The 1,044,446-nt window shown below is 52.6% G+C and overlaps 384 protein-coding genes and 6 non-coding genes across 390 annotated transcripts; 194 read left to right on the forward strand and 196 right to left on the reverse strand.

Annotated features, from left to right (window-relative positions):
- Window positions 1-392: 392 nt before the first annotated feature.
- SCP_0700010 (hypothetical protein) lies at window positions 393-643 on the forward strand (the record flags this gene model as incomplete). The annotated part of the gene is made up of 2 exons (XM_027759933.1): window positions 393-492; window positions 546-643. The coding sequence occupies 2 exons, from the start codon at window positions 393-395 to the stop codon at window positions 641-643; spliced, it is 198 nt and encodes a 65-aa protein (XP_027615734.1).
- Window positions 644-741: 98 nt separating this feature from the next.
- Window positions 742-1,488, forward strand: SCP_0700020 (hypothetical protein; the record flags this gene model as incomplete). The annotated part of the gene is made up of 1 exon (XM_027759934.1): window positions 742-1,488. One exon carries the CDS (start codon window positions 742-744, stop codon window positions 1,486-1,488), a length of 747 nt encoding a protein of 248 aa, XP_027615735.1.
- Window positions 1,489-2,651: 1,163 nt separating this feature from the next.
- SCP_0700030 (hypothetical protein) lies at window positions 2,652-3,832 on the reverse strand (the record flags this gene model as incomplete). Its single annotated transcript, XM_027759935.1, has 3 exons — window positions 2,652-2,875; window positions 2,938-3,181; window positions 3,248-3,832. 3 exons carry the CDS (start codon window positions 3,830-3,832, stop codon window positions 2,652-2,654), a joined length of 1,053 nt encoding a protein of 350 aa, XP_027615736.1.
- A 4,732-nt stretch (window positions 3,833-8,564) lies between these two features.
- Window positions 8,565-9,170, reverse strand: SCP_0700040 (Histone H3.2; the record flags this gene model as incomplete). Its single annotated transcript, XM_027759936.1, has 4 exons — window positions 8,565-8,616; window positions 8,676-8,794; window positions 8,860-9,012; window positions 9,078-9,170. 4 exons carry the CDS (start codon window positions 9,168-9,170, stop codon window positions 8,565-8,567), a joined length of 417 nt encoding a protein of 138 aa, XP_027615737.1.
- A 1,650-nt stretch (window positions 9,171-10,820) lies between these two features.
- On the forward strand, window positions 10,821-12,262 carry SCP_0700050 (predicted protein; the record flags this gene model as incomplete). Its single annotated transcript, XM_027759937.1, has 4 exons — window positions 10,821-10,845; window positions 10,893-11,569; window positions 11,622-11,828; window positions 11,882-12,262. The coding sequence occupies 4 exons, from the start codon at window positions 10,821-10,823 to the stop codon at window positions 12,260-12,262; spliced, it is 1,290 nt and encodes a 429-aa protein (XP_027615738.1).
- An 885-nt stretch (window positions 12,263-13,147) lies between these two features.
- SCP_0700060 (hypothetical protein) lies at window positions 13,148-13,858 on the reverse strand (the record flags this gene model as incomplete). Its single annotated transcript, XM_027759938.1, has 2 exons — window positions 13,148-13,659; window positions 13,714-13,858. The coding sequence occupies 2 exons, from the start codon at window positions 13,856-13,858 to the stop codon at window positions 13,148-13,150; spliced, it is 657 nt and encodes a 218-aa protein (XP_027615739.1).
- A 1,369-nt stretch (window positions 13,859-15,227) lies between these two features.
- On the reverse strand, window positions 15,228-16,506 carry SCP_0700070 (hypothetical protein; the record flags this gene model as incomplete). The annotated part of the gene is made up of 4 exons (XM_027759939.1): window positions 15,228-15,277; window positions 15,332-15,472; window positions 15,528-16,110; window positions 16,171-16,506. The coding sequence occupies 4 exons, from the start codon at window positions 16,504-16,506 to the stop codon at window positions 15,228-15,230; spliced, it is 1,110 nt and encodes a 369-aa protein (XP_027615740.1).
- Window positions 16,507-16,755: 249 nt separating this feature from the next.
- SCP_0700080 (Arginase/deacetylase) lies at window positions 16,756-18,983 on the forward strand (the record flags this gene model as incomplete). Its single annotated transcript, XM_027759940.1, has 8 exons — window positions 16,756-17,284; window positions 17,336-17,502; window positions 17,553-17,607; window positions 17,663-17,719; window positions 17,773-17,918; window positions 17,980-18,191; window positions 18,247-18,511; window positions 18,558-18,983. 8 exons carry the CDS (start codon window positions 16,756-16,758, stop codon window positions 18,981-18,983), a joined length of 1,857 nt encoding a protein of 618 aa, XP_027615741.1.
- Window positions 18,984-19,095: 112 nt separating this feature from the next.
- On the reverse strand, window positions 19,096-20,206 carry SCP_0700090 (Putative mitochondrial carrier protein; the record flags this gene model as incomplete). Its single annotated transcript, XM_027759941.1, has 6 exons — window positions 19,096-19,272; window positions 19,330-19,515; window positions 19,588-19,749; window positions 19,800-19,903; window positions 19,957-20,113; window positions 20,165-20,206. The coding sequence occupies 6 exons, from the start codon at window positions 20,204-20,206 to the stop codon at window positions 19,096-19,098; spliced, it is 828 nt and encodes a 275-aa protein (XP_027615742.1).
- A 234-nt stretch (window positions 20,207-20,440) lies between these two features.
- On the forward strand, window positions 20,441-22,084 carry SCP_0700100 (predicted protein; the record flags this gene model as incomplete). The annotated part of the gene is made up of 6 exons (XM_027759942.1): window positions 20,441-20,562; window positions 20,615-20,764; window positions 20,825-21,155; window positions 21,201-21,438; window positions 21,492-21,669; window positions 21,727-22,084. 6 exons carry the CDS (start codon window positions 20,441-20,443, stop codon window positions 22,082-22,084), a joined length of 1,377 nt encoding a protein of 458 aa, XP_027615743.1.
- Window positions 22,085-22,314: 230 nt separating this feature from the next.
- On the reverse strand, window positions 22,315-23,262 carry SCP_0700110 (hypothetical protein; the record flags this gene model as incomplete). The annotated part of the gene is made up of 1 exon (XM_027759943.1): window positions 22,315-23,262. One exon carries the CDS (start codon window positions 23,260-23,262, stop codon window positions 22,315-22,317), a length of 948 nt encoding a protein of 315 aa, XP_027615744.1.
- A 1,016-nt stretch (window positions 23,263-24,278) lies between these two features.
- On the reverse strand, window positions 24,279-27,638 carry SCP_0700120 (Pre-mRNA-splicing factor prp1; the record flags this gene model as incomplete). The annotated part of the gene is made up of 12 exons (XM_027759944.1): window positions 24,279-24,422; window positions 24,478-24,743; window positions 24,799-25,177; window positions 25,236-25,494; window positions 25,551-26,172; window positions 26,223-26,349; window positions 26,401-26,697; window positions 26,747-26,845; window positions 26,900-27,152; window positions 27,213-27,386; window positions 27,439-27,507; window positions 27,559-27,638. 12 exons carry the CDS (start codon window positions 27,636-27,638, stop codon window positions 24,279-24,281), a joined length of 2,769 nt encoding a protein of 922 aa, XP_027615745.1.
- Window positions 27,639-27,876: 238 nt separating this feature from the next.
- Window positions 27,877-30,084, forward strand: SCP_0700130 (predicted protein; the record flags this gene model as incomplete). The annotated part of the gene is made up of 12 exons (XM_027759945.1): window positions 27,877-27,923; window positions 28,002-28,113; window positions 28,175-28,302; window positions 28,356-28,408; window positions 28,461-28,758; window positions 28,814-28,844; window positions 28,898-29,005; window positions 29,057-29,229; window positions 29,283-29,394; window positions 29,451-29,889; window positions 29,949-29,980; window positions 30,034-30,084. The coding sequence occupies 12 exons, from the start codon at window positions 27,877-27,879 to the stop codon at window positions 30,082-30,084; spliced, it is 1,584 nt and encodes a 527-aa protein (XP_027615746.1).
- Window positions 30,085-30,472: 388 nt separating this feature from the next.
- SCP_0700140 (predicted protein) lies at window positions 30,473-32,239 on the reverse strand (the record flags this gene model as incomplete). Its single annotated transcript, XM_027759946.1, has 2 exons — window positions 30,473-31,951; window positions 32,006-32,239. The coding sequence occupies 2 exons, from the start codon at window positions 32,237-32,239 to the stop codon at window positions 30,473-30,475; spliced, it is 1,713 nt and encodes a 570-aa protein (XP_027615747.1).
- Window positions 32,240-39,365: 7,126 nt separating this feature from the next.
- SCP_0700150 (hypothetical protein) lies at window positions 39,366-39,605 on the reverse strand (the record flags this gene model as incomplete). Its single annotated transcript, XM_027759947.1, has 1 exon — window positions 39,366-39,605. One exon carries the CDS (start codon window positions 39,603-39,605, stop codon window positions 39,366-39,368), a length of 240 nt encoding a protein of 79 aa, XP_027615748.1.
- A 615-nt stretch (window positions 39,606-40,220) lies between these two features.
- Window positions 40,221-40,451, reverse strand: SCP_0700160 (hypothetical protein; the record flags this gene model as incomplete). Its single annotated transcript, XM_027759948.1, has 1 exon — window positions 40,221-40,451. The coding sequence occupies one exon, from the start codon at window positions 40,449-40,451 to the stop codon at window positions 40,221-40,223; it is 231 nt and encodes a 76-aa protein (XP_027615749.1).
- Window positions 40,452-40,568: 117 nt separating this feature from the next.
- Window positions 40,569-42,369, reverse strand: SCP_0700170 (hypothetical protein; the record flags this gene model as incomplete). The annotated part of the gene is made up of 3 exons (XM_027759949.1): window positions 40,569-40,750; window positions 40,803-42,197; window positions 42,249-42,369. 3 exons carry the CDS (start codon window positions 42,367-42,369, stop codon window positions 40,569-40,571), a joined length of 1,698 nt encoding a protein of 565 aa, XP_027615750.1.
- A 225-nt stretch (window positions 42,370-42,594) lies between these two features.
- SCP_0700180 (hypothetical protein) lies at window positions 42,595-43,143 on the forward strand (the record flags this gene model as incomplete). The annotated part of the gene is made up of 1 exon (XM_027759950.1): window positions 42,595-43,143. One exon carries the CDS (start codon window positions 42,595-42,597, stop codon window positions 43,141-43,143), a length of 549 nt encoding a protein of 182 aa, XP_027615751.1.
- Window positions 43,144-54,013: 10,870 nt separating this feature from the next.
- Window positions 54,014-54,799, reverse strand: SCP_0700190 (hypothetical protein; the record flags this gene model as incomplete). The annotated part of the gene is made up of 4 exons (XM_027759951.1): window positions 54,014-54,034; window positions 54,090-54,160; window positions 54,213-54,677; window positions 54,724-54,799. 4 exons carry the CDS (start codon window positions 54,797-54,799, stop codon window positions 54,014-54,016), a joined length of 633 nt encoding a protein of 210 aa, XP_027615752.1.
- An 879-nt stretch (window positions 54,800-55,678) lies between these two features.
- On the forward strand, window positions 55,679-58,268 carry SCP_0700200 (predicted protein; the record flags this gene model as incomplete). Its single annotated transcript, XM_027759952.1, has 3 exons — window positions 55,679-57,156; window positions 57,217-57,409; window positions 57,471-58,268. 3 exons carry the CDS (start codon window positions 55,679-55,681, stop codon window positions 58,266-58,268), a joined length of 2,469 nt encoding a protein of 822 aa, XP_027615753.1.
- Window positions 58,269-59,343: 1,075 nt separating this feature from the next.
- On the forward strand, window positions 59,344-64,318 carry SCP_0700210 (hypothetical protein; the record flags this gene model as incomplete). The annotated part of the gene is made up of 12 exons (XM_027759953.1): window positions 59,344-59,803; window positions 59,854-60,077; window positions 60,132-61,217; window positions 61,270-61,787; window positions 61,839-61,979; window positions 62,037-62,331; window positions 62,387-62,695; window positions 62,756-62,834; window positions 62,889-63,248; window positions 63,305-63,745; window positions 63,808-63,933; window positions 63,987-64,318. 12 exons carry the CDS (start codon window positions 59,344-59,346, stop codon window positions 64,316-64,318), a joined length of 4,371 nt encoding a protein of 1,456 aa, XP_027615754.1.
- Window positions 64,319-64,486: 168 nt separating this feature from the next.
- On the reverse strand, window positions 64,487-67,248 carry SCP_0700220 (hypothetical protein; the record flags this gene model as incomplete). The annotated part of the gene is made up of 11 exons (XM_027759954.1): window positions 64,487-64,548; window positions 64,610-64,650; window positions 64,707-64,806; window positions 64,866-65,039; window positions 65,172-65,219; window positions 65,288-65,369; window positions 65,490-65,777; window positions 65,851-66,260; window positions 66,378-66,540; window positions 66,784-67,027; window positions 67,100-67,248. The coding sequence occupies 11 exons, from the start codon at window positions 67,246-67,248 to the stop codon at window positions 64,487-64,489; spliced, it is 1,761 nt and encodes a 586-aa protein (XP_027615755.1).
- A 1,814-nt stretch (window positions 67,249-69,062) lies between these two features.
- On the forward strand, window positions 69,063-73,733 carry SCP_0700230 (Structural maintenance of chromosomes protein; the record flags this gene model as incomplete). Its single annotated transcript, XM_027759955.1, has 24 exons — window positions 69,063-69,359; window positions 69,409-69,511; window positions 69,562-69,573; window positions 69,631-69,736; window positions 69,795-70,024; window positions 70,076-70,085; window positions 70,141-70,180; window positions 70,236-70,475; window positions 70,529-70,609; window positions 70,662-70,805; window positions 70,870-71,432; window positions 71,487-71,583; window positions 71,635-71,792; window positions 71,845-71,940; window positions 71,995-72,109; window positions 72,167-72,286; window positions 72,347-72,502; window positions 72,556-72,693; window positions 72,749-72,864; window positions 72,918-73,020; window positions 73,073-73,231; window positions 73,286-73,427; window positions 73,481-73,536; window positions 73,590-73,733. 24 exons carry the CDS (start codon window positions 69,063-69,065, stop codon window positions 73,731-73,733), a joined length of 3,426 nt encoding a protein of 1,141 aa, XP_027615756.1.
- A 3,091-nt stretch (window positions 73,734-76,824) lies between these two features.
- On the forward strand, window positions 76,825-77,337 carry SCP_0700240 (hypothetical protein; the record flags this gene model as incomplete). Its single annotated transcript, XM_027759956.1, has 3 exons — window positions 76,825-77,077; window positions 77,143-77,235; window positions 77,291-77,337. The coding sequence occupies 3 exons, from the start codon at window positions 76,825-76,827 to the stop codon at window positions 77,335-77,337; spliced, it is 393 nt and encodes a 130-aa protein (XP_027615757.1).
- A 382-nt stretch (window positions 77,338-77,719) lies between these two features.
- SCP_0700250 (hypothetical protein) lies at window positions 77,720-77,917 on the forward strand (the record flags this gene model as incomplete). The annotated part of the gene is made up of 1 exon (XM_027759957.1): window positions 77,720-77,917. One exon carries the CDS (start codon window positions 77,720-77,722, stop codon window positions 77,915-77,917), a length of 198 nt encoding a protein of 65 aa, XP_027615758.1.
- Window positions 77,918-78,171: 254 nt separating this feature from the next.
- SCP_0700260 (hypothetical protein) lies at window positions 78,172-78,732 on the reverse strand (the record flags this gene model as incomplete). The annotated part of the gene is made up of 6 exons (XM_027759958.1): window positions 78,172-78,197; window positions 78,260-78,290; window positions 78,349-78,359; window positions 78,423-78,462; window positions 78,518-78,600; window positions 78,675-78,732. The coding sequence occupies 6 exons, from the start codon at window positions 78,730-78,732 to the stop codon at window positions 78,172-78,174; spliced, it is 249 nt and encodes an 82-aa protein (XP_027615759.1).
- Window positions 78,733-80,473: 1,741 nt separating this feature from the next.
- SCP_0700270 (MFS general substrate transporter) lies at window positions 80,474-83,500 on the forward strand (the record flags this gene model as incomplete). The annotated part of the gene is made up of 14 exons (XM_027759959.1): window positions 80,474-80,603; window positions 80,661-80,699; window positions 80,758-80,774; window positions 80,824-80,878; window positions 81,073-81,150; window positions 81,208-81,344; window positions 81,402-81,626; window positions 81,701-82,484; window positions 82,614-82,756; window positions 82,840-82,992; window positions 83,054-83,076; window positions 83,136-83,164; window positions 83,225-83,267; window positions 83,338-83,500. The coding sequence occupies 14 exons, from the start codon at window positions 80,474-80,476 to the stop codon at window positions 83,498-83,500; spliced, it is 2,019 nt and encodes a 672-aa protein (XP_027615760.1).
- A 347-nt stretch (window positions 83,501-83,847) lies between these two features.
- On the reverse strand, window positions 83,848-84,448 carry SCP_0700280 (Probable tRNA-splicing endonuclease subunit; the record flags this gene model as incomplete). Its single annotated transcript, XM_027759960.1, has 5 exons — window positions 83,848-83,968; window positions 84,017-84,072; window positions 84,135-84,214; window positions 84,275-84,356; window positions 84,410-84,448. The coding sequence occupies 5 exons, from the start codon at window positions 84,446-84,448 to the stop codon at window positions 83,848-83,850; spliced, it is 378 nt and encodes a 125-aa protein (XP_027615761.1).
- A 1,405-nt stretch (window positions 84,449-85,853) lies between these two features.
- Window positions 85,854-88,794, forward strand: SCP_0700290 (hypothetical protein; the record flags this gene model as incomplete). Its single annotated transcript, XM_027759961.1, has 2 exons — window positions 85,854-86,389; window positions 88,098-88,794. The coding sequence occupies 2 exons, from the start codon at window positions 85,854-85,856 to the stop codon at window positions 88,792-88,794; spliced, it is 1,233 nt and encodes a 410-aa protein (XP_027615762.1).
- A 954-nt stretch (window positions 88,795-89,748) lies between these two features.
- On the forward strand, window positions 89,749-91,328 carry SCP_0700300 (hypothetical protein; the record flags this gene model as incomplete). Its single annotated transcript, XM_027759962.1, has 2 exons — window positions 89,749-89,823; window positions 89,877-91,328. 2 exons carry the CDS (start codon window positions 89,749-89,751, stop codon window positions 91,326-91,328), a joined length of 1,527 nt encoding a protein of 508 aa, XP_027615763.1.
- A 3,321-nt stretch (window positions 91,329-94,649) lies between these two features.
- SCP_0700310 (FK506-binding protein) lies at window positions 94,650-95,250 on the forward strand (the record flags this gene model as incomplete). Its single annotated transcript, XM_027759963.1, has 6 exons — window positions 94,650-94,652; window positions 94,705-94,762; window positions 94,809-94,875; window positions 94,928-94,986; window positions 95,057-95,112; window positions 95,167-95,250. 6 exons carry the CDS (start codon window positions 94,650-94,652, stop codon window positions 95,248-95,250), a joined length of 327 nt encoding a protein of 108 aa, XP_027615764.1.
- Window positions 95,251-95,846: 596 nt separating this feature from the next.
- SCP_0700320 (hypothetical protein) lies at window positions 95,847-96,375 on the reverse strand (the record flags this gene model as incomplete). Its single annotated transcript, XM_027759964.1, has 3 exons — window positions 95,847-95,911; window positions 95,979-96,059; window positions 96,111-96,375. 3 exons carry the CDS (start codon window positions 96,373-96,375, stop codon window positions 95,847-95,849), a joined length of 411 nt encoding a protein of 136 aa, XP_027615765.1.
- Window positions 96,376-96,895: 520 nt separating this feature from the next.
- SCP_0700330 (hypothetical protein) lies at window positions 96,896-97,359 on the forward strand (the record flags this gene model as incomplete). The annotated part of the gene is made up of 4 exons (XM_027759965.1): window positions 96,896-96,951; window positions 97,009-97,106; window positions 97,166-97,258; window positions 97,313-97,359. 4 exons carry the CDS (start codon window positions 96,896-96,898, stop codon window positions 97,357-97,359), a joined length of 294 nt encoding a protein of 97 aa, XP_027615766.1.
- A 262-nt stretch (window positions 97,360-97,621) lies between these two features.
- SCP_0700340 (predicted protein) lies at window positions 97,622-102,944 on the reverse strand (the record flags this gene model as incomplete). The annotated part of the gene is made up of 9 exons (XM_027759966.1): window positions 97,622-97,914; window positions 97,975-99,361; window positions 99,416-99,863; window positions 99,915-100,476; window positions 100,526-100,583; window positions 100,640-101,773; window positions 101,823-102,058; window positions 102,107-102,845; window positions 102,903-102,944. 9 exons carry the CDS (start codon window positions 102,942-102,944, stop codon window positions 97,622-97,624), a joined length of 4,899 nt encoding a protein of 1,632 aa, XP_027615767.1.
- An 861-nt stretch (window positions 102,945-103,805) lies between these two features.
- Window positions 103,806-106,066, forward strand: SCP_0700350 (FAD/NAD(P)-binding domain-containing protein; the record flags this gene model as incomplete). The annotated part of the gene is made up of 11 exons (XM_027759967.1): window positions 103,806-103,856; window positions 103,915-104,033; window positions 104,090-104,096; window positions 104,156-104,506; window positions 104,557-104,625; window positions 104,720-104,793; window positions 104,866-105,175; window positions 105,270-105,373; window positions 105,433-105,437; window positions 105,497-105,633; window positions 105,686-106,066. 11 exons carry the CDS (start codon window positions 103,806-103,808, stop codon window positions 106,064-106,066), a joined length of 1,608 nt encoding a protein of 535 aa, XP_027615768.1.
- Window positions 106,067-106,274: 208 nt separating this feature from the next.
- SCP_0700360 (Probable Na(+)/H(+) antiporter) lies at window positions 106,275-109,216 on the reverse strand (the record flags this gene model as incomplete). Its single annotated transcript, XM_027759968.1, has 9 exons — window positions 106,275-107,096; window positions 107,158-107,708; window positions 107,764-108,252; window positions 108,312-108,603; window positions 108,663-108,859; window positions 108,907-108,955; window positions 109,011-109,043; window positions 109,095-109,151; window positions 109,202-109,216. 9 exons carry the CDS (start codon window positions 109,214-109,216, stop codon window positions 106,275-106,277), a joined length of 2,505 nt encoding a protein of 834 aa, XP_027615769.1.
- Window positions 109,217-110,588: 1,372 nt separating this feature from the next.
- SCP_0700370 (hypothetical protein) lies at window positions 110,589-111,241 on the reverse strand (the record flags this gene model as incomplete). Its single annotated transcript, XM_027759969.1, has 3 exons — window positions 110,589-110,652; window positions 110,714-110,819; window positions 110,881-111,241. 3 exons carry the CDS (start codon window positions 111,239-111,241, stop codon window positions 110,589-110,591), a joined length of 531 nt encoding a protein of 176 aa, XP_027615770.1.
- Window positions 111,242-112,022: 781 nt separating this feature from the next.
- Window positions 112,023-114,151, forward strand: SCP_0700380 (hypothetical protein; the record flags this gene model as incomplete). The annotated part of the gene is made up of 7 exons (XM_027759970.1): window positions 112,023-112,101; window positions 112,162-112,211; window positions 112,267-112,881; window positions 112,944-113,003; window positions 113,276-113,410; window positions 113,462-113,758; window positions 113,810-114,151. The coding sequence occupies 7 exons, from the start codon at window positions 112,023-112,025 to the stop codon at window positions 114,149-114,151; spliced, it is 1,578 nt and encodes a 525-aa protein (XP_027615771.1).
- A 3,088-nt stretch (window positions 114,152-117,239) lies between these two features.
- SCP_0700390 (hypothetical protein) lies at window positions 117,240-117,638 on the reverse strand (the record flags this gene model as incomplete). Its single annotated transcript, XM_027759971.1, has 4 exons — window positions 117,240-117,285; window positions 117,342-117,447; window positions 117,503-117,542; window positions 117,606-117,638. 4 exons carry the CDS (start codon window positions 117,636-117,638, stop codon window positions 117,240-117,242), a joined length of 225 nt encoding a protein of 74 aa, XP_027615772.1.
- A 1,213-nt stretch (window positions 117,639-118,851) lies between these two features.
- SCP_0700400 (hypothetical protein) lies at window positions 118,852-120,981 on the reverse strand (the record flags this gene model as incomplete). The annotated part of the gene is made up of 22 exons (XM_027759972.1): window positions 118,852-118,878; window positions 118,942-118,998; window positions 119,057-119,177; window positions 119,244-119,268; window positions 119,319-119,376; window positions 119,428-119,455; window positions 119,516-119,575; window positions 119,637-119,737; window positions 119,788-119,827; window positions 119,881-119,896; window positions 119,955-119,966; window positions 120,033-120,057; window positions 120,111-120,145; window positions 120,204-120,229; window positions 120,287-120,312; window positions 120,370-120,387; window positions 120,448-120,457; window positions 120,508-120,549; window positions 120,601-120,660; window positions 120,708-120,721; window positions 120,772-120,850; window positions 120,914-120,981. 22 exons carry the CDS (start codon window positions 120,979-120,981, stop codon window positions 118,852-118,854), a joined length of 948 nt encoding a protein of 315 aa, XP_027615773.1.
- A 652-nt stretch (window positions 120,982-121,633) lies between these two features.
- Window positions 121,634-125,075, reverse strand: SCP_0700410 (hypothetical protein; the record flags this gene model as incomplete). The annotated part of the gene is made up of 9 exons (XM_027759973.1): window positions 121,634-122,770; window positions 122,825-122,922; window positions 122,982-123,035; window positions 123,100-123,289; window positions 123,354-123,557; window positions 123,607-123,674; window positions 123,733-124,737; window positions 124,788-124,922; window positions 124,982-125,075. 9 exons carry the CDS (start codon window positions 125,073-125,075, stop codon window positions 121,634-121,636), a joined length of 2,985 nt encoding a protein of 994 aa, XP_027615774.1.
- Window positions 125,076-125,222: 147 nt separating this feature from the next.
- On the forward strand, window positions 125,223-127,031 carry SCP_0700420 (Flap endonuclease 1-A; the record flags this gene model as incomplete). The annotated part of the gene is made up of 11 exons (XM_027759974.1): window positions 125,223-125,279; window positions 125,332-125,462; window positions 125,518-125,620; window positions 125,681-125,744; window positions 125,794-125,903; window positions 125,957-126,160; window positions 126,226-126,356; window positions 126,414-126,549; window positions 126,601-126,665; window positions 126,719-126,917; window positions 126,969-127,031. 11 exons carry the CDS (start codon window positions 125,223-125,225, stop codon window positions 127,029-127,031), a joined length of 1,263 nt encoding a protein of 420 aa, XP_027615775.1.
- Window positions 127,032-127,208: 177 nt separating this feature from the next.
- Window positions 127,209-129,342, reverse strand: SCP_0700430 (hypothetical protein; the record flags this gene model as incomplete). The annotated part of the gene is made up of 5 exons (XM_027759975.1): window positions 127,209-127,682; window positions 127,738-128,541; window positions 128,601-128,959; window positions 129,015-129,183; window positions 129,238-129,342. 5 exons carry the CDS (start codon window positions 129,340-129,342, stop codon window positions 127,209-127,211), a joined length of 1,911 nt encoding a protein of 636 aa, XP_027615776.1.
- Window positions 129,343-129,747: 405 nt separating this feature from the next.
- On the forward strand, window positions 129,748-130,562 carry SCP_0700440 (Glutathione S-transferase-like protein; the record flags this gene model as incomplete). Its single annotated transcript, XM_027759976.1, has 2 exons — window positions 129,748-129,830; window positions 129,887-130,562. The coding sequence occupies 2 exons, from the start codon at window positions 129,748-129,750 to the stop codon at window positions 130,560-130,562; spliced, it is 759 nt and encodes a 252-aa protein (XP_027615777.1).
- A 438-nt stretch (window positions 130,563-131,000) lies between these two features.
- Window positions 131,001-135,032, reverse strand: SCP_0700450 (predicted protein; the record flags this gene model as incomplete). The annotated part of the gene is made up of 11 exons (XM_027759977.1): window positions 131,001-131,515; window positions 131,574-132,007; window positions 132,061-132,178; window positions 132,234-132,908; window positions 132,960-133,144; window positions 133,197-133,731; window positions 133,794-133,900; window positions 133,956-134,427; window positions 134,485-134,618; window positions 134,672-134,849; window positions 134,903-135,032. The coding sequence occupies 11 exons, from the start codon at window positions 135,030-135,032 to the stop codon at window positions 131,001-131,003; spliced, it is 3,483 nt and encodes a 1,160-aa protein (XP_027615778.1).
- A 12,575-nt stretch (window positions 135,033-147,607) lies between these two features.
- Window positions 147,608-149,967, forward strand: SCP_0700460 (NADPH--cytochrome P450 reductase; the record flags this gene model as incomplete). The annotated part of the gene is made up of 4 exons (XM_027759978.1): window positions 147,608-147,790; window positions 147,845-148,412; window positions 148,468-149,438; window positions 149,491-149,967. The coding sequence occupies 4 exons, from the start codon at window positions 147,608-147,610 to the stop codon at window positions 149,965-149,967; spliced, it is 2,199 nt and encodes a 732-aa protein (XP_027615779.1).
- Window positions 149,968-150,221: 254 nt separating this feature from the next.
- Window positions 150,222-151,476, forward strand: SCP_0700470 (hypothetical protein; the record flags this gene model as incomplete). Its single annotated transcript, XM_027759979.1, has 2 exons — window positions 150,222-150,693; window positions 150,755-151,476. The coding sequence occupies 2 exons, from the start codon at window positions 150,222-150,224 to the stop codon at window positions 151,474-151,476; spliced, it is 1,194 nt and encodes a 397-aa protein (XP_027615780.1).
- A 109-nt stretch (window positions 151,477-151,585) lies between these two features.
- On the reverse strand, window positions 151,586-152,614 carry SCP_0700480 (Uncharacterized protein; the record flags this gene model as incomplete). Its single annotated transcript, XM_027759980.1, has 6 exons — window positions 151,586-151,622; window positions 151,673-151,764; window positions 151,827-151,875; window positions 151,933-152,186; window positions 152,239-152,455; window positions 152,571-152,614. 6 exons carry the CDS (start codon window positions 152,612-152,614, stop codon window positions 151,586-151,588), a joined length of 693 nt encoding a protein of 230 aa, XP_027615781.1.
- Window positions 152,615-152,966: 352 nt separating this feature from the next.
- Window positions 152,967-155,064, forward strand: SCP_0700490 (hypothetical protein; the record flags this gene model as incomplete). Its single annotated transcript, XM_027759981.1, has 10 exons — window positions 152,967-153,114; window positions 153,182-153,316; window positions 153,366-153,427; window positions 153,482-153,671; window positions 153,740-153,758; window positions 153,815-153,908; window positions 154,206-154,508; window positions 154,558-154,693; window positions 154,745-154,786; window positions 154,847-155,064. 10 exons carry the CDS (start codon window positions 152,967-152,969, stop codon window positions 155,062-155,064), a joined length of 1,347 nt encoding a protein of 448 aa, XP_027615782.1.
- A 384-nt stretch (window positions 155,065-155,448) lies between these two features.
- Window positions 155,449-160,041, forward strand: SCP_0700500 (hypothetical protein; the record flags this gene model as incomplete). Its single annotated transcript, XM_027759982.1, has 15 exons — window positions 155,449-155,655; window positions 155,708-155,973; window positions 156,034-156,531; window positions 156,586-156,700; window positions 156,755-157,093; window positions 157,159-157,304; window positions 157,362-157,790; window positions 157,853-158,333; window positions 158,390-158,509; window positions 158,566-158,719; window positions 158,784-159,073; window positions 159,124-159,372; window positions 159,428-159,536; window positions 159,597-159,780; window positions 159,843-160,041. The coding sequence occupies 15 exons, from the start codon at window positions 155,449-155,451 to the stop codon at window positions 160,039-160,041; spliced, it is 3,786 nt and encodes a 1,261-aa protein (XP_027615783.1).
- Window positions 160,042-160,175: 134 nt separating this feature from the next.
- SCP_0700510 (Low affinity vacuolar monovalent cation/H(+) antiporter) lies at window positions 160,176-163,862 on the reverse strand (the record flags this gene model as incomplete). The annotated part of the gene is made up of 7 exons (XM_027759983.1): window positions 160,176-160,287; window positions 160,348-160,461; window positions 160,523-160,639; window positions 160,691-160,838; window positions 160,892-161,543; window positions 161,591-161,746; window positions 161,799-163,862. 7 exons carry the CDS (start codon window positions 163,860-163,862, stop codon window positions 160,176-160,178), a joined length of 3,363 nt encoding a protein of 1,120 aa, XP_027615784.1.
- A 250-nt stretch (window positions 163,863-164,112) lies between these two features.
- SCP_0700520 (hypothetical protein) lies at window positions 164,113-166,091 on the reverse strand (the record flags this gene model as incomplete). Its single annotated transcript, XM_027759984.1, has 5 exons — window positions 164,113-165,350; window positions 165,413-165,534; window positions 165,585-165,644; window positions 165,695-165,954; window positions 166,002-166,091. The coding sequence occupies 5 exons, from the start codon at window positions 166,089-166,091 to the stop codon at window positions 164,113-164,115; spliced, it is 1,770 nt and encodes a 589-aa protein (XP_027615785.1).
- A 207-nt stretch (window positions 166,092-166,298) lies between these two features.
- On the forward strand, window positions 166,299-167,919 carry SCP_0700530 (Delta(14)-sterol reductase; the record flags this gene model as incomplete). The annotated part of the gene is made up of 7 exons (XM_027759985.1): window positions 166,299-166,641; window positions 166,697-166,911; window positions 166,964-167,173; window positions 167,228-167,468; window positions 167,522-167,603; window positions 167,660-167,794; window positions 167,853-167,919. 7 exons carry the CDS (start codon window positions 166,299-166,301, stop codon window positions 167,917-167,919), a joined length of 1,293 nt encoding a protein of 430 aa, XP_027615786.1.
- A 604-nt stretch (window positions 167,920-168,523) lies between these two features.
- Window positions 168,524-169,073, forward strand: SCP_0700540 (hypothetical protein; the record flags this gene model as incomplete). Its single annotated transcript, XM_027759986.1, has 4 exons — window positions 168,524-168,687; window positions 168,744-168,823; window positions 168,879-168,971; window positions 169,024-169,073. 4 exons carry the CDS (start codon window positions 168,524-168,526, stop codon window positions 169,071-169,073), a joined length of 387 nt encoding a protein of 128 aa, XP_027615787.1.
- Window positions 169,074-169,869: 796 nt separating this feature from the next.
- Window positions 169,870-170,360, forward strand: SCP_0700550 (hypothetical protein; the record flags this gene model as incomplete). The annotated part of the gene is made up of 4 exons (XM_027759987.1): window positions 169,870-169,882; window positions 169,943-170,036; window positions 170,092-170,139; window positions 170,207-170,360. The coding sequence occupies 4 exons, from the start codon at window positions 169,870-169,872 to the stop codon at window positions 170,358-170,360; spliced, it is 309 nt and encodes a 102-aa protein (XP_027615788.1).
- Window positions 170,361-171,185: 825 nt separating this feature from the next.
- On the reverse strand, window positions 171,186-171,633 carry SCP_0700560 (hypothetical protein; the record flags this gene model as incomplete). The annotated part of the gene is made up of 2 exons (XM_027759988.1): window positions 171,186-171,422; window positions 171,475-171,633. The coding sequence occupies 2 exons, from the start codon at window positions 171,631-171,633 to the stop codon at window positions 171,186-171,188; spliced, it is 396 nt and encodes a 131-aa protein (XP_027615789.1).
- A 1,605-nt stretch (window positions 171,634-173,238) lies between these two features.
- On the reverse strand, window positions 173,239-175,531 carry SCP_0700570 (Efflux pump vrtL; the record flags this gene model as incomplete). Its single annotated transcript, XM_027759989.1, has 13 exons — window positions 173,239-173,299; window positions 173,351-173,489; window positions 173,554-173,644; window positions 173,695-173,789; window positions 173,843-174,034; window positions 174,094-174,206; window positions 174,258-174,369; window positions 174,425-174,488; window positions 174,553-174,699; window positions 174,753-174,844; window positions 174,903-174,986; window positions 175,044-175,216; window positions 175,281-175,531. 13 exons carry the CDS (start codon window positions 175,529-175,531, stop codon window positions 173,239-173,241), a joined length of 1,614 nt encoding a protein of 537 aa, XP_027615790.1.
- Window positions 175,532-176,191: 660 nt separating this feature from the next.
- SCP_0700580 (Kinesin-like protein) lies at window positions 176,192-179,220 on the reverse strand (the record flags this gene model as incomplete). Its single annotated transcript, XM_027759990.1, has 10 exons — window positions 176,192-176,581; window positions 176,633-176,965; window positions 177,018-177,173; window positions 177,235-177,375; window positions 177,435-177,597; window positions 177,649-177,708; window positions 177,761-177,840; window positions 177,901-178,383; window positions 178,445-178,700; window positions 178,754-179,220. The coding sequence occupies 10 exons, from the start codon at window positions 179,218-179,220 to the stop codon at window positions 176,192-176,194; spliced, it is 2,529 nt and encodes an 842-aa protein (XP_027615791.1).
- Window positions 179,221-180,043: 823 nt separating this feature from the next.
- Window positions 180,044-180,314, forward strand: SCP_0700590 (hypothetical protein; the record flags this gene model as incomplete). Its single annotated transcript, XM_027759991.1, has 2 exons — window positions 180,044-180,198; window positions 180,257-180,314. The coding sequence occupies 2 exons, from the start codon at window positions 180,044-180,046 to the stop codon at window positions 180,312-180,314; spliced, it is 213 nt and encodes a 70-aa protein (XP_027615792.1).
- Window positions 180,315-181,799: 1,485 nt separating this feature from the next.
- On the forward strand, window positions 181,800-185,555 carry SCP_0700600 (hypothetical protein; the record flags this gene model as incomplete). The annotated part of the gene is made up of 11 exons (XM_027759992.1): window positions 181,800-181,929; window positions 181,994-182,192; window positions 182,253-182,371; window positions 182,433-182,895; window positions 182,950-183,056; window positions 183,109-183,610; window positions 183,665-183,849; window positions 183,898-184,572; window positions 184,625-184,742; window positions 184,805-185,259; window positions 185,314-185,555. 11 exons carry the CDS (start codon window positions 181,800-181,802, stop codon window positions 185,553-185,555), a joined length of 3,195 nt encoding a protein of 1,064 aa, XP_027615793.1.
- An 833-nt stretch (window positions 185,556-186,388) lies between these two features.
- Window positions 186,389-187,025, forward strand: SCP_0700610 (hypothetical protein; the record flags this gene model as incomplete). The annotated part of the gene is made up of 2 exons (XM_027759993.1): window positions 186,389-186,487; window positions 186,546-187,025. The coding sequence occupies 2 exons, from the start codon at window positions 186,389-186,391 to the stop codon at window positions 187,023-187,025; spliced, it is 579 nt and encodes a 192-aa protein (XP_027615794.1).
- A 604-nt stretch (window positions 187,026-187,629) lies between these two features.
- SCP_0700620 (UDP-galactose transporter homolog 1) lies at window positions 187,630-189,082 on the forward strand (the record flags this gene model as incomplete). The annotated part of the gene is made up of 6 exons (XM_027759994.1): window positions 187,630-187,643; window positions 187,693-187,732; window positions 187,784-187,808; window positions 187,858-188,779; window positions 188,831-188,970; window positions 189,024-189,082. 6 exons carry the CDS (start codon window positions 187,630-187,632, stop codon window positions 189,080-189,082), a joined length of 1,200 nt encoding a protein of 399 aa, XP_027615795.1.
- A 213-nt stretch (window positions 189,083-189,295) lies between these two features.
- On the reverse strand, window positions 189,296-190,330 carry SCP_0700630 (hypothetical protein; the record flags this gene model as incomplete). Its single annotated transcript, XM_027759995.1, has 7 exons — window positions 189,296-189,374; window positions 189,438-189,550; window positions 189,602-189,741; window positions 189,794-189,855; window positions 189,906-190,028; window positions 190,109-190,216; window positions 190,275-190,330. 7 exons carry the CDS (start codon window positions 190,328-190,330, stop codon window positions 189,296-189,298), a joined length of 681 nt encoding a protein of 226 aa, XP_027615796.1.
- Window positions 190,331-190,508: 178 nt separating this feature from the next.
- Window positions 190,509-192,077, forward strand: SCP_0700640 (COBW domain-containing protein; the record flags this gene model as incomplete). Its single annotated transcript, XM_027759996.1, has 8 exons — window positions 190,509-190,540; window positions 190,589-190,702; window positions 190,761-190,827; window positions 190,883-190,892; window positions 190,947-191,132; window positions 191,191-191,300; window positions 191,349-191,395; window positions 191,450-192,077. 8 exons carry the CDS (start codon window positions 190,509-190,511, stop codon window positions 192,075-192,077), a joined length of 1,194 nt encoding a protein of 397 aa, XP_027615797.1.
- A 442-nt stretch (window positions 192,078-192,519) lies between these two features.
- Window positions 192,520-196,277, forward strand: SCP_0700650 (Ribosome assembly protein; the record flags this gene model as incomplete). The annotated part of the gene is made up of 12 exons (XM_027759997.1): window positions 192,520-192,751; window positions 192,804-192,943; window positions 192,999-193,579; window positions 193,633-194,494; window positions 194,545-194,709; window positions 194,760-194,856; window positions 194,905-195,322; window positions 195,376-195,569; window positions 195,616-195,744; window positions 195,794-195,931; window positions 195,987-196,038; window positions 196,088-196,277. The coding sequence occupies 12 exons, from the start codon at window positions 192,520-192,522 to the stop codon at window positions 196,275-196,277; spliced, it is 3,198 nt and encodes a 1,065-aa protein (XP_027615798.1).
- Window positions 196,278-196,645: 368 nt separating this feature from the next.
- On the forward strand, window positions 196,646-201,176 carry SCP_0700660 (ras GEF; the record flags this gene model as incomplete). Its single annotated transcript, XM_027759998.1, has 12 exons — window positions 196,646-197,152; window positions 197,206-197,361; window positions 197,483-197,549; window positions 197,607-198,587; window positions 198,636-199,385; window positions 199,437-199,664; window positions 199,725-199,890; window positions 199,942-200,095; window positions 200,154-200,405; window positions 200,455-200,544; window positions 200,604-200,820; window positions 200,869-201,176. 12 exons carry the CDS (start codon window positions 196,646-196,648, stop codon window positions 201,174-201,176), a joined length of 3,876 nt encoding a protein of 1,291 aa, XP_027615799.1.
- A 221-nt stretch (window positions 201,177-201,397) lies between these two features.
- On the forward strand, window positions 201,398-201,749 carry SCP_0700670 (DASH complex subunit DAD1; the record flags this gene model as incomplete). The annotated part of the gene is made up of 2 exons (XM_027759999.1): window positions 201,398-201,460; window positions 201,513-201,749. 2 exons carry the CDS (start codon window positions 201,398-201,400, stop codon window positions 201,747-201,749), a joined length of 300 nt encoding a protein of 99 aa, XP_027615800.1.
- Window positions 201,750-201,866: 117 nt separating this feature from the next.
- SCP_0700680 (Protein kinase C-like) lies at window positions 201,867-205,807 on the reverse strand (the record flags this gene model as incomplete). Its single annotated transcript, XM_027760000.1, has 12 exons — window positions 201,867-201,890; window positions 201,938-202,057; window positions 202,107-202,247; window positions 202,295-202,483; window positions 202,541-202,679; window positions 202,732-202,971; window positions 203,028-203,314; window positions 203,367-204,002; window positions 204,062-204,327; window positions 204,382-204,999; window positions 205,060-205,747; window positions 205,805-205,807. The coding sequence occupies 12 exons, from the start codon at window positions 205,805-205,807 to the stop codon at window positions 201,867-201,869; spliced, it is 3,351 nt and encodes a 1,116-aa protein (XP_027615801.1).
- Window positions 205,808-206,008: 201 nt separating this feature from the next.
- SCP_0700690 (hypothetical protein) lies at window positions 206,009-208,389 on the forward strand (the record flags this gene model as incomplete). Its single annotated transcript, XM_027760001.1, has 9 exons — window positions 206,009-206,272; window positions 206,325-206,394; window positions 206,449-206,556; window positions 206,613-206,718; window positions 206,773-206,806; window positions 206,861-206,971; window positions 207,020-207,211; window positions 207,264-207,605; window positions 207,673-208,389. 9 exons carry the CDS (start codon window positions 206,009-206,011, stop codon window positions 208,387-208,389), a joined length of 1,944 nt encoding a protein of 647 aa, XP_027615802.1.
- Window positions 208,390-208,725: 336 nt separating this feature from the next.
- Window positions 208,726-209,329, forward strand: SCP_0700700 (mRNA stability protein; the record flags this gene model as incomplete). Its single annotated transcript, XM_027760002.1, has 4 exons — window positions 208,726-208,761; window positions 208,860-208,943; window positions 208,996-209,090; window positions 209,146-209,329. The coding sequence occupies 4 exons, from the start codon at window positions 208,726-208,728 to the stop codon at window positions 209,327-209,329; spliced, it is 399 nt and encodes a 132-aa protein (XP_027615803.1).
- Window positions 209,330-209,683: 354 nt separating this feature from the next.
- On the forward strand, window positions 209,684-211,953 carry SCP_0700710 (DNA polymerase alpha subunit B; the record flags this gene model as incomplete). Its single annotated transcript, XM_027760003.1, has 10 exons — window positions 209,684-209,768; window positions 209,829-210,245; window positions 210,299-210,337; window positions 210,393-210,481; window positions 210,534-210,797; window positions 210,847-211,017; window positions 211,077-211,298; window positions 211,349-211,554; window positions 211,608-211,761; window positions 211,819-211,953. The coding sequence occupies 10 exons, from the start codon at window positions 209,684-209,686 to the stop codon at window positions 211,951-211,953; spliced, it is 1,782 nt and encodes a 593-aa protein (XP_027615804.1).
- Window positions 211,954-212,216: 263 nt separating this feature from the next.
- SCP_0700720 (Pre-mRNA-splicing factor cwf19) lies at window positions 212,217-215,067 on the forward strand (the record flags this gene model as incomplete). The annotated part of the gene is made up of 9 exons (XM_027760004.1): window positions 212,217-212,438; window positions 212,493-212,828; window positions 212,882-213,697; window positions 213,753-213,923; window positions 213,981-214,071; window positions 214,119-214,333; window positions 214,392-214,547; window positions 214,608-214,852; window positions 214,908-215,067. 9 exons carry the CDS (start codon window positions 212,217-212,219, stop codon window positions 215,065-215,067), a joined length of 2,412 nt encoding a protein of 803 aa, XP_027615805.1.
- A 273-nt stretch (window positions 215,068-215,340) lies between these two features.
- Window positions 215,341-216,961, forward strand: SCP_0700730 (citrate lyase beta subunit; the record flags this gene model as incomplete). The annotated part of the gene is made up of 10 exons (XM_027760005.1): window positions 215,341-215,497; window positions 215,570-215,709; window positions 215,767-215,862; window positions 215,914-216,156; window positions 216,218-216,233; window positions 216,298-216,407; window positions 216,457-216,534; window positions 216,594-216,654; window positions 216,719-216,843; window positions 216,902-216,961. 10 exons carry the CDS (start codon window positions 215,341-215,343, stop codon window positions 216,959-216,961), a joined length of 1,086 nt encoding a protein of 361 aa, XP_027615806.1.
- A 1,614-nt stretch (window positions 216,962-218,575) lies between these two features.
- Window positions 218,576-220,964, forward strand: SCP_0700740 (Aorsin; the record flags this gene model as incomplete). The annotated part of the gene is made up of 9 exons (XM_027760006.1): window positions 218,576-219,229; window positions 219,285-219,399; window positions 219,460-219,567; window positions 219,635-219,763; window positions 219,816-219,932; window positions 220,000-220,115; window positions 220,177-220,550; window positions 220,600-220,747; window positions 220,800-220,964. The coding sequence occupies 9 exons, from the start codon at window positions 218,576-218,578 to the stop codon at window positions 220,962-220,964; spliced, it is 1,926 nt and encodes a 641-aa protein (XP_027615807.1).
- Window positions 220,965-221,466: 502 nt separating this feature from the next.
- On the reverse strand, window positions 221,467-223,361 carry SCP_0700750 (hypothetical protein; the record flags this gene model as incomplete). Its single annotated transcript, XM_027760007.1, has 3 exons — window positions 221,467-221,687; window positions 221,741-222,925; window positions 222,974-223,361. The coding sequence occupies 3 exons, from the start codon at window positions 223,359-223,361 to the stop codon at window positions 221,467-221,469; spliced, it is 1,794 nt and encodes a 597-aa protein (XP_027615808.1).
- A 319-nt stretch (window positions 223,362-223,680) lies between these two features.
- Window positions 223,681-225,207, reverse strand: SCP_0700760 (hypothetical protein; the record flags this gene model as incomplete). Its single annotated transcript, XM_027760008.1, has 7 exons — window positions 223,681-223,878; window positions 223,930-223,971; window positions 224,034-224,140; window positions 224,197-224,874; window positions 224,927-224,932; window positions 224,991-225,004; window positions 225,083-225,207. 7 exons carry the CDS (start codon window positions 225,205-225,207, stop codon window positions 223,681-223,683), a joined length of 1,170 nt encoding a protein of 389 aa, XP_027615809.1.
- Window positions 225,208-225,505: 298 nt separating this feature from the next.
- On the reverse strand, window positions 225,506-226,934 carry SCP_0700770 (hypothetical protein; the record flags this gene model as incomplete). Its single annotated transcript, XM_027760009.1, has 7 exons — window positions 225,506-225,896; window positions 225,949-226,040; window positions 226,089-226,184; window positions 226,243-226,340; window positions 226,391-226,574; window positions 226,625-226,659; window positions 226,712-226,934. The coding sequence occupies 7 exons, from the start codon at window positions 226,932-226,934 to the stop codon at window positions 225,506-225,508; spliced, it is 1,119 nt and encodes a 372-aa protein (XP_027615810.1).
- Window positions 226,935-228,055: 1,121 nt separating this feature from the next.
- Window positions 228,056-229,515, reverse strand: SCP_0700780 (Phospho-2-dehydro-3-deoxyheptonate aldolase, tyrosine-inhibited; the record flags this gene model as incomplete). Its single annotated transcript, XM_027760010.1, has 7 exons — window positions 228,056-228,204; window positions 228,255-228,387; window positions 228,438-228,503; window positions 228,556-228,675; window positions 228,724-229,219; window positions 229,270-229,362; window positions 229,412-229,515. 7 exons carry the CDS (start codon window positions 229,513-229,515, stop codon window positions 228,056-228,058), a joined length of 1,161 nt encoding a protein of 386 aa, XP_027615811.1.
- Window positions 229,516-229,840: 325 nt separating this feature from the next.
- Window positions 229,841-230,307, forward strand: SCP_0700790 (Mitochondrial import inner membrane translocase subunit TIM9; the record flags this gene model as incomplete). Its single annotated transcript, XM_027760011.1, has 4 exons — window positions 229,841-229,906; window positions 229,963-230,058; window positions 230,140-230,221; window positions 230,279-230,307. The coding sequence occupies 4 exons, from the start codon at window positions 229,841-229,843 to the stop codon at window positions 230,305-230,307; spliced, it is 273 nt and encodes a 90-aa protein (XP_027615812.1).
- Window positions 230,308-230,583: 276 nt separating this feature from the next.
- Window positions 230,584-231,395, reverse strand: SCP_0700800 (Peroxiredoxin DOT5; the record flags this gene model as incomplete). Its single annotated transcript, XM_027760012.1, has 5 exons — window positions 230,584-230,770; window positions 230,835-230,956; window positions 231,007-231,104; window positions 231,157-231,207; window positions 231,269-231,395. 5 exons carry the CDS (start codon window positions 231,393-231,395, stop codon window positions 230,584-230,586), a joined length of 585 nt encoding a protein of 194 aa, XP_027615813.1.
- Window positions 231,396-231,654: 259 nt separating this feature from the next.
- On the forward strand, window positions 231,655-235,442 carry SCP_0700810 (Pre-mRNA-splicing factor ATP-dependent RNA helicase-like protein; the record flags this gene model as incomplete). The annotated part of the gene is made up of 11 exons (XM_027760013.1): window positions 231,655-231,699; window positions 231,754-231,802; window positions 231,869-233,026; window positions 233,080-233,525; window positions 233,590-233,692; window positions 233,743-233,876; window positions 233,927-234,217; window positions 234,268-234,987; window positions 235,042-235,193; window positions 235,246-235,283; window positions 235,339-235,442. 11 exons carry the CDS (start codon window positions 231,655-231,657, stop codon window positions 235,440-235,442), a joined length of 3,240 nt encoding a protein of 1,079 aa, XP_027615814.1.
- A 709-nt stretch (window positions 235,443-236,151) lies between these two features.
- On the reverse strand, window positions 236,152-239,143 carry SCP_0700820 (predicted protein; the record flags this gene model as incomplete). Its single annotated transcript, XM_027760014.1, has 9 exons — window positions 236,152-236,199; window positions 236,258-236,418; window positions 236,497-236,878; window positions 236,938-237,096; window positions 237,151-237,224; window positions 237,276-237,555; window positions 237,617-238,122; window positions 238,174-238,215; window positions 238,291-239,143. 9 exons carry the CDS (start codon window positions 239,141-239,143, stop codon window positions 236,152-236,154), a joined length of 2,505 nt encoding a protein of 834 aa, XP_027615815.1.
- A 318-nt stretch (window positions 239,144-239,461) lies between these two features.
- On the forward strand, window positions 239,462-240,752 carry SCP_0700830 (hypothetical protein; the record flags this gene model as incomplete). Its single annotated transcript, XM_027760015.1, has 5 exons — window positions 239,462-239,746; window positions 239,812-240,184; window positions 240,241-240,347; window positions 240,407-240,442; window positions 240,495-240,752. The coding sequence occupies 5 exons, from the start codon at window positions 239,462-239,464 to the stop codon at window positions 240,750-240,752; spliced, it is 1,059 nt and encodes a 352-aa protein (XP_027615816.1).
- A 2,439-nt stretch (window positions 240,753-243,191) lies between these two features.
- On the forward strand, window positions 243,192-244,948 carry SCP_0700840 (hypothetical protein; the record flags this gene model as incomplete). The annotated part of the gene is made up of 4 exons (XM_027760016.1): window positions 243,192-243,195; window positions 243,245-243,421; window positions 243,481-244,674; window positions 244,728-244,948. The coding sequence occupies 4 exons, from the start codon at window positions 243,192-243,194 to the stop codon at window positions 244,946-244,948; spliced, it is 1,596 nt and encodes a 531-aa protein (XP_027615817.1).
- A 1,587-nt stretch (window positions 244,949-246,535) lies between these two features.
- SCP_0700850 (V-type proton ATPase subunit c') lies at window positions 246,536-247,424 on the forward strand (the record flags this gene model as incomplete). Its single annotated transcript, XM_027760017.1, has 7 exons — window positions 246,536-246,592; window positions 246,656-246,668; window positions 246,736-246,818; window positions 246,880-246,955; window positions 247,062-247,174; window positions 247,226-247,311; window positions 247,367-247,424. The coding sequence occupies 7 exons, from the start codon at window positions 246,536-246,538 to the stop codon at window positions 247,422-247,424; spliced, it is 486 nt and encodes a 161-aa protein (XP_027615818.1).
- A 126-nt stretch (window positions 247,425-247,550) lies between these two features.
- SCP_0700860 (hypothetical protein) lies at window positions 247,551-248,272 on the reverse strand (the record flags this gene model as incomplete). The annotated part of the gene is made up of 4 exons (XM_027760018.1): window positions 247,551-247,776; window positions 247,832-247,933; window positions 247,991-248,135; window positions 248,188-248,272. 4 exons carry the CDS (start codon window positions 248,270-248,272, stop codon window positions 247,551-247,553), a joined length of 558 nt encoding a protein of 185 aa, XP_027615819.1.
- A 113-nt stretch (window positions 248,273-248,385) lies between these two features.
- On the reverse strand, window positions 248,386-248,469 carry SCP_t0700870. The gene is given in 2 exon segments: window positions 248,386-248,420; window positions 248,434-248,469. It is a non-coding gene; the product is annotated as a tRNA-Gly (tRNA).
- Window positions 248,470-248,648: 179 nt separating this feature from the next.
- SCP_0700880 (predicted protein) lies at window positions 248,649-249,973 on the forward strand (the record flags this gene model as incomplete). Its single annotated transcript, XM_027760019.1, has 3 exons — window positions 248,649-249,086; window positions 249,140-249,422; window positions 249,537-249,973. The coding sequence occupies 3 exons, from the start codon at window positions 248,649-248,651 to the stop codon at window positions 249,971-249,973; spliced, it is 1,158 nt and encodes a 385-aa protein (XP_027615820.1).
- A 268-nt stretch (window positions 249,974-250,241) lies between these two features.
- SCP_0700890 (alpha/beta-hydrolase) lies at window positions 250,242-251,583 on the reverse strand (the record flags this gene model as incomplete). The annotated part of the gene is made up of 9 exons (XM_027760020.1): window positions 250,242-250,352; window positions 250,404-250,500; window positions 250,563-250,682; window positions 250,735-250,828; window positions 250,888-250,897; window positions 250,962-251,187; window positions 251,253-251,324; window positions 251,376-251,395; window positions 251,449-251,583. The coding sequence occupies 9 exons, from the start codon at window positions 251,581-251,583 to the stop codon at window positions 250,242-250,244; spliced, it is 885 nt and encodes a 294-aa protein (XP_027615821.1).
- Window positions 251,584-251,966: 383 nt separating this feature from the next.
- SCP_0700900 (V-type proton ATPase subunit d) lies at window positions 251,967-253,314 on the forward strand (the record flags this gene model as incomplete). The annotated part of the gene is made up of 5 exons (XM_027760021.1): window positions 251,967-251,987; window positions 252,050-252,149; window positions 252,208-252,379; window positions 252,434-252,612; window positions 252,671-253,314. The coding sequence occupies 5 exons, from the start codon at window positions 251,967-251,969 to the stop codon at window positions 253,312-253,314; spliced, it is 1,116 nt and encodes a 371-aa protein (XP_027615822.1).
- Window positions 253,315-253,579: 265 nt separating this feature from the next.
- On the reverse strand, window positions 253,580-255,105 carry SCP_0700910 (Sec14 cytosolic factor; the record flags this gene model as incomplete). Its single annotated transcript, XM_027760022.1, has 7 exons — window positions 253,580-254,204; window positions 254,265-254,339; window positions 254,390-254,589; window positions 254,645-254,653; window positions 254,702-254,752; window positions 254,805-254,934; window positions 254,990-255,105. 7 exons carry the CDS (start codon window positions 255,103-255,105, stop codon window positions 253,580-253,582), a joined length of 1,206 nt encoding a protein of 401 aa, XP_027615823.1.
- Window positions 255,106-255,959: 854 nt separating this feature from the next.
- SCP_0700920 (hypothetical protein) lies at window positions 255,960-256,917 on the reverse strand (the record flags this gene model as incomplete). The annotated part of the gene is made up of 3 exons (XM_027760023.1): window positions 255,960-256,052; window positions 256,156-256,264; window positions 256,343-256,917. The coding sequence occupies 3 exons, from the start codon at window positions 256,915-256,917 to the stop codon at window positions 255,960-255,962; spliced, it is 777 nt and encodes a 258-aa protein (XP_027615824.1).
- Window positions 256,918-257,709: 792 nt separating this feature from the next.
- SCP_0700930 (Sec14 cytosolic factor) lies at window positions 257,710-259,069 on the forward strand (the record flags this gene model as incomplete). The annotated part of the gene is made up of 7 exons (XM_027760024.1): window positions 257,710-257,825; window positions 257,882-258,011; window positions 258,095-258,145; window positions 258,208-258,216; window positions 258,279-258,478; window positions 258,530-258,604; window positions 258,676-259,069. 7 exons carry the CDS (start codon window positions 257,710-257,712, stop codon window positions 259,067-259,069), a joined length of 975 nt encoding a protein of 324 aa, XP_027615825.1.
- Window positions 259,070-260,436: 1,367 nt separating this feature from the next.
- SCP_0700940 (Cytochrome P450 52A3-B) lies at window positions 260,437-263,036 on the forward strand (the record flags this gene model as incomplete). The annotated part of the gene is made up of 15 exons (XM_027760025.1): window positions 260,437-260,770; window positions 260,829-260,899; window positions 260,951-261,017; window positions 261,070-261,142; window positions 261,208-261,570; window positions 261,626-261,765; window positions 261,820-261,875; window positions 261,930-262,086; window positions 262,188-262,227; window positions 262,287-262,361; window positions 262,419-262,482; window positions 262,532-262,613; window positions 262,670-262,695; window positions 262,753-262,932; window positions 262,989-263,036. 15 exons carry the CDS (start codon window positions 260,437-260,439, stop codon window positions 263,034-263,036), a joined length of 1,776 nt encoding a protein of 591 aa, XP_027615826.1.
- Window positions 263,037-263,506: 470 nt separating this feature from the next.
- SCP_0700950 (Putative 54S ribosomal protein L6) lies at window positions 263,507-264,209 on the reverse strand (the record flags this gene model as incomplete). Its single annotated transcript, XM_027760026.1, has 2 exons — window positions 263,507-263,560; window positions 263,622-264,209. The coding sequence occupies 2 exons, from the start codon at window positions 264,207-264,209 to the stop codon at window positions 263,507-263,509; spliced, it is 642 nt and encodes a 213-aa protein (XP_027615827.1).
- A 295-nt stretch (window positions 264,210-264,504) lies between these two features.
- SCP_0700960 (2-oxoglutarate-Fe(II) type oxidoreductase) lies at window positions 264,505-266,041 on the forward strand (the record flags this gene model as incomplete). The annotated part of the gene is made up of 9 exons (XM_027760027.1): window positions 264,505-264,781; window positions 264,839-265,040; window positions 265,102-265,190; window positions 265,245-265,296; window positions 265,349-265,366; window positions 265,416-265,582; window positions 265,635-265,707; window positions 265,768-265,773; window positions 265,828-266,041. The coding sequence occupies 9 exons, from the start codon at window positions 264,505-264,507 to the stop codon at window positions 266,039-266,041; spliced, it is 1,098 nt and encodes a 365-aa protein (XP_027615828.1).
- Window positions 266,042-266,241: 200 nt separating this feature from the next.
- SCP_0700970 (tRNA-aminoacylation cofactor arc1) lies at window positions 266,242-267,932 on the forward strand (the record flags this gene model as incomplete). Its single annotated transcript, XM_027760028.1, has 9 exons — window positions 266,242-266,415; window positions 266,479-266,574; window positions 266,631-267,087; window positions 267,143-267,180; window positions 267,237-267,338; window positions 267,398-267,454; window positions 267,514-267,616; window positions 267,679-267,738; window positions 267,808-267,932. The coding sequence occupies 9 exons, from the start codon at window positions 266,242-266,244 to the stop codon at window positions 267,930-267,932; spliced, it is 1,212 nt and encodes a 403-aa protein (XP_027615829.1).
- A 539-nt stretch (window positions 267,933-268,471) lies between these two features.
- Window positions 268,472-270,936, forward strand: SCP_0700980 (Aorsin; the record flags this gene model as incomplete). The annotated part of the gene is made up of 10 exons (XM_027760029.1): window positions 268,472-269,134; window positions 269,199-269,313; window positions 269,375-269,482; window positions 269,541-269,669; window positions 269,725-269,838; window positions 269,892-270,007; window positions 270,072-270,260; window positions 270,313-270,497; window positions 270,565-270,712; window positions 270,772-270,936. 10 exons carry the CDS (start codon window positions 268,472-268,474, stop codon window positions 270,934-270,936), a joined length of 1,932 nt encoding a protein of 643 aa, XP_027615830.1.
- Window positions 270,937-271,351: 415 nt separating this feature from the next.
- Window positions 271,352-272,539, reverse strand: SCP_0700990 (hypothetical protein; the record flags this gene model as incomplete). The annotated part of the gene is made up of 5 exons (XM_027760030.1): window positions 271,352-271,429; window positions 271,484-271,538; window positions 271,590-272,168; window positions 272,225-272,262; window positions 272,315-272,539. The coding sequence occupies 5 exons, from the start codon at window positions 272,537-272,539 to the stop codon at window positions 271,352-271,354; spliced, it is 975 nt and encodes a 324-aa protein (XP_027615831.1).
- Window positions 272,540-272,802: 263 nt separating this feature from the next.
- Window positions 272,803-273,768, forward strand: SCP_0701000 (hypothetical protein; the record flags this gene model as incomplete). The annotated part of the gene is made up of 3 exons (XM_027760031.1): window positions 272,803-273,260; window positions 273,319-273,661; window positions 273,721-273,768. 3 exons carry the CDS (start codon window positions 272,803-272,805, stop codon window positions 273,766-273,768), a joined length of 849 nt encoding a protein of 282 aa, XP_027615832.1.
- A 1,580-nt stretch (window positions 273,769-275,348) lies between these two features.
- On the forward strand, window positions 275,349-275,850 carry SCP_0701010 (hypothetical protein; the record flags this gene model as incomplete). Its single annotated transcript, XM_027760032.1, has 2 exons — window positions 275,349-275,678; window positions 275,737-275,850. 2 exons carry the CDS (start codon window positions 275,349-275,351, stop codon window positions 275,848-275,850), a joined length of 444 nt encoding a protein of 147 aa, XP_027615833.1.
- A 516-nt stretch (window positions 275,851-276,366) lies between these two features.
- Window positions 276,367-277,735, reverse strand: SCP_0701020 (predicted protein; the record flags this gene model as incomplete). The annotated part of the gene is made up of 5 exons (XM_027760033.1): window positions 276,367-277,091; window positions 277,147-277,188; window positions 277,241-277,325; window positions 277,375-277,427; window positions 277,483-277,735. 5 exons carry the CDS (start codon window positions 277,733-277,735, stop codon window positions 276,367-276,369), a joined length of 1,158 nt encoding a protein of 385 aa, XP_027615834.1.
- Window positions 277,736-278,065: 330 nt separating this feature from the next.
- On the reverse strand, window positions 278,066-278,686 carry SCP_0701030 (Heat shock protein; the record flags this gene model as incomplete). Its single annotated transcript, XM_027760034.1, has 2 exons — window positions 278,066-278,271; window positions 278,326-278,686. The coding sequence occupies 2 exons, from the start codon at window positions 278,684-278,686 to the stop codon at window positions 278,066-278,068; spliced, it is 567 nt and encodes a 188-aa protein (XP_027615835.1).
- A 237-nt stretch (window positions 278,687-278,923) lies between these two features.
- SCP_t0701040 lies at window positions 278,924-279,005 on the forward strand. The gene is given in 2 exon segments: window positions 278,924-278,960; window positions 278,971-279,005. It is a non-coding gene; the product is annotated as a tRNA-Glu (tRNA).
- A 121-nt stretch (window positions 279,006-279,126) lies between these two features.
- SCP_0701050 (hypothetical protein) lies at window positions 279,127-280,503 on the reverse strand (the record flags this gene model as incomplete). Its single annotated transcript, XM_027760035.1, has 7 exons — window positions 279,127-279,246; window positions 279,310-279,502; window positions 279,561-279,608; window positions 279,664-279,988; window positions 280,041-280,114; window positions 280,171-280,393; window positions 280,455-280,503. 7 exons carry the CDS (start codon window positions 280,501-280,503, stop codon window positions 279,127-279,129), a joined length of 1,032 nt encoding a protein of 343 aa, XP_027615836.1.
- Window positions 280,504-280,873: 370 nt separating this feature from the next.
- Window positions 280,874-281,904, reverse strand: SCP_0701060 (Translin-1; the record flags this gene model as incomplete). Its single annotated transcript, XM_027760036.1, has 7 exons — window positions 280,874-280,944; window positions 280,996-281,068; window positions 281,123-281,218; window positions 281,287-281,366; window positions 281,420-281,632; window positions 281,692-281,782; window positions 281,842-281,904. 7 exons carry the CDS (start codon window positions 281,902-281,904, stop codon window positions 280,874-280,876), a joined length of 687 nt encoding a protein of 228 aa, XP_027615837.1.
- A 307-nt stretch (window positions 281,905-282,211) lies between these two features.
- Window positions 282,212-288,637, forward strand: SCP_0701070 (Helicase SEN1; the record flags this gene model as incomplete). The annotated part of the gene is made up of 12 exons (XM_027760037.1): window positions 282,212-282,549; window positions 282,605-283,221; window positions 283,283-283,605; window positions 283,664-286,089; window positions 286,136-286,345; window positions 286,401-287,158; window positions 287,210-287,247; window positions 287,309-287,385; window positions 287,441-287,913; window positions 287,969-288,108; window positions 288,160-288,531; window positions 288,581-288,637. 12 exons carry the CDS (start codon window positions 282,212-282,214, stop codon window positions 288,635-288,637), a joined length of 5,829 nt encoding a protein of 1,942 aa, XP_027615838.1.
- A 129-nt stretch (window positions 288,638-288,766) lies between these two features.
- Window positions 288,767-293,268, reverse strand: SCP_0701080 (Putative ATP-dependent RNA helicase; the record flags this gene model as incomplete). Its single annotated transcript, XM_027760038.1, has 14 exons — window positions 288,767-288,918; window positions 288,972-289,215; window positions 289,268-289,381; window positions 289,435-289,554; window positions 289,609-290,235; window positions 290,297-290,469; window positions 290,519-290,692; window positions 290,747-291,140; window positions 291,195-291,529; window positions 291,585-292,296; window positions 292,356-292,794; window positions 292,849-292,898; window positions 292,960-293,022; window positions 293,080-293,268. The coding sequence occupies 14 exons, from the start codon at window positions 293,266-293,268 to the stop codon at window positions 288,767-288,769; spliced, it is 3,786 nt and encodes a 1,261-aa protein (XP_027615839.1).
- Window positions 293,269-294,207: 939 nt separating this feature from the next.
- SCP_0701090 (Glucan endo-1,3-alpha-glucosidase agn1) lies at window positions 294,208-296,008 on the reverse strand (the record flags this gene model as incomplete). Its single annotated transcript, XM_027760039.1, has 7 exons — window positions 294,208-294,474; window positions 294,531-294,682; window positions 294,733-294,916; window positions 294,964-295,221; window positions 295,272-295,551; window positions 295,605-295,664; window positions 295,713-296,008. 7 exons carry the CDS (start codon window positions 296,006-296,008, stop codon window positions 294,208-294,210), a joined length of 1,497 nt encoding a protein of 498 aa, XP_027615840.1.
- Window positions 296,009-296,912: 904 nt separating this feature from the next.
- Window positions 296,913-297,819, forward strand: SCP_0701100 (hypothetical protein; the record flags this gene model as incomplete). Its single annotated transcript, XM_027760040.1, has 5 exons — window positions 296,913-297,061; window positions 297,118-297,188; window positions 297,255-297,405; window positions 297,465-297,489; window positions 297,556-297,819. 5 exons carry the CDS (start codon window positions 296,913-296,915, stop codon window positions 297,817-297,819), a joined length of 660 nt encoding a protein of 219 aa, XP_027615841.1.
- Window positions 297,820-298,019: 200 nt separating this feature from the next.
- Window positions 298,020-298,887, reverse strand: SCP_0701110 (haloacid dehalogenase; the record flags this gene model as incomplete). Its single annotated transcript, XM_027760041.1, has 5 exons — window positions 298,020-298,170; window positions 298,220-298,326; window positions 298,376-298,481; window positions 298,541-298,592; window positions 298,644-298,887. The coding sequence occupies 5 exons, from the start codon at window positions 298,885-298,887 to the stop codon at window positions 298,020-298,022; spliced, it is 660 nt and encodes a 219-aa protein (XP_027615842.1).
- A 290-nt stretch (window positions 298,888-299,177) lies between these two features.
- On the forward strand, window positions 299,178-301,194 carry SCP_0701120 (hypothetical protein; the record flags this gene model as incomplete). Its single annotated transcript, XM_027760042.1, has 2 exons — window positions 299,178-299,441; window positions 299,503-301,194. The coding sequence occupies 2 exons, from the start codon at window positions 299,178-299,180 to the stop codon at window positions 301,192-301,194; spliced, it is 1,956 nt and encodes a 651-aa protein (XP_027615843.1).
- Window positions 301,195-301,414: 220 nt separating this feature from the next.
- On the reverse strand, window positions 301,415-303,679 carry SCP_0701130 (Protein phosphatase 2C homolog 2; the record flags this gene model as incomplete). Its single annotated transcript, XM_027760043.1, has 10 exons — window positions 301,415-302,400; window positions 302,456-302,605; window positions 302,658-302,714; window positions 302,776-302,860; window positions 302,915-302,991; window positions 303,044-303,175; window positions 303,232-303,321; window positions 303,465-303,542; window positions 303,602-303,623; window positions 303,677-303,679. 10 exons carry the CDS (start codon window positions 303,677-303,679, stop codon window positions 301,415-301,417), a joined length of 1,680 nt encoding a protein of 559 aa, XP_027615844.1.
- A 450-nt stretch (window positions 303,680-304,129) lies between these two features.
- Window positions 304,130-307,058, reverse strand: SCP_0701140 (hypothetical protein; the record flags this gene model as incomplete). Its single annotated transcript, XM_027760044.1, has 2 exons — window positions 304,130-305,094; window positions 305,153-307,058. The coding sequence occupies 2 exons, from the start codon at window positions 307,056-307,058 to the stop codon at window positions 304,130-304,132; spliced, it is 2,871 nt and encodes a 956-aa protein (XP_027615845.1).
- Window positions 307,059-308,225: 1,167 nt separating this feature from the next.
- On the forward strand, window positions 308,226-308,632 carry SCP_0701150 (hypothetical protein; the record flags this gene model as incomplete). The annotated part of the gene is made up of 2 exons (XM_027760045.1): window positions 308,226-308,537; window positions 308,579-308,632. The coding sequence occupies 2 exons, from the start codon at window positions 308,226-308,228 to the stop codon at window positions 308,630-308,632; spliced, it is 366 nt and encodes a 121-aa protein (XP_027615846.1).
- Window positions 308,633-309,385: 753 nt separating this feature from the next.
- SCP_0701160 (hypothetical protein) lies at window positions 309,386-311,190 on the forward strand (the record flags this gene model as incomplete). Its single annotated transcript, XM_027760046.1, has 6 exons — window positions 309,386-309,442; window positions 309,495-309,609; window positions 309,670-309,755; window positions 309,815-310,363; window positions 311,081-311,119; window positions 311,167-311,190. The coding sequence occupies 6 exons, from the start codon at window positions 309,386-309,388 to the stop codon at window positions 311,188-311,190; spliced, it is 870 nt and encodes a 289-aa protein (XP_027615847.1).
- Window positions 311,191-312,703: 1,513 nt separating this feature from the next.
- SCP_0701170 (Bud-site selection protein) lies at window positions 312,704-314,365 on the reverse strand (the record flags this gene model as incomplete). The annotated part of the gene is made up of 6 exons (XM_027760047.1): window positions 312,704-313,064; window positions 313,119-313,912; window positions 313,968-314,028; window positions 314,081-314,169; window positions 314,230-314,259; window positions 314,321-314,365. 6 exons carry the CDS (start codon window positions 314,363-314,365, stop codon window positions 312,704-312,706), a joined length of 1,380 nt encoding a protein of 459 aa, XP_027615848.1.
- Window positions 314,366-314,601: 236 nt separating this feature from the next.
- On the forward strand, window positions 314,602-319,175 carry SCP_0701180 (TBCD protein; the record flags this gene model as incomplete). Its single annotated transcript, XM_027760048.1, has 21 exons — window positions 314,602-314,763; window positions 314,824-315,019; window positions 315,069-315,351; window positions 315,397-315,475; window positions 315,539-315,752; window positions 315,813-315,940; window positions 315,999-316,256; window positions 316,309-316,533; window positions 316,587-316,687; window positions 316,739-316,892; window positions 316,941-317,063; window positions 317,113-317,331; window positions 317,406-317,570; window positions 317,621-317,714; window positions 317,764-318,127; window positions 318,186-318,321; window positions 318,376-318,602; window positions 318,654-318,734; window positions 318,782-318,866; window positions 318,915-319,015; window positions 319,070-319,175. 21 exons carry the CDS (start codon window positions 314,602-314,604, stop codon window positions 319,173-319,175), a joined length of 3,501 nt encoding a protein of 1,166 aa, XP_027615849.1.
- A 169-nt stretch (window positions 319,176-319,344) lies between these two features.
- SCP_0701190 (V-type proton ATPase subunit B) lies at window positions 319,345-321,390 on the forward strand (the record flags this gene model as incomplete). The annotated part of the gene is made up of 10 exons (XM_027760049.1): window positions 319,345-319,435; window positions 319,487-319,514; window positions 319,566-319,593; window positions 319,647-319,917; window positions 319,970-320,109; window positions 320,167-320,493; window positions 320,551-320,701; window positions 320,760-320,947; window positions 321,016-321,145; window positions 321,200-321,390. The coding sequence occupies 10 exons, from the start codon at window positions 319,345-319,347 to the stop codon at window positions 321,388-321,390; spliced, it is 1,545 nt and encodes a 514-aa protein (XP_027615850.1).
- A 2,048-nt stretch (window positions 321,391-323,438) lies between these two features.
- On the forward strand, window positions 323,439-325,938 carry SCP_0701200 (predicted protein; the record flags this gene model as incomplete). The annotated part of the gene is made up of 3 exons (XM_027760050.1): window positions 323,439-324,075; window positions 324,138-324,775; window positions 324,835-325,938. The coding sequence occupies 3 exons, from the start codon at window positions 323,439-323,441 to the stop codon at window positions 325,936-325,938; spliced, it is 2,379 nt and encodes a 792-aa protein (XP_027615851.1).
- Window positions 325,939-326,445: 507 nt separating this feature from the next.
- On the forward strand, window positions 326,446-327,433 carry SCP_0701210 (hypothetical protein; the record flags this gene model as incomplete). Its single annotated transcript, XM_027760051.1, has 3 exons — window positions 326,446-326,558; window positions 326,666-326,897; window positions 326,963-327,433. The coding sequence occupies 3 exons, from the start codon at window positions 326,446-326,448 to the stop codon at window positions 327,431-327,433; spliced, it is 816 nt and encodes a 271-aa protein (XP_027615852.1).
- A 255-nt stretch (window positions 327,434-327,688) lies between these two features.
- Window positions 327,689-329,344, reverse strand: SCP_0701220 (hypothetical protein; the record flags this gene model as incomplete). The annotated part of the gene is made up of 1 exon (XM_027760052.1): window positions 327,689-329,344. The coding sequence occupies one exon, from the start codon at window positions 329,342-329,344 to the stop codon at window positions 327,689-327,691; it is 1,656 nt and encodes a 551-aa protein (XP_027615853.1).
- A 1,277-nt stretch (window positions 329,345-330,621) lies between these two features.
- Window positions 330,622-333,376, reverse strand: SCP_0701230 (hypothetical protein; the record flags this gene model as incomplete). Its single annotated transcript, XM_027760053.1, has 6 exons — window positions 330,622-331,752; window positions 331,814-331,925; window positions 332,008-332,170; window positions 332,748-333,013; window positions 333,067-333,236; window positions 333,290-333,376. The coding sequence occupies 6 exons, from the start codon at window positions 333,374-333,376 to the stop codon at window positions 330,622-330,624; spliced, it is 1,929 nt and encodes a 642-aa protein (XP_027615854.1).
- Window positions 333,377-338,882: 5,506 nt separating this feature from the next.
- On the forward strand, window positions 338,883-340,568 carry SCP_0701240 (predicted protein; the record flags this gene model as incomplete). Its single annotated transcript, XM_027760054.1, has 2 exons — window positions 338,883-338,958; window positions 339,013-340,568. The coding sequence occupies 2 exons, from the start codon at window positions 338,883-338,885 to the stop codon at window positions 340,566-340,568; spliced, it is 1,632 nt and encodes a 543-aa protein (XP_027615855.1).
- Window positions 340,569-340,938: 370 nt separating this feature from the next.
- Window positions 340,939-342,402, forward strand: SCP_0701250 (hypothetical protein; the record flags this gene model as incomplete). Its single annotated transcript, XM_027760055.1, has 1 exon — window positions 340,939-342,402. The coding sequence occupies one exon, from the start codon at window positions 340,939-340,941 to the stop codon at window positions 342,400-342,402; it is 1,464 nt and encodes a 487-aa protein (XP_027615856.1).
- Window positions 342,403-342,618: 216 nt separating this feature from the next.
- Window positions 342,619-344,419, forward strand: SCP_0701260 (Metallo-dependent hydrolase; the record flags this gene model as incomplete). Its single annotated transcript, XM_027760056.1, has 6 exons — window positions 342,619-342,673; window positions 342,780-342,999; window positions 343,060-343,128; window positions 343,185-343,414; window positions 343,464-344,104; window positions 344,159-344,419. 6 exons carry the CDS (start codon window positions 342,619-342,621, stop codon window positions 344,417-344,419), a joined length of 1,476 nt encoding a protein of 491 aa, XP_027615857.1.
- A 629-nt stretch (window positions 344,420-345,048) lies between these two features.
- On the reverse strand, window positions 345,049-345,606 carry SCP_0701270 (hypothetical protein; the record flags this gene model as incomplete). The annotated part of the gene is made up of 5 exons (XM_027760057.1): window positions 345,049-345,191; window positions 345,249-345,314; window positions 345,365-345,427; window positions 345,478-345,524; window positions 345,584-345,606. The coding sequence occupies 5 exons, from the start codon at window positions 345,604-345,606 to the stop codon at window positions 345,049-345,051; spliced, it is 342 nt and encodes a 113-aa protein (XP_027615858.1).
- Window positions 345,607-346,751: 1,145 nt separating this feature from the next.
- Window positions 346,752-349,610, forward strand: SCP_0701280 (Saccharolysin; the record flags this gene model as incomplete). Its single annotated transcript, XM_027760058.1, has 15 exons — window positions 346,752-346,901; window positions 346,974-346,979; window positions 347,033-347,380; window positions 347,439-347,459; window positions 347,524-347,655; window positions 347,709-347,903; window positions 347,960-348,254; window positions 348,315-348,401; window positions 348,458-348,686; window positions 348,747-348,794; window positions 348,850-348,942; window positions 348,994-349,073; window positions 349,143-349,272; window positions 349,329-349,470; window positions 349,527-349,610. 15 exons carry the CDS (start codon window positions 346,752-346,754, stop codon window positions 349,608-349,610), a joined length of 2,040 nt encoding a protein of 679 aa, XP_027615859.1.
- Window positions 349,611-350,802: 1,192 nt separating this feature from the next.
- SCP_0701290 (hypothetical protein) lies at window positions 350,803-354,184 on the reverse strand (the record flags this gene model as incomplete). Its single annotated transcript, XM_027760059.1, has 15 exons — window positions 350,803-350,982; window positions 351,034-351,099; window positions 351,151-351,555; window positions 351,610-351,711; window positions 351,770-351,870; window positions 351,922-352,051; window positions 352,113-352,847; window positions 352,898-352,922; window positions 352,976-353,092; window positions 353,162-353,271; window positions 353,332-353,424; window positions 353,476-353,496; window positions 353,556-353,846; window positions 353,910-354,100; window positions 354,169-354,184. 15 exons carry the CDS (start codon window positions 354,182-354,184, stop codon window positions 350,803-350,805), a joined length of 2,583 nt encoding a protein of 860 aa, XP_027615860.1.
- A 299-nt stretch (window positions 354,185-354,483) lies between these two features.
- Window positions 354,484-355,726, reverse strand: SCP_0701300 (hypothetical protein; the record flags this gene model as incomplete). Its single annotated transcript, XM_027760060.1, has 5 exons — window positions 354,484-354,612; window positions 354,669-355,088; window positions 355,140-355,238; window positions 355,323-355,418; window positions 355,475-355,726. The coding sequence occupies 5 exons, from the start codon at window positions 355,724-355,726 to the stop codon at window positions 354,484-354,486; spliced, it is 996 nt and encodes a 331-aa protein (XP_027615861.1).
- A 241-nt stretch (window positions 355,727-355,967) lies between these two features.
- Window positions 355,968-356,339, forward strand: SCP_0701310 (Succinate dehydrogenase assembly factor 1, mitochondrial; the record flags this gene model as incomplete). Its single annotated transcript, XM_027760061.1, has 2 exons — window positions 355,968-356,020; window positions 356,075-356,339. The coding sequence occupies 2 exons, from the start codon at window positions 355,968-355,970 to the stop codon at window positions 356,337-356,339; spliced, it is 318 nt and encodes a 105-aa protein (XP_027615862.1).
- Window positions 356,340-356,432: 93 nt separating this feature from the next.
- Window positions 356,433-357,363, reverse strand: SCP_0701320 (hypothetical protein; the record flags this gene model as incomplete). The annotated part of the gene is made up of 3 exons (XM_027760062.1): window positions 356,433-356,720; window positions 356,792-356,958; window positions 357,057-357,363. The coding sequence occupies 3 exons, from the start codon at window positions 357,361-357,363 to the stop codon at window positions 356,433-356,435; spliced, it is 762 nt and encodes a 253-aa protein (XP_027615863.1).
- A 423-nt stretch (window positions 357,364-357,786) lies between these two features.
- SCP_0701330 (hypothetical protein) lies at window positions 357,787-358,233 on the forward strand (the record flags this gene model as incomplete). The annotated part of the gene is made up of 1 exon (XM_027760063.1): window positions 357,787-358,233. The coding sequence occupies one exon, from the start codon at window positions 357,787-357,789 to the stop codon at window positions 358,231-358,233; it is 447 nt and encodes a 148-aa protein (XP_027615864.1).
- Window positions 358,234-358,371: 138 nt separating this feature from the next.
- SCP_0701340 (D-amino-acid oxidase) lies at window positions 358,372-359,852 on the reverse strand (the record flags this gene model as incomplete). The annotated part of the gene is made up of 8 exons (XM_027760064.1): window positions 358,372-358,450; window positions 358,503-358,839; window positions 358,895-359,002; window positions 359,070-359,283; window positions 359,337-359,411; window positions 359,467-359,506; window positions 359,566-359,630; window positions 359,685-359,852. The coding sequence occupies 8 exons, from the start codon at window positions 359,850-359,852 to the stop codon at window positions 358,372-358,374; spliced, it is 1,086 nt and encodes a 361-aa protein (XP_027615865.1).
- Window positions 359,853-360,713: 861 nt separating this feature from the next.
- SCP_0701350 (predicted protein) lies at window positions 360,714-361,383 on the forward strand (the record flags this gene model as incomplete). The annotated part of the gene is made up of 2 exons (XM_027760065.1): window positions 360,714-361,242; window positions 361,304-361,383. 2 exons carry the CDS (start codon window positions 360,714-360,716, stop codon window positions 361,381-361,383), a joined length of 609 nt encoding a protein of 202 aa, XP_027615866.1.
- A 415-nt stretch (window positions 361,384-361,798) lies between these two features.
- SCP_0701360 (predicted protein) lies at window positions 361,799-363,089 on the reverse strand (the record flags this gene model as incomplete). The annotated part of the gene is made up of 6 exons (XM_027760066.1): window positions 361,799-362,015; window positions 362,066-362,171; window positions 362,225-362,279; window positions 362,331-362,453; window positions 362,506-362,622; window positions 362,682-363,089. The coding sequence occupies 6 exons, from the start codon at window positions 363,087-363,089 to the stop codon at window positions 361,799-361,801; spliced, it is 1,026 nt and encodes a 341-aa protein (XP_027615867.1).
- A 153-nt stretch (window positions 363,090-363,242) lies between these two features.
- On the forward strand, window positions 363,243-363,885 carry SCP_0701370 (37S ribosomal protein S12, mitochondrial; the record flags this gene model as incomplete). Its single annotated transcript, XM_027760067.1, has 3 exons — window positions 363,243-363,679; window positions 363,739-363,812; window positions 363,866-363,885. The coding sequence occupies 3 exons, from the start codon at window positions 363,243-363,245 to the stop codon at window positions 363,883-363,885; spliced, it is 531 nt and encodes a 176-aa protein (XP_027615868.1).
- Window positions 363,886-364,119: 234 nt separating this feature from the next.
- SCP_0701380 (Meiotically up-regulated gene 56 protein) lies at window positions 364,120-367,566 on the reverse strand (the record flags this gene model as incomplete). Its single annotated transcript, XM_027760068.1, has 8 exons — window positions 364,120-364,585; window positions 364,644-364,954; window positions 365,008-365,577; window positions 365,625-365,955; window positions 366,009-366,259; window positions 366,323-366,480; window positions 366,534-366,729; window positions 366,790-367,566. The coding sequence occupies 8 exons, from the start codon at window positions 367,564-367,566 to the stop codon at window positions 364,120-364,122; spliced, it is 3,060 nt and encodes a 1,019-aa protein (XP_027615869.1).
- A 468-nt stretch (window positions 367,567-368,034) lies between these two features.
- On the reverse strand, window positions 368,035-369,707 carry SCP_0701390 (Alternative oxidase, mitochondrial; the record flags this gene model as incomplete). Its single annotated transcript, XM_027760069.1, has 11 exons — window positions 368,035-368,110; window positions 368,164-368,370; window positions 368,418-368,462; window positions 368,513-368,588; window positions 368,637-368,719; window positions 368,770-368,834; window positions 368,889-368,972; window positions 369,035-369,152; window positions 369,221-369,285; window positions 369,339-369,463; window positions 369,521-369,707. 11 exons carry the CDS (start codon window positions 369,705-369,707, stop codon window positions 368,035-368,037), a joined length of 1,131 nt encoding a protein of 376 aa, XP_027615870.1.
- Window positions 369,708-370,808: 1,101 nt separating this feature from the next.
- Window positions 370,809-371,319, reverse strand: SCP_0701400 (hypothetical protein; the record flags this gene model as incomplete). Its single annotated transcript, XM_027760070.1, has 3 exons — window positions 370,809-370,934; window positions 370,986-371,047; window positions 371,106-371,319. The coding sequence occupies 3 exons, from the start codon at window positions 371,317-371,319 to the stop codon at window positions 370,809-370,811; spliced, it is 402 nt and encodes a 133-aa protein (XP_027615871.1).
- Window positions 371,320-372,009: 690 nt separating this feature from the next.
- Window positions 372,010-375,186, forward strand: SCP_0701410 (hypothetical protein; the record flags this gene model as incomplete). Its single annotated transcript, XM_027760071.1, has 15 exons — window positions 372,010-372,215; window positions 372,278-372,290; window positions 372,342-372,433; window positions 372,489-372,771; window positions 372,829-373,034; window positions 373,093-373,345; window positions 373,398-373,469; window positions 373,521-373,547; window positions 373,603-373,612; window positions 373,667-373,758; window positions 373,819-373,927; window positions 373,998-374,219; window positions 374,280-374,485; window positions 374,543-374,674; window positions 374,731-375,186. 15 exons carry the CDS (start codon window positions 372,010-372,012, stop codon window positions 375,184-375,186), a joined length of 2,379 nt encoding a protein of 792 aa, XP_027615872.1.
- A 176-nt stretch (window positions 375,187-375,362) lies between these two features.
- SCP_0701420 (Pyridoxamine 5'-phosphate oxidase) lies at window positions 375,363-376,113 on the reverse strand (the record flags this gene model as incomplete). Its single annotated transcript, XM_027760072.1, has 2 exons — window positions 375,363-375,480; window positions 375,536-376,113. 2 exons carry the CDS (start codon window positions 376,111-376,113, stop codon window positions 375,363-375,365), a joined length of 696 nt encoding a protein of 231 aa, XP_027615873.1.
- Window positions 376,114-376,980: 867 nt separating this feature from the next.
- On the reverse strand, window positions 376,981-377,416 carry SCP_0701430 (hypothetical protein; the record flags this gene model as incomplete). Its single annotated transcript, XM_027760073.1, has 3 exons — window positions 376,981-376,997; window positions 377,063-377,287; window positions 377,347-377,416. 3 exons carry the CDS (start codon window positions 377,414-377,416, stop codon window positions 376,981-376,983), a joined length of 312 nt encoding a protein of 103 aa, XP_027615874.1.
- Window positions 377,417-377,763: 347 nt separating this feature from the next.
- SCP_0701440 (predicted protein) lies at window positions 377,764-381,534 on the forward strand (the record flags this gene model as incomplete). Its single annotated transcript, XM_027760074.1, has 9 exons — window positions 377,764-377,832; window positions 377,887-377,928; window positions 377,985-378,123; window positions 378,174-378,724; window positions 378,782-379,737; window positions 379,794-379,812; window positions 379,862-380,087; window positions 380,135-380,266; window positions 380,330-381,534. The coding sequence occupies 9 exons, from the start codon at window positions 377,764-377,766 to the stop codon at window positions 381,532-381,534; spliced, it is 3,339 nt and encodes a 1,112-aa protein (XP_027615875.1).
- A 332-nt stretch (window positions 381,535-381,866) lies between these two features.
- On the reverse strand, window positions 381,867-383,684 carry SCP_0701450 (hypothetical protein; the record flags this gene model as incomplete). Its single annotated transcript, XM_027760075.1, has 8 exons — window positions 381,867-382,081; window positions 382,134-382,148; window positions 382,208-382,478; window positions 382,536-382,794; window positions 382,841-383,043; window positions 383,102-383,272; window positions 383,335-383,356; window positions 383,416-383,684. The coding sequence occupies 8 exons, from the start codon at window positions 383,682-383,684 to the stop codon at window positions 381,867-381,869; spliced, it is 1,425 nt and encodes a 474-aa protein (XP_027615876.1).
- Window positions 383,685-385,561: 1,877 nt separating this feature from the next.
- On the reverse strand, window positions 385,562-387,220 carry SCP_0701460 (hypothetical protein; the record flags this gene model as incomplete). Its single annotated transcript, XM_027760076.1, has 5 exons — window positions 385,562-385,576; window positions 385,618-386,178; window positions 386,242-386,406; window positions 386,490-386,655; window positions 386,718-387,220. The coding sequence occupies 5 exons, from the start codon at window positions 387,218-387,220 to the stop codon at window positions 385,562-385,564; spliced, it is 1,410 nt and encodes a 469-aa protein (XP_027615877.1).
- A 2,527-nt stretch (window positions 387,221-389,747) lies between these two features.
- On the forward strand, window positions 389,748-390,078 carry SCP_0701470 (hypothetical protein; the record flags this gene model as incomplete). Its single annotated transcript, XM_027760077.1, has 2 exons — window positions 389,748-390,016; window positions 390,066-390,078. The coding sequence occupies 2 exons, from the start codon at window positions 389,748-389,750 to the stop codon at window positions 390,076-390,078; spliced, it is 282 nt and encodes a 93-aa protein (XP_027615878.1).
- Window positions 390,079-390,351: 273 nt separating this feature from the next.
- On the forward strand, window positions 390,352-391,560 carry SCP_0701480 (Lipase; the record flags this gene model as incomplete). The annotated part of the gene is made up of 6 exons (XM_027760078.1): window positions 390,352-390,568; window positions 390,627-390,695; window positions 390,749-390,818; window positions 390,874-391,057; window positions 391,109-391,255; window positions 391,306-391,560. The coding sequence occupies 6 exons, from the start codon at window positions 390,352-390,354 to the stop codon at window positions 391,558-391,560; spliced, it is 942 nt and encodes a 313-aa protein (XP_027615879.1).
- Window positions 391,561-391,700: 140 nt separating this feature from the next.
- On the reverse strand, window positions 391,701-391,793 carry SCP_t0701490. Its single transcript has 2 exons — window positions 391,757-391,793; window positions 391,701-391,735 (listed from the first exon to the last, which is right to left on the reverse strand). It is a non-coding gene; the product is annotated as a tRNA-Glu (tRNA).
- A 109-nt stretch (window positions 391,794-391,902) lies between these two features.
- SCP_0701500 (SMAD/FHA domain-containing protein) lies at window positions 391,903-393,150 on the forward strand (the record flags this gene model as incomplete). The annotated part of the gene is made up of 5 exons (XM_027760079.1): window positions 391,903-392,626; window positions 392,681-392,791; window positions 392,843-392,894; window positions 392,947-393,041; window positions 393,092-393,150. The coding sequence occupies 5 exons, from the start codon at window positions 391,903-391,905 to the stop codon at window positions 393,148-393,150; spliced, it is 1,041 nt and encodes a 346-aa protein (XP_027615880.1).
- A 596-nt stretch (window positions 393,151-393,746) lies between these two features.
- SCP_0701510 (hypothetical protein) lies at window positions 393,747-396,411 on the reverse strand (the record flags this gene model as incomplete). Its single annotated transcript, XM_027760080.1, has 10 exons — window positions 393,747-394,662; window positions 394,713-394,895; window positions 394,994-395,039; window positions 395,405-395,578; window positions 395,629-395,651; window positions 395,699-395,749; window positions 395,803-395,853; window positions 395,913-396,002; window positions 396,110-396,251; window positions 396,312-396,411. 10 exons carry the CDS (start codon window positions 396,409-396,411, stop codon window positions 393,747-393,749), a joined length of 1,776 nt encoding a protein of 591 aa, XP_027615881.1.
- SCP_t0701520 lies at window positions 395,306-395,387 on the forward strand. Its single transcript is given in 2 exon segments — window positions 395,306-395,342; window positions 395,353-395,387. It is a non-coding gene; the product is annotated as a tRNA-Glu (tRNA).
- A 2,064-nt stretch (window positions 396,412-398,475) lies between the features above and the next one.
- SCP_0701530 (Vacuolar fusion protein) lies at window positions 398,476-400,909 on the reverse strand (the record flags this gene model as incomplete). Its single annotated transcript, XM_027760081.1, has 11 exons — window positions 398,476-398,616; window positions 398,679-398,790; window positions 398,847-399,031; window positions 399,087-399,427; window positions 399,483-399,564; window positions 399,618-399,760; window positions 399,818-399,932; window positions 400,006-400,195; window positions 400,262-400,325; window positions 400,384-400,449; window positions 400,501-400,909. The coding sequence occupies 11 exons, from the start codon at window positions 400,907-400,909 to the stop codon at window positions 398,476-398,478; spliced, it is 1,848 nt and encodes a 615-aa protein (XP_027615882.1).
- A 135-nt stretch (window positions 400,910-401,044) lies between these two features.
- SCP_0701540 (predicted protein) lies at window positions 401,045-402,116 on the forward strand (the record flags this gene model as incomplete). Its single annotated transcript, XM_027760082.1, has 2 exons — window positions 401,045-401,310; window positions 401,375-402,116. The coding sequence occupies 2 exons, from the start codon at window positions 401,045-401,047 to the stop codon at window positions 402,114-402,116; spliced, it is 1,008 nt and encodes a 335-aa protein (XP_027615883.1).
- Window positions 402,117-402,298: 182 nt separating this feature from the next.
- SCP_0701550 (Probable guanine) lies at window positions 402,299-403,958 on the reverse strand (the record flags this gene model as incomplete). The annotated part of the gene is made up of 5 exons (XM_027760083.1): window positions 402,299-402,480; window positions 402,536-402,977; window positions 403,031-403,394; window positions 403,462-403,807; window positions 403,886-403,958. 5 exons carry the CDS (start codon window positions 403,956-403,958, stop codon window positions 402,299-402,301), a joined length of 1,407 nt encoding a protein of 468 aa, XP_027615884.1.
- Window positions 403,959-404,890: 932 nt separating this feature from the next.
- On the forward strand, window positions 404,891-405,883 carry SCP_0701560 (predicted protein; the record flags this gene model as incomplete). Its single annotated transcript, XM_027760084.1, has 7 exons — window positions 404,891-405,046; window positions 405,111-405,213; window positions 405,284-405,377; window positions 405,432-405,521; window positions 405,573-405,657; window positions 405,720-405,733; window positions 405,784-405,883. 7 exons carry the CDS (start codon window positions 404,891-404,893, stop codon window positions 405,881-405,883), a joined length of 642 nt encoding a protein of 213 aa, XP_027615885.1.
- Window positions 405,884-406,166: 283 nt separating this feature from the next.
- On the reverse strand, window positions 406,167-407,636 carry SCP_0701570 (predicted protein; the record flags this gene model as incomplete). The annotated part of the gene is made up of 3 exons (XM_027760085.1): window positions 406,167-407,033; window positions 407,089-407,407; window positions 407,461-407,636. 3 exons carry the CDS (start codon window positions 407,634-407,636, stop codon window positions 406,167-406,169), a joined length of 1,362 nt encoding a protein of 453 aa, XP_027615886.1.
- A 426-nt stretch (window positions 407,637-408,062) lies between these two features.
- On the reverse strand, window positions 408,063-409,148 carry SCP_0701580 (hypothetical protein; the record flags this gene model as incomplete). The annotated part of the gene is made up of 3 exons (XM_027760086.1): window positions 408,063-408,938; window positions 408,988-409,060; window positions 409,129-409,148. 3 exons carry the CDS (start codon window positions 409,146-409,148, stop codon window positions 408,063-408,065), a joined length of 969 nt encoding a protein of 322 aa, XP_027615887.1.
- A 621-nt stretch (window positions 409,149-409,769) lies between these two features.
- SCP_0701590 (NAD(P)H-hydrate epimerase) lies at window positions 409,770-410,793 on the reverse strand (the record flags this gene model as incomplete). Its single annotated transcript, XM_027760087.1, has 6 exons — window positions 409,770-409,866; window positions 409,926-410,272; window positions 410,342-410,365; window positions 410,423-410,460; window positions 410,513-410,696; window positions 410,755-410,793. 6 exons carry the CDS (start codon window positions 410,791-410,793, stop codon window positions 409,770-409,772), a joined length of 729 nt encoding a protein of 242 aa, XP_027615888.1.
- A 428-nt stretch (window positions 410,794-411,221) lies between these two features.
- Window positions 411,222-412,447, reverse strand: SCP_0701600 (hypothetical protein; the record flags this gene model as incomplete). Its single annotated transcript, XM_027760088.1, has 3 exons — window positions 411,222-411,802; window positions 411,853-412,033; window positions 412,085-412,447. The coding sequence occupies 3 exons, from the start codon at window positions 412,445-412,447 to the stop codon at window positions 411,222-411,224; spliced, it is 1,125 nt and encodes a 374-aa protein (XP_027615889.1).
- A 495-nt stretch (window positions 412,448-412,942) lies between these two features.
- SCP_0701610 (Low-redox potential peroxidase) lies at window positions 412,943-414,555 on the forward strand (the record flags this gene model as incomplete). Its single annotated transcript, XM_027760089.1, has 10 exons — window positions 412,943-412,980; window positions 413,025-413,063; window positions 413,120-413,224; window positions 413,291-413,304; window positions 413,357-413,398; window positions 413,451-413,529; window positions 413,583-413,877; window positions 413,937-414,081; window positions 414,153-414,319; window positions 414,535-414,555. 10 exons carry the CDS (start codon window positions 412,943-412,945, stop codon window positions 414,553-414,555), a joined length of 945 nt encoding a protein of 314 aa, XP_027615890.1.
- A 4,799-nt stretch (window positions 414,556-419,354) lies between these two features.
- On the forward strand, window positions 419,355-421,640 carry SCP_0701620 (Probable extracellular serine; the record flags this gene model as incomplete). The annotated part of the gene is made up of 12 exons (XM_027760090.1): window positions 419,355-419,803; window positions 419,859-419,866; window positions 419,928-419,970; window positions 420,022-420,136; window positions 420,195-420,273; window positions 420,328-420,530; window positions 420,581-420,781; window positions 420,834-420,875; window positions 420,928-421,029; window positions 421,078-421,155; window positions 421,233-421,434; window positions 421,504-421,640. The coding sequence occupies 12 exons, from the start codon at window positions 419,355-419,357 to the stop codon at window positions 421,638-421,640; spliced, it is 1,659 nt and encodes a 552-aa protein (XP_027615891.1).
- A 345-nt stretch (window positions 421,641-421,985) lies between these two features.
- Window positions 421,986-423,960, forward strand: SCP_0701630 (NAD-dependent protein deacetylase hst2-1; the record flags this gene model as incomplete). Its single annotated transcript, XM_027760091.1, has 7 exons — window positions 421,986-422,105; window positions 422,169-422,178; window positions 422,234-422,281; window positions 422,351-422,358; window positions 422,421-422,499; window positions 422,557-422,873; window positions 422,953-423,960. The coding sequence occupies 7 exons, from the start codon at window positions 421,986-421,988 to the stop codon at window positions 423,958-423,960; spliced, it is 1,590 nt and encodes a 529-aa protein (XP_027615892.1).
- Window positions 423,961-424,364: 404 nt separating this feature from the next.
- Window positions 424,365-427,571, reverse strand: SCP_0701640 (Anaphase-promoting complex subunit 2; the record flags this gene model as incomplete). The annotated part of the gene is made up of 18 exons (XM_027760092.1): window positions 424,365-424,547; window positions 424,603-424,679; window positions 424,734-424,910; window positions 424,961-425,130; window positions 425,184-425,269; window positions 425,330-425,452; window positions 425,530-425,669; window positions 425,722-425,888; window positions 425,956-426,099; window positions 426,150-426,205; window positions 426,264-426,330; window positions 426,380-426,458; window positions 426,510-426,907; window positions 426,962-427,041; window positions 427,091-427,155; window positions 427,207-427,284; window positions 427,347-427,416; window positions 427,464-427,571. The coding sequence occupies 18 exons, from the start codon at window positions 427,569-427,571 to the stop codon at window positions 424,365-424,367; spliced, it is 2,268 nt and encodes a 755-aa protein (XP_027615893.1).
- Window positions 427,572-427,761: 190 nt separating this feature from the next.
- On the forward strand, window positions 427,762-428,999 carry SCP_0701650 (alpha/beta-hydrolase; the record flags this gene model as incomplete). The annotated part of the gene is made up of 3 exons (XM_027760093.1): window positions 427,762-427,966; window positions 428,021-428,316; window positions 428,367-428,999. 3 exons carry the CDS (start codon window positions 427,762-427,764, stop codon window positions 428,997-428,999), a joined length of 1,134 nt encoding a protein of 377 aa, XP_027615894.1.
- A 1,353-nt stretch (window positions 429,000-430,352) lies between these two features.
- On the reverse strand, window positions 430,353-431,751 carry SCP_0701660 (hypothetical protein; the record flags this gene model as incomplete). The annotated part of the gene is made up of 6 exons (XM_027760094.1): window positions 430,353-430,844; window positions 430,895-431,083; window positions 431,131-431,184; window positions 431,237-431,378; window positions 431,450-431,690; window positions 431,739-431,751. 6 exons carry the CDS (start codon window positions 431,749-431,751, stop codon window positions 430,353-430,355), a joined length of 1,131 nt encoding a protein of 376 aa, XP_027615895.1.
- Window positions 431,752-442,520: 10,769 nt separating this feature from the next.
- Window positions 442,521-443,129, forward strand: SCP_0701670 (hypothetical protein; the record flags this gene model as incomplete). The annotated part of the gene is made up of 1 exon (XM_027760095.1): window positions 442,521-443,129. The coding sequence occupies one exon, from the start codon at window positions 442,521-442,523 to the stop codon at window positions 443,127-443,129; it is 609 nt and encodes a 202-aa protein (XP_027615896.1).
- Window positions 443,130-452,254: 9,125 nt separating this feature from the next.
- On the forward strand, window positions 452,255-454,369 carry SCP_0701680 (hypothetical protein; the record flags this gene model as incomplete). The annotated part of the gene is made up of 2 exons (XM_027760096.1): window positions 452,255-452,924; window positions 454,272-454,369. 2 exons carry the CDS (start codon window positions 452,255-452,257, stop codon window positions 454,367-454,369), a joined length of 768 nt encoding a protein of 255 aa, XP_027615897.1.
- A 371-nt stretch (window positions 454,370-454,740) lies between these two features.
- SCP_0701690 (hypothetical protein) lies at window positions 454,741-455,643 on the forward strand (the record flags this gene model as incomplete). Its single annotated transcript, XM_027760097.1, has 1 exon — window positions 454,741-455,643. One exon carries the CDS (start codon window positions 454,741-454,743, stop codon window positions 455,641-455,643), a length of 903 nt encoding a protein of 300 aa, XP_027615898.1.
- A 156-nt stretch (window positions 455,644-455,799) lies between these two features.
- Window positions 455,800-457,149, forward strand: SCP_0701700 (hypothetical protein; the record flags this gene model as incomplete). Its single annotated transcript, XM_027760098.1, has 1 exon — window positions 455,800-457,149. One exon carries the CDS (start codon window positions 455,800-455,802, stop codon window positions 457,147-457,149), a length of 1,350 nt encoding a protein of 449 aa, XP_027615899.1.
- Window positions 457,150-459,500: 2,351 nt separating this feature from the next.
- Window positions 459,501-459,818, forward strand: SCP_0701710 (hypothetical protein; the record flags this gene model as incomplete). Its single annotated transcript, XM_027760099.1, has 1 exon — window positions 459,501-459,818. The coding sequence occupies one exon, from the start codon at window positions 459,501-459,503 to the stop codon at window positions 459,816-459,818; it is 318 nt and encodes a 105-aa protein (XP_027615900.1).
- Window positions 459,819-460,591: 773 nt separating this feature from the next.
- Window positions 460,592-460,681, reverse strand: SCP_t0701720. The gene is given in 2 exon segments: window positions 460,592-460,627; window positions 460,646-460,681. It is a non-coding gene; the product is annotated as a tRNA-Thr (tRNA).
- Window positions 460,682-460,888: 207 nt separating this feature from the next.
- On the forward strand, window positions 460,889-464,244 carry SCP_0701730 (hypothetical protein; the record flags this gene model as incomplete). The annotated part of the gene is made up of 10 exons (XM_027760100.1): window positions 460,889-460,954; window positions 461,006-461,110; window positions 461,161-461,487; window positions 461,541-461,629; window positions 461,683-461,779; window positions 461,834-461,941; window positions 461,995-462,924; window positions 462,980-463,132; window positions 463,188-464,098; window positions 464,157-464,244. 10 exons carry the CDS (start codon window positions 460,889-460,891, stop codon window positions 464,242-464,244), a joined length of 2,874 nt encoding a protein of 957 aa, XP_027615901.1.
- A 688-nt stretch (window positions 464,245-464,932) lies between these two features.
- On the forward strand, window positions 464,933-467,096 carry SCP_0701740 (hypothetical protein; the record flags this gene model as incomplete). Its single annotated transcript, XM_027760101.1, has 10 exons — window positions 464,933-465,043; window positions 465,093-465,161; window positions 465,215-465,300; window positions 465,353-465,432; window positions 465,490-465,542; window positions 465,600-465,745; window positions 465,810-465,912; window positions 465,967-466,429; window positions 466,490-466,901; window positions 466,955-467,096. The coding sequence occupies 10 exons, from the start codon at window positions 464,933-464,935 to the stop codon at window positions 467,094-467,096; spliced, it is 1,665 nt and encodes a 554-aa protein (XP_027615902.1).
- A 550-nt stretch (window positions 467,097-467,646) lies between these two features.
- On the reverse strand, window positions 467,647-469,171 carry SCP_0701750 (Dual specificity protein kinase FUZ7; the record flags this gene model as incomplete). Its single annotated transcript, XM_027760102.1, has 5 exons — window positions 467,647-467,715; window positions 467,768-468,163; window positions 468,213-468,337; window positions 468,386-468,662; window positions 468,731-469,171. 5 exons carry the CDS (start codon window positions 469,169-469,171, stop codon window positions 467,647-467,649), a joined length of 1,308 nt encoding a protein of 435 aa, XP_027615903.1.
- A 488-nt stretch (window positions 469,172-469,659) lies between these two features.
- Window positions 469,660-471,469, reverse strand: SCP_0701760 (4-O-methyltransferase 1; the record flags this gene model as incomplete). Its single annotated transcript, XM_027760103.1, has 8 exons — window positions 469,660-469,797; window positions 469,853-470,157; window positions 470,220-470,274; window positions 470,333-470,481; window positions 470,542-470,774; window positions 470,837-471,014; window positions 471,064-471,202; window positions 471,260-471,469. 8 exons carry the CDS (start codon window positions 471,467-471,469, stop codon window positions 469,660-469,662), a joined length of 1,407 nt encoding a protein of 468 aa, XP_027615904.1.
- A 4,000-nt stretch (window positions 471,470-475,469) lies between these two features.
- SCP_0701770 (hypothetical protein) lies at window positions 475,470-477,963 on the forward strand (the record flags this gene model as incomplete). Its single annotated transcript, XM_027760104.1, has 11 exons — window positions 475,470-475,544; window positions 475,603-475,638; window positions 475,791-475,820; window positions 476,113-476,990; window positions 477,044-477,078; window positions 477,134-477,192; window positions 477,245-477,365; window positions 477,414-477,480; window positions 477,541-477,577; window positions 477,635-477,655; window positions 477,712-477,963. The coding sequence occupies 11 exons, from the start codon at window positions 475,470-475,472 to the stop codon at window positions 477,961-477,963; spliced, it is 1,611 nt and encodes a 536-aa protein (XP_027615905.1).
- A 355-nt stretch (window positions 477,964-478,318) lies between these two features.
- Window positions 478,319-481,049, reverse strand: SCP_0701780 (Pet127-domain-containing protein; the record flags this gene model as incomplete). Its single annotated transcript, XM_027760105.1, has 11 exons — window positions 478,319-478,659; window positions 478,713-478,893; window positions 478,952-479,156; window positions 479,205-479,302; window positions 479,362-479,484; window positions 479,540-479,659; window positions 479,710-479,838; window positions 479,895-480,041; window positions 480,097-480,229; window positions 480,282-480,351; window positions 480,407-481,049. 11 exons carry the CDS (start codon window positions 481,047-481,049, stop codon window positions 478,319-478,321), a joined length of 2,190 nt encoding a protein of 729 aa, XP_027615906.1.
- Window positions 481,050-481,224: 175 nt separating this feature from the next.
- SCP_0701790 (ADP-ribosylation factor 6) lies at window positions 481,225-482,304 on the forward strand (the record flags this gene model as incomplete). Its single annotated transcript, XM_027760106.1, has 11 exons — window positions 481,225-481,265; window positions 481,319-481,364; window positions 481,417-481,461; window positions 481,513-481,658; window positions 481,710-481,731; window positions 481,789-481,869; window positions 481,923-481,981; window positions 482,039-482,072; window positions 482,130-482,138; window positions 482,190-482,215; window positions 482,265-482,304. The coding sequence occupies 11 exons, from the start codon at window positions 481,225-481,227 to the stop codon at window positions 482,302-482,304; spliced, it is 549 nt and encodes a 182-aa protein (XP_027615907.1).
- A 130-nt stretch (window positions 482,305-482,434) lies between these two features.
- Window positions 482,435-483,613, reverse strand: SCP_0701800 (Uncharacterized protein; the record flags this gene model as incomplete). The annotated part of the gene is made up of 6 exons (XM_027760107.1): window positions 482,435-482,772; window positions 482,827-482,936; window positions 482,996-483,165; window positions 483,221-483,232; window positions 483,286-483,390; window positions 483,449-483,613. 6 exons carry the CDS (start codon window positions 483,611-483,613, stop codon window positions 482,435-482,437), a joined length of 900 nt encoding a protein of 299 aa, XP_027615908.1.
- Window positions 483,614-483,935: 322 nt separating this feature from the next.
- On the forward strand, window positions 483,936-485,186 carry SCP_0701810 (hypothetical protein; the record flags this gene model as incomplete). Its single annotated transcript, XM_027760108.1, has 3 exons — window positions 483,936-484,029; window positions 484,075-485,057; window positions 485,115-485,186. 3 exons carry the CDS (start codon window positions 483,936-483,938, stop codon window positions 485,184-485,186), a joined length of 1,149 nt encoding a protein of 382 aa, XP_027615909.1.
- Window positions 485,187-485,292: 106 nt separating this feature from the next.
- On the reverse strand, window positions 485,293-485,693 carry SCP_0701820 (hypothetical protein; the record flags this gene model as incomplete). Its single annotated transcript, XM_027760109.1, has 3 exons — window positions 485,293-485,408; window positions 485,482-485,513; window positions 485,575-485,693. The coding sequence occupies 3 exons, from the start codon at window positions 485,691-485,693 to the stop codon at window positions 485,293-485,295; spliced, it is 267 nt and encodes an 88-aa protein (XP_027615910.1).
- A 123-nt stretch (window positions 485,694-485,816) lies between these two features.
- SCP_0701830 (DNA repair protein) lies at window positions 485,817-490,942 on the forward strand (the record flags this gene model as incomplete). The annotated part of the gene is made up of 23 exons (XM_027760110.1): window positions 485,817-486,194; window positions 486,242-486,417; window positions 486,468-486,808; window positions 486,865-487,043; window positions 487,100-487,270; window positions 487,327-487,431; window positions 487,502-487,815; window positions 487,870-487,959; window positions 488,012-488,139; window positions 488,206-488,305; window positions 488,361-488,490; window positions 488,543-488,755; window positions 488,836-489,041; window positions 489,090-489,291; window positions 489,344-489,513; window positions 489,563-489,884; window positions 489,937-490,056; window positions 490,107-490,159; window positions 490,210-490,295; window positions 490,348-490,415; window positions 490,471-490,667; window positions 490,725-490,832; window positions 490,885-490,942. The coding sequence occupies 23 exons, from the start codon at window positions 485,817-485,819 to the stop codon at window positions 490,940-490,942; spliced, it is 3,915 nt and encodes a 1,304-aa protein (XP_027615911.1).
- Window positions 490,943-491,708: 766 nt separating this feature from the next.
- Window positions 491,709-493,737, reverse strand: SCP_0701840 (Probable T-complex protein 1 subunit; the record flags this gene model as incomplete). The annotated part of the gene is made up of 8 exons (XM_027760111.1): window positions 491,709-491,770; window positions 492,231-492,501; window positions 492,566-492,714; window positions 492,779-493,033; window positions 493,095-493,239; window positions 493,323-493,459; window positions 493,520-493,610; window positions 493,681-493,737. The coding sequence occupies 8 exons, from the start codon at window positions 493,735-493,737 to the stop codon at window positions 491,709-491,711; spliced, it is 1,167 nt and encodes a 388-aa protein (XP_027615912.1).
- Window positions 493,738-494,092: 355 nt separating this feature from the next.
- Window positions 494,093-494,483, forward strand: SCP_0701850 (hypothetical protein; the record flags this gene model as incomplete). Its single annotated transcript, XM_027760112.1, has 2 exons — window positions 494,093-494,134; window positions 494,193-494,483. The coding sequence occupies 2 exons, from the start codon at window positions 494,093-494,095 to the stop codon at window positions 494,481-494,483; spliced, it is 333 nt and encodes a 110-aa protein (XP_027615913.1).
- Window positions 494,484-495,481: 998 nt separating this feature from the next.
- SCP_0701860 (hypothetical protein) lies at window positions 495,482-497,092 on the reverse strand (the record flags this gene model as incomplete). Its single annotated transcript, XM_027760113.1, has 3 exons — window positions 495,482-495,995; window positions 496,082-496,869; window positions 496,928-497,092. The coding sequence occupies 3 exons, from the start codon at window positions 497,090-497,092 to the stop codon at window positions 495,482-495,484; spliced, it is 1,467 nt and encodes a 488-aa protein (XP_027615914.1).
- Window positions 497,093-497,223: 131 nt separating this feature from the next.
- SCP_0701870 (hypothetical protein) lies at window positions 497,224-498,354 on the forward strand (the record flags this gene model as incomplete). The annotated part of the gene is made up of 1 exon (XM_027760114.1): window positions 497,224-498,354. One exon carries the CDS (start codon window positions 497,224-497,226, stop codon window positions 498,352-498,354), a length of 1,131 nt encoding a protein of 376 aa, XP_027615915.1.
- An 869-nt stretch (window positions 498,355-499,223) lies between these two features.
- On the reverse strand, window positions 499,224-499,313 carry SCP_t0701880. The gene is given in 2 exon segments: window positions 499,224-499,259; window positions 499,278-499,313. It is a non-coding gene; the product is annotated as a tRNA-Pro (tRNA).
- A 257-nt stretch (window positions 499,314-499,570) lies between these two features.
- Window positions 499,571-500,289, reverse strand: SCP_0701890 (hypothetical protein; the record flags this gene model as incomplete). The annotated part of the gene is made up of 3 exons (XM_027760115.1): window positions 499,571-499,997; window positions 500,058-500,157; window positions 500,214-500,289. The coding sequence occupies 3 exons, from the start codon at window positions 500,287-500,289 to the stop codon at window positions 499,571-499,573; spliced, it is 603 nt and encodes a 200-aa protein (XP_027615916.1).
- Window positions 500,290-500,467: 178 nt separating this feature from the next.
- SCP_0701900 (Serine/threonine-protein kinase rio1) lies at window positions 500,468-502,808 on the forward strand (the record flags this gene model as incomplete). The annotated part of the gene is made up of 6 exons (XM_027760116.1): window positions 500,468-500,759; window positions 500,809-501,233; window positions 501,289-501,419; window positions 501,471-501,623; window positions 501,685-502,645; window positions 502,704-502,808. 6 exons carry the CDS (start codon window positions 500,468-500,470, stop codon window positions 502,806-502,808), a joined length of 2,067 nt encoding a protein of 688 aa, XP_027615917.1.
- A 2,387-nt stretch (window positions 502,809-505,195) lies between these two features.
- On the reverse strand, window positions 505,196-505,393 carry SCP_0701910 (hypothetical protein; the record flags this gene model as incomplete). Its single annotated transcript, XM_027760117.1, has 1 exon — window positions 505,196-505,393. One exon carries the CDS (start codon window positions 505,391-505,393, stop codon window positions 505,196-505,198), a length of 198 nt encoding a protein of 65 aa, XP_027615918.1.
- A 1,884-nt stretch (window positions 505,394-507,277) lies between these two features.
- SCP_0701920 (Putative dihydroxy-acid dehydratase) lies at window positions 507,278-509,645 on the reverse strand (the record flags this gene model as incomplete). Its single annotated transcript, XM_027760118.1, has 11 exons — window positions 507,278-507,530; window positions 507,589-507,682; window positions 507,735-507,928; window positions 507,995-508,172; window positions 508,239-508,428; window positions 508,479-508,673; window positions 508,731-508,933; window positions 508,985-509,142; window positions 509,197-509,292; window positions 509,348-509,362; window positions 509,413-509,645. The coding sequence occupies 11 exons, from the start codon at window positions 509,643-509,645 to the stop codon at window positions 507,278-507,280; spliced, it is 1,809 nt and encodes a 602-aa protein (XP_027615919.1).
- Window positions 509,646-510,927: 1,282 nt separating this feature from the next.
- Window positions 510,928-512,888, forward strand: SCP_0701930 (hypothetical protein; the record flags this gene model as incomplete). Its single annotated transcript, XM_027760119.1, has 3 exons — window positions 510,928-511,675; window positions 511,728-512,221; window positions 512,526-512,888. The coding sequence occupies 3 exons, from the start codon at window positions 510,928-510,930 to the stop codon at window positions 512,886-512,888; spliced, it is 1,605 nt and encodes a 534-aa protein (XP_027615920.1).
- A 380-nt stretch (window positions 512,889-513,268) lies between these two features.
- On the forward strand, window positions 513,269-516,321 carry SCP_0701940 (hypothetical protein; the record flags this gene model as incomplete). The annotated part of the gene is made up of 7 exons (XM_027760120.1): window positions 513,269-513,820; window positions 513,884-513,921; window positions 513,988-514,735; window positions 514,805-515,126; window positions 515,249-515,302; window positions 515,354-515,926; window positions 515,984-516,321. The coding sequence occupies 7 exons, from the start codon at window positions 513,269-513,271 to the stop codon at window positions 516,319-516,321; spliced, it is 2,625 nt and encodes an 874-aa protein (XP_027615921.1).
- An 807-nt stretch (window positions 516,322-517,128) lies between these two features.
- Window positions 517,129-518,975, forward strand: SCP_0701950 (predicted protein; the record flags this gene model as incomplete). Its single annotated transcript, XM_027760121.1, has 6 exons — window positions 517,129-517,131; window positions 517,185-517,496; window positions 517,621-517,667; window positions 517,717-518,731; window positions 518,784-518,898; window positions 518,962-518,975. 6 exons carry the CDS (start codon window positions 517,129-517,131, stop codon window positions 518,973-518,975), a joined length of 1,506 nt encoding a protein of 501 aa, XP_027615922.1.
- Window positions 518,976-519,083: 108 nt separating this feature from the next.
- On the reverse strand, window positions 519,084-520,381 carry SCP_0701960 (Probable chorismate; the record flags this gene model as incomplete). The annotated part of the gene is made up of 6 exons (XM_027760122.1): window positions 519,084-519,193; window positions 519,254-519,317; window positions 519,369-519,643; window positions 519,702-519,997; window positions 520,053-520,074; window positions 520,150-520,381. The coding sequence occupies 6 exons, from the start codon at window positions 520,379-520,381 to the stop codon at window positions 519,084-519,086; spliced, it is 999 nt and encodes a 332-aa protein (XP_027615923.1).
- A 1,630-nt stretch (window positions 520,382-522,011) lies between these two features.
- SCP_0701970 (Thiamine thiazole synthase) lies at window positions 522,012-523,193 on the forward strand (the record flags this gene model as incomplete). The annotated part of the gene is made up of 5 exons (XM_027760123.1): window positions 522,012-522,181; window positions 522,243-522,385; window positions 522,439-522,479; window positions 522,531-522,996; window positions 523,051-523,193. The coding sequence occupies 5 exons, from the start codon at window positions 522,012-522,014 to the stop codon at window positions 523,191-523,193; spliced, it is 963 nt and encodes a 320-aa protein (XP_027615924.1).
- Window positions 523,194-523,857: 664 nt separating this feature from the next.
- On the forward strand, window positions 523,858-526,490 carry SCP_0701980 (Dolichyl pyrophosphate Man9GlcNAc2 alpha-1,3-glucosyltransferase; the record flags this gene model as incomplete). Its single annotated transcript, XM_027760124.1, has 9 exons — window positions 523,858-524,039; window positions 524,092-524,489; window positions 524,545-524,707; window positions 524,768-524,942; window positions 524,996-525,080; window positions 525,134-525,296; window positions 525,353-525,880; window positions 525,939-526,068; window positions 526,122-526,490. The coding sequence occupies 9 exons, from the start codon at window positions 523,858-523,860 to the stop codon at window positions 526,488-526,490; spliced, it is 2,193 nt and encodes a 730-aa protein (XP_027615925.1).
- A 303-nt stretch (window positions 526,491-526,793) lies between these two features.
- Window positions 526,794-528,177, forward strand: SCP_0701990 (Phosphatidate cytidylyltransferase, mitochondrial; the record flags this gene model as incomplete). The annotated part of the gene is made up of 3 exons (XM_027760125.1): window positions 526,794-527,345; window positions 527,406-527,964; window positions 528,029-528,177. 3 exons carry the CDS (start codon window positions 526,794-526,796, stop codon window positions 528,175-528,177), a joined length of 1,260 nt encoding a protein of 419 aa, XP_027615926.1.
- A 315-nt stretch (window positions 528,178-528,492) lies between these two features.
- On the reverse strand, window positions 528,493-529,624 carry SCP_0702000 (hypothetical protein; the record flags this gene model as incomplete). Its single annotated transcript, XM_027760126.1, has 5 exons — window positions 528,493-528,567; window positions 528,633-528,973; window positions 529,025-529,100; window positions 529,156-529,430; window positions 529,501-529,624. The coding sequence occupies 5 exons, from the start codon at window positions 529,622-529,624 to the stop codon at window positions 528,493-528,495; spliced, it is 891 nt and encodes a 296-aa protein (XP_027615927.1).
- A 716-nt stretch (window positions 529,625-530,340) lies between these two features.
- SCP_0702010 (hypothetical protein) lies at window positions 530,341-531,454 on the reverse strand (the record flags this gene model as incomplete). The annotated part of the gene is made up of 5 exons (XM_027760127.1): window positions 530,341-530,463; window positions 530,520-530,860; window positions 530,913-530,988; window positions 531,043-531,317; window positions 531,373-531,454. 5 exons carry the CDS (start codon window positions 531,452-531,454, stop codon window positions 530,341-530,343), a joined length of 897 nt encoding a protein of 298 aa, XP_027615928.1.
- Window positions 531,455-531,792: 338 nt separating this feature from the next.
- On the forward strand, window positions 531,793-532,236 carry SCP_0702020 (hypothetical protein; the record flags this gene model as incomplete). The annotated part of the gene is made up of 1 exon (XM_027760128.1): window positions 531,793-532,236. The coding sequence occupies one exon, from the start codon at window positions 531,793-531,795 to the stop codon at window positions 532,234-532,236; it is 444 nt and encodes a 147-aa protein (XP_027615929.1).
- Window positions 532,237-533,883: 1,647 nt separating this feature from the next.
- On the reverse strand, window positions 533,884-534,593 carry SCP_0702030 (hypothetical protein; the record flags this gene model as incomplete). The annotated part of the gene is made up of 3 exons (XM_027760129.1): window positions 533,884-534,083; window positions 534,147-534,411; window positions 534,468-534,593. 3 exons carry the CDS (start codon window positions 534,591-534,593, stop codon window positions 533,884-533,886), a joined length of 591 nt encoding a protein of 196 aa, XP_027615930.1.
- Window positions 534,594-539,261: 4,668 nt separating this feature from the next.
- Window positions 539,262-540,948, reverse strand: SCP_0702040 (predicted protein; the record flags this gene model as incomplete). The annotated part of the gene is made up of 4 exons (XM_027760130.1): window positions 539,262-539,662; window positions 539,719-540,548; window positions 540,624-540,715; window positions 540,772-540,948. 4 exons carry the CDS (start codon window positions 540,946-540,948, stop codon window positions 539,262-539,264), a joined length of 1,500 nt encoding a protein of 499 aa, XP_027615931.1.
- A 474-nt stretch (window positions 540,949-541,422) lies between these two features.
- SCP_0702050 (Probable 26S proteasome regulatory subunit) lies at window positions 541,423-542,221 on the forward strand (the record flags this gene model as incomplete). Its single annotated transcript, XM_027760131.1, has 4 exons — window positions 541,423-541,833; window positions 541,886-541,993; window positions 542,056-542,147; window positions 542,200-542,221. 4 exons carry the CDS (start codon window positions 541,423-541,425, stop codon window positions 542,219-542,221), a joined length of 633 nt encoding a protein of 210 aa, XP_027615932.1.
- Window positions 542,222-542,432: 211 nt separating this feature from the next.
- SCP_0702060 (hypothetical protein) lies at window positions 542,433-544,681 on the reverse strand (the record flags this gene model as incomplete). The annotated part of the gene is made up of 9 exons (XM_027760132.1): window positions 542,433-542,825; window positions 542,876-542,987; window positions 543,045-543,808; window positions 543,859-543,904; window positions 543,961-544,018; window positions 544,069-544,108; window positions 544,162-544,385; window positions 544,445-544,577; window positions 544,655-544,681. The coding sequence occupies 9 exons, from the start codon at window positions 544,679-544,681 to the stop codon at window positions 542,433-542,435; spliced, it is 1,797 nt and encodes a 598-aa protein (XP_027615933.1).
- Window positions 544,682-545,388: 707 nt separating this feature from the next.
- On the reverse strand, window positions 545,389-547,267 carry SCP_0702070 (hypothetical protein; the record flags this gene model as incomplete). Its single annotated transcript, XM_027760133.1, has 7 exons — window positions 545,389-545,558; window positions 545,614-546,000; window positions 546,051-546,240; window positions 546,311-546,469; window positions 546,522-546,607; window positions 546,659-546,711; window positions 546,771-547,267. The coding sequence occupies 7 exons, from the start codon at window positions 547,265-547,267 to the stop codon at window positions 545,389-545,391; spliced, it is 1,542 nt and encodes a 513-aa protein (XP_027615934.1).
- Window positions 547,268-550,032: 2,765 nt separating this feature from the next.
- On the forward strand, window positions 550,033-550,997 carry SCP_0702080 (Putative esterase; the record flags this gene model as incomplete). The annotated part of the gene is made up of 9 exons (XM_027760134.1): window positions 550,033-550,062; window positions 550,117-550,144; window positions 550,215-550,240; window positions 550,305-550,368; window positions 550,422-550,435; window positions 550,486-550,657; window positions 550,725-550,790; window positions 550,851-550,888; window positions 550,938-550,997. The coding sequence occupies 9 exons, from the start codon at window positions 550,033-550,035 to the stop codon at window positions 550,995-550,997; spliced, it is 498 nt and encodes a 165-aa protein (XP_027615935.1).
- Window positions 550,998-552,405: 1,408 nt separating this feature from the next.
- SCP_0702090 (Uncharacterized derlin-like protein) lies at window positions 552,406-553,330 on the reverse strand (the record flags this gene model as incomplete). The annotated part of the gene is made up of 6 exons (XM_027760135.1): window positions 552,406-552,430; window positions 552,484-552,785; window positions 552,840-552,933; window positions 552,986-553,059; window positions 553,109-553,174; window positions 553,241-553,330. The coding sequence occupies 6 exons, from the start codon at window positions 553,328-553,330 to the stop codon at window positions 552,406-552,408; spliced, it is 651 nt and encodes a 216-aa protein (XP_027615936.1).
- A 450-nt stretch (window positions 553,331-553,780) lies between these two features.
- On the reverse strand, window positions 553,781-555,003 carry SCP_0702100 (predicted protein; the record flags this gene model as incomplete). The annotated part of the gene is made up of 5 exons (XM_027760136.1): window positions 553,781-554,004; window positions 554,069-554,080; window positions 554,137-554,606; window positions 554,663-554,734; window positions 554,792-555,003. The coding sequence occupies 5 exons, from the start codon at window positions 555,001-555,003 to the stop codon at window positions 553,781-553,783; spliced, it is 990 nt and encodes a 329-aa protein (XP_027615937.1).
- A 977-nt stretch (window positions 555,004-555,980) lies between these two features.
- On the reverse strand, window positions 555,981-557,188 carry SCP_0702110 (SET domain-containing protein; the record flags this gene model as incomplete). Its single annotated transcript, XM_027760137.1, has 3 exons — window positions 555,981-556,207; window positions 556,269-556,677; window positions 556,730-557,188. The coding sequence occupies 3 exons, from the start codon at window positions 557,186-557,188 to the stop codon at window positions 555,981-555,983; spliced, it is 1,095 nt and encodes a 364-aa protein (XP_027615938.1).
- Window positions 557,189-558,886: 1,698 nt separating this feature from the next.
- SCP_0702120 (Peptidyl-prolyl cis-trans isomerase cyp15) lies at window positions 558,887-561,404 on the reverse strand (the record flags this gene model as incomplete). Its single annotated transcript, XM_027760138.1, has 11 exons — window positions 558,887-559,103; window positions 559,156-559,515; window positions 559,565-559,680; window positions 559,733-559,848; window positions 559,903-560,233; window positions 560,289-560,435; window positions 560,492-560,597; window positions 560,651-560,738; window positions 560,792-560,988; window positions 561,042-561,144; window positions 561,194-561,404. 11 exons carry the CDS (start codon window positions 561,402-561,404, stop codon window positions 558,887-558,889), a joined length of 1,992 nt encoding a protein of 663 aa, XP_027615939.1.
- Window positions 561,405-561,779: 375 nt separating this feature from the next.
- On the reverse strand, window positions 561,780-562,771 carry SCP_0702130 (AN1-type zinc finger protein; the record flags this gene model as incomplete). The annotated part of the gene is made up of 4 exons (XM_027760139.1): window positions 561,780-561,927; window positions 561,979-562,277; window positions 562,330-562,508; window positions 562,570-562,771. The coding sequence occupies 4 exons, from the start codon at window positions 562,769-562,771 to the stop codon at window positions 561,780-561,782; spliced, it is 828 nt and encodes a 275-aa protein (XP_027615940.1).
- A 305-nt stretch (window positions 562,772-563,076) lies between these two features.
- On the forward strand, window positions 563,077-564,289 carry SCP_0702140 (hypothetical protein; the record flags this gene model as incomplete). The annotated part of the gene is made up of 7 exons (XM_027760140.1): window positions 563,077-563,106; window positions 563,156-563,185; window positions 563,239-563,284; window positions 563,338-563,345; window positions 563,409-563,933; window positions 563,982-564,086; window positions 564,134-564,289. The coding sequence occupies 7 exons, from the start codon at window positions 563,077-563,079 to the stop codon at window positions 564,287-564,289; spliced, it is 900 nt and encodes a 299-aa protein (XP_027615941.1).
- Window positions 564,290-564,448: 159 nt separating this feature from the next.
- SCP_0702150 (Putative mitochondrial ribosomal protein new15) lies at window positions 564,449-564,738 on the reverse strand (the record flags this gene model as incomplete). The annotated part of the gene is made up of 2 exons (XM_027760141.1): window positions 564,449-564,583; window positions 564,640-564,738. The coding sequence occupies 2 exons, from the start codon at window positions 564,736-564,738 to the stop codon at window positions 564,449-564,451; spliced, it is 234 nt and encodes a 77-aa protein (XP_027615942.1).
- Window positions 564,739-564,951: 213 nt separating this feature from the next.
- Window positions 564,952-569,428, forward strand: SCP_0702160 (Ubiquitin conjugation factor E4; the record flags this gene model as incomplete). Its single annotated transcript, XM_027760142.1, has 23 exons — window positions 564,952-564,984; window positions 565,036-565,296; window positions 565,353-565,431; window positions 565,484-565,568; window positions 565,620-565,737; window positions 565,797-565,915; window positions 565,972-566,392; window positions 566,455-566,556; window positions 566,607-566,723; window positions 566,780-566,878; window positions 566,934-567,054; window positions 567,110-567,270; window positions 567,326-567,370; window positions 567,440-567,597; window positions 567,650-567,742; window positions 567,799-567,916; window positions 567,966-568,083; window positions 568,139-568,183; window positions 568,242-568,248; window positions 568,299-568,373; window positions 568,422-569,071; window positions 569,119-569,268; window positions 569,316-569,428. The coding sequence occupies 23 exons, from the start codon at window positions 564,952-564,954 to the stop codon at window positions 569,426-569,428; spliced, it is 3,288 nt and encodes a 1,095-aa protein (XP_027615943.1).
- A 261-nt stretch (window positions 569,429-569,689) lies between these two features.
- SCP_0702170 (hypothetical protein) lies at window positions 569,690-570,631 on the reverse strand (the record flags this gene model as incomplete). Its single annotated transcript, XM_027760143.1, has 3 exons — window positions 569,690-569,811; window positions 569,862-570,297; window positions 570,347-570,631. 3 exons carry the CDS (start codon window positions 570,629-570,631, stop codon window positions 569,690-569,692), a joined length of 843 nt encoding a protein of 280 aa, XP_027615944.1.
- Window positions 570,632-571,382: 751 nt separating this feature from the next.
- Window positions 571,383-573,829, forward strand: SCP_0702180 (ras GEF; the record flags this gene model as incomplete). Its single annotated transcript, XM_027760144.1, has 6 exons — window positions 571,383-573,026; window positions 573,082-573,174; window positions 573,235-573,355; window positions 573,415-573,549; window positions 573,602-573,731; window positions 573,787-573,829. The coding sequence occupies 6 exons, from the start codon at window positions 571,383-571,385 to the stop codon at window positions 573,827-573,829; spliced, it is 2,166 nt and encodes a 721-aa protein (XP_027615945.1).
- Window positions 573,830-574,507: 678 nt separating this feature from the next.
- Window positions 574,508-575,375, reverse strand: SCP_0702190 (60S ribosomal protein; the record flags this gene model as incomplete). Its single annotated transcript, XM_027760145.1, has 6 exons — window positions 574,508-574,711; window positions 574,773-574,900; window positions 574,953-575,081; window positions 575,140-575,211; window positions 575,273-575,314; window positions 575,372-575,375. 6 exons carry the CDS (start codon window positions 575,373-575,375, stop codon window positions 574,508-574,510), a joined length of 579 nt encoding a protein of 192 aa, XP_027615946.1.
- A 418-nt stretch (window positions 575,376-575,793) lies between these two features.
- Window positions 575,794-578,181, forward strand: SCP_0702200 (Carboxypeptidase S; the record flags this gene model as incomplete). The annotated part of the gene is made up of 12 exons (XM_027760146.1): window positions 575,794-576,074; window positions 576,127-576,225; window positions 576,278-576,381; window positions 576,442-576,510; window positions 576,569-576,626; window positions 576,673-576,766; window positions 576,817-576,892; window positions 576,948-577,072; window positions 577,132-577,463; window positions 577,533-577,828; window positions 577,947-578,042; window positions 578,096-578,181. The coding sequence occupies 12 exons, from the start codon at window positions 575,794-575,796 to the stop codon at window positions 578,179-578,181; spliced, it is 1,716 nt and encodes a 571-aa protein (XP_027615947.1).
- A 290-nt stretch (window positions 578,182-578,471) lies between these two features.
- Window positions 578,472-579,092, reverse strand: SCP_0702210 (hypothetical protein; the record flags this gene model as incomplete). The annotated part of the gene is made up of 3 exons (XM_027760147.1): window positions 578,472-578,852; window positions 578,915-578,986; window positions 579,042-579,092. 3 exons carry the CDS (start codon window positions 579,090-579,092, stop codon window positions 578,472-578,474), a joined length of 504 nt encoding a protein of 167 aa, XP_027615948.1.
- A 1,066-nt stretch (window positions 579,093-580,158) lies between these two features.
- SCP_0702220 (O-methyltransferase gedA) lies at window positions 580,159-581,876 on the forward strand (the record flags this gene model as incomplete). The annotated part of the gene is made up of 7 exons (XM_027760148.1): window positions 580,159-580,278; window positions 580,335-580,632; window positions 580,686-580,812; window positions 580,858-581,105; window positions 581,165-581,221; window positions 581,276-581,483; window positions 581,537-581,876. The coding sequence occupies 7 exons, from the start codon at window positions 580,159-580,161 to the stop codon at window positions 581,874-581,876; spliced, it is 1,398 nt and encodes a 465-aa protein (XP_027615949.1).
- Window positions 581,877-583,311: 1,435 nt separating this feature from the next.
- Window positions 583,312-588,774, forward strand: SCP_0702230 (Target of rapamycin complex 2 subunit ste20; the record flags this gene model as incomplete). Its single annotated transcript, XM_027760149.1, has 28 exons — window positions 583,312-583,515; window positions 583,579-583,659; window positions 583,718-583,799; window positions 583,855-583,962; window positions 584,012-584,273; window positions 584,327-584,461; window positions 584,513-584,733; window positions 584,784-584,950; window positions 584,997-585,102; window positions 585,158-585,240; window positions 585,299-585,386; window positions 585,443-585,576; window positions 585,638-585,766; window positions 585,825-585,973; window positions 586,026-586,143; window positions 586,197-586,376; window positions 586,427-586,558; window positions 586,610-586,725; window positions 586,777-586,881; window positions 586,934-586,985; window positions 587,038-587,276; window positions 587,326-587,404; window positions 587,456-587,544; window positions 587,595-587,775; window positions 587,835-587,941; window positions 587,997-588,141; window positions 588,195-588,340; window positions 588,393-588,774. The coding sequence occupies 28 exons, from the start codon at window positions 583,312-583,314 to the stop codon at window positions 588,772-588,774; spliced, it is 4,020 nt and encodes a 1,339-aa protein (XP_027615950.1).
- Window positions 588,775-589,158: 384 nt separating this feature from the next.
- Window positions 589,159-589,901, reverse strand: SCP_0702240 (NADH-ubiquinone oxidoreductase 21 kDa subunit, mitochondrial; the record flags this gene model as incomplete). The annotated part of the gene is made up of 5 exons (XM_027760150.1): window positions 589,159-589,252; window positions 589,312-589,327; window positions 589,381-589,454; window positions 589,509-589,659; window positions 589,709-589,901. The coding sequence occupies 5 exons, from the start codon at window positions 589,899-589,901 to the stop codon at window positions 589,159-589,161; spliced, it is 528 nt and encodes a 175-aa protein (XP_027615951.1).
- A 190-nt stretch (window positions 589,902-590,091) lies between these two features.
- SCP_0702250 (DUF221-domain-containing protein) lies at window positions 590,092-594,971 on the forward strand (the record flags this gene model as incomplete). The annotated part of the gene is made up of 17 exons (XM_027760151.1): window positions 590,092-590,132; window positions 590,192-590,329; window positions 590,376-590,402; window positions 590,450-591,992; window positions 592,054-592,088; window positions 592,142-592,229; window positions 592,290-592,392; window positions 592,440-592,664; window positions 592,720-592,764; window positions 592,819-592,823; window positions 592,880-592,970; window positions 593,028-593,132; window positions 593,191-593,207; window positions 593,265-593,343; window positions 593,403-593,419; window positions 593,470-593,564; window positions 593,618-594,971. The coding sequence occupies 17 exons, from the start codon at window positions 590,092-590,094 to the stop codon at window positions 594,969-594,971; spliced, it is 4,008 nt and encodes a 1,335-aa protein (XP_027615952.1).
- A 284-nt stretch (window positions 594,972-595,255) lies between these two features.
- SCP_0702260 (predicted protein) lies at window positions 595,256-596,079 on the reverse strand (the record flags this gene model as incomplete). The annotated part of the gene is made up of 2 exons (XM_027760152.1): window positions 595,256-595,930; window positions 595,987-596,079. 2 exons carry the CDS (start codon window positions 596,077-596,079, stop codon window positions 595,256-595,258), a joined length of 768 nt encoding a protein of 255 aa, XP_027615953.1.
- A 959-nt stretch (window positions 596,080-597,038) lies between these two features.
- SCP_0702270 (Serine/threonine-protein kinase gad8) lies at window positions 597,039-600,626 on the reverse strand (the record flags this gene model as incomplete). Its single annotated transcript, XM_027760153.1, has 14 exons — window positions 597,039-597,052; window positions 597,119-597,203; window positions 597,262-597,283; window positions 597,339-597,536; window positions 597,605-597,747; window positions 597,805-598,169; window positions 598,570-598,599; window positions 598,667-598,766; window positions 598,830-599,071; window positions 599,127-599,201; window positions 599,253-599,413; window positions 599,471-599,796; window positions 599,857-600,145; window positions 600,205-600,626. 14 exons carry the CDS (start codon window positions 600,624-600,626, stop codon window positions 597,039-597,041), a joined length of 2,472 nt encoding a protein of 823 aa, XP_027615954.1.
- Window positions 600,627-605,234: 4,608 nt separating this feature from the next.
- Window positions 605,235-606,422, forward strand: SCP_0702280 (hypothetical protein; the record flags this gene model as incomplete). Its single annotated transcript, XM_027760154.1, has 5 exons — window positions 605,235-605,428; window positions 605,481-605,568; window positions 605,616-606,142; window positions 606,199-606,303; window positions 606,362-606,422. 5 exons carry the CDS (start codon window positions 605,235-605,237, stop codon window positions 606,420-606,422), a joined length of 975 nt encoding a protein of 324 aa, XP_027615955.1.
- Window positions 606,423-607,064: 642 nt separating this feature from the next.
- On the reverse strand, window positions 607,065-607,295 carry SCP_0702290 (hypothetical protein; the record flags this gene model as incomplete). The annotated part of the gene is made up of 1 exon (XM_027760155.1): window positions 607,065-607,295. One exon carries the CDS (start codon window positions 607,293-607,295, stop codon window positions 607,065-607,067), a length of 231 nt encoding a protein of 76 aa, XP_027615956.1.
- Window positions 607,296-615,258: 7,963 nt separating this feature from the next.
- Window positions 615,259-616,300, forward strand: SCP_0702300 (hypothetical protein; the record flags this gene model as incomplete). The annotated part of the gene is made up of 5 exons (XM_027760156.1): window positions 615,259-615,414; window positions 615,480-615,763; window positions 615,836-616,065; window positions 616,157-616,186; window positions 616,239-616,300. The coding sequence occupies 5 exons, from the start codon at window positions 615,259-615,261 to the stop codon at window positions 616,298-616,300; spliced, it is 762 nt and encodes a 253-aa protein (XP_027615957.1).
- Window positions 616,301-617,105: 805 nt separating this feature from the next.
- On the reverse strand, window positions 617,106-617,462 carry SCP_0702310 (hypothetical protein; the record flags this gene model as incomplete). Its single annotated transcript, XM_027760157.1, has 1 exon — window positions 617,106-617,462. One exon carries the CDS (start codon window positions 617,460-617,462, stop codon window positions 617,106-617,108), a length of 357 nt encoding a protein of 118 aa, XP_027615958.1.
- Window positions 617,463-617,498: 36 nt separating this feature from the next.
- SCP_0702320 (hypothetical protein) lies at window positions 617,499-618,179 on the forward strand (the record flags this gene model as incomplete). Its single annotated transcript, XM_027760158.1, has 1 exon — window positions 617,499-618,179. The coding sequence occupies one exon, from the start codon at window positions 617,499-617,501 to the stop codon at window positions 618,177-618,179; it is 681 nt and encodes a 226-aa protein (XP_027615959.1).
- Window positions 618,180-618,531: 352 nt separating this feature from the next.
- SCP_0702330 (hypothetical protein) lies at window positions 618,532-620,567 on the forward strand (the record flags this gene model as incomplete). The annotated part of the gene is made up of 6 exons (XM_027760159.1): window positions 618,532-618,725; window positions 618,778-618,850; window positions 618,913-619,439; window positions 619,496-619,710; window positions 619,761-619,883; window positions 619,933-620,567. The coding sequence occupies 6 exons, from the start codon at window positions 618,532-618,534 to the stop codon at window positions 620,565-620,567; spliced, it is 1,767 nt and encodes a 588-aa protein (XP_027615960.1).
- Window positions 620,568-620,933: 366 nt separating this feature from the next.
- SCP_0702340 (hypothetical protein) lies at window positions 620,934-624,346 on the reverse strand (the record flags this gene model as incomplete). Its single annotated transcript, XM_027760160.1, has 4 exons — window positions 620,934-621,126; window positions 621,177-621,475; window positions 623,992-624,199; window positions 624,267-624,346. 4 exons carry the CDS (start codon window positions 624,344-624,346, stop codon window positions 620,934-620,936), a joined length of 780 nt encoding a protein of 259 aa, XP_027615961.1.
- Window positions 624,347-628,201: 3,855 nt separating this feature from the next.
- SCP_0702350 (hypothetical protein) lies at window positions 628,202-629,037 on the reverse strand (the record flags this gene model as incomplete). The annotated part of the gene is made up of 2 exons (XM_027760161.1): window positions 628,202-628,615; window positions 628,678-629,037. The coding sequence occupies 2 exons, from the start codon at window positions 629,035-629,037 to the stop codon at window positions 628,202-628,204; spliced, it is 774 nt and encodes a 257-aa protein (XP_027615962.1).
- A 1,390-nt stretch (window positions 629,038-630,427) lies between these two features.
- On the forward strand, window positions 630,428-632,465 carry SCP_0702360 (hypothetical protein; the record flags this gene model as incomplete). The annotated part of the gene is made up of 6 exons (XM_027760162.1): window positions 630,428-630,621; window positions 630,674-630,746; window positions 630,809-631,335; window positions 631,392-631,606; window positions 631,659-631,781; window positions 631,831-632,465. 6 exons carry the CDS (start codon window positions 630,428-630,430, stop codon window positions 632,463-632,465), a joined length of 1,767 nt encoding a protein of 588 aa, XP_027615963.1.
- Window positions 632,466-632,934: 469 nt separating this feature from the next.
- SCP_0702370 (hypothetical protein) lies at window positions 632,935-633,625 on the reverse strand (the record flags this gene model as incomplete). Its single annotated transcript, XM_027760163.1, has 4 exons — window positions 632,935-633,022; window positions 633,073-633,285; window positions 633,334-633,363; window positions 633,426-633,625. 4 exons carry the CDS (start codon window positions 633,623-633,625, stop codon window positions 632,935-632,937), a joined length of 531 nt encoding a protein of 176 aa, XP_027615964.1.
- Window positions 633,626-635,732: 2,107 nt separating this feature from the next.
- On the reverse strand, window positions 635,733-636,227 carry SCP_0702380 (hypothetical protein; the record flags this gene model as incomplete). The annotated part of the gene is made up of 3 exons (XM_027760164.1): window positions 635,733-635,816; window positions 635,873-636,080; window positions 636,148-636,227. The coding sequence occupies 3 exons, from the start codon at window positions 636,225-636,227 to the stop codon at window positions 635,733-635,735; spliced, it is 372 nt and encodes a 123-aa protein (XP_027615965.1).
- A 3,665-nt stretch (window positions 636,228-639,892) lies between these two features.
- SCP_0702390 (hypothetical protein) lies at window positions 639,893-640,399 on the reverse strand (the record flags this gene model as incomplete). The annotated part of the gene is made up of 1 exon (XM_027760165.1): window positions 639,893-640,399. One exon carries the CDS (start codon window positions 640,397-640,399, stop codon window positions 639,893-639,895), a length of 507 nt encoding a protein of 168 aa, XP_027615966.1.
- Window positions 640,400-642,222: 1,823 nt separating this feature from the next.
- Window positions 642,223-647,305, forward strand: SCP_0702400 (Leptomycin B resistance protein; the record flags this gene model as incomplete). Its single annotated transcript, XM_027760166.1, has 21 exons — window positions 642,223-642,416; window positions 642,469-642,541; window positions 642,604-643,130; window positions 643,187-643,401; window positions 643,454-643,576; window positions 643,626-644,783; window positions 644,841-644,879; window positions 644,936-645,008; window positions 645,065-645,192; window positions 645,244-645,272; window positions 645,325-645,398; window positions 645,463-645,545; window positions 645,599-645,639; window positions 645,695-646,003; window positions 646,064-646,362; window positions 646,418-646,466; window positions 646,522-646,596; window positions 646,648-646,781; window positions 646,836-646,891; window positions 646,945-647,128; window positions 647,194-647,305. The coding sequence occupies 21 exons, from the start codon at window positions 642,223-642,225 to the stop codon at window positions 647,303-647,305; spliced, it is 3,975 nt and encodes a 1,324-aa protein (XP_027615967.1).
- A 2,015-nt stretch (window positions 647,306-649,320) lies between these two features.
- Window positions 649,321-650,602, forward strand: SCP_0702410 (Uncharacterized protein; the record flags this gene model as incomplete). Its single annotated transcript, XM_027760167.1, has 6 exons — window positions 649,321-649,363; window positions 649,422-649,513; window positions 649,568-649,628; window positions 649,693-649,808; window positions 649,863-649,982; window positions 650,033-650,602. 6 exons carry the CDS (start codon window positions 649,321-649,323, stop codon window positions 650,600-650,602), a joined length of 1,002 nt encoding a protein of 333 aa, XP_027615968.1.
- A 620-nt stretch (window positions 650,603-651,222) lies between these two features.
- On the reverse strand, window positions 651,223-651,668 carry SCP_0702420 (hypothetical protein; the record flags this gene model as incomplete). The annotated part of the gene is made up of 2 exons (XM_027760168.1): window positions 651,223-651,407; window positions 651,479-651,668. The coding sequence occupies 2 exons, from the start codon at window positions 651,666-651,668 to the stop codon at window positions 651,223-651,225; spliced, it is 375 nt and encodes a 124-aa protein (XP_027615969.1).
- Window positions 651,669-653,331: 1,663 nt separating this feature from the next.
- SCP_0702430 (predicted protein) lies at window positions 653,332-657,016 on the reverse strand (the record flags this gene model as incomplete). Its single annotated transcript, XM_027760169.1, has 4 exons — window positions 653,332-654,507; window positions 655,139-655,534; window positions 655,589-655,795; window positions 655,844-657,016. 4 exons carry the CDS (start codon window positions 657,014-657,016, stop codon window positions 653,332-653,334), a joined length of 2,952 nt encoding a protein of 983 aa, XP_027615970.1.
- Window positions 657,017-657,841: 825 nt separating this feature from the next.
- Window positions 657,842-659,080, reverse strand: SCP_0702440 (Probable vacuolar amino acid transporter; the record flags this gene model as incomplete). Its single annotated transcript, XM_027760170.1, has 8 exons — window positions 657,842-657,910; window positions 657,964-657,995; window positions 658,058-658,201; window positions 658,256-658,279; window positions 658,331-658,673; window positions 658,733-658,895; window positions 658,961-658,986; window positions 659,045-659,080. 8 exons carry the CDS (start codon window positions 659,078-659,080, stop codon window positions 657,842-657,844), a joined length of 837 nt encoding a protein of 278 aa, XP_027615971.1.
- A 225-nt stretch (window positions 659,081-659,305) lies between these two features.
- SCP_0702450 (Prohibitin-2) lies at window positions 659,306-660,715 on the forward strand (the record flags this gene model as incomplete). The annotated part of the gene is made up of 9 exons (XM_027760171.1): window positions 659,306-659,468; window positions 659,529-659,562; window positions 659,616-659,664; window positions 659,717-659,795; window positions 659,850-660,034; window positions 660,112-660,237; window positions 660,287-660,349; window positions 660,411-660,588; window positions 660,669-660,715. The coding sequence occupies 9 exons, from the start codon at window positions 659,306-659,308 to the stop codon at window positions 660,713-660,715; spliced, it is 924 nt and encodes a 307-aa protein (XP_027615972.1).
- Window positions 660,716-660,940: 225 nt separating this feature from the next.
- SCP_0702460 (hypothetical protein) lies at window positions 660,941-665,265 on the forward strand (the record flags this gene model as incomplete). Its single annotated transcript, XM_027760172.1, has 24 exons — window positions 660,941-661,174; window positions 661,234-661,259; window positions 661,312-661,409; window positions 661,462-661,542; window positions 661,593-661,870; window positions 661,923-662,396; window positions 662,456-662,533; window positions 662,589-662,648; window positions 662,699-662,806; window positions 662,869-662,950; window positions 663,004-663,083; window positions 663,135-663,145; window positions 663,202-663,236; window positions 663,297-663,338; window positions 663,393-663,579; window positions 663,638-663,818; window positions 663,874-663,891; window positions 663,946-663,972; window positions 664,026-664,033; window positions 664,084-664,127; window positions 664,185-664,327; window positions 664,684-664,835; window positions 664,889-664,984; window positions 665,049-665,265. The coding sequence occupies 24 exons, from the start codon at window positions 660,941-660,943 to the stop codon at window positions 665,263-665,265; spliced, it is 2,760 nt and encodes a 919-aa protein (XP_027615973.1).
- Window positions 665,266-665,491: 226 nt separating this feature from the next.
- On the reverse strand, window positions 665,492-668,301 carry SCP_0702470 (Mitochondrial phosphate carrier protein; the record flags this gene model as incomplete). Its single annotated transcript, XM_027760173.1, has 10 exons — window positions 665,492-665,719; window positions 665,820-665,988; window positions 666,065-666,223; window positions 666,290-666,411; window positions 666,466-666,614; window positions 666,679-666,701; window positions 666,754-666,769; window positions 666,823-666,897; window positions 667,403-667,775; window positions 667,840-668,301. 10 exons carry the CDS (start codon window positions 668,299-668,301, stop codon window positions 665,492-665,494), a joined length of 1,776 nt encoding a protein of 591 aa, XP_027615974.1.
- A 1,174-nt stretch (window positions 668,302-669,475) lies between these two features.
- Window positions 669,476-671,892, reverse strand: SCP_0702480 (NCA2-domain-containing protein; the record flags this gene model as incomplete). Its single annotated transcript, XM_027760174.1, has 5 exons — window positions 669,476-669,791; window positions 669,857-670,056; window positions 670,109-670,312; window positions 670,374-671,254; window positions 671,505-671,892. 5 exons carry the CDS (start codon window positions 671,890-671,892, stop codon window positions 669,476-669,478), a joined length of 1,989 nt encoding a protein of 662 aa, XP_027615975.1.
- Window positions 671,893-672,610: 718 nt separating this feature from the next.
- Window positions 672,611-675,117, reverse strand: SCP_0702490 (hypothetical protein; the record flags this gene model as incomplete). Its single annotated transcript, XM_027760175.1, has 7 exons — window positions 672,611-672,625; window positions 673,255-673,392; window positions 673,456-674,212; window positions 674,263-674,556; window positions 674,609-674,708; window positions 674,766-674,904; window positions 674,959-675,117. 7 exons carry the CDS (start codon window positions 675,115-675,117, stop codon window positions 672,611-672,613), a joined length of 1,602 nt encoding a protein of 533 aa, XP_027615976.1.
- A 670-nt stretch (window positions 675,118-675,787) lies between these two features.
- SCP_0702500 (Vacuolar protein-sorting-associated protein 37 1) lies at window positions 675,788-676,500 on the reverse strand (the record flags this gene model as incomplete). The annotated part of the gene is made up of 4 exons (XM_027760176.1): window positions 675,788-676,030; window positions 676,086-676,213; window positions 676,261-676,388; window positions 676,451-676,500. The coding sequence occupies 4 exons, from the start codon at window positions 676,498-676,500 to the stop codon at window positions 675,788-675,790; spliced, it is 549 nt and encodes a 182-aa protein (XP_027615977.1).
- A 543-nt stretch (window positions 676,501-677,043) lies between these two features.
- SCP_0702510 (hypothetical protein) lies at window positions 677,044-677,410 on the forward strand (the record flags this gene model as incomplete). The annotated part of the gene is made up of 2 exons (XM_027760177.1): window positions 677,044-677,150; window positions 677,200-677,410. The coding sequence occupies 2 exons, from the start codon at window positions 677,044-677,046 to the stop codon at window positions 677,408-677,410; spliced, it is 318 nt and encodes a 105-aa protein (XP_027615978.1).
- A 191-nt stretch (window positions 677,411-677,601) lies between these two features.
- Window positions 677,602-678,272, reverse strand: SCP_0702520 (NuA4-domain-containing protein; the record flags this gene model as incomplete). Its single annotated transcript, XM_027760178.1, has 3 exons — window positions 677,602-677,874; window positions 677,928-678,113; window positions 678,168-678,272. 3 exons carry the CDS (start codon window positions 678,270-678,272, stop codon window positions 677,602-677,604), a joined length of 564 nt encoding a protein of 187 aa, XP_027615979.1.
- Window positions 678,273-678,716: 444 nt separating this feature from the next.
- Window positions 678,717-679,312, reverse strand: SCP_0702530 (hypothetical protein; the record flags this gene model as incomplete). Its single annotated transcript, XM_027760179.1, has 3 exons — window positions 678,717-678,785; window positions 678,846-678,988; window positions 679,042-679,312. 3 exons carry the CDS (start codon window positions 679,310-679,312, stop codon window positions 678,717-678,719), a joined length of 483 nt encoding a protein of 160 aa, XP_027615980.1.
- A 784-nt stretch (window positions 679,313-680,096) lies between these two features.
- Window positions 680,097-681,741, reverse strand: SCP_0702540 (26S proteasome regulatory subunit 6A; the record flags this gene model as incomplete). Its single annotated transcript, XM_027760180.1, has 6 exons — window positions 680,097-680,137; window positions 680,205-680,502; window positions 680,554-680,846; window positions 680,901-681,300; window positions 681,347-681,472; window positions 681,523-681,741. The coding sequence occupies 6 exons, from the start codon at window positions 681,739-681,741 to the stop codon at window positions 680,097-680,099; spliced, it is 1,377 nt and encodes a 458-aa protein (XP_027615981.1).
- A 207-nt stretch (window positions 681,742-681,948) lies between these two features.
- Window positions 681,949-685,049, forward strand: SCP_0702550 (Dipeptidyl-peptidase 5; the record flags this gene model as incomplete). The annotated part of the gene is made up of 16 exons (XM_027760181.1): window positions 681,949-682,193; window positions 682,248-682,773; window positions 682,829-682,942; window positions 683,004-683,149; window positions 683,201-683,285; window positions 683,336-683,816; window positions 683,868-683,918; window positions 683,983-684,048; window positions 684,103-684,194; window positions 684,257-684,312; window positions 684,368-684,428; window positions 684,479-684,526; window positions 684,587-684,645; window positions 684,698-684,814; window positions 684,869-684,937; window positions 684,989-685,049. 16 exons carry the CDS (start codon window positions 681,949-681,951, stop codon window positions 685,047-685,049), a joined length of 2,277 nt encoding a protein of 758 aa, XP_027615982.1.
- Window positions 685,050-686,168: 1,119 nt separating this feature from the next.
- Window positions 686,169-687,373, forward strand: SCP_0702560 (hypothetical protein; the record flags this gene model as incomplete). The annotated part of the gene is made up of 4 exons (XM_027760182.1): window positions 686,169-686,364; window positions 686,425-686,630; window positions 686,757-686,868; window positions 686,919-687,373. 4 exons carry the CDS (start codon window positions 686,169-686,171, stop codon window positions 687,371-687,373), a joined length of 969 nt encoding a protein of 322 aa, XP_027615983.1.
- Window positions 687,374-688,008: 635 nt separating this feature from the next.
- Window positions 688,009-689,103, reverse strand: SCP_0702570 (Syntaxin pep12; the record flags this gene model as incomplete). The annotated part of the gene is made up of 6 exons (XM_027760183.1): window positions 688,009-688,020; window positions 688,087-688,241; window positions 688,293-688,498; window positions 688,548-688,693; window positions 688,749-688,833; window positions 688,892-689,103. 6 exons carry the CDS (start codon window positions 689,101-689,103, stop codon window positions 688,009-688,011), a joined length of 816 nt encoding a protein of 271 aa, XP_027615984.1.
- Window positions 689,104-689,416: 313 nt separating this feature from the next.
- Window positions 689,417-694,389, forward strand: SCP_0702580 (predicted protein; the record flags this gene model as incomplete). The annotated part of the gene is made up of 22 exons (XM_027760184.1): window positions 689,417-689,476; window positions 689,536-689,581; window positions 689,638-689,726; window positions 689,786-689,815; window positions 689,867-689,931; window positions 689,993-690,252; window positions 690,309-690,360; window positions 690,427-690,788; window positions 690,851-691,165; window positions 691,247-691,464; window positions 691,523-691,847; window positions 691,915-691,970; window positions 692,022-692,060; window positions 692,111-692,257; window positions 692,314-692,448; window positions 692,498-692,544; window positions 692,595-692,614; window positions 692,665-692,767; window positions 692,823-693,145; window positions 693,198-693,367; window positions 693,421-693,701; window positions 693,753-694,389. 22 exons carry the CDS (start codon window positions 689,417-689,419, stop codon window positions 694,387-694,389), a joined length of 3,780 nt encoding a protein of 1,259 aa, XP_027615985.1.
- A 449-nt stretch (window positions 694,390-694,838) lies between these two features.
- Window positions 694,839-695,735, reverse strand: SCP_0702590 (Probable 54S ribosomal protein L7; the record flags this gene model as incomplete). The annotated part of the gene is made up of 1 exon (XM_027760185.1): window positions 694,839-695,735. One exon carries the CDS (start codon window positions 695,733-695,735, stop codon window positions 694,839-694,841), a length of 897 nt encoding a protein of 298 aa, XP_027615986.1.
- A 210-nt stretch (window positions 695,736-695,945) lies between these two features.
- On the forward strand, window positions 695,946-696,747 carry SCP_0702600 (Mitochondrial import inner membrane translocase subunit tim23; the record flags this gene model as incomplete). The annotated part of the gene is made up of 4 exons (XM_027760186.1): window positions 695,946-696,237; window positions 696,295-696,438; window positions 696,493-696,603; window positions 696,665-696,747. 4 exons carry the CDS (start codon window positions 695,946-695,948, stop codon window positions 696,745-696,747), a joined length of 630 nt encoding a protein of 209 aa, XP_027615987.1.
- Window positions 696,748-697,147: 400 nt separating this feature from the next.
- Window positions 697,148-699,360, forward strand: SCP_0702610 (hypothetical protein; the record flags this gene model as incomplete). Its single annotated transcript, XM_027760187.1, has 4 exons — window positions 697,148-697,235; window positions 697,288-698,765; window positions 698,823-698,924; window positions 699,007-699,360. The coding sequence occupies 4 exons, from the start codon at window positions 697,148-697,150 to the stop codon at window positions 699,358-699,360; spliced, it is 2,022 nt and encodes a 673-aa protein (XP_027615988.1).
- Window positions 699,361-699,914: 554 nt separating this feature from the next.
- SCP_0702620 (hypothetical protein) lies at window positions 699,915-701,924 on the reverse strand (the record flags this gene model as incomplete). Its single annotated transcript, XM_027760188.1, has 10 exons — window positions 699,915-700,362; window positions 700,418-700,456; window positions 700,512-701,042; window positions 701,094-701,135; window positions 701,188-701,206; window positions 701,261-701,281; window positions 701,340-701,461; window positions 701,519-701,550; window positions 701,606-701,736; window positions 701,810-701,924. 10 exons carry the CDS (start codon window positions 701,922-701,924, stop codon window positions 699,915-699,917), a joined length of 1,500 nt encoding a protein of 499 aa, XP_027615989.1.
- A 579-nt stretch (window positions 701,925-702,503) lies between these two features.
- On the forward strand, window positions 702,504-703,845 carry SCP_0702630 (Putative ribosome biogenesis protein; the record flags this gene model as incomplete). The annotated part of the gene is made up of 4 exons (XM_027760189.1): window positions 702,504-702,703; window positions 702,759-703,025; window positions 703,085-703,183; window positions 703,239-703,845. 4 exons carry the CDS (start codon window positions 702,504-702,506, stop codon window positions 703,843-703,845), a joined length of 1,173 nt encoding a protein of 390 aa, XP_027615990.1.
- Window positions 703,846-704,568: 723 nt separating this feature from the next.
- On the forward strand, window positions 704,569-706,068 carry SCP_0702640 (Probable quinone; the record flags this gene model as incomplete). The annotated part of the gene is made up of 9 exons (XM_027760190.1): window positions 704,569-704,670; window positions 704,731-704,904; window positions 704,970-705,075; window positions 705,130-705,244; window positions 705,302-705,540; window positions 705,597-705,708; window positions 705,776-705,848; window positions 705,909-705,967; window positions 706,041-706,068. The coding sequence occupies 9 exons, from the start codon at window positions 704,569-704,571 to the stop codon at window positions 706,066-706,068; spliced, it is 1,008 nt and encodes a 335-aa protein (XP_027615991.1).
- A 3,986-nt stretch (window positions 706,069-710,054) lies between these two features.
- SCP_0702650 (predicted protein) lies at window positions 710,055-712,467 on the forward strand (the record flags this gene model as incomplete). The annotated part of the gene is made up of 5 exons (XM_027760191.1): window positions 710,055-710,277; window positions 710,331-710,383; window positions 710,437-710,500; window positions 710,796-710,948; window positions 711,005-712,467. 5 exons carry the CDS (start codon window positions 710,055-710,057, stop codon window positions 712,465-712,467), a joined length of 1,956 nt encoding a protein of 651 aa, XP_027615992.1.
- Window positions 712,468-713,078: 611 nt separating this feature from the next.
- SCP_0702660 (Transmembrane GTPase fzo1) lies at window positions 713,079-715,707 on the reverse strand (the record flags this gene model as incomplete). The annotated part of the gene is made up of 2 exons (XM_027760192.1): window positions 713,079-715,533; window positions 715,592-715,707. 2 exons carry the CDS (start codon window positions 715,705-715,707, stop codon window positions 713,079-713,081), a joined length of 2,571 nt encoding a protein of 856 aa, XP_027615993.1.
- Window positions 715,708-716,229: 522 nt separating this feature from the next.
- On the forward strand, window positions 716,230-717,781 carry SCP_0702670 (Probable glycosidase; the record flags this gene model as incomplete). Its single annotated transcript, XM_027760193.1, has 10 exons — window positions 716,230-716,356; window positions 716,412-716,439; window positions 716,495-716,690; window positions 716,748-716,804; window positions 716,859-716,921; window positions 716,978-717,104; window positions 717,154-717,211; window positions 717,264-717,279; window positions 717,330-717,483; window positions 717,534-717,781. The coding sequence occupies 10 exons, from the start codon at window positions 716,230-716,232 to the stop codon at window positions 717,779-717,781; spliced, it is 1,074 nt and encodes a 357-aa protein (XP_027615994.1).
- A 371-nt stretch (window positions 717,782-718,152) lies between these two features.
- SCP_0702680 (hypothetical protein) lies at window positions 718,153-719,350 on the forward strand (the record flags this gene model as incomplete). Its single annotated transcript, XM_027760194.1, has 5 exons — window positions 718,153-718,234; window positions 718,340-718,443; window positions 718,525-719,044; window positions 719,103-719,209; window positions 719,276-719,350. The coding sequence occupies 5 exons, from the start codon at window positions 718,153-718,155 to the stop codon at window positions 719,348-719,350; spliced, it is 888 nt and encodes a 295-aa protein (XP_027615995.1).
- A 211-nt stretch (window positions 719,351-719,561) lies between these two features.
- Window positions 719,562-721,105, reverse strand: SCP_0702690 (2-oxoglutarate-Fe(II) type oxidoreductase; the record flags this gene model as incomplete). The annotated part of the gene is made up of 10 exons (XM_027760195.1): window positions 719,562-719,669; window positions 719,731-719,834; window positions 719,889-719,917; window positions 719,972-720,075; window positions 720,130-720,136; window positions 720,188-720,282; window positions 720,335-720,419; window positions 720,493-720,796; window positions 720,858-720,952; window positions 721,020-721,105. The coding sequence occupies 10 exons, from the start codon at window positions 721,103-721,105 to the stop codon at window positions 719,562-719,564; spliced, it is 1,017 nt and encodes a 338-aa protein (XP_027615996.1).
- Window positions 721,106-721,819: 714 nt separating this feature from the next.
- SCP_0702700 (hypothetical protein) lies at window positions 721,820-722,688 on the forward strand (the record flags this gene model as incomplete). Its single annotated transcript, XM_027760196.1, has 5 exons — window positions 721,820-721,957; window positions 722,011-722,095; window positions 722,142-722,235; window positions 722,295-722,426; window positions 722,478-722,688. 5 exons carry the CDS (start codon window positions 721,820-721,822, stop codon window positions 722,686-722,688), a joined length of 660 nt encoding a protein of 219 aa, XP_027615997.1.
- Window positions 722,689-722,779: 91 nt separating this feature from the next.
- Window positions 722,780-723,951, forward strand: SCP_0702710 (Uncharacterized amino-acid permease; the record flags this gene model as incomplete). The annotated part of the gene is made up of 6 exons (XM_027760197.1): window positions 722,780-722,810; window positions 722,870-722,923; window positions 722,978-723,154; window positions 723,255-723,489; window positions 723,550-723,752; window positions 723,812-723,951. 6 exons carry the CDS (start codon window positions 722,780-722,782, stop codon window positions 723,949-723,951), a joined length of 840 nt encoding a protein of 279 aa, XP_027615998.1.
- Window positions 723,952-725,628: 1,677 nt separating this feature from the next.
- On the forward strand, window positions 725,629-730,202 carry SCP_0702720 (NAD-specific glutamate dehydrogenase; the record flags this gene model as incomplete). The annotated part of the gene is made up of 21 exons (XM_027760198.1): window positions 725,629-725,847; window positions 726,115-726,563; window positions 726,626-726,879; window positions 726,936-727,136; window positions 727,207-727,394; window positions 727,453-727,520; window positions 727,577-727,708; window positions 727,771-727,892; window positions 727,954-728,035; window positions 728,092-728,118; window positions 728,172-728,261; window positions 728,336-728,378; window positions 728,434-728,533; window positions 728,588-728,620; window positions 728,679-728,873; window positions 728,940-728,957; window positions 729,019-729,216; window positions 729,273-729,360; window positions 729,416-729,582; window positions 729,638-730,065; window positions 730,134-730,202. 21 exons carry the CDS (start codon window positions 725,629-725,631, stop codon window positions 730,200-730,202), a joined length of 3,171 nt encoding a protein of 1,056 aa, XP_027615999.1.
- Window positions 730,203-734,902: 4,700 nt separating this feature from the next.
- SCP_0702730 (hypothetical protein) lies at window positions 734,903-735,450 on the reverse strand (the record flags this gene model as incomplete). The annotated part of the gene is made up of 2 exons (XM_027760199.1): window positions 734,903-735,000; window positions 735,054-735,450. 2 exons carry the CDS (start codon window positions 735,448-735,450, stop codon window positions 734,903-734,905), a joined length of 495 nt encoding a protein of 164 aa, XP_027616000.1.
- A 1,141-nt stretch (window positions 735,451-736,591) lies between these two features.
- On the forward strand, window positions 736,592-740,250 carry SCP_0702740 (Beta-mannosidase B; the record flags this gene model as incomplete). Its single annotated transcript, XM_027760200.1, has 14 exons — window positions 736,592-736,805; window positions 736,913-737,025; window positions 737,282-737,505; window positions 737,570-737,579; window positions 737,635-738,139; window positions 738,209-738,364; window positions 738,432-738,614; window positions 738,668-738,890; window positions 738,945-739,124; window positions 739,187-739,280; window positions 739,333-739,404; window positions 739,462-739,533; window positions 739,587-739,622; window positions 739,675-740,250. 14 exons carry the CDS (start codon window positions 736,592-736,594, stop codon window positions 740,248-740,250), a joined length of 2,658 nt encoding a protein of 885 aa, XP_027616001.1.
- Window positions 740,251-740,362: 112 nt separating this feature from the next.
- Window positions 740,363-741,733, reverse strand: SCP_0702750 (alpha/beta-hydrolase; the record flags this gene model as incomplete). The annotated part of the gene is made up of 7 exons (XM_027760201.1): window positions 740,363-740,464; window positions 740,520-740,607; window positions 740,663-740,769; window positions 740,817-740,900; window positions 740,956-741,187; window positions 741,249-741,372; window positions 741,427-741,733. 7 exons carry the CDS (start codon window positions 741,731-741,733, stop codon window positions 740,363-740,365), a joined length of 1,044 nt encoding a protein of 347 aa, XP_027616002.1.
- A 426-nt stretch (window positions 741,734-742,159) lies between these two features.
- Window positions 742,160-746,073, forward strand: SCP_0702760 (Putative zinc protease; the record flags this gene model as incomplete). Its single annotated transcript, XM_027760202.1, has 17 exons — window positions 742,160-742,366; window positions 742,422-742,469; window positions 742,518-742,556; window positions 742,610-743,066; window positions 743,119-743,234; window positions 743,291-743,546; window positions 743,601-744,004; window positions 744,064-744,159; window positions 744,210-744,319; window positions 744,386-744,427; window positions 744,474-744,687; window positions 744,755-744,875; window positions 744,927-745,018; window positions 745,076-745,175; window positions 745,231-745,408; window positions 745,461-745,732; window positions 745,790-746,073. 17 exons carry the CDS (start codon window positions 742,160-742,162, stop codon window positions 746,071-746,073), a joined length of 3,036 nt encoding a protein of 1,011 aa, XP_027616003.1.
- A 419-nt stretch (window positions 746,074-746,492) lies between these two features.
- On the reverse strand, window positions 746,493-747,886 carry SCP_0702770 (Short chain dehydrogenase andI; the record flags this gene model as incomplete). The annotated part of the gene is made up of 7 exons (XM_027760203.1): window positions 746,493-746,687; window positions 746,740-746,833; window positions 746,891-747,001; window positions 747,065-747,166; window positions 747,219-747,316; window positions 747,463-747,634; window positions 747,696-747,886. 7 exons carry the CDS (start codon window positions 747,884-747,886, stop codon window positions 746,493-746,495), a joined length of 963 nt encoding a protein of 320 aa, XP_027616004.1.
- A 1,204-nt stretch (window positions 747,887-749,090) lies between these two features.
- Window positions 749,091-749,636, reverse strand: SCP_0702780 (hypothetical protein; the record flags this gene model as incomplete). The annotated part of the gene is made up of 1 exon (XM_027760204.1): window positions 749,091-749,636. One exon carries the CDS (start codon window positions 749,634-749,636, stop codon window positions 749,091-749,093), a length of 546 nt encoding a protein of 181 aa, XP_027616005.1.
- A 1,114-nt stretch (window positions 749,637-750,750) lies between these two features.
- Window positions 750,751-752,449, reverse strand: SCP_0702790 (hypothetical protein; the record flags this gene model as incomplete). The annotated part of the gene is made up of 2 exons (XM_027760205.1): window positions 750,751-752,118; window positions 752,174-752,449. 2 exons carry the CDS (start codon window positions 752,447-752,449, stop codon window positions 750,751-750,753), a joined length of 1,644 nt encoding a protein of 547 aa, XP_027616006.1.
- Window positions 752,450-752,685: 236 nt separating this feature from the next.
- On the reverse strand, window positions 752,686-754,632 carry SCP_0702800 (hypothetical protein; the record flags this gene model as incomplete). Its single annotated transcript, XM_027760206.1, has 4 exons — window positions 752,686-753,735; window positions 753,785-753,995; window positions 754,059-754,185; window positions 754,236-754,632. 4 exons carry the CDS (start codon window positions 754,630-754,632, stop codon window positions 752,686-752,688), a joined length of 1,785 nt encoding a protein of 594 aa, XP_027616007.1.
- Window positions 754,633-756,599: 1,967 nt separating this feature from the next.
- Window positions 756,600-757,898, reverse strand: SCP_0702810 (Geranylgeranyl transferase type-1 subunit beta; the record flags this gene model as incomplete). Its single annotated transcript, XM_027760207.1, has 8 exons — window positions 756,600-756,772; window positions 756,829-756,934; window positions 756,996-757,201; window positions 757,249-757,294; window positions 757,342-757,474; window positions 757,524-757,669; window positions 757,720-757,778; window positions 757,832-757,898. 8 exons carry the CDS (start codon window positions 757,896-757,898, stop codon window positions 756,600-756,602), a joined length of 936 nt encoding a protein of 311 aa, XP_027616008.1.
- Window positions 757,899-758,556: 658 nt separating this feature from the next.
- Window positions 758,557-760,688, reverse strand: SCP_0702820 (hypothetical protein; the record flags this gene model as incomplete). Its single annotated transcript, XM_027760208.1, has 5 exons — window positions 758,557-758,857; window positions 758,911-759,117; window positions 759,184-759,701; window positions 759,771-760,624; window positions 760,676-760,688. 5 exons carry the CDS (start codon window positions 760,686-760,688, stop codon window positions 758,557-758,559), a joined length of 1,893 nt encoding a protein of 630 aa, XP_027616009.1.
- Window positions 760,689-761,030: 342 nt separating this feature from the next.
- Window positions 761,031-761,815, forward strand: SCP_0702830 (DNA-directed RNA polymerase III subunit RPC9; the record flags this gene model as incomplete). Its single annotated transcript, XM_027760209.1, has 4 exons — window positions 761,031-761,036; window positions 761,084-761,281; window positions 761,335-761,493; window positions 761,543-761,815. 4 exons carry the CDS (start codon window positions 761,031-761,033, stop codon window positions 761,813-761,815), a joined length of 636 nt encoding a protein of 211 aa, XP_027616010.1.
- A 248-nt stretch (window positions 761,816-762,063) lies between these two features.
- On the reverse strand, window positions 762,064-764,540 carry SCP_0702840 (predicted protein; the record flags this gene model as incomplete). Its single annotated transcript, XM_027760210.1, has 4 exons — window positions 762,064-762,167; window positions 762,218-762,766; window positions 762,818-763,306; window positions 763,361-764,540. 4 exons carry the CDS (start codon window positions 764,538-764,540, stop codon window positions 762,064-762,066), a joined length of 2,322 nt encoding a protein of 773 aa, XP_027616011.1.
- A 1,041-nt stretch (window positions 764,541-765,581) lies between these two features.
- SCP_0702850 (ENTH domain-containing protein) lies at window positions 765,582-767,695 on the forward strand (the record flags this gene model as incomplete). Its single annotated transcript, XM_027760211.1, has 9 exons — window positions 765,582-765,656; window positions 765,719-765,789; window positions 765,841-765,879; window positions 765,942-765,953; window positions 766,003-766,084; window positions 766,132-766,270; window positions 766,333-766,554; window positions 766,608-766,946; window positions 766,998-767,695. 9 exons carry the CDS (start codon window positions 765,582-765,584, stop codon window positions 767,693-767,695), a joined length of 1,677 nt encoding a protein of 558 aa, XP_027616012.1.
- Window positions 767,696-768,336: 641 nt separating this feature from the next.
- Window positions 768,337-770,537, forward strand: SCP_0702860 (Beta-hexosaminidase; the record flags this gene model as incomplete). The annotated part of the gene is made up of 11 exons (XM_027760212.1): window positions 768,337-768,861; window positions 768,914-768,951; window positions 769,001-769,052; window positions 769,105-769,254; window positions 769,311-769,428; window positions 769,480-769,746; window positions 769,800-769,848; window positions 769,902-769,986; window positions 770,043-770,083; window positions 770,142-770,239; window positions 770,302-770,537. The coding sequence occupies 11 exons, from the start codon at window positions 768,337-768,339 to the stop codon at window positions 770,535-770,537; spliced, it is 1,659 nt and encodes a 552-aa protein (XP_027616013.1).
- Window positions 770,538-771,132: 595 nt separating this feature from the next.
- SCP_0702870 (Beta-hexosaminidase) lies at window positions 771,133-773,340 on the forward strand (the record flags this gene model as incomplete). Its single annotated transcript, XM_027760213.1, has 11 exons — window positions 771,133-771,654; window positions 771,709-771,746; window positions 771,802-771,853; window positions 771,902-772,051; window positions 772,107-772,224; window positions 772,280-772,546; window positions 772,603-772,651; window positions 772,709-772,793; window positions 772,852-772,892; window positions 772,954-773,051; window positions 773,105-773,340. The coding sequence occupies 11 exons, from the start codon at window positions 771,133-771,135 to the stop codon at window positions 773,338-773,340; spliced, it is 1,656 nt and encodes a 551-aa protein (XP_027616014.1).
- Window positions 773,341-773,642: 302 nt separating this feature from the next.
- SCP_0702880 (hypothetical protein) lies at window positions 773,643-774,674 on the forward strand (the record flags this gene model as incomplete). Its single annotated transcript, XM_027760214.1, has 3 exons — window positions 773,643-773,900; window positions 774,029-774,339; window positions 774,392-774,674. The coding sequence occupies 3 exons, from the start codon at window positions 773,643-773,645 to the stop codon at window positions 774,672-774,674; spliced, it is 852 nt and encodes a 283-aa protein (XP_027616015.1).
- Window positions 774,675-775,462: 788 nt separating this feature from the next.
- On the forward strand, window positions 775,463-776,444 carry SCP_0702890 (hypothetical protein; the record flags this gene model as incomplete). Its single annotated transcript, XM_027760215.1, has 3 exons — window positions 775,463-775,714; window positions 775,835-776,148; window positions 776,204-776,444. 3 exons carry the CDS (start codon window positions 775,463-775,465, stop codon window positions 776,442-776,444), a joined length of 807 nt encoding a protein of 268 aa, XP_027616016.1.
- A 288-nt stretch (window positions 776,445-776,732) lies between these two features.
- On the reverse strand, window positions 776,733-779,252 carry SCP_0702900 (hypothetical protein; the record flags this gene model as incomplete). Its single annotated transcript, XM_027760216.1, has 7 exons — window positions 776,733-776,804; window positions 776,869-777,305; window positions 777,357-778,518; window positions 778,600-778,743; window positions 778,801-778,884; window positions 778,943-779,134; window positions 779,205-779,252. The coding sequence occupies 7 exons, from the start codon at window positions 779,250-779,252 to the stop codon at window positions 776,733-776,735; spliced, it is 2,139 nt and encodes a 712-aa protein (XP_027616017.1).
- A 605-nt stretch (window positions 779,253-779,857) lies between these two features.
- Window positions 779,858-784,094, reverse strand: SCP_0702910 (ATP-dependent DNA helicase; the record flags this gene model as incomplete). The annotated part of the gene is made up of 28 exons (XM_027760217.1): window positions 779,858-780,107; window positions 780,170-780,294; window positions 780,349-780,413; window positions 780,470-780,766; window positions 780,827-781,304; window positions 781,368-781,448; window positions 781,505-781,546; window positions 781,605-781,726; window positions 781,787-781,811; window positions 781,872-781,894; window positions 781,953-781,970; window positions 782,029-782,066; window positions 782,124-782,173; window positions 782,257-782,326; window positions 782,377-782,570; window positions 782,630-782,723; window positions 782,779-782,882; window positions 782,928-782,942; window positions 783,000-783,091; window positions 783,143-783,191; window positions 783,245-783,321; window positions 783,371-783,385; window positions 783,444-783,477; window positions 783,544-783,579; window positions 783,634-783,674; window positions 783,728-783,787; window positions 783,842-783,855; window positions 783,907-784,094. The coding sequence occupies 28 exons, from the start codon at window positions 784,092-784,094 to the stop codon at window positions 779,858-779,860; spliced, it is 2,697 nt and encodes an 898-aa protein (XP_027616018.1).
- Window positions 784,095-784,815: 721 nt separating this feature from the next.
- SCP_0702920 (predicted protein) lies at window positions 784,816-785,935 on the forward strand (the record flags this gene model as incomplete). Its single annotated transcript, XM_027760218.1, has 6 exons — window positions 784,816-784,920; window positions 784,972-784,995; window positions 785,049-785,127; window positions 785,186-785,336; window positions 785,403-785,574; window positions 785,642-785,935. 6 exons carry the CDS (start codon window positions 784,816-784,818, stop codon window positions 785,933-785,935), a joined length of 825 nt encoding a protein of 274 aa, XP_027616019.1.
- A 2,977-nt stretch (window positions 785,936-788,912) lies between these two features.
- SCP_0702930 (hypothetical protein) lies at window positions 788,913-790,305 on the reverse strand (the record flags this gene model as incomplete). The annotated part of the gene is made up of 7 exons (XM_027760219.1): window positions 788,913-789,129; window positions 789,191-789,597; window positions 789,656-789,790; window positions 789,849-790,024; window positions 790,078-790,120; window positions 790,172-790,197; window positions 790,260-790,305. The coding sequence occupies 7 exons, from the start codon at window positions 790,303-790,305 to the stop codon at window positions 788,913-788,915; spliced, it is 1,050 nt and encodes a 349-aa protein (XP_027616020.1).
- A 452-nt stretch (window positions 790,306-790,757) lies between these two features.
- On the forward strand, window positions 790,758-793,083 carry SCP_0702940 (tRNA (adenine(58)-N(1))-methyltransferase catalytic subunit TRM61; the record flags this gene model as incomplete). The annotated part of the gene is made up of 9 exons (XM_027760220.1): window positions 790,758-790,930; window positions 790,990-791,077; window positions 791,146-791,416; window positions 791,719-791,821; window positions 791,980-792,077; window positions 792,147-792,205; window positions 792,274-792,364; window positions 792,428-792,975; window positions 793,039-793,083. 9 exons carry the CDS (start codon window positions 790,758-790,760, stop codon window positions 793,081-793,083), a joined length of 1,476 nt encoding a protein of 491 aa, XP_027616021.1.
- Window positions 793,084-793,136: 53 nt separating this feature from the next.
- SCP_0702950 (Rad4-domain-containing protein) lies at window positions 793,137-796,893 on the reverse strand (the record flags this gene model as incomplete). Its single annotated transcript, XM_027760221.1, has 11 exons — window positions 793,137-793,853; window positions 793,914-794,090; window positions 794,180-794,266; window positions 794,324-794,379; window positions 794,445-794,526; window positions 794,583-794,943; window positions 794,999-795,090; window positions 795,162-795,520; window positions 795,573-796,407; window positions 796,487-796,616; window positions 796,679-796,893. The coding sequence occupies 11 exons, from the start codon at window positions 796,891-796,893 to the stop codon at window positions 793,137-793,139; spliced, it is 3,111 nt and encodes a 1,036-aa protein (XP_027616022.1).
- Window positions 796,894-797,720: 827 nt separating this feature from the next.
- SCP_0702960 (2-deoxyglucose-6-phosphate phosphatase 2) lies at window positions 797,721-798,905 on the reverse strand (the record flags this gene model as incomplete). The annotated part of the gene is made up of 3 exons (XM_027760222.1): window positions 797,721-798,073; window positions 798,127-798,787; window positions 798,858-798,905. 3 exons carry the CDS (start codon window positions 798,903-798,905, stop codon window positions 797,721-797,723), a joined length of 1,062 nt encoding a protein of 353 aa, XP_027616023.1.
- A 2,020-nt stretch (window positions 798,906-800,925) lies between these two features.
- Window positions 800,926-801,298, forward strand: SCP_0702970 (hypothetical protein; the record flags this gene model as incomplete). The annotated part of the gene is made up of 3 exons (XM_027760223.1): window positions 800,926-800,932; window positions 800,995-801,193; window positions 801,259-801,298. The coding sequence occupies 3 exons, from the start codon at window positions 800,926-800,928 to the stop codon at window positions 801,296-801,298; spliced, it is 246 nt and encodes an 81-aa protein (XP_027616024.1).
- A 2,019-nt stretch (window positions 801,299-803,317) lies between these two features.
- SCP_0702980 (hypothetical protein) lies at window positions 803,318-803,804 on the forward strand (the record flags this gene model as incomplete). Its single annotated transcript, XM_027760224.1, has 3 exons — window positions 803,318-803,400; window positions 803,465-803,516; window positions 803,574-803,804. 3 exons carry the CDS (start codon window positions 803,318-803,320, stop codon window positions 803,802-803,804), a joined length of 366 nt encoding a protein of 121 aa, XP_027616025.1.
- Window positions 803,805-804,470: 666 nt separating this feature from the next.
- On the reverse strand, window positions 804,471-805,633 carry SCP_0702990 (prolyl aminopeptidase-2; the record flags this gene model as incomplete). Its single annotated transcript, XM_027760225.1, has 4 exons — window positions 804,471-804,723; window positions 804,782-804,948; window positions 804,998-805,488; window positions 805,555-805,633. 4 exons carry the CDS (start codon window positions 805,631-805,633, stop codon window positions 804,471-804,473), a joined length of 990 nt encoding a protein of 329 aa, XP_027616026.1.
- A 1,133-nt stretch (window positions 805,634-806,766) lies between these two features.
- Window positions 806,767-806,922, forward strand: SCP_0703000 (hypothetical protein; the record flags this gene model as incomplete). The annotated part of the gene is made up of 1 exon (XM_027760226.1): window positions 806,767-806,922. The coding sequence occupies one exon, from the start codon at window positions 806,767-806,769 to the stop codon at window positions 806,920-806,922; it is 156 nt and encodes a 51-aa protein (XP_027616027.1).
- A 2,508-nt stretch (window positions 806,923-809,430) lies between these two features.
- Window positions 809,431-809,848, forward strand: SCP_0703010 (hypothetical protein; the record flags this gene model as incomplete). The annotated part of the gene is made up of 2 exons (XM_027760227.1): window positions 809,431-809,482; window positions 809,532-809,848. 2 exons carry the CDS (start codon window positions 809,431-809,433, stop codon window positions 809,846-809,848), a joined length of 369 nt encoding a protein of 122 aa, XP_027616028.1.
- Window positions 809,849-811,430: 1,582 nt separating this feature from the next.
- Window positions 811,431-812,437, forward strand: SCP_0703020 (hypothetical protein; the record flags this gene model as incomplete). The annotated part of the gene is made up of 4 exons (XM_027760228.1): window positions 811,431-811,614; window positions 811,669-811,737; window positions 811,791-812,125; window positions 812,186-812,437. 4 exons carry the CDS (start codon window positions 811,431-811,433, stop codon window positions 812,435-812,437), a joined length of 840 nt encoding a protein of 279 aa, XP_027616029.1.
- A 1,105-nt stretch (window positions 812,438-813,542) lies between these two features.
- SCP_0703030 (hypothetical protein) lies at window positions 813,543-815,768 on the forward strand (the record flags this gene model as incomplete). The annotated part of the gene is made up of 1 exon (XM_027760229.1): window positions 813,543-815,768. One exon carries the CDS (start codon window positions 813,543-813,545, stop codon window positions 815,766-815,768), a length of 2,226 nt encoding a protein of 741 aa, XP_027616030.1.
- A 1,284-nt stretch (window positions 815,769-817,052) lies between these two features.
- Window positions 817,053-819,644, reverse strand: SCP_0703040 (predicted protein; the record flags this gene model as incomplete). Its single annotated transcript, XM_027760230.1, has 5 exons — window positions 817,053-817,860; window positions 817,965-818,279; window positions 818,331-819,245; window positions 819,297-819,367; window positions 819,471-819,644. The coding sequence occupies 5 exons, from the start codon at window positions 819,642-819,644 to the stop codon at window positions 817,053-817,055; spliced, it is 2,283 nt and encodes a 760-aa protein (XP_027616031.1).
- A 3,076-nt stretch (window positions 819,645-822,720) lies between these two features.
- On the reverse strand, window positions 822,721-824,648 carry SCP_0703050 (hypothetical protein; the record flags this gene model as incomplete). The annotated part of the gene is made up of 2 exons (XM_027760231.1): window positions 822,721-824,317; window positions 824,380-824,648. The coding sequence occupies 2 exons, from the start codon at window positions 824,646-824,648 to the stop codon at window positions 822,721-822,723; spliced, it is 1,866 nt and encodes a 621-aa protein (XP_027616032.1).
- A 671-nt stretch (window positions 824,649-825,319) lies between these two features.
- Window positions 825,320-828,987, reverse strand: SCP_0703060 (predicted protein; the record flags this gene model as incomplete). Its single annotated transcript, XM_027760232.1, has 3 exons — window positions 825,320-827,650; window positions 827,700-828,299; window positions 828,520-828,987. The coding sequence occupies 3 exons, from the start codon at window positions 828,985-828,987 to the stop codon at window positions 825,320-825,322; spliced, it is 3,399 nt and encodes a 1,132-aa protein (XP_027616033.1).
- A 1,124-nt stretch (window positions 828,988-830,111) lies between these two features.
- SCP_0703070 (Uncharacterized oxidoreductase) lies at window positions 830,112-831,134 on the reverse strand (the record flags this gene model as incomplete). Its single annotated transcript, XM_027760233.1, has 4 exons — window positions 830,112-830,432; window positions 830,489-830,547; window positions 830,602-831,054; window positions 831,113-831,134. The coding sequence occupies 4 exons, from the start codon at window positions 831,132-831,134 to the stop codon at window positions 830,112-830,114; spliced, it is 855 nt and encodes a 284-aa protein (XP_027616034.1).
- A 1,340-nt stretch (window positions 831,135-832,474) lies between these two features.
- On the reverse strand, window positions 832,475-832,849 carry SCP_0703080 (hypothetical protein; the record flags this gene model as incomplete). Its single annotated transcript, XM_027760234.1, has 1 exon — window positions 832,475-832,849. One exon carries the CDS (start codon window positions 832,847-832,849, stop codon window positions 832,475-832,477), a length of 375 nt encoding a protein of 124 aa, XP_027616035.1.
- A 162-nt stretch (window positions 832,850-833,011) lies between these two features.
- On the reverse strand, window positions 833,012-833,305 carry SCP_0703090 (hypothetical protein; the record flags this gene model as incomplete). Its single annotated transcript, XM_027760235.1, has 1 exon — window positions 833,012-833,305. One exon carries the CDS (start codon window positions 833,303-833,305, stop codon window positions 833,012-833,014), a length of 294 nt encoding a protein of 97 aa, XP_027616036.1.
- Window positions 833,306-833,994: 689 nt separating this feature from the next.
- Window positions 833,995-835,299, reverse strand: SCP_0703100 (Protein N-terminal amidase; the record flags this gene model as incomplete). The annotated part of the gene is made up of 6 exons (XM_027760236.1): window positions 833,995-834,152; window positions 834,218-834,589; window positions 834,679-834,972; window positions 835,033-835,085; window positions 835,141-835,190; window positions 835,267-835,299. The coding sequence occupies 6 exons, from the start codon at window positions 835,297-835,299 to the stop codon at window positions 833,995-833,997; spliced, it is 960 nt and encodes a 319-aa protein (XP_027616037.1).
- Window positions 835,300-836,569: 1,270 nt separating this feature from the next.
- On the forward strand, window positions 836,570-838,115 carry SCP_0703110 (Aryl-alcohol dehydrogenase [NADP(+)]; the record flags this gene model as incomplete). The annotated part of the gene is made up of 8 exons (XM_027760237.1): window positions 836,570-836,887; window positions 836,944-837,090; window positions 837,150-837,227; window positions 837,284-837,434; window positions 837,493-837,582; window positions 837,636-837,743; window positions 837,794-837,969; window positions 838,023-838,115. The coding sequence occupies 8 exons, from the start codon at window positions 836,570-836,572 to the stop codon at window positions 838,113-838,115; spliced, it is 1,161 nt and encodes a 386-aa protein (XP_027616038.1).
- Window positions 838,116-839,175: 1,060 nt separating this feature from the next.
- SCP_0703120 (carbohydrate-binding module family 48 protein) lies at window positions 839,176-840,908 on the forward strand (the record flags this gene model as incomplete). Its single annotated transcript, XM_027760238.1, has 3 exons — window positions 839,176-839,828; window positions 839,877-840,813; window positions 840,876-840,908. The coding sequence occupies 3 exons, from the start codon at window positions 839,176-839,178 to the stop codon at window positions 840,906-840,908; spliced, it is 1,623 nt and encodes a 540-aa protein (XP_027616039.1).
- Window positions 840,909-843,576: 2,668 nt separating this feature from the next.
- On the forward strand, window positions 843,577-847,025 carry SCP_0703130 (hypothetical protein; the record flags this gene model as incomplete). The annotated part of the gene is made up of 6 exons (XM_027760239.1): window positions 843,577-844,686; window positions 844,745-845,733; window positions 845,786-845,858; window positions 845,916-846,029; window positions 846,092-846,685; window positions 846,741-847,025. The coding sequence occupies 6 exons, from the start codon at window positions 843,577-843,579 to the stop codon at window positions 847,023-847,025; spliced, it is 3,165 nt and encodes a 1,054-aa protein (XP_027616040.1).
- Window positions 847,026-850,589: 3,564 nt separating this feature from the next.
- SCP_0703140 (hypothetical protein) lies at window positions 850,590-852,259 on the reverse strand (the record flags this gene model as incomplete). Its single annotated transcript, XM_027760240.1, has 8 exons — window positions 850,590-850,919; window positions 850,976-851,056; window positions 851,116-851,254; window positions 851,308-851,413; window positions 851,469-851,744; window positions 851,803-851,935; window positions 851,992-852,010; window positions 852,060-852,259. The coding sequence occupies 8 exons, from the start codon at window positions 852,257-852,259 to the stop codon at window positions 850,590-850,592; spliced, it is 1,284 nt and encodes a 427-aa protein (XP_027616041.1).
- A 1,339-nt stretch (window positions 852,260-853,598) lies between these two features.
- Window positions 853,599-853,834, forward strand: SCP_0703150 (hypothetical protein; the record flags this gene model as incomplete). Its single annotated transcript, XM_027760241.1, has 2 exons — window positions 853,599-853,762; window positions 853,816-853,834. 2 exons carry the CDS (start codon window positions 853,599-853,601, stop codon window positions 853,832-853,834), a joined length of 183 nt encoding a protein of 60 aa, XP_027616042.1.
- A 304-nt stretch (window positions 853,835-854,138) lies between these two features.
- SCP_0703160 (predicted protein) lies at window positions 854,139-856,704 on the reverse strand (the record flags this gene model as incomplete). The annotated part of the gene is made up of 11 exons (XM_027760242.1): window positions 854,139-854,145; window positions 854,205-854,246; window positions 854,307-854,472; window positions 854,530-855,324; window positions 855,380-855,455; window positions 855,509-856,050; window positions 856,103-856,177; window positions 856,234-856,246; window positions 856,304-856,408; window positions 856,468-856,546; window positions 856,607-856,704. The coding sequence occupies 11 exons, from the start codon at window positions 856,702-856,704 to the stop codon at window positions 854,139-854,141; spliced, it is 1,998 nt and encodes a 665-aa protein (XP_027616043.1).
- A 300-nt stretch (window positions 856,705-857,004) lies between these two features.
- SCP_0703170 (Protein mmf2, mitochondrial) lies at window positions 857,005-857,555 on the reverse strand (the record flags this gene model as incomplete). Its single annotated transcript, XM_027760243.1, has 4 exons — window positions 857,005-857,103; window positions 857,167-857,295; window positions 857,353-857,447; window positions 857,504-857,555. The coding sequence occupies 4 exons, from the start codon at window positions 857,553-857,555 to the stop codon at window positions 857,005-857,007; spliced, it is 375 nt and encodes a 124-aa protein (XP_027616044.1).
- Window positions 857,556-858,190: 635 nt separating this feature from the next.
- SCP_0703180 (Protein MMF1, mitochondrial) lies at window positions 858,191-858,763 on the reverse strand (the record flags this gene model as incomplete). Its single annotated transcript, XM_027760244.1, has 4 exons — window positions 858,191-858,289; window positions 858,356-858,487; window positions 858,541-858,635; window positions 858,712-858,763. The coding sequence occupies 4 exons, from the start codon at window positions 858,761-858,763 to the stop codon at window positions 858,191-858,193; spliced, it is 378 nt and encodes a 125-aa protein (XP_027616045.1).
- A 309-nt stretch (window positions 858,764-859,072) lies between these two features.
- Window positions 859,073-861,173, reverse strand: SCP_0703190 (hypothetical protein; the record flags this gene model as incomplete). The annotated part of the gene is made up of 3 exons (XM_027760245.1): window positions 859,073-859,954; window positions 860,012-861,084; window positions 861,143-861,173. The coding sequence occupies 3 exons, from the start codon at window positions 861,171-861,173 to the stop codon at window positions 859,073-859,075; spliced, it is 1,986 nt and encodes a 661-aa protein (XP_027616046.1).
- Window positions 861,174-862,627: 1,454 nt separating this feature from the next.
- On the forward strand, window positions 862,628-865,571 carry SCP_0703200 (Carnitine O-acetyltransferase, mitochondrial; the record flags this gene model as incomplete). Its single annotated transcript, XM_027760246.1, has 10 exons — window positions 862,628-862,681; window positions 863,175-863,659; window positions 863,709-863,771; window positions 863,825-864,074; window positions 864,126-864,297; window positions 864,355-864,617; window positions 864,690-864,923; window positions 864,982-865,219; window positions 865,282-865,480; window positions 865,544-865,571. 10 exons carry the CDS (start codon window positions 862,628-862,630, stop codon window positions 865,569-865,571), a joined length of 1,986 nt encoding a protein of 661 aa, XP_027616047.1.
- A 403-nt stretch (window positions 865,572-865,974) lies between these two features.
- On the reverse strand, window positions 865,975-868,647 carry SCP_0703210 (hypothetical protein; the record flags this gene model as incomplete). The annotated part of the gene is made up of 8 exons (XM_027760247.1): window positions 865,975-866,577; window positions 866,643-866,847; window positions 866,910-867,015; window positions 867,071-867,448; window positions 867,508-867,745; window positions 867,804-867,917; window positions 867,968-868,050; window positions 868,110-868,647. 8 exons carry the CDS (start codon window positions 868,645-868,647, stop codon window positions 865,975-865,977), a joined length of 2,265 nt encoding a protein of 754 aa, XP_027616048.1.
- A 1,888-nt stretch (window positions 868,648-870,535) lies between these two features.
- SCP_0703220 (hypothetical protein) lies at window positions 870,536-872,171 on the forward strand (the record flags this gene model as incomplete). Its single annotated transcript, XM_027760248.1, has 4 exons — window positions 870,536-870,734; window positions 870,862-870,963; window positions 871,018-871,293; window positions 871,348-872,171. 4 exons carry the CDS (start codon window positions 870,536-870,538, stop codon window positions 872,169-872,171), a joined length of 1,401 nt encoding a protein of 466 aa, XP_027616049.1.
- A 978-nt stretch (window positions 872,172-873,149) lies between these two features.
- Window positions 873,150-875,592, reverse strand: SCP_0703230 (FAD/NAD(P)-binding domain-containing protein; the record flags this gene model as incomplete). Its single annotated transcript, XM_027760249.1, has 15 exons — window positions 873,150-873,197; window positions 873,261-873,647; window positions 873,699-873,751; window positions 873,809-873,935; window positions 873,987-874,036; window positions 874,093-874,215; window positions 874,275-874,341; window positions 874,392-874,448; window positions 874,502-874,591; window positions 874,645-874,729; window positions 874,784-875,196; window positions 875,247-875,261; window positions 875,316-875,354; window positions 875,407-875,467; window positions 875,534-875,592. 15 exons carry the CDS (start codon window positions 875,590-875,592, stop codon window positions 873,150-873,152), a joined length of 1,674 nt encoding a protein of 557 aa, XP_027616050.1.
- A 553-nt stretch (window positions 875,593-876,145) lies between these two features.
- SCP_0703240 (Mitochondrial nicotinamide adenine dinucleotide transporter 1) lies at window positions 876,146-877,642 on the reverse strand (the record flags this gene model as incomplete). The annotated part of the gene is made up of 6 exons (XM_027760250.1): window positions 876,146-876,197; window positions 876,253-876,550; window positions 876,612-876,780; window positions 876,835-877,139; window positions 877,211-877,327; window positions 877,393-877,642. 6 exons carry the CDS (start codon window positions 877,640-877,642, stop codon window positions 876,146-876,148), a joined length of 1,191 nt encoding a protein of 396 aa, XP_027616051.1.
- A 256-nt stretch (window positions 877,643-877,898) lies between these two features.
- Window positions 877,899-879,339, forward strand: SCP_0703250 (Protein MSP1; the record flags this gene model as incomplete). The annotated part of the gene is made up of 8 exons (XM_027760251.1): window positions 877,899-877,938; window positions 878,005-878,027; window positions 878,078-878,101; window positions 878,154-878,262; window positions 878,320-878,752; window positions 878,805-878,961; window positions 879,014-879,193; window positions 879,247-879,339. The coding sequence occupies 8 exons, from the start codon at window positions 877,899-877,901 to the stop codon at window positions 879,337-879,339; spliced, it is 1,059 nt and encodes a 352-aa protein (XP_027616052.1).
- Window positions 879,340-879,980: 641 nt separating this feature from the next.
- Window positions 879,981-881,032, forward strand: SCP_0703260 (NAD-dependent protein; the record flags this gene model as incomplete). The annotated part of the gene is made up of 4 exons (XM_027760252.1): window positions 879,981-880,077; window positions 880,137-880,263; window positions 880,328-880,820; window positions 880,871-881,032. The coding sequence occupies 4 exons, from the start codon at window positions 879,981-879,983 to the stop codon at window positions 881,030-881,032; spliced, it is 879 nt and encodes a 292-aa protein (XP_027616053.1).
- A 312-nt stretch (window positions 881,033-881,344) lies between these two features.
- SCP_0703270 (glycoside hydrolase family 37 protein) lies at window positions 881,345-884,233 on the reverse strand (the record flags this gene model as incomplete). Its single annotated transcript, XM_027760253.1, has 12 exons — window positions 881,345-881,563; window positions 881,618-881,683; window positions 881,735-881,825; window positions 881,877-882,218; window positions 882,273-882,615; window positions 882,669-882,887; window positions 882,944-883,070; window positions 883,122-883,190; window positions 883,249-883,283; window positions 883,337-883,471; window positions 883,526-883,940; window positions 884,000-884,233. 12 exons carry the CDS (start codon window positions 884,231-884,233, stop codon window positions 881,345-881,347), a joined length of 2,295 nt encoding a protein of 764 aa, XP_027616054.1.
- Window positions 884,234-885,686: 1,453 nt separating this feature from the next.
- On the reverse strand, window positions 885,687-888,316 carry SCP_0703280 (hypothetical protein; the record flags this gene model as incomplete). The annotated part of the gene is made up of 8 exons (XM_027760254.1): window positions 885,687-885,797; window positions 885,891-886,040; window positions 886,094-886,547; window positions 886,604-886,773; window positions 886,824-887,363; window positions 887,418-887,483; window positions 887,891-888,061; window positions 888,113-888,316. 8 exons carry the CDS (start codon window positions 888,314-888,316, stop codon window positions 885,687-885,689), a joined length of 1,866 nt encoding a protein of 621 aa, XP_027616055.1.
- A 357-nt stretch (window positions 888,317-888,673) lies between these two features.
- SCP_0703290 (hypothetical protein) lies at window positions 888,674-891,616 on the forward strand (the record flags this gene model as incomplete). Its single annotated transcript, XM_027760255.1, has 5 exons — window positions 888,674-889,414; window positions 889,472-890,434; window positions 890,500-890,616; window positions 890,670-890,907; window positions 890,964-891,616. 5 exons carry the CDS (start codon window positions 888,674-888,676, stop codon window positions 891,614-891,616), a joined length of 2,712 nt encoding a protein of 903 aa, XP_027616056.1.
- Window positions 891,617-891,997: 381 nt separating this feature from the next.
- SCP_0703300 (V-type proton ATPase 16 kDa proteolipid subunit) lies at window positions 891,998-892,936 on the reverse strand (the record flags this gene model as incomplete). Its single annotated transcript, XM_027760256.1, has 9 exons — window positions 891,998-892,009; window positions 892,065-892,117; window positions 892,174-892,213; window positions 892,275-892,429; window positions 892,484-892,523; window positions 892,573-892,678; window positions 892,734-892,746; window positions 892,808-892,835; window positions 892,892-892,936. 9 exons carry the CDS (start codon window positions 892,934-892,936, stop codon window positions 891,998-892,000), a joined length of 492 nt encoding a protein of 163 aa, XP_027616057.1.
- A 455-nt stretch (window positions 892,937-893,391) lies between these two features.
- SCP_0703310 (Thioredoxin reductase) lies at window positions 893,392-894,854 on the forward strand (the record flags this gene model as incomplete). Its single annotated transcript, XM_027760257.1, has 7 exons — window positions 893,392-893,423; window positions 893,473-893,490; window positions 893,565-893,676; window positions 893,732-893,867; window positions 893,919-894,222; window positions 894,281-894,336; window positions 894,394-894,854. The coding sequence occupies 7 exons, from the start codon at window positions 893,392-893,394 to the stop codon at window positions 894,852-894,854; spliced, it is 1,119 nt and encodes a 372-aa protein (XP_027616058.1).
- A 300-nt stretch (window positions 894,855-895,154) lies between these two features.
- SCP_0703320 (hypothetical protein) lies at window positions 895,155-896,119 on the reverse strand (the record flags this gene model as incomplete). Its single annotated transcript, XM_027760258.1, has 2 exons — window positions 895,155-895,526; window positions 895,652-896,119. 2 exons carry the CDS (start codon window positions 896,117-896,119, stop codon window positions 895,155-895,157), a joined length of 840 nt encoding a protein of 279 aa, XP_027616059.1.
- A 244-nt stretch (window positions 896,120-896,363) lies between these two features.
- SCP_0703330 (Methionyl-tRNA formyltransferase) lies at window positions 896,364-897,963 on the reverse strand (the record flags this gene model as incomplete). The annotated part of the gene is made up of 8 exons (XM_027760259.1): window positions 896,364-896,501; window positions 896,558-896,740; window positions 896,809-896,943; window positions 896,996-897,097; window positions 897,163-897,453; window positions 897,507-897,589; window positions 897,646-897,720; window positions 897,789-897,963. The coding sequence occupies 8 exons, from the start codon at window positions 897,961-897,963 to the stop codon at window positions 896,364-896,366; spliced, it is 1,182 nt and encodes a 393-aa protein (XP_027616060.1).
- Window positions 897,964-898,471: 508 nt separating this feature from the next.
- SCP_0703340 (hypothetical protein) lies at window positions 898,472-899,627 on the reverse strand (the record flags this gene model as incomplete). The annotated part of the gene is made up of 3 exons (XM_027760260.1): window positions 898,472-898,840; window positions 898,895-899,545; window positions 899,610-899,627. The coding sequence occupies 3 exons, from the start codon at window positions 899,625-899,627 to the stop codon at window positions 898,472-898,474; spliced, it is 1,038 nt and encodes a 345-aa protein (XP_027616061.1).
- A 292-nt stretch (window positions 899,628-899,919) lies between these two features.
- SCP_0703350 (predicted protein) lies at window positions 899,920-901,714 on the reverse strand (the record flags this gene model as incomplete). The annotated part of the gene is made up of 2 exons (XM_027760261.1): window positions 899,920-900,680; window positions 900,733-901,714. 2 exons carry the CDS (start codon window positions 901,712-901,714, stop codon window positions 899,920-899,922), a joined length of 1,743 nt encoding a protein of 580 aa, XP_027616062.1.
- A 481-nt stretch (window positions 901,715-902,195) lies between these two features.
- SCP_0703360 (hypothetical protein) lies at window positions 902,196-903,573 on the reverse strand (the record flags this gene model as incomplete). Its single annotated transcript, XM_027760262.1, has 5 exons — window positions 902,196-902,314; window positions 902,365-902,424; window positions 902,478-902,830; window positions 902,882-903,148; window positions 903,200-903,573. The coding sequence occupies 5 exons, from the start codon at window positions 903,571-903,573 to the stop codon at window positions 902,196-902,198; spliced, it is 1,173 nt and encodes a 390-aa protein (XP_027616063.1).
- Window positions 903,574-904,415: 842 nt separating this feature from the next.
- SCP_0703370 (hypothetical protein) lies at window positions 904,416-904,929 on the forward strand (the record flags this gene model as incomplete). Its single annotated transcript, XM_027760263.1, has 2 exons — window positions 904,416-904,509; window positions 904,586-904,929. 2 exons carry the CDS (start codon window positions 904,416-904,418, stop codon window positions 904,927-904,929), a joined length of 438 nt encoding a protein of 145 aa, XP_027616064.1.
- Window positions 904,930-905,612: 683 nt separating this feature from the next.
- SCP_0703380 (Decapping nuclease RAI1) lies at window positions 905,613-907,288 on the forward strand (the record flags this gene model as incomplete). Its single annotated transcript, XM_027760264.1, has 6 exons — window positions 905,613-906,037; window positions 906,104-906,214; window positions 906,269-906,486; window positions 906,545-906,632; window positions 906,695-906,740; window positions 906,803-907,288. 6 exons carry the CDS (start codon window positions 905,613-905,615, stop codon window positions 907,286-907,288), a joined length of 1,374 nt encoding a protein of 457 aa, XP_027616065.1.
- A 618-nt stretch (window positions 907,289-907,906) lies between these two features.
- SCP_0703390 (Protein JLP2) lies at window positions 907,907-908,962 on the forward strand (the record flags this gene model as incomplete). Its single annotated transcript, XM_027760265.1, has 8 exons — window positions 907,907-907,931; window positions 907,984-908,031; window positions 908,103-908,270; window positions 908,333-908,385; window positions 908,438-908,488; window positions 908,546-908,555; window positions 908,607-908,746; window positions 908,813-908,962. The coding sequence occupies 8 exons, from the start codon at window positions 907,907-907,909 to the stop codon at window positions 908,960-908,962; spliced, it is 645 nt and encodes a 214-aa protein (XP_027616066.1).
- Window positions 908,963-909,669: 707 nt separating this feature from the next.
- On the forward strand, window positions 909,670-911,299 carry SCP_0703400 (Uncharacterized lactate 2-monooxygenase; the record flags this gene model as incomplete). The annotated part of the gene is made up of 7 exons (XM_027760266.1): window positions 909,670-909,808; window positions 909,870-909,994; window positions 910,055-910,263; window positions 910,320-910,740; window positions 910,789-910,843; window positions 910,896-911,072; window positions 911,133-911,299. The coding sequence occupies 7 exons, from the start codon at window positions 909,670-909,672 to the stop codon at window positions 911,297-911,299; spliced, it is 1,293 nt and encodes a 430-aa protein (XP_027616067.1).
- A 178-nt stretch (window positions 911,300-911,477) lies between these two features.
- On the reverse strand, window positions 911,478-913,447 carry SCP_0703410 (GDP-Man:Man(3)GlcNAc(2)-PP-Dol alpha-1,2-mannosyltransferase; the record flags this gene model as incomplete). Its single annotated transcript, XM_027760267.1, has 9 exons — window positions 911,478-911,659; window positions 911,721-911,802; window positions 911,859-911,981; window positions 912,051-912,231; window positions 912,288-912,581; window positions 912,632-912,815; window positions 912,867-913,038; window positions 913,090-913,225; window positions 913,284-913,447. 9 exons carry the CDS (start codon window positions 913,445-913,447, stop codon window positions 911,478-911,480), a joined length of 1,518 nt encoding a protein of 505 aa, XP_027616068.1.
- Window positions 913,448-915,552: 2,105 nt separating this feature from the next.
- Window positions 915,553-916,550, reverse strand: SCP_0703420 (hypothetical protein; the record flags this gene model as incomplete). The annotated part of the gene is made up of 2 exons (XM_027760268.1): window positions 915,553-916,379; window positions 916,454-916,550. 2 exons carry the CDS (start codon window positions 916,548-916,550, stop codon window positions 915,553-915,555), a joined length of 924 nt encoding a protein of 307 aa, XP_027616069.1.
- Window positions 916,551-917,568: 1,018 nt separating this feature from the next.
- Window positions 917,569-922,735, forward strand: SCP_0703430 (WD40 repeat-like protein; the record flags this gene model as incomplete). Its single annotated transcript, XM_027760269.1, has 20 exons — window positions 917,569-918,362; window positions 918,414-918,567; window positions 918,644-918,857; window positions 918,912-919,234; window positions 919,285-919,392; window positions 919,448-919,533; window positions 919,603-919,850; window positions 919,901-920,093; window positions 920,150-920,308; window positions 920,359-920,541; window positions 920,592-920,668; window positions 920,726-920,963; window positions 921,024-921,148; window positions 921,194-921,316; window positions 921,368-921,469; window positions 921,524-921,629; window positions 921,679-922,021; window positions 922,074-922,207; window positions 922,262-922,575; window positions 922,629-922,735. 20 exons carry the CDS (start codon window positions 917,569-917,571, stop codon window positions 922,733-922,735), a joined length of 4,131 nt encoding a protein of 1,376 aa, XP_027616070.1.
- Window positions 922,736-923,339: 604 nt separating this feature from the next.
- SCP_0703440 (hypothetical protein) lies at window positions 923,340-926,451 on the forward strand (the record flags this gene model as incomplete). The annotated part of the gene is made up of 16 exons (XM_027760270.1): window positions 923,340-923,395; window positions 923,447-923,636; window positions 923,692-923,726; window positions 923,780-924,491; window positions 924,541-924,656; window positions 924,709-924,847; window positions 924,905-924,912; window positions 924,966-924,980; window positions 925,035-925,178; window positions 925,235-925,396; window positions 925,445-925,495; window positions 925,548-925,708; window positions 925,762-925,808; window positions 925,862-925,916; window positions 925,968-926,023; window positions 926,080-926,451. 16 exons carry the CDS (start codon window positions 923,340-923,342, stop codon window positions 926,449-926,451), a joined length of 2,319 nt encoding a protein of 772 aa, XP_027616071.1.
- Window positions 926,452-926,656: 205 nt separating this feature from the next.
- SCP_0703450 (Probable electron transfer flavoprotein subunit) lies at window positions 926,657-927,809 on the reverse strand (the record flags this gene model as incomplete). The annotated part of the gene is made up of 7 exons (XM_027760271.1): window positions 926,657-926,722; window positions 926,780-926,928; window positions 926,985-926,992; window positions 927,050-927,494; window positions 927,550-927,568; window positions 927,631-927,706; window positions 927,760-927,809. 7 exons carry the CDS (start codon window positions 927,807-927,809, stop codon window positions 926,657-926,659), a joined length of 813 nt encoding a protein of 270 aa, XP_027616072.1.
- A 747-nt stretch (window positions 927,810-928,556) lies between these two features.
- On the reverse strand, window positions 928,557-928,913 carry SCP_0703460 (hypothetical protein; the record flags this gene model as incomplete). Its single annotated transcript, XM_027760272.1, has 1 exon — window positions 928,557-928,913. One exon carries the CDS (start codon window positions 928,911-928,913, stop codon window positions 928,557-928,559), a length of 357 nt encoding a protein of 118 aa, XP_027616073.1.
- A 950-nt stretch (window positions 928,914-929,863) lies between these two features.
- On the reverse strand, window positions 929,864-931,984 carry SCP_0703470 (hypothetical protein; the record flags this gene model as incomplete). Its single annotated transcript, XM_027760273.1, has 8 exons — window positions 929,864-930,006; window positions 930,055-930,090; window positions 930,139-930,263; window positions 930,314-930,663; window positions 930,712-930,771; window positions 930,877-931,769; window positions 931,819-931,903; window positions 931,958-931,984. 8 exons carry the CDS (start codon window positions 931,982-931,984, stop codon window positions 929,864-929,866), a joined length of 1,719 nt encoding a protein of 572 aa, XP_027616074.1.
- An 806-nt stretch (window positions 931,985-932,790) lies between these two features.
- SCP_0703480 (hypothetical protein) lies at window positions 932,791-933,240 on the reverse strand (the record flags this gene model as incomplete). The annotated part of the gene is made up of 1 exon (XM_027760274.1): window positions 932,791-933,240. One exon carries the CDS (start codon window positions 933,238-933,240, stop codon window positions 932,791-932,793), a length of 450 nt encoding a protein of 149 aa, XP_027616075.1.
- Window positions 933,241-933,389: 149 nt separating this feature from the next.
- On the forward strand, window positions 933,390-934,249 carry SCP_0703490 (hypothetical protein; the record flags this gene model as incomplete). The annotated part of the gene is made up of 3 exons (XM_027760275.1): window positions 933,390-933,519; window positions 933,592-933,755; window positions 933,821-934,249. 3 exons carry the CDS (start codon window positions 933,390-933,392, stop codon window positions 934,247-934,249), a joined length of 723 nt encoding a protein of 240 aa, XP_027616076.1.
- Window positions 934,250-934,762: 513 nt separating this feature from the next.
- On the forward strand, window positions 934,763-935,071 carry SCP_0703500 (hypothetical protein; the record flags this gene model as incomplete). The annotated part of the gene is made up of 2 exons (XM_027760276.1): window positions 934,763-934,778; window positions 934,845-935,071. 2 exons carry the CDS (start codon window positions 934,763-934,765, stop codon window positions 935,069-935,071), a joined length of 243 nt encoding a protein of 80 aa, XP_027616077.1.
- Window positions 935,072-935,445: 374 nt separating this feature from the next.
- Window positions 935,446-937,346, reverse strand: SCP_0703510 (hypothetical protein; the record flags this gene model as incomplete). The annotated part of the gene is made up of 5 exons (XM_027760277.1): window positions 935,446-935,640; window positions 935,691-936,914; window positions 936,964-937,068; window positions 937,122-937,148; window positions 937,236-937,346. The coding sequence occupies 5 exons, from the start codon at window positions 937,344-937,346 to the stop codon at window positions 935,446-935,448; spliced, it is 1,662 nt and encodes a 553-aa protein (XP_027616078.1).
- Window positions 937,347-937,888: 542 nt separating this feature from the next.
- SCP_0703520 (hypothetical protein) lies at window positions 937,889-939,713 on the reverse strand (the record flags this gene model as incomplete). Its single annotated transcript, XM_027760278.1, has 5 exons — window positions 937,889-938,359; window positions 938,409-938,825; window positions 938,873-939,474; window positions 939,534-939,574; window positions 939,625-939,713. The coding sequence occupies 5 exons, from the start codon at window positions 939,711-939,713 to the stop codon at window positions 937,889-937,891; spliced, it is 1,620 nt and encodes a 539-aa protein (XP_027616079.1).
- Window positions 939,714-941,799: 2,086 nt separating this feature from the next.
- SCP_0703530 (hypothetical protein) lies at window positions 941,800-943,720 on the forward strand (the record flags this gene model as incomplete). Its single annotated transcript, XM_027760279.1, has 3 exons — window positions 941,800-941,893; window positions 941,944-943,433; window positions 943,481-943,720. 3 exons carry the CDS (start codon window positions 941,800-941,802, stop codon window positions 943,718-943,720), a joined length of 1,824 nt encoding a protein of 607 aa, XP_027616080.1.
- Window positions 943,721-944,026: 306 nt separating this feature from the next.
- SCP_0703540 (hypothetical protein) lies at window positions 944,027-944,498 on the forward strand (the record flags this gene model as incomplete). The annotated part of the gene is made up of 2 exons (XM_027760280.1): window positions 944,027-944,210; window positions 944,263-944,498. The coding sequence occupies 2 exons, from the start codon at window positions 944,027-944,029 to the stop codon at window positions 944,496-944,498; spliced, it is 420 nt and encodes a 139-aa protein (XP_027616081.1).
- Window positions 944,499-947,676: 3,178 nt separating this feature from the next.
- On the reverse strand, window positions 947,677-948,126 carry SCP_0703550 (hypothetical protein; the record flags this gene model as incomplete). Its single annotated transcript, XM_027760281.1, has 1 exon — window positions 947,677-948,126. One exon carries the CDS (start codon window positions 948,124-948,126, stop codon window positions 947,677-947,679), a length of 450 nt encoding a protein of 149 aa, XP_027616082.1.
- Window positions 948,127-948,639: 513 nt separating this feature from the next.
- Window positions 948,640-949,057, forward strand: SCP_0703560 (hypothetical protein; the record flags this gene model as incomplete). Its single annotated transcript, XM_027760282.1, has 3 exons — window positions 948,640-948,663; window positions 948,707-948,992; window positions 949,050-949,057. 3 exons carry the CDS (start codon window positions 948,640-948,642, stop codon window positions 949,055-949,057), a joined length of 318 nt encoding a protein of 105 aa, XP_027616083.1.
- Window positions 949,058-949,730: 673 nt separating this feature from the next.
- Window positions 949,731-956,377, forward strand: SCP_0703570 (hypothetical protein; the record flags this gene model as incomplete). Its single annotated transcript, XM_027760283.1, has 14 exons — window positions 949,731-949,746; window positions 949,799-949,954; window positions 951,946-952,130; window positions 952,195-952,683; window positions 952,735-952,823; window positions 953,114-953,414; window positions 954,269-954,283; window positions 954,338-954,422; window positions 954,472-955,364; window positions 955,470-955,529; window positions 955,578-955,927; window positions 955,978-956,102; window positions 956,151-956,186; window positions 956,235-956,377. 14 exons carry the CDS (start codon window positions 949,731-949,733, stop codon window positions 956,375-956,377), a joined length of 2,943 nt encoding a protein of 980 aa, XP_027616084.1.
- A 3,429-nt stretch (window positions 956,378-959,806) lies between these two features.
- Window positions 959,807-961,396, reverse strand: SCP_0703580 (Mitochondrial-processing peptidase subunit beta; the record flags this gene model as incomplete). Its single annotated transcript, XM_027760284.1, has 4 exons — window positions 959,807-959,890; window positions 959,948-960,735; window positions 960,793-961,282; window positions 961,334-961,396. The coding sequence occupies 4 exons, from the start codon at window positions 961,394-961,396 to the stop codon at window positions 959,807-959,809; spliced, it is 1,425 nt and encodes a 474-aa protein (XP_027616085.1).
- A 367-nt stretch (window positions 961,397-961,763) lies between these two features.
- On the forward strand, window positions 961,764-963,554 carry SCP_0703590 (CoA-transferase family III; the record flags this gene model as incomplete). The annotated part of the gene is made up of 7 exons (XM_027760285.1): window positions 961,764-961,944; window positions 961,987-962,031; window positions 962,086-962,206; window positions 962,270-962,595; window positions 962,649-962,944; window positions 963,001-963,183; window positions 963,243-963,554. The coding sequence occupies 7 exons, from the start codon at window positions 961,764-961,766 to the stop codon at window positions 963,552-963,554; spliced, it is 1,464 nt and encodes a 487-aa protein (XP_027616086.1).
- Window positions 963,555-963,925: 371 nt separating this feature from the next.
- Window positions 963,926-966,756, forward strand: SCP_0703600 (hypothetical protein; the record flags this gene model as incomplete). The annotated part of the gene is made up of 12 exons (XM_027760286.1): window positions 963,926-964,091; window positions 964,143-964,273; window positions 964,330-964,530; window positions 964,587-964,663; window positions 964,720-964,799; window positions 964,849-965,030; window positions 965,091-965,179; window positions 965,229-965,329; window positions 965,397-966,145; window positions 966,205-966,407; window positions 966,475-966,660; window positions 966,708-966,756. 12 exons carry the CDS (start codon window positions 963,926-963,928, stop codon window positions 966,754-966,756), a joined length of 2,214 nt encoding a protein of 737 aa, XP_027616087.1.
- A 2,634-nt stretch (window positions 966,757-969,390) lies between these two features.
- On the reverse strand, window positions 969,391-971,029 carry SCP_0703610 (GPI transamidase component GAB1; the record flags this gene model as incomplete). Its single annotated transcript, XM_027760287.1, has 9 exons — window positions 969,391-969,620; window positions 969,686-969,810; window positions 969,860-969,903; window positions 969,957-970,056; window positions 970,106-970,364; window positions 970,419-970,519; window positions 970,572-970,738; window positions 970,790-970,854; window positions 970,912-971,029. 9 exons carry the CDS (start codon window positions 971,027-971,029, stop codon window positions 969,391-969,393), a joined length of 1,209 nt encoding a protein of 402 aa, XP_027616088.1.
- Window positions 971,030-971,425: 396 nt separating this feature from the next.
- On the forward strand, window positions 971,426-972,892 carry SCP_0703620 (CTD kinase subunit beta; the record flags this gene model as incomplete). Its single annotated transcript, XM_027760288.1, has 7 exons — window positions 971,426-971,628; window positions 971,683-971,764; window positions 971,822-971,974; window positions 972,031-972,154; window positions 972,203-972,248; window positions 972,297-972,499; window positions 972,558-972,892. 7 exons carry the CDS (start codon window positions 971,426-971,428, stop codon window positions 972,890-972,892), a joined length of 1,146 nt encoding a protein of 381 aa, XP_027616089.1.
- Window positions 972,893-973,773: 881 nt separating this feature from the next.
- SCP_0703630 (hypothetical protein) lies at window positions 973,774-977,960 on the forward strand (the record flags this gene model as incomplete). The annotated part of the gene is made up of 7 exons (XM_027760289.1): window positions 973,774-974,268; window positions 974,322-977,108; window positions 977,160-977,252; window positions 977,306-977,429; window positions 977,491-977,616; window positions 977,665-977,785; window positions 977,840-977,960. 7 exons carry the CDS (start codon window positions 973,774-973,776, stop codon window positions 977,958-977,960), a joined length of 3,867 nt encoding a protein of 1,288 aa, XP_027616090.1.
- Window positions 977,961-978,254: 294 nt separating this feature from the next.
- SCP_0703640 (hypothetical protein) lies at window positions 978,255-979,839 on the reverse strand (the record flags this gene model as incomplete). The annotated part of the gene is made up of 3 exons (XM_027760290.1): window positions 978,255-979,503; window positions 979,574-979,674; window positions 979,732-979,839. 3 exons carry the CDS (start codon window positions 979,837-979,839, stop codon window positions 978,255-978,257), a joined length of 1,458 nt encoding a protein of 485 aa, XP_027616091.1.
- A 303-nt stretch (window positions 979,840-980,142) lies between these two features.
- Window positions 980,143-982,826, forward strand: SCP_0703650 (Mitochondrial Rho GTPase 1; the record flags this gene model as incomplete). The annotated part of the gene is made up of 15 exons (XM_027760291.1): window positions 980,143-980,179; window positions 980,228-980,286; window positions 980,339-980,420; window positions 980,476-980,618; window positions 980,672-980,773; window positions 980,836-980,955; window positions 981,011-981,112; window positions 981,166-981,395; window positions 981,445-981,529; window positions 981,583-981,731; window positions 981,783-982,080; window positions 982,132-982,263; window positions 982,317-982,388; window positions 982,441-982,565; window positions 982,622-982,826. 15 exons carry the CDS (start codon window positions 980,143-980,145, stop codon window positions 982,824-982,826), a joined length of 1,941 nt encoding a protein of 646 aa, XP_027616092.1.
- Window positions 982,827-983,766: 940 nt separating this feature from the next.
- Window positions 983,767-985,482, forward strand: SCP_0703660 (hypothetical protein; the record flags this gene model as incomplete). Its single annotated transcript, XM_027760292.1, has 7 exons — window positions 983,767-983,891; window positions 983,952-984,337; window positions 984,387-984,463; window positions 984,515-984,553; window positions 984,603-984,953; window positions 985,004-985,381; window positions 985,435-985,482. The coding sequence occupies 7 exons, from the start codon at window positions 983,767-983,769 to the stop codon at window positions 985,480-985,482; spliced, it is 1,404 nt and encodes a 467-aa protein (XP_027616093.1).
- A 288-nt stretch (window positions 985,483-985,770) lies between these two features.
- On the reverse strand, window positions 985,771-987,005 carry SCP_0703670 (hypothetical protein; the record flags this gene model as incomplete). The annotated part of the gene is made up of 3 exons (XM_027760293.1): window positions 985,771-986,664; window positions 986,715-986,778; window positions 986,845-987,005. 3 exons carry the CDS (start codon window positions 987,003-987,005, stop codon window positions 985,771-985,773), a joined length of 1,119 nt encoding a protein of 372 aa, XP_027616094.1.
- A 262-nt stretch (window positions 987,006-987,267) lies between these two features.
- On the forward strand, window positions 987,268-988,572 carry SCP_0703680 (Cell division cycle protein; the record flags this gene model as incomplete). The annotated part of the gene is made up of 5 exons (XM_027760294.1): window positions 987,268-987,458; window positions 987,514-987,682; window positions 987,744-988,008; window positions 988,065-988,196; window positions 988,256-988,572. 5 exons carry the CDS (start codon window positions 987,268-987,270, stop codon window positions 988,570-988,572), a joined length of 1,074 nt encoding a protein of 357 aa, XP_027616095.1.
- A 316-nt stretch (window positions 988,573-988,888) lies between these two features.
- On the reverse strand, window positions 988,889-989,635 carry SCP_0703690 (hypothetical protein; the record flags this gene model as incomplete). The annotated part of the gene is made up of 5 exons (XM_027760295.1): window positions 988,889-988,944; window positions 989,008-989,043; window positions 989,101-989,233; window positions 989,287-989,416; window positions 989,478-989,635. The coding sequence occupies 5 exons, from the start codon at window positions 989,633-989,635 to the stop codon at window positions 988,889-988,891; spliced, it is 513 nt and encodes a 170-aa protein (XP_027616096.1).
- A 221-nt stretch (window positions 989,636-989,856) lies between these two features.
- SCP_0703700 (Ribonucleases P/MRP protein subunit pop1) lies at window positions 989,857-993,089 on the forward strand (the record flags this gene model as incomplete). Its single annotated transcript, XM_027760296.1, has 13 exons — window positions 989,857-990,034; window positions 990,088-990,134; window positions 990,181-990,230; window positions 990,295-990,409; window positions 990,477-990,573; window positions 990,631-990,707; window positions 990,759-990,934; window positions 990,982-991,474; window positions 991,523-991,611; window positions 991,670-991,844; window positions 991,903-992,754; window positions 992,807-992,946; window positions 993,005-993,089. 13 exons carry the CDS (start codon window positions 989,857-989,859, stop codon window positions 993,087-993,089), a joined length of 2,574 nt encoding a protein of 857 aa, XP_027616097.1.
- A 227-nt stretch (window positions 993,090-993,316) lies between these two features.
- SCP_0703710 (predicted protein) lies at window positions 993,317-994,693 on the reverse strand (the record flags this gene model as incomplete). Its single annotated transcript, XM_027760297.1, has 4 exons — window positions 993,317-994,042; window positions 994,093-994,193; window positions 994,242-994,562; window positions 994,618-994,693. The coding sequence occupies 4 exons, from the start codon at window positions 994,691-994,693 to the stop codon at window positions 993,317-993,319; spliced, it is 1,224 nt and encodes a 407-aa protein (XP_027616098.1).
- A 240-nt stretch (window positions 994,694-994,933) lies between these two features.
- SCP_0703720 (Sterol-4-alpha-carboxylate 3-dehydrogenase, decarboxylating) lies at window positions 994,934-996,398 on the forward strand (the record flags this gene model as incomplete). The annotated part of the gene is made up of 4 exons (XM_027760298.1): window positions 994,934-995,125; window positions 995,175-995,500; window positions 995,563-996,304; window positions 996,363-996,398. The coding sequence occupies 4 exons, from the start codon at window positions 994,934-994,936 to the stop codon at window positions 996,396-996,398; spliced, it is 1,296 nt and encodes a 431-aa protein (XP_027616099.1).
- Window positions 996,399-996,869: 471 nt separating this feature from the next.
- On the reverse strand, window positions 996,870-998,967 carry SCP_0703730 (predicted protein; the record flags this gene model as incomplete). Its single annotated transcript, XM_027760299.1, has 22 exons — window positions 996,870-996,926; window positions 996,987-997,134; window positions 997,188-997,212; window positions 997,262-997,319; window positions 997,372-997,399; window positions 997,457-997,516; window positions 997,576-997,670; window positions 997,723-997,768; window positions 997,818-997,833; window positions 997,887-997,898; window positions 997,956-997,980; window positions 998,036-998,070; window positions 998,120-998,145; window positions 998,194-998,219; window positions 998,279-998,296; window positions 998,350-998,359; window positions 998,407-998,466; window positions 998,521-998,530; window positions 998,592-998,620; window positions 998,679-998,692; window positions 998,748-998,803; window positions 998,862-998,967. 22 exons carry the CDS (start codon window positions 998,965-998,967, stop codon window positions 996,870-996,872), a joined length of 960 nt encoding a protein of 319 aa, XP_027616100.1.
- A 274-nt stretch (window positions 998,968-999,241) lies between these two features.
- Window positions 999,242-999,847, forward strand: SCP_0703740 (hypothetical protein; the record flags this gene model as incomplete). The annotated part of the gene is made up of 4 exons (XM_027760300.1): window positions 999,242-999,394; window positions 999,453-999,572; window positions 999,628-999,690; window positions 999,749-999,847. The coding sequence occupies 4 exons, from the start codon at window positions 999,242-999,244 to the stop codon at window positions 999,845-999,847; spliced, it is 435 nt and encodes a 144-aa protein (XP_027616101.1).
- A 320-nt stretch (window positions 999,848-1,000,167) lies between these two features.
- SCP_0703750 (predicted protein) lies at window positions 1,000,168-1,001,496 on the reverse strand (the record flags this gene model as incomplete). Its single annotated transcript, XM_027760301.1, has 3 exons — window positions 1,000,168-1,000,972; window positions 1,001,034-1,001,227; window positions 1,001,326-1,001,496. 3 exons carry the CDS (start codon window positions 1,001,494-1,001,496, stop codon window positions 1,000,168-1,000,170), a joined length of 1,170 nt encoding a protein of 389 aa, XP_027616102.1.
- A 327-nt stretch (window positions 1,001,497-1,001,823) lies between these two features.
- SCP_0703760 (NAD/NADP-dependent indole-3-acetaldehyde reductase) lies at window positions 1,001,824-1,003,264 on the reverse strand (the record flags this gene model as incomplete). Its single annotated transcript, XM_027760302.1, has 10 exons — window positions 1,001,824-1,001,999; window positions 1,002,058-1,002,110; window positions 1,002,162-1,002,287; window positions 1,002,343-1,002,437; window positions 1,002,496-1,002,577; window positions 1,002,628-1,002,737; window positions 1,002,790-1,002,923; window positions 1,002,984-1,003,047; window positions 1,003,106-1,003,150; window positions 1,003,226-1,003,264. The coding sequence occupies 10 exons, from the start codon at window positions 1,003,262-1,003,264 to the stop codon at window positions 1,001,824-1,001,826; spliced, it is 924 nt and encodes a 307-aa protein (XP_027616103.1).
- A 2,428-nt stretch (window positions 1,003,265-1,005,692) lies between these two features.
- Window positions 1,005,693-1,007,064, forward strand: SCP_0703770 (hypothetical protein; the record flags this gene model as incomplete). The annotated part of the gene is made up of 3 exons (XM_027760303.1): window positions 1,005,693-1,005,932; window positions 1,006,002-1,006,174; window positions 1,006,227-1,007,064. 3 exons carry the CDS (start codon window positions 1,005,693-1,005,695, stop codon window positions 1,007,062-1,007,064), a joined length of 1,251 nt encoding a protein of 416 aa, XP_027616104.1.
- Window positions 1,007,065-1,007,454: 390 nt separating this feature from the next.
- Window positions 1,007,455-1,008,192, reverse strand: SCP_0703780 (hypothetical protein; the record flags this gene model as incomplete). The annotated part of the gene is made up of 2 exons (XM_027760304.1): window positions 1,007,455-1,007,789; window positions 1,007,850-1,008,192. 2 exons carry the CDS (start codon window positions 1,008,190-1,008,192, stop codon window positions 1,007,455-1,007,457), a joined length of 678 nt encoding a protein of 225 aa, XP_027616105.1.
- A 327-nt stretch (window positions 1,008,193-1,008,519) lies between these two features.
- On the forward strand, window positions 1,008,520-1,011,621 carry SCP_0703790 (Ribonucleoside-diphosphate reductase large chain; the record flags this gene model as incomplete). Its single annotated transcript, XM_027760305.1, has 10 exons — window positions 1,008,520-1,008,582; window positions 1,008,636-1,008,697; window positions 1,008,750-1,008,807; window positions 1,008,862-1,009,003; window positions 1,009,053-1,009,173; window positions 1,009,227-1,009,568; window positions 1,009,620-1,009,856; window positions 1,009,913-1,010,136; window positions 1,010,190-1,010,814; window positions 1,010,874-1,011,621. The coding sequence occupies 10 exons, from the start codon at window positions 1,008,520-1,008,522 to the stop codon at window positions 1,011,619-1,011,621; spliced, it is 2,622 nt and encodes an 873-aa protein (XP_027616106.1).
- Window positions 1,011,622-1,012,244: 623 nt separating this feature from the next.
- Window positions 1,012,245-1,014,523, reverse strand: SCP_0703800 (Endo-1,6-beta-D-glucanase; the record flags this gene model as incomplete). Its single annotated transcript, XM_027760306.1, has 15 exons — window positions 1,012,245-1,012,301; window positions 1,012,354-1,012,423; window positions 1,012,490-1,012,670; window positions 1,012,726-1,012,889; window positions 1,012,943-1,012,959; window positions 1,013,012-1,013,170; window positions 1,013,227-1,013,400; window positions 1,013,454-1,013,527; window positions 1,013,585-1,013,651; window positions 1,013,708-1,013,850; window positions 1,013,907-1,013,981; window positions 1,014,033-1,014,081; window positions 1,014,135-1,014,169; window positions 1,014,226-1,014,382; window positions 1,014,443-1,014,523. The coding sequence occupies 15 exons, from the start codon at window positions 1,014,521-1,014,523 to the stop codon at window positions 1,012,245-1,012,247; spliced, it is 1,503 nt and encodes a 500-aa protein (XP_027616107.1).
- A 1,445-nt stretch (window positions 1,014,524-1,015,968) lies between these two features.
- SCP_0703810 (Casein kinase I homolog HRR25) lies at window positions 1,015,969-1,017,882 on the forward strand (the record flags this gene model as incomplete). Its single annotated transcript, XM_027760307.1, has 5 exons — window positions 1,015,969-1,016,041; window positions 1,016,116-1,016,393; window positions 1,016,488-1,016,722; window positions 1,016,784-1,017,109; window positions 1,017,172-1,017,882. The coding sequence occupies 5 exons, from the start codon at window positions 1,015,969-1,015,971 to the stop codon at window positions 1,017,880-1,017,882; spliced, it is 1,623 nt and encodes a 540-aa protein (XP_027616108.1).
- A 701-nt stretch (window positions 1,017,883-1,018,583) lies between these two features.
- SCP_0703820 (Delta(12) fatty acid desaturase) lies at window positions 1,018,584-1,020,361 on the forward strand (the record flags this gene model as incomplete). The annotated part of the gene is made up of 9 exons (XM_027760308.1): window positions 1,018,584-1,018,678; window positions 1,018,732-1,018,776; window positions 1,018,826-1,019,074; window positions 1,019,139-1,019,379; window positions 1,019,444-1,019,513; window positions 1,019,572-1,019,728; window positions 1,019,778-1,020,008; window positions 1,020,068-1,020,176; window positions 1,020,239-1,020,361. The coding sequence occupies 9 exons, from the start codon at window positions 1,018,584-1,018,586 to the stop codon at window positions 1,020,359-1,020,361; spliced, it is 1,320 nt and encodes a 439-aa protein (XP_027616109.1).
- A 538-nt stretch (window positions 1,020,362-1,020,899) lies between these two features.
- SCP_0703830 (AMP deaminase) lies at window positions 1,020,900-1,024,072 on the reverse strand (the record flags this gene model as incomplete). The annotated part of the gene is made up of 15 exons (XM_027760309.1): window positions 1,020,900-1,021,013; window positions 1,021,065-1,021,205; window positions 1,021,270-1,021,305; window positions 1,021,364-1,021,644; window positions 1,021,694-1,021,755; window positions 1,021,806-1,021,992; window positions 1,022,048-1,022,228; window positions 1,022,279-1,022,313; window positions 1,022,369-1,022,609; window positions 1,022,670-1,022,778; window positions 1,022,828-1,022,841; window positions 1,022,899-1,023,080; window positions 1,023,136-1,023,552; window positions 1,023,623-1,023,848; window positions 1,023,905-1,024,072. 15 exons carry the CDS (start codon window positions 1,024,070-1,024,072, stop codon window positions 1,020,900-1,020,902), a joined length of 2,394 nt encoding a protein of 797 aa, XP_027616110.1.
- Window positions 1,024,073-1,025,472: 1,400 nt separating this feature from the next.
- Window positions 1,025,473-1,027,069, reverse strand: SCP_0703840 (Eukaryotic translation initiation factor 3 subunit I; the record flags this gene model as incomplete). The annotated part of the gene is made up of 7 exons (XM_027760310.1): window positions 1,025,473-1,025,599; window positions 1,025,661-1,025,800; window positions 1,025,859-1,025,948; window positions 1,026,013-1,026,254; window positions 1,026,384-1,026,602; window positions 1,026,704-1,026,884; window positions 1,026,932-1,027,069. The coding sequence occupies 7 exons, from the start codon at window positions 1,027,067-1,027,069 to the stop codon at window positions 1,025,473-1,025,475; spliced, it is 1,137 nt and encodes a 378-aa protein (XP_027616111.1).
- A 121-nt stretch (window positions 1,027,070-1,027,190) lies between these two features.
- On the forward strand, window positions 1,027,191-1,029,809 carry SCP_0703850 (hypothetical protein; the record flags this gene model as incomplete). The annotated part of the gene is made up of 4 exons (XM_027760311.1): window positions 1,027,191-1,027,520; window positions 1,028,246-1,028,409; window positions 1,028,540-1,029,455; window positions 1,029,636-1,029,809. The coding sequence occupies 4 exons, from the start codon at window positions 1,027,191-1,027,193 to the stop codon at window positions 1,029,807-1,029,809; spliced, it is 1,584 nt and encodes a 527-aa protein (XP_027616112.1).
- A 573-nt stretch (window positions 1,029,810-1,030,382) lies between these two features.
- Window positions 1,030,383-1,031,307, reverse strand: SCP_0703860 (hypothetical protein; the record flags this gene model as incomplete). Its single annotated transcript, XM_027760312.1, has 3 exons — window positions 1,030,383-1,030,969; window positions 1,031,017-1,031,088; window positions 1,031,166-1,031,307. 3 exons carry the CDS (start codon window positions 1,031,305-1,031,307, stop codon window positions 1,030,383-1,030,385), a joined length of 801 nt encoding a protein of 266 aa, XP_027616113.1.
- A 60-nt stretch (window positions 1,031,308-1,031,367) lies between these two features.
- SCP_0703870 (hypothetical protein) lies at window positions 1,031,368-1,031,854 on the forward strand (the record flags this gene model as incomplete). Its single annotated transcript, XM_027760313.1, has 2 exons — window positions 1,031,368-1,031,524; window positions 1,031,763-1,031,854. The coding sequence occupies 2 exons, from the start codon at window positions 1,031,368-1,031,370 to the stop codon at window positions 1,031,852-1,031,854; spliced, it is 249 nt and encodes an 82-aa protein (XP_027616114.1).
- A 155-nt stretch (window positions 1,031,855-1,032,009) lies between these two features.
- SCP_0703880 (hypothetical protein) lies at window positions 1,032,010-1,034,829 on the forward strand (the record flags this gene model as incomplete). The annotated part of the gene is made up of 3 exons (XM_027760314.1): window positions 1,032,010-1,033,722; window positions 1,033,809-1,033,954; window positions 1,034,022-1,034,829. 3 exons carry the CDS (start codon window positions 1,032,010-1,032,012, stop codon window positions 1,034,827-1,034,829), a joined length of 2,667 nt encoding a protein of 888 aa, XP_027616115.1.
- Window positions 1,034,830-1,037,146: 2,317 nt separating this feature from the next.
- Window positions 1,037,147-1,039,496, reverse strand: SCP_0703890 (Pyruvate decarboxylase; the record flags this gene model as incomplete). Its single annotated transcript, XM_027760315.1, has 11 exons — window positions 1,037,147-1,037,372; window positions 1,037,430-1,037,567; window positions 1,037,627-1,038,036; window positions 1,038,096-1,038,236; window positions 1,038,296-1,038,604; window positions 1,038,659-1,038,917; window positions 1,038,969-1,039,046; window positions 1,039,101-1,039,144; window positions 1,039,194-1,039,201; window positions 1,039,257-1,039,290; window positions 1,039,341-1,039,496. 11 exons carry the CDS (start codon window positions 1,039,494-1,039,496, stop codon window positions 1,037,147-1,037,149), a joined length of 1,803 nt encoding a protein of 600 aa, XP_027616116.1.
- Window positions 1,039,497-1,040,975: 1,479 nt separating this feature from the next.
- Window positions 1,040,976-1,043,339, reverse strand: SCP_0703900 (Pyruvate decarboxylase; the record flags this gene model as incomplete). The annotated part of the gene is made up of 11 exons (XM_027760316.1): window positions 1,040,976-1,041,201; window positions 1,041,259-1,041,396; window positions 1,041,468-1,041,877; window positions 1,041,937-1,042,077; window positions 1,042,137-1,042,445; window positions 1,042,501-1,042,759; window positions 1,042,810-1,042,887; window positions 1,042,941-1,042,984; window positions 1,043,034-1,043,041; window positions 1,043,097-1,043,130; window positions 1,043,181-1,043,339. 11 exons carry the CDS (start codon window positions 1,043,337-1,043,339, stop codon window positions 1,040,976-1,040,978), a joined length of 1,806 nt encoding a protein of 601 aa, XP_027616117.1.
- Window positions 1,043,340-1,044,446: the final 1,107 nt, after the last annotated feature.

Below are 1,044,446 nucleotides of genomic sequence, written 5' to 3' on the forward strand. Positions count from 1 at the left end.
TGAAGGTCGCAGACAAGATAAAGATCATTGCCTATGTGGGGAAGTTCCACCTTGGGGCCCACATTGCAGAGTATTTTGCCAAGTTCTCCTTAAACTTTGGAAAAGACATGGGTGAGATTGAGGGTGAGGTTGTGGAGATGCTGTGGTCCAAAATGAATGGCACAGGTCCTTCAACACATGCAATGACCAAGGCACACCGACGAGAGGTTCTGGATGATCATTTTTGAGACTGGAACTGGATGAAGCTGCTGGGAATTGGTGGGCACTGTTCTTTTGCTGTTGCACTGATGAGGGTTAACAGTACTTCAGTGAACATGCTCCGAACCAAGTATTCCAAGGCTGTCAAAGGTGAATCTGAAATGGAGCAAGAGTTTGTTGATCTCTCAACCACGATGACCAAGGACGATATCAAAGTGTGGACTGAGCAGGAGACCGTGGCTATGCGAGAGCGTGGTGATAAGTTGAACATATACAATGTCAACTTGGAGAAGGGTATGTGCATTCTCCAAGCCAGATTTCGTCTGATTGAGCAAACTGAGCCATAGCTCCATCCATGGGTGATATTCGCCTTCTGCTCACGACAGAAGAAAGACAGTCACCCAATGAGAAGGGTAGAGTCCTGGAAAGTGGAACAGTAACCTGATTGAGCACTGGAATAAATATCGAAAAGACACAGTGAGCCAGTTGACATTCACTTCGGTCTCTTTGCTCAGTCTGTGCTTCAGAGATAACATACAAGTAATGGCAAAACACCTCACCAAGCGAAGCTCCATCACGGACAAGAATTCGGTGGAGATGAAGCGAAATTTGCTGCAGAAAAGAATTGATGGATTTCACAATCGCACAACGGCGCTATTAGATGGTGAAGACATTAAGCACTTAGAAATCTCCTCTAATGAGGTGGCAGATGAAGAGGGTTGGACCATGGAGGATGTGGAGGAGAACCCAGAAGATATTGAAGAGGAGGTGTTGCCAGAGAACATCACTCTCCTGCTTCCCTCCTCACTTGGCATTGAGCAATGCAAGATGGTGGGATGGGAGAGCATTGCACAGCAGGAGTTACAGCTACAGGTTGGCCAAGCCAATGACTGTCTTGAAGACTTGCGACTCTTGTTAGGTCACAAGTCTTTGCTTTTCTGGACCAAATTCAGGCACAATAAGTCTCAATGGCACAAAACCCGAAATGCAGCTGAGCTCAGGAAGATTGGTCAGCAAGAGCGCAAAATCATTAGACGATACAAGTGTGCTAGGAAAGCCCTGATCTGTTTAGGAGCAAGTGAACAGTTGTTAACACAATATCTTGACATTCAAAAGGAAGACACGAAGATGCCTGGAGACATTGTGGAGGAGAATAGAGTTGGGCAGAGGAATGATAGATTGATGTGGTTTTGGAAACTTGGAGGTGAGAATGCTCGAAATGCATGGGGGGAAAGTGTGGACAATAATACGGAAGATGTCGGTCGAAATGCCATGAAGGAGGGTGAGTGACTATCTGTTTATGCCTGGTCAAACTTATTCACAGATGGTAATCACCATGTCAGTTGATCGAGTTAACTGGCTGAGAGCAAAGGCATGATACACAAGGTACAAGGAGGAGGTACCGAAGGTGCGACATGAGATGTTATGGACTGTCCTGTGGTTTGAACGCAAGCAGCATGAGTGGCAGACCAGGGAGATGGAGGCAGTGAATGCAGGTCTACGTGGTCATGCATCCTATGCAGCAAAGCAAGGTGCAATGTGGAAGGACTTTGCACTTCAATCACAGCAGGCATTCAATGGTCAAATGATTGTCAGGTAGTCTGCGAGTTGCAAAGGTAGATATGCAAAATTAGCCAATAAATGTGTGTGACTGGCTATGTAGATTTGGACGAGTGTATCCTCTGGGACCTTAAAGAAGCATGGTGTCAGCAAGACCTTTAAGTTTGGATGCCTTAGCCTGGAGCACCATTTGTGTAGAAAGTTATACGGCCATGGCCAGAGTGTGGAAAACTCTATATAAAATGAAAATTTCTAGATTCTCGGCCGAGGCCACCATTTTCACAAACACTATATAGGGCATCCTTGGCCAATGCCAAAGTTCAGCAGACCTTATATAGAACAGAAATTCCAGGATGCTCGGCCAAGGCCACCATTTCCACAAGAACTATATAGGATCTTTTTAGCCGAGGCCAAATTTCAGACAATCCTATATAGAATGCAAATTTCTCAACCCTTGGCTGCAGGCATTATTTCCACAAAAATCTATATAGGGTACTCTTGGCCAAGGCCAAATTTCAGAAGATGCTATATAGGATCGAAATTTCATATGCCTTGGCCAAGTGGACCATTTACACAAAGATTCTATATAGGTCCACTTGGCCAAGCCCAACTGTCTGCAAACTCTATATAGGATTGGAATTTTATGACTCTTGGCCAATGGCACTATTTCAGCTACAATCTATATAGAGACATGGCGGCCGACCCCAAAATGCTCGACAACCTATATAGACTTCAAATCGCACCTCCCTTGGCTAACTCCCAAATATGCTACTCAGCCTATATAGCCTAATTATCTTGGCCAACCCTATATCTCCATCCTATATTATATTCTTGGCCAACACTCAGTTTTATGGAAATTTACACAAAATGTTCCACCTCGGTTATATGGAAGTTTAGGTATATATTGGCTGAATGGGCTTGACATCATCCATGGGGATGGATGACAGAAAGAGGTCCAACCACTCGAGGATGTGTGAGCTTTCCCCACGGAAAGCCATCGTGGATGAAAGCAGGAGCATCGCACGGTCGCGCAGGCCGATCCAGATCGACTTGACACCCGACACATCCATTAGGCACCAAATCAAGCACCTCTTCAGCTCATCGGGCGTGTAAGTGTCTGGAAGGCGGGAGCGTCAGTCGAATCGTGCAGCAGCAGGACAGGGGGAGTGCGACACTTACCCCCAGAGCTCCCCGCGGCCTTCAAGGCCTGTGTCTTCTCTATGCATTTCGGCTCCTGGTGCTTGGCCGATGACTCTGCAGTGTGGATGCAGATGTCAGTGCGCAACGACATCTGCGCATCGGGGTCATCCTTGTACAGATAGGCGTTGTTGCGATGCCAGCTCTCGAGCGCGTTGATGACCTGCGAGATGTGGGATTTGCCCATGTTCGACCCCGTGATGGCCTCGTTCTTGCCCTGGCGGCACTGCAACAAGGTGTGTGTCAGCGGGAGAGCAGTGGCATGGCATGGTGCAGAGGAGTGCTGCCGTACCTTTTCGCGCATTATCTCGTACTCCAGGAAGAAGGAGGCCTTAAGGGCAGTGACAGGGAACACTGGAACAGGCACTTCCCCCAGTGCGCGCTGGCAGCGCTCGGCCTGGAACGTCGCCCAGTACGTCGCGTAGTTCTTCACGTGGCAGTCATAGCTTGAACTGGTCTGGTTGTCATCTTGATCCAACTGCACCTTTTTGACGCGTGTGTCGTGAGACTTGAGCTCCAGCCGGGCGAGCGAGTGCCGCAGCGAGCCCGCGGCTGCCACAGCTGCTGGAGGGTTCATCGGAGGTTGCCAGGCGGGCTCCCGTGCTGAGGCCAGACCGTAGCTCGAAGTGGGAGGGTACACGAAGCCCTCGCGACTCATGGTGAGCAGGCCCGACACCTCGGGCATGAGTGCGGGGGCCCGCGGCGGCTCGTAGTGCACATAAGTCGAAGCAACAGCGGGCGCGGGGCCACCCGCCGCCAGCTTGCTGCCCGCAATGGCACCATCGTCAGCGGAGTGCTGTCCGGCGAGATCACCAGCATCATCTTCTTGCCGCCGCTTCTTCGAGATCGGCGGTGGCGGTGAGTCGTAGGAGACCATTCAAAATTGTTCTTGCTGTGTCGACCGGCCCATGGTGTGACCCGGGTGGTGATGAGGACGGTGAGATGAGCTGAGGGAGGCCGCACGAGCAGCGAGATGTCACGCGGAGGGTGCTGTGCCAAAGACAGGCACCACAGATCGAGCTGCACGTTGCTCTGTTCCACTGGCAAACACCTTCGGTGCGCCGCTGCTGCAGAAGGATGGCCGGTGGTGACGAGGTCTGACCGAAAAAAAGTGTGTGGGTCAGCACGGAGTATAAACCAGAAATCATGGAGCGAGGGCGGCCGGCCTCAGCATCGCGGACACATCACGAACAGGCCTGTTCGAACGTCGTGTGATCGCTCCAAGGGGCCGCATATACGGCGGCAGACAGAGAGGACTGTGAAAGAAAAGGAAGGACACTCACCAGAGATGGCACACAGATGCAGATGTGCGCCATTGGAGTGTGCAAGCAAGATGGGGTTGGGCCTTTGTTTTACAGGGAGGACGGTGGTGGACCCACAGTAGCGGTGGGAAGAGGCCGCGATCAGAAATGTGAGGGCGGCGGGGCGCGATCGGAGCAGGACAGGGCAAGGGTCACGATGTGAAATGACACGAGGCACGCTGTGAACGGTTGGCGCGGGATGGACGGCAGAGAGAAAAAAAAATGTATTAGATTCTTGCGTACGTTACAGCGGCGAGCAGCCGGTGTTGCGGGTGATCGCAAGTGAACGAGTTGCGCTCCGTCCTCATCCTCTTCAAGTGTGGGGCAGGGGCAGAAGGAGATTCTTTAAAATAAAAATGCGAAGAAAGGAAGTAAAAATTTCGAGTAGGATACACACAGGAAGAAGAAGAGTGGCCGCGCGGCAGGGCGGGCTGTGACAACAGGCCTAGTGAGGCAGAGGCGGCATGTCCGCTTTTTTCGCATGTTTTCTCGTTCACGTTCGGGGAGGGCACGACAGCGGTGGGGCCGCAACATGCAGGGCGAGAGTGACCGTGATGCGGTCGGTGCGATGAGCTCAGGCGCGGGGCTTGCTGGCTGAGGCATGGGGCTTGCTGGCTGGCGCGTGGGGCGCGAGGGCCAGCGCAGGCACGGGACACGTTTATTCGTTCATTCGTTCACTGCCTTGGGGTGAGCCGGCTAGTGAGGGACGCACGCGGGCCAGGGTAGCAGTGCAGGGGTGCAGGGGCGATGGCAGTGAGGTGGCGGTGGCAGTGGCAGCAGGCGATGACAATGAACATCGGGCTAGGCGCCCACGAGCTGCCCGCCACGCCATGCGTGCCCTGGCTGGCTGCCGTGCCGGGTTCACCCGAGCGCACTTGTGGGCCTTTAGGGGTAGGGTTCCGTGCAGCCAAGTCCTGATGACCGGCGTGTACAGGGCTGGTGACCCTTCAATTCCTTTTATGGGGGGTCACCACCGTGGTCACCAGGGTGGAGCAGTGACCCGTAATATACTCTATATATGCAGGTCTGTATGCGGTCATAGATGTGGGCTGCGCATATATAGGCGATAGAGGGCCTGACTTGAGAACCGTGCGCAGGTGGTGGTGGTGGTGGTGTATTACCGGCATGGGTCCCAGTTAGGAATGCTGGGTTGTCGCTGTAATAAGTACAAGCAAAGCCAGTAGTACTACTATGATGCTACGCCATGCCTACTTCGTTATTACAGCAACGCATCGATAATCGATACCGGTCCGATAGCCTCATACCCATCCGCCTACACTCCTGGCCATAGTAGTGAAAAACACAGGCAGACCAGGGGATAATACCTGGCAGGAAAAATTTGCAAAAAACCTGCCCAGGAATCAGATGTGGTTCCCCACATATCTGATGACACTCACCTCTGACCAGAGTGGGCAATGAGATGAGGACCATGTTCACGGCATCAAGTTATGATGCTAATCAAATAAGGAAATGTATTCGGCTTCGTCAGAAATGACGAAGAGCGGATAATAGGGGTGGACATCACATGTCCACTTAGTAAGGGAGGTAGGTAGAAAGGCAAGCACAATGTAACAACGGCGCGTGTTAGGTCAAGTGGCACAAAGAGTGAATGCTGCGAGAGGGAATGCACAATGGCGGGGGAGGATAAATGAGAGCACACCCGAAATACTACGTGAAATGAAATATGAGAAATGGAGGGAAGCAAAAAGACGGATTGTGTGCGGTAAGTATGTACAGACAGAAGCTGGGGCGGGAACGTATAAGTGGGAGAGAAGAGGACAGAGGAGGTCGTTGAGGAAAGCACAGCACAGATGTGCGAGATAGAAGAGAACAAGTTGAAAAGGAGTCTAGCATTCATTAGCAGAGATCAAGAGAGGAGGAGAGTTGAAAAAGAGGAACAGAGGATAGGATAGGAGGAAGATGAGATAATTTTTCTGCTGCGGGAGAGAGCCACAGCCTTCTGTGGGGAAGAAGGACCACAGGCAACTGCCTCAAACGGAAGCAGGCGTCCGTCAAAGACGGGGAGAGAAGAACAGTAGGAAAAAAATGGAGGAGAGGATAGGAGGAAGACGAGATAATTTTTCTGCTGCGGGAGAGAGCCACAGCCTTCTGTGGGGGAGAAGGACCACAGGCAACTGCCTGGAATGGAAGCAGGCATCCGTCAAAGATGGGGAGAGAAGAACAGTAGGGGAGGATAATACGGAGAAATGGGACGTGGAGTACTATGGAATACTTTAGGGATCTCCAATTGAAGGTCTGTCTGCCACTCCGGCAGTAGGCTCGTTAACCAGCCTCTAGTATATAGGAAGAAAGCGTCGTTCCTCTATATAGAGGCTGGATCCTCGTATGACGGGCTTCTGAGAGGTCCCCCATGGGAACTGCGGAGTTTGAACATGCCGACAGCAAAAACGCGCACAGAACTTTCAGGGCAAGCGAGACGCGTCGCAACGCATATCTGAGCGTGCCCACGACACCCATATACATACTTTTACTCATATATCCGCCATTATGCAACCCTCATCTGTTCAACAAAGTCCAGTAACAGACACCGAAACCACTGAGGAGCATCCTGAGGCCCCGACGGTGAGCCAACCACTTGAACACGGCGAAAACGTTACGAATGACACGTGCAACAACGAGTTGTCGACAGATATACAAAGTGAACCGGTAAGATACACATGATGCGGCTATACAATTTTCGAGTGTCTGCAGACTGACCGTGAATGAACAGGACACTGAGGACCAGCCGCGAGATGTATTCAGTCCTCTCCTCGCACTGCAGCTCCAGCCATATGCTGCTAGCTCTCGCAGCGCATTATTAGCACATTCTACCCCTTATCTCCCGTATATACTGCCACCCCCGCTTCACTATGCATACCACGGAACAGCACAAGCACCATACTTCTCTGTACCATCAACCCCCTCCCGCTTGGAAAGTTATCTCCCTTCGCAATTTGTCACCATGGTCCCTCCGACAGCTATCCCTGATACCGCAATCAGAGGAACCCGAACTACTGTCAACGACATTGAAGACATTTTTATCAAGGACCTCTTCTCAGGCATTCCGATCTCCATTACAGGCCGAAGTGTCGCCGGGTGGTACAACTCTCTCCCGGTTGAGGAGCGCATTCTCCTTGCATTGCGCTGTCTAAAGAGACTCGGACGCTCTGCAGCATCCATGGTGTAATGACGGCCACACGTATGTCATTACCTTCACATAGCTCATTGAAGAGGTCTCTTCCTTCATAGTAGGCATCCCTGATGGAGTCTTCATTAATTGCAAGTGCCCGGATCCCGAAAGCTATGAAGACTGCAGCCTGATGCCTTTGCAGTGAGAAGTAGGAGCCGAAACTCAGATATAACTCTTAATACCTGCTGTTCGGTCAGAATCTTAGTCGGTACAACCAGAAGAGCAATCTCAGAATGTCCGTGGCTCTGAGCGGCTAGAAGTGGTGCGCATATAACGAGTGTTTTGCCGGAGCCTGGAGCAATGACAAGGAATAGGTCATTGCCGGCAATAAGATTGAGTGCGTGGTCTAACTGCCAGGGCCGTACATGTGACAGGCCGCATTTTTCTTGAACGAGAGTAGCCAGCCATCCCCGCGAGTCGGGCGGGTCATCATTCATAGCCAGGAGGGATAAGTTACAGATCAAGAGGTGTCTACTTGCCAGGACAGACGCGTCGTCGCGCTGCTCACCACGCCGCGGTCACATGACCGTGCTATGCCGTTGGGCCGATGCCAATATTCAAACTCAATGATTCCCACGGGGGACCTCTCAGAGGCCTCTCACACGAGGTTCGAGACTACTCCGGCAGCTGGTGGCGCTCGCCGCCCTGTACGTAGTATCATCGTCGCCAGCAGCTTATCTGTCGCCCCATTCTTCGTCCCAGACAACATTAATGCCGTGGACAGAACCACAGAGCGATCTTCAGGGTATTTGTTGCACGGCGCGGCGGTCCACCATGTCCTGGAAGAGGTTCTGGGCATGCGGGAATGTACGGCAACCCCACTCATCCTCCATTGCACAGTACTGGAGCATGCAGCTGGACCTCCCATCGCGATCTGCAAGCTTACCCGTACATGAATCACCTCCATACTGTACACGCATGTGCACTCAGGACCATGAGTTCACTCTCCCTCACATCATGCAATGCAAGAAATGAATACATATATCATAGCATCGTCCTCCCCATTCGTCATACGGGCATAAGATACATGTCGGAAAGAATATCGACGAATAAAGAATAAAGACTACTCATACAACAACCCTCACGCGGCCCATCACACATATGGATACAGATACCCTTTAACCCCGTTCGCCACGGAGACGACGCGCCAACGCCAGATCCTTCGGTTGACTACAGCATTCATGAGCATTAGCAGGTTGATCCGGGTAGATGAGAATAGGTAAGCATACATAGTGACGCGCTTAGCGTGGATGGCAGCAGAATTAGTGTCCTCGAAGAGCGACACGAGATATGCCTCCGCAGCCTCCTGGAGAGCCATGACGGCCGATGACTGGAAGCGCAGATCGGTCTGGAAGAATGCGGTACCGATGAGTCAACACGCACAGGTCAGGAACATTGTAGCCTTTGACTCACCTTGAAATCCTGAGCAATCTCACGAACGAGCCGCTGGAAGGGGAGCTTGCGAATCAGGAGCTCCGTCGACTTCTGGTAACGCCTGATCTCTCGCAGTGCGACCGTTCCAGGGCGGAAGCGGTGAGGCTTCTTCACACCACCAGCGGCAGTGGCCTGCAGAGATGAAGGAAACGCGCCGTAAGTATTGAGCGAGCAACGAGCAACCAGAACAAACTTACCGGGGCCGTCTTACGGGCAGCCTTCGAGGCAAGCTGCTTACGAGGGGCTTTGCCTCCAGTAGACTTACGAGCGGTTTGTTTGGTACGAGCCATGGTAGATGTTGGGAAGCTTTATGGACGAGGGACGAGGAACTGAGGGAGGGCGCGTGTAGCAGGGTTTGATGGATGTAAAAGGCAAGGGCGTGGGGGCGTTCAACGAACCGCGTCGCTGGCTTATATACTCCCGACGCGTGACGCGTGACTCGCGTATAACGCGCCTGTGGCACGCTCCCCCACATCACGTGCATGTGGCCAAACACCAGTTTGGGCTTTCACCGTCGTGATTCACCGACACAACGATGGCTGAGGCTCGGATGGCACACTTCCACAACTTTTGGGCCTCATATTTATTCGTCCAATGTTCCTTGCTGACCCTCGAATAGGAGTGTGTCAAACGAAAACCAGCTCGCGGTGCCAGCTAGAGTGGCAGTTTGATAAGGTGAGTCTTACTGGGTGCTACATCTTACCATATTTGAACTGTTATGGAGCAGAGCTAGTGTAGCATGGAAGAAATTGGTATTATTAACCCCTCTGGCGATAACTCTCCTTACCTGAAGGCTGAGGAATGTCGGCGTCGCCCGCTCAGGAATTTATCTGCCGATATTGCGAGACGAGGCAAACATTGACTCGTCTTGCGTTATCTCTGAGTCACTCTCGCTTTATCATGCTCCATCGGGGTTTGGCAGCTGCCTATCCAGCCTGCAGACGACTTGACTTTCAATCGGTCCGTGTGACTATGACCTGCGAGTCGCCATCATGGCACTAGCTCAAACACAGTGCCTTCCAACCTTCTGCGGACATGCTGAACTATTCATTCCTACCATATCTGACGGTGCTGTACGCCATCTGTGTACCCCAGCGGTGGAAATTTGGATGCTTGAGAGGACGACATCAAGAGTCCACTCCTTCGGCCTTGGTCTCTTCGGTCTGTCGGCGTTTTCAACTCCCAGTATCTCCGGGCTTTTGCGTGTCTCAGCACGCCATATGGAAGGAGAATCCCAGACCCGCCTTCTCGATAAATTGGCTGCGTCGCCCTTGTAGACTTTGGACTTGTGGTTCTCATGACTCCCTGCTGGTTGATCCAATACATTGGGACCTTTTCGACGAATCGCTGACCAATGACGTTGCGAGTGATCCCGCTCCCTTGGCTCCCGGTTCACACACCTGCCGAATTACCACCGACCTCTGCTTCCCCTCAAGTCATGCACCCCTCACTCCTGTGCTCTGCTAGAAAAGCAGTGAAAGCAGTGACGGACAATAGTGCCACAACCGCTCTCAGATTATTATTGTGAGTGATTCCCGCTCATCATCTGTATGCAAGCTTATCGTGGACATACCCTGGAAGTAGGAGGATAGAGGTATTTAGCCACCAAGTACACGAGCAGACAGTATCCAAAACTCAATCTGATTGCGTTAAAATAGTGCTCAGAGGGCAGGTCCCCAACTTCTATTCAGTTCTCCTCACAAATCTGCTATCGCAGTCCCAATGTCGTCATTTCGTGGTGAAGCGCCACCCACTGGCAGCAAAAAATGGAGCCTGATCATCGAAAACGGACACGTGACCAGCGACACGCTGCAAACGCGTGTTTTGCTCGATATAGGCGTTCAGCCACTTCTGGTCTGTCCCAGACTATCGATGCACATACTTCTGCTGTCCCCAACTCTCTGTTATCTTACGGGCTACCAGCGACCTCAACAGATAGCATGTATTTAACCGACGGAGTCAGTGGTGCGTTTTTTGAGCCATTTTTGGGAACTCTCGACTGACCGACACAGAATCGGGCACTTATGAAAGTCCTAGCAAGTACAGTTCAAACCAGTGGTCGGTACGACGCCCACCCGCACCGCCGACGAGCATTCCTTTAGATGACGGCTTTGACGCGGTAACGACAGAAGTGCCCACCGAATGGAACATCGGCGCCGTACGCCATCGCGACTACGAGGAGTCAGTCAGCGGATATCGGAACTATGTCATGGACATGGAGAGGAAGCTCAGCGGGGAGGATGACTACTACGTGTCCAGCGGGAAGACCTTCGATAACACTAAACGTTCCGATTTGACCTATACCGGCAGCATGAGGACCCTAAAGAGGAGTCCACTCAACATGCCTATACCGGAAAACGCGAGGAAGATCAGCGGTAACAGAGGGAAGATCGAGCTTGTGGAACAGAAGGTTATAGAGGACAATCCACAACGAACGATCTCTCTATGGCGCGAAAGGGTAGCTCAAAGTAGTGGGGGAAGCAACAGTCGATATGACGATGCGGACGACCTGCGAAGTGACCATACCAACAGCCATGCACATCGCAGGGTACTATCTGACGACTCGCGTATGCGGAGGGTGGCGAGCCATGGCCGCACGGGAAGCGGTGGTACCAATGCGCATCCGAGGGGGACTGGGAGAGAGATGGAGGTGCGCAGGTCGGGGAGAGCATCGTATGAAAGGAGCGAGGTGGGCTGTGTTTTGTGTCAGTGACGTTGTGATTTTTACGTCATTTCAACAGTACATGGTGACTTATGCTCAACCTTCTCGAAATGGTTTTCCTATGGCTTTTTACGCCCAATCGGAAATTGGGAACGCTATTCCCCTAAAGAACCAAGGATCACAGTCGAATTCGTCGAACGCGATGGTTAACAAGCCCTTGCCGGATAGATCGATATCATCAGGAAATAGACGGTTGTCTGGCAGGCACTCCAACGAACGAAATGAGGTACTGCTGTGACCGTCAGACGCTTACAATCCATGCTGAATCCCGATGCTTAGTATATGATCACTTATGCACAGACATCTCCGTTTGGTAGCGGGAGTACGACACGCACTCCAAGTCTCAGAGGGCAGAGGACAATAACGATGACGCCTCTGCAGAAGAAGTCGTTCATTCCTGCCCATCCTACTGATGCTTCCACCGTGACGAAGGCGACGTCCACGTCGTCGGTGGAACTCATACTCTCCTCATGCGACCCCTCATTGCTGCACATAGCGCCAATCCTGTCGGACCTCGGCATTCAGAGACTGGAGCACTTGCGAGCTATCGCGAGGCTAAGCGAGGAAACACGGGACAAGGAGATTAAGGAGCAGGCTTTGAAGAGGGGTGTCACCGTTGTCGAGTGGGCTATTCTGCTCGACAAGCTCCAGAGCTTGTAGCCGATCTGGAATAGAGGCGTGGACTAGTAGTTATTTCTGTAGGCCTGTATCGTCACTGTATTCCTTGTATGGCGTGATGTTGTTGCCCGTTCCGCTCAGGATCCAGCCGGCTGTAATTCTATGAAAAGTTTCCATTATCATGCTCTTTTACCGAACGTAGTTCATTGCCGAATCCAAATCAGAGTGTTTGATCGATCACCCTGACGTACGCTTGAAATGAGTCGGCGATCGTGGACGCTCTGCTTGAACCTCAGGCTGGAATTCATGTCTGAAAGGGATTGACACTTCACAGTTTCCCACTCATGACGCACGAGGCTTGGACGTGACACTAAGTCTCCCCGAGGAGCCTGCACATCGATGATCCACACCCTTGAAATAACCGCTACCTCTTAATGTACATCGATGACTCCACGATGTGTATAAGTTGTAGAACATATGAGTCCGCGCATCAATAGAGCCTACAAAGCCCTGACCCAAACAACATCGACCTTAATCGTACACGGAACAGCTCTGTCTAGGTAACTCGAAAGGCCGCCAGGCGGCGGCGGAACTTGCTCGGAGACGGGAGCGGACAGAATTGCCACAAAACAAATAGCGAACAACAACTGTGTAAAAAGGACACTTTCATTTTTGGGTCGGGAGAGCTTGCTCTCCGAGCAAGAACTAGATTCTAGACAATGGCATAGAGACGTCGTTCGAACGGAAACCAATATCCCAAAGGTGTTCGTTGGCAGGCGCTGCTTCGTCAACGATTCCAGTCAAACGACTGGGGGCTGCGCAGTAACTTGATGGAGTCTTCGTCGAGAGAAGAATGACAGGAAGATCCTGTCATGAAGGATGTGCTCGTAGAAAATCGGCCCATGGTGTCCTACAAGAGTGCTCCGCCTAGCTCGCGGGTCGTGAAACACTTGACCCAGCAGAAGTCACACGATCCCAGTCGATGAAGTCTATGTCGAGCGAAGAATGACAAGGGGATCGTATCATGGAAGATGTGCTTGTGGGGAATCGGCCCATGGCACCCCGGAAAAGTGTTCCGTCTAGTGTAGCATTCCCAGGTAGTGAAACAGTAGAAGTCGCACGATCCCAGTCGATGAACTCTATGTCAAGCGAAGAATGACTGGGGGATCGCAACATGGAGGATGTGCTCGTGGGGAATCGGCCCATGGTGTCCTGCAAGAGTGTTCCGTTTAGCGTGGCATTCCCGGGTCGTGAAACATCTGACCCAGCAGAAGTCAGACGATCACTAGACTCAGTTGCGTGACCATGAATGGATGACCGTCGTTGCAATCCCAGAAAATCCTGTAGAGTCAGACCATTGAAGTCACCTGTGTCCACCCGTTCATTCTCGGCGACTTCAGGTTCGTCGTCAGCTAATGCGGCAGAAAACCAGCCTGAGTCTGTTACTCGTGTTATCACACATTGATCAGGAAAAGACCGCACAACATACTTACCAGTCACAAAGGACGGAGTTCCGCACACCGTGCTCGCGAAAGTACTCTTCGGCTTAGTTTCGGCTTCAATCCATTCCCCCAGACTGCTCACTCGTGGGGGCTTCCACACCAGCTCTGGGGACGGTCTGGGCCCATCGTGCCACATAGCAGACATACTCAAGGTCGGCGAATGAGGATCGATATCAAACCGACACATTGGGCAGGTCGTCTTGCGCGCAAGCCACGGTGCAAGACAGTCGTAATGAAATAAGTGCATGCCAAGGCATGGGAAGGCGCGAATGGTCTGAGAAAACGGCTGCAATACTGACAATAATTCGACAACGGTGAGTGGTTCCGCTTCAGGCCACAGTGGTGGAGGAGAAGGTGGTCGGAGACCTTCGCGACATATAACGCAGCCATCGCTGTCATCTCCGATTCCACGTTTCAGGCTCTCGTAGCGGCGAACAAGGTCGTGTGGCACTACTTCAAGACCGGCCAGCAGCTTCCGGGCCCTCGAAGGATCATCGACCATATAGGCTCGGCGCAGAAGCTTAACAGACCGAGAATTCGCGACGAATAACACCAAAATTTCCTGTGGAATCTTAAGAAGTCACGATGAGGCGTTTCCTGCTGCATGATATGTACTCACTGACTCGGAATTCACTGCGTTTCTCCGTTTCAGTAAGGAGAGCTGACGTATAGGCTATGCCAGATAGCACACGTAGCTAAATGGACAGCACAAATGGCGGTGGTAGCGGTCAGTACTAGTCAGTACAGAGCACGTGACTCGGCCTGGATGAGCAAAAGTTGAACAAAAATTCAAGTTGTATACTTACCGGAGGACTCAGTACTCAGTAATATATATATGAGCGTCACAATCATAATGGAGAGATCACAGCATGTCAACGTTGACCTAGAATAAAATTTATTAAATTTAGTCTGACCTCTGTAGACACTCGCCTTCGACCTCTGTAGACACTCGCCTTCGACCTTTGGTTATACTGTAATGGTGAGCGCTCAAGTAACTTGCTGCTTCAATTATCACTGAACGCTACTGGACCGCAGGTGGCAGACACGAATTCTCTGGAATGGTCGAACCTGCACAACCTATCCACATCCCAACTCATGAATGGCTCGGACTGGTCACTACAATATCCAGTTGTACTTCGTACCCAGGAAGAATCTACGTAATAGGTAATGTACATTGATGGTTTCATCGACTATGATATGTGAGAGCTGTAGAATATGAGGGAACTGCTGCCTCCTCACAGCAGAGACCTTGCTTGCGACATTTGCCACTGCACAGATTCGAACTTGAGATGTTGCAAGCCGAGTCGGGACTTGTCATGCAAGATTCAGATGCATGGAAGGAACCAGGGAGTCGAAAAGCATGACAATTAAGAGGGTGGAGAGACCTTGCAAGCAAGGTAATGCAAGTTTCAGCAACAGCAGAATGTCCCAGACAACGAACCTGTCAATCCTATTGATACACGAAGCAGCTCTGTTTCCACCAGTGAATGACGGTAGAGAATGGGTCAATGATTACTTTGACCCGATCGAAAACCTGTATCCCAATGTTGATCGCCTAAAGGCAATGACACGTCAAGCATGGAGCGCATCTCGGACCGAAACCGCATACGCAGCTCTTCGGGCAGGGGATCTAAAACGTTCTGGAGTGATCTGCGAAGAGCGCGTTCCCCCGGGAGATCCTCGTCTGTGTCTACCCATTCGTCCTCGTCGGCTTCCAGCTCGTCGTCAGCGAATGCAGCGGAAACCCCCTCTGTTACTGGCGCTATCAGAATGTCCGCTAGGAGGAAACTATAAGATACACGTACCAGTCACAGCGTCTGACGGTCTTTCTTTCCGGACGCCGTGTTTGCGGAAGTACTCTTCGTCCTCGAGCCATTCCCCCAGACTCCTCACTCGTGGGGGCTTCCACACCCTCTCTGGCGATGACCTGGAAGCACGGCGCGGTGTAGTGGACTTACGCAAAGTCAGCGAATGAGGGTCGATATCAAACCGACATGTCGGGCAGGTCGTCTTGCGCGCAAGCCACGGTGCAAGACAGTCGTGATGAAACAGGTGCTTTCCAGGGCATGGAAATGCGCGAATGGTCTGAGGCGATGGCTGGAAGGGTAACATCGAAAATAATTCGACCACAGCAAGCGCCTCGGCTTCACGCGACAGTGGTGAAGGAAATCGTGGTAGGAGATCATCGCGGCATATGACGCAGCCATCGCTATCGTCTCCGAATCCACGTTTCAGGTTTTCGTAGCGGCGAACAAGATCGTCTGGAACTACTTCAAGGCCAGCAAGCAGCGTCCGAGCTCTCAAAGGATCGTTGTCCAAAGATTGGTTCGGTGCAGAGAGTAGAAGCTCCACAATATCGAGGGTTCTCAATCCCTGGCGCGCAAATTCCTGGTGAAACAAGAAGTTACGACACAATGCTTCACGCCAGATAATACATCAGACGCTCACTCGCAAGGACGGCATGGGGGGCACTTCAGCTGCATCGTCTTCCTCCTCCTCATCGTCTTCCTCCATAGAGTCTGATAATGTGTCATCCGAATGAAGGTCGGAATCGGAAGAGTCGGACACAGACTGCAGGGATGGTAAGCTGTGGTCGCTATGCGGAGGGTCCTCGTCTGAGTCCTCTGTAGACCACTCGCTCTCCGAGAGCGTGGGGACTTCTTCTTCATCGCTGATATGTTCGATAGCGGCTGCCCCTCGAGTATCTATGCCGTCGTGTTCGGCCTGCTGGATGACGGTGGGGGCCACAGGCGTCGCTGCGTCACCACGACCGCTTTCTGACATAGAATCTACCTAGGCAATTTCTGGCTGCGTGGACACGGGAACTAATGCTGCAATTCCGGGGCAACGAGCGACAGTAGTACGGGAGTAGCCCACGGTGAGCAAGAACTCGACGATGAGAACGACTTCGGTGGCGGAAACAGGCTGGCCTCTCCAAATCGGGGAACGCTGCAATGGTGGATTGAAACTCCGACAGCGCGTTGAAACCTGTCCTGTGAGTACATTATCTACAACCTCCGCCAGCAAACCGGCATGAGTTTGCCCTCCGAGGACAAGTTTGCACGTTTAAATGTGTCAAGAACAGGAATATTTCTGCAGAAAGCCTGCTTGCAGCACCGTTATATACGTTCCAAGGACAACTCCAACATCGTGGAGCGGCCTGAGCGCCTCCGCGCGGTACATATTGGTCTGGCAGCTGCTATTGCTCATTTGGAGGACGCCATCGCGTCGTCCGGGGATCCTTTGTCCAAGCCAGGTGCGACCCACGCGGCAAACACCACCCCTGACCCGGACGAACTGGCATCGGCACTCGGAAAGTTGAAGCTTTCCTCCGCCAGCTCTCTGGCGGCCCAGGACCAAGCATACCGCATTCCTGTCAGTTTCGTGCATAGCAGCGCTTCAGTAGATATTTTGGACAATCCTGCGGTCAAATTTATACACGGCGACATTGAACGCGATGTTTATTTGGAAGACTTGAAGACTTGGGCTCAAGACAGCCACGACAAGATCGCGAAGGGAGAAAGTGAACTCCCAGACCACCTGCCTCAAGGCGATTTGTATTGTATAGTTTTCTTCAATCCTTTTTGCCACCGTAGCACTGACTTGCGAACAGTGTGCCCGGCCTCGGTAGATGCCATTCAAGGTGCTCTAGGTACAGTCTGTGAAGCGGTCGACGCAATTATCAGTTCCGCAAGTCCTCCATCAGCCCGGAATCCCGAGCCTATGGATTTTACGCGTGCCTTTGTGGCCATTCGTCCTCCAGGACATCATTGCGGGGAGGTGAGCGAAGGGCGCGTGTTGCATCATGCAGTACATTCACTTCCGTCCAGGACACTCCTTTGGGCTTTTGTTTCGTGAATAATGTTGCAGTTGCAGCCGCGCACGGTGAGACAGCTATGTTTGTACTCCATTTTATTTTACCGAGACCGTTCTGTGGCAGCCCATTTGAAGCACGGTATTAACCGCGTCGTGATCTTAGACATCGATTTGCACCATGGTAGGTGGGAAACTGTAACGAGTTGTCAGTGTCCGACTCAGCCATATGCACAGGAAATGGCACACAGTCAATAGCTTGGCAAATCAACGAGGAAAGCTATCGGAAAACTCTGGAAGAGTCGTACGTCTCTCCTTCCGGTGAATCTAGCCTTCAAATATACTACGGAAGTATACATGATATACTATCTTACCCTTGCGAGGTACGGCGAGAAGTTTTCTATCTCTTCCGACACACACTCGAACCATTGTCTGCGTTCTCAGGACGGAAAAGTAGACCTTGTCCAAGCAGCTTCTGTCTCCATACATGGGTCACACGGCCAACATATTGAAAATATCCACCTCAAACCTTACAGTTCGGAGCGACAGTTTTGGGGGGAACTGTACGCGGGACCCTACGCCAAATTATTAGGTAGGGCTGGCAACTTCCTTGATGGCACTGGGGGTCCCGGGAATGACGTGCTGGTGTTCATCAGGTAATTAATCTCTACGCTTAAGTGCCCCTTCTGACGGGCTTACGTTACCTCGCAGTTGCGGCTTCGACGCGAGCGAGCATGAGCATGCCTCGATGTCGCGGCACCATCGACGCGTTCCTACTACCTTCTACCAGCGATTCGCTCGGGACGCGGGAAAGTTCGCTGAGCGCTATGCGCACGGCAGACTAGTCAGCGTCCTGGAAGGCGGTTACAGCGACAGGGCCTTGACAAGCGGGGCTATGGCGCATCTGACAGGGCTACTCAACCTGGATGACAGCGAGATCAATCAAAACTGGTGGAGCCTGGACAGTTTAGTGCAGGTGCGCTATAGCCCACTTGATCAGTTCCAAGCTCACCCTCTTGCAGCTGGAGAGTGCTACCAAGAAGCGTCGAGCCGGCAGAGCATCCCTTTCCAAGGCTACGGAACCGTGGCTGGAGCGTGCGCTCGAAATCTTCGCATCCATCGACTCTTCTCATTTACTTACGCCTTCGTCGTCGCGCGTACCTATCCCGCTATCATCGCGAACACTGCGCGAGCGAAAGAAAGGCTCAAGCAGTGCCGATCCGACGCCGGCGTCGTCACCCCCGAGGAAGATGGGTCCGCGGAAATCCGGTGGTGCCGACAAGAAAGACGCTGTGCCTTTCATCTTGCCAGCGTCCGTCTCAGAGCCAGCTGATCTCAAGAAATATGCAACGGCACCCGTTAAGTCCGACAGGATTTCGGAGGAGAAGAAGCTCCCCCGGGTTATTCTGCGCCTCGGACCACGCTCCGATGCGCCTCTTAATACTTGATGAGTTCTAGATACTTACGGTTGGACGAATACGAATGCATACCCCGGCGTTTTGATACCAGTTGTGTATTACTGTATATCTTCTCTAGTCGATACGAGTGTCCAGGTCAGCGTCATTGCGACATGAGCGTATGCACAGTCCACTCGTACGCCCCAAGGAACACTGCGCCTCCAGCCGATATCCACAATGTTCGAGGAACCACACCAGCAAACAGCGCCGACACGCCCTCGGTTAGGTATATCTGCTTAAATCGTGCAGTCAGCGACGGAAGCTTCTCTTTCGAGGTATCCTGCGAGATCGAGTCAGTACAACTTTGATAAGCGAAGGCGCGACGGCGAGGACGCACCCTGAGATCAAGCATCACGCGAGTCTTGAGTACGTCTAGCGGAGTCGTCAGCGCTGCAGCTACACCGCCCGCAAAGCTCCCGCAGACTGCTGCTTCATATGCATGGAGGGGCCTTCTGCCAAGTGAACTGGATAGCTGCAGCTTCAGCAGCTCGTATAGGGGAAACTGAATGGACGTGAACGGGATCTGCAAAAACGGTTGGTATCCCGCATCGCTCGACGTGGATGAGGAGGAAGGAACGTACTGTGTCCGACGCACCTCTCGCATAATCGTCGAGCCGAAGCCCCGATAGAAGCCACGCAGACCTTCGTCTGCCAGAACGCGCTTCGCCGCATCCAGCGAAGATGCCATTTTCCCATATGTAGACGTCTGAGTGCGCGTCTTGATCACTTCTGTGGGCACACGGACTGCGCAGGCTGCCTGAAACAATCCTGAATGACTAATCACGTTTTAAACAGGGCTGCACGCACAGTTTCGCCAATAGACGCCGAAACCAAGTGTGTGAGAGGCGCGAGGTCGGGTGAGAATGGTAGCGTCTGCTTCAGCGTGTCATACGTGCAGAAAAACAGTGCGGCTGAGAAGAATTCCGCATCGGTAACGGGAAACCCTTGGACGGTGAATTCATACCTCCAGGCGCACTACCCACCACGACACTTCCGACACCCTTGTAGATCCCTCTGAAGCCCCCAGCTCGGAGAAAGCCTTTCGACGACTGGAGACGCGTCTTGATCGTGTCGATGGGAAAGAAAAGCAGGTCCACGGATGTCCCGGCTAGTCCGCCTGCCTATGATGATTGTGTCTGATCACAGTGAAGTCGGGATAGATGGACACATACCATAAGAGACTGATAAAATGTCGGTTTCGCCTGGCCCGACATTGCGGTGGTATATATGACAGTTGCTCGCGTTGAAAACCGTAGTCCTGCGACGTTGGGAAAGAAATATGAGCTAAGAAAGATTAATGCATAGGTGGTGAGCGCTGCTTGATTCGGAGACTGCTCCGATGCTCAGCGCTCAAAGCTGTCGACGCGTGAACCAGAGCACCTTCCACTTTCGGCGACTCGGGCGCTTCATATCATTTTGGACTCCTCACCATCAGACACTCTTTCAGCATGGATGACTCTCTGGAAAAGCCTTCATCTGTTGCGAAGCCCGAAAGTAGTGAGGAAAGAGGAGAGGAGGACGAGCAATCTTCTGGAGATGAAGACCAAGGACCAGATTGGACCAAATTGCCGTGAGTCAAGAATGTCTGCACTCGTCCTCCGTCTCAGGGAAATCAACGTCAGGTCCGGAATTGCTCGTCCGGTGATCCCCAAGCGTGGCGAGAAAGATTTCGAGCCCAATGTCACTGGTGGTTCTAATCTGCAGCGTCATGTGTTGGATCGGTCGCGAAATGCGATGTTTGACGCGTTGAGAGCTGCACCCGGCATTTCCAGGTGAGTATCACTTATCTCTGAATGTTTTGTATATCTTTTCATATCTTTTTTGCTACCTAGCAAATCTGTCAGTCATGCCGTATGGTATCCAGATATTGCTCGGGCGCATGTCACGGTAGCAAGAGGAGTTCACTTCGCAAACATGGGTCACTCCGTAGCCAGAACGTCCACAGTTCGTGATGGAATGAAAAGGGCGCAGAAAAGGTTGGAATTGCTCCCGGAGGAAGCGCTCTATCTTGTAGAGAGAGGCGCAATGTTCTGCTGGGAAGCAAGTGATGCGCAGTACGCCGACATTGATGCTATGGAAGACTCTGAGGGAGTCCCCATGAGCGTGCAGCAAGCTTTTGCTGAGATGGTCGGTAAAGAGGATTTAACACTCGAGAAATACCAGGTACGTTACTTTGAATCTTGACGATGCGTGCTTATGTCGCCGCAGGTTTTTGCCTATCTGAGACGATTAGGTTATATGGTGATGCGGACCAAGCCTCCGTCTTCAGACTATCCAACCCCGCTGCCTGTGAATACGAAGGTGCAAGTGCCGACATCAATCCTTGGGATTCTGTACTCCGGTGTACGGTCTGCAATCTCCAGACTAACACGCATTTTCTCTCGCGCGTTTGATTGGTGGAGGCCTCTTCTATTCAACCGCTGGCTTCACTACAATATGGACTACCGTGCGCATTCAGAGCTCGCGATTTGTTTGGTGCATCTCAATTTTTGGTTACAGATTCTATATTCAAATCGCTACGGTTTTTGCCTTCAGGGTTCGATGCGCCTCTTCACGTGCAACAGTCACCGAATAACCCCCCTTCCCCGTATGAAATATTCTACAATCTGTACAAGCCGTCGACACCATTTAAAAAAACGGCACCTCCACCCCCAGATTTCTCCGTAGTCGTCGTGAAGTCTGTACTCCATTCTTCTCGGACTTGGTCCAAGTTGTGCTAACTACTTTTTTGCAGCGCCAGGACGACACCTATGCCCTCGTTGACGGAGCTCACGGCCCTGTTCGACGTCCTACCCGAACTGCCGCCTCCCGTCCCCCGCAAGCGCATCTCTTACGCGCAACAAAAGCAAGAAAGGGCAGCACCGGCGCCCACCCCTTCTGCTCCCCCTTTCGGAAAATTACCGCTGTGGCGTCGAATAATTTCATGGGGCCTCAAGCCTCCGTCTACCCCCGCGGCCCCTCCACGGAACCCAAACCCGTTCTTGGCGCTGAAGACGGGGAAGAAGATGGTCGTTGTCGCGGCGGTGGATGCGGGGACCATAAGTTTCTTCAGGTTTGGTCAAGGTGCATTTAATGAATGGCCTATGCAATGAATCATGTTCGGTACCCACGGCCCTGGCGAAAATATGCAGACGACCGGGTGCGCTATTGCAACGATTTTTAGGACGACGAAGTACTCTTTCACGTTAGTGAGGGATTGCCACAAACCTATAATGGCAGGTTTCAACTAGATGTTTTAAACAACGCGGTCTAGTCTGCTGCTCGCAGAGGGATGGCATCCAACGAGTTCAGCAAGACCGCGGGAGAATCGAACAACGGTGGGTCACAATGCTTCAACGCTGTCATCGTCTGACTGGTTCCCTTCACGTGAGCGGAGGTCTCGTAAGGCAAGGAAGAGATCTGGCGAATTCCTTGCGAGGGTGTGCAAGTCAAGACAGGGACATCTGTCGTGGAGGAAATGCGCCAACCGCATCGCGGCATCTGTTGTCTCTCTGAGGCCGCGATCACCCTTCCCACAATTCAGTTCTGTAAGTCGTGGGAACATTGTGAGCGACAGCGGCCAAGGTGGAGGGAGGAATATGTCCAAACAGCTGATGGTGAGCTGTCGCAATCGCGGACAAAACTGCGCAAATGCATCAATGGCGTATACCGATGGTCGTTCTCTGGGGCTGCCTTCTCCAACCCGGAGGTAGAGGTCCTCGAGATTCTGCCACGAGCTTGCTATGTCGTGGATGTCATAATCAGTCAGCATGAAGGGCGAACCATCGCACCAGATGGTGAAGCTCTGGATTCCGCTTATGCCAAGCAGAGGCTGCACAATATGCATGAAACTGACGCTTGAAGCATTCACAGGTGCGAAACTAGTGACGTCGATCTTCCGTAGTGATGAGCTGAATTTGGAACATAGGACACAGAAGCAGCTGCGCCATTCATCCAGGTCATCCCAGGATAACCCTAGAAGTGCGACTTCTTGGAGATGAGGAGAAGATACAGACGCCAGGAGATGGATGACACCTGGGATTGATGGGTCGGAAGTCATTTTAAGTTCTCGCAGAGATGGAAATCCGATCGAAGAGACATCGTCCTGGGACGGCTCTCTGAGACCAGAAACAGATAGAAATGCCAGATCCACGAGTCCGCCGCAACAACTGAGAAGCTGGGACGACGAGATGGGTCCTTCAAGAAATAGGTGCTTCAACCTCGTGAAATGGACGATGTGTTGTATCAACAGCGACGGTCGGATATCGCAGCCTAGATACAGGTAGTTCATTTCAGAGGCTTCGGAGCTGAGCACGCTGAGTAGCCTCCCAAAAATCTGATCCTCGTTCGTCCCCGTATGGAATGACCACTGCTTCCCGATGGTGACCTCCCGAAGTGACCCAGTGATAAATGGAAATAATTGCAGTTCGTACAGGGAAGGCGTTGTCGAACAGTCTAAATGACGAAGCACGGGGAAGAGGGCCCGATAATGTGCATGAAAGACACCAATCGCGCGAAAGACAGAGGGATGAACTTGGATTGCTTCATCAGCGGTCAAAGTCAGCCTGCGGACGCGTCCAGCGTAGCTTTGAAATCTCGCCCATCGGCTTTCAGCGACGAATCCTTCCAGGACCTGCGGGAAGCAACAGTACTGGCTAGTTCAATATACACTACAGTAGCGATCATGATACAGATACACACATACACACGCCGCACTCTGCCATCGTTCTGCGTCTGCGACAGGAATAGGCCTAATGTTTTCAACAAAGGTAGGATCGTGACATCGTACCACAGCACGTCGAGTGCTGGGCTGCAGAATGCTGTGGAAACCCGCGCTGAGCTAGCTAATGTGGACGTCCATCCTATAGTATCTCTGCCATCAAACATTTGCCGGAAGACTAGTCGAAGGATGTCATCATTATGAAGCAAAGGGTGCGACTGCACGTCCATCCTCGTCAGAGCCTTGGAGAGGAAAATTTGAAGAATCAGTGACGGGTGTAGAAGTTACCAGGCCCACCTACCGGTTCCATCCGTTCTTCAGCTCCGGATCCATCAGCGGCGAATTCCAACTTGATTGAGCATGATCCGACAGTCTTAAGTATATATAGTGATAGGCATTCCTCACCTGCTCGTCGCGAAACATCGTGTACAAGGCGGGTGTGGCACAGCTAATTTTGCGTTGGAAACAAAAAAGCTGCAGCTACATGTAAAAAACTACTGGTACAACATATGAGATGAAAGCACTCAGAACAGCGACTCCAAACAGACGGTGGATTCCGCCGCGCTGGAACCGCCACGTCATGTTCTTCACTGCAGAGTAGCAGCAACAAGCTCCAAAATGTCTCTCGTGCCCTCCCCTGTGTCCTTGACGTCCTTGGCGATAGACTGCCACGCAGGAGAATGATGAGGTTCCGCGGCGATGCACTTCTTGATGACTTCCTCCTGTTGCTCCTGAAAAAGAGGCATTTACTAAAGAGAACAAAGTACATGCGCAACATACGCTCACCGAAGTGCCATGTTGTCTCTCAAACTTCAACCACCACGCCCAGATGTCACCCAGATCAGGATTGGCAGAGATCGCACGTTCAAACCATTGCCTCGCCTTCTCAATCTTGCGCTCGGCCCAAAACAATCTAGCGACAGTGCACAGAATGAGCGGGTCATCGGCTGACTTTTTCAGGGCATCTGCCGAGCGCGACTTCCGAGTCGGTCGAGGCTCCGCCCATATGGTCATTGACCACAACAACCCAGAAGTCGGACATTCTTGCAAACCTACAAACAAGAAAGTCAGTTTAAACAACGACGACTCAAGAGTCGGTTTGCACACCTCTAGCCAGCACTGTTTTCGCCTGTGCAGAACCTCCACTACGTTCTTCGACGCCGACTGCTTCCGCCCAGAGGACATCACTGCCCGGGTTTGCCAGCCGCGCCTTGTCAAGAAGAGCTCTCGCCTTGATGCTCCTTCCATCTGACTCCTCTAATCTGCTTGCAAGGATCCATAGTGTGACCTCCTTAGGACAGGCCTTAATACCGGCAGCGAAAGACGCGCGAGCAGCGGCGAAATTTCCTTGCGATTGATGTATCTGGCCTTGGATCATGTACAGCTTTGCGAACTTGGGATACTTTGCCAAAGCAGCACTAAGGGTCTCCAGTGCGGTAGAGATCCTGCCTTGTTGACGCTCAAATACTGCCGATTTCATCCAGATCTACAGGGACGATGGTGTTGGCTACGCGTGTATAGCATTGGAGGGAAAGCGAACTCACCCGCTGCGTGTCGGCGACCGTCCGAGCACGAACTAGGAGCTCCCTGGCAACGCCCAACTCGCCGTTTTCTGCTTCGAGCTTGACCGCTGCCAACCAGATTTGCTCGCTTTCTGGATTCGCGACGAAAGCCCTTTCCAAGACGTCGCGAGCGGCCGGAACGTCGCCAGCTAACCATTTTTCCTTGGCCCACATAAGCCACAGGACCTCCGCTTGTGGACAATGATGCACAGCACGAGTGAGAATTGCATCGAGGGATTCTCTGCGAGAGGGGGATCAACAAATACTCAAACGGCGAGCAGCTGATGGATGACTTGCCTAGTACCATGCGCCTTCTCGAGATCTGCAGCTTTCCTCCACAAGCTCCTCTTGTCAGGGAAGACTTTCAAAGCATATGCCAGGATCGCTCTCGCTGTACCAACCCTGCTTCTCGCTTCGGCACTCTCTGCGTCGCTGACCCAGGTATCAAGCCTATCCTCCTCTTCGATGTCCATGGCGACTGTAGCCTTGATAATGGCCTCGCACGTGCGCGGTGAACCTTCAGCCTCACATCGTTCTGCCTCCTTCAGCCACTGCTCACGGGTAAGGAGGACTTGGTGCGTGCGAAGAGACCGAACACCTAGTTCGATGGTCTTGTCAACCGCTTCCAGCTCCTTGTTACACTGGACTTCAGGTTTGTCCGAGGCATAAGCTTCTTGTTCAAGCAACCTTCCGGCAGCTATCCAAATCTCGTGGCTAGTGGGAACGGCCTTACGAGCCTTGTTCAGGACAGCCTTAGCCTTTTCAGGTGTCTCTAATCGCGCGAGAGCAAGCCACAGCTCGACGGAAAGCGGAATAACCTCCACAGCACGCGACAGCAGGATACGGGCGTCGACTGCGGAAGACTCGAGGTTTACGGTTTCTTTCCAGAGACGGACAGAATTCGGAATGTGTTCCAAGGCTAAAACAAATGTCAGTCTGTGAGCATGAAATGCATGTGATGAGAGGAACCTTTCCGCAGAACCCTCTTCTTAGCTTTGAGGTCGTGCTCCAAGTCGGCAGCAGCCAACCATATTTTGACACTCTGTCCGACGTGTTGCACAGCGTTCGCCAATATGACTTTCGCGTCGTCGTTGTTCTGATACAAGGTATTAATAAAAGAAAACACGCAATAATACCACACGCTTACATGAAGCCGTACCGCTTCTAGCCACACGTCCTCACTCTTGGGGCACTGTTCGCAGCCGGCTTTGATAAGCTTTCTTGCTGCAACCATTCGTCCTGCATGTTCCTCCAAGCAAGCAGCAGCGATCCAACCTGGAGCATGTTTCGGATTTGACTTGACTAGTGAGTCAAACAGCATGCGAGCTCGCTTGATGTCACCAATCTCCGCATCCGTTTTCAGTACGACACTGTCGAGGGAGGTAAGGTAGCCTTTAGGATCGATAGAAGTAGACAACCCGGAAGTAGTGGAGTTGCCGGAGACCTAACAAAAGTTTAATCCCGAGAAACAGGAGACCCTGAGGTTTACATACCTGATCAAGTTTCAGAGACAAGATCTTATCTCGGGCTTGTCCCATTTCAACGAAGTTGGTCAGAGTCCCACTGTCGGCAGGAGTCTCGAATCCACCAGTCTGAATACTCAAATGAACAAGTGTATCACAGAAGTAAAAAAACAAAAAGCCTACCGCTTGCTGTCTTGCATCCAAGGAGTTCTCATATTCGGCCTTCGATCTGTCCCCAACGATAACGCTGTCGGGTACAACGAATGACCTCTCGTCCCTTTTACGCTTTTTCCGCGTGAGATTGCCCACCTCTGGAATGTTCTCCCATTCTTCATCGGTGACAACTGAAAGACCGCGTTTCAGATCGGCGAACTGCTGTTGAATCTTGGGCCGTTCTGCACGGTGTTTCGCCAATTCAGCATTCTCGAGAGCCTCTCTGTAAGGAACCGAGTTTGATTAGTGGACTCCAAATGCGCGAGCTCTCCGGGGTACTCACCTCCGTGCCCTTCGCCGCGCATCCATGTTCTGGTCAACCTGGTCGTAGATCTGGTCCGCCTCCTCGTCGTCCGCCTCGTAAGTAGTACCAGCAAATAGACCATATTCATTGTCTGGGTCTTGAAACTGGTCAGGATCAACTTCAGGCTCTTCACCTCGCCGAGCTTGGGCTTCACTGCGAATGTTGTCAATATTGCTGCATAATACCGCAACAGTCTGCTACATACGCTATAACCTCTGCGGATGGTCCTTCTCGTGCTGGACCGATATCGGAACGCGTAGTGAAACCAGATGCACTGTGGGCTATGATATTAGTCTATGCAAGTATCAGGAGTGAAATCACATACCCTCGACCGAGACCCGCGACGTAAGACGCCGGGGCAGGCATTGACAAGAATGCAAGCTTGTTTGGTTTGTTGGCCGCCATTATAAAGAAGTGGATAGGATGGACGATGGGTTGCCTCTTGTCGTCGCGAGCGTCGAACTCGAAGCCGAGCAGCGCGACTCAGTGAGTGCACTCAGCGAGGGATTTACGTAATGTACTTGTTCCCGTGATGCGGTGGCTTCGCCAGGCTCGGGCTCGATTCAAGTTCGAAGTCCACTGCTCACTGTCAGGCTCAGATAGTTCAGAATTCACATTATCGTGTTGTATGAAGCCTGTTTGAATGCGTCTCCATTCTTTGATCACTGGTTTAAATTTCTATGAAATCCAGTAAGTTTCGAAACTGACGAAACCTGATGCGAGTGCGGTCACGGTGATGGTAGTAACCAACTTGAACCTACCGTCAAGGCTCCTCTCTCTACTTGTGCATAATACATATCATCTGTCGAGAATCGCCCGCTTGAAGTACTACTCGCGCTGGTCGCGGCTTCGCTCGTTTCTGGATGTGTACGTCAAGCTGGTATGCGGCACTGGGGGCTCTGGTAGTTCTACCTTCTTTTATGTTTGCCCTGCCCCTCCAGGTCTCAAATGAGGGAGGAAGTGTTAACAGAACAGGAGTTGTCATCCCTTTTCTACGCCAGGCTGATGTACCACGAGACATGCAAGAAATATTGGCTGGATCCGTTGGTTTGGGAGATTACGCCGACTTGTGAGTGCTTCCAGCAATTATGCAATAGTATTCGAACGTTATGTGCCTGGCAGTTACTACACCGTTTCAGTGCAAATAGGCACTACGACAACTGCACTGGACCTGGGTGAAGTAGTTCTCAGGTATACCATGATTTCAGCCAATTGACACGCTAGCAGACACAGGTTCCAGCGATTTGTGGGTCATATCAGAGGCGTGTCATACGAAGACCTGCCGAAGCTCGACCTCTCCTGCATACTCTACGTCGCTGTTTGAACCCCTCGGTCCAAGTATGAACATCTCGTACGGTGACTCCAAAACCAGTACCTACGCTGCGGGCCCCGTCGGTCTTGACACAGTCTCTGTGGCGGGAATTTCCATGTCTGAACAACCTTTCGCGGCGATCAACAGAACGAACAATGCTGCGGTGTCTAATGGAGCGGCTGGTTTGTTTGGGCTTGGTTTTCCTTCGGAGAGGTACATTGCAGCCAGAATTGTCATACAGTACTGACCAGGAATTGTCCGCCTGTAGCTCCATTCAGTCTTCTGTCATTAACGCGAAGGTACTTGGTCCTTCCTCCAACATAGCGCCCTTTGATATTGATCTACCACGCAGTTTAATTCACCTGCTACGACTGATACCTTGATATCCAACATAGGGAAATACGGGCCATTTGTATCTCGATTAGTGATGTCTGGTGTTATTGACCAGCCCATGTTTGCGGTGGGTGGGACAGTGAAAACGTTACAACCGTGGCATGACCTGTCTTCTCAGATCACTCTGCAACGTGATACTGTTGACGTGAGTGGGCACGGTGCAATTACGATCGGTCAATTGCCAATTGGAGTGGACAACTCTTCTATCACATGGGTCCCAGTTCGTCTTTATGCTCCTCGTGATGGCGGTATAAAACCCCCGACATTCGCAGTCCACGAAGTCTATCCCCTGTATGTCCTCTGTCCACTCCTCTGGAAAAAGGCTTCCCTAAGTCAACCCACAGTCGCTGGGAAGCGCCCTTGGACGGCGTCTTCCTTGACGGTGTGCAACTTCCAGCTTCTGCTGTGCAGCCTGACGGTGTTTCTTCATCGTCTACATCCGCGCTCATTGACACTGTAGGTTGAGTCTACCCGTATTACTGAATGATAGCCAATCACCCTGTTTTTGACAGGGAAACTCACTCATTCGCGGTCCCAGTGATGTCGTCACGAACATCCTGTCCACCGTATCCCCGGCATACGCATCGAATCTCCATTCGAAGGCGACGTTCCCGTGCACAACCCCGCATACACTCGCCTTCAAGATCGGCGGCAACATGTTCTCCGTCGACCCGCGTGACTTCGTCGCACAGAACAAGTACGGAGACGCCAAGATGTGCGTGGCGAGCAGGGTGGTTTCGACGGATCCTCCCAGGTACGGCTCCCTTTTTAGCTGGAGCCTCGGAGTTCCATTCTTGAAGTCGAACCTTGTGGTATTCTACTACGGTAACTTGACGCATCCCTCTGTTGATCCCCCTCGCATCGGATTCGTGTCGAGGGTACCGGGCGATGCGCCCACCTTACTCGAAGAGGCTGTTGATAGGGCCCAACAACACAGCGGCATTTTCTCGAGTATGCGTGACACTCATTGCTATCATGTCGGGGTACTGATGGGACTCACTGTCTGGTAGGTACCCGGGAAGCGGCACCTACTGCGACCACGGTGATCACTGTCGCAACGTCGACCGCCGACCAGACGCCGCTGTTCTTGCACAGGAAATTGGCGCTGTCGTCTTCTGCGTCCAGTACGCGCCAGAGCATGTTTAGAGGCTTCTGGTCCGCGGTGGTATCTACTGTCAGCTTTATATCTTATCACAATTTACGAACATGGTTCATGATGACAATCTCCATCCTTGAATCGGGAAAGCGGTGGATTCGTATGTATTATGTCAAACAGTGTAAGGTTTTTGAGGATTAAGTCTCGTTCCAATCGCTGTAAGTAAAGAGATTGGTCACCCGGCCAAGAAAAACCACAAAAGTAGTATTATCCGTAGGCTGAGGTTGGAAAAGTGAGCACCACGACATTTCATACGATTGAGATCGAACTTGCCGTGCACCACACAAGGGAGCGGGAAGGTTGCATGTAAGTTGCGCGATTAACGAATTACAGAAATTTCTAGTCTGGAAGTGGAGAAGAGTCGAATCTGGTCGTGTATCAGGCTGAAACGATGGGCAGTCGCTTTTGCGAGGGTCGGTCCTTCGCCGCGCTCGCATGCCACTCTCTTTCCTGCCTCCGCACCCGTCCCATCTCACGCACCAGCCTGCGCAGCTGTTCCCATTGTTGAAGTTCCTCCTCATCTGGGTCGTCTTCGTCCGCGCCAGCCGCGTCATGCAACTCCTTCTTACCCCACGCAGAATGGACATGACGCAACTGTGGGAAGAGATCGGAGAGAGAGCCACCCAGAGTGACCATATCCTCGCCGATCCGCGACGTGCCGGTCGACAACAAGAGCAGCTTGCCGTTGGTAACTCCGCCCCCCGGCCGTTGTTCGCTGTACGTATCCACGATCTCCGAGACGTCCGTGTCGAATACCAGGCCAAGGTGCTCCAGGGCAGGGCAATGCTGCGCAAGAGGGATCAGTCCTTTCAGCGTAACGCCGAGTGTGTCCAGCTCCCTGCGCCAATCCGTGCCCAGCTCAAGCGTGTGGATTTTTGGCCATGCCAGTGCGAGATCCTTGATGAACGCGTTGTCGAGCTCCAGGGGGCAGCGCCATTGGATTTTGCAGTCAAACATGTCCTTCAGCGCGAGGAGCGGGCGAAGGTGGTCTCCGGTAATAGTGTAGCTGTCCTGGAAACGCGGGCTCCCCAGTCCGCGCGACATGGAAATAGACTGGAGCGACTTGCGGGCGCTGATGGTCGTCGTGAACTCCTGCACCTCCGCTGCTGTGGGAGGCACCAGCACGAGGGCCTGCAAGCTCTCCAGCTGTGTGGACTGGATAGACTCGATGAACAAGCGGACGCTGCTCAAATCATGTGAATAGAGCGTAAGCAACCGTAGGGCGGGGAACATAACATCAGATACTGCGCTGTGGATAGGCAGCAAGGATCCGTCCGTGTCAACGAACTTGTCTGAGCGTATGCACAGCTTTTCAAGTGTGGGGAGGTGTGCAAGGTGGACTGCAGCTTCGATGGACATGTATGTGTCATTGGCTTGGAAGAGGTGGACTGTCCGGAGAGACCGGTGATTAAGGATGATCTTTGAAGTTGTTGCTGCAATGTTTGGGATAAATGGACATATAGCGGTGAGGTGCTGTAAGGACGGGGAATTGTTCCCAAAGTCTTCCACAGCCTTGTCGAGGTCCACAGCCAACGTGGTGTCGAACTCAGCCATGGTGAAGATCGCCATGTCTGTCACCTTCGGATTTAGCAAGAGTCGCAGGTGAGCTAGGTCATTCGCAGGGTCTTTGGAACATTGTGTCCGTTCAAACCGGCGCAAATTTGGCAGGAAGGACCGACCATTTCGAATCCTGTATAGTGTACCGAATACGTCTTCTTGAACGCGCATAGCGTACAAACAGCTAGGAGGCCATAATGGGGTTCGACTCGGAGTCGTGCGATGACAGAGCGACTTGATGCGGGCAGCATAGGACAGGAACCGTTCCCAGTCGTCAGGACTAGGTTCTCTCACCAACGACTATATGACACAATTACCAGGTAAGACGTTGCGAATGTGCAAGAAAAATCGTACCACAGTATGCATGCCGTTGGTGTCGCACTCCTCCGTCCAGACATCAGGAGGGAAGCATCTGACCAATGGTCCAATGTTCGGCTGCCAGTACCATAAAACATCCAGAGCAATATCATGAAAGGTACGACACGTCACTGAAAGCGCAGCGAGAGTTTGGAGACCGTCCCAATCCTCCGTGTAGATCAGCTCGAATATTATGCACAAGAGCTCCGGGAGTTGTAAGCATCTGTGCATGGTTTCTAATGAGAACTGCAAGAACATTAATAACGGGGAGACAGATATTGGACCGTCCCGTCATACCTGATGTTTGCGTTACTACAAGCTCGAAACGAGTGACGAGCACAACTTAACCGCCGTTGTGAGGACTTGATCACTAATCGCAGTAGATCTTATATTCTGGAAGGTGATTACAATCAGCAGGTTGGCCTGAATATTGCGGGCTGGCGAGTGATTGTCTTGCAGACTGGATGACGACGAAATACAGAGGGAGCGACGCGTGACACCACACCGTGACCATGACGCGACGCGTCGATACGCGTCGATCGCGCCATGACCAACTCATGACCAGCTGAATACGCCGATGTTTAAAACCTACAGCACACTGCAGAGTTTTTGAATCTGCACCAGATGGTGATAAAGCATGCTGCTGTACTTGAACAAACATCTACAACCTATTATCGATTCTGCATACCGACTTCCAGCTGGTCCAACCTCCCCAGTCCCTCGGCCCTTGTAAAAGCTGTCGGCTATGAGCAAAATTAGCGAATGATTGAGCGAGCAGGGGGAGCGGGCACAAAACATACCCGTGGAGTGCCGGCCCATTGGGGAAGATGGAAAGGACAGCTAGCACCTACAAGACACCGTATGACTTCCATCCGATGGTGGACTTATGTACAGCCTGGCAGTGGAATATCGAGACCGCGGCATAGTCTAGCACATAAGGCACACTGGAGTGACAGGGACATTCATCCGAAGAACAGGTCCCCAACGAACTGGGCTTCTCTCCATCGAGCCCTCCGCAGCTAGCGGCACGAAAACTTTCAGGGTGGGCGCGCCGCGAGCGCCTCGAACGCATGAGCGAGAAAGTTTCCTCGCAGCACAGCGCTCAAGTCGGACTCGCGGTTGTAGTTCCAACAGTGCATGGCCGCAAGAGGGTGATCTCCCGAGGATCCGGGCCGGCTTCCGGGAGCCCATGTTTCGCCGAGAATGTGCCAGAGGGATCGCTGGTGTTTCGGATGTGGACGAGACAGAGCCATAGCGACCTATCCTTTGTCCGAGATTACACCAAGAAGACGCAGGGCCCAGAAGACCATGCACACAGCGGTGCCCCGAAGCCGAGCCAATTTCCGCCTTCCCGTCTGGAAATAACATGTACATCTTGGCAAATGCGGTCAGCAATCCACTGTAGGGACTAGTTGCATTTATGAAGACGGTCCGTCTCCCGACGCTGACTGACAATGTGACGGAGAGTCAGGCTGTCGGAACCCCTTCTACAAGTTCTAGCAGCCACGGGACAGGCATTACGCTACTGTGCAACCAGCGCGGAATAGGGCAACGTTAACGTTAACATCGTCTCTGACATCATCGAGTACAAACTCACCACGTCGCATGAACACTGGTCACTGACGCAATCCGTGCATGTCACTTGCGAGCCAGCGAAAGTGACCACGAGGAATTAGCTCAAGCTTCGTTTTGCATTCCGGTCACTGGGGTCGCGGACCCTGTTCGGCCGCTCAGCGTACGCAATGCATACCGCGGCTGGCTACCCGCACCTCCGCGCCGTACCCAGGTAGACCCGTGAACCTCGGTGCATCAAGCAGTGCGCACAGAAGCAGCGACGCAGATCGCGGGCGCATTACATCACGGCCACGCACCCCCCGCGACGGTGCAGCGGTTGTGCGGGTCCCAGCTGTTCGGGTCATCCTCCCGAGGTACGCATCCTCTGTTACCATTTGACGCAACTGCCCAGCGCAAAAGCGCGAACGGAGACTGGACGGGCGAATCATCGGAGCAACATCGCGAGCGAGGCACAGAGGCTAGCCTGGTCCGTTCCGCCTCTCCTGGTACCTTCTCGCGCGCGAACAGCCAGACTCTATTAGTGGGATTAATGGGAGGCTTCGCCCCCTCAGGCCTGGCGTGTACGGTCCATACCAGGCTCGTCTGCCACTGTCCCGTGCTCGCACTCGTACAGCACTATCACGGCATCGACGGTGTCACTGGCACAGCAGGTGAGTATAGCGGTCAGGCTGGGTCGTCAGCATGTACAACCTTAAGTTATAGTGCTCGCGGAACAAGTCCTGCAAGAACGCGAATGCGGAGGGCAGGTTCGGCATACGCCTGCCGCCCGCATCACCAGACGTCATTCCAGAGCGGGGCGCTTGGCAACTCGGAATCCTGGGTGACGGGTGACGACAATATTTGCTGTAAAACGACGTGGGCTGGGCGATCCAAGCATGCATAGGATGACAAGGAGAACGCACCGGCCTGAGCATCAGCGTCCACCAGCCAGGGGCTCCAGCACGACAGACGTACGCAGGGAAGATAGCGACAGACAGCGTGTGCGCACCGTGCGCACCTGGTGCCATCTGCATCAAGGTCCCTGGCGCGGACAGGGGGTGGGGGTTGCCTGACTGGTGTTTCGTTCCTCCGGAGATGCTGTGTGGCCGAGTGGTCGCGGTGCTACTATGTATATCGATGCTGGAAGGAGCGGGATTCGAAGCTCCGCGATTCAATGGTTCTGCTCCGCGAGTAAGTACGTGCTAGGCTTCCAGCTGTCCAGGACGAGGGGAAAGACACAGTGACATCCCCGCAGCCTTCGTTCTATCTGCCGGAGGTGTCGCACGTCATCCTCTCAATGGACCGCGAGCTCTTGATTAGCGAGTGAGGAATTGTAGCGACCGCTTGTCGCCATCCACTATGGGGCATCCGACGCTTGCCGAGTGTCTACTGGGTGAGAAATTTGTCTTCCACGAGCCTGAATGGCGGGCAGTACGTAGCCTGCTGTAACGGTGAGAACTAATGCCGGTAAGAGGATGCCGACTGATCTCCGAGCAGGGGAACAGCCCTGTCCAGCAGCAGTACTGCTGTCCTGGAAACTTCTACAGACACAACAGCATCGTGTCAGCCCGAATGAGTGTGTCGCTGGGAAGTATGTGTCAGGCCTATCATACCAGACACCGTTTGTCCGACCTTGTACCCCGCGTCCCCGGGCTCTGACAGACCAGGATACCAATAGGCGAAGGCCCAGCGCGCGCGAACCTTAGCTCGAAATTCTGGCAAACCTCTCCGCCGAAAGCTTGTGCAGCAGGACCAGGGAAGAGCGTGCGGACATGTTTCGAAGACGCGCCATTTCACGACACCCGCCAAACCGTTTTCGGTGCAGTGCTGTACGAAGCACTCGCACAAGGAGTATGATCGATAATCGCAGACCACTAATATGCAAGATTCTGGCACACACAGTACGCTAGAACACGCCTCATCGACCGGGGGGGGGCGGTAACAGCAAACGGCAGGATGCAACCCACGCAGACGCCTTGAGATTTCGTGGGCGGTGGATGGGCGCAGCAGACCAGGAAGAGCACACGGACATGTTTCGATGTCTACACGTACTTGCGCGGCGCATCAAGACGTATATCTAGAGAGAAATCAATCACGAGGGGAAGTTTCACCACCGAAAGGAACAACGCTTACCGCAGTGTACACCGCAGTACTAGTGATGAGATCCTGCACCTGCGGCAGTTGGCGGCATCAAGTAACCGTAGCGCTGAGCGGGGCGGATATTTGCTCGCCGCACGTAGCCGTAGTACGTACGGCCTGACGCCAGCAAGAGGATGCCGACTGATCTCCGAGCAGGGGAACAACCCTGTCCAGCAGTATCAGTGTCCTGGAAACTTTAACAGACACAACAGCATCTTGTCAGCTCGAATGAGTGTGTCGCTGGGAGGTATGTGTCAGACCTATCAAACAAGACATACCACTTGTCTGGCCCTGTACCCCGCATTACCTGGGCTCTGAGAGACCGACATACTGAGGAGCGCAGAACCTGAACCAGGAATTCTGCAAACCTCTCTGTCGAAAGCTTGTGCAGCAGAGCAGGGAAGTGGGCCCGGACGTATTTCAAAGTCGCGCCGACGCCCGCCAACCCGTTTGCGGCGGCGCCATGCTGAACGAAAGCACTTGCACAAGCACTGTGTTCGATGATCGCAGCGCACTACGCAAGTTTCTCGCACATACAGCGCGCGCCTACCGACGCGGCCGCCGGAATAGCAGACCCCGCACAAACGCGGGGAGCGCGGTGGATGGCCGCGCGGGGGCAGTGGGCGCTAATCCGAGGACAGACGGCATTTCGAACAGGGACGCCACAGGAGCGCACGGTATGGGTGAGAACGTGGCACGTCGCATCGAGCATGTCGGGCCCAAGTGCCAGCGCTCCTTATATACCGCAGAAGATGCCGCTGACGTTGGCGTTTGACGTTGATATCCGGGATGGGAGGATCACGAACCTGCGATGCCCCCTATGAGGACGAGGGCATACCATATCATATCAGATACACGTCCGACGAAACAAACGGCAGAAGATGATCAAACGCACCACGGCGGCCTTGTACAAGAAGCTCCATGGAGCTTCGTAGGCGCGGTTGAATAAACTTCTGCGCTCATGTAATTCCGAGAGGATGTGTAACGAGCGTCACCCCGCACTGAAGCACGGTAAATGAATGCGGGCATCGACTCCGCACGGCGCCGCGCAGGCCTTATTGCGGGGGAGGAGGCGCCGTCTCCACAGCGCGTGCCGCAGGCGCACGCCATAACTGGAGTGGGACTTCCTGGACGCGGGTACCGCATCCACGCCACACTCAGCCAGAGCTCCTCCTAGCCAGATCTTAGGCATGCGCGCTGCCGCGCTGCATTAATAGATACCAGGCCGCGGCACCCTGCGCCTCCCCTGCCGCCTCGTGTGCTCGTCCAAGTAAATTATAAATGGGTGTCGTCGCGCCATGGGGTGGCGAGGCGTCTCTGGCAGGGGAGGTGTGGGGTAGCTGCAGGGCTTCAGGAAATCAGACGGGTTCGCGGTCAATCAGGCTTACGAGGACGTGCGGTAGGGGGTGGATCGAGATGCGAGTGCGAGTATCGAGATAATCTTTGGGCTTCTGTGCCACCCTGCGATGTGTGCAGTACAGCGCTGGAGCACGCACATGCGTGGGTGGGTCACAGGGACACGCAGTGCAAAAAGTGGGCCGTAGAGGGCAAGCTCAGACGTGGCGTTGTTACGGTAGTGTTACGGCACCCCGGTGCCACCTTGGTCATCGAATGCACTGGGGCATGAGATTTGAGACTAGGAACCGGTCGCACCCAACCAGACAGCATTAGAGAGAATATCGTGAGTCACGGTCAGGACGCGCGCCGCCACACACGCCTCCCCGCAGAGTGAGCGCGCTCGTGTTACGATCGAGCACATGGCCGTGGGCTCGAGACAAGCAGCAGAAGGCACCGGCCTGAGAACGCCACGCGCGAGCGACGTCGAAGTCGAAGCGACACACAGAACGACCTGGACTCGATTCGAATTGATCTCTCAGAGTGACAGCTCCGGTGCCTCGCCAAGTGGAGCTCCACCGCACAACTAGTGTTCTGGACGAACGGATAATTCTATTGAGAAACCCCCAGAAACCCGGAAACCCCAGAAACCCCCTTAAGTTGCTCAGCAACCTGGTTTCTGTGCAAGGGAGACCGTTGACAGCCGGCCGGTTTTGATGGGGAGCCGCGCTTGCAGTCTCTTTCTGAAAGTGAGTAAAGTGCGGCCTCCCCGTAGCAGAGGCCTCGCTGCGAAATTGTAAGTTGATTCGGGGCTTACCGATCACACAGGAGCTCGGTACACTCTATGTACGTGAACAGGACGCGTTGGGCGGGACTGACAAGGCTTACGGCGGGTGCCAATTTTCCCTCTCCCTCTCCCATTCTTGCGAAAATTTACTTTAAGAATATGGAGAGTGCATGCAGGCAAGGTCTCTCGATCTCTCGTCAACTGCCATGAGAAGCTGAGGAGTGAGTCTGCCCTGCCTTCCCGCACAAACGATGATGCCAACATGGCCGCCCCAGGAGGGCGTCCGGCCGGAGTCCGAAACTTCCTCCGGAGAGGGAAACCCCACAAGTTTCCAAATTGAGGGGTTTCTCCGAGCAGCCTCAGAAACCCGGGGTTTCTTGGGGTTTCCGGGTTTCTGAGGGTTTCCCAATAGAATTATCCTGGACGAACGTCGTGTCAAGCTGCAGGGCGTGCCGGTCAGGCAGCGAGTGTTCTGGCTCAGAAACGTACGGCATGCGCGACGCTGAGTTAAAACAAAGCTCGATCTGCGTAACGTTATGCTTGCACGGGATCGATGACGATGTGGCAGAAGACAATCCGCGGTAAATTACCGCGATTCGAAGAGAGCGGCCGATGGCACAGGGAGAGCGGTAAGCGGCAGCGAAGGATCTATCGCATCGGGCGAGTCAGATGGGGGCACTCACCAGGTCGACGCACGTCGTGCAGCACATTCATCCACTTTCGTTCAGCCACTGTCAATGGCTGGGTGACGTCACCGTGCCTCGACCGGGCCCGTCAGCTACCGCTCTCAGGAAAGCTTGGCGGACAAAGAACGCAGAAGCTCCCTTGAGATCGCACACAATTAATCCTAGCTACCCCACTGGTCATCTCGTCACATGCGCCTCTCAATTATTGTTGGCTCAGCCGCCCAACGCTGACTAGGACTCCTGCAGAGCCCAGAGCCCGCACGCGCTCTGTGGCTGCGATACTAATTGTAGAGAAGGCATGGAGAGACACCCGGATCGCCTTCTGCATACAATACCACGATCTAGGGGCCCAACAGCTGCAGACGCCCTCCATCGGCGGGTGGAAACACGGAGACGGACGGAGCATCGCAAGTCTCGCAGCCACCGTATATATGTAGGCAGGCTCGACGTACCACCAGAATGCCGCTGCCATAAGATCGCCGGACGAATGACCTGTCAACTGACCGCGCGCCCTTCCACTTCGAGCCACGATGGGGAGGCCGCACACGAGTAGGGCTCTCCCCATTCCGCATCCTCCATAAGTTGGCATTAATCGCACGAAACCGGCCTGAACGAGCATAGCGGCGAGCGTACGGGGCACCACGAGGAGCGATCGCGTGGACGAACTCCAGTTACGATATACAATATACAATATACAGTGACGACGCGCGGAGGAAGATGACCAAAAAAACATGTTGAACAAACTCCCCATCCAATACGAGCAAGCCCGGCTCGCCCGAGCACCCCGCCACTAGCTAGCGTGCACATGTCCGCGGGCGAACGGCGGCCCATCGACCCTGAGCGTTCATACGTACAGCTAACACCAGCGATCCCGCGCCCCGCCTGGAGCCCCCACCGCCCGCCGCGAGGGCTGTGTGCGCAGCGCCGCCCGCCCGCCGCGTCCCCGGCCCAGCCCCGCCCAGCGCGGAAATCCCTCCTCGGACTCGGGCGCCGCGGCCCGGCGTCCGTCCGCGATCGGCGTTCGTGACGCGCCCCCCTTCGCGCGGGCAGGGTCGGGAGGCAGCTGCGCGTACGGCGGAGGAGGGGAGACCTCCATGTACCTCACACCTAGGCACCGCCTAGTACACTCAACGTCACTGCATTCAATTCGCACTCACCTGAGCCTCGAACTAGTCGCTATATTCAACGATAGAATCCATAGACTCAATCCCACACGCAGCGAATATACATTCTCAACGCAATTAATGTCATGCAATGCAACGTCTCGAGAGAGCTATTATTACAACCGCCATCGATCAGACAGACGCTACGAATCATAGTCAGGTACGGGAAACGAGCTAATGTCACAAGGATTCTTCAACGTCAACCCAATGTCTGAGATCTGAAGAGAGAGAAAGAAACGGAAGGGAGAAAAAAGGAGAGGACAGATCGGAAAGTAGCGTAAAGCCGAACTAGAAGTCCACGGGTAAGGTATGCAGCGACGCGACAGGGAGGTATGTGTACATGCGAACGATAATCGATAACTGGGGATAGCATTGGCAAGGCGATGCGGGACCGACCACTCACGACACCAGACACCGAAGAAAAACGGAGACGGAACGGGAGCGAGCGAGAACGGGACGGACGGGCGGGCGGGCGCTGTTGTACATATTTACAGGGTGGTGGTACACGAGAGGCGGAGGGCGGCAGGCGGGAGTACGATATGCACATTTTAGACGCGGGCGGCGGGCGGGGCGTGCGGCGTAGAGTAACGATGTGGGAGAGACCGGTCCGACGGATACAGACGCGAGACGACGTGGCGTGCGTGCGCGACAATGCGAGGTGATGCGAGAGCGGATGCGTGATGTGTGGGACGAGGAGACGAGGACGTGTATGGACGAGGAGGTGAATAAGTGTATTGCGCGTCGTGATGGCGTGAGGATATGGCGTCGGGTGGTATCATAAACAGGGTATGCGTGCCGCGTGCGCGGCGAAGGAGACAAGAGCGAGCGAACGAGTAAGCGTGTCGTGCGAGGCGATGAGTGCATGGGAGACCGAAATGGACACGGAGACGAATAGCCTAAGCAGGTACGTCCTTGCCGGGGAAGAGGAACAGCCTCTTCAAGGGCTGAATCACCTCGACCTCGACCTCGACCTCGCGTTCGACGCCGTCGACCACTCGCTTCTCGATGCGCTTCTCCATCTTCGGCAGCTGGAGGATAGGGTACGTCAAGGTATCCGCATTATAGCTCCACGACCGCACTGCACAACACAATCAGCTCGCGCACACGTCAACAAAACGGAAACGACTCACTCGGCGGCTGGCGCTTCCGCACCGGCGATGGCGACGCCCGCGCGCGGCGAGCAGTCTCCTCCTCGTCGTCCACGGCGCTCTGGCTGTCCGCAGTGTCGAAGCTCGCGTCGCTATTCTGCCGGCTGAGCGGGCTGCGCTTCATCGTGCGCGCCGCGACACCTGGGTACCCGTAGCTGCCGTAGCTGCTGGGCGCCTCGCTGCTGCTAGACACGGTCAGGTTCGACGCCGTGCGCGACATCTTCACGTTCGGGACGAGAAGGCGGCCTTCGGCGCCGGGCATGACGAGGGGGAACTCGCGCCGGCGCACCGACGACGACGAGGCGGGGAGTGACCGCACAGAGCCGTTGGGGCTCGCAGAGGCGTGCGCCATGGTGCCGCGCGAGTCGGTGCGGCGGACAAAGTTCATCGGGTACTTCGCATACAGCTCCTCCGCCGTGGACTGCGTGCGCGGTGGCGGGGGCGCCGGGAGCGACGCCGAGGACGGCTTCTTCACGTAGTCGTCGGGCGACCCCGACATCGTCGAGAACACGCCGCGCGAGCGGTGGGAGCTCGCGACGAAGGACTTGTACGCCTTCGGGCCGTCCTCGTCCTCGATGCGCACCGGCGTGTCGGAGGGCGCGGCGAAGCTGTACACGCTCGCGCGCCACGCGTTCGAGCCGTCGGTCCAGCCGGGAATGGGCTTGCGCGGCGGCGGGACGCTCCAGGACGGCAGGTTCTGCTTGGGCTGGCAGAGCGCGGCCTTGATGCGGCGCGCGGCCATCATGACGCCGGACTGGTAGTCGTTCGAGGAGACGGAGGCCTCCGAAGAGGTGCTCTCCGCGCGCAAGAGTGGTGGAGGCGGCGGCAACGGCGGGAGGTCGTAGACGGCTTGCAGTCTTGCGTAATTCTCGGGAACGGGGTATGCGGGTGGCGAAGGGTTGTTGTCGACGGACTCTGGGGGAGAGCACGCGATCGACGAGCGAGAGTCGAGCGAGCCGCCGCTGGCGGAGTCGCTCTCGTCTGGCAGAGAGAATTCAGAGTAGGAGTTATGGGGAACCGGGGGAAGGGTCGGCGAGAGACATCGGTCTGGGTGATAGTCGATGTCGAGTGCGCCATGGTTAGACTGGAGGTCGGCGAGGCGACACTCGTCGGAGCAGTAGAGAGGAATGGGGGACTGGTCGATAATTGTGCGGTGACGGACGGGGCCAGTGCGCGTAGGGGCTGGTGCTGGTGCTGGTGGAGCAGCTGCGGTAGGAGAGGGGGGCTTCTTTGCGGCGTCCCTGTCGGAGCGTCTGATAGTGCCGTTGGGCTTGACACGACCTGTGCCGTGTACGAGGCCGCCGCCCTTGGCGCGAATGGTGCCGGTCTTGTTGCGAGTGAGGCGAACGTTGGTGTCCGCGTCCTGCATTTTAGGCTCTGGGGAGTGTGTGAGAAACGCGGGGAAAGATGCGCAGAAAGGGGACGAACCTGATGTGGGCGAGCTGGGTAGCGGTGGTGGTTGTGGCGGTTGGATTGGGACGTGGATGCGCTTGGGGACGATCTGCCTTGAGCAGACGGGGCACCATGTTGTGTCGAAGTCGAGATCCATGAGAGGGAGAGGCCTGATGCCGGAACCCTGAGGGTGGGAGGGCGGAAGAGGCGTTGGAAAACAAAGGCGGAAGCGCTGGGGGGAGATGGAGAGGGAGCGTTGTCTATATAACGGGCCCGCGGATAGCGGGCAAGGGCGTGACCATATCCGGGATGTTTTCGACAGGCAGACCGCTTTTCCGCACCGGGACGGCCTTGTTCCCACGCACCGTGTTTTCCAGACGTCATGCGCGTGCTCCATTCCCAGCCCGTCCCCATTGGCCGCCTAGTCCCCGGCCCCCCTTCGCCACTTCCCGGCCCAATCACCGCGCGCCCAGACCGCCGTTGCCACACAACCCTCTTTTTTTTTATTCCATTTTCTGCATCGGGCAACTCGAGTCCAACCAATTCCATGACGCCTGCTGCGCTCCAATCAAATGCTACCCCCTCCCCCGGCTCGTCCGCCCCCTCCGCCGTGTGCACTGGTCCTCCCAACTTCCACTCTCCTCCCTGTCATTTCCACCTCATTAATTTCCAGTCTCCCATCGTGCTCAGAGCCTGGTCATCTGCCCCGACAGGCCTCCCGCCCTCCCGCTTCCCTGCGGGCTCATATCGGATAATCCATCTATTCAGCCCCGGATTTTCTCCCCCGCCGCCTGCCAAACAGGCGCTGCGCGCGCTCGGCAGCTTCCATGGGCGTGTGCCTATCGACAATCTGCGCAATCTGTGGCCCGATTGGATCAGTATCTGTTTCCCCGCCCGCCACGGTCCTGCCCGACTTCCCGCCCCGGACTGATTGCCTTTGCCGCCCGCTTCCTCGTCTTCCCGGGCTCTGTCTGCTCTGCCCCTGCTGCGCCCCGCTGTCCACCTGCACTCCGTCGTCGCCCACAGCACCGCCTGCACGCTCCCACAGCGTTGGTCGCTCGGCGTCGTTATCGCCCCATCTCACGTCTCTCCTTTGGCGCCACCGCTGCTTAATCGCCATCTCCATCCATCGTCCATCATCGGGTCCATCTATCGAGACCACACCCATATGGTTCCGACCACCGTTCCTCGCTCGCGCTGCACTCGCCTCCGTCCTCTCATCTCCGTCCTTCATCCCTCCATCATTATCCTGACTGTCTGCCATCCGGGCTCGGATCCTACCCCGGATCCGAGCCCCTCCATGATCCACTTATCGCTCGTCGCCCCGCTTTACTTACCTCTTCATTTCTCCGTCATTATTTGATGTGTACACCGTACGTACCCCACCCGCATGTCGTGCATCACTTATGTCCGCGTACATACTGTGCCATACCACATCTTACCTTATACCTTATGCTTCGCCCGTTGCCCTCTGCCCGAGCCTCCATCATGGCGCCGCCGCGTTATCAGGCGTGTGCGCTGCAGACACGCGTCTGCCACGCTACGATATTGCATATGCGGATCCCATGGCGTCTCCAGCTGAATCCGTCGCCCTCAGCAGCCCAAGCTCGCTATACTCGTCGCCGCGCAGCCGGTCGCCACCCGGGCGCGCTAATTCCGGCCACCCGTCCGTGCATCGCACACCGCGCGTTCCTATCTGCGACCGGGCTGGATATTGCATGGGACGCCGGCGCACCCCCCCAATTTGAATCTGATGCGCATCGCCATCTGATTATTTTCCCGTCGCGTGCGGGCGAGAGTGAGACGCGGTCACACAACACACTAACGGGTTCACACCCTCGCACGAAGTATTGCTGCGAAAACACTATTATTTTTTTTTGCGTTTTCCCCACCAAACCGCGCCTGATTCCTAACTTCTTCCACCGCGGATTCATCTTGAAGCCCACGTCGATGCGAAGGTGTCCCGAGACCAGCCATGGGCATTGGATCGCGCGCCGTTCAGCCGGATCGTCGCAAGCACGCTCTTGAGACCGGCGTGTCCTTGTCCTGCTCTTGTCCGAGAGACGGATTGGCAAGCAAATTAGAAAATCACAGCGCGATCGCGCTCTCAAAGTGTGTCCGCGGAAGGACAAACCGCGCAAATTTGCTAGGTCGAGTGACCGCGCCGCAAAAGCTTCCGCCGCGCGCCGCCCGATCCGGCCACCCGCCCCTCGCAGCGCAAAAGGGGATCTCCAACAACTTGAGGGTCTAACAAGGCGGCCAAAACAAGGCGCGTGCCCTCCACCACCTAATGTGCGCGCCGAGATGACCGAGCAGCACGTAGGTCCTCGCCGCCGCGGATTCTGAATCTCGCCCCAATCTCGTCGGGTGCTCCTCCTTTGAACCTGCGAGGCGCGCCTGCGCCGGACCGCGTCGCCCGCGGGGGTCCGTCGGGGTGCGACCGTCGCATCGCGCGCGGAGACCGAGGAATCCGCGTTCTTTCTGCAGTGACTTACTACAGCGTACCTGCAAAATAAGCTCGCTGCAGCCAGTCGGGTCGCGCGTCGCGCTGTGTCGCTTGTGAGTAGTCGCGACGCAGTGGATGATGACCGACGCGATCGCACTGCGGTGGCGGAGACCGGACGTATTTGAGGTCGGCCAGGGTGCTCAGCGCTCAGGGTTCAGCGCTGGGCTCGAGGGTGTCTTCTGACAGAGGGCAAGAGGAACTTTTTTCTTTCGAGGACTTCGTACGTGCTACGAGTAAACGCCTCCTTGGGCGAGCGCGCCCCCGACCTCGCTGCCATCTCGCAGTGCTTCGTCCGCGGTCGGCATCCTGAGTGCTTAGAGCAATTGCGCGCCGACAAGTGGATATCCAAAATTGCAATCTCCCAGGCGCCAGATCTGTAGCATCCGGCTGGTGGTTTGTACATAAAGATTGCGAGCCAGAGGGTAAAAGGCTAAACGATTCGGGAGCGCGTCGTGTCTGATCACGCTGGTCTCGAGCGGGCGGTGGGGCGTCGCCGAGCGCGAGGGTGTTTTCGTGCGCTGGTGCGTCGAAAGAACGCCGTAGCGTCTCTGCCAGCCAGCTGCGTGGCGGAGGAAGTGCAGAAGACGAGCAGAAGTCGTGCTTATCTCTGCGTTCGCGTTCGACCTTGGAAGACACGGTCGCAGGAAGCTGGCTATGGTGTGAAGTTCTGGGCGATTTGGGCAGCGCGCGTCACCATCCTTTGGGATAGGCTCGGTAGATGCTGCTCTTCGCGAAGAGAGGCGAACTGTGTCTCCAAGGCAAGTCTAACGCCGCATTTGTCGATATACCGCCACGTTCGCTGTGCGCACGGTCCTGCGCATCAGTGCGGCGATTCCGCATATTCGTACGTCCATTTTGTCAAACCAAGTTTCGGTTCTGATTGTCCCAGTGAGGTCACAGCCCGGGTAAGAAGTTGGCTTGCATTCGTACGTACGCGAACATGTCTGAGACTCGCTTAACCTACCGGTTTTTAAGATTACCTCTGCTCAGCCATCCCCAGCCAACCACCAAATAGCGTCACCGCAGATCGCGTACCGAAGCGCGCAAATATAGCCCGGAGATTTGTCAAACCTTGTCAGGCCACGGAACGGAAGTGGTCTGTGCGTACGGTGTGTACGCGCATCATTTGTCAAAGAGTCTATCAGTTGACCGAAGCCCTATTCTATGCCCGGGTGCTTGCGCGGCGTCGACGTCGGTGCCTCTAAATCTCTGCCCCCTTACTGGTGCTCAGTGCGGAGTCCGGTGCGACGCCCCTGCTGCGTGGCCAGTCACCCAGATCCCGGTGAGAGCATCACCGGGTGCACCCAATGCTCGTCTGTACGGTGCAGATCGTCGAAAGCGAGCAAGGACACAGTAACGCGCGGCCAGGCCCCGGGTAGGCCTGGTGTGCGGCCCGTTGTGCCCTCTCTGCACCAAGCACGGTGTTGACGCGGGGGCGTGCTCCTGAATTCGAATGGATTCATCCAACGAGGGTACCGATAGCAGACCGTGACGATATGACGCGCGAGGGAGGTAAGCAGTTAGTTGCTCATGCCCATGCCTTCCGGATACTGCTATCTAATCTCTAGTCCGAGGCCTGCTTCGGAAGGCACGTCGGCGTGCTTCATCGCATTCAATACATGTATGTGACACACATGTACTCCTGTGAACATGCTGGCTATGACACTGATCATCCAAACGCGTCGCGACTCATCATGCAGACCCCCTTGGCACGCAATCTCCCTCGTCTGCAATCTCGACTTGTGTGCCACAAGCGCGCCGTGCGAGTCGGGACGAAAGTGTTGATCGGCGTCCGCCGTCCCTCCGTCCGACGCCACGATCACGCACAGCGGATGTGGATCGTGATCGCGGCCGCGAACGCAATCACCCCGTCTTCCTCTTCTTGTCGCGGCTGCTACAGCAAAGGGAGAACGGGGTGATTGAGTTGGCTGTTCTCTCGATGGAGCATACACTTGCTACGCCCGGACAAGGCGTGATCCCGCATCAGCAGCGCTCACACTGCTACTCGTTACACTCCTGGAGTCATCACTCACTGCCCATGGGGAACCAATTACATGCATCGCATCATCAATCACAATTGGTCGCAGCACAGTGCGGGGCACGCATCTGAGAGTGTCGTGTTTATTGGTAGACACGACTATCGCAAGCAGGCCTTTCCCCCCACGTCGCAGCCAATAGCCTCCCGAGTCTCGACCCTGCTATCCCACTCGCAATTGGCCCTGCAGCTCTTCGCATCATCAGTTGCAATTGGTCGTAGTGCAATGCGGGGCACGCCTCTGAGAGTGCGCCTAACCTCTGGCAGATTCAACTGCCGCAAGCAGGCCTTTCCCCCCACGTCACAGCCAATAGCCTCCCGAGTCTCGATCACGCTATCCCACTCGCCATTGGCCCCGCAGCGTCGAGCGAGGCAACAAGTACGCATCTCAGCCAATGACGGGCGTTCAATTTCGTCGTTCGCACATTCAAAACAAGCCCGGGGGCCACGAGTCCGAGCCTACGTACGATGCGGCAGGATCGCGTTCGCAGGCACATTGCCCCCCCTGGGATCCCGCCCATGTTCGCTGGACAGTACACGAAGCCAGGGCACTCACGCTGCTCGCTCCGGTGAACCTTGATGCAAAATGGTTGCTACACACGCCACGAAGCCGACACGCACGTGAGAGTGCAGACTGCTAGATCTGAGCGTGAAAGCCTCCGACGTGATCAAGCTAGGGACATGCATCACTGGTGGGTGGCTGTCTGATCGGTATGACGGGTGTGATGCTGACTGGTCGGTGTCGGCCACGGACTGCAAGAGCAGACAAATCCCCGACCGTGGTGAGATGCATCCTGAATTTGTCCTCGGAGAAGGTGCGCTGATTCTATGGTCATCCTGATTTTTCTGCGCTACTACTCATTCAACGTCAATATTACGAGATTCGCAGCTGGCTGCCTTCTCGAAGCCTCCTCGTACGCTATAGTTCACCGTGCTTGGCGCCCTGCTGTTATGCATCAATGTCTTATGCCTCCGATCCACGAAGCATCGTCTACACCGCTCGCTGACGAATACACTACTCTTGTGCAAATGCCTCCGCGCGTGAACCCGCTCGTGCTCTTCTCACCCATCGCCTGTTTGGCTCGGATATCTCCTGAGCGTTTACAAAACTCCTCCGAGGACCTGCGCGCGATAATTGATACCTCTCACTGCTGAGGCGCGCGTGATGCGAAGTCGCACCGTTGGCTTCGCAAGCGGCCCGCCGTACGTGGGCTGATAGTGCTTGCATGCTCTCTTCTGCACTCGTCTGCGTGCATAGAGGCGCCGGCGTATCCTCGGCCAGCACGTCGGGAGGGGGCCGTGTATGACTGGTCAAGTCCTGACAGACGAGTCCAAGTCAGCTCGGACACGATGGTGTGTCTTTCATCTATCTATCCACCTCCTTGATTGATCCACTTCGACTTCGCCCTCCGCGGCACCTCGATGGTGCGCGAATGCAGCCAAGACGGCGCAGGGCACCGATGCTGAGCATGCCCTTTCGAGCTCTGGGTATCTCCGGATGCTGTGCCTGTGATTTGGCGGCCCGCGCACCCTCTGGCGCTCCGTCAGTCTACCATCTGTGTTGTACTGAACGCTATCGCATTGCCCCCTTGTGCTGATTCGAACATCGGTCTGGCAAGCTCTATCTGTCGTATCTCGTCCTGAATGCCTAGTTCCTCAGTTCCTCAGACATCCAGACACGTCTTTGGTGGACCCTTGACAGTAATTTCGACGATTTCTGTCTCAAGCCGAGCGCGGACGCAGTAGGTGCCCTTTGTTCCGCAGATATTCATAGGTTGGTCTGACTCGGGCTAGGACTGGAGCTCGGAGAGATGCGAAGTGCACTGACTGATGCACACGTGAAATCTACAGACGCTCTCGGTCATCGCAGTAGCAGCGCGGGGGACGCGCTGGGTGAGGCACCGCGTGCATGTTTCATCCCCGCGCTGTTGATCATCTGGCACCTGCAGTTGCAGGCTATCGATCCGGACTGCAGGAAGACGCAGTCCTCCGCGTGGCGCATGCCTCTTTCCGCACATCCTTATGCATTAAGCAGTGTGCGATGAAGAGGGTCCGAGTCCGTAGGTTTAGAGGCGACAGAAGGTTGACCGCAATGTCCGTTCCGGAGCGCGCGAAGAAGGCGAGGAGTGCAGGAACCCATAATGCATATGGCGGCCATTGTTAATTGCATCTGGCTGTCCGATCAACATCCGGAGGGAAGCTAGAGGGACGCTGCGGACGAAGATATCCGTGAGTCCCGTTTTGTTGCGTCCAGGAACGCGCGTCAACTACTATCGATATCCATCTTGCCTTCGCCGCCGCCAGTGTCCAACTAACGGTGGTCAGTTTCCTAAGGTGGCGCGTTGTCGTCGACATGCTCCGGCTTATCTTCTGCGTGGTTTCAACCGCCAACCTGGACCAAGGTGCCGACAAAGCAAGGCCTGCACCGTGCTATGATGAAGTGGGTCCGGACATGTGTATGTTGCCACTGCAAACGGCACGTTCGTTGAGCTCGCCGCTCCATATCCTCCCGGACCGCGAGTACACCTCAGCTGGTGATCCGTCCGTATGCGCGCTGTGGAAACCATCACAACCAGGACACACAGTACTGTAAGCACTTGGGCATGCATGATCGCCGTGGTCCCAGTGGCATGTGTTTTTCCATGGCAGATATCCGCGGCACTCTCCGACTCCGAATCTTATCTTATCCACCTCGGAACCAATTTTCATTCCGTACTTCGCGGTTTATCCTCTTCATCCTCACCAGCATCGTGGATATGGTCAAGGACGGCCCCCATGTTGTTTTGAAATCGGAACATGACTCAAAAGGTTGATATTGAAGTTAGCCAAATGGTGCGTGCTATCGTAGCTCTGGATTCACGAGATTTGTCACCGCTAATGTAATCGTGCGCTATAGTCTTATTTCATCCTATCGTTCCCATAGCTGATGGGCGGTCCATGGGACGAAGATTTTAGCAATGTGGGTTCGGTAACAGGTACAAGGTGAGCACAAGGGTATATTTCTATAATTCTCTCCATCCCTTGGCGGCACGATTACTCGCCGGCAGAAATCACACAGTACCATACTTACGTATCATTATCATCTTGCAGTGTGCTCAACGAGCCAACGTGTCTTTTGTTCCGAGTAAGGAATACGCATGTGGGTCGACTCATGGCTCTGGTCTTAGTCGACAATCCCCTGGCGCGTTAGCGGCAACTCCTCGGTTTTGTCCGCCGTCGGAGCCTCCGCAATATTGGGGGTGCCTGGTGCGTTTTGTGCTATCTCACCAATTGCATGTTCGAGTGCCACGCATGATATTCTTCCTCGAGTCTTGATCGTCCTGCAGATTCAGTGGGATCTCCTGCTCTCAAGCAAATACTACGAAGATTTTTCATAGTGCAAGCTATCTTCACGCTGCCTTAAACACCATGCCTAAAGAACCCGCGTTGTTGATCATCACCACGCTAGACTGCTCGCGTCATGGTCACTCGTTTACTTGCCACTCTTGACCATGCCTGCAAGTTCGCCAGTGCTCTTCAGCGTCTGCCCGTATTAGGGTCTCCTCTTGTCCCTTACGATGCACTGGTGCGGTTCGGTGTCTTGTTTTCCAAACTCAATTGTCAGCCTGCTGTTGCTGTTGGTTACAAGATACGCCAGCAGAATTGACAAATTTGGACGACAACATCTTGACATAATCTATCAAGCCCTCGCGCACTCTCAAAGGACTCTCGAATTGATCCCTATCGTGTAATCAAGAACCTCGACACTCTCGGCAGCCACTGACATGATCATGCGGCCACGATATTTACATACCGAGTTGGATCGAGCTCGGTGGATGATCAATGATCCTGCGTATGCTATCCTCCACCTTTGTCCTCCTTGTTCGCGATTTTGTGCCCGCTCTTATGTCAGAACGAAACGAAACGAATCTATGCTAGTACAGTAAGTCACGACGTTGATACAACAGCTGCACCCTATTCGGTTTGGTAATTATTTGCGTTGATACCTGTCTCCATGTGCTAGTGGTCATCTGCCATCTTGTCATCTTATTAACTACACTTGTTCTTGTCTGCTCTTGTAGAGCTGGGACGTCCGACTCCCTAGCGGCCTCGAAACGAATTGTATTGATCATCGATCGATCGGCTATTGTCCTGCATTTGGACGCTCAGTTGTGGTTCCTGCTCTCGAACACCTCGTATTCTTTCATTTCCGCCCGTGCTAGTCAGTGGACGTTGCAAGCCATCGTCCCCTATCGCAAAAAGAGCACTCTTCTATTGAACACGAGCTCATCCGTGCCATGCTTCTTTCTTTCAGGCTTGCTCTGCTATCGTACTGGAGCGGTCTAGGACTTGGGTGCTCGGAGTTCTTCGTGCATTCCATCAGCATTCTGCATACCCCTGTGGTTCTGCAACGCGATTACAGGTTGAGCCGTGCGCGGTACCATCACAACCTAGATATCGTGACGGCCGGACTATCGTGTCTTCATTGAAGTACGCAGAAATTGGACGTACATTGAAGCAGTTTCGACGCAGCCAGGGAATCGGGATGGAATATATTCAGGCAATTTAGACATCCATACACGTCGTGCGTGCTATCTACTGTACTCTGGAACCGGCGCGAGATCGGATTCCACCATCTTGACATCTCCCCCGCAGACTTCCATATTCAGTCCCGCATCATGCCAACAGCCCGCCATGCGCAAGTTCTTCACGATCGACAGAGTTCGGTGCCAGCGGGGCCCCGCGTCGAGTCAATAAGTCGTGCATCTCCATACATCGTGTTGATGCCCGAAGGCCAGAAACATGCAGCGAATAAGTGATCGTGGATATTGCTAGCTTCCGTCCGTTCTCCGAGATGGGCTTCCTCATTTCCCAACTGGTCTCCCCTTATCCGTTTCCCCGCTGTCTTTCGCTACTCCGCTCTTTCACTTCATATCGGAAGACGCGGACTACTTGGGAATGTTGGGAGATTGCGGGGGAACTGCGATCTACTCAGTGTCAGCAGGCCGTTACTATGCATGTTGGGTGCGCGCGATGTACACCGTGTCGTCTGTTCCGCCGCATCTACACATCATTGTGGTGAGTAAACAGTGACTCGACTGAGAGTCTGACACGTAACGTTGTGTTGCTTACTCCCCGCACTATCCGAACAATTACAGATTGCTTCAATTTTTGAACAGATGTCTCTCTGAGCTGCTTGGACAAGGCAAAATTTGGCTTCTCATGTGCCAGCAGGGACCGACGTCCCTTCGGGTGCTGGTCTGTCAGCAAGGGCATCTTGCGTTGACTAAGTAAAATTTCTTCGTGAGCTGTTGTCCTTGATCTAGTTATTCACAGGGCCGACAATGCGCCGTCCCGCAATGTCTATCTGATGGCCTTGATGTGAGACCACACATCTCCGAGAAGACGCAGACGAAGTGCCGCACGACAAGGCGGTGAGGAGGAAGCGGTGTCTTCCCCTGCGAAGATTGTAACTTGTTAAGGTCAAGCGTAGTGGCGGTGGGCGCCGCTGTCAGTGAACGTTGACTAGCCGTGAGCGCCGATGTGAGCCGAGGATGTCCCTGCTGCTGCAACTACTGCTACTCTTTGCGGCGACTTCTGTGGCCGTACCTCGGTAACTATGGGATCTAAATGGACGACCCTATAGTTGCCGTACTCCATCTGTCAGCCTACCATTGCATTGTCTGGTAGGTGCACCGGCAACGCTCCTTCAATGAGTTTGGGAAGTCGGGCAACCAGTTCGCGCTGCTGATTACATACAGCGGATGCTTTACCTCAAGAGATGTCTTCGTCAGCTACGGCAATATGCGTGTCGGGAACACTACGGAGCGTTCGTGAGTGGTCTTTACTACCGTGCGTGCCCGACTCATCGTGATCTGTAACTCACGTCTCAGACTCGCTGCCCGACTTGAGTTCTGCCATGTGCGGGAATACTGACTTCTGAGTTCTATTGACCGTCTAATTGACTGCCGCCGCCGCACTGTGGTTCTAATGTCTCCGAGTCAGTTGTTCGGTCTTCAATGTTTTCACCGGTTGACTTCGTTCACGTCCTAGGTCGACTTGCATCGTCGAGCTGTTCTTTAAGGGGCCCTTGCCACACGTTGGCCTTCCCGAAAGGCTCGGAGAACCATGCTCATCGACATTTAGAGCCAATTTGTTTGTATGCGACTGAAGTCGAAGGCGTGTTGCTGATTGCTACGGCTACTTCTACCGGCTTCTGGCGACCTTTCAGGCTTTCACTTGAATCCCGCGAGTACTAGCGCACTTGTACAGACCGAACGCCCTCGTTCCGCACCCAACTTCGCGTACCGGCATAGCTTACTGTGCGTTCGCGATCCCGTTCACGTACGTCGGCCGCAGCGTCCACTGTGCTTTGTGTAGGTTTTATTTCCATGCTTGGTTAGTTGCTTCACCTTTACCACACTCACGTCGTTCAATCATCAGACAGATGCAAAACTAACCTTCACAAAACAAGGAAGAGTGAGACAAAAGAGAGGGTGCGGCGTCCCAGGCGCCTTATAATCACCGCAACGCGTTGACGGGATCACTTCCGGTTATCAAACAGGGATCAATGGATTAGCTAAGAGCAGTTTGGTAGGCTGCCAATTGCAATGCTTTTCGAGTTTGCACTTGGAACCATCGAATAATCGACGAATTACTGGGGTGTGTCTGCAAAATCTATTGCCTTCACTTCTTTCTGCGGCTTCTTTACTACGTCTTCTCGCCGTGCAGTCGAAGTTTCTATAAAGTGTGCGCACGGCCACTCTCACCGACCGGTCTTAGTGCGCATGATGCTGTCAAAAGGGTTGATTGTGTTCCGAATGCGCCATTCTGGTAATGCTCTGGTAAGTTGCTGTCCGTAGTGATTGCTTTCCATTATTACAGTTGCTTGACACGTCGAAGTGGCATGAGAATCCAGTCGTGCTGCGCAGAATCTGGTCGCTGTTTGCTTGCCACGCAATCCTTTGTTGTAAGCTTGAGCAGATGTTCCCATTTAGACAGCCTCTATGAGCTCTGCATTATTGGTGAAATCCCCGTCGCTAGCATTCGCGATGAAACATAGGCGAATTTGAGACTGATGAACTAGCGCTTCCCTGTCAATTCGGAGGGGGGCTGAAGACGATATCAATGCACAACGGCTCCTACGACTCGACGCAATACACATTCGCTACTTGAGATACATTCTTCACGAAAATACTTCTTTCATACAATAAACGCAGCACAATGCAATCCGCCTCATATTTTACACCGATTCAGTCGAAGGATAGCGACCATGACGATTTAATAATCGGGATCGCCGGTCTGCATCCAAAAGGTTGAGTAAAATGTGAAAGTCTGCCTAGGCGAAGGAACCGACCTTGCGCTCCTGTCCGCGCTGAGCCATGCCGCGATTGCCAGTGACTTTACCGGCCATTTTCTCCGCTTCGCCTAAGGGAGCAGAGTCAGCAGCAGAAGGGAGCCATACAAACGCGTAACGTACCCTTGATGCGGTCACCCATAGAAGCCTTGGTGCGTCCTGCACCTCCTTGAGTGTAATCGTCGTTGCCGAGGTCACCCTGGCCACCACCAGAGCGACGCCAATCGTCGTCGCCGGCACCAGTCTGAGAGGCGCCGCCTGAAGCACCAAAGGTGCCGGCGGTGGTGCCCTGGTAACCGCTGGAGGAAAGGTCCTCGCTCTGACCAGCGGCACCGCCACGCCAACCCTGGCCGGACTGGGTGTCGGAGCCCTGCTGACCACCGTAGCCTTGCTGACCACCGTAGCCTTGCTGGCCACCGTAGCCTTGCTGGCCACCGTAGCCTTGCTGGCCACCGTAGCCTTGTTGGCCTTGGCCCTGCTGGCCCTTCCAGTCGCGCTGACCGGTCTGACTTTGGAAGTCAGAACTCTGAGTGTTCTGGGGCTGAGACAAGTCGTCAAGACCGGAGTCGTCGAACTGGTTTCCCTGGCCTGCGTCGAATGAGGACCAACGCACTATTGATGAGAGAGGACTCACCTCGACCCTGGGTGCCAGACGGGTTGTTGAAGGGGTCGCTACCGCCCCACGACTGAGTGTTACGTTGCTGAGACATTTAAAAAAAACTTGGGATTTGGCAGGTGGTGGTAGGGGTGGTGAGTTTGTCGTAACCAGAGGAGAGAGGGGTATATATGCCCAGAGCGAGTGCAAGCACATGACGATGATGACATGGTGACGACGAACGAGGCCGTATTTCGATTGGCTGCGTCAGCGGGAATATGGAGGAATGAAATTGACCTGGCTAACGCGCAGCTCCAATGACCAGCGATGACCAGCTGTGGACAAGGCTGGAGCATGGAGCTTTGGAGTCTTAGGAGTGCGAACGTTCAACGACGTGACCTTCCCAATTCGGACCAACACTCGCCGCCACGTGGTCACGGCACTCTACTCATCTGACGTGTTTGCTATTACGAAGATTCTGAGACTGAAAAACCTGTCCTCAAAGTTTATGCGCCGAAAATACCGACTAAACGTTGTATCGGGATATAACTATTGTTCTGCCACTTTTTTTGTGGAAAAAGCCAGACTCTGTACTGCATCATCGCGACCAGAAGTTGTAGGAGTGTGAGTAGGTTTTTGTATAGACCGGAGTATGGACTATTGGAGAAAGGAGAACAGTCAGGTATGTGACTCTCAGCTGATTCATGTTGATGGCGGTCAACCTTCAGTCTATCACGGGCTAAAATTGTTTAGTATCCTGTTGCGTGTCTTAATATCATGCAGCATTGACTTGCTGTCGGATTGGTGCACGTCTGCTGGGGAGTTAGAGTTGAATTTTACAACTCAACTGTGATCCTCAGCACACAGCGTACGTCATCCACACTAGTTCGTAATCCAGCTGAAGCGTCTTGACTTTGTGCTATCTCACATATTCTACCATTTTCTAACCGTTTTCTAATGATAGGTATCGTATAGAATAGAAAGCTAAGGCTGCATGGAAGAGGCCGAAGAAACTGAGATTCCAGTTAACCCTGTCTATTTGACACTCTTCTCCGACCATCTGAATCGCGTCCGAGGACATCTGTTAGGCGGTGATGGCCCTGGTTCCCTTCCGGCATCATTTCTAGAACCCAACGCATACTGGACTTCCGCAGAAAAGAATGCGTTCTTCCACGGGCTCACCATCTACTCACGCCTTCGTCCTGACTTGATTGCAGCTGAAATCAAGACCAAGACCGTTGTTGATGTCTGTGTTTACCTTGACATGCTCGAAGATGGTAGCGCGCACAATCCTCACTCATCCCAGAGGCAGGACATACCTGCTTCCCGGGAAGTATCTGATCGCTGGCTCGCGTTCGAGGAGCAACAGGCACTTGCTCTATCCAATGCGGAACCCATTCTGGAAGAACAGGCGTTGCAGAAGACGCGAGATGATGAATTCAGGACCTTTCGGCTTGCTACCCACGCTCGCAAAGGCGATGGCCGCACCGCATCAAACGAGCGCGACCGTGAAGGAGAAAAGAGGCGGCAGAAGAAGTACAAGGCGTGGTTTGCAGAGCGACAAGAGGAGTGGAAGGGCGAAGATGTCTTGCGTGCTCTGGATACAGTTGCGATGAAGGCCCTGAATCGCATTTTGAGGAAGGACGAAGATGTACGTTGGCCGACAGCGCCGGAGCCCAGTGGACTACATCGCGCGGGGAAGGCGGACGATGTCCAGGAACGTGCAGGCAGTTCTACTGCGATTCCGTTTCTTCCTGTTGAAGCTCTTCACCGGATCGACGAAAAAATGATAGACCCTGTTCTTCGAGCCCAATCACAGTCTACTTCCGTCGGTGACAATTTTGCACTTCCGGCAGCCCCAATGGGCACTGTGGCGGGGGTGCTTCCTCATGCAATCTACGGAGCCCAATTTCGACCATCGACTCCACCTTTCCAGGGGACATCTATCACCTCTGATTCTCTCCGACAGTCGGTAGCTCCTGCTCATACCGTAGAAACCTCCACTTCAACCGTTCCCGGGGTTGAACAGGCACTTTCTCCAGCCTCACGTCGTCGTCTCCAGAAGCGGATGCATATGCGTCGGAAGAGGGCAGAAAAGTCGGGCAGCGTGGTTTCAGAGACAGTCGAAAAGCTGAAGACTGGACCAAAGAGAAAGAAGAGGAGGGGTGAGGCCGGTGCGTCCATTGTAGAGCATGCTGGCGGTGGCGACGTGGATCCTATTGAGCGGCAGCATGACAAGGTCGCCGCGGCTCGGAAAGGAACAGATGAACGTGACCAGCAACGAGCGGATGACGACCCTTCATCTTCTGAGGACGAGGACGTGAAAGGCTCTTACCGACACCCCCATCCGTCAGGACCCACTCTACCCGAAAAACTGCGCGATAAATACAAGGCCATGGGTATCACTGCCGAACGACTATACGAGGAAGGACTCGGGTTACTCCACCTCGGAGGACTCGCGAAGATAATGCGGTGAGTGTTAGTGCTTCATGGCGCTGATAGGATCGACTCATTAAATCTGATTTTGTTTAGGCTGTATAACGGATTGCGGGAGCAACGAGACGTCCCACCCTCTGTTGCTTCACAGATATCTGTTGATCTAGTTCGAATTCTGAACGCCCACGTGGTGAAGTTCACTACACAGCTTGTTCACCGATCGATTGTATCGGGAGAGCAGGAGAGGCTAGCAAAAATGCACACGAAGGTATGGGGATTGAAGAACAAGGTTCGTGGAACTGGGTTGTTACTTTCCTTATTGCGCCAATAATTTATCCTCTTCACGTCAGATTATCTCCCCCGTCGATGTTGAACATGCGTTGTCGATGATGTATTCTGAAAGACCCAGCAAGAAGGCACATTTCAAAGGACTCCTCGACCGTTTGGACATTGCAGTTGAGAGCGCAGCGGAGAGTGATGAAGAGGAGGATCTAGTGCGAGGCAAGGGCACCAAGAATGACGACAGCAAAGGTGGGAAACGTGAACGCAGACCACCTGCCTCGCGATCAGATGATTCGAGCTCTCCCTCACAGCCAGAGGACAACGATTCGGACGCGGATGCGGACGACGGGCGGGCTGATGCTGCGCAATTAATTGGCCCACCGCATCTCTCATTGCATCAAACTATCTTCACCCCATTCGTCCGCCTTCCATCATTTACCCCGTTGCCATCGGTCGGCTACTCTGCACCGACTGATCCATCCCTGTTTATGCCTTGCCCTACGTCAACGCTGCTATTTGGCACTGCAGAACCTCCTGTCGATGAGGAACTCATGCCCTGTGTCACACGCGGCGATACGCTCATGGCGGAATTGCTGGAAGATGAAGAACTCGAGAAGCATGACAGTATGGAAGACGAGCAGCACGAAAAAAGATTGTGGTCCAAATTCGCCTCGGACTCAGGAGAGGATGAGCACGATGCCCACGTGTCTAGCAAGAGGAAGCGAATTGAAGATTCGAGCGATGTTGATGAAGATAACGCTCAAGCCAAGCGGGACGAAGCCCAGGCAGGGGGCTGCCAAAGATACCGTCAACCAGACCCGAACGGACCAGTAAAGAGCCGTGTATATATATCAGACAGCGACTGACTTAGTCGACTTCCGATGAATCTTTTACTCGATGTGCGGTGAGTGTTGCGTGTATCATGAAGTGTGCGTTAATGTGGCTAACTCACATGGCTGGTTCTATTCAGGGAAGCCGCGTACTAATTCAATCCTCCACCCCAATACTTTCGCGTCAGGACATCTGAGCCCTAATGCCTCAAAAGTATGTGTAGTAAACGTTCCGGGAGCACAACGTAAAAATGTACTGCCGGTTCTATCTGATCCATATGCCTCGTCTAAACCTTCATAGGTCTACTATCACAATCTAGTTGAATGTATCTCATAAATAGTTTCCTTGTTACATGCTATATCTCTTGTCCAACTGTCGACGTCTCTACTTAGCTGGGATGCCAGCCTGGTGTGATCTTGGCCAAAACTAGTGTACGAATCAGACGAAAGGTTGCGTGCTATAAATATTCATTCTCATCATAGATATGTACCATGGAATATCGATCAACAAGTAGTGAATTTTGACTACTCAAAACAAGGTGTAAGAGAGCAAACTGATCAATTGCCAGTGGACCGCCATCCAGGCTAGGCTCATAGATACAGCCTCTAGTTACCTGCAGGAAGACAGTCGTTCCTTACATCCAGGCTTGGGCTCGTGGCAGGAGATTACGTAACACGTTTGGCCTCAATATGGAGATTCTCCCCTTCCACAAGGTTCACAGTAGCAGTCGTCCACAGTACCTCCAAATCTCAGGGCGGCGTCAAGCAAATTTCTCGACCTCCTCTACAATTGCACGGGAGCGAGAATTATATTCGTTCTAAATTTCTGCCCCTTCAAATTCCTCGAGAGAGTGAAACCAACCTGGCCACTCTACGCCACACGGTCACTAACTTCACCGTGTTCTGTTTGGTCGTGTATTATGAACTGTGGTATGAGGATACAGTTCTCCGAACATCATCATACGACTCTTTATCTGGCCCCAACGCCCGGACGTCCTAGTCCACTGCCCCGCTAAGGTAGATTGTGGCCATCCTTCCTGTTACCCATACTTCTCACTTAGCTTTCATGCCGCACTCTCCAGTGAACCACCAGAAATACATTTCCGAGCCAATGTCTTTTCCTCCTCAAACGACGCGATCATATGTTTATGGTGATGCTCCTGGGTACTTCAGGTCACCTATCGCCACTCTCAGAGAGTCTCTTGAAGACGACTCAGCGGAACATATCTCTGCTCATGATCTGCTCGAAGCGTACAGCGTTTTCTCAAGCCGACTGCGCACTATAGTGGCAGTCATCCCAGAGGATCAACGCGAAGTACCCTCGTTGAACTACGTTGCACGACACGCTCCCGAGGTTGCACAATGTCTCCGAAGGGACCTGCGTCGCGCTCTCGTTGATCCCGTACCAAACTATCGCTCCAGCAATGATTTAATACCCGAATCTTTGGCATTCAGGGATGCCACTGAAGATCAAGTCAAAGACGCAAGAGACGCGTCTTCTGTCTGTCATGGCGCGCTGCGATTGTTGTCCTATATCTTCCGGTTTAGCGTCTTGTCTTCAATGTTTACTCGTGCGTCCACTGTCTGTTCATTTCGAATAAGGAGATTGATTTACAGTTAGCGAATGATGTGGCAAGTCTTCTGGATGATGTCTTGAAAACGATTCGCAAATCCTCCCTTCCCATCCCAAATGAATCGAAAACAGTTTTGTTGACCACATGGGTAGTATCGAAACTCCGGCTCTCTACGATGGTGATGTCCTCGAAGAAGCAACAAATTAAAGACACTCTGAAGGCGGCAGTCGAGGGCGGGAAGCCAGAGTTATATGTGATCGACAGTCTGAAGGTGGGCACCCCGTGCCGACCTCAAAAGTAAAATAATCCCTAACATTAGTTGCAGGCATGTTACCACTTGCTAACTTCGTACCCTCTCATTTTCTTCGAACCTTTTGTTGAAGTTCTGCCACTTGTCATGGCTCGTCTTATTTCGCCATCAGCCGCTGTCCGCACACAAGCGGCAAACGCTCTTTCAGGATATGTGCTCGCCTCCCTCTCTGATCAAGCGCAATCCCTTCAAAGGTCGATGGACACCGTCAGACATCACATTTACACTTTCATCGACTCGCAGAGGTCCTCAAAGAACAGGATAGATGGTATCCTCCGTCTGGAGGACATGCTGTCTATCTCCTTGACTGTGGATCATCCCGCTGTGGCCGGTCAAGGACCTGTGTGGTGCCTAATCGTCCTAGCCTGCATCGCAACTTTACTTGCTGGAGAGTTGTTCACTCGTCCGCATTCTCTGAAGCTCGTGATGACATACCTGGCACGCAACTTGGCTCACCAGCGGTCCTTCGTCCGCAAGTTGCATGCATGCGTGTGGCGGTGCTTAATCTGGGCGTTCGTCCACGTTTCGCGAGACAACGATACACACTTCCATGCAGACCGGAGGATCATCTCGGCGTCTCAATCCTCGTCAGATCTCCGTGAACGCGCTTTCTGTGTCGTGCGGCAGGAATTAGGGCAAGGGACTGGCATAGCACTCGTCTCGTGTCTGTTGCAGCCGCCATTGCCGGCCACGCAGTGCGATATACCCTCGACCGCGACAGGTGATCTCTCGAAAGCTCTAGGCATTGTCAGAGATATGGTCTCGCATGGCTCCCAATCGGTACACTCTGAGGGCGTTGCGCTTCTGACAAGGTTGATTAGCTCCATTGGCACGGCTGCTGGTTTCTTGTCTCCAATTGCTTCGGATAGTGCACAGCATGAGGGGAAGATCATTGTCAAGGAGTTATTCGACAGGTCATTGCTGAAGGCAGATTGGGACAAGGTGCCACAGCTCGTTTCTACCATTGGCCAATACAACGTGGAGGAAGTAAGGCAATTAACCGAAGCAGAGATTGTGTGCCATTGGGAAGACTTATTTGAGATATGGGGGCATTGCGTGGAGCGAACTCTTTCGCATCATCAGCCAGTGGGTGCGCTTTCGGTACGTAAACCGTGATGTCTCTTCGAAATTCAGATATGACTTAATTCCGCAGAGTGATCTGTTACAAGTCTGGCAAGCGTTGCTCCTGGTCCAAGCGCAGCTTACGCAGGAATACGGACATCTTACTACCGCCTCCAGTTTTGCAAATCGTGCCGTCACTATTATCACGGATTTCTTGTTGTTCAACTACCACGGCTCATCCGACTCTTCTCAGCTGTGCGACAGACAATGTGCTCGACTGACATTAGTACGCCAATTATGGAGAGTCATGAAGAACGTCTTTACGACATCTTGGCTGATACCGACGGCTACTTCAATCTTGACCTCGGTGCTCAAGCAGGAATACAAGATCGATCGCGAAGACGTCAAGGTCGCTTGGAGTGGATTATGTGCTGCTTTGATTTCTGCAAGCGAGCCGGATCTCCTTGGCCGGCTTGTCATTGGAAATGAGTCTCAGAGGACGACGGAACTCATCCGACATTTATGGAATGTGTCTGCGTCTAAATGGACGACAATTGACCCCAAACCCAGTTGGCAAGATACAGTTTCCTTTCTGGTAGTTCCCCTCGGGTAAGTCAGACTACCAAATTCTATTGTTACTTTTTTGATATTTATGTCCAGTGTGTGGGTTATGAGCGATGAGGAGAATGGCGTGTGGAATGGTGTTCTTGATTATGCCGCTGTGTGTGCTGAGTCACTATCAACTTCATCACTGAAAGTGGTAGAGACTCTTGTCCTAAGTGCGGCGAAGCAGTCAAAGAGGTAGACGATTTCCTATCCCGGCCTTATTTTGATTGTATGATATTGATAACTGTGCAGCCTTCTAGCTTTCTCCAGAACCAGCCTCATCATTCTTGCTCATCTTCGTCCAACGGCCGCAGATATCATCTCCGCGGAATTATTTTCTCATATTAACGAATATCTGTCTGGCTTATATTCCCGTCAAGCAGATTTTTTGCAGTTGGCCATGGACGCGTTAAAAGACTTAAGAAGTTTATTCAAATGCTGTCCAAGGAGCCTGCTTATCCCGGTCTTAACAGCGCTCTCGGATGGGTTATGTGTCTGGATCAAGGACGAATCGGAAATAATGCTAGAAGAAGAATATAATGATGTGGTGCGTATAACCTATCTCGTGACCTGTTCGTACTGTATTCATCGTGGCGTCATAGGTAATGACCCTGTACACCGATACCCTAGACCTCCTTCGGGGTCACCCATTCTCTGCAGATACCCTTCGCGCATTGGCACCTTTCATTTCCTCGGGCTTTTGTCGCCTCGTACATCCAGCATGGGGTCCTGTAGCTTTCAAGGCCTTTTGGGACTCAATTAATCCTGGTATCGGGTCCCTTATTCACGTTCTCCCCGGTAGTATCAAGGAATGTTTGAAGACATATCAGGAAGCCTTTGGTGCAAGCTTGCCATCCGATATATCATTTGATTCCGAGTCATCACAGTCACAGTCACAGTCACAGTCAGATGTTAGTCTCGGAACCTACACTGTATCTTAAGTTGTGAACTGATACTTCCCTCTCTCACAGAACGTGCAACCTGAACTCCCAGCCAAGGGACAAGATGATGACCGGTCAATCTACCCTGTCCTCCGAGCCTCCGTTGTAGGTACGAATTCCACCAGAGAGAAGGGGGTCGTCGCTCTTACGTCTGCAACCGAAGGTGCTGATACTTCATCTACGGAACAATATCACGCTGGGCGCAATCCTACGTTCGCCTCGTTAGGGCTTACGCAGGATTCGCAATCGCGCAATTACTCAGACACGAGAGACATTAACTTGAGGTTCGACATGATTGATAGTCCAGACTCACGTCGATCCTCTGGAGTGGCCAGTATACTGTCTCCGGAAGTCCCGTTTGTTGGGGCTGGTATGGAGCACATAAATGCCTCACCTGGGATGCATTCCCCATCACCTGCCGTGTCTAACGCGATTGCTCCAGTTTCCCCTTTGTTCGATGCATCTTACTCCGTATTTGTGCCCAGTTCACCGACTCCTGCGAAACGAGCATCTCTTGTCCGAGGTAAGCGGCCACCGAATAACACACAGTCAGACACTGATAACCAATGTGATTGCTAGATCTTAGGCCACCCAAGCGAATAAAGACAGCTTCAACGGCAGACGGAGAGAACTCAAATGTTGACCCTAATGGGAAGATGTCTGGCATCCTTGCCCACCGTGCATCATTTTTTGAAACAACTCTGGACATGGCTCATGGTCGAAGTTCGCGCTTCGATTGCGTCGAAGTGCCCACTTATGCGGAAGTCAGGCGTATGCGCTCGCGGACAGGATCTGCTGCTCCGCATCCGACGCCTGGATACGCAGGTCCATCTATCACCCGCCAAGTGCCCCCCGCTCCAATCATTGCTGCACTGGACACGATCGACAACGGGGAAGCCTCACCACGCACGCCTAGGGCGATGACACCCCCGGCCTCGGAGGACTATGAGAATTGGGAAACTGCTCTGGACACGGCCCAGTTGCAGCGTATCCAGCGTGATCCAGGATCACACTCGCCAGGTAAATTTTCTTCATCCCCTCTACTATAACGTCGCTAATTTGCACCCTGGTCACCGACCCAGAACTAGATCACGATGAGTTCTCGGTTTCAGAACAAGGTGAGGATGACGCGTGCACCCCTTGTAGACATCGGAGCGTCGGTAAGGGTAAAAGCATAGCGAGAACAGCACCCCCGAATATTGCGCACGGTCAGATAATACTTACTGATGACTATGTTGTCGGTTGCTGATAAGTCACTCAGGAGATACAGTCGTCTTTTCCAACCTAGCTCACCGGGCCGATACCCATGCTCCCGATCACCCTGTGCCACCAGAGCGGTCCCAGACAGCTCCGGCGTTGTCGCGCGCGCTCGACCCAGCATTTGAAGTCGCCCCACCTCTGCGCAGAGCGCGCACCATATCGACCGGGATCGACGCTCTCCGGCAGGCGTACGACGCTGTGCAGGCGGAGGGCTCGCAGATGCCGGTGGACGAGATGCTTGCGGCGACGAAGCTGGTGCATGACATTGGGAGGATACTCAATGAGAAGCTGTTGCAGCGTTTGGGAGTCGGCGGCAAAGGCGACGACTGCTAATGGAGGTGGAGGGTTCGTGAAATGCGTGTGTGTCACGATGTATGATGGTCATGCTCTATTTTATTTCTATATTATCAGCATTAACGACTTGTCCTGGTATCGACGGTCTGGATCCAGTACAAGTGAACTCCATTAGCGCGTTAACGTATAGATAGACGACCTCCTACCTCAAGCGAAGACCTGATATCGGTATTCGACGTTACCTTCGCGTGTGAAGGTGATGATGTGGTCTACCCCGGCGTTCGAGAGCGCGTGAATGCATGAATACATCTGAACGCAGTAGAGACTTACCACCCAAAATGCGCGCCGTGAAGCCGACCTCGCAGTAACAGCTGCCCGACGAGTCAGAGTGTGTCCGAAAACGAGGGTCAAGCGACGGCAGACTCACAAGTAATACAGCCACTTCCTCCTGAACACCTCGATCTCCTCCCGCACGCCTGCATCGTCCGCGTCCGCGCCCACCATGCGCGGATGCTCCCGCTTCAGCGCTGGCCTCTTGATCAGCCCCGCAGCGTTGACGATTCGGATTCGGATTGGGAGCACGTACCTGGCACGACAACGTCTTCGAAGTGGGCCTCGAACCGCAAGCGCCACTCGCGGAGCGTCCGCGCATAGTGCGGGCCGATGTTGGAGACGGAGTCGACGACGAGCCGCCCGCACGTCCCGCGCGTGAGTGTCTCGATCAGGAGGGTGAACGACGGGAGCAATCCGCCCGGGAATACTGGCAGATCGAGGGTCAGTGTAGGGATGGAGAGGTAATGGGAGGAGAAACGCACTCTACTCAGGACCATCGATTCGAATGGGACGGAGCGTCAGGAGGGAACGATCGCGGAGGGGATGGGGATAAGTAGACGCACCCATTTCCTAATGAAGTCCGTGTCGCGCGTGTACGCGTCGAATCCTGACATATACGCGTACCGCTCCGTCGTCAGTCACTGGCGACGTTTCATGGACGACATAACGACTTACGAGCCTCGGGGATGGTAATACTCTGCACGACACCGACGCCCGTATCCTTCCTGAGCGCCCAGTCTATCTTCGCCCAGTATGTCTGTAAAACCCAAAGAGTCTGTCAGCTCACTGCGACACTGACGGCGCGCTAGGAAATCCACCCAACGTGTCTCCCAAAAGGGAAGTGGTGAAGGGGGCAGTGACCAACGCGCCATCTCACCTCGAGATACTCCTGCCCGACATTCTCGACCATCTCGACGCTCACGACGCGGTCAAATGCGCCCTCCCACCCTGCGGGCATGCTGCGGTAGTCCATCAGGTGCACCCGCACCCGGCCTTCCTCGCCCTCGTCCTCATTCCCCGAGGGCCCAAGCCCGACGGCACGCACGCGCTCCCGCGCGAGCGCGGCCTGCTGCACGGACAGCGTGATCGTGTCGACGGTCGTCCCCGGTACGGACGACGCGATATGGATGGCGAGCGCGCACCAGCCTGAGCCGATCTCCAGCACCTGAGAGCACGTTAGCCACGTCATCCCAATGCAGGGAAGTTAGAAGGGAAAGGGAAGGGGGGACCGCACGCACCCGGTGGCCTGGGCGGATATCGGCCTTGCGCACAATATGGCGAAGCTTGCACATCTGCGCGGCGTGCAGCGCGTCCTCGTTCATTTGCGCTGTGGCACCGCGTGGTGGCGTGTTGGCGGACGCTGGTACGGACGTCCCTCCGTGGACGTCGGGCTGAATATATATCTGGTTCTGGTCGGCGAGCTCGGCGAGAGTGGACGGCATAGAGACACCTGTGTCCGTGTCTGAGTTCGGATCCGGGGAGATAGGGGGAGAGGGCAGGGCGCCTGATGGACCGAGAGTTGGGGCAATATCGGAGGGGTCTGGAGTGGTGTCGTAGATGAATCGCGGAGAATCGACGGTAGGGCAGAGGTCCCCATCCAAGTCGGGGAAGATCGCGCAGGAGTAGGTCATGTCCTTCGACAAGAAACCTGCGATATACATTCGTCAGTCTTAGATGCAGGAGAGGAGAGCGCCAGGCTCAGCTCAGCAATTCTGCTTTCGCGAGCGCAACGGCAGAGAGAATTTGAAAGAGCGGGAAGACCTACCTTGGAACATGTCGTTACTGATATCGTAGTGCGCGCTGATGTTGTTGCGCGCGTTCGCGACGCTGTTCGCCAGACGCGCGGCGGCAAAGCGCTGGGGTACGCGGAGGAGGCGCGCGAGGGGGGTGTCGATGGCGGAGAGGCAGTCTCGGTTGGCAAGGAACACCTTCAGATAGAGATAGTTAGGAAGTGATGCACGATGAATGCGACTGGGTATATGCGCGAGTTAGCAATGCGCGCCAGACACGTAAAGGATGCATGAACGACGTCGTCTGTCGATGCGTTCATGAACACCTTCCATGATTAAAAGGTGATCTATAGTAACTTGGCGCAGTGCCGTATATAACCACTTCTGAACTTCGTCTGGGGAACGAGGGGTCGTTGAAAAAACGTCACGAAAGTTGCTCACCGAAAAAACATTGATGAGATAGTCACAATCGACTTCACCATACATATAGGCCTCGGAGAACCCGAGGTCACCCGTAGCGCATAGGCGTAGCCAGAAGACAGGACTGCATACCGTCAACTCCGCCTTGAGCGAGCCTTTGAGTGAATGCTCTCCTGTCGTTCTGGTATCGGAGGGAGAAGGGAAGGTATAAGTGCGGGAGGGGGTGTGGATGACGAGACAGCCGTGCGTAATGTTCTTGAGCAGGCTGAAGGAATATGGCACGAGACGTCAGCGACCTCGACTTTTGCTAGAGCAAGGTGAGACTGCTATGAGATACCTGACAACAGCTACTTCGGCTATGTTGCAAAGGGGAGTCTTGCAAATGGCGGATGTTGTATCAAGGACGCTCCGCTGCACGGTGCTCCAAGCGGACGTGATGAGGGTGGAGAACATCGCAGGACGAGACTCTGCAGCAAGCGGCTGCATCAATACTGGTCAGACGTTTCTAGCTCAGGTGAATTTCTGTGTAGACGATGGATTTTAACGTCTTGCGAACATATACGCACCTAAATCCAAGGGACCGCGCGGACTACAGCAACGCCAGATGGATAGAGACTTGGACGAAAAAATTAAGCAAAGGGGGACGAAAAATCAAAGTGGGACGAGCGGCCTTGCCGCGAGTCATTTGAGGGGAATGGGATTTCTACGCGGGGGGATGATCGCAAGGCGTCATCTATCGGATTGGTCTTTTCCAAGAACGATATACCATCTGTCAGATGTGCCAGGCCTGATATATGATAGCCTGACGGACGGTCAAGTCAGGGCGCTCCGCGACCCCACCATATGTGTATGGTATGTATATATCCCACTCGACGTATCCTCGGTAGAACTCAAGTTCCAAACGTTGCGGAGGAGTTGCGCGGGTCTTGCATTTGGAACTTGGCCGGTCGCCACCAAGCAGTATACTAGTAGGTACCATTGGCAGAGTAGTACTGCGCCACAGAAGAGCCTGAGCCTGCGGGTCACTCAGTGGGCGCATACAGGTTTGGCGGAGGAACGTGTTGGCGTGGGAATGATCCCCGATCGCGTTCATCACGTGCTCCCGTCCATCGTGGCTTAAGGTTTTTATTTTTTCTCAACCACCACACCTGCCAGCGCGAAAGCCGCGAGGCTCACATCGTCCAGGATGCCTTCGGGCATCCACATTCGTGAGCGGGCTAAGGTCTGAGCATCAGTCTCCCTCGATCGACTCTAGCTGGGTCCAGTCCTCACGGGCTGCGCGACGCACCACCAACACCGCTGCACCTCCGCGGACTCGAGCTGGTACACGCCAGCTCGCCGAGTCCGTGCCATCGTCCCGAAGACCTCGCGCCGCGAGCGAGAGAGAGAGGAATGTAGCTTTGGGATACGTCGTGGAGACTGGGCGGGCACGCCCCTGTCACCGCGGTCACCTCCCCCGTCGCGTACTCCAGCCTGGAGTGCGCGGATTGGCATCTAGTAACAAAACGAGTCAATACTTCCAGGTATCGTTCATATGAGGTATCGGTTGTGATAGCGTGCTGTTACAAATATTGCCCGGAGCTAGCTATTAGCGCGCTGTGGATCTTCGGATCGTCCACATTGGACGGGCGAGGGACTTGTGGGGCAGACTCGGATGATAAGTGTCCGTCCTTCAGCGCACTTCGCGGCTCACACTTACGAGACTTCGAGCCTTGTACTGGTGTGAAACTCGATTCAGACTACTCTCGCGCCGGCATGGTTGCCGAATTTTTGGCTTATCTTGTTCTTCGTGAACGTCTCTTCTTCCGCCGTGCTTTGAGCGATTGGAAGGGATAGGTATGTATGACTAATGTCTCTCGCGACTGCAGTTGCTCATTGCGATTGCGCGTCCACAGCTCTATGGCCCCTACATTGTTACCTGTTTCCCCACATTTACTTGTCCACGTAGTGCTTGTTTCGTGCTGAATATGGACCGTTACACCACTCTTGCATCGTTATCGATGAACGCATGTCCTCATGGTATGAAGGCGAAGGTCACGCGAGGGTACTGTTTGCGCTGAGATTCAAGACTTTGCGACGGGTTGAGTCTCCAATTTCGTCGCGCCACTATCGCGATGAGAACGCGGTAGCCTGGATTGCCAGGTAGGTCAAGCTTCTCTTCCGAGTGTGGTGGCTCGCAGTGGATGCCACTTCGTCTACGATCCTTCTAAACCGTTTTTGGAAACAGACACAAATGCTGCCAAACACATTTGCGCGCGTCTTCGTGGTCGCCCGCCCTTTGTTGTCCAGCGCTAATCACTATGCCCCCCAAGCGCGCCATTACTATACACAGCGACGACGAAGGGTCCGCCTCAGAGGGCTCCCCAGCTTCCAAGCGCGCCCGCACCCAGGAGGATAGCGACGCCGAGCTCGCGCCCTATCCCAATAAGGGCAAGGGTAAGTCCAGGCAGCGCACAAAGGAGGACGTAGATCTGGAGGACGAGGAGGAGGATGCAGTTGAGCAGACTGCACCAGACGAAGATGAGGAGAAAAGATTTGAGGAGGAGCATGTGGAAGAGATTTGGCAGAACCTCATGTCGAAGCGCAAGACACAGGGTGTAAGCGCTAGCACCGTAGTTATTTTCTACTCACTCAAACTTTGTGTAGAGCATCGCGGAGATGGGTATCATCGAGTCTATTGAAATGCACCAGTTCATGTGTCACAAATACCTGACGTTCCCATTTAAACCTCAAATCAACTTCATTATCGGTGAGTGCATGTGCCTAATACAAAGAACGGTTGTCTTATCCACTGTGCAGGCCATAACGGAAGTAAGTTCTATTCATGAGGCCCCGAGTTACATACGATGCCAATGTTCACTTGTACAGGCGGCAAGAGCGCTGTACTTTCCGCACTTACCGTGGCTCTTGGAGGCAAAGCACACACTACCGGGCGCGGGAGAGGCTTGAAGTCATTTATTCGTGAAGGTCAATCGTGCGTCGTGTTGAGCTCCACTTACGTGCCGATACAGTCCTCAACCGGTGTTCTCCAGGGTAGCCGAGGTTACTGTTTGTCTCAAGAATCAGGGCGAAGAAGCTTACAGGCCCAAAGATTATGGCAAGACTATCGTTATTACTCGCCGTTTCACCAGGCAAGGATCTTCTAGTTACAAAATTAAAAGCAACGAAGGGAAGGTCATCTCTACCAAGCGAGAAGAGCTGTCCGCTATCTGTGATCACATGAATACCCAGGTTGACAATCCTATGAACATTCTCAATCAAGGTGCATATAATCGTTTCCCTTCCTTCCGCATTTACTGACATTTGACGACAGATGCTGCCAGGCAGGCGATCAGGTCACACTAATATTATCCCGTAGTTATCTAATCCGTTCTTCAGGCAATTTTTGGGCGCATCACAGCGTACAGACAAATACAAGGTAGAAGTTCATTTCGACGTTTCTGACAGCACGCTAAAATTCTCCGTTCGCACAGTTCTTCCTCCGTGGCACGCAACTCAGCCAGTTGAGCGAGGAATACGAAACGTGTTTGGAGAACATCCGTCAAACTAGGAAGGTTCTGAAGCGCAAATCGGAAGCCATTCCAGATTTGCAAGATGCGTTGGAAGAAGCGACTGCGCGCTTTCGGGAGGCCAACAAAGCCCGAGAGCAGAAGCACAAGGCCGATGAGTTGAAGAAGGAGCTTGCGTGGGCCCATGTTCAGACCAAGCAGAACGTAAGTCTGTACCGTGTTCTCATGTATCATGCAGATTCATCGCGGATTTCCAGGAACTACAAGGAAAGCTCGAGGAAGCAGCCAAACTATCTCGTCGCGTGACGAAGATCAAAGAGCAGATCGCTACTGCTAATGTACGCTTCCTTGCGCTGCGATGCACGTATCTTCACTAATGGACTTGCGCAGAGAATGTTCGAAGACAGTTCACAATTTGTTCAGGCTTACGAGGAGGAAAACCAGAACCTTGGTTCCATTGAGCACCTGCAAGCGAAGAGGGAGGAGATAACTTCCAAAATGAGGACAAACAAGCAGAAGCTGGTGACCATGAACGTATGTGTTGTGTCCACCTTCTCCTACCGTTTTGCACACTAACTCCGTTGCTGGATCTTCGCAGAATGAAGAAATGGACATGCTTAGGGGCTTGAAATTGGTCAACGATGCAATTGAAGGACTTGATGTGAGAATCCAGGAAGAAGTGAGGAAGGACGAGGATGCTAGCAAGGAAAGGCGGGACGATCTGAACCGTCGGCTGGAAGAGGTGAAAGTTTCATGCGACCGGGTTGAACGACAGCTCCAAGACATCAAGGACGAGCGCCAGCAGAAGATTCCAGAGATCGAGAATATCAAGCAGGACATACAGAAACTGAATCAAGAACGTGAGCAGCTCCAACATAGCATCGTAGAGTGCCGAAAGCAAGTGCGGATTTGCGTTGAGCGCGAGCGCAACAAAGCCGCGAGGTTTGGGGCGAACATGGACAGAGTGATGGCAGATATCCAACGAACGAGGTGGCATGGGAACAGACCTGTCGGGCCCTTTGGATTGTTCGTTAGCGTCAAAGATCCGGCTCAGTGGGCTCCGATTATACGCATTCAACTTGGGGCTCTTATGAGTGGGTTTGCGGTTACTGACGCTCGGGATCGCGAACCACTCAATAAGTTGTTGATTGACCACGGCAAGTGAGTGTTACTTTATCCTGGAGGCGAGGATTTGCTGATAGAGATGAATCAAAGCCAGAAGCCTTCCATTACCATCTCCGAGGTTGACTTGTTCGACTATAGTTCGGGAGAACCACCGGAGGGATACCTCACTGTTTTGCGCGCTCTAGAGGTATGAATGCTCCAATAACTTGGCGTTGCATATGATTATCTTGCATGTTAGATCTCTGACGAGTACGTCCTGCGTATCTTGATTAATCGAGCACACATCGAGAGTACGTTCCTTGCTCCTACCCGTTTGGATGCGGATGGCGTCTTGTTACAGTATGGACGCAGTGGAACGGCTTGGTCGGCCGATCTGTACAACGTTAGCCGGTTCCCGTGAGTACTCCATATTGTCTTCTCCCGTGAACATCGATTGAGCGCTGCACAGTGAGGGGGGTGGACAGTCGTCTGCAGTTCGTGCGCTTCGCATGGGTGACCCAAAGCAACAACTATTCACCGGCGATGATGCCACAGCGGATAAGCAGTGAGTCACGATAATTGCCATTCATCCATGTTCGTCTAACCGTGACCCGTCCAGACGTTGGCAAGAACATGGGGTGAAGCTCGAACAGCGGTACAACACGATGAACCAGCAGATAGATCAGCTCAAGCAGATGGAGACGCAAAAGGACAAGGAAGCCCAAAGCCTTGCTGTTTGTAACCAGTTAATACGGCCAGTATTTGTCGCGTACTCACTCGCATTTGTGCAGAAACTAGAGGGTGATATGTTGCGACGATCCAGAGAACTGAAGGACCAGCATGATTCCCTCCAAATCCAAGTCAACAACGATATGCCCGTTGAAATTTCTGGACTCCAGGATTCCAGAGTTGTGTGTAGCTGTCTGCAGGACTTCGCTTATTCGTTTCTGACACGCTCTACTGGAACACAGGGATTCGTGAAGGAAAAGGAGGCCTATGAAAGCCAGTGGCAGACTCTCGACAAAGAGAGGAAGGAAGTTAACGAAGCCCAGCGTCCGTTACTGGAGGAAGCCAATGCTATTAAGACGCAGATTGAGGAGTTTGTGGAGCTACAAGCTGGCATACAGGTCCATGCTTCTGACACCACCTGTACAAAGCATACACTGACGGCTACCTCTAGAACAAAATTGGTGTTGAGGTGGAAAGACGGCTGAATGCGCAGAGCAAGTCAAAGCATTACCAGGAGAAACTTCAGGCTGACGAGGTCGAGGTCGCCTCCGCTGAGGATGTAGTGAAGACTTTACAGACCGAGTTTGAGGTAAGCTGTAACCTGCTTCAACGACTCGACGTGTCTCATCGAATGATCGTTGTAGCAATGGACAGCCAAGGCAACGGAGTACTGTGAGCGCTTCGAGAACCCTCGTAAGGCTGAAGATGTACAGAAGAACTTGGAAGCCGTTCAGACAGCCCTTCGCGAGCGTGAGAAGAAGTGAGTTGGCTCCGCTCACTACTTAGTCTACATTGCAAACATGTGTGATGCAGGCACGGCGCTACAGTCGAAGATATGACGATAGAAGTTAACAAGAAGAAGGCCGCGCTGGAGACTGCCAAGAAGGACTTGAGGAACATGGTATCTTTGAATAGGGTATCGTGTTACCAGTGGCGTTGCAGTCGACCTCTGACTCTTGTGTTTTAAGGCTCTTCGTAGATCTGTCCAAGTCCGTATTGATAAGTGGCAGGAGTTCCGCCGTCATATCGCCCTCCGTTGCAAAGTGTATTTCTCGTACCATCTCTCGAACCGTGGCTACTACGGCAAAATTCTGTTTGACCACGTCAAAGGCTATCTAGAGCTCAAGGTAGACGTCGAGTTCTATTTCGATAGTTATTGACTAATCACGTTTTGTCTACAGGTGCAAACGGACGATCAGACATCCACGCAAGATTCGAGGGAGAAGGATCCGCTCTCACTCTCTGGTGGAGAGAAGTCGTTTTCCACTATTTGTCTCCTGCTGTCACTCTGGGAGTCCATCGGTTGTCCTATTCGGTGCCTTGGTAAGTGTCCCATCGTAATCCAGACAGTATGACCTCCTAATGGCTAACCGCAGATGAATTTGACGTGTTCATGGATGCTGTGAATCGCCGTATCAGTATAAGGATGATGGTAGGTCATCAGGTCCGTTTTCTGTGGTGCAACTACTGAGTTGTCGTGGCCAGATCGACACTGCCAACTCCTCCAACAACAGGCAGTACATCCTGATTACCCCGCAAGATGTAACCAACATCCACGCCTCGCCCTCCGTGCATGTACACCGCATGACCGACCCCGAGCGCGGTCAGGGTGTGCTGGCGTTCCAGTGAACGCAGTCGTCAATCAATTTACTGAAGAGATATAATGATACCTTAGTTGGTGTTCAATGCCCTTTTTGCATACTCTACTTCTCGTTATTTCTTGCAGTATCTTAGAAGCTGGTGTAGTACAATAGGATTAAGAATATTTTGAAGCCGGCCACCAGATCCATGTCGTGCGGCCGTGATTGCCGCTGCTTCCCAAACTACCGTCTCGCATAAAATACGCGACAGACGCCCACCCGTAAAACATAAATACCAGGTAGTCTCGTGACCAGACGTTCACGTGCGACTTACCGAAAACGGACAGAAAGAGAGGGTCGCACAGCAGTGAAAGTCGTATAGAGCGGGGGGGGTATGTAACGCCCTCCTGGCTGTAGCTCCCGCGCAGCGCGTGTCACGCTGGTCATCCCGCGTGTACCTGCACATCTCCTGCCTCCTGCTGATAAATATTGTTCATGTATGCAACCATATATGCACCCCGAACCCTATTCTAGCCATCAATGGCCCGTGAATGTATTGTGAGGTTGATCACTACTACTCACTCGGCTGTTAGGCCATGGGTCACAAGCGCATGAGGGGCTCATGCGGTTGGGGCCATATATTTATACTACACAGTAATTCTAGGAGATTCCAGTATGTTCTCCGACATACCTATGTGCTGACTAATATATGTTTCCTGATTGGGAAACCACCAGCCCTAACAGAATGTGCCGCGTTCGAGTTCGCATGTCTCGAGTTTTGGCTGAGGTCACGCCCGTGTGACATACCCCCCCCCTTCTATACGAAAGTCACCAGACGTTATGACGACCCTCCACACAGATCCTAAAAAGGGTCGAATCTCAGAACGGCTGGTTACGAGACTAAATACCAGGACTCCACCAGCCAACAGTTCAAGGGAAACCCTAATGTCGGCCCCAAAACTACTCTACTGGCTCCCGTCGTTCAACCTGACCACAAAACCACCCCGAAATTTCCCATCCGACATAACGCCCCTAGGGGAAATACGGCCAAATATCATAACATACACGTCTGAACGCCCCCTCATCGAATTCTTCGCCGACACCCTCACCCTCTGGATTGACCGACCTCACCGAATCCCCACACCCAGGCAGCCATGGAGGGTAGTCTTCCCTGCATATCGCCCCGTTGCGATTGGCTCCCATATTAAGATCCACCCCTTAGGGAAAGGAATTGTCACGGAGTCTACGTGGGAACCCATAACATTACCTTCAAAATCCTCGAAATCACTCGTTCGGAGACAATCTATATCTCTATCAAACGCGAATGGACGAAAGTGTTAGATGTTGACATCGCGAACTTCAGAAAAAGCAGTCTACAAAAGAGCTGAATTAGTGGTCCGCGCAACTTCGGATAAACGCGTACGCCCGCTCCCATAGACACAACCTGCCCCGACTAACCTCTGCAAACAGAACACTATCTTGCTAGAATCTGTACTGACAAGTATACCACAATCAATACTTTTGACACACAGACCCTCTAACATCAAGAAACTCGCTCGCGTATGGTGTGTCTGGCGCCACTCCCTCACACGAGTCGCAAATTTCTCTTCGCTTTCTCTCTTACTACGACAGGACGAAGGCTGCGAGGCTTATCCCGTACGGACGTCCCTGCACGTCCACACTCGTGAGCGGGCCAAGGTCTGAGCATCAGTCTCCCTCGATCGACTCTAGCTGGGTCCGGTTCTCAGCACTGCGTGACGCACCAGCAACACAGCTTGCGCCCTCCGCCGATTCGAGATGGCTGTCTATAAGTTCCTCATTGGCGCCGTCACCGGATGGTCCTGATGACTCCTCAGCGGATTGCCGCAGCGGACGAAGGAGAGGATCTGCGTCGCTTGCGCAGCGCCTTGGGACACGTCACGGAGACGGGGCGGGCAATCCACCAGCTGCGGTCGTCTACTGGAGCTCGCCTCTCGGTGCCCCTTACTGGGGTGCGCGAAACCACGCATGCCTTGCGAGTGGCTTTCCACAAAGCATTGGTGTGTCAACGTACAAAAGGCCTGCCAGCCGGTGCTTAGCGCGATTGAGAGCGGGTCAGCGTCTGCGGGTCTGGTTTCCGAGACGGGCGATGAGCGTACGGGGGCCCGTCCTTCAGCGCACTTCGCGGCTCACGATTTTGGTTTTCGGGACCCCATGAAACTCGATTCAGACTATTCTCGTTCTGTCGTGCTGGACCAATTTTTGGATGCTTCTATTCTTAGGGAACATGCTCTTTCCATTGGGGCACTAGCTATGTCTAGGTGCGTTCTCGTTTCCGCGGGGATGAGTTGACTCGCTCATCTATTAACTGCAGCTACGATTTAGATCGTCTACCAACAAGCGAGCAATATCCGGTAGAGGTAAACCCTTCGTTTCGTCGATTTCTACTTCTTGCTCCACGCGATATCGCGTGTCATTTTTGGTCGCTCGATGTTATACTTATTTGCTGTTTGTCTGACGCAAAACAATACTCCTGCGAAATTACTGCTCCACAGTAACTGCAGCTCGTTATGGTAATGCACCTTCCGGAAGCAGTAAGTGTGAACTTGAAGGTTATCACTCACTCCACAAAATGATCAGCAAATTTCAGACCTCGCGGTAGTTGATGTCATCTAGACAACACCCGTTCCTTCCCTGAGGAAAACACTGCCAAGCCCAGAGATGATGGCGCGGCGTTGGAACTCGTTGCGGGAGTCTAATCTGAAACATCATCCGCATCTCAAGTTGTGATTTGAAGTTGGATCATCATCATCAGGCGTTCTGCACCAAACTTCCACAGCATATGTCTGTTCCCTATGGAGGGCTTCTACGTACTGTACAGCGACGAGCATCTGCCTGGTCGCCCTCTGGCCACGTCAGCTGTCGGATCGAGAGAAGGAGTCAGCTACGGCACTGATACGTAGCTCGCTTCCTGCTCGCCGACTCGCGTGCACCGGCGATGGACTTGGCCCATGACAACCACGGTTGAAACAAGCCATCGCCAAACAACACGTATATAAACCGACCACCATCTCCTACTAGCCATACACCCCATCGGTTTCCACCCGTATACCCACCGCTCCCCGACACTCCTTATTCGCTCGCGCACCCCATAAAAAGCTATGCTCTTCACGTCCGTGCTCACCGCTATGTTTGCGACGCTCGCCGCGTCCACCCTTGCGACGCCCATCAGCCGCGCCGAGGACGACATCGTCAGCCCGCAGATCACGTACCCGACCACGGGCGCGGTGTGGATTCCGTTCACCAACCAGACCGTCACCTGGGACACGTCGAACATCGCCCCCGCGGACGCGAACAACACCGGTCTGCTCCTCCTGGGCTACAACGAGGCCAGCAGCGAGCACTTGGACATCCGTGCGTGGTACACTTCGTGCTGCCTGTTGTTGTTTCTTACAGCCGAGTGGATTTGTTCGTAACAGAGTACCCCCTCGCGACCCAGTTCCCCATCGGCGCAGGCTCGGCGGACATCGTCGTGCCCAATGTCACCTTACGCACAGACTACATCGTCGTCCGTGCGTATTCTCGTGCTTGCAGCCCTATGGGTCCGTACTCATCCGCCCTACGCAGTGTTTGGCGACTCGGGCAATGCCTCGCCCGAGTTCACGATCTTGTGATAGGCCCCGCACGCCCGCATACCCTGTCACAGACCTTTGGTGGTCCACGGGCTACACACTCCCATTGCGACGCACATCATCTGCTACGTACGCGCACCTGCAAACGCCCCACGTCGTTTGCGCCGCTCTCGTTTTTTACTACCTCACAGACTCGGACTGTGATCACGGACTATCTACGTTGCATTTACTCGCTACATAATACTATCCCATGATGTTGAAACACCCAGTGCGTCTTTGGACTCGGCGTCACGCGTCCGCACCGTCACTGGCGAGTCAGTTCAGTCGTGTTTACGCTGTATGGACATGAGGTGGTGAGTTCTACGCCAGTGCATCATCCCCGCTGGACACTGAATTTGTACACCTCATGCGATAGCTTCCATCTATGTACACTGTCCTCACGCGCGTGCATTCCAGCGTGACGAGGGAGAATTGGGGCGATACTCGGTCGAAGAACGTGGAGCACGCGTACGAACTGTGGTGGAGCACTGGAGAAGCACCAGTCATCGGACAAAGAATTAGGCTTGGCGAAGCGGAGAAACGGTATGAACGTTGCTTCCTCAAGCCGTCCGTTCCAGGTTAGACCAGAACGCGCGTTACTGCCACCGGCGATACGATGCCCGTGCATTTTCCTCACTTCCTCTCTCGGAACGTTGCACATCCACATCGTTAGCATTGTCTTCAGTTCCTCCCCTAGAACGTGCATTATCAACGATGCATTTTCTTCCGTCGTGTCCATGTCCGCCAAAACGCGTACGCTGGATCTACTACAGTACAATAGGGGAATAAAATCCTCGAGAATGCTCGGGACGCGGTCGGAGAGCGGGGATGATGAGCTTAGCAGCACATCTCGCACGGGCAGCCTGGGAGGGGCGAGAGTGAGTATACTGCGGACACGAGGCAGGGCTGAGGGACGAGAACGTACAGATGATATCCGCGAAGCATTCGCAGCAGTCCTGTGGGACGAGACATGAGTGGGACACGCGAATGGAGAACGTGCACTCCTGAACCGACCTTGCAGCACTCTGTGAGATGGTGAAAATCGCGTTAGTAAAGACAACATGCTCCACTGGAACGACCGGACGTACCAAAGCACAGGAAAGCCTCAATCATGCCCATGAAGCAGTCCTACAGTGAACGGGAAGATGAGCGAACGCGCAACGACGACGAAGGCACCACTCACCCTGCCAGCACCACCGCCTCTGATACGCGAAGCCTTGTGTTGGCACTCCGTCTGCTCAGCACGGGCGGGGGGGTTGGACATGTCTAGAACGACGTCGCGGATTTTCAGCAACACGCACGACGACGGCGAAAAAAAATCGAGCGCGGCGTGTACTCACTCATCTGGAGAGCCTGGGGCTGGGTGGAGGTGGTCATGGCGGGCTTGGGTGCTTCCATTGTAATGTAGGTTTGAGAGGTAGGCTTGGGAGGTATCGAGGAAGTGGGAGAAAGCTAAGTTGGGAGATGTGTTGTGCCCCTGTTTATAGGGGAGCCTGGGGCTCTGCTGGGGGCATCATGCATCATTGGTGCGCATTATTTTTAGCGCCGCGTTGCGGGGGAACGTGTTAGCGCATTTTCTTGTTCGAACAACCTCCTTCCGGATGTCATTTGTCTCACGCAGCTCTGTGAGAGGAGTCTGCGTGCCCGAGGCTGGGTAGACGAGCTCAGGCAAGAGACGATTGCTCAAAGTTCTTGGGACGGTGGATACGACTGCCCGAAATGGCACGCAGCTCGATCAGTTTCCGACCTTTCGGCCCCCAGACACGTCATGGTTATTTGAGTCATGTGACCGCTGTCATAAGCCTTGGAGCAGCTCCATTAATGCGTGTGCATCCAGGTGTACGATGAAAAATAAGTATACATGCTCATGTGGGTTTTGGCCGTACGACAGTCATCCCAGTGAGTAGGAAGATCATACGTGAGTGGGATACCGAGGCTGCCGGCTGTGCGAAATGAGACGAAGACAGGATGGCCCGGAGTGAGGAGGCCTATTACTTATGCATGATGACTGGGCAAGGCTGTGGCATGCTATGGGCATGTCGTCGAAGAACTCCTTGCAGCACAGTGACGGCGATCATGGGCTTCCCGTGGCTCCGGTGACGAAAATGAGGTTAATTTGCGGGAAATATTTGAATATATTGATCACCGTAAGTGCGTTGCACGGTTGGCGAAACTTTTTGAGGCATGGGACGGTCGTGCAAGACCAGTAAATGCTATTCTCCTGCCGTGGGCACTAGAACACGTTCTGGAGGCTAGCTATATTGCAAGACACAGTTAGATGCTCCTTTTGACATTAGAGTGACAGCCATGCTGCGCAGGGCTATGTAGAACCCTTGCTGTACCGACAGATGGATTTGGAAAACCGCAGTTCGCATGAAGACAGTTAGAACTCACAAATGTTGTCTAGTCACTTACTGTACTTAGCACCCGGCAGAGAGACTGCGGTGGCATCAAGCCAATTGTAGTCCGTGACAAAATCCTGGGGACCTAGTTCGAAAGGGGGGGTGTAATTCGAAGGACTTGATCAAGGATTCGGAGTGTCAAGCATGCGTTCATCCTCGATTCAAGCTCCCATCGGAAATTAGAGTCACATCACGAAGACGGTGGATATCTACACTGGCAGTTTCTAAGGAAACATGGTCTTCCGTTGAGGTTACAGCCGCTTTGTACGAGAGAGCCATCACTGCTCAACAAGCAGCGTGGTTCGATTTATCTGTCATAACATTGAGCATCATGTCGGCAGCGAGAGGATCATCGCGGTAGGACGAGCGGCGTTGTCCGAGTGTCTCACTGCCAGGGCGTCAGTTGATCACGTGCCTGCCGCGGTACGCGTGTCGCAATTCCGATCGCGACTTTGCTACCTCCTCTCTTCCCCCACTCTGCGATTGCACAAACCTCTATTGTTGGCCTGGCCGCTTGACACAGTTTGCTACAAATCCTCGGAGTCATTGCAGTTTAGGGTAGCTCAGCCCTCGACGGGCATCAAAATCGCCTTTTCGGTCGCGACGCCTTCTCCTGCCGATTCTGACAGAGCATTTCTTACTTTGGCACCGAAGCAGGCGCAAGCACGACTGTGTTTCCCACCTGTCTCGCATTGTATACCAGCCCATGGGCGTAGATGGCCTCCAGTCTTACCAGGATGAGCAGCTACTTGGCAGAAGACACGGAGGATCCGGGCGACGTGGAGGGGCTGGCGTATGCCGGCGCGGGAGACGACTATTCTGACGGCCGCACACCGTTGGATAAGACTATAGATCGAATTGGAATGGGTGCGTGTCTCCGTCATTCTTGTCCTTGCTGCGTGTATCGATGCAGCGCGAACGTAGGGTCGTACCAGTGGACGCTCCTGTCATTGTGCGGGTTCGGTGAGTGCTCTCGTGACCGCGCGCAGCATAATTGCCAAACATCAGCGGTTGGGCGCAGGTTGGCTGGCGGATAATGTACGTACGTTTGTGCTTATGGTATATTTGGGGTTGACGAACATACCAGATGTGGATACAAGCGATGGCGATCGTGCTGCCCCGCGTTCAACAGCATTTCTCAGGTGCGCACAGTCCAATTTAAGGACCATTAGAAGAATCTGCAGCAGATAAGTTGGATACCTGAAGAGCTATCCTGAACGTGTAGGAACGTAGTCGGATTAGATGCTCCGTCGAGACCGGCTGCTAAACTATATTTACTCCATTTCTTTGTCCAAAATTAACCCGTTGAACGCCCATCGCTGACGTCTTAACCCAGTCCGTGACAATTACATCGGCACTCTTTCATCTTCTATGTTTGCTGGGATGATGTTCGGCGCTATTGGTTGGGGGACATGTAAGCGACCTTCATGTGTCATACTATGCAATCACTCAGCTCCCATCCGCTACGTAGGTTCGGACCTTATGGGCCGCACAACGGCGTTCAATGCGACGTTATTTCTCACCTCTGTATTTGGCGTGTTCGCGTCCTTCGCGAATTCGTTCGTCTGGTTGTGCATAGCACTGTTCTTCCTTGGCAGTGCTGTTGGGGTGAGTTATTGTTTCGTTCAAGTCTCGTGAATGGGATCGTGATTGTGGTGCCTGCAGGGTTCAATGCCCACAGATGGCACGCTTCTGCTGGAGCATATGCCGAATGGCAAACAGTACCTCGTCACCGCCCTCTCCGTCTTTTTCTCCTTCGGTGCGGTTCTCGCGGCCGTTGTAGGCCTGCTGGTCATTCCGAGCCACTCTTGCCCACCAGCGCCGGCGCCCTGCGACGTCGCAACACAAAATATGGGGTGGAAATACCTCTTAATCGCTCTTGGTATCATTGTGAGCAGACCCGCCTGAGCTTCTAAAACCTCGCTTCTGACGAACTCTATCCGTCGTGCTCATGAACATTTCAGACGCTTTCGATGTTCTTTGCGCGCATCGTGTTCTTCCGGCTGCATGAGTCGCCCCGCTTTCTGGTGCACGCGGGTCGTCCGCAGGAAGCGATAGAATCCCTGCAGCTCATCTCGAGATTCAATGGCTCAGAGCTGTCTCTGGGCCTCGATGATGTGCGGGACCACCACCATGCACCTGTCCTGGGCGATGATATCCCAGCCGCCTCTGACGTCCGCCCTAACCGCGAGCGAGACGAGACGGGGCTGACAGAAGAGTCTGCTCCACTTATATTCGGTGCCGACGCCGGCGGAGCGATAGACGGACCACACGATGATGCGAATATCACGCGCCCATCATTGTCCTCGGTGCGCAGCCATGACGTCCTGCGTGAATCTCCCGAATCCGAGTCGAAAAATTACTGCTCCACCGGGGAGTCCAGCACCACACTGGACGCGCACGCAGGTGCGCGGCATCATCGCCCGGTGTCGTTCTACTCTATCGCCGACCACTCTGACGAGTTTAATCACAACCCAAAAGACGTCTCCGAACCACTTGCTTCTCAACCCACGGATACTCTGCCTGCGCCGGTTTCGCGCCCACGATCTCGTGCCCGTGCAAGCAGTGCCCAGCGGCGGTCGACTGCGTCGTCCTTATACGAGGTCAAATCTAAGGTGTACTGGAAGCTTCCCCGTTTCATCCGCAAGCCGCTCTTTGCGTGGTTCGACCGCGTCGCGATGGTGCTCTCGCCCGAGTGGCTTCGGACGACGCTGCTGGTATGGGTGGCGTGGTGGGCGATGTCATTAGGTGAGCACCGCCTTTCTTCACGTTTTGCCCCCCCCCTCCCCCGGATGTCTTTCGGCACAGCTGCAGATCCATGGCGATGAAGGTTCCCCGTAGTTCCTAGCTATCGTCCTGATGTTTATCTCCCTGCAGCGTACACGATGTTCAACGTGTTCTTGCCGAAACTTCTGGAGGGGCGGTCACGATCCGGGCTCCCGGGCTCCGCGCCGAGGAGCCTGGAGGATAGCCTCTGGGACGTGGTGATCTACGCGCTTGGTGGTTGCCCCGGTGCGATTGTACGTTATCCTTCTCACCGTTCACATGATATCGGTGGTGGCTCACTTCACTGCTCTTCCTCGTACCTGCTTCGGATTGCTAGCTCGGCGCTTATCTCATCGAGTCGCCGCTCGGCCGGCGGTGGTCCCTCGCAGGCAGCACGTTTGTGACCGCGTTTTTCTGCTGGGTCTTCGTGCTCGTCGAGCAGTCGTGGGCCGTGCGCGCCAGCACTGTGGGGATCAGCCTAAGCGCGACGGTACGGGCTTCCCTATTTTTTTCTACTAGGACCGTTTGCTTATGACTCCGCTGTACGTCAGGCGATGTGGGCGGTATTGTACGGGTAAGTCCTATGATGTTCTTCGCGTACGGGCGCGTGTTGCTAACCGTGCCGCGAAATAGATGGACGCCCGAAATCTTTGGGACCAAAGGTGCGTTGCGCGGCGTATCGCTCGGGCGGGTTGGTAACTCACATGTGTCGGTGATAACAGTACGAGGCACCGCATGCGGGATTGCGTCCGCACTGTCGCGCATGTACGTCCACTTACGTCTCTCGCTGGTTCTATCTATGCACACTAAATGGTCGTCGTTTCGTTTTGCGCAGAGGCGGGATGATCGCTCCGATAGTGGGCGGTACGCTGTTGACGGTCAACGTGTCGTTTCCCGTGTATGTCAGCATCGTGATCTTCCTGCTCGCCGGGGTGTGTGTACTCCTTTTGCGAGAGGAAGAATGCGAGCGGGGCAGGGAACGAGTTTTCGTGCATTAGATTGCTTTCTGAGACCTGGCCCTTTGATGCAGCATAGACCACGCAGGGTGCGTGTATAGATGCTTGTGTATGTATTGGAAGTGCGTAGTACTTGTAGCTATTAGTATGGTGGTACGCTGCGCTGAACCGTACTGGTTTGCTTAGCGCTTAGCGTTATGTCTCGGCATATTGCTCTGCAGTTGTTGCAGTCCGATGTTACCACAGAGCATTCTGCAGACGATCTCTTGCAGTGCGCCATCAGTGTGCGTCGGGGACGGCCCCTCAGCGTTCAGTGGCCAGCAGGATTCATGCGGAGGGCTAGAATATGATACCCCCGCGCGAGGACAGACAATCACGACCTTATGCTGTTAAACGGCAGGCTTGACAATTCCCGGACTGAGTTTGTAGTATACGACAGAAGAGTCTTGCGCATTGATCCCCAGATAAATCTCGGATGGCTGTCCGAGCTCTTCAAACGCACTTTGCAGCCTATAATCACGGTCAGCAACAGATAGAACCACAAGTTAGTGTTCTTACCATGATATTGACAGGGACTCTGAGAGCAAACAGGGAACGACACATAGCAGTGGGTCCTGGATGGGAGATATACATTGACGGTTACGGTGTTATCCCAACGCTATGACTTGTAGCTCACCGCCCTGGGTCTGCGTCCTCGCAGAGCGCCTCGAGAACATGTCTTCAACTCAAGCACTTCGAGATCGGTCCATTGCTGGGCTGAATTTTTGCGACGCACGTTCAGCGACCGCGCTAATGATGGTCGTAGTGCGTACTTGCCGTATAGAAGGTCGTTATAGGTCTGAAATAACGCGCCAGCAGCTCTAGGATATTTGTCGAGCAGGGAGGACAGGGCTTGGTACTGCCAGTGGACATTTAGCTTCATATCAAGCAGAGCAGACGGGGAATACGTACGGAAGGATGGCTCTTCGTGGATGTGCTCTGTTCAGACATCAAAACTCTCCCCGATATGTTGCTTATGATGTATTTTTCTGAGGAGAAGTTGACTGTTTTCGTGACGGTATTAATAAGTATAGGACCACGTGGTTGGGACTGCGTTTCTGCGAACGCGTCGCGTTGCCGCCACCACTGTGACAAGGGTCGCAAGACCGCGCCACACCTCATAACGGCTGGTCAAAAATCGCATCACTGCAGTGCAGAATTGCGGCACGAATTGTGTTTACTTTATCTTGTAGTTATCAGGTGCGAATAAATTCACGAATTTTGAGCCGCGGACCTGATCCATCCGTCATCCAATCACAGGCAAACCTCGGGCTGTTCCTATCGTTCTGATTCTCCTGGACTCTCGAAATTATCATGCCATGGCGCTCTCCTTTGATAACTTCAGAAATCCTGAACAAGATATGCACGGAACTATTGTACGACAAGGACACTCTCCAAAGCCCCGCACTGCTATCGGTCGCGAGAACCTGCTCGCTCTTTTACGATTACGCCATGGAGCTGCTATGGAGTGTTCTTCCCCACCTCGGCCCTTAATATACACGATGCCGCGCGATTTGTGGATGGTGGAGGTAATCTCTGAAGCCGCCTACTCCTGGAGACCGACCCGCATCATCGTATGGTCTGGCTATTTCTGGTCACAACTAACATGTTGATTATATTCCTCAGTCCTTTCTCAGGCCCCTACTGCCAAGTGACTTTGCGCGATTTATCACGTACGATTCCCGAGTCAAGCAGTTGGGTGGCGAATCCAGCTTGATTCTATGGACGTCCTTGCGTAGATGGGATGTCTCTTTAGAGGTCATGCGAGCGTTCAGCAAGTTTCGACCACTGCCCTCTCTTCTTCCGTATTTGGAGCATCTGGACTGGATAAGTTCAATGTTTTAGGACCCGGACGTTCTTCCTTGGATTCAAATTCTACTTGGATGGAAACTCAGGAGTCTTCAACTTGCGGCGAACAGTAAAAGCGAGGAAGAGACAGTTGCCTCATTAAACGGCCTGCAGAAGAAATGTCCTGAGACCCGGAGGCTGATTATCGACCAGGCGCGCTCTCCTGTTACACATGCTGCGTTGACAGAGACCCTCTGCAGCTTTCGACTCCTCACGAGCCTCTACTGTCCATTCTTACATCTGGCTGTCGGCGCTATAGATCTGTTACATCTCGCGTCCCTTCCCACCCTTCAGATTTTGACTGCAAATTTTTATATGCTTCCTGACGCGGACGAGCTCTCATCTCTGTATCACCGTCCGGACCCTCCCTATCCTCATGCTCATAATTGGCGCCATCCGTTCCTCCAGGCTGGCCAGCCTAGAAGCGAGAGTCGAACCAGCCTTCAATGACTGACCGCAACGAATTGAGAATCTTTTCACTACTCTCGCGCAGCACAAGTCGCGCGGCATGCAAGAAAGGCTGATGTTCAATTTCGACGTGGCTACGCAGGCGGACGCGTCCAAGCATGTCTTGGGGAACCGTGTTTTTGAACCACTCTTCCGAGTCAGGAACTTCGACGTGTCCATAAATTGCATTCTGGATTTTGACGACGATTTTTTGGGTGCTATGTCGCGCGCATGGCCGGCCCTCGGGACATTCGAATGTAACATCTACCGTCGCTGGGGGCCTGGTAAGCCGCGCGCAACGGTGGCAGGACTCATCCCGCTCGCCCAGAATTGCCCCGACCTATTCTCTCTTGAGCTGGCGCTCGGCATAGGCCTGAAGAGAAAGGAGATTGATCTCGAGAAGCTCCCCGGGGGTGGGATGCACCACTCTCCCTTAGAGAATATGCAAGTGGGCTTTTCCGTTGTCAGCGATACTGAGGCTCTCGCTGCATTCCTGTCTGGCCTGTTCCCCCAGCTATGGTTGATTGGCACCGGTTGGCCCGTCGAGGAAGACGAAGACGCAGAATATCCTGAAGAGGAGTGGGAGAAGGGGAGGGTGTAAGCACGTCCAAGACCTGTTAAATGAGTTCACCAAGATCCGTAAGCAGGAGCATAACTGGATGGAGTCACAGAGATCCTCGCCGTCCCCTACACCTCCCCCTCAATCTCCGGATGATGAGGCACTTTGAATGCGTTATCGAGCCAGTCTTATTTGCGTTTGTCCAGGTGAGTAATGTCTCAGATTCAATGATCCAGGGCAGATTTTTGTACTTACTAGTGAAACCACCCCTCGCGCCTTCCTCTTTCAAACGGTAGCATTCATCTTCCGGTGGTGACCTTGATTCGAAAATTGCATTGACGGATTCTTGGTTGTGCAAAGTGATATGTTTGCTATTCACTTACTGATATTTCCTTGGCCGTGCAGGTAGAGGACCACTCGGTACTAGCCAGTGGTTCTACAGTCGTCACTCAGGGCAGTGAGTGCTCTCACACGCTAGCGCTGGTCTTCCTGGCGGCCCGGTGTGACACCGCGCTCTAGACTGGATCCTGAACATTGAAGAACTCTACGCACATTTTCCTCACTACAGTGCGGAACTGCGACATGTCCTGTCATAGTCCTGGGCTTGATTGGTACCGCTTCTAGTGATAAGCTGCACAGAGATCTAGTCTCGTCAATTCGCAGCAAAGCCCATCGGACAATAGCACAGTAATTTCGGTTTCATCATCCATTCATAGGTAGAAACTGATAATACTTCAGCGATTTAGATAATCCTGATATCCCAGAGCAATCGTCATGCCATGGCGTTCTCCTTCGATCACTTCCACTATCCTAAGGAAGATATGCGCCGAATTGCTGTATGATGTCGAAGGTCGTTCCGCACTGCTATCACTCGCTAGAGCATCCACTCTCTTTTACGAGTATGCAATGGAGGTATTGTGGAATATGCTTCCCCACCTCGGACCGTTAATCTACACAATGCCTTCTGATTTATGGAAAGTGGACCTAAAACCTAGAGATGTTTTCTCCTCAAGCCTGACTCATATCATTGTATGATCTATTCCTTCTTGCCATCATTGCCATTTCAGTATTGACATTCCTTAGTCCTTTGTTAGGCCACTAGTTGCAAGCGACTTTGCACGGTTTGTCACGTATGCTCCCCGGATCAGGCAACTGGGAGGGCTCTTCATGATCTCGTATGGGTGTTTGAGGAAATGCGGTGTATCTTCTGATGTCCTTCGAGTGCTGAATGAATTTCGACCACTGTCCTCTCTCCTTCCCAATCTAGAGCATCTCGAATGGACAACTGTAGTGTTTGGGGGTCGGGACATCCTTCCTTGGGTTCAAATGCTGTATGGGCCTAAGCTGAGGTATTTCCTACTCACAACGTATGATCAAGGCAGTGAGGAAGCATGGATCACAACAATGAAAAGTCTGCGCAAGAAATGCCCCGGGATCCAGCAGCTGGGTATTGATATGCTACCCTCTCCTGGTATTCACACTGTGTTGGCAGAAACAGTTTGCAGTTTTCGACATCTTATCAGCTTTGACTGCTTCATCTTATATCTGCATGTCGACTCTCTGCTCCATCCCGCCCACCCTTCAGGTTCTGAGTGTGAACTTCTATATGCTCCCTGATGCCAATGAACTCTCCTCGATCTTAGACGAGAAGCCTACACGGAAGTTCATCAATTCGTGATTTCTCGAAATGAGTATTCAGAGCTTTCCCATCCCCATACTCGTAATCAATGCCATCCATTCCTCCAGACTGGCAGAACTGCACGTGACAGTTGAGCGAGCCTCCGATGATGCACCAGATCAGGCCAGGAAGTTTTTTGCAGCTCTTGCAGAGCACCGGTCTCGCCGCATGCTGCAGATACTGGAATTCAATTTCAACGTGGGAGTGCAGGTGGACGGGACCAAGCACGTTCTAGGAAACAATATTTTCAAACCACTTCTTACCCTCCCGAGAGTCGATAAGCTGGAGATGTCCATGAACTGCGTAATGGACTTCGACGACAATTTTATAGCAGCCATGTCACGCGCGTGGCCAGCCCTCCGCAAATTCGAATCCAATGTCGACCATCGCTGGGGAGAAGGGAAGCCTCGAATGACGCTGGCAGGACTCGTCCCGCTCTCGCAGAATTGCCCCGACTTATTTTCAATCGGGTTGACGCTCGACGCGAACCTGACGGGAAAGGATATTGATTTAGAGAAGGTCCCCAAGTGCGGGGAACACCAGTCTTTCCTAGAAGAGATGCATGTGGGCTATTCCATCGTCAACGACCCCGAGCTCCTCATTCGGTTCCTATCTGGCCTGTTCCCCCACTTGCGGTTCATAAGCACTGCTTGGCCAAACGCACACGAGGACGAGGAGGCAGAACACCCTGACGAGGAATGGGAGGAAGGGAGGAAGTGGGCGCAGGTGAAAGTATATTTCCCGCATGACGATGAGGACCTTTAAACGCTATATCACGCCAGGTTCGTTCCGCTGTTATCCTCGTGAGCTTCCTCCCAGATTCGATGACCCAGCTGTCTTCCACTATTTACTGAATTCGCCTGTGTATCTCTGTTCCACGACAGTGTTCATGTCCCAGTGGTGACCTCGATTTGAAAATGCTCCGACGTGTCCCGTGGCTATCATGCTGTACGGTCTATTGAACCAATAGCGCATTCTTCGCCAATAAATATTATGACGTCCACCATTAATGTTCAGGATCCTGGTTCACATGCAGATTTGTGCTCAAGCTAAGCCCGTACTTCAACATCATTTGGTGATTGAGAAACACACGAACATGGAGATATTTTCAATCCAACAGACCAGCTGTCCTGATGCCTTTTCTCCATTAGATATTCATAGTCTGTAAACGTCAATAAAATCCTCGTAGAAGGAAGCAACTTTGTTGGTGATTTACAAATCAATATCGGAGCGAGTAGGCTAGCCCTTAGTCACGGTAGTACTCGACTGCCAGCGGGACGGTCCGTGCACGGCACTGTCACTATGCCACATACGCGTGACGCGACGCGTCAACGTTTCTTTGGTACCTTGCTTCACCAATCCGCGTCGTTCAGGGTCAGTGAGCGATGCTATCGTATCTGAACAGCTTATTCACAAGTGTGAACTGACTGCTATTCGATTATTCATAATCTAGGACGCGCAGGTGTGTTTGGAAAACCATTTAGCGCCAACAGGATTGCCGCGTAGTACGGCTCTGAACCGGCAAGCACTATGCCATGGCGGCTGCGATCTCTGACATCACAGACGTTGAGTAATATATGCGCAGAATTACACTATGATGAAGACACAGATGCTCGGAATGCGCTCCTCTCGCTCGCCAGAACCTGCACCCTCTTTTATGACCATGCTATGGCTCTGCTATGGCAGTCACTTCCACACATAGGGCCATTAATTTTCACCATGCCCGCTGACTTGTGGAAAGTTATTATCATCCTTGGTGACAATAAGGGAAGTTTACCCAACGGTCACTACATCGTACGATGGATTTTGTTCCTACGATTATTCCCACATATCTAAAGTTCCCTCAGTCCTTCGTTAGGCCATTATTACCCAGCGATTTCTCTCGCTTTGTTCTGTACGCCTCCCGGATCAGGCGACTTGGTGGTGACCGGTGGGAGCCTTCTCTGCGTCCCTTACGACCTTATCGTGTCTCCGCGGGTGTCTACTATGCCTTGAAGGATTATCGGCCATCATCTCCACTTATCCCTAACCTTGAATATCTCGGTTGGTCGGGCATGCAGTCTAGGGACCCTGAGGTTTTCCGTTGTCTTCACATGTTCTATGGGTCCAAGCTCAGGACGGTCAAACTCAAGGGTCCGGTCGTACAGGCCGAAGAACAAGCACATGCTGCTCTCCGAGGCCTAGCCAGAATTTGCCCCCAGATCGAGGAACTTCAAGTGAATATAGGGCTATACGCTCGATTTGCGCTCGCCGATGTCATTTGCGGCCTTCACAATCTCACCCGACTCTGCTGCGAGGATACAGCCATATCTCTGCAACCGATGATGCACCTTGCCGCCCTTCCTGCCCTCCAAATATTATCCATCAATGTTTCTGCAATCTCGGATCCAATTCAATTATCTTCCACTCTGGACGATGGCCCGCAAGGAAAATTTGTTGCTCTGCGGCGCCTGTATATCTCCGCGTGGAGCGTACCTATTCTCACCGCCTTCTTGAATTCCATTCGGTCCTCGAAGATGATCGAATTGACCACGGTGGCACAGGAAGCCACCTCGCCCGAAGTCGCGGAGGAGTTTTTCACGGCCCTCTCCCTCCACTGCTCATCCAAACAAATTCGGCTGCTCTCCTTCACCTTCAACGTGAAGCAGGCGGACCAGGCGGACCAGGCGGACCAGCCGGAATGTGCGCTCACAAACCGGACCTTCCTTCCCCTTCTTGCGCTCCCACGGGTAAGGAAGCTCGTCATCGACGTCAATTGCTCCCTGCATCTCGACAACGACTTCCTCGCCTCCATGTCGCACGCATGGCCCTTTCTATGGAAATTTGAGTTTGGCCTTGTTCGTCCCTGGGTGCAGAGGTCCCCGCAAGCAACGCTTGCCGGACTCGTCCCGTTGGCACAGAACTGCAAACATCTCTTGTCCATCGGGATGGCGCTTGACACACGCCTCAGAAGGAGGGGTTTCGACCTCGAGAGGCGCCCTGGACTCGGGGTGTGCAGTGCGTCACTGCAGGATATACATGTGGGCGGCTCCATGGTCGAGGACCCCGCAGCTCTCGCTGCATACCTGTCCGACCTGTTCCCTAAGCTGTGGTGGATCGGTCATTCGTGGCCCTCCGAGGAAGATGAGGGGGAACACATCCAAGAGGAGTGGGAGATGGCCGAACGATGGAGGGAAGTCGGACGCCTCGTGAAGGCATTCGTGGACATCCGCCAGCAGGAGCGGAAGTGGGCCGCCAGTGCAGACGCTCAGATGGCGACATCCAGTCCGTCTCCGGGGCACTCCCCCATGGAAGAGTAGAGCTGAAGATTGTGGTCTGCGCGCCTTGATATGGTGCCGTCGACCGGGCTGGTGAGTTCGATTCAAAGCATCTGCTGTTGTGACAGTGAGCACAACTTGCTAACTTGCTGCGTGTCCAGGTCTGGGAACAATCTCCATGCATTTGATTTCTGTTACCAGAATTATTCACTCTGCGGCCTGATTTATTCTGTACGTATTGCTTGCTTGGCTGTTATCATACTACCTCCGAAGTATGCAAGTCATCTCTTGAATGGGGTACCTCCGTATGTAGGCGTTGCCTGTTCCCACCAACAGTATCCGATATCCATCCGGGTCATCGTCAATCGTCGTCCAACTGAGGTATAATGCTGTAAGGCAGCTGATCACCTCTCCGTGCCATGTCCTAGCTAGATCCCGGAGCCCGGTTCCATCGTGAGGGTTCTCTGCTGCATATTCTATTTGGGCCAGTAACGAGAAGCGTTGGATATACAACGTTAACGTACGCAAAGCCGTGTTGTTCCGAAGCCGACCAGAGACGCTCCGTGAAGCCGCAAGATCCGCAAATCATAACCGCCGAGCTGTCATATTACAGCATGGATTGCGAATGCTTTATTGGAACGGAGAAAACAGGCGCGATTCTTATCGACTGATCAACGCGCTGGACGTTGGAAGTACGAGAAAACGCAAACCCTGACAGTACTAGTGAACAACGCCGAAGAGGTGTCACCCGGGGAGGATGGATGGCGCACATTCGAGATAGAAGGTCGCGACAGATATCGGCCATCGATAGAACAAGCGTCTTTATGCACACGGGAAGCTAAATAGGTGTCAATACCCGTGAAATATCCGTGAAGCCTATTTTCCAATCATATGCGTGTCCCTTCTCAACGACAGAATTTGACTGCGGAAGGCCCAGTACGGAGCGAAAATCTGGAGGTGCCGTCTCGCGTGCTTCGAAGAATCCGACAGTGCCGGTCAAGCGTGATGTGAAAGATTCAGCATGGGGTGAGGGAAGGAGAATAATTATGCCAACAAATACGCCACCACCAATAAGGGGCTAATACTGCACAAGTTGTATGTCGGAAGCCATAATTGATACCGGATGGTCAGCAGAGTGTATCATCTCGCATAATCACTTGTGGTCTGTGGGGGTATAAATCGGGCCAATGATCAGGGATACCTAAGGAAGCCTATCAAGATCAATCAGTACTGTATGCGAACAGTGTGCGTTACGTACAACAACGGGTGTCCGACGAACGAGTGTGACTTATCTGCATCCATCGACCGTGAATTTCGCTGTGATTGTCTTGTACGCACCCCAGATCGACCATGGCTAGAACAGGTCTACCATAACGTACTTCTGAGATTCAATAGGTGCTCTCCGATGGAGAGTCTGGAAGCTGCGAGCAGCACCTTGAGTTCATGCCGTTGCAGGGTGATCTGGATGTTCCGACGACTCGTTCAACTTGTGACCTGCGGAAATATAGACCAGTATCGTGATCAAGATCCTATTGTGTTGACAAGGGAAAAGGGGACGATAAAGGCGGTGCGTGTTTGGTGATGGTATATCGCTGCGACAAGTGAGGCGACAACACGCCTTTCGCACATCAGAACGTCATTCAGAAAATCACAATAACACACAAGGTGGAAATTGCGCTCACAAACAGCGAAAAATGATCTCTACATGAGCATAGGGTGTGCGTCGATCTCTGAAACAGGTCCCTGGGCTTTCAAAGGAGGCACTTGAGTGAGTAGATGAGACATCGCCACCGGCGTGGCTGCCAATTCACTTGACTTACCAAAAATAGGCTAGTCGCTCATTATCTAAGCCACACGCCCTTGCCTGCCACACCCTCTTGATGAAGTCTCTCCCACCTTCCAAGTACTCCGTCTCGTTCAGCACATCGTTCAGCACGCATGTTTGTTCCATACTCCCGAGAAGCTATTCCCTTACACAGAGAACGCTCTATTAACAAATCTTATCGTTGCCTCCGAGAGTGCTGCTGGCCAGTATTCAGTCTCGCTTCTAGCTTTTGGATTGCCTGAATCTTCTTGAGCTCTGCTTCGCCATTTCCCTTTGCTTCCTCAAATGATCGCTCTGCCCTTGTCATCCTACCCTCCTTGCGGTCCCTCGATCTGATACTATGTGTCGAGCCGTACAACGGTCGGTCATCTGCGTGCAAGAAGACGGATCAAAGCTATACGGTCTATTAGCCTTTGACATCCCCTTTTTGTTGGATGCAATCTCAATGAGATAATGATCGGTGATTGCAGTTCAAACGTTGTCGCTTCTAACTCTTTGAACTCACTGCCCGCACCGTCGGCCCAATTTTACCTTGTAAGGTCGTATCCGTTGTCTTCACCCTTCTCCTTTTACAGCAGAACCTTGCTCGAGGGCGTGGATTAACATATCCGGCTTGGTTTTGAGAACCAGGGCATATGAACTTCGCCGACGAACTCTGTCTCATACTTCACTCTATGCCAGTGGATCCTCTTTTTGTTTCGACTAGCGCCTGTAAAATGGACGCTCCGTGCAGTTCTGGATGGCCGCTGACACGTTTCATCTGTGTCCTGTTTGAGGTAATTGTTAACCTGGCCGTTCCTCTGCTTGAGTTGATCCTGCAGGGCATTTTCAGCGTAGGCGCGAGGTTCCGCCACGAAGCCAGCGTCAGGGGTAGCGTGTAGGTGAGCAAGACTTAATTCCGACATCTGGTTTAATTTCCCCAAGGTCCGGGACGCTTTGTTCTGATGCACATCGGTCATCTGAATCGATGGGGCAACTCCGCGATAAATCTGGAGAGACAAGACGCTGCCCCTCCTTTTCCTCGGACGGGGTTTCGGTACGGTGTGCTTGGCGCTGTCCCTGTTATCATCGGCAGTACGCGAATAGATCAACTTTGGCTTGTACTTAGCGCGTCGATGGGGGTGAATTTGTCGCTCTTGAATCGCGTGAGAAAGAACGTGTCGGATATGAAGGGGCTTGTGTCCGATGCAGTGAGTTTGTCTTTTGCCATGTTTTTGGAAGAAAGTGGGAGAGGATTGGGGCGAATAGGCGGCCATCGATTGGGCGCAAAGCCGCAAAGGGATGTGGAGAGGGAGATATGCCGCGGGCGATTTGCAGCTCGTCTACTAATCACTTCATCGACATCGATAACACAGTCTAGAATCCGCTTCTAACACCTTGAATTCTGTCGAATTTGGGAAGAAACACTTCAACGACCAGATGACGCCAGATCGGATCAAGATCCGTACTCCGCCTCCGTACTAGTATAAGTGACTAGCCACAAGGCCGAATGGCGTCCCTATACCTCCTCGACCACATCACTGTTATCGCACTGGAATATGGTGAGTTCTATACCACATGCTCACGTCTCATTTCACGACCGTTTTTATCCAGGGTGTCACAGTAGACGTTCTTCAGCCCGGCGATGGTGTCACCTTTCCCCGCAAGGGCGGTATGTGCGGTCATTTCGCTCTAACGCAGCGCTCACTTTCGCGCAGATATTGTCACAATGCATTATGTTGGGACCTTGTTGGACGGCCGGAAGTTTGACTCCAGCAGAGATCGGTCCGTCATTGTCCATCCTGAACCGACACATTCGCTCACGCGCTCCGTGTAGGGGTCAGCCATTCGAGACAGAGATCGGCGTCGGCAAGGTCATCAAAGGGTGGGACGAAGGTACGAGTCGTACACTTCACCCTCGTAATGGCTGAGGATCAGTTAATCGCTCTGTTATCGACACCATCAGGCGTACCACAACTATCGTTGGGCGAAAAAGCGATCCTCACCGCGACACCCGATTATGTGAGTTCCCCTTGTCGTGTCTTCTGATCCACGGTTGATTGATGCATCCCGTAGGCATATGGCGCGCGGGGTTTCCCACCTGTCATTCCCCCGAATTCGACACTGAAGTTCGAGGTCGAGTTACTCAAAATCAATTGATTTCTGAGTGCTTCTTCGGGTTTGGACTTGTAGTCTGTACATATGTTGTTGGGCCGGGCGATATTGTTGTGACAGTACCATTGTTTCATATTACGCGCATTGTTCTGTATGCCCACCGTTTACGTCCTCGTCCAGTCAGATATTGTAGCAGTGTGGCTTGGTGGGGGCCCCGCCAGCCGGTCGCATTTCGTAATCGATGGATAGGGAGCACCATCGATGGACGAGTGTGATCAATCTGTGTATCTCTATGTGCGGTTGGGTCGGTGGACACTGCACGGTGCACTAGTACTCTCACTACAGATCACAGAATGTCTACATGGATGATCACGTGCTGCGCGTAAGGGTCGCTGAAGTTTCTCCGTTCCGCTCTAAGTACTGCAGACCAACGAGCAAGTCCGCCTCTCATACACGTATCTCTCCGAGGTCTGCAGGTATCCGATTGTATCTTCGCCCAAAATGTCCTTATCCAAAACATTATGCCGGGCCACTCTACATGATCGGGAAGTACAGCCTCCGAGTCTACGCAGGCGTACACACGGGCAGCTCTCACTGGCAGACCTTGTGAGCAGTCTCGTGGGGGAGCCCTCGAGCTATCTTCATTGTCTATCGCGAATCGCTGCTAGCAATTCAATGTGATGTCGTTCTTTGGTCTGTCGGAATTCTGGGCACACTGGCTCCTCAGCTTCACAATTTATTTCGCCCCGCTGTGAGGACTCCGGCGGGCGTACCTTGTGTCGCAGACGTGAGCTCATCCTTCCAGCTTCGATGGACGCGCTCCAGCTCCTGCAGTATTGTCTCTACTGAATAACCTACGTCACCAGCGGGTCAACACAACGTCCCCGTGTTCTCATGTCACGTACTACAATCTCTACCTGGCAGCTGCGGAGGTGCGTCACTTGCTGCATTCTGACGATCTGCGACGATTGAAGAGAACTTTGTGTGCATGGTCTGGCATTGACGGTCTGCCTCGGCCCTCGTAATGGCTTCTATCTCCCGCCTGCGTTCCATCTCTTCGCTGCATTCTGCGACCTGCCGCTGCGTTTGAAGCAGCAGGTCCGTGAGCTCGGACAGTTGCACTTGCAGGGACAGATCCAGGTGATATGGGCTGTCATGGGGCTCAGCCATTTTCTCTGCAGATGATGGCCTGCAGCTGGATAGTGGAAACGATACACCATCTCAGCGCAACTTCGCGTGTCGAGGTGTGGGCACGTGTTTGGACACGCATCACGTGATGAAGACGCGTCGCGTCTGTTTGATGCGACGCCACCGACGCGTCAGGAATAGCCTCCTTTCCACCATGAAGGTAAAAAAAGAATCCTCATTGTGTTTGCGACTGGTTGCAACAGTGATTAATTTTGGATCACTTGGCGGAAGCGAGTGTGATCGCAGCCAGTCCCAGCTACAATGCGCAGGCGGAAGAAAAGTTTTCTCACTATCGCGACCGGTCAAAATACCAATCCGCAGGTCATAAAGCACATTTATCCTCCGTCGCTACAACATTTTGCCAACCATGCTATTCCTTCCTTTCACTCTCAGTTGGCTGGCCCTGCTTTACTTCAACGCAGCTGACGCGTACGCAGTCTACACACCAGTGCACGGAAAGAACAGGACGATAGACGGAAGGGAAGTGTACAACCCGCCGATTATGCGTCCGGACGCGTCTACCACATGGACCGCTGGTTATACGGCCGAAGTCACTTGGTGTGTGCATGTAGGATGGTGTTCCTGTGAACGCAGGCTGAACGGCTACACGATTAGGGATACGACGAACATGCTCAGCGGATCTGCGAGCTCTACTGGGACGATTTTCCTTGGGCACCTCAATGATGGCTCGGACAACGAGCACCTCGACCTTGGTACGTGCGTGTTTGGAGAACGTCACGGGCAAAGTTGAGATGATCACATTGCGCGACAGACAATCCTCTTGCTGATGGATTCAAAATGACCATGGGGCAAATTGAGATTGAAGTGCCTAGGGTTTCCCCCGGTAACAACTACATCGTCGTCTGTGAGCCGTTTCCATCTCCCAGTTTCTTTACCTGCGCTGAATATTGGTTAAAAGTGATGGGAGATTCAGGAAACAGAAGTCCAACGTTTACGATACAATAGGTGTAGTATGCAGATATTCATATTCATGTCACGTTGGAATCTCTGCGCTGCCTGGATTCTCGTTGTCGCCATTCGTGTCACCTCTCAAATATATGAATTTTGATGCGCCGCGCGACAATTCCAGAGACCTCCTGACGTTACAAAGCGATGTTGCATACAAACTACTGTACAAGCATGGTATAGGTACATTACTTAGATCCATAAGTTTCAGTTGCAAGACATATCTATCAAACATACGCGAAAACGAAGAATTTTATGCTAGCTATGCATCATACCCAGGTAAAGACGAACCGCTGGTAGCGCTCGACAGACCGCCCATAGGCGTCAACTTCACGCTAGATCTCTCGGGAAGGCGAGCAATCCGACGAGCAACGCGGTCGCGGGAAGGGCTTGCTGGCATGACCGAATCGTCGCTTGAGAGGTCGAACTCGTCCCCTCGGACGCGCCGGATGGCGGGAGATACCAGGCCAAGTGGGGTAACTTGACCCACATGGGGGTCATCGTCGGAGGATAGATCATTAGGCTTTGTAGGTGATGCAAGCATGATGGAGTCGTCTGCGAATTTACCGTAACAGTCAGAAAATCGTCCGATTGATATCGAGTCAAACTACTCACCACTTCCAACAATTGGTCCATCCAGCACGACCTGCACGAGAGGCGATAATCTTGATGTACTGGGGATGGGCTCGATTCTCAGAGTAGAGCTTTTGCGCTTTTTGCAAGGAGTGCAGTCGAGCGTAAGGAACGTAGTCTCATCTCCCAGCAGTTTGGTAGCAGAGCGAGTTCGCCGAAGGAGTCCTCGAGACTCGTTGGCTAGGGCAGCGGTCCTAGACAACTGAGAGCAAGAGCGGGGTTCCCGGCAAGGTCGTTGACGCTCGAGCCTGAGGACTTCACTGAAGGTAGGAACTTCCACGGCATCGAGGAAGACGCCTTTCCGCTTCTTGCTCGGTTTTGAATATGAAGATGGGATGGCCGTGATGCCCAGCTCAGAAGCCTTCGTCGCCAAGCCCGAGGGAGCTCCCGAGAGCTTGTAAAGAGGCTGGTCTAGACAACCTGCGTTTTGTACCTGGGAAGTTTCGAAGAGTGTGTTTGGTCGCACAGAACTGTCCTGTGGAATATCGCTATCCTCGGTTACCGAGTTGACGGTAATTTCTCCAAGGATAGGTCCGACAGAAGCCACCTCCAGTTTCCTTCTCTTCGGCGCCTTCTCTTCCTGTACTTCGTCTGTCAAGTGTCGCTTGCCCAGCGTGGACGAATCACATGGTGACACCATCGCAATACGTTCTGCGACAGAGGGAACAGCGCGCAGGGGTGTGGCGTTTTCCTTGTCATGGAGGCCGTGCCGCCTAACAGAGGACGACACGTGTCTGGAACCGGAATGAGGAGATCGTCTTGGGGTAAGTAGTGACCGAGTGGGAGATGGGAGGACTGGCGATGAGGACTTGAAGCAGATGGAGACCAGATCCTTCTGCCCTGAAGGCTTCTGCGGCCGTGTCGGTATGGTCAAGGGTAGCGGTCTCTGCGATGACTTCGGAGTTGAGGGTGGACTGACGGCATCCGAACGTCCAGCCACGGCTGGAATCAGCGATCCACAGAAAGCAGGAAGCAATGCGGATAGTGGTTCGACAATCACATCCTCAAGCGGAGAGAGATACTTCTCCGTATCATCCACCTCTTCTATATTGTGTCCTGGCGCCGCATCCGTCAGGAGGAAGCTGCTAGGAGGGATACATTCCAGGCTCGCGTCCATGATAGATAGATCGGCATCCCCGGAAATTACTGCAAGACAATTCTCTATTTTTTCTGGCCAGCCCTGACGAGGTCGTGGCAACTGAGCGTAACTCGCCTGCCAGAACTCATCAAACGTCTGTGACACAGAGCTCAGGTTGTCCTCTCGTACGCTGAATGCAGACTCCAGTAGCGGACCAATGGACTCGAGCGTTGATAGCGAAGATGGCAACGACTGCATCCCGAGCAAAAGTGTCTGATACATCGGGAGGATCTGCAAGCGGTTCATCAGCGGTGCTGGAGGACGCAATGGAGTTCATGCACGTACGTCCATCGAATATTCGTCGGGTGTGAACACCTCGTAGTCATCGGCAATCCAAATGACCAAGCCTTCCTGCAACGTCTCCAACAAATTCAGGGAGAGCTCGACTGGGCAGGCGTCGATAACGCGGGTAAGCGACCTCAGCAGCCACATACAAAAGACTTTGTTCCTAGGCTCGGGTGGATATGTCGAGATCAACGTATCGTTGATGAACTCCATCATGTCAAAGGGTATCTGACGTGCTTCGCCAATCTCCAGATGAGAGAGTAACAGGTCGGCCACACGCGTGGAAGACGCCAATGTTGGTGCATGGTTGGAGGAGATCAGCGAGGACACCAGATCCACGACGGAGACGGAATCGACTCCATAGTCTAGTGCGTTGTCCATCGTGGTGCGAAGCAGGGTATTCCAAGTCTCGAGGTCCTCTGTAGACATCTCCCATGAGTTGGCTTCTCTGCGAGGTATCGTTGAGTACACCCTGTGCCTGAACGAAGTAATGACTTACACGAACGGCACGCCGAGGAGGACGACAGCGGCCTCCCAGGTGCCCGAACATTCCGACAGCTTGTTAACGAACTTCCGCCACACAAGGCATCGCACGTCGTCGGACCAGTTCCTCTCCTGTTTTCTCGTTCCGTAACTGCGGCGGCCCCAGAACTGCTTCAGCTCATAGACGTCGCACACAAATGCGACCTCGGCACACAGGTACGCCCACTGCTTTCTGATGTCGTCCGGGAGGTCCATGTCGTCCACGAGATCAGACTCATGACGGTCGAGGTACATGAGCAGCTTCTCGGCGGGGCCGCTTAGTGCAGACCTGGGGAATATCGTCCGCGCGATGGTCCAGAGCTCACGGATAACGACCAGCTTGAGCACCAGGTTCCAGCGTGATCGGGTAAGGAGTGAGACCCGGCGCTGCACCGGCCGCGAGTCGCTTGTGGGAATGAGCTCAGTGAGCCCGTCGTCCGAGTCGGCGCTGATGTCTAGTGTGCGATCTCGGAGAATGTCGACGAGAACATTAACGATGCATCCTGCGAACCCGGCAGTCGCTTCCTCGTCCCCTGCATCTGCCGGGACGTCAGCCCGCATAATCTGTGGACAAACGTCACAACTAACCCTGCAGAGCAGCGACGTTCGCGCTGAGCAGTCCGGTCCAGATCTCTCCGATCTCAGCCTAAGTGATCGTTAGTAAATAAATGAGCGGGTGCGCAAGTTCAGTTGCAAACGCACGGGTATCTCGCACGGCCAGTATAGCCGTAAGGCACTGAGTCCGGCTCTCCACACTTGCAACAAACCATTGAAGACCCACTCGATCGTTAGCTCGTCCCTCGTCAGCGAACGGACGTCGGCCGGCTGCGGGCAGTCCTCGAGCAGTGGACGTACCACCTGCGGCAGGCTGTTCCACTGGGCAGTGAGCAGCCCGGGATTCGCGGAGAAGAGCCCTGGCGCAAGCAGCTTACGCATGTCCCACTCCTTCTGAGGCTCCTGGTCCACGAGCTGCAGTGTGATTTCGAGCGCATCCTCGAACGTACGCCCGCCCTTCTTCATCATCGAGCGGAGCACCGAGATCGTGCGCTTCAGCGATAGCTCGTCGGTCGTCACCCCCGGCTCGCGCCCAAGCAACGCCCCAATTATCGCGATGCCCGTGCCCAGCTCTACCTTGTCCTGCACGATCTTCCACCCGCTATCCAGTCGCTTGTAATACTGCTTGCGCCCCACCACCTTCTCTGTCCCCGTCTCCTCCAACTCCTCCATCTCGGACTCCTCTATCTCGAACGCCTCCATCTCACTGTCCTCTTCGGACTCGGGTGCATCCTCCTCATCCTCCTCTGTCTGCCCCTCGAGCTCTGCGAGTGGCCTGAAATATGCCCACGTCATGCCGTGCCACGCCATGCACCCGACCGCGCGCACCGTGCTTTTCGGGTGGCGCATCCCGAGCGACAGCAATGCTGTCATCGTCGTCGTCAGCTTCTCGCGGACGAACAGCGTGGGGCCGAGAAGGACAATGAACGCCGCGAGCACGCACCATGCCCACACGGGGCCCTGCGCGGCGTGCGCTGCCTCGGGGGCGTTTAGCGTCGTTCGCAGCGTGCGGATGATGGGCAGGTCCTGCGTCGGACTATGCAGCTTGTCGGACGTCGTCGTGGGGCGTGTGAGATACGCCGCGACCAGTTCAGAGATGCGGGTATGTACGGGACTCGGCGGAAGCGATGCCATGGCATACGCGAACCCGCCGAGTGCATGACAGGCTTGTATCCGCAACGCCAAGGTGGGTGCCAGTAGGTTTGCCAGGACGGAGGGAAGGAGCTCGGTGAATGCTGGGACAAACAGCGCTGGATACGTCGTCGACAAGTCATGAATTGCCTGCGCCGACGTCAGTTTCGCGTGCAAGAGGGTATATGCAGGTACTCACCCTCAGACCGTCACTTGCTGAACCCTTTTTTCCCTCCTTCCCGAGCTCGCCTTCGATCCCGCGCCGTAACGCGTAAGCAATCCGGTCCTTTGCAGGGGCAAGGATTTCCGGGGGCAGTCGCTGTGTGAGGAGCAGCCAGATCGCCAACGCGTTCGTTTTACGCGCGTTTTGCGTCGGCAGCTCGTTCGCCAATGGGATGGCAAGCACTTGCGTCAGAACGAAACCGAGCTGCGCGTCTGTACGAACATAAACGCGTGTTGTCAAGCGAGGACATACTTACGTACCAGTGAAAATCTGGTACACCGCTGGCAGGGTGAACACAACTGCTAGCAGTTTCATGACCGCCTGGCACGTCATGCAGAGATCGCGCGCGTCCTTGGCCTCCTCCCCAGACATGCTCCGCTTCTTCTTCGGCGACTGCTTCGGAGATGGTAGAGAGAAGACCGGCTCGTCCTTTGGTTGAACAGAGGGTGCGGTGGGGTCTACCAACGCTCGCTCGAGATCCCTGACGAGGGCATCCACGAACGCCTCTCGATGATATCTGAGAGGCTGGAAGAGTGGCCACGACGCGTCGGCATCGGTGTTCCCTGGGACGCACGTACGCAAACGTGCGGTGAGAACTGTATATGCCTTGATGAGGTCGGTCATGGACGCGTCTGCAGCGAGGATGCGTGACACAGGACCATCCAAGTAGTGCAAATTGACGAGAGGATCTGAGGGCTCCGGAGTAGCCTCCTTCTGGAACTCCTCCTGAATGGGTGGAAGGACGTGTACCGTCTTCTTAAGAATCGATCTCCTCGGCAGAAGTCTGGATGCGCTAGATTCGAAGAGGGTGCTGGAGCGAGAGGAGACTGAGATAGTGTGATATTGGATAGAGTCTGACCACACTACGCGTGAGGCGGTTGGGAAGAGCGCCCACCGATTTTCCTTCTCCTCGCGGTGGGCAGTATTAGGTGGTGTCGGCAGGCCCATATGGGCAGCCATTGACGAGGAAGATGCCTCTTCTCTCGCATCTGACGCGTTCTGAGTACCGATGGTAAGTCATACATGGCACGCCTGTTCAGTTGTCAAACTGCTTACCGTCACCGTGCTCTCCACAAGAATACGTGCGTCTCTACCCATGATTGTAACTATTTTTTTGCGTCACGCGGAAACCGGAGCGGGCGGACAGGACGGTGGAGGGGAGTAGGAGGGGAGAGGATGAGAGCGGGGTTCCTGCGGCCACGGCCGAATTAACAATGTTGTTTGCACCAGTTGACGCGAACCAACGCGTCGCGCGGAGTTCACGTGAGCGTTTCGCGACTCAAGAACTTAGAAAATCTGGAACATAGCGCCTACTCGCGGTGCAAAAATGTTTATGAATTGGAGCCACCGTTCATGAAAAATCGTGTAAGGAACTCATTCCCAGATGCATTTTCGGAGAGGGAACTAACGGGAATCCGACGGGTGTCGTCGTAGACTATTTATCATAACCATTTCACTATCACCGCTACTAGTAGCCAAGACCCTTTTCTTGGAACCCCTTTCTAACCGTTCTTCAGTGCACTGACTTCCGGTGCATTTCACACTCTAACCAGCAGCCGGCGCCCTTCCCTATCCACAACGTACACACGTGGCGAGTTCTTGTGGTGCACGCGTACGATTACCCCGGCCAGGTTGTACTTGCATGAAGAACACCTCTCCTTTCCGGAGTCGAGGATTGAGGTGGAAGGACGGCATTGATGCTCGCCATCGACAGCTCCAGCAGTGTTTTTCCGGTACAACATAAATCACGTTCGTGACGTCCGAGTCTGAGTTCATGCATGAGCGTCAAGGGATCCTAGCTTGTTGGACATTGGCAACTGCTCTCCCATAACGAGAAGTGATCTTGACACTTGACAGCGCGGACACGCGAACACACTCCTCATAAATTCAGCTATCGGAGAAGATGTGTTGCTTATCTTCTACTTACCTTCATCTCTCCGCCGCCGTCCCTGTTCCTCCATGAAGGTCGCGGTCGTGGGTTCAGGCGTCTCTGGCCTTGCGGCGACTTGGGCAAGCACTCGCCCATACTATGCCTCGTGTTGCATCGCACTGAATTCCATTAACGCAGCTGTTGAACGAATACACCGACCATGAAGTTCATCTCTACGAGGCTGACTCACGGCCAGGAGGGCATGCCAACACGGTTTCCTTCACCATACCAGGGAAAGAACCTGTCGATGTCGATACGTGCGTGTCATACATGGTCTTCTCAACCAACCCAGGATTAACATCTATTACCCCAGAGGATTTGTACTCTTTCATTGTTTCACAGACGCCAGGACGAAAATCTAATCCCGCCCCTGCTGCAGATTGTCTTCAACCCAAACACATACCCTAACTTCCTCCGGTTCCTCCGCCAGTACCCGCCGCTGCGCGAGCGCATCCGGGAAACCTGCATGACCTTCTCCGTGTCGCGCGACGCGGGCGCGTTCGAGTGGGCAGGTACGAGCCTCCGCGCTATATTTTGTCAGCGGTCTCGCCTGCTGGACCCCCGGGTGTGGCGCCTGCTGTACGACGTCGTGCGCTTCAATGCGTGCGCACCAAGGCTGCTCGTAGAGCGCAACCGCAGACGTGGAGACTCTTACACGGAAGAGCTCTCCATAGGTGAGTACCTGAGAAAGGAGGGCTATTCAAACTCTTTCAGGGATAACTATCTTATCGTCAGTCTTTCTCCTGCGTCTCTTCGTGATTGTGACTGACGAGTTCGCAGCCAATGACCGCCGCCATATGGAGCACGCCTCCGGATAAGTGTGCACTCGATTTTCCTGCGCGTACTCTCGTAAGCTGCGGTCCTTCCGCTTCATGGATCCCGCTCAAAAATTCCCTATTTGCCTACACGGAATTGATTTAACTGGTAAAATCTCCGATCATAGATTCAGTTCATGCACAATCATCACCTCCTCCAAATCATCGGCAAGCCGGCATGGTTGACGCTTGAGGGAGGAAGGTGTGTCTTCTACCCCCTACATCACACTACAGGCTGGCAAGCCCTGACACGATCTCCGACAAAATTCCACAGCCAAACCTACGTCAAGCAGATACTCGCTTCGCTCCCCGCATCACAGCTCCATCTCTCCACGCCCGTAGCCTCCGTCGCTTCCAAGCCCACACATGCCAACAGCAGTGACGACGTGGGTCCACTTTACAGCGTAGAGATCACAACTAGCTCGGAAGAGCGTAAAACATACGATCATGTTATACTCGCTTGTCATGCTGATACCAGTCTTGCGATCCTACGCGCGGGTGGCGGGCTGACACCCGACGAGGAACGGACCCTGGGCGCGTTTGGGTGGAGCAAAAATGAGGCGGTCTTACATTGTGATGAACGGGTGCGCATCTTGATCCTCTTCAGCTCTCCCTCCTTCCATACTCTTCACTTCATGATGACTGGCAAGATTGTTACTGACGTCATCTGCTCTATAGTTGATGCCGGTCCGCCGCATCGCGTGGTCCTGCTGGAACTACCTTACCAAGTCAGAGCAGGACAGTGCTGGCAGGACGAAGGCAAACATCGACGACGTCTCTCTGTGAGTTATCCACTGTAACGCAAGAGGACACGAGCTCATCACGCGATTTTCAAAAACAGAACATGTGCGTAGCTGTTACTATTTATATCATACCTGCATGCCTATGCGACAGACCATGCACAGACTGGATGAACGACCTACAGCACATCTCCATGGAGCGTCACGGCCCTGTCTTCGTGACGCTCAACCCGCCGTTTGAACCGCACCCCAAGCAGGTGGTAGGATGGTACCAGTATGATCATCCGATACTGGGCACCGAGGTTTGTCATTACCGACAGATCACCGTGGATGGTCGTATTTAAGCACCTATAGGCCGTCCGCGCTCAGGAGGAGATGGCCCTTATCCAGCACACACGCGGGATCTCATACGCAGGCGCGTGGCTGAAGTACGGCTTCCACGAGGATGGCTTCACGTCCGGGCTGCGCGCTGCTGCTGCGCTACGCAAGACAACTGGGGACGCGACGGGAGACGGTGCACCCTTTAAAATCTACGATGCCGACCGCTCACCTGGCAGAAGTGCGGTGTTACTTGCTGGCTTGTTTGACGCGTTCGAGGCGTCGGGGCTCAGGGCTGTTCTTGGTATCTTCTTGTCTTGGTGCTCGACCTTATTGAGGACAATCTTCAGTTTGGCCGGTTTCAGGTTGTCCTCGCTGAACGCCGAGCTGTGTGAAGAACGAAGGAAGGTTCAGTGATCTTCCAAAAGTTGTCCGGAGTGAAATCTGTTACTAGATGTACGGGTACGGGCTACAATGCAAACGATGCGACAACGAGCAGGGCCGAGCGAGTGCATAGGATACAAGTCTCACTACTCCAACATAATCGATTATAAGTTATGCTATAGTCCGAGCTGGGAATCAATCGCCCGCTCTCGATTTTGTCTAGTCAATCTGGCAAGCGCGATCACGACGCCTCACCAGCGGTTGGTAAGTTGAACCGGACCTGGGCGCGAGGTGAGTCGACTACCTCACGCTCATCTTCGGACGGTGCCTCGCTGCCAGGCAGAGGCGTTACAGGGGACGATGGCGACGTTATCCGGGGTGAATTGTACCCACTCGGGGTAGGGGATATGGCAAAGCGAACGGAACGTGTTGGAGAGTGTTCGCGGGAGCGAGGCGACTCGGACGAACGCAGAGAGTCGACGCGTGCATGCCGCAAGCTCGACGGCCGCGACGCGCTGCCGGGGCGCACCTCAGGCCTGCTGTGGTGCTCCCCCGCCGTCTCAGGGCTCGGTTCACCGTCCGAATCTTCGGGTGGCCGAGATGCTGCGTCGGATCCGCTAAGTCGTCTTGACGTACGGATGGCGAGCACGCCCCGACGGATCGACGACCTCCTGCGCGTCGTGGTTAATGTCGGCCTAAGAGATGGCAGTTTGCCTGGCTTCTTCGGTGACCTCGAACGACTCTTTTCCTTGCCCTCGGTTGACGTCGAAACTTCCGGTCGCCTGTCACTCGTGTCGGACATCCACCCCTCGTCTTCCTCCTCGTGGGCGCCTTCCATACCGAGGCGGTTTTCTGCTGTGGCCACTGTCCGTTCCATCTCGTGTGTCTCCTCCTGCAGCCCCTCCTCCGCTCTCTCGAACAAATGCTCGAGGTCATTGGGTACGCGCCTAATCCGTTGTCTGGCGTTCTGGATAGTAGACTGCGCCGCATCTCCCGCATCGCGGAGCGTATCAGACGCAGATTCACGTGGACCGAAGGCATCTCTCTGCACCTCCACTTCCACCTGGATACCGAGATCATGTCAGTGCCATGTCATATTGTCCCACACAACTGTGGAGACAAACCTCCGAGCCAGGACCAGTGCGCCTTTCTACAATGTTATGCGGCCCCTCCTTCCACTCTGCAACAGTCTCCGTGCCATCTGGCGGGTACTCCCGGGTTCCCGACTCTTGCTTCTTCTCCATGTGGACGTGTTTCTCCCCCTGGGGCGGGCGGCTCCCTTCGCCCTCCTGGTTCACAGAGCTATCAGGCGTGACGTTCTCCTTCTCGGGCGAGCGCAAGATCCCGCGCTCCGTGTCACTGTCGCGGTTGATCACCACATCCTCGCCTGGGACAATCCGCCGCGTCTGTGTCGTCCATTCTGGCAGCAAGGGCCCTGATCGGCTGATGCTGAACGTGCCGAAAGTGTCGTGTCGCGACCACGTGCGCGACACGGAGTGGACGCGTCGCCCAAGAGAGAAGAAGGGAATGGACAGCCCGTGTATCGTAACGGAGCACAACACCATGAATGCGACAATGGGCTGGATTGATGCGGCGAGCAACTGCGCCTGGCCTTCAGGTGGCGATGCAGGCTTTGGCAATTGCTGGGCTGCGAGTGTGGAGATGAAGACGGCACCTAACGAGAAGCACATCAGTAACGAGAGGCAAGTGCCATCGCCAAACATGCGCACCAACACCTATAGGACCGAAATGCCCGCTAAAAACAGCCTCGCGGAACGTCTTCACATCCGGGATCCACCTGTATAAGGCGACCATGATAGGCAGCCTTCGCAGCAGAAGCACCAAGATCGCGATCACGATCAACCGCCACGGTGTGAGCGTGAGCTCAGGGTCCGAGAACTGATGGAAAGGCATCCATGCTCCGACAAACACAAAAGCAGCAATGTTGAAGAGGAGGTCAATGACGGACGAAAAGACAGCCTCCTCCGTCTGTTTGTTGAAGAACCCATCCCATGCGAATGCGGTGCCGCATGAGAAGGCAGCAAGCAAGTCGTCTGATCCAAGCAGTGTACAAACTCCGATAGTGAGTATCGCAAGCGAGACGTACTGCGCAACGTAAGACTGCCTGTCAATAAGGTCCTTGCGTTCGCAAAACTTCATGAGGTGGCGGAAGCCGAACCCAATAAGAGCGCCGAGTACAACACCCAACATGACCTGATCTAAGTTCGAGCACTGCAGTCAATGAACTAGAAGACAAGATAAGATGGGATGAGCGCACATAGCCAGAGAACTAAAAACCAGTCTTCGATGGCCCTACCAGTCGTCGAGTCCAAAGTGAGATAGAGTGCGATGAATAGAAAAGGGAAGGCGGCGCCATCATTGCAACCGCTCTCTGCGGCGAGTAAGTGACGCAGATGAGCAGGGACATGTTTGTCTGCATACTTGCCGCCAATAACCGCAGCCGCAAGGATAGGGTCTGTTGGAGTGAGACATGCCGCAACTGCCAACGACGAAAGAAAGTTGAGTCCAGGAATCAGCGCGTATATCAGCCCCGCTGATACGAACCAGCCCTAGCAGACCGTGATAAAAAAATCCAGCCTTGCAAGTAGGGAACAGAAAAAATACGTACCCACGTCATTACAGGACACAGAAGAAAGAACAAACTCTTCCAGTGCCTCTTCATGTATTGTTTCGGGAGTTCTACTCCTATCGCAAATACTCCGATGGCTAATACCACACGGGTAAATTCAAGAACGATAGTATTGACGGTATCAGGGTTCCCTCCGCCCCAGCCGCGGGGATTGAAGATATTTGCACCATAAGGACCTTACTCATCGAGTCAGAATTGCCAAGAGACAAAAATATATACTCACCAATAATGATGCCGAACAGGAAGGCCAACAACGCTTCGCCCATGTATAGCTGCACTCAAAATGTCACTCTCCAGGCGTATGTACTGGGCGAATATCGAGCTTACCTTTTCACGTATAAAAAGTGACAACATTCCGAACTGAAAGCGTATATTCACAAAGATTTCCACGAGGATATGCTTGAAGCTTACTATGACAACGAAGCCGCCCAACACGGCGTACGCGATGTGGGGCGTAGTGGTTTGAAACTGAGACAATGTCAGCAAGGGGTCGATAGCACGACAGCTAAAGACCTCACGGGATGGAATCTCATGGTGGCTACGGTTCCTCTAGTCAGCCTCCTGAATATAAAGGATATGCGGTGATAGAGGCCAAAGATGACGATTCGTGGTGCAGGCACAAAAACGTGAATGCATGAACGTTAGACGTTATATGTAGTCGTCAGTAGTGCGTGATGACCAGGAGCCTCTCCGGTTGACCGGTTGAGCAATCGCTCGACTGTGGCCTGTGTAGTATGTATTGATCGGAGAAACCTAAAGAAGGTTACCTCCGCCGGTCAGGATACTCTGGTCCTTCAGAGCTGCGTGGAATGACAGATTATATGGCGAGTAGGCTGCTGGGTGCACGTTGCGTGCAGTCGTTGGAATGTCCGTGAGGGAAAGGAACGAGATTGAGCGTTGCCGCCCCTGGAAATGGATAAGTATCTTACTGAGTTGCCGCAATCGGCACGGCACGGTCCAGACATCACGGCATCTCATGTAAGCAGAGAGAGCGCTTATTAGCTATGGCTTTGCTCGAGTCTGCCAGTTGTATACTGTGTCTTTGGCCTTTCGCCCAGCACTGTGTCCTCGCACGGTCGGTCTGTCCAATATTGCTCACACACTGCACCGCCAGAAAATAAACCAATAGACCAACCAAGGGCCGTCGGCGCTCTCCAACTGAAGCCCGACGTCATAAAAGTGGCAGGTGAGCGGAATACGCATGTATGCGAAACTCATGCTGTGTGAATAAGGCAGGCGCGGGCACCCCGTAAATGGAGCGTGGATACACCAGGAAGGAGTCAGAGGACATGTACCGTGAGCATGTTATACGGCGGCATTGCGTGCGATGCACGCACCTACTCGCACTTACTTACTCATGAGTGAGTACGAGCAGGCGTGTTATCTTTTCATCGCGCTTCTGCCCATGGCTTCCCAGCGCGTCCGTCGGAAGGACTTATTGCGAGACAAGTTGGCCCATTGGGTAGCAACATCCACGTTGCGGAGCGAACGTGGTCTATCGTGACCCAGACACGTAGAGAAGTCGTCTAATGGTCTCAAATTTCCATGGAAGCCTACCAACAGTTTATCGTGGATAGTGAAAAGTTCGTAGAGCCTTTGTCACGAGTTCAGTGGGAGGGTCCTCGCTGTCAGACGAAACGACTAGCTGGTGATCCACGCTGCATGCTGTACGGCGTATGCGTGAGGCCTTTTCCCATAGGCCGGCACCCATCGGCGAGAAGAGTGATGGGTAAGTTTTTCAGCATCCTTCAGCACAGTGCACCGTCCTCTCAGAGGCATGCGGCAAGATAACAGCAGAAATGTGACAGTCGCAGAATTGCGACTGCTGTGTCCGCAGAGGATTAACATTCCAACAGATTCTCCGATTGAACCTAAGTCTACTTACGCGGGTCAGTTCTGCATCGGTCAAAACATAATCTCCCCTCCCAAGTGTTTTCCGCACCGCAAGCATGTTTCCTCCTGATCGACACTAGGACACCGATCGACGTGAGCGACTATCCAGCGAGCTACTGACAAGATATAACACTCACAGGAGGCAGAGAAGCCCCAGGGGGAAGCAGAAAATCGAGTTCAAGATGCCAATCAGGCCGTATTTTCTGACTGGGACGTGGTCGCCTCTACGACATCGAGGATCGACTGCGAAAAGTTTCAGTAGGTGAGCATGCAAGCAGCTTGACCAGATCGAAGGAAGGCGCACCTTGGTTCCTATGTTCTTCCCATTGCGAGGGATATCTCGCCTGAATATCACTAGTTTGGATTGCTTGCCCTGGATTCGTGGCTTCTGCCGGTCGTTCTACCTGGTACGCACGGGGGCTGCTCTGGGGATCACGAATACGTGTCTGTGGCAACAAGTGCGCAGTTCCTGGCCGCGCCGGAATAGTCTCAATCTCGAGCGCTGGCGGAGAAGTCGCGCGGGGTGATTGTATCGAGGGTCCTGCGATCAACTCCTGGATCGGGAATTCGGTGTACTCCGGTGGAGGAGTGCTCGGTTCAGGACTGAGGGCGTGGTCCAGGGGGATGGTGACGGTTGGGTTAGGCCGCGATGGAATCTTCGCCATCGAGGGAACAAGGCCGCGTAAAGCGCACGCGGCGTATGAGGCGAGGTTATATATCAAGTTGGGATGAAATTCGAACGTGCGGGTTGACGGCTACTCCGCCTTTCACGCATCTGATTCATCGCCAGTGCAGTCTGGAGACCGTCGCTGCGCCGCCGGCGCGCGACCTTCGTGTCATGGAGCCATTATATATGGCCGCTGACTGTCGGTTTACAGGCTGTCATAAGCGCCTTTTGACACGACCAGAACACCTCACAACGCCACCAGCCCACAGGACGACTTTCCTGCTGACAGGGCTACCGCAGGAGCCCGCATCTGTCAGATAAGTATACTGCGGGACCCCACGATAGACGCGAGAACGCACTGAGTGCAGTGGTCCCGCAATGTTTCCTTCCCCCACCTCAGCACCTCTCGTCGTTCCTTGCGTCGTTGATGCCTAGTAGGCTGAACGTCCGTACCGGGCAACGAAGGCTGCTGCCTCGGCGAATAGAGTGGTGAGCATATTCTAGATACGATGGCGCTTCAAAGCTTTATCATTGTAGATGCACTGACACATTGCGTGGTATGCCAACATTAATGGTGTCCCTGCCTTCCTCATGAGGACGAGCGCCTCTGGGGGGCGTACGTTAGAGCCACGTGCTTTTAGCGCCAGTCGTTAGTTTGTGCCACATTGAGGTGTTACTTTGTCTATTGTTTTTGTTTCGCTACTAGTGGTATATAAGGTGTGGCTACCCTTTCAACATCCCGCATCTCTCACTCATACACTCACAAAAATTTGTCGCAAATGGATCCCTTCGACTCAGAATCTCGGGCTCAGCAGCATAGCAGTACGCGTACATCGCGGAATGGATCATCTACTACTCGTAAGTTCGACTTATTTGGTGGCCTATAAGCATATTGACTCTGTATGATCTCCTGACCAGAGATACCCCAACCTCGCCCAACGGAAGATGGTAACAGAACTAACTGGCAGGTATGCTGCACTATTTTCCAGCCTTTGCGCTGTGCTAAATGTCTGGTCGATACAGAGGATGCAGCAGGAAGGACCAGACAGGCCACAACGCTCTTCCAGCCTACGTAGTCCGTATGAAGGGTCCTCTACACTGTCAACATCTCAGGCACGGCGTGTGGTGCCCCCGAGCCCCCTCTCCAACCTGTGTTGGCCAGACTCAGATCCTAGTGTCCAACCCCCGCCGCAGGCAGCGCCCAATCCTACTGAGTCCGTTGCACAAACGTTTCCTCCTGCTTCCTCGGTTTCCCAGGCTCCCCGACTGGAGGACTCGCCCCTAGTGTGCCCACCCACTCCTCGCCTTGGTCCTCCCACATACCCTGTGCGCTCCTCCACCTCATGGAGTGTAATGTCCGGAGATCACTCTCTAGAGCCCCCTTCTAATCTCCTTCCTCGTTCTACGCCCCGTATGCTCTCCGCGATCTTCCGGAGTCTAACAGAGAGGGATCAATCTGTGGAGCGTCCTTCCACTCCCCGTCCGGGCCTCACGCGCCGTCGGAGCCTTTCACCCCGTCCAAGACTCTCGCCCCCTCCGAGCAGACCAAAGTGGACTTACCCGCCCGGCCACCCCGCGCGTGGATCAGAGCCTCTGGAAGCTCGTTGTTACCCCTCGAGTTCGTTCGGCGATCTCAGCGTGAGCGATAGGGTTGCCCCATATTCGTTTGAATGTGCTGAACCCTGCTGTGAGGGATGTAGTCTCTGCGAGGCTGGCTTACCGCACTTTATGCGGAGAGACCGTGTGAGCCGTTGGCGCCGGTGAGCTGCTCGCCGTCGAAGTGCCGACGCATGGTAGACATGTGTCTACTGCGCTCATGAAATCGAATCTAATGAAAATTATGTTGAATGCGACGTACATACGTAAATGTAGTTCTCTTAAGGTTAAATAATACCCTAGAGTTGAATATTCTCAGTTCGTGGGCGCATAGCCGCATAGAGCTGAGCGCGTCGCGACGCGCCAAGCACGTGCCTCGTCGAGGGTGTGACGTCAGCGGGGTCGTGCGTCATTGAGCTGCTCACATGCTGAAAAGGCGAGGGCGCACTCGCACATTCGTCCGCCATCCCTTTCTCACCAGCACACACACATCATGTCCGCCATCCTCCGTCCACAAGCCGCACGCGCCATCGCCCGCGCTGCCCCGCTCGCTGCGCGCGCAGCCGCCCCGGTGAGTAGCCAGACCGAACCGACGTCGCCCGCGAGCTAACCCCTCTGCCAGCATGCACGCACACTCGCTACCACCCCCGACCCCACGCACCCCACGGATGGCCCCAGGCCGAACAACATACCCACCCCGACCAAGGGTGGCAACGGCATGTACTGGCTAGTGGCCGGTACCGGCGCTGCCGTCGGCGTGTGGTACTACATGAACATGGGGACGCCCGAAGACGTCCACGTGCGACGAAAGGCCGAGGAGCAGGAGGTGCGTGTCAAGACGGGCGAGGCCGTCGATGCAGGGAAGCGCACCGCGAAGGACGCGCTCAAGGAGAGCGAGCAGGAGTATCATAACATCAAGGTGGGTGTCGCATTTCTGGAGAACGACTCGAATGTCCATCTCTGCATCTAGGCATCCGGCCAAGAGAAGCTCGCGCAGGCCCGCTCCCAGGCGAGCTCACTGGCGAGCGAGACGAAGTCCAGCGCGCAGCAGCAGTACGACGCCGCGAAGGCTTCCGCGGCGAGCACTTACGGCGCCGCCGCACACAAGGCGGAAGCTGCGTACGCGGACGCTGCGCACAAGGTTGACGAGACGCGGCAGAGCTGGGGCGCATGGTTTGCCAGCTGGTTCGGCTACGGCAGTAGGAAGGCGGACGAGGCGAAGCGTGAGGCTGCTGCGCAGGTCGCGCAAGGGGCTGCGAAACTCGAGAAAGAGGCTGCGAAAATCGAGAAAGAGGCTGGGAAACGCACATGAGATAATGAGTCACTTTACCGTTGGGCGAAGAAACAAACTGCCGCATCGAAGGACTTGGAGAAGCGTTGCATTAATGACATCGGCGTGTACTCTGTAAAACTATGACTTACTACTGTGTCATATCCCCATGCCTGTAACGCGGTGAGTCTCCGCAGAAGTAGACGAGCCAGGTCCACCTTATCGGCGCTCAGCGCCCGACACTCTCAAATCGGCAAATAATAATATTAGGATCAGTTAACGTCCACCACCAAGACAAAAAACATTTTCCCCTGTAACCTGTAGTCGGACCCATCGTCGTATGTAGGTCCCTTATGGTATGCGAGCTGCCATATTAGGCAGGTAATTCAAGTTCATTCCCAGAGTGCCGTTAAACTGATTAATTTCTCGGACATATGGAGAAAAGTTGGTAGAAAGGAATAGAATGGATCGCATCTTGACAAGCTCGCCGCTGCGTGAGTGCATTTCGGTGGGTGTCATCTGCCGAGTGGTCCTTGGATGCGACTAGCGTACGCGAGGAGCTTGGTGAAGACAAAGCTGCGTATTGCACATAATCCCCAGCCTCATTGAATCTGTATGCAGCGCCAGGATTACGGAGGCCGGGCGAGGATGGCCCACCGTGGACTGTCCGCGGTTTGTTGTGCGTGTGTCAGTCTCTCCTTCGGTGGTCGTGATGGACTATGCATCCAGTGATCCATCTGGTGGGGGTGGCAGTATATTTCCTTGGTTTCCATTGATTACAAGTTGTGCGAGTTCTCCTGATTTTCTCGTTCAAGTTCAATAATGTCCAGTATCCTTGTAGTCTCGTTACATGGTTCTCACCAGTCTGTAATCAACCGGCATGTGCAGAGACGGGCATGGTGCGTGAACGACTGGTGCTCTCCTGACATGAGACACCGAGGATCGACTGGTAATTCATGAGCAATCTCGCGAACACCAGGGACTAGCAGAGCCCGAGGGCGCAGAAAGAATCACTCTGATTTGCAGGGGGGCTCTTCTGGGCCCTAGTATGGGCGGAAGACTGCGCGCTACCCGCACCCGGCGATGGCGAAATGTTCACTGAGAAGTTCGGAGACGCGTCAAGAATTGGACCAGAACCAGTTCATGAAAAACATAGTGAAGGCGCCTACAGACGGACACAGCTCCATCGCGAATTTATGCGTAGCACCGCCACGCCTTCATATATGGGGAGATCTTCTGACAGTAGCTGACCCATGATACATGACCTTTGCGAGCGCCATCCAACAGTGGAGAAAGTAGTGAGAACTCCAAAGGCCAGTACCTATTACAAGCCATCTCAGGTCCGAGTGTAGGCGCCGTATAGTGCCTGTGGTGCCTATGCATAGATGCTCCGGAATTATTCGGAAATGTTTCTTTGACTTGCGAGGGCTGAGTAGAGGGAGGCAGGAAGACTGGAACCCAATGTGGTATTAGGCCAGGTAACGCATACCTGCTGGAGAAATTTCTAAACCGAGGGTCCGAATGGTACTTATCCCGTGAAAAATGTGTGCTGAAAGTGATAGATCTCGCACCAAACCAGGGTATCCCGCGTAATCCATGGAGGTTGTTGCCTCGATCAAAATAATGTAAAAATCGACTGCGTGCTGCAAAGTAATGCATCGAGCAATTACATCCGCACAGAAAAGTTGTGAAGCAACAGCGGAGGCCACAGCACAGCGATGGCACTATCTGTGAACGTTTACCGCTAAGATAGCTGCACGGATAGGCCCATACGATATCACTCACATAAATTATGCTGAGACATAGGCTAGCACGATACGCGCCCCTCCAAGAGCTCTCCACACCGAGAACACTTCTTCTCTTTATCAATTCTAGCGCACGCTTATCATGAGTGAAGAGCGGACGAGATATCAGAACACGACTCTGCTCACAGAAGACACACAAGCCCGAGGGGAAATAGAAAAACAGCAGACAAAATACCGAGCAAACCGTACTTCGTGAATGACGCATGCTCTCCGCGGAGACACCGAGGATCGACTGTAAATGTTATCGCGACCGTCTTGAATTCGACACAGAGCTAAAGGACACCTACGACGGGCTGAGTCAGATGAATCCGTCCCTTGGGTGGTAAAACTCGATTGGGAGTTCAGATGGAAGACAGGTGGTTCAGATACATGCGATAACTGTGCAGGGTATGCGGAAGGTGGGTACTGGATTGAGGGAGAGTACGGCAACTTATCTCCTGGAGGGAGTGTTGCTGTAGAGATGGGAGACGACCGGGGGATAGTTGACCCCTCTGATGATGATGGAAGTCGTTTCATCAAGGGCCTGGGGACATTTGGATATCGTGCAACATAGTGGTCGTATTTTATACCAGCAGCTGGCCAGGCAAGCTAGTTTGATCTGATAGAAAACATAGGGCCCTGCGCGCAGCATCGCATCCTCCAGGCGAATGTATAAAAAACCTGGGTGGAGGCATCAACGGGCACAGCGAATATGAAACTGAACGGATCACAGCCCGAGGGAGTTGAACCTTGTTCTGAGGTAGTCAGAATTGCCATTGGCTTGCACCATCACGTGAGCGCGAAGGAGAAGAAGCCGGCTAACATTTTCCGCGGAATACGCTGGAATACGGAGGCGAGTCTGGAAAGTCGTCTGGGCATACCGATGAGTGAATTATGCGCTTCGTGGGTATAGTGACAGTACTAGTTCTGTCAACGGTCGCTTCTGGAGGTGCCCACGGTCGCCTGGAAGTAGCACCTCAGTTCTCGACTTGAATTACTGTAAAGTAAGGGAAGCGCACCTGCAAGTACTGTGAGTGCTAACACTTTTCATCATGGCAAGACGACTCACTCCCGGCTGCAGCATTTCAGGTATGCTCCGGAAAGTGAGGCAGTCATGAGATGGTAGACCAATTGCTGTATGGTCGAACAGAAATAGAAGGTGCTTGACTGATATGCAAACCGACAGGGTCGAACAAAGCTGCTTGGGGTTGACAGGGTCTCGCTAACGAACAACAGGAATCAGATCGCGAAAACATGCAAAAATAGAATAGTGTCAAATAGATGAACAAACAGCATCCTGCTAGTAAGTATAGGTACACATCGGATCTCTCGAAGACCCTCCAAGATCAAAGCGGTACGCCGCAACGCGAACATTTCCTATCCGCACCGGCGCTGCAGAACGATAAAATCAGCCAACGTTCTGTCACGACAAGACTACTTAGACATACAAGAGGCGGATAAGGCCGATGGGGAACAGGCATATCGCACAGATAATGCCCACGACGCCATACTGTGTCTTTGGTTCATGATTGCCACTCGCGCAACGAGCCCAGACTAATTCGGAAATATTAGGACGAAGGCGATCGATGAACGAGAAACAATAACTCACGCTCCTGCTGGTACTGCGCGCCCACAGCTGCCGCTCCAGCCTGGAGAGGAGTGAGATAAGGCTATGTTGCACTTCGTGAACCGCAAGGCAAGGAAGAACTCACTGGCATCGGGTTGACTTGGCCATTTTTCTCCATTAGAACTTGTTGGCGATATTTGGATAGCAAGGAATACTGGGTGTGAGGTGCTCAGGGGTCAACCCACTCTTGGTATTTATGCCATCTCGCGGGATCAGGGGCGCTGCATTCTCCCAGTAACTCCTGTCCAATAAACGGTATGAACCATGAAGGGACCTACCTACATCTAAATTGGCTGGCTGCTTGTCACGTTCGACTCAGTACCAAGCCACTTGTGGCTGAACATAACTTGACAGAACGGCGTTTATCCATTCGTAGGCAATTCGTAGGACCAAAAACAACATGATGACTGCATCTGATTGGTGACGAGCGCGGGTTTGGTGAGCGCTATTCGTGCCATTAGCGATGCTAGACTAAAGAAAGCTGTTCGACGACATTCGCGGAAACTTGGGGGTACACCAATCCAATGCGTGCTGTATTCGACCTCGAGAGCGGGAGAATTTTTGGTAGGCATCCCGCGGTGGAACGATGTTGGCGGGCGGGATTGCGGTAGGATAATCCATATTCGAGACACGTACTGCACTTTGAGGTTGTTCCCAATCTTCTTGCATGGTAGAAAGCAACGCCTAGCCCAGCTACCGCTGCGGCCAAGTCACGGTCATGCCAGCCGCCGCCCTTCAAGAGGCCAGCCACAATCTATGGGCGCTTATCATACGTCTCGACCAGAAAGGAAACCGCATAGGAAAGAGCAAAACAGACGCTTGCGGGCACCTGCAATTGCAATTCTAGCTTACCGCTTCGATCCAGTGCAATTTAATGCGATAGGTGTTTTTAGAAACACGAGATGGACATCTCTGGGGTCGACCCTAAAGACCATCAAACAGGCGGTGGCAGCCAGCACTATAGTTAGAGTGCCCGGGCAGCAGCCTCGCCATTTCAATATCATGATGCTCAATTGCGTCCCGCATCTCTCCTAAGAACGTACATTATGCAAGATGACAAGCTCGAGTAGGTGACACGAGTAGGTGATACAAATAACAATCCATCCATCAACGAAACCTACACACGGCTGGAAAGATAAGTCGCCAGCGAAAATGTGAATAAAGCTCTAGTAGGTAGGTCGCAAAGGCGGTGCAGTATAAAGAAGGTGAAGTACGAATGAAAGAAGTGGATGGACAGTCACGCGAGGTTAACGGGGGCGAAAATAACAGCTAGGGTGAGAGCAAGTGAAGAATAACGTTAAGCAGTTCTCGGACATTAATGTCGCTTTTGTCTACCATGCTACAGCGTAACTCGGGATCTGTACGGGGCGAAGTGGTCCCAGATAAGATGATTTCGTGGAGGGAACACGTGTGCGACTCACAGGGTCTCGACTGAGGGATATCTCCCGCTGAACGCCTACTTCGATACGGGATCCCTGCTATGAAACGAATCAAATCGACTGTGACGAACAGCGATGCCTTGCGAATATGGCCCACCGTGGTGATATCTTGATCTTCCTGGTCTTGTTCTGTGATCTTTCCCACCATCAAGAATGTTGGCATCGTGACATGCTCGCCATCCGTTCCACGTCCCCGCAATACCTTGCGAGTGTTTAGCCTACGCAAATGTTCGAAGATCGACCTCAAATAACCGCAGGTGAAATTGAGAGAGACTGAAACATACGTTGCCAAGAAGGAGTTTGCATACACTGGAGCATGGGATCAACATTCTGGAAACATTCATATGAAAGTCACGCACGTTTGCTGACAACAAAGTAACAGCCCATGTAGACGAAGTTTGAGGGCATTGTATCGTACTGCGGTACTCTGAGCTTTTGCAATAGTATGCATGGATAGCTGAAACATACCGTGACCAAGGTCGCCAAACTGAAAGCACTGCATAAGCGACGTGTCAGCGAAGCCAAATCGGTCACGATGATCGACGTCAGAGATTACCTCGTGAGGGCACCCGTGTTTACAGCAAATAATGACAATCTGTTGACTATAGAATCGTCTCTACGTCAACGCAACAGTTTTCGTCAGCGGCGTTCTCGGCAAACATCAGTAAAAATCGCACTTAGTGTATCCCGTGCGCAATTTGCGTAAGAAGATGCACAGGGCGATCGCGGTTACACTGTCAGTTGCTACGCCAATGCCAAGCGACAACGTAGCGACAAACTGCACGCCTCCGATTAGTAATAATTAGAACGGAACGCGATGGCATTCACTCTAAGTTGTGAAGCATCTGCCAGGCTTGACATCTCGAAGCTGAAATAAAGAGTAAGATGGCCGCTGCGTGAAGATATAACGTTGGCGCTCACCCCTTCCGTGTGAACACTGGCGCCCAATGATATGAGCATATCTGACACCAGGGAGTGAACATCGGATTACACACCACAAGCCGTCGCTGGAAAGAGATCGAAAATAGCACGTATCAGCTTCATCCACAGCTGGTCCGAAGTATTCCACATACCCATTTGCGCAAATGTCAGAAGGAGCTGAAGGAGGAACAATGTTTAGCTTGACTCTTTTCACTGCGTGATTCACTCACGATAAGCCCAGTGGCCCAGATGTTGCGGTTACTGACTATTGTGTATCCCTTCAATTAGTGTCACGCACTCATATAAACCCCCCTTAGACGTACATCTCCATACGCGCATTGCGAAGCACCTGCATACAAATTCAGTCAGTGGAGAGATGAACTGGATCCGAACCAGCCCATCTCACGCTTTCACAACGGTGCCTGCAGCAGCCTGTTCATTCGTCAACATATTATTCCACTGCCAGATTGAAGGCACTCCAGGACTTACTCCTAATGTTACTTGTACCTATCATCTCGGCGCTTAATCAGAGACAGGCTTGGGGAACACGTCAGGAAGGCGACTCACCAGGAGGGACCTGAATGATATTCAGCTGTCGAGTCATATAAAGCACATGTAATAACATACCATACTGGTCTGCCCAAAAGGCTGAGAGGCTCTCCCCAGTTACTGTTCATGACGTCCTTAATATCTTAATCATCGAACGAAGATCACACGTACGTGACTAGGTAGAAGTAGACTGCGTGAGCGACGACCGCTTGGTCGACGAACTCCAATATCCTGGATCCTCGTGAGCTCAGGCAAGACGCGACTCGTGATCGGCCTACCAAATGAACGCAACCTGGACTTCAATCAGCTTAATGCGGATGCTTTCAAGTGAGTACCACGTACCAATGCCTTGTAGAACGGTCTATCTTGAGGGTACCGTCGGAAATAGGTGTATGTCTGCATGCTCAGCGCTCCCAAGCATCTGTAGGGATACCGGAGGGAAGGGGGAGTCAGTGGCCCACTGATGATACGTAGCTGGGCTCACAGCGTGGAGATCGAGAACCCGATGAACGCTGCGCCCAGGACGGCATCTTTGCTGAAGAGGAATGCCATTGGGCCAGCGCGAGGATGAAGGGAAAGGAGTGTGGTTTAAGAGATGACGATTCCGCGGACCCAGCGTCGTACGTCGAGAGAAAAGAGGGACGAACAACGCGCGTCGACGCGCTTGGAATAGATGAGGAAGAGTGTTAGATCTAATTCCCAAGGTCATTATTATCAGCATGGTTCAAGTGTTCATGCGCACACTAGCCAACCGCGCTACTGCACCCGCTCGAACGGTTCCACCTTTATCCGAGATCACTAGATAAACTACTTTTCAGATCTCCCGCACGAAATTAATGATCTACTTCACAGTATTTGACTAAAGCTTTGCAACAGATCTACACATACATCCATGCGGTTGGCAAGACCGCACTGCCCCAACAATCTCTTGCAAACAAGAAAACAGGTATGTCGAGCGCCCGAGTCTTCTGATCCCGGCGGTCGCCCGACCACTCCAGCGGCTGGGAATCCAACCCCAACCGGGGAAAAAACCGAGATTCAAAATAGATGGTAGAGGCACAGGAACTTACACTTCTAATCGCGGTTGCGCAGGCCAAGTTGGATGTTTCACAACGCCAGCGCTCGAGGAAAACAAACGGCTCAGCGAAGATTTGGGGAGCGTGCCTCGCTAAGTATCCTGGTGGCTGGTGCACGAGGGGAACTGTCATGGTAACCAGTGGCAGAAGGCCGCAGTGTCACGGAGCACCGTATCCAGGCTCACCCATGTGAGTCCTCCGTTTTCACCATTATTAACACGTCTAGGCTCGAGCGAGGACTGTACATGATCGTTTCCGCTATTTGTAGCTTGGCCAATAATTTCCTCGGAATGGAGCGTCGGGGCATCTGTTATGTGCGCGCGGGGCGCCAATGACGCGCCCAAACGCGCTACTGAGAGAAGCGCGGCGCCGTCCGCCAGTCGTCCTTGTACATGCATCGACAGACCGCGCAAGACATGGGACGGGGTCAGTAGTCGAATAGGGTTGGTCTGCGTGTTGTCTCTGCATCGCCACCGGTCCTCCCTACCCAGCGTACGAAACGCTGCCTCGTCATACCGGAAGGCGTCCAAGCCTCGATGCACGAGCAATTCCGCAAATGACTTGGTGAGCAACGCGAGAATGGCATACGGCGCGAGCTGCTCCTCCATCTTCTCTCGTGGCCGATGGAGCTCAGTGCGGGTTGAAAGTAGTGCGTTCTGATCAGCGGAGATCTGATCGCCGGCATTGAACTGTTCAAGGTTCCAACTCGAGACGAGAGTGCGGAGAGCTGTGATGAAATTAGGATCTGTGCTAGCGACTAGGGCAGAAATAGAGAGCGGAGTGTCTCCCGACCTGCACGCATCTCTTTCCGAAAACAATGCAGCATTCAAGGGGTACTGTCGAGGACCAGTCCGCGAGGCCGTCAATGAAAGAACGTCGAACAGCGGCAAACGAGTACGTGCTCCACTGAACGTGAGGCAAGCGGTAGGCGCAGTCGTCATCGAGTTCAAGGTCCATCTCGGCGTGACATCAGGGGGAAACAGTCCCTCCCTCTTGACTCCGGTCGGATGGAAGATGATATGAAGTCCACAGTTCCGACAGAAGATCTCCGAGAGCGCCGCAACTGATCCGGGTTCAACATCGCGCTTGATCGCCTGTGGCTTCGCTTCCTGAACCATCCGCTTGCGGCTCACCGGTCGCGGGAAGAGATTCTCGTCCTCCATCCACCGGTACACGTCCGACCCCGTGAGAGGTAAATGATCTTGCTCAGGATGAGATGCACAATGGCGCTGGTACGCATCACGCAGAGCCCGTGCGCGCCCCATCTACACATTCAGTGAGCACGAATGTCTAGGAGGACGATGGACTTCGAAAGTCACCTCAATTGCCTTGCGTCGCCCCGCTAGCAGGTTCCGAAATTGCGCAGGCGTAGATACCAGCATATACGGCAGCTGGGCGGGCAGACGGCCCTTTACATCTGATGCATATTTCCACCATCAGACGCAGTGGAAGATGGACCAGAGAGTGGATACTCGCCTCGCAGTGTCATGGGGACCTGTGGCAATAGCGATCGCAACTTGACGACGTACTCTGCGGCGCACTCACATATCAATTTGTGTAATAACGCGCAATGATATCGCGTAGATGAACGAACCTGGATCTCCAGCGGATTCGGCCTTCTCATCGGTCGACTTGCTACGTGCCTTACCAGCTGAGTGATCATCGTCCCAAGGTATGGCTCCGAGGTCCTCACGGACTGGGCGAAGTTCGGTATTCCTGTCCAACTCAACATCGAACACTTGCTCGTCTCCTACAACGGGATGCGCTAGATGTAAGGGATCGAGCTGGAAACGCATCCAGAAAACAAAATCATCAGCGGCGAAGCCCCGACTATCCACGACTACTCGCCTCCACCCAGTGCTCAATTTCCATTGGAGGATTGATATGCCCCACCCACGTTAGCATGACCCGAGCGAGGAACGGCTTATCTGTTGTGCCCATGACCAGGAATGGAGGCTCTGTGATGGTGATTGGTTGCATCAAAGTTGACGGTGGTGGATCTGTGAGACACGTGACAGTAAGCTTAGCAAGGAAGCTTGTGATGTGCAGGCTCTGTTAGAATGATGAGCATGGACACAGCAATTCGCAGCAAGCAACTCACGTAGGATGGAGAGGTGACGGAAAGACGCCAACGATGAGTATGATTCTGCCTTGACTCGACGCGATGCTCTATAAAGGCAGACTCATCGGCACTGCTCGTTTGTCAGTACCAATGCAGGAGTCGCACCTGAAGGTAGCCAGAGACTTTGATCCACAACGACGAGACGAGCGGTTATATGGAATCGGCTTCCGAGTATACTGGAGGTGACAGCATGTTCCGTCCTTGGCAGCGAACCAGCCTCAGTCTGAGCGTCATCACGCACGTCGCCGTCAACGCGCTGCGACTCCTCGACGGAAGGTATAATCAGGTCCAGTTCTGGGCGAGCGATACTGCGATGAGTGTACGGCTTATGCCACGCTTGCCGACCACGTCCATCGACACAAATAATTCCTCCTATGATGTCGACATCTTCCCCCTCGTACACATTAATGCAGCGCTTCTTTGGTGCTCGGCCAAGAAAGGGCGCAAGCGCAGGTGTGTCCTTATGGTGACCCAATGTTCGAGTGATAGCCGTATTGGTAGGCGTCAAGTCCTGAGCGAGGTCTGAGGTCTGATGGCTATCCGCACCACGCACGGCTTCCGACTCGATCTTCGGAGTGAACACATGTTCCCCTTCTCCAACCGCTATCTGGAACAGCCTTCGTAAACTCGGTAAACCGATGCCGCCCAGCTCCGTCCCGTTGGCGACCACCCAGTCGCGTTCAGCTTCTGGTACAATCGCCGCACAGCTCTCTATACACTCGTCATGGCTGCCGTATTCGCGATGGTGACGAATACGACAGTGATTCAGTAAACCCTGAAGATTTGAGAAGTCGGAACGTTTACAGTCTGGGCATGCAAGTTTCGCAATTTCAGAGGGGTCGGTGTTGAAGTTGTGCAAGAAGAGTAATTTCCTCGCAGGAGGTGGCGGAGCACGAGGCATACCGCGTACGCGAGAGGAACCGGCACGGAAGGAGATCTGTGGTGTAACGGAATTTTCAGGTGGTAGCGGAGCCTGCTCGATTGGCTGCACTATCATTGGCTTCGGAGGAAGTCGAGGTTCTCGGTCAATGATGATGTCGCAAGGGGCTTCCATTGCATCTAAGGTGTCCAGTGCAACCTCATAGAAATCGGACTCATCAGGTCCATGACCTATCAGCACGGCTTTAGCAAGAAAGGGCAGCATGAACAATCGCGCCCACGTCTGAGGTCTCTTCCGAGAGACTCTTGCAGAAGTAACGCCCATGTAATGCGTGACTGGATGGTGTCTGACAAGCGTTCTCTGAGTGCTATCTCGACGTCCAGTTCCTCCTGCAGCACTTGAGAGAAAAATCGCCCTGTGTCCGCCGACCTTCTGGGTAAATTCTTATAATATCCAAATTGTGAAACAGCATACATTCTTCAATTTGGTCTGCAGTTCTCCTTCGTTTATGGGGTCTCTTGTCGCCAATCTCCTCGTCTGAAGATGCCTGACTCTGAGTGGAAACCATACTTCATGTGAGAAGTGGTTGAGGTTGAAGAGCAAGATTTCTAAGATTTCGCCGTGATGTGACGCTCGCGTGTGTCACACGGCACGGGTCACCGACAGTGACGCGCGCTCCAGCCACGAAGTTCCGACTTGTCTCTATCCAGCAGCCATGGGTATCAAAGGTCTCACTAGCCTCATCGTCGAGCACGCACCCGAGGCAATTCAGGTACAGTGATTCCCAAGTCATTTTCTCCTCCGCAAGGTGACCATGATTCTAGGAGCACGACATCAAGACTCTCTTCGGCCGCAAAGTCGCCATCGACGCGTCCATGTCGATATACCAATTCCTCATTGCCGTCCGTCAGAAAGACGGAGAGTTATTGACGAATGATGCAGGAGAAACAACAAGGTGAGTTTTGTGTCCTCTTCATAGTGATCGGTACGCCGCTGAAGTGAATTCGTAGTCATCTCATGGGCTTCTTCTATCGCACAATTCGCATGGTAGAGAATGGGATCAAGCCGATGTATGTATTCGATGGCAAACCGCCAGAACTCAAAGCTGGCGTGGTAAGTCTTGCCCCTTCTCCTGGTAATGTCTCGGATCCTTACGACTCGACGTTACTGCAGCTTTCGAAGCGATTGGAGCGGAGAGAAGAGGCGAAGGAGGAGGGTGAAGAAGCAAAGGAGACAGGTCTGTATCACGACTATAATATCGTGGATAAGCTGACGTTCGTCCGCAGGTACCACCGAGGATGTGGACAGATTCTCAAGGCGCACCGTCAAAGTCACACGAGAGCACAACGAGGAGTGCAGGAGATTGCTAGGACTGATGGGCATCCCATTTGTTGTGGTACGATCCCCGATGTGTCCATCTGGCCTGGCCACCTCTGAACTGTATCGCAGGCGCCATCGGAAGCCGAGGCGCAGTGTGCAGAGCTCGCACGGGGCGGAAAAGTATACGCTGCGGGGTCCGAAGACATGGACACGCTCACATTCGCCGCGCCCGTCCTATATCGACATCTTACCTTCTCAGAGGCTCGCAAGCAGCCCATCAGTGAGATCAACCTGTCGAAAGCTCTCCAAGGCCTCGACATGAACATGTCACAGGCAAGTCGACACCCCTCATACATTCAACTCTCACGTATCCGTCATTCTAATGCACCACACGGTAGTTCATTGATCTCTGCATACTTCTCGGATGCGATTACCTTGAACCCATCAAGGGTGTTGGTCCGAAGTCGGCACTCAAGTTGATACGAGAATACAGCGACCTCGAGACCGTCATGGAGCACTTGCGGGACAAGTACGAGAACGTCACTTACCCCTTATCTCCGTCACTAAGCGAGTTCCTGTCGTCTAGGACAGCCGCGAAAGAAGAGGCAGCGGACGATGGTAAGAAGAAGAAAGGCGGTATCCAGATTCCTGAACAATGGCCTTGGGAGGAGGCCAAGAAGGTATTCGAGAAACCAGATGTGACACCTGCGGATGAGATTGAGGTTCATCGTCGATTATTATACCTTGTCGAGTGCCATTAATGCCTGTGTCAGGTTGAGTGGAAGAACCCCGACATCGAGGGTCTAGTTCAATTTCTCGTCACAGAGAAGGGTTTCAAGTATGTCTCCAGAATCGTACGACTGTCGTCTGAAGTGGCTGATCCCGCTGTAGTGAGGAGCGTGTACGAAAGGGTGCAGAGAAGCTCGCAAAGTTCCTCAACGCAAAGCAGCAAGGTCGCTTGGATGGGTTCTTCTCTGTCCAGGCGAAACCGCCGGCAAAGAAAGAAAAGGGCAAAGACACTGGTAAGGGCAAGGACACCGGAAAGGGCAAGGATGCCGACAAGGGGAAGGGGAAGGGAACAAAACGAAAAGTCCGACCTTCCATCATTCTCTGTTGCTCGTGCTGACGGTCGTGTTTGTAGGACACTGATGGAAAAGACAAGAAGGAAGCAGGAAGTAGCAAAAAGGTGAAGACGAAGAAGTAGTGTTATCTGCCATGTCTGACTCTCTTTTCTGGATCTTCTGGCCTGCGGGTTTTTGCATGTCATATATCGTTATGTACCTTGTGTAGCTGTATCACCATAAAAACATTCCTGCTGGACAATCCGTCGAACGAAGTATATGGCACAGCACATACGCGTACTATGGCGTAAGGTCATCACCTACTTCTTCGTGTTCATCTTGGCCAGCGCCCTCCCACTTCTTACTCTTCTCTTAACCTTCTCCTGCAAGGCTCCCGGCGCCTTCTTCTCTCCCGCCCGCTTCCGCACCCGCTCCCGGTCGATCTTCACCTTCACCCCCTTCTCCGCTAGGGCTTTCGCCTTCTTCTTGGCGAGCCGGCGCGCCACACGGTCGGGGTCAGCAGCCTTGACGTGCTTGCGCTCGTCCTTCGACAGATGTGAGATCTTCGTGCCTAGTGTGGGGTCCCCTCTGGGTGCTGGGGCTGTCCGAGCCTGCGCAGTACCAGGGTGTTTCACCACGGAAGATGATGCGGTGGAGGACTTGAGCGGTCTTGCAGGCCTTGTAGTGACCTTCGAACCTGGAGGTATCTTGCAGCGCTGCGCACGCAGTTTACGCTTCGCGAATTTCAGACGGTCTTGTTCCAGGGCAAGGATCTCGTCTACACATTCTCGATCCTGTGCAGCACACAGATGTAAGATGAAGCAGTAGTACGACGAAGGAGATACTGACGATAAACTGGACATATGCGAAGCCCTTCCCGAGCTGTGTGTCCTGGTCTCTGATAATGCGAACACGCTTTACCCACGTCCGCGGTTTCAACGTTCTCGCATTTTCGATCTTCGTGTCCTCATCTTCGTCTTCCTCGTCCTCTTCACCACTATCGCCCCCTTCTGGAGGCGGACCCCTCTCTGCACTGACCAGCGCCTCAAAGAACACCCTCAAGTCTTCCTCCTTACTTGCGAAATCCAAATTTCCCACGAACACCGTGGTCTTGGGATCGCCTGCGATGTCGCCATTTTTGCCAGGGTGTTCACTATCCCGTCCTACTCTGTCCGCGCGCAGCGTCCTCTCCATGAACACGGTACCATCACAGAGCTCAGCAGCGGTCTTGGCCGCCTCATACGGATCCATCGTCAATGCAGACGGAGGCATGTTGCCCACGCGCGCAGCGGTAGAGGGCGGAGCGTGCGCGAACACGACATATGCGTTGACGGCGTCCACGCCCTCGTGGATCTCGTGCTTGATGAACGCGATTCGCTTCTTCTCTTTCGGGGTGAGATATGTCTTCCTCGCCTCTTCCTCGTGCTGCCCCTTCGATGCCCGCCAGAACGCAGCGCGGTCACGATCGTGCTGCCTTCCATCCTTGTTGCTTATTGTTTTGCCTTTTGTGTCAAATTTGTCGCTTGACATATCGGTCAGGGCGGGCAGCTGAGATGTGGGCTTTTGAAATGCGACGGAGCGGAAGCGCATAGATTCGACTTTGGCAGTGGGTACGAAGGAGAGGATGTATCGCTTAAATTGCTTCTGTAGCGACTACGCAGAGAAGAGTGGATCAGAATTATGTACGTGCATACAAATGAGAAGTTACCGACCCGACTCTTAGCTACTTCAACGGGAACGTTGCCAACGAATATTGTTCGTGCATTTCGGCGCTCCATTGTCTCGTCTGGAGGAACGTGCTTCGTTCTGGTACGCCCATGCTGCTTCGATTGACTTTCTTTCGAGAGAGACTCGTGGAGGAGGCGTGAGGACAAGTCTTCGTTTTCGGACTGAGAGTCTTCAACGTTACTTGAAACCTCAGCATTGCGACTCGTACTGCTTGACTGTCCATGTTTCTGGCCGGCTACTGTCGGACTGTCTTGATCATGGTCGTCTTCTGAGACCGCCTCCGGCACGGCAGCTACACTACGTGCCCTTGAACGTTCACCCCCAGGAGCCGGGTTTTCCGAGACTGACAACAGAAACATCAGTGGGAGGTGTACAAGACCCCGAGATAATGGACGCACCTGTTTCCTTCTCGCTCTCGCCCTTCGACCTCTTTGATTTCGTAGACCCTGCATCCTGTAGTTTGCGCTTCTTTACCCGTTTCCCACGTTCAGAAGAACCGTGTAGTTTACTCTGATCTACATTAATTGGTTGAGCGTCGGTAGAAGGATCTGTTTGGGAAGCTCCTGTCTATGGAAAACCTAAGACGAAAAATGAATGAGTGTCTTGCAGATATTTACTTACACTCGAGTGGAAAATGTCGTCGAGCCTTTTGTCCAAGACCACTTCCTTCCCCTTCTTCGAGCTGTTCTTTTCGTGCGCACTTATAAGAAAGGATGACAGACTCATTTTAGCAGAGCTGATAGAGGTAGGAATTCCTGCCTAACCACCTTCGAAACCACGGTAACTTGCCGCCGATCGTTCAGCACGTGACTGACGCGATCTCCTGAATCCTGATAGGACACCTTCAAGTTCGCACCTCGCCGGCATATGTGCAAGAAAGACTCAAGCTGCCCAGGCGGCGCGACTTGGTGGGTGCCACCCGCCTGAGTTTCCGGAGCATTTGATTTCGCAGTCCGCACCGTGAGCCGGTTTTTGGGAGGGCACGGTGCCTATCGATACGGCCCTTGCTGACAGTTGCTGTAAGTGCTCTGCACCTGAGGCCTGAGCGCCAGTGAACTACTATTAATAATAATAGTTTCCCACATATAAAGCCTGCGCCTGCTGACCATGCCCTAGCATTCCCGCCACAGTATGTCCGAGGTAATCATCTTCTACGATATCCCGTCCCGAGATGTCAAGGACGTCGCCTGGTCGCCCAACACCTGGAAGACGAGGTAAATCATCACGTCCTAGCTCGAAATCACGATCTTATCATCCGTTGTCGGCCTAGATTTTCCCTGAACTATAAGGGCTTGCCTTACAGGACGGTATGGGTCGAATATCCAGACATCGCCCGAGTCTGTCGAGAGATCGGTGCAGAGCCGACCAGCACTTCGGAGGATGGCTCCCCCTACTATACCCTCCCCGCGATCTACGACCCATCCACGAAGACGGCCATATCTGAATCCGGGAAGATAGCACGTTACCTCGACAAGGCATATCCAGACACTCCCGTGCTTATCCCCTCCGGAACCTGCGCACTCCACGCTGCATTCCAAGAGGTATTCCTAATGACGGTTCAGCGCCGGATGCAACCACTCATGTTGCCTCCGACGAACAACATCCTCAATCCGCCGAGTGAAGCCTATTTCAGGAGGACGAGAGAGAGCAAGTTTGGGAAGCTGGAGGATTGGTCACCCCCTGGGCCTATTCGTGAGAAGCATCAGGAGGATCTGCGGGTCGAGCTCACCAAAGTCGCTGTATGGATGGCGTCAGACGGTGAAGGGAAACCGTTCTTCATGGGTGATACCATTCACTACGCCGATATCACCATTGCGGGCTGGTTGGTATGGATGAAGAAGGTTTTGGGTCCCGAGTCGCAGGAATGGACGAGACTCAAGACTTGGGATGACGGGAAGTGGGGCACTTTCATGCAGGCGTTCGAAAAGTATGAAATTGTAGGATAAGACGGTTCGCTACCTTGCTCGATCAGCCTTTGAAGTAAACCGTGTACGAGAGTCAGTTGCAATCATCGTGTTACGTTTCTGACGTGCAGTGTATTATTGATATCGTTGTGAGTTGATTGACCAGCTCAGTCCAACGTGCACGACAAGAACATGCATTGCGAATGAATAGTGCTATGCGTAAGTAAGCCAAAAGGACGTCGATTAACAGGGCAATCACGGTGAACTAGATGGTGCATAATGGTCACGGTCACGGAAGAATGGACATCAACATCATGATAGAGAGAAAGCGACGCGTTGAAGAGACCCAAGAAAGCAAGACATCAAGAAAAAGACAATCATTATAACAACCACATCAACGCGTTCCAATGCGTGCAAGACAGCGATACGAGAGTGCAACCAAGAACCACGTCGACGTACAGGAGCAAAACATCGTCACACTCAAACCACAGCGGTGACCACGGTTTTACTGGTCTCAAGCTCCTCGTGCCTCTCGACCTTCTCCTCCGAAACGACTTTGTGGCTCTCCGTGACGGTGGCAACCTGGTCGCTGATCACAAGGCCTTCGACCAAGGAACTGGCTACGTCCTTCGCCGTAGCAATATGGTCGTTAATCGCTCTGGCTGCGCCCCTCGCTGTGCTGGCATTATGGGCATTGACAAGGCCTTCCACGACGGTGGCACCGCCACTGATCCTGGGGACGAGAGGTTCGTCGACCTCGACGGTGGCACCGCCGCTGATTCTGGGGACGAGAGTTTCTTCGACCTCGACGGTGGCACCGCCGCTGATTCTGGGGACGAGAGATTCGTCGACCTCGACGGTGGCACCGCCGCTGATTCTTGGAATGAAGTGCTTGTCGAGCTTAACAGTGCCAATACGCGGAACCGCAATGCCATTGGTCACAGCGGCACCATTTCCAACGCGAACAGTCTCGCTCAGAGTGTGCGAGGCCGTCTCTAAAAGTGATACCGTCAGTTATATCGCCGCAGTGAATGATAACAAAGATGAACGCACTCAAGCTAGAGCTGAGAGTCCGCGTGAACGATGCTGCGCGAGGCGACGTAGCACGCGAGGCGCTGATACTGACCGAGCGAGCACTGGCAATGGGCACATGGAGACCACAGGGACGCGCCTCAAAGATGAGGTCTCCCTTGACGTTGAAGCCCGGGTTCGCGAGCGTGTAGCCATAAGTCGAGGGGTAGCTGTACTGCCAGATCCCTTCGAAGGCACGGAGCTCACTGAAGGTATTCTCCAGGTCAATGCGAGACGGAAGAGTCTTCTGGAGCAGGTCATGCGGATCCTGGTATGCGACGACGTGGGAGCCAAGGTCCCCTACGATGATAGCCTTGTCGATGACGGGAGCGATGCGACCAGTTTCCTTGACTTTCAGACCACCAGTCTCGGTCGCGAGAGCAAAGGATGCATCCCACTTCGAAGCGGACTTCACACTGCATAAAATTCAAGTCAATAACAGCTGCGTCCATATAAGCCAGGCACATACGTCCAGTTCGTGGTGGCGGACTTGAAGGACAGTTCCACCGTGACCTCTCCCCAGACCTTAATTTCCAACGTCTTGTTGTTGATAGTCGTGGGGATCTCGACAAAATTCTGGGTCAAGCCTGAGAGGGTAAAATGAATGAGAAGACTGCACTAATGCATGCAGTATGCACTCACAAGACACGCCATAGGAACCATTGGTGAGGTACTGGTTGCCCTCATGCTCGTAGTTCCAGATATCGCGATGCTGCCATTTGTACGTCGAGTAGCCGTCGCGCCCCTTCTCTTGCACGCAGATGCACTTGTGGTTCTTCCGATGAGGGTGCTTCTCCCACGTCGTGAGCTCTAGATCCCAGACGTCCCGGTCCACGCCCGAGAACTTAGGAATTACAGTAGTGGCCGCATTGATACGTGCGACCTGGTCGAGCAGACGTTCCTGCGCGAAGATGTTCCGGGCGACGCTAATGGTGCCGTAGGTGAGGCGACTGTTCATCCGAATGACCCACGAACTTGAGAACTTGAGGTGGAGCTCCTTCATAGGAGCGAAGCCGGTCATACCGAGGATCACGATGATGGGCTCCCTGCCAGCGGTAGTATGAGTCCAGTTGTGACAGCTGACGGCGGTCTGCGAGTACACATGGAAGATCGCAGAGGTAAGGCCGTACGCAGGAGGAGTGGAACCCTCCTTCCACACAGGGACAGTATGAAGGAGATGGAGACCGCCCTCGGTCAGCTTAGAGAAGTAGAACGACTTGATGTGGTGAATCGCAGTCTTGACGTTTGCAATAGGCCTGCCGCTGATGTCACCGAACAGCTCTTTCAAGCACGAATGCTCGTGAATGAAGTCCGCAGCTGCGTAGGTTCCGTGAGCAAGGTTACAGCTTCCAGAAGATCAAGACATACTGCTGAAGTCAAAGTAAATGTGACGGAGTTCGCGGTCGGTCTGACGTCCGTGATGTTTGTACGCTTGCGAGTTCTGATATTTCGTACGCCATGTCTCAGAGATACCTTTCAGCTCAGCATGGTTGCACATCTTGAGGTCCACTTCGAAGGCAAGACGGCATTCACCAAATTCGTGCTTCTGCGAGCTGCAGGTGGGTGAGTATCAATGTCAGCCTGCCAAAAAAAAATTGCACGTACCCTTTCTCATGAACCTTGATATGGCCACGCTCCAGATGGATGAAAACAAGAGCCCTGCCGTCGCTCAACAGGCGGAAGGTCATGGGCTTGAACGTCGCCGAGAAGGTGTCCTGGTATGTCCACGACGACAGCGAGAATATCTCTTCAGTGGTCTTGGATGTTTTGCTGATGAGCCAGAGGTTGTTGAAATGCTCATTGATAGAGGCTTGGGAGACGGCGATGACTTGGTGGAACCCGAACATATCAGAATTCGACAGGATCTCCTTCCGGCTCGACACCTCCGTGCTGACCGTGGTAGTAGTCCGAGTCTCAGTAACGTCCGACCAGGTACCTCTGGTGATGGTCTCGTCTTCCTCCAGTTTGACAGAACGCTTGTCGTGATAGTAGACGATGTGATAGTTGGCGTTCTCCAGGATACGGAAATATTCCTTCTTGAAGAACTCCAGCAGGATGGACCAACAGGAAAACTCTTCATCACTCGCGTCCGCGTGCTCGAAGCCTTCAAACACAGACAAGGTCTCGGAGACGAGCGCCGCTATGGATGGAGATGATCACGGTCAAACGATGCACAAACACAAATAGGGCATTTACACTTACTATCCATGTCAATCTGGCAGCTAACGACCGAACCGTCAGCTTCTGTGAGGTGATGAATCTCAGCAAGGACAGCAATCTCCCAGTTGGTGTAGCGCAAAAGGGGCGCACTGGAGCACGACATCAATTCACGTTTTGGGCACGTATTTACATAAATCGACTTACGCGTGGAAGTCAATACCAGGATAGAACGTGACTTCATTGATTTTAAAGGTTACGATGGCTTCGCGCGAGCACAGGAGCTTGATCTTAGGTGCACCGAAGCTGATGTGGAAGTGTGTCTTTGCATCCTCCGGGAAAACGACCGTGCTACGGAACTCCGCGAGAGAGGAAGACTTCCAGTCAACGACGTCCTCTTCGTCAACGGATGCAATCATGGCGGCCTTCAGCCACGCGGACACGAGTCCATCATTGAGGTCGCGCAAAGAGATGCCGTGAATGCTGTCGAGACTCGTAGCGGTGGAATTGATGAGGGAGTAGTCGATAGTCAAGCGATAGCGATCGTCGTCAAAGTCCGGGAGGGAGAAGAAGACATGATTTCCGGCGTCTTGCAGGAACTGCACATACTTCTCCAGGTAGAACGAGAGAGCATCCCTACCATTAGTGACAGGTGGACGAAGCGACACAAGCTTCCCTTCTGCAAAGATCAAATGCTTCAGTTTACCCTTCTAGCACGAAGCAAATAGCTACTCACTCGACAGATCCAGGACCACGAGCTGAATGAGATTCTGGCCGCGACCAATCTGTGCATCCCGGCCGCTGATGGCTTTTCGAACGAAGCTGACGCGGAATACCGCCTCTAAGTCATGAATCTCTTGGAAGGGTGAACTGACAGACTTGTAATTAGGTTAAGAGCCGAGAAATATCATGAGCAGACATACCCTTCCAAAGACGCCTCTGAGCTATGATTGAGGTGATAGTGGCCACTCTCAATCTTGATACGGAAGAACGCATCATGGTTGCAGATGAACTCAAGTTCAGGCTTCCTAAAGACAGCCTGGAACTTCGCATCGCCGTGCGACTCCCCAAACGAGAAATCGACCAGGGCATGTGAATATTCTGCAACAGCAGTGAGCAGGATATGGGGCGGACAAAAAAAAACTGATACATACTGAAGCGGTCTTCCGACCTATGTGCGTTGCCGTGATCCTTCACACAGGAGAGTGCGTTGTCGTACAGAGCCGCGAGCTGCGCATTAATATAGTGCACGGCTTGAGGTGCGCAATTTTCGCCAACACACATTTTGAATCAACTGTACGGAGGGTGCATCAGGATGGCAACAATACAAGAGGTGGTTATACTTACTGGGTCGCAGAGGTTCAAGTGATTACGGTGGAGGTCTGGAAGAGTGAGGCAAGCTGGGTGAGGGAACCCGCTGAAGGTATTGAGCTTTTATATGCCTCCGCCATGCCAAAGTCTGACCGTCGGGCATGTTCAATACCGTTCGTATAACTGAATTGAGAGGAGTATATCGGCGAAGACTCCCACGGGCGCACCCCTGCCACGATAATCATGTTACGGGAACACATAAGTCCCACAGGCCCGCAAAGTGTGCCAAATCGGAGATTTCTCATCACCGCGTAGCGGCGACAGACCGGGGAGAGACGATCTTCATCTCGCGAAGCGACTGTATTCTGTGACTTGAAATCATAAAGGACATCTAAGGTACCAAATGAAGTGCACAACTGGACGATAATTGGACCACACAATTGTCTTAAGAAAATTCCACTGTGTTGTAGAGCAACTTGTGCAACGCCAGCGAAGTAACCACAGCAGAGATAAAGTGAAGCGGGGCAGTAACCGCTTAGTAGTTAGTGCTGTGTCACGTTAGGGTGGATTGGAAGACGGATGTAGAGGCACAGGAACCGGCGTCACTCACAGTTGACTGACGCGCGAACTATTCCATTCAATGCCGTTGTTGCCTCGCGCCGTTACAATTCATGGGAACAGCGGAATTCAAAGAACACGGACCTTCCAATCCCTGATTGACTCCTTCCATGACTGAAGCTCGGTTGATTCTCATCTACGATTCTCTGTCAGTCCGAGTGAATGTTGGCAACAGTGAACAAAACTTTGACAAGGTGAGCAGTGAAGCTGAAGGATTAGGGTCGCGCTTGAACAGTGCGCGATCACCTGATTCATTGAACAAAGCGCGAGATAAGTCGTCATCACAGAAAACTGGTGATCTGTTCTGAAGGACCACACTGCAGAGGCCCAGGTGTAAAGATTGAAGACGCCAAGTTCCGTTCACGCGCACTAGCTGGCACGTGGCCCAAGCCGCTGAGATGTCCGATCTGATGCCCCCATTTTAGGTAACTGCAGTATTTCGCGAACCGTTTGAGCGGTGAAATGATACACGGAAGTTGTCAGCCGTCAACTTAGCGTGCGCATTCGACGTGGCCTGAACAGCTTTCCGGACATATACGAACCCCGTACTTGAGCACCAGTGGAAAACGCGTATTGTGAGATCGCAGCAAGTCGCACGAGGTCGTGGCTGTGACCAGCTGCGACCAGCCGCGAAAATTTGGACTATATGCGATCTTGCGCGAGCCCAATCAAACGTGGTCGCAGGCTAGCACAGTGCCAAGCGGGAGAATCGAGGCATTTCGCATCTAGTCGAATATTAAGCTGCTGTATAATAATTGTATTGTCGTGATTTAATACACTGTGACTACACTCGACGTCGTGTGAGCACCCTCGCCGTCGTGCGAGCTCCTGCGACATCGCGCGATCTACTTCGACCTGCTCCGCTCACACCCCCGCCCCCGCTCCCACCCCTGCCTGCGCCCCCGCCCCCGTTCCCGCCCCCGCCCCCGCTCCTGCCCGTACCCCCGCCCTCGCACCTACGCACCCCTGCACCTACGCACCCCTGCACGCACGCGCGCGCCCATCCCCCTGCCCGCGCACGCACCCGCGCACTGGCGCGCAACCGCACACATCCGCACTCCCTGTGTTCGCCGTCGTCCCCGTTTTCACACCTGGATGCTGCCCAACACCTGTAATATAAGTAGAGTTAGTGAATATGTGTCATAGCATAGATAAAGAATGAGATAAGGTAGAGAGGTCCGCTACAAAGTCGGTGCAAGCGCAGCTGTTCACGCTCAGGCTGACTGGATAGTCGAGGTCGTCCAGACGGCTTCTCGCGCTCGAAGTGTGCATAAAGGCCCGGCGAGCTCGTTAGTCGGGGTCGTCGGAAGAGAGATGTGTGACCGCGGAGCCTGCTACAGGGGGCGGGGGGTTTTGGACGCCGCAAACGAACCTCTCGCAGTGCGAGACGATCGCCTCGGTGCGCTCGGTCCTCGCTCGGTCCATGTGCCCCCCGCCCGCGCGCCCAAATATCGATCCTCTGACCCCGGATTTCCCGGTATATGCGCCAGAAGTCGACGTGCCGTGTCCGCATCCACATCCTTGTACTCACCTGGTCATCCTAACTTGCCCCATCCCCCCACTTCTCAACTTCTCGATGCGGGTCATGTCTATCGTGCGCGCCAGGGTCGCGAATCGGCGAATGCGGCGCGCGGACGGGACTGCTCGGATGTCTTCGTTTGGCTTTGGAGCCTGGAATGCGGCACGCGTACCGCGCCCAGCCGCTTGAGATTGAGGGGCTAGTCAGTGCCCCCCAATTGAAGGCGCAGATGGAAAGATCATGGGGATCTCAACGAATGTGGATAGTATCGGATCGCCTTCTTATCGGAAGATTAGCATAACATGATCCACACTTGCACGTAGGCAGTACTTACTACCGTAATCAGCAGCAACGCTGCAAGTACACCAGAGGGGGTCTCTCGACCATCTGATAAGTAAATTTAAGGACATTTCAGGTGCCTGGATGCCTGACACAGAAACTGTCACCGTACCTCGTCAATAGGGGCACATCAGAGGATTACAGTCAGGAAGACGAACACACATTCACATAGTCCGGATGTGTCGCAATGCGCACCACGCGTGCACCAGAAAGCAGTGCAAACTTGTTCTCCCGGAACTGCTGCGAGATTAGACAGGGAATGAGATGTAGAACAGTTCGCACTGTGCGGGGTGCGGGCAGCTGTGCGCACTCGAGCGTGGCATGACCGTCACATTGAGGCAGAGAAGGCTGTTGAGCCACTTCTCGACGGTGTCTTCGGCCGCATATAAAATCGGTGTCTCGAGCTTGCAGTGTGCACGCTTTCGGCGGTGCCTTGACGATGGGCTTCTTGAAGCTCGAGCTTACCGCTGCATCGTCTTCGCCCGCGGCGGTGTCTTTAGTACGCGAGGGGTGGGTGCTCTCATGGAGCTGTTGGATGAGCTTGAGTGAGAGTAATCGGCCGGTATAATAAGCATCGTGCTCTGGAGGTCAGAGCGACTGGATGCAGGAGGACAAGAGCGCAGACGTGGTGGCGACATGAGTACGGTGACGCGTCCATGTCTCTGTCACATGATGAGCTCGGCGTGGGTGCAAAGAGATGATATAAGTGCAAGTACACTGGGCACAAGTACAACATATAGTATATAGCTAATCGAGACACGCGTGCAGGCAAAATTCGACAGCTGGCGGCCTTACGTCGAGCAAAGTGCAATTCAGACGGGACATGGTACAGGATCGACGCGTCAAATCACAGGATGTCTCGCACGTGTTCGACCAGGTGAGATCTGGTTCGACCGCTTGCGATAGTCCAAGTCAAGCCGCGATCTGGTGCGTCTTGGTTCGTTCTTGGAATATGCGTTTTTCACTGGGCTTGAGCGTTAGGGAAGCCCGGAAGTCTCGTCACCCACGGTCAGCAGGCCGGGCGAAGCATGGCCCGATACAATTTTGTTAATGGCATTGCACCCCTTCTCCCAGGGCCTCGATAGGTTCAATCAGATAAATGACCTAGGAATACAGCCAGTGGAGATCAACAAATTTTTCCAAGCAAATTGGGTGAGAGCGTGTCGGTATAATTAGCACGCCGTGCATTGCAGCGTCCGAATTTAGGGATCTTCTCCTTCACTGCATGCACGGGCATCAACTTTGCTGGTCTTGGAACTTGTGCTATGTAGAGTATTGAGCGTCGACCATACGGACCAGTCTGCAGGGCAAGGCCGCTCTTGGAATTCATGAGTAGCAATAGACCCTGAAACTTTGGGCGACTATCGATTTAATTGGGTACGACGGCGAGTACAGGGACGCTTGTACAGTTCGCAAGGCATAACTACAGTCAGGCTGCGATATGTTTATCCGCGGCAGCCGTCAACGAGTCAGGTGAGTGGAAACTCCTGGAGTAAACCTTGGAAACAGGTTTCCATTGATGCCACAGGGAGCTGACGGTCTCGAAAATGTTCAGATAGAGTTACGGCCCAAAAAACACCGGATTTCAACTTGGATTTCAACAGTGAAGACAAGGTAAGGAAGTGAAGCAGGACAAGATGGATGTAATAGGTGCTTCTCACTGTCAGCAGGGCAGAATTCCGTCCAAAAGCACGCCAACCTCGAAGTCCGAATCACTGTCGGCGTCTGGACGCGGACACGTTCTCCTAGCGGGGACGAGGGACCATGAGAGACGATTCGCATCATGCTATGCTCGGAGGGGGTATTGACTTGTTCAATTGAAACATGCAGTGCATCGAAAAATTTGTGGGATCCTTGCCAAGTCAATCCTAAACGCACATGGAAATGAAAAAAAATTGACCAGTTGAAGATATCGCGCGAACAGGCGCGCGTCAATAAAGGATCTCTCACACTGCACCAACTAACGTGAAGCTTCAAAAATAATGTCGGTCCGAACCTACATCATGAAGGTCCGATATGGCGCTCAAGATATGGAGTGACATATACCGTTGCCCAGCAGGGTCAGGTTGGATCTTGCTTATGAATCACGACTCGGTCGTCGCCGGGGTCCTTATGGCGCTCGGCTTCAGATGTTGTGACACGGCTGGTGTAAGTAAAATTGTGAATACCTCTATATACAGTAACTTAAGATTACCGTTGCGAAAGTGAAACAGGCCCAGCCAGTGACTAACAAACGGGATCGTGCAGTGCACCATTGTGGGTTTGCTGGTGATGCCAGACAGGCTCGAAGCATGATGGATGGGCAGATGGGCATTGTTACAAAGCTCCTCTCTGAGGAACATGCGGACGACTTCCGCCTCTACCTTTACCGATCACGTGACAATGACATCACAGAGCCTAGACTGACCATGTGACAATGACATCACTGACCACATGACCATGATGTCATCATGGTCATTGCCCTTATCTATCCGGCACGGATCTACCTGATCATCTGATGATATGTGCCTTGTGCTCAAGGCATGTTTACCTCATGTGCGAGATCCAGACCTAGGACGCACTTCCTATCACACACACGACAAAGGCATGTTTGCCTCACCTTTGCCTTACCCTTACGATACAGATACCGAACCTCATGGGCATGGCCCTAGACCCTGATACATGCGCTAGACGCACGACGACCCCGCTGCTGCCTTGTCTTTGCAGCACGACCTTATCTCCATATGGACAGATTGTCTCTCACGCAGAGTCATGACTGACTCAGCATTCTCACGACCGTGGGACAGGTATACGAACCCTGTGCCCTTGTATTGATACTGATGGACCAATCGTAGTTCTAGTATTACAGGTAGACAGACGCCTGTACTCGTATATAAGACCGAGAGGACAAGCTGGAGTCCCCATCTTGTCCTGGTTACACATCAACCAGTTTTACCATCTACATCTGTGCGACAGATCGACCCTGGTCCACAGACAGCGGCCAAGCGTTCATAAGACTACTCCACTGGGCCGACCTTTGGTCATCGCTATGACTGGAGGTCGGACCCCTCACGATTGACTTGAGCCCTTGCGAAGGCCCAGTCACTGACGATGATGAACCGGATGTACGGTGGCACGACTGGCCCCCGTGACATTAGGACAAGATCGTTATTCATTGCTCAACCTCCTATGGTTTAGAGCTGACCTTGACGATTACGACTTGTCCATGTTCGCAGACAGCGTAACATTAGGACAAGATAGTTATTCATTGCTCAACCTCCTATGGTTTAGAGCTGACTTTGACGATTACGACTTGTCCATGTTCGCAGACAGCGTAACATTAGGACAAGATGATTATCACTGCTCAAGCTCCTATGCTTTAGAGCCTGACCCCGACCTCGACCGGTTCACAGACAGTGACCGTGTCACGACCTCGACCGGTTTACAGACAGTGACCGTGTCATGATATATTCCTTGACCGACCAAGGCGACGGTTACCTTAGGACGACACTACCCGACCTCGACTTGTCCATGTTCGCAGACAGCGTAACATTAGGACACCTGTGATAACAGAGATGGAGATACCGTGATTTGACACTCCATTCTCTTGACCTCGACCTTGTCCATTAACATTAGGCCACCTGTGACGACAGAGATGGAGATACCGCGATTGACACTCCATACTCTCGATATCCAACATTGGAACGACGAAGAAGACCCTTGTCTGGTCATTCCTAGGTGAGACCAGATTTTCGAAAGACAATTGATTGGCACCTTGTCCGAGACGAACTCTCAAGAGTTTACCCTTCATTGGGCGACTCTCAGGGGTCGAATCCCCTCATGCGAGGAAAGCTACGACATGTGTAATAATCAAAGACATGTACGAGCCGCATGTGACTGCGAATCGGAAAGGTTTGGCCACCGTAGAATTAGTACCGATTCTATGGACCGTGATGAACTGAGGATGGTGCGCAGCCTTTGACGAAGGACTTAAGTCGCACACTTGATGATCATGGCTGACAACACCGAGTGCGGCGAGATACCCACGGTGCAGATTGATCCCGGGAACGGCAACCCGTATAAACCGTAGACTCTTATCGAGTCCGATCTGATGACCATTTGATGATTGTGATCCCTGAATGGGAGCTCGGACTGAGAAAGTGGACACTCGCTCTCCACTATAAATAAACGATAGATCTTGGCTGAGAACACCCTGCATGGCGAGTTACCTGGGGTGCAAAAAGATTGACAACTCGATGCCATTACGAGTTGATGACCATGGAATTGTTTGAAGATACCGCGAGTTGACACTTCAAAACCATTCCCTGTCGAAGAGGCTCTCGACGTTAAAGAAACCGACAATCCGAAGAAGATCCTGATGTAACAAAAGGATCTGAACGACGACCGTCGATCACAGCTCTCAACGATAAAGAAACTGAACCTGGATGAACCTTGAATGACATAGTAAAAGGTTCTGACAGAAGACGGATCCTGGCTCTCCGTATAAACCAATGATCCATACCGAACCTAGGCCGAAGGTTCGATGAGGCAACGATTAGCCTGATGATTGAACTTAACAAGAGATTATATCACCGAAGAACGACTTGGAGTCAACAGTACATGACACTCCAATCCCCGATAACGACACCTGATATTAGGAAACCCCTAATGGTCCTTTGTTGACCACCACGATGACGACTCGAGCATGATCAGACAGACATGACTCATTCGATGATGTCTGGAAGTCCCAGACGGTCCTTTGTTGACCACCACGATGACGACACCCGATGCTAGATGCCTAAATAGATCTAGCAACCCTCGACGATCAGACAGATCTCGATGGGCAAAACTACTATGAACGACAGCCTTCGATATGGCACTTTTGATGACATGTGTGGGGTAGTTCCCCATGGACAGAAAGGATACTGGGTCACGGCCGATCCTTGGATTTGATGTAGACTGTTGTCTCATCATCTGGAAGAATAAACTTGATGAACGGACAAAATTCGATATACGACACAGCGACGAATAGGGCATCCATGGAATATGGATGGAGGTAGTCGATTTCATTCGACACCAACACATGACAAGACCCGAAATGAAATATTCGATGAAGTATCACGCTAGGCCGGGGTAGTTCAAACCTAGGCCGGGGTACTTTAATGATAAAGACATGAAACTGGACATGAAACCTGAATGGGAGCTATCGCTCACCAGAAGACGATTAACCATGCTGGCATTGACGATGACCAGCCAACCACGATACATGTCCGCAATGACTTAAAACTAGAAGACGACATTTGTCCATAACAACTTAAAACTAGATGATACTTGTCCGCAATGACTTGAAACTAGAAGACGATACTTGTCCGCAATGACTTAAAACTAGAAGACGATATTTGTCCGCAATGACTCGAAACTAGAAGACCCTTGCTGCCCACCCTCTTTTTCCCTTTACGATTTGTTACCTGTTTTTATCGGTTTCAGATCCAGGGTATCTGGTTTTTTTGAATGGGAGCTGATAGGGGATAGTAGGCGAGGATGCATATCCGAGCCAAAGGAATGAGCCCGAGTGCCCGGGTGACGAGGAACGAATGGAATCGAGGAGTGACGAGCGGAGTCGAGGAACGACAAGAGTAATTGAGGACGAGGAACCCTCCCACAAGGGCAAATTTTTTCCCCCCCTCCTCCCTTCCACCACACTCTCTTTCCATCTTGCGAATTTTTGAAGACATCGCTACACTATGAGCCCTCCTGATTTTTAGGCCGGGGTAGTAGTAGGGAAGAATGGGCAATGCGAGTTAACCATTCACTGTGCGAAAGCACAAAGAAACAAGACTAATGGAAGACGACGGGCAACACGAGTTGACCGGTCACTGTGCGAAAGCACAGAGAAACAAGACTAATGGAAGACGATGAACATAGCTGAATAGCTTATGAGAAGAAGACGAACAGAAGACTTGCAGTTGGAGCGAGCAATCCTAAAGGGATGCGAGCGACAAGCAAAACGAAGTTTGCGAAGCTGGATTAACACCCAGGTCAATTTTTTCATTTTCCGCCTCTGATTTACCCAGAATCATGCGATGACATGACACGATGAACAACGATACATGGAATTTCTCCATTCCATTTCCCGACCGACTTTCTTGACGACTTCAATCCAGGGAATTGAAGACCTGAATGGGAGCTGATGTTACAAAGCTCCTCTCTGAGGAACATGCGGACGACTTCCGCCTCTACCTTTACCGATCATGTGACAATGACATCACAGAGCCTAGACTGACCATGTGACAATGACATCACTGACCACATGACCATGATGTCATCATGGTCATTGCCCTTATCTATCCGGCACGGATCTACCTGATCATCTGATGATATGTGCCTTGTGCTCAAGGCATGTTTACCTCATGTGCGAGATCCAGACCTAGGACGCACTTCCTATCACACACACGACAAAGGCATGTTTGCCTCACCTTTGCCTTACCCTTACGATACAGATACCGAACCTCATGGGCATGGCCCTAGACCCTGATACATGCGCTAGACGCACGACGACCCCGCTGCTGCCTTGTCTTTGCAGCACGACCTTATCTCCATATGGACAGATTGTCTCTCACGCAGAGTCATGACTGACTCAGCATTCTCACGACCGTGGGACAGGTATACGAACCCTGTGCCCTTGTATTGATACCGATGGACCAATCGTAGTTCTAGTATTACAGGTAGACAGACGCCTGTACTCGTATATAAGACCGAGAGGACAAGCTGGAGTCCCCATCTTGTCCTGGTTACACATCAACCGGTTTTACCATCTACATCTGTGCGACAGATCGACCCTGGTCCACAGACAGCGGCCAAGCGTTCATAAGACTACTCCACTGGGCCGACCTCTGGTCATCGCTATGACTGGAGGTCGGACCCCTCACGATTGACTTGAGCCCTTGCGAAGGCCCAGTCACTGACGACGACGAACCGGATGTACGGTGGCATGACTGGCCCCCGTGACAGGCATGATGGTACAGTGGGGGATTGGATGCTGAGCACTGAGTGCTGAACTTGAAGTATCCACGGATTCCTCGGTGCCATTCCGAAGCCAGGAGGTGTGCAATATCTTGCCTTGTTGGCAGAGACTCAGCAGAGAGCTGCATCCTTCCTCAATCTGAATGCTTGACTGAGGTTTGACACTATGGAAGAGTTACAAGGCATTCAAGTACTCGGGCTTTTTGACAAGGGAGGCCAAAGTAGCCATACAACCCATAGATGTCATGTAAGAACATACCTGGTTAAAGCTTGAGCCGAGAGGCAAAGCCTGCATTATGCCTAAGGAACTCAGCTATTCACAAAGCACCAATACTGTAGGGTTAAAGTTGCTGACAGAAGATGTGTATAAGGCTTTTGTGGCATGTTGGTGTTCTTAGTGTCACGGAAAGTGCACTAAACCGAGTTATTCGGAAGACAAGATTTCAGCAAGTAAAGTAAAAACAAACAAGACTTCAAAACGGTTCAGTGCATATTCTGAATAACATGACTAAATCCTTCAAATCAGAGCATCTGCAATGGATTGTTCAAGGGCTTACTATGATGCACAGAGCCTAGCAAACCACATATACATAACTCACATATCTCCTTCAGTCGGTGCCTATGAGCATTGTAGGCATCAGAAACTTCCCGCTCCAAGTCACTATAATATGGTATCAGTCCACAGTGACATACTACTAAGGTGACACGCCAGAAAGCCTGTCTACGAGGCGCGCAGTCACATGCGAGCATCACGCAGTGCCACACGCGTCAGAGACCCCAGGTGCATTTCCTTTTTCTAACCTGACCCTGCTGGGCAACGGTAGACATAGGTACTTCGCAACCGCGTCCAGACTACTGCGCATTGAAGAAGTGTGTCTTGACCACTCCTTCTAAGACCCTGCCTGCCCGTCGTCCCCACCGTTGACAGAGAATGCTTCCTATCTTGCACGGTTAAGGCATGAGCAACTAGACTAGAAGTTTTGTCAAGGGCCAAGGACGCCGATCCAGTAATTCATCTTCCTTGCTGCAAGGGAAGTTCGCAGTCCACAATTGTGCGGGAGAAAATTAGATTCTGAAACATGCAAGGCCCTGCAATAAAGTCAATATATACAACACTGACAAGAGTACGCACATTCCCTTTCTCTAGCCTCATGTCTGGTACGAGGCGGCGCTCTATGTCACATAAATCACGCCTGGTAGCAAAGCAGTGGGTGAGAGCGAAACAGCGTGGCTGAAAACTTGTTAAAGATACGGAAGGCGGACATACTAGGCATGAAAGCTGGGATGGGATATACGCATGGTTGGCCGATACAAATGACTGGCGGAGGGTGCCCGAATGAGAAGACAAGTACACTAGCAAAGTGGGTTTATGAAAATGATGGGGTAACTACAGCCCGAATTACAACCATTGGGCAGGTAACATGTGAGGGTGTACATATAATCAAGGCAGAGGAGAATATGGGTGGAGATGGTAAAGTTGTATGATATGGCCATTCAGAGGATAGTTTAGGGATAGTACTGGTGTTGAGGGTGCGGTGGAAATGATGCATATAGCGGACTTAATGTATCGGGAGGCCTAGCTAGGGCAGATCGTGTGCGAGTCCACCTCGGTGGGATAAGAAGGTTCGGATAGTGAGGAGAAAGAGATGCGTGAGGGTCGCACGCTGTCTAGCTAGTAGAGCCACGTACTGGAAGATGGTGGAGAACGGTCTCGTTCGCTGACTTGCATGAGTACTCACGTTATAACCAGAAACAAATGCAACTGCACACTGCTACTTGCGGGAACCAACTCGCTGACGTCATGCTCTACTTACCTCCCTTCCTATCGCCCAAAATAATGCAACATCCGAAAGGCGTAGGGTGGCAAAACCAGGAACCTCAATGACAGACCAGCGATGGTCCATTAAATCGGCTTTGATAGGTTTATGGTGGTGAAAAGGTGTGTTTCAATCCAACTGCGTTCCGTATATTCTGCGGTCGAACGCAGACCAGACACCCAAAGCTCCGCAATGGACTCGACAACACACAACAGATGCCAGTGGTTGCGCATGCTACTGCACGTCCGTCCTGGGCTGCCTCAGGACCGCTACCTCAAGCCGCCCAAATCGCCGAACGATCTAAACCATCATACGTAGGATGAATAGGAAACAGTAACTTCCTAAGTTCCCCCAGTCCCCGGGGAGGGATACACCCGACAGACCGTATCGGAGTGGCTGCCACCCCGCGGCCAGCCTCTGGCAGCGCGAGAAAACATTCGGAAGGTAGAGTAGCGCTGCGTGCGTAGAGAAGGGGTGACGTCTGCACGTCGTGGTTGCAAAAGACGTTGGTTGGAGAAAAAAGAGCGCGGAGGAGAGTGCTCAAAGAGCTACCCAGACCTCCCGGCTCAACCTTGACTGCCACACTATCATGTTAGACTTTTTGAACGCTGACACTTATCTTTTTCAGCCTCCCACCAATGAAGCTTGAAGAGTCATTCTTGCACAAACCGCGACCCATAGCAAACCCATAGGATTCGGAAGTCTCTCACACACGTCACGTGACACCCGTATGCATCGGACGCGCTCCCACGACTTTGCCACGATACGAGCATCTATGACGCATACCTGTGGAGTTCTACAGAGTTCTACGGTGGTTCTACGTACGGCGAGAAGTACTTTGACAAGCTGAGATGAGGCGAAGCAACTGGATTTCTCCGCCCGCATTCAAAAGGGTAAGTGGCAGTGTGTCACAGTGTTAGCTGCAGGAGGAGGTGTCAGGATATTTGTAGCGGCGAATGACGATGCGCCTACGATTCTACGGTGCGTCTTCCAGCTATGGCTGAGCTTCTTCTCAACGTAGAGAAATAGCAGGCTCGTAAGCACGAAAGCCGCGGAGTCTAGAGCGTAACCCATGGAGCCTTAATTGGCATGCTTACTAAGCATCCTGTATAACTCTGATCCAGCGTCATGCCATTCTGTACTCCTCCCCCGCCACGTCGATACCGGGCTCGACAGGAATTCTCTTCCAGCAGTGTCGCTCTTTATTTCGACTTTCTTGACCTTATTTGGCTGCTGATTCTTCTTGTCCTGCCATGGCGTTCACTTCGTCCTCGGACGCAGTCGTTCTTGCGATCGGTCTTGTCCTTGCTGCGGTGTATCTTTTCCGAGACCAGCTTTTTGCTGTGTCGAAGCCAAAGGCAGTTCCTATTACCTCTAAAGCTACTTCCAATGGCTCAGGTAACCCTCGGGATTTTGTGGAGAAGATGAAGCAAGGGGTAAGTATATGTGCTTCTGATTCCGTTGCGTGAAACTGACCCCTTTACGCTCAGAAAAAGCGCATAGTCATTTTCTACGGTTCACAGACAGGTACGGCTGAGGAATACGCTATCCGTCTCGCTAAGGAAGCGAAGACGAAGTTCGGTCTTGCCTCGCTCGTCTGTGACCCAGAGGAGTATGACTTCGAGAAACTCGACCAGATCCCCGAGGATTGTTGCGCCTTCTTTGTTATGGCTACGTATGGTGAAGGAGAGCCGACCGATAACGCCGTCCAGCTTTGCGAAAACCTGTCGGACGAATCCTTTGAGTTCAGCAACGGCGAACGTAAATTACCCGGACTTAAATATGTCGTGTTTGGTCTCGGTAACAGGACTTACGAGCACTATAACCTTATTGCTAGGAACGTCGACAGGGATTTGCAGAAGTTGGGGGCAACGCGGATTGGCGAACGAGGTGAGGGTGACGATGACAAGAGCATGGAAGAGGACTACCTTGAGTGGAAGGACGGCATGTGGGAGGCTTTTGCCAAGGAGATGAACGTCGAGGAGGGACAGGGTGGTGACACCCCAGATTTCGCCGTCACTGAAGTTGAGGATCACCCGCCAGAGAAGGTCTACCTCGGTGAGCAGTCATCCTATAGTGTCCATCTTCCGACGGGTCTTATGTCGTTATTTAGGTGAATTGTCCGCACGTGCTCTCACCAGGTCGAAGGGTATCCATGATGCGAAGAACCCGTACCCTGCCCCTATCATCATTGCGCGCGAACTCTTCGAAAACCAGGCCGACCGTAACTGCATTCATGTGGAGTTCAACACAGAGGGTTCTGGTATCACCTACCAGCACGGTGACCATGTAGGGATCTGGCCATCCAACTCTGAAAGCGAAGTTCAGCGGTTGCTTTGCGCTCTCGGCCTCTACGAGAAAAAGGACAAGGTCATCAACATAGACTCACTCGATCCTGCCCTTGCGAAGGTGCCATTCCCTGTCCCTACCACATATATCACGGTTCTTCGTCACTACATCGATATCAGTGCAGTTGCCGGTCGTCAGATTCTTGGTGTCTTGTCCAAGTTCGCACCTACTCCCGAGGCTGAGTCTTTCTTGAAGACTCTCAACACAAACAAGGAGGCGTACTCGAAGATTGTCGGCGACGGCTGCCTTAAACTTGGTGAAGTCCTGCAGCTCGCAGCAGATAACGATCTCGGTGCCGTCCCTACACCCGAGAACACCACAGCATGGAAAATCCCCTTCGACATCATCGTTTCCTCCATCCCCCGCTTGCAACCTCGGTACTACTCCATCTCTTCGAGCCCGAAGCTACACTCCAACTCTATCCACGTCACTGTCGTTGTCCTCACTTACGAATCAGTTGCTAGCGAGAAGGTGAAAAGCAAGTGGGTATATGGCGTCGGTTCCAACTTCCTGCTGAACCTCAAGTTCGCTGCGACCGGTGAGGAATTCCTCGCGATCACTGATCCCGATGGCCCCAAGCCAGCAGTTGTCACAACCCCCCAATATGCGGTTGAGGGACCTCGTGGTGCTTACAAGCTGGAGACTTTGTACAAGGCACCTATCCATGTTAGACGGTCCACGTTTAGACTGCCCACAAACCCCAAGAGCCCGGTGATTATGATTGGGCCTGGTACTGTAAGTCCTACTGATTTTCGTGTGCTATATCAAGTTACCAACGATGTTGTAGGGTGTCGCGCCTTTCCGCGGTTTCGTGCAGGAGCGTGTCGCCATGGCTCGTCGTACCATCGAGAAGAACGGTGTCGAGGGACTGGCAGACTGGGGCAGCATCCGTCTGTACTTCGGCTGCCGCCGCTCGGACCAGGATTTCTTGTACAAGGACGAATGGTCCGATTACAGCAAGGAGCTGCACGGCAAGTTCACGATGCGCTGCGCCTTCTCGCGGGAGGTCTACAAGCCCGACGGCAGCAAGATCTACGTGCAGGACCTGCTATGGGAGGATCACGAGCAGATCGCCGATGCGATCCTGAATGGCAAGGGCTACATTTACGTCTGCGGCGATGCGAAGAGCATGAGCAAGGCTGTCGAGGAGACGCTCTGCAAGATCTTGGGTGAGGCGAAGGGTGGACGCGCGGAGGTTGAGGGCGCTGCCGAAGTCAAGCTTCTGAAGGAGAGGAGCCGCATGCTATCTGACGTGTGGAGTTAGGTGCTGCACGCACTATGTTCTCGCACTTTGTCGCCACTGCTTTCCTCGATGTCCTCCTGTAAGATGATCACGGCGATGAGTGCTGACGATTATATCATAGAAATAATTTCTACCCGCTGCTGTGTCTCATTGTTTTCAATGTTCATCATCACTTTACCATAGATTGTACCTCTACACATGCACGCAACCATCTACAGATTGGTCGGAAATGAGATACATGATCTTTCCTCCTAGCCTTGGTGTTTTCAGAAGTCATGTGCTCTGTGCTTGAATTCGAATCCGAGCACCCGAAGCAGCGCGGGCTGCCTGAGCGTCTCTCAGCGGGGATGTTCAGGTTAGTAGCTCTGCCATTCACATCTACGCTGCGTTCTGTTCCACGATTTTGCCCATGCAATTCTTCCGCGAGATTACCTGCTTTGACACGTCACCTCCGTCTCCGATGCGCTTCATCTCACTCATCCCCACCCAATCCGACCGATAACACGCAGCCAGAGCCTCTGCGCACTCCCGAGGCGCAATCTACTACGAATGCAGAGGCCGATCGTTTGGCGGAGATGAAGGAACAATTACGGGGGTGGACAGAGACCGCGTCTGCACGGCTACGGGAGCGCGTAGACAAGTTCACCGCCGACCTCGCATCTACGTTTTCTCAGCTCGGGGGAGAGCTTAATAGAGTGACTGGCTATGGCGAGATAGAAGTACTCAAGAAAAGAGTTGTCGAACAAGGTGAGCATCCTAACGTCTGCCAGATCGCCATCTCTGCAACCTGATATACACTTCGACGCAGAGGGACGGATAAATGCTGCTCGGCAGGCATCTAGAGAAGCGAAGGGAGCCTATGACAGGGCGGTCCTCCAGCGCGCGGCGTCGCAGCGCGAGGTCAATGACCTGCTGCAGCGCAAGTCTACATGGACAGACGAGGATGTCGGCCGATTCACCTCGCTCGTGCGCCAAGACCACCTCCGCGAACAAGACGAATCCCGCGCAAAAGCATCCGCCACGCAGTCCGAGGACGCGGTGGAGCGCGAGTTCAGCGAGCTCATGCGCGTCATACTGAATCGGTACCACGAAGAGCAGGCGTGGTCGGACAAAATCCGGAGCGCATCAACTTATGGCTCCTTGGCTGTGCTAGGCGTCAACATGGCCGTGTTCATCCTCGCGATACTGTTTGTCGAGCCGTGGAAGCGGCGGAAGCTTGCGCAGACCTTCGGAAGGAAGGTCGATCAGCTCTCTGCAGAGAGTACGGCTCTCCTTGAGAGCAAGACGCAGCAGTTGAGTGAGCGGCTAGACGGACAGGACCAGATGTTGGCGCAGATCGTGGAGACAGTGTACTACTCTTCACAACCTGCACAGGTTGGGCAGCTAGCAGAGGATAACCCCAATATTATACCGCCACAACCTCAGCTGAAGTCAACGATAGTGGTGAACCGAGAGTTCGCCTTGGCAATTACCACCAGCGCGGCGGCTGCAGGCATCTTGGGGTGGTTGGCTCGGAGTTGGTTTGGATGACGCAGTGTATCTACCGGTAGAATCAGTCTTAATAATAGCCACTCCAGCTCTAGCATCGGATGATCGGACGAGTCGCGGGGTGGCTTGAGTTTCATCGATAGTGGAACGATCATACATTCAGGCTCCTGTATACGCGACAATGTACTCTGGGTGAAAGTGAGCCTGACGCATTTGCAGAAGAACGACGACGGCGAACCTGTCTTGTAGATATTCTCCTTTTGATTCTCCGACGCGAGCTTCCGACCAGGCTTCAACGTCCCACTTGCACCAACCCCATCCATCTTTTATCTATTCCGAAAAACCATGCGTAAACGTGCTCAAAGGAGCGGGGCAGATACATGATCACTTACGTCGGGTTTCTTGTGGGGAGCTAAGATAATGAGCCATCGTGCCTTCGTACTAAGACCATATATCAGACTCTCGGTTGGGCATTCGAGGGAACGGATGAGCACACACCTGAGCTCCCAGAGTAGAGCGAACAGTTCTGAAGGCGTCTCGATGAGATGTAACGCGAAGGAACATATCACCATCTCAATCAGAACCTCGCCAGGGGCTAAATCACTCTCTATATTGATGTTTGAACCCTTATTCTCATGATCAATGACCGATATTTTGGGTGATCTACTGGGTATTGCACCTTCCGCAATATCTCGGAAAGATAGTGGTGCGCAAGTCAGAGATGTTCGTGAACGGAATGCTTCTGATGTATACTGCAAGGCACACAGTCAAGGAGAAATCATTATGATTGCATACGAAACTCACTGGATCCGCCGCTAGGATAGTGGGTTTGGACATATCAGTCCCTATGGGAGGGGCCAAGGATACTCTCGCAGCGCGTCTCTGCGCAATGGGCGCAATCGCTAATCCCCCTGGATGGATCTTAGCAGGCTCTCCACTGTTCGAGACGGGGGCTTGCGACGCATCATACGCGAGTCGACCTGAAGTCCACCATTCCATCACGGCCAATGTTACTTCTCCACTGTTGATGTCAGTACACAGCTTATAAGGGCTGAGGGGCTACCGACAACAATGCAAAAGTCATTACCTGCCTGTACCGAAGTTAATAATGTACACAGAGGTTGCAGAGATTAAACATACCACAGGCCATATCGAACAACACCAGGTTATCCGAGCTCATACTTGGTCTACTCATTTGCCACCATCTGGAGACACGTCAATCCTGCACAACAAGTAGCGTGAAAGTTCCAACCTGTTCAGCCATAGAAAGAGACAGTTTCGGACACCTGAAAAATGTGGATTGCGGTACGTAGCACCGACTTTTCTGTAATACTACTGTATGTCAGGTCAATGTTCCGCAATGAGCAACTAGTAAAGTGGCGCATGCAACTTACCTCGTCCACCCCATAGTCAGAGTAATTGTCTCTCATGGAACGTTTGAGGTTGCCTGACGTCGTTTCCCGATCACCTCGGGACATGGTCGCGGCCGCGGGGCGGACGAAAATAAGCGCTCAAAGCGCCTGCTCACGCTGATGACCTCGTTCCTCATCAAGGCGCACGAAGGCCGCTCCGTGCCGGCAGCCTGGAGGGACCCACCTGACTGTGCCTTCTGCCGCATCATCCGAGGAGAGTCACCGGCCGCGCTTGTCTTCGAGAACGACAAGGTTATCGCAATCTTAGGTCCTATTCCACCGCACCCTGCTGCTGTACTGTGTGTTGCTCACGCGAAAATCATGTCTGATTGAAGATATCCTTCCCCTACGTCCTGGGCATGTTCTGGTTATCCCGAAGGCCCACTATTCCCGCGTGTCCGAGCTACCAGCAGAGTTCGCGGCAGCCACAGGAGAGGCTATCTCGAAGGTCTCCAATGCTTTGACGCATGGTACGCTTAGTGCCCGTGATGTTTCAGACTGATCTCACGAGTCACGCAGCTATGCGGAATACTGCATTAAATGTGGTATGCAACCAAGAGTACGCTCAGGCAGTTCCGCATGTTAGCGCAAGTTTATGACTCTGGTGCAGTCCATTCACCCAGTTCCATTTCTAGGTCCACTATCATGTCATCCCCGCCCCAGTACTAGTAGCTTCTTCCGTATCACCACCAGCCACGACTGGCGATGCAATCAAGGTAGATCGTATCGCGAAGCCACTGACCGAGAAGGAGATGCATAAGGAGGAGTTCCGTTCGAGAGAGGAACTGGATTACGAGGATGGACAGAGATTGGCCCAGCTGATTCGTGCACATCTATGAATCTATCATTTAGCCATTCATTTTGTGGTACGACCTCCACGATTACTGCCTCAGATCAAGTCCGACGGAAAATGTGTGTGCATAATATTCCATATGGAGCTGTCCTGTTGAAAATTCCTGCCTATACAGACGTGAGATTAGTTCGAGTATGGATCATGGCAGTGATCATAGTTTGTTTGTCATCTTGCAAACCAGGATGAGAGTCCAACATCTCACTCGAAAGGTCAGCTGAGGACCGCTGCCCCAGAACACAGAGCGTCTTGATATCCAGAGTGTTAAGTTTGTTAACGTCTCACAGAAAGGCTTGCTACGAAGGGAAGACACGTTTCTCTCTTCGGCAGTTTGACCGTTACTAGAGGAATCTGTGAGGCACCGATGAGACATTAATCCCAAGGTCCTAGATACTACTTGTACCTGATTCAGAGGAAACCGCAATCGTCGCCGAGTAACGTCTTCCACGCTTGTCACTTGTCACGTGATCGTGACAGTGTGATATTGCCAAGTCCAATTCTTGGTGCAGCTCTTGCCAACGTTCACACTACGCCCCGTCTACCAAGAAGTGCGACTTTTGAACAACGACATGCCGGAAAGCAATAGCGCACAAAGGTTTCCAGTATCCGATGAGGAGCCTACTCCAGTCGATGACTCTCAGTTGTCGGATGTTGAAGACGTGTCTCAGGTTCACGCCGTTGATGATGCACAAAAGAACTCAACGGAAGGAGACAGTCAGGATAAGACCAGACCAAGGCCAGCTCTGGTACGGGAACCTGGGAAATCGCTTTTACCATTCTCGAGAGTGCAGAAGATATTGAAGGCGGATAGAGTATATCCTGCAAACCCAAACCTAGTCCTCAAGCTGACGTTCTTTACAGGAGCTACCGATGGTACAGAGGGAAGCAGCATTTTTAATCTCTGTGGCAGCGGAAGAGTTCGTCAAACGGATAACTGAGGCCACTTATCGGGCGGCAGAGAGAGAAGGACGGACTACAATGCAGCAGAAAGACATTGGTGTGTGGTTCAAGTCATGCCTGCTCATCCGTTCTCATCCAGACGTTATAGCCGCTCTCGTACGACGAGTTAACGAATTCACCTTTCTCGACGGTAATGATTGTCCGACTGGGACCATCCAAACGGAACTCATTGGTATGACGTGGTTCACAGATATCATTCCTTGGCCAGACCCTAATGCACGAGCTGCTCGCAAGCCCAAGGCAGCGCTAGAGGGTCAGGAGGACATAGCCAGAGAACTGACATTGCTGGATCGTTTCGTGAATGCTGAGAAAAAGTCAAAGCCAGGAGATGTAGAACCAGCAGAAGAGTCCACGTCAAATGGCATCATCACCATGAACGAGGATGGCACCATGTCGGTTGATCCTTAGTGACATTAATACTATCTCTGGAACCGGTACCGTACGTGTATGTATTTCGGCCGTATCTGGTCGTAGAACATGTGGACTCCAAGGTTTTGATTTCAAGTAGAAGGATACACTACCTCTCCGAGGTTTTTTCATTCACTCTCTTTCTGCGTACGCACTGCTTGTGTGTCCGCATACTAGTGTGGGTAAATGCATGTTTTACAAAGCTTTGTATGTTGTTTGTATGTTCTCGTCGGAGACACACGTGACTGCCTCGGAGGAATCTCGGGGGTGATATCTCCCGTTGCCGCTGCAGACGTCAAGCCACCTGGCATGCTCGACCAGAGGGAGTAAGACCGTCTTTATCCCTGACTTTCTCCAAAATCTGCTGCGTATCTTGACATAGCAATGCGGGTTGTCGCGACATTCCATCAGCCTTCTTCTGTTGTCCAGTCGCTCAAATGTCGCCTGACATCCGACGACAGCGTCGAGCATCTCGTCGTCGCCAAGGTTAACAGGCTTGAGGTCTTCTCTCTCCAACCAGAAGGCATTCGCCGCGAGTGTGTCCTCGAGATATGGGGTCGTGTGGTTGCGCTCCGATCTGTGCCTGTAGAGGTTAGTGGGCCCGATAGATGTATATTAATCATCGAGTTTATGTTTGTATCAGGACTCAGGAATCTCAAACATCTTGGTTCTGACCGACCATCCTGAGCCGAAGCTCATTGTACTGAAATATGTCGCCGATCCCGCGGGTGCGAGTCTGGTCACGACGGGTGACCTTTCCGTGCACGATCGCTATGGCCGCCAGTCGGAATTCGTCACCGATGTACTGGTGGACCCTACCGGACAGGTTGCCGTGATCAGCTGCTATGTTGGGAAGTTGAAAGTCGTCCAGTTCGACGACGGAGGAATCTCCAACCAGTTCGATGTATCGTGAGTTGATACTCATACATGATTGCCATGGTCCTGACGTGCGCTTCTGTGCCATCGCAGTGTTCCCGAGTTCTATATTCTTGCTTTGACTTTCTTGCACACCTCCCCAGGAACGTATGCTATTGGTATCTTACACTACGACCACGAACAACGCCTGCAGCTTTTGTCGCGCGACCTCGACCTCGAGAACTTAGAGCTCTCTGCTGCACCATCCACCATTCTTCCGATTACTGTGCTGTCCGCGTCCACATTCCCGTCAATGGATACGCCTCCGCTACTGATCCCTGTCCCTCCATATACCCAGGAGGGGACAGAAGATGATTTCGGCACCCATCTCGGCGGCGTGCTGGTGGTCGGAGGGCGGAAGATCATATTCTACGAACATGCATCGCAGGAAAGGCGAGACATCAAGAGGGACAAGCAGCGCAGATCTGCGAAACGGAAAGCCAGTGCGGTGCAGGCGGAGGCTCAGAAGGCCACCGAGAAGGACAAGGAAAGGGAAGGAAGGAAATTGAAGCCCAAGATTAGCGTTAAATGGCCCTGGAGCGAAGTTACCGCGTGAGTAGTCTACCTTCAAAAGGATGCGTGTAACCGAATTAAGTACGCGTCTAGCTGGTCTCCAATTGATGAAGAAGGGAGGAGGTTCCTCATAGGAGACGCTTACGGTCGTCTGGCAATGGTGGCGTTTGACGATACGCCTGGTCTCATTCTCGTACCTCTGGGAGAGGTATGTCTTTGACCAAGCGCTGATCGTATTCTTAATGGTTTATGCGTTGTACAGACATCTCCTGCAGTATCTCTGACGTACCTGAGTTCGCAAGTCGTGTATCTGGGTTCGCACTTCGGCGAATCGCAGCTCCTACGCATTCATTCGTCCCCCTTCGCGAATGCGGATACCGAGACGCTTCCCATTCCATCGGGTATTACAACTGTCTCATCATCATCTCTAATGTCATCGAAGGGTAAGGAGAAGGCGTACCTATGTAGGGACGATGAGCGAGCAGTGAAAGGTGGAAGGGTCGTATCTACTAAGGGCACTTTCGTTGAAGTGCTGGAGAACTTCCAGAATATTGCGCCTATCATGGATGCTGTACTCGCAGATCTGGATGGGAGTGGACAGGTACGTAGGGTTTTCCCATGTATTCTTCGATATGGTCTCACCATTGATGACTGCGTGGTATGTAGCCCCAGATTGTCACCTGCTCGGGAGGACTTAGTACTGGCGCAATCAAGGTCGTCAGAACAGGTGCTGACTTCCAGGAGCTCGGTATCGTCAAGGACGTTCCGCACGTCACTAACTTGTGGCCTTTGCGTACACAATTTGAAGCCACGTACGTGTGTATGTTTGGCATTTCACCGCATTTTCGCTTACTCGCTTGCGTCTTTAGCTCAGACACACACATAGTAGCATCTACTCTGCGAGAAACATACGTGTTCCGTCTTGATGCGCACGATGCCATAATCCGCCTGGATCCGTCCGCCGATGGTTTCGTTGGGACCTCGCCCACACTTGCTGTACGCAACATCCCTCGACGAGTGACAACGACGAACACTGGCCGTTCGACTTCTTCTTATGTCGATTCCTCACTAGTCGTGCAGGTAACACCAGAGAAGGTGCACCTCGTAAATTATGACCAGGCACTAGGTTTGTTCTCAGTTGTCGGAACCGGATGGGATCCAAACAATGCGCATCCGGCCCATAGGCAGCGGTCCATTGTCGCTGCGGATCTGAATGCCAGCCAGTTCGTAGTAGGTCTGAGTGGTGGCAGATTGGTCCTGCTTAACCTTGGTGAAAGTGATCAGTTCCAAGAACTCAAGTCAGTCTATTTCACCTTACTGTTCTTCCCAAGCACGGAGCTCACATTGTTGGATTCGCCAGGTATCGAGACTTCACAGACGCTACCTACGGCATTACCGAGATTTCCGCAATATCCTGTGCGCCGTTTGATCCTGCAAGGAAGTATTCGTTGCATATCGCGGTATCTTTCTGGGGCACGAACAAAATAGCCATCCTCTCTCTCGAGTCTTCCCAGACCTATATGACAACCATCTGCGAGACCTCTACTCTCACAGCCCTTCCACGCTCTCTCTTGCTGTACAATTTCGGCTCTGGACGTGGTCGGAAAGACGCAGATTACCATCCTCATATAGTTGCTGGATTGTCCGATGGCACAGTGATGTCGTTCAGTCTGAAGGTCAATGAACTGAAGGATAGGAAAGTGTTTCCACTTGGGGCAGCACCTGTCTCATTGTCGACTTGTGTGGTCGATGGACGGATGGCGGTCTTTGCCAGCGGCAGCAGAGCATCCGTTCTTTTCTGGGAGCGACAGAGACTGCATCATTCGCCTGTCATGCTCAAGGTGCGTCCCTGTATCGTCGGAGGCTCTGCTGATGTTCATCGTATGAACCTGCTCAGGACGCTGTTAGAGGCACCAGTCTGAACTCCACGTTCTTCCCTTCTTGTGTTGTATTGGCAACGTCATCCTCGCTATTGATAGGAAACGTGAGGGGTGTCGACAAGATGCAAATAAGATCTGTGAGCCATTTAATTCCTTTAAGTCGCCCTCGCTCATGTTCGTCCTTGGCGTAAAGATACCGTTAGGAGTAGAGAATCCCCGTCGGATCGCACACCACCCTTCTCTAAAGGTCTTTGGGGTAGCTTGCAACAGAACGAATCCTCCGCGTATCGGCGACTTTGAAGGTACCGTCAGCTGCTTCAAAATTCTTGATGATGTCTCGTTCGATCGTGAGGGTTCCTTCAGTTGTCATAATGACCAAGGCGTTGAACAGACCGTAATTCTGCTATATAGAGCTAAGTCAATTCGTATGTGAACTGGGCGAAGAGGTCACTGCTGTATTAGCGCTCCCTAGGAGGGAGAATCAGAGTTTCCCGTGCTTCTGTGTCGGCATCGTGGAACTTGAGATGGGGGAGCGAGAGCCATCCAAAGGCCGAATAGTTATGTTCTCTCTGGGATCGCGTGATGGCGGCATATCGTCTGCCAACCCTGCTCTTCGTCTCATTTCCAGTGAGCACACTCGTGGTTGTGTCTACCAGTTGGTCAGCGTGGAGGACAAGATTGTTGCTGCCGTCAACACATCAGTATGTGCATTTTCGAGTGCTGTTCGACTAAACTCAGAGTCGTTGGGCAGGTCGTCCTGTACAAGATCGATAATACGGATGGCTCTGCGAGTCTGAGGAAGTTAACGGAGTGGAACCATAACTATTTCGTGACCAGTTTGGTGGCGCATGACACTACTCTTATCGTTGGAGACGCAATTAGTTCTGTGTCGATCCTGAACGTTGTAGGCGAAGGTCTGCAAAGTATCGCAAGAGACTACGGTCCCCTTTGGCCTGTCGCCGTAGAGGCTATCGGCAATAGTGGTGTCATCGGAGCGAACGTAAGTGGATGTTCTTTGAGGAGTGCCGCACTTACGTCCAAGTTTTTCTTTCCAGAGCGATTGCAACCTGTTCACGTTTTCCTTGCAACGCAACGGGAATCGGTTCATGTTGGAAAGAGATGGCAGTTATCACGTCGACGATGTCATCAACAAGTTCCTACCTGGTGAGTGTCGACATACAACCAGTCGCGAATACGTTTCTGAGCCAGGATGACGTGCGATAGGTGGTCTGACTTCAGGAGAGTGGTCTGGAAATCAAGTACTTAAGCCAGAGCAGCTGTTCTTCGCGTCGAGTGGTCGCATCGGTGTCATTCTCGAGTTAAGTGACGAGATCTCCTTGCATATGACCGCCTTGCAGCGCAACATGGCGACAGCCATAATTGGTCCAGGTGAAATGCATCATACGAAGTGAGCGTCCGACCATGCTCTGCAAGCTGGCGTATACAACACTAACGTCCGCAATTTTGTAGATGGAGAGCACCTGCCAACTTGAGAGGGGCTTCCGATGCCGAATCGTCCTTCGGCTTCCTCGATGGTGATTTCATAGAACAATTCCTCACCCACCCAAACCCTTCAGAACTCCTGGAGGGGAAGATGGAAGCCGAGCGCATCACCCTACCCCAACCTGAGATCCGAGATGTATTGGAGAAACTACAAAGTCTACATTGACTTTGCTATCGGGATCCTCTGAGTTGAATCCGTGATGATACATTTTCAGATGGACGATGTTGTAATGAATGTACATGTATCTCTGTATGAATAACGAAGCTGGTATAAATAGTCCGGTCGAGGGTATCGTCCTCTCAGTGGAGGCCGAAGTATGAGAGAATGGTGGCCAAAGGGATCGCGAGGCGGTCTTCCTCTTGGTCTGATCGTTTGGGTGCGAAGAAGAAACCAGATATAAGGACAAGATAACTATGAGAATCGTACAATGTAAGACAAAGATACTGCAGTATACACAACAGAACGTCTCACCTCAAGATAAGGATGCTTCCACGGTGGTAGTTACTCTTGGCTTCAATATAAGTGTAGGTCATGAGGAAAACGGATAGGATTATGACGACGACGTCCCATCGCGGGAAAATCAGTCTGTGGGCGTTATGCCATTCGTGAGTATATGAACACCAGCCCTACATTACAAGTGACGTACGTGAATGTATCCGCGACGGAGCCCATCTTGTCGGGAGCATACCAAGCGGAAAATGCAACCATTGCAGGGATCTGAAGTAGACATACTTGCAAGGCATATGCTGAACCAATCTCCATACTGCAAACAACAATCAGAGGCCGTGTATACGACAAAGCTTAGAGCACGTACCTCAATGCAATGTTGCCATGCATGGCGAAAGAAATTGCGTTCATAAATTCTGTTGTGTTCGGTACCAATGCAAAAAGTGTGATACCCAAGAACTTTTCGTCGATTCCTGAGCCTTGCAAGACTACATCGACAACGTCCACCAAGATTTCTGAGCGAATCGTGAGTGAATACATAGATGCCTTAGTTCTGGCCTCAACGTACCTGCTATGACGGCATACAGTGCCGTGCAACCCAGCAGGACACTCGCGCTGGTGGTTCGGCTCCATGAAGGTGCATCATGACCACTTCCAGCGTCCATTTCCACCGCAGCGGACCCACGCATGGCCGGGGAACGCGAATCGTTTTGTTGATGCCTGAGTGCGCTCACGGTGGCGACAGCCACAGCACGAGTGAAGTCGTCCGTCGTCATATTCTCTGGTAAACGCATCGGCTGCAGGCCCGTGTCCTTCATGGTGTGGTCGACGGTCTCCAGAATCGGGCCGTATACTTGGGCCTGCACGACTGGCGGACTCGCGTAGGATATGCGCTTCGCGGTAGGAGGCTGTGGCGGCTGCCCTTGCACTCCGATCGCCTGTCGCTGTTGATTCAGAAGCGAGCTCGAGCGGGAGTCCCGCGGCGTCTGGCTGCGCGAAGGCCCAGGGCTCTCTGCGATGGGAGTGATTGTGCTGGGTCTGTGATGCAGCGTGGAGAGCTGGGTCTGAGAAGCCTGCGGGTTGACGCCAGGGGCTAGACGAGGGTAGATAGAGAAACGGTTGGAACCTGTAATCTCGAGAGGTTGCAGAAGCGGCTGGGGGTTCTGCCAGATCTGCGAGGCGTGGGTGCGCAAGGAGAACCAAAGGCCTATGAGGTAAGACTGGCGAGGTGTCAGCGGGAGGAAAATACTGTGGCACAGAGACTGACTAGTAATAACACGGCAGCGCAGAAGAACATGAGATTCTTTACGGTAGATTGGTAGAACGGGTCATCCACCGGGTCTGGATGTTTGTAGTAGCAATGCTGGCAAGCCCAAGGCGTGTCTGACCCTGGTGGGGGGCAGCCGTCGCATATCAGTTGGAACTATGGTACAGAAAATTAGACAGGGTGGAAGATGGCGACTTCATGTACGTACGCTCCCATACGTCTGGTAAAACAACGTCGGTGCGAGCGTTCCAATAAAAGCCATGATCAACATCATACTGGTGACCCCGGCACTCTTGGCGTTGAACTTCTGCTCCTTCTTCATAATGGCACCGCTGCACATGCTCATACCGGGCATCAGCAGGACTCCTGCCAGAAGACTGCCAACGATGGAACCTTCGACGAGGTGACCTTTTCCCTGCGTCAACGAGATCGCATATAGCAGAACCTCAATCAGGGAGCCGAAGGTGGCGTTGATCACTGCGCCCATGCCGATCGACGACTGCGCTGAGATAGACGCAACCGCCATGCCGATGAAATACGAGAGTGGAATGACACTGAGCAGGCTCAGGACGAAAATGAGGGCACGGTCTGTAAGAAAGGCCAGGAAAGCAGGCACGTAGTCACCCGCCGACTCCCATCTCTCTACAATGGGCATCAGCACCATACCATCGAAAATGACAAAGAACACGATCGGACTGAGATTGACGATTAGGATGTTCACGCCGCCGACGGTATACTTGTAGTACTTCAGGCCAAATGCCCTGTATGTGCACAGGAGTACCGTAGATGTAGGTGATCCGGAAGGTGCAGCCTGGCCTGCTGCTAGCCTAGCAGGCTTGAATGAAACCGGAGTTTCGCCGGAGACGGCAGCCCCCTCCTCTGCGGCGCTTTCATCTGCCACTGCAACTACAGGGGCTGCGCAGAATCGAATACGAGTGGGCTCCGAGATGAGTAACTTGATTAATGCCCAATTGAGCTTAGCCATGGGAACGGCGAATATCAGACCCCAGCATGCTATGCATACAATGAGCATCAGAGGGGCGATAATGCAAAGGAATGCAAGACGGAAGCATGCTTTTCCAAGCCAATCGTCTGTCTTCCCTTCCATTGCACCGGTGGAATAAGACAGTGGGGGTGAGATGGGGGAGGACATTGCACCATAAGATTTTGAAGGCCTGAAACGGGGCATGGCCGGATTGGCTGTCCCGAGCAGTGGGGTAGTCGCAGTCGCCACGTCGTTCCAAGAACTTGATGATAGATGTGCGACCGTGCGAGGCGTGATAGTGTCATGGCTAGACAATGGCACGCCTCCACGCGAAGTGGCTGTGTCACGACTGGACACATCCCGACGAGGGGTAGCATCCGTGTCTTCGCTCAACGAAGAGGAAGACTGAGAGAAATCGTTAATGCCCTCGGCATCCGGTGCGCCGTTCGGTACGTTGTCGTCATCTTCTGAGGCATGGGGTGGACCATGGTCTCCTTCGACGTATTTCCCGAACGGCCACGCAATGTACCAGCCAAGACCGAACAACAGGGTAGAGTAGCGCCGTCCTCCCTTCGGGACGAGGTACAGGAGTGCTGAGACGCAGAAACAGCACACGGCGAGCCACCACCCGAACACCAGTACCCAGACGATGTTGCCAGGAAGCAGGTGCCGCTCCGCCTGCGCGGAAGGCACGGAATGCAGCTCCTGGTCCGCATAGCGAGTGACAGATCTGGACTTCTTGTAGAGTGCTGGCTTCCAGATGGGGAGACCGAACGGATGCTCGACGTTGATTAGAGACTGGCGGTCCTTGAGGGTGATAGGGTCCTCCTCGCCGGCCCCCTCTTCGTTTTCCGCTTCCTCTTGTTCCTCTGCCTGCTCCTCGACAACGCCCTCCTCGGGCGGGGTATCTCCTTCGTCGTCGCTGTCTTCGTTCTCCTCGCTCAACAAGCCCGCGTCCTCGGGAACGCCCCTGGAGGTTGCACGCGAGCTGGTGACACTTGTGCTCCTCACCCCGCGGCGCTTCATTGAGTGGTTCCTGCTCTGACTCGGGCGGTGTGGGCGCCGCGGAGTAGGCGAGACGGCCCTGGAGGTTTGGGAGAAATAAGAAGTACCCTGATGATGGTGCTGAGGAGTCTCTGGGACCGACCACTGCGAGCTGCGACTGACGCTGCGCTGTAGCGGAAGCCGCGCCCCGAAGTTGGATGTGGTCGGGGACGCTACAGGCGTCATGCTGGGAGAGCCGTTAGTGTCAGACTCTTCATCTGGCGAAAATGGCGCATCGGACATGATTGTCACGGTGCAAAAGAGAAGACTGAGGGAAAATGGCGACGCGGCCGAGCTTGTCGAGGTGCAGCAGCAGGCGAACACGGATTAGGCAGTCGTAATGTACGCAGTCGTAATGTACATCCATCCAGCGCAGAACTTGTAGCAACTTGTAACAATCCTCGAACAGAGCCCAAGCCATAAAACCATCGTAGCGACAGGACGCAAGCAGCGTCGAAGATGAGCAGAAAATTAGTACGATCGTGCTGGACTGTCATTTCCGCAAGATCTTCTCGCGGAGTTCAGCTCCCTTTAGCCGCGCACGGAGATACTCCAGCCGTGCCTCGTACCGTGCAGTCACTCCTGCTCGCCGCTTCCGAATATCAGTCAACTCCGCCTCCATCGCCTGGATCTCCTCGTCTTCCTCAGCGCCAGTAGCCTTTCCTGCTGTACTCTGCCCGCTCGCAGAGGCTGGCAAGCCGTCCGCTGAAGCGTCCAACCAATTCTTGCCGGTCCCAGACGTCCGCGAAGAATTGGATGCTTTCCCTTCAGTTTCCGCAACAGTCGCCAGCGGTAAATGCCCGGTACTCCGGGCCAAGTTTACGCTAGAACTGCTCGCGAGTCCGACATGCGGCTGCAGTACACTTCCGCCAGCCTTGCTGCGGGACGACATCGAAGACATCGACCCTCTGTGCACCAGATGACTCGGTTGGGACACGAGGGTGGCGGTGGATGTCGCGGTACGCATCTTCCGGCTCGACGGCGACCGTTTCATGGACCGCGTCGTGCGGATCGAGCCGCTCGATTTGAACGATAGCGAGTCAATGTCCTTGCCCGCACGAAGCGATCGTCGGTCTGCATTCAGGCCTGTCACATCGATGGGATTGCCGAGCGAAAGTGGGGGAATGACGGGCGGGCGTCTCTGGCGGCGTGTAAGCGTGCTCAGCTCCAACCCATTGAAGGCATCAAGGAGCCGCCGGCCCTCCGCCTCTACAAGCTCAATTTGGGTGCGTATATCCTTGACGGTCTCGGCCTGGTCATCACTGGGAAGGTTGTCGTCGCTGAGATGGGTGTACTTCGTGTCAAGCGCAGCGGCGGCTGCTCCTGGGAACGAGGAAGGGGGGACTGAGGAGCCTGACCGCTGCCTCGTCCGAGTGCTGGAGCGCGAAGGGGTGACGCTGTCCGGGACGTGTGGAGTGTGCTCGGAAGACAGTGCATGCCGCCGCGACTGCTGCATGCTCGTGCGTATCGACCCGTCGCTGGTGTGCTTCGATAATGTCCGCGGAAATGAACTGCCTCCATCTACCGCTGAGGAAGCCATAGAAGATGATATGGAGAAGACGCTGATCGCATCGGCGCCGCCCCTGGGAGACATGGAAATAACTCGTTTGCTGGTTGCGCGTCGTAATAGGCTGGTCACAGTAGAGGCTAAAGACTTGTTACTGCGGACTGAGTGGGTTCGTGAGGATGGAATTTGAAAATTAGAAGATGGACGTCGGTCATGCAAGGAGGCTTTGATCGTTAACAGGAAATATGAGTGCAGTGCCTTCGTACAATTAATCAATAAAACTCACTTCTTCCGTCGCCAGCCATGTGACTGCCGGACATGCGGACAAGGGGGGTCTCTGTAGGCACCGCCGAGCCACTAGCAAAGCGCTCGAAGAGATTCTGACGAAGAAGACGATACTCCTCGTCACTGGGGGGGTGTAAGACACGCGTCCAGAAGCACGTTAATAGAGCACTCACCTGAGCAGGCCCTCAGAGTTCGCCGTCGCGAGCTCATTCAACCGCTGAGCGAGTGTCATCCTAACACCCCCTTATCGCACTTGCCACGAGAACGAGCGCAAGCCACTCACGTTACAGCGTCTGTGGAGGCGCGGGGTGTGGGCGTGTTGCCAACATGGTCCCCGCGCCTCGACAGAGAAGATGGGGTGGAGGGGGCGGAACTACCGTTCCAATGAGTGCTCCGGGAAGGACCGCCAGTTCCCGAATCATAGGTCGAGACAAACGAATTCCTGTCCCCGGAATGAAAGAGCGTAGGTGAAGAGAGAGACTGTGGTGACCGAGTATAGGACTCGGAGTCGGTATCGCGCTCTTTGCCTTTTGCCTTGCCATACTGCACGAACGGATTAGAGACGAATAAGAGAAGGGAAAATGGCGCACAAATCGAGAGCGAATGATCCGTACGACGCTCTTGTCGTCATGAAGGGGAGTCTCTGATAGCTCGGCTCTCCTCGAAGAGAAAAAGCCCATCACTCTCACTTCATAATGGCTGCATGCACACAACCATAGGGTTTGCCCAGAGTTTCTAATTGCGGATGACCACTTGTCGAAAGTAACTATTTGTAAAACCTGCCCCCAATCACGTGATGCGCAACACATTTGCCACCCACAGTGACCCTGTCAGACCATTTCTGTTATACCCACCGTCGTCGTCAACGTTGCGACACGCAACCAGCCATGTCCGCCTCTTCAGACACACTGAACCCTCGCACGAAAAGTTACGAGTTCTTTGGCCCTCCGGGCGCGCTCCTTGTCACGCTTTCCGTGCCCATCACAACGTATGCTCTGTACTTTGGTTGCTCTGAAGCAACTGGGGGATGCCCACCTCCTATTTCCACCTCCGTAATCATCGATAATTTGAGTAGCTTGTCTTGGTGGGCGAGTCTTTGGGATACCGAGGCGACTCTGCTGTACCTGGGCTGGTACGCGTTCTGCGTTGCAGCGTGGTTCATATTGCCAGGAGACTGGGTCGATGGCACCCAGCTGCGGAATGGCAAAAAGGTCCAGTACAAAATTAATGGTGCGTGTTTCTGTGTAGCTGTACTGCTTGTTGACACTTCATAGACGCGTTTCAGCTTTCTCGACGTTGTTGCTCGCGCTGGGCCTCACCTCGGGGTACATTTGGCAATATGGACCACAGTCTTTCACCTTTGTCTACGACAAGTGGGTCGGACTCGTGACAGCTGCGATATTAATGTCGGTAGTGCAAGGCATCGCCTGCTACGCCGCCTCTTTCCGCGAAGGCGCCCTGCTTGCACTTGGCGGGAACTCTGGGAATGTGATTTACGACGTACGTGACGTTCTGCGAAGTGCACCTCGCCACGTTCTGACATGCAGCGCAGTTCTTCATCGGTAGGGAGCTGAACCCTGCAATTGGATCGTTCGACGTCAAGTCGTTCAACGAGCTTCGACCTGGTCTCATCCTGTGGGCGCTCGTCGACATTAGCTTGGCATGCGAGCAGGCAGTGCGCCGCGGGGGCAACATCACGGACTCGATGGTGTTGGTGTTGCTCTTTCAATTCTGGTACGTTGTAGATGGGCTGTACAACGAGGTGCGCAGTCTGTACCCTATTCCCATGTCTGGCCAGATGACTGATGGCGCGCAGCCTGCCATCTTTACCACAATGGACATCATCTCCGACGGATTCGGGTTCATGCTCGCCGTCGGCGATCTGGCGTGGGTGCCGTTCGCCTACTCGCTCCAGGCGCGCTATCTGGTCTTCAGGCAGGTAGAGCTGGGGTGGCTATGGACGGCGGCGATCGCGGGGCTCAATCTGCTGGGCTACTACATATTCCGCGCGGCGAACGGAGAGAAGAATGACTTCAGGAATGGCCGTAACCCGAAGAGTATGTCCCGCCTGTTGCAACAGTAGCATTGCCCCTGACGTCAGCGTTGGCAGACCTGAAGTTCATGACGACAGAGAGCGGGTCCAAGCTGCTGATTTCCGGCTGGTGGGGACGTTCGCGTCACCCGAATTACCTGTCTGTCTTTTCTTGTCGAGACGAGATCAACAGTTTATCTGATTATTTCTTGGCAGCGGGGACATTGTGATGGCGTTTGCTTGGTCGCTGCCGACGGGCTTCGATACACCCATCACATACTTCTACGTCATGTATTTTGCGGTCCTCCTGGTCCACAGACAGCTCCGCGACGACGAGAACTGCGAGAAAAAGTGAGCGATCGCAGCTAGTCATGACGATCATTCCTCGCTAAGCCCACATCGTTAACAGGTATGGCAAGGACTGGCACAAATACACCAAATTAGTGCCCTACAGGATAATACCTTACATCTATTGATGCGGCGTTGGCGGGCGTAATGTGTCGTTTTGAGGTTGAAATGTCCTGCACATGTCACGTAGCTATCACTTGTTTTGTTTTGACCCATATACATACGTACTGTACGATAAATGCAAATGACGGTCGGACAAGTGGCCGAACTTCATGGACGAGCTGTACTCGTTATTGCAGGTTCCACCGCGGGCAGCGCTTTCGCGACGTTGTCCATCGTTCAATCTATTGGTGACCGGTGAAAAAAGTGACGTGCGCAGCAACGTGCTGGTTCGAGCAAAAGCTAGAACCTTCAGACAGGCTCTTGGTTCTGTCGGCGGCGTGGTGTCCGGTCTCGGAAATGTACGCCCGGGTAGGGAAGTTGGCCAGAGCATGAGCAGGAAAGAAGGGTTGGTGACGAATGCTATGTCGAGTGCCCAGGCGATTGACCGCGGTACTAAGGCGTGGAGTGGAGGCCCATCATGGTCGTGCCGACACAGCTCCATCCGCGGGCGCTCTCATGATCCGCTCGCATATATAAGCTGCCCTCCCGCGCCATGTTTTCGTTAGCTCGACGCTCATCCAAATCACACAAAAAAATCGTATTCACACACTTCACGACCCAATTAACGCCATGTTCATGACAAGGATAACCCACATCGTAATGTTCTTCCTGCTGTCCCTCTGCGCACTCGTCTACGCTCTGCCCATCCGCATCCGGGATGTCTTCGTGCCACCCATCATCACTCCCAATGCTTCCACCGTTTGGGAGATCGGTCAGCAATACAATGTGACATGGTACGCGAGTAAAGAGTCCTGAGGTTCTGGAGTACTGACACGTCTGCTTGACTCAGGAACACCACCGATGCGCCAGTCAACATCACGAACAAGTACGGGATGGTTGTCTTGGTAGAGAATGGGCTGTTGGACCTTGGTGAGCTCCCTTCGTAGGATTATTGTCCTTGTCCTACGTACTGAAGTGTTGGCAGAAAACCCATTGGCCAACAACTTCTCTATCCTCGATGGCTGGGTCACCGTCACCGCACCCGACGTCACCCCGGCCACTGACTACTCCATCGTCTGTGAGTACCTACTCCTAGTTGGCCTAGACATCATCTTAACTCTGCCCTGTAGTGTTCGGTGACTCTGGCAACAACAGTCCAAACTTCACGATCACAGACTAAGTAGTCATAGATGCCTCACATCAATGAATGGACGCACACCTCGTTCCGCTGTGTCTGCATCGGCGAACGGGAATCCGCGGACTCAGCTTTGCGCCTAGCGCTTGGACTTAATCATTGTAGCATATCGTACTAGCATCGTTGCTCGGTGGACGTTCGTCTTGGACAATGTACTTACTACACGACGAGTAATATACATCCCTTTAATGAGCGGACAGTTTGGCCATGAGAACCTCGTGGCTTCCGTCGACATCCTTCACAGTTGCTTCTTGTACTACACCGCCAACGTGCGCAGAGGTCAAATCGAGATCGAGGCCCAAATATGGGCTGAGATGATCAATCACATCGACCTTGTGTAGAAACCATCCATTGTTCACATAAAAGACAATATCAGGATTTTATACTGCTCATGTCACTATGACCTGGCTCCAGCTGGCACTGATATCTGATGCTCTCTGGCAACGACATGTCCACAGCCGACAAGACACTTCGCACTCGAAGTCTTTCAACTGTCACGTGGTCACAGCTCGAGCCACTTCAAGCCGCCGCGCCGACCTGAGTTGCACTTCAACTTGCCTAAGACACTCGTTCCACCACTTGTCGCTTGCCTCTTTGCCACCGGCAAGCACAAAACTGTTGACTTCTGTTTGAGGTCATACTCAACAGTCTCTCTGCTCTTAACAATCTGAACAATTTGGTGCGTGGCTCGTAACCATTGCTTGCCGTGGAACATTACTGCGAATATTCCAAAAAGATTGGAAAGTGTTTGCTCTGGGTGCCCGGTGTGTCATATGTGGCCATGGTTGCTAGATGTAAGTCAATTCATATGTCTGCCAATGTACCGCCTGTATTACTGACATCCTGCGCTCTAGATATCAAAATGAGGCATCATCTGACACATGCAGATCATGGTCAACATGGTGGTGTGTCCTTCGAAACAAATGGTCACACAGGCCACGTTTCTCGGTGAGCTGCTGTGTCTTGTGACACAATGTTTTCTCCTGACATGCTATTCTTTCAGATGTTCTTGGAGTAAGGCTACGCATGGTAAGATTCGAAGGATATCAAGGTACGGTTGCTCGAATTTGCAATTAGACGTTGTCACTGATTCTTTGTGTTTTACGTGTTTGGCACAGGCACTCTCCAGCTAAGCCATGTGCTTCAAGAGACACGATATCCTGTAGGAGTGGTTGTGTCCTGTGGGGAACCACTCGATACCTAGACAGGACTCTTCGTCAGTGTCTGCGGTGTGGACCATGGCAATTGGGCCACAACTGCGGAGGAAGCTAGAGGTGTAGGTAATTCCTTTTGGGACCAAGACATCCCTGGAGTGCTGGATGGAGTGCTGGATGGAGTGCTGGATGGAGAGCTGTAGGACTGTATACATCTCACTTGAAGTGTTATTAGGAGCTACTATCAATTGAATATATTTTCGATTTTATACAATTTTACGAGCCAGAATAAGCCTGCAGGAAAGATCGTATACACGCAGAATAATGCCTTAACAAGATGTGGACTACCAGCCAGATCCAACATAGCAGGCCCACATTGTGGGGATATAGAACTGTACCCACTGTGAGCTGAGACACGATGACATCTGGACGCAACATCGTTTGGAGCACAAAGGAACACCAGAAGAATAGCTGTGTGGCGTAAGCGTGTCACATGGTTTCCATGTGTGCGCAAGTTGGCGGTGTAGTATAGACCGTTGGCTTCAATGTGTAAGCCGGTGTGCCACGCCGGGTTGATAAACTCCCAACCGGTGCCTTTTCAGGATCACGCCTCGTATATATGCATACATGGAGAAGTGTCTCTGCCCCGAACGTGTCAACCGAAAGTCCAAATGGTCGTAGGAGATGCTTATCATGGCGTTCATCTCCACCCTTCTCGAGCTGTAGGTCGCAGAATAATTTGAAGTAGCTGCACAGGCGAATATCTACTTCGGGTTTGGTGAATGCTTGCCGTGGATTATCGCGAGTTATAGAGACTAGACGAAATGGATCGGTTGAACTTGCGGACTTCTGTGACCTCGGGACGGAAAGAATGGGAGGCATTTGCACTTGAATGTCAGAGAAATCAGTTCTTAATATCGAATGCATGGAGTGGGCCCAAAGCTTAAGTCAGAAATTCCTCGAATGCTTCGAGGCATCCAAAGATAATACGCAGGTTATCCAAAGGCCGCATACCCTCGCTCCATCGTTGATCGGGTCTTGGCAGGTCAGGAAAATGGTAAGTGACCTCAGTCAGTGTGCTAGGGTACTGACGAAACGAGACAGCATCGGAAAGCTTAACGGTGACGGGAATCTTGAAGAAGAACGGGTGCGTTCCGACGGTAAAGATGCAGGGCGTGACCTGGTTGAGTCCCTAGTGAATCCCCACGAAAGTGTTCAGCGTAAATGCTGACCTGTTGTACCAGGGTGCCGGTCCCGAGTCTCTCCTCAAAGAGTCGTTGAGTTGAAAAATAGCGATGGGTAGTGATGGCTCCTGCAACGAATTGCGCAGCGGGCTCGCTGTCGCCTCGGAAGCGCTTATACTGTTGGACGAGGACGGCGCTGTCGTACATCTGTCAACGATTCATATATCCTGCCTTGCGTATGCGTTCTCTCCACGGATTGAGAACTGAATATATGTACGAACGTGCTCTACGCCAGGCCGTTCGAGACATCCAGCCGCATTTATGCAGCCTAAACGTAGCCGTTGAGCCCCGTGATTTCAGGATAGGTGCGTCCGAGGATGTAATGCTCCCCACGATTACGACGCGAGGTAGACCAAAGCCGAGCGCAGCGAGAAACGGAAGCTGAAGACGGCCTCGATGTACGGTAAGAGCTGAGGCCCTGTTCGGGATCCCGATAATCCGGCCGCTGTAGAATGCTCTGCCCGCCAAAAGTTAAATGGACTGCAGAATGCCCAATATGGCTACAGATAAGATGAGATCCCATGTTGCCGGGGATGTGCCGCTCACGTGCTAAAGTCGAGACTGGCCAAGACAGACCGAGACTGATGTGGACTTAGCCAATCGGTTGCTCCACAAGTCACGCCAATGAAGACGGTCGGGCAGGGTTCGGGTGAGGCTTGGGCACCTAAGCTAGGGTTAGAGGCCCTGGGCCAACGGTCTTTTCATCACATGACAGGTGTGCGATAATCTCTGCGCTGTTTTGGGACATTGCTAGAGCGGGTCTATAATGATTACTATCGTTGACCCGGATATGCCAAAAGTTTGGCACTTCTGGTCCCGCCGCGCAACACCTGGCGCGATAGTCTCCGGCACCCCATATGATGTTGATATGGCACGTAGAATACAACAGGTGGTTTTTCTGTATTTTTTAGAGCAATGTTGACCATCGTAGAGAGATGCCGCTGTGTGGCACTAGCCAAGTACAGTCCTGTGATTGCGAATTTTTTGGGATCCGAGCGGGCCACACATACTTACCAAAAATTTAGAGCATCAAGAGTAGGCACACAGGCTTCTACCTCTGCAATTTTGAAGTGATCAGATAAGAGAATAGAGCCGCAGGAAAAAATTTGGCACTTCTGGGACATTTGGCATATCCGGGTCCACGATAGTATCGGGATCCCGAACAGGGCCTGAAGGTCTTCAAAGCGTAGAGGCTCAATTTGGTGTTCACTCCTGAGTTAATTTTCACTTGAAGTTTGATCCACCGCTCTATCAGAAGTTCGTGGCCGATTAGGCTCATTACTACTTCACAGCCGGAATCATAGACAAGAGCTCACGTTTACGCAGTCGTCTCGTATCTGGGGGCATACAGCAATTTCATCATCCTGCTCGTCGAAGAATGTTCCTACTCACGAGAGAGTGCAGGGGGGTTTCCTTATCTCCAAGGCGCAACAGTTCAGAGCAATGGCAGTGACTTCTTACCAACTTCAAGAACGGGCGCTAAACATGGATCGTGGCGCTATGCGATCTGAGATCTGCGATCTAAGCCTCGATCCACCATTTACCATTTACTTCACGCCCTTAGGGTCAGTATTCACCAGTTCGAGGTAACACAACAAATCATTACATAGTACTGCAAGTACATCCGATTTCTTGTATTCATTATTGAAGTACGTCTAAGTGGTATGACAAGCAATGGGTAACATCTTTATGTACGAAGAGCAAGCTCTACGTCCAATCCAGGTCGTGTTCAAGTTCTAAGTCGTCGTGGCGTTAACTGGCATATTTACTCGCTTTCCTTATTCGCTCGCCGAAGTGCCAGAACAGGAAAGGACTGAAGGAAACTGGGTGAGCGATGGAGCCATGAGAAACGTGGAAGACATACGCAGGGCATCCTACCGCGATAGCGAATGCGGCGAGGATGGTGTCACCCTTTCCGTATCCGAGCGCGTGATACATTGCAGGAGCGAACAGTGGAAAGCCAAAGCCTGCCAGTGAGCGCAAGAACGTCACCGCAGCAAGAGCTAACGATATTCGGAAAAATAAATATAGAGCTCACGTGTGGCGCACATGCAGAAGATTACGCACCTGAGGCAGCATGCAAAGTAAATGCATCGATGACGTAAGTTTGAATGGACTGAAAGTTCAAGATAATGCCCATTCCAACAAACACGATACCCTGACAGCACGTGAGACTTCACTGGCAACGGCACTGGGCTGCGAACTTACGAGGTCAACAACAGCCCAATGAACATGGGCTTCAGCTGCCCATCCGGTGATAAGAAGACCAACAGGGAGCGCGATGCAGGCAGGTATCATTGAGGCTGCATGTTCGAACGTCAGAAATCTCGGTGATGGAACCAGATGTAGTACGAACGTAGTCGAAATTCTGGTCGACCTATTCCACCGTTCTTTTTCTGGTAGTACTTGTATACTCTGTCCAACATCCGTGCATTTACTTGTGATGCGCCGGTGAAACCTATGCCAAGTGCTATATAGTGCAACCCAGAGATTCCGACAGGTTCGTGGTAGACATTAGCGAAAATATCGGGTATAGTCGTCAAGAATACTGCATCAGACATGCAATGATTAGTACTGACAAAATGATGATGTGACGCAGGAACGTACAATACATCACGCCGTACACGAATGCCATGTAAATACCAAAGAGCTGGATGATCGGCTCTCGGAAGAACAAGGCGAAGGGACGAACTAGCGCCTTCCTCATGATGTGCTTCCAGCTGATGGGAGAAATGAGTTACTGCATGCGACCAGTGGTAGATGGAACATACTTTCGGTCAGCACTGTCGAACACTGTACGTATCTCTCGCGCTTGGGCTTTCTCTGGATCCATACTAAGCCGTATCTTCTCCGCCTTTCGGTGCAGTAGAAGAGGAGCATATGCTAGAAAGATGCGTTACGTGAGGGCAGATAGTACTGAAGGTGAATTCACACATACTTTCTCGTAGAAAGAACAAACCCAGTATCTGTATGGCACCGTCTACAATTGAGGTGGACCAGAACTAGATAATCGAGTCAGCCGAGTTCATGTTGGAGGCCAGAACGCGATAACGAAATCACACTCACAACCCATCGCCAGGTTGACCGCTGTGCAACCCACGCACCACAGATTGGCCCAATGGCTGGACCAAGTAGTGGAGCAAGTGAGTACAGAGCGATCGCCTGACCTCTTTCTTCCGTCCGCCAACAGTCTCCGAGCACACCTCCACCGATCTATGATGGAAAGTCAGTGAGAGGCAAATCCCACGGCGAGAGTAGGAACCTACTGATAATGGTGCACTCCCACCAAATCCTGCAAGAAGACGGAAGGCGTAGAGCTGGCCCTTTGACTGAGCAAAACCGCAACCCAGGTTCCATGCTAAGGATATCACAGAACAGTTAATCACTTGCAATCAGAAGAATACATTACGTCCCACCTAGATACCACATGTTTGCTGCTTGTAGCACTCGCGACCGTCCATATATCTCACTGAGAGGTCCCAAAAATAATGGACCAAACGCTATACCATTGCAGGCTTAGGCTGATCATTTATTAGAGGAAAAGGCCAAGGAATCACCATAAGCCAAGATAAAGATTGAAGTCATTAAAGCAATCTGGGCGGAATTCGTCACATGGAACTGCGCAGCCAACTGGTTGCTGGCTGGTGCCGTCATAGAAGAGGAAACCGGACTAATAAAAGTGAACGCCGACACAATGGCTGTCGCTGCCCACTTCCGTTTGTAACTCCAGCTGGTGTGGTAATGATCGCACGCATGTGAGGATCAAATTGACTGGGCGGAAGTACTACACTCACTTTTTTGGATTTTGTGGATCATCTGGACCATCCCAGTCAATGATCAGGACATCCTGGTCGTCGTCCGGAGATTCGACGCTCTCTCTGCGCGCATCACCGCCATCAACTTTAGATTTATGCTGAGCCTCTTCTGACCTGGGTGGGACATCGCTTGGTGAGAGTTCCACGTCCTCATCTCCGTGTAATGTGGGCGTCTCCGAAGTTGCGCCCGGCTCGACCCGCAGCGATGGATTGATGAAGAAAGAGCTCATTCTAGCAAATGCTGCGTGCTATCGCAGAAAAATAAAAGAGAGGAGGTGCGATTTCTACCGACATCGCAACGCCGCATGTGCGATTCATATACTGCAGGTCCCACCATTTTTGCCGTGGTGGCAAGCCGAAGTTTGTACACCTTACCTGATCAGCCGACATGCCGCGTGTGCCGCCCGCAAGCCGATGTGGATGCAGACAGACCTGGTTGCAGTCACAAACCAAACACCGTGGCTGGCGTAGAAAAGCAGCGGTTGCTTTATCGCATGGATCTGGCAGACCGTCAGTGTGATGATTTTGTAGCGGCGCCTTACTTTTTCTTTTGCATGTCCGGGACTCATTCGCACAAACAGAGCGATGGGCTACCTGGCGGACAGACCCTCCGATGACGTGGATCGACCTCACGTAAGCAACTGTTTTGTTCACGGTGCCCAGGCCCCGCAGAGCGGCAGAGCTATGTATGGGACAGTGTTACGCCTTCGGGTTTTCGGTCCTGTCGGACTTACTGACCTCGGGTTCTCCACAACATGACCGCCGCAGCAGCCTGATGGAGGTACCGGGGTAATGGAGGAAGTGCATACATGGTCATCGGAAAGACGACGATACATAACGGTCAACAACTATGACAGCGATGACGACACGATAACAAGTGATCAACATGATTATGCAGGCAGTACATTCTCCTTCTCCTCAAAGATATGGCTTCTCGAGCTTTTCATCGCGCTGGAGCTCTTGGAGGAGGGGAGAGCGATGGGTCTGTCGTTATCAAAACTCAGATCCTCCACCAGGTCCCACTGCTCCTCCAGCAGACTGGGCTGCACTGCACTGAATCGCAGTGGCGAGTCCGTCTCTGCGACCGTCGACATCGGTGTCTCGAGCTCCAAGGAGTGCATGCGACTCTTCTGCCGCTGAGCGAACAAGGCAGCTGCGCCTCCAGGGGTGGGCATTGGCGGATTTAGCTTCGTGCTTGGGAGAGGCAGTCCACCCAACGCATCAAATTTCCGCACGAAAGCGGCCAATGCTTGCCGCTCCTCTTCCAATTTCATCCGCGTCTGTGCACAATCATCAGACTCTGGTCACAGATGTGTATGACATGCTGTTACCTTCTTCTCCTTCTCTAGCTGCTTCACGAGCTCGTCTGCCCATGCATCCTTCTCCTCCCGTCGTCTGACTTCCCTCTCGAGCTTCTCGATCCACTCTTTCTCGACATCCTCGCGCACCGCTCGTAGTGGCTCTCCTAGGTTATCCTCGTACCCTTTGACGACAATCTCCAATTCGCGAATGGTCTTCGCTTGCTCTCCAAGCAGCTTGTCCTTCTCGCTGTCCGGTGCATCCGGAGGTAGCTGCGGCCTCGCCAAGAGCGCCGCCTCCAGCGACAGGATCTGTGTAGCCTGTGTCTCCATTTCTCGGCGCGCAGCCAAGAGCTCTTGTTGCAACTGCGCAGCGGTGAGGAACAGTGTGCGCGCTCACATACCGATAATGACGTACCTGATAAGGAGACATGTCGAAGTCGATCTTAGCAGGACTTGCTGGACGAGATTCGTCCCCTTTGGTCTCATCGACTGTCTGACTCGTCAGGATCAGCTTCGTGAGCTGTTTAATCCTGGCGTTGAGGTCGTTCATTGCCCTGGATTCATCCAATTGCTGCACGACCCATCGTTGTTTCAGCTATCCCCAACGGCGAAAATTACAATGGTGCACAAACCTCGCGCGCGGAGAGTCGGCGTGTTCGCACCGGAGCTTCAGCCTCGCGTTCAGCAAGCCGTTTCTTGAGCTCTTCGATTTCCTTCCTATAGCGCTCAAGGAGTGCCTCGGTATCAACGACCTCCTTCTTCTGTGCGTGTAACTGGAGAGTCAGCAGTATTGAGTCCGTGTTTCATGCGAAATGCACTGGTAAGTGCTCACCTGAACCTTCTTGATTCTCTGTGCAAATAATAGCGTGCTTGTTGACTCACCAATTGCTTGTGTCGTCGGGTTTATAGTACAAATGACAGAAATACGTGCATCGCCAGATAATGATGGCTGAAGCATCCGCGTCAGCTTCGAGTTGCGGAAGGGGACATGATCGCTGTAATTAATTGTCAGTGAATTGTCGTCCTTCAAGGTGAGGTCGCATTACTTCTTGTTCTTAGCCGAATTCTCTGCGAGTGTGCCGATGACGGTACCAAGGGTCAATAAACTGCGTTTGCGTTGGTTAGCGATTGAATTCGGGCATTATAGTTGGTACGGACCTGGTGTTGATGTACTTGCCTTCTCTAGTTCTTTCCTTGTCTGAAGTAGCCTTCTCTGAACCGGCGAGATCTATCAAACTCTGGAGCGATGTAGTTCGATAACCATTTCATCGCAACCATATGCAAATATTGCGACGCACCAGAACAGACGTCTGCACACTCCTGTCTCCCTTAGCCTGCAACCGTGGTCCGCCAGGAGTCGGAGGTCTGAACCCTGGAGTAGTTCTTCCGCTCGGAGTATTGGAATCGTCCGTTGAGCCCCTCTCCCTACTCTCTATGACGACTCGGAATACACTATGACTTCTACTACTTCTTTCGTTCCAGTCGGTACTGGCTGTCCGACGATTACCTTCGCCTCTGTGCAACACCTCTCGCACACTCTTCAAGCTTGTAACGACCTCCTCACGAAGCGGTGTGAGGACAATGTTCGAACCTGTACCCTGTATTTGCACGGGCTGTGAAACGCTGGAGGTCGGTGGTGCGAGAAGATCATGGATGGTTTCGTTATAAATCTCGAGGTAAGAGCAGCGCAGCAGATATTCGCGGGTGGGCGTGCGGCGGATGTACCCGAAAACGTCCTTCATTGCTCGGGGTATAATTCCTGGCTGATCTTCGTCTCCAGTCTGCAGGGTACGAGCGTCGGTATATGACCTCGCATGTACCACGGGAAACACAAGTACACACGAGAGTGAAGGTCTTGCCACTTGCAGTTTGTCCGTACGCGAAAATGACAGCATTGTAGCCGTCCATGGCGGCGCAGACATGGCTCCGAGCGACTGCATTGTATACGGGCTTGTTTTCTGAGCCAGTGAGAATTTCATCAAAACGGAATTCTTGCGGTGGTGTAGCGCTCGACTTGGCACATTGTTGGTCCAACTTGATGGTCTTGGGTATCGTGTCGGCCGCTTGCCATGCTGAAGTGCTCTCAGTTGGTCTGATCCTACAAATGACATTGTTACTACCACTTGAGACAAAATTGCAGCTTCAGCTAACCTGATAGAGACTAAAACTTTGTCCTCCTTGCCGTAGTTTGCCTCGACCAAGGCTGCCTCGTCAATCTCGCCGGAAATGTCGCCAGGTTCGAGCTTTTGGAAGTCAACAAGAGCCTCTTCTGGGTCTATTCTACTAACATCCATCTCGCTCATTTGAGGATGCAAGTAAGGACTGTCTGCATCCTTCCGCGGGGTGCTGGGAGTCTTTGGTCTCCCGCCATCTGACTTGGTCGGCGATCCGGGAACAGAAGCGAGCGCAGACTTGGGCCGTGTGATGAGCCGTGTACGAGACTCAGACGAGAGTGCTGCCTTGAATTTCTTGGCTGAGCCAAGGAGGCTAGGGGTGGTCGAGCGTGAGGGGCGTGCGATGCTACTGAGGCTGTCGGTTGAAGATACCGTTCGTTTGGGCGTGAATGGAATGGGTCGTATGAGCTTGCTCGCTGGCGTAGATTTCGTGGAAGTTGTCATAGTAGTTAGACCTATACTTGACTGTGGTGTCCCTGGGTCCCGTATAATGTCTTGAATTGATCCCAACCGTGGAAAGAACGCGTGCGCCGCGTATCATCACGTGCCCGCGTCTCAAGGCACTTCACGGCAAAGCCCGGCGCCTTCGACAAATTTTGTGCCAGTCAACCTCTTGAATATTCTTCCTCTCGTCCTTCCACCACTGTTCTGCTCTACTTTAGTCTGGGTATTTGTGGAGATGCCAATGAAAAGGCTCCACGTCAAGTTATGATACATGCATTTCGGCACACACGCTGTAGTCGCAGCGAGAATCACCATGGATATGCCTCAAGTTGTATAAAGTGAGTACTAACCTTTTGATCTTAATGTGGGAGTACAGTCTATGATTCAAAATGATTTAATGAGTCCAACCCGCCTGGGACATGTCCAGGGTGGGAGTGACGACAATTTCTACTGAGACTTGATCCTTTTACAGAACTTGTTTGAATTTGCTAAATGTCCTCTCAGCTAACTTTGTTTGTCGGGTGGTTCGTCAGATTGCCGGTCCTCACTAAGTTTCGATCCGTCGACCCGCTGCAATGCGAGAAAACATTATGCGGTAACCTGCGTTGGTATGCGTCATGCTCTTCGTGTAGCCCAATATAATATTCGTGCCCTTCGCTGTCCGTATAGTACAATCTCGCTTACGGACGACACTGCTCAGTCATCAAGCTGGAAGTGCAACGCACCCTTCGGCCCGCTGTCGTTCGGCGTCAAAGCTGTGCGACTATCGGTGCCCCGACCAGGAGTGAGGGTCCATTTGAATTGGTTGACGCTGAATACGAATATGTACAACGTCAACGTAACGGTTGATTCCGCAGACCAAGACTTCAACTCACTGCTCCACCTTCTTGCACGGGGCAGCATGTGGCATGTACACACGCACAGGCTTCGCGACATCGTCGGATGCACGTCGCCAGCCCCACCGATCCTCAGGACGTCGTGAGTAGCATTCTTTACATGATCATATGCACGTTCATCCTAATGGTGGTGGAAACAGAAGTGAGCAAGATCCAGCGGAACACGAGCATGACATGAGGTACATCAATGATTGGTAGGTTCTCGAAGATATCTTCGCACTTGAATTAGGGTACGGTCAGTGGCGTGGCAGGCCAGGAGACCTGCATCCGGCGGCTATCGATGTCAGTCTGTTGGACGAGACGATACTACTTCAACGATTGCGGATCAGTCTATTTAGGTGCTGGAATTTATGTGGAGTGTGAGGTTCGTACTCCCATGAGGTTGGCTGTTTGTCCCCCTACGTAAACCCTAATACAGAGTCTTTGCATGCGCAGATCCTCTGTCGAACACCTTCGAGCCTATCACGCGTCTTGTGGCTGAATATTTGCTGCGAATATGAGTGCGCTGAACGTATCCGCATAACGACACTCCATACACGATATCGCAGGACGCCGATGACACTTGATATTCACTGCTACAACCCGGTCTGGGACCGGTTCCTCCCTTGAGGCTCATTGTCTGTGGAACTGCCGCTACCCAGCTTCGAGGGCTATGTCTAATCTAGGGTATCGCTGCTCTCGATGCCAGGACGGAGATGCGATAACAGCCTCGACAAGCTCTATTGCACTTAGAATACCTTACTGGACAGTACCATCTGACACTGGGACACGCCTGGTGGCGCGACGCGGTGCGCAGCAGCTATGTGCGGAGCCGTTTACGGTCGAAAACACGCATACGCTGACATGATAGGCTGCAAGTTCCGATATCGGAAATATTAATGTCATGATCCACAGTGGCGTAGTCTACGCCGCGCGGTTTGCTGTGGTCTATCCTTGGATTGAGGATTTGCCAGTACCATTTACGGTGAGTTAAGCTACTGACGTATGAAGAGCTGGCGAAAAGCTGATATTTGAAAGCTCCTGCTAAGAGAAAGAGTTGACCGTTACGACAGTTCGCCAAGACCGCGTGTAAAAGTGACCTCAAATATTACCTACTTTCGACATACGTTGTTATATCGTCATCCCGTCTGCCCTTGAAGTCGTTCATGATGGGAGGCGGCGTGTGCATTGCCTACTCCCTGGCAGTGGCTCTCTGTCGCTGCGACCGAAGAGAATATTGTTCTACAGTAAACTTGTGCGTTCACGTATTAGTTGTTTCCTTCTGAGCAGCTGAAGACGAACCGCCAGTTGCAGGAAAGGTTGGGAGTACGGGTGACTCTGGCTTGTATATCTTCTATCGAGGCTGGCGGTGTCTAAGGTCCCATGACTTGGCTCGCGCTGCTTGCTCCGTACACGTTTTCAATGATCTATTGTCCTTCCGAAGATCTTTCTCATCGGTGCGGTCTATTTCCTTCAAGTTAACCGATAGTTATCAATTTTTCTCGCATTCTTGCTGGCCCGTACCTCAGTCGAACTCGTGGCAGGTCTACGCGGTCTATAAAAGCACCAGAGCCTCTGTGTCCCTCCCGATAGTTCTCCCCGCTGTGATCAAGCCTATTTTACCCTCTCCTTCCTGCCAGTGAGTCGCTTTACCTCTTGCCATATGTCTGGGAATTGAACATTCCGCAGTTTATTCGCTCCAAGATGTGTATAGGTGAAAACTGTGCCCCACAGGCGGCGCACTACATGAATGCCCAACTTGCGGCACTGCATGCCAACGCCATCTCCTGCATGCGGGATCATGAGAATGCCCAGAAAAGGGACGATATATACCGTCAGTCTGGTCGGCTCTAAATTCAGTGATTTATGGCTTAGATGATTGTGCCGATATCGTTCAGGATACTCTCATGCACTGGCTCACTTTTCGCACAGCAAGTATGATATCGCGGACCACGACGATCAAGATGACGCGGTGTTTGATGCTGACTTCGGAACGCCGCAAATCAAGTTCATCTGTAATCATGATGCCCTCCTTTACCTGAAAATTGACCGCGCAGATTATGTTGTCGACCATAGCGCGGGTATGCCTTCCTCATCGTATGTGCGATTTCGCGATATGCCTCTGTAGTCAGCTTACAGTGATCTTTATATCATTAGTGTGTGCAACCTGGAAGTCGTGTTCCGGGTCAGCTTTGTATGCACCAAGATTATCGGCACAGATTCTCAAATCGGTAGTGGCCAGAATATCATTCAGCTCGTTGTTCTTGATCTGCGTAGTACGTAATACATTCGAGCAACATGAAGGCTCACAGTACTGACACTTGGTTACACCTCCAGAAGCTCGCCTTGTTTCGATCACACCGCCTCTACTGACTAACCAAGGCGTCTTGACCTCTTATCTCTCTCAGTACCTCGAGTTTCTCCACAAAGCTGGCAACCATGTCCTGTTTTCTTTGCCAAACTTCGACAGCCATCGGCCTCAGCTCTCCATCGATTTCTCCCTCACGCAATCTACAGATCTCACTCTCGACGGCATCCACGGCATCTCTCTGAAAGAAATCAACCACCATCTGGTATCAGTGTGGCTCAGAGCTGCTATGTCTGCCTCTGAAGAAAACGTCGACTGGCGAACACAGTGCCTCGCGGAACTGCGTAGTTATTGGATTCATCCCGAGGATTCAAACGTGCATTTCCGTATCAACTTTGGCACTCCCTACGTCAAAGCGGTCTGCAATCGGGAAGGTATCATGTATTTTAAGATTGACGAGGTGGCCTTCTTCTCCAGCATTGACTTCACATCGTTCGTCTGTCTTACCTATAGGTTAAAACATGATTTTCTAACCGAGCCTCACAGTACGCCTATGGCCCGGTACCATGACTGGACGATTGCGATTCTGTTTGACATTCGCTACGAGACACAGGCTGATGGAAACGTCCGTGATTGCGCACTTGACACTCAGAGTATGTCTTCTTATCCTTAGGCTTGATGATATCAAATGTGACATTATTTTAGCGGCGCGTTTTTGTGAAAGCCAGTGTATTTTTGCTGGCTTTGACGAAGAGTATGCGACTGAAGAAGAATTTATTTGCTGGTCCACAGTCACGGAGTTCTTCAAAACTGAATACTCCGAACTCTTGGAAAGCGCCAGTTACCACATCATCTACCACCAGGACAAGCGCATCGATCAGCAACTCACCGTCGGTGCTTGGGCAGCACTTGGTGACCGCGCTGCCTCTTCGGAGATTTCGACCTGGAAGGACATCGTATCAAACTCCAATATGTTTGGCTTCGACCAAATTGTTGCTCTCTCGCAAACTGCTATCAACGAATACTACAGCAGTCTGTTGTATATCGGCAAAACGTCCAACACGCTCTCCTTAGTGACATGGGCTTACCAGGAGAGTTTCTCGGCGACATTCAAACCGTTGTCCTTGCGCTTCTTGAGCAATAACAAAGCCATCATCTGGATTCACTTCGACGACTGTAGCACATTGAAGACTTCGGATCAGGTTGGGTCAGTGCACAAATGCTCTACTCATATGCGCCGTAATGCTAATCCGTCCTTCAGCGATGAAAAATGTGATATAGGAGGATGGCGACTTGCATTCGAAGTGGATCTGAAGATGTGTCCTCATACTGACTTCCAGGACGTCTCCGAGAGGTGGCGTTGTAGGTTCGAAAGTTCGCAGGCATTCAAGCATCATTCCTGTGATGCCGATTGCTCCTTCACTCACCTCTGCCTTGATTTTGAACGTACGTCTTCTTGAGTTGGCTGTATATCCAATTCCTGAATCCTCCTAGATGCGGACTTCATCCACGAATATTCAACGCTGAAGGGGCTTTTCCAGAAAGGTACTAGCAAGCCCATAGAAAGGCTCAAATCTGCGATCTACTACATCAAGTCTTTCTACTTTCGCGCACTCGCCGAGGATGGCCTCAATATCCTCTACACTGTCCCGGTGTGGAAGTGCGGAAGTTGTCCTCCTGCGTATGGTTTGACTAGCATCATGTTCCATGTATACTCCCAGGAGGTCATCACCCGTCACAACTGGAGCCAGACTACCGCCGCTGTGGAGCCAGTCATTGTCTTGCTCGGTATGACTGAGTTCCGAAAGCCTCCTTCCACTCAGCTGGAGTATTCCAGTTCTTGGCTGATCCGCACGAAGACCAGCCTCTCTTACGGTACGATCAGCATCGCGAACTGCGTCTTCATGAAGGCGCGTCTGCTTCACCGGCTTACGCGAATCAATGGAGCCACTACTCTCATTCCGGTCTTCTCCGGTGTCGAGGACAACGTCTGGAATTTGCAGTTCACGCGATGGGATCAACACGACACCAGGAAGAATGCCACGTGCGAGTGGAAGCGGGAGTACGGACGAGAAGGCTTCGCAGTGTACAAATGGCAGCACCGAGAGGGATGGAGCTACGACCACGAATCCAACAGAGAGGCCACGAACGGTAGCTACAATGTGTCTTGTGCGTTTTTGTCGTGCTACTAGTAGATTTTTCGTTGCTGACGTCCCTCCAGGTTTCACCCAGAACTACTTGGAGATTCCGACGGTGAACAGAAGCCGGACGTTCGAGATCAGGCTCAATGGCGAGGTCAAATTGGAATTGTCATTCAAGTCCGGCACTCAGCTTTGGGCGTACGTGCGAGGTCTATTTGACAAAGATCGCGACTTCCTGCTGACTGCGTCTCGTTATATAGCGCTAAATGCTCTGCCAAGTGGGATGCTGTCCTAGCTATTGCAAGTGAGAGCAGTGGCTTGAAGATCAAGGAGTCCGGGCGTCCCACGCCAGTGCTCGACAGGACCGAAGTGGATGGACAGTACACCGCCATGGCCGCAGAGTACACAGATCCCAGAGCTTTGCTCAAAGCCAACCTTCCCTCTCGTATCGATCTGACCGAGGTCCTGGGTGAACTCCGCGCCTTTGAAGGCCCGTGGCAATACTGTTACCCTGGGACGTACAGTTACGCCTTCGCTAATCCGGGCTTTAACCAACGTGGTGATATTCTGTTCGAGACTCGACCTATAGGCCTGCTTGCACCATCTAACCCTGCGGCCCGACAGTCTCGTATAAGTGGGGTTGGGCTTGGGGGTCGTAGAACTCCTCCGATCTCCCCTCTACGCTCCCCCTCGGCGAGATCCCCTTTCGGATCGAGTGCGTCAGATATTTATGTCTCGGGCGGCATTTCTGATCCGAGCTCATTTTCAGGACCAGGCACGCCAGCTTTACTCGATGTCCGTCGCGTTGACGCCGCATTTGCCCGCTCAAATCCCAACACCTTGAGTGTCGTAACAAATGCAACGACCGCTCTTCTTAACACAGTCAGCAGCGGAAGTAAGACAACGATCAACTATAGCGAGGAGACACCTACCCCAAGCGACGTGAGTAATGAAGACGACAGAGGCCTCAACGTCGACGGAGTGACGATCGGGGTGGAGGTACATGCCTGATAATGTTGAGTGCGGAACAAGAGCCGTCCGCGTCAAGCGTCGAGCAGATCTCTGGCAAGATGGTGGTGAAATAGGCTCATGGACCAGCCTCTAGACAAGAAAGTCGTTCCTTGTTACAGTGAAACATGCGAGCTCATGTCGTAATGCATAATAAGTTCTACCCTGCTATCTCACTTTTAATCCAATTACGATTCTCACTCCTGCTTGTTTTCTCTACATTCTCACCCGCTTTCGCTTGTCAAGTATCTTTTCTGTGGAGCCGCGTTTTTCATGTATCCAAGTTCTACTTCCGAGTCTCCCGCTGGCATAGGAAATCAACCGTCCTTTTTGTACTCGACTCGGGGAACTCATACCAGTCAAATCGAAATCCTAATCTTTTACGCAGCTGCAGATTGGCGTACCAGAGCGAGTACTATTGGACTCGGCAAAGGCTATAGTAGTCACCAAACTGAAATCTAAGTGTGCATCTGTTCACTACCTGAATAACCTACACTCTCCGCCTGGCTGCCCCTTTTACGTCCGGATGCGAATTATCCTTCCGTTGATTATAATGGCTTTGTGATTATGGATCCGAGTGCTTCCGGGAGATGCCAGCGACGCTCAGCGAGCCTCACGTTTCGACTATCGGGCCCTTCCGAATTGTTCAAGGCTTTTGACCAGGTGTGATATTGTGCACAAGAAGGATGGAATCCTCCTCAGAATTCGGCCCATGTGCACATAGACTTGCGAGTGGTACAACTGCAAGCACTGACAAATGCAAGTGGGCAAAATCGATGACAGTTTGGGCAATCGATTACTTATCGAGCGAGGCTGAGCGGCGAGCGCTCGATCATATGAACAGCGACGAAATGGACGACGATAACATCTGGCTCGACGACCCCAAAGCTCTGGAAGACACTGAGTGGTCCAAATTGTCGTCTGATTTCACCAATGTCCATCTTTTATGTGTTTTCCCACCCGGACAAGCCCAACTGACATGCACGTGCGCAGGCAGGATACCGCGAGGGTATCACCGCGGGAAAGGAGTCCGCTCTGCAGCAAGGTTTTGACGAAGGATTTGCGGAAGTTGGAGCACCCCTTGGACGGGAGCTAGGGAGCTTGCGCGGGCTAGCATCAGCGCTGCTGGCTTTCCTTACAAGCAACTCGCAAGAGCGTCCGGACGACCTAACGGAACTGCAAGAGATGGTGTCTCAGCTGGGGAGTGTACGTTTCTCTGACATCGTCCCGCTGGATCTAGAGGCAGAGCGTCATGCGCGCGAACATCTGGACATGGATGGAGAAGACGAGGGCGAGCTTGATCTCGAGCTCAACGAGGAGTTGAAGGATAAGCGAGATATTGAGAGGCTTGAGGATATGATGGCGCAGGTCAGCGCTGGGGCTGCACGACCGACCAGGGAAGATGTGCAGCGCCTGAAGGAGCAGTTGAGGAACTTGTGCGATGAGCTCGGAATTCCAGTGCAATGGAGTTGAAATGGTTTGCGATTGCAAGTTCTAGGGTTGGCTAACGTGCTGGGCCGTTACGCACTGCGCTGTGGAGAGTCGGTGAGTATATATTCCATCTATGCATGGACATGGCTCAAAGATTGACTGTATACTGTTGAACGTAGAGCATCCCTGGGACATAGTACTCAGTGTGGGCATCCTCGAACATTGCACAGGATTGCCCTCACAATCATACTTGTCCGGCTTGTCAAATTGTGGTCAGTACTATGCCTTCACTTTTCTGAATTGACCGTCTTTAGCTCAGTTGTTCTGTTAATTGCAGCTGCGAAGTCACACAACGGACGAGAAGCATAACACGTTTGTACCGATGACGGCTATCCAGGTACTTTGAGTACCATTGACGTTCTCGTGCCTTCACGTATCTGCTTTCCCGTGTATAGAATTCGGTCTTGCCCTGATTTAGGGTTAGGGTTATACATACCTGTGAGCCTAGTGAATCGGACACGTAGACTCTGTCCTTATTTGTCTCAGCGACCTCCATTCACGTTTGTTTCGTTATCTGCTCTGTGTAATCTCCCATCCTGCTCTAGACACGATATTTTATCAGGATTGTTATTGTTGGACGTGAAACATGCCAATACTGCGGTACGTCTCAGCGGGGGTCCAATGTGACGGCAGCTCACTGGTTTTATAGACTTGGGCTATGCGTAGCCGGTGTTTACTCGATGTTTCTGGTGAGTATCACTCAGTCTTATTTTGCGCATATGCTCATGATCTCCTTGTAGCTGTGGGCAGTAGCTCAGGAAAGACGTGCGGCTCAAGTCTATATTGTGCTATGAACCACACTCATACCTCACAGTGTCCGTTCCCTTCCAGACTCTAGATGGCAGCTCTTCCGATAAATTCCGCTCGCCTCTCTTCATGGGCACATGTCAAAGTGCTCTCAGTGCCATCTCCGCCTTGCTCTACCTCCTCATACGGAGGAGACCATCCCAAACCGTAAACCACATGTTCGGCCTTGCGTACCCCGAGAAACCTGCTGCTAAGGCGACATCGAATGGTGAGCCCTCGAAATCAAACGGAACATCGATAACACACAACGGTGTTCCCAAGACTAATGGAGTGGCCCACCATGAACGAATATTCCCCACCAAATGGCTTCTCATCCGTTACTTCCAATGCGCCTTCCTCATCACCTCTGGCTCTCCGTTTGGCTTCGCTGCCCTCTCTTACATCACATACCCTGCTATGGTGCTGGGGAAGTCCTGTAAACTCGTTCCTGTCATGCTCATGAATGTGCTACTATACCGACGCCGCTTCGCCCCCTACAAGTATCTGGTCGTCGCGATGGTCACACTAGGTATCACAATGTTTATGGGCTTTGGGAATGAGAAGCCGTCGAGGGCCAAGGCCAACGGGGACCTGTCAGCTTATGCTCAGCTCACCGGCATTACATACCTTCTCATCAACCTTGCCATAGACGGCGCGACTAACTCAACCCAGGATGAGATTTTCCACCGGTACAAGATAACTGGCCAGCAGATGATGTTTTGGATCAACCTCTTCTGTACCGCCCTCACGTCGCTCATCTCGATACTGCCCCTGCCGTATATTCCCGTCCTCCACCCATCATCCAGCGGGACCGAGTTGCAGGGTGCTCTTGACTTCATTCGTCAACACCCGTCTGTGGTGACCCCATTGACACAATTCGCATTGACTGGCGCGTTAGGCCAGCTGTTCATCTTCGAGACTCTGCAGCACTTTGGTTCTTTGACACTGGTGTAAGTGACGAAGTCGTAGTATGGTTCGAAGATACTCACGCGGGCTGCCAGAACCATCACATTAACGCGGAAGTTGTTCACGATGCTTCTCTCGGTCGTTGTCTATAACCATAAGTTGACAAAGGGACAATGGCTTGGTGCAGCAGTCGTATTCGCAGGCATCTCTGTAGAGGCTTGGGTGAAGAGGAAAGGTATGGCAGAAAACCTGGCTCTTTCCTCGTCAATCTGAGCCTCCACTCCTTAGACTTCCATACCAAACGAGTAATACAGGAAAAGGAGAAGGCGCGAATCAAGACACTATAACAAGGCAGTCATGCACATCCTATTTATTCCATTTATCGCACGACCTCCTGCTCGCATATGACAACAGTATAGTGCATTTACTACCAACGAGGGACGGTACAGCAGAGACAGTGACAAGTAGAGTACAATGCAGAGATTAGATGTAGAGGGCACACGTACTTTAGAGACTCCCGAAAAATGTGAGATCACCGACAGTAATAGGAATGGAGGAAATTAGGTCTGCATAGCATCATCTTCAGCATCCTCATCCTCGTCCTCATCCTCTACCATTAAGCGCTTACGCTCTATGTCACTGGATGACGGGAATGGTTCAGTTAGACAATGATTCCTTTCAGAAAAGGGAATAGGGCAATACCGTTTCTCATCATCCTCGTCATCCTCGTCCTCACGCTTACGTCTGCTAACAGTGCGCGCCTGAGGCGGGAAAGCGGCGACAGCAATACCGGCTTTGTAAATAGATTCATATTCCTGCCACAGCAAAATGGTAAGAGGTACTGTAAAGACTAAGCAATCTCTTACTTTGATCTGGGCCATGAACCCGCCGTTCGGAGAGATGCAATACCTCCTATTCTGGACCATATGCAGCGCGTCCTCCCAAGACAGCTGGAAGTGTTGCATGACATACATCACAACGAAGGCAGGCGACAGGCTGATACCACCTGCCGGACTGACGTGAGTACGTGTGTCGGATTCAGGATTGGAAAAGGTTACCGTTACAGTGGACCAGTACGCGTCCGCCCTGGGCCACAGCGTTGTCAATAAACTGCTTCGCTCTGGGCAACAATCAATGCAACAGCGGACAAAGAAGATGGTGGCCGCTGACTGGGGGAAGAGTCGGATGAGGTTCTGCTCTTCGCTGTCCTTAACGTCGAGCACCATGTACTGGAAATGGTCCGGAAATCGAGGGCGTACGGAAAACGCCTCCTGGGCGTCACGAATGCAGACTCTGTCACATAACAATAGCAGAAACAGAAGATGCGGGAGCAACGTTAGAGTATACAATGCATGTGATATGGAGAGACAGACATGTGGGTGATTCCGAGTGATTGGAGTGTCTCCAGCGATTTGGAGGCTTGCAGAGGACCTAGGAGGAGATTTGGCAGGATCTCTTGACATTGCCGCCGCATTTCATAACTGTACATGGACAATACTATTGAAGATCTGTGGCAGGACAAAAGCATAGGTAACGTACGACCACTCGACATCCGCAGGCCCCTGGATCATCTCCCGCAGTTGCTCCTCGTTCATATTCACGGTCGACGATGAGACTCGCTACAGGCAGTTTGAAAGTAAAAAGAAGATGGGAAGGAATGAGCGTCGACGTTGGGACTCTAAATGGGTGATTTGGGAAAAGGACTGATGCGTGCGCGTCAACTCTGTGTGGCCTTCAGCAGCTCTGATCGGAGATTCGAACTGATTAGATCTCATGTCGGACGGCGACGAGCTCGACGACATACCGTATGTTTTCGCACTTATGTTCTGGCAAAACGACTGATAGGGTTGTAGCACTCTCATTGAGACTCAGTCCAGTACGAATGGCCCAGCTGATGCAGCGGCTCGGACGGTGCCTCTCACGATCATCACAGGCTTCTTGGGTGCGGGTAAATCCACCCTCGTTAGGTATGCTCTTCCCAAGTCTTCATCTCGATTACTCTTGTTGGACAATTGCGTCGGATAGGAGAATATTGACCGAACGCCATGGTTACCGGATAGCAGTGATTATGAATGAGTTTGGCGACACCGCCGTGAGTGAACGTTGTCTCCGTGTACCCACCGAAATGCTGACTGAACTCTAACCAGGACATTGAAGGTTCGCAGGTAGTATTATAGGTCACATCAAGCTCTCATGCTCACCGTTAATCAGCCAAAACCATCAATGTGTCTTCTACGGAGGACCCCACCCAGCAGTCGCAGGAGTTCCTGGAGCTCGCAAACGGGTGCTTATGTTGCAGTATCAAGGATACTGGCATAGCGGCGATTGAGAGGCTCATGCAGCGGAAGGGTTCCTTCGACCACATCCTTCTGGAAACTACAGGGCTAGCGGATCCAGGTAGAGTTTTGTTTTTCAAAATGTGGCCTATAAGCTCACGAGCATACACCTGTCACAGGTCCTATCGCCTCTGTATTCTGGCAAAATGAAGAGTTCGCCATGGGGTTGGGTAAGGACATACATCTTGACGGAGTGGTATGTGTGGTTGATGCTGTCTTCGGACGCAAGGTACGTGCGTTCAATTAACGATAGGATCTATTATTCACATCCAGATAGCAAATGAAAGAAGATCATGCGGCAGATAGCATTGGCGAAAGTCTACGGTACGCGAATACTCGCCATATATGCAACGCAATATTCCTGACGGATCTTTGAAGACAAATTGCTTGCGCCGATGTGGTACTGTTGAACAAAGTCGACCTTGTTCCTACCGAGGAACTTCAAGCCGTAGAAGACATTATTGGTAGCATCAATCCCGTGGCAGCATTTTACAGGACGGTGAAGGGAGAAATCAACCTAAAGCACATCATAGGAATTGACGCGTACACATCGCGTTCCGTTCTGCAGAAGTCGTCGCAAACCGAACCGCCGGTCTGTGAGCATGACCATCGTCACGATGGTTCAGCGCTCGACCACGATCACAGCCGCACACACTACGAGATCCGTGGAATATCTAGCATGCAGGTGTCGTGCCCGTCACTTAGCCCATTTCAGATGGCGAAACTCGATGAGTGGATCCGCGCGGTCCTCTGGGAGAACCGGCTCCCTGGACAATCCTCCGATGACTCAAAGAAACTGGAAATTCTGCGCTGCAAGGGTATGGTTTTTCTTGACTCCGGAAAGATGTCCGTGCTACAAGGAGTGCGGAACCTGTACGAGTTCGCCGAGGTAGATACAGAAGAGGAAGCAGACGCATCAGGTATTCCAGATGCGGGCAAGCTGGTGTTCATTGGAAGGGGCTTAGACGATAGAGTACGCCAGAACTTAGAAGATATCCTGCAGTAGCATCTGCAGTGCAAACCAAGCGCAAACCGCCAGCCTGCCGCAGTAATACATGATGGACTTACCTTTCCGCCGTGCGAGCGACCGTTTTACTGGGATTTAGGGTGATAACGTAAATCCTGTCGATTAAACAAACTTATTGCAGTAGATCACAATGAGGCGAAAGGCATTCTTGCTCGGAGAGCAAGCTCTCCCGACCCAAAAGTGAAAGTGTCCTTTTTACACAGTTGTTGTGCGCTATTTGTTTTGTGGCACTGTCCACCCTCGTCTCCGAGCAAGTTCCGCCGCCGCCTGGCGGCCTTTCGAGTGAGATCACGGATCGGCTTCTGATTAGATCCAGATTTTACCGGGCCGTGCGTCTCTCCGCGACACTCATCTTGGTCCTCAGGTTTCTGACCTTACTAGCACCAGTTGACATTAGCTGATCTCGTCCACTCTCGGCGCTATGTCTTCTGAAGCTGTGGACGTGCGGAATGTGACGACCATCGGACATGTAGACCACGGTAAAACGACATTGATGGATGCTCTCCTCGCGGCGAACAACATCATATCTTCTCGAATGGCGGGAAAAATCAGATACATGGACAGCCGAGAGGATGAACAACAAAGGGGCATTACTATGGAAAGTAGTGCAGTTTCCTTGAGGTTCAAGGTCATGGATAGGACTACCGACGGAGGTGCGTCTACACTGCGGCGGGGGCTACCCAGTTGCGTGACTAATTCGTCTAGGAAGCTCTCCTAAAACATATGTTGTTAATATGATCGATACACCGGGCCATGTCGATTTCTCGAGTGAAGTCTCTACCGCGTCTCGCCTGTGTGACGGCGCTTTGGTCCTGGTCGATGTAGTGGAAGGCGTTTGCACACAGGTCCGGTGTTCTTAAGAGATCTACTCGAATTCCCGTGAGTTAATTATCTTTTTAGACAATCACTGTTTTGAGACAAGCGTGGCAAGATCGGCTACGACCCATTCTTGTCATTAACAAATTCGACCGTCTCATCACCGAACTGAAACTTTCTCCGACTGAGGCATATTTTCACCTTTCGCGGTTGATTGAGCAAGTAAACGCGGTTATGGGAGGGTTCTTTGCTGGAGATCGTATGGAAGACGATCTCCGGTGGCGAGAAGAAAGAGAACGTCGTTTAACAGCAAAAAATGAATCGCATGCCGCCGAGGTAGTTGCAACGGTCAATGATGCTGATGAATTCCAGGAGAAGGACGACGAGGATATCTATTTTGCCCCCGAGCGTGGAAATGTTGTTTTTGCTTCTGCAATCGACGGATGGGGTTTCCGCATCGGCAAGTTCGCCCACCTATATGCCGTCAAGCTGGGAATGAAGGAGGCGAATCTGCGCACTGTATTGTGGGGCGACTTCTACCTAGATCCCAAGACGAAGAGGGTGATCAGTTACAAGCACCTTCGCGGCCGCGTCTTGAAGCCGTTGTTTGTACAGTTCGTGCTGGAAAACATCTGGGCAGTGTACGATGCTGTAATTCTAAACCCGTATGTCCCAATATATTTCTTGGAGGAAAATATAGTGTTGAGATATGTTACAGAAACCCCGACAAGATAACCAAAATTGTTGATGCACTTAACTTGAAGATCCCGCCTCGCGATCTGAAGTCGAAAGACAGTCGACAATTACTCTCCACGGTTTTTTCCCAATGGCTCTCCCTCTCTACTTGCATCATCCAAACCATTGTCGACATCGTCCCCCCTCCACCTGTGGCCCAGAGTACTCGAATCCCAAAGATGCTCTACCCCGATGCGTACGAAGTCACTGTCGCGAAGAACAAAATTGAAAGGGACCTCTACGCTTGCAACGCAGGAGAAGACGCATACGTAGAAGCGTTCGTGAGCAAGATGTTCGCCGTTCCAGCGAAGGAGTTACCAAAGAACAAGAAGAAGCCAATGACCGCTGAAGAAATGCGGAGCAAAGCCCGAAACGGTCGGGAAGCTAGAGCAGCCTCGCATGCCACAGATGGTGACGCAGACGCAGGTATTCCACCGATCCCACTAGAGACAACATCGGAGGAGCTCGAGGTTAAAGACGAGCCGCTGGTTGTAGAGAACGAAACTCTGCTTGGGTTCGCACGGATCTACTCCGGGACCATCCGAACTGGAATCACCATCTGCTGTGTGCTGCCGAAATTTGATAACAGCCTCGAAGCAACTCATCCTCGGAATGTGCCACATGTAGTCTTTGCACATGTGGAGGCTCTGTATGTCATGATGGGTCGGGAACTCGTCCCAGTAGAGAGCGTGCAAGCGGGGAACGTCTTCGCCATTCAAGGGTTGAACGGGAAAGTTTGGCGCAGTGCGACCTTGTGCTCGCCCAGTCACAACGGCGTTGGAGGCAGCCCAGATGTCACCCAGTATAAGGAGTGTCTGCTCAATTTGGGAGCTGTCAATCGCTATGTATGTTCCCTGTCTATTTGCTCTAGTTTCCTAGTGACGGGTTACCCTAGGCTGCTCCCATCGTCCGTGTTGCTCTCGAGCCAAAAATGCCTGTTGATATGCCAAAACTCATCCACGGCCTCAAGTTGCTCAGTCAGGCGGACCCATGTGTCGAGACTTACCAGCAGCAGACCGGCGAACATGTCATTTTGGCTGCAGGAGAACTTCATCTCGAAGTAGGTCCTTCCCTTGCATACGATTTTTCGTACCAACGGATATTGTTTAGAGATGCCTGAAAGATCTCCGGGAGCGTTTTGCCCAGGTCGAGATCCACGCTTCGAAGCCGATTGTTCCATTCAGGGAAACTGCTATGAGAGCTGCCGGTAAGTAGCATCTCCCTGCACGTTTGGTCGTTTCTCATCTGCTTGTAGATATGGCACCGCCGAAGACAGCTCATGCCAAGCGAGGGACAATTTACGGAAGCATCTCCAACAATCTGGTCAAGTTCACTATCCGAGCTTCTCCACTGCCGAAGTTATTAGTGGACTTCCTGCTAGACAATCTCGCGACCTTGAAACGGTTGCATACGGAGCAAGTGAAGATCGATGACGTGACTGGCACAGATGCCAAAGCGAATGCAGATACCGAAGAGGATCTCGAGGAGGTGTATGGCGAGATCATCGAGAAATCCAGCATTCCCCCTGAAGACTTCTGGCGAGCTCTAGAAGGGAAATGCCGTGAAGCTGGCGGCGAATGGATTGACGTTGTGGATAAGCTCTGGGCATTTGGACCACAGAAAGCGGGAAGCTGTGTGCTCATAGATGCTAGATGTGACAGCAGTCCTAACTCGTGAGTGTTACATTCATCACACAGCGCCACTGTCCTGACTATCGTTGCCTTAGGCTCAAGAAGGCTCTCAACCGTCAAAAAGGCGACGATTCGAGGGAGCATTCGAAGCGGGGGTTCGACAACAGTTTGGAAGCCGGTTTCCAGCTGGCAACTTTCCAGGGACCTCTCTGCGCAGAACCCGTACAAGGGCTTGCCTACTTCGTTGAATCTGTTGAAATTGATAGGGAAGGCATTGAACAAGAGAGAAGTAAGCATTTGGTTTCAAGGGATGCTAAATTCTGACCCTGTCCCAGCTCACAACCGGATGCCCCAAGTCACCGGGGCGTTCATCTCCTCGGTGAAAGACGCTTGCAGAAATGGATTGCTAGATTGGTCACCGCGATTGTTGTTGGCCATGTATACATGTGATATCCAAGCTTCAAGTACGTTTCACCTGTTCCATCTCTCGTGTCGCTCAGATGGTCTCCACAGCTGATGTCCTAGGCAAAATGTACGGTGTCGTCGCCAAAAGACGCGGGAGGATCGTCGCAGAAGAGATGAAGGAGGGTACAGGATTCTTCACTGTCCGTGCCCTTCTGCCTGTGGTGGAGAGTTTCGGCTTTGCGGACGGTACACATCTAACTCTTATGGTTGGAACTGTACTCACCGATGATACCTTCGGCAGACATACGAAAGCGCACATCAGGTGCAGCGAGCCCGCAACTCATCTTTAGCGGGTAAGTACGGTGCTAGTGTCGCATGGACTTCTTTCTCAGAACACCCTAGGTACGAGATGCTCGATCAAGATCCCTTCTGGGTACCGAGTACAGAAGAAGAGCTGGAAGACCTTGGGGAGAAAGCCGATCGATCTAATGTGGCGAAGGGGTACATGGACGCCGTGCGAGAACGAAAAGGCATGTTCGTGGATCGCAAGATTGTCGAGTTTGCAGAGAAGCAGAGAACACTGAAACATTAGACGTGATCTTAGCTCTTCCTACTTAGTCGTCTCGTTGAGCAATTTTCAGTGATGTGCGGGTCGGACTTACCTGACTCAAGACCGCTGGGCTGTACTGTCCAAATTCTCGTGTAGTACACAAATATGAAAGCGGTGATCTGTGATTACGGCCTCTAGGAGTACACTCTGCGCAGACCTCGAATGAAGGCTCCAGCATGTGAAGTGAGAGTCGCGAGGCGACTAGAACGAGAACGAGTACTGTTATACCACGTGGCGTCAGCGCTAGCACAGCGACGAGGGAGCTTCTCCCACATCTATCGTCCCGGTCGCTCTTTAAGTCTTACCGTCTTCATTCCGTTGCACGTCTCTGCCAGCCTGGAGCTTGTATCATGATATCCGCCGCATACGGCGGCCGGCAGACAGTGCTAGCATCCACTACTGAGCAGCAACCTGCTGCTGAAGAACAATACATCTCCACCTTCTTCTGCCGCGCTCTCTACGACTACCAGACCTCAGATGCATCCTCTCTCTCTTTCCGAAAGAACGATATCATAGAGGTCCTCACCCGTCTGGAGTCGGGGTGGTGGGACGGCTTATTAGGCGACGAGCGTGGTTGGTTTCCGTCCAACTATGTGACAGTTATCTCAGATCAAGAGGCCGAAGCTGCGCTCAATGGATCCGAGTTCTCGACCGCTCAACCGGCTCTCGCAGACGAATCAACAGTGGACATGGCGCACAGCATGTCTCAGGCGTTATCTCAATCCGACCGTGACGGGGATTGGCTGCATGATGAGTTTGAGTACTCGACTCAGGGTCACACTGCGAACGGTCATTCAAACGGCAATCCTACACAGCCGAGTGATTTCTGGGTACCACAAGTATCCCAAGATGGTCGAGTACGATTGGTCTGTCGCCTGTACAGTGCTCTACTCATAATCTCGGTTGCCAGATATTTTACGTGAATACCCAGACGGGACAACATGCCAGGGACTTGCCACAGGAAGCTGAAGAGGATCCTGATGGCGATTTGGCTGGCTTGACAGCACAGCCTTCGTCTAGGGCAGGCACAAGTACGGGTATGAACGCTGTCAATGGGACGGACCCAGTAAACCGTGTTCCCGCTGGTTTTTGGTATTCCCGGACGTTCTCGGACACCTGAACCGTGGGTCAGACGTTTGGCGGACGATGGAATCTCATATTTCTACGTGAACAAGCTGGATGGGCAGGTATCGTGGACGCTTCCAGTGTCAAACGCTCCTCCAGCTTACAATGACGGCACTCCGAACAGCCAAGGTGCGGCAGCCTGTTCACCGGTTTACAATAGTAACTCAAACCGCTATGACATGCTAGTCAATGCTGGTCGAATGCGCTCTGACTCCTCTCTGTCGCGGACGAGAGACCGCAGTAATAGCGCCGCAGGGTTCAGCATACATTCCGATGACTCGGAGGTCCAGCCGGCATGGCGCGATAGGTCGGAATCTTCAGCAAGTGCGAAGAATGATGCGAACGGCTTGAGCCTTTCGAATCCTAGTACAGGTATACAACAACCACCGAATCAGTTGGAGCTCACCCCACCTGAGCAGTTCGCAAGGTCATTGCAGCAGGCGCTGACGCCGCCGTCACCCGAATCCCCCCCCGAGTTGTCGAACCAAGTCCGGGAAGCGACCGCTGCTGTCATGGAGTACCTTCAGTCTGTTGTAGCACCACGCCGAACGCAACAATTCAGACAGATCGACGAGCGCGTATTAAAGGTCGTCACTACTGTCCGTAACCTGCTCTATGTTACCGCGACTCCCTCCGGTCACATTCCCACTCATCTTTACCCTCGAGATGGACATGACAACAAGCCCACCATTGGAGGTCAGACATTGCAGACACACCTCAAGGCGGCGCACCGAAAAGTTGCAGGCACGTTGTCGAAGCTCGTTCTGTCTGCACTAGCAATGCAGTATGACCCTGGTGTGTCCACGAGCGATAGACCGAATCGCATGGAGGCCGATGTAGCCGAACTAGAACGCGCAGTTGTAGCGTTTGTGGTCGAGGTGCAGTATTTCCAGGATCAGATTACCGTGGAACAGAAGCATTCGAAACCTATCACCAAGCGCTTATATGGCGTTTTCTCCACTGCCAATGTTGGTTTGGGTTTGCCAGGAGCTGGTACGGCTGCCAGCTGGAAGGGGTTCGGTTACGTTCCGCCTGGAGAAGGAGAAGAGCTGCAGCTGTTGAACTTCACGGCAGAATCTGTCTTAGAAATGAAGAGTGCCGTCAGATTCATTAGTGAGAGGCTCGGATCTATCCCTACGGCACTCAAGCGCTCTGAGCTTGATCGAGGTGCGCCAATCGCAGATACCAAGATGCGTAGCTGACTGTCGAGGTTAGACGGATGCAGACGGGAGAGCCAGTATATAATTGCACACCTGTCCTCGACTCTCGACGTGGTCGGGAGTCTCAATGTCGCACATCATGTCGACATTGATGGCGTTCGCATGGAATTGGCCCAGTCACCCGTCCAGATACAGTACATGCAGACCGTCGAGAGAGCCCGGTTGCTCGTTCGTACGATGGAAGCATCCGTGCAGTCTCTGTATGACGACGGGGCTTCGTTTTTGATGGCTGCCCAGAGCGGTCATGCACCTCATTACTCACAGAATCCATCCGCCTACTTGGATTACCTTGACGCACTCACAGCCGCTCTCATGATGAACGCCAACGTCGTTATCCAGAGCCTGGACGCCCTGTTGGCAGTTGGATTCGACCAATCTAACATTGGGCAGGGCGACTATAATACCTCCATCGAGTGGCGAAGGAGAAGGTCGTGCATCAAACCAACTGATGATGTATCGGAAGAGGATATCGTAGGCGTGGGGTTGGCGCTCAGCAAGATAGGATTCAGGAGTGTGGGTCCCCTCAGTACCACCCAAACTGAGCAGAGGACCTTCTACAATGCGTCGCAGCCGTCAGAGACGTCCTTGGATTCGTCCGACAGGTCACGATCGGATGACACCGGCGAGCCTGTTACGCCAACCTGGCATGAGCCGTCCGAGTCCAGCACGCTGGTCCAGTATCCTCCAGCAGGAAAACCCATATCCTCGATGGACGATGATCCTGTACGCTTTATCGACGAGGATCGTAAGTAGTCTCCGAGATATGCTCTTTGTCGTCTGACTGACTCTCACTCAGCAGCGTCGTCCACTAAGTCTCCACCTAGGACGGGAGGGTCAAAGATCATAAAGGTTCTTGGGCCTGAAACTCCGCAGCATTACGTCGACAAGATGAATGCAGACGCCAAGCCTTGGTACTTACGGCCAACTTACGACCAGTCAGAGATCTTGGTGGATCCTGAAGGTGGTGTCAGGGCCGGAACACCTTCAGCTTTGGTGGAACGCTTGACCGCACATGAACTTGGAGGTTCGGGAGTCTCTACGTTGTCTTTCCGTTGACGCGATTGGCAATAACAAACACTTCCAGATCCTACCTTCAATCAGAATTTCCTCATGACGTTCAAGTCATTCATAACTATCGACGAACTCTTCGATTTGCTCGTTCAACGATTCTGGATCCAGGCACCTCCTGGTCTCGCCCCTCCGGAGCTAGAAGAGTGGACGAAGCTGAAGCAACATGTCATCCGCGTGCGGTACGCAGTACAAGTGGATGTTACTAAATATTGTATTGATTCGCTTTTCAGGGTCTTGAACACGTTCAAAACCATGGTTACCGACGATGGTATCCTTGAGAAGGAGGACATGTACATCCTTACCCGCATGAAGGAGTTTGCATCTGATGAGGAAGTGGTCAATTTCGCTGCCGCACGGCAACTGTTGATTTTGATTGAACGTGCTGTGCGTAAACTCTCAGTTGGACAATTCTTCCAAAAGTGCTGATGTAGTTCCTCTGCAGCAAAGGGGAGGTGATGGCCCTATCAAGACTACTCATGTCCCTTTGGCACCTCCAGCACCTATCATGCCCAGGAATTCCAAGAGGATTGAATTGCTAGACATCGATCCATTGGAACTTGCACGACAGCTTACGCTTATGGAGGCGGCTCTGTATAAGAAGATCAGACCGATGGAGTGCCTCCAGCGTTCGCGCGAGTCAAAACCTGGCAAAAATCCCGACAACATCACCTCCATGATCCAGTTGGCTAACCGAGTGCGTGCTGAGTATCATCCATGGTTAAATGGCTCTAGAGGTTTCACAGATGGCGAATTGGGTTGCTGAGTCTGTGCTGAGTAGAGAAGACTCGAAAAGACGAGCTGCTGTCGTAAAGCACTTCATCAGCGTCGCTGACGTCAGTAGTCTTGAGCTTCGCTTGTTTCGCGATTTGAAAATTCACTCTCACCTTCACAGCGATGTCGCGCAATGCAGAACTTTTCAACCATGACTGCTATCATATCTGGTTTGAATACCCCACCAATCCGTAGATTGAAGAGGACATGGGAACATGTTCAAGCCCGTGCAATGTCGCAACTCAGGAGTTGCGAAACAACCATTGACTCCGCTAAGAATTTTAACAATTATCGTTCCTTGCTGGCAAGAATCACCCCTCCTTGTGTCCCATTCATTGGCGAGTTCGCTCGATTCGTATGCGTGCACGTTTTAACAACATTTGTAGGCGTTTATCTGACAACATTGACTTTCATTAATGATGGAGCGGAAGATAAGTTGGGGGGCAACATGATCAACTTTCGTAAACGACAGAAAGCTGCCGAAGTGATACAAGACATCAAGCGATGGCAGTCAAAACCTTACAACTTGCAAACACTCCCTTTGGTGGTTTCCTATCTCGAGGACAGCTTCAGACAATACGCCGATGGGATAGACTACGGCGACCAATTCTGGAACCTCAGCTTGGAGCGGGAACCTCGTGAGCGAGAAGACGAGAAGATGGCGAGGCTGTTGCAGGAGAGTGGCTTCCTCTAGTGCATTTTGGGATTTGGATGGCTCCTGGTGGACGGGCGATTACTTTACACATTGCTATGTATTTCTGATATCTCAGCTGACTTATACCGTTCTATTCTGTATTATCATTCATACCGTATGCTTGATTATATGATGCCATGCTCCGTCTGCAAGTGGCGTGGGAATTTGTTGTATCGCGAGATCGTGACAGGTTCAGATAATTCCTCCACCTACCGCCCCACATGGAGGAAGAAGGAACATTCTTCGAGCGAGAGCGAGATCGCTTGACCGCAGAAATTACCAGTGTCAGCATGAATATTAAAGTACTGGAAGTTATTGCACTCATGCTCCTCACAGGGTTTCGAAGAGTTGCTCTCGTCGAGTAACAATCTGAACCGTGGACTTGAGGAAGTACTCGGGATGACGAGAGAATACGAGACCATTGCCACACTTTGGCAAAGTTTCCACGAACTGATGCGAGGGCAGAGAGATGATCCTGACGAATCTACCGCAGAACAACCGCAAGGTTTACCGGGCACTGGGGGACATGTTTTGCCAGGAAAGCAGGGTATCGTAGGACAGGAAAATCGATGATATGATCGAACGCATGATATTGATTTGTCATGAACCACAACAGGTATCCAAGTACAAAATGAGGGATGCAGCAAAACGGACAAAACGTAATAATGATCGTCAAAAGAGTCGCGGTCCTCAGATTTCCGCCCATGTTGCGACCTGGAGGAAATCAATATCCTGAATCGAGATATTCGAGGAAAACATACCCATGAGAACCCGTTGAACTCCGCCTGATCGCGACTGGATAGTTGCGCGTGTACCGGTGTCAACGTGGGTTGCTCCTTGGTGAATTCCTCATCGAAATTGCTCGTATCGGCCGTCCCATTCTGTGAGATGTAAGTGGATGTCTACTATTAATGTCTGGACGACACTCACGACTGTGGGGAAGTAAGGAGGGGGTATGCGCTTGTTCACCACGTCGTCAAAACTGACATCCTTGAAGAAAGCATGTCTCTTGATCTCCTCCGCGTCCGCCTCGGTTGAACCAAGTCGTCTCTTCGGATCCCGAGTCAACAGCTAAGCATGTGTCAGAAAAAGAACACCATTTCTGTGATAGTCATTACCTTCTGCAGAATCGAGACGGCATCTCTGGGCATTGTGATTGGATACAGCGGCTCATCCTCCAAGATGGCATCAAAGATTTCGTCTTCGTCGTCGCCACGGAAAGGTGACTGCCCGAGCAACATCTCGTACATCAGTACACCGAAGGCCCACCAGTCAACTGCGCGTCCGTAACGCTGTTCCAGAAGAATCTGATTAACAATCTTTTATAAGCGCGTTCACAATGACAACACAAAGTGGACACTGACTTCCGGTGCCATGAATTCTGGAGTGCCACAGAACGTACTGGTCGTCTTGTCGTAGTACATATCCTCCTTGCATAAACCGTAGTCGGCTACTTTAACGTGACCATCCAGAGTGAGTAGGATGTTGTCCAACTTAAGATCACTGGGCAGACAGTGAGCTTCAATAACACAATAGCATACGGTAGTGCACTCACCGGTAAACGATTCCGTTTGCATGGAAGTACTCAAGCGCAAGGAGAACTTCACATGCATAGAACTTGGCTTGACGAAGTGAAAATTGCCTGCGCTGGATATGTAACATCAAGTCACCACCGCTAACGTACTCCATGACGAAATAGACACGAGTCTCTGTTTGGAAACATGAATGCAAGCCAAGAAGGAACGGATGGCGTTCCCGTGCAGCTGCCAAGAAAACGCGCTTCTCGGAGCGAGTACTGGGGAACGCGAATGAGTTTTCAACTCGGCAACAACAGATGAGAACGGGATTCACCTCTCGACTTCATCATTGTCGATGATGAACTCCTTCTTGAGCACTTTGATGGCATACAGGCTACTCGTCTTCTTCTCTTCCGCCAACATGACTTTTCCGAAGTTACCCTTCCCGAGCACAGCCAAAAAGTTGAAGTCATCCAAACCAACTTTCCGCTTGTGTGCTGGTGGTCGGTATTGTTGTTGAATTGAAGGAGCCAGGGACGCTTGCCGCTCCGGCTGAATAGCACGGCCAGGGCTAGGTGGTGGGGCATAGTCCTTCGGTGGAACGGCTTGCTGGACTGTCTTCTATTCATTGTAGATATGTCAGAAGTCCGGCAATGAATCATACCTCACATACCTGATAGGCATAGGAATCTTCGTAGAGCATAGATCCAGGCCGTCCTGATGGCACTTGTTGCTGTAACGTTTCTGAAGGGAAGGCCGGAACCAACGGTATTCTCCCACCGGGCAACGGACGCGGCTGGGGCGGAGCGTACGCCCCGGTAACAGGCAGTGGGGGCTGTACCATACGTTGATCGGGCGGAGTCGTCTCTTGAGGACTTTGGACCTGTTGACGACCATACGGGTAGTCTGCACCTTTGGGCGGTACAGCGGGCTCCCCGAGCTTCACGCGTTCCACATCCGTGATGATGTGATCCACTTGCGGCTCTGGAGGCGGCATGGGAGGTCGAGGAGGCTGTTGGTAATGGGCAATTGGACGCGCCTGCGCAGTCGACTTTGCGCCCCGAGCCCGGTTAATATCACGCCAGTCGCGGAGGAGCTGGTTCGCGGTCTCCATGGACATGCCACAGAAGTCTGGGACGAGGTGGGCGCAGTTGGCGTGGCAAGTAATATCACATTCAGTACACCTGCGCGCATTCTTGCGACCAAGAGGGAGCATATAACCGCAATGACAGCACCAGTTCGCGCCAATGTTTGTAATAGGCTCGAATCGGTGGGGAATTCTGTGATTGATCTTCTCCGCATCGTCCTCCTGCGCAGCCATAGTCCGAATATGTCAAATACAGCCAATGCGAGGGCGCCCGTACTTACGCCTGTATTGGATTTTGATATACATTTCGTCACGACTTTTTCGTAACACTTCCTGTGACATGTATACCTGCAATCTTCACACTGGTACCCAACGGCATTGAGTAAGAATTCGTTGCAGAAAGCACACAAGATGATTTGGTAGAACTGTCGCTGGACGAACTTGTGTCCATTCATTTCATGGACTTCGTCCTTCCGCTTGCGGACGGCACCTTGACGCCCAAGACCGCCAGGGGTATCGAGCGGCCGTTTGCGCACATTCTCCTTGACTTTTCCCGAACGGCTGAGTTACTGTACACGGATATATGTCGTGTAAGACTCACTGAAATTCAAGTGTAATGCGAGGGCTCCAGCTGGTTCAACCGCAAACCAAGCATCGATACCCTCTGACTGTCCTACAGGAGGCATACCAGAGCCGGGCGGCACAACTCGATTGTCACCAAAACCGATGGGGGCATTCATGTCACCGACATTGCCTGTCTGTGCTTGCATGCTTATGGCCGAACCGTCGCCATTCATTGCCCCGGCAGTCACCCAACCTCCTTGTCCATTCTCCATCATGACCTTCTGCCTTCTTTGTGCGTCGACCAGGTCGCTGATTTTGATCCACAAGAGCCCGATGGGTGTAGGATGCGTTTCGTTTGACTGCTTGTCATAGACAGCAATCTCGACTTCATTCGCTTTCTCTATGGTGATTTCGAAATCTTCCAGCCAACGGTCAGTCCGTGTAGGGTGCGAACGCGCACGCTCTGTGCCTTCGACCTTGAGCGATACGTAGGTCTCTACCTGTTTCGACGCCGAACGGGACCTGCCAGTCACGATGGGCGCGTGGTCCAGCTCGCGCGCTCCTTTCAAAGTTACTTGCAGCTTTCCCGACAGGTTCTTCGAGCGCAAATTGTCCTTGCGTTCGCCATCAATGCCAGGAGCACCCGGCACACCTCCTAATAGGTATGTATGCTACTGTAAGACAATATCAACGTGAGGAGCAAACCACCACATACCTGCATCATCATCGTCATCCTCAGCGTCGTCAAGAATGTGCAAATTTTTGTAGCGCTTCAACGCAGATTGCAGAAGCTGTATCTTCCTTTCGCTCTCTACCTTCTTGCTCTCGGCATCTGCCCTAGATTTCTTGTCCCCGTCCGCCTGATATAGCTTGGCCATCTTGTCGATACCGCTCTTGTACTGCTTCTCAACCAGCAGCTTGAACTCAAGCTGATGGAGCATGCGGGAGATTTTGGCTGTGGTGTGGGGTGTGTCTGCTTTGATCAAATCAAGCTTGGTATATGTCTTGGCCTTGGGAACCCCCGGTATGTCGTCAGCGGAACCAGCAGAGCCTTGGGGGTTGCGTGCGCCACGTCCGGAAGAAACATCGGATAATGTGGGCTGGTGCATGCGAGGGCTATCGGAGGACCGTCCTCCGCGACCGCTCGCTGTAGAAAGAACAGGGCTCCCTGATCGTGAATGATCATCGCGTTGGGCCTGCATCATCTTGCGAGACTGCAGCTCGCGGAGGGTATCCTCGAAATAGGAGAGTGAACGCTCAGCCTCTCGTATCTTCGCATCGTTGCGTCTGAGGACATCAGGGTTGGTGGTAGCCTGGCGGAGAAGATGCGATGCTTCAAGGACCTTGCGTTCTGTCTGAATGCGCTTGTAGACATCCTGGATCTTCTGGTCCAGCTCGTGCGCCTTAAGCGGGAGTGAGCACTGCGAGACGAACCGGAATTAATCAGAAATTGTGCGCACCATGGCTGACTAGGGAGAGATGGTATCCCACACGCGGGGGACTCTTCTCGACGTTGGCACTGAAGCAGACAGAGCAAGACTGTGCTGAAGGGGCAGTGATCTGTATGCATCTGCTTGTCCCCGATAACGTCCGGTAACCCCCTTATCCACCACTTATTCCCCGCGCTTATCTACCATCCCGATTACAATATCTTGTGCTCCGTTATGCCCACGTTCAGCTCCCGCTCGACCATTCGCGAGACTGCTGGCAATTTTACTCTATCACTGGGTGCGCGTCACATATTCGCAGTTGGGTCACCATCCGAGGAGGTCTACAACGCGAAAGGGCTGCTTCCAGAGGACGTGGACATCATCCTTGGCTCGAATCTGGTCTTCTCGCTATCTGGTGTACTTGGTTCTGCTAGAGTTGCAGCGAATGGCGTACAGCACTCGGCTATTGTCCACCAGTTTCTGTCTCATCTGAAGACGGTACGCCTCTCGCAGGGGCAAGGAAAACATTTTAATTCTAAGACGTCTTCAGAACTCGTCCCAGCTCGGCCTGAGTACCGTGTCTGACGTGTACATTGATGAAGACGATGGGCTCCCAAAGTGTCTGTTTATCTGTTTATAGTTGCATTTTCGTATGTCGTCTGAATGCTCGCTAGTTACTGCGGCATCATCTCGTCCCATGCCCTCTGGTAGACGACCTCCCACTGTGCGCTTGGTCGCGATAGATCTAGTGTTTGAATGGAAGTCCACTGTTTCAGACGAAGGTTTGCAACAACACTGCTGTATGGTCTACCGACAAGAGTGACTGTCTTTGTTGCAGCCAAGGGCGCGGATGACGTCGATCCATTCGCCGCTCGTGCTTATCTTCCCATCATGTCCGCGCTTGACCGCCTTGTAGATACTTTTGTTTGCTGGCATCTTGTCAGGTAGGTGCATTTGTAGCGACTATACGTCTTGAAATTCAGCAGAGCATTTCCTAGACGGTACCCCTTGATCTTTGGACCTTGGCGCAACGTATGACTTCGCAAAGCGATGCTTGCGCGACCTCACCATTTGTGCTTTATGCAGATGCTTGACTTGGAATGCTCATTCTTCCCTGTTGTGCTTCGCTCAATAACCCACATGGCACAACGATCCTCTAACCCGTTATTCCGGAAGAGATTCACACGACTCATGACGGTAGGCAGAAATACCATAGGTGCCGTTCATACATCACGTTTATTCTAGACCCTCGAGACGCAAATCGTCTCGTCGTCCGCGTCATCCATCGCCGCGTTACATGGATATCTTGGGCATCCTCCTGACGAAAGCGATAAGGCCGAACACGGCATTGATACAGCTGTTGACTCAGACTATGACGTTCTATCTCTATCGCTGGAGAGGCTCTTCAGGCAAGAAATCAGGCCGGCACGCTTTAAGGTAGTATTGGCAATTTGTATTACGTATTTTTCTCGTTAACTAGGATCTACAGGGCTGCGGAACGGTGTCCGGCGTGGTACACGCGGATGAGAATGATGACGCCGTGTTCAACTTGTCGCAAGACCTGCTCGACGATGCTGGGGGTACGTTGAATGAAATTATCGATGATGAAGACGACGACGACGATGACGACGAAGATGATGACTATATTCTGGGATCCGAGCAGGTCTTGGACCATAGTCAGGTTGAATTAGACATCGATGACTGGCAGGACTTTCCTGGCGATGATCCTCTCTTGTTCGGCAGATTCGATGAAGATAGCCCAACGCCTTCCTCGTCGCCGGATCATGATGACTTCATGCCGTCAAGCTCAGAGTCCGAAATTTACACCCACGTATGTAAATGTCAGCTGCGTGAAATGGGTTTCTCTTACATCATCCTTGGACTGATCTCGATTCCAGACACCCCACACGCATGCAGCAAGCGTCGATGGATTGCGCACTACAGAACTTTGTTCATCTCATTCACAAAAGGTCTTCTTGGTGTCGACTTCAGCCGACACACTCTCACATGACAACCTTCATGGGGAAGAATTAGGACTCGGGTTCCTCGGCGCTGATGATGGCCTTACTCTGTCTCATGATCCAGCTGCGGATTACTGGAGCTTTTCAGCTGCAAATGATGTAGACATATTCTACTCTCGTCCTTCCTCTCCAGAAAGCTGCCGCTCATTCAGGAACAACTGCGCGGGTCCTCGGGAAGTTGACTCCGTTGACTGTCCGGATTCTCTCGCTCGCCAGGACTGCTTGAACATGTCGCCTACGCGGGCTTCTCACTCTCAGGCTTCGGATGTCGTATTTAACGGCGCTGAAGACGGCTGTATCTTGGACTTGGATTGGGATATCCCGGACTTGGATTCTAGTAGCAGAAGCTCAGATGATGGTCATCAACCTTCTGCAGACGACTTCAGAGAAGCCTCTCACACCCATACCGGATCTCACCTTACAGACTGCTACGTGCTCTCCGGCATTGATAGAGCAACGTCGCATGAGGCTACCTTCTGCTGTTCTAGACCTTCAAGTTCGTCCCTCATCGCTGTGATAGGATCCGCGATTGACCCAGAGGAGCTCGAGGATAAGGAAGAGGTGGAAGAGGGCGATATTCTTGTCGTAGATTAGACTCATTTGTTCTCAACTGCGTTGCAATTTGCTGGACGATGGACGGTATTTGCGATTTTTTTTTCATCCGCTGTCGACGGCGCAAGGCAGAGCGCGTGACCAGCGATCGAATCAGCTTACGTCATAAGCAGGCAAGCTCCAAGTTCCGCCAGGCTCCGCTCGGCGGCAGTGGCCACTCGGTGCAGCCTCGGGTGCACCTTTGCTTGCAGACCGTCATCTAACCACGCCTGATATCCTCTTTCCATAAGGCTTTCCTATCTGTTCGACCCCCGCTCGTGAGAGCCTTTGGCCCTCTTCACCCCCTTCCTGCCCCCTTGTGTTTCCAAATCCATCACGATGTTGCCGGCCAAGCGGAACAAGGTCGACATCAGTGTCAGTGTCCCGTTTTTGTCAGCAAAGCTGAAACCTCCTAGCGGAGCCTTTCATGAACCTCTTACTTTCCAACCCACTGACACCGGTTTTGCGTTTAGAAACTCACGGAAGAGGAGCAGAAGCTCTTCCGCCTGTACGGAAAGCTTCCTACGCACAAGAATGTCCTGACGAAGATGCAGAAGGTGTGTCTATCGATCTTTAGTGGCGACGCCATCTCACCACGCGACCACGCAGGATCGCAAGTACTTCGATTCTGGTGATTATGCGCTCTCAAAAGCAGGAGTCGCTCCTCAGAACACGGTTGGTACCGCGATTCCCAACCCGGAGAAGTGAGTCGTCGTTCGCTCCTTGTAGTGGCACTTGCCCATGTCGATGTCCTCTCAGCATCCCGCATGCATCCTCGCCCCATGTTGCTCATCAGTCACTCTCCGTCTCGCCCACAAACTCGAGTCCCGTTAAAGAGAGCCCGCTCGCCGAGCTGGAGGACACCAAGACCACCTCCGAAGACGTAGACGAGGCCGCACCCGCCGAGCCAGCATCAGAGCCTGAGGCAACTGAGCCTGATTAGCCACGTTGACTGGACTCTGGTTGTAGTTTGGCTTGAGTGTTTGACCACCGTCATTCCCAGAGGGGGCCAGCCATGGTGTCGATCGGTTCCGCAGGGAGAGTTTGGGAGACCATGACCTGTATACATCGTATTTTTTTCCCTACTGCTACTAGGTGCCTCTGTATTTGTATACGGCCCCTCGCGCGATCGGACGCCACACCTTGTGCTCTCGCTATCCCATTCATGTCTGTTCTGGATTCCGGAATTTCTGTCGTGATCTCTGGTGTGACTTGCAATGTGTGACGTCACGCGCTATCAGACGCGTGCCGCGACTTGCACGACGCGACTCCTGCATTGTAGCCTGAACTATCCAACATGGCCTCTCTCAGTGAAGCAGGACTCCGTCGGGAGATCCTCGAGAAATTTGGAGACCGTCTGGATGAAAAACTGGTCCCAGAATGTGTGTCAGTTGCCGCTCGCCAAACTCCGCCTTCAGGCTAACCTTCGTCGACGTGTCCAGGTGTCAAACTCTGCCAGATATACAACATCAGTGGGGAGAATTTGTGGTACAAATGGGAAGCTCTGAAGTACAAGTCTTCGGGCCCTAAGCATCTCAACTCGGATGACGTACAACAGTTCACCATGGACAGCATCCAAGCCCTCAAGGAACAGGCGCAGAGTGATCTCGCGAAGGCGAAGAAGCAGCAAGGGAAAGCGCAGCTTACAGGACCCTTGAATAGGAACATGTTGAATGGTATGATGAGGCCGAACATGCGGTCGCCGATGGGACCGCCGATCAGGACACCCGCGCGTCCCGCTGTCCGTAGACAAGACGGGTTCAGTATGGCAGAAGGGAGGAAAATACCCGTCGCAGTACCAAGCAAAGTTCGCTATGTGGGACCTAGCAATGATGCCGAGTCCAGAAAGCAGCGTGCATGTGAGCATCTCTCTTTCTAAACTCATGTTCGGGTATTGAAGCATGGCACTTAGATTGGTACATGTACGAGAAAATATCCGAACGTAGTGAAGGTGCGTCTCAACCATTTCGGTATTCGCAAATAGGGCTTATGAGCTATGTCCTTAGCTCTTGATAACAGAATCGACGACTTTGGTGAACTAGTCAAAGAGCACTATGGCATCGAGGATCTGAGTGATCCGTCAGCAGCGACTGAGGTGCGCTATTTCTAATATTTCTCTCTTTTCACAGTCCTGAGCCATGCTTCAGGAAGAAGTCACAGCAGTCGGCCGGATCGCCCTTGATTCCGAATCTTCTTCCGGATCTGTAAAGTTAAATGAGGCATCTCTCACTCTGGAGTTGTCCCGTATGATGGGGTCTGGCGCCAGAGTACCGCTGCGGTTTGATTCTAACGTCAAACTGCGTGGGGGTTCACAGGGCTCTGGGGGCGTCGGGCTCTTCCCAGGGGCGATTGTTGCACTTCGAGGGAAGAACGGTGGTGGTGGGTGGTTCTCTGTTTCTGAGATACTCTCGGTATGCATTTTTTTGTTGCAACCTGATTGAGGCTGATATCTTTTTCTAGCTACCAGGGCTGAAGACGCCGCCTCGTAACAACATGAATGTTGACAGCGACTCTTCGTTCTCTGCGTTCGTTGCCTGCGGCCCGTTTAGCCCCGATGCTGATTTGAGTTTCAACCCGTGGCACAAACTGATCTCAAAACTCAAGACAGAAAAACCTGCAGTCTCTATTCTCGTGAGGTTTCACTTACCTGTTTCCTTCATTCTCCTGATTGCAAACAAACGCTCCCTTAGGTCGGCCCCTTCATAGACAATGCTCATCCCTTAGTGAAGAGCGGTGATATAGATACAACACCTGCAGAACTGTTCCGACAAACATTCACAGCAACTCTGCGTGAATACCTCGACTCTGCACCCGGCGCTCTGGTCCTGATCGTCCCGAGTGTACGCGACATCATCAGCGACCACGCAGTATTTCCGCAAAGCGAGCTCGGGTTCGAGTTCTCCGGAGACCCGGTACGTTACTTCTCTCAAATCGCTGTGTTCGCCCTGACATACGTCTGTAGCGCATGCACCTCTTGCCGAATCCGTGTCTATTCACGCTCAACGATCTGTCCTTCGGTGTCAGCAGTGTGGACGTGATCTTCCACCTTCGTAAAGAGGAGTTCTTTAAGCGTGCACAGGAGGTTGAATCAATCTCGTCTCAGGGAGATACCACCCAGGCCGGTGATCCCATGACGAATACATGCAGACACCTTCTGCAACAAAGGAGGTAAGCCAGATATACTTGACTTCCTCGATTCATCACTTGAAGGGCGGCACCAGTTTCTACCCAATATTCCCTGTTCCTTTCGACCTATCACATGAAGTGAACCTCGACATCACACACTCCGAGGCCCTCAAGCTGGCTGGCCTCGACTCAGCAGCTTCCGCGCCCGACGTGCTCATCACTCCTAGCAGATTGAAACACTTCTCTAAGGTGACGTCTCCTCACTCGTTTGTTCGACAGCATAAAAGCTGACATCCAAAGCCTTAGATGGTCGATTCTACCCTTTTCATGAACCCATCATTCCTGACCAAGGGAATGTTTGCGACTATGTCGTACGCGGGCTCCGGTGACAATGATCTGCCCGATAGGCTCAAAGCTGACATATTGAAGTTAGACGCTTGAGTGGCAATGTTATATCCAAACCTGTAAGATTATGTATTCGTGATGTGTATATCTACTTTTTCTCAAGGTTGCGCAAACATGAAAAGATCAAGATGAGGTAGTGACTATTTACTACAGTTGCCTGATCGAGATGGGCGCACGTGACGCTCTACGACTGACATCCACTTCATCTCGACCACGACTCCCAAACACCCTGGCAGCGGTGCACTCACTCATCCCAGCTCACATCTATCACTTCGTCACGCGCAGACGTTGCTGAAAACATGGGCCACAAAGACAAGGACGCCAAGCTTGTCTCCAATCACGAAAGCCCGCGCGACAAGCCGCACCACGAGCACAAGAGCAAGCGGAAGCACAAGTCCGACAAGGATTCGGGCAAAGCAAAGCGGCGCCGCAAGGACGATGAACATGTCCACATCGTCGACGATGACCCGAATGACGACGACATGTGGGTAGAGAAGAACATTGATATGGAGGGAGAGGAGGTGCGTCGTACGTACCTCGTCTCTTTGTCCCATTTCATCGACGTAAATTCTCAGCCGCTGGCTACCACGATCCCTACAGCGGAGAGCATGAAGCTGACATCGCGCGCTTTTGTTGAGCCCTCCGATCCACCGTTACCTCCGTCGCTAAAGACGGAGAGCAGCCTGAAGAGAGACGAGTGGATGCTCATGCCGCCTTCTGCACCGACAATACCGAAGGAGAGACCTAGCTCTCGAATGAGCATGCCGACAGGAGATGAGTCACTTACAGAGGATTATGGGGAGCCGTCGCAGAATGCACGCAATACCAGTGGGGGCGTGGACTTCTTCTCTAGCCTTGGTACCGATATTCGGAAAAAGAAGCCTGAGCCTGATCGTCCAGATCCTGACAAGGTGAATTGTTACCTATGAGTGTCCTCCTGGTTTTGCTGATTATTGCTGTGAAGCCCAAGATTAGCAATAAGGAGCTGAATACGACGCTCAAGGAAGGGGGGAGCTTGGGCGATATACCTGCAACTGCACCGAAGGCGTTTGTTCCAGGTGGTCCGGGTTCGCAATGGCGGATGATGAAGTTGAAACGCGTCTATGAGCGTGCAGAGGAGGAAGGGAAGTCCGTTGAGGAGGTCGCCCTGGACCGTTTCGAGTCGCTGGAAGCCTTCCTGGAAGCGAAGGAAGAGAGGAGGATTCTTGACGAGCGTTCGGGCAGGCGTGCGAGCAGAAATACTGATAGCAAGGGGAAGAGCAGGGAGACGGAAGGCGAGAGGCGATTCATGTTCACAGACATCAGTGGCAGCGGTGCGTCGAGCCGTAGTTCATCGTTCCGCCGTCCGGACGTCGGAAACAGCATCCCCTCTACCCCTACTCTTTCTGGTCAAGGACCTGGCGCAGCGAGCAGACGCTTTGATTCGTTGCGCTTACCTTCGCAGGGTGGGACACCTCGAGCCCAGTCACACACACCTATCCCATCTGTCATGACTTCATCGGCCTCCATACCTGGCATGAAGCGCGCCTTGTCTCCGTCTTCTCTGAACAAGCTGCAAGCGAAGGTCCTTCGCGCAAAGTTGGTGGGTGCGTCAGATGCCGAGGCACTGGAGAAACAATATGAGCAAGAAGTGCGTAAGGCACATGGGGAGGGAGAGGATGGGGTGAGAACAAGAGTGGAACTACTCCCGACACTGGATGCCCGTGGTCGACTGTACGACGTAGGGCTAGGTAAGGAGGATTCGCCACTACCGCCAGGCAATCGCAAAAAGAAAGAGATAGTATGTGCACCGACTTCGTCGTATTCGCAGCCTCTATTCATGATCGTGCATACAGGTAGAGACTCGTGACCCTAAGACAGGAGATGTCATCCGCATCAATGCAGATGACGACTCCATCACACTGGGCGAGATGCTTCGTCAAGAAAGGTTTGGCGCAGGCATGGCGGATCAGAAGAACCTTGACACCGAGTTCGCTCGTGCTATCATGTCGGACGGGAAGTACGAAGTAAGGTCGATTCACTGAACTTTCTGTGACCCATTTGGCTTACCCTCTTGTCCATAGAATGATCTGGATTATATCGACGACAATGCGGAGCGACTTGGTAGGAAGAAAATGCGGTCTGATGCCATGAAGCGACAGTTTGCTATCAACGGTGAGTAGGATACTTGGAAGTGGAACTCTTACTGACATGGCGGGAAGACTACAAGCGGACGCAGAAGGTGCTCGCCACCTGTCCGTTTTGCTTTGGCGAGGACGACTCGCTGCCAAAGGCTCCCGTTGTCGCCATGGGCACTCGGGTGTACCTCTCCTGTACGCAATACGAGGAACTGGTCCAAGGACACTGTCTCATTGTCCCCATTCAACATCATCTGACGATGTTGGAGGGTGATGATGATGTGTGGGACGAAGTCCGGGTACGTTGTAACCTCATTTTTGGAACCTGTGGGTTCTGATGGTTCTCTGGTGGTACAGAATTTCATGAAGTGTTTGATGCGGATGTTTGCGGAAGATGACAAGGGCGTAGTATTCTACGAGACTGTACTTTCTCTGAAAGGGCAGAAACACTCCTTCATTGAGTGTGTCCCGCTACCATGGGCGCAATTTGAGCAACTTCCCGGCTATTTCAAGGTGGATTGTCTTCCTTATTCTGACATCGTGGAGGAATTTTGACACGGTACTATGGTGTAGGAATCAATCCTCATGTCTGAGACTGAGTGGTCGCAGCACAAGAAGTTGATCGATTTCTCTGCTAGGCCTGGAGGCTTCCGCAGAGCCATGGTAGCCAACCTCCCCTATTTCATGGTTCAGTTTGACCACAAAGGTGAGAAGGGTTACGGGCATGTCATCGAAGGCACATCGGAGGCAGCAGGGACCGGTGATGATCCCGAAGCAGATATTGATGAGGGTGAGAAGGGTGGGGGCGAATTCCCTCGGTACGGTTTCGATCTGGACTGCTTGACGCTCTGTTGATGTTTTCCCGCTCTTCAGTTATTTCGCTGGAGAGATCATTGGCAACATTTTGGAACTGGAGCCTAGACAATGGCGCCACCCTAGGCGCATCGACTTCCGCCAAAACAAGGCGCGGGTACAGAAGTTCAAGCAGAAGTATGAAAGATTCGACTGGACTGGGATGATTGGAAGATCGTAGGACATGTATTATTCATCTTTTGTAGCTGTATCCAACCTATATGTGTAATCTACGCGCATCTCTAAATTTATAAGCTTGTAGTAAGTACATACGTACAAACACGAATTGATCTACTCCGCATGATCAGACAGACGATCGAGAGTAGTCACGGTAGTCGAGTGTGCTGGGCACAGTCGGACTAACCAGCTACGGACTGTCTTTCTTGAACGACGACCTTCTCGAGCCTGCACAAGCAAATCCTGAGTGCTCCAGTCACGCTAGGGTCAGCACGCTATGACTACCCTCCGATATCTTCATGAGCGTCTTCCCATCTCTGTCCTGCGCAGATCGAAGGTGAAGACTGGACACCCTTGGTCTACCAGAACTTTGCAGACCTTAAGCTCAATCGCTGCAAATGGAGATACCCAATTGCACAGGTCATACCTCTACGGTTAGTTTACCCGGTCGCGTTTTTCATCCCCCGCCTGGGAACTGCTCACTGAGCACGTATGTCAATCCGCAGTGCCTTCATCTTCTGACCGCATGTTGGAGAAGTCTCTGGTCAATAAATCAGATGTCATTATCTACGACTTGGAGGACAGTGTCCCGCCATCTGTGTCAGACAAGAACGCTGCTCGGAACAGGTTACGGAACTTCATTTCTGTGCGTACGGCAATTTAGGTTCTCAGTATTTGTGCTACTACTACAACCAATATGCAGGCCAAATCGGAAGCCGAGCTTCCGAGTCCCGGACGTATCGCCGTGAGGCTCAATGCAATCAACACCGCCTTCTTCAAGGATGACATCGCAGAAGCAGTGGGTTTAACGGCCTTTCAGTATCCGTGAAGGCCACTTACTGGGTTACAGCTGAGATGGACCTCCGTTCGGACTCTTGTCTTACCCAAAGTGCAGTCGGCGCTGGACTTACACCACGTCTCCCGCGAAATCCACACCGCGATGCAGATGAATTCCGTGCGCGATCCGCTGCAGCACCCCTTGCGGCTCGTGGCCTCTATCGAAAGTGCGCGGTCCTTGTTTAGATTGGAAGAAATTGCGGGCTGGAAGTCAGAGTATGGCCCAGCTCTGGGAGGCAGTTTGGCTGCGCTTCTCGTACGTGGCTTGATCTGTTCCTATGTCTCGCGATACCATGCCTTGACGCCATACGATTTAGTTCGGTGCGGAAGATTGTACGTCTGCGCTTCCTAGGTGAGAACGGTGACCCAACATTGATGCTACGTCTTCCGTTGGCAGTTTGCGCAGACACGTCCATAATCCGAACAGCATCTCGCCAAGAACTCCTCTTCACTCGGTCGCAGATCGTGATTACCGCGAAGGCATTTGGTTTAGATGCTATTGACATGGTGCGTTCCAGTGGGACGTTCATATTTGAATTGACGTTGCCACTCAAAGGTTTGCGTGAATTACAAAGACTTGGAATATCTGAAAGAGGAATGCGAGGATGGCAGACGCCTGGGGTTCAGCGGCAAGGTTCGAGAACCCGTCTGCGCAAATTGAGCTCCAGTGTCTGACGAATATGCATTGTGTAGCAAGCAATCCACCCCACACAGGTGGATATAATTCAGTCGACTTTCGTTCCTAGTCCGAGAGGCATGTCTTCCGCATAATTCTTCACATGTTCCTGGCTTATTTTATTTCCATGGATGCTTTCCAGAAATCTTCCGTGCCGCCAAAATCCTACACCGCATGGAACGCGCACACAGTGCACAGAAGGGTGCCATTGGACTCGAGCTCGAGGGCGGCGGCAAGGAGATGATTGATGCCCCTATGGTTAAGCAGGTGAGCAATTGCAGCGTCCCCCATCGAATTCTCCATTGACTCGGTGTGCTACTCATAGGCGGAGAATATCATCCGGATAGCGAAGTCAGCTGGTCTGGAGATTCCCCAGTTCGCATGAGCGTTTGTGGGGATGCGTGTGGTTCAAGTACGTACGAACTTTGTCTGGATTTATTCACAGACCTGCAGTTATGTCGCTTACCTGGACACTGTCGCTGCCACCGCTATGGCATCCTCTGGCGCTCTATGCCACCTTTTGAGGTTGGTCGTCCCCCACTTTTTTATGTCAGAATTTTATCCCAGCATGGAACACTAATTGACGGACGCCGCCCTGTAATTGAAGTATATCACTAGTATCGGTCGCTAGGACACTGACGGTGGACGTGTAGTGGAGTTACTAGGGTACGCGTGGCGATGTGCCACCACCGACATACGCTTTTGATGCACCACCATCACAGCATTGATCGTGTTGATGGGACGACAGATACGTGGCTTACCGTGCGCGACGGTCGCATGCCACCTGATTGAATAATACAAGAGTGATGTCGAAGATATCACTTATATAACTTTACTACACCGTACGGGGTGTAGGCAGATGTGCCTGCCCTTGGCGCGACCGCATCGACGTTTCATCAATATGAGTGGTATAATGCCCACTATCGTACACATGCTGCTGTGGTCAATTATCTGTCAGCGATGCTGCCGCACAATGGCTGCTATATGTGGCACAGCGGTGGAAGGAGAAGGGTGATAGCCGCGTGGCCGCCTGAGAATACCATGCGGGCGAATGACTCAGTACACAATCCTTCTGAAGGGTGCTGTCAGATTCCAACCCCCAACAGCTGGGATATCAAGCGGTCCACGGGGTGTCTCGATACTCGTACCTATACAGATGGCAAGAACCTCCGGCAGCGAAAGAAACAGATTCCATGGAATGCAGATTCGCGAGCTTCAACGTCGAAGCCGCGGCTCGCGAATCTGCTTTAACCGTACATGAGCATTGCTCATTCTCCCCACTGGCATGTAGTATTACAAGGTTGGTCAAGAGTACATCGAGTCCATTGAAGCCGTTATCGAGTCACGGTGAAAAGGCGATCGCTGCCGTTGCAGAAAGTACTGGGATTTTATACTTCCTTACTGAAGAACCACATTAACCCTTTGATAATGCAGATATTCTTAACTCGCCGAAGCATGCAAATAACAGCATACACATGTCAGGGTCTGAAGAATCCCGGCCGCATTTGAGATAGCATTTCTGGGTCATGTTGAGTCATGCATGTCGTGGCTTGATCACAAGCGCGTCCACGCTGGGACGAGTTCTATCCATGACACCAGATACAGCAGCAGCAGAGCTAGTTCTCAGGCTGAGGTGGTCTGACATACAGTATCAAAAACACGGGCTACAGGGCTAATCCGCATCCGCATGGTCCCCACAAGAAATACACTGGCAGACAGCACAAGGATGACCGGGACACGAGATTTGTTGGTTCTCCAGCAAACGATATCCGGGAGAATGATCATATCTCCTACGTAACGGCCGAAACAAGATCGAGATTGGATACGGGAGAGAAGCAGGCCTAAGCGGGCCTGCAACGGAACATCAACTTCCAGCATATGGCTCCAAGTTCTTCCCACTGGACTCGGACACCGCGCGATCTGATCAGTCTTTCAGAATAATTATAAGGACAAAGTACTTCGAGATGCCCTCCCTCCTATCCTCCGGGTCTCCTCTAGAATGAAGTTCGCCGCTCCCTTTCTCACCGCCGTCACGTCGGCGTTCTTCGTGGGGGGTGGCTCTGCGTTCTCCCCCCGCGTTGTTCATGAGTCCCGTCGCTCACTCCCCCATGGTCTCGCTGCTGTCCGCCGTGCCAACCCCGACGTTGTGCTTCCTTTCCGCGTCGGTCTCGCACAGTCCAACCTGGAGACTCTGGACGCCTACCTCATGGATGTGTCCCATCCTGAGTCTCCGAACTACGGGAAACACTGGAACGCAGGTAAGATTGCCCAGACTTTCAGGCCCTCGAAGGAGTCTGTCGATACCGTTCGTGCCTGGCTCGTCGACGGCGGAATTGATGCGCAAAGGGTGAAGCTGAGCGGAAGCGGGGGATGGCTCGTTGCGAACGTGACCATCGCAGAAGCGGAAAGCCTCCTGGGCACCGAATACTACGTGTATCAGTACGAGGACGACGTGAAGGAGCACATCGGGTGCCACGAGAAGTACCACCTTCCGGAACATGTCTCCAAGCACGTCGAGATCGTTACCCCGACTCTGCACTTCGATAAAACAATGCGATCCAAACGAACGACAAAGAAGAGAACTGATTCCGTGAAGAACATGGGCAAGCCGGGTGCTTCGGCGATCTTCCCCAAAACCACAGGGATTGTCAAGGTTGGGACCTCTCACTACCTAGCTGTTGCAGGGCCGCTTGCTCAATGTATCAAAGACTATTTGGACTGAGCTTGCGGACTGTGACTTGCAAATTGTTCCCGATTGTCTCCGGGCTTTGTATCAATATGTGTACGAACCTATAGCACCTGAGAAAAATTCGTACGGTATCGGTGAGTTACTTGTTCTTTAACGCATGCTTGCCCAAGGCTCTGACGATGACATTGTCGCAGCTGAGTACACGCCTCAAGCATTGGTATACAGCGATCTCGACCTGTTCTTCACGAATTATTCTGCAGGCCAAGTGGGTGAGCGTCCGATTGTACAAGGCATCGATGGAGGTGCGTTCCTTCTTCGCCTGGAAAGGCTTCTCGCATACCATCTATGGTTATCTCACGTGACCCTTAGGATACATTCAAACGACGTATGCGGGCTTTGATTACAACGGCGAGTCGAACCTTGACTTCCAGTATTCCATGTCGCTCGTAGGAAAGAACCAGCAGTTGACTTTGTACCAGGTTGGAGACGATGTTGAGGGTGAGCATCATTTTCGGTCGATCGATCATTTATCTAAGCCCAGTGTTGTCAGGTGGTTCATACAATAATCTCCTCGACGCCCTCGACGGCAGTTATTGCACCTACGAGGGAGGTGACGACCCAGATTTTGATGGTATCTATCCTGACCCGTACGGCGGAGGATACGAAGGTGCGATACCTGGGGCCATTTGAAGTGCTTTCGACTTCCTGTTAAACCGTTCATCCTCTTTCTTCAGGTCAGGAGGATTGCGGCACTATCAAACCTGCCTATGTTATCTCCACCTCTTACGGTGGACCGGAAGCGGACTACACCACCGCCTACATGGAAAGACAGTGCTATGAGTACGGCAAGGTGAGTCTCCGTGTTTATGAGCCACTGTATCGACTCGACTGAATACTAACTGCTGACGCAGCTCGGCCTCATGGGCGTGACTATCCTCTATGCATCGGGTGATGACGGTGTGGCAACCTTCAACGATGTTTGTCTCGAGTCGGATGGCAGCCAAGCTGTGGGCGGGCCCATCTTCAACCCCGACTTCCCTGCGACATGCCCATACGTTACCGCCGTCGGTGCCACACAGGTCGTTTCTGGTAAATCGGTGTGGGAGTCGGAGAGCGCCTGCGAAGATGTAATCTACTCCGGCGGAGGCTTCTCCAACGTCTTCGCCATCCCAGACTGGCAGAAATCCGCCGTGGACCACTACCTCACAGAGTACCCTCCCCCGTACCCCACGAACATTTGGAACGCCACGGGCTCGCGAGCATACCCTGATCTTGCAGCTAACGGGTGATACACACCTTTTCACCCAAAGATGGTTGCTAATGCTGCATTCCAGCGCCAACTACGTCATCGCAGTTCAGGGCGAGTTTTTCCTCGTGTACGGCACCTCTGCCGCGTCGCCCGTTGTTGGCTCCATCCTCACAAGCGTGAACGACGCTCGCCTTGCGGTCGGCAAGAGCTCTATTGGGTTCATCAACCCCGTCGTACGTTACACCCGCCACTGTCGACCATCGTTGACCGATATTGGTTTTGTAGATCTACACCCCGTCGTTCATGGCGGCGTTCCACGACATCACAAACGGGACGAACCCCGGCTGCGGCACCGTAGGCTTCTACTCGCAGCCCGGCTGGGACCCCGTCGCCGGTGTCGGCACGCCGAATTTTGCTGCATTGCTTGGAGAGTGGCTCGCGCTGCCGTGAGTTAGTTTGCTGTGCGTAAGTTGCTGTTCCACTGTCGCTCTTTCGTGGCCATTTGCTCTCGCTCGACCATTCCCGGAGACAGAAGCAGACACGTAATTACGTATGTAAATCATTCAAGGAACTTTCGGGAATATTCAGCAGTCTTTATCATTGCAATGTTCTTTAACGTGACGGATAATGCCTAGGTAGATATACCTGACCAATGCATGACCACTGGGTAACTGCTATGGAAAAGGATGAGTGTGATAAATACCTTCCGTATGCCAGGTGGTAGGTTACTCAGATCCAGAAGAACTCAATGATTTCAGCTGTAACCTAACTCAAGGCTCGCTCGGGAAGAGCACTTCGCTCGTATAGCTACGTTCGATCACAGCTGCGCAACATGTCGTTCAAATTATTATCTCAGAATTGGTCCATGCCAGACCCACAAACCCTCAGCCTACCCCATTTCTAGCCCAAGGAGACGGGGAAAGCACACGGGGACCTACTCATCTTCGAACATCTAAAACATGGGCCTGCTCTGCATGAACCTGTTCAAAACCTCGCGGTCCATGAGGTGCAGCTGGGGCCCGCTTTCAGGCGTATGGCGGAGGAGCTCCTCCAGTTCCTGCACGGCGTCCTCGGACGGCGCAGGGCGCCCCTCTGCGGTCGTGATGCGCACGAAGCTGCGGACGTCGTGGATCTCCCATCCCCCGGCAACCCAGGGCAGATCCTGGGCTGCTTCTGGGAGCATGTTCACTCAATTACAACACACTACAGAGCAAGCATTTACTGACCTTCCGACTTGCGAGCCGTCGGAACGAGACGCAGAAAGCACCAGTTTTTATTCTGCTTGAACATGTTCGTCTGGAAGAGAAACGCCCAGCCGGGCTCCGCCGCACGAAACACGTTCACAGAGAGCGCGGGCACTGCGACGACGCTCCGCGCTCCCCACGGCACATCTGGCGCTCGGGGGCGAGAGGTGGGGACGGCCTCGAACAACAGGCCGGCGTCCACGGAGGAGATGGAAAACGGGGTGCTCCAGATGCTGCGGAGCACCTCGGCGAGCGCGTCTACCACGCCAGCGGGCGTGAAGAGCGCGAGGGAGCACCCGCACATGGATCGTATAGTTTCGTTGTTCGTCATGAACGTGAACGCGATGGGGAATGGCGGCGGTTCTGCGGCGCACAGGAGCGCAGGGTGCATCAGCGCTTCTAATTTGTAGAACAGCTGCGGCTCCTTGCGCAGGAGGTCATATAGGTCTTCGGGAGTGACGGATGTACAACCCATAAGGACGAGACGTTTCAGCCCCGGAGCGGCGGTGAGAATTTCGCGCACTGTGTCAGTCGTAATCTGTGCATTGAATGAGAGGTTAAGTGACTCGAGCCCCGGTAGCTGGGAGGCGACGCGGACTGCCTGCTCCGAGGAAAGAGCAAAGTCGGTGAGATCAACAGAAGTCGTCTCCTTCATCTCGGTGAGCACCTTGACCAGCAACTGGACAGCATTGTCCGGGAACGGAGACTTGGCGATTAGTAGGGACTTTGTGTCAGCCAGCTTCCCTGGCAGCCAAAGTATGTTCTCAATCGTGTCGCCCTTCTCGAGAGCATAGTCGAAAGCCTGAGGGAAGGTCAATGCGGCGAGCGACGGGATCGGTGCCTCCTCTGCCGGCTCTGTACTGGTGCTCGTGGAGTCGGTGATGTCGCCAGTAGGACGTTCTATCGCCTCGCTTTGATACTCATCAGGCCATGCTTCGGCCAGCATGTCCAACGTGACCATCTTTTCGCCATCGAGCAGGGCTATGATTTTCAAGACAATCTCTTCAATCTGTCTGCTATACTCAGGATCCTCTGATTGGGTTGGTACAGGATAATAAGCCCGCATATACTGCTCCCCGGAGAGGGGTGTGCTAGTAGACAGCGCGAAGCAATACGCGGGATTCCCCGGGTCTGTCACATCGATGACAGAGATCCCGTCATTATTGTCTGTCTGAGTTCAGCCGAGAGCCGCTAAAAAGGGAACAGAACACCCACCGCCGTCCCAGCTACCCATGCTGGCGCGCAGCAGACTATGATGGAACGTGACGCCGCTGGAATATGCATCCTCTGCAACGGTAAGATCGACATCCCAGCTCACACCAAGGAGGTAAGCGGTGAAGGGACATGGGACGTTGATGATCTCTGGCTGCTCCTGGTAGTGACCATACTTACCGTCGATGTTGCGGATCTCGGCGCGCACAATCTCTGCGTTCTCCTTCTGCCTCACCAGTGTGAGAAGGCGGTATGTAGCGAGCAGGGGAAGGCGGCCGTAGCACCACTGGTGGTGATAGGCCGCGATGCAGCGGTACTTGGGTGGCGAATGTGGAGGACTTCCGTGAGGTCGTACACGAGCGATCGCGAAGGCTTGGTGTCTCTGACCCATATCCTAGTAAATATACTTTCGAAGGATCTGTTCAGAACTTCAATATCGGGAAGACGAGTGACAAAGAGGGATAGGTGAAGGTTTGTGGACGTCGCCTTCTATACTCAGGGGACCCTCAATCGAAAACCCCTGTGCATCCATAAATGTTGCAACGTTTTCTGCCAGAGAGGCAGCGGCCCGACAGCACGACAACACATCGCATCCATTTAGAAAACTTAATACATGATTTGACTCGCTGACATCATGGATAAACCGGTGACCCTGGTAAGTCGTATCTAAAGTAATACACTTTGATTTACTCTGGCGCACCTGTGCTCCCTCAGTTCTCCTCCTTCACTTGCTTGAGCTGCTCTTCCTTCTCCTTTGCAGCCGCCTGATTTACATGCTCTTCGGCGAAATTCCAGACAGCGAGTTCTGTCTCACGGGCACATGTGCCTACCTCTCCGGCGAGGTACTTTGCGAAGCTGTCCGGCGCAAAGAGCAGCTTGGACACCCCCTTGTCCTCTCCGTCCAGCTCCTGTTCGAAGATGTGGAATTGAATTCTACAATCAAAATAAAATGTGCTTACATCACGGGAGAAACAGTCTGGATCTTCATCTTCAACGGGAGGCTGAAGTCATAAAACCCGGAAATGTCACACAGACCAATCCTGAAGGCTGAAATAACACTCACAGCGCCTTTTGCGGTCACTATAATCGGAAGGTTATTTGGCGGATCGTAAGTGAACCCGAAACGACCGTCCTGGTCAGGCTCCACAGAAATATGGACTTCCCAGCTCGCTGCAGCGGTAGCACTCCATGAGCAACAAGCTCTTCTGCAGACTGTTTCCACTCACCACCAAGATCGTAATCCATTTTGATTGCGATCTTGTCATTCTCACACTCTCCCTTGCTGACGTTGCGACCTGTCTCTAGACCCCACACGTCGCCAAGGATTACTTCATCGTCCTGTTTGATTTCACAGGATATGCCGTCGCCAAACTCGTGCGTAATCGCCCTCTTCCTGCGCTTGCTGCAGGCGACGACCTGCATGATCGCACTGTTATTCCTATGGCGGCAAATATCCCACCACTCCCACCACCCTTTGAGGTCCTTGTTCTTGTCTGGCTCAGGTGGGGGGTTGACGCCGTACTTCTTGATCTGGCGATTGCGCCCCTCCTTTGGGGAGTACATCACGACGTTCGTGCAGACGTCGGCACGGTGCAGATGCATTCCAGACCATCCGAAGGTGAAGAGCACGAAGCGGTAGAGGTTCGCAAACGTGAAGGTGAGCGGAAGCCGCGCGACGCGGTAGACACCTTCGAAGTGGGCGAGCTGGAAGTGCAGTTGTATGTATGTCGGGGAGGGCGCTGGGAGGACGGTGTACGGGTCCACAGGGCGTTTGGATTTCCCCTTCTTCGGACGCTTCCCGACAGTCACACCGCAGGCTGCAGCAATGTCTTCATGCCCTGTGAAGTCGGGTCTGGGGGCACTACTGATAGGAGCTGCAGGTGCACTGTCGGTGAACGACATGTCTGTACAGAGGAAAGGGTGGAACTTCCATCGATACAGCGTTGGAAAGCTTACCTGGAACTACCAGTTAGGCCATGGGAAACTTGTAGGAATATGGGTGCTATCGATATTATCAAACGCCTAGCAATGCATCTTCTCAAGGAAGTTCTTCTGGTGCCTCCACACTACTCTCGCCATAGCTCTTGGCTTTGTAGGTGGAGTGCTTCTTACCTGTACTTGAATTGACAATTCCTTCGGAGTGGTTTGGACTTGAAGTTGAAGCTTGAAGAGGCGAAGACGACTGGCAAGGGTGAACACGACAGTACAGCGAGTGCGATTTCTTCGAGGGGATACATCCGCGGCTTTGCTCAGGAATTTATTCCTTTGTGGACACGTCTGCCGCGGTGTCTCTATAGACATATGAAACACGATCTCAACGGTCGACCCAGATAAACGAGCGCATCGACGGATAATCGTATAATGTACATTGCGCTCCGATAACAATAACCTTGCTTCAGGGAGACATTAGCAAACAAACTAGTAGATCGAAAGCACACTTAAATAGTACAGATCCAATGTAATCCGAACAGGCCAAGCCAGCAGATCAGCGCATCATACATCTAGTCAAGAAAACCACGGAGAGACTTCAAAGCTTCACTGCCGATATTGACGGGTAAAGTCGGTCTCCGTATCGACAGTGATCGTGACGCCTATGTCCGCCTTGTCGATGGGAGCAGTGGGCGAGGAGAAGATGCCCTCCTTGCCCTCGACGAGGCTGCTGTGGCCGTCCGTGTCGCCAACCCAGTCTTGCTCCTTGCCCTCGGCGAGCGGCACAGTGTACGTCGCGGGCACCTGGTGTATCGTGAGCACGGGGTTCGAGGTGACGCCGGCGACGTTGCGATTCGTGGAGATGACGTGAGTCGTGCCGCCGGAGCGTGTCGGGCGCGACGAGGAGCTGACGGCGAAGGTGCCACCGGACGCTAGAGAGCCGCGCACAGAGAGGATGATGCGGAGGGTCATCGTGGTGGTGAGGACTGCAGTCATGCTGGGGAAATGTCAGGTCTGCAACAGTAATACCATTTGCATGAAACACCCACCTCGTCACGATGGTGCGAATGGGATCTTCTGGACCGGTGGGGGTGATGATGAACCAGAAGGGCATATTAACCATGTTGACCAGCCAGATGGCCTGCGTTGTATCAGCACGCAGCCATCACAAGCGGTCTCGTTGACTTACTCCATACAGGTTGAGGCCATCGCGGAGCATTAGTTTCCAGTACGAAATTGGCTTAATGTTCAACGACTGGAACGACCGGTTCAACGCAAGAGCAAACTAATGCAAACAATAATTCGTCAGAAGTAGAGCGTCTTCTCACTGGCTTCGTACGCACCGAGGCAGTGTAGAGTAAGGTGGCGGAGAGCCAGTACACGCCCACCCACTTGTGCTTCGGCTCAGCGATGCAGCCCTGCCCCACCTGCAGCGGAGTGACTTCGAACCCAGTCAGACTTGCCCCAAATAGACATTCTTGAGAAGCACACCTTGGTAGAATCCACAGCAAACAGCGGTGACTACGACTTGCAAGAGAAGAAGTGTACTCATGCCACCGAGCACTGCCCGATTTTTCTCGTAGATGGCGTGAATACGAATTACATGCACGAGCGAGCATACAGCGAGTAGGACCGCTGTGAGAATGGGCTCGACGAGGTAGAAACTTTGGCAGCGCTATTCAAACAATAAGATCTCAGCCCACATAAAAATACAGAGCTGCCTACCGCCAACGAGAACGAAGTGTCGAAGAACGCGACACCTGGGCGACTGGTAAGGAAATGACCAGAGCGCGGAGAATCTACGCAACGCACCGACAGCAGTAAATTCAATCGGCATGTATACACGCATGACGTGATAGAAGATCTTGAGCAAAGGCCATTCGCGAGTCCTTAAGAGCCGCCATGTTCGTGGGGTAAGAACGAGTGTGTCCCAGGCCGCGACTGTGAGAGTACAGACGAAGAAGTACTTCTGAGCGGAGAGGTGCGTCGGTAGATCGAGGGAAGGCGGGAGCTGGTAGGGATTGGAGTCGGCCATGGTCGTCGCGGGGAGATGGAAGGAGAGAGAGGCGACGAGCAAGAGGCGATGATGGGACAGGAACAGCAATTATAAGGCGCTGCTGCAGTAGAAAGCGTCTAATTGATGATCATTTCTGATGCACCGTCTGTCTCACCTGAACTCGTCCGGACATCACCCCGTCCTCATCTCCGACTCCAGGTAACCCTTGCGCTTTGCCGAGCGGGCCGTCGGGCATGTCCAAGCTGGTCGTCGCCGTTCTGCTCGTCGTTAGCGACGAATGGAACGCGACCAAAGGGCCGCCGGAAGCATTCCGGAGGTTAGTACACGTGCTCCGCTACGGAACGCCCACCGCTGTACATACTGTCGACCTTCGTCAAACTCTGTAGCCCCATCTGTCATCTTTGCCAGCTTCCCAAACACTAACAACACAGCCTGTTCAATGCTCAGCGATGGCTCAACGGATATAGTTCCCGGAATACCTCCTGATCACAGATACTCCGGCGCATCCAACTGAACTCGGCCAGTGGAGACTGGACCTCAGCTCCTTCGGCGTTCCTCGAGCCAGATCGTTATCAGCTCGCGATGGATGGAGTCCCTGGCCTGACATCTTCTCCCAGCTCAAGCGCTGAAGAAGAAGCATTTCAGGCACAGTGCTTGCACGTAAGTTAACGAACACAGCTCTCTCATCGTACTCTGGAATACCTCGCTTGAAGTGACATGGCCTTTCAGAAGATCACAGAGGCGGCGCCCGTCCCACACATGCGGCCACCGAACTTCTGCTCTTAGATATCTGAGCCTTCGCCGGCCAGCTTCCATACTCATGCACGCACCCCACGACAGCATACAGATCAGTGAACCCAGGCTTGTGGAACCACAAGTTCGAAATGTTCAATTCCGTTAGATTCTCATAGTCATGCGGTAACAGTAAGTTGGAGTCTTCCGATGACCTCGTACCGCGGTTCTCGGAGCAGGAACAGTCGAAGCGTCGACGCCAATGCCATATTGCAGTTATTCACCCACGTGTCAGCAAGAATTGAGTCTGCATGTCGCCCAAACTGCGGGGAATGATCCAAATTACGTTAGTACAACATCTACGGATACATTTGTTCTAACCAAGATACTTAGGAAATAGGCTGGCCTCACGCCTGCGCACCATTGACACCATTGACCTGGGATGGAGTGGCGTCGAGGCCTCTTACTCTTTTATAAATCAGCTCCCTCCTGCCTCGTACACCTTCCCGTAGTCGATTCAGCACCGGCACCGTCTGCTCCCATGAGAGACACGCGTCTAGGCGCAGCTATGTTAGACAATACAGAACGAATGCGTGAAGCGCGTACCTGTAACGGATTGGCCATATTTCAGGCCCGAAGGGCCTGACACTGGAATGTCCTGTCGGCCCTCGACGAGATTCGACTCAATCATCACGCCCATGATCATGAGGGATGTGTCGCCGGATACCAGTTGTTTTGCCTACACAGAGATGAGAAAATGAGGTAACCCGCTAAATTCACCACGCTCACGATGTCATCTGCGACCTCAATTTGTTTTCGGTGCTGCTTTGAGCTGTTTCCATGGCTGCAATCAATCTGACGAAACATTGACACGGTTTTAGACAAGTCAAACAAGTATACGAGTTACCATGATTCGCTGGGCAAAGCCTGCCTTCGCCAGTTTTTCACCACAATCGTGCACGTACTCCGCAGAATAGTTCGGCCCCTGCGATCCTCCCCGCAGGATAACATGAACGTCAGGGTTGCCCTACAAAATGTTCAGTTCCAGAAAGGACGATGACGAAACTATCCTCACCTCTGTCTCGACAATACTGCTCAGACCGCCCTTGCCGACGCTTAGGAAAACATGCGGCCGACTTGCAGCGCGGCAAGCATCAATGGCAATGCCGACACTTCCGTCAGTCGAGTTTTTGAAGCCGGTGGGCATGGACAACGCAGACGTGAGTTCTCGGTGAACCTGTGATTCCGTCGTCCGAGCACCGATGGCTCCCCACGAGACGAGATCAGCGGTGTACTGCGGGCTGATAGTGTCCAGGAATTCGCAACCCGCAGGGAGTCCCATTTTCGCGATATCTAAGAGGAGGGTCCGTGCAATGCGGAGTCCGCGGTTGATCTGGAAACTGCCGTTCATGTCGGGGTCGTTGATGAGGCCCTTCCAGCCGACTGTCGTCCGAGGCTTCTCAAAGTATACGCGCATGATGATATGCAAGTCGTCCTTGACTTCAGCGGCATACTCACGGAGCTTGCGAGCATACTCGAGGGCGGACTCAACATTATGGATAGAGCATGGTCTGCGAAACCGTTCGGAATATGATCTTGACGTCTCAAGAGTGGAACCCACCCTACGACCACCAGCAGTCGGTCATCATTTGAGTGCAGTATATCCTCGGTTGCTTTTCGGCCCTCGAGAACGGTCTGGGCAGCGGCAAGGGTCCTATTATGAACGGTCAATAGAATAAAACGCAGAGACTGGTGCAGCATACAGCGGAAGGTCCTCCTGCAAAATTTGAGGGGGGATCAGCGGCCTGATGGCCTTCACGCGTCGATCATCCAGCTTAGTGAGAGCGTCTTTGATAGAGATGGCCATGTCCGAGGTAGACACTAGAATGTGTGTAGGGTGAGTGTGCGGAGATGAAGAACGGGACGAAGATGAGAAGTTTATATACGCACTCGTTGCACCACAGCTGTATTTGAATCTTCGTAATCTCCGTGTTCGTACGAGGGGTCGGGACGTGCAGAAGCGAAATCCGATACGAGCCGGCCTGGGAGTCGAGTCACAAGCAGTGAATTGGAGGAAGATTTTTGGCCCAAATTTGGACGTGCACTCCCCGGAGCGCTCGGAGCACGTGGGACGCGTTGCCCGAAGACCGTCACTTTGTCCTCCAGCGTTCTTCTCTCTTTGCATCTCAGCCATGGACTTTTCACAGATGAACGCGGCCGAGCAGGCCCATATGTCCAAGGTAATTGAGAAGAAGCAGGTTCGTGACCATCGAAACGATTCCACGAACGTTGCTTAGTTTGACGCACGATGCAGATGCAAGACTTTCTGCGCATGTACTCAAATCTCGTGGAGCGATGCTTCAATTCATGTTGCAACGACTTCACCAGCAAGGCACTGTCATCAAAAGAGGCGCGTATCTGTGTCCATTTCTCCGGCGGTCTGGATGTCGAAAGCAGTGTCAGTTGACGCTCATATCCTCCGATTTCACAGGAGCAATGCGTGAATAACTGCACAGACAAGTTTCTGAAGCACTCGGAGCGGGTGGGTGCTCGCTTTGCGGAACACAATGCCGGTGCGCTGCATCTGCGCATCAGTGAAATTTCGTTTTGTACTGATAGCACCTATGCAGAGGCAATGGGCTCAGCGCCTATGAAGTAGCCGCTGTTCGACTCTCCGTTTTTTCGCATATACACTCGTTATCGTATCTTCATGCTAATGCGTATTTATCTGCAATGCCACATCATTCTGTTCACCCAACTCCATGCTTGACACTTCATGAAGCAGTCGTATCGTGCTCAAACTTGAAATGCAAACAATTATGCAGATGTATTAAGTAACTCCAAAGCGAAGTGAAATGTTTCAGATAGGAAGAGAAAACATTATGATCCGAGGACGAAGCAACCGTGAACAATCCATGGATAGAGAAGCTGACACTTATTCCCTCTCTTCAGCAGCCGGAACGGTATCGGTAGTAGGCGCATCGGTAGTAGGAGCGTCAGCGGATGTCTCGCTAGCGGGAGCAGGTTCAGCGGCTCGCTTCTCTTCCGTGTTGATCTTATCAAGCCACTTTGTCACAAACTTCGAGTGCGAACCGTAGTTCAATGTGGAATCCAAGGAATCACTGAAAAGGGATATGCACGAATATCAGATTATCGAGTAGACTCTGACATGCATGCACGACATACCGAACCACACCCTTGGAGTCAATGAAGAATGTGACACGCGCCGAGTCGGCGAGGCCTAGGAGACCTTTGCCAACATGGTACGCCTTGCGCGCCTCGCCGCTTGTGTCGCTGAGAACCGGATACTAGATACACAACTGAGTGGAGTTCAAATATGATTTCGTTGTCACCATACCGTCAGTTTCTGCTTCTCGACAAACACCTTCTGTTTCTCAACGGAATCAGGGCTAATGCCGATGACCGACAGACCAGAGCTCTTGTACACATCCTTTTCTGATGACACGCATTGGCCGCGAGTCTATACGGAAGCTGACGAAGTGCGCACCTGCGATATTGTCTCGGAACTGACAAGCTTCCTTCGTACAGCCCCACGACCCTGAGGATTATACGACCGTGTGTTAGGGACATCCACATGGTGGTGGTCCAGAGACATATACCTGACTTGGGGTAGAAGAACAAAGCCACGGGTACACCATTTGCGCCCGGTGTCAGGGTGAACGTCTCGCCATTGGCGTCAGGGAGAGAGATTGAAGGAGCGGGCTTGCCGACGAGTGGGTGGGGCATGGCGGTTATTACTGAGTGCGACAAACGACTGTGCGAAGAAGAAGAGGAACTGGTGTAGCGTTGGGCAACCGCATATTTATGCTCATTCTAAGCGAATCTTATGTAGCGAAGCCCGTGTGTGGTCCTCGCGAATAAGGTGCGGAGTCTGCTCATGGACTGGACCAATACGTTTTCCGGAGGTCATCTTGACGTATTATGTAATCGCATTTCCTGCTTCATTCAGACCATCATCTAGGACCAGAAACTCTTTGCCCATGCCATGTCTTCCGACCTCGAGCGGTACATAAGCGACAACGCACTCCGGGTGAGTCTTACATGTGTCAACCTTCTAGCACACCGCTAATATCAGAACATCCAGTTCTTTGGGCTTTCCAATCGGAGTATCGTTGACTATGTGGTAGCGTCAGGTGTGCCCGTACATTTCATGCTTCGTACCGCTCTATGGCTAACCAATTCGTATGAACATTTGACAGCTTCTTCTTCAAAATCTCCGGAAAGTCTGTTCTCCGCACTCAACGCTTCCGGTTTGCCAGACACACCAGACGCGCATGGCTTTGCCCAGGAAGTGTATGCACGCGCGCCTCGGAAGACAAAGCACAAGAAGCACGCCGACCACTCGCGGCGGCAGGCGGAAGAGGAGGCGAAGTTGCTTCGCTCGCAAAAGTTTGGGCTCATCCTCGAAGACGACGTGGGGCAGAGTAGTGCGGTCGAGCTGAAGAAGGGCGAGCGGAGTAGTGGGAAGGGGAAGCACGAGCGGCATACACGCAAGCGTGAGAGCGATGCGCGAGATTGGGAGAGTGATGAAGAGGAGATGGCGCGGAAGAGGCTTCGGACGGACGACAGTGAGGACAGAAGGCGGGAAGAGGAGGAGGACATGAACGTCGAGCTACCCGAGGACGAGGAGAAGCGCAAGGAGCGGCAGAGACTGGAGGACCTGCGGGAGCGGGACGCGTTTGCAGAGCGCGTAAAGGGGCGGGACCGGGAGAAGACGAAGCGCGTCGTAGAGGACAGGTCGTCTAAGGCCACTGGCGCTGCGGCGGAAGCGGCGCAGCGACGACAACTGGCGGACGACTCATATGCCCGGGAACGCGCTATGCCTAACTTGCGAGAACACTCCCGCCAGGAGTACCTCACGAAGCGTGAGATCCAGCGGATAGAGCTCTTGCGCAGGGAGATTGCTGACGATGAGGCGTTGTTCCGGGGGATGAAGATGACGAAACGGGAGCGACGGGACCTTGAACGGAAGAAGGAGCTACTTAGACTGGTTGAGGAACGCTTGAAGATTGACGACAAGTGGGAGGGCTACCAGCTTCCTGAAGACTACCTCACCGAGCAAGGGAAGATCGACAAGAAGAAGAAGGAGAGCGTCCTGTATCAGCGGTACGAGGATGCGAAGCCCAAGGATGACCAGTTCACCACGGATGTTGACCAGTGGGAGGCCGCGCAAACGAGACACAGTACGTTCAAAGTGGGCGCGATGGACAAGTCAGAGATTGTGGAAGATTATGAGTACGTCTTCGACGAGAGCCAGACCATCAAATTCGTCATGGAGAGTACCATGGGTGGTGAGGGCAATCTGAGTGCTGCCGACAAGCTGTTGCAGCAGCAGATTGAAGAAGCCGAGACGCGAGGTAAGTCGCCGTAGTCTGAGTGGTATCATACCGGTACTAACACGCCATCGTAGCCAAGACTATTGACGAGACGAGGAAGTCACTCCCGATCTATCACTATCGTGAACAGCTCTTGGAGGCCATCAAGGAACACCAAGTACTCATCGTTGTCGCTGAGACCGGTTCAGGGAAGACAACACAGCTACCACAATATCTGCACGAAGCAGGGTACACAGCAGGCGGACAGAAGGTTGGATGCACCCAGCCTCGGCGCGTCGCTGCGATGTCCGTCGCTTCCCGTGTTGCGGACGAAATGGGTACGAAGGTGGGGTACGAGGTCGGATACTCGATCCGTTTCGAGGACTGCACAAGCGACAAGACTGTGCTCAAGTACATGACAGATGGCATGCTCCTTCGCGAGTTCCTGACAGAGCCTGACTTGGCAGGCTACGCCTGCCTCATTATCGACGAGGCACATGAGAGAACGTTGAGTACCGATATTCTGTTCGCCCTTGTGAAGGTGCGTCGCGCCATCGTCTCACTACTCATGCATCGCAGGGGTCATTGATCGCTTTGGCTTCAAGGATATTGCACGCTTCCGCCCGGAGTTGAGATTGCTTATTTCCAGCGCTACGATGGATGCGGAAAAGTTCAGCGAGTACTTCGACAACGCTCCTGTCTTCTATGGTAAGTACCTTGTTTATATACATTCTTTGCAGTCTGGTGATTGTCCACAGTCCCTGGTAGACGGTATCCAGTCGATATTCACTACACTCCACAACCCGAAGCAAATTACTTGCATGCTGCGATTACCACGGTTTTCCAGATTCATACCACACAGCCGAAAGGCGATATTCTTGTATTCTTTACCGTAAGCACTCTTCGATTCATCAGTCTATCCTCACTCATGGTTTGACACAGGGCCAAGACGAGATTGAAGCTGCCCAGGAAAACTTGCAAGAGACTGCACGTACACTGGGGAACAAGATCGCGGAACTCATCATCTGCCCGATCTACGCGAATTTGCCGAGCGACATGCAAGCGAAGATTTTTGAGCCAACGCCGGAAGGCGCTCGCAAGGTTGTGCTTGCGACGAACATCGCTGAGACGTCCATCACCATCGATGGTGTTGTCTTCGTGATCGACCCGGGCTTCGTGAAGCAAAATTCGTACAATCCGCGTACGGGGATGTCCTCGCTGGTTGTTGTACCTGTGAGTGCGACGACTTTCCATTTGAACCGTTGCTCACAATTTTCATGTAGTGTTCTCGAGCGTCCGCGAATCAACGAGCAGGTCGCGCAGGCCGTGTCGGCCCAGGCAAGGCCTTCCGCCTGTACACGAAGTGGGCGTTCGCCAATGAGCTCGAGGAGAACACGGTGCCCGAAATCCAGCGCACGAATCTCGGGATGGTGGTCTTACTCCTGAAGTCGCTCGGGATCAACGACCTGATCGGGTTCGAATTCATGGACCCACCACCCGGCGAGACGCTTATGCGTGCGCTGGAATTGCTCTATGCGCTCGGCGCGCTGAATGATCGGGGCGAACTCACCAAGCTCGGGCGGCGGATGGCAGAGTTCCCCGTGGACCCGATGTTGTCCAAGGCGATCATCGCGAGCGAGAACTACAACTGCACAGACGAGGTGCTCACGATTATCTCGATGCTGCAGGAGTCGTCTTCTATCTTCTACCGGCCGAAGGACAAGAAGCTCCATGCGGACCAGGCACGCCAGAACTTTGTGCGCGGGGGAGGAGACCACTTCACCCTGCTGAACGTGTGGGAGCAGTGGGCCGAGACGAACTACTCGCAGCAGTTTTGTTACGAGCAGTTCCTGCAGTTCAAGAGCTTGAGCCGCGCGCGTGATATTCGGGACCAACTAGCGGGTCTTTGTGAACGCGTAGAGATTGTGGTGCAGAGCAATCCGAACACGAACGATATCACGCCAGTGCAGAAGGCGATCACTGCAGGATACTTCTACAATACGGTGCGTATGCTGCACAACTTTGCGGTGAATTATTACCTGAATGGTGGCGTGCAGGCACAATTGCAGAAGAGCGGTGACTCGTACCGGACGCTCAAGACGAACCAGACGGTTTACATCCATCCATCCTCGAGTTTGTTCCAGCACACACCGCCTGTGAAGACTGTCCTGTACTACGAGCTGGTCATGACATCGAAGTCGTATCTGCGGTATGTGAACTTTTTCTTTAAGTACACCACTGGATCTCACCGGTCCTTCCAGGCAAGTGATGGAGATCAAGCCATCATGGTTGCTCGAGGGTGAGTACATCGCTTTGGATTGGATAGTTGAGCAATACTTACGGAGTATGAACAGTCGCACCACATTACTTCAAGGAAGCGGACCTGGAGCAGTTGGCGACCGGGGAGAAGAAGATGCCGAAGACGGTTGGTAGTGTTGGGGAGAAAGCGAGGATGTAAGAGTATGGAGTGTGGCTTCCATTGCTGAGTACTGTATCGGTTTTTTCTGTGGTCGATGAAGAGAGTGCTACTGTTTACTTCGCTAGTTGTCGCGACTACACTGCTAACACGATTTGCTGCATAGCCTCGCACTAATGCCTAATTCGGCGTGCTGCCCGGTCAATCAACGGGAGGCTCAAAAATCGAACCGAAAGCAATACATATATTGTGATCTTTGCATGACAGACAACGCCATGATCGTCGGCATACGGCCAGTTCTACATACGATGACTGAATGCTGGGCAAGGGATTTTGGGAAATGCGAGGAGCCTGCGAGGTACATACACGGTTCATGCATACGTAGCGAGAAAGCGACGACGACAGGACAGGAAATATGCGTTGCGAATGACTAGGGTACTACAAGTCCAAACTTACTCCTACTCGAAACACTGGATGCTGCGATGAGAAAACGAAATTGATCGACACGACGGCCGAAGCGAAACAGCACGGTGGACAGCATAACAACAGGACAGCGAAGAGCGAAGGACCAGACTGTCTGAGAAGAGACGAGATAGTGCAGGACGCACGACGAAGGCAGCAGCACTTAACGGACCGTGCGGGCTACGCCCGCGCGGTGGAAAGACCACGACCGAGTGCGCAACGCACTGCCGGACGCGCCCCATGCGAGCAACACGGGCGGCGGGCGAGCCGTAGGAAATAACCATGCTTGCTACGGCCCACCCTGTTGATTCACGGACTGCAGCTCCCTGATGAGACGCTGTGAAGCGGGCACGTGGGTCAGCGATGAGTGATACGCAGAAAGAATCAGGACGCACGTCGGCATCACGCAGAAGCGCTTCGTCGTCCATCTTGCGGTCTTGCTTGCCGAGCAACATGCCGTACTGGAGCAACTGCTTCATGAAGTGTGGGTTGATGATCGTCTCATCTTCCTTGAGCGCAGGCGGAGTTGGCAGGGGCGGGGGCGTAGGCGGGTGCTCTAAAGAACATGAAGGAGTACGAGACAAAACAAGAGGTCAGCGTCTGAACGTCAACAAAATATAACGCATCAACTTACGCGTCCGCATCACCAGCCAGTCTTGGTCGAGTAGCTCGGGGATGGTGGCGCGCTGTTTGGGATTCCGGACGAGACAGCTGCGCATTGTCTCGATAACATTATCGGGCACGCGCACGCTCAGGTGATCGAGGCGGCGGGGACTTGCATCGCGCCCGGGCACGCTCGGCGTCGCGTACTCGGGGAATTGAATGGGTCGACTCTCGTCTGGAATCGCCTTCATCTTCTGGTACACCGAGAGGTGCTGGAAGGGCGGATGCCCGTACACCATCTGGTACAGGATGCAGCCCAGAGACCATACATCGCTGGGCCGCCCGACCTTCAACCGCCGCATCCCGTCTGGGAGCTCAATCGCCTCAGGCGACATGTAGTTCACCGTGCCGATCTATGTGAACGTACTTAGTAAGTAATGTCATGAGAACTTCGACGGGACAGCATGCGCACCTGGTGGTCCCGCTGGATGTTGGTTGTATCGTTCGCGATCGCGTTGGCGATGCCGAAGTCGATCAGCTTGAGCTGCCCCCGGACGAGTACGAAGTTCGCGGGCTTGAGATCCGAATGCACGATCTTCTCTTCGTGTATGACATGCACGGCTTGCAACATCTAGAAAGAGACACTTGAGTGTCGCACTCCGCGGGAAGTCTACCATGGACTCACCTGTTTCCAGTAATACGATATCCAGACGAGATCTAACCGCTCTTTCTGTTGTTCCTGCAACAGCCTCGCCAAATCTATACACCATGAGCCACGCACCACCAATATAATATAATAGAGCAACGAACCGATCTCGCCGCACTCCATAACCAGCAATAAATGGCCCTTGGAGCCGCCAGGCCCGGGACGCAGCTCGCTGTCCATGAGCCGAATGATCCTACTGTTGCCTTCGAGGCGCTTCAAAAGCGCGATCTCGTTCATGTATCCACTCATCGTTTCCGCGTCCGTCTTGTCGAGCGCGACGCGCTTGATCGCGTAGATCTCGTTCGTCCCGTTCATCACCCGATAAACGCGCGACGATCCGCCCTTGCCGATCAGGTCGAGCCGTGCATACGCCTTTTTGTTCACCTGAAAGAGGGGCAATGAGCATTGAGCATGGTACAAGAGGAAGAGGTCGAGCGGTACGCACCACCATGTTGCGGGACCGCACGTCGGGGGCAGGTGTCACAACCTGGGCCGTCGGCGGGTGCGCGTGCGATTTCGCTTGCGGCTTTGCTGTGACGGACGTAGTTGACAGAGGGCTAGCTGCAGGTGCAGGTGCCGGTGCGGGGGCGGGAACAGACATTGCAGGGAGGCTGCGCGCGCGTGCAACTGCGTCGCCGTACGCCTCTTCGTGCTCACGCTCTCGCTCGCGTTCACGTCCGTCGCCCGCGGCCCACGTACGCCCGACTACCGCGATAGGGCCTGGTGTAATGGCCTCGCTCGTCGTAGGCGGCTCAGGCGCAGTGGGACTGCGGCGGTGGCGCACAGGAGGATACGCCCCGCGGATGGGTGGGGAAGTACGCGGGACGAGATGCTCGACGGCAGTGGGCGAGGGCAGCGGGTTCGCCAGAGAGCGAAGGGTGTCCGAGTCTCTGCGCTGGTGCCGGGACTGGCTAGATACATGCGTTGGGGAAGGGGACTGGCGGACCCGTCCTGCAGAGAAATCTATAAGTCGAGTGTTGGTAGATGCGGGCAGACACTTACGTTCCACTTCGGCGGCCTCTTCTGCTTCTCGCATAGCATAACCTGGAACATGGTCAGTATCGCCTGGAGAGACACAATGGCTTCGCGCCGTGGTCGATCACCGGATGATAAACGCACCTTCTATGAGAGCAATCTCCCGCTCCTTGCGCATCTTCTCCTCGATCGTGACCCGTCGCGCGCCCATACTCGTGCCTGGTCTCTGGTACGAATACGGTGGTTGCTCGTCGTGATATCCAGCGCCAGACGCGTCGCTGAGACTGGCAGAGCGGCGGGGTCTGTTGCTCACGCGCGATGGCCCATCGAGGGGATCATCCGCTTCCTCGACTGAACGCTCCTCGACGATCTTCTCGATACCGCTCTTCTTCGGGAGGGTGCGCAAGGGGCGGACGGCAAAGGGGGCGGCGGTCGCTGCTGCTGAGGCACGGGTGCGGAGGTTCTCCTTTTCGTCTCCGGGCTGGGTCTGGGAGCGCAAAAGTGGATCGGATTGCTGGAACTCGTCGACCTTGACGCGGCGGGCGCCGCCGAGCTTGCGAGCTGCGCCGGTGGAGAGAGGGGCGAAGCTGGCGCGGGCGGAAGACGATGCCGGGGTCAGCACAGGGCCGGAAGCGACACGCTGAAAAGACCGCGGTGCAGGGGTAGGCTCGACAGACGGCATGCTCTCCGATCGCGACAACGGGGACGGTCGCGGAGGGGCGACCGGCGACGGGGGCTTGAGCACGACCGGGGAGCGGTCGAGCGGGGTGGGTGGTGACGATTCGCGCTTGGAGAAGCGAACATATTCGCCCTGGGAGTTCTCTTCGTATACGAAGGAGAGTTCGAAGAGGGCGGAGTCATCTGAACCGGAGGGGGACGTGCGACGAGAATCGTTCGAGGGCTGCGACGGGGTGAGCGGTGGAGAAGCGAGCGAGGACAATGGGAGAGACGATGCCGGGGAGAGCGAAGACGACGACGGGGAGAGCGAGGCCAGCATGGACGACAATAGATGATGATGTGCTCTGAACGTTTTAGTCTTGGTCGATGTTCGACTTACCACGAGGCGACGCCATCACGTGCACGCAGTCACGTCACACAAGCGTCTGTTAGCGCTATAGTATGGGACGCGACGCGTCTATGTTCCCTTGTTTGGTCACCGCTATTTCCAACCCACACGCGATGTATTCGCGCCAACCATCACGGGATCTATAATCCTTGGAACACTGTTCATACAGGTATAATTTCAACTAGTAAAAATGCGTTCTCTTCGGAGCTGAAGAAATTGACCAAGTTTGACCGTTTCCGAGTCACAGACATGCCGTTCACTGACGTCGTAAACACTCGTGATACCACAACTAACAGCGCCCACGCTGCTCCTACATGCGCTACCAAACGCGCATTCACCGGACATGAAGACATCGACGCAGCCTGTGGTGTGACCAAGAAACCACGAATCGAAGACGCTGCGTCTTCAGATGCGACAGGAGAATCTGCTGCAAGCACGTCCCCACCAAACCCCTACACCATCCTCTCGGCCCCTTGCCCAACATACATACAACTGCGGTTCCAGCTTGCTCGCTTCCGAGGCGTCTACCGTGTCGTGCGTCTCCCGTTCACCTTCACCTCTACCGCTTCGTGCTCTTTATCTTCGGGTGGTCCGGGCAGCACGCGCATCGCTCTGAGATATGCACGAACGTCGTGATGTACTCCCCCAGCAACGGGCGCAAGGGCGAAATCAAGAAGTACGGCGTAGCCCCGCCGCCAGAGCCAGACAGGGACGAGGACCTCGAAGAGTGGTTTGCGTGGATGCAGAAGTGGCACCATCCGAATAACAACCCGGTCATGGAGGTCGTCCCCTGCGGCATGCGCAACAGGAGGCCGCTGACGTACGGTTTTGAAGAGCCCATATCCTACGAGATCAAGCAAAACCATGAAGTGACCGTTGGCGACGTGTGGAGTCTGGAGAGAGACCACAATGCGAGCGGAGGAGAGTGTGCCAATGACGAGATCGCAGTCAAGCTCCTGTACGACCTTGGCTGTGAGTGAAGAGTGTCTGCGGAAGATATCATAACTGACGGACATCCGCTGCTGCAGCGAGCTGGGAAGTCCATATTTCAGTGGAGCCTAACCACGAGGGATCATTCGGTTTTACGTACGATCCGCCAAAGAATGTCCCAATTATAGTGACAGCGAAAGGCGCCGTGAGTTTCCAGCATTCGGAAATATTTATCCATGCCATTGACGCATCACTCGACTCAAGCCTCCTATTGAAGACACGCACGGTGACGTTCCTGGGGTAAGCACCGTCTGTTTCCCTCGTATTATTCAGTTCGACGTCTTTCTAATAGGAGCTGGACGCAAAGAAGAAGAAAGTGTCTAAGCTACTTTTCGCGCCGAATAGCTTTGCGAAGTATCTCGCTGGAGAAATAGGCACTTCTTCTCGCAAGATGGAATTAGCTGTCTACAACGTCGCAGAAGAGGCCAAAAGGCAGCGTGCGGCCGCAAAGGAGAGGGAGGAGCGGCGCAAGCAGCTGGAGAAGGAAAGGGAGGAGAGGTGCACTAGAGGGGAGGAAAGCGACGAGGACGACGAAGAAGACTACGAGTGAACAAAGGCCGCTGACCTGTCATGAAGCTTGAAGCTTTGAACGGTGAACTTTTCCCTTGGAATCTGACCAAATATTGCATCTTTCTGAGGTTCGCCATGACGTCAATGAGTCAACACCATCACCCATCACGAGTGGGTTCTTCCGATCTCGAGTCTCGTTTGTCCTTGCAGTTGCTTCTCCGAACAATATTTTCAGGGAAGATGCGATGCACAGCTAAAAGGCGGCCAAGCCTCATGTCTCTACTATCTGACACATATTTCTAGGCTGCTTCCCGTTGATCTGACTCAATCCTAACCGGGCCCATTGAAACGGTTTATGCGATGCGAAGACCAACCAGCCTAGAGCTTGCAGCCCTAATTCAGTGGTCACTGAGCTGAGTCTGGCTCTCAACCCCGCGGGACTTGCGCGCAATCCGAATTAAGACCTGCTTCAAACCTAGTTTTGCGTATTGGCACGGAAACCGAGGGGATGTGCGGGGTTAACGAACAAGGCATATTGTACGCCGCGTTTGACATTGACTTCATCAGATGATCCAACCAAATTGCACAAAGGTGAGCCTGAGGATGAAGTATCGTACTTGCAAAGCCTGCGCAACGAATCATGCCACGACAAATTCTTTGGACCATGACTATCTACATCTCACTTCACTGTCTCAGCTTAACACGATTTTGGCGAACTCGAGAGGGAAGTTATCTGTGAGGTTTTAGGTGTGAATGACTCGCATAGACCTACTGAACTCTGTTCTTGGGACTCAGCAGGTTATCAACTTTATGCGACATGGTCCGTTTGCCTTGGCACTTAGCGTGACTTATATTGACACTGCTTGTAGAGGTGCACCATCTCAGGCAATTGATCCCACCTTTGAAGCACCCTCGAGGCAGTATGCCAATGTAAATTTCCTCACATGCCACGATGTTGATCTTGCGCATGATATCGCGAACATGTACAGCGTCCGCGCAACGTACGTCTCTCTCACCTGGCTCTGAATTTTATGATGAGAATTGTGTCCATGTATAGGCCAACCTTCATCTTCTTGAAGCTAAGTACGAAGGTCGATCAAGTGCGAGGCGCAAATGCGGCGTAAGTCAATTGTGGACGTTCCCGAACGTGAAGGTGAGTGGGAGCCGTGCGATACCGGACACTTCAAGCGCTCCAGGGTTTAGTATTCGAGAGAGGCTCAGTGGTACATCCACTACACGCTCAACAGATCAAGGCCGCAAGAAATAAACCATTTCAATGCAATAAATACGATGCGGAGTGCAGCCAATATTCCATATACAGAAATCGTCGCTGTCCAAACCGATCCCTCCGAGCAGCGTGTGCCCCTCGTCAGATCAAGAAGTACAGCGTCAAACCCCCGCCTGAGCCAGACAGGAACAGGGCCTCGTAGGATGATGGAAGTGGCGGGACAGATGACGCCGCATAGAAATAATAATGCGGTCATACAGGTTGTCCCCTGCACCAGGTGTGGCAGCAGGAGGGCACTTATGTGTATCAGTTTGACGACGGCACGTCCCGCGAGATCAAGGACGATGATGAAGTGACCCGGGGATGTGTGGAGTCTAAAGACAGGTCACAACGTCAGCAAACGGGAATGTGAGTATGACACCATCGCAATCAAGTCGGGATACGATCTTGGCGGTGAGTAGAGAACCATCTGTAGAAGAGTTCGTCACTCACGGATTACAGCCGCTGCAGCGAGCTGGGAAGTCCATATTTATGTGGAGCCTGACCACGACGGTCGCTTCGGGTTCACTTACGATCGGCAAGAGAACACAAGAAAGAACCTTCCAATTATCACCACAGTGAAAGGCATTGTGAGTATCAATTTCACCTTCAAAGCTTCACGCCTGAGGGAACGTCCCTGTATGACATTTCGGGTTTATGGCTTAGGCCACCCGTTGAAGATGCAGACTGTTTCTTCCGTGGTGTAATAACATTTTTTTCCATCGCGGAATTCAGTTAGACATTTTTCGGACAGAGCTGGACGCAGAGGACAAGGAAGTGTCTAAGCTACTCTTTGCGCTGGACGGCAAGTTCGCAACTTGAAAGTATACCTCACTGGATAAATACACAATTGGGCTCGCGAGACCAAACTCCCTGTCTGGAATGTTGCGGAAGGGGTTAAAAAGCGTCGGGTGGCCACAAAGTACCCGGAGGAAAAAGCAGTACAAGCGGCAAGTGGGGGAGGGAGACTCAAGGGGCGCCTCTGGTGAGGCGAGTAGTCATGACGTCAGGGAATCGGTCAAATCAGGTTAGGGTTCCTCTGTAGAACATTTATTTGCATTCAAATTGCAAGGAAGACGAGGGTTTCAATCTGCAACTGAAGGTTCTCTGAAATATTTAAAGGGCAGACTTGCAAGTCTCTACCCCCGTCTCTCTATATCCATCTTCTTCGCTACTGAGCAGATCCGAAGTTCGAAGAATATTCACTAGGACATGGGTAAGAGACACCAAGCCTTTCTGATCGCCCGTGTACGACCTCACGGAAGTCCTCCACATTCGCCGCCCAAGTACCGCTGCATCGCGGCCTATCACCACCAGTGGTGCTACGGCCGCCTTCCCCTGCGCGCTACACACCGATCTTACCGTTGGAGAGGATGCATATTCCAGCGACGTCACGTTCCAGAACAGTCTGCTATCTGCCAGCATGGGCAGCTGGGACGGCGGTGGGTGTTCTGTTCCCCTTGTAGAGGCTCTAGACTAATAGGAACCTGAACATGGACAGATAATAATGACGGGATCTCTGTCATCGATGTGACGGACCCGGAGAATCCTGCGTATTGCTTCGTGACGACCGACACACCTCTCTCTGCAGAGCAATATGTACGGCACTATTATCCAGTACCAACTGAAGAATCTAGAGATCCTGAGAGGAGCAGACTGACTGGAAAGACTGTCTTGGAGACTATAGGCCTACTTGACGGCGAAAAGTTGGTTACGCTGGACATGCTGGCTGAAGTATGGCCTGATGAGTATCAAAGCGAGGCGGTAGAACGTCCTGCTGGCGACATCGCCGCCTCCACGAGCGCCGCTACAGAGCCGGCAGAGGAGGCACCGATCCCGTCGCTCGCCACGTTGGCCTTCGCTCAGGCTTTTGACCATGCTCTCGGGAAGGGCGACACGAGCGAGATTGAAAACCTACTTTGGCTGCCAGGGAAGCTGGCTGACACGAAGTCCATACTGCGCACCAAGTCTCCGTTCCCAGACAATGCTGTCCAGTTGCTGGTCAAGGTGCTCACCGAGATGAAGGAGACGACTTCTGTTGATCTCACCGACTTTGCTCTTTCCTCGGAGCAGGCAGTCCGCATCGCCTCCCAGCTACCGGGGCACGAGTCACTCAACCTTTCGTTCAATGCACAGATTACGGCTGACACAGTGCGCGAGATTCTCACCGCAGCCCCCGGGCTGAAACGTCTCGTCCTTATGGGCTGCACGTCCGTCACTTCTAAAGAGCTGTATGACCTCCTACGTAAGGAGCCGCAGCTGTTCTACAGATTGGAAGCACTGATGCACCCCTCGCTCCTGTGCACTGCGGAACCGCCTCCATACCCCATCGCATTTACGCTCATGACGAGCTACGAGAGCATAATGCCGTCTATCCGTGGGTGCTCCCTCGCGCTCTTTACGCTCATGGGTGTGGTGGGTGCACTAGCCGACGTGCTCCGTAGCTTCAGGAGTGCGCGACGCATTGTTTTTGATATGAACAGCGGGACACCATTCCAGGCCGCCGCCACCGCACGCCCCCGCGAACCAGGTATGCCGTGGGGCACACGGAGCCTCGTCACAGTGCCTGCACTCTCTGTTGATGTGCTCCGTGCGGTGGAGCCTGGTTGGGCATTCCTCTTCCAGATGAGTATGTTCCATGAGAAGAACAATTGGTGCTTCCTGCGCCTCACGCCGACGGAACGCAACCAGGAAGGTCTGTAAATGACCCTATTATCCTGTGTTGCTACTGAGCGGGCAGGTTCCCAGAAGCAGTGCAAGAACAACCCTGGCCTCCCAGGGAGTGGGAGATCCATGACGTCCGCGGTTTCCTGCGCATCGCGACGGCGGAGGGGCGGCCTGCGCCGTCCGAGGAGGCCGTGCAGGAGCTGGAGGAGCTTTTGCGCCACACGCCCAAGTTCGGGTCTCAGTTGTGCCTTATGGACCATCAGGACTTGAATGTGTTCATGCAGAGCATCCACATGTTTTGAGACAGATTGTACGGATGTAATTGTTTCTGTCTAGGCTGAGTGTAGGTAAGAATCATACTGGACTTATTACGACCAAATCTGAGATGATTTTGAATGACGTAGTGTGAACTGTGAGCAAACGAATCGGTGAGTGAAGAGCTCTCGTCGAGCTCGTTTTGAGCACTCGCTTGAAGGATGAAGTTCTTGCATGGTCGAAGGCTGGGATGGGTTCTTCTGGATCTGATAGGTATGCTTAGAGCCGCTACTTCTCTCGCACATGTACAAACAATATTTGGAAGATCAACTGATGTGAAAGGCCTGCGTACGAAATCCTCCGCACAAACCGTGACCCCTCATCCCTCTGAAATGACGGAGTAAGAAGTATCTTCCTTCGTGCCTCATAACTGAAAGTTATTCATCTCGCCAGGCATTCATCCCTTTCTTGAGAAGTGACCAAGTAGTTGTGCATTGGCTGAGGTATGGACCGAAGTGCGGCACGTCAAAGCACATTGCAATAATAAAGACCGTTGGACGTTCCCGAAAACCCTTGAATCGTTTAAATATGTGTCTACGTGTCTATGCGGAGAAGTTCGAGTGAAAGCAAATTGCCACCCGAGTCCGTGAGCAAAATAGCAGGTTGTGCAAACAGCAAACTAGTTCACGACAGCGCGAGCCACTTTTCAAGCAGCGCCGCAAAGTTGGGTGTGCCGACGCCAGTGACGGGGTACCAGCCGGGCTGCGAGCTGAATCCAGCGGCGCTGCAGCTGGGGTTGGTCCCATTCGTGATGTCGTGGAAAGCCGCCATGAACGCAAAGATCGTAAGGTGGCGTGATGGGTAGAACGTACGACGGGTTGATGAACCCGGTGGGGCTCTTGCCGGCAGCGAAGCGGGCGTCGTTCACACTTGTGAGGATGGCGCCAATCACGGGCGACGAGCCAGTGGTACCGATTATTACTGAGTGCTCGCCCTTTGACCTCTGGCGCTTTGATACTGTACTTCTGGCGTCAGATCACCACAGGGCGAGATTCGCTTCTGCTATATCTGGTTCATACATTAATATTGATGCGTCAGGGTGTTTCGCTGGTAGACAACTCGTCCCGGCATGGACGTGCTGTGACCAAGCCGTCATTGACATCATGATGTCCCAGAAAAGCTATTGAGCGCAAGTACTTGCTTACCGCCGGGTTTCATGGATGAATTCGTGAATTTCCGCAGACTCTGGCGTGCGAACCGTAACTTCGATGAGCCAAAAATATCTGCTCTGTCGTTGACAGAGGGATTGTGGTACCGCTGCGGATTCGTTGCCCTAGAGTGATCACAGTGGGAGTCAGTGAGAGCCTTTCAAAGGCCTCAATCAATTGTGAAATAATTCTGGGGGTCCTGGTATACGGCTCTACTTTTACCATGGTTTCTCAGTATCAGTGCGGTTCCGACTCCGGTATCGGATAGAGATTTGTCGAAGTACTAAGTAGCGTTGATCATGAAGCAGCGTCAAGAGCAGCGTCCACTGCAAATCAGCAGAGCAAAACCCCGCATAGCACGTGATACGGTACCCACGACTCCACGACTCAGTTCAGAGTACTACACAAACTGCAAGCCCACACAACATGTCGCTCTGCCCACCATACGCGCCCTTCTTCGGATTTGGAGGAGTCGCCTCAGCCGTAAGTTCCCAGCGGCGTTACAAGGGCGTGAGGACGGCTTAAATTCTCCTCGTGGCCTCGCAGATGATCCTCAGCAGTGCGTATGAGTGAGCCTAGCGCCATTACTCACTGAACTGACTTGTTGGTGGTGACTTGCACCATAGCTGTCGGCGCGGCGTTTGGTACGTCGAAAGCGGGCATTGGGATCGCGGGTCTGGGGACGTTCAAGCCCGAGCTGATCATGAAGGTACGATATGATGCTCCGTTCGCGCATCAGGGTGATTTTTATACACGCGTACTTCTGCCAGTCCCTTATTCCTGTCGTCATGTCCGGTATCATTGCCGTGTACGGGCTCGTGGTCGCTGTGCTCATAGCGGGCGGACGTACGTTGTCTCGATTCTGTGGTCGTGAACGTCTCTAATGACTTTTCATTCGCCATTCTTCTTGGTTTTATCCCTTGAAATCGATCTCTCGATGACCGCCCCTCAGTGCAAGCAACGGACTACTCGCTGTACGCGGGCTTTGTCCACCTGGGCGCGGGTTTAGCGTGCGGATTCACAGGTCTCGCAGCGGGGTATGCGATCGGTTACGTAGGTGACTCGGTATGTCCTAGTGTCGTATGTTTCTTCAGCGGTACGCTGAAAAATCTCTAGTGTGTACGCGCATACGTGTACGAGTCAAAAGTATTCGTGACGATGGTGCTCATCCTGATCTTCGGAGAAGTGTTAGGGTTGTACGGGTGTGTTGAATTATCTTGCATGCCGGACTTGTTTAATACTAACGGTTCCGTGCAGCCTCATTGTAGCTCTGATCATGAACTCACGGGCAACGGAGGCACCACACTGTATATGATCAGGACTGTAATTTACATATCATCTCATTCTGCAATCGACGACGATTCCCGATAAATCATACAGCGAGTTCCTACCAGTAGGTAATTTGAGAGTCCAAGAAATATTGTTTCCACTCCGGGAACGATCAGTAGTACCGTCTCCTGCTGCGGCTGGGACTCCGGCTTCTGCTTTTTCTCTGAGCACTCGCGCTCCTTTCCCGCCTACGCCTGGATGATGCTGAGTCTGAGTTGGAGCCTGAGTGCGAGGAGGTAGATGAACTAGAAGTGGAGTCGGAATCAGAGTCAGAATCTCTGTCTGACTCTGACTCTGAGTTCGAGTCTGAGTCCGAGTTGGACTCGGAATCCGACGAACTGCAGCAAGAAGGCATTAGCAAAGGTAGACATGTAGAACTAAAGGAATGCGCACTGCTTCCTCTTCTTCTTCGATGAGGACACGTCGCCCTTGTGCTCCGTCTCCTGAGCTCGTGCCTTCTCTTTTGCCTCTAGGATGCGGTTCGCTGTACCAGTCCTGCTGAACGTTTAGTCCAACATGATGATAAGTTTGATGTAACCGAAAGAAACTCACTTGCTCTTGAACTCCTCCGGGACCTCAACAGACGGCTTCCCATCCACCTTCAACTTTGCGAGCACACGCGGATTTTCCAGCTGCTGTGTACGGGACGGGCGTGAAATGTAAGGGCGTGTGGATTTGCATTCGAAGGTGAAATGACCTGAACAAAACGTCAAGCTATGTAGGTCTAAGATGTACCGTTCAAAACTGACCTGTGCCGAGGCACTTCTGGCAAACAGTGGAGGCGTCTGCTCTAGGCTGGTTAGCTGTTCGAGGATGCGGTGCGAATTTCGACATGGGTGAAAATACGATGCGACGCTCGAGTCCGAGTCGAAGTGAAAATGACCAAGTACTGTGCACACAAAGGATAATTGCCCTCAAGAGGCCAAAAACTCAACGTTGGTCCCGAATGCATTAAGGGGGAATTGAACCCCCGGCGGGTCGAACTTAACCACCAATGGCAACGACCCAGGTTACCACTACCCCATTAATGCCATACGAATTCGGCTCTTTTCATATTCATAGTGGTCTAAGGCCCATCGAAGTCCATGAGGTTCAAATACTTACTGAGCCTGAATCATTGAATGCACTCTATATTTACGTGTGTCGTCAAGTGTCCAACATGGGTGGAAATGCTCTCAAAACCCTACTTCCTACAGCCTCCTTTCCTCGAATGTCACCAAATGTATACAGATCGCTGAAAGCTCAGCTTCTCTCGCGCATACAACCATTGTATGAGCTTGTGGCAGTCCCCCGCGAGGCGCCTGAAAAGGTGGATTATGGAGACATTGATCTAGTGGTAGCGTATCCGCGCGCTGGACTGACACACCAGATGGTGACCGAGGCATTGCGTGCGACGTGCAGCGTTCCTCCAGATGGAGGCCGGGTCACCAACTTTGCGCTCGCGGCAATCGCATTTCAGCTGGGAGATAAAGACGTGTCAGCAAAGAACGGCGCAGCGCAGGTATTTTATCAGGTTGACATCAACGTTATGGCGGACAAAGCAGAGTGGGAGGACCAGATGTTCACAAGCTCTTACGGAGATGTTGGCCTGATATTGGGCCAGATGACCCGCACGATCGGGCTGTCGTTTGGAGTGCACGGATTGAAGGTATGTACATCGCGAGTGTTGTCTCCCAGTGGCGGCTAACTGGGCATATTCAGTTTGCGGATCCTTTGCCCACGAGGCCGCCGATAGCATTTCACATATGTAACACACTCTCACCGATACTTGCGTACTTCGGTCTCTCCATGGATCGATGGGCTATAGGATTTTCCAGCCAGCTAGAGATCTTTGACTGGCTGGCGACGTCCACCCTCTTTGACCCATGCGCTATCGTAAACCATCACGAGAAACTCTCCACCGTGGATAATAGCAAGGAAAGAGGGCGCAAAGCTCGAGCGATGTTTCAGAATTTCGTGCTGTATGCTCGAGAGCGTGCAGAGAGTGAGTCGACCCCCACATCCGAGTCTGATCACCTGCATGAGCAGGAGCTCACCCAAGCTGCGGTGCTGCGACACTTTGGCCGATACGCCGCATATGCTGCCATTCTACATGCAGACAAGATCCGTCGCCAAGTGGACGAGGTCTTCAGCGGAAGCCTTGTCCAGGAGTGGACAGGCGTACGCAGCGTCCCGGTGAGGTGGGTGATGGATGGCGTACGAGAGCGGTTGACAGCTAGATATACCAAGCAGCATCTGGATGATAATAGGGGCCAAGATGATATTGGAAATCTTGACCTCAACCGGGAGCTGCAGGACGAGCGCGAGAGAAAAATGGCTTGCATTGCGTCCTGGGAGCTTGTACTCTCAACCATGTCACTTGATGACGTGCGTGCGGAGGTTGTCGAGGTTAAGGATGAGATGGAGGTCGCTGGAAAGCTGATCTACGACTGGAGAGCGGCCAAGGCAGAGAAAGCCGAGAAGAGGAGAGCGGTAGAGCAAAGCATGAAGGACCTGAACTCAGACATGACCGCGTTGTCAGTGAAGGATGACTAGAGCTCCATTGACAGACATTGCACTGTCAGAGAAGGTTATATTTTTGGACTGGTCGGGCTGGTTGTTGTTTTTACCAATTCCGCATCTTACTGAACCGATGCCGCAGTATTGCATAAAAGTGTTTGCATTGTGTATGACATACCGTTGAGAAGATAGAACGGTGCATGGAATGCTGATCAGAGCACTGGATGTATCTATTAAAAAATCATCGTCAGCCGGTGAATTGGTGAGCACGTAATGATCACTTATTACATAGACACCATGACATCTACAATTTGGAACTCCCTCTACACCCTATATCCCACAAACCCGTCTTGACTTCTCGGTGTTCCACCTTCTGCCACCATTGCAGTATAATGGACACTACCTCTTCTGAAAGCTGCGCAGTGTAGTGTGAGCTCAATTATGAGAGCAACGTCGCCGCACATACTCCGGTGAAGTTGTGGTCGGCACGCTCTACGAGATGCAGAGTGTGTGTGCCCGGAGTTCGACCGCCGTACGCTTGTGCGTAGATAATCGCATCATATCTGACCGGGAAAGCAGAAAGAACATTAGACATGGATTCATTGATGGGGAGATTCACACATACACGGGGACAACTCCATCCCTAATTCCGTGAATTGTGAGCACGTCTATTGACGATGGAAAGCGAGTCCAAGCCACAGATGTATCCGTATTGGCAAAATCGTCAAGATCCGGACGAGTAACCCTGATGGACGACAGCTCAGTATATAGAAGCGAAAGCTATGAGCGATTCGTACCGGCCCACGAACGGCTTGCGGGCGACGGTAGCTTTCATCTCAAAGTAGCCCCGTGTCTTCAGAGATTGCTTGTTCTCTTGATCCAGGAGGTGATCTCTTTCGGGTAGTGAACTCAGTGCAATTTCATTACCACTAGATCGGGGGACTGCACACCGTAAATTATCTACAAATAGAAAAGTTGATGGGTGAGTGACGGAGAAGTTGTGTAACGCGACGGTAACACCCACCTTCATCCTGTATCGCCCCGACACATTGATGAAGCCTCTAACGTGCTTACTCTCCTCGGCTTTGCACAGCCATAGCAGCCCTGCGACACTGCCGCGAGAGTGTCCCACGACAAGGTCGACTATATAGCCATATTCCTTAGTCAAATAATCGACGACTACCTGGATATCGACGCAGTCATTGAGTACACTGCCAAATCTCCATGTTCCTGGAGTCTCATGGTTGGCACTGCGTTTGGCCGACCCCTTGATGGTGAGATGCGACGCAGTCAATTGAGTGTACGACTGCCGCACCGGAAATCAAAGCGGAAATTGTCCATGGGCAATCGGAGTGCGAGAGGTTTGAGGAACAGGTAGTCTTTGTGTCTGCGTGATTTTAGCACCAACTGTCACTCCCAATTACCGGGCACTACTGACCCTAAGGAACCATGCAGAAGCTAGAACATACATGCCTCAGTCGTCAGAGTCGTCAAAGTAGTAAGTTACTCGCCAATGCGATCCTTCGACCTTGGGTGGACTGGTGCGGGGAGAGTTGCTCGAGCACGCCTACAATGGCACAGTTCGGCTCGTGAGGATGGTGAATAGAAAGCTTGGTCGACTTTCTGCCATTAGGAGCCTCGTCCATGTTGTGGTATCCCAACGTTATGTTGGCTGGGCCGTCCAAGTCCCCGTAGACGTTAACCTGGGTGTGGGAGGTCAATTTGTTTGGCGAACTAGTACTACTATACTTATATCACGATACCTCTGTGATTGTCGGGCCAGTAACGCCGGCGAATATGAGTCCGATGCTCGACCGCCCTTGGAATCACGCCCAGCAATGCTCAGCCATGCTCGGGCTCAGCGAGAACGTGAAACTGCTCGGGACGCGGGACGGGACAGCTTTCGGATACATTGTACTTCTCAGCGGCTGTAGTTAATCAGTGTGGGAATTTAACCTCATGCCTGGCGGTAACTATAAGCGCCCAAGCATGAATACTGCGGCTTCAAGTTCAAGCACACCTGCTCGACATGGAGGCGTTATTCTTCAATGTGTGTTCATGTATTGCTCCATTGTACTCAAATACTCAACTCACCCAGCGCGGAACGTCTAGGTTGACAGTGGTTTCCTCGAGGGGATTGTTCGGGGCTACAAGGCGGGTCTGCTGACGCAGGCTCAGTACAACAACCTCACCCAATGCGAGACCATCGAAGGCGAGTCGTAGTATGTCGAGGATAGCCTAGGAGATGCTCACTTGGCATGCACTGCAAGATTTCCGAACACAGCTGTCGTCGACTGACTATGGCAACTTTCTCGCAAACGAGCAGCTCCCGATTTCCACCTCCACCATTGCCGACAAGGCTACGCAGCTGCTTGTCGACCAATTCAACTTCCTCCGCAGCAACGCAGTCGAGCCACTCGTGAAATTCTTTGACTACATAACGTGGGTGCTTTGTGTCCATGCTGGTTGGAGTGCCTATTTTTAACGGGTTCGCAGGTACGGGTACATGATTGACAATGTTATTCTGCTCATCACTGGCACATTGCATGGCCGCAACACGTCAGAGCTCCTGGAGCGGTGTCACCCATTAGGAGTATTCGAGACACTACCCGCTCTTTGTGTCGCTACCAATGTAGAAGAGCTATACCGCATCGTGATGGTGGAGGCCCCACTAGGTATGCTTATCCGCCCCTCTTTCCTCCCGCACTAGCGCTTTATGAACGCTCGCCGTAGCACCATACTTCCGTGAATGCGTAACCGTGAACGACTTGGACGACCTGAACATCGAGATCATCCGGAACACGCTGTACAAGGCGTACCTGGAGGACTTTGACGCGTTCTGCGCGACGCTGGGCGGGCCAACGGCAGAGGTTATGCACCGCATCCTCGCGTTCGAGGCAGACCGGCGCGCTATCAACATCACGATCAACTCGTTCGGGACGGGGCTCTCTAAGGAGAGCCGCGCGAAGCTTTTTCCAACGACCGGGAACCTCTTCCCGGGGGGCAACAACGCTCTCGCGCGCGCGGACGATGTTGAGCAGGTGCGCGCGGCGTGCGAGGGTGTTGCGGAGTACCGCGCGTTCTTCGACGCCGGTGCCGGGCGCCCGAACGGCGCGGGCGTGTACGGCGAGAGCACCGCGAACCTGCTCGGGGAGTTCAACGAGGGCGACTCGGGCGCCGCGGCTGAGCTCGAGGACCGCTTCTTCGCGCACGAGGTGTACCTCAACAAGCTCGCGTTCCTGCAGCAGTTCCAGTACGGCGTGTTTTACAGCTATCTGAAGCTGAAGGAGCAAGAGATCAGGAGCTTGACGTGGATTGCGGAGTGCATTGCGCAGGATGCGAGGGATAGGATACAGGACTTCATACCTACGTTCTGAGTGATGTTTTATTTATGTCGTTTGCAATTGTGCTCATGCCATGGACGGTCGGTGCAAACTTCCACCACTAGGCGCATGCAATGCAACATAAATGACGGGTATTGAGGAAAACATGTATAGTACAGACAACGGGACACTCAATACGCGAAATAATACTACGGGAAACTGATACAGATGCTAGTGGGGTAGTCGGACACAAATCTACTGGAGACAGCGCAGAAATAGCAACAGAGCGAGACACATCCAATCTCGAGGGAACGTCCACTCACGCAGCATTTTTCAGCTCCGTCTCTGGAAGCTCGCTATACACCTCCGCAATGGACTCCTCGGGTGACTTCTTCCTGCGTACCTCGCCCGCGCCGTCGAGTGTTAAGTCCCGCAATCTTCCACTGGTCTCTTCCCCGTCATCTGGGGTAGATGGCATCGACGAGCTCGAGGGCGTGCTCTCCTCCGCCTCCAGGTCTGTATCCGCTGCAGGCTCAGCGATGCTCCTCTCCACATCTCCCTCTGCGTCCATCACTTCGCTCTCCTTGCCATATGCGTCCGACAACCCCCTGTCCTCCGCTTTCTCCGGCTGAGACGCCGGGGCGAGCTCCATGCCCTCCACTAGCTCGCCCTCGCCTCTCAGCCACCGCTCGCGCCGCTCCCTGCGCCCGTCCGTCCATGGGCCCGCGTTACTTTTGCTGCACCCACCCGCCTCAACACAAGTGCAAGTGCCGCCGAGGGACTCGGGCAGGTTCTCTGCGTCGATCTGCGCGAGGAGCACGGATTCGTAATCGGACCCGAGGATGTCGACCTTGGCGACGGTCTCCTTTGCGAGCCATGGCTTGATGAACGCCCATATCGTCGTGAAGGACGTGGGCGCGTTCACGATCGCAAGCTGCGCCATGCTGCGTAGAGGGGCGCTTGAATCAGTGTGCGCGTAATTGAATGTAGGAGGGGAAGCGTACGTCTCTGGGAAGTAGTCTTGCGACATCTGGAACGAGTCGTGGGCGAGGTTCTTCATCTGCCAGAACTGGCTAATACTGTCTGCGCGTCAGCTTCGCACGGCGGATATTTGGGCGCGTAAACGCACCCGAAACCTTTCAGATCGACGATGACGAATGTGCCGTCGATATTGCGCCCTGCGGCCTTGGTGGAGGCGGGGAGGACCTCTCGGGTGAGCGCGTCGGCGTTAACGACAATCGTCTTCCAGAAGCCCTGCGGTGATATGTGCCGGTACAGCTCTGGCATGTTGATCCCGCCGAAGTGGTGAATGTTCACAGGGCGGCCTTTCTGTGCTGCAGATCAGTCGTCGCACGTTGTGATACGCCGGGTAGAGGGAGCGGACCTTGTCTGTCTGAAATGGCGTAAGTAAACAGTGTAAAGAGGGGAAGAGGATCCGGACCTTATGGAACCACAGAGGCCAGCACTTGAACACCTCATCCCGCTCTGGGTACTGCAAAAATGTGATGTTAGTCCGAAGCCCAGAAGAAGTTGCACGGACGCACATCGAAGGGATCGATCTGCCGGTACAGCTCGTCGATGCCTATGCCCTCTACGGTATTCCTCCAGTTCTGGCAGTTCCTCCACATCGTCGTCGCCTGCTCGAGATCATACTTGCGGGCACGTAAGAAGCGCCTATCCGCACGCTCAGGACGTCGATCTCGTAAAGCATAACCGATCGAAAGCTCACGATAAGGTGTTATCATCTGTGCCGATGGTGTCTCCGTTGCGGAGGAGATCCTGCTCGGTGAGCTGCTCGCGGAAAAGCTGGAGGATGGCGTCTCTGTCGTCGGCGCCCGCGGCCATGTTACGCTTGTATCTGCGGGGAAGGGTGAGTGACGGAATGACGGGCAACGTCCGGCGGGAGATGTGCTGTAAAGTGGGTATGAAGATGGTGGAGTAAATGATGGCCGGGGAGGTGTATAAACGGCTGCCTGTCTCTCCGCCTCATCGTGTTTTCAGTCATCATCGGTGACCTCGCCGTGGTGACTGACAGCAACCCCTAACCATATTTCCGCCAGACATGGTAATCCGACTTCCAAACTTGGCCACTCCGCCACGGAATTGTCTCCCATCGTCGGGCACGTCGTGGAAACGCTGACAAGACTCGGTGGAGCAGGCGGGGGTTTTCATGGCTCCACCGACTAGTAAATCTTACCAAGAGCATGACTAGGTGAACACGCTATTACTTATAACGCGTAATACATCGATCACCTCACTCAGATGGTGCCTATGCAGTGAACGGGCGATTCACATGCTACTTGATTTGAATTGGCCTCGTAGATGCTGAGTCGGGAATGTCAGGTGCGAATATCGGGTCGATGAGTGAAAAAGGATGACGAGGATGACGAGGATGAAAACCCTAACCCTAACAACATTCTTCCGAAGATACTCCGAAGTGCCGGTTAGACCTTCAGTGAACAGTGAACAACACAAGATCACGGTGGGCGACGTGCGCGATATATGTCAAACCCTAGTAATACATCTCCTAATACTACAACCTGTTCTCGAGCACAAACCAAGATTTCCCACCGATATATCGGTACAGCATCCGCTCCAATCTCCAGGAGATCATATCCAGACAATTGCATCTGCCCGAACAACGCCCACGATAGCATGCGTACAGTTTGAACAAGCGCGACGAAGCCATGCATCGGGCTCTACCAGATGTAAGGTATGAGCTTCGAAGGGACCTTGCGTTTGTAGGCAACGTAATCGGGTCCTGCTTCGGGATCCAACTCGCGCAGTCTCTCCTGATCAAGCAATATCGGTTAGACACAGCGGTATAACGAAGACAGAACGACGCTTTCTCAGGAGATGGGGTGGGCCATGGGCCAAGCAACGTAAAATACGCACTTCAGGAGATATTTTCATAACCATCGCCCCCGCGGTGATGAAGGCTGCGGCCAGGGGAAACAATGACCAAAACATGATGATATGCAAGAACTGCTGTACAATCACAGCACTGGGAAGAGAAACACGTCCGTCAGCGGGGGGTATATAACGCGACAAAGGGGTCAGATCGGTCAGGGGCTGGGCGTACCTGTACATGGGATGGCGCACGACACTGAACGGGCCTGTCTCCACCGTCTTGGGCTTCTCACGCACGCCGATATGGTGCACCTGCGTCCCGAGATGGGTGAAAGCGCTGTTCAGACACCATGCACAAACTACGCTCAATCCGCAGGCGGCGAGCCGGAGGGTGTCCGCACGCGGGTCGTCAGGGAGCGCGCACTCGCTCCACCACGCCCACTGCGGCTGGTGCAGACAAGCCTGGAGCGAGCCGACGAGGTAGACGAGGGTCGGCATGAAGAACGAGACGGTGTGGATCGGCATCAGGGCTTTCTCGAGCGGCGTCAACTTGGACGGCTTTACTGGCAAAGACTTGTTGAGCTGCAGGCTTCGCCTCATACCACGCTGGATAATTAGAAGCGGCACGAGGAGGGTTGACAGCCAGACGAGGAGATCAATCCAGCGAATGTGTGTGGTGCCAGGGTGGCCAGCAAGCGTTGCATAGGTGTCATTAGAGCTTGTAAACAGAATGTCGGGGAAGGGTGCCATGTTTGCTGGTGTAGTCGTGCTGCGACGTCGGCTCCGTATCCATCTTATAGCGCTCATAGATAGGGGACAGGAGCTCAGGCTGGACCCTAACAGCTTGGTAAAGGTACGCCCTATTGGATCAGGAGGAGCAGCTGAGCTGAGCTGCGGAATGCTTCCGCTTGCAATTGATCTAGTGCGCGCACAGGTGACAGTGTACGAGGATGGATTAATCGCATCAACATATTTGAAAGGCACCCAAGCATCTCACAGGCAAATCGTTGCATTGTGCCGCTACGATTCCGGTAAGATGGAGCATGATGGCCTACAACTTCAAGTTCGCCAATTTTCTGGGGGAGCTGCAGAATCGGACACTCGATGACCAAGTGAGCTCCGAAATCACAAATATGTCGTAACTGACTTGGATATTTCTTGTGTGAGAGTGTCCAGAAATCTACCAGCATGGACACCAGAACAGCCAGAGAACAAGTATTTTCAACACTTGGTTAGTAGGTCGAATCGCTGTCAAAGCCGCGGCGGCGGCGGTACTTCAGCTTTTGTGACCGTGACAGTGTGCCGAGTGCTTGCCGGCGGTGCTGGATTCGGACGCTATATTCAACGCCGATGATCTATCTGTGTTTGCAATCTTGGTCCGATCAATCCTAGCTCTGCGCAAGTTTACAACCGTGCTCGTCGTCAGAGAACGTGACCGCTGTTCCTCGTTGAACGTGTATTTCTCACGACGTCGCGGTTATGAATGTTTGTAGATTCATTTGCCAAGTCGCGTCCTGCCACGGTTGCCAGGCGCGTGAAGCGGTGGTTGCTCCCTTCCTTCGCTCTTTCTGCTCTGTCGCCCAGTTATATCCTTGAAATATGCCTTCCAGCCAGCAAGAGAGCGACGCGATTCTCGTACAGTTTCGTGAACAGCTCGTGCAGGAAGATTTACTGCACGAAGGCGACACCATCGGCACCGACGATGGTACCCTTCTGTACGTTTATTTGTCTAATAGCACACGTGTAGAAATTCACATATACATTCCCCCAGGCGTTTTCTCGTCGCCCGTGACTTTGATTTGAAGCAGGCGCTCGCGATGTGGCAGAATTGTGTACAATGGCGTAAGGCAGTAGGCGGTGTAGGCATTGACGAGCTCTACCGGCGCATGGACCGATTGGATGTATGCCTTCGACCTTATCCTTTTGCCACTCTCCAAACATTGACAGTGCCTGGATGCTCTTGCTTTTCGTACTTTGTGGCTAGTACCCGGAGCGGGACCATGTTTTGCAGTACTGGCCAAGTAGTTTCCATAAGGTTGGCCCAGTTCCTCTTCATTTGCAACTACTGCTCGTGGCGCAGTTGACCATTTTTTCTAGACGGATAAGGTCTCACTCACTTAGTTCGACCTTGCCGCGGTCATTGACTTCACGTATGTCTACCGCAATAGAAAGGACGCCCGCTGAATTTTCAATACTACGGCGGAATCAACATGCCGGAGCTCTACAAAGGTATCTCACCCGAGCGCCTCTGGGAATACGTTGTGGTGTCAGCGGAATCTCTGCCCCGCGAGTGTATTCCTATTGCGGAACGTGTCTCAGGCACCCCAAACCTCGGTCACCATTGTATTGTTGACCTCAAGGATTTTGGGTAAGCGCGGTCTTCTTTGTAACTGAGGCGTCCGTGCTAACGTATCTCCAGGCTTTCTCAGTTTTGGCAGATGAAGAATTTCTGCCGCGACGGGTTCGCGATGACACAGAATTACTACCCAGAGCTGTATGTGTATCATCTCTCTCAACCAATATTTTCTTGTCCGAGCGTCTGATACTATGGACTCATTCCTATAGCATGTCGAAACTCTCCGTCGTCAATGCGCCCACGTCGTTCACGTTCATCTGGTCGCTCGTGAAGCCGTGGCTCTCCCCCGTGACACAGTCCAAGGTCGAGATTCTCGGCGCGAATTTCCGTGAGGTGCTCCTGGAGCAGATACCCGCGGAAAATCTGCCGGAGCGGCTTGGCGGCACGTGTACGTGCAAAAGCCTTGGCGGATGCATGACGAGCAACGCGGGCGCGTGGCTGGAGGGATGGAAAGAGCGCAGGGCGCTGCTGCAGGGTGAGAAACACCTCAAGGAAGACTCAAGTTTTGCAGAGGGAGAAATGGACGATAAGGCTACATATACGGTGGATGTCGCGCCGTTGGCAGCCCCTGAGGCTGGTGGGGGAATGATGCTTCCAGCGTGAGGATATTCGTCTTCGGACGAAAGACATGGTGTAGATCGGTGTACTAGGTTGCATTGATCTCTATTCGACATTCAACCGTTACTAGTATTGAATTCTTGAATATCTCCTATTTCTACCAGTGTTAATGGATAATTTATAGCTAGGCCAATTGAGATCTCCAGCGCGAAGAAGAAATCCGTTTCGGTCTGCGCGAGGTACTTAGAAGGAGTTCGGAGATGCAGATCTTGATCGCCAAAGGATCGCGGCGGCTCGTACCACGCCAGCGCCGTCGGCCACTAGTCTCGGACTGTATCTGCGTTTGACTTATTTTCTGCTTTAAGGTGCTTACGCTAAGGGAGGGTACGCGCTGGCAGACTGGATGTCCATGATATCGTTAGGGCCCGTTCGGTATCCAAACATTTGCGTCACGCAAACGTTTGCGTTCATTTCACGCATCCGTCCAAACAGATGCACATAACGGGCCGATCTTGCCGCTGTCACGCCCCATTTCCGGGCAACCGTGTTGGGCACCGGGAATCGCTGCTCGTCGTGCGTCTGCCTTTGCTCGTCGTTGCCCCCGATGAGCAGGTGGATTTAGATGTTTTGATTCAATGATAGAATACGTAGAATACAACATTCCTTTTTCAATTGCTGCTGTATTCTATGTACTGATGGGTGCCACACGACAGCGCTCTCAGATGCTCATGCTCGTCGCCGTCGTTGAGGGCGGTGAGGCGGGAATTTCGGCGGCAGGGGATAACCCAACCCATCAGTCACAGACAGTCACAATCTCGGGTTGGCCGGAACTTTCGGGAATTTCCGGCTTCTGGGTGTTTGCGTTGCAAAAGCGTTTGCGTGACACAAATGTTTCGATGCCGAACGGGCCCTTATGGATCATATCATTGGCTGTCTCGGGACTACGAGCTCTGACTGGGTGGGTGCACCGACTTGCATTCAAGTTCTGATTACAACTTCCATATCCAAGGAAGTATGCAGCTTCTGGACGCCCACAGAGCCGCGAGATCTTTTTGACGTTATGGATATCTATTGACGCCGGGAGACCAAGCATACGCTGACGATGTTTTGTACGGCAGTTATCCACATGCAAGCCGCATCGTTTATTCAGGCGTACGGTGATTTTGCCTCAAAATGAACGAGTTTCGTCCGGCGATTGCATGAGTGCCATTCCCGGACCTTCTTCTCCCACACACTCGACATCACTTCGCGCTTGCGAGATCACAGGATATCAAGAGATTGCAGGAAGCGCGAGGAGCCCTGGAGAGTCCTGCGGATCCTTAATCTTACCCCCAACGAAGTTGGCCATAGTAAAGCAGCTTAAGGCAGCTGTCTGAACTGTGTTCGACCAGTGTACTCTACATCCGAATGGCATGCCGACACCCATCCAGGAAACGTTTACTCCCGGTGTGGTTTACCTTGTGGGGGTCATCTCACGCCTGTTGTCACCACCATGCGCAACCTACACCGTGCTCGGCTTTCTGCAGGGCTTGCTTGGGCTACAGATCACCAAATGGATTTTAATCCTGAGCTGCACCTCGTCGCTCCCGGCTCTCGCCTTCGCCCGTTCCCTCTGGAGGCATTTCCGCGAAGAGCGGGAAATCCGTGCACTGGGCGCTGTGCGCGTTCCCGCCTTACGAGGTCGTTGGCCAGGAAATGTGGACTTCATCCTTCGCAGAGTCAAGACCGCGCGCGACGGCTATCCTCGTAAGCGTTATCGGCTGTCAAACTCACATTAATCGCCATGAACACTCTACTTCTGTAGTTGAGGAGCTTCAGGAGTTTACGCAGCAGGTTGGCAAGATTTTCAGTATCAATATCATGGGTGAACAAAGAGTCTGTAGACAGCCAAGAATGTCACTCGGTTATGGTTGACTTTCTTCCTAGATTGTGACCTCCGATCCAACTCATATCAAGACTATCCTGGCCACCGAATTCAACAACTGGGAGAAGGGTATGTCTTCTGGATATTAGTCGTCATGTTGGCAGTTCTGAACACCGCACAGGTGCGGTAACTAGGCGTCAGAACATGTCCGTCTTCGGCACGGGTGTGTTCAACGCAGACGGGGAAATGTGGAAGCGAGTACCTTTCACCCCTCTGGTTAAACACCTCGAGCACCTTTCTGACGCTGCTCTATATGTAGGTTTCATCGCTCCATGACTCGCCCATACTTTAACCGGGATCGCATCACGGATTTTGAGACTTTTGGGCGGCATGCCGACGAGGCGATATCTGCTGCACGCGCTCGCGCCCTCTGTGGTGCAGCGATCGACTTCCAGGACCTCGTCTCTCGCTTCACGCTTGACTCCGCGACGGATTTTCTTCTCGGTTCGTGCGTGCACTCGCTGTATGCTGTCATTCCACCAGTGCACGGCGCCCCCGCGCATATCTCGCACGCTGCGGACGCGTTTGCGAATGCACTCATGAATGTGCAACATGGTCTCGCACAGCGCAGTCGAATGAGTCCAATTTGGCCACTCTTTGAGATTTTTGGCGATAGGACCAGGTACATCGGCGCGTTATGCGTCGCCCTATGTTATACTCAATATCTGGTGCTGCAGAAAGGACATGCAGACCATACGGGAGTTCGCTGACCCGATTATTCGGGAAGCGTTGCGGAGGAAAAAGGACCTAAAGGATTCCAAGGACATTGAAGCACCCCATCACACCCTGCTAGATGAGCTCACGGATGTTACCGATGGTACTTATTTTCTAATTCGCCTCCACGACCCGTCTGACCAGCTTGAATCGGCAGACTTGAGAGTAATTTCCGACGAGACATTCAATATCCTCCTCGCTGGTCGCGATACTGTACGCGCACCTCACTTGGCTCTCATCCACTGGTTAACAGCCCGACACACGCAGACCGCGGGCACACTTACGTTCATGACGTACCTCCTCGCAGAGCACCCGCCCGTCCTTCAGCGCCTCAGGGCAGAGATTCTCGCGCAGGTTGGTCCGACCCGTTATCCGGATTTCGATGACATGCGCGAGATGAAGTATCTACGAGCGGTCATCAACGGTGTGTATTAGGATCCCTCAGTACCTTCCATTCCGCGCCGACGACTATTTCCCACGGCTTCTGACCATAACGTCCCTCGGCGCTCTCTATTCGCGGATTAGAAACACTGAGGATCTTCCCTTCGGTGCCTGCGAACGCAAGGTACGCTCTTCATGGGCGTATCGCGGGATGGGCTGATGGGTGAGTTCCGTGCGGCGCAGGTCGCCCATTAAGTCGACGACGCTGCCGCCGCTGGAGCCTGGCGGAAAGCCGTTCTATATTCCGAAGGGCACTAGGTAAGCAATGACGCATATGGTGAAGCAACCGTGCGCTCACACGTAGTCTATACTCAGAGGAATGTACATCGTGATGAACATGCACAAGGACAAGGACCTATGGGGCCCTGACGCAGATGAGGTGTGCTGCAACACACGGTGCTTTATGTTTTGTTCTAACGGACGCACAGTTCGATCCTGACCGATTTTTGGACGACCGGCTTACAAAGTACCTCGTCCCGAATCCCTTCATCTTCCTGCCTTTCAATGCAGGTATGATTTCACCGACCATCTCATTCTCTCACTTGAATCCAAACACTGGCCCCCAGGGCCGCGAATCTGCCTAGGCCAGCAGGTGAGCAGTCGTGCATATGCCTTTTTCACATATATTGAGTGGACGATTATTCCCTAGTTCGCATACAACGAGATGTCCTTCTTCATGGTGCGCCTGCTGCAGGCGTTTGACCACATCGAGCTAGCTCCCGACGCGCAGCCCACCGAGTCACGCCCTCCGGCTTCCTGGGCGACAAGCACGGGCCGCAAGGCGGTTGAGAAGATTCGCCCGAAGTCCGAGTTGACTATGTATGTGCAGGTATGTGTATACTGCCCTGACACGATGTACACTAGCTGAGCGGTGTCGTGCTGCAGGGTGGCTTGTGGCTTCGGTTCGGGGAGGCGGCTTGCGAGCTCTCCTAGTTTCTTGAAGTGATGGTTGCGAAGATTTCTTGGACAAGGGATGTCATTGCTAGGTATCGTCGGACCCGGATTTGCTTTATGTTTTTAAGAACGTCTTTCTTGTATGTATGCCCCTTACGCCAGGACACCTTCTACAAAGTTTGATGTAATGTGCTGGCGGCAAGTCTTGGAACTCCAAGAGCTTCGTGTCACAGACTGGCAAGGGCGGGGTTGTGACCGAGTCAATTGACTCTGGGAGGCAGGCAAGCGGTGTAGAAGAAGTGTGCAGTACCACACGACAGGACTACCTTTGCAAGTGTAGTAAGTTACGCTACATCAAGATACCGCATACGGTGGTTTCCTAATCTTGTTCCACATTATTTCCCCATTGTCCAGCCTGCTACGATGATGCATCTCGAAATGCACGGCGAGGAAATCGTGGTGCAGTATATAGCACGCGGCGGAAGTAGTTATGAAGCACGGCTGCAGCACTACTTCTTTTTCATGGTCTTGAGCCGCACCCGCTCAGTTCCAACGTAGATTCCCTGCGACAAAGCTCGGATGAGAAACACGCCCCGGCCATGGTTTCAGTGACAGTGAACGCACCTTGCCCTTGTAGGGCTCTGGTGGTCTCCATCTCTTCACTTGTGCTGCGAATTTTCCCAACAGCTGCTTGTCCGTGCAGTAGAGCGAGATCTTCGTTGGCGCAGGCACCTCTGCCTTGATATTGGGTGGCACAGACACATACACAGAGTGGGAGAATCCGACCTTCATGGCGATCCGCTGTCCGCTACGACCCTCGCCGGGACCGCGGGGGTCGGGTTCGAGGGCGGCACGGTACCCGACGCCGACGAGGTAGAGCATGACGCTAAAACCGGAGGTCATGCCCTCGATGGCATTCGCGATGAGGGTGCGCGTGGTGCCCCACATCTGGCGCTGCTTCTTTTCCGAGCCGTCCTCTACGGCGACGGAGAGAGTGTCTGGTGCGGGGAAGGTGAACCGCATGTAGGGCATAGTAGGTACGGAGGTGGTGCCTAGCGGACCGGTGACATCGACGGCGGTGGGGGTCGGGGTGAGGGTGACGGTGGGGGGAAAGCGGATGGGTTGCCTGCCGATGTTGGAGATCAGGCCGTGTGCGGAAGCGGAGGAGGAGAAGAGGCGGACAGCAGGGACTACCCGCGGCCGCAGAACCATGGCTGAGCTTGGCTGAGGCGTTTCTCGCAGCTCGACGTGACGCGCTCAGCGAGTGACGCGACGCGTGACGGAGTCGCCGTCGCGTGACTCGAGCCAGAAACAGGTTCGTCCGAGTCTGCTATGTAAACTTGAATTTTATCTGATGTTTCCCTTTGCAGCATTTGACACGCGCGTCCACTCAAGCTTCCACTTGCGGACTTGTTAGCGTGAGGTAACGGCTCGCGGACCTGATCAGGATCGTGCTCCGAGCGCAGCAACATATAGCCGCCAGTTCCTCTGTGGAGTCCACGTTGCCATGTCTTCGTTCGCCCCCAGAGATTATCCCAAGCTGAGTACGCTGCCGATCATAAGTCTCGCACCGTATCTCAGCCCGCACGATGGGAAGGGACGTATCTCCACGGCGGCAGCTCTGCACGCTGCATGTCTGCAATACGGCTTCTTTTACCTCGATATCTCCGCATACGTCAGTCCCGAAGAGCCAGAGGAGCTCACCAGGCTAGCCCAGGAGTTCTTCATGCTACCACAGAAGGAGAAGGAGAAGATCGCGTTGAAGTACCAAGATGGGGCGCGAGGTAAGTGCCGCTCTGTCTACGACTGCAGCGTTCGAGGATCCATCACTGTCAGTGCAGGATATGCGAGGCTTGCGGAGAATGTGACGAATGGAAAAGCGGACAACCATGAAGGGATCGATTTATTACGACCCGTCGAGCATCCCGACAAGACGAGACCGCTGTGGGGCGAGAACCAGTGGCCATCTATTCCTGGTTTCAGAGAGAAATACGAAGTGTGGATCGAGAAGATGAAGCACCTCGGGTTGATTGTCATGCAGGCGTACGTCTATGTCTCATCGACTGTCGTCATTAACCACGACTGACCGTGTCCTGTCTATCAGAATGGCAGACGGCTTGGGCCTGACAGCCGAAGAGTGGGCTGAGTTGAGGTCTCAGGTGGACGATTCATTTTATGTTATGCGCATAATAGGTTCGCATCAGCATATTTACTTTCTCTCTGGAATTTATCGCGATGTAAGTCCAGGATATCCCCCACTTCCGACTAATTACGATGGATTCTCCTGCGGGGCACATAAGTAAGCGTACCGGTATTATCCCTGTGGGATATCTGACGTATCTTATGCGCAGAGACTATGGATGCCTGACGCGAGTTGCACTCCTCTGAGATTATACCTTGTCTCACGTCAATCTGTAGATTTCTTTACGCGGATCCCACCCGCGGCGCCCTGCAGGTATATCTGAGACAAAAAGGTTTGCTCATCAAAGAGTCCAACAATATTCGTGCAGAAGAGCACATCGAGGACGGGATGTGGATCAATGCCGATCCTATGCCCGGCTGCATGGTATGCAACTTAGGTGAAAGTGAGTACTCCGGTTATCGCAATAAAGAAGTCTTCCAAACGTTGTCCTTCAGTGTGGGAGGTCTGGAGCAACGGGCTGTACAAGAGCACCTTGCATCGAGTCCTGCACACAAGTCCAAATTATCGGTGGGTGAACCATCAATGTTTTCCCGGGTTGCACTAATAATAATCGCTGCAATCTTACAGCGTATCGTACGTATTTTACATGCTACTAGAACGAGCCGAGAACGCTAACCATTGGCGCAGTATTCCGTTCTTTTTCGAACCCAACTTTGACGCGGTGGTCAAACCGCTCCCGGCGGCACTGCGCCTACAGGAGGGCACCAGCACTCCCGCCAGTGCGCAAAAGGCGCGCGCAAATGTACAGAAGATCTACGAACCGGTTGTATATGGAGATTTCTTGAAGAGAAAGGTCGAGAACAACTTCACGACGAGCGTACAGGATGGGGACGAGGATTAGAACAGTACTCCTGTAGTGTATGTCTGTGTCGTCGTAGTATGGAATAGACTGCATGGATATTTTCTCCAGACGGCTGCTGCGTGTAAATTTTTCAAAATGACGCTGAATCGATTGCGCGCTGCACGTGCCAAGGTCGATATGCTATGATGACCTCCCTGCAGGGATTGACTCGACGGCTCGTAGATATCCTAAGGAGGCCCATGTCATCCCAAGCCGCCATCGCAAAGCTGCACGCTCCGTTGGGCAAGCTCGTCGCCGGGGCCGCCGAGCACGGCAGCCCGGACTACGGCAAGTCGGAGAAGGAGCAGGCGGAAGTGGTAGAGTGGATCGAGAAGGTCGCGCAGGGCGACGTTGTGAAACCGGAAAATCTTAAGGTGAATGGCACGCTTGCATGGGTGTCCTCCGAGAGTCGCAGCTGATTTCGAAACTTTCACCAGCATTTAGATGCGAAGCTCACGCCGCGCACGTATCTCGTGAGCAATTATTTCACAGTTGCAGACGCGGCGCTATACGGTGCGCTGCACCCAGTCTTTGTACGTTTTGTGGTTCTGAATTTCATGAAGTGGTGCTGATTGTGAGGCGCGAACAGTCCCAGCTCCAACCGGCTCAGTACTACTCCCACCCTGCGGTGACGCGCTACTTTGACCATGTCCAATCCCTCCCGTCCGTTCGCAAGGCTGCAGAAGCACTCGCTCCAGCGTTCTCCGTTGTGACCTTTGATCTCGACAATGCTCCCAAGGCCGAGCGAAAGCCTGACCCACCCAAGGAGAAGAAGAAAGCGCAACCCGCCGTGACAGAGGCGAAGGCAGGAAAGCCTGAGAAGGCGAAGGAGACCCCCGCCGTCGCGAAGGTGAATGTTGCAGAACCTACTGCTAGCGAGAACTCTGGCAAGGCCTCAAAAAAGGAGAAGAAAGAGAAGAAGACGTCGGATGCCGCTGATGCAGGTAAGAGTAAGGGTGCGGGTGGTAGTAAGGCTGCTGCTGAGGAGGGATCGGGAGAGCCTGTGCCCTCTATGATTGATCTCCGAGTAGGTCATATCGTTCACGGTATGACACTTTTTTTTCTCGACACGTGGAGGCCGATTACTTACCGATCCTGCAGTCGAGAAACACCCTGACGCAGATGGCCTGTATGTCGAGGTATGTTCCCTTGAGTCGGCATTTGGTCGTGGACCGTATGTCAACCAGATTGCTAGCAAATCGACTTTGGCGAGGAGACTGGTCCTCGAACGGTAGTATCAGGACTGGTCAAATACATTCCAATCGAGCAGATGCAAGACAAATATCTTGTTGGTGTCGTGAGTAGATCCAGTTCGCACTCATCCACTAGGTTAAAGGTGACGCAATGTTACTTCAGTGTAACCTGAAGCCAGCGAGTATGCGTGGCATCAAAAGTTTTGCCATGGTCCTCGCGGTGAGCAGCATCGTTCACTTATTTACGACAGTCACTGATGTCTACGTCTGAACACGCAGGCAACGTCGAAAGATGGCAAGGACGGAGGCGTCGAGCTCATCGAGCCACCACCGAACTCGAAACCTGGTGAACGGGTGTATTTCGAGGGTTCAGAGCTTGAGAGTGAGTCAACCGGTAGCGCGTTACCTTTTCGGACGGATTTGAATGATGTCCCTGCTATCCAGGTGCGACACCGCTGTCTCAATTGAACCCGAAGAAGAAGATCTTTGAGACCATCCAGCCCGGTACGTCATCCTATCACAGGCGCCCAACTATCGGATGTGTGTAGCTGACACGAGGATCTCTAACCTCAGGGTTTATCACACTCGAGACAAGGGAGGCAGCTTGGGTGGACCCCGCCACCAAGAGTGTGCACAAAATCCGGACAAAAGATGGAACATGCCTTGCGCCGACATTTGTTGGTGCGTCGTTGTCATAGATCTATCACATGTTGGTCCAGAACAATATAATGAGTATCTCTTACGTGGAGAAAGAGCTTCCATCAGTCCACTTGTCTTGAGCACCCCCCTGAGGCCTGAGGCCTTGTCCAAGAGAGCCCGACGAAACAGTTGATTGAGATCCATTGCCATGCATGGGGATTACTCGCCGTGCCAAGGATGTGTTCGGACTTCATCCGCCAAGATTGACGTGGAATAGGTACGTAGAAACAGCGATCACCGCGCAATCGCAGCATTTCTGCTCCTTCTCTAAGTCTCGAATGGCCCAGGTAAGAGAAAGATGACTCCATTCTGACAGCTTATCGAGCGCATCAGAGCTCATGAGACAACCACTCCCGAGGTTGTCTGATACCTTCTTCTTGACCTTCCTTTTCTGGCTGCTCACATGTGTGCTCCATTCGCGCGCACGATCACGAATGCAGCCTCACAACTCTGGGTCACACGCAACAGAAGAGCATCCTGAGATGCATAATAATCCCTCATAAGATGAATCTTGTTTTGGTGCGCGTCGTTCTCCAGGATGTTGGTCACCCCCCGCCTTCTCGCACAGGCTTCGTGTCTATTCGCAGTAGGCACCTCTGCTTTAGCTCCTCGAGTTGTTCACGAGTCTCGTCGCTATCTCCCTTCCGGTTGGACACCCGTCCGCCGAGCTGAGCCAAGTATTGTTCTTCCCTTGCGCATCGGTCTCGTGCAGCAGAACCTCGCTGACATCGAGACCTACCTTCTCGATGTGTCGCATCCTGACTCGCCCAACTATGGCGAACAATGGAGCCCTGCCAAGGTTGCCTCGATGTTTCGCCCTTCCAGCGAGTCCGTCGACGCCGTCCACGGATGGCTCGTCGAGAGCGGGGTGGACGCGCCTAGGGTCCGCCTCAGCGCAGGCAGCGGGTGGATCCAAGTTAACGTGACGATTGAAGAGGCAGAACACCTTCTGAGCACCGAGTACTACGTGTACGAGTACGGTTCTGGTGAAGGCGTGGAGCACATTGCTTGTGAGGGAATGTACCACTTGCCAGAGGACGTCTCAAAGCACGTAGACTTCATTACGCCAACTCTGCATTTTGACGCCAAGCCGAAGAGGAACCCGGAGCTCAAGAAGAGGATTTCTGCACGGCAGGTCAACGCCAACGTCAGCATCGCGAATATCAGTTCGATCTACCCCAAGACTACTGGGACAGCCAAAGTCAGTTCTCCCAGTGCTGTCCGAATTTATATACTTCAAATAACTCTCATGCCTTTTTGTCTAGAGCGTATTCAACAACGTCAACTATTGTGACGAGCAGATTATACCGGACTGCCTTCGTGCTCTTTATAACTTCATTTACGAGCCCACCGTCGCTGACAACAATTCGATCGGGATTGGTGAACAATCCTACTGTCTTTGCGAAGGTGATAGTGTGCTAATGTAATTTTTTTCTGGAAGTCGAGTATACGCCAAACGTCTATGTTCCAAGCGACCTCGATGAGTTCTTTGACGAGTTCTCTGTGAGCCAGGTTGGCGAACGACCGATCTTGTACAGTATTGATGGTGGTGAGTGTTCCATGTGCTCTTGTCGAGAACAACTCGCCTAAGCGTGTTATTCTATCAGGCTACCTGCAAACAGTGTATACGGGCTTCTACTTCAATGGCGAGTCGAATCTTGACTTGCAGTACGCCATGGGACTCCTGGGTCCTGAACAGTCCGTCAATCTCTACCAGACCGGAGATATGGTTGAGGGTATGTACCGAGCGTGGCTTAGCTATTTGATTACCACACGACTGTGATTTTCTAGGGGCTTCATTCAACAACTTTCTCGATGCCCTCGATGGCTCATACTGCACATTTGAGGGTGGAGGCAACCTTGACTACGACGCAGAATACCCTGATCCATATGGCGGGTACCAAGGTAAAGGAGCTACCTCCCCATGCCGAATGATCCTCGAGTATCCTATTTCGCAGGACCGGAGGCTTGCGGGACCATCCCCAAGAGCTATGTCATCACGACGTCGTACGGGTACAGCGAGGCGCAGTTGACGCCGGCGTACGTGGAACGCCAGTGCGCCGAGTATGCAAAGGTGCGCATCTCCTGTCATCTTCTCTACTCGTTGGGCGCTGAGCTACGCTCCCCCCTTCCCCCAGCTCGGTCTCATGGGAATAACTGTCCTCTACTCTTCCGGAGACGATGGTGTCGGGAACGCCGGACTATGTCTCACGGACGATGGCGAGCTATCCTACAACCCGTATGCGACACGGTTCAACCCCAGTTTCCCCGGCGGGTGCCCGTACATCACGAGTGTCGGCGCAACGCAGATTGTTCCTGGAAACACTGCATGTCATTCCTCCCTTATTATAAGTTCTTGTTCTCAAGCTTTGCGCGCAGGTATACCAACCGGAGGAGGCATGTGAGACCGTGATCTACTCCGGCGGGGGTTTCTCCAACGTCTTCCCGCTGCCCAAGTACCAAGAGAAAGCCGTGAAGAACTACCTGAACAAGTATCCGCCCGGGTACCCCGCAGACACGTACAACTGCACGTCCCGTGCGTTCCCAGACCTCTCTGCGAACGGGTGCGTCTCTCGAGTCATTGTCGACTCCCTGGAACTTGGTGACATGCTAATGCGGCTGCTGAAACAGTGCGAACTACCTGGTCGTCGTACAGGGCGAGTACTACATGGTGTACGGCACCTCCGCATCTTCGCCCGTCACCGCCGCGATCCTTACCGCGATCAACGACGCGCGCTTCGCCGTCGGGAAGAAGTCGATCGGGTTCATCAACCCCGCCGTACGTCCCTTCGTTCGTCCCAATATACGAATTTTCTGGCTGATTGGTGCGTCTCGAAGATCTACACGGAACCCTTCATGCAGGCGTTCAACGACATCGTCGCCGGGTCCAACCCCGGGTGTGGCACGGAGGGCTTCTATGCGCAGCCGGGCTGGGACCCCGTTACCGGTGTGGGCACGCCCAACTTTGTGAAATTGCTCGAGCTGTGGTTACTGCTACCGTGAAGCAGAGACACTTCAAGCGAGTAATGGTATTGCTACGAACGAACGATGAACTGCCCCTGGACGCTGTGCCATACTCCCACTTGACAGTGATACTTAGATGAGGCTGCTCGCGCGGACGTTTGTAAGTCGAGACTGAACTATACTGCAAACGCGAGTAGTATAGTGCAGCGTTAACTAGGTGAGCAGGTGCGCGTGGTATAGAAGTACGATATTACTGGAAATTACATGACACATTCTTCCTGGCACACTGGTGGCGTGCATGGTTTATACAATAAACGAGAAAACTCGAGAGCAAGCGAATCTGTATTGGCAAAAATTCGTGGAAAGCAACGATGTCATATGAGACAGTATTTGCGCGGAGGCCAGGGGATTCACATACCAGCAGAAAGACAACAAGAGGAAGAAAAAAATACAGTCACTCCTCCGCAACGACCACGACAGGCTTTCTCTGCTCTGACTGCTCTTGCGGAGACGGCTTGGTGCCGCTTGGATACTGAGCGAAGACATCAGGACGCGAATACGATGTCTCAATTAAAACTATACGCACCCCTCGTAGACGGAGCTTGTTCTGCTTGTCATTCCGCATCAGGTTGTTCAGTCCACTATCACAGTATGATCAGCGTGGGACGTCTATACGGCCTTCAGCGACTCACTCGCGCAGGGTCGTCATGCTCATATCAACCTCACTGTCGCCAAACACCGCAGAGCGGAGGGTCTCCTTCGGGTTCGACGCCATATAACCTAGGGCCCATGCCGGAATCACATACGAGACGGAGATGGCGCCGTCTTTGCCTGTCGCGTCCTCCTCCGAGCTGAAGAAGAACGTGACAACAGGGTTGTCCCGGCTGTACCGCCCATCGGCGTCGCGGTGGTCCTTCGTGTACTTCTCGCGAGCGTCCGCAGCCGCTTTCTGCGTGCGCGCAGGGGCGCCTGCGAGGGGCACGCGCACGGACTTGGAGACATGCAGCACGACCTGGGCCTTCTCCGCGCTCTCTCGTGCGCCGCTCATCATGCGCTCAACGTAAGATGCGAGGTCCGCAGCTTTGGTGTCGCATTGGATGTTGACGACGAAGCGCGCTGCGTTGGAGGTGTCGGTGATGAGCTCGAGCGTCAGGATAGACATCATCCAGAGGTATTCGACGATCTTGGGAACGGCGAGGGCGCGTTCGGCGAGCTTGAGCGTGAGGTCTTTCGGTGGGCCTTCGCCGCATTCGGCCTTGTGTCTGGCGCGCCTGTGAAAACAACTAATGCAGTGAAGAAACGCGACTATATATACAACGCGACCCACCAGTCGACTTTTTGACAAACCTGGGAGCAATATCTGGCCTGCAGACGCGAATATGAGAACTTCACACTCAACGCGTCAAAGTCAAAGTACCTGCTTGCACCTGGAACACAACTTGAGCTCGTTGCGCGGTAAAACTTTCCCGCAATCCGCGTCGCAGGGAACTAGAATATTGTTGAGGTTCTCCTTGCGCTCCTCGCGCGTAGGCATGCTCCGCTCATGCGCGGCGCGTATTGAAGGGTCTACAACTCGGATAAAAGGAGGCAGAATGCTCCCCTCATGGTTCTCCTCACCGGGAGTGACTGGCACTGTGCTCATCTTGTCCTTACAATGAAAGTAGAGTAAGTGTCGCTTGACTGTCACGGTCAAGTCACGCTTGTGTACGCGTCGGTGGCTGAAAGTGCGGACCCTGAGCACCCTTCTTTACTGCCGCCCGCTGATACTCACTCGGACTCGGACTTTCCACCATTCACCCGCAGCATAGAGCCTCGATGAGCGCGATGATGAACTCGAAATTCTACCACTAGATGTTCTAGTGTGCACCAGTCTAACTCCTCGCCTTGTTTTCACATTTGTGCACTATGCTTGAAGGCGCAGCGTTTGCCAGATTCTTCAGCTGGCTGCTGATCCAACTCACTATATCCTTCGTCCTCGTCCTCCAAGTCCGTCTTGAACAGCTTGCAGACTCCACATGGCCCTCAAAGCCCTTCTCTCTCCGACCCCTCGAGCGCTGCCTTCTCATGCTATCCTTCTATCTCCCACCTGTCCTCTACCTCGTCGGCTCCTTGATGAATGATGCAAGGCCTCCCTCGTGGGCGTGGTGGCGCGTCTGTGCGCCGCCCGATTATCTACTCGGTGCAGCGAGCGTCGCTGTGCTCAAGGTCTTTGCCCAGCTCGCAACTGCGTGGTGCTGGTCGTTCCTGTTTTCCGCCTTTAAACAGCTGCAGCCGCAGATTTTGCAGATGTATGTAGGGCGTGGGTCGGTATCCGGTACTGCTGAGACGGGTCCGTATGATCGCATGCGCCATCCGATATACTGGTCCGTCATACGAGTACTCGTTTATGGGGACGCGATCTCACTGTTGTGCATTCCACAGCGGGATGCTCGTCCAACAGCTCGTCTTCGCGGTACTGTGCTGGACCTACATCCCGCTTGCTGCCCTGCCTGTCACGGCGGGCGTGTTCATGCTGAAGATCCCCCGGGAGGTCCTCGCTCCCATGCTTATACTAGGAAACATTAACTCTATCGATACGTTCCCAGGAGCACATGCACGAAGTGGACCCAACGGCTGGAGTCGAGTATATCGTGTACAAGAACAAGGTGCATACCCGGCTCATTCCCGGTATCTGGTAGTTCCGGGGCTGCTGGTTCACTGCGCGCGCACTCATAAGCAAGATCTCAAAGTGAGACATGCTTCTGATAACGGGTGTTCAACGATGGTAAGCTTTCCGATCTTTTGGCCCGGATGATTGACAAGGTGGTTTATTGACTCTATCAGCACGCCAGGCGGATGACTCCACAGGCCGCACAGCCGGAATTATCATAATCATGCAATGCTGACGTACCGAAGTGCAGCGCTTGGATTGAATGTATTTGTAGACTGTTGTCTTCGGAGCAGCCGACTCCGCTGATCCCAAGGTCGCCGCTCATACGACGAATTGTGGATACTCGCTCAAGAAAGGCTGAGATTTCACGGTTTTTAAGAATTCTGTCAACTTTTGGAATATCTACCCGTTGCTTCTCGAGGAAATATGTGAAAAGTCCCTCGTTGACTTGGACTCCAACCATGATATTAAATTTAGAGCCCCTCAGCTCTATCTTCATAGGTTTTTGGGAGGGGGAGAAATATGTAAGTTGTCCGTGAGTTCATCTACCTGTTCTCGACAACAGGGTCTCGCACAGCATAGGGAGGCGGCCAGGGTGCTAAGCTGGAAACTCTGCTCAGGATCAGCGAAGCTTCGACACCATCTGTGACTCAGGCCCTCTCATTAGGGGCGTCTCCGTGCGTAGCCACCTTTCCTTGCATTCAGTAGACTGAAATCAACATACAGTATATGCTGTCGTCTCCATGACGTGTCAGACTCGACCCTCTGGAACACAGTATACCGGTCATGCCAAGTGAATTCTCTGATCGCATCATCGATCGCACGACCAGGCAACGCTATTCGCCTGTAAGCTCACATACCGCCCACAGCTGCCCAGAACGCGCTACGACCTGTTCTACACGGTTGAGCTCCGCACTCTGAAGTAGCTGGAATCCTTTGGGCAACTCTTTGAAATTCCCGCACTCCAGGTCGATACACTGGTCAGAGGACGGCCCTTCTCGGACGGCAGGCTGGCAGGTACTAGCCGCTTCCCCTCCAGGTGCGCGAGGAAGCTTGCAAGAACAGAGCGTATTCAAATAGGCCACTACTTCAGCTTGTCCTGCGCACCACCGTTCCGAATGAGCTTACTTTCGGAGTTCACGAGTATCACACCGCTCGAAATCAACCGGATTCGGTTCACGTCGTTCGTCGAGTGTGGCTGCCTCTCGTTCTCATTGCCCAACCTCACTTGCCACCTGTTGAAGTGAGCCAAGCTCGGCTTCACTCCGGTTACTTTCTCGCGATTTGGCTCTCGCTTCAAGCTTTTATCCGTGTGTCTTGACTTAGACCAGCTGGAAGAACGGATTGATATATTCCTAATAATACGAGCAAGTTCCCCATTCATTGAGGAAGACTTGGAGAGCGTAGCCGATTGACTGTATCGTGGTTGGGTCCCTCTAGACTCACTTCAGTTTGAAGTCGAAACTGACTTCGATGTCAAGTTATATCGCACGGAACGGCTGGTGAGTCTGCGGATTCCCACGTTTGCACCTACCAGTGAATCAGACAGAACAGTATTTGAACCTAGAGCGGAATGAGAACCTCAGGTCGTTGGTATGATATTGACTATGCACAGCTAAACTCCCCTTCGGGCATGCGACACCTTCACCGTTGCAATTACTCAGGATCTTACATAGTCCGAGCCTGGCGATCCCCGATCCAAGTCACCAGTCTTCGTAGCGACAACACATAAATACCCGAATTCAGCATCGTTATCCCCTCGCTACATTGAGCACGCTCCCCACATACCCAATACCCAACAATGCCGGTCTATTACATTTACCACGACGAATCTGCCTTCACCTCCGCACAGAAGCAAAGTATCGCCAACGGCATCGCAGATGCACACGTCGCCGCGACGGACGCGCCGCGCTTCTTCGTGAAGGTTGCCTTCGTCGGCCGCGCGCACGGCGATCTGTTCAGCAACGGCGCCGCCGCGCCGGACATGGTCCAGGTCGTGGGCAACATCCGCGCGGGCCGCGACTCGGCGCACAGGTACAAGCTGCTCACCCTGCTTGACGATGTGATCGTCCGGAATGCGGGGGGGAAGAAGTTCTTGGTCGAGGTGACGTTGATGGAGCGGCCTGCGGAGGTGCGGAGCATCTTCTATCACTATTGTCATTTGCTTGTTCTGAAGATGTTCCCGTCAGAATGTGTTGCTGGAGGGCATGAGGGAACCCGAAGTTGGATCAGCAGAAGAGGATCGTTGCAGAGACCTCGGGCATGTCCCGGAGGATATGAAATATACGAACTTACGCAGATAGTGAAGACGAGGTTGATATAGAGGACCCGCTCGATCCCATTGACCTCGTCACTCGTATTTCTTCTAGCGAGCGGACGGTTTCCGGGGATTGGCAAGAGAAGGTATCTCGGGATGCATTTAGGGTCAATTGCATCATAAGCAAGATGCGGAGATACTTGGGGCTTCGGATTGCACCCCATACCTTCAGTAAGGTTCGGAGGCGGCCCATAGGTGAAGCTTTGAAGCACTACGATCGTGAATACTTACCATACAGCGGGGTAATTTGACGTGCAGGTGCTTTCAGCCCTACAACAGCTAGACAGAAATCGCAAGCTGCCAATTTTTTTGCGTGAGATTACGACGACGTGTAGATGTAAATCCTTAACGGTACAGAATCTGCAGAAACCATTGTTAAGACACCAGTCCAAGGGGTGCGAGACCAAGACTTACACGCATGCTATGAACACAGGGTGTTAGGGTGGGGATCACTCTAAAGAGTACAAGTGAATGAACATATTCCAGGCGGAGTGTATGCAGATTATCGGGCAGGAGGACGCTGAGCAGAGTAGATCGTTCTGCCAGGGTTGCCCGCCATCCCACCCCTTCCGAACAGTACCCGCCGATCTTCGAGGTACCCGCTCGCAGGACCAGTGTACTGCCCAGGCGACCATCGCCCGTCGGGGTGCGCTAGACGTGGGTCCGCCATGTCAGACGCGTGTGCGGGTTGAGGCGCCGGGGGTGGGGTCATGGGCATGCCTGCCCACCCCGCATATTCCGCGGTCAAGCCGTGTGCATGGTTGCGGTTAGGCGAGGTCCCGTTTTGAGGTACTGCTCTCCCATTAGGGGGAGCGGAATACGCCTGCGGCGACTCGTCCTGTGAGATTCTCAACGGGCGCGTCCGCACTCTGCTTGGCCGCCCACTCGCGCTCGCACTCGCACCCGCGCCTACGCTTCCTGCCTCGCTCTCTCCATCCTCGCCGCCCTGCCCAGGTAAGCTCCACCGGCCCTTGCTGTCGCGCTGCCGCTTCGTCCCGCTCGCAGTGGCGGTCCCGTTTGTTTTCTCCTTGCCGTTCGTTTGGCGGATCCTGGGAGCCCTGGGCTTTGAGCCGCCTGGGTGCGAAATGGTAGGTCCAGAGGGGATGAAGGTGGTCGGGAGAGGGACAGGGGTGACTGAGATTGCGGGGTTGTCTTCGAGGATTTCCTTCTCCTTTGCGGCTCTAAGTTGCATCGCCTCGGAGAGGGGGATTGGCGTCGGTATCGTATCTGTAGACCAGCGTTGGAGAATAAGGACGAAATGGGTGGGTGAACGGGGCGTTACCTTGTAGGAACATAAATTCAGGGCGTTGTGACGTTGCAAATGCTTGGAATCATTCGTCCGTGAATGCGTTGCAAGAGTGAGTAGTAGGACTCACCAACGTCGTGGTAGTTCACCACGGAGCGCCTCTCAGAACTAGCTTCGTGATACCCTGCCCCCGCAAGCCGCTTTATGAACTCTTCCTGAGGAGGTGTAAGAATAGACTACTCCAGCACAGTAAAGCAGGCTCACAGTGGCGACAGAAAGCATGAACATGGCCTCTTTTGACATATGCCCACCACTTCCTAACCGCGAAAACCACCCGTGAGCATGCACCCCAAGATGAATGCCAGGACATACCGTCCGCATGCATAATGCTCTCCACACGCTCCGTAGGTATGAGACTGTGCCCAGGTACCCGCTCCCCGCTCTTCCTGCCTATGGTACACGACCGGTTCGAGGATACGCTCCCATTCGCGAGGGGAATATCCTCCTCCTCGTCAAGGTCAGAGTCCAGTTGATCCACTTCCTCATCCTCTGAGTAGACATCCATGTCGGCATCGTCAGAGCTGGGTGGTCCTTGTCCGGGGATGCTGGCAATTCCTACAGCCATTTAGTGCAGAGATCCAAGAGAAGTCCCTTTGTCACGGATGATCTGGAGACAATGTTTTGTTGTGTGGCGGCAGTGACACACAGCGGTAAATCGACAAGCTGGCAAGAACGTCGACCGCGTGGTACAGCAACAACCACCGAAGACGTGGGAAGAGAACCTTACACAGAGTAGGACAACCATAATGATATGTTCAATTACTGATGCGGCCTCGACGTACGCTAAACTACGCACGTAGGTTCGTACAAAGACATCGAGGTAGTAAAATACAATTGGTGAATGTCCGTGGAATGTGAGAATTACAATATGCTATGTGAACGCCGATGCAACGCTTCACTGAATAGGGATCTGCACACTGCTGACGTCCTCCGTCGCCCGCGGTACGGTCACGGTAAGGACACCGTCAACTAACTTCGCGGAAACTTTGGTAGGGTCGATCTGGCGTGGCAGAAAGACTGTGCGAGCGAATGACGTGCTCCCTGTGAAAGAACGTTCAACAGAAAGCTTATTCTGGTCTGGCCGTGGTGCAACTCCTTTCTCTGCGAGTATAGAGTATGAGCATTCCGATGAATCATGGGTAACAAGCCACGTACCATCAGTCGTTTCCAAGTCGATGCCCTCTGTGCCCGAATGGGGCCCCGCCCCCGACGCAGTCTCCGGGGTGGTAGACTCAGAGCGACGGATGATCTTGCCCTCGATGATGACACTCCGTCCACCTTCGCCGATACGGACCTCGACGTTTTCCTTCTTCACCCCTGGCAGCTCCGCCTCAAGCACGTAGTTGTCTCCCTCCTCCGTAACGTCCACAGCGGGTACAACGGCGGTTGATTGCAGGAATGGATCTTCAAACAGGGATCGGGGCATGCGCATGTATGCCGGAGAGCGACCGAGAGGCTCCTCCAACATGTGGAAGAAAGGGCGCATTTCGCGGAAGAAGAGACGAGCGATAGACATGGTCCCCGACGAGACGATTGAGAGAGGATAATTGCAGTCCCTAATCGTGGTCGGGCACGGGTTTATAGCAAGAAAGGGTCTCCATCCAGAAGAAGCAAGAGCGCTCTAGAGAGTGCTCGACGCAAAGATCACTTCGTCACTAGTGCACCCCGCCCGCGTCATCCGTTGCCGAATGACCCAGAAACATCCGATGCAATCTATCATAGCAAATATTTGATACACCACATGCATTCACTATCGGATATGGTGTAAAGGCTAACATTACCGCCTCTCAATGAGCCGTCCGCGGTAGCTCGGGGTTCGATTCCCCGTATCCGAAGAAATACTCTGCGATGAGGTTTATCCATCGGAAGTAGAACTCTGCTGCATGCATATGGGACTATATTCCGTTGGTTAGAATTTTGCAGTGAATAACTCAAGTATATTACAATATCAATGCATCAAGTCAAGCGAGGGAATTCAACTACCGATTGGGCTGATACGTAGTGCTCTTGATCGTCGTCATCCTCAAACCGAAGCTTGTACATTGGTATTGGCATATGTTTTGTGGAGGACCCTGTCTGAAATCGGTGTGCTTGGTTTGCAAGTTGCCTACTGACGCAGCAAAGTATCGAAAGACCTACCCGACCCACTGCTTGCATATCTTTCGGGCTGGCAACCACCTCTGCGCGATAGAAACAGCTGGTATCTGGATAGAGTGCCATGACGGTTGATCCGGCGGTGAATGACGGATATGCGTTCAGATGTGCAGCACTGTCTGGAGGCGCATTTGGGTCGGGTAGCGGAATTATGGCGCGCAGTGTTGTGTTGTAACACCTGTCGGCGGGATTAATATGCGGCATTTCCACTGCTGTGTTTGGAAATCACGACTTACTGTCCAGGTTGACCGTCTTCTTGTGGTTCCGGGTCCTGTACCACATATCTACGGGGCAGTGTGGATTAGTTCCAGAGAAATCGAGAACAAAAAAAGTATTCACCGATTCCTGTCTTGGTTTATACATTTTGTAACGACTGCTAAGATCCACTCTTCGTCTTTACCTCCAGTAGCACTTTCTGATGTCTTGCTGGTATTTTGAGGCGGATGGAAGGCCACCTTCCTGCCCTCCTGTAATGGCAATTGGTTTGCAAGTGCATCCCTTCGTGCCCTTGGCTCGCGAGAAAAGGGTATTTGTGGTTGTGGACCAACAGAATTTCGTGGCGGAACAGTTATCGATACCGCACGGCTTGTAATAGTTGTGGCCGGTAGGACGGGAGTCGGTGCAGAAGATGGTGAATGTGCGCGAGGCCGCTTGACTCGCTTCTCTACGGGATAAAGGTCAGTATGCCATCACGCATCCACAGAATAAGTTTGAACCTGGAGGAATAGCCTCTGATGCTTTCCGCAAAGCAACCAGAATCCCGAGGCGCTCAATCACATCGTCGATGGCCCTGCAGACAAAAACACCTGAGATCGACGGCGTGGTCCCCATAATAGTACTGCATACACTATCTCTTTTTCTGCCGTGGTTTTGATGTCATGAAGACCCGGTATTAGTTTTTTGAAGTTACTCTTCACGCTGTCGTAGCCTTCCGCGGGTAGGGTATCCCCTGGCGGCCACCCGGCAAGCAATCTATTTACTCGGCCTATTGTATCGGATTTTTCGGGATTTGTGTACATTGTTGTCAGCCTAGAAAGCGACGTTGCTGCGTGCGACCAACACTCGACCTCTGCATCGCCCGAAACACGTTCAATAATCCAATCGGAGTCAGTCAAGCGGGTATTGCCAACCTTCTGTAGAAGCTGCAGGTCGCTTAGAAACGCCTCGTCTGTTCGCCATGGAGTGGTGTAACTTAGAAGTGCCTTACTTGGTGGATGTGATTTGTTGGATGACAAGTTCGGAGACAAGTTGTGTCCGAGTGCCTTCCAGTTGTATTCTGGTACAAACTCCGCGAATTTGGAACTGATCTCGATCTTTCCCCACGTGGATCTCGTGAAGTCGTTTCGAACGAAGTTCGAGCCTGCCTCGTCAAGAGAATACTAACAAGAACTACATCGAGTACAGAGCACTGAATAGGTTTACTTATGTACATGTTTCGAGTCTGAACTTCTGAGTCGGTTGCTATGCTACGTAGATTACTTAAAACTCTATAGCAGACGCTGGCCACCGAAGATAGGTGTGGGATACGACAACGAGACTGAACTTAAGCTTAAGTAGGTGCATGTGCTTTGTCATGGGGGTGGCTGGGTGCAAGTTTCCTGAGAGAAACGTCATATACAACTGCACAATGAGTGAGCAACATCCGCCACGACGAGTCAGAAACAATCTCACCCTCTTCAATTTTTTTGATGTCGTATTTCAGACTGTCATACCTGCGTCGAAGAGTATCGTTTTTCAAATTGAGCTAGAGCGCAGACATTAGATCGATGCGTGATATTGGAGATAAGCATCAGCAGACCATGGAAAATCCAGCGAATAGGTCCTTAACGAATATCGATATTCGTATGGGTTGTTCATAGTCGCCGAGTGTCACTGCGTTAACAGCAAGACGAGACTGAAATGGTACAGGACAAATTGACCGGGATATTGGAAGGACGATGGGCGTTGTGCATGTCTGCTCACCAGTTCGTTCACCAAAGTAATGAGGCCATGAAGATAGTCTTCGGCTGTGAGGGCGAATTTATCTTTCCACTCGACCTTGACTATCAGCAAGAACATGAGTGCATATGACCAAGTGAGTGTGCGGAGGACACACTTCCAAGCACGTCACTAACTCGTGGTAAGGTCAGTAAACTACCGCTGCGGAGGAACTCTACAAGTGTCGCGCCAAACACTGCGTTGCGCAAGGAGATCGACCACATGTCTTTCCATCGCCAGAATTGATTGGGGGGAACCAAGTCAGCGAGAGCAGCAGTGGTTTCGCGGCAGCTCTCGAGGACTGGGCGGACGGAATCCAACAAAACTGGCACTGCAGTGGGCTTATTGAGTGCCAAAAAAATGAGAATATACAATTGAGTAAATCTTCACTCTGGTCAGACGGTGTAGCATGTATTTTGTTCAACATCCCGCACAAGGTGCGTGTTTTCTTGTCAAATTCGGTTACCTGGTCCTTAATTTTCTGGAAAATCAGATACCAGATTGTATCGGATGGTCATCAGAAGGCTAGCTTGGAATTACTTCTCTGAGCTCGACGTCCTTGTCCAGCAGCTGGTTGATGTACTCGAGATTGCCTGGGTCCATGTTGGTGGAGCAGTTCTGAGAATGTGACAGTCACAACCTCAACGCGACGTGACTGCCGCTGAATCAGACGCGACGCGTTTGCCACTCAAAGAACTCGACCCAATTTACATACCGACTCCATTTACAAAGTGTGGCTACACCATCGGCTAACCTTTTCTCTCCCCTTTCTATCGTTGCATGCAGCGCCCGCCAACACTTGTCAGCTCCATCTACGTCTCGCGTGCAGGCTTTCGTTGATTCATACGCAAACAGAATCGCCTTTTGTCTTGCTTTGTTCTCAACGAGCTAGACGAACTCGATACGCTGCATGGCCTCCTCGTCTCCGGATAATGAAAAGGTCAAAGCTGAAGTCACGAAGCTCCGTGATAACCCCACTAATCTCCCGTCCGAGGCGGTGCTGGCCCTCGTCTGCAACTACTTGATCGGACCGCCTCAAAGACCTCCTGAGCCGCGCAATGTCTTTGAGCATTGGTTCTGCTCTCGTGCAGATGATCTTACTGTTCAGGTCGCTACGTTTCTCATCCGGTTGCACGCATACCATAGTGCTCGAGTGGAGGTCTGGCGGCAGCAGTTGCGAGCATGCCTCGCCCAGTGTTGCGATTGCGTTCGAGGGCTGCAGGAAAAGAAAGTGAGCTCAAGGCATACGTGAGTACGCACTATCATGATACATTGCAACCAGCACTGAACCATTGTGTCCCAGGTATTTTGGTGCCTTCAGTGAAGAGACCTTACGAGGCTTCTACGATGATTTCAACCAATGGGAGCTGAAGATCGTGCTTTCGGGGCTTGCAGAAGTCAAGATTTTGCCTGATCCTGTACAACCTCCTCGGCGTACTTTGTCTGATGCTCCCGCTGCCATCGTATACCACATGTTCTCCAATTTGCGCATATTTCAGGATACCCGCATACTCTCAGTCATACACTCGCATGTTCCAAGCACTCCTATATCTAGCTGGCCCGCCGATATTCCACCTCCGGGTTTAATCTTCCTTCGAGTAGACAAGATGCCAGAGGCTCGACGTTGGGCCGAGCAACAGTTAACTATGTATAAGGCATCCCCTATGGCCGTGAAGCACTTCCTCCCCACATATATAACGGTCCTGGCCACCGTGATTGAAGCAGTGATGTCAGGACCTCCCTTCTCAGCTGTTGACGGGAAAAACCTCTCCCTGCAGCTTGCTCAAGATCCCGATATCCTCTGGTCAGGGTTTCCTACGATACTACGCTTTGTACCTGTCGAGTATCTCAGATTTAGCCAGTCGATGCTCTTTGATCTTCGTCACGTTGTGGCTGGCCATATACACGACACTGGAAGCCGTGAGTAGTCTTGCAAATTGTCATCTTCGCAGAATCTCACCTATTCAATGTCTCCCGTAAGACTTTGTCAATGTTCTCAAATGCTTCCTGTTAATCCTCACAAGAATGGGCCCGGCAATGTGGGAAGGAGAGACTACGGAGTACCCTCAAATGATCTTCACTTCCATTAAGGACAATACACGATATCTTGACGCGTTACAGAGCCTCGAAACGACTCGCAGAGACAATTGGCTTTTTAGTTGGATCGAGACGTATCTCAAGACCATTGGAAAGTTGCCAATTATCAAGGAGGTACTCCCGACGATAATGCAGTTCTTGTGCGAAGAATTACAGCACGAGCGCTTCCAGCAGGTGCGCCCGGTGGCAATGACTATCGCTGCGCGGGTGAGGGCTCCGTGTAGATTTATGACCTACACAGTGCGCTGACGCGATACTACTACAGATTATGTTCGAGGTTTCCTCTCAATCGGAGAAGGAAGGATCGTGTTGTCATGAAGACGTGGTGAGGGCAATCATGGATATCCACGCCAGCGTCTTCGTCTCCGTAGCCTTCGCCCGCGCTTACGGGGACGACAGTTGGGCAGAGGCGCGAACACAGACGCGCAAGGCCATCAAATTAATACTGGAGAAGGATGTCAAGAACGTCCTTATCGCTGTCTCTTATCTGTGCGGGCTCTCCGAGCAGCCTGTTACTCTTTCTCCACCCACGGTGCGCGAGCAGGTATGGAGAGGGATGTACGAAAATATCCAACCTGGCGACTCGGGCGGGATCGCTATGATGGTCTCCATCCTCGCCGAGATAGCCCACATAGATGAACTCAAGGAATCAGCATTAGCCGATAGGATCGCAAATTCGGGCCGTGCGGAGGCATTCCGAGGAGCATTTACTAGTGTGAATCATGCTCTAAGTGTGATCTGCACCGGTTTCGGAGAGGCGATCAGCAGATACTTGGATCTCAGTATGCCGTCAATTATCGCCGATCTTTTTCGCAGGACCGAAGTAGTGAAGAAGGTCATGATCCTCATGTTTTCACCTGTCGAAGCCATCCGAGAGCCAGCGCAGTCTCTTGCAGGCTTGGCCTTCGATGTGGAAGTCCGCCTGGATTGTTTCCGCGCATTATTGGAACGATATCCAAACGCGGCGATGGGTGGCTTGATGGAGTTTCTGCGGACCTATGTTCGATTCGCTAACGTTTCCCCAGAGGCGTGCAGCCTTTCCAAGGCCCTCGCACGCTGCCTGACAGATATCATAGACCTGCTGTGCTCCAGTCCGGACGGGCTGCTTCTCAAGGAGGATTTCTTGAAATCTGGCGTCGGTTCAACGCTTCCCGCTCAGCTACCGGAATGGTGGAATCTCATGACGCAGGCGTTGTCCGTAATATTCTCGAAGACACCGAAATGGGCTATCTACTTCGACAATGTGGACATGATCTTGTGGATGCGTGATGCTCTCATTTTCGGGAGAGATATGCTGGCTCAACGAAGGATAATCGAGACTGGCACCTTGATCCAGACACGCCAAGCCTTTCAGTCCGGTGACAGAAAGCTGTCTCGGGTTGGCAAGTGCATGGTGGATAATTTGCAACAGGTCTTATCGGAGTTGGCGCGGTGGCTGCGTCTCACAGACGAGGAGCTTTTGCATCAGTCCTTCGCTCTGTTGGAATCGCTGCTGGCATGTTTCGAGGAGACTGGCGTACGCCCATTGCCTAGTACTCTTCAGAAATTGCAAAAGCATATCGATGATGCGCGGAAGAAAGACCCGAAACGACCACAGACGAAGTTGGATACTTCCCGGTTAGCGAGACTACAGGATGCGATTAGCTCCTTTGATGAGGAAGACGAGGTACAAATCATTTCTCACAAACTTCCGGAGTCGAAGGTGCCACCTATACCATCGAAGCACGGAGCCGCGGAAGTAAAGGGGAGAGCAGCCTCTGGTCAAAGCATCGTGCGGAAACCTGTTATTGAATCATCGAAGCCGAGGCCTCCTGTTATCCGCAGACCATCCGCGAAGCCTTCAGTGTCTAGTTATTATACTGCAGAAGACCAGAAGAAACTCGATTCAGATATCTCGTTGCCGAGGTTGTCAAGATCCAAAAGACCTGATGGCATCTCTCCCGCTACCAGTGGTCATCCTCATGCAACATCCAAACGCGACATTATGCCAACTCGGGCTGCAGCCTCGGTGTCACCTTCCAGCAGTGAAAATGACGAGAGTGATGATGGAGGCGCAGGCCTTGCTTCGCTTTCCAAGTTGCAGAAGACTCCCACCATCAAGAAACCCGCCGAACGACGACAGGTGATGCTCTTGGATATGCCTACGCATCGGCAGAACCATGCTTTGGAACGTATTAACAAACGCGAGGATGCTCGTCGCACGCAGTTGCGTCTCAAGCCTGACATATCTAGCCTTCACCGGACCCTGCTGTCCTGGGACTATGACAATGACGGCCCGGATCCACCCGGTGAAAAGCTGAAGCTCGCACCGGTTCCACCACGATTTACAGATCCTCAGCACTTCCGCCGTATCTTTGAGCCTATGTTACTATTGGAATGTTGGACGCAACTTGTTGAATCGAAGACAGAGCCGTGTGACAAATATGAATGTCGCATAGCGAGTCGCCAATTCATCGACGACTGGCTGGACATGGATATTACGATAAACGAAAATGTAGGGAAGGATTTCAAACCTTCGGATGCAGATATAGTTTTGCTCCGCCATCCAGGAACCAGGAGATGTATTCTTGGAAAGGTGCAGAGTTACAGAGCAACATCTCTTGGAATTCAAGCCACAGTTCGATGTTGCACACGCAATAAGGATCCTGGGCTTCAGATCAATACCATTTGGCTTCTCAGCAAAGCTTTGAGGTACATCTTATACCCCACATATACATGTAAATTGATACTTTTACAGCTTGGCGACACTTCATCGTGAATATGCTGCGCTTCTGGCTTTGCCATGCTACGACTTATGCGGTGCTATACTTCATGCCGAGGTCTCAATGCCGCGAGTTATTGATGCGAAGGAAGTCCAGCGGACGATGACTGAGTACAAGGTGAACGAACCTCAAGCCAGAGCTATCCTCAACTCCTTGCAGGTCAAGGGGTTTGCATTGATTCAGGGGTATGTAGAACATGGCACCCTTTGCTTATATGTGTGTGACTGAGAGCCTGCGCAGCCCCCCTGGAACGGGAAAAACGTCTACGATTTGCGGTCTGGTCCATGCATTCTTGTCGCGGCGGCCTAAACCCGCTACTGCTATCCATGCGGGAAGAAATGCAAGTTCGGCTGACAAGGAACCGGTCAAGAAAATCCTCTTATGTGCTCCTAGTAATGCTGCCATAAACGAGATAGCGAACCGTCTCAAAGAGGGCGTTTGTGGTGCTGGCCAACGGGCCGTATGTCCCAAAGTCGTCAGGGTCGGCACAATCAGCAGTATGATCAGCATCAAGGACATATCCTTGGAGTATCTGATGGATCAGAAGCTTAATGCTAGCCAGGATGGACAGAATTTCATGAAGGATGCAGGTGGCGAGATGGTGCACTTACGGGCTGAGCTTGAGTCCGTCAAGCATCTACGGCAGCAGAAGCTCGAAGATATGACTGCAATCCATGACAATACCGCCAAGACGTTTGCACTAGAGGAAGAGGTGAAAAAACTTAACAAACAGAAGATGGCATTGATTCATCAACTGGACAAATTGAAAGACAAGCAGAAGTCGGATTCAAGAACCCTTGATGCCACTCGTCGCAGGTTCCGAACAGAGGTACTCCTGGAGGCTGATGTCATATGCAGTACGCTCTCCGGAGCTGCATATGAATACTTGGAAGAATTAGATTTCGAGTTGGTTATCATTGACGAGGCGGCACAAGCTATAGAATTGAGCTCTTTAATCCCTTTGAAGTATCGCTGCAGTCGCTGCATCATGGTAGGAGGTATATTCGGAACACATTTCTCAACTGTTGCAATGCTGATGTCCATGTCAGATCCCCAGCAATTGCCTCCTACTGTCAAGTCCCAGGAGGTGGTTTCTATATACTGTGTATTCAGGCTTCAGCTAATCAGTCCTCGACGGATTATTGCAGGCATGTAAGTTTGGATACAACCAATCTCTCTTTGTTAGATTGCAGCAACGACATCCAGAGGCTGTCAATCTACTCAGGTATGAAGTTCCCCAGTCTTGGTAACTGGAAGCACTCTGAAACACAATATTGCAGTATACAATATCGGATGCATCCTGATATCAGCCAATTACCTAGCCGCTTGTTCTACGACCGCCGCTTGCAGGATGGCCCTGATATGGGCACGAAAACAAAGAGACCGTGGCATTCCCATACAAAGCTAGGGACCTACAGGTTTTTCAACGTTTCTCAGGGTCGACAGGAGGACGGGCAAGGTGCTGGTCATTCCTTGATCAATCGTGCTGAGTGCCAAGTTGCGGTTGCACTATACAATCGATTGCGGCATGATTGTTCGTCCTTCGACTTCGACTTCAAAGTTGGCGTTATCTCCATGTATCGGGGCCAAATCATAGAACTTCGTCGTGCGTTTGAGCAACGATTTGGCGCCGACATATCTGGTACAGTGGATTTCAACACCGTAGATGGGTTCCAGGGTCAGGAGAAGGACGTCATTATCTTGTCGTGCGTTCGTGCTGGTCCCAGTGTACAGAGTGTAGGATTTCTCAGAGGTATGTGCTGCTTGAATGCTGGTCGATCAACTAGTGGCTCTACCTCCATTCTTAGATATCAGGCGAATGAACGTGGCATTGACTCGTGCTAAGTCATCGCTCTTTGTACTTGGGCATGCGCCAACGTTGGAAAGGAGCGACGATATGTGGCGAAACATTGTCGAAGATGCCAGAGCCAGGTCATGTTTGGTAGAGGTAGTAGATTTTGCCTAAATGCTTTGCCGAGCACTCACATTATTCCTGTAGGTTGATGTTGCTTATTTCACTTCGCCCGCTACGACGCAAACTCCGCCCTCGTCTCCAAAAGCTGTGAAACCTCAAAGCAAGATCGAGATGTCAATTCCACCTGGTCTTCACACACCTCGTGAACTGAAGTCTCTCATCAACCGCGAAGCGGCTAGGTCCCCCAAAGAGCCTCTGGGAGAGACTGAAGGGACGACATCACCGACCTTAAAGAAAGGACAGAAAAGGCCAGCTGCAGACCAGGAGATGGAATTAGACAAACCAGCTGCTGCGTCCTTGCCCACCCAACCGCCACAGGATCGTCCTGCGCCAAGACCTAAACTACCTCCTGCCAAGCGACCCAAACCACAGCCTAGTCTGTTCATTCCCAAGAAGGTAAGCTACCTTACTCAAACACTCCCTGAATTCGACTGAGAAGAACCAGCGTCCTGTTCCTGAGGGTGGTGAATCCGGCCCGAACGGTAGCAAAAGACGGCATTGACTAGATGATTTCCTTTCCTCATCATATGATTTGTAGGATCATCAGGCATTTATTAACTTATACTAGCACACCTCATAGCATCTCCTCGCATACGATATCGCACATAGACTTTGTCATTAATCTGTATTCCTAGCATTGCTCAATGGCAGGTAATTCCCAGCCTCCGGGTCCAAAATGTGGAATGACCATGGACTGTCCATCTTTAGCCTTGACAGGCTTGGAGTACGTGCATAGTGATCGCCCAAGGCTTGACAGCCAAGCGGCATTGACGACGGTTAGTCCTAATTACAGATGGTGAGTAACAAACTCATAGGCATATCAACAGAAGTGGTACCCTTCAGCCATATACGAGATGTCCGGACTACCTCCAAAAATACAATGTAGTCTGGAGGTGGAGCACTGGCCAATACAGAGCTCGGATGAATGAATACGTCCTCTGAGATGCCGAGCGCTCGGTATGCTACACCTTTGGATGTCGTATACTTCGCCCCCGACGCCGCCACTGCTTCAACGACGTCCTTCCGGACTGCTATCTGATCAATAAATCCTGCAGTTATCAACTGTCTCAGAACTTTGAGCTAGTGCGGATGAAAGGTCAGGCCATGACAGAAACGAGGAAAAGCAGAGTACCTGAAGAGTACTTGGAGGCCTCAGATCGGCGACGAATCCTGTTTCGAGATCTGGAAAGTTTGCTTGTACAATATTACTGATCTGAGTGCGAAGATTGTGTATTTCCTCCATAGCCTGTGTTCATCACGACATGAGATTACCAAACAGCAGGACGATGTTTAACGTACCTTCGGCCTGACAAACTGTTCTGAACAAAACGCATGCCCCCCACCTGCATACTCATAGGCACCTACAACAGATAGTGTCCGAAAGATGTCACTTGTGAAGTTACCCAGTGACGCGTGAGTCTACGACAAGCTTAGGATACAGTGAATCATTGGAGCAGGTAAGGTATCACTGACCTGCTGTGATTGAAAGAAAGCTCGGCGACGTATCTTTCGTGTCTCCGCTGCTCTCACTGCCGCACTAGTGAGGTGCGACACTTCTTCGTGCTCTTCTTCAGACTTCTCTCCATCGTCTCCCAAAGTTTCTTCGCGCAAGAAAGGATCCCCCACGGATAAAGCGGATACCACCTCGATAACATAGGGCAGACAGCCATGCTGGCGTCCACTAACCAACATCCTGGAATAGCGAGGAGAAAGCGGGAAAAGAGACATTGCCTTCCCGATGTCGGTAATATCACCTCCGAAAGAATCACTGCCGGACGCAGCTTTCAAGGCACCCAGATGAGTGAGAACTGTTTCTGCCTTGCGAAGATGTAGCCGATCCGGTGGCGTCGGGAAGGGGAAGTTGACAACGGCGTCAATATGCATACTTTTCATCTGCAGAACCACGCCTTCGATTGGCACCCGCAAAATTTCGGGCTGGGAGAACTGATCAAAATAATGTTCGTAGAGGGCCGACGAATACAGTCGATAACAGTGTCCAGGGCCCGTGCGACCTGCACGACCTGCACGCTGTGCGGCAGATGCCTTCGAGATCCAGCTTACTCGGAAAGCTTGGATACCGTTCGCAACGTCGTGTCGCCGCTGTCGGGCTTGATGTCAGGACAAAACACGGGCAAAACACGAATAAGACCGGTCAATGTACCTCTTTAGCTCGTCCACAATCAACCACATAGCGAATGCCGGGAATGGTGAGCGAGGTTTCCGCAACGTTGGTCGAGACTACGACAAGGCGAGTGCCAGCGGGGGGAGGCTGGAACACTTGCATCTGCTTTTCACTAGAGAGCAGAGCATACAGGGGAACCACGTGCATAGGTGCTGCCGAACCTTTTAGATGTTACGAGAAGAAGACAACAAGGGGACGTACTATCACTCTCGTCAACGTGGATCCCCAGCTCCTGGTCAACGGCAGATGCGTCGTCGCTGTCGAGAGCTTCGTCATCCGCGTTCACGCCATCCACATCTCCATCAATGTCGAAGGCGAGGTCGTCGCCATCTTGTTGCACATTTCCCAGGTCAAGATCTTCGGCCTCGACGTCCGCTAGCAGTCGGAGTCAGTCAACGGTAGATAATTACGGTACGTAATTTTGCTCACCTTGTGAGGGCGTCACCTGAAAAGAGTGCACGTTCTCAGGCTCGTCCTGTGTCTGGTTTCCTAAACGTTGCTGTGTAGCCTTTCTCATCTGTCGTCTCCCATCTAGTGTCTTTTTTCCGTACTTTGCTTCCAGCTGGCGGCAAACGCCGGAAATCTCGTTCTGGCCTGTGAGGAAAATCAAGATGCCTCCCGGGGGTAGACGGGCATGGATCTTGCTGGCCTTGCGAATGGCTTCCGTCACATAGTCAGACGACGTGCGGCGGCTGAAGTGTATTGTTACAAGGTGCTGACGCGCGGGTACGTTGATGATTGGCGGGGGCGACGAAAAAAGAGTCTTGTTCTCAGCAAAGTCTGACACACGAAGCGTTGCAGACATGATTATGAGTCGTAATGGCTGCATGAGGATGGGCTGAGTACACTGTTTGCGCAAATAAAGGGACATACTGACCTTGATGTTGTTCTTGCCATCGCGCCACATCTCCTCCCTCAGCTTTATCACCCGACTCAGTACTCCGATGAGGATGTCCGTATTCATACTCCTCTCATGCGCCTCATCGACGATGATCACTGAGTACTTCTTCAGCAGAAAGTCCGTTGCGAGCTCACGGAGAAGTACACCATCGGTCATGAATTTGATCGATGTCGATGGTGAGACTGTAGCATCATAACGGATCTGGTAGGAGACACGGGAGGAGTTGAACCCAAGTTCATGTGCGACTCGAGAGGCCATAGAAATCGCCGCCACCCGTCGGGGCTGCGTAATTCCAATCATGCCCGGATTTTCTGCAGCAATCAAAATCATGAGCATGGACCAACTAGCGCGTAGAATCGGGCGCACCACCACCTGGAGATCCGTAACCGGCTTCAAAGAGGAACTGAGGTACTTGGGTGGTCTTACCACTACCAGTCTCACCGCATATAATAACGACGTTATGAAATAAAATAGCCTCCATGATTGGTTGTTCTTCTGCAACCATAGGGAGTAACAATCTCGCTTCCTGAACTTCTGGAGGTCTATGTACGCCGATGACCTTGCGCCTATCGGTGATCGAGACACTGGCAGGTTTACCAGCAGTTTCTTGTAGATGTCGAGCGAGAGTTGTAGACGGAAGCTGCAGGTCTTCTCCTAAAGGGCCACGCACTTCTCGAGGCTCGGAAGTTTCAACCTTTCGCTTTTTCGGTGGCGGAGCAATCTCCTGCTCTGGAGGATCTGATGGAGTGTCAGGTTCCACAGGCGCAACGTAGCCTTTGGCAGCACTGAGTTGCTTCATTGCCCACTCTTTGAACCCACCCCTCTTGCGTTTATTTGTTGGTAGCGCATCCTCCGGAGGCGGACTGCCGCGTTCACCCTTCCCTAATGCGCTGCCAGATTCAGAAGAAACGTCGGGATCCTCCTCCCTCTCCTCGTCTTGAGTAGGCTTGCTGGCACCTTCGTCCGCAGAGTCGTCGTCGTAAGCAGAATCCGAACTGTTAAACGAAGAGTCCGACTCGGCATCGGAGTCGTGAGATGTCATCGCGGATCGTTGCACTGTCCACGATGAGAAATGTATCTACCACCGAAATGAATATAAGCTTGTGCAAGAGAACTACAAATTTGTTTGAACTTCACTTTCGAACTTTTCGGCTTCCTCTTAACGATCCGGGGAGCTACGACAGAACCATCCGGATTGCGATGTAGCGCGCTACCAACGACGGATGGCGTAGGAGCAGGTTGTGCGGTCGGAACAATTGAGGTGATGGATCCAGAATCAACTACCACTATCGGGTCAGATTTCGACAGTCCATCACCGCTTTGGGCTGCTGGAAGACTGCCGTCGTCTTCTCTGTCTACTTCCACGGAGATACCATCTTCGTCACTCACGCTCTCTTCCACGCCAAGAACAGAACTCTGCTGATGACCTGTCTTTCCAGTTTGACGTTCCATGGCTCGCCTGACATCTCTGTCTTCTTGTGTATCTAGTAGTTGTTTGTGCGTGCTAGGTTTTCCTGTGCCCAGAGTAGACGATGACTGAAGCTGCAGTGCGATAGACAGTTGGGCTTGGCTCTTTCTTGTGCAGCCGCATATCAGGACAAAGGCTCGGGATTAGTATGGTATAACGCACGATAACTTCTCAAAGAGCACAACGCGTTCCTCTTGCTTCAGCTTTTTCTCCTGCACAAACGCACAAATTCAATCAGACCGTGGACCCTACGGACTGGCAGACAATCCCCACGATGTACTTCTCAAGTCTCTTCTTCTTCTTACTACTGGCCTTTGAATCAGACTGCGCAAGTAGCTAGAATATACGTTTAATATTTGCACGCAGTGTGCACTAAGTCAGGTCGAGACTTACTTCTTTTCGTAACCTCTCTTTCCTATCATCTTCCTTCTGCTCCAATGTCTTCAAATCAATAATGGGAGCGTTGGGATCCGAGTGCTGGGAGGGGAGCGCCTCGATGTCCTTGCGCCTTCCCTTCTTCTTATGTGAGCCAGCAGTAGATTGACGGGCCTTGGCGTTATACCTCTGCCTGGTCCTGTCCATTGGGTGCGCGAGGAAGGGATAAAAGTAACCGTGAAGAAGTAGAGCCAAGCTAGTGTGTTTCCGCAAGAAGTTTCAGGCTACAGATGGACGTTGAACGTTGCACGTTGAAGCTTGAAGCTTGAAGCTTCAAGGCTGGGCTTCCGCTGACTTCGCTGCAAGGGGAGAAGAAAAAATACCTTCTATTCCAAAAATGGAAACCGTAGTCGTCCCGTCCTCCTCAAGCTCGAGCCTGAGTTTGAGCACGCTGACACTGATACACTGCCACCGTGTTTGACAATTTGTCTAGAACAAACACTTTCGGTGCATGTCTCACGACATTTTTACCCCTCATACACTGTATCTACCCAATTCGAAATGCGTGCGCATTTCCACCGATGGAAAGGCAGCAGGCTGCTGCATCTTGTTCTGTACCACATGTTCTTTTTCGTTCAGGGCGTTGGATCACTATCCGGAGCGTGCAATGTACAGCATCATCGACATTGGGTTTGTGGCCAGATTGATGATCACTGCAGAAAGAGTGGCTGACACCCATCATGCCTGATGGTCTATCGATGATCCCCGCATCAACTCTGGTCTGTTCACGACCTTTTGACGACCTCGCCATTGCTGACCATTCATCGCGCCAACGGATATGATCAATGGCTGCGCGATGCATCGCACGGAATTTACCACCAGAAGAACGGCTACATTCGACAGCATGAACGACGGAGTATAACAGATCTGAACCAAGGTCTATACACACGATCCCGTCGAGGTATGACGTAGCACAGGCACGACAAAGAATCACCGACCTGGGCGCGCAGCGCAGCGAGTAAAGAAACGAAATACCGGCCAACTCGGCACAAAGCGAAAGTCAACGAGTTGGCTTCTCAGGCAATACGCGTAGGAGATATGGTAGGGCGACAACCAGCACCTTACCCGATCATGAATGGGTATCGTCTATCCGGAACTGGCATATGCAACGTAGGCGTTGTAGTTGTACGAAAGAGGGTTAGGATTGAACGTGTAGTCAGCGGGCTGGAGGTCAATGGTTGTTCCGCCATTCCGCTCGAGGACGCCGTGCATGTATCCGCCCGGAGTGAGTGGAATGGAGAGCTTCGTGACGCCGGCATCGACAGGGAATGTCTGCGAGTTCGAGTTGGAGGTTGAAAGGGTGACGGTGCCAGGCGCAGTAGCCATCACAACAACCCAAAGCGTATCTTGGTCCTAAAGCGAGAAACAGGGCGTCAGAACAATATCTAACAGAGATATCGTTAACCAACCAGCTCGTAGTTAGTAGGCTTAGGGACTGAATCCCCAGAGTTTGCATCCTTTGGATGGGGCCGCGCCCACATGTAGAGTTTGTCCTTGGCAATGTTAGGATAAGCGCCTGTCTTGTAGGCGCTCGCGTAGTAGCTCGTCATATCAAGCCAACCTTCAAGTAACGATGAGTATCAGGATGAGAATTTGAAGGTATCAGCGTACCTGTGTGATTGAATCCATTCACCCACGCCTGGGAGTTGGGTTGTGCACCCTCAATCGGACCGACGTAGTGCGACTCGCCGTAATCGTTCCATGTGAGCACTTCAACAACGTCGACCGAATCGCGGTTCTCAATAAGCGAGTCCCATCGTGTAGGGTACAAGTGGAAGTCCGCAAGATAAATCCACTGCAACACGATCAGCTTATGCAAAACGAAAATATACGGCAACATACGTTCTTATTGTAGGTGTTAGGGCCATAGTGTGTGAAGAACCAAGGGCTCACAGCCGCTATGTACGTCTTCGAGCTGCTCGAAATCGAGTTCAGGCCGTTCAAGTATGGCGCATCGGTACTGAAGATACCAGTGGACTGGTTGAGCGTCTGCTCGACGGCGCTAGAGAAGGTACCAAGACCGCCAAGGGCGGGCGCAGCAGAGCCAAGAGTCGACTGGACTGAATTCGTCGTCAATTCAATCGGCCAACCACCGTTCCACTATTAAAAACGCATGAGAGTAATGCAACGACAATTAGGAGATATCTCACGTTGAAGTAACCGTCCATGACGCCGTCGTACTGGCTGAACGTGGAAGGATCCACAAAGAAGGATGGAACAAACATCACAGAATTCTGACCAGTCAGTTGGGATGTAAATTGGGACGACCAGCCCTGTGGGACAGAGCCTTGCCCGAAAGTGCAGGTTTCGCCAGAGAACGTTGATGCAAAAACTTGACCGTTAATAGTTAGTTGGTTGGGATTGGTCGCATAACTTGTAATGTAATTGCGGAGGGCCTGCGCGTCATCGGGAGAGCTACATGGGAGGGAGCTACGGGACGAAACTGAATCAGTACAATGAGCGGGAAGGCGAAGGCTACATACCTCATGTCGAAAGAGAGGAAAAGTTTAAAGCCGGTGCCAGAATTGGCAGCAGCTTGGTATCTGAAAAAAGTTTAAGATGTGAAAAATCACGTAGACCAAATATCTTACGCGTCAGCGACTCGTGCAGACTGCCAGACATCGCTTCCGACATTCAGAGCGAAGCCATCGAGACCGGAAGCCGAGGCAAGAGCGATATCATTCGCCCAATCCGTAACCGTGTACGGATATGTATTGCCTACCATATGGTGGGCAACAACGTACTTCGGCGTAGACTGACGCGGGACATGTCCTTTCTTAGCCAAAGACCTGTGGCGGAATGGGGAATTGGGATATGGTGAAGGGACAGCGCTGACTAGAATCGCAGCAACGAGAGCGGAAACTTGGACAAGAGCAAATGTACGCATAGTGGGTCGTGCACCAAGAGAGTGTTAATAAATGAGCGGTTGGTCAAAAGGACGGACGGTGCGCTGAACGCGATACCACAGCGCGCCAGGTGCGGAAAAAGGAACAATTGCAAGGAGGTTGGACTTGAGGCTCTAAGTTATATAGTTCGGGTGAACAAAATGACACTGGCCGAGGAATTATGCGAACTCTATCGTCGTTGTTACATGCTTGTCCGATGCCACATTGTACTCCAGGCTAACAATAGTAACCGTGTTCGTTATTGAACATACCAAAAAGGCAATTGTTCCTTGATCGTTGGATTTGTTCCCATATCAACCGACGGCTACCGTGACGTTTTTGAAGTAAATCTCACCCAGAAGGGTGGACGAACGCCGAAGAGTCTCGACAAGGGCAAGAACAACGCTGCATAACGAGCCTGTTATCGAACCATCGATCCAGCGCCCGCGACAATTGCTTGCGTACACGCTAAAAACCGGAGACAGCGCGCTGGGTGTCATTTGTAGCTTTTCTGAATACCCTTCGACGGCGTTGACGTGAAGCAACAGCGGGCGTAGACAAAACGTGAGTGCAATGCGACACAGACCGCCGAGGAGCGACGTGCTTGAAGTTTGAAATTTGAGCGCCTAGTATGCGATTGTTTCCCATTCAAGGAAAAAGCCACGTGATACTACGCGTTATAATTACACGCCAGGACCTCGTGCCAGTGCATACGCGTCGCCCGCCTGCCGTCGTCTTGTAACCCAGGAGAATATCAGTCTGTGACGGTTACGTTCGTTACCACGGTGGGTTTCTCGAGACTCGAGAGAATAAGTTTGGCGTTGTCCCGGGATCACTGCAATGGTCTGATTTCTTTGATTGTACTACAGGCTTTATCGCATACACTCGAAGAGCGTAAAGAACAACATGGCTGATCGTCCAAGAAGTCAAAGTATACCCGGTCGTCCTAGAAGCCAGAGCATGACCGATGCTTTACGCCTCAGAGGGGTGCTTGAGAACGATGTCTCGACGAGGGGCATGCTGAATGACCTCCGCGGCCTAGTGGCCGAAGAACGGTACGCTGCTCTGATAAGCCTGTAAGCACTCGTCCTCATTTCTGCATGATGTACAGAAGAGTCGCGAAATTTGCGAACGAGTTGCCGAAACTTAACGAAGACGATCTTGCTGCACTGGGACAAACTGGTATGTGCACATCAACAGTTCGCACGCTTTCACACCCTAACTCTCTTTATGCATTGAAACATGCAGACAGCACATGTCCGATATGTCTAAACACTCTGCTCTCTATTCTGGCCGAAGAGGAAATGGCTCTGGCGATGGACTCCCCGGCACACGCACCAGAAGATTTGGGCGTGACGAGACTGATGGAATCATGCGGCCACGTTTTTTGTCGGAAGGAGTTGAGCGCAACATCGATTTTTCTGTGTACTTACTTTTGACAGTCGCCTGGGTTCTTAGCATCCGAAATTGGATGCGCGAAGGCGTGAGTTTTTATCAGTACTCGGCCGATCATTTTTGGTAGGCAGGTATTGATGCATCCCGTCGCCAGCGCAGGACATGTCCAACGTGCCGGCGCCCCTTCATCACCCCTACCCCCATCGCAGATAGTGCGAACGGGGAACTGCCGACCGCTTTGTGGCCCGACACTAACTCAAGCAATTTCCTGCGGATGCCAGATGTGGCTTGGATGGCACGAGAAATGTTCGGCATCAGTGTAGACGCTGAAGAGGACCTCCCGCGTACCCATCCAGAGTCTACTCGCCTGGAGGACCATCATCATGACCGGAGCGATTTTACGGGGATGTATTCTTAGGGTTTGGTGAGGGGCATCTCTCAGATGGCGGGCATGTTTAAACAGGGCTGTACTTATATGTATTCCGGAGAATCTGATGATGTGTCGTTCGTGACTCGTTACTCAACCGTTCGACTGCTTCAGGACATATGGTGGCAGTTGACAGGCAATCAGACATCAGAATTCATGACAACTGCACATGGAGTCGCAGCCTTCATTATTCAGATATTGAAATTCATCAATGCCGCTAGTTCCAACAATCCCTCCCCTTCATCAAGCCCACTGATGAACAAATCAACCTCAGCTCGGATAGCCTCCATGTCCTCATTAGGATCCTCGGTAGACCGTTGGACGTACACAGTCTTCATACCGCTACATCGCAGATGCATGAATAGACTGGCACCAGTGAGACAGGACTTACATCTTGGCAGCCGCGCGCAGATCGTAAGCGTGTGCTGCCACCATCGCGGTCTGCTCAGGGTGGAGTGCCATGAGGTCGAGCGCCTTGAGGTAGATCGCTGGATTGGGCTGCACGAACCATTGGACTAGTGATCCTTGGGGACCTACGTGGACATACCTTTGTTGCCTGCAGCAGCTGCGAGGAGAACAGTGTGTCGAAGGGCAAACGCGCAGATCGGATGATGTCAAGTTGCAGTCGAGTGGTCCCGTTCGCCAGCACGACACTTCAAGGGCATGTTAGCCGATCCGCGAGTAGAATGCAATCACCAGAACAGAATCTGACACCACACAAGGATCTTTGAGCCTTGTAAGGCCTTGAATGCTATCCGGCCAAGCTGGATACATCAATACCTTGCAATCGCCTAGTGCCTCTCCACAAAACATACCTGCCTGAACATGCCATGAGCGGACGAGATGTTCTCTCACAGCGGCATCCCAAACGTCTGTTCCCACGTCTCTGTCTTGTAAGAGCTTGTCCAGCACTCGTGCATGGACTACATCGATGTCCGGAGATTCCTCTCCAGCGTCAAAAGACTCAAATATAGCGTCGAAGAAGCCTGCTCTCCAGTCTGATGCCAAAGTTATTAGATCGGAGGAGTCAAGCGGTGGAGGTACTGGGTGCTGTTGCATTGCAGCAAGTATGGAGCGACGCCAGTCAGTGCAGGTCCCCATCAGGTCAAATACAAACGCCTGTACTCCGTGCAAAGTACTTTTTTTGTCCATTGATCGCGAACTGGTGGAAAGCAGGTATACAATCGTTGGTGACTCGGTGAGACGAACACGGCAGACTCGGATTGGACTCGGAAGGGCAGGAACGAAAGATTTAGATTAGATCTGATCTGACGCTTCCTCGGTCGATCTAGGTCCTCGTCCTCTCAAGCTCAAGCGCTCACTCCTTGAAGTGAAAGTTACCTCAGACCATGTCATTTTTCCAGACTAACCACTTTTTACGGAACTCCAAGTTCGAGGGGTACAAGCTCTCTCCAATATCCCAGGACCAAGCCGTATCGCATTATGCTCTCGAGCACAAACCTTCGCAAGCCAATGTCTCCGGTCGATCCCATGTATCGTTTCAGGAGGTGCAGAGCCGTATATCGCATAACCATCTCACAATATGCGAGCAGAACGAGCGAGCAGTCTACATTGATGGCGAATTACGAGTCATATCCGTTGATCTAGACAAGGTAAGTACACGGTGGAACTTCCAGTGTGAAACTTATACTACCGTCGTTCGGACGAAAGTAGGCCGCACTCGTTCCTTCCTTCAAGGTGCTGTACGAAATTCCGAGACCGATCCAGTCTCCTGCCATCGACTCCCCTCAGCGCGAGTACCCATCCGCCGCCTTCCTCCATCCGTCACTTCTATTCGTGTCGGATGGCTACGGGTATGTATATGCGCTTCGCATCTACGAAACGGATCAAGCAGAGCTACTCGGGGTATACGAACTCTCCGTTCCGCATGCACTTGGGTCATCCAAGGCTACGGTCCCTGTCAGAATGCATCAGGCCGTGCAGGCGACCGCTCAGGCAGCTGTGGTGGTTCTGTCCTCTAAACATTACCCGCGTGATTCAGCTTCGCCGGATGGTCAGACTCGCGGCAAGCCTGCGGTTGAGTTCGATGTATGGGCTGTCCGTTTCGCCTTACCAATAGTCCCGTCGGAGGGGGCACCGCGGTCCTTGGATATCCTCTGGCACCGGCGGGGAGAGGACGTGCCCTTGTACACGACGTATGACGAGACCCGAAGCGCGTTCCTATTCGTAGGCGGATCGCCTTACCGACCACTTGGGGTACCAGGCCCTCAGGAATACGAGCCGTCTGCAGACGAGTTAGCACCTATTCCCCGGCAGGCGGAAGACTTGGACAACGTTACAAACGTCTCACAGCCAATAAAACCTCCTCCGTATTCTTGGACCCAGACAGATGATTCGGTGACGTTAGCCATTCCCCTTCCGTCTTCCACACCCACAGAGGACATCAAGATCGCGTTCTCGCCTACCACACTGACAGTGCTCGTCCGCGGGGAGTCCGCCATGGTCGGTGACATCAAGCTGCCACACTACGACTTGAAAAAGCTCTGGGATAATATTCACGCATCGTCCAGCATGTGGACATGGGACCGCGCCGCGGAGCACCGGTTCGGCGTGCTCTCGCTGCATCTCGACAAGCAGCACGATGGGACACGCTGGTCGCAGGTCTTCGCGGCAGCGGGTACCTCCGCTGGCAGTCCCGCGAGCCACGAAAATGTCGAAGTCCCCGAGACGCTTGACCCGTCCGAGCTCTGGAACATCCGCGAAGCGCTCGAGAAGTACACCGCTGCTCTGAACGAGGGGCAGGATGCGAGCGGCCTGGGTCTTGGACGAGGAGTGCCGCGCCTTGCCGAGGGCGAGATGGATGACGAGGTGGACTTGGCGGTCGGGCGATTGGTTTATTTGACATGGGTGGGCGTAGACGGTGCTCACCTCCCGTGGGCCGATCAGGACATCGATGCTGGTCCTATCAACGTGCTTTCAACGCCTTTCCCCGGCGTCCGCGGTGCTGCACGGCCAACGCTGGTGGTTAAAAATGACCTTGACGGAGTGGTGTACACGCTAAGTGCCGGCAGCGGTCATGGTGATCCTCCAGCCTGGAGTCATACATCGACGTTCTCTGCCCTTTCCTTCGTCCTCGCATCGAAGCGCGACACCCGGTTCACCTACCATATATCACAGGACGCCGTTTTCGCGTTTGAGAGCGGTTCGGGAGATTCGGGAGGGAACGTCTACATCTATCGCGGCGTGCCGACACGGGAGAAGTGGGCCAAACAAGCGGTGGTGAAGGTGGGCGGCGGAGTTGCCGGATCTCTATTGGGGTTGGGCATCCTCGGAGGAAACCTAGGGAAGGCGGTTATCCTAGCCCTCTGTGAAAGGGAATTCATTGTACTGCACGACATGTTATGAGATACAGTTCTAATTTTGCCACAATGTTACACACCAAACAAACAGCGCAGAGGACGGACACAGTAGTGCTGATTAGAATGTATACGACAGTATGAGAATATGAAAATTGCAGTAGTCGTCACAGAAAACATGTCGATCATAGATAAAGCTGAACCCAGGGATAACAACAATAGAGGAGTACAGACACCGTACATGATACATCGCAGGACAGCCATGCGCGCTACAGCTTGAGAGGACTTTCGCTCGAGTCCAAAAAACCTTCCGCCTGCACGGCCGCGCTTGGAGCATCACCGGCCGGGGATGATACTAACTGTTTGGGCCTGGCATCGCCGTTCTGCAAAAGCTTTGGTGGTGGCGGTGCCTCGCCTTGCAGACCACCTGAATCTTGCTGCTTTGCAGGTGTCGCAGCTGTTGGTGGCGCAGTCTCCATGCCACTGATCGTGACCTCGTCGTCGATCTCTCCCATCTGCATATCGTCACTCTCCGGACACGCGGAGTCAGCTTCCGCTTCCTCCAACTCGTCCAACTGTTCCCTCAGGCTCTTTGTGATATCGGAACCGTCAGAATGGGGAAGCCCAAACGTGCCGTTGAACGATACGCCGGTGAACGATGTAACCCCGTTCGTTTCGTCCGCGTCCACATACTCGTCGCCGCTGTCATCGTCGTCGTCGTCAACGTCGACGTCATCAAACACGAGCCTCCGCTTGAGCTCCCCCGTCGCAGGGTTGTATGTGATGCCTCCCGTGCTGCCAAGAATACGCGCAAAGTCCCTGAACGAGCTACCTCCCACCTCCACACCGTCAATCGTGTTGCCACCAAATCCCTGGGTATCCGGCCTCGTGGACGACGCGTTGCGATATGCCTCGCGCTCCCGCTGGCGCGCCTCGTATGCCTCTCTCCTTGCCCTGAACGCGATCAACGCGCTTGTGGAGTAGAGCTGCGGGATCTGATCGGGAGTGGCAAAACCATGCTTGTGCTTGACGCGGTTTGTAACCCAGCCGTACCACTCCTGCAGCGTACGGCCATGTAGAATGGCAACGATGAGGATGGTCATGTTGTCGCAGCCAATTCCACCGCGCCCGTCGGTGTCGGGTGCGAGACACAACTCGCAAATCTCCTCGCAGATTTCTGGTATAGTCTTACCCCGTGCAATAAGGAGACGGATGACGTTCACGGCTTGCTGTGACGTGAGACAGTCCCAGATACCTGCAATGCGATACAGAGTCAATATCAGGATACTTCTGATTCCATTCGAACGTACCATCGCAAGCGATGACCAAGAATTCATCTTCATCAGTGATCTCGTGCGCGATAACTTCAGGATCACTCGTAATAATTTGCTTCTCCGGCGCTAGAGAGGCATTCTTCTTGTACTCGAAATCTCCCAGAGCTCTTGCCAGAGCCAAGTTACCTGATAAAACTCGGCTCAGATTTTGATGACGATGGTGAGAAGCGTGCCTCACCGTTCACCCTTCCAAATTCAATGTAGCCACCTGCAGCCAGAATACGGCTCCTCTCGACTAAAAGAATCAGCAGACCATACATGAGTGCTTCAATCACAGGACGCAGATGCAGACATACTCTCGTTCTGAGGCTTGTGATCGTAACTCAAAGGCTTCGCCTCGCCTTTGACACTTATCACCGACCGTGAGTCGCCTGCATTCGCCTGAGAAGTGATCGATGAGAACTTCAACAAGGCACATATCATCATCAATCATACAACGTAGATCCTTTCGTCGGACGTGACCAAAGCAGCGACCGCAGTACAACCAGAAGTGTCCCGCGTGAATGTAGAGCCTGCACAGTTCAGTACGCACCACAAGAGCAAACATACTCAACGTCTACTTACTAGCTCGCATGTCTGCATCCGTACCAAGGAATGCATTCTTCAAAGCAGTAGCATACTCCTTCTTCAGGTATGCCCCGTCCGCGAGTAACTTCTTGTGCACATGCTCGCCAGCATATTTTGCAACAGAGGCACCTAGAGGAACGCATGCAACTGACTTGACGCAAGCCCAGTGAAAGATCAGAACGTACCGCCATGCCCATCATATACAGCAAAGAACGTATTGCTTTCATCATCATCTTGATCAAGGCTCAATGCAATCGTATGTGCATCTTCCATTTCTTGGATGCGCAAGGGATGTCAGGGTGACATGAAACATGAATTCAGAACCACCAACAGAGCAGATGAAGATAAATCTTGCCCGCTCAGCGTACGTCGTTGTAGTGGGGAACATGATAGGGAACGAAGGATACGAACGACATACCTATTCTCCATCCCTGCATCTCTGATACTGCGTAATAGAATTTATCATTTCCTCCGTCTTCCGTTTTCTTCTGGGTTACTGAGAGAGCGGGGTATGAGTGAAAGCACAGCAAGAGGGTTCGACCGTTGTGCACGGACCGGGTGTAGAGAGCGTTTGTCCCTGAAATAACTGACGTCAATTCGGCGAGAACCCCGAGGTCTAATAAAAATCACCATAGCTGAATTGTTACAGCTCTTGCGCAGGGGGAGGAAAATTGCAGATGGCCTCGAATTTCTGTGCACCTCGCTATCACGCAAGAGGGTCGGCAGTATGGGACGGGGTAAAAGAAAGACGGTGCACTTGAGGGTGAAACGGAAAGCAGACAGTGGTCGTGTGTCTGTCCGTCCGAGTCAGAGACTCTGTTGACGGGTATTTGCGGAGAATCCAAGTCGTCAGAATCGCGGTGGTGAGTTCCTCTTCAGGCAATTACTTCCAAGGACTTTGATACCGGCGTGGCCGCCGGCCCGAATACTTTGTCACATCGCCGAGCATTAGTCTTGTGAGATAAGATTGTGCCTTTTAAATTTTTGCGGAAGGCAGCGCATACATCGAGCGTATCGGCGACAACAAACATAGACAATAAAATTAGATAGCGGCGCACTACGACATCGTATACACTCCATAAATCAGTCCTTCCCCGGTCCTCTGCTCTTCGCTCGCGCAGATGCACCTCTCTCCCGCTGAGAAGGTGGGGCTGGCGTGCGTCCTCTTTCAAGTCTCCTCCCTCGATTACCGCTCGAAGATTTCACCGTATCTTCTTCCGCATCGCTGTCATCGTGCTGAGCAAGGCTCTTCCCCTTAGCCGACGCCGAAGTAGAAGATCCCGTGGACAGTGTTTGGGCAGTGTTTCTGCCTTTGGCTTTCGCGCGCAATGCAGAAGTCATCGCTGGTTTGCTATCACGGCCTTGCCGAGACTGCGATGCGGTGCGCTCACGTGGATCATCGTCGGCGCTATCATCTCGCGGGGTCGGTGGGAGCGGCCTGTCATCGTCGGTGAGCTTGAATGAGACCCGACGGCCCCGAGATTTGCTTCGAGCCCTCGCGATGGATTTACCGCGATCAATTGGCGAAATTGGGGACGAAGGCTCTGGTGAGCTTATGGGTGACGAAGGCGGAAGAGTGGCTCCAGAGAACGACGGATCGAAACCGTACGGATATGCGTGGTGCTTATGCATGGGAGTAGTGAACGCGGATGACGAGGATCCGGAAGCTCCGACTCCAGACGACGGTGAACCAAACAGCTGCGGCTGCCGGGATCGATGACGCGTGTGAGTTGGGGTATAGGGTGGCCAGGGAGGAGGGTGACCTAGATACTGCGGAGAGTACGAGTCCGGAAACCCTTGGCCAGGGGGTATGCCTATGGCAGCATTCATCAAGTATGACAGATGCTGAATAGCTTGCGCAATCTGGTACTGCGCTTGAGGATCCTGGATGGGTGGTATTGGTGGGTACTGTGGGTGGCGGCTGTTGCGGTAGGGGGTATGAGGTTGGGGATGGGGGTGCATGAACGGGTGAGGAGCAGACGAGGAGGATCGACGATCGTGGTAGTCTCCGCGTGAACTGCCTTGAGCGTCATGTCCTGGATCAAAATCTGCAAGGCAAGTTCATAGTAAGCCGAAGGACATAAACGAATTGAAAACACTGCCTACCACTCCCGTCTCCTGGTTGTTCAGAGACCGCACGCTTGGTTCGCGAAATAGCAGAGCTGGAGTGAGATCGCAACTCCGCAATGGTTCCTCGCCTGCGGCGAGGAGTGGTAACCACAGGAGCGGTGTCTGGCTCTTCTCTCGTAGACTGTCCAGAAAGTGATGACGAGGATATGACCCGCTTGCGCTTGCGACCACGAGAGGATGACGGTACAGTGATCTTGGGCGACTTGTCATGGTCCAACACCTCGACTGCTGTCCTTGTTCCCTTCGCTGCTGCAGACTTCGATGGTGTTGCTGGACGTTCTCGCTGGTTCAACAGGTTATGTACAGCATCAGGATCAATCACCTCTCTTCCCTTGCCCTTATCCTTTCGAGGTATACGGGTTTGAAGAGCCGGCTCTTCGTCATCCTCGCCGTTGGCATGAATGTCGACGGCATCCTTGGATACCTTCTTCGCAAGGCCCGTTCTGCTCGACTTCGTGATTATCACGACCTCGGGTATGAGACGTGGCCTTAACGCCTTCTTCACAATCTTCGGCCTTGGAAGGGGTGTATCCCAGGTGGGAATAGGAACTTCTGCGTGTGAGGATGGACCAGCCACAGGAGGTGTATCTGATGGCAGGTCTTTCCGGCGTGATTTCGGTTCCGGTCGAGCACGCGGACTGGGACGTGGCAGATCATCAAATCCACGAACGCCTGGGGTTCCTTCGATGGCTGACGAAGAGGATTGGGGTGGAGTAAAGAGCTGCGCCACACGGGTTGGAGAAGGGGATCGAGTGGGCGCGGTTTTCGTCCGAGCTGGCGTTTTGGACCGAGCGCGGGACTTGGAGCGAAAGCGAGAGGGCGATGGAGGCATGGACTTCTCTCGTGCGAGGCTTTTCGACCTCCCATGCTTGGCGGGGCGTAGAGATATTGGTGGCGACTCTGTGAGGTCGATGACATGTGCAGGTGGAACGGAAGGATGAGCAACACGGGGTACTGGAGTAGATTCGTCTATGTCCCAAGTTGCAAGTTCGTCTTCAGACTCTTCGTCCAAAGGAACACGAGAGGCTTTTGTTTTGTGTTGCGCAGCGGAAAAGTCATCATCATCCTTTTCGTCTTCGCTGTGTCCAAGGTCACTCAGGCTCCCCTCGCCCAGCTGCTCGTCTGCGTCCGTGTCCTCATAGCAATCTGCTTCGTCAGAAGTATCACACCATTCCTCATCATTGCTAGCACTGGCAAAGAACCTCAGTCGAAAATCCACCTCTTCTTCATCAATATCGCCGTACTGTTCCTTTCTCCGTCTCTCCGCCTCCAGAAATTCCTGCAAATGCTGCGCGTCCGTAGGGTTTTCATCCTGCACTGGCGGAATATTCAGTTTCTCCTTCTCCAACTTCAGCTCATCCCAGATTTTCGCAGACGGTGTAAACGCGTCGAGTTCGTCCACATCGTCGAATTCGGTCTCCGCACCTCCACCCTCGCTATTCGCATCGTTGGCGTCTGAAAGCCGCGCATCATCTGCGAGGAGTCCCATCTCGTACGCTTTAGATGAGCCACGAATCGCGCCGCGGTCTGTCAAGATCTTGTGGTTGAAGAGATCAATGATATCGTCGTCTTCAACTGGGCGACTGTATCGTTCTTCGAGCTGATCCCAAACGTTCTTCAATCGATCAATAGATGTAGCAGATCGCTCCTGCACAATGGCTTTTTGTTCTTCATACGTGGAAGTAGAGCGCGTGGACTTCGACAAAGAACTGGATGGCGTAGACGAAAGTCTCGGGCGTTTCGTAGTGGGTGGCCTGTCCCGTTTGCGAGCATAAGATGGAAATAGTAGACGAGAGACAGGAGGTGACGCAGAGGGAGTGATCAGAGCATGTCCTCGATGAGCCAAGTCTTTCTGTGCCACGAAACCCGGCGGTTCACCCATGGCGGTTGAGCGAAGAATCCGAATCGGGCAACTCGTGATCTCCACTATACTTAGCACGTGCCACAGACGCGTCGCGTCTGTGGCGTAAACACCTAGATCATCCCGTAGTGCAAAGCAATTTTCAAGAAAATAATGTGCGGAAGAAGTTCACATGAAATTGTATACCTTCTGTGGCGAGAGTCTTTTGATTACGTCAATGGTATACACTGGAGACGATAGTAAGGACTTATACCTCCACCTGAGCACACAGATGCAAACGTACGTGTTCGCGACTATCTTTCCACATATCACTTGACCACACGTCCTGAGATTGGGATAAAACACCGAATTATCGATGGGCCAGACCATCGCAAGCTTCGAGCATGAGAGATCAGTGATCGTATCCCTGCTTCTACCCCACCTCTTGTGATCTTCGGTTGACGAGTAAGTGCTTCCTTGGAAAACCCTGTCGAACAGGCTCGATTCTCCTGCAGGTTCTGACCCCGCAGAATACATCAGATGACAACGATGAGCGCGCTTTGCTATGAGGTCATGGCAGGAGGTTGCTGGGATGAGGCGACAAAGGTTCATTCAACATGCCACCATGACTCAAGGCCTGTTCCGCAGCTGGTGGCATTCGAATTCATGTGGGTCTGTAACAACCTCGAGATGAACTGCAGATGTCTGCTGCAATTGTGCACTTCGGCGCACAAGCCCCACATGACGGTCAAACACGTTGGAAAAACTTACGGAAATGAAATCAGGAAGCTTCATGACGCTCTGCTTTTATCAGTGCGTATGTCTTCGATTCAATGCCGCCAATGTCTTATGACATTGAAAAATAAGTACATACAAGGCACACCTTACAATTCGCTCCCGCGAGGAACACGGGATCAGCGCTCAATGAACGGCAGACTGGATCGAGCCATATATTCTTGATGCAAAATGATACTACCGCATATCGCAGGACCGTCTACGCTGCACTGTACGAAAACTCGGGTCCAAGATTCGTGTTGGTATGGGTCTAGGGTTGGGGCGAGCAGTTGCTTGACAATCGTACCTAACACGAGTAACAACGTTCGACCGGGTGCCTCGCCACGAGGACGGGGGCAGAATGACCTCGTCGATCGGTCAGATGGACAAGAGCCTTGTCACGACTAGTCGCGAGGATCCAGGAAGCCCTTGTGAATGACACTGCAAACAGGAGGAATCGACCCGGACAACGTCGTGCGCAACGCGGTGCTTGCGTCGATCCAGCTAGGATTCACACTGAATGTGCGCAAAGTCCTCGTGTATCGTCAGAGACAGACACTAATGTTGGCGATTACAGCCGTACGCGGCGCCCCGATATCTGAGGCCATCGACGATCGCAACTACTGTTATGATATTCCGAAGTTGCTTGCAAACACAGTCATGGTGGTGGCCCACTTCTTCTCTTTGGAAGCATACCATCATAGTGTCGGTATACTGCAAGTCCTCTCAGAGGATGAAAAGATGACGGTTAGTACGTTTACATGCTGCGGATTCTAATTGCATGTCAGGACGATTTCTCCGACTTGGAGCTCATCTGTTTCCAACGGAAAAGGCTCTTATGAAGGATTTGAAAGTAGCAACCTCAAAGATCCCGATAAGTAAGAGCAAGGAACCAATCGAAGTCGTATACAAGAGGTGAGACACGCATCGTAATGGGGGGGACATAATCTGCGAGGCCCCGGTGAGAACTATTGTCTATTGAACACATCAAGTTGGCGTTCGCGGATCGTGGACGCACAAAATGACCTGCTGATGACTTGATTCGACCGGCCAAGGGAGAAGCGCGACCCAAGTGATGCGGGACATGGCTTGTATTGCAAAGTGGAGTGCTTGCGATTGATGCCACCACGAGCCGGATTGTCCTGGCTTGTACGGTGCCAAGCCGGTGCTGTCGTTCGGCGGAAGCCGGATGTGACCGCGAACACTGAACAATTTGCAAACCCGCCGACCAAACCACCAGACGAGGAAGACTACCTGAGCTCTTACATCCGGGTTCGCGCTGCTGAATTCTTCCTGCACCAGTGCCTGCATGTGGACTGTCTTCCAGCCACGTCTGTTCAACTCACCTTCGGCACGAGTTCGCAGGTGGACTCTCTCTGACATCCTCCGAACTCTTCTCTCTGATCTGCTCTACAATATCCAAGTGACCTCATGCACATCCTCCGCAGTTTGGCCGAGAGGCGCCGTTTGTCAGGCTTCTATCGTGGTTTGGGGTATTTGCTCGTGTGATCTACTGGTGCAGCTACGCCTGGGCCACTGTCGCCATATAACATGCGAACCAACTACAGCTTCGTCCTAGCTGAACTCCTCTTCCGATGTCCAAAATATCTTCCTCTTCAAAATCCCATTCGACATCGCGTCCTGCTGCGAAGGTGTGGACTATCAACTTGGGTGCCCTGTATATCCATTCACCAGGTTCAGTAGCGGTCGCATCATACATGGCCCCGATATACCGCACCCCGAACACATTTTGAAGACTTTTTGCGAGAAATTGGGGCGCCCGCACATTCGTGTAACCTGTGCTGCGTTCCCAAGCAAGGTACAGACAACGTTCAGAGTTCCATTTATCTGTCATTGACACTGTTTTCGTCCATCCCAGCTCCTGTATTAAATCGGAACTCCACAGGGCGGCAAGCATCGACCGTGGGCACGGGCGAGGAGTTCTCGGATGGCCGTCCGATACAAGTGCGTATCTACCTCCGCTACCAGATATGTTCAACGTTAAGTGACCAATTACGAATCAGTGGAGCCATCGGACCACAGGCACGGCCGACTTCATTCCACATGCACGAGGCACCCAAGGATCTGCGTGGTTCTCATTAGGCGTCGCATATCCTTCCCGCCGCACGTTATCGCGTTTCCCAACCAGTTCCCTGGTCAAATCAGGCGGATTGTCCAGTATATTCAAATCGAAACCTCTTTCGGCCGTGGACACACATTTCTGTTTAGTACTCCGAGCGGACGTCGACCGATCTCTTTCTGCGAGATTGTGCTTACGCTCTCTGCTCGGAGAAGATAGAGACGAGGACACAGCGCTCTCACACGAGTATACCGAGCCATACGATACCGTCCACATCCACACTTCGTTCGATGACGCGACACAAAATTCCGATCGCCCCGCATCTCCCGTACCGGACATCCGACCTATCAGTCGTTCAGCATCGTCCGAGTCTTTGGAGACAGCTTCGTCTTCAGAAGCTCCGGCTACGCCTCCGACTCATTCCCCTACATTCTCTAATTTCAGTCCCGTTCTGGCTGACCTCGAGCGCTCGTCGAGGTTTCGCATCGAAGCAGTCTGTATCACCTGCAGAAAAACTGGTTCAAATTTTCCCAGTTGCGGGAGATGTGGGGAAAGGTGGTGTTCACGGCACTGTAGGTTGAAGGGGAGTAACGGACGGAGGCATTTGTGTACCGGCGACAGGCAGGCGAGTTTTGAAGCTTGATATCTGCTGACCGTTCGTCTTCTCGTCGTTTGGCTATGACGAGCGGCGTTGTCGCAGAGTGGTCTCGGGTGGGCCTATTATGTGCTCTCACGTTGGTCCACGTTTACGTACCAAAATACGTTTTGCGGCATTTCAGTGTGGCGTTTCTATTTATTCTACTGCACTGCCGTTGTATCGCCGTGGAGTGAAGTAAGGATGGCCGCGCAGAAAGCGTCACACGACCAGCAAATGTAGTGCGCGCAGGAGGCCACGATCTTGCCCTGCACCTTCCTGATGTGGACTCGCACTCTATCTGAGATCTTGACAAATGAAAATCACGCGATATTTTCAAGACGTTCTAGGCTCGTGATGCATTTCTGACTTGAACTTGTAACGTCTCTTTGAATCACAGTTTGATATCAAACACGGCGGGCTTATCGTCGCACGCAGTTGGTGGGCGGTTCTTACCTGCTTAGAGCGACGACTGCAACAGTGGAGCTTCGCCCACCAGGAAGACTTATACTTAGGACGTATAGCTATCGCTTGGGTGCCCCTCACATCTTTACCCTGTTCTCCGATTCCTCTCAGCCAGGCAGCTGCACGAACGACAAGGGAGACGCTGCTCTGGTATCTTCTTATCTCTTTACGACACCAGGATACTCTTCTTTGAGCAGATTGATTGCGCAGAGCGGTTTTGAATAAGGGACATTTACAAAGGAGGCGCCCGGTGAAGAGGTCGTGTGACACCAAATTCTTCTCTGCTGTTGACACTTTGCTGATATATGAGGCCTCCAGCAGTCGCACATCCAGCCACCGAACCCCCCGATAATGGCCACAGTATTGTGCGAGACAATATCAGTGCACCCACCTCTCTTCGACGAAGTATGGGACTTTCTGCGTTTCGTCAACATCCACTTACTGTGTCCGTTTACAGACATACACTCAGTCGCGATTCGAGCGCCGTACTTTGCATGCCATTGGAAGTTCTTCGAGATTAACCACCGAGGAGAAGTCTTCCATTACTTGTAACGAGCGGACATTGACCGCCAGATGCAATTGTCAAATTGGTACTTCTCCTGTCGACTCTTCTGCTAAGCCCAGCTACTCGCAGATCGTAGACTCTGCCCGGAGTTTCTCCGTGCCCGCTGTGGAAGTGGAGGCCGTCCGACGCGTTCGTTCCGCCCATTGGCGTGCGAAGTCGGATGCGAGCCCGCGTCACGCAGGGGCATGGGCAAGATCTGCTATTGCTCAGAAAGGCCGCAGAGAGAGGGTCTATCCTTCCGCAGACCGTCCGAGGTGTTTGGCTTCGTCATTTATTGTCTCACACCCCAGAGTAGCCCCCCCTATATTGCATACAGCTTCAAATGCCCAGACGCCGGGGTCCTTTACACCGACGGGCAGTCCGCGGGAGGCTTTGCTATCTGTTCTGGCGGAAGCCAACCCTTTCTCATCGCGGTTGTCATCCCGTGCTCGTCAGTTGTATGTTGTCACAGACACCTCTGCCTTACACGAGGACGATACCAGCCAACTACCTCATAACTCACCTTCACCCTCCCCGGACTCACCCACTATCCCGTCGATTTGTCGTACTCCATCCTCTTACACAGGCTCCGATTATTTCCCTACCGCCCCTTCGTCGGCGGGTCCACCAACTCCCATGCATTCAGCTTTTCCTTCCCCCCCGAAAGGGAAGCTGAAGACACTTAATCCCGTCTTGGAGTCACTGGAACAAGCATCCAAGTTCCGCACTAGAACTTGTTGTGCGACGTGCAATAGGGCGGGAACTAATTTCCCTTGTTGTCCGAGATGTGGAGATATGTGGTGCTCCAGGGCATGCAGGTTGCAGGGCAGCGGCGGAAAGAAGCATGTGTGTGCAAAGTAGACGGATGGTGTATCTTGATGTATGTCGCGGATCTTTGCTGTGCTGATGTTTCGTTTGCTTGGAATGTTCTTGAAGTCTTCTATTGTATTGCATAGATTCTTTGCTGTCTTCGTTACTGCAGTGTATGGAAGGATAGATCGACGTGGAAGTGGATGGGGAAAACTGCTGGTACCGGTTGTGATCAATGTAGAAACGACCGAATATCAGGACGTTGGTGCACAAGTGCGGCACCTGGCTATCTCAGTTCTGGCGTAGCAGCTCGCACTTGAAGTACATAGAGACAACGCGTAGTAGTATTCCCCTGCAGGTCGACAAGACTGACGGAGGGCTCAGAATATAATCTTCGTTCCCTGCGCTGGCACGATATTCGCACTGAACTTCTCCTTCAGCCGCCTCTTTGCTTCCCATGAAGGATGCAAGGGCTTATCTTTGGTCTGGGTTTGCTTCACCACCGGTGGTTGTTCGGCAACAGACCGTCCACCTTTAGACCAGCCACTATCGCGCGAAGGAGCAACGAATTGCGAGCGAGAGCTGGAGGCGTTCCCGCGATGCGCGACTCCGGTCCGTGAATGATTTAGGACATTCTTCTGGCCGGTATGTCGGATGTCTTTCTGACGTGGGTTCTGGACAGCAGCTTCTCGCTCCTTCTTGACGTGATTCGCATTCTTTCCGTATTTCTTTTCCCAGATGCTGTATGGCATTTGCATAAGACCGGGACGTCCGGTGATTAGGAAACAAACATACGCTCTGCGGGCCCTCTGGCCGCGCCGGTTCCTTTTAGGAGAGTCGTCCACCTCATCCCCGCTCCAGTCCGATGCCTCAGAATCGCCACGGGTGTATCCGACCGCCAACGACGGGAGGAAGGTGGACTCCGTGCTGGTCGCTTTCGATTTGCCCTTGGTATCTTCCATGATAAAGTCGGACTTCTGCCCCTTCTTTTCCGGCGGTAACGATTCCGGAGGAGATGTGTCTGAATCACCGTCCTCGTCAGTGCCGTCGCCATCGGTGCCTTCGCTCGACTCTAATTCATCCTCTGACGAGCCGCTCGCAGCTTTCCAGCGATAATTACTGCCATTGACTGACCCTGATTCCCATCCATCCCCACTTTCGCCTATTGACCTGGACTCCCATCCCTTCTCTCGTTCTTCGGCTTCGCGTCCAGTGTCATCAAGCTCCTCGTCATTGTGTCGAAAAGGTTGCCTCAAAGCAGATGCACTCAACTTGCGTGCTTTCTGCGGAAATTCTGCCGTGTCTGCGTCTTCATCTTGCTCATCTTTGTTGTTATTTATCTTCTTGGTTGGCTGGGTGATCTCCTTTAACGCGTTGATAACAAGGCGAACTTCGCAGGCAAGTGCTTTTGAGCTCAATAAGCGACTTTCGACCTTGAAAGCTGGGGTACCGGCAGGAGCCAGCGCGTAGACATGGGATGCAAGCTCAGCCGCAAAGGCAGCTTGGACGTTAATGTTCTCTGACAGTGCATGGTCCTTCTTCAGTTTCGTTTTGAGAGTGAGCCCCCCAATTCCCTCGGCATCTGTATGCTACAAGCAAAGGCGATCGTAGAAACCTCACAGACAGACGATCATATCAACGCACCTTGAGACTTGCCAGTTGAGCTTCCATTTCAATGATCTCATTCGATTTAGGATCTTTAGACCTGCACCAGCTTCAACGTTGTAAGCTGGAGTATGTAGAGTGTAGCAGCACACCTCAGTGTCTTCAGCTTCTTCACGAGTTTCTGCGTCTCAAATGTCTTTGCTTTCTTCGCAGCTTTCCGCACTTCTCGCAAGCCATGATGCTGTTAAGACCAGCCACCTTCAGTAGCAGATCCCTTTGATTACGTGTCGATACCACATACTAGCTTTCCTTGAATCGTAACAGAGCTGTCCTGAGGACGAATTCAGTGCTCGTACCGTGACGAGAAAACCAACGACTGTGCCAACTCGTACCTCTGGGGCAAGATCCTTTCTCTTTCGCTTTATCCCGTGGATCATGATAGCTGCTGATATTGCAGGAGGAAGGCCTAGGAGCGGTGGTGAACTTGCAGAGTAAGTACTTGTAAACTTCACCGTTGGGAATAATGAAACGAGGAATGGCAAGCGCCGAGAGCACGTGACACGCGATCGACCGGGAAAGCATCCGAGGACCGACGCATTACAATCCTCCTTACCGATTTTCTCGTGCAAGTTCATCTTTCTCAGCTAACTTGACTCTGAATACCCCAGAGATTATGGAGGAGAATACCGCAGACGGGAGAATATACGCGACTTTCGAACAACACCAACAATACCAGGATATTCAACGATCTTTATTATCATGCAATGTGTTACAGGAACCAACCAAGGAGGACAACAGCACAGAAGTGCTACTTTTGAAGAGATTATCCGATATCGTGAGCTTCTTGTCTTGATCGCCATCCTTCTTTGACATTTGGAATTTTGTTGTCGTCAAGCTCAATGAATACCAGGAGCAACCATACCTGCTCGACCCTTTTCTGGAATGTTTGGTTTCTCCTGTAGTGGAGAGCTTAAAGACACACGCCAGAACCTTGGTTAAGGCTCCTGAGGAAAAACTCCCCGGTCTCAGAGTTGGACGAATCGCTCTTTTGCTGTACGAGTACACGAAATTTCGCGGATACAAAATAATCAGTCAGTAGACGGACAATACCAATGGTGTTGTGTCTAACAAGAGGATCAGCTAGATTCTTTCCTCACGAGATTGCCGACGTATCAATCGCGTTGGACTATGTTCTCTTGCCAAACAGCCCTGCCAACGATCCGTCTCAGTGGCACCTGCGATATGTTGTTCTGCTATGGCTTTCGCTCATCTGCATGATACCGTTTGATTTGGAACAATTTGACGAGCGTGACAAAATTGGGGAGACTGCTCAGAAGATCGAGCGTTTAGGACGTTCGTACCTATGCAAGGCAGGCTTAGAGCGAGAGGGTGCAGCCATCCTGTTGTCTAGACTGTACATGAGGTAGGGAATTTCGTCCCTGTCGACATTTTGCCTTAAGTGTCATAGGCAGGATATGACTGCGAAACTGTCCGAATTTCTCCAGTGGTCGTTATCAGTTATCCAAGAACCAGCAGATCCCTTCACGGTGAGCTAGTGTTCTTTAGCTGCTTAGTTTCTTGATCTTCGTCGCACTTATCGTGTCCTAAAGTCCTTAGGGCTTCTGCAAGTTTTGTGTGAAGTCGCGAAATCTGGATCTGTTGAACAAGTCAAGGCACATCTGTCATCACTCCTCAATGTCGTACAGCTTGTGCAGGACCACAACACGCTGATGAACGACACGGTTGTCAGGAAAATGCGAGTGAAGCTGGCCTCTCGCATCATCTTGCGCCTTCTACCCGCTGGCGTCGCAACTCGCAGTAAAGGTGCGGTCTGATCTGTTGCTCGTTTATATCGACACTGATATCATCCACTAACGTTCGCAGGCCATGTCTTGCCATCTGCATGGGCATCCGAGAGCGAGTCATTGCGTGAAAAGGAAGATGAAGACTTCGATGTGCCAGAAGAAGTCGACACAATATTGGAAGACCTATTCCGAGCGGTACAAGACAAGGTAGACTTAAGTAGAATACCTGACACCCCTTTCATGTGCTGAGGCTACGTCATTATAGGACACAGTAGTTCGATGGTCTGCAGCAAAAGGGATCGCTCGCGTTTCTGAACGTCTACCTGTCGAATTCGCGGAACAGGTGCTTCAAACCATCGTGGGTTTATTCTCCATTCACTCTATTGCTACTGCAAGCCTTTATGACATGCCGACTGTTGCGGAAAGCACTTGGCACGGTGCATGCCTCGCGTGTGCGGAGATGGCGCGTAGAGGTCTTGTACCCGATGACAAGCTTCCGGAGCTCATAGGGTGGTTGTCCAAAGTGAGTAATATCGACGTGGTGTGTCGGAGGTTGATGACACGGCAAATGGTAGGCTTTGTACTTCGATATACGCAAGGGTGCGCATTCAATCGGCTCGAATGTCCGCGACGCTGCGTCATATGTCCTCTGGTCACTTGCGAGAGCTCAACGAGTTGCGGCACTAGTTCCGCATGCAGAGACTCTGTCACACCGATTGGTAGTTGTTTCCCTATTCGACCGTGAGATCCATATACGCCGTGCTGCAAGTGCGACGTTTCAGGAGTACGTCGGACGGACGGTGAGTGTTATCATATGTTCCAGGTTGGACGATGAGGCTCAAGACGTCTGTAGGGTCTTTTCCCTCATGGAATTGATGTTCTACGTAAGACTGACTTTTACGCCGTCGGTGTTCGCCGAAATGCATTTTTGACCGCTGCACCGGAGGTGGCAGAGTAAACGGAGTTTTTCTCAAGCTTATCACTTTTCTGATGTCTTCTATTTAGGCACACAGAATACCGCCCATCCATGATTACCCACCTTCTGACAGTTACACTACGACATTGGGATCCTACGATGAGGGAGCTCGGAGCCCAGTCACTTCGGTGTATCTGTCAGCTAGACCTCGCTTCTCTTGGCCCGAGTTCTGTGCAGAAGGCCGTCAGTCCACTTTCGTTCCCCAGCTTGATTTTCATTGACATCTTCTAGTCTCATATATTACCTGGCCCAGATGCAAGTGATATACATGGAGCTTTGTTGGCTCTGAAAGACATAGCTTCTGCGTATAGCGAATCAAATGAGCGACACGACTGGGAGGCAGAACGTCGTCAGGTCGGTGTGCACGCAGTCATTAATCTACCTTTGCGTGACTTGCATTCAGGTATTCGCACATCTGTCTGAAGTTCCGCTACGCATAGTGCAATCAGCGCGGCATGAATTGGTCACTGCGACTGCCTGCCAGCTGATCGCCAGTAGCATCTCCGCGGTTGAGATTCAGCTGGACCAAAGCACGGTGCCACATTGGCGTCAGATCGTCGATTATGGTCTGAAGAGTAAGAGCAGTGTCGTACAGGAAGCCGCAGCTACCTCTATGGCTGCCGTGAGCAAGCTGGTCGATTGTTCAGCTGTTGTGCAAAGATGAGTTTGTTCAGTCTTTCTGTCTTCTGCGACCAGTGTTCTCACTCGTGGTCCGCGTTTACGTTTATCCTAGATTTCCACTCTGCTTCAATGTCAATGCATCAAAGCGTGAGCAGGATGTTGGGCGTGCTGGATTATAACATGAACTTTACTTCTATCCCATCCGCTATTCAATGCTTGTTGGATTGTGTGGACCGCTCGGTATGGTATTGATATATCAACCAATTCATTAAGTCTGACTTCCTGTCTAGGTACCTGCGAATATGTTGGATATTGAAACCAGGCGTAATGCCTACACATCTATGTCACAGATCATCAGCAACGTTGCTGAAAATATTACTAAATGTATACAAACCTGCTCGATCCTGTCTCATTATTTATTGAATTGTTGTAGATCTGCCCCCTACAATCTTCCACCAGATTATGAAGGCCTTTCAAGATGGCCTTACCGATTACAGTGTAGATGAGCGAGGAGACGTTGGCTCTTGGGCCCGGATAGCCTGTGTGAGAGGACTCACCAGTACCACAGAGGTTCTCTTCACACGAGTCCCACCGAATTTCGCCGAATATCTTCCAGCGACGACATACCACAATTACATCGGTGGAATATTGAAACAAGGTGCGGAAAGGCTCGATAATGTCCGCCAAGTAGCTGGAGAGTGCTTCGTCCGTCTGCTCTTGTTGCCATTGCCGACGATCTCCAACGCAGACGAATGGCGCATTCAAGGTGATATCATGATGAAGGAACTCTTCCTCAGGTACGGTTTACCAGCTATCGGTTTTGCGAAGTAGCAGTCACATGTTGTCCTACCTTAGTGACAGCGAAGTGATCGGTTGGAACGACAGCCTTTGGCTATTCCCCAAAGTTGTCATGTTGCTGGATATAGAATTGTACCGCGACGCGATACTTGCGGGACTTATCTTGAGCGCAAGTAGCAAGACAGCCAGCACAGTGCGTCTCTTCTACTCGGCCTAAATGCCTGAAGTGTGCTTAAGAACATCTCAGCAACGCCCAGTGTCTTCGGGCCTTGTGACTTACGCAAATGCACTCCCTGTCGCAATGACTGCGAGGGATACCTACGACCTTTGTGGCTTTGCCAGAGATCTTGTTGCTCAGGCCCAACGCAACGTCACATCGAACACTCGCTTAATACCTGTATTACAAACTGTCAATATTCTGTTAGAGGCGAATGTATTCGATCGACTTGGCTCGGACTCTGCTGGCTTGGACAGGTGATTCTCCACTATCCTCATTGGACGTTAAGTACTCAAGGAAGTCGTCAGCTTGCAACAGCTTCTTTTGATCACAACCAAGAACATTTCTCGCCTCAAGAACCCGCTACGAATCATGATATCTATGAGAATGTACGTCTCATCATATCTCTGACCATGCGAAACTGATCAAACCACAGCGTAATCAATCTATGGACTATATCTCAACTGCGAGCTGCTTGTAGGAGCCATTTCGCGAGTTTCCTGACACATCAATATCCAAAGGTGCGAATGAATGAATTCTATTATTCGTGTCTGACGGAAGCTTTATAGGTCCGATCGGATACTGCAGAATATCTCTACCTCATCCTCCAAAGCAGAGACCTTGGATTCGAGACCGATGATGCCGAAACTATCCTTCTTGAGACGGAATGGTAAGTTCTCCTTTTCGTCTTCCCAGGGTGGGCGCTCATGACAACCCCCCTCAGGATGTCAAGCGACTCTTTGTCTATCCAAGGCGCGGCACAGCGGAGTGTTGAGCTGCTTTCAGCAGATACTGATCACTCTATATCATACTGCGCATACACTTATTAGACACGTCCTATAGCATCACAAAATGACTGTACACGTCGTAGTGAAGATCGTAAACTTTGAGATCGCGTATCTGACGTAATCAACACGTTACCGCTCGCTCACTGCCGCTGCACCCGCGCGGCGACCTTGGACAACCCGCTTTCACTTGCTAAACTGTGCATCATTCAGGATGGTGGCAGACCCACGATTAAGTGACAAGGAACTTGCTGCTATCAATGCGGCAGCGGTGACGCGGGAGTACCTTGTGAAACCACACTTGGGTGAGCCGGCAGTCTAGAGTCGGTCAACAGAAGAACTGAGTGGTCGTACAGATTACCGAACAGTATCAGCGATCAATGGGTTGGTACATTTTTTTGGTGCATGACATCCAGATCGTTTGATATCTTATAGGCCGCTGGTTGTGCTGGACAATGTCAAAGTGAGTGCCTGCAAGACGCGACGCGTATAACTTCGGCTTATCGTGACGACCAGTTCCCTTCCTACAATGAGATCGTTCAGCTCACTCTGCCGGACGGATCGAAACGTGGTGGCCAAGTTCTCGAGGTTCAGGGCAAGAAAGCGATCGTACAGGTGTTCGAAGGGACGTCTGGAGTCGACGTGAAGGCAACACACGTCGAATTCACCGGAAGCAGCATGAAGCTCCCCGTGGCGGAGGACATGCTGGGTCGGATATTCAATGGATCTGGTCTGCCCATTGACCAGGGTCCGAAGGTGTTTGCGGAAGATTACTTGGACATTAACGGTGAGTGCTGCATAGATGGTTCTAAGAGGAGGTTTCTGACATGCTGTTCCAGGCTCTCCTATCAACCCATACTCTCGTATATACCCCGAAGAAATGATCCAGACCGGCATTTCAACGATTGATACAATGAACTCTATTGCTCGTGGGCAGAAAATTCCCATATTCTCCGCTGCCGGTCTTCCTCACAATGAGGTGAGACGTCATACAATATATCCCATAGTTGCATGCCCTCAAGGAACTTCCTCATAGATTGCTGCGCAAATCGTGCGTCAAGCTGGCCTCGTGAAGCGTCCAACGAAAGATGTGCACGACGGCCACGAAGACAACTTCTCGGTGGTGTTTGCTGCGATGGGTGTCAACATGGAAACCGCGCGATTCTTCAAGCAAGATTTCGAGGAGAATGGCAGTCTCGACAGAGTCACGCTGTTCCTGAACCTCGCAAACGATCCAACCATCGAGCGTATTATTACGCCTCGCTTAGCCCTCACCACCGCAGAATACTACGCCTACCAGCTTGAGAAGCACGTCCTGGTCATTCTGACGGACATGTCGTCATATGCGGACGCGCTGCGCGAGGCAAGCTATTAACCGTTGTGCTTATTTATGATGAAACATTCTGACCGCGTCGGACAGGTTTCCGCCGCACGAGAAGAAGTTCCTGGTCGCCGCGGATACCCTGGCTACATGTATACGGATTTGTCCACGATCTACGAGCGTGCTGGTCGCGTGGAGGGTCGGAACGGTTCAATTACCCAGATTCCTATTCTTACCATGCCAAACGACGGTAAGGAAGATCGCACGAACAGAGACTGAGTCGAGATTGAACGTGTTTAACTTCCCAGATATCACCCACCCGATCCCGGATTTGACAGGTTATATCACGGAGGGCCAAATCTTCGTCGATCGTCAGTTGCATAATAGGCAGATCTATCCGCCCATCAACGTGCTCCCCTCGCTGTCTCGTCTCATGAAGAGCGCTATCGGTGAGAAACTTACGAGAAAGGACCACGGTGATGTCTCGAACCAGCTGGTTCGTACCACCTTCTATCCGTATGAACGGCTGGCAGTGTCCTCATGCTCTTCCACCTATCCATCTAGTATGCGAAATATGCCATTGGTCGAGACGCGGCTGCGATGAAGGCTGTCGTCGGTGAGGAGGCTCTGTCGGCTGAAGACAAGTTGGCGCTGGAGTTCCTGGACAAATTCGAGCGCCAGTTCGTTGGACAAGGTGCGCGGCGTTCTTGGCTAGTCGCGGCGAAGCGTGTTCATTGTCTTTGTGCAGGTGCTTACGAATCGCGGACAATTTTCGAGTCGTTGGACCTGGCCTGGAGTCTCCTTCGCATTTTCCCGAAGGAGCAGCTCAATCGTATAAGCCCAAAGATCATCGCAGAGTTCTACGGGCGTAAGCCGAGGAAGCCGACGGAAGATGCGCTGGCGGGCGACGGCGCGGACGCAAAGTTAATTGACGTTTAGGACGGACGCTGCGCTCAACGACCATGTATATTATATTCGACAGCAATCTCATGACCTCGATCACGCAGCGTGTTCACCTCCGGGACGTGTACGTACATACCTCCGAAGTTTCTCTCTTCTTCAGCCTGGAATCCGTATCCTTCCTGGCGTGTTGACGTCAAAGTCTTTGCCCCCGACTCCACGGCGCCGGACTGTGTCAATGTTGGGCTTCCACGGCACACGTCGCGCTGGCCGCAAGTTCTACTCGGCGCGTGCCCTTTCAGATTACTATTTTCGCGCAAGACATTGGACGACGCGTCTCGGAGCCTCGGTGGGTCGACCTATCAGCAGCAGCAGCGCTGAAGGCTGCACACTGGCCTCTCATGCTCACCAGAAATAGGAGACAGCAGCGTACGAACAGCGTCAGGGTGCCGTCCCAGAAAGATATATTCGTGAGTGGTGACGCGCAGACGTGAGAGTCGATGCGCGACTCGTGGCACACGGCCTCCTGCGTACCACCAGCCATGGCAACCCAGTCCCGGATACCTTATTGTGGTGGCCCCCTTCCTCGGGCCTTCATGGCAGGCCGGCGCTGAGATAACCATCGCAGTCCGCGAAGCATGGAGACTCTGCAGGGGAGGCGCGCCCCAGACGCCTCCAGACGTGACAGAGGGGGGCTATTGGCTCCGATCTTTGGGAACGTGCGGGGATGTTGGCATTGGCGTTCGCAGCGTGCCGCCTTTGAGGTGCCCCTTTGTCTGTCTGTGAATGGCGAAGGAGGTGCCTTGGACCTGCGGCAGCTGGGTCGACATGAGGATATGCAGCAGCCCGTTCTCACTGAGGGAGCGGGGGCCAGGCGGATGGGGCAGATATCCCTGAGACGACACAGATGAACTGATACGAACCGTCAACCACTGGATGTGGATGTGGACAGGAGCTGGATGAGAGATGGCCGTTCCGTAAGTGACACAGCCATCAAGTGATTCGGAGCCTGATCAGAGCTAGATTATGATAGTATCGGCATGTTCGGTGGGACCTCTTCAGAGAGTAGAGGTATAGCTTGACGGAGCGGAACTTTCATGCTAACCATCGATCAGCTTGGACGATGGCATCAGCGCACTCGCTCACGTTTCAGTGTTCAGAGAGCAAGGGCTATCGCACACGCACACCAAGACGAGTGCGGCACGATGGATCAACATAAGACATGGGAGCAATGTACACACTACAGGAGAGCCAAGAAGGTGCACAAGGGCGAAGCTCTCCTGTGCGGAACATACCTGGAAAATGCAGGGAGGCTCGCTGCGGCGTGCGCGCTGCGAGCCTCGTGTCTGCGCCTTTGTCCGAACACGGCAAGGTTGGTGACACGCAGTTCTTGGCCGTGTGCATTTCCATCGATCGGGCACAATGCAAACAAGCTGCTCGCAGGGACGGTGGGTGGTCGTGCACTACTGTTCGTAGCCATGAGGCGGGGGTGGATGGAGATAACCACACTAGGTGCGTTGTACGCGACGCGACACGACATGGAGAGGCGACGCGCGAAACGCGCCTGTTTAGATGGAAAATCAATCGCCACATAGGGAGGCACATATCTGATAGACAGACTTACGTATTAGGTCGGGGTATCTGGACAAGACGGTTTTTCTGCAGGATGTGAGAACGTGGCGAAGGTGCAGCTTTAGCGTGCGAACCAAGAGCGCGGAGATTGGTGGTGGGTGATCCGCTGACAAGAGCAAGCAGAGCTGCCAAATGGTACCAGAGAGAACCGGTAGACGGGTGGGCATAGGCACTATGCAGCAGTGGCGTGGCTGGTGGTTGGTATGGGGCTTGGTGCAGAGGCGGATATGTCGGGGGGAGAAAAACATACGGTGGGCGCATGCAGGGGCCATGCGCTTGAGGGAAAGAAAAGAAAGAAAATGCGCGCCTGTTGCCGGAGCTGAAAGGAGTCGGGCATGGGAGCGTGTGCAGGCGGCTCTCTACCATGTGTTCGTCTCCCTTCCCTCCCTAAATACATACATATCGTCCCCTCTCTCTCTCCCTTTCTCCACCATCTCTCCACCACCTCAAGTCTCATGGACGACCTTGCTCATGACTCTCGTCCTATCCAGTCTTTAACTCGCAAGCGCAAGGCCGACTCTGACGACCAGTCCCAAGATCCATCAAATTCCACCCCATCTTCCTCCCCTCAAGATCGTTTCGCGCCATCTGCGACGCCCAGATGTCCTACCAAACCCACCGACCACCGCGCATCAGCCCCGTGGCTACTCGTAGACACTGATCAAGGTATGGTCCACGCTTGGACACAGCCTGTCTCCCCCTTCGTTGCGCAAGATTCTGCAGCTGAGAAGCCCTCCAAACCGAAGCGTCCACGCATCGATATACCCATTAGCCCCCTCTCCCCTAGACGTTTGCGCAGGGGGCGCACACCGCTCAGCCATTCTGCTCTGTCTCCACGCAGGTACCACCCCCTCCGCCGTCCTCGTGTAGAAACTCGCGACACAGGTATCGTCTCGGCAACCGAACCGGGCCCCAGCAGAGGCTCTCTGTTGCGTGTCGGCTCCTTCCCTTCTCTTCCTCGCCCTTCATGTTCCCTTCCCGTTTCACCTATTGAGCCAACTTCACCGTATATACCCCCTCACCAGCCCCCGATTAATAGAGAAACACTGAAGGAGTTAGATCTCGAAGCCATCCTCCGGAATCCCCAACTCCGTTCGTCATCTATCTACTGTAGTGATAGACGTATCTCATGTGGTCATACTTGCCTCTCTTAGGTCACGATCTGCTATTTGATTCAGGGCTCCAGTTCCGTCCCACGTCCAGTCGCAGGAAGCGCGATCTGGCAGACAACTACTGGCTCGCCATCGTGCGAGAGTTGGAATGCGGCTGCACCTGCACCACCCTGGACGCACAAGGTCGACCGTGCGAGCGCATATGCGTCTGCAGTAGCTTCCCCCTGCCCACAGCGCGGCCCATCCTCGCGTTCTCCTCGCCAGAGAACCTCACTACGGTGCGGGTCGCCTCGCGCATACGACCCCTCCTCTCCGAGCTTCTCGAAGTCCTCGTGTCGATCATCCAGCCCGTCATGTCTACGTCGAACGGCCTGTACATGCAGCCGGGCGCGCTGCACCACCCGCAGTTTCAGCAGAACGCCGCGCACGTCGCCCTCCTGCGCTCAATCCTCGATGCGGACCTGATCCAACAGGAGCTCGATCATGGCCTGTTCGATCCCTCGGGTATATTCCAGACCATCGGCGATATCATTCGATGTCACTGTGCCCCCATGCGTGATCATGCTGTCGACCAAATGGTGGCTCTCGCCAAGTCCTGCACGCCTGGGGGCAATGGTGGCAAAGTAGAAGCTGTCCGCGCCATCCGATTGTGCTTCGAGATCATGGAGCTGATGAAGCTGGTGAGCTTAAAGGTTATCTACTTCAGGCAGACTGACCGACATTTTCTCTGACATCATAGGATGTTGCAAACCACCAGCTGCAAACGTTACGACCGTACCTTGTCCATTCCGCCGCTCAGTACGAGTTGAAAACATTCCAGGAGAGCGGCAAAAATGGACGTCTCTCACTTGATGTCACGCGAAGTTGGCTGCAAGCCGCATATGGGGAGCTCGCGGCGCGCAACGAGGCGGCAGCGCTGAGTTCCAATTCGGCTCTCCACAACTTCGCAAAATACCCCCGGTGGACGCAGATACAGATAGCAGTAACAAACGCGATCGTGAATCTCATCTTCGACCCGCCCTCGCCTTTATCATCTTCATCGCCCACCGTCTCTTCTCCTTCGACTACACACCGTACCCCGCCCTCCGTCACGTCTTTCCCAGGATACCCCGAGACGCTGTATCTCGACCACGCGCGGCTCGTCTCGCTCAGCACAGACGCTGCCGACTTCACAACCCTGTACATGCTCCTCATGCTCTACCGCCAGCTCGTGTACTCGGCGTCGGGGGCGCGGGCGGACGCGCCGCGTGCGAGCGTGAAGCTCGACGAGCTGCTGCGGCTCAAGAAGGAGATCTGGGAGATCGGCCCGCCGCACCTGGGCCACTGGTTCTCGCACGCGCACCGGCGCACGGCGGGTGCCGCCACCGAGCCAGACGCCGAGTGGTGCAAGTGGCGGGACGCGATGAGCGACGTCGTCCTGCAGGTCGCCATGCGCGCCAGTGACGTGCAACAGCGCTCGGGCGCCGCCGCGGCGTCGGACGTCCCGTCTTCGCAGCCCCCACCACACGTGCACACGCCCGATGAGCAGATGATCCGTCTTGCGTCGAGCTGGGCGGAGACGAACCTGCGGCAGGACTCGCCGCTGAGCTGCCTTATGCGCCGGCGGATTCGCGAGCAGGTGCAGGAGGTGGCGGTGCAGATCGTCGTGCCGACGCTGCAGAAGGGCGCGGGCGACGCGCTGGCGGCGGCGGATGTGGGGACGACGAACGGGCTGGAGCCGCTGACGCCCGAGATCCACCACCTCGCGGAACGGTTGGCGAAGGTGGCGACGATCCACTTGAACGTGTATGGCGCGGTGTACACGCAGCCCGGGTTCATTCCTCTCACTGAAGCTTCTCACTGATTTTTTTTTTACCGAAGTGAATGCTTGCTGCCTCCCGATACTTTTGTAGCACTTCGTTCGCACCTTGACACGGACGAGGGTGCCGACCCTCACACTCTTTTTTTGGTTGTTCCTGAGCTGAATTCAAGTTCTCTGTACGTACGTTTACGAATTGTGCCGACGACCGCATGTAATTACTTCTATACAACAAGGCAAATAATGCAGAAGAAGTTTTCGACGTTCTCAACAGCGCGATTGAAGTCTCGTCGATGTTACCCTCTTTGTGAGCACCTCGCGCATGAAACGAGCGTATCACTGCATCGTGAGGTGGATTGCAGGCAGAACGTTGAACACGCTGTGCACCCTGAGGGTAACTTCCTACGTAGAGATTGTGCCGACGGGAAAGCATCTCGGCATGAAAGAAACGCATCGCGGTCGACCGTTACGTAAAGGGACGTAGCAAGCTAGTGAGGCAGGAGGACCGTCATGGCTCCAAGGTAAGTGGGCAGCTTCTCGTTGTCGCCCACCATGTCGAGCTCGCTGTCGTCGTCGTCGTCGTCCCCCACGCAAAGCTCGCCGTCGCAACAAGTGACCACCACGACAGGCGGTGGGAGTACCGGGCCGTCGTCCACACTGTACCTGTGCGCAGTCTGAGCCATCTTAAGTACTTACTGTAGTGATGCACTGACCTGTGACTGACCCGCTCGTCGTCTTCCTCCCATATGGGCACGTTCTCCTCGACGTCCAGGTTCACCTTTCTGGCGACGCTCTTTGTGCTGCTCTTCGTCTCTACCGCCATCGTCTTTCGTTCCTTCTACCTCCGCAGGCGCTTCCGCCGCCGGGTAGACGAGGCGATTGCCGCGGGAACGTTCATCCCTCCTGGCGCCAGCGCTCCGGGCTCCCGGAAGTACCTCGACAAGCCCAAGCTCTGGGACGCGACCCTCTTCCCCGCAGCCCGCGGCGAGTGGGCATACATCGTGGTCAGTCATTTCCACCCCCCACTGCCCACCTCGCGTGGCTTATCGGTCTGCTGCGCACTATATAGCCCGTCACGGCGCGGATTGCTGTGAGAAGGCCCGGATGTGGGAACGCGTCGCCACCGTCGCTCGCCTCGCAGGAGCCTACCTCTCTGCGGACTGTGCTTCCCGAGTCCAACTTCCTCCGGCGCGTGTTCGTGCACGCGTCCGCGACACCGTCTACTGCGCCATCGCCTCTCGCCCAGGACGTAGGTAGCGATCCAGTATCACCCTTTTCGGGTGAGCAAGAGTCCGACGCGCTGTCGCAGGTCGCGCAATTGCAAGTGTCGCTTCTCATCGCGATGCCGAACCCGCGACATTCACACGCGCTGGATGGTGCCGAACAGGGAACGTCGCCCAAGGGGAAGGAGAAGAGGCTGCGGGAGTTTTGGGATGAGGAAGAGGAGGGCGTGCCGGATGTCGTGATAGGCATTGCGGAGGTGCCGTATAATGACGACGGAGATGATGACTCGGATTCGGGCCATCGACCATGGAGGTGAAGTCATCGCCTTTCGCTCATCGGCCGTAGTTATTATCTTATTGCTATGTCGGAAGCATACCCCGTCTTCCTGTCTTGTATTATGCACGCGACCATACGGAGGGTTGCAGTTGTACTGTATTCATGTCGATGACACGCGATGGACACACAATACCCATTATAACTCAAGATAATATGCGATGGACATTCCGACCAGAATCTACGAATACTGAGGACAAGTTGCACAGCTCATCCGCATCACGAACTTGAAGCCACTTCAGTCTACATCTTCCCAAGCATAGAAATCATCTGTACCGTCTTCTTCAACTTCTTCAATATCCATGTCAACGTCGGAGCCATCGAACACGATTTCGTCGTCGGAGGCCTCAAACGTTTCAAAGCTCTCCACATTCTGTCTCAGCCACTCGTCCTGCTCCTCATCCACATGATCGTCCTCGTTTATCTGCAGCTGCCTAATGGGCACTCCCGCATTCTTGCGCGCCGCTATGATCCCCATCACCTCCCCGCCGTCGAGCCCCGTCACCGTCAGCGTCTGGAGGCGCGGGCAGAACACGCGCGCCCCGCTAGGGCTCGTCACCGCCGCAGCCTTCGAGGGCGGGTCGATGAGGTACCGCGCCCACGAGTTCTCGATAAACCCGAAATTCAGGTTGATGTACGTGAGATTCGACAGCGCGCCGAGTGCCTCAGCGACCGCCTCGTCGCCGCACGGCAGCCCGGACACCTTGAACGACTCGAGCTCCGCGAGGAGGGGCTTGCCCGTCGCGGACGCGGGCCTCGCGAGCATAACGAGGAAGTCGCTGAAGTCGTCCTGTTCGAGGTCCAGCGCAAGCTCGGTGAGGTGCGGCAGCGCGAGGCGCTCCACGAGCGGCATGGCGTACGCGGGCTCGAGGTACGCGAGCACGAGCTTCTTCACGGACGGGAGCGCGAGCGTCGTCGAGACCGATACGCCCTCGGGCACGTCCTCGAACATGCTCGTCAGCCACTCGACCGGGCCGCCCGCGGGCCCGGATAGGCAGAAAGTGAGCGTGTGGAGCTCGGGCGACCCATGGAGGATGCGGGCGACGTCTGCGAAGCTCGGGCGCACGTCCTTGGCGTGGTACGCGAGCTCGAACTCCTGCAGCCCGCTGAGGAAATGCGAGCGCGCCCAGTCGAGGTGCACGCCCCAGAGCGCGACGTGCGTCAGCTTGGGCGCGCTGCCGCCGAAGAGGACGAAGTCCTGCTGTTTCAGGGGCTCGGGGTGGAACGTGTCGTACTCGTCCGTGTCATCGTAGACGTACAGCAGGAGCTCCTCCAGGATGGGCGCCGCGGGCGCCCTGCCGAACTCGAGGAGCGCGAGGTGCATCAGCGCGTAATCGGAGACCATGAGTTCAAACGAGCGCCAGTGCCCGACGTGCGGCATGATGAGCGCGAGGGTCTCGCCGAGGCGGATCGTAAGCGCGACGTCCTTGGCGGTGTCCGCGTCGTCGTCGTCGTCGCGCCCCTCGTCTTCCTCGTCGTCATCGTCGTCCTCCGCGAGGTCGAACGAGAGCACGAGCGGCGCGTTCTGCGAGCGCTCGAGGTACACCCGAATCTTCTCCAGTTCGCAGTCGGAGTCGAGCGTGGTCCACAGCGCGGGCGTGTTCAGCGCGACCTCGCGCCAGCGGTGGCATACGTGCGAGACGAGCACCTCCCACTCAGGTTCGCCCTCCTCCTCTTCCTCATCCTCCTCATCGTCCTCCTCATCGTTGTCGGCGTTGTCTGCCTCCGCCTCCTCCTCGTCTTCGTCGTGCTCGTCCTGTGTGTATTCGGCGCTCCCGAGGAGGAAGATATGCGAGAGCAGCTCGGGGGGCAGGTCGTTGATCGGACAGCGTCCGTCCGCGGGAGCGAAGTATGGATTCCCGGATCTAGTAGATGCAGAGTCTGCGTCCTCCATCTCTTGTCGTCGGATGCGCGTTCTCATTCGGGGTATCGCCCGGCAGCAGGCGCGGGCTTTCTATGCGAGTACGAGATAATGAGTTACCCTCGGAGTCGATGTGAAGTGTGCGTGCAGGAGAAAAAGGACGCACCGCACTCGATGAGTCAACGCGAACTCCTCCTCCTCCCAGAGTTAATTATGTCGTGGAACTGGTCCGCAGAGCCGATCAAGGCTCAAAACAAGTTTGCACAACAACAATTGAGGCCACCACAAAAAAACCGCGAGAACAATTACAAAATCTGCAGATTGCCTGATCATCTCGGCATCTGCCGCTGTGCACTCGATCGAGTCGACGTTATTGCCGCAGTCTTTTGCGCACAGTTCCACAAATGTTCAATAATTGTGTATTACATTGTACGTGATTTCAACTATGGATCGATACTTATTTCGCCGCTCTGAGCATCGACCATATAACAACCGCATCCCCACACGCATACAAAAATTGCACGAAAAAGCGCCTCGCAAGCCGTTGCCGGTAGTCCGTAGGCCAAGTTAATACCAGTATTGCACACAGACAGAAACCGGCGAAAGCGGGACGTCGATACGTGCCGCACGATCTACACACACGTACAGAAAACACCGCGAGGGCGAACCTCGGAGGATACAAGCTCCAGCAGCGGATGCGACAACGAGCGACCAGCGACTCGCGGCGAAGAACGCCAAGCGATGTGACGCCGACAATACAAGACTCGCAAACCGTCCGCGTCAGTCCATATGGGCCAAGAACACTAGTATTACACACAGAGAACAAAGAGCGCCGGGACAAGACAATCGGCGAAAGCGGGACGACAGGCTGCACGGTCTACACACACGTACAGAAAACAACGCTCGGGGGATACAAGCTCTAGCAGCGGTGGCGATAACGAGCGACTCGGCGCGAAGAATGCTGCGGGAGGCGGAGAGAGAACGATGGAGATATGCAAAAGAACGGACGCCCTGAACGGGGCAGGAGGAGGGGGACGATTACTCGAAACGCGAAACTACCATACAGAAGGAAGGAAAAAAAAGAAAATATAGGAGAAACGGTACTCATCTAAAGGAGCGGACGGGACGCACACGACGCCGTAGCGCCTAAAATTCACAACAGCGGAATCAGAACCGGACAGGGCCCCAAACACAACAAACCCAACCGCCCATCTTCACAAGCCCACCTACACAAAACACGCACTCAGCTCCGCACCGCCACCCAGACCAAGACCAAGAACAAGAACACCACTCACCACCACAACCCACTCCTACACCGTGCGCCGCACAGGCAGCGCCAAAACAACCACACCCAAAAGCCCGCTCACAACCGCAGCCAGCGCCCCGCTCCGCACCACAATCTCCCACTGCGCGCGCGACACCACCGGGCTCAGCACCGGCGTCACCGGCACCGCAAACGGCGCAGCAGGGATCCACCCCCTCTCCTGCCCCTTCGCCCGTTCCTTCTCCCGCGCGGAGGGGGCCTTCGCGCTCGCCGCCGCAGAGAACGACGCGCTCGACGCGCTCGGGCTCGGGAGGAGCGCAAACGCCGGGATCGCAACGCGCCCGCGCGCCCTCACGGCACCGAGCCCAATACCGACGCCCACGTCCCCCGCGAAGCGCGTGCGCACGATATTCCGCGGCGCGCATCGCGCCTGCAGCACGCCGAGGAGCGCCCGCGCGCCGCGGTGCGATTTCTCGTCCGGCGCGGCGTGCACCGGCGCAGGCGCCTGCAGTGTGGCGGCCGCGTGCGGCACGGACGGCCTGCGGCGCGCGGGCGGGAGCGCGTCAAAGTCGAACGCGTCGACGGGCTGGCGCGCGGCGGCGGTCCCGGCCTCTCCACGCTCGACGTCGCCCTCCGCGTACGCGTCCTCGGCGCGGTAGACGTACGGACGGATGAACGACGCGGTGAGGGGGGGCGCGGGGAACGGCGCGTCCGGCGCGGCGGGGTGCTCGTCGAAGAACGCGTCGGAGACGTGGATGCGCGCGTCGCTGCACGCGTCGTCCTCGTCCTCGTCCTCGTAGTCCGAGCCGTAGTGCTCGCTGAGGCCGCCCGTGGACTGCGAGTACATGCTGCGCGAGTCGTACGAGAATGGTGTGAGCGCGCGGTCTGGCCCGGGCCAGTGCGCGGGGGGGCCGCAGACGATGCTCAGCTGCGGCTTCTGGGGCGCCTTCGCGTCTGCAGGTGCAGGGGGGGCACACGGGACAGGCAGCAGCCCCGGACTCTCTACGGCTGTGGATGTGAGCAGCGTGGGCGGCGAGATCGCGGGTGTCACGCGCGGGGTCAGCCACCCGGCCTTCTTCGAGCGGTCAACGGTCAGCGCAGGGTCGGAGGGCGGCCGAAGGAGCTCGAACGAGCGCAATTGGCGGAGGTCGCCGAAGAGGTAGATCATCATGCAGACCTGATGTCGTCCGGCGACCCGTCAGATTCACGAAGAGAGAAAGAGGACGAGAGAGACGCACGCCGTACATGGCCGCGATGAGCACCGTCAGGCCGAGCCACATCCCGGGGAGCGCAAACAGCCGCCACCATCGGCTGCTGCCCAGCACGATACTCGTGACGATCGGCGGGACGCTGCACGCCGAGAAAAAAGAAGATAACAAAAAAAGGGAGGAAGGGATCAGGTCAAAAACCTTGGAGAAGGAGGAACACGCACCTGCCCGCGAGTAAGATCACCGTCCCGCCGTAGCACCCGCAGACGGCGCGGGGTGCGTCGACGTTGGCGAAGGTCGCGCGGACGAAGCGGGCGAGACTCTCAGCGAGGGCCGTGCGCACGAGGGCGGCGAGCTCGGCGAAGACGAGGGGGTCCGGTGGCAAGCCTGCAAAGGGGGGTAGATCAGTTTCTCTTGGCTGCAGCTTGGACCTGAAGACGGGATGTGCGTGTGGACACTGCTCGAAATCGGCGTCTAATCAAGTTTGCATGACAGTGACACCAGTCGCCATGATCGCAGGTGGGAAAGCAGCGTCGGTCGACTCGTATGTAAGCGTCGAAACGGCCCTCGAGCTCGTGCGACGAGCACCCGGGTCCCATTCAGGTGGTGCAAACAGTTGGGAAGGCAGATATCTGCCTCCTCTCCCATGCTTTGAAGACGCAAGCAAGCTGGGCGGATGTTTGGACGAAGGGTGGGCATCCCACCCGGGTGAGTTGATCGGGTACGCAAAGCCGCAGACTGTTCGGCAAAAGACCGTGAACAGGAACGCTTGTACAGGCTGCACGGGAGACAGATACAGCGACTACAGGATATGAAGTTGTTATGACAGACCAAGGGTGAACGGCCGCCAGCTGAGAGGGCGGCACGCTCTCTGTGACCATGTGAGATTGGATGGGTCCCGTGGTATACGTTCAGGAGCTCCGAGGCGGCAAAAACAAAGAATTATAGAAGAGAAGACACGCACTGCAATCATACGGATAGGCTTGCGAGGAGCGGAAGGGGGCGAGGGCGTCGGTGGGGACGAGGAGTTCGTAGGGGGCGTCGTGGAGGAGGAATGTGTGCTTTGCGCGCATATAGAAGGAAAGCAGCGCGGGGCTGGGAGGGGGACGTGTGGGCGGAGTGCGGTACGAGCTGGGGTGGACAGGGTCGGTGGGGGTGAACGCGCCCTTGGAGGCGTGGATCCAGGCGTCGAAGCGGGCGGTGTACTCGCGGAGCCATAGGATGAAGTACCTGGGAGAGGTCGCGTCAGCTGATAGCGGGGGAGGAGAGGAAGGGGGCCGGACAGGGACTCGGGGGAGTGCTCGACGAAGAGGAGCCACTCCTCAAAGTCTTTGAGGCCGAGGGGCGGGAGGTGGCGGCGGTCGAGGATGTCGTCCAGGGTGACGGTGAAGCGCGGGGCGATGCCCCACGAGGGCAGCTTGCCGCGGGGGCTGGGCGGGTGCAGCAGGCGGCGCTGAGGACGAACGGGTGAGCAGCGTCGGGTGAGTCGCGTCGGGGAGGACGTACGGGGAGAGAGAGCACGGCTCGGAAGGGCGGGTCGACGGTGCGCGGCCAACGTTGGACCGGCGGGGCCTTCTGGCGCGAGGAGGACATCGCTGCGGGGCTGGGAGGAGCAGCGAGTGGAAGAGAAAGAAGGGCGAGGGCGGCTCTTCGCGAGAAGACTTGCACTGCTGAACATCATCTGCGCACGCCGCCCGCGCCGCCGCCCCTTCATTGCTGCGTCCCAACTGCCCTGCAGTCCCCGCGGATCGCGCTCGTAAATGCCAATAGCAGTCCAGGTCGCCCGCCGTCTCCGAGTCCCCCGACGGACCACAGTGGCATGCGTTACGCACTCGATGGAGGACGGCCGGCGGAGATAGGCCGGTCAAAGAGGCGTTCTCGAGAAGACATGCACGGGTGAACGACGGCGGACACCGTCATTGGCAAACGACGACGGTTCTGCGGATCGCGCGCTAGCGCCCGTCCAGGTAAGGCATCGACATGCCCCGAAATGGGCATCCACCTTCCACTGAACGCGAGCAACCACCGGCCCTGCTCGATTTAATCACCGGACCCGACAGCTCTTCTCCGGCGCTGCCACCCGCCGTCTCTCCGCCGTCCACTTTAATCGCGATGCACGTCAATCTGCGCACCCTGCCCCTTTGAATCGTCGGCCATATGGCTGCTCGTGGTGCTCTCCGACGCCGCCGTGCTTGCCCTTTGCAATTGTCAACCGGGCTCTTCGGGCTGTGGACGACCTAATTCACTTCCAGGTTTACGTCCATCTTCCTCTCGATCTGGCCGATGTCTCTCCTGCGTGGAGCTCGTCCCTCCAGCTGCAGCGGTCGTATGTGTGCATCACCTGCTCCCTTGCTCTGCGATGCTGTCCTAAGGTGGGGTACTCGCTTGCAAACCTCGCCGCGGGACAGTTTCAGCTCGTCATCATAAACACTCTTCGCCTCCGCGTTGCACATTCTCCGCTCTCCTGTACATTATATGCAAAGGTCGCTCACCCACGACGGTGAACCAATCGACGGCCGTTAAACAAGTACGAATTTGAAGCCATGCGCGTGCAGGATGAGTCTATTCAGAAACCCTCCCCGGGAAAATAATCCCCAAGCTTCCCGAGGGAACTGCTGAACAGAAAAATGCGAAGACGGAAATACCATCAAAGAAATCTCAATGGGCGTCAGCGACAGCGTCAACCACTGACACCGAGTACCGCGCGTCATTGCTCACTGCGTCGCACAGGGCGGACCCCGCCGGCGTCGTCATTGGAGAAGACGAGCAATGGCCGGTCGTCGAATTTAGGTGTGTACCATCTCTTTGGCTCTGTACGACAAGGGATTAGTCTATTCAGAACCCCCCCGCGGGAAAATAAACCCACATTCCCCCGGAACTGCCGAAGAGAAAAATACGAAGATGGAAATATCATCAAAGAAATGTCAATGGGCACCAACGACGGCGCCAACCACTGACACCGAGTACTGCGCGTCCCTGACATTAATATTCAAGTCGCTCGCCGTATCATACAGGGCTGCAGACCGCATCCGCAGATATCGTCATTGGAGACCATGAGCAATTTGAATGGCCCGCTGCCAAATTGTGGAGTGTGCCATCTCTTTGGCTCTGTGGGTCAAGATGCCCACTTACAAAGCTTTTTGGCCTCGCCTTAACAACAATTGGACACCACTAAGTATTCGACGCGGTAGACGATGAGCGGCCCCCGATGAACGGCATCGGACACACCGACCCACGCTAGCACCCGGCCAATGCGTGCGCCCTCGCTGAGCTCGACAGCGGACCCAGGAGACCGCTGGTAAACATTGACAGGTGAGAGCGCCTTCGATTTTTCTCAGAGCCGTCACGAAATTACCAAAAGCAGGGGGGGTTTCTGTGTAAACCGGGTTTCTGAATAGACTCAGCTACGACAGTAATCCAATCGACGGCCGTTAAACAAGTACGAAATTGAACTCACGCCGATGCTCGTGCACGGCACTAGTACTGCTCCCACTGCAGGACGCGTCCATATTATTCGGTTCTCGGGGATAGCCATTAGCTCTTCTCGTACTGGCGGGCTTCACCAGGTCTTCTAAGAATCTTCCGCTCTTCGTTACTGAGTAAGTACTGAGTACCGACACCCATTGGCCGCCGCCTTCAAATAAAGCCGGCATATCCTCTCTGCCCTCCAGACGTCTGTGCGTCAACCTCGTCGACTCGGCTTCCCCTCGCCGAGGTCAATTCGCAAACAGGAGCCAAAAAATTCGAGGGACGACACTTCTTCGTCTGCGTCGTCCTATCAGCATCATGCCGCCTTCACGCTTTCTTCAACGTTGCAACACCTGCGACTTACTCCACCCTCGCCCCCGGCAACGGCTATCCAAGCGTGGCCGAGGCGCGCTGTCGAAGGGCATCGGCCATCAGCAAAAGTGCACTTCTGTTACCATCGGTTACATAGCATCGTAATCTAGGAAATCCGTTACAACACTCGAAATTATTGAGCAAAGTTGTAATGGATTGTAACTTCTCTACGGGGGTTCCGAATATTTCCCAACGTTTCAAAATATTTGGTAATCCATTCGCAATGTACACAATCTATTCCGAATACCTGGAATGTTTGGGACTCATTACCATGGATTCCCAGGTTTATAAGGCATCGTGATGGGATTGTAAGCAGTGGCAATGTCAGGGGACAACTTATAATGGCTGTACAAATAGACTTACTCCCAGTGGACAGAGCACAGGACAGGAAATATAGTAATCATTGCGGCAAATACAACATAACATACAACAGGTGTGACTACATATGAATACAGAGAGTTCACCACAGTCCGCATGAGTGCCAAATAGAACAGGAGAGCAGTGCAAAACCTAAAGAGAGCACAAAACCGGAACACCACGAGCTGGTGCGAGAGCAGGATGACCATCGAGAGGTGAGCTGGATGTCCGAGAGAGCACAAAGGTTGAGAAAGTGCCACTGCAAGGAGAAGCGGCAGCGAGGAACAGAGGCGGTGAAATCTCAACGACGAGGGCCAACAAGACCATCCAGGAGAGGGTAGCAAGAGTACAGAAATCCAAAGGCAGTCTGTGCAGAATGCTGTGAGATAGTGCTACACTTGGTGCGTACATTGAGGTCGGTGAACCTGGGGCCTACCGACTGTAGTGTCGTTCTTTCAAAGTTGACAGACCATTGCTGTCGTTGCAGCAGTCTGAGCGCACATTCCTGCTGGCATCTGCACGAAAGACCTGTCTATAATAAAGGAATTTATTGGGTAAGTTGTCATGCAGGCAATGATACGTGCTCAATATGTCAGTTGAAACATCGCGAGCTTTGCGAAGACGAACCGGTCCAGTGCGGGCAGGCCTGCGGAGAGAGCGCATCAACTATGTTACCGTCTAGAGTGCACGATTACTCACTGGCTGGGCATCACGAGCCCACTGCTGCTAGTATGGCCGGTGTCCAAATCTTGACTCGGTATATGCACCGTGGACGGTTGCGAAGTGTGAATTCTAGGCAGTTCAAAGGATACTCAATAGTACATGCACCTGCTCAGGCTCGATCTGGTGTGGTGTATGCATCGAGAGCACTAGCTCCATGCATCACGATACGGCATGTACCATGATCCTGTTCCCAATTCATGACAGCAAAGACAAGACGGAACACATACTGCAGTCATACAGATAGGTGTGTGAGCAGTGGAAGGGCACAAGTGTGTCACTTTAAATGGATGAGAAGCTCCTAAGGCACGTCCTGCAGGAAGGGCACATATGTAGAATGAGAAGAGCAAAGCACTCGGTGGAAACGGTGTTAACGTTGGCGAGGCGCGCTTCTGCGGCGTCGTTGTCATTAATTTTGTCGTCAGAAAAGCGGCTGTGCCGCCAAGAATGCGTCGACATACAAGGAGGAATCAAAGCAGTGAAAGACACCAGAAGAGACCGACCGCCTCTTATATGGCCGGGAGGAGAGAAGTGTACTACGTCATCACTGTTGAGTAGCTTCCAAATTGGGAAGAGTCACTTCGCAAGCCGACTGGGCCGTCACCGTGTGCCTTTGACTTTGACTACTTTGCTACGTACACAAGTTTGTCGGACCCAAGACCGCGTGAAGGGGCTGGTTTGCTCAAGGTCCTATTCATATTCCTGCCGGCCACAGAACATAGAATGGGCAGTGAATATCGGAACGAGGATATGCAAAGGATCTCGGAAGAAACGGTATGGACGAGCTGGAGTCCGCAGGCAGGTAAATGACTGTCCTAGTGATAGTGGATCGTTCCGTGGACGTTGTTCTGTGCTCCCTTGTCGAATATTTCTTGAGTCTCTGCCTTCAGTATAATCACTATTAATCACCATGTTCGCTCAACATTACAAGCACTTACAACTGCCTTACATAGGTTTATAGTGCATTGTAATGGCATTGCAATCAGTCATCTACGTTACCGAGCATTGCAACGAATTTGAAGGGATTACGAAGGTCGCAACGCAGCCCCATTATTCTAATGGCTTACGATGACATTCTAACCTGTTATCACATGCGGGCGAATACTACAATCGTCGGAATCCGTTGTAACAATTGTGCACTTTTGCTGATAGTCGCACCCTTGGCTCCATCCACGTCCCACTCTCTTCCAGCATCCAAGTTCCCGTACTGGAGTGTATTTGCAACCGGGCGCCAAATCTTCCTGGGCCAATCAGAAGGCAAGGTTAGCCAAAAATTTACTTTCTTCGAGCCATGAAAACCGTTGCAAATACACTCTACTCGAAGACACCCCACACTTATTAGCATCCCGCTCGCCCCCACGTATGGATTCGTACTCGGACACGCGCGCTAGCACTGGCATTTGTCGTAGATTCGATCTCGAGGCGTTTTGCCGACCAATATTAATAACCCTCAGGGCGTGCTTCAATACGGACAGTGGTGTCGCAGATACGTCTCCGTATGGGATACGGAGAGTGGCAGTGAGCCCTGCGCATGCAGATATACTGCGACGACGCCATCCGCTGCGTGGCCGCGCATGGATACTCGGCGTGTACATACGTGAGCTGCACCAGGTAGCCAGAATATATTGATTGATATCGCGTCCGCCATGCATAGGACGTGACATGGACACTCCACGTTTCTCCCGAAGGCTACAGACGCCACTCGAAGTCTCTGGACACAAGGACTCTCTCAGAAGGTTTCTAATTTAACTACCTCTGCAAATAGATGAAATTTTCAGTGAGAGTGGCGTGAATGTATTGATACAAAGTGCTGCATATAGTGCCTATCTACGTACCACAGAAACGTCGCCTCGAGCACCTGGGGTCAGCGTAGCGTGCCGGCTCCGTGCAGACCCGCGTCTCGGACTGGAGCACGGTGAACGGCCTGGTGTTCGCGCGGTGTGCGCGGGAGGGACTGCAGAGGAGAGGCTATGTGTCTCACATACTCGGAGGAGAGTCTAGATCTGTGCGCGATGGTGTGGCCGTGGTTAAGATAGAGAGCCTCGGTCTCTGTTCAGCGTTGACTCCAAGGACCAACAGGACACCAGACATAACAGCACGTGACTGTGGTCACGTCACAGCACTAATAAGTACTCTGAAAATTTCTCCTTTGGTGACCTCCAGCACGAACTGTCTACCTTAGATGAACCAAAACATAATATATAGTGTGGTCCCTGAACCTACAAGGACCAGAACAGAGCGAGGCCTGTCGCATGAAGGTGCGCGTGTGCGGTCATCATCGATCCAGGTTTCAGCTCAACTCACGGTAGCAGGCTCGGTCATCGCAGTAATGAACGTCGGCCAACCTCGCACTGAAGAACAGCGTCCCCAGCTTTCGAACGCAATAAGGCGCATCTGCTCAATCGAAGACCTGCCCCCCGAGCTCCTGCGCTGCATCTTCCTGTTCGCAGCACCCGCGTTTGACGCGGACGAGGAGGTGCCGGCGTATGAAGACGAGGAGCGGTGCGCTGCACATCCGGGGCACCTGGTAGCTCGCGTGTGCCGCCTCTGGCGTAACATCGCCCTCCAGCTCCCGGCACTATGGACCACTGTCGACTTCAACGACGGGTTTCAGCAAGCCGAGGCATACCTTGAATTGTCGCGAAACGCGCCGGTGACGATTTCGCTCGATCTCACGAAGCCGATCAGAGGCCAGTCCGAGGACATACGGGATTCGGACATGGACGAAGACGTGGAGCGCATATTCCTCCCGCTGATCATGCCGCATGTTTCCCGGTGGCGCTCGCTCAGGTTCAGCTCAGACGATGCGCATTCGATGTTGCGCGTGCTGGTCGCCATGAGCAAATGTGGGCCGGCTCCTCTGCTGGAAGAGCTCCTTCTCTCCCGCCCTGTTGCCCGCAGTCGTGTGGAAATTGGCTACATGCCGCTACTGTTCGCCACCTGGTCTAAATTGATCCTGTTCCAAGACAATGCGCCGAAGCTGACGCACCTGGCACTGCGGGGCATCTACCTGAACTGGGCAGAATCGCGCTGCTTCAGTGGGCTGCATCGACTCGAGCTTGCGTACCACGCGGAACCCGTCCGGCCCGAGTACAAGGAATTCGCGCGCATCCTGAACAGTTCCCCAAATCTGCACACACTCATTTTGCGCAACTCGGGACCTTTCGAGGGATTGGACGAGTGGATGGAGAGCATGGGGCTCTCGGAGGACGACGACTGGCTGCCGCTCATTGTCGTCCTGCGCTCGCTCCGCAAGCTCGTGCTGGACTTCACGTCCTACCGCACCGAGTTCCTTCTGAAATGCCTCGACTTTGGCTCGCTCGAAGAGCTCGAGATTAGCTCTCCCTCCGGATCTCCCTCCTCTTTCATGCGGAGCCTCGTCCAGCGTCCAGAGGCGTTCGCGGGCTTGCGCTCCCTGAGCGTGTCAGGCCTGCGCACCCGGGACTATGTCATCGAGTTCTACGCCGTGATGCCGAACCTCACGACGCTCACCCTCGACTTCCGGCGCATGTCGCGCGAGTGGTACCGCAACGCGCGCCGGCCGCCGCTCGCGCGCTTCGGGGGCTTCATGGGCCACGCGGCGGGCATGTTCTTCCCGCGCCTCGACACGCTCGTCACGACGGGCGTGAACGGCCGCATGATGTGTGCGCTCGTCGGGGAGCGCCGCGATGCGGGCATGCCCCTGCGCTGCGTGCACATGCACGCGGGCGACCGCATACGCCCGGACCGCCTTGCGTGGCTCGCGGAGAACGTGGAGGTGTTTGGGCTGTTCCGCCACCCGGAGGACGGGTATGTTGCCACGGCGGAGGAGGACGAAAACTCAGATGCCGTGAGCGATGATGATTCCGATCTGGATGAGGACGAGTAGTTTGGGAGAGGACGACCTTCGGGGGTCGGATGCGCGATGACTTCAGGAATAGGTCTCAAATGTGTTTCTACTTATGATCAGATTCCAATATTCTTGATCTGCATACTCGACTTTCTGAATTGGGGGCAGAAGCCATACAGTTCTGCGATCTCACGTGCCGACTGATCCATGTCTTTGTTTGTTGGACATTGACAATGGACTGCCTCTCCCAAGCACTTGATCACCACAAAGTTCTGACCACTGCTGAAGTTTTGTTGTGAAAGCAGAAGAGTACAGTAATGACATTCTCCAGCGACTGTAAATGCTAACCATTCTAACAGATCGCCACACAATGTCCCTTGTCAAACAAAGACTTTCTCGCCATCTCAAGATGGCTGTTCTTTCCATACACGACTTACATCCTGAAATAATCTCCCACATCTTTGTTCTGGGACCGTCCAGGGATAATAGTCCAATCCCGTATGGAACAGTCGACAAGGGCGACGAGCACGCGGAGGAGTCCAGTGTGGACTGGGAATTGCTCGTCTCCCATGTCTGTCGGCGTTGGCGCGATATTGCGATCCAAAACCCCATGTTGTGGTCCACCATCCACTTTGAGAAGGGGATGGAGAGAAGCAAAGTCTACCTCGATCGGTCGCGTGGTGTCCCCCTCCATGTCGTGGTTGACTTCATGTCAGCGAATACGAAGCAGAGCAGCCGACGTGACTACAATAGATGGAGACATCTCGTCGACATTTTTGCCCTCATATTCCCACATGTATCCCGCTGGCGCACCTTCAGGCTAATGCTGAAGGAGCATATGAATATGAAGCTCTCCATAGAGGAGTTGTGTGGGTGCGGTGCTGCCCCTCTACTCGAGGAGCTCTACCTCGACGTTGCAGAGGCAAAATACTACTTCTTGATTCCTGTCATATGCAACCCGAAACACCAGGAGCCTATTATGTTCCGCGGCTTCGCACCAAAATTAACGCACGTCAGCATCCGTGGAGCACCTGTCCCATGGAATCGGTTCGACTTCGTCGGTGGTATGGTACGGCTGGAGCTTGCATATCACAGCCATGCCTTCCGTCCCAATTTCGACGCATTTGCGCATATGCTGTGCACCTCGCCCGAGCTCCACACCCTTATCCTGCGGAATTCCGGACCCATTCATTGCTTTAAAGTGTTAGACGGACATATTGTGCCCGACGACATAGGATTCCGAACGATCTCTCTGCCGTCGGTCAAGAAGCTCGTGCTCACCTTCGAGGGGGATGATGCGGCGTCTGTCCCGTCACTTGTGGAATGTTTGGAGTTACCGAACGTCACTGATCTCCAGCTTTCTCTTCGAGGCAAGGACCTCAGCGACTTTCTTTATTCCCTTGCCCGACCTTCGCTCTCCACAGGCAAGGCGATTCTCGCTGGTCTTAGAAGCCTGAAGTTGTTCGGGTTTGCATGCAGTTCCACTGCTGTAGCAGAGGCCTATGGTGCACTTGCCAATGTCATATCGCTCAATCTCAATTTCGCGTGGATAGGAAAGGGATGGTACCGATTCCTTCTCGATCCGTTTCACATGTCGCGTCCCACGGCGGAGGCAGCGACCGACCGTCCACTGGCGTTTTGTCCTCAACTCACGACGCTGATATGCACCGGGCTTAATGGGGGAGAGCTGCGTGACCTGGTGGAGGCGAGGCGAGCGGCAGGCGTGCCATTACAACGGTTATTTGTGAATCGGGAAGACTACGTGGAAGTGGAGACTACTGCATGGCTTCGCGCTGAGGTGGTGGTCTACGAACGATTTAGAGCGGAGGATGATGATATTGAGGCTAACTTCCAGGAGCCAATTGCAACCTGACACATATGACACAGGCTTAATATACTCACACTACACGTTGAATATACTTCGCACTCTGTCTTTCCTATAGTCTGCCGTCTCCTGTTTCTCGTCAAAATCTCCGGAAAGTATTTGTGCAGTCTGCGAAATTTCCAGCGTCGTGGCACACGCGTGTTACGCATTACACGTGATCTGCGTTTCCATCTGTCACAGAGCTGCGATAGTCTGAAATTCTGAATGCCGCAGCGCTCCAACCAACTGGTTATGATGAGTGGAAGGGATGGGGACGAAGGCAAGTGAATTTCAGTTATTGAAGAATTACCTTGGTATGCTGCTAATTATCTCCCTGCCTGTGGCTTTTATTTTTGCTGCAATGTTCTCAATGTTAATTACTCAAGGCCTGAACAGACGCTTGGTTATACACAATGTTCATCTAGATCTTGACGACGATGGACATGCAGGCACCGAGCTATACGATGTTGTCTGCGTGGACGGCATAGTCGATACCATCAGCCCTGCGGGGTGCAAAGACACCGAATTTACCGACCTTGCAGACTCTCCCGATCGTTGTGACCTTGAACAGCTTGACGCGGAAGGGCGGGGAATTTTACTCCCAGCGTATGTCAATCTCCCGCCTTTTCTACAGTCATGCGAGCAAATTGACACCTGTGGTTGTAGGTTGTGCCACGGGCATATCCACCTGGACAAGTGCTTCCTCTTGGACAAATGCGATGACCTAGTGTCAGGGTAGGCACTGCTCGTCCTGCTCATGATCGCAGTCATCGTGGTGATGCGGTGGTTAGAGACTTCACAGAAGCGCTGAAGGTCACAGCGAAAGCCAAAAGCGCATTCCCCGCTGACACGGAGGATCTGTATGACCGGGGTAAGCGACTAATCACGGAGAGCGTGGAGTGTGGTGTCACGTTGATGCGCGCCCACGTCGAGGTGGACCGGACTGTCAACATGTGCTGCCTGGAAGCTGGTCTTCGGCTGAGGGAGGAGTTTCAAGATATCTGTGATGTTCAGATTGCAGGTACAACGACCCTTGGTCTCTGCAGCATCCCGTCCTTATTACATGACAGCTTTTGCACAGGATCCGTTATTTGCCTCCCTGGACGACGAACACCCAGGGAGGAATCTTGACCTCCTGCGCAACGCGTCCAGACGAGCTGGGGTACAGGCAGTTGGCTCTGCGCCCTACGTCGAGCCCAGTACAGAGCATGCCAAACGCAATATTAAGCTCATACTCGATACTGCAATTGAGAACCGACTGCACGTGGACTTCCACCTCGATTACAATGTAGATCTCACCTCCGAACCTCTGATTTGGTACGTGCTCGAGCAACTGCACGAGCGAATCCGTTCTGGGCGATGGCACGCAGGCGCACATGTGTGCATTGGGCATGCAACGCGGCTGACACTGTTCTCCGCAGACGAGTGGACGAGGTTCTGCCAGCTCGTCTGCGAAAACGACCTGCCTGTCACGCTCGTGGGTCTGCCTCCGAGTGATCTGTACATGATGGGCAGAAATTTGCCGCAGGCACCCAGGAGCACGCTCAATGTGCCAAAGTTGGCTAGGGAATATGGCTTGAAAATCGGCATGTCGGTCAACAATATTGAGAACGCTTTTACGCCTCAAGGCCCGTTAGACCCGCTGGCGTTGTGTCCTCTTGGGGTTGCTATCTTCCAGGCTGGAACGAGGCAAGACTGCCGTACTCTTCTCGTACGTCTCACACAATTTTACTCCGGGGTGTTAACCCGTTAATGTTATGTAAAGGAAGCCGTCACGCTGAATACCAGGACCGCAATCGGGCACGCGACCATGTCTCCCTTGACCGGTGAAAGCACGTCAACGTGTGGGCTGGTCCCAACCATAGGCAATGTTGCAGACTTCGTGCTACTTCACGATAATGAAACGGCGTATTCTGCTGCACTGAATCCGTCATACTCTCGGACTACGATAAAGGCCGGTGTAATCGTTTCTCGCAGGCTGGCCAAGAAATGGTTGCGAGAAAAGAAAACAGTTCAAAGTCTCTGATGGTATGCGCTAGTGAGTTGACCCAGTAGCTAGATTTATACCATTTCACTTATAACCTCATAACATAAAGTTAGTCTAGCGTTGCTGGGCTGCTCGACTTTAATGTTGTGCTAGCAGTGGAAAGGAAAAGGAGCGGTCCTTACATACCCCTCAGTTTCTTAACCTTCCACGGCAATGTTTTACTGTGCGCACTTGTGGCAAGTACCGAGTCCTTCACACAGTTGCGAGTGAGAGTCGAGCGGAGTCGTGGGCCAAGCCTCAACTGGGACAAGCCAAGTGTCCTCTGGTAAGTGTCCAGCACAGAGGGTAAAATTACACCTCTGTTTCAGTAGCAACGTGCGTTCGAAAGATAACGCGCAGGGCCCCAGAAATTTCTTGTTGTTCAAGGCGGGTGGAGAACTGTATGCGGCGTATACGTACTGGATGACTTCCCGTAAGGGATTTAGCGGTTAGCAGGGTCTTCTAAAGCTAACTCTGGCTTCGAAATATTTAACTCCGACAATTTGTCATCCAAATTTCCCTAAATTGGAAATGGGCTACTAGACTTACTCGCTGACTCAGCACTCCGGGTGCTCAGCGAGTACGGTGGGATTGGAATGCATGCGGCACGCGGGCTTGGCTCGTTCACATCAGACTGTCAGAACTAGGTAGAAATGCAAGACTACAGCTGCTGCTTCAATCATATGGAGGTACAGTGAATCATGAACACTTGAGACCAACAAGTCTGAGTGTGCACTCAGTGCACCGAGCCTTACAGAATGCAGAGGGAGCCCTGAGAGCACGAAGTCACACTCCATCCATGTCAAGTGCAGGTTAATTGAGAACTTACAGTAGAGCACATATATACTCTTCGCACACCTCTGCACGACCGCCACTACTTTAAACCACGAACACACTTCACGGAGTTCAGAACGCGCGATCACGTGACAGTGCAAGTTTACTGACGAGTACATTCATGATTGCGGAAATGGGGCCAAGCCTCTTGAGGAGTGTATGCAATTAAAAATGCTGTGAGAATGTGGAGGTGTGGTCTCAGGCTGTTCATAGATGGTACTCACATGAGGTAACTAGTGCCAAGCCTTCGGTCAGGGTACAGCAGAGATATCTGGGGTTGAGCGACAAATTAGCATGACTATAGAGACAAAGAGAAAATCATCAGCATACACAATGTTCGACAAAGGAAACATTACAGTTGGTGTCTGGATCTGTGTTGGTGCTCAGCATTTGCTGTGAGTCTGTCACTATTGTACTTGCACTCCAGGATGATGACAGATGTGCCAGATGGATAGGAAGGCAGTTACAGTGGCATTGCAATACACTAAGCACAGCGATGGAAGACGAGAAATGAATATGGCACTCACCCTGGTTCTGCCAACATGCTCCGCGTGGTCTCCCGCTCCCGATGTCAATAACTTACATTCCTCCAGCCTCTGCAGGCCCGAAAATTGTCTAGCCAGGCTGGCGCGCAAAAGATTTGTATAATAGCACCAACATATGTGTGATGAAGTCGGGGAGGACACGGGATACAGCGACGAAGGCAGGGTGCGCGCGCATTCAGCGCGTTTAGCGCATTTAGCAAGCATTTAGCGCGGCTAAAGTTTAGAATCCACCTCAGAGTGGATCCTAAATTTGGCCTCTAAACCAGTTCTAAATGCTCGCTTAAGCCATTTAGAGGTGTTCAGGAAGTTCTTTCCTAATTCCAAAACCTTGTGCCGGTTCGGCAGCTTAGTCATAAATCATCTCCGACAAATAAAATATCTATTTCAGGAAGGTTGTCAGGGACTAAACGGGCTGCCGAGGTCAGCCGAAGGGTTCTAAATGTTTAGAAACCGGCTGCTATCCGCTAAATCGCTTACGGGAAGTCATCCACTACGACCACTCTGTGCATTGTGCGCTAGACGCGTGAGACCATCGCGCGGGTGCTAAGTTCGCGTAATTGAGCGGGTCATGAGTTGATCCTTCTTCACCATCTCCATCTGCTGCCTTACCAGTCGAGCGGGTTTCAATTCCTCTGGGCGTGTTGTGGGCGGAAGCAGTTTACGCAGTCGCTGCGGAAGCGTAAACAGGCCGCTTTCTATTCAGAATCTGCCGGGTCCCGGACTTCAGCATGTCGATTTCTACTCGGGCATGTGCCATGCTGGCACCACGGAGGTCTGTGTCTCGCTTGGCAGTGCATGTGGGGGTGGGGGCACTGGCAGTCTTCGGCGTATTCAAGCTGTGTTCTGGACCCGCACGCATGCCGCACGCGCATATGGTCACGGCGCCTTCTCGATGGATATATCGATCGCAGTCCACACTTTCTGGGTTGTTCTCTCCTTCTACCACAACCACCATGGCGTCTCTGAACCCACCTCAGGCTCCCCCGACGTGGACCCATTCCGCCGCAGATGTGCTGGCCCTCACCAAAGAGGCCATCGCTCGCGATCGTGAGCTGAACGATAGGATTGGTGCTCTGACACCTGCTGACTGCAACTTCACATCCGTATGCACTTCAGTATTTCCTCCTTTGTTGTTTGGCTTGACCCTCCGCATCCTCTGTGATGGTGGTTTTTAGGTGTTCGTAAGTTCTATCCCGCGTTGCTCCTATTTCTCCAGGACTCATGTGCTTGCTAGGCTGCCCTTGCCCAAGGAGAAGCCCAGATTGATTCAATCGTCGAACCGCTCTCATTCTACCAGAACGTGTCTCCCTCGAAAGAGTTGCGTGATGCCTCCAATGACGCGGAGGTCATGGTTCGGGACTACGGGGTTGACGCGTCTATGCGATTGGACGTATTCCAGGCCAAGTTGGCCGCAGAGAAGAACATCAAGGAATCAAACGTCAAGCTGAGTCCTGAAGAAATTCGTCTGGTGGAGAAGATGATTCTGGACGGGAGGCGCTCTGGATTGGCTTTACCGGACAAGGAACGCGATGAGCTGATGCGGTTGCAGAAGGAGCTATCTCAGACATGTCTTCAGTTCAGTGTAAGCATGTTGCGTGACTTGCTTGTATATAGTCGCGTTACTGAGAGCATGAGGATAGAGAAATTTCAACGAGGAAAACGTGCGTTGTCTCTGAGACGGTAGCTTTTCCCTTCTGATGAGTCCGACAATTGGGCATAACGTAGGGCTTCGTATCATTCACTCTGGAAGAACTGAAGGGCGTTCCGGCCGATGTGGTCTCTGGTTACACAAAGCGCACCGAAGGAGATAAGGAACTGTACGATGTGACATTCAAGACGCCAGACATCTTTCCCGTCGTAAGTCTCCGCTCTTATAATGAGCGGAGATATTATGACCTTTGTCTTCATAGTTCAAATTTGCAGAGAATCCAGAGACGCGAAGGATCGCGTATGAGCGCCGTGAGGGCCGACTGGACGTTAACGCACCAATTCTGAGCAAGGCCTTGGAGCTCCGCCGTCAGATTGCTGCGCTTCTTGGGTATGACAATTGGGCAGACTACATCACTGAGGTAAAGATGGTGAAGAACTCTCGCGGCGTCATTGATGTAAGGCTTCCTCTGCGTACCGAAATATCTGAGCTCAGCTGCTGGGATGTCGGCAGTTCCTCGCCGATCTAGAGCAGAAACTGCGCCCCGTAGGACTCAAGGACCGCGAAGTGCTTCTCGCACTGAAACAGGAAGAGCACGCAGAGAAGGGCTACCCGTTCGATGGCGAATTCTACGTGTGGGACTACTCGTACTACGACCGCAAGTTCATCGAGCGCTCGCTAGACCTAGACGACCAGCTTGTGAAGGAGTACTTCCCTGTGTCATTCGTCGTGCCTGCGATTCTGGAAATTTATCAAAGTCTCCTTGGCGTGCACTTCGTAGAAATGAAGGGGGAGACGTGGCACCCTGGTATGCGTTTCGACTTGATCGTGATCCTCCTCATTATGACCTTGCTTCTTATTGTTTCAGAGGTGCAGCAGTTCTCAGTCTGGGAGAATGATGCGAAGGATGAATCCGGGTTTATCGGCTTCTGCTACTTGGACCTCTTTCCTCGCGGTATGCGCGTTTCCCTTCCTCGTAAATTTTTGCGTTGACATACTCGTATCATGCAGCCTCGAAGTACTCGCATGCAGCCGTCTGGCCTCTCCTCCCAGGGTACCAGCGCCCAGATGGCAAGCGAAGCTACCCACTCGCCGCGATGGTTGCGAATCTCGCGAAGCCGACACCACAGAAGCCAGCATTGATGCGCCACGACGATGTGGTCACGTTCTTCCACGAAATGGGACATGTATTCCACGGGCTCCTGAGCCGGACGAAGTATTCGCGGTTCCATGGTACCAGGTACAGATCCTTAATATCTCTGATCTCGGAAGGGTGTCAAATGTTGCGGCTATTTTGCAGTGTCGCAAGAGACTTTGTGGAAGCACCATCCCAGATGCTCGAGAACTGGTGTGTCAGCCTTATGGTTTCACATTGCGATATAATTGATCACCGGTAAAAATAGGTGCTTCGAGCCTGAAGTACTTAAGCGAATGTCTCGCCATTACGAGACGCAGCAGCCGCTCTCTCCTGAGTTGATCGACAAGATCATTAAGAGGTGGGATTTTTGTTCCTGTGGACGTTCTGCGCCTGACAGTGCGTTCTTCAGCCGTTATGTCAACGTGGGGCTGTTTTACCTCCGTCAGCTCTTCTTCGCAAATTTCGACATCAAGGTGCACACTGCGAAGAGTACGCAGCATCCTTGCATCATTCATGCCGATGTGCGATACTGAGCGGTACTTGCCTTCGTATACACAGCCTCATCGGATGAGACCGAACTGTGGAATAAGCTCCGAGAGTCGATATCTCTCGTCAAGGGAGGGAAGCCTACGACTGGTCAGGCCACCTTCAACCACATTGCAAGCGGTTACGACGCAGGATACTACGGGCAGGTTTTCCTACCTTCCGAGTGAACTGAAGAAGTAATTCTATTGCGGTCAACAGGTACACGTACTCTCTCGTGTTCGCTTCGGACATGTATGCAACAGTGTTCAAGAAGGGCCCCCTCGATCCCGCACTTGGTCAGCGCTACCGTGAAAAGATCCTGCAACCTGGAGGGAGTAGGGAAGAGCTCGTATCACTTGAGGTTCGCCATATTTTCATTGAGCCGTAACGGTATTCGCGTTGACCTTGAACCTACAGGAATTCCTCGGACGCCCGCCCAACTCTGAGGCGTTCATTAAGGAATTGTTTGGGCACACTTCGGCGGCATCGCCGAATCTCTGAGCTCAGTGCTGATGTCAATTCCATGAACTCGCGTGCCAGAGATAACCACTGACGTCGAACACGACAAAGTGCCCACGCCAGTAATCCGTGGATGTGGCTGTCATCCTATCGTTGATATGATATGAACTGCGCATATATCTCAAATGTGAAGTAAACTTGCAATGTATGTACCTACTGCGGCACGAATGCGACGTCCTGCGTCCTGAAACAGCTTCATCTATGGAGGTACGTAGATCATTTGTCAGGAAGGGTGGCTTGGTGCATCTCGACGAATCACGAAAGCCAGTCTTTCGCTGACCTCTGGCGGCGATTCCAGACCGACTGAACAGAACGGTAGAACAATCAGTGGCGCCGCAGTCACTTTCGAGCTGACGGCGGTTGATGAGAAGGAAAGGGGATACACCAGCGCGATTGTATATGTTAAGCCGAATCTTGCAACCGAACGAAAACCTAGGACAACACGGGAAGATATCTGGCATCTGTCCGTAAGGCCAAGGGGAACTGGGGAATGGCATATGAGAAAAGGTCAAAACACTTGCAAATTTATCATGGTTCTTGCAGAGAGATTTGTCCGTACTTGGTTGAGCGAGATTTGCCTGAGACTCGCACGACGAAGCAAAACGCAAGTGCAGAAAAACGTTGATTGCGCTGGTAGCCTGGTGGATTTAGACGAGGAAGATCAATCGATGTGGAGGTGGCGAGTAAAGCGGGTATAGAATAAGTAGAGATTGAATTTGCAGGACTCACCAATAGTTCCTGGGACATCCATATATCATGCCTGGAGCTGGATGGATTTCATTCACTGATAAGAGCTGCAAAGTGTAGCAGTGACCATTGCAATGTAAGTATTGGCCGAAGGAAATTGATTCTTGGATCAGTCGGTCCGAAGCCCCACGCCCACTATACGCCGATAGTTAACGCACCTGATGAGACGTACCTTGCACGGATATATAGTTCGCTGTGACGGCCGGGGAGTAGTCGGAAGCCACGACGAAAGATGCAACATGCATTCGATCCGAACAACGATACATGAATAAAGTAAGGTAGGCTGCACTGGAAAAGAGGATTACTGCGCTTCGAGAGTGATTGATGGAGCTATGATGAATGAATGCAATCAGAATGGGACGTTATTTCTGGATGTGGGTGGGGATAAGAAAAACGATCCGGAAAATGCAGGAAACAAACAATCGGCTCAGTCCTCGGTATCGACCTTGCGACGCTTGGATCGGGTAGTCCGATAATGATACTCGTCTTCCTCGCCTTCACTGTAATCTTCGTCAGGAACATCCGCGCCATAAAGCTGCTGGCGTTTCAGCTTGTCGGCCTTGCGCAGACGAGGCAGATTATACGACAGCGACTTGAAGAATTCGCTCTGCAGATAACGCTTAGATCCCTTGACGCAACAAGCACGTGAATAACACACCTTCAGCACGCGCACTTTGGTACCGGGTTGTGCTGCAGCTTGTTCGCGTTTCTTCTTTTCTTTATACTGAATGGTAGTCTAAGGGCCATATCCGTCTGCAAGACTACACGAGCTCACCTTCTTCTGTTCCTCCTTCAGTAATACAGACAAGTGCTTGATCCACCGCTGCAGGTTTGACTCCACTCTACGCTTCTTCACATGCTCATCAACCCTCCCCTCGACGATACCTTCGTCGTCGCTATCCGGAACCACATAGCATACAGTACTCGCTGCACTACGGCGTGGCCTATTCTTTCCTCGGGGACTGCTCGGAAGCCTGGACGATGAAGGAACCGCACGAGGTGCAACATTCACCATCTGCGTACTCGATCCACCACTGTTCTCAGCCTTGACTTTTACCTTGTGACTTCGCGCCTTGCGGGGCGGAGTAGTGTTGCCGCTGAGCTCATCCGGAGTCAAGTAATCTTCCTCGCCAAAGTAAAACTCGATGCCGGCCTCGATGTCGTCATACAGAGCGGTAGACTATCGAAGCAACGTCAGCCAGCCGAAGTGTTGAACTTCAGCAGTAGCCCTTACCGGCGACCGACCAAGCCGCCCGAGCATCTTGAACTGCTTGAGCGTTACGGGAACGCGATTGGCCATGTCGAAGTTCTCTGAGTAAAGGTACGGCTGAAGCACCTGAGAATGTTCAGTAACATTCTATAATACTGCCATGCTTGCATGAAGGCGGACTCACAACAGTGTTTTCATTCAAGATAGCATGCATCATGAACACGGCGCTGACTGCACTGCGATGACCGTAATGGGTGCGAATCCATCGCCCCACCTGCTGGTAATCTACATAGCGGTCAGAACGTCAGATCCAAAGGTTGAAAACCAGTAATTCACCTGCTGGGTAGGGTAACCTGCCTAGACCATCGTGATAGTTCGTGACCATTTCATAAAATCGGCGGCGCCGCATAGGTGCCATTTCATCCTTCCTGATCATGGAAGTCAAAGTGTCTTGACCAACAGGACCCTGTTGATGTAAAGATAAGAGCCAAAGTACAACCCCACAACAAGAAGCGGGTGGAACGTACGAGATCGTCGTCGTCTCCGTCATCCGGGGGATCGGGCATCTCAACAATGTCGCTGTCATCATCGTCGTTACCCTCAGCAGTATCTTGGTGCTGGCCCTGTACATCTTCCACTACTTGGGCAGAACCTGTCCCTTCAACTGCAGCCTCTGCAAAGCTTCCACTGCGCCTAACAGTCACAAAGTCTCTGCAGAGCCTTGCCTCGAACTCGTGGCAAGCATTCTCGTCTTCAGACGGAGGCAAGTCGTCGAGGTCTATGCGGAAGTTGTGCAACACGTGGGAGGCGATCACATCAGACAGGAAAGGATGTGATTCGACGAGCCTCTTGAGCATCTTCCCCTTGCAGCTGATCTCCAGACACTTGAGAGCGACGTCCTGCAGCAGCTCCTCTTCCTCCTTTTGTTCCAAACCTAACACGACGCGGCCATACTCCAGAACACCCCAGAAACGATCGGGGACGAACTTATTTACAAGAACGTCGACTAGGTCACACCGCGTCACTGGGCTTAAGCCCATGCTCTGCACCTTTTCCTTGCAAGCCGAGACGTACGCACGAAGCAGGGGGGTCGTCGTGGGGCGAGATATGGGTGATGGTGAGAGCGGTATAGACTCGGAGTGGAAGATTATGAGCAGCAAAACGAGACGGACGGTAGGGTCTTGCGAAGGGTAGTCACGGTGCAATTCGCGGAGGACAAGGAATGTGTACGGATTCGAGATCGAACGAGTATTTATGAACAGCTGGAAAAGACATCAGTTAGGGTTAAATTCTGCAACATTTATTTTGCTACCTTTATAAGTTCTCCAACGACAGAACTACCAGGCAGGCGTCAACCGGTTTCAATGGGGACACAATGACAGGTACGAACCGTAAATCATACTTCAACTCTCTTTCTTTATCAAGTCTCTTCAGTGCTGCATAGGCCTGATCGTTCGTCCCCGCCTCCATACAAATTTCGGCAGCTACCGTTCTGCTTAGGAACATGCTAAAGCATCCAAAGCCATAAGTCATTTGCCCAGCAAACACGAAGAATATGATAGGAAATATGACATACGCAGGATCTAGACGCGATAACTCGCGGACATTCTGAATGATCTCGTCCGCACGGCCCTCGTAAGCAACTGCTGGTTTCTCGAACATCTTGCGGAAGACGAAATTACGGTACTAGGTGCAAGTAGTGTTTATAGATTGTTGATGCCATGAATGATAAGGGAATGCACTGACCTTGCGATCCATGTAAAAGCCATTAGTGCGTGCGTAAGTTAGAAGACGTGGCTCGATCGCCAGCACGAGAGGAAATTGGGCCATCATGGGATCCTGGAGAAGGCACATATAGTCACTGCAGATGGTATCACATCATCCACATACCTTATTGCAGAAGGGGATAAACTAGGAGATGACCCACGCGTGAATTGGTGCAGAAACGCGCCACGGAACGCGCCACGCACCTTATACTTTTCCAGCACATCTTTCAGCATCTCCCATTTGCCCGCCCGAACGTCCGTGGTGAATCTGTTCTGCTTCAACAGCGCCGCGAATATGGAAGCGTCATCGTCACCCTTGCCGGTGGGTATGTCGCCGTACATGCGCGCGGCCACAGCCATGAAATGGGAGAAGACCGGGAACGAGATGCTACGGACCCATGGGGTCTTGATGAACCCAACTTGGGTACGGAAGTAGTGATGAATGGCACATTGCGCGAGATAGCGCGAGAGGTGCGCGCCGCTGGATATCAGTATCTGAGGCGGGAGTGATCAGGCTCCACGTCACTTCAGGCATGATACCCCAGGTGAAACGCGTACATCGATGACCTTCTCGTTCATTAGTTTGCCTCTCCCCAGAGCCCAGTAAAGCGCCTGTATCCGGCCATAGCGGGCGAGGAAATACGATGCGCGGACATACGGATCCTGCGTGAACTGGTAGAACCGCTTTGAAATAAGACTAAAGTTCGTCGGATTCTCGAGCTCATTCAAGATAATCTGTATGATCTCGTCTGAGAGGGCGGTCGGAGCCACATAGAGTGAGTCGGGTGGTTCAGCCGCACGTCATGACGAGACATACCGCAAAGGTGCTGCATGGTGCCTGCGATGCACGAAGTCCGCACCGGTGTTAGAACTTACAAAACCAGGCCACCAGTAGAGACCACGACGGCGGGGGGCTCGGGAGATGGACGTCGTGGAAGGGAGAAGCCGGTGTGCTAAGGAGGATGGGATAAGAATGTTGAGATCTGCCACACGAGCGGTCCTGCCCAAGCGGCGGTAGAGGCGGACCTCTAACTTTTTCTGAACGAGGCCTTTGTGGCGGGTGTGCTTTCTCTCAAGCAACAACGAAACGGCAGTGTAACAAAAGTTTTGGACATATGGCTGAAGTGTTCTACTAGAATGTGCCCTTGTAATAACTACTCCAGACTTTCCAAGGCACCTTCCAGTCGCGGAGACGCAAGCTCGGGTGGAACGCGTCAAAGTTGACTTCCTGCAGACGCTCGAGGTATATTCTCGTCGGGATCTGTACGACAAGGTCATCGTCTCCCATACACATCCGTAACGGCCCGCGAGACGTACCCCACTAAGAAACACTGGCCTCGCTCTTACCGGCACCTTCCCTCCCATCCCTTCCTCCTTAAACATTTCGAGCGCGGTGGTTAGATGATCATTAGCTACTGTCGCAAATTCGAACACCGCATCTTCAATGCCCTTCGCGTTCCCACCTTTCCTAAATACTTCCTCTTGGCTGACGCCATGGCGCGCGGTCATCTCCGCGGGTATGACCATCCGCCCTTGTGCCGTGTGATACGGCATAGCGCGGAGGAGCGTGAAGATTCCCTGCGAAACGCCGAGATGGGAGGCGGCATGAGAGAGCGCAGACGAAGAGGATAGTGACAGGAGGGACAGGAGAAGATAAAGGAATGTCGACGATGTGGCCTCGGCATGCGCTGTCAGGGAATCAAGGGTCAGGTGCGTGGGAGTGTCTAGTTCGGCGTCCTAGGATGATGTGTCAACCAAAATTCTGGAGACGATCCATGTGGACCGTACCCTGGCATCGATGATTCTCTTCAAGTGGTATGCTGATAAATTCGTCTTATCCGACGCGTCATGCAGCGCAAGCGCAATGGGGTGCCTCGGCGGTCTGCCCTACGGGACATCCATGGTCAGTAGAGATTCACCAGTAGACATGTTCGGGGAGGTATGGAGGAAAACAGCGTAAGTGAGACGCACGTCGGACATGGCCTTCACAGCGTCTCTCCAAAATTGCATCCTCATCTTCCCGATCATCGGTTTGGACACAGCTTCTTGCACTGTCGCAAGTTCCACCTGCAACGCATTCTCAGTTACACGGAAACCTAAGCAACAGCACTGATCATACGCACGTAAAACGCCCTCAGGGCAAGGTAGTGATCCCGTAGCTCGCGCGGGTAGAATTGAGATGTCAGGAACGCCTCATAGTCGCGCTGGCGGACGAAGTCGCTACAGTATTTGGCTGGGTCACCGATCCCTCCTTCGACACCAGCAGATGTGCCGCTAGTCATTTTTCGACGTTTAGTGCGACTGAACGACGAAGCTGTGGTCAGGGTGGAGGACTTGGGTGCGGCTCGCGCACCAGCACGTAAATGTCCCAGCATCGTAAATCCACGGGAAACGATCGATAACGGATGTGGGAGAATGCACCAGAGTCTCTGGCTGCTGACCGCAAGAGAAAAGGGCGGAACAAGTTCGCCACAATCACGAGACTACTCGACGCGTCTGCCCGCGTCGGCTCAGGTCGACCGACCATGTCAAGCGATTCCTTCCATAATATTCCACCACTGACCAGCCGTCCTTCCCAGCTTGTTTGCCTAGACAGTTGTTATCACCGCAGGAAAGATGTCTCTTCGCCGCTCCGGTCTTCAGAAGGAAGTGCTTGCTCTCTACAGACGGTACGCCTTCGGCCTTAACTGTCGATCTCACAGCGCTGAATCATCCGCATACAGTGCTCTCCGCATGGTGAATACCAAACCACCACGAGTGCGCCCCAAGTTCCTGCTATTCGTTCGCTACAGTTTCAAGACCCAAGCCTCTGCCATGTCACCGAGAGACGTCTCTGCAATTGAGCACATGCTACGGCGCGGGCGGAGGCAGTTGGATGTGTACGAAGATAGCAAGGTGCGGGATTGCTGGGTGAGCGAAGAGATGCTGCGGTGGAGCCAGCAAGACAAGGGACAGACAGCGGGTACCAGCAGGAGCCCCTCAGCCTGATTCTCAGGTGTTAGACTGGCTTGAACACAGCTTGCGGCAAATCGGACGCGACCCCAAATGACATGGATACCCAGATACTCTGCAGACAAACTTCTACGGTCGCTTCGCCTGTCCCTCGTTCTGCGGTGCGGTTTCAAACAAGCCCTGCGCAGCGAGGTTCGCCGCGGACTGCGCCTGCCCTGCATCCTGTCTACTCTCCTTATCCGCCGCCTTCGCTGCTGCCTGTGCAGCAGCAGCCTCCGCCCGCTCCTCAGCCACTCGCTCCTCCCGCAGTGCCGCCAGTTCCTTCTCACGCTGCTCTCTCAGCGCCCCGACCGCGCCCTCATACGCCAGCCGTCGCTCGTTGATCACGTACTTGATGCGGGCCATGCTTTTGCGGCACTGGAGTGGTGCAACGGAGGTCGTTAGTACGGATAATCAGATGTGACGGTTGGGCGGCGTGTCGGACATACCCGTAGAGATTTCTGCTTCACATTGAGTACTCCTACCGTAATCCCATGTCGCCTCGCCTCCTCCGCTTGCGAAGCGAGTAAGTTCCGCTCCCGCAGGAGCACATACCACAGCGTATGCAGGTCTTTGAAGCTCTTGAGACGCAGCTCCGCCGCGGTCCACGAGCGACCTGGTCAGTCAGAAAATCACGAAAACAGCCATTCATAGACAACATCACAAATTAAGATGTCAGTAAGAGAGCAGCCCGAGAGAGAATGCGACACGGACCTGTATTTGTGGTGAGGGCATTGTTTTGCTCCACCGTCTCATACGACACGACACCGTCCTTTTCCGTCCGACGGAAGAACCCATATAGCCCGTGGTTCGGATTCACCGGAATGTTCAGATGTGGTCTGAGGGCGCCTCCCTCGTTGGTCGATGCAGATGAGACTGCGGCCTTTTTTGAGTGTGCTTGGACGGGCGGAGTGCCTGGGTATGTCGTGGGGACAGCGGTGGCATGTGTTGCTAGCGTCCGGGGGCGCAAGACGAAAGAGAGCAGAGGTGAAAACGTCCGTGCTTGTATTGAGGGAAGCATTATCGACTGTTCACTGAAGGGGGTTACCTAGGGAGAACTGGTATGGGCACACGGAGACAGTTCTAGAGGCAAGACGGAGATCAAGCGCCAGTCGCGTATGTCACACCTTTGTCACGCATGCGTGACTCATTATCGCCACTCTCGGAGAATGAGTCGCATCTACTCTGCTATCACATCTTGGGACATTTCGATTGCGCAGATCATCCACCAGGCGTTAACAACAAGAGCCTCATATTTTTCTGCCAGAGTCTTTTCTCCGCTCAGCGCCGAGCGAGAACAGCTTTCAGTGATTGAGCATATCGGACGCTATTTCCTCTGCATGCAGTTCGGAGAGAACCCGCACTCGTATATATATAAGACACTAGCATTTCTCGCATTCTTCCTCAGAATAGAACCAACGCTCGCCGTACACGATCTTTGACTATGGCTCCCTCCGTCGGCGAAACAAACCTGACCGCACTGCTCGCGACCATGCAGCCGGTCCTTCAGCCAGACACCTACGTCTTCCTCACCTTCCCGCCTTCGGTGCAGCCCCCCGCGATGCTGCCGACGACGTTGACCTTCGCCGAGTCTGAAGGCACAACCGTCATCACGACGCGTGCCACCGCGGAGGCGCACGGGCTCACGGACGTGCACTTTCCCTCGCGCATGATCACGCTGCAGGTGCACTCCAGCCTGGAAGCCGTCGGGTTCCTCGCGACGATCACGGCTGTGTTGTGCCGCCGCAAGGGCATGGCAACCAATGTCGTGAGCGCGTTCTTCCACGACCACATTTTTGTTCCTGAGGCGAAGGCGGAGGAAGCAATGGAGGTTCTGCGGGGTTTGGTGGAAGATGCGCAGGTAAAAATCGCTGTGGAGAAGATGCAGTGAGGGAATATAGCGCGGAAGTTGGGAAATTGATGCAATAATGATGATTTGGTCGCGGTATAGTCTGAGTACGGGGGATGTCATCTACATTGTTGTACCCTCCACAGCTTAGATTCTACTTCATGTATCCGTCCCCGCCCCTCACAGCTTACTGAAATTGCCTTTGATCAAAGCGACAACTTCCTCCGCAGCTCCCCACGAATTCTGGTATCCTGCCGGTCTGGACAGCGAGTCAATTGTGGTTACCCATCATCTAACACAAGCCAACTCACCCGAAGCCATAAGCATGCACGATTAACACACGACCGTCCGGGCCAGCCGACGCTGGCAGCAGCTCGCTCTTGTGCGACCCATCGAGCCACTCTACCTCGATGCGCGCGCCGTTCTTGCGTGCGGGGCGTAGGCCGACATTGTGGCTGAGGATGCGCGTCTCCTTGTCTCTGAGGGCGGGTGCGAGCGCTGCGCAGCGCTCGAAGATTCCCTGGGCCGATGAGAAGTCGAGGGACGTGTCCCAGCTGCCTTCCTGGTAGGTCCCGCCGAGGAGGACGTGCCCCGTCGGGGAGGGGCGCGGAATTATGTAGGTGGCATCACCGTCCGCCGATGGCCTCCCTACAATGAGAACAGCTATGTCAGATAAGTTTCGTAGGTATGACACTACCCTCACCGAGTGGGAAGGAAAGGAATTCGTCGACAGCCGGTGCGTTGACAATAATCGTCTGGCCGCGGATTGGATAAACATCCTTATCCTCTACACCGATCAACGACCTGGCACCTGCACGTTAAACCACTCCGTTAGGTGACTATGTGGCAGTATATGCTCGGGGAGCATGTAGACTAACCAAGAGCTGTGGCATTCACCAGCACGCCGCCAGCACCCACGATGGCAGCTGCCTGGCCGAGACTGTGCATCCTCTTACGGATGAACTCCACACCGCGTTGTTGCAGCTGCTGCTTCAGCCACGGGAGGTACACCTCGGGGTTGACAGAGAAGGTCTTGAAGCTGACGCCCCCCTTCGCGCCTTTGGGTACTTCGCTGGGCTCGAGCACGCGGAACTGCAGGCGACGTTGAAAGCATAGCCTCGTTCGATTCACGAGGGAATACTGACGTCTCGCACAAGAGTCTTGTACCACAAGTTGGCGAGGTCAGAGTCGTCGTCGTAGTAGACTCGCGAGGGGAGCGCCTGGGTGAACGTGATTAGTACGACAGCCTGAGCATGAGATACTGCTTGAGCTCACTCGTGTAAGCCCGGTCGGGATCATGTCCCAGAACTTGTTGCTACAATTTGTTGTGTCTTACGATACGAAGCAAAAATGATGGAGAATCTCGACGCTTACAATGTGGCGATCTCCCTGCGTAACGTGTCCTTGTTGAATCCTCTCATGGGTGACCAGTTGGCTCCCTGATCAGATTGTTATCAGTAATCTGCACGCATTATCTCTGCTGAGGAACGAACAGCCCATGGGCTGGCGAATGCCTGCGAGTCGAGGTCCTCTGGCATGTCGCGTGCAACAATCTTGATCTTGTACGACTCTGCCTCTGGGCTAGTAGCTAAAACATATGCAATGGTGAGGCCAACCACGCCAGCACCCAAGACGACTACATTCTTCACTGGTGCAGACATGGTGGTGTGATACAGAGAGTTATATTGATGTCGACGCGATGGCGCGTAGATAGACAGCTCGAGCTTGGTCGAGGCCGATATCAGAGTCACTTTCCGGAGAGCCCATCGGCCAATCCTAACCCTAGATTAAGGCTTAATCACGTGCTGTACTGTCGGTAACTTCCGACTCCCGCGAACATTCCCGCTTTGGTGATCGTTGTTCAACTCGACTGCTCTGGATAAACTCCTTTTTTTTGCTGTTCATATCACATCCTCCCATCGTGCTCGTAGTTAACGAAAGAAAAGGTCTGGCTTGAGTCGGCATATTTAGGTCAAGCAACCACACTTCCCCTGTAAGTTGTATCGTCGACCTGCGTGCAGCGACTGAACTGTCACTTCCGCTTATCATCATCATGCAACTGACTACTTGCAGCGTAAGCCCACGGAAGGACCAAGCGGGTCTCGTGTGCTCTATGTTCTGCAAATAATCTTTGCTTTAGCATTATTGGGCTTCGAGGTTAGCACTGATCGAAAGCAAGAACGCAGAGACGTCACTGCCGTACATTCCTGCTTGTGGAACTGGACTGCTGTGTTCATTCGTTGGCTTATCAGTACCGTGCGGAGTGAAATCCCCTGTCTGAGTACTGTTTTTCACTGTGCTGTAGGCTGACCGGGCCGCATTGAGAATGTAACGTTTATGTCCAGATTGTGGCTCCTGTGGCCACATAACAACGTGATCGCCACAAAGCGATAAACTCGGCTCTGCGTGCTTTGTACTATAAGTTCAACTCTCCTTTGACATCGTCTCTCCTTGCTTGCTACCCTCGCTTTGTGGCTGGCTCTCCTCATCGCAACCTCACCGTCATTTGTCTAATCATCTCGATGTTGTCTAACGTGAAATTTCGCGCCACTCCGGAGGGCGTCCCCTATGTCGTGGAATTTTCCAACATCAAGTTCGCCCCTCCTAAGTCCCGTTGGTCCCGCTCCTCCTGGACCTCGAGCACCACGACGTCCTCCGCGACCACAAGCGCAAGCAGGATCTCCGACCTCCCACCACCTCCCCCGCCCAAACCATTTCCCCGCGCGAAACAGAGCGGTGGCCACAACCTTCTCATCCGGTTCGGGCACCAGAACTCGTCCGAGCGTCGCAGGCCGCGAAGACTCTCGCCGAGAGAGCTCTGGGATATGAAGCGCGCGATCGCTGATGCCGTCACCGCGGCGGGGATGACGTCCTCTCCTGTGGAGAAGCACGACGCGTTGGGCGAGGCCATTTCCCAGCGCCAAGCTGCAATAAAGGTTGCCCCTCGCAACGCCGCATCTGGCGCCTTGTACGCCGGGACGTACGGACAGATGCTGGGAGCTATGAATTCTGCTGGCCTGGTCGCGACGGAGGTATCGGATGTCTGTGGAGGTACGTCCCGACTTCGCTACTAATCATTCTCCAAAGATGACAATTGTGGCCACACCTTCAGCGACCTGGCTAGGTGCCATTTTCGTGCCCAAGTCGAGGGGGGGCAACCTGCAGTTCTCGACATTGAATTTGTGGGCATAGATCCTTTTACCTCGTGAGGACCATATGGATCTGTGGATTCCCGATATACTCACCTACCGCTCAGATCCGCCCCTTCCTCGTAATTATTTGAACATTCCAATTTTCTTTAAATTTTATCAGCCAGGCAATGCGGGCCTGTCCCCGATTGCGCTGTATTTATACGTCGCCCTTGTGAAGCTCTGCTCTCGACTGGGAACCCTGGAGGATCCATGCAGAATTGCTCGCTTGTAGTTTTAGCGGTGTATTCTAGTGTAAACGTCTAAACCATGTAGCCATTTACGTCTGTCATCCAACCGCTCATTCTCAAGTAAACTGATGCTTTTATTGCTATACAGTCAGATATTCATATTCTACGTAGCAATCAGAGGGCCTCAGCTTTCGGCCCTCGAGAATAAATTCAGTGCATGCATGCACCTTACTCCACAACGTCTTCCTCGTCACTATCGTCCTCCCTCATTCTCTCTCGCCTCGCCGCATCCTTCGCCTTCTTTGCAAGCTCCTTGTCATCTTTCAAGTCATTCAGGCAAATATACTTGTTGCATCCCGAAGCGGGGCACTTCTTCGTCGTTGTGTGGCTCGGACCCAGGAATTCTTGAATGGCATCTGCAGAGAACGAGTGATGGCAGACCATACTGGTAACGTGTGAGGGCTTTTATAAATATGCAAGTACATAGATTCGTACGAGGTCAGAGGATTGACAAGGATCGTCAGCGTCAACGGACATCTGTAGTCCTGCGTTATACCGCCGACTTGCACATCGTCATCATCGTCACTATCGTCACCGTCCTCTACGACGACATGAGTATAGAACGCTACGAGGCGTGTAGGGTAGTCAACGTACCTCGAGGAATCATGTCTGTGAGCGGTGGCATCGCCGTGTCCGGATTTTGCACTTCCTGTGAACACCAGCGTCAGCGTTTCAGGTCAAAGACACTACCAAGACCTACATAGATCGACGATTTGAACTTGACGTAGTCGTCGTTCTTTGCGTACTTCTGTCGTGTGGTCTTATTCTTGTAGGCATTGAGCTTGTTTTTCATCTCTCGCTCGTAGCGTTCAACTACATCAGTCTGAAAAGATGTCAATGACCTCATTTCACAACTAGGGAGACTAAAAGCTTACAATGTCTTCCTTCAGATTCACTTTCTGATTGATCTCATTCAGCACAATCTCCTGAGCAGTTAATTCACTGTCTGCATCAATAAGCTCTCTCATTGTAGTGTCGAGATCCGACAGGACCTGTTAAACGGTCTTTGTCAGTAGCGTAGCTGACAACAGGAGGCCTCTACTTGACTCACCTTCTGGCTCTTTTCACCTTCCCCAAATTCAGCCACGGAACTGGCCACATCCGTGATGAGATTAATTGTGCCACCACGGACAGCTTGCCGCGTCATAGACCAGTCGCTGGCCATCCCAACGAGCTTGACAGCTTGTGCCTTTCCCAGTGGCTGGTCGCTGAAGTTCTTCAACGGATCCTCGAATTGTTCTTCCCCATCGTCCTCTTCCTTATCATCTTCTACATGAATATTTGGCTTTTTCTCCTTCTTCACCGCTTTAGCGCGACGCCGTGGCTGATCGTCGTCGCTGTCCTCGCCGTCGTCTACGTCCTCCCGTTCAGGTCGACGCGAGTCCTCTTCCTCGATGCCGTCAGAAAGGTCTCTTCTACGGGCATTGTTTGTACGACGCGATGAGCCAGCGACAGGCATAACAGGCGATATGCGGCGGGTGGCGGCGGCGGCGACAAACGCGTCAAATCACTGAAGTCTGCTCTGCATTATCTGGTCTCGTGACTTGCTCTAGGGCCGGTCAAGACGCGGACAGTACCAGCACTCGACGTCAAGTTCACATTGTCGAACGAAATGTTGTCATTCCTGCGGTTCGCCGGCCAAGCGCACCGACATTGGTCCTCCCCGCTCACCCAGGTGCACCGGCTGTGGTCGTCCTCACTTCTCCACGTCTGGCGAAATCCCACTGTGTCCCTCCAATCCCGTCTCTTCCACCCTTCCCACCCGGCCGCCGTCACGCTCAACCAGGCGACTAGACGGAAAGCTCCCAAAAAAGTCAGACCACCAAAGTCGCCGCTGCTTTTCGGGAACACGCAAAAGAAGGGCGTCGTCACCAGCATCTATGTCCTGAAGCCGAAGAAGCCTAACTCTGCCAAGCGGAAGGTCTGCCGTGTGAGGCTGAACACGGGCAAGACAATTCAGGCATATCTCCCTGGAGAAGGGCATCGTCTGCAGGAGCATAATGTGGTCCTGGTAAGGGGTGGTCGTACACAGGATCTTCCAGGTGTGCGGTACGTACCCATACTCGTTGAAATCGTGGAGTAGAGATTCAAGCGGTATATTTTGTCAGGTATAAGGTGGTCCGAGGAGCGCTTGACTTTGGGCCTGTGGTGAACAGGACGTCCTCGCGAAGTAAATATGGCGGTATGTCGCACGGTTCACCCAGGAACTGCTCAGGCTGACGTCACGGATGTTAGCCAAGAAGCCAAAACAATAATTTCGGCGACTCGTAGAGCTCGAGGAACTACGACATTCAGTGCGCTCGTGGCTACACGTGCACCGGCTGCCGCAGATCAACGTCTTCACGGAGCGGGTGTCGCTGTTTATCATTGCACTCGTTCATTTTACCTGCATGTTTGCATACAGGATGGCGACAGTTCATGCTCACAGTACACACGTAACACATATCTCCATCCAGAATCTGATCAAGTTAAGGCTGGTGAACACCTAATTAAGGCTTCAGTAGTTGACCTGCCTCCCTCAATCTATCCTCCCAAGTCTGAGAAGCTCGCACGACCTTCTCGATCGCCGAGTTGATGGCCCACACCCAAGCGTCCCTCTCCAGCTTGCTCCTAGTCCGAAATATCTCCAGCTTTCTCTTACCAGACAGCGGGGGTACTTCGGCAGCAGGCCCACCGGGGCTCAGCGTGTCGGTTCTCCCAGATTTCCGATACCACACCAGGAATAGGGTATCTTCCTCTGAGTCATCTGCCTCCAGCCCGTCTTGATAACGTCGAGCGGCTGGCGGCGTGTTGGGGTCGTATTGACCGTCCGGCAGGTATTGTGCAGCGAGGTAGCCAGAGCACACGTACGCGTCCAGAAGGCTGATTACCTTGTGTTTGCGATGATGCAGCGACGGTCTGCCCGTGATGCGATACTGAACGAGGTTGCCCGAGATGAGGACGAGTTGCATGTGTCTGCAGCCGCACTGATTTCTCGGTCACTCTGCGGGAAACCAGAAGATGAATTACTTACAGGTACTGTCCCCGCAGACCTTGGCGCGCATAAATCTTGCCGCACTTGAGGAGAGGACGGCAACCTTCCAGGACGCACCAGTTGAAGAAAGAGCCGAGTTCCGGTAAGGAGGTGTCTGGATCGGGGATAGGCTCTGGCGGAGAGTCTTCATTCTCATCGATGCGTCTCTTCGGTGTGATACGCTCGCGTCCTGTGCTGAAGTGGCTTATGTCCATCTCCTGGCGCGCGTCTACCTTGTGTCGTTTCTTCCAGTACGAGACAAGCGGACGAAGGCGCACGATCCACTCCAGCGCTGTCTGGCAAGAGTATGCCTGGAAATTGTGCAATCAACAAATGAGAGAAGAGAATATTCGAAAGCAAGTACCTCAAATCTGACGACGTGTCCCGTCATCATGAGCAGCTCGAAGGATCTCCTCATCCGCAACGTAGACTTGTCATGGGCGTTCGCCATACCTTCGTCTCCGCCAGCATCCTCCTCATCACTTTCTGATCTCCCCACATCCTGCCAGAAGTCGCCCGTGTCCTCCCAACTCGCTGCCTCGCTTTCAGGTGCAGCGGCATGCTGGGGCACTAGCTGAAATGCCCTTCGCACAGCTACGATGCCCCTCAGATCCGTCATACCGGTAGTATGAAGTACCTGTCTCATTCCTCGCTGCACTTCTGCCCTGCGGATAGCGTCGACGTCATCGATTCCGTACCGATTCAGAGTAAGATCGCGGGGCAGAGGATGATTCGCATGTGACCGATTAACTGCAAACAGATAGCCACCGTGGGTCGTGAGGTACACGGCCTGCCTAAGCTGTGAATTCGGCTTGACGCGTTCCAGGTAGCCCTCCACCGCAGGTGGTTCGTCCAAACGAGTGCCGTCATTAAGATGCAGGTGGGAAGGTAAATGCTCCTTCAGGCGGATCTCCAGATGCGATGCTCTCCTAGACTGCACATATGTCAATCGATGCTGGGAGGCTACGTCAATGCGCTGACCTGCTTCAAAGCTAAGCCGCACAGTACAGCCCATTCTCGTGGCTTCCCCTGCACGTCGTCTAGCTGCCACACCCAATCCAGGCTTGTCTCAAACCGCCATGCCATCTCCATCCTGGCCCCTTCCGCTAACTTATCCTCGATTAAGGTCTTATATTCGTGCACGGTTTTCAGCCTGTGCTCACATAGGCTGATTATGTTCTGCTTATTGAACACTGTATAAGCTGCAGCGATGTCCGCGCCGTCGTAGTGGGGTATATCAATACTGATGTGGGTATCTATAGCTGGGCACCGTATATCGACATACGGAGGCAGCCGACCTCCCAGATGTCGCCTGTCACACTTTTCAACATTGATACGCATGGGCAAACAAGGCTAGAACCATACCAGAGCTTCCATATCCAGTCAATTGCCCTGGTGCGGCTTTTATGCTTGAAGATAAAAATGTTAGTGCCTCCCTTTGTCCCAAGGAGATGCCGAAGCCGTTTCGTGTCGCTGTGCGGCGACGTTGGCGGACAGAGAAGACAGAACGTTGAATCAACGAAAGAATATAGAGACAGCCGTGTTTGAGGGGAGCCTAGAGGAATGACGTAATTTAGCTCTTTACGACCAAGTAGCCAGTCCTTGCCAGGGGTAAACTGTGCGAAGCGGGGTCCGTCAGTAGAGCCGCTCAAGTAGAGTCTTGCGTAACAAGCACGCACATGGTCCTTGTACAACTCCAGTCTGTCCTTTCGCCAAGCGACGATGTACTCGATCCATCGCTCGTTCTCCAAATTCCTTGTTGTACGATGATGCGATTCGTCAAAATTGGGCGAGGGGAGTGGTTGTTCTGAATAGCACATTCGGACAAACATCCGATCTGCAAGCGAGTATCAGAAGTCATTGGATAATTGATGAGTTGGTACTAGCCACCTCTCATGATGACTTCTCCCCATTCGACTTGATTCTCTGCAGTAGCTTGTTCAGCAGCGCCGGCACTTGAATCCTGTACAGCTTCTCCACTCCGAGCAAGAACTTTCAGTGGAGATATTGGACGTTCATCCGCGGATACTTCGGAATAATGAACCATTCTCGCTTTTCCCTTGTTTAGAGACGAGACATTTGTTTCCTTTGGTGCACCTCATGTCAGTGGGGTCATAAGAGAAAACAAAATCCAACCCAGACATACCTCGAAAGGGATTTGACCAGGTCGTTCTTGTCGCACATCAAGAGAAGATCGTAGCAATGGAGTGGAGGAGTTGGCACTGTTTGGTCCAGCCAACTTGCTGTAATTGAGTAGTTGCTTCCCCGATGATGACGCATTGTTGTAACCTTGACTGCTTTCACCAGCAACTAGAGATGGCAGCCTTCCACTCTGAGGTGTTCTAGCGGCACTGAAGCAAGATGGAGCCGTCACGAACGTTTCTGGACCGGCAGAAGGAGCCGCACGCCGGGAGGATGCGGCCTCAGCAACTGGGCTGGCAACTTGCTGCGGAGGGCTGTCTGCGAGGATGTTCATGCCTAGGAAGACTCCGATATCAAAAGAGGTTCCAATCCACTGCGTAGCGGGTCTTGCAGAGTCCTTGTGCTCGCTGCGCACCTTTCCCCACTCGCTCTCCCTCCACCGCTGTACCATCTCCGCGCGAATGTGCCTTTCCTTGTCCTCGTCCCAGTCCTCTCTCCTCCCTCCGTGCCCGACGAAGAACTGGAACGCATGGTGGTGGATCGCGTCGTGGAGACTGGAGTCCGAGTCGTCGTCACTGGTCTCAGAGCCGTTTGCGCTGGTAGTGATAGACTTCCTGCATGCCCTCTTCCGCTTCCCCTTAGATTTGAGCTCAGCTGAAAGGGCTCGCTCAGGCAGTGGCCCAATGAATCTTCGACGATGCTCGTGCAGGTCAGACCGCGTTACAGCTTCCAATGTCGGAGTAATTGTGATGGGAGGTGGTATGGATGTTGGAGAGGCCATGACTCATCAGATAATAATAGTAAAAAAGCCAATGGGAAAGGATGCGACTCGTCGAGTGGTTGGTATGTAGTTGAGTTGAATTTGAAGTGTGGCATTCAACAAGCGTGATGCGCGTCATCGCTTCCAAATCTAGATCCACTTACCTCGCTGCCAGTACTCGCCTTCAGAGTTGTAGGTCCAATATGCATGGCGCACCGCCTGTTCGCCGACAAGTTCGGGGAAGAACATACAACAAGTGCTGAGTAGAGATACAGACAGAGGCTATATTGCAGGATTATTGACAAATCTGCTAGATATGCTACGGTACCAATGTCGACGGAAAATCCATGCTCCTACACATGCACGTTTCTTCATGATTAGTACCAGATAACTTAGTATTACAACGGTGTAATGGAGTGGGGTGTAATGCGAGTCATGCGGCGAGATGAAGGCGAAAGTAAAAATGAATGTGGCGTAGAAGTCGACAATTTACTTCGGCTCTCGAGCTTCTTCAATGAGCTTGTGTGATTCCTGGACGTAGTGCTCCGCCTCGTCTCGCTTGAACCTACCAAAGAGCAGTCAGAAATGGCAACCTCAGAAAGCGGAGAAAGCACTCACTCAAGCTTGGTGGCCTTCACGAACATATCGGGCTCACGGAGTGCGAAGGGGTTCACATCCGACCCGTGGTTCAAGTTGGCCAAGCTGTGGTTTACGAATCGGTGCGTACTCTCGTCGCTCCTCACTGCATAGATCACATCGATGATCTTGGCGTCGGGCTCTAGACGCCAATAATCCTTCGAGATCTCAGGCGCTGGGAGGTTCGTCCTGCAGTATTGTTAGATGGCGGACAAAGGACAAGCAAGTGGACAAACCATCCCGGCAGACGATTGGCTTCAATTTCCTGGATGCAACGAGTACTGTGACGATGTGTCAGAAGGAACGGGGGAGATATGTATGAAGTACTCACTATGTAACCACTGCTTCCTCTTCGAGGTGCCCCACGAAACGATGACACGTCTTGGGCGAGATCATGTAACACAAAACTGCGTAATATCAGAATCTTTCTAGCACGATACGGATGGACGACGTACAGAACGCATTGTAGAAAACACCCTGGGCACCGAGGACCATAGCGCGGAACCAGATGGAGGGCTTGCGCAATGTCATAAATGTCCTGACATAGGACGTGAATGGTCATCCAAAGGTGCGATACTGTGGACTTACATGAGATGCATACGCTCGTTCTCTGCTTCTTCCAGAAGGGTATGAATCCAACCCGAATCTCGTCTCTGCGACACAACGTCAAGGGAGGACTGTGAGATAAAGCGGGAAGTTTTACACACCATAAGACGAAGACTCCTGAGGTGACGGAGGGTTGCAGCTACCATGCCCGGTACAGCAGCGATACTCTCCAAGAAGAGGATACGCTAGAGAGAGCAAGGTATGGGTTAGTTCAACGGCAAGATGCCAATGAAATGAAATGACCTACTCTCAGCCAGCCACGCTCGTCCATAATGTAGCCGCGCTTTCTCAATTCTTCTAGAGTCATGGCAGAATTGGGCGGAATGGGCTTGTGCTTGTAGCCCGACGCAATGTCAAAGCTCCATCTATAAAGGGGAACATCATAGCTTAGCACGCTTCCCAATTATTATCTCTATAACTAAGGCCAACGCACCGTAACAGATGCACGAAAGTGGCAGCGACTTTGTCGGAAAGAGTCTTCGCTTCCCTATGCATGATCTGACGACATGTTCTTCGATCATCGCTCTCAACCGTACAAATGACGTACTAACCTGAACAGATCGAAGTTCCTCTGGGGTATACACCGGATGAAAGAGTACCCAGTCTCCGCGAACCTCTTGAGGCACGGTGCTGACTGCGTCGTGCTTGATCAATGCACCAGTCTGGGGAACGTCCTCTGCGGGGAGGTCTGAGCATCACGCCATCCTGAACGCAAAACGCGCAATCAACTCACTTCTATGGGCGCCCTCGACCCCGGCCGCGGCCTTAGCGTCGGCAGACTTGCTGTCTAGAGCCGTAGGGCTCATGCGAGCCAAGCCCGACACGAAGGTGCGGCGTGGCGCCCGACTGACGGTCTGCACGAGCAGCCCACGACGCACTAGCAAGTGAGAGGATGGTTGCAAGACGGTCGTTCTGAGCATAGCTGTCTAATTGTTGAACTTGTGTTAGCACCCTGAGTGGTTATATATGCCCTCCTTTAAAGCTCACCCGCGTCCTTCCGAGTGCCCGCCCGAAGTGTACCGTGATATTTCATTGGCCGGCGTGGAACTGCCCCACGGGTGGAGAGACAGGATGATGGATACTGGAGGCTAGAGGCATCTGGAGGGTCGCAGGTAGACAGGAGGCTAACCCAAGTTTGTTGAGGAAACTCGATATCAGGTGAAAATGGGTAAGATTTGATCGTTGGAGGATTGGACCAGTGCTGTCCAATCAGGATGAGTGAATGACTCTCGTATGGCTGTGTTGGGCCCGCTCTACTGCGCAGGATACCAGAAAAATAGTCGCCCCAAAGGTATGTTTCGCATGAGGCCTAATTCAGAATACCATTTGCAGCTTATTAGTAAACGCCCGGATATCGTCCCGCATATTCAACGGCTATACTTGCATTGGACTTCATAAATCCTCCCAACTTTCGGAACTTACAGGATCCATTGATGGTGTAGCGCCGTTGTCCAAGGCGCTGCAGCGGAATAATGGAAGGGCGTAGAGACTGCGAAATCCATGACATCAGCGAGAAGCTTCTTGATTCGTTCGGCGTTTACCGAGGTCTAGCGCTCAAATCAGAACGGCCTCAGGCTCTAAATCTTATTAATGGCATTGAGGACTGCGGCACGCACCATGTACTCATCGGAAGATACAGCTGGTACTACTGTAATCCAAGCGCAAATTAATAAAAGAGTACGAGACGGACAGCAGATCGCGTGCTGTCTTTGCAATGAAAAGACCGCCTCCAGGCCGTTCCAAGGTAAAATTTCGCGAACCTCGGAGTCTACAACTGACATCGCAACTGCTATTTCTGATCATGAGCATCACAATACAGTAATACGATGGCCGTGGCCGTAGAATGGAATCCGTGAGACCGGTTGGCCGTGAGTTATAGGATCACTCGGTGTGCCAGCTCGTGACGCTCCGCTTGACAAAACGAGCTCACCACAAGCTAAAGGAGGTCTGAGGGTTGTAAGAAAGCGATGAAGTGCTGTGAGAAGAGAATCAATGGCGACTTACAGCGTGTTAGTCTCTCTTCACTGGCGCTCCGATGTGTGCGGGCTATCACCTTGCTGCGTGTCGTTCAGCACCGTCGCTGCTTCGCGCTCAGCAGGTGTCAATGAGAAGAACGCGGCTTTCTGCCCGTCCAACCACCTTCTTGCCTGCAGATAGTTAGAAACACGTTAGCGAATCTGACGTTCAAGGCAGCTTACCGGCATGAAAACATGTTCTCGCTCGCCAAAGTCAGCCACGAAGGTGGCATATAGTATGATCACTAAGAGATTGCCAGCGCGTTCAACAGAATAGCCCCGACGAGGCACTATGTGACGTACTTGGGATTATTGCGACGTTGGCTACTTTCATGACTGTGGATCCCCACGATGGACGAGGGTCCACAGGTGAGTTCAGCTCAGCCCATGATTGAGATGGTTTGTCTGAAGCATTTCGGCGTGCACTTAAGGGTAATCGTCGTCGTGTTTGTGCTGAGACTACGGAAGGATTGATGATGCTGCGCAAGAGGCCGGCGGGAGGGGTTCGAGATGGCATACCACACAGGTGAGTCGGGTTTATCGACGAAAGACGTGTGACCTTTCGACTGGTTGACTGATGAGCGTGGACTCAGAAAGTCCGAGAAGACCGGCAACAAATAGATGTAAACCCGCACGCGTTACGCGCGTCGCGTCCGAACGAACGGAAATTGAGGCAAGTACTTATCCCGACTCAGGGTCTCCCATTTGGTGAGGCCCAATGCCACGACGCCTTCTGCTTACAAGACGAGTGACTGGCAGAAAACACGCAGAACGAAAAAGTCTTTCAAACTCGATTTCCGAGTCCGACTCGGTCCTCGGTGTTGTCCCGCTGTTACGTCACTTGCGAGGGTACGACTGAAACCCGATCTCGGGAGAAGGCTGGTCAACTGCACCAACAGGATAGCGTGCAGAGTCCGAGAGACGGAGAGATTGCGGGGAATACCGCGGTAGAGCTCCAGCACTACAGTCTACAATGTTGGTGACTGATTTACCACCGTGAGATTCTTCGGCGCCCCGGGCAGTGTCGCGGATCGTTAAACAGGGACGCTGAGAGTCTGAGTTCGGAACGGCATGAATCCCGGATTATGTAACTAACGGGTCACTTGGGCGTCTCGGCTCCCGTCGGTCGCGGGTGCCACCACCGCCGGCAGCACTAACGACCTCTTCTTACTCTCGTACCGCGATGCTCTCTGTCTCTCATCTCGCCATGGCTGCGCCTCCTGACTTCGACGATAGCCAGGGTGTCCCTCGTCCATACAAAAGACCTCGTCATGATAGTGCGGCTGACGATGCCCTGCATCCGTATAGTTTTCCGACGGCGTCCTCCCCATTGCACCCAGAGACAGATCCTGCATCGGAAGCAGCTGCGAAGAAGAACAGAAAGAAACCACTATCTTGTGGTGAATGCAGAAGGTGAATCCGTGGCTTAGCGGGCTGCTAGGAGGACTGGATGTACTCACATCGTTCGCCGCCAGGTTGAAGCTGAAGGTACGTCCGAAATCATCGGAGCTGACGGCTGGCCCTCATACCGTCCTACAGTGCGACCGTGTATTCCCCTGTCAGTCCTGCTGCAAGAGAGGCTGTGCTGAGATATGCCCTGAGGGCTCTCTCACAGGAGGAAAGGGCAGCAGGTGAGAGCTGGCATTCCCTGAAATGCGGATTTATGACTGACGATCCGTAACGTAGATTTATTCTCGCTAACACGGAGCAGTTGCACGAGAAAATCAAAGCAATGAGCGAACGCATCCGCAATTTAGAGGATGCTCTGCAGAGCATGCATGCACAATACTCGCCTGAAGTTCACCCTCTGCTACGTCCAGAATTGTTGCTGATCAAGAGATCACCCGAATTATTTGGAATTGATCGGAGTGGAATGCCCACCACATCTGCGAGCGATAATCATACAGGGGACGAGGATGAGCAACCTGCTGCAGGCTCATCGTCTGCCCCAACAGAAATTGTGACAGACGTGCGCATTTGATTATCCGAATATTGTGTCCGACTAACACGGAATCTCTTCATCAAGTGTCCTTACACTTACCCCATGCCTGCAATGCCGCTCCGTAATGACATACCCGAGGACATTGCGCGGCTAAGCCATGCGTTCCCCGTGTCGCCCTCGACAGATTCCGAATTCGACCCTTCCTTACGACAACGCCTGCGCGAAATGCTTCCTCCGCCGATGGAAGCACAGCGAATTTGCTCACAAGCACAGCAGAATGCGTTTTGGCAGTAAGTTTCCAAGCACATGTGTTCAGTTTTCACTCACAATCCCCACCTGCCGTCACAGCTACAGTCCAGATGCGAGTGAAAGCTTCATACCCAACTTACTTCACAGCGTGTACAATGCGCCCCTACAAGCTCTCCTTCCTCATCGCCTCAGCCTCTTCCTCATGATTCTGGCCATCGGGACTATGGTGGACCTGAAGGAAGACCAAGATCGAGCTCGGCACGACGCTGAGAGATATCACCAGCTGGCGCGAGCAGCGATGTGTGAGACCATGGTCATCGACGACCCTAGTTTTGACGCCATCAATTCCCTGGTCTGTTTCGTCAGCCATCCACGACAAGAGAGCTCCAATGACCCCTTGACAGTTCTTCATGGTCTGGTATTTGTTGATGTTCTCATATCACAAGAAGTCCATCGAACATGCATGGGGTATTATGGTATGTCGCCAATCGCACGGCTCATAATAAAATCCTGATGTATCCTCGCAGGGTCTCCTTGCAAAGTTGGCGCAAGGTGTGAGTGTTATTTCAATTGGTTGTCGAAGTCCGTCATTGACTTGTAGTCCCGCAGCTCGGCCTCCGTGCGTGTGATGATTTTTAGCATCCGGCTCCCTTTCTGATTTTATGTGTACCAGATCGCGACGGTGTTCGCCTGAAGATGATTCCTGAGGAACTCGATAGACGGAAGACTCTACTGTGGAATATGATGAGTGTCGATGTTCGCTTGGTGAGTTGTCCATGTCCTATGCCGGTGCACACGGATCACTCACGTTCCCGCCTCTACCAGGCGCTAATGCTGAGACGACCACCATCGATATGCATTCAGCACGTAGACGCGAAGCGGCCGATGTACAGCCTGGAGAATGATTCACCATCCACGAGTATCACGGCAAGCTGTATGTTTTCTGGTTCTCGCCAGAGTCATGTTTTTATTTTATTTTGCTCCTTCTCACATCGTTCCCTCAGATAATGCTTGGCGAGACATATTCACCGTCCAATGCATGGCCCCAGTGCTGGAGTCAGTCATCGCCACCCAGCCTCCGCCATATATCGACATTTTGCAGCTCGATTGGAAGATCCGCGATTTTGTGATTCCGCCCATACTGCGAATGGTAGACGACGACGGGTTTATACCCAATCATCCCGCGGGCTTGCAGCAGGCATTGACATTCTCCGCACGCGAGACAGGTTTGTGTCCTATTTTCATTGCACACGTATTTCAGCTGACTCGATTGTTGTACCGATAAGCGCTGCTGAACCTGCACAGGTGCTACTTCTTGCAAGCGCTGAATGCCGAGGAAGGCTTCACGATGAAGCACAAGTACGCGCCTTCGGTCCTCGCTACTTATACGAGCGTGTGCAACGTAGTATGGACTGTGTGCACATGTTACAAATGGGAGCCTGATCTTAGCCTACGCATCACCATGCTGTGGCACAACTGCCTGTCTGCTGCAGTGAGTCTGACAGCTATGGCCGGGTGAAACTTTAATTCGCTGATTCGTGTGTTTCAGGTCGCACTTTGCGTGCTTGTTTCCCGTTCACCTTCGAACTCGTTAACGCCTCACGCACTCGTTGAACTTGACAATATCATGAAGCTATTCTCCGAAGTCAAGAGCCGCTGTCCCACTGTTGTGAAGGCAACTGTAAGTTGCTAGAATTCTTGGAGAGACGAATATTCCTGAAATAGGTTGTCGTATAGCCGCTCCTCGACACGATCATCCCTCGGAGTCGCATCGCGTACATGAACTGGCGTAACGGTCTGCAGGGCGCTGGTTGCTTCGAGGACGAGATCTGCGTAATCGCGCGACGCACAGGGATTTTGGCGAACACAGGAGCTGGCAACGAGCTTATGTTCCTCGACGGCGACGCGAGCCCGTTCGAGCATGCGCACCCACTGTTGCGGCGCTGCTTCGAGCAGTCGACGAAAGAAGGGCTGAGCGCGCTTGACCCGCTCCTGCCCCCGCACAACTCGTTAGGCCCGCTACAGACCACGAGCACCTCGCAGACGTTCAGCACGTCCGCGGAGCGCACGGTCCATGAGCACGTCGCACCTGTGGGAATGCACCGGAATGACTCTCCGAGCTCGCAGGCCGCGTGCAACGCGGGATGGATCGGCGCAGAGTTCCAGGACAGCAGCTGGATGACATGGTATTGATGTATGGCGTAGGTAATGTGATAATCATTGTACATGTTCAATTATTGGATGGACTTTGTTTTTGTAGTAGGGTATGCACTATACTATCATCCTCTAGCTAGTCTCTAGTTCTACCTCTTCTACCTGTTGTCCAGTGTGTGTCGAGCAGGTGCAAGAAACCGCCGAAGAGGTTGGAATCACGGGGATAATCTATCGATCCTCCATTGAGGTGCGTCGTCTGAAGATCCTTCGACACGCAAGTATCGTATGCGGTCATGGAGACGGCAGGGCTTCCCCAGCCAGAACTCGACCTCACTGAGACGTTATCAGTAGACGGATACATTGAATACAAAGAAGAGAAAAAGCGCACTCTGGTATTACTCTCCATCCACCCCAAAAGTCGGGCAGAGGCACATCGGCCTGCCCATCCTCCGCACAGAAAAGCTCCTTGATCTTCTCAAGGCGGGCCTGGAGATCTCCTTCGCCGACCACTGTACTCTGTCTGCTCGCCCACGCACCCAACTGGCTGCCCACCGGCCGCGAACGGTAGTACTCCGCGCTCTCCTCCAGGCTGACCTTCTCGACCCGGCCGACGATGCGCACCTGCTTGTGCACCTCGCGCCAGTAAAACACAATCGAGGCATGCGGGTTCTCGAGCAGCTCCCGTGACTTGCGCGAGGTGTAGTTAGTGTAGAACACGAAGCCGCGGTGGTCGAGCTGCTTGAAGAGGACGATGCGTGACGACGGGATACCAGAGGCGGAAGCCGTGGAGAGGGTCATCGCCTCTGGCTCGCAGACAACGCCTTGCACCTGGGTGAACCAGGTGCGGAATTGGTCGAGCGGCGAGGGCGCGATGGTAGATGGGGTGAGCGACTCGGGCGAGACATACTGCTCGTGCTGGGTGACTTGCAGCTTGTCTGCGGTCGGCTGTGAGATGAGAGACGACATGGAGAGTTGGTGGGAAGCCGAGGACACTTTTGGATGAGGGGGCTTCAGCTGAGAAGAAAGTATTTGAAGACGACGGGCTGCGAGTGAAGGGAAAGTGGAAGACATCGAGTCATCACTCGGTCGACCATGTGTGCAGTTCTCGATCGGAGATTGCCCCGCACTCGTTCCGTTATTCCGCGGCGCAAGTTCCTACGTTGTCGCTCATCGACTCCAGCAGGCAACACTCAATCGGAGGAAGTATGAGGGTAACCAGGCTGTTATGCACAGATATGAACCGATATGTTATTCGACACAAGCATGCAAGTACTACTATAACTATATGAATAGCCATCAAGGCGTGCTTACGTCCAGTCCCGGACATGAAGTGACTACTGGAATTTCTGGGCGAAGGTGTCTTCACTTCCGTCACATTGGAGTCGTCCATGCCCTGACAGAACACGATGCAGCGGGTTCCAACCGGGTTTAGCCATTGGCGCTGCCATCTGAGGTAAGAAGTATCATCTGTCGCAGAGGTGGAGTAAACACACGAGGCCAAGTTCGACCTTTGCAGCGGATCCGACTGGTCGCAAGTCAATATGTTCCGTCAAGCACACGAAGCGGTAGGCGGCCAAATCGTACGACAGCATGTTGGTTGGTCTACTGTTTCTCTGGCCTTTAGTGTGCCCACAGTACTAGTCGCCCAGGCCATCAGCGCTGCGAAGTGGTTATTAATGTGACCGGTCAGAACCATGCAGCCTTCGAAACCACCAACCCCGTTCTGGTAATAATTTCGTCGGGCTTTGTGCGGTAACGACCGAATTCACATAACCACGCGTGCAAGAATTCTGTCGGGGGTAGTACCGACGCAGGACACCGCGTCATCAAACCCTAGCGTGCGGGCGTCGCTTTGGACATAGAGGTATTAAGCGCTCAGGGGGTTGTTTCCCGTTAATTCGTAGAAATCACATACAGGCGCTCCCCCAATGCCCTAGCATATCATCGCGATCGGCGCCGGTCGCGTTTGGGAAAATACTCCGGTTCCCGCCCTTAGACCGCAGAAAGAAGAGGAGCTGTACAACACAAGACAACTTGACGCGGAGAAGGGGTACGTCACCCTCTCCTTCGACGCTAGGCACATTGCTGATGCACTGATGATGATCTAGAAACCTGGGCGGAGCGCGAGCATTCCACCCCGCTGGGGCATTCCCGAATGGTCATTGGTAACTGTGATTGAAGTATGGCGAAACAACAGACCTAATAGATTGCGATCAGGAAGGTCACCTTCCCGAATAGTAGCCTGCCGCAGAGATTTGAGCCGATGCATAGTCGATATCGTGAGTAGTGCTAGATCACCCTTAGACTGCAAAGAGGCAATTAGCAGGTGTGGTAATAGCAATGGGAAGATCACATATTTGGAGTTCAATACTGTGACGGTGCAAAGAAGGTACGAACAATTGTGACGGTGACAGGACATTCTGGGGAGATTCCCACGCAAATAGATCGAGTTTGAACTCCGTATATCGGGTTGCTGAGCGCTGCAGAAGACTCGAGAGTCATGTACACATAAAGTTCAACAAAACGGTATTATTGCTCCCCGGTACACCCCCTCCCTCGCTCCCTGCTCGAAATACCTCCCGTCCTGACGCTTCTCCGTGTTCGAAGCGTGTGGTGATGTACCCTATATCTGACCTGACTGCCTTCTGCCGCAGGACTACTGGAGATGTGCCGCCCAAGCTTGTTGTACGCTGTGAAGATATGTCGCAAGACCTTAGCGAGCTGATTTTTCGTACCCAGGGCGCGTCAACGACTGTCGTAGGCTCGAAGATGTATCTCTATGTAAGCACCCCGCCACTTCAGCCGCGTTGCCGGGGTAGGCTCACCGCCTATGGCAGGGCGGACGATTGGTCCAGGAACGACGCATGGTATCGGACATCTACATGTTCGACCTGGAGTCTTTCAATTGGGAGAGACTGGTACAGGATCCTGAAGATGACATCCCACAGGCGCGCTATTTTCATAGTGCAGATACGTGTAAAATCATGTCGCGTTTTACGGCCGTGCAGAGCTGACGCGTTGATCAGGGAACAACCACCTCATCATTTTCGGTGGGATGGCTATCAAGCCCCAGTCTGACAACCCCGAAGATCTCTGTGTGCTGAACGATGTCCGTCTCTTCGATCTTTCGAGTGGACATTGGCTGCCTTCGCCCTCTACGGTGGGAGATCCGACCTTCGTGCCGAATGCACGCTACGCTCACCTGTCCTCTGTTACGGGGGATCGCCTGTTTATCATTGGAGGCCAGGATCTCGCCAACGTGTGGCTAGACGACGTCTACATCTATGATCTCGTCGCGAAATCCTGGGTCCAGCGGCGCGACTACTCGCGGCATTGTGGTACCTATCGCAGTGTAGCCGTTACAGCAGATATGCGCGTTCGCCTACCACAGGAGGAGATGCAGGCTGGCGAGTCTCTATCATCGAAGCTCGGACCGCCTGGCGCTCGTTTCAAAACCAACAAGACGCCCTCTTCAACTGCTCCCATCACACAACCCGATTCACTCATTCATCTACCCTATTCGGCTTCCCCTACTGACGATTATCCTTGTGATATATTCCTTTTCAGTAATTACAACGTGCGTCATTCCATCACGCCTTTATATGCAACTTTTTGAGACCTCCATTCTCTACAGTTCACTGATGTGCAGCGAGAATTGGAGGTGTTCACACCGTTGCCTGACTATGACTTCGCCGTTTCTGATCGTTCTGCTGCGATGTCGGGGACCTACTTCCCTCCGGGCCTTCGTTTTCCTACCGGCGCTATCCTCGGGACGTTTTTTATCGTCGCTGGAACCTATCTTTCACAGCAATACCAATCGTTTTCGATCTGGGCCTTGGATCTGATCAATATGAATTGGTCGCGAATTGACCCTGGCAGCGCTCTCGCCTCGGGATCGTGGTTTCGTGGGTGCCTATGGCCTGCCATGAATAAGTTCATGGTGTTCGGTAACAGGCATGGCAGTATCGTCGAGGATTATAACCGACGTCTCCTGAGCTGGGATCATGTGACGTGCATAGATCTGGAGGCCTTTGGCATTTATCAACCTCCTGCTCTGAGGCTCGAAATTCCTATGCAGGAACTGGGTCTGGCTGCTCTCGAGGAAGGTGTGCTGACTGACTTCGAGATAGTATGCGATGACGATCGGAGGATCGCTTGCTCACGTAAAATGCTCGAGGATCGCTGGCCTTGGTTCAAGGAGCAGCGGAAGTTGTTTGCCATAGCCGCCACACAGACCACGGAGATGATGCCCTCGATTGCCCAGCATGTACCAGTGCCAGATCTACGAGGTATCTCGGACAAGGAGGAGCTACGGCCGGATCCCCGTCTCACTCCTCGCGCGTTCCACCTTTCTGAACCTTACCCCGTTACTCTGGCGCTGGTGCAGTATTTCTACACGACGGCTCTCATCACACCGGTACAACATGCGCCGGCTGTGCTGAGCCAGCTGTTGTTGCTGTCGAGCACGTACCAGCTGCCGCATCTGCAGGACTTGGTGAAACATGCCATGCACCGAGCGTTGAGCTATGCAACGTCTGTAGGCATCTATGGCGTTTCCACACTCTGTAACTGTCGAAGCCTGCAAATTCGGTCAGTGTCGCTTATCTGTCCTCACACCAGTGTTGACGATCCGTTGATCATCTCAGAGCACTGCGTGTGGTGATGGTAAGTGTTTCGTGTTGACTGCAGAACTTGACATTTACCCGTGTCGCAGGCGTACAGTCAGAAACGTCCAACTGGAGGACGCTCACGGTCGGACAGAGAAGGCGGTTCAGGTGACCGACATCATGATTCGAACAATGGTGGTGACAGGCATGGACCAAAGGGCGGTGGTCCCCCTGAAAATTCTGCTGCGCGGCCCCGTGGTTTGTCAGATGCATCGTACTTGCGCGGGCCATCTGATGGTCGCGGTGGAAATTCGGGACAGGGGTATATGAATGGTGGGCTTTGTTTACTATGTAAATGTTGGAGAGCTAATATCGCGCAGGCTTTAAGACTCAAAAATTGCCTGCGAAGGCATCCGATCCTGTCCCATTGATAACAGGTCGTCCCCGCGCCATGTCGGAGGTCGTGGCGCCTAGGTCTTGTCGTAGTCGGTCCTGGGGCCCCAGCCGCCCTGGTTAGTCCTTTCCGGTCATGCTCCGTGAGAAGGATTTTCCTTACGCACAATCTCACAATACAGGTCACTCGACAGATACTTCACTGTCAGATACGTCGACCGTGTATCCGGGTCAGGGAGTTGGACCACCATCATCGGCCGAAGCATCTACATCCCGAGGCGAAAAGACGTCATACAGCAGCCGCCCGTTCAGCATGATCTCTTTGTCTACTGATGAGGAACTGCGCGCTGTTGCTGAGATCATGTCGCCTGTGATCGCTCCCAGCGACCTCGTTACTGGAGCACAGGATGTTGACTCTAGATCTGTCGCAAGTTCTAGCATGGCATCTGACGCGAGATCGAACAAGAGATCCAGCTACAGGACCTCGTCTGATTCCTTATCACTCTCCACGTCCAGCTGCACGCCGTCCACAAGCTATGTATGCAGTCCAACGGATGCAGAATCTGACGGACACTACTCTGGTTTTGGTGACTCGGCGCTTCTCTCCCCAACCCTTGGCACTCATATTGCCTTCCACCTTCCTCGGACCCCTCGAAGGATGTCACAGCGGGACAGCGATACCCCGTCTTTGTCGTCTTCGGTTTCGTTCAGTTCCTTGTCTACCCCTAGTCTCAGCCGAACATCTTCGTTCCATCGTTCTCCGCCTATCAGTCCTACTTCTTCAATGTCGCCCCTTTTCGTACCTCCCACAGCACCCGCGAGGCCAAGTCACCTCGATGCCATCCAGGAAAACCGAGTGCCCGAAGATGAAGGAGTTCCACCTGATTCTGACGATCCCTTCGTCCGCACCGGCATAGTTTCATCGCCCATGGTATCGCAGGATGAGTTGGGCCATGAGATTGTGGCCACCGACTCAGATGGGCCAAGTTGGAATCACAATGAAGACTCCATTTCTGAATACCCGAATCTGCCTCCGACAGCATGCGTCTCAGAGACCAGTTTAGAAAGCCATCCAACCATGCACCAGTCTTCCTTGGTCCATGGCGCAGGCGCTCTTACCCGGCTTTTCTCTCGATCAGACAAGGATGCCAAAAACAAGGCCAAGGGCAAGCATAGCCTTTACCAGGAATTTAGTGCTTCTGCTCTCAGTCTCAGTCTGGCTAAGGCTGAAGAGAAAAGGACGAAGAAGGAAGCGGTCAGGCGGCGAGCTGAGACACTCGCACTCGAGAGGTATCGGGAGAAACACTCTTCCAAACAGCCTACAGTGGAGGATGTGTTGATCATGAACAGTGGCATGTTCGGTGGTGGTTTTGCTATGCGCGGTTGATGTTGGCGAGCAGTTGTTCTTGTAATTCACAGACATATTGCCCCTTCGTTATCTGGTTTCGCTCGCGTATTCGGTGCTCTGTTAGTGTTCGTTACCCGTTATAAAATTCGCAAAGCTTGCATGTAATGTTGCCTTGAGGAATAGTCGCCGAAAATCCATACTCATGATCAGCACCTGTGGATATTCCAGATTGAACATATCGTGCATATTAATGTGACGCGTGCTAATACTCGAGGAACAGACTCGTCTCCTAAGAAATAGGAAGGATAACACTAACTTTGCAGCAATCCGAAGGGGTCTTGAGCCAAGTAGAGAACTAAATTCCAGGGAAGTCACAACAGCGCCTCCACCTCGTCACGGAGATCTTGCGAAGATGGGCCAAGAACGTCGCCAGAAGATTGCAAAATAAATTCGTGTCGGGACCCTGAACTTGCGGATGTTGGTTCATCGGCAGTTGTGGGTGCTATAGAAAGGCTATTTCTTGGTTGAGAGCCACTTGGATCCTCTACCTCAGGGAGAGGATCGATAGGCATGATAATGTGATTAACTACAAGCATGGATTTAGAAACGCAGAACAGCATGTGGGAAGATAAACTCACATTCTTTGGCGTGAGCTGTTGAATTGAGAATCAATCAATATTGAAATGCTGGTCAGTCACCATCCAATGCTCACCGTTATCTTTCTGATTTTCGCAGTTTCTTCCATCAGGGCAATCTGGTCGCTTCATCACGTACTCGTCTAAGTGACCTTTCTTCCTCTCTCTGATCCACCAATCTCGCAGACCCCACAGCAAGATCTCGGTCGCGCAAAGTCGACATATCCTGTGACGAGGAGCACTGGGATCGGGATCCTCGCCGCCATTGACACCGTGCACGTCCATGAAAAGGCCGTTCTCGATTAAAGGAGCGAATTGTCTTGGTTGGCTCTGCACATATGTAACGATCTAATAACCACGACAGAATGAATCACCATCATAAGTGGTTTCGATTGAAAGACGTACCTCGCTGTAAATGTTCCTAGGTGTCAATCCCTTGGCAGTCAAGTAATCGACCATAATGTCCACTTCGACAGCGTTGTTGTCGAAGTTGTCATACACTTCGATGCTTTGAAGTAAATCGCCCAGGTCAGACATTGCATGGGGATGCTGGGATTGCAGAGGCGCAGCTACACAACGTCCAGGTATACCTATGCCGCAAAATGATACTTGACATAGATCACATCTTGTCGTGGTGGGGGCTTGAAGAGCAACGATACTCTCACTAAGGAGAATGAGTCACTTAATAGAAAAGACGACAGGAGTATTACCAGTTGCCACAAAATGCATGACCAGGAGGTGGACCATCCTCGATTTGCCAAGCATTATCAGGATCTGCCTCCGGATCGGCGATGGGTTGAGGACACCTCCATCCCCATGTATTTCCAGCAATACAGTGCGGACATGGATGAATGTAGTTGCTGTTGCGCGCAGCTATAACCGGTTCCGGTGAAGCCTGGCGAGGGGTAGGAATCTTAAGCAGGGGTATTATTAGTGCGCTGTCGCGTCTCACAGATCAGGGGTCATCATACTCGAAGAGTTTCTCCTGCCCGATAGACATCGTCGGCTTGCATCCGCTCGCCCACGGGTCTAACTTTCAATGGAGCAGCGCGGAGTAGGAGATCTACCATCTTCTGAAGAGTACGGGAAGGAGTCACTATCGTTGAGGTACTTCGACACACTGGACAGTTTGTGCCCCCATTCTACGTGAAGAAGCTTAAGCGCATCCACGATTCAGTGCTGTGAAGACCGAAACGTAACTCACGCGTATCCATAGGACGCAGCAACTTCAGGTTGGGTATGGGTAAGTGCAAGTCCACCTCGCAGTGTTCACGTCGAGATTTACCTTCCACAAAAGAAATGCTGACACGGCGAGACCAACACTGGTCGATAGACTAGAGCGGAACAGCAACCACATTGCAACTCTTGCTCGAGGTCGTTCGCGAGTGCTTCGCCGTCGATAACATGTGGCAGTTCACGACCACCGTTGTCAGTATCTTCCTTCAGTCGCTTCCTGCTGGAGTCGTCTTGCATGCCTTCGAACGTGAGTGAGGCCCTACGCTTCAAGGTCGCAGTGGTAGCTGCAGGAAGTTCGATGAAGTCAGATTGCAACATGGCGGGAAAAGATCGTATCTCCAGAGAGCTACCCGATGACGGCTCTTCCGACATGGACCAGTCTTCCAAGTGATAACAGATAGAAGTAGACTAGAACGTCGCAGATGAAAGATATAGATACAAATTCCAGGTTCCGTGCGAGCAGATAGAAGTGAGTGTGGCGTGGCTCGAAGTCAATATTGCCATATGCCACGCATCCAAACAATCCAATACATCGGACCGGGCATCATGATCGGCATGGGGGCCGGGTGCGCCACCAAGACAAAATTCATAATTCGTGTCGCAAACTTGAATGTGGAAGTATGTATGGCACAGACGCGATACGCTTCGCCTCTACATATGTGCAAGTCAAACGGGAAGCCACGGAATCCCTGAAGGTGAACTAGAATTGAACCCATCCTGAACGGCTCTGCTACGCGCACTGGAGAACCTGCACCGAAGTCTTTCGCATGCTCTGCGTTGTCCTACAGAGGGGACAGTTGATCGTCAAGTTGCTACGCACGCACGAACCGACAATTTCACTTACCTGGACAGGGCCATAGCGCCATTAGGTAGTCGACTAATGAAAACAAGGCCGAAGATGCATCTAAAGCGACGGACAGTGAGCTATCGCTCCCGTACAGTGTCAGCATTCTTTCACACAACGAAAAAGAGAGTAAGTGAAGTGAATAGATCAAGTAATGAAGTCGCTAACCTTGCAACTTGTGACATAAACCAGAAGAGGTAGAATGGACATTCAGATAGATTGCTAGTCGGTTGACCAGTAACGGCATGCAATCCGTTTACAATCCGGTTTGCCATGGAAGCCTGGTATGTGACTACGAAATGTATGAGAAAATTCGCTAACAAAGTAATGAAATACGAACACCACTCCTCAGTCTTTTTACGTTTCACCACGTTGGCGTTCCTGCACGTCACAGCGAATTTCAGTGGTAGGTCAGGATGCTACTTCTCCGAGGAAACTCACTCTATTGACTGCGGTATGTACCGCTCGAGCTCGCTGAATATGCACGCGCGGGAGCTGGCGAAAATAATGGAACTATGAACCATGAGAGGCGAAACTTTGGAACTCACTTGAGTAAGTATTCACGACCCACAAATAGGTGTGTCCTCTCGACATTGCAGGTGTGCGTACTCAGCGCCTCTTCAATAGTATCGATCTCAAGCCATGCTGCTACCGCAAATTGAGCCTTATCGACGTCACTGAAGGCCGGATTACCGCGCATGCGCATGCAGCTGTTCCATAAAAGCATCGACCGTGCATATAATGCCCAGGCGCTCTCTCTCAACCAAATGGAATTTGATCGAGATAGGGATTCACCTGGCAAAAGCAAGGCAAACTGTCGCAATCAGGGTCTAGTGAATAATTGGTATGTATGACGCTTATTGGTTATAACTTACATTGGCAGGATCCGTGACGAAAAGATCTAACACTGGTCCGTCCTCGAGGGCATCCATATAATTGCTATACCCAGCAGCCAACATTACACTGCACCAGACCAATCTTCTGCACTCTTCTTTTCGAATATCGTCCTCAGACCAATCACCGATCCAGGTGGGTGTTTCGGCCCACAATGGTGTCAACTCCATTGAACCAGGCCAACGATGGCCTAGTGTATATGTCGAACATAGACAGTCCCTGATCGACAGGTCGGAGTTGTGGGGGGAAACTTTGCCGCCTGTGTAGTCATGTGGCCGGGAATTCTCCGAGAGCGAAGGGTACGTCGGTGCAGATCGAGGAGGGAATGTAACGACACGAGGATCGCCCGCATCCAGAGAAGTCAGAGAGAGATAGCGGATGAGTGAGTCAAGCATGGTTAGCGATGATCGTACTCGTGCCATGCTGTGAAGGGGATGCGCGCAAAATTCGAAGATCGCTAAAATCTGCCTACCTGTCAGGAGTAATCAGTGAACGAAAAATTTGACCACGTACACAGCTCGCCTGTACCAGGCTCTGGTCGACCCATCGTGCACTTAGACTTGCCTCCAGAGCACTTTGAGCTTCATCGCGCAATCTTATCGCCCTTTCCTTCCGTTGTGAAGCCTGTCCGGGTTCAGAGCAACGCAACAGTGCGGCAACCGCCAGAGCACCCAGCAGCAAGCTAGGTTGCAGTTGCGCCCTACTTCTTCCGTCCTGGAATCGGGCGAAGAAACGCGGGGCATGGAGGAAGGACAACCAATGTGTGGAGACACGAAATAAGAAGCGGAGGTCACCCGTTATATGTTGGACCGTGGCATCTCGTAGGGTTGGCGAATTAGGAGTAGGATGGCCATGCAGGTGGTCGGACGGAAGCGAATATAAGTTTATCAGAGCATCCCACCAGGTCTTCCGAGAATGTTGAAGGGATGGCTCTGCCCCAATGCCAGTCTCCGACGACCTCGCATCCTTTTCCTCAGAACGAGAATTGCTCGGCGGTGTAGTTTGACTGGCATGAGAAGAATGAGCTGCAGCTTCCACATATTCCTGCAGGTTGGGTGCGAAGTCGTGTTTGGACTGCGAAACAAGGAACATATGAGTTTACTTAAATTCAAAATATCGACGCAGCATGGGACGCACCTGCCGTGTCGGTTGTCTACCGTCACACGGTTGCTCGTGGAAGGAGCCAGACGAAGATGAACTCGCACCTCGTAAGGTATGAGGAACGGGAAATAGTAGCTGAATACCGGGTATAGTCAATTCATGTTCTACGTCCTGCTTAGATTCGTCTAAAGATGTGCTCCTCTGTCTTTCCATGTCAGAGGTTCTTAGTTCCTCGACACGTCTTCGAGTTCGCCTGTGGGACTGGCTCCCTGCCCCTTCCTGACCTCCACCACGATGGCGACCTCCAGGAGTTTTGTCTGGACCCCGCCGTTTGGGCACGGGGTCGTATGAACATTGACTATCCCCATCCGGGCGACGGCCACAATTATGGCAAAGTGGTTTTGCTCCATCACAACGGATCTTCCGAGCCCGACTGCATCATCCGAGTAACTGGTAAGAAAATAAAATATAGAAGGAATGCGATCACTCGCCATTGAATACATGCAACATACACCCTCGTACGAGGCTTTCCTTGGGTGGTGAGAGGCTGATCAGGTGCCAGCTGGATACGGCTTTTCTCGTGGCGAGTCTTGGGTTCACGGTTTGGTGCACTGCCAGTATTGTTCATCCTGCTGTCCACCGAAGGTAGCGGGAAGTTGGATGATGTATCGGAGGCAACTTCCGACTCGTATCGATCACCAGCCAATGCTGCTTGAAATCCAGAAACATCGTCCGACGGTAAATTTGCCCATCTAGGCTGTGGGTGGTACACCAGAACGCTTGTAGTGGTAGAGACACCGGTAGGAAGTGAGCGCGGTATATTCCCCGCGCGATGATGGTCGAATAGCCCGAGGCCTGGTGAGCTGTCGGGACCAGAGTCTGCGGTTGCGTCCGCCTCGGTGTTCGTGATCCGCGTAACACCTTGTTCATGGGCGTATCGTGTGGGCCCTAGGGCAGACCTGCGGCCGCCCGGGTGTTCGTTGACCAGTGCAGGGAGAGAATGACCACTGGACATATAAATATACGTTACCAGAAGTCGCGACCAATGAGTCTAGTTAATACAATAGCAGCCGGGGTTCGGGCGGGTGCTGAGATCGGATACGCTGAAACCTAGATGTTCTCTGGAGCTGCAGAGAGTTGTGAATCTGTCACTTGATGCCGGAAGAGAACACGAATCTGAATTTACTTCGCTGTCCAGACGAGAGGGTGGTGCAACCAACAGGAAAGTGAACAGAGGAGGTGGACGGGGGACCCGCCATTGCTCTTGGTCGATATAATATAATGCATTGATTGGATTTATGTAAAGAAGCGTACTTCCAATTTCGGAAGCGGAGTGCAGTAGAAGCAATCACGGAGGACCAATCAGATTCCAACGTGCCGGCGGTTGAGAGTGCTTTTGGGGATCCTGCAACATATCCAAAGTGATGGCCGTCTGCTTCGTCTTTCTATCGCAATACCTGGACCCCCCTGTGAACAGATGATATACATAGGTCCATGCGTTTTTCAAAGGTCACCTTCAAACCATTGTAAGTTGCTGTCGCCGACTCTGCGCGTAGGTCAGTTGTCTACACCGGACGTCCCGGCTCCCCACTCTGAAGTGGAGTAGGTTCAACGATTGCTAGAATTGGCCTAATCATCAATGCTATTGGAAGAGAGAAACACCCGACCTCTCGCCGAGACTTATCGATGCAGCGCTCCAGTTCTCTTCGGAGGAACTACTAGTATAGCCTCGGACTTTTCTTCTGTCAGCCTCCACCTAGTTGACCACTCAAGTGTCTGAAATGCTCGCAATAGAGTAGTCGCCGTCTAGACTTCTATCAGCTCTGATACGAGACTCTGATGGCTGGTCGCTGTGTACCTACACGACCGATGGCCTGACACAATAACGAAGATGTCCGGTGGGAAGAAGTTCCACCGAAGTCAAATTTGCACTCTTCTTTTGCATAGATGCATTCTTTACGTTCATTGCCTGAACACTGGCCTCTCTCTGACCCTGGAGCGTTCATATTCGTGATTTAGAGTATATGGGAAGAAACAGAGAATCTTCGCAACATGCAAAACACGTTCTTGTTCACTCTCATAGTGGATATCTCTATGACTGGCTGGGGGTAACAGCGACACAGAAGCGATAATTGCGGAGGCCCTGCTTCTGTTTCCTGGCTTATCTCGACCACTTGTGGTAGATCCCAGGCCCGCTGTGGACGTGCCGTAAAACACAATGCGAGGCTATTGTTTAGTTGCAAGCCTGGTCTCGACCCAATCTGTCGCTACCTATTTGCACCAGTCCAACGGCTGACCTTCGTGTACAGTGCAAGCGTCTGAAATATCTCATTTATTTGTATAGTGGACATCTTCAGGCACGTCTTTGTCAACTTTACTCTCATGGTGTCTGACTTTCTCACAGTTTAACTCTAGTATTCATGATCAGATAACATTGCTGGGGATCCTCATTAGATCTTCGACAGTTCTTCGCGGCTCCGGAAGTCCTAAAGGTGTGTCTCTCAAGGGGAAGTCCAGGGAAGTCGACACCTCTTCCACTCTGTACCATGTTTCCCATCGCGAATACTGGTGTGCCCATGTGAAATTCGTAACACATCTAGAGGATCAACGATGGCCCCCGTAAAGGGATAGAGGACGCTGTAAATGTGAGAGCGATGAAGCTACATACTTCGACTTTGAGCGCACTACGGCATTTTCTTGACTGCATCTCTGGCACTGGATCATCTCCTTGCTGTTCGAGTCGCTTCTGTGCTCACAGCTCTATGTCATCCGCAGTGGTCATCGTGTCCATTCTACGTTCAGGCCATGAAGCTTCGAAGGTATGGCCAACAAACCAGTCTGACCGTGAGTATATTCATATCATTTTTGTAACAAACTGACACGCTCAATGCAAGTGGACCATCCGCAGTACAGACGAAATAAGCCTCCACTCTGCATATTCAGAAGGTCATTTACTGGTATCGCTATGAAAGGGGTTGGAGAGATCAATGTTGAACATCGACATTGACCTCTGCAGTTCGCTCCTCACAAAGTGCAGCGACCTCCCATAGTCTGAACGACAAGGCTTGGTAACTTTCGATATGAAGGTTGGCATACTAAACACAGTAATGGACACTTCACAGATACAAAGTGCATTCTGATAGATTTCTTTAAGGAGTCTCAACCTCTTAAATGTGAATCATATGACGGTCAAGTCGCTGGATATGTGTGGTCATGAGGTGTGGTGAGCCCATGATTCAGTTGTATCACTGGTGCCTGTAAATGCACGGCTTATGCTAATGTACGGAAGTTCTTCACAGGTGACTATCAGATGATAGCCCGGTTGGCAAAGGGGTAGTCCAAATCCTAAGATTGGTGTAGTGTGTCGACGCTTTCCATATCAGGTAGGCGCGATTGATCATGAATCATGGCATATCCGTGTGGTAGATCAGAGTAGCAGTGTGTCTGCAAGTCTGGTGTAGAAATCGGTGCGCGGTAAACTTGAAGTGCTTACTTATTATTCGTTGTCAATCCGTCGTACAGGTTGATGCCTCACGTTCATAATGACGATCTTGAACGAGTGCCACTGGCGTCAGAGAGCCAATCTCGATCTCGCAGCACGCGTGTCGCGCGGACTATTGAAATTTAACGTTCAGCTAGTGGTCACGACCATCTCGCGACAAGGCACTCGGACGCGTCTTCTCATCGTCGACCACGCTGAAATGGGCCAGCTGACCGCAGTACCTCGTCTGAGGGATCCCATCTACCTTAAATCCTCATGCGGCTCCGCCATCGTAGAGATTTCGCACGTCACTCGTGCACTGCGATTAATGTGAGGTTGTACGTTGTCAGGCTTGTTTGATCTGACTTGCACTCACTAGGTCATCCACATGAGCGTCACCACGAGGATACGCTGCCATGCCACCTTCTTGATCTTCATATTTCCCTACTTGGCTGAGAGTTGCGCGTGATTTTCCTGGTCTCGGACGAGTCTCGCCATACGCGACAGCAATACAATATACCCACGCACATAAAATATGGCGCACAAGCATCGGTTCTAGGTGCTTATTCCCTCTCATCAAAGGTCTGTGCGATATATCCGTAGTCGTTCGTTGAGATTGCACCCCCGTACAATCTACCTTCTGCTTGAGACCGAAACCAGCCTCCATGTCTCTCTTTTTCACGATCCTTACCTCGCTGTCTGGCATTGCCAGCGTATTCGCCTTCCCTGTCCCAGTCTCATTTTCAGAAGAGCCTGCAGCCCTCGAGCGTCGTGAGGTCACCACTCTGACCTCCTCACAGCTTGCAGATTTCGCTCCCTATACGGAGTTCGCGAGAGCGGCTTACTGTCCCTCTGACATCGTTACCGGTTGGCAATGTGGTGGTGGATACTTACTATCTTACTAGCGTCTGTTCCGACATTAATGGTCTCCCCTATGCAGAAGCGTGCGCCGCTGTTCCAGGATTTGAAGTCTCACTCACCGGAGGCGACGGCAATGCCTTGCAGTTGTGTAGGCCTATTCGTCTGTTGAGTTTTTTTTTCTGACAAATATAATTTCAATAGACTATGTTGGGTATTGGCCTCAGGAAAACGCAGTCGTAGTTGCCCACGAGGGAACTGATCCCACTCAATTGTACGTTCTATGTACCTGTATCAGACGTTATCTGTTACTCATATGAGTTCCAAAGCTTGTCAGATCTTACAGATGCTGACATTATCACAGAGAATCTCGACAGTTCTCTGTTCCCTGGTGTCTCCTCGGATATATGGGTCCACAGTGGTTTCGCGAACGAGCAAGCCCAAACGGCCACAACGATCCTGACGGAGACGAATTCTCTCATACAGCAGTACAGCGCTACCAATGTCATCACTGTGAGTGTTCGCTGAATACCTATGACAATCTCTTTATAAATACCACGGTAGGTCGGACACTCGCTAGGTGGTGCCCTTGCCCAGCTTGATGCGCTGTACCTGACCTTGCAACTCCCCTCGAGTATCCACATTAAATCAATCACCTACGGGACGCCTCGCGTGGGTAATTCCGCGTATGCGACATACTTTGACTCGATGGTAGGCACGCATGATTTTATTGTTCACGATCTCACAGGTGAATCATGCAGGTTCCTGATTACACTCGTGTAAATAATGAGTTGGATATCGTACCCATCGTACCCGGCCGCTTTTTGGGTTTCCTGCACCCACATGGAGAGGTGCACATTATTGCACCCGACGACGCGGTGTCCTGCCCCGGCGATGATGACGGCACGGATGAACAGTGCACAGACTTATCTGTCCCAAACATCCTGGATGGCAATATTGTCGATCATCTTGGCCCCTACCAGGGTATTTGGATTGGCACTCTCTTTTGTACCTAACTTTTTCTGTAGGTAAAAAGGGAGCCTATGAATTTCATTATCTGCTGCGTGTGACAGACAGAAACTGTGGTGCCTTCTCGTAGTACTCAAAACACCATCCTCCCAGCTACAGCCTTGAGCAGAAATGTAAACCGCAAAATTTCGGACACGGGGAATCGAACCCCGAGATATCGCGTAGCGTGGAGATCCTCAGTAATGAGACGCGATAATGTTAGCCGTTAAACCATATCCGAAAGACTATGAAATAACATCATAGCTAATTATAATTATAAACCCAGTTTCGACCCTAGTTCATCGCGGGGTTGACTGCTTTAGAAGTAACTCAGTCTTGCAACGCATCTAATGGCAAAGGATTCACCACCACTACGTCGCTCGGATGACGACGAGCGCGGTTACACCAGGAGCAACAGACAAGACGACCGCCCGCGCTACAGAGACCGCAGTGACAACCATGGAAGAGACCGAGGCACGGACCCAGACTCGAGGTCAACATACGGCCGACGGAAAGATGACAATTACTCCCGGAGAGATTGGAATGCAGAGCGCGACTACAGGATCCGGGGAGACGGCGGGGAGAGGCAACGCGAACGTGAGCGCGACATGGACAAAGAGAGGGAACGAGTCAGAGAACGAGAGAGGGAACGAGACCGAGAACGAGAGGGGGAACGAGACAGAGAACGAGAGAGGGAACGAGACAGAGAACGAGAGAGGGAACGAGACAGAGAACGCGACAGAGACCGAGACAAGGATCGAATGAAGGTGAGGGACAGGGACAGGGACAGGGAGAACGAAAGGGATGGCCCACGAGCAGGCCCTTCGCGTCGCTCCGCCTCCCCGCGCGCACGCTCGTCGCGACCGCGCTCGAGGTCACACCCATCTCGGGAGGACTCGCCCGAGGACAAGGCAAAACCGAACTTCGCACCCTCCGGACTACTTGCAGCCGCGACGAAGACAATCAAGCATGGGGACGGGACGAGCACGGTGCTCAAGTATCACGAGCCGCCCGAGGCGCGCAAGCCCGTCGTCGGCTGGCGGCTGTACGTGTTCAAGGGGAAGGAGCAAGTCGGTGCGTCGCTCTGTGCTCATGTTTAAATTTTCCGGTACTGACTGCCGGCTGTAGATTTGCTGCACATTCACCGCCAGAGCGCGTACCTCATTGGGCGGGATCGCTCCATCGCGGATGTGGCGGTGGACCACCCGTCGTGCTCGAAGCAGCACGCAGCTATCCAGTGTAAGTATGGCCCATTTTTCCCTTATGGTTCGCGCTGACCTCCCTCCTCAGTCAGACAGGTGCACGAGAAGAACGAGCTTGGTGACTCCAAAGGCGTCGTAAAGTTGGTATCTCCCTTCCTTTCCTTCTCTCCCATCTCACTGTTCGCGTTCCAGACCATTCATCATTGACCTTGAGTCTACGAATGGCACGCACGTAAACGATGAGACTATACCAACATCGCGGTATTATGAGCTGCAGCCCGGCGATGGTGCGTCGTTCATTCTGTGCGCTTGTCCCGCACTGACTTTGAATTTCTAGTAATAAAATTCGGGGAGTCGACGCGCGAATATGTCATCCTGCACGACGAAGTCGCGTAGCATCTTCCGTGTCGCAGTTTCTAGTCGTTCCAGCACCGATTAGATGTTTTTGTCAGTGGAGTTCTTCCATTTCGCGATCCGGTCTCTGAGCCACATCGCATCTCTTGCGCTTCGTCTTACCATGTATCACTTACTACGTGCCGATTGCTAGCACAGTGGTCCACCCACATCCGTGCTTAGGTATGGGCGAAATGCCTACACATGACATTGACCGACGCTAATGAATTGTGAGCGCCGATCACTGTGAAGATGGTATTTCCTGTACGAGGTGAGTGTAGACTGCTCGATATATGGTTGTGGCTGGGTATCGTACTGTCACGGGTATAGACAGGGTCAGCTGGATATGATGTTCGTGGTATGCAGATGGAGCGATGTGTGTGAACGCTACAAGGTGGGGGTACCTGGTAGGCTACTTAGATGTGTAGGTGGTCAGTGAGCGCAAGTGTCCGTGTGTTTGCGTAAGGCGTGGAGTGGGGGATCACACATAAGTGAGAGATAAGAAGATGCAATGAGATGGGGAGAGGATGAAGAGATAAAAGCTACGTGATCTGGGATGAGGATCGTCAGCATCTGTAACGGTCAGGGGCAGGCTTGTGTTAGCGGCAATGCAGTCGCTGTCGACGGCAGGTTTTTCTAAGGGAGAGGTTGTATGGGGTTCCAACACTCCCCACGCACCCGTCTTTTGTGTACTTCAAGTGCCGCTGCAGTGCGTCCGCCCTGCTGAATACCTTCTTGCATCCACCGTAGTACGCAAGACCCTCGTCGACCAAAGTTGGGCCCTTGGTGATGTCGACCCCGAGGCAGAGTGCCTCCTCCCAGGACACTCCGCCGCACATGCCCTCAATCTTCCCTTTGTGGGTCTCCATGTGCCGCGCGACATCGTGCAACCGCGAGCTCTTCTTGCTGCACATGGGGCACACGGTCGATCCCTCGTCGGGACACACCACAGGTCCGGCGACCTGCTTGTTTCGGCGCGTATACTGGCGCACAGCACCCTCTACAGAGGAGGAAGATCGTGACAACGCGGGCGAAGGGGACGCTCCGCTGTTCGAGGCGCTCGATGTCGACCCGCAGGTTGACCTGTACGCGGCCGTCTCTAGATACGGCGGCGGCGCGAGAGGTGTGATGGGCCCTGGCGACTGGCGGCTCTTCTTGGCGGTGGCTACCCGCAGACTCCGACGCGAAGGAGGACACGCCCGGGGAGTGAACGCGGGAGCGTTCGCTTCCACCGTATCGTGCTCACCTACGGCGTCCTGGAGAAACGCGTCCAGACGCGCTTGGGTTTGCATTCGGGTGAGTGCGCGGACGGGTGCGGGAGCGAAAATTGGCGGAACGAGGAGCGTCGGATCGACATACAGGGTATGCTGCTGCCGCTGAGTAGACAGAGCAGACGAGGCGTCGAGTCCGAAGTCAGCGGGGAGGAAGTCCGTTAGAGGGGCAGTGGTTGCACAGAGGTCGAAGTCGCCATTAAACGAGGTACCTTGATCGAGTCCGAGAGCATCCTGCTGCGACCTGGTACGTGTAAGTGCAAGTGTATATGCCAAGGGGACAAAGAGACGAACGGAAGGCGCATCGAGGAAGGGAAGGACGCCGCATTGCGCAAGAGACCACCGGTCGGACTCAGAACAGAAGACGAGGGCACACCTCCCGACGGGTAGGAACCGAGCCAGGACGCACGGGGGTCAGCGGGAAGAAAGGGTGCCCTTGCCAGAGCGGCATCCCTGGAGGTGGACGCCGGTCGGCACCTGTGGGGAAGGGAAAAGGTTGAGTCCATGTTGGCGGGTGAGGGATGTGGGCGGGGTGGGAGGATGGGGGGAGTGGACTAGAGGTGCTTTAAACGCACCTGTGCACAGTGGCAGCGCCATAGTGAACATCGTACTCGGAGCCCTCTGCACAATTCACCAAGAAATTGCAGGTGCGCGCAGATCTCGAGATCGCCTTGCCCTGACCCCCGGAAACTCTTATCCACGAAATCCTCCACATCAACCTTCCCGCCACTCGTCCCTGTCTTACTTCATCGCCATCCCATCACCCACCACAACTGTTTCCTCTGAAAGTGAGTGAGTTCCAACCAGCAGTTAATCGGGGATATCGGCTCACTTCCTACCATGCACCTGTCTCTGAAAGATGGCTGAGTTAATATCTAACTCCACCATCCGATATGGTGTAACGGCTAACATTACCGCCTTTCAGAAATGGGTCCGCGGTAGCTCGGGGTTCGATTCCCCGTATCGGAGGTTTTTGAAAGACACACCCAAGGGTCTGCGGTAGTGAATAAGTTTCTCCGAGGGTGCTGGATTATACCATTTTGTCGTTTGCGGGCCCACACCGAAGTGCGGAACTTGGTGTAGTACAGGAGCATTCGATGTTTGGAAGTTGTTGCAGATGCGGGTGCAAAGAGCTGACGGAGGGTTGTGGGGGCGATGGGCTGAAGGAAGGGGATTATATATGTGCAGGAGACAAAGCACTGCAACTCACCCAGACAATACACGAGGCAACATCTAAAGCACGCCTTGGTTACCAAATCGTCAAAGCACCACTGACTCACTTCTGTCGATCAACAAACGCACACGAGTTCGTCAACTGCTGCGCACGCGCGCTCATGTATTCGCGTGACAACAAAGCGAACACGGAAAACTGTAAGCAATCTACCGGTGTCTCCGAGAACGTATCCGCTTCCCGTTCTGCACAGCTGGACCCCACCTAGAAAGACGTGAGTAAGTGTGCTGGTGCTGCACTCGCAGGACCGAAGTGACGCGTACCCACGAATCTTTTTCTTCGGTTTTGGAGGGTGTGCAAACTCCGCCGGATCCTCGCCCTGACGGTACTTCTCCAAGCTCCACATAATGTACCTGCACAACGAATCCGTCAACGCACCGTTCTCGCCCGCCAGTCTCCACCATTGGAATAACAGAAATAGATGGGGTACGAATGAGCAGGAACAGGCTCGGACGCTCACCTACGATCGCGCACCGCCAGCCCCAACTTCTTCAGTTGCGGTCCGTCAAACTTCCATAGGTCGTCCCACGACTCCACCGTCAGCTTCGTGTCCGCGGACCGCCCAATCCTCTTCAAGAAGTCCCCCGCCGTCGCAATCGAGCCTGTCCGTCCAAGCATATGCAGTCAGCTATGCATCCAGGAAGACAAGGAATGCCGGCTACCTCGCGGCGCAGGTATTGGCCGCAGCGCGGCCTTGTTCTGGAACGTGCGGCAGAGCGTTGGCGCAAGCGCTGCGATCCGTGCGCTCAGATGTTGCGACATGGAGACCGTAGACAGCCGGTGAACACAGCAGAAATGTTGACGCAAACAGCAGATATGAGTGCACGTGCACGTGGCCGATGGTCACGAAGACAGGACTTGCCATTCCTGGCGAAGTATCTCTTACTTACTGCGCGCTGATTCTCCCTGATAGCTCTGGTCGTGGTGCAACCCCCGGACACGTTCATAGAAGTGACGGTATCCGGATGAGTGCAGTAGGTGAATTACCTATCTTCTGTACAGCCATCGTGTCTATCACCCCAGTTATCCGGCAGACTCCGCAGCCATGACGCAAAGCTGCCAAGGTCCCGTACGCCATGCTATGCCCAGTAATCTCTTTTACTCAAGAGCCGACACTGGGAGACCAAGAGTCTTGCACGAAACAGTTGTGCACCATACACCCGCGTGGCGGCTCTGCGAGCTCGGTCGGATTTTCTGTCCTCTCCGCCACGAAGGTCTTTGACGGTACAATGGTTCGAGGTCAGTTTTTGCATAGTTGCACAGGCCTGCACATAAGCCGCCGGAAAATCGAAGATTACCTTACGGTGAGGGGTGTATGGGGTGGCAGTGTTGGCGCCAATGCTAAATTCTCGATGACATCTTTTATATTGCGATTTACCATGCTCTGAAAGATTCCGAGGTGCAATTTTGACGGTCGCACAAGGTACGTCTTGTTTGTATTTTCTGCCAGTGTTGCTTGAGTGTCAATGTCCTGGGCCCCACGCTTTAATTTCGTGTCCTCAGCTATAACGAAAATGTTTTGCTTTGACGCAACTGTGATTCTTTATCTTTCACGCATATCTGTCCCCCATTTTGTGGACCTGAGTGCACCGCTCACGCAGCGTATCCAGCCACACATACGCTCTACCATTCCAGGTACACGCTGCGCACCACCACGCGCTTCGAGGATGCGGGAGCCGCTCATTTACACTACTCTGATGATGGGAATGCACTCGGGCACGCTTCATAGTGTACACTTGAAAGCCAGCCCATTGGCATGCTCAGGGAGTGCGGCGCTGACGCCTTCTCCGCCACTGATTATCACACCAATCTCCGCGGAGGTGCGCGCCACGGCCCCCCCTCCGCACTCACTACTCTGAATATTCCCAGGCAGGGGGTTCTTTTAAATTTTGGCGCGTTTCTGCTGGATATGGTCCCAGAGGCTTCCTTTATGTGTGTCTGAGCTCCACGAGCGATGCTGTCACTGACCACCAGATACTAGTTCCGGCACACGCAGCCGCTTTGTTAGGTCCGATTGGATATTTCTTACGCGCTATTGGTACTCGACGCTGCTATGGCCCACCTTATGCTCTGGGTGGGAAATCTTGTCAACGGAACGGCGAGCCACCGACGAGGGCTTGTGTCACCAAAGGGCGTTATGCTACTCGCGATGGTATGCGGTCCGCAGGCTTTGATAAAGCTGGCGCCATGCACACTATAGGGCTGTTGTAGAGGCCATTGTCAGTGCCTCGCAGGCATCTGCCGGCTACAACCCACGCCTCGCCACGAGGAACTAGAACGCACGAAGCCCGATGAAATATTTGTCGAGCTGAGATTTCTGCGCACTGCTCCCCGATGCATCGTCTTGTTTCCTCGCGCACGCGACTCCAAGCTGCCGGGACCGCATATCCGTATACGGTCTGTATGACTCCTCTACAGAATCCTTTCCACCGCGTCCCAGTCACCGCAGCCTGCATACGATTATTATGCGCGTACAGCCTAAGGGCAGAATGTTCCCAGTTCTGCTACTGGTAGGTGTGTGGTCAGACCTGCGGATCACGAATCGGTTTTGCAGAAACTTCGCCGCGAAGCTTCTGTTAACGCGGAACAGCAGCACCTTGTACATCAGGACACAGAGTATAATGCATGCACATCTCCGCAAGATGATCCGGTGCCTCAGATACGATAGAATCAGCTTCGGCGCGGACAATGAGGTATCGCAGCAAAGGCTCAATCAGTCCCACTTATGAAACGAACGACGACATCAATAGAACTAATTCGATGCGTGTTTAAAAAAACTCCTTGTCCGTCCGTCAAAACAAGCTATACAGCAGAGACAACAATAAATCAGAAAACAGGTGCGTCCCTCAAAAACAGTCGTTTCTCCTCTTTCGCGACCCACCGTGCGACGGCATTAGCAGCGCCCACCGCGGCGCTTTTCGGCAGGCGGGGAGACAAAGCCAGGTAGAGCTCGAAGGGCTGTGTTATCTGCCGGAGCCAGGGGCGATCAGCAATGCACGGCGACAGCGACACTTATCGGGCGGACTCACCCAGCCCATCACACTTTCCCTCTCAGTGCGTAGATACTGCAATTTCAGCGTGCTTTCTTGGCCCGACTTGGCGTGGATCGCGTCGTACAGTGTTTGATACAGAGTTATGAGTCTGAGGGAAGAGGGTGATGAGCGTTGAGTGAGCACTCCGGTGGTGGGTCGGCTCACCGTCGCTTCTCGTTCGCATCATCATAAGGATCGTCAAATTGTGACATCGTCACCTGCACATGGGATCTCGACTTGTAGACGAAGTGGCGCAAGCCCGGTATGCCCAAGTCTGCTACGGAGTAATCGGTTTCACCAGAGTTGATGGCCTCAGTGAGGGTCGACAAGAGCTTCTCTCGCTCCATTCGCTTGCGGCAGGCTTGTCATCAGATAATGATACAAAGACAGCAGCAGAGCACATACTTGGGTGACGGTGTCGCACCAATGTCGCACGACCTCGAAATCCGCGCCTCCAGACACACAAACCAGGCCTATATGTGGGACGGGCTCCTCTGGTGATGGTATGTCTGTAATGCTACTACTGGCACTGCCAGCCCGGTGGCCCCCTTCCGTCGGTGTGCCGTTTTCAGAGCCCTCTGGGGCTTTCGGAGTGCTGACTTCGTTCTCTCTCCGGAGAAATGTCACGTATGCGTTTACGAACGCAGCAGGATTAAACTTCGGGAGGCACACTGGTAGCCAGGAAGCGGAGGCTGATGAATTGAGGATCGATGGTGAATGTATCGTATTAATGAGTATGTGAAGGTCTAGATACGCGGTTCAATTAGTCGGAACGGATGCACTTGATCATATTCGACAAACCAGCGGGATGAATGGAGTGTTTCTTGGGCCTGACAAGTGTGATGACTCGCTCTTGGGCGACCAGGATGACGTATAGCATGTCCTTATAGGATATTAGATACAAAGACCCTCGATTTCTCTGAGAACGTGACATACTTTGATCTTCGATGTAGGCACTAAGACATCAGCTATGCTCTTCCGTAAGGCAGGATCAAGCCTGAGCGAGTGCAAGGAGGACGTGCTCATTGCGAGGTCCCACTCCATTCTTGCCAAAAGCGAGAAAAGAAGTGGCTCCGCACCTTAAAATATGCACGAGTCAGCATTATCGCGTAGCGCACAATCAGTATTCTACATACCGCTTAGGAGGCGCCGCAAGTCAAAATTTGTCCGACGTTCAAACATCCGCCGCAATTGCTCTGCCGATATGACGCTCAGAATTTGCAGGTGCAGATATTCTAAATGGAAACGTGTCTTTCTTTGCAAACATCAGCCGCGAACACTCTTCCGGTTTATGAGAACACATAGCACAGGAACAGACACCCACCACAGATTCAGGCTCTCCCCAGGAAGACACACAGACGTAGTATAGCGGCGGACGGAGCAGGAACGTTATGCGTGTATTTCCAGCATTAATGCAGCGTATCTTGTCGCCGTCATCAAGGAAGACAGACACGAGTGCTTGCATAATTCCGATGGTAGATGTGAAGCTTTCAGAATCGTCGTCTTCTCTCCGGCTGTCACAGTCGATGTTAGCAGAAGTTAACATACCAACAGACATATAATAACAGAATATGGCTTACCTGATGAAGACGGGTTTGCCAGCATCGGTCAGAACAAAATACTGCCGTGGAGGATAAATGTCCACTGCATAACACCCAGGATTTGATCAAAACCACTGAGAATCAACACAAGAGGACCATACCTGTAAGAGGTACCTCCGATATGTCGACGGCCTTCCCCTTCCGTCTTGGCGGTCGTGACGACAGGTCTGAAGGGGCTTCACATGCTGCGTACATCCCGGACGGCATCAGACACTCACCACTGCGAGATTCTTTCTTGTTCAATGTCTGCCTCAACGTTTCCCGTAAATTCTTCTTCGATTCTTCGTCTCCCGCGCGAGACTCGACATGACCAGTCGCATCCACCCGCTCCGCATCAGCCGTCTCCGCCTCAACCTCAGATTCCTGAACGAGGATTCCCTCGCTCATGTCAACAGTCAGGCAGGAAGAGGAAGAGCTAGAGACAGCCTCGTGTACCCCATGCGACACAGCATCGTCGGGTGGAGAAGCAGAGACTGGGGTCTGCAATGCAGATGAACCACGACTGTAGACTCTATACGGGGACACCGAAGGTGCTGGTCGGATGACTGGAGGGGCGAGCCGTGACGGCGAAGGGCCTGTAATTGGTGTTCCTACTCGCGACGGCCTGCGCGAACGCGGAGTGTCCATCGCACGGCGGGAGCTACACAGCGTAGGATATTAGTAGAGAACGACTGTAGTCTCTCTGAGTCCATGTTTCGCCGAGCCTTCGCCGAGCGCTGGCCGACGATCTGCCAGTGGTTATAGCTCAGTTGTCACTTGCACATGAACAACATCTCTCCCCAGCGACATGAGCAGGGCGAACCATGGTTCGACGACGGAAATCTCGTTCTGCTCACAGACAAACCTCCAGTCGCGTTCAAGGTGCATCGCGGAGTCCTCGCGCGGCACTCGGAGATATTCCAGTCCATGTTTGAAATGCCCTCACCCTCCCAGACGGACGTCGAAACCCTAGATAATTGTCAAGTCGTGCGGATGTATGATCTACCGGTCGAACTGAGTAGCCTTATCAAGGCGCTGTATGACGGGGCGTGAGTATTGTCTCAATCGCTAGCAGTGTCCTCGAGGTGTGCAGGCTTGACTTCCTAATGTCAGTTCATTCCAGAATAACTGTGTCGAAGACTTCTTCTACCTTGCCGGCATCCTACGTCTCGCGACGAAATACTTCATTGCGCACATGCGCACACAAGCTATCCACCACCTCTCCCAGACATGGAGTCACACCCTCCGAGGTCACGACCTCATGCTTGAACTCGCGATAAAGTCACCCGAGGTCGATGGCCTGACGTATCCATACGTCCATCCTCTGCACGTTCTCAATCTCGCTCACGAAACCAACGTCAGCGTCGTCGTGCCGTCGGCATTATATTTCCTCTCGCTGTACCCCCTTCACGATATCTTGCGAGGTGACCACGCCAAACTGAAAGTGCAGCACCCATCGCGACCATCGTCCGACCTCTCTGCTCGCCAGATGCAGGACTACACCCTGATGTTTCAACATCGATTAGATCTTTTGCTGGATTTTATCCGCCGTGTGTGCGGCCAGCGCACGGCATCTAGCTACTGTAAAGGTGACCCTACCATGTGTACAAAGGCATTTTCCAGATTAGCGTCGAGGTTGTCCCGCGGTTGGATGATAAGGACTGGCCCCTTTCATTACATGGTGCAAGCTGTGGATGAATTAGCTGAGGACCCCAACCTCTGTATGCCGTGTCAACGAGCATTTGGCCAGGACGTGATAATAGCACGGTATAAGCTTTGGCAGGAGCTACCGAGTGTCGTAGGTCTTCCATCCTGGAAGGAATTAATCTCAAGGGATCTAGAGCAATCTTCCTGATACATCGCTGCCCATTGATTTTTCGGTGGGTCCTGCTCCTCTGGTTGCCTCAGAGATAAGTTGATGGCCAGCTGCAAGTAGTTTTCTGGGCGGGAGTCATCAAAACATCCATACGATGGCATGATAACACTGGATAAAGTCATTTGTAAAGGGGTTCAAGGGTAGACAAACATATCCAGATATCATCGCATTGCTACACGCCTACCTTGCACCCACGTTTTCCCCCGATTCCGCACGTCTCCGATACACCACCATTTTTCAATCATGTCATTCGTCAATTCTACTTCGTCCAAAGGTTCTGCGTGCTCATGGAAGAAGTCCAATGGACCTATACCGGTCCCTGTGTCCTTCTCAAAGAGGTGGACTGCGAACCCAAGGATAAATTAGATGTTCGTCACGATAATATGAACGACGCTCACTGCATTGCGCGTCAAAAGGTGCGCCGACGGTAAACGTATTGCTTCCTGAAGGCAAGCCCAGCGCAATTGCTCCTCCACTGGTAGCCAGATACAGCGTCTCCTTCCAGTCCACAGACAGATTTGCGAGTTCGCCACTGCCATCGTTGAGCTTCATTGTAGTGTGGCCCATCACTCGGGCGCCCTCGCGCATCCGCGAGACCGCGACCGCTCGTCGCATGCAGTCCATGATGTCAATACTGTACCCACCGGCGATGTCGGACCCAAGCCCCACCTTCACCCCGAGGTGCAGCGCCTCGCGAAGGGGGAAGGGCTCGGCGGAGAAGTACGCGTTGGACTGCGGGCAGTGTGCTACGGCAGTGCCGCACTCTGCGACGCGGGCAAGTGACGGTGGGTCGAGGAACGTGCAATGCGCCTGCACGGTCCGCGGTGTTAAAAGGTTGCTCTAAGACCAATGTGAGCTTTGCTATGAGCGAATTAAATAGTCGATTGGCTTACTCTGGAGAAGACTTCGATGTCGTCAATCCCGCGGTCGCTCTTGACCAGTTGCACCTGCTCGAGGGCCTCCGCCATGTGGCTCTGGATGCGAAGGCCTCTGCTTTCTGAGAGGTCGCCTAGGCCCTTCAGGAGCGCGTCGGTGCATGTAGGAACGAAGCGCGGTGTGAGTACTGGTGCGATGAGACGATCGTGCTCGGGCAATCTATTCACTAGTTCAAGGCATTTTTCCGTAAATGAGCGTGCGGAAGAGAGTGCAGCGTCTGCCGACTCTTCGACATATGATGATCGAGACGAAACGTCCATCGAGAGCTTTCCTACGAATGCGCGAATGCCGGCTGTTTGCATTACCTCGGCCAGGATCAAACTGATCGTCAGGTGCTCCACGAGCGAACATAGCTTAATTCAAGGGTCTGAATCCTAGATACACTCACTTTGTCTCTTCTTTGATGGTACCGAACAGGAGGACCGCTCCCGTACCGTTCTCTATCAGTCGAGCCGCAAGCCGCGTGTACACCCTCATAGCCAGATCGGGATCACCGTCGAGGCTCTCTTCTGCCTTGAACGCATACTCGTCCAGCCATTGCATCAGTGGGAGATGCAGGCCTGTTCCCTGGTACAGAAACTGGGGAGCGTGCAGATGAAGATCGCAGAACGTGGGGAGGAGGAAGCTGCCCCGAGGAATAACTATGGGCGGATCCGACGCGTTCTCGATGATTTGCAGGGCTACCTTGGAACCTGATGGTACGACATGGCTCACATAGCCCTTGTCATCTATGACTGAGAGTTTGGAATGCTTGCGTCAGTTGCAGTGATAAACAACTTGAGGTCGCGCTCATCTTACTACTGGGAACTTACCTAATAGGTGGTCGTGCACAATCTCCAACTCTCCCAGACTGGGGCAATGAACTAGGTCACCCCTGAACAACATTTAGAACTTGGAGATAGTGGGTCAAAGTAGAGTTGAACCAGTGCAGATGTATGAGTCGGTATCATCATCTGATCGAGCAGCCGCAGGCGCATCTCATCCAGATCTCCAGAGATCGTTTCGCGATCGGCCGCATCTTATGCCATTCTCGACTGGAGACTCCAAACACAGAGGGCATGGTCGATGGGTCGGATTCGATTGGCGCCCTACCGGCGCCCCTCGTCACGTCACGGCTGAGGGCTTCTCCCGCCAGCCCTGCAACCGGAGCCAGTGCCGCAAGCAATGAGTAAACAGGTTGTTACCAGCCTTGTTTGCAATTACAAGGCACGTTAGAGAGTTCGTAGGCCACCGGGAGCGCGTGTCCACAGGCGCCGCTGAGCGCGGACAGCACACCGTCCGCGCAACGTCGGCGACAGCGACGCACAGTCTAACAATGACTACCAGAGCACTCAAGTGTGGCACCGCCGCTTTCGACTGTCCGTGCTTGTTCAGAGGGGAGAGAGCGACCAATGGTAGGCTGCCGTTAGCGCCGAATTTTAAGTCCACATTGCATTACCCATTAGAGTAGTTTCTTAGAGTGTAACAGAAAAATTACAAGCAGTGTTACTTACTCACGGAAGCCTCCAGTTGACGTATTTTGAAATCAGGGTGTGACGTGACCAAGCGCCCACGGGGCGCCAATCGAATCCGACCCATCGACAGTATACTCTCCAAACACACGCGCAGGAACTACATATGTACGCCGACAATCCGGGATCAGACCTACAGCGTGTCCTTCTAGGATACTTTGCGTCAACTTTGCGTTGACAGAAATATGGCAGCCAAGGGTTCTCGTGTGATGATGCTAGCTAGCATAGACGCGTGTCGCGTCGCGTGCCTCCGAGTCGTACGAGCTTGAGGCTACTGTTCATCTCCCACGTCCTCCACCGACAACCATGTCAGCGCCGTCCGCCACGCCCCCCATCTTCACCGCGACCTCAGCGTACTCATTGGCCTTTGTCGCTGTCGTCGGCCTCGTCGCATACACCACTTCGAAGGCCCTTCTCCCCCAAAATGCCAAGTGGCAGGACCGCGCGACGTATATCTGGCTGGTCCGTCTATCCCACTAGTTATTCGGCAGATGGTATTGGATGTGCGACGCTGAGGACAATGTAGGCGTTCGATGCGATGATACATTTCTCGTTTGAGGGCTCGTTCCTCTACCTGTCGGTGTTTGGACGCCAGGTCAATACGAGCGTCGGCCCGTTCGCCGAGCTGTGTGAGTACTCTGTAGTGTTTCGTGCGCACGGCATGCCATGACTTCTGTGTGCTGATGATGATGACCCCAGGGAAGGAGTATGCTCGTGCAGACGCTCGCTGGGGTTTCTCAGACCCCACTGTTGTCTCGCTCGAGATACTGACCGTACTCGGTGCTGGTCCCCTGTGCGTACTCCTACTCCTACAACTTACGTTCACTCACTCTTACTGCATTCACAGGTGCTGCTACATCGTCAAGCTGCTAGTGCAGGACGACCCTGCAAGGCACTACTGGATCATTGTGCTGTGCACGGCGGAGATCTACGGAGGGTCTGTCTCTCCTTCGCCCGTGATTCCTGCGTCATTGACTGAATGTTACAGATGGATGACATTCTGCCCGGAGTGGCTGACCGGAAGTCCGAACTTGGACACGTCGAACGCGCTGTCCCTCTGGGTGTACCTTGTAGTAAGTAACTGGACTCCTCCATGTACACAACTTCGGCGCTCACATTTTAACCGCAACTCCAGTTCATGAATATCCTGTAAGTCCCTTCACCCTTCACAATTTATCTGCTGCTGACCTACGTGTCAGATGGGTTATCATTCCGCTGTGGCTGATGGTTGACTCATACGGGCACATTGCGAGCTCCCTGCGCTCGGCTCAAGCCAGCGCGAGAGCAAAGAAGAACTGAAAACACAGGCGTTGGATACCCATGAAGCGACAACAGTCGCGCTTGCATCCCTTCAATTGTTCGTGCTCTGTATGACAATACTTTTTGTTTTCATCACACCTACTTCCAATGGTGATCTCAACAACTGCTTGATTGGTATACATTTGCTTCTAATGAAAAATAAATCTAAGGATCCCAGCCTATACCGCCACATCTCTACACATGTAAAACCTTGCTCCGCCAATTTAGTCCACAACCGAAGAACGCATAAGAGAATACACACGAGGGCTTCATGAACCCAGCTTCACGCACCAACTTCCGCACGATTACTCACAACTAGGCTGCGTCTGAACTCCTCCACCAGCCTCCACTCCCGCTCGATTCGCGGATCTCGCGAGACCCACTGTCTATGATCAAGATACACCGGTCGGAATCGCGGTCGGGGAGGCTCGTCTAAGATCTCTAGGCGTGGAGCTTGTCTCCCCATGCGGCTGACGCTGGTTGGGGTCTCTAAACCGTTTGAGCTGGCACGGCGGGCGCTGGTTGGCGTCTGGGGCGCCCGGCGGCGGGGAGTGGAAGGGCCCTGGCCGGAGAAGTCAGCAGATGCGACGAGAGGGAACGCGGGCTGCTGCGAGCGATCGAGGTCTTCTTCTGAGGTTTGCAGGGGGTTGAGCATGGCTCGTGACGAGGACGTCGCGCTGTCGGGAAACGGGCCGCGCTTCGTCGGGGAACGGCTCGGGCGTGTGGACACAGGCACTGGCAAGACAGAGAGTTGAGGAAGAACCGGTTTCGCTGGGGAGGTGCGGCGCTTCTTCGTGGGTGTTTCGAGCACGCTCTGGTCCTCGTCCGTGGCGAGGTCGTGGAACGCCACCTTGCGCTTGTGCGTGGGGGTCTTCGTCGGTGACGCGTCGAGGGGTCTGGTCTTCAGTGCGGACTTGGTCGGTGACTTGGTGGGCGAGACGTTGGGTGTGGCGGTGGCAGAAGATGTGGACGCGGATGGGCCGGCAGTGGGCGTTGGAACCTCTTTTCGCAGCTCGGCCACTTTAGCGTCGACCTTGAGCGCAACGTCTTGGCATGAGGTCTGGAGGATGTCAATGATCTCGTCGTAGTCATCCCGCACGAGCCCGCGCTCTCGCAAGACTACCTCCGGCTGGATGTTCTTCCTTTTCATCTACAGGCGCGAGCTGGCATGAGATAAGGCACAAGTTAAAGAAGATGCGACGCACTTTCAAGACTACAGCACACGTCCAGTAGAACACAGCAACAGTAACAGCATCACATGGAGGGTGTAGGTCGGGGGGCAGCTCTCGACTCGCGACAAGAGCTTTCTCGACATCGCAAAGACAGTCGTGCACGAAGCGTTTCCTGCCAACGTGGTACTTCCGCATGAGGGAATCGTAGGAGAGCGCGGTCTCCAATTCTTGACTCGGTGCGGCGGCAGCAGCAAGTGCAGCACGGACGGTTTGGACAGCGGTTTTGAATTGCTTGACGGTTACGCAAGATGCGGTTTGTGCTACCTTTTCGGACACGTCGCCGTTGCCTAACCTGAACATCTTCGCGTCAGTCAATAACATGAGGTGAGAAGATAGTGTGCGCACTCTAGCGACGCGATGTATGCACATATAGCAGGCAGACCCACGGACGCGTCACCGAGGGAGTATCCCGATCCTGGACCGGTCTTGGCGACGGCTGAGTGAAAGAGAGCCTCGGATTTAGTGAAAGTCTCCTGCCTTCCACATAATTTTTCGAGTGTGGCGATTTGGGTGCGAGACATTTTGGGTTGTGAATAGTGCGCTGAGTTGGAAAAGACGCGCGTCGCGTCGCGTCTGTGGCGGGCACGTGGCCTGGAAACCTTACTCGTGTTCTAAATTTCTTCTCTGCTATATATTTCGACCCTCATTCGACGGCTCGAAGCTGAAAGTTGTTGTCCGATAACTGTTTCTTTGTGGGAAGTGCAACTTATTGTATGCCTTCTCCGAGTTTCGAGTCACTACCACGATCGCGTTTCTCTGAGTCACTAAGTACGTAGTACTCGTGGTGCCCCAAGCAAGGGAATAAGTAATGGTTTGCTCGCAAAGCAGAGCAGTGCATCATGCTATCAAGTAAGTTGTTACAATTGTTAGACGGCCTCAGTAATTCCGGAGCGCATACGAATCAGAAACACCGAGCTCGCATCTGTTCTTTGAAGTGCGCGACAAGGTTAAGGCCCGTCAATACGGTAGTTGGCCAAAGCAATGCTGATCTCATGTATGAATGACTGCTGTGGTTTATACCAGCCAGCGACCAGCAGTGCGAGCCATAGCCACGACCGTGGGACACCCCGCACTGGGCTGATATCATACGCCACGATACCCGCGTACTCGAACCACGGCGGGTACGCGCCGGCGAAGCCCCAATCCAGCAGCCAAATCACCCCGTCTTTGCCCACGCGGACGTTGCGCAGACTGATATCGCCATGCACGAGGACGAGGGGCATGCTGTCGTCGAAATGGGGCTTGTTGGGTGCGGAAGATGCGCCGCGGCGGACCCTCCGCCATTCTAGCTCGACGGCGATCCAGCGCTTCCTGGCGAACCATGCGGACATCTCGGCGTACGATGCGAATGGGCCAGCACCGATCTCTGTGAAGCAATGGCCGTTGCAGCGTATAGACTTTCCGGAGCCGTCGAAGGGACCCGGCGCGTTCAGGTCAGGTAACGCGACAGCTCGGAGCTGTCGTATGTAGCTGCGCAGCGTCCAAGCTATGCTAAGCCTCCGCAACATGCTGAGAGACGGCCAAAAGCTTTCAAGATCATCGCCTTCTACGTGTTCCATGAAGAGCCAAATGGATCCTTGCCAAGACACATAGCCTCGAACCTTCGGCACCGGGATGGATGTGCAGGAAGCAACAAGTGCCATGATATATGGCTCCTGTGCGGTCTGAGCATACAGGCGCTTGACTACAGTATCTGATGTGATGCGCCACAAAGGAGATGGCGAGAGGGGTCGCGGTAACCCGACCCTCTGGCCGTTGAAGAAGTCATATTTTTCAAGGAAAGATATCAGTTGCTCCTCTGAAAGATTATCGAAGGCAGATTCCTATGGGGTGCTGGTTCAGACAACGCTGATACGCACGAAGTGGGCTCACCGCATCTCTAAGTTGCGCTCCAACTGCGGACTTCGAGCAACATGTCGGTGAGAACGCGACGCGGGCATAGCACCTGTTCAAGTTGGCCGTATGCGTGAGCAACTTTGCCAAATCACAAATCTTTCCGTATGACATGCTCACGCAGATAAAATAGATCCCATGCTGTTAATTCCCAAACAACAGTTGGAGACTCGGAAGATGCACCCCGCAAGGTGCGTATGTTGTAACGAGACTGCTATAGACTGCAGGAAGAGGGCGGTCGTAGGTATCAGGACATGCAGTGGGTGGAACCTGCGCACGCAAAAGCCCTCAGGGCAGTGAAGACCATGTATCTAAAATCTGACGACGCGAGAGTACCGGCGGTGCTCGCGAAGAATATCTTGAACCAAGTACTTCGAGCGCACGTGCCACGGCGCGTTGCCGCGACGCGGGAACTCAGCCTCAGGTTCCGGGCCTTACGGCATCCGAATTGACTGAACGTCACGTCGACGCACTCACTGAATTCACCAAACTTTGACAAATATCCACCACAGTTCAGTCTGCCGCGCATACACCGCGTCTCTCCAAGCTACAGAATTCAGTGATCAACCGAGGCTCTGGAGCGTCGCCGGGCTGACGAATAGATTCGCGTCCCTCCTACACAGTCCAGACGGTGCGTGTTGTAGAAGTTCAAGTTGAACACCCAGATGTTTCGCTTTAGACTCATTAGGGTCTATGAGATTAACGAAACTAACGTACTAATACATCCACAACGCTTCCGTCATTCATTCTACGCATCCCATTCATAACTTCTGCGGGCTTTCAGCGCGAGGCAGCTCCACGATCTGCGAGAACCCAGGATACGCTGGGAGGCTCAAGGAGAATTTCTCCTCCATAGCCCTAAGACCATGACCTACGTCAGCACGAAACTACCGGCTCACTGCGTGATTGGCACTCACTTTGTCACGAACCTGCCTCCCAGGAAGTGCTTGCCAGCAAAGTGCCGTACTCCCTCCTTCGGAGCAGTCAAACTGATGAGGACGTCAGGGTTGAGCCCGACCCCCTCGGCATTGCCCTTCTCGACGTCCCAACCCGACGGAATATCCACCGAGACGATGGGCAGCCCGGAAGAAGAGATGAGAGGGAGGGCGGTGTCAAAGGGCGCACGGACGGGCGGCTTGAAAGAGAAGCCGAAGATTGCGTCCAGGACGACGTCTGAACGGGCGAGGGCGTCGCGCAAGCTATCGGTGTCTGAGGAGGGCGCCAAGGTCTGGATCTTCATGTTGTCGCATTGTGCTTTCAACCGCTATAGGAAAGACAGATTTCGAGTGAATACGTAGGCCGTGCGGCCTTAATGAGGTGGACAAATGCACACCTGGTAGATCTCCTTAGATCCCGGCTGGACAGGTCAAATTATGAATTCAGGGTACCACACACGACATCCAACGCCACTTACCTTAGGCATCCAGATTGTTGCCTTATATCCAAACATGCCTCCACGACTCGTATAAGAACACAGGGTCCGCCTGATGGAATGCACCCTCACCAAGATGCCTAGCAGCAACAAGCCCATCACCGCCCTGATTCCCCGGACCACAACACACAAGCACCCGCGGGTATTTCTCCCTGCTATACACTGTCGCAAGGGTCTGCGCGCACGCGAGACCGGCGAGCTCCATGAGCTGATCGAGGCTGAACGCTCCGGTCGTACTCATGAGTTCCTCATCGATCTGTCGAACGGTACGAAGAGTGAGTTCCCGCAGAACCTCCTGGAGGTGTAGAATTTACTTGCTGGGCAAGCTTAGCTGTGAGATAGCGGATAGACATGACGGTCGGAGGAAAAGCTGGGAGATGATGAGCTGGAACATGCTGGGCTCCCGCGGTGACATCACTGCTGAGACCGACTCGGAGAACCACAGGACGAGAGGGCCTCGGACTCCGTCATATATCTGCGTCGCACGGCTGTGCATGCATTTTCATGTGGAGAGAGGATGATCACCGATGACTTGAGGAAGTGCAGATGTGACTGGATGTGAGGAACACCACGACGCAACTGGGCCCTGAACAATATAGTACTTTCGTACGCAGCGTTACGCAGGGCTGTGGCCCCGTGAAGTACATTTTTTTGTCATGAATATGGAAAAGATAATGTTACCTCGTGTCTAAAATACTGGGGAGCCATCCGAAACGGTACGTTTGCGACGGCGAGATTCCGACGATCCAAGGAGATGTTCAAGTCTCATATTGTTTTCAACCTACGAGGCTTTCACACAGACCCTCTTGTGCTCCTCCCAATCCAGCTTCTGGTGCTCCGAGGAGCAGTACCTTACGTGCTTGCACCTGCTGCAGACAAAGCCCGCGAACTTCGGCGCGCTGATCTCGTCTACGCTTCCCTCGCTCCCCTCGCTGCTCACAATGCTCCCTTCGCCTTCGGCGTGGACTCCGTGACCCGAGTCATCGGAGAAGCACACTTGGCAGTCGATCCAGTTGCACATCTCCTTGGCCTTCACCCGTCGGCCGTAGCGATACCGGACCTTCCTTTTGTCGCAGAGCACCGCAGCAGTGTCCAGTCCCTTCTTCGGGAACCTGATTAGCTCGCAGCAATTGTCTGTACAGCCTGGATTGGGGCAGCCGCTCGGGAAGTCGTAGTACATCTCCTTCGAGGGGACGAACATGGAGTTGGCGAAGAGGATCTGGGAGTATGACATCGTCTGGTGAGAGAAGAGGACAATGAATGGTGGTCGCTTTTCGTGAAGGATAGCGCGCAAGGTAAGGTCAAGCTGGGGGAAGCACGGAGTGCGGCGGAGGCGGTCGAGAGTGTGGGTGAGACGCATGTCTACGTGAGGGTCAGAGGGTCATGGAGGGGCGCGCACGCTGAGCACTGACGGTCATGGTTGATCTTCTGCTCAACACTGGGCTTGCATGCCCCGCCCGCGGCGTTCTGGCATACATACTTGAAATAGTCTGTAACTTGATCCATCTCGTTGCGCTTGAGATCCGTTACGATGACATAGACGTCGTCGCAGCCTCGATCATGCATTCCGCGCAGGAGCATAAGTTCGGGCAGCTGGGGCATGAATGAAGATAACAGACAGGCTCACTCGTAAGACGAACATACCATGCTGAAGACCACGGGCATCATATTTAATCTCGACATCGAGCGGTGGTGGTAGACGTGGGTGACCCATGTGCGGTCGAGAGGGATCAGACGTCCAGTATCGACGGTGCGGGTGAAGATGTGCTCGGGCACGAAGCCTCCCTTGGTCCAGAGAATGATCTGCTCTCTCCTAGCATCTGCATGCGCAGCGTGCTTGCGCTCGCGGACTCGCTGGAACCAGTCGTAGTAGGCATCGGGGCGGTGGGGTCGTTCGAGCCATTTGTCTATGAGGAGGTCCGTCGCGTCGTTGTCAAGCTTTTGACAAATGAGCTCGCTCATAGAAAGACTGGGGGGGATAAACTTGGAATAATGGCGGTCTGGCATGGCGGAGATGGAGAGGGAATGGATGGAAAAGGATGGTGCTCACAGCGGCGGAAGGTGAGGTGGAAGCAAAGTGGGAGCGGCTGACCCGAGAGCGACGCGAAAAAGCCGGCCCTCAACCTCATTTGTACCAACGCGTGTCACGTGCCAAGACGCCCAACTTCATGGTGTTGGACGCGGTAGTATACAATCCTTTCTTACAAACTCTTCTGTAATCGTTATTCATACATCTCCTAGACTAGTCTCTCACATCGCATTGCTTGATAGCCATAATGCCATGCTTGAGACCCTCTATACTAATAATATTAGGTTTTGCTGTGAAAGTTTGCACAGGTGCGTAGGCCGTGTTGTGGTTCATTCCCTTGTCAGTCTGACATGAATATGGACTTCTTTGCCTCCGTGCGCACTACATGATATAGGGTACCAGTCTGATCCGAGTATCGTGGCAAATTTAGAAGTAAGTGGATCCACGCCGGTCGACGGCCGGAACATGCTCACATGAAGTTCGTGTTAATTAGTGCAACACATGGGCGAATGTATGCAATATTCAGATTATGCGAGACATAATGTAATTTTATAGGACTACACCGCAGGTGCTCGGTGATTTGCAAGCAAACCTGTAAGTCCGGTGATGCTAGGTGTTTCGACGACCACATCACATCAGTTCTGGGACAGATTCGGTGGGGGACTCTGTGAAGACCAGGCAAGTGAGGCAATTCGCCTCACCTTCCATGACGGCATTGGTCGTTCAGCGGCTCTCCAGGCTGCCGGCATGTTTGGGTAATATCTCAGTGATTCTGTGCATGTTCCGTCATCTGATGCTACCCCCATTTCTTTTCTATGCAGAGGGGGAGGGGCAGGTGAATCTCATTTAATTTCTCTTTTTACTGGTGTGACAGATGTGCATGTCAGATGGCAGTATTATTCAATTTGCCAGTGTTGAATTAGCCGATCGTAAGTCAGCAGATTCTCTTGATAGCCGTTGACTCTCATGAAAGTCACACAGCTGCCAATGCTGGTCTGGAAGACACGGTGTACGCGTTAAAGCACTTCGCTGACGCCCACAATGTGAGCTATGGCGATATGTGCGTCCCTGCTATTATGTAGGTGGCGATTCCGGACTGACGAGCCCGGCCAGGATCCAATTTGCCGGGGCTGTCGCGCTCTCCAACTGTCCTGGTAGCCCGCGGCTTCCCTTTTATACCAGGCGTCCCCCAGCGGTTGCCCCTGCGCCTCCGAATTTGATTCCAGCGCCGACGGATCCTGTGGAGAGGGTTCTGGCTCGGATGGAGGATGCCGGCTTTACCGCAGAGGACACGGTCGCACTTCTGGCTGCTCATTCGGTAGGCACGCAGAAGACGATCGATCCTACCATTTCGAATACACCCTTTGACACCACGCCCAGAGTCTTCGACTCACAATACTATCTAGAGGTGAGCATTAAATTTATTGATCGTTTATCGTTGTATATACTGAGAATTCTATGGATCAGATACTTCTAAGAGGAACTGGATACCCGGGTAGAGGACGAAGCCCAGCCGAGGTGAAGTCGCCTCTTAAAAGCGAATTCCGACTCACTTCGGACGCTGCGATAGCGCGACATCCGAAGACTGCATGCGCGTGGCAGTCTCTCATTGGTGAGCCGCATCACAAATTCACCAAACACTGTAAACTGAGCATCGGCATGTGCCTATCCGCTTCACGACAGGTGACCAGGACCGGATGCGCGCGTCGTTCAGTGACGCGATGATGAAGCTCGCCAATCAAGGCTACCGGAATCTGGTTGACTGCTCGCCAGTCATCCCGTCTTCGCGGGTGTGGGACCGTGCGCCAGCCTATCCTTTAGGCAAGGGTGTGGCCGATATCGAGCAGTCGGTGAGTTATCCCACTCTTCGATAAACCCATGATATCGACCTTCCTCACGCAGTGTCCGAACACACCGTTCCCGAGGATAAGTTCTCAACCACATGCTGTACCATGAGCCACATCTGTATGTCTTTGATGTCTATAACCGGCCACTTCGTTGTTTTGTTTTGTATCGGTACACTTTCACGATCTGTATTTTGTGCCCTTCTTACATGTATCGATAGATCGGTATCTTATCAACGTGATGATGCACGCTCCATGTAGCTACCCCCCCTCAATCCATTACGTACGGTACGAAGAGCGTGATGTACATAAGAAGCCCAGAAGAAGAATGACAGACAACAACAGGCGTGTTCTATGGACGCAATATAGAAAGCCAAATTATCCACGTAAGGATAACAGGAGACATTGAAGGTAACCAAAGAGAAGGGCAGAAGACACGGCAAAGGGGAGAGTATTCCACGGAGACGCATTGAAAGGAAGTCAAAACAGCCTAAGATCTGTCATGGTCTGCGGCGTACTTGTCGAGATACTGACCAACTGGTTCCGCTCTCTCCGCTTCATCCTCTTGGAAGAGACGAACTCCGACTGGTCGAAGTCTATGATCGTTACTTGACCTGACTCATCGTCTACGAGTAAATTCTCCGACCGCAGATCACCGTGCAAGACATCAGCGTTATGAATGGCGTCCAAGCGGTCCAAGAAAGCAGTCCTACCAACTAAGGTCAATAATCACGCCATTTGCGACTGACCAATAGTAAACATTGTTAATCTTAAGATTATATAGTCTGTTTTACTTACTTCAAGTATAAGTACTTGTAGCTCAATTAGGTGAGTGCTTATAGTCTGCATGTGTAAGTGCTTATAGTTTTTTCATACAAGCTTTTATGCTGCTAATTAAAAACATTTTCTTTTGAGTTCTGTTCACTGTCACAATTAAACACAAAGTCAATATACTATAATTTCATGATGCTAAACCTAGCTCTGCTATAAAGTGATTGTAAACTTCATTGTTCTTAAGTCTTATTCTCTCATCTCGCATTTCTCATCTATCTAGCAGGATACTCTGAAGTGAGATTTTGAGTTTTATTTATAGTTATTAGTAGCCACAGTGATTACTGTGACCTAGGGACATGCAAATACAAGTATTATAATTACCTTACTTTTATATCTTAGTTTATAACCTGCTTAGCTCATCTTTATAATGGTGACATTTTCTCCTTAGAATCTCACTTCATACTACGCCTCAACAAGTTAGTTACTGCCTCTTTTGCCTTTTTTTGGATGCAGAAGTAGGCTACATGTTTAACTTACAAGGCTTATTCTATCTGAAGCATGTTATTTTGCAATATACAGACTGTAAGACTATCACTTTTACACTATAAGACTATCACCTTTACACTATAAGACTCTCACCTTTACACTATAAGACTATCACCTTTAAACTATAAAACTTCCAGCTGTGCATGAGATGTTCTCCATGAATTATTCCCCCTCTTTTCCATGCTGATGTCTTCTCCATTGCTTTGCAGACCTCTGAACTCAATGCTACCACTGTGGCTGATCTCATCCGTTGTATTGAAGTCAACTCCCTCAAATCTCAAGACAATCTTCTTGCAGGAAAGGTTGGTCAGGCTGACACTGCAAATGTCCATTGTGACTCCAATCCTCACTTTGCCATTTGTGATAAGGTTCTATTATCTACATTGCATCGCAGGCATGATTACATGCAATGTGGCAATACACATGTGGCAAAATTCATACCGATATTTGATGGCCCTTATCAAATTACTGCAGTGTACCCCAAAACTTCCCATTACACACTACAACTCCCAGAAACTATGAAGGTCATTCCCACATTTCACTCATCCCAACTTGAGCATTATTGGCCAAACGATCTCCTCCTCTTCTGCATGCACCAACCTGATTGCCTCAGTCCTATCATCACAGAAGTTGGCACTGAAGAGTGAGAAATTAACAGAATCCTTAATGAACACTGCCAAGAATGCAGCTTCCAATATCTCATCCAATGGAAAGGATGTGATGTAGAAGGTGATTAATGGCTTTCCCGATATGAATTACTCAACTGCACTGCTCTCGATGTTTGTGAGGCTCAGAGATGAAGAAAATATGATGGGGAAGAGTGTAAGCACACCGCATACTTACAATGATCACATGCACTAAACTGTTTGTAGTTACTTGCTCTATGATTACACTCATGTCCAAATGTTCTTTGTTGCATTTTCCTTACTTCTAAATATACATAATAAAGGTATGTTTAGATCTCTTGTGCATTGTTACTTCTACTTATACACAATGAAGTCTTGTTCCTGTTTCATCACCATCCACCTCTGCTAGTGTTCCTGACTCGCATCAGGTTCCATTTTTCACTGCCTCTCCTGTCTTTCTTTTTAAGATGCAGAAGTAGGCTACATGTTTAACTTACAAGGCTTATTCTATCTGAAGTATGTTATTTTACGATATACAGACTGTAAGACTATCACCTCTAGACTATAAAACTATAAAAACCTTCAAAATCTACGCCAATTTCTTTTAAACCCTAGTACTATATAAAGCTAAGTTGACTTTTGCTATTTATTAATTCTTAGATAAGAGATGGTGGCAGATGAAAAAATGTGTCAAGTGAATAATGACTATCTACTTTTATTAGAACTTGAAGCAAATATACTGCTGTTAAGACTATCACCTTTGTGTAATAAGACTGTCACCTCTAAACTATTAGATCATTGCCTTTATACTATAAGCTCTTATAAATTTATGCTGCTTATCAGACTACATAATCTTAAGATTACCTTTGACATCCATTGCACTGACAACTTGAACCGAACAACTAACCGGGTAGAAGGTGTTATAGGCTCATTGCTGTGTCGCAGGGACACCCCAGCGTGCGATAAAACTAACGCCAAAGACTTGTCTTCTCTCTCTTCAAACAAACGTAAGACAGATGCAACTTAGAACGCGTTTGTTGATCAGATGTCGATACATCATGTACTCGTTCCGGAGACGAGATTGCTCCTCTTCGAACGAGAGTGTGATCACCACGTCATGGATTGAGTGCTGTCCATCATCCGCACTAGCCGCCGAGGACAGTCCCAGTCCCGCCCTCCGCGATGTGGGACGTAAGAACCATTTGAAAACACCCGGACGGGAGGGAAGATGCCTCTCGAAAAGGAGAAGAGCAGGATTCTATCGAATCGAGATTCAACCGGATGAATTGTAGCAGGAACCGCAGAGTCGTATATGCCGTAATGGAGATGTACCAAAGCAACGTGATATTGCTCAATTTATTGGAAGAACTATCAGATAAAATTATGGCAAAAAACAACGAAGTTATTAAGTCCAACAAAGCTCACAAATGCATCACGGTGAGGTCCTCTAGGTGGTGTTCTTGACCTTTCATCAACACTTGGATCGGTATCCTCGTTACCCAAAAGATGATTATCACCACTTCCAGAAGCGAGATGCTCTTGGGAGTCCACTGCATCAAGCAGAGCGGCACGATTCATCGCGTCCTTAACACCAGCGATGTACAGCCTAATGTGGATTTTGCCGTGTCCAGGCTCCTGGCAAGTAGGGACATGCACAAGATTCGAGATAAACAATGTTTGCGTTCCGGTGACGAATACATAAGTATTCGTGGCTACCAGAGTGCAAGACGACGAAATTAGCGTCATGCTTCACAGCTTCGCTCCAAGCCTGTGAGGCTAATTATGACAATATGTCGTGAACGAACCTCCATGATTTGGGCTATCGTCATCCCTCCCAGTCCTGTCAGAGTATGGCTCGTCTTCGTACGCTCCTTCAGAGGCGCTCTGGCTGAAAGTTGTAGTGGCCTCAGGCGATCCTTCACGTTTCCTTTTTCTACCGCGCGGGTCCCGATAGATCATTCGCACTGGGCAGCGATACTTCCAGGGAGAGTCCGCCTGGGAGGTCATCTCCAGGTCCGAAGAGGAAACCTGAAAAGTGCAGGTACATTGGCAAACTCTGGGCACTGGGTATCATTCAGGGAGTGTCCACAGCATCGGGCCCGGTTGGAACTGCCTGATCTCTGTGATTCTTGCCGGGAACTCCAGAGCAACGACACCACAGGAATTTGTTTTGTTGCTGAAGCATGAGGTGGCTGACATGACTCCCTCCAGAAAATCATTCTAACTTTTTATTCACCAGACGATTATATTTGGGAAGCGCTTTCCGACTCGAAGGAGAGAGGCTTTGATGGAAGGGTCGATAGACTCCATGTAGCGGAGATCATTGTCATCCATCCCTTGAGTATCGGTCCGACTCATCAAGTCAGCGGCCACTCTGCTGACAACAAGTTGTCCCTCAGCAACGGCGCACGGCCAAAAACAGTTTATTTGGGTCCATAAGAAGAGAGATCTCCAATACGGACTGGTGGGATGGAAGTGGAGGCCACAGATAGACAGTACGCAGCGGTCGTCCTGGAGTAAAATTCCGCCACTTGTGGACCTCTGCGCATATCATTGTTCAGGTTCAAATCGTTGCTTCTGCGTCCTTCCTCCGGGATGAAAAAATCGTTCTTGGTAGGTGGAAGTAATATGTGGCTCTCCTTGATCTTCGCCAACACATCGTCCACGACATTCTCCAGATTACTCAAAAGAGAGGGCAGTCTTCTGACGAGGGCAAGCTGGTCGCTCACATGCTTGTGAAAGAAAGTTGCTTCCAGTGATGCTCTTGACTTTGAGCAGGCGTCGGGCCGTTAGCCTAAGCTCTGGTGGAGCCCAACGGAACAGAGCTTCCGCATCATGTACACGGGCATCCCAATCTTTGTCTTCATGAACAGGTATGGAAGCAGGGGACTTCGCAAGAATCTCAATGTGAAGGGAGTCTCCGGGAAAGTAAAGTGCCGCGTGACGACGACGCGACGCGTCAAAACGCGTCACGGAATCTACGTCACGGTGGTGGGAGGCTGCACTGGCAAGTGTTCCACACCAAATTCTGTTACTTCACACCGCCTTGAATTCGGCAGTACGATATCCAGCCCGGCGCGTACGTCTGTCCCGCCATGAGGAGCCTCTCGTGTGTTCTACTCTTCTTGCTAGTCCCTTTGTATGGATTCGCAACCGACTCGGATCTCGTACGGGTGTTGGGTCCACAGGGTGTGAACCTCTGGAAGCTCGACGTTGCCGAGGCAGCGCGCAAGCTCGACAGGACTGCCCCTCTGCACGTTGCTCAGGGCCTCCTAGAACAGCAGCCCCTAGCAGCTCCGTCCACTGGCAAGTTCCCAGCGCACTGGTTTACCCAGCCGCTCGACCACTTTTCCAACAGCTCGTATACCTTCCAGCAGCGCTATTGGATCAACACCCGTCATTATCGTCCCGGATCCAAGGGCCCTGTTATCGTGCTGGATGGGGGTGAGACCTCGGGTGAAGATAGGTTACCCTTCCTCGATACTGGCATCGTAGAGATTCTGGCCAACGCGACTGGAGGTGTAGGTGTCATCTTGGAGCACAGGTGGGTCTCATCGCCTCCAGGGACTAGGGTGTGTTTATGGACATGCTATGTAAAGATACTATGGTAGGCAATAATTGATACATTTGACCCCCGTTTCCACCATTTATACCCGACAAATGGACAGGTGAATCTCTAGCTGTATCCAACCTCTCTACAGATTCCTTGAGGTGAGTATCTTGACCGGACGCAGACCGATGTCGTTTTAATCAAGATTGAAGGTGGCTCAACAATGATCAATCGGCCGCGGACTCTGCGAATTTCATGGCGAACGTCGAATTTCCTGGTATTGATCAGGATCTCACAGCCCCTGGCACTCCCTGGATCTACTACGGTGTCCGTCTCATCATATTCCATCCTTGATAGCTCACGTTTTATCTTAACCTGCCCATAGGGATCCTATGCGGGTGCACGCGCTGCCCATATGAAGATTCTGTACCCCAATCTGGTATACGGTGCCATAGCATCAAGCGGTAGGTATTATTCATTCTCTCTCTTAGCATATCTCACTTCCAACTGTTATGAAGGTGTTACACATGCAAGTCTGGAAAATTGGGAATACATGGAGATCATCCGTCGCGCTGCGGACCCGCAGTGCTCTCTCAATCTCGAGCAGGCCATCGAGGCTATTGATGTAATTCTCACCGTCCCCCTTTTGAAAGATGCCCTCAAGAGCTTATTCGGTCTCGCTGGTTTGGAACACGATGAGGATTTCGTCTCGTTGCTTGAGGTGCAAGTTCCGGCACTTCGTGTAGTATGTGTGCTTATATGCTGTTCCAGAGCCCTCTAGGATCCTGGCAGGCGAAAAATTGGGACCCTCAAGTGGGTAGCACACGATTTGACGAATTTTGTGCTGCGTTGAGCAAGCCGCTCTTGATCTCAAATGAGATCGTGTACGATGAGGCCAGCAAAACTGTGGCACTTCCCGTTGGACTGAACATTCCGTTGGTAGTCTACAACTATGCAAACTACATCAAACAGGTGATACTGGACGTTTCCTCTACGGCAGCCCGCTTATCAAACTGGTTTGCAGAACTACGTATCGAAATGCCCGGAGGACGCTTCTGTAGAACAGGCAATTGACTTTATCCAATATTCCCAGCGGGAGCTGATGTTTTCCCTGGCAGTGCTTTGGAACGTATGATGATGTCAAGTTCCAGGACACGGACTTGAGTGAGATTTGGCGCCTTTGGGTGTTCCAAGTTTGCACAGAATGGGGTTACTTCTCAGTGAGCAGTGTTCCAGTAATTCCTGCTACATCACTCACACTCTTCCAGACGACACCTCCGAAAGGACATAGACGCATCATCTCCCGCCTTCTGACGCTCGAGTACGAGTCGAAGATTTGTGAACAGGTATGCTGCTATGCACATGCACTGCTGTAGCACACAACTCACTGAGTGGCGTATCTACCACACTTTCCTACTCGAAGGCTTTCCTACCGGGTGAACACTTCATCATTCCTCAATTCCCCAACGTCACAGCAGTCAACGTCTTGGGCGATTTCACCATCGCCGCAGACCGACTTGCGATCATCGATGGCGAAGTCGATCCCTGGAGGCCCGACACGCCCCACAGCGAATATGCACCCGACAGGAATGACACAATTCTGCGGCCATTCAAGCTCATCCCCAGTGTGTCATATTGCACTGTTTAGCGTCTTTGCGTCGATTCCTGACCTGGTCACGCCTCCTGATTTACAGACGGCGTGCATCACTACGACGAATACGGCCTTCGCAATATCGCTGACGAGCCTCCTGAGATCGAGAAAGTTCACAGGGAGATGATTGAGTTCGTTACAGCGTGGCTGAAGGATTGGGAGGTGCCAGCGAATGCATGATTACCAGCCTCTGACGGCTCGGCACATGAGTGAGAGTATGGCCCGGACTTGTATGTACTCTGATAATTCTCGTCCATTGAAGATCCATAGAAACGTGCATATATACTTCCGCCGTGCTGTGACCGTTCACATTGAGCGATCTCGAATTGTGTGTCCTGCCTTTGCACTATGGGCGCCGGTCTGGACAGCACCATGGGCATCGAACCTTGTCGAACGGCCCCGGGCTCAATTCCAGCTGACTGAGGTCATCGCACTCGAGAACGCCAAACAGGATCCTGGGCACTGCAATGATCAACTATCCTTGACTTTACACCACATCGACACCCACAGCAGACCATCGTACTTATGGGTGCACAGGAGTCATATATCAAGTATGAGGGCCCCCCGGACGTCCTCGAGGCGCGAGACATACCCTCGCTGGTCAAGTACATGCAGTCTGACCGGTGCAAGAATGTATTTGTTATGGTAAGTCCGCGAGCTTGACACCATGATGCATATCGTGCGCTAACGCATAGTCATATATGAAAGGCTGGTGCTGGTGAGTCTTCGGTGTGCTGCCAATGCGTTGCGTGCTGAAGGTGGCCTCGTTACAGGCGCAAGCACATCCGCTGGAATCCCTGATTTCAGATCCCCAGGAACAGGTACGTAGGCGAAACGCTCTACTTCTCTTGCTTTGAAGTATCTCAAGAGCATTTTTGGATGATGTGAAGGTCTATATGTGAGTACCATAATGTACGATGTGGCGTTGTCAGCCGAGGTCGCTCATGCTCACTCGTACAGTCGAACCTTGCGAGGCTCAACCTCCCGTTCCCCGAAGCCGTCTTCGACATCAGCTTTTTCCGGGAGAACCCTGTCCCCTGTACGTCCGACCAAACATTCTACTTCGTGCGCTACTGTATCGACCCGGTCTAAACAGTCTACACCCTCGCAAAAGAGCTCCTCCCAGGGCACTTCCGCCCCACCATCACGCACTCTTTCGTGCGCCTCCTTCACGAGCACTCGTTACTCCGCATGTGCTTCACGCAGAACATTGACACGCTAGAGCGCCGTGCGGGCGTCCCCGGCCGCCTGCTCATCGAGGCGCACGGCAGCTTCGCGAACCAGCACTGCATCAATTGTCACGTCGCGTTCGACGACGACGAGATGCGCGAGTGCCTACTGACGGGCAAAATCGCGCACTGCGACGTCTGCGGCGGGCTCATCAAACCCGACATCGTTTTCTTCGGAGAAGCGGTGCGTTAGTTGCCTGTTTGCTCTTTCGTTGAAACAGACACAGCCAGCGAATGCTGATTACTGATGTTGTCCGTCACAGCTCCCGGACTCCTTCCACGCGTCAATCCCGAAGCTCCGGACTGCGGACCTGCTCTTCGTAATCGGGACCTCGCTGACCGTGCAGCCGTTCGCGTCTCTCGCCACAATGATTCCCGATTCATGCCCGCGAGTACTTGTGAACCTCGACTCCGTTGGAGACTTCGGGAGCAGGCCGGACGACGTGCTCTGTCTCGGCAAGTGCGACGACGTTGTGCGGGACATCGCGCGGGGGCTCGGATGGGAACGCGAACTCGAGAAGCTCTGGGATGAGACCGCCGCAAGTGTCGAGTACCCGCCGGAGAAGCCCGCGGTAGCACCCGCCGCAGTGCCGGAGGAGAAAGAGGAGAAGGAACTTGAGAAGGAGATCGAGGAGATCACGACCAAGATCGAGCACGTTTTGAACACTCAGGAGGAGGAAAAGGCACTAGAGAGAGAGAAGTCGGAGGCGCTGTCCACTGGTGAGAAAGAGCCTGTCATCGCAGATAAGATGCGTTCGAACACAGGCGTCAGCAGCGAGACGCTTGCAGTGGAGTCCAAGGCCGTGCCTGCAGCGAAGGCCAAACCCGAGGCTGCGGTGCAAACAAAAGCTGAGCCTGCAGCGGAAGCAAAGGCAGGGTCTGCCGTGGAAGAAAGGTTTCGCCCTACTGTGGAGGCCGAGGTTAAACCTGTAGAGGTGGAGTCGGAGCCAGCAGTCGAGGCGAAGTTTAACCTTACACGCGCAGAGAAGGTTGAACCAGAATATGAGCCTGCGGAAGAGGACACCAAGCTGGTTATAGAACCGCACGCCAAGCTGGTCGTGGAGCCCAAGGCTGGACCCTTGGCGGAAGGTGAGGTAGAGCCTGCGGTGCAGGTGAAGATTGTCAATGAGCCTGTAGTGGAGTTGGTGGCTGAGCACACTGCCCACAAGGCAGATTCCGCACTTGTTGCGCAAGAGGAGTCTTTACCTGTCGTAGATAACGAGGCGGGTGCGGGTGCGGAATCAGAGATGGGGCTCAAGGAGAAGTACTAGTTGTAGATCAATGTGTACTGATGGCGGCGGATACGACACCTACTGACCGGGACATTGTTCTGCTCTAGTTTTCACTTTAACTAGCTCTTAGACTCAGTGAGCGCGTGTAATGATAGATTTTCCCGATATACTTATTCTGAGTAGCTGCCTCAAGTTGCTCCATTTCGAAGCATGACGCTTTGGAAGACACGATTCGCGACGTACACATACAAGACTGGCTTATCGAGCTCTAGACCTGTAACGAAGTAAAAGCTGAGGCCCTCCCTGTTCAGTGCTCGGGATCCCAATTGCAATTTACTTGATGGAGTCCATCAACTTATTTAATTGTACACATGTCCATGAGACAACACATGCCATGAGTAAATACACGAGTACAAGATACTCTCTACACATCAATTAAATAACTACGTACGAGGACTGAGCTTCCACATGCCGTCCTTCACAGTGACGAGCCCTTCTCTCCTAGCAGCCTCCATGAACAGACTGAGCTGCTCGATCGTCCGGTCGTAACCCGGCGCGATCTTGAGCATGGTCTGAATTCGGGCGAGGGGAAGCGAACCGAGGTTCGTCAGCATGCCTTCAATGAACTACCGACATGTATATGAGAGGAGCGATATGGGAAATACGGCTGCGGGCACGGACCTTCCAGAAGACCTTCATCTGCTCCGCCTGTTGCTGCTGGACGGTCACAATGGCGGGAAAGTCTTCGATGACCACCGCTGTGAACACAATGTCAGAGAGAGAACGGATCGCATAAATTGCTGATCCCGTACCTGGCTTGGAGGTTGAAGCCTTGCCAGCACTGACGTCTGCGACCTCGAGCAGGTAATACGTGCTGTGTTCGGTCTCCTTGATGACGCCCAAGTCGACCCACGTCGTGAGCGCCCTAAGCGCAGACGTGCGGTCGATGCTCCCCACGCGGGCGATCAGCTCGTCCAGGGTCCACGTTTCTGCCACGCTTGTATGAGCGAATGTGCGCCACGCACACGTAACCGCATACCTTTCCCCGCAAACAGCTCGATGAACGCGGCCTCGAGCGGGGGCACGTCTGCCTCGACGGTGCGGTCTTCGAGCGCAAGCTCGAGGTGCACCGTCCCGAGGTGCGGGAGCCAGCGCAGCTTCTTGTCCGGCTTGAACGCGTGGAATTCCTGAGCGTAGGCGTCCTGAAGCCTGAGCTAGTGTAAGTGTCCGTGGCAAGCTCAGCGTGGGAGCGGGTGACGTACTGTTTGAACTGCCCCGGCATGACGAACTTGCCCGCCTGGAGCGGCGGCCAGAAATGGCGCGAGATGATCGTCGGGTGCATTACCACCTGAGAGGGGGGTCAATAAAAATAAGAAGACAACTGCGAGAAGAAATGGGGACCGCTCACGTTCTCCTGCGACTGCACATGCTGATCGATCCGCTTCGAGTCCGTCATGTCTCGTAGCATCACCTCGCATACTTGCAGTGCTGCCTCGCCAAAGCGGATCTTCAGGATCTCGATATTACGCCGCTGCGGGGCGTTGTAGTGGAGTATTAGCAAGATAATACTGCGATGAGTGAGAGGGCATGGCAGGAATTAAAACATACCTCGCGTTCAAAATTCCCGTCGGTGATCGCGAGCAGGCGCTGCGCGAGGAGGACCTGCAGCTCCTTGACGAAGAGGTCCTTGGAGTCGTAGATGCTCACGAGCGTGCTGATCACGTCGCCGGGCTTGTTCGTCCGGAAGTCTGTAAACTAGAAGTTCTGGACTGAACCACCTCGTAGGCATATGAGTCTTACCTGGTCCCGCGTCGATGGGCTCAGGCTCCCAGTTGGGGTCGGAGTAGTCGTCTACTTGCATCTGCTGCAGGGGTTGGATCGGCTCGTTCTCGTCTACGAGCGAATCACCGCTCTCGCCATCGCCGACCAGGCTGGCGACGATGCAGCGGATCGTGTCAGGGCGCTCTCTGACGATAGAGGCCAGGCCACAAAGTCAGATCAAGTTGAACAAGGACGATGGCAAATAAAACGCACCTCAGATACCGCCGTATAGGGTCGGCGACTTTAAAGAGCAGCACGCCGGGCGGGTCGATGATGCGCAGGCAGCGAATGATGGACACGTATTGCATCAGGATGTCCTTCGTATCTGCACCCGGATGGAGGAGCCGTTTCTTGTTGCTACGGAATGCATGTCAGGGAAGGTCAGCGATGGAAGGCGGCAAACTCACGCTTTGCGCAAGGTCTGCACTAGGTGTGCACGCTGGTCCACACGCTGGAGACATTCCTGCACGTATTGGTTAGTCCAGAGAACGTTGATGGAGAACAGTGGCGGAAGCGCATACCTTCAGGTCTTGCAACGCGGCCAGGGAGTCCGGGTAATCGATGATGATGTCGAAGATTTCTCTCGTTCTGCGTCGGGGTCAGACAAGAAGAATGGGAACGTGAGAGATGCGCCTACCGTAGGTCACTCAAAGTCTTGCAGACGTGAAAATCGAAGCGCGAACCGACGCCCTGTAACATCGATCGTGCCTCATCGGCTATGGGGAGATCGTCAATTTGACCATGCGCAGAACTCAACATTGACTAACTGTTTCTGGCACCCCTCGCGTACGGCATAAGCATCCACGGCACGATCTTCTCCGCCATCCACTCCCGGAGCGCATGCAACATCGGTTCCCCCCATTTTCCCGCACATGTCTCAAGGATGTGCTCTTCGATGTGCTCGTAGCACACACTGGAGATGAGTGACTCGTACCGGTCGAGAAGACCCAACTGTTCGAAGGCGGTCCATAGCGGGAAGTCCGGCCGCACAGCACTCGGAGATGGTGGAAGGATGGAGAGCCAGGACGGTGGGATGGAAGAATGTGAGAGTGCGACAGTTGAGACAATGAGGTCCTTGAATCCGCGAGAGAAGGAGGGTGGGAGAACGGAGAAGACGTGCGTCTGGAAGGTGAGGGTGTATATTGAGAGGATAGTGACGCCGAGCCTAGTGATAACGGAGATGGATAGGTGCGAAAAGAGAATAGAAGAGGGCACTCACTCTGGGATAGGTGACCAGGCATTGTACCAGTCGACGAGTCGAAAGACCATCTGGGCGATGTGCAGTGTATCACCTGATTCCTGTATCTTCTGAGCATTCCGTAAAACAAGTGAGAGTGGAGGGACACACTTCATACTGTGACATGATATGCTGGACCTCGCGCGTTATGAGATACTGTTGTTTCCGCATGTCCTCTGATGCACACGAATGAATACCGTACGTGCCGGCGTTTCACGGAGACGCACCAAGGAAATTCTCCAGCAACAAAGGGAGCATCTTCGACTTGCTCAAGATATCGAAGGATGCTTTGACATAATGCATGTCTCGACCACGAGACTGCGTTTGCATAAAGCACACTGATTCCGAATCGCGTAAAGAGACTTACTGTAGTCCTTCGGAGGGGTTAAATCTGATATATCGCGGGGGTAGAGAAATCCTGTGGCTAGATCCCAAGCCTGCCAAACCATTCATAAATACAATCATCGCACAGACAACCACTCACCTGGCTGAACTCGAGCATGCCGGCGATGCCTGGCTCGCCACGGTTTATGCGAGCAAACGCAGTGCGCCATTTGGCCATAACTTGGTTACGCAGGACTTCGGTGGTCATTGTGCAAGCCGCAGATGCGGACCAGGTCGACCGTGGGTTCAAGCACCTCGTTGTGACAAGAGCGCTCGTGGGACGCGACGCGTCGAGGCGTGACCTAGTTGTGCGTGACCCAACATCACGCGTCTCGTAGTCCCAGTCTCTCTCCAGAGGTGGGCTAGCTGCAACCCGTCCGCGTCGCCGCAAATCTTTCATGTCGTCATCTTCCCCACAGTCCTTCACCTTCGTATACAAGCATGTCCAAGGCATCGACCTCTCCATGGACTTCTACCTTCCCCCCGTATCTGCCTTCAACGCTTCCTCGGCTGAAGACATCCACATCCCGGCCCTTGTGTACTTCCACGGCGGTGCTCTGACGGTAGGAAACAGGCAGAGCTGGTTCCCCGCCTGGCTGCAGAGTGTGTATACGTCTGCACACGCTGTGTAGCTCGCTGACGAGGCCCGTCTTCAAGGACGGATCACTGCTGCTGCGTGTGCCTTTGTTACTGTCGATTACAGACTGATGCCTCCAGCCACCGGACACGACATCCTTGCCGACGTCCAGGACGTCTTTCGCTTTCTCTCGGTCGACATCAATCCTCAGTTACGTCTGCGTTACAACGAGCATCCGTTCATTCTCGTCGATTCCGCATCCATCGCTGTCGCTGGCAGCAGTTCCGGTGGCCTGTGTGCCTATCTTGCCGCGATGCACGCGTCCCCGAAACCCAATGCGGTGCTCTCCATGTATGGCATGGGTGGTAATTTCCTGGTATGTACCATTCTCGTCCAGTTTCAGTATCCTCTCGATGCGTCTCCTAGACTTCGCAGTACTTCACCCCGAAGAGCGAGGTCTTCTTCCGCGGCCGCGAACTGCTCGACCCATCCCAGTTCTCTGAGTATCTCTACCCCTCGTCGGAGCGCCTGTCGCCGACTGCCGACTCCCCGCTCGCCTACCACCCACAGACGTACACGATCCCCGGCTACCCCGCGAACTCTCGCATGCTGCTCGGACGGCTCTACCTGCAGCTCGGCGTGTACCTCGACTACTACGCGGGGATCCACCAGCCGAGCCTCAGCGCCGTTCTCCGTGAGACAGTCGCAGACACGCCGCACGACGCGCGTGAGCTTCGGCGCATGCAGTTCGACGACGTCTGCGGGGTCCTCTCTCCCCGTGAGCGAGTGCTACTTCCCCAGTTCGGGGTGATGCGCGGTTGGCCGCCGTGTTTTCTCGTGCACGGCGAGGCAGATTCGGCTGTCCTAGTGCACGAGTCAGAGCATATGCATGCGCTGCTGCAGGAGGCTGGCGTGGACGTGATTATGAAAGTAATTGCCGGTGAGGAGCACTCGCTAGATTACCAGAAGGACGCCGACGATAAATACGGTGGACCGGGCGGCCTATTCGATGAGATTGCAGACTTCTTAGTGAGACAATTGAAGGGCAATATGCAGTAAATCCGTTCTTTGGCCTAGTCTACAGTCGTTTGCATATGAAACTGCAGTCCTCGGTCCACAGTAACTTGCTTGTCCCGGACAAATATTGCCTTATACAGTGTAGAATTGTGACCTGTCACACTCTGATGAGTCCTCACCTCTCCCAGGAATTGCGAGAGCGCATTGTCCTCTGGTGGCAGGATGGAAGAGAAATCTCTGAGATCACACAACTTGCTGGATGCTCTGAATGGACTGTATGGGATATCCTTCATTATCACCGTGACTATGGAGTGGTTCACAACCCATTTGCGACACCAAGGGGCCTTCCTCGTGATCTTGATATGAGGGATGTCAACTATCTAGTTGGCCTCCTCCAAGCAGACCCAACACTGTATCTTGATGAACTACAGGAACATCTTCTACGTGCTCATGATACAGATGCAACGATCTCCACATTATCCCGTGCTCTGCATCGTCTATCGCTTAGTCACAAGAAGATTGCAAAAGAGGCACTGAAATGTGATGAACACCTTCGCACTACTTGGCAGCAGCGTACGGTAACATACCTGTGGAATATTTTGTATGACTGGATGAGTTGAGTGTAGATGATGTGACAAATCAATGAAGGGAGGGTTGGTCTGGGATCGGACATGCTTGTGTTCATCGCACAACATTCATCCATGGGCAGCGATATTCTGTACTGCCTGCTCTTTCATTGGATGGGATCATAGCCCTCGACATTTTTGAAGGTTCTGTGATGAAGGAGCGCTTCATCAAGTTTGTCATCAAAGATCTGGTATGCATCATTTCCGTGCGGGAGACTTTAGACTGACTGTTTCTACTTATCAGGCTCCAAAACTTACTCCATATTCTGGGCCCCGAAGTGTCATTGTGCTTGACAACTGCACAATTCATCATGATGAGGACGTGAGACAGATTATTGAAGATGAGTGCAGTAAGCAAGCCTGGGTATTTGGCAGTTCTTCGCATGGCCTTATAATGCTTGTTCAGGTGTCAAACTCATCTATCTGCCTCCGTACTCACCTGATATGAATCCTATTGAACAAGCATTCCATTCACTTAAGGCCTGGCTTTGTCGCCACGAAGCTGCAGCCATCAATGCAGATGTTCGTTCATGGTTGATTCAGCAAGCATGTCTTTTGATCATGCCCGAGAATGCTATAGAATGGATTATTAACTGTGGATACTCGTAGTAGGCTGCAGTATTACTTAGCCACACTACACAATGTCTATGTACTAGTAGCCATTAGTTTGCTCTATGGAAATGGATCTCAAAAGGAATGTCAGCTCATTGCATATATACTCATAACGAGTGTGAATTAGTCCATAACACTTCACCAATCCTTCACGTACTCACACCACTTCTTGCAAAAACCTTTGGAACTGCCACATGTGGCCCTTAAGTGCCCCTGAGAGCTCACAGAGATGCGGGACAGGCATATCTCGGATCATGACTGGAGTAATAGCCTTCACTTTCAGAGACTCCTCCAGGTGAAGTATGTTGATCCCAGTCACTGTTTGAAAGTCACGGAGGCAGCACCTGAGCTCTTTGCTGAAGTTCGGAAGAGGTGTGTTGGAAAGTATAGAAGGATGAGAATAGCATGGAACAGAGGATGCTGATGATGCTGCAGGGGCCTGGCATTCAATGAGACTGACAAGTAAAGGCATCACTGCCATCATGAGCATGGCACTCAGATCCTGTGATGCGGTAGGGAGGAGGGGACCTGCACTGAGTGGTTGCGGACCCATATGATCACGTGCTTTGGCTGCAGTAAGGTGGCTGTCATATTGAATATTGAAGCCCAGTTCATTTGGCAGATCACTGTTTCCACAGCTGTGCACAGCCTGTGTGCTTATTAGGGTTGTGTTTGCCGGACTAAAAAAACAGTCCTTACAATTGCGCGGGCCCAAGTCTTGAGCTTGAGATTGTTCAATCTAAGATGCTGACTGGTCGGATCAACGTAGCAGTGGCCTGGATTACCGTGTTCACCTCGGTGTTCCTGACGGGCCCACTTCTGCTTGAGCTCAAGAATGATGTCTCCATGGAGCTGCATCTCATCACTGAATTGATCAAGACAAGGAACCTAGGAAAGTGTGAGATGCAATACAGACACTACTGCATAAGTCTCACCTTCATGCCATGCATCAGCTCATTATCTGCAGCTTCACTGTCAAGATCAATGACCTTTAATGGGGTTAGTGCAATGAACAGACTGGTGACCCGACACACAACTCACATGTTTGTGATGCCTAAACTGGTCCATCATTGTAACATTAAACTTAACACTGACACTGCAGTTCTTATGCTTGAGAAGGGCAGTAAGTGTCATCTTGAATTCATCATCAGTTTCAATTGTCGGAGCTGTGGCCTTGCTGCCGCTGTCATTAAGTATGTCAGCTACGTGATATCAAGACAGTTTACAAAAACTTACTTGGAGCCTGTCCATCACATTTTGAAGGCAGGCCTTTGCTGAACATTCACAACATATTGGTTAGTAATGTCGTGGATAGTCAGAAATGCTGCGATGAATGTGCTATGCAAAGTCAAGTCATCGAGCTTGATGTTGCAGCACTTTGTACTCTTGTCCTTCTTCATCTGAAGCACTAGCTTGCTGGAATGTGGCACAGCCACCTTCTCATATATATTGAACAGCATTGTTGCTGAAACGAGATGACCTTTAGGGTCAAACACTGCAAACATTGTGAGCAAACACATAAAGATACAGTAGTAGGACTTACAGCTCAACTGCATAGCGTGAGTGAGAGCAGTTGGCACAGGAACATCACCAGCAGCAGTTGCACTGTGTGCAGGATTGACAGCTTGAAGAGCAGGGTTAATAGCAGCCTCCGTGACATGTTCGGGGTTCTCAGGATGCACATGATCAATAGGGGCAAGAGCAATGGTAGGAGCCGGAGCCTCTCAGGGGAGAGGTATCTGACGTGCATCGATGGAATGATTCAGTGCTCCATCAACATGTTGTCGATGAGTAACACCAGCAGAATTTGTCAAAGTGGCACTGTTGAAGCAGAAAGTACCCAACAGTGAGGGTGCTTGTGCCCGTGCAGGTGGGGCCAGAACATCGGGGATAGGCCAGTATTTATACGCCTTGTGCACGGTGTTGACTCGGGGTACACATGGGCCTTGGCCGGAGGAGCTTTTGACTCCAGGTCAAGTGAGTGGTACTTCACTGTGGTTCACCGGGCATGGCAAAAGAGAAAGTATGCTGAGCTATCACAGTTGTTCGTTGATATCAAATTTATGATAGTGGATTGAGGACACCTAAGCTATATGTGTGATTCGTTGCCTGAAGTCGGGATGGTAGTCTGCACAATACAGATGGGGGAGTGTAGGGGGGGATGCCTAGCAACTGTGTGCAAGGGCTTGCATTCTGTCTTCTGATATGATGCCTACAACCAGTGCAGGACTTAATGGGTTTTCTTATATGAGGCCTACAACCAGTGCAGGGCTTTCCGAGTCTTCTTCGTCTTCTTATCTGGGTGCCTACAACTGTGTGCAGAGCTTTCCGAGTCTTCGTTGTCTTCCTATCCAGGTGCCTACAACTGTGTGCAGGGCTTACCAAGTGCGTGTGTCCTAAACGATGTGCCTGGCCGATAACTTTCCTAGCATCAGGTGACATGCTTGGCCAACAATCTCAAGTTTTGTCTTGGTCACATGACTTCTTCGTCAAGCACTACACCGGTGGTTATGTGTTCACAAGCCAAACACTTTTGGTATGTGACAACGGTGTTAATCTCATCATGGCTATGGTAATACTGTGGAGGATTGACTGCACCATCTAGTCATACAGAATGAGAGATTTGTTAATCTGAGTGATGAGGACGGGCTGCCAAGGTGGTGGTGCACTGGTCAGAATTATTCTCCTTGTTCAAAGAGGGGGCAAAGTGCTGCTCCACAAACTTGTAAGTGCGTGGCGCCGTCTGAGAGCTGCTCTGTGAGGAAGGCTGGAATGGATGAGCCATGGATAAGGAAGAAGGGCGATGACATGATGGCTCTAGCTTACCCTTTTTATATGTTTGTAAACCATTGTCCAAGTGATGGAAGGTGAGTTCAGATGCGACTCAGGGCTCACAGAGTTCTGTGGAAACTAATGTGTCATTGGACATGAGAGTAAAGCAACAGATATTTTGGGCCTTCTCTGTGCTGAGTAGCCATGAACACAACCTGGGCTCTGCAGTAGAAAACTAATTGAGAATGAAAGAAGCTGCAGCACCTGAATACACTGACTATCTCATAGATACATGCGAGCTTGTTGTCGTTGAAGTTGCAGGTGTGACAGATGAAGTGGCAGCACACATCGCAAGTGTGACATCTCCTGTCACATTCTACCATCCAGCAGCACCTTAAAAGGTAACATTTGTCTGAGACAAACAAGTTGCTGTGGACCGAGGACTGCAGTTTCATATGCAAATAACTGTATCTGGCTTGTTGTCTGTGTGCGTTCCTATGGTCGATATTGGGGTTCACTGCCCTCACTTCTGCACCTCGGCCCTCTCATCAACATCTTTGTCACACTGCCTTTAAGGAGTGTTTGATTTTGCAGTACACACTGGGAACAGAATTCTTTGGAGGAGTCTGTTGATGTGATCCAGGATCCTTACTGTAATATTATGGGAGCTCGAAGTTGCTGTCATGAAGCTCTCCTTAACAAGAAGACCCAGCTTACAAGATAGTACAGATATAAATTAATTGAAATCTGCTGAGTTACAGTTGATAATCACATAGCTATCTGGACACTTAATAGATTGTAGGGAACTATTGTTCATATATGACGGTATCAGGTAATATCATTAAAACAAGGACACAACCAGATATTAAAAATTTAAAATCTAGCAAAATTATTGTAAAGCAATGACAAGTTATTAAAAGATCACACTTTCTTATCTCATAACTTAGCCAACTTTTGGGTGTCTTAAATAAGACAATAAGAACATCAGGCCTCTAAGCTATATTCTTTTACAGCAGTGTGCAAAAATATGCAGAAACACAACTTTCGATTTTGCATTGCCACAATAAGACCTCAAAGTCAGTTTCCAATCTGAGACACATGAGATAAGCAGGGTCAAGATTTTATTTTTGCCTTGCACCTACAGTACTACATCAATGTCAGTGGCTCAGCCTGTTACCTCCCCCTGATGATGAGGTTGCACCTGCACCTTATGAAAGCCTGTTGCTATTGTACTGAACTATCATGTTGTGATTAAGCTAACTGGTAAGTTGTGGTAGCTAAAGAAGTAATGATAAAGGTGAGAATAATGATGGAGAAGTTACTAGCAAAACTTCGATGTCTGACTTGAACTAAAAGCTCACACACATTCATCTCATACTCAAAGTGAAATGGGTAAATGCTGATGACAATGGCTACATGTACATACTCAGCATCAGCAAAAGATAACACTTTCTTATCTGATAACTTAGCCAACTTTTGGGTTCTAAATAAGAAAATAAGGACATAAGGCCTTTAAGCTATAGTCTTTCAAGGTCTCAAAATCATTTTTATTGAAAACTATTCACTATAATTAAGAATTTTAAGATGAAAAGTTTAAATATGTTCAAAGAAAAACAGTTATCTTTTGCTAATGCAGTGATGATAGTGTCTGCTATCCTCTTACTCCATTCCTCATGAAAGAGTGGTGTTTCATCATTTACAATGGTTAGATCCACTATGCAAGCTCCTTCAAATACACAGTCTTTTAATCTCATCCAACTTCAAGCTGCTCTCCATTCTTCTGATCATGCCACTCTCACAATATCTGTCCCTTCTTCCATTTCACAGATCTTGGACTTAGCATTGGTCCTGAATGCTGTTTTAGGCCTTATAGGAGCAGTGAAACCAGCTTTGAGGACTCCTTCACCTTATACATGCCTATCTGTACTGCCAGTTCAGTCTCCTTTTTGTTTTAGCCTATTTCAGCTTCACTGATATCTTGTGTATGCTACGAAAGAGCTCACTGTGCAAAGTGCAGATTAGTATAAATATGCACTTCAGGGTACCTCTCAACTCAGCCTCTTAGGTTGAACTTAATTACTAAAGGATTGTATTTAAAAGGCTCTTTTGGCATAGTCTCTCAGGTCCTTTTTTTAAAGTCCTGGTCTAATCTTGGGAGAGTCCTAGGCCTGACTTGTCTCAGAGCCGAGAAGTATATTTTGAAACTTGGGAACAGAAAATGAACCAGTTTTGTCCCATAGTTTTCTCTTATCCCATGGGCTTCCCTGTATATTGTCACATGTTACACAGTGCTAGGTGTTAACATGGGACATTTCAGTGTGGAGACATCATATCTTAGCTTTATTTTTGATAATTATAACATTAGTATATAGCTCTTTTTCAGACATGAATATACTAATAGATCTCTTATAAATTTTAAGGTAAAGAGACATTTTACATCTTTTAAATGATATAACTATAAAAGGTCCCAGTATAATAGGAACAGTCCAACTTTAGGATGTCTCATAAATTCACTCTATGTTCTATCTCTAGTGTTTCATTTTAACACCTTTTAAATATGAGACTATAGAGAAGATAGCATGTAGATTCAGAATATATTATTCAATCTTACATTAAATTTTTATATTATCTTATTTAAAACACTTCAGGGTACTTTTCCGACCTAGCTCTTAGCTTCAACATAATCTATATTGTGTAGTAGCGAAGAGCCTCTCAGGTGTCAGACAGACCATGGTACTAATATATGTCCCAGGGCATTATATGGAATTACCCAGAGCAAAGGCAGGGCAAAGGCAGGTTCAATGACACAATTATCATATGGGATGTTCTATAGTACTAGGGCATTGATATTTATATCTCAGTATTACTGGTTGTCCCATGGAGCCAGGGGTACATAGGGATTTCTCACTATTAGTAAAGGAGATATTTTCAGGCTATTGTACATGTAGTTTTTTATACTTTATTCCACTATCATATTATCTAAGCCTTAATTATAAAAACATTGACTATAGTGATATAAACAAGCACTTTATTTGCATATTATATAAGGTGAGATCTCCCATTTTAAGGACATCTTAAGATGTGATTTTAAGATTCACAGATATTTAGTCTCTTCTTTAGCCTGAAGTTTCTATTAAACTACTATAATTATCTAGAGATTTATACTAACAGTTGAATTAAGGTTTAAGAGTGACAAGTCCTTACATGGAATATCCCATCACATAAAGGGACATCCCATAATATAAAGGTGTCATCCAGTGAATGCATTTCTGAGTGTAACTTGACTGAAGTCTTAGGTCAAATGTCTTTCTTTTTTTATTTAAATACAGTATATGATAGGAGACATGACAAGAATATATCTCCTTTGCTAGTATATTAGTAGACTGAGTTGTTCTATTTCTTGAGACATTTAGTGAAAGTTGTAGTATAGCTATGATACATACTATCTGCCAAAGATTATATCATGTTAGTCTGAACATTATGTCAGAAAATGTAAAATTGATTTTAAAACACGAGAATAAACATTGTTGTTTGACCTGTCTTAGTTGTTATATAAGCTAATGAAGTTGTTGTACATGCTACCAATAGTAATATAGTCTTTATAACATTACAAATGCATACACAATACTTGATATGGAATATCCTGCTTTCTATAAATATTTTACCATATATAAAGTGCAAATAAGGCACTTATTTACAGTATTCTAGTCACTGTTTTTATAATTAGAGCTTATACAATATGATTGTTACATCTTTTACTAATAGTGGGACATCCCTATGTACCCCTGGCTCCATGGGACAACCAGTAATACTAAGATATAAATATCAATGCCCTAGTACTATAGAACATCCCATATGATAATTATGTCATTGGACCTGCCTTTGCCCTGCCTTTGCTCTGGGTAATCCCATATAATGCCCTGAGACATGTATTGGTACCATGGTCTGTCTGACACCTGAGAGGCTCTTAGCTATTACACAATATAGATTATGTTGAAGCTAAGAGCTAGGTCAGAAGGGTACCCTAAAGTGGTGACTGCATGGACGCACGCATACTGCAGGTCATGGGACTGTTGTGGGCACATCTGTCAAGAGACCGCATATGAAGTATAAAGCCCTCTTGGATCCTCTCGACTTTTGCCCCATCCTCATTTAACTCAGCAACTTGACTGATAACACTAAAACTTACAGTGAGAATTTTCGCATTCTCTGATCTATCTCGTGCTGTTCGACTTATGCTCTTCCAGTTCTTAACAACATGTCCTTTCTCACTCATGTCACGGTCAGGGAAAACTACCACATCTTTCAGCCATATTAACTCAGCTCATGATGTCTTAAGATTTATAAGCGCAGAAACACTCTATTTGGACAGGACATTAACATTAGTACTGGTTGTTCTGTTGAGGAGTATGTATCTCTATATGTCTTTTACTCAATATGAAACCTAATCTGCATTTCATAGAATATATACTCTCAGTGAGAAGATGATTAACATGGGTTTAACCCTCATCAGCACATACAACCTTAATACTGTGGGCACTGCCTATATTGCCATGATCCAAGTCATAGGCTGATTGAGGTATTGCACTGTCAATAGTCATCTTTAGACTCATATCCAGTCTCCATTGATGCATCATCCATCATCATCCTATCTGGTTAGCACCTCCTGGTTAATTTGGAGTACCTGATGTAGTTAGTGCTCATGTCAAGCTTTTCATGTGTGCTGCAGCCTTGCTCATGCCAAGTGTAAATGAAGTAAAACACTTTAGTATGCTCAAACTTTACTGCATCTTCAGGGGATATAGTCACGTCCTCTGAGACTTTATAGGGCATAATGTTGTCTCAGGATTGTGTCTGAGATTGTATTTGTGAGTGACAGAGGGCATCTTAGAGGCCAGGAATTGAGCCTCTTGTGCTCTTTCTAGTTTTTGTGTCTATAATCTAGTTAATAGCACCCTTAAAGAATGGCGATTTCACTCACTGATATTCCTTAATGGAACATTTTCACACCAGCATCATTCATCTGGCTGACTGCATCTTCAGTGCATTACACGATGATATCATTAGACCCTGTAATATAGTAAAGGACAGTTTGCATCCCTTGAAAAAGCACCACTGTCACAAATCAATTTGATAAACTCTACCTTTGAAGCAATTTCACTTCACTAACATTTATCAAGTTAGCAAAGCAAGTCACCAGCAATACACCATTCTCATTGGTCCATCAAGCAGAACAAGTATCAGCAGGTTAAAATTTCATGCCCTTAGTAATATTCTCGATGCCATTCTTTTAGCCTAACACTGAGCTCCTTTCAGTTAACACTTTTCAGGCAGAACTCAGAGGTATCTTTCTTTTAAGTTTAGACTTTAGACTCTATTCACTCAGACCTTCTGCTAGATTTTTTGTGATGCCTCAAATGAGCACCATCGACTAGTTGAAAGCGCAGTGTTGGTAAGCTCAGCCACTTGAGGAGCGATAACTGGAGCTTGTTTCGAAGCAGAATGATGTTCACATTTAAAACATTTTACAGCACTCTTCTTTGACATTGTGTGTGTGCTGGGTCCTATCTAAAGATGGCTGTTATGACCTATTGTGGCTGTAGCAAAGACAACTGAGGAATCATGTGCCTTTGTCACACTGGCAGCTGTGAGAAGGCCTCTGACTCTTCCAACACATTTTAATCAGTTTAATACAGTAAAAACTTTTATTAGTGTACCTCATTGAGCTTCATCTGGAGCCTTTAAGATCATCTCAACAACTAAAAAATGAGAGTCAACCATCCACAATATGAAGTTCTCTCATCTAAAGTGCTGACTTATCTGATTGCTCTTCTCAGCAGACTCAGAGTGTGAGTGAACTTATTTCATAATAGTATAAAGGGGTTTTAAATTTAAATAGTGGAGAATGAGCACATAAACAAAATGAGTGGTAAGCTGATACTTTGCAATGTTGAGGAAGTGTATCTTCAGATCACATGCTGTTACTCTGGCATTTGCGAAATCTGCCAGACACTTCTTAATATATATCTGTTACTGTAATAATAATATGCTGGAAATTATGGGCTTTTCAGTGATATCAGTTATTAAGAATAATCTTTACTGCTTATAAGTTACATTTAGAACTTAAATATCCATCTAATAAGCAGGCTCTCAAATATAAGGATTATTTCCTTAAAGTATCATAAGCTGATCTCAAGATAATTCAGAGGATAATGCTGAAGATTATCTAAAGCCAAAACTAATCTAACAACTTGCACCTAGCCAGAATTAAACTCTTAATCTCAGGAGAAAGTCATATGACTAAATAACTCTACACACTTTAACCACTACACTATATCAGCTTATCAATATACACTTATGCATAACATATATAGTAAATTTTGCTGAAAGGATTTAGACAAATTTTGCTCATCATAAAAATGGTAACTGAGTTAAATATAGGACAAAGAATGTTCATCATGGGATCTTTAGTACATACTATACTGTTCAATCAAATTGTTATATCCTCTTTAATAAGAAGGCTGTGCTTATAAATTCTAAGTTTAGAAACTAAATCTTCAATAGTGCTTACAAGATTAACAGTAGTTTACAACATATATAAAGTTAATATATAGGTGTCATAATGTAAATAGCAGTATAGCAGCTATAAAATGTTACTAAAAACATCATTTATCTTATGTTTAACTTAGTTACCATTTTTGTGATGAGCAGAACTTGTCTAAGTCCTTTCAGCAAAATCTACTATATATGTTATACATAAGCATATATTGGTAAGCTGATATGGTGTAGTGGTTAAAGTGTGTAAAGTTGTTTAGTGATATGACTTTCTTTTAAGGTTAAGAGTTCAATCCTGGCTAAATCCAAGTTGTTAAATTAGTTTTGACTTTGAATAATCCTTTAAATAATCTTTAGCATTATCCTCTGCACTTCAGGGTACCCTTCTGACCTCAGCTTTAATATAATCTATAGTGTGATGACAAATATCAGTTATGAAATGCGATTTTCAGAAGCACACAGGCTCCATAATATTATATTTCTTACGCATAAACCTATCTATATGTATTTTTAGAGACTGCAAATGTGCATGAGTTGACAGAGACATCTAGGTAAATAGAGTTAGTAGTAGGATCTAAAGGTTTAGAAACACTCACCTGGTGGTTGTGGACAGAGATTGATGGCGAGAAGTCTTTTTCTTATTTGACAGGCTTTTCACTTAATCAGGCAGGTTATGTAAAACATATGTCATGAATATAACAGTAGGTAATAGACAATTGCAAAATTAACATTATTGTTGTCATTGTTGCTATGCATGACCATGTTACAGAACACCCGAACATGCAAAAAAACCTGACTTTTGCTGAGGAAATTAACTATATACAAAACTGCAGTACCAGGTGCAACAACAAAAATTACCCCCTGGCTGATTTAAACAACTGACCTTACCATGACACACTATAAGTGGCATGCTCTACCAGCTCAGCTAAGAGGGCACTTCACTGTATCTCAATGATTGATAATAGATCCCAGTCATGAGAAAAGCTGTATCGATAGTGGTGTACATTACAGATTTATGAGTAGGATAAAAAGCATAAGAAACAAATTGAATTGAAACTACAAACTACAAACTACAAGTCATCAACCATTCCCATGCAGCAGCATTTAGCTCTCTTGCATCTCTAAGTGGTGCATGAAAAACTTCTCGTAAGTCACTAACTCCAGTATTAATATTGGCAATTTGTGCCATAGATATACGCTCACCTTCAAGATGAATGAGCAGGTCTGAAACCTGAAAGTCCAGATGAGTAGATAGAAATGATATCATAAATGTGCAAAGATTTGCAATGCACAGATTGAGAGAAAGCACTGGAGTTTGAGTGTTTGCAGGTGAGAATGACAATGACTTGAAGAGCCCAGAGTTCATGGTGGTGGTCATCATGCCATCAGTGGTAGTAACAATGTCACTTCAGGGTGCCCTTTATCCCTAGCTCTTAGCAATATGAACGCTCCACTGGCATCTGCGAGCCTGCAAGTACGACATCAGTTAAGTGCTGGCTTTGTAAGTGCGACATTCACTGGAAGGTGGGCAACACGTGTTTCATTCTTGAGGTCCGTGCACACTCCTCTTAAGTAGGAAGGAAGTGCAGACACGTCCCCTCACCTCCTTTCTCTCTACATGCTGCCCGTCCCCATTCTGATCTCACTTTTTTCTACTGCTCGATCTCCTAGATCTCTCACAATCACTGACTTCTTTGCTCCTGCAAGTGTGATTAACAAAGACACATTAACGATCCAGTCCAGATCAGGCTCTGGCAGCTCAGGAGGACCCAATCTCCCAGGGCTGATGCCCCTCATGATCGAGAAAAAGAAGAGCGAGAACCTGGTGAGGGTCACCCATAATCTTCTTTTGCAATGGTGCAGAGATGCGCAGGAGGCCAACGTTCCCAGTGATGAACCTCTTCTTCATGACACCTCTCATCCCTCCACTCTCACCCCTACATTACCTCCTACATCCATTCCTCCCACTAATAATTATCTTGAACTTTTTTCCGCTTTTTCCCAATTTTCCCCTGGCTCTCAGAAAAAAGTCCAGACCTTAATCAATACTTCGCTACCTTTAGCTACCAATGTAATCTCCGATCCCGTTCCAAAATTACTCTTTTCCATTGAATGCGAGCACCCTTTCTCTTCCACTTCTCATGCTCAGAGCTTCGGAATACACCCCTTCACAATCTTGGACACAATGGAGTACATATTCCCTTATCTCTTTTTACCACTTCTGCTACAAACAAATTACATAATCATGCCACTTCAATCAAGCAGAACATCATTTACAATTCCAGTGAGGTGAAGTGCCACCTGATGGACCTCACTCAATTCTAAGCAGAATCGGAAATGGATGCGGAAGACTGGCACAAAGCCTGGAACCGGTATAATTCTTTTCTTCACACACATGCAGACAAGGCAGTCACCCAATGATAGGAAGAACATTACCACTTCCTGTCGAAGCAAGATGACTTCAAACGCAACTTCCGCGCCATTCTTACTTTTGACGTCGAGCAGCGAACACGTTACTCCATATCACCTGAAGCGTACAATGAGGACGTGTACCAATGACGATTCGAGGCAGTCAAATTGGAGTTGTTGAGATCTCAGATCCTTATCGACAAGCAGGCACCGCGCCTGCAGTTCTCCGGACCTGACAGGAACCCCAGCAAGGGTGGTCGTGCCTTCGAGCCATATGATCGGGATGCTCATCGCAACCCTCGCAACACCTTTACAAAGAAACCTTCCTTTCGAGATGGCAAAGGAACTGATTCCAGCTCTACTCCCCTCTGCCTCTGCTGTCATCGACCTGGCCACAAATTCTCACAATGCACGAAAATGTCAACAATGTAAGGTGTCGAGACACTCGCGAGATATCTTAACAACAAGCTTGTCTTGCATTCCAACTCTGCCCCCCTCTGCATCACGTTTCAGCTCAACTCTGCCAAATGCATCTGCAAGCAGCACCATCCTGAACAGCATCTCTGTTCCTTCTGCAGCTCCTCCAAGCATGGAGCCTGCACACGAAAATGCATCTAAGGAGGGCGATGCAACCCTCCTTCTTGGTGTGCGGCTACATCTTCTTGATGAATTTGTGGAGTGGCACCCCCCTCCAAATCTCTCCGCTCTCGATGAGCCTCACATATTCTTCGATGATTTGCACTTCGAACCCTCTCCATTTGACCGTGATCCCGATTTCTCGCTCATTCTGACATTGTACTCTGCTCCTGACTTCAAGCAATATCTCGACAATGCAGATCTCCTCTCACGATACCCCGAGCTATTCTTCAAGCTCACACATAGCTTCCCACTTGGAGACCTCCCCCCCATTCTTGAGTCCTTCATCCCGGACAACCTGCTGAGCACGAACATCTATACTGACATCATTCGCAAATACATCTCTGAAGAGCTCTCTCTCGGTCGCTTCTCAGATCCCTTTACATGCACTCAACTCGAGGCAAAGATTGGACCTTTCCGATCATCTCCTCTCCAAGTCGCGACCAAAGTCGGTGCCTGCAGTGAACCTGACAAGTTCTGCATCTGCCGACATCTCTCGTACAAAGGAGTACTGGGTCAATCCGTCAATGATGAGATTGATGCCAAAGACTATCCCACGTGATGGGGCAAGGCCACTGACATAGCAAAAATTGTACATCCTCTCTGGCAGCTCTCTTCTCTCCTCTTTTCCTCTTTTCTCTTTTCCTCTGCATCTTCATTCTCCCAAACCTACTTCCTCCCACACACTCTGCCTTCTCGGGCTTTTTCTCACACTTGCGCCCTCTGCCTTTCCTTGTCTCATAAAGCATTCTCCCACATCTCGCACGCACACTCTCCCGCTCCTGTTGTGCTAACTCACATGTACTATCTCATGCATATCTTCTCATGCACATCCTATCCCTCTGTTACAATATCGTGCTGGTGCATTCACATCTCATGGTCGCTGCAGACTCCCACTCTCTTACGAGTTGGCAGAAGCATTTCACCAGAGACAATGAGACGTCCACAGGGGCTCACACCCCTCAAATGCTCACCAGCTCCTGGCTCGAAATGCACACCAACCAAGTAAGGGACCATGATTCACACATCAAATCATTACCACTCCTCCATCTACACTCTTATCTCAGACTCACTCTCCGTGCTCGCATTCTGCAGATCTCATCTGCACCACCGGGCACACAAGCCACCACCCTAGATGTGGCTGGAGCATATCGTACAGTCCCGGTCAAACTGGATCACAAGCGATTTCTCGTTGTACTCTCTCAAGGTTTCTTCTACATGGACCACAATGTCCCATTTGGCCTTGTGTCGGTGTCGTGTCTCTAAGGAGAGATCGCTGATGCCACGGTGGACATCTGGGAATCCCTCAAAGTGTCACCCATTGTAAAATGGGTCGACAACTTCGCTTTTTTTCACTTCCCATATATAATGGGTCCCTTCCTTGCGGATGGCTTCTCATACCATTATGACCTTGCACATGCGAAAGCGCTGATAGCCCCTATGGGCATCCCATGGCACCTGACAAAAGGCCAGAATTTCGCTGACTGCTTTGACTATGTCAGTTTCCATTGGAACATCTCACTACACACCATTTCCCTCTCCGAGCGCAAGCGTCTGAAATACCTATCTCACCTACTCCTGTTTCTTCAAATGTACGAAACTGCTCAAGTCCCGAAGAAGGAAGCTCAACGTATCATCAGCAAACTCTCACACATTACCTTCATACACACACGTGGACGTACATACATGAGCAACTTATATGCTTGGCTCCGCACCTTCAATAATGACTTCGCACCATGCTACATGCACTTCTCTGTCATTTCAGATCTACGATGGTGGCAGACCACCCTCTCTGTGCCTTCTGCACCTCGCTCACTCTCCATCCATGGACCTACTCGGAACTACAGTATATGGATAGATGCTTTCACTAGCACTGGCATCGGCATTGTTTGGAATGGCCACTGGGCGGCCTGGCATTCACTTGAGGGCTGGAAGACACCTGGTTGAGACATCGGATGGCTCGAAGGCATTGCGGCTGAAATTGCCATCCTCATCGCATACAAACTCGGCATCTGGGACACCAATATCCTAATTAGGAGTGACAATGAGGGTGTCATCGGGGCCTTTGAGAAAGGCCGCTCCAATAATGCGAAGACCAATCTCTGCATTCGTCGCTCCGAGGAAATCTTCTGTATCTCGGGCTTATCTACCTCATTTATATATGTCAACACCAAGGACAATATTGCAGACCATGTGTCACGAGGGATATACCTGGAAGAATGTTTTTATCTACCTCTCTTCATCACACTCCCCAGATCCATCTCTCACCTCTTTGCTCATGAATGACTCATCTCCCATTGCTCACCTCCTACGAGACGTCGATGTCGATGCTCAGGCCACAGCTTTCTTCTCACAGATTGACAATGATGTCCACCACATCGCCACTCTCCCACCTCCCGGAGGACGTGTACGTGTCTCTTGTTGTCTGACTCTCCAGAACTGTATCATTGTTTCATCACATCATCCTCCCATTCTTGCCAGTGACCGGGTCCTCCTCTGGACCACACCTCACTCCTGATCCTTTCAACATGTACTCGAGCGTCTTCTTCCCTCCATCGCCATCCTCAAACTCTTTCAAGTGATGCTCTGCTCACTCAACGAATCCACTCACAGCAACTACAGTGCAGGCCTGCTATGCTTCATGCAGTACTGTGATCAGCATGTGATTCCCAAGTCACAGTGCATGCCAGTGTCCGAATCACTCCTCGTCATTTGCAGCCTCAGCTGTGGGGACAATCTTGGACAAGACACTCTCCAATTGGCTCGCCGGACTACACTACTGGCACATGGTCAATGGTGCTGCATGGCATGGGCATGACATGCTACGTCATGTTCGATGAGGTGTTGCAAAGCTCGTTCCTCCTAATTCGAAATGTGTGAAATGACCTCCTGTTACTATTGAGGCCCTCATTGTTCTCAAGGATGGGCTCGACCTCTCCAATGCCTTCAACGCGGCCATCTGGGCATTAGCTAGCATCACCTTTTGGTGCTGCTGTCGGTACATGCATACTTCTAACACTTCTCCCTCAGACATCTCCTGTACGTCATCTCATACTCACACTCACGCCATCCTCCACAGCCTGGGTGAACTCGTCATCCTGAGTACGAACCTCTTTAACCATCTTAAACACGTCTCATGTTCTGTTCTTTCTATCGCATTCAGCCAGCACGGACACGTCCCCTCACCTCCTTTCTCTCTACATGCCACCCACCCCCATTCCAGTCTCACTTTTTTCTACCCACCCACCTCCCATTCTCTATTCTCTAGCCTGGTTAAATATGGTCTCATCTCCCTGGCTGACCCACTATGGTCTGGCCGTGGGATCAACTTACCAGGCTCCGAAGGTTCTGTGGGCTAATCTCATCGGCGGTCCCCTTTTGGGAATTCACGCCTCCGATTTCTGCTCCCTCATGAAGCCCCACAGAACCTTCCCCCCACCCATCAAAATTTGTATGCAACACTGTGTGGTGCACATACATTTCGGTGTTCTCTCCTGCGGACAATTTTATTTACTCCGAAATAAACTTGTTCATTTCACAGCGCTTCCATAGTCAGCACATTACATACAAAGCAGATCTTCTATAGTATGTCATAGCTAAGAGCTTCTTAAGTGTCAGACTGACCATGGTACCTATTATGTCTCAGGGCATTCTGTGAGATTGCCCAGGGCATAGATAGAGTATAGGCTGGGCATATGGGATGATTATTATGTGGGATATCCTACTAGGCTAGGACATTAATTGTTTATTCCAGTATTACTGGTTATCCCATGGTGTCAGGGGTATCCCACTGTTAGCAGAAGATGTATTTTTAGGCTGTTGTATATTTGTTGTTTCATATTTTCATCTACTGCCATACTATATAAACTGTAATTACATAGTACAGTAAATCAGTGCTTTATTAACACTTTATATAAAAATGGTACATTCCATTCTAAGGATATCCCATTTTAAGGACATTACATCTTAAGGACATCCTAAAATGTGATTTATTTGTATGCTGACAGCTATTCAGGCTATCGTTTGTCTGAATATATCTGTTAGACTACAATAATTATCTAAAGACCTATACTAGTCATTGTATTATTAAGATTGGAGAGTAGAAGGTCCTTAGATAGGATATCCCATCCCATAGCATAATGTCCCAGAGTATAAAAAGTCATTGGGTGAATGTATTTGTGAATGCAACTCTACTGCAATCTTAGGTCAAATGTCTTCCTTGCTTTGTTCAGGTACATTCTATAGTAGCAGACTTGACTAAAGTGTCTCTTATTTGCTAGTGTATAAGTAGACTGAGTTACTGTGTTTCTTCTGGCTATTAATAAAAGTTAGAATATTCATATGCAATACACTAAAGATGACATCATGTCAATTTGAACATTGCATCAGAAAATGTATAATTACTTTTGAAACCACAAAATAAGAACTGTTGTTTGGCCTGTTATAGTTGCTATTTGATCTAATGAACATGTTATACATACCACTACTAGTAATTAGTATTATAACACTGCAGGTAAATATAAAACTTAGTATGAGATATCCCACTATTTGTGGATCTCCCATCTCATTTGAAGTATCAGTAAAGCACTAGTTTACTGTACTATGTAATTAAGGTTTATACAGACTATGTTTACAGAAGCTTCAAAGGAAAAAGAAGACTGTTACAAGCCTTAAACTTAATATCTATAATGTTATTTCCTCAAATAAGGCAAATATTGAGGGGTATACCCTCAGGATTTGGTACCCTTACCTGTACCCTTACCCCTGGTGAAGGGTATGTACCCTTGGAGGGTAAGGGTAGGGATACAGCTCAAAGTACCCAGGGGTATACCCCTGCTCTACACTAACATTGAGTCTTGTAATGGACCAATGAGAAAAGTAGCATGTTGACATCCTGTCATACCTCATGCTGCTGTGTCCATGATGTAACCAGGCTGGTGTGTGGGCCCACATTTGGTCTTTGAGCACAGAAGCAACATTGATGTTGAAGAAGCTTTAAGTGAGGTTGATTGGCATGTGATCACGAAGTGCTAACCTGAATTGTCATGACATTGAAATTACCCATGCACTGTCTGGACATTTTACAAGTATATGCATTGTGAAATCCTGCAAATGCACTCTCTGCAAACATCATAACTTAACATACATGGAGAAAATTCACCTGTAAATGGATGTGTGATATCCAGTTGAGATTTGCAAAGGGACTCTAAAGTGATATGACATGGTCCAAGGAGCTGGGGATGAGCACATCGCACCACTTGTGAGTACACTGTAAATATCGAGATTGCGAGCAATGGGCCCAAGTGCAAGTGGATGAGCGAATTCACCAACTATGATATGCACCAGCATCAACCACAGTGATGATAGTGTCTCTGGAAGAGATCATCTTCATCTATAATGGTAGTGTCATGGGCAAAATGAGGCCACACTAAGTGCCAGTGAGGTGAAACTCATACTGTGCTGACAATAATGGCAAGAGTGGTGAAACTGCAGAAACATTGGAATTTTCACTATACCTATGTCTGAGGTATCTACAGGCCTAGAGACAACATAAGAAATTGAGTGTTCCCACATTTATGCAGTCCCTGCCTCAGCTATGTATATGGAAGCCTCCTAGTCCTAACTCAGAGGTACCTCCAGATATCCAGCTGTATAAATTTAAGCAAGGCCAGATCATGTCACAGTCACATGGCATAAACAAGGCAAAGTGGCAAGGTTTCACCAACAACACTATATAGTGAACGAAAAGTCTGTGCCGCCTGATGACACCGGTTGTGAAGGAAATTTGAACAACTGTCTGAAATTTGGTGCACGTTGTCGACTCGGGGTACACACAGGCCTTGGTCGAAGGAGCTTTTGACTCCTGGTCAAGTGAGTGGTACTTCGCTGTGGTTCACTGGGCGTGGCAAAAGGGAAAGTACGCTGGGCTATCACAGTTGTTCGTTGATATCAAATTTATGATAGTAGGTTAGGGACACCTGAGCTATACGTGTGTCTTGTTGTCTGAAGTCAGGTGGGGAGTCTGCACAATACAGATGGGGGAGTGTAGGGGGGGATGCCTAGCAACTGTGTGCAAGGGCTTGCATTCTGTCTTCTTATATGATGCCTACAACCAGTGCAGGGCTTAACGGGTTTTCTTATACGAGGCCTACAATCAGTGCAGGGCTTTCTGAGTCTTCTTCCTCTTCCTAATCTGGGTGCCTACAACTGTGTGCAGGGCTTACCGAGTCTTCTGTGTTCCTATCCGGGTGCCTACAACCATGTGTAGAGCTTTACCGAGTGCGTGCATCCTAATACGATGTGCCTGGCCGATAACTTTCCTACATGTTGTCCGAGAACTTTCTGAGAACAGTTTGAGTATTTAGCAACTGTGTGCTAGACTACCCAAAAGAAACAATGTGAGAGTGCAGTAGTTGTGTTAGTAACAACTCACTGCCTGCACTGAACTGACTTTGTTGGGATCCTTTTGATTACAAGTAACAAGTTACAGGGAGGAGTGGAACGAACTCCTATTTTTTTAGTTTATCACTTGTAGGGTAAGCTACAAGTGGAGGGAGAACTCTTCACTTATAGGGGTTATAAGTGGGGAGAGAAGACTGAGGGTCGGGGCACCTCGGGGGTCCTTTTATACCCCTCGGGTGTCACCCTTTGTGACTGTTACATAGTAGTGTTACATGGCAAATTGGCCAATAGCAAAATAAGAGCATCACGTGATCAAAGGGGAAAGTAGGAAGAAAAAATGTCTTAGAACCTTCATGTCCAATAGCATAAAGTGAGCAGAGAGAAACAGAGAAGACAAAACTTTTGGGACCTCCATGTCCAATAGCATAAAGCGAGCAGGGAGAAGTAGGGAGAAAGCACTTTCCGAGTTTTTCCCGTCCAATAGCATAATGTGAGCATCAGGTGACACGCTCGGCCAATGTTGTCAGATTCCGTCTTAGTCACGTGACTTCTTCGTTGAGCGCTTCACCGGTGGTTATGTGTTCACAAGCCAAACACTTTTGGTGCGTGACAACGTGACCAGCACCCGAGTTACATATGAGCAATATGGTGTAGTGTTAACTCGACTACAATGAAGGAGAAGGGTGATGGTATGTTGGCCATGATAAGCAGATAGAGTACATGTTAAAAATCGTGCTTAGTTCACAATTAAAAAGATAGTGATGGTGGATTGTCAGGGTGCATAATTATGCGCTAAAATATATTTCTGTTATCTGGATGCTCTACTTTATATACTCAAATTCCCTTTTTTATCTTTCTTAATAATTATGCTCTCAGCTTATGGCACTCTTATAATTCTGGAGCTCCAGAATTATGGACACTCTGGGTGAAAAGCGAAAGACTTACCCGCGTGATGGACCCAGCACATGGGTTACATGTGACAGACTCAGCCACATCAGAGGTTGTGACATCATAGCGCAGGAAGCTCATACTCATAGTGCAGAATGCATCATATTGCAGCCTGGAATGCAGTGCTGCAAAGGACTATGATACCAATATATGTCCTAGAGCATTATATGGGATTACTCAGGGCACAGGCAGGGCATAACCTAATAAATTGCTTGTTTATAGCACTATAGTCACTGCACATACAGTGGTGGCCAAAAATAATGCCCCTCCAGATTTGGCTGTATATTTTGCACATTTGGCCACACTGACGTGTGATCTTGATAAGATTTTCTATGCATCCATTCAGCTAGATATCTGATGAGTATGTATCCAAAAAAACTTGAAAATTAATTAAAATGTGAATGAGATACAACCAGATCAAGTTTATTAGTCACTAATGGGGGGTGTAAGCATGCTATAAGCAAGTAAACAAAAAAAGCTCAAAAAATGAACAAAAGTAGAGATAAACTAGTATTTAGTATAATGTCCATGAGCTAATGCCAGAGCATTTAGATGATGGGGCATTGAGATGTACAGCTTCTGTATAGTAGTCAAATCCAGCTTCTCTCACTCTTCCTTCAATGCGACCCATAGCTGCTCAACATTCTGCAAAAGAGGTTTGTGATGATGTCCTCGGGTATCCAGAAGCTCCCATACATTCTCAGTGATGTTCATATCTGGTGAGGAAGGGGGCCAAGGAAGGCAAGTGATGTGATGGTCCTTGAACCAGACCATTGCATGGTGAGATGTGTGCTTTAGGTCATTATCCTGCTGGAAAATAACATCATGAGGGCTGAGAGAATAGTCATAAAGAGTACCCAAAAGGGATTCAGAAAGAATCCTGCAATATTAGTTGGCATTCATCTGACTATCAACATGGTGAAGTCGACCTGTCCCTTCTGACGTGATGTATCCTCAGACTGTCACACTTCCACCACCATGCTTCATTGTCTTTCACACATTCCTGTCCAAATATTCTTTCCCAACCCTCCTTCTGCAGTAGTGGCACCCATCTGAACCAAAAAGATTGAACTTGGACTCATTGGAGAACACCATCAAATTTCACATTGGCTCAGTCCATTTACCACAAGTTTTCACAAACTTTCCCCACTCCTGGACATAAACTTTACTCATCCAGGGCTTCTTACGATGGACCCGCCCATTCAGCCCAATCTTAATGAGGTCACACCGAATGATGCATTGGCTGACATTGGGAAAAAGCTGGCACTGGACATCTGCAGTGTCACGAGCATTGCCACTGGTAATAGCTCAGGCAGCATGATGCAAGCTGTGCTCATCACGGAGAGAGGGTCGACCAGTTTTCAGAGTAATGGCATAGAAGTCACCTGTCTCATGCATCTTGTTCAGTTTGCGTGAGACAGTGCGATAATTGATGTGGAGAGTATTGCCGATTTCTTTGAAGGTCTGGCTCTAGTTACGAAATTCAAGAATTCGAGCTTTTTTGATTGGTGTACACACCACCATCTAATAGTGTGGATACAAGAGGGTTATTGGTGTAGTGTTGTCATAGTTAGAAGTAAATTGGGTGTAGTGCATGCTGTAGGTGAACATCGTAAATGTAACTGCGACACATGCTTACACCCCTTTGTAACCCCGCCGTAGGGTTTACACGGACTTTCCCGATCCTGGTTGACATACCGCGTCGTTCCTTCATTGAGTCTTCAGATCTCTCTGTATGACCACAATGAAGGTATGTTACATTATGCTAGTTACTGCTTTTACTTACCAGATCTCTCTGTACGACCACAATGAAGACACATTGTTTCTGTTCTGTTGCTGAGTGCTTGTCAGTCGTCGACCAGCTCACACTTTTTTTTGAACACCAAACAACCCCATCTTCGCCTCGCGTACCTTACACGAGGATACGCACTGCTGAGCCCAAAAGGCTAACTACCAGATCAATCTGTGAGCCAGTGCAGCCATGGAGATCACCCAACCGCACCTCCGCAGTTTCCACCGTAGTCATCAGTCAACGAGCACCAGCCAGTGTGCTCGCCCGTTGCCCCGTATCATGACAGACTGCCCAACCTGCCGTCTAACACCCGATCTGCAATTCGAGACCTCTACGGCATTCTCCCATTTGCCAACATTGAGAACATCCTGGAGGCCCTCGAAGTCGAATCTCAACCACAAACTGCCCTCTCGATCTTGACACTGAACGACTTTAATGATCTCTCCACATCCATCAGCCATTCCCCATCACCTGAATTGCTTCTGTCGCCACATTCCCGATCGATCTCGTCCACCAGTTCAGATTCCACACCACATATAGTCACCATGATGTCCTCCTCGACCATCGCGACTGTCGTCCAGTCCTCTGCTAAGCACCCTCCTATCCTTACTCCTGGTAAGATCACTCTCACCGTTGCTCACGCGTGGGAGAATGCTTGCCAGCAGTATTTCAAGCAGAATGACACCTCCAATGACAAGAAGGTCACAAAAGTTACTGGCAGTTTCCAGGACGCTATAGTCAGCAACTGGTACTACAACGATTCTGATACATACGACGTGCTCCCCTGGAAGGATTTCCTAGTTGCCTTCCGATCTCGTTTCCTCCTGAAAGGCTGGGAATCTTCCATGCTCACTCAACTCCTCCGATCGCTGATACGCTCCCAGACCTTCTGGCCTCTGAAAACGCATTTTCCAGCGATCACTCAGACCTCACTACTCCATCCCGTAGCCTCCGAGATGCATCCGACCCTTTCGCGACCTGCTGCGAACTTTCCAACTTCGCGCGACTTCGTTCGACTTCGCTTGACTCCTTGCGACTTCGCACCGAGATTCGACATTCTTTCATCACTCATGCACCACTCTTGCGTCTCCCCGCTGTCGGATACCACTTACCCATTGTCCTTTGATCTAGTCCGATGCGCCCTGGTCGATTTTCATCTAAGTCCGTACTTCCTCAATGTCGCGCCACCTTTCTGGATGTCGCGCCGACTCGCTGGTTCGTTGCACCGACTTATCGGTGTCACATAACAGTCACGACCCCTTGTTTTGCAAATCCCATTCCTTTTATCGTTCGACTTTCCCCCTTCAAGACCCCTACCTTCATGCTGGACTGGAGATGTCGTTAGAGTGTTCCATGTGGTCCAGGACAAGTAACATATGTTTTCTTTTGATTTTCCTCTACTTTACCATTCTTCTCCATTGCTAACGTACAACATTCACATCTCCACTCTCTTTACCTATTTTTCCATTGGTCCTAGACCATTGCGACGCCCTCTGATGTCAGGATCTATCTTCTGACATTTTGCGACTTTCGCATTTCACTTCCCCATTTTCCCCTCTATAAATACCTGCTGTATCTACGTCGATTATCATCGAAGACCAGTAGGAGACTTCCCCCCTCACTTCAGATCACCGAGAAAACTGTGTTTACTGCGATAGCGACTTTGAACTGCGATATACCCCACTGTGACATAGCGACATAGCGAGACTGCTATACTTCGAGACTGCTTACTGCCACTGCGATAGCGAACTGCGACACTGCGATAGCGACATAGCAATATAGTGATAGCGACCTGCATTAGTCTTAAATCCGACTTTTGCGTTAGACTGACTGCGACTTCGTCGAGACAGTGAATACTGCATTCCCCCATAGTGTTCTACCCCCACAGATAGTTCCCTTGCCCTTTGCGATTTAGTTCGTCTTCACCTACGAGTTTGGCAATTGCGTCGCGACTTTAGCTTCCTACCTCCGACTTTCGCGACTTTGTCGTAGATTGTCACCCGACTTCGCGTGTACATCGCGAACCCTCATTTCTTTACAGGTTGCATCCCCCTTTGGCCTAGGTCGAGGTTCTGGGACCCACTTGCTTTATTTTACAGTTGCGATGCCCTTCCCTCACATACAGATCGCCCCTGCTTCTTGTTTGTTTTAGTGGGGTTTAGGTGTTTGTGTCGGGTGTGCACTTATCACCACATGCATTCCCACTTGGAGATGTTTGGGGCACTGGTTCTAAGGATTCTGTGGAATGGGTTAAGCTTCGGGTTTCCACTTCTGATTCATCCTGATCCTCTATCATTTGTCACGCCATCATTGTATGAGACTGTTGTTACCCTGAAATTCTTGGTCGCCCCTTTCTCAAGGCAAATCATCTTCTCTTTGACCATCAGTATGATTCCGTTGTTGACAAATGATCTGGACGTGACATCTGCAAACCCTCAATTCCTTCCCCTCGCCCCATCTCGATCCCGCCTTGCCCTCCTGCGAGGCCGCAGCGCCATGATTTCCTAAGAGAACTTGAGGAGCACACTGCTGCACGCCGTATTGACTGTGATGAGCACACAGCCAATGTCACCACCACCACCATCCATGCTGTCTGTCGACACGTTGAAGACCTTGCGTACCAACAGTCGCTCAACGCTGCGAATATCGAGGCTAAATGAGAATTCGCGTTGTGTTCCCCAATGACATTCCACCCCTTGCTGAACTACCTAGTGACATCTACCACTGTTTTGTCCTCAAGAATCCTGAGATGACTATAAAGTGTCGACAATACGACTGCCCTAAGAAATACCGAGAGGCATGGAAATAACTTCTCAAAGGACATCTTAAGGCAGGCTGCATGAGACCTTCAGACTCGCCATATGCTTCCCCCGCTTTCCTCATCCCTAAATCTGATCCTTCAGTGCTCCCCCATTGGGTTAATGACTACCGAGCTCCCAACTCCAACACCGTCCCAGACATGCATCCCCTTCTGCACATCAGTGATATACTTGTGGATTGCACAAAAGGCAAAATCTGAGGTAAGTTGGACATGACGAACTCATTCTTTCAGACTCACGTACACCCTGACGATGTCAAATACACTGCTGTCACAACACCATTCGGCCTCTACGAATGGCTCGTCATGCCCCAGGGTTGCCGCAATGCTCCCTCTACCCACCAGTGTCGGATGTTTGCTGCACTCTGCCCACTGATAGGAAAGATCTGCCATGTCTACCTAGATGACATAGTCATCTGGTCCCAAACCTTTGAGGAACACCAGCGAAACATTCGCACAGTCCTCCAGGCCCTGCAAGACCACCAGCTGTATTGCTCTGACAAGAAGACTTCCCTCTTCTTGACAAAACTCTCCTTCCTCGGGCACATCATCTCCGCTGAAGGCATTCAGGCTGATCCCGCGAAAGTTGACAAAATTCTCAATTGGTCAACACTGCGCAATGCGTCTCAGGTCTGCGCATTCCTCGGCTCGGTCCGTTACATCGCCCCATTCCTTCCTAAACTTGCGGACCACACCCATGTGCTCAATGCGCTCACTATGAAAGATGCAGAACTCGCATTCCCTGCATGGACCGATGTTCACCAGTCTGCCTTCGACGATATCAAATCGCTTGTCTGCAGCCGCGAGGTACTCACCACCATCGACCATGATAATATGGGTAGTAACCGTATCTTCGTGTCGTGTGATGCCAGTGACTTCCGTACCGGTGCACTTCTCTCCTATGGCGAGACACTGGAGTCTGCATGTCCCATGGCCTTTGAGTCCTGTACCCTTAAAGGTGCCGAACTCAACTACCCCGTCCATGAGAAGGAACTCCTAGCTATCGTCCATGCTCTCAGAAAGTGGTGCATCAATCTCCTCAGCGTCCCTTTCACTGTCTACACTGACCATCGCACCCTGGAGAATTTCTTCCACCAAAAGGAACTCTCCAGATGACAGGCCAGGTGGCAAGAGTTCCTCGCCCAATATGACTTTGATATTAAGTATATCAAGGGCGAGGACAACATCGCGGCTGACATTTTGTCCCGTATCCTGCCAGATACCAAGATAATTGACCCGCTCACTTGCTCAGCAGTGTACCTCGTGCACACCATGACAAAGTCCCTCTGCACGATGCCCAATTCCGTACTCACCTCCACCACTGCTGCAACACACTTATCCGTATCCTCTGGCCCCGCGTGGCTCAAAGCCATCTGCATCAGCTACGACATGGATAAATGGTGCACCAAACTGTGTGCGACTGTTGGATCACTCGGTATTCGTGAGGACAATGGACTCCTCTACATGGGTGACTGCCTCGTAATTCTGCGCACACCAGAAATCCGGGAAGGGATTTTTTGGCTCGCGCACGATGCGCTTGGACACTTTGGCTTTGACAAGTCCTATGCTGCCATTCGCGATGCCTACTACTGGCCGAACATGCATAAGGAACTTGAACAGATGTACGTCCCATCCTGCGAGGACTGCCAGCGGAACAAGTCCTCCACCCGGCGTCCGCCAGGCCCGCTTCATCCTCTTCCTGTTCCTCATAATCGCTGCGACAGCATAGTCATCGACTTTATTGGTCCCCTCCCTGAGGACGATGGTTTCAACTGTCTTGCAACTGTGACTGACTGTCTTAACTCTGACATTCGTCTGATCCCCACTCGCACTGATGTCTCCGCCGAAGAGTTCGCGTCCCAATTCTTTGATCATTGGTACTGCGAAAATGGTCTCCCCCTCAACATTGTCTCCGACCGTGACAAGTTGTTCATCTCCTCTTTCTGGAAAGCACTACATCGTCTCACAGGCGTCAAGCTGAAGATGTCATCTGCTTACCACCCGCAGACTGACAGTTCATCTGAATGCTCCAATAAGACCGTGATCCAAGCACTGCGATACCATGTCTCATGCAATCAACGTGGATGGGTCCGCGCACTCCCATGCGTTCATTTCTGTATCATGAATATGGTTAATGAATCCATGGGATTCTCGCCTTTCCAGCTCAAAATCGGCAGGTCACCTCGCCTCATTCCGCCACTCTTCGAATCATCGTTGGCGGACGATAATTCCGCAGAGGCTGATCGTGCATCCATCTTGATCCGGCAAATCGAGACCAACGTGCTTGAAGCTAAGGACAATCTCTTCCTCACAAAGGTGAACCAGGCGGCACTGGCTAATCGTACTCGAGGGAACGAGATTATCTACTCTGTTGGCGACAAAGTCCTACTATTGACCTTCCATCGACGGCGAGATTATATGCAATGCGGTGACCACCGTGTCACCAAATTTATGGTTCGATTTGATGGTCCGTACTCTGTTTTACATGCATACCCTGAATTTTCTGCATATACGCTCGACCTCCCTGATTCCATGAAAATCTTCGCGACCTTCCATTCCTCTCTTCTCAAACCTTGGCACGAGAACGACGCAAGTCTCTTCCCATCCCGATCTCACAGTTAACCCGGTCCTCTCATCACTGAAGACGGAGCTGAAGAATGGGAAGTTGAACGCATCGTCAACCACAGACCCCGCAGGTGCGGATTCCAGTACCTCATCAGGTTCCGCGGATACGGACCCGAACATGATGTTTGGCTTCCTCGCCGCGAAGTTAACAAGCTCAAGGCACTAGACGATTACCTACTTGACTCCCCCCACTAGTTTCTCTCTCACTTACCTGTTGTTAATTTTTTTCGGTGGGGAGGAGTGTAACCCCGCTGTAGGGTTTACATGGACTTTCCCGATCCTGGTTGACATACCGCATCGTGCCTTCGTTGAGTCTTCAGATCTCTCTGTACGACCACAACGAAGGTATGTTACATTATGCTAGTTACTGCTTGTACTTACCAGATCTCTCTGTACGACCACAATGAAGACACGTTGTTTCTGTTCTGTTGCCGAGTGCTTGTCGGTCATCGACCAGCTCACACCCTTCTGGGCACTCCTGATGTTGCCTCACTCATTGCTCACTTACCTCGAGCCATTCTTAGATTTTTGGCATACAGTATCTATAGGTATAGGAGTATCTTATTCATGAATAGTATAGAAGGAGAGTCAGTGTTACACAAAGAGGAACTCGGACAATGCAGCAAAGTTCAGAGGGGCATTATTTTTGGCCACCGCTGTACAATAGCCTAAAAATGTATCTTTTACTAATAGTGGGACATCTCTATATACCCCTGGCACCATGGGACAACCAGTAATACTGGGATATAAATATCAATATCCTAGTACTATAGGATATCCCATATGATAATTGTGCCATTGGACCAGCCTATGCCCTAGCTGTGCCATGAGTAATCCCATATAATGCTCTGGGACATTTATTGGTACCATGGTCTGTCTGACACCTGACAGGCTCTTAGCTATAACATACTATAGATTATATTGAAGCTAAGAGCTAGGTCAGAAGGGTACCCTGAAGTGCCCTTTTTACTAATGATCTGTATGAATTTAGTGGAGTCTCTGATCAAGGAATGATAACTTCCACCAAGCCTAGTATAATAGAGATAATCAGAGTAGAATTTTCCTCTTACCTTTTCACTACTTGAACCATCTCAAAGCATGACATTGCACCATAATATTAAAGACTGTGAAGTGTTGGGTATAGAGCTGGCTCAGGGTGGAGATAGTACCACTCAGTAGCATTTTCTCACTAGGTTTTGATGCACTCATTTGCAGGCCATCTCATTAATAAGGTTTATCTAACTTTCTTTTCTTTTTTTCATCATTCACTATTATGATCATACTTATCTCAGCCCTCCTATGCTTCTTCTCCAGTTGCTAAGAGAGTGTAAGCCTATTGCTTATTTATCTTATTTACAGTTATTTGTCCTATTTTGATGCCTCGGCATCATATACTTCCATGATAGATCTCAATTATTATCTGCTTCTGCCTTCTCCTCTTATCTTTTTTGTACCTAGATTAGCATAGCTTATCCTGTCTTACTCATCATATACATGCTTATTAAGTTCACTCTCATTTAAGTATCAGTACTGAGTGTCCACTGTTCAACTGCAACTCCAGCCAGTGTTCCAGCATGTCATCTTGCCCAATTGTCTTTGGCATCTCAGAGAATGTTTCTGTAGCATATAGAATATTACATTTTTTTCAGATTTATCTAACTAGTGTTAAACATTTTGAAGACATGTCAGAGTGAGCAACTAGCCAAATATAATTCTCTAATCTCAATTTTCATAGGATCTGTAGGCCAAATTTAATTCTCAAACTTTTACAAGATTTAAGCACAATAGATTAAAGTATCTCTGAATAGTTTTGAAGTAATCAGTCAGGGGGGTTCAAACTGCAGCAAAATATATGGCATATTCAGGTCACTAACACAGCACAACGCTCCGGATTCTGACACCGACAGATTGTTAGAGAAATGTCAGATTTTAGAACATTTCCCCAACATTGTGCCTTAAATACCCCGTGCAGAGAATCTACCTCCGATTACACATTTTTGCAGCATTGTTCCATCATTCTACTGAGCATTTCTGCTCACATTTTACCATATTCTCACCGGCCGCACTGGGTGCCACCCTGCCTTCCCTCGCCTCCTCCTTACCATCCCTACCCTTGTCCGCCCATATAACAGTCTCCCGCAGTATGAAAAGCAGTAATGCATGCACCGAAATGATGTATTAGGATAGATTAATGAAATAATCACATATCCGCGCACGCTCGCATTGTACAGCTGATGAACGAGAAGCGCGCAGAGAGAGACTGCATCCCGAGCATCGGAATCTGCATCCACTGCTCGGCCTCATATGCGCCTTCAACCTTCACGGTACTAGGACCTCACTTTCTTGCCATGGCGGAAATGAACAGCACTGAGAATGCAAAGAAACAGAAGACGGCGATGCTTGTGGCGCAGGTGTCTGATCACCAGATGCGCATCGAAGTTCTGGAGGGTGAAAAAGAGCTGTTGAGGATGGAGATGGAGAGCTTCAAGACAGTTGCAGAGACGTACGAAAAGTGCCTCGAGACCGCAATTGATCGGCTCGATAAACAGGCCAGGCTCATTGGCGGACTGCAAGACTTGGCATCAGAGCTGCAGGCGCAGAACTCGTACCTGGCGCGGCCAAGCCCATTCGAGATCTTCTCATATCTGATGCTGAGGAGAGCGTGAAGAAGAAATTCCGTGCACTGCAAAAAGCTCTTCGTGATGAAAAGCTGATCGGTGCACGTGGTCGTTCAGTAACGGTTCAGCGGGATATGAATGCAATGGCGTACGAGGATAATGATTCCGCAGAGGCCGGTGGAAATGGCGCTGTGAAAGACATGCCCGTTACAGCGAAGAAGTCAACACATACTGTCTGCAGTTCTGAGTAACGAAGGCATGGGCTTACATATGTTATAAAAGCTTCAGGTGCGCATCCGTAAGCATACCAACATGCCCAAGGAATCCGAGTGACACGATCCAAAGTATGATACAGCGCGAGCACAGCGACATTGTATGCGAACAGCTGTAGACATCAGTGAGTGTTGTCCTTTAGACCGAGACCCGAGCACCCAGGGAAGACTTGGTAGATACTTGTGTAGCCCTTTTCGCAGAGAAATATAGGCGATTGAAGCGCATATAGTCAGGTGGTGGCGACGCGAGAAGGTGCGACGCGACTCAGAATGTGACTGTGCCAGTGGGCGCTAATTGACAAGAGTCTTATTTTGTCTAAGTCTCGATATTCGGAAAGCATGATGATAGAAAATCTATATTTTCTAAGGTTCTGCATGTAGGAATTACTCGGAGGCTTCACAATCGTCATAACCTACGGAGAATCGTGGAAAATCTGGGAACCGCTGACATTTTCCCACGTCCAAAATCTCTGGCGTTGTGCTGTGTAATAGTGTGTTCCTTTCCACCAAAGGTGCTTTAGCAAAAAAAATCCAGTGACAAAAAAATTATGCCCGCTGGCTGGATTGAACAACCGACCTCACCGTCAGCTTACATAAGCTTATTACGAGCGGCGCGCTCTACCACTGAGCTAAACGGGCTACACCCGGTAAGGGGGCCTGCAGAGAATCCAGTTTATATCTGGATGTCTCTGGAGAAGACCACGTGAACGTGATCTCGACGTATTCCGAAAATGGTTGGCAGACCGTTCGAACAACTTGTACAGCTCCTCCATTAATTAGTTCTTTCTGTAGCCTTCCGCTCCTTTATCCATACTGTCCAAAAGATTTTCGTGAACCTTTCCTATAATGTCTTTGCAAGTCCGGACGTGCAGTAGCTCCAGCGGCAGCGAGAGTTGCTCTGACGGATTGTTTGTGCGCGGAGCTATTCGCTGAGTCTTTGCCTTTTCTGACTGAATCTCGCAGAATTACGAGATACACGAGGAGATTGGCCGTGGCTCGACATCTGTAGTGTATCGTGCGACGTGCAAGCGTGGCCGGCTACGCAATCGTCTGGTCGCGTTGAAGAAGGTAGGCAGGCGCCCGTTTGTATTCCAACTCTAGCATGCTCACTTGCTCAGATTATACTTGCATCCCATAATGGCGAAACGGAGGTAGCTCACTTGGCGCCCTCGACTGCCCTGCATCAAGCACTCCATCATCCGTGTATTGTGTCCCTGCTCTCCACTTTCTCCACGCCGTCCAGCCATTATCATGTATTAGAACTGTGCTCTCGCGGAACTCTTTCTTCCCTTCTCAAGTCGCGTCAACCCTCGTTTTTGTCCGAGGGCGAACTCAGAGGGGTTGTCAAGAGTTTGGTGGACGCCCTCGTCTATCTGAAAAAGGAGCGTGTTCTACATCGGGACCTCAAAGCCAGCAATATATTGCTTACAGAAGACTTTCGCATTGTATGTAGATCACGAACAGAGAATCTACTGGTCCTGATCTGTATCATCTGCAGAAACTCTCCGATCTTGGTCTGGCGACACAACTGCCTTCAGCTGATTGCACCGCGTCGACCTTCTGTGGTTCTCCAAACTATGTTGCGCCGTAAGTGTTGGCGATGCCCTGTGGTTATCGCCCACTGACTGATCCTCTCCCAGAGAGGTTATCTCTCGTAGACCTTACTCCTTTGGCGTGGATGTGTGGTCTCTAGGCTGTCTCATGGTGACATGCATGACAGGTATTCCTGCATTCGAGGTATGCTTGATGTCGTTTGACATAGTTCGGCTCTCATTTCTGTTTTTCTAATAGGCGCCCTCCGTACACAATATATTTCAGAACATCTGTCACGTAAGTTACACGTTACCTGCGAGCACATCGCCAGAAGCCAAAGACCTAATTTCTTCTCTACTTCGACTTGTGAGTAATCTTCTACTGATCTCGCGGGAAAACTGAGCCTGCCTGGTCATCAGAACCCAGCCGATCGGATCCCTCTGCAACAAATTTTACTACACTCATTCTTTCATCCTTCACTGCCTGTAGTGCCTCTTTCCCTCTCATCCTTTCATTCCGAGAAACAACCAGCGATACACATCGAAAATATCCCTCCACCTTTCAAACCAAGACCCGGAAGATACCCAGACACACTGTCCAAGGTGCCGATGTCTCAGAAGGAACATCCGCTGACAGGACCGGTCTTGAACAAGCCAAGGAATCCCATGGCAAGTATTACCAATCGCAATTCACGAGATCTCTTGAGCAATGAGCTTTTGCAACCACCCGGCCATGATCTTACTAGGCGGGTGCTCTCCGCGCCGCAACCTGGGCGGGTGTCGACATCAGACTTTGGCGTCCCTGCAGTCTTCTCGAGGATCCAGTCTGTTCCCACGACACCTGCCTTGACTGCTGACTTGGAGTCTTTGCCATCCATGAAGACCATCGGTACTCTGAGGGATGACTATTCATCTGAACCGGGCCAGGACCGAGTACCGATTCAACATCTCCTTTTGTCTTTACCTAAAGAACTCAACGGTGATAATGTCGTAAAACAACGACCGAGGAAGTACTTCTCTAATGCTGCGGATTCTGACAAAAGATTCACTCCCGTTACTTCTGGCCCCCCTGCGGTCTCCGGGGATAAACTTACTGGATGCCTTCCTCAGCCAGGGTTAGGCTCACATCACTCGCGTCCCTTCTCTCAGCCAGCTTCTGCCGTTCCCTTTGGGAGTGCTCGACCGAGTGTCTTTACCACCTCCTACCTGGCTCCTCAGACACACAAGATTGCTCATGGGCAACTTGTCGTCCTACCTTCACTATCCCTTCTAGTGGACTTGCGCGAAGGCGAGCGGAGAAAAGGTAGGAAAGGCGACGAAGTCCTAGTAATCAGCTCGGACGGCAAAACGGTACGCCGCATGCATCGACACAACGCCGGTCTGCTCATATAGCTTCGCGCTTCAGATTGACATCTACAGTGCTCCGCATCTCAGCACGCCGTGTTGCTTGGCCGAGCCTATTGCAACTTATACACTTCAAGATTTACCCACGAGATACTGGAAACTTTATGACGATGCGGGCCATGTTGTCAATCAGCTGAAACAACGTATACCCAAGGTACGACCTACCGGGATCTTCCTTCGTCGAGTTTAAATAAGTGACTTGATGTCAGCTTGCTTTACACAATCCGGAAAATAAGTGCACTCTCATGGCGAACGAACCTCTGGGCGACATAGAATTGTTGTTCTCACCTCTCGAAGCGCATTGCCAGAAGAGCGTGCAAAAAGAAGAAGGTGCACAGATGCGCATTCGGCTCCGACGGACAAAGCGCTCTCTCGAGATTGCCCGTTGCAGTCCTCGGGTGAGCAAAACGGGGACGGAAGAATGGGTGCGAAAAGTCTTAACGACAGCATCACGCAGCTTCGACATCGCAGAAGAGGACTGGGCGGTTTTGGATCCAATCGAAAGAATGGGGCTGGGACATCTGGCCGCCTTCTTGCGTGTCTGTGAAACAGTCGAAGCTCTCCAAGTGGACGGCAGCGCTCTGCCTCATGTGCAGTTACAGTTTTCGCCAAGTATGGACGATACCCTCCCTCGGCCTAGTGCGAAGCAGTCAAACAACGGACGGCAGCGTCTTGAAGAAGTGCTCAACAGGCTTGAAGGCAACGCAAGCCCCAAATCGCAGTCGAGTGTGGACGTAATTGCGCCGTCATCTACCTGTACGGAACATGACGAACGACTGCTCTCCGCGAAATCGGTCCAGCCATCATTGTCTCTTCCTCAGCGTCCACCCAAATTCTCCTATGCAATGTCTAGCTACTCGAGCGAGACGCAACCCCCTTCTGACGCGCTCTCTGTTCAAGTTTCTGCCCATGGTAGCTCAGGCAATAGAGCGAAGACGTCATTGACAGCCGGAGGCACAGGAGTACAGACCCGATTCCTTCCCACCATAGGGTGGTGTATCAAGCGTGAAATTGGCAACGCAGAGCTATATCAGATCATGTTCCATGATGGCGCATCCTTGGAAGTCGATCCTGGCGGTGACAGAGTTCAGCTTTCGAGCAGTTTAGGGGACGATCTGAGGTGAGACCCGGTCTTCCCTTCATGTCGTGTCTGTGAACACTGATCATCTCTGCGAAAGATTGACATTCAGGGACGCGCTGCGAGACAAAAGGCTCGCCGAACGGATGGCAGCTTTCGATAGCTTCGTGGGGTTGTTTCCTAAGTGAACGCATTGGGTGATGTCGCGGCAGAGGTTGTGGCACCGGCAAGCGCCCTGTCCTTGTATCACTGTCGCTGAATCTGTCATGCACCCATGTTTGTCATCCTACTCTGTGGAGGCCGACATTAAGAGTATATATATATTCAGGCCGTAAATTAACGTACATGTGGCGAAGCACGGAATCGGCTGAAATCTGTGCGCAAGATTGCTGGGTGAGAGGAAAGATCGCGCGAAGATCTGATCAGCCTTCAAACGACGAGACAAGGCCCTCCTTCATTGGATTGCCCCGTTGTCGATCAAGCTCGATTATCCTGACTAACATTCGATTGACAGAAAGAAATGCTGCAGATCGCCACCTCACAGGGAAGAGACACGATAACCCGAGGATGCACGGGTAATTGTACTTGCTATGGGTGTCTCGGATCCCCTCTTATATACATCACGTAGCTTTTGACTCTCAGTCCTTCCTCTTATGTTCGATCCCCCGCCTGAGAAGTCGAAGCAAGCACAACGTCACGTTCGCTCAGGTATAGCACGTTTGCATTCCCAGATCTCACGAGCTGTCTGACCGAAACCCCTGCTCAAGCTTGTTCTCTCACTTGGACCTAGACGACTGTACCTCTGCGATTGCCCATATAAGTCTCTTGACTTACGCGGAATCAGCACCGCTCCTCAGAGACATTGATACAGGTAGCATGGCGGTCACGGCGTCCAACCCCGACCAAACCACCGGTAGTGACGACGCATATAAACCCCGAACTCTCATTCTATGCTTTGACGGAACGGCAGACCAGTATGATGGCTATGTACGAGGAGCGGTCATTTGCATGTTCACATCTTACTGATTCTGCTCAGAACACAAATGTGGTCAAGCTGTACGGTCTGTTGAAGAAGGACGATTCCGAACAATTATGCTATTACCAGGTAAGAAAGTTCCATATATCGTAGTCGTAGCGCTCTTATCATATGGTTTCCAGCCTGGCGTTGGAACATACATCAACCCTGGGATGGTGTCCCCTCTCTTCCAGTGGGCCGCCAAAATACTGGACGAAGCTTTCGCTTGGTGGGTTTACGTAGGAGTATTATCCTGTGCACAGACCCTAAACGTCTCAAAGTTATCTGGATGCTCATGTTCGGGAAGGCTATGAATTTCTCATGCAGACATATCGACCGGGAGATAAAATTTGTATTTTTGGTAGCGTTGCTGACCAATTCTTGCCTTTACTTCTTGGTTCACCTTGGCTCCCCGCAGGTTTTTCTCGTGGAGCATACACAGCCAGGGCACTTGCTGGAATGCTTCACAAGGTAGTCACCACTCCTGTGCATGTAGCTTTGTTAATTCTCAAGTGTGGCGACTTTTAGATTGGTCTTCTTCCTCGAGAGAACATGGAACAAATTCCATTTGCATACAAATTATACAAGAAGACCGATTCCACCAGCCTTGAGCTCGCGGCTGGCTTTAAAGAAACCTTCTGTAGAACTGTGCACATCGAATTTGTCGGGGTCTGGTGTGTCCCTTTCTGGCAACGTTGTCGGTTGTCATTGGATCAGTGGTACTGATGCACACGTCAGGGAAACAATTGCGAGCGTCGGCCTCATAGTAGGCCGAACGCTCCCATTTGTCACTGCCAACACGACAGTGAAGACATTTCGTCAGGCCTTATCCCTGGACGAGGTTCTTATCTTTCACGAGAACGCGGAACCCATCTAATTTCAAGTCTAAATTTAGCACCGCGCTCGCTTCAAACCCAATTTGTATCATCGCAATCCATCAGCAGATGGCACTGCCGCCTCCACGCGGAAAGGAACCGGTGACGGCGTTAGTGATGCCAAAACCAAAGAGCGGTTTCCCAAATTCAAGATCTGGGAATTTGGCAGGTCAGCAACCCAGGAGAAGTCTGCCAAGGCGAAGGCGAGGGCTGTCGAGGTGAAGGTGAAGGAGAAATCTGACAAGACTGACGAGGCAGTAAAGAAATTGACTTCCTGGCTTTCACGTGGCCGACAAAAACAGAAGACCAAGGGGAAAGAGACCGATGAGGCTGTTGGGTTAGCAAATCTCATGACTGTCGTGGTCGAGAGCCAAGGTGACGCAGTTGATGAAATCATCGTGATGGACTCTCCAGACAGCAGCACAAACAATGCAATTGTCAATACCGATGTGCTCGAAGTTTGGTTCGCTGGCTGCCACTCTGGTTCGTCTTCTGCCTGAATTACTGACCCCTTGGAAAGGAGCTGACCGAGTCATGGAGCAGATGTTGGAGGGAGCGCTGTCTCGGATTCGGTGAAGTCGAGCCTTTCAGACATTACGCTCCGATGGATGGTGCGCGAGGTCGTGTTGGCGCAGTGCGGTATTGCATTCGACAGCGAAGCACTTGCGTCTGCGAACATCCCAGAAGCTATCTTCACTGTCGCCAACCCTTCATGCCCCCCTACTACGGGCGAAGGCGGCGGAAGCACGGCTTCCCCTGATCAGGCTCAGAGCCCATCCGGTAGCTCAGATGAACCGATGAGCCAACCGCCGGATCTCGCTGCGATGGACAAAGTTGATGCACTGCAGCCCCTCCATGACGAGCTCGTATCACAGCCGTTATGGTGGCTGCTCGAGATCGTTCCCCTGAATTGTGCGTGGCAAGATGCTGCACATAAATGGCACAGCACCTGGAGGTAAGCCATCATCGCTTACGCCGTCTTCAACACTGATCGCAGTCAAACTCCAGCATCAACCTGGGTCGTGGTCGTAAGATTTACGAGAAGATTCCCCTGTTCCATGTTACGGTGAAGGAGCGCATGGAAGATAAGACCTTGAAGTATACTCCCAAGGCCATCTGGACGCCAGGAACCGAAGTCTACGTTGTGTGAAGCACCAAGGCGCGTCGGTGTTCATCCGACTTTCTAGCACGGAGGGTCGCTCACCCCATGACATTCTATCTCCCCTCGTGCTGCAGTATTCATATTGCCCGGTTCTTCTCGCATTTGCCACGTGTATAGCCTGTCCTCAGGACGGTAATTTCGTCCTTCTACGAACCGTCACGAACCTTCATTACTCATGTCGACAAATGCAATGAGTGATAAGTACAACCGTGGAAGGTTTCTTGATATCTTGTCATCGTAGTGCACATGCACAGGCTTTACGGCGCATAACCAAGCTGGAGGGTATCTATAATTTACTCCATACATACAACCCCAGCATCATTACGCAAGCCTTGCCCTGCGCGTGAGTCCAACGCCTATACTACATCAGGTGTTTGCTAGGAAGGGAAAGCAGAGCTACGAGCGACAACATGTGGGTATCAGAATCCGGGAGTCACAGCACCGACTGTACTGAGTTTGTGCCGCGAAGGGCAATTGGTGAAGACAGCGCACGATATAACAGGATGAACGAATGACAAAAACAGTGTCAAAGAGGGGTCTAAAATGTCGATGCCCATGCCTCGAGGTCGAATGCTGCTGTCCTTGAGTGCTCTATCCATGGATGTTTCTGTGAAGCCTACTTAGCACCACAAAGCCGGGAGATGAAGATAGCTGCCCACGAGCAAGTCTTTCGGTGTCCGTCTCTGCTCTGGATCCTTCAAGAGACAACTGTCCACGAAATCCTCTGCCTCGCTAGGGAACCGGCCCTCCGGAGCCAGCTTCGGCGCGGGCTCGTTCACGATGTGCTGCAGCAATTCCAAAATGCTCATTGTCATTCCACCACCTTGTAAACTGACACCCTTGCTTTTGCGCTTCTTCTTCTTGTCCCGCTGCTCCCTTGTCATCAAGGGCCCCGGGCGACTTGGCGAGAGCGTGCCCTCAAAGTCGGACAAGTCAGAATCATCGGATGAAGAGTCGGCGAAGGGAAAACGTCCAAGGGCAAGTTCAATGAGGGATATGCCAAGCGACCAGACATCCGACTTAACAGTGTACTGCGCGCCCTGTATACGTTCAGGCTACAAGAGACTTAAGAGACATCACGCGAGCACGTAGGGGAATACATACACTCATATAGGTTGAGGTGCCTACGAAAGTATCTGCGATCGAGTTGATGAGCTCTCCGGACACGCCAAAGTCGCAAATCTTGATTTGCCCTTGCGAGTTAAACAGGATGTTGGACGGCTTGATATCTAGAACCTGTCAGAGCGTGCTTCTAGCACTTAACTCGAGTAGCATACCGCGATGAATGATACGATGGACATCATAGAGATACGTGAGGCCCTCCAGAACTGCAAGCGCAACCTTCCCCACCACTTCTATGTCAATCGGACCAATCTTCTTGTAGATCCCGTCAAGAGACCCCTTGTCCATGAATTCCATACAGATGCAGATGTTCGGGTCTGATATGAACGCGCCATAGAACGAGATGATATAATTGGAATTGCAGTCATGCATGATCTGCAGCTCGCGCAGTATCTGTTTCCTTACCGACGGCTTCGCGTCGATGAGGACGATCTGGATGTCAAGATGACGCGTAAACGGTCGGACGACTTGCGCATACTGCGCCTCAGCGGTATTCTCACCTTCTTCGCCATGATGGTTCCCGTAGGAACGTGTTCCACCTTCTTCACACTGCCTCCGTTACCCTGGCCGAGCTCCTGCATATCCTTCAAATCCTCATTCCGTAGGTCAGAGTACTTGGTCTCCGAGTTCATGTCCAGGTTCGCCAAGGTGGTCGAGAGAGTCGTATGATACGTCATGCGATTCCCAGAAGCCGTGGCCGGCGCAGAAGTCGAGCCGTTCTCCGTCACGACTACGCTCTCCGGGTCAGCATTCACTGCAGTGCTGACTTTAGTAGCTTTGAGAGTCATGGGGGGTGGTCGTTTCTTGCTACCTACTGCACCTCCTGGTGCAGGGGCAAGACGGATAGGCATAGGCTGGGGTTCCGGCGGAGGTTGGGACACATCGAGCTGTAACGCCTTGAAATTACGCTTCTTGCGGACAGGACCAGCGGGCGCAGACATTTCCAGCTAGAAACTGGAGAAACAGAGAATTATTCAGAACAAACGTAGATGAACAAGACTCTCGTCGTCGACTGCTGTAGGACGGGTACGCATAAACCAGTTCAGCGACGAAGGACGTGACGGATGCGGGGCAGGAAACGGCAGCCGTGTTTGGGCTACGACAATATTGGGGCCACGATGCCTGCAGATCTCCGAGATCCTTACCCGGCCGGCATTTCCGGCATGTCCCTCTTCATGTTTTTGGTCCCGTCATTTGCCCACCAACACTGAGGATAGTCCGTCCATTACGAAAAATCCTTCCTGCAAGATGTACAGTTCTATGATATTGTTGAAATCCTAAAAATACGCTTGTGCGATACTGAATCTAGTGTGTTGAACACCGTACCGAATCTTCAGGAAGATGAAGGCGAACGAATAGATACTACGCCAGATTAACGCGCCAAAACACAACGCAGGACTATGAAAGATCACTCTTCTCGCATCCAAGTTCAAACAGGAACTGCGATGATCTGCGGCAGCCAGCTCTGATGAGCCTGATGCACTTCCGCGATCGCGAAGCCCGTCTTCGAAAGGAGTTCTGCGAACTCGGGAACGGTACGCTCCATCGCATTGTGGTTGCTCAACATCTGAACCCCCAAAAAAGTTAAGATCGATCGCGAACGAGGGTGCGCGACCACATACATTGATGTCCTGCTTGTACGACAGAGAGTTGGCCGCACCCCAATTTGCCAGTAGCGGCTCAGGCGCAAGCGCCTCTGGGTCAGCCTTTCCAGTGTTCTGGCCTTCAATCGTCTGGTCGCGAGAGGCGAACAGCATGATGTTGTCGACGATGACGATGCGGGAGTCCTTGTTGTTTCCGATACAGTCGCGCACGCGCTGCAGGATCTGGATGCACTCGGCGTCGGGCCAGTTGTGCATGATCATACGCAGCAGGAAGACGGCGGCTTTGCCATTGCCGGCAGGCTGCGGGTTGAAAAAATCATGCGCTGCAGCATACCCACCATGTCACTACCTTTGACTGTGTGGGACTTCGACTGCGCGAACGTACCTTGGAACGAGATCCTACCTTGCGCATAAGCCTCGGGATGATTTACTTGCCAGAACTAGAGAGAAGGTGTGAATACATTGAGCGATAGAACAGTGGAAGATCAATGTACTTACGGCAGGTGCCTCGGCAACGACCCTCTCAGTATCCTGAACGATCAAATGGACTTGGGGACACGTTTGGACGATGGGAAGGGAGACAGAGCCGACGCCTCCGCCGCAGTCGATGACAATGCTTCCTTCGGGAAGGCTGGACCAGTTGAACCCTACAGGAGCGTTGTAAATTATTAGGCAGAAACGCCGAATGGTCTTTTAACTTTGCTTACCGTGCAAGATAGCGTCCGGAGGCGTCATGCTGTTGATGCCGTTCATGGCCATTCCGAAACGCTTCAAACGAGGGCGGTTCTCAGGCAGACTGAGCCATTCATACATCTTGAGGTGCTTGCCACCTTCCCAGGCGCGCGAGAACGGCGCATCGTAGGGCGAGAAGGAGTTTGTCGTCGCAGGATCTTTGAGGGTGTCGGCGATAAAAACAGAATTATGCATGGTCTCATCGGAGCTACGAAGAAACATCTCAATACGCTGCTGGACTTGAGAGAACAGAATTCCCGTGCAACATACAAGAGACCAACAAGAGCAGCAATACCAGTTGTGCCGTCGTACTTCTCTTCCGGATGCGCCTTCAGTTCGGCAAATGATTTGCCGGTGTCCATCACATACGATATGGTGTTGTTCGCGAATACATTGGGCGATACCTCGTCGAAGACGTGATGGGTCGCGAGTAAACGGAGTACACGCCCTGTAAAGCGTATGAGCACCGCGTGGATCCTTATTACGACGTGACTCACCAAGTTTCAAATGGTTGACGCCATTGTACGTCCCGATATCCTTCACGTGCAAGGCTTTCTTGGGGCCTTTACCTTTCTCTCGTAGGATCTCAGGGACATTCGTCTCGACAACAACCCTGAGCGAAGAGCTCAGCTGATGCTGAAAGGGCAAAATACTTAGAACAGTGAGTGCAAATTCGCCCAAGATAGCACGCACCGCGGTTGACAGGTCCATGAGATAGCGCTCAGGGGTCCTGGCAAGGGCAATGAGCTGCGAAGCTGCAGCAACGATCTGCAGGGATGGCTTGAGGAACTCAGACTTGGACGAAGAACTATCTGATGTCTTCAGCGAGCTCTGAAGCTCTTTGAGCTGAGCGACCGAGCTCGAGATGAGCGCTGTGAGCGATTCCAGCTGGGCAAAATCCATGGCGGAGAATCAGCAGTATTTCGATGTCTGCTGACGCAATAATGCAACAATCCAGTTTCAAAGATTGAGTGTAAGGCTCGTCAGCTTGACATAGGACCATAGATCGGAAGTGGACGCACAGTTGTTTCTAGACAAGGGCCTTCGGTATCCCTTGGGGAAGAACGGACCTAGAGTGTGAACGAGGACATCTGTCATTTTAAAGGATCGCAGGAACCCAATGGGTTAGACTCGCAAGCCTGAGAGAGTCTAGGACTCAGTCTTCCGATTGTCTTCTTCCAGCGCACATTCACGTAGCCACGGTACGCTTCTTCGTCGGATGCGCCATCTTCGTGCGAACTTCGGAAATTCCAAATACACGCTAAGCTCCCTTATGGGAATACACAGAATCAATGGTCGTGGAAGAGGGTTGCTTATCCGATTGTAACACTCGCCTAGGGATGTGATAAATGCTTAGGTGGACATTTCTTCCTGGCCAAGCATTTCTCTGAAGCAACGAGTCCCACGTCTATGCACTGCACACAAACACAGGCCCCGGGTTAGGGAGTGACATGGGTAACGTCTGCCCGGGTGTACCTGCGACCCGACCCACGTCACACCCGTGCGGGTGACCCGCACGGGTTCCGGGTGAGTACTTGAGTGGCTGAAAATAGGCATAACCTGCTGTGACACGAGCGCTCCTGCGAGCACACGGGCGCTAGTTGCTTGTGGGTCGCAGCGACCACCGCGAATGAAACGCTCACAATAAGGCGTCGTTGACACCCGCAGATCATCGTCTACTATTCCCTGCTGTAGTGAGATCACATTCGTCAGTTTCTTGGAGACTTGCCAGCTGCACGCCTGACCCACAGGTTATCCGCGGGTACCCGCGCTATACCTGCAGGTTAACCCGGGTTTAAATCAACGGGTACGGGTCGGGTACGGTCACAGACTCCACGTCGTGTTTACCTGCGAGTTTCACCCGGTCATAATCCGGGTTAACCTGTGTCACTCCCTACCCCGGGTCCGACTCAAGATGCACAGTGCAGTGGCAGAGAAGACCTTGTGAAGAAGGATTGTTGCGTCATTGGCCCAGGAATTCGTGCTAGGAGGTTCAGCGGGTTTGCGTTCATGATAGTGTAAAGCAGTCGGATCCCATGTGGGTATCCGAGTCTTACCTCTGATGGCGGGGGATGGGAACAAACAGACCATTTGCAATGATCAGATACGGATTTTCCCTCGATGCTCCCAAATTTCACGCGGTTCAGTGGACGAACGTGTCGAAAGAGAAAGTACAGCATTCTTTGGAAACGACAACAACAAATCGACTCTCACCGACTCTCACAAAGAGCTGTTGTCAGATGCAAAGATAACACCCGGTCGAAGTGATAGGCTGTGGATGCTGTGTCAAAGACTCCCTCCTTGAACAGACTGAACGCTCGCACGCCTCGATCATAGACATTTCATTATCAAGAGGAGCTATATTCCGGACCAGGTCCCAATCAGGAACGGGACTCATCAACTTAAGGGCTTGACATGTAAATTCGTGCAGGCTGTATTTTTTTGTAGACAGTTGTAGAGGATTATAGATCTTGAAGTCGAGGCGTCGGAGTTAGCCGAGGCGTTGAATACTGTACACACTGGGGGCAAAAGTGGATGTTCTGCCTTGGAAACATCCAAGGAACAGATTACGTTTTTGGACATGTCACATGTTCTGAACATGGTAAGGAACATCTAATGTCTCGCACAATGTTCCATTGGAGAGCATGCTGGAGACATGTTGCATGTACCATTCTGGAACATATAATATGTCTCACACAATGTCTCATTGGAGAATGTCCTGCAGACTTGCTGCATGTTTCATTCTGGAACATTTATCATTTTGCTACTATATTCTGGGCTTGTCTCTTGGTGCAATATGCTCTGTATAATAAGGATTTTCCATGGCCAAACACATTACATTTCTGGCTGCTGTTAATCTTCAGAACATTGTGAGAAGATGTTAAGTGCTCCTACTCCAAACATACAAGATGTCCTGGGCACCAAGAACATCTGCAGTACATGTATGATACATACTAAAATTTTACTAAAATTTTACATGTACTGCAAATGTTCTTGGTGCCCAGGACATCTTGTATGTTTGGAGTAGGAGCACTTAACATCTTCTCACAATGTTCTGAAGATTAACAGCAGCCAGAAATGTAATGTGTTTGGCCATGGAAAATCCTTATTATACAGAGCATATTGCACCAAGAGACAAGCCCAGAATATAGTAGCAAAATGATAAATGTTCCAGAATGAAACATGCAGCAAGTCTGCAGGACATTCTCCAATGAGACATTGTGTGAGACATATTATATGTTCCAGAATGGTACATGCAACATGTCTCCAGCATGCTCTCCAATGGAACATTGTGCGAGACATATTAGATGTTCCTTACCATGTTCAGAACATGTGACATGTCCAAAAACGTAATCTGTTCCTTGGATGTTCAGACACTGTTCCAAGGCAGAACATTCACTTTTGCCTCCAGTGACAGTGTATTTCGACCAACCACGCAACCCTGAACTGGGTCACACGTCACGTTTCCGAACTCAAGCCAAGGTCAGTTCACCGCTTTCCCACGCCTTCTGAACCATTTGTCATTAGTCACAGCGATCTGGCCGAACTGAGGGTCACGCGTCACAGTGCAGTTGGTCGAAATAGTACAGTACGCGCTCAACTGCGTAGATGGTCTTTTCGTCTTTACTCTACTCGCTGAAAACCTGCCTTCCGAATATACTCGGTTCGGTGCATTTCCCGCGACTTAAGGACCACCAAAGGCAAGGCTGAACAACCAATAAATCAGACGACAGGTAAGTTTTATGTACCTAGTTTCCAGTGAGCGTGACACAAACCTGAATAGGCAGAAATAAACATGTATTCCGCAGGTTCATGATTGGCCAAAGCCGATCACAGGCTTCACTGCCCGGGGCAAGAACAGCTCTCTTAGTAGCCGTAGGGATGTCATAACAGTTGTGAGTGTCATTATATGTTTACTCACAGCCATCTTCCCTACGCTGGTCAGCATTTTTTGCTTGAAGCGCGTTCTGGAGCTACGCACCATTGTCCCCACGGTTCCATGTACACTCACGCCGAGGCACGGTCGGTGTAAGCATTTCCCTCCACTGTACTTGATATTCGACTGATAGGCATTGCATGTATCTCTTGACACACCTGTGACGCGTCGGCCCGCGTGGTGCGCAAGAAACAATCTGTTCAAGTGGTGAACAGGTCATCTCCTACACGGTGCATGCCGATGCGCCAGTTTATGCATGGATGAACTTGGTGCTGACAGATTGGTCTTTCTTATGGATTTACTGATACACCTGGGGTGAACGGCGTGCGTGGTATGTGATGACGTGACGGCTGCTGTGGTCTACAGATCATCTTATACACCCTGTTTGCAGGCCAGTCAATCATGAATGTATGGAATTAACATTGAAAATTTTGTGTTTGTTTCGTCTGCAAGAATGGTTTACAGAGCTACCGGACAACCCTGGTTCAATTGTCGTTCCTCAGGATATCGGTGTCTCACTGAGCACAGTGCACAGTGGATTTTCGCACGAAGTGAGCACTTCGCTGGGCCGTACTGCATTTCTAGACCTGACTGATGCAAAACATGATAAGAGGATCTGTTGGAAGATGCCTACTAGGGGTGAGTTGTTAGAACTGCTGACTGGATTCTGATGTCTTCAAATTGTTCGGTATGCGACGTGGTGGTATTATGCTCGGGGGGTGTGCCCTCATCCGCTGTTGTCTGAGATGCAATATATCCTACGCTCGCACCACCGTACATGGTAGAGCGATCGATAAGAAATGAGATATATCATATCGATGACGTCTTGAATTGACCTAGAACGTGAGACCGTCCGGGTCGCACACAAGCCGGCGGCCTTCAACATAAAAAACGCCCATTCCACCGACGCTTCATTCTGTCCAACCAGTTTCCCCTTCAGCTTTATCTCACTACATTGTCGAAGGTATGCAACCCTCAAAGGAGCTAGAGCAGTTGTGCAAGCTGGGCATATCTGAGAAGACGGCCAAGTTTGCGCTGGAGGTACACCCAGCGGCTACCTCCGTTGTCGGGAGCTGATTTTTCACACAACATTTCGCAGAATAAAGGTGGAAATGTAGAACAAGCCGCTGACTTTGTGCGTCTTTTAAATTACAAACTTGCGGTTGCCTAGATCTCACGCGTTCGCTCGGCTGTGACGACGGCAATCTCCCCCGGACCTCATTTCGCATTCGTTTACGTGACTGTGGCTCTGCCGCGTCAATTCTGTTACTGACCATCCTCGCACAGGCTTTGTCCGGAGAAGCAGACAGGGCCGAGGTGAGCTACTCTCTTCCTCTCCCCTTTATCATCGCCTCGAAGTCGCAACCCCGGGACTGCCATGACCGACCCGCCTCGTAAGCGAGGATGGAGGGGCAAGCACAAAGCCACCTCGCCGCGAGAAGAGTTGACGAACGAGCAAGCACTGAATACTGGTCCATCGCCATTCAGACGATCCGATTCCTCGCAGTCCATCAGCTCGTTGCTGCTCACACGATCTATGACCCCATTAGTGTCATCCAGGCGTCTCTCCAATTCAGCAAGCACGCTGACCAAGGAGCTCGATTCACAGAATGCTCTCGAACGTACAACTTCCTCCACTTCCCTGCAAATGGGTTATCTCAAGCCCCCGGACAATTCGCGCAACACAGGATCCTTCACTAGGATGTCGTTGAGCTCTATGATGGGTGGTCTATCTTCTCTCTCGCTTAGTCGTGGAAGCAGCGATGAGAGAGGTCGTTCGGAGAAGACAGAGAAGGATAAGGCAAACTTTCGGTCGTCTTCCTTCTCTGGAGTGGCGGAAGACGAGCGATCCAGCTCTAGAGGACGCACCCGAAGTCAATCTCCTTTTCGTCTGCGGAGATTAAGCACACGTGAGCGCGAGACCTCCCCCACTGTAGAGGCTCTTTCGCAGTCCGACGTCGAGTCTGACGCGGAAGTGTCCCAAATCCGACCTCGCAACGCATTCAGTCTTTCGGCGCACGAGGACGAGGAATCCGGAGAGGAGAGCTCCGAGGAGAGCTCTGAGGAGTCGTGGAGCGATGACGATCAACTCGACCCGGTGACAGAGCGAAATACTGAAAGAAATTCACTCATACCGGCAGATGTTGGAGAGCATGATGTCGTAGACGTGCCTGATCCTTTGGGAGAAGGAGTCAACGTTGTCGTACCTCCGGAACCTTATTTCCCGTCCACTCTGAACACCGGTTCTCGCAATCCACGTCGTCGCAAATCCACTAGGACCCACGATGCGTTGCCCTTGGTCTCGTCGCGACCTGTATTTCAGCGAGATCGGTGTACCATCACACTCACGCATGGTGACCCCGCTCGTACTTTGGAGGAGACAGGGAGGCGTCCCAAGAGATATGTTCTCGCCAGCGATCTCAGTGATGAGAGTAGATATGCCTTAGAATGGGGTATTGGAACGGTCCTGAGAGATGGGGACGAGATGTATGTGCCCAATTATTCATCCCATCGCACGCCCACCTGACCTATATTCTTAGGCTCATTGTGACCATCATCGAGAACGACAGCAAGGGTAAGTGGGTTCAGGCCTACTTCATCTGGCTCTCGCTGACTGTTCTACTCTTTAGTTGATCCTCCCATTCCAAATCCAGCAGACCGAGCCACGAAGCTGCGAAGCCAGCAAGAGGTAGGTGGCATGTGATACTGGCCCTGCCGTTTAAACTCATCACCATGAACAGCGTCAAGCATTGGCATATATTCTCGTTCGCCAGGCCACTAGTCTTCTTCAGCGTACACACTTGCAGGTCACTATATCATGTCAAGCGTGGCATGCCAAGAATGCACGACACATGCTGCTCGGTACCCTCGCGTCTACCATTATATTTGACCCGTCTCATGTATATACAGATGTCGTCGATTTTGTCGAGCCCACGATGCTCATTGTTGGTTCACGCGGTTTGGGTAATTTGAAAGGGTGAACCCTGCTGCTATTGTCTTTCATCTGCCATCCAATTTTAACACCCGTCATTCCTAGGATTCTGCTCGGTTCGACCTCCCATTACCTCGTCCAGGTGAGATTTTCTCCTCAGACCTAGATCAACTTGGTGACGTTCTATCCTTTCCTGTAGAGATGCTCTGTCCCAGTCATGGTTCGTTCCTTCAATTTCAAGTAGTCGTTGTGGAATATTAAACGCTGAGCCCTCAGGTTGCGCGCCGTCGTCTCAGACGGCCTCCTCGACGATCCGCTCATCTTGCTCCCCATCGTGCTCGTGTCTCTCTCGCTCAAGCGGCAGGTGTTGACAGGGTCGCCGCAAAGGTGGACCAGGACGTTGCTGTCATGCGTGACCAGATGGAAAGGGAGGAGAAGGATGATACAATCAATGTGCCTGACATCGAGGAGGATCCTGATACCGAAGTCGAGGGTGAGCACCCACTAGGGACCAAAGTTGCTGGGTAATTGGCTGGCGTTTATCTCTTTGGTGATGCGAAGTAAGGTGAGTCTGCCAAATCTACGATCGGAACCCGCCTTTGAGTAATGTGTTATTGAAGTTGCGAAATGGACGTAATGGTAGTTGCAAGCATGTGGGTGTGGATGTTACATTAGTACATGTACAGTATTCTACTTTTATTCTTCCTATTATCGAGAATGCAGTCAAGCGGCGCAGAGGTCTTGCAAGGCCTGGGCGAACATCCGTGAACGAAGTGCTGCTAAACAGACCGGTAACGAAGACAGCTGTTTGAGCCTTGACTCGACATTGATTCCGCCACCACGACGTTTCGTAAAGTTCTTAAGGTTTGCGGCATAGCGTACACTATGAGGGTTCCCTCTCTGCTGGGTTTTCGGACCGTGGCATTATAGCACTGAGGATGCCCGCAAGGTCTTGTGCTGAAGGCTCTTTGAAGCTTGCAGAAGCGCGTTCGGCACGTCGGGCTGCACCCACCTTGGCACGAGCCGCCGTCTGGAAGACAGCGGCGCGGGCTTGCGCCGCCTTTTCGAAGGTCTCCTCGGTTACCCCGTCCCCGTGCTCCACTACGTCGTTGATGTTCAAGCCAAACCTGTACATGTGCAGCTGCCGGTTGTACGCGGCCTGCCGGTTGGCGAGGATGCGGTCCGCCCCGAGCGACGACTTCGCGATGGAGTAGCTGACGTGCCCTGGGAGAAGTTTGAGGCAAGAAACCACAAGGAGAGAACGAGGCGGAGCGTACACTCCTGATCAACCGAGTCGACAGCCTTCACACCAGAGACTTGTTCGGTTCCCACGTAGTTCCACAGCTTGATGTCTAGCTGCAGAATGGGCTTGTCCTCTCCGTGCAGCCATTCCAGGGGTTCAATCCACACGTTCATGAATTTCCCAAATTCCCGCGTCTCAAACGTACAGCGTACGTCCTGCAGGAATGTATTAAAGAAATGAGCAGTGGTCGGCCCTCAAGGTCAAAGAACATGCCTGCTCCTGGAGATACGTGGTAATTTCGGAAAATATCGCTTGCATAAGACCTATGCATCGTGTGAATACGCGAGGACCAGCTTTTGAGTCACCATAAAGTCGCATGTCCATCTCCTCTAGAGGTATGTATTGAAATCCAAAGATTTGATCTGTGTTATGGAAAGCGACAAAGACGCCGTCCATATTTCCGATACGAGCTTGAAAACTTCGAGAGATATCAGCATCTCACTCCTCAGCAGACAATGAAACGTGCCTGTATTTCAAGAAGGCGGAGCGGATGAGATCATAGTACTCCTTCTCGAAACTCTCCACCGGACCATGAACAGACTTTATCCGGTAGTCGACGTGGTCCTATGCAAGGGTTAAACAATCGGTTAGAGGGAGAAGAGATCTGCCTGATGCGCTCCAACCTGATAATTCCACACGTCAAGTCGGATTGGCATAGCAGCGCGAGTTTTGATGTCGAACACACCCGTACCGGGGAGAGAGCTGTGATGACAATCCAGCTGTGCACGCATCACGAATTTGCCGCACTGCAGATAATCGTGGAATCAGTAAAACTCAGAAGTCATGAGCGATGGTTCTCACTTTCGCATAGCGATACGCCTCTTTCTCCGGGACGACATTCATGTCTTCTGTCGGCGGGCGGTCTAGCAGATTCTGCACCCTATCCCATGACGTAGTGAAGACTTTCTCCATCATGATTCCCTAGACTCAAGGGATCAGCGAATTCACCATAAATCGCTATCATTGCTAACCAGTTTCGAGAGGATCGACTCCTTCATGACATCTAGATGAGAAACATCGGAGTCAACGGAGTAAACGCCATCCCGATACCTCAGGACCACAGAGACAGGCATCCGCTGTCCTGGAGTGAACGTGCGAGGCTGGAGGGAATATCAGAATAATATCATCTTACAAATTTACCGAAACAGGTACTGACTTCTCGTCGAAATGCGCTGGTGAGATTGTGCAGGTCGACCAACTTGTCGTCGGATAGTAAGAAGTATATATGGCTGAGCACTCCAGTGAGCGAAGAGGTCGAACCAACGAAGGTGCATCCTTCTTTCTTTGCGAGTTGCCACAGATCCTGATGCACATGTGAAAATTAGAGGGAGGGCAACGACGGAGTAACGAAACCGCACTTCATCCTTGGAACTGGTTACGAAACCAGTCAGACGATCAAATGCAAACGTGTCCACTTTGGGGATCTTCTTGAGTTTGGGATGAAAGTTATACACTGATGATCTTGGATCTTGTAACCAGGTGACTCCAGAACTAGGCACGAATACATGAGCTGGGATGGAATACAGCGGGACAGTGGACTGACTTGAACAAAACGCGATTCAAACCATGCTTTAACGTCGAAATGGGTCGTGTTCTGGTTGGCGGAGTTAAATCTATCAACCGTTGCGTCAAATAAACCAGTGACACTGCATTTCAAGCCAAACTCACCTGTGAGGACAATCTGATCTGAATTAGATATTACGCCCCCAACGCGGCGTTTGTACCAAGGTAATCTGTATCTGCGAGATGCTTCCACAGGCTGCCTGGGAGCGTTCATGTGCTGTATTTGCTTAAGGAAATCGAGGCTTTGACGGACATTAGACTCGTTGATATTGCTGGTATCCTCGAGCGTTATCCGTTCTAGAAGCCGGCTGCTGAGAGATAGTTCATGGAGCGCAGCATCGAGATCGTGAGGTGGAATTTCCCTGGTCTTCGGTGAGCTCTCAGGGACGTCGCTACTGTGGACCAGCGTACTGCCAGGCACCGCTGAGGAGGCACTACTAGTGGATGCCTCATTTGACGCAAGCGAAAATGGGTCTGCGCCTGCCTTTCCAAACAAATTCGCGAACAATTCAGAGCGAGACGGAAACAACGGAGGTGGTGGGCCGGACGACTCTGCCACCGGATCTGTCAGAGATGAAGTGCTGGCATTCGCATGGTTCGAGTGTAAGGTCTCCGGTCTATCATTTCGAGACTCTGTATTCTCTGGCTTGGGAGCAGTGCTGCTGGAGAAACGACCACGGGAAGGACACCGGTGTCTGCGAGCAAGACGACCCAGGACTCTTGAGGAGACATCAGATGAGAGAGGCATGAAAAATAGCCCCGGAGCTCAACAAAAAAATCTATGAAAGCAATAAGAGCAAGGTTCAAATCGTCGAAGTGGCAGAGAGAGACTCGGAAGACCGACCGTGACCGCGCTGGAAGAATATCTGGCTCGGCGCTTAGAGACTGTCCTCTGCTCCACTGCCGGAATTTGTGGTATCTACATGGTCTCCTTCTTCTCATCCTTCCTGCAATGGTTCAGCGGGTGTGTATCGCATATCTTCCATGTTTACATGCGTTGTGACATCTCTCCCGCAGTCTGTTCTTCTCCAAAACCGCTGAAATCTCTATTGTAGGGCTGCAGGCGAGCTCACACACTTGACAACATATGTTCCCTCTGACGTACCTCACCGCAGGCCTCAGGAAAGACTTCTTTTGTGAATGTCATAGGATCTGGTCAAGTGTGTAATGTTTTGCGAGGCTGGACGCCCCTCTCACACTTCCCCTCATAGTGGAGTGAAGACGTCGTGCCCACGGTTGCGTTCAACTTCAGAAAGGTCCGCAGAGGGAATGTTACACTGAAGATCTGGGACGTTGCTGGCCAGCCCAGGTATAGGTCTATATGGGAGCGCTATTGCAATGGTGTAGACGCTGTCGTGTGAGCCCTTCATTCGAAGTTAGTCGTACTGAATTTAACATGTGCATCCAGGTTCGTAGTGGATTCTATGGATGTGTGTCCATCTTTCAGTTTGTGTCGTTACCTACCGACAACGTTTCGATTCCTGCAGAGGGAGAAGTTTGACACTGCCCGGTTTGAGCTCCACCAGCTTCTTGCGCAGCCAAGTCTAGCCGGTATACCGTTACTCGTCGTAGGTTGTGAATAATTTAGCCTACGTCCTTGGAACTTACCCTTGTTGTACAGCTCGGTAATAAGAACGATCTGGAAGGACATGCGCCCGTGAGTGAGTTGATCAAAGCACTGTAGGCATAGTTCGATTTGTCCTGCTCGTGTCTTGACAACATCATATTGAAATACAGGCAACTGGATAAAATTCATAACAGACCAGTTTCGGTACGTGCACCTTTAAAATGAGCTCTTGAGGATGATATCTGACGTCAGATCCTGCAGTGCTATTCAGTAAGTCATTTTATGCCACGTTCCCTCTCGTCATTCACAAGTGCTGCTCAGTGTTCAATGAAGAGCCAACACAATCTGTGGGTATTCTCCCTATGGCATGGAAAGCCTAAACTGAGTTGCCTTCAGAGACGTTGTCCTCCAGTGGCTCGCCAGGTGCAGCCACTAACATATCTATACCACACTTTTATGCGGGACATTGTATCTCAGGACGGAATTGTATTGTACCCCACATACTGATTTCAATTACTCAATAAAAAGACCGAAGCTTCACACGCGTCCGTCTAAAGAGCCAGCTTTCAGTCAGTATCCATCCTATCGTTGCCCTCCCGCCCCCCTTCCGTCCTCGCTTGCTCCTGGATGGCCCGCAAGAACGGTTCGATGCCCATCCCGGCTTCTTCTGGCAACCCTAAGCCCCTCACCAAACCGCCGAGAAGCCCCGTCCGTAGCGCCTGGTCGAAGTTCCGCACTGCCGCCCGGAACTGGGGCGACGCGATGATTTGCTGCAGAGCTGCCTGCGACGGCGGTGTCGGCAAATCCGCGGGCAGATGGGGAAAGAGTGCTGGGATGAGCTCGGGGTGTGAGGTGAAAAGCGGGGTCAGCGTTGCCGGGGTGAGGATGTCCGTGAGGGAAAGGTCTAGAGAATGGGGACAAGCATTACACCAGCTGAGCTTGGACGGATGGCACCTACCTGGCTGTGGAGGAGCAGGGGCAGTGGCAGAGGTGTTCATGGATGCAACGATGGACTGTATCTGTGCCAGTTGCTCAGGGGTCGGTTGGAAACCAGCAGCACCCGGTGACCTGTCATATATCATCTCATTGTCGGCGCTACAGGCAAGGGCACATCCGAGACGACCTACGAGGTACCGGGTTGAGAAGGGCCCGCTGCTGCTGCTGCAGTGGAGGTCGACGCCTGAGAGTTTTCGGCGGGATTATACCCGGGTGCCCACCAGATAGGGATGGTCTGCGGGTCGGTCAGTAGTCGGTTGACATTGCTCACAAACTCGGTGTCTCGGCTGGGATCTGCATTCTGTGGTGCAAGATGAGCACTGTCCGCAGGAACACAGAGAAGGGAGATGAAGCACCTGCATCCAAAACTGCAACGCATAAAGTTAAGTGCATAGAATATATAACGGTGTCGAGGACGTACGAAATGTCTCTGGTTGGACGAAGCAAACTTCAATACATATGTCCGACCCCAAGCCGACTGTTCCACCTTAACGAACGACGCGTCGGTCGGAAATAAAATCAGATCCTACGAGCAAGATAAGTCCTTCAGAAGCACACATGGAACACGTGAATGTATCACGCACCTCCTCCACCTCATTACTAGTTCTGTTCTTCCAAATAAAATGCAGCAGCCCGTCGTCTCCGTTCTGCAAGATGATGGCGCCCTTGGTCGAATCAGCATCGACGAGGTTAGTGCCCTCGCGCCGGAATGCGCGACCAGCCTTGAACGCGATGCGGGGTTCAGCCATGAAGGACCGAAGTGTGCTCGTCGTGTTGAGATAGAACTCGCGGACGCGTCACCACGAATGGTTCGTGTCACGCGTCGAGTATAAAAGTATCTCTCATAGCTGCTGACTCAGCTGGTATGTCCGGGTAACTTAGCAAGTTACTTGGAACCTACAGCAAACCTACAGTATCTCGAGCTCCTCCGGACAGCCCCACAGAACTTTGTTTAGAAGCTGTATAGCCACCGCCTCAACTCAAACGACGCGACTAATAATTTAGTCTAGGTACTCAGGTAAATCTACGTGGCCGGGTGCGTCCAAGTCCCAATCGCTCACAAGTGCAGACATGGATACGTTGCCGCCAGAGCTGATCATCAGCATACTGGAGTGGGCTTACTATGATGCTGGTGCTCTGGCACAGCCGATGGCTGAGCACATAAGTCAGACTTCTACCAAGTCTTCTGACATTACTCTGAAGACACCAGACCTTAGAACTCTCAAGGCGTGTTCTCTCGTGTCACCCTCATGGAGAGAGCCGTCGCAGCAATTACTCTTCCGTTCTGTCCAGTTTGGACACGGCGACTTTGGACAGGCGATCGAAAGCTTCTACTACGCGACTGACCCGTCGACCGGGCGCGGCCGCAGGCTGGGCAGCTTCGTGCGCACTGTCGACATGCTGGTGGGGCACCTGAACGTTCCTCATCACACCGTCAGGGGTTTTCCCATGGTGCTGTCGCGATGCAGCCGACTCTACGAAGTCGTTATCCGTGTCTCCGGAATCCACGAGTTTGACGAGGAGACGATGAGCGAGCTCCGGTGTCTTGCCAATGGTCGATCCGCGATCCACATACAGGCGCTGAGCATCCTACTGTGCGGTATCCAATCTCCCATTCTCTTCCAACTCCTCGGTGTATGGCCTACTGTGCGATTCCTCAGGATAGGCACGGAGCTCAATGCTACTCCCCCTGCCCGTTCTTCCAATCTTAAGCTCTACGAACTTATCCTGCATCGCAATCCGTCTCCTGAAATTGCGCGCTGGCTGTTGTCCAATCCGGAGACAGACCTGCAGATCGCCGAGTTCCGAGACGTCCCGGGGCCTAAGTGGGACGACCTGCTCGCGGAGCACGGGGCGCGTCTCCGCTCGCTTCGTCTGACTCGGTACAGCGCGCATGCACAGGCCGTTCTCAGGCACTGTCCCAACCTGGAGGAAGCTGTGTTCTACCAAGTGTCGCCCTTCCCCCAGCTAGTCGGGCTTCCATCGTCGCTCGAGCATCTGGGTTTCCGCAACCCTGTATGGAGCTCCAGCCCGTCGCTTCGCTCCATCATCTCCGTCATCGACACCCTTCCTAGACTACGCATTGTGACTTGCGATGCTGCCACGGAGACACATCCGGATTTTGCCCTGCTGCAGAGGAAATGCGAGAAGAGAGGCATTGAACTGTGTACTGACGCGCTGCCCGTGTGGACGGTAAGAGCCCCTCGGTTGTACAGTCTGTTGACCCTGGATCTGACAAATTTTCTGCAGAGAGAAGATCCTGTACCTGTTCGCCACTTTCCGAGACGCAAATCGGTTTCGAATTTTGCGTTCATGAACTGACTTCCGTAGTGTACGGGAGAATTTAGAGACTTCGCTGTGTGTTTGTCCAAGTTCGAGAGGCAATAGATTATGATGTGTTATGTCCGATATTTGCAATGCAGAGGCATCAGCGCCGCTTTGCCATCTGCATTGTGAGATTATCAATGTACATCTGCAGAGTCTCGTTTTCCGACGCGAGCTTGTCAACGTCTCTCTGGACACTCTTCACTTTTGTGAGCAGGGCTACATGTTGATTATTCAGCGTAGTAAACGTATCAGAAAAGAAGCCAATCGACGTATGGTTGATGGGACGAACCTCGAAGATCATCCTGGGATGCGACGAGTTCTCTGCGGACGAGTTTGTTCAGCTACGTAGAAGAAAGGTGCAAAAACTAGAGCATGAGCGTACTTGACGAGCTGCTCCTTCCTGATAGCATCTCTTATAAGCTCGTCTGTAGAGGGAGTAGGAGGGGCGCCCCAGCGTGGACTGGTGTCGTCGAGAGCATTGTATCCCAGCATCAATGACATGAAGGGCAGATACAAGGCACTTTAGCGCCCATTAAGGCTGTCCACGACCGCGTGACCCAACGCGTCGCGTTCGTGTCACGCGTTACACGTAGTCACTCCTGATTCGCGACGACCAGTTTGACAATGGCCAGTCTCGAAAAGCTTGCTATCCGGGGCATTCGCTCCTTCGACGACAAACAGATCTCCGTCATTGAGTTCTTCACTCCCGTCACCGTCATTGTCGGCCACAATGGAAGCGGCAAGACCACCATCATCGAGTGTCTCAAATACGCCACCACCGGGGACCAGCCACCCAACACTCGCGGCGGCGCCTTCGTGCATGATCCTAAGATGGCGAATGAGAAGGAGGTAAAGGCGCAGGTTAAGCTCAGGTTCACTGCTGCGAACGACAACAGTATGCTCGTTGTACGCAACCTGTCTGTCACCTTGAAGAAAAACGGCGCAATGACGATGAAGACTCTCGAGAGCATCCTCGCGCTGGCGGATTCGAGTGGCTCAAAGGTGCGTCGCGCTGTACTTATACTTTAGCGTTGCTGACCTGGGTGTAGCGCGGGGTGATCTCCACCAAATGTGCAGAGATGGACGCTGAGATCCCTCATTTACTCGGAGTGTCAAAAGCGGTGCTCGAGAACGTCATATTCTGTCATCAGGAAGATTCATACTGGCCTCTTTCCGAGCCCTCAGCCTTGAAGAAGAAGTTCGATGATATCTTCGAAGCAACAAAGTGAGTGTCAAATTTCACGCATCAAAATTGCCACCAACAGCATTTGGCAGATACACCAAAGCCCTCGACTCCATCAAGGCGCTTCGGAAGGACCGCGTCGCCGACCTGAAGGCTGAGAAGGAGCGCCTAGAGGCCTTGTCTCGGGAGAAGCAGCACGCAGACAAGATCAAGAGCCGCGTCTCTGACATGACAGGCACGATATCTGCCAAGCAAATGGAGTACGACGAGCTCAAAAAGCAGTATGAGTACCTCGTCAAGGCCAATGCCAAATTTTACGAGTCCGCGACCAAGTTTCGCGAGATATACGTGAAGATCGACAATCTCAACGAGAAGAAGGCGCATTACCAGGAGGAGCTCGCCAGCGCACGGGAGAACCTTCAGGAGCTGAGCGGTAACTCTTATTGTGTGCCGTTCTCCAGTGCCGACGATTGATATTGGACTTCGAAGGTACCGATGAAGAGTTGGCCGATCGTCTGCAGAACTTCGACGAGAACGTCGCCAAGCAAAGACAGAGGTGCAGAGTGCAAAATCAGAAGTTGCAGGACGTAAATGATGAACTGGCTGCAGCGAGAAAGGCGCACGTCGACTTAATGAATGAGCAAGGCCGCCTGGAGAGCGATGAGAAGGCAAGGAGGTTCCTTTAAAAAGATCATAGTATTTGCTTTCGCTGACGGGACTTCAGACACAAGAACAGCGTATAGCGGACCGCGAATCTTCCATCAGAGACATCAGTGCCAAGTACCAGATCAAGGGCTTCGATCACTCCCCTCTTTCGCGAGAGCAGATTCAGGACTTTATTGTGAAGCTAGGCGACCTGCGGCGCCGGCAACATTCCGAGACCAACAGACTTCAGGTAGGATTCACGAACTTTCCGGTGACTCTGCACCCTGACACTCAGCGAAACTCTAGGGCGAGAACAAGGCCAAAAACGATGAGTACAACGAGAAATCGAGACATTTGCACACAGAGCTTCAGGGCTTCAAGCAACAGAAGCTCTCCATCCGGGACCGTGTGGTATGTCTCTTTGTAGTAGCTGTTGCTCGGTTCAGCTGGTAACCCACCCTTGGACCCTTGGGTTAAATAGGCAAACCACCAGAGCAACATCACTCGCACACAGGATGAGGTGGACCGAGCGCAGGTGTTGGACTCTGAGCTGCACGCGCTCCGGGCAGACATGGAGGAGAAAGAGCACCGCATCGAAAGTATCAAAGCCGATTTGCGTGCAGGCAAGTACGAGGAGCGCCTAGCGGAAGTTACCGCGAAGGGACGCAATCTGGATACGAAGCGGGAAGAGTTGAATATCGAACTCGGAGCCCTCAGTCGGCAGTCAGATGCAAGGGCGCGTCTGAATCTTACGCGGACAGAACTGAAGAATAGGACGAGTGAGTTGAAGAATCTGTGAGTCTATGCGTTGTCACCGGGTGTTCCTGACACTTATGTTCCCGCAATAAGGCTTGAGTTTAATAATCCGAAGTTCCGTAAGCTAGTCGGATTGGATGCGCAGCCGGACTCCATGGAGCGAGACTTGGAACGAGTTGTCGGGTACGTTGAGTTTTCCCCTCACATTAACGTTCTAACTAACCGCTGTCTTAAGTGAGAAAGAACGGGAGCATATCGACCTTGAGAAAGAATCAAATATCGCCAGCAAGAACCTGCAAGCAGCGGAGTCGAACTTATCGAATCTCAAGTCTCAAGTCAAATCGAGACTAAACGAGATTAAAGGTGAGTCCCATCCTCACCATTCGATGTCCACCTCCGATGTAGCGGCTCACCCCGTCGTCTTCACAGTGCTTGACAAGAAGCTGAAAGATGGGCTCAGCGAAGGAGATGCGAACAACGTGGGTGATGCTATCAGTGACGCGAATAAGGAGATCAGCACGCGCAACGAGTACGTTACTTGCCTGCAAATGGACGATATCCGCTTACGAATGGAGTTTCTATAGGGAGCTTGGTAAATCTGCGGGAGCGCACGAGTTGTACAAGCGACTCCTGCAAGTCGGCAAGACGAAGAAATGCTGCCCCCTATGTACGCGCAGTATGAACGACCAAGAGATTGTGGTGTACGACAGATCCGTTAGTACGCCAACTGCTGATACTCGTTTGCACCCTGACGCCTCGGATACAGGTCAAAGACAGCATCAAGAAATCCTCCCCTGAGGCTGTCAGAGAGATCGAAGGAGAGCTCCGGGACTGGGAGATCGAACTGAAGCGGCTGCAAGAACTCGCTGTCCTCGCTGCTTCGCGCGATAAAGTGGAGACGTCCGACGTGCCCACGTTGGAGCGAGACATCCAGGCGCAGGGAGACGCGATATCTGCCTTGACGGAGAAGGCGGAGGAGGTTAGGCCGCTTATTTGCTTCTACTGCTAGTATAATCACCATCGTGACACTAATCCGCTTCCCTTTGTTTTTGTCTTTAGGCACTCAGGAAGCTGGATGAGGTAAAGAAGGAACTCAAGGAGATGTCGGCGATGAGGCAGCCCGCCGCTAATGTGACGAGGACGCATAAGGAGATCGAACATCTGACTGGCGAGATCAAGAACATCGAGTCCGACCTTGCGGTCGCTGGTTCTACCAAGAACATCGAGGACGTTCAGGCTGAGTTGGATGTTTTGGGGAACGACATGTACGTGCTGCGATCTCGGGCGATGCACAGCGCTTACGTCTGATTCAGCCGTAACACTGAACGCGAGAAGCAGAATTTGCAGGGGGAGAGGGAGCGCCTGACGAATGCTCTCCGCACGTTCGAGAAGGATCACAGCAATATGCGCCTTCGCGAGGGCGAGCTGAAGTCGGATTTGCGCGACAAGGAGCATCTCAAATCTCGGATTGAGGAGATGAGGAAAGAGATGACTTCTGCGAACGAGCAACTTCAGGTACGGATCACTCATGTCAACCCATAAGTTCACACCTACAGAAGTCCAACAGGAACTCGACACCAAGATCTCTGAAGCTCAGGTACCGATCGAGCGGCTTGAACACGAGTATCGCATCACCGAGCGGGAGCTCAGTGCAAAAATAGCTGAAGCCCAGCAGTATTCGCAGGATCTGAACGTAGAATCCGACAAACTGGAAGATGCCAACAAAGGTATTGAACGGTAAGGCACTCGGTCTTCACAGCAATGGTACATATTGATATTTCTGCAGGTATGTGCGGGAGAGACGCGGTCGTCGGCTGAAAGAGTGCAATGAAGAGATTGAACAGCACGAGGCTGATATTAAGGAGCTCGGTATGAAGCTCGAGAAAACCCGTGAGGAGATCCACAAAATGGAGCAGGAGATCAACGAAAGCGGCATGGCGATGGCTAACCTGCGTGAGAACATCCGAGTCCGCAAGCTCGTCAAAGATATCGCTGCCGCACAAGCGGAGATAGATTCATACGACCTGGAGGAAGCGGCAAGAGCCAAACGCATATTTGAAGAGAAATATCAGGTCGAGAAGCAGAAGGAGACTGACGTGCAAAGCCGGGTGCGTAATTGACGTCCAAGATTCCTCCATCTTCTAATGTATCTCCGTGCAGTTTGCCCACATCGGTGGTGAGATAAATGCGCTCCAAGCTCAACTGGAAACGCTGCAAGACGATCAACATGAGTTCCAGGACATCAATAAGAAGTACCAAGATCAACTGATTAAGGTCAAGGTAAATCAGTAGTCTCTATGTACAATGATGTTCGTTTTCAACTTGCCTAGATGTCCGATATGGCCAACAACGATCTGGAGAAGTATGCAAAAGCCCTCGACAAGTAAGCACTGCTCGTCGTTTTGTCCAACTTCGTTCTGAAGGTGGTACCAGCGCTATCATGAAGTATCACTCGCTCAAGATGGCGGAAGTGAACGACACGATGCGGCATCTGTGGAATAAAACCTATCAGGGCACTGGTACGGCGTTCTGTTCGACCCGCCTTGTTCATTTGCCCTAATTGCAACCCAGATATCGACGGTATCAAGATCAGCGCAGACAACGAAGGCGGCGCCACGAAACGAACCTACAACTATCGTGTAAGTAATCCTGCGGGAAGATTCCTTGATACTCAACCCATGTCACCACCCCTAGGTTGTCATGACCAAGGACAACGTGGAGATGGACATGCGAGGCCGGTGCTCCGCTGGGCAGAAGATGCTAGCGTCCATCATCATTCGTCTTGCTCTCGCAGACTCATTCGGGCAGAATTGCGGTATCCTCGCCCTCGACGAGCCGACCAATGCGCTCGACACGGAGAATATCGACGCCCTCGCCTCCAGTCTCGTAGAGTAAGTCTCGTGGCGTGTTTAATTTCCTTCGACTACTGATGCTGTATTCGTCAACAGTATCATCAATGAGCGCAAAGGTAACGCCAACTTCCAACTCATCATCATCACACACGATGAGAACTTCCTTCGCAAACTGGGCCAAAGTAATGTCATGGATTATTACTGGTATGTCGTGTGGTATCTTCACTGTAAATCTCATTCTCAACGGTATCTCCAGGCGGGTCACACGAGACGGGAGACAGAAATCCATCATTGAACGTCACAGATTTGGTTGATCCCGACACTCGCCCGCCGTGCTCTCATACATCGCAACTCTACGGACTATTGCATAATGTTACTCACTGGCTGTTAGCATAGAATCATTTATCGTCACTCTGATATGTTGTCTTCATCGTGAATTGGACCTGAGTCAAGCCCTCCCATGAACATCCACAGTCCAAAGTTCAACGTAAGGTCTTCTTGTAGTCCTACCACCGTTACTAGGGTTAGGGTTAGCAGAATGCAGGGGCCAAAAAAAAAGGCCTGCCCAGCCCGAGGGCCGAAGCAGGACAGGAAAATATTGAGACGGTGCATGAGCCGGAGCCCATACAAACCGCAGGTTCCCCCTGAGGACATGGTCGCCGTGCTTTGAGAGGCCCCTACTGCCCACAGACCCGGTTACGTGAAGGGGCTTGTGCCATCAAGGTAAGTATGAGGTGTTACAACACGTACGCCTCCGTCTTATAGGGTGCAAGGTGCGCACGGACCATGCACATTGTTTGTTCCCTCCAAAGAGTGCGACGCGGTCACGCTCAGCGGCTCTCGCAGACACGCTCACAGTCAAGGTGAAGGGATAGCCTAAGACGACGAAAGCAATATAGCCAATACCAATGTACAACGAGCGTTACTTTTCTACCCCGAGTACCGTACCATCAGTCCTCTTCGTCCCAGTTGCCCGCTTGCTGCGGTATCTTGGGCCCGCCGGCAGGTTTGCTCATGATGATGCTGTCGACGCTGAGCACCGACACCGCGGCCTCCGTCGCGAGCTTGATCGCCCACGACTTAGCCGCCAGTGAGTCGTTGATGCCGTGCTCTGTCGCGAGCATGGTGCCGTCCGTCTCCGCCTGTTGGAACCAAAGTCGGAGTTAGCTCTATTCTATTGAGGGAGATTGACGTAGAGAAGGGCACAAAGCACCTCGACGTCCACGCCCCACGCCTCCCCGCCGGGCACCTCATGCTTCGCCCACAGCCGGCTGACGACCTCGTTCCCCTCTGCACCGCCGAACGCGTTGTCCGCGAGCGTGCGGGGCACGACCTCGAGCGAGGCGGCCCAGCGGCGCACACCATGCTGTGCGAGGCCCTTGAGGCCTGCGCCGTACGCCTCGACGCGGCGCGCGAGCTCGAGCTCCACGGCTCCTGCGCCGGGCACGAGCCGCGCGTCCTTGAGCAGCGCCTTGATCACGTTCACGCCGTCGTCCACCGCGCGCTCGAGGTCGTCCAGCCGATTCGCCGTCGCACCACGCAATACAATCGTTGCCGTCCGCGTCTTCTCTGCAGTTACAGCCGGAGTGGACCCGGCCTCACCTGAGCCGAGCTGCCGCAGGACCGTTACGCGGTCGCCGCCGATCTCAGTCGTCTCGAAGACGTCGACGTAGCCCGCTTCTTCGGCGGTCGGCGCGCCCATGCGCGCAAGCGGTGTAGCGTTCACGACACGGCAAAGTCGCCGGAGGTCGAACTTGGAGAGCACCTTGAGCACGGCGATGTTGAGCCGGTTGAGGTAGTGCATCGTGAGCTCGCCGACGGTCGAGCCAGCGATGATCACCCTCACGCCTGAGTCGGCGATTTCTTGGAAGATCTGCAAGTAGGAAAGCGTTGTACTGTGAGGTGCAGGTGAAAGTAGGAAGAAGGTAGCCGCGGACCTTTTCGAGATGCTGCTCTTCTCCCCGCGTGAAATTGAGCATCTCGTCTGCATTATGGATGAGCACCGTGCCCTTCGTCTCCGTCTGCGCGACGTCCAATCCGCACGTAAACACCGCAACCTTGGCCTTCTGTACCTTCTTGATCATCCCTATCAACGGCACAGGCTCAGCACCACGAATATGCACGATGCCGGTGTCGAGGGGAAGACCTACCTTCCGGCTCGCGGCCGAACACCATGCCGCGTACTACCCTACTCCCCTGGAGGCTGCCGCCCATGATCTTGACGACGCGCACGTTGTCGACGTTGAAGTTCTTCGGGTTTGGCGGCATCACCGCAAGCGCGGCCTCCGCGACGAGCGCCGCGAGGATGTCCTCAGAGCCGTACTGCTTCGACCCAATCGCGGGCTTCAGCGCGGCCGCCAGGCTCGCTTGTGTGAGCGGGGAGGGTAATGAGGACGTTGATAGATCTATGATTTTGTTAACGGGATAGACGGAGGGGGAGTATAGGAGGGAGAAGGGGGGACGCACTCTCAAGTTCGGCGAGGGCTTTTACCGAGGCGAGCTCGTAGCCTTTGATGATCTCGCTCGGGTGGAGGCCCATCACGAGGAGATGCTCCGCCTTTTTGAGGAACTCGCCGGCGAGAATGAGCACCATGTTCGTCCCATCGCCCATCTGCATCGTACACGATACACCAACACCAGATGGCAAGTTCAAATCAACACCGACGGAGAGCGCGTGATGGAGAGAGCACGGACCTCTGCCTCCTGCGCCTGCGAGGCCATGACGAGGAGCTTCGCGGCAGGGTGTACGACCTCGATCTCGCGGATGATGGTCGCCGCGTCCGAGGTAACGAAGAGTCTGCCGAGGTGGTTCACAAGTAGCTTATTCCGGCCTGCCCGCATATCATTGCACACTCTTAGCGGCCGACAACACCTGAGGGAAGGGGACGCACCATTTGGTCCGAAGCTCGTGCGCACGAGGTCAGAGAGCTCAGCGACGGCCTGGATATTGCGCAGGACGGCATCCTCGAGGCCTTGCAAATGCTGCGCGTGCGTGTAAGTGAGGAAGGGCTAACGGAAACTCAGACGAAGTAGAGGGATCGTGCGGGCGCACCTTGTAGCCTTCCTTGAAAAGTTGGAGGCCATTGGCCTGGGGCATTTTTAGCGACATGATCTATTCGTGAAACCTACGGCGCCATCGCGGGGAGATGTATGTGCGTTAGGGTGCTTTTTGAGTGAGGGAAGGGACTTACTGTCGTGGCGAGAGGAGAAGAAAGGTGGGCGCTTTATGTAGAGTCGCGTCTTCCAGTATGCGCCCGTGCAGACTTCTTTCTTCCTCTCGGAGTCCTGTCTCTGCTGCTCGACTCCCAGCTTGCTGGATTCTTTTGCACTTGAGAGATCATTCCTTGACTGCACCGGCTGCGATGCTGTTCTCGTACGAAGATCTGGCTTCTGGCGCTACTAGTAGGACGAAGAGTTTGTACTTGGGAAAACTGTAATTCTACACCGCGGGACGTGCTTGCGATATGTCTACCGCTGGAAATGCAGATGGTGCGTGCTCTACGAAGGTGCATTATATTGTTGATGTTACTGCGTGTTCGCGATCTTTCACCCTCTCATTGATAGGACAACGCTCACTCCAGTGGCATGGGGTCAACTGTGCTTGTCTCAGTTTTTTTCGCCGATGGTACCTTACCTATTCTCTCCTTGATGCATGATGTTGCAAGCTTCAACAACTCCAATCAGTTCATCTGCATCTCCTTGATCCCGAATATAACTGAGACACTGGGTGGGGTTGAAGTACTCCTGGAACATCTTCCTGTGCTTCCTCCATCGCGGCCCATACGGCATGAGGGCAAGGTCGGCATGCCAGCCCATCCTTTGTCCTGCGTCAAGCATGGGGAATCTCGGAAATGATGCTTTTCCAACTGCAAGTCGTCGACACTCCTTGTGAGACCCACAACTGGCATCAGCCAGTGGCTAACGACAGCTCCGAAGTGCACGCAAAACATAGTGAACCTCAAAAGCGCCCAACAGACGGTTATGTCCACAGTATCGCACAGTTTGAGCAGGCGGTTCCGGGGGGTGACTATATATGCTCATCATCCTTCTTCCACTTCTTGAACGCTGAGTCTACGGCTCCGAATTTCGCATTGCGGGCTGTCCAGCTGAGCCCCTCGAAATCCGGCTTGTAATTAACGCTAATCTATAATACTTTCTCGATAGGCATCGTTGTTTTGATCAAAGACTTCCTCACGCGTGGGGGTATCCACTGTGCCATGCTCTCTGTTATGATCTGGGGGTTATCGTTGACGATCCCCTTCCCTTGCTCTTTCTCCAGACGTTGCGCGTAACGTCGCGTCAGTGATGATCGCATGACACCACGGGTGGTGCTTGTTCGCCCATGAATGCATGGGCGAATAGACGCCCAAGAACCGCCTTGCACTGAACATCTGGCTCGGGAGCGATACAACCAATGCAATTTACTCCTGGCTGCTTGGCGCTTTGCTTCTGGACTCTTGTGTATATCGACAGACTAGCACTCTTACAGTACGTAGCCGCTACCCCTTCTCTGGCACGAAGACCTTCCATCTGGAGACATTACTATGACGGGGCGACGAACTCTCATGCGCAGGATTCTACACTGCTAGATGCGCTTGGGACAGGGTATCCCTTTCAGCGCCGGCTTGAGCTGGTCATACTTGTATGACACCGCACGGGCAGGGTGGCTTCTCTGAACGTCATGCTAGCGTCCATCATGCTGGGTGTACGTCCTGAGGCCCTGCAAGCACTAAAACTAGCCGAGTATACCGTGTATGCATGTATGGTAGAGGATATGTTGTATGCCAACCTGAGACGTCCATCCCACGATCGTCAACCGTCGCAGCCCTCGAAACGCACTTGCAACCTGCACCTCATGAACCGCCGTCCTGCTTGTCCTCAGTCTGCTTCTCTCCCTCCCCGCGCTCCTTCTGCTGATCCGCTTCGCGCTCCCTGCCCTTCTCAGCCTCTCCCTGAGTTTTCGCTCCCTTCTCCCACACTTTCAGCCGCGCCTCGTACCACTCCCACACCGCGCGGCCGAGCGCCTCCCCGCCAAGCTCGCCATCATCCGGGAGGCCGCCCTTGCCCTCATCCTCGCCTTCTTGCTCCTTAGGCGGTACAGGCGGCTCCAGCCGGACGACCGCACACTCTCTATACAGCGCGCCGGGCTTGAGCACCTCCTCCGGCGCCTCTCGCTCCTTCTCCTCCCGGGGACTTTTGTCCGACGACGGGGTGGGAGCGGCGGCAGCGTCGGCGCCGAGGCTCGCGGCGAGGTGCGCCTGCGCGCGCTTGAACGGCGTGGGGAGGAAGAGCACGTGGAGCACGCTCTGCAGCGCCGCGCCGGGCGGTTTCGCGAGGAGGTAGAGCAGCGGGAAGAGGAGGGCGTACCTACGAGTTTCGGATTTGCGTCAGTTAGCGTTCGAGTCTGTTACGTGCACTGGGAAGGAGTTTGTGTGAGAAGAAAGAGCACGCACAGGACGGCGCCGAGCGGCGAGGAGTCAGGTACGCCGCGCGATGCGCCGAGCAGGGGTTCGACCGTGTCTTTGCGGCTGAGCCCGGGGCAGGCGGAGACGGCGACGATGTTGGAGGGGTGCTGAGAGAGGCGGCGCGCGGAGTCTGGCCCCGAGGCCGATGCTTCGTTTGAGCCCGAGGGTGAAGTAGCATCAGAAGCAGCGTGTGCTCGATTTGGGAGGGAGTCGAGGATGCGCTGGAGGTGGCGAGTAAGGACGACAGTCCGGAGGGCGCGACGGCCCTCCGCGAGGAAGAGCGGTGGTGCTGATGTGGAAGAATCCGCGAGGGATGTGGCGAACGAGGGGCCGGCGGCGGCGTAGAAGGGATTGACGACGGAGACTATGCGGATGTCGCGGTCGGGAGGCGCGACGAGGAGAGCGGGGAGGAGAAGGGTAATAAGGAGGAATGTCGCGAGGGACGCAGCCTCACGCTCCTTCTCTCTCTGCGCTGGGTTCCGCGAGCGCAAAAGGGTGCCAAGGGACGTGTACTCGTGCGCGAGGACGAGTGCGTCGATGCGGGTGTCTGCGCCGGGTGTGGTGAGGAAGCGGGTGCAGAAGGCACGGACGGATACAGGATCGGCGAGATCGGCATGCTCGGCATAGATGTGTTCGTTGCGGGTGCTCACGCGGAGGAGGGGAACGAGCACGGCGGGTGCGGGGTGCGAGAGAGCGTGCGGGGAGAGGGCGATGATATGAGCGCCGCGGGTGGCGAGAGCGGTGACGAGGGCGAGGCCAAGCGGGTTAAACGCGCCCTACTGGGCGGTGGGGGGTCAGTCATGGTGAGAAGGGTGAGAAGGGGTAAGTGCGCACGGTTACGAGGATGACGCGGGCGTGGAGGTCGCGGTCGCGGTTGGTGGTGCGGCCGCGGGCGAAGGCGTGCACGACGAGGAGGACGACGAGAGCGACGACGGCATGGGGGTAGTACTTTGGCGGGAGAACGGAGGAGAGAGCGGCGTAGGCAATCTGTAGGACCATCGACGACGGCAGCAGGCGGGCAGACGCGCACCACGGGCGCTTCGACAGCGAATCTACAAGCGCGCGTCTTCAGCCTTGTCTGCAATCTTCATCGCCTTCACAATCCTCGAAGAGTGGGCTACCCACGAACGATGGCGACGTACTACACCCCGCCGCGCACGTCGTCTTCGACATGCTCGACATCTGCCGCCATCGCCGATGTCGAGCAACCCGAGCCCGCCCTGGAGCCTGAAGACGAGCGGGAGCACGAACTACAGCTCACGACGCTCGATCTCAGCTCGCACTCCATCTACGTCTTCCCCAACCCGTCCTCTGCGCCCTCCAGCCCGGCGTCCTGCCTCTTTTCGCCCACGCCCACAGAGCTCGCCACCCTTCGCGCCCGTCCCCGGAATCGCTCTCGCTTCGCAGACACAGACACTGCCCTCAGCGATAGATCCACCCTCTCCGGCCTCGTCGACGGCGACGCAGAGCTCGACGTCGACAGCGAGGACTGGTCCCTCGGCTCCCCGGGCTGCTCACCCTTATCACCCTCCGGCTCCACCGACTCCTGGCTGCTCGAGGGCGAGGTCGCCCGCGCCGCCCGCTGGGATGTCCCAGCCCACCTCACTCTGCAGCAGCGCACCCACCGCGCATTCCTCCACATGTCCGCCGTCACCCCTGCCCCACCACCCGTGCGCATCACCCTCGACCACGCGCGGCGCTTGCAGCCCCTCCGCCCGCGCACCCGCACCCACTCGCATGCGAGCACCTTCAGCAGGAGCCTCTCATCCTCTGCGCGCTCGCACCACGCCCGCACCGGGCCGCCACAGCCCCAGCCACAGCCCCGCGCGCCCCTCCCGCTCCTCGCGTTTTTCGCCCGTCTCCTTGCGCTCGACCTCGACGACCCCGCCGTACGCCTCCTCACGCTCGCCGTGCCCGACGCGGACGGCGACGCGCTCCTCTTCCCGGGGTGCAGCGCGCGCCTCGGCTCGTCGCCCCCGTCCCTCTCCACCAGCGCGTCCTCTGATTCTTCTTGCTCGGATTCGCTACACGAACTGGACATCGCGTGCGACTGCGACTGCGAAGTCAGCCCAGAGCCCGCGCACGGCCTGCCGCGCCTCCTCTCCGACGACGCGCGCACGGCCGCGCTCCGCTCGCTGCGCGCCGGCCTCGCCGTGCCGTTCGACTTTGGCGTCGGCGTAGGCGCGGGGCTCTGGCGCGCCGTCGGTGAGGTGTGCGTCCGCAGCGGGCAGGCCTGGCGCGAGGTCTGGTGGGGCGTGTGATCTGCACCTGCCTCTGTTCATTTCGTCGCCGTGATTCCTGTCACCCTTGCACTTGTTCGATGATTAACCTATAATTCGCACACGCGGGACATTCGTCCACCTTGGGACTGTACGCTAGTGGATGGTAAACTTGTAGAACCGGCGTACGGTTATACCACAGTGTGTTGTATGTTATCCCCGCAGCCCCCAAAAATTATTGTATTGATGCACCAGCAGAGCCTAGTGTACCCACAGCCATTAATTAACGCGGTCGTGCCCCGTGTATCGTAGTGTTATACCGCAACCTGCAGTCCAACGCAGAAACCGATTGCAATGAAACGCGTGCCGGCGCGCTACAGGCTGCAGGAGGCGCACGAGAGCATCAACGACCATGAGCGGATGCAGGTTATTATGAGGCATTGTAATGCACCGTCGACAGCGCTCGGCGGGTCCTCTTTGCACAAGGCGGGCCCGCAGCGACGCGCATTCGTGACCAGTGCGCGGTAGTGACGCTTGAATCCCCGCGTCAGGGAATACCTTGCAGGCTCGCAGCGTACCCTCGGGACCACGATCTACGGCCTCAGAGGCAAGCTACGGCCAGCGCATACATGCACGACTGGAAGGAAACGCACGCTGCATGATCGTCAGATGTCGCTGCGGGCGCGCCCTGCGACGGAACGCTCGACATGAAGTGTCGCGACGTCTCGAGCGTGATGCGGCTCGGAGCTCTCTGCCCGCCTACCTGCGTCGGCGAGTCTTGCACTTCCCGCAGATATGTAACAGCTCATGTCTCAAACAATTGCCACAACTGACGTCTTAAAGAGGCTTTTCTCCTGTAGAAAAAACACGTCCATCGGAGCTGAAGGAAAACGACGATGTCGCCTTGAATAGGGCTCAGCTGGGAATCGAACCCAGGACCACCCGCACGTGCCTGAAATCAGAGACCCTAAGCGAGTATCATACTACTAGACCACTGAGCCAGGTCAAACGTAGACGACCCACATAGATATCTTCTCGAGGAGTCGCAAAGGCTGTCGCTTCCCTTTGCAAATTACGAGCTGGGAGCCGCAAAACCATAAATACAAACAAGACTGAAGCACAGTCCTCGTAGGAAACTCAGAGGGAGCTGGGAAGAGGGGGGCGGTGCACAGAAAACGTGTGGAAAATTCACAACACAATAGCATACACCACGCACCGGTATAAATACACAGGTATAACCAAGACCCTCAAGACTCCCCTACGCGCCACGAGCATTATATCTGAGCCCCTCCAGCTCCCTAATCCCTTGTTCGCTTTGAGATATCCACGCCTGCACGGCCCACACGAGGGCGGTCATCCCGCCTGCCAGCGCCCACCACACGACGTCCGCCCAGCCGCATTGAAGGACCAGCGAAAATGCAGGAGCGAGCGCCGCGGCGCACAGCACTGCTGGATGCGTAAGGGGGATAGGGACAGCACGTAGTGGTGGCGGAAGAGATAAGAGCATGCGCCGAAGGCGATGCGTAGGGGGGAGGAGCGTGAGGGAGAGGTTGAGGTGGAGCAGAATGTGGACGGCGCCGAAGAGGACCGGAAATGCGATCGTGTGCGGCGAGGTATCGGGTGGTGGCGGGAAGAACGCATAGAGAGGCGAGAGTTTCGGTTCGTGGAAGACGAATATTAGGTGCCTGGGCGGGTCTTGGTGTCACTGCCAAGGACAAGCGGAAATATACGATAGCGACACGTACAACATACATGAGAGTGCGAGAGTGATTTGCAGTAGAATCAGGTAGTGCACATTCGAGGCATCGCTCTGCTTGCGCAAGGTCTCAATGAGCTCCTCCTGCTCTATGGTGCAACTAGTGAGTGTGTTTTGAAGATTCGGGCCGAATGAATGCAACTACCTTGCTCGTCAAGAACGTGGTCGTCTTCTTCAGCGGTGTCAGAGAATACGAACGGGACTCGCCGGCGGACGGACATCGTTGTCGTAAACAGACTGCGAGACCACGGCGATGTTCTAGTTATCACGTGCCTCACCCGCCAATCACATCGCAGATTTGCGAAATTTAGATCAGATTCCTCCAAATCTCACTCCTTCGATCAGCTGAAGACTCTGAGCTCGCTCTCTGTACCTTCAAATCATCCAGAACACTAGGATATGGAACCCGAGGCTCCAGAGACAACACATGAAATCATCGAGAACGGCCAGTTCGATGATGCGCCCGAGTCTGCCGATCCGGTAGTGCCGTCTGCCCACATCGATCCCCGCACAGGGCACAACTTCATCGACGAAGAGAACATACTCGCGTGGTCCTCCGACAGCGGCGCAGAAGACGATAACGAGGCCGAAGAAGAGTACGACGCATTCGACGCTGAGGAGGACGACCTCGAGGCCGCCGCGTTCCACACCCTACGTGCGGAGGACGAAGACTGGGAGGTCGCCGAACGAGGTGCGTCTCGTGCCGCACGCCTCCTACTACCTGCACAAACGGCCCACAGATTTTACGAAGCAGTACAACCGTGTCAGGCAGCATGTAGCTGTGCGTACTGGTGCCGCGCATGGTATCGCCTCCGCGATGAACACCCGCTCTGTGGTTGCGCCGCTCCCCGCCGTCAATCGCCCACGCGCCGCGAAGGTAGTAGCAAGTGCACCTGCGTCTGCTACGAGTGGTGCAGACCGGACTGCGAGTCAGCTTGAGGCGCTGGCGAAGTACTCTTCTCGCATACGCAACATTGACATGCCGTATGACCTCGGCGTGGGCGTGAATAGAAAAGGTCCGTCCGCGAGTGCGAATGTCAAGGACAAACGCGATCGTGCGACTAGCGAGCAGGTCTTGGATCCGCGCACCAGGATTATTCTGTTCAAGATGATTGGACGAGGGCTCATATTCGAAATTAACGGCTGCGTTAGCACAGGAAAGGAGGTATGTCTCCGCTTATCAGATGTTCATGTTCTAGTGTCGATATATTTGGCCTTAGGCAAATGTATATCATGCCCTCACTCTAGAGAGGAGACATATTGCGCTCAAGATCTACAAAACATCCATTCTTGTCTTCAAGGATCGTGATAAATACGTCACCGGAGAATATCGATTCCGTCGAGGATATAGGTATGCTCTACTCCTTTCAAAGCACCATTGATAAATTCTAATCCCATCTAGCCGACACAATCCCCGCAAGATGGTCCGCATATGGGCAGAGAAGGAGATGCGTAACCTCAAGCGATTGCGCACAGCTGGGATATGCTGTCCCGAGCCTGTCGAGGTTAGAGAAAACGTGCTTGTGATGGGGTTCGTCGGTGATAAGGAGGGATGGTAGGTGTCCCTAATTCATCCTTCGCTGGTCTCCTTCCACTAACCGCTAATATTCGCGCAGGGCGTCCCCAAGGCTGAAAGATGCAGAAATCCCGGCCGCAATCATCCCCGACCTATACGTCGAGCTCCTTCTCATGGTGCGCAAGATCTACCTCGAATGCAAGCTCGTGCACGCCGATCTCTCCGAATACAACGTCCTATACCATGTGGAATCGTCGCCTTCCCCGCCTGCAGCGGAAGACTCTTCCCACCTAGAAACAGAGCCGGGGCCCTTTCAACAGGAGTATGAACCCTCTCAGCAGGAGGCAGACCAGGACCACCGCGGACACCTGTGGATCATCGACGTCTCGCAGTCCGTCGAGCACGACCACCCGCATGCATTCGACTTCCTCCGCTCGGACCTACGCAACGTCGAGGACTTCTTCGCTAGGCGCAGCGTGCACTGTGTCGGGCTCCGCCGCGCGTTCGAGTTCGTCACACGGGAGGTCCTCCCACCCCCGGGCGAAAACGACGGCGCGGAGGCCGTTCTGCGGGCCTGGATGGAGGCACCAGAGCCAGAAGCGGCGGCGGACGGAGCAGAATCTAGGAGCGAAAATGGGGTGGCGGATGCAGACGGTGCTGCGCCGGGGCCGTCCTCGGCTGCCGCGGCACACGAAGACTCGGTGTTCATGCACTCGTACATCCCCCGCACGCTAAACGAGGTGTATGATCCGGAGCGTGACGTGGGCGCGCTCGCCCGTGGAGAGGGTGAGAAGCTGATTTACAGGGATACAATTGGGATCGTTGTCCCCAAGGATAGACGCAAGGACAGTGCGGGTAAAAATGGAGAGACGACAGCGGAAGCACGAGGTCGCGTTCAGATGAGCAAGGTGCACTTCCAGGACGAGGGCGGTGACAATACCGATGATTCTGATGAGAGCGAGGATGAAGAACAAGATGACGACAGTTCCGAGGGGATAAAAAAAGGGTTCGAGGAGCGTCAACCGAGGGGGCACCGACATGAGGACAAGGACGCCAAAAAGGTGCGCATATCGATATGTTGCGAACATCCGCTGGTACTGATGTAACGCTCCTTTCCAGGAACGGAAGAAAGCAGCGAAGGAAGAAGCTCGTGAGAGGCGCAAGCACAAAATTCCGAAGGCAGAGAAAAAACGGAAGGTGAAGGCAACGGCGCGCGGTGGATAGCGGACGTTCAGATTTGCCTAAGCGCTCCCTGTGACATGCTAGCACTATCGTCACCCTCCAAAATAGCATCCGCATATCTTCGTATTTAACGCTTACCCCTTCTAGATTGTATCCTTGGATCATGTAGCTCGGATAATGTTTGGTTGTTGTATCTTCTTTAAGCAAATGCTCACGATCTTTTGTGTAGCAGTAGGATAGAAGAACGAAGGCGACATACAGGGATGTCTGGCGAGACCATGGAGGAATGACTAACTGAATATGCCATAATGGAAACAAATACTTTCATGGAATGGAATGGCCGTGCGTGTAGATCTGTTTAGTATCAGTGACCATGACGCAGGGACGGGAGGAGAAACTTTCAACCATTGAGAATTTGACGAAGTGAGCGCAGCACGTAATAAAATCGGAAACGGCTGTCACACCTACCGTGAGCACCAGACAAAGGACATGCCTTTGACAGGAACAAATGATCCTGGTTCAGCCCCAGTTGACATAGAGATACATTGGCTGACCACACACCTCCAGCATGCGAAAAATACGTGCAGTTGTCCTGGTTGGTGAACCTAAAATTGAAATTAGACTCGTCTACTAGCATCCTGTAGAGATTCTGAGACATGGTATAGCTGACATCTTCCACCAACGGTACAGAGGATCAGAAACACTTACACATCCGGGGCTGTAGTACTCTACTCCCACGGTCATTCAGAACTATGGAAATATAGGTATCTGAGAGAATATAGACAGTTTGAGCAAGGCCATTTTCCCGTCGTCAAATAGTGGGCCTCAAATTCCTGATTTTGATCGCGCGCGCGCCCTGTCAAATTTTACGTCGACCGCGGCGGAAATTTGTCTAAAAGTGGCCGTGCCCAAACTGCGTTAAGCAGGGGAGATATTTCCAAGAACGTCCGATTTTCCGGATAGTGGAACTATCCCTCCTGAAGGATAGAGAAAGGGATTGGATACTCCGTCAAAGGTGTGCACAGTGCAGGAGTCACAGAACGGGAACTGTCACTCACACGTGATACGTCACGCCCCAACTCGGCAAAGAATAAGAAACACTAAGAAAGATACTGGATGCCTTCCCGTAGCGCTTAGGATTTAGAGTGTTTAAATCATAAAGCGGACTACGACATGCCCCACTGTGTCGGAACAGCAAGATTTGCGAGACCGTAACGACGTGAGACCATGATCACTAAATCAAGTTCTAGACGGTCGGAGGATGAACGGCAAGATGATGTAAGTGATGCGGAACACCGAAGATAGGCGACGATGGGGGTTGCGAGGGTGCGGAGATCAAAAATAGAGTTTAGGAAGACGTGTAGAATCTGGAAGGGGGGGTCGACCCCCCCTTTCCAGATATAAGGTATAGAAATGTCTCACTTTGTTCACATGCTCGTCGGAGATCAATTGGCCGACGTGCCGAAGTGATTTAGAATGAAATTTAGCCTTAGAACGTCTCTAAACGGCTACGGGAAGGCATCCACTGAATGAGCTAATAAGACGCGATGACGACTTGTAGGCAAGTACTGTTTTCATATGTGTGTGGGACATGCATATGAGTGAAGGAGTCAATGTAACGATGTCATCTGAATACATGAAAGTGAGTCAAATCAACAGAATGATCGTCTGTCAAGGTGCGACAATATCCTGAATAAACAATATACTCTTCAATACGGGCTGAAGTTGAATAAAATAATACGGTCCCTCTGTTGGAGAATCAACAAGAACCTCGCAATCGCGAAGACACTGGATGCGGGGCCAGTGCATGTGACGGTAGGCTGCCCCTGGAGATCGAATGACCACCAGACATTTGGTCGGAAGTCCGACCAGAAGGACAACCATGACAACCTGCAGACCAACTTTCGAATTGAGACACACAAGCATCGGGATCGGAGCTACAGCGGCTCACCCGGAGGTAGGTAGGTAGGTAGGTAGATTACCGGCATTGGTCCCATTCAGGAACACCGGGTTGTCGCACCTAGACCTCTGCTATGTACCCGTGCACAGTACACTACAGAAATCTAGGATACAACACATCCAGGACAGAAATCGCTCCGATCAATACCTACTCATCTACACAGCTCTATTGTGAGGTTGATCACTACTACTCACTCGGCTGTTAGGCCATGGGTCACAAGCGCATGAGGGGCTCATGCGGTTGGGGCCATATATTTATACTACACAGTAATTCTAGGAGATTCCAGTATGTTCTCCGACATACCTATGTGCTGACTAATATATGTTTCCTGATTGGGAAACCACCAGCCCTAACACTCCCCCTCAATCTGGAAACACCTTACTGTGCTCCCCCCTCAATCCTGGCATCTCCTATGCCATCCAATATATTTTTCCTTTTGACCCTGAATACCCCAAATGTTGTGGGAGCCCTATGCTCGTGACAAGAGAGCCAATGCTACCATCTCGCCAGATCCTTCGACCACGACAACAGAGCCGATGCTCCAGTATTCCCACGGATCCTTCCAATTCGGGAACTCTGTCCCTCGTCCGCGACACACGCGTAATGTTCGGCTCGCCATTTGCACACTGTCTTCAGTTGCACCTGGCTCCAAGGGTTCTCTGCACATATGCTAAATGCCAGTATACCCTGCCGCCATGCTTCACCAACTCCGGCAGTGGCGACCCTGCCTAGTTGCGAAGACTTTCGACTTGACCTGCTCGCGGGGTCCTACCCGTATCACGGTACAGTCTCCTACGCGCCTACGGCCTCGGCGACCTTTCGCGGTACACTCTGTTACCAGATCGGGCCGTATACAAACTATCCCCCGCGGCGTGAATAGTAGGTATGCGCTTGTATTGTGAGGTTGATCACTACTACTCACTCGGCTGTTAGGCCATGGGTCACAAGCGCATGAGGGGCTCATGCGGTTGGGGCCATATATTTATACTACACAGTAATTCTAGGAGATTCCAGTATGTTCTCCGACATACCTATGTGCTGACTAATATATGTTTCCTGATTGGGAAACCACCAGCCCTAACAAGCTCCCAGTGCATCAAAGTTGATTTGGGGGCAAGGGAAAACCCAGTGGAAAAAACCCTGAACTCAGGGAGCTGCTTCAACAGAGCACTGTCCCACGAAATCCATCAAGGATGCATGAGACTAAGTAGGCTCTGCAGCTGTTGTTATATGTGGAAGAAGCGTATGCTTCGTTGTGTGAAACACTTAGGATGTTGTACGTGGATGTGCAAGATATTCTGCACCATACACAAAAAAGCCAGCGGGACATGGCCGCATGTTCACACATCAAGTGTGACACTTCCACACGTAGCAAAGAGCGAGAGCTGCACGTCATGATTTGAAAGAATAATTACAGGTTGCGTGAAGAATGCCAGCACAGTCACTGTGCATACTTAACCACACTCACCACGATGCCCGATGCCCGATGTGCACATGGAGCATAATATGGAAGTGATGCACACTGCTGGACTCTCGAGCTGGGGTATACAGGTAGCGTGATGGCTCGCGGACAAGGGGTCGACAACAGCAATGCAATGGATGAGAATGCTCGCATGCAAAAGAACTGCGCACTACGAAGGTTGCCACCTGTATTCGAGTCCGTGTAGGGGTGGTGTGGCATGTGAACATGATACGCAGGCATCCACAGCAAATTGTGGGCATCCACAAGCATTGGTGGGCATCACCGCCATTGGTGGGTATCCACCAGAGCAGCGGGTACTGTGTATGGATGTTCTCATGTCACGATAGTCCACGGTGTTGTCAGAGTAGCAGAGGACGATATTCGTGAACAACACAAATAGGGGTAAGGTGAGTGACAGGTAGACCACTACCATTGGTCGGCTTCCGCAGTCACAGGCAGGAGCAGTGGGCACTGTGCGTCGACGCTGGTCATAGAGCCATCGGTAAACACTTCCTCACAGTCTGAGGGCATCCACCATCGGTGGGCATCCACCGCCATCGATGGGCATCCGCACTAAAACGCGGGTAGCAGTGGACGCTGTGCGTCGACACTGGACATGGAAGGTACACAACAAATGCATGCCTTAGAAGCAGGCGGGAGTAGTGAGCATCGTGCATCGATGCTGGACATATAGCTGCCATCTGTAAACACTATCCCGCAGTATAAGGGCATCGACCGCGATTAGTGGGCATCCGCGCGAAAAGGTGGGCAGCAGCGGATGCTGTGCGTCGACGCTGGACATGGAGCCATCTTCCGCAAACATGTTGTATACGTTACGATAGTCATCAGTGTCGTTTTAGCAGTAGAGAGCACTATTCTTAAATATCGGGAATAGGGGTAAGAGCGGAGTAAACCTGGAACACGCATAACCAGACGACGAGACCAGGCCTTTGAAATTTAGGGGGAAAGTGCTCCACACCTGTGCGGTGGTAATTTCTTTATCAGGAGAGCGCTGAAGGGAGGATAAATGAGCGTGCAATAAGAATGAACTACCACTTCTAAGCAAAACTCGGCCACGAGAACTGCACCTCATGCATCCGTAACACAGCCTCGGCTAGCATCCTCCACAACTTTCACGTATTTGTATAGTGTTCCTTGGCTGACTTTGAGAGGAGGGGCTTTCCATTCGCTTCTTCTCCGCTCCAATTCCTCAGGTGGAACGCGCAGTTCAAGGGTATTTTTAACGGCATCGACAGAGATAATGTCTCCGTCTTGAACTAGGGCGATAGGACCCCCAACCTGAGCTTCTGGCACGACGTGCCCAATGCAGAACCCATGGGAGCTGTATGTAGGATGGAAGATCAGTAAATGTGAGTTCATAGCACCCGAGGATGACATACCCTCCGCTGAAACGACCATCCGTAAGGCAGGCGACATCATGTCCAAGACCTGCGCCCATGATAAGACTAGTCGGCTTGAGCATTTCGGGCATACCTGCAAGACTGGATGAGTAAATATTACGTTGTGGGACATTGCCCATTTTTACCCGGCCCGCCCTTTGGTCCAAGATATCTAAGTACAGCCACGATTTTCTCTCCTTTCTTGATGGAACCGGTTTCCACAGCAGTAATAAAGTCGTCTTCATTATCAAACGCGCGAGCCTTGCCGGTAAAACCTAGTCCCTCTTTACCAGTAATTTTTGCCACGGCTCCCTCCGGTGCAAGGTTACCTCGGAGAATTCTGCAAGAAAAAACATATATTATGTTATCGATGCTTGGATCCGCATTTTAAAGACTCAAGACTGACCGAAGATGTCCGGTCTCCTTGATCGGCTTATCCAGTGGTCGGATAACATGCTGAGCACTCATGGAGAGTTCACCGTGTTCGTGCGTCCATCTCTCGAGGTTCTCGCCGAGTGTGCGACCGGTAACAGTCATATTGTCTCCGTCGACGAGCTTGTTTTTCAGCAAATAGGCAAGGATTTCTATAAAGCGGAGAGTTTCCAAGAAGTCTTCAGTACACTCGAAATTACCAGGGCTCGAGCACGCACTTGGTATACCACCAAGTTTGTATACATCTTCCATGACGTACTTGCCGCTTGGTTTCAGATCAGCAATAAATGGCGTGCGATCTGAGACATTTTGGAAATCGTCGAGAGTCAACTTGATGCCGACTGAATGTGCTATAGCAATAAGGTGAAGAACGGCGTTCGTAGAACCACCCAGAATCATAGTAAGGACCTATAACAGATCATAAGATAAACGACAATAATCCGCGTGGACGTGCTCACCATAGCATTTTCAAATGCCGAACGAGTCATGATGTCTCGAGGCAAAATATTCTTCTCCAGCAAGTTACGCATGGCAGATCCAACTGAAGCACATTCCTTGGCCTTTTCTTGTGACTCCGCAGGATAGGATGACGACCCAGGTAGCGTCATTCCCATTGCCTCAGATGCACTAGCCATTGTGTTCGCTGTGTACATCTTTCGAGCACGAAAATATTAGTGGCGTCCCATGGATGCGGCGCAGAATTCACTAACCCCTCCACATGCCCCTGGGCCAGGACATGCATGTCGGATGGTGTCGTACCGCTCTGCCTCTGCAGTTTCTGTTCGTCCTTCCTCCAGGTATTTTCCATACGCTTGGAAGGCGGAAACAATATCCAAAACTGGCGTCCCCGCACACGAGCCTGCGCGAATGGTACCCCCATACACCATGAGACCCGGGCGGTTGAGTCTTCCCACTAAAAAAAGACATTACATCGCACAGCTGGTACGAGGGTCGATTCACCTACGGGCCATCAATACGCCAGGCATGTTCTTGTCGCAACCGGGGACAACGACCATCCCGTCGAGCCAGTGGCCACCCGCTGCTGTCTCTACTTGGTCTGCAATAAGATCCCGAGACTGGAGGGAATATGACATCCCTCGGGTTCCCATACTGATGCCGTCGCTGGAACATAATGTCAACAGGTGTCAAAGCGTGCGTAACTAGTGAGGCGCAGACCTGACACCAACTGTACCAAACTGATAACCAATGATGCCGTCTTCTGTGAGCGACTTCTTCACTTGCTGACCTAAACCCAGTAGATGCCGATTGCATCTTCACCATATTGGCACCCTGAACAGGAGGAACAGCCACGATTGTTTGAACTTACGGGTTGCCTTCGTACCTATGCGGTAAATGAAGTCGTCGTATCCTGGCATACGGACTTATACTCACCATACGCTTGCAATGCCGACCATGGCCTTGTTGAAATCATCGTCTGTTTTGATTCCCTCGGTCGCATACAGCATAGCTTGACTCGCGCCTTGAGCCTTAGGCTGGGTGATCGTCTGGCTGTACCGGTTGATCACAATTTTGGCCGAACATATCGCCGCTGATGACGCGTAGCATCTTCGCGAAGTGGACAAGCGGGAAAATCGCCCAGGAAATGCGCGAGGCTTTGCGTGCATGGTGCTTATGCCACACTTTAAGGTATGACCGCGTCGAGGACCGGAAATGCTGTCACGCGTGTCACACGAAGATGATATCACTCCGACGATCTCCGACACATCCAAGGATCGGTGTTTTTCAATTTTGGAAGGAAAAGCAAAACCGATTTCACGATTTCGCAGCAAACACTCAAAGTCTTGCACAACCTGGAATGTTCGGATTATCGATGTTGGAGTTCTCGGAAGTGGGATGATCCTGTACATGCAGCAATGCAATAGTTCCGCTAACTTGGGTCGTCGGTAACAACATAGTCTGTCATGTTCCTCCCCCTCTCCGCTTCACAGAGATGACTCTACGTTTGTCTATGATTCACTTCTCCACCATTTATGTGGTAATCGTGAGGCTGCGGGCATTTGATTGACAACTCAGCATCGCACTGCACGAATAAATCGAGATAACGTTCTGAGCAACTTCTTTGCCGAGATGCATCACTTCTGGACGTTCCGTGATCGGCTTAGTTCATGATAGGAGTCACATGGTCTCAATGCGGCAGGAAGATCGACGCGGAAGGGCTGCGTGGCTAGGAGCAAACGCTGTGAACTGGGTCCTTACACTGACGTTAGCTTGCTCTGTCCTACTTTAGTTTGAAAGGGCGCGCACCAGAGTGTTACCAGTTGAGCGGGCGGAATCGTACAATTCAGGAAGGTGTTTTGGAGAGAACTCCAACGAAATCAGATAGTCGATCATCCGCGTGGCTGGGGTGAAATCAAGCAGGCGCCCCTTTTCACAAAGTTTTGGAGCTTCGCTAGTGAAAAACTGGGATGTACGAATGGAAATGTCCAATAATATTAGAAGGAATCGGTGTAAGGGGAAACGAGAATATGCCAACCTGACCGACAGCCGTTTCCATTAACGGACTAACCACGTTTCAAAAATTCACTCCGCTCGTAGGTGCGTATTGATTGTAAATGGTACTCACCAGGACGCTGAGGTGGACCTCACAATGCTCCCTACGGATCCATACCGGCTCGGTCATTGTTCAGTGGCCACGCTGACCGAGCGCGACAGCGGAAGCAAACCTTAGCGGGTCGTCCACCCAGCTGCCACTTCCGCTACCCGGTTTCCTTGGCCGCCCCTTTGGCCACCCATCCGCAAAATTTTGCCCCTCTCATTTTCTTCCGTTATACCTCCTCGGTGGCGAATGGGCTCCTTACTTGCATTGGTATTTACTCCTCCGTTGCGTCGAGCAAGAAGCTTCCGTCACATCTAGCGGCAGAGATTCGCGAAGAGGGTCCGTTCATTATGGAGCAACGAGAGGAGGGCAAGAGACAGAGTTCCCTGCCAATCAGTCTTATCCCCCACCTATACACAGGACCTCAGCAGCGGAGAAACCCGTCCGGCGAGGCAGCACAGTTGGAAACCACATCGGAGGGGGGGGAGAGAACTGGACGGGAAAGCCCGTACGCATCTCATCCTGTGCCTTCGTATCCAGTCTCCCATGCAGGAACCTTGACTCTGACGCCTGCCGCTTTCGAGGACGACAGTGAACGAGGTAGCCGATGTCGAAGCAGATCGCCCGAAATCCAGGACGTCCACCGCACTAGGTCGCCACGGCAAACTGAAGCGTCTTTCCTCACGCATCCAGCGCGCCCCTTTCGAGCGAATACCATCTCCAGCGACCTGGCATACTATTCCCACACACCGTATTCGGTCCCTGCTCCTTCATTACGGGAGGCCACATGGGGGCAGGGAGAGGCCGGACCGTCGACTTATCATACGAGACAAGAGTCTCGCGAGGAAGCTTTTCAGAGAGAAGCAAGAAGACTTCAGTACTCCAGTCAGTACGCCAGTCAGTATGCTGGCCCAGAGCACCTTCCGCCACCACCCCGCCACTTGCCGGGAAATCTTGCACTTCAAGAGGAGAGTGGCCACTCGCACAACTATGACGACCGAAGGGTATTTGATCCTGCATATGCCGCCCGGTTTGGTGGAGGTAGTACAGGGACGCTTGAACATAGTCATCCAGTAACTCGGGAAGCGGTAGCTTACCGTATGTCCCCTTGCAGCACATTTAGCCTCCACGGTCTGATATTCTTCTGCAGAGGACAGGATTACAGCGCAAACGAGACACATTTTGAACTATCCAGGTCTCCAAACAAGTGGCTCCGAACGCCCTCGAGTACCTGAACATTCGTATGAGCATTTGCACACGTACGGTCCGGGTGCTCAGTTCGAGACTCACGGCATGTACTCTGACAACACATTCTTTCAATCCGTCCCGATCGCCTCCCCGGTACCTCGTCAGAGGATACTTCCAGACATCCAGCTACAACCAAACATTGAGTCCGGGCTTCCTCTTACTCCATTTTACTCGGATACAAGTCCTTTGCCTCTATGGTCCACAACATACGAGGACGACGACCATGGTACAGAAGCAAGCACCAGTCGGGAGAAGACGCGGGATGACACTTCAAGGGAGAGGCAGACTGGCTCCCGCAGAAAGAAGAGGGAACGCGAAAAAACACCCTCACCAGAGGCACCAGAAGCATCAAGGGCACCGGAGGAAAGGCCGCGGAAGATTCCCAAGAAGACAGAAGTGGCCTGTTTTTTTTGTCGGGGTAAGTGCTCTGGAAAATAATAACATGAATTTTTGCGGACCATGACTCGGTGTGTCGTTAATGCTTCATTTTGACGGTTAGGGCGAAAATTACGATGTGACGGTCAGCGGCCTACCTGCAGGAATTGCAAGAGGCGCAGTAACGTTTGCGAGTATGCAACCTATGCACGGCGACGCGGTCCGGGAAAAGCTACGAAGGGCACCCGGAAGTATGGTGCTGGAACGTCGCAGCCTCAGACGCAACCTGGGTTGCCTGAATCTCAGTTCACCTTTACCGGTGTAGGGCCACCGTATCCTACCCCATTCGCTGTGGAAAGACAGCCAGCGCCAAGCCAAGGCCAAGGCCAGCAACAAGACCAACGGCCGCCTCCAGGACAAAGTCAAAGCCAAAGCCAGCGACGACACCAACACGCGCCACCAGATCCATTTGGGGGCGAGCAAGGAGACGATGAAGATGGACCTCCACGACAGGAAGATACTTTCTAAGGTTCTCCAGTGCATTGTGATCGCTCGGTTCGACCAGATTGATATTGAAGGAGGATTCTCCAACAAGATGCACGTCCGGCAATACCCTGCCGCCAACGTCGGATGCCAATGCGCACAACATTCCCATCCCCACCTTCGTTCACGGCTTCTTTGGTCATAGGGCAACATTGATATCCCCTCGGGGACTTTTATTCTATCCACCGGAATAACATTGCATTTTCCCCGTAGACAAACTGGCAGGTACCATCCACCTCGGTTTCCATCCGCCCATCGTTGTCCCCGCCCGGTATCCTACTCTAGTTGATTCGCCTCTGGCGTGCTGTGAAGTATTCTTATTAATATGTAATAATGGGTTGTATTGTATTCCAGACTAGTATCTACGCTCTGCGCTTGTAATTTCTCGATCGAAAAGAGATGCAAATTGTGCACACGAGACACAGCTCGCGGGAGGCGGAGATGAGGCGGAGGATCCAAACGTTCAGCGGAAGCTGAGCCGGATCGTCCGCCAGCAAGCGCCTAATTTCGGCGCCGGCCCTTGTGATGGGAGGCGGTTCTGGAACGACCCCACCCCCGCATATCCGTGCCCGTAGCGGCCCCCTCCGTCGTCTCCTCGCCATGGACCACGTCGACCACAGGGCCCGCCGCGACGACCAGGACCGTGAAGGCACCGCCCATGGTACCCACGTCAAGGATGAATCCGCCGGTACCCGCACCGCCCCCAGTGCCCCCCTTCCCGACAGACTGGTAGGTCCGGCCACTGGTTATACCCTCATGGTTGCTGGTCGGCGGACGGGCAAGACTTCCTTCCTCAGGCTCCTCCTAGATACCAGTCATTTCTCTCCGACAGTCACCAGGGATCAACTTGCGTCGATCGCCAAGTTCGTCCAGGGGTGTAGCGGGCACACCTCGCACATCAGGACAGTCTCCGTCGATATTGACCTGGCGCTTACCGAGAACGACAAGCCTCAATCTCTCACTCTCACCCTCATTGATACCCCCTCTCTCGACTTCGACGACGACACGTCGACCCAAAAGACGGTGTCCGAAATTATCAGGCATGTAGATGCCAGATTCGCTGAGAGCATAGACGACGTAAGTGGATTTGTATTATGTTGCATATTTTCGTCGAATTGACATGTTGACTGCCCATTGCAGGAGCGTCAGGCACTCTCCGGAGACCACCATGTACACCTGTAAGTACCTGCTCTATGGGAAGTAGGCACAATGCCATCTCAATTGTCTATCGCTCGTTGCTGCAGATGCATATACTTCTTGGATCCGGATCATATTGTGCCACCATCGGTACCAGCACCGCCAGTCCCCCCTGTACCACGTGCGCGTACCAATAGTCTATCTCATGCCGAAGGCGAACCGTTTATTCTTGAGCCACCGGTGACTACCAATCCCGCGCTCTGTCGACCAACACTGCCTGCAGCAGACATTGCCACCATTCGACGACTCTCTGCGCGCATCAATGTGCTTCCTGTGGTGGCTTGCGCTGACACACTCACCAACGAACGCCTCGCCGCCGTCAAAATGGCCGTCCGCAGAGACCTTGCAGAAGCTGGGATTGGCTTCGGGATATTCGACTTGGATACTTTCCCTCAATATCCAGGTTCCATCAAGGATGCAGGGGAGTTGCCTGCCCTCAAGTTCCCCTCCGATCCTGTAGTCGGTTACACTGCCCATCTAGACGGTGCCGGTTCCACCGCAACCTCCCCTCCATCTACTCCAGTGTCGCCGTCATTGCTCCGACTCCCCTTCGCTCTGATATCGCCCGATATTTATTCGCACAGTGATGGAGTCTCTAGACCGCCCCCTTCGCGTTACGAACTTGCGCTCCAATACAGTCCTTCAAACCACCACTCTGAAAATAATAGCAGGCCATTCTCCAAAATTGTTCCAGGGAGGTTCGTCAGGAGCTACAGATGGGGATGCCTCGATGTGATGGATGTCAATCATTGTGATTTTTTGCATCTCCGCGGTGCAGTCTTTCACCATATGCAGGTACAGCTTACGCGGTCGGAAGATACTTATCTGGCGTCTCACTGATACAATCTTATCTACCCCTCACAGACATTGCGCAAGTACACTCGAGAATACCTGTTCGACAAGTTTAGAACAGAGATTCAACTACAAGCTCCGACATCTCATCATACTCTACCATCTGGTACAGCACCTTCGTCCGGGTCAATGTGTCGCCCATCAGCGCTTCCTCAGGACTCAAGGCCGATCCTTGCAATTGACACTGCCCCCTCTCATTCCACAAGCAGGCGCTCGTCACACTCTACCTCTCGAGCTGGGGCACTCCACAATGGAGAGATTAGTTCTTCTTCGCTCCTGTCCGCACATCCGCCGTCCGTGATGGAGCTGTCGCCGAGAACTGCAACCTCCTCGAGTCAGTGCCGTCTTTTCTCTACACAGTACGCATGATAGGTTGCCGCATCGTTGTCGCTCGCTTCCATGTGCTTTGGCAAGGGTTGTCACCAGGTTCTGTGCTAATTGATCTTTTGCGCACAGGATCTCAACGACAGCGCACCAAAAAGATCACTGTCGCGTGCAATTTCTGTCGATGTAAGTGACTTTTTGAGTACACCGCTCCCTTATATTCACCGTGCTGCTTAGCTCGTAAGCTCAAGTGCGACGGTGGGAGACCTGCCTGCGGCCAATGCTTCAAACGGTCAAATCCATGCGACTACATGGTAAATCACAAGCGGCGTGGAAATAACGGTCGGCAGCGAAAGCAATACGCGGGCAGCGAGAGCGATGGTGAAGGTCTCGAAGACCCGTCTCCCGAGGCAGACGGTCCATCGCATCCTTCGCATTCTCCAGAGGTCATCCCCCAACCTGCGTCTCGAAGAAGTTCGAACGTAAGCATGCTCTTGACGGAGTCACTGCCGTCTTTAAGTAGCGCTATTAAGCGCCAGGAGGACCCTCGTGCCAGTGCTGTATTGGCGCCCATCACACACTCCGCCACTTTCCTTGAAGTTTCTGCGTCTGACCAGCGCACAGAGCTCCCGCCCATCGCGACGCTGAGCATCCCGTCTTCTAGCACGATGCACGATGAGGCGCAGTCGCTGACCTCTCTGAAGACCGATACTAGCTCCACACGGAGGCGTACATCTTCTGCAGCGTCTGGAAGGAGCCGCACGTCCAACCACCACGGGTCCAAAATTGTGGCATGTAATATATGCAGAGGTATGTACCTTGCGATTGTCTGCACACAAGGTGTGATTTAAGTGATTCTGTGCAAAGCGCGCAAGACGAGATGCGATGGAGCACATCCCACATGTGGGAGTTGTTCGCGGCGATCACTCCCGTGCAACTATGTCACCGACGCTCCAGGCAGCTCAAGAAGCCGCGGAAAAAATACGGGCACGTCGACGCCAGGGCCGTCGGCCTCAACATCCGCACGGTCCTCCCCTACCAGCCAGCTTCATCTCATATCCCCTCGAGCGGCGAGTGCGTCGAATGGGTATATCCGCACCATCGGGGCTGTCGACCCTGCCGCGGATTTCTCTCCGCAACCCAACAAGAAAATGCGTATGACCGACATGGGCGTGCCCGCCATTGCGGTCCTTCACGCACCGTGACAGACTATCCCCTCTGCACCTTAAATTTGTCCCTCTCCCCTCCGACTGATTGTAGAGCATTCGTTTCATTCTTGATTACCTGCATCTATCGTCTTCGCTTTGTTTGGGTTTTTGTCGTTGTGTCGCAAGGAAGTGTATCATAGTATTATTGTTGCAGAGTTAGCACTCATGGACTGTTCGTACATAGGTAAATTGAATGTTTGCTACAGTACTAGTAGAACTTGAGAATGAGTGCTTTGTTGGCCTAAACGGGCAAGGTCAACTCGGCTAGTCACTAAACGTGTCTTTGAATATCGTGGCGGTGCGTCGGATTGTGCTTTGTTTTGTGCCTTAACATCCTCTGAACACTCTGCGCTGGTCGTCATTATACCTGCCTCATACATTCCTTTCCTTCTTTATCTTTTGTGTCTCTGAATCATGTTCAGCTTTCGCCGCAAGCACCGCCAGAAAAGCGTCGACCACGGCGGTCCTCCCTTCATTCGCTCTTCACCATCTCTACCCGAATTGACCACCCATGGTATACCATGGCCAGAAAATCTGGTAGACGTTTCTGCGCTGCCACTGGCGGACGTCGCGCAAGTCCCCCCACAAGGTGCGACGAGAACTTCTTTTCCAACCGAAGGATCCGGTCCCATTCCGTTCCACAAACCGTGGTCGTCTCCAGGGAAAGCATATGACAATCCTGAAAATGGCACCATCTCCTCCATTTACTTGTCGCATCCTCCCTCTGCATATGAGACGCGAAAGTTACCCGTCAGGGCTCGTGTCCCACAACGTAAAGCTCGTAATCCCACGACGTTCAACATCATGGTGTGTGGTTATGTCTTTGTTCTTTCACGGTGTTGACAGCAGTGGCGCCATAGGTGGTGGGTGCGACGGGCACTGGGAAGACGTCCTTGCTGCGGTTGCTTCTAGACACCGCCGACATCTCACCCACTGCCATTCCCGAACAAAGAGTGGCAATGGAGCGCTTCCTACGTGGCCCGTCAAAACGGACAGAATCCATTCAGTCTGTCTGCGTTGAAATATGCGAATCTCGATATGATCGCGTCCTCCTGTCTGTGATCGACACTCCTGGACTTGACTTCCAGGACGGGCATGAACTCAAGCTGGACCGGCAGGTTACGTCGATCGTGAAGTATCTGGATTCGCAGTTTGCAGATACCATGAGTGAGGTGAGTACTCTGTAGATTTTAGCATTCAACGGACGTTCGACGGCAGTACCGGGAGCGTCTATTTACTATCAGAATCATCGATTTTGTAGAGCTAGCTTAACACTGACAATGAATTATCTGTTAGGAATCCAAAGTGATCCGACAAAGCAAGGGAGACCTGCACATTCACTTGTAAGTTTATTGCAATCTAGGGCTTCACCACGTTTATGCCCCATGTCAGATGCATATATATGATCGACCCCGTGTCCATCGTCAGTTCGTCCTCGAGGCGTGCTCACTCGTCGCTTCCCACCAAGACCCGCTCGGAAACGACCATCTCCCACCACCCGCCTGACTTGTCGTCCATATCAGACGACACGACGTCGGATGACACTGAGGAGGACGCACCCGGCGACCTGAGCATGTCCCCTGCCGACATACGTGTAATTAGGCGGCTTATGACGCGTGCAAACGTGCTTCCTGTTATCGCACGCGCGGATTCTTTGACGGACGACACGCTTGCGGCGATGAAACGCGTGGTGCGACGCGACTTGCATACCGCGAAACTCAACTTTGGTGTTTTCGGACCGGTTGTTGTGGAGCCCGAGCCTACGAATCACGTCAATGGTAACGAGACGGAGAATGGGAATGGACGCGACCGCGGAGGCGAGAGCGCTGAAGACGATGAAGATCCATTCCAGGATCGCCGATCTCGCTCGGTGATCAAGTTGCGCCCTACACGACCGTCCACTGCCAGAGCCAGCTCACGCTCACGCTCAAGGTTCAGCTTGTCGGAGCTCGCGAACGAACGCGCAACTCCGGATATCACAGATGCGGAGAGCGTGGCCAGCGTCCGCTTCTCTGCACAGCTAGTCGCCAAAACTGATCTGAGCGAGAATTTGCCCTTCGCCCTGATCACCCCCGAGCATGTCCGCAGGCGACGTCCTCTCAAGGAGCTAAAGGTACTGGAAGACCACCAATCGGTGCACACGGAGACAGGCAGGTCGGTGTCGATGATTCAACCATCCGAAGATGGGCACGCTTCGATCGCCGACTCGATGCAGCCTTCGACGCCCACATCACCCACTGGAGCACAGTCGATCCGCAGTTTCCCGTATCCATATTTGAAAGGACCCCCCGCTGATCTGAAGGGTGTTTTCACTCGCAAGTTCAGGTGGGGGACCGTCGATGTGCTCTCACCGGAGCATTGCGACTTCGCTGCGATGCGGACGGCCGTGTTGTCGACCCATATGAAGGTGCGTACTCGAAAGGCGGTGGATACGACATTGAGTGATGATGGTGCGATAGATGCTCAAGATTCGAACGAAGGAAGTACTGTACGAGAAATACAGGACAGAAAAGCTTTTGGCCAGACGCGCCACTAAGAATATCAGTGAGAGCGAGACGCGCAAGTTGCTGGAGGGTGCGTTCGCATATCTGTTCTCCACTATTGGACTTCAGACTTATTGATATGTCTTCCGCACAGATCTTGGTTTGTGATGTTAATTTTAAACTCAAACACCATGTAGGTGTTCTCTGGACGGATGGAGGGATATGCCACCCATTTACCCCTTGGTTCTTGTATACCTACTCTCTTATGCTTATTCGTCACTTCATTGTATCCCGTGCAGTGCTCGCTATCTCTTCGACTGTTTGCGCTTCGCGGTTTGGATCGTCTGGCTCGGTTTTGATACTTACAGTACTGCCTTTCGCGTCTGCTACGTCCATGATTTTTATCATCATCTATTGAAAGTACTAGTTTCCGTTAACTTTCTTACTGGTCATTAACACATCGATCTGTTCTTGAGACATCCCTTGCAAGCGCACCAATAAATAGTCAACCTTGCAAGAATGGGTCAGACGAGAGGCATGCCAGAGATGGGTTCAACACACCTCAATTTCCTTCGTTAGGGGTATAATGTAGTGCTCATACAACTCTACGACACCATCAATGTCGATCTTTCGCGTCGACTCGTCGCTCAGCGGCTCGCCGTCCGGAGCGAAAGTCTGCGCGAAGACAGTTGCCTTCTTGCGCAGCCTCTGGAGAAGTTTCTTCTCCACCTCAGGCTTGGTAATCAGTGCATCGAGGGCGGCACGATTCGGCTTGAGAATGTGTGGGATGAACGCGACTGGGTCGTCTCGAAACTTCGATTCAGAGACAAACTTCCCTGGAACGGTTGACCGTGTGTGAGCGGAGAAGGCCGTGATGTGTTCAACAAGACGGACCGTAGTGCACTCGTTTGCTGATGGCTTGGAGAACTTCCAGATCGATAAGTGCTGCGCTGCCGTAGTTCCCATCGTCCTCAAACTCCTCATCTCCTACGATACCTTTCGCGCGCTTCGCGGCTGCCAGAGCTACCGTTGCTTGGCGAGTGATTCGTGGGACGATGGAGCGAGTGTAGAAGCTTAAGATGGAGGGATTCGCATTGATCTTGTTCGGATAGAGGATGTCAGGGTATGGGATCGTCTTCAGAATGGGTGCAGGCAATTCTGAAGGATCTGTGAAGGGGTATTCGTCCGGGCTGCGCACTCCATCCATCAGAAACCTCGTGGATAAGAGAAGACGGGCAAACTCACGAAGTGAATCTTCTCGCCTTCGCTGCATTGAGTCGGTCGGAACATCAGACACTGGGAAATTCTCCAGACATTATCAAGGCGAATAGAAAAGACAGACCATGGAAAGTCTCAGTCTCCTTCAAGAACCAGTCTAGCCATGAACCCTTGAAACCTATCTCTAGAAGCTCCTGGAACTCCCCCCGACGGTAGATTTTCGGGTTGTGGGCAAACTGCGCACGCTCGATGAGGGAGAAGATGACGGTCTCCTCCAAGCGTGTCAAGATCGACCTTATCCTATCGAGAGAAAGAGGATCCGCCTCTAGCGTGTAATTCTGGAGAATCATAGACATGATCGTGGGAGGTGGCAGCTGCTATCTGACTCGCTCTCTTGACCACCTATATGCCCGCTAAACGGCTCTGATGGGCTAGTAACGGCTCCGACTCGGAGACCGGCTACAGCCAAGTTTCTCTTCGTCGTTTTGCCTCTGACTTCCACGGAGCAGTGTACGTACCAGTGTTTCCACGGGATTAGTACATTTGAACGACGACTGCTACCGGCACCCTTAAGCTTCTCGGTCAGTTTACTCACCATCTGAACGAATCTTGGTCAGAATAGATTCATGCTCCTCGAGGAGCACAATCTGCGTAGCTGACGAGTGTGCAATTGGCGTTCACGTATTCGAAACCCTCCAAGATCAGTGCCCTCTTTGTTCCGTTCCGTCTGCTCCTGATCCGAGGATATTCTGCCTTCAACTCAACATGGGACATGCATATGGCGTTCCGCACGCGTTCTCGCTCTGTACTTATAGAGCATGTGCCTATGCACGTAAGCTGCTGGCAAATTGGTCATTCCAAGGATTTTCCCCGCGGAGGCAGCTGTTGCTCGTTTGTCACACGGAGGCTGCCGGAAACCAATATGTCGGAGATCCAAAAGGCCACTGCAGCCTCCTTGCACGTTCTACTGTGCTGGCTGCGGAGATTTTTCGATGTCCGACATATTAGTGTCCGGCAGCCACCGCGGAGCCGAGGAGCGGCACAGTACGATCGTCTCTGGCTTTTCGTTTTGTACGGTCACCGGTCACCTTAGACTGGCAAGGTTCTCTTCACTCATTTGAAGCTACAGGATTTTCTTATCTCTTGGGCCTCTGCACTCTGACATCGAGGTCCGGACTTTGCTATATGATGATGACATACAGTGATATCGGTGAGGCTCCTTTTGACGCTGCACATCACGCGTTTATGCGATTGCTGCTGGTTCAATGAAGTATATGTTCACTTCAAGTGAATATTTCACTCCTCGCAGCTATAGCATCTCCATATGCTTGTAGAATTAATGTGGAGATTTCTCTCTATTCGATGATGGCTTCTTCAACCCAGCGTTCGCTGAAGCACGCTCCAATTATTATTGGCGGTCCAATAGTGGTCAATTGCTGCATCTGCAGCCAATCCGAATTGCATCGGACCCACCGCACCGCTCACGAGGATCCGATTGTTGGCACATCTTTCGAAGACTTACCACGGTTACGTCTTCCTCAGGGACAAGTAGTGAAGGCGTTATGCAACGAGACAAAGGTTACATCCACTTATGTTGTTCTCGTTGGGTAGTAGTAGGTCTCCGAGAAGCTATTAGTACGACAGCGGCGGCTCCAGATTAGGGCACCTTAGTCTGGGTCAAGAAGCCTTGAAGATCCTTGTCAAAAACCCTGTTTCTTAGTCGCAAGAAATGTGCTAATATATCTGCTCTATCTTTGAGGCTGATGTTGATACTGTACTGATATATACAGCGGAGTACAGGACATGAACGTGCTGCCTGCCTATTGACTAGAAGCGCACAAACAGATAGCGGAGACTTCGATGCCCCTTTGCTGACGAACCTTGGAGCTCGTGCTCCTTTGGAGCCCTCCAATCCAATGGGGATGGAATGGTATAAAAGGCGCGATGAAGAATAGGGATGCAGTTTTGTCGGAAGCACTCGACACCATGGCCCCTCCAGCCGCTACCCTTTCGCAGCCCGGAGATCAACCCATCTTCTTGGCTAAGAAAAATGGCACGAGTATCGACAAGGCTTATGATGTCCTAGAGGATTATGAGGGCAACTACCGCTTCGCCCCTATCGAGGAGGCGCAGGTATCGAGGGCCATGATTAAGCGGTGAGTGTTACGACGCGAATATAAGTGTGAACAGTTCGCCGACCGACATATATGTTGATAGATACTTCAACATGATGTATGAGCGCGCTGTTTCGGACGTCGTAATAATTGGAGCTGGTAGCGCTGGTCTCTCCTGCGCGTACCATCTAGCGAAGTCCCGACCAGACTTGAAGATTACCATCATAGAAGCGAATGTTGCTCCTGGTAGGTTCTCCTGCCAAGATGCTGGTTCACTTACGATTGACAGTATTGAATAGGCGGTGGAGCCTGGCTCGGTGGCCAGCTGATGACACCCATGGTATGAACCCGCTCCGCCTGCGATGTTCGTCTTACTCAACGTATGGGTCAGGTTGTCCGCAAGCCTGCCGACCGTTTCCTTGAAGAGATCGGTGTTCCATACGAGGATGAGGGCGCCTTCGTCGTCGTCAAGCACGCCGCACTCTTCACTTCCACCGTCCTGTCCCGTGTCCTGGCCATGCCCAACGTTGTCCTGATGAACGCCACCGCCGTTGAGGACCTCATCGTCCGCCAGGACTTCCAGGGCCGTCAGCGCGTCGCGGGAGTCGTGACGAACTGGACGCTGGTCTCGCTCAACCACGACACGCAGTCGTGCATGGACCCGAACGTGATCACCGCGCCTGTTGTTATTACAGCGACCGGCCACGACGGGCCCATGGGCGCCTTCTCTGCCAAGCGCCTCGTTAGCATGGGCCTACTGAAGGAGCTCGGGAACATGAGGGGTCTCGACATGAATCGCGCGGAGCCTGCCATTGTCAATGGTACGCGCGAGGTCTCTCCTGGCTTGATCATGACCGGCCAGTGTGGTTTCTTCTACTTTATGGTTGTGCCGCTGATGTGTTCTTGTACAGGTATGGAGCTCTCGGAGCATGACGGCTCAAACCGCATGGGTCCTACGTTTGGTGCAATGATGGCCAGTGGTATTAAAGCGGCTCGCGAAGCTATCCGTATTCTCGAGTCTTCCCAGATCGTTGATGGTAAAATTGTCGGGTAGACGCGATGCAGAAGAAGTTGAAGTACTCGAACGACACTGTATGGTTATGGATAATTCAACGCATGCCGACTGTAACTGGCGAACAGGGCAAGACTCCGTACGTTACAACAGGGATGGGCATGAATTCAGGTTTCTGGGGGACCTTGTTAGAGCACCTCGAGCCCACTCAACGGATAAAAGTCTTTCTTCGATGTTAATCCTTCCTGCTTCATAGAATTACACTCGCATTGTAACGGTGGGCACGGCACATTTAGATGGAAGACGTCATGAATTACAGAAGTCCGCAAGTCTGACCGGCGTGATCATCCACATGCATTTCGCTTACCTCTAGATCTGGTGAGCCCGAGCTGGTCTGATTTGCTGAGAAAGGTATGGGAAGATATACATGAAACTACTCCGTACAGAACAAGCCTACAGAAAATATACATATGAATGGCTCGGTGGTGTATTTTCATACCTGCATGTCTTTGGTTCCGTCCACCTCTGCTGTCGATTGCCATGACATGATATTGCTGTCTTTGCTGGTGAATCGGTACACGGCGCTGAGAGGCCCGGCAGGTGTTGATAGATTGAGAAGGCAAATCCCGTCTTGGTATAGTGTGCCACACTGCTTTCATTTGCACCATCTCAGGCCGGACACCTTGCAAGCCTGAACTTAAGCGATATGGACGAGTCTTCAACGTATCTGCGGTCAGAGGAGACTGCGCCGTCGAAGTTACGCCTCAAGAGGGCATCGTTTTCGTCACAGACCTCATCGCACACACTTCAGTCGCTTGGGGGTCTACCGACGCGGCTGAAGAGTCCTCTCCTCGAACGCCACCGCTCACACAGCATCACTACCAACGGGTAAGCTTCCCTTAAACCATCCGTTATACATACTTCACGGAACGGGCAACAGGTCAGAGGCTGCCTCGGAGATACTTGCGCCTGTGCCGCTGAGACATCACGTCCTCCAAGTTTCCGAGAGCAGGCATTGGCTCGGCTTTCCCCCACTACTAGAACCATCATCTCGTCCAGTGTCTCCTGTTTCTAATGCAACTACACCCCCACGCCGAAGAATTACCCATCAGCGCACCTTCAGCACTGTTATGGAAGACGAACGCTTGTCGGTCGCGTCGGTCTCGAGTATTGGACATGCACATCAATATGCGGACAAAAAGGGGGAGGGAGAAGGAAGCATGGGCAAAAGGTGGGTGCGTTGGATGCACAAAGAGGGCATGAAGTCTTGGTTCCTCCCTTGCTCGGTGGCTGCATCGGCCTGGGTGAAGTGGGCGGTAGGCCTGGGGTCGTACTCGGGTCAGCTATGTCGTTGCTTTTAGGGTATCGTTCACTAAATAAAGGCCATCTGCAGGACAGGGCAATCCACCAATGTTTGGCGACTATGAAGCGCAGAGACATTGGATGGAATTGACTATTCATCTGCCCGTTCACCAGTGGTATACGTATGAACTCCAATACTGGGGCCTCGATTATCCGCCATTGACGGCATACATCTCGTGGTTATGTGGAGTAGTGTAAGCATGTCCATTTTTTCACTTTTCTGCTATTGATGTATCGATGTTATGTTGTCTCAGTGGCTCGTGGATTGATCCGACGTGGTTCACTCTGGGAAAATCGCGGGGGTACGAAGATGCAGGCAGCAAAGCGTTCATGCGCGCATCCGTCCTCGCGCTTGACATACTGGTCTACGTACCGGCATTGGTACTTTTCACTCGCATATGGCAAGGTACGCGGTCAGCGCGGACACAGGTAATTATATTGCTGCAGTCTTGAACGTCAACTTCTGAACCACACTCACTCAGAACTTTGCCCTACTGCTATTGCTGTTGCAACCAGCATTGATTCTCATTGACTCCGGACATTTCCAATACAACTCTGTTATGCTTGGTATGTATTGTCAACGTCACTTCTTTACTGGGTTGTGTATTAATTGACGGTAGGTTTCACACTATTTGCGCTGAACTTTTTTGCTACGGGCCGGGACCTGCTGGGTGCAGTCTGTTTCGTCTTCAGTCTAGGATTCAAACAGATGGCGTTGTACTACGCTCCGGCTATTGGCTCGTACCTTCTGGGCAAGTGCTTCTACCTAGGTCCTGTTGATGGGTACGTGCACTGAGGTATTGATTGCTTTACCGGACATGCTCAATTCCATCATACAGGCCAAAGCTGTTCTTCCGTCTAGCCGCTGTTACAACTGCCACATTCATTGTGCTGTTCCTACCTTTTCTTCCACCATTCGCTCCGCATTCTGCCATCTTGCATCCAATCGCACGCATCTTCCCATTCAGTCGGGGATTGTTTGAAGACAAGGTTGCAAATTTCTGGTGTGCGACGAACATCATGTTCAAGTGGAAGCTCTGGGCTTCTCCAGATGTCCTGGTCAAGCTCTCTGCTGCACTCACAGCTGTTGGCTTCCTCCCGAGTGCTCTGGGTCTGATGTACCAAGGATACAAGTTGCAAGCCAGTCCTGGCGAGCGGCCTAAGGACCCGGCTCCAGCACCCATAGTGTCCCTGCTGCCATACGCGCTCCTTACCTCATCCATGTCGTTCTTTCTGTTCTCGTTTCAAGTGCATGAGAAGACGATTCTGTTACCTCTCCTCCCTATGACACTCTTGGTATCGGGCGCCGCACCAGACTCTTCTACGTTCGAACTGGGCGTGCTGGTGAATAATGTTGCGGTATTCAGGTATGATCAGAAGTAATGAAATGTTAGTGATAGGCGCTGACAGTCTCACTTTCTCCAGCATGTGGCCATTGCTCAAGAAAGATGGTCTGGGCGTTCAGTACATCGCTCTTTTACTGCTATGGAATAGACTCATTGGATACAACCCACTGCGGTACAGACCACAGAGCCTCCTGCAGCTCTTGTCCGTTGTAGGTTCTTTTACTGTAATTTCCAGACGACATCACTGAGTTCTTTTTTTCAGGCCGTTTACTCAGCCTGTGCATTTTTGCATATCCTGGAGCTCTTAGTGTCTCCACCGGCACGCTTCCCCGATCTGTTTGCTGTGCTCAATGTTCTCGTCAGCACACCCGTCTTCGCCCTAGCATGGCTGTGGAGCATCAAGCATGGAGTGCAAACCGGATGGGCTTTGGGCGGTCTGGGTCTGAAGACCAGTGAAAAGAAGTCCACGGAACATGCCAATGGTAACTCAGTGAAACCGCCAGTCGATGTCGGCGCTCTCCCGACCAACGGCATCGGTCGACGAGCAGGCCTCCGGACGCAGAGTTTGGGTTTTGCGCAGAGCAGACGGAGAGTGGTGCATCGCAGTAGGGGAAGTGTTGATCTGGGATGATGTGTACACTATAGGATGTTTCCTGGATATCAATCGGTTGCATGAATGCGTTGTTCGAGGAGTTGGTGTATTCCGGGCCAAGTCCAGGTCAGAAGTGGGGTGTACATGTAACTTCCACCCCCGAATTCTGCCTGCTGATCAAGCGATTGAGCGATGCTCAGGCGCCGCTGGCGTTGACCAGATGCCGAGTCGCGTGGCAGATACCCCTTCTCCGCATTCTCTCTGCATATTCTCCTGCCGTATCCACCTTCTCCATGCACACAAATCTTCACGCTCATCCTTCACCATAGTATCACCTCAATAATGCTCTCCGTCACCCGCAATACTTCCCAGAAAGGGAAATTTCTTTCTGTAGTCGCTCGCTCGCTATCCACAGAAACAATATCTCCCTCTGGCTCTCAGCTACCTCCACCGACATTACCCCCATCCAAGTCTCCGCGCACTCGCCTTAACCCTGCACCACGGCCTACTGTCTCGCATAGGCACCCCGTCTTTCCCCATCTTCCTCCCACTTTCGGCCGAAACCAGCTACTTCCCGTCGCAGACTCCACGCGTGCGCTGCTCGAATCCATCGTCGCACAGTTCGAAGCACCGATTAGATATGCGTTTGCGTACGGATCAGGGGTGTTCGAGCAAGATGGATATACGAGCAGCGCGCCGGGTGCGCAGAACGCGCCCATGCTCGACTTCATGTTTGCCGTGACGCATGCGGACCACTGGCATTCCATCAACATGAACCAGTATCCGAGCCACTACCCGCTCCATACTCGTATACTTGGCTCATCGTTCGTTGCGAGGGTGGAGGAGGTCGCACCTGGCGTGTGGTTCAACACGTACGTGCCGATGAAGGGTGTGGTAAGTACAGTTGCCTCTATAGGTTTTCCTATGTTGACACTGCTTCTTACCGTGAGATAGACGATCAAGTACGGGGTGACTACCGTGGACAACCTATGCTCGGACCTCCTTAACTGGAAGACGCTCTATCTCGCGGGGCGCATGCACAAGCCAATCCGCATAATCAAGGATGACGCTCGTGTGCGCCTGACCCAGCAGGTCAACCTCACGTCCGCCGTGCGCACTGCGCTGCTGACACTCCCAGACGAATTCTCCGAACGCGAGCTCTTCGAGCGGATATCTGGGTTCAGCTACGGCGGAGACCTGCGCATGCTCCTGCCTGCTGAGAACAGGAGAAAGGTAGGCAATATCGTTCGAAAGCAGGGCCCGCAATTCAAGGAGCTCTACCACCGGCTTGTCGTTGCCCTCCCCGGAGTGTTTTGGTCCCCATACTCCACGAATATCCAGCAGGACATCTCGCCCCACGCTCGTGCTGCGCACTTGAAGAAGCTGCCGTTGAACCTGCTGACGGGTGTGGAGAATCACTATACGTCAGTCCTGCCACCCAGGGAGGCGGACGAGAGCATGTACTGGACGCGACTCGCTGGTGACGAGAAGCTACCAACTGTGCTTGAGCAAGGTTAGATTACTTCATCCCAACTTCTGCGCTATCTGTAATGTACTGATTGACACGCTTTGCACAGAATTGCGCAAGATTGTGCGGTACCCCTCTTCTGTACAAACTGTGAAGGGTGTCGTCAGCGCGGGTTTCGGGAAGAGTTTGCGCTACAGTGCACAGAAGGTCGGCAAGTGGTGGAAATCAGTAGGCGGGAAGCCTTCCAGCAACTCATGATGCGCACTTCCCTCCTTTTCACCACTCATCATCACCATTCTAGAGGCCTCTGTGGAGAGCTCATTACTAGCAGTCAGTATTCCCTATTGAACACTGTATCCACTATTGCCTGCACTATATAATTATCATTACTCTAGAAAATCAGTATCTTGCAGTCATCCTGGCATCGTGGAGCATTCGCACACCACGCGTGATTCAAAATGGCATACAATGAGACTAGATTCCACATGTTGTACAGATAATGCCTCCATCCTTGACCTACGGAGGTCTATAGAGTACAAACTGGTACACGTACAGTCTTATGTCCTCAATGCTTCACAAGGCAAGCGACTCCTTCGAGGAACCACTATCGCGTACCATGTGAGTGATCATGAGCTCCGCCATCGTAGGCTTTGGTCACGAAGACAAGCACACATCAGTTCTGTACTCATAAGCTGACGCATCTGATAACTTACCGCCACCTGCACGAAGAGCGATATAGTGACTGGACTTGCTATTGTCCCCTTGACTCGCACAAAAGTTGTAACTACAGTTAGCAACCATAGAGGGATCGCGCTCTCGATCCAGAAGGGATACCGTTCGTTGTACTCCATCATGGTTTGAGGATCTCCTCGGACCACGACGATCAAGTCCCACTTGGAACGTTTACAGAGGTAGAGCTCTCGGGACAGGAGGGACAAACAGAGAAACATCTGTGGGAAGACGAGAAGCGAGTACGCCGGCTTAGTGAAATCGCGGGAGACCCCGTCCCAAGGCGGAGTACCCCCAAGCTTCACGAAATTGCCAAAGGCATCGACTGAAGAACATAAGTTGTTGCTTCGAAGCGCTATAAGCACAGATGACATACCACTGTCAAGAAGGAGTGAGAGAGACATAATGATCGTAAAGAAGCGCTTATTCCAGAGTGAATGATTCCGGTATATCTGAGAACATCTCAGTAATCCACCACAGGTCTACGCAGCCTTGGAATCCATGCACCATAAATGCGTACGACGAAATCAGCGCGATGGTAGCACTGCCGACAGCAGCGACATGGAGCGGGTGGGACTGCTGCTCCGCAAAGAAGGCAATGGGACCACCAGGATAACCACGCTGTTGTATCCATGCAAGCTCGTTGAACTTGAAGCTGCAGAAGACGTTCGTGGTGGCCGTGGCGAAAAGGGTGCATGCTACTGGTAGCCACTTGAGAGAAGCCATAACCCACTTCGAATCGATGGCGTATAGACACCGGATGAAGACGAACGTATGTATCCCTGAGCGAAAAAGAATGCAATTAACCGCTGTATTCCTCAAAATGCGAGCAGCGAAAGGAAGACCACCTACCCCATGCTACAGCGCCGGCAAAGACGGCGCCATTGAGAGACTGCTCGTACGGAACCTGCCAAGCGTCATTCGTTGCATTCGTGATCGTGCTCGTCGCGTTTGAGATCGTGGCCGTCGAGTTCATAGTAATCGTTGCTTATCTGGTGGGGGGCGAAAGAAGAAATGTCCAGATAAGACATACAAGTAAACCTTTATCATTATATTGTGTTACCATCCGCACGCGCAGCCACGGTAGAACCTATGATAACTGGCCTGATATCCTCAGCAGTCTAACAATACTCATACTCGGGGTGCGAATATCATAACACACACCAATTGCGGCTGTAGCTCATCACATACTGGCATGTACACCGAACTTTATTCTGACTGTCTTCTGAAGTAACACGTTCCTCCCTGACCGGCCAATCGGTTTGCTAAAAGAGAGACCACGACTAAAACGCCGTAGGGAGAAGAATGGGCAGAATGGCGTTCAAAACTAGACGTTTTTGCAGTAATCGATACTAGAACGAGTACACAGCAGATCTGGATCGAGTTTGAGTCGATCAGCCAAAACTCGATAAGGCACGTTAACGTTCGATTGTTGTGTACTCTCCCAGTCTTGCTCGCAAAGATTCGCGGTCCAAATCTCTTATGCGGAAGACCAACAACTTGTGTAAATTCGTACACGCAATAACCGACACATAAAATAAATGGTGCAAAGGAGATTAGATGCACTAGGGTGATATGCTCTAATACCTGGCCTAGCTATAGCCTGTACAGAGAACCGGCGTTCCTGATTGGGACCCAAGCCGGAATAAACCTCCGTCCCTCCCTTCCTCCCTCCCCGAAACGTCTCAGCTCCTACGCCGGCAGAACCAGCTGAGTCACCGCCGATGTCCCCTTGGAAGTTAGTTCTGACATGAGGGTCATGTGTAAATCATCCTCGCGAACCATGCGCGTAATGATAAGCTCGGGGAACACACACTGGCAGTAATGGTCAGGCGCGTATATATCCTATGGAGCGACGATCCGAAGCTTACCGCCATCTGCACGTAGAGCGGCATCGCTAGGAAGTGATTTGCGCCGGCGTCGGCTAAGTATCTCACCCCAAACATAATGAACGATAAAAGGGCGAGCGGGACCACGCTTTCGATCACCACAGGGCATTGCTTCAAGTGCTCGATCCACAGCCTTCCCGGGGTAGTAGGAACGCTCCTCTCCGGCTGCGTGCGTAGCCATTGAACGCGACACAGCACAGAGTTGAACAAGAAATCCATAGCGAAATTGGCGAGAGGACCACACGGCACCGCAAAACGGAGTGTAATTCCATCCCAGGGTCTCGAATTGCGCACAAGATCAACAGCGATGAGCACGGAAATTACTAGGCGACGCAGGTCAATCTGTGAACCAGAACAAGATAGGGATAGACATACTGCAATATAAGAAGAGCTGAACAGCCAGGAGAATGGTGTAGAAACGATCGTTCCAAAGAACATGATTGCGGTAAATCTGAGGTATTTTAGCGATCTGTTCAATAGGTGCATGACCACCAAGGATGCATACCAGAAATGAACTGGAAAGGAAGAGAGCAATGATGGAACCCGCGCTAGCCGTGAGATTGATTGGCATAGCCTGTTGTTCAGCAAAGAAAGCCAATGCCCCCCCGGGATAGTCGCGATGTTGGATCCAACCAAGCTCATTGAACTTGAAACTGCAGAAGATGCTAATTGTGGCTGCGGCGAAAATTGTAGAGACCAAAGGCAGCCATTTGCGAGCACCTCCCTCTTTGTTGCAGTCTATGGAATACGCACATCGAAAGAAAACGATGGCGTGCAACACTGAGAGTGATCTCGATCAGACGGCGTTGGTTTCTCGATAGTGCTTGCTACTCACCCCAAGCCATAGTGCCCATGGAGACGGCATTATAGATCGACTGTTCATACCAAAGCCGCGAAGACTCGATAGTAGTTGTCATACTCACACAACAGAATTGCGGCTGATTGTTGGGAATGCCCGCCGGAGGAAGCGATCCGAGGGCACCCATGGAGCCCGCCACAGCGGGGAATGATTATGTAAAGGAACTTTATTCGGAATGTATATAAAGAAATCTATTTCGGGAACCCGGCTGAGTAATCGGGTCTCACCTTCATCCGAGACATCATCGCGATATTCTCTGGGAATTTACCTAGTATTCTCAACAGGTTATGAGCCCCGGGACCATCTAAACCTCGGATTTATATCCTACTGCTGCTAACAACCAATAAAACTATCTTCACCCACACAAGAAAAACTACCCCTGTTCCGGGCAACACAATGTCGAATGACGACAAAGAAATTCCGAACAGTATGTATTGGATCCATCCTCTGAAGGAGGATAATTGGATGCCATGGAAGAGGTGCATGACCGCATTTGTGGACGAGAAGAAGCTTCTCGGCTATGTCACAGGTGAGATACAGAAACCGGAGCCGAGTGCTAATCCGAATATCAGAGAGACGCGCGATGCCGAGATCCAGAAGTGGGGCAAGAAGGATCAGAGGGTGAGGAATTTGATCATCAAGTGCTTGGACGATGCACAGGTGATTCATACGGAAGGAGTGATGACGGCACATCATATGTGGGATCTGCTTCACACGGTAAAGGAGCCAAAAGGACAACATGGAATAATAGCGTTGAGTCGAGTTTTCTATGATTACCATGCTGATGAAGGTGTAAATATTCTGAAGCACGTTGCCAAGCTCCGGGAGATACATGAATAATTGCAGACGATGGGAAAACAAATAATGAATGCAGATTTTAATAGGATCCTCATCAAGTCCCTGCCCAGCAGCTGGGACTCGTATACGGCATCGTACACTGGCACAATGATTTCTCAGCCAAACTCTCCGCCAATGACGACACCAGAATTGATCGCTGTAGTTATCAGTGAATACAGGCGCCGTCTCGACCATGATCAGCACATCGAGACAGAGCAAGCGCTTACTGCCCAGAGCCAGAAGCGGAAGCAAGACTCAATCAAGAAATGCTTCATCTGTCACAAGATGGAACACACGTGACATGGCTAATGAATGCCAAAACTGAGGCAAGCCCATCTGTTCCAATTGCGGAAAGTTTGGGCACGTCGGGAAAGATTGTTGGGCCAAAGGCAGTGACAAGGAGGGACAAGCACCTTCCAGAGCGGGACTGTCCAATGCCCCATATCGAGACACATCATCAGGAGAACCTCCGTACAAGTGCCGAAAATTTGAGCAGACATGTGATGCTGACAGCAAAGGCAAGGACAGAGCGCATGTTGCACGCGAGAATGATAAAGAAGATTGTGATAGCGATATGGTATCACTAGGCACTAGCTTGGGGAATGATGATTTTGATTTCTTCTATAACTGGTATGCCAATTCAGCAACAATGTCGCATGTCGTGAAAAATCGCAATATATTCTTAACCTACAACAAACCCCTCAAGCATCACGCAATAAGTGGACTTGGCACTGTTCAAGCCTACAGGTGGGGAACCGTACAGCTCGAAGGTAAGGTAGGTAATAGAAAAATTAAGTTCCAATTGCGTGATGTGCTATATGTACTGGGATTCTCATGCAATCTACTTTCAATACCGAGACTTGACGAAGCCAGTGGCCAAACAGTCATGGGGGATCAGCACGCAATCTTAATTGATTGCCACGGTAAAACCCTTGCTGTCGCCAAAATGAAAGGTAGATTATATTTATTACATGCCCGAGTGGTTAAGCCACAACAAGGGAGTGCATACATGGCGTCCGAGAATGACCCGCATACCTCGGAAGAGTGGCATCGATCGTACGGACACATTAGCAAAGCCACGCTACAAACTTTACAGCATGACCATCTAGTCGAGGGCCTACAATTTCTGCCCAGCCCGGCCAATATCGAATGCGCTGCATGCATTCAGGGAAAGGCATCAAAGAAGCCATTCCCTAAAGCGGCAAGCAGGAGAAGCCATCAGCCCAGTGAGTTTACACATACCGATGTCTGGGGCCCAGCGCGGACCACTGCAATAGGTGGGTGGAGATATTTCGTAACCTTCACAGATGATTACACACGACGAAGCACAGTCATGTTTACCAAAATGAAGGACGAAACCACAGACAAGGTAAAGAATTGTATGACCTACCTTGATCAACATTTTGGGAACAAACTGTGAAGACTCCATGTAGACAATGGGTGAGAATATATTAACACCGAATTAACAAATTGGTGTGCCGCCCATGGGATTGAGATAGAGACGACTGCATCGTACTCTCCATCCCAAAATGGAGTTGCAGAGCGTCTCAATTGAACGCTGAAGGGACACATAGCACGCTGAGGTGGGAATTACATCCGTGAAGCGGTCTCACATTTTGGAAGATACTACAGGGTGCTACACGACCGACCCTACTCCGACACCAATTGGAAGCTGGTTATCGGAGGAGGGAATGCTACGAGCCCGAACACTACTTCCAACTCCTCGACTACGATCTGCAATCGTCTCAAAGTACCATCCGCCAACTCGCATCTACCAGTGATTCCGCGCATGACATCGTACAGTTCACGGGCCGCATTGCGCAATGTCTCAACCCGAAGGCACAAGGTTCCTGATGGCGATAAAAAGCTGAGGAACATGATTCCAGGAAAATATGGACAGGATGACCGTGCACCAATGTCAGGGAGACCATCCGGCGGGTGGCCCAAGCCAAAGTCCTCGCGGATGGTGGGGTCATCATATAGAATGCGGGCAGTCAAACCACGAGGAATGACGGCAGGAAGGTGGTCCGCAATCCGAGGTATCATCCAATGACCACCTACTATAGTGCGAGCTGTCGCAAGGTGTATTTCCACTTGGGCCAGGACAGGGATATCGTGCGGAAGGGGCAGGATGATCCCCATGCTGGCCGCCTCAGACTGGGCTTGGACCATGAGGACCTGAGGGGCATGTGAGGGTCGGACAGCGAAGGAACATACACTTGCAGGAGCCTCACCAGCAGGACGTGCATCCGGACTGCCCATGCTTTCCACAGGATCAGATCGAAGGGCTCGGTAAAGATCTCAATGCGAAGAAGAGCTTCCACGAGGGTGTATTTGCGAAGGATGACACTGGCATCCATGGATGGGAGATTGAGTTCAGGATGGGAGATATGCCGCTGAGGTGGGCGGGTGCTTATTAGGCACTCAGGCAGGACTGGTGATGGGCGACCCCTCGGATTGAGTAGGAGCGTGGGCAGACGGGATTGCGAGATATAGTGTGATAGGCAGTGATTCAGCGGAGCAATTGTTAAGCAGAAGCGGGCAGCATCGGGAGGGCAGGAAAAAGGGTCAGGACCGGTTTAAGTATGAGGGCAGGGGAAGAGGTCGGGGGAGTACCCACCATCCCGGAAGGTATGCTTGCGAAAAGCCTCATTCACATTCCCATCCCATCCAGTTAGTGCGTCTTCAGACAGTCTTGCATTTGTGCGTTTTCTGGGCAGTCTTGCATTTTCGCATTTCAGTGTTCTCCTTAGAGCAGTGTGATTCTACTCCGATATGTTTCCAGCGATTATTGCAACTACAGAGATTTTCCTAGCTACGCTTTCAGGCTACCCACCTCATACCTCTGGAATAGACTCTTCTCCTTCATTGCATCTCAGACCCCACACGGACTTGATTCCACTCATACTCCACCTTTCTGGCTTGCGACAGAACTACAATCTTGTCAACGCTACTTGCCCTCGCGAGATCAATGATCTATGCGAAGGATCTACCATGTTATCTATGTGCCGAGGCTGTATCACACACAGCTTACATCAAAAATCGAGCCCCCACCAGTGCGCTCGACCATGCCACCCCTGAAGAGAAGTGGAACCAATCAAAGCCGAACATATCTCACTTATGAGAATTCAGCAGCATCATTTGGGTTCTCACAGAGGACATCGCGCTCTCGAAGCTTGCACCAAGAGCCAATAAATACATACTTGTTGGCTATGTAGACGGGCTGAACACTATTAAATACTATGACAACAAAATGTGTCAAATAAAAACAACGCAAAATTACCACTTCACTAACCAGGATCCATCTCCAAATAACGTGATATTACAACTGCGTGAGGGAGAAGGACCCGATGCCCTGCAATCGAGGACTGCAGATGTGCAGCGCGAGGGGGAGTCTTCAGATTCAGGGGGAGACATGCTACAGTCCTCTGTCAATAACCCGCTAAAGTGCGGACACGAAGAAGATGAGGATAGAGACACACCCAATGAGAATGAGCCCAGGCAAAGCAAGCGTGTAACTGTCAGACCAGATTACCGGTTGCTAAATGATCCCGATGCTGACACCGAAGATAATGCGGATGCAGACGCCGAGGACAATGATAGCGCATCAATCACCGATCTCATATATGTGATGATGAGCAAAGAGAATATGGAGACCAATGAGCCTGAATCGCTCAACGATGCGAAAAACTCACCTGAATGGCCGAAGTGGGAAACAGCTGTCCAAGCGGAACTCGAGCAACTACACAACATGGGCGCTTGGGAGTTTGGTAAAGAAAATGAACAAAGAGGGAGACATAATTAAATTTAAAGCACGTTTAGTCGCTAAAGGCTACTCACAGATTCTGGGAATGGACTACATGGAAACATATTCCCTGGTGGTCCATCTTGAGACAATCTGTGCTATTCTCGGGCTAGCCGCGATTCTCAATTAGGATATCCAACAGATGGATGTCAAGGGCATGTACCTGAATGATATCCTAAAAGAGGAAATTTATATGCACCAGCCAGAGGGATTTAGCGATGAAACACACTGAGTATGCCATATGCGGAAAACCCTCTATGGGCTCAAACAAGCCAGATGCGAATGGAATACATCACCCTCGAGAAAGATGAGGATGATGCAAATGAGGTGCCAAACCGAGACAGTGAATATGCTTCGCTGATCAGATCTCTGATGTATGCGACAGTAGCCACACGACCGGATATCATGTATGCTATCCAAAGACTGAGCTCGTTCACAGCTAGGCCGAACCTGACCCACTGGACAGCTGCCAAATGTGTGCTCCGGTACTTAGCAGGCACACGAGAAGCCATAATAGTATACAGCCTGGTGGACAACGAAGGGCACGATACAGACGTGCTCGTCGGATATACAGATGTGGACTTAACTGACGGAAAAATGGAAATAATCGACTGCCCTACAGAAGATATGGTAGCCGATATTTTTACCAAACCCCTTGCGAAGCCAAGGCACCAAAAGCTAATGGAAATGCTTGGGATGCCCATCGGCCCGAGGGGGAGTGTTAGAAATGCCCGGAGGAAGCGATCCGAGGGCACCCATGAAGCCCGCCACAGCGGGGAATGATTATGTAAAGGAACTTTATTCAGAATGTATATAAGGAAATCTATTTTGGGAACCCAGCTGAGTAATCGGGTCTTCCCTTCATCCGAGACATCATTGTGATATTCTCTGAGAATTTACCTAGTATTCTCAACATTACACGCCCAACCCTGTTTGGGCTGATCAACCCACCTGGAGCGCGAGCACGATCTGGGCTGAGAGAACGCCTGCCAATCAGGAAAACCCAACTTTCACTTAAAGGTGTCCTTATGTGACTTAAATGCACTTATAGGCATTAAATAAGGTAAAAAAAGGACAAAAAGTCCATAAGTCATATTTCCTTAGAGGCTTAAAAGTCGACTTTGGAGAACTTATGAGCCTTAAATAAGGCAAAAAAGAACAAAAAGTCGGAATAAGTCTCATAAGTAAAAGTTGGGTTTTCCTGATGCTGGCAGTTCAGAGCAGGAGCATAGCAAGCTCCTGTCCGAGCACTGCTGGCTAGGTGTCCCCACCGCATTCAGGCTATGTGTGAAATCAGCAGCACTCCCTGTTGGGTATCTGCTCCCATAGGGGGAAGGCGGAGGCACGTGGGCCACGGCGAGCGTCGCCGGCAGTGTTTGATTAGACTTGCATAATCAACGCATTTATTAGACTCGATTTGCGTACTCTCGCTGGATTATTGGAAATTGCATCCAGTGTATGGACCGTAGCGATACGTTGAGGTGGCTGCAAAAGTTGCAGTGACACATCTCAGTACCAGGACGGGTGTGATCTTACCCTGACCATCCTCATGATTCATATATCCCCTTTGGCTGCGATAGCTGAGAATGCGACAACCACAAATGTGAAGATGACATTGACACACCCAGAGTCGATGGAGCAAATCTCAACACTTGACGAATACAGTGCAGCTCTGCCACAAGAGGCCCGCCGTTAAATCTGACAGAGTTGAGGAACCGCAAATGGCCCCGAGCGCTCCTTTCCCTAATCTCAAAAGTCAACGAAGGGTAGCATTTGGTACTGAGAACATTTGCCTCAACGAGGGCACTTGCGTTTCTCCATCGGCTCCGGACAACATTTCAGGTTGAACCTTACTCTGTAACCACTGTATCATCCTTCCCATTTGTCGGAAGCATTATGTCCGCCCGGTCGACAAGACCTATCCGGATTCAATGTCGTGCATCAGGCATCGGAAAGCCGGCCTCAGCCCATACTTCTGTAGAACAAAACAGTGCAGAACTCACCGTAGCCTATAGATCGAAGTCGAATCAAAGACAAGTCATTGCAGCACCAGTGTTCCAGATAACAAGCGTCACGGCAGACTTTAGCAAGCCTCTCACGCAGGACGAGAGGCTGATTTTATACAGTGAATCACATACGTGAGCCGTCTACACACTGTAAATGGGGGCCAAGTTGGGGCTGACCAAGACATATAGATGTCGGGTCATCCAGCAGCTTCGTAGGTTGGAAATAGAGACGGCAGGATCATGCGGACACTCTGGTACAGAAGTATCAAGAGTCGTCCGTCCGCCGGTCAAGCAAGGAAGCTACCGGTCGTTGGGATGTTCCCGCTGGTGGAATACTGTTAAAGTCTAGATGCAAAGGCTGCTCTTCATGGTCGTCGTGACCACGGTGTACCTGCATCATCCGAGACTGGGAGTGCAGTTCCCGAGTTGCGTAGGGTTTAGTAGAGTATAGTTGAGGCAGACTCACCACTTGCATGATCCATGACAGTGGAGCTTTGGGTCAATTTCTGGTTCAGTGAACCAGAATACGATTTGAACATGGTCCGCCATGCCATGATCAGCGTTGTAAGGAGAAAAGTATGGTCCCATCGTGAGGCCTCGACTTTCAGTACTAACCTACACATGTGAACGTGCAACAATCTGAACTATAAGCATGAGAAACACGATACGAGATGTAGGAGCATGGCGCACTCACATAGGTACTTGGCCATGCTCTGCAATCATGCGAATTCAGAAGAAAGCAGAAACCTACCCTAAGACGAGAAAACAGGATCTACCGAAGATATAAGCCCCCTGGTTGCAGGGCGTATAATATAGGGACAGGCTCTTATGCGATTCAACACTTCCTCTCTAAAAACCCATTTCGATCAGTCTGACATAAATACAGCACAGGCTTCGTCCCAACGAGCAAGCGCAGTATACCACAAGGAAGAAGCATACAACAATGATGGATGCCGGCTGCGACGCCAACGCATAGTGCAGAGAACAGGAAAGGGAATCAAGCTGAGCAGACAGATCACCTAATTAGCGGGATCTAAATGCAAGATATGAAGCAAGAATGGGAACAAGCAAAACAAAAATGTCGAGCGTCCTGCGCACTGGAAAGAGTATATGATACGTGAACAGAAACGCTCCCCTGGAGCGCAACGCCACACCCATCAGGATGTATATAAGGTTATTGATAATTGAGCAGGCGCCGCCGCTATACTGTGTGGGTGCTATACCTTCACAGACCTTGGAGCAGCCGGAGCTGGCTTAGCCTTCCCTGCCGTGGGAGTAGCAGCGTTCGCCATCTTCGCGGCACGCAACAGAGCACTCTTGTTCGTACGCGGCGTGATCGAAGGGGGCCGCGCCTTCGCCTTTTCCATCGTCTCAGACTTCCCTTTGCTGCCATTGGGCTGCTTTGGTTCGGCAGCCATGACGCCGGCAGAAGTGGAAGGGCGGGAGACAAATGTAGATCGTCGAGGGGTAGAAGTTGATACTACACGACTATGAACGGGGCGGCTAGTGGTGTGGACCGACGCAACGGACGCGGGGCGCGAGAGGGTGGTGGAACTGGTTTCATCCAAGGAACTACGGGAAGAAGACCGAGATGGAGTCTGCTGCGACGGCAGTCGAACTGTCGGAAGCATGAGTAAATCGGTAATGAGGAAGTGGATAAATAACGATGCTTACACATGAACGACGAGGGTGGAGCGGCTTCTTTCTGCTGGCGCAAGCTCGCGCTCCGGTTGGACCTTGGTGTAACAGACGGAGGTCTGGTGCTCGCCACCGCTATCGACTCGCGACGCTTATGCCCAGGCACACCTTCGAACGTGGATTTGTTCTCCTGGTGGGGGACAGCGCCCGCAGTAGAGGGACGCTTCGTTTTCTCTGGGGGAGCCTGTCCCAGCCTGAGGGCCGCTGCCCGAGTCATGCGGGGTGCGACGACGGGCGGCGCGGTCGATGCGACTTTGATAGTCTCGGAACGTTTATGACCGGGAACATTTTCAAATGTCTTTGCGAGCCGCTCTTTAGTCGGGGGAGTATGCACAGCCTTATCGACCGGAAGGCCCGCACGAAGGGCTGCGGCACGGGACATACGTGGGGCGATATCTGGAGCAGCGTGGGTGGAAGGCAAAGGTCTGGCTTTGAACACCTTGCCCTTGCCTTTGCTTCCTTCAGTGGAGTGGTTGCTGCCTTCGTCAAAGCTTTCTCTGCGCAGCGCAGAAAGTACAGAAGAGGAAACGGAGCGGAGAGAGCCTGCAGGGACAGGATCGCCGAGATCGGGCAATTCGGTCGGGGGAAATGGAGGCGAGGACGCGAAGATGGCTTCGATCTGAATTTCAGCAGTCTGTGCATCCGGAGAGCCCATGACTGCGTTCTGGCTGGAGGAGAGTCCGTAGACGGCACGCAATGCGCTGGGGGTCTCCTGACGAGCGACCTCTGGGTCAAAGTCGCCCATGAGCGTGCTCCACACTTCGACGGCCTTACGGCGTTCGAGGACGTAAACCCAGACAGGACCCCTGTGAGAAACTGCTGTCAACGCTGGTTCGTCCTCTCTCATGCACCAAAGGCGCCCGTTCAAATAGGCTACTTACTCCGCGAACGATACATATTCGTCCCCAAATAACTCAAACAACGTGTCCGGATCCGTCTCGGTGTCGAATTCCATCTGCCTCTCCTTTACGATCTAGCAGGACCATAAATAAGCGTCGACGCGCGCCTGGGAACCAAGGACCACGGTACCTCGAACCCAGCTTCGGATATTCGGTGTTCAATCTCGAATCGATGTTCCAACGCGTGAGTTTTTATGATCGCGACCGTCCTGGTGATTCTACTGTTCTGCGGGGGGTTGATCGAAGTCTCTTCAAGAGCTTCATTCTCCAAAGGAGGGGGGGAAGTGGTGGATCCGAGCGCGGACATGGCGAAACGGCTTGCAAGTAACGAACGAAGGCTGTGGGAGATATCGGTGTACTAACTATTTGACAGGAAAGACGAGCCTAAGCAAAGAAAGATGGAGTAGAATAAGATTGAATGAAGGCGAGATGAACAACAGCCTCAGACCAGCACAGGATGTAAGGCCTTAAGGATTCAAGTTGGTACAAGATAGCAAAGCTGGCGCCAACCGGAGTTGATAACGGTAGACTGCCCGCCAGATTCACGATCAAACACTTCATTTCTCTCTGCATTCTCTGCCTCAACTTTTCTACGTCTGCTGGTGCTCTTGACTGTTCATTCTCATTCGCCGTTACAGAACAGTTTACAATGCGAATAAATGACGTCTTGAGCGCTCACAGCTACCATAGTGAGTTGGCTGACTAAGCAGTACTCGCAGACTCGCAGACTGCTACTACTCATCTTTGCTCCTATCACCATCTGTATTCGTCCGTTCTTGACATGGGATTCATGCTACCGTCACGAGATACCCCGGCTGACAAGGTTCGCGCGCTGATGGCGCGTAAGGAGAACATAGAGGCCGAGATGGACGCACAGGTCTCTATCCTCAAGGCCAATTCTTCTACGCTCAATTCTCCTCTGGTAGACGCGGAGGGATTTCCACGCGCCGACATCGATGTCTGGGCTGTTCGCCATGCGCGCGTCCGGATAATTGAGCTGCGTAATGACTTGGATGCGCTCAGGGACACGATTATGCTAGCATTGCAAGATGTGTATGATCCTGCGTCTGTTATGCAAGCGGAGAAGTCAGCGATGGAGACGGACGTACCTGCAGAGGCGGAATCTGCGAGCAGACCCCATCCATTCGCAAAAGTGAACGGCGTTGCGCCAGGAAGCCCTGCAGCGGTTGCAGTAAGTATCAAATTACGTCTCCTTTGTTTCCAAGCTAATGCATCCAATGTAGGGATTACTAAGGGAGGATCTTCTTGTATCCTTCGGGCATCTAACGCGATCTTCGTTCTCCTCGTCTTCGTTGCAACCTTTAGCGGAACTAGTGACCGCACATGAAAACGTACATCATTTCCGATGGCTGTTTTCTACATGCAAACCTATTGACAATTGATTACGTCACAGCGCGAGCTCACTGTTGTAATATTGCGCCAAGAGGAGACCGTGACGCTGAGTTTCACACCTAGGAGCGGTTGGGGGGGACGCGGATTACTGGGGTGAGCAACTTTCCGTCAGGTTGCAGTGCTGCTCATGTGTAATACTTTACAGATGCCATATCGTACCCTATTAGCACACGCCCCGATTCCTGATTTGGATTCGGGTTGGAGTTCGCGATTGTGGGTGTTTGTCAGACTCGAGTAGTAGTAGTGTATTCCATCCAACCCTGTATCCTTCACGTTTTCACTGATAGCGCCAATTGTAAAACACAAACGAATTCTGCATATGTATCCTGATTGGCCCAGCTGGAGGACATATGAATAAAGTTAGGAAGTCGCGAACCTTTACAGACGCGCTTGCTTGGTAGCAGCATGAGTGCTAGGTGAATAAACGATCTCCGAATCCATCTGGGACCTATCAGTCGGACTAGTCTTTGCTCGGCGGACATTCTCCACTGCTAGACTCAGACCACCCTCCACGACCCATCGTCGGAATACCTCAATGTCCGACGAGGAAGACACTTCAGACTTCTGGTGGGCCCATATGGCGTGTTCAAGAAGGTACAGACTTGATGCGATATGGCTGAAGAGGAACAACGCCGGACGCGGGACCAAAGGCGCAATCGGTGCTTTGTATGTTTGGGAAAGATCGTCGCAGGCTGCGTGCAGGGCTTCTAGGGGCTCACGTAGCTTTCCGCGCAGCGAGGCAGGGCACGACGACAGAATAGTCCTTGCCCACTGAAACAATTATCAGAAGCGATAGCCAGGAAAACAATGGAGAAGCTTACCACGAGGAAGGCGTCTAAAGCCTTCGACTTCGATGCGGCTCTGACAAGGTCTAGGGAAAGAACGGTGATCGTCCCTTCCCAGATTTTCTCGACGAGGGCGTCCTGTATGCACCTAGGAAGTAAGACAGTGGGACATCAGTCCACTCTGTCCGCGAAAAGAAGTACTTACGTCCCAAACCCGTTTTCAACCATGTATCCTTCGCCACCGAGAGCTGTCATGCATTCTTCCATTGCTGCACAAGCCTTGTCAGCGGCGAAGGCTTTAATCGCAGGCGTCAGAAGTCTCAAACGAAGCTCTTCCTCCTGAGTTGCCACACCGCACTCTGTCTTTCCCAGTAGAACAATCGCACCAAAGACGAAATGCACCAGCGCCCTATAAAGGACGCTGACCTTAGCGAGCTCTGCTACATGCAGCGGCTGGTCGCTGAGTGGTTGGGTCCCACTCTTGATCTTCCGGACGGTGGAGTATGCTGTGGCGATGGCGATACATTTGCGTAGGTTTCCAATGGAAGACAGCGAAGAGTGCACACGCGTGATATTCAGGACGGGAGTGATGAGCCTCACGCCTTCACTGAGTTTGCCAAGAAGAAACCCTTCGGCTCCGGCGAGAGAAAGCTCGGCTGTAGGCACAAGCTGGGTCCCAACCTTGTTTTTAAGGCGGTGTATGAAGATGTTGTTGCTCGTGGCAGAGGGGCGGGGTGCGCTGGGCTCACGGAGTAATGGATAACGAAGGGGCACGAGGAAGAGTGAAAGAGCTCGCGATCCGTCCTCCGGCATGCCTGTGCGTGCGAGCACGAGCGATACGTCACTATCTGTCGCACTCGAAAACCATTTGAATCCATCAAGTCTGTAATTAGGGCCATATGGAGTGCCAGGGCCTGTGATGGGCATCGCAATGGTTTCAGTGCGCGAAACATCTGAACCTCCAGGTCGCTATCAAATGAGTCAAATCAGAAGTTCAACACATGATAACCGGTCCAAACCTCTGTCATCCATTGTCCAGCTGTGAACGCGAAGGATGGATCGCGGCTGTCGACAAAATTCGTGTGAGGTTGAGAACAACGGTGCAATATGAGGGCAATTACCTGATAAGACGAGGATATATGTCTCGCTTCATCTCGGGGGTTCCAATGAGCTCGATCACTAAGTTCGATGTAAGACAAGACTAGTGTGGAATTGTGGTGGAAGCTCACCTCTGGCAGCACCATCCGTCATGCTTATGGGACAAAATATCTGTAGATGTAGACTGAGGGCATGTCGCCGAAAAGGAAGGGAGTCACTCATACCACTTGCGTGTCACCAACGGCAAGCAGCATCTTCGCAAAACCGTATACACGGCTATGTTCGCGGAATTTTCGTTCGTAGAATATACCGACCATTCCCTCGCGATGAGCAGCACTCTTCAGCGCACGCCATCCCTCGGAGGCTTGGAGATCATCGACGCGTTGGCCCCATTGGTTGTACTGAACGACTCGTGGAGGGTGCGAAACACCGGTTAAAGCCCTCAATTCTGCCAGTAGTGAAGTTGTTGATATATTCTACTTGCATAACATTGGTTGAGAGACGAACCGGTCAACACAACGTTTCCGAAACGCTCTAAATCGCCCTCAACTTCTTCCAATACCTTGGAAGGGAACAGACGCTTTAAGAGACTGGGAAGGACAGGATCTGCGGCATATGGATTGCCCTCGATGTATGGCACCTATACGTGTCATCGTCAACTTCTGGACACCATGACAGTCGGGGTCCCTCCACGCCTGAGAGTACGCGTCTGCTTACCGGTTGGTATCCCTCTTCAACGCGCATGTCGTGCCTACCAGTTTCAAAGCAACTCTACATTCAGTATTTATCCCTCCTGCCCCATGCAGGTGATACACGGAGTCTGACCTCCTGATCTCTCTCACCTTATCCACTTATGAGCGGCTGCGAATTGGCTGCGAAGGTCAATGGGCAGTCATGTCCTCGGCGTCCTCGTTCGCATTGATACTTGAGTCACGCGACGCCTCTAGTGTCACGACGGTATAGTCTCCCATGGGCAGATGCCACTCCGCTTCAACCCTCGGGCTCAGGAATCAGGATATCCGTGTACTAGTGCACGGCTTGCGGAGATCCCGGACCCGAAGTTGGTTTTCAGACGATGTGCAACGAAGACGAACGTTGATCTCTCAGACTCAGAAGTCGCGCGGCACCGGCCCTATCAGGCCTCAGGTATTGTGAACGAGCAGAACAATTCTATGAAGGTATAGTATACAATCAAAAGGACCGTGCGTGACTCCTTAGGTCACCGAGCTTTTCTTAAAGAACAGTGCTCTCGAGGCTACAATACTCGAGGCTACCGATGTAATACATAGTAATCCTCGTGTAAATACTCGCCGGCGGCGGACCTGCCTATATCCTCTATGATAAAATACGTGAAAGAATGAAAGATGTCGCGATAACGGAAAGCCGTGGGCAATTGTCTCGACGACTCATCAGCCGCACAGCAGCACAGTACAACACCCAGATCAGGGACTTCAGGAGTCCCAGATAGCGCCATAGGCAGGAATTCCACGACTAATCATACCATAGACAACCTTCTCCGTCAACGGCGGGTTCGAAATGACTACCACCGCCTCTGCGTTGAATTCGCGCACCATGCGATAGGTTAGCTTCACCATGTCCGGTTTTCCATGCACACGAGTGTCTGGGATAGACAGCATCAATAACAGTCACACTGACAGACCGTGCGGACAACATACCATAAATGACAGCGCTTGGTGCTGCTTCCAACAAAGAGTCGACGAGTTTATCACCGAAAGTCTTGCGGACTACAGGTGCCGTCCATAACAATTGTATGGCCACCTTCTTCGCAAAAATAACCGGCGCCAGGGGGGCAATTCCGCTGCCCGTCGCAACCAAGAGGACACGTCGGAAGAGAGTGCAAACGCGCACGACACCGAAGCAGGGAACACCACGAATCCAGATTTCTTTAGGCGGGTCGGTGATTTGCCGGGACGTCCAGTCTCCTGCCTTCGAAATAATGGCAGAATATCCAGTCCTGCCAGGGATAGCAATGGTTGCGAATGAGTGCCACTCGAGCAGGGGATTCGACGACATGCGTGTGAAGTGCCCTGGCTGTGTGTTCACTGAGGCGCGTCAGGATGGGGCATTAGACTACTGACAAACATGTACACACCGTAATCGAAGTAGAATCGGACGGCGTGATCGGAGAGTACTTCGGCGTGAACCGGCACCTTCCGAAGACGAAGCCACGAAGACATGATGGAACCAGTAAAGACAACGACGAGCCAGAATGGTGCGGATTTGACCATAGCCTGTCTTAACGACTGTCCCGGCTCACGGTAGTCGTTGATCAACAGGATGACCTGAGGACGTTGATGTCAATATCCATATTTTCAGTGTGGAATGGAATGAAGTGAATTGAAGATGACGAACCTGAGCCCATACAAGGCCCACAGCTGTCCACCCCGCGAAACGATGCGTTACCTCAAAGGTATCATGGAGTTTGCGGCGAAGGGCAGGATAGGCAAAGATCAACATGCCAACAAGGAGGGCTAAAATGACATATGTGACCGCTAAAGTCGCGACTGAGGTCTACAACCACACTCAGTAAAACGACAAGGGAGAAGAAGTAGCGTCTCCCCACCTGTTGCTTGTTGACGACTTCCCTTGTCGCTTGCACGGTGAAAAGAACCAGCCAGATAGTTCCGCTGACTGCACATCCAGAATGCACTGCGAATCGTGTCAATCAGTAATAAGGTTTCAGCAACGCCGATTACTTACGCCCGCCGATACTATATACTCGCGCTAAGGCGCGCCGAATCCATAGCGGCCACCTGTGTGTGTGTTTAGCATCGTCATTCACAAAATGAAGATCATGGTGAGAGCGACTTACGTATTGCCGGGAGCACAAAAGACCGTGAAGAACGCATTGATAACATGGTCCTGACGCATTAGAATCGCGACAAAAAGATTCGCCACCACGATCTCGCCCAACTTCTTCGCGCTGGTCTCTGAGCCACCGTGGACACAGAATGCGATAAAGATGGCCATGTTTACAACGAAGACGATACCAAAGAACCTGCGGTAGAAAGAGAATATCTGGAATTGCAGGTTGCGAAGAAATCGTCCGTGGACCTTGTCGGGTAGAACATCGTCCTGGTAGCCTTCCCAATTGATGGTCTTCTCTGATGGTTGGACTTCTCCCCCAGATATGGTGAGAGGGGTAAGAGAGATGTTGATGACGCCTTTGCCAAACGGTGCCTCCTTGGAACTCATCTGGTCAGCTACTAGCGGAGAAGCCAACACAGTGTTGATCGGCGTCTGCGCCACTACCGGCAAAGGTGTGTCGCTGAGAGGAGGGATGGGCATCGTCAGATTGTCCGCAGCCATTGAAGGAGGAGGAAGAAGACCCGTGTTGGAGAGATGGTTTGAGCACCATTTGGAGAACTGCAGACATATTTAAGTAGTGGGGAGTAGCATGGGTATATCCGGATGCTGCCCGGGCCAAACCCGCGGGTGAGCACCATCAAGACGACAGGACCGTGCCCGATCCATGAACCCTGACTCGAATACATCTGCAGGTCAAGTGCGGGTTCCCGCGGGTGCAGCCTGCCTTAGCGGTAAACATACTCGACTGTTCCTGAGGTTGTTTTCCTCGAGAAATCCTCTATATGGAAAGTAATGACAGATGCCACTGTCGGGGGGTGGCATGATAACACTCACGCGGAGTGAAGGATGCGGTGTCCGGGACCACCACTCGGAGGAGATGCGCGCCTGGCACCGACAGCGTCGATATGATGCTAACCATCATTGGCAAGAGATTGACGACCATGATGTGAAACATAAAGACGACCTGCACGCGATAATATGATGTAAATACACGGTCTGCCAGCCATCGTGAAGCGAAAATACTTAAGTCTGAGTCTTGAAGAATAATTGGCTCACCATTACTCATAAAGATTACTAACGAGAATACGATGACGATAGAGGTAGACGGCCTCCACAAACTGCGGTCTCGAAGTTGAGTGGATTGCTTCCTCCGAAGAAAGGAAGGTAGAGTGTGCGGTACCGTAGACCGTCGGAGATATGCAAAGGCACAGATTCGTGTGACTAGAAGGCATGAACGCTGTCAGAAAAGAACATAGAATCAACCCCAGAACGATTCCGTATTTCGCACGTCTGAATCAGGATTTGGAGATTCGGCTGGAGGTTGTTCTCACCGTTCATGAGGAGTAAGGAAGAGATAACATCCCCGGACTGAACGTGGGCCCAACCAGTACCCTGGTAGGAGAGGCTAGCTGCTGGCCCTCACGATAGAACGAAAGACGGAGTGTGTGACACTTCCCGGTGTTAAGTACCTTTTAGAGCCACTACATGATACCGAACGTCCATGGCACTGTTCTTCAAGTTGTATTCTTGCTACTAACGCGTTCCGAATCACCAGAGCACATGTACAGACACCCAATGTCAATATGCTGGGTGCTACTAGTTGCTGCAGATGTATCGATTGGCCAAGTGCGGTCGTGCTCTCGAAATACCCAATCGCGTATGTATGTTTTTCTGGAGCCTCCATCGTAACGGATACAGAATGAGATCTACTAGTCGGTCGCGCCTATCTCCGGGCGATCTTGTGGCACTAACTCATCGACTCCGAGGGTCACTCCCATACACGGCCCTCATTCCAAGCGAATATTTTAACACTTGTCTTAGCGCAAGCTGTCATTATACCCCCACAGTTTTCACTTTTATTCCCGCTGTGCGTGGAATAAACGGCCACCGTCAATGGCGTTTCCACTGGCATCCATGCCCGACCGGCCGCGTTAGGTACCGGGCCTCGTCTTGCCTCATCATGACAGGAATGTCAGGCTTAGTCGAGTTTGCTTGTCTGGGTGAAGTCTATGTCACCGCATGCAGCATCAAAGATGCGTCTCACTCTGGCGTCGACGGGACGCTCTATAAGTACGATCAGCAAGGCACGACGCGGAAGGCAATGAAGCCAGCAATGAAGCCAGGGGAGAAACATACTTACGCAACCATGTTTTGTACGCGTTACTCACTTCCGGTCGCACAGCTCAGGGTCCTGATATTGCGGGGCAGTTTTCCTGGCCGTCTTAGACGCACGAATGCTTCACCTGTATGGGGAAATATCAACGGGACGCCCGTAACGAGACTGAGCGCCAGGCACTGCTGTTTGAAGTTGGCTTCTGCTCATGTACATCCATGCCCCATGTCCCCGTGTCATACGGTGACTCGGTTTATGTCTGACAATCACCGCACCGTTAGCTGAACTACGCCACCATCAAGGAAGACTCATCAACGCTGGACAAGTTCGATTCAGCCCAGAAGCCCTAGTGCAGACTTCGTCCTGAGGTTTTGTCTCACGGAACCTCACACTTGGGTAACACTGTCTTTCAAGGCGATAGGATGACTCGCTGAGTGATTCGCGTGTTAGTAAATACGTCGTAGACGTGTGCTCGTGGGTGCAGCTACGAGTTCAGGCATCATCAGGCGACGAGGATTGGAATACCGAGTACTTACTTAAACACCGGCTTCTGTCCAAACGGTGAGCGGTGTGTGCGTGTGCTAGCTGCCTAAGTGATCACACAGCTGTAAGCGTGGTGGATAACAACGTGGACAGTGGATGGGAAATCACTGAATGTGGCAGCGAGCTACTTACTAGTCACTACTGCGCTACTACTGTGCCATTACGACCAATCCGGCCAGTCACGCGTCCGAAGGATGTTGGCCTGGCCGGAATCCTATCCATGGACGCAGTGGCCGGACAAACTTGGGTACCCGGACGGTCGGCAATCGTGACTTGGCCGGCCGGCCGGAATGTGTTCATCGTCTACGCGACTGTCCCGGCCGAGTGGCCGGATCATTACAAGGCTGTCCGTTGTCACATCCCCGGCCGGAATGGTCGTAACGGCACAGTATACTGCAGAATCGGGGTTTTGCCTTTTTCGGATAGTTTAAAAAATCTCTAAAATTCCGCTAAATTTTTCTCGATTTATGGGGGTCGTTGAAAACTCGTGTGACCTGTGACCGTTCGGATTGGTCGATTGCAGGCCAAATTCACGTGATCGCGACGCGGTTGGCTGCTTGAAGTTCACACCTCCATCAGCGCTCTGCTTCCACTTGTTCACCACCGAGACATGGCAGCTTGTCTGCGCTTCACACGACGTGTGAGATGAATGTTATCTTTTCCGAACGTTTCATGAGCTACCTCCACCCGTCAGGTATGGAGGTCGTTCGTGGAAAACAAAGGTGTGACGTCTATCGTCTCGCTTACCTGGTGGTTGACTAACCAGCACCTCTTTGCACCTCGTGGGGCCAGGCCACGACCAACAATGTTTTCCTAATGTGCGCGTTTTTATCCAGCGCCAACTCTCCGAGAGTTTTCAAATTTCCTATGATACCATGACAGCTCAAGATCCTCGATGCGAAGCCAGGTGTACTGCGCGCCTCGTTGAAAATTGAGCCTTATAACTGTGCGTCATCCTTTCCATCTTTGTATGAAATCGGGACGAGCACGCCTCCGCAGTGAACCGTGTCGGAGTGAGATAGACCGCCCCGAGTCGCAGTATGATACTAACCGATTCGTCAAGACCGTGCACGGTGGCCTTGTTATGTCACTGACTGACACCCTGGGATCTCTCGCCGTCGCCACGAAGGGGCAGTACATGACGGGCGTATCTGTAGACATCGGCACATCGTTTGTCAAACCAGCGGGTCGTGTGGGTGACGAGCTCATGGCGACGGCTATCGTTACAGGAATCGGTGAGGGTCCTCCTCTGTCACGTTCAGATCAACAATACTGAAACGAGATGTTGCATCTGTAATGTAGGGAAGTCCCTGGCCTACACCCGCGTTGATTTCTACAATGCTGCTGGACAGCTGGCTGCGTATGGACGTGAGTCCGCAATTCATTGGCTGTCTACGGATAGCATAATGAAATTCGCCTCAACTTCAGACCACACCAAATATGTCGGGAAGTCCGCGGGGCACAAGGTATCACACTACTGATATCAGCGTAGCTAACGACTAATTTGAAACTCAGCATGATGTCAAATTCTCTGAGGACGGCGAGGCAATCATTGAGGGAGAAGATATCGACTAGAGACGCTCTAGGCTAGGCAGTCCTTGGGCATGATAGATGTGATTTATGCCTCATCTTTGATCTGCACTTGCAGGATCACAGCTACGCGGAACTGGGCACCCAAGCCGTGTGTCCTTTTTGGCCAGCCCATCAGCCCTCTGCTTTGGTGACGCTTACGGCGCAGGCGCCATAGAAGACAGAACTTCAGTGTTCTTCAGCTCTTGGCACTGGAAGACGACGGAAACTCACTGCACAGAATCACTCTAGTTTTCCCCCCATCTGCCCGCCCCACGACACTGCGTGGCGCACATCTGCCATCGACGCGCACACATACGGCATCTTGCATTATGTTGCGACGGTTGTCCTCCTGTGTCTTTGACAGGCGGGAACATATCGTGGGACTCCTGTCTCAACTCGAACTCCCGAGATTCCACACCGCGAGCGCAGCCGCGAGGCAGTATCACGAACTTACTCGGCCCCGGCAGCTACTGCACGAGGTGCGAAGTACACTAGCTTCGCAGGAGAGATGAAATCCACGAGCAGCGCTTGCGAGCTCCGCAGCCTATCTGCCAAGTCATTGTCGATGTCGTCGAGCTATGATTATTGGCCGGTAGTTCGGCTTCAACCTGACAGAACTGACTGCAGTCTCAGGCATGTCGGTCGCTCGAAAAGCCACCATCAATGGTGGCGTCATATACCAACAGTTTACTGTGAGTGTTGTAGGGACATGGAGAATGTTGCGACCGCGTACCGCTGTCTTCGGACGCCGTTCTTGCGAGTTAGTAGACATAGCACAGCGCTGATGTGACCGCTGAGCGTCATCGAGACAAATCTACATGGACCAGACTTCCCCTCCATCGCTATCATTATTCGACAGCGAGTTTCCAACTGTCAGGACAAATAAGGTGAAATACTGTCTTGAGCAAACCGAAAGGTGGAATTGATGACGTACCAAATGGCCGGCGAACCTGCAGTTGCTGCGAGCTAGTGCTCTAGGCCATCAGCCGATCTAAGTGAGAGAAAATGAAGGTCGTCGGCGATAAACTTTCACAATCGAGACCTGAGATACGATGGGAAAATTGTGCCGGGGTTGTTCTCGACAGTCGAGCAAGCGTGCTAGTATATCTGTTGCGAGAGGGTCTAGGATTTTCATCAAGTCGGTTGTGGACACCTTAATGTCAGGTCAACCAGCCACGGAACAGAATTGTCTCACACCTACCAACGATTTACCCACGGCGGTCGCATGTCCTCGATTCTTACATGGCAGAGCCCGTCAACCTCCGGAAGGAGGAGAGTAGTGAGTATCCCGGCATATACTCAGCTAAAGAAGTTTGACCAAGACCCCGATTCAACAATGATAGGGTTGCCTGCAGGACACAACAAACAGTTCCTGGTTGATGTCAATTATGACTACACCATATGGACGCAACTAGATATCCCCAAACAATCGCTTCCTAGCTCAAGGCTCAGCCCACAGTAAAGACCCAGTCAACGAGAGGCGACTCACAAGGCATCTGGCGCTTCACTCAGAATAGTATGCCCACCTACCATTTCCCGAGTCCAGACGTCCCTGACAAACCAACTGATATGACCCACTGCACAACCCAGCAGATCACCTGCTGCAGCTCTCCAAGTCCCGTTCAGTGCCCAAGCAATGCCAACCAAAGCGAGAGGCAAGTAAGGGGCCGTAATTGTGACCAGACCGAAGAGAGATATCGGAGTTGATGGATGCCGGCGCGACCACATGTATATGGGGACAAATGCGAGCGGAGAAGACAGGAATGGCAAATTCACGAGTGGTGATAACGCCTGGGGCGCATATGTCACGAATATTTGAAGCAAAAAAGTACAAGTGGGACTTACGAGAAGCATGATCGAGGACAGGAATAACAACCAGAAGTAGTCTGCTTTGCGATTCGCGAAGGACGACTCCTCCAACATCCGGCTATATCGCATACTAAGTCATAAGTCAGTAAGACAAAGACAGCCTTTAAATCAAGAGTACTCACAAGAAGAACATGTGGAATACGAAATCCAGAGATATCGTACCGAAGTAAAAGAACGTTGTCAACACCCTCCATGGCTGCAACACCGTTAGTACAAGATGTGGTGAGTTGACTGCAAGCCCGTACCTGCGCGTTGGTAAATACTGCCTTAAAGCTGAAGTATAGTTGCAAAGGTGTGACGAGCTGGCATTGCTGGACCATGACGAGAACAGCAGCTGAGCGTCGAAGGTTCAGACACAGGGTAAGTGATATGCTCACGACGGCCAAGCTCGTCAGGACAGCCAGAATGAGCCATGTTCGAGTAACGGGTGGAATCTGGGTAACCCACGCTTCGATCCCTACAGGCATAGAACGCGAGTGCAAGATGATGGCCTGGTGCCAGTGGACGTGCTGGAGTGAAGTGAAGTGCTAACGCGGCTAAGCGCTCGTTCGATCAAGTTGTGCACGGCTGCAAAAGGCAGTCGTTCAAGTTCATTGGAGGTGCCTAAGCTTTGAAGTACAATTGCCACAGTTCTCCCGCCGGTCTTTCGCAGGTGCTTCAATAGTCCAATCCAATAGGTAGAAACAGATAATCACTCACACACCCGTATGTGATACGTTACCGAAATCATTGTAAAATCATGAACGCTTTTAGAGCCCGCTGACTTTTCCCCCTATGAATTCGGACGCTTCGTTGGTGATGCTTGACTTCCGACGCACAACAGAACGAACAGCCCTGGTCTACATGCTGCAGAAGACTGGAAGTCGATAATTTACTATCCAATCGCATGGGTACTTGATGTCATCTGCTACAGCTCCTCAAGTCCAGCTCCGCGCCTCCCTGAAATCAACAGATGTTCCTCCCCGTCGCAAATTCCTAACTTCCTTAGAAAAGTGCATGGAAACTCGTGGTTTGCGATGCGGAAGCTCTGAGCTCGGACGGGGCTCGAACGATAGTTCTAATTCCCGTTTGGCGATCATGCATAATAGCACGATAGCGGACATTCCAGTTATGAGCATTTGCGGAAAGAAACCGATGCTATCTGCAGAAAATATGAAAAAAATTTCAGTATCTCCTAGACTCGTCTATGATCGGATAGAGCATACCGAGGAGGACACCTGCATAACGGATGTGTAAGCACATCGTCCAACAGGTTAGCATCGTCACTTCTCACCGTCAAAACCAGGGGCATCGGGCATCGTTTTTCTGATCTCCGGTATGGCCAAAACAATGACAAAGATAAATGTCAGGTAACGACGGATCTTTTCCCCGTCGGAGGACAGCCAAGAAACTGCCACGAAACCTATTGTAGAATGCGCCAACATCCAATTGACACTGAACAACAGCATCGTTATCGCACGCGCGACGCCCGGTCTTTGTATCAACAGGTTGAGGTCCTGACTTGGAACGTGTGAGCCATCCGACGCCAGTGCGTAGCTATTGATATCCTCGGGCTGGACGACGAAGCTGGAAGTCTTCGTGATTGTGGTGAGAGTACTGATAGCGATGGGATCTCCAGTGTTATTGCTGCCAGCAGATGTGGCGCGGAGTGTCGTAGTAAGGCGATATGTATCAAAAGGATATAGGTAATCCTCGTGGACATCGAGGACATGATCGCGGCCGAACTGAAACAGCGCTTGAACACTAGAACTATACCTGAATATACTGATCTCATGCCAATTTGATTTCTGCAGACTGACCTCAATCTTTGTCCGGTACCATTGACCACTGGGAACTGAGCTGGATCGTACTTCGCAGCAGGATCCACGTCACTTGAATCACACGTCAGCCTCGCCTGAGACCAGCACTGCGAACACGCGTGGACTTACCTATCGACAAAGATATCCAACGGGATATTTGGGAGACCGCAGGATGAGCTCTCGTGTATGCCTTCAGATCCAGGAAGGACGAAGTCTGTCCCGCAGGCGACGATAGACCAACGAAGGCCAACGGACGGCTCGTCAACGTCGATGTCAACGTTCTCACCAAGCAAGACTATCTGTTGCGAGCAAAAGTAAAGTGAGCCCCTGTCCTCGTGCATGAGACATGGAACAGAAGTAGATATCTATCTACTCGCCCCAGGTTTAGTGAGGGCGATTGTGTCGAGTAGACCCTTGAACTCTGGCTCATCACCGTCTAAGCCCACAAAAGTCATGGAGATAGATGCGATAAATAAAAGTGAAAAGAGAGCAGCGAAGCCAATGATGAAGCTTGGTCGCAGTGGAATAACCCCAGACGTGGCGATATGTAGCGGAATTTCCTTGCGATCCTGTGGTTTTCCGAGCCTTGTGCCACTGGAATAAGCATGCTCAGAAGGAGCTAGAGAGATTATTGAATCGTGTCTGATGAGACCAGTGGTAGAAAGGAAGGAATGGCGCGTGGACATATCGCAGTAGTGAGGTGATGCTCAGGCAAAGGAGCGGCCAAAAGGACGCCAAGGGAGGACCTTAGCAAGCACACTTCTCCAGTGTAAATTTCGATTATATACACAGGTAAACGGCGAGCACTCCAAGGTTCCCCGAGACGTGAGCCCGGTTAGTCAGAAGCTTGCGCTCTCCATCTCTGAACCGAGAGCTTCTTCGTAGGAAAACAAATGACCCGTCACATTATGAGTCACTGCGGGGATGCCATCGAAGGAGTTGATCTTCTCAGCCCTCGGAGCCTGCTGCACGAAGGATTGCTGACTTGTTATATAGCCAATAATATCAGTGAAACACCTCCATAACATACCGTGGTCCGAATAACGCTGGAATACTGAGTGCGTCTCTTCTTTTAAATGACTCCAGGCGAAGCTTCTCACGTGCGTGCGCGCGACCCGAAAATCATTGTCACCGACAGCACAGAAGTTTCTGACTAGCAGGATGATCCATCATGACGCGGACGGATAAAGCCACTCTATTTCCATTGCAGATATGACGCGAGTGTGAACATTACAGCATGTACACTGGAATGTCTGCCAGCCCATCAGCACGGAAATGGAGAGTAATATGGCGGAAAGTACCACACAACCGCGGTCGCTCAAGCACTATCACCGTTCAACAATCCACTCAGAATGCGAATTTCCTCCAGAGGACCGCCCGCGTCTCCTTCAGACCCAAGCACACTCAGAGTTTGCGATGCGGCGCGGAGATAGGATCGGGCAGCCTGTTCCATCTCACTAATCAGCCGCGCCTCGTCTTCTGTAGGAGATTTCATCGCAACAGCGGCATTCCATGCTGTCTTCGACATTTCTAGCGCATGCATACCTGCCAAGACACCAAAAAATATGATCATGTATAGCAAGACGCAACAAACATAGCAACTCACCAATCTGTGGATAATTGCACGGATACAACAGTACATACAACGCCAGTAATGTCAGGCCTACTTCCAGTGCGTCCTTGTATTGTCCTTCGTGCGACGAGCGGCTAAATATCTCAGAGATGTCCGGCAAGTATGACTCATGCAGTAGCGAATAAAGCTCAGCAGGCATGTGTGAGAACTGGCAGTCATTGTGCGGAAGATCCGATGTTCTATCCTGGATACCGAAAACGCAGGTACGCAGCATAGTTTCCAATGCTTCGAGCTGTACGGATCCCCGCGAGGGTGGAGGAGTAGGGCTTATATGTCGAGTAAACGAACATAGAGGACAAGAACAGGTGAAGCCGTAATTCATCCGCAGAGCCTGCTGACGGGTGTGGAAGGATAAGGCAGGGTCCAAGTAGGGGATTGTAATCTGCAGGCAGTCAATATAGATCATTGACAGCATACCATTCACGACGCCATACCTCTTCACCTGCAGCAACTGGTCGTAATGTCACGATCTCCATGCAAACTGATTCGGATGGAGTGATTATGTACCTCGCCACAGCATTTGGTACACAGGAATGGTTGAAGAGTCGACTAGCGAGAGGGAATATGCCATGGGCGTACGGAGTCAAGTGAGAATGTAAAACAAAATTATTGTTGCCGAAACGTGAATAGAGGTCAATAGCGATGGCCTCTGACGCTGCAGAGGCCCTGCTCGAAGCTCTACACAAAGGAGGAAGTCTGATGTCCACATCACTGCTCTTGAGGAGATCGATGAACGTCGAGAAGGAGCTGTCACTTTCAGATGCGAGAACGTAGTCGTTATCGGGGAACATTTCCGCGAGCAACTGAGAGAGGAGAATAGCGTCCACCTGTTCATGCTGAGACAATGACTGATATTCAGGAGAGGCAACATAGCGATTAAAGAATTTGCACATCCTACGGTGATGTGCCTTCCACTGTCTGTTCTGGCCTGGACGACGCTGACGTGAGTTTGTGTAGAACACGGTACTTACTGAACTCTCTTAGCCGCACATGCCGTTCCGCAATACCAGTACGAGGTGCAACCACTGCACTTCTTCAGCTTCAGGTCGGGTGTAGACAACTGGTGACATCCATCACAACGCCGTCCTTTGCCCAACGGTAGCAAACAGGTGGAGAGCGGCGGAATGGATGCTACAAGTGAAGCCGGTCCCAAAGCTATGGCTGCCGTGGCTCTATTTCTCGCGGTTGGATGAGATTCAAGGCGGATAGTGCTTGGAAGAGAGAAAGAACGCGCCGTCACCACCATTGTCGCGAGAGAGCAATGCGAGCCAGCCGACAGCGAGAATTAGCCTGATTTGAGGCCGCTCGTAGTAAGTAATAGCGGCAGTGTCCACACAAGCCACAACATGTTTTGCCACACCAGATTTGTGTAACAGCCGCCGCGAGCATCACTCAACAGCGGCCCTAACATGGCAGAACAACGAACATCTGACGTTGAGCCTCTGTGTCGCATTTATTCCTCCAGTCTTCTCGAGGTCCGCTCAATGCTCGAGTTCAAGAGAGTTCCCCGAAACAGACTCGAGCGTTTCTGTATGGATCTTTGCTTGGTAGCTCTTTCTGTTCGGTGGGAGTGATAATTTTCTCCAATCATCGAACGAAAGTGAATAATTACTTTCTATATTTCCTTCAGGTAGAACTGGCTATTTGTTTGATGCCTTCAGTCTCAGCGATATGGTCACTCCTCCAGTCGAGATGCTCGTGCAAATTATCGCAGCCATGCGTCAGGTCAGTGATGACGCCATCGGACTGTTCCTCGTTCCCATTATGCGCCTCGGGACACACAGTGTGCTCATGAACTGATATTGTTTTCTAGGTCTCGCCAGCGTTCGAAAGTGTGATAGCCATACACGATCCAACCTTTGATCAGCTCTTTTTCGTGAACATGAATCTTCTGCGATTCCGTTGCGGGCAATCCGTAAGCAAGTCGGAAAGCGAGCAGACTTATGCATACCTCGACGGCTGGACTTCCTTTGTGCATTTACTGCAGCCTCCTCAGCTGGTGAGACCTCCATTATAATTGACCATTTCTGCAACGTTGATATGTGCCAAGATGCCAGTAGCACCGGCTCGGGTTCAAGACCTCGCTCTAGAATTGTGCCATGTAAGCGGATTGGATGGTGAATTGCCTGTGTCTACGATGCTCTCCGCGTCGCACCCTCCAGGGATCCCTGATATCGTGTCTTTGGCGGCTGTTCTTCTTGAATATCCAGTGGCATATGTGCCAGCCTCAATGGAAGAAACATCTTTCCTGGCGGGAGTCCGACTCGATGTTTATCACTGCACCCTTAGTTGGAGCCATGCAGATCACCGACCATCGGGATTCAATTCCACAGAACATACCCTCCTGAAGTTTTCGTGTCCATCGATAATTGGTGATGCGAATGCTGACCTGTCGGTGCGACAATTGGTGGAAAGACTGCAGACACGGTTTGATCCTCGCCTTAGGCAAGCTGGGTTCTCAGGTACTCTTCGCATTATACATACAGTGGAAACTCTCGACCGAGTCGCCCTGTGATATAAAGATAGAGAGATCAGGACTACAGATATGTACGTGTACACAGGTATACGCCCATAGCACGACTGCAAGACGGTTATTCGACGTCGATGTTGATGATCTTGATATCCTCGTAAGGTTTGTCCATTTTATTCGTCTTGACGTTTTCAATCGCATGCACGACCTCCAGTCCGGACAACACACGCCCAAAGATGGTGTGCTTCTTGTCCAGCCATGGCGTAGCTGTCGTGGTTATGAAGAACTGCGAGCCGTTGGTGTTGGGTCCTGCGTTGGCCATACTGACCGTGTATGGCCTGAAATCTGGGTGGTCAATACTAGTCAATCTCTGTGTGGATGCTGTCTTACCGATCGTGCTTCAAGTCATCAGAGAACTCGTCCTCAAATTCTCTGCCCCAGATAGATGTGCCACCCGTGCCGTCTCCCAAAGGATCTCCTGTCTGGATCATGAACTTAGGGATCACACGGTGGAAGATGATACCCTCGAAGTATCCACTGCGCGCATGACCCACGAAGTTCTCTACCGCCTTCGGCGCCTGGTGAGGGAACAGGCGAAGGTGCATATCGCCAACGGTCGTGTGGATAGTGGCAGCGTTCGCGACAGGTGAGGGACCGCCGGAGCCAAGCGCAGAAGTAGACGTCGCGATCGTCTGCTCTTCACGTGTAGGTCTTTCATTGAAGATGTCGCGGTCGCCGAACTTGTCATCCCTGGGAGTAGTGTCAGTGTTACTCATGCAGAGAACGGGAATGCACTTACTCAGGCTCAGAGCGGGTAAACAGATAGAACCTCTGACGCTTGTAGCCTGTGCATACGAGCGTAGGGTCCCGAGTTGACTTTTCCGCGAGCAAAGGATTTGCTGATGCTGCCGCTGCCTGTGGTGGTGAATCAATACATGACTCAGAGCGAGCATACTACTAAACTTACAGCAGTAGTCAGGCCCTTCTTCGCAGGCGCACCTTGATATAGTGTAAGATTTGTCCATCTAACAGTTTCGTCTTTACCCAACAGTCGTACAACTCGGTTTGTGAATGTATTCACGACTGGGTAAAATGACGTATTAGTCAATTGCACGAAGTCAAAGCGTCAGAGCTGACCTTTGATCCCGAGCAATGTCGGATATATCACGAAAGCCCCGCTCTCATCCCAAATTACATTGGCCCATCTGCCAGGCATGACACCATCTGGCCCTGGCAGCTCCAGTTCTCTCTCTACGGCTAGACGGCGCCCAAACTCCATATCCTCCACCTTGTACACTGCCGTGCCAGCCTGCTGCATTTCTTGGATGGCAGCCAGTGATTCGTCGTACTTCCGGGTCATTTTCCCGCTGAGGAAAGAAAAGATACGAATCTGGCGGTCAGGGAGAGAGAAGGTGACAAAAGAGGAAGAATCGGGGGAGAGCGTAATGCAAGTTGGAGTCGACTTTGACTGTAGTTTCCAGAGTTAGAGTTAGCAAGAAGTGCGCAGACAATGGCTAGCGCACCTTCTTGAATTCATAAAGGTCTGTGTTACTTTTGAATGACCACAGACCCGGAACGTTCTTGGGTAACTCATATGACTCCGACGGTTGCCAATACTCGACGAATCCACCTTCGTCTGCAGATATGACACAGTCATATCTGTCGCTATACTAAGTAAGACATATCATTGTCAAAAAGTGGGCTTGAGAATATGAATGTGGCGAACCGTCATCAGATGTACTGGGAACCGATGCAACCTATCAATCGTCTCTACAGGCGCCCCGTTGCCGCGTCCATCATATAGACGTATTGTACCACTGTCCCGATCTGAACTAAAAAATTATCATCAATCTTGCACAGCTACTAGAAAGTCTGCTTTACGCACACAGCTAGCAGTCCTTGGGCTTGACCTCGCCGATGCACCCAGCAGCATGCATGGGGCGTGAAGTCCAGTTTGATCATATTAATCATGTCTGTGGGAACGGTGTGAGCATAGCAGCGCTAGAGATACGCGATCGAATCGCACCGAAGTTGACTACGTCGAACACCTTTGCACTCCCATCTTCCGCAATGCTGGCAAACAATTGTCCATCTGCACTCGCGGAAACACCAATAATTGGCGCAAGATGTGCACGGTAGTGTTTTACGAACTCGATCCCTTGCTCCTGCTTCTTCCACAGCTTGAGATGCCCGTCAATAGAGGTAGTGAGCAAGAAGTCCGTTCTATGAGCGAAGACATGTCAGAAAGTGTACACTAGGATCTTTTTTTGCGGTACTTTGTCATGACGCAGAAATTGATAACATCTCTGTGCATAAAGCTCTTGTAATACCGGTCGGCGCTGGGGAGATGTTCCAGGTATAACTTCTCATGTGGTAGCACTGCCCGAGATTTCAGCATTGTCAACAGTTCCAACAGCGTTACTCGTACCTTTTCGTTTCTTTTTTGCCACACCATTACGATTGCTCTCCGCTGGTAAGGGCATAGGTCCGACATCGTCGTCGTCTTCATCGTCTCCTTCCACAGGAACAGCAGCCGCTTCCGTCTTCTCTGCAGCTCTGCCGGTGACACCTTCAGTTTCATCGCGTCCGTTCCGTGTTCTTTTACCGAGGACAGTTGCATCCTGCTCTGAGTCCGACATGCGTGGTGGTGGCTAGGAAGGCGCAGTGAGGTTGTACAAGGTATTCGAGACGCGTTCTCGCAGTTGTGATACCGTGACGCGGCTCGGCAAGTCGCTTTCGTCCCCACATATTCTTGCACAAAATTCGACATCGCAACCCACATGCAATGGTGATACATATATATATATGGTTGTTGTGTCGAAACGGTTAAAGGCTACATCACGACACAGTCGTCCTTCCCTCCCTCCTCGGCCAAAAAAGCCTTCTCCTCATCGCTCAGCGCGATGCCCTTCTTCGCACGCTCTCGAATAGCCCTCTTCCTACTCTCCCGCTCTGCCCGAGCGCGCCTATGGGGTAAAAAATGATACAATCGGATTGACGATAGCAATACACGGTTAACCGGATGCGAAGATAGGTTTCGGAACGAATGACGCAGGGTTCAAAGAATTAGAGGACGCCGAGGTAGATTTGCGTGAACAACATTGAGGTAGGTCATTATCCGATGGTTGAGTAGTTGGTGGTAGTGTACAGGGAGAAGAGGAACTACAGCTTTGTGAGTGATCACTGAGACAAAGCGGGACGAAGTAAGCTTACCTATCGGTTGCTGAAAAGAGATTGGGAGTAGAAGATGAGGCCTTGGCGGAAGGCTGAGGCTTGTTCTGCGTCCGCGTAACACGTGTTGGACGAGAGGGTGGTCGCGGGACAGAGGACGAAGTACCTGACGACGCCATGCCGCGCTCAATGGCGGCCATGGCTGCAGAACTTGCCGCCGACGTCTGAGCCACGACACTTGAGCCTGACTTTGCTGGGGTACTGGAGGGTCTGGGCACAGCTGAAGCACAAGCATGGTCCATCGGGAAACGATGTTGGGGACAAAATTGCTGCTGGCATTTCTACGCATGTAAATCAGTCGAGAACAGCATCAACAGAAACTAAGGTACATACATCGCACCGAATGGGTGAAAACAGCACCTTCTTGCAGTTCCCTCTCGCGCAAACTGGCATAGATGAAGTCTTGCCAGGCTTCCCAGTCATGACGGAACATTGCGTGCTGATGTGAAGTTCCATCCGAATGTTAGGATCTTCACCAGGCGGAACTGCTACTGGCGTGTTGCATAGAGGGCCTGTCGTGTGTTCCAATCAGCCTCCTTGAAGGAAATTGCAAGGGATTACGGCACAACTCACAAGATGGTGCCACGCGATTGTGCTTGCTGGCATCGAATTTGTCGCACTTGTGTGCCTCAGGTAGGAAGTGTTCGCCACAAAACGAATGGTTGCAGTGTTGACATTTGAAGGGTAGAAAGTCGACCAGGAAACATGAGGGCGCAGAGCATTGCTTGCCAATGCTCAGAAGTCGGTCGTCGCGATCAGCGGATGAATTCGACATGTGGGAAGTGCAGAATGTGGGAGTAGGTGTGTGGGGGACACAAGTCGTTGAAAGACTGATGTAAGACCGCTGAAAGGACGCGCGTCCAGCGCGACAGCGATGAACGCGCAAGACCAGAATGTTCTCGCAAGCGCTCGTGAGCTGTCCCGAACTTGCTGAGTCAGATCATCCACGTGATGATGCCTATTTTTGGGCACGCCTTACCGCCTCGTGTCTCCCGCATCGCATCGTCCATGTGCATACAACTGAGATCTACGTCGAGTCACTGGCAGACCTTGCAGATTCGCCGCTACATCTCAGTCGCAATGAGTGCACCTTCGGTTACGTTCACGTTTGTGAGTACATAGTTGAGAGCAACAAAGGTGTCTGATCAAGGATGTATAGATCAGACATGGAGAATCGACGGACAATCTGGTTTGTAGCAGTAGCAGGCGAGAGAACGAAAATATTCTGACATCAGTTCACAGCGCAGCGTGTGGGCTGGATGGAAGGACTCACCTCTATCTAACCATGGTAAGCACAGGTTACTTACAATGAAAGTAACCGAGAACGACTCTGCACGACAGGAATGAATGCAAGTCTAGCGTGCTTGGGTGACGCACACACACTTGACCGCTGAAGCCACATCTGTCCACAGCAAGCGAAGGAAATGGGGAAATCACTCTCTCATGTTCGTTTCGCTGCCATTCATACTTCTCCGCTGAAACGCGCTCTGTGGACTGCCGAAGCACTTCGCCAAGTCCAGAGTGAGCCGAAACCCCCACTAACCACGTCACTCCTCCTACGTGAACAACACTGGGGTATTGCAGAAGGGAAGCCGTGGATTATGGAATTCCTTCCCGGCGTGACGCTAGAACAACACTATGAACGTGGAGTATACCCTGTATTGCACGGCCGAGGACAGAAATTCCCCGAAGGCGAGAGCCTGGATGACTTGGCAGCGAGAGCCAACGTAGCCATCGAAGAAATTATCATGCCGCACATTCGCGCCGCGGCACGGTCAGGGAAGAAAGGGATCCATGTTGCGATCGTGAGCCACGGGCTCTGTATTAGTGAAATTATCCTAGCATTGCTTAAGAGGGATGGGAGCGGGACTGTCCACGAGCGTCACTACAGAGGTCTATTGAATACTGCTTGGTCAAGAGTAACGGTAGATGTTGACGTACGTACATCTCCCCCTGCTTTGTCAGGTGCTAATGTAGGTGGCCAGGGCGCACAAGATAGCGAAGCACTCGAGTTTTCCGATGAAGACACTCCGATTTTGCATATGCGCGTCACTGAAATCAATCGTCACGAACATCTCGACAACGTAGAGGTAGGCTATGCTTGGCTTCTTCTAGAACTTCATTAATGGCAGTATAGAAACGACAGAAGGGAGGGATAGGCAGTTCAGAGTATGACCCGAAGCAGCAAGATATACGTGCATTCTTCGGAGGCGGGGGAACGAAAGCTCAGCCTCCGGAAGAGGGTCGTAGTGTGAGTAATGCCAGAGATGAGGCTGATGAAGATCTTCAGTAGAATTGAACTCGCTACTCTCATCGGACCGTGCAAGATACGGGCATACAGGAGTGAAATGTCTGTAGACCGGGACATGCCTCAATTGGCGCGACGGATCGAGTTGAAAGCAGGAACTCACGTCTCGAACTTGTCGGCCATTCTATGCAACCTCTACTCCCCTCATACACGCGACCCGTAAGGTAGTAGCTTGTTGAGTGTCGCAGTTTGTGAGCCATGAGAGTAAGCGGTTTGTGACAGCGCATTTTTCCGCGCAGAACTCTTGCGAGTGTTCAAATGCTGATGTCCGGCTTTGGGCTGGACGCAAAGTTATGCATGAATATCAAGGGAGGAAACCAGGAGGTCATGCTAACTCGTTTGAAAAGGCCTGAAGGCAGGGACCGCCATCGTTTCTTGGCTCCTTGATGTGTCTTCAACTTCGGATACTGGAGGACAGCAGACGTGGACAACATGCGCGTTGTCGACAATAATCTGAGAGGACATAGCGACAGCATTGTGAGCATAGCGCAGAGTAGCTAGCAAGCCGCTGAGCGCTGAGGAGGAAAACAGCTTCCGGATTTGGCGTCGCGCAATGGGCGTCTATTACATACCTATCTTGCCGTTCAGAGCGGCGAAGTCGTTGCACTCTCAACTTCTCTATTCGAACCTTGATAACGATTGCTGATATGGACCACAACCCTCAAGATGACGCCGACCGTGTATGCTTTCTATGGAGCTTCTGCGATGTCTGGAGCTGAATATTCCTGTAGATACGCCTCAAGCGGTTAGCGAAGCTGCAGTCTGCACCCCCAACGCCCGCGGCGTCGTCTTCCTCGACCCCTGCTCGCGCCAATACCCCTCCTCCGAAGCCTAAGGTGGTGCAGCCCGCACCCCAGAGAAGACCTACGGAGCTGCTTGTCGCGCCTTCGTATCTGCCACCTAAGAAGAAGAGCCCTGCTACCCCGGCGCACCTCGATTTACCCACCTGGGAGAATGAAGCAGTTGGATACGTCTTCAATGTTACTCTCAGCGTGAGTGGAAGAAAGTGTGCTGTATTGCGTTCTGCTTGATGTCATCAAATTTTCAGGAAGATGTGGCGGAGAAGAGTAGCTGGGAGATTGTTTGGCTTAAACACCTCGCCATTGAGCTTGAATCAGAAGACCCAAGTTAGTGCCCCTTGTACACTTGTCCTCACACTTGCATAATGCTTTTTGTCAGACCTACCCAAGCCCATCTCTCTAAGCGGCGACATTGCAGATCGTCTGTTGATCTCTCGCCTCGAGCTAGACCCTCAGGGAATGTCGTAAGTACCATCTGACACTTCCTACGCAGATATGTGAAATCAGTACTATAGAGATGACCTTGGATATCTCTCCGTTATTGCCTCATTGCCTCCGCAACAGACGGTGTTTGAGTATCTCGTTGGCTGCTGGAAACGACTGAACACCACGAGGAGTGCGTTGCTCAAGAAAGTCCGCTCTATCTCTTGCTTGCATTCGTATGGGAAGCATGTCTCACTCTTTTGTCGCAGAGCTACCCGCCAGTAGAGAGACAGAAGGCACTGAACGTCCTAGAGAAACTGCGGGATTTAGTAATTAGCTATGCCGGCCTGACGTTGCAAGAACCAGAGATGTTCCCTCAGCCCACTAAGTAAGTCAATACTGCTAGGTTGAAGTCGAGTATGCTGTGTATTGACCACACACTAGTCGAGCAATCGGTCCGCCTGAGTTAGTCGCTCCATTACTTTCTCTGTCTTCTTTGTCAGCTCCTCTGCTGTCCCACACGACGTCGTCGTCCGTGACACTTGGACCCTCTGACATCGAGCAGTTCCTGCAAGACCTTGCTAAAAGGTTCGAGCCGGACAACGAAATTGATGGCGTTCTCGGACCGGTCGTGTCCCAGCTATGTTTCCATGAGTCGCTCTTTCGACCTGAAGGCCTTGCTGGCGGCGATGCAAGCTGGCGCGGGGTGATCAGTGGATTGGAGGCGCTGGTCAGCATCAAGAGCGTGGCATTAATGATTACTCGGTTGCCCCAATGGAATCCTGTACAAGCTACCGCTCCCATCTTTGAACGAGTAAGTTTCTTGGGGCCTCTTTTACGGTTGGGAGTGTTTGAGAGAGAATGGGTGAGTCGGTGTAGTGTTGTGCACGTTCTCTGAGCCTGATGGCTATCGTATGACAATCACAGCCCACCATCGCGAACACGTATTACTCGAAGCCAAAAGACCGCTCTCCAACTGACATAGAGTCAGCGACGGCAAGTCTCCGAGGGACACTCAAGAGTTTGCAGGTATGCTCCACGATCCGTTGTTCCATTTCTATCATACATATTATAGCCAGTCATCTTTGTTCCAAATTTTCAACAACCTGGTCCGTGCTTCGCCGGAGTCTCGTGAAGCGGTCCTTCAGTATTTTGCTCGTGTTATCTCTTTGAACGTGAAGCGAGCGGGAATGCAGGTAGGATTATTTATAAAATCGCCATCCTACAGTTTTGAATTTGGAGTGCTTGCAAGGTCGAACCGGAGACGGTTGCTTCAGATTGCTTCATGGTCAACTTACAGTCGATCATGTTCCGCTTTTGCGAACCGTTCATGGATGCAAACTATACGAAGGTATGAAGAGCAGCCTCGTATTGGCTTCCTCTTGATGAGCTTGGTTGGCAACTAGATGGACCGGATTGACTCTGCGTACTACGCACATTCGGTTCGTGTTGACGTCAAGGAAGAGACACGTATCAACGCAACAAGCGATGAAGCAGAGAAATGGCGTCAAAGCAATGAAGCACCGGGTATGCTTTCGTCCTTACATTGGCTGCACGAGCGTGCTCATCAGCGTTGGAACAGCCATACCGCCCAACTTTATTTCGGACATATTCTATCTCACGCTCGCGATGAACCATTATGGCTACCAAAAGACTGTTTCGACATTCGATGATTTGGCGAAGCAGTACGACGAGATCAATAGACATTTGGAGATGCTCGAAGGAGATGGTTCATGGAGGGGCGTAAGTATCATATACCGCGAGCACCCGATTTGGACTCTGATTCACTTTCCTGCAGACGCCGTTCCAAGCTCGCACTGAAGCGGCTATCAATGCAGTGAAGGTCTGTGCTGCATCCCAGGATACCTCGCCGAGTTTAGCGATTGCTCAGATTGCGTTGCGAAATTAACAGGTTGAGCAAGACAAAATTCTTACCCAGCAGCTTGCATATCAGGCCCAGCTGGCAGATCCGGAACTCGTGTTCCGATCAGTCAGCTTTACCAATTTTGTTTCCACTTATTTGATCCACCAAGTTGACCGCAAGCATCTGCATCCGAACCCTCTTGTGGAGTAACGGTCATCCTCGCTGAAGCTTCAGCAAAAACACTGACGAAAATTGTAGATTACCGTTGCCGAAGGAAGTTCCAGTTTCATTCAGGATCTTGCCGGAATACCTGGTGGAAGATGTGATTGATTATTATCTTTATGTCGTCCGGTACGTGCTGCTTGTCTTAAGGTATTGGTTTAGAACTCATGCGAACCTTGCGCCAGCCAAAGTCCGGACAGCCTCGAGTTGTCGGGCAAGAATGAGATACTCATATGGTCATTGACATTCTTGACGTCTACCTGGTATATCAAGAATCCCTTCTTGAAGGCGAAGATCATTGAGGTGACTACTTGTTGAGCCTACGTTACGAGTTAATCTCAGGTGAAAACAGGTCTTGTTCTATGCATCGCTTAGTTGGAGTGGGCGTCGTAGTATCCTCGACGCAACCCTGAACTCTCACCCCATGGCCTTGAGATACTTGATACCTGCATTGATACATTTCTACATCGGTACGTGCCCCCTCGTACTGTACATTTTACAGCGACACATCATTACCGTGAGCAGAAGTGGAGCAAACTGGAGCAAGCTCCCAATTCTACGACAAATTTAGTGCGTATCTCAGCCGTTGACGCTTGTTTGGTGAGTTAATTGATTCCTTTCATGGCAGACTCTCGGTAAGCGATTATATATTTCATTTCAACGAATTACTCTAATGGTGGAGCAGCCGCAGCATTGCGTATCTGTTCAGAATTATTTGGAATAACCCAGTACATCGTGAGGCACTCATGAACGAGACGAAGTACGCTATCTATCTTTCGACGACGTCTTGCGCTCACCTATCTTTTAGAAACAATATGGAGCAATTTATTCGCTTCGTAAATCTCATGATCAACGACGTGACCTACCTGTTGGACGAGTCGTTGAGTGAATTGGCCAAGATTCATGAAATTCAGACAGAGATGGAAGACGCTGCTACTTTCGCCTCAAAGCCGCAGCAGTATCGCAGGGAGCGAGAGCAGGCCTTGCGGGGACTCGAGCGTCAAGCTTCGGGCTATGTCCAACTCGGTAATTCAACAGTTGGTTTGCTAAAGACTTTTACCGGAGAAACCAAAGCGCCTTTTATGGTTCCGGAGATTGTAGACCGCCTTGCTGCCATGCTGGACTACAACCTGGACGCTTTGGCTGGCCCCAGATGCCAGGATCTAATAGTGAAGAACCCGGACAAATACAAGTTTAACCCAAAGCAGCTTTTGAGCGATATCCTGCAAGTCTTCTTGAACCTGAGCGATCAAGGAGAGTTCGTCAGGGCCGTTGCTGGGGATGGCCGTAGCTATCGGAAGGAGCTCTTTGAGCGTGCAGCCGGGATTGCGAAGAAGAGAGTGTTGAAGAGTGATACGGAGATCGAGAAATTACTGCTGTTCGTTCTGAAGGTCGAGGAGACGAAGGCAACGCTGGAAGCGGAGGAAGATCTGGGTGAAATTCCCGATGAATTCCTCGGTATGTGGTTTTTGACTCTGTCCAACATCGACTGACGACCCTTCCAGATCCGCTGATGTACACTCTTATGCGCGATCCGGTGACTTTGCCGTCCTCGAGAGTGGTTGTCGACCGCGCTACAATCAAATCACACTTGTTGTCTGATTCGAAGGACCCCTTCAACCGGGTGCCTCTCCTTCTCGAGGACGTGGTACCGAGTACGTTGCATTGACGTGACCTCAGCTGATACTGAAAGTTGATCCAGACGTCGAGCTGAAGCAACGCATAGAGGCATTTTTGGCTGAGAGGCTGAACAAGAACACTGCATTTGACAAGCCGGCGGAAGAAATTGTTAAAATGGATGTGTCGGACTCCTAGATGTGGACATTCAACTGTTGTAACATACTATAACTAGTAGCCATCTGTAATCCTAGCACTGCTACCACATAACTCGACCTTTGAAGTTCGGAAAAGGTCGCGAGTGCGCTGATGGCAATCTATGCAACAATTCGGGCCGGATGCAAAACAATATCCACAACTTCCGAAACACGCTTCTCAACTGAGGACCCAATGCAAACGCACAACATGGTGTGAACAGCACCATAGGCCACAATAGACAGAAGCCCGCAGACTGGCAAATCACTTCTTTTTTCTCTTACCGCGAGCACCAGCTGTGGACCCACCTCGTCCCCTGCTTGCTCCACTACCTCTGCGAGTATATTTAGTCGTCTTCCGCGTCGTTTTTGTGGTAGTCGATGGGACTATAGCAGAGTTGGTGGATGCCACACCTGCAGTAATCGGGAGCACATACCTGGAGATGGTTCACGCATCTCTACATCCTCATCTTCCGCGGACTGTGAGCCCCCATCTGTCCCAGTTGCATAACTCTCTCGCGGGGTGGGGTTAATACTCTCGTCTCCGCTCTCCTGCGTGAGTGCACTGCTGTCGCTGTCTCCTCCTACTAGGCCAGCCATATTTCTCAGCTTGGTCTTTGCCCTTTTGGATTGACGCGCGCCCCCTGCCGATTTGTCGTGATGCGATGATGACGGTCCAGGCGACGACGAAGGGATGGAAGCTGTTGCTCGCATTCGTCTTTTGGAGATGAGGGAATCAATAGACGCATCGGGAGGGAGGGTATATTCATATCTGAAGAAAGGATGTATTGCAAGGTTCTCAGAAGGAGAAGGAGAAGGGACGGGTACTGCAGGGGAGCTGCTTTCTCCTGGGACGTCATAACCATCTGCTTCCTGAAACGAAGAGTGAACAAGTAGACGGGACACAGACAGGCAGACTCACGATGTTCTCCAAGATTTCCAAGTCATAGCACCTCCGCAGCTTTGCCCAAATATCGTCGACAGGGACGAGTCGACCGGTGTCCGCGTAGATGGAGTTGCGGATGGTGAGAACGTGGAAGTGACGATGGATTCCGACCGGTCTTGCACGCGTCACCGCGCGGAAAAGGGCTATTTCCCCCTCGACAGAGTCGAGAAAGTCAAATTCTTCACTGCCTCCATGAATGTTGACCTCGTCGACGTCCATGATGAGGAAGGAGGGCGTCGAGATCGGTTCAAGCTTGAACATCACTGGCAGACGCCGCCAAGTCGCCAGCCTGCCACTGCGGCCATGTATGGAAGGGGAGAAGGATGGCAGTTTCCACCTCTCAGGCTGTTGTTGTTCCACAGCGACGACTGACCGCTAGATGGCTACTTCCCAAATACCTGCTATAAACAAATCTAGTGTCATGTTTTCACGGTGAAGTCTCTCCGAGTTGACTGTAACCGCGACCGCATACATTCCACCTGATACGTGGACTCAGTACTGGTATCGCAGTATCTCAGCTACGGACAACATGTGGAGGCTCTTCAGTTGTTTCATAGGAAATGCTGGTTAGCGGTCGAGCAACGGCGAAACTCAAGATTGTACATACATGGATGCTGCACAGTGGATGTGTGTGCTCAGCTACAACCTCCACTGGTTGCCATGGGCGACTTGGCGCGTCGCGCGACCCTTCTTATGTTCCTACTTTATAGTGAGTCGCTAGCTGTTCGCGGTTACTCAGCCTTGTGAACGGGTTGTGAATTTTGCTTATCCATCTGCTCCTGCTTCGTTTGTTTTCCTCTCGTGTTGGTTGAACATCGATTTGACTGGAACTCCGACGCCACAACACCAACACGACACTTCCGATCTGAACCTTGACTTGGGCCACTTCCACCTTTCCCTCATTCATACCAACGCAAACCACCACCACACACTGGGGGTTGTTCTTTGCAGAACACGCAAGCAAATCCAGTAACGAGTCATTCCTCGCGACCCATACTCCTTACTTTCTGCTATGGCTTCTGTTGAGAAGTCCACAATCAGTGGCCCTAGGCCTCTAAGATCCCGAACCCTTCCTTTGAGGCTCTGCGGACAGGCTACTTGGGATGTCAATTCCAATCTTACCGCCGTAACGCACGGGTTTTCAAGAGTCCGCTGCTCCCTCGTCTATCGAAACTTCGACAACCTGTCGGAAGCCGCGGCTTCACTTTCGAAGGCTATCACTCGCACCCTCGATTTCTCGGGTCATGGCCGTTCCTCCGTGGCCGCCACGTCAGGGTTTCACTCCGCACATAATGGATTGGTGTTTGCGTGTGAGTTGCTGCAGTCCCATCTCAGCACACTGCATCAGGATCTGGACGGGGAAGCGCTGGACATCGCGTTGTCCAGAGCTTCTCAATTGCTGGATGCAACCATGCTTAACTACAGGGGCTTCTTGCGTGCAGTGGAGATGAACAATTTGCAGGTTTTCTCATCCAATGACGTGCAGGCTATCGTGCATCGCGAATCGGTGGAGCAGAACGCTGCTGCAAGTGTACCAAAGTCTCGGAGAAAGAGTGTGCTTTCACGTCTACGCACATTCTCGCTTAGTTGTATGCTCTCGGAGCTCGTCAGCCCGTTGGACGTACTGAATGGCCGTTCTACGGCGTCCGCTATTACGTTGGTCGAGCCGTCGCCCATGTCTATCAAGAGCCGACAAACTTCTTTTCGAGCTAAATGTGGCGACACGAAGAATGCGTCATACAACTCCGATATTACATTGGACTTGGAATATATACGCCAGATGCTTCTGTCTAATGCTTCTTCTGACTTGCATCCAGAAGAGACCATGGACGTCGTTCGAAATGCGGACGGCTCAATTTCCCTGGCCACATTTTCAGAGCTCATCCATATGGCTACCGACCAACGAGAATTTTTGAAAGGTTACCTGGCTGACCTCGTTGATGTGCTCTTTCTATACTTCCGCTCGTTTGCAACCCCAGAGAAATTCTTCGAAATGCTGTTGGAGCGTTACCACGGGAAGGCTGCTTCGGCCTTGGGACAGGAGGACCTACCCCGCTGGAACCAGGATCACAATTTCTCGAAAGTTCAAGTCACTTCCTTGATCTACATGTGGCTCAAGTTTTACTGGAAACCAACAACAGATGAGTGCGTCCGACAGCGGATCATCGAGTTTTCCCACGATTCGATCGCCTCAGACACAGATATTCCCTTACAATTGGTCAAGCTGGTGACGAGCACCATTTGTGAATGCTCTCCCGGCAGGACTGGACATGAAGGGGGCCGCTGGTTGGAGAAGGAGATAACTAGGACGGAGACGGCTGCAGGGACATTCCCGCCTACGGATTTTCAGGCGCGACTGCAGTATCTGGAAACCTTCGGTACGGACGACACATCTCTAGTTAACGCACGATACTTTCTCGGGACTGGGGGTGCGGAGGAGATTGCACGTCATCTGACCATACTGGAGTCGGAGTTATTCCACACGTTCGTACCAGAGGATCTGATCAACTTCGCCGATCGTGGATTACAGTCAAAACTTGTAGCCTGGCGGAAGTTCTCAGATGCTCTTTCGTTGTGGGTCCGGGACTGCATTCTCGAACACAGCGGTGCTGCTGATCGTGCACGGTTGCTAGAGATGTTCGTTACCATAGCCCAGGTATTTAAACGTGTTATCTCCGTCGAACAAGGTCCTAACTCTCATTACACTATAGGACTGCAAAACGATGCGGAACTTCAGTTCGGCACAGATCATTGTTGTGGCTTTGCGGAGTAGCTGTATATCGCGTTTGCAACAGACAGCGAAGGTGCCATATTTCCGTGTGGTTCTGGTGTTTCGTGGCTTGACGATCTGAATCATGCTTCAGGCAGTGTCGCAGCGTTGTCGTGACGTCTATCAGGAGTTGGAAGAATTCTTCGATTCTTCCAAGAACTGGAGCCCTTGTCGTACGGAATTAGTGCAAAACCTGCCCGCCGTACCATTAGCTAGTAAGGACGAGCTTGTCGGCATTCCTGCTTTTGATTATCCAGAGTCTTATCCTTTGCAGTGATCTTCGTAAAGGATATCATCCATTGTCGGGACGGGCTTCCTCGTATCATGTCCACTGTTGGAACCTCTTCCAAGCCCAGCCAAGAATATATTCCTCTGAACTATTACCGTCAGATGACTAAGATTGTTCGCGGTAAGTAATCTGAAAGTACCAGATGACATGCGTTCTAATAGAAGTGAATCAGGCCTTGAAAAGTGTTATGGTTCATACAAGTTGCAGCGTTCGGAGTTTCTTTACGGCTGGCTCAAGCACAACATCGCGAGGCTGCAGCAAGACAGCTACAGCACTCACGAAGGACGTCTGGTACAGAAGAGGTACTTTCTTAATGAGAATGCCAAGATTGCCGGATGTTTCTGACCTTTCTCCCAGCCTACTTCTAGAGCCCAAGTCCTTGACACCCTCCCTCATCTGAATCATCCTGCATCGTGATTCGTTAATGTCCAGTCTTACTGCTATGATATTCACGCGTCTTCGCCATCAATTCGCAGGTCCACCAGCTCTACGTGCTCACGCTCGTTACTCAAATATCCTCTGTATCCTGAATATTTCAATACATTGCTTTGTATTTGCTTTGTCTATCTGAAGAACTATCATTGCCGATTTGAATGCTATGCCGTGCTTGATTGGAACCATCCCGCTCATCTATTTCGCAACATTTCCCTCCCTGCGGGGAGTCCCGTTCATCGTATCATGTGGGCCGTACGTACTGTACATACTGCAACTGCACTTGTTGAACGTTGAGCTTGATTCATTTTGATTCGTGAGTATGCAAATTCCCGAAGCCTGCATCACTACGAAAAATGACAATTAGTAATTGTTGGTCAAGCGTCAGCTTCACAGCCGATCTCGCGCGCGATTCAGATTATATGCTCAAACTAATTGCGTTCTCGCTGAGCTGTCGGTTTACTGCACCAACAAACGAATTGCACGACCTGAAGTAAAGAGGGTTATCCATATGCTGGGCTGATACTTCAGGTCTTGAAATAGCATAACGCATATACATGACGATGATACTTTGCCCGACACCGCGAGCAACAAACGTGGTCCTCACCTGCGAACCTGCGAACCCTCCGGTACCAAACTCAGAAGTTTAATCCCCCCGGGCAGCTTCAATCCGTCTGCGAGCAACCTGTCTCCTGTTTAGCCCAGCGAATGATGATGTCGCAACAACGTCCTTGTCCTTGCTCCGCTCGACCTCAGAATCTGTTGCCGAGAGGATGATCTCGACATGGCAAGGGTGACCCTGGTAGGGGTTGATACGACCATGGGCACGGTACGTACGGCGGCGGGTTTTCTGAGAGAGTATAGAATACTCAGTCAATGAATAAACAACAGGGCAAACCGTAATGGCTCACAGGAGCTTGCTGGACGACGATGTTCTTGATGTAGAGATCCTCCAGCTCGAGGTTTTTTGCGTCGGCGTTTGATTCAGCGTTCTTCAGTAGACGAAGGATAAACTTCACCGACTTCTCCGGCCAGCGACCTTAGGAATCCAGTTCACAGCTCGGATAGGATACCCGGGTCATATCGCGTACCTTGCGTCGTCTTAAACTGCTTTGCCTGGCTTGCACGCCCAACGCCACCAGAGAATCGTCGGAAGGGAATGACTTGCTTGTGGTCTGAAACGTCACTAAGGTATGCGTATGCCTTGGTCAACTTGTAACCTGCATGATTACATGCGCTTCAACACCTAGTCAGATACAAAGCCACAAACAGACAGACCAGTGAGGGCAGCCGCAACTTCGCGCATGTTCTTGAAGTGTGTCCGGAGGTACTCTCCGCGAGCGCGCGAAGCTGGATTAGTGGAAGATAAGCACTCTTTAAACGCGATGTGCAGACAACTCTTGGGACCAACTTTTCTCGGGGTTGGTAGCGAGTGCGGCGGCGGCGTAACGAACTACATACGATCTGAGGTCAACAAGCAATCTCCAGAACATGTAACTGCGACACGCACCCATCTTGTAATCCGGAGTGTGACGTGCGCGGTTCGTACAATCTTCCGGTAGAGGTGAGTGTGGCTGAACTTTGGCAACCACAACTAGCAAGTACAAGGAGATATCCGAGAGATCTTCTCACGCAGGAGATAAGATAGCAAACCATCTTCCGGACTTCCACCTCAGGGACCTTCTCCTACTAGTGAGCAAACGGTGAGTTCTTGAGGCGTCTTCCTTCCTAACGTTTGAATCCCTTCGTCAAGCAGCGTTTCCGCTTATGCGGCCATACGACAGGAGGACTGGCAGGCTTTATCGTCTTGTCAGAGGTGCTGAGCACACTCCCTTCAGGCTGGACATAGCTGATTGTCAACGACCCGCACTTTCCAACGCCGTTCAGCAGAAGAATACGTTAGCTGCTGTGCTAGGTTATCCGGCAGAGTCAATGGCTCGCAGGGTAGCGACGTTTAACGTTGTCTGCGTGGCTTTGGCAGTTGTCTGTCTGTTCATCCTAGCTCCTACCTGTGGCTTGACTGGTTTATTCCGCGAACACATCCTTGCTTCTGAATCATTCAACCCGGATGCACTTAGCACTGTCTGCCCTCAGACGTCGCCCATCTCCCCCTTTGGCCACTCCGCTTTGTTGGCTGCCCTCGAGGAGGAGTATGCGACAACTGACTTTCAGCTGGAGGCATATGAAAGCCTTGGAGGTGCTATACGCATTCCGTATGTTGTTTAGATCTGTACCAACTATGTATCACATATTGAATCTCCGAAGGACTGTTGCATATGATGACTTGAAACCTCCTGGACAGGACTCGCGATGGGAAATATTCAGCGAGTTACATGCCTACCTAAAAACCCGTTTTCCTTTAGTGTGCGTTACATGCTAGATTGCTCCTTTACTTGTGCCAATCATGCTTGATTAGCCATACGAGATTACTAAAGGAGGAAGTCAATGTCTATGCCTTGGTTTATCATTGGCAGGGGACAGATGATTCTCTGAAGCCCATGCTCTTGACGGCACACCAAGGCGTGTACACCCATCTGCTACCATAGACTTTTGCTCAATATCTCAGACCTCCATTCTCAGATGTAGTCCCCGTTGAACCACTAACGCTTGACTCCTGGGTTCATCCTCCTTTCTCCGGTCTTTACGATGGTAATGTATCACAAGTCAGAAATGCGATGAATGTCTCTAATTCGTTCAACCAATGAAGGTGAATGGATCTGGGGTCGTGGCAGCTGCGATGATAAACCGGGTCTTATTGGTAGCTTGTAAGCTCTGTGTTCTCTGTCCATCAAGTCTACTAATCGTTATCAGGACTGCGATAGAGAAGCTTCTTGAGAAAGGATTCCAACCGACAAGGACAGTTGTGCTTGCGTATGGCATAGATGAAGAACGTGGTGGAATCTCCGTACGTCTTCGTCCTCCCCGCTGTCTGTTTTATTGTCTCATAACAGATAGGGTGCTACCGCTATAAGGGACTATCTCTTGGTTACGTATGGCGAGAATGCCTTCTCAATTCTCGTGGACGAAGGCGGTCAGTGTGCCCTATGAGCCGTATTACATATCTATCTGATGCAACTGGTTGACAGGAGGGTACAGTGAGGAAAATGGCGTAATGATCGCGAGCCCATCTGTAGCAGAGAAGGGAAAATTCGATGTTCACATGGAAATCACTACTCCTGGAGGACACTCAAGCATTCCACCTCCTCACACCGTACGTTCACGTATGTAACACGACCTACACTGTCTCACTAACATGTTGGAATGCAACAGAGCATCGGCATACTTGCTGCCTTAATTAAGCAGATTGAAGTCAATCCCCACACACCTCAGATCCGGCGGAATGCCACATACTACCAGTCTCTCCAGTGCCGGGCTGCGTATGACCCAGGACTTCCGAAGAAAATCAGACAGCTCGTCAGAAAGTCCACGAAGGACGATAAGGCACTGCGGGCTCTCGAGGCTGAGTTGGCACACACAGATCGCTCATTTGGAGCGATGGCTGGGACGACTCAGGCGGTCGACATCATTCACGGTGGCGTAAAGACGAACGCGCTCCCTGAAAATGCATTCCTCATCATGAATCACAGAATCGATTTGTCGAGGTCTGTATCATATTTACCGCTCCGTTACTTGGGCCATATTGTCACATGCTGAGAACCTGCGACTTCTAGCTCAGTTGCTGACCTCAAAGCCCGCGTTGCGAACGTCGTTGTGCCTCTGGCGCAGAGCTTCAATTTGTCCGTCGACGCCTTTGGTGTACAGTATGGGGACGTGGAGCGAGGGGCTGCCTTCGGCCATCTTGCTATCTCAGATGCCTTCGGAACTGCGCTGGAACCAGCTCCAGTCACTCCGACTGTTGGCAGTAGACCTTACGAGCTACTCTCTGGCACGATCATGGGTGCATTGGGATCTTCTAACCGCACAGGTTACACTGATAAAGTCTTTATTGCTCCTGGGATGTCCACTGGTATGTCTGATCATTCAATAATTTCGGGCAGGCTGTTGACATATCCATCATGCGCCTAGGAAATACAGGTGAACATCAATAATGGTAGTCCCTGTATCTGTTCTGATTTGTTTCCCAGATACCAAGCATTACTGGAAGTTGACTAGACACATCTTCCGTTATGGGCATATGAACCATGCGGACTTGTATAATGGTGCACATACTATTAACGAAGGTATCTTGTTATTTTGATCTTTAGGTGTGGTTGTTGGCTTACGTGTACTTCAGCTTCGAGAGCAGAGGGCTTTCTGGAAGTGATTAGATTCTTCACTTGGCTCATTCTGAACGGAGATGAATCGTCCCTCCTTGAGTGATAGAGCAGGAGTCGAGATCATCAGCCGCTATGTAGTATTTAGACTTTGTACATGCCGAAATGTGTTCATGTCGAACCGTACTGTTTCCCCAGTTGTTAATCCATATGAGCCCAAGTAGACCTTACGATCAGCGGCATTTCGATGGAGTTCACCAACAAAACCGGGAAAATATTATATAAGGTTACACCGATTACATCGGGGTAGCAGGTGTTGTGTAAGTTACAAAGGACTAGTAACATTCACGCCCAAATTGTAGTCAAAGTAACCCAGGGAAATGTTTGCTCACCAAGTTATGAAGTCGGAAGAATTTCTAGAGAACGTTCTAAGGGACCCCCGAATACCACACCAAATGCAAGCATTAACGCAGAGCTTTCGTCCAGGCCCTCACGGCGAAAAGATCCGAAGCCATTTCGAGACAATGTCTGAGGCAAGTCTGAGGCTAATCTCGATACCACGACTACCGTCCGCAGACAATTCTCGCCACCCTCACTCGCGTATAACTTCGCAGTCTCTCCCGGTTCAATAGCATCGGAGTTCCGTCCAGACGCAAATTCGGTGAACTCGACGGGCTGCGGGGCGCCCCAGCGGATGAGGATGTTGCGGGAGCTGATGTCGCGCACTACGATGCCACGTTTTGTGGTTTCGTAGAGGCACAACAACCATCCGTCCATCTAGTGATATTCCAGCTTGAGCGAAACCACGCTGCAGTTAACACTCAAGGCATCAAGCTCACTATTTGCCAGACCTCGTCGCGGCAGTCCGACCGGCGACGAACTCCATGACATGGGCCGTGGGAGAGTTGTACCTGCAACATAAGAGTGAGAAATGAATACCGAGACAGTGAAAAATGACAAATGGACCTTGAACCATCCGAAAGACCAGGGGATCTCCTTTCCTGCTCGGACAGTCATTGCCAGAATTCTAAGCATAACAAAAGCATATCGTATCCTGAAGAGCGCTCATATGTTGGTAATCGCCAGCCTCAGACCGTGCCATCTCAGCGCCCGTCCATTTCAGCGCAGCGCCCATATACCATTTCATCCACGAGTGAGGCGATCTCGCCTCGTCAAATGAGTCAGGGGGAAGGAAGGTGCTCTCCAGAAATATCTTGATCACTACAGTCGCTTCGGTGGCGGACTTGATCGCAGTAGGGTATGACCCTTCCAGCCTCATTGTCGCTCGCCAAACTTGCCCACGCACGGCCGTTCCTATCCAGAGGGGGTTTGTCAAAGTGATCATGATGTCGGCGAAGGCTTCGTAGAACGCTGTGCAATACATCATCTCTGGCAGCGCACGATACCGGTAGAAGAGACTCAAAATAAATATTGTTCCATGCGAAGCTTGACGGACACCAGCACCCGACGATTTTTAAGGGGTACCGACGGGCATTTTCGATGTATTCGTGTGAGGCTTTACAATGACGGTAGAGAGGCTCGGCCAGCTCCTTGTACTGTGCTTGGTTTTGAGGGTAGTCGAAGAAACCGTCGTCGACTAGAGGAGGCGTGGGCCATGCGGGGCAGTAGAGCAGCAAGCTCGAGGGAGGTCCATTTGAGATAGGGCAGCAGCGATGGAGCCTATTTCGAATTCGCTGGTCGATCGCTTGTTTATGTCTGTGTAGGCGTATTTATGTTGCATCGGTACCTGTTTGCGCAAATCCTTCAAGATCCTCAGGCACGGACCCGGGCGCGCATCCTACTTATCATATTCACCTTTGTTACTTCACTGTACGGCCGCAACGTTAGTGACGTTTATGAACGGCCATAATCCAAGAACATTAATAGCCCGAGAAAGTCTGAAGACGTCTCAAGATTTTCCTACGCCAATAATGGTACATTTTGCGCTGTATTAAAGGTGAATTCTGTCGCCGGTAGATGACCTGAGAGAAGCAGGACGGTCTCGTAACGAGCCACTCCAACTCCGTGCGCTGACAATATACAACTCCACATCGCTGACTGTACGTCTTCCAGATTCGCTGTCATGAGCCTGATCTTGTTCCCTGAGGCAGTCATAAAAAGACGACGGCGACTCGGACTGCCTGCCTGGCTTATACACAGCCTCAGCTGCACGCACTTCCTTCGACAATGTCCACCACTGCTAGTGCGCGTGCAGAAAAACTTCTCGCCATTGTGGATCTTGTAGTAAATGCCGCTCAGGTGGTGATACAAGAGTGGACAAAGGAGGACGCTACTGACGGTCGAAACACCCTCCCGGCGTCCGTAGATCTCTTCAAGGCCCAGCGCACCATCTTGGCTGCCTGCGGCTCCTTCACTGAAATTTTACAAGTGCCCCAGAGACGCATCCTAGAAGTTGCGAACCAATACTTTGAGGCTCGGGCGTTGCACATCGCGGTCGAGCATCGTGTCGCCCGTCACCTTGCCAAGGTCGACCAGGCTGTAGGAATGCCCATCTCTGAGCTCAGCAAGGCCACAGGTCTCCACCCGGAAAAGCTTTGTGAGCTGTCTTTCCCTTGATGGTCGCGACCAGTGACTAACGACTGCGTTTAGCGCGCATCATGCGGGCCCTCTGCTCCATGCACATCTTCGCCGAAGTTCAAGACGGATCTTTCGCCAACAACACCGTCAGCGCGGCACTCGCCACCAACGAGGCCCTTGAAGCACATGTCCTCTTAGTGTGAGTAATCTGCTATCATTGCTAACTCTAGCTGACCGTGCTTAGGGCTTGGGTTTATCATCCGGCCTCGGCAAAGCTGCTGGAGATTGTCGGTGATCCTGTAAAGGGTTGGTCCAATTCTGCGACCGATTCCGCTTTCCAGGAGGGACATGGAACCAAGCTATCTTTCTGGGACTGGCTCGAAGAAGGAATTATACAGCCCGACGGTTGCGTCAAACCGCGGCCCGCCCTGGAACAGTTCACTGTCTCAATGGCTAATAATAGTGGCCTCCTCGGAACCCCGCCCTTCTACTGTAAGCCATAGTTGCCGCTGTGGTTTTCCAGCCATTGATATTGCTTGTGATACTGGCAGACTTTCCATGGGAATCGCTCAGCTCTGCAACAATGGTTGATGTAGGCGGTGGCGTTGGTATGTTTCATATTAATGTAGGACGAGCTTGACTATGATACGGTATATGGACAGGTGGAATGAGTTTCGATCTCTGCAATCACTTCCCACTCCTCAATTTCGTCGTCCAGGATCGCCCTGCCGTAATCGAGAAGGCTGAGCCAGTGTGGCTGCGCGAACGGCCAGAAGCGCTCAAAGCTGGCCGCGTTAAATTCATGCCCCACGACTTCTTCACGGAGAACCCCGTGAAGGGCGCCGACGTGTACCTCCTGCGCCACATCCTGTAAGCATTCTGTACCCTGTCCGGCCTCTCAGCTCTGCTTAGCATCGCAACAGCCACGATTGGGAAGACGACCGCTGCGTCGACATCCTCTCCGCCCTCCGCTCCGTGCTCTCCCCGCACTCGCGCGTGCTCGTGGTTGACTTGGTGATGAACACGACGCTGGGCTGCCCCGAGATACCGTCCGCGCCGTTTCCGCTTCTTGCAAACTACGGCACTTCTATCCGCTTCGCTCACGAGTCTGACCTGAAGATGATGTCCCTGGTCAATGGCGCGGAGCGCGTCCCGGGCGATGTCCTGTCGATCGCTCAGCGGGCGGGGCTCGAAGTCACCCGCATCTGGGAGTGCCCCGGAGACTGCGTCATTGAGATGCGGTTGCCGACCGTGAGACAGTAGAGAGAGCCAGGTTTCTGTTGAATCAATTAGATGGAGATGGGCATTGGCCCGTCAACTTTCTTCTTCAGCCCGTGTACGAATACATTGTGGGTCATTGCACTTTGAGTCTTTGATTGTAGAAATAGTTACAGGGTGCACGAAGTCGTTATATTGGTTGTCGGGCCTTGATGGGGAATGAGTCCACGCCAAGGTCACGTACATAAACATCAAAGGCATGTACTTACCTTCCGTAGACCAAGCGCAAGTAGCCAGTTGTCGGGTGACGGCGCTGTGTGCCTGGAGTACTTTGTACGAAGTTGCGTTGAATCGCCGCTATCACCGCTGAACGCTGCGCATCTCGTCCATCCGGCAGAACAGCACAACCAGATCACAGAGCCTGATAGTTAACAATTAGCAAGAGCCAGGTTCGTAGAAACACAGCGAGGCACGCAAGAGGCACGACACGGGAATCCCGCTGTTCCACGCGATCGAGATTCGCCCAAGTGATGCATAACAGTACTAGTCTAGGAAAAGAAGTGACGCGCCCGCGCCGGAGGTCCAGCTTCGTCCATCGTGCGCTCGCGTTCAGAAGTGCCGTGTCTCAACGTTGAGGGTTGGGTGGACGCCACCGGTAGCTGGGCGAGGACGCGGGGCAAGGTCGAGCCGCGGGAGGGCCGGGTCGCTTCAAGCGCGATTTCCGCTGAGATTCGTTCGATACAATATGTTGTACTGTATGTATCAGAGCGAGAATTAATTCATGTACGTGCAAATGCGAGTATGGAACAAAAGTTCAAAATTACGGGTTGGTGGGTGGTGCGAAATAAATTAGCTAGGTAAGGACTGTGTGCATCAGGAAAACCCAACTTTTCCTTAGGGACTTTTCGCTCTGACAACCCTTATTTAAGGCTATAATAAGTTTGATTTCAGACACTTAATGTAGAGCACTCTGTACGCCTTGTACCGTAGCAGTAACAATAATATGCTGTGACATAATTTAAAATACTCCCGCTATTGAGAATTATGAAACCGATCTGAACGAATCGGTTTCGATCTGCGCCTACGTGCTACAGTGCATACTGAATTTTGTAGGAAGTTATATGAGCTTCATAACCTGGAAATTTCTTCGAGAGCTTATAACTAATTATACCAGTTGGCAACTCTGCAATTTAGCTCAAGTTTACGATGCAATGTATTCGTTGGTGAAAAAATTCCGCAAGTCACATGGAATTACACCTTTATAATCTCTTTGGAGAAAATTCCCGGTTTTGCTGATGTTGAATATTTGAATACTGAACTTGGGACACGTGAGATGTCACAGCCTCACGACTCTTCAATTGGACCCCGTCGTCGGGCACACCTCGGATACACTGTGTCTGCAACGAGGAAACTGTATCGCTGTTCTTAGTGTTACTTTTCTCGAGCACTGTCGAACTGTGCTGCACTGCATCGATCTCCGATGCCAGCTCTTGTGGTCGAGCAACAACCCCAAGCCAGTGCCGGCGGTAGTACACTGCGTTCCACCGAGGGGAGCATTCATTCAACAATTTCTAACTTGACCACAACCGCTATCACCAGCCATCTCTCGAATGCCTCGCCTTCTCACTCAGGGGGAGATCGCGATGGTTTGGATACATCTCTCGAGCTGGACGGGCAGGACCAGGTGAGTAGTCCGTTTGCATTAGTTTGGGTATGATGTGGCTTAGAATACGTTTTGTACCACTAGCTACATATCCTGAACAATCAGCTCAAGGTAGAGAATCGCATAAAGGAAGGTGCCGAGAATCTCCTCCAGATGCCTCTTACAGTGAGCTGTGAAGCTAGTACATCGGGCATATAGTCTGATGGAGGTTCACATTGCGAAGGGTCCCTTACGGATGCAAGTGGAGTCAGAATTAGAGACGGCCAGAAAGAAAATAAATACTATCGCGAAGGCGATTGAACTCCGTACGTTTCTGAGTCTTGGCGGGTGTTTCTATCCTATTTATAAGTTGGTCCCTAGAATCATCCAGGGGTGCGCGTAAGAAAAGCAACGAGCTTGGGAACAAGCGCAAGTTTAACGGCCAGATCGTGCCAGGCGGAAGGGGAAAAGATGGAAGTGATGAACGAGGTACGATGGCACAGAGGGTATTGTGACATGTCGTCTGACACCTCTTCAGACGATTTCCGATCTGTCATGCATCTGGCGACTTCGTGCATGAGATCCCTGTCAGCTATGTCTCGTCAAAACTCTGTTGCTCAGCCCTTCGCAAGCATTTCTCCCTCCACTTCGCCTTCCTCTTCTGCGATACCCAACCCGGCCTCGGCAAATGATGCCGAACTGAATCGTGCAAGGATTGACACGATGGCGCGTTTGATTGACATATTGAAACGCAATCTCCGCGTACGGTATGAATTGGACATTGGGGAGGTGATACAAGCGTGAATATCCCGTTCTATTCATTACGCTGTCTGTCGAAGTTAATCCCCTTCAGTGTCCTTCCCGCGCTATCGGATAAATCATCACAGCAGTGTCGCGCTACTGCTTATCAGCTCATCCGCCACTCTTTGGTCGACATACATTCGGTAAAGCGTTTGCAAGAGCAGAAATTAGATTGGTACATCATCAAGTAGGGCTATACGTGGCATTCTCTGTGCCATCCTCACGGTGTCTGTTGTAGATCACTGACGCGCGACAACAAATATGCAGTTGAGAAGGAGCAGGTTATCAAACTCATTCGGTCAGTTGTCGAGATAGGTTCGGAGCGCCGAACGCCGCGATCGTCCATGAGTTCAGGGACAGTTCCGCTCTCAGAAGCGGTCATGCGTGCATTCATATCTATAGCGGAATACCCTGAAGATCCGTTCAAATTCATATGCCTGCAGACACTGACAGAGATTCGTATGTCCAGATGCTACACGATTCAGAGGAAATATTCACATCTGTTTCAGTACTGATTGATATCGAGCTCATGGCTCGCACCGGTGGAATCAGAGTGCTTCTGCATGCCTTAGCTGACGGATCCCCCGAAATGGCCCCAATGCTAGCCTCTGCCTTTCTGTACATTATCGACTTGCCTCGTACAAGGGCGTACCTACATCTAGGAACTGATGTCGAGGTGAGGCAAAGTTGCCGGAATTATGGGCTTGGCTGACAATGACTAGATGGTTCTCTCAGGTATTACAGATGCCTACGGGAAGGGACCGGATTACGGTGATCGCATGAGAGGATGCACACGGGTGATCGCATCTATGCTGCGCACATGGAGTGGTACGTGTTTCTGGTATGTGCTTTGCATTTATCTCTAATGTCGTTCATGCGGCAGGATTGATGTATTTCTGTCTGGACGACAAGCTGGCTCTGCGTGCTATTGTGGATGGTCTTCGTATACCTTCTCTTGAAACACGAGTAAGCTGGCATGCAGAATAACTTTTCAACCCAAATTTTATCGTCTAACTACTCGCAGGAAATCATACTTAACATGTTCTTCGATCTTTTCAACATCAAACCTCCAGAATGGCACCAGGCATTCATTGACGGTCGCCGTTTGACATGTAAGTTTTATGACACTGTGGACCCTTTTCTTCTGACTATTCGGTTAATCGGTTAGTGTACCGCAAGGCCAGACCAGCTTCGGACCCAGGACCTCCACCTGAGCCGCAGAGACCACAGGCGACTCTCAAACTCACGGATCAATATATCGCTCTGTTGATTATGGTGTTTTGCAAAGCCGGTCTGTTAGACGTTCGTGACGACTTTAACAATTACTGCCGCTAAATGTGCATATCTGATCAAGATTTGGCAGGCTCTGACATCAATGTTTGAGGAGTCTACTGCCGGGTCCAACCTGTCACGGAAAGCTACTCTCCTTATGGCCGAAGTACTACAAACAGCAAACAGAGTTCTGCCTCTGCGCATGGCTGCTAAAATCCAGGCTCGCCTTATGTGTGCACTGCCAATCGCTGTGAACTCATACGTATATGCTTTGCTAGGCGCTGCCTCGTGTGTTCAATCTCGCTTCCGACTACGAATTCAACGAGCATCGAATCGTCGGTACATCTGCGCTCACTGCCATTGATAGTTACAACCGTCATCGCGCACGTCTGCAACCAGCAGCTGTAAAAGGAGACTCGCGCCCCAGGTATTTCATCAACATCCTCATATGATGCCGAACTCAAATTTTACATCCTCAGAGCAAACTCAATCGAAGATGCCGTTCGACGTGGTCAGCGACAGGTGGAACAGGCCAAGATCAAGCTAGCCATGCAGATTGATGACAAGAGTTTCCAAGCAATCCTCCTAGACACGCAGGTAACACTTTCACTGTGGTCTGTCCGGCCGACGTTTTTGATCTGTGCCTGAAGGTCATGCTCACAAAAGATCAGACGAAGTGGAGTTTCGAGACTCTGCTGGATCTTATCGAGGGTCCTCTCCTCAATCCCAAACGGATGGAAGAAGCCATCAAGGTTTCCCGATACATTCGCAGACTCATGTCTTTTTTCCATCCGTTCGCCCATCGTTTCTCTGATCTAGCTAGAGTGAAGGTGCGATACCTAATTCTACCTGGTCTGACATTACCACTCACTCACTCCAGACGAATATTCGTTGGGTCCGATTGGGTTGCCTCCTACTCAATGCGTTGATGGCGAGTCCTGATGGCGTGCGTTTCCTGTCCGAGGACGAGTTTTTGGGCCAGATTGTTGAGGGCCTAGAGCAACTGATTCCCGTGAGTTGTACACTGAAGGAATATGTTTTCCAGCTCTAATACCAGATGAAGTTGAACAGTGCTCCTGTATCTGACCCTATTTTCTCCAAAAAGCGTATGCAAGATACCCTCACTTTCGGATACTTCGAGATGCTCGGTACCTTGAGCAAGCGGAAGGAGGGACTGGAGTAGGTGATTTGATGTTTTGCACATGTTGAAAGGCTTATCTCAGCGCGCAGCCTGATGGAGAAATTCAGACTTTTCACTGCTTTCTACCGCCTTAGTGAGCTCCGAAGCCGCGAAGATCTAATCAAGAGCATCATTGAGAATCTTGACTATAGCATGTACGTCACTCTACTATCCGGTTTCACAAAAGAGGTTCACACGATATTGAAGCGATGGCCATTCGCGGATTGTCTTGTCTAAGGCTCTTACGTCTAGCTACAAGGTGCGTCTCAACCCGCAAGGGTTGTACGGCTCTCCCTTTGACGATGTGTCAGCATATTCGACTGTACGCAACGAACCATCTGAGCGCACTATTGTGTGGAAGTGCGACAGCGAATGCTTGGACACTTCGACTCCTTCTCACCCAGCTGTATGATCCTGCTGTTGAAGTGCGTGAAGTTGCGGTGCGTTTTCTGGAAGAGGCGTGCGAACAGCCGGACGTCCTTCAAACTGTAGTCGAGATGCAACCGACTTTGGATCATCTCGGTGAAATAGGGCATCCTTTACTGTTGAAGTGCGTAAGGCTGCTATTTTATCGCACCCATACTGATGTGTGCATCAAGGTTCATGTCTACGCCAACCGGCTTTCGATTCTTATATTCCGCGGATTATATTGATCGGGAGATGGACCTCTGGTTTCACGTATGTTTTCGCTTGTTCCACTTGTCCCTGATCATTGACAACATTTTCCAGGAGCGCAATCTTCATTATGTGGTACACGTCGAAGTTTTCCTTGCCAAGGTCTTCAACTTTACGTCCATTGATGAAGAGGATGATATACAGTGTGTTGATACTGATTATGATAGTGTCTCTACTCACTTCAATATTGTAGGAAGCTCGATGGGTGCCTCGCCACGCATTTCTATGGCGTATTGGCCAAAACGGAACTCGGTTGTCAAGTCCTACAGGAGAAAGGTCATTTCGCAGAGTTTGCTCAATTCATCAGACAACACGGTATGGAGAGCGAAGACCAGGATTTGATAATGCGATTGAAGAGCACCTTATGGGCGGTTGTGAGTTCGCAAGCATGATGGCCATCGCTGGTCTTGATGTCCTGTGTTTTATGGTCCAGGGAAACATAGGAGCAACGGAAGGTGGTCTACCCTTCCTCGAGGAAGAAGAGATCATCCCTGCAATATTAGAGATTGCAGAGCGATCGTTTGTTCTCTCAGTACGAGGGTGAGACCACTGCGGTGGTTGTGCATAGAACAAGCTTGCTGAAATCTGTCCGTAGCACCTGCTTCTTCGTTCTCGGGCTCATATCTTCCACACCTCAAGGTGCCGAGATTCTTGACGATTATCATTGGGAAGCAACTCTGTCGCCGTTAGGGTTTCCAACAGGGATCTGCGTGCCTGTTGACCTTGACAACTTCCTTTCCGTAAGTTAGCGCGTTCGTTTCGTGGGTTCGCAGATTGACATGATAGTTCATAGTTGCCGCCCTGGGAGTGCGTACCATGTGAAGAAACTATCGACCGGCTTCAGCCTCCAAAAACAGAAGAGGAGATGGAAGTGATGACAGCCATCTACAACCTTGCAAACACAGTGATTGCGAACGCAGCATCACGGTCTTTAGCAAGGTATTTCGTATATTCGTTGGCCAAGAGGATTGTTAGTTTGACAAGATTTCAGGATGAAGTCGCGGCCAGAATACAGGAACATCTTCATATCGCCGACTATGCTCTACCGTGCTCTCCATACGATATCCTCTCAACGATACCGTCTGCCTGTGCGCAGATATATCATAGACTTATTCGACGTTCAACTTGATGCCGATGTCGTCAAAGCTCTCTCTGAGAGAGCTGTTTCTCTTCGCCTGCCGCCCAGTGCTGAACTGCTAAAACCTCCACCAACACAACTCATCACTGGTTTGGATCGTCCTCATCATCACCGGATATCAAATAGTGATGAGGTTGAACTTTCGGACGATGATGGAGGGCTGGAAGTGGCAGACAAACACCCTATGATGAGTTTGCGACCTGTGAGCCGTATTGTCGGATTTGCAGCTTCGTGACTGTGTGTGCGTAGCGGGACTATCACCACAATCTGTCTGTCTTTGTTCATTGTGTACCTGTACTGGGATCTGTATTAATCGTGTTTATGGGATAAATTCCATAGCTGTACGTATATCAATCACAAAGTTTTTTCTGAAGTTTGGGCACCTATGACTTCAACCAACGTACAACGCGCATACGATCTTCGAATATTACCAGTTACCTTTGCTGCGAGCAGGCAGTGTATATAAGTACTAGATGGATCGACTGTCGTCCATAGCTATATATAGTCAGCAGCGGAGACTAACTTGAAGGATAGCGAGACACCATTGAACAAGACACGGTGTAAGTGCACACATATCTTCGACCTTGATTTATATATTGTACAAACCGCGGCAATGAAGCTACTTGGTTCGCATGATACGCAATTTGTTCGGTCTGTAGAGGTAATTCTCAGCGTAGTTCTTCGGGGGGATCCTCTTAACTTCGGGTTGTTGCCTGATAGAAACCGAGACTCAGCTGGGTACTCGCTACCCACGGATACGATTGAGACATACACGTAGTAATCCCAACCTGAACGATGTGTTGAATTTCTAGTCAATTACTGAGAGATTCGCTAGACTCACCTTGCTTCTCCGCGAAGTGGATAGCATCCTCTTTGGACCTGAAAGAAATGCGAGTGCCTTGCATGTAGTCCGCCCTGTGCTGTAGTATTGCATGGAGAGGTAATGGACAACAAATGGTAAACACGTACGAACTGGCCCAGCCCATCAAGGGATTCTCCCACCTGCCAGCTCCTTGCAGGACATCCCAATCAATACGCCAACGGTGCGATTTCCCCGATCCACTTTGGGTCGTGCTACGCGTAGGCTGGAAGATCCTCACAGCACGATGACGAAGCTCGCCTTCCACCATATCAATTTCGCGGATTTTCCTTGTAAACTCGTTGCTCACCTGGCGCACCGCTAATGATGTCGGCGGTCACAACATCTCTCTCGGGGGCGGTCGTAACCTCAGAACGCTGCTTCTCACGAGTCTCCGCAGGAGTGCTCGTTTGATGCGTGTTCAACGCCCTGGAAGATACGTAAAGTGTTCTTCCAACAGCACGCTGGGAAACCGCGCCCTGGCAAAGGCGGAGAGCGAACATTCGGTGATGGTGTTGGGTTGGTGGGTGTGGATATTGCGCCTGGCTGATGCGGTTGTGGGAGCTAGCGAACCGATCGGTTCGCACCACCCGCGGAGTCTTCGCGCGCGTTCGGGGCCAGCAGAGTCACCCGAGCGTCCCGCCATACACCTGTCGGGCACTCCTCGACACCCAGGTTGGAGCTGCTGGTGCAATGGCAACCATACAGCAACGGCCGTTCTCGAAGAACTATAGGTGTGTTTCGAACTTAATTACCGTCTACACCCTACAACTAGTTGACAGACTTTCGGTAGTGGTCTGATCAACCAGTCGGTTATTGCTGGAGTCGTCATAGTGATATGCGTCACATTCTACGAGACAGCGAAGAGAAAGCGGCGAGGAAGGCACCTTGGTGACGAGCTAGGCAGTGTCGAGTCTTGGCACTTTGGCTAGTGAGTCCAGTGAGAACATCCGGGTATGCACACTGACCACCCCAAGTCTATATCAAGGGAGATCGTGGGCAAAGTACGTGGTAAGAGTTAGTCGCTAACTATGTTCTCACCACCTTGTAGGAGGCCTTCTCCACCGAGCCCAAGAGGTTGGCCTCTTTCTTGGGTTCGACAGGTCATCGCGTTCCCGGAAGATCGCTTTAACGAACTTCGTGGTGTTGATGCAACATTATATGTCCGATTTCTCCTCAGCTGCTTCTGGTTCGCGCTGGTGCACACCTTCACGACACTACCGATCTTGCTACCTATCCACATCACTTTCTCTATAGGAGCAATACCGCCGGCGTCCATGGTCCGCGCATCTATATCGTCTCTGGTGAACACGACGGAGGGTTTATCGTTACTGTGGATCCACCTACTTCTCTTGATTTGGGTCACTCTCACCTGGATGTCCACGCTCTATTGGATCTGTCGCGGTGCATTCTCTCTGCGTGGAAAAAATATACTTACTGCACCGGGTTTGGCGGCCTCAGGTCCACAAGAAGAGAAGCAGTTACAGTACTTTCCCCACCTGCATCCTCAACATCTGTTCCATTCTTCGCCTCCTCTCGACAATGACCAGTCAAACCGCGGACTCAGGTTACGGACTGTCATGGTCACAAACATCCCCCCCCTCTTACGTTCTGAGAAGGACCTAAAAGAATATTTCGAGTATTACATGTCGCGTCCTGTCGCGAGGCATGCTATTGAACTCACAACTACCACTCAGCCTGGATTCATTATCAAGTCTCTCGCATTCTTGTTCAATCAGAGCAGGCTTATTCCCTTTTACCTTAGGGAGAAGCACGTTACCTCAGGGAATCGTGACTTAACAACGTCTGAAGGGGTCTTTCAGAGCAGTCAGCCGAAGTCCCAAGACGTTCCCACAATAGATCGTGTGGTGGTAGTGCGCAGAATGACCGAGGTGGCTTCGTTACTTGAACGGCGTGAAGAAGTGCTACGACTTCTGGAGACTGCACATATCAAGCTAGCAACGAAGGCTCTGTTTGCTGTGAAGGAAGCCATGTATCGTTTTAGCAAGCCTCATACAGGTCCTCTCCACGCGGCTATCGCGAAGTTGCCTCTAAGAAACTCTACACCGAAGCCTACCACAGCAGCGCTGAAAGCAGAGAGCACGGCTGGAATTGATGGAGCGGAAGGCGAAGACAGAATGGAACTGCTCATTCACACTCTCGGACGGCATGTCTCATGGCCATCCATGCCACAGACCACGCCACCTTTACTTCCTGTCTCAGCCGCAGACTCACGATCACAATGTGTGTGGGAGGCCTTACTGAGCCTTCCTCGCAGCACACTAGACGTCTACCAGCCTTTGATACATTTGTCTACTCTCTTCCGTGGAAAGACTGTTCCTTCCATTGACTACTACACTGCCAAACTGGACGTCTTGACGTCTCTCATAACGGAGAAACGGGCCAGCGCAATTGGGGATTATGAAGCTATGTCTACTGCGTTTGTCACCTTTGCCGACCCAGCTCATGCAAGGAGGGCATGTAAGCATCTCGCTGTCCACCCTGCGAACCCCCTGCAATGTCTTGTCACGATGGCACCGTCGTACGAAGATCTGGATTGGATCAGACTGATGAGACCGACTTTCAAAGTTGAGGTGCGTGCGTCATGTATCTTGTTCATCGATATGATGTGTACGTCGCTAATCTATAGACCAGTTTGTCAAGGACTGGGTAGTGGATCTAGGTGTCTGGTACGACTTTTCACTTGCCTCTGGCCGTAATCCAACAACGTCCCTGCCTCCAGGGGCTTCATCATTTTTTGGATATTCCCTGTATCGATTTTCGTCGGTCTTGTTTCTATCCAGAACATTAGTGTCTTCTGGCCTGGACTTGTAAGGTGTTACATTCCAGGCCTGGGTAACATGTTGATTTTTCTCCTGGACCATTTGTAGGCGACATATCTTGACAAGCATGAATGGGGGGCAGAGCTCCTGCAATCGTTCATACCGACCATAATGGTGGCGCTCCTGGCTTTGCTTATTCCACTGCTCCTTCGTAAGTATCATACAAATTCCATTTGGTCCAACGCTGACCCCTGACAGTGTTGATTGCGAAGAAAGCACACACGATTGCTACTCTATCCTCGTTGCATGATAGAGTAATGACAAGATACTACAAGTTCCTGGTCGTCAATGTCTTCGTTTTCTTCTGTGTTGGCACAGCAGCGTTACAGTCATTCCTAGTGTCTCTCAGTGCAAACTCTGGGTTAGAAGTGAACCAAATTGCAGATAGTTTTCCGACCGCAGGTCCTTTCTACGTTGGGTGGTGTGAGTATATCACGCCGTAAGTGTTATGCATCGCAATGTGCTAATCTTGAGTCAGTGATCTTCACCATGGCAATGCATGGAGGGCTCGAACTTGCTCTATGTGAGTTTCTGTCTACATACTGGCATCCACAGTGTTAACGCTTTCTCATAATAGTTGGGGTATGATTCACATGTACATCCATGAACTCACTGGTCTGAATCATCTGCACCATCAGCTACCCCTAGTGACGTATCTGTCCACGCAACGGCAGGTGACTCCACGAAAGCGGGCACAAGGTATCCGACCCCGTACCTTCAACTATTATTGTGAGTTGCACGGTTTCCCTCATTGCAGTGGGTTCATCTGTCGTTTGTGGCTTTCAGACTGGTTGCCAAACCATGTACTCGTTGTCCATGTACTGTTGGTCTTCGCCGTGCTGAATCCCCTTGTCCTTCCGTTCGGCCTTGTCTACTTCGGCGTTGAGGCTAGTAAGTTGTGTTATAGAGATCTCCAACTGATTTCGTCTTAAGTGCCTTTCATCCGCAGTAATTGTGAAAAATCAGGTGTGTTACAAGCTTCGCCCCTTTTCTGTGTTTACTGAGACCGAGTTCCCCTGCAAGCTTCTACATGTCTACGCAAAAACCTACGAGGGAAACGGCCGATTGATCCTGATTCGTGTCGTGCGCTATTCTCTTGACGGCATGTTGTTTCGTATCGCGTTCCTAATTACTCATTCTGATGTCATCGTCATCGTGCAGGATTGTTGCTTGCTCAGGTTAGCCAGGTGCTCTCGGACTTCGACTGCTGATTTGATGAAGATCGCAGACTGTGTTTTTAGCTTACATGGTCGTTCTCAAGAAGACTGCCAACGTTGCTGTATCTGCTGTCCTCATAGTCATGACGGCTTTTTTCAAGCTGTCGTAAGCATCCGTTCTTTTCTCACTCAATGCCTTCTTACAATCCACATCGACAGCTTGACTCGGATATGCCGCGCGAAATACGAGCGAGCAGACGTCTTGGAAGCTGAAACTACCTGTGGGACGGAACTCGCCACTCCTGAAGTGCTCCCAACCGAGGAATCAGCCAATGGGTGCCCGTCGCAGAATGTGGAAACTCGCCCCAACAGAGCTAACCACGTGGCCACAACAACGGCAGCTCGTTGGACTTGGCGATTGCCGGTTGGCCTCAACTTCGCCTACGCGACGATACCCACCCGACCACAACGGGCGGCCAAACGTCGACCTAATCCTTTTCGATCAACATATTTTAATCCATGTGAGGATCAATCAAAGCCGTCTTCCCCTACCGCTGAATCTTCACCACTTTCACGCGTGCTGGACAAAGCGGAGGAAGTCATCATACAACCTAAACAGCGGAAAGACTCGGAAGGACTGCAAAAATTTGCACCTGTTACTCGGCACCCTCCTCATCCAGCGTGGGACGACGAACCTTCGCTCGACCATCCATACGATAATCCGTTCTACATGCGACCTGTCGAAGATGTTCTGTGGTTACCGCGCGATCCGTTAAGACCCCTGAATCTCGACGACACTATCGACATGCGTGTCTCTCTGACGAGCCAACCGGCCTCAGGAGCGCTAGGGACGTGGCGGCAGGACGAGCTCATCGCATCAGGTATCTCACTTTCCATGTCGATCCGAAGTGGATTCAGCTGCTTGTTGGACGACGATGAGTTGTCGTTCTCGTCATCGACCATCGAGCGTATCGGGTTGGACGGAAGTGAGGAGATTGACCTTCCATCATCCATTGCGAGCCGTATAAAATCGCCCAGGAGGGACGACGACGTCGAGACTACTGCGACATTGAGGCCTCAGTCATTGCATTTGGACCGCCGTATGCCGAGCAACGGCTCTGGCTCTCGTTCACCTATACTTGGATTGGACATCCGGCGTCCGAGTGCCTTCAGGGTGGAACAGCCTTCCACGTTTCGCTCGTTCTCAGTCGGCGATGAAGCAATTGTTACCCCCTTTTCTAATAGCCTGCCGCCGTCTTTGGAATGCAATCCCAGAGATCGCTCGGTTACGATGGGCTACGAGCTTGGCATCCAGCGTGGACAGAGATTGCGTAGGCCAGCCAATCCGTCACCGTCTGCCCAGCATGCGTTCGAGTCCGCCATGCCAGAATTGGGTGGACGCGGTCAGCACATCTCAAATGTCATCTCAACAAGGGAAGCGGTTGTTGGCGAAGTTATCATGGAAGAGGTGGCTGAAGCGCGGTCACGGTTAAGAGGAGAGGTAGCCGAGTCTGAGTGGGCGCAAGAGCCCGGATCGTGGATGACAAGATGGATGTTCGCCAAAGAACCGTGAACCTTATTATGTTACGACCGTATGACTCCGTTTTTGATTCATGGATTAAACATCTCCAATGACCTGTATTTCTCTGGATTCAGCCTATACGCTGGTACTCTCGACATTCCAATCATACCCCAGCATTCACGCTCCACATTCTAATCATACCCAATATTCACACTCTATACCCTTGTACTCATTCCCCTGCATGTTTAGGACCGGTCTGTGTAATATGTTTATGGATATGTCTCTACCTCACAAGTCTATATCGAGACACAATATGCGGAGGTGAGTTCTTCAAGTCAGTGCCCTTCTTGCTTCACGGCCTCAGCCATATCTCCGAGTGTCTTGAACACCCATCGCAATTTCTCCCCCTCCCCAGCAAGCTGGCCAGCTGTCGCCCCTTCTCTGGCAATCCACACGCCCTCTATCCCAACTTTACGTGCCGGTAGGATGTCATGAAACACACTGTTTGCGACCACTAGAACTTCCTCCTTCCGCACACCCAACTCCGTCTCCAGCCGTTTCAGCGCGTAAGCGAGAGCACCCGGCGCAGGCTTGTAGGCGCCCGCGTCCTCCGCAGTGTACACAGCCGTGAAGGTGAACCGCTGGGCGTCCGGCGGGCCCTCCAGTGCGCGCTGCGTGTAAGCGAAAGAGGTATGATCGACATTGGAGAGCACAGTGAGCTTATAGCGCGTTGCGAGGTAGGTGAGAGCGGGGATGGTGTCCGGAAAGACGGGCCAGCGCACGATGCTTTGGCCAAATGCGACATGAGCGTCCGCACTAGCAGCAGAAACCTCGTCGCCCTTTGTCTTCTCTAGCTCTTCATGCACCAGACCGAGAATGTCCGAGTAGCGCATCGTCGGGAAACGCTTCTGCAGCTCGCGCTCTGCATTGTCGAACGCGTGAATTACTTCGGCCTTAATTGCCCTTGGGAATAGCGGATGCAGCTCTTTGTATATACCGCTCTCCCAGTCCTGCAACGAGCATATAGCGCTTGAGTGGGAATCTCACAGCTAGATGTAGTACGCACAACCAATGTCCCGTAGACGTCAAAGAGGAGGGCTTTGAACTGCGTGAGCTTCACCTCCCCTGTCGCAGTGGTACTAGTAGTACTCTCGGACATGTTGTGGTGGTGATTGTGGTATCTTCCGATCCTAAACGCGTCCTGAGAGACTTATAGACTCGGTACTTCGGTGACCTCTCGGCATCATTAGAGTCACAGTGAACGGGAGAGGCGGCACCGGAGAGGAACCACATCCATCGCATGATTGTCGATACAGTCGAAAGGTTAGTCTGCTTTCTGAGGCGCCTCATGGTCGAGGTCGGACAATTTAGGCGAAGCTCAGAATTTTGTAGCAATTAATAACACGGAGTCTTAAACCTTTGTAGTAACACGTGATGCCCGTGGCGCGGTAAATTTCACTAGAGTCTGATGCTTTGGCTCCACCCCAGTTTGAGTAGGCGTGACGAGGTGCAGTAATAGATATATGATAGAGAGGTGTATTATCCTTCGGTGTGAGACAGAGAAAATGGCGAGTCCTGCGAGACTCAGACATATTGTACCTCTTAAACCAATACAGAGCAGATAACACAGCAAAAGTCCCTGGAACCAGTCTTAAATAATATTAACATTGGAAAGTATGATAAATGGATGCCGTGCAGTACAACGGGGACGTCAGGAGGACTTCTTGTGCTTGAAACACGACGTGTTCGACTTGGACACGATTTACAAGCACGTTGCGCCAACATGTGAATCTCCGGCTGGGCCCTCTTGGGAAGAGGTGCTTGTTACTGCTAACAGAGTGTCAGAGACATGGATATCATACCTACGTAAGAAGTGGCCACGGAGGGTGTTTGAATCAGGAGGGTCTGCATAGGGCAGTAAGAGATGAACAGTAATATTTTGCATGCAGCGTGTTTAATCATGTGCTGGGAAGTCTCATTTTAACTGTGTCACCACCGTGTAATTGTCCCGCAAAATAGTTGGTGGCTGCAGACTCATAGGATGACGTCACCGTGTCGCTGAAATTTTGGTTTAGATTCCTTGAACAGTCAATCTCTTCCCCGTGTGGTCCGATATGCTTAGTTTACAAGACCTGTTGAACATACCGCAGTCAAGACGACATCGACAGTAAAAGTAACCGTGGAAGATGAATACGCACCAATAACACCACACGCTGCGCGAGCACCCGCGTTACCTGTCTTCAGAGACTCCTCATTCCCCCCCTTTCCAAGGTCGTCAGTTCCCTGCGGGAGTCGGTCAGTCTTACAACACCGTACAGGTGTCGCTACTTGTATGACTAACCGCATGAAGCACAACTGTACGTCTAAGCGGTACGAGCAATCAGTTTGGGATGCGACACTATCAAAAGGTGAACAAACCCTACGACGCCGAGCTGTCCACTCAGCGAAAATCCTGCGTCCTCAAAGTCGAGGGTAACGACGCCCTGTGCATTGCTGACAACGTTTCCGAGGTCGCCCGCATGGCGCACAGGTGCGGAGGGCGCGCCGTGTGTGTACCCGAGCGGGTTGAAGTGGGGACCCGCGGAGACGCACCCAGAAGAGAGATCGCCGGACGCGCTGACGAAGCAAATGGGTGTTCAGCACGCAGTAATTTAAAAAGAGAGCTAGACATAGCGAGGACATACTGGATATGAAAACCGCGTAGCGCGGATGGATCAAGTCCACTCAGTTGACCAGTGATTTTGACGGGCGTGGTGGGCGCAGCCTGCGTAAAGGTGACAGTTCCGCTGGCGGAATATCCAGCATCTCCTTTGAGTACTGCTACGGCCTGGAAGACACTTCAGCTTTCCGAGAGCTGGTCCACACGACTGTACATGTAAGATACCTTCGTAACAATTGGAGCTGCAGCGGGAGGGGTCCCAGGCCGAAGGAACGCCGCCCAAATGAGGAAAGCGGCGGCGAGAGTCCCAAGGGCGGTAAGCACGAGCGGCTGCTTATTCTGGCGGGCACGGTACAAAGTGTCCATGCGTGCTGTTCGAGGGGAAAGACTCGCAGGTGGATTGGCGCGAATATCGCTCGGTGGACCCGGATGACTGATGATGGTCGCTATTTCTGTTATCTGCCGGCAGTGCCTGCGATGATGGAAGCCAAGCAGGTCGTCATTGGCGGCAGCAATGAGCAAGTCGCCGTTCTTCAACGTGAACGCCGACCCCAACTCATGTGGTCCGAATATTATGCCTTCAAACAGCTCTGCGCCGTAGTGAACGCACTAGGGAATGCACAGAGCATGCGGTCCAGCCATGAGGTACTTCCATTCGGTGTTGGTGTGGCTTCATGATCAGTTCATGGGCAGATCACCCATACTTTCTAGGCATTAACCCAGTGAATAAGTACAAGGAACAGAGTAAAATCCAGTGATAGGTAACGAGTGTTGAATTAGTATTACGACATGATTTGTGTTGGCGATGTATGCATACGTGACATCAAGACAACACGAATGGTAAAATATGTGGAGGAAAAAAGGGGAACTCAGCAAAGATCGACTGAAAGATGCATATGAGAGCCAAAAACCATTGACAGAACATTAAACTCTAATCTAATGGTATCTGAAGATGTGAGACACGGGAGGATGTAATGACGTCTACTTAACTCGGCATGTTAGTGCCATCGTAGGAGAATCCTACAGTCGAGAAACAGATCAGCATTCAACGAATGAATTCCTGCGACGGGTGAGTTTTTTGGCGCACCTGCAAATTGCGCCTGAACAGTCTGCGACAACTGCGAACCTTCCACCACGCTGTCCAAGGGTTCCTCGGTTGTGAACACGGTATCAAAATTCGACACGTCCTACGGAGCGCAACACCGCCAGCATTCGGTCATAACATTCTCAGGAAGAAGGAGAATACGCACCACAGGACTGGAAACACTGGGCTTGAATGGAGGCTGGATCTTCTTCTGCAACAACTTCTTGAAGTCGATATTCTTCTCAAAGAAGGGGTGGCGCCTAATCTCGTCAGTACCGTTTACACCAAGGCGCTGCGACGGGTCGCGTGTGAGCAGCCCTGTAAGGATGCTTCGAGCTTGCTGCCCGATGTCATCGCCGAACACGAGTGGGTCCTTCAGTATCTTCTCGTACATTTTGTCCGTACTCTCTGCAGGGGAACTTAGCTGCAGGTGACAGAGACAAATAGTAAGACATTGCCATACCGTCATAGAACGGAGGCAATCCTGAAAGCATTTCATAAAGAAGCACTCCGAGCGTCCACCAGTCAATCGTTTTGCCTGCACGTTATTGTTACTCACTGTGGAATCGCGTGTGAAGGTAAGACTCACTATAGCCCTGATTAATCAGTATCTCCGGTGCGAGATACTCGGGAGTGCCGCAAAATGTGTTCGTAGTGTCAGAGTCCTTCATGTTCAGCTTACAAAGGCCGAAGTCACACAATACGATGTGTCCAGTGTAATCAAGCAGTATGTTCTCCGGTTTCAGGTCACTGCAAACAGCTCATTCGTCCGCAGAAGAACTCACGGGAGATATAAATAGAACTTACCGGTAGACGACGTCAAGCTCGTGCAGATGCTCGAGTGCGAGGAGCAGCTCTGCGCTGTAGAACCTGCTACGCTCTTCATTGAAACGCTGCTCGCGTTGTAGGTGATGGAAGAGCTCTCCGCCATTCACAAACGCCAGTACGAGGTAGAGCTTCTGCTCGGATTGGAAGCTGAACTTCAGTGGGACGATGAAAGGGCTGTTCACACGTGCGAGCACCAGGCGCTCCGCAAGCGTGTGAGTGATCTCGCCTCGCTCGACGATGTGTTGCTTCCGTATGGTTTTGAGGGCGTATATTCGCGACGTGTCGCGTTTTCGCACTTGCATGACCTACACAGCCTGGTGATTAACCGCAAACCGCCGAGACCAGCAGGTATGGGGAGAACGCACCCTTCCAAAGCTGCCCTTTCCTATGACCGTGATCAGTTCGAAATCGTCGATTGTCAACGAATGCCCGCTGCTTGGCTTGAACGCGACGCCAATTTGTATCTTGCCGAATCCGCCGAGAAGGTCATACCACTGATCCTGCGCGGATGCATCGTCAAAATCCGGAGTGAATCGCACACCGCCCATGAAAATATCATTGCCCAAGTCGTCAGCAATTCCATCGCCGCCACGTTTCGGTTCCTCCGTGCGGAGATAGCATTGTATTGAAATCTCGGAATGGCGCGACACGTCGCTGTCCCTCCCATCAACTTCAAGCACTCACAGGTTTGGACCCGACGAACGTATGCTCACAAGTTGGTCTCATACATATACAACGGCTTCGACAATTCCCCGCCAAGGGGAGTGATGAGCACCTGATTGACTTCAAACTCCATAACCAGATAGGGAAGCCACCAGCACTGCGTACGCTGCACGCTGTCCCTGTTACTCCTGCGTGTAGCGAGACGGTGCTGCGTAACGCTCGACGGCGACATCGACGCAGCGACCTTGGCTTGCTGAGATGAGAGCGCAGCCTGCACCGCGGGCGGCATGGAAGTGCCACGGGGAATCGCAAGGTCCTCCGCCCATAGCACACGGATCGCGAGCAATCCAGAACGTGACTCAGGCTTGCCAGTGGGATTCGCAGGCGTCGGCGTTGATGACCGCGGTGCGATGTCACTGTCCTGCACACCAAGTGTCGGTTGCTTCTTGCTCTTGCCAAGTTTCCAGGACATAGTCGACGGTAGTTTCACAGGTGTCAGAGCAGATGCAGATTGAGGTAGAACTGATAGACTGATAGACTGTTGGGTATCGCGAGAGCAAGACCGGCTGTGCGCTCGAGTGAAGGTGGTATGCAGAGATCCTGTCAGTGCGTCACTGATGTCCGACGGGACTCGGAATATTGATTGCAGCCTCCCTTGTTGGTGTCACATCCGAATATAGAAGGTGTTTAAGAACGAGGGAAGCGCCGCCTCCTCCTTGCTTGCGACATTTGCCACCGTACAGATTCGAACTTGAGACGTTGCAAGCCGAGTCGGGACTTGTCGTGCAAGATTCAGATGCACGGAAGGAACTGGGGAGTCGAAAAGCGCGACAATTAATTAAGAGGGTGGAGAGACCTTGCAAGCAAGGTAATATTGAAGGACGTACGCGCAGAAGCGGCATCGTTGTCCACGATGATGATGATTGAAGTGGTTATTCAACGAAATGATGCCAGCATTCGTATTCGCTGTCATTCAAACGGTGGTTAGGCTATGTCGTGGCACAATTTGCATCAACACGATCACAATATGTATGTACCTATAGGCTTCCCTTAAGACGGACAACTCATGTGCTGCGGCCCACCGCATGGACTGCGGATGTCGATGAACGATAATAATGTTCAGTGCTGCGCACATTGACATTGACAGCAGCCTAAGTCAGCATTGCTTCTATCTTAGCCTAGATCAAGGTTGGCAGGGCTGCGGCGCCGGCGTTGTTATCTTCGTGACTAGACATTCGGATGCGACAGATTCATAGCGGTAGGACCGCGTCGACCGTGGAATCTCAATGACTCGGAAATTACTCACTCGAGATATCCAGCGAGTATTTCAAAATTTAAAATACCCGGCTGCGTCGCGACAGAACGTGGGCTGATCGCGAAGGTACACACAATGGGGCGTTGCTGCGCACACTGACGACTGCCAGGGAAAAGAGGTAGAGGTAACGACGCACTCATATATGCTTGCTCAAGACTACTATAGTGCTCGAGTATAGGAGTTCGAGAAGCACCGCTACGAGACCCGATCTCACTCAGATAGTGATCATTTCAGGGGCCGGGACTCAACCGAATGGATAGTAGAAGGGTGCAGAAGGATGTACGCGTAGCTCTCGGCATCGCTGTTGGCCAAGAACAAGAGCTGCAGGGCGCTTGACGTTCTGACCATGCGGGCTTGATGCGGGCAATACTCCGCGTTCTGGGAAATCTGGATTAGCTTACGTTATCAGGGCGGCGGGGTCCTCGCGGACACTCTCTTGATCATATCGAGTTTGAGGAACGCCAATTTCCATGATTGGGGGGAGGGCAGTCCGTGAGGTTTTCGTATTGCAGTTTGATCCTTGAATTGGACGACCTTTGCATTGAAGGATTATGTTATAGCAAAAAAATAATACAAAACAATTTTAAAACAATTCTCAAACAAAGCAATCCCATTCATGTGACCTTCTAGCTTTAACCGTAGTCCGCTAATCGTACTCGTTTCCTCGTTTCCTCGTTTCCTCGCAAAATAGACCACTTGCAATGTCACTGAAACTATCTACCCAGAAGATGACCCTTGAGCCTTCCTCTAGGACACAATCTGAGATTCCGATCTGCGCGAACTGGGTCCCACTGCAGACTCATGCACATGTCTGCGACAGTCTGCCAAGCCGTTGAGGTACGTACGAGTCAGTGGCTGTGCTAATTATTTCTCCGACATAGCTTCTCCACTCCGGCAAATTATTCGTATCAGGGGTCCTCGATATTCTCAGCGAGATCGAAAGATCGGGGCGGATGTAAGAAAGATTCGTCAGTGGCCAATCCTCCCGGCATCAGCAAAAGTGCACAATTGTTACAATAGATTCCGACGATTGTAATACTTGCCTGTACGTAGTAAGAGATTAGAACGGCATTGCAAGCCCTCGGAATATTTGGATTGTATTACAACCTCCGTAATCCTTCCCAATGTATTGCAACCCTCAGTAATATAGACAATTCATCGCAATGGCATCGCAATGTGGTGCAATGCTATGTAAGGTAGGTATAGGAGTACAAAGTGCTTGTAATGTTGAGCGAATTTTTGTCAAATCACAGGAGCAACTACGAAGGGAGACCCAAAAACAGTCGATCAAGTGGTTGGCACACGCACGGCGTAAAGTCCAGAGAGCGATCTACTGAACGGTTTGGACACACCGCGCCCTCCGAGATTAGTATTGCTTCCTTTGCGGGCCACCTTCGAATCTCTACGTTCGCTGCGAGTTCTGCATTCCATCACTGTATAGATGTGCCGGGAATACATTGATAGGATCTTGAGGCATCCAGTGCTCCACGTCAAATTTCTCAATGCCGGTAATCTACCTACCTAGCTAATTACCTACAGCTACCATACTCTAGTGGTGAAAATCCAAAGCCCTAAGCCCGTAGCGACTCTTCCCGATTTGGAAGTAAGAGCATGACGTAGTAGCTTGTTTCTCCTTGCATACCTTAACCCTGGCGTATATAATGGACGGCGAGCCCCCTCTGGCATCAAATACTCCCTCTTCCTTCTCCTTGTATCCTCCCGCTTTACTGACAACTTCAAGATATCAAGAACTCCGTAGAATTGGTTCCCGCCAATGCTGCTCCCCTCCTGCCTACGACCGACTTTTCTAGTCCTTCTGCTGCTCTCCAAAAGACCCTTCTCCAGGAGACTTCCTATGAGCTTTGCTTCCAAAGTGATGCATTCTTGCGGTTCTGCTCCTCGCATGCCTATCCGAGTATGGTAGGTGCTAAGTATCTCCGATGTACAGCCTCCCTTAACTGCCTTGACTTCATGCTTTGTGTCCATACAGGGCACATATACCGAGTTTAGGCACCATCAATACACAGCAAGGCGGCGTGCGATCCCCAGAAACTGTGGGGGATATCATGAGTACGTATCATTGTCTGCATGATAATGTAGCTGATGGATTCCTTTATTATAGACAGGCCCTTTGTGTGGATACCGGAGATACAAAGCCCGTTCCTCGTGGCGGTGAGTTTTTGTTACTTGTGATGTTCCAAAATGACATCATAGCTATTGTTCGGGGAAGGTGACGTTACGCGACCTCGTCCGTTCGTTCATCCCGAAGCGTCGTCTACAGCAATGCACACCCACCTTGTTGCCCAGTTGAGCCTGCATGCATCACGCTCATCCTCTTCGCCCTCTCCTCCACAGTGGCATCAAGCCGCGCATTTAGGTGCTCGATCGCATTGGCGTTGCGCGCGCAGTGATACTCCAGATATGTGAGCCTGTGAGTGCCTCCGCGAATTTCCAGAGCATGCGCCATGGCTGAACTCTCAGATGTATCGGAGTGTGATGGCGAGTTTTGGCACCGTGGAGTTTTTCCAGAACTTTGTCGGTCTATTCAACGAACTGGGGAATGCACGCACATAGCTGGATTCTGCTGTTCAGTGGTGGAATGAGTACGTGTTCATGCCTGCACCACCATACTGAATTATTGTGTTATAGTCAAATCCCATGAACCGAGGCTGATGAGAATGATCACGCAAACTGCCGGACGGGGAACGGTCGCAACGGTCTGGCAAGAGAACTCGGTGCCACATACTACTGTCTGCCTCCGTTTCAACATCACTATAGACAGTAAGTACCTCGATGTATGCATTGTGTCCTGTGACATCTTACAGCCTTCTGTGCGGAGACTGCCAACCTCATATTTCTCCCCTCTCGCTGTCTCTCTGGTTGTGGTTCACTGTCACTCGCTAAAGGTGCCTTCTCATCGCCTCTCACTCACTCGTATCTTTCCTGCGTTCTCTCAGACTCCATGCTCACTTTCTCGTGGTTGTCTTGCTCTTCTTGTCCCAGCTTGTGATGTTCAGCTCTCGTGCTCTCTTCGGCTTTTGTGCTGTGCTCCTGCTCTGTTCGGTGTCATGTTGTTATCTCCATGGGCTCATGTGGGCTTCATGGGCTCTGTATTGATAATCACACCTGTCATATGTAATATTGTACTATGATTACTGCATTTCTTGCCCTGCCCGCGAGGAAGAAGTCTGTTTATTTGTAAGTCCTCCATTGGTACCGCTTACAAGAGTATCACAATGCCTTATAAAGCTCGGAATCCATTATAATAAGTGCCAAGAATTCTGTGCATTCGGAATAGATTATGTTGATTGCGAATGGATTACTGAATAATTTAAGACATTGAGAAAAGTTCGGAACCACCGTAGAGAAGTTACTATCCATTACAACTTTGCTCAATAATTTTGATCATTGTAATGGATTTCGTAGATTATAATGTGATATAACCGATGGTAACAAAAGTGCACTTTTGCTGATGCCCGGACACCATTATTTTCTCGTCGTGCGTTGGAAGTGAAGAAAACAATTCGAATCATTGCAAAAAAAAATCGCACAGGGAGCTCGCCTACGCACACAGACCGGGCGGAAGACCAGAAGAGGAGCGAAATAAATTACCCGCCCCGTCATCGTGAGGTGGAAGATGAGTCGTGCCATCTGTCCGCGTCACCTTCTCCGAGAAATAAGAGGCACTCCGCACACCACTCTCAGGTGCTCTGCTGCTTTCATTCTCACCACGTACCTCCCTCTCCACCCAGGCCCCCTACCGTCATGGCCGACCAACCCTCTAAGAAGCGAGGTTTCTTCTCTCGCAAGGAGAAAGGCGATGCGATCTCCGAAAGCCAGCTCCAGGTCGTACCCTCAACAGAGTCGTCCTCCAAGGAACAGCCTGAGGAACCCCCCGAGTCCGCCAATGTACCGCAGTCACAGGTTATCCAGCCAGTCTCTTTTGTTTCACTTTTCCGGTGAGTGCCCCATGTTCTGCCATCGTTACGGGCACCGTCTCATTCGATATAGATTCTCTACCAGGACCGAGTTGACGTTCAACGTTATCGGCGTGATTGCCGCAGCGGCTGCAGGTGCTGCACAGGCGAGTCCGACATGCGTCTCGTTTTGTCCCTGATCGCTCACAGCGTCGTCCCCATACCACAGCCGCTCATGTCCCTCCTGTTCGGGAACCTGGTGCAAGCGTTTGTCACCTTCGGCTCGACGGTGCAGGAGTCCAAGGCGGGAACCCTGACTGATCCGGGCGCCCTGACGGCGGCGGAGAACCACTTCAGGATGACGGCGGCAAAGGATGCATCGTACCTGGTGTACATCGGACTCAGGATGTTCATGTGCACGTATGTGTACATGTTGGTATGGGTGTACACGGAAGAGGTGAACGCGAAGCGGATTCGGGAGCGGTACCTGAAGGCGATCCTGCGACAGGACATCGCATTCTTCAACCACGTCGGGGCGGGAGAGGTGGCGACGCGCATCCAGACGGACACGCACCTGGTGCAGCAAGGCATCTCAGAGAAGGTCGCGATCTGCGTGAGCTTCTTTGCGTCATTCGTGACGAGATTCGTGCTCGCATACGTGCGCTCGTGGCGGCTCGCGCTCGCGCTGTCGTCGATGCTCCCGTGCATCGCCGTGACGGGCGGGGTGATGAACAAGTTTGTGTCGAGGTACATGAAGTGTGTACGGTCCATTCCCATCATGGTTTGATTATATTGACGGGATTTCCATCCAGGCTCTCACTCGCATACGTCGCGGACAGTGGCACTCTTGCGGAAGAGGTGTTTTCGATGGTGCGCACGGCTCAGGCGTTCGGCACGCAGGAGGTGCTCTCGGATCGGTACGACGGCGTGTGGACTTCTAGGTGGCGGTCTTCGGTGGTCTTCGCGGTCTCGCAGTGTAGTAGCAGTGATGTACGAAATATATTCGTTGTGCTACGAGAACGCGCGAAAATTCTAAGTGTAACATCCAGCAAGAATCGTGGAGTCCTCGTTCCCCCTCCTTGCCTATTCTTGTAAAAACAGAGACAGCCTCAAGGGTGTCTCTCGCGAAATGGCTATCTACGAGCTCACCAGTGTGTCCAAATCTGCACAATGAAGATACCACCATTCCGACAGACCAAAGGCTACAATGCATGTTAGTGAAGGACAGCCCAGACAATGTGGGGACTCACCAAGATTGTCCGACGTGCACTCGACGACGACGAATGTAGTCTTCACCCACCATGACAGGCAGAGGTGAATGACAGAGCCCGGGCCATGGACGTTGCGGGCACAATGAACACGGAATCAGGGAATGCAATTGCTCATCCCACTCGAGAGCGTCCCGTGGTCGTGCTGAGTTTCCTCGTCAAACTCGGGCCAGAGAGAATGAGCCGCACTCCTCGTCGGAGGACAATATATACAGTTGTCATCGGAAAAAAAAGGGGGAACATCGAAAACAGAGGCATAGACGTGCTCGCCAGGCCTACTCGTTAAAGGATAGCTGTCAGGGAAAATGATGTCAGAGGAATACAGATAACACCAGTGCAGGGGGGTACTCACCGTAGCCACCCAGGCATCCTCAATGACGACGCCCATAGTCCCCATCGATGTTGACCTACTAGTGAAGGTCATCGTAGGGCAACGACGGCCGTGGAGGAACCAGGGCGAACGGGCTCCACACCTCGCTCGCCGGACGACGATCTATACCGTCGTCATTGAACAGGTCCATGCAGACAGGGAGTCCAGGATACAGGGCGACGTCCACTGCCCTCCTGTCTTGCATCGCTGGCCGGATGGCAATGGTACTGATCGATGTGCGCCGCATGCCGGAAAACAGATGGGGGAACATGGACGCTCTCCGGACGTTGATCTATATTGTCGACGTCGAGCATGGCAATGTGGCACGTGAGAACCCGCTGGGCATGAGCCCACCGAGTGTCCTCAATCAGAGGGAGCAGCTGGAGGAGGACCTTGAGGTGCGAGCTGTGACGTCGATTGCCGGACGACGAAATATACAGTCGTCGTTAAAGGCGATGTTGTGGAGAGGGAAACACCCAAGGCCCATGTGTGACGCTCGCCGGATGACGATCTGTACAGTCTTCATCGAACCAGACTGCATGAGGACAGAGATCATGGTATAAGCACAGCCTACTGGATGTCCAGATGGGCCACGGGTAAACAGAGACATCTGCACGGGTAAGCTCACCGGACGATGACAGCACCAGTCATCTGGTGAGACAGGTCAAAAGGGGGGGAACATGTCACTCGCCGGATGGCGATCCATACCGTCATCATCAGGGGTGACAGCTGAGGAGGAATCAGGGTGAATGGGCTCCGCACCTCACTCGCCGGACGACGATCTATACCATCGTCGTTGAACGGGTCCATGCAGAGAGGGTGTAGGGGAAAAGAGGTGGAACGTGCTGCTCCTCCGTCTCGCGTTGCTCGCCGGATGGCAAAAGCACCGATCAATGTGCCGCACACTGGAGATGAACAGAGGAACATGGACGCTTGCCGGATGTTGATCTATATAGTCAATGTCGAATGGGGCCATGCGCGAGAACACGCGTGGCTTGTACATCAGAAAATCCATGACGGTGCGACAAGGCATTAGCTATGATTGTAATGTAAATAATTTCCGCAATATGCATCAGTCTTGCATTCATTCTGGTCAGGCCTTTTATAGGACAGTTGAGTTGGTGAACATCTAACTGAAGCATCGGCATGCCATGGGGTTATCGGAGTCAGCACAGCTTGCAGTTGTAAGATCATATGCATTTCCACATGGATCAGGCATTATAATTGATCCCACAGAGTGCTCAAAAAGAAAACATATCCATTTTTTGCTGTAATGTAAATCTATCTGCATTATCTATGAAAACCGTGCCCATACGGCTACACCCCAGGTTCCACTTAGCAGGCAGGCATGGGGAGCACAACCCCCCGAATCCGCAGAGTGTACCGACGCAACACCGGCACCTTATAGCTCGACCCCAGCGGCCATTCCATAAGTGTCCCGGCGTCTTGATGGTCCAGGTCGGCCATCCAAATAGTCCTCATCGTCGGCCATCCACAGTCCTCGCAAGTCGTCGCGAGTCATCGGCGAGCCAAACCCTGCGCACCCGCAAGCCGCGGTCCTGGTCAAACATCGGCCCTCCACGGTCTCGGTCAAACGTCGGCCCTCCACGGTCCTGGCCAAACATCGGCCCTCCACGGTCCTGGCCAAACGTCGGCCCTTCATGGTCCTGGTCAAACGTCGGCCCTCCACGGTCCTGGCCAAATGTCGTGCCCTCCACGGTTCTGTTCCGAGGTCAGCCTCCTCACCAACGGGGATGGCCTTCCAGAGCGATCTTCACGTCCGTTGTCTTCGGCCAACAGTGGGGAGCCCGAGCAGTGCGCCAGTCTCGAAGGCAGGGAGATGGAAGCAGAGCAGCAGCGGAGAGGAGAGAGGCTTCGAACCACAGCAAGCAAAGGCAATTGTACTCCGCACCAACTCCGCTCTCGCCCTGGTCCCACGGACTATGTTATGATTCCGTCGCAAATAAATGCTGTGTCTGTGTAGACTAGTTGGTTAGACTGTGAGGCTGATATGTGATGTGATTTAATCTAGAGACCTTGAGTTCGAACCCCACTCATGTATTTATTTTAGACGCTATGGTTATGAAGCTTCACTGGCAAGCCTTGCGGATTTTGTGGATTTTGTCATCGCTTTACAATAATTTTGCTGGATTTTAATATCTGGTCATGTCCTCATCTTAATGATGTTACCTGACACTGTCACATATGAACGATAGTTCCCTACAATTTATTGAATGTCTAGATAAATGCTCAGAGAGAGGTGGCGGGCAGCCGTGTGGTTATCAACTCCGCCTGGTCATGCCTGGGTCTCCCGAATTTGCTGATGTAGCTCCTTGAACATCATTGTTGAGGGAGAGCACATACGGGAGGCACCAGAGGTTCGTGATGGGATGTCAATCGCCGGACAATGAAATATACAGTTGTCATTGAAGGCGACGTCGCGTAGAAGGATACGGCCAACACCTATCTGTGACACTCACTGGACGACGATCTGTGTAGTCTTCGTCAAATGAGACTGCACGAGGAAGAAGACCGAGGGAGTAAGGGAAGTCCACTGGACGTCGATATGAACCACAGATAAAGAGAGATGTTCGTGCAGGGTAGATCACCAGATGATGACAGCACCAGTCGTCACATGGTGAGACAGGCCAGAAGAGATGTCAGAAGGGGGAAAACACGTCGCTTGCCAGACGGCGATCCATACAGTCATTGTCGAACGAGAGCATCCGGGGAGGGAATAGGAGAAGAGATACTCATCGGCGAACGATGAGCGTGGCTGGCAAATGGAAGTGTACATGTGGATGGCCGTCGTCACATGTCGCCCGCCGGACATCAATACATACAGTCTTGATGTGACTCGCATGCGACGTGCGAGATATGTATGTGGCGTTGCTCACCGGATGATGATACGTCCTGCTGTGATACACCACAGCAGTAGAGACAAAGCATCGCGTGCCACTCGTCGAACGACGACAGCACCAGGCTTCATATGGCGCGCCAAGCAACACATGGGGCGTCCACAACAAAAAGATGTGCATCAGCCGTGCACACTCCCACAGGGATAAAAGATGAAGGAGAGTACTTACCCTCACCGACGAAGGACAACATGGCCCACCGACACGCAATACACTGCTCTCCGGATGTCCAGTTTTCATACCGTGACATCCGAGGGAAGGAAGGACAAATATAAAGAGTGTCAGTCACGGGACGGCGATAAATGCCACCAAAATGGGAAGGGGTGCCGCGGCAGCCTGGCAGCATAAGGAGTGGAGAACTGCTTATTAGTACCACGAGAGAGAGAAGCCACGGATTCACTTACCACACATCACGTCCAGCCGCAGGACCAATGGAGGGCGCCAGGATGTGAGTAAGGGAACGGCAACACCGCTCATCGGGCATACAACGTCGGCCGAGACTCATTGACCACCTGAGCAGTCTAGGGACAGAGGCTGTCAATGACGCCATGCTTCCATCATGCTGCTGCACGTGAAGGATCTTGCTGACAGACAGAAAGGGCTGTACATGCAACGGAGTCCATGGGTTGCTCGCTGGAGAACGAAAAATATTGTCTTCTTCACAAGCATGATGGGACATGGAACGATGATGCAATATGCAGCCAGCAAGCTGTTCACCGGATGACAATATGTCGAGGAGGAATTTTGCCCTGTATTTGCACAAACAAGAAAACACTGGCATCAACCAACGTCACGAGGGAATTGAGCATGCGCACCAACGTTGAACATCTTCAGCCATCTTCCCTCCGCTGCAAAATATCGCTCCCCGGGTGATACTAGTCTTCATGGGGCAGGGCACGAATGAACAGGAACTGGCCATCTATCGCACGGAGGTGATGCTGAATGGCGAGAACAAGCAATGCAAGAAACATCAGCACAAGAGACCGAACATGAGGACATTGAGCTTACACGGCATATCACCACAACGTTCGGCAGATGTCAACACATCGACCACAATCAAGGGTGCGTGGACATGAGGAAATGCATCTTATTTAGCGACCGTGCATCGGCCAATATCGTTCAAGCCTGCAAAGACTGCAAGATCAGTCAGATGCAGCGGGGGATGATGAACCGTGCACGGGGCATGCACGCATCATCATCAATGTGGAGAGCCTCCCAGACATTGACGGGGACATCCTCCATCTTATGCTTCGAGCTTTAGAGTGCCGTGTGGATTTCCTGAAAGATTGGGTGTCGGGATCACGCGAGACAAATTAAAACATGAATATATTAAATCTGTAGTACTACTGCACGAAATGAGTGAGACTCCAACAAGAAACGGAGATGCTACTCACTGAGCATTCTATCAGGAAGTGGACGCCGCACGTCCTTCTGCGAATGGGTCTGATACGCGGTAGGTGCGAATGTCGATCACAACATCGGGCATGGATCTTGATGACCAGGCGCACTCTTTGAATGAGGAGACTGTCAGATGGTGAAATAGAGACATGCTACGGCGAACTCACCCGCAAACCAGTGCACATTTGTCCATGTGATGCAGAAATTCTAGGGCACCAAGAGTGCCCCGGTCCAATGCGGGTGCATCGTACAAACCCTGAGATATCTAATATGAACATGCAAATGTGAGCACCAAAAATATATGTCGAGGAGACATGTAAATATAAGTGCTTTGACGCGGTGAGGCTTCGTGTTCGTGTCCAAGTGCTCACACTGCATGCTGCATGCATGCAACGATGTCAAGGCGAGTGCCCGCTGAGCCGAAAGTGACACCTACTCGCAGGGTGCAATTGGACAGCCCACAGAGATTTTTCTGATGATCGCCGATCAGACGGCAGGTAGGGGGAAGGAGAGACAGCAGGACCCCCGACAATTGGGGAAGGTCCCTGAGCCAGTTACGGACAAATTTTGAACTTTTGAGAGCCTCATGCCTGGTATTCACGGACAAATCAGGGGGGTTGACCGCCGGATAGCCTGAGCCATTTCGCGGACATCGGGGAGGCAGCGGCCTGATTCGAGGTCGGACAAACGCTTGTGGAAGGCCGGCGAGGGAGAGCGGGCAGGGCCGAGGAGGAGGCGGCATAGCCGCTGGCTCAGAAGCGCCCCAAATTACCTTTTTAGGGTTAAAACCTGAAGAGAAACGTGGACCGCGGAGGCAAAAAATGTGGTGAGGCCTAATTTTTCATGGACATCTTGGGCCCGAAATGGCCTTTTTCCAACGGACATTTTTGCACTCTCCAGATCAGGCCTATTCACCAATTGTCGGGGGTCCTGAGACAGCCGACGGGGTGTTGCAGAATGCACTACCAGCACAAATACAAGATTTCAAATGCTCACCCTAGACACATACGAAATTTTGAACATACCTTGTTCTGCACTCCCATACCATGACCTCCATGCCTCTGCAATTCCTGAGATTCTGTGGTCTCTCTTCCTCTTCGCATCTTCAGTGAATTCTGGCACCTTTCAATGCAACAAAAATGTCAGAATTGGACAGGTGGTCACGGAAATAACCAACTTACCGATCACCTACCAAAGCTTCCCGCTCCTCGATTTACCACCCCGCACCCATCCACAGGGTTGTCCACAGTGCTGACCACCACAGAAAGGCATCTTGAAGTTGGGAGGAGCAGTAACGAGGGGGTGGATGGTCGAGGGGATGGTGTCAAGATGCATGAGTCGGATGGGCTGAAAGTCGGACTTGCAGACGCGTTGTGACCGGCGCCTACTGATCGATCTCATCGCCCACTTAGGCAATCGTGGTTCGCACTTGACGCCACACCTCCGCATCTTGCATATGACCTATGGACATCAAATAAGTGAGTCTGAGGCTGCAAAACAATAAAACAATGAGCTGAATACTTACACATACCTATGCTGATGCCGTTGAAGTGGGTAGATTGCAGGAGAAGGGGCAAGGGAGGGGTGAGCAGGCTCTGGACTGGCAGCATCAGGGCATGTGGGGGGAGGACAAGCCTGCGGAAGGTAAGCCAGCCTTTATTATCCTCCGCATACTGATCAGAGCTCTTGGTGGCGGTGATGACCCTGGCACTCCCACCACCAGGGATGCCTCAGAGCATCAGCCAATCCAGAAGCTTTGAATTGACTGATGCCCTAAAGCATCCCTGGTTGTGAGGGTGCAGGCGGTGATCTGTTCCGATCAGGTAAGTGCGACAGCGCCAGTGCTCGCATGCAACGGGAGAACTCCACTCCATCAACTTCTATTATGAGCATGTGTCACATACTCAATTACTCCGGCAGCAAATTCCAACTTAAGTCTCAGTGTGCCTCAAGCATTGTAAGAGTATTTGAGGGTGTTTCTAAAGTGATATGCACTGGAATTAAGACTTCTGAGAGACTTAAAAGTCGAAAATTTAGTGGCTAAGCATTTTAAATGGTTCAATTCAAACTTAAGCTTAAGCACTCAATCTCCGGCATCAATGCTTCAACTCTTGATGAAGTCGTGTGAAAATTTGCTCACGGCATTTGCCCATAGTCACTGGATATTTCTCACGATTTTTAAATCAAAATTTTCATCACTTACATATTTTCTGAGAGGTCACAATCTGTGACCCGGTGTGTTTTGTTGACACCGTCGGTGTGAATACTGATTAGATATGATTCAGCTGAATCCTCTCTGATCAGTATTGACATACTCACACATGAACAAAACTCTCGGTCAGGAATGGTCCAGACTGGGAGGTCCTATCATCACTATAAGAACCATTAGTACTAAACCCGAAGATATGTAAATATCTCTGCTAGCTCTACAGTTATAGATGTAGTCGGAGCACTAATGTACTACAGAGCTCATTGTAACTAATTGTATCTACAGTCCTTGCACTCACCTGTTTCGGAGGCCAGAGCGTAAGAGTATCCACTGCATACATAGACGAGAAGCCAGATTACCAGATCAGTCATGTCGCGCGGCGGCAAGCTAGAAAGATGTAGTTGGTCAGCAAACCCGACCAGCGAGATGTAAGTTGTATGCGAGTGCAGATAAATCTGGCTACCAAAGGCAGAAGCATTTCGGGCAGATGATGCTGAATGAGTGTGAACAAAGAAGGAGAGCACATAGTGACTTGGAGGACGGGCCCCGCCGTCACGGAGATAGCATGTACAGATGGATCTGAATATGCGAGACAAGAGAATGGCGGGATAAATGGGCAGAGGATGGTATGGGGTAGGTGGAGAGCAAGCGGAGCATCTGAGCGAGAAATATTTGCGTCGATCTTGAGTACTTCCGTGTTCGAACGGCCGCGGGAACTTGCAAGAGCAAAGTAGCTAGAGACGTGTTGGATCTCGAAGCTCATTCGAGATCGATAGCCTGATGCATCGAGAGAAACAGAGCGCGAGCAGTGCAAGGCCTCTGAGCGAGAGGGACCGGATGCTCGGATCGAGGCAGACACCGAAGTTCAAGACATATCAGACGAAACCGAGTTGTGGCGTTCAGCCACATTTGGCAAGTCTCTGCGCAAGTACGTTCAACTTCAATTCTTCTCTGCGTCTCGCTGCCCACTAAGCCTCTCTAGTCTGCAGGCTCCTCGTGTCTTTTGTTTCTCAGTGCTTGCAAGTATTCCTCTTGTTTACGAATTGTCTGGCGGCACTCGCGGAAGCCGAGTTTCTGGATTCTGCGCTGGCTGTGGTTTTTGCACAGCGATCGAAACCTCGCTCGTTCTCTCGACTGGTGTTGACTGTATGTTATCTTATGTCGTCGAACCGATCACTCTGGCTCATGCACCGGCACTCGCAACCGCTGTAGTGGAGCCTGCGCCGATCCTCTAGCGGTCGAGTATTCTGGCTGTAGCCGTGGCTGTTTGAATGCTCAAGGTCGCGCGATCAAAATGACTTCATCCGACGATCTCTCCTCGTCTCTCTGGATCGTGTATCTCATCTGTAGGCGAGTCCTCGACCGTCACAGGCACAAGCAGGTGCGCACATTATTCTAATTCTTTTACTCACATCTACCCGAATAAATTGCCGCAAGTCACCAATTCCGGGGTGGAGCGAAGCGCGCGACAAAATATTTTTTCTGACGACAACTGCCTCCGCTCTGGACTCTGGAGCTGCGGCTGGCTCGTTCTATCTCTCTGCGTCGCTAAGCAGAGCACGGCGGTGGTGCGAGAAGCGCGGCGGGCAGATCTCGCGATCGGTGAGAAGCTGCTGGAGGTACACGGGGCGGGGCCATGCGATCGCAAACGCCGCGCTAATTTTTTCCTGTTCGCAGATGTCATCGTGGCCGTCGCGTTCTCTCAAGGCAGAATGCCCGCGGTGAATTCTCTCACCGGTGGAGCACAGCGAGCTGTTCAATGCGGCTCGTGCAACGACGTGCCATGCCTCGGCGAGTTTGCATTTACGAGGCGGAGCAGCAGAGGGACAGAAGAGGACGCGGTGCAATTTGCGCCGTATGAATGGAATGTACGTACGTGCGATGTTTGTTCGCGTATTATTTGTGACACTGAACGTCTGATCGCGTTGCGAAGGTCCGTGCGCGGCGCAAATTCGTTACGGCGAACCTGAACGATGCGACGGCATGCCGTTCTGCGTTATTCAGGACTCGTCCGAGCAGCTGCCGGTGTGCCTTTCAGAGGTCGGACTGGCTGCATGCGGGTGAACCCCCTCTCTGCATCGCGGCCATCGCATCCGCCGTTCGATTCTACGAATTTCTACATGGTCAGGAAACGGTGCATGCAGCACGCAGAAGGACGCCTCCGGGGATGAGACGACGACGACGCGCGCGCAAATACGGTTACGAAGCGAAGCGCACGTACGTATTCGCGCACTTCTTCCGTTTCACGTCTTCCCCCTGGCTTCTGACTTGGAACTCCTGGCCCGTCAGACCCTGGATACGGATGCGAGGGGACCGGTGGCCGATTCCAGACGACGGAGCTGGCGGAATTGGGGCGGGGACTGGGACGCGGCGCGGTATAAAAGTCGTGGGTTTGGGCTGCAGAGCTCCAGCTTCTCCCCGGGTTTGCTCACCAGCAGCATCGTTCCGCCTCCCTTATCCCTCCACTCGTGGGCTCCTCGGTGCGCGTGCGTGTCGCTCTTCGATGTCCAAGTCTGCAGGTGAGTACTGCGCGGTTTTCTTGCTGTTCTGGATGGTGACGCACCTTGCTCGTGCCGTGCGAATGACGCGCAACGTCGACGTCGACCCCAGATTGCTACGAGGAGGCTTTAGACGGCGCAGGTGAGCCGGTGTGTATTCCCCGACACTACGGAGGCTGACGTCTTTCGAGTAGGGCCCAGGTTTCGACGTGAGACGCCAGCGTTAGGCAGAACGCGGCCAGAACGTCACAGATGAGATGCTGCGACGCGTTCTCTGGTGCGGCGCGGTGCTGACACTCTACTAGGTGTCGTGCTGCCGACGTGAACCTCGTAGCACTCGGCGTCGTGCGTGAGTCTACGTCGGGCTGGTGGGCTTTGTCGCAAGGCTGGATGTGACGCCGGGTGCTGCTGGTAGTACAGATCCGGGCTGTAGTCTCCGTCGCGGCTCTGCCCGCTGAGATGTTGCCCCGCGGGGACGTTGCAGGTGAAGCCCGTAGCCCTTTCCGCGATGCGGCGGAGCGCTCGCACAGTGAGAACATGTGGGCGTAGATTTTACCGCGTTGGTACGAATTTCAAGAGCGCACATGTTGTCGCGCTCGCGATCCTCGCGCCGGTGTGTCTTGAAGGCGGGATTCGTACGGGGGCGCTGCTGCGTGGATGCGGAGGAGTCTTGTCACGAAGGCAGTGGAGGGTTTCTATGTACCTACCCTAGATATCTCAGAGCCCGGACACGCGTGCTCTACCCCAGTTCGCTACGCGCCTGAACGCGGCGGTTTTCGTTGACGGGCGCGTCTCGAGACGCCGAGTCGATCGTGCAGGCTGTGTGGCGTTCGTCCGAATAGCGATGGCGAGAGCAAGCAGTCGAGGTGCTACGTGGCGCGATGTGTCGTCGCTCGCGCGAGGAATGCGTGTGTAGTAGATTTGAGAAAATATATATTTTTTCGTGTCCGCGCGGTGTCTACGTACGAACGTGCGACAGGACGCACACCTTCGCGATGCGCAGAGGTCATTTGCGCTCGCATACGCTGTCCATGCCGCACGTCCACCGGTCGCGATGCCCTTCACGACGTGCGCGTGAGGGAGACGGCCTCCGCGTTCGCGTGTGCGTATTGTTCCACGCGCAGCCAGCCGCAAATAGCTTTCTCACCGGGCTGCGGACCGCGGACCGCGCGAGTCGTGGTCTCCACACGGGAGGCGGCGGCCGTCGTCTTGCGTGAGGCGTCCCGTCTGTTGTGCGAGGAGGTCGTTCCACGCTGAAGGCAGCAGGCGTAGTCCGCTTCGGCTCGTGAACGCGTTCGGTCGTTCTCTGGGCGTATCGTGCAGAGCCACCTCTCGGTGACATGTAGGGGCGTGCGCGTTGGCTCTGCGGGCAGCGTTGAGAGCGGGGACGAGCCTCCCGCACGGGAGAGGTCGTGCATTTGCTTGGAGGGTCGATGCGTGCGGGAAGAAGCGCGATGTCGTCAAAGTGGAAGGCGGAGTCTTGGTTCTTCTATGCGTCCGGTGGTCCGACACGTGCCGCACTGTCAGCCGTCGTGCTGCTTCTTGCTGAGAGCACGCGATGTGGAAGTATTACCGCGGGGAGGAAGCGGCGAGCGTCCGCCGGGGAGCTTCTCATGTCGATGGGCTGGGAGAGTCGGTGGGAGGAACGATGCGCGAGGACGAAATTCCCTCGTCGTCTTTGCGCGTCCGCTGAACGTTCTCGCCGTGGAGCAACGCTGGCATGTCCTCTGGCTGAGATCCCGCGAGTGGAGAGACGTGCCCGGGCTTCGTGCAGTCGCACCGCGGAGGTCGACGCGCGAGAGTCGGTGGTAGGGACGGGCACTGTGCAGAAGCAGGAGAACGCGGAGACACTCACCGAACGCGAGTGGCAGCTGTGCGCCAGCCGTGCACGCAGTCGATCACGGGCGACGTCCAAGCTGGACGGTGGATGGCAGTCGAGAGCGCCGGGATGTCATCGGAGGCTGGTGGAGCGCACGCCAAGGATGCTGCGGGGAGAGTCAGTCCGCGGAGGCGGGAGACGTCAGAGGACGAGTCGAGTCAGAGTGACGACATCCGACTTGGGCGGAGGGATGGAGACGAGGGACGCCATCGAGCACAGTGGGTGCATGCGCGGGAAGCTCGGCCAGGGGCTCTGAGATAGCCTCGGGACCAGATCGACTGATCGGGGCAGATGTAAGCCAGATGCGTCAGCGGCCAATCCATCCGAACACCGTATTTTCGAGTCCTGCGTTGCACCTGAAGAAATCGATTCAAATATTGCAAAAAACGTCGCACAGGGAGCTCACCTAGCGCACAGACCGGGCGGAAGACCAGAAGAGGAGCGAAATAAATTACCCGCCCCGTCGTCGTGAGGTGGAAGATGAGTCGTGCCGTCTGTCCGCGTCACCTTCTCCGAGATATAAGAGGCACTCCGCACGCCACTCTCAGGCGCTCTGCTGCTTTCGTTCTCACCACGTACCTCCCTCTCCACCCAGGCCCTCCACCGTCATGGCCGACCAACCCTCCAAGAAGCGAGGTTTCTTCTCTCGCAAGGAGAAAGGCGATGCGATCTCCGAAAGCCAGCTCCAGGTCGTACCCTCAACAGAGTCGTCCTCCAAGGAACAGCCTGAGGAACCCCCCGAGTCCGCCAATGCACCGCAGTCACAGGTTATCCAGCCAGTCTCTTTTGTTTCGCTTTTCCGGTGAGTGCCCCATGTTCTGCCATCGTTACGGGCACCGTCTCATTCGATATAGATTCTCTACCAGGACCGAGTTGACGTTCAACGTTATCGGCGTGATTGCCGCGGCGGCTGCAGGTGCTGCACAGGCGAGTCCGACATGCGTCTCGTTCTGTCCCTGATCGCTCACAGCGTCGTCCCCGTACCGCAGCCGCTCATGTCCCTCCTGTTCGGGAACCTGGTGCAAGCGTTTGTCACCTTCGGCTCGACGGTGCAGGAGTCCAAGGCGGGAACCCTGACGGACCCGGGCGCCCTGACGGCGGCGGAGAACCACTTCAGGACGACGGCGGCAAAGGATGCGTCGTACCTGGTGTACATCGGACTCGGGATGTTCGTGTGCACGTACGTGTACATGTTGGTATGGGTGTACACGGGAGAGGTGAACGCGAAGCGGATTCGGGAGCGGTACCTGAAGGCGATCCTGCGGCAGGACATCGCGTTCTTCGACCACGTCGGGGCGGGAGAGGTGGCGACGCGCATCCAGACGGACACGCACCTGGTGCAGCAAGGCATCTCGGAGAAGGTCGCGATCTGCGTGAGCTTCTTTGCGTCGTTCGTGACGGGATTCGTGCTCGCGTACGTGCGCTCGTGGCGGCTCGCGCTCGCGCTGTCGTCGATGCTTCCGTGCATCGCTGTGACGGGCGGGGTGATGAACAAGTTTGTGTCGAGGTACATGAAGTGCGTACGGTCCGTTCCCGTCGCGGCTTCGTTATATTGACGGAATTTCGGTGCAGGCTGTCACTCGCGTACGTCGCGGACGGTGGCACTCTTGCGGAAGAGGTGTTTTCGACGGTGCGCACGGCTCAGGCGTTCGGCACGCAGGAGGTGCTCTCGGATCGGTACAACTCCCACATCCTGCTCTCGCGGCGCGTGGACATGAAGGCGGCGGTCTTCCACGGCTGCGGTCTTGCGGTGTTCTTCTTTGTGGTTTACGGCGGTTACGCCCTCGGTGAGTGTCTGGTTTTTTCAGAGTGCGTGGATGATATTGACTGGTTGTAGCATTCGATTTCGGCACGACACTGATCGACAGGGGTGAGGGCACGGCAGGACAAGTCGTCAACGTGATCCTGGCCATTCTCATCGGCTCGTTCTCTCTGGCGCTGCTTGCGCCGGAGATGCAAGGTATGTTGCACCTGTGTCGCTCTGTGTACCAATTGACCGTTCCATGCAGCGATTACGCACGGGATGGGTGCAGCGGCGAAGTTGTACGAGACGATCGACCGGGTGCCGCCGATCGACTCGCAGGACGAAAGCGGACTGAAGCCAGAGAAGTGCGCGGGGGAGATCACGTTCGAGAACGTCAAGTTCAACTACCCTTCGCGGCCGGAGGTGCGGATCGTCAAGGACCTCACGATCCAGTTCCCGGCGGGGAAGACGACGGCGCTGGTGGGCGCGTCGGGCTCGGGCAAGTCGACGGTGATCTCGCTCGTGGAGCGGTTCTACGACCCGCTGTCGGGGAGTGTGCGCCTGGACGGTGATAGCCTGCGGGATCTGAACGTGAAGTGGCTGCGTTCGCAGATCGGCCTCGTCTCGCAGGAGCCCACGCTGTTCGCGACGACTATTTTTGGGAACGTTGCGCATGGGCTGATCGGCACAGAGCATGAGGATGCGTCGGACGAGGTGAAGATGGCGCTCGTCAAGGAGGCGTGCGTCACGGCGAATGCGGATGGGTTTATCTCCAAGCTGCCGTTGGGTTACGAGACCATGGTTGGTGAGTGGTGTTCGCGGTCTCACGGTGTAGTAGTAGTAGTGTATGTAGTGTGTGAAATATATTTGTTGCGCTACGAGAACGGGCGAAAATTCTAAGTGTAACATCCAGCAAGAATCGAGGAGTCCTCGTTCCCTCTCCTTGCCTATTTTTGTATAAAGAGAGACAGCCTCAAGCATGTCTCTCGCGAAATGGCTATCTACGAACTCACCAGTGCGTGCATTTCCGTGCAAGCAGATCGTCGCCACAAGGACCCCTGAGGATTCATCACTGACCTGGCATCGAGTCCATCCAGTGTGAAGACTGCAGAGTATGGATAGTGGAGGACAGACCAAACAATGCGGAGACTCACTAAGATTGTCCGACGTACACTCGACGACGAGTGGACGTCGTCTTCATCCACTGTGACAGGCAGAGGCGAACGAGAGACTATGGGCCATGGATGTTGCTCGGGGGACGACAATCTATATAATCATCGCCGAATTGGGCCGTAGAGGGAACACAGAAGAATGGAATGCACTTGCTCGTCCCACTCGAGAAGGTCCCGCGCGCATGTTGAGCCCACTTGTCAAACCCAGGCTAAAGAAAATGAGCCATGCTCCTCGAGACGAGGGCACAACCCCGCGACAATTTGTTGCTGGGCCTGCGGCGCGAAGACTGCATTGCATGTTAGTGGACCACACATGAGACTCACTGCGGGGACTCACCGAGATCGCGATGTATGCTCGACGATGACAAATGGAGTCTTCGTCCACTGCGACGGGCGGAGCACAGAGCCCGGGCCGTGGATGTTGCTTGCACGATGAACACGAGATACGGGAATGCACTTGCTCGTCCCACTCCAGAAGATTCCGCACGCGTGTGGAGCTTGTTTGTCAAACCCAGGCTGAAGGGAATGAGCCGCGCTCCTTGCTTGCCGAAGGATGATCTGCACAGTCAATGTCCAAAGGAGCATGGAGAACAAGGAGGCATGGACAGCCCGCCAGGCCTTCTCATCGAAGGAGAGCTGTTGGGGAAAGCCTGATGAATCAGAGGAATACAGATAAGATAAGGGTAGGGGTTACTCACCGTAGGCACCCATATTTCCTCGACGCCACGCGCATCGATGTTGACCCGCCAGGTGGAGGTCCTAGCTGGGCAATGTCCGCGGCCGGATGGCGATCCATACCGTCGTCGTCTGGGGCGACGGCTGAGGAGGAATCAGGGTGAACGGGCTCCGCGCCTCGCTCGCCGGACGACGATCTATACAGTCGTCATTGAATGGGTCCATGCAGACAGGGTAGAGGAAAAGAGGTGGAGCATGCTACTCCTCCATCTCGTGTTGCTCGCTGGATGGCGAAAACACCAATCGATGTGCTGCACACCGGGGAAGAACGGGGGAACGTGGACGCTCGCCGGACGTTGATCTATATAGTCAACATCGAGCATGGCGATGCGGCATGTGGAACGCATCGGGCATACAGCCCACTAGCCCACGGAGCATCATCGTTGAGGGAGAGTACTTGCGGGAGGCACCAGAGGTTCGCGTTGTGATGTCAATCGCCGGACGACGAAATATATGGTTGTCATTGAATGCGACATCATGTAGAGGGATACGGCTAACGCCTATGCGTGATGCTCACCGGACGACGATCTGTATAGTCTTCGTCAAACAAGACTGCACGAGGAAGGAGAATGCGGGGATAAGGGAAGTCCGCTGGACGTCGACATGGACCACGGGTAAAGAGAGATGTTCATGCAGGGTAGATCACCAGATGACGACAGCACCAGTCGTCACATAGTGAGACAGGCCAGAAGAGATGTTGGAAGGGGGGAAACATGTCGCTCGCCGGACGGCAATCCATACAGTCATTGTCGAACGAGAGCATCTGGAGAGGGAATAGGAGAAGAGATACTCATCGGCGAACGATGAGTGTGGCTGGCGAACGGAAGTGTACACATGGAAGGCCATCATCACATGTCGCCCACCGGACATCAATACGTAGTCTTGATGTGACTCGCATGCGATGTGCGAGATATGTGGTGTTGCTCACCAGACGACGGTACGTCCTGCTGTGATGTGCCACAGTGGCGGAGACAAAGTGTCATGTGCCGCTCGTCGAACGACGACAGCACCAGGCATGCCAAGTAACGCATGGGTCGTCCGCGACAAAAAGACATGCATCAGCCGTGCACACTCCCACGGGAATAAAAGATGAAGGAGAGTACTTACCCTCACCGACGAAGGACAACATAGTCCACCAACACGGAATACACTGCTCCCCAGACATCCAGTTTTCATACCGCGACATCCGAGGAAAGAAAGGTCCAACACAAAGAGTGTGTCAGTCGCGGGACAGCGATAAATGCTGTCAAAATGGGAAAGGGTGCCGGGGCAGCCTGGCAGCATCAGAAATGGAGGACTGCTTATTAGTACTGCGAAACAGAGGAGTTGTGGATGCTGCACTTACCACATCAGGTCCAGCCGCGGGACCGACAACACAATGGACGGCACCAGTATGTGAGCAAGGGAATGGCGACACTGCTCGTCGAGCATACAACATCAGTGGACACTTGTCAATGATCCGATGTGAATCAAGAACATACCCAACATTGAATAACATCAATAATATTCCCTCCACCACATAACATCGCTCCCCGGATGGCGATACATCTAGTCTTTGTGGGGCGGGACACAGACAAATGGTGACAGGCCGTCTACTGGTGGAAGGCAATGCTAAAGGGCGAGGGCATGCAATACCGCTGCAAGAAATGTCAGCATGAGAGACCGAAAGAAAGAAAAATTAAACTTACATGGCATGCCACCACAACGTTCAGCGGACGTCAACATATCGAATGCGATCAAGGGTGCATAGCCACAAGAAAACACGTCTGGTTCTGCAGCTGTTCATATGGCCGACATCAATCAGGCCTGCAAACTCTTGAAGATCGATCAGATGCGGGGGGGATGACAAACTGTGCACGAAAGATGCATGACCGTGCATGCATTGTCCTCGGTACGGAGGGCCCAGACTCATTGATGGAGGTGTCCTGCATCTTGTGCTTCGGGCTTTCGAGCGACGTACGGGTTGGCAGGAATATCAGACATAGGGATCACACAAGATGAATCAAAATGAGTATATTAAATCTGTAGTACTACTGCAAAATAAGCAAAACTCCGGAGAAATAGAAATAGAGAGCAGCTATACTCACCGAGTATCCTATCCGCGAAGTGAATGGACACGGACGCTGCGTGTCCTTCTGTGAGTGGGGCTCAACCGCGGTAGGCTACAGGCCGATCCTAGCATCGGGCAAGGATCTTCTCCACTAGGCGCATCCTGCGAACGAGAAAACTGTCAAATAGTGAAATTGCAGACGTGCTACGACAAACTTACCTGCAAATCACACCGCGCATTTGTCCATATGACGCGGGCATTCCTGGGCATCCAAAGTGCCCTTGTCCAATGCAGGTGCATCACACGAAACCTGAGAGATCTAGCATGAACAAGTGGACATGAACAACGATTTAAAAAAAATACTCACATGCCAATTGATGCTGCGAAGCCTCGCATCTGCATCCAAGAGATCTTGCTGCATCCCGCATGCATGCGGCGATGTGGAGGTGAGTGCCCACTGAGCCGAAAAGGAAAACCTACTCGAGAGCATGCAATCGGACAGCCCGAGGGATTTTTCTGATGATCGACGATCGGGCAGCAGGCAGGGAGAGGTCGACAGAGTGTTGCAGAGTGCACTACGAGGACAGAAACACCGTCAAAATTTCGACCACTCGCCTGGACACTTATGAAATTTGAACATACGTTGTTCCGCAGTCTTGTACCACTCGACCTCCGCACATCCGCTGTTTCTGCGATCTCGCGATCTCACTTCCTCTTCGCATCTTCAGTGAATTCTGGCACCTTCTGATGCAACAAAAATGTCAGAATCGGACGAGTGGTCATGGAAATATCCAACTTACCGATCACCTACCAAAGCTTCCCGCTCCTCAATTTACCACCCCGCGCCCATCCGCAGGGTTGTCCACAGTGCTGACCACCACAGAAAGGCATCTTGAAGTCGGGAGGAGCAGTAACAAGAGGGTGGATGATCAAGGGGATAGTGTCAAGATGCATGAGTCGGATGGGCTGAAAGTCGAACTTGCAGACACATCGTGACCGGTGCCTACTTATCGATCTCATCGCCCACTTAGGCAATCGTGGTTCGCACTTGACGCCACACCTCCGCATCTTGCATACGACCTATGGACATCAAATAAGTGAGTCTGAGGCTGCAAAACAATAAAACAATGAGCTGAATACTTACACATACCTATGCTGATGCCGTTGAAGTGGGTAGATGGCAGGAGAAGGGGCAAGGGAGGGGTGAGCAGGCTCTGGACTGGCAGCATCAGGGCATGTGGGGGGAGGACAAGCCTGCGGAAGGTAAGCCAGCCTTTATTATCCTCCGCATACTGATCAGAGCTCTTGGTGGCAGTGATGACCCTGGCACTCCCACCACCAGGGATGCCTCAGAGCATCAGCCAATCCAGAAGCTTTGGATTGACTGATGCCCTAAAGCATCCCTGGTTGTGAGGGTGCAGGCAGTGATCTGTTCCGATCAGGTAAGTGCGACAGCGCCAGTGCTCGCATGCAATGGGAGAACTCCACTCCATCAACTTCTATTATGAGCATGTGTCACATACTCAATTACTCCGGCAGCAAATTCCAACTTAAGTCTCAGTGTGCCTCAAGCATTGTAAGAGTATTTGAGGGTGTTTCTAAAGTGATATGCACTGGAATTAAGACTTCTGAGAGACTTAAAAGTCGAAAATTTAGTGGCTAAGCATTTTAAATGGTTCAATTCAAACTTAAGCTTAAGCACTCAATCTCCGGCATCAATGCTTCAACTCTTGATGAAGTCGTGTGAAAATTTGCTCACGGCATTTGCCCATAGTCACTGGATATTTCTCACGATTTTTAAATCAAAATTTTCATCACTTACATATTTTCTGAGAGGTCACAATCTGTGACCCGGTGTGTTTTGTTGACACCGTCGGTGTGAATACTGATTAGATATGATTCAGCTGAATCCTCTCTGATCAGTATTGACATACTCACACATGAACAAAACTCTCGGTCAGGAATGGTCCAGACTGGGAGGTCCTATCATCACTATAAGAACCATTAGTACTAAACCCGAAGATATGTAAATATCTCTGCTAGCTCTACAGTTATAGATGTAGTCGGAGCACTAATGTACTACAGAGCTCATTGTAACTAATTGTATCTACAGTCCTTGCACTCACCTGTTTCGGAGGCCAGAGCGTAAGAGTATCCACTGCATACATAGACGAGAAGCCAGATTACCAGATCAGTCATGTCGCGCGGCGGCAAGCTAGAAAGATGTAGTTGGTCAGCAAACCCGACCAGCGAGATGTAAGTTGTATGCGAGTGCAGATAAATCTGGCTACCAAAGGCAGAAGCATTTCGGGCAGATGATGCTGAATGAGTGTGAACAAAGAAGGAGAGCACATAGTGACTTGGAGGACGGGCCCCGCCGTCACGGAGATAGCATGTACAGATGGATCTGAATATGCGAGACAAGAGAGCGGTGGGATAAATGGACAGAGGATACGGGATAGGTGGAGAGCAAGCAGAGCATCTGGACGCTAGATATCTGCAGCGATCTTGAGTACTTCGGTACTTCGGTTCGAGCGGCCGCGGGAACTTGCAAGAGTAAAGTAGAAACATGTTGTATCGACTTGAAGCTCATTCGAGAACGATAGCGAGAGGGACAGAGCTCAGCGCTCAAGCACAACGCAAGGCCTCGGAGTGAGAGGGACCGGACGCTCGGATCGAGGCAGACATCGAAGCTGAAGACATGTCAGACGAAACCGAGCTGTGGCGTTCAGCCACATTTGGCAAGTCTCTGCGCAAGTACGTTCAACTTCAATTCTTCTCTTCGTCTCGCCGTCTGTTGAGCTGCTCTTGTCTGCAGGCCTCTCGTGTCTCTTGTTTCTCAGTGCTTGCAAGTATTCCTCTTGTTTACGAATTGTCTGGCAACACTCGTGGAAGTCGAGTTTCTGGATTCTGCGCTGGCTGTGGTTTTTGCACAGCGATCGAAACCTCGCTCGTTCTCTCGACTGGTGTTGACTGTATGTTATCTTATGTCGTCGAACCGATCACTCTGGCTCATGCACCGGCACTCGCAACCGCTGTAGTGGAGCCTGCGCCGATCCTCTAGCGGTCGAGTATTCTGGCTGTAGCCGTGGCTGTTTGAATGCTCAAGGTCGCGCGATCAAAATGACTTCATCCGACGATCTCCTCGTCTCTCGGGATCGTGTATCTCATCTGTAGGCGAGTCCTCGACCGTCACAGGCACAAGCAGGTGCGCACATTATTCTAATTCTTTTACTCACATCTACCCGAATAAATTGCTGCAAGTCACCAATTCCGGAGTGGAGCGAAGCGCGCGACGAAATATTTTTTCTGACGACATCAGCCTCCGCTCTGGAACTCTGGAGCCGTTTCCGGCTCATTCTATCTCTCGACGTCGCTACGCAGAGCACGGCGGTGGTGCGAGAAGCGCGGCGGGCAGATCTCGCGATCGGTGAGAAGCTGCTGGAGGTACACGGGGCGGGGCCATGCGATCGCAAACGCCGCGCTAATTTTTCCCGTTCGTTGCAGACGTCATCACGGCCGTCGCGTTCTCTCAAGGCAGAATGCCCGCGGTGAATTCTCTCACCGGTGGAGCACAGCGAGCTGTTCAATGCGGCTCGTGCAACGACGTGCCATGCCTCGGCGAGTTTGCATTTGCGAGGGGAGAGCACCGGAGGACAGAAGAGCACGCAATGCAATTTGCACCGTATGGATGGAACGTACGTACGTGCGGTGTTTATTCGCGTATTATCTGTGACACTAAACGTCTGATCGCGTTGCGAAGGTCCGTGCGCGGCGCAAATTCGTTACGGCGAACCTGAACGATGCGACGGCATGCCGTTCTGCATTATCCAGGACTCGTCCGAGCAGCTGCCGGTGTGCCTTTCAGAAGTCAGACTGGCTGCATCCCGGTGGACGCCCTTTCTGCGCCTCAGGACGGGCACTGGTGCAATCGTCTTTCGATTCTATGAATTTCTACGTGGTCAGGAAATGGTTCACGCAGCACAACGAAGTATACCTCCGGGGATGAGACGACGACGACGTGCACGCAGATACGATCATACTCGAAGCGAAGCGCACGTACGTATTCGCGCACTTCTTCCGTTTCACGCCTTCCCCCTGGCTTCTGACTTGGAACTCCTGGCCCGTCAGACCCTGGATACGGATGCGAGGGGACCGGTGGCCGATTCCAGGCGAGGGAGCTGGCGGAATTGGGGTAGGGACTGGGACGCAACGCGGTATAAAAAGCCGGGGGGTTGGGCTGCAGAGCTCCAGCTTCTCCCCGGGTTTGCTCACCAGCAGCGTCGTTCCGCCTCCCTTATCCCTCCACTCGTGGGCTCCTCGGCGCGCGTGCGTGTCGCTCTTCGATGTCCGAGTTTGCAGGTGAGTATTGCGCGGTTTTCTTGCTCTTCTGGATGGTGATGCACCTTGCCCGCCACGCGAATGGCGCGCAACGTCGGAATCGACCCCAGATCGCTACGAGAATGCTTTGGACAGCGCGGGTGAGCCCGTTACGTATTCCCCGACACTGCGGAGGCTGACGTCTTCCGAGTAGGGCCCAGGTTTCGATGTCGACGCCAGCGTTAGGCAGAATGCGGCTAGAGCCTCACAGGTGAGGTGCCGCGACGCGTTCTCTGGCGCGGCGCGGTGCTGACATTCTGCTTGCGGTGTGTAGGTGTCGTGCTGCCGACGTGAACCTCGCAGCACTCGGCGTCGTGAGTGAGTCTACGTCGGGCTGGTAAGCTTTGTCGCGCAGCTGGATGTGATGCGGGGTGCTGCTGGTAGTATAGATCCGGGCTGTAGTCCCCATCCCCGTTCTGCCGGTTGAGAGGTCGACATTGCGTAGCCCGTTCCGTGATGCGGCGGAGCGCTCGCACAGACGGAATAAGTAGATCGGCGTAGATTTTACGGCGTCGGCGCGAATTTCGCGAGGGAGCGCGTGTGATGTCGAGGATGTCGCGCTCGTGATCCTCGCGCCGGCGCGTGTCTTGCGATCTTGGGGGATTGGCGCGCTGTTGCGTGGATGCATGAGTGCTGCCACGGAGGTGGTGGAGGGAGGTTGTTATGTACCTACCCTCTGTGGTAGATATCTTAACGCCTGGACACGCATGCCTCCACCGCACTTCGCTACGCGCCTGAACGCGGCGGTTTTTTCGTTGACGGGCGCGTCTCGAGACGCTGAGTCGATCGTGCGTCCGAATAGCGATGGCGAGAGCACACAGTCGACGTGTCGTCGCTCGCGCGAGGGATGCGCGTGTAGTAGAGTTGAGGAAATATATATTTTTTCGTGTCCGCGCGGTCTACCTACGAACGTGCGCGCCAGGGTGCACACTTTGACGACGCGCAGAGGTCCTTTGCGCTCGCATACGCCGTCCACGCCGCAAGTCCACCGGTCGCGATGCCCTTCACGACGCGCGCGTGAGGGCTCGTTCATTCTGCGAGACGGCCTCCGCGTCCGCGTGTGCGTATTGTTCCACGCGCAGCCAGCCGCAAATAGCTTTCTCACCGGGCTGCGGACCGCGGACCGCTTGAGTCGTGGTCTCCACACCGCACGCGGCGGCCGTCGTCTTGCGTGCGGCGTCCCGTCTGTTGTGCGAGGAGGTCGTTCCACGCTGAAGGCAGCAGGCGTAGTCCGCCTCGGCTCGTGAATGCGTCCGATCGTCCTCTGCGCGGATCGTGTTGGGCCGCCTTCTTGCTGAGCCGTAGGAGCGCACGCGTTGGCTCTGCGGGCAGCGTTGAGAGCGGGGACGAGCCTCCCGCACCGGGGATCTCGTACAGTCGGGGCGAGGGTCGAACGCGTGCTGGGGGAAGTGCGATGTCGTCAAAGTGGAGGGCCGCGTCTTCGTTCTTCTATGCGTCCGGTGGTCCGACTGCACTGTCAGCCATCGTGCTGCCTCTTGCTGAGGGCACGCGATCTGGGAGTAGCGGAAGGGGAAAGGGGCGAGCGTCCGCCGGGGAACTCCTCATGTCGACGAGCGGAGAGAGTCGAGGGGAGGAACGATGCTCGAGGACGAAATTCCCTCGTCGTCTTTGCGCGTCCGCTGAACGTTCTCGCTGTGGAGCAACGCTGGCACGGCCTCTTGCTGAGATCCTGCGAGTGGAGAGACGCCCGGGCTTGCTGTTGTCGCACCGCGGAGGTCGACGCGCGAGAGTCGGTGGGGGGACGGGCAGTGCGCAGAAGCAGGAGAGCACGTAGACACTCACCGACAGCGACTCAGCCGTGCAAGTCGATCACGGGCGACGTCCAAGCTGGACGGTGGATGGCAGTCGAGAGCGCCGGGATGTCATCGGAGGCTGGTGGAGCGCACGCCAAGGATGCTGCGGGGAGAGTCAGTCCGCGGAGGCGGGAGACGTGGCAGAAGAGTCGAGTCGAGTCAGAGTGACGACGTCCGACTTGGCCGGAGGGATGGAGACGAGGGACGCCATCGAGCACAGTGGGAGTATGCGCGGGAAGCTCGGCCAGGGGCTCTGAGATAGCCTCGGGACCAGATCGAGCGATCGAGGCAGATGTAAGCCAGATGCGTCAGCGGCCAATCCATCCGAACACCGTATTTTCGAGTCCTGCGTTGCAGCTCAAGAAATCGATTCAAATATTGCAAAAAACATCGCACAGGGAGCTCACCTAGCGCACAGACCGGGCGGAAGACCAGAAGAGGAGCGAAATAAATTACCCGCCCTGTCGTCGTGAGGTGGAAGATGAGTCGTGCCGTCTGTCCGCGTCACCTTCTCCGAGATATAAGAGGCACTCCGCACGCCACTCTCAGGCGCTCTGCTGCTTTCATTCTCACCACGTACGTCCCTCTCCACCCAGGCCCCCTACCGTCATGGCCGACCAACCCTCCAAGAAGCGAGGTTTCTTCTCTCGCAAGGAGAAAGGCGATGCCATCTCCGAAAGCCAGCTCCAGGTCGTACCCTCAACAGAGTCGTCCTCCAAGCAACAGCCCGAGGAACCCCCCGAGTCCGCCAATGCACCGCAGTCACAGGTCATCCAGCCAGTCTCTTTTGTTTCGCTTTTCCGGTGAGTGCCCCATGTTCTGCCATCGTTACGGGCACCGTCTCATTCGATATAGATTCTCTACCAGGACCGAGTTGACGTTCAACGTTATCGGTGTGATTGCCGCGGCGGCTGCAGGTGCTGCACAGGCGAGTCCGACATGCGTCTCGTTTTGTCCCTGATCGCTCACAGCGTCGTCCCCGTACCGCAGCCGCTCATGTCCCTCCTGTTCGGGAACCTGGTGCAAGCGTTTGTCACCTTCGGCTCGACGGTGCAGGAGTCCAAGGCGGGAACCCTGACGGACCCGGGCGCCCTGACGGCGGCGGAGAACCACTTCAGGACGACGGCGGCAAAGGATGCGTCGTACCTGGTGTACATCGGACTCGGGATGTTCGTGTGCACGTACGTGTACATGTTGGTATGGGTGTACACGGGAGAGGTGAACGCGAAGCGGATTCGGGAGCGGTACCTGAAGGCGATCCTGCGGCAGGACATCGCGTTCTTCGACCACGTCGGGGCGGGAGAGGTGGCGACGCGCATCCAGACGGACACGCACCTGGTGCAGCAAGGAATCTCGGAGAAGGTCGCGATCTGCGTGAGCTTCTTTGCGTCGTTCGTGACGGGATTCGTGCTCGCGTACGTGCGCTCGTGGCGGCTCGCGCTCGCGCTGTCGTCGATGCTTCCGTGCATCGCCGTGACGGGCGGGGTGATGAACAAGTTTGTGTCGAGGTACATGAAGTGCGTACGGTCCGTTCCCGTCGCGGCTTCGTTATATTGACGGAATTTCGGTGCAGGCTCTCGCTCGCGTACGTCGCGGACGGTGGCACTCTTGCGGAAGAGGTGTTTTCGACGGTGCGCACGGCTCAGGCGTTCGGCACGCAGGAGGTGCTCTCGGATCGGTACAACTCCCACATCCTGCTCTCACGGCGTGTGGACATGAAGGCAGCGGTCTTCCACGGCTGCGGTCTTGCAGTGTTCTTCTTTGTGGTTTACGGCGGTTACGCCCTCGGTGAGTCTGTGATTTTTTCCCCGAGTGCGTTGGTGATATTGACTGGTTGTAGCATTCGATTTCGGCACGACACTGATCGACAGGGGTGAGGGCACGGCAGGACAAGTTGTCAATGTGATCCTGGCCATTCTCATCGGTTCGTTCTCTCTGGCGCTGCTTGCGCCGGAGATGCAAGGTATGTTGCACCTGTATCCCTCGGTCTACCAATTGACCGTTCCATGCAGCGATTACGCACGGGATGGGTGCAGCGGCGAAGTTGTACGAGACGATCGACCGTGTGCCGCCCATCGACTCGCAGGACGAAAGCGGACTGAAGCCAGAGAAGTGCGCGGGGGAGATCACGTTCGAGAACGTCAAGTTCAACTACCCTTCGCGGCCGGAGGTGCGGATCGTCAAGGACCTCACGATCCAGTTCCCGGCGGGGAAGACGACGGCGCTGGTAGGCGCATCCGGTTCGGGCAAGTCGACGGTGATCTCGCTCGTGGAGCGGTTCTACGACCCGCTGTCGGGGAGTGTGCGCCTGGACGGTCGTAGCCTGCGGGATCTGAACGTGAAGTGGCTGCGTTCGCAGATCGGCCTCGTCTCGCAGGAGCCGACGCTGTTCGCGACGACTATCTTTGGGAACGTTGCGCATGGGCTGATCGGCACAGAGCATGAGGATGCGTCGGACGAGGTGAAGATGGCGCTCGTGAAGGAGGCGTGTGTCACGGCGAACGCGGACGGGTTTATCTCCAAGCTGCCGTTGGGTTATGAGACCGTGGTTGGTGAGTGGTGTTCGCGGTCTCACGGTGTAGTAGTAGTAGTGTATGTAGTGTGTGAAATATATTTGTTGCGCTACGAGAACGGGCGAAAATTCTAAGTGTAACATCCAGCAAGAATCGAGGAGTCCTCGTTCCCTCTCCTTGCCTATTTTTGTATAAAGAGAGACAGCCTCAAGCATGTCTCTCGCGAAATGGCTATCTACGAACTCACCAGTGCGTGCATTTCCGTGCAAGCAGATCGTCGCCGCAAGGACCCCTGAGGATTCATCACTGACCTGGCATCGAGTCCATCCAGTGTGAAGACTGCAGAGTATGGATAGTGGAGGACAGACCAAACAATGCGGGGACTCACCAAGATTGTCCGACGTGCGCTCAACGACGATGAATGTAGTCTTCATCCACTGTGACAGGCAGAGGCGAATGAGAGACTATGGGCCGTGGATGTTGCTCGCGGGACGACAATCTATTTAATTATCGCCGAATTGGGCCATAGAGGAAACACAGAAGAATGAAATGCACTTGCTCGTCCCACTTGAGAAGGTCCCGCGCGCATGTTGAGCTTGCTTGTCAAACCCAGGCCGAAGAGAATGAGCCCCGCTGCTCAAAACGAGGGTGCAACCCCGCGACAATTGGTTGCTGGCCGGTGGCGTAAAGACTGCAGCGTATGTTAGAGGAACGCAGATGAGACACACTGCAGGGACTCACCGAGATCGTGACGTGCGCTCGACGACGACAAATGTAGCCTTCGCGATGGGCGGAGGACAGAGCCCGGGCCGTGAATGTTGCTCATACGATGAACACGGGATAAGGGAATGCAATTGCTCGTCCCACTCGAGAATGTCTCGTGGGTGTGCTGAGTTTCCTCTCAAACTCGGGCCACAGAGAATGAGCCGCACTCCTCGCTCGCCGGAGGACGATCTACACAGTCAATGTCAGAAGGGGCACGGGGAACATGGAGGCATGGACGGCCCGCCAGGCCTTCTCGTCGAAGGAGAGCTGTTGGGGAAAGCCTGATGAGTCAGAGGAATACAGATAAGACAAGGGTAGGGGTTACTCACCGTAGGCACCCATATTTCCTCGACGCCACGCGCATCGATGTTGACCCGCCAGGTGGAGGTCCTAGCTGGGCAATGTCTGCGGCCGGATGGCGATCCATACCGTCATCGTCTGGGGCAACGGCTGGAGGAATCAGGGTGAATGGACTCCGCACCTCGCTCGCCGGACGACGATCTATACCATCGTTGTTGAACGGGTCCATGCAGAGACAGGGTAGAAGAAAAGAGGTGAAGCATGCTACTCCTCCGTCTCGCATTGCTCGCCGGACGGCGAAAACACTGATCGACGTGCTGCACACTGGAGAAGAATGGGGGAACGTGGACGCTCACCAGACGTTGTTCTATATAGTCAATGTCAAGCATGGCGATGCGGCATGCGAGAACGCATCGGGCATACAGCCTACTGAGCATCATCATTGACGGAGAGCACTTGTGCGAGGCACCAGAGGTTCGCATTGTGACGTCAATTGCTGGACGACGAAATATAGGGTTGTCATTGAACGCGACATCGTGTAGAGGGATATGGCCAACGCCTATGCGTGACGCTCACCGGACGACGATCTGTACAGTCTTCGTCAAACAAGACTGCATGAGGAAGGAGAACGCAGGGGTAAGGGAAGTCCACTGGACGTCGACATGGACCACGGATAAAGAGAGATGTTCATGCAGGGTAGATCACCAGATGACGACAGCACCAGTCGTCACATAGTGAGACAGGCCAGAAGAGATGTTGGAAGGGGGGAAACATGTCGCTCGCCGGACGGCAATCCATACAGTCATTGTCGAACGAGAGCATCTGGAGAGGGAATAGGAGAAGAGATACTCATCGGCGAACGATGAGTGTGGCTGGCGAACGGAAGTGTACACATGGAAGGCCATCATCACATGTCGCCCACCGGACATCAATACGTAGTCTTGATGTGACTCGCATGCGACGTGCGAGATATGTGGTGTTGCTCACCAGACGACGGTACGTCCTGCTGTGATGTGCCACAGTGGCGGAGACAAAGTGTCATGTGCCGCTCGTCGAACGACGACAGCACCAGGCATGCCAAGTAACGCATGGGTCGTCCGCGACAAAAAGACATGCATCAGCCGTGCACACTCCCACGGGAATAAAAGATGAAGGAGAGTACTTACCCTCACCGACGAAGGACAACATAGTCCACCAACACGGAATACACTGCTCCCCAGACATCCAGTTTTCATACCGCGACATCCGAGGAAAGAAAGGTCCAACACAAAGAGTGTGTCAGTCGCGGGACAGCGATAAATGCTGTCAAAATGGGAAAGGGTGCCGGGGCAGCCTGGCAGCATCAGAAATGGAGGACTGCTTATTAGTACTGCGAAACAGAGGAGTTGTGGATGCTGCACTTACCACATCAGGTCCAGCCGCAGGACCGACAACACAATGGACGGCACCAGTATGTGAGCAAGGGAATGGCGACACTGCTCGTCGAGCATACAACATCAGTGGACACTTGTCAATGATCCGATGTGAATCAAGAACATACCCAACATTGAATAATATCAATAATATTCCCTCCACCACATAACATCGCTCCCCGGATGGCGATACATCTAGTCTTTGTGGGGAGGGACACAGACAAATGGTGACAGGCCGTCTACTGCTGGAAGGCAATGCTAAAGGGCGAGGGCATGCAATACCGCTGCAAGAAATGTCAGCATGAGAGACCGAAAGAAAGAAAAATTAAACTTACATGGCATGCCACCACAACGTTCAGCGGACGTCAACATATCGAATGCGATCAAGGGTGCATAGCCACAAGAAAACACGTCTGGGTCTGCAGCCGTTCATACGGTCGACATCAATCAGGCCTGCAAACTCTTGAAGATCGATCAGATGCGGCGGGGGATGACAAACTGTGCACGAAAGATGCATGACCGTGCATGCATTGTCCTCGGTACGGAGGGCCCAGACTCATTGATGGAGGTGTCCTGCATCTTGTGCTTCGGGCTTTCGAGCGACGTACGGGTTGGCAGGAATATCAGACATAGGGATCACACAAGATGAATCAAAATGAGTATATTAAATCTGTAGTACTACTGCAAAATAAGCAAAACTCCGGAGAAATAGAAATAGAGAGCAGCTATACTCACCGAGTATCCTATCCGCGAAGTGAATGGACACGGACGCTGCGTGTCCTTCCGTGAGTGGGGCTCAACCGCGGTAGGCTACAGGCCGATCCTAGCATCGGGCAAGGATCTTCTCCACTAGGCGCATCCTGCGAATGAGAAAACTGTCAAATAGTGAAATTGCAGACGTGCTACGACAAACTTACCTGCAAATCACACCGCGCATTTGTCCATATGACGCAGGCATTCCTGGGCATCCAAAGTGCCCTTGTCCAATGCAGGTGCATCACACGAAACCTGAGAGATCTAGCATGAACAAGTGGACATGAACAACGATTTAAAAAAATACTCACATGCCAATTGATGCAGCGAAGCCTCGCATCTGCATCCAAGAGATCTTGCTGCATCCCGCATGCATGCGGCGATGTGGAGGTGAGTGCCCACTGAGCCGAAAAGGGAAACCTACTCGAGAGCGTGCAATCGGACAGCCCGAGGGATTTTTCTGATGATCGACGATCGGGCAGCAGGCAGGGAGAGGTCGACAGAGTGTTGCAGAGTGCACTACGAGGACAGAAACACCGTCAAAATTTCGACCACTCGCCTGGACACTTATGAAATTTGAACATACGTTGTTCCGCACTCTTGTACCACTCGACCTCCGCACATCCGCTGTTTCTGCGATCTCGCGATCTCACTTCCTCTTCGCATCTTCAGTGAATTCTGGCACCTTCTGATGCAACAAAAATGTCAGAATCGGACGAGTGGTCATGGAAATATCCAACTTACCGATCACCTACCAAAGCTTCCCGCTCCTCAATTTACCACCCCGCGCCCATCCGCAGGGTTGTCCACAGTGCTGACCACCACAGAAAGGCATCTTGAAGTCGGGAGGAGCAGTAACAAGAGGGTGGATGATCAAGGGGATAGTGTCAAGATGCATGAGTCGGATGGGCTGAAAGTCGAACTTGCAGACACATCGTGACCGGTGCCTACTGATCGATCTCATCGCCCACTTAGGCAATCGTGGTTCGCACTTGACGCCACACTTCCGCATCTTGCATACGACCTATGGACATCAAATAAGTGAGTCCAAGGCTACGAAACAATAAAACAATGAGCTGAATACTTACGCATACCTATGCTGATGCCATTGAAGTGGGTAGATGGCAGGAGAAGGGGCAAGAAGGAGTGAACAGGCTCTGGACTGGCAGCATGAGGGCATGTGGGGGGAGGACAAGCCTGCAGAAGGTAAGCCAGCCTTTATTACCCTTCGCATACTGATCAGAGGTTCTGGCGGTGGTGATGTTACCCTGGTTGCGAGGGTGCAGGCGGTGATCTGTTCCAATCAGGTAAGTGTGACAGCGCCAGTGCTCGCATGCGATGGGAGAACTCCGCTCCATCAACTTCTATTATGAGCATCTGTCACATCACTCCGGCAGCAAATCCCAACTCAAGTCTCAGTGTGCCTCAAGCATTTTAAGAATATTTGAGTGTTTTCCAAAGTGATATGCACTGGACTTAAGACTTCAGAGAGACTCAAAGGTCAAAAATTTACTGGCTAAGCATTTTAAATGGGTCAATTCAAACTTGAGCTTAAGCACTCAGTCTCCAGCATCAATGTTTCAACTCTTGATGAAGTCGTGTGAATGCTCACGGCACCTGCTCATAGTTGCCGAATATTTCTCACAATTTTTTAATCAAAATTTTCATCACTTACATATTTTCTGAGAGGTCACAATCTGTGACCCGGTGTGTTTTGTTGACACCGTCGGTGTGAATACTGATTAGATATGATTCAGTGGAATCCTCTCTGATCGGTATTGACATACTCACACATGAACGGAACTCTCGGTCGGGAATGATCCAGACCGGGAGGTTGGCACATCATCACTATAAGCCTGGTTAGTCAGTAAACCAGAAGCATAGGTAAGTACTTCTGCTATCTCTACAGCTACAGATGTAGTCGAAGCACTAATGTACTACAGAGCTCATTGTAACTAATTGTATCTACAGTCCTTACACTCACCTGTTTCGGAGCCCAGAGCATAAGAGTATCCACTACATACCCAGATTACCGGATCAGTCATGTCGCGCAGCGGCAAGCTAGAAAGATGTAGTTGATTGGCAAACTCGACCAGTGAGATGCAAGTCGTATGCGAGTGCAGATAAATCCGGCTACCAAAGGCAGAAGCATTTCGGGCAGATGATGCTGAATGAGTGTGAACAAAGAGGGAGAGCAAGCAACATAGTGGCTTGGTGGATGGGCCCCGCCGCCGCCAAGATAGCATGTACGGATGGATCTGAATATGCGAGACAAGAGAGCGGTGGGATAAATGGACAGAGGATACGGGATAGGTGGAGAGCAAGCAGAGCATCTGGACGCTAGATATCTGCAGCGATCTTGAGTACTTCGGTACTTCGGTTCGAGCGGCCGCGGGAACTTGCAAGAGTAAAGTAGAAACATGTTGTATCGACTTGAAGCTCATTCGAGAACGATAGCGAGAGGGACAGAGCTCAGCGCTCAAGCACAACGCAAGGCCTCGGAGTGAGAGGGACCGGACGCTCGGATCGAGGCAGACATCGAAGTTCAAGACATGTCAGACGAAACCGAGTTGTGGCGTTCAGCCACATTTGGCAAGTCTCTGCGCAAGTACGTCTGTACGTTCAACTTCAATTCTTCTCTGCGTCTCGCCGTCCGTTGAGCTGCTCTTGTCTGCAGGCCTCTCGCGTCGTTTATTTCTCAGTGCTTACAAGTATGCCTCTCGTTCACAAATTGTCTGGCAACACTCGCGGAAGCCGAGTTTCTGGATTCTGCACTGGCTGTGGTTTTTGCACAGCGATCGAAACCTTGCTCGTTCCCTCGACTGGGTGCTTTCTTATGTCGTCGAACCGATCACTTTGGCTCATGCACCGGCACTCGCACCCGCTGTAGTGGAGCCTGCGCCGATCCTCTAGCGGTCGAGTATTCTGGCTGTAGCCGTGGCTGTTTGAATGCTCAAGGTCGCGCGATCAAAATGACTTCATCCGACGATCTCTCCTCGTCTCTCGGGATCGTGTATCTCATCTGTAGGCGAGTCCTCGACCGTCACAGGCACAAGCAGGTACGGACATTATTCTAATTCTTTTACTCACATCTACCCGAATAAATTGCTGCAAGTCACCAATTCCGGAGTGGAGCGAAGCGCGCAACAAAATATTTTTTCTGACGACATCAGCCTCCGCTCTGGACTCTGGAGCCGTTTCCGGCTCGTTCTATGTCTCGACGTCGCTAAGCAGAGCACGGCGGTGGTGCGAGAAGCGCGGCGGGCAGATCTCGCGATCGGTGAGAAGCTGCTGGAGGTACACGGGGCGGGCCCATGCGATCGCAAACGCCGCGCTAATTTTTCCCGTTCGTTGCAGACGTCATCACGGCCGTCGCGTTCTCTCAAGGGAGAATGCCCGCGGTGAATTCTCTCACCGGTGGAGCACAGCGAGCTGTTCAATGCGGCTCGTGCAACGACGTGCCATGCCTCGGCGAGTTTGCATTTGCGAGGGGAGAGCACCGGAGGACAGAAGAGCACGCAATGCAATTTGCACCGTATGGATGGAACGTACGTACGTGCGGTGTTTATTCGCGTATTATCTGTGACACTAAACGTCTGATCGCGTTGCGAAGGTCCGTGCGCGGCGCAAATTCGTTACGGCGAACCTGAACGATGCGACGGCATGCCGTTCTGCATTATCCAGGACTCGTCCGAGCAGCTGCCGGTGTGCCTTTCAGAAGTCAGACTGGCTGCATCCCGGTGGACGCCCTTTCTGCGCCTCAGGACGGGCACTGGTGCAATCGTCTTTCGATTCTATGAATTTCTACGTGGTCAGGAAACGGTGCATGCAGCACGCAGAAGGACGCCTCCGGGGATAAGACGACGACGCGCGCAAATACGATGACGAAGCGAAGCGCACGTACGTATTCGCGCACTTCTTCCGTTTCACGCCTTCCCCCTGGCTTCTGACTTGGAACTCCTGGCCCGTCAGACCCTGGATACGGATGCGAGGAAACCGGTGGCCGATTCCAGACGACGGAGCTGGCGGGATTGGGGTGGGGACTGGGATGCAGCGCGGTATAAAAAGCCGTGGGTTTGGGCTGCAGAGCTCCAACTTCTCCCCGGCGTTGCTCACCAGCAGCGTCGTTCCGCCTCCCTTATCCCTCCACTCGTGGGCTCCTCGGTGCCCGTGCGTGTCGCTCTTCGATGTCCGAGCCTGCAGGTGAGTACTGTGCGGTTTTCTTGCTCTTCTGGATGGTGACGCACCTTACCCGCCACGCGAATGCCGCACAACGTCGGAATCGACCCCAGATCGCTACGAGAATGCTTTGGACAGCGCGGGTGAGCCCGTTACGTATTCCCCGACACTGCGGAGGCTGACGTCTTCGAGTAGGGCCCAGGTTTCGACGTCGACGCCAGCGTTGTGCAGAACGCGGCTAGAGCGTCACAGATGAGATGCTGCGACGCGTTCTCTGGTGCGGCGCGATGCTGACACTCTGCTAGGTGTCGTGCTGCCGACGTGAACCTCGCAGCACTCGGCGTCGTGCGTGAGTCTACGTCGGGCTGGTATGCTGTGTCGCGCGGCTGGATGTGGCCCTGGGTGCTGCTGGTAGTATAGATCCGGGCTGTACTCCCCGGCGCTGTTCTGCCGGCTGAGACGTCGACGTTGCGTAGCCCGTTCCGTGATGCGGCGGAGCGCTCGCACAGACGGAACAAGTAGATCGACGTAGATTTTACGGCGTCGGCGCGAATTTGACCAGAGAGCGCGTGTGATGTCGAGGATGTCGTGCTCGTGATCCTCGCGCTGGCGCGTGTCTTGCGATCTTGGGGGATTGGCGCGCTGTTGCGTGGATGCATGAGTGCTGCCACGGAGGTGGTGGAGGGAGGTTGTTATGTACCTACCCTCTGTGGTAGATATCTTAACGCCTGGACACGCATGCCTCCACCGCACTTCGCTACGCGCCTGAACGCGGCGGTTTTTTCGTTGACGGGCGCGTCTCGAGACGCCGAGTCGATCGTGCAGGCCGTTGCGTTCGTCCGAATAGCGATGGCGGGAGCACGCAGTCGACGTACTGCGCGGCGAGATGTGTCCTCGCCCGTGGAAGGAATGCGTGTGTAGTAGAGTTGAGAAAATATATTATATTTTTCGTGTCCGCGCGGTGTCTACGTACGAACGTGCGACAGGATGCGCACCTTCGCGATGCGCAGAGGTCCCTTGTCATTGCATACGCTGTTGACGCCGCACGTCCACCGGTCGCGATGCCCTTCACGACGCGCGCGTGAGGGCTCGTTCATTCTGCGAGACGGCCTCCGCGTCCGCGTGTGCGTATTGATCCACGCGCAGCCAGCCGCAAATAGATTCCTCACCGGGCTGCGGACCGCGGACCGCGCGAGTCGTGGTCTCCACACGGGAGGCGGCGGCCGTCGTCTTGCGTGAGGCGTCCCGTCTGTTGTGCGAGGAGGTCGTTCCACACTAAAGGCAGCAGGCGTAGTCCGCCTCGGCTCGTGAACGCGTTCGGTCGTCCTCTGCGCGGATCGTGTTGGGCAGCCTCTCGCTGAGATGTAGGGGCGCGCGCGTTGGCTCTGCGGGCAAAGTTCAGACTGGGGACGAGCCTCCCGCACCGGGGATCTCGTACAGTTGGGGCGAGGGTCGAACGCGTGCTGGGGGAAGTGCGATGTCGTCAAAGTGGAGGGCCGCGTCTTCGTTCTTCTATGCGTCCGGTGGTCCGACTGCACTGTCAGCCATCGTGCTGCCTCTTGCTGAGGGCACGCGATCTGGGAGTAGCGGAAGGGGAAAGGGGCGAGCGTCCGCCGGGGAACTCCTCATGTCGACGAGCTCGGAGAGTCGAGGGGAGGATCGATGCGCGACGACGAAATTCCCTCGTCACTTTTGCGCGTCCGCTGAACGTTCTCGCTGTGGAGCAACGCTGGCACGGCCTCTTGCTGAGATCCTGCGAGTGGAGAGACGCCCGGGCTTGCTGTTGTCGCACCGCGGAGGTCGATGCGCGAGAGTCGGTGGGGGGACGGGCAGTGCGCAGAAGCAGGAGAGCACGTAGACACTCACCGACAGCGACTCAGCCGTGCAAGTCGATCACGGGCGACGTCCAAGCTGGACGGTGGATGGCAGTCGAGAGCGCCGGGATGTCATCGGAGGCTGGTGGAGCGCACGCCAAGGATGCTGCGGGGAGAGTCAGTCCGCGGAGGCGGGAGACGTCAGAGGACGAGTCGAGTCAGAGTGACGACATCCGACTTGGGCGGAGGGATGGAGACGAGGGACGCCATCGAGCACAGTGGGTGCATGCGCGGGAAGCTCGGCCAGGGGCTCTGAGATAGCCTCGGGACCAGATCGACTGATCGGGGCAGATGTAAGCCAGATGCGTCAGCGGCCAATCCATCCGAACACCGTATTTTCGAGTCCTGCGTTGCACCTGAAGAAATCGATTCAAATATTGCAAAAAACGTCGCACAGGGAGCTCACCTAGCGCACAGACCGGGCGGAAGACCAGAAGAGGAGCGAAATAAATTACCCGCCCCGTCGTCGTGAGGTGGAAGATGAGTCGTGCCGTCTGTCCGCGTCACCTTCTCCGAGATATAAGAGGCACTCCGCACGCCACTCTCAGGCGCTCTGCTGCTTTCGTTCTCACCACGTACCTCCCTCTCCACCCAGGCCCTCCACCGTCATGGCCGACCAACCCTCCAAGAAGCGAGGTTTCTTCTCTCGCAAGGAGAAAGGCGATGCGATCTCCGAAAGCCAGCTCCAGGTCGTACCCTCAACAGAGTCGTCCTCCAAGGAACAGCCTGAGGAACCCCCCGAGTCCGCCAATGCACCGCAGTCACAGGTTATCCAGCCAGTCTCTTTTGTTTCGCTTTTCCGGTGAGTGCCCCATGTTCTGCCATCGTTACGGGCACCGTCTCATTCGATCCAGATTCTCTACCAGGACCGAGTTGACGTTCAACGTTATCGGCGTGATTGCCGCGGCGGCTGCAGGTGCTGCACAGGCGAGTCCGACATGCGTCTCGTTCTGTCCCTGATCGCTCACAGCGTCGTCCCCGTACCGCAGCCGCTCATGTCCCTCCTGTTCGGGAACCTGGTGCAAGCGTTTGTCACCTTCGGCTCGACGGTGCAGGAGTCCAAGGCGGGAACCCTGACGGACCCGGGCGCCCTGACGGCGGCGGAGAACCACTTCAGGACGACGGCGGCAAAGGATGCGTCGTACCTGGTGTACATCGGACTCGGGATGTTCGTGTGCACGTACGTGTACATGTTGGTATGGGTGTACACGGGAGAGGTGAACGCGAAGCGGATTCGGGAGCGGTACCTGAAGGCGATCCTGCGGCAGGACATCGCGTTCTTCGACCACGTCGGGGCGGGAGAGGTGGCGACGCGCATCCAGACGGACACGCACCTGGTGCAGCAAGGCATCTCGGAGAAGGTCGCGATCTGCGTGAGCTTCTTTGCGTCGTTCGTGACGGGATTCGTGCTTGCGTACGTGCGCTCGTGGCGGCTCGCGCTCGCGCTGTCGTCGATGCTTCCGTGCATCGCTGTGACGGGCGGGGTGATGAACAAGTTTGTGTCGAGGTACATGAAGTGCGTACGGTCCGTTCCCGTCGCGGCTTCGTTATATTGACGGAATTTCGGTGCAGGCTGTCACTCGCGTACGTCGCGGACGGTGGCACTCTTGCGGAAGAGGTGTTTTCGACGGTGCGCACGGCTCAGGCGTTCGGCACGCAGGAGGTGCTCTCGGATCGGTACAACTCCCACATCCTGCTCTCACGGCGTGTGGACATGAAGGCAGCGGTCTTCCACGGCTGCGGTCTTGCAGTGTTCTTCTTTGTGGTTTACGGCGGTTACGCCCTCGGTGAGTCTGTGATTTTTTCCCCGAGTGCGTTGGTGATATTGACTGGTTGTAGCATTCGATTTCGGCACGACACTGATCGACAGGGGTGAGGGCACGGCAGGACAAGTTGTCAATGTGATCCTGGCCATTCTCATCGGTTCGTTCTCTCTGGCGCTGCTTGCGCCGGAGATGCAAGGTATGTTGCACCTGTATCCCTCGGTCTACCAATTGACCGTTCCATGCAGCGATTACGCACGGGATGGGTGCGGCGGCGAAGTTGTACGAGACGATCGACCGTGTGCCGCCGATCGACTCGCAGGACGAAAGCGGACTGAAGCCAGAGAAGTGCGCGGGGGAGATCACGTTCGAGAACGTCAAGTTCAACTACCCTTCGCGGCCGGAGGTGCGGATCGTCAAGGACCTCACGATCCAGTTCCCGGCGGGGAAGACGACGGCGCTGGTGGGCGCGTCGGGCTCGGGCAAGTCGACGGTGATCTCGCTCGTGGAGCGGTTCTACGACCCGCTGTCGGGGAGTGTGCGCCTGGACGGTCATAGCCTGCGAGATCTGAACGTCAAGTGGCTGCGTTCGCAGATCGGCCTCGTCTCGCAGGAGCCCACGCTGTTCGCGACGACTATCCGTGGGAACGTTGCGCATGGGCTGATCGGCACAGAGCATGAAGATGCGTCGGACGAGGTGAAGATGGCGCTCGTGAAGGAGGCGTGTGTCACGGCGAACGCGGACGGGTTTATCTCCAAGCTGCCGTTGGGTTATGAGACTATGGTTGGTGAGCGCGGTTTCCTGTTGTCCGGCGGCCAGAAGCAGCGTATCGCCATCGCGCGCGCCGTTGTGTCCGACCCGAAGATCCTCCTGCTCGACGAGGCGACCAGTGCACTTGACACCCAGAGCGAAGGCATCGTGCAGAACGCGCTCGACAAAGCCGCTGCGGGCCGCACGACCATCACCATTGCCCACCGCTTGTCGACGATCAAGGATGCGGACCGTATATATGTCATGGGTGACGGCCTTGTGCTCGAGTCGGGCACCCACAACGAACTACTGCAGGACGAAAATGGACCGTATGCGCGTCTCGTGCAGGCCCAGAAGCTTCGCGACAACAAGGAGAAGCGCGGCGGCAACGGCGGCGATGATGGTTCGAGCGACACCGTCGCAAGCGTTGAGGAAGAGGAAGAAGAAGACTACGAGAAGGCTGCTCAGGAAGAAGTCCCCCTTGCCCGCGAGAAGTCGGGTCGTTCCCTCGCCAGCGAACTCATGGAGCAGAGGATGAAGGAACACAGTGACCGCACAGACAAGCAATACAGCATGTATTACCTTATGAAGCGCTTGGGTGCGATTAACAAGGCGAGTTGGCCCAAGTACATGTTTGGATTTGTGGCCGCTGTCGGTGCGATTATTTTTCACTCCGTGTTGCTCATTGTTTAATTGATTTTTTTAACAATAGCTAACGGGGCGACCTACCCGTCGTTCGGTATTGTTTACGGTATTTTTTTCTCCCTTCTTAGTCCGTCTCTGTCTCATATCCACTCCTCTTTTCAGCCAAGGGTATCAATGCGTTCTCTGACACCACAAATGCCCAACGTCGCCATGACGGTGATCGCGTCTCGTTATGGTATATTATTTTATTTCCATTCTGTAGAGTTATCGTTGACGGCATTCTACCTGCAGGTTTTTCCTCATTGCCATTCTCTCCTCCATCGCCATTGGATTTCAGAATCTGCTCTTCGCTTCCACTTCGGCGGAGTTGACAGCCAAGATCCGAACTCTCACATTCCGGGCCATTCTCAGACAAGACAGTGAATACGATTTTTCTATATTACTTTTCGCTCGGCTGATTGTTTTTGCAGTTGAGTTCTTCGACAAGGATGAGAACAATGTGAGTCAACATGCGTGCTGCGACGTGCCAGCGCTGACGAGTACTTTTTCAGAGTGGTCAACTCACATCCACCCTGAGTGACAACCCTCAGAAGGTCAATGGCTTGGCCGGTGTGACTTTGGGAGCGTGAGTGATATTCACAACTTTGTCTGGTCGACGCTTACTGAGGACTTCGGTTTCAATTTTTCAGCATCGTGCAGTCAATGGCTACTCTTGCGACTGGAACTATTATTGGTCTTGCTATCGCCTGGAAACTGGGTCTCGTCGGCTTGGGTAAGTTCGATTGCTGCACCAGTGTGACAAAATGTTCATGGGTTATTTGAAAGCGTGCACACCGATTCTGTTCTCTGCTGGCTTCATTCGTCTTGTGCGTATTCTCAGCGAGGCACCTTACGTTGCATATTAACGTCTTTCATCGTTAGCGCGTGGTTGTTCTCAAGGATGAGCAAAATAAACGCGCTCATGAGCACTCCGCCCAGATTGCTTGCGAGGCAGCAGGTGCAATCCGGACCGTCGCTTCTCTGACACGTGAGGCCGACTGCTTGCGGCTCTACAGCGAAAGTTTGGAGGGCCCGCTCCGCAACTCGAATCGGAAGGCCATCTACTCCAACGCCATCTACGCGCTTTCGCAAGCCATGTCTTTCTTCGTCATTGCGCTGATCTTCTGGTATGGTTCGCGTCTCGTGGCCTCGTTGGAATACTCGACGTTCCAGTTTTTCGTCGGTCTCATGGTCAGTGATGGCGCAGCCATTATTACATTCACAGCGGCAGGCTGAAGTTGTATGTTCCAGGCCTCGACATTCAGCGCGATCCAGGCCGGGAACGTGTTCTCGTTCGTCCCTGATGTTTCCTCCGCGAAGAGTTCTGCCTCCGATATCGTTACGCTCTTGGACATGCGCCCTGAGATCGATGCGCAGTCGAAGGAGGGCGAAATTCCTTTGACTGTCGAGGGTCATATCCGGTTCGAGGATGTTCATTTCCGCTATCCTTCACGTCCCGGCGTGCGCGTGCTCCGCGGCCTGAACATTACGGTCGAACCCGGCACATACGTCGCGCTCGTCGGTGCCAGTGGATGCGGCAAAAGTACCACGTACGTATTCCGGGTTATACCTGTACTGTCCATGACATTGACGGTTCGAAACCAGAATTCAACTCATCGAGCGGTTCTACGATCCTCTGTCAGGCGAAGTCTATGTAAGTTAACGCTCATGGTTGTCTTACTGCATGTCCTAACTCATCCTTTCGTTAGCTCGACGACCAGCCCATCCACAAGTACAATGTGTCGGAGTACCGGAAACACATTTCTCTGGTATCACAGGAACCGGTGAGCGGCAGCGTGACTTCCTGCATTGGCAACCGTACTGAGAAGATGTAGACGTTGTATGCGGGAACCATCCGATTCAATATTTTGCTGGGCGCCACCAAGCCCGAATCTGAAGTCACACAGGAGGAGATCGAAGACGCTTGCCGCAATGCGAATATCTTGGACTTCATCGAGTCATTGCCTCAGTACGTGTTAACGGCTGGCGCTTTGAGAGTTGATGGACTCACCTATATGTTCAGGGGCTTCGATACCGAGGTTGGTGGTAAGGGTTCGCAGCTATCTGGTGGACAGAAACGTAGGCTTTCCCGTATTCGACCGCTATCTTCAGTGGTCTGATCGTTACTCCAGAACGCATCGCGATCGCGCGCGCTCTGCTCCGAAACCCCAAGGTGCTGCTTCTGGATGAAGCCACGTCTGCCCTCGATTCCAAATCGGAGAAGGTTGTACAGGAAGCTTTGGATCAGGCAGCAAGAGGTCGCACGACCATAGCCATCGCACATCGTCTGTCAACGATTCAGAACGCTGACCGCATGTAAGCAGCTTCAGAGAAGTTTTCGGAGGCGCTTTGTCTGACTTTACGTCGTAATCTTGTCGCAGATACTTCATCAAGGATGGAGTAGTCAGCGAATCAGGTACCCACGACCAGCTGCTCACACTCAAGGGCGGCTACTACGAATACGTGCAATTGCAGGCTCTGAGTAAGACTTAAACGAGCGGACTTTTTTTCTGACTTATTTTATCTTGATCATCTGCATTGCCACGCACTTCTCACGCACTACATTCATTAATTTGCACGCATGGTTCGCGGTACGACACGATGCTATGAGGTGAGCATCATGATGCACATAGATACCTCCCGTCGATCCCTCGTTTGCGCTTTTTTCTGTATCATTGAACGAGAGGGTTGCGATACGAAGCAAATGCTGTATGCACCGCTTAATCATACCCCACCGCTTGGCAGTGACATGTCCCTTATAGACTTAGGATAGGAATGGATGGTTTTGTCATTGAGGACGTCCAGTCGGACGACAGCGATCGAGCAGGAAACACACTCAATTTTTCGAGCAGTATCAGACGCCTCATCTCCGACAAGTATAGCGGGACGGCGCCATCATGTACAAATGATATAGGTGTGCCTTCGACGTGATAACTGACAAAGGATAGGGTCGTCGCCTCGACATGATGTCCCCGTCACAGTGAGTGGTGATACCGGAAGAACACCCCCGAATGCCACCGTGGGTAACCTGAATGCAATACAGAACAAATTAAAAATAAGCACTGGGCCCCAACACAGAACAAGCACCGACGTCGACAGTCAAAGTCGTAATTACTATCCTTCAAGATCTCAGACTTCGTTTACGATTTGTCCAAGCCCACTGTGGGTTACTGCATATCGGCGGGGAGTAGCAGCCGTACATGCGGCATACGTGTAATGACTGATATTGTATTCTGAGATGACCGCGCGGGACAACGTTGCCAGCTGCAGAGAAATCGGAGCGGATATATACGTATATGAGCGGAATATCGCTGTCAAAGATTTGCTAGTTCACATGAGGAAAATAACGAGTAGATCGTCCAGGAGTCAAGGACCGACTAAATATGTTTCGTAACGATCTCTTTTATAGATGGGATGGATGGTACTGTCCGCCATTCAGAAAAGGAGATACACCATGCAAGACTACTTGTCATAGCGCAAAGGGCTACAGAAACTGTCCACTGTGGGGAAATCAGAGTGTCCTGTCGTGAACGTAATATCGGTTTTGCTAACACACAAAATGCGGCCGTCTAAGTCTGATTTAGGCCGGATTTGTAGCGAGAAGGTCACACTGCAGCAGGCTCGCAACTCGCGCTGGAGCAACGCCAGGAACGACATCGTGTAGTGAGGGGCAGTATCTGAGAATCAAGAACGCCGCGGGCATCCGCAGTGAAAAGAGGCCATCTGCGACGATGCCTGCTGACGAATCAGTAGTGGGTATCCTATCTGGCATTGAATGGTACAAGCGCGGGCGGGGGATAATGGCCCAAGAGTCTATCGGGTGGTTGGTGAGCGTCGATGGCTAGTATGACGGCTGTTCAGAAGCCCTTCAGGCAACCCTCAGAAGATCATCTTTGATGTATGCGTCTCTGAACGCAGCATTCTGGAGAGGAAGGGAAGTCCGAGGCAGGTAAGGGTAGATATCGGAAGCAGCTCGTGGGCATTACAGATTCATCCCACAGTCATGCCAGTAAACAAAGATCCTGAAAGACAAGGTACGCACCATATGATGATCCTCCCGCCTGTAGGAGATCGAACGTCGGCGTCCTTCCACATCGCCAACGAACGTACACCACATATGGCGCGTAAAACTGTGGCCTATGACCGCCACATACGCAAGTAATAATAACATAGACACTGGGAGTGTATGCTCATGGAAGTCCCTGTGGCCTGTCAAATCGAGTTCCATTCCTGAGATGCACAGACCTCTTCCGAGGGCAGAGAACGCGCCGTACATGGTCGGTAACGAGATTAAGAGCTCCGAGCATCACACAGGCGACTTCCATGCGTCAGGATGAGTCAAGCAACCTCGCCGAGGGAGAAGAGCTGTGCGGAAGAGCAGCCTGGGCGGGCGTGGCAGGAAGGCATGCGCACTCGGCCAGGCAGCCTGCGCAAAGGAAGCTCGGTGAACTCCGCTCTAAACAGCGCCCAGCACTGTCATCACATCCCTCACTCCATTCCTCTGCAAAATGTCGGTCGTGCTCAACCCGAGCAACTCTCTCGGCTTCAACAGTGCGTCGTACGGTGCTCAGATCCTCGCTGACGTTGTCTGAGGTGTGGTGTTGTTCAGGACCCCTCACTGAGCATGTCAAGCGGTCGCTCTCCATCTCAAACCACAATGCGCAACCCGTCGCATTCAAGGTCAAGACCACCGCTCCAAAGGTTCATAGAGCTCTTTCGTTGCTGGTAGGTGTGCTGATGTGGACATTTAACCAGTTGTACTGCGTACGCCCGAATTCAGGGAGAGTGGAGCCTGGAGGTACCGTGGAAGTTCAAGGTATGCAGATTGGACCGTTCTCCTTGAATTCAATAATGTTTAATCGGTATGCTTCCTTGTGTAGTCATGTTGCAGGCAATGAAGCAGGATCCACCACTAGCTGCCAAGTGCAAAGACAAGTTCTTGATTCAGAGCACTACCATCACTCCGGAGAAGGAGACCATGCCCCTGCAGGATATGGTGTGTTCATCCTCTATTGTCTTCTTCCTTGCCATGCTGATTCATGTGATGTAGTTCAACGATGCGACCGAGGACGTTCATTCTCAGAAGATTCGAGTAGTGTATCTCCCACCAGAAGGGCAGGCAGTTCCCGAAGAAGACGAGCAACCACACATTCAGAATGTTTCGGATGATGTAAGTGTCTCTCATTGCCGTCCCTCGAATCCCACTCACACTCACTGAAGCACTACGAGACTGTTCGTCAGCACCCTGACGCCAATGGTCATTTCACAAGAGACCCCAGTGGAGCAGATGACGTCCCTCCCCAGCAACAGTACGATGAACATGTGGAAGTGCCATCGACACCGCCTCCAGAGCCTCCCCTACATTCAGAATGGCACGAAGACTCTCACCTCGCGGGCGAGGCGGAGGCCGCAGAGCCGATTATTAACGTCAGCGTGCATGCACCACCGTCTCCGCCACGCCCCGCGCCTGCCCCTCCAGCTCCTGTTTTATCAGACCAGACAGCCGAGCTTGCTGGGAGGTTGCACGAGGCACAGGCGGAGATCGAGCGTCTCCGCAACCTCATCTCATCCATGCCAGAGCCGAGCACGGTGCCCACGGCCATCGCGGCGAGCCCGACGGAGGTCAGACGTCGCAGGCCGTTCTCAGACGACTCGAGCACAACATACGACGGCGAGACGGAGGTTGGGACGTACGTCGAGGACACGCTCGCGCAGCCCGAGGGTGTCCCACTGCAAGTTGTCATCATCATTGCACTCGGGGTCTTCATCACCACGTATCTATTCTTCTGAGCCGTATTCTATTTGTCAGGATGTTCCGTGGCACCTACTTCGTGCCGTGTTTGTTTTGCCTCCGTTCGTTTTGCGTATATACGTTTCCTCGCCATGTCACTTTGCGCCGTACCAGAGTAATTCGTGGGTCTCCAGTCCCCACCCCACGTAGCATCGCTACAGCAACCGTCTTGTTGCGATATTTTCACTATTGATAGGCTCCCAGCCTGTACGGGATCGCTCCCCCATCTTGGTTTCTACTTCATCTGTTTTGCTCAACCGTACATACGCTCACGACTGCCATATATATAGTTAACGGACCAGGAGAGATAATATATTGGATGGAATAGTTTACTGCAGACAACTCTGCCATAATAATCAAAGCGGAATAAGTTACGACGTATGTAGAGTCTACTAGTGGTGTTCCTACTTAGGGTATGTACGTAGACAGCCAGAGCAAGCACGAAAGACAAAGGCATTGAACCCTCGCAGTAGCAAAATATTGAATCAGCGGTCCCTCGTCTAAGTAAGCTTGGGTAAGAATATATAGAGAACTTCGACTATTCATCCTAGCAGGTGACCGACCGGAAGTCACCCTTCTCCCTCGTTCCATTAAGTCTTGTGCGCTTGATTTCTTCGGCCTATAGCTCGCCAGAGGCATTGCCTGCCGCCCAGCCTGTAAGCACATGCTTAGCGGTTGCGTGTGCGTATGGCTCGTGGCCAGTGAGATGATGCACAGCACGGCGCTGAAGAAATTGGACGAGCGTCGGGAGGTAGCTGTATATGATTACCAGCAGAAGCACGAAGGGGGTGAGGTACACCATGACTGGATATCGTAAAAAAGCACACCGTGTTAGGTTATTAGCAGTGGACACGGAGCGTAAGATGGTAACGTACGCACGAGTACCTTCTCCCAGGATTCAGCGCTCTCCAATCCGAAGGTCGTCTCGAACCATAGCCGCTTGCGCCAGATGAAAGCAGCGACTGGGCTCCGTGGGGGCTTGTAGGGAAGGCGCAGGCTGAATAGCACTTCCGCCGTTGTGGGCACGGCCTTCCACCGCTCGAGCGAGCACTCTGGCGTCGGCATTGGATATAGGGTATGAGTGGTGTGGTATAGAACGTTATGCAGGGTTTTGGGCGTCCAAAATATGAGGTATAGGGTGCGGAAGAGAGAACAGAGGAAAAGTCGACCTGCGAGCGGTGATAAAATTGCAGCAATAGATGAAAGGCGAGTAAGATACTAGAAGAAGGGCTGTAGTGTGGATGGAAAGAAAGCGTCGAGTTTGAGGAGATCGCCCATATATACAGGGAGCATAGCGGTGGCAGTGTTTCACGTCAAAATCACAGTGCACAGGATCGCACCTATCATTCACTTGCAATGCTAGTCACACTAAATCGCCGGGACCGTATGCGATCTTGACAATTTTACTGTTCGTGAGCATGCCATCAATTCCGATGGCAGTTCGCTACGTCCCAAGATGGAGCGCTTTTTCCAATGCGCGGTGGCAAAACAACCTATCAAGTTTTAGTCAGCTGAGATAGCGAGACGCTACTACTGTATACTGACCGTCCATCCCTGGAAGCTGAGATCAACCCGACTCAGGCCTCTCCAAGCGACAAGCGCACCAGGAGCTCCACGTCATATCAAGATCCATGATGCGGCTACAGAGCTCTTTCGCTGCAGCAAGGCTGTGTAATCGACAACGATATAGCGCCCAGTAGCAGAGCCTTAACCGACTCGCGCGCGCAAGTCAGTTATAGACTTATAGTTCTGCCATCTCCTCAACAAAGGCCAGTTTCAGATCCGAGGTGCCTGCCCCCAGTGGCGCCGTCCTAAGCCGAATGAGCTGGTAAAGGGGACTGTCAGCACAGCCCAATTCGCCGAAAGAGTCAAGGCCAGCCACCTGAATTAGCGCATTCAGTGATCATATGGAGCTTAAAGATGAGATGCAGATGAAGTCCTTGTACAGCCATCATATCAGACTGTCAACTCTCGTCAACTTCAGGCTTGAATCACCATATCTCCTGTTTCCTGATCCCTCGACGACCATAAAAATTGAAGGCCACTTAGCAGAATGCTCGGCCATTGCAATTGATCGCTACTGAATTCTTAATACACCCGGTTGAACATCCTGGGATCAAGTTCATACAGATGCTGGGGAGCTCAATTTGTTGGTTGCAATAGAACCATCAGCTCATGAAGTGCGACCACCAATTTTCATCGAGGATTATCACTCGTGACGTCAAACCTTGTCCCGTTTCGACAATGATATCTTTCTGCAATCAGACGCATCAGGGAAGTAGTCGAGAGTATACGATCGTCTCACTGGTACGGTGAGGCACACATTACGTCGATTCTGTGCGCTGCTCCAAAAGATCATACATTCAGAGAATCTGGCAACGCTTGTGATAAGATGCGACATACTAACACCAAGGCAATTCTACTTACACGCACCAGACAGTCTCAGCGAACACTACACAGAGCAGACCTGCAGAGTCTCATCACGCAGGACGATACCAGAACTGGACGGGCAAGCGATGGAGGAACGGCCTACGCGGAGCAGAAATTGCCGAGCATAATCTAAAGCCAGTGTGCCTCCAATATCGGGGGCTGGGTTTGTGTATAACAAAATCCGAAGATTAGATGAGTAGCCCACAAATGAACTTTTCCAGTGATCGTTCGGCGAGACGTCATGGATAAATCGTGCCGCCATGCGAAGGCACCAAACGATGCGTGCGCCTGCAAATCTTCAGTCCTTCAGACTCGCCAGCAGCCGCTGCCTGCTCTCCGCCTCCGCTTTGGTTATCCTTGCAAATCCACGCGTACCACGCCCCATGAGCTTCTTCGTCCGCCGCATCTCTTCGTTCGCTCGAATGTGCGCCGCAAGCGCAGCGGCACCATGTGTGATACGCTTCTTCGACTCCTTGTAAGGCCCCACAGTCTTCGCCTTCAATCCGACTCCGAGGCGGTCGGATTTGAGCACCGTGGGGAGCGGTGTAAGCAGTGCGGTAGGATTGTGCGAAGAGAAGGTGGAATAGGAAGTCCCGGACAAATCCTCCAGTGACTCGCCTTCTACTTCCTCCTCTTCTTCCGCTTCTTCGCGCTCCGAGTCGGATACCGTGAGGTCAATTACGTCCACCTCTCGCAGTTCACTGATTTCCTCATCGTCCCCACACTTCACTTCGCGCTCCTCCTTCTTGACAACTATCGGCCTCTCCTGCCGATCCTTCTTCGCCTTCGCCTTCCTTGACGTCTCCGACTCCTTAGCTACGGCACGGCGCAGCACCCCAGGACCCAAAGGCTCTCCCTCGCTCCATCCGCTCCGCTGGAGCATAGCGAAACCCTTGTTCGTCGGGCCGAGCGCAAGGAACACCGGCGGAGCAAAGCGCCTCTCTGAGGGCAGCGGAGGAGGCTCGCGCGAAAGAATGTCCGCAAGGGTGGGTGCAGGAGTCGACCGCGTTGTCGCTGGCTCAGATTGAAGCGCCCTCGAGATGAACCAATCTTTCTTGCTCTTCCTCCTGTCTACCTCTTGCCTCTGACTTGTAGGCGGCACTGCTAGGTGAGCAATCGAAATAGACGCTGCCGTGGCAGGTGCTGGGCTGGCTAGAGGAGAAATGGTGGAAGTCACCGTGGACGACACTGCTACTGCAACTGCAGGTGCGCTGGTACTTCGAGCCTGCTGTGTCAGAGATCTGTACCACCCGCTCACATCATTGGTATTGACCTGCTCCGCTCGCGTAGCCGGACCAAGCGAGGTCTCGCTCATCTTATCATTGATCTCGTCGTAGGAAACTATTGCTGGCACGAACCGCGGAGCAAGTGCGCGTCGCTGGGCACCAAACGCTGACTCCGTCTGCCATGGGTCGATCTCTGGCTCAGGCGGAGCCTCTGGGACTTGGCCAGTCGCTCGTTCGAGAGCTTCACGCTGCGCAGGATCATAATGAGAATAGATGTAGTGGGTTACAGTAGCCATAGTCCCGCTAACAGTGCAAGAACAAGAAGAACAGACTCGGAGTGTCGAAGAACAAGTATTAAGCGCCCCATGTATGTGATTTATACTTACGTCAGTTGCGTTCAGACGCCCGATCTAATAAATCATCTCACTGCGAATGAATTGTTGGCTAGTGATATTACGGGTGCGACGTGTCCTGTACAGCGTAGTATAGATACACTACTATCGTAGAGTTACAAGGGAACGGGCAGAAACTGGGAAGGGGTAAAGCAATACGTTAATTTATGCATTCGCGAAAGCAACATGAAGCGTAGGATGTCCTGGGTATCAAAAAACATCATGCACAGAAAAGAGGATGGGCCCCCGCGCTTCGTGCCTTCAGTCCGAGTTTCGATTTTTCGGTGCAGCACAAAACAGCAGCGAAGGAGATCAAACGTACGGCAGAAAGAGGGCTCAGAAGAAGACTGTGTGTCCCGTCAGAGATGATATCCAGAGGTCCTGAGACTGTCGCAGAAGGGTGACCGAACGTCGGTCAAGGTATATATCCAAATCCCTGTCCAAGTCTCCAGACGACGCCATTCTATGTCGTAGCTTCCCCCCACACCCCTTTGACAGTCTCGCACTTGACCTCCGCGACATACATGCGCAACCATTGCACCATCTCCTTGCTGATCTGATGGCAGCGCGTCAGGTCGACGGACTGCAGGCGGTGCGGCCAGACGCGCGCAGTCAGGGCTTGGTTTGCGGAGGAAGTGACCGGCACCCGCGAGAGAATGTGCGCATGTGCGGCGAATTCCGAAGCTGACGACGTCGAAGGGTGCGTTGGCTGTGGTTCTGCGGAGGTGGGAAGTTGGCGGGGAAACGCGCGGGTTTGGGCGGGTAGGCGCGATTCGACGAATGACCGTAAGGATTCCCAGTCAAGCGAGGTGCATCCTTCCAAACTCAGACTTGTTAACTTGGGACAGATCCATGTCTGCGAAGCCGGTGGCGTTGACAGATTCTGGCAATTGAAATCCGTCAATAAAAGCCTGTGCTTCAAAAGCCAATCAAATACCTTCATCAAATTTGACGAGGCGTCCTCCACATCCACCAGTTCGAGCGTAATCAGAGCAGGAAGCCGACGCAGTAACCTCACAAGCTTCAGCTCATTGAAGAAACTGGCTTCGATGCGAATGTGGTGCAACGGCAGCGAAGTCAACGACTGACGCCGCAGATGCTCCACGACCGGAGAGACATTATCCAAGAAGCACAGCTCGATTCTCTGCAGTGCAGGAAAGGAGAGCATGCTCAGTATCGTTCGCGTACGTACAACGCCGGAGTAGTAAAACGACGCCTTCACGAGCCGCGGCAGTTGGATTGTCCTGGAATCGCTGACCCGCACGAGCTGCTCCGGAACCCCATCATGTTCGGGAGGGTCAGTATCAAACGTCGCACATGAGTCCGGGTCCACGTCAGACATGTTTCGCAGTGCAAGCTCCTCCAGCTGCGGACACGCGCGGAGCATCCCCAGGATGACATCCATGGAGGGCGTGAATCCATTCCAGTATCCACCCAACTTGAGCACGCGCAGCCGGTTAACGAGTCTGAGATCCCAATTGAAGTTAAACGAGGTGAACGAGCACGAGCGGAGGTTGGGCGTGTAAGCGGCGAAGAGCGGGAGTGGCGGATGCGAGTAGTGGTCTTCCTGCATAGAATGCGAGACACGCACCGAGAGCACCTCGAGTAGTGGTGCACGATCCTTGCATCGCGTCAGCGCGGCATGCGCCTGCGGGCGGTTCAGGATGGTCAACTGAAATGAACGCCACCGCCAAATCGAGGGACGTAAGAGGTCCATCGCTAGCATGATGTTCTCCGTCGTGACGCTGCCATGCTCCATCCGTGGGCTGAAGTCCACGCATATGTACAGAGGCGCAGACTTCGACCTGTCAAGCTTCAATCGCACTCTGTCTAGCGAATGCCGTGTGCCAGCTACGATCCGCGACCACAACACCGGAGTACCGAGTGCGACCTCTCGCCAATACCGGCAGACGAGCATCAGGGTTGACATCATGAGCGAATCCTCCTCCTCTCCATCTAGCACGCCGATCACGAAGATCGAAGCGAGGAGCTCATTTGGCAGCCGCTGGATGGGCGACTGCAGTCGCACGGCCTGCTCCAGTTTCGACTCGAGCAGATCCCGCTGGGTCAGCAATGACGCCATCTCTGATTCAAGGCTATGCAGGGCCTCTCGCAGGTGTGGGATCGACAGGGGTTGCGCTGGTCTCCGGGAACGGGATGCTCGCGAGATGTCAGCGTGCATCCCACCCATGTCTTGGGCCTTCGGGAACGAACTGAGATTTGGAGGAGGGTCGACTGAATACGTGACAGGAGCAGGAATCGCTGGGAAAACATCATGATACTCGTACGGAGGTGGAGAAGCTAGTTGGTTTGAAACCCAGGAGAAGGTCCTCGAGCGAGCTGGGTCGACTGCAGCGTACGCCATAATTGGCAAAGGGGGTGTGCTGGGCTGCCTGTGTGAAGTGCAGGAATGCAGAACCGGCGTACGGCGCATCCAAATTTAAGTCGCGAGTCCTGCACCTTCGTTGCTTTGAAATCTCCAGTCGCCACACAGTGGATTAAAAAGTGCTTGTTTCGTGAAGAGAGGCGCTCCGAGGTGGCCTTGCTAGCTTTAAATGGGACCCTGAAGAATGGAGAGTGGTCACAAAACACTAGACAATGCAGTGCGGCGTCAGTTCAGAGTCTGAAACGGAGGCAGATGGGTTCGCAGTGTGACGCTAGCTGAAGCTGGTCCGAGAACGGAGGTCGGGGTGGAGTAGCGACTCACCTGAGCATCTGCAACCTCAAACTGAGATGGCCTAAGACTCGGTGGGCTGGGGTGGAGGACGAGGGTGGGGAAGGGGAAGCATATGGGGGAGAATATAAGTTGGCGGGCGATTTGACATTGATAAAGAGTTTTGTTGTGCGGTGGGTGATGGAGGAGCACGAGGCTGGGTGCATGTTCAGTCCGAACGGTACATGCCATTCGAAGTGTTTAAAGCTGACCTGCAACGTGGGACGTCGAACAACCACAGGCAACACGAGGTTAGAAACGAGGCAGAGATGGCGCAAAGTACCTGCCACACCCTTCGGCTCTTAAAGATATCCTCCTCAACCGGCCACGCGGACCCAAAGAACTTTTCCCTCTCTTATCACTCATCCCCGGTCCCCTGGGCTCGCAGCAGCGACGCAGCATTCGCGGGAACAGGTTGTACATGTTTTCATTTTAGCAATTTACATTGAGAACTGCACCAGATCTCTACCACGCTCCTCAGCACCCCGCTCGCCTATGAGATGTGCGCCTATCTATCGTCTGATAGTACATAAACTGGCAAAGCACCTGCAAGAGCGTTTCAGTTGACGGAGAGAACAGAGTTGCATGAACCATCTTACAAAGACGTCCAAGAACACCGTCAAAGTGCTCCCTAGCGCCGCCCACCCGCAGTCCATCAGCAGCGCGCTCTCCTATCGCATACAAGCGGCTCACCGGCAATCCACGATGCATTCGCAATGAGATGCTTCATGTCCATTGACGCCGCCAAAATGGCAAGAAAGTACGTCGTGTTTCCGGTGATTGAGTACACGAACAGGAAGGGGGACAGCCCCGCACATCTGGTGCTGACATTTTTGACTGCGACCACCCGAGATTAGCCCTTCATCATGGCAAAGGAGGTAACATGCGCACCTATCTGTGGTATCCTCGCCCCCACTAAAGCTACTGTGAGCCATTGAAGCGTACATTGCCACGCGCCCCACTTACAAAACATTGCAGCGCTGGCCCAACCCAGCGCCTGGCTCTTCCACTCGAGGACCTCGTCAGGCTTGGAGCTAGACGCACCCTTATGGAAGTATTCATCCACCGTCCATGCCACTACTCCAACGGCTGAAACAAATACAAGGGCACCTGCATATTTTATAACCTCGCGGACCATAGGAGGATTCGCCTTCTCTCCCTGGCTGTCCAGTAGCGGGATACTTTCATCGGGATATTCCGAGGACACTGGTGGCTCGTCAGGTATGAGGAGTGATCCCTTCGACAGTGCAGGGTTTGTTCGGCGATAGTAGTATATCTGGAACAGCAGTATGGAATCGCATACAGCATACTAAAGTAGGGCATACTACGTGAGAGCTCCGAGACGCACTGCGAGGGAAGCATACTCACATAAGCAGAAAGAATGATGATATTGGGAAGAAGGCCAGCCAGCACCGAGCCAGTCAGACTGCAGAGATCTCCGGCCAACCAGATTACGACAAAAGGCACACTGAGACCTTCACCGGACTTGAGCTGGTAGTTTTCGATGATCTGCGGAGAGTACACAACGAGCCTGTCGTGACATCATCGTACAGAGATTTGTCTGGGCCACACACAGCAGCAATCAAGCGAGCTCACCAGCAGGCAATAGATACCCAACCCAGCTGCGTGTGTGATAGTTGAGTGAGAACATCGGCATGCTGGTTAGGTAGTGCTGCATACGACACTGCTCAGATTCTGGTTCCCGCGGGCATCCATAGAATTACTCTTGGATACCTACGCGATATCTTGCGAGGCTTTGACACTGTTCCGGCAATGAGAGCACGATTTTGACAAGCTTGAGAGGCTGCACGGGTCGGCGAGCGTCTGAGTCAAGAAGAAAAGCGTCCGGAAGTTGCCGCGACCAGCTGCCGGAATCTGTCGTCAGTGCACGCGCACCGGCTCACGACGTCGTTGAGCGCACTCTCCGTCTCCTCTTCAGCGATGAATGGCCCAGAAGCTTTCAGACGGTTTGCTCAACAGGTCCAACGTGCAAGCCAAGGCGGTGGCGGTCGTATGCCCAGCGGCAAGGGGCTTACCGCTGGAGGTGGTCTGTTGATCGCTCTCATAGGCGGAGGTCTCGCGCTTAACGCAAGCTTGTTCAATGGTTCGTCTTACTTTGAGCATGTGCTAAAGCTATTGGAGGCTGAAATTGAAAATCGTGCAGTTGATGGTGGTCACCGTGCTATCAAATACACACGGTGAATGGGATATATAACTGACATAAGTCTAGAGGGCTTACACACTCGCGCAGGTTGAACGGTGTGACAGAGACCGTCTACCCTGAAGGAACTCATCTCATGGTACGTTGTTCTACTTGTTTTGTCCCTGGTGCACTGCAAGATGAGAGTACAGATCCCCTGGTTCGAGACACCTATCGTCTTCGACATACGTGCAAAGCCACGTAACATCGCCAGTCTCACAGGCACAAAAGGTATCTTTCTCAATACAGCATATCATGTCGAGTATTACTGACATTAGTGCATAGATCTCCAGATGGTCAACATCACATGTCGTGTACTGTCAAGACCCAACCCCAGTTCGTTACCTACAATCTACCGCGAGCTCGGCACGGACTACGACGAGCGTGTACTCCCTTCAATTGTAAATGAAGTCCTGAAAAGCGTGGTAGCACAGTTCAACGCCAGTCAGCTGATCACACAACGAGAAATGGTTCGTGCCACTGCAAATTACGAGCTAGCTTCTAATCTCAGTGATGCACTCGCGCCCGCCTAATTACTGAATATCAGGTGTCTCGGCTTGTACGCGAGAACTTGACTCGCCGCGCATTGCGGTTCAATCTCGTGCTGGATGACGTCTCAATTACGCACGTTGCATTCTCACCAGAGTTCACGCACGCTGTGGAGGCGAAACAAGTGCGTTACCAACCGTTTGCTAATGTTGGGTTGTACTTACTCTTTCCAGGTCGCACAACAAACCGCCCTTCGGGCCGCTTTTCTCGTTGACCAGGCCATTCAGGAGAAGCAGGTTTGTCTTATCTTCTCTATACACGTAAAGTGCACACACCCTAACCGTGATCTCTTTATAGTCAATCATCGTCCGGGCACAGGGCGAAGCCCAGAGCGCTGAGCTCATCGGAGACGCGGTGCGGTCGAACAAAGGGTTCCTGCAATTGCGTCGCCTCGAGGCGGCGCGTGACATCGCGAATCTCCTTGCAGCATCAGGAAACCGGGTGATGCTTGACTCGCACAGTCTGCTTCTGAATGGTGAGCCAACTGCTCTACCGCGCATCTGTCATTTCCGGCGTGTTTTAGCTTGGCACAATGATACTAATTTCCCTCTGCAGTCACGGAAGATGCGAGTGATCTCCTTCAGTTCAACAAGAAGAAGTGATGGTCACGGTGCGGGAGTGCGGGCTTGACGTGCTGTTGTTTGAGTAACCAACACACCGTATCCCACGTTTTGATGTCGTTGAAGCACAGGATGATAATTCAGTTTGTTCTGCGAGCTCCCGCCTCACATGTGAGTATTTACGTCACGTGCCTCGCGACTGTGACACCGTGACAGACGCGTCCAAGTCCCGCCGCAAGTCCCGCTAACTCTGTTCTGCTTCCTATCATGCCACGGGGGAAACAGACTGGTTTTCGAGCGCAACGGTTTGAACGGAGGACTACCGCGAAGAGAAATCGGATTGAAGAAGAGCCAGTGGATATCAGGTCTGATTCTGAGGAGACACCCAACCCCTCAGCATCGGCAAAACAGGCTAAGAGGGTGCGATGGGGAGGCAGTGTTGGCACCTCTGAGGATACCGAAGATGAGGAAGACGACAATATGATAACTAACGGTGTCAAGGTACTTCTGACTTTACTTTTGATCCCAGAAAGCCCCGCTTGCTCTCATCCTTCTACCAGATATGTTTAGCTGCATCGTGTCAATTGTGCGTGTCTATCTCCGCGAAAGACTTTGGGGCCGCTCTGATATGTCTACAGCGGCAGAATTGGATGCGCATACTATGATCCAGTAAAATGCACGATACACGTTTTCGAAGACACTCAAGAGAACAAGCACTTCGATTTGACGAAGATGAGTGGGTATATGCGCTCTAAGTTCTAGCTGCTGGCAGCTGAAACACGTCTTAGTACTTGGACAAGCTAGTCCAGACATCGCTCTCACCAGTTCGAAGGCAGATGATAATTTCATGAATATTCTCCGCGATCATAGTGCGTTGATGTGCTTAATCTCCGATAGGCCTTCATTCATGACCATTTAGTGGGTGCTTCCGGAGGTACATTCCAGATCAGACCTCACAAAGATTTCTCTACAATTAAAGGTCGCGATCGAGTCTTATCTTTACGCCTTCTCGCGGAATTACCCATGGACAACTTTGATTCTCGTATCACTTCTGACCCTGGCTCAGTTTCTGAGCCAAGAAATGCGTATGATTTTATGCGCAGTAGGGGACAGGCAGGAGTGGACCCCACTATGCAATGTTGGAATGCCTCCATCCGTCTGTCGAACTACGCATCTCTGGAGGGATCGCCTCTCTGTGTGAGTTGATCACAAGGCGCATATTCTCGTATCTTACTCTATATTCGCGTAGCTTGGCTCAATTGGGGCGCTACTTGATCACCTCGCTCGAGTACGCGCGGTCGGCAGCCTTGAGGACGAGGGCGTTGGAGGTTTAGAGGTCCGCGGAATTGAAGCACTCACGCTAGAGCAGACTATGCAGATCAACGCAGATGCCCTTTTCTCGCTGCAGATCTTCGAGGATGAGACGCACGCGTCGATCCACTCGGACAAGACGAAGGAAGGGCTGTCGCTGTTTGGCATCCTGAACAATACCAAGACGACTCTAGGCCGCGCCATGCTGCGTGAATGGCTTCTCCGCCCGTCCATGAGTTTGCCCATCATTAATGCGAGGCACGATGCTCTTGCGTGTTTCCTGCGGCCGGAGAACCAGGTGACTGCGGATGCGATGCATACTCATCTGAAGGGGATCAAGAATGTTCCGCGCATCCTTGCAGCCATGCGAGCTGGGCGGGCCAAGGTGTCGGACTGGCAGGGTCTTGTCAAGGTCGGCCATTTTCTCACCGTGTGGTCTGTCAGACAACCGATTTCTGCTTATTGAGCCAGTTTACCTTCCATACCTTGATGCTGCGAGATGCGCTGTTTGAGCTAGCTCATGCAAGCAGTGTTCCGATTGTCAAGCGAGTATGTTACGATTGCTCTATCGATTAATGCTTCTGACGATTAACAACTGCTCTAGCTTATTGAAGCCTTAGATGTTGCGAGCTCCAAGGAGGTTGGGACAGCAGTAAATGAAACTGTAGGTCACATATACTTCAAGCTTACTATTTACCTCACGTTCCGTCGTAGGTTGACTGGGAAGAATCAGCGAACGCAGGTCGCATTTGTGTGAGACCACACATTGATGAAGAGCTGGATAGGCTCAAGCACATCTACAACGGTATTGATGCCGTCCTTGTGCGAATACAATTAGCCTCCTTATTGGCGTATCCCACTTACTGCTTTTTATATTTCGACAGTCAAGAGTCGCGCAGAACGTATCAGCCAAGGTTCCTCCAGACTATGCCTCGACCTTAAATGTTGTATATTTTCCTCAACTCGGTACGGCTTTGCTGCCCTCACCCAAATGCAAAAATTTACAATCGCTAATACAGGGTTTCTCGTCTGTGTGCCGATGCTGGAAGAATGGAAGACAGAGCAAGGGATCACTGTCTTGGATGGCTGGAGCTTCCAGGTACGTTTTAGATAATGGCGTTTCGAGTTGTCCTCCCAAATTGTGCGACAGTTTTCGTCCGAGTAAGTTATTGGCGTCTACGCGAACACACGAATGCGACTAACATGCGGAAACGAAGATCTCACGTCTACTTCAAAACAGACGAGATGCACGGTAAGATCGAAACAATCATACGTAGTAGTACGACTGTCTATTAACTCTGCTATAAAATAGACATGGACAATCATATCGGCGACCTGCATCCCTCCATTGTTGGTGAGCTTGTTTAAGCTCGTATGTGCACAATTATTGGACATTACCTCGCGACAGACCGGGAAATAGAGATCGTGCAATCTCTCCAGGATAGAATACTGGTATATGATGAACATATGGGCCATGCATGCGACGTATGCGCGGAACTGGACTGCCTTCTATCCTTTGCGCAAGCTTCCCGTGCATGTGACTACAGGCAGCCACAGATGACAGAGGATAATATTCTAGATATCAAACAGGGAAGGTACGTCGGAAGTGCGCCCTCTCTGCGCTCATGTACTCTCAGGCTGAAGGTGGACCAGACATCCCTTACAGGAGATTGTCGTGGATACTTTCGTTCCAAATGATGCGTTCCTAGTCGGTGGCGCCGGAGTCGATTCAGATGTTCCTGAATATCTGAGCGAGATTAACTCGGATGAAATTGAACGCAGGCAGGAACAAAATAGCATCATCATATGCACAGGCGCGAACGCCTGCGGCAAGGTAGCACTTTTTAGCCTTTGACAGCTCATATGCAGTTCATCTGACCGCGAAGCAGAGTGTTTACCTCAAACAGGTTCGTACAATGCAAGTAGGCTATCAACCAGGACAATCTAACCATTTCGCTTAGGTTGCGCTGATCCAGTACATGGCACAGGTACGTCTGTGTTTCTAGTACTCGCCATACCCTAACTGCGACATGGAATGCAGATCGGATGGTCCGTTGTTCCGTTCTTTACTCTTTCCGTTAGTGTCACATCTTCTCCAGCTTCGTCCCAGCCGAATCTGCGACCCTCGGCGTGGTCGACAAGAGTAACTTGTTATGTTCCTTCTGGCTTCTGTTTTTCGTCTCATCTCTTTTCTGGCCAGTTTTCACGAGGATCCAGACTCGAGAGTCGGTCTCAAGAGTGACTATTTCTACCTCTTGCGTCATGTGGCTTGCTCGACTGAACTGGCTGCACGCGAATACTATTAACCAGGTCCAGTCTGCGTTCATGATCGATCTGAACCAAGTATCTTTGGCTCTGAGAAACTCAACCGCTCGCTCTCTCATACTGCTAGACGAATTCGGCAAAGGGACTATATCTGCAGGCCAGTACCTCTTAGGATCTGGGTCATTTGATCTGCATCTCGCATTTTTCTGATCTGCTGCCTTATTTGTATGCTGGTCTCGTTCTTTGTAACTTGTGTACTCCATCCTGGATGCCCTGCTGCAGATGGTGCCGGCCTTCTCTGCGGCGTACTCAAGCACCTTGCGCAACGCGGCTCCGGCTGCCCAAAAGTCCTGGCCGCAACTCACTTCCACGATATCTTCACGGACGCGCTCCTCGCCCCGCGCGCGTTGCCTCTCACGCTCCTGCACATGCAGGTGATGCTCACGACACGCAAAGGTAAGCTGCTGGGTGCAAGTGCAGGCGCGGAGGAGACAGAAGACGAAGCCGACGACGAGGCAGACACTATAGTTGACGAGGAGGAACGCGCTACGCTGGCGCCGGGCGAGCGCATCACCTATCTGTATCGGTACGCTCAAGCTTTCTAAAACTCCAGATGAAGAAATATATCATGTATGGCAGAGTTGCAAAGGGTCTGTCACTGGACTCGCATGCCGCTCTTTGCGCGGAAATCTTCGGTGTCCCGCGGCGCGTTGCACAGCGGGCTCGACACGTTAGGTGCGTTCACTCGCCCCTTCGCTGGTGTTTTGTGTATGCACTGATCATGGGGCGGGTGCTGCAGCAAGCTACTGGCGATGCATGCGCTGGGGCAGCTGTTGGATGAGGAGATGGGCGAGGAAGAGCGAAAGGACTTGCAGGATGCAGAGGATGTGTGTAGGCGGTTCCTCGCATGGGAGCTGGACCGGTATGCGCGTGGATCCGGGAACGAAGATCAGGATGAGAGTGACGGTGTCAAGTCGGTATTGGCCCAGGTGCTGGGGCGCGAGGTTGAAGAATAATCTCTGATAATCTTGCCTCGAGGCACCTCTGTTAGACTGTCCTTTGACTTGCCGGTGCACCTCATGCATGTCATCGTGGTCTCGGAAGATCGAATGATGATGACATCTAACACAACAACAATAATACAACACTACAAGCTCTACTCTACAGGTCAATCGTATAAGGCCTATACAGCTGGTAATTCTACAGTTCATACAAGCCGAGACTCTCAGTGGGGGAAATCCCTCACTCCTTGTGTATCTCCAGCCCCGGTGGCGCGCCGAGCATGTCCTTTATGGCGCCATACAGCAAGAATTGGCCGGACACGAGCCCCGCGGTCATGACCATGCGCGGGCCGAGCCCCGCAAAGAGCCCGCGGAAGCCCGCCTGCACGGCGAGCGTGCGCAGGCGATAGACCATCGAGCCCGAGGGCCCGTGACCTTTATTTATCTGCGAGAGCAGCGTGTCTGCAGGCTGCATGGGTGGGCAGTCAGCGTCTTTCCTTCAGCCCTTGTGTACTTAGTGTGGTTGGACCGGTCGGCGGGAAGGCGGGAGGGGGGGTGGATGGACGTACCTGGCTGAGAATCGCCGCGGCGAATCCGGCGACGACCCCGCTCCCGAGAGCAATGGTGAACTTGGCGCTGCTGCTGAGGTTGGCGCGCGTCTGCTCAGATATGTTGCGGAATACGAGCTCGTGACAGAACTCGTTCACCGTGAACTGTCCGATTGCATAGGGGATTTGTCTGTCCGTATGCGTTTCAGACATGGCTAGCAGGCATGGGAAGACAACGGGGAGTGGGAAGACGGTGGAAGACGCACTTGCAGAGGATGGGCAGGAAGCCAGCATACAGCCCGCGCAGGCCCTCCTCGCGCGTGAGGCGCATGAAGCCGGTCGTGAGCCCCGTCGCGTAGTGCCTCTCCGAGACCAGGCGGATGCGGGTGGCTTCTAGAGGGGTTAAGAGGATGTCCGCGAAGAACCTGCGGGGCGTCCGGACGCACGGTCAGCAAATGACGGTGCGCTACGGACGGAGGGGGCAGACAGACTCTGCCACGCTGGACGCGCCGAGGTAGATCGCGGTGCGGTTGCGCACGGCGGCATCCTGGCTCCCGGCGATCTGCACGAACTGTTTCTTCCAGTATTCGTAACCCGCAAATTTCGCGCCGCCCTAATGCCCAGTGTTCAGTGCATGGGCAATTTCCCTGAGCTGGACGGGACGTACCTGGACGAGGTAGCCGACGGCGGTGGGACCGAAGCCTGTAAGGAGAGCAGACGGGCCCTCTTTGGCGACGATTCTGCGTCCTCCGGAGAGAAGGGATTGGTGTGCGAGGTCGGGGTCGATTTGTATGCGTGTCTTGATGACGTCAATCGCTGCAGGTGAGTTCTCAGCGTGCAACTACTACGTCGTATTAATATGGATGAATTCCGAACTCACGCGTCATTCCTCCATGCGTGATGCTGCACGTTCGGTAAGTTACGAGTGCCAGACGGTGAAAATGCGCTGGCTTACGTGCAGCATAGTGCGCCTGCCAGTGGTACATGAAGTCAATGGCTGTCTAGCACGCACTGGCCTGCTCACCTGCGAGGAAGAACGAGGAATAGTCCTTGGCCGTGAACTGCGGCACCTGAAACGGCGCACTCTTCTCGCTGGAGTCTGCCATATAAACGATAACACTTTTGGATATGCCAATCAAATTCTACTCCGTAGACGGTCTAACTAAATCGCTACAGCAAATATAGAGGAAGAAAGAGTAGAAGGGATTCTATGGCGAACGTGGGGGTACGACGAATGGGTGGGTTGCGTGGCTGTCGCGGCTTTGGAGCAGGCCACGCTCGGCTTGCATGAGAGGCCGCATCACTCAAAGTCAGACAGTCAGACTGCAGCGCCGTCGACGTCATAGCGCGCGATCACGTGCTTTATCGTCACGCGTCACTCACCCGTCGTCACGCACATCTTTGCGAGCCAAGAATATAAAACATACATAAAACATACATTTTGGTGAGTACGCAGTACAGGACTAATGCTATTATACACAGGTAGCAGACAAGACAGGAACAACTAGACGGGAGAAAAAAGATCCATAGTCCACGACGCGTGACGAAAGAGAAACTTCATGCAGCAGATCAAGAGCCAGGATAAAATTCCGAATCCACCTCACACTCCTGCACCTCGACCCGTACTTCAAACTTCTCCTTATCCTCCTCCCATCCCGACCACCACTCATGCTCACACTCGTCCTCGATGTCCGTGCCCTCGTCCTCCCCAAACACAAGCGACTCTGATGGGTATCGGAACACCACCGGGTGCTCACACTTGGCGAACTCGACCGACTTCTGCCGGCGCGCTGACACCGGTACGTCCTCATCATCCGCATCGAACTCGTCGAAGCTCTCATCGACCTCATACTCGTGGGTATGCAGCGAAAGCGGGTAGCGCATCGCGAAGGGTATGCACCGCGAGTGCATGTGCGCAATCGACGCCTCTGCGCCCCGCTTTCCTCTCAGGTATCGGCTCTCGACAGGACACGTCGCCTGCACACGCGCCGGCATCAGCATCGCACCACGAATCATGCGAGCAGCGCGGCGCGGCACTCACCGCCTCGTTGAACTCCATGTTCAGCCGCGCGAGGCGCTCCAGCGCCCCCTCGACGTTCCATATCGGTATGAGCCCGACCTCGCCCGTCGCGATCACCCGCACGCGCAGCGCATGATCGCCCTCCTCCTCGAGCAGCGCGACGCGGTCGTCCGCGCGGACCAAGAGCGGCTCGTGCACGAACGGCGGCGCGCCGCACACGGTCCCCGACGCAGGGAAGCGCTCACGCACATAGTGCACGCCCACCTGCGCTTCCGCAGCAGCGATCACCCAGGGCGAGGTGGGCGATACTGGGGACCGCGGCGAGTCGGAGTCGGATTCTAGCGAGGACGAACGGGAACTCGGAGATAGTGCGGGCAGCGTGCTCGGGTACGGCCGGTCGCTGGGGCTTTCATGCCAGTCGAAGAAGCTGCGGGGGGAACTCGAGGTATGGGGCCCGGACGGAATCTGGATTGTGGTCGTCATTCGGGCGCGGTCTGCTGGGACGGGATATTGGTATGACGAGTGAGTGTGGGTGGGATGGGAGGACGCGCACGGTCCTGGCCGACCCTTTATAGACCCAGCGGACGCAAACAGTCGGGAGGAGGCGGTGGTGCGCAGCTTGCAGGCCCCAAGTTTAGATCGGCTCACTGCCAGCGTCAGAAGGGTTATATACTTGGCTCCCGGGGACACGAATACACATCGCCTCCCTGCGCTCCAAGTGTCCGAGTCCTTCGGGTGCCCGGCGACCGTCGCAGAACTATCAGTGCCGCAAGCCGAGAGTCAGATCCGAGAGCGCGGTGCTGAGACGGTCGAAGAGGTACGTCGGTGCCGCACGCGGAGACGCTGCAGCTCTGAGTAGGGTGTTCGCAGGTTCATGCACACAGTAAGACTATTAAAGGCTTCGAGGAGGGATCAATGGACTTCCACTGATCACTCGAGCATCGCCCCGGAGCACCCCAAATTTCGAGTCCTATGTTGGTAAGCTGATCCCGGCACACGGGTTAGGTGGGCACATGCACTGCGGGGGACGTATCCGGGCAGCGAACATCAGCCTCTTGCGAGACTCTGGTTGGAGGATAGTATCCTCTCTGCCGGCGTATCTGCAATGCTCTCACGAACGCGAAGCTTATTGACGGGCGTGGCACATGATTCTTCTTCATGGCCTGGCCATTAGACGGCGGTGAATAGCCTCGAGATAACGCTCGCACACTGCCGTCCTCGGGCAGATGACATCGACTGACCAAGACACAACGCGCGTCCACAAGCAGAGTGCATATCCAAGCATTCGATGCCGAAGAGGCGAGTACGCAGAAAGTTTCAGCTGCCTGAAATACTCAGATAATCATGTGGAACACATCAGGTATGTGAACGCGAACAGCGCGAAATCGAAACGGAGGTCCAGATCCATATGTCATAGCCCACGTACTTACTTCCTGAACTCAGAATCCATGGTCCCGGTCAATACTTTGCACGCCAGATAACTCGGAGATGTCATCATCTGTCAAATCCTTCAACCTGGAAGATAAACGCCCCTTCCTCCAACAATATCTGTTGATACTGCGAGGCGCTGGTGATATTCCCATCCCATGGAGGCCATGCCGCGATGAACAACATCATCGCACAGATGGGCTTCCGCGAGAACCGTGAAGAGTCCCACTTACTTCAAACCTATCTCCCCCGCGACCCTCCCCCAGCCCAGTACCTCTCCCCAGGATCGCCACATGCGGTCCAGCACACGCAGCTTCTCCGCACGCCCCAGCGCCGGGTCCTCGAGGTCGGTAACGTCCTCCAGGAAACCTTCACGCAGGCGCGAGTTCGCAGGGAGATGCTTCTCCGCGTACGTGCGGAGGTGGCTGAGCGACAGCAGCAGCAGCCCGGATGTCAGCGCCGGGATCTGCATGTCGCGAGGCGTGCTGCTGTGCTGGCGGTTGTGGTGCGACTTGGGCTGCGCGACGAGGATTCGCTCGATCCTCCTGGGAGGGAGAGCCATGTGTCCTGCGTGAGGATGTCAATGAGATAAACGTGGAGACGAACGTACCGCATTTTAAGCCAGAGACTTGCCCTGCGCTTCTTCCCGCCATAGCGCCCGCTGCCTCGTCCACCCATCCAGAGGCTGCGAATGTACCCTACCAGAACGTACACGATGGCGAACGCAGGTGCGACACCCACAAACGCGAACGTCAATTCTTGCGACTTGAGCAGCTTGTCGATGCCGGAGAGCGCTTGGTCGATGTCCACCTAAGACGCAGCAAGTGAGGAGAGAGCTACGCGAGGGTACGCGCACACTAACCTTCGCTTTCTGCACCTGGATGAACAGCGATCTGAGTAGGGTACCTCTAATGACGGAGTTGAAGGGGCTCTTGATGTCCTGCTCGTAGATCTGCATGACAGAGGTCAGGTCGCCAAGCTGAACCTGGCGCGAGAGCGCCTGCAGCTGTGGTACGTCGTAATGCAGCTTCTCCTGCGCGAGTGCCAAAGTCATGCGTTCCAGAGACTGAGCATCAAGGAGACGTAAGTCGCCTCGTCTCAGAATCATGGAGCACCGAAGGACCTACGTTCAAATCCGCCTTGACACTCTCCCGAGTGATAATGACCCCGTCGTCTCTGCTCGCCTGGACGGTATCGATAACGCCCTTGAGGGGCTCTATGAGCCACCCCTCCCAGAAGCCGCGCAGCGTCTTCACCGCCTCCCACGCCACGTCCTCCAGCGACGCTCTCGACGCATACGCCATGCGCACGCCATACAGCACGAGCGGCGGGAGCAGTACGAGGCGCGGCCAGAGTAGCGTGAGCCGCGAGGGGCGCATCAGCCCGCGCGTGTCCACCGCGTGAATCGATATGTGTGTCGGGAGCAGGATGCCCGCGACGAGCCGCAGCGAATGCACCGGGCTGGTTTCTAGCGCTGCGCTCTCGTCCTGCACGGCGCCCTGCAGCGAGCTCGTGAACTCTGCGAGCTTCGTCATGCTCTGCTCCTGCGCACTCTCATCGACCGCTGACGCGAGCAGGTCCCGCATGTCTGCGAGCGTGCCGAGGATCTCGGCTCGCTCGTCGCGGATGCGCTTGAGCTCTTGCTGCTTATACCTGCATTCCCCCTTCGTCAGCTCTAGAGGCAGCGTGATGAGCGCGACGACGCTCCGGGCAAAATCAGAGAGCGAAGTCGACATTGCTTTGAATGCGGATTCCACGCTCGCTCGAGGGGAGGTGGCGAACGCAGATGTAGATGGGAAGTGGGCGGTTGAAAGGGCGATACTGTAAGGCTGGTAATGGAGGTGAGGGAAGAGGGCAATTGTCAGGGGATTGGGGCGGAGTATGTTACTCGAGGAGAATAATTGACGGAGAGATGAGGGCGTGAGGAGGGACAGGTGTAATGGCAGGTTGCGTGTTCTCAGCGTTGACAGGATGGTGTTGGAGAGACGGATAATACGTGCGGGGAGAGCTGAGGAGGATCGATGAGTCGGTTGCACAAAAAAGTGTGGTCTACAATGAGAGGATAGGTGGGCAGCGTGAGGACCAATTTCACAGCGCACAACCATCTCAAGAACAGGCAGTGAGACTGGAAGTCATACACCAAGCATACGGCACTTGCCTGACCAACAGGTCTAACACAACTATACCGCCGCATATTCAAGCAGAACATCTGAAGGCATCCAGGACTTGGGATGGAGAAAAAGAGACTATGCACGTACTCTGCAACAGGTACATAGCCAAATTCACGCGTGAGCGTTCGATATCATTCCACCACTCCAGCTCGTTTTCTGCATCGCTTGCCTCTTGCAGAAATGTGTGCAGCGCATGCCCGTACAGCTCCACGGCCAGTCGCCCAAGAATGGCTCGCTGCAGCGCGCCCTCCTCATCGTCGGCTTGAGCGGCATGGAAGTGCTCGGACTTCGGTAACGCGTGTAGAGAGCCCGTCACTTCATCGAGAGACAGTGGGTGATTGAGACCTAGGAAGAGCGTCCGCAGCGAGTGTTTCTCGTGGCTCTCCAACCCTGGTGGGCTCGGAGGTGCGCTGGTCGTTGGCGGAACGATCCTCTGCGACAGGTCGCGCGTCAGATGACCAACAAATGTTGACATGAGGTGGTAAGTTCAAATGCAGGCTATGTAGTCAAGGCGTTGAGCGTTATAAAACATTTCCGGGGACGTGATCGACTCAAGAGTCAAGTGGGCGTCTGTTTACTCTGTCATCCGTATATAGCGAGAAGGATGGCACTGAGCATGAAGCGCTGAAAGTCGCAACTTAAAGCGCTGAAAGTCGCAACTTAATCCCCGCCAAACATTAATGCTAGCAGGGATGCTAGTATCAGAATGATAGAGTAAGGGTATCAATTCAGTACGGACTGGCGACGAGGAAAGGCGAGCTGGGTCTCGTATGCAGGATAAGTCATAGCAGTGGCGAGAAGTGTCAGTGGAACAGCGGAAAAGAATCTGCGAGAGGGAATCTACGCTGATTGTTCCAGCTTCTGAGATATGTGCTCGAAACCATCATGTCAGTATCTGAAGAGGTAAGGAGTATTTCGGACGTTCATCATGGCATAGCACATGCCACATCAATGCCACATGCTAGCCCGTACCTGGCTTTGGGTTCGAAGAACAAGACTCAAAATATGTTGCAAAGCCACTGCCAAATGTTCACCTCTTATATACGAGCCTGTAGAGATGGTGCCTCCAGCCTCCACACCAAAAGGCCTCAGCATCAACGGAGTTGCTTTTACTATGAGTGTGGGAGTGTGGAGTATTTATTACGCAATAACCAAGGACACACAAGCCCACACAAGTGCCAAGGAGCCCTTCATCACCACTGCACGGGCTGAAACATTTCAGAGAGAGGGATCAAGTGGAGACGAAGAGCAGCTAGAACACATAATCAAAAATATATACTAGCTGAGAGAGGTAGTGTTCGGAAGGCGCCCCCGAGTGGATCATGTCAACAGTCAAACAGAGGGATGGACTATATAGTCAGGTGTACCACACTTCGATTTCGCTCTAGTTTGATAGATGTTTCAGAATGCAAGATGGAACGGAGTCGGGACATCGCTGGCTGCACGGGCAGGTACACCAACTGCATTCGGGTTCCACATGAATGTTGTCAATGCCAACCAGTAAGCACTGGGTAAGGAGTAGATGCGTCACGAAAAGAAAGCCACTGCGACAAAGTATGAATCATCAGCCACGCAAGAAAGGCTCCACGGAGCTCCAAATTGCATTGCCAAATGATCGCACAAATCCATAACACTTAGAATGGTTCGGCTATGCTGTAACATACATGGGTACATCAATAAGTCCAACAAACGAATCACACAAGCCAGCCATGATGCAATAGCGAATTCAGCTACACTACTTCATCTACCTTCGATCTATGAATACAAAATCCCTGTGACAACACCCGTCAGCCACTTCATCACGTAAGGGCAACAAGGGGAGTTAAGCAGTGCTCACCGGTACGACCCACTCGTGGCAGCTGCAGCAGACACCCGCCCAATCATAATTACCCAGCTTCGCGCCGCACTTCTTGTTCGGGCACACGATCTTCCCGGCCATCTGGCCCTCCTCCAAGAACGGTTCCATCCACTTCATCTGCGGGCCAAACCAATTAGCCATCAACAAAACGCAGTCCATAGAACAACCTGAGCTACGAACCGGTTCAACGAAGTAACCTGAACACTTCGGGTTTGCAAGGATCGGTGGACTGAACGGTACCGCCTTGGCGCCATTCGAAGGGCCTGCCGGCGAGATCGGCGACATATTCAGTGCTGATAGCGACGGTCGACGGAGTGCTGCAAGCTTCGGGTTCGCGTACAGCTGCGCAGCGAGGTCCGACGGGTGTGCAAAACTGCTGGAGCGCGATGATGCCGATGGCCGTCTGGCAACAGAGGGAAGGTTTCCTGACTCAGAGGACGAGGACGCCGAAGGCGTGATCAACGGCAGGTTGACCACCGCCGCGCTCTTTCTCTCAGGCTTGGCAGGCGCTGGGTCGAACTCTTCATCTACAGAGTCGTCATCGCCCTCAAGTGCGGACTCAGACAGCTGCAGCGCGTCCGAGAGATCGTGTCCAAACTGCGCCGCGCCGTCAAGCGCAAGTAGAGAGGACTTGAGGGGTCGATTGTCTGCGTTCGAGTTGAGTCGTGAGCGAATCGCAGGCTCGTGAGTGGATGGGCGACGTGAGGCTGGTGGGGACATCGGCGAGAGTGAGCTCCCGGGTCTATTACCAAGCATGGAAGGCCGACGGGAGCCCGGAGGGGAGATTGGGGATAGCGGGGAAAGCACGTTGAATGGCTTTCCGTCGTGCATGGATGGTCGCCGCGACGCCGCAGGAGAAACCGCTGACAGAGATGCTGGTGTCGGGGGCCCAAGCTGACCGTGGTCAAGCATGTGCTCTCGCGTCGCAAGTTCTTGCCTAAACATCGTAAGCCCTGTAACAGCAAGTTGTTGACTGAAAGCACGCACCTGCACATCCTGCACCGAATCCGCCGTCGTGGACCCGCTGGCGTTGCTGGCGCCGAATCTGATGGCGTGCGAGGGTATTTGGCAAACATGTCAGTCTCTACTGAACCGTCGCCGTCTGGATAGAGGAATTCGTTATATAGGAAGAATGAGTCAGAATCAGAATCGGAGGACGTACTCATGACGTCCCGGACTACGCGCTCTAGATAAAACATCCGCGTAGCCTTGTCGCGTCGTGAAACCTTGAACGAAGCCTCATGAAAAATATCCAGTTGCTCCAAGAACCCAGCATTTGGTCTGAAAATGCAACATAAAAAATTAGTAATTTCGGTAACGAAGTACTACTCACTGTACATTCGGTCTCGCTTTCCTGATTACTTCTAGAGCTGATGGGGCGTCAATTTCCTGCGCATACATAAGGTATGCTGCTACGATGGTTGCACTGCGGCCTACGGACGATGTTAGACTTGGGTCGATGTCACTAGACACGTCATGTTAAGACTCACTCAGACCGGCATGACAGTGCACTAATACGCCATGCCCTTTCTCCAACTCCTCTTCGATAAATGAGATGGCAGAGACGAGATGGACGAGGATGTCCGCGTCCTCTGTATCATCGAGGTTGACTTGCTTGCGGATGAAAGTCTACTTTACGTCCGTCAGGCTGTATCTCGGGAAAAGTTGTAGCAGAGGACGTACCTCATGTATAGACAAGCGTCCCCGCATAGCAGTCAAGACACTGTGGATGTTGTTCGCCTTGAGCATAGGTGTGTTGAGTGCGCTTGAGAGATCACCGATCCAGAGATTCTCGATAACCTGGTCCATGGGAAGCAAATCTATACTGAATGGAGTAAACATCCGCAACAAATTAGCTGGAAAACTAGCAAAATAGTTTTGTAAACGAACGTTCACGCAGGGTATGCAGTCTAGTGCCGCCGTCCTATAAAGCAGGAGGTGGTGGGTATGTGGGAGAGAGCCACCACGGTGGGAGGAGGAAGACAGTACTTCTGACCCACGTGACGTGACGTCATCAAGTCCCCAATGCCGATCGCGGCACCAGCCACATGTAAAAGATCTATTGAGCAATCTTGTACTTGAAATGTAAGGCGATTAATGTTGGTAACGGCGAACCAGCACCATAATCGTCGAATGAGACACCCATCTTGAAAGTGAGCAGCAGGAAACTTTTGTATTGAATACAATCACAAAGCATGCATTTGCACATAAATAGCATCATGAATGTAGGATAGAATTGTCATATCTACCTACCCACCTACCCTAAATCACCATGAGGTCCATGTGCACGATACGGACAGCTGTGAATTGGCTACGTGGGGTGGCAGCGAAAATATTGGGATGAAACTCTGCACTTGCATTGAACATCGTACATGATTCCGTTATATCGTGCACAAAGGCAACTCCGAAGTATACAGATTAAGGCTACAAACTGGCACGACAGTCAGCATTCGGAGCAAATCAATGAGAAGCCATACAAACTCATTAACACACCGCTCGTCTGGTACCGGCACTAATCATCTCGCCATTCCACTTGCCCGGCGGCCCACCGGTCACCCCACATCATCCGCTTGTGATAGACCTTTCGCAGCTCCTTGAACTCGCGCACGAAGTCATCGATGTCCTTGCCACTGAGACTCGACGCCGCTTCCTCTGTGGAGCCCTGAACAAACGCTGAGGCACGAGCCTCTGACAAGTCGTCTTGCGCAGCCGTAGCATGCCTCAGGCGCATCAAGAGGAATTGCGGAGAGAAGCGCTGCCACCCAGCTACTCAGAGGATGTACAGCATGAAGTGAGACGTGGAGTTGTACCTGATAGACTTCCTTCTGCTCCTTCTCTAGATCTTTCCATCTCTTTTCTAGCGCCTTTGCTTCATCGAATGCTTCCTGGGTCTCGGTTCGTAGCTTGTAGAGACTATCCTGCAAGGCGAGATTATGTCCTGTAGCCTGTGAAGTCATCTATGTCAGGAGCCAAAGTGATACTTACTTGCTATTGACTCGTTCGCTGAGCCAAGCTCCGCCTGCGCCTGGTATAATGACTTGACCTGATTAAGCGCATGAAATGTCGCCTGGAAGTAAACAGGGTCGACGAGGAGATCCTCTAAGTCCTCTCTCCTGTGTGATGCATGACATCGTCAAGACCAAACGGCGCACGAGTGACACAACTAACTCCTCACGATAATTGTGCGAGTTCGGGAAACTCTGCCATCAGGGGTGTGCTCGCCATGACGGTCGAGGACAAGAGCGATCAGAATCGAATCTGAGATCCCCCGTAGAGTGTTTCACGTCGCGGTCATGCCGCTCGTTCTCCCGGGAGAGCGCATTCCTGCCCAACATGTGAACCTCAAGCTCGGCCCTGGTCTTCTGCAGTTGTCCAGTGTCAAAGAAGACTCATCCATTATATCGACTCGTGCGGGTGAACTACAGCACTCGGCCAACCGGAGCAAATGGTGGATAGAGGGCAATTCTCGGCGGGTGAGCTGCGGCCATATATTCTTAATTTTATGCTTCCTAATACATGGATGTAGTATGTTCCTGCCCCTCAGGAGTCTGCCATTGGAGTCGTCGTTGCACGGAGTGGTGAAAATTGGCGTGTCGACATTGCGTCGGCGCATGTAGCCTCGCTGGATGGATTGGCTTTTGAAGGGGCTACTAAACGGAACAGGCCTAACTTGAAGGTACTCCGCTGTACATCATACCACGAGCCTGTATTTAAAGGAACCAGGTCGGCTCACTGCTATATGCTCGAGTATCGTTGGCGCACAAGGATATGGAGCCAGAATTGGAGTGCTTCGACGCACAGACACGCAAGGCCGAAGGCTACGGGGAGCTGAAGGGCGGCTTTGTGGTCCACTGCAGTCTGAAGATGTGCCGGCTGTAAGTTTTCCTCCCGTCTGCCTGTTTTTAATTCTCATTCGCCTTGCAGGTTGCTTGATCCCAACCATTTCCTCTTTCCGCTGCTGGGTGCGCGTTTCCCATTGGAAACAGCGACTGGACTTAATGGGAGAGTCTGGATCAATGCAAACGAAACAAGACACATAATTGCCGCTGCGCGATGCATCGAAGCTGTGGATCCAGATGGTGGTGGTATGGATGAAGCCCATGTGAAAAAGTTTATCAGTACACTGGACACATAGCGTTGATTACTCGTGTGATTTCTCTGAGTATGGGTGTTGGTACATGCTACAAGAAGTGACTATGGCCATAAGTAGCCCCGGTCAGGGTAGTCCGGTATAAATTATTGATACATAAGGTACACTGCGGCCAGACATAACTTACAGTGGCTCGACGGAGCAGGCGATCTGGATGAACGCACCAATGTCAAAGCTCAATCATCGTCCGCCAACCGCGCCCTCTTCGTTGGCCTTCTCCCCATACCAGCATTCTCCTCCTCACTCATCGGCGTCGCGGTATTCCGCGCATGGGCTCGCTTCTTCCGTTGGTACTCTCTGTCACGGTGCTTCTTCTGTTGAGCTGCAGTGAGCTCCTGTGCACGGGGAGCAGGAGGAACAATGACAGTGGTAAGGACCGGCGTGGACATGCGGGAATGATCTTCTCCTGTTGCAGCCAATTCTTCCCCCTCCCCAGCTAACTCGAGCGACTGACAAAAGCGAGAGCTCAGTGAGTCGAAGTTCATGTAGAAGCGAGAATCACCTTCTTGTATGTCTCGCTGCTATTAGAGAACATCCGATCGCCCGGGTGAATGTCATACTTCCGCCTGCCACCAGGCGGGTTCTTCAGGTATCCATCAAAACCGTGAATGATATTCCCACCACTGTGGGCTGCAGTCTCCGTGAAATAGGATGTTTCTAGACCATATATCTGAACCTCCAACTGCGACTATGGAACGCACTGACATGAGCGTTACAGGACACAGAAAGTAAGGCAACAGACCAGCTGCTTGTCCACCGCTCGCCTCTTCGCCAGCGCGTGTAGGAGTTCTTTGCGCGCAGCATCATATCTAGCTTTGTCTTCGGGAGTGGGAATGTCGCCCGACATGTTAGAGGATCCTGTCCGGGTGGTTGACACGCGACAGACGCGCACCCAAATCGGGAACATCTGAAGGTCTTGCCCGCAATCTCGTCTTTGAATTCAATGCTTACTGCCGCTCGAGCCCTATATCAGATATCCGTCCCTCCAACCTCTCATAGGACTGATTTTGTAGTCTGGCTTTGGAAGACTAGCTCGAGCCTCTCGAAAAAACTGACACAGACACAGATCTTGCCACATGATTACAGGTACGAATTCGCAGCACTTAGTGGTACAGTATCTTTGTTTAGACAAAAGATCGTGCGAGCATGGATGCCTGACAAATCGACAATCGTCCATACACTGTCCCAAACTCGTGGGTCAATGTTCCAATAAACCGAAGTCCATGTAATGGGTGCTATCCAAATGAGCAGTCCGATAGTACAGTGCGCATAGCCCCCGACTTGATCAGACTCATGATGTTGTCGTGGCGTTGTAAATGACCGGAACGGATGCCAGTCCGAATTTCCTGCCCAGCGCACCCTGAATAATAAGACAGCATCAGAAGAGCTCTGACCACGATCTGGAGAGGTTCTGACGTACCGCGCAATCATCCCACTCTTCGAGCACGGTGATGTAGAATGTGCAGTTGGTGCAATTGAAACCGCGGCCCCAACCAGACTCCACTGTAGAGAAGTCCGGCATGGTGAGCTGCGACGGCGGTGGGTTCGTTGGCCACGGCACGGCTACGGAAGGTCCAGATACAGTTTTCAAATCACACAAGACGGCCTACGCTCACCAGGATAATTCTCTTCCTGATACGTCCCGAAAGTGTACCCGCCCATGAAGTCACCCGTCTCGATCAATGAAGTGGGCGGCTCCGTGATGACATAGGCGGTGAAGCTGAAGCTGGAGATGCAGTAATCAGCGTGGGCGTTATAGCTGAAGTTGAATGCAGAGCCCGGCGCTACGGGGGTGTACGGCGCAGGAGCGCTGATCGTCCCGGGTGTGGTCTGTGCGCGGATGAGTGAGAAGAGGGCGACTAATGCTATAGTCCACAGGGTGAGCATATTGACACGATAGATGAATGTGATGTGGTGCTTCAGGTCGGCGAGGAAGCGGTGATATACACTCGAATCTGCATGCTCACCGATTTATAGCTCGGGCGGATCTATTTGTAACGCGTGGGCGAAGTCCCCGGACGGCACCGATGGCCGTAGATGAACACAGAGATCTTGAAGTATAGAGAATGGCCTTAGGCTTTCCTCAGTTCGTGGTGGCTGTGCATCGAGGCACACCTGGGCAAACCTAATAGACACCAGGGTAGGTGAATGGACATACCGATGGAGTCTCTGCAGTACAGTGAGACTGGAGTGAAACTAGACTGCAAGTCGTATTTGCATACCAGTCAAAACGTGCAGAGAAGATGACTGTGAATTCCGCCGCTAGCCGGGCTTCGATGAACACATGTTGCAGGGCTCCACCACATACCCATATGCTTGCGGTTTGTCCCTATCGCAATCAGAGGTGCTTTGGGACACGTGAATCAGTGAAACTCACATGCGGGCTACACGACTTCAGGGAAACTCACAAACCCATTCATGCGCACACCTTTACCCGTACTTCAGCTTTCGAAGTCAAACAACACTTGCGACGGACGATAGAAATGCACGCTGGCCCAACGCAGCAAGGATACGTAAGGCCCATCCAGTCAGCGGCGAAATTCCGAATCACCTGTATGCGATCTTCCTTCTGCGAAATACTCGTGGAATCGACATGATTTATGCATATGCATCATATCATGACACAGAAAATGCATTGACGATAAAAATGACAGCCACAAAGCCAGGTGCACTACATGAAGTAGACGAGATCGTTCTTCTTCTTGCTTTGCACTGGTAGTTCGAATCAATGTGTGCAATCAGTTCAGGCTCTACACAACGGGAGTCCGAACGGACTTACCTTCTGCAATCCCACTGAGGAAGTGCTCGTGGTTCAACTTCGTCGCACCTTCCCGCAGAGCAATCATACCAGCCTCTACGCAGACTGCCTTCAGCTGTGCGCCATTGAACTCGTCTGTGCTACGCGCAAGTTCTTCGAAGTTCACGCCAGGCGATACGGCCATCTTTCGTGAGTGAATCTCGAGGATACGAGCACGGGCAGTCTCGTTTGGCAGCGGGAACTCAATCTTCCTATCCAAACGTCCTGATCGGAGCAACGCGGGGTCAAGGATATCGATACGGTTCGTCGCGGCGATTACCTGTCCAGTGTGTAAGTACTAATTATAGGTAAAAGGAGGGTCATGGCACACCTTGATTCGTTCGTCGCTGCTGAACCCGTCGAGCTGGTTCAGGAGCTCCAACATTGTCCGCTGTACCTCACGATCTCCACTCTTCTCCGAGTCGAAACGTTTGGTACCGATAGCATCCAATTCATCGATAAAAATAATGGAGGGTGCTTTCTCTTTCGCAAGCTCGAATGCGTCTCGCACTAACTTTGCACCGTCACCAATGAACATCTGCACTAGTGAAGGGCCAGCAAGCTTGAGATAGCACGCATTCGTCTGCGCAGCACATGCACGAGCCATTAACGTCTTCCCCGTGCCTGTGGGATTTAATCATTATAAGCTGTAATTACGCCGAAGTTATACAAACTTACCAGGAGCGCCATACATCAAGCAACCTTTCGGAGGTACGATTCCAAGAGTCTTGAATTTATCCCCTTGCTCCATAGGCAGAACGATAGCCTCTACGAGTTCCTCAATCTGCTTCTCCAGTCCACCGATATCGGTATATGTCTCCGTAGGCCTCTCGTCCACCTCCATCGCTTTCACACGTGAGTCGTATTCAGCGGGTAGTGTGTCGAGGATCAGATACGAGTCCTTGTTTACCCCGACAAGGTCCTGCGGTCTGAGCTTCTCGGCGGGGACAAGACCAATGAGCGGCAGGAAGACAGTTTGCCTTGTAGAAGTTTTGATAACTGCGCATTTGCCCTTGCGCATGGAATCCAAATCCCGGTTAGCACCGTCTTCCTCACCTTCTGGGTCGACGTCGAGAATCTGCGATGGCTTAGAATACAATACAGAGCGTGCATGGTACACTCACCTCGATAACATTTCCTACAAGATATGGAAGGACCTTGTTCTGCTTGATTTTCTCCCCGTTCTCCCGAATCTTCTCCTTCATGACATTTTGCTCGTGCTGTAGACGCAATGTCTCTGACCGCATAACCTACCGCCAAAGTGAATAAAGAAGCCTCCAGGTATGGCGAGTAAACATACCTTCAGATCGTTGTCAATGAGACGTATTCTCGTCAAAATCTCATCTGTGCTCAAGTTCATAATGTCCTCTGGTATATCCGCCCATGTCTCTTCGGCAGGTTGGTCCGGAGTGGTGTCCATGGCAGCCTCCTGGGGTGCAGTCGACGTCGAGGGCTCAGTTTCTGGTTGTTTCTCATTGTTGTTGTCGGGTGGGGGGGGTGGGGGTTGTGCTGAAGACATGATGGAGGTGAAATGAGCGTGAGCGCGTCCGAGGACGCGTACGCGCGTGATGACACAACTTAGTTATGTGAAATTACATAATTAACCTCTTACGTGTACCACTTAACTGATAAGATCCTCGCCCATTCCCTCCATGTGCAACACCAGCGTGCAGCAGCCAAAAATAGACGTTCTCCGTAAGGTCGCTCACACAGCAGTGCGAACGCAATGCGTTTCCTGCAAGCTTTTCCCTTTTCTCTACTGGGGCTCGCTGCTCAGATCCCTGTGGAAGCTCCTGTGAAGCTGACCGACACTATCATGTCTGCTAGACCTGACTTTACCTTCAAGGAGGGCTCTGCTGTTTTCTCGCCGAAAGATCTGATTGAGCTGGCTAGACCTGGGACTGGAGTTGCAAATGCATTGGGAGATCTTGCACTTGTGCCCATCAGCAAGTACTCGTTAGACGAGAAGAAGTGAATATTTGGACCATATCTGTGTTACTTTCTCCAGACTGACACGTCGTCCAGGAACTACAAGTCGATATTCATAGCACCCATTGAATCAACCGTGCAGCCGTTGGAGATACCTCTTGCCAATGGCGGCGACGCGTTCTGGCTCGACTCGCGCACGGTTGCCCATGCCGTTGTGGAAGGAGAAGATAACGACAAGGTCACGTCCCTCTACGCGCTTTCTGTCAAGTTTAAGACCGAACCATCTGCGGACATCCTGAGTGTGCCCGATTCTCCCGCCCTCATCGGCAAGTTCCCTACCGCGACTGCTCAAAACTTCAAACTATCCGTGAAGTCTGGCGTGCTCGTATTCTCGGACTTAGTTCATGCGGATGGAGACATCACCGCGGTCAAGAAGAATGATGAGGCTTGGGAGAACAGAGGAGACTCAGCATTCGTGTATGATGAGACGTACGAGAGGCATTGGGACACATGGGCTGGTCCGAAGAGGCCGTCTTTGTTCTCTGTAAAGCTTGCTCAATCTCCGGACAAGAAGTGGTCGCTCGGCACTGAGTATGTGAACCTTCTGAATGGCACGGGTCACGTAAGCTATCACCCATGTTTCGACGTGAAGAGTACTTAAGCGTAGCTGCTTCTAGTACTGTCCTGTTGAGCCGTTTGGTGGAACGGAGGATTTTGACGTCTCGGAAACTCACGTCGTGTATACCGTAAAAGACCCTGAGCTACCTGCATCTTGGCATACTAAGCAGAATGTGGGTCCATGTACTTCTGAGGACAGAATTGGTGACTCAGACCTACTTTCTTCTGGTTCAGGTGTATATCGTTGATCTGAGCGGACAGTCCAAGCCGCGAGAGTTGACGACTGGAAAGTTTGGCGCTACTCACAGTCCCATCTACAGTCCGCAAGGTGACAAGGCGGCCTGGTTGCAACTAGACAACGATGGCAGCGAAGCCGACAGGTATGCTGTACGGCTCGCCCGGATGATGATGTCTGACATGGATGCTCGCAGAGCGAAGATCGTAATACATGATCTGACCAAAGATGTGCAATATACACTCACGCAACACTGGGACCGCTCTCCAGAAGCAATTATCGTGCGTGCCGCCGCTCTCGTATTGGACTCTTAACCCACACGCCGTTCTAGTTCTCCGACGATGGCCGGTCTCTTTATATTACAGCAGGCGAACATGCACGCGTCAAAGTATTCGTGCTGCCCGTCCCGCCTACTCCAGAGTCATATACAACTGACCCAGCTTTTCCGCCCGAGTATCGGAACCCTCTTGCACTTACGTCGACCGGCGCCGCTACAGCCGTCCAGCCTCTTCCCAATGGCCGCCTCCTCTTCACGTACAGCTCGTTGACTTCACCAAACGATGTCTACGCGCTCCGTGGGCTCGAGAGTCTTGACCTCCACTCCTCTACTTCTCGCAAAACTTTCAAGGGGAAGATCGAACGGCTCACCCGGTTTGCTGAGAACGATCTCAAGGAAAAGAGCCTCAGTGCAGGCGAGGACTTTTGGTTCGAGGGTGCGCTGGGTAAGCAGGTGCAGGGCTTTATTCTCAAGCCTCCAGGCTTCAAGGAAGGCGAGAAGAAGAAGTGGCCGATTGTACTGCTCATTCATGGAGGTTGGTGAAGTTGTCGAACTTTCCTCATCGGGTGCTGAGACGGTGAGACAGGACCCCAGGGTGCTTGGGAAGATCAGTGGTCGACGCGGTGGAACCCCAACAGTGAGCTTGTCCCTACAATCCCTGTCATCTGCGTGGCGAAGACATCCCTGAATGCCTCTTCCAGTTTTCGCCCAGCAAGGGTACTTCACCGTCCTCATCAATCCCACAGGCTCGACAACATTCGGCCAAGGTTAGTGATCTGGTAGAGGCGATGAGATATATACTCACTGTGTCGATGCTGTAGAGTTTACTGATGCTATCTCCGGAGATTGGGGAGGCAAGCCTATGGAGGATCTGCGCAAGGGCTGGGCATACATTCTTAACAAATTCCCTGAGGTTCATCTTTCCACTACTCGTGGCAGATTTAGTTCATATTAGCTGCTTTTCTTTGTTCGTAGATAGATGCGGATCGAGCCGTAGCTGCCGGTGCAAGTTATGGTGGATATGCGATCAAGTATGTTTACCCCATGTCTCTCAATCACGGTGGACATCTAATGTTTTTGGTTTAGCTGGATCCAGGGCCACCCTGAGTACGGCTTCGGCTTCAAAGCCTTACTATGCCATGATGGTGTAGGCTCATTCGTTTCTTGGGCGTCCGCTATACTGATCAAGCGCACCAGGTTTTCTCTTCCGCCTACAACGGCTATTCCACCGATGAACTCTTTTTCGTGAGCGTTTCGCCGTAATCTGCTATTATTTCACTCGGTATTCCTGACGATTGCGCGAAGTTCAATCACGAGTGGTCTGGTCGCCCGTGGGAGCCTGAGGCAAAAGCAACTATAGCAAAGTCAGTTCTGTGCTCTGCCTCTAAGACGACAAGTCACTAAAGAAGGCTTCAGATATGACCCCGCAAACTTCGTACATAGGTGGTCGACGCCGCAGTTAGTCATTCATGGAAGCAAGGATTACCGTTTACCGGAGACGGACGGTATCAGCGCCTTCCATGCGTTGCAGCAGTGAGCTTTTTCACTCATTGATGGTGATACGACTGTTAGCTCCACAAATGTTAGACTCAGTGTTCCCAGCCGCCTGGTCATTTTCCCGGATGAAAATCATTGGGTATTGAATCATAAGAACAGGTCCGTCTTTGTTACGCCTGGACATTGACAATCACTGACAGGGTGCTGCAGCCTGAAGTGGCATTATGAGGTGTTCCGCTGGTTTGACAAGTTTGTAGGCAAGGATGAGTGAACGGTCATGTCGATGCCATACTCCAAGTATACTTACGATACCTCATAACACTTGACAGTGTAGTTGTACAATGCTCGCAAGTTGCAGAAGTGCTGCTAGTGCCACGAAGAGAGCCTCGATGGTTTTTAACAACGTAAGTCTCACAACTTGCCCATGTCGGAGAGCTGTGTAGGTTGTGAGTTATCCCTGGTCACTTGCGCTCATCCTTTGGCTATCTGCGAACTCTATGGACAACGGTGTACGTCGTCGAGTCGTATCTGCCGCCTCACTCAGTGTTGTGCCAGTCCTGAACTAGTCGACAACAGTTGACTTAGTTCGAAACTTGTAGACTTGTATACGCAGTCGACGGTAAACCGGTGAACTGTTTACATAATCGTCCTGTGGCTGATCCTGAGGGCTGCGCGACATGCAGAGACTGTGGCTCATCGCGAGAGTAATGGCGGAGAATGCTGCACTACGACATAAGAGATAATATAATGCCTATCTAGCAACGTGGCACCACTGGAAAGCCACTGGTCTAGGAGTACACCATAACATCATCTAATTCAACCTCCTCGGAGTCAAGCCCTCCCACGAGCTCTCTCTGTGTCTAAATCCAGCGAGGACTTCGCGCATGACTGCCCAGTGGCCCAGTATAGATGTTGTGTTAAGAAGGAAAAAAGTGTGACGACCATTTTAGAAGGGAAGAACGTCCAGTGGGGGTCATTCTAGTCACTAGACCGCCGCCACAATTCACAACCGTGCAGGCTCGAAACAAGATATCTTATCAGATCTGTTGCTAGGTTGTATGCTCTCTCAGGCTTTCACGTGATCAATGCCTTCAGCCAATAGGGTGCGACGCCGATAGTTCTGGGAAAGTCTACGAAGTTTACATGAAATCGGCGACTATGCAACGTTAACCGCTAGACTAGTCTACAAGTCGACGTTTAGTCTAGGGCGTCCGGTTCGGGACCGGCACAACACTGGCCTCACTGAAGCGCAGCTGAGCGAGGCGATCCCGACGCGATCACATGACCGCGGCGATCCGAACGGCTGCTGCCAAATAGAGAAATAGCCGTCTTACTACATTGCCGCAGCAGTCAAGTTGAATCGTCTCTAGCTGTGTTCTGCTAGTGTGAGATGGCGACCGGCCTTGAAAGGGGGAGTGCAGCAGCTCAGCCAGACGCGGTCATCATCGATGAAGGGTTCTTGATTCAGCGGACTGGTGTCAATCCTCGCACTGGTGAGGCATGGAAGCCATGTTGGGTCATCAGACGCGATTGTCCGAGTGCCTTACTCACGCAGTGGAATGAGAAGCGTAGTATCGTGTCGTCGGGTTGGTCGTATTCTGTTGCTTCTGTGGAAGACACCACGCTCACATTTTTGTTTTCCTTAGGGGAAGTTAAGCAGGAAGCTGATGACACGCCAAAACTACTTCTTAATTCTGGAATCGATGTTCTTCGCAAGCGTACTGCATCAGTCAGTGTAAAACAAGAGCAGGAGGAGATCAAGGTGGAAGATGGCGGTGATCGCAAGAGGCAGAAGTCCGAACGCTGGACAGCTCCTCAGGTAGCTGCCCATACGTCTTCTCAACCGTCGAAGGTAAGTGTTCAACGTGGCCGTAATCGCTCTACAACTGTTTCTCGACCATCACTGGATCCTGTGCATCCGTTTATTTTGCCAATACATTGAATATCGGCTCTGACTATCGTCCTTGACCCATTCCAGCCCAAATGGGGGCCGTCTAGAAGTGGGGTATCATCTACGGACACCGATTCCGCGGAGCTACCTTCTGGAGATGCTTCTTCAACTCAATTACATTCAGCAGATTCGACGTTCGGTATGCCCTATGAAACTATTCTTCGAAGATGCACTAATCGAATTCTGTAGAATTGGCAGTGCGGCATGAAAACTGGCTATTGTTTCCAGAAATCCGGTCTAAACGAGGAATGCTCGTCGTGATACAGGGCTCGCACGGCGACGGACAGAAAGACGGCTGGTACAATGGTGATCTCGAGGGAGCGCGAGGAGTAATTTTGATGGTGTTCGTTTCTGGGAGCTCCATAATGCCTCCTGTCGCTCGTGTCAAGATGTTGAATCCCAGGGATGAGTCTGAAGCGACCCTCACGATACCCGTGGTGTATCTCTGGCCCGTCGAGCCCGATGAGCCCGGTCAGAACGTTTTGATGCTTCAGGGTGACCACAGAGGTGAGGTGGGCAAGGTCCGGGAGGAAGACGAGATCGGGTGGTTCATCTCCGTCGGAAAGATGCACTGCACAGTTGCCGCGGAGAACTTGGAGCGGATCCTCGAAGTTGATGAGGACGACAATATTCTGAATCTCTGATATTCGCTCTTCGTTTACTTGTGTTCGCTGACTATTCTCCTTTTTCGGGATCTTCAAGTTGATCTCATCCTGGTGTCGTACACTAGAATTTCGACCACGCGCATGCTACTTTCTTACGTTCCAAGTACCCTGTCAGCTTTCATTCATGCTCTCGATGTTTACGCCTGTTTTAGCCTGCTGCCTGCAGTCACGATACACTACTACTCGTCGTCCGTTCTACTCGTGCTCGCCGTCATCTGTGCTCTAATCTATCCCCAACGTACGCTTGGCTTACATGTTCCTTGTCGGATGGTCGCACTTCACAACTTCACATTAATCTTCATGACCCTTCGCAAGACTAGTGCGAGTCGTGATACAACCTCCCACATAAAAGCCTCAGCCGGACAGTATTCGCCGGGGCGCAGAAGGGACAGAGCACGGAAAGTGCTTTGGCAGAACAACGAAAAGCGCGAGGGTATCTTGAAATACTAGTAATATACTCACTCCAACGACCGTTGGAGGACGTTCCTCCATAAGTAGGTTCTAATAAACACATCATGACGAGTCCCATCAATTACAATCACGACCAGGGTCAAACCAAGCTGCAAGGAAGATGCAGCTGAGTGGGAGTTCAAAACACCCATGTTGTATATTTGTCATGACAGGATCTAAACGTGAAAACAAAGCATTGGTACACCAGTGGGGCAACGAGCGATAAGCAACAGTATACGCACGGCTAGGAGGACGACGGCGACCACCACAATAAGGATAAGCATAAGGCACAACGCGCGTTTGCCCGCCCGGCGCTGATATTCATGCGCAGTGCTCAGCTCTTCCGCAGCGCCGGAGGTGTCGACAGCGATAGAGGAGATGTTGGACTCGATGTTATCTGCCGTGGGTCAGGCGTGGGAAGTCACCTAGGGTGAACACAAATACCCACCAAGCATGCCGCCTTGTTCTGAGACAAGTGTACCAAGATCTCTGAAGATCTCTGAGAGCTCATGAATACCCGTCTCAATCTCCCTGATCTCGGCTTCACGCTCTTGAACAAGGGACTCCTGGAAGGCTAGTTCCTGCGGCGATAGCTGGTTATGCAAAATCTGAGCCTGCCGTTGCGAAGGCGATGTACCGGGCTCGGGTTGCTCCCTGTAGCTATGTGAAGAAGGGCAAAACAACCACTGTGAACGCCGCTTACGCTGCACCTTCTTCCTCGATGGCAATCTTCACGCCCTCAACTACTGTCCGTTGTCGCTCTGCGCTGACCTGCTGCGCCCGCTGGAACGCAACGAGGGAAAGTTGGAAATCGTGTGAAGTCTTCTGCAACGAAGTTTTGTGCCGGGGCTAAAGGACGTGGACTAAGAAGCCTGAGACAGAGTCAGCAAATTGAAGCACACACCAAGGTTGCCTGTAGTGCTGCAAGTTTCTTCAGGTCGTCCGACCCACGTTTCGCCATCTCACGGGTCGCTTCGGTCAAATCATGGCTACGCATATCACACTGTGTTAGAACTTTGCGGAGAGGCAAGCAGATGCAAGGCATACAGAGATTTTCTCAATGTCTGCGAATCACGAGTGGTGCCCAACTGGTCCACCAACTTTAGGATTCCCTGTACATTAGAGTTGATCTTGAAGACTTGCAACGAGAGTGACGACTGTAGGCTGAGAAACGCAGCCTCCTCCTGGGATTTTGGCAGACCATTGTTGGGCGAGTATGGACGCTGCGCATGGCCTGCTTCAATGTCCTGGAAGCTCATGTTGAGGATCAGGAAGGGAAATAGCGCAGGGGAGCAGTGGTGTAGTCCCGATGACGGACGGCCGTGATGAAGTGCTGCGCTTGTGGCGAGTTGCCAAAGAGGGAAAGTAGATCACGTGATCGCTCTGTGTCGCCAAAGGGCAAGCGCTGGGAGAGCGCTGCGTAAAGAACATCTATCTGGGTGGCTCTGGTACCCTCAGCTCTGCGCTGCCGCTGGTCCTCTGAAGCTGACTCACGGGCTGTGCAGGGCTTAAATGCCCTCTCTCACGCAAGTCCATCCATTCTTTTGACCTTGCCTTCGTTTCCATACCACCATGTCGTCCCCCACTCGAAGCAGAGCCTCTTCTGTATCCAACAAACTCCTCAATGCCTATGTGCGTATGGGCGCAATGGCGAGACCACGGACGCGTTATTGACGTGTTATTTTGTGCAGCAACTTGGCGATTCCCTCGGTAAAGGCGCGTTCGGACAAGTATACCGTATGTCACGATATCATAGCTACAGGCTGTTCGGGTGCTGCAGCTTGCTACCACAGGCGCTCTAAATTGGGCAACCGGAGAGACCGTTGCTATCAAAGAGATACAACTGAGCAACATCCCAAGGAGTGAGATTGGTCAGATCATGGTGAGTATACCGCTCTTTCAACAGTCACTTGCCATTACGACCGTGTCGCACACGGGTAGTCCGAGATCGATTTGCTCAAGAACTTGAACGTATGTTGCTCTCCTTCTATGCTGTGTAATTGCGCTTGACTGGGACCGCAGCATCCAAACATTGTCAAGTACAAAGGGTTCGAGAAGACGCAGCAGTACCTGTATATTATTCTGGAGTGAGCATGCATATCCCGATTTGCATCGGCCTACCCAGTAATTAGTGAAACGATGATCTAGATTCTGCGAGAATGGATCACTTCACAATATATGCAAGAAGTTCGGGAAGTTTCCCGAGACTCTCGTGGGGGTCTATATATCGCAAGTCTTGGAAGGGCTCGTGTATCTTCACGACCAGGGAGTGATCCATCGCGACATCAAAGGCGCGAATATTCTCACCAATAAGGATGGCTGTGTCAAGTTGGCAGACTTCGGTGTGGCTAGTAGCACAGCCACAGGCGCCGTCCGCGACGATGCAGTGGTTGGCAGTCCATACTGGAGTGCGTAAATTCCTTTACAGTGATTCTGAAGTACCCAGTAATGACTCCCTTCGTAGTGGCGCCTGAAGTCATCGAGCAGTCAGGAGCTACGACTGCCTCTGACATATGGTCAGTCTTCGTTCTGGTGAAGCTTCTCCGTCAGTTACTCATTTATCTCCCTAACGCTTGTTTCAGGAGCGTAGGTTGTACCGTTATTGAACTCTTGGAAGGGAAGCCTCCATATCACTTTCTTGACCCGATGCCTGCGCTGTTCCGCATTGTCCAAGACGATTCTCCACCAATTCCGGAGGGCGCGTCGCCTATCGTGAAGGACTTCCTGTATCATTGTTTCCAGAAAGACTGCAATCTCCGCATCTCTGCCAAGAAGCTACTGCGACACCCATGGATGGTGGCGGCGCGGAAGCAGATGGCCAGTCACCAGGACCGACAAGGAAATGAGGGGAAGAAGAGCGGGGAAGCAGAGAGAAGGCCTCTAAGCAACTACAACTATGACGAGGCTGTCTTGAAGGTACAAGAATGGAACGAGGCATTGAAATGTAAGTCCGCTAGGGGATATCGATTGATATCTCGACCCCTTGTGCTAACTACTCAATGCCAGCTCCCTCACGACCCTCACGAAACCCAGAACGGCACCGTACTTCCATCACTGATGCTCCACCGCATTCGCCCATCCCGTCCCCGATCAATATGCCCAGTTCCATGCAGCCTATGAGCTCGAGTAACTCGCAACCCTCCGTCAACGCTGCTCGTAAAACAGGACCTGTGCCGAACGGTAAAATTTCGGTGGCTGCAGCTCCACTGGGACTCATTCGCGAGACGTTACCTATGCCTTTCGTTTTGCAAGTCCCCGAGGAACAGACGGACAACTGGGATGATGACTTCGAAGAAGGTCCGTCGTTGACGAAATTGCAAGGTAAGTCGCACATTCCGCTGCTCGCGGTGTAGTTATCCCGGCCCATGCATCAGTCTACTCACTTGCGGTATGGAGTTGTAGCTTTGGAGAAGACGTCTGCTGAAGATGAGAAGGTGGAGGCGGACGACAATGCCCGGACCATTCGACCCACTCGCAGCCCCCAGGGCCCTGGCGTAGTTCCTTTGCCGTTAGTATCATTACCAGCCCTTGCAACCCTTGGTCCCGATATAGAGGATTACTCCGATCTCGCCGTAGGTGAAGACGATGCCAAGCTGGAAGAGAAAGTGGCAGATTTCAAGGTATGTCGAAATGTTCTATTGATTTCATCAACGCTCAAGTTCAGGATATGTCATACAGCTGAAGAACTCCTTCCGTCGAGGTCTCTTCCATCCGAATGATATCAAGACCTTTGCCCTGTCGGCACCTCCATCCCCGGGACCGAAGACTGCGCCATTGCCGACTCTCTCTCACAGGTCTTCGCGCCCTGCACTCAGCCCCATATCCGCAGCCATTCCCCCTCCCTCCCGTACCCACACCCGGTCGACGTCCTTCATTGGACCCAGCACTGGGTCGTTTGGGCGCACAGAGTCGCGGCGGTACCCTAGTCAGCCCGAGTTCGGTAAGTATGCGGAAGACGATGACGAAGACTACGAGGATGTCTTTGGGAAAGTGAATGGTGCATGTGAGTCCTGCCTCTTCGTGTCCCAGCGTGGATTTCTGGCATGAACGCCTACACTCTCCTCTGTAAGCTTCGCAACCTATGCAGACTCTCCAGCTCAATACACGTCTGTCCAACAAGTCCTGGGTATGTCATGCTAATCCGCCATGTGAGCCTTCTGTAGCTGACCTCGTTTAGCGCGGCGACGACGATGACGAGGAGGATCCTTTCGCTGAGGTGTGTGTAGCACAACGCCAAGCCGGCAACACGCTGAGATCTGATTCCAGATCGACGAGGGTTTCGATGAGGATGACCTTGAGTCAAATCTTCAGCGTGACAAGTACGCACGTTTGTGCAATGCCGTCACGCAGCTCATCGATGAGCTTACACCCTCGGCACCTGACTTCCAGCTGCGAGATGCATGCGACCAGATTGTGGGTTTCGAAGTCTGGAATATCGTCATGGCGTACTGAAGTGATGTCTGCTACAGCTCAACATTATCATCGACACGCCGGAGATGCAATCACAGTTGGTTTCTGCGCACGGAATGTTGGCTATCCTGGAAGTTCTCGAAGGTAGATCATCTCGAGATGTCATTCTGAAGCTTTTGCAGATTGTCAATGCGGTGTGTACTTTGGGCTCACTATCTTGGCCGTGCTTCACGAATTCTTTAGCTCGTAACAGCCGACATGGGCTTCTTAGAAAGTTTCTGCTTGATCGGGTATGCCTGCATTTCCTCATTCATACCACTGTGCTCATCATAGCATCCAGTGGCATTCCTGTCATTATGGGTGTGTCGTTCGTGTTTATCCGATTTGCGCATGGCCTAACTTACATGCAGGCTTTACATCGAAGAAGTATCCACCTGAGTGCCGTTTGGAAGCTTCAAATTTCATCCGCCTCCTGTGCCATTCGTCCGTATTGACACTGCAGATGTTCATTGCGTGGGTTTACCACATTACCAGGCTGTGTTGTTCCATGCTCACCCATCGCATGCAGTTGTCGAGGTCTGAAAGTTCTGGTTGACTTGCTGGATGAAGACTACACCGAGCAAGCGGACCTTGTCATCCACGCGTTGAATGGAATCTGCAGCGTCTTCGAGTTGCAAAGTCCGACAACGAAGAACGACTTTTGCCGGATGTTCATCCGCGAAGGGCTGCTCGATCCATTGTCTTCAGCACTCCTCAATGTCATGGCCGGCCGCGGCGAGGATGCTGCGGACATGAACAGCAAGATCATCCAAATCATCCTTGTATTCTGTCAGGTGTCGCAGTCGGATATCCATGTACGGAATGCTCTTGGAACTCGGAAGGTTGTGCGACGTAGGTGTGCCAGATATGCCTGAGTGTCTACTACACTCACCATCCGGTTCAGGCCTGCTAAGAGCGTGCGAGCTTCTCGAGCCGCAATATTTGGTGTTGATGCTCAAGGCTCTCAAACATCTGTCCATGAATGCGAATCTTTTGGAGGTTTTGCAGAACGCAAATGCCATCGAGATTCTCGTGAAGATCTTGGACGAACAGAGTTCAGGACCGTATGGCACGGTACGGCGAGCTCTCATTCACTGCATCGCAGTTGCTCATACAATTATCCGCAGGAAATGTCAAATCACATTTTCCAGACTTGCTACAACCTGTGTCGACTGAACAAGTCCAGGCAGGAAGAAGCTGCGCAAGCCGGTATCATTCCAAGCCTGAAACGAGTCATCAAGTCGAAGTCACACCTCAGGCAGTTTGCGTTACCGATCCTCTGCGATTTTGCAGGTGCTGGGAAGAGCTGTCGGACGCTGCTGTGGCAGCACGATGGTTTGGCGCTGTATCTGGACTTGTTGGACGACCCATATTTCCAAGTCAGCGCGCTGGAGTCCATCCTGTCCTGGCAAGTCTTTTCAACCATATTTCTGATGCAGTCGACTAAACCCGCCCGCAGGTTGCAGGAAGAGACAGCGAGGATCGAAGACCAACTCATGAAGCCAGAGGCGCTCGGAGCCCTCCTCCGTTGTTTCGTCTCCGCCAAATCTAATTCCTTCGAGAACCTCCTAGAGCCCCTCCTGAAGATCTGCCGTCTCTCCACCGCAATCACCATCGGCATCGCGAAGTCGCAGTTCTTCAAGCGCCTAATCGACAAGTTGTCACACAGCAAGGCCGTCGTGCGGCTCAATCTTCTTCGTATCCTGCGCGCCGTGTGTGAGGTACACCCGAACCGCGCGATGCTTGTAGAGCGTTACGGCATATACGACATCGTCCTCAAACTCAGCAAGCAGGACGGTGCGGTGCTCGTTCGCGGGCTCGCCGGGGAGATCGTGCCGGCGCTGGCTCCTGCGCTCAAGCCTGCGTCGCACAGGTCCACGCGCAACCCAGATACTCCGAAATCGTCGAAGGGCCTCATCGCACCGAAGAAGATGCGTCGCGCTGCGTCGGAGTCCTTGGCGGGCAGCCCCGCTGGTGCTTCCACTAGTGGCATTAATCTCCGTGCTGCCACGCGGAGGGTCGACGTCTCTGCCAGATTGCCTCCGAGACAGAAGCTGAACGATATTTCATGGCAGGCCGACGAGCGCCGCAATTGAGCCCGTCTTGTACACTAGATCATGTTTCTGGGTCATTCTCGTATTCGTTGCATTTACTTACTCGGCATTGTTCACTGTTATCAACCATACCTTGCATACTCTCTCGCAATACCATAGGCCTCCGCGTCCTCGTCGCGCTCGGTACGTAGAATACGTCGTGATAATGCACTGGAAGACAGCTGGACTGTATCGGTGAATATGCTGGCCATTTCTGGAGACCTCAGAACGTTCGGAACGCGGAACGGGTTGTTGCGGCAAATTTGCTGGTATCTTCATAGGAAATCCCGCAGAATATGATATGTCAGAATTAGATGGCTCTTATCATGGCCATTCGACCATATGTCTCCACCAAAAGCACTGAAGCTATCTATGCTCAGTCAAGCAGTCCTGGACATATCATCAGTTGTTGATGGTGATAGGAGAGCAAGCACAACAGAATCGACTCACTGTCACCGCCGCGCGAACGGAACCTGGAAACCAGAGAGTAATGCCCTGGCAACATTTTGTGCCCCCACACCCTTCGCGCTCGTGATGAGATGAACATGCATGCCGTAGGATTTCGGGTAGGCATCCAAATTAACCTCTATCTGCGGGAAGAAGGCCATGGCTTCTGGTGGCAAACCGAAGGAAACCACACCCGACGCCGCATTGGGGCTGTTGAGCGGGCCCGATGCGCCATCCATGACGAGCCCGGGGAACTCTCGTATTCTGGGCAGGATAAAGTCCACGAGGATACCCAGGAAGTCGTACATTCTCGGGCCTTTCAGGTCAACCTTCACCCCGATGGGCGCGCCTGGCCTGACCCAACCCTGAATGCTCCTCCTGCCTACAGCTAGCTCGACACCTTCCACCGTGTGTTGGTTTCCAGAGTCCTCGTTCTGACCTGAGATCGCGCGAAATGCCATCATGGCACCCAGTAGGTGGCTACGGCTGGAAAAACTCTCCTTGACGTGCGTATGCAGCTGGATGCGCTCGAGTTTTACCACGTTCTCCGGCGTCACCAATGGTGGTGGGCGTTTGAAGTACTGGTTACCGCCGATTGGTGGGTTAAAGCGGTGCTTGGTGTACGGATCCTCGGGGTCGTACTTGGGGCGGACATGGCGGGGTGGTTTGGGGTTCGGCTGGTGCTTGTAGGTCATGTACATGATGTCGTCGCGAACGGTATTGTAGTAGTGGTCGAGCAGGCGACATGGCGCAGTGTCCCGGACGACGAGGTTAACGTGCGGAATGGGTAGACGGTTCTCGTCGCGAGGGAGAGGTCTACGAATTCTCGGAGGCGGCTTGGTTGGGCGAATGCTTCTCACCGCTGGAGAGATACGGAGAACCTGCGCCACCGCTGCACTCATCTGTCTCTGACAATGAATTCTGCACCATTACGCTAAAATATGACTGGAACATACCTCCACCTAAGTCTGAGAGGATGGAATAGCCAGTAAAGAAACGCAACTCGACAAGTCGGCGAATAGCGAGTCACGTGCACCTCCAGACGACAAGTTTTCGGTAAATCTTGTCTGCCTGCGCTCGCCACCACCGCCACCCAACCCCCTTATAAAACAATGGACTCTTCAGGCTCATCGTCTCAGGACCCTACGTCTGTCCTTCGCGGTGCTACCTTCACGCGGAGCGAGGGCTCGCCAGTACCCTCTGATGCGGTCACTGCTTCTGATGTCCTCCTGGGCTCCTTCGATCCTGCTAGACTCCATCCATTAGCTGGCCTAGAGGACAAACTGGACTATTTGCAACTAGAAGATGACCAAGTGAGCAATATGCCAGGCTCAGGTACGGCGATACCTTCGCGAGGGTGGAGTGATGACTTGTGCTACGGGACTGGGACATTGTATCTCAGTGGTACGTATATCGAAGCATTTCGAGTATGGTGATATCGTATGTATGTTTATCTGTTAGGTCTTGCTATGGGTGGTGTCTGGGGTTTACGTGAAGGAGCGAGGAGGCCACTAGCGGTTTCCAACGCGCGATTGCGGGTAAACAGCATCCTGAATTCCGTAACGAGAAGAGGGACCTTCATTGGAAACTCTGCTGGTGTACTCGGTAAGTCTTGTGTGGGATTCATGGTTGTCAAGGTTCTCATTCACATACACGTAGCTCTCGCGTATAACGGCATCAACTCTATTGTCGACACTTTGAGGGGCAGGCATGATACCGTTGGGAGTATGGCTGCAGGAGCCCTTACTGGTGCGTTGTACAAATCGACGGGTATGTCTCTTTCATGTATTAGCCCCTCTATTTTCTGATCGCTTTGGTTCCTCCACATCAGCCGGTGTACGGCCAGCTTTGGCGGCGGCGACGATGGTGTCAGCATGTGCCGGTATCTGGAGCTATGTTAAAAACCGTGTATGACCTACAACTCTGCACGCTGAGGATATCAGGCTGCTCCGTTCTGTACTGCCTCGCTCCCGGCGAACCCATCTATCACCACGGTTGTGTACAGAGCTGCGCTGACTTCCCCACCACATCTCGATTATACATCTCATCTAGTAGCATAGAAACCTAATACATTCAGAGCGCCCAGCGAGAGTCTAAAAGCGTGAAGAGAGAGATATGCGTTGATGGTGATGCAAAGGAAGACACAGCAGACAGAACAAACAAATCAAAGCTCACTCAGGCTGCAGCGTCTCTGCCTCAGCCACGATCACTGTCTCTGTACCTCCGCCGTCCCGTCTAACCGCTGCCATTCCTTTCCCTCATTTCTTCCGGTTGCCTTTCGAAGGGCAGCGTCCTTGTATTTTGCTTTCGGTCCATGGCCCTCACTGCAACTGCACAATCTGCTCTGCCCCACTCTCGCGGTCCGGTGTGGAACGAGGTTATCGTTCCCACTCTTCGCAAACGTCAGTCCTATTGCTCTCTAACGTTTGACTTGCTCTCATGGCTTTCGCGCAGGTCTGAAGGACGAGAGTAAGATATTGGCGAAGCGGATATCAGCCGCTTCCATAGGCTCAGGCGATGACCACTCTTCCGACTACCAATCGAGTGCGTTTTCTACCCCACCCACCCAGTTTTCGCAGTATCAGAGGCCAAGCGCCATACCTCGTCCAAGCCTGCAGCATTCCAGAAATGGAACAGACTCCTCGCAAGCCACACCGTCGCCCCCACAGACCTTCCACCGCGCTCGCACATACTCGCAGCCATACCTCTTCGACGAGTCCGGAGTATTACTTCCTGAACCGACACCGTCGCGGTCGAACTCTCCTATGATCAATGGTACGACCACTCGTATCCCTGTCTCTCGTGGTAGGGCAGGCAGCTCCTCCAGCCACGCACATGGCTCCACGCATGGCAGCATTGGCCGCCCCGAGGGCAGTGGTCATACTTACATAGAATCCTCTGATCTGTATCCAGTCGATGAAAGCCTGCATACCCATTCTACGCGCTCCACTGTCCGCATACCGCCCGCCCAAGGGTCGCGCTTATTTCGCGAACACGCACCGTTTGGTTCCGTCCGCTCGATCGACTATGACCCCCCACGCCTGTCTTCCGACTCCGAAGAGCGCCCATTTGAACATTGGTATCGCGGAGATGTCTCGAGGAACGGCGGCGTTGGTGAGTTGCGCGTCGGGCGGCGCGAAGAGATGCTTGATATTGCGAGCTACGGTCACACGTTCCGCAATGCTTCTTCACGCGCCGCGCTCAGCAGCTATTCTCGCTCAAGATCGAACTCGCGGGGCAGAGACACGGAGTCGCATACAGGGATGCGTTCGCGGGCGGAAGGTGTCGGGGCAACGACGAGGGAGAGCTTCTACCTCGATGAAGACGAGCATACACAGGACATGGATATGGTGCTAGACGAGCAGCCGCTGACGGACCTGGAGAGCGACGGATACGCAGATCAGGAGGAGGTGCTTGATTTGTACAGCGAGCAGGACGTGCTGCCTCACCCCAACGGGACCGTCTCCTCGCCCTCGTTGACGCTGAGTAACGACATCTCTGGACACCGGTACGCGCAGCAGAGTGTTTCGCGAATACCTATGCCCTCGACGCGACACATTTCACCACCTCCCAGGACGCCCACGCCTACGCAAGCTATGCGTAGTATGTCCGAGGCAAGCACCTCGTCAGCCACTTCCACTCCACGCTCGGAGCAACCCTCCCGCATGCAACCCTCTCCGCAAAGCCAAACGCCAGTTAAGTCCGCTCCGTCGACTGCGAAGCGACGCGCGAAGAGTCCTGCGACTCCTGGGTCAGCTACTTCCTCGAAGAAACCGAAGACGAAGCCTCCTCCATCCTCAATGCAGAAAAAACTGCAGCTCAAGGAAGAATACAGGAGATCAGTTGGTGTGTACCCAGCGCCCGACGGCGATAATGTGGTAGATGCTATTCCATCTTGGACCCAGCCCGTGCCTTCTGGGAACTGGGATGATGTCAGTCCTTGTGCTACACGATGTACGTATCTGTATCTGAGCGTCCTTTTTGCACAGGTCGTGCTTCCTGTCGTTGCTCGTAAGAAGGGTCTTGACGGTCACTACGCGACAGCGGATGGAAATCCACGCCCGAAGCCCAAACTTGCTGTATATGAGCCCGTGAGTCACATCTCTCCGATGGTCGCTCGTTATAGTTGTCATCTTGGGGCTGACTGTCATTCAATGAATGTACCCAATGCAGGCACCAGGTACTTTCGGCTATGATCATTCAAAGTATCGGCCCCCAAATGCCAACATGGCACCCCAAGATATTCCCATGGACGAGTTCGGGCAGAAGAAGGAAGTGGAATCTGTTCTGAATCCAGAACCGACACATCAACCCAGTCTGGCACCAAAACCTTCCCCAGAACCAGACAGAGCCCGCCTGCGTCCCTCCCCACCACCGTCCCCTCCCCCCTTCTCCCACTATGCGGAAAACAATGACGAGACTACACTGCACGTCACCCAGTTCCCAAGTCCGCCTCGGCGGAAAGCCAAGGATGGCCGAGCAGACGACGATGGAGGTGCTGGATGTTGTAGGTGCATTGTTATGTGATCTCCGGTGGACCGTCGTTCTTGATTCGTCTTCGTTCTCGTCTCCGAGCATTGCTTTTTTGTACTATGTTTTTTCATCGCCGTGTTGTTCTTGCCCCTTGTCTCCCATCCCCTTCATGATTTATTCACACACCGTCTTCCCCTTTGCATGGCCCTGTCGTCGATACCCTGTGCCTAGGCACCGTCTTTCACTCACTGTGGGCCGTCCACAATTTCCACGGTTGCGCGGTCCTCTCATTGCATGTATCGTTGTGGAACATTGCGTTTCTGTTACATTCGTCCATGGGGTCCATTGCATCGACACTCCGGCCACCGCTCGTTTCCAACACCATACCCTATACATTCTAATACGCTATGATACTCTGCATAAGTAGACGGAATACCACTTTCGCGTTCGTGATACCATAAGCCATGATCCAGATGTCGCAATGGGGAAATACCGGGCTCTGTAATGGACCGGATGGAGCGAGGGAAGTCTATCCTCCATACGGAAAAATCCCGATTCCCTGATGCTCCTTGCACGCGAAAACCACGCGTCGCTATGGCTTCTTTCGCTCACGGCTGGCATGAGCTAGTCACAGCGTATACCACTCTCGACGTAAGGAGGCCGTCCTTGTCCACCCGCACCTCGGGCGTCGTAAATTGAACGTCAACAGTGTACGTCCCGAGGGCGTCCGCATCATCCACTTCTATCCTGGTTTGATTCGCGAAGGTCGCGAGGATATCCCCGTTCTTTGCCCACGTGATCGTGTAGCTCTCTTCTACCTCGACTGCCTCCTCGCGGAATTGGGCAAGCGGAACGAGGTCGAGGCCTAGCGTCCTCTTCCATCTCCCTTCCTCCAGTTTACATCCCGCGTTCAGGCTGTCAATGAGATCCACTCGTTTCAGTAATGAGAGCCAGAGGCCTTCGATGCAGACTTTGCAGAAGTTAGGTGTCGTCACAACCCGCATGAGGCAGTCTTCATTAGTAGGACGGTAGGTTGTCTCGTTCCTCTCCGAGAAGCTGGGGCAGCGTGTTACGAAACGTGTATTCAAGCACAAGCAAAGAGGTCACTCACGTGGGAAAGGCACCGTAATATCCTGGCGTTGCGACAAATCTGACAAGATGCGTTTCAATATATCGGGCGTGCGCAAGACATGAGACCAACGTACTCCGTTTCATCCCCAAACTCCAGAATCTCGGCGCTGCACAGCTGCGCCGTTCCTTCTACGTCTTTGTTTCTGAGGGTAAACTTGAGCTCGTGGACACCCTCACTCAGCGCTCCATTTGGATGCACATCATAGTGCCATCGATCAACGCCAATATCTGGCTGCGGAGCCCACAGGAGATCCTGGCCGTCCAATTCAACCAGGAGGTCACCCATTTGAGGCAATCCCGAGAGGGAAAAGCGGACGAGGTGTCTCGCGTAAGTTCCGGATGAAGAAAAACTGATGCACCATGGAGAGGAGACGTTAAGCATCGTCCACGGATATGCCTGCATTGGCATGATGGATCGTTCAACGCGCGCACTAGTGTGATCATTGTCGTGATCGTGATGGTGGACTGAAATTGAAGAGGCGTTGGTAAGCCAATGAGACCAGGGAATCGCCTTCGATATGTCGTGTGCAGCATTCACCCCAAAGTACGCATAGCCGCCATCGTACTCCTCGCCAACGTCAATAATTGAATGTCCAAGTTCATGGCTGAAATACATGTGCGTCAGACAGAATTCGAAGAAGAGGAGCAAAACCCACCGAAGGACAAGGGCACCATTAGCCAATGAGGGTGTTATCACTCTAATTTCCGGTGAGACTAAGGAAGTGCGCTCACACCAACGATGATACTTACGTGAACTCGCCGCCCAAGCCTGGTCAGATGATGGGTAAGGAAGAGCACCCTGAACACCCATAAAAACACGAACCTCCGTAGAGAGGATCATTCCCTGTCCAACTTCACCTTAGCCCTCGTCTTACACTATCTTCACGCATCGATGAGCTTACCCATCAATATGGGATAGTCGCATCGATCTCCCATGGAGAAACACGCCGCTCGCGCAACGTCCGGTTTGCTGTAGTATACTCCCCGAAGTTCTGTTCCATCCCGGTAGAGACCAAATGTGGTGCTGTGGGCAAGTGATCAATCATTCGCATTGACTACAGAGATCCGTGAACAAAATCACTCTTTCGGCACTCCGCCAGTGCCTATGCCGCTCTACAATGTCACGATTAGTAAGGATCTCGACCATATTAGCATGTACTAATAGCACCTCATTGCTTGGCGAGAAGGCAGCCCAGAAATTTAGCAGCGGTTTGACGGTGTTGAATGTGTGGTTATTTGAGATGTCCATCGCTAAACGCGTCGCATCTGCGATGAACTGATCTTTCTCCTCAACGGTATCTATCGAGAGAGGAATTAGAATTCTGCATTAGAGATACGCCGCATATATCAGTAAGCAAAAAATCTTACGGACATCCGTCGGAAAAGAATACAAGATCGACGCGATTACTGGGATGCCCAGAAGAGAACAGCGGCTCCACTTGTAACGGGGGTGGTGACACCTTTTCCCCAAATCTTCCGGAAGACATAACTATCTGGGCATCACTGTATTTAGAGACGCCTGGAATGTTTGCATCTACAAGCACAACAAGATCCTGAGCTTCTCGTTGTCCACATAAAAGCTGGAATCGAGACCACAAGGTCTCAGGCCTGCGGTCGACGAAGCGCAATCGCTCTTCACCAGAAGTTGTAAGAGCAGTGTCGAGTGTTCCTTTGTCGGAAAGTGTCCTGTAGTTCTGTGTTTCTTTCAGTGCTGCAAAAGAGCATTGCAGGGACTTATGGTCGCGATAAACGACAAGTTCGAAAGGTCGGGTTTTGTCGATGTTAAGAGCAGAGATAAACAAAAATCCTGAAAGAACAGTAGACAGATTTAGAAGAAGTGATACAGTCAAGCTATGGAACATGTTGTCTGCAGGTGCGACCCTACGGTCACTAGCCTGGTCACTCCAACCGCACGATAAGGCGAACGATGTCAGTTACTAAATCGGGAGCTTCGATCACTCCATCACATCACGTGCTCAAGATCCATCTTCCTGCTCAAACGAAATTATTGCCTGCTCTCGGGCCATTGTGGTTCCCCTCCCTCGTGCTGGTCTCCTTCAATAGACATGTCGAAAGCTACATTGATCGACGACCACGTATCTGCGACACAGTCCAAGAAAGCGGTCGATGCGCTGCTCACTCACATGCTGAAGGTGGAAGAAAAGAAAGCCGACAACGAGTTGCTCCCGGGCAAGGAGCAGAATATATGGCTAGTGGTAACGACGAAACAGATGTACCCTGAGAAGAAGCTGAAGCCCTCCAAAATGTACGCACCAATGTCTGCAACTCATTCACCCGATATCTTGACATCCCACTTGTAGTCCACTCGCCCATCCAATAATAGATCCACGGACATCCCCCGTTTGCCTTATCACGAAGGATCCTCAGCGAGAATACAAGGACCTACTCGAGTCTCACAATATTCGCTTCATTTCCCGCGTGGTTGGCATTACCAAACTGAAGGGGAAATTTAAGCCCTTCGAAGCGCGGAGATTACTGCTGAAGGAGAATGGCCTCTTCCTTGCTGACGAGCGGGTGGTACCACTACTCCCGAAGTTATTAGGGAAGATGTTTTTTGAGGCAAAGAAGTAAGCAACTTTTGTCTTTCTTCTACTGCTGTGTCCATATCAATATTTCTTACGTCAAGGCAGCCGATCCCTGTTTGTTTGACAAGGAAAGACCTTAAGGGTGAGCTCGAACGCGCGATATCCTCCACATATTTTCATCAAAATCAGGGAACATGCGTGTGCGTGTTTTTATGCTAATCCCATGTCGGTCTCATCTCACATTATATTTAACAGCTCTATCAAGATTGGCACTCTTTCTCAGAAGCCAGCGCACGTCCTCGAGAATCTGATGATAGCTCTGCCCGCGGTCGTAAAGAACATCAAGGGCTCGTGGGACAACATTCAGAGTTTCCACATCAAAACCAACTCCTCGGCGAGTCTGCCAATATGGACATGCAACTTGGGAAGCGAGGAGGGTAGTCGGTGGGGTGGGTTGATTGTGAGTACTGAGCCAGACGAAGAAAGGGAAGATGCGGAGGGCAAGAAGGTGCGGTCCGTCGAGACGGAGGGCAAAAAGAGAAAACGGGCGCCATTGGAGGAGGAGGAGAGGATGGCGAAGGCGAAGATACGCACGAAGAAGGACCAAGTCGCAGAGCCAGAGAAGGAGCGGGTTACAGCTGCAAAGGGGGTGGAGGGTGAAAAGCCGAAGAAGAAGGCGAAGGTGGACGATCCAGAAGAGGACGAGGATCAGGTCGTCGCAACCACGCTATCATCTACGTTGAAGGAGGTGAGGTTCAAGCGAGGCGTCGAAGGACTTGAAAAGAAGAAGGTGAAGATGGTGAAGGCAAAGCCAGGAACGAAGAGTGCGAAGGCTGCTGTCCTCGGCAAAAGAAAGGTTTAACTTCTCTTGCTACGTATTGAATCCCATCCCCCGTTATGACAATTCAGTGTGGAGACCTCTATCCCGGATGATACCGCCTGCACGACATTCCAGAACTCTGTCTGCCACAGAGTAAAGGTACCTCTTTTTTCGTGTGCGACTCCCCAAAGCAGCGACGTGTAAATCTGACGGAATGGTGTTGACATGGCATTGGCATCGTCGAGAGTCAGATCTTCAGAAGTACTGTCAATGAACAGTGACTATTTCTACGCGCCAAGACCGCTGCATGCATGGGCGCGTAATTTATTCCGGACAATGATAAGTAATCTCAGCGACTCACGTCCAACTCACGTCCATCGCAGGGCCGTAGTTCACACCGACCTTTACTACATCCTTGACATGTTATAGTCTGGACAACCTCCATTCCAGCTGCAGCTTCGTCGGCCACTATGGTCGGCTTTATCACGGCCATCGTGGCAGTCTTTCAACCACGATGGACGACCACTCACCGGTGCAATGCACATGTTTTTTGAATTGGTCAGCAATTTCTCTCCTGAGCGTGAATGAGGGACGTCATCCCAAACAATCCCATTATTCAGCCGCATGATTCGGTGCGCTCCAACACCAACACCAACACCGCGACCTGCATCTCCTGTCACCACCACTGCTACTGCAGAGCGTTCGAGTCGTTGATTGTTCAACGTTCAGCTTCTAGTTGTCACGATTTGAGTGATCGTAGTTCAGATGCGTGCAGTTCTTATCAGGGAGGAGAAGGGTCCTTTGGAGAATCTCTACCTAGGAGAAACCACAAGGCCTTCTCCCAAACAAGGAGAAGTACTTGTGAAGGTGGGTTTGGGTCTCTGGTATAGAGTGTCGCGTTGCTGAGATCCTGCGCCCCCTGGATAGATCAAGGCATTTGGTGTCAACCGTATGGATATCCTGCAGCGAGAGGGCAAGTATGCGCTTCCCGCAGATGCCTCAAAGATTCTCGGTGTGGAATTCTCAGGACACGTGGTTGAAGTCGGCCGCGACGTGGCCGAATGGAAGGAGGGTGACGAAGTGTTCGGTCTTACCAGCGGTGTTCGTGCGATATCATGCCAGTATGAAACAGAAGATACTGATGCAGCGGTTTGGTCCGACATCAGGGTGCTTATGCAGAGTACATCGTTGTTCTTCCGGCCAACCTGTTGAGGAAGTCCCCCAGTCTGACGTGGGAGGAAGCTGCTAGTATTCCGGAGAACTTCCTCACAGGTGAGCGACAAAGCGCTCACAGCTCTACCTGCTGTTGATCGTCATTTTGCATAGCTTTCCAGGCCCTCGTTGTGATAGCCGAAGTGAGAAGGGGCGATGATGTACTTATTCACGCCGGAGCCTCCGGTGTCGGAGTGGCTGCTATCCAGCTTGCGCGTCTGTACGGCGCGTCAGTCTCTTGAGCTTCGATCTTGTGAAGCTGGAGATTACTGACCTTCATCTTTAGTAACACAGTTACGGCGACCGCCTCGACCAAAGAGAAGCTCGATTGGCTCATTTCCATGCCAAATGGTGCGACACATTCCATCAATTACAAGTCGCGAGATTTTGCCGCAGCGGTCAAAAAGATCACCAACGGCAAAGGAGTTGATGTGATCATAGATGCTGTTGGTCAAAGCCATTGGCACAAAAATATCGATGCTCTTGCTGTGGATGGCAGAATGACACTGTTGGGCTTGTTGAGCGGTCAGTATCAGATGTCCTGATTTTTGAAGTTGACCTTATTGTCCGTACACACTCAGGTGGTGAAGTGCCCTCCTTCAACCTTGCACCAATCTTGTTCAAGCGGCTGAAGATTGAAGGTTCCACACTGCGATCTCGAAGCCCGGACTATCAGGCCAAGCTCATTTCACGGTACGTAGTTACTTCAGGGCAAGGGGCAATTTCTATGTTGTTGTAAATCCACAACATGATCATCCAGGTTCAAAGATGAAGTGTTGGGTTTCCTCACGGGCAGTGCTGGTGAGGGCGCATTGCGGACGTACATTCACAAGGTAGTACATCCGTCATTGACAGGCGTTGTTGGTTACTGATAAGAGAATCTTCTGCAAAAGGTTTATCCCTGGACGGAGATTCAGGCAGCTCACCGTGAGATGGAGGCCAACAAGAACAGGTCAGTAGCTGAGCGCTCCGTAGTCGTGGGCATATGTGCGTCGTTCTATGCTGACACCACGTGCGGTTTGTAGCGGGAAGATCATTGCTGAGGTGGTATAATTGAAGAAACGCCTGAAGAAGCTTTCGCATATGTATTCTACCACTGCCACACGTCTGGAGTGTTCGCTTGCGACCTCAGTAATGTACGTCCAGACCATGCGACAAAGAAGAGGACATTCACTTGTTCTCTTTCCCAATCATGGACATGTCTTGCGCCAGCGTCAAATCGGATCTTCGCACTTCCACCAAAATTGATCGGATTTTTGAGTGGAGCCTGAGCTCCAAGGGAATGCATGGGAGCGCAAAGCGCGGCAACAATTGTTCTCCTTCCATTATAGTGGAGAAGGTTTGCCCCAGTGGACCCTGTTGGAACGATGGTATGCCCCCCCGGTCCGGTTGATTGTTCCGGCCATCGTGCAAAATAATCGCCAAGGACCCTGGAGAGGCACCATAAGGGTTCCGACTCGGAGAACCAGACGTCTTCTCCGCGTTCTCCACCGACTGAGGATCGGCGATTTTGACCTTCGGTGTAAATAGACATCAGTTCGCAACTCACGGGCATGAAAATGCTCGTCGTGCTTGTTCGAGTACAGCGAAAATGGTACAAGCTATAATTGAACGTACTCATGTGTCTAGGCAGGAACAAAGCTTCCACCATGTGCTCGGCATTGGTATAATAGTCCACTCGCGTGAAGATCAGGCATACACAGCCCGCTCAGGTACGGCGTCGCAACATATTACGATTGTACTTACTTGTGGACAGGAGAAACCACTGTGTCAACGCCTGTGCTCGTCGATGCTATCGACTTACAAGGCCTTCCAAATCTGTCCTGAGGATCACCGGCCGGCGGACGACAGACATGCGACAGATTGATGAGCCGCGTAATGGTTGACTTGGTGGGCCTAGAGTCATATCAGCGCAGGATCTATTAACATACTCTGTTGTCCGCTGTCCATCCAGGATGCAGTAAGGATCGCAGTCAGGGGAATGCACCGCCACCTGTTCTTTTCCCGTCTTGAGTCATGATGCATGATTGGTCACGCTGATATTCTCCTTACTCTCCGAGTCACCGTGTTCCGGCTGACCCCTTCTGTGCTGATGCTTGATTGTCGCTTTGACAAGCACCTTAATCTGCGCGGAACATGTTCCCCCTTAGAGCTGGATTAGTGGAGGCTCTCCTGAGCTTCGCAACTGGAACGATGAGCTAGTGTGAGTGAGTGAGTCAAAGAATTTTATTCTCTGCGGCTGCCTGTGGTTCGAAGTCTGCAAAAGTTTGGTCATGAGGCGACGTACCAAGGCCACAGTTGGAGACACTGCTTCTACGCTGCAGATGTACTGCATGGATAATATATGGGTGAGCTTTGAGGAAGTAGACTTGTCGCGGTAGCTACTAGTGCCAAATCTCGATATATGTCCGCAACCGGACCCGTGGCGGTTATGGGCGCTCGTCAGCGCGACGTTGTTTGTATCATACCCACTGTGGTGCAAGGTTTCAGATTTCTCCAGAGTTTCACAGATCTGTTCCACATTGAATCGTGAGGCTGTGCATTGAAAACATCAGTATGTACAGCGTGCAGTCGAAACATTGACTTGCAGCTGACTGTCTCAAAGGTTCCTCTAGCAAGGCATCATCGCAGGGGAAATTCGCTATCATCATCAGGAAGGACCAGCGCTAGAAGCACTGTCCGAACGGAGCACAGGTAAGCGCACGTAACAATTCCCAGGTCCCTGGAATACCAGTGCACTGGTCTCTGCGAGTAATGCGATACTGGTACTATCTCGATCCATGACTCCAGCCGCACAAACTTCCCCGCTGGTACTGCGCGTTGCTGCCAATTGAATCGGCGGCTACGCGGCGTCAAGAACCATCCAACGATAATACCTTCGTCAGCGGGCGACTGCGACGGGCTATAAGAAGGCTTCTTCGGATGCCTCTAACCTCATCTTCGCCATAACCAACACTCCACACTCTTGACACTCCCCTTAGTAGTGTCTCTGCGAGTCACCCTCAGTCGTCTACCGACTTTGCTTATACTCCACACTCATCCTCATCTCTTCTCGCATCGAGCACCATGCAGTCGCCTTCCGTCTACCCCATGTCTTTCAACGCCTCTAACACCACCTCGAAGCCATCATCATCATCATCCAGCTCTTCTCAGAGCGTCATACGTGCCACTGCTAGCTCGTCCGGCCCTGTGTTCTTCTGAAGGACACTCGCCGTTCCTCGTCGCTTCGCGACTAATGACGGAGAGTCACACGAGATGCGCAGCATCATAGTCTATGTCGGGCGACGTTTCTGGGGGATCACTGCAAACGCGTCGCACGCGTACCACCAATAATATTCATGGTGTCGATGGGGACGGGCTAGAGGCTTATGGATGATGGTCGGGGAGCAACTATGGTGCACTCGGGCTTCGAAGCATAGATTCCGAGATCTAGAGTTTTGCGCCTCATAGAGTAATATTTAGTAGCTGGTAACTTATAGTCTCATACGGTAATATTCGTATCTCAAACATCTGTAGTCGTCTTCATAATCTCATATAGCCACAGTTATATTTTCTATCATCGTACGAACTGTCCGATGATATTTTGGGACACAAAATCGGACTGTGGTTGTTGTGTGAGACAAATCAGTCAAAGAACAGGACAAAAAGTAATATAATGCGTGCAGAACGGCACTTTCTCAAGTCCTCAAGGAAATATTGTGCGGCAAGAAAAAATGTGCTCCGAGCCATCCTCGAAGGCCTACCGCTGATGGACGTTAATGTGAGCAGGCAGATTTTGGCCGCGCAGCTGGGAAAGATCATACAATTATTCAGGAAGGACGTACCAATTGAGGTGGCCTATTCTAGTCAAATATTCAAGTACGTTATGATGCCGATTAACGAGCTCACAACGAACTGTAGGAACACTCGCCTTCTATATGACGCACTCCGAGCTATGCACGGCACGGTCCTGCAGATCGCAACATGCCGATATATCGGAGTTGTGGGTCTCAGACGCGGGATGGCGGTTGGCTCCATGCCAGGAAGCTTCCAGAACGTAAGTACAGTCTTCTCCCGCGTAAGCAGACGACCGTGAATCCGAGCAGGGCAATGGACAAGATTCATGGGCGTTGATTAGCCGGGAATGTAGCGATCAGCGCAGATCTCTTCGACATTTTGACATGAATGAACCTTGCCCACTTGTGTCGAAAGCTCCCACCGACAGATACTTACACGAGTGCCGCAAAGTAGAAATCGGCGTGCTGAAGCACAAAAAATCAGAGTGTACCAACTTCCGAGGAGGACCGTGCTGGGCTCTGCTACCTTGTCACGGTAAGCCTCTACACGAAGAAAGAGCACTCACTGCTCCTCAGCACTCATATCACCACACTGCTGCTCTTCCTCCGACGACAACATCACCTAGGATAAGGTACAGAGGTAAACCTCCGATTCGGATGTCCGAGTAGGCTGTTCAAATTGTTGTAGCGGGTACCTGTCCGCCCTTTCCACCACAGGAGAACATGGACCTCGTAGATGGTGATTTTGGGCCTTTTCTAGCGCATATAATCAAAAACGGGGAGGTGTCGAGAGACTCGAGCTTCGAGTACCGCATTCTGCAGATGCGCTTCAGCAGAACGAGATCGCCCTGTATGATAGCCCCCTACATTCTTTGGAAACAAAACATATCGTCTGCATACATATAACGATCCACCCGAGGGCGGGGAATGATGGCTGTTCGAGACGGTGAACATTGACCACGATGACCTTTTACGGCCAAGTTTATTGTAGCCACAGAGTATTTGGATGTGTTTGCCGGTGGCAGTCGCTACCTGGAACTGATGGAAATAAACGCCAACAGCTTTCATCGTCTCCTCCTCCTTCTCCTCGTCGTTTGCGTCGAGCTCCTCGTTGTCTTCGTCGCCTTCGTCCTTCGCTAGACCGGCAGGTTCCGCTGGTCTTGTCTAGACCAACGTTGCACGCCCCGTAGAACGTGCCGTTTGCTTCTAGCCAGTATCATCGACTCGACGTCGCTTTGTCAAACCTTTGTATTGTCTCTTAACATGTCTACTCTTCACCCTCCGAGCCCCAGCCCTTCTCCTGGTCCTGTTGGCAACGCCAATGGGAGGTCTCCCAGTTTCCGTGCCTCCATGGGTCCTTCTTCTGTCCGCCCCTCGGTGGCTACTCAAGGATTGCCTGCTTCGCCCCGTCCTGGCGGTGTATCTGGCGCTGGAAGGCCGACAAGTGAGCTCTTGGGCAGTGCTGGTATGTTCCAGACTCCCGAAGGTGGTTATCGTTCCTCAAGTTCTTTGTCTTTGTCACTAACAACATCCTTATAGCCGAAGCTATCGACCAGTGGTTCGAGACCTTCCAAAACTACGAAGTAACGCTGGTGCGCAAGATATATGCTTACCATTTTTGTCGTTTACTGACACGCCCGTGTAGGAAGAAATGGCTGCTGCCTCTTTAGACGTTAACTTCAAGGAAGAACTGAGTGCCATAGAGCAATGTGAGTCCCAGTTATTATTATCGCAATGGTCGTCTTTTCCGACGTCGCTACTCTGCGTCATTCAACTTGCTGCGTTGGAGTAGCAACGGATGACCTGAGTCATGCCTGTCCGAGCATATTGGAAAGTCGTGTGTGACCCTGACAATTGGGGAGGGATCGCAGAGGCGCTTCCTGTAGGCATCAGCTGTCATCGCTGGCGGTTGACAGTTGTGATGGCATGGGTTGTTTGTTATTTATTTCCTGCTTTATGTTGTCTAAATCTTCTACTTGAATGCTAATGAATGTATTTTGTCAGGGTTCAAGGTTTTATCGGAAGCCGAGCGCACAGCCGCTCTTTACAGTCTTTTGCAACATTCTACTCAAGTTCAAATCAGATTTTTCATCACCGTCCTTCAGCAGATGGCCAGAGCTGATCCCATCACGGCTCTTCTGAGCCCTGCAATGGGTAGTAAGTTTCGGTGATATTGCTGTGTCAGAAGATGTGCTGATTCGTTTCTTCTTTAGGTTCGATGCAGAGTCAGATGGAGGCTAAATTGGCAAGCATGAACCTGAAATCGCCTGCTCTGAAGTCTGGCCTGCCTGCGTCACCGACGGCGCGTAACTTCTCAGCGAATAGGCCGTCTTTGGGTATGGAGGCAGGCGTAAACGGATTCCTCTCCCCTGATAGTGCTCACGATCCTGCGACCACCTTGGCTCAACAGCGCGCTAAACTTAAGGCGTCCAACGCTTCTCACCGCATCTCTGCACCGGTGTTGAGCACCACGATGGGTGCAGACAGCCGAACGTGGGGATCGGTCTCAAACTCGTTGGCTCAGGTAGACGAGCGCGCATCGTCTCCTGCGCAGGAGATCTCCATCCCTGTGTCAAATGGCAATGTTGCGTCGCGTCCCAAGAGCACTGACTTCTCTGGTGCCGCGAATGCGTTCAAGTCTCCCAGAGTTGGAGGCGAGCCGGATGGGCTCTCGCCCATGGTTGGGGATAGCTGGGCAAGCATGGTGAACACCCCTCTCATGCCCATGTTCAAGGATACTCGCAACGCGAATCAGAGCCTTGACGCAGCTGCCGCCAAACTCAATGACTGGACAGCCACCGGTGGCGGAGTACCCCTAATCGCAGATCCCCCGAAGAAGTTTAATCGCCTTTCGAAGGGCAGCACGGGTCTTAATAACGACGCTCAAAACAACGGTGTTTATGGGGAAGATGGAAACCCTGTTGGCCCAGGTGGTGCGCAGCAGCATAGTCAGCGCAACGGCCTCAGGAATGCCAGCGGGGCTGGCAATTTGAACGCATTCGGCGGCGCAGGCGGCTGGAACGGTACTCGTAGCCCCGCGCTTTCGAACAACTCGAACAGGTTCGTCGACGAGACCAATTTGAATGGGCTGGGTATTCCAGGATTTGGCATGGGGATGGGCAGCCCTGGACTTGGGATCCCAGGAGCAGGTGGTTTGAATATGGCCGCATTCGCAGCGGCGGGCATGCCGCTCAGCCCCTTCGGCAACATGTTCAACATGTCTAACCTGGCCGCCATGGGTCTCACTCCGGAGCAGATGCTCGCGATGCAGATGGCTGCTGCCGGCCAACTTGGACAGCCCGGCCTCGGCGCATTTGGGATGGGCATGCATGCACAGAACTCCCCTGGGTCCCGCAGCGGACGTGGGATGGGCAACATGCGCTCCCCTGGAAAGTCGCCGAGTGTGCGCGACTCGAAGAAGGATGAGGAGGAGGTGGACCCGAAGCTTCTCGAGGACGTGCCGGCTTGGCTGCGCAGCTTGCGGCTGCACAAATATACGCCCAACTTTGAGGGCATGACGTGGAAGGAGATGGCGATGATGGACGAGGCTGCGCTCGAAGAGAAGGGTGTCGCGGCCCTGGGGGCTCGGAGGAAGATGCTGAAGACGTTCGAAGTAGTGCGCAAGAAGATGGGTCTCGAGGCCCCTGCAAGCGCCACTCTCACCTCTGCGACTTAATTTCATCGTGCTGGTCGGTGACGATGGCGTACAAATTGGTTCAACGGTTCGGACCACATTGCGGCGGCTCAAAATGCTCGATACTCTTCTTGAGAACATCCCATTCATTTCACATGGTTCATTTTGGCTTTGACTCTAAGCTCTCGCAAGTATACATGACAAGAATTATCCTCGTCGAGTATACTGCGGCTTGAAATGGAGGGCCTTCCGTTACTCTGTAGGTGTGTGTAAAGTTATAATATGTCGGATGTACCCAGATTATCTATTATTCCCTCCCCTCTGGCTTCGGTTGGAGATGGCGGTAAACCGTGATGCATGAGCAGACACAATGTAAACCCTTCAAAGGGAGTAAAAATCATTGTTGATGTACCACCCTACGCGCACAATAGAAAGTAACTGTGAGAGTAGGATATCCGTAAACATGCAAGAAGAGCGGTGGTAAAAAGAAACAATGGCACGCCCGTAAGAAATTTAGTTGGTGGACTGCCTTCATCACTAAGCGTACAACATAAGTGAACTTTGATCTTCAAGGGAAGCGAAGACATGGAGCTCAACATTAAAAGTGGAGCTCACGAAAGGAATACACATAAGCATAATGGGCGTTCAGGCGCTCAAGCAGAGCCGGCTAGTCCAGCAAGCTCCCTGGCCTTGCCAGTTCTTCGTTCCACATCACCAAACCATTTGAGTGCAGTCTCGGACCTCTTTTCCAAGTCCTCCGCGCCTTGCACCTCACGCGTCTTCTCGTCCATTGTCGAGCGGAAACGATCCTTCATGTCGTATGAAGCGAGCCTGAGGACCTTCCTGGTCTCCCTGTTCACCCGCAAGACGTTGACGTCTACGAACGTGCCGGCCTCCAGACCCTCATTCTTCTTAAGAAGCGAGGCTCTGATCCGGCGACCAACTGTCTTCGGGATCGAGTTGGGGAGCTCGAGGATGTAGTAGACCGTCAGACCGATGGCAGTCGCGCCGATAACGGGAGCAGCCCAGGTGCGGACCGTCTCATTCTCAAACATGTCCCATACACGGACGGCGCCCTCGATGATACCACGCGCTCCAAGGACCTTTCCACCAACCACGGTCAACGCGCCCATACCGACAGAAGCGATGCCCAAAGTGCTGATAGGGCGCTCCTCATCGTCTTCGCCCTTGCCATCGCCGAAGTGTACCCAAAACTCGTGTTGCACGTCGAACAGGTCGAACAACGTCGTCTCCAGCATGTCAGGGCGTTGCGCGAGACCAATACCCAACCCGAGCGTGCCGCCGGCAACGACAGCGCCCGATAAGCCCTGGGACTTTCTGCGCACGTTCTTGCCTTTGGCCTGGTTGGCAAACATCGCTTGCGGGAGGAAAACTCTGTTCCACGGAGCGACGCCCTCTGGCAGATGCTTCTCGCTAAGCTGCTTGATCTGGTCAACGGCGTTGGTCGTTGTGACTCGCGCTTCGTCCTCTGCAAGCTTGACTGCGAGGTCGAGACTATTCAGCAACGCCTTCCTGACCGCCCTGGAGTAGTCCCAGATTCCAAGCAATCCAGGGTAAGAAGGCATGTGAAGACCGGACGCAGTGACGCCCAATTCGCCCTGACCAACGAGGTCCAGTGCATCTGTAAGAACGAGCTTCGTCCGAGCACCAGCACTGGACGCTCCTTCCTCTTCCACGGACTCAAGAGCCTCCTCTAGTGCCTCCCGACCACTCTGCATCTTCTCCAATACAGGGCGGGACTTAGTCAAGTCATCCTTGGCACGTTCGAACTCAGCCTGGGCAACAATTGCGTTTGCTCCCACCAGTAGATCGACGTCGGAAAGAAGGTGATTAAGATACGTCGACGCGGGCATGAGCTTAGACTTGGAACGCTTCACAAGAACGAATGAACGCAGCGACGACTCAAGCGTCTCGAATGACGGGGCGCCGTTCTGGAAGGCCGTAGCGGAGTCGACGAAGTGAACCAGGTCGTCTGCGTCCTTGTAAGTGGAGGGGCTCAGCTGCTTGATCTGCTCCAACACGAGACGCTTGCACTTGGCCTTATCGCGAATGTGCTCGTACTTGTTCACCACGATAAATACGTAGGCCTTCTCCTTGCTCGCGTTCGTGAGAAACTCTTTGGCTGAGAGCGTGAAGTGGTTTTCGGCCGAGACGACGAACACGACGACGTCAATTTCCTCCTGTCTGGCGAAGACAGCGGTCGTATCCACCAGGTCGCGGTTCAAACCCGGTGCGTCGATGAGAGAGATGTCGACGACGCCATTGGAGATCAGCGACTCGGAAGGCTCGCGCGTATCGGCGACGTAAATTTTGAGTACCTGCTCCACGTGCTCGTTCGCAGATACGATGGAGTCAAGGTCAGACAGGAAAGCGCGAGTGAAGGTCGACTCGTCATCAATCTTGTATGGCACACCGGCCTTCAAAATGTGTACCTCCTCCTTTCCGTTGTTCTCCAACGCGGCATCATGAACCTCGCAGAAGGCTGATGTGCAAGGCTGCTGATCAACCGGCATAATCTCCCGGCGTAGCAGTGCGTTAACGAATGTTGACTTTCCGGCGTTGAGGTCACCGGTGACGAGCACCTTTGACGAGGTGTCCTCGACGCGCAGGCGGAGCTTGTCGATGTGTGCGACGGCTGTGCTGATGCGCTCGTCCAGTAGATTCGCGATTGACGACTTTTCTAGCTGCGAGACAAGAGCGGCAGGCGAACTCGACGATCCGTGGGCGCCCAGCTTGAGGTCGAGACGGAAGACGTGGAAATCTGCAGCATTCGATACTGGGATGAGTCGTTCCGTATCATCCGACCCCTCCACATCTGCATCGTCCTCTGCGTCGGCGATGGACGCGAGGGTGACCGAGCGGGTCATGCCCTTCCTCGCAGGATTGACGACGACGTCCGCTTGAAAAGAGGGGTCGTCAGGGAACGAGAGTGAACGGCGCAAGCTCTTGCGGCTCTTGAGCTTGGACGGCTCAGCCCTTTCCGCCCCTGGATGCTCGTGCAGCTGTGGATATCGGACGGGCCATGACTTGTTGAATGTGCGGAGATCACCCAGGACGGTTTTGGTGTAATCTATTGCGTTGAGCAAGCTGAACGCGTCGAAGTAAGCTTCCTATCGCCTGTATGCGATGCGGGAATGGTGCACACCTATCTTTGCGTTCAACGTATGCCTCCTGGATATCCTCGGAGTGCTTTGGCGCGCTCTCAGTCACTGGCACCGGCAGCTGCGTGCGTGCAGACGAAGGAAAATACGACACAGACATGTCGAATTCGTTCGCTGACTAGAAAAAGGTAGATAGCTGACGAAAGAGCCAGCCAGTCGTCGCCGTCGCCGTCGTTGTCGTCGTTGGGGGATTAGAGGAGGAAAGTTAGACGACCGTCACTCACGGTCTTCCCCGACTGACTAATATTTTGGAATATTTAGTTATTTCCTTTCTGACAACTTCTTATTGAGCCACCGATAACGGTTGTTTCTCCGGATCCACTTCGAAGACGGACTCATCAGTGACATCAGCAATTCAGCATGGCGTCCGGCGTGCAGCGCGTTTTTATTCCTTGCTCCACCCAAATACCGCTGGAGGACACAAGGGTGATACTGGGTTCGACTCTTGACGTCCTTCGTGCACTTCGACATTCAGTACTTTCCTCTTCAAATTGGCTCTCCTGGCCCTGTTCCTTGATTTGTGCCTGCAGTCCTGTCAGCGTCTGGTGTATAAAGGTTCTGCTACTTTTTTCTTCCCCACAGTGTCAGACTGCTCCAGCACTCTGCAATACCCCGCATCGACATGGTCCCCTCGCTTTTGCTGTCTGTTGTGATCTTGCTTTGGTCCTGCCTCGTCCATGCGCAGTATGCGATGGTCAGGGAGTATGTTGGCTCTACATTTTTTAATGGCTGGAATTTCTACAACAACTGTAAGTCGTCATCTGCATAGAAAGAGTCTCGTGTCACGCGTGCTATGACCTACAGACGACAATTTGACCAGCGGGAACGCAGAGTTAGTCTATTTCGCGCAGGAACATCCGTGCAGCTGTCTTACGCGTATCCCTTAGATTCGTCAGCGCGAGTACAGCGTCTAAGGACAACCTCGCATATGTGAACAGCGCCGGGAATGCTGTTATGAGAGTAGACAACACTACTACCATTAGCTCATTCGGACAAGATCGTAATAGCATTCGTATATCGACACAAGACGAGTTCACCGTCGGCAGCTTGTGGATCACCGATATGGTGCACGTTCCTTATGGGGTATAATAGTTCGTATTTATATGTTGCAAGATAACACGTCTCATGAGACCGTCCTAGTGCTCTGTGTGGCCCGCGTTCTGGTCTTCAGCTAGGGCATGGCCGTCCGGAGGAGAGGCAGGTGGTTCAAATCATTAGCTATCCACATAAACTGACGAGTTGATTGCATAGATCGATGTCTTCGAAGGTGTCAACCAGGTTACCATGAATCAGATGGCCCTCCATACCGCTACTGTACGTTTTGGACGTCAGTATATCACTTGAAAGGATCTGACTCGCGCGAACGTCAGGGTTGCTCGCACTCCTCGTCGGCTGTGCAGTCTAGCACGTTGGTTAACTCGACGGATTGCTCAACTGCTGTCAACGGCAACCAAGGCTGTGTGGTGACGAACCCGACTCCTAGTTCGTACGGTGCAGGTAATGAAAATGACCGCTTGTCCCGTGACACGCTAATTATTATATACAGATTTTGCACAGAACGGTGGCGGCATGTTTGTGACCGAATTCGCGACAGACGGAATCTCGTGAGTTATCGCAAAGTAATTGCGCCATGTCGTTAATGCTGGATAATCGTAGTATATGGTTCTTCAATGTAGGTACACGAGATCAATAAGAAGAGCTCTACTAATCACCGGTTTCTAGCGGTCATCCATTCCCCAGGTACTACAAGGCAATGTCAGCACCGTGAACACATCTTCGTTGGGAATTCCCGTGGCGAACTGGCCGTCAAGTTCATGCGACATCGAGACCTTCTTCAATCCGCAACAGTTGGTCTTCGACATCACGCTCTGTGGAGGTGAGACATCATGCTACTACTCTTATTTTCTACTGTGAATCTCCCTGCAGATTACGCGGGGAACACCGAAGTTTTCGCTGAAACCTGCGACGGCATCTGCTACGACAACTACGTCATGGGCACTGGTTCGAACTACGCAACGGCGTATTTCGAGGTGCAGTACGTTAGGGTCTATGGCCTGCCGGATAAAAATACGGTCATCTTGTCGTCAGGTACTCGGCGCTCCACGTCGCTGCGTTCGCTCGCCGTCTTCGCGTCAGTCGTTGGCGCCTTGCTGTCGGTTATTTTTGCTCTCTGAGGCGTATACCAGCTGCACGTCGCTTAGACAGCTCACAATATATCTGTCATCGGACTTCCTGACAGAATATTTCCCCTACTTCATAGATCTACAGCTGTAACTTATACCTTCGTGTACTTACAAAAGTAGTACCAGTCGCACCCGCAGACAGGACAGGACATTCTAGTACACTAGAATAATGTTCTACTTAGTACTCCCTGTTCTTTGATGGGCATACCGGCACCAATGCTTGTTCATCGGATGGTTGCTCGGGAACTGTGACTGTAGCCGTATGATTGCTTACATCGATACTGAGATAACGATGGGTAGGCCCGGACTCAGTAGATATGCTGGCGATTCTGAGTCAGGGCTGCTCCCAATTGCAACCGTCCATGGCTCCCGTAGAACTGTCCGATTTGAGCACGCTCTTCGGGGTAGATGGGCTCGTAGCGGTGGTGACCGGTGGGGCAACTGGTGCGTCGCGCCGTCGCGGTCCAGTGATTGGCGCGAGCGTTTTAGCACGATGCGATCTCGGACTGATCATCCCTCACATCCACTAACATGTATTATGTTGGGCAGGGATTGGATTAATGATCGCAACCGCTCTCGAGAGCAATGGGGCAATCGTGTATATCGTGTCCCGGAACCAGGAGAATCTTGATAGGGCAGTGCGGGAGCATAGCGTGAGTTTCCCGCCGGACGCGTTTTTACCCTACTGCCCGATCACGATCGAATAACTGAACCGCTTTCATGTGCGTGCACAGCACCGCGGAAACCTCATCGCGTTGCAAGGCGACGTCACGGATCGCGAGTCGCTCAAGGCAGTCACAGAGACTATCCAGGCACGGCACGGGTATGTGAACCTGCTCATCAACAATGCGGGGATCGTGCGTAACGTGCTCCCGACTCCACTGCCCCCTCCGGCTCCAGGGGCAACCACGGACGTGGATGGGATCGTGGCGTTGCAGGACTTACTGTGGAACGCGGGCACGCCTGAAGACTTCGACACGACGTTCCGCGTGAACACAACTGCGGCTTTTTACTGCAGCGTCGCGTTCCTTCGGCTGCTGCACGCAGCAAACCTGAGGACGAGCACGTCGCAGGGCGGGACGAGCCAGGTAATCACAATTTCTAGTGGTGCGTCATTCAGGAAGGACGGCCACACGAGCGTGTCGTATTCGCTCAGCAAAATAGCGGTCACACATCTCGGGAAGTCTCTTGCACATATGCTCAAGGACTGGAACATCCGGAGCAACGTCATTGCCCCGGGTCTTTTCCCTTCTGGTTTGTGTTGATCTCCCTCAAACACTGCATTGACGCGTTGAACTTCATGCTGCGCCAGATATGACAACAAATGTGACGGAGGAAACTGTAAAGAGAATGGTGCCCGCAGGTAGAATGGGTGATATCAACGACATCGGTGGTCTGGTGCTCTTCCTTGCGAGCAAGGTCGGTGTCGCTATCGTTGATACTCACATGAGATGCTGAAACCTGGTAATCCCGTATGAACTGCAGGCAGGATCGTATGTCAACGGAGTCGCGCACATTATCGACGGAGGAAGGCTTACGCTGTTCCCTTCTGTCTACTGAGCTAACAACTACACCGCGAGACGTAGACCCTATGTCCGAGTATTGGATATATTAAAGGTCTGTGCAAGATGCTGTAAAGTTGATAATTATGGGGTCGAAGAGATACACCACACAGTATTTACAGATTACACAAGATAAACTAGACGTCTCACGTACGCGCTATATTCTGTATCCCTGTCATGAATCTCCGAGAGATCAAATTGCGAAGGAATCATTTCGAATGTGCATACGTCGCCTCCAAACGGGACTTGACATAGTCACCTGCACAGACGACTTCGTACTTTGCAGGGTTGTCCTCCGACACGCAACTAGGCAATGGCTGTCGAAGGTGATGTACGGGTTGAAAGGGGCTAAATCCAAGGGCTAACTGGCTCACTCACCTCCAGCTTGACATTGTAGTCGGTACCAAAGAATAAGGGGATCGAATATCGCTCGACTCCAGATCGATTGACCGCTCGATGTAGTGTCGACTTGAACACATCATCTGATATGGCATGCTAAGTTAGTCACTGAGTATGACAAGAGGGAGGTTGTGTACTTGTCCACCGAGCAAGCTGATCACCTAAGCTGGATTTCCAGCAAGATCAGCAATTAACACAGTGATTGTCAAAGTCAACGTACTTCACGACAAACGTCCCCGGAATGGGGACGGCATCGATCCACTTCCCCTCGTTATTGCACACTTGCAACGCTTGCACTCCGTCTTGCCACAGGATCGTGAAACACTGGTGCAAAGAAAAATCACATTTGCGAACAACCGATGCTCATGTGGCGAATACCTCATAGCTGCGGGTCAAATGTAACCAACAACCAACAAATATATCTGAATGGACCTACTCCGTATGAGCACCAATACCGACCACTCTGTCGTCCACGACCCCCGTCTGTGGTGGATAATATAGCAGACGCATGATGGCAGCCGGATTAGTAGTCTGTGATGACCGAGTTATAAATAAAACAAGATACAAAGAATATGATACAGACCTTATCGTCAAAGAAATTCTCCGGTAGGTCGAGTGCCAGAGCGAATATCGGGAAGAGCAGCTTGCCAAGTAGCACTGCAGCATGACTTGGAGTCCATCATAGATGTTTGAGTACTGAAATTAGTAGAGGTAGGTGCATAACGACGCCCACACACTTACTAATAGTCGAGGACACTTTCTCTAAAGCCGGGCAGCCCCTCCGGCCAGACGTTATTGCCAGTCATTGCACCGTCGTCGGAACGCGAACCTCCGAACATCTTTTCCCACCCGATGTCGAATCCCTCGTGCAAGTCACCTCGATTCTCCGGGTTCGTGTTTTCGCCCAGGAGGGCAGTGTAACCCTTGAAATTCGCGCTCTTGTGGATGTCCAAGGACATCTTCTCCGACAGCGGCAGAGAAAAAAAGTTCTTTGCAGCCGCCAACGCACCCTCAATGACTGACGGCTGTACGGTATGGTTCTCGACTGGATTGACGGCATGGGCACATGAAGACGCGGTCGGAGAAATTATGCAGAATTGACCGACCGTAGAAAAATCCCACGTTCGTGCACGCGTCTCTAATCTCATCAGCCAGTGCTCTGCGTACCTTAGGGTCCGAGCTCATCAAGTCTTGCACGTCACTGTCCAGGAAGAGCAGCGTCTGTTGCGTGAAAGGTGAGTCACCGACGGAGCGCAGATTGGCCTTACATGACAGGGATCTCTTCGAACGTACTCGTGGTCCGGTAGTCTGCCAGAATGAGTGGGCGACCATTGGAACTACCCTTCTCTTCCATGGTGCCACTGTCAACTTAGGGAAGAGATTGACTTACGCCTGAAATAGTACTGAGTCGGCGCGGTTGAGGCTGGGCGCGATACACGTGACTTCGACGCGCCAATACATGCGACGCGTTCGGGAGATAACGCGCCCTGAAGTCCCGTTTCCGTGCTCACATGCCCCACATTATACTTAATTGTCTATGTGCCGGTACCGCGTATACGTTCGTGGTTTATCCGGGCGGTCTGACAATATCCGGTGGACTGAAAATATGGTGGTTTGTGCGCTACAGAATCTACCGACGGTCGTGTCCTTCCCGAATCAGTTTATCTCAGATACAGCGACCAATATTCTCAAAAGAGATCATTGTCGAGCAACATTTCTCCGCAGCCCGTCAACTGCTTTACTTTGCCTCGAAATAACACTTATTAGCATGATGTGCTTCCAAGAAGACTAGCATTACAGAATTACCTCGACGTCCGGCAGATCATGGGCGGCCCATATGGGACAAGTTCATGATGCGCCAGCTGTAATCTTACAAAGCGCTTACATGTGTCTTATCGCTCCTCAAGCCAGCTTGATGGGAAAAAAACTGGCTACCTGATGGTGCGAATTCCAAAGCCGCGCTTATCGTGGTTGCTGACTTTGCTCGCAGTCGAAGATACCCGGGAATTCTCAGAAGCCAGTCCGCCCTTCTTCTCTGCCGTGATTCTCTTCGTCGAGGACTGTAGAAATGGAGAAGAAACAAGATGTGTACGTCCAGTCAAAGCTCGCCAGCGCCGATGAGGCCCTGCCAGCGGGCATCAGCGGTGCTGATGATGTGCGGCTCGCAGAGCTCGGGTACAAGGCTGAGTTCAGGCGAGAGTTCTCGGTACGACGCAGCCTACGCTATGCCGCATAGTCCTTCCAAACGCTTTCAAACAGCTCTTGGAGACCGTCGCTTTTGCGTTCTCTATCATGGCGGTCATCGGAGGCGTGTCGTCGACGCTGTCCTTCCCTTTGATTTCAGGTGCGCCACCTCTCCTTGCAGAGATCTCGTTGCTGATCTGGACCAGGCGGGCATGTCGGGATGGTCTTTGGGTGGGGCATCCCCTGCCTATTCATCATGTGCATCGCGGCCTCCATGGCGGAACTGGCCTCTTCTATGCCGTGGGTATCTTGCAACCGTGTATCCGCACCTCCGCTGACGATTTCTGTGACGTCGCCAGAACGAGTGCAGGACTGTATTATTTCTCTGCGAAGCTGGCACCACAGAAGTATTCTGCTCTTGCAAGCTGGATCACCGGCTGGGCGAACGTCACCGGCCAAGTAACGCTTGTCTGCTCCATCGACTATACAGTGTATGTACACGTGTGTCTCCGGACGCCTTGCATACTATAACGCTGCGACAGAGCGCAGATGATCACTACCGCAGTGGCAGTCGGGACGGACGGCTCCGTGAAACTGGGCTCTGGACCCACGTACGGCATCCTCATCGCGCTGCTCCTGGCGCACGCCATCATATGCTCTGCCGCGACGAAGATCCTGGCACGCCTCAATCTTTTCTACGGCCTCGTCACCGGAAAGTTGCCCATTTTCAGCTTCCGCGTGATGCACTACTGACTTCCCCCAAGTCGGAACAACCTTGGCCGCGATCATCTCGCTGCTCGTGTGCTCCGGCGACAAAAAGGTTTCCACCAAGGACGCGTTTACGATGTTCGAGAATAACAGTGGGTGGTCCAACGGTACGTGCACCGTCGCGATCGTAATTTCATAATGTGTAACCCGTGGAGCTCCATTGCAGACGGTTGGGGCTTCCTCCTGGCCTTCACCTCACCAATGTGGGCGCTCACTGGCTGTGAGTGCCGCCCTACACCGGCGACGTACCGGTGCTAACTGCAGGTCCCGTCAGACGACTCCGCGGCACATATCTCCGAGGAGGTCTCGGGTGCGGCACGAGCCGCGCCCATCGCGATCCTGGTGTCCGTCGCCGCCGTAGGGGGGCTCGGGTGGATCCTCATGATAGCTGCGTCCTTTGCGACGGCGTCGGTCCCCGCGTTGCTTGCGACGCCGCTCGCGCTGCCGATGGGTCAGCTCCTGCTGGACGTACTCGGGAAACGGGGCATGTTGACCATCTGGAGCCTCACGATCATCACACAGGCGAGGCCCCCATCCCCTCCCTCCTTCAGTCCTCGTGCTGACACGTTCCGGGATGCAGTTCCTGTGCGGCGCCGCGCAGGGCGTGGACGCGTCACGCGTCGTGTTCGCGTTCGCGCGCGACAACGCGCTCCCGGGCTCGCGCTGGTGGAAGCGCGTCAGCCCGCGCACGCAGACGCCCGTCAACGCAGTGTGGCTCGTCATGGTCCTCGCGGCGCTCTGCGGGCTCCTCGGCTTCTCCACCACCGCGTTCAACTCGCTCGCCGGGTGTGTGCCGTCCTCGCGCATCTCTCACTGGTGCATCCCGAGCTGACTGGGGGTGCATAGCGCGTCCGTCATCGGGCTGTACACCTCGTACGCGACCCCGATCTTCCTGCGCGTCACTGCGGGGCGGCAGAGGCTCGCCCCGGGCCCGTTCTCGCTCGGCCGGTGGTACCTCCCGGTGGGCACCGTCGCGGTCGCGTGGGTCGTCTTCATGGACGTGCTGCTGTGCTTCCCGCCAGGGCAGACCACGACCGCGCAAACGATGAGTGCGTACATCTTGTCCCTGTTTCGCGCTCGCGCCACTCGCTCACGGAGGTATGTGCAGACTACGCGGTCGTGATCGTCATGGCGATGTTCATCTTCGCAGGGGGCTCGTGGGTGCTGTCAGCCAGGAAGTGGTTCGTGGGCCCGCTGCCGAATGTGGAGCTCAGGAGCTCGACGGCATCGTCGATCGAGGAGAAGTAGTGCGTCAAATCACGCTTAGAGGTGTTTCGCGATGCGTGTATATTGGGGGATTATCTCCATACCACCTTTAAACTTGCACCGAAAGTCGTAAAAAAGTCCTATACACAGAAGTCCGTACACGGAACGCGTATGTGTTTTTTACGTGGACCACTGAGATGTGACGATCCAAGCACGACACGTCGGCGTGGGCGGTGGTACTGCGAGTGCGGCATGGGGCACCTATTTCTCAAGCCATTGGAGAAGTCAAGAATTACGGTGGGAGTGGCAGGTCGAATAAGGGCTGTAGTAGCATCCTAGCGCGATGTCGGTCGCACTTGTATGCCCGGCGGGTACTGGGTCTTGACTGTGAGGATGCCTAAGCGGTGACCCAACTCAATGAACCTTGTATGCGCGCCACAAAGGAACCCAAAAGGTTGAGACCTGGCGAGATAGGACGGCACTAACCCATCATAGCATTTTTGAGGCAGTCGTTGTCTCGTCGGCGCTAAACATGGCTATAGGATGATGTTCATCCATATAGGATCGTATGCAACAGGTGTCCAACAGCAAGGATGCAATGCCATCATCGATAGGTGACCTTTGCAGCGTTTTTTATGTCTTCCAAACATCGTTGTGGAAGGAACGCGATGGGCTTTCCGGCTCCATATTCTTGCCTGCGAAACGGTGTTGACCAGCGCGTGACAAGGGTGACCTTCCTGCCCTACGTAGCATATTTTGGAGCCAAAACATGGCATTTTTGGGATAAGATGAGTTGCCGGGTCATGCTCCGAGTACGAGTTCCGACTCGGAGTACACACCTCCAAGTCGACGGGACTTTCCCCAAAGTCGAGACGTAGCAACTGCCTCCTCACACTCGTGTGTCCGACATCGGACGTTCACTGTGTTTAGCGACGAACGTTGGGTAAGGTCGTGAGCCGTGACCTCCAACCTTGGATACCTCATGCATACCCGCTGCTTGCTGTCTGCGAACGTTCACCGGGTGGTCTCAGCACGACGCGAGAATGGACGAACGCTTACCAGAAACATGACACACAGCTTCGTAAAGACAGAGTGCCTTGCGGATCACCCTCGAATTCCGTGCAAGTCACACCCTGACAACCCAGTCAGTGAGAGAACAGTCCCGTGGGGTGACAATTATGAGGCCCTGGCCGGTAAGAGCACGCGGAGGAAATACGGGATCAGGTGCAGCCATTGCGAAAGCGCGATTCGTCACCGTCGCCATGTTTGAGGACGCACACCATCGTGACTGGTACCGTGCGCACAGAGCGGACGAATGCAAGGAGTTGGCACGCTCGTGGACATACCGGATCTTGCACGCGTGGGTTCGCTGGAGGTGGTTCCGGTGGCAGATCGATCCTGTCCAAAGCCATACGCGAGAGGTCTTCGGACACGAATCTCCGTCAAGGCAGATGCCAAACTGCACGGTGACAACGTCGACCGGCGGGTGCAGCAGGTGCGGAACTTCAGCTGAAGACGAGGGTCTCAAGCCTCATTAGCGCCCGTGAGCGCTCTTCCCCATTTGTCTGGAACGTATACTCGATCGCAGATTCACTCCCCTTGACGTACATACAGTATAAAATGCCATCTCGCTGCTCGTTTCTTTCTTCCATCTTTCCGCCATCTCGTCGACCGCTTTTCATACCATAGTCTTAGACGTCGAACAATCTGAGCCGAGCGATGGCTAGCCCTACTGGTTCCACTCCCTCCATTCGCACCCCGACCCCATTGCTGGGCTCGGATCCCGCCAATGCTCACCTTCTCGTCCCGGGACACCTGCCCCGCACGGGGAGCGAGCAGTCCATGCAGCGTCTCAAGAATGTCCCCGGTTACACTACGCCAGTCTTCAAGGGGAAGGATGAGCAGAGAGCCAAGGTCCATGCCAACGTCGTCGCAAAGGTTTGTACCAATTGTCTCCTCTTCACCGGGAACGCGGTGCACGTTCCCGCCTTAGCCCCGCTAGACTAGTTGCGACGCTCGTAGCGCGCACTAAAGATATCGCCGTCAGCAGTGCTTTCCGCAAGGACAGCCTCTGCCTGATACCCTCAGGAGGCGCGTCTTTCCCGGATAGATGCCTCTGGAACGCATATATGCACCGCAGACTTGTCCCTGAGCAGATGGTCGCGTATGGGGAAGGCGCGCTGGCTGACAAAATCCTCCCGACAGGGCTTCATCCCACGCGAACTCGTCGCCAACGAGGTGAACTGGTTCTACTCACACCTTGGGATCGACGACACGTACTTCCAGGCCGAGTCCGTCGACGTGATCTCGGACCACATTATCGCGCTCTTCGGTGCAAAGGTACTCGCGTACACGAAGCACGATCCGTCGCAGCTCGTAATCGACCTCGAGAAGATCGACGAGAATGGCAACGGCGCGACATTCATCCACACTAGCTCACCCGGTAAGACCGCGACCGAGGGCCCTGGCGCATCGTGTGAGAATAGGATCGACGCGTTATATCTCGACAACTCCACCCCGAGTAAGGCGTACAGGCTCGAGACATACCGCTCGCAGGGCCTTGTGTCCGCTACCGCGTCGCAACAGCTGCGCTGCTACTTCATTACCAAGTGCAACTTCCCCGCCAGTCCACCTCCTTCGACGCGTACAGATGGGTGCGTAGCTCTCTCTCGTATGCATCAGACTCTAGTCGAACTAAATATGGCTCGTGTTACAGTAAAACGGACATCCGCACCGTCTCTGATCCAGTCTTCCTTGAGAAAGCCAGCGAGAACACGCTGGAAATCTACCAGAACGTGATGTGGAACGTGGAGACACGTTACGGGCCTGTAATCGAGGTCTTCGAGGTGGAGGGCAGCCGCGAACGCAGGCTCGTTATCGGGTATAAGATGGGCGGCACGAGCAAGTTCTTCAGTGCCCTCTCGAATCTGTACCACTTCTACGCCCTCTATTCCGCGCGCAAATACGTCGGTATGTAGCTCAAGCACGTTCCGTCTTTGGGCGCTCACAGTTCATGATTCACGCAGAGCAATTCTCGAATGGCATCACGATTATATCCTTGTATCTTAACCCTCTCCCGAGCGCGCTGAACGCTCCCCCAATCGAGCATTCCATATTCCAAGTGATGAAGGAAGCCTCGCTGTTATATTGCCTGCCCGACAACCCCTTCTTCTACGCAGAGCCCGGCCAGAACGGCGGGCATGCCGTGCAGGAGGCGACTTATGCTTGTACGTGACTTTTGCGTCTCACTCTTAGGTGACGTCATTATATCTGAGTCGCGTCGCGTCTGGGACACAGACTGCGGTTGGGTGTTCGCGCAGCACTTCTGCAACCGCCTTGGGCCGGCATACCTCGCATTGAAGAATATTCTCGACGAGTCGAACCCGTCGCACGCGGAAGTGCTGAACGACATCAAACGCCGCTTCAGGGAGGAGACCTTCACGCGAGAAAGCATCGCGCAGGTCATCCATGCGCATGCTGACCTCGTACGTCGTGTTGTGCCAGTTCGTGTGGTGCTGCAATTCATCGCGGTCGTGCGGGCAGATTAACTTACTGTATGTTAACTTCGCGATGGTGCACTACCCCGCGGCGGACGAGGCATCGCAGTTGATGTGCGTTCCCAGCTAGTGTATGCCGCACCTTATGTCTGACGCGAATGCTGTGGCAGGCCTACGCTGTCATACCAGCGTCTCCAGACCCAAGTCCCACTGTCCGACGAGGACCTCTACGACAAGATCAGGAAAACCGTGCACAACAAGCACGAGCTGCAGGTCCTCGAGAGCTTCTTGATCTTTAACAAGTGCGTTCAACCCCCGTATGTACGATGTGTGCTACGCTAGGCTGACACGGGTGACTGGATAGGCACGTCCTTAAGACCAACTTTTACCAGCCGACTAAGGTCGCACTGTCGTTCCGCCTCGCGCCGGACTTCCTGCCTGAGGTGGAGTACCCGAAGAAACCGTTTGGCATGTTCTTCATCATTGGTGAGGGCTTGGGTCTGTGCAGCTGGGAGTGTTTTTGATTGGTCGCGTGATATGGGTGTAGGCGGTGAATTCCGTGGCTTCCACATCAGGTTCAGGGACGTCGCGCGGGGAGGTATCAGGATTGTCATGTCGAGGAACAGAGAGTGAGTGTCTCGCATACCTGCTTTCACTTCGTCTGGCTTACCGATGTCTGTGATAGGAACTACTCTATTAACCAGAGAATGCTGTATGCATCATATGCTCTGCAGGGCCCACTGATTCTGATGCGGTGTTTGGCAGGTTCGACGAGAACTACGGCCTAGCGTCGACGCAGTCCCTGAAGAACAAGGACATCCCAGAAGGCGGTGCTAAGGGCACGATCCTACCTTCGTACGTTTCGTCTTCCTTTCTTCCATTTCACACTTGCCGTTCAGGCACTGACAGCCGCTTGTCCTGCTTCGCAGATTGGGTTCAAGCCCAAGATTGTGCTTCGAGAAATACGTGGACGTAAGTCGGCGCTCCAGCAGTCGTTAATGTTGCTGAGACTAATCCTTGGATGCAGGCTGTCATCGACCTGCTGATCCCTGGACAAAGCCCTGGGATCAAGGAACGTCTGATCGATCTGTATGGCAAGCCGGAGCTGCTGTTCTTCGGTCCGGATGGTGCGTGCCTGTCACCTCCTTCTGACCATTTCATACTCACTATGGTGGTGATAGAGGGTACTGCGGACATGATGGACTGGGCAGCTCGTGAGTATCCCCGAACTCTCCATCCCAGCACGCTATCCTGATGCAAGCTCTCTGAAAGTGCACGCACGCGCCCGCGGCGCGGAGACGTGGTGGAAGTCGTTCACGACGGGCAAGAGCGCAGAGACGCTCGGTGGCATCCCGCACGACCAGTTCGGTATGACGTCGCTCTCGATTCGGCAGTACGTGCTCGGGATCTACAAGCAGCTCGGGCTCAGGGAGAAGGATATCACGAAAGTGCAGACTGGCGGACCTGGTGCGTTAGTTTGAGGCTCGTGTCGTTTGATCGCGATTGCTGATCGGGTCTTGCGTGTTGCGACAGATGGTGATCTTGGCTCGAGTGAGTATATGCTCCGTTGCGACTCCGTGTGATTTCGTGAATTGCTGATGTGTTCGTGTAGACGAGATCCTTCTCAGCTCCGACAAGACCATCGCTGTCATTGACGGTAGTGGCGTCCTTGCGGACCCCGCCGGTATTGACCGCGAGGAGCTCATCCGACTGGCGAAGCTGCGCGTCCCTGTCGCCCACTTCGACAAGTCCAAGCTCAGCAAGGACGGATACCTGGTGCGCGTAGAGGACCAAGATCTCAAACTACCATGTGCGTCTGAATCACCTGATGATTTGCCCGTAGGTGCTTACTGATAGATGGTACAGCTGGGGAAGTCATTCTCGACGGTACTGATTTCAGGAATGGCGCGCACTTGCGGTTCAAGGCTGACTTGTTCGTGCCTTGCGGTGGACGGTCGGTATTTCAACTCCGTTACGTGTATTGTTGTGTGCTCATGTGGATACTCTAGACCCGAGGCTGTCAATATATCGAATGTTGCCGCTCTGGTGGACTCAGAGGGCAAGCCGCACTTCAAGTACATTGTCGAGGGTGCGAATCTGTTCCTGACACAGCAAGCGCGTCTCTACCTCGAGAAACGGAAAGTCGTAGTGTTCAAGGACTCTAGTACCAACAAAGGTAGGATCCAGCACATCATATGCACACCATTAAAGCCCTCATGTCGTCCTTTCAGGTGGTGTCACGAGCTCATCGCTGGAGGTACTCGCCGGGCTCGCACTCTCAACACAAGAATATGTCGACCTGATGATCTTCAAGGACGGGAAGCCATCACGATTCTACCAGAGTTACGTGCGTGACATTCAAGCGAAGGTTACTGAGAACGCTCTGGCGGAATTCCAGTGCCTCTGGCGGGAGCACGCGCGTGCGCAGGGCGCGAAGGCGCGCACGCTCATCTCGGACGAGCTCTCGATCACGCTCAATGACCTGCAGACCGAGTTGGAGGGTTCGGACCTGTACGAAGATCCTGCGTGCCGGCGGGGCGTCATGAGCCAGGCGGTCCCCAAGATGCTCGTCGACGAAGTTGGGCTCGATACCGTGCTGAACAGGCTTCCCGAGCCGTACCAGCGTGCGTTGTTCTCGAGCTGGATGGCGTCACATTTCGTGCGTGTTCTCTCCGTGTGCCGCTTGTTGCGTCAGTCAAACTGACCATCGTGTTCGGTTGTGCGCAGATCTATAAGTATGGCGTCAACGGCTCTTCTGTAGACTTCTTCCACTTTGTCCGCGATCTTGCAGCTTAGAACGCATCATATCATTGTAATCCTTGCATTATCCGTCATCAATGGACCTTGTTGTCTAATCACATAGTTGTCATCGTTGCGTATTCGTATCGTATAGGGAAAAGTATCGATTGCTTAGAGGTGACAATGGCTTGAGCTTTGCAATGGTGCGAGAGATGGCAAGTCCGTTCAACACTACTTAGTCTCACTCTGAACTTGAACAATATTGCGCACCTGCTTTCTTCGCACCACATGCGTTGGAAATGCGACGTGTAGGGTAGAAGAATTGTGCTTATCGATTCCAAAGGCATCATGCATGATTCATTAGCTTTCAGCGGCTCTCCGACTCATCAGCGATGGCTTTCCGAGGGCCATAGGTAGAGTGCAATGGTCGCGGCCGAGTCGCGGCATTTTGAATGATCTCTGCTGGATGTATTACAGATGTGATCTGGACATGACGACGGGAATAGATACGACATTTTTTGTACCAAATCGTATGATAATACTACCTAATACTAGGGAGACATGATACCGCGCCGTCTCACACAACTTGTTCACCCTAACTTCGTCACCGGCTGCTTGAGAACGCGTGTAGGCGCTTATCTCCGCGGTGGCTTTCTCTCCGTGACTAGTATGACGTCCTGACCACCATGACGGTGAGGGTAGGGACAGGGTATATTACCGGCATGGGTCCCAGTGGAGAAGCTGTTGCGACACCAACTGAGCTCTTTCCTTAGGTCTGCTACTCTCTACGGTACGTGACACATCTATCTGGCAGCGCCACCGAAAGGAATCTCGTTGCACAGTACACAAGGCTGAGAGCTCTAAAGGGTACCACAAGATACACAAGGAGATTTAGCGCATGTTGGTTTCCCCGCCAGCGACAATCGCAGGCGGGTACTTATCCCGAGGGCCACGAAAAGGCCTGCGCTAGGACCGACGGGCGAGAGCGCTCGTCGATCCGTACCTCGGGACGCACCTTGTAACCTCTACCTAACTCCACTCGGTCTCATCCGAGTCTGTACGTCGTCTTCTTCCTGTCGTCGAACCGTTCGGCCGTTTTCCCCCTTTTCTACTTCATCTCATGCCTCCACTGCTCTCGTTTGTTTTTATGTTTCATCGTCGTGTGCCTTTACTGCGCCATTTTTTCATCGTCGCACGTGTCTTCGCCCGTCTTCTGCTTGATCGGGGTGTCGGTGCTGTCTTCTCCGTCGTGTACCTTTGCTGCCCTCATTTTTTCCGTCTCCTCCGTCGGATACCTCTTCGCCCACCGCGGGTCCTTGATCTTGAACTCGAAAGCTTCTTGACACCGATGCCCGCCCCTTAAGAAAGTCGGAACTGTCGGCGTTGTTACTCTTGAGCGTGTTCGTGTTCGGGTCGTGACGGTCTTTCAAGCTGCCCGCATCCACGCCACTTAGTGGACACACCTCGATTTGGTCGTGGCAAGACTGCATATTCGGGAAAATAGACAACATGGTTTGTCAGTTGCAGTTGACGGCATACCAAGACGGGCATACCTTAATGTCCATATTTGTGCGTAGCACATCTACAAGGCGGACGTTTTACGAAAAGAAGAGTAAGGTTAGGTGAGTGGCCTTCAATGAAAATAGTTTGAACCGACAAAGAACATACATTCTTCCACCAACAAGTGCCGGGAGAATCTCACATTCTTGCTGACCGATGCTTTGATCCTACTATGCCGCTCGCTGTCTTGATCACACATATCTTCGCCGCTGGGCCATTGCTGGACTGTCGGTATTGTTCTTGATGTCACACTCTTGCGTTTATGGCCTGCATCCATTGTCAAGTCAGCCACACGAACGTCCGATGGTGGTTACAAGGTAGTGAACGTACCTGTCTCTAGTACGCTGATATAGTGTGGCGTAATCGTTGGCGGCAACGTGCAAAATGAGAATGTCATTCATAATCGTTCGTGGTATGTGCCGGAAAGACGCACCTTCATGGCCATCTGTGCATAGCACACCTACGAGGGTGGAGGGACTAGCGAAGATAGTCCGCGCTTGGTGAGCGGTGCTCGAGGTACAAGAGGGAAGATAAGGACGTACTTCGACAAGATCAAGGCGCATTCGGAGGAACGACTCATTGCTCTGTCACTGTTGTGGTGTCTTGGTCGCATCTCACATCTTTCTCAGTCTCGATTGCGCCACAGTGCTCTGCCGGATGCTCTTGAGGATCACGAATTTTGACGGTCGAACTCCTTGTGTATGGAGGCGAGCTTGCTCTTGAAGTCACGCTGTTGCTCTTATGGCCTATGTGTGGACATCAGTCAAAGACCTGAGCTTCCTGATGATGACGCCACACTGTGGACATACCTCTCTCTGGTCGCGTGGCACTGTATCCGAGGGAGCACGTAGGTCGACAACGAAGTGGACGAAGAGACGACAATCAAGGCGTGATAGTGTGGCGTCGACGAGGAGGACGTACCTCGGTGGCCAGCTACAGGAGGACAAGGTTGAAGTTGATGAAGAAGAGAGAGGACGAAGACCTTGCGCGGAAGGGAAGAGATGAACGCAGGTGAGTGGCCTTGAATGAGCAGGTGGAGGAAGGGGGACATACAAGTTGAAGGACAAGATGCGCTTGAACAATCCGCGCCGCCACTCAGCCTTTTATACGCACAGGTATGGCCGCGGCCGTTTCCGCTTCACTGGCGCTCGCGGTGGCCCAAACTGTGCGTTGTGACTCCATACGGACACGTTCTTCCATTTGGAATGATACGCAGTGGTTGAATGCTGTTCGCCATCGTCCTGCAGGTGTGCGCCACATTCCTGCCACCGTCATGGCGGTTTGATCTGTGGTCCATTCTATACGGGTCCCGGGCCACATCTCGCCACCATTGGCCACCGGGAACGAAGTCGAACTCATCCACCTTTCCGCCACTCTGCTTCGCCACACAGGATTGTGGTCACTGGAAGGTGGTTTATGGCGGCTGTTCATATTGATAGGTCGCGTGGATGGCGCCGTTCGTGACACACCGTGTCTGTCGGTCACGCTCGTCACATTTCGAGAATCTGTTCGGTCTTGTTTTCGCCTTTCTCCGGGATGTCGCTTGCTAGTACCTTGTTTCTCAGATCTGATGCTTTACCATTGCATGGTCTACGCAGAATCTCGGCCCCCTTCTAACTTGATGCGACCATGGCGACACCTTTTATGTGGAGCGTCAATTTGATCTGCTTGTTGTTTAACAGCCCTTATCGAAGCCTCTGCATGTGAATCGACTCCTCAATCCGCCTTGTTTCTGTGAGTCTCTTGGTGCAGACTGGGGTCGTCATAATAGGATCCACCGTGCAATGCATTTGAATCGTCTGTGCCACTGTTGTTGTGCTGACTGTACATTAACCGAGTTGATCTTTAGTGCTTTAGCCATCTAGCAGGAGAGAGTGCATGTGTATCGCGAAGACCACTTGTATGTCAATATCTCGAGACTCGATATTACAATGGCGTCAGAGAGCGAGGCGGCACCGTAGCTGAGCACCCTTAGCAGCTCGCATCACCAGTTACGTTCGCTGGCTAGATGAGCGGTATGTTCAGAGTTGAACGTGATGCACTGATCAAAAGGTCAGGCATGCGCTCATGATAGAACTCAGTCGTTCCCGGATCGCTCTCGTCTTCTAACTGCGGCTGGTCGGTCGTTACTGATGATTTTTGCTTGGCCTTTCTTGGATCTCAGATCTCAGCACGGTCGTGGATATCTGCGCCTGTCTCACTTTCGTCTGGTGTTTATTGCTTGACTCGCGTGGCTCTCGGTCATTCCTTTGCTGACTTTGTCTGTTGTGTACGTGTGGGATGATGTGCACCAGTGCACAAATTCCTGTGCAAACTCATGTGGAAAAAAGAAAGACAAACGAAATGGTGCGATTTAATCATCTATGAAATGGTTTCCAGTTCATTCTGCTGACGATATGGATCTATTAGGTGTCTATAATGAATCCTCTCGTGCATGGACTGACTTGGATACCCATATTTCAATATTGATCCTCAGATCTCAGACGTTGACGTTCAGGTTCAAACGTTCATCGTCGTTCAAGATTCATGCTTAGTAACTGCTGCAGGCTGGTCGTGCGTTTCCAGTGTCTCTGCCTGGTGTTCGATCTCTCCGATGACAATATTTGTTTCTGCCCGATATGCGACTGTGCCCAACTTTAAGTTAACATCTTCGTATGCTTATTCTGGCCAGGGATAATGCAAGATCTCATTCCCAATTATCTACGTCTATCATTTTTTCGTCCGTCCATTTCTCATCTTGTGTCAGTCTCTGTCATTTCTTTTTGGCTTTGTCTCGGACCGATCCGCAGAAATGCTCAGAGCCCTGCCACAATATGGGATCCACCGATATCAATCCTTAAGATGCTCTGGACTCAGAAAGCGTACAAATGATGCCACACGCTGGACAAATTCTCGTGCTTTGTGGGGTGGTCGCAGATCACACAGTGTTTTTGGCTCATTTAGGCATGCGTTATATCTCGTCTGGTCACATCCACGTCTGTGAGTATGTTGCATAGTTATGGAAGCCACCTTGCTGTATGCTGTGCATTTGCAGAACGGAGGTAGGATATTTCCTGGGAAGTTGCAAGGGATACAATAGAATGATCTTATTTACATTTGGACGGATGTACTACGCGTGACGACATCCGACAGTATGTTACTTCGAGACAATGCGGTTGGGGCGAACTGTGATCAGGAATAAAGGGTGCGAGTGGTGCTCATAGCACAGATGTGCTTGACGAGGCGCCGTAGGGATTGTACGACGAACTACTGTCGGAGGAACCTGTGCGCCGCTTCACGACGCGTTTCTTCTTCTCTGCACCGGCAACTTCAGCATCTACGAAGGACCGATGACAAAGCGGTACTCACTCCGCCCATCCCTTGTCTTCTGCTTCGGCTTTTCCCCACTCGCTTCCTGCTCCTTTTGGTCCTCCAGCTGCGCCCTCGCATACGCTACGGTCTTCCCACACGACGGGCACGTACACCGATTTGGAGCCTCGTTCCCGAGTCGCGAGAGCCAATACCTCTTCCGCACGTCATCGATTTCGGCCGCGTGCACGCGCGAGCGGGGCGGCGCAGGCTGTTTGTCGAGTGCGTGCTCGAACGCGACGAGTGCCTCATGCGCGACGGCTCCTCCGCAGTGCGTGAGGTCGGGCTCGGGGAGGAAGCCGGTGGTGTGGAGGTATGCGGCGAGAACGTTCGGGACGCTGAGTGATTTTTGGGAGGAGATGACGGAGGAGATGGCGAGTTCGAGGCTGGTGGGCATGGTCCGTGCGCGTGGAGTGGATGATGGGGACCGGATGATCACCGGAATTCTCTGTCTTTATATTTGGGCTGGAGAAGTGACCTGCGGTGGAAGGCCAGAGATCGACCAAGGGAAGCTCTCCCGCTGAACCACGTACATACATGCCCGGTGAGGACCGCGTCAGTCAGACGCGTCAGGTCACACCGGCACGTGTAGTCACACGTGTGAACTTCTGTAACGTCACGTACGTTCAGTGGTTTTCGTGCGCAGCCTGGGCAGAGTAATCGCTCTCCACGGCTCTCTCGTAACGCTGTGTATCCGACGGTGTATCTGCACCCGTCGTCGAGGCGCGAGGAGCACAATCTAGTCTAAATCTTCAGTCTTAAATGGCGACGTTGTAATTCTTGGACCGGTGTATGTTAAAGAGTTGAAGCGCCACCTTCACGGACCAGCATCGAGAACACTCTTTGTTTCGTGGACACGTTCTTACTAGTCTCCCGTAGGCAGACTACAAAATGATCCCTATGAGTGGGGGAGGACGGGATCATATAGCGTTCTTACGGCATATGAATGGACAACACCGACGACCAACTGCCGAGACCACTTCCCAGCGACGACTTTCCCCCGCGAGCACATCTCGTCAAATCTCTAACCTTTTCTTGGCCCCCTCGTGCATCGCCGACTGACTGATGAGCAGCACGCTGATGAGACCCTGTGTCTCACGGCGAGGGTACTGTACTCGGAGGAACTTCGGAGTTGTCCCCAGACCTAGGTATTCCGGCGGGAAGGGTTCAGGAAAGTACGATGTCTACCTGTCTTCTCCAACATGCGCGCGTTCTCGTGGGGGAGTAGGGTGTCGTGTTCGCCGCCCGTCGATGGCGACGAGAGGGCTGTCGAAGTCGTTTAAATGTCTTCGTGAAACGACGCTCGACTGAGAGCGCCACCTCAGGTGGACGGCGTCCGGATGGGCACGAATCCCTCGGTCCGCATGTCCGCACGAATTCATCGGTCCCATGTCCTGTCGGTGTTAGTAGGCGAGGCCTGCCGTATGACGTGCTGGACTTGCAGTCAAAACCCGCGGTGCAACACCATTGAATCTGATTATCTTCTCCCTCTCCTTCTCTTTACCTTCACTCCAGTCACCTTGTTTACGTCGCTCACCATGCCCACAACGCAAGCGCGCATTCACCCCCTCACCACCAGCTGGCACTGGAAAGAGCGCGACACCGCGCTCCCGTCCGTCAGTTCCGAACTCGACTTCGCGGGGCAGCAGTGGTCGCCCGCGAAGACGTTTCCGTCAGAAATCCACGCGGAACTGCTCAAGGTGGGGAGAATACCTGACCCGTTTGTAGGGTTCAACGAGCATCGGGTGCAATGTGCGTCTTATGCTTCTGATTTTTACGTGTCGCCATGCGCTTGTATACGCATTGGTGTAATATGTTTGATTAGATGACAATAGGCTAACTGGTTTGTGGTATGTTAGGGGTTGGTGAGCGCGAGTGGCTTTATTACACCACATTCGACTACGCGGGCGCAAAGGATGCAAACGCGGAATTGGTCTTCGAGGGCCTCGATACGATCTGCGACGTCTACCTTGTGAGTACCTCCGCTGCTTGTCATTCTTCTCCAGCACAGATCGGGCTGCGTTTCATGGGAAGAGTCAACCAGAGAAGTCCCTGGCGTTTTGTAATTCAGGCGATGGCGTAGTTCGGCGCCATCGCCTGGGTCACAAGGCGGCTACGCGTCCTGCTTCTTCCTGCTTTCGTCGTACGTCGTTCCGCCCCCATGTTAAAGCCTCCCACCCACATCCTCATCTAATACTAAATTGATAATGATCTCCTTCCTCCGGTAGAACGGTACGCGCATCCTCTCCGCGGACAACATGTTCCGCACATACACTGTCCCGCTGGACCCCGCGCGTCTCAAGGACTCAGGCAACACGCTCCTCCTGCACTTCCAGTCCGCAGCGCGCGTCGCGAAGGCGCTCGAAGCGCGCTATGGGCGCGTGCGCGCAGGATCGGCGAACCTTGGTGATCCAAGCCGGGTGTATGTGCGGAAGGCGCAGTATGGCTGGCGGTAAGCCCTCTCTCCCTTTTTCTCGGTCTATTTCACTCGCTCACGCATGTATTCCGATCTGCAGATGGGACTGGGTGAGTCCCTCGTGTTGCTAGAATTTCGTAGTCGAGCTGACGGGTCTCGGTGCAGGGCCCCGAGCTGATGACTTGCGGCCCATACCGTCCCATCAGCCTCATCACCTATACCACGCGCCTGGCTGCGCTCCATACGCGCGCACACGTCTCCCCTTTCCCCGCTCTCTCGCCCTCTCTCAAGCTTGATCTCACGCTTTCAGGCTCCACCGCCTCAGTATCCGCTGTGCGCGTCATCCTGACCGATTTTGCCACAGGCGAGCCGATCAAGGAAGAGACGGTCACTCTCGGCGAACTGGCGGATGCAGAGAGGAGGGATGTTGTACAGTGGGACCTCGCAGGGCTCGTGCACCTCTGGTGGCCTGTGGCGTATGGCTCGCAGACGCTGTACACTGTCGAGGCCGCGCTTCTCGCGGTCGACGGCACAGTGCTGGATGTGAGGGTTCAGCGTGTGGGGTTCCGGAGGGTCGAGCTCGTGCAGGAGCCGTTGGCAGTGGCGGACCGGTACGGGAAGGGTACAACGTTCTTGTTTGAGGTGAATGGGGTGCGCATCTTTATGGGCGGTACGTCACCGAGCTGCTCTAGAGCGGATTCACGGTTTCTGATCATGGATTTTGTGTGTACTGTGTTAGGCTCGAACTGGGTGCCGGCGCACAGCATTCAGACGGAGCTGACGCCGGAGAAGTATCGCGCATGGCTCACACTGATGCGCGACGGGAACCAGAACATGGTCCGCCTCTGGGGTGGGGGCGTGTACGAGCCCGATGTGTTCTACGATATTTGTGATGGTGCGCCCGTTTCCAGCTTGCACGCGCTATCGAACTGTGCATACTGATTGCTTTGCATCTCGAACAGAACTCGGCTTGCTGGTATGGCAGGATTTCCAGTTCGCATGCGGAGTGTACCCCGCGCACGACGAGTTTGTAGCGAACGTCAAAGCGGAAGCGGAGGATAACGTCAAGCGGCTCCGGCACCACCCCGCTATGGCGCTGTTCTGCGGGAACAACGAGGACTACCAGCAGGTACTCCAGTGGGGAGGTGCGTCTGCTTTCTGCCCTTCACCTGCAACTCATGAATACGTGCGCAAACAGGAATCGGTGAGCTTCCCGCGCGTCTCATCTACGAATCTGTGCTCCCCGCGGTAGTGGAGAAGCTCACTGACCCGCCGATCCCCTACCATCGCGGGTCGCCGTATGGCGGTAAAGACTGGGACACAGCGGACCCGACAGTTGGCGACGTCCACCAGTGGAACGTGTGGGCTGGCGCGGAGCGGCCCTGGCAGGAATACGGCGATATGAGTGGGCGATTCATCAGGTACGTTGGCACTGCCTATGCTTCAGGTGCGAGGGCTGGCTGATAAGGCTGTAGCGAGTTTGGGATCCCATCGATGCCGGACTTGCGCACAGTCGATTATTGGCTCGACGGGAATATCCAGGAGCGTTGGGCGCAGTCGAAGCTCATGGCGCAGCATAACCGCGCAGGGAACCACGAGCGCCGCTTTGCGATTTTGATGAATGAGAACTTCAGGTTGACGGGCGACCTAGAGACGTGCGTCTGCCTCTTTGCTGCTCGGTGCAAGTGCGGTTTGTGCTGATGACGTGAGTGTCCAGCCATGTATATAATACTCAAATCATGCAGTCTGAAAGTGTCAGTTTTGCGTATCGGATGTGGAGGCGGGAGTGGAGAGGTAAGGGGAAAGAATATGTATGTTGAATCTCTGCTTCTTGTGCGGACTACGTGTTTATCCTTTTTTCAGACCGCCGGAGCTTTGGTCTGGCAGCTGAACGACTGCTGGCCCGTGACATCGTGGGCCATTGTGGACTTCTTCGTAAGTAACTTTTCTGTACGAGTCGATGTTGACTGACAATTTGTTGCACTAATGTAGCTTCGTACAAAACCAGTCTACTACACGATCGCCCGCGAATTAGCACCACTGAGCGTCGGAATATTCCGAACTGTGTGCTTCCTAAATTCTTGCGCATTCGATCGACACTGAGCGATAAAACATAGGTAATGAAAAACCGATATAACGACAGACCAAAACAAGTACGCAGTCCTCATGCGTCCTAGCCTACTCACGCTTATACGTTTCATCGAGTTCTATGAATTCGGTGCATTTCTCGCAACCGAGGCCCACATCGAAGTATGGGCAAATAGCGCCCTGCTCCAGCCCCGCAAAGTCAATGTTGTGCTTAAATCCTTCGACCTCCTCTCTGACTGGACGCACGAGCAGACCACTGAGGCGGTCCTCCTGCCGAACCAGTCCACAGAGCTCCTGTACATTCCATGTCCGAGTCCGCCAGTGTCGGAGTCGGCCGGGCCCCTCGTGACGCCCTCGTACTCTGTCGTGGTCGGCGCGCGGCTGGTAGACCCAACCTCGGGCGAGGTGCTTGCACGTTATGCGGACTGGCCGCAGCCGTACAGACACACGGACTACTCCGATCCTGGACTACAGATTGCCATTGATGGGGAGAAGATCGTGATTACTGTGGACAAACCTGTGAAAGCTCTTGTCTTGAGCAGCGATGACGACGGAAAGCGTGAAGAGGTAAAATGGAGTGATAATGCACTCGACATCCTGCCTGGGCAGCCGCAGACTGTGCTGGCTACAGGCCTGAATGGACGAGCACTGAAGGTGGCATACATGGGTAAGGAACGAGCGATGAGGATATGATAATCGCTCGAATGGACGTCAAAAGTCCGCTGTATATCACTACTGGCGTCCGGTCAACCAGGGTATGATAAGTACTTGTACGGTGATCTGCGCTACAAACGTGTCGGTTCATTCAAAGTCTGCTCGACGCTCTGGTCGCTGCGTGTGGTGCAGGTTCTTCAGTCAATACTTCCCGGATTGCGTCCGCCAACCCCTTCGGCTGCATCTGTGGAACCTGCGAGTACCATCTCGTTACTAATCGGGCGCTTTCGGTGGGACTGTTAACTCACCATATGTCCTGATCCCTCAACGCGTCTAGCAGACGCGTACCTTCCCTTCGTACCGATATTGAGAGTATAGTCTTGCACGATGCGTGGCCTATATGTCATCAACATTCTGGTTAGACATCCTCAAAGAAATCTCAGAAGCCTACAAGAAATCGTCAACGGCGCCGTATATGAAGTGCACCGGGATCTTCGCGCAGAGAGTTGGCAGGTAGTTGTAGGCCCTTCGCTTTCCTTGCTCATCCTTGTAGCTTGCCTGAAGTAGCTGAGTGCTGGGGAACGGTGGAACCAAAAACCACTCACAACTTCTTGCGCTTTGCTATACTTCAAGGTTACCCCGCTCTTGTCAGGATAGTAAGTGGTGGGAAGGTCCCGCAAACCATGTTCCTATATTCCAAACGCTGTCAGCCCCATGTCGAATTCAGTGGGCGACATTTCCTACAATAAAAATTTGCAGCACTCTAGCATCCCAGGCCTTGAACGAAGAACGTGCTTGACAAGCTGCAAGGGCCTCCGCACGCGAAGGCCATATATCACGTCGAGCATTAGTTGCTGCCAGCAGCGGCCCAGAAATGTCTCTAACACCTCTAAGAGGCGGGTGCGGATACAGCACGGGATCTACCAGGATGACAGAGGTAAATTTGAGCTTGGGAACGTACGTTCCTGCAAGAATCCTGTGCTTCGGTGAATAGGGCTGCGTCGTGGTCTGGCGGTGGTAAATTTGACAATGCGCACATTGCAATTGCTCCCATGGAATGCCCGATGCCAACAAGCTTACGGTCACTGAAGTCGACGTCGACGCCTGTTCCTAGGCCTGTAAGGAATATGTGCACAGCGCGGGCATACTCCTGCCAATCAACTGTCGTATGATCAGCTACAAATGTCCCGTTGGTCTTGCAAGAAATACTCTTACACACAGAATAGTCCTGCAGTAAAGTCTCCTCGTTCAGTACTGCCGCGTCTCCGCCGTTTGGAGCGTCGATGCTCCAAGCTTCTCGTATCATTCGAGGCTTTCCTTCGCGGCGGACACTGTCGTACAGCTCTTCGATGGTGGGTTCCCACTGTTCTTTGTGAAACCCGGTTCCATGGGCAAAGACAAGAGTTAGCGCCTCTGGATCTTCCGAGGTATCATCAGGGATCCAGTATCGTTTGGCTGTGATGAAAAGAGGATAGTTCGGTCGAGGGTCGCACACGTACGCTTCGCAGCTGAGTGTAGACATTCCGGACTGCGCTGCAGCAGATGCGAGGACTACAATACAGACCTCCGAAGCAGTGGTTACTCAAATCCTTATAAAAGGTGCATGAGGGATATGCTCATGATTTTGATGCGGTCTGTGAGCTTGCTCGGGCTTTGTGCTCGGTCCGAGCGAACTTACTTGGCTCGATTTAGGTCGGTTGCATCAGCAAAAGTCAACTTTTGCTTACCGGTGTTATTCCCTTGATTAAGGAAAAATAAGGAGATCCCTTCTCTTATTTCTCCATTATTCACCCCTATTGGCTTTAATTGCCCAAATAAGAACGGAGACCTCCTTAATTAAGAAGATAAGGGAGCTAAATGGAGTTGACTTTTGCTTGATGTGTGGGAGCCCACGTGGCCTGAAGATCTCCTCGGATCTGAGCGTCGTTGACTCGGAGTCGACCGCACGATGTCCTCCTGGAAAACCATCTCTGCTACGGACAATGTTCCACAATATTATGTTTTCACGGAAGCGTTGCAAAGGCCCGATCTTGATGACAGAAAATATCGAGTGATCCAGCTGGATAATGGTCTGAGAGCGATCCTGATCAGCGACCCAGCTGCGGACAAGGCAGCGGCTTGCGTCAACGTCGCAGCAGGCTCAATGCAGGATCCAGTGAGTTATATCCCGTCTTCTGGTACGAAACAACAGAATAATATGTACTGCTTAGGGTGACTTGCAAGGGTTGGCCCATTTTTGCGAACATATGTTATCAAAGGTGATTACGGTTTCGTCGTACTCTACAAATATCTCACGTACTACGCAGGGATCTATTTCATACCCCGAAGAGAATGATTTCATGTCAGTGAGTGACATTACAGTACTAACTCAATTGCAAGAATCGATTTAGTGTTTCAGTTTATCACATCCAACGGTGGTTCCCGGAATGCTGCCACAGGTGGACCAAACATGTACTATTGGTTTTCTATAGCACCGAGTCAAATATCCGGCGCATTATCTAGATTAGCGGCATTTTTTCACTCTCCTCTGTTTACAACGTCTCTCACCGCTCGCGAGATACATGCTGTGGACTCAGAATCCAAACGAAATGAACAGAACGATTCTCGTCGGATTCTTCTCGTTAACAAGCACCTCAGTGTTGCAGGTCATCCTTATCGACAATTTGGCACAGGTAACTACGAGAGTATTACTGAGGCCGCCAGGAAACTAGAGAAAGTTGGCCGTTTACCTCCAGGTGGCGACGGCAACGATGGAGATGGAGGTGCAGTGGGGCGTGAAACTCGACGAAGGCTCGTAGAATGGTGGAAAAGCGAGTACTGTGCTAGCCGCATGACTGCAGCCATTCTTGGGAGAGGTGAGTGGACTGGTGTTCGCAATTTATGAAGTGCTGACATCTCGTTCAAAAGAATCGCTTGATGACTTGGCAGATATGCTTGTCTCAATGTTTTCTCCGATCCCGAATCGAGGTCTGGACCCCCGTCCTCAGAATCCAGGGCCTATCTGGGGTCCATCAGAGATGGGGGTTGGTTTGTTCTACATATGTACAATGGCAGGAGACTAATGTACTGTATTATGCAGTCTATCCTGTTCATCAAGACTGTAGAGGATTCCTATGGTTTGACGCTTACCTTCCTCATACCCGACCAACAACAACATTATACGACGAAGCCTGCACAGATATTGGCTCATTTTCTTGGCCATGAAGGACGTGGCAGTATCTGCGCGTACCTCAAGAAGAAGGGTTGGTTGATAAGTCTCAGCGCTGGACCGAGCAGCTATCTCCGCGGCGGGTACACTTTCAGGGTAAATGCAAGGCTGACGAATGAAGGATATAGTATGCCGCTTCATTACACGCATCTCATTGGAGACTAACTAAGTCATCTGACAGCCCACTACCAGGAGGTCCTCCTCACGACCTTCAACTACATCTCGCTCCTACGATCTTCAAATCTCCCTCCGTACCACTTCTCGGAGATCAGCACCATATCCGCGCTCAATTTTCGCTTCCAGGAGAAGGTACAGCCTCATCTCTGGGTGAACTATCTTTCAGCCAAACTCCTTGAGCCGTACCCTCCCGAATGGACGCTCAGCGGCGGCTCGCTGAACCGAGAATGGGACGAGATCCTCGTGCGGGAGACGCTGGCAGCAATCGTCCCAGAAAGAGGGCGGGTGACTCTGCAAGCGCAGGAACATGATGAGCGTGTCGTTGGAAAGGACGCGCAGTGGGAATCGGAAAAATGGTATGGCACACAGTACTCTGTCCGGAGGATCGATGCCTCGTTTATAGACAAGGTGGGGGATGAGTGTCAATGCTCAACAAAAGCTGAATCATGGTTGTAATATCCGCGAAGGCGCAGGCGCCAAACGAGAACGTAGAGCTATTCCTACCAAGTCCCAACCTGTATATTCCCGAGAATCTGACGGTTGAACGACTGGAAATCTCTTCAGTGAGTTGCCATGGGTAGCCTTAGGTTCTCTATTAATCATCAGACCTCAGCCGGCCAAGTTCCCCACTTGCATTCGGCGCACGGCAATATTTGCACTATGGTACAAGAAAGACGATCAGTTCTGGGCACCGAAAGCAGAACTCAGAGTTGACATCCGTAGGTACGGTTCTCGGGCTGCCAGTGTCGACTCTAACACCGGACTGACGTGCCTCCCCACTACCTTTAGTCCAGTAGCGTACGGGACGCCTCGACAAGCAGTCTTGACTCGGTGCGTCCCATCGCACTACGTTGACGTCAAATCTAACATTGCCTAGTCTCCTTGTAGACCTTGTAGAAGATGCGCTTTCGGAAGTGACATATGATGCCGACATCGCTGGATTGTCGTACTCTGTGGGGAATCACAGAAAAGGTATTCAGATATCCGTCAGCGGGTTCAACGACAAGCTCTCCGTCCTTCTGCGGACCGTACTTGACAAGCTCACTGGTCTCATCATCGACTGCGAACGGCTAGCCGTATTCAAAGAACAGGTGTTTATGATCCTACAGTCTTCACGACAAACCACCTGTGCTAATCTCGTGCGGATGCGTCTTGCAGGTAGGGCGGGAGTACAAGAACTTCTATCTTGGACAGCCATCAAACCTCTCTGAAGCATTTGCGGCTCGTCTTCTTATGCCTATAGTCTGGACGCCTAACGAAAAATTGGCGGAGTTGGCTTGTACGTTCCGTCGGTTTGAACTTTGAAGGCAATGATGCATCTCCTTTATAGCCATCAACGTATCTGACGTGGAGAGACACAAGACGGAATTGCTGTCTAAAGTGTACATCGAAGCATTGGTGAATGGCAATTTGAACAAAGAGGTGGGTCAAGAAACTGAGTGCTGGTGTTTTGGCTACTGATGAGCCATTTTGGTATAGCAAGCCATTCAGATTGTCGAAGCAGTGGAGATCTGTCTCGCAGCGCGTGCCCTTTCTGACAGCGAGCAACCACGCACTCGCTCTTTAATATTACCTGCAGGTTTGTCAGTCCTTCTTCGTCTTTCTTCCTCGTTCTGATAATTTGATCTACTCAGGCTCGAACTTCGTCGCGCGAGAGACTCACGTCAATCCGGTCGAGGCCAACAGCAGTCTGTCGTACTACTGCCAGTTTGGAGAGCTCGTAGACGTCCCCTTACGAGCGACTCTCGGCCTGATAGTACATATAATCAAGGAACCATGCTTCTCTCAATTGAGGACCCGTGAGCAGCTTGGGTAGGTTTCGGAGACTCTGGTACCATGCACCATAATCTTACGAGACTTTCAGATATGTTGTTGGGAGCTCGATGTGGACTGTCACTAGTTCAATGGGATTGGGGATCAAGATTCAGAGCACAAAAGCCTCGTGGTTTGTCGAGGAAAGAGTAGAAGCCTTCCTCGAGACTTTCCGGAACACGCTTGCAGGCATGTCTGCGGAAGAATTCGAAGCGCAGAAGGAAGGTCTGATCGTGAAGAAGTTGGAAAGGATGAAGAACTTGTACGAGGAGACGGCGCGGTTCTGGGGACATATCTCCTCCGGGTACTATGATTTTGTACGACGTGAGTACACTCTATTTCCATCACCGCATCAATGTTACATCGCTCACGCTGGCACAGATGAGACCGACGCGGCCTTCATTCGTACTCTGAAACTTGAGGATGTCGTGGAGGTCTTCGACAAATTCGTCCGGCCTTCTTCTGCCATAACCTCACGCAAGAAGATATCAGTACACCTCGTATCGCAGCAGATGAAGGATACGCCGCGCACTACCGACGGAGCGAAGGTCATCACGAACGAGTCGGAGAGCCTGTTTAAGGCTGGCTTGGCGTGCTATCCAGCCGCAGTTCCTGTGGTGTCCGAGGCGTTTGACACCAATTCGCCCATCAGGAGCATGCTATAATCTCCGTAACATACATTTCCGTGAGCGAGGAATGAGCGGAAAGCAAATCTTGGACTTTTCGGAAAATTCGAGCCGTCGGGAAGTAAAGATTGTAGCTCCTGTGATGCTCACTGGAACTAATGAACAGACTGAAGAGTCCGTTCGTCGACTCTTCGAGACATAAGTTCACAACAAGATGGATTGCAGACCGTGGCCTGTGCACTTCTGAGTCAACTGCTTTGAAGCTTCCGCTGCGTATATGCGCATGTATACAGCAACTATTCGTGGATCTCAATGGTTTTATCGAGACGCAAGAAAAACAAATTGCAACGAAAGCATACAGCTACCTACTCTACAGTCCTTTTTGACTTCTTCCTCGAGCTCGTTCCTCCATCTAATGAATATATACACTGGCACACCCTCGCCAAGCAGACTTCACATCAATCGAGCTGTGCCAGCCCGTCCTTAATATACTCCTCGAACAGCGCCTTGTAGTCCCGGTGCCACCTGCTGAGCGCGGGACGGCCCTCTGCGACGTCGCCTGCGGCCCACATGATGCGGAGCTGGTCGACCTCGCGGCGGGTTTCGTTGTCCGGGCAGACGATGTAGAACTTGCCCTGGCGGACGTGGTCGAGCTGTAGAACACCCGGCTGAGTAAGGAACGAGATTTGCGATACGGCCACTGACCATGTAAAGCACGGTTTCCTGGGCGGTCCACGCACCGGCGGGCTTCTCCTTCTCGCCGTTGTCGCCCGTCATGCCTGTCCATGTCCATCCAGGACTGCGTCGATCGGATGAGCAGCGCACACGGTAGATAGGACGATGAGAGACTACGTACACAAATAAGTGCGCGGTGAGGTTTGCGGATGGCACGTTCCGCAGCTCGTGCGCGAGACCCTCTGTGAGCGACTTCACGGCAGCCTTGGACGCGTTGTACGCGGCGTTGCCTCTGCAGAAATGTCACAGTTCAGATAGCGTCGCGGGGAATATGCGCGGAAACGCGGAGACGTACGGAGGGTTCGTAATGCCCTGCTTAGAGCCGGTGTTTATAATCACCGCTGGGTTCTCCTGGTGGAGCATAGATGGCACGAACGTCTGCTGGACGTTCAGAATCCTGGTGTGGGTCAGTGGGTAGGACAATGACGGAACATGACGGCGAAACTCACCCAAAGACGTTGACCTCGAAGAGCTTATGCCAGCTATCGAGGCCCTCCCAGGAGGTGCCGGTTGGGCCGATGCCGGCGTTGTTCATGAGCACGCCAACCTGGAATGACGAGCACACGACACGGAAAGGTCATTACAATGCACGCGCGAGACACATGCAAGCCCGAGCAGCAGCGGCAGCAGCATAGAGAGGGATGGTCGTCGTCGCACGTCGCGGCCGAGCGCTGGCTTGCCCGGCTAGCTCACCTCGCCCCACGCTTCGTACACTCGGTCGCGCAGCCGGACGACCTGGTCGAGCTTGCTCACGTCCGTCGGGACGACGAGCACGTTCGCCTCGCCGACGACCTTGGCGACCTCCGCGCCGATTTCACGGAGCTGCTTTTCGTTCACGTCAGCGACGGCGATTTTAAGGCCAGTTCTGCACGCAATAACGGGCCCAATGAGTCGGAAGAAATATGGTAATTCCGATAGATGCTTACTTGGCAAATTCCAACGCTGCTGCTCGTCCGATACCACTGGCAGCACCGGTGATTACAGCGACGCGACCTTCATGGAAGACAGGGTGTACGTCCTTGCCGAGAGTTGGATCCATGGGTGTCTCAAAAGCAAAGGAGGAACCAGGACGGAGAGGAGACGGACGACGGCTGGAATCGTTTGTTCGGAGGGCCATGTTCGGAGAATAACAGAGTCGGCCGATTATCGACGGGAATGGAGGATCTGCAGTCTGGGAATACTTTCTCGCCTTTATATATTCCTCCCTTCCTCCGTAACGTGACGTTGAGGGGACCGTCCCCGATCTCCTCATGTTCCCTCTCCACATTTCTCTCCTTTCTACTCGTTCTAGACGCGACAGCGGCCGCCAAACATCTTCCTAGCGATGGGACTAACGCCGCTCGTGTTCTTCGCATTTTTGCGGATTTTTTGGCACCGAACTTTCCCAGGTTTCGCCGTTGCCCAGATCCTCACTGCATTATAGTGCTGGAGCTGACTCGTGAGCATTTATCCCACCTGATCCATCGCAGTGCCCCATTTTTTGCCCCTCTCACACTCTGCCGTCCAGTGGGTACCACTTTGATTCCATAACCCACTGGCCGAGCCACACCGGAACAATGTACCGGTCCAGTGATACTGCGCGGTGTGAGTGTGAATCTCCATGAATCTGTGCGATGAACGTTGCTCGCCATGCGGTAATTCATTGACAATATGAGGCAAGGTGAGCAATCTTTACATCTTATGTACATCTTATGACGGTCCACTGCAATTTCCTCGCCAGGCCAAACACTTTGCAGCTCACATCTCGGATCCCGATACGGCGCTCGTCCTGCAACCCGCCGGCTACTCGCCCCCAGCGAGACGTTGTTGCGACACGCTTGCATGTCGCTCTCCGTTGTCTGCACGTTGATCAACCTCCATCTGATCCATCGATTAGCCCCGATGGCATGTAGTGCAACAGGTGATAGGCATGCCGCTAGCCAATTGCAAGACTCTAAAGGGCTGTTGAGTGGCATCATACATATGGGCCGAAGGTTTCTGACTGACCAAGACCCCCGGCGTATTGTCGACCAAACGCACATCTACGCAGCACGATGCTCACCCGTGCGGTCTCGAATGAGCCGACTCAGTTGTTCCTTGATCCCCGGAGATGCTTATTACTGGTGCAGGTCTTCACACTCGTATCACAGTCGTGATAAACTCTGGCCCCCGAAAACAACACGTTGACGAGCTGCTGTTCAGTCACAATAATATACAATTCTAAGAGTAGTTCTCTGAAATGGCGAAGAAATCCGGCTTCGATTGTAGTCGCCTCGAAGGGCGGCATCGACCTCCATCCATATCATACATCCACAACCTACTAGGTAGTGCATATATCGCTCTTACTGCTGCCGCATTTCAGTCTCACGGCGTCGACTCTGTTTTTCCACCGGTGGCGCATTTGTCGATTTGGACTCCACTAGTAGTTTGAGCACATCTCTCCATACCCGACCCAGCGCTGCGCCCCTCCGCCGTAACATCGAAAGGTTCTTGACCGTGCGCTCCTCTGCCTCCATCATCCCCTCTAGCTGCAGGCCGGGAAAGACGTACGCGACGAACGCGGCGGGATCGCCTATTTTCTGGGCGGACGAATGCCCTATCTCCAGCATTCGGAGGCAGTGCGCTATCACGCGAAACGACGACAGCGAGGTTGTGCTCAAAGGTTGAAAGTCGATGATCGGCAGCGCGAGCATCCGCAAAAGTGCGGGCAGAGGCGCACGAACTCTGCAAGAGCTTGCAAGCTCACGAGGATCGCTCCGCCACCTGGGGAGTACTTGAGCGACGTCAACTTCGGCCAAACTATCGCGAAGCTGAGCAAGGTCTCGGGTGAGAACTGGCAGAGGCACTGGGAAGGAAAGGGTGAGCTCCTCGAAATCGTGCAGGTCCATGAGTGGCTGCACGACCGATTGCAAAGACGAGCTCGGCCGGACCACTCACTGCCTGAAGGGCAATCTCGGCAGAAGACGTCATCCTTCATCAACTTTGACCGAAACGGTGCGCAATAGGGAAAAGCGAGAGGCGAGCAGAATCGGTCCTCGTGACGATCCGCACCGCCTAGAAGCGTAATGTCGACTGAGTGCACGTCCGGAGACGTGACAACGTCAATGAAAGTTACGATACCCTCTTGCCTCCCTCTGACGAGTAGGTTCTGCAGGATAGGAAACCCTCACCAGGAGGACAAGTCCTCGGGCGATCAGGCCCCCAAAAGGCACTGGAATACCACCAATGGTTGTAGGGTACAGAAAATCCTGAGCTACCGTGAACTGTAACGATCTGTGTCAAAAGTGACTGTACGCAACTGTTTGCAAACAGTGATTAGTGCCAACGATAGCGGATGACTGATTCCGCAGGAATGGAACATCTGCTGCAGAGGCGCTTTCGTAGTAATGGTACCGAGCAGTCATGCGAAATGTCGACCTTCGGCGCAGAGGTTGTGAGACGCATAGTGCATCCCTGCGTATCTGATCGTCAAATCTTGAAGCCGACGGAGAAACGAACGTTAGGATTCCCCACTCGAAAGAATTGACCTGCGCCCAAACGAGAGTCCGAAGAAATGAGGCAGAACAAGGACTTCAGCGGTCAAGATGAGGGTGACAATTTACAAAGGGTCGGATGGGTCAAAGCTTTTGCCAGAGTGCTCCGCGCATCCCAATGATACACGCGCTTAATCTTGGGAGTGCATTGCGTCCACGTTTGCTCATGTGTAAATATCTTTTGCTACGAGGATCAAGTCGAAGGCATGCGTGAGATACATGACGATCAAACGCCGTATCGACATTACACCGTCGCCGTGATATGACAACGCAGAAATAATCGGAAGAAGGCACAACGTACGAAAATGCTCCTTCAAGTTTTCCGGAGCACACAGAAGACACAACATAAACGAAAACGACGTTCCATCCGATAAATCGTGACAAAGACACGGATATAGCCCCAAACCGACGACTAAGGACGTCTTTTAGGCATGGGCAAGGGACACTTCAGCAGTACGTGCGCTTACCTTTACCACGCATACTCGTCTTCGACATCCATACTGTTCTCTTCCTTTCGATAGGCCGCCAGCACCTGGAGCACGTTTTCCCAATCGAACTGTTCCGTCGTCCAACGTCTGGTATGTTCAGATCTATGCTCTTCATACTCCAAGCCGTCGTTCAAATCAAGAGCCGGGAAATATTTATGGAGGAAGCGTGCCACCGCATCGACGTCCTCGAGCGTAGAAAACGTGCGGTGCCCCAGGTCCAGCGTTTTAAGACTGTACGAAACCGGGGCAAACAGCGGCAAGGGAACGAGCAGCTTGAAGTCGACCGACGGCAGAGCGAGATTGGTCAAACTGGGGAAGAAACTCACGAAATCGACGAGGAACCTAGGATCAATCGTGGTGCCTCCGTCCACGAACTCGTACATTAAACGAAACGACGTGAGCTTGGACCAGCTCTGTCCAATCTCGACCAACGTGTCCGTCGATGGTGACAAGGGCTTGCGGAGAACGAGCTCGATGTCGCGCAGATCGCGTAAAGCCATGAGAGGCTGCATCGTGGCTGTGAACGCGTTTTCGGGATCCACCAGCTCGCCCTCGATCTCGATATCTGCGTCGAAATCGAGCTTCGCATAGACCAAGTCCTGCAGCTGCAGCTGCAGCACATGTAAACCGGGAAACTGTGCCGCTATAGTAGCGGTGCAACGTCTCCAAGGCCTAGAGAAGTCATTACTCCGTTCTTCACCGACCATGCGGAGTGTACGAAGATGAGGGGATGTGATGGCTTCCAGCAGCATGATGACATTTCGTAACGGCCCATTGGCAGTCAGCACCCGCAGAGAAGCGAAACCTCGGCGACAGACAAAATTCGCGCCCAGGGAATAAAGCTCGATTTTCAGAACTTGAAGTTCCTCAAGGGCCGACAGTGCCCGCATGAGATCAGCATCGCAGTATCTCGGGTCGATCTCGATGTTGGTGAGATGCCGGGAGGCTGTTATTGCTGCTAGGGAGATGGGATGGGGAATGCCGCTCGAGTAGAACGTCTTGAGCTGAGGGGCTTTCGCTGACACTGCGGTGAGCACAGATGAAAACGCGAGCTCAGGCCGTCCAAATCGTTGGCCCTCGCGCGATTGGGCCTTGTAATAGAGTGCCAGGTATTGGAGTGATGGCGAGACAAATGACAGGATGGTCGTATCGTAAGGAACGGCATGCACATAGTACAGACGCTGCAGAAACGGGAACAACGGTTGATCGCCATTCAACTCTGTCAACTTCATGAGCACGGCGTCCCGAGTGTCCGGGGATGGGCCACTGAAGAAGAATATCTTGTGTACTCGGTTCGCATAATAATGGAACCGTGCCCATCGCTGAGGAGTAATATCACTTTTCAGGTACTAAGCGAAAGAAGTCAGGGTGTCCAATGTCGACCGAGAAAGAATCAAAACTTACATATGAATGATCATCAACACGGAGGTCAATCAACGGCTCAGCAATTTCCACGGCTGGAAGTAGCCTCAACGCCGGCTGAATAGAGTCCAGCTCATCCCAAAGCACGTCTAATGCCGGGTCCAAAAAAGCGACGCAAACGCGCGCAGCGCCAGACAACGTTGTTCTATTAGCCTTGATGACCTCGACGGGGTCGTTGTGAGAACCAGAAGTCGGCGCGATATACTGAAATATTTCTCGGAGGATATCATACACTTGCAAGGCTCGATGTGGGGGCATTATGCGCTGTGCTCTCAAGAGGCGGCGTCGACTGATCACTCCTGAGCTGTACGCGAGCGCCATTGAGCGGCAACCCCTAAGTTGAGCCCCTTTTGTCACGGGACTTCACGTGCCTCGATTAGCGCAGATCGCGATGGTGAGATCGAGACAAGATCGAGGACTGACGTAGCCGTCACGCGCAATACGTTCGTACGTTCGTTTGTTCGTATAACAAGATAGAAGAACTCACAATATTATCACAAACCTTCATCGTATAGTTTCCTACACAACGCGATATAAAATCTCTCCAGGTCCATCTTCGTAGCCAAGTCACTACGGTCTGCCTGCTTCTCGGTCTTCTCTCGATCCGTTTTGCCCGCCGCCGATGAAGGAGCATCTCCACTCTCTTGCCCCGAGGAAGGTAGCAGACTGAATGACCGCTTCGACGGCACCTGCTCGATAATCCAGTCGAAGACAGCGGACACCTTGTCAGTCGACGACTTGACCACTTCGTCTGCCTCTGCCTTCCCCCCTTTACGCCTGTTTGCTCTTCTCTCTTCATGTGTTCGCTGGCTGATTCCCGCTGCGGCATCTTTTGCCGCTTCCTTCTCTTCCCTTTTCCACATGCGCACAAACTTGCGCCAATCCGCTACGCTCCAGCTTTCCTCCTCGTGTTTTCGGGCACTCTCCTCGGTCTTGGGCTTCGACCCGCCCTTCCCAATGTGCAGACCAGGCACAGATAGTATGTCTACGTCGATCCCGCGCGCACCGCGCACGTCCCAGTGGTCGCAGCCTTCCATGATGCCGAGAAACTCGCCCCACCTGGCGCTCTGCACGGTGACTAATGCATCGTTTCCCCACTCATCGGAGCGGTCCCACCGTGGATCATCCCGTAACCGCTCCCGCTCCTTCTCTTCGAAGCCGTCGAGTACCATTTTAGGCAGCCAGAGTGGATGCCATATGCTCAGGTTGGTAACGCGACCTGCCACACTGAAGTATTTGACAGATGGGTCATCTGGCGTGGCTGGATTAAACACGTTGTCAAGATATGCGGAAGTGAGGTTCGCGTAAGCAGGCGAATCAACGACGGAGAGTAGGAGCGTGGTAAACGAGGATGGAAGTGACGCGAACAAGAGCGATGACTTTGTGGAGTTAGATGGTGGTTTACTTGCTGACGCGTCATGGTCGTGTCTGTGCACATCCGCATCCTGCGGCGGCTTCTCTTCAGAAAATGCGTTTGTCTCCGAGGAATGTGCAGCAGACAAAGCGCGCTCCCTGTGACGGAGTCTGCCAATACCTGTGTTCTCCTGCAACGCGATGTTAGCAACGTCTCAGTAACTATATTTGACTACGTACTTCGCACCAATCCATAAATGGACTTCCGCGGTGAGGGGTCGCAATGCTCGTCAGCGACAAAGGCGTATATGCGGTAGGCTTGATGTGTGTGATCAAATGGCGGCAGTCGAGGCCGCCCATGGAATGGGCCATGAAGTTAATTCCTCTTCCATGAGCCTTTTCGCGCAGAAAGTGGTCCATGCTCTTTGCACGAGACTCGATTGACCCTGTACTGTGTGCAGGAGCCCATCAGTACGAGAGACAGTATCACTTTGGTAGTTTAGTACTTTCGTACCTCGGTACCGATGTAACGATGACCTCCGCACCTACTTTCTGCCTCAGAATGTTTAGAACGTTTGTCCAATAATGCATCTGGAGGATGGGAAACGCGGAGGGACCGCGCACGTCAAAGCCATAGAGGCCTACTACTGGTCGGCAACAAGCTGGTAGAGAATCAAGGCCAGCCACATACCATGGCAGAGAGCAATGGGATAGCGAGGTGTCCTCAGCGGGTCATACAACACGGGGCTACGTATCAGACGATGGATCTCATCTGTTGGCTGCTTCGGCGGTAAGTGGTGGTCGGGCAACGAATGCTCGCTCGTAGGTTCGACGCTCGCCGTAGGACGCGACTGCACATCGTCTAAGCTCGTAGCCTGGACGAACCCTCGATCTTTGCTGTACCAAGCCGGTCTGGGGAACGCACCCCACAACTTTGTCCGAGAGTCTGCGGTGGAGGTCGGGGTGGTGTCACCATCTAGCTGCAGTTTGCGACGGAAATAATGATGAGAGATGGACAGAGGGAACACCACATTCACAACCCTGCGGAAAAGTAGGGCCACCGGTGCAGGGAACCATACCGTATGCATGTCGGGAGGAGCAACGGAGGTTTGAGGACTCAGGAAATAATGCCACCTCTGCCTCGATCAGGTGATCCAGTCAGGTCATTTGCTTAAAGTATACAAATGATCGCCGAATTAACTTTTGTCGCGGGTCCACAGAATGTTATGTATCTAAATTGAAGTCTCATATTTTTCAGTACTTAGCTTCAAATATACAAACGCCACCGCCATATTATGGCTGAATTGTCCCTGATGTTGCAGGAACTTGAGTTCCTTCGAGGGGTGTAACCCAGGCTTAGGGTTTCAGCCCTAAACCAGGCAGTTATGTATACACCCTTGTTCTGATGATCGCTCCCTCAATTCTCTGTCACTCTTCTTGAAACTTGAGCAGAGAGTAGCAGATACACTTTAGAAAATTTCTGTCTGCTCAGAATTTCTGTTATATATTGTGGCCACAGATGACATTAAATTTTTGTTTTTGGTGTATAACCGAGCAGTTGATGACTGTACATACAGACCGTCACAAATATAATCTGGAATCCGTGCGTCGTCAACCCCATAGCTCAATATTCTATTCTCTTGGAGAGTTCCTCTATGTCTGATGGTTATAATAACTCTATTCTCAAGGGCACAGTAATATAGGACCCCCGCGAATCAACTAAGAGCTCCGATCCCGGCGACGACATTTCTCGGGGGTGGCCAACCACCCATTTTCGGGGGTTGAAGATCAAACATTTTGCCTCCGGCGGCCCATTTTTCGGGGATGGGTGCATCGGAGCTCTCAGTGGATTCGCGGGGGTCCTAGTAATATGGGGTGTTTTCATGCCAGACCTCTCAACATGCAACCTTCTGCCTTCAGCTGTAACTCAAATGCAATTTTGCAGTCGTTTCACCAGACTGCATGACCATTTCGGGAAATCCAGTCTCTCCACCGTCACATCTCTAATTAAATTAATTTGCCATGCGCACTACACCTATAGTTAGAGTGCCCTTCACCACCTCAATGGTGAAGACCTTCGAGAAGTTTACCACTCTGAAGATGATGTTCTCCTAAACAGAAGTCAAGGTGTCCAAAGGACACAAACTTGTGTTAAATAATGCTACCGTGGTGCTCTGAGTCGATCTCTGCACTGCACTTTCTTCAGGTTTGACACGCGCTTTGACGACATTGTAGATGCATATGCAACCGTTCTGCTGGGCCTATTTGATTATTAGAGCTATATTTTCCGCGCACTAGTATTGGCTGACCCTGTTCGTGTTTGCTTGGATACAGGTTGAATGTGGATCTTGACCACTCGTTCTAACTGTGGAGGAAGGTAGTCTCCCAAAGGCGGACTACAAAATCATCCCTATGAATGGGGGAGGGGACGGGAAGGAGGAAGGGTGCAATATTGTTGCCGATTCCCGTCGGGGATGGTGTGCGCTTCACCAACATCTGGCTGCAACAAACCAGTGGCCTGAAGAATTTCCAGATAAGTATCCCGCCGCCGCCTTCAAATCGTCTTGAATGGTTGCAGGCAACGGCTGAAGGGGCCAGACTTGAATTTCTCATTTATAATGGAATTATGGATCCCCCTACTCCCGCCTCGTCCCCACAAAGTGGTAGCCTAAACCCACTCGCGCATGAATTTGTTACCATTGTGTCGTCTTCGGTGGGCACAACCGCCGAAACATTCAGAAGCCGTGCGAATAGTAGACTTCCATGTTCGCTTTATCGAGAACAGGAACTATCCAGTGCGGTTGTAGCGGCGGACGCGGGCCCTCGGGAGGTGGGATCGGATATGAAGGACACGGGTCAATAATGTGCGGAGATATGACTACACAGCGATGTTGTGTCGGCAACATGTGCTCCACGTTCCTCTTTGCGTAGATACTCACTGGTCGTACAGCACCTTCCTTGCCTCCTTCTCGTCTTGCTATCCCCATAGTCATCTAGATGCGTCTGCGGGATTGTTCATGTACGTTCTCGAGCCACTCTATGTCAGTGATTCAGGCTAGTGCTCCTGAGGTGTGCCATCGCTCCTGTCGGGGACATGATCCCGCACCCAGCGCACCGTCTTATCCTTCGCATTCCACAGCGCGTCTAGCTGAGGCAATTGCCAACTGGCATCTGCACTCGGCGGAATGAGGGCGAGGGCGGCGAGGGAAAGATAAGTATGATATGGATCTGTGTGCAGACAGTGGAAAGGTCGTTGGAAGGTCAGAGCATGCAAACACGCGTACCTGAGCGTTCTCCTATAGCCTTTGCTATGCCCCCAAATTTGTGCTGACATTGAGCCAAGAACGACGCGAGAGCCTCAGAGTCTACCAGGTCACTAGCGCCAAGGATCTGTGGAACGCTTCGTTAATACCCGGATGTCGCTATAAACTAGAGAAACGTGCACGCATACACCGAGCGAAGCACCACACCAGAAGCAGTAGCATGCGTCTGCATCTTTGTTCGTCCGGCCGCGGAATCCTCCAGAGGCTGTCTGATTCTGGACGAGCCAGCGAACGGTGCGAGACCGCTCAGACGGAGTGACGCGCGATTCGCGTGGTGAAGAGGGTGTTGATGGCGCAAGGTGCAGCGACGCCAGAGCACAATACGTCGTTCCACCTGTGATCATCAGACGCTGACGTACCAGAAACGTGAAGATACGTTACCTAGGGCCTCTCCAAACGGCGTCTGACCGTATCCACCCTCATGGCTCTGTATTCTGGTTAAGTGAATGAAGCGACGAAAGGAACAATCCTCACGCTGCACTTTTTGATGTACTCGACAGCCCGGTCGATATCTATGCCAGACCAGTCGTCTAGCATGCTGCTGACCACAAATGCGCAGTAAACAGCCCGAAGGTCAGACTCAGCTCCGCTAGGCAGCGCAGAGAAGCTGGCAAGATGCCGTCAGCAAAATATTTCAGTGGTGCGTTGCCGCTAACCTGCCATCGTCTTGTTGACATGCTCGGAGAAACTTCAAGATACCTGGCCGGTCAAGCTTACTGAAGTCGTCTCGAAGAATGGCCAGAGAAAGAAGAGCGGTGTACGTCATGATTAGATGCGGAGTGTCGTATTCCGAATATTTACCCTGGATACAGACTGTAATTAAGTAGTTCGCATCTCTGTGACTGAGCATACCGGAATTTCTGCTGGTGTCATGTATGCGCATGGTCTGAAACCATTCCCGTAGTTTCCGCCTATAGATAGGGAAGGTCTGTCAAGGAGCAAGCAGGAAAGTGTAGAGACGGACTGGTGTACTGCTCCCAGATCCAGTCTTTCCAGAGCTGCCGTTCTGCGTCATTCGTCTTCACCTGCATAGTGTCAAGTACGTCCAAAATCCCAATGCAATAGAATACAAGGGCCATCCTGTCCGTTAATATTTTGTCAGGGACATGCAACCACAGTCCACAATCTGGCTGTACAGCCTACCGAGAGGACTCGAGTTCTATTAGCGAATCCGGAATTCCGGAAAGGCATATTTTGGCGTGCGCTGAATGACTGCTTCTAGCCAACCGAGGTAAAGGAATATATTCGGCCATTGTATAATCACTAGATCGAATGTAGGAAGACAAAGTGTGGTCTGAGAACGCCAGATCGGCGAGATCTTGTTACCTTTGAACACGTGGATATCATAACTTTGCAGAAGAACACTAAGTTACATCTATGGCCTGAGTGCCGATGGAAGTCATGAAACACAATAGGCAATGATATGATTTGAACAGTATGCCTTACAGATACAAGCGTATAATAGCTCGATGATGGAAAAGACATTGACAGAACCGGGCGAAAATCGAAGGAGAGTAAGAAACGAAGAACAAAAATGACAGGAAGGTGAGGAAGATGCAAGTGGGATGAAGGTGAATTGTTCATCCATGACTCTCCCCACCAATACACAAAACGTGGTTAGGCAGTGGGACAAACCAGTGAACAACTCGACTTTCCGTATGCGGTCTACAGTCCGTACTCACGGTGGCCTCATATCGCACCCATGCCCATCCCCTGGAACGCTCCTACCCTCTGCTGCGCGGGCTGAGCCTGCTGGTGCGGCTGCGGCGCACCCATCGGGACCTGCTGTCCCTGTTGGAACACTGGCTGCTTCTCCTCAAGGTCCGCGTACAACACGACCATCTCCTTCCGCGCCTTTTCCCAATTCTCCGGGTCCCAGTACGAGTATGAGCCCTGTTCACCGCCCATCACTTTCTGCGAAGGAGTGGTGCCCGTCTCCTTCGTTAACCACAGCCGTAACTCTTTGTGATACCGCCAATTACGGTTCCATCTGCAATAGCATAATTCAGTGAAGAATTATGGGTAGATCGCATGAGGACCTACAGCTCTTGCGCGGCTACTTCCTGCAGTACGTCTCGTGGAGAAGAGTAGAACATGAAAAACAGTGTCTCGTCACTGAAGGCCTGTGCCTTCTGTGGGCCTGGTGGTGGTGGCTGCACGTTGTAACATGCAGGTAGGTGGAAATCTGGCTCCACTGTGTGTGCTGCTGATGAGTCCGCCCATGGGGTGATGAAAGTCGAGTACAGGCTCCTAACGATAGAACTGATGAGCACAAACCCGTGAAGGGACTTACGCAAGGAGCGGATCCAATCTCACCCCGGGGTCTGCATATCGAGGCCCATCGTCCCCAGGTCGGTACCAACAGACAACAAGTTTTGATCCGGATCTGCACTCTTGATCATCGCTAGCAAACCCAGTAGCCCCCATCTGTCTGCGGGCGACATGAGTACTTGCTGCGCAGGGGTCTGTGGTACTGCACTCGACGCGTGCGCGGGGCCTTGTGATGGATGGTGAGCTGTGTCGCCCCCAGCAGTCCCGTTTCCAACGTAAGGCGTCTGCTGTGGTGCTGCTAGTGGTGCACCTGACTGCGTCTGCGTCTGTTGTTGCGCAAAGGATGCAGGAGGCGGTACACCCGGCGGGGCATTCAAATGAGGTTGTTGTGGTTGTTGCTGAGGGGGCTGCTGCTGCGAGGATGGAATATGATTTTGGTTGGCACCATTTGGTAACGTCGCGGGGAATGTGCTGGTCTGCTGAGTCGACGGGTTTGCATTCGGCGAGCTCCACGCTGCAGCTGCGGCAGCGTGGCTTCCTTGATTTAGCTTGAGTGCGTAATTCTGCAGATCGAGTCAGATTGTCGCGCAGTGCGGTTCTTGGAAGGCTTAAAAGCCTGAAGGAGAACGCACTCGTTGCTTATCCGCCGCATCAGACTGAAACCCTGGATGCACGTTCCTCGCCTGGCCCAGGTTTAACAGCCCAGGTTGCTGTTGCCCCGTTGGTATTGATGTCGGCGCACCGCCTGTTAGTGAGCCCAAGAGTGCTTGCCGATGTTGATCATTCTGCTGCTGGAATCCATTCAGACCCGGTGGATGGCTTTCTGCAGTTTGCTGTACTTGCTGGGGCTGCTGTGCGGATTGTGTCTGTCCTCCAAGCGCTGGAAAATCGTCTGGCGTGAAGTCCCTCGGCTGGATTGCCCCATTCCCCACCCCCGTTTGTGCACCACTGGCTCCGGCACCTAGTTGCACTCCTGTTCCTGCCTGACTCGCGTAACTCGTCGCATTCGCACTTGATGTCGCATTCGACTGATTCGCAGGCGTTGAACCTAGCGCGGGAAAGTCATTTGGGTCAAGGCCGACTTCGCTCGCAGACGACACTGATGGCGCAGTCCCCAAACTAGGAGGAGGGTTTTGCGTCAGATGCGGTGGGAGACTCGGTCCTGGAGTAGCGCCTGTCTGTGGGGGATGTGGAGTGTGCGACAGTGGCCCTGGCGTTTGCGATGTATGCTGCGCTTGAGGCTGCTGTGATTGCTGCTGCTGAAGAGCACCCCCACCAAAGGGGAAATTACCTTGACCTCGCTGCTGTAAAAAATTGGGTGACGGTTGTACCATGCTCTGCGCTGCGCGATGATTTGGCAGCGAAGGGTAGCCTGGCATCACATTTCGTGGTGGAATCCCATATCCTGGGCCGGGATATGGGCCCCGGAAGGGGGCACCGAGTGCAGGGTTCGGACCAAGGCTTGGAGGTCTTTGAGGGGGTTGACCTGGACGCGAAGTGAACAACTGCACAGCCTCGCGCGAGTCCCAGCGATTACCTGGACGATTCATAGCGTTCTTGTGCGCAAGAGGGTCAATGCTTGGTTGAAAAATGATACGCAGACGGTTGAGCGTAGTAGCTCGCTGTCCAGAGAGGTGGCGGGAAAGCTAGGGGAATAATTTACGGTTATTGTAGTCACGTAAACTACTGTATAACTCCCACAAATATCCTTGAATATCCTCCACCCTGAGGCCGTTTGTGAAAAACCATCGCTCTCCTTGTACACAAGCATCTCAACAGAGCCGGCATGCGTAGCCTGACATCTTAATTGTCCGAACTGAAAAGCGGATTGCGGCGAGGCATTGTGTTTTCCAGGTTCCGAGTGCAGTCATTGACCTCTGGGCGGACAACATATGGAGGTTCGTTCATTACCCGCACCTGCTCAATAGTACTAATGCGCGCTTAGGTTCTCAATCAACGGGCTGCTCTCCTGTCCAACTATGAGGTCCTCACTCTTCTGCGTGAACTAGAGAGCGACCATCTAGCTCGCACGAAGACTGCGCTGAGAATCAAGAAGGAGGAAGAGGCAGCCGGGAACCTCGCAACAAAGACTCAAGCCCCCGTGGAGGAGATATGTGAGAACCTGAGGACAATCGAGGTGGAGGTGAGTTTGTGCCCCTTCTCGAACAGGCGGATCCTCAATTTACGGCATCTCAGGCTATCCAGTATCTTTCCGCGGACTACCAGCCCACCTCGTCCCAAACAGATGCTGGCATTGTTCAGTTGACACGAGCCCTTTCCACGTATGAACTAACGAAAGCGGAGAAGCTGCAGATCGTGAATCTGGCACCGACGGAACCCGTAGAGCTCTATGTGGTATGCACAATGTCCTGGTCATTCAAGCTGGTCTGACTTCTCCGCACAGATTGTGGAAGAGCTCGAAGACCGTTTTGAAGACAAGATGGAAGAGATGCTTGGCAAAGTTCGTTCTTCTCTTACCGAGCCAGCCGTCGCAGCGATGAATGACCACGCACACGGAGGTCCGCGCACCAATGGTGACACTATGCACCGTGCTGCAGACGCACAGGTCTATGGGAAAGACGATGGGACATGGGACTACGACGAGAATGAAATGCTGTTCGATGACACAGGCGAAGGCCACGGTGTAGAAGGAGACTTGGATGTAGAAGATGATTAAGTCGCCGTATTCAAGACACGTCGGACGCGTTTACTCTGTTACACGCTGTCGCATTCTATTGCACAACATGATTTAGCGAGACTGTAGTGTAGTACCTTACAACTTGGCCGAAAGTCCGAGTGTCTATCAGGTATGTTGCAAACGAGTGTCACAGAAGAACGAGCGAGGGAATGGCAGCTGACGATACAGTGGGTTGATGGAGTGGGAGACGAGTCCTTGTGGGTCGGGGGTAGCGCAAAGAAAAATAGTTATCGCCTAGGGACAAAGATGGCCACCAGAACAATGAAGGGTATGTAGGTGAGGAATGACACGGCTGACATGACGCGACACCGAAAGCGCCAGGTCCTTGCATCTATAATCGTGTCATTGAAGAGCGGGTATGAGAGCAAAGCGCAGACATACCGTGTTCAACCTGCGGATTGTCGATCGTGACCGCTTTTTCCGAGTCGGTACCTCCGACCTCGCGTGTCTTGGGAATGGGGCTAAACGAGGCGATCCACCAGAGCGGGAACAGAATGAAGCCAATAAAGAAGCACCATGCCTGCAGCGGTGATCCTTCCTCATCCTGGGACCTGAACCGCAGCGCCCATTCCGTCGGCATTACCCTTGGGGGCTTCCGGGGATCATGCATGTGGTATGTGCTCGACATGCTCACGGACGGTGCATGCGGAGCAACGAGAGCGCTGATGGGGATGGATATCTCAGATATGCTGCGCCGTCGGTCGCGATCCGTAGCGGACTCCCCATAGTTGGACCTCATAGAAGCGGCTTTGGGCTGCATGCGCGAGAGACTCTGAGGAGGTCCACTGTTCCGGCTGGGCCACGATGATTGTTGCTGAACGGAGCCTGGTCTCGAAGGGGCGGGGGACGATGTCGGCGAAGATGAGAGCCGAGCGCGCTTACGGTGGTAGGAAGAGGGTGCACGCGAAACTTCAGATGTACGATGTGTGCCTGCAAAGCAAGCGTATGAGCAGCCTGACGTAAAACGATAAGAACACTCACGTTGACCTTCCTCGGGTATAACAAAAGTTGCATGATGGCTCCTCAACTCCGGAGGTGTCGTGTCGAGGTCTTCCGCCTTGCGCTTGCCTTTGCCGTTGGTAGGTGTCTCGAGGACAGACGTGAGTCCAGGTTCGCTTGCAGAACGCGTAGGTTTCAATGCAGATCGAACTCTGCCTTTGGGGGCAGGAGGGGTAAGAGGAGGAGGGATAGAAGGATGGAGTCGAGGAAAGGGGCCAGCCTCCTGGGTTTTTGAAGTAGATGCGATGGATGCGGGCATGCTCGTATGAGATGCACGCTTGCTGCGAGGCTTCTTCTTGGCAGAGCCACGAGCAGAATCACCTGTGCTCTTCTCCAACGTGTTCCGCGTCGTGGCGTCAACTCGTTCCAACATCCTGCTATCTTCCACGAGCAGAAGCTCCTGCTGATTCGGACCAGGGGTATATATGCGCGACCGTGATAAGGTACTGCTGGCGCCCTGGGACTCAGCCGCTGCAATGCGACGTTTTCAGCGGAAATCGACACATAGACGTAAACAATGCGTACCTGCTAATGGTGCAGACGACGGGGGCCACTGGGGGGAAAGATGAAGAGAGGGTATACGAGGAGACGAATGACAAGGACATGGCGTTTCTGACTGGGGGACCACATGGGGTACACGAGGACCGGCATCCTCCGGGAGCTGGCCGGCTCGGACGGCGCCGCGGCCGGCGACCTCCCCGAGGGAGAGCTTCAGAAAATGTTGAGTGACTTCAGCAGGCCATCCGTACTCGCTTGGAAGCTGCGAAGTAGACCCAATAGTGGCTTGATGAGCGCTCCAATCCGCACTGGAACGTCTCAGGGATAAAGAATTTGATCTATGGGTAGACAAGGAGGCCTGACGCTCCATGGACGAGCTCCGAAATACTCGTTCAAGTCTCGACAGGCTCGAATATTTGCGCAAGGGGCGGCCAGAGCCAAATGCATCTGTCGGCTGCCGTGAACGGAAGTATGTATCTCCACTGGTCTTGGAACGACGCCGTCGAGAGGGATAAGTATTTCCTACCGCTTTCAAGGAGTTGAGATGCGTACTGGAGGTTGCGTGGTAGTTCTTTCTGGACTGAGAGCGAGATAACAAGGTTGAGAGAAGTTCCGGGTGGTTCAAAGGAGGCAAAGGAGGCGAGAATGATGCTGCCATGGAACGATGACGAGACGATGTGCTTGTATGCCGTCGTGAGTGGCGGCCAAAAGTGCGAGGGGAGTCCGATCCTTGAGTTTCAGCAACCCCAACAGAATCGCTTACAGGGTGAGAACAGGACGATCTCGAAGAGTGAGGCGTAAGAGCTCGGGAATCTATACGGGGGCTCGGTGCAGAGTTATGATGGGAAGAACCGTGACTTGTAGCTGGTGGAGAGGGAGAATCGTCATCATCGGCAAGTTCAGAAGATTTTCGACTGGGAGAGGGCAGATCAGATTGACAAGGTATCGCATCCGAAGATGCCAATGCCGTGGATCCATGATAATTTGTCGATATACTAGGAGCTCTGCCAATCTGCGACCTACGGTCCCTCTTGCTGAGAGAGCGCCGCGGGCCATACAATTGCGCATCGTCTGGACGGGTGGCAGGTCCCGAAAAGTCATGTTGGCCGAGAATGGGAGAGGCAAGCGGTTTGTCTCTACCAAATGTGGACCATGGCGAGATAGATGCGAGCTGGGGTAACTGCGAGCGAGGATCTCCAGGCGTCATAGGGGAAGATTCTGTCACCAATTCGGAGACGCGAGGACTATCCTTGACAGAAGAAGCGAGGGGTGAGCTGGCATTATTTCGAGATCGATAAATAGAAGACGTGGATGATTCATGAGTTTGAGACCGAATAGTACCCACCCCAATTACCGATCTCTTTCTTGTACGTGGAGGCTTTAAACCTCGATGAGTCGACTCAGTCTCCGGACACGCCTCTAAGAGACTGGCTATGTCCTCCACAATCCGACGATTAACAGAGGGTATGAGCGGCTCATCATTAGGGGAGCTGAGAACATTAGCCGGTATCATTGATGAGACATGCATTGATGTAGAATGACTTGGATCTTGTGAAACATCTCCTGCAGAGTGGTGCGTCTTGCGACGTAGCCGTGCTAGTAGAGAGAGCATCTGCAGTTCGTTTCATGAGGCAAATTTTCAGCTATCTAGAACGTCAATCTTGTATGCTCACCTTCCCTGTCTCGGTTCTCTTTGGGCTGCCTGGAACAGATTGCCCGACTCGCTCCCTGGGAGGTGTAGGACAAGTCTCAACTCACCGCAGCCTTTCGACCACGTTCAGTGCAAGTCACACAAGCTGTCAGAAGGGTTTGAAATCAGTAGTCCAGGCTGTTGTCGAGTGGAAAGTCACCATAACATATTGGAATCATGACGGTGTCCGTCAACGGTCGGGCACTTCAACTGCAACTCCCATATCAAGACCAAATTCGCCCGATAAGGAAGGATCGTTCCATTTTCGGAGTCCGACCTCCCGCAGCCGTCGTACACGCGCAAATGTTCAATTTTCACCTTGTGGAGGTCTACACCAAAAAGTGTAACGTAAGAAGCCCATAGATAGAGAATGAATGACGGAGGTGAGGTTCAAGTCCGTTTCGAACGTTTCTACGGTTATCGGCCTGGAGGAAATCAAAAATAATGTTTTTGCTGGAATTTCGTCCGATAAGTGGTCCGATGGTTGCGCCGAAGACATCACGAACAATCTGTTCAGTGTCACCACCGTCTCCGTCCCCGAGCAACACTCTGCTCACCATGGATCGTCTGGAGTCCCTCACGAATACGCTCTCGCAGATTACGATGTATGACATCAAGAGCATGTACAATCAGGTGGGTACTGCCAGTGGGCGGTGCTTCTCTGGAGCGATCATGACCGACGCCGCGCTGTTCAGGCGAAGAATGTTGTCTTCAACGTTAGCGAGATGGAAGCGAAAGTTAGGGAAGCCACCAATGATGATCCTTGGTGAGTTGCCTGATTCCGGAATATGAGATGCGAGAATGATAGGAGTTGTAGGGGTGCAAGCTCCACGTTGATGCAAGACATTGCTCAAGGGTATGTTTCACGTCCACAGAGTATGTATAGGGATGCGTTTGACTCCGTGCGTCGATGTGCAGGACCTACAATTTGTAAGCCCATCTCCTCACGGCGTCCTTCCATAATGCTAATTACATGCAGTCAAAACTTCAACGAGGTTATGCCAGCTATCTACGCACGGTTCATGGAGAAGGAGGCGAAGCAATGGCGGCAGATCTACAAGGTACGCGACAAGGCGACATCCTTTCATGACACCAACCATACAGGCAGGCACTTCAACTGCTCGAGTATCTCGTGAAGAATGGTAGTGAGCGGGTAGTTGACGATGCCCGTTCACACGTAGCTACTATCAAAATGCTCCGGAACTTCTATTATATCGACGATAAGGGTAAAGATCAGGGTCTAAATGGTGAGCTACCCACTAGTATTGGCGATGAGCCTGTTCTCAAGGGACTTGTTGCGTCATGCCAGTCCGGAATAGGTCGCGCGAACTGGTGGATCTACTGAGTGATGTCGAAAAGATTCGAACTGAAAGACGAAAAGCCAAGGCGAACAAACACAAATACATCGGGTCAGGAAATGATGCGATGAGCTTTAGTTCAGGTGGAAGTCGCTATGGTGGTTTTGGCAGCGATAGTGTAGGCTATGGAGGAGGTGGGAGCTACGGCGGTGACGGGGACTACAGTACCCGAGGTCTGACCCGTCTTCGTCACTCAATCATGCGCAGGTCTGATCTGGTTTGACAGATTATGGGGATAGCTATTCTGGTTCAGGCAGCGGGAATGGTGGCTTTAGGGATAACAACACAAGAAGATTCCAGGAATATGATGCCGGAGATGACGAGATTCCACCGAGAAGGTCGAACTCACTTTCACGGTCATCTACAGCCTCCGCCGCGAGTCCACGACGCGCTTCTACACTCCCTACTCCTACTGCGACTTCGCCCGCAGTGCCCAAAGTATTTGCGCCTGCGCAGAACATTGATTTGCTCGGAATGGACGATGATGCCTTTGGTGCCCCAGCTAGCAACCCCGGAATGGCCACGAACAAAGCATTACCTACTGTGACCCATGCAGCGGGGGAGGGTATGTCAGTCTTGATATAACCGACTTTCATTTTCTGACGGCCTTCTCCAGGTGACGACGAATTTAACGATTTTCAGACTGCCCCCCCTTCTGCGAGTGTTAGCAACAGCAACAATCTTTCTTTCGTCGCGAGTTCAGGCCCATCGCAAGCGCCGAAGCCTTTCACTCCTGCCATTCAGCAGCATGCGCGAACGTTGTCCATGGGTTCTCCGATGCAGCCGTCGATGAATGTCATGACGTCTATGAGTGCCATGCAGCCCATGAATACCATGCAGCGTATGACCTCGCCGATTCAGCCGGTGAATATGTTCGGAAACAGCGGATACAACACTTCGTCCGCTCCAGCCTCTGCTGCCCGAACACCCTACATGTCACCTACCGCGGCGCCTCTGCAGAACCCCATGTCCCCAGCACAGCGCGCCATGACACCTACCCAAGCTGTCCGGGCGTCGGCGACTTCACCGTCCATCGGTGGGACGACGAAGCCAGCTGCTAGCGCCAACTTCGACGACCTGTGGACTATGTCGCTGGGCTCAAAAGCAACCACCAGCAATCCCGCGGCAAGTCCTACTGCTCCGAAGTCGATCAAGGACTTGGAGAAAGAGAAAGCACAGACAGGTATTTGGGGAGCTGGGCAGAGTAGGCCGCCAATGGGTGCTGGCTTCGGCTCGTTCAGCAGTGCTGGCGCTCCTGCTCCTGCTGCAGCCTCTTCCTCGCAGGGTGGAGGTCTGGACGATCTGTTGTTCTGAAGAGCTACAACGATGTCTTTCTTCCATGCTTGTGTTAGAAGGTCGCATGATTACCTACCGGTATGGTTATGTAGGCACTTCCTATGATGAACAGGGCGCAGTACATGTAGGTCTGGCAAAATGTTCCCTCCTTAATACATTGTTGCTGTCAGCTGAGTGCGGTTGGAGATAAATATTTGTGACGCGCTGACAGTCGCGATGGACAGTATCTATCCTCGGCTGCGACGGCGGTGCCTGTCTCAGCTAGCGCTGTTCAACGTCTACCACCATGATGCTCTCGATATCCGGTGATGCATCAACGACACAGAGCTTCGATAATGAACTACGAGCATGTGGACCCTTCACGCCGCTCAAGTTCATTGGCAGGTCACAGCTGCCGCGCCTTCGCCCCGTGAGTAACTCTGTCGACAGATTTAGAGACGACCGTCCTGATAGAGATTCACGGGGAGACATGTCTAATCTAGGCGATGCCCTCCGACGTGTCCGCTGTCTCATCGCCTGGTGGTCCGAGTCGAAAGCCCACGCGTGAGAGATCATTGTAGCGTTTGATGGTTTTCCCTCCCGGAAGACCTACAAGAGCTTGAGTGCGGTCTTCTTGAACTCTGCGTGTGCCCCTGTCCAGTGTGCAGCTCTTGCCCTCCATGAAGCTGGCCTGCATCGCTGCTGCCTTGACCGCCACTTTCGCTCCGGTGCGAGCTATCTGGCCGTTGCCCCAGAGCCTCACGAACGGTTCCACGGCGCTGCGCCTATCGTACGGCTTCCATATTGTTGCGGACTTCCCGCATGCAGCGTCAGACGTGTACGATGCCATCGAGCGCACAAAGACTTACCTCTTCACGGATAACCTCGAGCGGCTCGTCGTGGGACGCGGTTCTGGCGATGTCAGCTCTTTTGAGACGTCGCAATACTTGAACCAGTTGCAGCTCTCGCTCGCGCCTGGTTCGTCCGTGCTCTCTATCACCGAGGAGGCTCAGAAACCGCTTGATGAACGGGACGAGGCGTATAACTTGACTGTGCCAAGTGATGGTTCTCCAGCTACGATCACGGCTACTTCGACACTCGGGCTGTTCAGAGGTCTGACGACATTTACGCAATTGTGGTATACCTACGATGGCACCATCTATACGCTGTCTACTCCTCTACAGATCGAAGACTATCCTGCATATGTACGTGGTTCGCCTAGTACTCTGCTTTTGATTCTTATAGTATGGCACTCAGCCATACCGCGGTTTATTGCTTGACACCGCTCGTAACTAGTGCGTGTTCTCAATTGCTCATTCGAGATGTATGCTTAACTTGGATAAGTTTCCCCGTGTCCGATATTTTGCGTACGTTGGATGCTGCAGAATTGGTCAAGGTTTGTCGCTTCCGGCTGGCATGGTTGCATCACCAACTCACAGTTACCTTAGATCAACCAGTTCCACTGGCATGTAGTCGACAGCCAGAGTTTCCCGCTCATTATTCCTGGCTTCGAAGAGCTTGCAACCTACGGTGCTTATTCCGCATCGATGGTATATACCCCAGCAGACGTGGCGAACATTATCTCATACGCTGGCGCAGTGAGTTGTTCAAGCTGGTTTATAGAACTTGGCATCCCTGACTGGATGACTTGCAGCGCGGTATCGATGTCATGGTCGAAATTGATACTCCTGGCCATACTGCGGTTATCGCTGATGCTCACCCGGACTTCGTTGCGTGCAACCAGGCCACCCCTTGGGCTTCATACGCAAATGGTTGGTATCTCACTTCGCTTGGCTGAATTTTCTATTCACATGAACACGCAGAGCCTCCCGCTGGTCAACTACGATTTACGAACGAGACAGTCGCGCAATGGACGGCCTCGCTCTTCGCAGAGGTCGCCAAGATGTTCCCATCTTCCATCATCAGCACAGGTGGAGATGAGATCAACATGCCATGTTACAACGATGATTATGAGACGCAGCTGGACCTTAATACGACTGCACGCACGTTCAACGATGCTCTGGCCAACTTTACGGCGGCGACACACGATGTCATCTATGCCGCTGGCAAAACGCCTGCGGTCTGGGAAGGTTGGCGAGGGGTATTGTTTGTGGGGAATGGCGGCTGATTATTTCTGTTCCAGAACAAATTTTGAACTACAACTTATCACTTCCGACTAATACTTACGTCCTGTGAGTAACGCTCTACTAGGGTACATAAGCCCGTTCTGAGCGCACACCTTTAGGGTCTGGATTTCCTCCGACGATGTGCTCGCTGTCGCAGAGAAAGGATATCCGATCATTCATGCAGCTTCGAACTACTTCTATCTTGTCGGTATATGTGCTGTTCTTGTTGCGCGTATCTGACTGACTGGCCTTTTGTATAGGACTGTGGAGGTGGCGGATGGGTAGGAGATTACCCGGCTGGGTTTGTAGCCATTGTCTTTCACGTTTGTCTGCTCTGACAGTGTTTGCTCGTTAAACAGCAACAGCTGGTGCGATCCATTCAAAACCTGGCAATACTCTTATTCGTTCGACCCCATTGCAAACCTCACGGCTGAACAAGCCAAGCTTGTGAAAGGCGGTAGGGCCATTTCCATATCTCTGCCAACCCCCCGTCGTTGATTTTGGTATCCATGCGTTCAGGTCAGCAAAACCTGTGGACTGAACAGTCGAGCCCATCCAACTTGGACCCCGTCGTTTGGCCTCGCGCTGCGTCCTCGGCGGAGCTCTTCTGGAGTGGGCCGTTTGGCAATGTTGACTTGGCGCTGCCTCGCCTGCACGAAGTCTCGTTCCGTATGCAGCAGCGCGGTATCCACACCATTCCGCTGCAACCCCTCTGGTGTGCGCTGAGGCCCTACGCCTGTGACCTTACAGCGTGACGTGGATATTTCTATCCCATAGCGGATTGTGATGGACTTATGGACCTTTCCCGAACTCTTGGTTTAGTTCAGACCGGGACTTTGAATGCATATTTTCGGTTGCTTTGCTCATAGGATAGACCATTGACACTACTAGTTCTGGTGTCCTTGAAGTTGGAGGAGTTCTAATCAGAAGCATTCTCTGCTCTGTCGCGATTCTACAGTCACATACATTTGGTCCCCGAGCTGTAAGGCGTCTAACGCGTCGCGGTCACGTGACCGTGGCGAAAGGACGTCCGAATTTCACCCGAGACTCCAAGCGTTCGCCCACCATGTGGACCTTCGCAATGCCGGCTGTGCCCTCGGAAGCTGTAACTGTGTCCATGGTGAGTCGACGGCATATATAAATTGGGATGCTGCTGATAACAAACTCCAGTCTAATTTAGGACAGTGATGGCCTTCGAACAGCGGTCATGAGTCTAGGTTCTCTGACTCGCGAGTACACGCGATGAGAGATTATGTCGATTGGATTTACGAACAGGTTTAAGGTAGTAAAGAATAAGAATGCTATCTCCTGGAGCACGGATTGAGTGTCAGCCTCTTTCCAGAACCCACCATGAAGGTCCTCGCAGCTGCAGCGCTAGTGGCCTCTCTTGCGCCAGTGTACGCCCTCTGGCCTCTGCCTCAGAGCGTGGTGAACGGCTCGAGTGCGGTTCGCTTATCGTACGGGCTCGCTATTACCACTAATATCCCTGATGTGCCCGATGACGTGTACGATGCTATCGAGCGTGTCAAGACGTACCTCTTCACGGACGACCTCGGGCGCCTCATTGTCGGGCGGGGAGCTAGTGATGTCGGCGCCTTAGAGAGCTCAAAGTATTTATCTGAGTTGACTTTGTCGCTCGTGCCTGGATCTTCAGTACTCTCTATCACCGAGGAGGCGCAGAAGGCGCTCGAAGAGAGGGATGAGGCTTACAACTTGACTCTCCCTTGCGATGGCTCGCCGGCGACGATCACGGCTACCTCGACGCTTGGGCTCTTCCGAGGACTGACTACGTTCAGCCAACTATGGTACACTTACAATGGCACGATCTACACGCTTTCCACGCCTATGCAGATAGCAGATTACCCTGCGTTTGTTAGTACACGTACACGGTACATTCCTTTCGGTCGCTCACCATGAAATGTCCAGCCCTATCGCGGTCTTCTGCTCGACACTGCGCGAAACTAGTACGTACTTTCACCTTCTACGGTGTTTTGACTGCTTATGTCAACCGTCCATCAGCTTCCCAGTGTCTGACATTTTGCGCACTCTCGATGCCGCTGAACTAGTCAAGGTCTGCCTCATCCCTCGAAATTCTACTTATATGTCACAGTTGTTGTAGATCAACCAATTCCATTGGCATGTCGTCGACAGCCAGAGCTTCTCGTTGCAAATTCCAGGATACATGGAACTCTCCACTTACGGAGCGTATGCTCCGTCAATGGTGTACACTCCGCAAGACGTTGCAGATATCGTTACATATGCTGGTGCAGTAAGTTCGTGTTAAAGGTGTCAGATGCGGTGATTTGCTCACATACGGATGCTAGCGCGGGATCGATGTCATGGTGGAGATCGACACCCCGGGACACACAGCAGCCATCGCAGATGCCCATCCTGACTTCGTCGCCTGCAACCAGGCTCACCCTTGGGCTACCTATGCCGCTGGTTTGCTCACATCCTAGTTTCTCTTGCATTCACTCCCTGACAGCCACCTTGCCAGAGCCCCCAGCAGGCCAACTGCGCTTCACGAACGCTACTGTAGCGAACTGGACTGCAGGGCTCTTCATGCAGGTCGCAAAGATGTTCCCGTCGACGATAGTCAGCACTGGCGGTGACGAGATCAACATGCCGTGTTTCGACGACGATTACGAGACACAGCTCGACCTCAATATGACTGGTTTGTCGTTCAATGACGCGCTCAGTGACTTCACTGCGCAGACCCATGGTGCGCTGATAGCGGCAGGCAAGACACCCGCAGTCTGGGAAGGTGAGCCAGATTCTGTATTTTCATTTTCAGGAAAGTTGGGCCGAAATATGATGCAGAACAGGTTCTGGACTACAATCTGACCCTTTCTAACAACACGTTTGTTCTGTGAGCTTGCGCCTTCTGCCTATCCGGTTTGTGGTGTTGACTGAGTTGGCCACATAGGGTCTGGATATCCTCAGACGATGTTCAAGCTGTAGTCGAGAAGGGATTCCGGGTCATACATGCCGCATCGAACTACTTTTATCTGGTCGTTATCACATTACCATGCACCGGCTCCGCCTGTCTCTGACCTTTCTGTTCGTCAGGACTGCGGCGCTGGCGAATGGATAGGTGCCGACCCGTCTGGGTGCGTATTATGCCTAGTCCACGCAATCAATTATTTCTGACCCTGTATACTTCACAAACAGCAACAGCTGGTGCGATCCCTTCAAAACCTGGCAATATGCGTACACATTCGACCCCGTCGCCAACCTCACCGCAGAACAAGCCAAGCTGATCATGGGCGGTGAGTCTTCCGCTCTTGCTGCATCCATCATATCTTGACTGTTGTGTATGCAGGCCAGCAGAACCTTTGGACCGAACAATCGAGTCCGTCGAACCTCGATCCGATTGTATGGCCTCGCGCGGCCGTCTCTGCAGAAGTTTTCTGGTCCGGAGCAGGCGGAGACGGTGACTCTGCTCTCCCCCGCCTGCACGAGGTCTCATTCCGCATGCAGCAGCGCGGCATCCGCACGATCCCACTGCAGCCGCTTTGGTGCGCGCTGCGGCCTTACGAGTGTGATCTTACCGCGTGACTCGTATTGGACCGGGGCCAAACGTCATGTTGATGGAAGCTGGTAGAACTATGTCGAAGAATGCATATTGGATTGGACTTTTCGCGGCTCGTCATTCCTCCGCCACGCTCAGGGAGACGCGTCGGTGGCGTTCAATACACGCGTCTCGGTTCACATGACACGCCTTAGTACTCACGGGGTTCCTACCTGAGCGGCAGATATACATGACTAGTTTTGACGTTTGTATTGCTATCATATATACTCGCGCTAGCTGAGCTGCTACAAGGTTTCCAATCCTCAGCAACGCTTCACTCGCAACTGCAATGCCAGGCAGGATATTGATCGCCGACCTACTACTGACGGAAGATTTCCGAGGGAAGTTCGAGGAGAGCATGACCCCACAGCAACAGGAGACTACCGTCCGTGCCCTGAAAAATATGATAGAGCGCGTGCGCCATGGCACAGACGGGGACCTACTTATGATGGGTGTGATGAAGCCGGGGGATCTGCAGGCACAGAAGGGCAGGAGAGTGGCGGATTGCCTCAACATGTCTTATTGGCAGATGGCATTGTTCCTCAGGGTATGTAGCTGTCATGAATTTTATTTTCCTCCATTTCCATCCCAGCTTGCATCCAACATTTTCCATCGACTGGCCTCGCCATCTGAATAGAAAGGCTGTGCTTACCGGATACCGCCTCTACCCCGCAGTTTTCCGTCCCAACGCGCATAGCTGAGGCGGAGCCTTATCTGCGCATCGTTGTGCGCGATTTCAACGATATTCACCATGGTGAAATAAAGGACGCGCTCCCCATGCTCTATCTCGCCAGTTCTATCCAGAAGGTCCTCGGAAACGAACAAGAGGCGTTGGAAATCTTCCGCGAGGCCTTCGATTATTATGAAGGTCCCAAGGGAAACCCCATGGGGTACAAGTCGGAATTGTGGGCGCGGGCAAACTTTGCGCGTCTGTTGAGGAAGATGCGCAAGGTCGCCGATGCAGAAGAGCAGGAGAAGAAGATCAGGTGTGTCTTGAGTGTTTGAACACGATCATGAGTCGTTGATCTCGCCTTCCAGGACCTATATGGTCAATCACCCGTTCGGTGTCCCGCCGAGCGAATACCGCAAGGTCCTCGTGGATGATACTGAGGAGAACAGCCTCAAGTATACTTGGGACCATCCTCTCGTCCGCCGATCGCTGCGACACATCGGAGAGATGCCCAGTCACATATCGCCGAATGTGCCATTGCATGAACAGATGCAGGCCGTCGGAGGGACAGGCGAAGTTCCGAAGGTGCATGAAATGAGTCACGCCGCTCCTAAGAAACCTAAACGACGCCGGGGAGGACGACGCAGTTAATGTACGCTACTTAGAGCCAGGCGATCTAGGCAGTGGAATTGCTCATTTGTCTCTTGCATATTCATTCCTGATCTCTAGTCGTCCACTTAGTATGTGCAGTATAGTTATTAGTGCTCATTCTTCCATCCGTCAACGTGAGGCGGCTGCCGTTACCGCGTAAACTCAGCCGTGAAGCATCAAAGCTTGAAATTTCACACTGGTGCTTACGTCGTGTGTAGCTCAGATATGACAACAAATCGCCTGAGGGAACCAGCTTGGTGGCATTATCTACTCCTGTCGGCCTTCAATACCTTGTGAGGAATATCCTGAGGCTTTTGAGCGCTAATTCGACTTTGCCATCAGGCGAAGTCGATCAGGATGACCGTGTTCAAGAACACGATTTCCATGATGCTCACGCCCGAATAATGCTGCGACGTGGTGATATTGACCTCAGAGTATATTCCGTCAGCCTATATACTGCCAGTTCCAGGCTGGAAAGTTCCTCAATATGTGGTATTCCACATGTACAGCATTGGCTGAGGGACACACAGGTGCTATTCCAAAGATCCATGAAGCGAAGCATGCATAAATTCAACACCATTCTCCGTGTGAGCGGGGTTGTAAAGCTAGCGAGGACTCGGACGCCACTAGTAGGACTTCACTCGTCGACTCGGAACGCGTCAGTAGCGGAAACGCCACAATTCACGTGACAAACGCGTCTATTGGACGCTGTGACTTACTCCTGACTTCCAGCTCTCGAGTCCGTCCCTCGCCTCTGCGCATCTTCGCCCCATTATTCCAGAGAACATATGTCGGCCTTTTATCTGGAAATATTTAGTGATGATTACCGGGAGAAGTTTGAGGAACACTTCAGCGCTGCCGACCAGGCGAAGGGTATCAACGAGCTCAAAGCTATCATCGCGATGGTCCTCGACGGCTCTGAAGAAGACTGGCGTGCGATAGGTGTGCTGACACCCGAGGTCACCACCTCTGACCAGATGATGTACACGGTCCGGTGGTTCCTTGAGAGGTGCTACTGGCAGCTCTCCAAGTTGCTCAGAGTGAGTACATAGCCCTCTCGGTCCAGTATCTGTAGTTTCTGTGCCTGCCGTGTGAGATATTTTATCCCTTGCACTAGCCGATGTCGTAGTCTCATCAGAGGCTCACCATACCCCTCACAGTTCTCCTTGCCGACGCGCATTGCAGAGGCCGAGCCATTCCTGCGCCAGATGCTGCGCGACTACACAGAGCAGAACGATGCAGACGATCGAGATGTCCTCCCCATGCTCTACCTTGCGTGCGCCATCCAGAAGGCACCCGAAAAGGAGCAGGAGGCGCTGCAGATCTTCCGCGATGCGTTCGAATACTACGAGGGGCCCCTCCAGGAGCATAAACTGGGGGTGAAGTCGGAGCTCTGGGCGCGCGCGAATTATGCGCGTCTCCTGCGCAAGACGGGCGCAATCGCCAGCGCGACAGCGCAGGAGAAGAAAATCAGGTACGTTTGCTTCACGCCGCAGAGATGCGTTGTTCATGTCGTGCCCGCTGAATAGAGACTACATCTTGCGTAACACGCCGGCCTACCCTCCCAGCTTGTATCGCAGAATGGCAACGGATATGAGGGAGCCAGACAGCGTGAAGTATACTCTGGAGCACCACGCTATTCAGCGCGCATGGCGGGGTATCGTAGAATTTCCGCTGGTACCGTTGCGCATGGAGGAGGGAGGTGTAGGTGCAGTTCCCAAGGTGCATAAAATGAAGCATGCATCTAGGAGGCGCGCATCTCGGCGGTGAGCTTGGTATACCTATATTTGATTGAATCTAGCAGCTATTGTTGGCTTGTAGGATAGCGAGAAGTGGCTGCTTCATTTTGTATTATCACTTGGACGACAGTTTGGCTTGAAAGTGGCTTCAGCTTGACCGAGGCTAGACACAGTGGCGATCATTCTGTTGCCGAGGACTACTTCAGTGCTACTCAGAGAAGACAAAGCGTCAGGTGGGGCCATGAACACAAAATCCAAAAGAATTGACTGAGAATAAGTTATTCACAAGAAAAATGTAAGACACCGGGTGACATCAGTGCTACCGCGCACTAGCCTGCTCGTTCGAAGTGATGCCTTCTGGGAGCGATTCATCCTGGGGAGATTTCCCTTCCTGAGGCGATAACCATCGACCAGTAATCAGACGGAGCGCGTCAACTACAGCATATAAGACTCACAGCGGCTCGCAACTCCTCTTGCAGGCTCCGGAGGTCGCTCAAAATTCGCTGCACAACCTGACTCGCCATCACCTCTTGCTTTCTGAACTCCGACGAAGAAAGCACATCCAGAGAGTGCTCAAAGACTTTAAGGAGAAGCTCGACGAGGCCTGCCGACACCAAGCCGGCATCCCGCCTCCCGAGCTTGACTACGCTCGGGAGGAAGCAGATGAACGAAATAAGGTTTGCGCGATCGGCGATGACCTGCGAGGCGGGGACGGACAGGTAGCCCTCCAGGGAGTCGAGCATGTCCTTCAGTTCGCCTCGCAAGGACTTGTAGTCGTCGTCCTTTGTTAGCAGCTCGGAAACGTGCAGCCCGGCGAGACATGCCCGAGGGTACGCTGGGCCGTCGTGGACCTCTCGGATGGCCGCCGCGTACGCAACGATTGCTAGAGCATCTGTTGGAACACCGTCAGCGATGATCAACATCTTTCCAAGAGATCGCTGACCATCTTTCTCAGCAGCGTCAATCTGGTGGTGCACTGCCAACTTGACGATCCATGCGAATGCCGTTTCACGAATGGCAGCGGCGGCGGCGACATTATCCCCCAGCATCTTGGTCAATATACCTAAGAGGCGTCCGTAACCCGCTGGGATTCCGGCAGGTCTTGCTTCAAAGAGCCTGTCCAACAGTTCAAAAAGACGTTTTTGATGTGAGACGGAATCATGATCTGCGGAGGAAATCCGAGATAGCATGTCAATCGTCATCTGCCCCATGGTGACGATGGCATGTCCGTCGTGTTCGTCACCGTTCCAATCTGGGAGGTTGTCCTTGAACCTGTGCGCTCTATATTGCAAGATGGAGTAGTAGCAGGGAAGCGCGTCCTCGAGCGCGATGTCTTGGAGACAGGGTCTGATGACCTCATCGAGGAAAGTGTCATCCATCATTGTCTCATCCGCCTTAGCCAGCGCATAGGAGTCGATTGGAGAGGTCAGCGAACGCACGTAGAGGATCTCGCGCTCGGTCCAATTCCTATATGGCCGCACATTGAAGAGGTACACCGGATCTGTAGAACCATCGTACGACTCCTGGCGCACAATCTTGTAGAGAATGGTCCGCAACCGATGCTTCAGGTATCTCCAAGATGTGGCAAATGTGATATTGGTCCACCGAGTCACGAGAAAGAACCACCACGCCGGTGCTGATTTGTATGGGGAGTCGCAGGCAATTGCCGGGAGCATCACGGTGCTCGAGGTGAAAAGCGCCAGGGACACCACAAGCGCAGTCGTGGTGCTGGCAACAACTCTGTTCATGTTCCAGAGGATAAGCAATAGGCCCAGGAAGAACAGTGAGAGGGCAGTCTGTAGTAAAACAGGTAGAAAATTCTTGATATTGACGACTCGCCATCTGATTAAGCCACGATACCGGAATTGTCGGATGCGAACACTCTGTCGAGAGATAGTGGAATTGCGTGTAGTGTAGTGATTCAGCCATTGCTTCACTGAGATACCGATGGATGCCGATGCGAGACTACAGACGAGGCTCGCGAACCACAGAGCATTCGCGGCAACATATGTAGGCGGAGAGGAGTTTGAAAGACCCCCCGACCCGTTACCAGAAAATGCAGCCTGCACGTTAAATGCTGTCAGGACAGCAGAGAAGAGACCAGCCTGTTCCAAGTATATCAGTCAGGGAACCCACCAGCCGTGATGTTGCGGCAGGGTAAATTTTGGAATATGAGCAATACCCACAAAGACAAGGAGTGTGTCAATCTCCTCCTTCCACTCTTTAACAGCAGCTTCGTCATGTTCCCAGAGATCTTTGGCACACTTGGCCCATGCCGCAGATGTATCTGGATGATCGTCCTGGAGTGGTGGTGTGGGTAATTTCACAGGCTGCACATTTAGTTCACAAAATTAGCTTAGAAGCACGGAAGAAGAAATCTGCCTCACTTCATCTTTACTTTCCTCCTGCACTTCAACGGCAGAGATATCAAAAGTGGAAATTCCTTTCTTCGAACTTGAAGACTTCGAATACTTTGAATACTACTCATGAGTAAGACCTCGATGGTCACTCACATATCCATCAACGCACCGTTGTGTTTCCCGTAGCTACACGAGGAAAGAAGGGGGACCGATGACGTGGATAACTGGATGAATTTGTTGGCCGGTGATTCTCCAGATTACTGCCGGCGGGTCTCCGACTAGAAAGATCTGAGACATCTTGAAGGGAGCTCGTCTCCATCTGCCAGTGACCACTTCTAGATCTTTCAATGGGAGAATCATTCTACACCGTACCAGATATGCAGTGATTAGCACACGATACAGCGATGCATAGATACGGTGATGATACGTACGCTGTGAAATAGGAAGGAAGCCAAATACGCCCCTTGTGGACGGTCCATTATGGCTCACACAGTTGGGAAGATGACGACTCGGATAGCACAAAATAGCACATATAAAGTCTCGAGCTTTGCGTCAGCGTTGGGGCTATGCAAAGGCAGTCCACCATAGTCTATTGCCAAACCTTTACTATACGAACAATTTCGACAGATTCCTCCCACCATTGACCTTGAATGGTACATTGGCGGTCGCACGTGCGTCCGAGTCACGGTTCAAGCAGCCCGGAGCCTGCACTGGCAAGGCACGGCCCTGTCAACGTCCCTGCCATCACTACACAGCCAACGACAGTGACTAGTCAGCTGCAGATTGCACTTCATTGTTATACACATTACTGGTGCGGAGAATCACTAATGGCAACAAAGTTTGAAAGCATGTCATGACCGAGTGCCTAAGGGTTTGGGTTTTCTTGAGACTTGCAGTTGATTGTATTGACTACTATAACTGCCTTGTTTATCAATCTGCGCTCTAGATCGATCTCTCCACCACCACCATCATATACCATGCTTACTCCCACAGCCCCGCGTTGTGTAAAGTTCAGCAGAGCGGTGATCTACTTGAATAACATGGGTTTATACAGCTCCTACAATATCCATTGCAAGATATTAAATTACTCAACTTCTCTACGCTTGGCCTTCCCCTTCCCTTTGCTCCGCGAAGCACACAGCCGTCTGAGCACCTCCACGACCTCATCTGCGTCCTCAAAACCATCCTTGCCCTTCCCCCACGCTTCCGGCTTTACGAGGAGCTTGATGCCCTGGATCCGCTCGTCAACGCGCGCTTTGTAGCCGTCGTGCGTGGTGCATAGTGAGTGTGCGATAAATTCGAGCTCACGCGCTGCGTTGGCGAGGACGTTGTTTCTGTTTAGTACGCAAATAAGTAAGACGGAGTGAACGAGAACCCATCTTTTTGTACCACGTACCTCTTGTCCAGGTCGGGGGAAGGCATACGTGCCTTCTTCCACAGCGCATCTCCGGCCTCATCTTGTGTGAACACCGCGTGCAGTGCTCGACGCAGCGCGATGAACGTTGTATCTCGCAGTGATCTCTGTGAGAGCAGGTTGGACAAAAGCTTTTTTTCACAGCCACGACCGGTGCGCACCGGTACTTTCTGCGAGAACAACGCGTCTAGCTCGACACTGGTTTCAGGCAGCTGCACAGATGATGCTGAGGGGAATGAGCAGCGGGTTCAAAGTCTCGTTCTGGAAGACTGGGGAACGTACACGATGAACTGACGTCGAGGTTTTCTTTTTCCTCGTCATCATAGTCGATGCATATAACTTCTTGTTCGGGTTCTCGTTCGGGTTGGGGTTCGTATATTGGCTGTTCTTCGTGTTCCCCCACAGCAACTACGCAGTCATCAAATTCATCTGCAGGCTCCTCGGGTGGACTAGGCGTCGAGACGTTTTGAACGCGGCTACGTGCCGGAGGTTTCGCCTGCTGAGGACGCTGGACTTCCAACAGCGGTGACTTGAACGGAATCCTGAACGGCTTGCTGATGGTCTGCCTGAGCTTCGAGGCTAATATGCCACAAATCGAACCAGTGAGTACAGCTCTCGCTCACGCAGGGTCAGACTTACACATGCCGAGGGGAGGCGGGGGGTGATCGACCTTCGGTTTCTTAACCGCACCATCGTATTGGTTATGCGCAGCCGAAGCCCCCAGCGCAGACGAAGGCCGCTTGCTCGGACCCCCACTCTGGCGTCCTCTTGCTGTGTACGCGCTGGGCCCCGGGCGGCCGGTACTACTGCCAATCGAACATGCACGACTGGTGCTAGCACTCGCACTCTCATGACCAGCTAGCGCGCCGTGCCTCGTTGCAGCAGGAGTAGAGTCACCACCATCCTCATCGGTGTCATCTCCGTCTCGGAAGTTCATTTTCCACCCCGAATCCGTGCCGGAGTTCGGACGAGCCGGAGCAGACTGCCTTACAGGAGCCTGGACACGCGGGTACCCATCGTCGTCCTCATCGCTCCCGCCGAGGGCCTGAGAGCTGGCGTATTCCTCGGAGGAGAGCCCGAGCTTACGACGTTTTGTCTTGTCGGGGTATTTGCAGACCTGTGTATCATCTGTCAGTGCAAAATTCGGGGGGCGGATGGGCCTCAGTCGATTCTAACGTACGTCGCACATTCCATCACAGTACCGCTTCGCGACAACCGGGTCATTAGTGTCAATGCTCTCGCCAAAGTACCTACACACGGACTTAGTGGCTCTCAGTCAGATGTGTCCACCCTTCATCTGAACAAATGATCACTCACAACATGCCGACAGACAGTCACGCTCTCCGAGAAATTGACCAGCTATGGGTCCGCGTGAGCACTCCGCCTGTTAAAAGTAAGGAGAGAGGGAAATAGCTACAGCGGTGAGACTTTCCACGGCCCTCTGGCTCGGTGCAGGGCCTTGCATCGATTCCGCGAGTACGACCCGCTGGGCGTGTGAGCCGGAGATCAGGCGGCGGACCCTGACGGCATCCTCCCTAGCTGTTGCGCACATCGTAGATTGAGTCAAAGGTACATCAGTACCAGCAGGCTATGACTTACAGTAGAACAGTATGCATTTTGATGGCTGTACGAGGATACGTATTATGTTTGGGTCTGTGACAATGACACAATGTACGACACTCACTGAACCGTCGCGTCCGGCTCTTCCTGGAGTAAGATCGAGGAGTGTCGAATGAATATTAGGGTGAAGAATAGATAGGCGTACCAGTTTCCTGATAGTAACCTGACGACGTCGTTCAACATCAGCGGCCTCAAGTGATTATTGAAGTCGGGCAGCACACCTTCGAAGCTCTTGGGTAGGTCATAGTGTATGATATACCTAGCAGAGAAATTTGGTTCAAGCAATAATCACTCGAGCGGTGAGATGGCAGCATACCGGACGTCGGCCTTGTCGATGCCCATGCCGAAGGCGATCGTAGCACAGACCTATCCAGAGAGGGTGAATACACAACACGTCAATGAACTCGCGCGTGAGCAACGCCAGCAATTGCGAAACATGCAGTACGCACAACGTCGATGCCGCCTTCCCCGCCGCCACCGCGCTCCCACTCTTCCATCGTCTTGTTAAGCATGTTGGCCCTACATCACACTGAACCTCAAAACTATCATAAAAACCGTCAAACACATACTTGATCCCGCGGTGGTACGGTCTCGCATTCAGGCCCTTCCCACGTAGGTACGCAGAGAGCTCGTCGCATCGCACGCGCGTGCGGCAGTATATGACGCCCGACGAGGGGCGCTGGCGCCGCCGGTGCAGGGTATTGATGTATTCCAAGACATCGACCATGTGCGCGTTCGGGTCGGGGGACGAGACGTAGCGAACCTCCGATGCGCCATGAGCAGATTGCCAGCGCGGTGGTGACAGGTGGGGAAGGTGCGTACCTCGTAGAAGAGGTTCGCGCGGTTAAATGGGTGCACAGCTTTGAAAAGGTTGTCTGTCGACATCTTTAGGCTCCGCACGATGTCCTCTTGAACTCTAGAGGAAGCCGCATGAGATGTGGGCGTGCGAGTTGTGGTACGGAAGTGCGTACGCCTCCGTAGCGGTAGCCGTCAGCGCCATTATTGGGACATTGGGATACTTGTCCCTGAAGGAGCCTAGTCGCCTGTACTCAGCGCGGAAGTCGTGGCCCCATTCCTACGAGACGTCAGTACGTGCACCCAGAGAAGCAGGCTTACAGACTGAGATACAATGTGCCTGGTCCGAAGACGTCGGTAAGGCAGCAAATTGGGCGATCGCGATGGAACGACGTACCTCGTCTACAACTAATCTGTTCAGCTCGCCCTGACAGTAGACTCTTTCGAGCAACTTGTTGAACTCCGCCATACAAAATTTCTCTGGGCTAACTGCAGAAGGTCCGTCACGAGCTGCTTTCTATAAGAACACAATTGACAAACCATAGAGGAGACGGGTGGCTGGATGTCCCGACAACAGGTCCCTGGTAATCTACATCGTCGTCAATACATGTTTTCGATTCGACCTCGTATGCGCGACCTTGCCTCTTGCTTCTCGTCTGGTGACGTCTCAGAGGTGAATGCAATCACAGGAATGTCGAGCTTGCGCAGTTTTGCGACCTCTGTACTCGAGTCAGCCAACTCAAGATCCGATACATGAACCTTACGCACGGTTGTTCATGAGAGCTGTGATGCATGATCAAATCAGAAAAGGAAACACATGTGAGACGCGTTTCTGGCGCACATAGTAGAGGAGAAACGACAACAGTAACTCCATGCTGAGTGATAGTGACATGAACATTCAGTACACCGTCCTTCCATGCATGATGTCTGTGGAGTCATACACGATTGCCTATAGCGGGAATTTGGAAACACAGACTCTAAGCGAGAACTTTAGTGCGCCGAAAGTGCCAGCAACAAGGATACAAACAGACCTTCCCCATTCCAGTTGGTGCTAAGACAAAGACGTCGGCGCCTAGGTTGGCCAGTGAACATGATGCGAGCAAAACACCTTGCAGATAGACTCACCCAGTACCGCTGCTTCAATAATCTCTTTCTGCTTTCCCTTGTATTCCGTGTGTCCGAATGCTGGCAACAAGTTCGAGCATCGCAGGGCGAGATAATTGGGAACCTGGCGCTTACACTTTCTAAAGACACTGACCACACAAAGTGTCAGAAGAACAAAGACATTAGTGGTGTATACGTACTATTCACAGTCAATTACGGCACTGGGACCTCTCCTCAGCGTACTCGGCTTCATGCTCCCTTCTGACCCGACATCTTGATAGCTGACCACTGACGGAGGTGTTAGTAGCAAAGACGACGACACTGCCGGATCACAATCTTCAAGCTCATCAAACGAAAAATGGTGGGAAGAGGATGGGAGCGACGACATCGAGAAAGGATATGCAACCAAGACATAAAAGGCGGGGAATTCGCGTCTCATGCCACGCGACAAAACGCGACGCGATCGTGGCACGTGACACCGGCGTGGCAAGCCCAATCGGCCACGGTAGTGAGCTAAATTTACTCGGTCTACTTTAGCAACGTGTCCGGGCGTGGCGCTGTGATAACGAACTGATCCCAAACCACCAATGACAGCATCTGATAGAGAAAAGATGGCATCTCTTCATAGAATGAACCGCTCATTGTTATGGTTCACCATTGACCACGAGGGAGCTCCACGGATTCGATTTCTTAACCAAGTCCGGAGAGAATTTCTTGATCACATCATGCACAGGCTTTCAAGATCGGATCCGCCTGCACGCCGTTGTGTTGCAAACATATAAGTTGGACAACCCTTTGCTGTTGCCTACTCCTGCATCTACCGTTAACGGTGACCATGGCTGGTGGCCAGATGTCGCTCGCGAGGGCGTACCTCTCCGCAATCTGGCTGGAGACTCTGTTTTATGGTAAGTATTCGAGTTATTCCACAACTCTCCCCTTACACATCGCCTCGAATATTAGGCATGAACTTTGTGCTGTTCTAGTCATGCATCTGCATCCTCACAATCCGTCGGCGGAGTCCAAAAGTCAACAAGCCTCTCGTGGTTATTGCAACAGCAATGTTCTGCTTTTCCACCGCGCATGTCTCGCTGGGCTTTTACAGACTCATCATGGGCTTCATCGTGCTTCCAGACCAGCCAGGGGGTCCGTCGGCTTTTTTCTCTGACGTCTCCATTCCTGCCAACGTGGCCAAGGTGGGCTTGCACACCGTCAATGTAAGTCCGTGTTCCCCTTCAAAGGATGAATTCACGCTTACACAGAGGTAGTCAATTGTAGGCGATGGTGTCGTCGTAAGTATGATGATGGTGTCAGAAATACCCTTGTTGATTCTGACACTCGCCAGGTATGGCGCTGTTATCTCATCTGGACCCGAGAATGGAGAATGTGCATCATTCCAATCCTTTTGGTAATTGCTTCCGCTAGTGCGTTTTGTTTTATTTCAGAGTTAAAATCAGCAGTCAATGTATTTTTTTGTTTCAGCCTGCGGTTTTGCACAGACGGTATTCTTCGCTCGCGGGACAGACTTGCACAGCGCCTTCTCCCCAGAACTTAAGATCTGGAACGGCGCCCTCTTCAGCTTGTCCCTTGTCACAAATGTCATCGTTACCTGCCTCATCGCTGTCCGCGCATGGTGCGTCCGTCCTCCTAATTGAAGTCTGATGACGCGCAGGGCGCTGAGGCGCTGATGCGCCTTTAGGTATATGCTGAACCTGAGCGGGGGCACGTCCAGCTTCCGCTATTGGCGCGTGCTCGTGATGGTCATCGAATCCGGCATGATCTACTCCGTTGCGCTCATCTGCGAGATCTCGCTCTACTTCCTCAACTTGAACGCTTTCTACATTGTATATGATCCCATCGGCCAGCTGACGGTGCGTGCCTTCACCTTGCTCCGCGCACTCGCTCTCTGATATATCTATTGTGTGCTGGCGCTGGTAGGGCATCACGCCGACGCTGATCCTCGTCTTGGCCGGCCTGGAAATGACGACCAACGATGTGCACTCGCGGATGACGAAGCGCACGCTCACGAAGCCACACTTCCGCCCGGGCGTGTCGGACACGGACACTTCGGAGCCCACGCAGACGGTGCCTCTCGACCGGGTAGACTTGCGCATGGCGAGCAGCAACTCAACCTTCCGCGGCAAGTATACAAATCTCAGGCCAGATGAGAATGTCGACGCGGATCTGAACTTGAACGTGAAGCCGCCCGCTGCGCCGCTGGACGGTGTGTGAATTTGGGTGTTCTTGCTTCTTTCTCGCATGCAGACTCGTTCAGATGCAGTATTTATCTTTCTTGTGTAAGATTGAATGTAGGCATGTATATTAAACGTAGGAGTTAATATGATCTAGAATGTGCGCCAGGAATTTGCAGACGAAATCAGCACAGTCTGCAGTACGCACTGGCACGCGAAAGCGACAGTCTGCGTGCCGCCAAGACATACCCATGCTCCCGTACACACCGCGGCATTCAAGCGAGATAGGGTGGATCGGAACACCAATCGCCCAGATACGCCGGCCCATGGCGGATCTTCAACGTCGGACGCATCCTCCGGCTCGGAGTCTAATAAGTACTATCCTAGGCACAGTTCTGCAAACTCTTTCAGTGTGCTGCTCATAGCGCCCTGACAACTTCATGAAATACCTTGAAATATGCAGTCTATGTACAATAATGTCCCCTCTACAAGGTTATCAAAGTAGCATGTTAAAATTCCCAGAACTTATGTTCTCGGAAACCTTCCGGTGACGAGAGTGCAAGTGCGCAGGGTAATGCAAAATCGTCACAAGCCTGTCACGATGAGCGCCCTTCGGCATGCCCGGCAAATTTGATGGCTCGGTCAACGCAGAGCGGTGTGCACAGCAAAGCCGCTTTGGGCGACGGAGTCTGAATTTCATCACGCTGTGGCGGATGGATGTAACGCGTCTTTCTCGCAACATAGCATAGAGCAAGAACAACTTCGCATGGCGTCAATCGGGGTCACTCTGAAGGTAGCTCCATGTTAGAAAGGCTTATATTATGGGTGGCAAAATTTTAGGATGAGTACTGCAGGAAGGATCTCCATATCAGCTGTATTTCCGGCACTTACATTGGGGTGCAAAACCATGCAATCGCTCTTCTATTTGTTTCTACATCAACAAATTATCATACACAGGGTTGAAACATGTTTAGATAGTGTCTATACAACTACTAACCAAACCCATTAAAATATTTTTGAGAATTGGACGAGATATTCGCATTTTGCATATTGATGCGCACTTTGCAGAACTGTGCCTAGGATAGTAGCAGCCTTGCAGCCCACTTACTGTCCACTTCACCCACTTAAACTTGGCCTCCTGTGACCTGCCAAATACACCTCTACCGCTACTAGTACCAAGCAGCCATGGTCGGTCAACGCCTCCAGCCGCCAAATTCGAAGAGTCGAGGCGACGCGATCACGGCACGTGCCGCGATCGAGCTGTGTGTCCCAGTCCCAGTTTGGGAATGTCGGCATCTGCCGCGAAGACTCTCGGCTCGAAATATGGGATTTGCACAAATGTCCAGTAGGACCCCCGACAATTGGGGAGGATCCCTGAGCCGATTTCGGACAAATTTTGGACTTTTGAGAGCGCCATCCCTGATTTTTCACGGACAAATCAGGGGGTCAACCCGTGGATGGCCTGAGGTTTTTCACGGACAGACGTACCGGACATCATGGATGCCTGATCCCCCTCCGGACAAAGTTCGACCCCGGCCGAACCTATCTACGTATGAGGCCGGCACCGGGGCAGAAGGGGGCTCGGACTTACTACTGCCTTCAAAGGCTCTTTAGGTGCTGTCTGGTCGCACAGACACGCCGCTTCGAAGTTTGTAGTTGACATCTCAGCAGCCTCACATAAGTGCCTTCCTGAAGATGGAAACTCGCTAAGAACAGTAGAAGGTGCTTACCTTATGATGTCACTATCGTAGTAGCCTTGAATTCTGTCTCAAGTAATAGACAGAATGTGTTACACAAAGGAGCATGCTCATTCCTTCATTCTCGCAGCTCGGAAAGCGGTTCTGAAATTTGGAGCCTCCCGACTCGGACCTGATTCGTGAATACGGACAAGATTGGAGCCTCCTGAGGCCTGATCTGGGAGCCCGGACATTTCTGTGATGAACGGATGCCTGGTCCAAAACCCGGACAAATTTGACCTCCGAGGGCCGGAGGCCTGGTTTTTCGCGGACATTTCAGGCCAGAAATCGGCTTCTGCTAACGGACATTTTGGGCTCCTCAGGATCAGGCATTTCCACCAATTGTCGGGGGTCCTTGTCCAGTGCGCCTCGGAAGGGCGCGCAAAGCGAGATCAGATCCTGCACATTTGCGCCTGCTAAATGGTCGAACGATCTCCAGCTGGGATGGGCCCCGGGCTGGGGCTTAATTGTGCCTTGATCAAGTTCATGTGACAGACTGATAGTCACCCAGAAACCTGCAGCCAGGAGGCAAAAAGACATCTTTGCCAGTGAGCAATCCTGGGACGATGCGAGGAAAAAAAGCTATGGTGAACTGAGCGCAATCAGTGGTTACTGTACACCCTTGACTCTCCGACAAAACGAATAATAGGTGGCCATATGGGCACAAGCTGAGAATTCGAAAAAAGCGAGGGATCCGAATTGCCCGAGAAGCTGCCCATGGGTAGTGGCACACGGCAATGGCAAATTTGCTGCGGCAATGCACATGGGGCTAGCACGTTATTGCATGCGTGTGCAACTGATGGGTGGTCTGAAGCATTCTCGGGGATACGCACCACCGGAGACGGCTCCGTGGGCGGCTGGTTAGTCAATGAAAATTTCGCATGCCACCTAATATACACTTTGGAAAACAACCACTCACACGTTAACAAATGAAAAATGAGAGTATACACACTACATGGGAGCCAAACGCAAAGCGCGACCCCAAGCCGAGCCAGTCATATCATCAGCGAAACAGCGGGAATGCAGTCTAAGGACAGAAATGGGAACGACGAACGCGAACGCGATAAAGCAAAAGAGACATGGCGGACCGTAGGCGACAGATACGAGGTACAGCATATCGAGAGCGGGTATACGAGAAGGCGGGAACGACGATCACCAGCCGCTACAGAGCAGCAGGCTCGGCAACCACCACGTTGTCGAGAAGCTTCTATGTCGTCCCTGGATGCGAGACGTCAACCCCGGCCACAGGGGTGATAGCGGCGAGGACATGGGCGATGTGTCTTATAACACCGATTTTCGGAGGATGACCATGAGACCGTCGGAGTGGGCAGAGAATATTGCGTCAACCACTAGTTCGTCGTGCTTTGCACGCCCTCGAGTGCGATGTGGACGCGATGGTCCTGCCGGTGCGCCGTGAGCCCGCGTATGTGTCTCACGCGTTGCGGCGACGGTGCCTCGGCGTTGGCGCGCGGGAGGAGGAACCTCCGGTTGACGGGCGCTATTTCCACGGTATTAGTACTGCGGCGACCACGCAGACGGCTAGATACAAAAGGACAAACCTCGAGTCCCTCCCTTCCACGCAGACAGTAAACTTGCCGTAGCCAAACCCGCCATCGCTGGGCTGCCCGCGCTCGTTGACCCCCCAGCCCTTGATCACATCGATCCAGCTCCGTACAAGCTCTTCGTCCTTCTTCATGACGAAGTCGAAGAAGCTCCGGCCCATCGCCTTCGTAGTGGACAAGAGGCTGTCGTTCGTGCAGTACAGGATCCCGCAGTTGACGGAGAACCTGTCGAGAATGAGGGCAGTTCGGACGGACTGCTCGGGTAACGGATCGAAGTGGATTGGCGAGGCACGGCGGTGCTCGCGGACTGGTGTGCTCGACCTACTGCTGGTAGGGCTTGAGGCTTCTGAAGACGGGGTATGTGCAGGAGAGTCAGGAGGCATCGGATTCGGATCATTCCACCGCTATTCAATCGGTGAGCGGACGACTCTAGTAGGAAACGATCCCTGGAAGAGCACTCACCCTGAACTCGAAGTTCTTCGCGGTGGGAGTGATGATTGTTATTTCCTGCGCAGTGGAGGCATTGTGCATGGCCTTGGGACCGGGCGAGGCGAAGGAAACACTGCCTACGAGCACATTCTGGCAGACGGTACGCGACTATGTGCGTTAAGTTTCAACCGTACGACTGACGCCGTCACCGGAAATGGACACATACAATAGCACAAAGGATATAACCTTTGTCCGAGTCTTTGTGTTTCATGCGCAAGTATGCAAGCACCGCTGCTTGATCTTGAGATATTGTCGAGTAGTGCATATGCTTTACCCGAGGGAATTCGTCTGGGTGAACGAGATTCAGCGAGGAGGTACCGATGAGCTCATGAGGCTCAAAGCCTATCTTCGGTCAGCACCGCGCATAGTGGTCATCAGAAGGTGCGTGCACATACCTAGTAGGTCGAAGGATGACTCTGACAAATAGACCCAGTTCGCCTACCATAAATTCAGTATCAAAATTTGGGGCATCAATAGTAGTTCCTTCACCTTTTCCGTAAAATCCACAATCCCGACTATGATAGGTACATCCACATACATCAGATCACGGCACAAAGGATAAACAGGCGCCACGCACTGAACGAGCATGCGGTCGGGTCTGCGCTCGGAGTTGATGTAGTCATGGCGGAGAAGGTGGTGGTGGAACGGGTCGTCGGGGAAGAAAAATCGAGTCAATTTCAGAAGCGCACGCTGAGTGTGCCGCTCTAGGATACAGAGGTTATTCGGGGTACGCTAATCTCGCCAACTGAATTCCGATACAAATATGAATTCTAGGAATGGCTGGGAATAGGACCGCGGGTATCACAGAGGGGGAACCCGTTGGACAAAATGAGAGACAGGACGGAACATGAGGCGATACACAGGGACCTGAGTGGGAACAGAAATTGGACAGATTGCTGTCAAAGTTTTCGGTCGTTGCCTCGGCGCGTGCCACGGAGAATTTAGGGTGATGAATTCGAGCTCGATTTTTGGATAGAAAAGTAGAAAAGGTTTCGAGGTGTATATTTCGGACGAGAGAGAGGGGGAAAGGCAAAAGACGGAGGGAAGTCATCGTGGGGGCGCGGACACTATATTTATGGCACGTCCACGGCACAGGCGCCTGTGTCCACCCAGATCCATTGGCCATAACAAATCTTCCCACCCCATTTGGCGATTGGCACCGCTTTGGCACCGTGCCGTGGACCGACCTCAGGCTGAGGCTGCGCTTTCACTCAGCTCATATCGTGCCTGCGTGAGTACTGAAACAACGTTTGTAACCCCATCAATTGTGCTGTTTTATGTTGACTCGTCTGCGGATCACTTACCAGATCCACGTCTTTGAGTATCTCTACTCCGCGAGACATGTGGTCTATAGCACGCGAGATCGCAGAGGGCGACCTCGTAATTATCTGGCTCGCAAGTAGTCTCCTGTTTCGCCGTACCTTTACCTTATTATCTGATCTGAGTCGTTTTCTGCTCGTCAGACCCGTGATGTGATCCAACCCCTGGTCATTACACCGGGAAAGGAACTGAACAGCAAATTTGGTGTTTACCGACACACAGACCTGGTCGGCGTGCCATATGGCTCTAAAATCGCTTCACGCAACGGAAAGGGCTTCGTACACGTCCTCAGGCCTACCCCCGAATTATGGACGCTCGCCCTGCCACACCGCACGCAGATCCTATATCTTGCTGACATTGCCTTCATCGTCTCATGGCTGAACATACGACCCGGCAGTCGCGTCATTGAAGCTGGTACGTGTGATCTTAGATAACATCCAGTACTGCATTTCCGCTCGTTGTGCGTCCATGTGGGGTGCAAGCCCGCAGTATCTTCACGAGTCTGTGCTCCACATAGTCTGGTCTAGTCTTGATCACGCGCTGTTTCAGCGATTCTTTTACACTATGTTGGCAGTTTCTCTAGGGATATCTTACGATTTATCGGTCTCTCATGTCTCCTTTCGCCTCAATCTTTTCTTTTCAGGTATGTAGCAGCCCAAAACGCGCATCTCGCCATTAACGTGAGGTCTGCGTGCCACTATCGCACCAATCAATAGGTACTGGCTCGGGTTCCTTCTCCCACTCGGTCGCTCGCACGATAGGCAGCAGCGGTCATCTGTGGTCATATGAGTTCCACGAGGCACGGGTCACCAAAGCCAGGTGCGTTGTGTTGCCTCTCCACATGAGTCATATCCGCTATGTATGCCTTGTATTCCGTTGATGGAGTGGAGAATATTTGTCTTCTGCGCTTTTTTTTGCCCACAGTCGCCGCTGCTCTAGTTTCTCGACTGAAGAACAATTGTTACGTCCTTTCCCAGGGAAGAATTTAGCCGCCATGGAATGGAAGATATTGTCACTCTCACACACCGTAATGTTTGCAAGGATGGCTTCACCGTTGAAAACACGGTAGACGCGGGTGAGCCACTCTACGCTCGGAGTACCGACGATCTAGTGCTGTTGAGACTGATCTTGCGGCCTTCCTCAGTCTTCCTTGATTTACCTGCGCCATGGGAGGCGGTCGAACATGCAAAAACGGCATTGCGGGTACGTTGTCAACCAATAACTCAAAGTAATTGTTGTATCTACCCTTATATTACCAACGTTCCCTCCAGAAGGACCGCATAACGCGAATATGCTGCTTTAGCCCATGTATGGAACAGGTCCTCCGAACAGTGAGCGCCTTGAACGATGCAGGTTTCACGGGTGCGTGCGCCTATTCCTGGACGTCCGACAGTCGGCGATCTCACTTCGTTTTGTTCTACGCAGACATCACCATGTACGAGACGCTCATCCGCCCGCACCAGGTCGATGCAGTACCGCCGCTGACCCCGATAAGCGAGATTGGCGAGAAGCTGAAGAAAACGGAGGCGCGAAGAGAGGAGAAGCGCCAGCGCCAGATCGCGAGCTCTCGGGCGGCGCTCGCACGCCGCGAGGCGGCATCCGGGAAGCGGAAGCGCGGGGACGACACTGGGGAGGCGCCTGTCGACGACGCGGAGGGGGGGATCGCGGGGAAGAGAGCGAAGACGGACGACGAAAATGATGCCAAAGACACCAAATCAATCGCGGGAGACGCTGTCGTGTTCAAGGAGGAAGAAGTCGTTCCAGCCGTGTCTCACGATGTGCTACTCGAAGCGTCCATCTTAGCGGAGACGGCGCCTCCAACGAAAATCAGCGTGTCGAAGGCGTTTCCCGAAGTGCGGGGGCATACCTCCTACCTCACCTTCGCCTGTCTCCTGCCCGCGTCCGTCAGTGCTGAGAATGCAGCATCAGGGTCCCAGCCAATTGGCACTTCAGGTGGAACGCGGTCCGTTGAGGTTGGTTCTTGCATCACTCGTAATAGTGGTTCCTACCCATCAGCTGACGACTTCATTAATGAGAACGCGGAAGCTTCCCCAGCCACGGGCACAATAATTACTACATAAGGTACGGACGATTAGCAAGTGTGTATATCCTACTTTGTCGTCCATGGCCGCATCTACTCCGCAACAGCCCTTCGATAAGCCAGCTCCATATCCTTCTCTTCCTGAACTTGAGTCGCACTCTTGGGCACCCGTGTACGCAGAACACGGTCAGATGATCCCGGAGCAGAGGCTCTTGTGCGCTTTGACGGTGAAGCTGTAGCTATCTCTGGCTCCGATTCTGCATCTTCATTGTCGGCGTCTTTCCTGGGACGTTTCCGAGACCGACGCGGAGAGGGCTGAGCTGACGCTTTAGCTTTCCTCGACGTCGCAGCGGGCGTCCCCGTGCCGCTGCGCGTACTCCGAGCGCTTCTGCTCGGAGTGCTCGTGCCCTTCGTGGCATCTGATTTGTTGTCCTGGGCAAGTGAGGACACGGGTCGAGACTCCTCTTCCTCGTGAGAAAGGTCCGCCTGCTGCCTTGCTGCATCCTCAGCAAGCTCTCGGATGCTCTTCGGAATCGCCGTGCCAGGTTGCATATGTATCGGGACCACGATCTCTTCCAGATCCTCATCTTCGTCGTGGTTCTCGTCGAGGGTTAATGTGTATGCTGCAGCAGGCGTTTGGACGTCCTCCACCTCGTCAAGCTTGAGGCTGGCACTGCGTGTATCGCGGCTGGGAGCCAGTGATATGGTGGTGGACGTCCTGGGCATTTCATGCAGATTCTTCGGTAGCGTGAATGGCTGAACCACATCGTCTGCCCCCGTGAGGAAGCCCCCTGCTTCTAGCTGCGCATCCTGTGATCAGTTAAACGCCGCATCAGAATGAACGTTCGGCCTCATGTGCAGCCCACAAACCTTGTTTTCTTCTTCCTGCACGATCGAGCTCTCACGTACGTTGTTATCAGCATACTGTTCCTGGAGCCGCTGGCGGATCCGGAGGCCTTGCACGAGCTTCGTCCACCGCTTGAGGACCTGCTCCTCCCGTTTGGCTCTTCTTTTCTCTTCGGCATCCTGTTCGGCTTCCCAGAATGCCTGTCAGCAGCCAGTAGTAGGCCCAGTCATCAGCATCCTCGTAATCACAAGCAGAGCACACAATGCCAGGAAGGCTGCTTCTGCCTCACCTCAAGCACGGTTTGTTCATTCTCCGCTGCGACAACGATACCCGAGATTATGGGGAAGGCTCGTCGCTTTTTGAATTCAAAGCCCGTCTTCAGCGAAATTGTTTCAGCGTACGGACTCACTTTCCGAAAGAAGAAGGGACATACCACTGCTTCCGCGAAGTCAAACCCTAACTGCCGCGCGACTTTGGCAGCGCCTTTGTCTACGTAAGCCGTAAAGAGCGTCATTGACATCCTGCATGCAAAGCGAATATATGGCGACGCTCACAAGGAATGTAGGTTCCCCCAGCGGGAAGCATGGAAGGTACATAAAGATCGATATTCCCGAAGTCGTTCTTCGGTACTCTCCCCTAGTACACTATATCAGGGACATTGCGAAGTAATAGCTAAAACAGATCGCACTTACGTCGATGACTGGATTGGGAACGTACAGTTCAGTTTGATTTTCCGCGTAGAGGCCTTGCATCACCCCTCCCTCACTGGCGAAGCCATCGCCCCCATCCTCTTCGGCAGCTGCGTGCTTGTCCTTCTGCTCCGCCAGCGCCATCTCGATCGCGCGTTTCTTGTTCACAGTCATGGCCCGCTGCTTGACCCATTTCATCGGCTGGCACCCTTCGCGCACCTTGCGGCCCTGGCGCATCCAGTTCTCCGCGGTCTTGAGTGAGAGCACGGCGGAGCGCGAGTATACTGGCTCGCCTCGGAACTTGCCAATCTCTCTGAGCGGATGGATGACTTCGTCCCGCCTTAGATGCCGAGCTAGGACATATCTGGGCGAAATTTCTGTGTCAGTTTAGTATCTCGCGTTAAATAGAATGGGCTTACAACGGATGGTCCTTGAACCCTGTCATGGTCGTAGGCATCCGCTCTGTAAGTTGATCGATCTGCAGCTCATCATCTTCAAGATCATCTCTATTCTGAGGAGGGTCTACTGAGCATGCTGTCCCTATTGCAACGGAAGTTCGGCTCGAACGTGGGACAAACTCACCAATCTATACGGCCTCGTCACCAGCCCAAGTATCCCCTCCCACCACTGCTGCCTGCCCCTCCCCCCCTGCTGTACCTTCGCGACCTTTGCGCCATACTCCCTTGCGTACCGCGGCGTCACGTCGCGCGCATACCCGTCCTCTTCAAACGCGAGAACGTAAACCAGCCGGTTTTCGACACGCACGGGTCTATTGCGGTCCGACTTCGTGAGCGCAGAAGCATTAGGCGTGGGATCGAATACCTTGCGCCTGTTGACGATGCACCGGACGGGATCGACGGGCAGCCAGCGTGCGTCGGCGCGCGAAAACACCTCTGTCCAGAACACAGGCGGCGAGGTCGTCGGGTCGGGAGTGCGCTCTCCTGCAGCCTAGTCGTGAGACGGGTGAGTGCGTGAGTGCGTAGGATAACGCACGTCGTGGAGGTCTATTAGGAGCTGAGCCAAGCTTTTTACCGCGGCTTTTTCGCAGGTTGATGATGGGTGGTGCCTTCGCCTTCCCTTTATCTTTGGGTGTTCCGTTTACCGCTGGGATACTGCCCCCGTCTAGGCGCTGGCCCCCCACAGGGAATATGTCGTCTTCCATTGCTCTCCCCTTGCCTTTGTCGGTTCCACGGTCAGACATTGCAGACGCACCGGCGGGTATCACCACCTCTTCCATGTCATCGTCCTCCGCAGTTTCCCCCTCTTCCGCTTCCCCGTTTACCGCCTTCTCCTTTCCCTTCCCTTCCCCTTTCTCTTTGTCATTCCCCTTACCGTCTGCCTCCTTGCCCTTCTTCTTCGCAGTGGACTTGGACTTTCCCGCGTTCGCCTGCCAGGGCACGCTCTGTAGACTTACGACCAGACGCGCCGGGATGCCTAGAGCGCGACAAAGGGCGGTGAACAGCTGGGCACTCGCATCACGCGACCCGCGAAACATCAACGCGTGCTTCATCAGGCTCTTCTCGCTCCTGATCACCTCCGCGTCCTCTTCATCCACGTCGATCGCACGCTCCTTTCCCTTCGCTCTGCGTCGCGCCTCCGCGGGGTCTGCGGAGAGGGAGAGGCCGAGGCGCTGCTGCACGTCTTCGAAGGTGCGGCTGCGAATGTGGCCGGTAGGATCGACGCGGAAGCTCGCGCTCCACCATTCGGTGAGGCGGTTAATAGCTGCCTCAAAGAGCCGTCCTCGCTGGGCGGCCTCGGGCACGCGCGACTTGTGGATCAGCGCGAACGCGTTCTGCAGCGAGAGCGGAGCGAGGGACATGAGTCGCGCCTGGTGGATGACGTCCGGTGTGAGTGCGGGAAGCAAGATGGAAGAAAATAGATAGACTTGGGAGATTAGGGTGACCTACGTGCAGGAGAGGGTCGTTAATCCATTTGTTACGTGTGCGCGCATTGGCGAGGAGACAGACGGTGTGTATTTTGTGGCAGTCGAGCCGCACCAGACGCTGCGCGTACAGCTGTTCCCCTTTCGCGCTCTTCCTGCCCGCACACGGCGCTCACAATCAGTCTACGCGGACGAAAGAGAAACGACCGGGACGTACTTCAGTGGACCTTGCTTCTTCGTCTTTGCCTGGATTGTGATCTCTATGTTGCCCGAGGGGCGTGCAGAGGGACCTTCCTGCACGTCGTCAGCAACAGTTTGAAGGACGACAGGTTCTTCCACCGCCTGAGCCTCGGGCACAATGACCTCCTCCCAATCAAAGTCATCCTCGCTCTCACTGTCGCCTCCAACGACTGAGCTGCTTTCAGTGAGCATGTCGAATCTCGCTCCTTTTGCTCTTGAAATCAATGTAGAATACGCAGCGATCGTTGTACCTGAGCCCAGGGCAACTTCTCTGATGTTAGATGGCGCGAGTGCGGTTCGCGGAACTTGAAGGCGTAAGCTCAGACGTTGTGCAACTCAACGCATGGATTCAGGCCAGGGAGCCGTCGTCCGCCCAGAGAAGGGTCGAAATTCAAGATGCAAGTTGACTCAGCTGACCGAACGCGAACGCGCTGCCGACGCGTTCAAAGTCACGGTCACATAAGATATCACCACTCACGGGCGTCTAATATCACGCTTACACCAAAATGGCGGGCGAAAGTGCTCGCTGGTCTCTTCCCACAATGCCTTATCGGAGATGTGCTCCATGGGTATTGTTAATAAATTCCTTCTCGAATATTCCCAGGGATCACATTTTTTTTATTTCGCCCTCGTCGGAGAGAAATACGGCCGGCAACAACCCACAGTGAGCAACGACCAAACAAAGCCAATGTCGAGCAAGCGAATATTTGGCTGATAAGTGGGCCCTTACCACATCATCCCATACCATATCGGGCATCAGTCATTGACTTGCTCCCAAATCAATGGCATCACTTTCGGGCAACTGTCGGGTCACAACCTTGTCACGGCGCTTAGAGTGGTTGGTAACTATGTCACGCTGAGCAATGCACCCAACCGCGATGGCTAATACGTCAGCGGTATATTGCAGAAGTCCAGACAGCTGCGGGGACATGTAATCTATGCTAGTGTACAAAATTCGAGAATGCGATCGAAAGCAAGGCGGAACGATACTATGGATACACGTAACTTACAGTGGATGTTCACTGCGACTCGAGCTTGACCGTGAATTTGAGCTGCAGCTGCTCGCCCTCGCCGACGGGCTCGCACACGATCTGGTTCATCGTGTCCACAATGAAGTGCGCGCCGCAGTTCTCGATCTTCGAGCGCTCGTGGCTCGTGCAGACCGCGATCACTGTCGCGCCGGACGCCACACCTGCGCGGATCCCGGAGGGTGAGTCCTCAAAGACAACGCACTTCTTCGCGTCGAACCCAAGGCACTTGGCCGCGAGCAGGAATGGGTCGGGCGCCGGCTTGCCAGCCTTCAGACGCTTGTCGTCCGCGGTGATGGTCACCGGGGGAGGGGTAATGCCGACGCGCGTCATGCAGCCGTAAGCTACAAGGGAATGTCAGTTACCGGTGATTAGAAGCACGATAAAATAGATGTACCATATGTCTTAGCGCCAGAGGTGGCCACGGCATAGCGGCCTTTGGGAATGGACGACATCATCCTCTTCACGCCGGGGAGAATGCGCACGGAGCGGTCGACTGCAGCAGCCTCAATCTGCCACGCTTGAAGCTGATCCTTCACCTCCTTCGCCGGTGCTGCGGTGACGTAGTCTTCACCGTCGCCCTGCTCACTAATGGGGTTCTCGATCTGGACGCGGTCCGGCTGGGGCACCGACGACATCGCAAGCATGGTGCTGACGCGGTGGAGGAAGGACGGGCGGCGGAAGGCGGCGAGTTGGCTGAGGCTGCCTACGAATGACGATGCGCGGGAGCTGGTGCGCGACGATGGGGCCGAGCCGGCGGGCGTCAGTGAGGGCGTCGCCGCCGATGAGGAGACGGCTGAAGACGCGGGCGAGTTCTGGCGGGAGCCAGGGCCGTGCTTGTGGTACGCGTCTGCAAAGTAGAGGATGGACTCCTCGAATGCGGTCACCTCGTCGTCCATCTCGTGCTCCTTGATGTGAGGCTTGAAGGACGAGAGGTTGTCGACGGCGCGCTTGCCGTGGGTCGCGGCGATGACATAGGCCGGGTCCTGCCCGATGTCCTTTGCCACCTTGCCCCAGGCTGCCTCGACTGCCGCGATAGAGTCGGTGAGTGTACCGTCCTGTCAACACACTATCAGAGTTAGCGACCGTTCGACAGATGACGGGATGGGGGTGTGGAATGATACACACCATGTCAAAGAGGACGGCATCGGCGTAAAAGGTTGTTTCGGTGGACATTATGGCGGTGCGAGTCGGAGTGAAGTTCGTCGACGACAGAGAAGGTGATCGAGTTCTGGGGCACAACTGTGTTTTCCGAGACTCGAGTATGTGGCGGACTGATGCAGGTCCCAGCAAAGGAGAGGGGTCTTATATACCGGAAGGCCAGTCATTTCCGTGGCGCGGACTGAAACAAAATTTCCAGTGCGGTAATGGTGGAGCGGCACTTTAGTTGGATTGGAAACGATGCCAACGTAATTCCAAGCGGTCGGCGGCGCTGCGGTTGAGAAATTTGTGAGCGCCCCAATGTTCTTCCACCCCCGGGGCGCCTGCCAAATATGGACGAAGGTGTAAGAATCTGAGCATCGATGCTGGCGTTGAGTTGCAAAAGGCAATGCCCTCCAAAAAGTCCGAACCCCATCAATGTTCGAGCTCCAACAACTCCATCCGGCAATCGCGGGAGCGTCGGCCGCACCCGTATTTCCAGGGTGGATCCCAATGTAAGACATATTCGTTGTCAGGCCGGGGTGAAAGATCCCTGCGGCTAGTTTACGAAGTGACCCCAGAAAAGCAGTTACACAGTCAACGTCCATGACACGTGCAGAGAACCACCTTGTAAGAGCGGTAGACAAGGTCAAACGTGCGCTCAGGCTGGCACTTGAATTCGGACGAAGGTGGTGGCGGTGGCTGTACAGTTGCCTGGTTTGTATGATCACCGTTACATGTCTGCACCGACCCAGCATTTATTGATCAACAGAGTTCTGAACGCCCTTTTGCAAATATCATGCAATAACTGCTTTCACTATTAATCCTGACGTTTTCATTTTCTCACTGATCTACCCGTTCAGCCGCGTGGACTCAACGCTGCTTGGCACTCCTATCTCTAGATAAGGTGATGAACTGACGCCTCATCATCCTCATTTTTGGCCCTATCGCACGCCCATGGTTGCTGTCTTGATGAAAGCTGCTCTACTTCTTGTAGGGGTTTGACGAAAGCGGCGTGCGCGATTCCGGCCCAGTGGAACGCATAATTTTACTCCATTGACGCGTTAAGACGCGGGTGCGCGTTGGACGCCCGTACGGCTCTTCCGACGTCGCATGCAGTGCCCGGGATAATGATCGCCACCTCCACGAGCTGTATTTGGATACGTCGTAGCCATTTCAACGCATCTTCCTCAATACTTACCTGTCCTGCCAGCTTGGTGTGGCATCTCCACGTCGTTCCAGGGTGCCTTCTTAATAACAATCATATCGCGATGGCTTACTCACATGCGTACTCTTTAGCGATGCTTTGTGGGCTTCCCTTCTCTCCACACTGGTGTATGCCAAGTATAGTTAAACGCACTCGGCGCTCGGCACGACGCGCGTTCGCGTTCGTCAGTGGCTTCGAGGACGCTTACAGGGACGGTCGCTATCTGGCCGCTTCCTAGCGCACCGCAGGTGTCCGGGCTGAAGCTTGAAGGCTTCCTCTTCTGGTTCCGCTGTACCGCTGACAAGGATGACCCCCGTTCTCGCGTCCTCGTTCTTCTCTCTCCTATGCTCAATGTGCGGCTCCACTTCGTAGAGATCACAGGGCACCTACACAACCGCAGATATCGATGCACATGTGTATTAAGCGATTCCCGGGTTCCGTTGTGTTGGGTCTACGTACATATCAGCTTGCGTTTACTGGTCTCTGCGCTCCGTCGCAGCTGCCGTCGCTATCTTTGTCCCCCTTTCGTCAGCGGTCGGGGCGGCTCTTATGCATCTTCCTTCGTTTACCGCAACCCCGTCTCTATTTCCTGGAGGATTTATGCCTTATTACGAGGAACGTGTCGCGCTATCTCGTCCGTGCGCCCATATCGGTGTCCTTCAACCCCGGTGCGCTTGTGCTGTGCCATGCTTCTGGTAGACTCAGTGGCTACGTAACTACCACGCATATCTCCTTCCATTGTGGTCGTAGCTTCCCAGTCTTCTTGCCGCTCGCATTTCCAGGGACCGGTGTGGAAGCAAGATCAAGCTTGACCATCGATCGCTTTACTATATACGCCTCCTGTGTGTCATGTATTGTGAGTGGTGTAGCGTTCATATCTATGTGCTAAATGTGCGTGCTGAGTCACACTGAGCATAGTTCCACACATTGTTTTCAGTGCTGCGAGAGGTGTGCTCGACGACTGGCAGTATTCAGCAACTCATCTCGGGCGGACCATAGAGCAACATTCCCCCACACGTTCTCAGTTGTGTTGGCAGCATCCTGAAGAACGCCGGATCTTGTCGAGGGAACTCCGCGCTTCGCAGACCACCGGCGATTTCGGTCGTGCGAGTTTACGGTAGGCGCTTGTCCGGAGCAGGTCATGCTTCCTGGTCGTTAATGAATTGAGTCTCCCACATACAGTGCGTCGGCCCGGCGAAATTCGTCTCCAGAAGAGCAATAACGTCCATAGACGCAGATCGTACCCGTCATTACCTATGTCAGCTCTTCATTCCGCACGAGTCGCTGGGAAGGTCGCGAGTTCCCTTTGTGCGCACTCTTCCAAGTCCTTGGTTATCTGACGACACTTCTAACGCACCTCTCGCTGTGAACGCGGTGAGGGACACGTTCTACAGGAGGCTCGGTACTGCGTCACCTCTTATGCCCGACAACGCCTTACCGTGGGACATTACTCAGGACGCACCGCTTCGTTTCTTGTCGCATGCCGGTGGCATCTCAGTCCGCATTTGGGATTACGTTCGTTTGCACGGCATCCAAGGTGTTTCCGTGTGATGACTGCCCGGTCTTCCGTTCATCTGTGTATTCGGAGCTTCGGACAGATGTATGTCCGGAGGGTTCTACGGTAAGTGTTGAATTTACACGGTGTTACGACGGGGGTAAGTTGCGGCGACGTGGCCTAGAGATACTGGGATTCGGTGGAGATGCTGTTGTATCGTAAGCCCGTTGTGTTTCTTGGACTACTTACCAGTCAGTCAAATGCAGATTGGTGCACCCTATATTCTAGGCCTGCGCTGACCACAATCCTCGTCTTGCACTGTTTCCACTCGTGCTGGGCGTGGTATGACATCAGATATGAGCGCCGTCAAATGGTGCCAGACTCATAGCCTGAAGTAGCAAATGATAGCTCGCCGAGACCCTCGAACGGTACGTAAGTCATGACAAAAGATCAGAGTCGAATTGAACGCACGAAATGAACTTCATATACAGCACGTACTCGGTACTAATACAGGCCTAGAATATCGCCATATACTCCGCATCGTCCTACCGCTGAGCCTATTCAAACACTTGAAATATCCCCCATTGGCTCCGACCTGAAATTCTGCATCGCTGCCCTGGCATGAAGAACATCATCGTCTTATACTCCGTATCGTCCTACCACCGAGCCTATTGAAACCCTTGAAACATCCCCCATTAGCTCCGACCCGAAATTCTGCATCGCTGCCCTGGCATGAAGAACATCATCGTCTTATACTCCGTATCGTCCTACCGCTGAGCCTATTCAAACCCTTGAAATATCCCCCATTAACTCCGACCCGAAATTCTGCATCGCTGCCCTGGCATGAAGAACACCGTCTTATACTCCGTATCGTCCTACCGCTGAGCCTATTCAAACCCTTGAAACATCCCACATTGGCTCCGACCCGAAATTCTGCATCGCTGCTCTGGCATGAAGAACATCGTCTTATACTCCGTATCGTCCTACCGCTGAGCCTATTCAAACCCTTGAAATATCCCCCATTAACTCCGACCCGAAATTCTGCATCGCTGCCCTGGCATCAAGAACATCATCATCTTCAGAGGTGCCTCTGGAATGCGTTGAAGACTAGGAATTCGACCGTGATCGTGTTGGGGTATCTTTTTCGGCCTCCCCTTTGATCTTCTCAAGGAGGTATTCGCGAAATAGGTGGAGATTTTTCTTTATTATGTCCACTGGGAGCCAAGGAACCGGGCTGTCGTCGACAAATCCTGGAAAGTCCATGACGAGACACTTCAAGCTCGTCGCAAACTTCGACTCTACCAAGTCGAATGTGTTGGGGTAGGTAGTCAGACATCCCCAACACGCGACGGCCCGAGACCCGATCGTTGTACTTGAATGTCCCCAAGCTAGGCGGTGATATAAGATGAAGGAACACCGGCATCTGCGCAGGTAGACCTGAAAATACCAGATCTTCCAGGACAGGAATTCCGAGGCAAGAGGGTACACTGTAATCGTCGCTCTCACGGAGAGACACTCAGGGTTCTGTTCAGGCGGCCAGGCATAATTTCTGATATCGATACGCCCTTGGAAAGATTGTCGCGTGAGATTCGCTAATGTTGAACTTCTCGGTCGCGTTTTTTTTTCGCAGATGATACAGCACGGCTGTACAGACAGGGCAGCAAGGTTTGGATACCCCCAGCATTTCTGCACATTGTGCCTCGATAAAAAGTTGACCTTACATGATAATCGGGATTGCTGTCGAGGATGCTTGCTACACATGCTTCCGCGTGCATTGCCCCATCGAACACTGTCCCAACCGATTCCCCGAGAGGTGGATGCCTGTCGAGGTAAGCTAATGCTACATTCTTTTCCGCTCCGTCCTCCTCCTGGTACTTACGGCCTGCCAACGAGGTCACCCAATTTCAGCACGTCCTGGCCTTGTCGCCAGTGCCCTGCGGTAACCGTCAGTTTTGAATTCACATTGGATTCTCTTATACGATTGACCCGCAAATTATCGTAGGATGTGGTTGGGATGTGGATGGCCTCGGGGAAGGTGGCTTGCAGGACATACCATTTCGCAAATGCCGTCTTCAAGCTGCTCGGCCTGGCTCCGGGACCTAGTGAAGAATCTCCACGTCCGCTTCGCCTTCCAAGTCCTCATATCTTCCATGCCATCATCTCCCAAGCCACTCTCCCTTGTCGCAGCCGTGCGCTCAACGCCACCTTCAACTTCGTGGCGTTCGGCTACTAGATCTATGATACTTTCTTCACCTTCGTTTAAACACCCTTTACCGTTGCCTCTGCCTGTATTGCTGTCATCCTTTCAATCATCAACAGGCTCGCTCGCACCAGCACCTATCCACTTCTGCCGCGCAATCCTACAAGCTTGATACCCCTGCTTGAATGATTTCATCATGGCTTCGAGACGAATGCGAGATGCTTCTTGAGTGATATGGAAAAGGTCATACGATGGAATTGGATAGCAGTGTCCAGTACTATGCTAACTACAATTTCCATGTTTTCCAGGGCATCTGACTCGTCCCTGGAGTCTGGTACATCAGACTTGTTGAGTTCATCTATCTCCCACTTGTCCAAGGGAAAATGAGGGACCGCAGGGTCTGGGTTCTGGCTGTCCTCCCACAGCAATGGTCACTACCAAGTGTCTCGGAATGCTAAGGTGGGCCGTGGCCTGTCGATACAATTTGAGGGATCTGCAGAGCTTGGCGTGAAACTCGAGACAACACAGGTTTCTTAGATCTGGTGTAGACGACGGCACGGTATTCATGCTCTATGCGCAGCTCTGCTAAGAAGTAATCACCAGCACAATCCTAATATACACTTCATCATCCGCTCATATACATATTTGATGAACCAGCTCCATGAAACTGCGTTTCCGGCAGGTACAGCCATCTCACAGTCACTGTTTCAAGAACTCAGCGACGACCTCCACGTAATGCTCTCTCTCGTCCCAGTGCGGCATGTGGCCGGACTCCGCGAATGTGTACCATTTCACCTTCGAAATGCCCTTGAAGAACGGCTGAACGCAGACGTCCTGCGCCTCGTCGTAGCGGGCGTTGAGGAGCAGCGTCTGCACGCTGATCTTGTGGAGCTCGTCCAAAATACTCCACCCCTTTAAGGTGCCCTTCACATGGAACTCGGACGATCCCCACCTGTAAATCGTGATGCCCATCATCAGCGTACGCTCTGGGCAATCAGTGGAAAGCGTACATGGTCATATACACAGTCGGATCCTCTTCCATGAGCCCAAAGGCCGCTGTGAGCGCTTCGGGCCACGTCTCAAGCCTACACATGTACTTCTTATAGAACGCGAACACGGCCTCCTTGTACTCCGGCGCGTCGTACGTCCCGGCAGCCTCGTGCTTAAGCAGAGTTTCCTGCATTCTGTTCAGACGAGTCACTCGGTAGATGATTTCGACGACATGCCTGTGTCTCCTTAGGCAGCGTTTTGAGCAGTACGCTGACCGACTCGACCCACAGCTTTGCAGCCGCGGGGGTGTCGGAGATGATAAGACGACGCAGGCCCTTCGGCTGGCGCACCGCATGACGTGCACCGAACATGCCGCCCCATGAATGCCCAAGCAGGTCATAGTTATCCTGTATCTCCAAATGCTTCAGCAGCGCATCGAGCTCGGCAAGGAAGAGGTCCTCCGTCCAGAACGCGCCGTCCCCACTCTTCTCGGGCAGGTGTGTGGAATTTCCACACCCGAGCTGGTCGTAGAGCACAAGCGGGATCGCGTACAGAGCGGTGAGGTCCGCGAGCGAGATGAGGTAGTCGTGCGGAATGCCTGGGCCCCCATGGAGGGCTACGAGGGGGGTTACGCCTGACTTGAGATCACCGTAGACTTTGTACCACGTCGTGCAGAGCTTCCCTGCGCCGGGGACGTCGCGCTCGAGAGTGCCTTCAATGGTTGATGCTGCCATCGGAGCGATATGGGAAAGGTGAGAATGAGTGTCGACAAGGAGACTGCGAGTATTTATACCTGAGTCGATGGCACTGCTGATTGACCCATATAGAATGCTCGAATAGTTTGGTGCCCGGTTACATGTAATTTTGATCATATGCTCAGCGGCATCCGGCTGCACATATTCGATCAGCAATACGTGTAAGAAAGCTAGGTATCAAAGTGGTGGAACGCACTGACTTCGCATCACAAAAAGCGCGGCCAGATTTTATCCATTTTGAGTGATAGAAGAATTTTATCCGTTGTAACAGAATTGTAATAGGATTAGGATCGTGTGATAACGTTACAAATAATGTTATAACCTTCTATTGGAAACGCGAGATTTTGGCGCCTGCCAACAGCCTTCGAATCTCGTTCCGCCCGCCTTCGAATCTCCTTGTGATTGGTGTACGACATTCTAAAGCCTTTTCATCCTCGCTGCCTCTGAGCGTCGTGGCTTGCATCCGACCCCGGCTACTTCCGATAACTGTACAGCTGCAGGCTCGACAGCATCTCTTGCTGTTCCCGGTGCTGCAGCCTCTCTTCAATTCAGACCTCGCCGCCGCTGTCGATGGCTCTTCTCTATCTAGCCTTTTCATTTCGACGAAGGCTCAATCTTAGATCAAAATTTTCTCCTAATCAAGGTGCATTCCGGTCAGGCTTGTTATATCTGTCTCGCACGGCGGCTCCGTAAATTCATCCTAGTCTTCTGCACTCTCGTGGACTGTGACCCTGTTCTGCCTTGTTTCTTTTTCTTGGCATAATATAGTCTCTAGTTATATACTGGCATGGCTTGAGGCTTCTCAGGACTGCAAGTGCCTTATGTTCTCGCATGGTGACTCGTGCCCATGGATCGGACTCAAACAGCTTGCTGAAGGGCCTAGCATATTATTGGGACAGCGCAATACTAGAAGCAAGAATACACCCGGGGCCCTACATCAGGATTTCACGAGTGCGGAACGCTCTATGCAAGACTCTTCATCAAATTCCCGTGCACTGGCCACAGTTCTGCAGCGCCGACCTCTGGTGAATTTTAATTGAAGACGTGCCTGAAGAATACCCTCCAAGCAACGCTTGCGGCCACCACAGCGAGCCTGTGGCTTCAACAGGTTTTGTGGTGACTAGTCGCTTACTGCGCCTCTGGGCACCTGACACCACGAAGTGATTCGTCTTGTTTTCTGTGCGAAGTTCAACCTCAACATTCCATACACTGGCTACAGGTTCCCGGTGCTGTCTCTCACTGCACATTATATGGCATTCCCTGGCAAGGTCACTGTCTCCATCATCATCCCGTTCATGTACACGGCATCAGCGGTGCTCCGTACGGATATTGACATGTACCGGTTATTGCAATGCCTGTCATGGGGGCCAGTCGTGCCACCGTACATCCGGTTCGTCGTCCAGTGACTAGGCCTTTGCAAGGGCTCAAGTCAATCGTGAGGGGTCCGACCTCCAGTCATAGCGATGACCAGAGGTCGGCCCAGTAGAGCAGTCTTATGAACACTTGGCCGCTGTCTGTGGACCAAGGTCGATCTGTCGCACAGATGTAGATGGTAAAACTGGTTGATGTGTAACCAGGACAAGATGGGGACTCCAGCTTGTCCTGTCGGTCTTATATACAAGTACAGGCGTCTGTCTACCTGTGATACTAGAACTACGATTGGTTCATCGGTATCAATACAAGGGCACAGGGTTCGTATGCCTGTCCCACGGTTGTGAGAATGCTGACTCAGTCATGACTCTGTGTGAGAGACAATCTGTCCATATGGGGATAAGGTCGTGCTGCAAAGACAAGGCAGCAGCGAGGTCGTCGTGCGTCTAGCGCATGTATCAGGGTCTAGGGCCATGCCCATGAGGTTCGGTATCTGTATCGTAAGAGCAAGGTAAAGGTGAGGCAAACATGCCTTTGTCGCATGTGTGATAGGAAGTGCGTCCTAGGTCTGGATCTCACACATGAGGTAAACATGCCTTGAGCACAAGGCACATTTCAGATGATCTTGTAGATCCGGTACAGCCCTAAGATAAGGGTTCTGGATAGATAAGCACGATGACCATGATGACATCATGGTCATGTGGTCAGTCTAGGCAATGTGATGTCATTGTCACATGATCGTTCAGGGTGGAGGCGGAAGTTGTCCGTGCGTTCCACAGGGAAGAGCTTTGTAACAATGCCCGCCGCAGCATCAACTCTCCTGCAGTGGCACCCCGCCGGCTAGCACCAACACAGCAGCTGACACTCAAGCACTACTTTTTGCAGCCCTCGTCCGACGTTCTCTGCAAGCCACGGCCCACATGCATGGTGCAGGACAGCTTCCAGATCCTCTGGTGGTACCTGGCAGAAAACCTACATGAAGAATACCTGCCCCTCCATGCAACCCTCGCGAGCGCCGGCGGCGCTCCTGTGCTGCCTACGTCCCTATGGGTTCCCTCCTGTCGACGGTGATTCATCCCTCACCGATGTGCTCCAATATATTCCCAATCGTATGCAGTGCGTTGCTGGCTATTTGTGTGGTTTGACGCACCATAGCAGTTTTGAGTTTGCTGTGATCAGTCTACTTTTCATCGCCGTTGGCATGCATGCATGTACCACAGTGCAAATGTGTGTACTCATGTACTTTATAGCCTCACAATATATATGCTTTTTCCCTGCTATCTCTTATTGTATCCTCCGATATGCAAGATATCGAGCAAATTGCGGCAAGCAGCCCGGATATTGCACGCGCAGCGGGCGCAAGCCTTTTGGACATTCTAAGCAGCAACATACTTTCGCCCATTGCAATGGATACATGATGGGATTTTATTGGCATTCTATTCAACTTCTAATGCTTCATTGTTAAGGCTTAATGCCATTTTATTCATTCCGGTTATTCTGATGATTTTATCCATTCTAATGGCATTCTATTGAGATACACTGACGGACAAAAGTATCTGGACATGCATACTTGTAGAAAATTATCTATGTCTCCACAATAACTATCATATTCAGTTTAAGTTTGGTGAATACATGTCAAGTGTCTCTTGTTTAATATATTCTGCACTTGGATTTCTACATGACTTCAATATAGAAGAACTAGGCTGGCTATAAGTTATGACCTTTTGATGGTATAAAAACAACTGTTCTTGCATCCACACCACATCTTCTGGTTTTATATTGATAGGCAATACAAGGACTATGAAGGGCCCTCTTGTCATATCTTTAAAAAGATCAGACATTTCAGCTGTAGTTATTTCACAATTACTGCAAACAATTCACATAATTTTTTGTGGCACAAGTACATTTAATAACATACAGCTTGAAATTCATAGCCAACAGTCCATGAAACTTGGAGTAAGGAATGAATAGGGCTTAGAGAATGTATTGATGATATTATTATGTAGAATGTTTCGGTTTAAAAGCAAGTTTCTTCTGAGCAAAGTTTTTGGCACACTGTTTTATTTGGATTTTCTTTATATGAAGCATCATCATTTCATCCCTAAATGTCATATGATAGGCAAGAGGAGAGTATAATATTTTATAAAAAGTAATTGTCTTATTTGCATCCATGCAAGAATTTTTGCAGTTTAAGTCAAGGTCAGCATATCAATAGTAAGCTGCTTCACTTGACCATATCTTCTCAGTTGCTTTGCATCAATAAATTGTAAACCCATGGTACAATATTTGAGAGATATACTATATATATTTACAAACTTAGAATAAATCTCCCAGCCATCATGAAAGAATGAACAAATGTTTCTGGATATATATGTCCAAATACTTTTGTCCGTCAGTGTATAAGGACATTATAAGTTCCGCGCCTTTTTTGTGATAGGCTCTGCATTTCAAGTGACGATAAGTTATAAGCGCCCATGCTCGGCACTTACAATAACTTAACAGTAGCTGAGTTTGGTTTTCAGTTTCTCCGTACGCCGACGTGAATGAGCAACGCACCTGGCCACCTCACCGTCGTCAATCAGTCCAAAGTCATGTGTATGTATGTCTTTCTTTCTGTATTTGTATGCTGATGATCGGGCTGTAGTTGCGGCGATTCAGTCCGGTCAGGGCGTCGAAGCTATGCTTGCTTTACTGCACACAGTAGACGCCAAGATTGACTGGCTAATTGCCAAAGTCGACAAGCTGAATGCTAGAGTCAATGACCTAGATAATAACGTCGACGACCTTAACTCTAAGGTCGATAACTTGGACACCAAGGTGGATGACTTGGACTCCAAAATGGATGACTTGGACACCAAAGTGGATAACCTGGACACTAAAGTGGATAACCTGGAAGGTAGAATCGATGACCTGCATACGGCAATCCAACCATTGACAACCCATGGAAGTCGCTGGAGATAATGTCAGCGTTCAGCGAAGTGATATGTTCCGACATGCCGGTGAGACGCTTGAGTACGTCTCTTTGAGTCAGAAGTTCTAATATATTATGCATTACCCTGTGAATACCTGTGCAGGGTATAAAGCATTTTGAGAAAATTAGCAGTGAGAGGAATGGTGTGACCAATCATGTCATACATAGAACTTGGAGAGGCAGGTCTGGGTGCTGATGTTGCTCTCTCTCCAAGCTCTTTCGTAGTGACCATGATGATCTCAGATATACCACCTAGAGAATTTATACAATGAAGACTTCAGAATCTAATCTTTGCGGAGGATTCACGCACGAGAAGCATCAGCAAAACCCAACTTTTTCTTGCAGAGCTATTTTGACTTTTTGGTCTTACAACCCTTATTTAAGGCGATAAGTCTTCAAATAAGTATCAATAAGTCTGATTTCAGACACTCATGTAATATGCATTAGGCCCTTTTTGACCTTATATCCTTAAATAAGGACCATAAGTCCATTTAAGTCATTTAAGTACCCTTTTAAGTAAAAGTTGGGTTTTGCTGATGAGGTGGTTGCATAATACGGCGCATACTGTAATATATCTGTATATTCCAAGATTTCAGTCCTCACCATGATTGTATATTGATGTTTTTCATCTATTTAGACCGATAGACAAACGATAGAGGACATTCTGTTATTGCAACTGCATCGCGCAAGCCTACCAACAAGTAGTTGCTATCGGCCAGGGATCTGTGACTACGATGCATAGTTGTATGCCCGTACAATTTATGACATTACACGGGAGAGCAAAATTGAAAACAAAACCTCACAGTAATGTTGAGCTTGCTGGCGGCTGGTTTGGAGTCCATCTATATAGCACTTCGCTTACCAGACTCTGCTAGTGCAGAGCAGGGGTATACCCCTGGGTACTTTGAGCTGTACCCCTACCCCTACCCTCCAAGGGTACATACCCTTCACCAGGGGTAAGGGTATGGGTAAGGGTACCAAACCCTGAGGGTATACCCCTCAATATCTGCCTTATTTGAAGGAATAACAATATAGACATTAAGTTTAAGGCTTGTAACAGTCTTCTTTTCCCTTTGGAGCTTCTGTAAACATAGTTTAAGGCTGTATCTACACTGTACTTAGGCTTTATTCATCATACAGTTACTGCTTACATTATATATACTATATGCAGTGATACCCTCCAGGGGTACAAGGGTCTGAAAGTTCATACCCCTACCCTTACCCTCCAATACCCTTACCCCTGACCCTTGAGGGTTATCCATACCCCTGCTCTGCACTAGACTCTGCATGTGCTTCGTTGGCCCTTTTACGCTGTGGTTGCAGCTAATTCTGCACACATAGTTGGTCCTGTGTGGGCTCACCACTTACGGTACACATGTGAGTTTGAGCAGTACATTGAAAGTTCAGAGCGTGAAATGCTGATCGATCATCACGGTGATCATCATCATGTCACGGCACTCGGACGCGTCGCGATAACGTGACCGAACGCGTCTTGCGGCATTTGCCGAAACTGAACGCTATTGTGTTCTGTTCTCAACAAGAAACGTTGACCTTAACAGTCACCTCCATCCAATGGCTCAACAAGTTGCAACCTATCCTCGCGATATCCCAACTCTTCTTGACAAACATCCTGGTATTCCGATACATTTCGTTCATACACTTCACCTCGATGAACCTATTGCCGCTGGAACTCCGGTCGACAGCAACAATGCTCGGGTTGCTGAAGCAGCTGCACAATCTCTAACAGCACTTCAATGTGAGTGACGCTCTACATTGAGAGGGGTATTACAGTTCTCTTACCTCGACACAGATGACCCAGTTATTACAGAAGACATAGTGGAGACTGCTGTCAATCGGTCCAAAATCATACGGTCCATGCGTATGTAATACTTCCCGAATTTGGACCTGTCTAAGCTGAGGATCTGGCTGTAGATGCGGAGATCCAATTTGACCATGGCATTGGTGCCGTCCTCGCTTTGTTGCAGGCGATGGATGCTAAAGTTGACGGACTGCGCGCGCAAGTCGAGCAGACGAACACGAAAGTCGAGCAAACGAACACGAGAGTCGAGCAAACGAACACGAGAGTCGCACAATTAACCACGAGAGTCGCGCAATTGACCACGAGAGTCGAGCAGCTGGACGCCACGGTTAAAACTAGCAATCAACGTATGGACAAGTTGGAAGCCGCAGCTGATAATACCAACATAACTCGCCGAAACAAGATGCTTCGACGTGCGGCTGAGCCTTTCCTTTGGCGCAAGAAGCAGGTGAGCAGGCTTCCTTGTGTCGGCACTGTCGCTTGTTTTCACATATTGTGTCAACCGTAGATATCTGGTTCAGGCAGCGCGCATTTTGAGAGGATCAACGGTGGACGGGAGGGAGTGGTCGATCGTGACATACAGGAACTTGGAGGGGCTGCTCTAGGTGGCACGTTTACCAACCCTCCTAGTCCTTACAGGGCTACGCAACGTGAGTTATACCGCCTGATGATATTCTACAATGAAGACTTCGGGATTGTCGCGGAGGACGCACTCGACGTTCGCCGCGACAAGCTTCTTCTGTGGCTCTCAGACAACTGATAGTTCATATTATGCAACGGAAGTATGTACTGGTGACTGGATGGGATTCCATGTATGATTTAATTCATGATGTATAGTTTGATAGCCAGATGTTACTACTGCAATGCACGAACCCATGAACAACCTTAGTAGCCATTGGTACTTACGCTGTAGGCAGTGAGGCACATACTAATAGCTACTAGTCGTAATTCTTGTCCATATTAATCACGTCCTTTTAGCAGTACTTGGCACTGGGAGAGTGCATGACTTTGCCGGTCGTGTGGCACGAACCAACGTTGCACATTGTACCGAAGCGCTTATCACTCTGATGCAGCCATCTATGACAGATGTCCCGTCTTTCCGTCGTTAAGTCTACTCTCCCTTGCAGTGCCGTCAGCATGTTTGGATGTGCTGACTTGTTCAAAAGATAACATCGGTGAGAGTCGTGGAGGAGGGATATATCAAACAGGTGAGCTATAAACTCCAAACATCGGCTGTGTCAGGGAATGATCAGAGCCTTAATGGTTGCGCGAAAGAGTCGGTGGAGCTTCATCCCACTAAGATGTCCTTGAATTTTACTGTCTTGAAGCACAGAAGCATTTCTCTGTGAACCCTTGCCGCCGCATATGTCGACCGTCCCTATCAAGTCTCTGTGAATGACGCAGTATTACGCGTGAGACAGACGGTGCGCCAAGCTGGACTGCGATATATAGTATCCGGAGAGTTCAGCTTTTTTTTGTGCTTGCGCTGACGATCGATTGAGTCCTTGCCGTCAAGTTTGAACGGGAAATCTGAGAGATCTCAGTCACCGAAATGAAGAATAATTGACGGTAATCGAGAGGCACAATCAATAATTTACGGCGACGATCCAGGACGGACCGTCCGAAGGAGCCAATCAGAACGCTCACTGGGAAGATTTGGAATATCGGGTGCATGATCATGCTCGACCAGCCCTCGGGCGACTCCTGCTTCTGATGCTCTCAGCAACAGGTTCTGCGGAATGCCTCGCCCGTAGTCTCTCTCTCACAACCTCCACTATCCCCTCTTCGTCGCCCGCGTCCGCGACGTCAACTCTCTTTTCAATCACATTCTTTACCTTGACAGACACGGATTTGGTGCACGCGCTATGCACAAAGTTTACAGGCGAGGACGGTGGCGACGACATACGAAGACTTTGGAAAAGCGTGATCCCTCGTTGATCGACCTTCCCTTCCCTCTTCCCTCCATCCCAGTGCTCACACCCTTGCTCTCGCCCTTGCTTTCGCCCTTGATTAGCGGGACCGACCCGGAGGCTGCAGATCCTTCTTCCTCTTCGTCATCTGAAACCGCACCTTCGTCTGCCGTGGCTCCTGGTTCAAGTCAGAATTCAAGTCCAAGTTCAAGCCCAAGCCCAAGTCCAAGCTCAAGCCCAAGTCCAAGCTCAAGCCCAAGTCCAAGCTCAAGCCCAGGCCCAAGCTCAAGCCCAGGCCCAAGCTCAAGCCCCAGTCCGAGTCCGAGTTCTACTGCGCCGGCTTCTAATCCCAATGGAAATGGGGGTCAGTCGGTTTCTGGGGGATCATCTGACGACAATGGGTCAGGAAGTACTACGGGAAATGGTGGTGGAAGTGGGGATGGGACATCCGGCAGCAGTGATAATGGTTCCAGCGAGAGCGGTTCGGCAAGTGGTGAGGATCCCGGCTCTAGTGGGAGCTCGAACGGTGCGGCTGGCGGCAACGGCAACGACCGTGGGACTGCAGCCAGCAGCTCCAGTAGCGACGACGACACCGGTACCTCCCAATCATCGACCCCATCCACCGGATCAGGTTCAAATACTTCAGACGAATCACCGGGTTTGAATGAGGCCAGTGGTGTAGCAGGCGATGACCAGAGCAGCAGCTCATCTTCTTCGTCTCAAGCAAGTGGAATTTCTTCTCAATCCACCGGCCAGACGTTGGCTGCCGCAGGGACAGCAGCCGCTTCTCCTACGCCCTTCGAAGGTATTGTCAATGCAGAGGTAGATGGTAGCTCTGGTGGAAATTCCACGAGCTCTGGCAACGGCGCTGTAGGAGGTGCCAGCGGTGGCATATATGTCTCTGTGACTTCAGGCCGCTCTGGAACTGCTACCGTGTTGTATTCAAACGGTGCGCCCATTTCGACCGCGACCGGTGCCATCAATTATCCTGGTTCACCTTGGGTCACATCTGCTCACCCTTCCAATCCGTCTTCCACGGAAAGTGGTGGTCCCAATTCTTCGTCGTCAGGTTCCCACGGAGTTTCGGATTCACATCATGGACTCTCGAGGGGTGCAATTGCCGCTATTGCGACGGTTGCTACCCTGTTGTTCCTCCTGCTCGTCTTCTGCCTCTGCCGCAGGCGATTCATTAAGCGGCGTCTCAGCACTCGGAGGCTTTGGGCCTTCGGTGGTAGATATGGAAGCACTGGGGTTCATGCTGGAATCAGCAACGTCAGCTATTTTGCTGCCCACTCAGACTCTGGCACCTCATCCCTACGCAGTAGCGTCAGCAGCTTCGGCTCAACATACGACCGTGACCATCTTAATTTGCCACCGATGGTGGAAACTCTTGGTGCACCCCCGGTCGTCAGTGTGCCACTGCCATCGCCGTCGGTTCGGACGTCGATGACGCAGGTATGGCCCAGCCGTCTGAGTGGCTCGATCTGCGTACCTCCTCTTGCCGCCACACTTATGAGCGAACCGTCGTCGACCATCAGGAGCCCCGATCGTCAGACGTTCCGCTATAGCAGCAATAGCCCGAAATCCGGTCACTCAGACGAGAGCTGTGGGGAGCCGAGTCCGACGACACAATATCGCATGGTGCCTCCTCCTGCGGCGGGGAATGGTTCGCCGTGTAGTCAGGAACGCTCATCTCCCATACTAGTGCGACCGTTCTCACCCTCCGAAAGCTGGTCCTTCCCCAAGCCTCCGAGCGAAAGTGTGCAGCGCCAGTCGCTATTCCTAGGCGTGTCTGAAACGGCGCGTCATTCCGACTATGGGGCAGCACCGGAGAATCCCTTCGCAGACTTCACGAGCGTGGAATCGCGGACCGAGGAGTCGTGCCTGAGCGTAGACACCGAGACGGCGTCGCACTTCGCGGTCGTCGAGACCATCCGGCGGCCGTTCATCCCCACGATGTGCGACGAAATGGCTGTCGCGGCCGGCGAGCGCGTGCGGATGCTCCAGCGCTTCTCCGACGGGTGGGCGTGCGCGGAGAATGTCGCAAGTGGGAAGCGCGGGCTCATCCCTATCGACTGCTTGCGGGAGGCGGAGCAGGACCTGCCTGCATTCCTGGCGGCTAAGCGGCTGAGCAGCTATAATCGCCCGCCCATCCCCGATTTCCAGGTGATGGCGATATAGCTTGTTTGACAGCATTCTGCGACTATGACATGATCTGTAAGTGTGCGATTTTTTGACTCGTGGCAGCCTGGGTATTGACTCGCCTGTCGCAGCCCAGCTGGTCTGAGCTTCTCCCATCGCTACTCGCTCTTTCTTCCAGTACCTATCCTGTCAGTTTTAATCGGTGTACGACTTCCAGCACACACCGCTGCTATCCACGATGTTCACCTTCGCTATCCAGTTCTTCTTCGCTGCTTTCGGACTCGGTGCTCCCACGCAAAAAGGCTTCGCCATTTATTTAATCTTCACGGTGACATGCAGCTTCGACCTGTCCATATATCCCGTTCGTTCCATTTATCATACGTGCATGCTGCGCCTTTTGCTTCTACATAATCCTGCACGGTGCACACTGTGCTTGTCGGACTATTCTGTCTGGACCTACACTATTCGCGTTCGGCGAAGCTTTGTCTCATGTTGTTCCGTACAATGTTCGCCGTTCGGGTCCGCCTCGGAGAGACGATGTTCTAGTTACTACTGGACTATATACTGTACAACAAGTAGATCTTGTTCTGGAGGTACCGCATATCCCTCGCGAGCGTTGTCAATTGTCAACCTGTTGATAAGTCACTTGACTGTATCATGCGTCGAGCTTAGGGCAACAGACGAACAAACTTAGTCACTGAGTCAAACCGACATAAGACATATTGGTTCATACAAAATCATAGCAAAGATGTAGGCTCCACATACTACCCCAATTTCCGGCACGGTCCTCGCATCGGCAGGAGTCCCCACATGAAGCCCGTCAAATACCACTCGACTTATTACTGTCGCCTCGCACGAACAACCAGCACAGGAACGCAAGGACGGTAAGCCGTCCTTCGCGCCCGACTGTGGGGCTGACGACCGGGTCCCCCGCAAGGTGAAAGCACCGCAAGGATGGCCCTGCGAAGGACCGAGGCAAGAGGCAGTGGAGGAAGAGCAAGAATTGAAGCGATCAGCGAAGTGTTAGCGTTAACCTGAAGAGGCGGGGTGAAGAAAATAAGACAGCCGGGTATCCAGTTGCGTCATAATCTGTCATGGACATTAGGAATCGTAAGTTCTGCACAACAACAATACCACCATCTGAAATATACAGTACAACCCCCAAAACAACAGAGGCATCGGAAGTGATAAGACGCAAAGAATCAAACGGGCACAGCGAAAGCGAGAGAGCAGGATCGAAGAGTTGCCGACGGTCCACGGGTAGCGATGAGGTGAGGGGTCCTACAGCTGGGCGATTCTCGTTGGATGAGTAAAGAGGAGGAATCAGCGTTCCTCTGCAGGAGGGAACGTCCGCGTGTTCGCGCGCCCGTTCCGCCGCCCACCACCGTTGGTATACGTGTATTCGGTGTGATCTGGAGCGGCGGGCGGGGAGGAAGCGAGCGGCGGAGCAGGGTACGCGTTCATGATACTGGCGAAGGTGGCGGGCACCGGCGGCGGCGACGGAGCAGGCATAAACCCCCGCGATGTGCTCCCGCCCTCCATCCCGTTCCCGCCGGCATTGGGCAGGTATGGCGAGCGATGATGCGAGGACTGCGAGGACGAGTGCGAGTGTGAGTGCGATGGTAGGTGCGGCGGCGAAACATAGTGGTCCCTTTCCCGCATGTCCTGATCTCTATCTCTCTCCCTCTGTCTCTCCGACCTGTCCCGCGCCATGACCGGCGAGACCGACACTGTTCTGAGCGGCGGCGGCTCGGGCGAGTCCGCACGGATTGGTGAACGGTGAACGTACTCGTCATACGCGGGGATATTCGTGTGCGAGTTCCGGCGCTCGCGCTCGGGCGGGCGCACGTACTCCTGGTGGAACGTAACGTTGTTCATCGTCGGCGGGGCCGGGAGAACCGGGCGGCGTCCTGCAATGTCCCCGCCCTCGACATGGACGATCTGGGGCTCGAGATGCGTAAAGAATTTGCCTGAGGGCACCCTCTTATATCCGTTTCCATTTTGGTTTACAGTCCCACTCCCGCCACCCACGCCGTCTCCCTGGCCCACTGTGCCCTCCTCCTGTTCGTTTTCGTGGTCGTGGTCGTCAGGCAGCGCGGGAATGACCGCAGCATGTCTCCCGCCGAGGTGCCTGTAGTGGTGCAACGAGTCATGAGCCAGATCTCTCCGGGCGCGAGGCCTCCGGGCGTGGTAACGTCACAGGCAGCGCATAAACGAGAGAGACAAGACGCTCACCCTCCTTCGACAAAGTGCTGCCACACATAGTCCTTCAGCTGGCGCGCGTTTGGCAGTTCCTGGATGAGGTGCTTGATCGTGTTCTGCCCCAGCCCAAAGAAGTCGGGGCCAGAGACGCTGTTCGAGTGCTGCCGGTTTCGGACGTGGTTAGCCGCGCGCACGATGACGGACCAAGCGCCGGTCGCGGTGCCCGCGATGACGGGCTTGTCGGGCATGTCAGACGCGATGATCTGGAACTTGGGCCCGTCTCCGCCATCGAGGATGGTGCAGTGGTACACAACCTCTGCGGCCGGATCCGTGGTGGAAAGGTAGCGCCTAGTGGGAAAAGCATAAGTACACATGCACTTCCAAGTAGCATATACAAACCTTGTGACCTCGTAACCCACAGGGAAAATATACCTTTCGGTGTGGAAGTGCTCCCGCATGCATACCTCACCGAGATGGAGGACGGTCATAATGCCTACATTGAGCGGGAGCAGCGGCTTGCCCTTCTTGTCGCGTGGCACCATCGGAATGCTGAAGCTCTTCGTTGTCACCGTATGTGCCTTCAGCCGCTTTGGCTTCGCGTGTCTCTGAATATCCGATGGCCTGGCTGACGGCGCCGGGCCAGGTGCATTGCGGAGTGTCATCTGTATCTGCGGTTGATTGGGAGGAGGCGAGGTACGAAACGGTATTGTATTGGAGCCAGGTGGGATGCCATAGTCGTCGTGAGGCGATTGCATGGGCGAGATCGGTGACTCAGAGCGGCGCTGTGCATGGTGAGTACCGACAGAGCTGTGGTGTGACCGACCATGGGCGTTAGATGAGGGTGCTGACGGCCCTGGCTCTTCTGAAGGAGGGGCAGGCGGCTTCAGGCGCAGTCGAGTACCGGTGCTGGACACCAGGATGGGCGGGGAAGGGATGTGTCCACCAGGGGCGGGCGAGTGGGGCGGTGCAAAGGACATAGGCGTGCTGATGTCTTTGCCCTTCTGCGGGGCTGCCCTGGGCCGTCTCGCCGCCCGTCGTGCCTCTCTCGCTTCCTCCTCTTGCCTCTCCTTCGCCTCTGCCTCTTGACGCTTGCGCGCCTGCGGACCTATGTGCCTCGAGACCAGGAGAGGATCTATGTCAGGATCTTCGCGTTGTGACTCCTCAATCGCAAGACGGAGATTGCTGACGAAATTGCGCTGCCCGCGGTTCGACAGCATGGAACGCGGGTAGGCGGAGAAGGGGTGCATCGGAATGGGTGCATTGCGGTTGATGGTGGGGTTTGTCTCCAGCTCAACGATGCGATCGAGCAACAAGCTGTTTGACTATAGGTTGAAAAACACGATTGGAAGAAGTCAAGAGGCTCACGCTCGCTCAGATCTCCACTTTACATTGCGTTCCCCCGACGTCTTGAGCTGCAACATGCTCTCTTTGTGTTTCTGGCGTTTGTCGGTGGTGACGTGGATCAGTTGTTCGGATGGGAGAGGCCATCCAATTGAGCACGGTGTACCTGAGATGTTCAGACGACATATAAGAACTCACTTCTTCGAGTTCAAAGTACTTTCTCTTCAATCGCCTGTACTTTTCCGCGACATCCTGCGATTCTTTAGGTTTTTGCGGGTCCGGCTGCGCAACTTGGACCGGTAAAGGTGGAGGGCCCATGACCATATCCTGTGGAGGACCCATCGGGGCGGATGGTCGATTTGGCCGACTCATTTGGACGTTGTGGCGAGGAGTTGGTGGGAAGAGGAAAAGAGGGAGAAGAAGTGGGGTGCCAGATAATGTAAGTCAGGGGAAGCGACTCTGTTTGGTCCGATATAGATCCCACAAATCCTCCCTCGCATGCGCCAGATACCTGGCGTTTCATATCTCTCTGCTCTTCCCTTCGACAACTAAAAATATATTTTATGCGCTGCATCGACTGACACTGTATCTAAGACGATTGCCAAGTTATGCTGGAGGCACAGAGAATGGGAGAAATAAGGAGAAATAAGGGTGAAGTGATGGAAGGTACACCGCTCTCGGCGTGGTGTTGATTGACTAGTTTGGGATTGCCAGACGCCGAAACCTTCTTCCCACTACGCCCGTCGTAATGGGACCCCGGAACCAGTCCACCACAACATACCACACCCTCTGTCAGCCATATATCACTCGCGTCGGCGTCCCGTCCTATCCACGCCTCTCGGCCACGCAACCACCTCATCCTTCCACCAGATTTCTCTTCTCAACAGACCACATTTCTCGGAACCGCTTCAACAGCTGATCGTTATAGAAAGAGCAGGCACGAAGCGGTCTAGTCATTCTGCCGCTCGCCCACGTTGCGGCTCACACTGACTCCTCCGATTGACAGATTATCGCCTGTCGCTATCGTACGTAATATCCTCCGCAACTCCGCGTGCAACCCTTTTTTCCATTTCGGGCAACACACCTGCCTGTTCAGGCAAACTGATCTCTTAAGTTGAAAACAAATAACTTTGTCTTCACCGATATTTTTTGTAGGTCCATCTTAATTTAACCTGAGATCAGCAATTGGATGCTGTTTATGCAATATTTTTTCTCTATCTTCATCCGTTCATGACTGACCAGAAGTCTGCACAACCATCACAAACAAGCCCATCGGCTTTGTAAGTAAGTCGGCAGCTCGTCGATACAATCGGAGATCAGTAGCCTTCCTCTTGTGCGCATCAGCCTCAAGTCATGTGAGTATGTTCGAACTCCACTGGTAGTTCATGGACTGAGACGGTGCTAGACTCTCAAACGGGCTGGGCAGTATCTTCAACTTCTCCATAGCTATGCTCTGCGGCGCCGCTCTGGCAGATGCGGCACTTATTAGCGTCTACTTGAATTTCAGACTCGGGCGCAACAAGCGGTGGTACTTCAGATACTCATCTTGCCAGTTGGCTAGTACGTATACTGCACGGGCACCGGCCCACTCATAATCACTTCGGCAGGACGTTTTGGTCGATAACGAAGGAGGCGATCAACTCTTCGTGCGCATTCGATCAGCAAGGAGCAGATTTTTCGCATGCTCGCGTCTTCCAGATCTACAGCGTCCAGTATGGCTGTGGGCTAGACTTTGACACTGCATACAGGACAGTATGGATTACCAGTTTCAAATGCGAGCCAATGCGAATGAAGGTCACACAAACACACCGCGACATCTGGATATGATCTGCGAATTGTCTGAGCCGACCTGCCACGTTCATCTTACTCGGATATGGATCACACGCGGTGTCCGCAACGCTTTCATCCCTGTCCACGAAGCCGTCGAACGTCACCGACTCAATACTATGTCGGCACTCGTGCCATCATGGAACCGGAACACGAGTGGTCTGGCGTCTAGATACAAAGTCCGTCGGATGCAGTACAGTAAGTGATGTGCGCCTTGCAAGATTACATCGTGGTTTTCTCTCTTGGCCATGGAACAGCATGGAACGTGTTACGAATCCGTGCCAGCTGCGCTTCGTTGCGTTCAAGTTGCGGTGCTGTTCCCACTGGAGCACTGTGTGTCCGAATGTCGAGCGCCTTCCTGAATGAAATGGAGATTTCTCGCCCGGTCAATCTCCGCGTGCCAGCCTCGCTGATCGCGTCATCGCAATGTCTTACAATTAAAGTACGTGGGTCCGTACGTCCATGATATCATCCTGACATCGACACGCCCCTTGTGGCGCCAGGCGCATGTCAATTTGTCACACAGCATCAGCAACATGTGCAACTAACGACTGGATGATGACATAAAAGACTACACAGCCCATGTCATCGTCCTGCACCAGCCATGACGGCCTGATGCTTTGGGCGGATATGGCCAACGATGGAACTGACCGCCGCAACGCGTGCTACGAAAGCGATCGGACTCGTGTGCAAAGCAGGCTGAATGCAGTGCAAAGGTCATCATCGCCAAAACTCAAACGACTGAAAGCACGATGTCGTCCATCACCTGCGCAGGGAAGGTAAGTGCACACGCTCGCCCCTATCGCCCCGGACAGCGAATCAAAAATATTCGGGCCTATCCTTCACCTACTAGCCTGTGGAGATATCCAAGATTACCAGAATGTACATCGCGGTTCGAGTACACTGCTCCTCGGGGGATATTCCATTTATCATGCAGGGTACTAGGCTACACGCTGCGCCATGAACCCAAATGCCTGCTGGTCGCCGATCGGCGACGCGTGCGATCTTCCCCTTCCAATAGACTAAAGCTGGTCGACCCGAGAATTATTCACCCGGATGCAGGAGAGAGTACTTTCCGTCAAGGTGGAGCAATCCAGTGCGTGTTAATTGTTGTCGGTCATGTCAACCCTCATGGCTGGATAAGATCTGCACTCCATGAGGGGCTCGCCGTCGTGTGGCCTATCTGCGCATATCGAGGTGGAGGATCTCAGGCTGCGGTAACATGTTGGTACATGATTATCTGAAGTGTTTCTTGAAATGGCACGCGCACTCGAGTGGGTTCTCGTCGCGGGCTCTTCGAGGCGGCAGTGCGTCAGGAAGCAGAGGTTCTGTAGATCCTTGAGGTCTCGGCGTTTGACCTAGCAGTCCTCGTCGATTTTCAGCAAGGAGTCGACGAGGATTCTCTAGACAACAACTCCTTCGGCGCCCTGTTGGAGGGACAGTATTTATTCGGTCTGTGCTATAACTTGCCTGTTCCGTGACTTTTTCTGTCGAGCGTGAGAGGTCAGACTGGAAGGCTTTTGCTTTGAGTTGGTTTCAACCTATGGCAAACTTGGTTCCATCTCATTGTCGCGCATCAGAGTGATGGAACCCACCCATACAGCATAATAGAAACACATATTCACTTACGTATAGACATACCGCGCATGTTAAAACCGATGAGTCCGTCAAAGACGTCGGGTCTCTCCTTCATCAACCACTCGCAAAACCCCAGCAGCACCACTTCCTGCCTCAACTTCCTACTTGCATCGCCGATCCCCATGGAAGGCGGCATCAATCTGAACATGACCGCGAAGAAACGGTCGGAATCTGCGTGAGAAAGGGAGTCGACAAGCTGTGCTTGCGCCTCAGTCGGTTTCGTCAGTGGGTCCAACAGAAAGGCGAATGTCTGCTGCAGAACAAACTTTTCCCTGTGGTACAGCGCTGCGAACGGGATCGCGGACTTGGACCGACCCTTGATCAAGGTGAAGAGACCATGGACCGCGTCGTAGTGAGAACGGGATTCCCTGTCTGCAGCACCAGAAACGATATCGTTGATCGTGGTCCGGACAAGCGTCTCGAAGTCAACTTCGACTGCTGTGCCTATGTCTGCTTCTCCTTTGAGACCCATAGTGAAACTGGACTCCCACATACATAACTCCTTCAGCAACGGCTCGTGTTTCGCCCAAGCTGTAGACGTTGCATGAGCTCGGTATCTGTGCAGGGTGCGCAACATAGATTCCTTTGAAGTGAATGTCAAGGAACCTGTGTCCGGAACATGCTCGAGCATGAGGGCATTGACTGCTTGCGTCTGGGAGACCGTAAGTCTCGTAGTCTCGAAATCGAACATGTCATCTGTCTTGTTCACAGCCTCCTCCAGGTACCGTCTCTTGGCTTCCGGGGTCATCTCCGATGGTCCGCCATCCGCATAGGTAGGCACTGGCGACTTGTGTGGAATGTCTCCAAATGGACAGCCCGGGTCGAGTCCAATACTGCCCATCAGAGATATTTCGGGTCTGAATACCTGCGAACTCAATATTGCAATGGCACGCGGGCTAATGGGATAGAGGCAATGGTCGGCTCCTTTTCTGTGAGAGAAACTGTTGGAGCTGACTATGAACTCGTCGCCGATAGCTGCCTCCCATATGCACAAGAAGTAACCCTGTGCGAGGCTGATGTATTCTTGCGCAGGAAAATGGGAGTCGTCCGGGTCGATCTCGACGTTACCGGACACGAACGTACTCACAGTTTTCTTCATGGGTTCCGCATCCCGTATGATTTGCTCGTGCGAGGTGTCGAGATAGTAGTTCAGGACGTGCAGCCACACATCAGGCGCGGACTGGAGATTGTGTATCCTTTTGAACTTCCTGATCCATTTGACGAGAGGCGCGTTCTGTGGGAGGTCCTCTCGGAAGCTGTCAACAACGCGCTGATCCCTGCGATAGCCCATGACAAATAGGTATTTGCGCAAAATATTCAAGTCTGGGCGTCCAATGCGGAAACGACCCTGGTTCATGCCTGCGAGTATCGTCCCAACTATTCTTGCTGCGTGTCCTTCAAGCACAGAAAGTTTCCTTTCAATGTGCTGCACGTTTGCGGGATTGGTGACATCCTTGTAAAGGTTAATTTCACCGTACACGCTGGAGATGGGACGTTTGTCCAGGCTAGTGTCTGTTAGGCTGTAGAACAGAATGTCATCGTTCACCACGGGACAATTTTTATAGTCCTTCGGTTTATGCCTGTTCCCGAACGCGGACTTTTATGAGCACAGCTTTCATATAAGACTGCACTGGAAACAAACCTCCTATCGTCAGTCTGCAGCCCCGCAGTCTCAATCTTGTAATTTCGTAAAATGAATCTCGGAATGTAGTGATGGTATTGGTCGTTAGGGTGCGGAGGTGTGGACGGATGCAATGCCATGTCAATCTCTGTAGCCTCTCTCTCCGTATTGAAGCGCCGGAGACCTGCAGAAAGCGCTACCTTCTTGCGATGTCGAGCCCCACAACTGGAAACAGTAGAGTGTGCGCAAACTGACCGCAGACTGACAACGAATAGGTTGGAACGACGCATAGCAAGTGTCATTGAATAACCACGCCGATTGTGGGTCCGTTTCTGTCGTAGTATAGGCCTTCAGGACAGCAGTCATGATGAACCTTAACCTTGTACTGTAGCTGGCCCCTGTCCAGTAGTTAAGGATCCACAACGAGCATGCCTCTACACAAGACTAGCAACTTCAGCTCGAACCTGAGGCATTGAAGGTCTAGACTTACAGCCAAGATCGCAGGCACATTTCTCCATCCACTGCGGCTCAAAAAAGTGCAGCTCAGCTCGTCCGCATATATGAAGGTTTCAGAGACAATGCGAACCCATTATATTGCTATAAGTGATTAGCAAAGCGTACTCTGCGGCAACTCGGCATATCGTGCATGGGCCCATATACATACGCGCGGCTTGGGATAATAAGACAGAGGAGGGAATGCTCAAACTGCGACCTTTTTACACTCACCGCGGTGATGTCGGTACACGCGGGGTCAAGAAGAAACAGATGGCGAGATGCAGAGACAAAGTCCAGGTGAAGAAAGTGACGAAGGCTACAAAAGACAGGACGGACAGAGACGGGCTGCCACAGTGCAGGGGAGAGGATCTGCTCAACAGTCTGCCGACGAACCATTAATCAGAGTCCTCAGTCACGAATGATGCAGAGTGACCTCACCCGGAAGATAAGCATACGGGTCAAGATGTTATCGCTGGGAGAAGATCTCGTTGATCGTTCGACGGCGCTCCCTGCGTGCCGAGGAGGACAATGAAGAGGATAAGATGCTCGATGCACTGCTATCGACACTCCCGCCCTCCTCTCCAAATGCGGAATCTAGTGATATCCGGCTTCGAGCACCTAGTGTTCTCCGCTTCTTATCTCGTTCAGTTTCAGATCGGGAAATAACGGCGGCCGGGGCTAAGTAAATTGGTTCTTCTGCTGCTGATATAGTAGAACTAGTTCGTGCTCGAGTGTCGCGGTCGAGCTGCTGCTGAAGACCATTCAAAGTGGAAACGGAGATGGTGGAAGGGCGGGAGAATGTCACCCCGTTGGTGCGTCCTGAGCCAGACGACTCACTTCGCAGCACGGGGTAGCGGGTATCAGGCGAATTGGATACAGTAGCGTTGGTCAAGGCAGTGGTGGGATTGGGCGGCTTGATGACAGAGTTGATGGTGGACGATTCTGCGCGGACGGTGATGTTTGAATTACTAGAGATCTTGCGACGGCTAAGCTTATCTGTGTCAACGGTGCTGGCACAGCTCAGCAAGGATTCAGATGGCAGTGTCGAGAGGGAGGGCGGTATTGCAGTACGAGGACGCTCTGAGAGTGCAGAACGAGAATGTCTTGACGTAGGGGTCGGCGATGGTTCATAGGAATTGGTCGTGTCTTGAGAATCTAAGGACGTGATGATGGGTGCAAGAGCAGAATCCTGCTCGGGGGTGCCTCGCCGTTCCCTTGTGGTGAAGAAACGGCGAGTGGATGAGGAGGCAGGGATGGCTGTGCTGTTGTTTCGCATTGCAGGTGGTGTCTGCTCGTGAGTGGCGTCGGCACTCCTCCCGTCACTACTGGACGTGCCTGGTCGTCTCAGTATGTTCAGGGACGATGCTGGACGGGTGCTACCGACACTCCTCTCTACACTCGACATCGTCAACGTTCGAAGGTCTTTCGCATCCCAGCTGCGTCTGATCTCTCTGCTCTGTCTCCCATCCAATGGCCTTGACCCACTTGCCACGCGGTCCCCATTCACATCCGGACTACCCCTCTTCGCGGCATCATCGTCCAAGCTCACGCTCCGTAAGTGTTGGCCATGCAATGCGCTCGCATCTCGCAGCACCTTCCCTACGCCAAGCAGGAAGCCGGTCATGTTCCTCACGACCTCATCGCTTACCCTGAGGTTCTCTCTGTGGTCCGCACCGACCTGCCGCCAGAGATTCACTGGGTCCACTTCCTCGGCAGAGTCCGCGACCTCCGCGTCGATCTGCGCCTCCAACGCCTTGTGCGTTCCCGCCCTGAGCATCCCATTCATCTTATCAAGGGTGTGCACGAGATGTTGCGCACTCTGGAACAGCCCTGGGATCGTGTTCGTGGTAGTCTGTCCCATCGGAGGTAGACGAGAGAGGTGAGACTCGAACATGCCCAGTGCCTCCAGCATCAACCTCCGATGTTCGGCGTTTGCATCTTGACCTTTGCTGGAAGGTGGCGGAGCTGTGGACGATCGGTGACTGGCGTAGCTAGCAAGAGGAGACGAATAAGCGAGATCGGACGAAGTCTGCACAGGCTCCTGACGAGCCTGGCGCGAAGCAGGACTGTCTCTATCGGGGAGAGGACGGACAGACTTATATGTACGCAATGCAGGAGGCGCTGTTCGCGGAGGATTGTCCGGGCTTTCATGATGCAATGCCGCCATTGACGTCCCAGGCCGTATGGGAACGCCGCTGTAGCTGTTACGATCACCACGCCGCTGCGAAGTCGTCACTGGCGTGCGTGACTCGAAGTTATTAGACCCTGGGGGACCGACTCCCTCGGAAACACGGGTGCTGAGCCCAACACCCTTGCTCTGGCCCAAAGACGCATCTCCCCAATCGCCGTTGTTGACAGAGGCATTGCCAGTGGACTTGGTGAGTCGAGGAACCACGGGCGTGGTCGGGCTCTCGTCGGTAAAAACGTCGTCACCCGCGTCCCGACGCTTCGTCAGACCTGCCGCACGCAAACCCTCGCCGAGCAGACTGCGGCCGCTCGTCGACACGAGCAAGCCGTCGGAGCTGCCACCGCGGTGTCCCTGGCGCCTGCCTGGGACGCCGCCGCTCCCGGGCGTCGGCGAGTTCTCATCCCCATTCCCATTCGAAAGATCCTCCGAGAGCCACCGCGTTTGGTGCTTCCGCGTCAGCTCACGCACGGTGGAGTACCGCGCTGTACCAGAACGTCGCGGAGACGTCTGCGGGTTTGTGGGGATCATCGAAGTCGATGCATGGGGAGAGAACGCAGGCGAAGAATATCTCTCCGTGGGCCGGTGAGGTGTCGACGGCTCGCCATTCGCCTGGGGCACATGTCAGTCAATGCATATACCCAGCGACCACCAGACCTACCTTGACTTCAGAGCTCGGTCTTTCACCCTCCCGGAACTCTCTGGGAAGAGGCTGCCTATTCCTCCTACTACTGCCGTTCGTGCCCTGCGGGCTCCTACGCGACGAAGCGACGGCCGCAAGTGCAGCAGTGGTCACGTCCTGCTCGTCATCCCGCCAACGGTTGCTGCGTGTCTCGTCCACGGACATCGCCATAGACACCCTCTTCCGCGGCGCACGCGAAGGACCGGGAGATGGGGCCCGATCCCCGTCACGCGAAGGACGCACAAGACTGCCGGGGATAGCAGGTGCCGAGGGTCGCCTCTCGCGACCAGGAACAGGCGTGTGGATTTCCTGAGGTACAGAAGGGGGAGTGGCCGAGAGATCGTCCGAGGAAGAGTAGTAGTTTGAGATCGACTGGCTCTCACGTTCCGTTTCAGAGCCAGAATCGAAACGACGCAAAGCGGCATAGCCATTCATGGACACGGGACGGACATGAGAAGAAGATAGGCGAGAAGACGACGTGGACGAAGAACTGGCATTGGGAGGGGAAATAGGAGGATGAGAACTATTCGTGGGGGCGGGTGAACTTAGGCGGGAGATCGAGGTAAGTTTGTCGAGAACCTGCGGTGGAAAAAACATGGTATTGGAGGGATAGCGAGTACAATGAGAGCAATGTAGAATGTTGTCGAGGGCGTACATGCGTGAGTGCATCAATGCATATATCGGTTCAGTGAGGGGTGGAAGCACAACAGAATGAGATAAACAATATGTGTTCAAGGACAACGCGAGTTTGATGACTTTTTCAGCAATTAAAAAAAGCAAAAAAACCAACTGGACTCACCAGGCGATTGCGCTGGGTCAGGTTCTTCACTCTCTGCAGTGTGGACATATTATCGACGGAGGCATGCTGAAGTCTTCGGCCATTGGCAAATCGAGCAGTGTTATCTTCCTCATTCTCGTTCTCAAAGGCGTCATCGTCGTCGGCGCTGGCCGTTCTGTTCCTATTCCCGCTGCTGCGAGACCTGTCGTAGTCGCCCTTGACCATATCCGCAGCGACGCTCGAACGCGACGCAGACCGTTGACGGAGACTGCCGGCGCTGTAGCTGTGCTGATATCCAATGCTACCGCTCCCCGTAGAATTCGTCGCGGGAGGCGACGGGAGACCGGATCCAGTTGAAGACGACGGGCTGGGTGGTTCAGGCAAATCGGGAATGGAAGGAGGAGTTGAGTTGGATGAAACAGACCCGATGAAGATTGCCGACAAAGGACGAGAGTGACGGGACTTGGAGGGCAGCGGGCGCGAGGTCATCGGGCAAACTTGTCCTGGCTGCAGATCATGAAGCAGAGACTAGGCAACAATCGTGGACGACGCCGTCGTCGTCGCCGTCGACGGCCACCAAGGTGGAGGTAACAAGTACGGATTCAAGCGGCTACAACTGCAGCAACACGCGGTAACAGCGAGGTAACGCTTCCAGCGCTCCACACCCTTCGAACCATTCAAACGAACTTGGTGCGATTGCTGTTTCTACATCATCAATTTCATTGCCAGGTCTTTGCAAGGAATCTTCAATTCGCCATTTTACTCGTTTTTACGTGCCTTGGGCAGCTAGAGCCTCCTACATACCATGCCCGTATCGATATCGCGCAGGCCCGTTATGAGCTTTGACCAAAATAGCTACTCTCAAGGAATATCGTGCAAAGCGTTGTACGTACTGTATGTATCATGGCATTTGACAGCTCATCGATCATCCATGGCACCGAAGCTGGTACGTATACTCAAGATAGAGTTTTCGTGCGTAGTTCTATCTTTCTCAACTGAAACGATGCATTCCACCAGAATTCTGTGCAATGTCCAGGGTACCCTTTGGAGTTCCCATCCTTCCATGGAAGACCGCATAACACATCCCTGCGCTCAGATGGACCGGGACAACCTGCTTGCGCATGTCTTCGTGTGGCCCCGAGACGTCAATCAAAGCCTCTTCCCCTGCGGCATCTCCCAAACTTTACAGCTAAGTTTGGGTTACTGACGATCATTGGGCGCTGGATGCCCACAATTATCGACGATATACTGTATGTTTCATTCTTGTCATCAGCATCGCCTTTGGTACATGTCCGTACCATCTGAGCTCCGCGGGGCCGAGGAAAATCGACCTTTGATATAAGTATCTCATTCGTCTAAAGGCTGCTATCCATAATTACTGCACCTGTTATTGGCTCACGAAGAACGAATAGAAGTGTTCATGTTTGGTGAACGTTGTGTGTAGATCAGTGCGCGACGTAGAATGTCATGCAGAGAATATTTACAGAGCGAGGTCGTCGTTGAACGGTGGATATCAGTGTGATAGCCTACGTAGTGAGACCTCGCGCACATCATTCATCTTTAGAAAACGGTTCGTTTATTTCTTTACGCACTGGATTGTCACATACACCAATCTAATCAGCCTCCAGTCCCTCCGACCAAGACTCATACTTGTCTATCGTCTCGGTGAGGCCATTTACGAAGCCCCTCACCATAACTATGCAATCTTTTCCCAGTGGGAACTGGAGCGGCGGCTCGGGGATCCCTGCCACTCTATAGATCACTCCAGCTGCCTTCGTCGCATCCCCGGCCAGCTTCAAGTTCGGCTGCATCAGGTGTGCGCGCATGAGCGCCGCTACCCCGCCCGGCTTGGTGTACGCGGGATGCGCAGGCAGGTGTACCATACTACGCTCAGCGGCGTCGGTGTTGAACGCGCCGGGTTCGATGATCGTGACCTTATGTGCAGCAATCAGCACTGACTATATATCACGACATTGCAAAGGAACTCTACCTTGATGTTCCACTCCGGATCGAGTTCTGCTGCAAGCGACTTGGTGAAGCCGTCGATAGCTGCATGGATTTCCGATCGTCAATATACATTCACTCCCCGCGAGCACTACCCACCTGTCTTTGTTGCCACATAGTATGACAGAACCGGAATACCTTTGAAAACGGAGGTAGCACCGTTCTGCAGTATTCTGCCCCCAGGAGGACTGTTGACCTCGCGGAAGATGCGCACGGCCTCCCTGCTGACATTCGCAGCGCCCCAGAAATTGACGTCAAACAGAGCCCTCGCGACTTCTTCCGGCGCTCCCTCAGCCTCGCTCAGGACGCCGTACCCAGCATTATTGAATAAGACATCAACGCGCCCGAAGGCCTCTATGGCCTTTGCAAACGCGACAGCAATTGCCGGCGTGTTCGAAACATCGAGCTGGACGACGAGCAACTTGCTCGCGGGATATACGGCCGAGAGGGAGGAGAGCGCGGATGGGTTCCTCAGAGTGGCAACAGCAATGTCACCGCTCTTGAGGACGTACTCTGTTACAGTGCGCCCGAAACCGGACGAAGAGCCAGTGACTGAATATTCCCCGGTGAGTGATCGGTAGAATTGAATTGTTGAACGAAGCTCACTCACTGAACCAAACTCTAGGCGACATCTACAGAACGTCTGAAGGATGTATGGATATCTGTGAAAGTGGGCAGACCTTGAGCAAGGATACTCAGCCGATGATTCTCTCTGCAACATGGAGGCCATCTTTATACTGTGCCGGTTGTTCCCAAGCGAGTCAAAGTACACATACTTCACAGCCGATCTCGTCATTGCGCGAGCGGCGTGGGTTTGAGTATCCTCATACAAGCTGTAATGTGAGAGTATCTCCGGTATATCGGGCTTTGTACGCATATTTGTCAGTGCTTTGTTAAGGCTCGGGGTAGGACACCGGCGACATTGACTAGACAATGCTGCCTGGCATTCGCTCCTTCGATTCCGGTCTCGAGTTCAAGTTTGATTTGTACGGCTAACACACCCCCAGGCACGTCGGCCTGTGGAACCTCGTCAGCGAGCTCGGGTACGCCGCGGTCGCGTATACCCCTCTCTCATCTATATTTGACTGTTGCCTGAGCGAGTTCGTGGGCGTACATCGAGCGCTGTCCACTGTCTGGCGCGAGGACTCGGCCACGCGTGCGTTCTCTTCTGCGAGGATGGAGAAGGGAAGACGGGTGGCTGGGGCGAGAGTAATGAACAGATGGATGTGTCGTCCACACCCAGATGCATGCCATAGTATTTCAGTGTGTTGGGTAAGCATGTTGTCCGTGGCTTTTGTCTGGATATGTGACTCAGATGGCTCAGAGCGCTATGGTGCTGAAGGTAACTTTCTATCCAGATTTGACGCTTGACTCACTGACGTTGTGACCTCATTGCGCCGGTAAAGATGAGATATCCGGGTCTTACTCTTCTCAGAGGAACTTCGTCTAAAACAATCTGCATGGTATCGAATAGTCGAGCTGTGCAATAGCTTTACAGCTCGAACTGGATTCAAAGTCACATCGGGGCTGCGGAACTGGATGGTGTAACTAAAGTAGATAGTGGTGGCGGTGGCGGCAGAATAATGAGATCGATCGAGAGTGTAGATTGATAAACAAAGCAGTTATAGTGGTCAATATAATCAATCCGATGCAACCTCGACGAAGGCAACACATCTGTGCTGGAGTACAGGTTTCAGCAGCTGACTTTGATGTATACTGGGTATCTTCCTTGCAAGGTCGCTCCCCTGACATATAGCACACGGACTAATATTCACTCAGATTCGAGCGTTCGGCCCATAGGACGACAGTTGCCCGTCGTGATCAAGCGGCAGCCCGACAGCAGGAAGTAGTGTACACAACATGCTTAAGAAAGATCTGGAAAACTCGATTGGAATGGAAACTTGCATTGAACAACATCAGCTATTTCTCACCTCAATAACTATGTTGTGTCCTTCTCGACGCCAAGCACGCTTCACGATGAAGAGGCAACCCATGGAAAGGCCTCTTGTGCCAGCCTGCGACTGTCCCAACCCTCCAGCTCACCATCACCCGCATGATCCCGCACGTAATCTTTGCACAGCTTGAAGCTATCCAGCACATACACCGGCAACCGCTCCAAGTCCGCTCCATCGGGCTTCTTCGCCAGCGCAGCAACGACGTCGTCCCATCGCCACAGCTCGTCCTTGTGTTTGCGAGCGTCGAAGTACCAGACCCAGTTCATACCACGGCCGACACCCTCCCCGCACGTCAAATACGCTTGGATCTGAGCGCCCGCGCCGAGAAGGAGCGCGGCGAGCGCGGAAAACACAGGGGGCATCGGCTCCGCGCCGGAGAATAGACCCTTCATCAGCACGTCCTCAAGCACCGGCCACAGCCGCGGGCGAGCGGAGGGTACCACAACGAACGCGCGCGCAAGGACCGTCGCGTAGACGCTGCTCTCCGCGTAGTCCGTAAGCGGTAGGGCTCTGTCGTTCTCCTCGTCGGGAGTCACCACACGCGAGGTATGTTCCTAGAGGCGCGCGTAGAGCGTGTGTGCGAGGTGCTCGTAGAGGACTGCGGGCCCGCGAGCAGGGTACAGTGCCGCGGACCCGTAGTGCGCGGGCCGCCCTGGCGTGGACACGCCCGAGTCGATCTGGGCGGCGGTCGACGCCAGGTGGGCGATGTGCTCATCGATCTGTCCTCGCTGCACGAATGATGCGTGCAGGACTTGGTCGATTACGCCGTGGAGAGTCGCGCTGAGCAGATCAGGGTCAAATTGCTCCTGGATGAGGGAAGCGAGGTTTTCGGGGCTATTGGAGAGCATCGTGATGTGGGGGCCCGTAAGTTCGCTATGAGCACCTGGGCTTTGTATGCGAACCTTGGATTGACCTTCAACTGAGAAGAGCCTGGCACGCACCTTCCGTTGGTGAGGACGATCAACGTGGTGTTGGAAGATTGTGACGAGCGCAGCGTCCGACGCCGACGCTCAAATATATGCCGCGTTCACAACTTCGCATGACCGTAGCGCCTAGCGAAGACCAGAAACTTCGGTAGTTGGATGAGTGATCAATATTGTCAGTTGCATGTAGCATGATAGGTTGGCGGAAAACATGCAAGTGTGCGTTGGCGACAAAAGCTTCAATAGGATCCTCAGATCATTGTGACGTGAATCGAGAGCCTGGGACTCTGTCGTCTGCGTACGATGGACAATATTTCTTACGCAGATGACAGGGAGCCAGGTAGCCGATGTGCAAACAATATTTTCGCAACTTGTGCCAGACCGGCCCTGGAACTTAAGGGCAGAGAGGTTGGTGTACAGTACAGGATTCGATTCAACTCGTGCACGGCTGGGGTGCAGGGCCTGAAGACTTAGATGAAACAACGCGCCCATCTAGCTCCCAACCTCGAGTAGGTTGGCGCACACAAACCTAACACGACCTTGAGTCATCTAAAGTAATAGTGTATAGCTCGCGAGCGCATTTTTGCCTACCCGAGCAGCCAAAGAATCAGCCATCACGACGCAACTGAGGCCCGGGCGTCCGACCCAGACGTCGACGGTATCGTCCACACTTCGACCCCCTCCGCCCGCCGCCCCATCGCATGCAGCAGCCGCGCCCGCCCAGAGTCACGCCGCATGCTAAACAGCGTCGATGAGCCAGCAAACTTCTTTCCTGCGAGAGTTCGTTCAGGTTTCACCTAGTACACTACAAATGTTAACTGAGATGAAGATGCGCACCATCTTCCTCCCCACACCTGTTACATATTACCACGAGTGTCTCCTTGCCCTCTTCATCTGGTGCTTCCGCACCGCTTATACAGGTATCAAGCCCAAAATCATTCCGCGCCCACAGCGGTCGCAGCCTTGCCACCCAATAGTTGATCGTGTGTGAATCGCGATCGTCCCCATCGTCCTCCTCCCAGCCTGACTCGAGCCACGAGTTGAGCAGGACGAGTACATTGGCCTTGCGTGCACGGCAGTGCTCCGCGAGCTCGTACGGCCCCTCCGCAAGCGTCCACATCGTGGGCGGTTGCGGGTTGAGATCCATGCAGATGCCCAGCGCGAGTGTGCCGAGCGGGGATGGGAGTGTGAACGTCGCAAAGCCCGTGCCTACGAACCACGAATGCCCTCCATGTAAGCATGCAATTCGCGGCTGAGATAACACCATGATGAGGGACGGCGAGGGAAGGGATACGCACCCGCTTTTGCCCATGTCGTGTCCGTCTCGAACAAGTGCGTCTTGCGGTACACATCGCCGACGCGTGCGCCGCGCGGGTCGTATAACACCGCGCTGTTCGCGCCTATGCGTGTTGCCGGGGTGCCATTTGCATCGGGGGCTTCTACAACTTCGTGCGGCGCTAGGCGCTCTGGAAATCCCCCGACGACGTAGCAGTGCAGCCGGGCTGCAAGCTCGGCACAGAAGCGGGATGTCGGGCCCGAGTGTGGATCTTCCAGATACGGCGCGATGGCCGCGGCGTTCGGAAAGAGGTATCCTGGAAGTGTGCATATTGTGTCAAAATGATGCATTCAGGCATAGATAGAGGGAAGCGCGCCTGTGAATGCCATCTCGGGGAGGCAGAGGAGGTCGATCGATCGTGGTTGTAGCCTACGCAGCAGTAGCGTTCATCTCCAGCGCTGAGAGCGGACAGACGGATACACACTTCTCGCAGAGCTTTGTCACTTTGTTTATGTTTTCTTGCACACGCCCTATCTTCCATCGACGGGAGAGATGTCGAGATACATCTGCATTGAACATAAGTAACCGACGACTTGATCATCTCACTGACCTTGGGCGAGTACTGAACCATGGCGACTCTCATCGAGGAGAACGAGGTGGTAGAAAACAATCTGTAGGTGCGGTAGAATGTAAGTGCCTTCACGGTGTCGTGTCTGACTGTGGGAGAGATCGCGAATGGTGAGTTGTCGGGCGCCCAATTAATTAATTAATTGATCTAATCTAATCTACAGACATCTGCCAGGAGGCAAGATCTGAATCGGGGACACTTGTGAGGTTGATGACTCTATGATAACTACTCACAAAACCTCTCTCGGAGCTTGACGACATATATCCCGTTTTCTGTAGATCTGAACAAATACAGTCTCAGTTTCTCGAGCTGAGCGACGTGCCATTGCCTGTCCAAAACCACGTCGGACTTTCAAAGTTTCTCACTTTCACTGCAATTTATTCGCTCTTAAATATCGACCCTCCTCAGGCTGCACCTTTGCGCCGATGCTTTCCTGATACAGAAGACCTACATAGAATGTGGTAGTGAAGAAATTCCTATGTATTCTGATGTTTTATGGGATGGTTTGAGGTAGAGCTGGGTTCATCAGTGTTAGCCGGAGGTCAGTGTCCGGGATTTTAATCTTGCTTGTTTTGACCTTCATCTGTCTACTCCTCACCAGTCTTCGCCGTGCTTCACCTGGATGGTCTTACTTTCTCGCAGGAGGTGCGCGCTGTGAAGCGTTAAAGACCAACGTACTTTCTCAAAGAAGCGTCTCCGGGCCAAAGCCCACTGTGGCTGTCCAGGAGCTGGCTATCACTCCGCAATAACAACATGTGCGTACGTTGCATCAGTGAGTCAGAGCACATCTCACTATGCCTCAGAGCCTTGTAGGCGGCTTCGGGCATGCAATCATCCCCTCGGGCTTCTGATTCGATGACGAAACCTGTTGGGTCAAGGTCATTATCTGTTGTCCTGCCCCTTGCAGTGCAGCTGTACGATGTCATTATCCAATCGTCGAATAAATACTTACTTCCAGTTATTCATATGTGCGTAGGTCCAACGAGAATTCTCACCAATTGGGCCAAATGGTCCTCGAAACTGGTGGGCAGATAATTCCGTGAACTTTGGCGCGCGGTCTCGAATCAAATTCTCGAGCGGCAGTTGCAGCACAGCGTCATAGTCTCTGCCGAACGCATACGTAGCCGTTTTCTGTGGGCGACGCATTCATTTCGGCTGTGCGCGCCTGGCTTGACGAGGCATAAAAGCAGACGATTCGTCCAATGTGACAAACAACCCAACTTCGTCCCTTCATACCAAGGCAATGTCTGAAAGTATTGTCATCTTGTCCTCCTCAGCCTTCGATATGCCCAAAGAGAGTTTTTTGGTGCCTGCTCCGCCGCCTCCGACCAACCTTGGACGTCACCGCCAACTGGCGCCTCGCGCTGGCATTCATGTTTCCCCCATTTGTTTGGGCGCTATGAGCATCGGAGATCGGTGGGACACCATAGGGATGGGGTCCATGGACAAGGCGCAAAGCTTCAAGCTTCTCGATGCATTCTACGATGCCGGCGGGAATTTCATCGACACGGCGAATAATTATCAGGACGAGACGTCGGAGAAGTTCATCGGTGACTGGATGGAACAACGGGGCATCCGTGACCAGATGATCATCGCGACCAAGGTAAGGGCTAAAGTACCACGTGTGGATTTTGTCTTGACATACTGTGCGATGTGTAGTACACGTCCAACTACAAGCGGTCTGCCACTGACCTTAAGCAGAAGTCTCATTACACTGGCAATAACATCAAGAATATGAACCTCTCCGTCGAAGCGTCGCTGAAGAAGCTGCGTACGTCCTACATCGACATCCTCTACGTTCATTGGGTGAGCACTTTATGGTCTCATGTGTTTGTAACGTCGATTTAGGTGGCATATTGTTCTAGTGGGAATGGAACACCAGCATTGAAGAGGTAATGGACGGCTTGCACAACCTGGTTACCCGCGGGCTAATTCTCTACCTCGTGAGTCGTTCCTCTCAGTGTACATCCTCTCGAGGCAGTGATAGAGTCTGTTGTAGGGCATATCTGACACCCCGGCATGGATCGTCTCGAAAGCGAACACGTACGCACGGCTGATGGGCAAGACACCTTTCGTGATTTATCAGGGAGCGTGGAGCGTCCTCCAGCGCGACTTTGAGCGCGAGATAATACCTATGGCTCGCTCTGAAGGTTCATTCTGGATGCAATCACCGTGTTCCAGTCCCACTCACCGTCGTCCGATACTCAGGCCTAGCACTTGCACCGTGGAATGTGCTTGCATCCGGAAGAATCCGCTCAGATGCAGAGGAGCAGAAGCGCAGAGAGACTGGCGAGAATGGTAAGCTTGTTTTGTACGGTCGTGCGGTTTAGTACCAATAAGCGTGATTTCAGGCCGCCTCCTGTTGACCAATGACTGGGTACGTACGCCGGACGAAAAGAAAATGTGCGATGCCCTGGAGGAGGTCGCTAAACAAGTCGGCGCAAAGAACATCACCGCAGGTATGAGGGCACAGCTGGCAGAGGGCATCCACTGATTGGGGTTTAAATAGTGGCAATTGCGTACGTGATGCAGAAGACCCCGTACGTCTTCCCGATCATCGGGGGGCGCAAGATCGAACATCTCCAGGCCAACATCGAGGCCCTCAGCATCGCCCTCACGCCCGAGCAGATCAAGTATCTCGAGAGCATCTTGCCCTTCGATGAAGGATTTCCGAGCACTATTTGCGTGAGCGCAGCTCTGCTCGTTGCACTCGTGCTTGCTCACTCTATGCATTGTAGGGCGACGGGACAGCCAACCGCTTCGTGTTCACCTCAGCGGGGAACTTTGACAAGTGGCCGCTCCAGCAAGCGATCCGGCCAGCCATACTGTGAGGTCTGAAATTTGTCGGGCGTTATAGCGGCTTTCTCTGCTCATTAGTACATGGTCTACATTTTTACCGCTGCGAATGCTAGATTGCCAGTAGTAATCTAACTGTGCCCACGAAATGTTCTGTGCCAAAAGCCTAGTGACGCTATATATTACTGATGTATGTGACATGACAATACATGCAAGGTGATCATACCATTTGAATGCGTAAAATCGTCTTGGATACCGACCGGATGTTGTGAAAGCACGAATAATATGCTCTTGGGCTTTCCAGCCCCCATTTGCGATGTAACCGCCCCAAAAAATTAGCTGGCAATCAGCTCATTTCCCACCACGAGCGTCGTCGTCTGCACGGAGCGAACCTACGAGGCATGCGATGGACTGCGTGGTAAGGTGGCTGAACTAGAGATACACAGATCGATCGATGGGAGGCTAAATGTCGGCTTCCCAATCAAGCAATCCCGACGTCATGGGGCGATATTCCGACGCTGCCGTTCGTGGCGGTGGTCGGTGGCGAGTATATAAGGGCGGACACTGGGCAAGGAAGCGTACCCAACTTTCTCCTTCCTTCTCCCACCGTTCTGCCTCCCGACAAAACAGCGACCTTACTTCTTGCGTTCCCAATGTTCGGAATCGGCGCTCGTTTTGCTCACGGTCATTGAGAGTTCTCCGCCTTCTCACTGTAATCATCGTCAGACCGCATGCATATGGGCGACGCTGGGCGCGGCGGTTGTGCTCGGCAACGGTACTCGACAACTGACGCAACTCGGACGATCCTCTGAAAAGGGATTAGTCTCCCTTAGTCCACCCACCATGCCGTAATAACCCCTGATTTACTTGCGCCCTGCAGAACAATCACGCTACATGGAGTTCGCGTGCGTTGGGAGCTTTTGTCTGATACAGGTCGACAATGACGGAGAGCCTGAGGAAGGGAGTGGCGAGCACGCGTCGGGGACAAATAGGTGCAAACAGAGCTCGAGGAGTCAAGCGTCGAGGAGGATCTGCCTTGCTCTGTATTTGGTGGACGACCGTGTCCGTGTACTTTAACCGTGCTCTTCCTCTAGCATGGGCAACACTTCTTCCAACCCCGCCGCTGCCGCCAACGCTGCCAACCCCCAGAACACCCCCTTCCCCGTCCGTCTTGGCAGCCCCGCCCCGCCATCTCCCAACATCCAGCAACAGCATCGCGTCCACCGCTCCCTCCGCTCAAAAAAGAAGTCTCTCGAGCTGCCCGACCTGGCGTCCCTCTCGCTCACCCCCGCCTCCTCGTCCCCGTCCTCGGTTTCTCCCCATCCGGCCTATCGTCGCCCCCCCGCGTCGTCGCCGATCCCCATCCCTACATCCGCGAACCCGCCTCAGCCCACGTTCCGGCCGCAGAACAATCTCCCGTCGGCGGCCCACATCCACATGCACGATGGCTCGCAGGCGAACGGACATCGACCGAGACACAAGTCTTACCTCAGCAGCGCGTATCCGTCCACGCGCTCGTTCATCTCCGGCGGCGACCAGGCTTCTCCGCCCCGCGAGGAGCCCATCAGGCCCGTCTTCGTACCCGAAGTCGTCTACAGCACGCTCCCGTTGGCGCTGGTCAAGGCGGAGGAGGAGACAAAGCTGGAGCCGGTGGCGGTCAAGATCATCTGGCGAGGGGGCGGCAAATCGGTCGTGTTGGCTCGCGCTGGGGACGACAACTGGCAGGGGCGGCAGCCGATGGACTTTGAGTGAGTGAGATCCGATCCTGCCCTGCTTCTTTGTCTGACCTCTTTCAGCCCGCAACTCAACCAGTGGTTCACCTACGTCCCTTTGTTGCCCGGCACGCACCACCTGAAGTTCATCGTGGACGACCAGTGGAAGACCGCGGACGAGTACCCTACCGCGTCGGACGACCGGGACGGCTCGCTGGCGAACTACGTCGCGGTGCCGTTCCCTGCTGCCATATCTTCTCCAAACGTCGTGCCCGCGTCAGGCTCAGGCTCGTGCACAACTTCACCCCTCGCGAGCCCGCACCACAGTCACCCGAACCAGTTCAACAGCTTCTGGAGTGATGCGAGCAGCGCCGCGGCGAACGGGGTGCCGGGCCATACCGAAGGCAGGGGCAAGGCTGAAGCAGAGTGGACGACGACAATCCCGCCCGAGCTCGTCGCTGCCGCCGCCGAGGAAGAAACGTATCTCGCGTCCGCGGACTCGCCCGCGCCGTCACACTCCAGCGTTGGCGGCGGTGGCGTCCCAGCGCCCAACATCCCGCCGGCGCCTGTACTTCCGCGTCACTTGGACAAACTGATTTTGAATGTGCGCCCTGCGGCCGTGACAGCACCCACGCTCGGCGCCTCGGAGCGTGATCGCGGGCGCCGCGGAGGCCGCGAGCGTGAGCGGAGCCGTCGCGACAAAGACAGCCGCGCTCGCCCTTCGAACCTCGGGATGACGTCGAGCGCTGTCCAGGAGGATGCGGAGCACCCCGCATCGCTCGTGCTTCTTCCCGTGGTGACGGCGTCGGGCACGGATCTCACGGCGGGCATGCCTGTACCGCTGTCCTCACCGGCGGGCGAGGCGAAGGGCGCGGGCACGCGCCTCGAGGCGACGTCGGGCGTGGCGGACGACGCGAGCGTGCTGCCCGTGCCGTCGCATGTCGTGCTTCACCACTTGAGCACTAGCGCAATCCGGAACGGCGTGCTGGCCATCGCGAACACGACGCGATACAAGAAGAAGGTGCGTTGGCGCTGTTTTTTTTCTATTTTATTTCTTGTGCTGACACCTTTGTTGTCGATCAGTACATCACGACGATCTACTACAAGCCTACGTGACGGACGCCTTCGCCATTTTACATATCTCGGCTCTTCTCTACCCAACTGACGCCTTCAACACATTATGTCGCTGTTCACCATTCATCCCTCTACCCTCGATATAGACTTCATTCGGAATTTTCTTACCTATGTATCGCTGCCCATTATTGTACTCCCATTCACGACCACCCGCCCTCGCGCCAGGACCCTCAGACCGAAAGACCGGCGTGGAAGAAGAACCGCCGCCCCTGGTCCCCGCCGTCGCGGCCATTGTTATATTACTTAGATGAGGAGTGTGAAAGGAAGACGAAATGCGGACGGGAGCCGCTGCAGATCGATATTAATGTACTCTTGTATTCTCTTTCTTGGAGTATCATCCCCGCTGAAGGTGTGCACCACTGCTCATGCCATCGTCTCGAAGCACTGATGAGCCAACGCTGGGCGACAGTTCTGCTACCGGTCTCCGCTCGTCGATGACGTTCCTCGTGCCCGTCTCGCGCGCACACGCGAGGCTGCGCAGCGACGTCCATCCGTGTTCGACGAAGTGAAGCGCAAAGATCTAACTGTATTCTATCTATTCCTGCATATCACATGTCGGTGCCGCCGTCCCCCGCCTGTACATACTCAGGGCCACACCCTAGAGCGGGTATACGCGAGTCCGCCGTCCGCCGTGCGTCGTGTTTCTCTGTCCATCGTCCCCGCATCCATCCACACCGTCAACGCCACCATCACATTGTCATTGTTCTCGTTCTGGTCCCGTTCCGATTCTCGTCTCCTATCTTTACTTCTGCGCCCGCTCCTCCCTCATGTTGTGTCCAGTCTCGCTCTTGGGATTTGCCCGTTAGCATGTAGCCGTTGCTGTTGTAGCTGTTGTAGTCGTCTGCAGCGGAATAGAATTGCGCCTCATGCTCGCAGTGCAGTGTAATTTTGTCGACGATGCGCTACCCCATACGAGCTGCCCTTGTTGGGAAACAAAGGGGGTGCACTAGGTACGTATGACAAAGGCGATCTTGCCCGGTCTGAACTATGTGACGCGTTTGAATGCAGAATCGCAAGGCACTCAACGTTCTGTGAGAAGGCGACGCAACCTTAACGACTGTAGGTGCTTTGGTAGAATGCCTCTACGCGTTCTTGAACTGTGTGTCCACTGTGGTAGTCTTGTGTGTAAGTGGTGACACAGATATCAAGAAGACGTACCATCATTAAATGCTTTATGTATTTGTCTCAATTGTAGGATGATCGAGGCTGATGAACGAGTCCTTCGGCTTGTGAACTTGCAGGAGTACGACACCTATCACTCAACGTGTGAGATGGCATCTTCCTTGCAGTTCTTTGAGCAGAAGTTGATGTATTTACCACCGTCCTTCATTTTCGGCTCGAGCCCATAGCTGTTGCTGGCCGTGAGACTAGGTAGACGTGCTGTATTTGCTAACGTGTACAGTAAACACTCTTCTGCTTCTCCATTCTGTGCGGCCTGGCTGCTGAACGCATTGTGGATGAAGAGTAAAATTGAATGCGAAGATTACGTACCGGCGATGGGGGAGCAGTACTTGCTTGAAGTTCCCTCTTGGTCGACATATAGTACGGGACGGCTGCAATCAATGAGCCCGCACTCGTTTACGATGCTTGCAGGTCGAAGGTGACGATTGTATTCGGTTGCGATAGGCGGTTGCGGAACGCCTTCTACATAACTCCAAAGCTGGATGACCTGTGATTGAGTGCTACGCTGTCATGATTGTTATAGGATACCTATGGCGGCCGTAGAGGAGGATACGATAAGAGATAATCGATTGGCGGCGTGAAGCTTTGAAGAGCCGCACCGACTCACCTTCCAGAGGGTCTGATCCCGTCAGCCGGCGTGGCATCGGTCTATGCTGATTCCTGAACTCGAAACCACTTACGCCGTCTTGAGGAACCTGAAACGATCCGCTGGAGTCGTGATGGGGCGGACGGCCGACGGTTGTACGCGTGTCGGACAGGACGCTGCGCTAGGTCTTTTAAGTTCTACACCTTTTCGGACGGCTCCGTCCTTGGGTCAACTTCGTCGCATGTGACGGTGTTCTCTTTGTGCAGGGCGTCGTTCTAAGTTGTGCCGGCTTGGGCTGCGGGATATTGTTTGTAAGTAGGTTCAAGAACCTGATGCACACGTTGGTTTACGAGCCGAGATTCAACCTTATTGCACCTTCAATAGATTACGATGGATGCCTCAGCATGTGGGCAGTGCGCACCCCCTCCAGCTACACTCACAGCAGTTTCCGAGTCGTTACTATCGTCGTCGCTGCACATTATCCACCCACTTTTTGAACCCCTCAATCGCGATCAGTCTGCAAAAGAAGCTAGCAGTATCCTTCTACGCACGTACGTCTCACCTAGCATCGTCGTCAACTATCAGCCTATTTACTTCAAAGCAAGCACAGTGGAAATCAAGCGGGCTTGAATTCAGATGGTGGATTCCAACCCCCGGCGCGATCCGCTTCAACTGCGGCAGGATGAGCCCAGGCGCCAAATTCGGGACGCGGCGCGATTTCCACTTCTTCGCTATACATTTGGTCGTTTCCTCCCAGATGGTTCGTTCTCATCCGAAACATTTCTTAAAGACACTGCAGCATCCATCTCCTGCCACAGCATTAATTGCCGGCAAGTGCGACTAGAAATCCGAATCTGGTTTGCTAACGAGGATGACGACCCTATGATTTATGCGTTGCAGGAGGTACTTGCAAACTCATGGATCTCTGTGTTATATACGCCTTCGAAGATCGAAGCCTTGCTCGGAAGCCGAGCAGAAAGTTGTTCTGTGGTCTTTCTCAAAACCAACTCCCCCCCCGTGTTCTTGACAGAATCCGACTCTGACGGTTCTGCACTGTCTGAACTACTTGAACCCAGGCCGGAGCGCATATGGAGCCCCTGGAAAGATCAGCCTATGCCGTCCGGGTGTCACAGTTTGATGCTGGAGTTCAGTTGTGACTCAGATGCGGAGGATTTTATCTATGCATGCCGCAGTGGTCTGAGCTTGGATTATTCTCCGAAGCCTAGCATTCGTATTCGCGACAATCTCTTTTCTCCCGAGATCTTGAAGGACTTGGACAAATTCCTTTCCAAGCTACAGTTCGAGCTTGCCTTTGAGATAGAGAAAACGATTACACGGTCTATCCTGAGTGCCCTCGAGGTCCTCTCGATGAAGCGCGAGATCACCAACCTTCAGCGGGACCACGGCCATCATGCTTCACAGATATTCCATTTGTTCGCATCTCTGGTTGAAGATGGAGGCCCGAGTGGCAGGAAGCGGCGGAGACCTGCCTTATCCACTGCAGCTGAGCCGTGGGAGAACTACCAGGTAGCTTTGACTTTGCTGCTCCGTCAAGCCGTCAAGCATTTTGTCGAGGAGCAGCAAAGACCTCGTCCCGCTGTGGCGTTACCACTAGTTGAGAGTACAGTGGACGCTGCATACCTTTGCTATCACCTTATATTTACGCCGACAAGGCACATTCTGGAGGGGCCTCTTCCTGATCAGTCCAACAGTGTACTCCGCCGCTTTGGGCATCACGAGTGTTTTCTGCGGGTCTCATTTCAGGACGAGAATCAGACGAAATTGCGTCGGAATACCGAGTTCTCTATCGTTGGGTTGCTCAGGAAAAGGTATCACCCACTTCTGCTCAATGGGTTACGCATCACTGGGCGTCCATACGAGCTGCTCGGATACTCCATGAGTGGGTTGCGCGAGCATTCTGTGTGGTTTGTCACCCCCTTCGAGGACAGAAATGGGCAGCGGCAGAATGCCCAAACTATTCGGAATAGCTTGGTAAGTCCCTCCATTTCACAACCAATGAAACATGACTGGATTCAAGAGCTGTCGACAGGGAGACTTCTCCCGTAAACAGGGACGACCGACTCTTCTCCTGCGTCAGCCTGCACGCCTAAGTGCACGATGGGCTCAGGCTTTCTCAGCCACGGATCCATCTGTTACTCTTCGCCCCGACCAAATAGATCTAGATTTCCCTGATAAGATATCAGAGACCGGTCAACTTATGACGGACGGGTGTAGTCCTATATCTGTCGACTTAGCTCGCGACATCTGGAGGTCTATGCAGATAGCCAAGAAGAGGTCTGCCAAGTTTCAGGGTGTCCCTTCTGCCTTTCAGTTTCGTCTTGGCGGAGCCAAAGGCGTTGTCGTACAGGACCCATCTATTCCTGGCAAGTGCCTTCGCCTTCGGCCATCTCAGATCAAGTTCGATGCCCCGGATGACCTCACATTTAATGTTCAATCGACGTCATCACAGCCGAAGGCCATGTTCCTCAATCGACCTCTCATCGTTCTCATGGAGTACCTCCAGGTAGATTGTGATCGTATAATTCAGCTGCAGGACAATGCTATTCGCAGAGCTCAATCGGTTCGCTCGTCATTCATCAATGCCTCAAAGGTCTTCGAACAGCATGGATTAGGCGAGACATTCCACTTACCAACCCTCTTTCGTAATGTGTCATCCATTTTGCACCTTAGGATGATGGACGGCATAGAGGAGGGAGCTCTTGGCTGGGCTAATGATCTTGTTGAGGGCTCCTTGCATTGCGCAGAGACACACATTCTCCGCGAGCTCAAATATCGAGCGCACATCGAAGTCCCGGGATCATATACCCTGCTTGGGGTGTCAGATGAGTGGGGCTGCTTGAGGGAAGGAGAGATCTATGCGACAGTTCATGATCCGAAGACCGGGCAACTGACGCCGATAACTGGATCGGTTGCCATCACGCGCAGTCCCCAAATTCACCCTGGTGACCTTCAAGTTGTCCAGGCAGTCATTCGCCCGGAATTGGAACACCTGACAAATGTTGTTGTGTTTTCATGCGAGTCAGTCATTTTTCCCTCGCCAAAGTGATATCATTTTGACGGCTGTGTATAGGGGCCAGCGATCACTCGCATCATGTCTCGGTGGTGGGGATCTTGATGGGGATGACTTCAATATCATCCTTGACGTGAGTTCCTGTTTTGCCTCAACGTGGTTTATATACCCATAAGCTCATACTTCTCAGCCGAAGCTCATCCCTCCAACGGTAAAACCTCCTGGAGCATATGAAAGTCTGCCCATCAAAACAACTGCCCGCGAGTGCGGAATTGCTGACGTGGTAGACTTCATTTTTGACTACGTGCGTGAGCAGCTTTTACTGCACTGACTAACCTTGCTCACTGAATTGGCTGCATAATGCAGATCGAGTCCGATCTTATTGGTTACATCGCTATCTCCCATCTGAGATTCTCGGATCTCAAAGATCCTGGCTGTGACGAGTGCCTGCAGCTTGCCAAGTTTGCCTCGCAAGCCGTTGATTTTCCGAAGACGGGCACTCCCGTTAACTTCTTCTCTCTCCCGAGAATTAGGAACCAGCCCAGACCTGATTTCCTCGCCAGAGAAGGCGATGATCTGCAGAGCAATCAATACTACACAAGCAAAAAGCTGCTTGGCATTCTTTCCCGTCGTGTTCCCGTGAAAACATGGTATCCAGGGTCGTGGAACAAGAGTTACCCTCCCTCTGATTGCGCGGTGATCATCCGTGCGCTCTCTAGCATAAATCTCCCCAATCTCGGACTTCCAGCTCATACCAAGCCATCCAAGGAGCTCTCTGAAGAGATGCAACACCTACTTGATGCATACTGTGACCAGCTCCTCGCCATCGCAAAGGTGCATACTATCACCAAAACCAAGGACGCTTACATTTCGGAGGCGGAGCTGGTGAGCGGAACAATCATGGCGAACTGGTCCGACCATCGTCGGCAGAAGGACGCTGTTTCCGCGATGAACCTGCAGGTGAGTTCAGACTTCGTGGGCGACAGCAGGAAACTCATGCAAAATGGTGCACCAGACAAGTAGGCTTGTCCGGGCAGTCAGGGCGGAGTTCCAGGAAAGCGGGTCAGCTGCTGCCAATGAGGATAATTATAAAGAAGACTACGAAGACCGAGCCTTCCGAGAAGCGGTCGACGATGACGAAACTCCGATGATGTTGGAGACCTTCAAGCGCGCCTGGGCAGCATGGTATGTGGCCGAGATATCTCTTATAGAATATTCAGGTGCTTTCGGCCCGCAGAGTTTTGGGCTGATCGCGTTGGGCAGGATGCTTGAGATAGTGAAACGTTGTAAGAGTAGTTAGTTTGGCGCAGTGTTTGTTGCATTGGCTGAAACAATTCCTGTGCATGAATGAGGTTTTGTATCCGGGATCATACTTGTTGTAACGTCGGTCTTGTATCGATCATAGATACTTTCGCAGAGAGCACTATATGTCAAGCGTCGGCGAGCATCGAGCCGCATGGAGCACAGGCGCACCGTCATGCCGAACTTAAGCTCACGCTCAAACGTCAACAGTGAGTAGATATTCAAAAAAGGATTGTGATCATATACCCAGAGGGTGTACATGTGAAGTGCCGGGAGACTATTCGGATAGGCTATTCGCAAGTCGGAATACCCACTAATGAGTTCGCGCTTAAGCTTAAGGACTGAAGGAAAATATTACTTATGAACATTCGAATTCCATTCACCCGCGAAGTCTTTGTTGTGACCAAAGCAGAAAGTATACAAGACTTTGGTTAGTGACCTACTGCTGCAACACGATGCACTTGGCTTTGCTAGGCAAGGCTCTGAGTGACGCAAGCCGCTGCGACCTCGAGGTAGCTTGAGCTGAAGGTGACCTTAAGCCTCGGCTTGCAGCAACACTAATGACGGTGCCTTGAGCAGAGAACGATCCAGACCATGCATTCCAGCGGCAAACTGCCGTCCGTCTTGCCGACAACAGCCATGTACTGAAACGCTGAGGCGCAAATCCTCCTGCTTGAGTGGATCACCCGTCTACGCCGCCCACTGAAACCGATGAGGATCCTCCGCCAAAATTTCCGCGCGGCGTTGTGAGACGTACGCGTGTGTCAGGCGTTGGTCAAGGTTGGATAGGGGACGACCGCATCATGAGTAATAGAAGTGTAAGGGAAACGTCGCGAAGCCGGGGGTGGAAGTGCATACGTACTTGCTCCGTATTTCTACGAAGGCCCGCGTGTTGGTCGCGCTCCAGGATCTCTTCCAAGTCTGTCAAACGGAGAGACCTGCCTTTTCAGGGAGGGCGCAGATCGGGATCGGCGAGCGTTTGGCTCCCTACAATACTGCAAAGTGGAAAGCAGCTCGGCCCCAGTCAGGTAATTGGGAAGACCGTTCGTGACGATGTCGACCTGCCTCTGGAACAGCTGTTCATCCCATTCCGGTTCACGGATCTGGAAGACAACCCGAAACTGTGGGCGCGTCTGCGCGATACTGATCGGAGTATCATCCGTCTCCATCCATTCCCGGGTGTTTTCATTGTCAAGCGATATGAGTTCGGATGGTGATGGTTATGTAGATGTGTTGCAGCTGGGTGTGGACAGGCTGGATGAGAGAAAGCAGGAAACAGGACCACAATCAGGATCCCGTGTGCTGACTTCGACCGAATAAAGCGATCTAGCGCAGCTTCGCTCCTAATGGACAACAACACCAGTTGTCAGCGAGAGAGTATTGCTTGCACCCACAGAGACTCTCGGAGTGGGTAACCAGGATTCTCGAACATGAATATGATTGCTCTAGGTGCGTCACTGATTTCTCGAGAAGCCGTAACAGAGCGGCAGGCCAACTCGAAGGAGATATGGTCTTCTGGAGTCTACGAAGTTGAAATTTGAGCGATCCGTCGAGTATACAGGCAGCAACAGTGGCGGAAGCCCGGCCATGGAGCCTGAGCGTGTCAAAGCCCAATGCTTTATGATGCGGGGGATCACGTACTCAGACTCCTCTGTGTCCTTCGTCACATAGATGTCAACCGTGGAAAGTGAACATAGGTGGGGACATGCAAGGATCAGAGTCCCCACCAAATATATACGCGCGACGCAGACTGACAGGGCGATTGTCCGAAGGTCCTCGCAGTAAATGCCTAACTCCGCTCTGGTAGCAGAAGACAACTTTGTCCCGCACCAGGATCGCACTCCAGATGCTCGATGGGTGAGCTCAGCCAGCACGCGGCCGCGTGGCAGCTCGTGATCGACTCCAATCGACGTGGTATCATGATTTGTCTTCTTAAAGATGATCCGTCGGATGTAATTTGCGAGATAAGGAGACTTTTTGAGTAGCCTCTCAAATGCGAGGTAGCCTGCAGCATTTATAAGGCCGACAGAGTTGAAGAGGTAGAAACACGTCCTGGGGAGCCAAGCTTGGCAGGTGAGACTGTATGCGATGACGGTTATCCTGGGGCTGGTCCAGGATAAGTTCAACCAACTCGGGAGGAGCGCGACGTAGAGTAAGTCAGTATTCCTTGTTTGATCCAGTGGCGCTTCCGGTCCACCCCTTGAACCGAACGATGAGCGGCGCCCCTGTGCAGTTCACGTTGGGCAGCATCAGGTTATACACGGCCAAGGTGAAGTTATACATGATGTGCGAGTTGCAGCCCCGTTAATACCGCAGCATGGACCTGAAAACTCGTCACTAGAATACAGAGGAGATGCTGAGATGAGGGCAGCCAATGGCACAAAAGTGAAGAGGAAGAACGTAGTTGGAGGACGAAGGATAGGGTGGGTGACGAACCTCAAGTCGTCGCATGGACCTCGACAGATGTTCATGTTATGACTGGACCCACAGTGCTCACATACACATCTGCAACAAGGACATACTGTGGGTCTTCCTCCCCAGCGTCGGCGGAACCGGAGCCGCCAGTTGTAAGTTTGACTGTCGGAGAGTAAGCGAGCATAATTGCGTGCGATGGCCCACCGCGTTATCGTGTGCACCGCCAGGACATGCTGATTGAACCAATGTCGTACCCTGAGGTGCGTCATGGGAAGATCTTTGTTGAACTTTGGCGACTTCCGACGAATACCCTGCGCCAGGACTTTGATTTTCAATTCCTCGCCCACTGCACCGACGCCAGTATGCTTTCATCCTCCATCATGATCTGGATATTCCCCCCAGCCGTGCGCGTGATGATTGTTGACACTTTTGAAACAATGGGCGATGGCTCGGAGTACGGTCTAAATCACCGTCACCAGTTGACTTATATGTTCTCTCGGCTCGAGGTTGGCTCATCGAGCCGCCAACTGAGGAAAAATGGGCCTACGGGGGAAGAGGAAGGCGGATATCATCATACTGCTCCGAGTCGCTGCTGCCGTTGCACGCAGCCACAGACAATAATACCAACGGCTACCGGGTCCTTTCCCAACTCGAAAGGCCGCCAGGCGGCGGAGGAACTTGCTCGGAGACGAGAGCGGACAATATTGCCACAAAACAAATAGCGCACAACAACTGTGTAAAAAGGACACTTTCACTTTTGGGTCGGGAGAGCTTGCTCTCCGAGCAAGAATATAGCAGGTGGAGTAATTGGCCGCGAGCGCTTATCGGGCTCGATTTTGATCTTCTTTTGCTCTTTCTTTTGCTTCCGCCTCGCAGCGGTCCGCCTCTGTACTAATTTTATTTATTGCTCACGAATCATAACTATTAGCTCTGACAAAGTATATCATTCCTTCAGGTGGAAAAGCACAGCCTGCTCAACATATATTGTATGTCGTATCCACGCGTGGCATTGCATTATGAAGGTGTCATCCATGGACCACGCGCAGTAACTGGGCTGTCTAACTCGTCTGGACTCGGTCTTTCCCAAGGACCTCCACGTCACGACGTATCTCGCCCTATCATCTGGGAGTACACCGATCTTCTTCAATTATTCAATCAGGTTGTTCTGGTAGTTCTGCGCCTGTGTGTCTCCACGGAAGGGACGGTGCCCGACGTGGTATGGGTCGAGACCACGCGCACGGAGGTTGTCCTCGTGCTCGGCGAGCTCGTCTAGCATCCCCTCACGCGTCGGCAGCGACGAGTTGGCGAGCGCATGCACGATGAGGAGGCTCTGAGCGATGTCGGAGGGGCAATTCGCGACGAGCACCGGCAGCCCCACGAACGCGAACGCCGTTGGTGGGTAGCTCGACGAGAAGCCGAAGATGTGCCGGTGCAGCGAGAAAATGTAGCGCAGGTCGGTCGTTGAATTCACAGCCATCTCCGGGTCGACAATGAGTCGACACTAGTCAACACCGCACCGTCGAGGAAGATGACAGAGTCCTTCGTGAAAAGTGAGATGCGTGGCTTGGCAATGACAGATGCGCCTGGGGAGAGAACACTGCTGGGGCTAATCGCCTGCATCGTTCAAAGGAAGCTGTCAGCAGTCGTTAAACGCTGCGTGATGATGACCGTACCCCACGAGCGAGTGAGCTAGCTTGCTGGCCGACGTCTCGAACATTGTTCGCTGTGTACGGGCGCATAAGTGAGCCACTCTCTGACTCTTCGCTACGGCGAAGTAGGGGAGAGGGGAAAGGAAGTGAAGCGTCTGTGTAGCTTCGCGCGATACAAACAAAAGTCTTTGACACAGCGTTCACGAATATCGGGACCGTTCGAAGCTTGCTCGATTGTCGTTCATCTGTAAGGAGAAGCGATCGAAGAAGGGCACACATGCCTCGCCATTGGCGGAGGGGACGTGACCTTCGGAGCATTTTTCTGTCGCACGAATTTCAACAGCAGTTACGTAACAGGAAGAACAATTTGCACTCACCGATGGTGCATTTGCCACCTTGGCAGCTCACGGATTCAACGTTAGGGATTACACTACAATCTCTTCCACCGTCCTCAGCACGTTGGCCGAGAGGAGAGTCGCTGCCGGCACAGCCACCGCAGGACTCGAGATCGTTCTGTATGTCGACGCATTCGTGGCCCCTCAGACCGGACATCCCATAGACGGGACAACTCTTGTGGCCCCTGGGACACAGCTGACGTTTAATTGCACGTCGCTTAATCAGGGTCGTCGGAAGTAGTGGCGGAATAATGGCCGCTAAATACCAGAGGACAATCAGACGGTTGCACAAGAACGAATGGAGATGGTCACGTACGGCATGTGGTGCCTGACATGGTGCACGAGGTAACGTACCCAGTTCCAATTATACATTGGGAAGACGACGTAGAACCAGGAAGAGAATATGGGTCAAGAAAATTACATTGAGTGCAGGAACTCGCCCCTTGCATCTGTGGACAGAAACACGTTCATACAGGGTTCATTTGAGCGAATAAACGACACTAACGGAGTAGAATCCAGCACAGCTGGGACCGTCATTAGATCATGCTTTGCAATGAGAGGGGACGAACATACCACAGGCAGCACGACGTCGCACCAGTCAGACTGGTGAAGGATCCCGCGGGACAGTTCTGGCAAGGCGTGTTACCGGTCAAAGAAAACGTTCCTGGACTACACGCAGTTTGCGCGCGTCCAGAGATCGGAGCGTAAATGAGAGCGAGCACTGGCAAAGTGAAGATGGCCATCGCGACAGGGCGGTCAGTAAAAGGCGGCATCTCGCAAACACGAAGGACACCCAACTTTCACTGCTATTTCCCAACTGCTTTATATTATTATTACCTCGGGAGTCCGGAGTGATCGAGCGCAGCCGGCGTCGGATATGACATCCGACTCAACCTTCCGAGCCGTCGGAGATCTCTGGGCACTTCGTCCTGCGGCATCGCTGGTTCTTGACGATCCGCACAAGACACCACTATATCGTTGTAAAATAAAATAAAGTCAGATTCATTACAGCAAAGTCGGAAGTGCTAAGTTACGGTGGCGGGCGTGCAAAGTCTCACTTTCCCACGGTCCGCTCACCGTCGTCTGCAGTCGGTCCTGTCGCCATAGTCACGGTGTCGTGCGGCGGCATGTCCTTGTTGAGCGACTGACTTGAAGCATGCAGATTTAAGATTAGTTCCACCTGGTTCCGCAAGGACTCAGCACTCATGGAAAGGGCCAGAGCTGCAATAATCTTTGACAAATTCTCTGTAGGCATCTTAAGTACAGCTCAAATCTCCCAGCTACTGCTCGGAAAGATAATGTCTATTGCCAATTTTTTTTCCATGTTGATATACATTCCAAAGTCACCCTGGAGGGAACTTACATCAATTATTCACTGGCATCCGTTCATGGCATGCAAGAAGACACTGTACTCGCTCGATTCGGGACGGCGGCTTGCTTCCCGATTTGGGAGGTTTCGGTGTGTGCCATAACTTCGCACCCCCCCCCCCCCCCAACAACTTAAAGTTCGCCGCACAACTGCATTTCAATCTTACTCTGGAGAGCGCGACTACGACCTGCAATCAGCGAAAAGTAAGGTCATACATCAGACTGGCCTCGATGTCGATTCGCAGGTTACAGAATTTATTACGCACTCGTAGGCTGCTAGACGTGAGGTTGCAGCGGTTTCACACCGTGAATTATTCACCCGAAGATAATGGTTCATACGTGTTCGACCATTCACCCAGAGGTGGATTGCAAGAAGCCGGTCAGGCGGGGATTTGTCGATGTGTTGCTATTTCCCGTCGACGAAGATCAGCCGCGTATCGTGCGAATGTCCTAGTAGCGATGTCCTCAACAATGATGCAGATGCCCTATGACACGCCATATCACTGGACACACAAGAAATGCATTGGGAGTTCCATCTACATCCCCAACGGGCATCAATTTGCACAATAATCGAGAAGAACGGCAGGGATGGTCTGATATTAGGAAGGAGACTCGAAATACTGCATGCTCTGACAGGGAGCGTATTTCCCCCAAGCACGCAGTTCAATCGCTGCATCGAGCGTCTTACGGGCGGCTTGGATGTGGTATGGGAATGTCGTCGTGTCGAGGTCGGTAAAGACCAACATGGTGGTACCTGACGATATGGCAGAGGAGTTTGACGACGCGACGATGGAGGATGTAGGGCCCATGTTGTCGCCCTTCAAGACGTCATTTTCCGGCGAGAAGCAGGATGAACATGATGTTGGGTTTGGCTTGCCAGGATTTGGAACCATTGTCAAGGCGTATAGGTAGCACTCCGTCCATCTTCTGCAGGGATTCAATTCACATTGTTCATTGTCAGGGCATATGGATGCCAGTGATTTGATATGTAGGACAGTGTACATGCTCACGGTACGCTATTCCAGCAGTCGAATGAACCTGATTCTTATCTCAGAATATCCAGGTGGAGCAGATTCATAGGCGTGCTCGAGTGTTTCGTTGTCTTACATCTGTAAGAGTATTTTTTGACCTGGTCATAGTATTGATCTGTTATGCACCTGTTTCCGGCTATCCTCGTTCCTAGCACGAGCAGAAGGCCGGCATTCCCAGGTATAATCAGTATGTAAGGATGCGCGTGTATTAACGAGAGCGAGCTCTGTTCTGCTCAAAGGATAGGCCGATTTATCAATGGCTGTTATGACAAGTCTGAGTGAGTGACATGTCAGTGAGTATCCAGCGCACTCGGCGCACCCTTCACGTTCGAATAGAACAAAAGCATAATCCGGTCTGCACCTGTATACGACATTATAAACATATCATGGGCACAATTTCACCGCTACCTCTTCTATCAACTTTCTAACATCCTTCTTCTGCACACCCTCCGGTCCACACCCGCCCTTCACAAGCTTGCTCTTCAGGGTATCGCGTGCTTGGAGGACCTCAAGGAAGGGAACCAACTGTGTGTCATATACAGGCGAGAGCCGCAGCAGGAATGCGACCGCCGCAGTCAGGCGATGGACTGATACAAGGACATCGTAAACACAGCTCAACACGGCAGAATAACGTGGGTACATACCAACTTCCTCCCTCTGCACCTCGTTCGAAAGCGCCTCGAGCACGGCACTTACCAGTTCCACCTCCCATTCCCCGTCTTCCTCAGCATTTCCCGTGGCGGCGATATTCGCACCTCTCAGTGAGTTCACCCTGCCCTTCTGCAAAAAAGCTGCAACGTTGAACGCCACGCTCGCAGCAGCAGTGCGCACTGCGGCATCCCCGTGTAACAGGCTTGAGACAAGGACCTTCGTAGTCGGTGCGCGATTCCCAAGGTTGCCCGTCGAGAGCACAGTACGAGCCAGGGTAGTACTCACAAACGCGTTGGCGAGCATCCGCAGAAAAACGAGGACGTAGTTACGCGCGTTTGCCTGCGCTTCGTCGAGAGCTCGAATGGCATGCCCGAGGAAAATGTGGACGGGGTTCACCGTAGGCGCAGCAGTGGCGCACCACGACCCGACAGTCTCGTCAAGCACTGCCAGACGCCACATGTCTACAAGGGGAAAGAGCTGTGCTGGCGAGAGCGCGCTCGCAATGACGCGCGTTGCCTCTGCCCAGCGGGACACCTGCTGTGGAGTTGCGGGAGGAATTGCCGGCTTCTTTGCTGAGCCGCTGGCGGTTGGGAAGCGTGCCTTCAGATAAGGGAGAAGGGAGGTAGAGAGCGTGTCTTTAGCCGCTTGTGTATGAGATGGACTCGAAGCATCAAGGAACGAGGAAAGCTTCGCGAAGACACTATCTAGGGTAGGAACTTGCGTGAATAAGATGGGACTTGTGGATAACGCCTCGACTGAGGGGAGTGAAAGGGAGGTATGTTTGTGGGCTAAAGGCATGCGTGAGCACCATATCCCAGCGGAGACTTTTAGAGAAGAACGTACGGGGGAAGGCTTCGAAGAGCAGAAGATTAACCTGCGTCCGCAGCTCAGGCGCATTTGCGCCTTTAAGCTCGTGGAACTAGAATTGCAAGTGTCAGTTGAGCTACAAACAGGCATACACAACAAATCCACCTTCTTGCCATCTAGGAAGAACAGAAACGTTGGAGTAACTCTCACTCCCCATTCGGCGCCGACCTGTCCACCAAGGCCCACGCCCATGTCGACCTTGGCAAACGCGGTCCCTGACGCGTTTCCATTTCCGTGGGTCTTCTCGCGAGCAACCTCATCCCAGACTGGTTCAATCATGCGACAGGGCGGACAAGTCTTCGAGGTGAAGAACGCCACTACAGCACGATGCGACCGGAGAAGGGAGTGCATCGACGATGGATTGGAACACATGTGTACCGGTGCCGTGAGCGTGGAAGTCGCCTGTGCGGGAGCGGGGATGGCGGAAGACATGGTCTGAGAGAGTGCTTGGCTGGCAACGGCCTGAAGGAGAGAGGCAGTCAAGGCAGGATCTGGAGACGCGGAAATCGGCGCGGACGTAGCAACTGGAGAGGACTGCAACGTCGGTGGTGTAGCCACCACGCCAGGAGTGGGGCGGCGGAACATGGCATCGATGGTAGGACGCAAAGCTGCGCCGAAGGGTGTTGACAGAAAGTCGGATGGCAAATCTGGAACAGAGCTTTCAGCATGCCCAGAATGCATCAATAATAAATAACCGACCCTTGATCCACTCGGGTACAGAATTCCCGGTGAGGAATCCGACGCAGTCATTCGTGAATGAATTACAGTTGAAATCTGGCAGGTGTGCTCGCGTATGAGAAGGAAGTATCTCAACGATAAATCATGCATACCTAGAAGGTGATACTAAGAGAGCAGGGATGAATCAGTAGAGTTGTGGTTGAAGGAGACACTTGTGGTCACCTTGTCGGCCGTGTAGAGACTTCGCATCTCATTGAGGTATTCCTGCCAAGTCGCCTCGTCTATCTCTGTCTCTCCAATGTCTATAATCTGCAGAGGTCTTCCATGCTGCAAAGAAATACATGAGATATATGTTGGAAGATCGCATGAAATGAGTATCTACGCACATGTGACTGTCCCGGTGCTGTTACACAGATTCCTTGGCCGTAGAAATGCTCCTTTCCAAAGATTACCAGAGATGTGTGCCTATGTTCAACATATGAAGCTGACGTTCGTAGAAACATGAACGACTCGAGTTACGCGTACCAGATGCCGTCAATCTGCCTCCCCGTAAGTTGGAGAGACATTTGTCGCGCCAGACCATTGCTGAGATCATAGACGTAGAGCTCTACTTTGTTAGGCATATACAGAGAAATTACAAGAAGTATGGCTAGCTGACAGGAGCCCTAGTTAGCGGGGATGAAGCGATAGAGAGCGATAGAGAGACGAGGCGCATCATTGCACACTGCCGCCAATGACGCGTCGCGCGTATGCGGTCACGTGACACTAGAAAAGAACTTTCGCGAATTGTTCGCGAACGCGTTTGTTCCTCTTATGCTCACTTTATTGATTGCTGGTATACAGCGGTATGCGCATGAGTTACACGAGCGATGACCAGGATACAGTTTTTCTTCTACTGGTATCAGCACTGAAGAAGTTCCTCTTCACGGCTTCTCAGCAATACATTCAATTTCAACCGATGCACCAAGTGGAAGTGCAGCAACGCCGATGCACGTACGCGCAGGCGGCTTTCCAGGGAAGTACTGGCATAACGAGGCCGGTCAGTTGCTGAGTATCTGTAAGACGTCTTGTCAATGCATGCATACCTCCAAATAGGCCTCGCTCATGAGAGGAAAGTCGTTCATATTGGTCAGGTAGACGTTGGCTTTCACTATGTGTTCAAGATCGCTTCCCGCAGCTTGGAGGACCTTCCGTAAGTTCTCAACGGACGCGCGCTACTCCCGCGAAATGTCGCTTCAGCGGGAGAAAAACGAACCACGGTGACTGCTCACAGTTTGTTCTTTGATGTCCCCTACGATCTTATAACTCTTGTCACAGCCGATGCTACCGGAGACATAAACCATCCCATTACAGACAGTCGCATGAGCTGCACGTCACCCTGAGAATTAGGTCAAGGTAGAAGAACGAATGGCCCCAACGCACAAAACGCAGGAAGAGGGGGAACAGCATCCGGGGCGTTCAGGATCGTCTTCATGGTGGCAATGATTGTACTGGTGGGTGGACAGATCGCTTTTTTCTAGATGTGCCTTCGCATTTCATATCAGGATTTATAGGAGCTTCCGTGGCTGTGTTGTGTTTCCGGCAACGACTATGGCGCCCGATACTAGACCTAGTATCTGCATGGCGCTGTGTCAGGGATTGGTCGCTGAGGGGAGAGCTAACTGGTCATTAACATTTGAGAGGTGTGCATGTCTTGCGAGGATCTGAAGTCTGATCACCATCTGAAATACAGTATCGATATTTCAAAGAGTGCCTGAAGTTTAACACGGATGCCTTTGCAACTTGGTGCGTCTTCATACCTTATGTATACGAATGGAGAAAACCCCCACTATCTCAAATTCGGCTGAAACGAATCAATGTGCGCTGCCTGTATCCAATCCATCAACCACCACGTTGAAGAAATGCGGAATCCCGATGTTTCCTTCGCTCGGGCCGGGAGTCCATGGTTCAGCGCGTCCAGCTTGCATCCCTGTATTGTCGCAGCATGCAATTGCACCCTCCGATTGGTGTCCATTCCATGACTGCTGTGATGCAGTGTTTCTGCGCAATATTTATTTGACCAACCCGTTCGTACCTCCCTGACACATCCAACAAGCTTCTCTCCCTATTTCAAGGCTTCTCGGCGATGCACTCAACCTCAACCTCTGCACCTAAAGGCAGAGCAGCGACTCCGATGCACGTACGCGCTGGCGGGTTGGTGGGAAAATGCTACAAGTCAATAAATCCAATCAATCGAACGTCTCTTCGTACTGACGACGCAACGAGGTCACATACCTCATGATACACCTCGTTCATCAAGGGAAAGTCCTTCTGGATGTTCGTCAGGTACACGTTCACCTTCACTACGTTCTCGAAGTCGGCTCCTGCTGCCTGCGAGATCTTTCGCATGTTTCCGATAGCAGCGCGCTTGAGCCGTACAGGATCAGCGTAAGGCGCGAATCGTCCTTCCGAGTACTCACTGTTTGGTCCTTCACGTCACCTTGGAGCTTGTATTCTTTGTCGCAGCCGATACTTCCCGAGACATACACCATCCCATTGCAGATCGTCGCGTGAGCTACGCGAATGGCAAGATAAAAGAAGTCGTCAGGCATTGTACGGAGCTTTTACATCCGCAGCATGGACGGACGCACAATACACGGGAAGAGGGGGGACGGCGTCTGGGTTATTCACGGTAGTTTTCATGTTGTCTTGTGTGTCAGCGAGTCTGAAGAAATGCGAGTTGAGGAGGCAGCATTAGTTAGCCTCACGCGGAGAGCGCGATCGATACGAGATAACCTTTCCAAAGAACCCTCTGATCATGAGCTGCTATGGCAAAGACTTGATATACCACCTCTTTCATCGCCTTGTCCTCATGAGGATTATCGATGAACTTCCGGCGAGGGGCCTTTCCGCAAGTCAGCGACATTATTTCGAGGGAACGCATCGCCAGGTGGATAAACCGGATAGACTAATTATGTGACGTGCTGCGATCGAAAGAACAGCGTACCTACTTCAAGTCCGTAATGGATCGCGCCCAGCAAAAGGAGGCACCTCAACCATCTCCATATCCGCATCGCTATCCTCCTCGTCCTCCTCGCTCGCACCGGCGCCAGCATCACTCCCGTTCACCGCCACCGCTGCGCCCACAGAAGCACCGCGGACGTCCTGGAACACCTCCGGAAAATAGTTGATGTCCGTCGCCACACCCTTACCCTTGCCCATGCTGATCAAGACAGACTGCATGTCCTCCTCCCCCTCCTCGTCCTCCTCATCCGCGTCGCCGATCTCGGCGAGCTGTGCAGCCAACAGCGCGAGCTGGGCTTGCAGGGATGCGCGCTCGTCGTCCGTCAGCGTCGTGCGCTGCACCGCCGTGCTGGGTCCTGCAGTGGTGTCGAATCCCATCCCAGCTGTCACGGGTGCGGAATGCTCGGGTGGGGATCCAGGGCCGTTGACGCTAGTCGACGGTCCCGCCTCTGGCCCATCACCTGCTGAACCCAACGGCCCGAAGTTGATCGCGCTCAGAATATGCTGCGCGGCTTCCCACGCATCATCCTTCTCCTCGTCGGCCTTCGAGGTAGACGATGCCGTGGCGGCAGTAGACGCTGTCTTCTCCTGTGCAGCTGCCTCCCCTGGGGGTGGCGGTGGCGGATACCGGGGATATCCGGGAGGTGGTGGATACCCATGGTAGCCCGTCTGAGGGTAACCGTATGGATAGCCGGGGTAAGAAGCAATGTGTCCTTGTGCAGCGGAGCCATTTGGCTGGGAATACGGGTTTTGCGGCGGATGCGCGAGTGGCGCACTCGTGAAGGGAGACGAGGGCGGCTGCGGGGGATGGTGCAGCGCGTACGTCGTCTGAGCGAGTGTTTGCGGGCGCCGTGTCGTCCTCCTGGACGTCTACAGCGCGTACTCTGGTCAATAAAATCCACTCGCTTGGGTAGTGTCAACACTCACCGCACCCCCCTCCCAAGCGGCGTTCAGACGGTACCGCCCGCCGGGCCTCTTCTCGAGCCTGCCCCGTCTGTACGCCTTCTGCAGCGCCTGGCTCGCGCTCGGCCGGAAGTTCGTCTGCAGCGGGTACCGCGCTGCCATGCACGCGAACAGCTCTTTTGGCAGCGCGCCTTTGGGGTCACCCGAGTCCAGCAGCGCCTCGACTATCATCTCCTCATACGAGGGGAGGTCCTCCGCCGGTAATGGATCCGCAGGTCCGGACGGCATATGCGGGCGCGGATATGGGCCTGGGTAGTGCGGGGGAGGCGGCGGGGTGGGCGTATGGTACCCGTGCGGAGGTGCGTAAGGCGAGTAGGGATACGGCGGGGGATATGCGTGCGGGTGCGATGGGCCAGGCGGCGCGTAGTACGGTGCATGCGGGTAGGCGGAGTGCTGCGGTTGGGAGGGCATCGCGTACCCATAAGGCATGTAAGGGTACGTGGCTGGTGGTTGTGCATGCGAATGGGGTGTGGACGGCACCATACTGGCCGACGGTGATTTCGCTGAGTACCTTGCAGGCTGAGGTTGGGTACCCGGGTTTGCGTTGGTACCTGAGGCGGAATCGTTCGACGCTAAGGGTGAAGGAGCAGGAGACAACGACGCCGACAGCCGTCGTCTCAGATACTGCTCAGCAGACGAACGCGGTGCCTCGGTTTGCAATGCAGAGCGATATTCCGCAGGGTCGTTCAACGAAGCCATCGGTGGACTCGCCTCTGGTTCAGTCTCTGCCGTGCTGTCCCTAGAAGGCTCCCCTGGAGGATGCACTTCCTGTGAAGGCACATCTGCGCTGCCGTTCGTTCCGACGACTGGCTCAGCCTCCACAGACTGCGTCGAGGACGCGCGTGGCATACTGGGGCCGTTAGCTGGCACCCTTTTGAGAGCATGGATAGCGGCTTCGAGATCCGCGGGCCACACTGTGTCGCGGACGTGTAAAGGGACGTGCGGTTCGAATGCGAGACATATCTCGACGATCTGCACTGGAGGAAGAAGGCTCAAGTAAATTTTCTTAAGGCCATTCAGGGCTTCTTCGTCTGTGGCTTAGGACGATATTAGATCCCCTGTTAGAGTGATCACAGCATATGGGTTATGACATACCTGGAGGAGGGGACAGACGGCTCGCCGCCATCGTCCGGTGTGTTTTGGAGCTGTATAGTGGCTGCACAGTTTTTCGACTCAAGATTTTCAGCCACCCGCCTCGGGCGCCTACTTCATGATCACGCCCACGTTGATCCGTCCTGTCCCTGGAAGGCTTCCGAATCCAAGCTCGCGTTTTGTCTCACTTTACTGCCGTTTTGCTTCAAAAAATTTGTGGAAACAAGCTTAAACATGAAACTTTCGTTCTACAAAAGGTCCGAGAGGTTCCGGCCATGGGTGGAAAGATGGGAGGCCGAACTCTGAAGAAGTTGAATTAGTGGGCCTCTATGAAGAAATTAATGTGTCTTGTTGATCTTGTGGCAAACAAAATATGGAAGCTGGCAAGGATCTTGCTGTGTCATGCTGTTATGTATCTATCCACAACTTGCATTTCATTGTTGTGGTTGTTAGCATGGGCCAGATCCGGGATGAGGTGGAAGTTAGACTGCACACATCTACGCATGTCCGATTTATGCATCACCAGGCGGAAATGCAGCATTATGAATGGGTTGATGAGAGAGGGGCAATTCTGCATAGATCTATGTGTTTGAAAAACCTGGTGATGGCAATGATGGCATGCACTCATTGAATTTCCACACCCCATCCCAACAATGTACGTTCACTAGTACACATCAAATTATTTCATGTCCACAATGCATTCAAAGAGGTGGGGCACAGTGCTATATATCCCGGAACCATCTATCAATCAAGGTCAACCGCAGACAGAGGGTCTACAACCGGGGGGAACAGAACGAAGGGGCCTGGCGGGACCTTTTTACACTCACGATATGGTGCACTAAGCGCGACAACTTCGACCGTACACCGTGCATATGAATGAAACACATCAGCATCGAGAGAAATCATGGGGTGCCTTGTTACTATGGACCGTCAGCGCTCCCGACCAAAAGCAAAACGTCCGTCGTACATGATAGAACCATAAGGATAAGGATATACTCGCAGGCTGGTACAGGACACAACGGCCTCTCATAATACGAAGCAGGTCCACTCGCGGCGCTGCTCAAATATGGCATTAGCTAGGGTGCCTCGAATCAGCGTGTCCGACAGTCCCAGAGGTCAATCCTGTTGCAACGTGTGTGTCGAATGTTCGACGAGACGAATGTCAAGCTAAGCTGCGCTAGGATACGTTTAGAGAGGCTGCAGCCAGATGGGCTGAGTGAGCTTCCCCAGACGGACGGTCGCCGAGTAGCCGGAAGAGGCCGAGTGCACGCCCCGAGCCAAGAGCTGGGCGACTATAACTCTCCTTCCCCGGGTCCTCCCCGCACAGCTTCACCCCAGCTCTGCGCTTCTACATGTTCTAAAAGTTTCTGGACTCTTTCTAGATATCTGTATTCGTCTTTTTCTCACCTAGCGGCGCTCCGTACGATATCCTCGCGGCCACAGGATTGCTGCAGCATCTCATAAATTCCGTCGGTTGACGACCATCTTATGTCCAAGACATACAAGACATTGGCTGGTTCCGTTCGGTCATTTCGTGCATTGGTAGGTTCGCATTTGTCTGTGCTTCGCACACGTGTCCCTTCTGCATGGTTAAATTCATTTCTGAGTGGAGACTTGACGAGACAAGCCGCCTGCGCTGTTCACTGTATTGTCGTCGCCCAGGTGTTTCTATGGGGAGATCGTCCATTGGGAGCATCCGTTTGGCCCATCGGCTCTCAGACGGAAGGCCGACCTGCGGCCTTCCGTCAAATAGATGCGAAGCCCCAACGGTAATATAAGGTCCAGGGAATCCGGCCAAAGCCACATATCGGACGTACCCTGAAAAACTGTTCGTGCGGCTTACGCTCGGTTCATGAATCGTCTGCGAGTCGCAAGTTACCTGAGCAAGGTGCGGACGTGTACCGGCTCTTTTCTGCGCGTCGTACGCATCACGTGCGACGCGTCTCCGTGTGCTTCTCCCCTTCGCGGGCAACCCATGTAGCTGTGACCTTGCGAAACATGTCGTCTTCCGTTTCTCACCACTGTCCTTTTGTAGCCTCAAAGATCAGTAATGGTACGGTCTCGCTGTTTCAAATCGTCTGCGCCCAAGAGGAATGCGGTTCCCCCACCAGGCTACACCGCCGACCCGACGGCGGGTGCCATGCTGCGCTTCGAAGCGTCCTTACCCCAACTACCCGTACCCACCCTCTCCTCGACAGCCGCAAAGTACCTTGAGACCGTCCAGCCGCACCTGACGCCGTCCGAGTTCGCGACGACCCAGGCCGCCGTCAAGACATTTCTCGAGTCGGAGCAGGCAAAAACCCTTCAGGCGCGGCTCGAGGCGCGGGCGAAGGACCCGAACGTCAGGAGCTGGCTGTCGGACTGGTGGAACGACGTCGCGTACATGGGCTACAGGGATCCCGTGGTCGTGTACGTCAGCTACTTCTACTTGCATAGGGACGACGTGCACAAGCCCGGGCAGGCGAGGAGAGCCGCCAGTCTTATCAAGGCGATGCTGCCTTTCAGGACGCTTGTAGAGAGGTGAGCAGCGCGGGCCGGTCTTCGTGCTTATTCTGAGATCGTGATGCAGCAAACAGCTGGAGCCCGAGAAAGTGCGTGGGATCCCACTCACGATGGAGTCGTATCAATGGCTGTGCGTACTGAACTCAAACTTGTGTCGCTACCCTACGGCTAACCCACTATCAGCTTCCACTCCTGCCGATACCCAGAGAAGCCTTCCGACGTAGCGCACAAGTTTGACGCCAGGGAGAACAATCACGTCGTGTTCATCCGGAAGAACAAGCTCTTCAAAGTGCCGCTTGCAGATGCGAGCGGTCGGGAACTCTCCTCGGCTGAGCTGGAGGCGCAGATCGAGAAGGTCATCGCGTTGGCAGGCACCGACAAGGCCGTCCCTGTGGGTGCCCTCACTTCCGAGAACCGCGATGTATGGACAGACGTGAGTGACGGACAAGTTGTCTACGAGAGATAGTCTGAATCACGCCTGCAGGCCCGTGCCACCCTCCTCGCGGCCTCGCCATCAAACGCGGCTAACCTCAAAGAGATTGAGTCTGCTATGGTGGTCGTGTGTCTGGACGACACCGCCCCCGTCACGCGCGAAGACGCAAGCTGGGCTTGCTGGGTGGGCGACGGCCGGAACCGCTTCTTCGACAAACACCAGCGTGCGTGTGCCGCCCCATTTGGCCTGGGTTTGCCCGCGCTCACATCTTTGATTCCAGTGATCGTCTTCGAGAACGGCAAGTCGGGATTCCTCGGCGAGCATTCGTGCATGGATGGCACTCCCACTCTTCGCCTGAACGAGTTTACGCTTGCGTCCCTCGCTGCTGGCAAAATCGACCTCGGCCCTCCACGCACGGCGGACACAGGCGCGAACCTGCCCGCGCCAAAAGAGCTGCACTTCGTAATAGATGCCAAGACACAAGAGTACATCGCAAAGGCCGAAAGCGCGTTCGATACCCTCGTCGGCCAACATGACATGGAGGTTCGTTCACTCGTCCATTCGTCCACTTTCCCGTGCAGTAGAATGCTGAGCATGCGACGGTGCCGTTGACAGGTCTTGCACTACGAGGGCTACGGCAAGGAGTACATCAAGAAGTTCAAGGCCTCTCCCGATGCGTGGGCGCAGCTGGTGAAGCAGCTCGCGTTCCACAAGATGTACAACAGGCCCGGCGTGTGCTACGAGAGCGCGCAGACGCGCAAGTACCAGCTCGGGCGCACGGAGGTCATCCGGAGCGCCAGCAACGAGAGCAAGGTCTGGGCGGAGGCGATGCTCAACCCTAACGAGACGGTAAGCACTGTGGTCCTATTCCCTCAATGCGTTATGATTTCTGAATGTGCATTTGAAGGACGAGCACCGTGCGCTCCTCTTTAGACGAGCGGTGACCCGGCACTTGCAGTACGCCGCGTGGGCTGCAGACGGTCAGGGCGTCGACCGCCACCTCTTCGGGCTGAAGAAGATGCTGCGCGAGGGCGAGCCCGTCCCCGCGATCTACACCGACGCGGCGTTCTCGAAGACAAACCACTGGGAGCTCTCGACCTCCAGTCTCTCCTCTCCATTCCTGGACGGCTGGGGCTACGGTGAAGGTGCGCAACCGTCACTCTGCTTCTCATGGTCTGGCCTGTACTCACGTGCGGTTCTCCTGCAGTTGTGCCGGATGGCTACGGCCTGTCGTACTCCATCGGCGACAATTACATCCGCTGGACGATCACCAGTTTGAAGCGGCGGACGGCCGAGCTCAAGCACTACCTCGCGGAGGCGGCGACGGAGACGCGGGCAATGATGGAGCGCGCCGCTGCCGCTGCGGAGGCGCAGAAACACAAGGGCGACGGCGCGAAGGCCAAACTGTGATCTCACGAGATGTTGTATATACCGGTGCATGTCGCGCTAAATCTATACTCGTTCGCTAGGTCTCCAGCTGGTGTCGCTGTACGGTAGTACCCCGACGCACGTCGTTCGGTGCGGTGGTTCGCGCTCCAGCGCCTGCTTTCTACATTAGATGTGTTGGCTATCATTCGGAGGGCAGTGAAATGCCTGTAGCCCTCGCAATCGTCGTGGTCGTATTGCAGTGCACTACAGCAATACGCTGAGTTCTTGGCATAGACCGGAAGATGATGTGGGACAATTCCGTAATTGTAGACTGTGGATAGGTTTAGACCATGGTGGGAGGCGGTTTGGAAGTGATAGACTTCAAGGTGAGTTTCCCAATGGCTGGATCGGATGAACAGTGGACGGACAGGACCTCGGAGTCGTATATATCCCTCATCGGCCAGACGGGACATAGAGAACGTCTTGCGCGATCGTATGCACATACCTACATAGATAAGTACAGCAGATACCATCACAATTTGGCAACCAGGTCATCACGCTCCGGTGCAGGAGCGCTACCCTTCTCTGACCCACGATCTCCGAGCCCGCTCACACTGAGATTCGGACCGGAGGTCCCCACGAGCACCTCGCGGTTCTCATACCACCACCGCATGCCGAACGCCTTCTCCGCGTCGCCGGTATTCTCGGAGAGCTCACTGAAGAGTCTGCGCACGAGCTCGGTCCTACGCTGCTCTGGCGCAGACGCAGAGGCGGATGTGGAAGGCGGGGAGCGGTCCACCGGTGACGAGGAGTGCATGATGAAGTCCTTAATTTCGCGCAGGACCCTGGGGAGGAGCGCGAGGGACAGGCACGGCACAGTCGTGACGAGTGCCAGGTGGAGACGGTGCAAATGCTTCGCCGCGGCGCCCGGGGCAGGGGCGGGTGCGCCTGCGTTGGCGTCGGGAGAGCGTGAGTGCGAGGCGGTCTGGTAGATCGCGTCAAGGAGTGTGTCGACGCAGAGCCAAGCGACGGCGTCCCCGTCCTGTCTCTGCGCGCCGAAGGCGCTTGCGCTGCGGACGACGGCAGCATACGCCAAGCAGAGCTGCGCCGTGCTCATTTTGCCCTCGCCAGAATTCTGGGGGATGGTTCAACCGTTAGTTTGCTGGAGGACAGAAGGGGTCCATAAGTTGAAACACGTACGTCGATGAGACATTGCACGTAGAACGGAACCACCTCCTCGGCGAATGCGGACGCAGACTCTGCACCAGATCTAGCGGCAGAACCGGCCGCCGACCGCCCTTGACGGCCGCGCTCGCCCGCCTTCTGCGCATGCGAGGCGAACACGGCGAGCATGACCGAGTGCGCAGACTCATACGTCTCGCGGTGGCTCGGGTCAAAGAGGTGCCTGAGAAATACATGTGTATAAGTAACCGTCCTGTACATAATCAGGGCTGCAGGCACACTCACGGCAGACACAACGGGAAGACGTCTGCCTTGATACGCTCGTCGCTCAGCACAGGTACGAGCTGCTCGATACAAGCCAGGGCATATGCCTTTTTCGCAGGTGGGACGGCTACATAACGCGGAATAAGAGCTGAGAATCATCATCGGATCCGGACAAACCCCACCTTCCGCTCCCTTGAACGTGTCAGATAGATCGAGCACGAAGTGCTCGCTCTCCACCGGGCTCGCCGACAGAACGTCGAGCGCCATGTAGAAGACCCTCTTGAGCTCCGCAAATCCACCTTCCGAGGTAGAGGTGACACCGCCGAATTGCTGTATCACAAAGGACAGGTGCGAGAGTGTGCTGAGCGCGGTCGCAGAGAGCGAGAACGGAGAGAGATCCCCCGATTCGTCGGACGGCTCGGGAGCGGTGGAGAGCCTTGTGGTCGGATGGGGGACATATACAACGGTGGACAAAACGGACTGCGTGATCATAATAGTCATGAACAGCTCGGTCTTCAAGATGGTCCATACAGCCGTAGTCAACTCGCGAGACTCGGGCGCTGATATTCAGAGAGCGTCATGCTGGCGGACGGCAGCAAAATGATGAACGGATACTGACCAATATCGTTCTCATCTGTGACAGCAGCGAGCGGACAGACGATCCAGTCCGCTTCAGCCTTCTGCGCGATTGATTCCATTCTCCACATCGCCTGCGCCATCACTGGCCACCCTCGTAGCGGTCGGGACTCTGCGAGCACCGATATTACGAGTGCACAGAACCTGGAGAGGGGGCCCATGGAGGAGAGATACTGGGACGCTGTGATGGCGCGAATATTGTGCGCAAACAGAGAATTCGGCTAGGAGGAGAGTAGGAGATCAGCTTTGATAGCACTGAATCCGTGCATTGTCACGCACTGCGAGCACCAGTTTGCCATCCTTGTCAGTGGAGATGGAGGAGGATACACCGGAAAGAAACGTCCCCTGTTGGAACGTAGACTCGATGGTCGAGGCAATTAGGTCTGCTAGTAGCTGCCATGATAGGTTACAAGGGGTACACGGAGGAACACAATGAACCATACAGGTAGAGGTAGCGTCCTCAGTCTGGGAATGGATACCAAAGGAACAAACTCCGACGAAATCAGGAGAGTTAAAGAGAGTGGATCTACCAGAATAAATCAGGTAAGCCCTGTATTTCGCGCACATAGAACAAGTAACACGAACCTTCACTGTCCTGCCCTTCTGACCTAAAGTCCTTCTCCCAATCAGCCGACGACTCCTTGCGCGAGTACGTGTCGATGACTTCCGCCAGAGCAAGTACGATCTCTTCCTCCACCTCCTTGCGCATCTTGCCCTCGCGCACATGCAACACACCGTCCAGATCCTCCATGCCGAGCAGCAGGCCCCCACAACACACGAGGCGCATGACAGGGTGCCCGCCGCGGAGGCCCTCCAGCACCCACCCGACCCACTCCGTCGTCCGCGCGCCGACGCCGCGCACGAACACGCCGCGCGACTCGGCGCGGAGGAGCCCGACGCGGATACGCAACGCGTGCCGAAGGGCAGTACAGAGCGCGGCGAGCTTCGCGTGCGCGAACGGGCGGAAGAGCGGGCTGCCGACGAGCGTGCCCGCAAGCGACGTCGGGGTCGGCTGCAGGTGCGCGAGGTAGTGCGCGAGCGAGGCCTGCACGGTCGCGAGCGGGAGCGTGCTTGTCGGGCGGTAGAGGTGGTTTAGCAGGTAGACGTAGCCGCGGTCCGTCATCTATCTATGTACCTGCGTAAATTAGTGCTCGTAGGTGTGCTATTTGTGATGCTTTTCAGCTTTCTGGGTGGTCTGCAAGTCGCTGAACATTCGAGGGGACAGACTAGACAGGCGCAGGGCGAGGAGAGCATGCCTGCATGTATTAACTTAGATACTTTCCGAAATGGTAAAGCCTAACTGGCACGTGCCCATTAGCATCCTGGTTATTTATATTTTCGGAGATGAGTCGGTCTCAATAGTACCCGCTGTGAGACCGTCTGGATCCAACTTTCATGATGAACAGATGACCAGAGACCGTCTTCCAACTTCACGATGAACAGATAAAGAGGTGCACAGCAACGTCCACCTGTTGAAACATCGGAGTCGGAGATGAGTCAGTGTGACACGTCACAAACCTCACGTGTTTTGATTCAAAACCACCGTCACGATAGCTATATGTGGGACGTATAACCGTCGGACTTGGAATTATGGCTCACAACGCATTTGAACGCAAGACATTGCAGACGTAATGGAGAGTAAGTACCATAGAACGTGTTTCCGACACGATGACGCCACAAAGCAGGCAGGGTCGGGTCAACATCGCCTATTCACAGGAGGTACTGCCGAAGATCTGACGTCTCAAACAAAGGGACAGGGACATCGCGAGTTAAATGAACGTGAAACTCTGCAGAAACAACACGCGGCGGAACGGCGAACGGATCACGATGGCATTGAAAGGCGCGGTGCACGGTCGCAGGGTGCAGGGCACGGTCCAATACGGCAGAAGGCTTGAAGCTTTAGAGGAACTAGAAGCTGAAGAAGCTGGCTGTAAGTGAAGTGGGCACACCGGCGCGAGGCATGACGCCGGGGGTGCCGCGCGCACGGTCCAGGGCGTCGCGCAGAATAGGGAGAAGGCAGACTTGGCGAGAGATACGGCCGCTGCAGGCCGTTACGCCCGCTCGAGCGGGCGCGCCGGGACCAGGCTCCGCGAAGGACGAGAATTATCATTTTTTACAGAGTGACGTTTGATCACGACAGCCTTGAAGATTAATTGACGAAGCCACCTCGGAGCCGCGTACGTACTGCAGCACATCGTGACACGCGCATATGGATATCAGACTCGGCATGCGTGTCGGAAAAGTGGGTAGCGCGCATTGATATGAGCAGAGCGCAGACAGATGGTTGCTGTCCAGTGTCCGGAACGGACTGCGCAGACGAGGACGGCGGTCAAACCCATCTGGATGGGTTCCTGTGGCTCTAGGTTGGAGGGTACCTGGTGGAAAATGTTTCGCTATGACTTGGTGGTCGGGGGTAAATTCGGTTGGTGAGCGAAGGTGTCGGGGTTAGTTGGCGTAGGCTTCGAGTCTTGAAGAGAAGATTATTTAAAGCGAAAGTCGAGCAGAGAAGGATTGAGGGGAAGACGAGCACATTTTTCTGGGGTACTTACGGACTGGGATACGCGTGAGAAGAGGCCGGAAGCATTGCGACCGCGTGAGCAGCAGTGCGGCGTCGACAGGGCTCGCGCTGGGGACGACGACGGCGACGAGGAGAGGGAAGTATATTCGCGAATTTTGAATGGATTGTCAGAGAAAGAAACGTATTCGGCAGGAAATGAGGTAATAAGATGAATATATTTGGCCGGGGAAGGGCCGAGTCGTGGTGTGTTGGAGGAGAGACTCCCAGGCTCGCCTTTTCTCTGATGTCGACTCTGTCCGTTCTCCTCTGCTGACCGCCCTTCTCCCGTCGCCAGCTCCTTCTCCTCCTCGTCCACTTCCCCGGCGACCTTCTCCCCTCTTCCTCATCGCCCATCCTGGAGAATGCGAATCAGTGCCCGCTCTTATCCCACCCATTTTCCCCATCGTGTTCCACTGATTGCTCTCCCTGTGCCCAAGCCCTCTCTTGCCGACATATGTCATCGAGCTCACGAACCCTTACTCCCGCCTGGCCAGCACAGACCCCATCATCCAGCTCCTCTTTTCCGTCACTAAAACGGAGGAGACAGCTGGACCACAGGTCGTCCTCTTCGACGCCCTCAGATCGGGTCGACCGCCACGCGCGTTCCCCACATTTTCTCTCTAGAGACGATATTGCAGATCAACAGCAAGTCGGTGTGTATCAGTTTTCTCGCCTTCCTCACCCTCTCCAACGCATCAGTATGCCACTGCTTCCCGCCGCAACGCGTTACGTCGCTGCCGCTCCATAGCCAAGCTTTCTGACATTTGTCGTCATCCACAGCCGCTGCTAAGAATACATGTGAGGACTCACCTAACAATGTAATATCGTGCTGGCCCTTGGAGAACACCACCGTGCCGCAGCACGAGTGGGCGACCTTCGTCTGTAAGCACCACCGTAACCATCCTGGCTCCGCAGCGTCTAATTTTTTCGTTGCAGGGAACAGTCGCCTCCCTCAGTATGCACAAACCAATCTGGTCAATATCTATCTTTATCACGGGGATTCGCAAGAACTAGTATTTTCCGAATTTAATATCGCCAACCCGACAAACCAAGCCGGGTCATACCCAGCGCAAGTCAACGATACGTGGTTCGGGGCGCGTGGAGCGTCATGGAATGGCGATAACATCTCTTTCCCCATGTACTGGATAATCACCTCGAACACCAATCCGTCAGACCAGAGCCCTTTGCCTCAATCGACGTTCACTGCTGTCCGTGAGTGTTTCATCCTTGTCTACTTTGCTGATCGATTACTGACGGCGCGCTTAGAGACAACATATGCCGATTCTGTCGTCGCCTACATGTCCTCTACCTCCGCTGCTGCGGCGTCCTCAGCATCAGCGGCGTCTGCGGCGTCCTCGGCGTCAGCAGCATCGGCAGCATCGGCAGCATCAGCGTCAGAAGCGTCCGCTTCTTCCGCTGTTGCGGCATCCCGCTCAGCAGCGTCCGCTTCATCCCTTGGTGCGTCGTCAACGGTGTCTGGTGCACAGTCATCCACTAGTGTCGCCGGCTCGGGATCTGTACAGTCCGCCTCGAGCCCGAATTTCCCGCATTGGGCGATCGCGGTCATCGTCGTCCTCGGCTTTCTCGCGCTCGTCGCCGGTGGAACCCTCGCCTTCTTCATTACGCGCCGCATACGCAGCCGGCGTACCAGCATGCTGTCCCACCGAGGATCCATGGGCTCGTCAACACCCATGATGACCAACGCGGGTAACGCACCGCTATCGCCGGTGCTGGGCGCTACCGTGTTTGGTGGCAATCGTCCGCCCACGCCTACGGAGACCCACGAGATCCACGACGGTGCGTCGACAGTGTCGCGAGCGAGCGACACGGCACTGTTTTCAGGCGCGGACGCAGCGATCATGGCGGATGCGTTCCGGAAGGCGCTGCGGAAACCGGACTTCGCGAATCAGACGATGGAGGAGGGAGACAGCCCGGAAGATCCGAACATGGTCGAGCAGCACCCCGCCGTGCTGCTCAGCCAGGAGCTTGCAGAGGAGGGCCGGGACATTCGCAGCGTGGGCTCGTCCCGTGACGTTCGGGTGGAGACGCTGAGCGACGACGCGGCGACGGCGACGGACCACCCACACTAGCGCATGGCCCGCCCGCGTGTTCTTCTCTCTCGTCGCTCTGGGTTTGTTGGGACGGATGTCACTTGGCAAGTCACTTATTATCGGCTGATTCCCCGTTCGCATATCTGTATCGTTTTTGATGTTATTGCCCCGCTTTTCCTGGCTGTGTGCACTATTCCCCTTGTCCTCCACCTCCTTCGCCCCCGGTCGGGACTCTCTCCCTCCACGGACTCGGCCGCCATTACCGTTAGCTACGCATACTTCGTTACTTCTGCGGACCGTTCGTCGTAACCTTACATTTTCTTGGAACCCGTCGCATGCGCACGCCTTGGGCCGCAGGCCCGTCCGCTCTTTACACACCACACACCCCGCGTGCCATCCCGGCCGCCCGCCCCGTACATACGTCGTACATACTGAAGCCTGTCTGTCCTGACCTGTCACTCTTATGGCGTATGGCCCATGTCCGCTCCAACGCGCCGCCGCTGTGCCGCCGCGCCCCACGCTCGCTGCTCCCCCTTCTGTGTGAATGGTGCCGTGTGTTCGAGACGAGCGTGGGTGGTGGTGCGGGCTCCGTTCTCGGATGCGTTGGCCCAGTACCCACTCTGTCCTAATAATCGTGTCAAATACCTAGATTTTTTGGTGGCTCGTGAACCTCGTGCCCTCTGTAGTGATGTATCCTCATCGTCATCGTTCCCGGCGGGTGCTCGTGCCCTGATGACTGTATCCTCAGGCACAAGCTATTGACAAGTGCTCCACCGGTAATTGGCCCAACCGGCCATTTCGATAGGCCAACGCACACGGTGGAATGCCGTCGAGTGTAACCTCGAGGTGAATTTGAGCGGTGATATATTTCAGGCAATGAGAAGCACACCCGACTGGCGGTGGACTCGGTGAACCCGGTGCCTAGAAATTACAGGACGCCCCTCACTATACTCACTACGCTCACCCAGTCTGTGCCGACGTAAATCGTGCAGAGGCTAGAGAGAGCTAGACAGATGTCTATGCCTCAGCGTTAAGATGATAGATAGCTTTCGACATTTGCACAAACTGTAACGAACAGTCGGCGTCAGCGAACATGACAACACCTTCGTAAGTGACCAGCCACCGCACCTGGGCACCAAGCGACTCAACAGCTCGCAGCACGAGATCCCTCCGGACCAAGGCGCCGCCCAGCACAAGCGCAGAGGCGACCGCTCCGAGCGTTGCGAACCCGATCCACCTCTGATACGCCTCCCACCGTGCGCCTCCCACCACGGTGTAGTTCCCCCACGCAGGGCTGCGGAGCAACCACCAGAACTGTAGGATCGAGCCGGGGAAGATCCCGAAGTTCTTGCCGTTGCCGCCCGTGCGATACCACGAGTGGCACAGCATCCAGTCGCTCCCCGCGATCTTGGCCTGCAGCCACGCGTTGTACGCGTCGCACGCGCGTGCGGTCACCTCGAACGAGGAGGCGAGTCCCCGGACGACCGGCGCAACGAGCTGGATCGCGTAGTTGATCTGGATGCAGGGCGTTAAAGCGTATCACCAGCATGAATGCGCCGTGCGCACCTCCACCTCGTGCGTGAAGATATACGACGTATTCGGCGTGGTTGTATTTGGACCTGCCATGACGCGTTATATATAGATTCATATTGACCAGTAGATGAAATCTAAGTTACCTCCAATGATGTAGAAGTTCGGGAATCCTGGCACAGTGACGCCACGGTAGGCGGTCGGACCGCCATGGGCGGCGCTGTACTCTTGCAGCGTTTCTTGCGTCCCTTTGATAGAGACAGGGTGCGTATCCTACCGCAACTACGTCAATAGACCAATCGAACGTGCAGGCGTAACACTTGCAGTTGAGAACCCGGTACCGAAGATAATGACGTCGAAGGGGATAACCTCTCCTAAATTTGCACAACTCGGCGACAAACACGCTGGAATGGGAGGATGCGCCGCGCACCCGTCTTAGTGAGGATCCCATCCTCGGTAACCTCGGCAATCCCGTCCCAGTTCAGTGAGATGTTCGGACGATGCAGAGCTGCTAGATATCCTGGGTCCATCACTAGACGTCTACATGCCGCGGCTTCAAGGACCAGAGTCTCAGGGTTCCCATTCACATCTCACCCTGTTTAGAACACGCACGGTATGTCGGTATCAACTTGTCATGATACTGAGCAGGCGCCCTCTGTTTGATAAGGGCTGTCGAGACCTGCACTCATCGTTGGGATGTGGACAAAGGAGTTGATAGTTGACACTTACCTCTTCTACATGGGCTGTACCGCGCAGACGCCGTAGATATGGCGGAAGAATGTAACCCTATACCAGCATCATCAGTGCTAATGAGACTTTTTGGGAATAGCCAAACACACTGTGATGACTAGCCAATTACGATACAGTCGCAGAGTGAAGGGTACATGCGCGAAGATCCATCTCTGACGATCGGAGATGGGAGTGATTTTCTGCACGTTCGTAAGATCAGCATCTACTCCAAGGCGAAATCTGCCATACTTACAAGGTCTACGAACCAAGAAGGCGTCTGGCAGAAATTCACCATCTGTACCGTAGAGTCTTCCAGTAGGATGGGTATGAACTGCGCGCTGTAGTTAATGTGAATGAGTGCCCCTGTAGTCTCTTCAAACACAGATACGTACGCCGACGCCCCACATCCTACCACACCTACGCGCTTGTTGTGGAAGTCTACAGTATGGTCCCAGCGCCCGGAATGAAACAAATCACCCTTGAACTTGTCCAATCCCCGCAATCCCGGCGGGAAGATGGGGTCCATCAAGTATCCCACGGCAGATATAAGGATTTGTGCTGTCGTGAATGTCCTGGTGCTGGAGCGCACATCTTCGAGTTTGATGTTGTACAGCTGCTTCTCGGAGTCCCATCCCGCGGACACGACCTTCGTGTGGAACACGGTGTGCTCGTACAACGCGTGCTTTCTTGCGAAGTGTGTCCAGTACTCCTGGAGCTCAGATCCTGGCACGCAGGTCGATGTCCAATTCGGGTTCAGTTCCGTGGACAGGCTGTACCAGTGGGAGGGCGTGTCAGAATTACATCCCTGCGTTTGTGCGTTGAGCCCATATGCTGATAGATGGGCGTAAAACACACCGGATACGTGTTATCCTACGGGCCTGATCAATTGGTTTGAACGCGTGAAGGACGTGCAATATAACGCACCCTCCACGTCCCACCAATTTCTGCTGCTTTCTCGTATATCTGAAGAGGATGAGCCGAGGGGCATAATAGCAACTGCAGATCGTGTTCTTACAGTAAAGTCTTCGAAGCCGAGTTGTTGCTTCAAAGCAATGCCAAACGACAATCCTCCCAAACTGTGAGCGCATTTCATATGCTTCGTATCCTCTGTGCAGATGCAATCGTACATAATATCTACTTACCCTCCACCGATTATGGCAACCCTCGGTCCTCCACAACTGCTCTTCTCCTGGATCGACATGTCGATGGTGAGAAGTCGGACAACAAGTCCACAGAGTAGTTCCGAGCGAAATTAAATTCCTGGGTAGCCATCATCGTCCACGTCCACGAAGAAGATAAGCTTGGGTTGAGATATCAGCCGGACGACCTAGAGGTCTACGCGGGCACGCAACCTCGCGCAATTGGACTCGCGCTATCACGTGCTGGAGTAATTGACGCGTCCCTCGCGTGTTCATTGTGCACCGTGTCTGGATCGACAGAAACTTTAGATGGTTCAATGAATCTTTCGCGGCTCTGGAGAACGAGAGATGGGATTTCCAGTCGTCGCGACATTTGAAAATTTGACGAGGCGGGAAGTTTTCAGAACAGTGTCTCTCGCGACACAATGCATGAAAATTAGCGGTGCCATCTTAGCGGGCACCTGTAACAGTATGGAACAAGATGAATGTTAGTAACAGACAATGGAAAGAGCGTGTGGTCTATACTACAATGCCACGTCCGGCGACCAAGACCATCTAGTGTGCATACGATGATACAACCGTATGTCATGCGTACACCCGAAAAATAACTTCCTGTCATGACCCCTCGGCTTCTCTTGCGCTGAGGTATCGCATTACCAGCTCATAGCTAGTTAAGAACGGCGCATGAGTACAAGGATTAGTTGTGTAAGTGGTACACTCACGTTAGCATCGTAACAGCACTATTTGGTACAGTGCGGACTAGATTAACAGACAAACCCCGATACAGCCCTCTCCAACCCTCATGCACGATGATATTCTTCGTTGTCTGTACGATCCCCGCTGGTGGGTATTGCGATACACTGCCATTTTGTGACCCATTCGAGACCAGCGGTCTCTTCTGTGTTTGCAATCGCGTCCGCACGACTTCGTGTGGGTATGTTGCAATGGATGCTGTCATCTTCGAGATGGCGGAACAAAAAAGAATTTTCCGTGGTGGTAGCGGATCATTCGATCCCTCGTCTGTGAGCAATCATGTCGTTATCAGATAAATTTTAAAGGGAACGAAAACTGTTGCACTCACGAGCCCACCGCTTCAACTGTTCGTACAAGGGAAACTGGACAGCGACATGCGCTATGCCCATTAGGCTCGGGAGGAGACCACGAAAAAAGGCTCGCCAGCCTTCCGTCCGATAAATAGTCAATGCGGCATCCAGTGTATGTCGATACCTAATTTCTTGCCGTGGTTGAGTCTGGACACATCAATTTGCATCCAATGGTCGAGGGGAAGTGCGAGTGCAGCGTACCATAAATCGAGTCTTGATGACCCACAGCGGATTTGTGCACATTGTGCTTGTAGCACCTGCAGTCATCGCCGACAGAATATGCAACGACCAGGGATGCTCTCGCGTGACAGGTTGATAGCCTTTCGCTTGCGCAGCAGGGTATAATTGTCGTGGACTCCCCAGTGGCTTCTCCCCGAAGTAGTCCTTGATCCCATCGTATACAGCAAAGTATATTGCCCACGTTGGGAGGTAGCCAATAATTGTCGGACCAAGACCACGATACATCCCGCGGATGCCGTCATGCCTGAGGATGGACTTGACGGTGCCTGCATATGAGATGAGATAGGACGTTAAATCTTCATTGGACTGCTGCTGACAGGTCGAGTGAACGCCTCACCGACTACGCCCTTGTATCCCTTCTGCCCGTTAATCGCCTGTTGTGCCTGAAGCTTGGTCTTGATCACATCCAAAGGGCATGTCGCTACGCTGGCAACGAGTCCGCCCCCCGCGCCAGCTACAGTGGATTTATTGTCCAGTGTTCAGGACATAACAGCCAGGGATACTGAGATGCAGGCTCACCGAGCATGCTGGTTGCGCTCGACGGCATCGCTCGAGCTTGCGGCCGCGAGGGTGTGCTGTTCAGGCAGTCGCGCTCGACTTCAAGTTGGACAGAAGAAAAAATGTCGACTGAGGTGTTATATGTATATTGGACGTGATTTAGCCGGCGGGGCACAAGACCTGCGACATCACTGGCGGGCAACCGGTTCTTCCCGCACAGCGCTGTTTCTCTCCAAACAAATTCGGCTTTCGAGTCTGTGGTAAAGACCATGCAGTACATCTACATGACACAAAGCTAAACCAAGTCCAACGGCGACAATCCCATAATTTTTGAGTCGGAAGCAGCGAGATGACTGTGCGGCTTTACACAAAAGCAGATCACATGCTGTCCTCACGTGAATATTGTGGTCGTGGGCGCTTCCCGGACTTGCCAGTTGCCTGCTTCTCGGTCATCGTTCAGCTGGTTCTCATTTGCGCAAGTACGGCGGATAATTGGCGTGCTATCACCGCCATACGTAATTTCAGTTATGTCTGTATCTACGACCACGAGACGGGTGATATTGGACGGTGAGTTTTAGTATCAATGGCGCATATCATAGACTTGTGCTGAAGACGCTTGTGTATCGATCTCAGTGGTGTTATTTGCTGCTTCTCAAGTGCGTTCATTTGTCTTCTGCTAGAGGGTCTCAACTAAAGGCAATGCAAGGTAGCGTTATACTACACCGTCCGAGTAAGTCACTGGTGACTGTGCAAGAATTCCTGAAACTGATACATGGGTAAAGTGGGTTATGGACGGGTTTATGCCCGGGGAGAAGAAGGAGGTGAATGCAAAGAGTCTAAAAGCTTTGGAAAAGATGGGGCATGTGGACCTCAAGCTGGACGAATACGAAAGTACGTTTCTATCTATATATGCTTTCGTCGGCTGACGGTTACTATCGGTGCACGCAGAACAAATAGCATCTGAGGTCATACATCCGGACGACATTGACGTGCAGTTCTCAGACATCGGTGGTCTGGAGCCGATCATCTCGTCCTTGCGCGAATCGGTGATATACCCTCTCGTATACCCTCACCTCTTCTCCTCGTCCTCGCTTCTAGGTGCGCCGAAAGGTGTGCTATTATACGGACCTCCAGGATGCGGAAAGACCATGCTCGCGAAGGCTCTTGCAAGGGAGTCGGGCGCTACGTTCATAAATATTGCGGCGTCTGTGCTGACCAACAAGTGGTACGGCGAGTCCAACAAGCTCGTGGCGGGGCTGTTCTCCTTGGCCCGCAAGACACAGCCGAGTATTGTATTCATTGACGAAATTGATTCGTTCTTGAGGGAGAGAACGAAGGGCGACCACGAAGTAACGGGAATGATGAAGGCAGAGTTCATGACGTAGGTTGTTCCTGTGCCGCAGTATTGGGCGATAGACTCACCTGTTTCTCAGATTGTGGGACGGCCTGACTTCGAGTACGGATCGGATATTGGTCCTTGGCGCCACCAACCGACCAAATGATATCGACTCTGCAATCCTTCGACGAATGCCGAAGCGATTTTCTGTCGGTCTCCCTGATTTGGACCAGCGGCAGAAAATTCTAAGCCTCGTGAGTACCCTTGTGTAACTCATGTTGCACCTTTTGTCAACGCGTGTCGTAGATGCTCACAGACACTGAGCTGGACCCGAGCCTGTCTCTGCGTACATTGGCTGTGGAGTTGGAAGGGTTGTCGGGCTCAGACTTGAAGGAGTTCTGTCGCAATGCCGCTATGAGGCCAATGCGGGAATTCATACGTGAAGCAGACGATAAACAGGAACTACTCGACCGATGTAATGAAGAGGTATGTTATTATGATCGTTCATTCATCCAAATCTCAACTGTGCACTCCTGTAGGGATTCAAGCTACGACCATTGACATTCGAAGACTTCTTCCATTCTGACAATACTAGTTCGTTGGCGTCGACGATAGTGGAGGAAGTCTCATGATAACGTCGGATTACAAGCACAACGTTGACGCCGTCGAATGTTAATGGAGCTCACGATTTAGATGGCTCTAAGGGAGCTTGTATCCGTATTTCGTATGATAAATCCTAACTAGTTATCTACAGCGCTTTGCAAGTATATGCGGAATCGTCGTCGATGGATTTTTGGCCTCAGGCGCCCCGAGCTTGCCCCGAGCCCAGGACCCCAAACTGTTGTAGTGGCACGTTACTACCGGAAGTCTAGCGGAGGATACCGGGAGGGCCATCGGTGACGCGAATTTCCCAAAAGCAGTTGTCCGAGGCATGCCCGAAGCTTGTCTAAGCTCCTGCATTAGGATGCCGTAGAAATCCCACGTGGGGCGATTGGTTGATGAGACACTCTGGGCACGGTCTCTCTGGTTTTGGCTAGGCTCGGACTCTCGGACCTGATCAATTGGGCAATTTACTGGTGGCTGCAGTGGCTGAGCGGTTTCGGGTCCTGAGCTCGGCGCAAAATCCATCGACGACGATTCCGCATATACTTGCAAAGCGCTGTAAGGCAACGTGAATCTGCACGGATGGGAAAACTATGACGCGTAAGTCTCACGGCCATGGCTGCCAGTGCCGGTGTCTTGCTCATGCAGCATCATTGAGGGGCCAGCACAAATGTCACCGTCTGCCAACTTAGATACGTTTCGTCGGGTTTTACACCGGAGCAAGAACATCGTCGCCATCGCAGGCGCAGGGCTTTCCGCCGCTTCGGGTGATTGAGACGTATTATTACGATATTAAACTAATTCCACCACTGACGACGATGTACAGGCATCCCCACCTTCAGAGGGGATGGAGGACTGTGGAGGTCCTATGACGCCATGCAGCTAGCTACACCCGAGGCATTTCAGGAGAATCCAAGCAGAGTGTGGCAATTCTACCACATGAGACGAGAGAAGTAAATCAGCCCGCTCTATTCGTCCTCCCGATCACAGATCTGTTGCACCGTATCATTGTTTTAGAGCACTGAAGGCACAACCTAACGCCGCTCATCTCGCATTGGCGACGCTGGCGATTCCCGAACGCCTTAGAGTCATAGCCCCCCATTCCACATTCACGCTGATCACTCAGAATGTCGATGGTCTGAGTGCCCGAGCACTCGAGGATGTCTGCAAAGTCGAGGGTATCACCGCTGAGAGTTCCCTCAAGGCGTCAAGCTTGTTCGAGATGCACGGCCGCCTCTTCGAAACGATATGCACTGTCTGTGATGATAGGATGGCAAACCACGACAGCCCTACATGCCCAGCACTCGCTGGGACGGAGCTAATCATGGAGCAGCATGCAAAAGAGCCTGAGATACCCATGGACGACCTTCCGCGCTGCCAAAAACCGGGCTGCGGCGGGCTGCTTCGGCCTGGTGTCGTATGGTTCGGAGAGGTCCCGCACCACTTGCAGGAAATTCAGGAGGTTATCGATACCGCTGACCTGGGACTCGTTGTTGGGACCTCGTCCACGGTAAGATTCACAGGCTGCGCGAGAAGTTATTGAAACATGACCGATCGCAGGTATATCCCGCCGCCCAATATGCTTGGGAGATAAAAGCGCGTGGTGGAAAGGTTGCCGTCTTCAACATAGCTCGCAGTGACGGCGATAATGATGCTGATTTTCTCTTCCTGGGACCTTGCGAGGAGAGATTGCCTTTCGCTTTGTTCGGAGTGAATATGTAACAGGCGTGACGGTGAAGCAGACGCCTTCTGCGTTGCCCACTTCTCCGATAGTCCCACCAGGTCCCACCGCCGCTAGCACTGCGGTACTTTGAAAGTTAGCATGGCTACACCGTTCTTACGTATTTGGAGAATCGCTGTACATATCGAGAGTCGCACCAATATTTTTTTCGCAACTGTGTAATATTTTCAAGTACTCTGACCTCCTGTAGAGTGCATTCATGAATACACGGGGCAATCGTCCAAAAATGCATCGTCCTATGATGCACAGTCCAAGAATTCATCTTCGGCATTTCTAGTCGTTTTCTACTAAACTCATCCCAGAATACCAATAATCACGACCACAAGTCCCACCGCAAACGTCATACAAGACGGAGCAGATGGAGCGCTCGACGCTGCGTTCTTAGTATTGCTGGAAGCTGGCTTCGTGCTGTTCGCAATGGCGAGCAGGTCCGGGCAGTCTGGGGCAACCAGTATGTGGCCATACGTGCTTGCCATCCAGAGTACCACACCATTCGTCCACCCGAATCCTGCCTGCAAACAATCCTTGTTGGAGCGTGTCATTAAGTCGATCCCGCGCAAACTCACTTGAACAGTGTACTCTCCGCCACTTCCGGAGGAGTCGACGTCGCTGATCGAGAACTTTTCGAATATCTAAGGTTGATGTCAGTTGCATTGATCGCTGGGCAGAGAGCGTGCACTCACGTTGCCAGTATTGTTTATGCTCTGGGTGACATTCAACTCCGCATCCGATAGCCGCGGCAATACACCAGGGATCGACCCGCCAGTTGCATGCCTATAATATAGACATTAACCTACTGTGACAAGAGTGAAGCAAACCACTCACCAACTGCACAGTGCACTGGCGAAGTAACGGTTCGCCAGCTCCCTCTGCAACGTCGCTGCCCAGCCTTCTCCCGACGTAGCATTTCCGCCGTTCACGACCGTGCCGTTCAGAGTACTCACGTCAGCTGAGGGACCAGTCTTCGTGGCATTCCCGCCGGTCCCAATCATAGGTTGTCCAGGCAGTTCGTCCTCGGATAAGCCAAGCTGCCCGGACGGAATGAGGTCGTAGGTGGACTGGTTACCGGAAGGTGTGGGCAAACCCGCGGCGGCAATGTCAACTGGGAGTGAATTGAGGGCCTGAAGCGCAATGTACTGATGCGGAGGCCAGGCGTTCGGAGCGTCCCTGCGTAAAGGAATACGTAAGTTATCCACCCACACGTGGACGCAAAGCATGTACCATTGGAGTCCGGATTCCAAGAAGGTCACCGGCATTGTACCGTTGTATCTGTTCATGACCATATTGAGAGCGGCGAAGAGGCCGAACGCGCTTGCGTTCGAATTGAGGACCTCGTCAGGAATGATACCGTTCCACAGAGGATAAAAGGTGGCCGTTGTGTAGATGCTGTTGCGGCTTTGCGAGGTGAGATTGAAGTCGTAGAAGGCTAGCTTAGATGGTTCCCAGAAGAGATCGAGGATACCTGCTCGGAGCTGCGACGCCGTCCAAACGTGAGAGGACGCCAACGAAGAGTTACTGTACCCTCCCGACGAATAAAAGTTCGCAAGAATACTATGCGCCTTGTCTGGCACGCTTCATTAGCTTCTAAACGAGATATAAGAGCCAATGGAGACTCACAAAGAATGCTGTTGAGACAAATGGGTATGTTGTTCTTGACATTGAGAGCGCGTAAGGCAGTATTAGTATCATTGGAACCACCGGCCAACGGGTATTTGACGAAGCGAGAAGAGTAATCCCAACCGGTTTCCGCACCACTGGCAAGCTCCGAATATAGCTCTGCACGTTCACTTTCGTTCAGAGGAACACTCAGTGTAGGATCATTAGCGGTCAAATAATCTAAAAACAACCAGCGTCGGGATGAGCTACGCTAGGAATGCCTAGGAAATACTAACCAGTGATGTACGATTCTGGACGAGGAGCACTGTTGTTTACAGCGTAATGCGCCATGGAGTATGTCTGATTGGTGTACGGGCTGGTCACATTCAACGTGCGGTTGCTTGCCCACCAACTGAGCTCTATCTGAGAAGTAAAATTGAGCACCGTTGCACATTCTTCACTACGAGCGCCTACCTCAGCCAGTGGGAGGGCACGAGCAAGGATGGCGGTATCATTCGTTGCGGAGACATAGTCCGATATCATCTGTAAGCGAGATTGGGAACGAATATCTAGGGCAGCTAAGTCTTAGATCCACACTTACACGGACGAACAACGGAGGCTGTGAGCGGTCCAGATCTTGTGCAGACACGTCAATATCGTTAGAATACTACGGGGGCTCTAACCCTTACAATAGATTCGCCCGCCGTTCGGAATAAATCCGAACAGCTCAATCTCGTCCATGAAGTTTTGCAGAGTATTGTTCGCGATATCGTACAGCTGCGATTGAATCAATCCCTGTATAATCCAATACGAGTCCCAGTAGTCTGAGGAACAGACACTTTAGCCATTGCATGCTAACACTAATGGTATACACTCACATTGCTCCCGGAATCGACCGCCAGGTATGACGAACGTGTGATTCAATGGGATGAAGCTGCTCTCACAACTTCCGCTTTCTGTACCTTCCGGGCAGAGCGCAGAGTCGTTAGTCGACCTTACGAGCTGCGTCCAAAATCCGTGCACGGTTTGCGTCCAGGCCTTCAACAGGGGATCCGTTACGTTGTCCAGAAATGGCGGGGAAGGATTGAAGTTTGGCAGCTCGACCCCCTCGAGCTCCAATCCTTCGCCACGGAAGTCTTTGTCCATGAAATTCACGATGTCACCTTCCGTGATGTTCCCGCTTGCGAACGCTTTGAAGTCTGCAACAACCTGCTGCGACGTTTCCGATGTGGGTTTGTCCACGATGGTTTTGGGGTCGCTGTATACTTCAGCCAGGTTGACAGTCTGCAGTAACTACTCCAATCGACGCGTCTGAGTATTAACGTGACTGTCATTAGAAGAGATAAACGTACAGCTCCTGCGCAGAATATGTTGCTTGGACACCATGGTTGCACGGGTGGCAAGGGGATCTGAGAAGGTAATACAGCCGAGGGCGAGCCAGAGGCGCTGGCTACTGCAGTCGAAATAGAGACCACGGGCACACTGGTACTCTCTGAGGGAGGTGCAGTCGCGCTAGAGGCCACCTGGGACAGTGCGTAAACAAGTCGAGAAATACACAACGTCGAGAACAACGCTGCCGTCAACATCTTGAACGACTTCGCACCTCGCAGCTTCCCGACCGGCCGCTCACCGTCGTCGACTTCGTAAAACGGGGTGTACGCAGAAGATTTTATAGCCGCTGCTCGTGCCGTTCCCCATCTTCCCTAGCGCTCATAAAACATAGGTCTGCTGACCCTTTGGCAATTGATGTGGACCGATGATCAAGCGGAGTAATTGCGCAGAGCTTTTGTGTGGAGGACATCTTTCAGGCTGAGCGGATTTGCTATGGGCGACGTGGAAGGAACTACGTCCAGGTTACTGTATTGCTGCTGTAGGGATTCTGATCGTGCGTTTGGGTCGCGTCAAGAAAAGAGATTCCAATTCAGATTGTTGCCATATTCAACTCAGGCTTTGACGAGGTCGTGACTCTGCAAAAACTCTCATCTGACAAATTCAACGGTTCTCGGTGGTTTCTAACAGTATTGCGATGTCCTGCTTTAGTTCACTCGCGATCGCATGTACGATATTGAGGCACTAAGTACTACTAGAATATGAAAACATGTGGTAAAGTTGAACGTTTGAACAATCAAGCTGAGAACGACAATTGGATTCTGCGGATCCAAGGTGGTCGATGATGGAAGACCGTTGCACTCACCTTCAACGCAGCAACGAACTGCCCATCCTGTTGGAGCGAAGGACACAGCGCAGTGAAAATTGAGCTGGTACATAGGCATGACCAAGGGTGACTTTACTTAGGTCTAAGGTGGCTGGGGAGTCAGTTTGTCCGGCGACTCAGCGCTCAGTGGCACGTGGGCTTCGGTGACCCATCAGGACCTGAACGTTCTGAACCGGACAACGTACAGGTCGAACTGCTGTCATCTAAAATTGTGCACGCACCTTCTGCGAATCAGGATCAGATAGCATGAATTGTGCCACTTGCTCCGAGAGTCGTACAGCCTCAGCCAATATAAATCGGCATACGAACAATGATGTATTTACTCACCACCACTGACACTGCGTTCAAGGAAGACACGACTCGGAGCAGCACACCCCATGAAGTCAGGGAGAAGAATCTAGTTACACCAAGACCTGGTGGGTCATCCTCCATCACGCGGAGGCGCACGAGTCAATGTAACTCAAATGGCAGAAAACATGGCGACTTAGCGTGCAGGCGTGCAACCATCCTCTCGCAACTCAAAAGGGCATTGATGGGGTGAGACAACCTCATAGAAGGTACCACAAAGAAGTAACATCATCTACATTGCCATGGGCTGATCGAATATGCAACTCACGACACAGGCTGAACACAAAGCACTCGACAATCTTCGGCTCCGCCTCTTCTGGCACACAGTAGCACGCAACAACATAGCAAAATCGACGTGGAAATCTTGTACATCTTAGCAGAAAATAGCTGATACTACGCAAACGCACCTGCCCCAAACACCAGAGGCGAATTCAAATCGTGCAGCGGAGTCCTTGTGAGACATAACCACTGATTGATCAATCGACCAACATTCTCTCTGTATGGAGGCCTTCACCATACGCCATACTTTCGAAGATGATTTGTCGCCAGATGCTGATTGCGAAGTCAACTGCTTCCTCCTCCAACACCTAGAAAAAAAGGACAGATGAAAACATTCAGCAGTCGGAAGGAAAGTACACGCGCTTCACATATGGCCACGACACGCAGAACTGAAGACGCACCGGCTCAACACCCTCGATCAATTTATGAGGACCTTTGTGATCCTTGAGATGTTCTACAACGAACATGACAAGATCATCGTCCTCCAATTCTCCCAAATACTTTGTCATCTGGTGCTTGACAAGTGGTTCCAGTTTGCGGTCAATCATAACCTGTCCCAATCAGTGAGCATGCAGAGGTATGATCGGATGTTGCAAGCACCCACATCAGACAACCCATCCCACCGAACCTTCGCCTTGAACAGGGTTTCCCTGTCCCGGGGGACAGACGCTCTGATTTTCTCCAGCCTCTCCTTCGCCTTCTCACCACCTTCCGCGAGATCGAGCTTGGGAAGAGGCGCCTTCCTCTTACGTATACTCTCTTCTTCCTCCTCCTCCTCCTGCCCAAACACAGTAGCTTTCTCTTTCGGACCAGCCTCGGCCTTCGGTGCAGCGGCGGTAAGAGAGACATTCAGCTTCACTGGGGCACCATCGTCTAACAACATTCCAGCCTTCCGCTGTTCATCTTGCAGAGCCTGCATCTCATCCATTTGTCGTGCGAGGAACGCTTCGGACTCGCGGCGCAGGTTCTCTGCTTCACGTTGTTCATACGAACGCGACTCCTCGTCAGCTGACTGCTCAGCAGCAAGTCTCCGCACGCGCAGACTCCGCCATCGTGCTCTGGCGTGGCTTCAGAATCATTGACCACCTCACTTGAAGAGTGTTGATCTGCTCACCGGTCTGTGTAGAAGAGCTCGTCGCTCTCGTCATCATCCCATATTTCCAACCGTGACCGCATCTCAATTCGATCTCGCTCCTCCGCCTCCTTTGTCGCACGTTCCCGCGCAATAGCACGCTCAAGGGCCTGTATTCGCGCACGCTCTCGAGGCTCGTATCGACGCTCTCGCTATTGCAATATCGAATCAGGACTATAGCTCCCAAATATAAAATGCTTACATCTCTGTATGAATTTTCCTCGTCTCGTCTCCTCGTCTCTTTCCGGTACTCTTCCATCTCTTCGTCAGTCTTGACCCTTGGAGCAATTCTGTGATCCGGCACTGGAGATCGCGAGTCTTCTTCCGCCTTGACAAATCCAACCGGCTTACTGTACCCTTGTATGCCCTGTCCGAAACCTTGAGGTGTCTTGGAAGCCGCTACTGGCGACTCTTGCTGCCCTGACAGCTGCGGCTTGCCCCATTCCCTCACCTTCGGGCCACTGGGCGCACCCGGAACAGCAGGCGCACTCTCTTTCGCGTCTCGCATTTTCTCTCGCTCGCGTTTGGCCGCACGCTCACGAAACTGCGCAATCTCAGTCATGACAAGACCTCGCTGCGTTTCGGGCAGGTCTGCTTCCTGGAGATCGTGTAGATGAGGAGGAATGACATATTTCTCTTTGTCAATAAGCCCGCTGTTGGCCGCTTCCTGAGACTTTTTGTTGATTTCTTCAAGAAGAGTGCTAACTTTAGCTCTAGCTTGGCGCAACTGCTCCTCGTCCATCTGCAAATAACGTCAATGTTTAAAACCCGTGAAAACCTATGCGTTTCGACGCACGTCAGTCATCATTTTCTGCGCCTGATAGGCATCGAGAAACATTTTGGTCTTCTCGTCTGCTTTCACCTAGTTCATAGTGATAATTGCAAGATCAGCGGGAAACATAGAATCAGGGATATTCCGCAGTAATCTTTGGGAGAGACTAGGCCGGAACTCCGACATTATCATAAACCTGGAATCGTCCTTGGGAAACACGGCTTGAACACAAGCCCACGATACTGCTACATCATCGAAAACAGTGATAGTCATCGGTACGAGCTCGTGTGATCCGCAACGGCGAGATCTTCACAGGCCTGAATTATGTAGCATATAACAGCCCAGCGAACAGAGGAAATGGATGCGCAAAGAGAGATATCAAGATTTCTGTTCCATTTGGGTTGATGATGTGGGTACCAACAGCAAGCTGGAGGCACACGTAGATCTTCTCCGACCCAGCTTCTCACAGGAGCAGAGGGGATATATGAAAAACTCACCAGGAGCTTCTTATTTACGCAACCGTCCTCTAAGGCCGGTAGCTCAACGCCATTTAGTAGCGCCATCGCCCGCAACGCAGCATCCGGGTCCTGAAACTCAGCGAACCCAAAACCTTGAGGCTTGTTCGCTGGGGTAATGAGGCGCTTGAACGACGAGACTGATCCGCAGGCCTGCACACCAGTCAGACATACGCTCGAACGAAGGTCGTTTGACAGACTTACCCCGAGCAGTTGGTTCAAGAAACCATCGGTGATACCGCCAGATATCGAACCAATGAACAACTGCGTCGCTTTTGGCTGCGGTGGTACAAATTGCTGATGTAGCATGTGCTGCTGCTGTGCGAGAGCTGATATTGAGGGACCCTGGCCATACGAAGGCATAGGTGGACGTAGACCGAGTCCTAACCGATTCGGCATTGGCTGCATGTTGTCTCTCTTTTGTAATTTGAGGTAGACGGGATGGTGTTGTCAAAGGCCTCAGAGTTTCAGGCTAATATCCGTTGTGGGTGAGCGCGAAGAGGTCAGAAGGGATTTTACGGTCAACGCAGCGCAGACGATGAGGTCGTGAGGCACAAATTTGCGACCTGTCACGCTTACAATACATCCGTCCCTATTGTTTGTAGGCCATCGTACCGTACGTGACATTTGCTACAACGAGTTGTACCCCTAAATAACCCTTAGATTCGCCGAGGGTAAGCCGAGGGCGCTCTATTCATTGCACCCCGACATCGACTGGCCAACCTATCCCAGGCGGTCGTATGAGGAACTAGGGTGGTATCTCTAATGCTGTCGTGTTCTCTCCTCCCTGTGTCACTTTTGGCTCTCATCTTTGCTTCTCAAGCTCTTGCAGCACCGACGACTCCCAATGATCCTTTCCATGACATAGCGGTGCTCATCTCCAAACAAGCCGAACAGCCTATATGCTGTCTTCGCCCACTGGAACCGGTGGAAACGACTACAGAGGAGGGTCTGCTTCTGTCATTCGAGGATTGGAAGGCGAAACGATTTGCGGAAGACCACCAGCCTAGCGTTCACTCGCCTGCTATCTCTGGACACAGGCCACTCCCTGATGCCATGTCAGAACCTACAGGCTCTAATGGTTTGGTTGCTCCAAGTCAAGCTGAGGGTGCGGCATTGAATGCAGTTCAGCAAGAGGATAGTGGAGTACCGGACGAGCGCTCCTCCCCACATTTCCGCATACCACTCACAGATCGCTTCAATTACGCCTCTCTAGACTGCTCAGCGCGCGTTCATACCGCGCATCGGTCGGCAAAGTCTTCGTCGGCGATTCTTTCAGACAAGAAGGACAGATATATGCTCAGTCCCTGCGCAGAAGAGAAGCAGTATGTGGTGGTAGAGCTGTGTGATGACATCAGGATCGACACGGTGCAGCTGGCGAATTTCGAGTTTTTCAGCGGCGTGTTCAAGGATTTCACGGTTAGCGTCGCGAAGACCTACACTATTGATCCAGATGGGTGGACTATCGCGGGCACGTATCGAGCGCGTAATACCCGTGGCGTGCAGGTGAGTACGTTTCAACCAGGACTTAGTGGCTTGATGCTAGCTCTTACACATGATCAGTCATTCCACCCTCCGACTTCACTGCGCGACTTCTACCGTTTCATCCGGATCGACTTTCTTTCCCATTATGGCAGCGAGTATTACTGCCCCGTGTCCCTTCTACGAGTTTATGGTCTCACTCATCTCGAACAGTGGAAGTGGGACATGTGGGAAACGGAGAGCAAAGCCAAACGCTCTGCCGAGGAAGCCAGCGCATCTGTGGAGATCGCGGAGTCCCCTCAGACCGTTCATATTCCCATCGTTGAAGCCGTAAAGCCTCAGGAAGTGATGGATGAAGTTCACGCTTCAATTGCCACAGTTGCGACTCCGACACCACATTCGTCTGTGCCATTGTCGTCCAACGAGGCAGACGGAGCTTCTACCGAGAACAGCACCGCCGACAGTGAAGATGCTGTCATTCACTTTACAGAGAAAATTGCGTCGCCGCGAAGGCCATCATCCAGTTCTGGCCCCTCTACTGCAGTGGATGCAAATGGAACGGAGCCATCGGACATAGGCGTAACGACCTTCACGTCCACTGTTGACGAAAGTTTACAAACACCCGAAACAGAGGAAACACACGAAGGGCATATTTATGAGGACTCATTGTACGATACCATAATGGACATCCCTCCGGTTGATACCGCGGCACCTTCAGCATCCTCCGCGTATCTTATCCATCCACCCTCTCACTCCCCTGATTCATCCAACAATGCCCCACCATCTGTACACTTATCATCACTCACCGCCTTCTCAAGTTCTACGTCATCCATCCTCACTGTCACTGGCTCGGCCTACCCTCTTCCCCAACCACTATCGCCCGTTGCGACAGGCGGGGAGTCAGTATACCGAACTATCATGAACCGTCTGATGATGCTCGAGGCGAACACGACTCTATATACTCGGTACGTCGAAGAGCAGACGACCGGCGTTCGAGAGGTCCTGAGGCGCTTAGGCGAAGACGTTGGACGGTTGGAGGGTATCGTGAGTTGACTGGTCGCATTTCGTCCTCCCGGATTCTGCCTTGCTCATTTGTTGTCGGACCTCAGGGAAAGGCACAAGCTCAAATATACCAACGTTCTGTGCAAGATTTTGAGAACTATAGAAGGCATTTGGATACCGAATACTTCGAACTACTCTCTAAGGTGAACCACTTAGCAGATGAGGTAGTGCATCGGCCATTTATTCGTGGATTCGTATTGAATAAATATTTTTACAGGTGATTCTAGAAAAGCGCCTTGGCATTGCGCAACTGTGTTTGCTGCTCGCTGTCTTGGTGTTCATGAGTTTGACTCGGGGTTCTAGAGGGGAGCACGTTCATGGCCGACCGTCATCCATGCGTGACTGGGGTCGGAGGACGTTAAGTCTTAGCGGTGACTGGATGTCCCGGTTGAGAACTCGCAGTTCAACCCCTCCGCCTCCACAACCTCCAAGCCGCGCTCTGGATGAGTCTTTTGGTTCGTTACTTCCCACTTGCGAACAGCATTAAATGAACTCATACTCACTGTCGCAGGAATAGTCGAATTTCCCTCGCGAGCTCCACAAACAGCAGAAGAGAAGCCACTAACCTTACAAATCCAGCCAGTATCGTCGGCCCATAAGGTGGGTGCACGCCCGCGCACTCCTTTGGCGCTACGAACATCGAATTCGCGGCACAATATATTCAATCGCTCCGTGGCTCACGGAGGTGTCCATGCCTCTCCGTCCTCAGCGTTGTCGCGCCCACAGATACAGCGCTCAAGCTCAGGGCACGGTTTTGGCGGCATTGGACCCGTGCCAAGGTCGGCCAAGAAATTGGCGCGGAGCGCGCATTTGCATGAGGTGAAGAGCACAAGCGGCGCGCCAAATTCAGAGTGCAAGACGATGGACAAGAACACGGGTCATCCTTTATCGGAAAGGGCGCGGAGACCTGAAGATGTCACTGATACTTCGGTCGACATATTTAGTCCCCAGTCGCATACGGCCGTGCTAGAGACTCCTTCTGTGGACGCTGCTAGGTCAAAACATCCAGACGATCGGCATCCGCTGTCACCATTGCGCTTGCCGACTGCCAATGATTTACCGCATGGATGCGCATGCGAAGGTCCCCTTCCAGAGGGTGATACTAGTGAGGCAGACGGTTGGGTAGACACGGATGCGGATGGATCGGAATCCGAGTTGGGTTGAGACAGGCGAAGAGGCATTCGCAATGCCTAACTTTACTGGCCCTTGCTGCAATTGAGACCTCTGGATGTATATTATTACTTGGTATGATTCTTGCATATATCCCTGGACACACGCATTTGTACACTTACACCTCACTGGTCTTGGAACAGTAGATAGTATTTATGTCCACAGCTTTGGAAATCCTATGCATATTCGCTGGACGCGGGAAACAATGGTATGATATACCAGATGCGTGTAGCACGGAACATTGTCGAGAAAATGGCACCAACACAGCAAACCTAGATAGACTACAGGTGAAGTAGGGTTGAGTGGAGACGGTTTCCTCTGTGGCACGTCTCTTCCCTCTGCCGATGTGCATCTAGCTTGGTTGTCCACCTGGGTTTATACGGAGCACTACGGTCTGATGTTAGAGAACACATGAGAACAATTGCACAAAGGGTCGACGCACAACGCCAGCCATGTCCGATGCTTTCGAGTTCATGATAAGCGCGACGATGAGACCTACGCGAGTCACAGTTGGTCACCCTTCTCGCGACTGAAGTGTATCCATTACTCACCGTACAGACCCAGCACTTCAGCGAAAATGAGGATCAAAATCTAGCGGTCGCGATTGTCCTTAGTTGTCGTGTATAAATCCCCAGCTGATATGCATGCTTACCATGCCCACAAAGAGCCTTGGTTGCTGCGCAGTTCCCCGTACGCCAGCGTCACCAACAATACCGATGGCAAAGCCTGCTGCTAGTCCGGCAAGACCCACGGAGAGGCCAGCACCCAGCTGAACGAATCCTTGGAATAATGACATGTGCATAGTTACTGCGAAAGTACGTTCGTGTACCACTCGTGGACGAAGCTAACTTCACCACTCACGTTCTGCCGAGATGAGTACCGACACGACAAGACCGTAGATCTGTGCTGTCGTCAATGAGGATAGACGCGTACAACTACAGCACACTGACAGCAATGATACCAGCCATGATAACTGGGATAACACACTTCATCATTAGGTCAGGTCGGAGGATAGACATGGCAGATATGCCAACTCCGGACTTGGCTGTGCCGTAACTTCAATAAGTTGTTAGCCCTCTATTCGCCCTGGTTTCAGCCTCACGTATCTCACCTCGCGCCAATGCCTGGTAGTTCACGGCACAATGTGAACAATGAGATGCTGCGAAGCTTAGTTGTGAAACTCACAGGTAAAGACGATTGCACTGGTGCAACCCTGAAGTGACAATTCCAACGTTAATGGGCAGTACCCCCTCAGTGCTGTCCACTCACCATGGCACCGAAGAAGGGAGCATATACTGGGCAAAGATCAGACATGTCGGCTGATATGACTGCAGAGACGGAGGATGGAATCTTAGGATTTTGGACTGCCTCAACGACGACAGCAGCAGTGGGCGGGACGAAAGATGCGGCAGTTGCCGCGCTCCAACGGCGCCGCTGATCAACTTTCAAACCCAGCCAGTCTTGTAGTGTGGCACGTCGCGGTCAAGCACACGGTGCATATACTTGCTTCAGTACCACCACGTACTGACCACGCATCTGTGCCGTTTGACTGCATAGAAACTTGTTTCACCTGTATTTTTCTTGGGGGCAATCAATGGTGGAACAACGTGGCGAGTCAGCAACATTCTCCGGCGGACATGTTCGAGCTCTCTACCCTGGGCTAGCGTCGCCTAGTGCTCCCATTGCGAGCGAGCTGGAAGACATACCAGCATGCCATTCATGTCTGTCTCTCACAATTTTAATCTTACAGGTCACTCGGCGTATCGCAAATGCTTATACGCAGTGCGCACGATTCAGACGCGTGAGTCACATGATCGGCTGCTAATCACTTGACTAAGTTTCGTGACCAGCCACGACCCACTTTATAAGTTCGTCAACCTTGTTCCTTTTCTTTCGTCCTGTTCTCCTCACGTAAAGCCCTTACCCGGGCTCTGCATATCAGCGCCGCCGCCGCTACTACGTACACCAAGCCAGTTCGTCATTCCAGCATGCCTCCCACTATGAACGGAGTGAACGGAAAGCTCGAGAAAAGCTCGAAGATGCACTCAAAGGTGGTATGTATGCTGGGCAGATTTCTGCGGAGCGATGTGCTGATCGTTCGCGATACAGGTGATCATTGGGTCGGGGCCTGCGGGACACACAGCTGCCATCTACCTTGCTCGAGCGAACCTGAATCCGGTTCTGTTCGAAGGTTTCATGGCCAATGGCTTCGCCGCCGGGGGTCAGCTCACCACCACCACGGATAGTAAGTGATCTCTTTTTACATTGCACTATCACTCATGGTACGGTCTTCCAGTTGAGAACTTCCCTGGGTTTCCGTCTGGCATACTCGGTCCTGAACTCATGGACAAGTTCCGCGCACAGTCCTTACGGTTTGGCACGAAGATCATTACGGAGACCGTTGCTAGAGTCGATCTTTCCTCACGGCCATTCTGCTACTGGCGCGAATTTCAGGAGGACCAAGAGCCGGAGACAGCCGATACCATCATCATTGCGACAGGTGCCAGTGCGAAGCGACTGGGTCTCAAAGGTGAAGAAACATATTGGCAGAGCGGAATCAGTGCTTGTGCGGTGTGTGACGGCGCAGTTCCGATCTTTAGGTGAGTCTCGCCTCTTTCTTAATCGGTGAAAGCAGCATCTTAACACCGTTCTTCTCAGGAATAAACCCCTTGCTGTGATTGGCGGTGGTGACTCTGCTGCAGAAGAAGCAACTTGTGAGCGTCTGCATCCTTTGCTTGGTCACGTGGTTGCTGAGGCTCGTATTTCTGCAGACCTAACGAAATACGGTTCGCACGTCTACGTCCTTGTCCGCCGAGGAGAGCTGCGTGCGTCGAAAATCATGGCGAAGCGGCTACTGAATCACCCCAAGGTGACGATACTGTGGCACACGGTCGCGACGGAGTGCCAGGGAGACGGCGACTTGCTGAACAATTTGCGAATCAAGAACGTTATGACCGGAGAAGAGAAAGATCTGTCAGTCAATGGGCTGTTCTACGCGATTGGCCATGAGCCCGCGACCGCAATCGTCCGCGATCAGCTGCAGACCGACCCTGAGGGTTACATCATTACAGTGCCCGGTACCACCCAGACCAGCGTCAAGGGCGTCTTCGCAGCGGGCGATGTGCAGGACAAGAGGTTCCGACAGGCCATCACAAGTGCAGGGAGTGGATGTATGGCTGCTCTCGAGGCGGAGCGACTAATCGCTGAGGAGGAAGAGGGCGCCGAGGATTAGACGGGCTTTTTGCATGCATATTAGATATACTTTCTACGCGCAATACCCGGCTTTAGAACACACCACTGGCCATGGCTCTTCCTGGCTCTTCGTGCAGCACGAATTATCCGTGCGGAGTCTCCATTTTCGTGTTCTACCGTGGTTTTACTGGCGTTGGCGAGATGGGTGAACGTTGCATATATGGAGTAGTACAGTTGGATTGACAGTGGAGTCGATCCTTTACTTGTTGACGAAATATTCTTCACGGATGTGTCAACTGCAGGGAGGCGGGATAGCAACATTAATATTAATTGTCCCACCTCAGTCGGTGCCATACAGTTGAAACTCCCAAGGCAACTTCTGCCTTGGGCCTTCTTCACTGAACCAAATTCTGCGTACCCGACAGGTGGCGTAAATCTTGACGTACGACACATGAGAGTATGGCCCGCTGGGCAACAAAGCGCCTGTATTAGGCCGCCCACCGCTACCAATGCAGGGCCGGCCGTCGTCATCGGATTCTTCGTGCTCTTCTTCATCGCTACGGGACAGGGTCGCAGAGGAGAAGTATGGAAGTAACGAGGGTAAATTGATGGCGATGGTGCACCATGATGTGAGCGGGTTGGAGGATGACGGTGGGAACGACAACGGAAGATGAAGCAGCGGGGAATTCGCCAACTTCAAGCGGGGTTGTTTCTGCCGGTAAAAGGTTAGGCTACATAATGCCACACCACGCAAAGATAGCTAAAACTCAGTGCATTCAAGGTATCGCTGCAACTATTACCAGAAGTCATAGCAAAATTACAAGTGAAAGACAGCACCTGGAACGTCGAGCATCGGACGATGCCCTCCCTTCCTGCTTGATCCACGATCCCAATCTCAAAGGACCATTCTTTGCCGAGGTTGCGAACTTGTAGACAGAGCCAAGGATGCTGTATCCCAAGTTCATTGCGGCCGGAACGACCGGCGCTCCCACGGAGGGCTTCCGAGCCTGCGAGCACTGGGGGGCAACGCACATATGTCGTCCTCAGAGTGGGCGACTGAATATGGAGTACAGTCTGTGTCAACATATAATCGGGATTCGTACTGTCCTCGGTGGGATCGTCAAGTGAAGATCGAAGGGTTGCCGGAGGCGGTGGTGCCGGAAGCCTCGTGTAATCTTTCAGAAGACACATGAAGGAGTCAGACGGAAGAGAGGTGTCCGTATGAGATGAGAATAAACCGAGTGGGTCGCTTCCCGTGGACGAGAAGAGCGACACCAGGCCTGGCTGAACGGCAGAGGAGAACATGAGAGCGTGAGAAATAAGTGTGTCTACATTAGCGGCGATTTATCTAGATCTTGTTTGAGCAGATCACTTCGCACAAAGGCTACGATATCGATTGGAGTCATTGGACAGAGGGTATTTTCTGGTATGGTCTCACTGTGTACTAGTAGGACCAGGCAGAAAGAAAGGCATTAATTACTCAAGTTCTAATTTGCAGCAATAGTCAAGCAATAGTCATCGCGGATTGAGGCAGACTTGTACTAAATAATCAAGGGGTGAGGTCGTGTAATTGCTCCGCTGTGAGCAATTGAACAGGGCCCTCTTCTCCACCGTTCAAACGCATACCTGGTCTTACTCCGTTCCACCATTCTTTTGCGCTGATCAGCGAACGATCTTGCTGTTTCACCTGTGAAAAGCCAGATCATTAACTCAAACGACGTAGACCAGGTAATTGAACATCACCTGCGGAACGGAGAGTAGCGTATCTGACGCACATCGAATGAGCAAATTCTTGGAAGGCGGGTGAAAAGTAGCTGTCCCAGGTTCCGGTAGATAGCCTCGTAATCTTGATGGCCATTCAGCAAGACTAGTCGGAGAGTGCAACTGAAGTGTTCTGTTCGTCTTCAGGTATGCCATAATAGGTTTCTGGAAGAACGGCGAAGACACGAGCAATATAGCGAGCAGCAGCCATATGTTATGATAGGCAACCGCACCTGGTGTGAGATCCCTCGGTAGCATCTCACGATATCTTCCGCAGACATCGTCTTGAAATTTATGACGGTATCTTCCGCTTTGATGAGGGGGGCGCGAGGAGCGGCTGGATCAAACGGCTGAGGTATTGAGTTTGCCTGAATATTACAGTGAGGCACCGCTAGCCACCACGAGCAGTAGATTGCGCACCTTCCCTGCCATCATATCGCGGAGGACCGACACCAACAGCTTCCCGCCTTCCAGTGCTAAACGATCTCTCAATTCTGGAAATGCAATATTGTCTGGTATTGGCTAGACGCAAGGTCAGCAGCACTCTCCTTTTCAGTTTCTTGTCAATACAATCAATTATAACTTACCAGACGTTTACTTCCCCAGATATCTCCAGAATCGATTCCCTTCTTAAACTCCGTCATCTGTATGACGCATACTCCTGTCTCTTTTCGCCCTTCGATCAGTGCATGCTGAATGGGTGCCGCACCACGGTAAGCAGGAAGCAGAGAAGGGTGTACATTAAGTCGTCTTGAAGGCAAGAACTGGTACAAGAGTGACGTTGGCAAGATACGCCCAAAGGATGCCGTAATTAGGAGATGAGCCGCCGAGGGAAGTGACTGTGTGGAGGATTCTCCAGTTCCGAATGGTTGCGGAGGCTGAGGTAGATGCAATCGTTGGCAAGGTCAGAAGAAACTACTAGTCGGCGCACCTTCCAACTCCTGAAGCCGGGCTTGTCCGGCGGTATTGAATGTACAGGAAGGTCCAATTGTTGTCCGAGAATTTTCAGCGGTGCTGGATGAATTTTTTAGAATAGAATGACAAAAGTGATCGCGACAAATACTACTTACATACAGATATTTTAGAGCCATGTCTGCCTGTCTTCATATCCGGCTGTGTTACGATCTGGATCTCATCCCATACGTCTAAGTGTCTGCAAAGTTGAATCACCAAGGCTCCAGACCTATAGTAAGAGCGTGGCATAGAAACTGACCTTCCGCTGCGTGAAACTGCTCGAGTACCAGACACGAGAATTCGTCTCTTCCAAAAAATAATACTTTGAAAGGTCGACCGGTCGGCGACGAACTGCGATGCAAACCTCGAATCCCTCTAAAGATTAGGTGCCGATGCAGCTGCCAGTTTCCCCAACGCATTCCAATGTGATACATAGTCAAGAGACCTCTGCAGCCTGAGGCTCCACGGGCAGGTGGTGACGAGCGCGTGATGTCACGCGTTCAATTAGCCGGTAAATTCTCCGACCTGAGTTGGTTTGGCACTCTCAGATGCATCATCACTACATCAGTGCAGATACCCAATGGAAGTTATATACAAATACAGGAAGTATACTACAGGAACTAAACCAAAAGTTTTCGGAATTAGGCTAAGCATAATGTACACCAACTCAGGTGGATAGTACTGTAACTTCATCGATACAATGAATGTGAGAGCGAACAGGTCTAGAAAAAGGCAGAGCATTGACAGCAAATGTATAGTTTGATGGAGGGTGAGATGAAAGCATAAATGTAGCAGCTGATAGGGATGTTTCATGTTGCAAAGATTAGTGTACGATAGCAACTTTAGCATGGTCAGGTATAATAGAATGGCACAGGCATCGTATTGGTACTTCCTGGCTATCTCAGCTTCAGTGTCATAACACATTAATGATCACTCGCCAACTCAAAATTGTGCATCATTGGTCAAATAAAGGATGCGGTTACGTTCCTCCTCTGTTGGAGGGGACACGCGGGGTCGAGTGACTCTTTTCTTTCGCGTTGTCTCCTGTGGACGGATCCTCAGCTGCCTCTTGCTTGCAGTAGGATGCAGCACATCGGCAACAGATTTTGGACTCAGAGCAGGACCTCGACTGCGGTCAACATGGGAAGAGGAATTTGTGTTATCCACAACAACGGCGAGTGTGGAAAAGGTGTTCACAGGGGATTCAAATCCAGGAGAACTGTCATGCACAAACTGTGAGAATATTTCCTCGTACGAGTTGCACTCGTCTGGGATAGCAGCCGAGTTACTCATATCTGCGGTAAGCCCGCTCTGGACTTCCAGGCATCGGTGAGCGACACGAAAGCCATCAGAACGAGTACTCACCTCATTTGCCACTGAAAATGAGTTAGTATCGTGACCAGCCGCCAGGTCGATATGCGCGGTACGTGCTTTGAGGTCACGTAGTTCTGCATCCAGCCACAAAAGCTGGTTGGTGAGACTCCCAATCTCAGAGTCCTTCGTTGCGACAGATTCTGCATGTTCCATCTCCAGCTTGGTGCAACGCGCCTTGTAGACCTCAAGCTCGTCCAGATGGTCCTGGACAATGTGCCTTAACTTCGTCACATCCTCCGTCAATCGAAGTGTGTCTAGACGGGCTTGGATAAGCTCGTTCTCCGTGGTGCGGAGCGCGTCCGCTTGGGCTTTGGTGCGCTCGACGTCTGCCGGGCCCGCACGCGCCCACGCCTGCGCAAGCTCAGTCTCTGCGGCGTGAGCCCGGGCTTCCGCGGCCTTCACGCCAGTCTCTGCGGAATGCGCACGTACGAGAGCCTCTGTGAGAGCTTTGGTAGCGATCTCTTGAGCGCGTCCAAACTCAGCCTCGCGCTCGGCATGTTCCTTCTGAAGCGCATCGCGAACCTTGGCCTTCTCGCACTCGACAAGCGCGACCAAGGCGTTTGCTCCAGATTGCACGGAGGCTGACATCCTAAGCGGGGGCTGCTGCCGCGCGTCTCCACGTATCTGTGGAGGGCCAGGTGGCTGCGAACATTATACTTAGCTGTGAGGCGTGACCAAGGATTTCATTGATGGCTGGAGAACACACCAGTGGTTCTGAATTCATTACAAATCTTGAATAAGGATATTCGTAGCGTACTGCGAGACGAAGGAGCGCGTAGTAGTAGTATACAGGAAAGGGCGAATCGATCGAGGCGGAGTAGAGAAATCGTGAGCGAATCTCACTTCATTATTGGAAACCGTGACGGTTCCCGCGGCGCTTGCAACTGCTTGCTGCCGCTAATTTGCGGGATCGACGTACATTGTATGGACTGTCATATTCGACTGTGGTGCATAAACGAGGACAAAGTGAAGCAGTTAGGTAAGATATGCGGTGAAATCTACGAGAGGTATAATGATCACATCCGCATCGAAGGGTGGCTGATACCCAATCCTATCGAATCAGACCGCATGATATGCAAACGCTCCCACTCATCGTCCGAGGAAGGGAAATAGTCTTCCCTATCCTCCCTGAACACCCCACTGGATGACAACCTTGTCACTTCAGGTCTGATCACGGGGCGTACTGACCCCAATGCGCCCATGATCCTCTCCGCATCCGCCCTCACGTCTTCCCCACTCAGCCTGTACTGCTTGGGCATGATACCCTTCCCGAACGTTCGCGTGACATGGTTCGCGCAGAGCAGCGCCACCACGATGTTCAGGACGTGGATCGGAACGAGCGCGAACGTGGTAGACCAGATCAGCCCGAGGTTCTCTCGCTCGAAACGGTATAGCTTCCCCTTGCATCCGGGCAGAGGCGTCCTAGGGTAGCAGCGCTTGGAAGGCGTAGCCTCGTGGAGCGCGCTATAGTACCCGCAGCAGCGCAGCGTGTCCTGGATGATGAGTCGTCCAAGGGGCGTGTACCACTGACTCCACGCGAGGTTGAGTTTGCGATCCAGCGAGAATGCCCATCGCTTGTAGGATGTATAACCAATCACGAGCATTGAGATGAATGCGGGCCACAACAGGAGGGCGTAGATCGCAAGTATGGGGCGGGAGTTCAGGATGGTACCGCTTATCCCCACCAGGAACGTGAGCAGGAGAATCGAGGACGCAAGTGTAATAAGAATGAGAATGTCGTTGTCTGCGACATACATCACATTGGCCATTTCCCATGCTTGCAGACACGTTATTTAGTGACACTGTATGAGGACGGAAGACAGACTCACTTCGCCACCAAGTTACAATCGCACAAACCAGGCCAGCGAGGCCATATACGAACACTGTACTGACGGACAGTACCAAGCACCATTTGTGTGTCGGCCACCGATCCACTCGGTCAATCCCAAGGCCCTCTCCTTCTTCCAGCATAGTCGCAGCGAACGCAGACTTGTGCCCGGACCGGCCGCCCTCGAAAGTGGGATTCCTGATGGAGCGAGGTCTGGGAAACTTCTGTGTGAACCTGTCGGTGGTACTTAATGACGGTAGCAGTGCAGGTCGTTTAAGCAGAGTTGTCGTGGACAAACTGGAATCCCCTGAACAAGTGGACACGGCGGTACTGCCTTCCGACACATCAGAGAGCGTGGTCGCATTACGATGGTTTCGTGGGCGCACGTCCGCAGGAGCACCCGTCGATGCGCTCTGTACTCCGCGCACAGAGAAGAGCCGAGGAAGGAACGATCGGATAACACCACCACTAGTACGAGACGTGAAGTCTGGAGTAGGCAATCTAGATATCTGGGACACGGACGTTTGCGTCGTATCCGTAGTACGCGTGGATTCATTCCTTGGTGGGGCTGCTGGTCGCGGAGTAAGAGGCACCGGGCTAAAAGCCACCGGTGAATCGCAAACTTCATCACCCGCCGCCTGCGCTCTTGGGGGGAAACCACTTCCGTAAGACCGGTGAGGGTCAAGGGAAAAGTCTGAAGCCGCCAGCAGTGGCGATCCATTGGAGATCCCTTGCAAAGGGGGTAGGTTAGGCAGCGGCGGTGAGACTCTGGAAGGCCGCACTAGCAGAATTGTGGGTTCGCCCCGGAGGTCGTCGGCGTCTTCTACTTGCACGGTAAGTGTCCCTTCGTGGAGTAAAGAATCTCTACGCGGTCTGTAGTGCGGCGTCAACCCATCTGGGTTGGGACTGTAAGCGCCAGAGCGATGGCGGATGAACGAGTCCCTTGCCAGTGCTGAGGACGACGAAGGAAACCGGCGGTCCATGGTGATGTGTAGGAACGAGTGAAGTGTCAGCCAACGTGTCACGCTATACTCACCTTCTGTCATTGCGGGCTGGTTTGAAATCGACTTAACGAAATTCCACAGTAATCTGGGACCTGGGTATGTCTCAAACTGAACTGAGCTCCACTGCTGCAGCTCATAGATTCACTGCCGATCTCGTGGTCAGTCAGATGGAAGGGATATAAAGCGGACATTTACTTGGGGTAATGATACTTCGACCGAATAGTTGAGTTGATCATCACAGTTCACATTATCAATGTCATAGAAGCCAACGTGAGACGTACTGATATGTCAAGTAAAACCATAGGATAGGAATATCAAAGTGCAAGTCCAGAAGATGCATGGATGAGCTATATCACGAATACGATGTAAGAAGTCCGTCGACCAGTCCATTCGCGACCATAAAGCGGGAGTAAAGATAGATGTTAAACGTGATAAACATGAAAAGTTCACCCGCGAAACCTCAAACAGAGTTTAACGATAACGTGATTGGACACGATGCTTCAGTGACCGCAGCCGAGGTGGACTTCTTACCCACCAGTCCAATAATCGACATGTCGAGAAAGAAGTTGAATTGCACGGCTGGTACATGTTAGATGCTCCTTCGCCGTCTCAATTGACGGAAGACTCACGAGGGCGTGATCCTTCAGTGATCGCGGCTGGGTTCTTGCACGCGTTGTACCAATTTGCCCCTAGATTAAATGGTTACCATGGAGTTTCTAATTTGGAATATCGGAGGACGTACAGGTCTGGTCCGAGTCGTTTGAGGCAATATACGAGAAATTAAGCGGAACTTGGATATACGGATACGCCTTGGCTGGCAATGTAAGTGAACCGGTATGGCCAGTGGCGACTTGTCTGCCGGTGGTGAGGTCGTAGACAAGCGCGTTCATGCTCGAGATATGTAAAGGGATGAAATTCCCTTGAGTGTTGACTTGTATGTTCGCAACGGCTGGAAAACTGAAATTGGCGGGAGAGCGCGAGAATTCCGTAGGGATCGTCTCGTTGAATGGGGCAGTAGCATTTCCCAATGGAGTGGTGTTGCTAAACGCGAAGCTTGGTACTCTTGGGATAGTAAATGCAAGGATAATCCCAACGCTGGACGACCGCTGTCAGCGAGCACCCGCAGCGAGGTAACCACTAACTTACACGATACACAAGCCAAATACGAAGTATACCGTGAACCGTCTTGTGCCGTACCTCCCACAGCATCCGCGCTCGCCCCGATTCCAGGCAGTCCATTTCTGCGCAAACGACTCGCGTGCTTCCTCTCGCCGCGCCGCCTTCGTCATGCCACGAAGTTCTTCGGCTTTCCATTCTGGACCAAGCGCCGGAACTGTGACCAGTTCAACAGGTGCCCCGCTGTTTAAATTCTCTTCCAGCTTGAGGGGAGACGGTGAAGGAACTTGGCGGTATCTACCACGGACGGATGAATGACGAATTGGCATGTTGTACAACGTCACTTACCCAGAATCATTGCTGACGAAAGCAGAAGAGTAGCGGGGACCGGCATTGTTAAAGTCCGCGTAAATATCCCAACCGTCGTCCTTCGACAGCATGCTCTCCTCGTCCGCGCCTCCCTTCACGGGTTCCTCTCTCCCAGTGTGAATGAACGACATGCGGTTGTAACCGGCACCACGTTTACCACCGTGCACATCTACGCTGGTACGAGGGTTTGGATCTGCATTGTAGAAGGACGATGCAGAATCAAGTCTTGTGTGCTGAGGCTGGCCGTACTGGGGTGCCGATGGAGAGAAGTCAGCATTGAGGGCATCTGAGCTTTTGCGACCACCATAGAAGGATGACACTTGGGACCGACGATCGTAGTCCATCCCAGACATGAATGCAACTTTGAGGGGTTGTGAACGAAAGATAGGTGTATGTGGGGACGGCGAGCCGCGTTCTGGAGTCTGGAAGCCAGATGTGGCTGAAGGGTGACGGAGTTGCAAGATTATTGCGCGGAGCCAGAATCCAACCAATTTTATCAGATCTCTAGTTTCCTTCTTTCCACCAAATCCTCCACCGAGAACCACAGCTGGTAGTTGACCACGCCCATGCAGCCATTATCACCAAACTCAGGGCAGCCCATAGAAATGCGTCATATCCTCCAAGTAGTCCCGTGCCTGCATGTCCCCGCAATCTAGGTACATTTGCTGTCTACCCATGGCTGGCTGTGTACGACGACTTCCAAACAGACTTTGCACAGCATCTGGATAGTGAAAATGCCCACCGGACTCTCCGACCGACACTAGTACTTCATGACCAGCACAGCTGTGTACTTCTGTTCCGGCTTTTCCTCTTGGTGATCCTAACCTTCCGAGATACATTCATAAGTGAACCCTGCTCCCTCGCGGCATGCTGGCATACCTGGGTATACGCGCGCTCGCGATGGTGAAAAACATTGACGTCGCGGGTCTCTGAAGTATTGCACTGCCTGGACACGCGAGACAACACGGATTGGCTCAGGAAATGAGGTATTTTCTACTCTCCAGAGCCAAGTCATTGTGTGCCAGGCGCCTTGGACTGCGGATCCATTCTCCTGCGCGTCTTACCGCAAGATTTAAGTAGCGCTACTGTCCTCGATTTCCAGGCTCCCCGACCTCACATTGTCCAGTAGCCTCCCGTGCATTCGCAGAGAACCCTTACTCATCGCCCCGCCATCTCTCCTTCTCCGACCGCTACCATGATGGTCAACATGTCATACGTTTCGGTTGCCAGCCGCGATGATAAACCAGCCTTACGGCTGAATGTGGAGATTGTCATGGTTGCTGCATTAGGTGCGCTCAGAGCAGCAGTATTTTTTGAAGTACACTCCGAAAGCCTGACTTGACGTTGTCTTCGGTCTCCACGCAGTTTGTTTTATTATGGTTATTATTGCGTTCGTCTTCGTCGCATCCTCTCGTCATCACTCCGCATCTCCGTCGACAGACGTCACTGCGACGTCACATCCGCGTCGAGGGATAAATATCGCTGCCATTGTTGCACCCTTTCACCGCGACACTTCTCCCAGGGACCCTGAGTCTGATCATAATGAAGCTCAGGCACACGACGACGTCAGCTTGGCGACATCAGTAACCACCGTATCGCGTCATCCTTCGACCCTCTCGGGATCCACAGCTGTTGAGGGAATACAGAATCACGCGGTCAGCCCATCTACTACAAAAATGGAGGAGGTAGATGCAAATTCGAAGTCATAATCTAGGCAGCACGACTGCTGGCTCTGGCGTATACAGTAGGACGGCAGGGCCAGCGGAATCCGTTATCCGTTATCCAGGCTATTGGCCTGTTAACACCCTTTAGCGTATTGTTCCATTAGTTTTGTTTCTCCTCTCTGGACTGCCACCTTAGGAAACCCCTTCGGATTTGGATACCCCGTATTGGGAACCCCTTCGGATTTGGATACCCCGTAGTTCGACCTCTGTCCGACGTTGGAAGAGTGGATGGGATGCGACTGGCCTCCCGTGTGATCATTTGTTTTGACCCCTACTAGGTATCTTCATCCCCTTTAGAGGGCTCGTACTTGGTGCTGTCTTTCTAAGTGTTACGAAGTGCGCGGCTTGTCGTACCACCGCGTCCTACCCACCGTGAAGCATCTCGTCGATAGCGCAGCTGGCGGCCACAGCCCCATTAATAATAAATATGCGATGCACAGCCTCTTCCCTTCTGTTTCGGTATCGTAGAATATTGAAGAGATACCGAGTCGGCCTGAAAAACGGTGGTACTTAGATATACCAAATATAGAAAGTATCCTTCCTGATTCGACCAGTCCCTAGACCCCGGTCACCGGATGGCTTTTTGACTGCGACCCGTCATTACACCCGCGGGCTAATTCACCACTAGGACTCTCGCGGTCTGTATTAAGCCTCACATTCTGTTGGTCATGTCTTCAAAAAAACGCACTGTCTCTGAAGTATTGGAAGATGACTCTGACCGTCAGACACGACGTCGGGCAGCGGTGGAGACTGTGCCAGTGCGCGATCACTCGTTAGCATACCCTTCAATATTGGCGTCGGCCAAACCGGTGCCATTCCAACAACCCCTTCCTTTGTTGACGTTTTCGTATACCCCGGATCGACTGCTGGAGTTCACCGATTCTGCGCTGAGGTACTATGTCGAACCTCCAAAGCGTGCGGAACTCAGATATGGGTACGAGAGGTGGGTGCGTCGGCCAGAGGAGAAGGGCAGGCTGGATGGTTTGCTGAAAGCTGTGTCGAAAGTGAGGACCAGGATGGATGCGGGTGGAAGTGACGGTGGGGCCTGGCTCAGAGATGTCGGCGTCATCTCGTGGAGAGGCGTCATGACCAAGTGAGTGATGCCAGCCCCAACGCTACTGTCGAAAGCTTACCACGGCACCCTGATAATGTGAGAGAGAATTTTAACAGCGCCATATGAACAGCGAGACGGCTGGGAGATGAATGTGATGGAAGTCAATGGCACGTTGTATTTGGAAGAGCATTTGTCGGATGCCAGACTTGCAGAGAAGTATGCATCCTCATCCCGGGCTTGTCAAACCGTTACTGAGCGCTATGTATACAGGAACGATATTGTGCCGCACCATCGATTACAGTCTTACTACGGGTATTCGTTTGAGTCCTGGTCAACCTCATCCAAATCTGGTCCCAGGGAAACAGTGGAAGGGCATCTTCCAGGATGGGGTGGAGACGTGGACACCAACGTGCAGTGGTGTAGTGTTGTCAAGACCAAGCTGGGGGATACACGAATAGTCATAGGGGGTGAGGTGGATTGTGTGAGGGGTAAAACTCAAAATTTCTTCATGGGAAGCATGGGACATCTTATGATTTTACGCCGTAGGCACATTCACGGGGAAGACCGATACGTTCGTTGAGCTGAAGACTTCTCTGGCTATAAGAGGACCTCAGGATGAAGCTAAATTCGAGAAGTGAGCATTCATGCCGTTTGTACATACTGCTCATATAATTATTAAATTCACTGCTCTACTAGGAAGCTTCTCAAATTCTACTTCCAGTCGTTCTTGTTGGGCGTTCCTGTGAGCATTCCCATCTTATTTTCTTCTTCTTCAGACCAGTGATCTCATTTTTGTGCTTTCAGGAAATTGTTGTCGGCTTCCGGACACCCTCAGGTCAACTGACCACGTTACAATCGTTCAAAACAATTGAGATTCCCCGCCTTGTCCGTGGTAAACCGGGTGCTTGGGATCCACTGATCTGTCTCGACTGGGGATACCGATTCCTGTCTTTCCTCAAGTCCGTTATCCATCCGCGATACGATGATACCGCTATTCTTGTGGGTAAGGGTAACACCGAGGAAGCAAATACGAAAGCTCGTGTGTGGCGAGTCAAATTCGTTCAGGGTTCCGGCGTCAGCGTGTCACCACTCGACGACTCTGGCGTTGGCGAGGTGGAGGGCGACGAAGACAGAGTCGGGTTTCTTCCGAAGTGGTATTGGGACGGACTTCAAGTACCTGATCCTATTCACAACAAAGAGGAAGATGTTTCTGAGGAACCGCACAATCAGGATCTGGAGAGAACGACAGCGACTCCTGCTGTCAGTCTGCCACGGGGATGGCAGATCTAATCTGCGGGGTAAGCTGGCTTCTCACCAGCCTCAAAAGTTGGCGTTAGGAGTGCTACTTGAGCCTTCCATAGGTTACGACAGGTTGTATCGATCTCCGCGGTTAGGATGGGCTTACGCCTTTTCTCTGTCAGCTCGTACGGACACCGATATCGTTACCACCGTATCCTACGTTATACTAGGGGGTGTCCAATATCCATGGGTTCCATAGCTGAAAGGAAGGCATACGCAGTATGATCTATCTCAGAAAAACTTTGAAATTTGACGGCACATCTCAAGTACAGCTGGGCGACAACATCTTCAGGCTGTTCCTCAGCAGTCGACGCGCAGGTGAGTCACCTTACGGCGCATTCAGCACACGGAAGTCATGATGAGGACCGATAATCTCCGTTCTGTCGTGCCATCTAGTGGACAGGACCATTATAATACCGTATTACTGGAATGTAATGTGCCTTGGACAGCACTCGAACCTAGTCCCTTGCCAATTTTGTCTGCTCGTGCAGTGACTAGCCATGATCATGATGCACGATGATCGATGAGCCACGATGATCATCTTGCCTTACCACTGGCATCTCTTGCTCTGCTCCAGTTTCTCTACCTCGCCCTGCGATTTGTATCGTAATGGTTCTATTCTTCAGTTCAACAGGCGAGTCACCTTCCCGCGGTGCGAAGTAGCCTGGGCTTATATACGCGTGCAGCGGCGAACCCTCCCGTTGTCCTCTACATGGGTAAGGACAAGGTCGAAAGTAAGCATCGACTGCATGTACTGTATGGATTCTCGTCGTGATCCTCAAGATCCAGCGTCGATCTCTCGCAGATGAAGACCTCATCAAATACGCATGGCCACAAGATGTTTGGTTTCATGTCGACAAGCTCTCGTCTGCCCATGTGTACTTGCGAATGCCGGAGGGGATGTCGTGGGAGAACATACCAGAGCCCCTCCTCGTAGATTGTGCTCAGCTTGTCAAGGCGAACTCGATTGAAGGTAGGTTGATGTTTTGCAGTAGCGTGCGATGTGTGATTTGAATTTGACGCCGCAGAATACAGGGAACAAGAAGGACAACCTTACGATTATATACACCCCAGCGGACAACCTAAAGGTTCGTGTGGACACCACTCCTTCACTTCCTATATAAAGTCTGTCCTCCACAGAAAACTGGTGACATGGCAGTTGGCCAAGTATCATTCCATAACGATAAGCGGGTAAGCTAAAACCTTGTTATTTTACTCGCTCCATGAAACTGACGTACGCTGGAACAGGTGAAGCGAAGTACGATTATTTTCGGCATCTATGTCAATGGTATGGCTGACAGCGAAACAGTCCACGTCGCGAAGCGCGAAAATCCAATTGTGAATCGGCTCAACAAGACAAAAGTCGAGAGAGAGGTTGATCACGAACAAGAGCGCGTTGAGCGTATCAAACAGGAGAGTGCGATAAGAAGGGCAGCGGCGGCGCAGAAGGTATGCCCTGCTGACACCGTGTGCTCGCTACATCTTGTTCCTGACGTTCGTCGACTGGTCATGTAGAAAAAGGCCGACGTAGAGCTTGCTCGAGCACGGGAAGCAGAAAAGGCAGCACGATCCTACGACACGCTGTTTAACCAAGAAGCCGAAAGTGATGAAGAGTCATCTGGGCCAAAGAAGTCTGTGAGGGAGTTGGAAGATGACTTCATGTGATTGTCGACGTGCTATGAAGTGCGTGTACATGTCAACGTGGCATTTCCAGCATACCCCTACTGTCTTGATGTTTCCCAACCTTGGAATACCGTCAGGCTCTGTCTTTGGATCGTTCGGAAGGCATAGTCGGACGGTGAGGTCATCTACCTTTTTTCTTCGCGCTCTCCACGCCGAGCACATTTATTCATTCCACCAACATGGATGGTTGCGGTGTGTCATTTGCTGAGCCGCATTTCTGCTGCTGGATAGACTCGTCTTACTGATGCTATGACGTGATGATGAATACCGGTTCACCTCAAACGTCGTGAGCGTGATGCATGAGAACAAGGTGTATATGTGCTCGCGACGAAGCCTGCGGCTCCTTCGCAACACACTTGGAGCTTACTGCCCGAAGTCCTGAAGCCACGAGACCGGCACTTGACCGGTCATGTTATGGTCGGCGAACCGCGAACTATCTATTACAGATCGCCGGTGAAGGATGCTGTATCTACGCGAAATATGGTTCCTCATACGCCAGAGTCAGAAAGATCCGGCGGAGACTTCGTCCGCGTCGTGCCAATCCCCTATATCGTGTCTGCGGATAATCATGATAGCATATCCATACACACGGTATATCAGACCTAATAAGTTCAGGATGCTCAGGTCCAAGGCGTTTTCCCGCTTTTCCCCCGCTACTATTTGCCACTGGTAGCTACTATCTAGAAGCTATGGCTGACCGTGTTGCCTCGTCGAAATGGTCTGCGTTCATGAGGGACTCGTATGTCAAGCGCAGAATCCCTGTTGGCGGTACAATTGATGTCAAGAAGCTCGAAGAAACTGCACGACAGAAGCTGAAGGATCGACAAGGTGCGTATCATTCCATGCTTGAATAACTTACTCGGCTGACTGACTCCGAATCCCCATTCAGATGCATTTCTCTATGCCTTCGGTAGTGCAGGAACGAGTTCTACGTGTGACGCCAATTTAGTAGAGTTTACTAAGTGGAGGATCATACCCCGAATGCTGCGCGACGTCACAATGCGCAATTTAGAGGCAAGTACATCATCCGCATGCCTATCTCACACGTTGTTGAATCAGGATTCCGCTCCACAGACCACTATCTTTGGAGTCAAATATCCATCCCCTCTGTTCCTATCTCCAATCGGTGTCCAAACCCTTTATCATGCTGATGGAGAACTTGCTTCTGCTGCAGCCGCGGCGCAAGTCGGTGTTCCCTTCATCATGAGCACCGCTTCGACCCGCAGTATCGAGGCGGTCGCCAAAGCCAGCGGGTCCGGTCCCCGCTGGTACCAGCTGTACTGGTGAGTTCCCATTACTAAACTTCTAGTTCTCCCCGCCTTACGATGTCACCTTGCAGGCCCGTGTCGCCCGATCTGACACTATCGTTGATATCTCGTGCAAAGGCGAACGGCTTCAGTGCGCTCGTGATTACGCTCGATACCATGCTTCTGGGTTGGCGCCCACATGACCTTGACACCGCCTATTTACCCTTCTTCCACGGGGTCGGCACGCAGATTGGGTTCACGGACCCGGTGTTCATGGCGAAGCATGGCCTCCAGCCGTTCCCGGAAGACGATGCACCATCGTTTCCCTATGACCCAGAGGAGATGGAAAGGCGTATCAAGGCTGGGGACGAGACGTTGAAGCAGCGCGCGTACTTGGGCGTGAAGTACATGGGAGAGACTGCTTCGGGCGTTTTCAGAAGCTGGGACGACCTGAAGTTCATCCGTGATAACTGGGATGGACCGCTAATTTTGAAAGGCATCCTATCCGTTGAAGTATGTGAACAGATCGACACCCAAATCCACCTTTGACATATTTCTCAGGATGCAGAGATTGCAATGGACAATGGCATTGATGGAATCGTCGTGTCTAATCACGGCAAGTAAAAAGGTTCTTTATTCCATTATTCTGTCTCACTTGTTCTCTGCAGGCGGCCGTCAGGTCGACGGCGCCGTTCCCGCACTGTATGCGCTCGAGCAAATCATGAAGAGCCCAAGGGTGAAGGAAGCCCAGGCAAGCGGCAAGTTGACAATTCTCTTCGACTCCGGCATCCGCACCGGCAGTGACGTCTTCAAAGCGATTGCGCTGGGCGCACAAGGTATTTTATGTAAGTTTGCGCCCCGCCCTTCCTATCTTTTATGACAGTCTTCTCATATCTTCTATTTAGATGCAAGGCCGTACATCTACGGGCTCATAGTTGGCGGCCAAGCGGGCGTCGAGAACGTTCTCAGAAGTGTTCTCGCCGACACTGAGATCACTCTCGGTCTTAGCGGTTATGAGAGTTTGCAGCAAATACATGGGAAAGCTGACAAGGTTATGGTCAAGCTGGGGTAAACCGAAGACAATTGGAGTGGCAGCATGATGGCAGCATTTCTGGATGTCCGGTCTGAAACACATGCTATACGATTAATTGTTCGATTACGCATCACCTTCACGAGATATTCACAATCGTATTCAGATGGAAAGGTGGCGGGACTGATATGCTGGTAAACCCATGTCTTTGGATGACCACTTACGCAAATACCCATTGCTTCCACCCACTCGCGTTCCACCCCTTCTCGAACTCCTCCTCGGAGAAGCGCTGTACGGCCCAAGTCCTCGCGCGAAGCCGCAGGGCAGCCTCGGCTTCAGGCGGTAATGTCAGCACGGTATGGAATGCCTGTGCGAACGTTTCGGGGGTGGTTGCGTGATAGCCTGCAATGAATGGGTGGTCAGACGCTGACTCAGTATCCGAAGTAAGTTATCTCCATCTTACCCGTGGGTTCGCCGTTGAACGGCACTACGATATCGTTCAAGGGCCCTCCTGACGCGTGAGTCACTGGGATTACGCCAGCTGCCTGATGGTGACGTCGTCAGCAGAGTTGCCTGGCGGCGGCGGAGTTATCGTACTGACCATGTATTCTACTACATTGATGCCGAAGTGTTCATCCACCATCGTACTAAGCCCGATGCTGGCACGCGAGAGCCAATTGAGCATCTCTGCATAGGAAGCGTTCACCACAAATCGCACGTGCTCCTGACAGTACAGGAAGCCAAGAGCGTGAAATGAGTATAATGGGGCGAAGCGGTGGTGTAACAAACACACCTCAATACCCAGCTCGACGGCGAGCGAGCGCAGGCCTTCCACACGCGCAGCGTCTGCAGCATTGCGGCTCCCGCCGACAAGGGTAAGCTTGACTTGCAGATCCCCAGGAATGCCGTACTCAGGGTATGCTTTGAGCAACTGATGGAAAGAGTGCAACTGCGCAGCGTGATCCTTCTCCGGGCTTATCGAGAGACATCCCCGTTAGGACATGTTGTAGCGGCCACGTAAGACACTGACCGGAACTGTGCGACGCTCAGTATGACACGTTCGCGCCCTTCGAGGGGGAACTTGGCCATCTCGCAGGTGTCACATGGTGGATAGACGATGTGCGCAGACTTCGGTAGATCTGCCCGTCCCCACGAGAGTAGCCGGAACAGAGTTACTGGTGTAAAGAAATGAATGGCGTCAAGGAGTGGGTCGCTATGTTGCAATATCGCGTCAACGTGGTTCTTGGTCCAGGACGAATTCACCATGAGGAATGACGCCTGCCGGAGAGAGTAGGCATAATAATACATGAACACGCGATAGTACCTGCATTAAGATAAGGGGAGAAAAGACAGGAATTGGTTCTCATGACGCACAGGAGCTTTCCTCGGCTAAGGACACTCGAAGAACTGATGTGGTCCGAGTTCGTATGCCATTTCTTGCGTGACTTCACCCTAGCCAGCATATCTGTGCTGATCGTTGGATAGTGCACATAAGCACCCATCGGGATATTGCCCAATATTTTCACAACGTGAAAGGTGAAGGCATATCCCATGGTATCTACAAGGCTTCAGCTACCAATGTCGTGGTCATTGAGGGATATCCACATACCAATGAAGAGATCCGGAATAAGTGAGGACATTGCCTCCCATGCCAGAAACATGGAGCCAAGACTTTGACCCAGAAGGGTGAATCGAGGCCATGTCGAGTCTTCGACCAGATTGCGAGAATGAAGGTACACGAAGTGGAGAGTTCGTGGCGATAGGTCAATGTCGAACCGAGACTGGGAAGATGCTCGTCGAGACACCACAAAGTCACGGAAGACAGGACAAACCTTAACATTGGCAATGATATCCGCCTTTGTGGCATCGACATCTCCGGTGTACACCACGCTCACCACTTCTGGCTCCGTTCGTTGCAAGATTGCAATCGCTGTCCACAAGACGCGCTCTCCACCTCCACCTGCATTACTTCAGTGCACTAGGTAAGATCAGAGACACATTCAGTGGACACCACAACCCATCTTACCAATACGGATGGAAAAACCCCACGAGTATGTGGTTGCCGGATAGCCTGAGTTCACCGAGCACACGTTTTCGACGGCTGCTGTTCTCTATGCGAAGGTTGCGTATGAAACCAAAGAAAGTCGCTGATACGAACAGCAGTAGCAATCCTAGAATGAAAATAGCCATGGACTTGGAGTGCCTAGCAGTACATAGCCTTGGGCAGCTAAGCGGTAAATGCCGATGGACCATAATGCGTCTGGTTCCGAGACTATCGGAGAATCTATCTCGATCGGTGCAAGACCTGCACGATCGCGCATAACCAGGACCCCCGACAATTGGGGAGGATCCCTGAGCCGATTTCGGACAAAATTTGGACTTTTGAGAGCGCCATCCCTGATTTTTCACGGACAAATCAGGGGGTCAACCCGTGGACGGCCTGAGGTTTTTCACGGACAGACGTACCGGAAATCATTGATGCCTGATCCCCCTCCGGACAAAGTTCGACCCCGGCCGAACCTATCTATGTATGAGGCCGGCACCGGGGCGGAAGGGGGCTCTCAGACAGGCTCAGACTTACTACTGTCTTCAAAGGCTCTCTAGGTGCTGTCTGGTCGCACAGACACGCCGCTTCGAAGTTTGTAGTTGATATCTCAGCGGCCTCACATAAGTGTCTTCCTGAAGATGGAAACCTACAAAGAACAGTAGAAGGTACTTACCTTACGATGTCACTATCGTAGTAGCCTTGAATTCCATCTCAAGTAATAGATAGAATGTGTTACACAAGGGGGCATGCTCATTCCTTCATTCTCGCAGCTCGGAAAGCAGTTCTGAAAATTGGAGCCTCCCGAGGCCTGATTCGTGAATACGGACAAAAATTGGAGCCTCCTGAGGCCTGATCTGGGAGCCCGGACATTTCTGTGCTGAACCGATGCCTGGTCCAAAACCCGGACAAATTTGACCTCCGAGGGCCGGAGGCCTGGTTTTTTGCGGACATTTCAGGCCAGAAATCGGCTTCTGGTAACGGACATTTTGGGCTTCTCAGGATCAGGCATTTCCGCCAATTGTCGGGGGTCCTGCATAACCACACCGCCGTGTACCTCACCACCATGGCTATGGATGGATATGCGCATTATGTTGCTGCGACTGGGTATTTAAGGTGTAGTAGAGGAGCTGTAGTGGACGATAGTCTGCATAACTTTCCCCGCTGAGTAGTACTTGACATACCCTGCACGCTGAAGCCAATGTCACCCCTCCCTACCATTGGAGACTCCGATCCTCAGCCTGCTGTGGACATGGACATCTCTATACCTTCCTGTAACTCGGAAGGTACGACTTCCAGCGCAGGCATACCGCCTTTGTATGTCGTGGTTTTAGTGCTGGGGACGTTAGGACTTCTGGGTAAGATTTACAATCCCTTCCTGGGCTCCGATTACTCATGAACACCACAGCGAATTTCGGCTTGCAATTGTGGAGCATTCGTCAATCATTCTTGCAAAGGCGGAGCATTCACCAATCATCCTTGCATGGTGAAGGTGTCTCAAGGAAATCCATGGACCGTCACGAGCCGAGGTCTTGCATGCACTGTATGCGGCATATTGAGGATATTTCCTCATATTCCAACTCTGTGGCAATGCCTCAGATGGCGTTCACTCCGTTGAATTCTGGCGTGCCCTCTGCATCAGTGCCTCGGGGTCTCATCACGCCAAGCACTAATCCTGCACCTGCTTCGTCAAGCCTAGATGACCTTACCGGGCTAGATACTCCGAATACTGTTCCATCGTCATTCTTGTCACGCTTTGGAGAACAATAGGTGGATACTCGAGCCTGACACCACTTTCTAGTGAGTAGCTCCATCCCCCCTCTTTCCAAGATGTTCTAACGTGTAGACCAGATGTAGTCATTCCTTCATAACGATACTACCTCGAAGTGTTCACACTTGTCTTATCAGCTTTTTACTCCGTCTTGTTAGTCCACGCATCCTGGTGATGCATTTCTACGCAAAACAGATCCTTGAATATATAACATACGTACATAGGAACCGGTCATTAGTCGTGATCAACCAGTGGCCACTCAGATACTGTGTTTTCTGCTGCGTCTCGCTTATGCCCATTCATAGATACCTTTGGTCTTAATGCCAGTACATATCCATTCTGTTTATGCCAGTACCTATCTATCACCGCGGAAAAATTGACTGACACGCTCACACCATAGCCAGTGGTACAATGACTTCTCTAGAACAACGATCCATATTGATGCACGCCTACTCGACGTGGTCTCGCGAAATGAACCTATCAGAATATACTGTTGCTATCACTGTCCGATTCACCATCACCCAAAATCACAAAAACACTACTCGAGCTCGCCGCAGCTGAAGTACTATGGAATCGGACAATGGGTGATTCCTCGACTACAACATCCGGAAGATCTCCCTCACCCCCTCCTCTCGAATCGTTGTCATTGGCAGCTCCAGGGATGTTCCCTCGATCTCCTCGACTGTAGGCCGGCGGTATCGTACGGCTTTCTCCGATCACCTGACATACACGTCGCACAGGTGTTCCGCGAACGTATGCAGGAGGTGGCGAAAGAGGCACGGGAGAAGCTTCGCTCCACGTGCACCGTGTCTTGGCCTTGGCGGACGTAGGAGTGGGAGGCACATCGTCATAAGACGGCGATCGAGACGAGATCCACGCAGCGGGAGGTTTCTCCGTGTGCTTCGAAGGGGAAGGACTCGAGTAGAGGCTCTCGTCCAGCTGCGTGTAGTGTCGTCGGTGGATAGGGGTATGCGGAGAGTTAATGCGTGTGGCCCCGCAGAGACGTTGATTCACCCGGGACCGTCTGGGCACCTTCGGTCGCGTAACTGGGAGCTCAACGTGTCGTGTAGAGGGCAAATACAACGACCGTAACACTTCGCGTTTCTTCGGAGGTGTACCGCCGGCGGTCTTAGTCTTGAATCTACCGAAACATGAGGCAGATCCAGACAAAACGGACGTAGATGGGTGTGTGGATGATGATCGGGGGATAGGTCGAGGAACAGAGAGTAGTGTGCGTTTAGTGTGAAGAGTAGGCCTCCGTTTACAGAATAGTAGCTGGTAACTGATGATCAGGCCGAAAAGACACACTAGAAATGAGAGGGGAAGACACGAGGCGCGGTCATTCGTAATGTGCTCGCCGTACGGAAGAAAAATCACTCACGAACACCGATGATTAGCCCGACCGCTGTGCTAATGGTTATACGCGACGATTGCACCTGCGCTTTACCATCCGATGCCCCGCGTGGAATGACCGCCATCAGTGCCACTCCAAACTATCAGATAGAGGATGGGTTCAGATGACGAGAGCGGTGCAGGATCGAGAGCACGCGGAGCAGCAGGCTATCACGAGTTGTGAGTTACTTATCGACATACTCATACACTGACCCGGCATGCGGCGTTAGTGCGCGAGTATGAGATTCGTAATGCCAAGACCATGATACTTCTGAGCTGTTCCGACAAAGTTGCAGAGAATCGACCATGTACGTCCGGGATGAACGATCGAAGTGTCGGCAAGGGCGCCGCTCTGTCCATCTGAAGTTCTGGAGCCTGCATAAAGTTCAGGATTGGGGGGCCGACTTTGCATGGATGCTGATCTGTTGGGTATGTGCGAGCCCCGAGTCAACAGAAGATGACCGAATGCAAAGCATGTGCTCAAAGCTTCGGGCGTGCAGGATGCAGACGATTGGAATCATGAATAAGCCGAGGATTATATGAAGATTGGAAGACTGCTAACTTCATGCGTACACCAGCGCCTCGAGCTCGAGGCGGCGAGATAGCCAGTCTGAAGCTCAACGGCTTGATGTGGTCACCCGGGTACTCGCACAGATGACGAGTACTGAGGGAGAACAGTCTCTGTTCCTACGAGAAACAGAAGCAGGCGAGCATGATTCAGACATTCCTATCGTACTGCCCCGGATGATGTAGTAGTGCCTGTGACACCAAAACTCCTTGGATGGCTGGAGTATTCCATAAATATCGGTGTCGCCAGGACGAAAATTGAAGCAGAGTGTCTATTCTGCCTGGGGAGACTATGTGTCGTCCTAGAAGCTGTGAGTAATACACCGCAGAAGACATATCCCATGATGGTGAGAAGCTGGAAAGAACAAGTTCAAGTTCATGAGACAAACCACAACTTCCTTATTCGGCAACGGGCCCCTCAAGGCGCTTCTCGAGTCAGCATACTTCGACATACACATCTCATAACAAGTCTCTAGTTGCAGTTGCAAGGTGCCGAAGATTGACGAAGTAGTCACTGGTCATCTCTCTCACAGTTCCATGCTTCGGAGCTCATTCTTACTCCCTCTGACGTTCCCGACCCAAGATACAAGCGAACTGGACGGAGATTTCGTGGATTTAAGTTGTTGCTCGGCCTCGCCATCATGTCTTACCTGCTGGGAACTCTCATCTACCGCTTCTCAAGACGGCAAGTCTGACAGTGCACTACAAGGGGCTGCTTTCGGTTGTGAAGACGGCACATTGTATGTCTTCCACGTGTCCCCACATGTCGGCCAGCATGAGCGTATCAGATATATCCAAGAGATTGTTGGAAGTCCGAGACTTACCAGCCGAAGCCACGTAACTGGATTGGGTCATCACCCATCTCGTTCCGTTTCGCCGTCTTCCACACATTCCAATTTCTTGCCCTTCCCTGTCACCCAGTCTCGTATAGTGTCCTCAGTTTCTAAGGAGCAAGTGGAGGCACCCAAAAATTATGTTGATTTTGACGAGGAGCCGGACAGGCTTAGAGGCATGCTCAAAGGCAGGGGTGTCAAAGAGAGGCAGCCTAATGACCCATCATCACTCAATGTCGACAAGGGTACTATTGGAAGGCCATCTCCTTCTTCTGGAAACAACTTGAAGCCTGTACTTGGATCCGGTGCCTCTTCAGCAAAAACTCTGTCGGGCCCTCCATCTCCAGCTCCCGATGTAGAGTTGCAAGAAGCTCCTTATCCATGTCTTTTATCACTCAAGTATCACATCTTACCTCCGTCATTCGGTTCGGGGCATGCTATCACAGCTCTTAGAGTTTACGACAACAATCGTCATATCATTGCATTGCAACAGACAGGGCAAGTAAATTGCCTTCCCTTCGCTTATCTGATTGACTGTGATTGTTGCAGCGATATTGCTATATACGCCACGATAGACGGGTCGTGCGTTGCATCAGTCCACTTGGATGACGGGGATATTCCAATTTCTTCCGTCAGTAAGGCCAGCCCAGCATCATCTGCTATCTGGGTGTGGAAAAGCCTTAACATTGCCGTGTGCGGCGAGGTGCGAGGGATTTCCGATAAATCATTGCATACTCTCTGAATCTGTCTGCTGTCATTTCCTTGTATGTAATCTGAAGTCATTTATTTTGATCGCTTGTGCAACTCGCGACGTTCTCTTTTCTGGAAGTCAGCATGAAGCTGACATCGACATCGAAGACCAGACACGGATCGTTATGTTTGAACTTCGAACCACGTGCAAAAGGACTCCAAATAGTGCGAGCCTTGAAAAGATAGGTGACTGGACTGTCGCTGGACCGGTGGAAGGTGTCGGCCTTCAGCATGAGGGAGATGGTGAGTCTGTGGGCTCCTTTGGCACCCTTCACCATGCTAAGAACTACTCCGTAGGCAAGCTGACTTTGTTCCACGTATTATCATCGCGCCGCCTCGTGTTACAGTCCTTGGCGCCTTCCGTAAATTCGGCCGACAGCGGCTCGCAAGAGCCAGATTCTTCCGCCGCTCCTCCGTTATCTAACCCCTTCAAAGTGCTCAAGTCGTTATCGAAGGCGGGCGCTCCCGAAGACGCTAAGGGCAGCTTTCGGGGTCACTTCCAAGTCAGCGAAGAGGTTGATATCGGAGATATCCCGCTGCGGGGAAGGATTCTCGGATCGCGAGCCACCTCTTGTGGCGCGGGAGTCCGCGCAATTTATTGGTCCCAGTCAGAGCTATCGGTAGGCTCCTTTGTCCCAGCAAGTACTTTGTGTCTGATCGCTATTCGCAGGTTTTTGAATGGCACGGTCATGACTTGAGACACCTATTCACACAACCGTTGTCTGGTATTCGTGACGTACAGTGGACCAATGAAGAGTCCTGCACCGTTGTTCTGCCGGTATGGCGCATATTCTCGCTTTCCCATAAGGGTTGATTCGATGCACGATATGCAGGATCGAATAGAGACGATCTCCCTCATTGAGGTGGATGCAAACGGCTCGCCATACGCAGCCGTGTCAGATACACAAGGACTAATGCAGTCAGTTCACCATTTTGGTAGATAAATCTGGGTTAAACGTTTCTCACGCATTGAATCATCATCTGACAGACCATTGATGCTGCAGTCTGCGTTACTTCCTCCGTTAGATGCATATTGCATCCCATCAGAAGGACATGTGGTTTTCACAAGAGTCAAGAATAGGAGGAGAAGACTCGAATACATGTCAGTTGACGCCGGCGAAAATCCCAAGCCTCGTTCTATCTGGAAATCTCGGATATTCCCGTCCGCAATAAACTCAGCAATCCGCCTGACGTCGCTGCTACCCATTGAATTGAATCACATCATCGTAGGTTACAGTAAGTTTTCCATTGAATGTCCTGGCGCCTTCCGCTCAGATACGTTTAAGGCGACGGCCTGCTTGGCCGCACCTCTTTCCGGTGCTTGATCAGTAGCCAGGGTACCCAGGCATCTGAAGAAAAGTCCGATATTTCTCTGTCTGATCACATCCATGCACTCCATCTGGTCGAGAACGAGCGAACAAAGAGACGGTTTGTTGTGGGCGGCGGAGACGACGGCTCTGTTGCAATATGGACGCTCGAGTGAGTTTTCCTTCTTCGTCCAGCGCTCGTGATGGTATGAGTTAACTGGCGCATAGCTCTCTGAAGCTCTGCGCGCTCTGGACAATCTTCACTACTCCTCTCGCGCAAGTTATCCAGCTCCATGATGAAGAAGTGGGACGTCTTCAAGACTGCATTCTCTGTATATCGCAAGACGGTGCCATCGCAGTTATCGCAGTTGACGCGGAATGCCAATTGTACGTCCATCGACCTGCCACGCTGGCTGTTTACTGAAGTTGTGTTGCAGTCTTTACTTAGTGCCTGCGTCGGTCGCGCCCTTAAGGCGGATTTGTCTTGGAGAGGGAAATATGCTCCTTGTGTATGCAGATGGACGAGCTCGCCTGTGGGACACTACAACGCGAGAATTCTGGCGATCAATGGCCGCGGACAAGGCTGACGCGCTGTTGAGAGAAGGTGGTTGGAATCACTGGTGATTCCGACCTTATCTTCAACCTATTGGTAATTGACCATACTCGCCAGGTCCTTGGAAACAGCAGCCTCGACTTCGACTTCGCAAGTGCTCTCTGCACTACCAAGAGCTTCTGGAGTCGACTCCAGTAAGTATATCTCCTGAAACACGCGAGTCGTGCCAATGAACGTTGTGATACCCACAGCGGCCACGCTTCTACTTGATGTGGAGGCTCTATTGCAGCAATATGGACATGGACCGCACTCAGCTGAAACTAAAGCCTCTGCTACCAACTTGGATCGCGAGCGTCCATACAAGCAGCAGCAGCTCCGGTCCACACTATCGTCGTTACTCACCTTCGGATTGAGTGAGGAGATTGATGCAATATGTCGGACGAAACTTGGCATCAATGCGTCACGCGTCCGTGTTGGCTTGACGTCGGAGTCGGTTTTGGTTTCCTGTTTGTCGTTATGGAACACGATGCTCATTGAGCACTCTTACAGATGCAACGCTTCGTCTATATTCTCTGAACATGCACCGCACAGTCCATGGTGCATCTCTTCGGAAGCTTCGGCGATGAGAGCATCTGCCGTCGTGGCTGTCTTACGAGCATTGGCATACGATGATGGTATGTCGTCACATCCAATAGATAACTCACTGACGTCAAAAGTAGACCTTATGCAAAATGCGAACACAGTAGCCGCTTTCTACCTGGCTTCTCTTGCACAAGCTGTTGGAAATTCGTACAGGCCGCCTTGCCTTTCCATTTTAGCTGAGCGTTGGCTTCGTACCTCCGGTAAGTTCTGATGTTTTCGATCCTGACATCTGTTCGAATAGTAGCATCCAGTGATAGAGTTGCGCCATGCGTATCGCGTGTTATTCGACGCTGGAGTCGCACAACGTTCTGATGCCGAGACAATCCAGATGGTAGAAAAGTGGCAAAGTTCCCGTACGGATACTATCTTTTGTGCCTGGGTATCTGACCTCACGTCATACTCTTCAGTTCCTTGTTTGCAATTGGAAGCAGATCGCGAGTCAGTGAGTAGTGCGATGGCTCTATTCATCTGCGGCTTCATTGCAGTAGAGAAGTACAGTTTTCTGACCACGAGGTATGTCTATGGAACCCGAACGTGTTCCTGCTAACACATAACATCTTAGCTCTCTTGCTGACATCTCAAGATCAATCGCTCTGTATTTGCACGATGATACATCTCCCTATAGAGCACTTGCCATTGAACTTTGCTCTCGCGGCTTCCCTGTGTGGCAACAATATGTTGACGCGGTGGAGATGCTGCGCGCACTATTCACACTGGCCATGTCATCGAAGAAAGAAGCGATTTCTGTGCACAATGTCTGGCTTCTGGCACGCACGGCAATTCTGCAAATCATGTCGAGTAATACTCCGCTCTTCATGACCACACTGACCATTGATATCCTTCATCCTCGGAGCGTTCAGCATCGCAGGTCTACACTGCAACTTGTCATTTTCCTAATCCGCAAGGTAGGGACCACCCATCGATGGGCGGACACCACTGCTTAGTCCTACATTCCAGAAACCTCTGGTGCTGTACAGCAACTTACCTCGACTGGTGGAAGCAGTTGTCAAATCTCTTGATCCCAACTCAACAGCCAGTCGAGATGCGGTACTGGACTCTGCCACGGAGATTTTGGGTCATATCGTACAGACGTCAGCAGAATATGTCACCTATGTGAGTCTACATGAGCTCACAACCACTTGTAGCTTTCCCACGGTGGACTTCCACATGGCCACTCAACGACTTGCAGTCGGAACGAGTGAAGGTTCAGTCGTTATGTATGACCTCAAGACAGCAACAAGATTGTACGTACTGGAAGGACACAAGAAGAGAGCCACGGCGTGCAGTTTCTCGCCTGACGGGCGACGTTTGGTGACCATGTCACTCGAAGAGTCTGTTGTACTTGTGTGGAAAGTCGGGTCGAGCTTCACGAGCTTCTTCAATCCTGGAGCACCACCACGACAGGGACATGGAGGCTCCGAACCTTTCAAGAGACTTGATTTCAATGTAGGGGAGGAGGGTGAGCCGTTACTTGAATGTGCAGCGTTGTAACAAATGCTAATCCTGAGGCAGCGCACATGACGCTTGAATCCACACTCGAATATGTTCGATTCGAATGGCCGACTGAACGCTGCGTGAAGCTAAGGATTCGGGATAGCACCTTGACATTCTCTACCTAGTATTTGTCGAATCATACATGCATGTACAGACGCTATCGTAGGTGTACCGACATAGCTGTGGCATCAATCTCTCGGGATGTACATCCATATTTGACCAGCTATTACGGGATGAGTATCGATCAGTGCTACGCCTTTGTACAGACGTTACGACATCTCCTCGGGAAAACCCAGTATGTCACCGACTTCGACAACATCCCCCATGCAGAAGACACTAGCGTCCGTGTTCCCCAACAAGGATGAAAACACCGCCGGTGTTGTTGTGCATTGCAGACTCAGCTGCGGTCAAGTCGAGCACCAATTGCAACCAACGGCGCCGGCCCGGGCTAATTCCGGTTTATGTACTCAGTAGAATGCCAAGCATCTTAGCGTACCTTCAGCTTTTGATCAGCTACCCTCGGCTTGCTCGTATGTTCTCTATCAAGAACGCTACGTCGTCCCCAGGTCGGATGCACACGCGTTATTCCGAGGTGTGAGCTTTTCAGAGATTATGCGAGACACCGATGGCTGAGGAAAGGAGTCAGTGACTTCCGAATTTCATTAGTGATCCTGAATTGAAGTACTCAGGACTCCGGAACATCCACTGCTTGTCAGAGCACGATTCTCGATGTTGGCATATATCAAATCTCGCCTGAATTTCTTCCGCATCCATCTACTTTCTTTGTGAGCCAGTTCCCTTTACCCAACATGAGTCGCTATTGAAGAACGTTGCAGTCTCATAATCCCTCTTCTCTTTGCTGTTATCTTCTGGGCTTCTAACGGAGAGTATAAAATAAAGTTTATAGATGCTCTATTTGTCTGTTACAGTGGGGTCACTGGTACTGGGCTTACGACCATCGACCTTAGCTCTTTGACAATATGGCAACAGACAATCTTGGTCATTTTGGAGTTAATCGGAAATCAGGTACGTTGACGACAACATCATACTTTTTATTTCAGCTGTGAAGTTTTCGCGTTAGGCCTTTGTTGCATGGGTGGTCGTCTTCGTCCGAAGGTTTGAACTTGTTCCGACGTCCTCGAGCTCGAGTGACCGCGATATTCTTTTAGATTATACTTCCTGAACAGCCTGGAGCATATCGTAAATGCTGAACTAGATCGAAAGCCAACGTGGCAATCCACTGGGGAACATCCTCCGTCTTTGCGCCTTGGGGCCGTTGAGGAGCAGCATCGGCCGGATAGTGAAAATGCTCGTGAAGGTGATACGCAATGGAAGAACAAGTCCGGTACTCCACTGAAGAAATTTCATCCTGGCATGGTCCGCAGAGTGGACATCGCGCCGCACTTGATCACTCCGACGGGCGTGCGGTCTATGCAGTCAAAACCAGCCGCCGAGGACGATACACATGCGACCCGGCATGTCGTGCAGGCCTCAGGGGTTGACCAGCTATCCCGGGTAACCAGCAGAAGGTCCACCATAATTCGCGTCCCTCCTCCTGACAATGCGTCAAAGGGTGATTTTGGCGGGTTTCCGGGCGTCTACGACCTCATCTCACGGCTGTTCCGTCGGATGTTCCCTCGGTTGCACAGCAAATTACGCCGGACGATGACCCTGCCGAGAACAGAGACTCTGGTGCCCCACAGAGGTGACAATTTCGTTGATTCTGCCGGTCCTCAGGTGGCGAAACGCGTTCCCTATATATCATTTCGAGCGATAGTTGGCAGAAACTCTGCTTTTCGAGGGCTGTCTCGCGAGAATATTGAGGAGCTAGGTGGCGTGGAGTATCGCGCTCTTACTTCGTTGTTGTGGATCGTACCATTAGTAAGTTCAGTGCAATACGGTCGTCCCAGCGCTCATGTCCGGTGTACAGTATTACTTCGGATTGTTGGCCATATCCTTCGTTGTGGTAGCACCCACCATGGTGCAATCGCGCTGGCGGAGCAATTTCGAACCACCACAGCAGCATAAAAAAATTAACCCTGTCTGGTGCGCGTCATGGGTTTGTCAGATGTCTCGTCACTGACGTTAATAATGTCAGGTTCTCTGCGTTCCAAGTCGTTGGAGCATGGGCTAACACAGGAATGTCTCTCGTCGACCAGAACATGGTGCCTTTTCGCACCGCATACCCCATGATTGTATTCTTAGTGTTTTGTGTACTTGCCGGCAATACCCTTTTCGTAAGTCGTGCACGGTGTCTACCTACTCTTCCCGCTGAACTACGCATGTTTTATTAGCCTGTCTTGTGAGTTCCCCTTCATCTTCCTCCTTTCTAAAGCACTCAATCTTAGATCACAGATTTCGCTTGGCTATGTAAGTTTCAGCTGCTCACTATAGACAGATCCTGTGTAACAGGCATTTATCTAGTTGGATTCTGGCCAAACTTTATCCCAATAACTCTCGCACCAAAGAATCAATGCAATTCCTTCTGGATCATCCTCGTCGTTGTTTCATCTACCTCTTCCCCTCCCACCAGACCTGGCTTCTGTTTGGCATCACTATGCTTCTCAAGCACGTGCATTTCACTTTGTAGATAGATGTTGTGGAATCCTAACCTTTCTGTACAGCGTCATTGACTTTATGTTTGATCCAATACTCAACATCGATAACCCATTCACGGACGTTATCCCAGTCGGAACGCGGATTTTCGACGCCATTCTTCAGGCTGTCGCAGTCAGGAGCTCTGGATATCAATCTGTCGCCCTGTCTTCGCTAGTGCCAGCCGTCCAGTAAGCCCCATCCTCTTGTACAGAGCCCAATCTTACGTTGCCCGATAGGGTGCTGTATGTTATCATGATGTACATAGCTATCTATCCTATCGCAATGAGGTACTATCGTACCTTCCTCGTCGTCGCGTGATACTAACCGTTAGGCGAACAGTGTCCGGTCGACTAACGTGTACGAAGAGAATTCTCTTGGGATCTACGAGGAAGATGACGATGAAAGCGACTACGAGGCTCTACTGACGTCTACCGCTGAGTCCCGTGTCTCGATCTGGGGTAAGTACCTGTTACGTCATGCGCGGAGACAGCTTGCATTCGGTAATATGTCTTTCCCCACCTGCTACGCCCCAATTAAATCTTTCTACTTGTAGATATGTGGTGGCTTGCACTATCTGTGTTCCTGATCTGTATCATTGAGGTAATTACATATCCACTCATTATGCGGAAACGTTTATAATCTTGTGATGATAGAGACCAGGTCTCACGAACACCGCAAACGCTACATGGTTCAACGTCTTCGCATGTAGTAGGTCACTGGTGTCTTCACAAGGATGATGATATACTGACTTGACTCCAGTTTTTGAGGTTGTGTCCGCTTACGGGACTGTTGGGCTTTCGCTCGGTATCCCAACGGTGAATAATTCCTGCTCGGCGCATCTAGGCAGCTGAATGAAAGATCGTGGTTGTAGGCGAATTACTCGCTTTCCGGTGCTTTCCATACATTGTCCAAGCTCGTCATGTGTGCCGTGATGATCCGCGGGCGCCACCGTGGTCTTCCTGTCGCACTCGACCGCGCTGTGCTCCTCCCACATGAATTTCGGCCACGCACGCAGCCAGGAGTGGGCGAAAAAAATGAAGAGACTCCGCGGGTAGTGGAGGAACCAGAGAGCTCGTCGCATTCATCGCAGGAAGGACAAGACCCACCAGAAAGTGTGGGGATGCGAGAACGTACTAGGACGCTGAGTTTCGCGGGTGACCAGGGGATACAGGTGACACGGACGGGAGACATGCGTCCTTACATTGTGAAGGAAGAGCCGGAGTATAGTGGGTCGGCCGTGTAAACGTTTTCATGACTACATTCATCCTCTTATACGGCTTTGTCACACGTGAGACACCATGCAAACTGCTTGACACTGTTGACCGGTAGCCCATAGTATGGATGCTACGGAGATATCCCGAGTTCCTGATGTATTATCACAACGGATGTGGTCACTAATAATATACATGGTCCACTGTTGAGGGAGTAACCATGGCATACGGCGCAAGTTATGATTTAACAGCAGTGATACCGGCCTCCTTGAGTTTCGCAATCAACTCGTCCACATTTGCGACCTAATACCGTGAATTCATAAGCATTCTGGTGACACTTGTGAAGGCAGGCAGCATCACCTTTACACCACCAACGCGTTTCGGAGGCTCTGTCACCTTCAGCGTCTCTATCCGGGGAGCGAGATCCACGCTGAGATCCTTCGGAGTGAGCTTTTCGATGGGTTTCTTCTTTGCCTTCATAATGTTGGGCAGCGAAGCGTATCTCGGTTCTGATCTGAGAGTCAGTATCGCCGCTCACACTCCGTGAATGTGGTGCTGCTCTTACCGTTGAGCCTGGTAAAATACAATTCAGATGTTCATAAACTGTCTTGATAGCACGTGAATACTCACCGGAGATCTGTGGTGACGACCAGCGGCAGCCGACACCGCAGCTCCTCTAACCCGCCGTCAATCTCCCTCGTAACATTCGCTTCATTCTTTTCCACGTCCAGCGCAACCTTGCTGGCAAACGTTGCCTGCGACCAATCCATCAGCCCGGCGAGCATCTGACCCGTCTGGCCGGCGTCGTCATCAATGGCCTGCTTTCCCATGATGACGAGGTCCACACCGCCCTTCTCGCGCTCCCGCTCAATGACCGCACGCAAAGCCTTCGCGATACCAAGGGGCTCCGGTGCAGGTGCAGAGTCGGGGATCTCCACGTGGATGCCGGAGTCTGCACCCATTGCGAGAGCCGTGCGCAGCGTCTCCGAAGACTTCGGTGGACCAATGGTGACGACCTTAATGGATTTGACCGCGTCCTTGAGCTTCTCCCGCAGCCGCACGGCTTCCTCGACCGCTGTGTAGACCATGTCATCGTTATCCATGGGTAATAGCGGGATAGCCTTACGAACCGATCTCGTCGAAGGGGTTCTGCACGTCGTTGGAACAACATAAAAATACATCATGACCACGGTTCCAGCGTGCAGACGTACCATTGAATGCTTGACGTTGAGATCAATTCCCTTCTGGTCGGGATTCACGCGAATCTTCACCGCATAGTCCACAGTCCTGCAGACTCACTCGAGTCAATCGGGTGATATAACAGAAAATGCAGAACTTACCGCTTGATTGGAACAAGAATGTTCAGTAGGCGCACTGCGGAAGGTCTCATGGCGACGGAAGGCAAGTCACGAATCCTCCCAAGCAGAGAGTGAAGGAGTCAAGAAGCAACGATGAAATTAACAAGTAGAATCCGGGTGTGGGGAAGCCGACCCCGGATTCCGATCGGTATGTGTGCATCCTTTTCAGGCAAGTGTGCAAGATGCTCGCCCACACCTACTTATGAATACTACACAGGCAGGTCACCGTATTCAACAAAATGAGCCTGGGGTGGAAAAGGGAGGGGCGGACCTCAGTCTATCGGGCCCTCGGGTTAACCTGGGGCTCATTGACAATGAGCCTCAGGCCTAAACGGTCGCTAGGTCACATGCTCACAAAATTTTTATTTTGTCCATTCTGTACTTATTGCCTCGTGAAATATGCTTATATGCAAAATAAATATATTGTGTTCTATATGTACAAAATTCTCTACTGCGTGCAGAACCGTTGTTCCCAGCACCCCTGTATCCATGTCCAAGCCACGCGCGAGTTCATTGCATGTTGTAATGTCCGCGGAGGAGGCCACGGTTGCAGAGATGCAGATCATGCACGGCATGCAAATCCCGTCGCGGGCGGTGGTGCATCGGATGATAAGGAGAAATGTCCGAGGGGGTTCATGACGAAATGGTGGTCCATACCCTCTGTAGAGACATCAACACTGATACCTGTGACACAGATGTGAGAGAAAACACATGGAGAAGCCGCACCATGCTCACTGCTACTGCGAGTGATATAGTACGACCATCAGCACGGTCAGTCATCAGGAGATAGCAAAAATCTTGTCGACGCCCATGATGCTGACGACGACGACGAGGGCGATCGTCACGGGCTGCGTCGTGCCGCCGCGCTCGCCTGACGGTGCAACGGGGTTCTCAATCGCCGCGACGAGGTCCGCGGAGGTCTGCATGATGCTGCCGCTGTACGACGCCGAGGAGGCGGCCGCGCTCACACCGGAGGGGAACGCGTTCCCCGGGACGCGCGGCTCCTGCTGGCCATCGGCTGGGTGCCGCGAGTGAGGCCGCAGCGCTGCAGGCACTCGTCTGTGCCGAGGACGAAGTGTCGGGGATCTGGTACCGCCATACCCTGCGAGTGATATAGTACGACCATGGTCAGTCATCAGGAGATAGCAAACACCGGAGACGGGGACTAATATCTAAGTTCCTTACATTGTGGGAACATCCGGCCTAACATTGTACATGTATGACGGCCCGTATGTAGCTCCGACGGTCGAAAATATGTTTACAATGTAAGGCCTGATGTCTGGGCATGCGATACCCAAATCACACATTGATAATGTGTGATATTGCGACATATACAATGTTCGCAAATGGCTATGTTACCATATAACATTCGTCCGAAAATTTTAGGTCTCGTTCGGCATGTCCGGCGGGAAGAAATTCTGATCGACATTATGCCTTTCAGGGCAGACAACAGATTAAATATCGAACTAGTATAAGGGCGACACAAAGTTACAATGTATGATCATTTGACATTTGACATTAGAGTCTATATATGAGGTGAGATGTCAGGGCCTCACACCCTCGACCTAATATTCAAACTGTAAGGAGGTCGGACACCCATAGCGCCGCTAAGCGGCTTGATGAGTGGCACACTCGATGGCCGCTTAGTGGTCATTGGATCGCCAAGTGTACCGCTCAGCGGCTTTTCAACTGGTCGTGGGAGATCGCACAAGCACAAGCACAAGTTCGATCAAAGGAAGTACATTAACTGTATATAATGAGAAAGCGGCAAATGACAGGACATCGACAAACAGCGCAGGATGCAACGACGAGGGGCAAGGGACAGGAACAGCACGTAAAATTACGAGGAAACCACTTATTTGCACACAAGCTGGGCCAAGTCATCCCTATCCACCCTAAGCGTCCTGCCGCCTTCTTCCAGTACTAGAACAAGCGGGTCTGCCACGCCCCGCATCGTTTTGCCGTACGCTCCGAAGTTGGGGCCACGCTTACACACGATCGCATAATCGCCAGGGCCTGGTTGCAATATGGCGAGGTCTTGGAGAGAGACATCGGCATATTCCAGCTTTCGCGTCCGGTATTCGCATCACACCTTGCCGTCCACTGGGGAGGCTCCCTTCACCGTGGTCATCAGCTTGTCTCGGAGTTGATCGGCTGTGCACATGAACTTGAAGCGATAAGTATGGAACGCAGGTGCCACAGCCGCATCCAGCATCCATCCATTGGGTCCTGATGTGAATTCAGCGGACATTTTGTGTTGATGATGAGGCTACGCACCATTAGGTTCGACTGAAGACATCGATCCATCGGGTCCTAATGTGGATTCAGCGGACGCTCGGTAGTGGCGGCGCGGTTACGCACCATCAAGTTCCACCGAATACGCCCACGCCGAATCTGTGTCGTGTGACGCGGGTTCTAATTCGTGGCCCAATGGGGTCCGAGGCCGCTCAGAGAGCGGACCACGCTCCGCCGTGTCGATGTTGCCCCTGCAATGAGGCAGTTAGATATGACCAGAACTACAAGTAATGAATCTTACCTTTCTTCTGACCGGAATGCGATCTCGGGCTTTCGGAACAAGAGGACGCCCCTCGAGGTTAAAAGCTTGGCTTCAAGCTCAACCTCGTAATCGCCGTGGTACGTGACGTTTCGCAATGTGCCCACAAATCCCTTCAAAGGGCCTTTGATGACACGCACCGCTCGCCCGATGTCGGGATTCCGTCGGTCAGGATGCTTGAGGGCAAGCTCCATCTCCACCTCTTCCTCCGTTTGCGTCTCAGAGCGTGAGGGGCGCTGCTCTCCCGGCCTTGATACTGTCACCGACGGCTGTATCGAGGTCCATTCCGCCTCGGACTCTGTGAGTAAGAGATCCCAGGGTAACACATGATGCTATATCGAGTTTTGAGCATCGATAACGTCGCAGGTGGTGGGACATACCTCAGAGGTTTCCAACACAGAAGAAGTATGAAAGACTCCCGTTATTGGGTTTCTAGTTCGCTGAGAAAAGTTCAGTACTTGGAAGCATCGTCGTACGTAGAACATACATGCTGAGGAAAGTTCCGCTATTAAGGATTGCAATTGCATGAGAAGTGCACAACGTACCTCGACTTTGTTCGCGTGAACAATCGTGACATCGAAATCATCCACAGCAATCACTTGCCCTTCCAAGCCCCCATGGAGGCCCGTCTTAACTTTGACCGCATCGCCAACTGCCCAAAGGGGGTGTAACTGAGTTACAGGTAGCACGAGAGACGAAAGTTCGTCATCCAACTTCTCGTGGTAGAGATTGGTTAGCGTAGCCTGTCCATTAATGACTGAATGCACGACACCGATGAGGCCGCATTGCTCGCCCTGTATAACGATCACACGCGTGCCTGCAGCCGGTTCGAAGTCAACACAGAATAGAATGAGCTTCGCTATCGCTGTCTTTGGCACGAATTTCGCCGCATTAAAGACGAATACGTCGTTTCGAGTCGCGTGGACGTCGAAAGTCACCCGGTCCAAAGTGAGTTCGAGCTGCAGGAGGCCGCCTTTGAACTTCTTGCCCTTGAGAATATGTATCAGCCGATCACCTTCGCTTTCTGTCACAGCCTCTCCGAACAACTCCTTCAGTAATGCTGGCGGCATCGGTTGCTGAGAAGTTCTTCCGTGCTGCCGCTTTTTTGTAGTAGGCAAGCACGGAACCACCCAGACGCGGAGGAGAGAGTCCTCTCGCGACTCCACGAAGGCCACATCGTGCTTATATGTACCACGCGAGATGCACACCCAAGGAGAGAGGAAACCATTTTCCGTGGCTTGAAGGTGGATTCCATCGGGGGCAAGAGAGATGACTGCGCCACCCGACTGCGAGGCCCGCTGTGCACGTCTAGCTGCCATGTCTCTCTCCGTAATAGACCGGGCCATGGCTTCTGCATCAGCAGCATCGTCGCCGACACATGCATTATCAAGACGCACCCGAGCTTGTTGAGTGCGTTGGACGTCGGCGAGCAACTCGGCTGGAAACAAGCTGTAAGATATATCCAATAACGCAGCTGAGACACTTACCCAGTTCCTCCTCCTCTTCTTCTTCTTCCTCCTCCTCCTCCTCCTCATCGTTGTCGACGATAGCCTCGATATCCAAGTATGGGTTCTTGGCATTCCATGCGTGAGGATTGAAAATGTAAGAACCGACTGCAGTACTTACCGCTTTCCGCGCACGCTTTGAAGACATGGCAGCGTCAGTGGTATCGAGACGTCAGGATAGTGTCCGTTAGATTTGAGCAATCGTATCTTATGAGACATCGCTTGGAGTACACGAGGCTTCGACCACGAGGCGTTCATCACCAATCAGCCCACATGTACAATTACTTCCGAGTAACACGCGCAATGTCCTTCAACGTCGCACTGCTGGTGATGAGGTGTCACCGAGAAGATTTCCGACGTAGCGGCTGCTCCTGCAGTTGTGCGTGAGCATGCACAAGTGCCGCATTCTCCTATACATTGAGAAACATGTCAGTATAGCTACACCGCCCTTCGTCCATATCGTGCACATACATTATTGTCAGCCTGTCAGCCTATCAACCTCAGCGTGTACAATCGACCTGGTGCGATCTGGCTGTAACCGCACGGGTGCGTTAATGTCAAGGGTCTTCAGAAATTTTTACGCGTAAGGTAATCAATAACCAAATCGGCTGCAATTCGATTGTATCTCACTCTGGTATGCAACCGGCGCAAAAGGGCGATGAAACAAACCGTCCGGCAGCTTGGCTACCTATACTATAGCTAAAGATAACGAGGACCCCACAAGAATAAATAACAACGAAACTACAAAAGAGAGCGAACTACACTACAACGTTACTAAAGGCTCCAGGCCACATAGCGAATGACAAGTGCTACGGCCGAGAGATGGTGGTGGAACGAGAACAAGAGGAAAGAAACGCCCATTCCACCTCCAGCGGAGTTTTGACGCATCCCGTCGCTTTGTCCCGCGCAAATAAGGCAGCCACACATCACGGGCCACTTGTCACGAGCCGCTTGTCATGAGCCGCTTGTCAGCCTCTGTTTGTCTCGCACAAATAGACCGCGTGCGCCATCTGGCCGCTGTCCAGAATTTGGGCGCCTTCTTCCTTGCCTTCGAATTTCCATCATCCCTGCGATATCGGCCAGTTCTTCCGTCGCCGTGTCTGCCTCCTCCTCCTCGCCCATGCCCTCCTCGCCGTTGTCGTTGTCGACGCCATCGCCCTCTTCCGCTCCAGTGCCGTCGTCGCCGCCCTTTTCCTTGCCCACTTCGATGCCCTGAGGGCTTCCTCGTAACGCCCTCTTCTGCGCAGGTGCCCTCTTCCTCGCTGAGCCGTTCTCGTGCGCGCCGCCGCGCCTGTTTGAATTAGGGGCCGATAGTATACATTGTATTAGAACCTGTATCATAGCCATCCGAGCCACATCTCTGATGATTGAGCGCCATATCGGGTTTGTACCAAACATAAACATAAGAACCGCGAAAACGCACCATTAATTGGCACCTGAGCCGCTAGAACAACCCACAGGCCAATATTGGCTCTGCTTGAAAGCCCGGAACCGTACATTGTTGCCCATGGACGCATCGTCCACGGCTCACTCTGGCTATACAGATATTACAGATGCTACATAACGATCACTCGCAAATACCGGTCCTTCGTCAAGGTCTCGACGTCTCCGCTTTCTACAATACCTGGCGCGTATTCATGGAATGGTCAGAAATTACGAGGATCGACCACCTGAGCGTACCATGTGAGTGCTTTACGCACATCGCTTATATGAATTCCGTGCTGACGCCGTGCTTCTCGTTGACTTCCGCGACAGGTATTCGTGGAACCATCTGGCACGACGCTTCTAATCCCAGGTATGTTGCCTTTATATATCCTGCCTGCTGCTGCCAGGCTGATAACGCGAACCCATCGTCATCCGTCCCGGATTTCGCTGTCCACGCTACTCCCTCAGAATTTCGAAAAGTCGGCCGCAAATATGTCAGACAAGGTGGATGCGGAAGTTCGCTGTCCACATTTCAGTTGCTGACGTTACTCGCCTACAGGTCTCCATGTCCCCGGTCCAATGTCCAAAATCTAGTACCGAGACGGACGTGGCGAGCACATCCCATCCGCCTTCGTCGGACATGCGCACGTCCTTACTGGAGGAGATCGAGGACCTGAAGCGTGAACAACAAAAATTAATGCAGCTGATCCTTATCTTAGAGAAGGAGGTGAAGACCATGGAGCTCCGAGTCGAACAGTCGGGACGACGTGCAGTTCATGTTCGAGAGTTTGCAGAGGCTACAGCCGACCTGGCTGCGCTGGTCCGCGCCGAGCGAGGATCATTGAGCACCCCTCCCCCTCCCCCTTACGGTGCATACGTGGATCAAAATCCTATTGATGACACCTGTATTCACTATTCCCAGGTGCCTGAGCTGCTTGCGGGGGGCGTTGGTTTCGCTGTTCGTGTCGTGTACCTCGCTCAATATTAATGTATCTTGCGCTCCGTTTGCGGACGGAGAATTATCTCTAGTCCTTCCATTAGGCGGGCACCCGTGAAGGCTGCGAAGGTCACGTGTGACACTCGACAGGATAAGTATAGACCACGAAGGACCTCGTCGATTCATTCTGCCAGGCCATCTGCGTGACTCGCGACGAGAAGACGGGCGAGGCGAGGTACATGCGTGCGCAAAGTGCCGCTCGGCGATGTGGACATTTAAAGATAGATTAAATAAGTTTTCTATAATCCTTGCTGAAAATAAATTCGTTTGAAGTGGACATAACTATACCATAAGTCTGAAGCCGCCATAAGTCTGGAGCTACCTTTCGAGGAAATGCGTCTATTGTTTTGGATCTGTCAGATTATAAATTTCGTGGCACGTGGGACCCATGAGGGGTATGCCTATATATATTGCGGTGTCTCCGAGTCTTTCCCCATCTCACGTTCGGAGCATACCACCACCACCACCACCACCATCCCCCCACTACTGTCCAAACTGATCCTCATGGCTAATCGTGGTCGTAAGTGATGATTATACATTTTGACGTGAATCGATATTAACATTGTTTGCACTGCTGTGGCCTCAGCACCCTCCATCAGTGACTTACAGAACCAGATTCGGGCCCTTAGCGCCGACGTAAGTCAGACTGAGGCTATCGCGCTGAAGGTGCAGCGGGCCGTGGAGATCATTCGTGCGGCCCTTGGTATCAACACCGGAGGGGCATCGCCCTCCGTGCCGCCCTCCACCGTGCCGCCCTCCACCGCACCGCCCTCCGCCGCGCCGCCCTTCTCCAATGTTACTGAGGCGGTCTAACGTAAGTCCTTAAGATGAGTGATTTATATCGGTAGATAACCTGACTGATCAGATGTGCACAAGGTTACTGGGAGGCAGTCGGGTGTGGGGCATTCCGCGGGGGTTCTGTATGATTGTCGGCCGCGTTTGTTGTACTTTTGTTTACTGTGCCTGAAATGACCTTCGGAAGTTGTGGAAAGTCTTAAGGTTGGAGGCTGATCTCGCAAGACAATCATCGTGATTGTCGGCCGCATTTGTTGTACTTTTATTTACTGTGCCTGAAATGACCTTCGGAAGTCGTGGAAAGTCTTCAGGTTGGAGGCTGATCTCGCAAGACAATCGTCGGCAAGCTCAATGGCATTGACTTCTTTACACATACATGACATGGAAATACGTCAGATCTCGCGCTTCCAACACTCCGCCAGGTGCCTATCCCCCGCATACATCGATATATCTTCTAGGTAAGGACAAGCACGATACAATTGAGTGACTTGTGCACGTCGATTGGCGTCTAACTTGACGCTGCGCCCCTCGACTATATGCAAGTGTCGTACCGAAGGAAAGAGATCTAGCCACCCCGGTAAGCTGTTCTGTGCTGATGTGAATGGCGGCGAAGCAACGAATGAAATGGGCAACTTACAAGAACACTCAGATGAGTTGAAGATAAGGTAAATTCGTCTGCATCCCATGTAGCGTGGATGGTGATCGTGCGCACGTTCGAAAGACCGCGTTCCGTGCGAAGGTGTTGTGGGTCGTCTACAATGAAGAACGAGTCGGATTCTGGCTGTGCGATGTAACCACAGGGAAGGGCGATGTCGAGCTCTTGGAGACGCGTACAGCGTCGAGCACTGTTTATCACCCCTCGGAGCTCGGAATCGAGAAATAGGCCAATCGCGGAAGAATGATCCGGTATGACTGCAAGACGCTGCAGTGCAGGAAGACCCCACGCAAGTAAGGGGATTATGTAGTCGTGAGAACCCGCGAGGACTTCGAGGTGGTCCATATTAGGTGGACGGGCAGCGTAGGGGAGGAAACCAGGGCGAGTAAAGCGACCAATCCGGAGCTCACGTATGCTGGGATGATGAAGGAGGAAACGGAAAATTGTGTTGATAGGTAGCACACCATCGATGTAGAGGGTTTCCAGATGCTCCATGTGGAGGTGAGGTAAAATAAGACGCCACGATGGTGAACCTCTGTTGTTGAGCTGGAGATCGAGCGCAGTGAGCGCTGCGCTGTTGAGGGTGTGAACCGTCCAACTAATGTACTCCGCGGAGAAGAATACGGCAGATTTGACCTGCATCTTCTGCAGACGAGGATAAAATAGACCGGAGTTGACGACAGGGATGTCTTCAGGAGACTCGATAGCTCGAAGATCGCTAGACAAGCGCGACTTCAGACATAGGTGCGACACCCCTGACGAGGCCACAGTCTGTAGGAACTTGCATGTGGCTAGAGAGAGCCGCGCGTTGTGGAGCTCGATGACAATGTTGGATATAGCGAGCTGGGTACGACTCGAGATGAAGAATCCCACCAACCCGTAAAGCTGGTGTTTGGCCATTGCTGCATTCGCGATGATACGGATCCACATAGATGGGGGAGTAGGAAGGCCTTGCATGCCACGCCACACGATGATGGGCCGTGTGTGCTCATAAGTTATGACTGGACCGACATTGTTCGAGGAATCAATGAAGCCTGCGGCCTTTAGATAGAGCGGCAGTACGTAGACTCGGAGAAGCCCAGACACAAGTGAAAGTGTGTATAACGTGTCACGATCGTTCGCCAAAATATGGAGAATGATATTGCCTAGCTCGACCGGGAGCATCAAAAAGGGAAATACGTGCTTTGAATTGACTGGACGATGTGTCTGAGAAAGTGCGTCAGTCTGAATACTGACTGCACGATGCAGACCGTACCGCATGCACAACAATCCTCTTATCAGTCTGTGAATTGGAATCGTCTTCTTTAAGTTTCTTGTGACGCTGCGAATCGTCCTCCTCATGGCGACGCTTGGACAAAACCTAAAGGTTAAACAATGAGTACACTACCGGCATGAAAAGCATAGAACTCATACCTGGGCATCTTCGACAAATCCACAGCGCTGTTGCTTTGTGCAACGGTTCAAGGCGCGCAAGAACTGTGATCATTGGTATATGTGCTTGCAGGTCAGAGGATGCAGAAAGCTTACTTCTGACATGAGCCTTTTCGCTGGCGGTGCGTCAAGAGCATCATCGAGAGTAGACCGTTTCCCAAGTATGCTTGGGGAACCGGAGCGAAGCGTGCTATAATTCGAGCCCATGGGACAGTGTGGGATGGAGATTCTTTCAAAGTTAAATATGCTCGAGAGCGACCAGCACATAGCGCATCCGAGACTTCAGCGGGGTGAGTGACGAAGCAGTGAGAACAATGGAGATCTGAAGCGGACAATGGAAGACTTACCATTGATTCACCACGGACAATGCACAACCGGTCCAGCAGTGCCCATGGTGGCACCGAATGATTAGTTCACGAACAGAGCATGTGAACAGGCACATCAGCTCACCTGGGGATCCACCATCGTGTTTCAGCCAATGACGAGAACAATAACGCTGCATATCTGGACGGGACCGATAAGGGATAATGAGATGGCGATGCGCGCAGAATCATTGACCGTCGGATCAACTTGGCAGCTCGGGAAGCTTCAGAACTCAGAATTCTCTGCACGGAGCTACACATGACAATAGTATTTCGATCAATTACTACAACCGATGTGATCTGTCAGCGCATCCGCGATCACCGTGGAAGGTAATTTGCCTAAGTCCGTATCATTAGTTTCTCTTCGCCGCGAATTCTGGCTATGGTTCACACGTGAGCCAGCAAATGACGACACACAAAGACGCTTCTTATGAGGTCAGGTATTTCGAATGCCAGTTTGAACCATAGGGTACTGCGCTGAGCACGAGTGATAGTCTTCATCCAGTCGGGGTTGTAGAAGTTCTTCGGCAACTGCGTGATCAGCTTTCTCTTGGACGATGACGACGCATTTGCTTCAAAGATGCGAGACAGCGAGTAATTGCCTTGTTCCGTGAGATGAAGTGGGTGCACATCCTCATAAGAATCGACGTTCCTGTAAAATGCAGCAAGAGAGGGATGGCGCCATGGCAAGCAAACACGTCGAACTTTCTTGTCGTTGCGACGAGTATACTCGCCATTGGTCTCATCCGAACTTATGCCTCCTTGACCTAAGGCCATGTGGATAATCTTGACTTTTCCCCAGATTGCCGGATTGTCTTGAAGGTTGACCTCGATGATGTCACCGCGCCGTTTATACACCTTCAAATATATATAAGTCAAATCGAAATCAAAGACTGAGATGACGTACCGTCTCCCTGCGACTGTTCTTCCTACGTTGCTTCTTCGCAGTATTCCTCGCTGACTCCACTTCTTCGTCCTCCATTAATTCCACTTCTGTGAATCGCTTGTGAGGCCCGTTCTGCAGCTTGTGCAGGCAACACTGTGATGCCGTCGTGATTGTCCACGCTGGATCGGACACAAGCGGTGGGTGCTCGCCTCCTGCTACCTGCTTGAGAAACTCCTCAGTGACGATGTGGATCACCTCCTTGTTCCACGCAGAACTCAGCGGCAATGACCACTCGATCAGGGGAGTGGTGACATCGGGACCATCCCCCTCGCCATCGTGCCATGCTTGCATGATTTCCGGCTTCGGGACCAGAGAGAGGGGGCTGTCTCGAGCCTTCGGCAGAAGACCTTTCACCTTCAGGTATTCTCGAAAGCGATCCTGTAGGTTAATTCAGAACGAGAATAAGCTATAAGCGTGCTACTCACATGAAAGACGTTATCACGTTCTCCTCTGGAGCGCTTGACACGCGAGATCGGCGCATCATCGCAATCGTCGTTATCCTCCTCTCCGCCATCATATTCACCATTCGGCGTGGAGTGGGAGACAGTGGACCGCCCTTCGTTCTTGGCAGATGTCGATGCCCGCGCCGACGGTAAAAGCGTAGCCAGAGGGGCCAACTGCCTAATGATCTCGTTCTGGCGTTCGAGTACCGGAGTGAAGTTGGAAAGTGCCTTCTGCACTGATTGATCGACAGCGAGGCCGATAAATTCGACCAGCTGTTGCATGGCTGTGACCTCAACTGTCGGCGCAGGTGCCAGGGATTCCTTTGCCATTCCTCCAATGTTTGCAGGGGGCAGAGTAGGTTGCCGCGGCTCAATGTGATGCGTAGGGGCAAGCAAAGGCAGGGATTTAGGACCGACAGACCCTAGCTGAGGGACTGAAGCATCCAAGCCAGGAGGAGCGCCTTGTGCCTTGTCCACCTGAAGGGGAGCAGGCTGCACTTCGTCCATATGAGTGCTGGTGGCGAGTCCCTCGCGAGAATCTATGAACGACCCGGGAATTGTAGGGTGGGGACAGAGCATTCTCTCTACACCAGGGGCGAACAGCGTTAAGTTCGACAAGGTCGTAGAAGAGAAATATTCTTACCTACGGTGAATTCCTCTGCCAAGTCATTCCGCAGAGCCATACTATCGTGAATGTAAGCCAACGTACCCATGCGATATGCGACTACACTCACAAAGTTGACTGGACTCCTGCATCTGTATTGACGGCTGGCCTATACCAGCCGTCCTTGTCGGCAGTGAGCACACTGGAAGGCTGCGACATCGCAGGTGACTTGCCCGTCCTCTCACGTTCGCCTGCTCATATCTCGCACCACAACACTGTGCCTTGTGACCAGCGACTGTCAAACTACAACGCAACAATGGGGAACTTATCGGAAGTTCGCATGTCTATTCGACCTTCTCAGCCGCTCCGTGAACAATGGATGTAACGAGATTAGCGATTTTCATATCACAATGCAATCGTGTAAAACTTACGCTAAATTTGCTGCCTGTCTATAAACACGTGTCTATAAATATCACGAGCATCTGCCCCTTAGTGATCCAGCCCTGATCCCATGCCCGCGACGAAGGGTGCAGGCCGAGCACGGCCATGCTACTGCAAAACGTTCAACTGTCAGGGTCAGTTTAGAGATTGGAATATGCTCCGCGCGCATCAGAGAGCAGACGGAAGACGCAAGAAGGTAAGCAATTAACAAAAACACATAAGAAATATTTACTTCCAAAAGTACCAGACGTCTTCTGTGCTCGAAGGCATCTTTGTCAGTTATGAAAGATAATCTTTTCTATCAATAAGTAGCAAATTTTCATAAGAATTGCCACTTTTAAGTAGACTTATTTGTAGGTGCATAGATTAACTCAGGATAATCTTAATATAATCTTTCAGATAATCTGAGGATAATCTTTTGGATAATCTGAGAATAATCTGAAAATTAGCAACAAAATACAATTTTAACTTTGACACCAGCCAGGATTGAACCCTAGACCTTAGGTTGATTTTATAGAATATAATTCCAAGTGACACTTTAGACCACTTGACCATTAGGCCATACATCACAACTATCTTATATTAAATTAGACATCTTTTTCTTGAAAAAGACTTAGCCAAATTCTGTCTATTAAAAAAGAGTAAGTAAAAGACACTTGACTTTTATCATAGATAGACAAGACTTATAAACAAACATTACTCTGAGTCTTATAGTCTTTTCTAATGCTTGCAGCCTTCATATAATGTAGTATAATATGTAATTAATAGAATATATGTTTCTACAGTTACTTCAGCAAAACAGAACTTTGCTATACAATTAGAAGATAGCTATAAAGATCTTGTATATATAAGTGCTCAGTCTATAATATAATAGACTCTAGAGTATAAGCCTAAATTGAACAAATAAAATACTGTCTCTCAATAACTTGTTATATATTATAGATGACTATATTAAGACACTCTATGATACTGCATGATAGTTTATAAAAACTGTAAGCTGTAGAACAAGACTATAATAAGATGCAGAGTACTGTTTGTCTATAAGTCTTGTCTATCTATGATAAAAGTCAAGTGTCTTTTACTTACTCTTTTTTAATAGACAGAATTTGGCTAAGTCTTTTTCAAGAAAAAGATGTCTAATTTAATATAAGATAGTTGTGATGTATGGCCTAATGGTCAAGTGGTCTAAAGTGTCACTTGGAATTATATTCTATAAAATCAACCTAAGGTCTAGGGTTCAATCCTGGCTGGTGTCAAAGTTAAAATTGTATTTTGTTGCTAATCTTCAGATTATTCTCAGATTATCCAGAAGATTATCCTCAGATTATCTGAAAGATTATATTAAGATTATCCTGAGTTAATCTATGCACCTACAAATAAGTCTACTTAAAAGTGGCAATTCTTATGAAAATTTGCTACTTATTGATAGAAAAGATTATCTTTCATAACTGACATCACTGTCGAAGGCGACGAACTAGCAGACCGGATCTTTGAATTAACTTTGAAGGACGCACTCACGGATGAACCTACCGCAGAGTCTGCACTGCCGCCACCGCCCCCACCACCGGCCCGGCACCCATCTTCAACAGTGCCCCCCTCCCAGCCTACAGTGTCCCCCCTTCCACCCATTCCACCCCCGCTCACTTCCCTACCTGGGCTCTGGATTGTCGATTACGAGATCTGAGACTGTTTCTTGAGCACTTCGCGTGTAAAAGATGAGGGTATTGTGGCCCCCCAAGACAGCAAAGCTGCTGCGGCTGCCTGCACTACACTGTGCGAGGAGCTGGCTTGGTTTCAGGAAACCTGCACCAAGCTAGAGAAGTTGACGTTGCGCGACCAATCAACGATCATTTTGCGCGATGCAATGTTAGAACGGCTCACCTTGAACATTTCAGACGTGCAAGAATGGATTGAAAAGGTGAAGGGCCCTGCAGCACCGCCAGATGCGATCACCACAAGTTAGTGGTCTCTCTTGCTCACTCAAGCCAGTATCACTCACCGACGTTAGGTCGCTATTTCGACCACCCGCTGCAGCGCGGAGATCCCCTTCTGCTCTTGGCGGTGTTCATAGTACTGATCCTGAAGCTGCTCGGTCAGGTGCCGCGAACGACTTGTAACTTCGCATTGCAGATGTTGAAGGTTTTGCTGGACACTGCGCTGCGCCAAGGCACACGGTCATTATCCTACCGTGAGGAGCAGATTTTAGATCATTTCCCCCGCGACATTCGTGGCGTGCGGAAAGCCTTCGATTTGGAGGCTGTTGTCATAGTTTACGCAACTTGTCCGTCATGCTGCTGCACATATGCGCCTTCATATCAAGACGATATACCTGTTTATCCGAGTCGTTGTCAGCATCGCAGCAGCCCACGCAGCAAACCTTGCAACTCACGATTGACGACTACTCGCGTTCTGGATGGCGAAAGCGTTCGCTCTCCTATACGCCCTTTCGTCATTCAAGACTTCCATGCATTTGTGGGTGGGCTTATCAGCCGACCGGGGATGGAGGAGATCCTCCGACAGGGGAAGGCAATACGAGATCGCTACAATCTATGCGACATCACCGATGGATCCGCCGTCGCCGACATGCAGGGACCGGACGGAAAACCCTTCGCCGATGCAGCTGAGGGCGAGTTACGCTTACTTTGGGCCCTTTCGGTGGACTGGTTCAACCCATATCTCAACAAAATCGCAGGGTTGTCGATTTCGACGGGGTCGATGGCTATGTCGTGTTTATATCTTCCGCCGAGCATGCGATACAAAACCGATAATCTATATCTCGCGGGCATTATTCCCGGACCCAAGGAGCCCAAGCTCGAGCGCACTAATCACTTCCTCCGCCCGCTGGTCGACCAACTGTTAGTCTCCTGGGAGCGCGGCATTTGGTACAACAGAACTTACGACTATCCTCGCGGTCGCCGTGTACGCTCAGCGCTCGCCCTCGTCATCACTGACTTGCCAGGATCTCGTAAGGTTGGCGGATTAGCCAGCCATAGCGCAGGGTGCTTTTGCTCGCAGTGCCATTTGAAGAAGCAGAGTATCAATAACATTGACATGACGACTTGGAAGATGAAAACGGCTGAAGAGATCTTGGAAGCCGCTGTCCGCTGGCACGACGCTGACACGCAGGAAGAGCGAAAACACATTTTTAAGGAGTTTGGCGTTCGATGGTCCGAACTTAATCGCCTACCATATTGGGATCCCATTCGGCGCATAGTCATCGACGGGATGCATAACATCTTTCTCGGAGTAACCCAGTTCCACAGCAGAAAAGTGATTGGAATGGACGTACCTATAGGGGACTGTGAGGATGCTGGAAACTCGCGCAAAATCAAGGAGAACGACTTGATCAGCCTTCGATGCCTCCTGCTGAAGGACCCCGAGCCTCGCTTGTTGTTGCGCTTCAATAAAGTCACCCTGGGACACATGTGCGGGGAGCTCAGCTTCTGGTTACCTCGCCCTGTTCACGAGATGAAAAAATCGGTGCTCGCCGATGTGTTGGTATGCACTCACATTGAGCTCGAATGGTAACACTGATCTCACATCAGACTCGGCGAACGGGTTACACACAGACGCATGCGACCATTGCTGTTTGGATTCGCCCTTCCGCTTCTGCTACAGACCGCGCCCCACTGACAAGCACCCCCGATACTGCAGAGCTTGCACCTCAGACTCTGATCGGAGAAGCGTACACAGCAGAATGTGCAGCTGAACATGCAGCCACAGCGAAGCTTGCAGACAGACAGGATGAAGTTGACAGCTTGTCAATACGGGCTTTTCGCAAATGAGATCTCAAACACGTACAGGCTGACATTGCCGAGACATCCCGCCCCGTTTATTCCGTTGGACCACCTGCGAACATGGGTACGAAAGGCCAAGGCAAGCTCAAAGCCGATCACTGGAAAGCTGCAATAGAATTCGAATTACCTGTCTCGCTCATGAAGCATTGGCACCGCGAACGACTGGACAACTTATCAGACGAGTCTAAGCACCGTCATGATCTCGCTCACTGCACGATGCGGCTGGCCTGTGCAGTTCATCAAGCCACTTCATATCGGACTACAGAAAATCATCGCACCAGATATACAATCCATATGCACGCTTACCTCTCCGACATCCTGGAGCTCAAGCCCGGGCTCACCCTGGTGCCCAATCACCACAATGCACTTCACCTCGGTGACTTCCTCATGCGCTTCGGTCCAGTCCATGGCTGGTGGATGTTCCCCTTCGAGCACCTCATCGGAGTGTTGCAGCAAGTGAATACAAACTACAAGCAGGGTGAGCATTTGTCCTCTTAATTGTATAAGATATCCACTCACTTGTTTGGCAGGGCAATTCGAGAAGACTATGCTTGAATCTTTCTGCGCCGCGGCCAATGTCAAGGCATTTCTGAAGCGGGATGACTGCCCGAAAGTTCTGAAGGACTGCGCACCCATCATCCAGTCATGCTTCGGAGGCGATCAGCGAGGCACATTGATGACGGACATCCGTACCTTGGGCGAACAAATTCTTGACGGCCCTTCGCCAGACACCGGTGCAACTGTTGACTGGACTAGTGTCCGCTGATTGGAACGCGAATTTTACGATGTCCTCGCGGCCCGATCAGCAGAACTGAACATTCTGGTCCCAGGCTGGCGACTCACCCGACATTGCTTGCTTCATGGCCATCTCACAATCCACAGCACACGATATTCGACTGTCCACTCTAACGAGAAGAACAGTCTCGTGTTCTTCCAAACATCTCCCACGGCGCCGCCAGTACCAGGTGTCATCCGGCAGATATTTTCGGTCGTCGGTCACAATGAAGATGATGGTAACAAGAAAGATTCTCAGCACGCATTTCTGGCCATCCACCAGTACTTACCTTTGCCAGATTCCGCGCTCGATCCTTTCCGTGCATATCCAGACTTTGGAGCAAGTATCTGGAGTAAAACGTGTACCGAGGAAGTCAGCATCATCTCAGCATCAGAACGTGTTGACCACGCGATCCGGATGGAATGGTCAACGGAAACCTATGTGTTCAAGTCCCTGCAGAAGGTAACTCAGCATCTACAGCGTGTAACTGAAGGCTGACGTACCATATGCACTGGTCACAGGAGTATTGAGGCGATGCAGTGCGGACAGGATCGCCCGATTTTGAACCACTTGGGACGGGAAGCGGTATGCTTTCGCGTCAGTGAACATCCTATGAATAGCACTTTCATGATTATGCTATACATTCCACGCTATCCACTTTGAGTGATTCTACTTGACACTGCTACAAATATTACATGTCATCATCACCGTCTCCGTCATCATCCTCGTCTTCACACACTGCATCTAACCAATCGCAATTTACTACCGATGTTGCCCCCCCGCTGAATGCACTCGTCGGCACTACAGACGCTCCCAGTTGCGACTTCGACCTGACTTGGTCAAACATGCTACCCATGACAGCTTCCCAGTTCACAGAATTAGCTGCATTGACAACCACAATCGTGAGGATGACCGTGATTACGAGGTGCCACCATGCGAGTCTGACATCAGTCTGATGCCTTCGCGCCTCATCTCGACGATGAGCGACCTTCTGTGAATAACGATGTTGTTGGTGGAGCCCGCTAGAGATAATCAGCACAGCTCACCTGCTTCCGCTGCCATATCTTGATACAGCATGAACCCTCACCGGAAGAAGCTGTCGCTACCTTGAATTCACTCTCCGTGCTATAAGCCTTTGCAAGTATGAGTGCAGCCTCATGCCTCCCCAACGCCACTCACTGTTACTACCTGTACCAATTGCCCTGCTAACGTCAGATTAACGTCACATGTCAATGAAAATAAAATAAGCCATACCTGCACCATGGTGCAGCGTCTCAACGTTGTGATAGTTCGTTGTGTCGAAAATCCGTACGACACCGTTATCACCGCCTACCACAACTGACGATTCATGTATCACGACATGCACAGGATAATTGTTCACGATCCGGTAGGGATAACTGCGAACACGCTCCATAGACGGAAATCGATACTGGTCGAGCCCATCACATAGGTTAGTCACCCAGAGACTTCTTCCGTCGACGGATAAATCGGCATATCCGCCGTTGATGAAGTATTAAATCCATGCTCCAACAGAGGACTAAGACTCACATTCGAGTGGGCAAGATCTTCGACCACTTTAATCCGAACGGCTCTATGCAGTAGCAGCAACTAACTGCAATCATTATACGTTCCCCGAAAAGCAATAGCGTGACTTACATCTCATGTGATTCCACATAAAAAACTACAACGCTTGCGCCTTCATCACAGAAGCGCACTGCTCGAGCCATGTAATCCTTACGAGGCTTCGTTGCCCATACAGCAGATATCAAACCTGCGCACACCGTCAAAATGCACGACATTGGAATGACATCGTACCACATACCTTCCGATTCAAACCTCCACACTTGAACTGCTCCTTGTCCAATAGTGACTAGTCGACCATGGCTGGGATCAAATCGAATATCCTCCACGTATCCCTCGTGAGTGCACACAAGTGAACGAAAAAGAAAGACATCCTGCTAACGGATGAAACAGATGAAAAGACACTTCATGAATAGCTTACAGTCGCATCATCTCGCACATACAAATGTATTGACCCATCACCACAACCGAACATGAAGGCTCGATCCAATCCGCCCCCCAGATCAACCCACGCGATCACCCCAATAGGCCCGTGGAACGTGCAAAAAATTTCTTGCCGCTGTTCTCCCGATCGTAAACTCCATATCTTCAGCACGGCATCATCGCCTGCAAATGAAGCAACATAAGTGAATACCAGAAATGCACTAACACACAACGTACTGGCACTGAGAAGTAGACTACCATCCTGGGCGACAAGCATAGAATTGACTGGTTTCGAATGACCAGACAGTGTTCTTTCCAAAGCCATCTCTCCTCCTCGGGTCTGCGATAGTTGCTCCATATACACCACTGATCGACTGGAGGAGAGCACGCTCCAGATCGGCGTCGTTACCAGCAAGCACTCCACGTCATCCTAGATATAAAACCGACTCAGACAATAAGCCGTTGGAATGAATAGGCACAGGCATCACATCACCTGAACACGTCTATACCAATTTCAGACAAATGGCGGCCGCGTTGCGGTTTTTTCAATTGCTTCATGATCAAATCCGCAAAGATTTCCGACGTAGCGGCTGCTCCTGCAGTTGTGCGTGAGCATGCACAAGTGCCGCATTCTCCTATACATTGAGAAACATGTCAGTATAGCTACACCGCCCTTCGTCCATATCGTGCACATACATTATTGTCAGCCTGTCAGCCTATCAACCTCAGCGTGTACAATCGACCTGGTGCGATCTGGCTGTAACCGCACGGGTGCGTTAATGTCAAGGGTCTTCAGAAATTTTTACGCGTAAGGTAATCAATAACCAAATCGGCTGCAATTCGATTGTATCCCACTCTGGTATGCAACCGGCGCAAAAGGGCGATGAAACAAACCGTCCGGCAGCTTGGCTACCTATACTATAGCTAAAGATAACGAGGACCCCACAAGAATAAATAACAATGAAACTACAAAAGAGAGCGAACTACACTACAACGTTACTAAAGGCTCCAGGCCACATAGCGAATGACAAGTGCTACGGCCGAGAGATGGTGGTGGAACGAGAACAAGAGGAAAGAAACGCCCATTCCACCTCCAGCGGAGTTTTGACGCATCCCGTCGCTTTGTCCCGCGCAAATAAGGCAGCCACACATCACGGGCCACTTGTCACGAGCCGCTTGTCAGCCTCTGTTTGTCTCGCACAAATAGACCGCGTGCGCCATCTGGCCGCTGTCCAGAATTTGGGCGCCTTCTTCCTTGCCTTCGAATTTCCATCATCCCTGCGATATCGGCCAGTTCTTCCGTCGCCGTGTCTGCCTCCTCCTCCTCGCCCATGCCCTCCTCGCCGTTGTCGTTGTCGACGCCATCGCCCTCTTCCGCTCCAGTGCCGTCATCGCCGCCCTTTTCCTCGCCCACTTCGATGCTCTGAGGGCTTCCTCGTAACGCCCTCTTCTGCGCAGGTGCCCTCTTCCTCGCTGAGCCGTTCTCGTGCACGCCGCCGCGCCTGTTTGAATTAGGGGCCGATAGTATACATTGTATTAGAACCTGTATCATAGCCATCCGAGCCACATCTCTGATGATTGAGCGCCATATCGGGTTTGTACCAAACATAAACATAAGAACCGCGAAAACGCACCATTAATTGGCACCTGAGCCGCTAGAACAACCCACAGGCCAATATTGGCTCTGCTTGAAAGCCCGGAACCGTACATTGTTGCCCATGGACGCATCGTCCACGGCTCACTCTGGCTATACAGATATTACAGATGCTACATAACGATCACTCGCAAATACCGGTCCTTTGTCAAGGTCTCGATGTCTCCGCTTTCTACAATACCTGGCGCGTATTCATGGAATGGTCGGAAATTACGAGGATCGACCACCTGAGCGTACCATGTGAGTGCTTTACGCACATCGCTTACATGAATTCCGTGCTGACGCCGTGCTTCTCGTTGACTTCCGCGACAGGTATTCGTGGAACCATCTGGCACGACGCTTCTAATCCCAGGTATGTTGCCTTTATATATCCTGCCTGCTGCTGCCAGGCTGATAACGCGAACCCATCGCCATCCATCCCGGATTTCGCTGTCCACGCTACTCCCTCAGAATTTCGAAAAGTCGGCCGCAAATATGTCAGACAAGGTGGATGCGGAAGTTCGCTGTCCACATTTCAGTTGCTGACGTTACTCGCCTACAGGTCTCCGTGTCCCCGGTCCAATGTCCAAAATCTAGTACCGAGACGGACGTGGCGAGCACATCTCGTCCGCCTTCGTCGGACACGCGCACGTCCTTACTGAAGGAGATCGAGGACCTGAAGCGTGAGCACGCGCGTACGCAAGCGAATGCAATGCAGTTAGTTGCAGATATTCGTGCGATGCGGAAATGTTTAGACGAGTCAGAACAAGACACGGAGGAGCTCAGCCAAATAGTAGATGCCACAGCCGATGCCGTGGACTCTCTCTGTGCAGAGGTCATTGCCGACAGTGCGTACACGCGTTCAACCTTGTACTGATGTAGTCTTTATTCACTTCCTCCACTAGTTCGCTGAGCAACCTTTAGGGGTTAGCTGTTCGTGTGTTGGGTCATGTATAGTTTGTCATCCGAGAATGTATTCATTGTTATCTTGCGCTGCATTGTCGTCGGAGAATGTATGTATTCGTTATCAAGTTCTTTCATCATGTGGGCGCCGGTGAAGCCTGCGAAGCTCGCGCGTGAGACTCGAAAGCATATGGACCCTCTTCCACTATCCCATACCCAGCACACAATTCATTGTGAATTTAAGGTAAAGATTTATAAAACAAGTTCTTTCCCGGCCATTGAAAAAAAGGGTTAGATTTTCACACTGCTTCTGTCATCGCTAGAACCCTTCAAAGCTTCACAGCTAAGTAGGAATCGGGATAGTGGGATTTTGTATAAAATTTTGTATTAAAAGTGTCGCGACATGCCGATGATCGGAGGAAATATATTGTGCCATGTTGCCTGACTGTCTTCGGCTTCAGATATTTTTTCTGTAGCATATGGAATGCTCAAACTGCATAGAACGAAGTATCACCCTTCTGGGGCATGTCAGTCACTAATAGTATTCCACCTATAATTATATAATAGGGTCTCATGACTATGCCTATATATATTGCGGTGTCTCCGAGTCTTTCCCCATCTCACGTTCGGAGCATACCACCACCACCACCACCATTCCCCCACTGCTGTCCAAACTGATCCTCATGGCTAGTCGTGGTCGTAAGTGATGATTATACATTTTGACTTGAATCGATATTAACATTGTTTACAGAGAGCACTTACATGGCCTCGGTGTCCTCCATTAGTGACTTACAGGAGGAGTTTCGGACCCTTAGGGCCAGCGTATATCGGACCAAGCAGCTCGTCGAGGATGTAGACCGGTCCATGATGCTCGTTCGCGAGGTCTTCCCTGTCAGCGGCAAGGAAGGTACATCGCTCTCCTCCGCACCGTGCTCCTGCAATGTTACTGGCATCTAACGTAAGTCTTTGACGAGTCGGTACATTACTTGACTGATCAGATGTGCATGTAGGTGCCATAAGGCTGTTGGGAGGCAGTCGGCTGTGCGTGGGGCGTTTCGCTGAGGGACCGTATGGAGCTTGTCAGTCGCGTTTGTTGTCTACTTATAAATTCAATGTATCGTCTGCTCCCGTCGTGGAAAGACTGAAGCTCGGTGAAGGTGGAGGTGAATGTGTGCTGCAATCAATACTATGGCTCACAAGATCGTCGGCATGCCCCCCAAGTCGGCACCTCGCTCAATTAGCCCTTTCCCCTGCCTCTACCACTTAGTTATCTCTTATATGTATGACTTTATAGTACTACAACATTCTTGAGGTTGAACGAGCTCAAACGGATCGGTATTGGAGGAGTCCCTTCTTGACCTCCAATGTAACGCAGACTCACGCTGGCTAGTCACTGGCCGAAGTCTGCCGCGAGCGTCGGCAGCGGGGTTTCAAGTGGTGGCGTTCACAACGACACGGTCACGACCTTCGCGCATTAGGCTGCCGAGCGGAGTAACAAAACGGCACGTGTTACTGTCTGTGACATATGCGTTACTTTTGCGTTACTGCCGACTGGGCATGCCGACGATCTTGTGAGCCTTAGTATCCCCCGTTCAGGCAGCAGCCCGGGACAGCCGACTTATAACTTTACTGACCATTGGTGCAAATGGGGTCGACTCGTACAGCGCAGATCTGGAAACAACATGGGATAACGCTACATGAGCGCATGTAGGGCGCCGCTCGAATCCAAACAATCGAGTCTACATTCATGACTAAAATCGAGAGCAGTACAACAATGCAGGATATTTTACAACATGGCCGGTGCAACCTGCAGACAAATAAGCATCGGTCATTTGAGGTTCAAACTATACTTACAGATGCGCGGGCCTCCTGCTCCTTCCCCCTATCCTTCTTGGTCATGTAGGTCGTGTTTCCTAACTTGGTCTTCAGAACGTCTCTGACCAGCCAACTCTTCTCGTAGTGCGCGAGCTGGGGATAGAGCTTCGTAGCCTGATGAAGTTCTGTAACCGTCAGTGCCGATCGCGTATGCAACTACCCGACGTACCTGGGCATACACTGCGTCCAACATCGTCTGATTCTGTTTCGAGATTGTCTTGTCCAATTCCAAATACCTGACTGCCAAGTCACCGATGTCCTTCTGTACTTGCTAGTCAGCTACAGTCTTTGAAAACATTGCAAGATATGCTTCATACCAGAAACTTGTCATACTTCGCGGTATCCCACCCGTGTCTCCCTAACTCATCGCTAAGCGTGTAACCTCCTCGGCCTGGGCGACCTACTTGGCCGTCAGGCTTAGGGATGACGGGTTCTGATGCTGCTGCATCAGCTCCTGGGGAATGCGCGTCGCTAGCAATGCTTTGGCGTGTGCCAGCCTGAACATCTGATTGAGGCTTGATAAGGTGGAATTTTGACCTTGCCGATGAGGGAGGAGGAGTGAGAAGGCATTTGGCATCGAAACGCACGCGTCCCGATGAGGGTTGGTACTGGCGCTGGATGCGATGTTTCTTTATCGGCAGTTGGGGCATGCTGGTCGTGGATGGGGAAGCTCAAAGCCGGGAGAGGTCGCGCCTTCGCGCTAAGTCGCGGTGGACAATAGAACAATAGTCTTACCAATTCAAGTCGCACACTCCATAAGGATTGCAGGCGACTGACATATCCAAAAGAATCAGGCAACCGTAGACCGCTGACCATGTTCGACCTCGAACGAGCCGAACAGACACTGCTACGGAAAAAGTACAGTAAATCAACTTTCAGCAGGTACACGGTGGACATACTTACAAAACTCTGCAATAAGCACAATTTAACGGTCACACCAACTGGCCGGTCGAACGCAGTAAAGCAGGACTACATCGATGCACTCTGGAAATATGTGAGTAAATCTCACAGCGAACATAGCAGAAGGCACTTACAGTAGTCAGCGACATGCCCCTGCGGCTCCAACGCTCAGTCCTTACGCACACGAGGATACCGCAGCCTCAGCACCTCTTGAGAAGTCGACGTCGGAGATCGCACGCAAGCGTAAATCGCCCGAAGAGCGCAACGCAGAGCGACGAGCAAAACGAGTGCGTCTGACATACAAGCATGTAAGCCTATGATTGCAACGTTCAACCATGTGGTGACCAATGTTATAGTCAAATGCACCCGCAGACGGTGGGACGGTGGCACGGCCAGCCAGCAAACGTGCTCTCTCGGGAGATCGGGAGTGATCGCAAAGCCCTAAACGAGCTCACCTGCAACCCTCTGGCATGCCTCCTCCAGCCCCTTCAGGCCTTCGCGACCGAGACGCTTCGTGTATTTATTCCACGATCGGTAAACGATTGGCTCCCGCAGAGTTTACGGAAAAAGATGCGAGAACTAACAAGAAGGCTTGCGAAGATCAGGTATGACCTCTTGAATTGCGGTGAGACGAGAAAACGTACTGACTCACCTATCGCGGAGAAGCCCAATGTAGTCCTGCGCATCAAGATCCCAGCACGGAAGCTGAACGATGAGCAGGCCAAAGTCGTTCATATCAAGCTCTTTGCGAAAGCTAAAGACTGGAAAGCTATACGGGAAATTGAATGCCACTGCTCCCAAGACGGAAGCCTGAATCTTCTTCAGGTCGCAGCACAGCTCGGTGTACATGGCAAATGTCGTGTAAGTGGGGTGCATCGCGGTGGGACTAGAGCACTCACATGGTATGCTCAGGTGGTCGATCCTCGTAATTTCCGACCATTCCATGAATACGCGCCAGGTATTGTAGAAAGCGGAGACATCGAGACCTTGACAAAGGACCGGTATTTGCGAGTGATCGTTATGTAGCATCTGTAATATCTGTATAGCCAGAGTGAGCCGTGGACGATGCGTCCATGGGCAACAATGTACGGTTCCGGGCTTTCAAGCAGAGCCAATATTGGCCTGTGGGTTGTTCTAGCGGCTCAGGTGCCAATTAATGGTGCGTTTTCGCGGTTCTTATGTTTATGTTTGGTACAAACCCGATATGGCGCTCAATCATCAGAGATGTGGCTCGGATGGCTATGATACAGGTTCTAATACAATGTATACTATCGGCCCCTAATTCAAACAGGCGCGGCGGCGCGCACGAGAACGGCTCAGCGAGGAAGAGGGCACCTGCGCAGAAGAGGGCGTTACGAGGAAGCCCTCAGGGCATCGAAGTGGGCAAGGAAAAGGGCGGCGACGACGGCACTGGAGCGGAAGAGGGCGATGGCGTCGACAACGACAACGGCGAGGAGGGCATGGGCGAGGAGGAGGAGGCAGACACGGCGACGGAAGAACTGGCCGATATCGCAGGGATGATGGAAATTCGAAGGCAAGGAAGAAGGCGCCCAAATTCTGGACAGCGGCCAGATGGCGCACGCGGTCTATTTGTGCGAGACAAACAGAGGCTGACAAGCGGCTCATGACAAGCGGCTCGTGACAAGTGGCCCGTGATGTGTGGCTGCCTTATTTGCGCGGGACAAAGCGACGGGATGCGTCAAAACTCCGCTGGAGGTGGAATGGGCGTTTCTTTCCTCTTGTTCTCGTTCCACCACCATCTCTCGGCCGTAGCACTTGTCATTCGCTATGTGGCCTGGAGCCTTTAGTAACGTTGTAGTGTAGTTCGCTCTCTTTTGTAGTTTCGTTGTTATTTATTCTTGTGGGGTCCTCGTTATCTTTAGCTATAGTATAGGTAGCCAAGCTGCCGGACGGTTTGTTTCATCGCCCTTTTGCGCCGGTTGCATACCAGAGTGAGATACAATCGAATTGCAGCCGATTTGGTTATTGATTACCTTACGCGTAAAAATTTCTGAAGACCCTTGACATTAACGCACCCGTGCGGTTACAGCCAGATCGCACCAGGTCGATTGTACACGCTGAGGTTGATAGGCTGACAGGCTGACAATAATGTATGTGCACGATATGGACGAAGGGCGGTGTAGCTATACTGACATGTTTCTCAATGTATAGGAGAATGCGGCACTTGTGCATGCTCACGCACAACTGCAGGAGCAGCCGCTACGTCGGAAATCTTCTCGGTGACACCTCATCACCAGCAGTGCGACGTTGAAGGACATTGCGCGTGTTACTCGGAAGTAATTGTACATGTGGGCTGATTGGTGATGAACGCCTCGTGGTCGAAGCCTCGTGTACTCCAAGCGATGTCTCATAAGATACGATTGCTCAAATCTAACGGACACTATCCTGACGTCTCGATACCACTGACGCTGCCATGTCTTCAAAGCGTGCGCGGAAAGCGGTAAGTACTGCAGTCGGTTCTTACATTTTCAATCCTCACGCATGGAATGCCAAGAACCCATACTTGGATATCGAGGCTATCGTCGACAACGATGAGGAGGAGGAGGAGGAGGAAGAAGAAGAAGAGGAGGAGGAACTGGGTAAGTGTCTCAGCTGCGTTATTGGATATATCTTACAGCTTGTTTCCAGCCGAGTTGCTCGCCGACGTCCAACGCACTCAACAAGCTCGGGTGCGTCTTGATAATGCATGTGTCGGCGACGATGCTGCTGATGCAGAAGCCATGGCCCGGTCTATTACGGAGAGAGACATGGCAGCTAGACGTGCACAGCGGGCCTCGCAGTCGGGTGGCGCAGTCATCTCTCTTGCCCCCGATGGAATCCACCTTCAAGCCACGGAAAATGGTTTCCTCTCTCCTTGGGTGTGCATCTCGCGTGGTACATATAAGCACGATGTGGCCTTCGTGGAGTCGCGAGAGGACTCTCTCCTCCGCGTCTGGGTGGTTCCGTGCTTGCCTACTACAAAAAAGCGGCAGCACGGAAGAACTTCTCAGCAACCGATGCCGCCAGCATTACTGAAGGAGTTGTTCGGAGAGGCTGTGACAGAAAGCGAAGGTGATCGGCTGATACATATTCTCAAGGGCAAGAAGTTCAAAGGCGGCCTCCTGCAGCTCGAACTCACTTTGGACCGGGTGACTTTCGACGTCCACGCGACTCGAAACGACGTATTCGTCTTTAATGCGGCGAAATTCGTGCCAAAGACAGCGATAGCGAAGCTCATTCTATTCTGTGTTGACTTCGAACCGGCTGCAGGCACGCGTGTGATCGTTATACAGGGCGAGCAATGCGGCCTCATCGGTGTCGTGCATTCAGTCATTAATGGACAGGCTACGCTAACCAATCTCTACCACGAGAAGTTGGATGACGAACTTTCGTCTCTCGTGCTACCTGTAACTCAGTTACACCCCCTTTGGGCAGTTGGCGATGCGGTCAAAGTTAAGACGGGCCTCCATGGGGGCTTGGAAGGGCAAGTGATTGCTGTGGATGATTTCGATGTCACGATTGTTCACGCGAACAAAGTCGAGGTACGTTGTGCACTTCTCATGCAATTGCAATCCTTAATAGCGGAACTTTCCTCAGCATGTATGTTCTACGTACGACGATGCTTCCAAGTACTGAACTTTTCTCAGCGAACTAGAAACCCAATAACGGGAGTCTTTCATACTTCTTCTGTGTTGGAAACCTCTGAGGTATGTCCCACCACCTGCGACGTTATCGATGCTCAAAACTCGATATAGCATCATGTGTTACCCTGGGATCTCTTACTCACAGAGTCCGAGGCGGAATGGACCTCGATACAGCCGTCGGTGACAGTATCAAGGCCGGGAGAGCAGCGCCCCTCACGCTCTGAGACGCAAACGGAGGAAGAGGTGGAGATGGAGCTTGCCCTCAAGCATCCTGACCGACGGAATCCCGACATCGGGCGAGCGGTGCGTGTCATCAAAGGCTCTTTGAAGGGATTTGTGGGCACATTGCGAAACGTCACGTACCACGGCGATTACGAGGTTGAGCTTGAAGCCAAGCTTTTAACCTCGAGGGGCGTCCTCTTGTTCCGAAAGCCCGAGATCGCATTCCGGTCAGAAGAAAGGTAAGATTCATTACTTGTAGTTCTGGTCATATCTAACTGCCTCATTGCAGGGGCAACATCGACACGGCGGAGCGTGGTCCGCTCCCTGAGCGGCCTCGGACCCCATTGGGCCACGAATTAGAACCCGCGTCACACGACACAGATTCGGCGTGGGCGTATTCGGTGGAACTTGATGGTGCGTAACCGCACCGCCACTACCGAGCGTCCGCTGAATCCACATTAGGACCCGATGGATCGATGTCTTCAGTCGAACCTAATGGTGCGTAGCCTCATCATCAACACAAAATGTCCGCTGAATTCACATCAGGACCCAATGGATGGATGCTGGATGCGGCTGTGGCACCTGCGTTCCATACTTATCGCTTCAAGTTCATGTGCACAGCCGGTCAACTCCGAGACAAGCTGATGACCACGGTGAAGGGAGCCTCCCCAGTGGACGGCAAGGTGTGATGCGAATACCGGACGCGAAAGCTGGAATATGCCGATGTCTCTCTCCAAGACCTCGCCATATTGCGACCAGGCCCTGGCGATTATGCGATCGTGTGTAAGCGTGGCCCCAACTTCGGAGCGTACGGCAAAATGATGCGGGGCGTGGCAGACCCACTTGTTCTAGTACTGGAAGAAGGCGGCAGGACGCTTAGGGTGGATAGGGATGACTTGGCCCAGCTTGTGTGCAAATAAGTGGTTTCCTCGTAATTTTACGTGCTGTTCCTGTCCCTTGCCCCTCGTCGTTGCATCCTGCGCTGTTTGTCGATGTCCTGTCATTTGCCGCTTTCTCATTATATACAGTTAATGTACTTCCTTTGATCGAACTTGTGCTTGTGCTTGTGCGATCTCCCACGACCAGTTGAAAAGCCGCTGAGCGGTACACTTGGCGATCCAATGACCACTAAGCGGCCATCGAGTGTGCCACTCGTCAAGCCGCTTAGCGGCGCTATGGGTGTCCGACCTCCTTACAGTTTGAATATTAGGTCGAGGGTGTGAGGCCCTGACATCTCACCTCATATATAGACTCTAATGTCAAATGTCAAATGATCATACATTGTAACTTTGTGTCGCCCTTATACTAGTTCGATATTTAATCTGTTGTCTGCCCTGAAAGGCATAATGTCGATCAGAATTTCTTCCCGCCGGACATGCCGAACGAGACCTAAAATTTTCGGACGAATGTTATATGGTAACATAGCCATTTGCGAACATTGTATATGTCGCAATATCACACATTATCAATGTGTGATTTGGGTATCGCATGCCCAGACATCAGGCCTTACATTGTAAACATATTTTCGACCGTCGGAGCTACATACGGGCCGTCATACATGTACAATGTTAGGCCGGATGTTCCCACAATGTAAGGAACTTAGATATTAGTCCCCGTCTCCGGTGAAAAGGACTCTTGTAACACACTCGCCAAACATACACACTCTGAGAGTTGTTGAGTCACGGTGTTGATGCCGCTGCGCATGTTTGGAGCCATGGCGGCTAGTTCCGATCTACTTGAAGGTCAGACATGGTCAGTAAATCAACATAGTGCTTCCTTCATTAACATGAGGTCACAGGCTCTCGATGGCATAAAATCGAGGTACTGGTACAGAACACCAGGCAATGCAAGCATCACAGGAAAAGAACCGGAGAAAAGAAAAAACACGGTTGAAAGCCCGACAGATGGGCATACATGCAAACAGGTCTTCAGCAGACCTTAAGATATGCAGAGACACAACATGAGTGAGAAGGGAAGGGGAGGTGAGTGGGACGAGGGACAAACAGGGTCAGAGAGAACAACTTGGGGCGAGTTCATCCCGCCGCGCGCGCCTTACAAGGCAACAACGCCATACCAAGGGTCCGGACCAATTGGTCGACCAATTGGTCGGATTGGTCCTACGCGTGACTTTGGACCAATTAACCCTAACCCCAACTGACCAGTCCCACACAGCAGTATTCACATAACTCCTCAAGAATCCGAGCCAGCAATGATTCAAAAAATATATTTTATACTACAAAACAATACAGAATATAATCCAAACAGGGGGAAAAGGGAGGGGAACACAGTTGCAGGCAGGGAAAGATGAATGCTCACCAATATTGTGATCATTATGACTGGTGACCGGTGACCAGCGGCTGCGCATGATGCGCGCAAGACTGTGAGCGGCACGCGGGATACAAATGATGACGTGCGTGATAAGCACGCATGCGCGCCCATCACTTTAGGGGACCGACGGAGGTACGGGAGAGGGCAAGATGTTTCCGAGCAAGTCGACCTGGAGTGGAAAACATGGTGTGAAATAGGCTCGGGCCATTCTGACCACAGGTTGAGGGGCAAGAGGAGCACATGGGGGCACACTTGGACTGCATTCGACAAGAGGGAGCACTTCGAGCCCTACTGCATGCGCGATGAGGCAGGAGGTCTGGATCGGGCTTGCGATGGCGCAGGACAGAAAGGCACGCATACAGGCGCGTTAGCAGGACCCCTGACAATAAGTGGAGAGGCCTGATCCAAAATTCCGAAAATCAGCCCCAAACATCCGGAGAAATTTTGTGATTTTTTGGCCCATACTTCCGGATGAGATCAGACCTTCGTCCAATTTTTGGGTTCCTGTCCGGGTACCACATCAGGCTTTTCGGCCACCGACGGCCTATATAAGGCAGGTATGGGCGCTTCTGAGAGGCGGCGGCTCCGCCGCCGGCTCGAGGTCGGCGCTTGTCGGCTTCCGGGGCGTGGATGGCCGGCTGAGGATCAGGCCTTCGCCGAAACTGACAGGAACTGCCGGACATGAGATCACCTCCGGAGGCCTTCAGGGCCCTCCGACGTCCGGATGAGATCAGGCCTAAGGCCTCAAAAATCCCAAATTTCGTCCGGATAAGTCATCAGGCCTCTCCACCTATAGTCAGGGGTCCTGCGTTAGCGCGGGAGCGAAGGCGGGTAGCGGCAGACTCGGTAAATGTCAGCGTCATGAGAAACGAAGAAAAAGACATTTAATTACTTACCTGGTGTCTGCTGATGGAGTGCATCATCGAACTACTGTTCGACAGCGCGTGCTGGTGCGAGCGCTGAAGCCTAAAGCATTGAGAGGAGGTTGGAAAATCATACACACAAGGGTTAGAAGCCTTCGTGCGGGAGGGTGTAGACTTTCCGTCAGCCAGAAGATTGAGAATAAGATGTTCTCGCCGACGCGTCGGCGAGAAAATCCTGGGTACTCTTTTGGCACTTCGCGCCAAAAACCCTGGGTAGCGCAGCGGCCCGCCCCCGCCGGGGAAAAGCCTTGGTATGACCAATTTTCCCCTTACAATGGGAACGCGTGTCACATGATCATGGCACATTGAGCCCGGGGCTAAGTTTTGACCGGGTTCAACCCAGGTCAACCCTCGGGGCAGGCCTAACTCATTTGCAGTATCTCGCACTCAGGGTATTCACGGGTTAGACTCAGGCTCACTTGGGGGTTCAACCGTGTTTCTAATTCGTTGGTTGAACCCAAGTCCATCTGGAGCTCTGGCTGTGTAGTCGCGGCTCTCCCTACGAACAGCACTCCTATGGACTCATCGTGAGGATTCGAACTCAAGTTCCAAGCTTCACCTGCTTACATACTTGCGAGTACACGACTGTACAATATTATGCAGGAAGCAATATTGTCTGGGATATATACACTAGCTGTCCAGAATCCATCGGTATTGCAGACCACGCACGAGCATTGGAACTACTGCAGTTGTGTCGTTCGGCTTTGTGAACACTGAATTCACACAGAGGAAATTAGCCCCACTTAGTCTATCTAGGAAGACAACGCAAGCAGCTACTTTTAGTGACAACTTGATCGTCCTATCCGAGTAAGAGTAGCATGAGCAGATTCTCGAAACGCAAGGCTCGAAGCTTCGCTCACAAAGACTCTAGTAGAGTAGGGACGACATATCTGCACGAATACGGTTGTAGTCCAGCAGACCTTCGATGGGGCCGAGGGCGGCGATGGCAATCTTGCGAAGGAAGTTAGATGTGAGCGGCATGCGACAAATACGGGCAAAACGACTTACATCCTGATCCCACAAGTATTTCTGTGCAACACGCTTGATGTCTGCCGGAGTGACAGAGTCAACAGCATACTCGATCTGCTGAGGTGTCAGGCGGCGACCGCTTGTCACTAGCTGTCTACCAATATCCTCCGCAACCGCGGTCGAGCCGTCCAGCGTAAGCAACAAGCTCGCCTTGAGCTGGCTTTTGGCGCGCTCGACCTCAACGTCTGTTGGTGCAATGGACATACGAGTCCACTCGCGCAGGGTGAAGTGCGCAAGGTCGTCCATATTCATCACGTTCTCCGTGACGAGATAGATACCCCAGAGACCGGTGTCGGAGTACGACGTCGAGAACGACATGAAGCTATTGGCGAGGTTGTTGCTGGAGATGATGTGCGACAGCCGCGAAGACATGAGGCCCGCCGAGCCGAGCGAACGGTCCCAGTTGCCGAAGATGGACTGCATGACCAGCATTGGGTAGTAATCCGGTGAGCTCCAGCTGACACCCTCAACAGCGATCGCGAGGTGCGCGGTGGGCAGTTCGTCGTCGCGGACACGAACCTCAGAACCGACGAAGTTCGTCTTAGGGTGTGCTAGCCGTCCAAGAGGAATGGGGTTGACAGACACCGGGAGACTCGAGAAGTGCTTCTCCGCCAATTTAACAAGCTCGTGATGATCAACTCCTCCCGTTCCCACCAATACCATGCGGTCTGCGGTGTAGTTCGTCTTAATGTAAGACGCGAGGTCATCACGTCTGATCGACAAAATGTTGGCCTTCGGCCCAAGAATCGTCCTACCGAGAGGTTGGCCTGCAAATAACGATTTTAAAAGGTGTGAACCTCGCCCCCAAAGGCATATGGACACACCTTGGAACGCAACAGAGTGCAGGTGGTCGAAAACGACCTCCTCCAACTGCTTGTCAACCTCCTGCTGCTCCCGCAAAATCACATCCCGCTCACGCTCAACTGCCGAGTTCTCGAGCTTGGAATTTTGCAGGATATCACTAATGATGTCGACTGCAATTCCGACGTCCTTGCGGAAGCTCTTCGCATAATACACCGTCTGCTCGCGGGAAGTGTACGCGTTCAAGTGCGCACCGAGGTTCTCAACCTCGAGCTCAAGCGCGTGCTGAGTGCGACGGTTGGTACCCTTGAAGGCCATGTGCTCGAGGAAGTGGGCGGTTCCATTCGTCGCATCCGTCTCCGCCCGCGAACCGGCATCAATCCACACACCCACAGTCGCAGTCTGAGCGTGCGGATTGGACTCTGTCGCGATAGTCAGGCCATTAGGGAGCGTGGTCGTCTCCGTGACCGGGCTAGGGATGTTGACTGCTGTCGCAAATGACCGCAATGCTCGCTAAAACTAATGCTCACAGCTCCGTTCAAATTTGTAACACGTTGAACGTACCGGTCTCCGCGCAGCGCCGCGAAGAGCGCGCCCAAGCGAGGCAGGAAGGGCTCGTGGAACCATGAAGGTTGAGGAGTCGAAGATTATTTCGGTGACAGAATTGTTCGGACAATTACGGTCGGGCAAGCGCTGGGTTCAAGCTCAGCGTAGCTCCGCTCAAAGCTCCTCCGAGCCCTCAGGCCTCACTGGCCAGGCTGTCGATGCTCGCACGACTCCTCCTGTGTAATTCTATGATCCTTAACTTCGACGGCTTTGAAGGCAAGGTCAACAGCGCACAGACGCCGCCAAAATCTCATATTTTCATCATCCATATCGTAAGGAAGCGTTGTGGGAGGGTGCCTGCCGCCCAGTGAGCGGCTCTCGCATCGGTCGCATCGACTTCTGAGCGGTCGATCCTTAAGCTTAAGCTATCACCTCTGCAATCTGAGACATGACCAACCCTGTAGAAGCTGTACGGTATCTATGGGAGAGTGCGAGTTTACCCTCTCAAGCTCTGTCTCGTTTGGTGTTAAGCGAGGACCCTGATCCTTCGGTGAACTCGTCATTCAAGCTGGGAAGCGCTGCCCTGGCAAGTCAAGTACACTCTGTTAAGTCAGCAATAGCTCTCTCCGGTTTGTCTGTCGCATAATTTCATCGACTCCGATCTGGCACAGAGCAGACTGTCGCGGTTGATGCACGTCATGCCGTACTCGAATTCAGTCCGTGATTCAGTGATGATCCAATCCACAACTTCCCCAACCATTATTTGCCAGGGAGTGAAGCTTGGTATATTGTGAACGGCAGGCTTCCTTCAGGTTCTTTGTTCGACGATCTCGCAGGTCTATACAAGACCAAAGACAACAGCTACGTGCGACTGCACACCAATTTCCCTCAGTGAGTTCACCATGTCGCGTCTCAGATCATGATGATGTGAATACAGACCATCCCTGTGTTTAGCCATCGACAGGGCATCCTGGATATTCTCAGATGTGAACCAACCAAGGAGGCAGTCGCCAATGCTCTGTTGCAGTGGAACGCTGTTGACTTCGAAACTGAAGCCTCTTCACGGAAGATGGTCGCCACGGCCGTTCGCTCGTTTGCAGAGTGGGACGAGCATCCTCAAGGAAGAGCCTTGGCAAATACTCTTCCAGTCCAACTCATCAAAGTTGCAGATGCACCAAGGAGAAAGATAGCGGGAACTCATGGTCATCCTCTGGATGGTATCCGCGTGTTAGAATTGACGAGAGTGTTGGCTGGGCCTGTCTGCGGACGAACTCTTGCCGGTTGGCCAATACTTACCTCTCCCTCGTGCGAAACCTGAAAGCTGTTTTCGCAGGTCATGGTGCCGATGTCCTGTGGATCACATCTCCCAGCCTTACAGCCCTTCCCTTACTCGATATTGAAACGTCGCGAGGAAAGCGGACAACACAGCTCGATCTAGCTAGTCTCGAGGACCGACAGACGCTTGCTGGCCTTGTCAAGGAAGCCGATATATATCTGCAGGCTTATCGCCCTGGTAGTCTGCACGATAAAGGCTTCGGGGTGGATAATGTAATGACTGGACACCCAGGCGTCGTTTATGCTAGTCTGAATGCATATGGCTGGGAAGGTCCCTGGAAGGACCGACGAGGCGTGAGCAGATGCCATGGCTACATTGCCCTTCTTATTGACTGGCTAGATGCATCTAGTTTGAGTCCTTGGTGCAAACGGCTACCGGTTTCAACCTAGGCGAGGCGGAGGCTCACGCGTCTTACGCTGGGGAAGATTCAGCGCATGTAATCCCGAGAGCTTTCCCCATGCAAGCGTTGGATCATGCTGCAGGCTATCTTCTCGCATTCGGCATAAATGCAGCACTGTGTAAAACAATAACGGTAAATATTGTGGCATATTTCCTCATCCATTATCGCCGTCACTAATTTGTTTTGTCCAGGAAGGAGGATCCTGGGAAGTCCGCGTCTCTCTTGCTGCTGTAGGGCAATGGATTCGCTCTCTAGGCCGTCTGGATCCAATGGTGGCCTTCGGCGTGGGCCGGCCTTTCCCCCCTCACACCCTCCCCCAGGATCCAGAGATTACAGTCTTGGCGACCGCGGTGATCCAGTTAGCAAGCGACAAACCTGCGATTGAACACCACGATATGACAGCTATAAGGCATGCTGCGATTTTGTCGAAAACTCCTGTCATGGAGGGTCAGGCCCCGATGGGTTTGAATGTTCACGAACCTGTCTGGTTGCCTCGGGCTTGAAGCGAGTTGGCCTTTTGTGTGCGCCGTTGTGTACGTTGTACGTACCATCACAAGGATTCTAATCAGTTGTACCTCATGAATAACGGGCATCGTTGGCCTTACCAGATTTTCATGGTGCTCTGCTCAAGCATGGAACATCGTAATAATTCTCGTGTATTGACTGGATTTCTGTAAAGCGGCTCTCTGACCAACAGACGCAAACCATAAATTTTGTCCCAAGTTGTGTAATAAACACGCCACAATGAAGTGGGCGCTCCGCGTTAATCCAAAAAAGGAAAGCGCCGTGCCGACACTGATACGGTCCTCCCGACTTTATTATAAAAGCCGCTCGCTCACACCATTCCTATCCTTACCTCTAGCTATTGTAGACCATGCCTGTCACTCGGCGCCAGTCAGGAAGACTACCTCCACCCATTCGGAGAACACTTCAAGTCGTATCTGTCATTGATGCGGATACCACCGACGGAACTGAATCTAGTGTTACTGATCTGGAACACGAAGATGAAGACGAAAGCGCCAGTGATTGGGATGGTGGCCGTCGGTTGAATTTAGGGCCTGTTGAGCAACATAATCTAACTGTCTCTACAGGAGTCCAAAGGAAACAACCTGAGAAGAAGCGTGCTAAGGTCACTTCGCCGAATTTGAAAAAGAGTCCTAAGCAGAAGTATGTCGCTGCGTTGACCATACTGCCCACGATGTCTTTGGACATTCTCTTTGAGGTGAATGACGAAGTTTACTTAGAGTTTGCCATTTCTACTCACGTCTGCACCTTGAGATATTCTGTCTGCTGAATCCAGCCACTCTTCTCAATCTTGCACGGACAAGCAAAGCCTTCAGAGATACGTTGATGACTCGCAAAGCAATCACCGTTTGGAAGCACGCTTGGGTGTACAACTCAGACGGTGCTCCCGCATGTCCACCTGATATGTCCGAGCCGCGTTGGGCAAACTTACTGTTCGGCGGAACAAAATGCCAGGTGTGTTTCATGTATCTTTCGGCCTCAGTAACCACTGATATGTCATTTGGCACAAGGAATGCGGTGCGAGCAGTATCCAAAAGATTGACTTCGCACTACGTCGCCGTGTTTGCAGCAGTTGCTTAAAGAAGAAGTGAGCTTTGTCTCTTCACCGCGGCAGGAAATTCTCATCGCTGCCGTGCGGAACAGTTTAGTGTATAGTGTTAGCTTTCCAAAGCGATTTCCAGATTTCGATACTGCTATACTTGAGTTGATTCCGCACACAAATGGTTTGTCAGTTCAGTTATCCTCGAGTTTTTGTCTGCTAACTTCTAGCAGTTGGAGGCTGGTCCCATGGTCATGCTTCGGCCAGCAAATTCTACTGGGAAGCTGATATTTATCCGATGGCCCAAGAATTTGGCCAGTACCAAAGGAATGTACACATACATAAGCCCGGTGCCAAGGATGCCTTGAAGAAGTTCAGAGAGTCTCGGATGAAATTCGTAGAAGACGTCTTAGAGGTATGGCTGAATATTGTATCATTGGAGCTGAATCATCTGCTCAACATGCCTCCGTAATAGCACGCGGAAGTCTGTAATGAATGGATAAACAACATATACGAGAGTTGTAGACAGGATGCGGAGGCGCGGAAGTGTGTGCGATATGATGCGTACGATTGCACGCTTCACTGCACTAGCTCATACTGAGATTTGCTGCAGGATCGTTCGGCGCTTCAAAGATTTGGGATATGAAGCCACTGACATCTCTGACATCAAATACTTGCCTCAGGTTAATGTCGATAGGGAGCTCACTTCCCGTAGTAAGTGCACCTCAGAACCAGGCAAAGGCAGAACGAAGGGTCGACTGACGTTTCAACATTATCACAGCCTGGGCACGTATTCAGCCGCAGCTTGAGCCACATGTACAAAGGACGAAACAACGGCGCGTTGCTCGAGAACGAGCTGCCCTTTTACATGAACGGAGGAAGATGGTCAAACAGGTATATGGCAGCTACAAGAAGACACTTGTTCCGATGCAGTGGATCTATCTTCCGACCCTAGAAGAGATCTACTTGATGCCGGACTTCGCGGATCTCATCAATTCCGCTACTGCTGAACCTCTTCGTGTCGAAACCTGTACCGGTGCTCTGCGGGCGTTGCCTGGCTATCTCACTACACGCGCCGACCGCCTCAGACAGGAAATGCTTGCAATGCTGCCCGCTGAAAATGGCAAGGAAGAGGGTGAAGTGCTGGAGTTTTCTTCATCTGAGACCGATCCCGTGTTCCTTGCGAAGTCCGTCTTCATATGCACTTCAGCTTCCTGCAAGTCCAATCGTGTTCTGATCTCGTGGTCCGGAGTGATGTCGCATGACTGCTTGATCGCCAGCCGGACTTCTTACAGCTACATGTCAACCTACCACGTAGACCCAGCATTCAAGGGGTTGGAGTTCGGGTTCAGCGAACGTGGAGCTGCTGCCGTTTCTGCTTTGGTATCGTTACTGGAGCCCAAGCGACAACTAGACGAGATATCAAGCAAAGATCTCGATGACCTGGATCCCCGTTTTGTCTGCATGAATTGTCCGATTGCTAAAGCCAGGGGTGTGCACGGGCGATTGGCCATGTCATGGCGACAATGTGTGAGTTTGGTTCATTTGGGGTGAGTTATTGCTTTGGCATTGACTCTTATATTTTATAGGTGTTGCATCACGTGGAACGCAAGGACGAGACGCACGTGTTGTCTCAATGGATGATCCTACCAAAGGACGATGAGCAGCGCCTCAAAAGGCAGGAAGGAGGCGATCCATCGTACAATTCTCTGCATTGGAGTTGTAACCATTGTCCAACCCATCTCGACAATCTGCAGAGGCGCAATGCTGCCATTGAGCACGTGAAGAAGATGTCAGTGAACCAAGTTTTATTCTCTTGATTCCATGTCCCTTTCTTCCTAACGATCTTGTTCACACAGGCATGCGGAGGCTCAACCACGGGAAAATAAGGACTTCTTCCACGTGAAACCTTCACAGCGTACGGGACCGCTGCCCCAAGGTCTAGCGATGGGCCCGGGCGCGTCGAAGGATTTCCGATGCTTGATATGTAGCAAGAATTCTCGAACATTTATCGAGTCCGGTGTGAAGGCTCACCTGAAAGACAAGTAAGAACCATTCCGGTGTCCGCGGACTTCTTACTTACCTCGCGTAGGCATCAAATCATAACACCCGTGCAGAATGAGCACTACAGCAAGTCTTAGTGTCTGATTGCTGTAGAAATTTTCCAGCAGTATCACCGTCTTGTCGGCTGGTTATCAAGTATCGTGTTTTTTTTCCAAGCCGTATATGCTTGTCTGTGCGGTTCAACGCCAGCTCCTACACCTACCAATCTGCGTTAGTTCACGGTCCCGTTAATACTTGCTTTTCACATTCTGTGCCATCTTCTCCGAACTAACCAATTGATTACGTTCTTGTGCATTGCTCAGTTATGACAATAATGTCCCTTTGTCTGCACTTGTGACACACTTGAAGGTGCTTACAAGTGTACAAGGTGAGGGCGCTCTTGGCTCCGCCCTACGCCAGAGCGGGAAACCGCCGTCTCCCGGATCGCGGTTGTGACATTCAAGTAGTCTTGAAATCTTCCACCTTCCAGCTGTATCAATGTTCCACAACCACCATGCCTGTCACTAGAACCCAGTCTAGGAAGTTACCTCATCCAGGGTCCATCTTAAGCCTGGCACCGATGCAAACGGTACCGACTCGAGTCTGTCGGGCTTGAAATACAAAGAGGAAGACGAGAGCGACAGTGACTGGGATCCTGGCCACTGTGAGTCCCCTTTCAAGGTGTACTTAAAGACATAATCCGACTGTTTCGGCTGTGTTCCAGGAGTCAGGAGGAAACAACCCCAAAATAAGCGCGCTAAGGTCAAGTCGCTAGCGTGATGAGCGCTGAGCAGGAAGTCGTTCACTTCAAGGAATGCGGCGCGAGAAATATCCAAAATATCGATTTTGTTTTGCGTCGTCGTGCATGCACTAACTGCTTGAAGAAGCAAGTTTCATCTTTAATGTTATCTCACATGTTCAGAACCAGTGAATGCTAACATAAGGAACATCCAGTCTGGTTGGTAGTGTTAGCTTTGCAAAGCACTTTCCTGACTGCGACCCCACCATACTGGAGTTAATTCCTCATACTTGTTCGTCGATCTGATTGTTTTGAGCTGTAATCCCTCGTGCTGATTTTCAGTAGCTGGATGCCGGTCCCATAATCATGACTCGGGGAGTAAATTCTATTGGAAAGCTGATATCTATACGATGGTCGGGAAATTCTGTCAACACCAAAAGCATGTGGACATGCGTAGGCCCTAGTCTCCCGAAGGCAAACCAATAGTGACCTTGCTGAGGTGGGGAGGACGGTCGTAATATATGTAGACGTAACGTAGGCCCGTAGGCCCGGTGCCGAGGACGCCTTGGAGAAGTTCAGAAATTCCCATATAAATTATGTCATGAAGGTATAGCTCAATGTTGTAGGATATGCAACCTTTAGAACGTCCTGGGAATTTTCAATGGTATACTCACCGCTGCTTGCCAACAGCCCGTGGAAGTCTGTGATGAGTGGACTCGTGAAATGTTCGCAAGCCGCAGAATCGCTGCAGAGGTGCGAGAGGAAGCGCAATACAACACGTAAGCTTGCACACTTGGCGGCTTTAGTTTCCACTGAGATTCTCCGCAGGATCGTTCAGCGATTCAGAGACTTGGGATACGATATACGATAAGACTGATATCTCTGTCGTCAGATACTCACAACAGGTCGATGTTGATAAGGAGCTCACTGAACCCAGTAAGCATACTTTCTGGTATCCAGACACGACCACAGGAAAGGGTCGACTGACGATTGAAAACTTAAACGGGTTGGGCACGTATTCGGGCGCAACTCGAACTGGACATCCAGACTCAACAGGAGACAACAGCGCCTTCTTTGCTATGGAAGGGAAGTTGTGAAGCAGGTATATGACAGCTACAAGAAGACACTCATTCCCCGATCGTGGAACCCCTGCGTGTGGAGTCTTGTACCGGTGTTCTGAAGACATTACCGGGTTATATCTCCGCACGCGCTGACTGTCTCAGGCAAGAAATGCGCGCCTTGCTTCCCGCTGAACCTAGTGGAGAAGGGCTCGTGTGAGATTGAGGCGTCGTTCCTCGCGAAGTCCGTCTTCACATGCATTTCAGATTTCTGCACCACGGATCGCGTTCTTTTCTCGTGGTCCTGAGTGATGTCGCATGACTGCTACGCCAGTCACCACAGTTCGTATGAGTATCAATTAGACTACGACGGGACCGTCGCACTACGGTCTGATACTACCCCTGAAAACAAATTTCCGATGCTTGGAGTGTTGCGGCAGCAGTCGTGGATTCGACCAAACAGGCGTCATAGATCACTTGGTGCAGAAGTAAGTTGAACAGCTGTTCCTGCGTACGTTGTGCTGAATACTTAGGTGTCTAAACACCTCGAAGACTTTCCAGAAGTGAAACATTGTCTTGTTGGTCGGCGATCCAACTCCTACATCGTCAATGTACGCGGAAGCTGAAGCATATCTTCGTTTCATTAATTGCCCTGTTCACCTCTTGTGCTATCTCTTTCACGCACAGGATTGGTTACATTATTGTAAATTGCGTAGTTATGCCTGTCTGCAACTTCACTTTACGCGCACACCGCTAATACATGCATTCACATCTGCATACAGTGGTTCATCTTACCCCTTTGATGTTATCCCATCAATGATTTCACTGTTCAAAGCTGGCTGAGTCACATTTGGGCGGCGAGAAATTCATTGTGTCAATTTGGCCATGGCCGTTATTAACATGACGAGGCCCCGAGACAAGTCCCACGATATCGCTTATTCCTGCACAACCTCGCAACACTCCTTCGTATCGCCGATAGCGATCCTCAACCCAGCCCAGATAGCATCAAGCAAGGCCGCACCGTTCGCCATGCCAAATACGAGCGTCGATGCGTAGAAGAAGTTCGCGTTCCCCGTTCCCTGCGCAATCCAGAGGTGGTGAAAGAGCGGCAGTAGCAGCGACGCATGCAGGTGCAGGAGCGTCGTGACTATCGGGTGGCGAAGGTCTGGGGCCGGAGTTCAGCGGAAGTTGAAAAGGGGATGGAAAAGCTGGGGAGGGGGAGTGACTTACAGGGGAACGTCTCGGGAAAGACGGCTATCATACTGAGGAAGAGGCCCGGGTCTGAGAGGGTGGGGTAGGCTTTGAATGTAGCGAACACTCCCAGGAGGAGGAAACACGCGTAGAGTATGTCATGCCTGAATCATATTCAGCATTTGTGCTATGGGTCAACTGCGCTATACTCACTGGAACTTGATGCAGATAGGTGCTACGTAGATGAGGAGATGCACCTGGCAGGAACTTCAGCGTCAGCGCAACGTTGGGTTAGGACCAGATAACCTACCGAAAATACCATTAGGAAGAATGGCCTGAAGTGGTCAAACATCTCAGTGAAGAAATACCACCAGAGGCCAGGGTTTGGCGTCAAGTCGGGTAACATGAACCTGCAGCAACGTCAATTGGCGCATACTATGTCGGCGTACGATGTCTTACTGTGCTCCCCACGTTTTCTCCACCCATGTCCAGTTCCCGCAGACAAGCGTCGCCGCTATGCATAGTAGGACGAAGCACCCCACAAATTGTGCCAGTATTGGCAGTGTTTTCCGACTGTCTGCGGGGAATGGCCTTGGTGACGCTAAGCGCGACGCAGGTCCTGATAAAATCAGAAGGACCAATGGAAAGAGTAGAAGAATGGAAGGAAGAGAGAGGTGAGTAAGAAAGGCCAGCGTCAGTGCTGCAGCCGATGTTCGTCCTACCACAAGAGACGTCACGTTTTACGCGGATGTTTAGGGAAGACAGAACGTACCACGACACGCGAACATCAATGATAGCAAATACAGCATGTTTTCAAACGTAGAAGTCGACAGTGCGAGTGATGGGAAGAATATATATGGGTTGAGAAGGTATCTAGGCCGGCATTAGACAGGTAACACGAAGTGCCTGATATGCCTTGACCCACAACGCTGCTAAGAGCACGTCTCTTGAGCTCGCCGACACGTTCTGCCGGGATCTCCATATTCTCACCAAAGCCCATGCCGCAACTGCATCGCAGGCGGTCCAAATCAGCGGTGAGCTGTACTCATTCAGTGGGAGAACAGTCGAGAACAGCGACAGCAACAAAGGGGACTGGCTGCGTCGTTAGTGCACTTCCATAGCAAGGAGCAGGATACCTCTTACGTGCCGAAAGGCCCCCCCAGAATACGGATCGATACCGTGTCGAAACAGGTATATACCCTCTTGTACTGTGCGCAGCTATGAGCGGTGTTTCGGGTATGAAGGCCAGACAGTGGGTCTCGCACATCGTGGGTAGGACGTCAAGGGTGAAGACAGCTGGTGGTCGTTCCTGATTGACCAAGGCAGCGGCGCAAAGGCAAGCAGCAGTCTTCCGATCACCAGAGCGATAAATTTAGAGTCCATGTGTGGGTATACCGAGCCGCTCTGAGCTCAACTGCCGTATGCTGCGAGACCTGTAGTGATAACAATAGTGACCGTCAGAACCAGCTGGAAACTGTAAGGCTGATGCGGTTGAGAAGCAATAGCCCGAATACGCCTGAAAACAAAGTGTGGTACGTGGAAGCTACGTGCCCGGGGGTGTCGAATGTGTTAGACACTGGAGCCGTTGCTTGACCAGCCGAAAGTAAATGAGTTATTTGATTCGAAAAAACGCCAGAAGGTCTGCGTGGTTGTGGCACAGATCTGCTGAAATTGAAGGTCCGAACTCAACGCGGTGGAGAGGGACGTGGTAGCTGCGAAGTCACAGGTGGGCGGCCGCCACTGGCGCGATCGCGTCGAAGTGCGCGTGTCGACACGATCATGGACCCAAACCACGCAGGCCTTCGCGACTCTCCCTCAGAAATACCAGCATCCTTCATCAAATACCACTTCCCGTACTTTACACCCGTCGAGCTTGAGCGGCTTTCGGAGAAACAGCGCGGCAAGCTCTCTGTGACACAGGAGGAAAGGGCAAGGCAGCAGGCGTGCGGATTCATCGAAGCTGTGGGCGCAAAAATTGGCTTGTGCGTGCTCTGCCCAGATGTCCTTGCAGTATCTTAATAGAAAGATGTGTGTAGCCCTCGCAAGACAATAGCTACTGCACAGAACTTGTATCACCGCTTCCACCTTTTCTTCCCTCGGAAGGATTTCAGCTACCATGTTCGTACCGATACATATCTCCCTCTGCTGGGTGTCTCACGCAATACTTTGTGACAGGATGTCTGCCTTGCAGCTCTATATGTCTCTTCCAAAATGCATGACACTCTCAAGAAACCTCGGGAGATCCTGATGGTCGCATATGCCGTGCGCTTCCCAGAACTCGCGGCAAAGTCGAAGTCTGTGGCAGGGGAAGTCGACATGGATCCAGCCGTATGTATTCCTGGTGCGCGATATGATTGCACCAGTGACATAGTCAATACCTTCAGACGGTTGAGCACGACAGACAAAGACTATTGGCCGTGGAACGGCTGTTACTCGAGACTGTTTGTTTCAATTTCACCTCGCGCATGCCCTTCCCGTATGTCATCAAGATAGGAAGATCCTTCAAAGGTGCGTCTTACTCCGGCACAAGTGATCGCTCACTTGACATAAATTTAGCTACCAAGAAGTTGACGAAGCTAGCGTGGCGGCTGGTTATCGACAGGTAGGTCCCCAGAATGAACCAGCTGAGCATATTCGCTCACAAAACTAGCCACCGGACAGTGGTCAACCTTGAATATCCTCCACATGTTGTTGCACTGGGCTGTGTATACCTGGCAGCTTTGCTGTCATCGTTCGAGCAGGCAACTTCTCCAAAGCGGGCTGGTTACAGCAGCGGTGATCAGATCGCTGCTGCGCTAGGTAAACCTGGACACTGGGAAGAACAATTTCAAGCCCACGTTGAGGATCTGGAAGGTGGATTTTTTTGGGCTTGTTCCTCTTCCGTCATCCTCACTACTATCTCCTTTTTCAGAGATCGCGCATGCCATCATCGATCTGCTGATAGTTGCCGCGCAGAATCCTTTAGCCAACACGTCACCAACAACACCCTCGTCTCCATCTCCTCATTTATCTCGGAGTCAGCATACACCCTCTGCTGCCAATGTGCAGCTGCCACCCTTGCCATACAAGTCAGACCAGCTGATCCGTCTGAAGATCGTCATGCGGGAGTCGGAGCATGCGCCCCGACAGCGGCAAAGCGCAGCTCGGAATGACATGTACGCCGAGGTTGAGGCGTCGTTGGGGCGGAACGAGGGGACGGTCAGATTCTTGTTCGGGCCGCCTGGGTCTGCGGATGACATTGTGTAAGATATCTTTGTAGGACATAAGCATGCCGGTGAGTTCATCGAGTCATGCACCAGGGCGATATCCTCCATCGGCCGGTGGGAGGAAACAGAGGCCTTCATGCGACATCGACGCCGACGTCAACATCACGCAGTCGATGCAGCAACGAGTAAGGAATGCCCGAGCCCGCCCACCGGTGACGCCGACCCCACATATCGTCGAGGTCTCATCAGAGTTCCACCGATTGCAAAGGCAGATTTCAGCAGATTTCGATGGTCGCGCTGCAACGCGAAGGGAGAAGAAATTGCCGTGGCGTCTGGCATGGTCGCGGGCTTCGAACGACGCCTGTGATCGTCTCTCTGTCAAAGAGGCCTGCGCTAGCCAGCGCCCTTTGGGTGTTCCATTGCTGTGACAGCCCTCGCCGCGCAGACTCCGATCAGAAGAGGACCTTTCTCAGTGAGTAGTATGGAGAGGCCACTTCGAACTTCTAGTGTGGTCGCCGCGGTCAGGAGAGTTCCATGCAGAGAGGAAAGACAAGAATTTGGAAGGTTCAGCGTGACACGGATTTCAAACTCGCGGGTGTAACGCACCGTCACAGAGTGTCACGCATATGTGACAGGAAAGTCAACTGACATGACTTGAAGACGGTTGGACTCGAGTCCCAACGACCGACGTCGAGCGCGATACATGCTGTTCGCCCTCTCTGCACCGCCGCTCGCTCAGTAATTCTCGGAATTTTCTGTATTCTAGTCGCGTTCACCTTTCTCTCTAACTCATATTTAGATTTGTCTCAAAAGTAAGCCTCGTTGGACCCTCGAGGCTCATACGCGTTTCTCTGCGTTCCTCGCATTGCACGATCCAGTGTCCTTTCCAACCATATCGAGGTCGCTTTCTACGGATGAGGGATGTCCCAAACACGTCTTAAGATCGACACGTCGGTGGCAGGGATTGCTGGTCCATCCTTCGCTCGGGGCCTCACTCCTGCATCGGCGCATAGCAGTGCATACAGCAGCAGGTCTCGCAGTGCATCCTCTGCCTCCGCATCATCGTCCGCATCAGGCACCACACATGCTGTATCAATATCTACCACCCCCTCCTCCGTCGTTTACGTGGGCGTCGCGGATCCAACCGCCTGTAGTCCTGCTGGGTCCTCAGACTCGTTGACCATGGATACTGTCGGGGAAGCCAACGAGTATGTCCTCGCCATGCATGACTTCGCACCGCAACACCAGAACGTGACGTGCCTCGCGTTTCGAGCGGGACAGGTCATTCACGTGCTCAACCGCGACTCAAGTGGATGGTGGGATGGTGAGCTAGACGGGAGGAGGGGTTGGTTTCCGAGTAACTACGTTACTTCTGAAGTCAGTCTCCTGACAGAAGAGGAACTTCCAAATCACATGGTGAGTGCTTCTCATTTTCTACCGTTGCTGATATGAATCATGCCATATGGTAGCGCACTCGTCCTGGACACTCACATTCCATGTCTGCGGTATCGGCAACCTCGTGGGATACCACGGCGTCGCTAAGGGAGAAGACGTTCTACAGGACTGATCACCGCCCATTAGCCGCGGAGTCTGGTATGGACACGTACTGTCTACCTCTTATGGTCCCACTCCTGCACGGACTGTCCCTGCTGCAGAACGCTGCACAAGCCAACCGAATAGCTCACTTCCAACCCTCTACTGCCTGCATGATCTCATGCGTTCGTGCGATCTTGTCCGAGGTCGGGTGCCTACCACGCGACTCGCCCGTGCTGAGACGGCACGGCGTTCTGGCGCAGGAGCGCAAGCGCATCCTTTCAGATCTTGCGTCGCTTGTCTCGCAGTCAAAGCGTGCATCGGAAGGCATCACAAACGAGGAGCTCAGGGAGCTAGAGGCGGAGGCGATGGTACGCGTAGGCGGCCAACTGTTTGCGCACGTCCGGGGCTTTCTCGCCGTAGCTGTACAGTGCGGGATTACCCTGCCTGCGCAGGAGCGACACACTTCGGGATCGGGCGGCAATGGGCCCTGGGACAGCCCAGAGGGAACTTTGGTTCGCCCGGAAGATACAGTTACGCCTCTCCCTGGTGAATACGATTCTTACTGGGAGGTATCAGAGAAAACGACGAATGCGATCGAGCGTCGGTCTGTCATGCGATATCGAGAGGATTCGGGCAAGGGTAATCCTCTCTCCCGTGCGAAAAGCATGGGCGATCTCAAGACCCGCAGACAAATTGGGATTGGTCTACCTTTGGGGCCACATAACAGGTCGATTGGGAGCACTCCTCCACCAAGACGGGACCGGGCAAGCAATGCGAGCCGGATTGTCAAGACCATCATGTCGACTCATAAGTCTGGTCAGTACTCCGTCAGCAGCGTCTCTTCAACTTCTTCCTTTTCGTCTGGCGAGTCCATTGGAACGCCTGCTACGCCAGTGTTTCCCTCCGGCCCATCCAACACAGCCGAGGTTATGGAAGCGCTGCGGTACACTCACGATCACTATTTGTCTACTATCGCCGCATTCATCGGACACGCGCACTCTCACTCGCGCACCTCTCACGCGTCGAGTACGGGACACATGTACGATCTTGTACGGGAAGTTGTGGACATGGTCTGCAAACTGCTGACGATCGTGGAAGCGGTCTTGAAGCATCCCGATATCCCGGCTCATAAAGCTGAGAGCTTGAAAGCTGCAAAGGAGGGCCTGTACAACGTTACGAGCAAGCTCGCCGATTCTGTACGGCTCCTCACGGTATCACCATCTCCGGACGTGTCTGAAGAGGAAGAAAAGGAGACTCTTCTGCGATGCGCCACCAATGCGCTGAAGGCTGGTTCCGACTGTGTGAGCGCCGTCAAGAAGTGTCTGCAACGCTCTATGGGCGAGCGTCCGTTCATCATTCAGTTACCGTTACTGGGAGATACAGATGCGGCGAACTTTACGCCACGCAAGTTCACGCAGCAAGCGATCGGTCACGTTCAGCACCTCAGCAAGTCGTCCAGCCTCCACGCGTTGCATGAACTCTACACAATGAACGACGTCGAGGGCGAGGACGAGGACCTCACCATTCAAGCACAGACATTCTCGTCCGTCGAGACACCGATACGGCCAGAGAGGCGGTCTGCTGACATCCCAGAAGAACCTGCTGCAAGGGCAAAACTGGAGATTTCTGAGGAGCAAGAACCGATGTCTACACTGCAAGAAGATAAGCCTCTTCCGCCCGTTCTCATCACTACGGAGAGCGTCGAACCTGATCCTCCTTCGCCCGTGTCGTTTGCGCCTACTGATGACGACAGGACAACATGGGAAGGAAGCCAACGACAGCTGCACTCGCCAAATTCGCTCGAGGAGAAGCTGCTGAACGGCGATCTCCCTGCAGTACCCAACGCGTCATTGTTGACTGCTACCCCAGTGCCATGGACGATCTCGCATGACCATACTCCAGACGATGTAGCATATAACGGAGATGGGCAGCTCGTCGGCGCCACACTGGCAGCCCTCGTCGAACGCATGACACCGCATGATTCGCTCGTGGAGCCGCCGTTTGCCGCCGTTTTCTTCCTGACTTTTCGGTTGTTCACTACTCCCATAGAGCTTGTAGAAGCCATCATTGGCCGATATAATATCCTACCTCCTCCAAGTCTTTCGGATGAAGATCTGTACGCCTGGCAACAGCGCAAAGGTCTGCCCGTGAGGCTGCGTGTGTCGAACTTCGTGAAGTTGTGGCTGGAAAGCTACTGGCGGCCAGCGACGGACAATGTAGTTCTCCCAGCGTTGGTGGACTTTACACGGGATGCTTTGTCTGGGATGTTCCCTGTTCCTTCGCAGCGCATTATGGAACTCATCAATCAGTGGGTAGTAGCTAGCGAGAAGGGCGTTGATCTCAAGGTTGAGCGTGTTAGAGATGCTGGAATCCCTCTGAATCCGCCTTCCATTGCTCCTTCGGAGGTCCCGCGGCCGATCATGACGAAGACGGTTCTGAACGCCCTCCGCAACAGGAACTTCGCTTCCATCTCTGTCACTGATTTCGACACGTTGGAACTGGCGAGACAGTTGACGACGATGGAGTGCACGCTCTACTGCGCGATTCAGCCTGAGGAGATCTTGGAAACGGGACAGCACGGCGGCACATCATCTGTCAATGTCAAGGCCCTGACCTCGCTGAGCACCGTGATTACTGGTTGGGTTGCGGAAAGCATCTTGAACGAGCTTGACACCAAGAAGAGGACTGCTCTGGTGAAATTCTTCATTAAACTTGCCGATGTATGTTTCTTGTTACCGTGACTGCTTCCTCTAGTTCTTACTCTCGTTTAGCGTTGCGTTTCCTTGCAGAACTACAGCACCCCCCGGTCAATACTTGCCGCGCTAGATTCCTCCACCATTTCTCGTCTCCAACAGACTTGGTCGGTACGTACAGGCCTGCTGGAGTTAGGAGAGTGGGCTCACATTACTATCTGTAGGGCTTGGCTCAGAAGAATAAGTTGCAACTTGAGGCCTTGCGGAAGCTAGCTGACCATGCTCGCAACTATTCGGAGTATCGATCACGTTTGAGGAACACTGCACCGCCTGCAGTCCCTTTCTTGGGTAAGTTGATTGACGGAAGGCACTTGGGTGGAAACGGGGTTGTTGATTATGCCTTCTGCAGGTCTTTACTTGACGGACGTGACATTCTGTCGCGAGGGCAATCCCTCACACAGAGCCTCGCCGAAGTCACCTGAGAAGAAGCTATTGAACTTCAACAAGTACCACAAGCTCGCGCGCATTGTTCAAGGTGAGAAATGATCGACGAGACGCATGCATGTTTCTCAAAGCCCCCTAGACATGCAGCGCTTCCAAGTCCCGTACAACTTGAAGTCTATACCGGAAGTGCAAGAATTCCTGAAACATTTATTCGAGCAATCCAAACACCGAGGAGACCTGCAGGACCTCTACCGCCGGAGGTTTGTTCATGTGCCTTCACTCTCTTGATTCCATCTGACACCAGCTGCTTCAAGTTTGATGATTGAACCTAAGCAACCGGCGGACACTGCTCCGGCTAGCGATGTGCGACAGCTCTTTAATTGGGCGAGCCGGTCGCAGCCCTCTCAACATCCTACCCCCACTTCTGCATCATGACCACGATCGTATACCCGCTGCAATAGCTTCACCTGACTCGCTTTGCTTTCCCTGGTCTCTAGCATCGTTTTGTACGCATGGTGGTGTTCATTCGATCTTTGTCATATCTCTCCTGCATTTCCTGCTCAACTGACTCCTGCATAACTTAGCCCTCACACTATCGTCATTTATTTGCTGTCTATTTGTTTGTAATGACCCTCTGCCATACCCAGGGACCATAATGTAACTGCCATCTCGTGTTCTTAGTCCACAGGATCTTTCGAGTTTGCAATGGTGACATACTGGATATCAGGATTACCGTGTACGGGCGTGGCTGTATTTCGTTACGTAGAACCCGGCGCCGCTCTTGTCGCGCCTCTTGAGACCTTCCTCGCGATAGTCGCGATGCAGCCTGGGATACGTCTCTTCCTTGAGATCCGGGCCGAAGTCCAGGACAAAGGGACGCGACTGTGTTGCCCCGAATAAACGGGAGCTCTCCAGAATGACAGAATAGACAGGCGACGAGTCGTTTCCTGGCCCATGTACACTCCAACCGCGAGTAGGGTAACGAACGTCCCAGAATGAGACGACACTATGTCGCGCTGTTCCTGCTGCAATGTGGCTTGACGATCCGCCGCCGCAGGATACAGTGTATATGGGCTCGAAGGTCCAGGGATCATAGACTGACATGACGGGGCGCAGAGGTTCAGGTTCGGTTGATGCGTTGCCGCTACTACATGCACGCGCGCAAGAGCGCAGATCGTGCACGCGCACGACCCCGTCGTACCAACCAGAGACGATAATCTGGTCGGACGAGCCCCATGGTGATGATGAAGGTGCACCAGAGATGCCATAGACTGCAGAGGACCTCTCGGGTTGTTCGAGAGACTGTGTAGATGCGAGGACAGCGGATGGATTTAGGGACACCTGTGACGTACATATATTATGGACAACAAGTGGGGACAAGGACGATGTTCCGAAGACAGCGTACGGAGTGGAGGACTTCGTGGAGAGGTATGTCGCCCACCCTCGACCCTCCAAATTGATGATTTGCGCCTCCTCAGAGTGCGCATGATAAGACCGGTTGAAGAAAACGGCAGTGCCGTCGTTAGATAAGGAGAGAACGTGTTCCCCAGTCGAAGAGAGGCTTTCCACCATCTCGTTACCGTGAAAATACTGCTTCTTTCGCACCGATGGTTCAACAGTGGTACTCTCCAGACCTGCCCTACAGGCTGGAAGTGTGACGCGTTCCAGAGCTCCGTCGGCGTAGCCAACGTATAGCGTACGGTCTAAACCTTCGTCTGACACACAAACTAGGCTAGACAAGTCATGGCGAGCCTGCAGCTGGGTGCTGGTTGTATACATGGATTCAAGCCGAATGCCAGGCGAATCGGTAGGCTTCGTCTGAGTGAAGGCATACGTATAGATTGTGTTACCCGCACCAACAAATAACCTGGAGGAGTTGATTGCCAGTAAGGACCGAAACTTTCCAGTCCATTTGAGAGATAGAGGCCGCGCCACGGACTCGGCATAGACCCAGTTTCGATCTGTCAAGGTGTTGTAGCTGTGTAGCGCATATATGCAAGGCAATTACATAAGTGAATAAGCGCCATTGATTTGAAAGAGATGCTTACCGGGCCTGTGAACGGAAATCCCAGGAGGAGAATGACTTGCGCAAGCTATATGAGGGCCGAGAATCCAATCGCACATAGGTCTTCCAGCCGAACTCCTCTATCTGGATCAATGTGTGTGAGCACGCGAACCAATGACAGACAAAGAACAGCGTACTCACCAGTGAATGCAAGAACTTGCAAACTGCAGACAACGATGCCAGATCTCTGGTAGACAGAAATTGCATCAGAAAGATGATAACATCGCTAGGAAGTGATTGTATGTTCATGAATGCGAGTATCAATGCCCCGAATGAAGCCAGATAGTGTGGGCCTGCTCAGCGTTGTGGGATCGTGTAGAAACTGAACTGGGACGGCGACGTTCTGAAGTTGCACATGTGGAGTCACGCAGACATCATTTGGAGAAAGTATAAGAAGTGAAGAGCTGATTCCGTTGCCGGTTACGTAAGGCAATGAGCCGTGATACCACGCGTCTACACTTACAAGCAGCGCGCCGCGTCAGGTCTCGTTTCACTTCAGTGCCCCCTGGTTTTACGACAACGGTTTTCGTGGCATATAAGCTTAGGTAGGTCATGAGGAGGGATGTGCGAATTCTACTCGTCGGCGACGGTGAGCCAAGTGCGTATTCGACGTGTTGCAGTATTCACGGTGAACTAGAGGGCGTCGGGAAGAGTACCATCGTCACCTCCCTCATCAAGGAATCCTTCGTGGCACATGTGCGTTCTTGAACCTCTTCTGTACGGTATACGTTTACAACGAGTTCTCTAGGTTCAGCATGTCGTTCCCGAAGTGACTATTCCTCCAGAGGTTACCCCAGAGAATGTCACAACATACATTGTGGATTCAGGCAGTAAGCCAGACGCGCCTATCAGATGAAACCGTCCAAAAAATTGCGTTCGCACTAGGTGGACCTCAGGATCGACCACACCTCGAGTCTGAAATTCGCAAAGCTCATGTAATCTGCGTGGTGTACTCGATTGACAATCCCAACTCGTTTGACCGAATACCGGCGTATTGGCTGCCATACTTCAGACAACTTGGTGTCAATGTATACCTAGCTCACTTCTCTACTATTTGCGCCACATTTCACATCGTATTTAGGTCCCCGTCATTCTCGTCGGCAACAAAATCGACCTGCGTGGCGGAGAGGTCACTAACGAAGCGCTGGAGGACGAGATTGTTCCTATCATGAACGAGTTCAAGGTATGTGAACGTACACGTGTGTTGTACCGGAATGCGCTCTAGCTCTAACAGATGTTGATCAGGAAGTCGAGACCTGTGTGGAATGCTCTGCGAAGCTCCCACTCAATGTGTCCGAAGTCTTCTATTTCGCACAGAAGGCGGTGCTTCATCCAACTGCCCCTCTGTACGACTCTCGAGATCATGTCAGTGCGTTATTGGTATCAATGGCTACCTGCTGAACACGTTTTGTGGTGGTAGGTGCTCAAGAAGGAATGCGTTGGTGCCCTTCGGCGCATCTTCAAGCTGTGTGACATAAACAAAGATGGCTTGCTTGACGCTTCCGAGCTGAACGAGTTTCAGGTTCGTGTATCCTCGAAGCTTCGTCATGGAAAGACTTGCTCATGTAGTCGTAGCGGAAATGTTTCGACGCCCCCTTGCAACTACAGGAGCTAGAAGGTATAAGAGAAATGGTTCGCGAACACGCAGAAGGTGGAGTGCGCGATGGTGGTCTCACTGAGGCCGGTTTCCTCTACCTGCACACTATCTTCATCCAGCGGGGTCGCCTCGAAACAACATGGACCGTCTTGCGTAAGTTCGGCTACGGCGAAGACCTGCGATTAACCGAGGCTTTCTTGTACCCTAAGTGGGTTGCGGTTTCTTGCTATTCCGACACGGCTTAACTGGATTTCCAGGTTCGACGTGCCGCATGACTGCTCGGTCGAGTTGAGCCCACTGGGCTACCAGTTCTTCACAGACATATTCGAGACATTTGACAAGGTCTGTTCTCGGGCTTAAACGGTTCTTGTCATATCTTGATTGGCTTTCGCTAGGACCAAGATGGGGCGCTGAAGACGGAAGAACTCGATGACCTATTCAGCACGTCACCTGCTAACCCATGGGCGGGACAGAAATTTCCCGATACGACTGTCGCAGACGACACGGGAGCTGTAACATTACAGGGCTGGCTAGCTCAGTGGAGGTATGCTTTTATGCCTTCTTACGGTCGTGCCTCATCGCCCCGTGATGACAGCATGACGACTCTCCTCGATCACAAAACGACCCTCGCGTATCTTGCATACCTGGGCTATCCAGGCGAGCCACGAACCAGCGCACTGCACGTCACACGGCCGCGCAAGGTAGATCGTCGAAAGGGCAAGGTGACGCGGAACGTCTTCTTATGCTATGTCTGTGGCGCTGCTGGGTCGGGCAAGACATCTCTGTTGCGTGCTTTCGCAGGTAAACTATTTAGTGAGATATATGAGCCCACGAAGAAGATGAACAGTGTTGTCAACTCGGTCGATATCGATGGTTCCGAAAAGTATCTTGTTGTGCGTCCCAATTTTCTCCAATAATGCACTGACGGTGCTTATGTACCGCAGCTTCAAGAGTTTGGCTCGAAGTATGAGGCGGAGATGCTGCGTAATCCTAAGAAGACGGACCTTGCGGATGTAATGGTGTACGTGCATGATTCCAGCGACACAAATTCGTTTTCGTATATAAGCAATTTGCGGGTGAGTCTTCTTTCATGCCTTACGCAGGGTGCGACATGCTCATATATGTGCAGCAACAATACAACCTCGACCATATACCAACCTTGTTCGTTGCAACAAAATCCGACTTAGATCTTGCCCAACAAGTGAGTCACGACGACTCACCGCTGCGAACGTCACGAACTGAGCGTGACACAGAGGCATGAGGTGCAGCCTGACGTATACTGTCGGCGTCTGGGCCTCCAGGTGCCTGTTGCCGTAAGTGTGAGGACTGGCCAAACGGCGGATGTTTTCCACGCTATATGCAGCATCGCCATGAAACCGTGAGTTCCTCTTCTCTCTGCACGGGACGCCTGAACGTGACCCCACGGCGTTGCAGGAACAACGCGCTGCCAGGAGGCTCTGATCGTGCATTGACGGCAGCAGCCCGTCTGCGGACGTACATCACAGTTTGCACGTTGATTGGGGGACTCGCGACAGGGCTCGTGCTTGTATACCGGACTTTCTCTCGACCTGGAGGGCCATCCTGGGGCTGGGGGCAGTGGGCGAGCTGGCTGCTGGGCAGCTCGAGGAAGGAGCTATAGCTGCGCGGTCTGCTGTATGTAGACTCCTGGAGGGCTTATGAGATAGATGGATAACTTCATAATCTGCTCCCGGCTAATCTTGGCGAATCTGATGCTTCAACTGGGAAGGCAACTCGCTTGGTGCTTGTGCGCTCACAACGCAAGACACGACGGAGGTATCTGTAGGTGCGCCATCTTATGCTTATTCTATTGGATTCAGACTTTTACCTAAACGTTCAACAGAATATGACCGTGCTTCACCGCCACCACAGGAATGGCCCCTCTCAGTCTCAACAGTAATTGACCGTTGCGCGCGGCACCCAGCTGATACGGTCGGTGCTCTTTCATGCACCCATCTGTTCTGAGTATGCAAAGAGGTCACGGTCCGAGCCGCTGCACTACCATGTGATGGGGCTAGCACTACTGCACCCAATTTTTTCTCGAAGGCTCACACCGTTTCTATGCTTATAATAGGATTGTCAGGCGTCCCAACGACCGCTGGTGTGTTGCAACTTGCAGGGAAGCCCTTAGATCCGAAACAATTGCTTCGGATCCAGAATGTGGTTCATCGCCATCTAGACTCACATTGGCTTCCCTTTGCATGCAGTTTTTCTTTGCGGCATCTCATCGATAGAATCACGCAGGATATATGACTGTAAAAGTACGAGCGTAAGTTGCTGCACGGAAGCTGGACGGGAATTGTACAATTAATGTTCATGACTCGAAGTAGCCCGATTTGGGACGTTTGCCGCGTACGCGCGGTTACAGCATGTCGGAATGACATATGGCCAGTGGCCCTAGCTCCGTCTACTGTAGTTTTCTCAATACATCTTAACTCTGTACGACCACCATCGATTTCGCCGTTGAATCCACCTCTTGGTTAGGTTGTTGTTTCATCGTTGTCTGAAGATCAACGTCTTACGATATTCGGAATTCTCTTTGAGCGCGCAACAACCACCAGATGGATGAAGACATGGACTATGACTCGGGGACTCCAGCAGTTCCGCAAACGGACCTCATGCAGCAGGCACAGCCGCAGTACCAACAGCAGATGGCGAACTCTTCCGGAGAGGGTCGTAAAATGTTGTACGTTCTTCCGTCTCCTTTCCCGTGCTCGGAGCACCTTACACGATTTCCCGCGTTCAGAGACCTCGTATTTATACAGGATTGTACTGGCAGCCAAGGCAGTTATATTTCCTCTGCAACAAAGAACATCGAGGAAATATGCAATCACATCTATGAGTCTGGAAGACTGCAAGCCCCGGAGGACCTTCGCGTCGGCCTGGTTGCATATCGGGATCACCCACCACAGGATCATACCTACGTCACTAAGAATTTCGGATTTTCTTCAGACATCTCGAAGGTACATCGGGACCTGTCAAGTCTGTATGCATCCGGTGGAGGTGATGGACCAGAAGCCGTCACTGCGGCCTTGGCAGAAGCCGTCAATATGGACTGGAGGGCGACCGCTAGCAAGATGATAGTGCTCATTGCCGACGCACCACCACATGGCATCGGGGAGTACGGAGATGGTATGGATTCTGTCTTCCTACTCTGTGGAATATCTCATGGATCATGCAGGCTTTGACGAGGGTTCACCTGACGGTAATGATCCATTGCAGCTAGCACGATTGATGGCAAGCCGAGGCATTACGCTGGCAAGTGCTGCTGTGATTATGCATCTGGTATTGATCCTAAGTGACATCTAGTTTTTCGTTGCGTGCGAACCCGCGTTGAGCGGATACTCAGTGAGTTAACTATTCATTGGCATTATATTTCTGCTGACAACCTGTGTAGTATGCTACGGACTTTTTCCAAGCCATCGTCAACATTACTTCTGGCCTTATGCTTCCCCTCACTACCGCAGACCTGCTCACGCACGCCATTGTCGGTAGCGTGCTCGAGAACTTGGATATGGAAAGGCTCGTACGCGAGGTTGGAGAAGCGGTATCCCAACGAATATTGGGGAACAACGAAAGCGTGGATGATGTAGCGCGCGAGCTGCATGAACGTCTCCTTCTACGGAACGAAAGCACAAAGAAAGTGGTGATCGAGACGATATACCGCGACTCGGAAGAGGCGAAACACAATGTCAGTGTCTACATGCAGGCTCCTACTCTGGCAGAAGCTCGGCCTTTGTTAAAGAGGGTATGTTCTTCTCCATGTTACGTGTTCTATCCTCTAAAACAATGTTGTAGGTTCCTGGCACACGGTTCACCGATAAATATCTTCATGCTCGTATGACCGCGTCACGCAGCTCGTATGCTTATTCACCATACACCCCTGCTCCGCGGCCTGGAGAGATCTCCCGCACTGCTGGACCTTCGAAGTCACCGATATTATCGGCATCTCCGCCTCGAAAGGTTGTCACAGATTTCGCCGCCTTTGGTGCACCAGCCAACGCTAGCGTCTTCGGAACCGCCGTCGCGTCGACACCCTTCTCGCTTGCAGGAGGCAAGGCTGCATTTGGTGGTATACGTAACGGTGGGCGGGGATTTGTTGATGATGACGACGAGGACGAGGATAACGGGAGACAGAAGATTGAACTGAGGGAAGACTCTATCTCGCTTGATCAGGTATCTGCCACTCTCCACCTAAATGATTAATCTGCTCACTTCTGTCATCGTAGGCGAGACGCATTGCCATACAGGCTGCCTGGAGGTCCGCGCATGTCTGAATAAGATTGTTGTCGACTCTTGCACCTTTGATTTTCCGTTGTGATATCCCTGTGACAGACTCTTTGGTCTGTCATTGCCTGGCATCGCCAACACCTGCACTCTTCTTTCGAGAATCATCCGTTCCATGTTTTGTTCGCGCTATTACCATGCCATTTGCAGTTCAGTTTGAACCCTTGGAATGCAATTGTGTATTTTGTCATGCCTTAATAGTAGCAGCCCACTCCGTTGGATATGTATCATGATGTACCACACGCAATACCTGCGAAAGACAAGACAAGCATGAAATCCTATGGTATCTCGGAGGATGTTCTTCTGCGCTTCTTGGCCTTGTCTGCCACACCTGACCTAGATATCTCAACCCCCTTCCGTATACGTATCCGCCGCTGAGATGAATCTACATTGCGAGTCGACGTCTCAGGGTGGTCGCACACTGTTGTCGTTGCCTCTTCTGTGTCATGGTCAAGCTTTGGCTCCCGAATGGTCTTCTTCATTCGCTTCTCCTCTCTCCTTACTCTTTTTTCCTCCTTCCTCGCCTTTTCACCTTCCTTCCTTGCCCTCTTCTCCTCTTTTCTCCTCCTTTCCTCCTCTTTAGCGTGGTCGATCTTCCCTCCCACTGTCTCCCCTACTGGCTCTTCCTGACTGCTCTTCTCTTCTGCGTGTTGCTTCCGTCGCTTCTTATCTCTTTTATATCCCGCATCCTCTTTGGCCTTCTCCTTTCGTTGCGGTGCGTCCTGCATCAATTCATCTACGGCCTCCGTCTTGCGTTTCCTCTTCGTCCTCTTCCCTTCGGTCGCCAATTCATCAGCCGCCTCATCTGTCGCCTTTGTTTTTCCCTTAATCTTCCTCTGCCTCTCCACTGCAACTTCATCACTTTCCACCCCTTTTAACACTTCCACGGCACTTGTGACGATGACCATTTGGTCCACCTCGGCCTCAACGGCAGTAGCAATATCATCAATGCCGACAACGGGACCTCGGAAGAATTTTGAATACAGAGACCGCCGCGCCGCCTCCTGTTTAGCAGCAGCCATAACCCCAAATCGCGGGGTGATGCTATCTGATGACTCCGGAGTCGCAGAACCAGAGAATGCGGGCGTGCCGATCTTAGGACGGCGGTTCGACAGGATGCCAGTGCTCGTGCGCTGCAATGACACGGCCGGGGTAGACGTAGATGTACTCTCCTTGGAACACATATGAAATATAGAGTGCAGCAGCATACGTAAACACTCACGGAGTCGTCGTCTGAATCGCTGTGTAATTTGACCTGTATGTTTATAGAGGCGGCCTCGAAGACACTATTCCAAGATCAGCACTCCTTCCCCACCTACAGGGAAACATGCACTGAAGACAGCGCTACTCACTGGTCCCAGAAGGGGAAGGCTTCATCGCGGTCCTTGCCTATCCCTGACAGCGTTTTCTTCTGTGCGACTGTAACGGGTCGCGAAATGGAACCTTGACGCAGGCCAGACCCCATCCCATCCCATCCCTGGGCAACCAGATATGCATGCCCGTCTAACGGCATGATTGACCGGTAACGAAAGTCGGCTGCAGATATGAAGCTAGACGAAGGAATGAAAGGCTGGGATCATCGCAGTCGTTTGCAACAGTTTTGCAACTCACGGACCCAATCGTGCACGTGCACTTCTTGCTCTCATCTTCCCGCTCAGCTTCCTCCGTCCCTGTTCTGTTGGATCAAGCTCTCGTCATCTCTACGGTAATTTCTCTCTGGTGTGCGTTTCAAGGCGGAGGAAAATAATAACTAAGCATTTATCAACGGTAACCTAATGACCTCCGAGACCGACGCGCTCTTTCCCATCTTGACTCTGGAGTCCGTACTTGCCTTCCAATTTTCCGCGTGGTATCCGCGATTCTCCAGCCTGAGCATCAAGTCCACCGTCATCAGGCCCTTGACCCAGGAGTTCCGCGACTACCTGGACTCGGACGGCGTGTTCGTTCCCGAAGGTGCAGAGGACCTGTCAGTCACCACTTCCGGGCACTTGTCGAATCGCCAGTAAATATCTCTTACTCAGGCCTGCCGGGAGCACACTCTCGGACGATGAAGGTGACCACGGAGACGACGACGACGACGATGAGGACGAGCGTCGGCGGTTCGCCTTCCCGGACTTGGACGCCCGGATCCGTGACGCCGTATCGCAGTACGGCGCGGTGTTCCCCAAACTTAACTTCTCATCTCCCAGAGTGCGTTAAGTCTCCACGTCCTTGTTCGCGAAAATGGATCGTTCGTTCACTGATTACTCAGGATGCAGCATGGATGCTCCCCGCGTCCGCTCCGCTGAAATGCACGTGTCCTGCCGACGTCTATCTGCTTCTCAAATCGTCAGACTTCGTGCAACATGATCTCGACGGGGAGCTCATTTTTGATGGCTGCGAAGCACGCGTGTCTATGGACGACACGACCGTCGCTTCACCTCCCGAATATGAGCTGGAGCTTGTGCTGCGGAAGTGGTATCCCGTTGACCGTAGCCGAGAACTGCGATGTTTCGTACGAGACGAACGTCTGTTAGGTGAGTTCTTCTCACACAAAAGAGAAGGCGTGATCATATCTGACATGTTGTCCAAGGGATCTCTCAACGCGATCCTAACTACTACGACTTCTGGAACGAACCGGAAACAAAAGACAAAGTGCTCCACGCAGTGAAGAGTTACTGGGAATCCCACATCAAAGGAAAATGGGGCGAGTCGAACGGAGATTGTGCATAGCTTTACCGTGCTCTATCAACTCATTGACACTCACCGATTGCTACTGTCCAGATGTCTTCGACTTCCTGCTCACGCGCGACCTATCCCGTGGGCACATCCTCGATTTCAATCCCTACGCCCCGCGCACAGATCCGCTACTGTTCACGTACAACGAGCTGCTCGCGCTATTCCAGGCTCACGGAACCCATCCGGAGCTGCGGGTTGTCGACTCGCCGAACCATCCTGCAGCGATACGCAACGCACCTGCGCACCAAAACAATATGGTGCCGTTGGAGGCGCTTGCGATGAGCAGCGGGAGGAATGCGGCGGAGTTCGCGGATTTGCTGCAGGAGGAAATTCAAAAATCAATGCAAGGTGGAGACGAATGAGCCTTGGGGTGGACTACCTTGTCATATCATTATTCCTTTTGTACTGTAGCTCTAGTCAATATCAGTAGGATGACAGGTGAGAAGCTTCGGTCCGACACGCGCATTGTGAGCTGAACATAAAATGAAGCGGAATCCACATTCTTCTATGTTTTGTGAGAACATACTTCGAGCCAATGCAATCCGACATATCAATGGAATAGAAAGGCAGCGTCCTCGGACTTTGCGACCGTCCAAGAATGGACATGATCCAATTACCGCATGGCCTTGCGCTGCTGCATTGGTACTTGTCTCCCAAAGCCGTAATATGGTATATTGCCTACACAACACGAACAGATGTTGCTTCCTTTTTAGACAGAGAGTGGACATCTTGTTCTGCGACAGGAAGCAGGGTCATTAGCTTCTCGCGGGACTGAATGATGTGGTAGAAAGGCTCACGAATACCCCAAACATGTGACCGAAGGTCAAGGAACTCTGCACGGTGAAGACGGCAGTAAGCGATTGTCCGAGAGAGAATATGCGATAACAGACCAACGTGCAGCCCGTCATACAACTTCTTCACCTCCGCTCGTACCCTCGAAAAGTCCTCCTTGGAAGCAGCCGACTCACTGAGCGCCTTTAAGTCCTTCTCGACAGCTTCTATCCTTCGAACATGCGCAGACACCTAGGAGACATCGTTCAGTCCACAAACACAAGATGCAATAACCAATTGCTTACCTTTTCGGTGCTGAGCTGCAGCTCTTCCACGCTCGCCTGCAGAGCGGCCGACGCCTGCTTGTACTCATCAAGTAAATGGTACGCAGCAAAGGACGAAGCTAAGGAGAAACCAAACAAAAAGCCTACGATACTATTGCACGCAGGATGTCGCGGTTAGATTATTCTCAGCGAAACAAGAGTGCAGAACATACCCGCCGCGGAAGGCGCCGACGGGCTTCTTGGGTGTGCCCACGCTGGGTGTTGCTGGTGCTGCTGGTGCTGCCTCCCGGACGACCTGTGTGGTAGATATAAAGCGGCGGGCAGCAGCTGTTCGGGATGAGGAGAGACAACGACCCAGCATGGAGGACATGATCGCAGTTCTACTGTACAGTGTATGGTGCGCGGGTTACGCCGGACGTGTTCCACGACGCGTCCCCAAATCGGGAAGTTGTTCTGGTCACGCTCATCGTGAAGCTCCTCATCTTCGAGCAATCTTTTCCGACCTACAAACATTTTACAAGTCATTTTCTACTTGCGTGGAAGCTTTTTTGTCAAATTATTGTTTGACACATTGTGCAGGAGCGGTTGAAGATGCCACCGAAACGCAAAGGCGGCGCCACCGGCAACGATGAACCCACTTCGCGTGAACGGAAGAAACAGAAAACAGAACTTGCGCGCACAATCGCCGTGCAACCCAATAACACAAGTTCTACAGTCGCAACAGCCGGGAATGCAGTGGCTGGTCCTTCTAGATCTGTCCGATTTAACAGTGAGTCGGCACCCTGTCTAGTTGTCTCGGGGGGTGACCTTATTTGCGGTCAGGCATGGCTGGATTGCCGGGTTCGTTAGATGTCGAGAAGTTTGCTGAGGTATGTGGATATTAATTCTTTTTGGTTGAAACTGACGCGTGCTTAGGCTCGCGCATATGAGATCAATGCTATGCACGAAGCCATGAAGAGTGCGAGGTATACGCGTTTTGCTGCCCCTGCGGTGATTGAGAGTTCAAGTATCTCACCTTCGAATCCGCAGATCGAACGCAACAAAGAGAGCTTGGCAGCTACTTCCGCGACACCTTCGTCGTAGGGCCGCGAGTCATGATGTCCGCCGTGTTCCCTTGCGTCTGCGGGACAAAGCCCGAGCAGAAGTGCGTATTTCCTGCCGTTATGCTCGGCAGTGCGTGACTGCAGATCTGACACGGTCGTGCGGTGAAGATGGATCCTATGCGCCGCAAGGCGTTGGGTCGCTCTCTGCCCAAGCGCGGCAAGAGCAAAGCGGTCAGTCGTAATCAGCAGCTCCTCAAGCGACAACGTAAGCAGGGTTCCGTTGAATGTGTGCCGCAGGCCTTTGAGCGTGTTGGGTATTCAGGTAGCAAGAATTGGCTGGAGACTCATCTATGGCATGCCAAACGGATGAAGATGGAGAACATGTGGGGATACAGGCTGGTACGATATAACCAGTCTACTGTACGATGCTGTACTCAAGATTCATCTCAGGCAGTGGAACCGACTGAGAAGTCCTTCCGGCCCTCGCACAGAGCATCGGTGCACGGATCTATTCTCCACGACGCATCGTACTACGCATTACTTCAGATCCAAGGGCCGCAGAGTGTTCTGCGTGCACTCCTGGACAATTGCTGTGATTTCCAAGCGCCCAGTCCCGGAGCGAAAAGGTGGGCATAAACTCTTGATCACTCCACGGTGAATGAACAAATTTCAGGTTCCTGACCGGCGCACGAGCTTGCGAGACGCATATATATAAGTACGGATCGTACCCCTTCGACCTGATTGCTCCCGTCCATGTCATATGGCAGCCTGTGGTAAATGAGAAAACGGACAAAGTGGCGACTCAAGAAGCACCTGCAGCGGCCTCAGCCGCTCCTTCTGGAGGCAAACGCAAGCGAAGGGGGAAGGGAAAAGCACCTGCGAAGGTAACGGGCTCTGCGGACACTACTGGCGCAGGCCTCGGTCGTACTGTATGGATCCGTTTCCACCCGTCAGTGGTCGCGGATGTGCACCTGGCTCTGCGGACTGCCTCGTCCTTCGCTCTGGAGGCCTTCAAGAAGTCCAATACGGACAAAGAAGTGGAAGTCGTGATCACTGACCTCAGGGAGCGCGTCAATGTGTTCGAGATCATGGGGCCGAAGTCAAGCCAGGTTCTGAAAGGTGCCTTGAAACCGACGACGGAGTCGAAGAGGGAAGACTTTGATAAGGTAACTCTTGTGCTATTGGTGGGATCGTCGGATGCTGATGCTTCTCAGTTCTGGAAGTCGCTCAATGGCTTGCAAACTGCGGGATCGCTCCCACGGGGGATGGTTGTTGGTTGCACCGTCTACGATCCGCGCCTCAGGTATCCAACGACCGTCCATTGCTTTGCTACGATCCTTCTGACGAGATACTCCACCTAGTTTCCCACCTAAGAATGCGAAGCTCGACACCGACCCCCATTTGACTTCTTCCCCAGCATCAACCGTGTTCCCGTCTTCTGCCCTCGCTCAAAGTGAAATTTGGAACGAATCTATGAGGATTGGCCTCCAGAGACCGCGGTACAAGAAGAAGGATATTGACGAACGTAAATCTAAGGTTTGTCGACCTTAGTTCCGGTAAATTTCAGGTGTTGTTGACCAAGTTTCATGCGCAGAACCTCATACCCGGGACTCCCCTGCAAGCACAACGTCAAGACGATCGTATTCCCGTGCTGCTTATCCAGCGGTCCGTCGAGAGCTCCTCTCCTATCTCTCAGTCCGATTCGAACCACGCCAGCACCTCAGCCGCTCTCCACGGCTGGACTCTGATCATACCCTCGGGATGGGGCATGCCCTTCCTCTCATCGCTAGTCTACACGGGCACCCGCGTTGGAGGCCAGCGCGAGTGCCAAACGCAGGCGTTCGAAGGCGGCTGCGCGTATTTTCCGCGCGACTACCCTTCCACCGACGCGTATAGCGAGTACGCCGAGGCGCGGGAGGAGACGGAGCGAGAGCGGTGGGAGCGCAAGCCGCCTGCGAAGCGGCCGAACTTCGAGAAGATGGGCACGTGGAACCCGTGGCAGGCCGATTGGGGCGTCGTCTTGGGCCTGGAGGAGCCTTGGGCTCGTGATGATGGCGGGTTTCTTCCTGCACAACGGGAGCCTGCGCCAACTGCGCCGACTCAAGGGGACATGGGCCAGAAATTACAGCCTTGGCTGATGCGTTGTGCGGAACTGCCCTCGATCTTGGACAAAGTGTCGACGATGTTCAACCCCGGCGCGTACCTGCTCGACTATGTCAACCAGGTGCGGACGAAGCGCCATCAGGACCCGTTGAACGCCAGCATCAAGGCGGACGAGCTGTGGAAGAGCTCGCTCGTGATGGTCAGGGTGGTTCTTCGTGGCAGGGGCTCTCCTGAGGACCTTGCGATCATATATAGCATGAATGACGAGGAGGTGAGAAAGCACAAGAAGGCCGAAGCTGGCGGGACACATCGCGATGCCATTTCCGACGATGATGAGAAAGAGGTAGGCGTCGACGAGCTGTTAAAACGGCCTGTACTCATCGCACGCTCTTCAGCCCTCCGAGTTGATCCCGTCTCAAGATTCCATAATCGGGTATGTCACCACTGGTCATTATTCGCTGTCTCGAGGCGAAGGACACGCGATCGGCGCAGTCCCAGTAGCACGTCTACTGGAGCTGAAGCAGCAAGAAGAGAGGTATGTTCGTTTCATTTATTATTAGAGACCGATGGTTTGACGACCCGTTCTTTATCAGACTGCGTATAGGATCAGGGTTCCTAGTGAAGATTCGTAACCGCGACCAGACGATTTGTCGAGCGGCCCTTCTGGAAGTGCTTTGATGTGCACGCCACGTATATCGTTGGTAAGACTGGTGCAGCCACTCCAAGTTGGATAAGCGTTGATTCTATGTGTGTGCGCAAGCAAGAGTACAATGGAGTGTGCGCTACTGGAATACACGTGGTGGACAATGCGTATCTACAGTATACGGTTGGGCGCTACAAGAAATGATGGTCTGTGATATGAGAGACGTAATGAAAAGCGTCCGGTGAACCCTCGCATACCCAAGTCAACTGATCTTCCACCTCTCCACTGTGGTTTGGACCAGTCGCACTATGTCTAGCTTCGCCTGCTTCTTGGCACTGTCCGATATGCCCTCCAAAGTGTCCAATTCTTCGGGCGATGTTTGCAATGGATCGAACTCGAGAATATGTCCGTCCTTCGTAGGCACCGAGACAAGCGCTGTCAACGAAAGGTGCGGCGCTGGGTCCGCCACATTGTTCGACCGGTTCGGGACGAACCCGCCCGCATTAGTCTGTGAGTTCGCGCGCGAATGCGTGCCATGCGGCGGCGCGACCACACTCGTCTGTGAGTTGGTGCGCGAATGTCCGCCGCTCTCGCCGGACGAGCGCACGATGATGCTGCTCGCCTTCCGCACGAGCTTCTTTCCGCCGCGCTCGCTCTCGGCGTCGCTGTCCGCGCGTTCGGTACCTTCGCTTTCCGAGACGGTGCGCAGCCAGCCGTTCAGCCCGAGCTGGTACGGGTTCGCGAGCGGGGAGCCATTCACGCTGAGCATGCTCTCGTTGTACTTCGGCCAGCGTGGCTGCATGGCGTGCGCAGGGAGGATGGGATTGAAGGACGAGGAGGATGGTGGACGAATTGGTCGTTTGGATGGTGATGGGAGCTTGGTTGGAGATGCGGGGCGAGCGAAGAAGGGGGGCTTCGAGGAGGCCGCTGTTACTGCTTTGCGTGTAGGGGTATTCATCCCCGAAGGTATGCGTTTGATCGTACGGATCTGTGGGGACGACGTCAGGGAGAACGATGGAGATGCATGGTTACACCTACTGTTCCAGGAGTCTTGTTCAATGGGAACCTCGCTCTCTGCGCAGTCCCCACGCCATTTGAAGGGCCGGCCATCTTCTGAGGAGTAGTAGGCATTGTGCGAGCTGCAAATAAAGTGAGGATTAGAACCGTGGCAACGAGTGTAATCATACCGCTCTTCACTCCTCTCGACGATTCGCCCACGCCAGCTGGATCATGGCCCACTTTTACGTCCACCCTCTCCGTCGAGTCCTGTGACGCCACCCACTTCCTCTTCCGCGTGCTTCTGTCGATAGCGGTATCTTCGGCACCTAGGATTTCTCTCTTCAGTCCCTTCACGCACTCCTGCACGTTGCCTTTATACTTGGCGAATTCTAACATGGTAATATCGCGCACGAGACGTGGCGTGCGTGAGATGAGACCCTCCTGGTGTCTGAGAAAGTTCTCGAGCGCATCCGCCAGCCATTCCTCGAGTTGACGCGTCTTATGGTCGACTAAGATCGAACGTTTAGCCGAATCAACACCGCATTGGACACAACTGAATATCACCTTCCAGGTCCAGATTAGCAAGTAACTGTTTCTTCTGTTCTGCAGAATATCGTTTCTTGAGTTGTGATCCTTGCATGTTAGGCAATTTTCCCGGTGACGAGACGGAAGCAGGACGGGGTAAATGTGCTAAAGTTGAGTTTGCAGATCGCGAGGCGCGCGACGCGCCAGCCCGTGACTTGGGCGCCTGAAAGAACACTGGATTATTTTGTCTGTAAGTCCGAGGAAATTACGCGAGGCGCTGGAAGAATGGTCAGACACTCTCGCTGGACGAATTCACTTGCCATCTCCATTGTATCTCCCCCTTTTCTGTTCAACGATGTCTGCAGCTCCCCGGGACACGTATCTGGTGATTGGTGGCAGCGGTTTCCTGGGCAGACACATTGTTGAGGCTCTTCTTGCCCGCGGAGACGCCGTGTCGGTTTTTGACATCGTTCAGCGACACCATGACGTTCCATTTTATTCGGGAGATATCAGCGAGGAGGGACAGATCGGGGATGCTCTCAGCAAGGCATGTATTGCAATACAACTGGGTGAATCCGTGCTGAGATGATTTGCAGAGCGGGGCGAACTGTATCATTCACACTGCTTCCCCACCTCACGGTCTTGACGATCCTGCGTTGTATTGGAAAGTCAACGTGGATGGTACGAAGGCGGTTATTGCAGCAGCAGTTGCACAGGCCATCCCAAAGCTCGTCTACACAAGCTCCGCGGGAGTTGTCTTCAACGGTGAGGACCTAATCGACATCGACGAACGTCTCCCTCCTCCCGCAAAAGCTATGGACGCGTATAACGAGTCAAAAGCCAAAGCGGAAGAAATAGTCATTGCCGCCAATGGTAAAGACGGCCTATACACAGTCGCGCTCCGTCTTGCGGGACTGTTCGGGTGAGCCCTCTCCCAGGACCGTAGTTGCGCGATGTTGTCACCAAACAATTGCATTCTTCTAGGCCTGGCGACCGGCAGGTTATGGCGGGTTTCTACCAGGTCTACCAGCGTGGGCAGACTCAGTTTCGGATCGGCGACAACACTAACCTCTTCGACTGGACTTACGTCACCAACGCTGCCTACGCACATCTTCTTGCTGCGGATAGGCTCGTCCCCAGAACACCCGCGCAGATAGAGCAGCTGAAAGAAAGCTTGCACACCGTCCTCCCCTACATCGACTGCACCATCGGCAAGCGGCGCATCCCCACGTCCGAGAGCCGCCTGATCGGGCCTACCACCGACCTGACGCCCGAAGTGCTAGAGGCCGCGGCGAACTGGGATGACCCGAACTACGTGCCTGCCCCACGGCCTGCGTTGCGAGGTCGGTTCGACCAGCTCGCTGAGAGCGCACTTGAGAGGGACGACGCGGCGGCGCTGCAGGTCGCGGGGCAGGTGTTCTTCATCACGAACGGCGAGCCAATGCACTTCTGGGACCTACCACGCATGGCGTACCGCTTCTTCGACAACCATTTTGGCACGAGCAAGACGCAGGGCGGCATCATACGCTTCCCACGCGAGATTGGGATGATGCTAGCGAGTGCGGTCGAGATGTGGTCGTGGCTGACGGGGAAGCAGCCTGGCTTGACGCGATTCAGGGTCACTTTTAGCTGTGTTTTTAGGTGCCATAACATTGAGAAGGCGCGGAGGGTATTGGGATATGAACCTCAAGTTGGTCTGGAGGAGGGCCTGAAGAGGACGCTTGAGGTGTGTTCTTACCCGTGACCAAGTCATCTTCACTGATGATTGATACCACCTGCTCTAGTGGTGGGTCTCCGAGCATGGAACTCCAAGAGTATGAATACGATGGACACATTGCTCACGCACAGCTGCTATACATGTATGATACGCTGTCTTATATTGGATATCCCCTTCTGCTGGAACTCCCCGTTGTGCTTCTGTTGTGTTCGCTGCGCTGGGTACATTACGCTTGCCACGAGATACAACATGAACATGAATTACGTTACATGGCGATGTACTTCCCCTCTGCATTCAAAGACACCACTGGAAGCGTCTCTCCTTAAACCTGGAACGAAACAGCAGCTATTTCAAAGGTGACAAGCAAGCCGTGTCGAGTTTTCTGACCAAGGCACTGAGGTCAGAACGTATCCCACATTCCACCGGGAGCTGGGAGCCAAACACGTACTGCTGCGTGTTAGTGACATCCACGTTCTGCTTATCACCCTAGTACATGAAATCGACGAGATGGACGTGTCAGGGACTCGTTCAGAAAAAAAATGTTCAGTGAAGTCATCAAACTGACCTCGTCGTATTATTCCTCATTGACAGAGTGCACCTCACTTGGCTCCATCGTCATGAGTGCGGAAGGCTGCACCATGGCGAAACACATCAGACGACATACTCCGTTGCGTGTTGAGAAGTCACGCACCTTGCCGTCCGAATTGGCCATGTTCAGCTGCATCTCATGCGAGATCGCTGGGCCGTGACCGGTGAGCGTCCCGTTTGCCTTCGATGTGAACTGGGCGGAATGCACGTCCGTGACACCGCGCCCGCGGTAAGCATCGCGGAAGTTGAGCCTGGAAAGCGGCGCATCAAGATGCTGGACACGCTCGTGGGGAAGTGAACGCACATGGCCATCAGGCTATTGGCATATACTGTCATAGGTGACAAGACAGGGACATGTAGAGGAGGTTAGGCACTTACCCTTGCTTGTGATGAAATGGAAGAAGATCCAGACTTGGTGGGTGGGCTTGGCGATAAACTGCACAGGAACAATCGAGCCGGAATAAGTGTCCAGGATGGAAGATACATACCGTGACCAGGCACACTATCTGAAGGACACTGAGAGACGGAATGTTGTGTTACTTTCAAGAGTCAGGTAGGTATGAGGCGACTTACGTGAAGCAAGTTCCGCGAATCAGAAAGTTGACGACAATGTACTCATACGCGTTCTGAGGGCTGGATACCACGGACAAGGCGTGAGCAGTGCAAGACAGGTAAGTGGGCCCGCGACGCACGCCTTCATGACGATAATACCATTGGAACAGAAGAGCGAGATGAGGATGATGAGGTCGCACGCCGTGTAGATGCCATACTGCACGATCGACGCAATCTACGGTGTAGTATTGGCAATGAATTGGGTGAGGAATTCGAATCCTACGCACTTCGACTTCTCCCGCGACGAAGTTGTAGAAAAGAGGTCGCATGGAACTGTCACGGTTCGGTGGAACTCTGTGCGAGTAGGGGAGTTTGTACATACATGAGTGCCGTTCCGACTGATGGCAATAGGGTCAGATGAGCTTATGTCGTACCAGAGGAGGTAACACACCTAAGCCGGTTGCTGTGTATATCCAGGAAGTTAAGACAAACACGCGACGCATCGTTTCAGACAACTCACCGAACCCAGCCACGGAAAAGAATAACTGGGGGTTTTCATAAGATCACGAGGCGCAAGCTTAAAAGAGGGTTAATGCGCACAACCAATCCAGGGATAATGGGGTTCCTGTCATTTACTAGCCATTGCGACTTAATGCGTCGAGACTGAACTTGGAGTCAACGTACCTTTCCAGATGCGAACGGCATAAAATCTGTGGCACATCAGCTGAGCAGGTAGATTGGATATTTGCGAGACTTACGTGTGAACAGCGAATATCCCGAACGACTGTAACACGCCAGCACGATAAACCCGTTGTGTTATTTACAAGCGATTGAGGTACATACCGAAATTCCACTCTCGGCCTTCGACAAGATCAGGGACATTGAATCGTTAGAAATCAAATGCTCGCACTCACGACAAATGACCTACGTTAGGTTCAGAAACTGTAAACAGATGAGAACTTGAAGCTCACTTGGTCATATCAAGTTGATTGAATGGGACCACGAAGTTGGTTATCATGTAATTGTACAATCTGACAGAACATAAGATTCTACTTGAGAACATCTTGGCGTGAAAGAGAACGCACGTTTGAGATACTAGGAAGAGGTAGTAGGCTACGTATCAGGGTCAATGAGGAATGGGCGTGCATCCACTTACAGAGAGCTGTCGTTGCGGTGTCCATCGCCCTGCGTTGAAACAGATTAGATACCGAAAATATATACTTGGTATGGACAAGCAGCATACCATATCATACCGACCTGTACAATATGTGTATAAACTGCACCATTCATGAAACAAGACGCGGCGACATACCGAGCACTTCGACCAGATACTGTCGGATGAAAAACGGGAATAGTAGAAATATGTCTCTGACGCGTACAGAACAGACCGTGAGACCGATATCACAGCGCAGAGCAGCGAACGCACGAAAGAATGTCAGGCCATAGAGGGTGACCGTGAAGATCAGACCGAGCAAGAGCACGCCAAAGGTATCATTTATCTCGCTGAGAGAGACAGCGCCGAGATCAGACATTACGACGGAGGAGCAGTGTGCAGTGTGGCAGTTTGCAGACCCTGAGGACTGAGGCCCAAATGACTTGCGTAGGCCAGCGGAGGCTGTAGGTTCGGATATGCCGGGGAACGCCCGAAGCAGTGGGGAGCGTGGGAAACGGGAAAATGACAATTTCGATCAATTAGGGAGGATCGGGCACTCCCGATCGACTTCAAATGGGAGATCTATATCTTCATATGATTTGAGGCTGGTATGTAACACATTCTGTCTTCCTCCTATCTCGTCCTCGTGGGCAATGTCTTCTTCTACACAAGTTGAACAGCTGCGTATAATCGAGCGCGCACTCATCGTCACCGGGACAGTCATAAAGGAGATCGATACCAAGGCAGAAGGAGTTGAACGCCAGCTGAAGGAGACGGAACAGAAGTGCGAGGAGTTCATTCGCCAGGTAATCTGTGGATCGCACTACTTTATGACATGCCATTAATATTTTCCACTTTCTTCAGGCTCAACAGCTCGCGAAAGCTGTCCGATCATCATCCCGGACAGATACCAGCGACGTTTTAACCGAGATAAATGCGTTCATCACCCAGGCTTACGAGCAGGCCTTTGGGATAGCTTCAGACGTACTGCTTCAAATTTCTATGCTTGCCTCTGCGGCCTGATAATGGGATACTTTAGTATCGGATACAGCTGAAAGACATACAAGAGGCGCACGCAGATGTGGTGCAACGTCATCGCGAGGTAACGTGCCAATGAAGCCATGGTGAATCAAAATTATTCTTACTGAACGATCCGATAGGGAGAAAGACTTTTCGAAGCTGTCAAAGCCAAGATAACGTCCAAGACTCCCCAGAGCGAAGAGATAGAGGACGGCTGTATAGAGGTTCTACCTCCCTGAATGTATAGATTTGTGGTCAGTAGCTCTTGCCCATCCACATAGATAAACAGCACTGATACTCGCGCGTCGAATTTTAAGCTGAATTCTGTGTAGTATTTAGATGTAGCTAGTTGAGTGCGGACTTTTGTTGACATATTGTACGCCTACAATTGGTAAGACACATTCATGAGATAATGGTTTCACCCCAGCCTTGCTAGCGGCTACCACTTTGCGAAGTCGCACAAGAATGGCAATATAAGGAAAAAGGAGAGCGACACTAGTGTTACAAACAAAGCACCAATGAAGCAGTATCAAAACAAAAAGGCATAATGCTGGTGACATCAAAAGTCATCCGAGAAATAGTCCGACAGCGCCTCCCTAAAATCCCGCACTCTCATCGTCGTTGCAATGAGCGCACTCTCCTTGCAATGCGGTAGTCGATCCGAAACTCCCTGTACCTGTAGATCCCGCTCTATGAGGCTCTTTATTGTGCACTCTGCTAGCACGAGCCGCGCCAATACGTCTTCCCTTTGTAACCCGGGTATGATCTCCGTCCCCAGCTCCAGCACAGCCTTCCACAGCGCCCCCCACGCCTTCGAGCAGCGCTGCTGGCTCGTACATCTCGCACTATGCGAAAGCGCTGGGGGCTGTGCCGGCAAGCTCTCCCACAGCTTCCCGAGGGTATAATACCCGCACAGCAGACGCACACGCTGCTCCCGCGTGAGTGCGGGCTCTGCGTCCCAGTGCAGCTTCCCCTTGAGCATCATCGCGTGGTACGCGAGGCCGAGCATGCCGCGCAGGTTGAGGCGCTCCCCAATGCCGATCGCGAGCGCGAGGTCTTTGCCCTCGCCGATCTGGTGCTTCCACTGCGCAACGGTGAGCTCCATGAGGTCCTGGCGCTCGCACAGTGCAGCTAGCTCCGTGATCGCAACGAGCGACGGCACCTCCGGGGGTGGGGTGGTGTGCGGGAGCCCGGGCGGGATCCCGGGCAGGTCGAACGCGCCCGGGCGGGAGTAGAAGATGTGCAGCGCACCGAGCGCCCAGGTCTCGATAGAGCGGAACTGGTACTTGTGCGTGATGCGTGCGAGGTGGACGAGCTGCATGCAGTTTGCGTCCGGCGTCGTGGCGAGCATGAGCTCGTGCGGCCTGCCAGCAACAACGGTGAATTCGCGCTGCGCACTCGGAGCGGGCGGGCGGCAGGGCTCACAGTGCATACAGCGCCCAGAGGAGCGCCCGGAACTCGTCTGGGCTGTCGCCCTGCAGTCGGATGGGGTTGTCGTCGTTCTCCCCTTCCGGCGCTGCCGCCATGCTGCTGTCCGATCGTGACGAGTCCGTCTCCGAGGATAGCTGGAACATCGTCTCGAAAGCGGACTTGTCCTTCGTGAGGATCGACCTGTGCACCTACTTGCCGTATCACAATATTCAGTACACGTCCGGGGAAGCAGACTGGTAGGTGCCTGCGACACCACCCAGCCGGTGGTCAGGCCGTGGATGCGTACCTTAAATAGAGTATTCTCCACCAGCAGCACGCTGTTCCCATCTGAGATGTAGTACACCGGATCTCTGCTCGGGCCAGGTATGGACAGCTGCAACATGCCATCGCGCAAGAAGGAGTTGGACATCGTCATGAGCGGACTGTCTGGCTGGAGGTGGTCGTGGTCGTGATCCATGAGAGCGGCTAGAATCACTAGATCGAAGTAGTTGCAGCGCTTGTGAATTGGGACGTATGAGTGGGCGCAGTGGCCGGCTGTGTGTACTGCAGCACGCTAGAACCCGGCAGGAGAGTCCTGGAGAGAATACAAAGACGCTGTCTGCGGACTCTGCGACATTTGTCTATCATAGTCAGCATGATAGGCGCTTGCAGAGCCCGTCCACTGAGGCTGAGCTGACTGAACTCTCAGACTTGGCGCCGCGGCGTAGAATGCATTACCAACCCTAGAACGAAACCTAAATCCCTGTTGTACAACACGGAATGCATGCCGCTACACCTATCCAGTCTAGTGCCAGTACCGCGTGAACGCCCGCCATGCCAGCTTCCCGACGCCCATTACGCACAGCGCACAGAGAGCGGGTCCAATCTCAATCCTGATCGGCAACTGGTAACCAAACAGCGTTGCAGGAGCATTCGCGCCCGCCTCGTCGATCGCGGCAATCTCCTCTTCAGTCAGAGGAGCTACGGGAGGGTATCTTGTTGGGAACAGTCTGGACAGGATACGTTTGTTGTAACTCACGAAGATCACCGACGGCGAGATACTCTTCCAGATGCTCCTTACTCGAACTCGTGCTGGCGAGAACGTTCAGTAAGAAGACGCGATCGATACAGTGAGAACCTTACGTTACGATCGTTAGACCTTTGGCCTTTACCCATGCTAGGATTACTTGTGTTGGTGTCACACCGAGCCTCTTCGCCGCAGCTGCGACTGGTTTATCGACTGGGCCTCCTGGGTAGCGGGTGATCGGGCTGTCGTACAGATTTTGAATCCACAATTTAAAGGAGCAACGTTCAAGGCACTCACGCAAGACTGCTGTATGCCTCCACTACAATTCCTTGCGACGTGCAGTAGTCCAGTAGAGCCTTGTTCTCGGTGTAGTTGTACGGATGGAAATAAATCTAGCAACCGAGAACAGCCATATTAGCCAACATCATGGCACGGCGTAGACTCACTAACCTGGTTCACAGCAGGCTTGACTTTGGCAACCTTTATGAGCTTTTGCAGATCGTCTAGCTCATAGTTGCTGACACCAATACTCCTGCAGCAGAGGTCAGTTGGTGACCCACTGCGCACGGGCCAAATACACACTTCACCAAGCCATCTTCCTTGAGTTTCTCAAACGTGCCCCACGCCTCTTCCACATTCTTCACGATAGCAGGCTGATGGATGAGGTACAAGTCCAGTTGCTTCACACCAAGCTGTGGAAGGTTACCATGAATATCCTATTGAATGCCGAAGATGTGGTCTCACCTGAGTCAGACTCTCTTGAAGAGCCTCAGAAATCGGTGTAGTATCCCGGGACCACTTTGAAGTGATGAACAGCTCAGAGCGGCTGAGCCCGCTCTCGTGGATGGCCGCTCCGACGCTGTCTTGGTTGCCATAAGCTACATCGTTTTCAAAGCATGAGTGACATGCCCGTCAAGACGTCCACGTTCGATGCTCACCTTGGGCAGCGTCGATGTGTGAGAAGCCCGTCTCTATGGCCTGGATCACATAGTCCGTGACATCCTGCGGAGCACCACCAGCCAATTGAGACACAAGTACGGCGTGAACTCTGGTCACTCACATGGCTCTTCCACTTCGACCCAGACCCAAAGGCAATTGTAGGCATCTAGGATCGGCACGCATGGTCAGCGTCCCCTCGCGCCAACTGATACGAATTATCTTTAAGCAGCGCGCTACTAACCTCATTGCCATCGTTGAGCGTCACAGACTCGAAGGGCATGGCGTAACCTCCCGCTCGCTGCAAGGAAGGTGATGAGGCAGAACGAACAGGAGTTGGTCTGCCGACACGGAGAAGTTATAATGTATGCATCTTCCTGGACCCTGAAGGCCTGACCGCGAGAGTCAACGTTATCTTCCGTCAAGTCATCTCTAGCTGACGAATATATATAAGTAATACTAATAGGTGCGGAGTTCAGTTGGCAGTCTAAGATTATTCGGGCGCTTGTTGTTATCTCTGCGAGGCTGTGACATCAGGAAAAGTCAAATCTGCTTAGCCTCCTTATCTGCCTTAATAAGGAGAAATAAGACAATCCTTCTTCTTATTCCGTCTTATTCTTTCTTATTTTCCTTATAAAGAGTAAAAAGAAGAAATCACCTTGCTTGCCAAGGTCTCCTCGCCCCCCTTAATTGCACCACTTTTCCGTGCCCCGTACCTGCCCGACTTCTCTCCCGAGTGTCTCCGGTTAAGGCCTTTATGTTCGACTCCCACGGTCGTCGCATCGTTAACCCTGTACTATCGTTACCCCAGTACTGCAATCTGGTCTAGTTATGCAATTTCGCCGTTTTGCCGCATTTTGCTGCACTAAAAATCACAAAAAAATATGCAATAGATGTGCACAGTCCCAAATACCTTGGCTGTGCAACTTGGGAGTCAAACTCGGAGGGGAAGAGTGCGAAGTTTCTGAATTGCAAGTTTGGAGGACTTAGGCATGACAGTGAAATGTGCCATTTAAAACTCCGACTAGAGGGAGAACAAGGGAACGGCACGTCGGCAAGCATGACGATCTGTGACCGATTCGGCGCTCTTGCGTGCAAATCAGTCTCTTCACAGGCTCGTCGGAGATCAATTGGCCGACGTGCCGGAGTGATTTAGAGACAAAATTTAGCTTTAGAACGGCTACGGGAAGGCATCCACTGATTGAATAAGCAACGCCGCGCAACAGATTGTACACGACGCTCGCCGATGGTTCTATATATTCAACAACTTGAACAGACTGTACTATCGTTACCCCAGTAATGCAATTGCGATTGCATCTCTGTCACCGTTCCTTCAAATCGGGCCCGTTTTCCTTCGAACCTCTTTGGATCAAATATACAACATATAAGCTACCTTCTGTGTGACTGCCAATTTTTTTCCTGATGTTGTGCGACTCCAAGACCGAACGCAGTGAACAAAGTGAGACCTTTCTAAACCTTATGGGGGTCGACCCCCCCTTCCAGATTCTAAACGTCTCCCTAAACTATATTTTCGACCTCCGCACCCTCGCAACCTCCATCATCGCCTATATTTGGTGTTATGCATCACTTACATCATCTTGCCGTTCGTCCTCCGACCGTCTAGAACTTGATTTAGTGATCATGGTCTCACGTCGTTACGGTCTCGCAAATCTTGCTGTTCCGACACAGTGGGGCATTTCGTAGTCCGTTTTATGATTTAGAAATGCTCTAAATCCTACGGGAAGGTGTTAGGGCTGGTGGTTTCCCAATCAGGAAACATATATTAGTCAGCACATAGGTATGTCGGAGAACATACTGGAATCTCCTAGAATTACTGTGTAGTATAAATATATGGCCCCAACCGCATGAGCCCCTCATGCACTTGTGACCCATGGCCTAACAGCCGAGTGAGTAGTAGTGATCAACCTCACAATAGAAGGCATCCAGTAACAAACATTATCCAGTTGTCCGTTCTCTTTCGAAAATCAGCCTGGTTGCTGTATGCTTGTACTTGTCCATTCAACACTTAACTACAACTATCGGACCCAGGTTTTTTTCCGCCGTTAATTCAGCTTTTTCCCTGTCACAGCACATGTATGTAGTCTATAAAGAAAATTCACTAGAAGTGAATCTGTGGTGTTCGTCACCCATTCACTTAATGATGGCTCTGACGTCTGAGATCTGAAGTACTGAAATTGAATTGTGAACTTCCCCTCCAATCTTGTACAACCTAAACCACTCTGTTTGGGGGGTGATTATTATTTACTGATACCCTTCAAATTGTCTAGACTACATGCATATCTAACAAATGCATTACCACTCGGCAAGCAAGGTCAAGGCCGACGCCAGTCGGCGCTTCCCTAGTAAGGAGAAATAAGGAAGAATAAGAAGGAATAAGAAGAAGGATTGTCTTATTTCTCCTTATTAAGGCAGATAAGGAGGCTAAGCAGATTTGACTTTTCCTGATGTACGTTCCTCCTGCACCTGGTCAGAAACAAATACTGGCTATTACCATCCTGGCAAGGACGGCAGTCCTTTTACCGCCCCCAGTGTGTTGAACCCGAAAAGTCTCTCTTTTTTTCTGCTCGCCTTGGTATCCGGAGACCCTAAGCTAGGGTTTCTATGAGCATTCATTGTTGCGGGCCGATTGCCGCCTTGCGGACTTAATGTCAAGTACAACTCTGCACCCACCCGAGTCTCAGCTCGCTTCGATGAGTGTAGACTCTCTAGATCTGGATACAGATATTTCGCGTTCGTCATCTGCAGGGCGATACAGATCGCCCTCCCCAGGCTCACCCAGCAGGAAGCGCGCGAGGCTCGAGGACGAAGACTCGGAGGTCATCCAGGAACTCCAGCCCCGCGTCCCATACGAAGGCGAGGTCGTGCAGGACGACATGTTCTACCTGTCCGACGGAAGTTGCATACTCCGCGTAGAGAACACGCTCTTCAATGTACGATCTCATTTACTCTATTAGCACGCGTGTCCAACAACGGCTTTGATCTCCTTGCGATGTGCACAGGTGCATCGAACGATTTTGACCAGGGACTGTTCGTCCTTCAGCGCGATGTTCGACATGCCTGTGCCGCAGGATGGCCGCTCCGAGACGGAAGGATCGTCTGACTACAACCCGATCATACTAACTGGGGACACGGTCGCGGAATTCAAGAACTTTCTATGGGCTCTTTATGCACTGTAAGGGGAGCCACCGCTCTAGCAGCGAATATTTGTTCACATGCGCATGCAGACCAAATGAGCTCATGACCGTCTTCTCCCCCTCCGCCGACCTTAACCAGATGATGGACATCGCGCACGTTGCGAACAAGTACTCCTTCCGCTCGGTCGAGACATGGGCGCTCGACGCTTTGAACGAATACGTGAACCGGAAGCCGACACCGATCTTCTGCTACCCGCCATTCGTGAGCGCGAAGGATGTCGCCGCAAGCGGCGTGCGCATCGCGCGGCTCGTGCGGCTCGCGCAGACGTGCAGTCACACGCGACTGCTCACTGCGCTCGTCGTGCTGCTCAAGCAGCGCATGAACGTGCAGATCCAGTACGCATTCCTCGCCATGACCCTCGCGGACGACCTCGGCCTCCGTGCGCTCCGTGGCGTCGCGTACATGGAAGTGCTCCAGCACGGCATGAAGATGGTCATGGACGGCCCACGTCAGGCACCTGCACCCGACAAGGCGCAGGAGGGCACGGATGGAGATGAACTTCTGGTAGTCTCGCCGAACCAGCGGCTGCGCCTCCTCTCGGGGTTCCACCGTCTCGCGCAGACGTGGGAGACCTTCCGCCTGCAGCCGCTGCAGTTCGAGCACGCGCCGACGTGCGGCGCGACCTGGCATCAGCACGGGTGCACGCAGAGTTGGCTCGAATTCTGGAAGGAGAAGTCTAAGAGCGACTCCGTACTCGCGCTCGGCCTGGCAGACGTGCAGGGCCGCATGAGGGCAATGGTGAAGGAGTTTGAGCGCTGGGGCTCTGCGACGTACATGCATCATGATTGCAGGATGACTGCGAAGAAGGTGATGCAGGAGAAGATCAAGGCTCTCGAGGAGGCTCTACCTGATTTCTTTGTGGACTAACGTTATATGCGAGGGAAGTTTTACACATTTGTATTTTATGTGTACAATACTCGTTCCTCTCCATCCGCCTTCATCTGTATACGATAGGATATGCAGAGTCTGCCGATGCACTACCATTATACCGGAGCTATTGCATCGGTAGCATGGGGTAGTGTAAACCACAGCTTTATCACCACACTGTACTCGAGATCAGACGTGTGGCTGGCCGGACGCTAATCAGCAACGTACTCGACGAGTAAGTCGCTCGTCAGGAACATTTCATCGACGCGATGAAAGAGATCGAAGGTGTCTGGTAGATTGCAATCGGTCAATGGGAAAGCATCTGAATTACGATATAAGTGCTGCTGTTTGGTGAGGGCAGGAGTATGCGTTGCATACGCTGCTCTACACTCATCGGGCTTTCCCTTTGCCCTTCGTCGGACGCTTGTCTACAGTCGTACCACTCGAATCCGTGCCGTTGCCTCCAGCTGTGTCCTGACTGCGAGTACGCGCATTGCCTATGCTGAGCGCTGTGCCAGAGGAACCAGCCCGCTGAATGATAGCAGCTGACCCGATACTTGTGGAAGGACTCATGAGGCTGTGCATGATCTCGTCGATGTCGTTGGTCGACGGCTGCTGCTCTAGCCCAACCTTAGACCCGCGCAGGACAGTCTGCTCGAACAGCGACTCATCCTCTAGCAATCGCACCTGCTCACGCAGGTTGATCATCACTCTTTCGTGCAGCACTATTCGTCGAAAATAATGAGTACGAACACGAACACGAGACCAGTGAGTGTTCGACGTACGTTTCTCCTCGGCAGCTGTCTTCGGGCGCGGAAGGAGTAAGGGTTCTTTGTTCGCTGCCTCTTCATCTGGGCGGGGATCATTAAGACGTATCTTCTTGTCCCATTTCATAGCAAAGTCATATGGACTAAGCTCGCTGTCAGAGAGAGAGGTCTCGTCTTGATGATCCGCCGATTCAATGGAGCTGGAAGGTGAAGGTGCACGGAGGACGGGTCCCGCATATTGAGGACCGAAAGCCTGAATTTGTTGAGCTTGGGGCATCTGGCGGTGAATATCGTTGGAAGAGAGGAATGGACAACTGAAGAAGTGAGCGCAAGTCACGGCGCGTTCGAACGCATACGTCATGTGATGCTAGAACCAAACAGAGAGCAATAACGCGTCGCGGTAATGTTAATGTTCGCACGGTTAGAGTTTCGCTTAGTAACAGACACGCGCCGCGGATTATAAGACGGCGCGTCGCGTTTCATTAACTCTTGTCTTTATACCACCGCGTCCTATCCTACCTATTTCCTTCATACCGCACGTTCGCTCGCCACCGCATTACAGAAATGGCCTCCTATGTCTTCAAGCGAGGTACGCCCCATGCTCCTATCCTTTTCCCGCCCGCCGTTGATCTAGATTTTCTTTTTTGCAGATGGGTATGTCGCGCCTTGACGCGTCGCGTCGCGTGCCATGGTCTGTTTGCTGACTCTCGCGGCTTTTCTCAGACGAAAGGAGGGTGTTCAGTTTGACAAGGTACGCGTTTTGGGCCCGCCCTTGTCGTTCCCCACTTACAATGCGGCCCCTAGATCACTGCACGCATCAGCAAGCTGTGTTACGGTCTCGACAATGAACATGTAGACCCCATAGGGTATATTTCTGTCTCGATCGTGTTTCCACTTTCCATTGACGCGTCGCATAAGCATCGCCCAGAAGGTGATCATGGGTGTGTACAACGGTGTCACAACAGTTGAACTAGACGTCAGTTTTCCGCGTCTCGCAAGCGAACACATGTTCACGCGTAGCTCCTTGTAGAACCTAGCCGCGGAGACGGCAGCATACCTCACCACTAAACATCCCGACTACGCGATCCTTGCCGCGCGCATCGCTGTTTCCAATCTACACAAGGAGACTAAGAAGAGCTTCTCCGCTGTCATTAAAGATTTGTATACATATGGTATGTCGATCGTGGTTTGCCCACGTACTTATGCTCATCTTTTCTCAAGTCAACCCCAAGAATGGTCGCCCAGCTAGCATGATCTCAGACGAGACGTACAACGTTGTTATGGCCAACGCCGAGCAACTCGACTCTGCAATTATTTATGATCGCGACTTCAGTTATAACTAGTATGTTTTCATCCATGTTTCCCGCTGTCATCGACGCTGAGGATTTGCATCAGTTTCGGCTTCAAGACTCTTGAGCGGTCATACCTCCTCAAGATCGACGGTCGCGTGGCTGAGCGCCCGCAACACATGCTTATGCGTGTTGCTGTCGGCATCCATGGATCTGAAATTAACAAAGCCATTAAAACGTATCTCCTTATGTCTGAGAGGTACTTCACGCACGCATCACCGACGTTATTCAATGCTGGCACGCCTCATCCTCAGCTCAGTTCTTGCTTCTTGGTATGCATGAAGGATGACTCGATCGAGGGTATCTACGACACGCTCAAGAACTGCGCAATGATCAGCAAGACTGCGGGCGGCATCGGCCTCAACATCCACAACATTCGTGCCACAGGGTCCGTAACCTGATGGTCATTCTCTTTGCCGTGCTGACGGTTAGTTTTTAGGTCGTACATTGCGGGCACCAACGGGTACTCTAATGGCATTGTACCGATGCTCCGTGCGTACGACGCGACGGCTCGTTATGTCGACCAGGGCGGCAACAAGCGCCCTGGTGCCTTTGCTATCTACATCGAGCCGTGGCACGCAGATGTCTTCGAGTTCATTGACCTCAGGAAGAATCATGGTAAGGAGGAAGTCCGTGCGCGCGACCTCTTCTACGCCCTTTGGATCCCCGACCTCTTGTGAGTCATAACATGGTCCTTTTGTATGTTCCGTACGATTCTGACGTTGTGCATAGCATGAAACGTGTTGAGTCAGGTGGACAATGGTCACTGTTCTGTCCTAACGAAGCACCGGGCCTGCACGAGGTATGGGGCGAAGAGTTCGAGAAACTGTACGAACAATATGAACGAGAAGGACGTGCCCGGAAGACCATCGAGGCACAGAAACTATGGTATGCGATCATGGATGCTCAGATTGAGACCGGGGGGCCTTTCATGCTCTATAAGGATGCTGCCAACGGTACGTCACAACTCATCTCATGGCATCCAATGTTCCAATTGTTTCTGCTGCAGCCAAGTCGAACCAGAAGAATCTGGGTACCATCAAGTCTTCTAACCTCTGCACGGAGATTATCGAGTATTCATCACCCGAAGAGACTGCCGTCTGTAACCTGGCTTCTATCGCACTGCCCTCCTTCATCAAGAATGGCCGCTACGATTTCAAGTATCTGCACGAGATTGCGAAGGTTGTCGCCTTCAACTTGAACCGTATCATTGACGTGAACTACTACCCAATCCCGGAGGCACGGCTCTCGAACATGCGCCACCGTCCGATCGGCGTGGGCGTTCAGGGCCTCGCGGACACGTTCATGGCTCTGCGCATGCCGTTCGACTCGCCCGAGGCGCGCCTGCTCAACAAGCAGATCTTCGAAACTATCTACCACGCGGCACTCGAAGCGAGCAGCGAGCAGGGGGAGAAGGACGGACCCTACGAGACATATAAGGGCAGCCCGGCGTCGCAAGGCGAGCTGCAGTACGACATGTGGGGTGTAACGCCCACTGATCTGTGGGACTGGGCTGAGCTGAAAGCAAAGATTGCGCGTACGGGCTTGAGGAACTCGCTCCTGGTTGCTCCTATGCCGACTGCGTCCACGAGTCAGATCCTCGGCTTCAATGAGTGCTTCGAGCCATATACCAGGTGCGAGATTTAGAACAGTGAGTTTCTTTTCATGCAGCTTACGCGGTCGCCTCCCACAGTAACATTTATACCCGCCGTGTGCTCGCTGGGGAGTTCCAAGTTGTGTGCCCCTGGCTACTACGCGAGCTTGTCGACCGTAAACTATGGGATGACCAGATGAAAAACATGATCATCGCGCACAACGGCTCCGTGCAAAACATTCCTTCGATTCCGGATGACATCAAGGCGATCTACAAGACCGTCTGGGAGATCAGCCAGAAGAAGGTGCTCGATCTCGCCGCGGATCGGGGCGCGTTCATCTGCCAGAGCCAGAGTTTGAACGTGCACCTGCAGTCGCCGACATCGGGCCAGCTCACGAGCATGCACTTTTACGGATGGAAGAAGGGCCTCAAGACGGGCATGTACTACCTCCGCACGCGCCCCGCCGCGCAGGCTATCCAATTTACTGTCGACCAGAGCGTCCTTGAGGACGCGAAAAGGCAGCAGGTCGCGGGCATGCAGGCCGGCAAGCTCGATGCGGCTAAGGCGGCGCATGCTGTGCCCGCTCCCAACCCCATCAGCACTGCCACGTCCTTGGATGGGTTCAGCCCCGTCGCTCACTCAAGCACACCCTCGCCTTCAGATGAGGTACGCTCGCTCCCTGAGCAGTCTGGCTCGCTGTCGCTCGATGACCAAACGAAGAAGGCGGCAGAGCAGGATCCCGAATTCGCCGCAGCGCTCCTGCGTCAGCGTGACCGGGAGGTCGAGCAGGCGAAGTTGATGTGCTCTCTGGAGAACAAGGAAGCCTGCGTAATGTGCTCAGGCTGAGCGTGTTTCGTCAAAGCGTTGTGGTGCTCTGTCACATCTCCTGTTCAGCTCCTTGGTTTGCTCTCTCCCTCGATGTATCTAGATTCGCCCGCTCTGTCTCATTTTGCATGCGTTCAAAAACTGTACTCGAACTCTGTAACCTCTCGTTGTATATTGGTCACCGTTAGCATATATCTAATAGACTGTCTTCTTGACCTCCGATTATCGTCTACATTGTGATGTCGAAAGCTCCGTGATGATGGGATGCACTCGAAGATCATGCCGATGGCCAACGCGCACGCCCCTGCACTGTACTCACCATTGGACAACACTGCTACCAAGTTTGCGATTCGAAGCACTGACACTTGTTCAAGGTGCAACATCTACCCATTACCACTATCAACCGCGTGTCTACTGTGTGGTATGAAACGAGCGGACAAACACATACAGAGATTCCCAGCATTCTCACAAATTAAATAACATCGAGACCCAGATAGAAACGAAGGGGAGTGTGAAGGGAATGGAGGGGCAAGACCTGCAAGGCCTTGTAGATCGTGACTTTAATAAACCCAGTAGATAAAATGAATGACTGCGGCGAGCTTCTCCCAAAGCTCACTGCGAAGCTGAAAGTGGAACGACCTTCATTACGAGGGAGCATACCAGGTGAGGGTGGTCACTCCGACAGGGAAGGTGTATGTAGCCTGGGCATTTCAGTATCAGTAACTCAGTCTTCGCGAGGTGTCGTTGACTTACCTGATAGCCGCGGAACTCGATGGTGGTCGCGATTGGGGTCGGATCCCAAGAACCATTGGGCTGATCATCCCTAGAGACCAGGACGAATACGATAATCAGCGGTGGCAATCCCCGGGGTTATTCGAGACCGATTTACCAATTGAGGACCACGAGACTGTACCGATTCCAGTCGGAGGAACTAACCCGTCCAGTAACATAGCCAGCGACAACCAAGCCCCAGTTCAACGAACCGCCCACGGTCGTCTCGATGCGCTGACCGACCGGACCGCCGGAGTCCTTGGGAAGGATGGCCTTAGACGCCTGAGCCATGGCGTAGACTAGCAGAGCACGAAAGTCAGATTGACGCCGTATATATGTAGTATGTATACGCACACTCCTGGTTGTAGCTGTAGCTACCGTTGCTATTGACGGTGACAATAGGGCGGCAGGGAGGGCTGCAGCTGTTCGATCCAGGAAGCATCGGATTTCCGTTACCGTCAAGAGCAAGGTTCCACATGGCTGCCGTCTTCGCCCAATAGTTTGGAGCGCCAAAGTAGCTGTGGACCCATAGTTAGGCATGGGTGCAGGAACAATGGAGCGCAAGTCTTACATGTTATCTATGTACCACTGCACGTAACATATCAATCATGTGCACAGTTCATCAGCCGGGGAGGCGTACCTTGATATCACTCCACCAGTCGCTGCCATACGAACCCGTGCACTCGGTGAAGTGGACTGACTTGGAAGGATAGGCCTGCTCGAAGGTCGCCTGCTCGCTCACGTTCCCGGAGTAGCAGTGAAACGACACGCCGTCGAATGCGCTGGCGGCTTGTTGCATCTATCAAGGAGATATGAGCACGATGACATCGAAGGCTGAAGAGCCGGACCACGCACGAGTTGCTCCGGGTAGCTCGCGGCATCGTTCCAGTTGTGCTCGTATCCAATCAGAATGACGCTAGAGAAGCCGTTGTTGTTCAACAACGTTCTCAGAGACAAACCAATCTGGGCCTCCTGGGAAGCGGAGATAAGGCACGTTGGATACGAAGGATTGCTATTTTGGGGCTCGTTCTGCGAAGTGCAGTGTCAGCGCAACTGCATCCGACTTGAATACTACTGCCAACCTGAATGCCAACTGCCCATACGTTGAAACCCTGGGACTGGAAACCTTGCACACACTTCAAAAGATAGTTGGCGTCTGGGAAAGAATATCACGTTGAGTAGAGACTCGAGATGAGTGGGATAGAAGGCTTACAGGTATCAGTGTACGTATCAAGGAACGACCCTCCAGACATACTTCCACTGTCTTTCATCCATCCCGGCTGCGTGATATCTAAGGATTGTCTGTTGCATGATCAGGCACTCGAAGATAACTTACCGGCGACCAGGGCACAAGGTGAATTTTCAGGCCGCTGTTGATGCTTAGAATGTCGGTGAGGACAGAGAACAGGTAGGACGGCGCGTTGCCGATGTTGAAGCTGTTGAGCGCAGTGTCTCCACTGACGTCGTCGAAGCTGTAGACTGGGGATCGTAGATGTGTGAGCACAAGTTCCTCTCCATAACCGTCCTTCACCTACCGGAAGCAGAGAAGTCGGATGCACCAAGTGGGATACGAAGGTAGGAGACACCCGCGGCGTTCTTGCTGTCCGTAGCTAAATCGGTCCAGTCACGAAGGATTGAACTAACACACCGTCAACACTTACGATCGAACAAGTAGCCCAGGACACTCCAGTAGTTTGCCGCATTCTGAGACTACAGCGCAAAGTATGTCGGTAATCATTCGTTCTACGGTACGCGATGCACACCTTAAGGTTGCTCAGGATCTCTGCAGAAGAGTCGGCTGCGTGGAAGTATATGAGCTCACTAACACGACCAGGCGGAGCTTTGGCCACGTACTCAAGGCAGCACCGAAGCCGATCATCTGCTGGTAGACCGTAGAATCGTCCACGACAATATCCGCCTGCCCGATTGCTCCGGGCGTGTTCCAAGGAATGGGATTGGGTGAAAGATTGGTGTAAGTGAATAGTGAATCACGATTCCATGTCGTTTGCCACTTCAAAGAATAGTTCACAGTAATTAGTCGCGGCGCATCTGCATCGGAAAGGCGGCGTACAATATCATATATGGAAGTTATGGACTGTGAGGCAATGGGAGTTGCCAACAGCACGCATGAGGCCAGCAGACGCGAGAACATGTTGACAAGAGTCCTAGGCCTGGAGGCGTATGCGGAGGGAAAGAGGAAGTAAAAAACAAAGGTCACATCAAACGCCCGCGAGGCCCTTTATATTTCCGTCGTCCGTCGGCAACTGCCACCATGGCTAGCACATTGTGCAACATAGCCACGAGGTTTCGATTTTTTTGTCCGTCCGCGACTCTCATAGAGACAGCGCCAGATTCGTGAGTACCATCAGATGTGAATTTCCGCAGTGCACGGCACAGCACTGGACAAGATTGGGCCGCTGACCATCGATTATCCTCAAATTCGGTACCTGACGCGGTGGTAGCACTGCGATGCACGAGCGACGACATCCATCAGATCAACAGAGACTGACGAAGAGCGAGCGCAGAGAATGCAGAATAGGGCTGCATTGTGGCCCGTAGGCCACCCGACGATGCCTCATGACCATGTCGCTCGCGGTGGGAAAGTAAAGACACCTGCGGGCAGAATTCCCAACTCCATGGAGAAAGGCCAGTGACCATGAGTGTTATGAACCACAAGACGATGGCGGCCTCTGGAGGCTGATGGTAGGTAGCAATCCCTTGACCAGACAGAATGAGATCTTTCGGCCCTGGTAAGCACCTGATAGCGCGAATAAAGTTCCCAGGACGGATGGGGGCCAGAGCATCTCCAGAGGTGGAAACATGAGGCGACGTCGATAAGATTTGTCAGAACCTTCCGGGACCGCATGGTAAGATACAATATGAATGCACAGAAGTGATTGGCGCAAGATGAGAACCCTGAAAACCGAGTGAAGTATGCAAATTAGTACAGCACTGATGCCGCACAGGTATACCATGTCGGAACACAGGATTACGATCCGGACTTTGCGCCGGCCGATGTGATTGAGCCAGAAAATGGGCGTGGCAAGCCGCTGCTTATACCTTCGCCATGACAATTTTTCTGAAAAAAAGAGAAATTTAGCCCAGAAGCCAGATCGCACGGTTTAAGGTGAGCAGACGTGTCCTTCGCCATAACGGAATTTTACACAGAAAAGAGCAGGGCGCAGCTTGGCGGGATCGGAAAGACTTCGGATCTTCCTCGTATGGAAATACTATCATGTGACCATTTCACGCGACGCGACTGCCACGTGATCGTTGAACGCATGTTGACCTCGAGTGTACACTGTACTCTGCGTTCTTGACCTCACCATCGCCCGCTTTGCAGCAGGACACCACACTACGCACTCGGCTCAGAGATCGCAGCTGGAGAAACCACTTTCTACTATTTCTACTAGCTTTTGCGCTAACTCACTCACATTCCGAGTATTCGACGGACCATATGCATCCGTCTCACTGAATAGTCGCTCCGATCTCCGGCTATACTTCTCATTTACACGACGCGAGCCCCCACACTGGGTTCCTCGCCGCCTCTTGAATACTATCGCGACATCCTATTCTTGACGCCCATATCTGCTCTCTATGGCACACAATTATTATCCACCACAAATAGGCAACTGGTGGCTCGGCGACAATCTGGGGTCAGGTTTCTCTGGTGCGCACGCATCTTCTACTCATCCGCATTGCGCACCAGACATGTGTGGTGTGTGCTCACTCTATGCAACCCAGGATCCATCTTCCGCGCCACAAACCTACACACGGGCCAAGTTGTCGCGCTGAAAATCCAGCGCCTAAACGCCGAATGTCCTACGAACAGCTATGAGCGCCACTTCTACCCCGCGCTGCAGGGCGGACTGGGGATGCCGACGCTGTGGGCGGACGGCACGTATGGCAAGTGGGACTACCTCGCCATCGACCTGCTCGGCCCCAGTCTCGACTCGCTCTTTCGGCGGAGCGGGAAGGCGGTCATGGACCTGCGCAGCGTGTGCTGCATCGGGATGCAAGTGGTCAGTCCGCTCCCTGCCTCCGCGTCCCCGTCGTAATGTCAACGCTTCTTCGCATGGTTATCTCCCCTGCCGTCCCGGATCTGTGCGTGGTAAGATCAATAGATTGGAGTTCATGCATTCGCGTGGCGTGTTGCATCGTGATATCCAGCTTGGGAACTGCGTCGTCGGGCTGCCGCCAAACGACAAGATTATCTACATGATAGACTTTGGCTTCTCGAAATTCTACATCGATCCTGCTACGAAGCGCCATATACCAGACAGCAAGGTGAAGCGCGACTTCATAGGCAACTATTGGTTCACCTCCGTGGGAGTACATTGCAGAGGCAGAGGTGAGTAAAAGGCTGCCAACCATGTACATTTGATTGATGCTTGCTTTGCTGCCCGACGCAGTACCCTCCCGCCGAGATGATCTCGAGGCCGTGGCGCTGATGCTCATACACCTCCTCACTCCCGGTGGCCTCAGCTGGACGCGGAATGGCGTCCCAAGAACGGACGCTGCGCACGACCGCCTCATGCGTGAGAAGCGCGATACCCGCCCCGAAGACCTCTGCTGTGGTCTGCCAGCAGAATTCGAGGAGTTCCTCCGTTACTGCCGCCGATTGAAATTCGCTGAGTGCCCTGATTACTCTCGCTGGATCGAGGAATTCAAGGCTCTCTTGGAGTACAAGGGACAACCTACCAGTTCGCTCTTCATCTGGCCGCCGCCAGATCCACAAGTGCGTTATATTTGTTCTTCACGATCTTGATAGGAACTCACGCTGTCCAACAATTATCGCAGCCTATAGTGCAAGCTCCGCCAGCGCGACGCTCGCAACCAGTTGATCCTGCAAAGGTGGAGGGAATCCTCAACGGCCTGGTCAACGACATGGCAAACGTGCACCTGGGCGAACGCCAGGTGCTGGGTGACCGCAGCGAAGTCGCCAACAGAGTACGTGTGACGAACGCCAACGCACCCGCAGCACCGACAGGGTATGCGGACGACGTCATCGTCATCAGCAGCGACGACGAGAACGCTCCGGGTAAGGCGCCGGCGGCGGTGCGGCTGCCGAAGGCCATGCATCTCGCAAAACTTGCGCAAGCGGTGCCTGACGCGACGGACAACGTCGCGCTCGCGCGGGTGGTGCTCGAGTTCATCCAAGTGCTGCAGGAGAACCGGTCGCGCACACTGACGAAGGAGGGGTTCGCGGTGCTGGACGCTCTGTACAAGCAGATGGCGGACCCGTCGGTGTACGTGCAGCCGCTGCGCACGTCGCGGCCGCGCAACAGCGCCGCGGACGGCGTGGAGGAAGGGCCCGAGCCGCGGCATGTGAAGACGAACAAGCTGTGGACTCTGCGGCGGAATGCGGCGGCGGCGAAGAGCAACAAGGCGCTGGCACAGCTGGTGGCGGAATTTGGGACTGTCATCAATCGCAGCAGCGGGCGCACCGTCACGAAAGACGCGTTCGGATTCCTGGATGCGTTGTCGGGGAGGTTGAGATCTCTGGGCTAGCTTGGCGGGGGTGCTGCCGTTCTTGTTCTCGGTTGGATATTGTCTTGTACTAAACTAACGTCGATATTGTAGCTTCGAATTTTGTGAGTCCACCCGTTTGACTTTTCAGACTTGGGTGCTGATTCGGGTTGTGTTCTTGGACAGATATGCGATACATTCCTACTCTGCCCGTCCACTTTCCGCAACAGATCTGCCCAGGTGCCGTCCAGTCCTGGGTTACTTACAGCCTGGTTCGCACTGTCGAGAGAAAACAGGAAGTGGCACGATTTGAATTGGCAGACGCTCTTGAGCGCGGCTATCACGTGTGAACCGTTCACTTCTGCTAAGTCGGATGGAAGTAGGGCATTAGGGTACTTCAGAGTAGGGGTTTCGACCGGGTTTCGAGCTGGCTCGACACGGGTTTCGAGAAATCTGAACGAAGACGACGTTGGTTTTGAGATCAGGGCTCGAAGCCAGTTTTCGGCTTCTTCGGCATGAACTTCGGACTCTGAAAGTGAACCGTGCAAGAGCGATCGAAACGCCACATTTAGAAGGTGTCTGGAGAGACGCCCATCCGGCATGCCCCGCCATGAGTCCACTGGGCATAAAAAAGAGCAGCCGCGAGAGTGAAACGTTAGTCCCTTGTCCCCCGCCCCTTCCCTCTCCCTCCTTTCCATAGATTTGCAGGCGGTGTGTCCTGACCCCCTCCTCTCTTGTCGGCCATGCACAAAGACTTGTCCAGTGGACGGATAACCGTCGAACAGACCCCGTTCATTATTCCAGACTTCAATGTTAAGGATTTGCTGTCAGCGATCCCGTATGTTGTTCTGCGTTCCCGTTCGCGTTGCATCCTCAGTACCCATTCACCAGAGCACACTGTCACAAGCGGTCCATGTTCCGTTCCTCTCTCTATGCGTGCGTACACGTGTCGCGTCGCGTCGCGCTGCACTGACACGTCCTCCAGGTTCTGGGACTTTTTCCTGCTTGCATGCATCTACAAACTGGCAACCTTTGCGGATACGCTCATCACCCCAGCGAGCATTCCGAACCCGTACCTCTACTGTTTTGCGCGCTTCGCTCTGTGGTCGCTGTACGGCTTTGCCGCGGGTCTCGTCGCTACCGGCGTGTGGGTCGTCGCCCATGAGTGCGGTCACCAGGCCTTCTCCGAGTCCAAGACCGTGAACAACGCTGTCGGCTGGGTCCTGCATTCTGCGTACGTCCATGTCCAAATTTTCTTGCTGTGCTGGCGCGTCATAACATGTGATAATGTCCCGTAGCCTCGGTGTGCCGTACCACTCCTGGCGCATCACCCATGCGAAGCATCATGCTTCTACTGGCCACATGACACAGGACCAGGTCTACGTGCCCAAGACGCGTTCTCAGTTGGGCCTCCCACAATTTCAGCCCGATCAAGAGGACCTTCGTGGCTCCAGTGTCACTCAGGAAGTCATGAGCGAACTCTGGGATGCTATCGGTGACACACCCATTGGTGCATCTTGGGGAGTTGCCACCTACTTGGTGAGTTGTAACAGTAGTAATCTGTTGGTTCTGGTATTTATGTAACCACTATTTTTGCTGTTAGCTTGCTGGTTGGATCATGTACATACTCAGGAACGCGTCGGGGCAGCATAGATATCCGGCATTCACCAACCGTAAGGTTACCCTCATATCGTTATTATACACCCCTTACAAAGGATGTGTTTCATTCAGACTTCGACCCATCTGCTGCCATGTTCAGCCCCCACCATCGCAATCAGATCATTGTTTCCGATGTTGGTATCGCTCTGTGGGCAGCGGGAGTAATTACGTGGATTTACTACAAGGGATTCGCGGAAGTCTTCTGTCTCTACCTCGTCCCTTACCTTTGGTATGTCACCTGCGTCATATTTTACGCTATGTCGGCTCATCTGTCGTAGGGTGAACCACTGGCTCGTTATGGTCACCTTCCTTCAACACACCGACCCCATTCTCCCTCACTACCGTGCAGGCGAGTTCACTTTCCCCCGCGGCGCGCTTGCCACCCTGGACCGTAACCTCCTAGGCGAATGCGGCAGCTTCATGGGATGGATCGGTGCGTGCGCCACCCACGGCATCTCGGAGACGCACGTCGCGCACCATGTCGCCAGCAAGATCCCGCACTACCACGCGTACGTCTTCAGTCCTGCAATTTTCTTCGTGGTGCTGATGAAGCAATATATATTGACAGATGGGAGGCCTCCGATGCTCTCCGCCTCAGGCTCGCTCAGTCGGGCATTAAGCTCGAGGGCCGTCCCAGCGGCTGGATGGAGATGTACCGTGTCTTCAGGGAGTGCAAGGTCAGTCTGATAGTTGATAATCCGCCATTGCGTCGTCGCTAATGTTATTTCTGCCTCGTCAGTTCGTCGAGGACGAAGGCGACATTGTCTTCTACAAGAACGCCAGGGGCCTCGCCGCGACGCGCCCCATCTACCTAGACAACACCGCAAGCGACTCCGGTATCGAGATAGACAAGGACGCGTAGAGCGCGCGGACAGCGGTCCGGCGACGCTTCTTCGTTCGTTGTTAAGACAATCCATCACGCGTTACATACTCCGCCCCATCACTCCTGTTCACCGTGCACTCCTTGTGTCGCCGCTGCGCTGGAAAGTAGACGTTGAAGAGACACTCGTTAAAAGTGGGCGCGAGCTTCGCCGTGTCTGCAGATAGAGATAGTACGATAATTAGATGATCACTGCCCCAGCTCAGAGTCACGATGAAGATATGAGTGAGGCGGAACACACCTCGACGTTGATGAGACGCGCCCATGCACTTATGGCGCTAGGTCCAAGATATTGACATACACTCAGCCTACGTATATACTCGTCCAATGTCCTCCAGAATCATCTGTATTGTCTGCGCGTCGCGCGAAAGACTTTACATTGTGAATTCGATCAGTCACCAGAGCGGTGGTTTCCAGTGAGATACAGCCGCAGAAGACGGAGCGACCACCCCAACTCTAATTCTAATCGCAGATTCGATGAACTAAATCAGATCTCCTGGAGACAAATTCATTTGGACAACTAATGGTGATCTGCCGCAGCACTAGGCGCAGCGGCGCGCGTCGTCCTGATCATCGCGAGCTCTTCGACGAGCGTCTGGCGGCGATACTCGAGGCGCAGGTTCGGGACGTTGGTCTGCGCGCAGAGGAAACGATGAGCACCGCGGGACACAGTTGGCGGACGCACCTTGTCGACGTCGTTCCCGCAGGCGCCGGGGAGGTACCACTCCTGCCCGAGCCAGTGGCGTTTGATCTCCATCTCGAACCCGCTCTGGATGACGGAGTTGCGCGCGAGTTCTGCGAGCGAGCTCTGCGGAAGCTTGTAGATCTGCACAATGTGTGTGTGTTTGTGAGCGACGGAACGCAGACACGATCGTGGCAGGAGCACTTACGTGCGCCGCGACGCTGTACTCCTCCAGCAGCGGTTCCTGTCGCGACACCGGGTTACAGGCGGATCATAATGCGCGGCGAATCGTGGGCACGCACCTTTGTGAAGTGGAACTGCAACGGATCGTCGGTACTGAGGCTGACGTTGAGCCCGACCTTGAAGAAGTCCGGGAGCGGGTTGCGCTCGTACGTGAGGAAGAGCGCGTTGTTGCTGATCGGGCTCATCGCGAGTCCGATCTGCTTGAGGTAGAAGAGGTATTGCAGCGCGGGCACCTTGCGGAGCAGGATGCCGTGCGAGATCGAGTGCGCGGTGAGGAACGCGGACGTGAGGTGGTCCGTGTCGCCCGCTTCGCCTGCGTGGGGGCGGAAGACGAAGGTGTCTATGCACCAGGTCAGTGAGAAAGATAGAAGAGGGGGGCAGAGACGCACTGAAGCCACGGGCGTGCCGCCAGTGGTTGAGGCTCGCCATGTTTGCATACATGTAGTACACCCTGGCGAACGGTGAGGCTCGATCTTGAGACCAGGTACTGCTGTTGCTCACCAGTAGGAGTATGGTGGGGACTCTACGTCATTCCAGAGGCGCGGGAAGGGGAACTTCTTGTGATACCGCCTCTCCGTCTTGGACTCGTCGTCAACCGTATCGAACCCGACAACACGCTGCAAGAACACGTGCAATTCCGGGTGTGATGACGGGTTTTGCGTGACCTCAAACAACGGACGAAATACGTCTGAGCAATACGTCAGTCCATTCCACTCCGATAAACCGAGCACAGCCGCACGCACTTCGCACAATGTCTTCGAATGTGTTGACGGAGCCATTTTGTTTGTATACGTCGTACAGACGTGGGACTTGAATGAGCCAGCGGACGTTATGCGAGAACAACTTGTTGTGGACGATCCAGCGCGCGAGTTTGTCCCATTCTTCGGGATGTCGTCCATATATGCTGATGCGCCATTCACTATTCTGCATCGGATGTGAGTTCACTAAAGCAGACCAGAAGTTACATCACACACTTGGTATTTGCTTTGTTCTTGATCGGTCATGACCTCTGCATGGACAAAATAAATTAGTCTGTCACAATTTCGCCTGTCCAGCATACATACCCTGCGTGAGCTCAGCCAGATACCGGCCAGTGATGTAATTATCTGTTTTCAAGAAAATTTCACGTAGTCTTGACTCTCCGATCGGATTGTACTTGAGATTGAACTTGTCAAAGCGATGGAACGAGTCCTGGTGTGCGTGCATGTCGAGCGTGTCGATCGACAGGTCGTACGCAGTGAGGTTCAGAGACTGGAACACCTGTTCCAACGTCAGCTCCTTGCCATCACGGAACGTCACGACATCCTACACCAAATCGCGACGATCAAGAAAAGCAGGGCAAATTTCAAGCGTGCGTGTACTGACATCTGGACTGCGCTTCATTTTAGACTTGATAAACCGCAGTAGGTGCTTCTGGTTCATGCTGCTAGAATGGTGGACATGTGTGTCGACCTTGCGGACATTGTAAAAATCACTAGGATCATAAGGTAAGAAGACACCAAGTCCGGAACGATGCCACAAACCGGTGTGGGACCGCCTGCATACGACAGGAGAAATCAGATGAGCATCTAGAGAACCAAAACCTGGCACCGACTTTCATCTCTGCGAGCTCCTGATGCTCGTTGAGGAGGCTGTACATGGTGAACTTGCTAGAGAGGTAATTGAGCCGTCGGAAGGCAAAGCTTTTAGTGGGCCCGTCTGATACTACGGAGAGCACATATTCTAGGTCGATAAAATACTCTCTGATGCTCGGGATTTCGAACAGCGGATCTTCGTCTTCAGACAGTAGTCTTTGGTTAGATCCGTCGTTGACAAGCGCGATAGAACGCACCATCGGACCGATAATACACTTGATACACACCCTTCTCATCGAGGGCAAAGTGCCATCCATCAGGATCGGGGCCTGGTATCTCGCAGTCCTCAAAGACAAATTCTTCCTCGGGGGTATCTGAATGGTGAGAAACGAGTGTCTCCTTGTCCGCCCAATGCCAATGCGGCGGTGGAGGACGAGGGTAGATTTTCCAAGGCTTAAACAGGCTCTCTGGCATGGGGTATGCGGTGTGGTCAGCATCGGGACGCACACCAGCCACTGTCGCAATCTCTTCAGGCAGTCCAGAGAAGACACCGTCATGGTCTCGCGGGTTGTACCCCAACAGCTGGCCAGAGCGTAACATATATTTGTCGCGCAGCTCAAGACAGATCTGCAGTGCCCTTAATATTGGGGAGACTTCGGACGAGATCGACGGTTCTGCAGCACGCAACGACGAACATATACGCAGGCTGAGCATAATTGTTAAGATATGCAGCGCGCGGCATACCTGGCGCCCCGCCCACCAACTTAAGGTCCTCCGCAAGAACGCTCACGCCCGACGCCTTACCCGAGGGTATTACGGGCTCCGGGATGGCGGACAACTTGTAGCTGCCCACATGCAGCTCCGCGTGCACGTCTGTTCCGTGGAAGAGCGGGGAGCCCATGACAGACGTGGGTCGAGATGCATTCGCTACGTCCGACCCACGGCGGTGGGCCCATAGTTTCTCCTCAATCTAAACAAGGTCACGTTGGGAGACTGCACGAGGAACTCAAAGCTTAATAGGCATACGTGGTGTAGGGCCTTCTCATCGTTATATCCGAAAAACGCATCTTTGGTCTCCGGGATGTGCAACCCATTGGGTGAACCATTGGTACCGCTATGAGAGAGTGTATCGTGGTTGGGCTCGCCGTTGTTTGGGTGGTGGTCGCTCTCAGCCTCTGGCACAGTGACGGTCATGGCAGTTCGAAGTAAGTGGGATGTGTTTTCCGTGACTCGGTCGACAGGAGGAACCGTTGGTTACTAGTTGGTTATGTATTTTACATGAGCATCAGAGCGACCGAAGCAGTTCTGACCAAAGTTTTGCTGCCGGATCGGGCAGCCGGTGGGCTCAATGGCGATTACCATCCGTGGCCCTGCAACGCAATCAGTACAGTAATGCAATTGCATTACATAAGTGCATCACTTGCTCCCTCCCTACGTGCGTTGCATATGAAACTGGAATCGCGTTCGCTGGCAGCTTGTTTGTCCGGGACAAATAGAGCCTTATAGGGTAGGGGCGGGTGGCTGCCGGCAGTGTGCGGCAACGTCCGAGCACCGACGACGCAACTCCTTCACATTGAATTGTGAGCTCGAGGGGCTCTGAAAAGCATCAAGTTCTTGTTGCTTGAATGTGCAGTCCTCGACATGCCCAAGCTTCCCCAAGACTGCTGCAGTACTGGGCATTGGTGGTTGCCGGCCCTATGCCGAAGTCATGTGCTGTTACCTCAAAAGGCTCTATTTGTTCGGGACAAATAAACTGGCGCGCAGACGTGATTCCGGTTTCATATGCAACGCACTGTAAACCCACGAATAAATCACTGTTAATACCCATTTACATGCTAAACACGACTGCGAATTTTGATAACAACCACGGGCTGCAAGGATGAAACGAGAGGTGAATCAATGCTCATCAGACCAGATTGCAAAGTTGGTTCAGCTTCGGCAGACCCTCCGTTTCATGAAATCTCCCCGGGAAAATTTCAATAGCTCTTTCTGCAGTAAATAAATGCTCTTCCAAGTTCTCCGGCATAGAATTCTGCAAGTATGGAACTCGGGAGACGAGAAATGCTGGAGAGCCGGCTACCCATTCGGAGAAACTGCAACTGCCTCGACGATCGTTCGCCAGAGCAACGATAGAGTGCCAAATTTAATTAATTTGCTATGTGCACTACACCTATAGTTAGAGTGCCGCTCTCAGCCACCCTCAAACCTTGGCCGTTTTGAAAAGATTGTGGAAACAAGCTCAGATGTGAAACTTTCATATGCAAAAAGTCCGAGAGGTCCCGGGAACGGGTGGAAGAACAGTGGGGGGCCGAACTCTGAAGAAGTTGCATTAGATAACGGTAGAGATGGGTGAAAATAAAACTAAGCCGGTAGATAATCTCGCAAATATTGACGTCGACGCCCGGAATCTCCGCGTGCACATACCTTTGAAGACCTTTGATAGACCTTCACATGTACACAGTACAATCCATTGCCACTATCAGTCTGCTTCATGGTCTCTTTCAGCAAAGCCCGTCTCATCGGGTAACATAACGCTACAAATAAGAGATCACAAGAAACAATCCACTCAGCGCGGTACCCACCGCCGAAACCCATCACTCCTCGATCTCCAGATCACCATATGGCCTCGCCTTGAAATAGCTTTCGTCGAAATGATGTACACGTACGAAACCATCCTCGCCACCCGATGCGTAGCAGTCGCCCTTAGGCGAGACCGCAATCCTGAACATTGCAGACACCATCAGCAAGGCTCGCATGAGCGTGTCTCAAGTCGGGTACTCACGTGTTGACGGGTCCGAAATGACCCTTCACACGCCCTACCTCTTCCTCGAAAATTTTGTGCCAGAAGCGCGTCTCAAATTTACCCTGCCGCAGCGATGTCGTCGTTACGGTCATCGCATCCTGACCACCCCCGAGGAGAACCTGCGATGGAGATACAGTGTCAATGTGTGCAGCACATCGAGGTGGAGGTAGTATGTACGTATGGCTTCCCCGGTGCAAGCGCGGCACTATTGAGCGGCGTCTCCGTCGTGAATGTCTTCAGCACGCTGAGCGTTTTTGTGTCATGTATCTAAAATTCGCCCTCAACCTGTCGGTCCCAACCAACAAACATATGAATGAGCGACCGGACGCACCCGAGCGGTCTTGTCCTTGCTACTCGTGATGAAGTACGAGCGGTCCGCAGAAAGCTGAAGGTCCGTGACGACATCCATATGCGCGCGCTCATTTGATAGCACCTCATCACCCGTCTTGGCGTCGAATAGCGCGACCTTCCCGGACTCGTGCCCTGTGAGGATCAGCGATGGGGTGTATGCAAACGAACAGAGTGTCAGCCTTGAGCCGATGGGGTAAAATATAGACGCAGGCTCTTCTGATTCTGTGGGATCCCATAAGAACACACATTAGCAGTCGGACGCAATGACGTGAGATCGAAGAGAAAATGAGACAGAAAAAGGTAGATGTGGTCAGAGAAGAGAATATTACTGATGTAGGTGGAGGTACGAACGGTTTGTGGGGTCTTCGCGATTGATATTGAAAATGCGCACGGTGCTCTGGTATCCCATGCGCTGCTCGGTGACACAAACGACCTGGTCGTCGTCCTCGCTGAACGCAACGCGCTTCACTGCGGTTGGGAACTCCCAAGAATACAGACACTTGCCCGTCTGCACGGACCATAATCGCATTGTGTTGTCGGCGGAGCCGCTGACGAGTAATTTGCATTGCGCTGGGTAAGCCCACAGACACGGCACAGGAAATTAGTGAAAGACGGGGGATGCCCAATGTCAGGACCGAGATGCAATGCAGACGAGAGTTTTCACGGCGTACAATCGACATCAACCGTCCATACCGCCCCGTTATGCCCGTCATATGTTCCCAGCCGCTCTCCATTATGCGTGTACCACACATTGATGGTCTGGTCCTTCGAGCAGGAAAAGAGTAGATCGCCGTCGTGGTTGAACTTGATCTGCGTCAGGGCGCGTTCTGTACCTTGGAGGAGAATTGGCCTCTGCAAAGATATGAGCAAAATGCCACCTCAAGTATGAATGCGCGCACCATTTTGTTATGGGGGACGATCGAGGAGAATACAAGGGATATGTTTTCAAGCTGCAGCTGAACCGGAGCGAATTGGGAGCGAATCAGATTTTCGGTACCGCGGCAAAGGCCGAGGTTCCCATTTGGGAAAGTCATCATCGCGGCGTTCAGCGGTGGCGGTAGCCCTCTCAGCCTCTCTGCAAGTGTCAGACTTGCAGCATCACATATCCCTGCTTGCAGAATTATATCTCAGCTTGCTGTTCCCAGTTGTATTCTTGGCATGGATGCCGTTGACATACCCAATCTTGCCGCGGTGCAGCTCAATGACCCGACGCCATTGCCAGATGCAGCTCAAACGGAAGCCCAGGTGGACCATCATGGGGTCACTCCGGTGTCGGAAATCGAGCCCCCACGTAAGCGTCAGAGGACAGCCAATGTACTCGAAGCACCGGACTCGACGTCCGCTCTCATGTCAGGAAGCACCACCGAGAGCATGCTAGGTGCCGAGCCTAAGACGGGCGCGGGATTACTGCCTGAGCCCGTCAGGGACGAGGCGTACTACATCGACTGCGCCGACTGTGTCATCAGGGTAGAGAATACGCTCTTCCGGGTGCGTCTCGCCGTCTCCCGTCTCTTTGACCCATGTGGTTTCGAGTACGTTCTGTACTATTCCATGCTGTTCTTCCGATTCTTCTGCGATTGTGCCCTCCAGTCCTCACGGTTCTGTTCTATTCTATCGGCTATGTCTCGCGTCCATTCTCTTCCAGTTGCTTCCAGCCGTTCGTTTGCTCCTCATCTTTCTCCATCTTCCCACTTGCCATGTGACCTCCACGTAACTTCGTACCCCACGTTTTTTCCTGCGTTTTTGTGATAATCCCGACACCGTTTCTGTCCTAGCGTTTCTTCCAATTTTCTTCCATTCATTTCTCCCAGTTTCCAATTTTTCCTCTCGTAATCCACGCCTTTCTACTCCATTCTATCGCATTCTTCGCCTCTCTATTACCCTTTTCCCTTCATTCTGTGTCCATTCGCTGCGAATCCGTGCACCTCCGTCGTGCCTCCCTACTTAGTCATCCCTTCCCTTCCTTTTTTTCCCTTCCATCGATGACGCCCTTCATTATGTAGTTTCCTCAAAATTCTCCGCGTTTCGTATTCTGTTCACGCGACCGTTCAACGTTCATCCCGCACCACTTGGTTTCTGTCTCGCCGAGTTTTCCCAAAATTTTCATCCGTTGCAAATGCACACAGTAGCCCGCTGACGTTATGCCCGCGTCTCTTCTGCCGTTGCAAATTCAAAGCTCGAGTGCTGACGCTTTTGCTGTGACTGTGTGTTAGGTGCACCGCTTCCTCCTCGCGCGGGACGGTTCCGCGTTCCAGGACATGTTCACCCTCCCGCCGCCGACGGCGGGCGGGGAGGGGGCCAGCGACGCACACCCGATCGTCCTCTGGGACGAGCGCGCGTCGGACTTTCGGTTGCTAGTGTCCGTGCTATATGCTCTGTGAGTCCTCCGGCTCGGTTACTCACCGTTCGGAGCTCTGACGCTTTTTCTCCCCCCCCTTTCTTCCGCGGCGTTTTCACTGCTTTCGCTCTGTTCCTGTCCCGTCGTCGTGCCGACCCTCGCCGCCCAGCCCATCCGAGCTGCAAGCATACACCGCACCCGGGGCGTCCCTCCCCCGCCTGCTCACGCTCGTGCACATGACGCACAAGTACCACTTCCTCACGACGGAGGCGTGGGCGCTCGCGGCGCTGCACGGCGCGTTCCAGCAGGCGGTCGCGCAGCAGCAGCAGCAGCGCGCGCTGACGTCGCGCACGCTCAGCCGCACGCTGGACGTGGCGCTGCGCGCGGACCACACGCGCCTGGTGGTGGGCGCGGCGGAGGCGTGGACCGCGCGCGTGCGCACGCGCGCGCTGCCCGCGGCGTGCGCCCTCGCGTTCGTCGACGCGCACCCGTACGCCGGCTGGGCACCCCCGCAATCGGTCGGTGAGGGGGTAGGGGCCGACGTCGCGCGCGCGCTGTGGGCGTTCCGCAGCGCCGCGCATTATGTTGCGCTCATGGAGGTGCAGACGGATTTTACGCTGCCCGGCCCGCCCGCCGCGCCCTCCTCGCCCGCCAGCATCGCTCCTCCTGCGCTGTCCTCCGCCCCGCCGGACGCCCGGATACACGCGGAGGACGCAGAAGAAGAGGACGGGCCCCCGCCGGTGCTGACGCCGGAGCAGAAACGGCGGCTGCTGTCGGGGCACTTTGCGCTCGCGCGGCGGTGGGCGGCGCTGTGCGCGGGGGCGCCGCCGGGGTTCGCGCGGCCGGAGGGGTGCACGTACCACGTGCGCGGGTGCGTGGAGACGTGGGCGGGGGCGTGGCGCGACGCGCTGGGTGCGGCGGGCGGGAGCGGGGACGCGGCGGACGTGCTGGGGCGGCTGGGTGCGGTGGAGCGCGCGGTGGAGGGGAGTGCGGAGGTGAGGGTCGGGCTGACGCCTGCGTGTCGGCGGGAGGCGCTTGGGGCGCTGCGGCGGTGGCGGGGGGAGGTGGAGGAGTGGGTTGGAGGGGTGTGGGTCGATTTGGCGGGGGCGTAGTGTGGGGTTGTGGCTGCTGTCGATGTGCTCTGCTGTGTTGTGTGTGTCTCTCTCTTTTTTAGGCTTTCGATGTGTATGTGTATCATTGGATGTATTTTAGTTTCTGTCTCTCGCGCAGTGCTTTGCACGCGGATGTATGCTATTGTATGCTAGTGCTACTCGCCGATAGTCGAGCACGGTTCTCTGCCGAAGACCCCGGGCGGATCTGTGAGCAAGCGTCACGTTGACACCCCGGAGCATATGGACGACGGACCGCAGGAACTCGAAGGGCGTCGTCGGCTGTATGACGCGGCTCTCCACGCCGCGCAGGCGTCCATCGCGCTCTAACAGCAACCGACGCGTGAGCCACGCAATTTGGCCCCCATTAATCATTGTGCGCATCGTTTTACATCACTCGCGCCTCGGTGACGTCGCCCTGCAGCGCCCGATGACGACGGACCCGAAGTCGCGGACGGTGTTGCTGCAGCGGGCAAAGACGCGCACCACGCACCTGACGCGTCGTCGTCCCGGTATGGCGCGTGCACTGCCATATCGGGAAACACCGCTTTTTCCAGCAGCCGAAGATCGACGGGAAGATCGTGGAGTTGGTCGCCTGCTCGACGTCCCTCGCATGTTCTCGAAAGGACTCGTTGGGGCTGGTGGTTCCCAATGAGGTAACACCTATTAGTCAGCACGTATGTCGGAGAGCGTACTGGAATCTCCTAGAATTGTTGTGTAGTATAAATATGTGGCCCCAACCGCAGGAGCGCCTCGAGCGCTTGTGAGCCATGGCCTAACAGCCGAGTGAGTAGTCGCGATCAAGTGCTGCTAGTGCGAAGGACCGGGAGGGGGGGGGGCGTTGGAGAAAGCTTCAATACAGATCGCCACCTCCTCCTCCCGCGCGGGGGTGGAGTTGCTGTGCTACGTGGAGAGTGCTGCGGGTTCTCTGGGGCCGCCAGCGGGTGTGGGCTCGGGCTTCTGGGTTGGTGACGAGGTGCGGTGTGGGACTCGGAAGACGTGCAGGGGCTGTGCATCCACAATCGAGCGGCAATCCTCTCGCTGCTCGAGGTCAGCATGCTCGCGCTGTTGCAAACTGCAAGCGTGAGAATCTCTCACGCTCCTCGCCAACTCAAAGTGACAGACGCGATTTGATCCTGGATGACCGACGAGATGGGAGCTGTGGCGGTTTGTGGCTCCTTGACGCAAAGGGCGGTGGCGCGGGGAGTGTGTGCGGTGGAGCGGGGGCGTACTTGGCAGAGGTGTCCCGCGGCGTACGGACACGATCGGATCGGGAGAGATTGACGAAGATGCAGCGAGATGATATGGAATACGTTCGTGGCGAGGGGTGACGTCAGGGGCGGATAGGGCGGTGAGTAGCCTGCCGTGCTTTGCCGAGTCGTTTACGACATCATGAGCAGAGGTTCGTTTTTCACCTCTGCTGGCCCCGCGGCGAAGTGCAGTGGTGAGGCTGCGGGGGAAGGGAGAGGGAGACGGGCAGAAGATGGAATCTCGCGCAGGGTGACGTCATACGACGGACTTGGTCATATCCGCGTACCTTGCTGAAGGACCCTCATGTCGTCCTCCCGCTGCTGCTGCTCCGTCGACCGGGCCTTGTTGTCCTGTGCTCCTGCTAAGCGTCACGGGCCCCCACGGCCCACCGCTCAGCGCCCAGCGTACACGCGAACGCGTGAGCGATGGACGCACCCACAATTTGGCGAGCGTGCCACTGCCCCCTCTCTCCACCCATTTCGCCCCTCTTCTTCCTCTGCCGCCCCTGAATTCGCTTTCCCAGCCGAAACGCACAAAACCCCGCGTCCATCTTCCACTCCATCTCCCACCACTCCATTTGTGAACATTTTTGGCATCCCAGCTCACCACCCTGGCTCAACCGACGCATACACTCATCATGCGCGCCGTCTTTCCAAAACCTCCGTCCGAGCGCGATAAAACTCCCCGTCCTCACTCTCCGACTCGCCCCGCTGACCCTCCCTCCCCAGTCCCCGATCCATCCCCCGTCCCCCCATCCTCCACCGCCATCCGTGACCCTCCCCATAGAGCCCCAGGTGAGTCCGCATTCCTAGTTCTCCACGTGGCCGCCACGTTTCGGCATGTCCCACAATCCCACGTGCCCCGAACGCACCAATCTCTCCGACTTGATATCTTTTTTTTCTCCGCGCCCATCCACGTCGCTGGCGGCCACCTTGAACCGCTCGGGTCCCTCCGCGTCCCCCATCCTACTTCATTCCAGTCCTTTATTTTTTTTCCGCCTCTGCTATGCTCTCCTCTGACACCATCTGCTAGACACCGGTGCCTCCCCGATCGCTCCTTGTAATTTTTCCTCCTCCACCGCTCGCTCTCAACGTGCTGACCCTCCGTTTTTTTCCTCTCCCTGATTCGTGGCCTCTGACTAGCTGCGAATGCTCCGTACAATTTTCGACATACCCCGACTCCTAAAGACGGTAGCTTCCAGAACACTCCCGAAAGTGGTCGCGACCTCCCCCAGCCCATTTATACCTCGGGCGATGCCAGCGCACACAAGGCGTTCAATATGTCCGAACAACAGTCCTCTGGCTCCACTTCCGAACCGGGTCGCCCTGGCTCCCGCGGTCGCTCCCATTCTCAACCCATTCCCTCTCGCCGGCAACCGAACCGGCAGACCTTCCAGTCACCGACAGGTCCACTCTACCCGCCTCCAGCCTCCCTCGAGGGCATGACCCCCGCGCCGTCCACCTCTACCTCCTTCCAGAGTCTGCCTCCACAGTACCAGACTCCCTACGGCCAGCAGCCTGGCCCGTATGCGGGGCAATACACGCTTTCCCCGCAGCCGCCCATGCTGCCAGCACACCAGTCTCCCCCGTACGCGTATCCACACCACCCCGGTCTCCACGCTCCAGACTCGAGCATGCACGCTCCCCAAAATCCACTGCTGGGCTACTCCCAAAACACGCTCGTGCCCATCATGCAGTCCCACCCCCACTCCTACCCATACCACCCCCAGTCGCCCGAGGGCTCCTCCTCGCCCAGCCACTCTTTTTCCGCCAGCCCAGGGCCGCAGACGATCTACTCCTCGCACCCCCACTCGCCCGCGCATCCTTCCCCGCCGCCACACCCTCCCTTGGCGCCCCAGGGCCCCGCCGCCCACTCCGCGGCGCACTCCACGGCGTATGCTGGCCAGACGCCGTACGCCCCCGCGCGGTACCCGACCCCGTCCTTCGCGTACCCGCCACACTCCTTTGCGCCGTCCCCGTCCGTCTACATGCCCCACCAGTACCCGCCGTACCCGCCCGCCGAGCAGGACACCCAGGGCACGTGGTGGTACCTCCCCCACGCCGCTGCCCGCCCTTCGGGCCAGTATGAGTCCTTCCAGAATCCGTATGCGCTCTCGTTCAGTCCCGTCCCCCCGCGTGACGTCGATCCATACGCGGCCTCGGCGGCGCAGCAGCAGCAGCAACAACAACAACAACAGCAGCCCGGCATTACCTCTACGCTCTATCCGATGTCGCCCCGGCAGAACCCCGTCCGCTACGCACAGCCACAGCCCCCGCCCCCGCCCGCCCCGCCTGCGGACCCGCCGGCGCCGCGCGCACAACAGCCCGAGCCTGGCCCCGCTGCGGGTGGCCGCCCCGCCCGTCGGCCGTACCGCCCCAACCCGCCCGCACAGCGTTCCGAGTGGGTCATGTGGGCGGGGAACGTGCCCTCGGACGCGACTCATGACGAGCTCTGGCGCTTCCTCAACTCGACGCCCCCGCCCGCCGCGCCCGTGACGAGCACCGCCGCCGTGGCCTCGACGTCCCCACCCGCGAGCGGCGGCGTGCGCTCGATCTTCCTCATCGCGCGCTCGAACTGCGCGTTCGTCAACTTCCAGAGCGAGGCGCAGCTGCAGGCGGCGATCCGGCGGTTCAACGGCGCGCCGCTGCGGGCGCACGACGCGCGCTGCCCGCGGCTCGTGTGCCGCGTGCGCGGGCGCGAGGACGACCTGCGCGCGGGCGTCGGCGGGCAGCGCGGGGCGGGCATGCACGTGCGGTGGATACGCGATCGCAAGGTGCGCGCGGAGGCGCGGTCGAGGGAGGAGTCCGAGCAGAGTTCGCCGAGCTCGCCGGACGACTTTGTGAGCGGTGCGATGGCGGGCCTGAGCGTGTCGAGCGACGCGCCGGAGCCGCACTCGAGCAGCTCGGGCTCGGGCTCGTACGCGTCCACGAGTTCGAGCATGTTGGTGCAGTACTTTCCCAAGCGGTATTTTATCCTCAAGTCGCTCACGCAGGTGCGTCTGCGCGTTCATAGTTTTTTTGTCGGGGGGTGTGCGGGGCTGATCGTGATGCTCGTGGCTGTGTTTTTTATTTATTTTAGCACGATTTGGACCTCAGCGTCGAGAAGGGCGTGTGGGCGACGCAGCACCACAACGAGGGAATTTTGGACCAGGCGTTCCGCACGAGCAAGGAGGTGTACCTCATTTTTGGCGTCAACAAGAGCGGCGAGTTCTACGGGTACGCAAAGTGCGTGTTGTATTTTTTAATCAGCAATTTCGTTCCTGCCGCTGACGCTTTTTTTTTGCCGGTGCAGGATGGCGGGCCCGATCCAGCACGGCGAGTTTCGCATCTCGTGGGCGTCGCGCGCGGACTCGCCGCAGCAGCAGCCGCAGCAGCGCCGCGCGTCCGCGAGCCCGCCGACCGCGCGGCACACGTTCTTCTCGCCCGGCGAGCTGCAGCCCAAGTACGACTCCCCGCAGCCGGTCTCGCCCCCAGGTCCCCCCGCTGCGCCGTACGACGAGGGCGCGACGCCGCGCAGCGTGGACGCGCCCATGCCCGCGAGTACCGTACTTTCTGCCCCCGCGGAGCTGCAACAGCCGCACCACCGTCTGAGCCGGTTCGCGCCTGCGCCGGGGATGCCGCAGAGCCTCGATACGCGTAGGCCGCCGCCGCCGCCTCCTCCTCCTGAAGACACTTTCGAGCTTGATAGCAGCGCGCCGTACCGCGCGATGCGCGGGCATGCTGCGTCTGCCGTGACGGATCCTTCTAGCAGCGGCAGCAGCAGCAGCAGCATGCTCGATTCACCGCCGCCGGAGTTGGGTCTTGATCCAAGTCCAAGGCCGCTGGGGTCCGTGAGGGAGGAGGAGAGTGAGGGCCCGGCGTGGGGCGAGTCGTTCAAGGTGGAGTGGCTGCGAACGGAGCGCCTGCCGTTCTACCGCACGCGCCAGCTGCGCAACCCGTGGAACCACGATCGCGAGGTGAAGGTCTCTCGCGACGGTACTGAGCTCGAGCCGTCGGTCGGGCAGGCGCTCCTCGATGAGTGGGACCGGCCTGACCCCCCGCCGCCGCCGTCGCCCGCGTCCGAGCGGCGGACGGGCAGGGGGCAGGGCGAGGGCGCGTGAGTCGGCCCCTCCGTGTGCTCCGCGACGTTTAAGCTGTGTGTTCGAGGTACTGCCATTTTTTCACCCACGAACTGATCCTCCCAGCAATCACACTCTCGCCACACGGACCGCCGGCCCCATCACGATTTACTATGCAGAACTTCACGGCAATCACACGCACGCACACACACGCAAGCACGCAGTGCTCCATATTTAAGCCCGCGCTACTACTACTACCTACTACCTATCTAACTATTCGTGACGCCCACCGCGCGCGCGTCATGCACGACACGTGCCGCGCGGCTGCGGTCCTATTTCCGCTTCTCGACACTTCTTCTTTGGGGTCTTGGGTCGCATCCTCTTTGTTCTCGTTCTCGTTCTCATTCTCGTTCTCACTCTCACCCTGCTTCCCTCGTCGTACGCGCTCTTTCGCTTGCAGCATTGCCCGCTCATCGTTCCACCGCTGATGTTTACCCCCAAGAGATTTTTGTAGCAATAGGTAGAACCTGCATCCACACTTGTAACACCTCGCATCATGGCATTATACACGCCGCGCCGTCGTGCGCCAGGTTTGGACACGGGCGCACCCGCGCGTAGGCGTCCTCGCGGATTTGTGATACTCCTAGTACTGCAGCTCGACGACGCGCGTCGAGTCTGTTTTTCCGCAACTGCTGCAAGGCTTGTGTGCAGTTTTGGTTTCCTCTTTTCCTCCGTCTCGTCGGTTTCGTCGTTCGTACGCAAGGTAATCCGGGCTGCCTACCAGCCCTAATTGTGTGAGCTCCGTCGTGTGGAGCTCGTGTTATGACTCCAATGTCTTGATCCCGACGGCGCAGGCGCTGCGAGTGCTGCCTATTAATAGAGAGCGATCCTCCATGTGTCCTACATTACGTACTCGTCCGTGTATACTCTCATCGCGATTCCTATTGTACGTGTTGTCGTAGCTATTGTTTACTGTACGTGTACTGTGTCGTGCGTCTTGGTTCGATGTCAGTATTATCTCTTCTTGTGCTGTCTTGGCTTGTGGTATACATATTCTACGTACACTGTCCAGAGACGCGAGTCGAGGTACAACAGAATGGGGTGAAGGCACAGATGTCGATGTAGATGATGGTTAGACTCAGAGTTCATCGACATCTGCAGTGGCTCTTCCTTCACGGATCATTAATCAGGCTGCTTACTACAAATAACGTTTCTCTGCTGGGAGCGACTCGAGTCTCGGACATCCCACCTCTCGCGCACCGTGGCGCTGTACAGCCAGAACATCGGTGCCATTTGGTCTATCCCGTCCCTCCCCCACTTATAGCTCTGCCTTTGGGAGACTACGTTCTGTCTTGGTTTGGTCGCAACAACGGTCGTCTCTGGGATAGTGTGTGCTCTCTTGCTGAGGGTAGACTGCATCCTCGTTGGCTTTGCTTACCGCGCAGGATCTCCCGCTCTCGGGTCATACGCAGACGAGCAGAACGAGTCGAGTTCGATCTCGCCGTAGCTGCGTCGAGCTTCTACGTGAGGCGAGTGTCGGTTCGGACACGCCAGAATCCCCTCGCACGGCTATTCGACGATGTCACGCCCTTGGGCATCCAGCTCTCCTCGTACTGCCTCGACACTAACGAAATGTTATTCACCAGTTGGTCTGATCAGGTGAAATTGAATTTTGACGCCAACATCGATTAACACGACAGGCAATGGTGGCTTACAACCAGCTGCTACAGGTGAATAACAGAGAGGTAATTGTCTTAAAAGCACCTTGCTGAGCATCCTGATGCACATTCGAAAGATAGTTTTTCTGACCAACAGTAGCACGAGGCTACGACTCGGACGCCAGCACGCCACGCTAATTGCCATATATGGAAGGTGATTGGGACAAGCCTCCAGACGGATAGTCATCGCAGTTTAACGTAAAACCTTCGTCACGCGAAGGACAATCGATGCGGATTAAGACAATTACATCCCTGCAATCCACCTGCATCGACAGGTTGTCAGAGGCCATTGCCCGTCGTGTAATTGGCTAGACGGCCCGACACAATTACTATTGGCGGACCAGGTGGCGAATGGAACCCAAAGCGGCGTAAAGCGCAACGGTGCTCGATCTGACCACACCTAACCATGATAATCTCGACGAACGGCATCTAAATGTCTAATTTCATTCGTACGACCAGTTCGTACAGTCTATGCAGGAATCCAAAGCTTTATCGTACATTCAACGCATGACTACATACACTTTCACCGCGAAAGCAGACCGGCTGAGAGGGGCGAACAAGTACACACAACCACGACTAAAATCTTCACATATTCTTCCTTCTTTTTACGCGCAGGGTCCGCCCGGCATAACGACGCGCACCTACGCGATATAACGGTTCGTGAGCCCGCTGAGCTCCGTCTGCTGTTTGAGCGCGCGGGGCGTATCGAGGCGCGCCATGATGATCTCGACGAGCTGGATCTTGTCCGCAGCGGTAAACTTGGGGTCGTCGAGCAGCGCCGAGATCTCCTTCTTGGTGCGCACCGTGTACGACTGACACGTCTTGCCCTCCGTGCCGCCGAGCACCGTCAGCAGCGACGTCCACTTCCTACATTTCCGTGCGGGTGAGCGTGCAATTCATGAGAGTGAAGCGAGAGGCACGCACCAGTTCACGATGTCATTGTACTTGCGGTTCATGCCGTGCAGGTACCGCTCGATCGTATAGCCCTCGTTGTTCAGTACGAAGATAATCGGTGTCACGCCCGAGCGCAACATCGTGGACAGTTCCTGGACAGTCAATTGCCTGCAGCCGCATATAAACGCGTAAGTAACCGCACCAAATACATACGACGAGGAACGCACAAGCTACCGTCTCCGACGAACAAGATCGTGCGGCCCATCCCAATATCGCGGCCCGCGAGCGCAGCGCCAAGTGTGCTGCCGACCGTCCAGCCGATCGATTCCCACAACATCTGGCTAAGGAATATCGCGCCGGTGGGCATTGGGATGTCGAGTACGCCGAAGCTGGACGTGCCCGTCTCCGCGACGATGATGTCGTGGTTCTTGAAGAACTTGCCGACGCGCGGCCAGAGGTAGGACTGCGTGATCACGTCACCGTCCTCCTGCGGGATCGGTAGAATGTACTTGGGTACGGACAACAGCTTCGCCTCGTCTGCGAACGGCTGCAGGCGCGCCGTGAGCTTCGGCAGTAGGCGCTTCATGCCGATGCCTGGGAAGCCAGCGAATTGCACCTTTGTATGATCCGAGTGAAACTAGAAAAAAAGCGCGATGGTCAGTACAGTAAAGCGAGAGGGCAGAGCAATGCACATACCTCGACAGTACGTCCAGTGGGAATACTGTACGTGAAGTTACCGGTGTTGAAGTCGCTCTTGAGCCCACCGATGGACAGAATCAGCTTTGCGGACTCCACTTTCTCCTTGATTTCCGGAGAGGAGAGCGAACCGACGTAAATCTAGCGAAACGGTGATAAGCACAGACTCTAATGGACCACCGGCACGACCGGTAACTTACCCCACCATAGCGCTCGTACTGCTCATTCACAGCAGTCTTGCCCATAGGGGCAGCGTACACGGGGAATCCGGTGCGGCGGTAGAGCTCCTCGACTTCCTTCTTGACGGTATGTCGGATAGCGCAAGCGTCCACGAGGATGATAGTTTCATGCTGTGCGTGGTTGGCGAGCTTCACAATCTCGTCGAGTACGAAATTCTCAACATCCGGATCGTTCGCAGGGAGCTCCGAGTTGATTGGTGTCTGCAATCGCTTCGAAGAAATCTTCTCGTATGCGAGATCAGTGGGGAGCATCAGATATACGGGGCGGGCCTTGGGCACACAAATTATCAGTGTCAGACACGCTGAAATCAGGGATCAGCCTACCATAACGACACATTCCGTGAGGACACGGTCGATCTCTGCGGCAGCTGTATCTTTTGACGCGAGGGAGGCCTGGGTCCATGTGAATTGTTTGGACGCCTGAAAGTACGCGTCGTAGCGGCCATCGCCCAGGGTGTGGTGGAGCATGGGCTTCTCCTTCTGCTGCACGGTGCTAGGCGAGCCGACAAGGTGAAGAACGGGGACGAACTCGGAAAACGCTCCCGCGATGCCGTTCGTCGCACTCAGCTCCCCGACGCCAAAACTGCCAAGACAGATCAGAGGGGTAGCGCTAGGTATGACGTCATGGACATACGTGGTGGTGACGACGCCGAGGCTGCCCTCCTTAACGCGGGCGTAACCGTCGGCGGCATACGCTGAGTTCAATTCGTTACTGGGTGGCGCATGAGTCAGGTAGTGGTGCAAGCCCAATATTTAAAATGCTCACCAGTTTCCAACCCACTTAATTTTTGGGTGGTCTTCAACGAAATCCTATAAAGATCGTCAGGACACTGAGAGAGCAATACACCACAGAACGTACGAGGAAGCCTAAGAAGGACTTGTCAACATATGGCACTCGGAAGAAGTGACGAACGACACTCACCCAGATTGAAGTCTCCGGGCACACCAAACATTTGCTACACCAATCCAATTAAGCTCAGTATAACGAATGAGGGATCAAAGATACGGTTACGCCGAGCTGGACGAGCCGCTCGACGAGATACTGGCCGATGTAAATCTGCTCGCCGGCCGCGGGGACTTGATCCTCGACCTTTAGTGTCTGCAGCTCATGTCGGAGACGATTGACCTCTGCCTGGAGCGACGCAACGAACTGAGTGGACATTTTATGAAGATGCGATTGGAACAGAAGTGTATGTGGCGACGGGTCCCTGATGGTTTGGAACCAAGGCTTTATAGGGGGGATTGGGCAAGGTTTGGACGCGATAGTGGCTCTTAAGGCGTAGGGACCTCCAGCGCCGAGGAAGTTATGACGCGCTGATAAGATTAGATCCATTCTCTCGACCGTTATCTCCCGCTCCGATCCACATCACTGTTGAAGCTTTGAAGATCGCAGGCGGCGGAGTGCACCACCGGGGCGATGGATGCGGACATTGTGATCGCGTTAGTAGAAACGGTCCGTCCGTTTTCCCCATATTTTCTGACAGGAAGCGGTGCGCGTTGCAGAGAAGCACATTACTTTGAGGGGCTATATTGGACAAAAAACCCTTGTCCCCGTCAGTACATCAATTTTCCTGCATGATATTGCATGAAGCTCAATGAATCCCTGTGAGCACTCACAATCTTTCACTTTCCTGTACAAAGATGAGTGATCTTACAACAACAATGTCAGGAATTACTGCCGCATGAGCTTGGGTTTTGTTCAGAGGTACGTGATCTTGCGCGGCAGCATGAATGATGTAGTGAAACGACCTTAGGTTCACGGCCTGTGACCTGTGACATGTTTTCTTCCTCAGTTCACAGTTCACAGGGTAGGAGTGACCTGTGACCAAGTTCAGTTCAGAGGCGCCGCAGGCGCCCGCCGACGGTCCGCCATGCCTGATGCTGTGAGCGCCGGTGACATCCTCTTTCGCTTCCAGTTCACAGGCACCCGTGACACGCTACAAACCCTTAAGCGAGGGCACTCAGGCCATAGATGTAGTGTTCTTCTGGAAATTATAAGCGAGTTCAGTTCACGAGGCTTGTGACGTGTGACTGAACCTAAGGTCGTTTCACTACAGTATATGACAAACTCTTTCCCTGTCCCTTCTTCACTACGAGTAAAATTGAATACTCCCTTCTCCCTTCTCAATAATTTCATTTAATTTCGAAAGGCCGCCAGGCGGCGGCGGAACTTGCTCGGAGACGGGAGCGGACAGAATTGCCACAAAACAAATAACGCACAACAACTGTGTAAAAAGGACACTTTCACTTTGGGGTCGGGGTCTCCGAGCAAGAACCGAGTAAAATTGAATACTCCCTTCGAATTAATTTCATTTAATTTTGATTTAATTTCGCGTACCCTACCACTATAGCTAGAGTCCCGCGAATCGAACCCAAAGTGGCGTAGTGCTCGACCTGACCACATCTAACCATGGTAATCTCGACGAACGGCATCTAAATGTCTAATTTCATTCGTACGCCAGTTGGTACAGTCTATGCAGGAATCTAAAGCTTTTTCGTACACTCAACGCATGACTACATACACTTCCACCGCGAAAGTAAACCGGCTGAGAGGGGCGAACAAGTACACACAACCACGACCTATCTTCACTTATTCTTCTGCTTTTTACGCGCAGGGTCCGCCCGGCGTAACGACGCGCACCTACGCGACATAACGGTTCGTAAGCCCGCTGAGCTCCGCCTGGTGTTTCAGCGCGCGCGGCGCGTCGAGGCGCTGCATGATGATCTCGACGAGCTGGATCTTGTCCGCAGCGGCAAACTTGGGGTCGTCGAGCAGCGCCGAGATCTCCTTTTTGGTGCGCACCGTGTACGACTGACACGTCTTGCCCTCCGTGCCGCCGAGCACCGTCAGCAGCGAAGTCCACTTCCTACAATTCCGTGCGGGTGAGCGTGCAATTCATGACAACGAAGTGAGAGGCACGCACCAGTTCACGATGTCATTGTACTTGCGGTTCATGCCGTGCAGGTACCGCTCGATCGTATAGCCCTCGTTGTTCAGTACGAAGATAATCGGTGTCACGCCCGAGCGCACCATCGTGGACAGCTCCTGGACAGTCAATTGCCTACGGCCGCATATAAACGCGTAAGTAACCGCGCAAAACACATAAAAGAGAGAGAGAGACGAGAAACGCACAAGCTACCGTCTCCGACGAACAAGATCGTGCGGCCCATCCCAATATCGCGGCCCGCGAGCGCAGCGCCAAGTGTGCTGCCGACCGTCCAGCCGATCGATCCCCACAAAATCTGGCTAAGGAACATCGCGCCGGTGGGCATGGGGATGTCGAGTACACCGAAGCTGGACGTGCCCGTCTCCGCGACGATGATGTCGTGGTTCTTGAAGAACTTGCCGACGCGCGGCCAGAGGTAGGACTGCGTGATCACGTCGCCGTCCTCCTGCGGGATCGGCAGAGTGTACTTCGGCACGGACAACAGCTTCGCCTCGTCTGCGAACGGCTGCAGGCGCGCCGTGAGCTTCGGCAGTAGGCGCTTCATGCCGATGCCTGGGAAGCCGGCGAATTGCACCTTTATATGATCCGAGTGAAACTACAAAGAAAGGGCGATGGTCGGTATAGTAAAGCGAGAGGGCAGAGCAATGCACATACCTCGACAGTACGTCCAGTGGGAATACTGTACGTGAAGTTACCGGTGTTGAAGTCGCTCTTGAGCCCGCCGATGGATAGAATCAGCTTTGCGGACTCCACTTTCTCCTTGATTTCCGGAGAGGAGAGCGAACCGACGTAAATCTAGCGAAACGGTGATAAGCACAGACTCTAATGGGCCACCGGCACGACCGGTAACTTACCCCACCATAGCGCTCGTACTGCTCATTCACAGCAGTCTTGCCCATAGGGGCAGCGTACACGGGGAATCCGGTGCGGCGGTAGAGCTCCTCGACTTCCTTCTTGACGGTATGTCGGATAGCGCAAGCGTCCACGAGGATGATAGTTTCATGCTGTGCGTGGTTGGCGAGCTTCACAATCTCGTCGAGTACGAAATTCTCAACATCCGGATCGTTCGCAGGGGGCTCCGAGTTGATTGGTGTCTGCAATCGCTTCGAAGAAATCTTCTCGTATGCGAGGTCAGTGGGGAGCATCAGATATACGGGGCGGGCCTTGGGCACACAAAATTGTCAGCGTCAGACACGCTGAAATCAGGGATCAGCCTACCATGACTACACATTCCGTGAGGACACGGTCGATCTCCGCCGCAGCAGTATCTTTTGACGTGAGCGAGGCCTGGGTCCATGTGAACTGCTTGGACGCCTGGAAATACGCGTCGTAGCGGCCATCGCCCAGGGTGTGGTGGAGCATGGGCTTCTCCTTCTGCTGCACGGTGCTGGGTGAGCCGACAAGGTGAAGAACGGGAACGTGCTCGGAGAACGCGCCAGCGATACCGTTGGTCGCGCTGAGCTCGCCGACTCCAAAACTGCCAACGCAGATTAGGGCGGTGCGATAGGTATGACGTCATGGACATACGTTGTAGTGACTACGCCGAGGCTGCCCTCCTTAACGCGGGCGTAACCGTCGGCAGCGTATGCTGCGTTCAATTCGTTACTGGGCGAGGCATGAGTCAGGTAGTGGTGCTAGCCCAATATTTAAATGCTCACCAGTTTCCAACCCACTGCATTTTTGGGTGATCTTCGACGAAATCCTGTAGAGATCGTCAGTACACCGTGGGCGCAATGCACCGCGGGACGTACAAGGAAGCCTGAGAAGGAATTGTCAACATATGGCACTCGGAAGAAGTGACGGATGACACTCACCAAGATTGAAGTCTCCGGGCACACCAAACATTTGCTACACCAATCCAGGTAAGCTCAGTATAACGAATGAAGGATCAAACATACGGTTACACCGAGTTGGACAAGCCGCTCGACGAGATACTGGCCGATGTAAATCTGGTCGCCGATGGCGGGGACCTGGTCCTCGACCTTAAGCGTCTGCAGCTCATGTCGGAGGCGGGTGACCTCTGCCTGGAGCGACGCGACGGCCTGAGTGGTGGACATTTTACGGAGATGCGATTGGGACAGAAGTGTATGTGTCGATGAGTTTCTGGTGGTTTGGAACCAAGCAAGGCTTTATAGGGGTTTGGGAAGAACAGGAGGAGATGGACGCGATAGTGGCACTTAAGGCCTAGGGCCCTCCAGCGCGGTCCCGGGCGGTTATGACGCGCTGATAAGATTAGATCCACCTCTCTCTCGACCGTTATCTCCCACTCCGATCCACCATCCACGTCCACCGCCGCCGAACACCTGCAGCTGTCTCCAACCGCCACCTCCCGCATCGTCTGTAGCCCATTTTCCCGCCATTTTTCGATACTCACAGCAAAGACGTTGCGCAGCGAGTATGATCTGGAGCTGCATCAGCCAGAGCTCCGTCTGGCCGCTCGGGGTCCAGGCCCTGTCCATATGCACGCACGATAATCTTCCTCTCCGGACGGTTCTCCCTGCAGCGTCATGGCCAGTTATATTCCGAACCCCATAGCGGCGCACACACATCGCCGGAAGATGTGTCGAAGCACTCGCGATATTTCCTCTGGCTGAGGCCAGCTCGGGTCTCGGACGCGGTCTCCAGCTCGGAACTACCAGCGGCGGCAGAGTGGCAGAGTTTGTCGGAAGTGCTGCAGCCGATCAGTTCCCATTGCAATTGTGAAGCAGTGCTTGAGAAAAGGACTGACGGAGAGGAAACACTCGACCCAGGTGCCGTCAACCATCACGTCGTCTGGGACCTGCACCTGGTCGCTTGCGGAGCAATTTCGGGGCCGATCCTACCGACAGTTCTTGCGCAGTGGAAGGTAGGATGGTCTAGGACTATCCCGCCCTCGTTTTCTTTATCCTCTATTCACTCCAGGGCGATAACGATCGATGGAGTCTGAGAGTCGCAGCAGGTGCGCATGCCACCGTCCAATATCTAGCGGTGTTGTAAAACTCTATCACGGTGTGTTCGCGGTAAGGTTACATTGATTAATTGCTCACCTGGTTCCGGTCTGGTGCGCATCAGTGATTGTGACCGCGGGTCGTAGGAAATGTGTCGCTTTGGCAACCCAAATATGGTAGCGTACCTTCCATGTATGGAAGGTTTTGTTGGAACTTCAAATTTCTCCTTGAAACACG

Source organism: Sparassis crispa, assembly GCF_003851025.1.
Source record: "Sparassis crispa DNA, contig_000006F, whole genome shotgun sequence".
Taxonomy (NCBI): Eukaryota; Fungi; Basidiomycota; class Agaricomycetes; order Polyporales; family Sparassidaceae; genus Sparassis; species Sparassis crispa.